Consider the following 1,095,616-nt stretch of genomic DNA (forward strand, 5'->3'; position numbering starts at 1 on the left):
CTTCAGAGTCTTTTATCAAAGTCCAACCAAAAATATGAAACAAACAAACCTTCAGTCCAGCCTGGCTCAGGGGGCTGACTGCCTCACAGTTGCACCGCACATGATAAGGTCTTTCCCCACACCTCCTCCCAGGCTCCTGTGCCTCCACAGTCCAGGGTGAGAACATTCCTCCCCTTACTCAGGGATGCAGGCAGGCTGAAGCTCATCAGTGTTCCTGCCTCCAGCTCATCCTGGAAGAAAACTCTCTCACGGTCTCAGCATGATTTGGAAATCTCAGATGAGTCAACAGCTCTCTTCATATTGTATGAGTTCTAGATTGCACCTTGCATTAAGAAAACAATTAATTTGAAGGCCTTGTGATCTAGGGAAGGACAAGAACTTGCACTATTTTTAAATAGTCAGGTAAAGCCCTGTAGAGAAAGTGAGAAACCTGCTGAGATATCTCTAAGTCCCAGATGCAACAGGATACCTGTCAAAGACATGGTTGGGAGCCAGGGGGTTGTTTTGCAATCAGACAGAGCAGGGGAACCAGAAGTCCTGTTGGTTGATAAGTAAATGAAGCTGGAGATTAAGGAGCCTGTGGTGGGCAAGATGCAGGAATATGGAACAAGGGGTGAACTTCAGAGAAAACAAGGGTAGGCTAAAGGAAAGGGCAGGAGGACAGGGTCTGATTGTAGAGTCATAGAGTTTAAGGCCAGAAGGGATGACTAGATTATCTAGTGTGACCTTCTATAGATCATAGGCCAGCACCACCCCAAGCATCTGCCCATTAAACCCAACAACGGAAATGGGACCTACAGGAGACTAGACTACTATGTGCCACAGGCCAAGGTACTTCAGTGCCCAAGTTCCCTGGCCCTGCAGAGAAATGATTAAATGAGATATACCCAGATAATCCTGGCAAGTGACCTACACCTATATGCTGCAGAGGACCCCCAAGGTCACTGCCAGTTGGAACTAGGAAAAAATTCCTTCCCTACCCCACATATGGCAATCAGATAGATGCTGAGCATCTACTACTCAGCCATTGGGAGCTTGGGCGTATGGAACAGAAAACAAAGGGTATGTCTTCACTGGCAGAGTTACATCACTGCTCAGATAGCACTGGAGGGAAACCGCTGTTGTATGTTCACACTGTCAGGTGTGTGCAATAGCGTGTTCACACTTGTGGCACTTGCATCGATATTCAGAGCGGTGCACTCTGGGCAGCTATCCCACATAGCATAGTGGTGCACTCTTCTGCTGCTAAGAGTTGTGGGAAGGTGGAGGGGCTCGCAAGGCATCCTGGGACCTGTCCCAATGCCCTGTAATGCATTGCTTCACATCCCAGCGATCCCTGTGCTTCCATCCACATTTGGCGCCATCTTTCCATGGTTTGTGTACTGCGCGCTCTGCCTCTTCGGTCTGCATGGAATGGAATGGATCCCACACTGTTGACCAATATGCTGCTCGCTCTCACTAACGTGTCATGAGCAGCAGTGGAGTTATTCCTTAAACTACAAAGGCAAGAGGAGTGCGACATTGATCTTGCCACATGTAGTAGCTATGACACAAGATTGCTTCTGGCATTCATGGAGATGCTGACCACAGTGGAATGCCGCTTTTGGGCTCGGGAAACAAGCACTTTGTGGTGGGATCATATCGTGATGCATGTCTGGGAGGATGAGCAGTGGCTGCAGAACTTTTGGATAAGGAAAGCCACATTCATGGGACTGTGTGATGAGCTTGCCTCTGCCCTGCAGCGCAAGGACACGAGAATGAGAGCTATCCTGCTGTTGGAGAAGTGCATGGTGATTGCACTGTGGAAGCTGGATACTCCAGACAGCTACCGAACGGTCACTAACCAGTTCGGAGTGGGAAAGTCGACCGTTTGACTAATGTTAACGGAAGTCTGCAGGGCCATTAATTGCATCCTGGTCCGAAAGACCATGACTCTGGGTAACGTGTATGACATTATGGATGGCTTTGCACAAATGGGCTTCCCTAACAGCGGAGGGGTGATAGATGGTACACATATTCCAATTCTGGCACAAGATCACCTAGCCACCGAGTACATTAATCAAAAGGGGTATTTCTCTATGGTTCTCCGGGCGCTTGTGGATCACCGTGAGCGTTTCACGGACATTTCAAGCTGGTCCTGAAAGGTGCATGACACACACATCTTTCGGAACACTGGCCTGTTCAGGAAGCTGCAAGCAGGGATTTTCTTCCCGGACAGAAGATCACCATTGGGGAAGTCAAAATGCCTATTGTGATCCTGAGAGACCCTGCCTACCCCTTAATGCTGTGGCTTATGAAGTCATACATGGGGAACCTTGACAGCAGCAAGGAGCATTTCAACAATAGGCTGAGCAAGTGCAGAATGACTGCTGAGTGTGCTTTTGGCCGTTTAAAGGTGCACTGGTGCTGCCTGTATGTGAGGCTTGACCTGGCCCATGACAACGGCTTATAGCCATGTGCTGTATGCTCCATAACATTTGTGAAGGGAAGGGTGAAAGCTTCACTCAGGGCTGGACCGCTGAGGCTCAGCACCTGGAGGCTTAATTTGAACAGCCAGAGACCAGGGCTATTAGAGGGGCGCAGTGCGGGGCCATAAGGATCAGGGATGCCTTGAGACATTAATCTGAAGCTGAAAGCCACTAATATTTGTTGCTATGCTTGGGAGTGCAGTGCTTGTAATGCTAGGAGCTGATTGTGATTGATGCAGACAATCCACTATGAAAGTTTAAGAAAACTGCCTGTTGCTTTGCAGGGCTCTGTTTGCTTTCAATTAATAGAATAAAGATTGCTTTCAAACCAAACAATTCTTTTATTAAAAAACAACCGGAGAAGAGAGAGAAACCAAAAAACGCATCAGCACTGTGGGTGGAATGGGGAAAGGGAAGGTCCCAGGACGAGGTGGGGTCCCATGATGGTTAAAGATTTGTGTATGTCCAGGTATCATATGCAAACTTCTCCTTTCATAAAATCATAGAATATCAGGGTTGGAAGGGACCTCAGGAGGTCATCTAGTCCAACCCCCTGCTCAAAGCAGGATCAATCCCCAATTAAATCATCCCAGCCAGGGCTTTGTCAAGCCTGACCTTAAAAACTTCTAAGGAAGGAGATTCTACCACCTCCCTAGGTAACGCATTCCAGTGTTTCACCACCCTCCTAGTGAAAAAGTTTTTCCTAATAACCAACCTAAACCTCCCTCACTGCAACTTGAGACCATTACTCCTTGTCCTGTCCTCTTCTACCACTGAGAATAGTCTAGAACCATCCTCTCTGGAACCACCTCTCAGGTAGTTGAAAGCAGCTATCAAATCCCCCCTCATTCTTCTCTTCTGCAGACTAAACAATCCCAGTTCCCTCAGCCTCTCCTCATAAGTCATGTGTTCCAGACCCCTAATCATTTTTGTTGCCCTTCGCTGGACTCTCTCCAATTTATCCACATCCTTCTTGTAGTGTGGGGCCCAAAACTGGACACAGTACTCCAGATGAGGCCTCACCAATGTCGAATAGAGTGGGACGATCACGTACCTCGATCTGCTCGCTATACCCCTACTTATACATCCCAAAATGCCATTGGCCTTCTTGGCAACAAGGGCACACTGCTGACGCATATCCAGCTTCTCATCCACTGTCACCCCAGGTCCTTTTCCGCAGAACTGCTGCCTAGCCATTTGGTCCCTACTCTGTAGCTGTGCATTGGGTTCTTCCGTCCTGAGTGCAGGACCCTGCACTTATCCTTATTGAACCTCATCAGATTTCTTTTGGCCCAATCCTCCAATTTGTCTAGGTCCCTCTGTATCCTATCCCTGCCCTCCAGCGTATCTACCACTCCTCCCAGTTTAGTATCATCCGCAAATTTGCTGAGAGTGCAATCCACACCATCCTCCAGATCATTTATGAAGATATTGAACAAAACCGGCCCCAGGACCGACCCCTGGGGCACTCCACTTGACACCGACTGCCAACTAGACATGGAGCCATTGATCACTACCCGTTGAGCCCGACAATCTAGCCAACTTTCTACCCACCTTATAGTGCATTCATCCAGCCCATACTTCTTTAACTTGCTGACAAGAATACTGTGGGAGACCGTGTCAAAAGCTTTGCTTAAGTCAAGAAACAATACATCCACTGCTTTCCCTTCATCCACAGAACCAGTAATCTCATCATAGAAGGCGATTAGATTAGTCAGGCATGACCTTCCTTTGGCATAGAGTGCAGTGGGCACTGTACTTCAGCAGGGCTAAACTCCAGAGGGACGGGTGTTGAGTGCAGTGGGTACTGGGAGTCTGCAGGGCTGGACTGTGATGGGGCAGGAGTGGAATGCAGCGGGTACAGATTGGAGCCAGGAGGTTGATAAGAGTGTGTTGGCGGTGTCCAGGGGGTGCATGGGAAAAAGTTTTGCAACAGTGGCTGCAGGGGAGGGCGGGTGCAGAGCTGCTCGATTTGCATGTCCGCTTGGCGCTCCATAATGTTTAAGAGCCGCTCCATGGCTTCGGTCTGGTGCACTATGTTCTCCTTTTGGTCTCTCTTCTCACTGTCCCGCCATGCCTCCAATTCTTGTTTTTCGGCCACAGAGTGCATCATGACATCACGCAGAAAGTCCTCTTGGCCGCTTTCTAATTCTGTGCAGCCATTCAGCTGGCAATAACAAAGAGGGAGGCTGGGTTCCCAAGGTCATATCCATGAAGCCAAAATGCAACATTTTACAGAAGCAGTATTGTTTGCAACACACAGACCACTGATTCAATAATTTAAAACACAGCTACTATTCACATACCTGTCGCTAACTGGCTGACCCCAGGCAAGTACAAATGAGCCATAAGACCCCCAAAATGGAGAGTAAGCACAGGGGCAGGGGTAATCGGTGTTCCAGGACAGTATGGTGAACTGGGCACGTGGCTCTTGGGGAGGGCCACGTAGGCAGGGCACTGGGGGGGGGGGCTCTTGGGGAGGACATTGTAGGGTCAGCCTTATAATCATGACTATTCTCGCATTTTCCACAGGCTGTGTTCATTATGGAAGATATCTCGTTGCTGAGGGTGAGCAGGAAATCAAGGGAGGATCTTCTCCAAGACTGCAGCTTCCGGCCTGGCCCTTATGCAGCTCGCCTGTGTGCATCAATGGTCCTGTCCCCGCCCTCCCAGAAATGGCAGAATGGCATGGGAAAGTTACCCTTAATGGGGCAAGAAACAAAGCAGCTCTGCCAAAGGACCTGCAGTAGTGGATTGCTCAGTATCTCCAAGAGAGTTTTGTGGAGATCTCGGAGGCAGATTCCTGTGAAGTGAGGGAGTCAATCAACACCCTGTTCTGCCACTCAGACTAGGCATGTGGTGGTACACACATCATACAGACACAAGCCTGCTTTCTGCAACCCTCCTGCCCCCAACAACTCGCTTCAGCGATTCTAAAATCAAAACCACTTACCAGGGGCCTCCTCTCCTGTTTGCGCTTCGCCAAGCTCTGACAGCTGTGACTGGCTAGCCTCCCCCAGGGTAGCGAAGATGTCCTGGCTACATGCAACTCTGACCCCCAAGTCATCCTCTGCCTCTGGGTCCCCCTCCCCATCCTCGTCCAAAATTTCCTTCTCCTGGCTCAGTCCACTCTCGTCTGGCACGGGAACCACCGAAGTATCCACAGTGGCCTTCACAGTGGAGGTGGGGTCTCCACCAAGTATCCTGTCCAGCTCTTTGTAGAACCGGCAGCTCATGGACACAGCACCGGTTTGCCTCCCGTGCTTTGTGGTAGGTGTTCCACAGCTCCTTCACTTTCACCGTGCACTGCAATGTGTTCCGGTCATGGCCCCTTTCTGTCATGCATCATGAAATCTGTCTGTAGGTATCATAATTCCTATGGCTGGAGTGCAGCTGGGACTGGAAAACCTCCTCTCCCCACATGCTGATGAGGTCCAGCAGCTCAGCATTGCTCCAAGTGCAGGGATCACCTGGTGCATGGAGTAGACATGGTCACCTGTAAAGATGCGCTGAGACCACTACACACATCACTGAGGAAACAGGAAGGGGACTTTCAAAATTCCCAAGGAATTTAAGGGTGGGGCTCACGGTTGTTCACCTGAGGGCAGGGCAGTAGAGTTCAAACCAATGACCAGAGAGGCAAGAACAGGCATTGAGGAAGGCCAGAGGCCAATCGCAGCGCTGTAATCGACCAGGAGGCCAATCGCGGTGCTATAATCAACCAGGGTGTCTACACTAGCACTGTAGCCCCAGTGCAGAAAGTTCTATGCCTCTCGTCGGGGTGGTTTTTTTTTACAGCACTGCAACTGTGCAGTTTTTGTGCACTAAGTAGCTTGGCAGTGTGTACATCTCGGGAGTTACACCACAGAAAACTGCTTTCCTGCGCAGAAACTTGCCAGTGTAAACAAAAGACAAAGAAATTGAGAGGAAAAGAAGGTAAGAGAAAGAGAGCAAGTAAAATTTTCTGAAGTGGCTTTTGAAATTGGGACTTAGGAACCTGAGTCATTGAGGGTATGTCTCCACTGCAGTTGGAAGCATGCCTCCCAGCCTGGATAGAGAGACACGAGCCAGCTCCACTCAAGCTAGCACACTAAAAATATCAGTAGGGTCACTGCAGCACTAGCAGAAACTTGGGCTAGACACCTGTCATAAAAATAGAGGGAAGGGTAACCACCTTTCTGTATACAGTACTATAAAATCCCTCCTGGCCAGAGGCAAAACCCTTTCACCTGAAAAGGGTTAAGAAGCTAAGATAACCTCACTGGCACCTGACCAAAATGACCAATGAGGAGACAAGATACTTTCAAATTGGGAGGGGGGGAAACAAAGGGTCTGTCTGTCTGTCTGTGTGATGCTTTTGCCGGGAACAGATCAGGAATGCAGCCTTACAACTGTTAGTAAGTAATCTAGCTAGAAATGCATTAGATTTCCTTTTGTTTAATGGCTGGTAAAATAAGATGTGCTGAATGGAATGGATATTCCTGTTTTTGTGTCTTTTTGTAACTTAAGGTTTTCCCTAGAGGGATTCTCTATGTTTTGAATCTGATTACCCTATAAGGTATTTACCATCCTGATTTTACAGAGGTGATTCTTTTACCTTTTCTTTAATTAAAATTCTTCTTTTAAGAACCTGATTGATTTTTCATAGTTCTTAAGATCCAAGGGTTTGGGTCTGTGTTCACCTGTACCAATTGGTGAGGATTTTTATCAAGCCTTCCCCAGGAAAGGGGGTGTAGGTCTTGGGGAGATACTTTGGGGGAAGACGTCTCCAAATGGTCTCTTTCCCTGTTCTTTGTTTAACAGGCTTGGTGGTGGCAGCATACGGTTCAAGGACAAGGCAAAGTTTGTACCTTGGGGAAGTTTTTAACCTAAGCTGGTAAGAATAAGCTTAAGGGGTCTTTCATGCAGGTCCCCACATCTGTACCCTAGAGTTCAGAGTGGGGAAGGAACCTTGACAACACCCAAGCTCAGAGCCAGGAGTTAGGTGAGCTTGAGAGCCCAAGGTGGCCCGCAACATCCATACTCTGATTTTCCATACTGAGCCGCAACATCCATACTCCTATTTTCAGCACAACTAGCTTGAGCTGAGCTGAGCTAACACAAGTCTGTCTACCTGGACTGGGAGGCATGCTTCCACAGACATTTTTGACTTTAAGATGCTTACGTGAGCCAAACCTCCAAAGATTTTAAGTTTGCTCATCATTATTAGGGTCATTTGGAGTTAATCCTTTGAAAACTAAGTGCATGCCACTTGACAACTGTAACATCCAGAGTTAAGAGGTCACCACTGGAAAGGGCTGTGCAAGTGAGGAGAGAGGATTTTTGTCCAAAAACCCAACTTGCCTTCACCTGTCAGGAAGTCTAGACCTTTGCATCTGCTTTGATTCATTTCCTGCCTCTGAAATGTGCAGACTTTTATTCAGATCCTCTGGGCCTGATCCTGAAGGCTGCTGAGAAACCACAACTCCCATTGAAGATAAATATCTGATTGGTCTCTGCTTACTTGTGGATTTGAAATTAATGTCAGACTGGAGACTTGTTTCCATTACATGCTTATTATTCCAAGTAGATATGACATATCGGATATGTATCAAAGTGGTTGGACATGATCTAATTAAAATCTATCACCTGAGAGAGGAGATGGGACTTGCACCAAACTGTAGTTGTCAGACTGACTCTTGTAGTACAATGAGGAAAATAAATACCATGGTCAAGGACTGTCTACTGAGAACACCCTGCCACCAACCCTCAGAATCTTAAACCTAGAGCAGAGATGGGCAAACTATGGCCCATGGGCCACATCCAGCCCGTGGGACCATCCTACCCAGCCCCTGAGCTCCCAGCCGGGGAGGCTAGCCCCGGCCCTCCCCCGCGTCCCCCGTCCCCCGCAGTGACGCCGCTGCACGGGTAGCACAGCTTGCGCCCGCCCACCTCCCAGGCTTTCCAATAAGCCTGTCCTGCCGCTCTGAGCAGCATAGTAAGGGGGCGGGGGGAGAGGGGATTGGATAAGGGGCAGGTGGTCAGATGGGGGACAGTCAGGGGACAGGGGGCAGTTGGATGGGGTGGAGATTCGGGGGGGGCAGGTCAGGAGACAGGGAGCAGGGGGGTTGGATGGGGGGTGAAGTCCTGGGGGGGGGGGACACTTAGGGACAGGGGTCCCGGGAGGGGTGGTCAGGGGACAAGGAGTGGGGGTCCTGGGGGCCTGTCAGGGGACGGGGGTGTGGATAGGGGTCGGGACAGTCAGGGGACAGGGAGCGGGGGGGGAGGGTGAATAGAGGGTAGGATTCCGGGGGGGTGGTGATTAGGGGCAGGGGGTCCCGGGAAGGGGCAGTCGATTAGGGGCAGGGGGTCCTGGGAGGGGGCGGTCAGGGGACAATGAGCGGGGACGTTGGATGAGTCGGGAGTTCTAAGGGGGGGCACTCAGGGGACAGGAAGTGGGAGGGGGTGGATAGGGGGCAGGGGCCAGGCTGTTTGCAGAGGCACAGCCTTCCCTACCTGGCCCTCCATACTCTTGGGCCAAAAAGTTGCCCACTCCTGACCTAGAAGCTATTAGTTTTACTGCCCCAGCACATACAGCATTAGTAAAAGTAGCCCATTCCACAGCCAAGAAGAATTACCTTCATCTTTAGCATGAGATAAAGTCAATTTTTAAATAAAAATACGTCTAAGCTTTATAACTAAAAAAAAATATACAAAGGACTGGATCTGGATAGCTTTATTCTGAATTATGGAAAGTTACAATGAAAACAGCCATGGGAAGAAAGACTAAATATATGAAAGCAAATCTCACACAACTGTGATAGGAACATGGCCAAATATGGGTCTCTCTTCAATCAGCTCTTTTAATTTCATTTTAAACAAGCCAAGTCCTAACTGAGCATAAGCCTCTACAAAGTTTTTGTATATATTTCATCTTCACTACTGCCCTGAAAGCCAGCTAGTAAAACAAGAGAAACTACTATCAGGAAAACGATAAGAATCTAGATGCTTTTAGCTACTTAAGGCTACCACACAGGATCCGTTTCCTTGCAAGGACATTTCATTTTATTCACACTCTTTCCATCTCAATTGGTCAGCAGTAAAACACAAATGATGCTACTGCTAGCCCTCTTGTGTCAAAATGCCCCTTAAGTGAAGCCTATAGGTATTTCTTTCTGACACACCCACACAAACCCTATTCAATCTGTTCTTCCCACATAAAAATATGTGGGTGGCAATCATGTCTTGTCTCCTATGGGAGAGTATTATATATTATTAACTGCCTTTCCATTAGAGTAAGGCCTGTCAGAGATGAGCATCTTCTCCTCTGTATGAATAGTATGTGTATGCAGTACACAATTTCTTATACTGTCCATTAGCTAACTGAGAGTTGCATTTACCGTTATGGTAGTCTTTCTATTTTTTTTTTTTCCTTCTTCCATGGGTAATGGTGCGTGGAATGAATGTCTGAATCTTGAAATAGCATCTTAGACTAGTAATCTTTAAAAAAGTTTCCAGCATCAGAAAACAAAACAAAACAAGAGAGCAACTCTTTGCTCTGTTTCCTTTGTCAGAGAGAAGCCTTTGGTTTGATACCACTGAAAGGCAGAAAACACAAGTACAACTGTAATAATTAGAGTGCAAAGCACCCTCATCAGAGAAAGTCAGCTAGGCACATTCGGTTTTGTTTGCTCTACTGTATTCACGGCTTATCATTGGACTCGACTCTTTCCCAGCCCTTCAGTTTTGTTGATACTGTTGTCATACAGGTTGCAAAGTTCTCTGGTGATGGCCGGATGCTGCCCTTCAGTTCCATGATACTGTGTTATAAAAAGAAGGAAGTACTGGGCTGTGAATTAGCCACAATTGCATGCATGATAAGCTTACAACATCCCGCTGTTCACCATGTCAACATTCCAGGCATACTAGATGTGAATTATTTCTTAGATTCCATTTTCCTCCTTGATGGAACTTTAAAGCCTTTCTTATAGACAAAATTATATGCCTCATAGCTAAATGAGAAATATGAACAAATAGAGAACGATTTACTAATTAATTTACTAATTAGTCACCAGCATGAAGGTGAGAAATACAACATGTGGCCACTCCCTTGCCTGGTGTCATGTTCTTACTCCTGGGCTATATCTATGCTCCCAACCAGTGGTGTGATTCCCCTGATGGTGTACATATACTCACGTTAGCTCTCATCAAGCTAGCGTGAGTGTAAAGAGCAGTATAGCCATGGTAGCAGAGGCACAGCTGAACCGCGCCAAGTACAAAATGGCCTCAAACTGGTGGGTAGGTATTCAGCACAGCTCAGCCATGCCTCCAATGCCACTATAGCGACACCACTTTTATACTTGATACTTTTATACTTATCCTAGCACAAGAATATGTACACGAGCAGGGGAGTCACAGCCCTAGCTCACAGCGTAGACGTAGCCAAGTGATAAGAATGTGACCTCAGACACAGAAGTAACCCCATGTATTTTTCTGAAGCTATCACAGGGGGTTTCTTCTCTGATTTTGTTAGTGGATTGTGTGTTCATGAAAGGTGCTGGAACAGCAGCCCTGGAGATTAAAGCTCTCAGTCTATGGAACGGAATGATAGAGCACAGAAAGCAGCAGTACTTCTCCATGCTGTGCTTCCAACGTGCTTTCGCTCCAAATGTGTGTGGACCATATCTAGAGATGAAGGGATCCTGCCCTCGACGTGCCCAGTCAGCCCTTGGCCTCTCTGGAAAGACCAACAGAAAATGTGCCAATAATCACAAATAGTAGTGGTGGTTTTCTGTGACGTGGACACGTGGACACATGGTTGCTGGAACTGAACTTGGGGCTTGTGTACACAGTCAGTTGGTGCGCAGCAAGCCAGGGTAGGGATGTTCAGCACTCTAGCCTGCCATGCACTAACTGGTTGTGTGGACACCGCTTCTGCGCCCTGCAAGTTATACAGTGCACTTTGACATACTGTTGTAACTTGTAGTGCGCAGCGGCATGGTCCACACAGCCAGTTAGTGCGTGATAAGCTAGCGAGCTGTACATTCACACCCTTGCTTGCTGCACACTAAGTGTCTGTGTGGACAAGCCCTAAGACAAAACTCCTATTACAAGAACATTCAAAAAAAAAAACCCTATCAGATAGTAATAACACCTCTCAGATGTGTCATGAGAATAAAAATATTACAGTCAAATTTTTCAAACGTAGATGCCTAGAATTGGGAGATGAAAGCAACATTTCACAGGTGCTAGCACCTATCATGCCTTGAGGGATTTGTGAGTGAAAGTGGAGGCATCGTAGGTTACAAAAGACAATAAATTGGAACATTTAAAAATGGGTCCACTCCCACACACTTTTGCAGATCTTATATACATAAAAAAATTCAGATAGATACAAACCCGTGATCAAATAACCCCCCGAGGAAATGGACTTGTGCCCCAGATCCCTAACACACAAGCTAGCTCAGAGTTCTGACCACACCCTTCACTGCTCTGACCAAATAAGCACACACGCACACTTGATTAAACTGTTTCTTACAAGTAATTGGTGGATTGTAACAGGTGTAACAGAAGATGAAGAGCAGGACCTTTAGGGTGACCAGATAGCAAGTGTGAAAAATCAGGAAAGGAGGTAGCAGGCAATAGTTGCCTATATAAGACAAAGCCCTGAATATTGGGACTGTTCCTATAAAATCAGGACATCTGTTCACCCTAAGTACATTCTAAAAATGCACTTGATGGATGTATTGAGTACTTCCATATGCAAAGCAGGAGACTTAACTTATCTCCCATTCCTCTGGCTAGAGGCAGCGCACTGACGTTATTAATCAAATGAAACACGCGAAGATATGTAACTGCTGCAACTATCCAGCATACGTGGTTATGAAATTGTTTCTATAGCAGAATGATTGTAGGGAAAGAAGTGGAAAACGGAAACCACTAAATTCAAGTTCAGGTAGCTAGGCTGATATTGGGCAAAAAATTTCAGTCAATAGTAAATTCACCAAAAAAATGCAGTTTCAGGCTGACAAACTCTGCAAATTTGGGTCGAATTTGGTGAATGCTTTCAGCTGAATAAAAACTCAAAAAAATTGCAGCTGTTCATTTCGAAATATCATTTTTGAAGTGACCCATCTCATTTTGAACATGTTTTTGAAATGACATTTGCAATACTTCATTTGACCCAAAACACAAAATTTTTCAGTTTTTCTTGTTGGCAAGAAATTGTTTGTTTGTTTGGCAACTGAACCAAAAAAATAAGTCAGTTATTAGCTGAGCTCTACTTTACAGTATAGAATGGGGTAAGGACATTAAATGATACATTGCCAGGCCCAAAATGAGAAAGGTGATGGCACCCTTCACAAACTGACTGCATCTGCACATGCAATTACTGTTATGATGATACAGAATGAAAGACAATTAATTCAGCCCATGCACTTGTTCAATGTACTATATGAAATATCATTCTTTTTGAGATGAGGAATAGATAACAGTTCCCCCAACCACCTTGGCTGGGGTTCGTACACTGAGGCAATTCATTGAACACAGAAACCAGGGCCCATGACTGCACCCCTTGTAAATAAGACTTTATGTCCATATTAACTTACTTGTTTGTGTGTCTGTGATAGAGCAAATTGGATGTTCAGTTTGCTAAATAGATGGTGATAATTATCTTAAAATTCCCCAGGACTGTTCCCTGCCAAGCTTTCCCTAAATACTCCTAACTATCACGCTGAAAAAAATAAAAACCAAATGGTCATCCAGTCAGAGAGCAAACATACCTGTATGTGACTTAGGTGATCCACACAGCTCAAAGAGTAAATTCCAAGTATCAAATTCACTATCAGTGTTCATTTGAGGGTAATAATCCACCAGCTAAAGATGGTCAAGCAGAAGATTTGAATAATTACAAAGAGAGTGATCAAATCTGTAAAAATCATTATCTGTTTTTGGATAATTCAAGAACAGGAAAATGGACTGAATCTAAAGAATACATTTTTTCAGGATGAAATGTTTCACCAAGCCTATGTATAAATATTTTCCCCCCATGATAGTTCATGTCCAGACAAAGCATGTTACAAATAAAGAAAGTATAAAAATACAGGAAGGAAGGGAGGGGAAACACAACTTTGTTGTGTTATACTTGGGAAATAATTTGAGTTTATCCTGATTTTAAAGGTGTCTTCTGCAGAAAGCAACAAAGGTCCCTTTTTCTGTGGGAACTGCCCTTTTAGGGAAGGTGTGGCAAAGCCATCTGCTGCTTTATTGTAACTATTCTCAGGCTCATTTTGTGGTAAAGCAATTAAACCATACTAATCACAGAAACAGACTGTTCAGCCAGCAAACAGAGGATGCCAGATTCCACAGAATCCTAACCCGCATGTATTGAAATTACAGGCTTAGCTTGCAATTTTATGGGCGAGTGTTTTTGTGTTTATTGATCTGGACCAAGTTCAGGTCCTATAGGAGGAATATGACAGATTTCATCTGTTTGACAGCCAAATCTAATTGTATTTTCAGTATGAAATGACCAAAGACAAAAGTGCACATGTCTAGGTACTTCGCTGGAGTGCCATATGGAGGTTTAGATAATGGCTGTGTTGATTGTTAGAGCTCCCTATAATAACTGGACATGGCCTGCATCCTGAACAACTAAAGCAAGGAAGTACACATCTGAGCTTCCTTTTAAAGGGAGGATTAAAAGTGATCTGATTTTAATGCAAGATGTGGGTGTATGCGTGCTCGACTTTTCAAGAGAATTAGTACTCAAATACTTATATATATCCCATTTATTGCTAGATAACATCACATAACCCTATATGGCACATAGCAATCCCATCTGTACAATGTTTCATACTAAAAGCGAAAAATGTGAAAGCAAAATAGCTTCCCCCACATTTGATCTATTTCTTCATAAAGATATTAAAACAAAAAGGGATATTCCCCAAAAAAGACATCACTCGAACTAATTTATAAACAGTGGATCGACTTCATGCTTTTTGTAGTTACATTCATTTTGGTGATTTTTCCTTTTTTTTTTGTTCCAAATGTTTTCTATGTTGTTTTATGATTCTTGTGGTGACACTTTATCTCCCATTTTCTTCTCCTCTCCCAAATCCTAAACCCCCCTACACACACTCATTTTTCAGTCAGTAGAACCTAATTTACTTGAAAAACAAAAACCAATTTAAATCTTTTTTCTCAGATACTTGTCCTCCCCTCCAAAAAAAACCCCTAACCAATTAACATATAGAAATATTTATATTATATATTGATTATCACAAGGAAATGAAACATCAGTAAGTTATTTCAAGACCTGTACCAACTACCCCCTTCATGGCCATCAAATGTAAAGTCTCCAGAACTCCAGCTGAACATTGATTTAAGTTGTTCTTCCCATATTTTTAATTAGTACATTAAACTGGAAGTTAAACATAATCTTTGTGTCACAGTTGCCTGCTACTGGTATAATAGATATTAAAAGAGGTTAAAAACTTTTAATATTGGCATTGTTTGAAAACCTTAGCTGGTTCTTCTATATATCACGTTCATTGTTAAAAGAAAGGACTAATTTTGTGTAATAACTATATTATTAGTACAATCTTTGCAATGAAAACAAGTATCAGGACTTTTTTGCCTAATATATTTTGTGAACAGTAATGTATTCTAATACAATGACCTTTTTGATATTCTCCATTCTGATTGGCTGGCCTTTCACCCCTTTCCTTTGGGGTGGTGAGAGTGTAAACTGGTGTGAGGGGAGGATATAATGGAAGAATATTGAAGTGGTCAGGTTCTAAACAACACACATATATAACTCAAAGAATAAGTGAGGGATTAAAATATAGTTACCGTTTTAGTAGGAATGGCAACATAACATGGCATAACTGTAATCCACTGACATAATACTGTACCAAGTAGCCTCCAAGTCAGGTGGTGGATTCAAGTCCCATTGCATGACTTAGTGCTGACTCTAGACAGGCCACTAATATTAAAGGTACCATCCTTCAAGAAAGACACAGAACTAAGTTCCATTCAGCCAGTCTCTGGTGGCCTGTCCAGGTGAAAATTAAAGATACCATTGCAGTTTTCAAAAAGAATAGCAGATAACCCAGTGTTTGTGTCCAAAGTTATATGAGCTACTGCTCAGTACACAGTGATTGCTCTATTTGCCTACACAATCAGTGCACTACTAGTATCCAAGTCATTATCCTAATGTGCTTTTTGGATAGTTTGATTACAAAAGGCATTACCTAGATTTAAAAGCCACGTAATAGTAGTGTATTATAATTCTAGCCCATTATAATTATAGGCTTTGGAGTGTAAATTTGGAGTTTTCATTAGTTGCTGTTTAACTGAGGGCAGAATTTGGTCCACTGTACAGCATTCATACACGCACACATCCATATGCGAGCGCACTGCATTGCCGAATACAGGGGGCTGCCATGTGAGCACCAAAATCATTTTGCTTTGTTGTTCCTTATAAATTATGGAATATAGCAAGTTACTCTTTTCTCAGACACTCAACAAATAGCGAGGCTGGTGATTGTTCTTTAGGGGGCCACCCAAAGAACCAAACACCTCAGCACACCAATTGGAGATTACTGGAGGTGGGGAAGAGAACAAGGAAAGAGAGGGGCAAAGAACAGACAGAACAGTCAGGTGTTAAGAGAGATGGGGTATCTTTGAGCGAAGGAAGCAAGAAATGTGGGGAATTGAAGAGAGAATTTCAAGAGGAGGAAAAGGGAAGTGAGGGTGACAGAATATCAGAGCAGGTGAGTGAGTGGCAAGATGCCACTCACATATGCCAGGGAAGGCCTGCCCGATATCCACTCCCTTAAAGATGTCAGAGGGGAGGTGAAAACTTCTACTCTTGCTTCCAAAAATGCCAGACATAGAAAAACATGTCAAGATTTCTCCAAACATGACAGTAAGGGGAGCCAGGGACTGTTAGGCATTAACAACATAGGTATGTGCTGCTACGTTGGGCAGGCAAAAGGAAGTCAACAGCAGTCTGAAAAAAGATTCTCCATTTCAACCATATTCCAAAATTCTGCAGATACAGTGTACAGATGGCCCTCACGTACCCTTCCTGGGGCCTAGTGGCCAACAACCCTCCTTCACACTCCAGCTTTCTTGCCTCTTGTTAAATGTTGGTAACTCTGGGGAAGGTTTACTTCCTTGGGCTCAAATGGAAGCTACACACACCACTTGCCATTTGTCTGCAAATCACAGGGGCACACTGCAGTCCATGTCCATGTATTTGCAGAGAGGACATTTTAGTGTCACTGTCAGGTCTTGTTTACGTTGGGAATTTGCACCAATTTTAGCCATTGTAGCTGCACTGGTGCAAACCCCTTGCATAGACAAGGCAAAGATGCAAGGGGTACGCTTCACAGGTGCAAATACCTTTGTTTTGTTTGTAGTAGGGGTTTGCACCAGTGCAGTAACATTGGTGGCTGAAATCAGGGCAAATCCCCAATGAAGACAAATGGCCCACGTGCTCATAGCCCTTTGAACTCCCCTACAATCGCTTTAGCTAAAGATCCAAAGGCGGCCCAAGTTGAAATCTTCAAGAACTTCAAATTGGGTCACCCAGAACAGAGAGAGAAAAGGAATGCCTCCATCAGTCCGTATCCATTTGCTGTCTGTTGTCCTATAATTAGATTGTAAGTTTCTTGGGATAGGAACCATTGTTTGTTCTGTGCTTGTACAGCGCCTAGCATGACTAGGGTTCCCAGGCACAACAACAACATAAATAAAGAGAGTATTTTTTATTTTTGAAACGTATTTTTAGCTTTTAAGTGAGAAAAGTTTTATTTTAAAGAAGAGGAAAACAAGATTTAACAAACTTTAAAAAAAAATTAGTGTGTTCCAAATATCTTCTTGGTAAAAATTGTCTTGTTTGGTTAAATGCACCATGGTTTCTCCTTCAGCATTCACATTTGATGTTTAAATAATACAAACATTAATAAATAATAATAGTTTTGCAAATCACATGCAGACAACCCAAATCCTTCCCTACCTTGCGGGGGGTGGGTGGGGTGGGAATCTTGGTTCTACTAATTCTCAGCTAACACAGGGTCTGAATCTGCTCTTACGTGTATAGTATAAGTCACAAGCATCTCCCCTGAGGAAAGTGGGAGGAGATTTTGGTCTGATAGTCACAAAGAAATCTACCTATCACATTTCACCATGAGCATCTAGTGAATGACTCAGTATAATTGAAGTCTGACCCTTGGGAAACACTGCCAGTAACTGGTTTATTTCTTATCTTTGCTTCTCAGCAGAGGACCAAGTTCTTCTGTTTTTTTACAAATAGCCATAAATTTTTCAATCAGTGAACAGACACACTCATTCCATTTGGTTTCTATTCCTTTTTGTTTGGTATTTGGACGGAAAGGCAGGGGGATGTATCTCTATCAACACTATACACTGTGTTTCTCACAAACGGTGTTGAAGCCCTATGGGATGGCACTAAAAAGAAGTTCATGCTGTAAATAACTTGGATGAGTTTTCAAATTAAGTGCAGCATTTTAGCCACATGGTTCCCATCTACATTAACTGCTTCGCTGCTGCCTCAAACATGTACACCACATGTGCTTTCAGTTCTACCCTACATAACCACCATATGCTCACATGCCAGCATATTTAAAAAGCTGAAGCTGCAATCAAGGCACTCCTGTATTCTGCCACAGCACAGCAGCTAGTGTGGAAGACCAGCAAACACATTGGTATAAGGCATGGCTAGGATAATAACTCACAACCTTATTCTGTTACCCTTCCTCATACTGTGTGGTACTTCAGTGGAGCTGAACACCAACACCAAGATCAGGTCCAAAATCTTTACTATAAACATTATCAAACTTGTAACAGCTGGACTTCTTTTCACAAAGGGAGGGTTAATGGGAAGAATGCAACATTTCTGCACATTATTTCTGAAATGCTCTGTTAAATTACAACTGAATAGGAATTTTTTTAAAATCTATTTACCTACAGAATGGTGAACCACCATCTATACCATTCCACAAAATAGGCCAAATCTCACATTTATAAAATACCGTAATGGAGGGGGTGGAGGTGAAAGTACACGTGTACAGACAGCACAGCTGGTAACTGGATAGAATCAAAACTTTTCAAGCATTTGTCATAGGACCTACACTGCTTGCAGCTAACACAAGATATGTCTACACTTTGACCTGGAGATATAAATTCCAGTTTATAGAGACATATCTGCACTAGCTCTAATCTATCTAGCTCACTAAAAATAGAGCATAGCCATGGGGGCGCAAGGGGATAGCTTCCCCAAGTACAGACCTTTGAACGGGTACGTACTTGGGGTGGCCTACCACTTGCGCTGCCAGGGGTACACTATTTTTAATGCACTAGTTTGATCAGACCTAGCGCAGGCATGTCTCCTCAAGCTGGAATTTACACGTCCAGCTCAAAGTGCAGACATACCCACAGAATCTTCTTTTGATCAGGTGGCAGGGGCCTGCTGTTTAGGAGCATGATAATCCAAGCTCTATCACACTGTGCTGCATAGCTAAAGCCCATTACTCCTAGGTGGCCAAGGATTGGTTGCAGCAACTGTAACACTAATGAAAAAGGAGCATGCTAGGAAACAGTAATGTGCTTGTAAGCCAGTCGGGCAAACTTTTGGCCCGAGGGCCACATCAGGGTTGTGAAATGGTATGGAGGGCTGGGTAGGGAAGGCTGTGCCTCCGCAAACAGCCTGGCCCCTGCCCCCATCCGCCCCCTCCCACTTCCTACCCCCTGACTGCCCCTCTCAGAACCCCCAACTCATCCAACCCGCCTGCTCCTTGTCCCCTGACTGACCCCCCAGGACCCAACCCCCATCCAACCCCTCCCTGCTCCCTGTCCTCTGACCGCTATCTACAATCCCACCCCCTGGAACTCCCAACTCACCCAACCCCCCACACACACTCCTTGTCCCCTGATTGCCCCCTCCCGGGATTCCCATCCCTAACTGCCCCAGGACCCCACCCCCCTATGCAACCCTCCCTGCTCCCTGTCTTCTGACCTCCCCCCCCCCCCGAACCTCCACCTGTACCCCGACTGACCCAGGGGGCCTCTTGTCCCTTATCCAACCCTCCCTCCCCTCGCCCCCTTATGCCGCTCAGAGCGGCAGGACAGGCTTATTGGAAAGCCTGGAAGGTGAACAGGCACAAACTGTGCTACCCACACAGCGGCATCACTGCAGGGGAGAGGGGACAGCGGGGGAGGGTCTGGGGGCTAACCTCCCCAGCCAGGAGCTCAGGGGCTGGGCAGGACGGTCCCGCGGGCTGTAGTTTGCACCCCTCTGTTGTAAGTCCTATGTAACAAAGCCTTAGAAAGGAGGGAGCTCAATACTGCCTGCTATTGGTGAAATCGGAGAAGAGCAGCCCACAGCTTCTTAAGAACTGCAGTTGGCAAGAATTGCATTGGAGAGAGCTCTCTGCTGGCATCTGTTGGAGAACTGACTAATAGGGCAGGCCTCTCTTGCATTGCTACGTGACAGTCTGGGACATTTTCATTAACATATAATTATATTTGACATTTGGGGACAATAAAATATAATGGACCTTTTTGGGAGATACCAGGACAGGACATCAACATTGAATGTGCCTGACCTAGACTGCTGTCAGGAACAGTTGGGACCAGCTATTTTAGACTTGATTCTAACCACCAAGCAGAAATTGGTTGCAAATCTGAAGGTGGAAGGCAATTTGGGAGAAAGTGATCATGAAATACATTTTGTGATTCTAAGGAAAGAAAAGAGTGAGAGCAGCAAAATAAGGACAAAGACTTCAAAAAAGCAAATTCAGAGAACTGATAGGTAAGGTCCCAAGGAAAGAAAATCTAAGGGGAAAAGTAGTTCAGGAGAACAGGCAATTTCTCAGCACAACAGCAAACTATCCCAGTGCAAAGGAAAGACGGGAAGAATAGTAAGAAGCCAATATGGCTCCATCGGGAGCTATTTAATGACTTGGCAATCAAAAAAGAATCCTATAAGAAGTGGAAACATGGATAAATTGCTAAGGAGAGATAACAAAAGAATAGCACATGCACATAGAAACAAAATCAGAAAGGCTAAGGCACACAGTGAGTCACACCTAGCAAGGAACATAAAAGGCAATAAGAGGAGGTTTTTTAAAGACCATAGTGGCCAGAACCTTCAGCCACTCATAACAGCCAAAGAAGGACTGAGGTTGGGACTACAGTTAAGACAGCTGGGGGGGGAGTCTTAGGTCATAGAATGGAATTTCTGGGTTTCCTAGATTCGTTCTCTTCCTTTTAACTCCTCCCCAATACAATTTTCTTTGTTCTAACCCCTGCTCATAGTGCTTATGAGCGGGGAAGAATTGCCCACCAGGGTCATCCAGGATGGTGTATATAGTTTCCCAGTTTTCGTACGGGGGCTTAAGTCAGTGTTAGTTATGTCTTTAAGGACACCCCTAGAAAACTGAGCCTGGCCCCTTTTTGCTACTGGCAGGAGAGTACTGTAGGACACAGACCTTAAATGGGCTAATTTTAGTTCACGAATCTTAGGAGTAAGTGTAAAAGGGGTTCAAACCAAATCCATGAAGGGGACTTTCTAGCCACTATATTTAAACAAAGTTTGAAGTTGCCACATGTACAGGAGGATGTTATGCAGTACAACACTTCCTGTTGACTCTTCCCTATCTCTCTCACACACACACACACACAGATACATACATGAACAAGTAACAGAGACCAAGCCTGGCAGTAGTAGATTGGCATAGTCATACTCAAGCCTGTACTCTACTGAGTTTACTTTATTTCAAGCCAAAAACTCACCCTTGAAATAGTACTCCCATTCTTTCTCCACATTAGTCTTCCCTTGAGGATCCACATCAAAGCCACATCTTTTGGGCAAAAAAATGATATGATTCTACTCAGAGTCCCTTCACAGTGTTCTTTGATCAGCCAGAAGAGTCACTGATGAACAATACCAGGCTCTCCCCTCTCTCGGTCCTGTATACACCAAGTTGTAAGGAATTGTATGGTAAAGTTGCTTTTAATGCCGACCCTGACTTTTATATGCAGAAAAACATTTATTGTGACCCAGGTAGGCCATGCAACTTTTATAGCATGTTGTGGGGGGGCATCAGAAAGAAAAAGGTTGAGAACGCCTGTCCTACAGGACAGTTGTCCACATCAGTTGAAACCACCATCACAACTGGCATTCCCAGTGGCAGTCTCAGCAAGTGCCAAGGATTCAGTGGGCACAGAGACTGGTTTCTCACCCAGATCTGATGTCGGCCCAGGTCAGATTTAAGGCACACGGACATGTTAACATGGGGATGATTGCAGTAGTGCTGACTATGTAACATGTGCCCCCAAAAAACTTCAATCTCCAGTGTTGTCAGTCTTGCAGCTTTCACAAGCCTTAAATTCACTGACATGAAAAAAAATAACCCAAGCAACATTTTCAAGCAATAAACAGATCATTTCTCTGAAAGGAAATGTAATTTCCTGGTAACTGTTGGAAATATTTAAAAAACCCATACATCTTTACAGCCAACTAGCTCATTTGAATATGGAAATTTCTCATCTTTTGTTTACAAAAGTTTCCAATTCACTTCTTGAAGCAGCTTTACCTCTCATCTTAAAAATCAATATCCCCAGTCAGTAAAACTGAATGTGGACCAATTTTCTGGTCCTGTTCTATCCTGCTTTCCTAATCACTGATTTGATATGTACAGGAAATTCATCTGCACTAGAATGTACAGACTTCTTCCCTCCAGAGGTCAGAGTGCTATGGGAACAACCCACAGAACTACATCCATTGCCTGGAGGCAGAGTTTTATTTCTGTCTAATTTAAAATAAATCAGCAGCTATTCTTTCCATTCAGTCCAGCATGGATAATTCCCTGAGGCAAAGGAAAATTGCCTTCATCATTGCATTGCCTGGTCCTGCTACAAGAATGCAATATTTTAAAGGCCTTGTTCTCATGAGAAAAATGCCATGAGCTATATTTATTTCTAGCTAATCCATTTCTATCTCTGCTCTAAGATTAAAGAATTAGGGACTGCTACAGATGCTGCCCTTATCATATTAATTACTGTAAATTGGCAGTAGTCTCAAAAAAAAAAAAAAAAAAAACCACTTCCAGAGCATGGGAGTGCCAGGTTCTATGCTTCAGGCATCAGAAAGAACATATTGAATGGATCTGTGTTATGCAATGCTAAACAAATGAAGTATGCGTTACATAGGAATGATTGGCATGATCCATCAGTCCTTACTGTGTCAAAATTCCCATTGACTAAAGACTGTAGGACCTAACCTTGTGTGTGCTAAAGTTTCTTTGTAGTCAAATGATTTCCAGTTCTGCTTTTTCCTTTTTCAAAGGAACACTTTGGGCTACACGTTTAAAAAGTGGTACATACTAGGGGCCTAATCCAAAATCCAAAGACTCTCTTTGACTTCAATAGACATTGGATTATGTCGTAGGTGATATTAGCCTTTTGCTTTCACTTCACTCTATGTAGGCCTGGTTGATTTTCATACGGTTCAGAGAGGTAAGAGATCAATTGATACCATTCTGTATTGTTAGATAATGCATGTAGGACTAGGCAAAGTTTTTTCAGTGAATAATAAATTTGCCCAAAAATGCATTTTTGGAGTACCCAAAGTGTTTGTAAACTAGAATCAAATTCAGTGAATAATTTCAGCCAAAAAATGGATTTATTTCCAAAAAAGTCAAAACAGTTCATTTCAGCCATTTCTAAACAAAATATTTTAACTTGGTTAAAACACTTTGGGCAACTTCCTGAAATGTTTTTGGGAGCTCTTACTGCACGAAGTTTATGTATCATTGTGGGCCAGAGACTGTCTGTAATTCCATGGGAGAGGGTGACCCCCGCTTGTCCAGGAACTAAGAAGAGCAAGGAATGATCAGGAAAATTCATTCAGGTTTTAATACCTCTAGAGCAACGGTTCACAGCCCAATTAGCATACAGCTGGGGCCCAGCTCAGTTGGGTGCTAAAGGGCAGCTTGTGGTCCAGGGTTCCGCCCAGTTCCCAGCTGCCTGGCATGGAGGGGTCTGGGCTGCCATGCTGCCCAGCACACTGGAGGCAGGGTGCCACACAGTGGGGGTCCAGGGCAGGCAGCCGGATGGCCCCACATAGTGGGGGTCCAGGGTCGGCTTCCAGGCTGTCGCTGTCCTGCCACCTGGACCCTGCAGCTAGGGTTGCCAACTTTCTACTCGCACAAAACCAAATACCCTTGCCCCACCCCTTGCCTTGCCCCCTTTCCACCCCTTCTCTTAGGCCCAATCCCCATTCACTCCATCCCCCCTCCCCCCAGTCTCTTGCTCTCCCCACCCTCACTCACTCGCTCATTTTCACTGGGCTGTCTCAGGGGTTTGGGATTGAGGGCTCCTGCTGGGGGTGCGGGCTCTGCGGTAGGACCAGAAAGAAGAGTTCAGGGTGTGGGAGGAGGCTCCGGGCTCAGGCAGTGGGTTGGGATGCGGGAGTGGGTGAGGGCTTTGGCTGGGGGTGAGGGCTTTGGGGTAGGGCCAGGGCTGAGAGGTTTGGGGTGCGGAAGGGGGCTCCCAGCTGGAGAGTGGAGCCGAGGGGTTTGGAGTGTGGGAGCAGGCTCCGGGCTGAGGCAGCGTGTTGGGGTGTGGGAGGGGGTACAGGCTCTGGTCAGGGGTGCGGTAGAGGGCTCCGGGCTGAGGGATTTGGAGTGCAGGAGTGTGCTCCAGGCTGCGGAGTTCAGAGAGTGGGAGGGAGATCAGGGCTGGGGCAGGGGGTTGGGGCATGGGAGGCAGTCAGGAGTGCAGGCTCTGAGCCGTGCTTACCTCAGGCAGCTCCCAGAAGCAGCAGCATGTTCCTTCTCCAGCTCCTATGCAGTGGCGCGGCCAGGCAGCTCTGTGCGCTGCCCCGTTTGCAGGTGCCGCCCCAACAGCTCCCATTGGCCGTGGTTCCTGGCCAATGGGAGCTGAGGAGCTGGCCCTTGAGGCGGGAGCAGTGCATGGAGCCCCTTGGCTGCCCCTACGTGTAGGAGACAGAGGGGCGACATGCCGCTGTTTCCAGGAGCTGTGCGGCAGGGAGCCTGCCTTAGCCCCGCTGCACCTCTGATCATACTTTTAATGGCCTAGTCAGCAGTGCTGACCAGAGCCACGAGGGTCCCTTTTTGACTGGGTATTCCAGTTGGCAACTGGACACCTGGCAACCACTGTTCTAGAGAGTTTCTGGGGAGAAGTTCTCATATACTAGTTCAGACTGAATTCTCTAGGGACCAACCACCAAAGACAGGACTTTTAAATAAATAGCCTGAATTTAAGCTGACTCAGGCTCTTCTTTCTGATCCATCAAATGGATAGGACCTGGAAAGGGTTGGAACTACTTCAGTCTACTGGGGCCTCATAAGACTGTTGAGTGACCTCCAGTAAGCTCTTAACATAAATAATAAAAGTTCCTATGTGTGTCTTCTCAGTACTGCTTTCACCTTGTCATCGGGTCCACTCACCCCACTTGTCATGGGGTGCCTCCTACTGGCCATCCTTGGGATTAGCTCTGCCAGGTGCTGTGCCCCCTTACAGCAGTGTCTTTCCCTTTCTTCTCTTGTCCTGTGGACCCCTCTCACTCCAGGAACTGCAGCCGGCTCTTCGTGACTCATCCCTCCGAACAGGTCACTATGTATTTCCCTTCCATGACTCTCAGGCAGTCTACTATCTTCTGCCTAGCCTGTGCCACATCCCCAGTGGCTGGTAGGGAAGCCTGGGCCCACCGTCTACTCCAGGTTCTGGTAGGGAAGCCTGGGCCCACCGTCTACTCCAGGTTCTAGCTCAGGGGCCTTCTGGTCAGCAGCCAAGGCCTGCACTGTCCTACCTGCTGCTTTTCCCAGAGACTTTTCCTACCTTCCTGGCTTTGTCAGCCTCCCTGCTCTCAGAGAGTGACTGCAGCCTGTCTTTCTGCAGTGCCAGACACCCCTCGCTTCACCCAGGAGTGACTGAAGGCTCCTTCCCTCCAGTCCCTTCTGTTGCCAACTTCTTGACTTATATGGGCCCTGCCTCTTCCGGCTCAGCTGAACCTCTTCTAATTAAATCCCTGCTCCCTGTCTCCTTGTCCAGATGCAGCCTGGGAAGTTAATTGGCCATTCTAACCCTTCCAGGCCTTCTGTAGGGTTGACACCGCATCACAAACCTCAAGAATAAATGTGCTTGCTTAGAAAGGGCCATGTGATAATTTACAACAGCTGGCAATTACACTGTTCACAGCCTTTGAAGAAAAATTCAAGAGCAGACACTGACCTGTTCAGGCAGTCTGGCTTGCTGGGGATATCACAGTGTAGGCAGGGAACTGGGCAGCTTGGAAAAAAACTCGGTCAGGAGGGAGAGAGACATGGGTCTCTGCCCAAGAGAGGTGACAGCTAGGGAGCCAGAGGACTAAGAGTGGTTGATCATTGGACATCTTAGAACATCATCTGGACTCAGGTCAGAACTATGAAGTAGAAGACTACATCAGAAGCAATAATCTGTACCTCAATGTCATGGTGAAGCACCAAGTGATTCTCTTGGATTCCAATATCATTTTTCGGATTTTGTCCCCAAACCGAGAAAGAATGCACCGTCCTCATATAGCCTACTTGCCTACCCACTGTCCACCTAGAGGCTTGTTTAGAATACAGTAAACTCAACTGGCATTTCATATGCAAAGATCTAAATCTACCCAGAATTTCTCAAGAAAATATTAGCTCTTGCTGCTAGAAAAGAATATTGTCCATCCAGTGACCTTTTGCCTTCCCATGCCTACAAAATGAAAAGAAAAAGAAAAAAAAAATCACAGAAGCAATGTACTCAGTCTGAACTAGCTCAGATGCTTTTGACACTCCAAAAATTGTCAGCTTTCATTTCTGAATCTGAAAATCAAGAAATATTACTTCTTTTTTTTATGAGAGATGTCATTCTATTAAACTTGCATTTATTTTTTGAGATGTCATAAACTGACTGAGAGAAATGTTAACTACATTAAGTTTTTAATATTCTTTCAAATCCACTGTATTTCATAAAACAGCTACAAAACCCAGACCTAGTGTTCATATATCAACTCTTAAAAAATAAATCCACTCTGACATGTTTTATTGAATATCACCAAGTAATAAATCTAGACTCTCTCAAGCCCATATTCTTGTATCAGATGCATGGCATGCATCACTGTACAGCTCAAAATATTTCCTGTTCCACTGCCAATCAGATTAGAATCTGGCACAACAGATTCAACTGCCTTAGTTAAGTGAAAGGTGCTCATTGAGATTATAGAACTTTTAGTTTCACTTTTGCAAAACTATTAAATACGTAGAATCATAGAAATGTAGGGGGAGAAGTTTAGCTCCCTGTGCTGTGGCAGGACCAAGGAAACCTAGACCATCCCTGTTTCAGAGAAGGAAAGACTGAGGAAAATAAGGGGAAATTAAAAATAGAGGGGAAAAAAAACTAACTTCTTACTAGCCAAGGCAATATTACAGGAACATCCCACTTGGAAGAGTGATTGAGCAAAGAACATGTTCTGAAAAGTACTATTTATACTAAAAAGCTAACCAGTTAAAACAGTGAAATAAAGTATTTTATTATTTATGATAACATCTGTGAATTCCAAAATTCTTCTATATGATTCATCATTTAAATGCAATTTGAAAATAAGTTTGTCAATATAAAAATATGCCCCTAATTAAAAGTATGACACTAACAATTAAGCTAGAAAAATCACTGAAGGGACTAATAGATGTGAATAAATATTCCAGTATTTTAAGAACTTTTCTTAATTAGAATTTATTGCAAAGTGAATGGATGAATGAAAGTTATACAGTGAGTCATTCAATGTATGTGCACTCCTTAACTGATCTTATTTTAAATTTTGTTCAGTTTCCTTTCTGTCCACTTGTGCAAAAGTAAAGGCTCATTCTGCTCCTTTGAAGACTATGGTAACTGTCAGGAACAGGCCTTTAAACAATAGAGGGGGAGAGATTGAAAATCAATATTATATTTCTGTATTTTATTATCACAAAATCTTATTGTAATAATTTTTAAAGCATTTCATGGGAAAATAAGTCAATTAGCAGGAGAGAAAATACTTTGCACTCCATGAAATGGATATAATTATACCCATTTACAGCTAGGGAAACATAAGCACAGAGATGTCAAGTGACTTAAGCATGGACAGTCACATAGTGAATCAATGGCAGATTTGGTTAAGAGAATCCAGTTCTCTTGATTTTCTGACCCCTGCTCTAGCTACAAAACCATACTATTACTATTATAATATGCATCTCCATAGTATCTTAGCACTCATTACATAGATTCAAATGGGCACCAGTGAGCCTTCAGGAGGAGTCAGATTTCCTCATCAAGCCACTTGTATTTAAGGATCAGAGTCCAGATGAATGCTGGGCTGCTTCATAACTTGGCTGTTAAGGAAATCCTGTCAGAACAGAAGGGTCTGTATTACAGTCTAAAGGTTCTAAGAGACTTGATCCCACAACAACAGCTTCCACCAGCAATGCCTTGTCACTGGCTCACAGCCTTCACTTTGCATCTGAGGTCTATTAACCATACTATTTCTTTGGAATGCTGCTGTATGGAGAAGGGCAGAGACAAGCCATCTTTCATATATTTGCACTTGGCCCATTCAGGACTTTCAAAGAAAGGTCAGGGAGAGATCCTTAGCTAGTGTAAACCAATATTGCTTCATTGAAATCAGAGTAGCATTGATTTATACCAGCTGAGGATCTGTCCACAAGATTGTAAACTTTATCCTGGCAGCCAACCAATGTAAGACACAGAACAATAGCTACGTGCTATTGTCACTTTGTTCCACTTAGCAGACAGGCAGGAGGCTGACCCCATCCGTCCGTAAGAGGAAGATAACCCTGCCTCAGAGTGGGCTGTGGGTTGAAATAGTTGATTCACTAGCGCAAACAGGGCAAAACTATTTTCAACATCTTGTCTACACAGAGAGTATTCACACCACGTGGAATACACACTATTTGTTTTTAATTCAGTGGCTTCTGCATATTTTCTTCATGTTTTCCTTTTTCTAAATTAACATGTGAATAGGCCACTTAAGGTTTGCTGCAGACAGAGTGTTCTACTATTCCACTCTCAAAGCCCATTGACATTGCAATAAATGTGGTTAAACACAAATTGTAAAACATTTTGCTCTGATATAATTGTTTTCCCCTGGCTTGTGTGGACATTCCCACACTGCCACATCTGCAATCAGCATAGGTGCTTGAGCTGGATCCCTCTCAATTTGAGAGAGAGGAGTTTGGGGATATAATGTATTCTGTAAAAGACCTTCAGCTCCAGAACAAGATCCTCCCCCTGACTGAAACAGCCTGGGCCTGTGGGCCTTTAGAGCATGCTGCAAAGTATATCTATTTTCATGGACTGCGGTAGGGAGCGAGGTTTGATAGGAGTAAGATCTACATGGAGGAGGAGAGTTTCATCTTAGTGTTTTGTCAGAGGTTCAGCTCTGCGGGAGAAGGATAAGCCAATGTTTAATTGTATTTGTTTCTGTAACACTTAGCGCTCTGGATAGGCATCACTTTATAATTGTAGAAATCCAAATAAATAAAAATTAAATGTTGCAAATGTGGTAGAGAACAGTGTTTAAACCCTGTCGATATCCTGGTCAAAATATTGGGTAGGATCTCAACCCCCTTGAAATCAATGGCAAAACTCCCATTAACTTCAGCTGGGCCAGGATTTCAACCTTGCTCCTTAACATTGCACTCTCTCCCAACCTGGGCAAGGAGAAATCATGTTATAACACAGCTGGGCTGCTGCTGTAGATAGTGACTAAATAGGACATTACTGATTCCATCATTCATTTGGTAGTAAGGCTACAGTTAATTTTGCAGGACAGTTTCAAATGTAATCCATATTTTTATTTGCTCAGAACTTTAAAAAAAAATTCTCTTTTGGGTGCTAAAGTTTTCCATGGTTGGCTTCAGCTGTAAGATAAACTTTTCTGGAATATTCCTGACACCCAGATATCAGCGATGTGAACAACAGAAATAGACAAAGAGTCTCTTTAACGACACAGATGCAAGTGTATAAAGATGTTTTGTGAATGAGATGAATCTTTGATGATTTAACTGGGAATTGGTCCTGCTTCGAGCAGGGGGTTGGACTAGATGACCTTCTGGGGTCCCTTCCAACCCTGATATTCTAGGATTCTATGAATCTACTTATACAGTATAGTGCAACTGAAGGATAGCCTTTATTTTCCAGTCCTCATACAAGTAAGCCATCATATCTCATCGTAAGTCTAACCTCTAGCAAATAAATGCACCTTCTCTAAATACATATGTTGCTCTACGTTATCTGTAAAGTGACCATTTTAACTATAATATATGAGGTTGGATGCCCTGGTGCATAAACTACAGGGCATAAACTTCATGCTCTTGCTGAAGTCAATGGAAATTTTACCATTGGCTTCAATGGGAAAGAGGCCCAGTCCCTGAATTCCTTATATTTGCCACCAAGGCCCATTATAAACTACACGCAAGATTTTTCAGAACTGCTCATCTCCCATTTAGGCACCTAAATCTGGCTCTACAGCTTCAGTAGCATAAAGGGACCTGATTTCAGTTAGTTCCATTCTGTACTGCAAACAGGCCCAAATGATGTTTTGACCATGCCCATAAACCACACAAAAGCCGCTGGTCACATCCAAGGCTTTAGCGCAGTTAGGGGACACAATTACTATCCCAGGCATGCTACAAAATGAAATTACATTATGATGGTTAAAGTTATTGTGTAGCTGGAACCTAAAAGTTTTAACTGCTTCTACGCAAGCACAGCATGCTTTATAAATTAAAAGAGTTAACCACTGATATGTGTGTTATTTTCTGCCCCTTAAAGTAGAACAGGAAGCTACCTGTTCACATCAGTATGCTTATCTGACACCCAGTCCATTAAGAGTTTTGCAGCACCACACACCATCTGGTGTTCAGGCACAAGGGAAGTGACAATTCAATAGAGGCACAGCACACATGCTTCTTTGTCAAGGCTACAGGATGCACCGTAATCTCCTGCGTCTCCTTTTGTATCTCTGCTTCATCTCTGGAGATGTGCAAGAAGGAACGGAAGCCAAAAAACAAAATAACTTTAGAACTCTCAATTTTAAGCTCTTTAACCAGCATTGAAGCTTCCCCATCTAATCAAGACAAATATTTCATACACTAAATAAACTACAGCTCATCTTCAAGGGGAGAAAAAACATTGAGACAATTAGCTGATTAAGCCAAACAGCAGATTTCTACCTCCCCACCCCGCACCAAAAAAAGCAAACTTCCAAGTACTCCTGCAAGAGAGAACACTTCATCAAAGCTATAAGATAGAAAACAGAGTAGACTCTTAAAATTAGAAATTATTTAAATTGAATTTTATATGAAAAATGCTCAGGAGTTGGCCTGCTTAAGACAAACTTCAGGTTCTCTGCATGGCTGGAATCACATTAGCAGAGAAAAGATAGCCTCATGTATTCACTAATCTATTACAGTCAGGTTAGAAATAGACTATTGCATTAGCATGCAAAAGGACGCAAGCCAGTACAACAGGGGAAAGTAGCATTTCTGGAGTAAGCACTGCAGAATGGCCATGTAGATTTCTATAAGTAATGAGTCCTAAGGAAAAAAGTGAACTTGCACAGTTGTAATGCTTATGCGCCTTGATTATAGTATTAATATTGCATTCATTTTCATGTGTTAACTGTTTGGAATAGCCTACAGAAGGCTGGTGTTTTACTTTGCACCACTGGGCCCCTCCTTTCCTTCTCTTTCATTTGCCTAAAAATATAAAAAGAATTAAAGCTCAGATGTCCTGGAATCTTTCAGCCACTGATGACTGCCAACATTCAAATTAAATTCAAAGCATTTACTACAACCCTCAGTTTTAGCTGTATAAATTTACGAAGCCTACCCAGAGCAGTTGCAATCTAATTTGCAGTTCAGCCGTGAATACCATTTACTAACTGAGCCTACCTGAAGTTTTTCTTTTGAAGATCAGAAAAAAAAATTAAACTTTTGACACTGGTGTCTTTCCTCTGGGTAATGCTTGAAGGGACATTGCCAAGAGGTAGCCTGGCACAAAGTTTCATACTAAGCTAGAGATGAAGGAAAGCATTTTGGAAACTGATGCTTGGTCATCCACATTTGGAGAGGAGTCAGAGAGGACCCCAAGATTTCACACTAATTTGAAGAATAGTAACTGCATGCCTTCGATGGAAGTTGGAGACATCTTGACCAGTTCTTCTAAGTATTTTCCCCTTTCCAACTAGCATCACTTTGGTCTTGCCTGGGTTCAGCCTGAGCCAGCTGCTCTTCATCAAAGAGCTGATTTTTTGTAGGCATTCTGACATTTTAGTAGCAGTGGTAGCTGCATTAGTTGAGAATGAGATATGTAGCTGAATGTCATTGGCATGCAGTGGGCGGTTAAACCCATGGCATCTCATGTAGATATTGAAGAGAAGCAGGAATAGTATGGATCTTTGTGTGATGCCACAGGTGAGGACCTACAGAGAGGAGAAGCTGTTACCCATCACCACTCTGAGTTCTGCTGGTGAGGGATGATTGGAACCACTGTGGTGGCTGGATGATCTACTCCTGCTGGGTCATGTAACAGTTAGTAATACCTTGTGGTCCACTGGGTCAAAGGCTGTAGAGAAGTCCAGTAGTACAAGCATGCAGCTCTTTCCTCTGTGAATGGCCATGAGGAGATGCTAATCTTTGAGTGTCGCTAGAGCTGTCTGTGTTGTGTCCTGGTCTGAAGCCTGATTGTGAGGCATCCAGGATGTTGGCAGATATCACATGTTGTTGCATGCAGACCTGAAGATGAGCTCTGTGTAGCTTGAAAACTTCTCTCTCTCACCAACAGAAGTTTGTCCAAGAAAAAGGTTTTACCTCTCCACCTTGTCTATCACATGTTGTTGTAGTTTGGTGGTTACTACTTTTCTCAAGTATTTTGCGCGGAAACAGGAGATCGGAGATGTGACAGTAGCTGGAAAGATCTTCAGGGTAGAGGGTTGGCTTTTTGACATTAAGTGAGCTATTGCACATTTCAAGAAGTTTGATAAGTGTGCTTCTCTGAAGAAAGCATTGACTATTTCCATTAATAGTGGGCACAGTTGTTCTTCGCTAAATCTGTTTCACAGGGAATGGCTGTATCATTTTCCAGGGTTTTTTGAGCTTCAACAGGTGTGAAAAGGCCAAACTCAGTCAGGGGTAATGGAGCAGATAATACAGTCTGGCTATGGTGGAATTTTCTTTCCCTGTTAGTTCCATACGTATTTGGTTGGTCTTACCAGAGAAGTATGCTGAATGCTCTTCCCAAAGGTCAATATTGGGTCGGGTGGCTTACTTAATTAGCCAATGTGAAATATGGGAAATAGTTCTGCTGGCTGCGATTCTGCCACATTGGTTGAGGAATAAGAGGTGGCTCGTTCTGCCTCCTTAACTGCAGTGGCATAGTGTCAGAAGTGTTGTTTGTGCAGGTGGTGGAGGGATTCATGATGTTTGTTGCACCACTGGCATTCTAACTTTCTGTCTGTGAACTTTATCTGCTGTAGTTCATCTGTGAAATCCACACCTTATGTCAACAGAGCTGCACCCATTTATCACCAGGGCTGAATTTAGCCTTGTCAAGGTTCCTTCCCCACTCTGAACTCTAGGGTACAGATGTGGGGACCTGCATGAAAACCTCCTAAGCTTACTTTTACCAGCTTAGGATAAAACTTCCCCATGGTTCAAAGTATTTTCCTTTTTCCCTTGGACTTTATTGCTACCACCACCAAGCGTCTAACAGATATATAACTGGGAAAGAGCCCGCTTGGAAACGTCTTTTCCCCCGAAAATCCTCCCCAAACCCTACACCCCCTTTTCTGGGGAAGGCTTGATAAAAATCCTCACCAATTGGTACAGGTGAACACAGACCCAAACCCTTGGATCTTAAGAACAATGAAAAAGCAATCAGGTTCTTAAAAGAAGAATTTTAATAGAAGAAAAGGTAAAAGAATCACCTCTGTAAAATCAGGATGGTAAATACCTTACAGGGTAATTAGATTCAAAACATAGAGAATCCCTCTATGCAAAACCGTAAGTTACAAAAAAAAAAAAGACACAAAAACAGAAATATCCATTCCATTCAGCACAGCTTATTTTCTCAGCCATTTAAACAAACAGAATCTAAAGTATATCTAGCTAGATTACTTACTAAGTTCTAAGACTCCATTCCTTTCTGTTCCCGGAAAAAGCATAACACAGACAGAGAGAGCCTTTGTTTTCTCCCCCCCTCCAACTTTTGAAAGTATCTTGTCTCCTCATTGGTCATTTTGGTCAGGTGCCAGCGAGGTCATCCTAGCTTCTTAACCCTTTACAGGTGAAAGGGTTTTTCCTCTGGCCAGGAGGGATTTTAAAGGTGTTTACCCTTCCCTTTATATTTATGACAAGCCTTATCCTATTGGAACATGTGAACATGTTACAGGGTGGCTGGCCCTTTAAGGGGACTTGGGCTTAGACCCACTTGTGACCAGTCAGCTCCCTCACAGATGATGGTGTACGGCCAAGGACCAGGTGATAGCTTGAAGATCACCTGGTCTACCTAAAAACAGCAAGTAGCTCTGCTGGGTTGGAGAATTCTGCAAGGAATAGGTAGGCTCCTGTAGGAGTCCCTGGATGAAAGAGGCCTGTTTATATGTGAGTTTTCAGGCAGATGGTCTGTAGAGTGTAACTGTGCAAGCAGGAGGCTGTGAAGGAGAAGGGAGCAAAGAGGCTCACCTTGACTACCAAGCAAATGGCCTCTAAATATAATCCTATAGGCCTATAGGCAGAAGACCCCAGCCCAGGGGAAGGGACAAGACTGACATATTGAGCGTATGTTATTTTGAAGAAATTAAACTGAAGCCCTGAAGAAAGGGGGACTGGAATCCTGTGGCTGAAGACTGTTATTTGTAAGCCAGCAGGCTAACTCACTGGCCCATGCACCAGAACGTCATCCATTTGACTTCACTCTAAGGTAGATCACTCATCTTCCAGTTTCTAGGGCTGAGAAGATAACACTGGGCTAGACTGTAATACCCTTACTCACGAAAAATAGCAACTTATTCTACAGGTAAAACACTGTCAGCACTGAAGATCAACATCATCATCATCATCATCATCACTTCTCCCATAACTGCATTGGTCATTGGGGCACCATCGCTGATGAGCGATCAACCAATTGTCTCCACCCCAGATGATTGGGTCAGTGCTTGAGTCTCCGCGAAGTCCATTCCTGTCCACTCTTATGTTGTCAATCCATTTCTTCTTCTGTCTACCTCTTCTTCTTTTCCCCTGTACTGTTTCTTGGATGATGATCTTGGATAGGCCAGACGATCTTGTTACATGGCTGTACCACTCCAGCTTGCGCTTCTTCACGGTCATCAAGAGCTCTTCATATGACCCAGCGCATCGGGTGATGTTGCTGCAGACCTCTTTATTAGTGATGTGGTAGAAGTAGGAGATACTTCCATAAAACTCTGGGCATCTCATCTCTACTACCTGTATTCTCCATTCAAGTTCTGCCAAACAGAAAAATGGAGATGGCCAATGTATGCAGCAGTTTCAGTTTGGATTCCAGGGAGATGTTCTTATTCCTCCAAATTGGCTTTAGATTTGCCACGGCTGCTGTTTGCGCAGTTCTTGCCAGAATTTCTGCCTTTGATCCTTCATCAGTGATGATTATCCCCAAATACTTGAACTGTTTCACTGTCTCCTGCTCTTGTTCACTGACAGTGATATGTGAGCTGATCCCGTCACGTTTGTCTGTCATCAGCTTGGTTTTCTCTGCACTGATTTCCATGCTGCATTTTGCAGAGGTTTCATCCAATCATTTCACAAGGTTGGCAAGTTCATCTTCGCTGCCTGCCAGGCCATCAATGTCATCAGCGAACCGAAGATTTGAAATTGTTTGCCCCCCAATGCTGACTGTGCATATGTGATCTTCTAGGGCATCAATTATGCACTCCAAGTAGATGTTAAACAGTGTGGGTGAAAGAAGGCAGCCTTGCTGGACTCCAGTAGTGGGGCGAAACCATTCTCCTATTGTGCCACTGACGAGAACTGCACTGCTGCGCTTTTGGCATACAGTTGTTCAATGGTAAGAATAAGCTTATGACCAACGTTGTACTTCTTCATGGTTGTTCAGAGAGCTTCATGCCATACTCTGTCAAACGTCTTCTTGAAGTCAACTAAGACCTGGTAGATGTCCTGCTGGTGTTGTAAATACTTCTCACATAGAACACAAAGGTTGAAAATCTGTTCTGTGGTCCTTCTTCCAGCGTGAAAGCCAGCCTGTTCTTCAGCAATGATATTCTCTGCTCGTGGCTTCAGTCTGTTCTATATGACCTTCAACATCACTTTGTGGGATGGCTAATTAAGCTTATGGTTCAGTAAGTTTGATACAGTTGTGAGGGCCACTCACCAGTCTGCCAGATCTTGTTGCAGATCTTGGGGAGTATATCTATTACTATTTCTCCTCTGTATTTCATCAGTTCGGCTGGGATGTTGCCAATACTTGTAGCCTTTCCGTTCTTGAATGATTTCACAGCTGTCTCCACTTCTTCACGCAGTATTGGAAAGTCATCCTCCTCTGTTGAATCTGGGCTGTCTAGGACACTAGGATCCACATTTGTCTGGTGGTTGTATAGATCAGAGCAGTAGTTTGTCCACCTTTTTGATGAGGACCCTTTCTTCGGTAAAACTGTTCCCTTCTTTGTCTTGAATTGCATTAGCTTTGGTCCATCTTTCCTTCATCAGATCTTTTACAACCTGGAAGGCTCATTTGCTATTTTTATTATTGATACACTCTTCAATTTTAGAGCATTGTTTTTCAATTCATATCTCCTTGGCCACCTTCATTCCTTTCTTGATCTCTCTGCCAATCGCTCTGTATTTATCAGCTCCCTCGGTGCTGTACTTTTCTCTCCTGAGTTCTCTTTTAATGTCACATTTGTGTAGTATTTCATAATGAAGTTCCAAAAAAAAGAGAGGGAAATTCCACTCAGCTGAGTTTTGAAAGTATAAAATTACATTCATTAGTAGTAGTAGTGGTGACATTAGTGCTTATAACATTTGCCTACAAGGATTAAGGCCTGCTCTATACTACATGGTTAGGTCAGTGTAAGCTGCCTGCATCGACCTAGCCATGGAAGTGTCTTCACTCAAATTTGGCTCCCACCAACTTAACTGCCCCATCTATGCCAATTTAGTAACACCAATTCCCTGAGCAGCAAAGAATTTCGGTCAATGTAATCAAGTCAACACAATATCAGTGTCGACACTGCATTGCTTATGTAGACGGTTACTGGATTTCAGGAGCTGTCCCACAATGCCCTACACTGACAATACAATTGATACAAGAGCTCCTGGTGAGTACATGCACCACCGACACAAGGAGCCAAGTGTATGCATACACAAGTGATTTAATAACTGCAGTGGCCAGACACCGACGTAAGTTAGGTCGACATAGTTTGGTGGTGTAGACATGGCCTAAGATTAGGTAGAATCAAATTCTATAGCCACAAGATACTTATTGCCATCCAAATTATTCAAAGTGTGTTGGACAGGATTAAAAATGTCAGGAGACAGTGTGGTTATCCTTGGCTGGGAAGCTGACTAGGAGTGAAAAGACCTGGGTTCTATTCCTTGCTCTGCCACTGACTCCCTTGGTGACCTTGGGCAAGTCATGTCTCCTCTCTGTGCCTCAGTTTCCTCATCTGCAAAATGGAGATGATTATTATACTTACCATAGATCCATAAAACTAATATCTATGGATGAAAAGTGCTACATTAAGTATTACATTACTATTATATGGATACTGAGGATCCCAAGTCACTTCCAGTCTAAAAATATATAAGATTTCTTGGACAGAGAATATAAGCAGCCAACATCTGCTAGTGTTCTGTTGCTTAGGGTGCCCTGATTATTCACCATCTCAAAAAAATCCATGGTCTCTCGCATGACCTATACCTACTTGACCATCAAGCCTATGCTTGTTAAACAAGGGAAATAGTCACACTGTTCTCTGTGCTGTATGCAGAAAGTACTTTGCTTTTTGGTTTATGCCCATTACAAGTTTCTATTTATACTTCAATAGAACAGTAGCACATTCAAAGACAATGCTCCACATGCACTTAATTAGCATGTTGCACATTGCTTGATTAAACACAATTAGACAAAATTAAGCTTCAGAAAGGTAACTGAAACTTGCATTGCTCTTGAAATATTACACAGAACTACCCATCTTCACACTGAGAACGGCAGTGAAAACAGTATTCTTAATGGCTTTCTGCAACTATCGGAGCCCTCTCCAAAGTGCATGGAAGTCAGTTGAAGATTCCCATTGATGTCAATGGCCTTTGAATCAGGCCCTTCTGCCCCAGTCCTCCATTTGATCCAAATGGACAGATTTCTGCACCCTCTAAGTATTCCAGTGAAACCAATGGGCTCCACCCATGCAATCATTAGCAGTAAATAGGCAAATAAAAGGCAAACTTCTGCCTTTCCAGTAAAGAACAAGAGATGGGGTCTTAAAAAAAGAAGAGTCTGTGACTTATATCCTTTAACGGGACAGTTTTTCCTTTATGTAACAGTAGCTGTAATCACAGAGAACTCTCGCTACAGAGGCCCTAATCATCATTTTGCTGATTTCCATGCAGATTATGCAATCTTCATTGTAACCACTTTCCACTAAATATTCAAAAATATTTTCCCCATTCTGGGAACGGGCCAACCAGAGGATTAGGATTTAAAATAAAAAACAGGCATAGCTCAAGTACACAGTCATTAATTTCAACTTTAACATAAGAAATCCATTTGTAGCTGTGGGGCCAGCATAGCCGTTAGGTCCCAGTTCTCAAACACAAGTGGTTTCTGCCTGGATTGATTATTAAAGGGTTACTCAGTATCTTTAAAAGACAGATCTTCTATTAGGGTTAGGAGGGTAGAAAGAGACTGGCTACACCACGTATGTCCTCCTTTTTGGAATCAACATAATCTATACAGAAATACAGTATCCAAATAGGGTATTATACCAGCATATAGACCATTACAGTTGTGTAGAAGATTCAGGCATTAGCTGGAGGCCCCATCATGGCAGCCTTTCTCTGCCTCTGTTACCCCCCTACTGGCAGTAGTCTGTTCCTTCTTGTGACTCAGCCCTCCAGCTAGGCCACTTAGGGTATGTCTACACTGCAATTAAAAATCCATGGCTGGTTTGCACCAGCTGACTCACGGTAAGGGGATATTTAATTGCAGCATAGACATTGGAGGCTTGAGCCTGCGTGCTAGGACCCTGTGAGGTGGGAGGGTCTCAGTGCTCAGGCTGCAGCCTGAGCCCAGACATCTACCCTGCAATTAAACAGCCTCTTAGCCCGAGTCAGCTGGAATGGGCCAGCCACAGGGTTTTAATTGCAGTGTTGACATACCCTTAGAACCTCACTCCTTCTGGAGTAACAAAAAAGTCCAATCTACAAACCTAAAGTTAATGAGCTTGTCTACAGAACAAGTTACTGGGCAGCAAGACAGAGTGTGACTCTATAGCGCACCAACTTGCCATGCAGCAATTCCCCATGTGAACACAGCTACAGCACACCTGAAAGTTTAGTAAACCAAGCTACACTCCTAGACTGTCACTAGACTGCAGCAGTTCCTACACAGGACATTTCTGTGCGACAAGCTGGTGCAATGTAGATTCACATCCAGGATTGCCAAGCAATAACATACCATGTATGCAACCCCTTACTGTCCACCTACCTGATCTGGGCTAAGTAGTCCTTGCTCTTTTTTTCCAGACGCTTACAGTGCCCCTCCTTTAGGGGGGAAGGTAGGGAATCCAGACCAGCCTTCTCCTCTGTGTTCCAGCCCAGGGTTAGAGTAATAAGCATCTAGGTCTGTTTATGTTCCCTTGTTAGCTCCTTGGGCTGCTTTGTATCTTTACCTGCTTGCGGGCCCTTGTCTTGGAGCTGCATTCTCCAAGCCTCTCTCCCTGGAGCTTCCTCTTTCCATATGGCTTTTCCCAGTTTTTTGCTGAGAAGCTTTCCTTGGGGTGGCTCCTAGCCTCTCTGGCAGCCACCTAGAACCCCTTCCTCCTGCTGCCCTCCCCCTTTCAGGGTCAGTCCCAAAGTATAAGCTCCCCACTGCACCTCTCCTCTCTTAGTCCTCCCCTCTAGGCCCTGCATCCTTTCCCTTCTAGGAACCACAGAGTCTAGTTCTCTCCAGCTGGGTCTAATCCTTAATTACCTGTCTTCTCCCCAGATGCCAGAGCATGGGCTAATTGGACTGTCCAGTGCCCCTTAACCCTGTCACTGCCAGAGAGTGTGAGTTTATACATATACACATGCCCCACATTTTACCAGTTAGTTTCCCCATGTAGAAAAATACACAGGCTCTCTCTGGTAAAAATTGTACCACTTCCAATGCCACCAGCAAGGAGGGATCAACTAATATTTCAAAAAGGTCTTAGGGCAGAAGAACAGAAGTGAAAATCATGTGCAGGGATAAGCACTGATGGAGTTACCTTTTTCCAGTTTATTTCTTCACTTAGGGCCAATTTTTCAAAAGTTGGATGGAAATCAAAACCCATCCCTGAAAAGAAAAGCCAGGAAAAAGCCAGCACCAATTCTGAAGGCAGCCCTGCTCCCTCTCCTCAGCCCCTTCATCATATATTGCTTGGGTCCAAAAGAAAACAACACCTACAATGAAAAACTCTGCTGAATGAGGCAAGAACAGGGACTAGAACTTGGCTCTTCCAAATTTCATAACAGAACCCTAATGACTAGGCTATAAAGTGCTTGTGAAAACACGCACACATGTATATTTTGTGAAAATGCTCAAAAGGTTTTGTTCTGTTTTTTTCAAATGAGGAATGAAACCAAGTTTCAAAATCTCAAAAATTGCCACCAAATGGAACGGTTTTTCCTCCAGTCAGCTTTAGTTTTAAAACATTAATTCATTTCCACCTTTCTTCAAGGAGTACAGATTTCGGTATGTAATGTCTGATCAGTGCTTACTAGATACCACAGTGATAGGTGCATTGAAGTTTTCCCACTAAATTTAGCTCAACAGCAAAACTTTCAACCAAAATTTCCTTAACTTCTTTTACCCACTGAAACCAAGCTACAGTCATGCAGGTCACTATCTTGGTGTGGTAAAGACCTAATTGGTGGCAAAGACCTTTCGACGAAGAGGTTTTCTTTTTCTTTTTATTATTTATACTGCAGTAGCAGCTAGGAGCCCTAGTCATAGACTGGTTCCACTCTGTGCTAGGCTAAGTACAGAACAAAAAGATGGCTCCTGTCCCAAAAAGCTTACAATCCAAGTCAATATAATTCTAATGAAGTGTGCTAGAGTGAAAGCCATAGTCCTCCATACAGGGAACAGATCCAGGAGTAACAACAGTCAAACTCACCCTGCCATTCAGCCCTAGGACTCCCCACTAAGACTGCTAACAGCCAAAATGGCAATTAGCAGCAGCTGACTTGGTTTTGTAATATGAACAACTGCATTAACCCTTGACCACAAGCTCAAGGCATATTTCTTTTCATATACCAATTTTATAGTAGTGTAACTCAATGGACTTTAATGGAGTCACTGTTGATTTACATGGGTGTGAGGGGAGACTCAGTTCTAAAACCACTTCGCAGGTGTCTGATGGTAACAGATTTCACTATCTCAGTGAGATTCATACCACTGATCTAGTGGTAAAAATCTAGAGACACAATTTGAGCAATTAACTTACTAGAGTTTTTGGAGAAGTTTTGTTACTTGAAAATTTCAAACAACCCCACTCTGAGGCTTGGGAGCATGACTACATTTAAAAAATATATATAGCTTTTCATATGCTGGCTGGTTTCCCATATTCATAGTGCCACTCCTTGTTCACAAAATAGCAGCCTACAGTGAATATTAGCTAGATTAAAAACAATGAAATCGGAAGTTTGTGACCACCACAAACCCAGCATGCCACTCTCCTTACATCCTCATTTGTGAATTGAAAATGTAATCATCTACCTTCAGCCTTGTCTACTCAAGAAAGTTTTTTCAGTATAACCTAAGCCATGAATTTACACCAGAATAAGGGTATGTCTTCACTGGCAAGTTTTTGCGTCAAAAGTTATACCACTTTCATTAAAGCACATTAATTAAAAGCACAGTTGTGTGTCTACACTGTCTTCCATGGTGCCATAGAGGGTCTACACTTGCAGTGCTTGCATCATCAATGAGAGCAGTGCACTGTGGGTAGCTATCCCACATTGCAGCTTTCCCCCTTCTACCACTAGGTCTTGTGGGAAGGTGGAGGGGATCGTGGCGCATCATGGGTCACGGGCACTGCAGCATGTCCTGGTCATATCCCTTTTCCTGTAAGTTGTGTGCTATCTGGCCATAGGCATCAAAATTCCTACAGCTTGTGCACAGCTGGGACTGGACAGCCACCTCTCCCAAGTACTTATCAGATCAAGTAGCTCTGCAGTGGACCAAGCAGGAGATCGTTCACTGTGTGGAGTCGCCATGGTCAGCTGGGAAGATGCAATGTGAGCTCTGCACACCGAGGAAAAAGGAAGGGGACTTTCAAAATTCCTGGGGCTTTAAAGGGAGAGGATGGTTGTTTACCTGGCGTCAGGGCAACAGAGTTGAAAGTGCTGACCAGAGTGGCCAGGATGAGCATTGTGGGACAGCTTCCGGAGACCAATAACAGCGCAAAATTCAAGGATGGCGTCCACACTACCACTGTGGTGCTAAACCCTCAGCACAAAAACCTTTATGACTCTCATCAGAGTTGTTTTATTGTAGTGCTAAAACTCAGGAGTTTTGGCACAAAAAGTTACTGGTCAGTGTAGACACCATTGTTGTTTCAGCAAAAAAAGCTGACTTTTAAGACAAAAACTTGCAAGTGTAGACCAGGCCTAAGAGTGTCCACACAGGGGTATACCGGTATAACTATACCTTTATAACTGTTAAAACTTTCCCATGTAGACAAGCCCTTAAGAATCTGTTCACTAGAGAGATAATTGTTACACTGCATATCAAATTGAATTGGGCAGGGAGGAAAGGAAATAGAATAAGGCACTTTAGACATTAATTGTCTGATCTACTCCCATATTCCCCCCTTATGACTCTTCAAGAAGTACAGCAACGGGGTTATATATCTGTTCATTATTCAGCTTTGCAAATTACCATCTCCATGTGGACGTTGCTGGTTACTAAGAACTGTGTACCCTACAGAGGTGTAATTAAGGAGGCACTAAAATGTTTTCACCAGAAAGACAGTTCATTCATTGCAGCTGCTTTCTTTTTCTACAGGTTAACTACTTGGCAGTCCTTGCATGTCCTGGAGTCAATCTGTAACTAAAGAATGAAGGAGAGCAGGCAGTTCATCTTCTGTGTTCTCATTTATTACCACATTGCTCAGTAGCATAGCTGACCCTCATCGCATCAGAACCAGGGATCACACACCAGTGGGGCTGGCGGAATGAGAGGAAAACAAATTGTTTCCAAAAATCTACCTAATAAGTAATAGTAATAATGAAACAAAAATATCGGATTGTTTGAACGCCTTAATAGCATCAGGCACTGGGTTTATTTATTCCCTTTATTAGATCACCAGTGTGGATAAAACTATCTTTATTACATAAATACTGGTAATTATGCAATCCGCCCTATACTCACACACAGTACATTTTTTATATTCTGCCTACAGCTGAGGTATCGGAATCCAGTTTTGTTTTTTAAATAGGAAATGCCTGCTTATCAGCAATAGATGTCAGGCTCTGTCCCAGTCCTGACATAAGGTCTATCACACTTCGAAACCTTTCTGCATGATGATATATGACTAGAATGGCAAAGTCATCATGGACTGCACATGCTGTGTCACATGATTTATATCGCTACTATGTTCCCATCAAAAGCAGAGAGAGGTTGTGAGGAAGAAGGGATACTGGAGGATATTTTCAGTGTGTTTAAATAGAACAGCTGTCAAGAAGTTGAAATTGAAATTAAATTGAAATAACCTATTTATAATATAGTAATTTTTTCTGCTTAAGTGTGCACATAAGAAACGCAAGAACCATCCCCCGATCCTGATCAAATCACTCTCTTCTCCAAATAGAAATAAAAATGCTCCCTATTACAAGAAGCCATCACCATATTCCTCTACCCCCACCCAAAAACTCATGGACCCTGCAAAATTCCAAAACCTACTTATGGAATAGTCTACCCAGCCAAGGAGTAGTAAAATTAGTGAAGTACTGCAACTACTCTCTGACCACTACTATAGACAGTATAACACTGAACTAACCTTTCCCACCCCACCGCCCATATAGATCACCAAGGTATTCAGACAACCTGTAACAGAAAAGCAGAAGGGAAGAAAACTATCCTCACTGGCAGAGGAAACAGTTTAATACAGACAGACTCAGACACAGAGTCCTACAAACCTATGCCACTGCTGTGAAGGAGGCAGAGACAACCAATGTCTCCTCCACCATAAAGGCATCTAAGGCACATCCTTCAGAGCTTTTCTACACCATAAAGGGTTGTGTAAAACCAGACTGCCTTCATTCAACCCCTGAACACAGAAACTTCTGCTGCAAGGAACTATCTTATTTTACAGAGATCATCCAAATCTGGGATGACCTCAGACATCACTAAGAGCAAGCTGAGAGCAAGACGAGAAGCACATCATCCTCCTTCCAAGTTATTCAGTCCATTCACCAGTGTAATGGTAATGGAATCACTGACAGCAATTAATCCCAGCATCTCTGACAGGACTCTTGCCCTGGGTGGCAAGAAAGGAAAGAATACCTGGGTTCTCTTCTGATAATTGGGCCAACAAGTGTATTCTGGTTGTGAGTTTAACTGTAAGAAGTATAATGAAATTTGTAAAATGTCACAATAACCGATAACAACAAATGCTGATGGGAAAAGGTACAAAAGGAAGACAGACCGAATTAGTCCGAACACAAAGGCCTATTGATACAACTCAGGGATTGTATTAAGATCATGTCAGGTAAATGAGAGAAGTGTGGGATGAAAAATCAGTGAACCAAAATTGGTGTGTTAGAAATTAGGCCTAATTGGTCTCAAAATAATGAGGGGAGGGACTATTCCAACTATCACTCCCTTTTGGGGTCCTTAAAGAAAGAAACTTTGAGGAGAAAAATTAGCTACTAGAGCAAGCATCACAGCTGCCAACCCTACCATCTAGTGGGTCCTCAGGCCTTAGTCATCCTGATCCTGAGAGATATACTGACCAGACTCACCCAGAAAGAAGGACCCAGATGACTTTGCCACCTCTACCAGCTCCAGCTGAATCCCAAATGCCATCTGGGATAAGAGACTTTGCCAAACCACCTCCCACTTGTATGTTCTTTTCCTTCCCCACTTTTTTCTTCCCTCTCCTTTTTCCTTCTGTCTAATAAGAGTATGGCTTAGCTGGCCAAGACTGCATATTTTGCAACACAGCTATAAGCCTGTGAACAGAAAGAGCCAGCTAAAAACAATGCCCTAAATAGCCTGATGTTGGTACAAGCTTGCCAGGTCTCCGAGTGGCTGAACGTGCTGTGCTTGTGTTTCTCCAGCAGGGAGGTTGCATGTGAGAGTCAACGTTAGAGACAGAAGTTGCATTGCCTATCTTTGCTGTTCTTTTCCCTCCCCTTTTGGATGTGTGTGTGTCTTGTTTTGTCTTCTAGGAAACAGGACTGGACTTTAACAGCAGCAGCAGCTCCAGCTGATCTCAGCTAACTTCTTCTCTTTGCCTCAAAAGGACAGTTATTACCATCTTCGATATCATCTAAATATTGTCAAATAAGGAGGTTTTTCTTTCTAAAAAACTCTCTCCAGTTAAAGGGAAAGAGAATAAAGGATGTTGTTAAAATTAAAGCCTTACTTAGCACATTTCAAATCCTTTTACTGTTTTTCCTTCTTTTCTGTATCTTTAATAAAAAAAAGTGAAGACTTTTAATTGGTGCATTTGTCAGGGTACTAAGCAGGCTGAGGTCTTTGTATATCAAACCCTGAACCTTGTTTAAAATTGTTTAATGTTGGACAATGACTGGATTATGTTAACACCTTTGACTCTTTGGGTCTATTTATTCCATCTAAATTAATACAACAGTTCCCTACGAAAGAAGGTATTGACAATCTCTGTTAAGGCGAGTCTACCACTCACTCTAAAACTATGCAATAATCTATTCAGTACTAAAGAAATGATCACTCAGTGCTTGAGAACTCAGAAACGTGGTAAAGTCTAGCCTCCTTTTTCTAAGCCAGCTCCTCAAGCAAGGAACAGTCTCCACTGCCAGCGGTCAGTTTCCAATGTTCTTTGATCACTCTCACTCAGGTGTCAGGCCATGGTACAAACACAGCACTTGTTCCTCTGGTGGAGGAGCTCCTCTTTTTCACAGCCAACAGAAGTACACCCATACTCATCCTATTAGACCTCTCCATGACATTGATACCAGTTTGAGCAAATATTCCGGTCCCACCTCCAAACAAGCGCAGGAGTGAATGTAAACAATCGGCTTGGGGCCTTCCTCACAGACTGAGCCCCTCCATAGTGCGTCCTCTTCTGAGATTGCCACAACACCACTATAGGAGTGTGAAAAGATTAATCAGATGCAGGCTGTGAATCTATATACCATTTGAGATTTAAAGTGCCTCTGTATTAAGAATCAGATAAATCTTGAGCAGGGGAATGAACTTGTCCCTTCTTGAGCAAGTTTAAACATGCTTAGATCTGTGATTGATAGATGTGAGTGACAGCTGCATACTCCAGGGTGACCCTGTTCATGCTGTCTCCTATGACAATGATTTCAGAATAAATTGCCCTGACTGACAAAGAAGAATAAAAATAAATGATTCTGAAAATCCGCTCACTTAACTTGTACCAACATGATTTTGCTCCAGTTAAATTTACCAGAATGCAGCCAAATTAATCTAGCAGGGCTGAATTTTGGTGACTTAATCAATTTCACTTTAATGAGGCAGCAGTTGTGATAGATGGGGGTAAAGTCAGAAAGGACCATGTTGATTTTGAAGTGCGGTTATAATCTGAAAAATGACATGAAAATGGGGTCCTAGATTTATTGTCTCTGACTCCTGATCAAATATGCTTAGAAAGATTTTTTTCCTGAGGGGAGGGGGCTATGGAGACAGAGTTTTAGTTTGGATTTTTTGGGAATACTGGTGGTTTGTTTTGACTATGTGATAATGCCTAGAGGTCAGCCAGATCTGGTCCTGTTGCATTAGGCATGGTATTAACACATAGTAAATGACAATCCCTGCCCCCAGACAGCTTACAGTCTAAAAGACAAGACACAATTGGTGGATGAGACAAGCAAGCGGGCCAGTGTGAGGGAGACAGGTGACAAAAAACAAGAGGATGTGTGCTATTCTTAGCAATCAAGAGCAGTAATCATGAGTCGAAACAGAGGCGGGGGTTGGTTCTGACTTCAACAAGAATAAAGATTCTGTAAATGGAACTTAGACCTAGATCATCAGAGGTACTTAGACACCTAACTCCCATTGAAATCAAATTAGGTGCCTAGCTCCCATTGATTTCCTTGGGAGTTAGGTGCCTAAATACCTCTGAGGATCTGGGCCTTAGTTAACAATTCTGTTAATGATCTGTGAACCAGAACACAGTCCAGTACTCACTTAACTGTGCTGTTTCTTCTGGACTAATGTCTTACTTTTTGTCCCTAAAGTAAACAGATATGAGTCAGAATCCAACCAGTGAGCAGATCTATTGAGGAAGAAGGTGCCATATTTACATAGTCACTTTTATTACCCTAACAGCATTTTCAAGGAAATGGGCAATCCAAATTTAATATGTAGTGGGGAGTGCTGTTAAAACAGTTAACAGAGATGGTGATTACTCTTTGCTACTGTTAGAAAGCCAAGAGAGAAGAAAGAAACTAAGGGAAAATGCAATACTCATAAAGCAGCCAAACAGGGAATGCAGAATTAAGATTCTCTTTCCTACCCGGTAATTTTGATTATTTCCATTAAATTATCTAGAACTGAAATGTCATGACCATTGCGCAAATTAGAACAGTGAGGTGTGATTCAGTATACTTTGGAAAATATTTAGTATCAAGGTAAATTACTCAGATAAGTATCAGAGGGGTAGCCGTGTTAGTCTGGATCTGTAAAAGCGGCAAAGAGTCCTGTGGCACCTTATAGACAATTTGTTCAGAAAGGAACTAAATGTGGGAAAAGTACATAACACTTATAATTGGTTGTTGACAAAGAAAAGTTTGTTGGATAGACTAAATAATAAAGGGAAAGAAATCTTAGTATTTTAATTAAAATTAAGGCAAATAGGTTCAGGGATGAGATCTGACCTATAAGGTGTTGCATGAAAAAAGGCACAAAGAGCCAGATCCTCAGCTGGTAACAACTGGCATAGCCATTGACTTCACCAGAGCTGCAATGACTTACTCCTGCTGAGGATCCTGCCTATAGTCTCAAGTGGGAGAAGACAAACAGTATGTTTACACTTTATACTGGCACAGCTATATTGGGGGTTTTACACTAGGGGTTAGCTATGTCAGTCAGGGTGTAGGTTTTTCAGACCTCTGAATTGCATAGCTACTTTGACCTAACTTTTATGTGTAGACCAAGCACATAAAAGGTGGGCAGAGTTAGGTGAGTGGGCAGAGTTAGGGTTAGCAGGAGAACTGCAATGTAAACAGTGGCAGAGTTGGTTAGACCTTTGAAAGTGATGATCAGGACTTTGAATTAGGCTTGTTCTACACTTGACATTAGGTTGACATACCTACATTCAGCTACCATCATTCTGGGAAGCGTGTTCCTACACAGATGGAAAAATCTCTTCCATCAGTGTAGGTTGCAGCTACACTACATGGTTATGTCAGCATAGCTACGGCAATATAGATGGAGTGGTATAGTCCCCATAGTGTAGACATACCCTTTAGTTACAGAAAGAAGGGCCAGTGAAGGGACTTGTGGAGAGGGAAGGGGAGATGCGATCAGAGTGTCATCTCATGCCGTAGCTCTATAAAAAAAATTTCTGATAATTTCTTCTACCCACTTAGCAATTTACAAAGGTACATAGTAAACATACTACACTATCTGTTCACAGTATGCCTGTCTCTGTCTATTCCTCTCACTCCCTGCCTTTTATCAGTACAAAAATCAATTGTAAATAATAACTGATTTCACTATTTATAGATATATTCAGAAATTTAAACTATTAAAAGCTGACACTAGCAGTAATATGCCAGTTCTACTCACTCTTTAAGCAAGCTGGTATCCCTGGTTCAAATTATGCCTGGATTTATTCTCTGTGCTCCCGTAATACGGTTGAACAGGAAGGGAATTCAAGAAAGATTTTAGTCTCTTATATTCCAATATACCCAAATTACAGCACTAATAGATGGTACAATTTGAAAAATCTGTGGAAAAATTCTCCTGTTGGTGAACTCAGTTTACTTCAATTATCAGGCACACATTCTAAATAAATATTTATAAAGTTCTCATACTTTATTTGACTGCCAGACTAGCCTGCAATGATACAGCCATCAATAGATACAGAAAGCACATAATCACCAGGTTGTTGCATGTTTTCTTCACTTCAAAAGCCTGTCTTCTGGCCAAGAATTTCTGTAGCACATTCCAACTGTATTTGTCTGCCTTACAATTAAGGTGCGTAAAATTAGTTAAATTACCCTTCACTCTAGAATAGACCCAGACAGGAACCTAGTTTTATGACCCTGTCTACGAACAAACCAAATTAAGTTAAACTGATGTTAGTCACTCCTAAATCATTTTAAGAGTGTCCACACAAGAGGGTTGTATCACTAACTAAATCAATTTAGAAACCAATGTATTATTATTTATATTATTGTAGTGCCTGAGACTAGTTTGATTGGTGCCTTTTCTGTGAGAAAACAAGCTCTATGAGTTATCACCATTTACTATTTATACTCCTATTGAGTTCTTCACCCAGTGTCCCCTTTCCTCCCCGACAAAAATAATAAATGAATTGCTAAAGAGTAAATGCAAATAATGCTTGGACGGCACTTAGGGGAATCGTCCTGAGCCTCTTCTAATCCCAAAGTCAGTGGGAGCTGAGGGGACTCAGAACCAGTCTCTATATTTGTACATATTTGAGGTGCTGAATGCTGGACAAGTCAAGATTCTGATCTCACTTCTTTTGCTCTAATAGCAGATTTTGGTCAGGTTTCCTGTTCAACAATAAAGACTGAGACACTTCAGGGACATAGCAGATGTAATGAAAAATAAGCAGTCTCTATAATTGTCCTTTAGATATTCAGAAAGGACCAGTGTAATAAGTAAACACTATGTGCGTTTAATTCAGGGGTGCTGTAGATATGTTCAAAGCAAAATGGCCCTATTGCATATACCAAAGTTAATAAAGTTCAAAACATTGTATCTTATGGACTGACTATATTAGAGATCAAGGAAGGAAAGAATTGTGTAGAGAGTCATAAATAATAAGTGCACCACACTGAATACTGTAATCTCACTTAAACTATTTGTTTTCCATATCACCAATGGAAATACCTGAAACAAAACTGTAGGATTTAATAAGCGCATATTTTGTTTCACATGGAGGAATCCAAGGCCAAAGGTACAGTTAAAATGTTAACCAAGCTTGTACCTTGTGGATGCTGTAACTACAGGTATAAAAGGTTAGGAATTATTGCCCCCGGGGGGGTGGGAGGGGCACAGTTTCGGGACCTCTGGCTTAGAATGTCTTCACCAGAAGCACTACAGCAGCACAGCTGCATCAGAGCAGCTTGGCCAATGCAAGTTTGTAATGTAGACCTGCCCTTAGTTTTACCAGGAGGAAAATTACGTGAAGTCAGCCTTATAGTCCACCTATTTGACCTCTCAGTAAAACTAAAGTGCCTTGTCTTCATTGTGTTTTTACCTCAGGATAGCTGAAACATATTGTTTACCCCCAAGGTTAAAAAAAAACAAAAACAATTTTTTTTTATAAGCAATGAAGACAAACCCTACCATGACAGCACTTTATGGGAGTTAAATTGGACAGCACAAGTGAAGAAAATTAAAGGGTTGAGGAAAACTTGCTGACTGCATATTGATCAAACTAATATTTTGAGTCCCTAATTTTGAGAGGACCCTGTGTATGTGCGCCCCTTCTGCTGTGTTGTTTAAACTCTCAGAAAACATGGAAATCAAAGTTCAGAAAACATACTTAATCAAATGTTGAACTTCAGGCTGCACAAGATTAAGAAGTGGGATTTTGGTATAAATCCTTCTTATGTTCAAGATCACTAATGACAGCAGAGGGTTTGCTCTTAGAATTAACAAAGGCAGAATTACTACACAAATACGGTACAGTGAAATTATTTTTAATTATTAGTTAAGAAGAACAGCCTTCTGAAGAGCAAAATTCTTTATTTCCTGCCAGTCCAATGCAGCAGGAAAAACCAGGTGACATTTTTTTATTCATAGGGCCTTGTCTGTGCCAGAAAATTTTGCACCTATTTTCCAGCAGCAGGGCGAGTGCACCAGTGCTAGGGCTGAAGGGAAACAAAGAAAGAGCAAAGTCTTCATGAGAGAAAGAGAGAGAACAGAGAGACTCCCTTTTGAACATTCTGTATCTGAACAGAAACATACACCTTCTTGGACCAGTGGGCACTGTCTGGGTTTTCTGCTCAGTGGCCCCTCCTGGTTCCATTTTACCATCCCTTTAACCCTGCTTCCATCCTACACTCTCTCATTTGCCTGTGCATTTAGTAGACTTCTATGTTTTCGTGGACCCTCTGCATTGTTAGCATTTGTGTGGAACGGGGGCCTCACCTCCCTCCCAGAGGTCAAATAGACTGCACTGAAACACACATTGGCAGCTGCTCCTGCATCAGGCAGGGAGACTCCTGTCCATTTAAAGGTACCATATGCAGAAAAAACAAAACCAACCTTTCCTTCTATACACAGTGATACCACTGTAATAAATTAACATTTTCAAGGTAGGTTACTGCCATCCTTGGCAGTGCCCCTTTAAAAGGGGAGTAATAAACTAGGTCAGACATTATAACACTGTACAAAGCCAGAAACTAATTCAAATGGAAAGATGTGACATACCCAGGAAAGGGCCTAATCCAAAGACCACTGAAGTTAATAGAAGGACTCCCATTAACATCAGTGAGCTTTGGATCAGGCTCTGAATCATCATGCGGAAAAATGAACATTAATGTCACTAATAATTATTTGAAAGTTACGTTACAATCAGATGTAGCTTCACAGAGCAACCCCCCCCCAAGACAGGCAGTTTATTACCACACTGAAATGCTTGTTTTGGGGATCACTGGAGAGGCAATCACAGGATGGAAAGCCTTAAGCATTTCATAACCACAAAACTCAATTACAATTGAGGAATAATGTTAAACAAATGCTATTCTGGAGCCTATTCCCCTCCTGGCTCTTGCAAGTTAAACAGCCATGTACAGTTTCAAGTTACACTGCTCAGATTATATGATGAGGAGCTGCAAGCGTGACCTTGAGAGAGCAATAATTCTTCCACACACTGCTGGTTGCATCAAATCAACCAACATTCCTCTTTCCCCCTACCCTTGCCAGAGTACTCAGATTCATTAAAGATATTAATATAAAGTTCAGTGCAAAGGAAGGCAAGTCAAATTAGGGTATGTGGCAGGAAATGGAGTAATTATTAAATGTTAGCATTAAACTCAAAATGGAATTGCCAAGAAATAAAAAGAATCAATCAAAAAAGCATCTTCTTGCCAAATATAAAAGACTCGTTCAGCTGATTATAATCTGTGGATTGCAAGGGCCATAAATACTTCCCAGGGTTCTGGAAGTATCATAATAAACCACAAGAGCAAAAATTCATGTGGTTTATGATGTCATCATTACCATGAGATGTATTGATAGCCCTGCTCACTCTGTTCCCATCTATTACCTTAATACAGGGATCCAACTACAAATTGTAATAGGAAAACGGTTTTATTTAGCAGAGAAATATAACCTGGAATTTGAGGGCTCTTTCCCAACACCACTTACCTCAACTTTTACATTACTCAAAAAAGGGCTGACTGTAAGACAATACATTTAGGACAAGGTCTGGTTGCGGGTATATAAAGCCCTTAATAATTTAGCCCTGGGGTAGCTGAGTTACGTTCTCTTGTCCTGTGTCAACATAACTGAGATTGGCTGAGTTGTCCTTGTTCTCTTTCCCAATGTTCCATCTGAATCTGTCTGGGTCCAGGACCCCCTTACTCCCCTCCTGTCTCTCTATAGCTGTCTCCATGATTTGATGTAGGGCCTTTCTATTCACAGCAGCATATCTAGAGCCCATTTGTGCTCTTCCACCAGAGAGTTATTTTTTGGCCAATTTTCCTTCTTTTTTGTCAGAGGTTGATTTTCTGGGCCATAAGGTCCAGTTTTATATTAATTATTCCTTCACGTGTTTACAATATCCCAGATCCTTAACAATGGGCACTGCTAGAAAACAAATACCATGAAATAAGAGAGCTGCACTAACTTTATTTAGGTGATAACTCAAGGGGAGTCCCTGTTTATGATGTACTAAGAACATTCTTGGCTGAATAAACTCTGAGGCCAAGATGTTAGTAGTCAAGGATACAGTTATCAGCTCGCAAATAGGGGGTACCCTCAAGTTGTTATCCCAAAACATGCTCTCTCCTTAGGCAGACCTACACTACAAATTTACATCAGCACAGCTGCATCAATGCAGCTGCACCACTGTAGCGCTTCTGGGAAAGATGCTCTAAGCCACTAGGAGAGAGCTCTCCCGTCAGCTTAATAACTCCATCTCTGGGAGAGGCAATAGCTATGTCAGTGGGAGAAGTTCTCCTGCCGACCTAGCGCTGTCTACATGGGGGGTTAAGGTCAGTATAACTATGTTGCTCAAGTCGCTCAGGGGTATGGATTTTTTTCAGGGGTATGGATTTTTCACAGCCCTGAGCGACGTAGTTAGACCGAAGTAAGTATGTAGTGTAGACCCAGCCTCTTTTGTCTCACCCTTTCCCTCTCAACTTCCCTGCTACTTAGGAAGCCCTCCCCTCTAACCAATGACTGTTATTCTTAAAACTAACTGATATTTATTGTTAAAGCTCTCTCCTCCCCACTACCCTGCACCTCTTTCCCACCCCTCCTCACCATCTCTGCAAGAAGTCTTTTTGTTTTTTCTTCATTCAGCTCCATTCCAAAGCTGACCCATGGGGAGCACAAGACACTGCATGAGCTCTGTTGGTCAGAAGCGGATGAAGGCGATGTCCAGGCCACGTCTGTACCACTGCTCCAAGGTAGAGTAGGGAGACAACACAAAAGCCTTGATTGGAGGTGATGGAAGCTTTGCCTTAGCAGTGGCTATGATCAATGGCTTCACACACAAGCGACCATGTTTCATTATTCAGTAATAGCTCTGATATTTGGGAGTTCATGTCTCCCTTTGCACCCTCACCAAGTCTCTCTTTTAAACTCTGATTAAGCGGTTCACTTTTTGTGGACAGGGGGAGAAGAAAAGGGAGATGGGAGTCCATGAGAGGGTGGGAAAGGGGGTAAGCTGTTCCCAGGAACTGGAAAGGGAAATTACTGAGAGGATCAGATTGGATGAGGTGATGAAAAAGGGAGGTTGTGAGAAGTTGGAGGGACTACATTTGCTGTGGGCATACAGATGGGGGCTTCTATGGACAATAGCAATTAATCCCAACACCGCCACTTCTAGAGGATATATACGTATCATTTATCCACCGGTATTACAAATGAATAAACAGACATAAACAGAGGTGAGGTGACCTGACCAGATCGGGGCAAATCTGGAAACAGAACTCAAAAAGTCCTGACTCACAGTTACTTGCATGCCCCACTTTTAGTAGAAGAAGTGCAATCAGAGGAAGTTCAATATACTGCCTAACTCTCCCACTGGTGCAACTCTCTTGGGAATGGTAATAGCAGGTGCACTCAGACCATCTGCTGGTGTTTTTACCACTATGTTGTCTAACTCATTTCTGAGCATCTCTAGAAACCACAGTAGCTAAAACGTGTCTAGATACCCTGGCTACATTACTGCCCCCACTGTTGCTACCATTGGTAGAGTCGCACAGGTAGTAGATTTCACACATAGGCTAGTATAGACAACACCAAATACCCACCGTCACTGCTCCTCAACCTTCTGATCTTCAGAATCTCTCAGTCACGTAAGTTTTGTAGTGCAAGACAACTTCCAAACAATAGGGCAGATATAGCAACATACCCAGCAAAATGAATTACAGAAATATAGAAATGTAATATTTACAGCTATTGTTCATGTTCTTCAGGAGTTGGTTTAGTTTCAACAAATAGAGTTTAACAGATCTACTTTTCATTGGTATATGTGTATACAGTAATTTTAAAAAAGTAAAATCTAATGTAGAAAGACTTTGTGCTTGCTCAGTTATCACCCACTCTAAAAGACAGGCTATAATGTTTCCTGACCTTCAGCACCACGAGCTCTACTTTCAGTAAGAAAGAAAAGGGTCTGCCTACATTTCCCCTTCCTCTGCATCCGAAACGGCAAAGATTGACCTAGCTCAGCAGCAGATTATAGGGAAACAGCAACATACCTGTTAGCACCTTTCTGTGTCTGCCTAAGTGCAGCTCTAGACTCACTAGACATGGGGACCAGATTAAATACAGCAAAGGTTTTGTTTCTTTTCCTTTTTCTCTCCTCTTTACTTTGTATTATGAGAATGGGTTCATCCTCTCTCAACATTTGCTATCTCCATTCTTCCATTGCTTGTTCTTTCTTCCCGTGTTCCCTTTCTCTTAGTTTAAACCTCACCTACTTCTGACTAATCTTTGCACTTCAGAATATGTTTGCTTGATCAATCCAAAATGAAGGTCTGGTTCCTTACAGGAACAGCCGCTCCCACAAATGGGATTATGACAATTAAAGGAACAGAGATAGTGCCTAAGCACATTAATACACACACATGAATTGTTGCATAGCAGCTACAGTTACTACAAAAGCACACTTGATTCAAATCCACAAAAATAAGGAAAGGAAAAGTCACCTACCACTATTTGCCCTGCACTTCTCCACCCACAAACACATATCTTGCCACGACTACATACTACAACCACACAACACAATCCATAACTCTGGCTCACCTTTCAAAGGACTCAAGCTTTCCCCCCTTAACTACCCTTCACCAGATTATTTTCTCCAACACTAATAACACCTAGCACTTTTCATCAGGAGATCTCAACATGCATTACACAAGAGGTATCATTAGCAGTTGTGGATTTTTGGTGTAGTTGTTAATTACGTTTGTAGAGATAGATTGGTAAAGGTTTATGTGCAGAAGGGCAGTTAAAGGGGGTGATGGAAGGTTAGGGACTTGTCCAGCACATTATTACAAATAGAGGCCCTATGCGGATTTGAACTCAGGCCATCTGGATATAAAAGCATTGTTAACCTTCAGGAGCAGAGAACACCTGTAGTGTTGAAGCCTAAAATAGGCACAAAGTTCTCTAAACTATAATGAACTCTTTCATTGCCTTTCATCTTAACACCAGCATTCCAAAGACTTCACATGCTTCTGACTTGCTTCCTGGTGCAATTTACAGCAATAATCAGTTTATGAAATCCTACATTTTGTGGGTACCATGTACCTGAGAAATTGGCTCCCCTGTATATCATTGCAGCAGATAACATCAGCTGATACGCTCTTGCTTACGTTTTCTATATGGATTTGAATAATCAAGGCAGATTTTCTGTGGAGATCTCTTAACTCTAAAGTTTTCTTTTCAGTTGTAGTGGCAGAGGAAGAGTCTGGTTGACCTTCAGCTCACGGGGCAAAGCTCATATGTTCACCCAGGATTTTGTCTGAGGGGATGATAACTTGGTTTGTTTACAGGCATACTCTGATATTTGGTTCTATCATAGGTAGTTTGCCTTTGGTCGACTAGTTTTGTATTGTTTGAGAAATTCTGTGTATATGCCCCAAGGCCAACCATATTTGGAGAAATTTTTGTATTTTTTTTTAAATACTGTATAATTGAATGACTATAATCCAAAGAGTTTTGAACATGGCCAATGAAACAGATAATACGCACTGTAATTGGATGTCACACCCCTGAATTAAAAAGATTTTTTATAACATCATAATCACAAATTATTATTTTTTCCCCGGGTGCCAATCAGTTTATTGAATGGGAGAGCTATATATTATAGCAATATATCATGACTATGTCATTTGTCTTGATTACTTCAGTGTCCTTGTTTAAAGCTCCATCACTGTAGCAGCTGGTAGAAATAGAACTATTCATTTAACAGAGTGATTGCAGGAGCCCCAAAGTAGGAATCTGTGTCCTTCGCCATCATACCCAATATTGTTTTTCAATGTTCTTTGTGGCTCTACCCATCACTTTTTCCTCTCAGATCCTCATTTGTCTCCAGCTTTCTCTGATCCTCATTTTTCTCCCTTTAACTCATGACCTTTCACAATGACTCTCATTGACACACTTTCATTGTGCCACATAAAACTCCTGACGTAATTTTTAATGCTATTTAGCACTAGTTGCATACCTATAAACAAGGGCTGGTCCTAAACCAAAACACGGGATTGGCACACTCCCAAACTTTGGCATTGTTCAAAATCTGGATCCGCATCTGAATTTGACACCTTTTTTTCTTTCTTTATAATGGGTCAAAACTCCAATTGCACCCCCTCCCCAAATGGAATGTTCTATTCCTCTGAATTGTGATACTTAAATCCATCTATGCTATCAATCAGTACGAGTTTTGACTGTGAAAACCTTTACCTCCCCGGAAAACCCAAATACTATTGGAAGTGTATGGTTAGCGGCATTCTTACCTCTGCATCAGCATTGAACCAATTAACCCAGCGTGATAGTGGGAGACACTGAGCTGTTGGAAGTGCCACCTTTCAGAAAGAATATAAAAAGAGAGGTTCTGACCAATTGTAATGAAAAAAACCACATGGTGCTTTTCTCATGAATAAAGGTCTTACCCATCATGTGCTGACAAAATTCCAGTTTGGGTAATTGCAATCTGCCTCCTAAAAGTTTCCCTGTATTTTTACTTAAATAAATTATTCTTGCTCCCTTTGTCCCAGAGTGATTACCCAATATTCAGGGCTTTGCCAGGTTGTTCCAATTTTAGGAGGAGAAATTGATTATGAGAGTTATGCATATCTTTGGTAAATCCTGTTTACTTACAAAGAATGATCAAAAACTCCTTCTTTCTCTGAACATAGTAGAAGAAACAACTGGAGCAGTTTCCTTGTTCACAATTACCAAGTCTGCCCAGGAGCTCCATCTTTGCTCTCTCTCAGGGTCGCTCTCTTCATTCTTCTCTTGCTGTCTGCTAGTTTTCTATTCCTCAGACGTACAGAGCTGCAACCAAGCAATTCCCTTGCCCTGCATTTGCAACTACAGGGAAACTCTTTAACCCACATATCTTAGTCTGGTCTACACTTGAAAATTAGGTCAACATAGCTATGGTGCTGAGGGGTGTGAAAAATTCACACCCCTGCGAACCATAGTTAAGATGACCTAACCCCCAGTATAGACGCAGCTAGGTTGATGGAGAATTCATCTGTTGGCCTAGCTACTACCACTTAGAGAGGTGAATTACCTACATCAAATGGAAAAACCCCTGCCCTTGCTATAGGAAGCATCTATACCAAGGCACTACGGCAGCATAGCTGCAGCACTGTAGCTGTGCCTCTATAGCACCCATAGTGTACACATGCCCTTAGCATCTGATCAGCCTTGACATGAGGCCCATTGCCTTGGGTGGTGACTTCTTATTGTTTCCAGTTGTCACTGCATAAAGGGATATTTAATTGCTCCTTCCATCTAGCCTGAAAGAAAAGGTATTTAGCATACCCATCATCTTTAACAAGATCTTTGATTGTCTATAGATCAAAGACTCACACAGGGCCGCCATTAATACCTTCCAGCATAACACTATGAATTAGTTCTTATACTAGTGATTAGTGATACTGGGTGCTATTAGTAGTTGCTGTTTCACCCTTGAGGGGGCTGTTTTTCAGTGGTGATTTGGCTGATTCCTGCATAGAGCTTGTAAAAATCACTTTATAAACGCACTTGGGATTCTCCTAAATGAAAGGTGCTATACTAATGTAAGGTTTCAGAGTAGCAGCCGTGTTAGTCTGTATCCGCAAAAAGAACAGGAGTACTTGTGGCACCTTAGAGACTAACAAATTTATTAGAGCATAAGCTTTTGTGGGCTACAGCTCACTTCATTGGCTCTAATAAATTTGTTAGTCTCTAAGGTGCCACAAGTACTCCTGTTCTTTTTGCGGATACAGACTAACACGGCTGCTACTCTGAAACCTCTTGAATACTCCTGTTCTTTATACTAATGTAAGATCATTATCTTGTTCATTTCTTTTCAATCTTTAGCAAACACTTTGCCATGGGATTTCCTTTGCATACTGTTAGGGGAGGAAACATTTGATTGTAGTCTGGGCAAACACAATTTTTTATTGCCAAGCACAGTCAGTCTGTTTTATTCAGTCACCTCTGGCTGCACTAAGGTGGTGCTACTTCCAGGATTTACAAAGATTTTGCTACTTCAAGAGAGTTTGGGACTGGAAAGCTTCAAAGCAGCAAGCTGAAAGAAAAACTCCATGTATTGTATAATGCTATTCTTAACCCATACTTCTAACCATAAGAAGTGTATATTACTACTTATATTAAATACTTTTAAATATTTGAAGAAGAAACTGATAGGAAGTTGCTGACCTGACAGTCTGATGCAGTGCTGGATTGAGTTTATGCTAAAATTATGCTCTTCTGCACTGGGAACCTGTCCTTATCTGCTGATGTCTTCAGGGGATGGAAAATATGTCTACACGGCCAATGAAAGAGTGATTGCAGCACGGCAGGAATACATACCCACACTAGCTTTAATCTAGCTAGCACAGGTAACAACAGGAGTGAAGACATGGCCACGTAGACTTCAGCATACATTAGCCACCCAAGTACAAGCCCGGTGGGGACCTTGGGGACCTCAGATTGCTAGCCCATACTGAGATCATTACCACCACATCTACACTGCTATTGTTACCCATGCTAGGTAGTCTTAAACTAACATGGATATGGCTAGCCAGGCTACAATCACACTTTATTTTGAAAAAATAACTAGCCTATCGCACAGCCCTCTTGCTCAGCTCCTGGAGCCAGGTGGCCCCATATACAGTCCATCAGGTCTTCAGAGAGCACTGGATTAAAGCCATCCTCAGCACAGTTTTCTGCAACAGTCCAGTTGCAGGGCTTCTGCCTTCCCAGTTGATAAGGGATCACTAGGGCATTATTCCAACCCATGATATGGCAGCAGAAATACATATGTAGTGGATGGCTCTATATTGAATCAGTTGTAGAGCTGCCTTGTAAATGGTAAATAGGGCACACCCTACTGTACGGTAGTAAGGAGTATTGTCCAGATCAGGAGAAAGCCAGCTGGCCCTGGGAGCAGGAGTAAAAACTGCTGAAGAGACATGTATTCTTCAACATCTACAGAGGAAGCTGTGACTTGGATAAGTCAAGCCCATCTGCATATAACAGTCAATTGGCAATTAGAGGAGAGTCAAACTTGGTCAGTACATTTTGACCCTAATAAAACCAGTAGCCCTGGTGGAGTCCTGTTTTCTGACTTATAAAGCAGTGCTCTCTGACATCAATCTGTCTCACCTCAGGTTGAAAAGACTCCTTACGTATTCCTACTCTAAAAGTTAATGCTATTGACTTCTGTGTTCACATCTGAGGGTTATCAACATCAGCCTGGCTCTTGTGGCCAGACAAAATTCATTCTCCCATGGCACTTTGATTCCATATAAGCAGGATGTCTTTATCTCACAGGCAGACTCATCTACTGTGATGCAGCTCACAGAGCCAGTGGCAAATTGATCCCATGTGTACAGACTGCAAAAGGCTAGGCATCATACTTACTGGCACAACTGCACAAAGAGGAAAGGAGTTCAAATGCATGGAGCAGAACTGAAGAGAAAACAAGAGGCTACTTGTCAAATGAAGGGTCAAGAATGAACCATTTTTTAAAGTGTATGTTTTTTGTAATGTCTGCTTATAATTGCAATATTTATTGGGAGACTGGAAAGAAAAGGTTCATAGCCAAAGCTGCCACGGTGGTAGTATATTAGAGGGAGTATACCTAGGATGACAGTTATAAACACACTGTCTCCAGAAAAACACTTCATTTACAAAATAGATTTGACAGCGCAGGTTTGTTTGCAATGCAGAGCAGCCCTCCTCAACCCCCACATGGCCCTGTGAGCTTCGATTACCTCTTTGACGCTGGCTCTTCCGCAGAGACCCCTAGAAGGGAAGTGATGAATGAGGTCCTGTCAGGCTCCATTCCCTAGGTGGCCTTGAATCTATCCTGTTATCTCTTACACTGCCAGGGCTGACAGTGATGAACACAAGCCAGGCAGTTAGTGACACCCCTATTCATTACCCAAAAAAGAGAGAAAAGGCAAGAGGTATGTCTGCCACCCTTCAAAGCTTCACTCACCTCTGTCCAGGCTCCCTCTAGAGGACCTGCCTGGGCAGGAGATGAGGTGGTCTGTTTATACAATTGTACAGAACAAGAAATCCAACATCCCTTAGACCTGCTAAAACTGGGAGGGAAATGGCCCAGATGCAGCACTTTTTTTAAATTAAGTTGCTAATAAATATGTAATACAGATTTACAATAGATGGACATGCTGATGAATCTGTCATATACTGTATGTATATTGTATACTATAGAACACATTACTACATCTATATTTTACAAACTTAGGTTTTTAATTAATCAGTGAAGTGATTCAATAAGGGATTAAAGCTGGGAAGGATATTATTCTTGCAGCAAAGATCTTTTTAACAGTCAAATGACTAACTATACTTGCTGTAATTATGACACTTCGATGTAGAAGTTTTGATTTCTGGAAAGCCCTGTAATTTGTGAGCAAAGATTCTTGCAGCTGACTTGTTCCTCTTGCTTTCTTTTGGTGCTTTAGCATGTTTAGTGTTCAGTCACTCATCTGTACCAGTTGGTACACCAGTGTTGGCTGGAATTCTTGTGACCTCCAGATTGACCCATATGAGCTCAAGCATAAGCTCTTTTACAGCTGAGGCTGTATGGAGTATCTTGGCTTGTATAACCCTTGCCCTCTTCTGAAGCTACAGACCCACAAAAGGATTAACAAGCATCAAATAAAAACATAATATTCAGAACCTGAGAAAGACAGAGAACTCACAAAGCTCGCCGCCCTTGTCTAGCTGCTGCCCATTGCCTTCCCTCTGTGGCTGTCTCTTTTCTTCTGATCTTTCAGTTAAACCGAGTTGGATGCTTAAGTATCTCTGCAGTTTACCAGTTAAAACAAAATGCATACATTCCTAAGCAGAGCTCCTTGGGCTTCATATTGTAGGGACACAAACTTGTTATCACTAGGGCTGGTTGACAATTTTGTCGAGACTGTCTTTCAACAGAAAATTAAGTTTTTAAACTTGATCATTTTTCTCAAAAGTGTCTGTTTAATGCAGAATTTATATATATATTTCATCAAAAAACAAATGGCCAAAACCAAAACATTTTATTTTGACATGCTGCCACAGTGCCTCACAGGAATTGTAGCTTAGTTGTCTAATGTCCCCATTTTCCTGTATGGGCCACAATTCCCAACCAGGTTTCAGAGTAGCAGCCATGTTAGTCTGTATCCACAAAAAGAATAGGAGTACTTGTGGCACTGTAGAGACTAACAAATTTATCTGAGCATAAGCTTTTGTGGGCTACAGCCCACTTCATCAATGCATAGAATGGAACATATAGGAAGAAAATATACACACACACACACACACACACACAGAGAGAGAGAGAGAGAGAGAGAGAGAGAGAGAGAGAGAGAGAGAGAACATGAAAAGGTGGAGTAAGGGGCTAATTAATTAAGATGAGCTATTATCAGCAGGAGAAAAAAACTTTTGTAGTGATAATCAAGATGGCCCATTTAGACAGTTGACAAAAGGGTGTGAGGATACTTAACATGGGGAAATAGATTCAATATGTGTAATGACCCAGCCACTCCCAGTCTCTATTCAAACCCAAGTTAATGGTATCTAGTTTGCATATTAATTCAAGCTCAGCAGTTTCTCGTTGGAGACTGGTTTTGAAGCTTTTCTGTTGCAAAATTGCCACCTTTAAATCTGTTACTGAGTGGCCAGAGAGGTTGAAGTGTTCTCCTACCGGTTTTTGAATGTTATGATTCCTGATGTCAGATTTGTGTCCATTTATTCTTTTGCACAGAGACTGTCCGGTTTGGCCAATGTACATGGCAGAGGGGCATTGCTGGCGCATTATGGCATATATCACATTGGTAGATGTGCAGGTGAATGAGCCCCTGATGGAGTGGCTAATGTGATTAGGTCCTATGATGGTGTCACTTGAATAAATATGTGGACAGAGTTGGCATCACGCTTTGTTGCAAAGATAGGTTCCTGGGTTAGGGTTTTTGTTGTGTGGTTGCTGGAGAGTATTTGCTTCAGGTTGGGGGGCTGTCTCTAAGCGAGGACTGGTCTGTCTCCCAAGATCTGTAAGAGTGAGGGATCATTTTTCAGGATAGGTTGTAGATCTTTGATGATGCCCTGGAGAGGTTTTAGTTGAGGGCTGAAGGTGACAGCATCCAGACTACATCTCTCATGATTCACCAAGAGAGTCCATGGATGTGGTGTATCACCTTCCCTGTCCAAGAGGGGCTATTGTGCTGCATTATTTGAGACTTAGTCTGACAAAGGAGCCTGGCCTATAGAAAAGAGACTAGAACATATCCAGCAGCAACATTTCTGAAATGAAATCACTTGGATTTTAGCCAAAATATTTCAATTTTTGAATTTTTACTGAGAAATCAAAAATTTCCTGTGGAAAGTTTACATGAAAAATATTGTTTGTTTTCATCAGCATTTTCTGAGTGGGAAAAAAACTATTTTCTGACCAGCTCAAGTTATCACAATCTCCAGTGCCTTCTTTACATTAAGTGTTCAGCCTTAGCTAAGATATAAAAGTAAATCAGTAATATATTCAAAACTACTCCTTATTCCCCCACACAGGCACACACACACAAAAAAAGATCTAGAGCTGATTGAAAAAATAACACCTTTTTGTGAAAGTTCTCATGAAAAATTTGCCCCCTAATTATTTTTAAAAATGAAAAATTTTGACAAGCCCTATTAAAAAAATAAATAAAAGCAAGCCCTGAAGAACAGTCCTTACTTGGAAAACAACCTCTCTTCCACTCATCTTATTGTTCAAGAATAAGTCCCTAGACAAGCAGCTGAAAAAAGCAAAAATAAGGTATCATAAAAGGGACTAAATGCAAAAAGTATAATTTACAGTGGGACTTATGAACACAACAAAAGAGCATAGGTGTTGGAACTATGGGTGCTGGGGTGCTGCTGCACCCCCTGGCTTGAAGTGGTTTCCATTATATCCAGGGTTTACCATTTGGTTCAATGGCTGTCAGCACCCCCACTATACAAAATTGTTCCAGCATCCCTGCATAAGAGCATAACTTTTAATTCTAGCTCTATGCGTTCCAATTTAAATCTATTTATTTGTTTTTATTTCTCTTTAACACATAAAATGACACACCATGGCTCTGGTCACCCTGACAAGTAACTGGAGAAACAACCCACCCAAAGCAGCATTCACAAACTAGTGGCCACTGCTGTACAAAACATTCATCCTGATCTCTCCCCCTCCCACTACTTCCCCAAAGCACTAAATCCCATCAAATAACCCAAGTTCTGAATATATCAGTCCTTCCCAATCTCCTGTTCAAATCAATGGATTTCAAGACACATCCTATAAGACAAAGTTGAAGACCCTTCATGGAGATCTGCCTCCCAGCAGCCCCCTCTTCCATAAACAAAGGAGGCTTCAACTCAAGCACGTCTGCTTATCACAACTTCAGCAGTATTATATAGAAAGATACCTAGGCCTTCAGGTAGACAGGTCCCAAGCTATTTAGGACTTTCACAGCCTGATTAGATTCTGCAATGCTGGTGTCGTGCCCACAACTACATGCCCTATTTAATATGTATCTACATTTTGCACCAGCTTCAGTTTTCACATGGATTAAAGGTGAAGCCCTATGTAGAGCCCCCTGTATCAGTTTAAAATGGGAATGACAAAGCCTTGAATACAGGGGTGAAGTCCACATGATTTGTATCAGGTCTATGCTACAGACTGAATTCACCCTGGGGTTAAACAGATGCTGCTCCACTGAAGACTGGAATGTATTTGCTTGTGCCAGTAGTGATTTTGTCCCTTAGACTAGAAGCGTAAGAAGTATGAAAGGAAGGAAAGTCTGACTTTTATGTTGAGCCAGAATCTAAGAAAGATGTCCTAATCTGCTGTGAGATATTTTACCAGGCTTTGGCAGGATTAGCAGAACCAATCCAATCCAAAGTCATTCTGTTTTCTCATTTTAAAGATACAAATGGTTAATAAATATTTATGTCTGAGTTTCCTGGAGATATTATTAAAGAAGAGAAAGTGTATTAACTGAATTACAACAACAGCTCTTCATCTACTGAAGCAAGCATGCTACAGACTATCAGTAGTCTGGCCAGAAAAAGGCAGCAAATGAACAAAAGCACAAGGGACAGTGAAGGGTGGGTGGGGAAATGGACTATAAACATCAGAATCACAAAAATATTTTAAGGTGCAAAATTAATTATCTTAAAAAACAAATCCAGTTTGGCCATAGGTCTTCCTGAAAATTTCTAATGGCTCTTTTCAGAGGAATTGGCCTCATGCAGACCCATCAAGCCACTTGGATTCCCCATGGAGTAGCACGGCTAAATGTACATCTTTCTCACAATCTCTGCAACCAACTTTCCACCAAAAAGTATTTGCTTTGTTGATTTTGGCACAGGCATAGACAGTGTTAGAATTGGACTCGGACTGGAAAGTTGGTAGCAGAGATTGTGAGATTTTGGCACAGGCACAGATGGTGTTAGAACTGGACTTGGGCTGAGCCCCAGAACCTCCACGGTGGTTGATTAGAATGAACACTAAACTTCCCTTGTTATGGCATCTGAAATCCAAACCATGGGCATGGGAGAGGCAGATAAGAACTAGAATAGCAGCACAGCAGCAGCTTGAAGTGGTTACCAAAGTCAAATCATCTTCCTTCCTAATAGCCCCGTTTTTTATACTCGATGGAATTCATTCTCAGCCTACAGGACAGCTTGTGGGGTTGTTGTGGAACTGTATCTCCCCAAAAGGAGCTGTGGGTATGACTGACTCAGAGCATAGCCACTTCAACAAATCACCAATGCCTTTGAGGAGTGGGCATGCTGCATCGGCTCCAAAGAAGCCAGCTCCCACCAGTCTCTTCTACCCCAACCTCCTTTGAAGAATTTTTGTGCCCTGAGAATAGTAGAAGGAAGCTATTCCTGTGCTCTTCTAAATACAGGGACTACATTTGTGCCTGTCTGGGGAGCTCCATATGAGACACATATGAGGCGGCTCCTTTCACCCTCCTTCCCCTTCCTGCACCACCATGTTCCTGAGCAGGGTCAGTGCACAATCTAGTCCTCTTTGTCCAACCATACTGGTAAGCCCCATTCTTCTCTTGGCCAATTTCTATTTTGGATGTGACCAAATTGTTAGGAAGAACATCAAAATCTTGATAGTCTAACCTATTTTATGGGCTAAGATCAAGATCATTTCTTCACAAGAGCAAAGGGCAACCAAGGTGTTATTTTAGGGATGATGGACCCAAAACTGTATTAACATTATTTAAAAAAAAATAAATCACATAAAACATTGTCTGTACAATGAAATGCCCCATCACCTCTGATAAAACCTCGGGTATTCCTACATTTAAAAAGTTCCATCTTGACAGCACCTGAGACTGGAGTCCTTGTTTAGACACAGAAGAGGCAGCACCTTCTGGAATATGTCTGGAATATTGCAGAGCAGTATGAACATGGATATGTGGTATACGGGATGCAATATGAGAAGAATACCAGCTTACCGCAACCAATGCTGGCAAGAAAAACATGCCTCTGAACAGTTTAGAGAAAAACTCTTTACCCAAACACATAAGACAGCCAACAAGTTCTCATCATACCAACCTGGACCAAGGCCTACATCCATCCCCTCTAGTCCATATGTAAGCCATTCTGGGGGCTTAACAAAAAAGAAAGAAAAAATACACAAACACAGTTTGTCCCTTCACTTTCCCTTACTTCAGCTATAATTGAGGCACTAGGCAAGAGAGAGAGAGAGACGGCACTCACTTTACACACCCCTTCTTGTCCAGCTCAAAAGAACCTACACTGCAGATTCCCAACCAAAAGAAGAATATGGTACAGTTCTAACCAAAGAAGTCACTGAGTTCTGGGCTCCCTATCTCAGCCACCTACATGGACCAAACAGTTGGATTTAATATACGGTACATTCAGCATTATAATTTAATATTTCTCAAGATCCTCCTAAAAAAGCAGTGGATCAAAAATGCATACATTTTCAGTTATTTGCATAAATTCAGGCACAAAAATTAGAAGTATGTGACTTCTTATTTAAAAATGAGAAAATGGGAGAGATTATTACATGCAGTTATGCAGAACCTAGAGTGATCGCATCATATACTGTACATAAATAAATGAATGCATTTCCATAACATATTTCCAATGTTGTTCTTTTTAATGATTTAGAGTATTTAGTATCTAAGTATTTAGAAAGTGGGAAATGGATGCCTGTGAAAACTATTCTATTGTAAATTATCGATAATTAACCCCCAAAATGTCAGAAGGAAATGCAAAAGTGTCAAACAATTTTTCGAGAACTCTGCCACAATGCTTAGGAAAACTGGCAACATCATCATCTTTTATTTGTATACTGAAAAGTCATGGCTACAAACTCTTCATTCGCATTTTTTTCCCCACAAGGGTGTTAGTTCTTAGATCCCAGGGAACAACCTGAACAATTCCAAAGTAGCAGCAAGAAGTTTTCATAACAAATTTCAAACTTGATTGGGATGAAATGGGAATTCTAAGTAAAGTGAATATTAAAATAAAAAAGAACACAAAGAATAGTTATTTAGTTTTCTCTCTTGTGAAAGAGCACTGGGGATCTGGATTTGGATAATCTAAGATCTAGGATCTGTATGATACCAGTGAGCATTTTAGCATCAGGACTATTTAACACAGTATCTGATTTTATATTTGTAATCACCCCTGCACTGAACCCATATATTAACACCAGGAAAAGCAGTAGACTGCAATATCTGCCAATATTCCGCTTACTTCATAAACGGGCTTCCATCTGGGAAGTGATGCAGAGACAGCCATTATGCCCCTCATGCGAATATATAGAGGTTTAATGGGGTATACAAACCCAATACTGAGCCTGGAAATAAAGATGTTAGATGGTGACTTAAATCAGTCCTTCCTCCAAACTCAGCAATTGCAGTAAGGTGCCACAAGTACTCCTTTTCTTTTTGCGAATACAGACTAACACGGCTGTTACTCTGAAACAAGGGTTCATGAGAATCAGTCCAGTTTGCGTTCTGATGAGTTCGCAAACCCGTTTTGAATTTCAAGTTTGAACAAATCCAGAATCTCAATAAAAAGTACTGTTTTACCTAGTTTGATTGCAAAATCATAATTCGTGCTTAAAACTGGGCTGGCTTAGCCTGAAATATTTGTGGACCTTCGCCTGACCTATTTTAGTATTTTCTCCAGCTGCCCTTCACCATGGTATCTGTATCCTCTCAGATACCATGGTGATGGGTGCAGTTTAAGCAGCTAAATAAATATGGCTATTTTGAATTTGTAAAGAAATAAACCTGGCAAGTTCTGCATTTATAGCTACTTTGGGTATCGTATAAAAGTTTTGCACAGCTTTAGTGCTGATACATCAAGAGCCAGGTGTCTTATATTATAGGCTAAATTAATCCCTGATGTAACTCCACAATGGAGTTACACCAGAGATTAATTTAACCCTATGAGTTAACTGTGGATGATTGGATTCTCCACCATCTGAAAATCAAATTCCTTACTCTCAATTTCTAAGAGTCAACTGTTGCACCTCCTGCTTTTTCCTACCTACTACTACTCAAGTCTAACTAATCTGGGCCCATTTCCATTCCCTTTCTATCCACTAGTGACAAATACACTTTTTTATTTGCAACTTATCTATAGAGCTTAGGATTGACGGACAAGACTGAACTGTCAGTGCTACTATTGGAGCAAGAGAACCCATCAATCCTGTTAACACTCTCTTATTCAAGAGAATCAAAAGAGCAGTAACATATTAAATTCCAAGAGACTAACTCAGAAGTTTCCAGAGCTTCTCAAGAAATGATTCTGATCAATGGACCAGACTAATCAAAAAAAGGGGAAAGTTTCACAGCCTGCAGCTCAATTACAAGGGTGAGTCACTCCTGAGGGTAAGAGGCCTTGAAATGGAAATAATCCAAGCAAAGGAAAGAAGGAGCAAATCAAAGCTTTTGGGGGAAGAATTTTATTAGTGCAGCAGCGAGAAGAGAGTTATTTTCACTTGCTCTTATCTCCCACCCTCTAAAAATTAAACTCTAATGGATACATTAATAAATAGGGGGGCAAAGTGTTTAACAAATGCCATATTGTATTACCTGCTAATAGAAGTGTTAAGCAGCTCAATTAAATAGCTGCATTGCACTGAGAAAAATGCCCTGCCCAACTATAATGATATATAACAGCGAGGAGACCCAGGGCACTCGCACTCTGCACACAGTAAAGCTATGCTCCTAGAAAATGTACTGATTGAAGCTCCTGAACCTTTTTTGCCTCTTAAAGGCTCTGGGCCTGTTTCATCAGCAAGGCAATGAACTGCCTTTGTTACTGGACTCACTGGGGGCTTTCAACGTTGAAATGTGTTTGGTTTTTTTTAAAATTTCAGTAAAGTAAGTTTTGGAGACTAATCGGAAATGCTAAACTAGCATCCTGCTTTGCTCCCCTCCAATTTCCTGGAGTTCTTCTGTATGAGAGTGTGTTCATATCCACTCGTCTTCAAACCTCGCTCTCTTCTGGTTCTGACTGCCACTTTGCTTGAGAGCAATCTCTCTTGTGTGCTTAACTCGTGGGGCCCTGCTGAGGAAGTTCTCCCATACCCAAATAAAAAGGAAAGCTAGAGCCAGAGCAAAGCATTTGTTCAACTTGAAGCCAAAAGTACCTTTTTTTTCCTCATATACTGTGCTATTGTTACCTTTTATCAGAGGAACAAATATTCCAGGAATGACTTGAAAGTTACCAACGTGATGATTGATGGCCAGTCAAAAGAAACATCCAGAAAGCAATAAGCTGTAAAAAGGGGAATGTGCTGAGCCTGGTTCAAGATTGCCTAGCTGTGCCTTTCAAATTTCTTTCATCACATCTGTGACTGTAAGCACTATAGGGTGAGAACAAGCCAGGACTTTGTGGAGTATTTGGAGCTGCTGATATGTAAGCCGTATTGCCACTGGTAGCAACCTGAGGATAAAAGATTTAAAGAAATGAAAACAAAGAACTGGTTTTGTGAAAGAGAGAGAACAGTGAGATTTATGGAAACCCATTGGGAGTGCACTGGTAATCTCTTTGATGAAAGATTGAGATTGCTTTGAAATAGACTTTACTGAAGCAAAAAGTAAGTGTTGTGCACAGGGACTGAGGTTGGCTAGGTCACTTATCAGTCTTGCCCGACTTTCCCTTTCCTTTTTTCTTCTACATTTTTCACATGCTAAGTGAGTCCCTGGCACCTCAAATATTTCTCTGAGTTAAAACATCACATGGAAGACGGAAGTTTTTGGAAAGTTAATGATTTGTGCTGCAGTTAGTGTTAAAACCCACAGTGGCACTTGTGAGCTGGGGGGGGCAGGGAGAGAATAATATAACAAATCTGAATGAACCTATCTGGGGAATACACTCACAAACATCACTTACAACAAAGATCTTCTGCTGAGGATGATTCCACTGATCTGGTTAGGTGACTGGGATGTTAGACGTGATCAAATTCCACTTGGATAACGTTTGGACTATAAAGTGCCCACTCCCCCGTCCATTTCGATTAAATACAGTATTCTTCATTTTCTATTCCGAACTCTTGTGCGATATTGCAGGGCTCTATTATACAGTGGTCTTATTCCGCCCAACAGGTGGCTGCATTTCAGTGGAAGTAATTTCTGATTTAATAGGGCTCTGCAGCTCAGACACACTAGGAGGAAATCTACCTCCCCCGTTGCTTTCCCGCACACCGTGACCCATTGGCAGCAATAATCCAACCCCAAGGACAGCATGATTGGAAACAAGAAGGCTAAGTCAATATAAGCCATTAGTATTATTTCTTTGTGAGCTATTCCACATAATACATTTGGTCTCATGGGAAGAGACAGAAAATGTTCTCTACCACAGGTAATAGTGATTTTAAAATATGGTGCATAGGCCAAATTTTTTTAAAACAGCCTCTAATTTTGTGCACGGCATTTTTCAGTCTCAATCCATTAGGAGTGCAATCCTGCAGATTAAGTCAATCATAGATGCAAATTACAGGATTTAAATATCTAACTCTTGGATTTCTGACTACAAAGATTATTTGTGCCTGAAAACAAGACAGCGAGACAGCTATATTCTGTCACTTGTGCCTGCATTGATTACATTTGTGATCGATTGTGGAGCAGAATTACAGGTAAAAAATTTGGATGTCAGTTAAAGCCCCTTTTAAAATTTGGATACGAATACGAAGAAAGGATTTTGAACTACATTCCACCCTCAGTTACCCCTGAGTTACCCTCAGTAATCCCACTTATTAACAGAGGGAAAAATCTGATCCAATATCTGAATGTGTGAGGAATATTGCATTATATGTCATTTGTTTAGTTTAAATTGAGAATTAAGAAGCAGCATTTAATATACATAGTTGAAGGGAGTATACAAAGTACAATTTTATATTGACTACACCTAATACTGTTTGCCCTCTAGTAACTGATCATTTTATTTGTATTCTGCAACAACCTTCATCAGGAGCAACAGTGACAGTTATCATGCTAATACAATTAGTATTGTGTATTTAATGCCGATTATATGCATGGTGCTTTATAAATTATAAACACAGCCTAAGACAGTGTCTATTCCAAAGACCTTACAATCTAGATTATTTGCTTTGAGTTAGAAAGAGATGAGCCGGGACTTCCCCCAGATACCAATCAGGTAGGGAATAAGAAACTGATTTTTGTGAGTTTTTGTCTGTCCTCTTTTGGATGGGATGCCAGTCCCTTCTGAAGAGTGTGTCATGTATCCTTCGAATGGCAGCAGCCAACAGAATATATAAACTCCAATATCACTACCCCAGGCCAGCATGAATGTTTCACAGGTTACTACAAGTAACTCATAATAGGCTACTAGAAGTAATGGCTAGTTCTGGTACACGCTAACTTTTTGGTTTGCTAATCAAGGTTCTTGCTATAAGGAAGTAAAAGTGTTTTGAGTTTGCTTGCTTTTTTCAAGCACCAAGAATAAAGTTTTGATGCTGACAGCCTGGCATTTCTGAATCTGAACGTTGGAAGTACGCCTCCTGGAGACAATTACTCTTGACATTTTTGGTTTATTGTGGAAACAGGAGGAGAGTGAATTTTTGTTCCATTAGATTTCTTGTAATTGTGGGTCATTGGACCATGTAGGAGACCTGGATCCATTTCTCTGTGCTGGTCTTTTACTTCTTGGTCGAGCAAATACTGGGGGCACTGTGTGATGCAGTAATATTTTGATATCAAATCTTTGCCTTTTGCTGTCAGCAGTTTGGGGAATCTCTCTCTCTCAGTGCTACAGACCATGAGGCATCCCTACCCACACAGTAGGTGATCTAGAAAAAAAAGTTACACCAATGTCAAAATTATGATCACAAAATTGTGATCAAAGTTACCTGGCACTCAGAGGAAAGGTGATCCCATAGTTGTACTGATATTTACTGCAATGGATTTTTTACCTTCAGTCCTTTTGGCAGGATGTCCAACTGTTTGCATTTGGAAAAGAAGAAGATGTCTGTCTGTATCTGTACGAGTTTTTTCATGAAGTTGATAGATTTCCACTCCACACGGCTAAATGTAGTGCCTTGCATAATGACAGGTTTCAGAGTAGCAGCCGTGTTAGTCTGTATTCGCAAAAAGAAAAGGAGGACTTGTGGCACCTTAGAGACTAACCAATTTATTTGTCTTCGTGAGCTACAGCTCACTTCATCGGATGCTGTAGCTCACAAAAGCTTATGCTCAAATAAATTGGTTAGTCTCTAAGGTGCCACAAGTACTCCTTTTTGTGAATAGAGACTAAAACGGCTGCAACTCTGAAACCTGATATTTACTGATAAGCCTAGGGAAGGAGAAGCTGCCCAGTGTCCTTCTTGCCTGCTACGGTGAAACTTGCATTAGGTTTGTGTGGGTGAATTTCATGCTGAGCACATCTTAGAATATAGTACAGGTTGAAGGCAGTTCTTTCCATGGTGAGCACCAGAACCTGGTGCTTCAGGTACATTATGCCCAGAGGGGTGCATAGACCTGTAAGTCACACTGAGAAGTGGGTAATCTTTCAGCAAAACTTGATCACGATAATGACGAATGTGCAGTTTCAGTTACTGATCATTATGACACTGAACAGGAGGGGGTGGCTTGCATTAAGGGTGGCTGTAGCCATATCAAATAGCAAAGACTGAATCCAGCTGAAGTTTAAGCATCATATTTGTTAGAATGTGTCAATGGAAAGTAGAAGCCCACTTGTGTAAGACACAGCATATGATCATAATTTTTTCCTACACCGCTGAAAGAAGCTTGTCTGCACATCAGTAAGCCTGTATGTATGAGGGTATGTTTAAAAAAAGAATTATAACTTCCTTAAATAGAATTTGAGCGGCAGACAAGTGTTGCAAGCACTGAAGTTTGTTTCGCTGCTGTTTATGTAGAGTTATCTATCTTGTGATGAAACTGGACATATTTTCCTGCTGTTTACCTTCAGTCCCCACATCAGCCTCAGCCTGTTATAGGTCTAAGTCATCCACTGACTGTGCAATGCAGGAGGAAATCTTGGAAAGTTCTTGCTCACTGCCACATATCTCATTAAATATAATAAATGTAAAATATTCTAATAACTTACTGCAAAAGAAAATAAAAATATAAATAAAAAATAAAAAGGCCTCTTCTCATTGCATGGTCCCTTTAAATGTGTTAACTTCTTATGCTAAACAATCTGTTCCACCTTGAATTTGGCTGTGACATTCTGAGTAAGTTCCCAGACCTGAAGAAGAGCTCTGTGTAAGCTCAAAAGCTTGTCTCTCTCACCAATACAAGTTGGTGCAATAAAAGATATTACCTAACCCACCTTTGTCTCTGCAAAATAAAAAACGGATACAAGAAACCTCCTGCTCTTAGCAGTTAGTCTGATACGCCTATAAAAATGTCAAACAAGTTGTGACACTGCTTTTTAAGAAGTGCTGATCACAACTGGAATCCTGGTCTCACTGAAGTCAGTAGCAAGACTTAGTAGAAAGGTAAAAGATATTGGTATTAGTAATAACATTCATAATGGGAAATATATGTGATATGGGTGAAATTTCTCATTTGCACCCTTGTGGCCCCACTGCAATCTAGTCAAGTCCCATTGAATAGATTTCAGTGGAGTTGCCCTTGTGCAACTGAAAGAAGAAGAATTTGCTGTATGACCTGAAAGAAGTGCTGTCACAGGAATCACACACACTAAGATCCTCATAAGAAAAAGTATTGTCCAAATGGTAACCTAAGGAGACAAATTAACTGAGCAGAAAATTCTCACACTGCTGTGAATTTCTTCACTTCAGTTCTGATGGGGGTTCCCCCCACCCCCCGGCCCTCTACCTGATGCAGGCAAAAAAGTTAGAGATGTGCCCACTGCTAGGCCCAGATCACATGCTTTCTGACCGATCCCCCTTCCTGCATGCAGAAGCAGGAAACCCCCTGACAATTTAAAATGGACATCACAATTTAACACAGTTTTCAGACACATCACAGTAGGCTGTTTGTCCCCTCCTTCCCTGCAGTAGGGAGTGAACAACCTGCTCTGCCTGTCCAAATGGAAGAAGAAGATTGCTTGCCAGCTGTGCACAAGGAGCAGCCCTGGCAAACAGTGCTTCTCCAAGAAACTATCGCTTTGGTGTGCCTCCTGGACAGCACTCTGCAGCCTCCTTTATGCAGCAGTGGCTGAAAAGCAACAATCCAGCCCTTAGCGTATTATGCGAAGTGGCATCAAAAGATGATTTGATCACAGACACTTATATGCAAAATTCAAACACTGGCTTAGAGAGTCTTATTTGTTTGTCTGAGCTTATGTATGTTGTCTGATAAATAAGAAGATCTGCCTGTGACTTATTCATCATGAGGAGGTGAGACTGATTAGCATCAGGATGAAACAAGTTGGATCAAATTCTAACCACTGAAGTCTTTGCACTTGGAACTTGAAAGGAGAACAGAGAGAAGGAGAGAGAATATCTTAAAGGGACAGTCTGAAGATTGACAGGCGCATATTTGAATATGCTCAAAAAACAAACTTTTTTAAAATCCCTCCTGATCCTGAAGTATCTCTCAGCCATTCAAAACAAGGGCTTTCTGTGCAAAAAAGCTAGGTGATAGGTTCCCACCACTTCCTGGGTTTGTTTGAAGTCACAAGCACATAAAAGCTCTTAATGTAGCAACTGGCATTCACATCACACCATACCTTTCTGCTTGGTTGGTTTGAATGGAATGTTATATTGAAAAATATATTAGCTGGCTCTCTGAGGGTGAATTTCTGGAACTGCACATAAAAAGAGAGTAATTGTTCTTTGAGGTGTCCTCTACAGGCCACTGAGGAGGAAAATCCACCTCTCTGACCCCGAGTGAGGCCATGGTAGTTGTTACTCATATCTATTGGCTGTTGTAGTGACCACTACACCCTATACGCTTTCTACAAGTGTGCCCAGCTCTCTGTGAGCCTAGATATAGAGCACATTCTCCAGCTCACTCTCAGTTCTCCTCTTCTTGCCTATTCAGAACTGGCACGGGCCTCTACATCCCCTGTTCACTGAAGAAGGTGGACTCCTTCTGCCCAGTTGTTCACTCCCCTCTCCCGCCTCACAAAGGTACTACATGCCATTGGCTACCCATAGGGCCTTATACAGGTCAGGTCATCCAAAAAAAAAAGGGATGAATTCTACCCTGGCAGGCAGTTCTAAAGCCAAACAGCCTGGAGAGTACTCCTAGATGAGGTCCAAAGTTTGAAGGTAGCCTGAACATTACTAACTTTCAAGGCTTGCACAATAAAAATGTAAAAGTTTCTCTCCTGATTTTCAGAGGTGCTGAGCACCTGTAACTGCCATTGGCTTCATCTGGAATTGTGGGGGCTTAGTACTACTGAGAAATCAGGCCTATGTGTAAACTGTTGCTTTAATGTTAGTGATGTCTGTCTATGAAAACAGCAGAAGAGCTATGGTATGTGAGTGAAGTGACACAATAAATGCAATGCAAGAGCAACATATTTGCCTTTGCTATGTCATGGTTCCTGATATTTCCAACATGCAGTACATCTTTTTCTTCATTCACACAGCCCTTTCCCAGACAGATACCACTAACTTTTCAAGGGATTCACAATAAAAGGGCAAGCCTCTGAACTTGGATCAGTTCAGAGGTCTGGGCAACGTCACAGTGGGAATACTCAGACTAGCATGCACTGAGGCAGAGCCTCAGCTGGTTTAAATTGTCCTACCTCCACTGAAGTCAAGTCATTGAAGTCAACAGGTTTATGACAATATAGACCAACTGATTATTTGCACCTATGTCCTCGAGTGTTTTAACATCTGATCCCAATCCTGAAAACACTTATGCATATGCTGAACTTTATACATGAGACATCTAAGTGCTTGCAGAATTGGGTCTGTGATAAATGAAAAATTTCTCAGAAATCAGAAAAAAAAACAAAAAAAAAACCTTACTATCACTTTTTTAAACCTTCCCCCTCTTCGACTGGTTTTTATTCTGGGTTTGGTTTGGTTTGGGTTTTTGCATGAAAATGTCAGCACTTCCTCCTGAAAATGACAATGTTTTATATTGCTAAAAAGTAGAAATTGTCAGCATTTTTTGAATTTTCAAAATTCTGATAACATTTTTTGCAGTTTTCAAACCAGCTTACAGAGAAGTTAGAATTGTCCAAAAGTTTGAAGTTGTGATAAAAAAATTTCCAAAATAATTCACAAAAGATTCTGCATTTTTTTCAACCAGCTCTGTTGAAAATACGAGTTTCACAATTTGCCAGGGTAGCATAATAAAGGGAGGGTGACAAATCAAATTGCTGCTAAAGATGGCAAAAGTCAATACTGGCATGTAACAATTCAGTATCTACTGATTACAATGGTTAATGGCTCAGTTTAATCCACCTGTGACAATCTATAAATTCTTAGATAGTTTTAATTTAAAGATGAATTGCTATGCTAAAATAAAATAAGAATTAAGCTCAGAAGTTCCTGCCAGATATCTTGACAAACCAGGTTATGAGGCAATTCAGCATAGAAACAGTTTAAGCTCATTTTTTCCCCTCCTTTGCCATTTGATAAAATTCTCACCCTTCCAACTTCCCTAAAAACATCTCAAAATGTGTCATGCACAGACTCCATTTATCAATCCTGTTCACCCCATTCCCTCAGAACCATGCCTGAGCACTATTTTCAAGCCCAGCTGTAACAAATATAGTTTGGGCACTGGTGTGCAAAGGGCTTTGTAAACCCTCGAAAGAGTCTGAATCTATTTCTCAGGGAGAGCACTGTTCAGCAGTGCCCTTTTCCCCAGCAGTAATAATAACCCTTCATAGCTTTTCAACTTGTCATCTATGCAACTGTTTGCAAAATGTTAAGACTAATGATATAACAGACTCTGATAATTACATTGCAGATGCAGAAGTACATCCCGGCATGAATAAAATATAGGTCTCCAAGTAAGCTGAAACTGAAGGGGTAGCAATCTCATGTAAGCATAGATCTTCTTGGACATGAGTAAATGTGCATATAGCTTGATTTGAGTGCAAGGTCAAACTGTAAACGAGTGTGGACAGGCTGTGTGCTGGAGATGTTGTTACCAGACTAGTTGAGGTAAGTGACAACACCTTCAAATGTACATAAGGTGAGGATATAAGTGATTGGTCCTTATACAATCTGCAAAGCAACTGGTCCTTGCATGATCTGTACAATGTCCAGACCAATTTGGATTCAAGAAGTATAAATGTTAGTAGCTAGGAAAAATGTATCTAACCTGTGTAGTGATGACATGATTTGGAATTGTGGTATCACCCTGTACCTAAAACTGGCCAACGTGGGCAAAGAGCTGTTAAATGCCTAATAAATTAAGCTGAGTGACCAACTGGAAGCAAACTGAGTTTCTGGAGCCCAGAGAACTCAATGAAGTGTTCTCTCAGAACTGAACACGGTGTTTGGATAAGCCTAGTGGAAAAGATCTTGGAGGGAATCTCGACACCTCAGACTTGAAAACGAAATATTGTTCCCAGTCTGAATAGCCCTGATCTGGTCTAATTTTTAAAAATAAGGAGGTCTGAACTTAGTTAGTACATAGATGAGTAACCCGCACTGACAGTGTTCTAGGCATACAGCTTCCCAATGATTTTATATTTTATAAGATTCTATCTTGAAAAAGATTGTACATTTGATGCCCTGCCTCATGACCCCATGGTGATGCTCTGAAGTGCTATGAAGGAGACTTGGTTTTGAGTCCTACTGCTCAACTTATTCCCCCAGCTTCCAAGTATAAATCAAAGGAAAAATCACTATACTGAAAAGGTGTGTGATCTTGTCAGCTAATCAAGGTTGGGACTGACCAGTACTTAGATGGGAGATTTCTGAAAAGAACTCTGTAGAATATGTATCATTCAGAATGCTCTGCAGATCTGTGTTCTCTTACAGAAACTCCTTTCATTTGTTGTTTCATTTTCTTCCTCTCCTTTTCACCCTTTTTTGGGGGGAGGGAGGGGAGAAGAGTAAACTATATGCCTAACATTATGTAAGTGCAAAGCAAAAGGTCACGATTTGCAGTCTTTACTAACCAAAATTCCCAGTAAAGATTGCAGGATTGAAAAACACACCTTAGGTGTAAAAGGAGAGGAAAAGTATACAATAAAAATTATTATTATGGGATATTATGTAGAAGAAAGAGTTGCACACAGGTGGAACGGGCTTCCAGTCAAGGTGATGGAGCCAAGTAGAATTAATATCTTAGGGGTTTATACCGACCTCACTATAGTATCTGAGTGTTTATTTTTTAATTTATGTAAGCAAAAGAAAGTAAAGACAATTGAATACATTAAAGTGGTTTTTAGTCAGTTTCCTGTTTTCTAGTAGCTAGCTGTTCTTTGCAGCATTAGGAGGGCATTTACATTCTTGGGAGGATATTTTACATTGATCCTGTGGGGTGGGTTTTGTTTGGTTGGTTTTTTACACTAGATTGGCTGAGTGTTTTTGCCTTCCTCTGGCACGTAGTTTAACCATATATAACATAGAGATGGTAGAGCTGTCAAACATTATAGACTCAAAGGGCCAGATTCTCAGCTGATCTCCAAAGAAGCTATATCAGTTACATCACCTGAGGATCAGGCCCCAAATGCCTGATTTTTGGACTGCATGTCTATACAACTATATAAGGTCTCTGGTTCTGCAGAAAAAGTAGGGTTTTCCCTGTACTGAAAAGAAAAACAAAAAAAGTTCATTTTTTTTCCAAATTAATTCAAGGGACTCTGAGCATTACTGAAGATTGTGCCGTTCTCTGTGGTAGGATGAGTGACACATGATGACTCTACACATTGTGTTTGGAGGACAGGGTCACTTGCATGATTTACAGTGTCTCTAGTTTACATTTTTCAATTAAGAGATAATCAGTGTGCCATTATAAGTTAAAATTGTTGGACTGACCTTTTGACTGTACTTTTTTATCTGGAGAATCCTCAGGGATGGCTTGATTGAAAGCATGACAGCAGAATGAGCCAAGCTAGACTGATGATAAATAAGAACAATTATCACACTTATTATCTGATAAATAATTTATTAAGATTTGTCATTAATCCATCACAAAATGCATTCTTCAAAAAAGAGCCTGAAGCCTGGCTTCCTTTTGTGTCCCCACTTTGTTTCAGATACTGGTGTTAAAGGGACATAAAAGGAGTGTTTATTCAGTAACAGTAAGCTGCCTCTGCATACCTGATCATTTCAAATCAGTAAGGATAAATTACAGCCTTCGTACAACAAATTGGCTCTTCTGGTTTATTTTTGCATAAAAAGGAAACAGAGTCCGTTGCATGTTTAAATATCTCAAGGCCCATCACAGAAATAGGTACTAACACACTTTGGGTACCTCTACACTGCAGTACAAGACCTGTGACGCAGCGCAGCTGGCCTGAGTCAGCTGAATCAGGCTCTTTGAGCTCCAGCTGCGGGGCTATAAAATTGCTGTATTATACATTAAGGCTCAAGCTGGAGCCTGGGCTCTAAGAGAGGGCAGGGTCTCAAAGCCCAGGCTCTAGCCCAAGCATCCACATGGCAATTTTATAGCCCGAGACCCATGAGCCCAAGTCAGCTGACCTGGGCTCTGAGACTCAGTGCCACACATTTATTGCAGTGCAGACATACCTTTTGACTTCTAGAGCACCAAAAATCTCAAAGCACTTTACCAATTGTAATTAGTATTAGTACATGGTATTATCCCCATTTCAACAGATAAGCATGCTGAGGCACAAAGAAGGTCAGGCCAACATTTTCTAACTAGGGTGCCCTAAACTTATGTCTCTAGAGCCCTATTTAAGCACTTAAATAGATAATCTAATTTCCAGAGGTAATGAGAAGCTATAGTTCTCATTAGCTTTAGGTACCCACTTTTAAAAATGATGATGTAAGAGGCTTGACCAAGGTCACAGAGGAAATCAATGGCAGAGCCAGGCACAGAAACCAGAAGTCCTGACTTTCTGCCTCTTGCTCATTAGATTACAAGCACTCTTCATGTGGAATTCCCTTTGATTGGGTTCAGTCAGTACCTGAAGAATAGAAAGCTTATGCTCAAATAAATTTGTTAGTCTCTAAGGTGCCACAAGTACTCCTTTTCTTTTTTCTAAAATAAATCAGCACTCTCTGCCTCAATAATAATGCACTATATGTGGAATAATATTGGCTGAACATTTGTATGCTATTCAGTACTCAGTAAATTCAATTACTGGAGACATGTAGAATACACAAAAATTATTCTAAATACTGGAAGCAAAGGAAAAAAACATTGTTTCCCCTACTGTGCTTTACTTGATGATAGTAATTTCAATAGGCAGGAATGTATTTTAGCCGCTAGTAATTGATACGTAATTTGGACCTTTTGGAAATGCAGTACCTATTTCCCAGCAAATTTCATTTATTGATCCATTGTTGCTTTTAATTTTTTCCTTTGGTCTTGCTTTTTATTTTATTTCCTTTTATCTGGTCCTCTTGGCAATTCTTGCTTAAAAGGTTTAAGTTTAAGAAATTACACATTTGTTTGGGCTTTTTCCAAAAATATTGCGTCCTGCAAGTGACTGCACTTAATTCAAAGACCCTTTTCATACATTTCAGCCACTCATTTCCACTGTGTATGCATTAGCTTGGATGTTCACATTCCTTATGTAACCCCATCTGATAACACACTATCCAAACAAGAGTGTTTCTATCCATAAGCCCCTAACTATTAGGGCTGTGCAAAATAATTCTCACCATAACATAAATGGCTAAAACACAAATCACTGTTGCACAATTTTGCCCTACATTTTCTGATGTGATGAAAAAGGCATACTTGTATAGTACCCAGAGGCACCAGCTCTGGCCCTACTGGAAACTTCTATAAGGTCTGGGTCTTATAGGCCTCCAAGGCCAAGCATAAAGATAATGCTAATAAAAGAAAGAAAAACCCTTTTCTTTAAGCCCTACGCTGCCTCTTTAGGTCCCATGTTGCTCTTTAGCAGACCCCAACAATCTTGTAGACTAGCTTGGTGATAAATGGCATCTTTTTGGCCAATGGTCTGCTTGAGGTTCAAGTTTACTTTAATGAATTATATCAGCCAGCACCAGGGTCCTCTGCAGCCTCAGTCATTTCTTTAAAACAAGTATTATTTAATACAGCACCATGAAATGTACATAACCAATTGTACAAGTCAAAGAAAGACCCTGACCCAAACAGCTGTCCATTGAACATTAAGGGCCCTAACTTGCACCTCCCCAAAAGTACTAAGGGCCCTCAACTCTTAGAGGGTAGAAGATTTCTAAGCAGCAGAGAACCAAACTAATCAATGTCACAAAGAGCTACTGTGAAGCTTAGGTGATTAGTGGGAGCTTAGGGTGCTCAGCACTTTGCCCAGCAGCAATCAGTACAATGTCAATCACTAGAGCAAACTTCCATCCGAGGAAGATGACTGTCCAGACTAAAGATACACAGCACTATCCCACTAGAGAACTGAGCCTCAGTAACACATAATAACAGTCAGCAGTGACACTTGAAGCTCCCACCACCCTGAACGGACAATGCATTTGGAGGGGAATATTTTTTCTGGGCTCAGGTTTATTACCCATTAGGCTTGGGCTTCATTTTTCCACAAGGTCGGTGATGTCAGGAGCAAATCATTTCACTCTTAGCTAAATTCACTAAAATGTTTTCATTCTGGTAAATTCCTAAGGCACAAATGGAGATCTTTGCCAAGTCTTACTGAAAGTATGAGGTCTTCCAATACATAGCCCTATAGAACGTCCTAGCCTAGCCAATGCAGAAATACTGTTCGTGAGATAAGTCAAATAATTATACCAGGAGGGGCAGTGACTGCTACAGTTAAGGTTAAACAATGATTTCTATTCTAACCCCTTGCTTTCAGTTGCTCCTAAAATTCCAAAAACTTTCAGCTTTGACGCTGCAGTTTTCTAAGCAAGATTTTTTTTAATAAATCTGAGCAAAATTAATTAAGTAATATGGGAGTAAAAAAAAGTGGGAGAAATATTTAAAAGCATTTGTTGTTTTGACCAGCTGTTAGCACCAAACCACTTGGAGGTAAAAAGTAGCAATTTGGCAGGGAAATGGCCCTCTATGAGAATTGTCTTTGAGGGCCAAATTCTCCAGTCTAACAAGTGCATGAAAGTGAACTTTAAAGTGGCTGGAGATTTGTGCTAGAGAAGTCTCTCTGTGTAGGGGAAACGTCCAGCAGTATAAAGCTGCCAGAGGCAGCTCTGTCTCTCCCTGTGCCAGAACGTTCCTGCTCCTGGTGTAAGGGGAGGGAATGAGTGGGTCAGTGGTTTGGAGGTGGCGTGACAGGAGGCCACTGCTATGTCTGATTCTCCATAGGTGCAAGTTCCTGAGGGACCTTTCATGAGTAGCATAAGTTAAAGCTTTCCCTACAACTTTAATTTGACAGGAGCTGGGGAGCTGAGAATTGAGGAGCTGTGGGCGGCTCCCAAGCAGAGCACAGGCACAGCCGAGAATTGAGCCCTGAGCATTCTAGTGAAAAATGGTTTTGACTTGACTGATTTGTGAACCTTTGGAAATTGCACTCCAAGCCTGCCTGGTAAATTTTGACCAGTGCTAGAGCTGAGCTCCAAGTGCACAGCTAAGGAAGGCATAGTATATGTTTCCTGACTAACTTAGCTGTGCATTTTACAATGTATTGCATTGCGTGATGAAAGGGCTTCACAGCTGAAAAAATGAAACATTAAGAGTTAAAAAGCTCATCTATGCCACATTTCTGCCCACCTTCTATAGAGTAATATGCAAAGAGCTGCCATGCAGCAGAATTTAGTGTATTACAAGGAGCACACGCACCCTGTTACAAGGGTGCTCTACATAGGTATACACGTAAATTGTAAGGTTTCAGAGTAGCAGCCGTGTTAGTCTGTATTCACAAAAAGAAAAGGAGTACTAGTGGCACCGTAGAGACTAACCAATTTATTTGAGCATAAACTTTCGTGAGCTACAGCTCACTTCATCAGATGCTGTAGCTCACGAAAGCTTATGCTCAAATAAATTGGTTAGTCTCTAAGGTGCCACTAGTACTCCTTTTCTTTTTGTAAATTGTAAGTTAATAGATAAATTGTCTGTAGACGGTGCTCAGGAATATATAGCATAGTCCAATGGTTTTCTCTGTGGAGTTGTTAGCACAGTGTCGGTAGGAAAAACAGATTTTAGCAACTTTAATTGTTTATTCTGAGTGAGCAGGGGCACTTCAGCACTCTTCCCTACATTGTCCAGCTGAACCATCCCACTCTCAAAGGCCCTCTGTGGAGGCAAGAGGCAAGGGTGAGGTTTTGCCCCTATGTGTGAGACCAGGTTTGCCCATTACAATGGTTACTTATGTGTTTTGTGCTGCTCACTTACCACATAGGCCTTTAAATAGTTGATGTAAGGCATCTGAATGATTAAGTGATCCAAACACACTGACAAATTACTATAGAGGCAAATATAAAAGATGTCAAAGATGACAAGATCACAAGACTTAGTACTCAAGGGAGAGTTAAATTACCCACACACTTCCTGGAAGAAACTTGATGTTCTCTGTTTCCCTGTATACAAGTTCCTGGACTGGATTGATATTAACCTCTTGTCCCTTTGTAGAAAAAGCAGCTGGAGGTATGGCAGTGTAGGCCTGGTACTGACCAATAGGGAAGAAATAATCAGCAATTTGAAGGTGAAAGGTACCGTTGAAGTCAATGACCATGACATGAACTCATTATGCTGAGAAAGGCTGTTGCTTATTTATACTAGTGTTACTATAAAATACCTATAAAGTCATGTAAGAAAAAGTCATGAGGCAGAACGGAAGAGACTTGCTAAAGGGCATAAAGCAAATGAAAAGTTTTACAAAGAAAACGTGGATAAGGGGATCACTCAGGAATGGGTAGCTCTCATTTACGGTTCAAACCTGCAGAGCCTCTGGAGATATGCTTAGCATCCTTAAAGATCATTGTCATGAGCAGTTGATGACATCAGTGGGATTTGAGGGTGCTCTGCACTTCTCAGGAAGCACTCAGCACCAAGTCCTAAATGAGCTGGGAACAATATAACAGAGGACTTAAAATAGCTGACCCTTTCAGTCTCAGTCAGCAACAGAAAAATGAAGAGCAGAAGAGCATTAAGAGTTGAAGGCTAAAGAAAGATAGTGGAAGGACTGATAAAGAGGCTGGTGAAAGAAAAAAAAAACTTAGATAAACTAAATGCAGAAATCAGAGAGACTGGGTGACATGCATGTGAGGTTTTAAAAAACTAGCAGGAGAAACTGCCTCAAGCAGTGACTTCTTAAAACTCTTTGAGAAAAGCAAAGTCCCAGAAGGTTGGAGAAGAGCAAATATACTACCCATCTTTAAGAAGGGAAAGAAAACCCTAAGCAGTATAAAAGGCTATCAGCTAGTAGCAACATTCTGGTAGCTGACAGAAGTGGGACAGCACAAGTTTGAAGAGTGCAAGGCGAAAAAGAAAAAAAAACACGCCTATCATCTCGATGTATGTCTACACTGCAATTAAAAACCCATGGCTGGCCCACACCAGCTGACTCAGGCTCATAGGGGTCAGGCTAAGGGACTGTTTAATGGGGGTGTATATGTTTGGACTCAGAGCCCATTCTTTGGGACCCTCCCGGACTCCAGTACAAGCCCGAATGTCTACACCTAGCCACAGGTGTCCAATTGCAGTGTAGACATAACCCTTGGAAAACAAAAATGTGGGCCACTCTAGTTTTTGAAGAGAACCACCTACTAGAAGGAATGCACAAAACAGAAAACATTTAGCAGTGAGGGAGACCATTCTGGAACATGATGAAAAAAGACTTCCCATCTATGAAGAGCTGAAAAAGTGGAAACTTTTTTCTTTACAGAAGACCAAGGTCCTGATTCCACTAATAATAATCCTCATTGTTCAAGTCAATGGAATTACACAGTGTGAGTGAGACTGGGGTCAGACCTATTCTCTTTGTTTTCATTTCCCCTACTTATAACATTTAAGATTAGCTCACACCAAAACCTGAGATCTGAACACTCCCAATTGTATGAATGTTCAAAATCCAGATGCAAAGATCTCCTCTCCCACTGCTCCCATGTGAGCTTCCCTTAACCACATGCCCCTGTGCAGCAGAACTACCCTGCTTGTGGCTCGTGCTCCCTATAGTGGAGGAGAAGGGCGCCCCTTTGAACATTAGTTCTCCCACTTGCTGTCACTAAAACACTGACCATCTGCAGAATGTCCAGTTCTATCAAAGAGCCCCATAGTCAGCATCTTGGGAACAGCTTAATGCACCTTATTGATTCGAACATGTGCATTTTGTTTATTTGAAATAAGACTCAAGGATTGAGAGCACACTTAGGGCAGGCAGGAGCCAAGACTTTTCCCACAGCCAGCAGAGCCCAAACACTTCCCCCATCTGGACACAAAAGGTAACCAGTGAAGCGTGGTATTTAATGCATTTGCAGTCCCCTAAGATTAGTTCCTGTTTTGACATAAAGAATATCCAGACACTAAAGAATTCAGAGTGTACCATAGTACAGTTAATCGGGCTCTTAGACATGCAGTCTGTGCTGCTGCAGCCTCTACTTTGCAAAATGAAAGACTCTTTAAGGAAAGGCATTAGAGCAGGTTCTCGTCATGTGACGCCCTGAGTAAATGAATGGTGTGGATTTAAATCCTGTGGTTAACAAGCAGCAGACTCTTGTCCCTGTGCACTCATTTTCCATTCTTTGTCTACAAGAGATACATTTCAGGCCTATTTGGTCCTCTACCAAAAGCAATGTTACATTGGGTCTAATTGCTATTTTCCATAGTTAAGCTTTTTTCTGTAACACCTGCACTATTAACAGTATGTATCCTCATTATAACCAAACACTCATTCAAGTCAATAGTCTGTTCAGGTTCTTATAACACCCTCATCACTGCAGTGTCTGCTGCCTTCTTGTTGCAGCACAAGGTGCTTCTGGAATTTGTCACGTGTGATTCTATCTCCCTACAACTCTCCAAGTGGAAAATTATATAATTTCTTTTTAAATTGATTTTTTAATGTCTGCTGCAGCACGTGCATTTGTTACAGAAGGCAAGGACTGTGCATGTGAAGCAGCTGCAGAATCAAACCCTCCCTGGGAAAGCTCCAGTGTGCTATTTGATGTAATATCCAACATTCCAAACCTCTTGCTTCTGATTTAACAGCCTTTCCAGGATTTGTGTAGAATTCCTTCCAGAAATTAATAATAAAATGTTAAGAATGATTGATAAACTTTAGAACAGAGGATTTACATAATGTTAAAAAAAAATCAAATAAGTCACGGGCATTTTTATTAAAAGGAATAACAGTGACCCAAGAGACTGGTTTTACAAAACCGGCAATCAGCAAAGAAGTTAAGGATCAGTTGTTTCAAAGGGATTTCAATCCAAACACTAAAATTTCACGCACAAATCTGCATGTTAAAGATTTCATACCCAAAATGTGCAAAAAATTTTGGCTGAGATTCTCAGCTCTTATAAATTGCTATCGCTCCACTGACTTCAATAATATAGATTTAGATTTGTGTGTGTGCGTGCACACAGGCAAACTCCGTTTGTGTGCACAAAGAAGTTGGCTACACACCTGTCAACTGAACTTGCATACACAAATGCAGTTTGCATGCACAGATTCAAATTTCTTGTGCATGACAAAATGCATGGGCAAAAATCTGACAATGCCAAATTGTTCCCGTGGTTTTAGAGGTGTCTTTTGAAAACTTGGTTTTTAACCATCTCCAAGTAATGCAGGGGGGTGACAGTTTTAAGAAAACTGGAGAAAGCTGTTTTCTATCTATCTGGGAAAGAAAGACTGAATAGAAGTAGTCACAATTCTTAAAAACATACAGTGGGAACAGATGCTGTTCCCATCCTGCTCCAATACAGTCAGAGCACACAGTGTTGGTTGAAAACTCACCCCTCACTAAGGTTCAGCTTTATTACGGTAATAACAAACTTCAGCCTTCTCCCAGGCTTGGCTGTTCCAATCTTATGACCCACGAGCCACTCCCATCTTCCTTATATCCAGGGTATATTAGCAATTGCCCCTGCCAGTAAATCAACAGGATACCAAAACCTGCTGACATGGTGGATCAACAGAAGTACCCAGCTATCTTCTTATATGTGATCAAACCTCAATTATAAAAATGACTATAATGATGCAGGATCCTACGTGCCTTATCCAGGAAAAACTGCTACTCTGCTTTGGCTGGTAAGATAATGGGAGTTTTGCCAGGGTAGGAGTGCAGGATTGGGCCCATAATTTATATGGGGCGATTTTGATTTTAGATGCATCTCTGAGCAAGAACTGGTACATTAAATGTACCAACTCAGGAACAGCCCCAGGAGGCAATGTCATAGAGCTGCTCTGTCTGCCAATGGAACTTTTCTTTTTAAATCAGAATTTGCTGATTCATTAAAATCAAACAGTTTTGCAAGAATGGTTCTGTTTGGATGACCACTGACACAGCTGCCCTGCCTGCAAGGCAGATTTCCATTGCTTCATTTCCTGTCAACACACTTGCCTGGCTCCTCTGAAGCTTGCTGAGCCAGCAACCACAACTTCCAGCTCCCCTTCAGCCCACCAGGCAGGCTACTGAGGACCAAAGGCTTCCGAGGCTTCCAAGCTCCCTGCGTCTCCAGCAGCCCGACAGGCTGGCTTGCCAGGGAGCTGGGAACCGTGACAATCTTGGCAGCTGCAGGTTGGCATTAACATAATTCTTATCAGATTCCATTTTTGAGTTTTAAGCTTTTCGCCACAATTTAGGATAAGAAGCTCTTTTTTGAAATCTTGAAAGCTTTCCTGGAGCTAGAACACTGTTTCCCTCCCAGCTCCAGAAATGTGACTCAGACACCCTGCTCAGTCAAAATTTCTCCCGTTCTTCCTGCCTTGCTCCGAAAGATAGTCATTTATTGCTGGCCTATACCAGCAGTAGACTATAACCCCCTCCCCCACTGGCTGGTGAATAGGGAGTGTGGAGCCATGGGTCCTTCCCCACCCAGACGCTCAGGAGAGCAAGTGAGCGCAAGAGTAGCCCTGCTGACTACTGCTTATCCGTAGCCAATGGGTATGGGTAACCCACGTAGGAGTGTAAGGAGAGGTCCCTGCTCCCTTACACAGGCATCAAGCCTTTAAAGATTATATCCATCCCATTCACTTGGCTTTCTAATGGGGAAAATATATTTTTCCTAAAGGGTAAAATATGATGTCTCACAGCAGGGAAACATACTGACTGCACCATCAACACCAAAGAGTCGGCTGCTTTGACCGAAGAGCAGTTAATAACCATCCTCCTGCCACTGTTGTGCAACTGGATTGCTGCCCTTCATGCAGATGGGATTAGTTTATGTCAATTTCACTACGCGTGAACTCTACATATATTAGACAATTTTCTCTTTTTATTTCAGAAAATAATCCTTTATCCTAAAATTGTTACATTTAATACTTCAGACCAAGCAATGCCAACCATGGTTTGCTCTCACAAGTTTATATTACATATGTTCCCTATATCTCTAGTTCAAAGATGTACAGTATTATTATAATACATCACAGATGTTTCCTGAAGAACGCCAATAACCATATCATTTCGTCAGAACTTAAGATTCTGGTGTCACCTCTGTTGTCCCACATCTCTCTCCAAAGCAAAAACAAGATGTATAGTGACCAATATCATACACAGTAGTGCAGGAGGTACTAAAATATCAGTATCTTATACAGTAACCCCTAAATTTTTCAGGAGTTTGGAAGTCCTTTTCAAATTTGGAAACCAAATCCTTCTGAGGAAAATAGAAAGGAGCATAAACTCTGGGAAGTCAAGTGTAAAAATATAATTAGGAAGGGCGCAACTAGCAAGAGAAAAAACAGCAAACTTTTTTTTTTTTTTTTTTGGTACATCAGAAGCAGGGAGCCTGCCAAAGCATGGCCATTTTGGAGAAGCTAAATGAATTTGTTGCATCTGTCTGTGGAGGACATACAGGAGAGTCCCCACATTCATTCTTCTCAAGAGAGAAATCTGAGGCATCAGTAGAGAAGGTTTTGGAACAAATTCATAAAACAACCATAATAAGTTACCAGGACCAGATGGTATTCACCCAAGAATTCTGAAGGAACTCAAATATGAAATTGCAGAACTACTAACTGTGAATACAGACTAACACAGCTGCTACTCTGATAACTGTGGTATGTAACCTATTGCTTAAATCAGCCACTGTACCAGATGACTGGCAGATAGCTAATATAACACCAATTTTTTGTAATTGCCAGAGGCAATTCTGGCAATTACAGGCCGGTAAGCCTAGTTCAGTACCAAGCAAATTGGCAGAAACCATAGTAAAGAACAGAATTATCGGGCACATAAATGAATACCATATGTTGGAGAAGAGTCAACAAGGCTTTTGTAAAGAGAAACTATGCCTCATCAATTTATGAGAATTCTCTGAGGAAGTCAACAAACATGTGGACATGGGTAATCTAATGGATATAGTGTATTTGGACTTTCAGAATGCTTTTGACTAGATCCCTCACCAAAGGTTCTTAAGCAAAGTGAGCAGTCATGGGATAAGAGGGAAGATGCTCTCATAGATCAGTCACTGGTTGAAAGAAAGAATAGGAATAAATGATCAATTTTCACAGTGGAAACACACTCAAATTATTTGGAAAAAGGGGTAAACAATGAGATGCCAAAGGTTTCAGATGATACAAAATTACCCAGGGTAAGTCCAAAGCTGACTCCAAAGCGGCATAAAGGGTTCTTACTAAATGGGGTGACTGGGCAGCAAAATGGCAGATGAAATTCAAAGATGATAAATGCAAAGTAATGCACATTGGAAAACATAATCCCAACTATACATACAAATGATGGAGTCTAAATTAGCTGTTACCACTCAAGAAAGATCTTAGAGTCATTGTGGATAGTTCTCTGAAAACATCCCACTCAATGTGCAGAGGCAGTCAATCATTGGGAAAGGGAGAAGTAAGTAAATATCATAAAGCCACTGTATAAATCATTGGTATGCCCACACCTCGAATATTGTGTGCAGTTCTGGTCATCCCATCTCAAAAAGATATTAGCAATGGAAAAAGTACAAAGAAGGGTATGAACATCTTCCATATGAGGAGAGATTAAGAAGACTGGGACTGTTCATCTTAGAAAAGAAATGACTAAGAGGGGATATGACAGGAGGTCAATTAAATCACAAATGGCTTGGAGAAGGTTAATAAGGAAGTGTTATTTACCCCTTTACATAACACAAGAACTAGGAGTCACCCAATGAAATTAATAGGCAGCAGGGTTTTAAAACAAACATAAGGAAGTACTTCTTTAAACAACATACAGTCAACCTGTCAAACTTATTGTCATGGGATGTTATGAAGGCCTAGAGTATAACTGGGCTCAAAAAAGAATTAAATGAGATCATGGAGGATAGGTCCATCAATGGCTATTTGCCAAGATGGTCAGGGATGCAGCCCCATGCTCTGGGTGCCTCTAAAGCCTACTACTAGAAGCTGGGGTTGGATAAGAGGGGATGAATCACTCAAATTACTCTGTTGTGTTCATTCCCTCTGAACCAGCCACTGTTCGAAGACAAGATACTGGACTAGATGGACCATGAACCTAGTATGGCCGTTCTTATGTTCTTAGTACAAAAATCAGGAACTGATGCCAAACTGTAGCCACATTTTAAACTGCACTGTGTTGGACTTCAATCTTCAAGACATAATAAAATATGTTTAACAAAAGCCAAAACTGCAAGCCAGAACAGGCAATAAAAGATTAAGGCCAAATTCTAACAATATGTTTTGGGGGTACATGGAGTAGGGAATGTAAGGCCCACATTATTTTTAAAAATTCCAGTTATCGATCCTGCTACTCCTCTTTTTTCCCCTTCTTTTCACATGCTGTCTGATGTGCCCTGACACGTAAGCTGATGATGTGTAGTTAAATTGGACAATTACTGAGTGAAAAGTGCATAATTAATGAACAGTCACCGTATATGTTTGGAAAGCTGTGACCCAAACACTGAATAGATGGCTAAACCACTAAAATAAATGACTTGTTCAGCTCATTACCTGATCAGCATTTGTTTAGAGGTTCCTTGGTGCCCTATCAAAATTCTAATCAGTTCCATTTAAATTGCATTTTTTGCACTGCATTGTTACAAATGCTAATTTATGCCTAGAAAGGAATAACTTTACTTCTTACCTTGTGAAGAAACAGATGAATGAAAGCATACTTCTACAGGGCATAAAAGATTATCAGTGGTTCAATGACTATTGGATTTTGCATTTGCCAAGAGATCCTAAGAGTCTTTTCTAAAGCTTTATGAGACAACAAGGACATTCAAACCCTAATGCAGCAAAGTGGAAGGTTTCAGAGTAACAGCCGTGTTAGTCTGTATTCGCAAAAAGAAAAGGAGTACTTGTGGCAAAGACCGTTGTACTAAGTGCAGCATCTGCATATCAGCCAAAATGTTCTCTCTCTCTACCCCGAGGCAAGCAGAAAGGGGGAATGCTGTTCCTCCTACAGTCAATTCATCTCAAGGAAAGGGGATTTCATAGCCAGGAAATAAAAAGCAAAATGAATTAACAGAATCTATGCCCTGTTTCCCCTCACCAAGAGCCAGAGCTCAAAGCCTGCTGCCTTGCCTATAACATTTATCCTGTATCCCGTCTGTGGGGAGAAGACAGGAAAAGCAGCTGGACTCAGGGAGCGCAAAAGTGATTCAAACCAGCACTCAGTTGCTTAATGTTGGTTCTAGTCTAAATAGGACCAGATTATTTGTTAGCTGCCAGCAAAACTACAATATGGGCCAAATCCTGCTCTGATTTGTATCCCACACAGAAGCTGGCAAAGGGACTTTTTAAAATGAGCTCGGCGTGGGCTACCTTTAATCCTGCCTACGCTTGCTGAAAATGGCTATGTAAGACAGAGTTACCTTGTGATGGTTGAATGTTTTTTAGTGACTAGTCCGCAGCTACCAGGGAGTGCATGTATATTACGGTCTGTCTTTGGCAGTGTCATTTTTGCTGAGAAGGGCACTGACAGGCTGATGATTATTCAAACTAAACATTACTTTTATGAAATTCTTAAGCTAACAGAAGGGATCCTGTTGGAAATAGAAAATGCAGCTTTTGCACTCCAGGTATTTATTTATTATAGTAGAATGCAAGTCTCTTGTGACTGCACTGCTGATGCCTTGAAGGGAACAGGAACAAGAACTGAAATATTTTTAATATGAAAGTTATTCACTGCACTTTTAAAGCAATATTTATGTTAGGCCCAATCCTGAACTCCTCACAGATTCAAAATGCCTGTTGACATTGAGTGGGAATGTTGCCTGAGCAGAAAGTGCAGGAGCAGGTTCACTGAATGATGAAAGGCCAAACGGTGCTCTACATTATTTTCAGGGGTGGCACATGAGACACACTCCCTCATGTGGTGGAGAGCTCAAGACAACATTGGGTCCCCCAGGCTTATGACACAGTGGTGTGGAACTGTGCCCCAGTGGTTCACGCCCACCCTTCTTAAAACAAATATTTGTGGAAGCAGGAGAAATGAGAGAGCAGGGGCTGGTTGTGGTGGGGATTCCCTGGCACACCCAAGCATGAAACAAACAAACATGAAAACCGGGAGAAAGGACCTCCCATGCTCTGACCAAGATAGCAGAGGGCAGCAAAAGCAGGTTGGAGGACTGTCCCCTCAGTAGCTACCAAAGGCAGCTTTCAGAGTAGGGACCAGGACACTGATGCTGACACCTAGTATTCCTGGTCCCTGCCATAACAGATCTCCAGAAAATTTAAGTCCAGGCTATAGAAGTTTCATTTGCCACTTTTAAAAATATTTTTTATACCCTGTGCCAGTGTTTTTGCTCCCCCTTGTCATGTACAACTGCAGCACCCATGGCAAGAGCCCTGGCAGTAAGAGCAACCTCCATCTTAGATTAATGTAAGTGACATTTTTCCTCCATTTTATATAGCTGGTGTCAGTCACATCAACTTTATTACTTCATTTATTCAGGACATCCTTGGAAACGCCACCTGATGTCCCTGAAAGTATTTGCAAGAGTTTTTATTTACTGTTATTTTCATGTCAATTTCATTTTCTTTTTTCTATGATTTCTCTTTCCTGCAGTTTGTCTGACAAGCCTATAAAAGCAACAGGCTAGCAAAGAAATGGGCCTAAATACTTCAAGGTTTAAATATCTCATTTAAAAAGGTCTTTTCCCCTAAATGTCCTTCAGCTTCTGATTTACCTTCTACAGAGCTTGCTTTATGTTTAGTTTACAGGGTCATGAGATCTTATCTCAGCCAACCACTACCTGGTCAATAGTTCAAAAAACTATTGACCATCTAGAAGGGTAGTAGTACAGAATTATTTTAGGTCTCGTGACCCTCTCTGAGCCAAATGGATTGTGTTTGAGAACCCATGGGTGTAATATATTATACAGCCAAATATACACACACATTAGAATATTTTGGTGGTGTAGAAGACTACAAAGTACTGTGGTGAGGAAAGGCCATATTTTAACTATATATGGAGTATGGGTCATACAGCTGCTTTTAAATTTACTCTGAATACAGCTTGTTCAGGTGTTAGAACCTCTGTTCTTTTGCTAGGCAAAGAGATTGAAAACACAAATCTGAAATCCTTTCACAGTTTGTCCTCCTTCAACCCGTATACCGTACTTACAATTACCTTGGTGACAAAAATCAGACAGATAAAAATAAAAACAAAGCAGGAGCCACTTGTTCAGCTTTTTGACAGTGCAAAATCCATCACCTAGAAAGGTGACCAATGGGGAAGGCTATCCATGAAGAAGACAGAAAAGGAGAAACTGGTGCACAATGCAGAGCTGGTTTCATGATTTAGTGTGCTCTCATAGTGAGGTCAAAGCAGAGACAGGGTCCTCATAACTCAGGAGAACGTTTTGGGATGTACTAGCTTTTTAAGACTGACAAAAGAATCCTTCTGGGCCAGCACTGTCCCATTCCAGGTTTTCATTCAGGAAACACCCCTGGAACATAAGCAAGGCAGCAGCTGAGCTTGAGGAAATGGTCTCCTGGTAGCAGTTTGTGGTTTGGGAGACAGCCCAAACTCTGCTGATTCTGTTTAGGTCCTGGATTGGCGCTCCAGCATGGAGAGTGGATTGCAGCTCCCTGAAAACTGAAGTAGTTGTTTCCCAGGACTGATACAACATAGTGTAAGTTTCCAGCAAAGTATGTTGCGAGAAAGGAGATTTATGTCCTCCTTTTTCTCCAATAAGAGGAAATGAGGAAGGGAGACAAAAGGGCTGAGAAGCTCATGAGGCAGGAAGTAACCTTTGTCAGTGTTGGTTTAGCTTTTCAGTTAGGGCTCCAGTTTGTGCATGGGGATAAACGGAAAGATTTGGTTTGAGTATTGGTGTAAGCCTGAGTAGGGTTTGTTTTTTGGATTTTTGAGACAGGCCGAGAGAGAGAGATACCAGGAGAAGGACTAAAACCTTAATGTAAGTGGGGAAATAGTCCCGCTATTGTGGGAAACTTTCCTGGCTTCTGCACTACCCCGGTGAAGTGGGCTAGCAAAAGGATCTGAGTCCTCGCTCCCACTTCCTTTACCCAGTGGCCTCCCTGCCCTTGAGGACTCCCTTTCCACTCTCCTGTCTGGCAGAGTCCTCGTAACCCCAGCAAGGCTGGGCCCAGGATTCCTGGGGGGCTCGACCCCCAACCCTGCTGTGGTCACCTAGGACAGGGGCTAGGGTGTCCCCACTCCGGGGTACTCTCTCTGCACTGGGCACTTCTCTGATCCACAGACCATTACATACAATTTAAAGCAAATGCACGTAATTTAATCAACAATTAATTTTAAAAAGAATAAGGAAAAATGGGAAAGGTTAAAGGAAACATCAACCCGCTCTGTGGCAGGGAACATCACAAACTGTGTCTCTGGAACGTCAGGGCAGTTCACAGTCTGTTCCTTGTAAGTCCCAGGCCTCCTGCTCAGGCCCTGGCTGTGCCGCAGGGATGCTGTGGGTTGGATACTTGCTCTGGTGGGGGCCTCACGCTCTCAGGCTCTAAGTGGTAGGACCCTTCTTCCCAGTGTCGCCCCCGCCCTGTCGGGGTTACGATCCAAGCCTGGCCTGCAGAGCCTCTTGGCGCAGGCGTCTCCCTGTGCTGGGCCCGCTGCCCGGGGTCCCCCTCGGTCTCCTCAGCTGCTCACCGCATCCAGCTCCGGACTGCTCCAGCCCCAGCTGCACCACTCTGTCCCAGCATGGCTGCTGCTGCTGCTGCTCTGCCTCCAGCTCCCTGGGCTGCTTCTTTGGCCCCTCTGCCTCTGGTTGCTGCAGCTCTGCTCCCAGGACAGGTCTGCTCTGCAGGCTGCTTCTGTGACTCTGCTCCCAGCACTGACCTGCTTCGTGGGCTGCTTTTCTGGCCCCTCTGGCTCTGGGTGCTGCAGCTCTGCTCCCAGGGCAAGTCTGCTCTCTCTGGGCTGTGTCTCTGGCTTTGGGGCTGCAGCTCTGCTCCCAGGACAAGATCTGCTCTCTCTGGGTTGCTTTTCTGGTCCCTCTGGATCTGGCACAGCTCAGGCCCCTGCTTTCTCCTTAGCTCAGCCCCACTCTGTCTGACCCAGGCAAATCCAGCTCATACGGAGCACGGGACCTCCCTGGCCTCCTGACTCTCTGATTAACCTGCCTGCCCTGTCATTCAGGCTGACCTAGAGCATTGGCCTCTCCCGATTGTTCCTGGGGGACTATCAGTCTCGGGGTCCTGATTTCCCATAGACCCTTTCCCTTTTAGTACTGGGAGCTAGCCAACCAAAACACCCCCACTGAATGTTAGTAAGGGGGCAACAGTCCCCTTACATTAAGGGAACTCCAAAGCCACCGCCCTTTTGATTCCTTTGGCCTGACACAGGGAGTTTTACTATTCTAGGCTCTCTCCTCTCATTAAGCTAAGTGGGACTAGAACCCACACTGGAGCTGTAGTGGGACATGCTATCTCTAACTGCCACACCAGATTCTTCTTCCTGACCCTGCTCCTCTCCTGGACTAGAAGCAGCTCCCATAGAAGTTGACATGCTAGCAGAGTCCTGCTAAATCTTTGAGTTTACTGACATCAATGCCAGGCACTTGTAAACGAAGTAGATTTTAGGATCATTTACAAGAAGTCTGGGGCTATCTTAAATATAGCTAATAATTTATACTGATAAAGACACCAAGCTAGGGAGTTTCATATCCATCGCTACAGAATTTTATTCTCTGGGGCTGGCTATGGGAGTTCTGCAGCCTTGGGATCAGGTCAGCTCTGCCATACAGGTAAATATCAGAGGCAATAAAATATGGATGACTAGAGGCTGATGATATTTTGCAAAGTCAGCTGTCTATTTGGCCTCTATGACAGAGCCGATATTGGTGTAAACCCAGTGATGTACTATTTTACCTACTTTGGTGAATTTGTCCCAACACATGTAAAAGTGGTTTGTTTACCAAATAAGAAAAAAGGTTTAAAAAAAAAAAAAAGACCACAGCAATGACAGTGCTGGACAGCAGGGACAACAAAGGATGTTCCACAGAATGTGGGCTTCAGAAAGCAACTAGTATATGTCACTGGGTTTCAGTACAATGAGATGTTAACCAGAAGCCATCATGGTCAAACAGAGACATACTTGCAGCTAAATTTTAACACATGGACTATGTAAGATCAGTGAAACTAGTGTGTCAACAGAAACTGCTTTCCCCCACACTTTTAGTTGCTCAATATATGTTTTCATGCATCTGACTTGTCTCCTTTCATCACCACAAAGATATAAGTGCTGATCCACTACTGCATTACTCCAGTTACACAGCCGTATAACTTCACTGATTTCAATGGAGTTATACTAGTAAAATACTTGATGAATTGGGTCCAAAGTTGCAGGTCACTGTTATCATCCCACACAAGATGCCATGTCTTGTTCCTACAGACATAGGAAGTAACGGACATTTAGACTAGCATGTGAAGGATCAATATAACCTATAGCTAGAGCTGGGCGAAAGGTTTTGTGCCAATACTTTTTTCCACCAAAAGACGCAGATTTGGGTTGACCAAAACAATTTGCAAATTTGGGTCAAACTCAGGTAACTTTAGTGAAAAAACATTTGGCAATATGAAGGTGTTTCATTTCAGTACTTCTGAAACAAAACGTTTTGACTGTTTGCTTCTGAAAGATGTTTTATTTTGGAATAAAATTTTTTAAACATTTTAAAAAGATTTAAAGTCATTTTAAAAACCTCAAAATCCAAATGAAATATTTTGTTTGGGGTCAAATGAAACATTTTGACCAACCCAAAATAATTTATTTTTTAATTGTTTTGTTTACCTAAAAAAATTGAAAATGTTTTATTTTTTAAAAAGTCTTTTGATTCAGTAGCTGATATGAAAAATTGGTTATTTGCACCACTCTGGTTTTAGCACTGTGTGATTGGACATAACTTGGTTCTTCATCTTATGCTTATTCTTGTGTGTTTTAGTCCATTTTGAATACCAGGAGCCTCATTTGCTATTACCTCCCACCTTAGTGTAATCATTTGCATTGGGCAAAGTGGGTGTAAACCAGTGGTTCTCAAACTTTTGAATTGGTGACCCCTTTCACACAACAAGCCTTTGAGTGTGACTTCTTCCTTATAAATTAAAACCATTTTTTTAAATTTAACACTATTATAAATGCTGGAGGTGAAGCAGGGTTTGAGGGTAGAGGCAGACAGTTTGCAATTCCCACAAAATAAGCTCACGATGCCCTGAAGGGTCACAACCCCCTGGTTTGAGACCCCTGGTGTAAAGAGTCCTAAATCAGAATGGTAGCATTTTATACCCACTCTGCCCAGGCATAACTGACTAGGCAAGGTCCAAGACAGGGGAGAATCAGGCCCTGTATCTATTTTCAGCACGGATTCACTGCAACCATTATTGTAATTAATTGTTGATTCCCAACAACGTGCTTGGTGCAGTACAAACAAAAGGAGTGATCACTGAAAGGAAGCAAACTTCACACTCTGGATTGATATGGTTTTCCCCTTATACCATATATCTCTCCTACCTTTAGTCAATCAGAATACTTTAAAATCCCAAATGAAAAGTAAACACACAGCCCAGGCTTCTTTCATCTCCTAACGTGTCATAAATAACATATTCCCAGCTTTAATCAGTCATTCATTTTCTGTGACTTGAACCTTACACAGAAGAGGATGATGTATGTTCGCAATGGGAAAGTATCTAATGCAGGCTGTGCTTAATAGGAATGCACTGCATACCTGCACTGAGGAATCATTATGCCCCCTGTGAGCACTTCAGTATTTATATATAATGATCTCATTACCAGGCTGCTATTCCAATTTTATCCCGACTTTGATATTTCTTGAAGTAAAAGCATTCAAAGGGGTTTTGTAATGACAACTCAATCAGACGTTGTACTGGTGGACAATTACTCAACTGCCAGTCAGTACAAGTAGAAGAAAAAAAATAAAAAAAATTATCCTCAAACTAGGCTGAATTTTCAGACTTCACTACATTAGTTCATAACCTGGTATGGAAATGAGATACTTCAGGAATATTGTTCTATGTTGTACAGTGAAGTTTTAATGAAAGCTGTACAAAATCCAGCAGTTTTGCATCACACAGCATTGTACAAACATTTGATTCCATCTCCGTCTATGTCACTCACATCTCCCACCCCTTCTATCTCCAAAGTTTCATTTTCAACTCTTGGTCTGCATTATAGATTCATAGATACTAAGGTCAGAAGGGACCATTATGATCTAGTCTGACCTCCTGCACAGCGCAGGCCACAGAATTTCACCCACCCACTCCTGCGAAAAACCTCTCACCTATGTCTGAGCTATTGAAGTCCTCAAATCGTGGTTTAAAGACTTCAGGGAGCAGAGAATCCTCCAGCAAGTGACCCATGCCCCATGCTACAGAGGAAGGCAAAAAACCTCCAGGGCCTCTTCCAATCTGCCCTGGAGGAAAATTCCTTCCCGACCCCAAATATGGTGATCAGCTAAACCCTGAGCACATGGGCAAGATTCACCTGCCAGATACTACAGAAAATTCTTTCCTGGGTAACTCAGATCCCACCCCATCTAACATCCCATCACAGGCCATTAGGCCTATTTACCATGAATATTTAATTACCAAAATCATGTTATCCCATCATACCATCTCCTCCATAAACTTATCGAGTTTAATCTTAAATATTCATGGTAAATAGGCCTAATGGCCTGTGATGGGATGTTAGATGGGGTGGGATCTGAGTTACCCAGGAAAGAATTTTCTGTAGTATCTGGCAGGTGAATCTTGCCCATGTGCTCAGGGTTTAGCTGATCACCATATTTGGGGTCGGGAAGGAATTTTCCTCCAGGGCAGATTGGAAGAGGCCCTGGAGGTTTTTTGCCTTCCTCTGTAGCATGGGGCATGGGTCACTTGCTGGAGGATTCTCTGCTCCCTGAAGTCTTTAAACCACGATTTGAGGACTTCAATAGCTCAGACATAGGTGAGAGGTTTTTCGCAGGAGTGGGTGGGTGAAATTCTGTGGCCTGCGCTGTGCAGGAGGTCAGACTAGATGATCATAATGGTCCCTTCTGACCTTAGTATCTATGAATCTAAAGCCAGATAGGTCTTTTGCCTCCACTGCTTCCCTTGGAAGGCTATTCCAAAACTTCACTCCTCTAATGGTTAGAAACCTTCGTCTAATTTCAAGTCTAAACTTCCCAATGACCAGTTTATATCCATTTGTTCTTGTGTCCACATTGGTACTGAGCTTAAATAATTCCTCTCCCTCTCCGGTATTTATCCCTCTGATATATTTATAGAGAGCAATCGTATCTCCCCTCAACCTTCTTTTAGTTAGGCTAAATAAGCCAAGCTCCTTGAGCCTCCTTTCATAAGACAAGTTTTCCATTCCTCGGATCATCCTAGTAGCCCTTCTCTGTACCTGTTCCAGTTTGAATTCATCCTTCTTCAACATGGGAGACCAGAACTGCACACAGTATTCCAGGTGAGGTCTCACCAGCGCCTTGTATAACGGTACTAAAACCTCCTTATCCCTACTGGAAATACCTCGCCTGATGCATCCCAAGACCGCATTACCTTTTTTCACGGCCATATCACTTTGGCGGCACATAGTCATCCTATGATCAACCAATACTCCAAGGTCTTTCTCCATTACTTCTAATTGATGCGTCCCCAGTTTCTAACTAAAATTCTTGTTATTAATCCCTAAATGCATAACCTTACACTTCTCACTATTAAATTTCATCCTATTACTATTACTCCAGTTTACAAGGTCATCCAGATCCTCCTGTATGATATCCTGGTCCTTCTCTAAATTGGCAATACCTCCCAGCTTTGTATCATCCACAAACTTTATTAGCACACTCCCACTTTTTGTGCCAAGATCAGTAATAAAAAGATTAAATAAGATTGGTCCCAAAACTGATCCTTGAGGAACTCCACTGGTAACCTCCCTCCAGCCTGACAGTTCACCTTTCAGTAGGACCCGCTGTAGTCTCCCTGTTAACCAATTCCTTATCCACCTTTCAATTTTCATATTGATCCCCATCTTTTCCAATTTAACTAATGATCCCCCATGTAGCATGGTATCAAACGCCTTACTGAAATCTAGGTAAATTAGATCCACTGCGTTTCCTTTGTCTAAAAAATCTGTTACTTTATCAAAGAAGGAGATTAGGTTGGTTTGGCATGATCTACCTTTTGTAAAACCATGTTGTATTTTGTCCCATTTACCATCGACTTCAATGTCCTTAACTACTTTCTCCTTCAAAATTTTTTCCAAGACCTTGCACACTACAGATGTCAAACTAACATGCCTATAGTTACCCGGATCACGTTTTTTTCCCTTTCTTAAAAATAGGAACTATGTTAGCAATTGTCCAATCATACGGTACAACCCCTGAGTTTACAGATTCATTAAAAATTCTTGCTAATGGGCTTGCAATTTCATGTGACAATTCCTTTAATATTCTTGGGTGAAGATTATCTGGGCCCCCCGATTTAGTACCATTAAGCTGTTCGAGTTTCGCTTCTACCTCAGATATGGTAATATCTACCTCCATATCCCCATTCCCATTTGTCATGCTACCATTATCCCTAAGATCCTCTTTAGCCTTATTAAAGACTGAGGCAAAGTATTTGTTTAGATATTGGGCCATGCCTAGATTATCCTTGACCTCCTCTCCATCCTCAGTGTTTAGCGGTCCCACTTCTTCTTTCTTTGTTTTCTTCTTATTTATATGACTATAGAACCTTTTACTATTGGTTTTAATTCCCTTTGCAAGGTCCAACTCTACTTGACTTTTAGCCTGTCTCACTTTATCCCTATATGTTCTGACCTCAATAAGGTAGCTTTCCTTGCTGATCCCTCCCATCTTCCACTCCCTGTATGCTTTCTGCTTTTTCTTAATCACCTCTCCGAGACGCTTGCTCATCCAGCTTGGTCTACAACTCCTGCCTATGAATTTTTTCCCCTTTCTTGGGATGCAAGCTTCTGATAGCTTCTGCAGCTTTGATTTAAAGTAATCCCAGGCCTCCTCTACCTTTAGATCTATAAATTCTTCAGTCCAATCCACTTCCCTAACTAATTTCCTTAATTTTTGAAAGTCAGCCCTTTTGAAATCAAAAACCCTAGTTGCAGATTTATTTTTGTTAATCCTTCCGTTCAGTTTGAACTGAATTAGCTCATGATCACTTGAACCAAGATTATCCCCTACAACCATTTCTTCTATGAGGGCCTCACTACTCACCAAAACCAAATCTAAAATGGCATCCCCTCTAGTTGGTTCAGCAACTACTTGATGAAGGAATCCATCAGCTATCGCATCTAGGAAAATCTGACCCCTATTATTATTACTAGCACTCGTCCTCCAGTCTATATCTGGGAAGTTAAAGTCTCCCATGATCACACAGTTTCCATTAGTATTTACTTTATTAAAAACATTAAAAAGGGCTCTATCCATACCCAAATTAGATCCCGGCGGTCTATAGCACACCCCAAGCACTATCCCAGGGGAGGCTCTAATAGTTTTCTTCCCCAACGCAATTTTTGCCCAGACGGACTCTGTCTTATCCATTTCATTGCTTCTTATTTCTTTACATTCTACCTCATTATCGATGTACAATGCTACTCCACCACCTGTGCCTTTATTTCTGTCTTTCCTAAACAGCACATACCCTTCAATACCTGTAGTCCAGTCATGTCTACTATTCCACCGTGTTTCTGTTATCCCTATAGCATCTGGTTTCACTTCCTGCACCAGTAGCTCTAGTTCCTCCCTTTTGTTACCACGGCTCCTCGCATGGGTGTACAAACATCCTAATTTTCGCTGTTTGGCCTCACTCACATTCTGTACCCGATTAGGCACGGTCATTCTACAGCCAGTACGGCCTATTAGACTGGAATCCACACTGCCCTTCCACCTTATATACATTCTCCTACCCACGGCTGTATCCTTTCTTACTTCGTTTTCTTCCCTCTCAATGCTAAAATCTGGCGTGCAGATTACCTGGACATCTCCCAACCATCTCCCCCAAATTCCTAGTTTAAAGCTCTCTTAATCAGTTGTGCCAGCCTCCATCCTAGAAGTCAATTTCCTTCCCTACTCAGATGAAGTCCATCCCGAGAGAACTGTCCTCTGTCCATGAATGCCTCCCAGTGGCCATACATCCTAAAGCCCTCCTTATAGCACCACTGCCAAAGCCATTTGTTGATAGTCATAATCTTGTCACACCTTTGTTGCCCTTCTCTTGGAACAGGCAGAATCCCACTAAAGATCACCTAAGCCTCGATTTCCTTAAGCGTCTTCCCCAGCCTAGCATAGTCTCCCTTAATACTTTCCAGCGAGAATCTAGCCCTATCATTTCTTCCCACATGAAGGATAATTAGGATTTACATTTAGGATCCTTTTCAACCTCAGGTCAACATCCTGTATCTTAGCACCTGGAAGACAGCATACCCTTCTATTCTGTGGATGAGCTCTGGTTACAGGCCTGTCTATTCTTCTCAGTAAAGAGTCCCCGATCACATAGACCTGCCTTTTCCTGGTGACGGTGCTATTCTCCAGTCTATCCCCTGTTCCCTCTGGAGGCAAATTCTTTCCATTCCTATTCTCCCTTGTAATCCTCTTCAACCCATCCTGTATCCTCCTGGGGTTCAGATTTGGTGTAGTCTCCATTGACTCTTCCCCTTTTCCTATAGGGCTAGCCGCTCTTCTCTTCTTCCTTGCCCTTCCGCTTTCAGTGACTACCTGCTGAGCCCCTTCATTTTCCAACTCTGCAAACCTGTTCTTGTGCTCTGTTTCTCCTTCACTAGCCCATCTTTTCCTCTGCCTGGTGCTTTTAGTTACATGCTTCTACTGACCACTTTCCTCACCCAGTCACCCCTCAGAATTCCCCAGTCCTGCTTCCATCTGCAAGTCTGAGCTTTTCCCTTCAGATACCTCATGTCTTTGCTCCATAATCTGCTCAAACCCCTTCCTAAACTCAACCAGACTTTCCACGTGCATCTCCAAACCTCAGATCTTTTCCTCCGTCAGCTCTATCAGACGGCATTTCATGCAGACAAAACTCTTACCAGGTACCCCCTCCAGGATCATGTACATACCGCAGCTTCCACATCCAGTCATCTTCATTGTGTCTTCCACTACTTGGGTCACTCCCACTGCTGCCTCTGTATCTGTCATCACCTTCTCACCTAAATCCTGTTAATGTGGGAAACACAAACCACACCAAAGCTCCACCACCCACAGCAAAAACAAACCCCAAACAAGCACCACAAGACAAACTCCCCTGTTTACAGCTCTGTTTGCTAGCTCCTGTGCCACTACAGCTGTCTGTGCCACTGCCTGACTGGCTGGCTGCCTTTATAGGACCACTAGTCCGAGAAGCCCCGCCCCCTAATCAGGGCTCAGCTTCTCTCCCAGCACAAAGCCCCTCCAAGCCTCTACACATACAAATACTACAAATACAAAACCAAATACAAATACCTTCTTAACATCTCAGTGCAAAAACACTTTTAAATCACTCAGTTTGAACTAGATTCTCATCCAAATCATGTGAAACTGAATTTTGCATGATTTCTTTAAGTTTTCATTACAATTTAAAATGGGGGACATCCCATAATAAACAACAAATGCAGACACTTTTAATTTCATAGAATCATAGAATATCAGGGTTAGAAGGGACCTCAGGAGGTCATCTAGTCCAACCCCCTGCTCAAAGTAGGGCCAATCCCCAATTAAATCATCCCAGCCAGGGCTTTGTCAAGCCTGACCTTAAAAACTTCTAAGGAAGGAGATTCTACCACCTCCCTAGGTAACGCATTCCAGTGTTTCACCACCCTCCTAGTGAAAAAGTTTTTCCTAATATCCAACCTAAACCTCCCTCACTGCAACGTGAGACCATTACTCCTTGTCCTGTCCTCTTCTACCACTGAGAATAGTCTAGAACCATCCTCTCTGGAACCACCTCTCAGGTAGTTGAAAGCAGCTGTCAAATCCCCCCTCATTCTTCTCTTCTGCAGACTAAACAATCCCAGTTCCCTCAGCCTCTCCTCATAAGTCATGTGTTCCAGACCCCTAATCATTTTTGTTGCCCTTCGCTGGACTCTCTCCAATTTATCCACATCCTTCTTGTAGTGTGGGCCCCAAAACTGGACACAGTACTCCAGATGAGGCCTCACCAATGTCGAATAGAGTGGGACGATCACGTACCTCGATCTGCTCGCTATGCCCCTACTTATACATCCCAAAATGCCATTGGCCTTCTTGGCAACAAGGGCACACTGCTGACGCATATCCAGCTTCTCATCCACTGTCACCCCTAGGTCCTTTTCCGCAGAATTGCTGCCTAGCCATTCGGTCCCTAGTCTGTAGCTGTGCATTGGGTTCTTCCGTCCTGAGTGCAGGACCCTGCACTTATCCTTATTGAACCTCATCAGATTTCTTTTGGCCCAATCCTCCAATTTGTCTAGGTCCCTCTGTATCCTATCCCTGCCCTCCAGCGTATCTACCACTCCTCCCAGTTTAGTATCATCCGCAAATTTGCTGAGAGTGCAATCCACACCATCCTCCAGATCATTTATGAAGATATTGAACAAAACCGGCCCCAGGACCGACCCCTGGGGCACTCCACTTGACACCGGCTGCCAACTAGACATGGAGCCATTGATCACTACCCGTTGAGCCCAACAATCTAGCCAACTTTCTACCCACCTTATAGTGCATTCATCCAGCCCATACTTCTTTAACTTGCTGACAAGAATACTGTGGGAGACAGTGTCAAAAGCTTTGCTAAAGTCAAGAAACAATACATCCACTGCTTTCCCTTCATCCACAGAACCAGTAATCTCATCATAGAAGGCGATTAGATTAGTCAGGCATGACCTTCCCTTGGTGAATCCATGCTGACTGTTCCTGATCACTTTCCTCTCATGTAAGTGCTTCAGGATTGATTCTTTGAGGACCTGCTCCATGATTTTTCCGGGGACTGAGGTGAGGCTGACTGGCCTGTAGTTCCCAGGATCCTCCTTCTTCCCTTTTTTAAAGATTGGCACTACATTAGCCTTTTTCCAGTCATCTGGGACTTCCCCCGTTCGCCACGAGCTTTCAAAGACAATGGCCAATGGCTCTGCAATCACAGCCGCCAATTCCTTTAGCACTCTCGGATGCAACTCGTCCGGCCCCATGGATTTAGAAAAGCACGTCCAGCTTTTCTAAATAGTCCCTAACCACCTCTTTCTCCACAGAGGGCTGGCCATCTACTCCCCATGCTGTGATGCCCAGCGCAGCAGTCTGGGAGCTGTCCTTGTTAGTGAAGACAGAGGCAAAAAAAGCATTGAGTACATTAGCTTTTTCCACATCCTCTGTCACTAGGTTGCCTCCCTCATTCAGTAAGGGGCCCACACTTTCCTTGGCTTTCTTCTTGTTGCCAACATACCTGAAGAAACCCTTCTTGTTACTCTTGACATCTCTTGCTAGCTGCAGCTCCAGGTGCGATTTGGCCCTCCTGATTTTGTTCCTACATGCCCGAGCAATATTTTTATATTCTTCCCTGGTCATATGTCCAAACTTCCACTTCTTGTAAGCTTCTTTTTTATGTTTAAGATCCGCTAGGATTTCACCGTTAAGCCAAGCTGGTCGCCTGCCATATTTACTATTCTTTCGACTCATCGGGATGGTTTGTCCCTGTAACCTCAACAGGGATTCCTTGATGCCTTTGCCCAATACTTGTTGATTAGATAAATATATTGATCTCCTCTAATTCACACTTTTTACTGATAAAAATTTTGCATGATTCAGATGTAAAATGAAAAGCTGGCCCGTGTTTCTGAACCTTAACCCTTGGTCTAAATTTTGAGATAATAAAATTTCAAACAAAGCAGCTTTCACATCGTTTGGGTTTCACTGAAAACCTTTTGACCTACTGCAATTACGTGAAATATTATACAGAGCCTCTTCCACCACCATACCAGTATTTGTACTCTGGGGACAAGAGGACTGTGCAAGTCAGCCCCCCCCACCCAGTGGTGGGAACAACCCTTCTGACAAAGAGCAGGCTGTGATAGCCCCACCACTTTCCACATCAGAAGGTGGAGCTGGGCCAGCATAGAAAGCAGGTTACAAATTTGCAGAGAGGCAGGAGCAGTCATGCTCCACTTCCACTCCAAGAAGCACTGTGCCTGCTGTACGCACAATGAGCCAGATTCTGCTCTCCAGGTGTAGACAAGCATAACTGCATTAAGTAAATGGAGTTACTTTTGATTTACACAGGGGCAACTGAGAACAGCATTTGGCCCAATATTTCCAGGAGTTCCCACTGTAGCCAACCCAGCAAGTGGCTTTCCCTTCACAATCTGGATCTACACTCTTTACTTAGTATGGCAAAATATGTCTACCGGGTACCATTCTTCCCCCCTCTACAGAATCTTCAACATGGAAAAGGACCTTTCCTCCCTGTTTTTGACATTTTCTGCTCGCATTAATATTTTGACCACAAGGACTAATTAACTTATTGCAACATTTGTCAGTGCTTTGTTGGAGGAGAGAAGGGGGTTGGTTTGGTTATTTTTTTGCTCTCATCATGTGTTCCTATGACAAAGATTGCAAGAAGAGCGCCACATGGTATGAAACAGATGCATTCTGGTGCTGCAAACTGTAATGAGAAGAGGGAAGAGAATTAAGCCTGTCTCATCATGACAATCTTGAGATTGGTATCTTATGGTCTTTCTCAAATGCAGAAACTGCAGCATCCATCATTCTTATCCCAACATGACCTGTCAGGCTAGAGGTAGAAGATACATCTACTGTGCACTATACTAGGAATAAAATGCAACTGCCTGCTGATCAGTAATCCCCAAAATATTACTTTCTCCCTGAACATAGTAAACAAAACCCAGATTAATCTGAAGAACTATGTTAGTGAGAAAGAACCCCTCAGGTTAACAGCAACCAAGATTTATCATCTGATCCTATTCCCCGACCTGTCTCTCAGTCACGGCCTCCCATACAGCCATGCTAGCTTATTGCCACAAAGAGGATCAGTGGATTTTCTTTCAGAGGGTTTAATCAGAGCTAGAACAATTGCCCAATTAACCCTTATTTTTCTTATCTTGGGGCTTCTTGTCTTCCTTCTATAGAAAGCTGGTTTAGGTTAAATTAGGTGACCATGTTAGATTGAGATTTCCTCATGCACACCTTCCCATATTATGTGTTCAAGCCTCTAATGTGACCTTAACCACCACCCATCACCATCCCAGTAGGAGCACTCGGGAAGGGACTGGGGATCTGGCACAGAAGGTCATCATGGCCCATCTTCTCCCAGCCCCTCTTTGGGGTAACTAGTGTCCACAGGGGAACTAGGAGAGAGCAGTCCCTGTGCTGAAAAGTGTGCAGGCACTGTGATTGTGATCGGCACTGCATGAGGGGCAAAAGCTCTTCATGCCCTTTCCCCCTCGTGCACTTGTGCCAGGCCCTGGCCTCAATCTGGGATGGAGATTAACAAAGCGACCCCCAGGGAAAGGCTAAAAACAGGTCAGATATTATTTACAAGATAGGCTGAATAAGAATGAGTCATAATAAGAATGAAGCAGGCTTTCTAAAGGGGTTAACAAAACAAAGAAATGACACTTAACTAAAAGCAAGGAAAGTAAAACAGCCTTTTTAGCAGAAAGCAAACCATTATTTCTGTAACTTAAATTGTAGCTAACAGATATTCTCACCACAGCTTTTCTCTTTAGGAACCTGTATTCAACTAACCATGTGATCTTCCGAAGCAAAAAACACTCACACTTTCCCCAGTCTCTCTCTCCAGGTTAGGACAGCTGGATGTTTTAACCAGAGCTGAAAGGCCTACAACATGAGTTGGGGGAATCTCAGGAAACTTAATTATAAAGCTTCCCTTCCTGTGCAAACATTTGAAGACTTATGAGGACTTACTGCTGGAATCCAAGAGGTCATCATCAGAACCAACAGGAGTAACAATGCTGTTATGCTGGCCCTGCATATGGGCAGGGGGAAATACAAAGGGGTTGGGTTTTTTGTTTTTTTGTTGGTTTGTGGGGTTTTTTTGGTATCCAGAAGGCAGTAGCACTTTTTCCAATTTACATAGATAACTGTGCACCAAGTGACATGCCAGCCCTAAGTTTATTAGTGATGAGAAAGGAAGAAATTAATGAAGAATTTGTGCACCAGTACTGAGTAATAGTTTTTCATAAAGGCTTGCATTTTAGGCTGCATTGAATATGAATTAATTGTTGTAATATTTTGACCTCTTGTGTTGCATTTTTTGCTCTGGTGTTAGATTAGTTCTGTCACTGGGAAAAACATTTCTTATTCTGTAACTCATCATGGCTAGATTTCAGTTGCTTTTTTCTACCAATTCGTATGACATGGTTCTGCAGCATACTTATGTGATGATCATCTCCTCATGGCAGTAGAGTTCAATCTACATATTAACCAGAAGAGATGTGGCAGACCTCCTACTATTTAAGTGCAAATTTAGTTTACATTTAAACTAGAGGAAGTTTGCTCACTATAGCAAGCAGCCCTAAAAACTAACTTTGGAGTATTTGTTCCAGCTACAAAAATCTCTTCCAAGAATTGATTGTAGCAGAGCTAATTATGTATTCCCTATGTTATCCAGTAACAATGGTCTTGTGTTGGATGAGGACAAGGAGATCATAGCACACTAGGCAATCCATCATGCAAAGCAACAAATTGTGGCACCCTTTGTGGCAGCTTCAGTAACATGAAAGAGGTCTGTTGTCCTATATTAAATCAGCCCATCCTGTCCACCATAACCTTGAGTTCGCTCTTCTTTTGGATCTAGATTTGCTCCAAACCCACAGCCTATTCAAGGGCTGAACTTTAAAAAGAGGGAAATAACTTTACCTTTCATTAAAGATACAGAGCTTGCTTCCCCCTACTTTCTTGGCCCTTGTGTAGTTCTCTACACCTGTAGAAAGTGGGTGGGTATAAAATGCTACCATTCTGATTCAGCCACATTTTACATCCACTTTGCATAGGCCCACAGTGAGAATTCAATATAATTTTGCATTTTCTTAAACTTGGTTTTGTTTCCTCCATTCTGATTATTCATTCCACCAGTTAGACACATATGGAGAGAGAGGAGTGTGACATGTTCATACTGAAAATATAAAAAAGTGCCTGTAATGGAGTAACTCAAGAGCATGGAGCACAAGGAGCTTGGTTTGTCAAAAGGTCAAACAGTAATATGTGTTATCTGGGGTGAAGTTCTTTACAGAGTCCCAGCAAGAGACTGAAAGTAAGAACCCAGCTGTGAGGCATGCACTGCAGGGTTGATGTCTCTATTCCTTTAGTTGCTTTTATCCTGAACTAGAGTTGTAGGTATTTTTACATTGGGGTGATGTGTTGGTTGGATCTGGGAGAGGCTGCAGTGTTTGCTTCTAGCTGTGAGACTCAGATGAGTCAGGTGGAGGTCGCTGATTGGCCAGCACCTATTAGGGTTTGGGGCTAAGGACTTTAAAGCCTACCCCAGCCCTAAGAATCTTGCTTCAGTTTAGGAACTTCAGTTTAGGAACTGTTCCAGCTCTAAAGGACTCACTCATTTGGTGACTCACTCAGGAGTGATGCAGTTTACACAGCATCCTTTGTTCAGGGCCGTGCTTAAAGACATAATCTAGCCCTCTGGGAAGGGGAGGGGTGTGGGGTTTGGTTTCTTTTAAGACAACATTTATAATGCAGACAACTTCTTTTTGCTATGTACAAATGTATTGGCTTTACAGTGTGTTTGTTTATCTGTATCTTGTTTCCTAATCCTATTATCTATATCTGTTCCATCTATTTAACTCCATTAAACCATCCAACAGTATATCTTTAGCTGTCAAAAGCTCACTTCCTAGTGCTACTTGCTCGATAGCACAGTCCAAACTGCTCTTTAGATACACTCAAGTAGTTTATCCTATGTACCATACAGGACCTTTTGTAATGTAACCCTTCTGCCAGGTGGAGCTGGCAGCAACCAGTGCCAAGTTCAATATCTAGGGGTTCCTTTTCAACAATACAACACAGAACCGGCTCAAGCCCCTACCCAGTAACCTGGGGAAATTACACACCACCCCTAGGCACCTCTGAGAGGCAATACTTCCCCTCTTGCAAGCACAAAGTCTGAGTGTAGAAAAGAAACTTTTAATGAAAGGAGGGAAGTCACCTGACATTAATTAGGGAAAATGCCACAAGGCGGAGTCATAATCATAAAACTGTGAGCAGGACGCCCACCCCAAAGTGCGTGGGGCAGGGCCTTCTGCCTCATGTTCTTGAGTTCTACAACCAAAAGTTCCTTTACTGTGCCCCTCTCTGCTCCCTCATCCCACCCCACTCACAGTGGTTGTCCTTGGTCAGTGAGGACCCAGGGCTCAGAGGTACATGTATGTGAGTTCACCTCCCACCCAGGGAAGAAAGCACCTTGCTTGCTCTGCCATCTGAACACTTGCTCTGTCTGGCCACTCCTCCAGCCACTCCTTCCGCTCCGCTGGCCGCCTTCTGCCACCTGCCTCTCTGCTGTGACCTCTGCAGGTTAGTCTCTTGAGGTTCCACCCAGCTTTTAGTGATTTTCAGCTCTGAGGCTGGACCGAGATGCTGTCCCACCACAAATGATTGGCAGCTCTTTTAAGCACTTAAAATAACAAAAGGCTCCTAATGGACCCTATATAGCTCTATCTTTGAGCAGTGGGGAGGAACAGGTTAATCAAGACCAGGGACCCTTAGGGAGAGTCCATACCTCCTCGCTGGCACACCTATTCCCACCTCTCTCTGCTTTCACAGGGGGTCTGACATTCAATCCCCTGGTTTAATGAGGTCCTTTCAACTGAGGGAGATCCCCTCATTTGGGACAAATTAAGCACAGTTCTGCTCTGCTTTTCTCAGATAATAAAGACAACAACACTGATAACAATATTTCACTACCCCTACATTCAGTACTAAGGTGATTTGTAATCCAACACCAGTCAAAGTTGATCACTTGAAGCTCCTGTCTGCTAGATACCTATGCAAAGTATGTATTCATGTAAATACAGTTTGCTCTTGAAGTCTCCCCAACTAGCTGTCAGGGGAGAGTTCATTCAGACCCTGCTTATAATAATATACAGTTGTTTCAAAACTGCCATCAGAAAGCACTTCCTGCATTCATTAACTCAGATAAATGAATTGCCCTTGCAACAGTGAAGCCTTCTTAAGTGAAGCCCTATTTGTTAAAAGCTTAAGATCTGGTGCAACAAATTTATCCATTCCTTGCTACCTATTTATTTAACCCGTGAGAGACAGTATTTAACCTAGGTGAGATAGTAATCCAGTGCTTTGAATGCCACTGAGATCCATGCATCCAGCTTCAGTGTTATACTGTTGCGCTCAGAATAATTCATGTAGAATAGCACCCGTATTAAGGTTGTTATATGATTTTCATCTATGTGGCAAATATCTGTTAGCTCAAAGCATACTAACTATGGAAGATACGGCTATATGAAGCAATATTAAGAACATATATGCATAGCTGATTGCTAAAGGATAGTTTTTGCCATCCATATTCATGAGGAGAATTACCCTACTTTGACTATTACACCATGTTAGCTATTTAGGCATCCTCAGCATACGTGTAACAAACACAACAAGAATACTCCAAGCATTCCACTTGCCTGCCTTTCCTTGCTTATGCTCTACTTCATCTGCACCTGTATAGAGAGGGTATTATCCTGCAGTTCTATCATTTATGCGGTTAGTTACAGCACAAAAGTTCAGGACAATTTTTTTCCCCATGAAATATGTGTTCAAGACATGGGCAGCTCAAAGCTTGAAAACCACCAAGTCAGCAGAAAAGTTATGACAATTTTGACTTGACAATTCACCCAGTACAACATCAATGTATTACTTTATGGAGTACACAAGACAGTCTGATAAGTGCAGATGCCGTATCCTTAAGTGAGCACAGTCTCCTCATTATGTTTCAATAGCCCAAAGGTATAAGAAATAGAGAGAAGGCTGGGTATTCTGTGCTTTGTTAAAGTGAAGGGACAATCAACATCGGGAACATTAGTGATGGCAGAACACAGGATTGCTCAACAGTGTATGAAAAGAAAACTAGTCATCTGAATTGAATTTTCATCTGGGGCCTGAGAGGCCAAATTTAATCATCCACCTGAAATGATCACACAAGTCAATATTCCCTCCCTTTCCTTTGCAAAAAAAAAAAAGGAACTGATTCTCTCTTATTCAGTCAAGCAGGTGGTCTTGAGGCAGCTAACCAGCTGGCTGAAATCTAAATACCTTTGCCAAGACAAAAGCTAGTAACATGATTGATTATCTTCCTCTTGTACTAGAAGTGGACCTTCCTGGCCAATCAGAATGGAAAGCTACTATCCACTTATCACACAGTGAAGCTATTCTTGGGAGCTGATAAGTAATTGTTGCCAAATCCCAGGCTCCAATTGGCTGCCACTTCAAATACCAACTCAGTTCAGTTTACTGAATTTACCAGGATAAAAAAAAAAAAGTGTTTGTTTCTAAATCTCATTTTTAGAGACTCTAGGTTAAAAATAGCAGTGATCACAGCCAGAGAGACATCCTGTTTCACCATTTAAAACACTAAGAACTACTGCACTTCATTCCCTATAATACCAGCCATAGCCAGCTCTAGGTTTTATGGACCCTATGTGAAGAAACATACATAGGGCCCCACCTGTCCTTTCCCTCACCCCATGACCAGATCCTAATCTCCATGTACACACAAAATCCCCCTGTCTACCTCCGTCCTATTTTGCAACCCCTCCCAGTCTGTGGTGAATCTACACACACCCCTGTCTGTGACGTTTTGCTGTCTGGTGATCCCTCACATCTGTGTTCACGTGCTCGAGCACAGGGAGGTGGAACCAAAGCACAATTTAAGGCATTTAGAGAATTCAATTTCTGTCAGTCTTTTACTACCAGACAGACAGGAACACAGACTGGGAACCGCAGGGGGTAGTCTGGCCCTAGGCTAGGAGTGAGTAGTGTGGGCACCCTGAAAAAACAGGATTCCATGTGACTAGACAGGTCACCAAAACCTTACACCCTAATGAATTTCTGAAGCTGAAATTCGCACCCCTGACACTGTGTACCCCTTCCCCTCAAGAAACCTGGGAAACAAAGCTCAAACTAAAGACCCAATCTTAGTTCTTTGACTTTCTATTTACTGCCTTTCACCTACCACAACCGCATTCCATCTGGTCTCTTCTAATCATCCTGCTGACTGACTTACATTCGTGATCTGCCTTTCCAAAAACTGAACCTAGCATAATTAATCTCCAATTCTCCCACTCAGATGATCCAACTTGAACTCATGGCTGATGTACCTTGGAATCAATCTAAAGTACATCCCTCTTCCTGCTCAGCTACCCTTTCTTTCCTACATGCATGGTCAAGTAAGCAGAGCAGGGGGAGTGTGTCAGGTCTTATAGAGGTAGAACTGGGTAGAGAAGCTGAGACCTTAAGCAAGGTACTTTTAATCTGTGCCCATGTATCAAATGTGTAATATTAATATCTATCCCAGAGGGGTGTGGTGAAAGTTAGAGATTTGGGGGATTAAGCACTATTCAAGTGCAAAATATTTTTAAAAAATAATTACCTGAGTCAATTGTTGTCACATGTCACTGATCTCATCCCATCCAATCCAATTTTTAATCCCACTCTCTGTAGGGCCCTGCCACTGGTACTGTCCACCATAGCCTTTATTCTCTGCTCAGGGATCCTGTTGCTTCCTAGATATGAGCACACTGTAAAGTATTAATGAACAAGTTTTTTGAGGTGTGGAAGCATTGCAGAATGTCTGACCAGGCAAAGGGCAATCAAATTATAGGTGCAGTGTCTGGGCCTGAGGGAACATGGATGAAAGGTAGAATGTACAGAACTGATAGAAGTAACTAGAAGCAAGAAAGGAAAATAAATTATCCTGGGGCAGGTATATTTGATAAAGATTTCCTTGAGATGCATAGACACAGCTGGGTACATGGAGGGAAACAAGTCAAGGGCGGTTGTTTTTTCGTCCTTTATCTCATCCAAAACAAACCTTTAAAAACCCCACAGGTTTTGTTTGACATCTGTGATGTCCAATGACTAAGTCAGTTGAGATGTTTGTAGCTGCTACAGCATGGAGATTTATTTGTGTGTGTGTACACACATAACAAAAGATTCCATTTCACCCCATAGTGGGCCTAATCCTGCAAACAATGATACACAGAAGCGACACTGCTTAAGTGAGCAGTTCTACTGAGTTCCCTCAGTGCAGCTACTCATGAACAAAGTTATTCCCTGCATAAGTGTTTGCAGGATTGGGTCCTCTAAGGGCACAAAGAGTAGTGAGAGGTATTGCAAAAACTGCTGCCACAGTGCGTAAAATGCCTCTGGCTGATGCCTGAGAATGCATCAAGGTCTCCGGAGGCATTTTCTCATACCAGCTCTCTTACTGTGTCACAAAAACATTGTTTACTTCATTTTATTTTTCAGATCAAAGGAAGAAACATTTCAGACATTATTTTCAGTAAGACCATCTGCAATTCAGGGAAAGAGTTTGCTGTACCTTCCATGTTATTTTTTCATTTCACAGGGAACAACAGCAGGATGCTGGGAATCGTGGAAACACAATGGAACCCAGGCAAGTCGAATCTGAAGACCTGGTTCTCTCTCTTTTGCATACTCTGCAGCACAGGCCTGTTATCTAGCTTTGTCTAAAAATAAGACTACAAACAGAGCTCCCAGGGTCAATCCTGCAAGGTGCTGAGCGCTGAAGTTATTGGGATTACTCGTGTGTTAAGCAACGACTTAAGTGCTTTGCTGGATCAAGTCAGGGATGCTCAGCACCTTGCAAGACTGAGCTTCTAGTGAGCAGGGGGGTAGACTGTTGGGCTTGTATCTGACTATAAAGTTGAAGTACACAATATACTATAAGAGATAAGCTTGAGTAGACAGAGAATCCAAAAGGAACCTACTTGGTAAATTTCTGGATTTGCTTTCCCTTTCTGTGTACATGTGTGATTGAAAGGTTAAGCAACTGACCATGGTGAAAGCTGAAGTACTTTGTTTATACACAGAACTGGTACAGTTCATGCACTGTGTAAGAGCCTCCATTTTATGCCCAGTCACTAACTTCCTTCAGTCACATTCCAAAAGAGCAATATCCCCTAATAGTGTTAAGTGAACTGAGCTCCATGCTTCAGCTGTGTGCAGAAGAGTATGTGAGCAGAGTGAAATAAGTCCCTATTGAAAAGTAGCTTTTTGATAGGTTACAACTGAATGACAAATGAATTTCACTAAGGACTAGTTTTCAAGGAGAGAGCATAAGTGTTTATGTATAGTAGGGTGAAGGAATTTGCTTATATTCTATGAAGGCCTGTAAAAAATATTCATAATGAAATTGAAAAATGTTGACATTTGAAGATTTGCATTTCATAGAAGTGACTGAAGTGGGCCTCCAGAATTTTTTTCCCCCTCCCTCCAAAATTAACTCATCAGGATCCCATTTCTGAGCACAAACCTCAATTTTTTGGCAGTGTTGAGTTTCAGAATTTATTTCAAACAAGATGCTTTCACATTATCAAAAGTTAGAATGTGTGTTGTGAAACCCACCCACCTCACAAACATTTAATTGAAAGTACATTTTCTACGTTCCGAACTGGCCCTGGGCACAAATATAAAAACACTGAAATATCCCAGAAGTTAAAATTCATTATTCTGCACACTAATAAATCCATGTTTATAGGAATCATGAGGACTCGGTATCCATAGTCACAGAACCTTTCCTGTCAAATGCTTTGTGTTTTTCTCTAGGTATAGTATCTGTAACAGCATGTACCTCAATACAAAAATTAGTCTAATAAAATCAAAACTATAAAACCAAAATGTGAGGATAATGCAACCCTTGCAAAATCTGGTAATACTTTACAATATGTAACCTAGGGAGCACTAGCCATTCACAGCAAGCTTGTGACACACACACACACACACACATGAAAAACACCCTAACAAATTACACAATAAATTTTTTATTAGTGATCCATTATCAACCACCTTCTGCTACAAGGTCAAAGACCAAACCATACAACTCCAGAGGAGAAACATTCTTGCAATCCTCTGTTCCATTTCAGCTCCATCACATGGAAACGTTTTCAGAGTCTAAAGAGAAGAAAAGAATGAAATTGTTTATCAGAATAGCACAAATGGTTTGGGGACAAAGTGTGTGTCAGATGCCAAAAGGTGCTAACGCATCTGTCAATCATAAATTCAGATAGCAGAAAAGTAATGTTATACAGTACCAGTTGGCCTGCAGGCAGTGAGGGTAGGTGTTATCCAGAGAGTGCAGTATGCGCAATTACAGAAAATGATAAAGTATGTACTAAAAATATAGAAAAAGAAGGAATCTTTACATCTGGAACATCTGATTTTTTCAGGACGTGGCAAACACTGAGCCCATTTTGGGGATAAAAGAAATTAGGGGCCAGTATTATACTAAGAAAGATAAAAGGGTTGGGTGATTGGAGGTAAGGAGGAGACAAAAAAAAAAGAGTGGGAAAGTATTACGTTTGATTTTATCCAGAGAAGGAAAAGGAGATCAGATAATCAAAGTCAATATTAGAGCAAAGGTCTGAAAGGGCAAATTCAGTTATCTCCACGTATTGATGTTAATGGGAATGTACAGAAGTAGCTGGGGTTAGAATTTGGCCCTTTGCTTATATCATTCACTCTGGAGGTGATGGAATACCAGAGAAACAACAAACCTGATTCCAAAAGCTGATAATTCATGAACCTCTCTGGCAAACAAGACAACTTCTGGCCCACTAGCTAGCCAGAGTCAGCTTTTTTTCCTGATCCTGAAGAGATATTAGGGAACGGCAAATCAAAACGGACACCACACTCCTTCTTTTCATCCTTCACCTCACACTCACTCCCAAAATGTTTGTATTTTGAAGAACCTTTTTACTCATAAGATTTCATTTTTATTTATTAGGATTTATACAAATGCTACATGGAAACAGGGCTATCCAGGGCTGTAAACACTGTCACATATGGGAAATACACATACCAATGCAAATAAATCCCCTACATTCAAGAAAGAAAAAGAAAGCCCGTCAACTTCCAGTATGTATGTCCTAGTCATGAGCGTGTGCGCGCACACACACGCACAGAGAGAGAGAGAGAGAGAGCTTTACAGCCATGCCTGAAAGTCAACAGATTTGGGCTAATTCAGACCAGCTAAGGAGAGACTTCCCAAGGTCTTCATAGACAATCCTGACAGCAGTTGAGTCAATACCACCTCATAATCAACCATATCAACAGCAGCTAATAATTCCACCAAAGTCAAAGATAAAAACTTCCATTGACTTCAGTGCGGCCAGGATTCTAACCCTGATCTTCATTCCCTGTCAAGACACCCTCTAGTAAAGTCACCAGTACAGTCTTTGAGCCATACACAAGCCTGCACCCAGATCGATAAATGTTAGAAGTATCTGAAGCATGTAAATACTCCGTAAAGCTTCATACCATTTGGGTGGAGTTCTGGGAGAGGGTGTTTAAGTAACTGGGGTAGCCTTGCCGGGGAGGGGTTAGCATTGGTCCTGGGGGCCAAGGAGCTCCATTTCTGAGAAGGGGTGGCCGGCCCAGATAATGTGCCAGGGGCCAATGAAGGAACCAGTGCTGCAGCCTGCTGAGGCTCCAGAAGTTTGGAATACCCAGGAATCCAGAGCAGCAGAGGCTTGGATTTCCCTCAGAGCAGTCCTAGTGGGTGACCAGGAGGAGACACTCGCTAGGTTCTGTGACAGTCCATAGCAAATACTGAGCTGCCGCAGAAGAATCATCATCAGTGTAAACGCTGAAGTCACCAAGCACTGTCAGCCTTGAGTAGACTGTGCTAACAACTGATTTTTCAGATCACGGGCTGATCAAAAAAAATTTTTTTAATCATTTAGTGTTAACCCAACTGAATTTTTTGGAAAACCCAAAAAAGAAAGAAAAATTGGGGTGGTGTCAAATGAAGTCTTTTGTTTCATTTTCTAGTTTGCTTTAAACAAAGGGGATAATAAAATTGAGGCAAATTTCAAAATGAAGTCATTTGGAATCGTAAAAATCTAGTGTGTTTTTTTTATTTGAGGGGAGGTTGAAATTTTTTGTTAGTTTTCCACAAAAACAATGTGGCAAATTCAACACCAGATTCACAGAGTATTTCAGTCAACCCAAATCTGCCTTTTGTTCACAAAATATTTTATATACTTTTTTTGTTGGAAACATTTCACCCAGCTCTAGTCTTGGGTCACCCCAACACCAAAACACCAACCATTCAGGCAGTAACTTCACAGTGCAGAGGGACATCTATATATTTCTGCTCTCTGGAGTTCTGGCCAGGACTGGAAAAATAAGTGCCAAAATGCTACCAGGAAGGCTCATCTCAATATTTCCACCCTAACCAAAAATACAAGGTATCAGGAAGCTTTTAAAACAGCCTGTTTTGATGAGATTTCTAGACTGGCTTTAGATCTAAGAAGTTTGGACAAAAATCAGAACTTCTGGGTGGCTGTCCAAACCTTTTAGATTTTTCTCATCAGATTTGTTCGTTAATATTCATTCAGACAGTGACTTCACTGCTTCACCAATTTTATCAGCACTGAATCAAGGAATCACCTTAAGAATCAGAAATCACCTAATGAACTTTAGCTCAGAAGAACCCCAGATTATAAAAAAACAATTTTTAGCAGGTCTGTTTCCAGCAAATTGTGTGTAACATTCGGTGTTTAACACCACTCACCAGGAATACTGCAGGAGGATATATCAGCAATGGCTTTCAACTGTTACTATTATTACTACTGCTGCTAAGAGCAATATGCTCAGAGCAATATTAATGCCAAGAGAAAACTGAAATGTGATTGGTATAGGCCTTACTTTTATCTCCATTATCAACATTACTAATTTTTTTATATCACATTACTACTACCATGGGAGCACATAATGTGAAAGAGTGGCAAAAAAGCAAGAATCTGTTTCTGTCCTTCACTGGTTTTTATATCTAAACTCCCATCTAATAACGACAATGACAAAACAAGACAAAAAAAATTGAGTTTTTGTTGCGGTTCAGTGATGAGACAGAACACAGCTTTATGCAAGCAAGCAGGCTGGTCAGCGGAGATGGGCTGTTCTGCCCCCCCTGCCTTCCACCTTCTCCTTTTATTATATTTCTCCCCCTAAGCATTACACACTGCTACACAAAGGAATGTATGACGTTGATTCATATGCTTAGTTACCATCCTCTATCTACTACAATCCTGGTTCTCAGGCCTTGAGCCCAGGCTAAAGAAACCTCCCACAGTAGCTGTCCAAACAATCAAGTTCTCAGGGTTCATATCTAGCCCTTGTCCTTGGATAGAGCAATGTGTGCATTGCTCCTAGGAAACAGTCAGGGTGTGTCCCGCCTGCTTCCAGGTGGAATAGCTAGACATTAACCCTTCATCTCCCCTTTTTTGTTTATTGAAGTTGGCCATCTCATGGTAGCCGCCAATTTGTTTTATCATGCTATTTAACTCCCAGACAGACAAGGACATAACCTGGGGAGCTTTCCAGGGCAAAAATTTTACAAAGTCTTAACAAGGAAGGAATACATTGTACACAGCAGCAACAAAAAATAAGCCCAATGATTACAAACACAAAATAACCAAAAGCTTAACATTTGCAATATAATCATCTAAAAGAGGTACACTTTTTTTACTACAATTGTGACCAGCAAAAGGCAATATAAGTATCATTTTACTAAGACAGCAAAGGGTGCCATCACTTAAATTTGCAGGAATATAATTAAAGGTGCATGAACCACAAGTAAAAACCCATCCTGATGGTAGGATGATATGGCCATAATTATATAAAACATTAACAGCATGGGAACAATTTAAAAGGGATTGAGAAATTTTTTGACAGCCCAAGGGCACCTTTGTACTAGTGCAGTTAACTACACGTGCACAGGTGACATTGTGAGCCCCGGCCGGGTGCGGTGTGTGAAGGGATATAGCCGTGCGAGGCAGAATATAGTTGGCCGGGCCCCAATTAGCCATGCTAGAGTACTGGGAGAAAAGATTAGCATAAGCAAAGAGCAGTATCTTATTCTCCTTCGGACTTGTAATGGGGGAGGCGCTTCCGAGCCAACCCCTACAGGAAATAGCAGGCACAAAAGGCACACAATCATCACAGAATTAGCAGTGATTTGGGCGAGAATCGCCACAAACAAAGTCTTAGGAGTTTCTGGCTGCTGATCTGCTGCCAGTTTTCGTTGAGCCGTGCGACCAATGCTTTTACTGCTCCCCATGTCACGGGCTGGCTTGGGACGTTACGCCTCCTCCGTTTCCGTCCCGCCGTTGTCGACTCGGGGGGCAACGCGGTCTCCTCCAAGGTCAGCTGAAACTCTGGTATGGGATTCGACAGCCCCTGGTGCCATGCCATGTTGTTTAAGTGCTGGTCGCACGCACCGGGCTGGAACCCACAACGGTCCTGCAGGGAGAGACACAGCAGCATATCCCCGACCCCAAGTAATTAGAGGTGCTGGGCCCAGCCACTGTGGATCGGGCAGCTGACGGTAAAAGACACGCGGTCTTTCCAGTACCTCAGATTTGTGAAAATGCCGATCCGCAGGGGTCTGCTGATCTGCATTCAGTGTTAAATTATGTAAAGTAAACAAGAGGATATACATCTGTTGTTGAATGTCTCCTAAGGTTCAGAGACGCAGCTCCCCTTGTTTTAATTGTTTATCTAGCAAGGTTTTGAGGGGCGGACTGACATTGTCAGAGCAACAAGTGGAGAAGACGCGCTGTGAGACAGCGAGTGAGACAACGTCGATCCAAAGCCTCCTCCACCCCGAGTTCGATCCTCGGCAGCTGGCACCTGATAGGGGACTAAAATCAATTGTGCAATTGACCGTCCACGTGGGAGCGACTGTGGAAGATGAGTCCACACCTGAACCTTAATAATGCCAGTGTAATCAGCATCAATGACCCCTGGAATGACAAAAAAGCCCTGTTTCCCAGCATGTGAGCGAGGGAGAACAAGACCCACAAAGCTGGCAGGGAGAGGTCCCGTCACCTGTGTAGGTATGGCACAGACCTCCCCTGGCAGCCGAAAGTCAGTGTCCTCCTGCATGATCAAATCAAGCCCTGCACTTCCAGCAGTCGCTGCCCTCATAGAGTCTACGGATTCCAAGGCAGAGGAGCGATTGCCTGAGTAGGAAACACCCCCGTTTGGCCCTGGGTTCGGGGGGGACCCGTCGCGCGGTTTCCCGACCCGCTACGACACTGATTAGCCCAGTGATAACCTTTCCCACACTTGGGGCACTTCTTTGAGGGTCGGGCTGGTGCCTTAGATGAGCGGCACTCCCGCTGAAAATGACCCTCCTTTCCACAGCGGTAACAGCGCTTCCCCTCCTTCCCAGTTTTTCTGAGGGCGGCAGCCAGAACTCCAGCCTTGTGGGCTTGTGTGCCAATGTTCTGGCACGCCCGCAGCATGTCTGAGAGCTCTAAAATACCAGAGACTTGTGCTGCCTGGAGAGCACGGCGGCAATCCTCATTTGCATTTTCAACTGCCAATTTTAACAGGAGCTCGTGAGCTGCCTCAGTGTTATCCACCTGTCGGAGGATAGCCTCCTGCAATCTGTTGGTAAAATCCAAAAAGGACTCTAAGGCACCCTGACGGATACTGACAAAGCTTTTGGTAGGCTTGCCTGAATCCGGGACCTTCTTGAAGGCATGCTGGGCACAGGTGGAGATAATGGGGAAGACGGCCTGAGGGAGTTGAGACTGCATCCCAATAGTAGCAAACTGGCCCTCCCCTGCCAAATGCTCATAAATGATACCTTACTCTCTATATACCTGGGCTTGGCGTTCTGCCATCTGCCGATACTCACTAAGCCAAATAACATACTGACTGGGTGACAACATCATGCGCAGCAGCGTTTTCCAATCCTCAGGGATTAGGGAGTACCCAGCACCCATCCCTTCAATGAGACCACGCACAAAGGTGCTAGTCAGGCCAAATTCACGAATTGCTTTCTTTACCTCTCTAACCACCGAGTATGGCAGAGTGGTCCAGGTGCCCACGGGGTTGCCCTGGTCATCATTCTGCCAGGTCACCGGGCAAACGGAGACCAGATCAGCCAGCTCCTCTGCTGTAAGATCTGATCGAGCTTTCGCTGCGTGAACCATTTGTTGCACCAGCGAAAGCTTCTGAGCAGATGCAGATGACTCTCCAGGGGGCCCCATGGGGGGAGGGTGATCACACACCGGCTCCGGTGGGGAAGGCCAGGGAGGCGGTGGTAATAGAGGCACTGGGGGCGAAGCAGGGGGAGGGATGGCTGCAGGAGCGGACGGGGGTGGCAGGATCGGCAGCTCCTCTGTTGGTGCTGAAGAGGGCCTTTCCGAGGCGACACGCTGTGTCGCATCGCCAGGAGGGGGGATGACTGCAGGGGCGGACGGGGGCGGCGAGAGCACCAGCCTCGCGAGGGAGGGTCTGTCTGAGGCGACACGCTGTACCACGTCGCGGCAGAGGTGCCAGGCATGTAAAGCCTGCACGGGTGCCCGAGGCTCTTTGTGCAATGTCTGGCCCAATCGCTCCCAGTCCGCTAGCTTAAGGCTTCCAGCTTCAGGATACCACGGGCACTTGGCACGCACCTCCTGTAGCAGGAGAGTGAGTTCTCGAGCCGGGCAGTCATGCTGAGCCTTACGCAGCAAATACTGCAGCTCATTGCAGTGTTGCACTTGCAAAGCAGAGAGGGAGCTTCCCATACTTACCACAATGAAAAATACTCACCGGGATCCACGAAGTGGATGAGTGACGCGTCTGAAACCCTTGCCGGGCGAGGTGAGTGCTGAGGGCCCCACGTTTGGGCGCCAGTTGTTGCGGTTCAGTGATGAGACAGAACACAGCTTTATGCAAGCAAGCAGGCTGGTCAGCGGAGATGGGCTGTTCTGCCCCCCCTGCCTTCCACCTTCTCCTTTTATTATATTTCTCCCCCTAAGCATTACACACTGCTACACAAAGGAATGTATGACGTTGATTCATATGCTTAGTTACCATCCTCTATCTACTACAATCCTGGTTCTCAGGCCTTGAGCCCAGGCTAAAGAAACCTCCCACAGTAGCTGTCCAAACAATCAAGTTCTCAGGGTTCATATCTAGCCCTTGTCCTTGGATAGAGCAATGTGTGCATTGCTCCTAGGAAACAGTCAGGGTGTGCCCCGCCTGCTTCCAGGTGGAATAGCTAGACATTAACCCTTCAAGTTTTAGTTTTCTCCTTAGCTATACTCCCATAATGAGGCAGGTTCTCTGCAAACCTTTCCCTCTTACCTGGATGTTCTGTCATAATGGATCAGCATGACAACATTTGTGACACGCCTATATGTTCATTTTTTAAGACAAAGAATAACTCTCTATATCCAGCCTGCCAAGACTGTGGCTTATGCGTTTTCATTCCCTCATGCTATCAGTCCTGCATTTTACTGCAAACATCACACAGATGTCTTGGTCAATGCACATTAAAGGCTTAGCTTGTCCACTTCTTGGAAAGGAAACCTAACGTTGGGAACATGCTAGATGTTAAAAAAAAATAATAAAAAAAATAAACAAATAAATAAAACCACCACACAGCTTCCTCTATTGAAAATGAAACTTTATATCTTAGGGAAAAATACAACATATAGTCTGTAGGGTGCATTATGAACCTGTTATTGCATATGGGATTTATGATCAAGATCTCTCTTCCACAAGGATCCCTATATGACAAACAATCTGCTTTGCAAAAGCCTTTTGTGCCATCTAGTGGCACTTCTTTATAAAATCCACAAAGTCTTTTCCGCACAGGCTGTTTGGAAAAGATGAGCCAGGTTGGCAGGAAGAACAGCCCCTTAAGGCAGTCTCAGTAATGGATATTGAGCATCTTTTTACCATACCAAACCAGCAAAAGCTTATTTGTAAATCACAAAACTGTGCTGCATTTACAACAGATTGCCAATATGTTCATGAGATTCTGAAAGGAGAAGTCTGAAGTGTACTGTGTGTTTTTTCCCCAGTCACTGTCTCAACAGTATCATCTTGAAGCATACAGATAATGGCCAAATTCTGTTCTCAATTACAGTTGCATTGATTGGGAGTCGCACAGGTGTGTGGGAAGGACTTAGCCCAGAACAGCGCAGTGTATTGCAGAACAAAACAGATAAGAAGAGGTCTGGTGAGTTGAAAAGGTTTGATTTATCTTTGAGGTGAACAAATTACTAACTGAAGGAAGATACTCACAATCAGCTCTTAGAAATATGTTCTACAAGCAAGTAATTGCTATCTGCTAACTCTTAATTGCGGAAATGAATGCTAAATTTGTGACTAACAATAATTTGTTTTTGTGGTATCTCCCCTCTGAGGATCTCAGTGTGCTTGAAAGACATCAGTAACTTCACAATCATGACACCCTTGTGACATAGGCAAGTATCATTATCCACACTTTACAGGGAGGGAAACAAGGCAAAGTGAGGTGAAGAGATTTGTCTAAGGGCATTTGGGAAGTGACATAGTAGGGAGTGGAACCCAAATATCCTGTCTCTTATCCCCAGATGATGCCCAAAAAGCAAGTTATTGATAGCAACATGCTTTACATTGCCTGAGAGGGGTAACAAATGAAAACCATTTTAAGTCCAATATTTATATAGTAACCAATTGGCTATGGGAAGAAACTTTATCAAATACACTTCTTAATATTGTATCACCTTATCAAATACACTTCTTAATATTGTATCACCTAGGAGCCCAAGTCAAGGACCAGACCCCACTTTTCATTGGCAATGTAGAAACACAACGACACTCCTGACTACAAAGAACTTACAATCCAAGTAATACCATGGAAATAGACACAAGACAAATGAGAAAAAATCAGAAGGGGGTAAGATTAGGTAAACTACAAGGCTATAATTCTCTAGCCCTTTTCTGACCTTTTTCTTCCCCTCCCAGCCCAGTGATCCATGTCATCTTGCATAAAGAATAGTTTAATTCTCTGAAGATATCTAGAAAGGAGTGATTTAAATGATTAAAGAAACCCATTTCCTTAAAACAGGAATTCGCTAAGAATGAATCCAGGAGCCTTGGAAACATTTGTTTCTTGAACAGCCTAAGCCCTTGAATCTTCTCCAAAAAGGTGGAATTTAGGGGTGGCAAAACCCTTTGCCAAACATCCCACCCCACCCCAAATTTGGGGTCCTAGAAACACAAAGAGGCATCTCTGCTTTCATTTTTAAAAAATTTAAAGTTTCTTGAATTGAGGCCTATACAGCTTCCTGTTCCTGTGTTTTGGCCTTGTCAGTATATTATTTTTAACTGCTTGCAGACACATTTGCTGGCTAAATGTGGCTGGGGAAGGGGAGTCATCATGTGTTCAGTAGAATCTTCTGAAGACAGCAGCTATAGTTTTACTCTAAGTGTATGTGGTGGATAGAAAGATACGAGCTTTCCTGAGAATTTTAGAGCACATTCATTTACATTACTAATCAAGGTTAATGATCAAGAAATCACAGTCTGACTCGTAAAACTTTGCTATTGGAATAATTTTCCCTTTCCAGCTATTCTTTTTTAAACCTGTGGCTTGTCTTTTCCTGGTATTCCTACATGGTCTTATTTTTAAGTGCATACTTAAAGCATACATAAGCTTTTGACCCATGAAACACTGAACCCTAAGTGTTTTCTAACATAGGAATGCAGATGCTCTAACTAAGGTTTATAATCTTCCCCTCCCAGAGCAAACTAAATTATATATAAAAAAAAAAAAAAGATGGTCACAAGGCAGATCTCACACCTCCGTCAGCTTGTACCTGCATGTGCCTAGGTCAAATCATAATGATCTATTGTATAGATGATTAAGTGTAACTCCCAGAACGGAGAGGAATTGTATGGGATGGTCCAAGGTGGTTGGAGTGACAAAATGGATGCAATGAGGAGAAAAAGAAAAAAGGAAATTTAAATTGACTATCGAGAAACATTTCCTAACAATTAGACTGTAGAACAGCCTCTCTGGGGAAGTGATGAAAGCATCATTGCCTGTGTCATTTGCCTCAAAAATGGAAAAGCACTGGAGATTTGGCAAAGGTGAACTATAAAACTCAGGGGTAGACTGTCAGTTTATAACCTGCCTTGAGTACTGGGCAGCTGATAGTTGCACTACCCCAGAAGCAGACTAGGGAGAGAATTGTGACCTGACCTCCCTCTTACTTCAGGGAGAAGGAATCTGCTACCGATATATACCAGTAGCAGATTATGTCTCTGTCATTACTGGCTCAGCTATGCTGATTAGCACATAATAGGGAAGGAGAGTCAGGACTCTGCGCATACAGTACACTTGCTTGCCTACTCCATACCACCTGTGCGTGAATGGAGTAGCAGCCACTTGGGTTGGCCCATTGCTTAATAGTGAGGAAAACAGTATAAGATCCTATGTAGAACAGAACAGAACCCTGGAGTATGTTCTAGAGTGAGCTGCTATGCAGGCAGCCCACACACAGAAGTAAAGGGGCACCTTACTGTCCCTTACTCCTGGCTGAAGGTCCATAGGGTGAGCCATGGTCTTGCCCAGGTGACTGAATAGTTCCAGCTAGTAGACTCATTTCTCATCTCTATAATAATGTTACAACTGTAGCATCACAAACAGCAACTAACTAAATATTTGTCATCACCCAGACAGTTGGATGAAGAGTGTGAAAAATTATGAGTGAATATTTGGGTAAGCTAAAGAGAAAGTCTGTTCAGTGTATTTGCACCACTTTGTATACTCACTTCTAACAGATATCTGTTAATCAAAGTTGTGTTTTACTTTCTTTTTCTTTTTTTATTAATAATTAGGCCCATCGCCAAAATGTTGTTTTGTCTCCAATAGAATGACTTTCAGGTGAAAGTATTAGTACTCAGTAAGTGGATGAAATTCTGTTGCTATGTCTACACACTTCACGCTGTGTGTGTGATCCCCAGTTAGAGGAGACCTGTTCCCATTAGCTCTCATTGATTTTGCATGCTAAAAATAGAGTGTCATCACTGCAGCATGAGAAGCAAGACAAGCTAGCGTCTCCAAGTGCATACCTAGGGTCTCAGACACGTGTATACTCACAGCAGCTAGTCCAGTGGCTCTCAGACTTTTTTACTGGTGACCCCTTTCACATAGCAACCCTCTGAGTGTGACCCCCTTTATAAATTAAAAACACTTTTTATATATTTAACACCATTATAAATGCTGGAGGCAAAGCAGGGTTTGGGGTGGAGGTTGACAGCTCATGACCCCCCATGTAATAACCTCGCGAACCCCTTAGGGGTCCCAACCCCCAGTGTGAAAATCCCTGAGTTAGTCCCTCCGGCTACGCTCTATTTTTAGCATGCTAGCTCAATGAGAGCTAGCACAAGTATGTCTTCTCAAGCTAGGAAGCACACCCCTGCTCCAAGGGTAGACACACCTTGAGCTATGCAGGAGGTGAGACTAGATGATCTAATGGCTCCTTCTAGCCCCTTTTTTTATTATTATTTAAAAAAAAAAAAAACCACATACCACACACACACAGAAATTTTCCCGACCAAGATAAAGCAGCAATAACAGGGTATCTTGCAATGTCATGCAAATTACCACCAGTAGGCCAAGGGGCCAAGATATCTATGGGTTTTAGGGCTCATTGGTTACAAAGACAACCCAATGTTAGCATATAACTCCTTGGCAATATTTATACATTTAACTACCACAATTGGTTATATTTGTGTATGTAAATAGTCATTTAGCTGACCCAATGACAATTTGCATATTCCTCTTGCTATGGGAGCGCAATCATGATTCTTATGCTCACAAATTTAAGCTCAAACTTATGTATGCATTTTGCCCACAGACCTATAGCCTTCTGTAAAAATATGGCCCTTAAATTCCAGGAGTTTTACATTACTCCTGGCCACATGCAGCTATGAGTAATTATATCATTTTTTTCCTAAAAAGAGAGACATTTTAATTATGACAAAAACTGAAATTGGAAGACATAGGAGTAGGGAAATGGGACATTTTATGGAATATCCCAAAATATTAAACTAGAATTACACTATCGCATACTTTGTTGCTGATGTGACACTGTTATAGTCTTCAGGAGACCATTGCTCTAGTCTTTTCAGAAGATCAGGCCTACCATGGGAACACTTATAACCATTTGGTAATTGTAGAGATAAAGACATGCAAAAGTACATACGCAATACTAGAGGTGAGAGGTTTATAAATAAGGCTAAATTTTTGTCAGATATTTTTAGTAAAAGTAATGGACAGATCACAGGCAATAAACAAAAGTTCACAGAAGCCAGTGACCTGTCCCTGACTTGCACTAAAAATATCCTTGACAAAAAGGATAAGCGAGTTCAGCACCCACCCAGCTGGGCAGCTGCAGGGAGTCCCCCTACCCCCAGGAGAGGGGCTGAGAACTGCAGCCCCAGAGCAGAAAATGTCACAGAGGTCAATGGAAGTCACAGATTCCATAACCTTCATGACACAATCATAGCCCCTTAACTATAAATGAATAAGATTATAAACATTGGTTTGAACTAGATATGAATGTGTGTCATAGGAATCACTACTGGGGCACCTCCTTGTGGCTGAATCTGGGGAATAACTCCACCCAGTCTGACACCCCTTTCTGTCTCTTGCTTGTGCAGTCACCTCCTCTCACACTCCAGAGGTTGCAGTGTTTCTTGTTTGTGACTCAGGATGCTCCTTCTTTATGATTTGGCCCTCCAGCCAAGTCACTATAGTTTTCCCCTTCTGGGGTATCAAAGTCTCCCTGGATTGGCTGGCTAGGAATCATTCCAGGCAACCCTACACTTCGAGGCTATGCCACTTCCCCAGTGGCTTGTAGAGTAACTCAAGCCTCCCACTCCTCCGAATTCCAGCTCAGGGACCATTCAAATCAGTAGTCAAGATCTACACCATCCCATACCTTGCTGCTGTTTCTCTGAGCCTTTTGCTACTCCACCTCTATCAGGCTTCTACTCCACTATGCTTCTGAGTAAACTTTTCCTTCAGAACCTTATGCCTTCTATTCTCTCCCAGAATTTTCTCTTTTCCATCTCGAAGCCCAGAGACTAACTACAAGCTTCCCCACTACAACCTCCTTCTGCCCTCATTTTCTGGCCATATGCCAGTTTCCCCCCTCCACCTCCTTCCTGTCCAGCTGGTCTCCATCCTCACTTAGTGCTTGCTCATCAAGCCTACCACTACCTCAGGTGTGGCCTATCAGATTGTTTAACCCTTTCCAGGCTAACAGAGTGAACATCACAACATGGGTGTGAAATCTAATGCCTTGAGTTGTCACACTGATGAATGTACTGGATAGACTAAAGTCTCTTTCAAGAACAACCTGCTGTATGATCAACTGGCTGGATTTTCTTGAAATCGTTAATGTACTATACAGATAATAAAATGTGTCTAAATTTTCCATTTATAGTAAGAATCTGTGCTATATGAAGATGCATCCTGAGTGATCCAAGACAAATGCATTAAAATGACAGAAGCATTACTGAGCCACTCTGTTCCAAACCTCCATGAAAAAAACATTTACAGTCTGAAAAAATCAAGAGGGAAAGAAAAAGACTTCAGATTCCTAGTCCTGCAAAGACTGATCCTCAGCTCCAGCCTGTACTCTATTCCTTTCAAAGATCACAGGATATTTTCTCAGTTGCATGTTTTCCTTATATTGTCACACCAGGGCACGGGTGAAAGTAAAATTGAAAACTTATCGGTACGGGGCTGGCTCCCCCAGAGGGGGCGGAGCCTTAGGTGGAAGGGATGGGGGTCAGCATCCCCCAGCCAGCCCTTCCAGGCTGCCTGGCCTGGGGCTCCAGTGGCTATTTAAAGGGCCCAGGGCTCCAGCCACTACTGCCAGCAGCCGGAGCCCCAGGCCCTTTTAAATCGCCGGCCCCAGGGCAGCTGCTCCTTTTGCCCCCACCCCCATTGGCAGCCTGGGGGGGCAAAAGGGGCAGTGACAATAAAGCTCTGCTCCTTTTGCACTCCCCTTCATCGGCTCTTCTGGGTCGTCGCTGCCCCTTTTGCGCCCCCCTCCCATCGGTGGCCCTGCTGCTAGGGACCTGGTAGAGCCGCCAACTGGGGGTGCAAAAGCAGCAGCGATGTTAAAGCGCTGCCACAGCAGGGTACTTAAAGTGCTGCCACGGCAGCGCTTTAAAGTAAGGCGTGAGGGGCCGGTACCGGCAGCCACTTTTTACCGGTACGCCGTACCGGCCCGTACCGCCTTACCTTCACCCATGCTCCAGGGAAATCTGTCCATTCAGTCTTCAGTGTCAATTGGTTATTCAGTCCTTGGAATATTTCAAGATCTCCCCCACATACACTCTTTTAGAATACCAAACGTGAGGACTAATAGTTGTTTACATCCATTTAAACATTTCTAATGACTCCACAGAGACAGATTTCTATAACCTGGCCCTCAGGTACCTGAGGAACAGTCTTGCCCCTAAGTTCCTCCATGGAGAGCAGCTGGCTCATCTTTACTCCATGTCCCCACATTCCAGTTGGACTGAGCTGGAAATGGAGCCTTTTCAGTTCACAGAACACCCTGCCTAAGTAGTTGCACCCAAATCCCTTCTTAGCTGCATTCAAGGCTCAGCAAAAGGCCTTAAGGTCAGTTAACTGTTCACTTTAGACTCCCTTTTTCACTAGAAGCAGAATCTTAGTACTGTGTCTGAATTCATTATAAGTGGACTTCTTTGTATTTACCTATATTATTTTAAGAAGGGTTAGGAAAAGCTCCTACAAAGATAAGGGTAGAATAATTTCTGGATTTTGTAATTATCATCCCTTATTGCCACGTTCTCAGCTTTTTTCTTGCAGTTAAAACCTCAGCTTCTCACAACCTTCAGACATACCGCAGAATCCTAATCTTTTGTGCCTGTTCCTCTGGTGCTTCAAAAGACTCACTGAGGGATTACATAAACAGTGGTTTATGTGGGGCTTCTGCCATCTAAGGAGATCAGTCATAAATGGCTCAGAAAGCAACAGGGAATGGAAACCACATTTCCCTCTCCTTCTTCCACCCCTATACTAGCAGCTGATGATGACCTCCTTTGGGGCTGCATAACCCAGAGGTTAAAAAAATTGCTTTCTCACTATTCTGTTGCTATTTTCTTCTTCCATTTTAGATGGCATCTTTCAGATAATTTGGTCTAAACAGTATCTCCTCACCTGAGATGCCTACACACAAAATGATCCCTACAGAGAAATACTATGCTTTTTCACCGTGCCCTCTGCAGTCAGCATTATACTTTGCATGTAATTATTTTGTGTGTATACCAGCCATTAAGAGTTTATTACCCTTTAAGAACCACACTCCCATGGGACCAAATGGTGAACCTCTCTTGCTCACCAATAGGAGTTTCACAGTCTAGCCCGTTACTGTTACTTTGAAATAACACACTGGAGGCACAGCCTTTCCTCTTCCTCCCAGCAGACATTATCCATTTTACCAAGTACCAAGACGTGGCCTGGTTCCAAACTTGAAATTCAAACTCAGCACCGGCTTTAGACAGCCTTTGCACATATTGGCAATGCTTCCTGTGTACGACAATGCACGACAAAGCCTGTATTCTCAAATTTCATTGTCTTAGGGTATGTCTGCACTGTAGTCAGATATGTGATTGTAGCACATGTAGACATATTAGAGCCAGTTTTGATCTAGATAACTTGGATACCAACAGCAGAGAAGTGAGTCTTAGGTAAGCTTCATCACAAGACAGCTGCCCAGATACATACCCATGTTCCCAGGCAGGATTGTACAGCCTGTACCAAAGTTTGTACTACCGTGGCTTCACTGTTAGTGGCATCCAAGTCTATGCATGTTGCCATCACACACCCTAACCCCAGTGTATACATATCTGTCACAGGGCAGCTGGTCTCTGTAGAATGACTGAGCCTAGCACCTCTGGACTGGAGCAGGTGAGCCTAATCCAGCTAATTAAAGAGGACTGGGCTACACTTGGGCCTATAAAGGGCTGCTAGTAGGCAGCTGGAGGGAAGAAGGAGTGAGACAGGCTGAGATCTAGGGTGCAAAGTTATGCTGGAGTGGAGTTAGTGCTTGGCGTGAGGCCCAAGGGTTCAAGAAAGCAGCCCCACAGATATAGCTCCAAGGGGGGAGCAGAGCTGGTGGAGGTGAGGAAGCTGCCAGGAGCTGGAGTGCTAGAGACCTCTGGGATGGGTGGCCCTGAAGCCTGGTGGCCAGGCATTGAGTTAAGACTGTCTGCTCTTTGTTATAAAAAATAAACCTCTTTGACTGAAATGGGGCATGGCAGCACATGGTTGGAGCTGGGAAGTGGTAATCACCTCTGGTGGCACCATCCTAAATTAGAGAGACAAGGTGTGTGAGGTAATCTCTTTTATTGGACCAACTTCTTTTTGGTGAGAGAGACAAGCTGTCATGCTTGAGGACCTGAAGAAGAGCTCTGTGTAAGCTTGAAAGCTTGTCTCTCTCTCACCAGCAGAAGTTGGTCCAATAAAAGATTACCTCCCCACCTTTTCTTTCTAATGTCCTGGGACTGACACGGCTACACCACCAACACTGCATATCCTAATCAGGGGTTCCCAAGCTTGGTTTGTGGCTTGTTCAGGGTAAGCCCCTGGTGGGCTACGAGATGCTTTGTTTACCTGAGCATCCTCAGGCATGGCCGCTTGCAGCTCCCAGTGGCCGCAGTTCACCATTCCTCGCCAACGGAAGCTGCAGGAAGTGGCGAACTGCAGCCACTGGGAGCTGCGAGCCACCGTACCTGCGGACACTCAGGTAAACAAAGTGTCTCGTGGCCTGCCTGGTTTACCTGAACAAGCCATGAACCAAGTTTGGGAACCCCTGTCCTAAATTAGACATTAAAAGATAAACAAGAAAGATTTTTAGTATTCTAGAAAGAGATGCTGTGAATCTTAAGACCACAGAAAGAAAGCTAAAAGGAGTTCTTTCAGAAGTTAAAATGTATGAGTATTTCGTTTTGGTAGAGGGAGAGAAGCAAGGAAAGGAGATGCAGAGATACGTTCTAGTTCTCCCTAGACTATGAAGTAGAATGCATGCTTCACTAACTAGTCACATGGCACTTTTCACCTTTCTAAGCAAGGATGCTTTTAAAGCTTCCATATCTGTCACTCACTGCTAATTCATGCACCCAAATGTGACACTGAATCTAGTGTCTTCTCCCCAGCTGCCATATGGTACCAGTGATAACTATCACCCACCCATCCCCCAGCATCCCTAACCATCATCTTTCCCTTATGAAATGATTATGTTTTTACTGTGCAGTGTAAACAAGTAACCGAGAAAAGGCATAGTGAAGAATTTCCTCCATTCTGATGTCCTTGACTGAAAGTTGAGATTCAATTGCTTTTCTTTCAAAGCATTCTGTATTTGATAAAGAACATCAGTGGCTGCAAATCCTCTCATCAAAGAGGCATTGACTTTTTAATTTTATAAATGTGGCTCTTTTCCATGAGGAATACAGAGAATTCATTAATAATCACACAGTGGAGAGTTCTTCCACCTACATATTCTTTTCCTCTGGCTATTGTATAATTACACAATCATGTCTTATCACAGAAACTTTTCTCTTTAACTTCTGTGTAATGTTTGACTGTGGCTTTTTCCTGTACGTCTCATGAAGAGAAAGAAACCCTGAAACATACATGTCCAGGGTATAGGTTTCAATTTTGTGTGGTTTTTCTTAAAATAAAACAAAGAGGACGCAGAGCGAGAGAAATAATATTCAGCAAAACATTCCAATCAGCTAGTGACAAATACACAGCTACTGGTGTAAGAAGTAACAGAGCCCTCAGGAAGCTGCAATCCTTTCTCTATTGGTTTCTCTTTTTTTTCTTAATTCCTTGTTGGTATTTTGTTATTAGTCCCCACACAGTAAACAATGGGTTGCAAATTCTGACAAAATAAACTGCTGAAATGATTATTCATTCCTTCATGAGATTACTCTGTGAGCCAAGGACTACATGTTCTGCATTCTGTGACTAAGATACAGTCCCATGTGTTTTCCCAGTTCAATCAAGTGTGCTAAGAACTGTCACAATAGTCCTTGATGCCAAGAAAATAAAATTTAGGGTAGAATTGTAAACCTGAGTTGCATTTTAATGGATTTTCATTTGCACCTGTTTTCTCCACTCTTTATTTTACACTTTTTAAATTTTTATTGACTATCCATTACATTCTTAGCATCCCTTTCAACAGCAAAAGAAAAGGAAGTTGTTATTTTACCTATCTGGATAATTGTTACTGAAATGTTGTCAAATTCTTAGAAGTGGCTATATTTCTTTCATGTCAAACTACTGGGACTGAAATAAAAATCCATTTGCAGGTTTGTTTGCATCTTTTGTTCCTTCTAGAAGAAGATGTTAAAAGAACAAATAAGTCAAAGTGATAAATTATGACAGAAAAAAACCCAACATTTGAATTGCATGATAATAGCAAGAGCATAGGGGTCTGAGGGAGGATTCTATCAGCATCAGAAAAGAACAGTACTGGAAGTTATTTAAAATTGATAGAAACCCTCTAGGATCCACAATCCCAGAGTTGTTTCCCTTTGGAAAAGCAGTTTTCAGAAGCTTCAATTAACCTTAATTGAATTCTGCCTTAGTAGTATCTGGAATTTTAATTGACTGGGAAGGTGATCATAAATCTCTGTTCAAAATACAGCTTGGCCATTAGCAAATCCCCTGATGACAAAGCAAAGTGTCATAGAGAAGGACTTAGCTATTCTGCAGGTAAGGCCAGCTTTTAGATCATAAAACAAACATTCAGAAGGAAAAATCCCCAGTAGTAAGAGCCAGTCCTATGAGTAGTCATTGTTCTCAGTGCTAATTAGCTATTAATAAGAACTAGTGACTTATTCCTGTGCACAGCATTCTTAAAGGACTTACTTAAAAGAGTGCTTATCACACATTTTGCTTTTCCACGTACCTCTTCCTGCCAATATTCAATTATTCATCTAGGCCAGAGGTGGGCAAACTATGACCTGCGGGCCACATCCAGCCCGCGGGACCGTCCTGCCCAGCCCCTGAGCTCCTGGCTGGGGAGGCTGGTCCCCGGCCCCTTCCCCCCGACTCTCCTCCCCCACAGCTACGCTGCCGCGTGGGCAGCACAACTTTGCACCCACCCACCTCCCAGGCTTTCCAATAAGCCTCTCCTGCTGCTCTGAGCGGCATGATAAGGGGGCGGGAGGAGGTGGAGATTGGATAAGGGGCAGGAGTCAGGGGACAGGGGGCGGTTGGATGGGGTGGAGGTTCGGGGAAGGGGGGCGGTCAGGAGACAGGGAGGGGGGGTGGATAGGAGGTGGGGTCCTGGGAGGGCAGTTAGAAATGGGGGTCCCAGGAGGGGGCGGTTGGGGGACAAGGAGTAGAGGGAGGTGGATGGGTCAGGCATCCGGGGGGGCCTGTCAGGGGGTGTGGATGGGGTCAAGGCAATCAGGGGACAGGGAGCAGGGGGAGGTTGGATAGCGGGTGAGGTCCCGGGGGGGGGGCAGTCAGGGGCAGGGGGTCCTGGGAGGGGGCGGTCAGGAGACAAGGAGCAGGGGGTGTTGAATGGATCAGGGATTCTGAGGGGGGCAGTCAGGGGGCGGGAAGGGGGAGGGAGTGGATAGAGGATGGGGGCCAGGCTGTTTGCAGAGGCACAGCCTTCCCTACCTGGCCCTCCATACCATTTCACAACCCCAATGTGGCCCTTGGGCCAAAAAGTTTACCCACCCCGATCTAGGCTGTGGTTTTCAAATGAGTCCAAGGGAGTTAGGTGCCCAAATGTGATTGGGGTTCACGGGGATTTCAATGTCTAATTTCCTTGGACTGTATTGAAAATCCCCATCTCTATTATTTTTCCTTAGCATGAGCTTTAGCCTTGGAGACATCTCACAAATTTTGTGATCTCTGAATTGCCATAGGTCTTCTAACAGTATTGCACACTTATCACATACTACATTTCAGGCAGGAAATAAATATTTTTTCATGGTTAATTATGCACTAGTTAACCCTAAGATGAGTGTTCAGAGTGTGGTCGAAACTTATGATATGTCTATACTGTAGTTTTAGCCCATTCTCTTACACAGTGTTTTCTTCAACTACCCCTACCAGCTAAGCACAAAACCCTCAAGCAAATGTTTATTTGTGCATTATTTGATCAGTCATTAGGCATTTCCTATATAACATAATTTGGTGGTCTTGGTAAGCCAAGGATTTAGTGAAACTCCAGTGTTGGGTATGACAGACTGGAAGACATTTGGGGGGAGTAGCTAAAGCACACAGAGTGATTTCTCTGAAAGTCCATGTAGACCCCTAGACTTAAATGAAAACTTGTTACTAGAAGCAAAATTTAAACAAGGATATGTTCAACAATTAAGTTTAATTATCCATATTTAAATATTTAACTAAAATACCACAGTTTTGGTTTTCCATTTCAGAGAGTAGGAAAGAAGGTTCAAGATGGTCACCAAATTTTAACCAATTTTAGCCCCCTTTCTTCAAAAGATTGATTTTGAGAAACAAGAATTTTGTATGTAATAGCAAGGTCTTTAGGTCAAGGGTGTAGGCAATGTGGCATAATATACTCTAGTTAGAAGTGAGGATTTAATAGCCTATATCAGAGGTGGCTACATAAAACAGGGCAGCAGAGTGAAAATGTGATGTGTTTTGGAAAATGATCAAATGAATTACATTCCATACCTACAGCATATTCCAAACTTGATTGTAATGGTGTAAGTAGAAATGGAGAATGACGTTCTTGATGGGCAGGTTGATGCTGAGTTGAGCATCTGTCCCCAGAGCACCTGCAATTTTACTACAGATTGATTTTATTGTTTTTTCCCCCTGTTTAAAGCCTAAGTGTCTTGCAGAGAACTCTGCCTTCTCTACAAGACTCATCAATAAGAAAGAGAAATGTGTCCTTGTCAAGGCTGCAGGACAGGTGTCTATACAATGGAGCCATCAGCAAGACTTCTCTGGCTTTTCAAACAGGTTTAGCAGTATTAATCCCTATTCCACCTCAGCAATGGAAAAAGCAGTTAGATGAGTCCATTAATAGCAAGGAAGACAGGCTGAGAAGCTGTTTTTCATCTCTGCATGAGAATAGGGATCAGGCCAGGAATCATCTGACTGGGTATGAAAGTTAGTTCTAGAACTGGACGTAGATAGATGATTTACAACTTAGTGATTATGACAAACTTAAGTTATTTTTTCCTAATTAAACATTTCTTGACTTAAGCATCATCATCTAATAGGTAACAAAGGATAGAATTACTGTGATTGCCTGATTGCCATTTGCAGTTTACAGGGTTATACAATATGACTGTGTGGTTTCTATAAGAGCAGCATTTTATGATGTTGAATTACACATGCAGATGACCAAAATAAGGAGGTATAGTGAATCTATAGAAGCATTAAACATAGACTCCAAATACCAACAAAATTTAGGGGGTGTTTGAAATCTGGATCAGAATGTTATGGATTTGGTCCATCTGCCATATCAATTTTAATTTATACAAACATATAGAGTACACATACTTTTTAAAGACACCATAATAGAGGTTCAACTTAAATATATACCCCAAATTAAAAAACATAGTAAGAGAACCAAAAAAGTGCCACCGTGGCTAAACAACAAAATAAAAGAAGCAGTGAGAGGCAAAAAGGCATCCATTAAAAGTGGAAGCTAAATCCTAGTGAGGAAAATAGAAAGGAGCATAAACTCTGGCAAGTGAAGTGTGAAAATATAATTAGGAAAGCCAAAAAAGAATTTGAAGAACAGCTAGCCAAAGACTCAAAAAGTAATAGCAACATCAATTTTAAGTACGGTATATCAGAAGCAGGAAGCCTGCTAAACAACCAGTGGGCCATTGGATGATCAAGATGCTGAAGAAGCACTCAAGGACAATAAGGCCATTGCAGGGAAACTAAATGAACTCTTTGCATCGGTCTTCACAGCTGAGGATGTGAGGGAGATTCCCAAACCTGAGCCATTCTTTTCAGGTGACAAATCTGAGGAACTATCCCAGATTGAGGTGTCATTAGAGGAGGTTTTGGGACAAATTGATAAGCTAAACAGTAATAAGTCACCAGAACCAGATGGTATTCACCCAAGAGTTCTGAAGGAACTCAAATGTGAAATTGCAAAACTAATAACTGTAGTCTGTAACCTATCATTTAAATCAGCTTCTGTACCAAAGGACTGGAGGATAGCTAATGTGATGCCTATTTTTAAAAGGGCTCCAGAGCTGATCCCGGCAATTATAGGCCAGTAAGCCCGACTTCCGTAAAGAACAAAATTGTCAGCTACACAGATGAACATAATTTGTTGGGGAAGAGTCAACATGGTTTTTGTAAAGGGAAATCATGCCTCACCAATCTGCTATAATTCTTGAGTGGGAGGTCAACAAGCATGTGGACAAGAGGGAACCAGTGGATATAGTGTACTTAGATTTTCAGTAAACCTTTGACAAGGTCCCTCACCAAAGGCTCTTAAGCAAAGTAACCTAGCTGTCATGGGATAAGACGGAAGGACCTCTCAAGGATTGGTAACTGGTTAAAATACAGGAAACAAAGGGTAGGAATAAATTATCAGTTTTCAGAATGGAGAGGTGTCATAACCATACAGCTAAGGGTAGCCTAGAATTCCTGCTTACCTGTAAGGGGTTAAGAAGCTCAAATAACCTGGTTAGCACCTGACCAAAAGGACCAATGGGGAAAGAAGATACTTTCAAAGTTTTAACCTAAGCTGGTAGAAGTAAGCTTAGGGGGTCTTTCATGCGGGTCCCCACATCTGTACCCTAGAGTTCAGAGTGGGGAGGGAACCCGGACAAGAGGTAAATAGTGGTGTCCCACCAGGGTCTGTACTGGGACCAGTCCTATTCAACATATTCATAAGAGATCTGGAAAAAAGGGTAAGCAGTGAGGTGGCAAAATTTTCAGATGATACAAAACTACTCAAGATCGTTAAGTCCCAGGCAGACTGCGAAGAGCTACAAAAGGATCTCTCAAAACTGGGTGACTGGGTAACAAAATGGCAGGTGAAATTCAATGTTGATAAATGCAAAGTAGTGCACATTGGAAAACATAATACCAACTATGCATATAAAATGATGGGGTCTAAGTTAGCTGTTACAACTCAAGAAAGAGATCTTGGAGTCATTGTAGATAGTTCTCTGAATACATCCACTCAATGTGAAGCAGCAGTCAAAAAAGTGAACAGAATGTTGGGAATCATTAAGAAAGGGATAGATAATAAAACAGAAAATATCAAATCCATGGTATTCCCACATCTTGAATACTGCATGCAGATGTGGTCGCCCCATCTCAAACAAGATATATTGGTATTGGAAAAGGTTTAGCAAAGGGCAACAAAAATGATAAGGGGTACAGAACAGCTTCCATATAAGGAAAGATTGATAAAACTGGAACTTTTCAGATTGGAAAAGAGATAACTAAGCGGAGATATGAGAGAGGTCTATAAAATCATGACTGGTGTGGAGAAAGTAAAAAAGGAAGTGTTATTTACTCCTTCTTATGACACAAGAACTAGAGATCACCAGATTAAATTAATAGGCAGTAGGTTTAAAACAACAAAAGGGAGTATTTCTTGACACAACGCACCATCAACCTGTGGAACTCTTTGCTAGAGAATGTTATGAAGGCCAAGACAATTACTTATTAATGGGGTTCAAAAAGAACTAGATAAATTCATGGAGGATAGGTCCATCAATGGCTACTAGCCAGGATGGGCAGGGATGGTGTCCCTAACCTCTGTTTGCCAGAAGCTGGGAATGGGAGACAGGGAATGGATGTCTTGAATGCAGGGAATGGTCCTGTTCTGTTCTTTCCCTCTGGGGTACCTGGCATTGGCCACTCTCAGAAGACAGGATACTGGGCTAGAGGGACCTTTGGTCTGAACCAATATGGCTGTTCTTATATAGAATATATATGTATTATTGACTATATATATCATATACTTTTCTGTGTAGGCTATAGACAGAAAGATACAAAATAACATGTAGGCTTGATCCAAAGCTCATTGGAGTAAATGGAAGGATACCCACTGATTTCAGTGGGCTTAGGGTTGGTTCCTAAGGTTACCCAGTTAAGCACACAAAAGTTAGGATACCCAAAAATCTATGTTAAGTGTGCAACCTTAAATCTATCCCTTTGTGCCTACACATTTCAAATAAGTCTTTAATTACACAATCATATACTGCTATATCATACAATTATCCTACAACCTTAGATACACACAAAGCATCTCATAATATAGTTTCATTCTTTGTAAATTTAAACAAATTTCCTTCCCATAATGACTAACTACATCTCTTTCAGCTTACAAATTTTACATAAATTTTCTTCCTTAAGGTATGGATTTGAATAATTATATTAGCACTGATGCATTATACATTCAACGGGATATTTTTGTTTTCCCTTGGCAACAGATAAATCTCTGAAGAGTAAACTATTATTGTATTATCTCACAAGCAGTTTCCCTTGGAAATACATGATACATATTATTGTATTAACAGTGTATGTGTTCTTATTTGATTAGATTTAATATAGAAGTGAAATAATTTGTATTTTCATGTTGCCTGTCTTCAGAGTTGGTCAGGAATTTTCTGTCAAATGCTTTTTTCATAGAAAAATGCAGTTTCTACAGAATAGAAAATTTCCACTGGACATTCTGTTCAGGTGGGGAGGGTAGATTTTCCATCAGAAAATCAAAATTAAATCTCTCATTTCAGATCATGTCAACCAAAATCTAAACATTTTGGTTTGTTGAACCAAATCAAAACATTTCTGGTCAAAGTAATGCAATTCATCATGGGAGTTCCGGGACCACAGTGCATCATAGGAGATGGAGTCTAGCCGGGAAGCATGGTGTAAAAAAAGGCAAGCTGGCATGAAGTACTTGAACCAAAGCTTCTATAAGTTCCCACAGCAGTTTAATATTGAATGAAGGTGAAACTAAAAAAAAAAAAAAAATTTGGGAATGTCAAAACATTTCAATTTCACATTTCAAAACCAAATTTTTTGGAACTTGCCTTTCCATGAAAAAACTTTAAGGTTTTGACTTTTTGTCCCAACTCAGGATGAAAACAAAATTTTGAAATATCAGAATTTCTCATGGGATGGAAATTCTAATTTTCAACCAGCTCTATTATTTTCAAGCATTGGGAGTGGGGGTGAGAGTACATTAAATATGGCTTGATACATGCAAAGAATTAAGATTAGTCAAGGTATGATGTAGAAATAAAAACTCAAGACCACTTGCCTCCCAGCTTTGTGCATTAACAATGCAGAGATCACTGTGGCTAGATCCTCAGCAGAGAGGAAGGGATGCAGTTTTGTAGAAAGGGAAAAGTAGAAGAAGGAATTTCTCACCACTTTTGCTGTCTGAGTATCCAGGACTAGTGATGAGTCCTGTAAGAGCTCGAGCCTTTGTACTACTTTGATGTAGAGAGCATAAGTGTTTAATGGAGGTTGAGATGCAATGTCTTGGCTAGCTGCTCGGTTTGCTCCTCTATTTCCAACCATTGTCACTTCAGTCTGGTCAGGATTTACTAAATTACAGCCCGATCATGCAAGGTGTTGCATGCCTTCTGCCTTAGGGCTGAATCTATGGCCACGAACGCAGTCAGAACGTGGCAAGTTGCGCTGAGCACACTGCAGGATCAAGGCCTTAACATGACAATATAATTTAAGTGAACAAAGAAAAATTAGTGTGCCTGATCCTGCTTTCTGGTTTGCACCATTGTAACTCCACTGACTGTGGTGGGATTAGCCCTGGTTACACTGTTGTCAATGCAAGAAGGATCTTGAGGTTGCTTTAAAAATAAAGGGTGGTGGGGAGGAAAGGTGATTTTGAAAAATTGGTAACAAAATAATATACAAACTTCAAATCCACCTAAATTTGTAATCCAAAACAGCGCAAAGCTGCAATTGAATCTGAGGTCTGTAAAAGTAGTTGAAAGTCCTACATATGTTGTTAGACCACTAATCCACTGTACCTGAAGACTAACTCCCAGTTCCAGGGGAAACTTCAACATCAGAGGAACAAGTGATTTTATGGACCTTTATCATGCTGGCTTATTGACTGATCTCAGCAGCAAAGGCAGGTCACTACCCTGAGATGGAAGAGAAAAAAAATACACTGTTCCTTGGATCACTTAGTGTCTGTACCAAGAATATGAGATTTGCCAGGACTAGCTGCTTCTAATAAGTATCACCAAAAAGTAGTGGTGTAAAGAAGTTTCAGTATAAATATCGAGTGAAAATGGAGAATAATGGTGTCAGACATGTTGATTGGAAATTGGATGTAGCAGTAAAATCTACGTATAAATCAACCTGTGAGAACAAAGCAACGCTTCACATTTTTAATTCATTGCAAAAGCGGCCTGCAAAGGAAAAAAACAGGGCTGTCTTTTTTGTTCCTTTCTCGTGAATAACAGAATACCTGAAAGGCATTTACAAAACTAGGGATATTTTTCCGCTTCTTTTTTATGCAGATCTTGTTTACCCTGTTTTTCTTGAAAGACTTTATGGCCAACTGAAGAACTAGTGGGATGAGGACATCAGAGATCCCCTGCAAATGAAAGCTGGTTAACTGACTGGGAAAGTGATTTTTATTCAGAATGTTTAACACAATTTGGGTATTTTGTTTGTTTTTGTTAAATAGATATTAACTCAAAAACCTGAGAAATATTATTTATTATTTGTATTACCATAGCACCTGGGGACTCTAATCATAGATCAGGACCCCACTGTGCCAAGCACTGTACAAACACAGAACCAAAAGATGGTCCCTACCCCTTAAGAGAAGAGATGTCTTTATTAAAGCTTCAACATCCCTGTGACCCTTAAGGGCTGAGAAAGTCCATGCTGCACATTGCTGATACAATCATAGAATCATAGAATATCAGGGTTGGAAGGGACCACAGGAGGTCATCTAGTCCAACCCCCTGCTCAAAGCAGGACCAATCCCCAACTAAATCATGCCAGCCAGAGCTTTGTCAAGGCTGACCATAAAAACCTCAAACCTCAAAGGAAGGAGATTCCACCACCTCCCTAGGTAACGCATTCCAGTGTTTCACCACCCTCCTAGTGAAAAAGTTTTTCCTAATATCCAACCTAAACCTCCCCCACTGCAACTTGAGACCATTACTCCTTGTTCTGTCATCTGCTACCACTGAGAACAGTCTAGGTCCATCCTCTTTGGAACCCCCTTTCAGGTAGTTGAAAGCAGCTATCAAATCCCACCCAAGAAAATCAGTGGAGACTAGATTGTATATCCCTGTAATTTATAAAAATAAAAAATACCAGGAAAGCGGGAGGAAGGGAGGGGACATTTCCAGGGCTTCTTTACACATCATAAGGAAGCAAAAAGAGGGATACACACAGTATTGTTTCCTTTGCTGGTCACCTTTAAGTGAATCTAGTGTTAGTGAAAAGTTCCAGATCGTCAGTCTATTTATCCAAAGAACAGACCCAGAAAAGACAGTGACAGCACAACCCTTCCCACACTCAGGGACAGATTTAAGATAAAGGCCCAGCAGATAAATGAACAGGAGGGGGAGGGCAGGTAGGCAACAATAACATTGAGCCTGGGGTTTGGAGAAGAGAAAGGGATAAGACTTGGAGATTAGGTTTTGGGGGTGGAGACCACCCTTCTTATTCCCCCATCCCATTTTGTGTCTCAGAGCCCTATTCCTTCCCTCAATCCCCAATCTCCCTCTCTCGATCTCTCCTTCCTTGTGTACACTCTCACGGGCAGCCGCACTCTCACCTCATCCCTTTCCCATGTATACATCATTCTATCTCATCTGCACCACATGCACCCAGTCTGCCACTCAGAGAGAGATGGCACCATCACCTCTGCTGCTTGGATAGCAGGGTGCCACAAACAAGATCATCACATCCCTCCAGCAGTGCTCAAATTACAGAGGAGGAAGAGGAGGCCAGGCCCCCTTGCTACTTTTAGGGCAGAGATGGGCAAACTACGGCCCAGGGGCCACATCTGATTCTCCAATGTTTTAATCCGGCTCTCGAGCTCCCGCCAGGAAGCGGGGTCCAGGGCTTGCCCCGGTCTAATCCTCCAGCCGGGGAGCGAGGTCGGGGTCTTACCCCAATCTGCACGACTCCCGGAAGCAGTGGCACATCCCACTCCAGCTCCTACATGTAAGGGCAGCTGGGGGTTCCATACGCTGCCCCCACTCCAAGCACTGCTCCCACAGCTCCCATTGGCCAGGAACTGCAGCCAATGGGAGCTGCAGGGGCGGCACCTGCGCACAGGGTAGCGCGCAGACCCGCCTGGCTGAGCCTCCACATAGGAGCCGGAGTGGGGACATACCGCTGTTTCTGGGAGCTCCTTGAGGTAAGTGCTGCCTGGAGCTTTCCCACCTGACCTTCTTCCGTGCCCCAACTCCCAACCCCAGCCCTGATCCCCCTCCCACCCTCTGAACCTCTCAGTCCCAGCCTGGAGCACCCTCCTACACCCCCAACTCCTCATCCCCAGCCCCACCCCAGAACCTGCACCCCCAGCCGGAGCCCTCGCGCACTCCTGCACCCCAACCCCCAATTTTGTGAGCATTCATGGCTGGTCATACAATTTCCATACGCAGATGTGGCTCTCGGGCAAAAAAGCTTACCCACCCCTGTTTTAGGGGCTACCTCATTTCTGTCTTATTCAAAGGCGCTGCAGGGGAGGCATCTTTTGGCCCACTGACTTCTTACCAGTGGTGTAGTGCTGCTCAGCTGTGTGGGTGGCATGGTTGTGGCTGTGGCATGGATGGCAGCTTGGGCTAGCTGCCCAAAAGCCAGCCCGCCTTCCTGTGTCTGAGCTCAGGAAGCTAGCAGCAATGCCCATTTGTGCTCAGGAGACTACTATTGCCCTTGGGCTGCTGCTGCAGCCTTGCTCTTCATGGAGCTGTAGGGCATGGTGCCATCTCCCCCCTGCTCCTGCTGCTGATTGCCTCTGTGCTAAGGTAAGGGACAGAAGGGTTGGATGCCCACTACCCGCTCCCATGCGCCAGAGCAGTGCAGGGGGAGAAACAGAGGGCTGTTTCAGGATCCATCGAAGGCCATTTACACTCTGCTGCTACTGGGCTGCTCTGTTAACTCAGACCTGGAACCATAAGCCCTTGTAGAGTGATGGATCCAAAGCCTAGAGGCAAATATATCCTGCCACTGTTAGTCTCTCTCCACTGTTTGTACCAAAGGCTCTGATAACAGGCACATTCCCTGCCTGGCTGCATATTCCTTGCCTTAGTGCCCCTTATACTTTCCCCAGGATTAATCCACCCACCCTTATAAGACTCAAACTTTTCATGTCTTGTCTCTTTCTAACAATCCCTCCTGCACCGTCTTAAAGTTTCACCATCAAAAGCTGCCCTGGAGGAGGGGAGAGGATAAAGCCCTGGAGACAGATGTCCAGCAGCCCCAGTGAAATCAGGAGGGGCAAGTTGGTTTTAAGCCTTTTAAATGCTCAGAAAATGCCCTTTGCTTGAAAAAGGAGCAGCCCATTTTCCCCTCCCCAAGTTTAAGTCAGTGTGTCTAAGTCAGTTCTGATCCAGAGGGAGACTCAGGGGTGGTGTTTGCTGGGAATCTTTTATTGTGCTATGTGAAACAGTATCAAGACTAGTGCTAAACTCCTAGAAATGTGCTCTTCTTTGGTAAATTGATGAGGGGCTTGACCCAGGAGCCCTCAATCCAGCGAACAGTCCCAACACTTGCTCATGTTCTAAAAATAACGTTTTATTTTTTCATTAAAGACCCCCCCTATCTTTTTCCACCATCATTAGAGCATGGCTCTCCAGGTCTGGAAAGGGGTACAGCCCTCTGAGGAACTTGCTCCCTCCACACGCCAGGTCTAGCGTGGGGCCCAGGGGTGGAAACTACATTGCAAGAGCCTCAATTCCTTCCCCCCGCCCCACAATGGACAAGGAGCATTACTGTAGGAGGAGCTTCAACTCCCTCAAAGCCTGGGAGTCAGGACAGCTTTGGAGGGATCACCCAGAGGAGGAGGTTCCCAAACTGTTTACAATGTTTCCAAACTGCCTCTCAGATAAAAGGGCTGGAGTGTTTCAGGGATCCAGCTGACAAATGCCAATTATGCCACCTTTACAGCCACCCCTGCTTTCACTGTCCCAGCAATGGGCCACAACAATGGGACCTCTAGGGGTGATGGCATAGCTCAGACTCAGTGTCCATTCAGCCATGCCTTCCTTTTGATTTTGGGAGGAATCCTCCAGGAACCTCTAACTTCCCCACAAAAGCTCCCCCAGTACAGCTGAGGAGAACTGGATGTGGTCCCCTTTATAGTGAATGAACCTCACTCAGAGTAGCAGCCAGATTTAAGTCAGCTGAAGTCAATGAAAGATGCTGCCTCCCCATTTTAGGGGCTGAACACATTTCATCTTCATGCTCCTGTACCTTGTTGACACAAAGCTTGGACGCCCCCTTCAGGACAGTCACTGGACATCCCTAAATCTGCCTTTAAATACAACATGCAGCTGCATTTTGTATAGGCAGCCTTAAGAAAGATGCTATATTTTTCACTAGCAGTTCACTCATGAGCTACTGAGAAATGAGCAAGTTTGCCTTCTTGAAGGTAACAACCTAACATTTATGACACAGGAAATATTGATTGCATCTCTATAGCGCCCAAATTCAGCTCCTTTAATAGAGGTTTTCTTGTTGTTTTACCAGCATATCAAGTGAGAATGTCTCTTTTAAAATATATCTAGCTTGTTTGGTCGCAGGGATGGTCTGTTTCTTTGGCAGTAAAATATCCACACTGTCATCAAGTTCCTAGCTGAAATCAATCCAGAAATACAATGGTTGTTCAATAATGACCCACTTCAGCCAAATAAATCAATGCTTACCTCACCGCAAGCATAGCTCATGCTGCAACCAGTCAATTATTTTGAATGTGTTATTTCCCATACAAGGCTGCGTACCTATTTTCAGGTTTGGCTGTTTTTATTAGGGGATTTTTTGTTGTTTTTGTTTTGGAGGGTGGGGTGTTAGAAGGGTACACACTGGATCTCCCCCTCTTTCTTTTAATTGTGTGTGACTATTTGATGCTCAGCTATAAGGGCCTTGTAATAGAAGCAATGCATCTTCAGAGAAGGAAAATGACAATCAGAATAAGACGACTAACCCAATTCATCACTTAATGCAAAGTGTGATTGTGTTGCAACTAAAGCATCACACTGGGACCGATTACAAATGAGATGACACCTCCCACAGGGACTACCTGCAATATTATTATAAATAAAGACCCATTCATTTTGGAGTCTTTATTATTGCAGAGGATAAATTGTACGTACCTCAGAGCCTTAAGTACATCGCAAATATCCCACTGAGTACAATGTTCCTTATCTGCCAGCAAATGAGTTTTGTCTCACATAATACAGTTTCATAAACAAGATAAGGCTCTAGACAAGCACCAGGAGATCTAGAGAGAGCTTGATTGATATTAAGGAACTATTTCCATGAAGGACATGCTAAAAATTCAGTCAGCCTTTATTACAGGAAGCATGAGGAGTGCAGCAGCTGGAGAGGACTTTTGCTTGCTGACTGAAGGGGAGAAGGCCCTAGAGGCCTGTATTAATCCTTAAGGGTCATGTTTCCAAGACAGACTCAGTCCTTTTAATTTTCAAACATCTAAACATCCCTTGCTAAGTCTGCCCTGAATCTGTCATTCTGCAGCATTAAAATAAATAAATAATTTCCTAGGCAAGGAAAATAAAAGAGCTATTGAAAAACTGTAGGGTTACATTTGAACTGCCTGTAATAACTCAGATTTTATTTTAACCAACCCACCCCCTGACTTTCTCCTGACAGAACAGCTTTCACCTCTGCTGGGTGTAACACAAGCGCCCTCTGCTGAGCAAACACCAGAGTACCTTTGGACTCTGTTGGCACAGCCTGGACAATAGTACATATGGAGCTAGAGACAGATAAATAGTCTTCTGTCTCCTGGCAAACATGAGAAGCACTGTTAAAATGAATAATTTATTGACCCACAATTGTTTATCAACCACCATCCTGTTATTTTCTCTTTGGTTTTTAAACACTTCACTATGTGGATAGTTGGCAGCTTTTAGCAACAGCAAAAATCCCCAACATGTACCACCAGCACCATTCTCCATCACCCTCTTTCTCAGCTGCTTTTGTTGGCTGAGGGTCAAGTTAAGCAGGGTGTGATAACCTTATCAATTCTTTGATTATATCCTGTCACTGAAAAAAAATGCCGTCTGCTTTCCTATTGCCACTTAAGCTGTTTCGAATGATCTGCCAGGATTGAGGGTTATTTGTATAATGTTCTGTCAGTCTAGCACAGCTCGTGACAGCCACTTGAAGTCAAATGAAGAGAAAAAAAGTTAATGGCTTTTATTAGTCTCCATTCCATACATCAGAAAACAGAAGACACCCATGCGAGGCTTCCCTTATATACAGAAATAGGCTAGGAAAAAATGTCACCTCCTCTATTCACAAAGCAATGAGCAAGATTAGAAGAACTGTTTTATGTAAGTATGGTAATTACACCTTTTCACTTTCCATGAGTGGCAATGTCAAGAAGTTTGGGGGTGGGGGTGACTTCTCTTTGATATCACAGGCATTTCTTCTCATTTAAAGGGACTGCAAAGTTCAGTATTTCTCCTCCTTTATTAGTTGCCAAGGTCCAGCTGATTCTACAGATGAGCTTTAAAAAACATGCATAGAGATGAAGGGCTATCGTAATGCCAGCAGAGTCTCTGACTCTACGCTAACAGAAAAGAGCACAGCATTTATCAGGATGTGAACATGATATGAGTATACACATGCACTGACTGACTTCCGTTTACCTCTGCTGTGCCTCTCTGCTCTTTTCTAGTTCATAGACAGAAAAGCAAAACATTTACTAGATTTCCTCTTCATAAAAGAGTCCTCAGCAGGATTCCCTCCTTCAAAGGAACTCAAGATGTCAGTATATGGAGCCAGAAGGCACTGCAAAAAACACCCTATCCCACCAATGGTAAACTCATCAAAAAGGACAAAAGAAACAAAAAACTCCTCTATTTCTCCTGTTTTTATCTCAATTTCTTTTCATTGATGGGATTACAAAAGGAAGCAATAGCTATAAAGGCAGCTGATGTTCCCAAGTGAAATATTCTCACTTTCTCATTCAAAACCAGATAGTCTCACGCACCTCTAGCCGCTCCTGTTTTTCAGCTCACCTTTCCTCTACCCCAAATTGAACAGTTCAAATGGAGAGAAATTCTAAATGCTATTTTGGTTTTAACTTTAAAAAAATAAAAACAAAAAAAATCTCAAACTTTCCAAATCCCCTAGGAAGTAAGAAAGAATTATTGTCCCCATTTCTCAGATGAGGAAATTGGAGAACAGAGCAAATAGAAGCCTGATCCTGGTCCAATTGAAGAAGTAAATGGGCATGGGATCATCTGGCCCAAGTGTTTTCAAAGTCGTACAGCAAGTCTATGGCAGAGCCAAGAATAGCACCCAGACTTCCCAGACCCCAGTTCTGTGCCTTAACCATTAGACCATCTTTCCCCTCTTTGGTGGTCCTACTGCAGCACCACCAAGTCCCTGTGATACTGAAGAAAACACTAAAAAGAAATGGCTTGTCTCTGTACTGGAGCTGGTCGACATTTTTTATTTAAAAGTTTTTTCAATGAACATTGACTTTTTGGAACAATACGAAAGATTTTAAATGTTTCTTCAGAGTGATTTTTTTAAGTTCTTTTGTCCTCCCCCCTCCATTTTCCCTATTCCTCCCTCTTCGCTAGTGTAGGAACAAACCCCCAGAAAGAAAACCAAGCAAGGTTTTATTTTAAAGCAGGCGGAAATTTTTCCTTTTGATGAAAAATTCCAAACAAAATTAATATTGTACAGTATTACTTTGTTACACACCATTTATATGCAAGCCCTTTCTGGATGTTTCATGAAAATATTAGCGGATGTTCATCCCACATGGAGCTGCTCTTTCCAATTTTTTCAGTTTAATAGACCAAAGGAAAGTGGCAAGAAGATCTTAGGCTGCTGTGTTTCACATGTTCCCCAATTTTTCTTTCTACTGTACATGAGAAAATACTGTTAGTGAAAATATTGCATAAACACAGAGTAGATGCTTGTCAGGTTTACTTCTAGCCAGTTTCCATGCAGCTTCCCCTTCACATAAAGCACATCATTCTAGTGCACAGCCAGTGTTCAAGGATCATATTAAAAGTAAACAGAAAAGAAGATAGGAGTTCAGAGGTGTTATGGCTCAATGATTCTGGGAGCGGGAAAGGGAATGTATCACTTTCACGCTTACTATTCACTATGCTTTGATTAACTGTACTCTTGGCCAACTCAGATAAGGAAATTTTGGCCTGACCTTGTAAACAGGAGTTTCTGCATAGGGGGAGCACCATCTAGAACTGGCCTATTCCTCTTCATTGCTGTTTCCAGACTGGTAGCTCACCACTCAGAAATGAGCGTTGTTGCTATCCAGGGATTACGCTGGGATGAAGAGGGGGAAATGGTGGTACTCTATTCAAGCTCCATCAACAACCCAGGAGGATGTTTCTGCTAAAATGATCTTCAGCAAAATTCTTAATAATGATTTGCCATACTGCCAAACTCCTGTGTGATTTGGGACTTGGCTACACTGGAAAGTTCTGTTGCCTTATCAACTATACCAGTATACATATGCAGTGTGGATGCAGTTATAGTGGTATAACAGTACTTCCAGAAAAAACTATACCCGTGTTTTAGGAATGCTAGGTCTACACTAGGAGCTCAGTGCTAGAATAGACTATACCATATACTATACCAGCAAAACATTCCTAGTGTAGAGGCAGCTATATTGGCAAAGCTCTATTTTGTACAGATCTAGTAAAACTACCCTCCATGAGCAAAACAAGCTATGCCAGCAAAACTTAGTTTTTAGCCAGATAACTGTACCTCCCCTAGGGCTTCAGCCAGCACAGCTATGTCAGTCAGGGATCACACCTCTTTACACTACTGACCAACGTAGCTAAATTGGCAGATGTCTGTAGCATCAACCCACTGAAGCCAAATAAGCTAGACAGGTATAAGGTATCTTTATACCAGTAGAACTGCAACCCCACTAGGGCTTATACCAGGATAGCTCTACTGGTAAAAAATTACACCCCTAAACAACAAAAGTTATGCCAATACAATTTTTCGAGTGCAAACCAGGCCTTGGTGTTTTACTTAGAGCTCCAGCTCATGGAGACAAGTTATTACGTGGCATGATTGAACTGAAAACATCAAAGGGAACTAGATCATCTGGCCCCAATGACTTCAACTGATTACAGCTTTCATTTAAAATAAAACAAAAATAAATGTAAGTGTCTAGTGCTCGTGGTTGCAAGGAAAAGCTTGACACATGACCTGAGCACACCCTGAAGGCTCAAAAATCAGAAACCAGATAAAAAGAGCCCTTATTTATTTAAACTTTTGATTTTTTGAGCCCTGACTCTTGCTTTCTGAAAGTTTGGGGTTGGCAACACTGCAATGTCGACTTTCAATACTTATTATTGTTCAGAATTAATACCCCATGGAGAAGAAATCAGTGGATTTATATCAGGGAGGAGTTTGGCCCATAATATTTTTTTTAAAGACTAAACATTAATTGCTAATGTCACCACATTGTCACTTTTCTCCTATTGGATGTCTACCAATAGTTTCAGGTCTCTGTTTATCATGGCCATTAATATAACACAGAAGATGGCTGCCAGACAGACACTATTCACGTATCTGTTTATTTACCACATCTCTCCTACTCTGATTATAACCCTGAACTCCACTACTCTTATCTACACTAAAAAAGTGCAAAATTGCTTATTTGGTAAAGTGTCATTACAAATTTATTTGTTGAGAAGTAGTAATTACAATGAAATATTCAGGAAACAGTAGTGCATGCATAGGGCCTAGTGTTAATCAGAACTCTCCACGTTCATTCTGTAGGGTCTTATACTGATGAGAATCTGTTTACCAGTTTTGCCTTATCACTAGTAATTAAGTCTTGGTATTAAAATATATTTCTTGCTAAATTGCTAATATGAGAGTAGATATGGACTCTAGCACTTAAACTCAGATCCAGATGTCATACACCTCAAGTGTCAGGCGTGTTTGGGTTAGGATGACCAGATAGCAAGTGTGAAAAATCGGGACAGGCGGTGGGGAGGTAATAGGTACCTATATAAGAAAAAGCCCCAAAATTCCGGACTGTCCCTATAAAATTGGGACATCTGGTCACCCTAGTTTGGGTTGAGTCTGGGGTTTTCTTTCAGTCCATTATAATAAATAATAATAATACCTAGCTCTTAAATAGTGCTTTTCATCAGGAGATCTTAAAACACTACGAATGTAGTCAATATCACTATCTCTATTTTATAGAAGAGGAAACTTAGGATCTCAGAAGCGAAGGGACATGCCCAAGGTCAGTGGCACACCAGTAGCAGAGCTGGGAATCTAACAGGTCTCTTGAAACCCAGTCCAGTGTGTTATAAAGATAAGGACCTTTTGCAAAATTTGGATCCAGATTCCAATTTCAAACAAATCCCCAAAATTGGGGGTGGGGTTGATTTGGTTTCAGCAGTGTGTAATAGTAACTTGCAAAACTGCTAGAAAATAGTGGGCCAAACAAAATAGGTATTTTACTATCTGACCTGAACTCAGCAAAATAGACAACATAGACCAGGGATGTCAGTATACAGGCTGTGGGACAAATGAGTGTAAAGGGTTCTACAATGCATGTGCACAGTTATCTTCAGTAAAGAAGTGCAGCCAACAGCAAGTACAGGCAATGCTTCACCATGCAACATCCCATCATGATCTGAGTAGCCATGATGAAGATGCAAGCAGCTGCAGTCTGTTTTCTGTCATACCAGTTTGGTTCAGCCTTCAGCTTCCTGGCAAGTTTCAATGTATCACTTCACTTTTTGGGCAAGATCTGCCTTTTTAGCACATTCTTACATTGTTATACCAATAAATTAAAAACCAGCAGGATCTTATTAAAGGGAAAAAGGCAAAATACCACATTTATTGTGAATACAGAAAGAATCATAGTAAGCAGTTAGTTATAGCTATAACATTCCATTCAATCTCATATTTATTCACACATTCATTCATACACACACACACACACACAGGTTCTGCAAGATTGTTATCATAGTTACCAGCCTTAGAGTTGCTCATGCCAAGCCACTGGCCAGGTGGCCTGGACATGAGGAGGGAGCAGGGCCTTGTCAGATGCTCATCTGATGCTCCTGGAAGTTGGTTTGCAGAATCAGACCCCAAAGTTCTCACTTTCTAGAGTCTATTTTTATAGGAATTTCTTCCTATGTCAGTCTATGGGAATTGCTTCATCATGCTGTTGCTGAATCAATCAGCAGATGGCACATTCCTGACGGCTCCGTGCTGCTAGATGTTATCTTGTTCTTTGGTTCTCCCATTCTTGAGGCTATTGGGTGGATTCCAGTCTGCCCTCCGGGGGTCCTCTGGTTATTTCCACTTGATGCCTTCTTCAGCTGATGGACACTGGATTCTTAGGCTGGCACCTCCCTGATCATTCAGTTATTATCCACACCAAGCATCCATCCACATACATCCTCTATCTCTGTTTTAATCACAATTGTTAATACAACAAAAGGGCGGGGAGTCTCTGAGTGCTGTTTCTGTTGTTACAGAGTATTGCTTTGAGTCCCTCTCTGTGTGAATTGCTTTGAGAATAGACTCTGTCTTAGGATGTACTAACACAATTAGCAGCTTGCAAGTTTCACACATAGAGGGAGAGAAACAGTACCAAAAACCAAGAGACCTCTTAATTAGTAATACCCTGGAATTTAAACTCTGGGGAATCAAACTCATTTGTGATTTTAATACAGAACTTCTTTAATATGATCCAACAACATGAGACATCACTGTAATGCACATAAGTGTTTTCATTTTTTCTTTTTAAATTTGAAAAACACAAGCTAAAATAAAAACACAGATAATAGGTTTACATGCCTCAGGCCTCACCAAACTGAAATGAAGCAATATTCTCAGCAGAGCTCTCCACTGTTCTCTACTCCCTCTTAGAAATTTGAACTTGTAAGGATATAAATTCTGTAATTTTTAGGGGCCATCTTCGGTGCTAAATCCCACATGAGAAGGTAAACAGTAACAAAAGACAGACTTACCTTGTAATCAATTCTGTCTAAAGTGCTATTTATTTATGTCACAACTAACCGTTTGGTGCTTCTTTAAGACTGATTTAAAAAAAAAAGTTACAGGAAGCCATAAAATAAAAGGTTGTTTATTCTTTTCCTTTAGACAACATAAAATCAAAAGCTAGTACAGCCTTTCAGAACTGTCTGTCCTCTGTGGTAATATTTTGTATTTCACTCACACTGTCATCTTAATTAAATGGTTTATAACATTTTGCTTATAATGGGGGAGATGAGGAAACATTAAAAATCAAGAAAATAGAGGAAAATTATGTCAGTATTCTTTCATTGCAGTCAGAGGGAGCTTTTATTATTTATTTATTGCTCCGTGCCTCAAGAGAAATACAATTAAAATATAATCAAGCCCACCACCTGTACTCTGCAGAAAGGAGAAGAAGATAACCAGGAAAATATGTTTTGCAATCCAGCTGCACACCTGTCTAACTCCCCACTGCCAAAGGGGATGGACAAAGGAAAGATTGCCATGGTCTTTACTCTTCTTTCTTTTAATGGGTTTTGAAGGGTTTCATTTTACCGAAGCACTAATGAATGTCTCTCTTGCAAACTGTAGAGGGGGGGAAAGGTTCTTATTTGGAAGTAATTGAAAATGTGTTTTTGCAGCCATTTATGCACTCTCCAAATAGCCTTCCTTTTTAATTAAATTACCCGATCCACTGGCTTCTGAAATTCTTTTGTATGTAGAGTGACATCTAGTGAATGAAAACTGAATTCCTTGCAGAGAAGTAAAATGAATTGCACATGCAAAAGACAAAGATGGAGGTTTGGAAATAGAAGAATTTAGATTATAATATACTAGCAAAATAATAGGATTAATAACATCATGCTAACAGTACAGCAGACCTCACTTATTCCCACTAATTATGAGGAGCCTGATTGCAAGTTACTGAATTTTATTAACCTGTAAATAACTTTAAAAGCAAGGATAAGTATACAAAATGGACTTGTTCTTTAAGCCCTGATCCTGCAGTAAGCCCCATTGAACTCAATAATGGTGTGTCTGAGTGCCAGGCTTTCCCTGAACAGCTCTCCCTGCAAAACCAGGACCTTATTTGTCTGTTGTTTACATTACAGAGGTTGCAGCCGCTATAGTTAAAGTTGCAAAATGTTTCCATTTTGACCCTGTTTTTTCCAAATGCTCATAACACTGTGAAGCTTTGACCTTTGGGGCAGAAGTGTTTTGTGCTTTGTCTGTCCAAAGGCGTGTGTGCGTGTTTGTTTTTGTAAGTTTGACCAAAAAGTCATATAGGCTATTCTGGAGTTATGAGTATGGAATATTGTTATCATAAAAATAGTAACAGTAACTTCCTTTTCTACTCTTCAATACCCTGAGGTATACAGTATCCCTAAAGACAGCTGCTTTAAACCCAATACAGAGGCTTTCAAATGTTCGGGGGGAGCGAGCAGAGATGCCAGATGGCTCATGCCAGGCCCACATAGCAGGGCCTAGGCCAGCCACCACCAGGGGCAGGAAGGGAGCGCCACCTCCACCCCCTGACTCACCTCAGCAGGCCACCCAGGTTGTGGGTCAGTGTCAACATCTGTCGTGGCTGTGCTGATTTCTGCTCCCAACACCCTTTGTTCCCAACACTGGCTCTGCCCCTGGAGACCGCCACCCGTGCCTCCCCCAACCCTGAAAACCTGATGGGGGAGGAGGGGCAGGTATTTGGCCCTTTTAGCAGTGCAGGTAGAAGCAGCCTGCTGCTGAGGAAGGCTTGGCTGTACCCTTGTAAGTATCTATGTATTTGAAACTTCCAGGTGTACATAATTTACTTAGCTGTGTTAGGGTCTCTGTTAGGTTGATGAGAAGGCTATCAAGCATACTTTTGTGTGTGTCTATTTTTGTCTGGGTTGAGGAGGTGCAACCAAAAATTGTAAGTCAAAGGGGGGGAGGGGCTCAGCTCAAAAAGTTTGCAAACCACTGCCCTAACATATATAACCATTCTTAATGAGCAGCTGCAGCTTTGGCAAGTTCAAAAAAATCTCTGAAGTAATCAAGTTATAAATATTTGAAAGTGTGGGACTGAACAGAACAGTTAAATCATTGGCTGTTCACATTGGGCCAGATTCTTCAAAAGAGCTTAGAGCCAGATTTTTAAGAGCTCAACACCCATAACTGAGGGCAGATTTTCAAAAAGGCTCAGCACCCCACATGCTGAGCTCTCGTGAAAATCTGGCAGCTTACTCTGGTGCTTAAGTAGGACCTGAATTCTTATGCAAATTTGGTCTGTAGGGCTCAGGTCTGCTCCTCCTGACATCAATAGTAAAGCTCCAATGGGAGCAGGATTCAGCCCTAATGGTGGATGCAGCGCTCATGCATGAAGTGTTTGTTGAGTGTGCTGCTATACCCGCATTAGCTGAAAAGCAAAGGCAAATTGATTAACTCAAATATCTTAAGAGCAGCCCAGAAGGATCACTGTGACCATATAGTCTGACCTCCTACATAACACAAGCAATAGCAGTGAGGGAGAGCAGTTCCATAGACTTCAGAATTGTGAACACTTGGGGACACTTCTCATACTCAGACAGATCGCTGGGCAAGGTCCATGATTTTCTTCTTTGCTTGGCAGGGTTGTGTGGGTGGAGGCAAGAGAGGTGTTCTGCTTCAAAGATTTTGAGTGCTAGAGAAATCACACAGTCCTAGATCCCTCCCTTATGCAGAAAAACCCACAATTGAGCCCAGACAGTTCCTAATCCATCGTTCCCAGCAGATGGCTCAATGAGGAGAGAGAGAGACTCAATTCCCTCCCATGGAATGAGCAGGGGGGTTCAGTAGATTTCCAGAAATCAGCATGGATCCAGGAGTGTTGCTGATGGCCACAGCCATGTGCATAGAGGCCTCCTTCTCCTCTCTTCTTCCCAGCTGGGCTGACAGGGATTCTCCTACCAGCAACTGCCCTTTAGACCCTTTCCTAAAGGTGATGGGGGCTAAGCATTGAGGAAAGAGATCCTGTCAACCTGAGGTTTCAATAGTTCAGCTTTCTAATAGAGTGCCCCTATAAATGACATGTGCAGAAAAAAGAAATTTTTAAAAATCTCTTAAGAAATGTTATAAGGCTCTTTGCATGGCTCCTTCTAATAAGCAGGGCTTCATACATTCTGCAGCTATGGAATTTACCATGGCATGCACCTGTTATTGCAGAACTATTTTCTGGATTCTCAGCTTTCATTTAAAATGAAACAAAAAAGACCCACAAACAAATGTTTCTAGCCTTCATGGTTGAGAGGGTAACTTTGAAAATGCAAACCAGGGCAATGCCATCTTCCTGACTCTTCACCCCTCTGGGAGCTATTGTTTCAAGTTGTCTGAACTGCCCTATTCATCTCAGTGGGTTCTGAAAGCTAAAAATATCATTAACTCTTTCACTGCTGATTATTTTAGAAGTAATATCCAGCTCACGGGCCTTGTTCTCATGTCTGTGATGGCTCCTATGCATCTCTCTGCTGGTGCAAAGTGGATGAACCCAAGAGGACAGAGAGTAGAGTATCTCTGCTATCCATCCTTTACAAATCTTAGCTCCCCTGTAGGAGGTGGAGCCAGGGAAAAGGGGGGTAGAGGCTTAATTGTCTTTGTTTCCCAGATATTCCTGAATGGTGATATTGACCCAAAGGCCATAAGAAGACAGGCATAAGTTAAAACAGCCCTAAGACTGCTCTAACTTATGCTGTGGGGCTGAACTGATACTTAGGCAATCCCAAAATTAGGACTAAGATGATATAAAGTCATCTTTTCCCCCTTTTGGATCCTGTACTGAATACAGTTTGGCCATGCCCAAGAATCAGAATCAACATTTTTATCTCAACCTTGAACTCTCCCATGGGCCAAAAGCCCCAGCTGTCCCTCCCCAGCTGCCAAAAACTCCAATTCCACCCTCCAGCCTCCTCTTCAATGCAGTTCTGCATTGTCAGCACAAATATCTGCAGCACACTGAAGAATGAAATTGTGGGGACAGCATAAATGTAATATACAAATAAACAGGCACTACTGTAATCAGAATATTCATAATTAATTTGATTAAAAACCCAAATTTTTAAAATGTAAATGAAGCTGCTGCAGAATGTACCATCTGCCTCAACAGAGTGCTATAGAATTAGGTCCAGCTTGCTGTGCAGTACACAGGAGAAAATGGTGGGCCCAAGAGTAAAACCAAACCTGCTCAGGCCCAATCCTTTCCCCCCTTTCTCTCTCTATTTTCCTGCCTGCTATCTATTCAGTTTCATTGCTGTGTTTATAGGGGAAGAGTGTCCCTTTAATATCGCCTCAGGCTGTGGTCACTTCTCACTCAGTTGCCACTGGTTTCTGAGCGAAAGGGAACTCTGCACAACCTGCTGCTTCTTCCTGCAGGTCTCATTGCATGGTCAGGGCAAGAGAGTAGGGTGCTAAAGAGGCACCTGACCCCTTTCTGTACCACCTGTTGTGATAATTGGGCCTACAGATTTACTTTAGTTGTGAGCACAACTGTACAAAGTATGTGAAAGTTCATGTCACAATAACCTAATGGGAAAAGGTATGAAAGAGACAGAAAAAATAAAGGAGTCTAAACAAAAAGGCCTGGGATGGGGTGCTTGCCCCCTACTGGCAGAGACAGATTTAATAGAGCGTTAAGGAGACAGCATGAAAAGCAGCCAGTCAGAGGGGCTGTGAGGAGCAGCCAATCAGGGCCCAGCAGGCCCATATAAAAAGAGCCTCAGGGGGCGATCAGGGTCAGTAGCTGCCTAGAGCTTGAGGAAGGAGAACTGTCTGGAGTAGGCTACAACCCTGTAGTATCATGGACAGCTTAGTGCGGGCAGGAACCAAGGGAAAAGAGAAGGAGCTGTTGAAACTGAGGAGGGTGTTGTGGCTGCAGGAAAGTGGCCCAGGGAAATGCAGCGATAGTAGAGGCAAAGGAGTGCAGCAAGTGACACTAGTTTTGAGGGTCCCTGGGCTGGGACTTGAATTAGTAAGTGGGTCTGGTTCCTCCATCCCACACCCCCACCCACTTTTGCCACTGGGGAAGTGGCTGGACTAGGAGCTATGCTCCCCTGGAAAGGGGGGACATAGATAGTGAAACGGCCGGAGGGCCACACCACAAAGAGGATCTGCAGTTCCTGACATTGCAAGAGGGGTTGCAGGCGGACTGAGGAGACAGAGTGAGGGGATGAAGACTGTGGACAGGGGTGTTGGCCTTGAGCTAATCCCTAGAACAACCAGAGGACCTGTCGGAACAGCAGTGAATGAGAGGCCCAAATAATACAACTCAAAGACTGTGTTAAGATCATACTTGATCAACAAGAAAAGTGAGATGCTGGAAATTAATGAACCAAAATTGGTGATATTAGGTCTAACCGGTAGACAAAATAATGAGAGGATGAACCATGTCATCCACTTTTCTCCTTTTTGGAGTTCTTAAAAAGAGACTTGAGGGAGGGAAAAAATCTCATCTTCCCTGACCACAAGACAGAGGGAACAGACCAGACTGAAGGATTTTATTCCTGAATGGAAAGGCCATCAGGCCTTGCTCTTATTTAAGGAACTTTGTTTTTCACCCATGAATCTTGAAAATCATCATGATATCCCATCAGCAGGGATAGCTAATTGCCAGCACTGGGGAGGCATGCAAAATCCTGTTCTAGTCTCCTTTCCCTGGTTCTGTTACTTTCTGCACCCTAGCTATCATCTCTTACTCTCTTAGCTTTTCATCGAATCCTGAAATCGACCTCACTGCATTGGCACAGCAAGATGAGATGGCCACAATCCTGCCTTGTCTAAGGAGGAACGACCCAACCAGATGATGGAATGTGAACCAGGGTCCAAGCAACAGATGTTGTGGTTGACCTACAAGCCCAAAGCATCCATTCGTGACTGACTAGCCAACCAGTGTTCCAAAGACATCAACAAAAGCCGTATTTCCCCTGCACACACACTTTTCTATCCTCTCTCCTCCTTGTTCTTGTGTCTGTTGGTTAGAAACAGAAGTGAATACCCTTCACGAAGCACAGCTGAAAGTAAAATTAATCCTTTTCATCAAAGAAAGGGTGTTAATGAAAATAAGACTAACATTTTGCCTCCAAAAGGAAATACACTTTAAAGGTTTTGAGTGTTTGTTTTGCATAATCACTCAATGTCCATTTCAATATAAGTGCTTGTTTTAATTTCCTGAGTTTGATCAAGAGACCCAACAATTACCCCAGATCAACCAGTACTCCAGATCTTACACCAAAGACAACAACATTGGCAGCCAATTTTATAGTAAACTATCTATAGGTTTATTAACTAAGAAAAGGAAATGAGAGTTATTGAGCAGTTAAAGCAGGTAATATACAACAGGTGAATCACAGTTTGTAATTCCCAATGATGGCAGTGATATAATAAACTGCCAGGCTCCCAAAAATCTTTTCAGGGTACCCAGATTGTCTCTGGGGATCTCTTGTATCTGGTACACTTCCCTGTAAGAGTTCAAACAGTCAAAGATAAAGTATCTTTCTTTGAATCTATATTTAGTGTCTTCAGACAAAAAGCAAGCTAACAGTGTCTCTACCCATACAGGCTTTTCCTTTGATGACCATGAGTGAGGAATGCACTTAGTCTTTTAACCTCTGACCATCATACATAATGGCCACTTGCTTTGAAATTAGCCTTTTCTGTTTAAGGTCTTCATTTGCATTTCAGAAGATTTCTTTGACTTATTTAGTTACAGGAGTATACATAATGTAAATGTTTGCTGTTACATTATAACAGGAACAGATAAGTTAAAACACTACAAATAACATCCCATTAGTTTTCATGAAGTTTAAACACCCAATACATTCGTACATCTAACCACTATTTTGATCTATAGTGATACACAAATAAATTGGCCTGTGGCCCTGATCTGCCAGCGTCACATCTCTGTTTTAAAGTTGGACAGCAAAAAAGTTTCTAAAACACATTTAACTCTTTTGGCCCTTGAGATCAGTACAACAACATCTGGATATCCTATGGGCCTTCAGCCCCTCTAGCCACAGAGAAAGAGGGGTGATTTGTCTCATCGAAATTAAAGATGGACAAGAACTATTGGGTCTTCTAGTCCATCTTCCTGCCATTTAAATATCCCATCTGATGGGGCTTCATTTCCCCCTGGAGAAAGCCAGCCACTGCAATCCACAATGTAAAAATGCCATTTATTAATATCAAATACTAGCTTTCCAAAGTTTACCAGAAGAGTCAATTTTGTATTTTTAGAGGATTCCTGCCACGCACCGTTACCGTTTTTCAGTCTGGGAAGATTAGCCTCTTGGTAAGTTAACAGTACCTCATATTTATCTTTGTGTTTGTCCTTGTAAGTATGTTTATTCACTCCAGGAGGCTTTTTCTGAATACAAGGTGAACAGTGGACCTAACCTCAAACTGTCTAGAATGTATGTCCTCAGATGATCAAAGATAGCATAATAAGTAACTTATACAGCCTGAGTCAGGGTATTCTAAAACTGCTGATTTGGATTAGAATCAGATGCTTATTTTGCTAGACTTTGGACCATTGAATCGAAATGCTGACTGGTTCAGGAATTAATGATGAGACATGGACTTTGCCCTCCAGGTCACTTGTTCAAATCCAGCACAAGGCAGTAACAATTCAGAGTCATTACCACCTTCTTCTCCAAGTGGAAGGTGCAGTCCTTTGACCTTGCCTTCTCCAACATAAATACATAGCAACATGAAAGAAAAGAGACACTCCACTGCCCGTATACCTCCCACTGCAGAGAAGATGAGAGAACATATAACACATGACAGATGACAGGTTTCAGAGTAACAGCCGTGTTAGTCTGTATTCGCAAAAAGAAAAGGAGTACTTGTGGCACCTTAGAGACTAACCAATTTATTAGAGCATAAGCTTTCGTGAGCTACAGCTCACTTCATCAGATGCATATCGTGGAAACTGCAGCAGACTTTATATATACACAGAGAATATGAAACAATACCTCCTCCCACCCCACTGTCCTGCTGGTAATAGCTTATCTAAAGTGATCATCAGGTGGGCCATTTCCAGCACAAATCCAGGTTTTCTCACCCTCCACCCCCCCACACAAATTCACTCTCCTGCTGGTGATAGCCCATCCAAAGTGACAACTCTTTACACAATGTGCATGACAATCAAGTTGGGCTATTTCCTGCACAAATCCAGGTTTTCTCACATCCCCCCCACCCCCATACACACACAAACTCACTCTCCTGCTGGTAATAGCTCATCCAAACTGACCACTCTTCAAGTTTAAATCCAAGTTAAACCAGAACATCTGGGGGGGGGGGGGTAGGAAAAAACAAGAGGAAACAGGCTACCTTGCATAATGACTTAGCCACTCCCAGTCTCTATTTAAGCCTAAATTAATAGTATCCAATTTGCAAATGAATTCCAATTCAGCAGTTTCTCGCTGGAGTCTGGATTTGAAGTTTTTTTGTTTTAAGATAGCGATCTTCATGTCTGTGATTGCGTGACCAGAGAGATTGAAGTGTTCTCCGACTGGTTTATGAATGTTATAATTCTTGACATCTGATTTGTGTCCATTTATTCTTTTACGTAGAAACTGTCCAGTTTGACCAATGTACATGGCAGAGGGGCATTGCTGGCACATGATGGCATATATCACATTGGTGGATGTGCAGGTGAACGAGCCTCTGATAGTGTGGCTGATGTTATTAGGCCCTGTGATGGTGTCCCCTGAATAGATATGTGGGCACAATTGGCAACGGGCTTTGTTGCAAGGATAAGTTCCTGGGTTAGTGGTTCTGTTGTGTGGTATGTGGTTGTTGGTGAGTATTTGCTTCAGGTTGCGGGGCTGTCTGTAGGCAAGGACTGGCCTGTCTCCCAAGATTTGTGAGAGTGTTGGGTCATCCTTTAGGATAGGTTGTAGATCCTTAATAATGCGTTGGAGGGGTTTTAGTTAGGGGCTGAAGGTGACGGCTAGTGGCGTTCTGTTATTTTCTTTGTTAGGCCTGTCCTGTAGTAGGTAACTTCTGGGAACTCTTCTGGCTCTATCAATCTGTTTCTTTACTTCTGCAGGTGGGTATTGTAGTTGTAAGAAAGCTTGACAGAGATCTTGTAGGTGTTTGTCTCTGTCTGAGGGGTTGGAGCAAATGCGGTTGTATCGCAGAGCTTGGCTGTAGACGATGGATCGTGTGGTGTGGTCAGGGTGAAAGCTGGAGGCATGCAGGTAGGAATAGCGATCAGTAGGTTTCCGGTATAGGGTGGTGTTTATGTGACCATTGTTTATTAGCACTGTAGTGTCCAGGAAGTGGATCTCTTGTGTGGACTGGACCAGGCTGAGGTTGGTGGTAGGATGGAAATTGTTGAAATCATGGTGGAATTCCTCAAGGGCTTCTTTTCCATGGGTCCAGATGATGAAGATGTCATCAATATAGCACAAGTAGAGTAGGGGCTTTAGGGGACGAGAGCTGAGGAAGCGTTGTTCTAAATCAGCCATAAAAATGTTGGCATACTGTGGGGCCATGCGGGTACCCATAGCAGTGCCACTGATCTGAAGGTATACATTGTCCCCAAATGTGAAGTAGTTATGGGTAAGGACAAAGTCACAAAGTTCAGCCACCAGGTTAGCCGTGACATTATCGGGGATAGTGTTCCTGACGGCTTGTAGTCCATCTTTGTGTGGAATGTTGGTGTAGAGGGCTTCTACATCCATAGTGGCCAGGATGGTGTTATCAGGAAGATCATCGATGGATTGAAGTTTCCTCAGGAAGTCAGTGGTGTCTCGAAGGTAGCTGGGAGTGCTGGTAGCGTAGGGCCTGAGGAGGGAGTCTACATAGCCAGACAATCCTGCTGTCAGGGTGCCAATGCCTGAGATGATGGGGCGCCCAGGATTTCCAGGTTTATGGATCTTGGGTAGTAGATAGAATATCCCAGGTCGGGGTTCCAGGGGTGTGTCTGTGCGGATTTGATCTTGTGCTTTTTCAGGAAGTTTCTTGAGCAAATGATGTAGTTGCTTTTGGTAACTCTCAGTGGGATCAGAGGGTAATGGCTTGTAGAAACTCGTGTTGGAGAGCTGCCGAGCAGCCTCTTGTTCATATTCCGACCTATTCATGATGACAACAGCACCACCAACATGACAGATGTTACACTCTGGACAGATGTGCCTCCTAGTGGCTGAGTGTGGCCCTTGTCCTTCTCCCCTCTCCCCCGCTGACAGCCACCTCTGGCCTCCAGTGGTCTGTTGCTTCTTGTGACCTAGCTGGAGTGCTGAGTCACATATAGTCCCACCCTTTCCAGGGTAAACAATAGTCCCACAAATCTCACAATGAGCCTTTGGCCCAACTCCAGACTCACTAGTCTTTACCCCTCGTATTAGGGGGCTTCAAAAGTCAGCACTCTTTGTGTCCAGAGGTTTCTGCCCCATCTTCCTCAGTGCACCAGTGAGGGAACCCAGGCCCTCCCTTTCCTCTGGGATCCAGTTTACAGAACTTTTAATATGCAGTCAAGACCTGACTCTACTGACCACTTGTTGCCCTCCCTGGACCACTTCCTACTGCAACCTGTCTTAGGCCAGTAGCCTCATCCTGGGATCACTGTTACTGGCATCTCTCAGCTCAGTGGCGAGTTTTGACTGTCCAGCTCAGTAGCCCAACTCAGCCCCGTGGCTCCAGCCAGGCGTCTCTCAGTAAGTGAGCCAGCATTCTGTAATCCTTTCTGGTCAGCTCCCACCTGAGTCATGGTCAGCCCCCCAGTGTAGTATCAGTCATGTTGCTCAAGAAGAGCTTATAGAGAAGACATGACACTCAGTCCAGTTCCAGACAAGGACACACATCACAGAAGCAGCTAATAAGTGATGATTCTGAAGGCTATCAGCAGAGAAAGATTAAGTGGGAATAGAGACTTGATCTTGAGAGGTTATTTATTCCTCAACATCAAGATTGAGGCACATTAGTGGGGCAGTCTGGAGAAGGTTTCTTTGCTGCTACCTACCACACTACCAATTAGGTGGTTAGGGAATTTCACTCTTTAGGCCTACTACATTATTTTGCTTCGAACATATGGACCAGAGTGCTTCCATTCATATATATTTCTCTGAAAATATCAGTGGCCTACTGCATTCTACAAGACAGAAGCCAAATATCCAAAGCCAGTACCACAGTGACTCTGACCCAAGTCGTTGCTTTAAACCTAAACTAGCTGGCATGGCTGGAGACCAAGACAAAAGGCTGGTAACTCATCCACTTTGCAGTGTGGACACAGGCTACCTCAGGTGCTGACAGTCCTCCAGTACCTTACCACAGTTCCCTCAGGGCCTTATTTTCTTGCCCTCTACCTACTCCCTTCTTTAGCATCAGAAGAATTTAGAAACATCAGGTTGGCATTTAATGTATTTAGAAACATCAGGTTGGCATTTAATATCCACATCCTCCCAGTGTTCTGCCAGCTGGCCAGATGTTGACACCAACTTTCTGGTGGATCTTTAGTGTGAAAACAGTAAGGCCCACAATTTGGAGGGAGATGTACCCAAAATCTGCAGTTCTGCAAGGCCATCTCCAAGAAGCTAGAAGAAGAGAGGATTCAGTGAGTGGGACCTCACTTCTGGAGCACAGTCTTGAGGGATCTGATTTTCTCCCTGAAGACCAAAGATCACAATGCCCTGTCCAGCAATTCACTGAGAATGTGCCATGGATAGTATCATGATTTATAATCCAAGTTGTTGTGAAGTGTGTTTATGTGGCTTGCCAATATTTTTACCAAGAAGCCAAAAGATTTAAAAACCACATAGATTTTCTTACAACTTTTCATCACCCTGGAGCACCCATCATCATGATTTCATACCATGCACTTTTAATATTATTGTGGCTGAGTAATATCAGGGCAAGATGTTTTCAAACTTCTATAGCTCAAGACAAAACTCTTGGCCAACATCCATTGTGTCACTATTCATTGAGAGTGTATGCACTAGTGAATTAGTCTGATCTAAAAATATACCTTAGAAGCTGCTTTGCATATTATGAGTGTTATTTATTCAGACAAGAACTATTTAGGACTCTGATTTATAACAGTTGTAAATAGGTGAAAGTAAGTATTGTGCCCTAGCATTGGAAAATTGCTTTTTCTAGTTAATTGGAATTTATAGTGACAAAAGACTGGATGACTCCAGGAATTGTTAATAGGGTTGTGAGCCAAACAGCTCCTAACTACTATATATTTATCATACCTTTCAGCCTTCAAGCCTGCTGATGTGTGATCCAAACAAACCAAAACGTGGAAAGATGTGCAACATCTGGGTTTTGGGGCACAGGACACCAGAATTGCCTTTTGTTATAATGTTTAATTTTACATTAAAAAAAAAAAAAAAAAAAGGTAGGGATTCTCCCTTCTGCAATGCAGCCTCTATATGCCATTTGTGCTATCTGTCCTTCAAAGGCTCGTGGCAGGGGTAAGGGTGAGAGGGAAGTCCTTGTAACATACACCACTATGCGAATGCTGGCCCTAAAGGTGCTGCCATGAAGTAGAGCAGCCCAGATTCAAATGGATCCAAAGAAGGGTTAAAACTACCTTTGCCCTCGCTCCACCATGGTGCCATTCTGGCAGCAAAGAATCTCAGCCCATTTTTAGGATGTTTTCTCATTGTGATAAGAGCACAGCTGCTCAGGGCCTGCTCTGTTCCCTCTCTCCTCTCCTACCCAAAAGCTATCTGGTCAACTGGGCTCCTTCAATCAGAGGCCTCTCTCTTTACCTTGGAGGGGAGAGAAAGAAAAGTATGAGGGGTCACAATAGCAGGAGAGGATCTCCTCCTCCCTGCATACCAGGCTGAAGCAGCCCTGAGTGAATGGAACAGCCCCTGTAGTGGGACAGGGAGGATGACTGCTGCTGTTTAGAACATTCTGTGAAATATGGTACATTTAAGAGTTCTGACACTCACTATAAGGTGTGCAAAGTCAACACATCTTAGGATTTGTTTTAACAAAAAAACATTATTATATAAAATTCAGGCCAGGCACTTCCTTTCCCATGAAGCCTAACTTCCTCTTCCCAAAGGGCTCCACCCATCCTAAAGTCACTTTTGAAATAGGACTTAGATGCTTTTGAAATTTGTACTCATCATGATCTATAGTCAGCCTATTACTATCTATACTTTAGATGTTAGACAACTATCCTCTGCTCCACTCTCTGCCATCAGGCGAGCCAACTAAGAACATAAGAACAGCCATATTGGGTCAGATCAGCGGTCCATCTAGCCCAGTATCCTGTCTTCCAACAGTGGCCAATGCCAGATGCTTCAGAGGGTGTCACAGGGCAAGCATGCCCCGTCCCCTCATGGGGCAGGGTGAGGGTTATTTCCCCACAGCTGAGTCTGTACAATCACCCCTTGTCTTGGGATAGCATGGCCTAGGGGCAAAGGTCAATATGACTGCCCTTTCTTAGGGCTCTGTGGCTAAATAGCCAGCATCAAATATGGCTGCCCTCTCCCTCAGGGCTCAATGGCCAGAGTGAATACAACTTCCCTCTTCCTCAGGGCCCTGGAACCAGTCAAGGGGGTGGGCCACCACCTATGTGTGAATGGCAGCCAGGTAGTGGGACCCGGGTCCTCCCAGCTCCACTGGATCCCAGCTCAGAGCCCCAGCACTGGCAAGTGTGTTCACGATTGGGTCAGCTAGGCATCAGTCTGAAACACACTGACACCACCCAGCATATTGACTAATTCCCCCTTAGCTACTTCCTACCCTGTCCCTGGTGCAGTAGTCCTGGAGTCTCCAAGGTCTTTGGGCGTCTCCAAGGTCTTTGGGTTCCTCGGCCTCTGCGGCTCTCAGCAGCTCCATCGCTCCTTGGGCATATGCAGAAGCTCGGGCATTTTCCTGGGTCTCGGCGTCTTCAGCTTCCGCCACCAGGAGCCTCAGTAGTTCCCGGGCTGGAGCCTACAGAATGCATCCTACTTCCTCAGCAGTCAGTCCCAAATGGGGCGAGATGCTCCTTTTTATGCCTGGTCTCCAGCTGGAGCATGCCCAGCAGGGCCGAGGGGGCGTGGCCTCTTCAGCCCAAAGGGTGGAGTTAATCCTTACAGTACCAGTGCAGGGCAAGCATGTCCTGTCACAGAGGGAATGAACAGAACAGGGCAATTACTGAGTGATCCATTCCCTGTTGTCCAGTCTCAGTTTCTGGCAGTTAGAGGTTCAGGGACATCCTGAGCATAAGGTTTCATCCCAAAGGGGCAGCTACCTACAAACCTGCTCTAGTCAGTGCATACATCTGGCAACCTCCAGGAGTCACAGCTGGAATTACTTACAGAGCTGCTAAGAATTCTGGTCACCAGGGGTCAGGAAAAGCACAGTTCTCTCTGCAGAATGGAGACAAAGGGCAGCAATCTTTTTCTTTTAATCCACAATTTACATTATTTCAGTGATTACTGCCTCCCATGTAAGGGTCATAGAACCAACATAAATAGTTTATTAAAAAAAAAAGTCATGTTCTCCCACAACTGGCACACAAGTGGTGACAGACTTGCTACCATAGCAATAATTAATGAGATTCAAGGTAATGACTGGCTAGGAGGAACTAATTGATCAAGGAGCAGTAAGGATCATTAACCCCAGCCAGTATTTAGTCCCAAGGATACACAGTGTGGGGAGATAATTAATTCTGTTGTATACTGAGGGGAAAGGGGTATAGAGATTTTTTGTAAGTGGGTAGCACAGTTTCACAGATGTGGTATTTACATGGCATTGCAAGAGAGGTAGGACCCCTGTTATGTTAGCCACACTGATCGAATCATCTCCCAACGTTCTGTTCATCTTAGAATGGCTGTTTAAATGCAAGTTACCCAAGAAAGACATTTCACATAGTTTATCCATTTAACCAGCCTGAAAACCAGCCTTACTCAGGGCAAATATTCATTGTTCCAGGCTAGTCTGAATATTGTTCAGTTGTACCTCTGCTGGCCAGGTGTAAGGAGAAGAAAGAGTTTTTTTGGGCAAGCTAGGTCAAATATTTCCATAGTTAAAGGGGTCTTTTATACTGGCATGTAGGAATCCATTTTTGCTAAACAATATTATTGCTTTAAAAGCATCCCTCTGTGTGTCAACCAAATGCGGACTCATCTTTTGGAACTAAATCATAGTTCCTCCTGTCTTTATCAGAGGAAGTGGTAGGTGTGGAAGATAATTTGGTACATGCCAAAAAGCTTTTGTTTCTTTGAATAACGATAGATGCTGTCCTACTGATTTGTTCACGTACAGCTTAACAACCCTAACTGCATAGAATAACACATTTAATACAAAGAAAGTAGTAGGAAGCTCAGAAGACTCATATTGAGATAGTTTGGCCCATTTCCAACTGCCACCCTGTAGTGAATAAATTGCATAGTAATCAAATGTTTAACATTTAATCATTAATTATTTGATGAAAAATTAAATCTCATATGAGACACTAGACTGGGTTGGAGTGGTAGATAGGAGGTAGAGCAGGAGGGTTAGATGGAGTGGCAGCTGTGGGGGCTCAGTAAAAGCTAGGCGGATGCAGGGGCAACAGATTGGAAGCAATGGGATGAAGGATCAGATGCAGGCAGCCTAGAGGCTGGAAAATTCTGAGTTCTAAGGCTCAGAATTCTGAGTTCTAAGGCTGGCTCTGGTACTGATGACTTGCTGTGTGACCTTAGACAAATCATTTTATAGATATAGAAACTGAAGAGAGGTTAATGAGGATAATAATTATTTACTTCAAAGGAATTACAAAGGATTAATGTTTGTGAATTATTATTTTAAATAAAAGGTTGGAGTATGCAACCCATTGATTAGAAAGGCCACTTCTACTCCCAAATAGGCACAGGATTGTTTTTTAAAGGAATGATGCAATTTCAATGGTTATATAGTCAGGCCTTGATTTACACGGTACTGTATACAGACTTTACATTTATATAGCAGTGTCTTTTGCCTGAGGCTCCCAAAACACCTTACAAACATTCATTGTCACAGCATTCCAGTGAGACATCTGAAAATCAAAGCACTTATATTTACAAGCACTGAGCACCCATAAATCCAGGTACACAGCATCTTTGATATATCAGGCCACTTATAATTAGGCTCCTAAATCTATAGTTAGGTGCCTAACTTTCAGCAGCCTGGTTTATAATTTGGCTGTTGAATATAAATTCAAACTTACATGCTTTTTTTAAAATGAAAAGCCAGTGTCGAGAGCAGAGCACTAGGATGATGTGTTCACAGCAATCTGTGTTGCTTAGTACATCAGCTGCTGTGTTTTGTACCAGCTGGACCTTTTTGAGGGTATGTGGTTTCATTCCTAGATGAGTTGTAGTATAGACCTCCAGGCTCCAAATGTATGTATAACTGTGGCCATGTTCACAGCCATTGGGATGGAGAAATCTTCTAGCAGACACAAATGGAAATGGGCAATTTTCACATCCCCGGTTCTTGAGACATTCAAAAGCACTGAGGGTGCCAAGAGGACCTCAAGGTTACAAAACTAAGAATGGCCAGGGGCCCTCAGCAGAGGAGCATATCATGGAAGAGGTGAGCTCTTTGAAGCACTTACTTTCCTCTTCTTACCAGTATCAGCTCAGCCTTGTGGAGGTTCAGCTTCAGCCAGCTACTCTCCCTTCAGGTGCTGAGCTCTGCTAGTCACTGGGCGATCTGAGAGATGGTACTATTTACATCTGTTGTAAAAACATTAAAGAGGTGTCTACATATTGCTGGCATTTCAGCATACATTGTCTAACTAGCTCTCCATGGCTTCATGTACATTTTCAGCAATATGAAGGGAAAGGGCTGAATCTTGTGGGCCACTAAAGGGGAGGGCTTTGGAGACAGTCATGAGCAACTCTTCCTCAACCAGCTGGTTCTGTTTGGAGAAAGAGCCTGAATTATTTATGGGGATTTCCATTCATACATGCAGCTGCTTGGAGGCAGGCCATGAGTATTTGGTGATCATTCCTGTTTTATGCCAGGCACGAGTCCAGCAAAATGAGTAAGGATGTAACTTCCCTGCCTATGAATAAGAGAAGGTCATCCGCTAGACCAACAAGAGCTGTATAAGTACCATGCACTGATCTGAACTCAGAGAAAAATCCAGGATACTGACAACTGACAGTGGGGTTGAAAGCTATTTTTGCTAACTTCTCAATTAACTTGCTTAGGAAAGGAAGTTTTGGTGTTGTGTGGTAATTGTCAAGATTACCAACAGCAAATGATGGCTTTCTTAGTACTAGTTGAGCTCTTGCATGCTTTGGAATGGAAGGTAGACTCCTGTCTTCAAAGGAAGTGCTGACAGTCTCTTTTAGTAGGGATCTTAAATATACTCTACTCTCTTTTTCCAGCCTGAAAGAACGGCTGTCAGAATCACACATGGTGGTCTTAACTGAGGTCAATGCTTCCATGACTATTTCTTGTGTCACTCATTGGGCTGAATTTTTGAAAGGAAGGCATTGTAGGTTGGATCTTGCAAGGCCATTCTGTACACGGATGATCTCCTTGCAGTGAGTGATGGGAGAAATGATAATTCCTTGTAATGAGAGATGGTAGGTTTCAGGGGTGCTGGAACAATTTTTATTGTGGGGGTGCTGAGAGCCATTGAACTGGACTGTAAAGCTTGTATATAATGGAAACCACTTCAATCCAGGGCATGCTGCAGCACCCCCAGCACTCCTACTTCCAGCACCTATGATAGGTTTTGAGGTTGAGTGGAGTCATTCCAGATTTACAAAATTATATAAAGTCAAGTGAAAAATGTTACAGAACAGTTCTGAGGGGCATGACTTTTTTGCCTCCATGGTAAAGGAGAAACAAGCTTTTTTCCCCTTCTTCATAGTTGCAGCACAGGTTTGTAAAAATGTCTTGTGGCAAATGCTGTCTGGAATGAACTGTGGTGTCCTCCAGCAAAGCTGAAGTCTTCTTCCTTCCCTTTTTGCCTGTCATAGATCATCTGCAGACCATGGGGAGATAGAAGGAGGCACTCTGACACCAGCAGTAGGCAGACAGTGGTGGTTGTGCTTTATTCACTTTTCTATTTCTAGACTTCCTTGTTGGGTGAAGTTTCCAGAAAGTAATGTGGAGTCTGAATTTTCCAGGGTGAATTTTGGTTGTAGCTTCTTCCTAATGAAGGCAGGGAGGCTTCTTATTGTATCCTGCTTGGAGCTAGCATGATCATCTGCCTGGATGAGTTATTAGTAAATATTTTACACTGCATCTTTGGGCTCAGCTCTCGCACTAGAGCCAGTTGAAAATGTTCCTTCTAAACTGTTTTTCAGTAGAAAATTGTGTTTTCAACTAAACAAAAGTTTTCACAGAAAGTGTCTGCTTTCTGTAGGAACCTTCAAATTTTTATCAAGAATCTGAAACTTTCAGATTTTCAACAAAAAGTCAAAATTTTCTGTGGAAATTTTTTTTAAATGAGCTTTATCTTGCACTTATTTTTAGGATGCTACCGGGTTATCATGCATACATAAGGATTTAGACCCAGATCCTGCAATGAGCTCCACAGAGGCAAATGTCTGTGCCCACATGGAGTCCCCACTGACTTCAATGGGGTTCCACCCATGCTGAGCTCATTGTGGGACTGGGATTGTAGATGCTTAATTTTAGGCATCCAAATGCGTAAATTTAGCCTGTGACTCACCCAAAGTGACCCCGTGAATGAGTGGAAGATCTAAGAATAGAGACCATGATCTCTAATTTCCATTTCCCTGTTCTAGACAACATTTTGTACATTAGCCTATCAGATAGCTTGACTCACTGTCAACTTCTTGTTTTCCGTTCAGCTTTTAGTAACAGTTACACGCCTGATTAGATCAGGTGCAACGAGGTTTTAGAAAAGAGATTTACATTTTTTTAAATTCTTGTAAATTTTTACTGGGGTGTAAGCATTATTAGATGTGGGAAGGGGAGATAAGGATTTGCTATCAGTTATATTTTCTTTAACTAAAAAGGCAAAAAATAAAATGTTGATGAGATTTGTTTTATCTTTCCAATCTGATCATTATGTAAAGTTACATTTTCATTTTATTACTTTATATGGGCAACACTAGACTTGGCAGAAAATACACTCCTGTCCATATGAAGAAAGAAAATGCCAATTATTAAAATCTCTGGAAGTACTTCAGCCTTTGGAGTGCTTCCTGCAGGGCCGGATCCAGGCACCAACTTTCCAAGCAGGTGCTTGGGGCGGCATTGAGAATGGGGTGACAGACGCAGCTCTTCCCGCCGCCGCAGCCTTTGGGCGGCAGCTCTGCAGCTCTTCCCACCGCCGTGGCCTTTGGGCAGCAGCTCTGCAGCTCTTCCCGCCGCTGCTATTGCGGCGGCGGCAATTCGGTGGCGACTGCTCAGTGTGGCAATATTGGTAGAGCCGCCCCTGGCTTCCTGACTGCAATGTACCAAGATTAAAAAACAAAACGAAAACAAAAAACACCTCATGCAGTTTTACACTGAATACCACTGCATCTGCAAACAAAAATCAAATCCTATAAATGTGAGGACCCCACCACCACCAGTGCTGACTTCTGACCCCAGGGTGAATTCTGTCAGAAGCACAGGGGTAGTTTGACTTCTATATTTGGAGAGGCAGCTCCAGTCAGGCCAACGGGGCTGCATACATTGGGGGAGTGAGGGGGACACAAATTCTGTGTTTGCCCATAGGGGCACCATTTCAGATGGGGGCAGGGGGCACGCAATTTTAAAGTGATTCCAGGAGGTACTTAGACAAATGAAAACTCTAGTGTTTTTGCAGATAATAACTTCAAAATATCTGACTGGAGCATTGTATCTAATTCCTATATCAAGAAAGAAAATTAAATAACTATTAGACCCACTCAGCTCTAATGCTAACATGTTCTGACATCTTGTGGCAAGTCACTTATGGAACACTGTTTAGGTTTAAAATTGTAATATATATTCTTACTCAAATATGCTTATTAGAGTCAGAAGGGACCATCGTGATCATCTAGTCTGATCTCCTGCACGTTGCAGGCCACAGAACCTTACCCACCCACTCCTGTAATAGACCCCTAACCTCTCGCTAAGTTACTGAAGACCCCAAATCATGGTTTAGAGACTTCAAGTTACAGAGAATTCACCATTTACACTAGTTTAAACCTGCAAGTGACCCCATGCCCCATGCTGCAGAAGGTGAAAACCCCCAGGGTCTCTGCCAATCTGACCCAGGGGAAAATTCCTTCCTGACCTCAAGTATGATGATCATGTGGGCCTAAGCATGTGAGCTAGACCCACCAGGCAGACACTTGGGAAAGAATTCTCTGTAGTAATTCAGAGCCCTCCCCATCTAGTGTCCCATCTCCAGCCGATGGACCACACACCATTGTAGGCAGTCTTGTCTTACTACCCCTCCGTAAACTTATCAAGTCTGGAAGTCAGTTATGTTTTTTGCCCCCTCAGGAAGCTGCTTCAGAACTTCACTCTTCTGATGGTTAGAAATCTTTCACCTAATTTCAAGCCTAAACTTGTTGATGATCAATTTATATGTATTTGTTCTGTGGTCCACATTGATGCTTAACTTAAATAACTATTTTCCTTCCCTGGTATTTATCCCTCTGATGTATTTATTCAGAGTAATCATATCTCCCCTCACCCTTCTATTGCTTAGATTAAACAAGTAAAGCTCTTTGAGTCTCTTCTCATAAGGTAGGTTTTCCATTCCTCAGATCATCCTAGTAGCTCTTCTCTGCAACTATTCCTGTTTGAATTCATCTTTCTTAAACATGGGAGACCAGAATTGCAAACAATACTTCAGATGAGATCTCACCAGTGCCTTGTATAATGGTACCAACACTTCCCTGTCTCTACTGGAAATATTTTGCCTGATACATCCTAGGACTGCATTAGCCTTTTTCATGGCCGCTCTGCATCACATCGATGGCTCATAGTCATTCTGTGATCAACCAGTACAACCAGCTCTTTCTCCTCCACTGGTCACTTCCAATCGATAAATCCCTAGTTTATAGCAAAAATTCTTGTTAGTCCCTAAATGCATGACCTGGCACTTTACACTATTAAATATCATCCCATTTCTATTACTCCAGTTTACAAGATCATCCAGATCTTCTTGTATGATATTCTGGTACTCCTTGGTATTGGCAATACTTCCCAACTTTGTGTCATCTGCAAGTGTTATTAGCATCCCCATTTTTTGTGCCACGGTCAGTAATAAAAATGTTAAATAAAGTTGGTCCCAAGACGGATCCCTGAGGAACTCCACGAGTAACCTCCCTCTAGCCTGAGGGTTCACCTTTCAGGATGACCCACTGCAATTTTCCCTTTAACCAGTTCCTATTCCACTTTTTAAATTCTCATATTAATCCTCATTTTCTCCAAATTAACTAATAATTTCTCGTATGGAAATGTATCAAGTCCTTACTGACGTCCAGGTAGATTAGACCTACTGCATTTCCTTTGTCTAAAAAATCAGTTATCCTCTCAAAGAAAGATATTAACAACTTTGTTAACACCTCTTGAATACAACACTTGAAAAAATTTGTAGAAAAATCTACAATTACTCTCTACCATTTAGGCTACTTACTGTTTACAATTCACCAAGCTTGGAACTGATCATTTAACTTCAGGAATCGACCTATTAAGATAAGCCCTTTCTTATCTTAATCATTTGTTAATCACTCTGTTTATAAACAAAATTCTGACTTTCTGCCTCAGGGTGCCATCTGGGAGCAGAAAATCTCCTGTCTTCTCTGCAGAACTCCTTACATTGCAGGCTCAGGCTGCCTGCCTGAGGCTTGGGGGAAAACGCCCTCCCATGCCCCCCCCCAACTCTGCCCATGGAAGCACTTATTATTACTATGGATGGACACACACAGTACCATAAAGTGTGCATGTCACTTCACTGAAAAACTTCAAAGGACTATTTTATGTTACTTTTTACAAAGGAGGGAAATCATCCAAATGTGAATTACCAAAATCCTTAAAAAAATGTATTAAAGCTAATGTTAAAAAAAGTATGTAATACATAGGGCGAGGAAAGAGAGTCTGTACATCTGGGTATAGTGCTTAGATTATCCACAAGGTAGTACTACTGAAAAGGGATCTGGCAAACTTAGATGCCAGCACTATAGAAGGATACTGATCAATATGGGAAGGGATCCAAGTCAGGGCATACACAGGAGAGAGGGCTTTGTTGTAACAGAACATTTGGAAGAGTTTACTTTTCAAAGTCAGCGAATTTCCAGGGTGAGACACCATTTCTCTTCCTTTCCATCTAGTCTGCTGTAGCGCCCCCGCCGCAGGCTATTTATGCTCCCACCTTTACCCTACATCCCTCCCAGCCAGTCATTCCCCGCCGGGCCATCAGCTTCCTCTTTCTGTGTGGTTTTCTGTGTGATGTCAACTGCAGAGCATGGTTTCGGAAACCCTTTGCGAGCAAGCCCACGTCATCAAACGGCAGAGGGGGTGGACTGGAAATTGCCCAGCTCCAGGCAGGCTCACCAGCCCCCCTCCTCTCCAGCCAAAGGCCGCCTGAAGCCCGGTAACACCGGGCCACACGAGAGGAGGCCCAGCCCGTCGAGTCCAGGCTCGTTGCAGGGGAGCGGAGTCTGCGTGGAGCGTTCCCCGCCCCTGGGCTGAGCGCTGGCAGCTGCCGGATGTGTCGGAGGCGCTGGGAGCCGAGCTGGTTCCTTGGAGTCCCCGCCGCGTTGGGTGGGAGCTGGAGGCGCGGGTGATAACGGGAACTAGCTACTGCGTGGCTGGGGGCGGCCTTTGTTCCTGCCGTTTCTGCGCAGCGCCGCGCCGGCTCCTTCTCCCCCATGTGTACGTATGTGGCTTCCCAGTAACATCTGACCGGCAGCTAACGCTAGAGGAGGAGCTCGCGGCAGCCGCAGGTGAGCTAACCCCGCACGCCGCGCCGGCAAGCCTTCCACCCTCACCAGCTTTTTGGTGCCCTCGTCTAGCTTTTCTGGGGGACAGCGGGATTATGTATCAGAGCCCTGCTAGGTCCCTGTGTTCGGCCCTGTCCACTCTCTGCTGTGCCCCTTGCACCACCACCTCCTCCTCCTCCTCGTCGTCCCTGCTGCTGCTCCGATCTCCTGTTCCGGTGAAGAGAGCGCTTTCCCCGCCTGCCCTCCTGGGCTCTTCCTCCTCTGCCGCGCCTCGCTGTGGTTGCTGTCACCAAGGGGCCTCGGCCGGCCAGTGCTCTGCAGCGGTAGGTCCCGGTGTTGCGAGTTCCCGAGCAGGTGAGTGTTCGGAATGTTCGGGGTCTGAAGCTTCCGTGGATGGAATGTTTCAGAGTAACAGCCGTGTTAGTCTGTATTCGCAAAAAGAAAAGGAGGACTTGTGGCACCTTAGAGACTAACCAATTTATTTGAGCATGAGCTTTCGTGAGCTACAGCTCACTTCATCGTATGCATACTGTGGAATTAGAACGTTCTAATCCTGGCCAACGTAGGCTGGTTTTAAAGGAATACGGAGTGGATTTAAACAAAAACCTAATCTTTCTCTGAAAGATTTAAAAAAAAAAGTGTGTTTTTTAAATCAAAAAGAAAAGGAATATTTGTGGCACCTTAGAGACTAACCAATTTATGTGAGCATAAGCTTTCCTGAGCTCCAGCTCACTTCATCGTATGCATACTGTGGAAAATACAGAAGATGTTTATATACATACAAACCATAAAAAAATGGGTGTTTACCACTACAAAAGGTTTTCTCTCCCCCTACCCCACTCTCTTGCTGGTAATAGCTTATCTAAAGCAATCGCTCTCCTTACAAAGTGTATGATAATCAAGGTGGGCCATTTCCAGCACAAATCCAGGGTTTAACAAGAATGTCTGAGGTTCGCTTCAGGTTGGGGGGCTGTCGACTGTCCGCTATTCCTGCCTACATGCCTCCAGCTTTCACCCTGACCACACCACACGATCCATTGTCTACAGCCAAGCTCTGCGATACACCCGCATTTACTCCAACCCCTCAGACAGAGACAAACACCTACAAGATCTCTATCAAGCATTCTTACAACTACAGTACGCACCTGTGGAAGTGAAGAAACAGATTGATAGAGCCAGAAGAGTTCCCAGAAGTCACCTACTACAGGACAGGCCTAACAAAGAAAATAACAGAACGCCACTAGCCGTCACCTTCAGCCCCCAACTAAAACCCCTCCAACGCATTATCAAGGATCTACAACCTATCCTGAAGGATGACCCAACACTCTCACAAATCTTGGGAGACAGGCCAGTCCTTGCCTACAGACAGCCCCCCAACCTGAAGCAAATACTCACCAGCAACCACATACCACACAGCAGAACCACTAACCCAGGAACCTATCCTTGCAACAAAGCCCGTTGCCAACTGTGTCCACATACCTATTCAGGGGACACCATCATAGGGCCTAATCACATCAGCCACACTATGTTCACCTGCACATCCACCAATGTGATATGTGCCAGCAATGCCTCTCTGCCATGTACATTGGTCAAACGGGACAGTCTCTACGTAAAAGAATAAATGGACACAAATCAGACGTCAAGAATTATAACATTCATAAACCAGTCGGAGAACACTTCAATCTCTCTCGTCACGCGATTACAGACATGAAAGTTGCGATATTACAACAGAAAAACTTCAAAACCAGACTCCAGCGAGACTGTAGAATTGGAACTCATTTGCAAATTGGATACAATTAACTGGCATAATGACTTAGCCACTCCCAGTCTCTAATTGTATCCAATTTGCAAATGAGTTCCAATTCTACAGTCTCTCGCTGGAGTCTGGTTTTGTACTGGAAATGGCGCACCTTGATTATACACATTGTAAGGAGAGTGATCACTTTAGATAAGCTATTACCAGCAGGAGAGTGGGGTAGGGGGAGAGAAAACCTTTTGTAGTGGTAAACACCCATTTTTTCATGGCTTGTATGTATATAAACATCTTCTGTATTTTCCACAGTATGCATACGATGAAGTGAGCTGTAGCTCACGAAAGCTTATGCTCAAATAAATTGGTTCGTCTCTAAAGTGCCACAAGTACTCCTTTTCTTTTTGAGAATGCAGACTAACACGGCTGTTACTCTGAAACCTTTTAAATCAAATTTACTTTTCATACTGATAGTTGATTTTTTTATTTTCCACAATTTTGCCCGGTTGATTAAAATAATTTTTTCTTAGTTTTTTAGCTAATTTCCCTTTATGGCTGTCCATGTTCGAGCCAGGTGCTAATATGATTTTTAGTTGAAAACACTGTAGCAGAATTTATAAATCTTCCAAACTGCTATGTTTAAAAAAGGAATTTTTAAAAGATCCACAGAGACTTATGTTTCTTGGTCTCGCTAGAATCATACTTCTTGCAACTTTAAATTTCCGGCCAGTGCTGCTCTTTAACATCTGAGTCACACTTATAAAACTCAAGATATTTAGAGTTAAAAACTTCTTGGTACATCCTCACCCACTTCATGCCTGGGTATTGTGTCACAATATGGTTAAAAACATAAATGATCTGTTCTCAAACTTGATAATTCTTGTACACAAGCGGTGAAAGAGAAGATCAGACTGAATGCCCTACGTCTGAATTTGCTCACTTGAATGAATATACATATAAGACTTTGATCTAGCTTTTTTGCAGTTAGCATCCTGTAAAAAGCAAAAACAAAACATGTTTCTACATGCAATATTAGGCTTTGTTTAGACTAATAACTGTGCTGGTGTAATTAAAGTTACTCCAGTGGAAACTCCTAGTATAGTTGTGCTGCAGAGGTATAAAGTTTAATCAGGAAACAAATTATAGGAATGATATTCGGACTGTAAATCAGAGGTTCTCAACCTGTTTACCACTGTGGGCCGCATCCATACTATATATGCACACACATACACAACCTCTACAAAAAACATACAAGGTTTAGTATTTATTATATGACAACAATACAACTCAAATCAATATAGTACCTTTCATTTAAACACTGGCAAATGTCTACAAAGAGCATTTTAAACTAGCAAAATAAGTCAAAACATTCACTATTCAAATTAATTTACTGTGAGGGTGGCATGGTATGGCATGATGTATTGTCACCCTCACTTCTATGCGGATAGCATGGCTGGGCTAAGCGCCCGGAGAGCGTGGCTGCGTAGCCTTCCTGCAAAGATGGGGAGCACTGCCCCCCATGCCCATGACAGTCCCCAGACTCCCCCCATCCCCAGCTAAGGAATACCCCCTATCACCCAACCCTCCTGGGACTGTCCCCCCAGCATCCAGCCCCCCAACACTGGGCTGGCACACATGCCTGCCCTGCAAAGACACAGTGCCCTGTCCAGGGCAGAACGGTTCCACCAGGAACTGCCACCTCCAGCATCCAGGCCCCCAACACAGCAACTATCCCCATGCCCCCAAAGATTTGCCCCCCAGCACTCAACCCTCCCCCCCCATCCATGGACTGCCCCCAGCCACTAGTCCCCAACTAGAGTCTGTCGCACATGCACCGGTTGCACCCTCTTCCCATGCCTCTGTGCCCCCATCCCCATGCTCATTGGTCGTCTATCTTGGCTGCATATAGCTCAGCCATGTAGCTCACTCTGCCCACCTGCTGCTGAGGTCCTAGTGCTGGGGAGTCTACTCCAGCTGGGGTCACTGAACCTACAATTCTGTGGGATTAAGGGGTGCTGAGCCCCCCAGCCTCCAGCCGATGCTTCTGGGCCCAATCCTGCCAGGGGCTGATGCTGCGCCACCCCATTTTGGCGCCCACGGCAGGTGTCCCTCCCCTAGTTCCAGCCCTCAGGAGGTCATATGGGCTGCAGTTGTGTGCTGCTTGGGCTGCGGGTTGAGAATCATTGCTGTCAATACTTAAATTCATCAGTTTTTATAGTATGCTTGTTAGGGGGCTTATTCCTTCACCCACTTACTTCCCTGGTCCTTCTCGCATGAACAGTGAGCAACAATACCCGAAGTCCAAAGGTGCAAACAATTCGATGTTTATTGGGGTGAACTTCCAGCAAGCATGATTCCAGTTTCCTTCCTTAGTGTCCCCCTTCCCAGCTCTGACACCACAGAGCCTTACACCCGTATCCCTGTTCCCATTCCTGCCCTTAGCCAAACATGATTCCAATTTCCTTACTCCCATTCTCTGTTCCCATTTCCCCCTTTAGCAAAACATGATTCCAATTTCCCCACCCCCATTCCCTGTTCCCATTTTCCCCACACACACCCATCCCCTCCCACCCATGCCTCCTCACTTCCTCATTGACTGCAGACTATATAGTAAAACCTGAGTTCTGCTTAGCTATACCTTAACCAATCATTTTCCTGAAATTTAACTAACCAATCCTAACATATTGTAACGTGATTATGTAACCAATTATATCCCACCACCTTGATTAGTTTACACCCAGCAAAATTAATTATACAGCAGACAGAAACAATCACAGAACCAGACAGAGATTATACAGACAAACAATAGCAAAGTGGGAACTATAATGACAAAACAATACAGAAGTGAGGATTTCACATCCCAGCTGTTGATAAGTGAGTTCTTGCCAGACAGGATGCTATCAAACTAAGTTTCCTTTTACATTTTCTAGGCACTTCCCTTTCTTTGGAGGTGATAGGCACTATCAGGACAGGATTGTATTCCTAACAGCCAAATAGTCACATTGAAATAAGGTGCTAGTTTGGCATGTGAGGATGTGACCGTTTACTTCCCAGTTTATGGCTGCCTCTGTTGCTTAGCCAAAGGCCTTAGCCTAAGAACAGGGCCTCAGACTGTCACAGTAAGAGAAGGACCTTACACTGGCAGACAGTGATTTTGATTCTTTCTTTTATACCTCTAACTAGCCAAGTGATAAGAATACACCTAAATTCTTCTAGTACAGGCCTTTACCGACAAGCCTGAATATCTGTATCCTAACAATGCTGACTATTTCGCTTTGGAGACTGATCCAACTCCTGATTAAGTCTGTGTCTTTCCACTGACTTCACTGGCAGTTGTATCAGTCTCACTTGTGCCCCAGTCATACAACCGGTTCTACCCAAGTGGACCAGTGCACCTGAATGGAACCCCATTAGTGGAGTAAACTGAAGGATTGAGTCTTAATCTTTGCTAATGGTGGCCCTTGGCATATATTACTACTTTTGCTGAGCCCTGAAGATGTTCTATAAATCTATGGACAATAACACATTAAAAACCTAAATATCCTGATTTTTTCCCCCCTGTTAAATTAATAATATTTTGAATTATCTTGGATTGGGGGCACAGGGTTGAGTTCTGCCAAAATAGACACGTCAAGTCTTGATCCTCACTAGGATATGGCCATTCAAGAGGGTCAGCACTAGAAGCTGATAGGTTGGATAAAAATCAATGTGTTTTTTTAATGAAAAAAATATATTTTTATTTTAAATTAAATACAAGCTTATTTTTAAAAAATAAACCTATTTAAAATTAAATTTGAAATTGACAGATTATGCTAAGGCCTCAACTACTTATAATCTATTAATAATTTAAATACAAAAAATATTAAGCAGTATATATTTGAGAGTATATAAGAGAGCTTTAAACTAGGAATTTGGGGGAGATGTCCAGGTAATCTCCGCGCCAGATTTTAGCATTGAGAGGAAAGAAAACGAAGTAAGAAAGGATACAGCCATGGGTAGGAGGAAGGGCAGTGTGGATTCCAGTCTAATAGGTTATACTGGCTGTAGAATGACCGTGCCTAATAGGGTACAGAATGTGAGTGAGGCCAAACAGCGAAAATTAAGATGTTTGTACACCAAGGCGAGGAGCCGTGGTAACAAAATGGAGGAACTAGAGCTACTGGTGCAGGAAGTGAAACCAGATGCTATAGGGATAACAGAAACATGGTGAAATAGTAGACGTGACTGGACTACAGATATCGAAGGGTATGTGCTGTTTAGGAAAGACAGAAATAAAGGCAAAGGTGGTGGAGTAACATTGTATATCAATGATGAGGTAGAATGTAAAGAAATAAGCAGCGATGGAATGGATAAGACTGAGTCCGTCTGGGTAAAAATTACATTGGGGAAGAAAACTATTAGAGCCTCCCCTAGGATAGTGCTTGGGGTGTGCTATAGACCGCCGGGATCTAATCTGGATATGGATAGAGCCCTTTTTAATGTTTTTAATAAAGTAAATACTAATGGAAACTGTGTGATCATGGGAGACTTTAACTTCCCAGATATAGACTGGAGGACAAGTGCTAGTAATAATAATAGGGGTCAGATTTTCCTAGATGCGATAGCTGATGGATTCCTTCATCAAGTAGTTGCTGAACTGACTAGAGGGGATGCCATTTTAGATTTGGTTTTGGTGAGTAGTGAGGACCTCATAGAAGAAATGGTTGTAGGGGATAGTCTTGGCTCAAGTGATCATGAGCTAATTCAGTTCAAACTGAACGGAAGGATTAACAAAAATAAATCTGCAACTAGGGTTTTTGATTTCAAAAGGGCTAACTTTCAAAAATTAAGGAAATTAGTTAGGGAAGTGGATTGGACTGAAGAATTTATAGATCTAAAGGTAGAGGAGGCCTGGGATTATTTTAAATCAAAGCTGCAGAAGCTATCAGAAGCTTGCATCCCAAGAAAGGGGAAAAAATTCATAGGCAGGAGTTGTAGACCAAGCTGGATGAGCAAGCATCTCGGAGAGGTGATTAAGAAAAAGCAGAAAGCATACAGGTAGTGAAAGAAGGGAGGGATCAGCAAGGAAAGCTACCTTATTGAGGTCAGAACATATAGGGATAAAGTGAGACAGGCTAAAAGTCAAGTAGAGTTGGACCTTGCAAAGGGAATTAAAACCAATAGTAAAAGGTTCTATAGCCATATAAATAAGAAGAAAACAAAGAAAGAAGAAGTGGGACCGCTAAACACTGAGGATGGAGTGGAGGTCAAGGATAATCTAGGCATGGCCCAATATCTAAACAAATACTTTGCCTCAGTCTTTAATAAGACTAAAGAGGATCTTAGGGATAATGGTAGCATGACAAATGGGAAGGAGGATATGGAGGTAGACATGACCATATTTGAGGTAGAAGCGAAACTCAAACAGTTTAATGGGACTAAATGGGGGGCGGGGGCCCAGATAATCTTCATCCAAGAATATTAAAGGAATTGGCACATGAAATTGCAAGCCCATTAGCAAGAATTTTTAATGAATCTGTGAACTCAGGGGTTGTACTGTATGATTGGAGAATTGCTAACATAATTCCTATTTTTAAGAAAGGGAAAAAAAGTGATCCGGGTAATTATAGGTCTGTTAGTTTGACATCTGTAGTATGCAAGGTCGAGGAAAAAATTTTGAAGAAGAAAGTAGTTAAGGACATTGAAGTCGATGGTAAATGGGACAAAATTCAACATGGTTTTACAGAAGGTAGATCATGCCAAACGAACCTGATCTCCTTCTTTGAGAAAGTAACAGATTTTTTAGACAAAGGAAACGCAGTGGATCTAGATTTTAGTAAGGCATTTGATACCGTGCCACATGGGGAATTATTAGTTAAATTGGATAAGATGGGGATCAATAGGAAAATTGAAAGGTGGATAAGGAACTGGTTAAAGAGGAGACTACAACGGGTCGTACTGAAAGGTGAACTGTCAGGCTGGCGGGAGGTTACCAGTGGAGTTCCTCAAGGATTGGTTTTGGGACCAATGATGGTGATAGATATGTAAAATTATGGCTCTGGCTCTCAAATTTGAGACCAAGGATTATTTACCATTTTTTTCCAAAATTCACAGGACAGTCCCATTAAATGCTTTAACAATTAATCAGAATGTCTCTTTTTCTTTTCGGCTCTGCTGTATTATCTCTGTCTGGGCTTCCCCCAAGGAACTCTTCAAACTATCAGGTTTCAGAGTAACAGCCGTGTTAGTCTGTCTTCGCAAAAAGAAAAGGAGTACTTGTGGCACCTTAGAGACTAACCAATTTATTTGAGCATAAGCTTTTGTGAGCTACATGCATCCGATGAAGTGAGCTGTAGCTCACGCTCAAATAAATCGGTCAGTCTCTAAGGTGCCACAAGTACTCCTTTTCTTTTTTCAAACTATCAGGCAGTTCAAAGGCAAAAACATTACATTGCAATTTAAAAGACTTTCTTGAAAGACATGATCAAAGTACAGCAAGAACTATGTTGAGACCTAAAATGCTGAATAAACATCAAGCAAAATATTTTGATATTGCCTCTAGAAAAAATGACTTGGAACTTAAAGATGTTGCGGTATCATTCTGCATACAATGTGTTTGTGGGGTTAGATTTGTTCACTGGTAAGATTTTAATTTATTATCCTAGACAAAATCTGTATACATTCTAGATCTCTTACTAGACACATGAACAGTATCTAATCTCAGCTACTTTTTAGGTTTGAACACAAAAATAATCTCTTTTGCCCTCTTAAATCTATTCACCTCTTTTGAATAAGTTTTCTCAAACTCTCCAAAAAATACTCACTTTGGGTCAAGACAAAACCTGAAAAACTTTCAGCCTAAGGTGACTTCTAAAAAGGTATGAATATATGTTCTGAGGTTATAATGAAAGTTCATTCACTGTAATCTCTATTGAAGTCATTTTTATGCCACTTTTTTCAGAGTAGCAGCCATGTTAGTCTGTATCTGCAAAAAGAAAAGGAGGACTTGTGGCACCTTAGAGACTCACAAATGTATTTGAGCATAAACTTTCGTGAGCTACAGCTCCCTTCATCAGATGCAACTCACGAAAGCTTATCCTCAAATAAATTTGTTAGTCTCTGAGGTGCCACAAGTACTCCTTTTTTTTTTATGCCACTGTTATAATAAAGAATACTTTCTAACATGATGAATGTTCAAGTTGCTCATCTTTTGGTACTAAAGCTGTCCACAAAGCCCGTATATTGACTAACAAGCATAAGAAGAAATTTCATTCAAGAATCTTTTTCTTGACTCAGTGTATTGGTCACTGTAATAGCTTATTTAGCTTAGCTCTTTACTATAAAAGTTCACTGTAACCACTTAACCAAAAATATTTTCCACACTAGTCTTGATTGTTTGAAGCAATTCTGCCAGTGACCACTAGATGTCCCTACTTGACTAGTTTGTTCAATAAAGAATGGTCATGTGATGTTAGAGCTTATATTTATGTACCTTTCACTATTTAACTTTGTTTCCTGTATTGGCACTGGTGATTCCTAGCGGCTTAGCAGGTGCGTACGTAAGATAACTATTCTCTTTGTTTACTGTTTTGGAATTCTGTTGGAGTATTGCAAAACCTGTGCTCAACTTAAATGCTGAGCTCTTGGCAGTGCTTAATTTGTAATGAAAGAGGGGCCGGGACTCAAGCAATTTTCTTACTTTCATAACTGACACGCGAAGCCCATCGGGTCGGGGCTACAAACTGCCAGCCTAGAGGTGCTGGGTCTGAGTCCTAGCAAGCCCCATCACCAATTAAGCACTGTTCTTGGGTAATACTGGAAGTATTTAGAACCTTCCACATATGTACAAACTAGGAAATGTTTTATATAGTTAATCAGGTATCTGACAGCTGTAAGACAGCATCTCCATGTATTTCTGTGAGAAAGGACAGCATGTATAGATAACCAGTTATTTTTGAATATATTTAAACTTGATGTTAATTTTAACAGCTGTATGGGGCTTTAAGTCCTACCAGAAGCTTTAAGTACCCAACCTGCTATATTCCTTCTAAACTACTACTAAATATCAGAATTTAAAAAATATGTTGTGTAATCTTATTTATCTCAATGCTAAACAAAAAATGAGAGAGCCAGTTCTGCAAAGAATCTGTTGGGGGAGAGGCATCCGCTTCCTCCAGTGTAGAAGGTCAGACCACTTTCTTTTTTTATAATTAAAGTATAGATCTGCTGCTTGATCAGGAGAAGCAATGGCTGAAATCCTTTATAGAAAAGTATTTCACTATCCAGATAATAATACTATAAGTAGAGGAAAGGCACAGTTGGGAAAGAATAGATTTAAAAAACAACAACAACAAAAACCCAAACACCTAGACAACAGGAATGTATTTAAATAGGCAAGACATGATTTAAAATTTACACTGGAATGCTAAAGCAGAAAGTTATTGAAATAGTCAGCTTTTTGGATCATGGACTGTATTGTACTATATTTGTACAGTGCTTAGTACAGTGGGACCTACTGTAGTAGAGAATAATAGTAGCACCAGAATCATTGGTGGTCATTCTAGAGAAAGTACAGAGGAAAGGTACGGTAAAAAAAAAGTGGAAAATGGTAAACATCATATCTACTCTTAGAGAACAAAAAGGGGAAGTTGTATTGAGGAATGATCCAGGCAGTGGTGCAAGTAGGACAGTATGGTACAGTATGCCGTACCATTAAGATATTTATTGCCGGTACGCCGGAAAGACACAGGAGCAGAACATGGGGCCTCCGGGCAGCCCCACACCAGCAGCTCCTTTGGCACGGCTGTACTGCCCCAGCCCCCAACCCTGTCTTCTGTGGGGCTGTACAGACCTCAGACAGGAGACGCAGCTGTATGGAAGGACTGGGGGTGGTACAGCCGCACCAGAGGAGCTGCTAGTGTGCGGCCACCCGGTGGCCCCACATTCTGCTCCTTTCGCTGCTGCGGTTCTGGAGAGCGCTGCAGTTCCGAAGTCTGTATCCGGCACAGTGGGAGGACAGAGATTCCCCCCAGCCCAGGTAACGTGGGATGGGGAGAACACAGGGGCCCTAGGCAGGGGGCAGGGAGGAGTCACGTGGGGGAGTTATGAGCCCCCCCTTTAGCTGGTGCCCCCCATTTATGTCCCTCCCATGCGTTGCCTATGCACCACTGGATCCAGGAAACTGCAGACCAGTAAGCTTAATACAGTTTCTGCTCTGCAAAGGTACTGGGTGGGAGGGGATGGAAGGGGTAGGAGATTGTACCATGTTTCTCTCTGTTTCCATATCAAATACGATCAGTTTATAAGCTAAAAGGTGGGGAAGTGGGAGTTTTTAGTTGTCAGCCCTGCAGACTAATCTTGGGCTTTCAGAACCAAGATGATTTCTTTCCTTCTTGCACATCATCGAGGAGTAAAAGGCTCTGCAGATACAATTATGCTGTTAGTGACCTCTTGCAATTCCATAGCAAGCCCATTAAAGCCATGGGTATAACTATCTGAAATGACCAAAACCATTCTGTTGGTGTGAAAGAGAACAGAACCTTCTTAGCTGTTTTGACTCTGCAAGGCTAATATGAGTAGAAAGTTAACACTTTTTTGTCATGAAAGACAGCAGGTGTGATTATACAAGAAGCAGATCTCATGGGTAAGAAGGTGCACTTTTATGTACTCTTGAGAGTAGAAGCACAATTTTAGTACTTTTTCTAGCAAGTAATGAAGCGGTCCCTTTGTAAGATCTGACATGAAAAAGGGTAGTCAGAGAGGTGAATGGCAACTAGGGCTCTAGTCAAGCAAGTCATCATGACACTCTGGTTTTATAACAAGCTGAACAGAAAGTGGGTGAACATCTCTAGCCATTTTGTTTGGTTCCACATGGCCCTGGGAGTCAACCTAAAGATATTGGATTAGATTAAACTAAAATATTCATTAGGATTTAAAGGAACATGGTCATCTTGGGAAATTAGTCTTTTTTAAAAAAGTAACATTTAAGATTACCGTAGACCTTAGTTCCTCTTGTGCCGCTGTCACATTGGGGAGTCCAGCTCCTCCGTTGATTATGGTCACTCGCTACTAGCGGTACTTCTTCCTAGGTGATGCCAGCACGTTCAGTATCCTCTGTGACGGTCTTCTGCCCATTCTTCCTGGGCCTTCCTCGCTTTCTTTCCTCCCTGGGTAAGTTCAGATGGGGGATAATATGTGACTTTTCCCCGCAAGTTGATCAGTTTGCCTAGACACCAGATGCTGTCAGATGTCCAGTGTAATTGTTCCCTCGTTGTGTTCCTGGGCACTCTTTTAAACATACTTATTGTGGTTTTACAATGGCAGTGGGACTCCGGCATGCGGGTGGGTTCTGACACGACTTCACACACCTTTGTTTGGGTCCTGTCACTACGGGGAGGTGCTGGGAGTACTGCCTCCCCAGTCAGAGCACCTGGCATGCTGTTCAGAATGCCTGCTATCCTGACCTCTTGGCAGCAGGCTCCAGTCTCTGCTTTCTGTCCCTGCACTGGGCAGAGCTGGGCCCAGAAAGCTACCTCCAAAGGAGCACCAAAGATGGGGAGGGTCTTCCATGGGCCATGTGGAAGAAGAATGGGTGGAGGGAGTGCTGTGGCTAGCCATGGGACATGTGGGCAGAAGAGGACTGCAGGGCAAAAGGGGGGCACAGATTTTGCAGGGTACAGGTGAAAAGGCTGCCTGCAGGGATCGCGTTACTAGGGATTGTGGAGTACGGTAGGGTGGGAATCATTGGCACTAGACGGCTGTTGGGGGCCTATGGTGGGGTAGTGAGAAGTGCTATGGGAGCAGAAGTAAAATGATCGCAATCAGAAGCGGTGTGGGGGTAACTGGGCAGACAGACTTTGAGGGGAAAAGAACCAAAGGTGGGGAGGGGTGGGAGAGGGAGAGAGAGTCAATGAGAGCACCTAGCTGCCCAGCATTTCAGAGCAAGTTAGGGTCTAACCTCCTACTCTGATCGCTGAAGGCTTTAGCCTGGGTAAATAAGTAACCCTACTCCTCATTCTCGAGGCAGGAAGCCCACGGATTGAGTGGATCCATAACAGGCATAGGGCAGAGTGCATAATAAGCACCCTCTTGGTCAAAGGTACAGTGCTATGTATGAAATAAGCTCTGACTGAAATTTATCTGCTGGGCTTATTCCCTAGAACTCAGTTAATGGATTTCCGCCATGACCTCAGACTGTAATGGGGGAAAAATTCTAACTCTACACCCCTGAATAACACTCTTCCCTTTTCTCCCTCAGCCAAAATGAACAATGTAGCTGTCTAACCTGCAACTATCCCTCTGTTAATAAGCAAAACAGGGGGCCATCATCTGACAGGATTCCCACCTCCTGCTGCTTAGGTTCTGTCACTGCAGAGAAGCAGCACTGGCTGGGGAGTCAAGAGATCGGAGTTCTGTTCCTAACTGTGCCACTGACCTGCTGTGCAACCTTGGATGAGTCTCTTCCCCACCAACCGTCGGTCTGTCTTGTTTGTTTAGACAGCAAGCCCTTTAGGTCAGGGATGGGCTGCTTCTACAGTGCCCCGCACAACAGGCCTCAGTCTTGGCTGGGGTCTTCGGGGCTATTGTGATATAAAGTAACCTCGCCTGATAAAGTTCTGAAGCCAGAAATGTAAATTCTGTTGCTGATACGGTGCTTGGAAGGGGCAGGGGAAGATGAACTGTTTAATGAGCAGAAAGTACAGGGCCTATAAAGCAAGGTCCATCTCTCTGATCTATGTCTGAGGCTAGAATGGGTGAATTGGCATTCTTTTGTGTGGTTTTGGAGGAGGGAATATCCATCTGCATATTCACCCTCTTCAAGGTGGGTTTAGCTCTAGTAGGAAATTCTTGAAAATAATTTACAGTACATGACGTGGTAGTATACTAATAGTAGAGTCCTTTTAAAATAACCAATGTAGAGTTGGTTGTAAAAGACTGGAATACAAATTTCTTGTGGCCTCCAAATAGCATCAGTTCTGGTGCTCCAAAAATGAAGTACCTTTCGAACATGCACATTGTGCATGTAAATCCTGAGTACCCACAAGGTTTGGCCCCTGAAACTTTCCTCTTCGTTGCTGTAGAGCAAGATGCTGCTACTGGCTGCATCGTTAAAATAAAAGGACACCATATAAATAGCTAGGTGAAAAGTATTTGACTTATCTGACTTTAAAATCTACTAAGAATTTTTTTTCTCTAATGGAAGATATGTAGGTGGTGAGGGGCTTGTCAGATGCATTCTTAATTCTGGAGAAGCTGAACTTTTCAGAGGTATATCTCAAAAGAATATTTATGAGACAGGAGTCCTAAAACAATAGCTGTCCTGAAGCTGTGCAATTCAGATCTCAGAGTATATGAGGAACTATGAATTTATCTGCTTCTCCAGTGCAGCTTAACTTCCACAGCCATAATTGCAGAGAGAGGTTATGTAACGTATGCTCATGGACTCCCCTCCTCAGAGGGAAGAGCAGAGACTCCTTATTTAGAGGCTTCCACTGGTTTTGTTGTCGAAGTTTCCAGGAAGGGAGCAACAGTTCCTTAAATGGAATAAGTAGGATAGGTGGAAAGCAAAACTCAGTAGCTCTGTACAACGTAGGAGAAACATGATGGAAAATATTTATAAGAATTTTCATAGGGAACCCTGAAACATAGTAGGCTTGGTGGTTCTTTAGCCCATATCTAGGATGAAGGTTGGATATGCAGCTCATACTCAGGCTCTTCAAGCTTCTGAAGTTTTCAGTCCCTTCCCTGCAACCACTTTATTTTTGCTCAAGTTTAAAATGTACCTTCTCCCCTGAGGTTTGTGTTGCAAAGTGAACAATGCTGTCTGTACAGTGCATTGGTGTGGTGACAGGGAGCTGGCTGGAACATTCAGAGTGATGCTCTAAATCTGGTAGAGCAGTGACTTGAGTCTGGGGTTCCCACGTACCAGGCCAATACCCCAGCCACCAGGCTATAGAGTGGGAGAGAGTGTCATCAGAAGTGACTGGTACCCCCAAAACATCTACCTAAAACAAAGGCGCTGGTTTCGCTCCAAAACCAACCATTTTGGCACAATTCAGTTTTTGCAAAACAGTTCAAAAGGCTTTGGGTTTTTTTCTATCGCGGAATGAAAATACACTTCTAAACCTCAAGTTGCAGTGTCTTCTTCCAGCCAGCTCTAATGATGACACAAGTTAGTTGGGAAATTTATGAATGTCTTCCACCTCCCGAGGGAATCCCAGAATTTAAATAACTTCTGATGTAGCAGTTGCCATGTTAGCATAACTTTTCTCCTGAACATTACTAGGGCAAATGTTACATTTTTTCACACCCTGGGCAATCCCACTGATGTATGAGGTACAAGACAAGGCAGAACTTTGCTTTCACAAAGTTAGCAGCACCTTTCATAGCTACTGGTCCTTGCTGCATCTTCTGACGAAAGCATTTCACTTCTAAGAAATTTCCTATACTTCATTCTATTGCCTCTATTTTCTTGAATTGTCTGAGGTGGAAGGCTACAGTATGGAGAATACTCTTAGCAGTTTGCACAGCTATGATAGAGTTGTGTGTTCACATACCCAGCTTTTCTGTGGCTGGTTTACGATGGAGATCAACACAGTGAGTCAACCCTATTTGTCAGATTTTTACACTGTGCCCACGCAATGTGAATAAAATCCTCTAGACAAAGCTACATAAGGAAATGGATGGAAAAATTGAAGATCATTTAATTTGGTCCTATTTGGTTCAAAAGCTGAAAAGAATTGTCATGACAAAACATTTTTGGAGAATCATGCTAATAGGGGGAGGGAGGATCTTGAAGCCAGTTTCTGCTGGTCTCTTGGTTTCTGTCCAAGAATAAATAGTCCCAGGAACCAGCAGACCTGTTTGTTACATACCTCGCAACCTGGCAAGACCCAGATATGGGCCACTATGTGACAAAGATCTACAATGAGGGACAAAAAATATGATTTATGCAGGAAACTTAAAGTGCTGTGGGATTCCTTGTTTATGAATGCATTTATTTGTAACTTAAATCTAACTATTAGCCGTAGTATTCATTGTGGAGTTTTTAAAAATTATAGTGCCTAGTCAGTTCCCCTTAAGATGCTATGAAGACGTAAAAAAACATAACTTTGAGAGAACCCTAGCTGTCTTTTTTGATTATGTGCTGCAGCCCTTTGAAACATGCCTATACAGTGAGGGGCAAATGTCAGAAGTTTCTGGACTTTTTGCAGTACTACCATCGATTCACTAGCCTACTCTGATTTGGGAGGTGAAAGATCGACCCTGTATTTGAAAATAGGGAGGGGGAGTTAATCATACCTGATGCTGAACTGTCGCTTCCTTCTTTCCAGCGTGTTCCATGGGAAACAGTACGAGCAGGCTATATAGCGCTCTTGCTAAGACGTTGAATAGCAGTGCTGCCTCCCAGCATCGGGAATACTTGGAACAGTCAGACTCTGAGCAGGTGGATCCCATAGATCCTAAAGATCTGCTTCAGGAATGCCAGGCAGTTCTTCAAAAACGCCCTCCCCGACTCCAGAGAGACTTTGTGCACCTGAGGGCAGATTCTACCAGCACCCATCGTCCCATTAGGGTCATGCAGTGGAACATTCTTGCGCAAGGTATGAACCTCATATAAATCTCCAACTTGAGGCAGTCCCCTTGGAGCTAGATGCTGTTAAAAATTAATTGTATATATTTTTTTAATGTAGATATAGTGTGTTTGCACAGAGTACAAATATATGGAATTGGGAGGGTTAGGGTAGGGGCAAGTGTAATTCGGAAGAAATAGCAAAAATAGAAAACTTCTGGGTCTGAATTCATGTGACCTTCCCTGCACAACAGTCACACAAATATTTCCTTTTCTTGTACTTATAAAACTGAAGCTACTTCTCCTGTCTCCCCATCTTTATGTGAATACAAGGCATCTCCTATTACATTGAGACGAACCCCAGTATTGGATCCTTAGTGACCTCCAAAAAGTAGACTTGCCCTCTATAATTCTTCTTCTGAAGTTGACTTAACACATTCAGATCATCCTGTGGCAATGTATTCACAAAAAAAACTAGTTAAACTTGGTTCAGAGTTCCAGGAATTCTTTCATTTATCTTGATTATTGCTACTTGGAAAAGCACATTTGAAGTGGAATAATTGACAGGAATAATTATGTTTATAGTGGTATTTTCCACATTGTGCACTCAGTGCCGAGGGTTAAACTGGGCACATCGGCCTCATCTCCCCTTCTCTCTGCACAGGTTTTTTTTTAAACTTTTGAAAAGACTATATTGAGATTAAGTATATTGTCAAATAGCTCTCCTATCTGGAGTCCTTTCTGCCTTGTAACACCTTCCAGATGATAGAGTAAACGCAATAGCATGGAAGAGACTTAACAAGAAACACTACAAGGTGACGTAGCAGCCACATGTACTAATCTAGTTTAAAGCAACTTGTAATTTTTTGGGGTGCCCTGTGTGACACACTTCTTTACAAGGGCCTCGGTGTGTAGAGGTTGTTTATATTTTTCTTACCAGGCACTTCTGAAAATCACACCCCTTTAAGGCATCTCAGATTGGGCATCCAAAATCAGTAGTCACTCCTGAAAATTGTGGCCACAAGTACTTGTAACTGGGTATTTTGGAGCCGCAGCTCCAATCCAGTCTGGTATCCATGGCCTCAGTGTATGCCACAACTTTTGCACACATGTATCCTACAAAGCAAGGTAATAAATTCTCCTGGCAAAATGAAGACAATAGGTCCTATAAATCACACTTAATTTTAACTTAACCCTTAAATCCATTTGGGTTAGGTCCAGATTTTGAGTAGAAATCTGCATACTACTTACCCGTAGCTGGCAGTATGTTTACAAGGGAGTCCCTTATTTTCACAGGCCCATGCAAGTAAGTTAGGGAGAGGCTGGTTTGCTCTGGCAATTAATAGGTACTGATGGATTTTTCATTCCAGCTCTTGGAGAAGGCAAGGACAACTTCATTCAGTGCCCCATGGAAGCTCTCAAGTGGGAAGAAAGGAAGTGCCTCATTCTGGAGGAAATCCTTGCATACCAACCAGACATTTTGTGCTTGCAAGAAGTGGACCATTATTTTGATACCTTTCAGCCTCTCCTTAGTCGGCTAGGCTACCAGTGTACTTTCTTCCCTAAGCCGTGGTCCCCCTGTTTAGATGTGGAACATAACAATGGACCAGATGGCTGTGCCTTGTTTTTTCTCAAGGACCGCTTTACATTGACCAACAGTGTTAATATCCGTCTGACTGCAATGAAGCTAAAAACCAACCAAGTGGCCATAGCCCAGACGCTGAGATGCAGTGAAACTGGGAAGCTGTTCTGCATTGCAGTCACTCATCTGAAAGCCCGTACCGGTTGGGAGAGATTTCGATCAGCACAAGGCTGCGATCTTCTACAGAACCTAAAAAATATTACCCAAGGAGCAGAGATCCCTCTAATAATTTGTGGAGACTTCAATGCAGAGCCCACCGAAGAAGTTTACAAGGAATTCTCTAATTCCAGTCTCAACCTGAATAGTGCTTACAAGCTGCTGAGTGTAGATGGGCAATCAGAGCCTCCTTACACTACATGGAAGATCCGGCCCTCTGGAGAGTGCAGGCACACACTGGATTATATCTGGTATTCCCAGCATGCCTTAAATGTAAACTCTGCTCTTGGCCTGCTGACTGAAGAACAAATTGGACCCAACAGGCTGCCATCCTTCAATTACCCTTCAGACCACCTGTCTTTGGTGTGTGACTTCAGCTTTAATCAAGACCCTGACAGGCTTTTATAACTTGTTTATACTCCATATGGTATTGCAGTGTCTTAACTTGCCATTTTTAAGGAAACTTTTGATGAGGTTGGATTTACTTAAGGATGGGGGTATATGGATGACTTAATATATTTTCAGGCATGTACTTGGAAGTAACTTTGATATTCAAACCTTATAATTTGAAGCCTCCAAAAGAGGGGAAAGGAGTTGACTGCCAGTTTTTGAGTTGCGATGGTTTTGTTCAATGTGTGCTCTGCCACATCTTACTTTGAAAGTTGGAGGGGAAACTCCGTTCTTTCTCCTTTCATTAACTCCTTTGTCTAAGGACTGGATCAATCCTGAAATGAATGTTCAGGCCTTAAGTTTTCAAGCTAAGAATTCAGTGAATATGTAAACAAACAAAATTAGCATGCTGTCAGGGCAAGTTTTAATGTTTCCCATTGGTGCGCACACAAGGGTAAGAAGCTTGACTATATAAGTGTTTTTATTTATTTTTATATTGATGTGTAAGCAATGCAATTGACCAAGTTGTGTGAAGTCTAAATGTAGGAAACTTAATACATTTCAGACACCACAAGCAGATCTAGGAAGGCCCTAGTAATTCTGAAATGATTTTGAGATAGGAGAATTAATCTGTGTTTAAGAACTGATAGGAGCTTCCATAGAGCATGTAATGTGATGCAAAGCCTACTCCAGTAGAAGTGCCTAAGAGAGGAGACTTGACCAGAGTGGATGATGTAGCAGCCCCTTCAGTTCTGCAGAAAATGTGCCTGCATCAATGCATATATGGCCTATAGAGACACAAAGCTGGAACTACTATCTTCCCTGCACTTCCTTTCAAAGGACACACTTAATCCAGGAATATTTTGCCTGTCAGTTTAGTGCCACACATTGCTGAATGGTTTAAATTTAGAGTCTTATTTAGTCTTGTCATAGTTCTACTAACTGTTTGGATAAAGGTCTGATCTTCATGTTCATGTCATCCCCCTGCCTTTTTTTATGTATGTAGCATTGTATTTTGAAGACTTAACACTGACATTTTTAGAAAATGATAAACTTAATGTACTGAGGGGGACTGATGGCTCTGCCTCTGCCATTATAAAACACAGGACAAAAAGGGTTGGCAGCAGTCCTGAGTTGCTCTTTTCTGTGGGTAACTGGAACTCTAGCAATGCATTTGAACTATGGGAGGGAGAAAAATATTAGTATAAGCAGCTCTTGCCAGCCTTGGGGAGTGCTTTTCTTCACCAAGAAGGCCCTGTAGCTATGGGTTGTGAATACAGCAGAGATGTTTTTTGTTAAAGTAGGGGTGGGAAGGGGGGGAACGGTGGCTAGAGTGGGGAAGCCACGGGGCTGACTTTCGGGGGGATTGGGGGGAAAAGGAACCACACATAGGGCAATTTCAAGCTAAAGCAGTATTTCAGTTCAAGTAACATTACTGGCCCATTATGAATTGTAAGTGTTCCAGATACATTAATAAATGGTCTTTTAAAAATAATTATCAATGCAATGTCTTCTTGCTAAAGTGTCCAAGTATCACAACTTTCTATTAGACATATTTTTCAGAAATTGTCTGTGGTGGTGACATTTCCAGTCCTCATGTTAGTGTTACCACCACCACAAAACTATAGACTTCATTTGGTGAGGCAGGGACAAAAAGGCATCCAGAACCCACAAAGAAAACTCATGAGAAATTGGCATTTGTTTTTGCTGGCGAACTGCCTTCTCTGGTAGTACAGCCAAATGCATCTAAAACTTACAATAGGCTATGGCTGTATCCTTCTTTTAGCGACCCTAATTGACGTACCGAATTCCACATTAGCAAGCCAGTGGAGCTGGAGCAAACTACTGTCTTTTTCCCCCCCTCCCAGATGACAGCAGGTATTTGCATTCTATCAATTTGAAAAAGCAAATGTGGCTACTTGCTCATGAGGTGAGCATTTTCACTTAGCGATGCTAAGTGAAATAGGGGCCCTCTGCTGCAGATATGTGCCCACTGGCTAGCTCCCTCCATTCCAAACAGGAATGGTTGGAGTGGGAGAGTAAACACTCCAATCTGATACTGAGTTGTCCACTGCTTTGTCTTACATTCCTACCCCACTACCTGCTTGCTCTGTGTTACCAGAATCGCAGAAGCTCATTCTGCCCTGCCTTTCTCTGATTCTTCTCTGAAAAGTCTTTAAAGTTCTACTCTTCTGCTAGTGTCTTGAGCCACAATTTTGTGTGTCCTTAATCCCAGTGCAAAACATGCCTGGGTGTCAACAGAATTGTGTAGATCACAGACGTAGTATGACCCTTCACTTTCACTGTGGAGACTTACTCATGAATCACGGGTCGTTTAAACTTGGGCCATCAGCCTCAGCAATTTGAAGTTCCTCAGTGAAAACTCAACCAAATAACCTCAGAGCTGTTTCCTCCTGCCCCTTGCAAGCTGCTGTATGAAACACTTCCATGTTTCCACTCCAAAGTGCTGTTTCAGAAAAAGGTCTCTGTCAATGTGTGACAACACACCGGTCTACGGATAGACTGAAATAGTGATGGGTATTTCTAAAAACAGTATTAAAACTGAGATTATTTATCTAACACTTAAACCTGTAACAAATTGGATCCTTTCAAAATTTCATCTTTCATTTCTTAATATTAAAATAATTTTAAAAAAAAACCACCACCCCAGTCTCATCAGAAGCCAAGCGCCTATTCTTCCCTGCTGGATCTTCCAGCAAATTGCAATTCCAAAAGTAGAAGTTGTTGCAATCAGGTATTGGCCTAACTTTTCAGCTGTGATATTACATAGTCTGGGTGACTTGCTATCATAGCTCCAGTCAAGCACCCACGCTTGGCTACTCACCAGGCTACTTTGAGGGGATCCAGATGCTGATCCCCATGTGTTAAGCGTCTGGAATCTGAATAGAGTCTGAGCATTGTCCCCTGACTTGGGGATCCTAGGCAGGCCCTTAAGGTGCAGTTCCTCTATCTGGCAGCCCCTCCCCCGCAGCTTAAACACAACTTTTCCCAGAATCCCATTGCAGGTATGAGCCTTCTGGTTTACCTCTTCAAGGGGGCATGTATTAAGTGTAACTTTTAAAACACACAGACATTTTGCACAGGCTTCTCAACACCACTGCTCTTGCTTTAACAAATAAAGCACAGCGTGTTCAGATCACATAGAAAACATCCTAAGCGCAATCTCCCTCACCCGAACTCACCCTTTCCTTGAGACATGGGCTGAGTTCAGCTATGCAGGATTTCCCCTGCCTCAGACTCCTGCAACAACTTCTCTCTGCTTGAGCTGGTGAAAATGGGTAAAGACCTCAAATAGATCAGCAGCTCCTGCCCTTTTATAACCTGTCTGTCTGTCAGGTGACTCCTGGATTAGCCTCAAGTGATCAGACCTTTGCCACATGATCCACCGCCCCTGACAAACCAATTCTTTTGTGTGAAATCCAGCCTGTTGTCTCGGATGCTTGTATTTAGCTGGAAAACCTGAGTTAATGTCCTCTATTGTCAGCCCTGTATCACTACCACTTGGAGTTTCAGTCCAACAGGGAGGCAAATAGACACTAGAGATGACAACTAGTCCCAGCATACATAATACAGTTTGCAGTCTGAAAGATGCAAAGATTTCATAATCTCACACAGAACTCAAATTGTGCACAGGTTCCCTATGTTATCACACATGCCACAACTGGAAAACAAATGATAGATCTTCCGTTCTGAGCCAGGTCCCAAAATGCTGCAAACCATCCTTTTTCTCCACCACCACCCCCTGCACTTTTGTTATAAACATTTCCCTTCTTTTGTATGTTCATGCTGCTGGAAAAATTCTCTGGCTTTGCTCACAAATGCCTCCGCTGTGATTCCCAAACTCTGGGGCACTGAGCCACAGCACAGAGGCTGCAATAAGTCTTGTTTACTAACAGGACTTAGGAAGCCAAACTATCATGCGGATAGGCCACAATGGCTTTACTGATTGATGGACTGCCTCTCACCCAGGAGGGGTGGGGGTGTTTCAGAAGATCCAAAGGATACTTTTACCGTTTTGTTTGGAATCTCACCATCAACAGTTTAATTTGTTTTTCAAATAAGAGTTAAAAACCACTGTCATATTTTTAACAACAACAAAAAAGTTATCTCCATTTGTTCTGTGCTTGATGGTCTGATTTCTGTGCAACTGTCATCACTGCCAAATCTTTATATGGTGATCCTTCGGGGATCGTCTGCAACTGTTGCATGTCCTTAGAGACTGATGATGAGAGGGAAGCAAGAGGCGGGGCACCGGATGCCAGAGGGCTGGAAAGCAACTCACTTAATTCTTGATTTAACAGGCCCAGAAAGTTACAGCTCTCTGGTAGACCTGCAAGAGGAGATTACAACTGCTGTAGTTGCAGATGTGTTGCATTCTCCCTCAGCGTACCTATTAAAGCTGGGCAGCAATTGGCAATGAACCACTGCAATCTAGGTCAGCTTCGGCCTCTTAACCCAGCTGCTGCCTTAAAGTTTTGTGGGTACCCGCCCTGAGGAAGACTAAAATGAAACATTGCCCTTGGTCTCTTACTATTCTGCAAAAGAAGAGTTTGCAGTGGTGAAAGTGCTTTTGTTCTTGTATTGATAGTCACTGGTCATTTATCTGAATGAGCAGGAGAGCAACGATCTTTGTTGTTGTTGTTTTGGGGGATGACTCCATACCACAGCGTGACTGATTCTAAAGTACAAATGTCTTCACCATCCAAGTTCTTCTGGGACCGTGCCTGCTCCGTGAACACACACTACTCAATGTCCAATGTCACATTCTCTGTTTTAATCTTAGGTAGAGGCTGTATTAACTTTTATCATCACTGAGCCCTTGTCCCCACCCCAAAGTTATACTGGAGGAAGTAATGATGAAGTTATTTCATTGTCTGAAAGTTTGTTTTTAAAAAACAAAAACCTGCTGCAAGTTCATCTTTCAACACACACAGAGCTTAAACAATTGGATTCAAAGTAATGTCACTTGCCCACACCCCATTCCCCCCCAAAAAAAACCCCTAATACCCACTAATAGGTTTACATGTGGCATAAACTGAATTTAACTTGTTCTGTCTATGATCATCTTTGTTTGAAATGGGCATCTACGTTCAACCAACTTCCAGTGAGTAAGGACTGAGATGTCAGTCCCCACAATACAGTAAATTTACTTTTCCTTAATATTCAAGTTGATATATGACACTGTCTTTTATCCACTAATTATACCGTACCCCTAATCAATCTCTGCTGTTATTCACCAAGCAGAGGAAGTGACAAAGAACATAATTTTTGTTGGGAGGAATTTTTCCTCCAAAGCAGCTTTTCAATATTGTTGAAGTCCTTGGATCAGTCTAGTAACAACTGACTCCTCTCCCTTTAATCAAAGCTAAGTGTAAGATGCTGGCAACTATCTGCTAGAAAAATGCAAACTCTTGTTCTGGACTGTTTCATGCTAAGAAGGTAGACTTCCTCAAACTGAGAAATAGGATAGGTAACATGACAACCGATTGTCTGTTTCACAGTTTGCAGCAGTTGCCATGAGAACAGACAGTTTTGAGCAGATGGCATAGGATTCCGGTTTTGTAATTGATAGACGGAGGCCCCTGCCACAACAGGCATTAATAGTCTGATATTCAGCTCTCTATTCAAGGTCACAGCACAGGAAAGGCAGCCCTTTATTGCCACTCATGTTTGACCTAGGTCTGGTAGTCTGGCTTACACAGAAATAGAATATCTTTGCTATAAAATGCAGGTCTCATTTGAGAAGTGACTTTGAACTAATGTCATTGTGGGATTCCAGGACCATGTCTCAATGGCTTCTGTATCAAATGTGCTCATTTTACAACTAAAGATGTTCTTTTGACCAGCACAGGCACCCCGGGCTCTGAGTCAAGCCTGGATTCTTTCCACCTCGAGCAGCAGCAGGCTCAAGAAGTTCGGCCGACCAAACCAGGACTGCGGTTACACAGGGCCAAAGGTATTTAGAGATGCAGATAAGCACCAGGATCTTCAAAGGGGTCTAGATGCCTAATTGCCATAGCTGCTTTTGAAAATCCCATTAGGCACTTTTACGCATGTTTAGACACCTAAATAACTTTGAAAATCTAACCTAAACCCTCTTGTCTTCAAATCATGTCCTCAACAACCCCTTCCTTGCCTCCAATGACGTTGTACAAGTGTCATTAACTGGAATTTACTAAGTAATATGGTGGAGAGTGGGGAAGGAGAATTGTAGAAGTAGTAAATTTTGAGCTTCAGTTAGGGGTGAGAATTTCTTTCCTTCAAGCATGATCTGTAAAAACCATCATCGAGAGGTTGCTGTTGCTCTAGTCACTCAGGGGTTTAAGTGTTAGTGCTACCCCCCTCTCCAAATTACCACCAGCCTAAGCTGCCAAACTGAGCAGAGTACTGTGTGGGTGCTCTGAGGAGCAACTTTCTTAATTTCAGGGTAGCTTAAGAGAGCTTCCTCCCGTAGCTCTCAGATATACAGTACCTTGATAGTGACCAGAGCCTGCCTACCCTTCTAAGAGACAAGTTTAAAAAGAACTAGACAAAGGGACTGGATGTTTGAAGTGCACAGTAAGCATCCCTTCCATTTCAGCCATAGCATACTCATGGAGGCTTTCAGATTTTAACAGCATTTGCTGTGCTTCTGATGAGTGATCTGCAGCAGCATTCACAAGTGTGCCACACTCACTGCTGGAAAGAGGGGACAGCCAAGATAGTGGCAGCTCAGAACTTAACTTTAGGCTGTTGGGCTCAGAAGTACAACTTACATCTGCTCTCTATCCTTTTATTTTTATGATTGCATGAGGAAGAGGTAGAGGAAGTCCTGACTACAGTCTAGTAAGTGTCATCAAGTCTGGATCCTTACTTGTGTATAGAAACTTCACTCTAACTAGAGTTGTACATTAGGTGGAAGGGAGTTCCTCTGAACTCCACGTATTCAAAGGTTCATAAAGTTTCATGCTGTGGGCCATATCTTAACTGTCTGAGTGACGTCAACTTCTCTCAGGCATGGTCATGCAACATCCCTTTGGTTAGCAATTGCTTATATGGAAGACTTATAAAAGTGTTCTTTAAAAAATATAACATTCTCCATTGCATGTTCTCTGGTTCTCTCACCTCTGCCTCTCAACAGTGGTTCTAGGCAACTCCAACCCTACCGGCTTCAGTTGGCAAGGGCAGCTTTTTGTTTTTGATTCTCTCCTTCATAGTGGCAAGATACACGAGACTAGTAGCAACTGTAGGCTGGGTGCCTTCTTTCCAATCCCTTCCACGCACCTCCAGGTTCTCGAAATAGGAGTCTGTGGAAGAGGCCAAGAGGAGGACACAGTACCACTTGACATGGCAGCTCCTCAGGGACTAGTTGGCGAGCCTATCAACCACCTACCCAATCCCCTTCACACAAATAAGCTGATCAAGGGCATTGTATACAACGTGAGGATGCTGTCATTTAATCCGGCCTCCTCTCTGGTACTGCAGCACTTCACCAGCAGCAGGGTTCAGCTTCTTCATCTTATAGGAACCTCTGATTCTAAGGGTTAACCATTAGGACAAAGGATGCCCGACATCCACACTGAATGCTGCTCCCGCCCTTTCCCTGAGTCAGTTCTCTGCCTCTCAAACCTCTCTTCTACTGTGAGTATATTCAGAGGGTGCTCACCATACAGCAGACTTTATGCTTCCTACCCACTGGCTTACCTGTATGAAGTCAATCTGGGTTCTGTATCATCTCTTCCTGCCTGAAGGGCTTGACTTGGTCCTGGTTCTGGCCTGACAACTCCCATTCTCCTTCACTACTTCCCCCTACAGACATGCAACCCGGATTAGCTGGCCTTTTTAGTTAAGGTGCAGCTTTCCTCTCTTTATATCTCCTTTATTGATCCACAAGCTCTCGAGACTATAAACACAGACTGTGCTTAAGTGAAACTAGAGTCTGTACAGCCCTCTGCTCTCAAACTGTAATAACCATGCAGTATCCCCCTCTAACCACTGTTGTCCGTCTAATTCTCATATGGATACAGAACTCTGCTACGTATTCCTGCCAACACCAAAAGTTTAAAACATCAGCTGAACAAACAAAGTGGACAGTGAGACATGCCAAAACCCAAAGTTAAGCTTAAGCCTCAAATTTTAATAAATGCTTTTTGCTGAACTTCTTCTGCCTGCCCAAACCCCGTCACCAGAAAATACAGTCTCTCCACCCTGCTAAGAGAACAGGTTTTGTAGCTGATCACCACTATCTGACTTCTGTGGGAAAAAGGGAAATGAGCCACTAAGTTATTTCACTGTTTGTGTGTGCACAGTGGTTCCACTGACATTGAGGGGCAAAATTAGGACTCTCTGAACAGTTACTTCCACTAAATCAATGATGCTCATGATCACAGGCTGTTTCTCACACCCTGCAGTGGTTCTTTCTCCGGTTCTGGTCTAAGAGGGCTTTCACTTAAAAAGGTTCATTGGAATTTCATACATCCAGTAGCACACAAAGGAAACAAGTGACAGAAAAAAATTTTAAATAGATTGTTCAGACACAAAAACCTTACCTGAAATCCTCAGACTTGTGCTTGAATCAGATGATTGACAGCCCTGTGTTGGCAAAATCCTCAATTATTCAAAGGGAGTTGAAAAATACCTTTTCCCTTTTGTTATTGACTGACTGCAGCACCAGAATCACCTATAGCATTTAATCAGAATAACCTAAGATCTCTTTTTTGTAAAGCTTCCATGTATTTTATTACATCATTTTGTTTTCCACCCACCTCCTCGGAAATTTGAAACAAATTGTCACCCCAATTTTCTTCTCCCTCATAAACAACTGAAAGAATCGAGTCAATGTGATCCAGTGTATAAGAGACCTGACTGGGAGTCAGAAGACTTAGATTCCATTCAAGTCTCTGCTGTTGTCTTGCATGTGACGTTGGGGCAGGTCACCAAAAAACAAAACCACAAAGTAAGACACTCCACTGCATACAGTTCTCCCCCTGAGGAGAGAATGAGAGAATAAATCGTGACAGTTGTAGTCATATAGCCTAATGAACTACTGGAAGGTGCTCAGATAAGAGTGATGAGCACAATGTAAGAATCTATATACAACAGAATTTAACAACTTAATCTCATAAAAGACAGAAATAGAAGGACAAGGACAAATGATTACAGCAAAGAGCCTAGATGAATAAAAGGGACAAGATAGAGGTATATAATATAAATGGATATAAAAGATAAGGGACCCGGTAGAATTCATGGGCACTGTTAGACATGTATATGGATAATGAACGTCCACAGAACTTTATAAGGAATATAAATCCTCATATTTCAGGGCATATGCCAGCCATTGACTGATGGGGATGAGGAAGGAAATCTCCCCTGGGGTCAGGCTGTTCCATAATCAGCCACTCTGGGATTCTTACACTGTTTTCCTTTGAAGTGTAGAGTACTAGCTACTATCACAGACAGAATACTGCACTGGATGGGCGGGTGGCTTGATTGAGTGTTTTATTCCTTATTACTGTGTTGAATCTGTTTTCTCTCTCTGTAAAATGAGGACAACATTCATCTAGGTTTGGTAAAGCATTTGGAGAGCTAAAGATGAAAGTGGCGTATAAAAGGAAATATTTCCTTATTATTTTTTGTTTCTAATCCAGAGAAAAAAAAGTGCCCAGAGAGGTGGTAGAGGGGACAGTGTGAGTAAGGCGTACTAACTAATCTATACTCTTCACAACCTCCTGCAATGAACCTAAGGGAATTTAACTTTTCCTTCAGCCACTCCTAGTTCTCACATTATGACTAAGCCCCACTTGTCCCTGTGTTATGTCCTTATCATTCACCCTCCTGTTTCCACTCACATCCTAACCCACTCTTTTCCATCTTCCCTTGCCTCATCTACTGCCCCACAGACCAGGTCCTCCAAAACACCTTTGCAATTCATTTATATATAACAGAATCCTGAAAGCATGCACATGACTATCCAAAGTAACCACGCTCTCCTTTTTGTAACCTTTGTTGTCCTCAGTCTCGTCTCAGTTTTATCATTCGTGTCTGATCTTAAGAACTGGAACTGTCTTATCAGTGTGTAAAAGTGCTTAGTAATACTTTGGACACTACATAAATAGTAAATAATAACTGCTGTGTTACCACTTAATGCTGTTACTCAAAAGTGTTCCGTTCAATCGAATCAATGTAATATCAGCTGTACTCTGCCAACAGAGGATTTTACACAGCACATGTCCATCAGCAGTCATTAGGTTAAAAAATAAATTGCCAATTATTCTGACGACCTGCCTCACAACACTATGTGTAAGGGAGCAGAGTTCTTCCATCAAAAGTGTAAGGGAGCTCCAAACTACCTGACTGTGTCACCGCCCTCTTAGCCTGGTGACTGGAGTATATCAAACAAACAGGTAAGTAGTTGGACAGAGGGGAAACAAGTTATCTTCTTGTTTCCTTTTTTAAGAAAAACAAACACACCAAAATCAATTAAATTTCATTTCTATATTTCAGTAAAACCTACTTGAATACACTTTGAAACAAGAGTACAACAAAATAGAATATACTTCAAATGTTGAATATACAAACTATTATAGTTCATTCTGAACACTGGTACTTCCCTCTTAACTTCAACTAAGAAACTGTACAGGTTTAGAACTACCTGACAAAAATTCATGCTGAGCGTGACCTTTCAAGTGACAGAGTGGAGCTGAAACTGAAATGTATGCACAGATGTCAAGGCTAAGTGAGTGACATAGGCATGTTACAGCAAAAGGCCAAAAGCCTGCTGCTATTTTGTCCACAATTAAGAAATTTAGACAGACTTTAACTACCATACAAAATATGTTACATGTAATTCTATAACAATACTGTGCTAGGTACAAGATTTTTAAAAAATTTGTTTTAATAAAAAAGCTTTACACAAACAAGCCATTAGCTTATTTCAAGAAAGATAACTGAAAATCAGTCTAAGGCTTTCATTTTAAATCTGCTAAGCTGTATGATACAAAATCCCTCTAGGTCTCTTTGTCTTCTTTTAGAAGCTCTTAATCCTCTCCTTTAATTCACATTCTAGTATACCTAGTAGCAGAGTTTTTCACATAGCACCAGTTGAGTACTGTGCGCACACAGTAGTAATTGCTGGTATGCATACAAAAATGCATCAGATTTGCCATCTGTAACAATGAGACTCCTCTCCCCCTGAAAATTAAACCAAGACAAGCCTCTCACAGAACTCATTTTAGTGTTCCAGGTCTTAGTGTAACTTGATATCGTAGTGAACTGTTTGGTCCCTTTCAGTCCAGTCCCTATAGTTTTCCTTCTTCATAGGTTCAGTTGTTTCCCAACTGAAAGAGGCAGTTTTCTGTCAGCATATGAATGTGTGGTTCAATTCCCACTGAAACATGGGACAGTTAGTTAATTTCCAGCAAGTCTCTGATATACGCATGTATGTTTACATTTTTAAACTCTCATTTTTGACTTCTTGATCATGTCCATTCCCCCACCCCACCCCAAGTCTGTCAGAATGCTCAATCAATAAAAGTCAGGAAAATCCATGTTGGTAACTGCCTTTTCTTCATTTCTCACATGTTACTATTCCTTCTGTTTTCATTGTTACAGGAAGGGCAATGGCTGAGGGCGTACTAACTACTACAACATGCGTCACAGTCTTGCTTCCATCTGCTGGCTTTTCTTCTTGCACAAGTTGCAGTGTTTTCATTTCACGTTCCTGTTTTAAAGCCACTGTATCTGTTTTCACGTCTGGCCCTTTTATGACTGCACTAATAACTCTGGGAGGAGTCTGGCCAGATGCCTGCTGGGCAGGCATTGATAGTCTCATTACTGGTGTCCCATGAGCTATAGACACAGGGGTAAGTGCTCTCACAGCCAATGGGGTTCCGACTATGTTAATACTTCCTGACCCAGTCAGGCCTGTTTTTGTCTGCAACTGACACTGTGCGAGTTGCGTAGCAGGGATGGTAATGATTTTGGCAGGCTGCATTGTGATTTTATCTCCATTTTCAGCAGATGCTGGCATCACGGTAGGGATTGTCTGGATTACTACCTTTGGGGTTGTTGCCGTTGTTGGACTTGTGCTGGTTATTAATGGTGACCCTGCATTTACTGACTGTACTGCCACAGTTGAAATTTTCTGCCCCAGAGATGTCATTACGACAGGCACTTGCATCGCCACACGAACAGTCCTATTGAAAGATTAATATATATGTATATACATTCATTGTGTTAAAACAGCTGTCAGATCACCACAAAAATTAAAAGGGATAAAAATGCCAGGATTTACAGGGAGTTGTGCCAAAAGAAAACTGTACCATTTTTGATACACCCAGCAATCAGAAAAAGCATTCACATCCTTTTTCTTCAGTTAAATACATCATCAGATTATTTAAAAAATGAGTCTGGTGGCAAGCATTCTGATAGCAGCAGCACAATGAGTGGGCTGCGAATCTGTCACAGAGGTCATGGAATCCGTGACCTCTATAGTGGCTGGTGCTGGCCCAGGGACTGCCCGTGTCGGGCAGTTTGGGTGTGTGGGATGGTGCTCAGGCCTAGGGCTAGGGGCAGGGGTTTGGGGAGGGGGCACTACCTGGGTTTGGAGGCCCCCTCTTCAGTTCCCAGGCGGCAGGGGGGGGGGTCATCTCCGCGCCGCATGCTACCAGCGCCCACAGACACTGTCCCCACAGCTCCTATTGACTGCGGTTCCCAGCCAATGGGAGCTGCGGCAGCCGGCGCTTGTGGCAGGAGCAGCAAGCAGAGGAGCCCCTGCCCTGACCCTACCTCCACTGCCTAGGAGCTGCAGGGGCACAGAGCTGGGTAGGGAGCCCCGCCAACCCTCTTTCTCCCCCAGTACCAACGGGGGACACGTGCTGCAGCCCGCACTGCCCTCCCCCAGCACCAGCGGGGGTCCTGGGCTGCCTGCTGCGGCCTTTCCCCCCAGTACCAGTGGGGGTCCCGGCGTGTGCTGCAGCCTGGCCCCCACCTCCCCCGCACCAGCAGGGGTCCCAGGTCACCCCCCCAGCACCTGCAGCATCCCAGACCGCTCCCCCCCGAGAGCGCCCCTGCCCAAGTTTTAGTCACGGTGGGTATTCTTAGTAAAAGTCATGGACAGGTCACGGGCCCATGGACTTTTGTTTACAGCCCATGACCTGTCCATGACCTTTACTAAAAACACCCATGACTAAAACATAGCTTTAATGATGAGACATTATCATGAGATGCTTGCAATGGGCTCCAGTCCCAGAAGCTAGACTGGTAAATCAGTTTCCATCCGGTAATAATGCTATTTTGATAATCTCAAAAAATTCAAAAATTTTATGTTTAAAAACAAAATCTGTTTAAATCAGTGGTCCCCAAATTGTGGGGAGCGCCCCCCCAAGGCAGCATGGAAGAACATTCGGGGGGGGGGGAACAGCAAGGCCTGTATCAGCCCACATGGGGGGCAGTCAGGGAGTGCCACGCAGCCCTGCTCTGCCCCCAGCTCCTTTCCAGCCCCACCCCCAGTCACAGCTCGGGCCCCAGGAGCAATCTGTTTCTTGGCCACAGCGGTGGCTCTAATCCTGGCCCAGCTCCCAACCACGGCCCCCAGGAGGGGTGCGGACAGGTTCCATTATTGGTAAGGGTGGTGTGATGGAAAAAGTTTGAGGACCACTGGTTTAAATAGTAAGGCCAAAGCTTTCTAAATTAAGGGAGTCTAAAGTTTGACTCCTAAATAAGTGGTCTCATTTTTCACGAGCTGAGTACTTAGCAGGTCAGTCTCACTGACTTGCAGGCTGCTCAGCCCTTTTGAAGAATCGGTCCACTTATTTAGGAGCTTAAATATGGACCTTGGGAGCCACAAAATCCTATTTTTGAAAATCTTGGCCTAAGGGCTTCATGACTGGAGACCAGTTTACAACCACCTATGCTGGGCTCCCATTACCACAAGTATTGTTTTAGCAAGGTGGCTGACACCAGCTTATCTGTAGGCACTATATTACAACAAAACTCAGCTTCCTGACTGAAGGGTTCAGCAGATGACAAACAGTGTGGCACGAACCTGGGAGCTGCTGTTGCTGGAACAGTGGTAGTGGTGGTGGGAGGACGAGATGACGTTTCATGCCCTGGAGAGGCAATATTCACAACTCTGGTGACTGCCTTCTCTGCTCTTGTACAATTTAACAGAGAAGAATTTTTTCCACCACGTGCAGATGCTGCTGCTTTCAAGAGGCTTTCTGCAGACAATGACACTCGTTCCAATGACTTCTCATCTGTAGACATTGATAAATCTTCATTGCAGGATTCACTTTTGTCATCATCTATGACCACTATGTTTTTTGGCATCTCCTTAAACTGATATACCAGCCTTTGCCCCTCAACCTTTGCAAGAATTCCCCTTTGATAGTAATATCTGCAAGGAAAAGTACAATTATGAAGTAAACAACACTGATGGATGTACATAGGGACTCAACATTTCAAACTTGCTTGTTGACATAGATCAAAAACACACTAATTTCTACAATAATAGGAAAAAAAACTATCAAACATACTGGCTAAGCATAACTATTCAACAATCATGGCTTAAAAGTTTGGATTGTGGTTTTTTTTAAATCATGTTTATACAAAATATTTAAAAAATAAAATATATTCACTGGGAATATGAAAAAGCCATGAAAATGGCAGAGATTATGATTTATAGTCTACAGTTGCATTTTAACTCTTGTAAAGAGTTAAAATCTAGTAGCTATAGAGAAATTTAGGTCAGATGTTTATGATCATACTTTTTTGGGTTTTTTTTAAGTCTCCGATTTAAAATGACTAATTATATAATTGCAGATTATTTTGTAATTAAAGGAAAGCCCCAATATTCTTCTCCTTCATTTACCTCAGGGCCCTTCCCATTGTCTCATAGTTCATGTCAGGTTTGTTCTTGTGCTTTCCCCATAGTTTGGAGACCGCTTTGGAGTCCACAAGTTTAAAGATGCCCTTCTCTCGCTGAGTCCACTTAATGTATCGAGGACAAGTATTTTTGTCCTGAAGAAGATCCAGAAGGAACTCCCACAAATACGTTGTATTTCCTACAAAAACAGAAAGCATATGAACGTTAGACAACTTACACTTAAAGATATTAAAATCCTCTCCATATATAGACATACAAAAGTGCACTTAGACAACTATCTGATACAGAAACTCTGAATGACTACATTACATACCATCCTCTGCCTAACCTTCACTTGTAATGTGAATGTATTTGTTCACTCTGATAAATTTAGGAAAGATTTCATAAATATTTACATTCTGAAACTCAAAGGGGCTAGCACTAGAACTGTGCTATGCCGCATGATGTGGGAGACTCGTCAAACCAAAATTAGCTTTCAACTGCTATAAGAAAGGGAGTGATGGAGTCCTACACCACCAACACTTCCTGAACTGCCTAGAGGACATAAACAATGCTCTGAAAGGAGTTCTGTTCAGCTCTTAAGACTGCAGATAGCAGTTCCAGAACATAGACTGTACATTCTCGGATGGAGTCTGGTGATGAGAAGAGAAGGAGAGAGAATAGAGAGATTACTTAAGGAAAGGGAGACTTTTTCTTTGGCAGAGGACGGGGGGAAAAGATATCCCCATACAGAAGCCCCTAGAAACCACCCTCTTTTTGACCTGCCTCCATCCCTCACCTTTATTACTGGGAGTTCAGTGTTCACAAGTGTCTTAGCCTGTTCACTGGACTCCATTGCTGCGCTAAACCTTCCCAACAGTAACATCAGAGTGCCTAAAACACCTCTAAATCTCCAAGCCATTCCCCTACTGTGTAATATTATTTGTACTGCAGTAGCCCACAGCCATCATAGATCAACACCCCATTATGCGATGCAGTATACAAACAGAGAAGAAAAAGACTGTCTCTACCCCAAAAAGCTTACAATCTAAGTAAGTGTATGCTCTCAGGTTTCAGAGCTGTAGCATATGTAATAGAGAAGACCCAGCACTGCACTAAATTTGAACAGAGAACCTGCTTGGATGGTCCAATTAGACCACTTCCATCTGGGAGAAGGGGGCTAGGAACAGAAAAACGCAGGCCACATTCTGTTTATTACAGGTGGAAGGAAGTGATTATGTGAACAAATCATCAAAAAAAGAAAGAAAAGGAGTACCTGCGGCACCTTCGAGACTAACAAATTTATTTGAGCAGAAGCTTTCGTGAGCTACAGCCCACTTCATCCGATGAAGTGAGCTGTAGCTCACGAAAGCTTCTGCTCAAATAAATTTGTTAGTCTCGAAGGTGCCACAAGTACTTCTCGTCTTTTTGCGGATACAGACTAACATGGCTGCTACTCTGAAACCTGTCAAAAAAAGAAAGGAGAACCTGCAGAATCATGCGATGGGAGAGCAGGGGAAGGACTGCTGAATGCTGAAACACAGTTAAAAAGTTTGTCAATTTTGAGATTTACTCACACCTAAAAAAATAAAATAAAAAGAAGCCCTTCAATGAGAGTACAGATTAAAATCTGACCATCCTATTAAAGGGACACTCAGTCAGAGTCCCCAGATTTTGAGACCTGACCAAGTTTTCAATCCTGGAGGAATGCAGGAGCCCAAGTAAATAAACAAAAGCCCATTAAAGAATAAATCTGTTTGTGCAACATGCTGCCATATCAATTAACAAATACTCAAGCATTCGCTCCTGAAACTTGGGGACAGCATCACTGAGGCTAGACTATTACAAAGTCTATGATAAAAGCACTGCAAAGTACATTTACTTCCCTTAGAGGTAGTTTAAAGAGTGCCACAGTCCTCAAAATTCCTTAAAATTTACTAACCCTTATCTGGGGAAGCTATTATAGTTCCACTTTATATTTCCACTTTACAGAGATTAAATGACTTGTCTAAAGCAATATAGGTCCTGATCCAAAGCGCACTAAAATCAATGTGAAACTTCTCACTGATTTCAATGAAATTCATATCATTCCCATAGTGAGTAACAGTCAGGAACACAATCTAGGAATCCAGTTCTCAGTTCTAACCAAGAGACCACACTTCCGAGACACTCCCAGATCTAATCATTTTATTCTGACTTGCCAAATGAAATGGAAACAAAGTTCCAGTACTAAGTGCTGTTTTTTAGATATAATACTTAATAGCTGTTCTATCTGCCATGATAAAAAAAAGCAAAAATGAGTTTTCAATTCAATAAATTGCTCCTACTAGAAAAAATTAAACTGTTAATTTGCCGTAAATTCTTTGGAATTCTTTTAACCATTATTGACTTCTAGTCCACCCAGATAGGATTTCTCCAATGCTCATTACCAACATGCTAAACCCCAGCTATCAATGCTATCTGTCTTTCTGCAATAGCTTCTGCAGTGAGAAAATGAAAACCTCACAGCGTTAAGCGAACAAGAATTTCAACATCTGTTGTTTCCCGTGCAACAACACATTAGATCCACAAAGTGCCAGATCAAAGGAAATGGCCCTCATTTTGCTGCAAGAAGTGGTACTGGTGATTCAGTAGGTGGCACTCTTCCCTCATAGTCTGCATTGAACGAAATATGTATATTTCCATCAGCAGGAGTTTGGGACAGCCATATTAATCACAAAAGAGTGCCAATAAAACTAGATTATACCACTGCATATTCTGTAGCTATTACATATTTTCTAAAATAGTGTTTTTGTTAATATTTAATATAAATTTTAAAACATTTCAATGGGATTTTTTTAATCCCTTCACTTACAAAGCCAGGATCCCTTAGTGAATCCAAGCATACAGACCTCTGAGGAAGAGGAAATAATGCCTGAAAACCTTTTTAAATGATCTAAACTAGGTTTTCTTTGCACAGAAGTGTCACAATGGTAAAGCCCAATAGGGCAAGTCCTTCCAGGGCTAACACACATGCTGTATCTCACTGGAAAGCTATGAACGTGCTCTAATGACTCAGAACCCTATCTGTGATTCAAGAAAGATTTGTCAAAACCGAGTTGTTTTCACACAAACGGTTCAGTTTCAACAAATCAGCATTTTCAAGAAAAACTGTTTCATCAAAAAGAAAAGGAGGACTTGTGGCACCTTAGAGACTAACCAATTTATTAGAGCATAAGCTTTCGTGAGCTACAGCTCACTTCTTCAGATGCGTATCGTGGAAACTGCAGCAGGCTTTATATATACACAGAGAATATGAAACAATACCTATTCCCACCCCACTGTCCTGCTGGTAATAGCTTATCTAAAGTGATTTCCAGTGCTGGTTTCCAGTGCTGGAAATCACTTTAGATAAGCTATTACCAGCAGGACAGTGGGGTGGGAATAGGTATTGTTTCATATTCTCTGTGTATATATAAAGCCTGCTGCAGTTTCCACGATACGCATCTGAAGAAGTGAGCTGTAGCTCACGAAAGCTTATGCTCTAATAAATTGGTTAGTCTCTAAGGTGCCACAAGTCCTCCTTTTCTTTTTGCGAATACAGACTAACACGGCTGTTACTCTGAAACCTGTTTCATCAAAATACTTCCAACGACCTGACCTCTAAGTCATTCTTTACCACCTAGGGATCCCGCCCCCCCCACAATAAGGACTCCTCAGGGGACCAATTAAGCCACGTTTACAGCTACTTTGCACTACCACAGCAGCTCAAAGCACCAGGGATGCACCAGTGAATCAGTCTACATCTTTGTGTGCATATTATATGTATAATATAATCTTTGACAGTTGTAGTCCAATATGAAACTGGTTGCACACCATCTGCTGTCACTCCGCTAGTCCCTGAGAACCTTGCTGTCAGTGCTGAATTGCGTAAGGAGTTCCCCAAAAGATGCCAAATGTAAAAACGAACCATAAACATGCAAGAAACTCTTGAATACACAACAACCCCACAATACATCCCAGACAATAAACAAAATATACATCTAGCCAGGCTCAGGAGGAGAGAGAACTCTCCTCAATAAATCTTGGAAATTGAGAATCCTGTGAGATGACCCCTTCAAATAAGTACAATTACAGGTTAAGTAATTGCTTCTTCTTTAAAAATTCCAGGACTGTCAAATTCTTATTCTTGGAAACTAAATATTTTGAGAGATGTTAAGTTAGCCAATACCCAGCAAGATACATGAATTGTTTTTAATATAAAAGAAGGGGTTAGAGACACAAGCAGAGTCAGTCTCAAAGAAAAGTGTCCTCAGAAAAATAAACTTTCAAAATATTGGTCAACTAAAGAAGAAGAGATCCCAAATGGAGAAAACACTCAAGGAGACAGGAGTTTAGACATTCTTCAGAAACAGGTTCTCTAAAAGGCCTAGAACTAGGTCACTTCCCTAAAGTATTCTTCAAGTAATGGAAAGCCAGCTCGAGTGAAGCCAGTAGAAAGGAACAAAGTACATCAGCTAAATTTTAATGGAAATTAAGAGGGCTAAGAGGATGTTGAAATGCAAAGTGCTAAAACACAACACAAATGTATTCTTTAAGGGCAACCAAAAATCTGTGACAATCAATGGGGTTCACTGGAATACCAACGAGTAAAGGGAGCAATTAAAGAGCATAAGGACACTGCAGAGAAGTTAAATGATTTATTTACAGTGGTTTTCACAACAGACTTACCTTGGTCACACTACTCCTCCCCCATTCTCCCCCAGACACCTGCTCGCAAACACCAGGCCTCTGGAGCTCTACCCTGATAAGGAACCAGGTAAACAGGAGGGGACTCCTGGATTAGAACAGAGCATGTAGAGTTCTCCATTCTCCAAAGGAGGAGATTTTGCACTACCAACTACACTAGAGCTGAAAACCATACATGTCTCATCCTGTATGTTGCTATTAAGTTCACTAAACCTTTGTCTCTCTTGAGTTTGGTTAAGACCTTTGCTACCAATTGTACTAGCGGACAGGTGTACAGGAATTTCTCTCCTTTTCTCTTCTTCAACATAAAGAAACAAAAAGAAAAGGAGTACTTGTGGCACCTTAGAGACTAACAAATTTATTTGAGCATAAGCTTTCGTGAGCTCACTTCGTCGGATGCATTCAATGGAAAATACAGTGGGGAGATTTATATACATAGAGAACATGAAACAATGGGTGTTACCATACACACTGTAACCAGAGTGATCACTTAAGGTGAGCTATTACCAGCAGGAGAGCTGGGGGAGGGGGGACCTTTTGTAGTGATAATCAAGGTGGGCCATTTCCAGCAGTTGACAAGAACGTCTGAGAAAAAATGGGGGGGGGGTGCGGGGGGGAGATAAACATGGGGAAATAGTTTTACTTTGTGTAATGACCCATCCACTCCCAGTCTCTATTCAAGCCTAAAGTTAATTGTATCCAGTTTGCAAATTAATTCCAATTCAGCAGTCTCTCGTTGGAGTCTGTTTTTGAAGTTTTTTTTGCTGAAGTATTGCCACTTTTAGGTCTGTAATTGAGTGACCAGAGAGATTGAAGTGTTTTTTCCGACTGGTTTTTGAATGTTATAATTCTTGACGTCTGATTTGTGTCCATTTATTCTTCTACGTAGAGACTGTCCAGTTTGACCAAAGTACATTGCAGAGGGGCATTGCTGGCACATGATGGCATATATCACACTGGTAGATGTGCAGGTGAACGAGCCTCTGATGGTGTGGCTGATGTGATTAGGCCCTATGATGGTGTCCCCTGAATAGATATGTGGACACAGTTGGCAATGGGCTTTGTTGCAAGGATAGGTTCCTGGGTTAGTGGTTCTGTTGTGTGGTGTGGTTGCTGGTGAGAATTTGCTTCAGAAAACAGTATCCCTTACTTAGGGTGATCTTTTCCTTATGCCACAAGCAGAAGTCCAAACCACTTTTTGTTTAGTAAGCAGCAAAGGCATCCATGTTTTGTGTCTTCCACTGGAGGAAGATCTGATATATCACATACTGATTCTGAGGCAACTTGTGAATGCCTACTACCACCACCTTTCTGCTGACTGGAGGGAAGGGGCAGCAAGGAAGGATACTCTATGCATCAGTGGAACTGATGGTGAAAGCATGGCTCTTCTGACCAATTGGTCAAGAAAGAACAACTGGAAGGCTCTAAGGTAGTGACAGTTGGCAACACAGGGGCACGTATGCATACACACAGATAGGTGATGGTGGTCGTGCACTGACAAGCATTGCCTCGCAGGGCCAAAACACTTCACACTAAAGGCATTCTCTTCCTGCCTCATCTTGTGGACACAAAACCAAGTCTTGTGATGTAAGAAAATATATAATAATTAGTTTTCCACCTAGTTAAGCCAACCACTGAACCTACTGCTAAGGAAGGGTACTTCCTTGTGTATATTTAAGCTACTGCAGAGGCTGAATCCACTACTAATGCAACAAGCTTCTCTGAACATTCAACAGGGAGTCCATAAATGAATTATTATACAGCGTAAGTGCAGACACACTGTCTTGCTTGCTCTGCCCGACCACCGTCTCTCCAGTGGCAGCGTAACAAAGCATGCGTCCAGCAACAAGCCAACAGGGAGCACAACACCCAGCATGAAGTGAAGTCAATATGTGCAAACAGAATTTCAGATGAAAATAATCATAACGGCAGTCGTTATGATTATTAAATATTGATATTACAGTAAAACCTAGAGGCCCCAATTAAGGCTTCAATTTACTAGACCCTTTACAAACACATACTAAAACATTGGGTGGAATTCTGGCTCCGCTGACTTCAGCAAGGTATTTACAAATCTTGGTATTTTACAATATGTATTTAGTACCAGTGCATGAAAGATGTATTGGGATTTTTAGATAAAATGCACTACATTATTCTAAGACTTAATACATGGAAGAAATTACCTTTGCCTTCTCTGGGTTTCTTCTTTATACCTAAATCTGGAGAACCATTGGAAATGGCTGACTGTTGGGTCTTTGGTTTACGGCCAGCTGTATATGATATTTAAAAAGAAAATTGTAAGACATACATATAATAGAAATAATTAACATCTTATGTCTGAGTGGTAATTCATGTTTCTCATGTTATTTCCCTTATTACATTGTATGGACAAATAGGCCTTTATCAAGTAGGCTAATTTAAAATCTTATATTATTATAAGGTAAGATTATTTATTTTGCAAGTCACAACACTAAGTCACAAACTAATACTAAGTTTGATTGTGGATTTTGTAAGTCAACGTAACTCAGTTCCAGATGAGTTAAATATAAGGTATGCACTAAACATAAAAATTAACACACTTACAAGTTTGCATTCCTTTGGTCTGATGTCAGTAATAATTATTGCTATATTAATTTAAATATCTTGTCCATTGTATTTTATGCTTCCTTTCAGAAGAACTAATTTGTTTTATAAAAAGATTAATAAATATAAGGAAAACAATTTTTTAAGAAATCTGACCATTGAAATTGTACTTTTTTTTTTTTTAAAACCTATATGGAAAACAGCTCTTACATTAAAAATCCCTTCATTACTATGCAACTGTGGAGCAGAAATACATTTTACAGTAGAAGAACATTACGACACCACTGAAGCAGAGGTCAAAACATGAAGTACTGCATCCCTTCATTTCTCTTTAACCTTTTGTCCGTTAAAGGGCTAGGAGCGAGAGTCTGTGCTGTACTTCTAAGAGGCGCAGCACCAAACTCACAGCGCACATAGAGGGGGGGCTAAGGTGATTGTAAGCCAATTTTCTACTTTCTTGATGCTGGGCTGTTTTCCTTTGTGACTCTCAGAATTATTTAGACAGCCTTCGGGGCCTAAGTTATAACATCCTCTCTGTGGCTGCCTATGATCCCCCTGCCTGAAATCTCTGCAGTGGTGCATGCTATGGCCATGCCCTGACATGCCTTTCCTGCCCCCAGTTATGCTCTCAACAGGAGGGCTTGCGAAGTGGGGGCCTAGGAAGGCAGCTTTACAGTTGATTTCCTCAGGTTCTTGTGCCAAGGGAATCCTTCCCCAGCCAGATTTGGTGCTTTCAGAGCCACTCTATGACCCTTTAACTCAGCATAAAGGGGCCAGAGCAAGGGGTGAAGATCTCACCTTAGGTCAGCAAGCTGAAGAGAGTCTGTGTTTCTGTTCAAGGCTAAAGAAAACTTCAACCAATACCTCTCATATCTTAGTAACATGAACACAAATTACTCCTGAAGAAAAGTATTGTGCATCAAACATTGAAATTTAACGACATGTATTTTTATGGAGGTGCCAGTTGCAGTTCCATAGTTAAGGCAGAATTGAGTTTTACACTTACAGCAGGGTATCAAACTCTTTGTAATGTACAAAAATAGAGCATATCCCTCCCAAAAATCAAAGAACTTACTCTTTGACTATAACTCTGTCTGGTAGCGACACAATAGTAGGTTAGGGAAAAGTGTTTTTAAAAAAGTCTGTTTACTCTCATCTGGGACCACAAACATTAAAATTACTTAATCATAAAGATCACTTCAGGAAGGAGCTACAGTTGTTTGGATGCCTTAATTCTGCATTTCCATACCATGTTTGCATTTCTGTTAAGTTAGCCATAATGAACTCCTTGGATTTATACCGCTTTATCCCTGTACTGTACTTTATCCTAAACTACTGCTGGGTCCTCCATCTTAATGTACTTTTTGTCTGTAAATCTTTACAAATCTCTGTCATACAGAAACATCTCTATATATGTGAATGATTCTGGTGCCTCAATGAAAACTGCTTATTTTACTAATTGCCACAGGGAAGACTAGCCTGCTGCCGTCCTCTGAAGGCAGTGCCACTTAGCAGATGCATATGAGTTTGGAGAATTTCAGTGTTTTAAGATGATTTACATTTGCTACATACGTTTTTCTATTAAATAAAATATACAAAACTCTTCTTAAAACTGTACAACTCTCCAAATTCATGTATTCCCCTGCTGAGTAGCATTTCCTTCATCAATGGGTGTCAAGCAAACAAGCAAGAAAGTAACTTCTTCCTTTAATAATTTAATTCTTGTATTTATTTTTTAAAATTGGTGATTTATGGATTTTATAATTTGATACAATGGTTAAAAAATTTACAAATTAGAGTCCAGTTAGTCACATAATGGACCTGAAGCTTATAGTGACAATGGAATATTTACAAAAGACATATACTGAGGAGGATTACTGCCCACTGAAGGCAAATTTTTAAAGGAAAATACTTTGCTGAGGCTATGGTTTAGTCATGCCTGCTTCAACCGAGGCAACAGCTAAATTCAGAGGGGAAGCAGGATTTTTTTAAAAAAATAAAACAATAAAAATAAAAAAGTGGAAAGAAGAGACAGAGACATTCTGTGGAAAGAAGAAAGTCCCAAAAGGCGCATACACACAATTGGCTGCACTGCAGTTGTGTAAGGACATGGCTACACTTGTAGATATAGAGCACTTTGAGTTAAACCAGCCTTCGTAGAGCGCAGTAGGGAAAGTGCTGCAATCTGTCCACACTGACAGCTACAAGCGTACTGGCATGGCCATATTAGCAGATCTTGCAACGGGCAGAGAGAGCAGTGCATTGTGGTAGCTATCCCAGCATTCAAGTGGCTGCAACGTGCTTTTCAAATAGGGGTGGGTGGGGTGGAGTGTGACAGGGAGTGGGTTGTGTGTATGTGGGAGGAGAGAGAGTGGGTTGGGGGGGGGGCTGAGAGTATGTCAGCATGCTGCCTTGTAAGTTCAGACAGCAGCAGACACCCCTGTCCCCCGCCTCTCTCTCTCACACACAGCATTCCACACTAATGTCTCCGAGCAGATAAGCATGCCGCCTGTCAGAAACGGAGCTTTCAAAGAGCATATCCGCATTCCTACAGCAAGTTCAAAACAATGACAAGAGTGGCCACTTGACTTAAGGGGATTATGGCTCGTTTCCGGAGGCTGATCAGAGCGCAGTAATGCAACACCTCGTTCACACTGACGCCCGGGCGTTTCAGCCAAGGCGCAAAAAGCGTTAATCTTCTCGCTGAGGTGGAGTACCAGGAGCGCTCTAGCCGTGGAGTCAGAGCACTCTACGTACCTTGCCAGTGTGGACGGGTAGCGAGCTAGGGCGCCCGGGGCTGCTTTAATGAGCTCTACCTAGCAAGTGTAGCCAATTCCTCAGTCTTTCCGACCAACAATTAGACATTCAAGTTACTGGCACCAAAAACTTGGCCTGCTTTAAGGTTAACTGCTAAGACAGCTTTAGTAACATGACCCAACTCTGGTAAATCTGACTGTTTGATAGAGAGAGATTTTGGAGGGTTGTAGATTTTATTTTTCACTGGATATCTGAAGCATCAAAATGGCTGAACAGAGTATTGTTGTAGCTACTGCAGAACTCATTATGGCATTTGGATTTTGACAAAGTTATTTTTCTCCTCATGGTGCTGACAGTAAGAACAATCTTACTACTATATTCAGAAAATAAGCCACAGCTAATGATGGCAAAATGGAGATACTACTGGAAGTTCAACTACAGTGTCTTAGGTGTTGTCTACACTAAAATCTTAAATTGACCTATATTAGGTTGATGTACAGCCACACTACCCTCCTTGGGTCCGTGATGCGTGTCCTCACCGGCAGTGCTTCCACCAACCTCAGAGAGGCAGTGTGAGGAGCTGAAAGTCCAGTCTCTCAGCTCTGCTGGCAGCTCCCCACAGGCTCCTGGCAGGCTGCACCCCACCTCAGCTCCTCATTCCCCACTGGGAGCAGGGGAAGCCGCCCGGGGAGGCTTCTCACCTCCCCATTCCCTGCTAGGAGTGCAGTGGGGGGTTTGGGGGGGGGGAGTGGGGAGGAAGCCGCCCGTGGCTTCTTGCCCCCAGGAGCGGGATCCAGCTGCCTCGGCTTCTCAGCCCCTCGCTTCCCCTACTGGGAGTCGGGCAGCCTTGTCAATTTGACAAGACAGCCAACAGCCAGGAGCAGGCACCCAGCCTCCTGTGCTTCTTGCCCTGGCTCCCAGCTGTGAGCAGGCTCCAGCTACCCAGCTCTCCAGGAAAGTGGGGAACAGTTGTGCTCTAGCTGCCCAGCTTTCTTGTCAATTTCACACTCCCATCCCATTTCTGCTGGAGAAATGAAAGCTCCATGAAAGCCATGACAAGAGAGCTAACAGCCCATGTAAGTAACAGAGTGTCTACACAGACACTGTGTCACCCTAGCTACACCATCATAAGCCCTATGCCTCTCATGGAGGTGGAGTTATTATCTCAGTGTTCTGGGGCACTTACATTGGAAGGACATGGCTGTAGTGTAGACACTGACATGATACAGTTGATGTAAGCTGCCTTACATCCACCTAACTGTGAATTGTACACCAGGCCTTAGCATCTAGTGTGAGCTGTGAACCTCAGCCCTAGGAGGAGGAAAAGGAGCATGTTTCAGCCTATAAAGTCACTGTTCACAAGGACCCACCCACAAACACTTTCAATGAAACACCTGGCGCTAATGTGCATTCTACAGTTCTTAAACCCCCCTCTCCACCCCAGGCAATAATTTATACAGATGTCATTTCCTCTCATGGTGGCCTGAACTTGTTTCTGATGTGGCATTTGGAATGATCTGAAATGGAATTTAAGGCAACCATATATTAAAAACAGTATCTTTAAAAGGGCCCTTAGATAAGCAAGAATGTCTAACACACCAAGATTTTCACAGGTTTCAACTATTAAAATGTTTCAAGAAACTTAGAATTTTATTTATATTTGAGATACTCCTTGTGACTTATGGAAGAAATTATACATATTCCAGAGAATATTTACAGACAAATTCTGTCTTGAATCCTTTAATTTTTTCCAGTGTTGCCTCCTTTTCTTATCCTTATTTTTTCAACCTTTTTTCTTATGATTTAACAAACCATATTCTTTTGCTTATGCTTTCCCCCTTCTTTTATTGCATGCTCACAGCTCAGAGTTCATTTTGTACACATTAGCATATGAGTGGGGATACTGTCAAAACTATCTCCACCTGAACCAGAAACTTTGCATACAATACTTTGGACTAGGGATAAAATATGCTTAAAATCTCTTACTTTAAATAAAAGTCATGTGTACCTTTTTTCTTTTTCATTGGCTCACGGATATCAGGGGATGTTGGAACAGGAGACATATCCATTGGTTCAGACTCCTCGGTTGACACCTCCACTACAGTCTCTGTTATCACATCTGGCCTCATCGCAGCATGGATAAACTCTGGGGTTGACACACAGGGAGGGACAAAGACTTCCACTAAAGAAAAAAAATGCACAAGATAAAGTTTCTACCCAGCTCCTTTATTATGTCGTAAATCAAATTATTTACAGCAAAGAACCTGGAAGGGACCTAAGATTCAGGTACCAAATCATGCAAACTTTACATAATTTGTCACTCAGGAGCTCAATCCAGTCCCCAAAACATGCATATACAAGTCAATGTTATTAGACATATGGCAAGGACAGGTATCTAAAAGTCCAATCTAGGTCTCACTAAAGTCAGTAAGAATGTTGCTATTCACATCAGAGGGAGCAGCAACTTGTCTAAAGGGCAGAAATAAGACTAGAGACTTAAATAAACTGTTTGCTGCAAGGTCAGTAACATTCTTTCTTAACATAGTAAGAAAGCATTCTACAATATTAAAAATAAGTGAAAGATAAATGGCTGCATTTTAAATCAGATACGTTTAAGTACTAGTGAAACTTTCCACGTTCCTCTTTAAAGCCCAAATTTAATTTTTTCAAAAATGGGTAGGAGTTAAGATGCGGCATTTTGATATTTACTGACGTTAATGGCCCACCAGCAGTTCTATCATACTCCTATTTTCATAAGTTTATAACTTATCCATGATTACAAATTCTACCATAGAACTCTACACACCATTAAGTTTAATCAAAATGTTACATATGCATATAGGAGAGTCCCCTTTGTCCCCACTTAAAACTATGAAACTGTTTATTCAGCATATTAAAAAAGAGATTAGTTTACAATTTTAGTTGTATTTTTGCCCATGTATTTCAAAAATCGTTTTTAGGTGAATTTTTGAAGACTGGTCATCTAAAACATACATTCAGGCTTATAAGTATTTTTTGTTATTTATTAGAAGTAGCCAGATTACCTTTTTACAGCTACTGGACATGAACTATTGTCCTCACTTGATTAACTGATTTTCATGTGTAACTTGTATCACCCCCTAGCACAGGTTGTATGCTACATTATATCACCCAACAAACTATATAGTACATAATGGCTCCTTTGGAGACATTATGGTTTACCTGGTTGGAAATCCATTTTTTTTAATAAATACAGATTCAGCCAAGGAGCCATAACTGTTGTAAATAGGACTCTAGTAGAGTTAGGGGGCAACTATACATTTGTTATATATTTACACGATAGGAAAATTTCTCGAGCAAACATTAAAATATAGCAAAACTCATGAGAAACTTATAATCCTTAAATATTATTACAGTACTTGAAAAAGGGATAAACTTAGCTACTAAGAACTATGGCCCCAATCCCACAGAGACTTAAACTCATACACAATTACACATGAGTAGCCCTAATGAAGGGAACAGGGCTAATCACATGCATAAAGTTGAGTACATGCTTATGTTTTTGCAGGATATGTTATTATGGATTGGATTTCAACCACAAAAACAAAATTCAAAGTCAAGTTGCAATTAATGAGTTATACTTTTGATATATACATATTTAAACAAAAAATATCCAAGTTGTATTAAATATTTTTAGTTGATTTTAGAATGGCCTAAATTGAGGGAACAAAAAAAATCATCTCACATCTTTTGAAAGTGGCTTCTTTCCCAAGCATTCAAATGATTTCTACATTCACCAAGTATCCAAACTTTATAATGTGACAGATTCCCATTTGTCTTTATTACAGGTGGGGCTCAGAGCAGTGCCTATTATTAAGGTTGCCCACACTTTCCAACTGTTTTCAGATGCTTATAACTTTGCAAAACTCTTAACAGTTTGGGCTGAAATTTTCATGCCAGGTGTCCAGCTCAGGCTGAATTTTTTGGAATATTTCAGCCACAACAATTCAGTCATTTCCAAAAATAAGGCTATGGGGAAATATGCTGTTTTGCCCATATAAAAAAAAAGGTCTGGCAACTTTTTTGTTTTCGTAGCTCCTGTGCTCATCCACTTTGGAAAAGCGACTTGAAATTTGGCAAGGGGTGGGGGAGGACTTTATGTCAGGGACGTGCCTTTTCTATTCCTGTGAAAATACACCCAAATTTGGCCAAGTTATAAATCTCAAGAATCGTGGTTCACAAAACTCAGTAGAGACTTGCTAGAGCTTCACAGTTAAATTCCCTGAAGATTCCACCTGCACTGAGCATGCTCCAGCCTGGGTTCCGGCAGGACTTTCCCTGCAATTGCAGCTGAGTTGCCACTGGAACAGAGGTCAGAGAATCTGTCTCTCCTGTGCACTCAATGCTCCACCTGCCGGGCCCAAGCAGCATGGAGGAGGAAACTGCCCTATTCTTCTAGTGCAGAGGAGACAAGAGCCAGAACCAGAGGAGGGAGGGGAGTAGACTGAGACCAGGACCCTGGGGGCAGGGAGAGAGCAATCTTAATTAGGCCTCCATGTGCATAGGGATTATGATACAGTCTTTAATTATGACCACATGCTATTTTTTCCACAAGATCCCTGCCTCATTCAGTTCACCAAATGAATGGTGCTCGTTTAATAAGCAGCTATTCAATATTTTGGTTTCAATGTATTGTTTAAACGAGTGATCCCATGCCTTACTTACTATACACTATTCAAACCCAACTCCAAAGACAGAATTATCTTCGTGGGCTTTCCTATGGCACTCATCATTATGCTGAGTGCTTCACAGATATTAAATTATTTTCACAACACGCCATAGACATGAGGAAGTATGGTTATCCACATTTTATAGATGGGGAACTGAGGCACAGCGAGATTAACGTCAAAAGTATCCACTAATTTTGGGTGCCCTAGGTGAGATGCCTAGGACCTGATTTTTCAGAGTGCTTAGCATAATATAGCATTTTATAGATTCAAAGCACAGCTTCTATACATGTGAGTTGCAGCTGTGGGCACTCAATACTTCTGTACATCAGACCAAAGGGTCGCAAGTCAGGCACCCAGAAAATAAGGAACACACAATTAGTGAATACCTGTGAAACGTTTGGTTAAAGTGATTTGCCTAGCATCACAGAGGGAGGGACAGAATCCAATTATCTAGGGCATCATTCAACTGCCTTAACCATGAGATCATACTTTCATCTCCTACAATCCTCTGCCTCACTAGCTACACACCTTCCAACTTCTTCAACTTGAAGCAGGAGTCCTACAGATAACAGACTCCTTCATTATACAACCCTGATTTATCTCCAGAGTAGGTCCATCCTGTGCAAAAGAAAATAGTAATGATATGACCACATAAAGACTGTATCATAACATATACACACAAGGGGTCCAAATTAATATGGCACCAACAACTTACATTCTGGCATTTCCTAACTTTTGAGTGCTTGACTTTGCAGCCTCACAAATGTTCTTTTAATGTAGTTTGTGTGGTTGTGTAATTATACTAAGATACATCGGTAGCTACTTTTCAGAGGTGCTGAGAACCCTCAGTTCCCACTGAGTTCAACAAGAGTCTTAGATATCCAGCACTTCTGAAAATTAGACCCACGCCTTCTGTGTATGATTTAATCTCCTTTGTAATAAAATGGAAAAGTTAGACTGGAATTCTCTTGTAGGAATGTAACTTGGTTCTTTATCAGGCAAATTAGGGGTCAGGCTTAGAACAATTTATGAAACAAACTAGAAACAAAGCTGACTGGTGTAAGTTTCATGTCTGCAATTTTTCACGCCCAAAAAAGTTTTATGTATAAATCTAGCTAAAAATGTCATACTTTAGCCTTTATAAAAGAGAAAAAAATCATCATGTATCTCCATTGTGTGTGACTGAAGGGATAACCTATTTAAAGACTCATGGACACTGAACGGACCATGTCTAACAGAAAGCACTATTTACAATGGTTTTAGAACTACCTCAATGCTTTTGATCCTCAGCTCACTAGGATGAGAAAGTTTCTAGAAGTGAGACAGTCCATCTGAAGGAAGAATTCACTGTCACTTCGTAAAAGTACCACGGTGCCTATTGCTTTGCAAGGAAATAAGCGTTAGGCAAAGACTTTTCAAAGCTATCCTACCATTAAAACTAACTAATGTGCCAAGATCCTGCCTCAGAAGGGTGAAAACTGTTAGGAGTATATCCCTTTCAGGACAGAGACACCAAATAAAACCTCTCACAAACCTGGGGAACTAAAACAAATCAAACAATTGTTTTGAAATGAGAAAACAAATGTATTTAACATCTTACAGTCCTCAATATAAGCAAGCTCCTTGTAAATCTGGTTATTAAATTAGTGAAGGGAGAAAGATCTTATACAATATGCAACTGTGGTTGACATACCAGGACTCCTGGCATCTCTCAAGCAGGTAGGAGACTCCATATGAAGCAAAGCTTCTGCAGCTTCAATTGTTTTATCTGTGCAGTGCACATTGCTGCCATGAACGGATGCTTCCACTGCAAAATAATACAAAACATAATCATAAGAGGGTCACAGATGCTGTAATACAACCTCCTTACATGATTCAACATACATTTGAATTGTGTTGTACAAGGTGAAACCCAAGAGAAATCTGACAGATGTCATTACACCAAGGGCTTCATGCTAATAATAAAATATGTTTTAGATAGATCAAAGGCAACTAGAAACCAATGTCCCCACTTCTTAAACTGGATTTTGGTTAGTCAGTGAGAATACAGTTCCTGGTAGGTAACTAAGGGATTACAAGATAGGCCTTTGAGATTTGACTTCTGCCTTAATTTTAAACCAGACAAAACTGATTTTTAATAAGGATGGTTATAGATAAACCATTGTCTACACAAGGAGTTACTATTTAGATGCATAGCCAAGCACTGTCCCATTAAAGCCCAAGGGTCACCTAGTAATGTTTTCAGTTCATTTGGGCAGAACAGGTAAACAACAAAATATTTAGTTTGCATAACAGATCTATTTGGTTCTATGTTCTATTACCTCACCTTAACTACAACTTCACAGAGATGGGGGTTAGCAGTTTTCTACTATGCAGCTTTACGCTCTTAAGTGAGAGCTGGGAAGAGAGAACGAAGTACTGAATATTTCACTTTCAACTTAAATCTTGCAAACACCAAGTTATTAAACAAAAAGTTTTAAAATTAAATCTAGCTGTAGCATACATTTCAAATTATACCTTGACACAGGACACGTGTGTTAACATGAGCACAGCAATAGCCTTTTTTCTAATAATAAGCAAGCTGAATTTTAAGTTTAAAATATCATTACATTCAAGGCCAATTCTCTACTCCTCTCCCTTGGACAAGGTTTTTAAAACCAGCAACTCCATAAACACCTGTTGCACATCACTGACACTCTCACCAAGGTACCCTGTCCCTCTCCAGTTACTCTTTCCATTTATGGAAATCTGCTCAAAGCTAAATCGTTCCTGCAAGGCAGCCAATGTCTGAGCAAATCTATCTTTAGAGTAAGCAGAGTCACCTATCTCCAGCGTCAATGAACTAAAGAGGATTCAACTAGTAACCCTACTGGAACTTCAAGACACCTATCCAATTACTAAACATTCTGGTGAACAACCTGACATCATTTAACTAAAAAGTAGGGAAAATACCCAAACTATGAACTATTACATCTGGTGCAGGAAAAATAAATTGTTCAGATATATACAAAGTCATGTGATACATGGGGGGAAGAAGGTGTCTTTCTAGCATGGTCTCCAGTTAATGTTACTAAAAGGCAGGGACTGAGAAATATACCGAACACCTACTTGCCAAAGGACTAAACATACTAGTCCAGAAGCACATATGAGAAGGGCATTATCAGCAAGGCCCTGGGACAATGCAGTGCCTTGATGAAAAACCTATCTCCCCAATCAGCTGGCTACTGACATCTCTAAGAAGGAACTGATCCTGGACTCTAGTTATGGGCTTATCTTTTTGCAGTAGTAGGTGCCTGGTAAATTTGATGTTCCATCACTACTCTATAGCAGCCGGAAAGAAAAAAAAGCTCACTCCAGAGCATCCAGATTGCTGTGAGTTGAAATAGTCTCCACTACTTACTCATCCCCCCTCAACCTTAGCCGCTGTAAGAAGAGGAGGAAGGAATTCTCCAATTCCCTCCCCACCTTCCCATGGCTGCTATTTTTGGATCTTCCTGCCTCTGCTGCTGCTCCTGCTAACATTTTCCCAAGCAGCAGCAACTTGAAATTGACATGATTCTGCCAGTTTCACTGGTGCCCAGCATTCTGAAGAGCAGCAATGAAAATTGACCAGTTTTGCACTGTCACTGTCCCCACACACGCAAAACAAACCTCTGTGTAAAAGCTTCCATTATACAGAAGTTGATGGCTCAGCCCCCACACTCAATAGGTAAAACTTTCCTCCAGTCAGTCATAAGTAGAAATAAGAAAAGGAGTACTTGTGGCACCTTAGAGACTAACCAATTTATTTGAGTGTAAGCTTTCGTGAGCTACAGCTCACTTCATCAGATGCATACTGTGGAAAGTACAGAAGACGTTTTTATACACACAAACCATGAAAAAATGGGTGATTATCACTACAAAAGGTTCTCTCTCCCTCCACCCCACTCTCCTGCTGGTAATAGCTTATGTAAAGTGATCACTCTCCTTACAATGTGTATATTGGGGTGGGGATGTTGGGGGGGGGGGGAGAAAACCTGGATTTGTGCTAGAAATGGCCCACCTTGATTATCATACACATTGTAAGGAGACTGATCAATTTACATAAGCTATTACCAGCAGGAGAGCGGGATGGGGGGAGAGAAAACCTTTTGTAGTGATAATCACCCATTTTTTCATGGTTTGTGTGTATAAAAACGTCTTCTGTACTTTCCACAGTATGCATCCGATGAAGTGAGCTGTAGCTCACGAAAGCTTATGCTCAAATAAATTGGTTAGTCTCTAAGGTGCCACAAGTACTCCTTTTCTTTTTGCAAATATAGACTAACATGGCTGTTACTCTGAAACCTGTCATAAGTAGAAATGCTATTCAATCAACTAATTATACAATTTCAATTCCACACCAGTCTGGAAACTAAAAATGCAAAGTTATATTTAATGGCATGTTGCAGCAGTGTTGGTCCCAGGATACTAGTTACATTTTAGATAAAATAGACCCTAAAAAGCTTCCAAACAAGATCTCAAAATTATTCTGATACTTTCCCCTGTGGTCAGCTGTGAAAATTTTCATTTTGTTTTCATTTGCTTTGTCTTAGGAATTATTGTTTGCAGTATTGCTAGTTAGCAGCCTATACCTTTTCAAGATTTATTGTTCTGTACATAAATGCATTATATGAATACAAAACAATTTATGATGGATTTAAGTTCTAAGTAAACTAATTTATACTACTTCTAATTTAATAAAATTGTGTACATCTGTATAAATTTAACATCTGAAGTTGTTAGTCATTTTTTACAGGTGGTACTGGGTTCTGCTCTGCAGCTGAGGAGCACTTGACCTATCACAGGAGCAGAGGCACAAAAAATAGCTTCAAATCACTTTTGCACATCCCCAGTACTGAGGCTGTTTGGGTGCCAGTATAGTCCCAGCTGTATGTAAGAGCAGAGGTTCTCAACCTTTTTCTTTCTGAGTCCCCCGCCCCCCCAAAAAATGCTATAAAAACTCCACAGCCCACCTGTACCAAAACAACTGTTTTTCTGCATATCCAGTAAATTAAAAGCTTTATTAAACGGCTAGTTACACAGTTAAACACACACAAACAATATATTTTAAAAAATGGACAACAGAGGCACAAAAATTAAAAAACTGAATTTTTTTTTAAATTCTGTGAAACTTGTTGAGGGTGCTAATCAACAATTCTGTCAAGACATGGGGGAGTATCTTTGACATGCACATGCACAGGTCATGGTCAATGTTCATCCTGATTTGGTACTTCATTTTCATTGATGTCATGGCTGAAAATCTGGCTTTGCATAAGTAGATGGTATTAAAGGGGATCAAAATTTTCAGCACAGCAGAAGCAGCATTGATGAATACATCAGAACACTCATATCAAAATGTCTCCAGCAGCATGTATTTGAACCTGGTTCTGAGGGAGCTGTCTGACAAAATGTCAGTGAGCTCTTCTAACAGTTCTGATGGCATGGGAATGGAAGTTTATCTTCAATGTTCTCATTGTAGCCCACATGTGTGTAGCCGTTTCTTCTTTTGTGAGTTCGGAAAAATAATCATTAAATTTGTTAAGCAGACTAGACAGAGGCGCTGCTAGCTGAGGTTTAATTACGTCCAAGTCAATGTTTCATTCCTGAATAAAAGAATGTATGAGCTCAAACATATCAGTAGTGCCCTTCCAGACATGAACTTTCTAAAGTTGTAGTTTTCTTTTGAATGCCTTAATTCTTTCACGGTGGGCAATAAAATTAATATTCCCATCTTGCATAGTTTCATTCATCTTATTCATTGAATGTGTCTGTAAGGTAACCCAGTTTTGCCAGACACACGTGATCTCAACAAGTTCAGGATTCTTATCATCTAAGAAAGTACGTAACTCTTCCTTGAGATTAAATATATGGGCAAGCATTCTGCCTCAAGATAGCCATCTCACCTCTGTATGCATGACCAAGGAATGGTGCTCTGTACACACTTCCTCACAAAGTGCAGCAAAACAGCTGGAGTTTGTTGCTCTGGATTTAATAAAATTAATGAGTTACCGCTGCATTCAGAACACTGTGAAGACTTGGTTCAATATCTTTTGCAGCAAGCACCTCTTGGTGTAGAAAGCAGCGTGTCCAAATAGCGCAAGGTACAAAGGCTTTTATTTTTTGCATAACACCAGACTGCTTTCTGGTCACTGCTGTGGCTCCATCAGTGCAGACCTGAATGCAATTAGTTCAACTGATTTTGCTGAAATCATAAAGTCATCTAACAGTCTGAAAATGTCATCTGACTTTGTTGTTGCCTTGAGCTCTTTGCAAAACAAAAAATCTTCATTTCCTTATTCCACACACACCCCAAACACAGGCAAGTAAATGGGACATTTTCTAAATGTCTGTGGATTCATCTAGTTGTATAGCAACATCATTGTCACGCAGCCAATCAATACACTGTGAGACTATGTCTTCTGACATAGAAGTGATCCGTTGTTTGACAGTGTCATTTGACATTGGCATTTTTGTCAGTACCTTGGCCTTCTCCTCTCCAAACACTTCCTTTGTTATTTCAGTAGCACACGACATTAACAAAGTCTCAGCAGTTGTTTGTGATTTTTTTGTTTTAGCAATTTTCTGCGCTACTATGAAGGATAACCTTAAAAGCTTTTCATCCACAGTAGTTATGGATTTCATTACTGCTTTAGTACCAAGCACTTCCTTGGCCTTTCGCTTATCCTTATATAGTTCATGTTTTGTAATTAAATGTTTCTGTAATTTGGAGGGCGTCAAACATTCATTGGACAGTACTTGTGCACAAATTTCACACTGCGGTTGAGGTACATCTCCACTTCAAGAATAAAACCAAAATTCAAATAGATGTCTTTGTATTTCCTAAATTTTGCAAGGCTAATAGCTTTAAGTTTCTTAGTCACATCACCTCCTCTGTGTTCTTCACCCCTTATGGTAGCTGAACATGTTGAAGGAAGTTCAGTATTATCACTCTGTGGGTTTTGTTGTTTTGAAGCTGATGGTCAAATTAAAAATGTATCCATATTTGATATATATTGTTTACATTTACAACAATTTTCCCTGTCCTGTGTAACTTGTCCTGCTCCCACAGAAATAGATCCTTTACACCTGGTAAATGGAGCTATGTAACCTGCAAGGCTGGTGTTAGACTCACTGGGCCCAGAGAAGAAGCAAACTGGAGTGACCCTTGCATGCTCGTCTCTAGAGGAGGAGCAAGTGTTGGGTGAGAAGACACTGAGGCTGACCTACAGGCGGGGTTGCCCCCATCCCAGGGGCTGATGATGATGATTGATCCCCACCTCCCAGGGGCATAGGCTTTGGATTCTGCCCAATGTCAACTGTCATTAAATAATAACTGTCCTCTCCCATTGTCTGATCACCCCCCATAATTTCCCCAAACTGAAAATTGATAAAAATATAAAAATTCTTAAAAATTAACACTGATCAGTTTAAATTATTAATAACAAAAAACCCTGAATTCTGCCAACCCTAAGTACACTATTTTTTAAAACTCCTCTCATCTACCTCTGCATACGTACTATGTGTGTAAAATTCTGTAAAGTACTTAAGTAACCATATAAAAGCATCAGACCAAACATTACAATGTCCTCATCTTGATGGACAAAAAGGGTGTGTTTTTCAATCATGTTAGTTTAATCAAGTTATCTTAAGATGATCTAAAAGCCCTTTTAAACATTCGTTAAGACAGAGGCCATCACCTTTAAAGCCATGTTAGCTAGCCATACTCTTCCCTAGGCTTCAACACAGCCACCTAACACAGCTTCAAAACTGTTAGTCTGCCTAAAGAGCATTAAGAGGGCTTTTCAAACATGCAAAGTTAATATAACTGAACACACACAATTGCAGGGAGAAAAAAAAATCACCCTATATGGTAATTTTCATTTCTTAATGCCAAACATGTACATTTGTGCTTGATCTCTTAAGAGGCACAGTCCAGAACTCACAGCCCAGGCGGAAGAGAGGTGCTTTTTGTCCTCCTCCCAGGCATTTCTGGGGAGTTGGAGAAGCCCTTGTGGTAATTCAGATAGCTCTGACGACCAGTCTCAATTACAGTAATGTGTCTCAATCTCTGCAGCACTCCCATTCCAACCCCTTCTTTGGCACAGGCTTGTGAGAGGTCCCAGGATGGCAGCTTTATGGCTATGTTCCACGGTTCCTGTGCTGGAGGAATCCTTCCCTTCCTGAAACCATTTTAGAGCCCCTTTACATCTCTCCAGTCCCTTTTACACTAGACCAGTTTTGTCAAAGTCTATTCTGGAAAGTCTTTTTAATTCTCAAAATTGTAGTGTGTGTCTGGCAGGAACAGAACCTGGTGAAGCTTTGTAACAGAAAGGGGAACTATAAGAGGTATCCTGGAGATTTAATTGGGGAGAAGACTCCCTTTGCCAGCACTGCCATTGCTGCCAAAACAGCAGATGAGACAAATAAGCCAGTTGGCTGACCTTGAAGACACCAAGAGATCTGGGTGATAAAGCAGAGCAGGTCATTAGACTGCACTCCTCACCACCACCACCACCTTTTTTATCATGTCACCAGGTAAGAGTGGTAAAGAAGGGAGGAAAACAGGTGCCCCAATAAAATCCAAAACCAGTCATAAACAAAACAAACACTCTCACAGGGAAAAATAATTCAGAAGGCGCTACACAGCAAAATGCCTTTCAACAATATTGAATGACTGTCTGGGGTAGCCAACTTTTATTACGTTAGAAACCTCAATTCTCTCTCAACACCTATCATTATAATACATAAGCACTGACACCATAGTAAGACAATCTCCTTTTATTTGATTAGGAAAAAAATACTTCTTTACATTTTTTAACGTACATGCATAGGTACCTATTCAGCGCAAACGGAAATATCTTTATAACTATACTACTCACTTGCACGTCTGAAAAACTCAATGTAATAAATATCAACTGTACTGATTAATCAATTCAATAAAGACCTAGCTCTGACACCTTAAAAAAATCGCCTATGAATGAATTACTACCTGCCCAAAGGAGACTAAATAATTCGCTCATGTGGAGATAAATTTTGTAAAACTGGGTAACAGAATCACAGGAAATGACACTTACCTATTTGGAATAGTTAAAAACTAACATGACGCTCACATTCCATTCTTTACACCAAGTTTTATCTTACTACGTATATGAAACAACTTGATTTTCTGGCACCTTTTAGACAGTTTATAAAATGATGGCATCTACTGAAATGCTTTGTGGAGAAAAAAATTAATTCTTCTTAAAAAAAGAAGTTATGAACAATCCAACATGCCGAGTGGCTCTTTCTAATCCCTCACCACTAGGAGAGTTAACAGAGTAAAGAAATCAGGAGAGTTTTAATTATTAAAAAGTAGTAAGTACGTCAGTGTTTCTGTTCACTATTACCTAAATGTCATCTTATTTCATTTACATCTTTCTAAACAAACATTATGCACAGTAGATTATACAAGGCTCTCAACAGCTGTTACAAAACACCAAACTTGGTAAGTAAGTCTGACAGTGCTGTGCTTCAGCATTACAGAGCAGAATACTGGCAACGTATCCAGTTTTAAAACTAAGAGCAGTTACAAATAATATATAGTAACAAAATGAGCTAAAGCAAATAGAAATAAAGCCTGGATTTTTTTTAAGGCTAGTTTAAAAAAACAACAATTATGCAACAGATCCCTTCCAGTCTTTTATCTTGATAGCTATCATTACATGGTCAACATTTAACTGCTGCAGCTGATTTACAATACCTTATTATTTAATACCATGTCGCAACTAGAGCAATACTTTAGTGAAGAATTCATAATTCCAAGCATTGAAAATGGACAAATACATGAATGGCAAATGTATTCTAAATGATTTCATAAAGTTCTACAGAAGAACATTATTTTATTTCAATATTTCATATAAAAGAGAAAAACTAAATGTTAGTATTTAAATGATAATTTAATTAAATAGCTAAATTGTGTCTAGATGTATTCATTTAATACTCAGGAACTTTCAGAACAGAATATTCCCACTTGCTGACAGCAATTTTAGACTATTCGGTGGTTCTTGATAGAAATTTGTTCAGAAATCTAAAAGGGCAGTTTATTTGTAGAACATTTTGAATTCTAGTAATCTGAATTAACTACTTTAAGATTGTCATCTGAAAAATACTTCAGAGTGATAATGAAATCACTGCAGAAAAACAAAACTGAATAGTAGAAACAAGAATAAATGTTTCCAAACACTAATTTTTGTACAGATATTAGCAAATTATCAGGCCAACGTCGAGAGAAATATTTTGCTCTTATGGCCACAATTTTTTTTTTTTTAAATTTTAAGATCAATTCATACCACCAAAGATCAGGATGAACTTGAGTCTTGCCACTTTTGGGGTACGTCTTTGCCCAGGCCTTCATATAGTAACCATAGACTAGCTAGAAATTTTTGCTCTCAGAAACACGTATTAGAAGACCTCCTGAACAGAAAAGCCAAAGCACTAAAGAGTACAATTTCTTAGGATAAAGGCTTCGTTTTCCTAAATCAATTTGACATCATGTAGATACATTAAAATAAGTAGATAAATATGGTGTCTATATACTATGGTGATGAGCATACTAGAATTGTACAAAGAAAAGAAGTACTTGTGGCACCTTAGAGACTAACCAATTTATTTGAGCATAAGCTTTCGTGAGCTACAGCTCACTTCATCGGATGCATACATAGCTCACGAAAGCTTATGCTCAAATAAATTGGTTAGTCTCTAAGGTGCCACAAGTACTCCTTTTCTTTTTGCGAATATAGACTAACACGGCTGTTACTCTGAAACCTAGAATTGTACAGATACTCATATTGCAGTCATGGAAATGGCTATCAGTTAGTTAAAGGGTAGATAAAGACAGATGTTGTGCCCACCACTTCTGCTAAGTAAGGAAATACCTTGCAAACATCTAGGCCTATTCTACTCTAAAGAAATTAAACCAGTGAAAGGTCCCAGCACATTTGTAGAACACTATGTCCACACACAAAAATACCCCAGACAGTCTACCAAGATCTAATAACTGGTTTAAGACACTTTTTAGCAGGCTTAATAAAGTCAAGTCAAAATCATCTGGCTGCTACTGTGGATGCACATAAACTGAAAGCATTCAGCTAATGCTCCCACTATTGTCCTCGTGGCTTTGTGAAACCTGCCAGAATGCACTACTTCTGAGAGCTCAGCTAGGATGAATACCCAGCAGGAATTGAAAAATAAACTCTTTAGGATAGGGCTTCTGTAAATGTGAGGCAAAATTTATATTCAGGATGGCTAGTGTGAACACACTGTTTATGCTTAAACTGATTCAGTTACAAACAGTTCAATTCTCTAGTGAAGACAAGGTCTTGGGCCACAACCAGCTCACCCTATTCACCTTTCAGAGTAACAGCCGTCCTTTTCTTTTTGCCTATTCACCTTTGTAAATCCCACTGAAGTCATTCGGCCTACTCTACTTGCCTAAGGCAACAACGATTTAATCTTCAAATTGCATCTTTCTAAATGATTTAACACCATTAACAGCTCTAGTATTAAGAACAAAAGATAAAAGAACACTAAATTTAAATACACCACTAGTGTTGATCAGGCAATCCTATCCCTACTGTTCTTTGTATTCTCTTGGCATGCTTAAGATGATTCAGACTTCAGTTGTTCCTAGTTTCATACTCTTTTTTTCCCCACTAGTGAAAACTGTGGTAACCATTCGGATTTAACCAAATTTAGGTAATTTTATGCAGAATATTTTGGTTAGCAAGGGGCAAGTTCTGATGGAGGTGAGCTGCTTTTTTTCCTGCATTTTCTTCTTCTTCTAACTCCTATTGGAGTGTCTATTGCTTTTGATTGACAGTGCTTTTTATTATAAATCCAAACACAAATATTGCTCTTTTAAAAATCTGAATTTTAAGAAATTAAATGAAATAAACAAGCTCATCTTAAATAGTTTGAGGTGTGTGTTGGGCACAGGAGAGACAGGGAGTTCTGTGTACAATAGAAGAGATCTGATTTTACCAAAAACATTTTAATATTCCTTTAGTACACTGATAGACAACAGAGCATTTACATATCAAATGTGTCCATTGTAGTTGTCTCCCAAAGTAAGCAGTAACAATTATTAAATAACATTTAAAAAAAATCAAATTAATATTCAACTTGTCAGAGTCTGATTGAACTACATGGTGGTGTCTAATTCAAACTCAAAATTCCAGAGACTTCTTGACTCCATCCTGCAATCCATCCCGCATCAATTGCCTCCAGTTTTAAATACTAGGCCTCTATGAAACCTTCTATGTGACTACTCATGAGTAAGGACACCAGAATTGTATCCTTAAGTTGTAAAGGAAGGACAATGAAGAGAGAAGCATGCCAAATCAACCCAATTGCCTTCTCTGACAAGGTTAATGGCCTAGTAGTGGGTGGGGGGATGCAGCAGATGTTATGTGTCTTGATTTTAATTAAGCTTTTGACACAGTCCCATATGACATTCTCATAAACAAACTAGGGAAATTACAATTAGGTGGATATACAACTATTAGGTGGATATACAACTTGTTGAAAGACCGCACTCAAAGAGTAGTTATCAATGGTTTGCTGTCAAACTGGGAGGGCACATCTAGTGGGGTCCCACAGGGGTCAGTCCTGGGCCTGGTACTATTCAATATTTTCATTAATGACTTGGATAATGGAGTGGAGAATATGTGTATACAATTTTCAGAGGACACCAAACTTGGAGGGGTTGCAAGCACTTTGGAGGACAGGATTAGAATTCAAAACAACCTGGACAAATTGAAGAATTGATCTGAAAATCAACAAGATGAAATTCAATGAGGAAGGAAAAATCAAATTCACAACTACAAAATGGGGAATAACTGGCCAGGCAGCAGTACAGCTGAAAAAGATCTGGGGTTCATAGTGGATCACAAACTGAGTATGAGTCAGGAATGTGATATGGTTACAAAAAAGGCTAATATTCTGGGCTGTATTAAGAGGACTGCCATATGTAAAACACAGGAGGTAATTTTTCAGCTCTATTCAGCATTGGTGAGGCCTCAGCTGTCCGCCACTCTTGGCAGCATACTTTAGGAAAAATCCATACAAACTGGAAAGTCCAGAGATGAGCAACAAAAATGATAAAAAGTTTAGGGAACCTGACCTATGAGGAAAGATTTAAAAACTGGGCATTTTAGTCAAAAGACTAAGGGGGAACCTGAGAATGCTCTTCAAATACATTAAGTGCTGCTATACAATTGTGATCAACTGTTCACAAGATTCACTGAAGACAGAACATAAAACAATAGGCTTAATCTGCAGCAACGGAGATTGAGGTTAAATATTAGGAAAATCTTTGTAACTGTAAGGGTAGTTAAGCTTTGAAATATGTTTTGAAGGGAGATTGCAAAATCCCCATCAATGGAAGTTTTGAAAAACAGGTTGGACAAACACCTGAGAAGTGGTGGTCTAGATTTACTTGGTCCTGCCACAGTGCAAGGGGCTGGACTTGATGACTTCTCGAAGTTCTATCCAACCCAACACTTCTATGATTCTATACCTGACATCACAGCCCTAATGATGAAGTCAGCAGTAAAATGTTTATACTGTATCCCAGCTTTAGTTCGTTCTTAAAATGCTAATGAACATAGATTAATCTTTGTTTTCAAATATTTCTAAATACATTTCCAGAATGTTTTTGTATGGTATAATTTTGTTGTCATTCATGAAATATGTTCCAAAAGGCATGCAACACCTTAAAAATACTTTAATTTTAAGTCAAAATTTGTACAATTTACATTTTAATCAAAAAAACAGGGCACATTATGTGGATTTATGCCTGACTTTGTATACATTTAACAGCATTCCAGACAGGTGTGAAGTCTCCAGTCTCAATACTCTAACAGTGGATTCTGTCTATACATCATGGTTTTACAGATAAGGAGAAGTTATGGGAATGAAGAAGAAAAGTGTTAATACTGTACATCTACAGACATGCAAATAAACTTTATTTTTATAGACTTATAAATGAAAGAACATTAGCATCCTACTGCTGGTTGTGCAGATAATTTCTTGGGACAGTGGTTCTCAATTTTTTTCCAATTCTAGGACTCTTTCTATACAAGGAAACTGCCTTCCCCTTGCTTCCCAGGTTCTCCAACCCATCTTCCTGGGACCCCGTTCTCATTTAGCAATATTGGAAGGGCAATGTCACAACCCTGTGACACCTGTTTGAGACATACGTATACACAGACAAGTTGAGAACCCATTATTTTGAAAAATTATAACACTGCTATATTTATAATTATTTGCAAACAAAAAGTAATAATTTCATTCAGATCCTCTATCACCCTATGCAGGTCCAACCACTTTTTTCTCTATTCTCCCCACCTCCACACTGAATATACAGAATGGTGGCTTCAGTGTATAAGTGATGACCAAATGGATTTTCCCTGGGATATGTCTAGTTGACTGGAGGCATCATTGTTGAGCTACATAAGATTACCTCTCTCAGTGGTCTGAAGATGCTACTTCATTACATTCCCAGTATCTTTTTTTTTTTTTTTGCTTAGGAGCCACAAGAACCTATGCCTTCTATACAGCTAGGGGTGAATAAAGGTGAGAATACATGGTTCTGGGCCAGGAGAATGCAAGATTTGTATCCAAGGGGGGGACCCACAACCATCCTCCATAAAAAGTGGGAAGCAGGACAGCAGTGGCAGCAAGGCAGTAATGCTTGGAGAATTTTGATTTACTGTAGAAGATCCTTTGGTTGAAATGAATGTGATCCCCTTAATCCATCCCTGCAGGTGGGACGGCAAAACCACTCAAGTGATATTTTAATCACAGGGATGTTAAGGAGACAGCTTTCAGTTGGGCTAGACTACAGAGAGAGACTTAAGTTTGCAGGTTACTCTGTTAATGTAACTGTAGAAGCGTGTTCTGTACGTCTGTGTAGCACACCCTGCCCAACTCTTTCCATTACGTTCAGTCTGCTACAGACCACCGTAGCCCCTGCCGCACATATACCCTGCTGGGGGGCGTGGCGGGAAGGTCGAGTCTTCCTTCCGGGCCGTAGGGGGAGGGTGTTGAGGCAGGCGCCCCACGCGCGCTGGTGGAGAAGCGGAGCTGCCCGCCGCAGAGCCAGTGCCTGAAACATGGGTGCATGGACCCAAACCCGGGCTGGGCCCGCTCACTACAGCTCCAAGCGAGGAGCAGGCAAAAGTCACTCCCACCCCACGAGGAGACTGTCCGCTTCCCTCGCCTCTGGCCGGCTTGACATTGAACTTCTCCCGCGGCCAAGCAGGGAGACGGCCCCGTCCCAACCGCGCTCCCCCCAGCACTCAGCCATCCTCTTACCCCCCCCAACTTCCGTGTTTACAACCCTCTTCCCTCCAATTCCATACGCGCATTGTCAGCGCCACGGGGAGCTGCCACTCACCCTCCTACGCCGCTCGCATTGGTCCGGCCGGGCCGAGCCCCGCCTCCAAAGACCTTAGCGTTCTGATTCCGAACGTCCCCGGTAGTTGATTGGTGAGCGGGGCTCTCACTCCCCCCGAACTCGGGCCCCTGAGGGTGCTCGGCGCTTCCGCTATGGGGTTTTGTGGGGGAGGGGGAGACCGACTTTCCTTTATCACCCCCGTGCACTGCCCCCCCCGGCCGCACACGTGGGCCGGGCAATCTCCCTGCAGCTCCCGAGCCTGCCCCGCCGCAGCAGCACAGATCCCAGCCCCTGCGAGAGGGGAATTTAAAGGGCACAGGAACAACGGGCTCAGGGTACAGCACCGCCGGGCCGCACGAAGCCCGCCAGTCCGAAGAACGGGGCAACTGCCCCCACCCCGCCCAACGCAGGGAGGGGACGAGTGTTTGCGCGGGGAAGCGGCTGCCCACGGCCTCTCTGCTCAGACAGCGTGGCGGCAGCGGCGGGAGGAGGGACGGGAGGGAGGGAGGGAGGAGGTCGGACAAACCCACACACTTCCTGGTTCTCTCCCTAGCAGCACAAACCCCACAAAACTCCGCTACCCGCCCCGCCACAACTTCCCCAAAGGCAGGGGCTCCCCTACGCAGACACAGGTGCCCGCCGGCCTGCTGCCCAGCCCCATGCCAACCAGGTTGCTACCCAAGGTGATCACTTCCTGATTTGTCCTCCATTGCTTCAGCACTGCAGCCACCCCCGGCCCAAGGGGTGCGCAGCTACCCTCGCAGCCCCCGGCGCGCACCCCCGAGGCGGAGAGGAAACTTGTGCGGGGTACCTACCGGCTCGGATGAGCAGGTCGAGCTGGTTCGTGGGCCCCTCATGCAGAGAAGTCGCCATGTTTATGGGGCTGGAGCAGCTTCACATTGACTCGCAGGGAGCGCAGAGCGGGCGGGCTCGGTCACACGCGGCCCCAACGCGGGGCGGGCACACGGCGCGGATCCTTCCGCACACCGAGCGGCCCGCCAGCCAGCCCAGCGCGGGTCACCCCCACAACACAACGCGGCGGCTGGGGAGCGCTTCCTCCAGCACAGCACACGCGATCCTTCCGCCGCCAGCCTCAGACAGGAAGTGGCGGGCTGCCACTCACAGCAGCAACAGAGAGCAAGCGACGGAGCCCGCGGCGCGGGAGGGGGCAAGGGCAGGCCGGGAAACAGACACCTGCGGCTGGGGAGGAGGCAGGGGAGTGGCACCGCTGCTGGCTGCACCGAGTAGCTAATGCCGTGCCCGGTTCCCCTCGACAGGCTCCGGCAGCCCGGGGCAGGTCCCAGCATTCCCTTTACTAACGCTGCAGTCGCAGCGGAGGAGCCCTGCACAGCTCGCCGTTGCCCCTGTGCAGTAGGCAGGACTCCGCACTAACGCGGCGGCCCTGCCTTGGGTGTCTGCGGACTGTGGGTAGCGGAGGCTCGTGCCCATTGCACTGCGGAGCATCCTCTCCGCCCTTCTCAGCTCAATCGGGAGCAGGCAGGTGAGCGACAACTGTCTTCAAACGTCCCCGCTGCCAGCGAGGTGGCACCTGCTCGGCAGGCGAGAGCCAGCCCGGAGGAGGGCCAACGGCGGGTCCCTGTGCGGAGAGAAGCGAGTCCGGGGCCGACAGGAAGGATCGCGCAGAATGGCAGTAGGCTCCTCAGCCGTGCTGTCAGCGAGGCGGCTTTGCTCATGCAACGCACCTTCCTCCGAGGAGTCTAGCCTTTATATGAAAGGGAGGGAGCTTCGTGCCATTAGGTGTCCAGGCTCTGTCTCCCCATTCCTCCTGGAGCACAAGCGCCTCGGGCCCTGAGGAGTTGGAGATCATGAAAGGCTTCCCAAACGTCCGCAGACCAGAATCAGGAAGACCTATGAAAGTCAGCCGCAGGCTAAAATGCATTCTTCCAGCACTGCGTTGTTGCCTGTGTCCACTCCAAAGTAGTTTAACAAAGAAACTTTGCAAGAGATTGGTAAATTAGGTTGAGATTCAGTTCCACAAACAAATTCTGGATGAGCCTTAGCTACTGCCATGGATGTATTAAAAAAAATTAAGCTGTCCCTCAACTCTAGCCTAACTGCTAAACTCTGTTTACCTTCACCTTTAACTCAGCCACAACAGTTGATTATTTCAAGAGAACTGGGATTATATTATAATTCACTGTAGTCTCACACTTCATAAATACAATGAGTTACTCATTCAGATTTGGCAGAAATATTTTTTCTGGACCAGCTAGCTCTGTGAAGTCCATCTCTAAGACTTGTTGATAGAAGATGTGCCAAGGTATAGCATTTCTCCCACTGCATGTAGAATTCCTCCACCTGACAATAATTCAATCACAGCATCTACTTAAGATTCTGATTACTGAGAGAGACCATAGATACAGAGGTTGCTAGCTTCCATTAGTCTTACAACTGGAAGACTCCAACAGCTTTATAACCTTCCCTCTAGGAATTGTGAAAAGTTCCAGGTCTTGTCCTAGGCAAACTCCAGGTCTTCATTTAGACAAATGAAAGGCAGCCACTGTGCATTGAGTTTTCTATGAGAAAGATCATGTGCAAACACGGTTAGGTCTAGCTACTAGTTGTCTACCAAATAATGGCATGACTCTTTCTTAGGAAATTTTAACCCTTCCCACCAAATCAGGTTAAACCTCAGCAAATGAGCTGTACTTATATCAGATTAGCAACTGTAGGCACCTTGATCCTATATCAATAAGCATTTTGACTTTAAGTAGTGTGATTCTACTCTAAAAACTGAATAAGTGTTCTTTAATATCTAGAGAGCAGATTACTTAGTGGCAAAATCCAGCCTTCCACTGCCTGACATGAAAGGAAGTACCTACAGAAGCAATACTGAGAGAATTTCCATCCTTTGTTTACTGATAAGAGTCCACCTATAAACTATACTGTAATCTAGCTGAAACTGAAACAGTGTGTACTGGGAGCAGTTATCAACATCAGCAAAATTATGCTACATATTGAAGTTTTTTCAACAGTGTCTCACTGTGACTTTAAAAAGTACCCAACTGGGTATAAGCACTATATCCAGTGCACTGGGACTTTTCAGAAGGAATCTTTATCTAGACCAAGGGTTCTCAACCTTTTTCTTTCTGAGGCACCCCACAACATGCTATAAGAATTCCAGGCCCTGACCAGGTTGTGGGGAGGGACGACTCAGGCATAGGCATAGTTAGACTTCTATTTTGGGTAGGCAGGGGCCAGCTCTGCACAGGAGCATCTGGGGAGGGAGTGCCACTTCTTCTCCCTGACTCACCTCAGCAGGCTACCTGCCTGTCTGGTGGGGTGGGAGGGGGAGGGCACAACCAAAAATTATAACTCAAAAGGTGGGGGGCTCACCCCAAAAAGTTTGAAAAAAGTTCAAGGAGAGGGATAGCTAGGGGCTGCGTGCAGGCAAGAGGGTAGCTCAGGGTGCAGGAAGAGGGGGATGGCTGGGGCTGTGTGCCAGGAGACAACGGGGGGGAGGGGGCGGGAAAAGTGTGGAGCTGCCCCAGGACTGCCATGCTTTGTGCTGTAGTTTTTTTGGGGGGCGGGGGCAACAGTCCCTGTGCCCCCCAACTCTACACATGGGCTCAGGGCTTCTGCCCCATGGAGGGCACTGTGGCTTGGGGCTCCCGGATTCAGCCCCGCTGGGGATACCTAGGATTGGAGCTTCAGCACCACGGGAAGTGCTAGGGCTCAGGCTCTGGGTTTTGGCTGTGGGGGCCCATGGTCCCCCAGAAAGGGTTCATGGACCCCCTGTTAAGAACCGTTGATCAAGACAGTATGTTTTGCTCAAAGCAGCTTCTTTCATACATCTGCCAGCTACACAGGGCCCCATCATGTGTAGAGTAAATGTCCTCCTATGGCTTCCTTTAACATTTTTAGAAGGGGTCTCTATTCCTTCTATCAAGTTTTTTTTGTTTTTTAAATATAGCAGTCACATCAGCCAGAAAGCTCTAGAAAGTCATAAGACCGGCCCTACTGGGTCAGACCAAAGGTCCATCTAGCCCAGTATCCTGTCTTCCGACAATGCCCAGTGCCAGGTGCTCCAGGGAGAATGAACAGAACAGGTAATCATCAAGTGATACATCCCCTATTACTCATTCTTAGCTTCTGGCAAACAGAGGCTAGGGACACCATTCCTGCCCATCTTGGCAAATAGCCATTGATAGACCTATCCTCCATGAATTTATCTAGTTCTTCTTTGAACCCTGTTATGGTCTTGGCCTTCACAACATCCTCTGACAAGGAGTTCCACAGGTTGACTATGCTTTGTGTAAAAAAATACTTCCTTTTATTTGTTTTAAACCTGCTGCCTATTAATTTCATTTGGTGACCCCTAGTTCTTGTGTTATGAGAAGTAGTAAACAACACTTCCTTATCTACTTTCTCTACACCAGTCATGATTTTATAGACCTCAATCATATCTCCCCTTAGCTGTTTCTTTTCCAAGCTGAAAAGTCCCAGTTTTATTAATCTCACCTCAGCCGGAAGCAATTCCATACCCCTAATAATTTTTGTTGCACTTTTCTGAACCTTTTCAAAGTCCAGTATATCTTTTTTGAGAGGGGGGTGATCACACCTGCATAAGTATTCAAGATGTGGGCGTACCACAGATTTATATAGAGACAACATGATATTTTCTGTCCTTTTACAGAAAGTAAAAAAAAATAAAATAAAATCCAAACGCTAAAGTATTTAGGAGAGTTAGCCCATCAGAGTTTGCATACTGGCAGTGAGGGATCTAGATACTGAAGACCTTTTGTTCATCCATCGGATGACATGAGTCACACAAGGCAAACAGATTCTCTTCTGCACATAGATTATCTATGTATTAGGGGCATTTGAGGTGGACACATCCCCTTAGCAAGCAACCTGCAATACAGCCACATGGTCCTTCATAAAACACTTGTTGAGATGCAGGCCTCAACAGGGGAGGATTATATTGCATACTCTAGTGTCTCACTCACTCCACCAGGAAAGCCTACATGCCTTGTTTTTTCAATTTTCAGATATGTATTAGGGAGGAAAACAATCTAACCTGTTTACATGCTGCTGCTAAACTCAACTCTATGAACCTTTCTGAGCTGAAGAACAGGAAAATGGGCATGCCTACAGAAACTTCCATCTTCAATTAGTGACGTCCACATCTATAACCAACTCTTAAGAAATAATTATTTAGTAGCTAAGTCAATAATAGTTCACATTCCCAATGTGCTATAGGTATATTAATAGATTATTATTAATATTTTACTCTTAAGAACTTCAGAGTAGTAGAAAGCTGGGAAATCATCTCACCAAGATAATCTTTCTTCCAATAAGTAGAGACCTTGTGGTTTTTATATGCCTGTACAATCATCACTTATGCTGGGTCCAGAAACCTGTACAGCCCTCTTGATTAAGGGCCACTTTTATACAAGCAGCCCACCAAACATCAGATGACAGCTCTGAATGCCACCCTGAGCCTCTAGGTATGCTCTAGGAGCTAGCAGCCCAGCCCTGCCTTCTAGTAAAAGAAGTCCCTCTAGCTTTAAGCCTTTTTCTACTGAAGCTGAGCCATCACCTTCTCACCTGTGTGGAAGGAAAAGATCCAGGGCAGATGTGGGAAACAATACTCATGTAAATAGAGCAGTACAGAGCATATAGCAGAAGCAGCCCAATGATACACTTCATGTTTGATACGCTGTCCATACAAGTAAAATTCTAGTTATGCCAAAACTACAAGTTTGAAGAAATGTCTACTTTAAAGCTTGAACCCACAACAGACCGCTCCTGGAAGGTGGATTTACAGCAAGTTACGTGGCAAGTAGTGCTTACACAACGAGAATACAATTATCCTGTGTCTGAATACTGTCATCCATAAACAGGAAAAGTAGCTCTTCAGATAGAAGAGTACTGTGAAGATGCACTGCCTAAATTATAGCCCCATCTATTATCATGCAATGTAGTAAGACTTTGTAGGGGCACAAGCAGGTATGGACTAAAACTTTCACATGATAAAGCCCTGTGATTTCAGCTCAGCCTGGCTGCTTACCAAAACTCTCTCTCCACTACTTGTCCAGTTAGCATTTAGAACACTAATGTATTCATGTAGTTAGATCTAGGGGAAAACAGGGTTCACAGACTGCATTTAAGCACCAGTTCAGCTATCTTACATAAGAATGGCCATACTGGGTCAGACCCAAAGTCCATCTACCCCAGTATCCTGTCTTCCAACCGCAGCCAATGCCAGGTGCTTCAGAGGGAATTAGCAGAACAGATAATCAAGTGATCTATCCCATCGCCTATTCCCAGCTTCTGGCAAACAGAGGCTAGGGACACCATCCCTGCCCATCCTGGCTAATAGCCATTGATGGACCTATCCTCAATTAATTTATCTAGTTCTTTTTTGTACTCTGTTATAGTCTTGACCATTACAACATCTGGCAAAGAGTTCCACAGGTTGACTGTACGTTGTGTGAAGAAATACTTCCTTTTGCTTGTTTTAAACAAGCAGCCTATTAATTTAATTTGATTCTTGCTTTCCAAGAACTAGCTCCTTAAAGGAAATGGATCACTGTCCCTTGTAACTCCATAAAATAAGATTTCCTTGTAATAACTAAAACAAGAATAGGCTGTTATACCCTATCCATTACTGTAATATCTGAATAGGTACTCTGCTTCCTATAGTTATGTAAACCTTTACTGTGATCCTGCAGCTTGCTATTAATCATGGCCTTAAAATGCAACTCAACTCTGAAATATGATTATTTAAAATGTATTTTTATAGATCTACTGACTTTAGTGATTAAAGTAAACTGTTTAACTATTTAAGTCCATTTAGTACTGCAGAGCCCACCAAGCTTTGATAGTGAACTGGATTTTATTCTGACTCATGCATCAATTGTTAAATAAGTTCCAAATAAAGAAAAAACGCTGCTGTGTGTTCACCTATGAAATACTGTGGGACTCAAGGGATAGGATGCAACTTGGACAGACAGTATGAAATTGGATAGGTATAGTAAAAATTTGGCTTGCAGAATTTTATTTTATTTTTTTTTAAATACACACAGGTAGCAGCACTGCCTGAACCAGAAAGAACATAACTTGACTTTTCAGATCCCAAGTGGAGTCTTCAGTATTTAAACAACAAGCTTATGCCCCAAACTTTGACTGCCCCACAATGCTATTTTTGCAGTTCTATGCTGGAGAAAGACTATTTGAACAGGAAGACGCTGCTCAGCAAGAGGAACTATTAACAGAGAGCTCTAAGGCAGACATGTTATGTTCTATTCCAAAAGCTTCCTTAGAGTATCCTTGTAGGCTTTAGATTCCAAAAGTTGACTGTTTAACAATGGTGAAGTACCACAAGGACAACTGTCGGGGCTGCTTCTTCCTGACATAGAAACAAGATCTAAAAGTTACATTCGTTATGTTGCTCCCTTTCACTCCCATTTTAATTTACAACATGATTTGAGTAGTCCTATCACAAACAGACATTTGAATGCAGGAGTTTCAGGCTTTTCCATTTCTTCTATAGCAGTTTGAATTCAATTTGGGAGTTGAGGGGATATCTTCCAAGTTAGAATTATCTGAATTTAAGGTCTAGCATTTCAAAACCTATACAGACCTGGTAGAAAAGACTACAAGAAATCATATTCTCAGCCATAGAATGGCACACAGTTTAATTTTCCATCCCTGAATACTTCTGAAATTAGCTTTTCAAGTCATTGCGGACACATGTTGCCAGGTCAAAAGACAAACCCCGGACCTGTAAAAGGGATAAAAAGAACCCTTACAGGACTGCTCCTATAAGTGCACTTCAAAGAGATGAAAAGGTGCAGATATAACTATGGCACCCAATGTCTTACTAGACTATTGCTTGTTATTTTCTCAAGGAAGGAAACACACCGGAGTTGCATGGCAGAAGATGGCATCAAAGATTTCAGTTTTAAGGGATGCCTGCTGTTTATGAACTGAGAAAAGAGAATTCACCAGTGCATCCATCACTCTTTGGTTAGTATAACTGAAGGTGTAGAATTAACAATTTAATCCCCATTTTCTTATTTGTAGATATAGAGATAGAATTTATGTTCTAAATAACTTGTGTATATACTAGGGTTGTTAAGCAATTAAAAAAATCAATTGCAATTAATCACGCTTTTAAACAATACTTACATATTTTTGGATGTTTTCTATATTTTCAAATATATTGATTTCAGTTACAACAGAATAAAAGTTGTACAGTGCTCACTTTATATTTATTTTTTATTACAAATATTTGCACTGTAAAAAAAACAAAATAGTATTTTTCAATTCACCTAATACAAGGACTGTAGTGCAATCTCTTTATCATGAAAGTTGAACTTACAAATGTAGAAATATGTACCAAAAAATAACTGCATTCAAAAATAAAACAATGTAAAACTTTAGAGCCTACAAGTCCACTCAGTCCTACTTCAGCCAAATCGCTCAGACAAACAAGTTTGCTTACAATTTGCAAGAGATAATGCTGCCTGCTTTTTATTTACGTCACCTGAAAGTGAGAACAGGTGTTCGCATGGCACTGTTGTAGTGGCATTGCAAGATATTTACGTGCCAGATGCGCTAAAGATTCATATGTCACTTCATGCTTCAATCACCATTCCAGAGGACATGCATCCATGCTGATGATGGGTTCTGCTTGATAACGATACAAAGCAGAGCAGACCAAAGCATGTTCATTTTCATCATCTAAGTCAGATGCCACCAATAGAAGGCTGAGTTTCTTTTTTGGTGGTTCATGTTCTGTAGTTTCCGCATCTGAGTATTGCTCTTTTAAGACTTCTGAAAGCATGCTCCACACCTCGTCCCTTTCAGATTTTGGACAGCACTTCAGATTCTGAAACCTTGGGTTGAGTGCTGTAGCTTTCTTTAGAAATCTGATATTGGAACCTTCTTTGTGTTTTGTCAAATCTGCAGTGAAAGTGTTCTTAAAACAAACATGTGTTGGGTCATCATCAGAGACTGCTATAACATGAAATATGTGGCAGAATGTGGGTAAAACAGAGCAGGAGACATACAATTCTCCCCCAATGAGTTCAGTCACAAATTTAATTAATGCATTATTTTTTTAACGAGCATCATCAACATAGAAGCATGTCCTCTGAAATGGTGGCCAAAGCATGAAGGGGCATATGCTAAACATTCGTATCTGGCACTTAAATACCTTGCAATGCTGGCTATAAAAGTGCCATGCAAACACCTGTTCTCACTTTCAGGTGACAGTGTAAATAAGAAGCAGGCAGCAGTATCTCCCGTAAATGTAAACAAACTTGTTTGTCTTAGCAATTGGCTGAACAAGAAGTAGGACTGAGTGGACTTGTAGGCTCTAAAGTTTTACATTTTGTTTTGTTCGAGTGCAAATTATGTAACAACAACAAAAATCTACATTTTTAAGTTGCACTTTCACAATAAAAAGATTGCACTACAGTACTTGTATGAGGTGAATTGAAAAATACTATTTCTCTTGTTTATCATTTTTACAGTGGAAATATTTGTAATAAAAAAATATAAAGTGACTACTGTACATTTTGTATTTGTGTTGTAAAAGAAATCAATAATTGAAAATGTAGAAAAACATCCAAAAATATTTAATAAATTTCAATTGGTATTCTATTGTTTAACAGTGCGATTAGTTACAATTAATTTTTTTGAGTTAATCACGTGAGTTAACTGTGATTAATCGACAGCCCTAGTATATACATATGATGTGCAGTTTGGGAAAATGGGAACTTAGGCCAGTGCTGCTGCAGCATTAAGTGTTCAAAACATATTTTTTTAAATTCAAGTTTCAAAAATTAGTTCTTAATCCCCTTTTACGTTAAAACATAATAAAAGTTTGATTTATTCATTAAAATAGATACACCATCTTTTAGCCAAAGTTTTTAGATAAATAGAAAAAGTTTTGTAAAGTACTACATTTTTGCTCCCTGATGAAAGGGTAGTAACTGATATTAACTTTGCTCGAAAGAGCTGAGTGCTTAAGCAATTTTGTAGAGCTAACAACTGGACAGCCTCATCAGCGCTTAGATCTTCCACAACAAGCAACACTCGGTTTATATTTTTTAAACTATTCTCAGTCAATTCCAGGAAACAGTATTTTCCTACTCTGTCTGAATTCTGTCAATGGGATACATCTCAACCACTAATTCTAAAGGGTTAAGGAAGCAAATGTTTCCTGAAAATGTAGGCCAGATGTCCACATTAGAGTCTTGCTAGTAACACAGCTTAATCAAATGTCTGGACAGAATGGAGGATAATGTACTGTTTTATCTTGTCTCCTCCTCTTCTTCCCCCTCCCCCAAAAAATCAATTCTAATCCAACTACAAGGTTTAAACCTAATTTAATGTTCAGTGCTAAGCATACAATGTATCAAAACTAATGCAGACATATCCAGACCACTGTAATACTGCTTGGAGACTCAGAGTCAGAAAGGTCAAAAGTAGCATTTTTAATTAAAATGGAAAAAGGTCTAGGAACACAAACAGGTAAAAACAATTAAAGACTTGAAGTGGATGTACAGAATTGGTTCCCACAGCAGTAGTAGTGTATGTAGTAATCTGAAATTTCATCTGTGAGAGAGAGAGAGAGAGAGAGAATTTGTTTTAAAATAAACAGTTTAATGTATTATATTGTATAAAGGGATGGGGAGTTCTAAGCTTTACTCCACTGTTTACTATTCCCCCCACACTTTTTAAGGATAACCATGAGCATCTATATGATAACTTTAAATAACTAATCTTCCTATCTAACTTAATTTCTAAATAAATTATAAACAAACATACCAGCATCGTTGTCTTTCTAGCTCAATATTTTTGATCACATGGTAATCTTGAAGCGGCTCCTTTGCAGATCCCAGTTTTTCAGGTAGATCTTCTACTTCCCATGGCAACAATATTTTTAAAATTAAAACATTCACTTTTTGCCACAAGGAGGATTTCTGATGGAATGCCAAAAGCAAAAAGGAGTTGTCATAGTTCACAATGAAGTCAAATGAAATCTCAACTTCTCTTTAAAAAAAAAGTTGGGTTTCCTCTTGATTGTGATCTGATTGTTCTGTAAAATCTCAAACCTGTACTCGCTTATTTTCGCACATTTAAAAACAAGAAACAAAAAACAAAAAAACTGCATGCATACAACTGATTAGTAAATTTTTGTCTTGAATTACCTGAAACACGATACATATTAAGTATCAATATATTCTTAAAAAGAAAAGGAGTACTTGTGGCACCTTAGAGACTAACCAATTTATCTGAGCATAAGTTTTCGTGAGCTACAGCTCACTTCATCTGTAGCTCACGAAAGCTTATGCTCAAATAAATTGGTTAGTCTCTAAGGTGCCACAAGTACGCCTTTTCTTTTTGCGAATACAGACTAACATTGCTGTTACTCTGAAACCTGTCAATATGTTCTTAGTTTACCTAGTCTTTGAAAAGGACTTTGAGAATAAACATTTTCTTTATTCATTAGAGCAATATTTTTCAAAATAGCTTATTTAGTTTACTGCACAGCAAAAGGTATTTTAAACACAACCTGACACGGTTTCTGAAGACTCAACATGCAGTAGCAAACAAATCAGTGCTGACAATATGTTCATGTTAGCATGATCAAACAAGGTTCAACAAAATAATAAAGCAACTTTCCTGAAGTATTCCCAGAGATTTTCTGTTGTTGTATTTTTGAAATAGCATTATTTTAGTGTTTTATCTTTACTTAGGACTGTCATAACAGTGTGGCATTTTACCAAGCATCCAGTATACCAAAAGAAATTTAGTGATGTTACATGAATATAAACCTACTTCAGCAATGCAAGAATGGTAAATTAAGTTTGGGTGTTCTACTGTTATTAAGTCTCAGACTTAGTAATAGCCATATAATTATCAACATTCAAAATATATGTACAATCAGCAAAGAGATTTAGGTAAACTTTATTTCAGAGAGTGTGGCTACATTTTCTTAAATGGAAACACCTTCTGCTCCTACTAAGGGTTAACTGCAAAGGTTTTGCTGAAGGGTATACAGTTTAACAGTAACCACCACTGCATTTTAACAAAACTTTAAGACAGCAATGTCTACACTGCAGCTGGGAGTGTGCCTACCAGCCAAGGGTGGAGAGACACGCTAGATCAGGGGTCGACAACCTGCGGCACGCGAGCCAATTTTTACTGGTACGCTGCTGCCAGCTGTGGTGCCAGCTGCCGGCTCCGCTCAGCCCATTGCTGGCCTGGGTGAACGGAACCCCAGGCCGGCAGCAGACTGAGTAAGGCCAGCGGCCAGGACCCCGGCTGGCAGGAGCCGGTGGACAGAACCCCAGACCATCAGCGGGCTGAGCCACTGCCGCTGGTCTCGGGTTCTGTCTGCCGGCCCTGCTCACCTCGCTGCTGGTCTGGGGTTCCAGCCACCTGGCCCCCTGCCAACCGGGGTCCAGGCCTCCGGCCCTGCTCAGCCCTCCTGCTGGCTTGGGGTACCGGCAGCCAGCCCAGCGCTCTGCAGACCTTATCAAAAATTACACTACAATTAGCTTAAAAACTTGAAAACTTAAAAACTTTGTATATTACAGTAATCGTTAAAAAAATGTATAATGTTAATAAATACATAGATTTGATGACACAAAAGTAGTTGTACTTATGTGCCTGTGCTTAATTTGTGTTTTTGATGATTTACCTTCAAAAAAAAAAAAAAAAAATCTTGCATGTCTCACACCCCCAGAAAGGGCATCTCGCACCACCCACAGGGGGTGCGTGCACCCGAGGTTAAGAACCACTGCACTAAACTGATAAGATCTGCATTTTAATTTAATTTTAAAAGAAGCTTCTTAAACATTTTAAAAACCTTGTTTACTTTACATACAACAATAGTTTAGTTATATAATGTATAGACTTATAGAGAGAGACCTTCTAAAAACGTTAAAATGTAGTACTGGCCCGCGAAACCTTAAATTAGAGTGAATAAATGAAGACTCGGCACACCACTTCTGAAAGGTTGCCAACCCCTGCGCTAGATCTATTTGAACCAGTGTGCTAAAAATAGCATACCTGGGTGGCTAAAGCACGTACTGCAATGTCTACGCTGCTGTTTTTAAGCGCAATAGCTCAAGCAGAGCTAGCTTGTGTCAATCTATCTGAACTGGGAGGCATGCTCTCAGTGGCAGCAAAGCCATACCCTGTGAGTCTAAAGAAATTGGATTGTAGGCTCCCAGGTTCCTCCACTAGAGTGGCATCACATCTATGGTAAATATAAGTTAAGTCAATCTAAGCCCTATGTTCTGGCTTTGGAAGCTTACATAAAGCACCCACTGACTTCAGTGGAAATGCCATGTGTGCATAAAATTTAACCCTCAGCTACTTTCTTATGGTGTTCCTGAGGGCTGAAATTTTTCTACTCTCAGTCAACTGGTGGATATTTCTGGAATGTTCAGAAAAATGTCATTTGAGCTGTTCTTAAATTTTTCAAGAGTATGAAATCCATGTCCCTTTTAAAAAAATGAAGATGCCTTTTTGGTTGTTGTTTTTTTTAATACCCTGATGATTTATGCTGGTCATGGATGGAATCCTCAATAAGAATTAGTATCTGATGTTTAAAGAAACTTGGTATGACCAAAATAAAACAAACAAACAAACCCAACCCGTACTGCTAGCATTAACTGACAGTTAAGTACTACGGATTTCCATTCTTATGCTTTGTTTAGTCGAGTCAGTACTTATTTGAATCACATTCTTCAAATTCATCAAAAGCACAGTCCTTGATGACTTTTTGCTAGAATAAGCCCACACCACAGGCTGTGATAGTACAACTGGCGCTGCACTGACAGACACGAGGGTCCACACAAGCAGATCTGATGCCTGTAGCCTCTGTCTTGTAACCATTCTTCACTACATGGTACACAAGGTATAAACTTCAAATTCTCTCTCAACGTTACAAGTCCATTGTGTAAACCTTACCCTTAACCAACCCATTATATTTGGTAAAAAGGAGATTGTCCCATATCACTGAAAACAAGGAATTTGTGTTTTAATTATATGCTTGTGAATAGATTAGTTTCGAAGTGGTTCAGAGCTTTTAGGATATTCTGTGCTATTTACATCCTGTGTTACCCTACAGAAGTCAATGAATTGCAGTGGGTTGGAATCTAGCCCACTGATTACATTAGGCACTCAGATACCACAGTGAGTACTACAGAAATACTTACAGACAAGCTGTATATAATATTCAGTAGTGCAGTTGTATAATGAAATGTGAACTTAATGCAATGTTTAATTTTAAAGCCTGTATGAATTTTAAATATTGATTTTCTATCCTCTAGTACCAACACCCACAGTTGACTAGTAAGATGACAAAACAAGTTCATTATACAGTGGATTCCAAAGCTGTACAAGTGATTTCTGTTAAACTTTACTCCTACAGCATTATGTTTAATTTTATCCAAAGAACTACTGTATATTTAATGGTCAACATATCACTGAGCAGTCTTCTTTGAGAAGTTTAAATAATTTCCACACATTAGTAAGAAATACATTTGAAACATTAAGTTATTTGAAGTCTGCTCCGGCTAAATTATTCTGTCAATTTATAATACCTGAAGTTTTATGTCTAGTGTGAAAAGTCAAACCACAATATTTGTACTCCTGGTTCAAGTACATCAGCATAACTTAATCACATGATCCTTGGGAAGCCAACATGTACTCTTTCTTCTACTCTTTAAATTAGTATTATAGACTAACTGCTGCTGTCGTCTAACAAGTGCTTTCCTTGTTATTTAATGTATTATGTTTATCATTTAGATGCCTGCTTTATCATTCAGTTTTGTACACAATACCGGTCACCAACTCCTGCAAGCAGCTATTTTCCACTCAAAGCCCCAAATCCTATCCCCTGCACAAAAACATTCCCAAGGTTACAGCTTACTGCATCTCACTAGTTACTCTTACAGGTTACCACCTTTGGTTTACCCTTCTTCCACTGCAGCAAGTTTCCCAGGCCCTGCACACCAGTATTCTGAAAGTAGTACCTACACTTACCTTAACATTGGATGTGTAATATGCCTAACAGAAAAGATTAAATGACAACAATACTTAACAGATTTTCTTTACATAACTTTGTTAAACTTGTATGTCTTGACTTAATTACATGAATTAAATGTTGAGGAAGCTAGTTAGTGTAAATATTAACATCAAGTTACAATCATTGGCCTATATGCATTTTAATGGGCTGATGCGCCCTTTGGAGCAGTTGCCTGAGGGAACTAAGGCCCAGATTCTCAAAAGGTATTTATGTATCTAACGCCTACAGATTTCACTGGAAGTTAGTGAGTAAATATCTTTGCACATCTGGGTATAAGTAACTCTGCTTTTACTGAACTACTTTAACATCAGGGTCCTAAGTTTATTCCCTCTTAAGTTAATGGAAAGACTTCTATTGACTTTAATGGGAACTGCATAGGACCCCAGGTCAGGATCTCTTCTTGTGGGTGAATATAAAGTCACATTCTTCTGGGAGTGCTCGCCCTGAACTCATGGGAGGAGAGGGAGAAGAAAAGTTCATTAAAAACATTTAAAAAAAAAAAAAAGTCTACCTGTTTCCACAGTTTCAGTCTCAATTTCTTGTTCCTCTGCTACATCTTGCATCAGGTAAGTTTCATCATCATAAACCAGGACTTGAGCGGCATAACCCTGCTCTAGTCTCGCACTAGGAACTGGTTCCACAATCACTGCTGGGTATTCAGAGACGGGCTTATTTTCCTATAGGGAGAGAAAAAGTCTTAAATATTGAACCACCAAATCTAAACTAATGCTTTCACCTTCTTTTCTATTGTTTTTTTTTTTATATATTTTGTGGAATACCAATACAAAATATTTGTAAAAAGTTATTTTTTGTGGAAGTTAAGGTAAAACTTTTAAAACAAAATTAAAAATAAAGGACCTATCGTAAAAGAAGAGATACTACCAAATCATAACTTGTTTTATATTTAAAGCCAGACGATAACAGCAGAGTTTTAAAATATTTCTATTGTGACAATAAATTTATTTTCCATGAGAATGTTGGCAGAGTGTGTTACGTTTTCCAGTAAAAAAATTCAGATATGAGAAGTAATTCTCTCTCTCCAATGAAATAATTTACATGAATCAGTTTTAGACACGATATTTCCTTTCTGGTAATGTACTTGTTACACCACAGGGTCTTTGGTCCCTATCTTGCAAACACATATTCGCATGCTTATCTTTATGCATCTGAGTGGTCACAATGAAGTCAACTGAACTACTCAGATGTTTAGAGGTAGGAACATATAGAAGTGTTACATACTTAAATCCTGAACCTGCGAACATACTTAATGAGCCAAATTCTTCTTAGTGGTGGGGCACAGGTATAACTGAGTGGAAAATCTGATTAATTATGAACACTATACACAAAGTTATTGCGAGCCATATGACAGTAACACACCTCATTGCTTAACAATACAAAATATGATGATTTAAAAAGTCTTTGGAGCTAGCTAATTTTAAAAGCTTCTGGTCTTCTCTCTTTATATTATACAAATATCAAATTGGAACCCAAAACCCTGTTTAAACTTTTAAAAATGCATTTTATATACAATTCTGCAGTTTAGCAGACAGTACAACTCTCCATTTCTTCTCTGTGATAAGAGAATATCTAATAAAGGATACTTTTAAAATTGACTAATATCCTGCACTCTTCAGCAACTACTAACCTATTTTACAAAGCAAGTTTACAGTAACCCTTGTTTTTTATATTCAGAGTGATATGAAGTTTGTAGGCAAATAAGTTCTATACAGATTTCTAACCTCCTGATTTTCTACTCCACTGTTGTCAAACTCCAGGCCAGAACCTCCACTGTCAACCACTGCTGATGTCATGGTGCATTCCTTGGAGGAGCTTTGAAAGTTGTTAGTGATCCCAAAGACAGTAATGCTGAAAACTTGAGGTACCAGAGGCTTAAATTCAGTATCCAAGTAGCATGTATCCAGAACACCAGGTTTTTCGTACTGCTAATCAGAGATGCTGAAAAACAAAACGATTTGAGAGAAAGGTATAAAAAAGGAAAATACAAGTTTTGTAAATTCTCAGTTTTGCATTGTTTAAATTTACATTCAGTGCCTTTAAATTGTTACTACTCTCTTCATCAAGAGGGCACCAGCGAGCACTCTACTTCAGACACAATGCACTGATCTTGATAGTTCAACACTCTGAACAAGTAGTCATTTACCATCACACACACAACAGTATTTCCATACCAGCTTTTAATGCTGAGGGAATAAAGTTTAGTTACCTGGAAATTGACAAATAGTTTTACATTTACCTTAACTATATGCCATCATGTGCCAGCAATGCCCCTCTGCCATGTACACTGGCCAAACCGGACAGTCTCTACGCAAAAGAATAAAATGGACACAAATCTGACATCAGGAATCATAACATTCAAAAACCAGTAGGAGAACACATCAACCTCTCTGGCCACTCAGTAAAAGACTTAAGGGTGGCAATTTCGTAACAGAAAAGTTTCAAAAACAGACTCCAACGAGAAACTGCTGAGCTTGAATTAATATGCAAACTAGATACAATTAACTTGGGTTTGAATAGAGACTGGAAGTGGCTGGGTCATTACACATATTGAATCTATTTCCCTATGTTAAGTATCCTCACACCTTCTTGTCAACTGTCTAAATGGGCCATCTTGATCATCACTACAAAAGTTTTTTTTCCTCCTGCTGATAATAGCTCATCTTAATTAGCCTCTAACAGTTTGTATGGCAACTTCCGCCTTCTCCGTATGTATACATATATCTTCTTACTATATGTTCCTTTCTATGCATCCGATGAAGTGGGCTGTAGCCCATGGAAGTTTATGCTCTAATAAATTCGTTAGTCTCTAAGGTGCCACAAGTACTCCTGTTCTTCTTAACTGTTCACTGTCACTGTCCTTAGCACAACGGAAACATTCTCTCCTTGAAAACCAGAGGTTCAATTCTTTTGGGGCTACTTGTATGCATCCAATCAAATATAGTTTTAAAAAGTTAATTTATGGGACAAGTAACTGTCAGAACAAATATTTAATAAGATTTTTCTATATTACTCTTTTTCTTTATTGTTTCCCAATACAATAGGGAAGGAAGGAAAGGAAGACGTAAGGTGAACTGATTTTGTAGAAAATGTTGTGATTTTGTTACATGATTTTGGGAAGGAAGCAAATATATCCTATTGCTCTGGAAAGTTTTAAGAGATGATTTATGACTTCAGTAAATACTGTGGTCCAAATCCTCTGGTTTGGCTAACCTATGCTGATCATAAGTCAAGATGAACAAAGTGGTTTGAAGACATTTTTACAGTCCCTGGATTCTGAGGCTGGTCCACTTCCCAGTGCAAGGTAGAATAGCATTCAGGCTACTTATTTTACCATGTGTCAGCTCCCAATAGCATTTACTAGCAATTCCTCCATGTCAGGGGCTACAAGGAGGAATGACTCTATTCCACCTGGGAATTCTCTTATGCAGCTGGAATCCTTCAGTGGATGGAGCCACTGGATTTAGTGTTGCCTTGTATTATCCAAGTGATACAAAGAAGCCCTATCACTCTACAGAGCTCGGTCTAGTGTGTGTGTTTCCCTTAAATTATTGTGATAATCAAACCCTTACTAAATACATCAATAAAATTCTCTGACATGGGAAGAACACAGACTGCCTGGTTAGGAAAATGGATCTTACCAAGTCACCAAACCATTTAATCTCTCACAGAAGACACATCTGACAGCATTAATATTAAGGAATTACCAACTCCCTCCACTTATTAATATCAGTACAACATTTTTAAAGATTGGTAGTGAGCAATTAAGGGAATTAATGATAGGTAAGGAACATGGTATTCAGGTGCAATTACATCTCAAATGGAGTATGAGAATTTTTTTTAAGTGTCTCTGAAGAAGTGACGAGATTAAAAATAGGATTCAGAGGTCATTTGACATGGATTGCATCAATTTTTGAGTATTTAAGGTTATGTCTACGTGGAGGATTTGCTCACTCTACTGTTGTTGCTCTAGAGCCAATGCATCTGCAGAGATCACTAGCAACAACAGAAGCACTAGTCTCAACTGGTCAGAGTTTTTAGAACTGTGTCACCTAACTAGGCTCAGAAAGGGTCCAGATGATAACAGAAGTAAAGACACCAGTGAGTGGGTCTACATAAGTGGAGCACTGGTTTGCCTCATTAATATTCACCAAGTACTGATACAGGGGAGAGGCAAACATAACACATATTAGAGTCTAGATAGTTATCTGAGATACTCAGCAGGAAGGCAGATATCTCAATTTTTTAAAAAATGTTTCCAATTTTGCAAACTTTATCAGGACAGGTTTTTTGGTTCTGGGCTTTTTTAAAAAAAAATCTCTATATACAATTATGTTCTTGTCACTGATATTTATCAGAGACTAGTCCCTAGCTGTGAAAAAATTAATTTACACAAATGCAGTGCTCAAACAGGTGTATAGTACTTGATCATGTCAACACCTGATAAGGTATGAAAGAAGAAATATACTTACTAACTTCTACTAACAACATTTTTTGGCTTTAATACAGTTAAATACTAAATTACTCCTAAACATAAATTAATGCATTAGCCTTAACATATGTTTCCAGGAATATTGTAGATGGGAAGATGTAAAGACAGAAGGAACCACCAGATCATCTGACCTCCTTTCTGGATTTTTCCCTAAATGGACAGTGAACTTGAAAAAAAAAAAAAAAAACATGCCTCAAATTTTTTTCACCTACTGTAGTAACAATACCTACTATTACTATAATTTTTTAAAACGTTCAATGTTTGATTTGTACATTTGACAGCACACTGCGCATAGTCAGTTTCACTGGTTCCCTGGACAGTCAGCCTTTTCTTTGGTGAAGAAGAAGTGAACCTCCAACACATAAGCAGTATCCACTGGAGCCATGCACATCTCTTCACCACCCAGGTTCTGTGAATATAAAAAGTGCCATGTCCTCACCTGTCTTTCAGCTCCTTCACTATTCAGAAATCCTTAACTGAAAATTTTGAAAAAAAAGTGGCCGAAGTGGATGAAGAGTAGATCCATTAACACGGTCCTCTAGGAGAGCCACATTTACCAGGTAAACAACCATTTTTAGCTTTTCTAGAATTTCCTGTATGGATCCACACTTGGGAGATTAACAAGCAATAGCGACCCTCAAGGAGGGGTCTGAGTTTGAAATTGATTGATCTGGACATCAGATCAAAAGGCCAAATTGAGGAAGTAATGCCATGTAAAGGTATATACAGAGCACCAAGTAGAAACTTTGCATATTTCAAATGACACATGCACCATGAGGACATGCCATAAATCTAGTTATTTATATTAATATAGTGCCTAGAAATCCCAGTCATGGACCAAAACCCCAGTGCTGACGGTACTGTAATCCCCCAAAGGTGGCTGAACAGCTGCCAAGTTCTAGCAATCAGGAATACATAGATAAATTTGGACAACGTACACTGAGATACTGACCCTAGTCTTTTCCTTCTATGGCACAAGTAGTCTGGGGGACTTCTAGATTGGTTTGGTCCTATTTAAATAACTAGGGTCCTTCTTAAAATGCACCTACCCTGGCTGTCAATGAGGTGAAGGAGAAACAGGAAGAAATGGCAATGGCCTGAGTGTGATGGTCTTTGGTTTCCATCTCAATGAGAAATTCAAGGGGAAGACACAGGACCACCTTATTCTTACTGAACACAGTGTACACATCGGGCCCTGGATCTCACTAGCCCTTTGCTGGGTTAATTTATAGGTATGATGAATGCCATCTTCAGAGAAACAGTCGGGAGAATAGTGAACGAACAGGCAGGTTGATAAACAGATCTGACTGTTTTAAATCAAGTAGAAAGACCAAAATTAAGAGAATACAGGACTGTTGCATATCTATCCATTTCTGAGCTGCCCTGGTGAAGATTTTTTCCATTTCATTAAGACAAATTTTCTTGTAGAACACTTCTTGCTTTTCAATAGAATTTTTGGACCTCAACAGAACACTCAGTCTCGTGACCCCACCAGTTCAGAAACTGAACTGTCAGCCTGCGACTATGGCTCCAAGAATAGAATCTCATTCCAACCCTGAGATAAAAGATCCGGTAGACTGGGAAGCAGGACTTAAAGCTCCAATATAAGTTCCACGAAGTTAGAGAACTCAGACTGTCAAGCCCAGGACAGGGATATTAACAACATAAAACTCTGTCCTGTTTGGCTTTCTGAACAATAAGGGTCAGAGGGAATGTGCAGAGCAACTATTGTCCTCCACCTAGGAGAAAGGCACCCATTAGAGATGCTGGATCCTGCCTATCCCTGAAACAAAGATGGGGGCATTTAGGTATTTTCCTAGCTGGTTTACAAATCTAATTGAGGCCCTGCCCCATTTACAGAACATATAACAAACAACTAATTTATGAAAACTCATCCCCTAGATTATAATTTCTGCTCTTGATGGAGAACTATCAAGGTGATTATTATTATTATTATCAGATAGTGATTATTTCCCTCCCAAATCAAAATCACTGGGGACGGCTGCTACTAAAGACCCTAGAGTCACATGTGGGTAAAAGTACTCAAAACTTTCTAAGGAACTTTATATTAACGGTTTGCCTTCTTTGAGACAGGAGGCAATAAAGAGCCCACACATTCCATCTCCTCTATTACTGACCACTCAGTCTGAGACCACAGCTATGGAGATGCCGAACTGGAGCATAAGATTAAAGGCTAGATCATTTTCTTAGAATGATTCTCAATCTTTTCAATCCCAGGACCCTCCTCATCTAGCCATAATTCCACTTCCCACTTAACAATATGGGGAAAGCAAGGTGATTGCAATGCCCTAACACACGGGTCGGCAAACTTTTTGGCCCAAGGGCCACTTCGGGGTTGCAAAACGGTATGGAGGGCCAGGTAGGGAAGGCTGGGCTTTCCCGAACAGCCTGGCCCTTGCCCCCTATGTGGCCCTCCCACTTCCTACCCCCTGGCTGCCCCCCTCAGAACCCCCGACTTATCCAACGCCCCCGCTCCTTGTCCCCTGGGACCCCCCTCCCCTAACTGCCCCCAGACCCCACCCCCACCCAACCTCCCCCCGCTCCTTGTCCCCGACCGACCTGACCCCCACCCCCACCCCATGACAGGCCCCCCAGGACCTCCGTCCCATTTAACCCCCAATCCCCCCCCACTCCTTGTCCCCGACCACCCCCCCCAGGACCCGTTCCTAACTGCCCCCAGGACCCCACCCCCTATCCAACCCCCCCCACTCCCTGTCCCCCGCCTTCTGGGGCCCCCCGACCCCCCCCATCCAACCCCCCCCGCTCCCTGTCCCCCGCCTTCTGGGGCCCCCCGACCCCACCCCCTATCCAACCCCCCCCCGCTCCCTGTCCCCCCCTTCCGGGACCCCCAGACTCCACGGGACCCCCACCCAATCCCCCCGTTCCCTGTCTCCTGACCACCCCCCTCCCCGAACCTCCACCTCATCCAGTTGCCCCCTGACTGCCCCCCGGGACCTCCTTCCCCTTATCCAACCCCCACCCCCTTATCATGCCACTCAAAGCAGCAGAACAGGCTTATTGGAAAGCCTGGGAGGTGCGTGGGCGCAAGCCGTGCTGCTGGTGTGGCTACGAGGGAGGGGGACAGCGAGGGAGGGAAGAATGGTCCCACGGGCCGTAGTCTGCCCACCTCTGCCCTAACACCTGTTCAAAACTCCAAGGCTGAGAACCCCCGCTTTAAAGGGCAGGCTTCTACGTAGAGGAGAACTCAGCCTATTCCTCTCTGGAGATCAGGCCCCTGGCTCTCATTCCCCAAGACTGAGAAGGTCACAAAAGCCAAACAAGGCCAAAGGCTCATGGCTCCATAAGGAAAAGAAGGTGCAGAAGGTTTATAAGACTCCAAAGAACCTCTAGAGATACAGTTCAGACAGGGTAAATGCTGGTCCAGGATAAAAATTGTGTTGAATTCAGACACAGTGCAGCCAGAAAGATAAGGCAAAGCTTAATTACTCCCTAGAGAAGTGTGTGTGCCAAAGCTTAAAGTGGAGTAAAAAGGGGAAAATCCATGCTAGAGTCTATGGGGAGGAAGACGACAAAACCACTGTAACTAGTATTAACAAAGGCACAACCGGCATCATCTCCTCAATCTTCCTGGTTTACAGAGTATCAGCAACACTGAAGCTCCCAGAGCCCTTGGCATCAAGAATACTAACATTGCGGGAGCAACAATGAGGCATCATCCCCTTGGTAACAGAAAGCAGCTCGGAGAGTGACTTGGTACCATGTCTTCTGTGACAGATAAGTAGAAATGGGGAGGGGAGAAACACCTGTTACCAGAGCCGTCCCTGGGGTAGGGCAAATATGGGCAACCACTCCAGGCCCCGTGCTTTGGGGGGCCCCGCAGGCCAGTGCGATTGGCTGGCATGCTCGGTCCCAGAAGAGACGAATCCATCACTTCTGCCCGGGGCCATGCATCCCCATTGGGATGGCCCTGTCTGTCGCACTGTACCTCTTCAGCTTCTCCCTCTTGCCATGAAATACTGAGTCTAGATGCCAAGAAACTGCGTTGGAGTTGCAAGTCCATTTAGCTGGGCTCAGCATCAAGGAGCTTCTGGCACTGACCTTTACACTCCTCATAGACAAAGGCGAGACTAGAAAAGGAGTACTTGTGGCACCTTAGAGACTAACCAATTTATTTGAGCATGAGCTTTCGTGAGCTACAGCTCACTTCATCGGATGCATGCCGATGAAGTGAGCTGTAGCTCACGAAAGCTCATGCTCAAATAAATTGGTTAGTCTCTAAGGTGCCACAAGTACTCCTTTTCTTTTTGCGACTACAGACTAACACGGCTGTTACTCTGAAAGGCGAGACTGTGATCTTTGTTGCTTTTGGTGGTCCAAAAAACCACTTCTGGCAAGGAGATAAGTCTCAAGACTAAAGGCTACTTGTCACAGATGGTGTCAGATGTTAAGTACCAGACTTAGTCAACTAGGCCTATCTAGATATATTTATGGCCCACATCACTATAGTATCCGAGCATCTATCCACAGGAATTTGAGACAGCCCCAATAATATTTTGAATACTGTTGGAGAAGGTAAGAAATTTAGCAAGTCTAAACACTAGTCTTCTCCCAGTCACTGAAGTCAATGAATCATCAGTGACCATCATCACTGGGTCACATGAAGCCCAAGGCTTTCAGTCTATCCTGGTAGCCATGATGCTACTTGGCAACAGACCACTAACAAGGCCGAATTAACCCAACAGAGCAGAAAAAAGAAGAAAAAGGAGCATTAGAGGGATGGACCCTGAATGACACAGGTACTTCAAAACCGAGTTGTTGGGTTTAAAAACAAACACAAACCACACAATCTAGACAAAAGCACTGCTTAGAAAGGCAGAAAAGGAACAGCAGCAGCAACAAATAAATTAAACAAGGGAAGCTTTAAGGATACTGAGCTGTGCTCAGACATCTACTTCTGCAGGAGACAGAAGGAACTTTGGGTAGTTGAAACATTAACATCTTTTATACCCAGAGTGTGGGAGATGGATTTTGATTGGTGCCCACATGGATGAAGTCAGCAGCAATGTAGTATACTACTTTTCAAAACAGCAGCAAAACTTCCACAGATGCAATTCACAGGATGGAGCAGTCAGCCAAGAAACTAAATTAGTTACAAATTCAGGCCCAAATCCTGCACTGGGATCCACTAATCCAGACCCCCTGAAGAGTCTCTTTACCTGTAACAAGATTTCACATCTGCACAGGGGTCCAATTTAACAAATACAGTGGTTTCTGTATCCCAGCAAATTTTCACTATTACTCTCTGCTACACCTGCTATAATTAAAGTACTTATGAGAGATTTTTCCCCAGATGATATTCAAACTCTGGTTTAAAAAAAGAATAAAATTGGCATTTGCAGATGAAAATTTGGATCATTGTCATTTGCTGTGAAACTCAGAGAATCATTACCCAGAAAGAGAAGATGTGTTGTCGCGTCATCAGCGCTGGGAGAGAGCTCTCCCAGCACTGTAAAAAAACCACCCCCACAAGGGGAGTAGCTCCCAGCACTGGTGCACTGTCTACACTGCCACTTTACAGCATTGAAATTTGCATTGCTCAGGGGGGTGTTTTTCACACCCCTAAGCAAGAAAGTCTCAGCACTGTGAAGTGGCAGTGTAGACAAGGCCTTAGATTCAGGCACAGATCTTCCGTTACAGCTGCTGAGCACCCACCACTACTGCTTAAGTTAAGGGATGCAATAGTGGTCTTCGCAGTCCCCAGTCCAAGGCCACCTGTCCTCTGAGTCAGTCCCTCAGTGAATTCAGAACAGCCCAATGAGTTGCCAAATTATACCAGTTGCCAGTTCCAACTTGCTAATACAAGAACTAAGAATCACCAAGACAAAAAATCCTGGCCACATCCCCCACACCAGAAGCTCTACACCACCAATGGATCCCCCTGCATTAGGGTAATCTTTCTGTGGCCAGTTACATAAGAACTGCCATACTGGATCAGACTACCAGTCTGTCTCATCTAGTAACCTGTCACCAACTGCGGCAAGTACTAGCACCTTCAGAGGAAGATGCAGGAAACCCTACAGTGTAGGCAAAGAGTTTCCTCCAAAATCTCAGTACTTAGAGGTCATCTCAAGCTCTGAACCATGAGGGTTTCTATCCCGTCAAACCTTTTTTTTGGTCAGTATTTACTATTATCACTGGATATTTTTGTTATCCATACAAATGACTAATCTCTTTCTTCATCGAATGCATCCGATGAAGTGAGCTGTAGCTCACGAAAGCTTATGCTCAAATAAATTTGTTAGTCTCTAAGGTGCCACAAGTACTCCTTTTCTTTTTGTGAATACAGACTAACACGGCTGCTACTCTGAAACTAATCTCTTTCTGAATCCTGCTAAACTCTTGGCCTCCATTATGTTGTGTGGCAGCAAGTTCCACAAGTTAATTATGTGAAGTTATTTCCTTTTAACTGTTTTGAATTTGCCACTTTTCAATTTCATTGAATGTCCCCTGGTTCTTACTTTCTTAGATAAATCTGAAGCTTTGATTCACCCTACCTTTTCTGTACTATTCATTATTTTGTATGCTTTTATCAAGTCCCTCATATCTCCTCTCTAAGGTAAATAATCCCAATCTTTTCCATTTATTTTCATAAGAGTTTTTCCATGCATCGACTAAACCTTTCTCTGACCCACCCCCCCACTTCAGCAATATCCTTTTATACTGATCTTAAGAGTTGTTTTTGCATCTGCAGTGTGGTACAAAATGGCCACATCATAGCATTTAGGCCTATATCGCTTAGAGCAAAAGAAATACTTGATTATTAGAATGTTGTTTCAAAGCTGTTTTCTTGCATTTCAGATTTCCACATACCAGAATATCACCTAAATTTGTGTCTGAATCCTGATTTCATGCCCTTTGTCTCGACTAATTATGATATCAGCATAGAACTTTGAGACTATGGGTGCATCAAGAAATACCTAATAACCATAGGTCTGATATTATGATCCAAATTTACTGTAGCACTGATAGCGGGAATACTAAATTTAAATTCTGAATAACTCAGCATACATTTAAGAAGTTGACTCTTAGATGGCACGACAAGGACATAATACAGTATATCCTCTGGAAAAAATTATTTCACCAAAATAAGGCTCTTTAGACTACTTTAAAAAGTTGTTGTTGCTGCTGTTCTTTGTAAAAGAGATAAAATAGTTAAATACTGTTTGTGGAGGACATGGTAGTGACTAGTCATAGGTAGGGAACAGGAAAGAAGACATGAGGAATTAAATTATTTTAATGAAAACTTTAAAGGGATAGTAAGTAAAAACAAATACAAAATTGATAGATCTTAATATATTTTACAAAATATTAATATATACAGTTATATATAAGCAAGAGTTCAAAAAGAACATAAATGGACAATCTTAGAAATGAGCCATGATAGTTTAAAAATAACAATATTTAATTACTGTTACAATAAGAGAACACGATTACGAAAGGAAGGGTGGCAGAAAATAAATGTTTTTTAAAAGTAAACTTGGGAAAAGGCTACTAGCTAACCAGCCATCATAGAGCAAGCTAAGGCTGCCATCTTACTTAGCCCATCCTGTGTAAACAGGAGAACGTTTCTATAATATTTTTCTAATACCCTTTCAAGTTACTATGCAAACATGTAGATGTTCATATTTATCAACCTGAAGTTCTGCTTCTGGACTGGCAAGTAACATGAAGAAACATGGAATAGGTATTTTCATGAAAGTAGGAAACTAAACATACAAAGATTCCTGAGGCTATGTTTATACTGACAGCTAAGAGAACTGCCATCATGCCTGGCTGAGAATCTCCCCTCCCCTTCCAGGATATAACCCCTCTGGTGATGACTCCCTAACATTTCTGTGTTTAGTAGGTCATCAACGACAGGACGGGAATCCCCATGAACAGCACCACCATAAAACCAAGCAAGACACATCAAAGAGCTAGAGCAGCATAGGAACTAAATCATAGGGAAAAACACAGACTAGATGGTCTCAGTTACGGCGCTCCTACCCTGGAAAACATTCGTGTGTGGACTGCAGGCTGATTCACGCTGCTGTTCTCAACAGAAGTGAAAAACACTTCCAAGCCACCAACTCCTCGGCCCAGCACGCACGCACACACTCACTGTTTAAAAACTGACTCCCAGAACTAGTATCACACAATCCACAGCTACTCACAGCCACGAAGAAAGGCAAATGCGATTATCAAACCCCCTGCCTGAGTGACGGTTCCCCGAGGAGTTACACGCAACGCCGAGCAGGGAAGGGGGCGAGTAAATACACATGAAACTGAAAGTGCAGGCGGCTGCGGGGGAGGGGATGGTGTTGGTGTAACGCCGACAGCTCATTCGCCAAGGACCGATTCAAACTGCTCCATTTCAGTCCGCTCGGCTGCAAAGCAACACGATGGCCTCAGTCAACCCCAGCACGGAGCGGGCAGGCTGTTGCCTTGCAGATCACTCCGGCTCTCCGGAGACGTCTCCCTCGAGCCTGTTTGTTTGCATAGCACCAAACTGCGCGAGTGAGAGCGGGGCAAGTTCCCCCCGCCAGCGCCTGAGTGCCCTTCCGCGGTGGTAAATACCTACAGCACCTGCCCCCCCCCCCCCCAGTCTCCTATTGCTCCGGCTGAGGGTGGAACCGCGCCGCTGTCCGCGGGGGCGCTGCCCAGGCAAGTCCTTGTTCCTGCCCAGGACACACGTCCGTAGTGGGGGGGGAATTTACCGAAGCCTCCGGATAAACAGCGGCGGGGCTAAGCGCATCCCAGCCTCCCCCCGGGGAGGGCGAGGTAACATCCCAGCCCCGCTGGAGAGGGCCACAGCGAGACCGCGCCGGGAACCGGCTGGGCGCAGGCAGACACCAATCGGCCACCTGAACCGGCCCCTCCATCCCGCCCACCATCAGCCCGCTCCGGCCCGCCACGCAGAGCGGGGGAGAAGGACTCGCCCGCCCGCACCCAGGCCGGACTCACCCCGAGTCGCTGCTGCCAGGGTCGCTGCCGCCAGAGGAGCGGAGCGGAGGTGGCAGGGTCCGGCCCCCTGGCGCACACGGGGAGGCGGCGGCGGCAGCAACACCCCTTCTCGCCTACCTCGTTTGTGTGTCGGGGCAGGCGTCGCGTCACCCTGTCTCCCCTAGGCCGAGAACCCGCAGCCGCCCGGAGACTGAGAGCCGGGGCCTCCCCAGCAGTAGCAGCCGCCCCGGGGGGTGGGAGGGGGCTTGGCCAGTGTAACAGCAGAACCTGCCCTGCCTCAGAACGTGCCCCGTTCCCTTCTGCACATGCTCGCACGCCGGACGGGGCCCCAGTGGGCATGCGCACAGCCTCCGCACATGCCCACTGGCGACGTGAGGCTGCTGCCCTCACCCTTTGCCTCCCTCGGGCTCCTGTCCCTGGCCAAGGTAACGCCCGCAGCGAGCCGGGCAGGAGCGGGCTGCAGCAGCGAGCACCCAGCAGCTCACCAGAGTCCGGCCAGATGGGTGAGTGGCTGGGGAGAGGAACGGATCAGGAGACAAAGGAGGAAATAGGGGCCGGAAGGATGAAGGAAGAGGTCGGGGTAGGTGTTGAGGGAGCAGAAGTGGATCGGAAGGAGAGGAGGAACAGATCGAGTTGGGGGACGGAGGAGGCTGGAGCAGCTTTTGGTGATGGAGCAAAAAGCTGGGGTCTGGGGGAGAGAGAGAGGGAGAAACAGATCGGGGATCCGAGGGGGTGGCAGAGGAGAGAACGGGAGTGGGGGACAGTGAGGCAGATTTTGGAGGATGGGGGTGATGGAGGAGATCGATGGGATGCAGAGATGGGTGAGCAGATGTAGGTTAAGGGAAGGAGGAGCAAAGGAGGGAGAATATAAGAATAATAAAATGATTTTATTGGATTTGGATTGTCATTACTGGAACAGAAGGAATCTAGATTGACGGGAAAAAACTAGAATACAAATATTCAGTGTCCGTTGTATGCTTGAGCGGTTTCCTCATTGCTATGATTAATTGATAGTGCCTGTGTATTTGATGTCCATGATTTCCCCTGAAGATTACCCAGAAGATGCATCTGATGAAGTGAGCTGTAGCTCACGAAAGCTTATGCTCAAATAAATTGGTTAGTCTCTAAGGTGCCACCAGTACTCCTTTTCTTTTTCCAGAATTAGGTATGATTTCTGTTCTGATAATTTTATAATCTACATTAACCAGATGTATCAGTTAAAACATAATAAAGTGTCTCACTTTCAAGTGACTTTCAAATTAGATTTTGCTGTGGATTTTTTTCTTTCTGTATTTCCATAGTTATTCGGTTTTATTTATATTGGGTGATGTTTCTAGTCATATATTTTCTTTTTCAGATTAATAGCCCTCCTTTTTCAGAAGTAAAAAAAAAATGTTTAAATTTCAGTGAGTACCTATCATAAATATAAATTGTCTTGCTGAAGAAGTACTTTGGCTTTTCCTTCCAACTATTTTTGAAAAAAAAATCAGTAAACATGTTTTGTTCTGGTAATGTGTGATATTATAACATGTGTTGTTGTTTCTTCGTTACAGAAGGCATCTATACAAAACAATGTCATATTAATGGAAATGGAGATGTACTGGTAAATTTAATGATATCAGTGTAAAAAGAAAAAAATCTGAAAGACTTGTATGGGGTTTAAAGCTCTGATGTTTGGGTACCTACACATTTATAGAAACTGATTTCTGCTACAATAAAACAATGATTCTTTGTTGCAAGAGCAGCTGTCACTTGCAAAATAGAGGCTGTACATTAACAGTCCACTTACTATTCATGCTTGTGACAATGAAAATCATAAAAAGAACACTTTCAGTGACAGTTTCTGTAAACATTGCTGAATCAAATAGTGACTACTTGCACTAGGCAAGATAAACACCTCCATATGTTTGTAGGATTGACACTTAGGCAGTTTGCAATAAGATGACATAACAATCACGTTTGGTTCTATCAAGTTTGATTAGCATTCAACCTAAAATAATGAGATTTGTTATTTTGTTGGTCAACAGCTTATATTGAAAAATTCCCAACTTTCTCTTCTCTCCCCTCTTCCTCTCAAAGCAAGTTCACAGAACTTGAGTTGGTGGTTAGTTTTCCATTTCTGCTGTGGTGCACATTGATCAGATTTTCCCCTGGATAATTTCCAATGTAATAACCAAGGGAAAAAATGAGATCTTAGTGGAGTAGTATGACATTACAAAATTATTGCATTCAGACCCTTGTGGTGATTCCCTCACAGAGATCTCCCTCGTGTCATCCTGGCAAGGAAATGGGGATTCCCCTCATCCAAAGGAAAGGTTGTCGGACTGTCTCCAAGCCGGAAGGTTCCTCAGGATCCACAGCATGCCTCTGCACCAGCAGCTTGGCACTTCTGAAACCAGGCCACTTTCATTTAAGTACCTAAATATGTATTTAGGTGCTTAACTTTAAGGACCAAAGTTTGAAAAGAAACTTGAAAAGGTCTTAAAGAACGAGTGAAATGACATATGAAAAGAAATTAGCACATAAGGCTATATACTTTCAAAATCTTCTCTGTCAACATTTTTATATTGTCAAAAAACTCTCTGAATCGGCTGAAAAAAATATAAAAAGTTAATAAATATAGAACTAATGTATGCTTATTTCTGAAAATGAAGGGAGACACAATGTAAACACAAACTCATGTAATAAGAGTTCCTTTTGAAAACAGTTATGTTAAAAATGGCTTAACAGATAACATGTAGTGACAGTGTTGAAATGTCCATTCAAGTTTTCTACAAATAAAAAAACCACACGATTGTTAAAATAATCCAAATGTATAATACATTTATCATCCCCTCAGTGATGTGGCATGTCAATTCTTGGCCTGATTTTGCTTTCATACTAGTGTGTATCAGGAGTAACTCCGCTGATGTCAATGAGTTACACTGGTATAAAACAGCTGTGCGCTCCAAATTGAACCCTCTGTTTGCAAATATTAAGCTTTAGCCAGGCTAAAATGCCACGGTGTTGGCTGTGATTTAAGACCTTGAATAGAATAGAAATTTATGTACAGATTACACACAAAAAACTGTGTTAAAAGAACTTTATTAAGATTGCCTGTGCAACCTTAATTCAGCCTCCTGTGTTTGCATTATGATACAGTCTTTAATTACATGATCACATACTATGTTTTCCACTAGTCCCTTCCCCTCCCTGGCTCCTTGTCCTAATCCTATTCTCCCCACCTGGCCAGTCCCAATCTACACTGCTCAGGCTGCTCATCCCAGTCTCAGTCTCCTTGCCCTACAATCCTAGTCTCCCTTTGCAGATTCCTGGTCCTTTTGCCTAGCCATTCGCAGTCCCTTTCACCTTCAGCTCCTTGCCCAGACAGTCCCACTTCTCCTTTTCAGCTCCTCATCTGATCCATCTTTCTCCCCAACCCTGGCATCCAGTCACCCTACCCCAGTAGCTCCCTCTCCCAATCTCCCTCCCCTGGCTCTTTGTCCCAGTCTTGTTGCCTGGTCAGTCCCAGTTTTCTCCCCATACCCTGACTCCTTGTCAGATCTGTCTCTTCCCCATAACTACTTCCTCCACCCCACTGGTTCTCAGTTCCAGTCTCCTTACCCAGCCAGCCAGACTGGCTCCCAGTCCCAGTCTCTACTCCCAGCTCCCAGTCTCTTTACCTAGCCAGTCCCAGTCTCCCCCCACTTCAGCTACCAGTTCCAGTTCCCCTCATTCCTACCAACCTCCAGTCCCAGTTGCTACCACTCACACTCCTTTTCCCTAACTCATATCATCACTAACCTCCCACAGTCCCAGCTCTTGGACTCTCTACATTCCAGTCCAGCAGTTTCCTCCTCCACACTGCTTAAAGTTTGGCAAAGATATAAGCAACAGACAGCACGATCTTACAACTGGCAGTGTGGAACAACTTTAATGTTAGATGGTGATACCAGCCCCATCTGTAATGCAGCCAATTTACATGAAATCGCCACTATTGAGGCATATACTTGGTTAACAGTTGTTCGTAAAATATACACACTGTCTCAGGAAAATTAGGTCTTAGCATCTACAACTAGCCTGCTAGTCCTTCAACTAGGCGTGCACTTCCATATACGTGATCAGGAGACTTACACTGAATATTTTAATGAATAAATTAAGCACAATCAAATGCATATACACAGTTGTGTGTGTGTAACTTTAAAAATCTGACCACATCAGTTTTCAATTTTATGATCAGTCTTAAAGAGAAAGATTATAATAGCAATCAGTAAAGAATTCAGGAAAATAGTTCAGAAATTTTTCGGGACATAGTCAGATTCCAGTTTTCTGTTGGAAATCATAAGAGAGTTTCCAGTGCTTGTATTATTGTGCAATGTATTTGTTTATGATGTTTTAAAAGATAATTGAGATGCTAATTGTGTAGACAAGGATATACAGTTAGAACCCCACTGATGATGCATTGAAGATAATTGCCTTCTACAACTGTAGAATGAAAAGAAACAATATAATTTGCATTTCCTTCAAACTGCAGTTAAGCTTCAAAATCAAGCCAATTTTCTCCAGTAAAAACCATAAATTATTCATTTTTGTCTGCATTGTTCAGCTTCAGGTTTTCTGTGTACTGGAAGGATCCTCTGTGGTACTTTTCAGCAACCTTGATGCCTTTGATTTAGTGCCCTCTTCTGTTTGATAGTGTCACTACACACGAAGCCAATGGTTTGTTGTCTTCATTTAGCCTAAACAGAGATAATGCTACTAAAAACTATAGGGAGTGGAAAGAGGCTGAAATGTTTTAGAAGTTGAAAACTACAAGAGCACTAGACATAGGAAGAAAAGCTCCACTAGAAAATTCTATTGTGGAAAAAGCCATGAAATCATTGCAAGCCTGTATGTCCCTTTCTTTTAATGTAATTACAATTCTTCAGAAAATGCCCTTTTTTGGAGTAATCTTTGCTGGCTATATATTGCATACTTGACAAGTGTTTGGGCTTTCTCCTTTTCCACTTAGTCTCTCCAATTTATTCCTATGTCGTTTCCTTTTGTTTACTCGTTTGCAGAACTGCAGAATTTTTGCTGAGACAAATTACAACTCATACCACCTACTGAGCTGAGCCAATGAAGCAGTGGCAATATACAGTACTTTCCTTGGTGGGACATCTGGGTTCATGTTTATATCATAACCATGAGGTAAGGAGGCCATAGGTATTTGGAGTGGGGAAAGCTAATCACCAGTACACTACCAACCCTTTGAGATATTTAGGAACACTTAATCTGTACATGAAGCTGATACCTTGGGTTTATGTCCAGCAAAATATAATTAGTTGGCCAAGTACAGCAAAGTCCTACATGCAACTTGATGATATTTTTCTGTTTGTCTGTGTGTAACATGGTAACTTTAGAACACTGAATCTGATCAACTACAAAATTTCAGGGAATGTTCTAGGCATTAATGGGCAGAATCCTATTGAATTTGGTAAAAAAACAGATGGGGAAAATGGGACCAGCTCCTTTTGTCGGGTTAGCAGACCAAGCAGTTTCATCGACATCTGTAAGTGTCTGTAGATCAAGGAACTGGTTCATGGGATCCATTAACAGTTTCTGGCATAATAATACTCCAGATCAGCTCTCCTCACCATCCCAATGTTAAAAATGTTGACAGGTAAAAATAAAAGAAATTAGAATGGTGGAGGAGAAGGGGGGGGCATGGTAGGGACCCAGGAATAGGGAGGCACAAGGAATAGATCCACAAAGGTACTTAGACACCTAAGTCCTGTTTTTGGCCCCACTATAATTCACAAAACTCCCTCCTGGCTGCTGCCTATCCCTGTATGTGCCTAAATTCGCTTGATGTCTAAGTTTTTGCCTCTGTGCATGTGCACTTCAGTCTCACTCTAGATGCCCAGATGCCTATCTCCTGCCACACAAACTGGGAAAGATAGGTGTGCAGCTGCCCAAGTCACGTGTGGGTGGGGGGCGCAATCCACTAGGCTTGCTCAAAGGCTGCCTACGGGATTGGGCCTCTCAGGTGAGCTTATACAATAGCAGGTGCAGTGGGGAGGAAGGAACTCCCTTGTAATCCTTAGTGGACAGGGTACTTACCAGGATGTGGGAGACTCCCGGTCCAAGTTCCCCCTCTTCTTGAGGGGGAAGAAGGAATTGGAACAGGGATCATCTACCTCTCAAATGGGTGCCCTAACCACCAAGCTAGATAGTCATTCAAATGCTTTCTTTAGCCCAATTAATGTTTAGATAGTCCGTTGTTTAATTTAAGTGGACCAACTTCAACAGAGATTGAGGGAGCCCCACATCAGAATATCCTATAACCTAGTGATTAGGGCACTCACCAGACTGCAATGAGTGATGTGTTTAAGACATACAAAAATCCAGGCCAGATAAGACCACCAAACTTATTTGGGCTGATGACCTGACTTTAACTTTGAGGAGATGAAAAGCTAATGCATTAACCCACACCAAAATATGCCCCCAGCTATTTTTTAATATTTTTGGCTATTTTAAGGATTAGAACTTGGATGACCTCATTCTAATTGCTGCCCGCAGCCCCTTTTATAGGCACAAAATGGATCAATTCTTGGTGTTCATGTTATATTGATCCTTAAGGAATAATAAAATGATGCTGATATATGCCTGAACATAAAGAGTAGACAGAGTTACAATATAGTATTTGATTCTGTTGGTATTGGAAAAGTAATGGTTAAGAGAAAATAATTTCATACAAATCCCAGTACAAAGTACTAGCTCATTATTGCTTGTAAATCTGCTAATCATGCCATTGTACCCTAGCTGAATGTCTTTTCTATTGATATGCATGAGATCTAAATTTGATTCTCACTTGACCACCAAAGAACTCAGAATAAAGCAAGGAAATGCACTCTGCCCCTTTCAGAGAGCGTTTTAAGTTACTAAACACTAACCCTTCCAGTTAAACAGTAGCATTGATGAGCCGCAAAGACAATCCCATCCATTCTTTCTTAGGGGGAAAGATGCTGGGTGAGATTCAGGGCAGCAGATTCTGTGCTTCCTATTAGCCATGTTGCCACGGTCTAGAAAGCTGCCAGATCTGGCCAGGCTCCTTATTCCAATCTACTCCCTCCTCTAAACTCTTGTCCCATCTCCATGTTTCTCCTCCATGCTGCCTGGGTCATTTCAAACACAGGAGAGACAGGCTCCCTACTCTCAGTTTAGGTGCCTGTGCCAGGATCTGAATCTGGATCCAATCAGCCCCTGGCATCCAGGGCTTTATTGCAGGGAAAGTTCTGCTCAGCCCTATGCTGGAGCATGCCCAGAGCAGATGGAATCTCCAGAGAATTTAGTTGCTAAAATCTAAGGTCTGGATCCATAAAGGGACAGAGGCGTTGCAATGCTCAGTGTCACAATGCTTAATTGTTAGACACCTAGAAAATCACAGGAACAACACTGTGATCCACAAAACCTGAATTAGGCACCTTGACTCCCTATACAATGCATGGGGAGAGATAGGCACCTTAGAATGTGATCAACAAAAGCCAGCAAGTCATTAAATTAGTCAATGGGAGATGCCAATGACAGGGGGAATGCTGTTCCATTGTCTCTAAATACTTAAATAGTAATGGGCCGAGAGAGAGGCACCTAGGAGGTGGGAGACCAAGGTCCAGTGCCCCCTACTCCAATCACTCTTTCATTATTTATCCACAGTGGAGCAGCTTACACAGGAGAGATTGAGAGAGACCCATATCAGAAGAGCCTATAGCACCATAGTTAGAGCACTGCTGAGTGGTGGGAAACTCCTGTTCAAATGCTTTCTCCCCCATCAGCCAGAGAGGGCAATTGAACCTTGGTCTCCCACATCCAAGGTGAGTGCTCTAACTACTGAGCTAAAAGTTATAAGAAGACACCACTGCCGAGCACATGTACCTGATCAGCTGCTGCCTGGAGATGGATGAGTGAGTGAACACCTATTTCCCCCCAGTTTGTGGATCACTTTGGGGCTTAGGCAGGAAATAAGCATCCAGATGCCTAGGGTGAGGCAGCAGCGCATGCTCCCAGTGGCAGAAACACAGATGCCTAGAGAACATTTACCCTGAAAACTTAGGCACCTGGAGCACCCGGATCACAGTGGAGCCTAAGATTGGGACCAAGATTTAGCTGCCTAAGTAACTTTGTGGATTGGTGCCTGAGTCTCTACGGAGCATATGCAAACTATGATTTTTTAAAGGCTTAGAACTTGGCCAAATTTGGGTGGGTTTTGACAGGGGCTGCCAAAGGCACGTCTGTCACACAAAAGCCACCCCCTGCCAAATTTCAGATCTTTGCTCCAAGCAATGGAGGTGCTAGAGATTTTCAAATAAAAGTTTACCAGAGTTTATTTAGATGGACAAAACAGCATGTTTTCCCCTGACCTCGCTCTCAGAAACAGTTGAACTGTTTTGGCTGAAATTTTCCAAAAATAAATAAAAATAATCAGCCGGAGGCAGACAACTGGAACAGAAAGTTTCAACCCAAATGGTTACAGTTTGGCAAAGATATAAAGCCACTGAAAACAGGGCCTCAGAGTATTACATAGAAAGACTGTAAGCTTTCTGCGGCAGTGTCTGTCTTTTTGTTTGCTGTTTGTACAGCGCCTACCACAATGAGGTCCTGGTCTATGACTGAGGCTTGTAGATTCTATGGCAGTACAAACCCAGAGTTAACTCAGGTCTGGGCAGTCAGGGAACCTGGCTTAGCAAAGCCTGGGTCTGAGTGTCCACACTGCTAAGCCACCTGTCCTGCCTGCATAGTCACATCCCCACTGGCACTGCCCTAACCCAGGTTAGGACTTCTGGGGCCATATCCCATGGTTCTTAGCTCTGCACTAAGCTGCACCACTCTATGAATTGTTTCACAGTGTGTTGTGGGAGAACTTGTCTGTGCTTGCCTTCCCCCTGTGTAGAAGGACTCTTAGCCTGTTTACTCAGTAAACTGAAGTACTTCTAGAAACTTGGAACGTGGGTTTAAATACTAAACTGGTGTACATAAACTGATAGGTGACTTCCAGTGCAGAAGAAGGGAGTAGGTAGAAGGGCAGGAAAATATGGCCCAAGAGAATTGTGGGAAGGCATTGGAAGACTGTCAGTACCCATGTTAAATAACTGGTTTACAGCCTGCATCCATACTGCAAAATACATGGGTTACAGCCCAAGTTCAAGCAGAACCCAGGCTCTAGTCTATACCCTCAGCTGGGTAAGTTAGCTCGCATTCAAAGCACCTCCAAACCCAAGTAAAAAGTTTTCATATGTGAATAGTCAGGGACTCAGGGCTAAAGCCCAGGCAGGAGTCCAGGTTAACCCTACAGTGAAGGCACACCCAACACTTCCAATGAGAAAGATAACCTTAATACTACCAGCTCCACCTATAAGTGTTTTTAAAAATAGGTGGGGGAAACCTTGATGCATTACCGTGGTATTAATAATAGTGCACTGTTTTGATAGAGAGGTCAAAGACAACCATTAAATGATTCTGACATTAACTTTCACTTTAGTTGAGGTTTCTCCAAAATCTCATTGTTAATTATGTTTGTGGGGTTTTGGTAACTGATGTATCAAGACATATCAATGGAAGTCATCTCTTACGCAGCAGCTCAGCCAGTATAGACACCAGATATTAATGATTCAACCAACAGCACATCACCATGGTAATCTGCACATGTATAAGTAAGGAAATTTTATAGACACTCCAAATTCTCACATTCCATCATTTTTCAAGGCCTAGTTCATCCTTTCTTGACACAGCCAAATGCACAGATGTATGCAGAATATCTCATGTATTTGTTAGAATTGTGGAAATGCCTGGTTATGGAGACTCCATAGTTAGGGTAATGTTCAAAAATAGGGCATAAATTCCTGTTTTTTCTCCAAAAGTGTATCGCCAGTTAATGTGAAATTTAAGATTGGGTTAATGTTTTTTCTCTTTGAATTTTCTATGTAGTTTTTGTTTTGTTTCTTGTATTTTTAATGGTAAGGGTTTGAAACTTGGGCTCTGGTTCAACATCTCCTTGGCAGTTCTACTTACAGTTTATCCACACAAAAACTTGGTAGAGGTGGATCCTGCAGAGAACCGGGGCAACAGAGAAAATGTTTTAACCGAATGTGGGATTTAGGGTCATTTTTAGCTGCTACTAACATTGTAACTGAAAGTTCATATGTACTGTGCACGCAAGCATGATCGATGGAGTGCAAGTACACGATAACACAATTGATTGTGGCAGTGAGGGGAGGATGTGCACAATATTGATTGATTGATGGTGGGGCATGGAAGCCTGATTATTCTGAGGAGGGGAGGGCAGAAAGGGGCATTCACACAACCCTGCTTGGTTAATGGGGTAAGGCAGGAACACAGAAGGCTGATTGGTTATTTGGGAAGGAGTGAACGCAGACAAAACATGATTGATTGATTGGTGTGGGGGCATACAAAAGTCTGATTAATTAGAGGAGAGTTTAGGGGTGGGCACATGCTATCCTGACTGATGGTGGGGCAGCAGTGGGGGCAAGCACAACCAAACCTTATTGATTGATGTTAGGGGAGACATAGAAACCTGCTTGAGTGAGGGGGAACAGGCCTATGCAACCCTGACCAATGGGGTCAAGAGTCCAGACACACTTAAAACTATCTCCGGGAGGAGCTGACTTTTCTGTCAGATTTTTGTCCTACAGCAGAAAAGGGTTTGTGTGCACAACTGCTGGTATGGGAGGGTTCAGGCAGAGCTAATGCCAGATAAAATATTTTCCTACTTCATTTGTAGCCCCGCAGGCCCACTCCTCTCTGCTCATCCACTGCCCACCCCATTAAGCACAGAAAAAACCTTGGAAATTAATACACAGCATACTGAGCATCAAGTATCTGGTGTGTTGTTCTTATTAAGACATAAAGAGCTTAATAGTTAAGTTAGTTTTATTTAAATGTTCCCTAACAGCCATCTGAGCCAACTATAGGCATCAGACTGCCAGGCTGTCTGCCCTCTGCCTTCCAGATGTCCGTGTTCTAAAACCTTAGGGTTCCGGACTCACTCCCACATCCTTACATAACCGTGGCAGCTACTCCATACACAGCACAACTGATTCAAACCCACAAAATCGAGGTCATGAAAAGTTAAGCCACTTGACAGCAACCATTATTCTGCCCCCTAGAGTTGCCAGCCTTCAATTACCCCCTTCAGCTGCCCGTCTGTATGCAATCCTTCATCAAACTATCTTCTCTTAATGTAATCACCTACTACATCAAACATCCACAACTACTTGTGTTGTGGGAAAATAAGCTGGTAGGGATGTGTGCAGAAATGTGAAAATGGAGCAGTGTTACGGCTGCTGTGCATGGTTTGTGGTGTATGACAGTTGTAATGATACTTAAAGTGAGTGCTTGTGGGTGGAGGAGTAGAGGGTATGTACTGTTAAGTAGCTTATCTTTTAATTTCCTGCCTTTTGTGTGTACAGCAACCCTGCTTCCCAATGAAGTTTTGTGTATTAATATATTAATAATGCTAGCCACTTTAGATTCTATAAACAGGTAGAAGATTGGAGAGCGGGGGATACAGGCATAAATCCACCAGAATACTCACAGTTCTCTGCTTAGTGAGGGTCTAGTAGCCATCAGCCTTGTCTTATTTGGAGATTTGTCCCTTGATAAAAATATTAGATGCTGACAGCTAGCCAAGGCCCCCAGTACAAGCGTATGGGCCCCACTTCTCTGACAGTAGACGAAGCATTTTCTTTAAAATGGCTCAGTTATGTGTATTAGGGGGGCCCAGACAGGTCATCCTAAACTCTCAAAGTCAGCTGTGGGAGCATCATGGGATTTTGTGAACTGTTCTGTTTACAGACATAATAGAACTTTTTTGCACCTTTCAGATTTGTTCAGTCTCAGGTATTACCATTTTCATGAAAGCACTGCCTTCTGTTGGAGGGGGGAAAGCCCTTCCTTCTTCTCTAAATGTATTCTGTAATACTTACGACCAAAACTAATTTCATGCAACCAGAACTACCTATATGCTAAGAGAAGCCCTTAACTGGCTTCGCTTGATGCCTAAATACTACACTAATGAGCACCCTCCACTTACTCAGAATAGGTATGGATCTTATCTGGAGGCAACATGATCCAAAACCAACGAGGACCTGGACAGGAATTGGTAAACCTGTGTTCTACTCCCTGCTCTACCATTAAGCTGTTGTGTGACTTTGACCACCTGAGTTACTTCAGCCACCTCAGTCTCTGTTTTCCTAATCTACAAAACAGGGATAATTATATTTACCATCCTTTGTAAAGCACTTTGCCACCTTCAGATTATAAGCACTAATTATTATTCTTGCTGTTGTAGAGAGTGGTGTGATCATATACAAGGATACATTTTATCTTTACATTCTAAAACTTCTTTTAAGTGCTTTACATGTTGTAGTTTGCTATTCTATATAGAGCACCACTCTACATACTATGAAATACCATCACACGTCAAATCCATAGCTATCCAGGTGTTTTGGTAGGCAGTACTGTATGTTGTGCTAACATGTAGTCACAGCAAGACTTTACAGTACAACCCTGGATTTCTTGTCACATAGGTTGCAGAAGCACTGTGGACATATTTTCAAAAAAAGAGCTATGACAAGAAGCAGCTGTACAATTTGCACTGGAGTCATTAGATTCTTTAGTTTGGTTAAAAAGCCTCTGGAAACCCTAAACAAGTCCTGGATTGAGGCCTGCTTCTAAGGACCTTTCTTCTTGAAGGCTGACAAACTTCTCACTCTTGTGAAAGAGCAGCTTCAGAAAGCAACTGAGCATTCTCCAACACCGACTTTTTGAGAAGTACAGTCAGCACTTCCTGAAAAATAAGTCTTTTTTTTTAATTTTTAATGTTTAAAAATAGGTACAGCATGTTTAACATTTGAAGTAAGTTAGGGTACAGATCACAGCCAGAGAAATATCAGATTAAGACTTTTATTCAAAACACGTCTTCCCACAATAGTATTTGTTTCTAATCAGAATAGCACTGTTTTAAAGTGAAAGTTTGGGGTATAGATTATTGAAGTTCAGAAGCCCCATTCTGCCTCTGCATTATACAGGGTGCAGAGACTGAGGCCATATATTCATCTTGACATCATTATATGGGTGGTGGGGGGGAGCGATAACTCAGTGGTTTGAGCATTGGCCTGCTAAACCCAGCATTGTGAGTTCAATCCTTGAGGGGGCCATTTAGGGATGTGGGGCAAAAATTGGGGATTGGTCCTGCTTTGAACAGGGGGTTGGACTAAGTGACCTCCTGAGGTCCCTTCCAACCCTGATATTCTATGATAACTTACTGCAGGATGTCAGGGAGGGAGCATACATTCGTATGTAATCAGAAGGAAGAATTCCACATGTAGACTACACTACATTGATTTTTGATTATTACTACAAAAGGCTTCCCCCCCCTCCCCCGCTTTCCTGCTGGTAACTCCTCACCTTACCTGATCACTCTCCTTACAGTGTGTATGGTAACACCCATTGTTTCATGTTCTCTGTGTATATAAATCTCCCCACTGTATTTTCCACTGAATGCATCCGATGAAGTGAGCTGTAGCTCACGAAAGCTTATGCTCAAATAAATTTGTTTGTCTCTAAGGTGCCACAAGTCCTCCTTTTCTTTGGCTGCTACTCGGAAACCTGTCATTAAATCTACTGTTTTTCTTGGTAAATAGATTTAGTGTGTACTATGTGGTACCTTGACCTATATTACTGTATGCTGTGTCTCTGATTCAGAAAGAAGCATATCCACTGCAAAAGCCTATTGCTCTCGGACAAACTATACCATGTTAGGTTATCTGTTGTAAGGAATGAATACTGATCAAAATATCAAATGCTAGCCCTAACAAGCAGTTTTAGGTGCAACAACCTGCAAGATTTGTTTTACATCTCCAAAGAATAACATTAGGTTTCAGAACATCAGCTGGTTGATTGTCATACATATTTCTGTGAAACTCTTCAAAGGCGTCACTGTTGCTCACTGGGAAAAGAGAAAAAAAATACACTGATGTTTTAGAGAGAGAAGAGTAACTTATGTTTAATGGTAATAAACCTGATGCACCATCACTTCCTGTGCAGCTATTAGAAGTACCACTGTATGTTTAATTAAACTGGCTTAAGAACATAAGAACAGCCATAGTGGGTCAGACCAGTAGTCCATCTGGCCCAGTATCCTGTCTTCTGACAGTGGCCTGTGCCAGGTGCTTCAGAGGGAACAAACAGAATAGGGCAATTATTGAGTGATCCATACCCTGTCATCCACTCTCAGCTTCTGGCAGTCAAAGGCTAGGGACACCCAGAGCATGGAGTTGCATCCTGACCATCTTGGCTAATAACCATTGATGGACCTTTCCACCATGAACTCGTCTAATTCTTTTTTGAACTCAGTTATAGTTTTGGCCTTCACAACATCCCCTGGCTATGAGTTCCATAGGTTGACTGTGCATTGTGTGAAGAAATACTTCCTTATGTTTGTTTTAAAACCTGCTGCCTATTAATTCATCAGATGACCCCTTGTTCTTGTGTTATGTGAAGTAGTAAATAACACTTCCTTATTCACTTTCTCCACACCAGTCATGACTTTATATACCTCTATCATATGCCCCCTTAGTCATCTTATTTTCAAACTGAAAAGTCCTAGTCTTTTTAATCTCTCCTCATATGCAAGTTGTTCCATACCCCTAATATTTTTGTTGCCCTTTTCTGTACTTTTCCCAATTCTAATATATATTTTTGCAGATGGGGCAACCAGAACTGCATGCAGAATTCAAGCGTGGGCATACCATGGATTTATATAGTGGCATTATGATATTTGCTGTCTTATTATCTCTCTCCTAATGGTTCCTAACCTTGTTAGCTTCTTTGACTGCTGCCGCACATTGAGTGGATGTGTTTAGAGAACTATCCACAATGACTCTAAGATCTCTTTCTTGAGTGGTAGCATCTAATTTAGATCCCATAATTTTGTATGTAGAGTTGGGATTATATTTTTCAGTGTACATTACTTTGCATTTATCAACATGAGTTAGCTTGTGCAAGCTAACTGACTAAGCAATAACTAAAGAAATCTTGGGACCTCATGTCTCAATCAGGAGCTAGCTACACTAAAGATTTGCAGAGAATAGGTGTACAGTTTGGTGTATGGATGGGCTCCACCTAAACCAAAATGGAACCAGATTGATGGTACTTAACATTAAAAAGGTCATAGAACAGTTTTTAAACTAAAGGCTGGGGGAAAGTCGACAGGTGTGGAGGAGCACATGGTTCAGACATCCCTTAGGGGAGGATCTATTAAGAGAGAATCTCTATGTCCTAGTGAGGACGAAAGGATGGAAAATGATAAAATACAGGCAGGGTCTGATCAGAAATAGACAAATAAAAAAAAAGAGTCCCATTCAATTACATCATGTAATGGCAGACAGTCTAAAGGAGACAAGTTTTTATAGTGCTTATATACCAATACTAGAAGTCTAAATAATAAAATGGGTGAACTAGAGTGCCCCATATTAAATGAGGATATTAATATAATAGATATCACAGAAACTTGGTGGAATGAGGATAATCAATGGGATACAGTAATACCAGGGTACCAAATATAACGGAAGGACAGAACAGGTCGTGCTGGTGGGGGAGTGGTATTATATGTGAAAGAAAGCGTAGAATCAAATTAAGTAAAAATTTTAAATGAATCAAATTGTACCATAGAATCTCTACGGATAGAAATTCCATACTCTAATAAGAATATAGCAGTAGGCATAAATTACCGACCACCTGACCAGGATGGTGAGAGTGACTGTGAAATGCTCGGGGAGATTAGAGAGGCTATTAAAATAGAAAACTCAATAATAATAATAGTAATTAATAATGGGAGATTTCAATTATCCCCATATTGACTGGGTACATGTCACCTCAGGACAGAATGCAGAGATAAAGTTTCTTGACACCTTAAATGACTGCTTCTTGGAGCAGCTGGTCCTGGAACCCCACAGAGGAGAGACAATTCTTGATTTAGCCCTAAGTGGATCAAGGGTCAGGATCTGGTCCAAGAGGTGAATATAGCTGGACCTCTTGGTAATAGTGACTATAATATTCTTAAATTTAATATCACTGTGGCAGGAAAAACACCACAGCAGCCCAACATTGTAGCATTGAATTTCAGAATGGAGAACTACACAAAAATGAGAAGGTTAGTTAAACAGAAATTAAAGAGTATAGTGCCGAAAGTGAAATTTCTGCAAGCTGTGTGGAAAGTTTTTAAAGACACCATAATAGAAGCTCAACTTAAAATGTGTACCCCAAATTAAAAAACATAGTAAGAGAACCAAAAAGGAGCCACCATGGCTAAACAACAAAGTAAAAGAAGCAGTGAGAGGCAAAAAGGCACCCTTTATAAACTGGAAGTTAAATCCTAGTGAGGAAAATAGGAAGGAGCATAAACACTGGCAAATGAAGTGTAAAAATACAATTAGGAAGGCCAAAAAAGAATCTGAGGAACAGTTAGCTAAAGACTCAAAAAGTAATAGCAAATTTTTTTTAAATACATCAGAAGCAGGAAGCTTGCTAAACAACCAGTGGGGCGACTGGACGATCGAGGTGCTAAAGCAGCGGTCCCCACAGTGGGGTGCGCAAGACTATCCATTGGGGGGCACGGCAGGAGGAGCGCCACCGGAGAAAAAGGTGCGGCAGGAGGGGCACCACTGGAGAAAAGGGGGGGGGCGGCCGGAGGAGCGCCACCCTAAGATTGGCTGGAATGCCGCCCCTTACAGTGTGCCACCCCCCAGGCACATGCATCCTACGCTGGTGCCTGGAGACAGCCCTGTGAGGTATCCTGAGGGAAGAGTGGGAGTTCCACAACCAGAGGGGTTGACAGTGGCGCCCTCACTCGTTCATTGGCTTTCAGCGTATTGCGACGTATTGCAGTTTACATGTGCCCGGTTAAGTGGATTTACGGATTATATTATTTAGTTTTAACTAAAACTAACCCTCACAAAATGGACAAGTGGCTTAAAAAGATTCCTGCAAAGAAACCGCGGATTGAAGAGAATACTAATAATGCGAGCACAAGCAAACAAGAAGAAAATGGCAGAGCTGACAGTTCTCCTACTCCTAGTACGAGCTCTTCATCAGCCACATTATGAGGTGAAAACAACGACGATCTAATCAGATCTGACAAGAAGTCAGCCAAAAAAATTTGAAATTATCAAGAAGACTATTTGAAATATGGATTTACATCCACTATATTAACTATGAACCTCGCCCTAAGTGTGTATTGTGCCTTAAGATATTAACTAATGATAGGATGAAGCCCTCACGATTAGCAAGACATTTAAAAACTAAGCCTCCAGAACATGAAGACAAACCTCTACCATTTTTTCAGCGATGTTTAAAGTCATGCGATACTCAATCCAGTACTTTACAAAATTTCACTAAACTTAACGATAAATGTTTAGAAGCCTCTTTTGAGGTTTCTTACTGAATAGCAAAAGACAAAAAGCCACAAACCATTGGGGAAACACTTGTTCTTCCTGCCGCGGTAAAAATGGATGAAATAATACAAGAAAACAATATGGCGACAAACTAAAATGCATTCCTTTGTCAGCAAATACTGTTGGAAGACGCATAGAAAACATTGCTGAAGATTTGAAGAAACAAGTATTAGAACAAATTACGCAGTGTGGGAGGTTTGCTATACAGTTGGATGAAAGTACAGATGTTTCTAACATGTCTCAGCTTATGGTATTTGCTCGATTCTGTTTCAATAATGAAACACATGAAGAACTACTTTTTTGTGAGCCATTAAAGGAAAAATGTACCAGAGAAGATATATTCTCAACAGTAAAAGACTTCTTTAATAAAAAACAATGTTTTATGAAAAAATTGTAAGTGCAACCACTGATGGAGCGGCTGCTTTGACTGGAATAAAGAAAGGATTCCGGGGTAAGGTTACAGAGATAGCACCACACGTGAAATTCATTCACTGCATCGTTCATAGGCAAGCTATTGCAGGAAAGAAGTTGGAGCCAGAAGTGCACAAAGTGCTATAGGATGTCATCCATGTGGTTAATTTTATAAAAACAAGACCTTTAAATAGTAGAATCTTTACAATACTTTGTAATGAGATGGGGAGTGATCTTGAAAACATTTGTACCACACACAGACATTTGCTGGTTAACTCGTGGCAAAGTGCTTAAAAGAGTTGTCAAACTTAAAGATGAGTTACGCATTTTTCTTTTAGAAAAAGACAAGGGTTCCAAATTTGCTGACCTTTTCTGTGATGACAAGTGGCTGTCAGTAGTGTGCTATCTAGCAGATATTATCGAAAAAATAAACACACTTAATCTGTCCCTTCAAGGTAAAGGGGACGTTTTAACAATGAGTGAGAAAGTAACTGCTTTTCGAAATAAACTCGTGCTATGGAGAAAATTTTGAAAACAGATGTTTGGAAATGTTTCCATCGTTATGTGATTTTGTTGCCGAAAACAATGTAAGTGTGTCACCTATAAAAACCTCTCATATCTGCACACTTAAAAAACTTGGAAACAGAATTTTCTAACCTGTTTAAAAATCTTCCAAATGAAGAGGTTCAGTGGGTTTTGAACCCATTTGTTAAAAATATAAAAATGTAACATTATTATTATCTGTTCTGTTCATTCCCTCTGGGGCACTTGGCACTGGCCACTGTCGGAAGACAGGATACTGGGCTAGATGGACCTTAAGAATGGCCCTACTGGGTCAGACTATGTTCTTATGTTTGAAAAGCAAACAGTTAGTTTTAGCAATAGTACTGGATTCTGAAAGGATGGATAAATCTAGCAAAGTTATTTCAGACTTATATGAAAGCACATATTAAAAATTCCTGTCAAAAATGAACTCCATGCATTAATAACTGAGCTTTCCTTTTATAACAATATCTTATGAATTAGTTAAAAACACATAAATATTATATAATAGTCATTAAGTTGTAAACAACGCCTAGAGTCAGGTATTCAGTATGCATTGTGTTAAATCAAATCATCATATATGTTTTCGGAATTTACAAGCCACCGCTTCCTGTCAACCCCGTTTTAGATCATCTGATAGGGAGGATTTTATGCAGCAGTAGTTTTTGTATACTATAGATCTCTTACATGCTGGTTTACAAATACTTTGACCGTTAGCACAATTAAAACTGCCAGACCTTCAAGGAATGTTTAAGGTGATAAGACATTCATGTATTTTGATACACGCTATGGGCATGCCACTTAAGCCCAGATCCTGCAATACACACAACATTAAGCATTTAAGTAGTCCTATTGTCTTCAATGGGACTATTGATGGGGTAAAATTACATATATGTAAGTGTTTGCTGAATGGGGGCCTTATGCAGTAGCCCAGTGCAGCGATGCCAGTCAGTGACCAGTGTAACTACCCCCAACACCACTCCCCCCAGATTTTTATTTTAAAAAAATAACTTTGTGGATTCTAACACCTAAACTCAGTTGTGAAGCTACTGTTCTGCTGTGTCTCTATAATGTGCTTCTGCAAAGCTAGATAAAGCAGATATTATGACACCCTTTTTGTTGGACCATCAACTAACTTAAGAGAGACACTTGGTGAAGGCCAAAAGAGAGAGGTGCACCATTTCCCTTGTCAAAGCTAAGGTAATTGGGACTTTGTGCCAGGACCTATACAGGGTTAGGGAGACTGATTCAGTCTCAGACCCCAGATAGGCTGTGGTGCTGCAACACCACCCCCTCACTGTGCTTGCCCTTCTTCCCCACCTCTCAAGGCACAGTTTTGGGCCACTGGAACCACTGAGTGTGGAGCCACAGGCTCTTCTCCATTACACCCTCTTTGGTATCATCCTATTGGAAGACAATACAGATTTCCCTCTGCAGTGTGAGGGGTTGTGGATGCATGCCTTGCCCCAGAGCCTCTCCACCAATGGTGTCCTGCATGGATCTATCCAACCCACAAGGCTTAAGCAGAGTGAAGGGCCTGTTGTGATAATTGGGCCTACAAATTAACCCTGATTGTGAGTTCAATTGCAAAAAGTGAAAGTTCATAAACTGTCACAACAACTTATAATAATAAATGCTGATGGGAAAAGGTGTAGAAAAGAGACAAAGGCTGAATTAGTCCAAACAAAAAGGCCTACTGATAAAACTCAAGCACTGTGTTAAAATCATACCCCATAACAAAAACCAGAACAGTGTGATACTGGAAATCAATGACCCAAAACTGATAAGTCAGACATTAGGCCTAACTGGTTAACAAAATAATGAGGGAGATGAGCTATTCCACACATCACTCCCTTTTAGGGTCCTCAGAAACTTTGCAGGGAAAACTGACTCCTGCAAAACTGGCTGACAAAGAGGAGAAAGGATGAAGCAAACTCCACCATGATGGCTGCCATCCCCACTGCATCCTGGACCCTTGACCTTCTTCATCCTAATCCTGAACAATGTCCTGACCAGACCATGGAGAGGGAACCAGATGACATTGCCACCTTCACTGGCTCTGACTAAGTCCTGAATACCACTTGGAATGTGAGACTTTGTCTCATGCACACACACACCTCCCGCATGTGTTCTTTTCCTTCCCTACCATATTTCTTCTCTTTCCTATCCCTCTCCTTTTTCCTTCTGTCTAATACGAGTTTGGCTTAGTCAGTCAAGCCTGTATATTGTGCAACACTGTTGAAACCCTGTGACCAGAAAGAGGCTGCTACATGCAATGCCCTAAACAGCCCAAAGCTGGTACAAATTTGCCAGGTCTCTGAGTGGCTGATAAGACGCCTGTGCTGTGCCTGTGTTTTTCCAGCAGTCAGATTGCAAGTGAGAGTCAACATCAGAGACAGAAGTCACATCGGCTATCTTTGCAGTTCTTTGCCCTCCTCCTTTTAAGTGTGTTTGTCTTGTTTTGTCTTCTAGGAAACAGGTTCGGACTTTAACAACAACAGCAACTCCAGCCCATCTCAATGGCTTCTTCTCGTTTCCCCAAAAAGATAGTTATTACCATTTAAGATGGTCAAACACAGGGGATTTTTCCTTCTAAAGACTGTCTCCAGCTAAGTGGAAAAGGAACAGGGGATGTTCTTAAAATTAAAGCCTTACTTAATACTTTACATTTCGAAGGCTTGAAGTGTTTTTCTTTCCCCCTCTCCAAACCTCCCCAGAATCTTTAATAAAGGTTTAAAAGGTTTGTAATAATGTGTTTGCCAAGACAACATGCAGGATGAGGTCTCTGTATTCCAAACCCCAAACTTTGTTTAAAAAACAGGCCTCATATAAGCCTCTTCCACACCTGAATGATTTTACTTTGGGGCCAAACTCTCACCCAACAGGCATATATTGAAGCATGGCTCTACTTTGAAAAGTAACTATAAAAGTTACATCTTTCAGTGTCTATTCAGAGCCATAGCTAATGACTTCATCAATTAAAATAAAAAGCTTACCATCTTGTTAACTATGTCCCGAGTGGAGAATCTTTATTACTAGTGATGTGTGGGGCAGAAAAACCCAGCTTGCCTTTCAGATTTCATGCTGTGTTTGCAGCACTGGCAGTTAGAAAAATACATCCTTTTATTTGTAAACTAAACAGGATTATATATGGAGTCATTTGGATCCCCATGATGCTATTTTGTAAAAGTTGCTTTTTGGAGTAGAAGCACATTTTAACGAGTAATATTTGCAGCCATATTCTAGTTGGTAACAACCACATGCACAGACTCTCCCTTACTGCTCAGAATAATTTTTCCTTTAAATTTGGAGTTAGTTCAAAAACGGATCATTTACAGTTGTGTGTGTTTATTATTCCTTAACAAATGAAATAATACTGTTACTACCTCTACATTCATTAAGGTGACTATGTTTTCAAAATCAAAACCTGGGACACCTTTATGGGAACAAGTAGTTAGGATTGCAAAATCTTCATGTAAAAACCAAAAATACATTTCCTTTTTTAATCTATACTAGTGTTGTTGCTGTCGCCTTATGATTCAACAATATGTTCACATTTCTCGGCTTGCAGGATAAATTCCAGTAGGTTCGTATTCTCAATGAATTTGTCATGACACACTGTGTCCACTTTGAACAAAAGAACGGCTTTGCCTGTGTCAACACTCATTCAGATTTTTTCTGCACTCCCAACATGTGCATCAAACAGAATACCTGTTCCACTGCACCATTTTATTCCTGGTAAGTACAGAGCAATTTCTATTTGGAACAGCAATATGTCCTGAACAAACATTGTGTAGTTATTAAAAAATGTTTGGATCAATGAAAGGAAAAATACAGGACATTTCAGATGATCCAGAAATGGTTTTCGGGACATATCAGATGAAAAACCAGAACATATGGCCTCTCTATTAGTACAATACAAAACAATATTTGCCCTTTTAATCACAAGATGGTGACAGGTATTGAGTGATATTACATAGTGCCATGTAATGGACTGAGCAAATTAGCAAACGGATAGAGAGTGACAGTTCCCTGGTAAACAGTCAATTCATTTCTATTCAACTTCACCCTCTTCTTTCACAGGTCCACTAGGGAAGTGCTAGAAGAAGGTTGCTTGAGAAACTAGTAGGGAGACAGAAAATGACTTTGGGAAGGGTTGAATCCTAAGCTGAGAGTTTTTCTGTTTATGATCATTTACATTTTTCTTATAAACCCTTATGGAAAAGATCTTGCAATGGACAGTTTTTTCTGCAGATTCATTTCACTATCTTACACGCTCCTTTAGGTCTATATAAAATCACATGGCATGGTAACACTTTCTTCTGGAAAGCCAATTCAGCAAGGTACGTAAGCACACACCTAAGTTTAAACCACATGTTGTATGCCGTGAAGAAGAGCTCCGTGTGGCACAAAAGCTTGTCCCTCTCACCAACAGCAGTTGATCCCATTAAAGATATTCCCTCACCCACCTTGTCTCTTCAAACTACATGAGTAGTTCCATTGTCTCCAATAGAACTACTCACATTATTAAAGTTAGGTATGTGCTTCAGTAACCTTGCTGAACTGGGTCTGAGAAAGATATCAGACAAACTCAGGAGTTGTATTAAAGGCAAGTTGAAGAGTCCTAAAAATTGAAAAGCTGATCCTGGTCAATGACTGTACTTAAAAGGAACATATTGGGCCTGATTGTGTTTATAACAAGAGAGGAGCTCAGTTTGATAAGGTAATAATCCAGGGGTTCAATATCTGTTCCCATTTAAATCAACATCTAAAGAACTCATTATCTTGAACAAAATTAGGATTCCACCAGCTCCTACGAGCTTGATCGAACTCCCATGAAAGTCAGTGGGAGCTGAATCGGATAAATGTGTAATCAGAAATTTCACTCATTTTAATAAAAATCACTAGAAGCAATATCTCCTGGGGAGTGTAATGATGCATATTCGGTAACAGGATAGCACCATGTTAAATGGAGATTTGATGGATTAAATTACTGCATAGTATTTCTCTAAACAAAAACTCACTGTTGTAATGAATATAATTTTGTCACTGACATATACATAGCAATGATTTATAAACCTGTTAAAACTTGCTAAATAAATAGATGAAAAAATTATGAGACCATTGATAGTGTAATAAAGCTATGCTTCCTCTGGCTCCAATCAGATGTCAATAGAACCACTGTGATTCTTGAGCTATTCAAGACACTTCAACGAAGTTATTTTTTACCATTTTCTTTTATGGGGGATGGAATGTGAATTCACAATCAATATCTATGTGCAAAGTTTCAACATAGCCTGATTGCAAATAGCTGAGAAAGCTTGGAAGTTGGAGGTTAAAATGAAAATGGCGTGCTTGAATATTCAATATACCTTTAAGAATCCTTAAGAATTTCTTGAGATCCCGTTGTTGCCGAAGAAGCTGGAAGACAAAATACAAACAGTTGGAAATATTTCTGTTCAGTGGTTTAACAGTGTAGCTACAGAATAAAGCAAACCCTGTTTTAGAAATAAGAGAGGTACTTTGGATTCATGGATTAAAATTTTCAAAGACATCTAGGGGATTTGGACACATACTGGTCATTAACTTTATTTTGTTTCTAGTTTTAATGGAAGATGTATTTACCCCTCTAGACTGCTCAACCATGACCCATTCCTTCTAGTTTAGTTATATCATATTACTGTTTAAGATAAATGAGAAATTAAAGGTACCATGACTGTATTAAACATTACATTGCTTATAAACAATAATAAAATACCCCTTTAGCATATTGGTCTTTTCATCAGCTTCATGTCAGAAGATTTCTCCTTTCAAATTCAGTTAGGTTAAAAATTCTTTATCACAGCATGTGACAAAAGTCGAAGTTTTCTTTAGGCAGTAACTTTTCCATCAAATAATTTTGCTACCTGTCATGAGGAAATTGCAGTATGCTACCCCCAAAAAGCTCTGGGGGTTTAACTTATTAGCCAGAGCTTAATAAAAGCTATTTTCAATATGTGGTGATGATTTAAAAATTAAATTGACTTACAAAAGACATTTTAAAATGTATGGTATATTCGTTAGCATATATATGGCTCCACTTAATTTTTCTAGACAACAGTGCAGCTAACCCAAAGCAAACAGCCATGACTTTATTTTTAAAATAAACCATTTTAGATTAGACAATACTCTGTACCTTCTGAATCCTGCCCAGACTCACCCTCAACAGCCTCTTGGTTCCTTGAGGATGCGTCAGGCATCTCTTGAGCTGCTGAGGCTGTTCCTTCTTGAATACCGTCTACATTGTCCTCATGAGCAGAAGGTGCTGCAACATCCAAGCCTTCACCCACAACTTCTGTGAATTAGAGAGATCATTGTCTTTTCTTTTTTCTCCTTTTGCCAGTACAAATGAAGCCCCATTTGAGCCCCAATTCAGTAAGCATGGTTCTAATTTTAAGCATAAGCTGTTGAAGTAGATAAGACTATTCAAGTGCTTAAAGTTTAAGCATGTTCATAAGTGTTTGCAGGACTGGAATTTAAGATACCATCCACTGTTTTTCGTTGAATCCGCCTACCCTTAGGGCAGAGAAATATAAACATTGATTAACTATTTTGCTAATAATTTATAATATTTTTCTAGTACTTTTGAGAAAGTGTCTCCTGGTGGGTCATTTTTATATTTTAATTTTCAATTTTTTCTAACCCACATTGCACAATGCTGATACTTAATTTGGGTGAAGAAGCTTCAGTGCAAACTGGGTGGGATTGGATAATCTACTGTTTGGGGATTATATACGATGTATTTCCACTTTCCCATATTTTATGGAAAATGAAGATACTGTTGAGCAGTTCTTTATGTAAACTAGCCCTTTTAAACAGCATGCTTGGGTGATTGGTTTGAGATCTGCCATAGCATGAATGCTATTTAACCTTGATGGGCTGTATTCCTTTGCCTCTTTCGGGCTTGTCCACAGGGAGACTTACTTCAAGGCTAGCCAGGGTGTAAATGTACAGCACACCAGCCTGTCAAGCACTAAATTGCCATGTGGACCCTGCTGCCATGCACTGAAAGTTCTGTCACGTGCTTTGACCTACTGTCTGAAACAGCAGTACATCAGTGCGTACTACAAAACTTAAACACCAAGACCAAGATGTTTAACAAAATAAGCTCTAAAGGCAAAAGACCCACCATTAAACTCAGCAGTATAAGCTAACTTGAAACACCTTAATTCACTGTATTGACACCTTAAATGAAAAGGTTCCTTATGGAAAATGGGGATGCCAGATTGCTGAAAGGTAAAGTATGTTTAAAGCTCAAGAGCCTTGTGTCTTTTCCCCTCCGTCTCCATCCCCTTCCCTATGGGCTCATCCCCAGAATGACAAAATACATGTAACCATTCCAGGTTTCCATGACTTACCTCCCTAGTCTCTTACTAAGACTTTTTTCTCCCACATGAAACTGCAGTTGGGTGTGACTATTTGAGGCTATTTGATCACATTTGTTTCTTAAGAACATCACCTTGTAGATAAGACTTTAACACGTTCAAGCAAGATCATAATTTATGTCCCATAAACATCACTGGCATCGGCTTTGTAATTGCAAGTACTGCATTCCTACAGGCCACTAGAAAATTCACAGTCTCGTGTTGTAAGGTACTTTTATCCGAGCTATAGCACAGTTAAGTTGCTTGAGTATGTCTGGATAACTTTTCCAGTAATCCATTTGTGGTAAGATGGCAAGGAACTGATGTAAGACATTTGATACCATTTCTTTTGACAAACAATTGAAACTCTTCAGATGTGAATTGCATTCCATTGTCACAGTCTGTTCAGGAACTCCCACACATGAAAACAATAGTCTTAATACTTATACCATCTATGTTGATCTAGTTGAATTCAGACAGAATACTTAGACTCATAGAAGCATAGGACCGGAAGGGACCTCGAGAGGTCATCTAGTCCAGTCCCCTGCACTCATGGCAGGACTAAGTATTATCTAGACCCTCCCTGACAGGCGTTTGTCTAACCTGCTCTTAAAAATCTCCAATGATGGAGATTCCACAACCTCCCTTGGCAACGTATTCCAGTGCTTAACCACCCTGACAGGAAGTTTTTCCTAACGTCCAACCTAAACCTTCCTTGCTGCAATTTAAGCCCATTGCTTCTTGTCCTATCCTCAGAGGTTAAGAACAAAAATTCTTCTCCCCTCCCCCTTGTAACAACTTTTTATGTACATAAACTGTTATGTCCCCTCTCAGTCTTCTCTTTTCCAGACTAAACAAACCCAGTTTTTTCAATCTTCCCTCATAGGTCATGTTTTCTAGACCTTCAATCATTTTTGTCTCTCTTCTCTGGACTCTCCAGTTGGTCCACATCCTTCCTGAAATGGAAAAAATACTCCAGTTGAGGTCTAATCAGTGCAGACTAGAGCAGAAGAATTACTTCTTGCGTCTTGCTTACAACACTCCTGCTAATACATCACAGAATGATGTTTGCTTTTTTTGCAACAGTGTTACACTGTTGACTCATATTTAGCTTATGGTCCACTATGATCCCCCAGATCCCTTTCTGCAGTACTCCTTCCTAGGCAATCATTTGCCATTTTGTATGTGTGCAACTGATTGTTCCTTCCTAAGTGGAGTACTTTGCATTTGTCCTTATTGAATTTCATCCTACTTACTTCAGACCATTTCTCCAGTTTGTCCAGATCATTTTGAATGACTTCCGGCCATTTAGAATGGGCACCTATTGCAATCATAGATGTCCCAAAAACTGTCCAGCCTTGGCTATGTGGATTCATTGCCACTGCATAGAGTGCTATCAAGGCTGATTCCCAACTCTGGCAGTTGGAGTGCAGAAGGTGAGGGCCCGCAATGATTCTAAAAATTAATACTGGCCACTCCAGGCTTCTATTAAACTCCCAAGGTTACAGCTTCTCTCTGACCTTGGATGGGTAGATGCTGCCACCACCCAAATGCAAAACCCCTGAGGACCCAGGAAGGTGTACTTGGGAATTCCTTCCTGTGGGGTACCCTCAAGCCCTTTCACCCACCGTCTGGGGAACAGCTGAGAAAGAAGACAGAGGAAATTAGCCATTGCCCCCAGCTAATTAAACAACATATGCACAAACCTCTTAGGACACCAAAAATCCAATCCTGTTCTTTAAAAAGGTAAATTTTATTAAAAACAAAAAGAAAGAAAATACATCTGAAACTTAGGCTTTGCTAGATTAAAAAAAACACATTTACAAAATTATCAAGAATAACCTTCTTGAGGTCCAGCTTAAAGGTTACAAGCAAAACAAAAGCATTTGGGGTTAGCACAGTGGAGTTCACAAGCCAATAAGAAATAAACAGAAAAACTTAAGTGCATCTTTCTAGACATTTTCTGATTTATGAATAGGTTTTAGGTATGATTTGATGATTTCCATACCTGACAAAAAGCTTTTTACAGCATAGTCCCAACCCTGTCTGTGCTCTGTCCCCTCTGGAGAGCGACAGCAGAACAGACAAAGGGAAGTTTTTTCCCCAATTTTAAAAAGTTCTAGCCCTCCCATTGGTTCTTTTGGTCAGGTGCCCACTCCTTTCCTTTTACCTGTGGGCTTTTTAACAGGTAAAGCAAGTAGAGAACAGCTACTAAGAGGGATTTTATACTAACTGGCTCACTGGGTGTCCATAAAAGGGAGCTCCCCCCCCCTCGCCCCCCCACTTCATTTATCACAGGTGCAAAGGAGCATGTTTAGGCATGGATTGACAATCTCATCTGTGTTTTCACCATTTCCTCTATTTGTGTATCAGTCCCTGGCCACCACACAAAACTCCTGCCCAGGACTTTCATTTTGACAATTCCCAAATGGCTTTCATGTAACTCTTGGAATACCTATGACTTGAGATTCATAGAAGTAATCATGCTGGTGCCACAACTTAGGGAACCATGATGTACACTTTACTATTCTTTTTAAGAAAATAAAGCTGGAAGAGTTGTTTGTAGGCATATGTCCATTCATTCATTGTAATGTCATATACTTCAGCTAGCAGTGGATCATTTTTTGTTTTGTGTTGCACCATGGCCTTTGTCACTGCCAAGGGTTCAGTTTGTACCACAGAAGTCATATCTACTGTCTCTGGTTCCACTTCAGTATCCTTATCTGCTATTGCCAATGGTAGCTGTGACAAGCAATCTGCACTGGTTCTTTGAACTCAGTATTGTAACAATGAATGCCCAAGGTATCACCTAGCTCTGTAACTGTGCTGCAGCCATTGCCGGTACTCCTTTCTTTGGGTTAAAATTTTAAAGCAGCAGTTATGCTCTGTCTGCACTCAGAGTAAAATTTTTCCCATACAGATATTGGTGAAGTTTTTTAACTCCCCAGACAAAACTCAAAGCTTCTCTGTCAAGTTCAGTATAGTTACATTTGACAGAGGTTAGAGATAATAGGCCTTTCTGGTCAACCTTCCGTCATATGAAACTATTGCATTTATTCCATGTTGGGAAATGTAACAAGCTAACGTTTTATGCAAAGATGCACTGTGGTACGTAAAACCCTTTCAGATGCTAAAAGCTTATTGGCTTCATCCAGAGCTTTGGTTTGGCGTAGACCAACGCCATTTCTGTCCATTGTGTAACAGTTCATTCAGAGAATGTAACACTGTTATAATGGTAGGCAAGAGCCTATAGTAATAGGTAATCATTCACAGGAAGGAACATAATCATGACATGTTTTGTAGTTGTAGTGCCCGGAGGAGTGCCTTTGGCTTTATCTTGCGATTCATGCAAACCATCTCTGTCAATGGTACAGCCACAATATGTAACAATCTTTGAAAAATTCACATTTTCCCTTATTTGCTTTAAGGCCACACTCAGCCTTCCAAGTGGAGATTCTCAAGGTGTTCATCATTAGCTTCTGTGAGCAATATATCATCCAAGTTAACATGAAGTGCCAGGAATCCCCTGTAATACCTGGTCCCTGGGTCACTGCCAAATAGTTGGTTTGGAAGCAAGCCACACACTAGCCTGTTATATTGAAATAAGCCCTTGTGTGTGTTAATCACAAGGTTGTACTTACCACTGTGTTCAATCTCCATTTGTAGATAGAGTTGGGCTAGGTTGATCTTGGAGAAATGCTTTCCACCAGCTAATGAGGCAAATATATCTTCTATTTGCGATAAAGGATGTTGATCCTCATGCAACACTGGGTTAGTGGTAACCTTGAAATCAGTACTGGTAGGGACAGCCACATTCTTTTTCATTACTGGTACTACAGTGATGTTCTAGTCTCTCCTTGGAAATAGTTCCAGAGTCCTATAAATGCTGATGCTCCACCTCTACTTTTGGCTATATTGCAAAAAGTACTGGACAAGCTTGGTGAGATTTAGGAATTGCTCCTTCTTCAAGCAGAAATTTTTGCTTTCATATGTTTTAAGGTTCTGATACCACACTGAAAGACATCAGCTGCCTTGTCCAAAAGTTCATCTAATTTTTCTTTTGTGCTGAAGTTTATAAAATTAGATTTGGTTTTGTTAAGCCGGCAGACAATTCAGGTGTTTCTAGACCAGCTGAATCTCTTTCAGCCCTTCACTTCACAACATAAAGGTTTAGCACATCTTTAATATAAAAAGTGATACTTTTACTGTAATAACACCCAGGGAAGAAAGGATTTCCCCTGTATATGTTTTAGTAGCAGTGAGATTTTCTGCAATTTTACCTCTCAGTAGCCTGTGATAATCCTACAGGAACAGCAGACCCCGTGTTAAGGTTTAAAATGGAGCTTATTCATTCCACTTGTAATGAAATCCAAATGACACTTCATTTGTCTTAACAATTGTAGTGACACTGTAACATTCTCTGTGGATTCTATATCAGTGGTTCTCTAACTTTTGTACTGGTGAACACTTTCACACAGCAAGCCTCTGAGTGCGACCCCCCCCCTTATAAATTAAATACACTTTTTTATATACTTAACACCATTATAAATGCTGGCGGCAAAGCGGGGTTTGCGGAGGAGGCTGACAGCTCGTGACCCCTCATGTAATAACCTTGTGACCCCCTGAGAGGTCCCTACCCCCAGGTTGAGAACCCCAGCTCGAGAACCCCAGCTCTATATTGTCATCTGCCAGCTGATGACTTTGAAATACTCTGATATTGCTCTTGTGGGGAGGTGATTATGCTTTTCCCAAAACCTGCACATTTTCTGCATGCATCCTAATTTCTTCCAGTTTCTACAGATTGTGCCCTTAAACTAACAATCATTTTCATTTTGAGACTGTTTCCCACAGTGAAAGCCCACAGTCTTTGAGCATTTTCTGTTGTGCTTTCTGTGTGACCCTCAGTTTATTTGTTGCACATATAACATGATGCTGTTACAGCTCCATGGCATCTTTGATAGCTGTCTTCAGCAATTTTTGTATGTTTTAGAGTCAAATTAGCCTTGGTCAACTGGTGTTTTGGGATTTCTTCATGTTGAACATCACATACTAACAGCTACCTTAATTCATTATTTACAGTCTTTCCAAACTGACAGTGCTTTTTTAGTTTCCTTAATCCAGCCCCAGATTCAGAAATTGTTTCATTTTCTTCTTGAATCAGTTTATAAAAGCAGAAACACTCTGAAATCACTCATGGCTTTGGGGTTCATAGATTCCTAGATATTAAGGTCAGAAGGGACCATTATGATCATCTAGTCCGACCTCCTGCACAACGCAGGCCACAGAATCTGACCCACCCACTCCTGCGAAAAACCTCTCACCTATGTTTGAGCTATTGAAGTCCTCAAATCGTGGTTTAAAGACTTCAAGGAGCAGAGAATCCTCCAGCAAGTGACCCGTGTCCCATGCTACAGAGGAAGGCGAAAATCCTCCAGGGCCTCTTCCAATCTGCCCTGGAGGAAAATTCCTTCCTAACCCCAAATATGGTGATCAGCTAAACCCTGAGCATATGGGCAAGATTCACCAGCCAGATACCCAGAAAAGAATTCTCTGTAGTAACTCAGATCCCACCCCATCTAACATCCCATCACAGGCCATTGGGCCTATTTACCATGAATATTTAAAGATCAATTAATTACCAAAATCATGTTATCCCATCATACCATCTCCTCCATAAACTTATCGAGTTTAATCTTAAAGCCAGATAGGTCTTTTGCCCCCACTGCTTCCCTTGGAAGGCTATTCCAAAACTTCACTCCTCTGACGGTTAGAAACCTTCATCTAATTTCAAGACTAAACTTCCCAATGACCAGTTTATATCCATTTGTTCTTGTGTCCACATTGGTACTGAGCTTAAATAATTCCTCTCCCTCTCCGGTATTTATCCCTCAGATATATTTATAGAGAGCAATCGTATCTCCCCTCAACCTTCTTTTAGTTAGGCTAAACAAGCCAAGCTCCTTGAATCTCCTTTCATAAGGCAGGTTTTCCATTCCTCGGATCATCCTCGTAGCCCTTCTCTGTACCTGTTCCAGTTTGAATTCATCCTTCTTAAACATGGGAGACCAGAACTGCACACAGTATTCCAGGTGAGGGCTCACCAGTGCCTTGTATAATGGTACTAAAACCTCCTTAGCTCTACTGGAAATACCTCACCTGATGCATCCCAAGACTGCATTAGCTTTTTTCACGGCCATATCACATTGGCGGCTCATAGTCATCCTGTGATCAACCAATATTCCAAGGTCCTTCTCCTCCTCCGTTACTTCTAATTGATGCGTCCCCAGCTTATAACTAAAATTCTTGTTATTAATCCCTAAATGCATAACCTCACACCTCTCACGATTAAATTTCATCCTATTACTATTACGCCAGTTTACAAGGTCATCCAAATCTTCCTGTATGATATCCCAGTCTGTCTCTAAATTGGCAATACCTCCCAACTTTGTATCATCCACAAACTTTATTAGCACACTCCCACTTTTTGTGCCGAGGTCAGTAATAAAAAGATTAAATAAGATTGGTCCCAAAACTGATCCCTGAGGAACTCCACTGGTAACCTCCCTCCAGCCTGACAGTTCACCTTTCAGTAGGACCCGCTGTAGTCTCCCTGTTAACCAATTCCTTATCCACCTTTCAATTTTCCTATTGATCCCCATCTTTTCCAATTTAACTAATGATCCCCCATGTGGCACGCTATCAAACGCCTTACTGAAATCTAGGTAAATTAGATCCACTGCGTTTCCTTTGTCTAAAAAATCTGTTACTTTCTCAAAGAAAGAGATTAGGTTGGTTTGGCATGATCTACCTTTTGTAAAACCATGTTGTATTTTGTCCCATTTACCATTGACCTCAATGTCCTTAACTACTTTCTCCTTCAAAATTTTTTCCAAGACCTTGCACACTACAGATGTCAAACTAACAGGCCTATAATTACCCGGATCACTTTTTTTCCCTTTCTTAAAAATAGGAACTATGTTAGCAATTCTCCAATCATACGGTACAACCTCTGAGTTTACAGATTCATTAAAAATTCTTGCTAATGGGCTTGCAATTTCATTTGCCAATTCCTTTAATATTCTTGGATGAAGATTACCTGGGCCCCCCCGATTTAGTCCCATTAAGCTGTTCGAGTTTCGCTTCTACCTCAGATATGGTAATATCTACCTCCATATCCTCATTTGTCATGCTACCATTATCCCTAAGATCCTCTTTAGTCTATTAAAGACTGAGGCAAAGTATTTGTTTAGATATTGGTCCATGCCTAGATTATCCTTGACCTCCACTCCATCCTCAGTGTTTAGCGGTCCCACTTCTTCTTTCTTTGTTTTCTTCTTATTTATATGGCTATAGAACCTTTTACTATTGGTTTTAATTCCCTTTGCAAGGTCCAACTCTACTTGACTTTTAGCCTGTCTCACTTTATCCCTACATGTTCTGACCTCAATAAGGTAGCTTTCCTTGCTGATCCCTCCCATCTTCCACTCCTTGTATGCTTTCTGCTTTTTCTTAAATCACCTCTCTCTCTGAGATGCTTGCTCATCCAGCTTGGTCTACAACTCCTGCCTAGGAATTTTTTCCCCTTTCTTGGGATGCAGGCTTCCGATGGCTTCTGCAGCTTTGATTTAAAGTAATCCCAGGCCTCCTCTGCCTTTAGATCCATAAATTCTTCAGTCCAATCCACTTCCCTAATCCACAATCTCAGCAAATGTTTTGTCCTTGAGCTTAGCAGGACCCGTTAGCTTACACAGCAGATTGTAAAATTTTAGCCCCCCTATTACACTCCATAGAATTGCCACCTGTTTTCCCATCAGGTATTTCATTAGCTATCATAGTGTTCCAGTATAGTTGGGCCAGTCATCCACTGAGTTATCAAAGAAGTCTGTTTCCCTCAAACAGCCAGATATTTCAATTTTTCTCTGAGTGAGCAGTTAACTCACAGTTCCAGCAGCTGCAGTTTCCTTCTCAGTTTCATTACTTATTAGGCCCCTGTAGTCACACTTTGTTTCACTGTATTCCTGGACTAGGGGTCTGTCCTTGTCCCCAATTGACTTGTGTGCTTTAAAGAACAGAAATGTAATCTGAAGGAACCACAGGGCTCAGCGGGGGTCCAAGTATCTGTTTATTAACGACAAACAAGGCCTACCTACTTCTACACACAGCTGCTCAGTCTGGCAGGGTTCCAGGGGCTTTTAAAACACAGAAGATACTGAGGGCCATTAGAGTGCTCAAACTTTTTTAAGGGATATCTACTCTGTTCCTCTCCAGTCTTTCACAATTTAACTAAACGCTTAAACTACGCTAGTTGCTTACATATCACACTGCTGACATCTAATGAAGATATTTTCTATACCACACATTTTTTGTTGTAGTATTGTCCATGCTGACTAATTTCTGTCCTGTTCTTGGTATAAGAGGACAACTATTTTGGGAAGAAATATGTCCTTCCAAGCTAATTTTATAGACCTAGGGTTGCAAACACAAAACGTGACTGAGCAAGTGCCATCAGTGCCCTTGGACTGCTATCAAAGCAGGGGATATCAAACTATTCGTTATAAACACAAAATTCTGTAGGTAGTTATGTGGAGGAGAGGAAATTGCTTATGAGAACAAAAGGAAATGGCAGATTATGACTGAATGCTTAGGAGACGGGAACTGTGATGCTCCCAATAGCTTAGTTCCAATGGAATGAACGTGGTATGAATCTAAAGCCTGCTTCCACCCTGAGAGCTGGGTTTATAAAAATGCCCCTACTTACTCAATTAACGATCTGCTCCCTAGATATATGAAGAATCAAATCTGCTGGATTTAAAGACATTTTTACTCCTAGAATCATTGAGCACCAGCACAGTTAAAACTGTGACAGAACAGGATTCTCTATTCTTATGTAGCACCCAAAGAATTAATTTGTTTCATCAGCCACAATTGCAGTCCTTTTGAAAGTAATGGGACTCAGGCCATGATTGCAACAGAATGGCAGGCAGAGGTGTAACTGAGGGCCTAATCTGACCTGCAGAACCTTTATTATGGGTGATGACACATGAGAGAGAAAGAACCCAAACTAACTTTTAGAGTCAAGGTTGAGTTTTGAGGGCTAGCTGTTTGGAAATAGATTTACTCAATTTATTAGTACAATATGAGATATGGAAATTTTTGTCAGCTTTTATACATACCCACAACATCCTTACAGCCATGTTTTAGGTTACAGACATACTTTAAACTGGCAAAGATTTCTTTCCTGAGCAACCTGTGTCAGTCTTTTAATAACACTTACATAGCATCTTTCCTCTGAGGATCTCAAACTGTTTTACAAACAGCAGTGAATTAAGCCTCACCTTTCTTAAAAGATTAGATACTAGCCCCATTTTACAGATGGGAACTTGAGGCAGAGAGGTGAATTGACTTGCTTAAGGTCACAGAAGAACAGGATTATGAAAAATCTTCTCTCTCAGGAAACAACGCCGTCCGATAGGTTTTTCCCACTTCTCCCTTTATTTTTTTAACTTGTCCCTCTGAAGTAGTTACGTGAATTGTAATATTTATGAAAGTTTTTTGACATTAGAAACGGGCTGGAATTTCTATCCATGAATAAAAACTTTATTCTACAGCGTTAAAAAAAGTGGTGAGGACAGCAAGGGACTTTTGCCTACTGGGAAACAGCGAGTTATAGAATTGTCTATTAAGTAACAGGTGAAGGGGGATGGGTACAGTGAAGGCCATGGCAAGCATATGGAACAAACTCTCAATGGATGTTGTTGGAACTGGGTGGATTTGAGAACGGGTAGGGACTTGGTTTAGTTAATTAATAACTTTCCTGAGTGTTCACATTTAGACAAGCCCTGAGAGACCACAAAGAATAGGAGTGCTCAAGGTCAACTGTGCCGTTTAATGAAGCTTTATCCATTAAGCAGAATAGAACAGAACACTGGTGAGCTCGACAGTTCTGGAAGTGAACTGTTTTCAACAGCTATGTTGTAATTAAAAAAGGATCCAGGATGCCAATTTAAGGCACTGTTTTAAGCCTTGCAGCAACTATTCAACAACACCAGCACCTGTATTTAGGGGAGGCTCTGTACATGTTCAAATACCCCGACTCAAAAAAAAATTCTGATTATGCTCTAAGGAAAACTAAAAAGGCAAATACTTGAAGGTTTCAACTTTCTTCTATAACAACAACATGACCTTAATTTAAAAAGAAATAAAGGTGACACTTTATCCTGTGGAATTAATAATGAATTCCTTTCCTTCTTAGCATTTAAGATGGAAGATGGTGGCAGGGAAGGTTGTGTCACAATTAGTTGCAGCAAAATGATGGAAAATGATGGAAGTAAAAATAGGACTATGGAATTTGGAATTGTCATAGTGTACAAAGTGTTCAGCACTTACCGTTCTGCCGGCTCTGTAGCAGTTCAGCATGTTTATAGCACATGGGGATTGCTTTGGTTGAAATTTAGTAATAGTGTAGGTGCTGAAAGAAGCAAACAAGTTGCTAAAAGTATTGCTTTCTAGGGCCAGATACAAAAGAGCAGTAGGCCTAACTATCTAACTTAACTTGGTTATTGTGTTCTTGTATCTTACTTACGGGAGTGCAAGCTTTTCAATTTGGCCTGTTTTAATGTTTGAGGAATGAATATATTCACAACATGATTATTATGTATTTTCTTCTTCCTCCCACACCCCTTAAAACTTGGGGCTTATTCACACATTTTTCCCCCTCCAGAGAGAAAAGAGGGAAATTTTTTTGCAGATAGGGAGAAGTCACAAACAGCCAGAAGTGGAAGACTGCAAATAATTCAGGAATAGAACTCATACTTCAGTTCGCAAGTTCTTTCTGCTATTAGTTGTAAATTCTTCCTAGGTTTTCTTCCTGCTTAATAGGAAGCAAGGTTTAACTGTTAAACTCAAAGAGTGATGTTAAGCTAGAAATAAACCAGGGGACACAGAGGGGGAAAGGAATCTTTTCAGAAGTAAGAATTTACACTGCTTAGGTATTTAAAGCAATGTTTAAAAAGCAAAGGAAACTCTATGAAAGAGACTGACTACTTCACTCAGAACCACATCTTCCATTTAATCAGTTAACTTTTCAACCAAGAGAAGTCTGCTCTTTCTAATGCAAAATGTCATGTTCAAATAGTTCTGCAAAGAGTCTTTGCAGAACTTATGAAGCTAAAATAATACAAGTTGGCCAGCATAATACAACAGGAATCTGCCTGGAGCTATGCATGTGAACAAGAGCAGGAGTGCAATGCAATGTCTTTCACGATTTAATCTGTCTGCAGTGTATGCAGTGCGTGCTGCACAGAGCAATGCAAAAGAAAAAGATTCTCTCATAACAAACACTTATGAAAACAGAAGATAAAATATTCTGTTAACAATTGTTGAACACTGTAGCTAAAAACCATCACATTCTAGTGCAACATAGAAAACAATCCTTCAGTCTAATCTCATGCCTTAAATACGAGTTTGCTGAACACATTAAAGGGGCAAAGCCTCAGGGTAGTTTCTATTTATGAATGAAAGCTACATATAAATTTATTATAAATAAAATTTACAGCAGAGCTCATAAAAAAGGGAAAGTTTTCCCACCCCATCCCTTCAAACAAAATTAAGAAAACTTTTGTGCACCCTTTGAATTGTAAAGATCTGCAAATTTTATGGTAATCAACTTTCTTGAAATATACTTTTGTTCTTTTTTTAAAGGGTAATGCCATGTCTACACTATGGGTGCTACAGCAAGATAGTCATGCTGCTGTAACCCCATAGCGTAGATGCAGACTCCAGCGACAGAAGGAGTTTTTTTCCATCTCTGTAGGAACTCCACCTCCCTGTGTGATAACTAGGTTGATGAAAGCATTCTTCTGGTGACCTAGCTGCATCTACCCTGGAGTATTTATTTTCAGAGTAAGCTACTTTTCTTGCCAAAAATATGCCAGATGTAGTTTAGGTAGAGGGACCCCCCCACCCCCAAAAAAAACCTCCAAAAAACCCAAACACCTCCCAATTCTGGATACAGTTGAAACTTGGAGTCTCCTCCTTTTGGTACCACACTAATTTCATAACTCATCCTGAGCACAATGCTCAATTTATGTCCAAGGGGTTCTGAGGAAGTGAAACCAGAATGGAGAAGGCTTGGGATTCCTGAACCTTTGTGCCCCTATAACTCAGAATGCCAGCCTTTTCTTTTATAATTCATCCATAAACCCTCAGAACAGAAACTTGAGGAAAGGCTCCATCCAGAGACAACTATCTCTGGATCCTAACTCCAACAGTTTAGAAGTACATTTAAAAACAACAAGCAAGGAGTCTGTATTTCTAAAAGTTTGATTTTCTAAATCCCTGTGTAACAATGAAATTGGTTTTCCAAGCAAACATCCTGCATGTTATTAGTCCCTAAGGTAGGTCATTAGCTCCTACACACATACACAGCCCTTATTAATTCACATGAATGACTAGAAGACCCATGGCAAACTGGTGAATTTTGTGAGTTAGCAAGTGAGCAATTAAAAACCCAAGGATACAGCATTGTAAGATATACTTTATTAATTTGATAAGTGTAGTTTAATGTTATTGGTGAAAATTCATATTATCACAAATTTAGTAAAAGTAGGAAGTATTTTCATTGTTAGGAACTCAGGTTTTTAGGTTTGTTATGTTTTATAGAAATATGAGAGAACTCACATCTTAACTATTCTTGTTTTAATAAAATGTTTTCCATAGTGGTCTATTCTGATCTATTACTGACAACTTAATATCTAAAACTAGTAACTAAAATTCATGTGGCTCTAACAATCAAGTTAATGTTATAGTTTACATCTGAAAGTGGTCAGTAAGAAATAATAGGATTTATGAAATCTTTCAAAAGTTTTTATACCATATTTCCCCTCCCACCAAGATGCATTTATTTACTATAGTACCAGTCAGACTCAAGATATACAAGTGAATCCACTGAATTACACTAATGTGGTGACTGTTTCCAAAGGAGCAACCAATGTGCACTTGTTACAGTAACTCCCATGCAGTTTTGAAAATAACATTTACTGCAAGGAGAAATGTTGGCCTCAAATATTTCCCCCCAATTATTTAGAAGAAATATCATGGGATTTTTTAACTTGCATTTGAACAGCCACTAGAAATGAGCAGAAAAGAATTGGTTTTAACATTGTTCAAAGAGTAGCATCACTAATATTCCCCAAACACTGCAGTGCAGTAGTGTCCCTAGATGTAGCCCATGTACTGTTCAGTGTAAGGTAGACATTAGCAGAGTTTAGGTTCATCCAGGATAAAACTATTTTCTATTCTTTAAAATAGTACAGTTATCCCAGGCTCAGTCTTGGCAGGAGTGTCTATATCTTTTATAGTTTTGTTAGCCTAGATAATGTAACTGCAGATGATCATTTTATCATTAATTATAAGCCATTTGTCTCAGTATGATTCATGGCCATGAGTTTCACATGTTAAATCATTTTGTAAAGCTATTTCATCTGAATTAAATTATCGTCTTTTAATTTCACTGCCTGTCCCCTTGTTCTTTTCTTATAAGAAAAGATAAATAGAAGCACCCAAACAACCATCTCTGTATAAGTCATGATTTTATACCACTATCATTGTAGTACCTATTGGTCTTCTCTTTAAACCAGAAAGCTCTAGCCTTTTTAATATTTCCTCACATATGGTTTTCCCCATTCATCTAATATTTTTATTGCTTCTCTCTGACCCTTCTCACATTTGATTAGATCATCCTTTTCTGAGATCTGTTCAGTTCTGGGCCACCATTCATCCAACTTATAACTTCAGATTCTAACAAGCTCTCTGTTTTAAAAATCCTTCCCTAGAGTCCTCCCCCAAGGATTTGGAACTTTGTTATACTACAATCACTATTACTCAGTGGCTCAACTACAAGGGAAAGAGAGAAAAGAAATAGGTAAGCAGTGGTCAGTGTATTGCAGTAGCACAGATGAAGTACAGAGGTGGTAAGAGAAGAGAGGGGGCACATGAAACAGCTTGAAACTGCCTAGGCAAGACCTTTGGGGGGAGGAAAGAGAGAGGCACAGAGACAGGAAGTGACTTGCCCAAGGTTAGATAGCAGGAATCGACCCTAGGTCTCCTGAGTCCAGTCCAGAGCCCTTTCTGCCCCTCACCATAACATCCAATGTGGAAGAGATCCCAAAGTGCAGGCAACTGGGTTTTCCCTCCAAGTCACACTCACCTGATTAGGAAGACACATCCTCACTCTACTGAGTGGACTGAGGGTTTTTTTTTAAATTGCTATGAAAGACATCAATAGTTTCATCAACTAATATTCTTCAAGCAGTTCTCAAATGCCAGTTTATCCTTCTCCCATTATTAGGGTCGACATTAAAACAAAGGTGGACATGCACACGGGGTTGACATCACACCAGACAAAAGGATAACATTTACTTAGATAGGTTTTTTGGGCCATTGTGTACAGAGATTTTGCTGAACCTTATTACAAAAAGAAGCGACTCTCCAGTCTACTGCAATCTAGCCCCGTTGCTTTGAATGGAATCAGTGCACAAACATTTAACATGGAAAACACTGGCACATTCACACACTAATCCTCTCCAAACCCACTTTACTCACCCTCCCTAAACCTCTTCATGAAGGACAGTACTCAAAACACCAAACTGACAAGAGAGTCTGTACTCAAACATTTGCAAGATTGAAAATTAAATTACTTCCACTGTCTAATTCAGAGGCTCTCAACTTTTCCAGACTATTGTACCCCTTTCAGGAGTCTGATCTGTCTTGCCTAACCCCAAGTTTCACCTCACTTAAAAACTGCTTGCTTACAAAAAGGAAGGAGGACTTGTGGCACCTTAGAGACTAACCAATTTATTTGAGCATAAGCTCAGACAAAGATACAAAAGTGTCACAGCATACTGTTACTCACAGATTGCTTACTTTCTCGTTTTTACCATATATAAAAAAAGTTAATTGGAATATAAATATTGTGCTTACATTTCAGTGTATAGTATATAGAGCAGTATAAACAAGTCATTGTATGAAATTTTAGTTTGTACTGACTTCCCTAGTGCTTTTTATATAGCCTGTTGTAAAACTAGGCAAATATCTAGATGAGTTGATGTATTCCCTGGAAGATCTCTGCATGCCCCATGGGGTACGCATGCCTCTGGTTGAGAACTACTGGTCTAATTTACTGCTTTAGAACTCACAAAATTCTGCAAAATGCCTGTTCCAGGGGAAATGGTTTTGTTGCTGCAGTCATTAGCACAAAGCACATAGAGATCAAGAAAAAAGTGTATAAACAAGATGTGTTGGGCAATATTTTCAGTAAGTTATCATTAAACAGTACTCAGATTGGAAGGAAACATAAGTGTGATGTACCTATTTCATTTGTACTTTCATAAATATTTTGGGTGCTGTACAAATAATTATGATAAGCAATTTTTAGAATTTTTCCTCCTATTTTCAGTCAATGAAAGTAAGAGGAAGTATAGGATAACTACCTACAAGCCTCCCCCAACCCAGTTCAAGCACTTTGAAATACGCCAAAGCCTGCAACCCATAAGATATTTAAGACTGTTAGGGTACTCACCTTTCATGAAGAACATAACACTGCTCAATCTTAACAGGTAGGTTCAGATTAAAACATTTAGCTTTTGTAGTTTACCTTTGCCACTTTTGCCAATTCTTAGACGTATGCTCTCAAGCATTTCCTGCCCCATAGCCCATAGTTAATCTTGTCCTCCCACTTGATCCCAGATTGAGAGCTGTCCTAACAATACTTAGTTACAGATATCACAATCATTTCTATGGTAAGAAACTGAGAAGCCTGAAACACAGGATTACAATTCTGTGCAAGATCAGGAAGTTAGGTTAAGAGATCTTATACGTAGGTCTGCAACAGCAGCCAAGTACAAGAAAAAACACTTTTTATTCATCAACTTTTTGCATTTTTGTTTCACTGTGAAAGTACTCAAGTGTACATTTTTAGTTAGCTATTTTAATAAGTTATCTTAAAGTCCAGCACGCTGTTTACGTGGCTTTCAGTTTATGTTGATTTTCAATCTGTTTAAGAATCAGGTTTTGATTAAAAAAATAAAGCTTAGAGATCCACTGATGAAGAGTGCTAGATAAGAGTAAATATTTTTCTTTATACCATCACAATAAATATATGGAAGCGCTTTGTACTATCTGTCAATAAAAGTGGTGCTAAACGGGTATGCCTACAAGCAGCTGTGCCAACGTTAGTTATCTGACTCTGAATCTACAGATAAATAATGGGAAGGAAGTAGGTATGTCAAAGCCTAAAATACATAGTAACTAATGCCTATTCTGAGTTAGCAAAACATGTTTCTGCTCCTGTGCTATTAATACCAGAGTGGGAGTAAATATTTATTGCATAAAAGCAGTCCAAATGCTCTCATAAATAATGAGACTCTTAGTACAAATGACAGGTTTCAGAGTAGCAGCCGTGTTAGTCTGTATCTGCAAAAAGAAAAGGAGGACTTGTGGCACCTTACAGACTAACAAATTTGAGCATAAGCTTTCGGAAGTGAGCTGTTAGTCTCTAAGGTGCCACAAGTCCTCCTTTTTAAATACAAATGGTGTCCTATCAGTTCGTGCATTGTTTAATATCTATACCGCAAGACTAATGGACCTTATTTAATGGCCTCTGAACATCTAATGCATGATTGTAATATAGACTGATACCAACAAGTTTCACACAACAATATGGCACTTTGATAGCTCAACTTCTATGATCAGCCATTACTATGCAGAAAACTGGAGTTCAGAGTAATTTTCAATCTCAGAAGAGTAACATGGAGGAGCGATCATGGCATCTCTAAAACATTAGGCCCAGACCCCAAAAGATTCCTCTTGACTACGGCGGAACTAAGGCCCGCATCCTGCTCTCATTGATTTAAATCAAACATAATCAGCTCTTCATTGTGGCCAAAATCATTTGCAGGACTGGGCCAGAGAAAGCAAAACTTGCAATGTGAAATTAGAGGCAACGTATTTCATAGTGTTATCTTGTTAAATATACAGACTGACTGTCCAGTCTCCATGTATCACAGGTACCACTCAAGGGTTACGTTGGGGGTGTGGAGAGAATTCTGACTGGTAACTAGCTTTCATTTACTTGGTAAAATTGTAATTATCCTAATCACGTGAATCTAGCCCCTTACATATCCCTTTTTACACCCTAGACTAAAAGATGGATGTTCACAAACTGGATTCTTTATATTTCCAATTATATGGCAGAAGAACTTGATTTATCCCATGGTAAGTAGTGAAAGTTGGTTTGTATTTAACCTCCTAGAAAAAATACTTGCAACACTGTGCAGAGGCATGTCGACCTACCAAACACAAGCTTTGAAAAGGGTACTTCTTACTAATAATTTTTTAATATGCAAGTATTTTAGTAAGTCTGCCTTTTCATTATCAGTAGTAGACACCTAAACATCTGAAAGGAAAATATTGCTATATCTGATTCAGCGAAAGCTTGTCAAAACCTAAGTTGTTTGTTTTTAAATAAAGAGGCTACATTAAAACACTGCAGAGGATGGTGTTACCAGAACTTGCTTGATAAAGCAAAAGAAAAATTAAATTTAAAAAAATGCAAACTGTTTGTTTACTGCAGGTAAGTCCCTTGAGCAATAACATCATTACCCAGTCCTTGATCAGAGATCTGTTTGAAATTGACAGCTATCAACGTGAGTTAGAAAACTTTCTCCTTGTAACATTTCAAATAAGGGATCAGTGTTTTCTGTATCTTCTGCCAGGAAAGAGGGAATTGCAGTTTTTATACAATTTCAAGTTATGTACTCAAAGAAGAAACTAATATTTAACCACTGAATATCCTTGTGATCCAGTGTATAGTTCAGCTATATTGGCCAAGGGTCTACATAGTGACCAGTGGAGTTTGGCATTATCTAACAGTTTGCAGATAAAACTGGTCTCTAGAGATGCATTCAGTGCCAAATTATAGTAAAGGTAAAGATCATAATGTATCAAATTCAAGAGGGGACAGGCAGTTGCTACATTGGACAGGATATACCCTTCTATGAGAGCATGACACTATTCATAGGGACTGTAAGAACATGGTGGTGAGCTAAACTTTCAGCTACCATGTAATATTTTGTGACTAGAGTTTAGCAGAGAGAGGGCTGAAAATTGTGAAAGGCTTTTTTTCCCCCTTGATTGGTTCATGCAGTTTCACATCCCAAATTCTGAAACCCTTGCAAAAACATTACATTTTTTTCCAAAATTAAACAAGATCTCAGTCCCTCTTAATCAAACATTTGGAAGGCTGGGTTTGCATTGGTACCGTTCCGCTTTAGGCCTCTTGAAAAAGATAGGGCTGCAAGTCAAGAATACTATACCTGCCTCTGATCAACTTCCATAATCATTTGCACTTACATAGTACTTAAACATTTAAGTATGTCTCATAACACACCATGAGGAATCCAAAATTACTATGTCCACAATTAGACCATCAAATTCCAGTCTCACGCCCCATTCACTAGAGAATAATGCCTCCCAGATAAGTACCTGGATCTTAGTTTCCACATCTATAATACAGTGGCAATTACATTTACCATAGGTAAGATGCACAGGATTTAAGAGGTCTACAGCTATACATAGGTAGGTAAAACAGGAAAATGTATGAACTGCATCCAGATAAAGGAAACAGCAGAACAGACTTAAGAGAAGTTCTGTAATTTTTCTGCAACAGGACAGGGCATATGCTAAAAGGGGGAAAAAAAGTTATACAACTTCTAAGAAGAGCTATGTAAATATTTTGCTGAACCCTGTGTGTCTTGAGCTCTAATCTGCCTATGTTATTATAGGTTGCACTGTATTTCCCATGGAATTAGAATACCAGTCTGCTAGGATTGTATAGCAATGGAGATTTTGAAAGATTCTCGGCTATTCTTTAATTCTGCTTTATGATTTCCTTAACTTGCTACTTCATATGCAGAATGTAAGAATCATTGCAGACATATTCATCAGATGAGAAAAAAAACTTAAAGACAAGCCACCACATCTCAGTGACACAGGTAATATCTAACAGTACACTATTATTTTGAGAGCTTGACTACCCCACTGAATTGAAGATGAATGAGTAATAGAAAACTGCTTTTTTGTTTTAAACTACATTTATTACTCTATACATATACTTCATAACTGATTGCTTTGCAAACAATTGTCTGTAGACACTCTTCAAACATGAAAGAAAAATCCATACAGATCCAGAGATTTTACAGAAGTCTGCAATTTGAAATCCTGTGCAAAATGTACCTCCCTGCTTTATTTAGTAATAGGCAGTTAACACACACAAACTCAGCATTCTGTTTGTCAGTAAAAAATGCTCTATGAGCCAAAGTGGGTAAGCAGATGCAACTTGCGAGGTCAAATGAAGTTGTGTCTGCTTATAGCAAAGCTGAAAGTAGCCCTAGTCTTATACTAGTCACTTCAGTATTGTGAATGCAAGACTTAGCCGACACACCTAATTTATGGAGGGCTTTTCATAGTCATTACTAAAAGTCCATTTCAAATCACCACAATTGACAACATGGCAGTCATTTAAAAAAACCTCTGAAATCTGCTTTAATGTATTCCATTAGGCTGATGCTAGCTTGTTTGGCTGAAGAGGTACCATGCATACTCACATCGCATCCAATGAAGTGAGCTGTAGCTCACAAAAGCTTATGCTCATATAAATTGGTTAGTCTCTAAGGTGCCACAAGTACTCCTTTTCATTTTGCGAATACAGACTAACACGGCTGCTACTCTGAAAACAGTACAAGATAAGTTCCAGGAATAGTACAAATAATACTCACTTCTCCTATCCACCCAAGATATTCCTAGACTACATTGCAAATTATATTGAAAGCTGTATCGATGTATTTTTCATCCACGTTACATTCACACTAAAGACTAAAAAAAAAATTCTTCCCTTCAAGACAGGAACTGAGACACTGCACAACAGATCAAGTGCATATGTCTGTTTTTTACAAAAGACCTTGGATTTACGTGGATGTTACTTTCCTATCCACCATGAAATCATGATTGCTTTATGTCTCCCTACTGATATTAGCTGTTCCTTTATGGAAGAACAGGACAAATAGATGCTCTATATTTCCAGCCCAATCACAAGATTTATGTTACTAAAATCAATTTAAATTATTTCTGTAGTTTTTAAATAAAGTCTCATTTTAAAATCATTGCATTTCAACAATGTACTTGTTGGTTTGCATTTGTATTGCTTTATGATAAAGAAAATAAAACGTGTTAAGTGAATAACTACTATGTCCCAAACAGGGAAAAGCTTCAGAAGACTTGAAACTTAACGAGATAAATAGCCTCCAACAAACTGTTTTTTGCCATCTGCAGCAAAGTCATTAAATACCTAATTCTGATATTTTTTACTGCACTGTAACATATGATCATCAAACTGACAGTTGTATGTCTTCTTGTGAATGTTTTAAGGTGGTATTTTCTTTAAGTCAATGAGGGAGAAGTTTATTTTTGGATGACAAGCAGTGTAGTAAAAATATAGTTATTTATTTACATAAAAAGAATTAGATGCTTCATGTGCAAGCCTAAATAGTAACCAACGGAGTATTTAAATTCCTTATGAGGGAGCGCTAACACATCTGTATTCCTGTCATGCTATTTGCCAGTGTTACTTTAAAAACATGTGGAAGAGACATGGAATGTAGAAGTAGTAAGGACCAGTCATTCTAATGGTCTTAAGCACCAACTCTGGTGCCCCAGGTGCTATGCTTTTAGAAGAAAAAAAAAAAAGATTACTGCAGTACACTACTTGAGAGTACAATTAACAAAGCTCGTGATTTGTCAAGCAGATGATGGAATTAGTTTTCACTGCAGGTTAATTCCACTAGGAATACTACACTATTCGTTGTGAACAGTACAGAACTCCCTGCAGTAAAATATTTTTTTGTTTTTGTTTTAAAAAAATAATAATGAATTAACCTTGCATTTGGGCAGCCTCCAAGCTAGCAGTGGCTTCCTGCCGTGCTTCTTCCACAGCAGAGGATGCATCTGCAACTGGTGATTCTTTTTGCCCTTCAGCTTCAGTGGATACCATAGATCCTTCATTCTGTTCTGTTGATTCATCAGCAGTTAGTCCTCCAGCTTCTTCTGTAGGTACCTCTGTGGCCTGCTCGCTTGCTTCAGTGACTTCAGCCGTCTCCAGTTCATCACCTTTTAAGGATTTATTTAATACAATAAAGCAAGTGTAAAGTGTATGCATGCAACAGGAAAACAAGTTCACCAATTGCTTTCGCCATCTTATTTAAACTTAAAATGAAAAAATTTTGTTTGTTTTGTGGTTGAAATTTTCCATATAAAAGTCAAGGAACTCAAAGTTATGGTCCCCATATCAGATAATGTTTAAAATATCATTAAGCCATATTCTCAATCATTAGCTTAGCTTTACTACCATGTCACTATAATGAAAAGGAAAATATGGCTTAAAGCAAGTGGTTGACAACAAAGAAAATAATAGAATGAGCGTGCACACACAAACTGAAACCATGCCAGAGGGATGTAAGATTTATGGGTCCAAACTTGTTCTCATTGAAGGACTCAATAGGAAAATGGTTATTGACTTCTTTGGGATTAGGATCAGAGTCCACATTCCAGTTGAACCCAGTGATGAAATTATCTAAACATCGAATACAACACATTAACTTTCGTGCTTAGAAGCTCTTATGCAGTTTAGCACCATTCAGAGTTTCAGTTCAAAAGAAATGGCATTCATAAATAATTAAGGAAAGTAAAGCCCACTCTATGGGACAAACAAAAACAACAAAAAACACTTATTAAAAAACTAGGTGTGTAAAATGGAGAAAAGTTTGTAAACACTAAACCATAGTTGATCATCCAGAGACACTGGAGATGCATGCAGCCACTTACAACTGATCATTTTCTTGTTTGCAAACCTGAGCTCTCTCTGTTTGAGGTTTACCAGCATCTCTGCGTATAAAATTGTTCAGAAGCAGTGAAACCCCATGTTGTCTCATAGAATGAACTAGTTCAGCCTCAAATGGGATTAAAAAAAATAATTCAGATGAATACAGTCCAAGGTAGGAGGGCATGCAAAGGAGAACACACACATGTACATGCACAAAAACCAAACATGCATACACATCACACAAGTTGGCAAAATGAAAAAGTATGCCATGTGTTCGTTGTTAGTTAACCCTCACACCAAATTCATCAGGTGCAGAACAGAACTTGAAAGAGTTGTATAATAGTTACAAGCAGGAAGAGAGAGAAAAAATAAAAAAGCTTAAAGAGACATTGTCTGGCTAAAAAAATAATCCTGTTTTTAAAAATGTTAGTACTTTGGATTAAAAGGGAGGACCATATGCCATTTACTTACTCTTTGCATTTCACTCAGATAGGAGAATGAGAACAGGTGCGGGGGAAGGGGTGAATGAAACTGACCAGTCAGTTTCACTCCCTGGTTCTCATGCACTTGCACAGGGAGGCATTGTTTGGGTTTAAATTCAAACAAATTTTGATTCCATTGGTTAAAAAACAAGACAAAAAAAACCCCTTCACAATAAATAGGATCAAGTTACCTGACTGTGTCCCTTTAAGTGTCCCTCAGTATCTTTCCAACAAACTAAGCTTTATCACACAAAGACCAGAGTAACAGGCAAGCTCAACACTTTATTGGACAGTCAAATAATATACAAGTGCATTCATTCAAAACAGCCAGCTCCTTAACAATCTCAAAGTTGCCTTCTACAGGATATATTCAGTAGCTCAATATGGTTGAGCCTTGCAAATGTAAAGATAGTATTTTTTAAGTCTCACAAGTGTGAAGTTTTACAGTAGAAGGCATAAAGTCATCCCAAGGTAGGCTGCGAGGTATGCAATGGTGAAGGATTATCTCTTTGTTTGTATTTTACATCCTCAGGTTTGGAAAGACAGATTTCCCTTGTATTTTATTCTGGAAAGTGTAAAAGTAGAGTAATGATTAGAAAGGCTGAATCAGCTTTTACAATTAAATGTTAAATTAAGAGAAAATTACCACTAAAAAGCAGATCAGAAACAAGTTTGAAGAGGGGGGCACATTAGAACAAGAAAGGAGGACACATAAGCAAATACATGCACTCAGAGGATAAAAAATGAAGTGTATTCTGTTGCAGCAAACATTCATTTCACAATAAGTTAATTCCCTAAGATTTTCCACCATTGTTTCTATTCATGCTCCTCCCAGAGACTTTAAAACCCACTATTACATTCTGTGTTTGTTAAAGTGTGGTTTATAGACCAATAGGAGTTTAAAAGGTTTGTTATTAGAGCTGGTTGCAATTTCTCAAGTTTTCAAATAACCAAATTAAAAATGAACTTGAAAAAAGCATTTGATATTTTTGACCATTTTGTAGGTTTTTTTGTACAAATTCTTTTTGGGAGGGCTGTGTGCCGTCTGAGAATTGAGTATTTTTGGAAAAAAACATTTAATAGGGAAAATGACATTGGTTACTTTATGGAAAAGAAAAGACAAATGCCTGGGAGAAAGTGAAGGAAATTCTCCCTCTAACCTAACCATCCATTCCCTGGTTGTAAATTCCAGTCCTTCTAGCCACACGGTTGCCCTCTCCATGTTATATTAATAATAGTAAGTAAATATAACTATTATTTGTATCATGCTAAGAGAGTGTACTGGGATGTGTTTACCTCTGTCCACTGTTTTGTACAGTTCCCCAACATCCCAAAAAAAGCAGAAATTTCTCAAATAAGTCACTACCCGTAGCATCACCTAGCTTTAAAGGGTTAGATTTTATGTTCTTCTGAGTGGCAGGTTCACCAGTTCTCTAATTAGTTATTTCCACAACAAGCACTGTGAAAAATAAGTATGACTAACTGCACTCAAAGGAGGTGAGGGTGGCGAAGTTGTGGGCGCTGATTCTGTGGAGGCAGGGAGGGGAAGCCATGTAGCACTGCTCTGTGATGAGACACATGCTAACTACAGGATTAGGACTACACGTAGAAGAAAAAAATAAGAGAGAGCAAAGACATTTGAGAAAATGAAAAATGTTAATCTAGGGGATTCTAAGATAGAAGGGAACAGAAGCCAGTTTAGGGAACATGGGAGAAGAATTTGGGGGGCATGGAGAATGGAAGGGGAGGAACAATTTTAAAAGCTATAGAAAGGGTAGAAATGCGAGAGCTGATTCAACGGTGGATTTGTGTTATAAATTGAAGTTACCGCTATTTGAATGCTGAATTAAAAGTGAAAATCCCAAGGCTGACATTCAGAGTCAGGAGTGTGATTCTGGGAAAGAGATTGGAGAGAGGTTTCAGAATGTAAGTTAATTTATTAATGGGCATGGTCATTAAAGAAGAGGACAGTTGTGAACTGACAAACAATAGAAGAGAAGTATCTGAGCATCCTCCATTGATGGTCACTTTACCGCTTCATCAGATCTTTGTGAAATACATCCAGGAGATGAAAGATATTAGGTATTATATAGTACAGATTTAAAGCTGTGGGAAAGGATCTTGAAGATAGTTACAAAATCAAGGCTTGATCCTATATGGTATAAAGTACTCTGACCCCAATCCAAATACATGCTTAACTTTAAGCATTGAAGTGGGCCCATTCACTTTAGTGGGATCACACTCAAGCTGAAAGTTAAGCACATGCATGCTCTGCTGGATTAGGACCAAAAGCCCCAGCACCTTGTAAAATCAAATCTTCAGAGAAAGAATCCAGTTAACTACCTTATGAAGTTCTACTTGCCACTGCTAGACTGTCTACCCCTCTGTAGAGATATCAGGCTTTTCAGGATAAAATTACTCTAAGACCATCCCAATATTGTCAGGAAAAGGCAACATCTTTTTTGGTCTCATCACAGAAGTATTTTAAATTCTCACACATTTATCAAATAAAGACTTACATTTTGGGAAGAGCCTGCCAATGTTTGTTTGCTTTTTGTATTTAAACTAACAAGTCCTAACACCTAGAGAGGAAATTTAAAAACTTACCATTTCCAGTTGTTTAAGAATAGGAAAGAAATATACATATTTGATCATTTATAAGAGTAGTGTTAAAATCCTTTACTCTTAAACTTTAGAACTAGTGAAGGAAGTAGGATATAACTTTCCCTCGCAAAGTAATAGCAATCCAGTACAATTCAAGAGGGGAATCAACCTTTACAGAAGCAATCAGTTTTAAGAATGCCTCTGTTCTGAAATGGGACTTTCAAGATGGTGCTTTCTTACTCCAGAAATCTGCTCTCTGTATGTATTCAGTTGTATTCAGCAAACTTTAGCCACAAAAATCACATATACCAGCTAAGTGCCATCTCTCTATTTGTGAGCTGAGCCCATTTGGCAATTCAAGCAATATATATATATATATATATATATATATATATATATATATATATATATATATATATGGATCCCTACAATACCATTTTACAGTTATTTTTCATAATGGAACTGCATTTAAAACCTCGGGTCATTTTTAGCCTAATTTCCCTCCCCACCATCTTTTTTTTTTTTAATTTTAGTAGTATTAGGTTGCAATATACATTGTGCGAACCCGGGCATGTACAAATAGGCCAATATCTGAAACAGCACATATAAATATGGGCAAAGTACACACCAGGGGAAAAACATAGTCTAATATAGATGGAAAACTAACTGATTAATGAAAAAAGACTATAAACTTCTGTACAATAATAATGTTAAAGAACAAGAAGAATGATGTCTCTGCTCAAGCTAACAGACCTCTGTAATCCTCTAGTTCACTTAAATTGGCTGTAAATTTAAATTATGTCAGTTAGTTTAATGTTAAGATTAAGCCAATGCTTGGGAGGCGAGAAGGCAGGAGGAAGAAATGGGTTTTATACACAGTATTTTGAAAACTTAAACAAATTTCCCTCCCCCCAGCCTGCTGAGATCGGACTGTACAATTGTGTTCACTAATGTATGGCCTGGAGCCAAACTGTTGACCAGGACAAGGACATAATTTTGCTTCACAAACAAACAAAAGGACAGAACTGGTTTTGACAGCATTATTCATTTAGTCGACTTTAATTAAGCTTTCAGTCATCAAGTTCTATCACCCTGTCTGCTATTACTGGTTCCTCTGTTAACCATTTCCTTTCAAATGGATTTTTTCTAATGGGGTACCTACCAGATTCACTGTCTTCTCATTAAGTTTTTTTTCTCTGCAGTTTAAACAGCAGCAGAATGATTTAAACTGATAAAGTAAGTAAAAAGCTACGGACTGTGGAGGAGACAGAGTATGGTAGAGGTCTGACTGTCTAGTCTAGAAATAAGCTCCATTTCTTGCAGAATTCTTGTGTGCTGAAAGAAACATGGTAAAAACTAAAACAAAACAAAAACACCACAACTTACACTGGGGTGGCCAGGGTTTTGGTTTCCACTCAGCTGTATTACTCTGCTGAATAGCATGGATACGTTCATTGTACCTCTTTTTGTCTGACTTGATTGTTCTGTAGGCCTGAAAATAAAATTACATACCTGCACTTATTTCCACAGCTCTACTACTAAGTTAAAAAAAAATATATCATACTTTAACCAAGTGTTCTTCCCTATATTGAAAGGCCACCTTAGATTATTTTTTTAAAAAAGTAAATCTGCTTTAAATAGTTAATCATACAAATTTTAGTTTTAAATTTTGCATTTCTCTCCCCTTGCAAAGTGGAAACAAACTAGTCAGTCTCACGTTCACACAATACTGCATCGCTTAGGAATTGGAGGTGACTATTTAAAAACAAGGAAATATTTCTGTTAATCTTTATGCTTTATAAAAACGCTAAATGTGGGGGTCAAAATTGACTCAGTCTTCATTTAATAAAAAATACTTGTCAATCAGCAGTAGAAATCATTACAAACCACTTGAAGTAGAAAATTAAGCCTAATGAAAATAATAAAATGAGTATATTTTTGAATACTCATTGAGTGATAGATTCCATTCACCCACCAGAAGCTGTTATATTTGGAGGCAGCAATTAATGGCTGAAGAAACTGAGAAATGAAGGATTTAGCGAGATGAAGTGGAAGAAAAAAAGCGTGAAAGACTGAGGGGGCGGGAGGAAACTGACTTCGCAAAAGGGGGAATAAAAAAAATGCATCACTCCATCATGAAAATACTACACATTCACAGAACTGAAGTATTTAGAAGACTGTTATAGTCTGACATCGGTGCTTCAAAAAAAATGTGTCCTCAGGGAGCAATCTATTCAAAGGAGAATGGGTCTTGAACTGGGCCCAAACATGGTTCGTTCAGACATGCCTGTAATCTTTATACCTGTTTTCTTATTAGCCAAGAACACAGAAAGAGGAAAAAGCTTGCTCTCTCTGTTTCTGTACACCTCTTTTACATTATCTCACTGCCGATGTAGAACAGCATCATTTGGTATGAAATTCCCACTTCAAGAATCTCCAAAAGAGAAATTCAGCTTTACTTTGGGACAAGAGATTTCCCTCCCTTCCCCCCGCCAACTTGAAATTTAATTATCCAGAACCCATCATCTCATTTCCCTGGTATGGAAAGAGAAGAGGTGCTTGATTCACCAAGGAGCTCTGTTTTCATATTTTAAGTCCATGTTTGATTACGTGATCATGCTACATCTCCCCGTCTTTCATATACTCTTAAAACACAAGGCACTTACATAATATCCACCAGCAGTGCACGCCACACCAGCAAACAGATAGTAAATCAGGTTCTCTCCAGAAGAGCCAGGGACGCTGCCAGATGACATCTGGCGAAGAGGTGCTGTATAAAACATTAGATATTTTCTGTTATTTTATTAGCACTTTATTTTAATCTGAGATGCAGAGTGATGAATCTGTAGAAAGTTGAAACAAAGTCAGCTGGCAAAAACAAAGAAAATTAAGCAAGTACTTTAACTAAATGTAGCTTCACACTTGCTAAGAGGAGTATCTCACTATGAGAACATTACATGTGTGGTCCATGATGTGCACTGGCTGTCTATTAATTTAAGCTATGAAGCCCTAAATGGAACACACTTATGTGTGAGAATGACTGTCCCTTTGTGACTCTGCCATAGTTGTAATCAACAGAGGCACTGGGCCCTGTCACTTTAAAGAGGAAGGATTACTGGCTGTGCATTCTCTGGGAGGAGTCCTTGGCTTTAGATTTACATATTCCTGGTCCCGATAGCTCAAACTTGGAGGTCACTCCAAGAGTCCTAGTCTGGGACATCCCGCAAGGCCTTGTCTCTCAGGCATTTGGGAAGGGTTAAGAAAGGGTGGGGTATTACACCATGTTATCAGTAGTGGTTGAAATTTATTTTGTTATAGGGAACAGTAGCGTTGTTAGCTGGGTTTGTTTTTGTCTGTTCTGGTGGTTTGATGCTCACCCAGATGTAGATCCAACAGGCACCGCCAAGGAATTCTATTGCACATCAGTTTAAATGTCAAATAGAGCTTAGAAAAAACCATACATACTACTGTGACCTAATGAAGATTTTAACTGCACTCTGTAACTGCACCCCAAATTAATAATATATATTAAGTGTTATGTTCTTTAAAGATCTTTCAATAAATATAAAGCTGTTCTGTCGTCAGAGTTGTAACTAGGGTATTTAGGGAGGCAAAATGGACTCAAGCCTCAAAATGGACTCAAGCAATATAATCATACATTCACAGGGTCTATTGCAATTCAAAATCTATGTATATTGTCCAGTCATTTCTGCAGCTGTATACACACCAGTGTCTGGAAGAAGAATCAATAGCCTCATTCTGTAATAAACTATTACCATCATGTACCAGATTATGTCTAGCAGCATTTGTCTCATCACATGCTATGCTGACTGTTCTCTTGGTGCAGGAATCTGATGCATAAATATTGATGAAGCTCTGTTGCAAGCGGTTGCTGCAGTGTTCTGTGGGTAGGGATTCTCAGCGTGGCTTGTGTGTTATTTGTATGAAAGTATACAGTTAGGATGAAAATATTCAGTATCGTTGAGAGGCATTGCTACGGGTTATACACCTCCGGAAGTGTCAAAAAGTATCACTGCTATGTACCAGACTGAATTGTATTGTCATATTCAGAGAGAAAAGCTGAAGTTTGGACACTACTCAGAGCCTCTTCTTGACTATTTTCATTCAAATTACAACAAAACAAACAAAAACCATTCTAATCTAAATATATAAATGCATTTTCTTTTGAGTGAAGAGGAGGAATACACATTTGAACCACTGACTCAGAAGATCAAGCAGCGAAGTGCACTATAGGAAAAAAGTCAAGAATAAACTGAGTTTTGTTTTGTTTTTTATGAAGACTTGGTCATCTTCAATAGACCAGTTGTTTTTAAACACAGCAGTTACTCTACACAAAATATTTGTCATTACTAGAGAAGACTAGGGGAATGTATTTTTCAAAGCAAACTTTTGCTATCACCTTTGGCTACTTGAATCTTAAATTTCTATCCTTATCACTTATTCTCCTTCCCTAAGCAAGCACCAAGGTGTCATCACTGAGTTGCTAATCATTACCTTTAAAAAATTAAAACAAGTTTTGTTCTTCCAAGATAACTTTACATGGACTTTAGAGACATATGGGGGAAAGAGAAGGTTATAAGGCCAAAATATAACCTAACATAGCAAGTGCATACACTCAGATAAACACACAGCTTATTGCAATGCATCTAAATTTTCAGGAACAACAAATGAAATGGATCAACGCTGGCTGGAGGCAGCAGGTTTTGATGCTGAACCACATGAAAATTCTGTTCTTGCTCGTTATTCCAACCCAGCCACATTCAGAGTTCCAAATTATTCACAAAATCGTTGGACCTTGTTTGCAATCTCCTGTATTTGTGTCAGCTGGTTACACTGAGGATCCCTGTAGGGCGCAGACTGAGGACGTCTGGCTTCAATTGCACAACACCCTCACAATGCTCAGTTGGCATATTTATAGACTCGTGTCCCCCCTTTTCTTCTTCAGCAAAAAATAGCCCAACCCACCCTACCCTCAGTGTTTAGCACGACATAGAAATTAAAATCAGCGCAGAAGGATCCGGTAGCTCAAGACTGAACGACACCTCTCGGTCAGGCAAATAGCAACGGTACAGGGAGAGGCGGGCGACACCTAGATATGTCAAAGGAGCAGCTTCCAGGCCTGGAGCCGGTTGTTTCGTTCCTACCTCTGCCTGGCATTCCTCCTCTGCAGGACCTGGCAGGAGGATGGCGGGGCTGAGCTGTAACTTACCCCCGGCTGGGCTCCATTCCCCACCTGTGACCTTCACTTCTCCTCTCCCCGGGCATTTCACCAACAGGCACGCGCGGGGCGCCCTTCACCAGCACGATTTCACCTCCTCGCCCAGCCGGGGGCTGCAGATGACCGAACGGAGCCGTGACTATGAATCGCTGTTGTCTGACCGCTACCCCAACCTGCCCCGCAGCTCAGCCCGTCCGCGCCCCGTCCCCATGCGCTCGGCTCCCCGGCGCTCTTACCATGCTTCCTGAGAAGGGTGGCCGTGGAGGACACGCTGGCCAAGCGAGCGGCTAGCGCCTGCCAGGCAGCCCTGCAGACGTACATGGTGGCTGCGCTGCGGCGGCTGCACGGAGCGACTGGGCAGAGCGAAGCTGCGGGATTGAGCCAGGGAAGGAGGCAGCGGTTCCGCATGAGTGGGAGGGAGCAGGTGGGAGGGGAGAGAGCAGACCCGGCCCACTCTCCTCCTCCCGGGGCAGGGCCTCACCTCTCCAACCAGGGCCCAGCATCCCTTCCTTCTGACCGGCACCTCGGCTCCTTTCCTCCTCTCCGCTGTCCGTGAAATGACCCCACGACGGCTGAGTCACGAGCCACGCACGGACCGTGCGGACCTACCAGTCCTTGGGGGATCGGGAGCTCTCCCATTGGGAGTCATTTATATAACTAAAGGGCTAGGGTGATTAGAGGAGAGGTTTTTTAAAAAGTTGTAATCTGAATAATGCGCGCACACACACACAAATCCTCCAGCACACAAGGGATCTCTCATGTCTGTGATGTAGGATTTTGCTAGTCAGGTCTAACCGATTTAAAAGCCAGGAATGCAAGATTCTTGAAGACCATAGGTTTACTTATTGTGAAGAAGGGTTGGGTGGTCTTTCCAGTTTCCTATCTTACTTTATTTTAATCCTCTGCTGCAATTTGTTGCAGTCAGTGCTAGAGAAACAAAATATAGTTTGAAATTTTCCCACCCTATGATTGCTATTTATGCCACAGTAGGTTGAGTAGTACTATGTTCCATCAGCTAAATCAAAGGTAATCTATTTTTTGTCAAGGTCCAGACTCAGAAAAATTAAAAGATTTCATGGTCTATTCAAAAGCATCTGTCCATCCAGATTTGGCCCCCAATCTTCTTCTTAACCACCCTTCAGCTAAATATTGTCACAGCAGAACTTCAAGCTGGGCCCCATACTGCCAATTCTCAACCCTCGTGGTCAAACTTAATTATTGTCACCCTTTGAGAACTCCACACCTTCTGGAGAAGTCAAATATCTGAAAAAAATTCTATAACTTTAGCATAGGGACCAATGCTGCTTCATGAACACTGACCTGTAGTTAAAAGGAATAGAACATGATCTAGATCTATGGCTCCCAAACGCACAGAAGATTAATCTCTATTAGGCCAGGTTTCTGTGAATGCAGAAAGACATGTGATGATCAGTTTTAGGGGTTGATGCAGCAGCCCTTGCGAATGGCCCAAATAGGAAGGTTCCTTGAAGATTTTTCACTGGAGAACCATCTTTCCCCAGTGTCCCTCATTTTGAGTGATAGCACTCATTTTAGTCCCAATTTCCTATATTTCACACAGATTTGGTGTCCTCTTTATTTGTAGAAAATTTACATTAAAATAAAGGTTATTTTAGTAAAGAAAAAAATCCCACAGCATTTTAAATTTCATGCATAAATATTATATTGCAAGTCTTTGTCACATAGTGTCCCAAGTTTGGGTCTTGGGAGGTTCAGAGGTATGTTAGGAACAAGGTAACAACTGCTGATTTCTATACCTGTATCTGATTGAAAGAAACAGGGCACAGAAGAAAGAGATTATCTGGATAATCACAAAGGAGTTGCTGGAATTTTCAGTAGGGTTGAGTAGTCTTCATTTAAGGCAATAGAGCTTGTCACACAAATAAGGTCCTTAACTATGACCTGAAAAGGAAACAAAATAGCTCTGTACCCTTTGTTGCTCTGTGATTAATCAAGCAAACTTAAAGCCCTTTCCATACACCCAAAAAGATTTGTTCCACTTACAGAAATTCAGGTTTTGTCTGACCTTAATTTCATAAAAGGGTTGGTGGCTGACTGCAAAAATAGTAGGTTTATGACAACACAGGTTTAAAGGAAATAAGAACTGGATTAGTTGAAACAGGAAATTATTTTAATTCAGTCTGATTAACTTCTTAATGTTAGCATCTATTTAACTCAAACAGCTAAAATCACAGCTTTCTCTGAGACTTGGCATCCTTGCTCCTTCAAGGGCTTCCACTGCAATTCTTTTAAGACTGGACTAGATTAGACGTATGCACTGGTGTAACCAGATAGATTTAAAATCTATCTAGTTACATTAATTCAAACCCTTAATAATGTTGATGCACTTAACCAGTTTAAATCATGCTTAAAGAGATTCACTGATTTCAAATGGTTACATGCATCTACAGGCAGCATGATCCACTGGATTAGGTGCTGGACTAGGACCCTGGAGCTGGGTTCTATTCCCTACTCTGCCTCTGGCCTACTAGGTGATCCTGGGCAAATTACTTCACCTCTCAGCCCCAGTTTCCCCATCTGAAAAATGCGGATAATGATACTGTGTAAAGCAAAAGGTCTAGGTATTATACTAACCATTTGCACCCCAGTCTAATAGATAAATTAAAAATTGATGTAGTTACCCTACTGTAATTTTTCAAAGAAAGACAATGCCTTAGTCATCAAGGGAGAGAAGACTTAATACAGTAAAGAAAAATCAAGTAGAAACCATAACCCCATTCCTTTTTCTCTTTTAAATGAAAAAACCATTTCACACTTTCTCTACATCAAAATAAGTTTTTTAAAATAAAAAAACCTCACAAACCCATTTTTACCCTCAGCAGCCTTTAAATAGGAGGAAACTATTCTCTTACATAAATAGAGGTCTTGAAATGTTTTATCATTTAATGCAAGAACATGTTAACAATTACAGACCACCAAATATCCGTTTAAGACTTCTGAGTCACCATCCTATCTCAGAGAACATGTGATATCTTTAGGGGTAGACTGGTATGCAGAGGTGAAAGTAAGCCGGTACAGTGTACCGGCAAGAGCCAGTGCGCCATACGGGGGCAGTCCGGCTTCCCCAGGGGGCAATTTAAAGGATCTGGGACTCCACATGCTGCCCCCGCCCCAAACGCCTCCCCTGCAGCTCCCATTGGCTGAGAACTGCAGCCAATGAGAGCGGCAGGGGCGGTGCCTGCGGACAGGGCAGCCTGCAGAACTGCTTGGCCACACCTCTGTGTGGGAGCTGGAGAAGGGACATGCTGCTGCTTCTGGGAGCCGCTTGAGGTAATCACTGTTCAGAGCCTACACCCCTGAGCCACCCCCCCACACCCTAATCCCAGCCCTGATCCCCCTCCCGCCTCCAAACCCCTTGGTCCCAGCCTGGAGCACCCTCCTGCACCCCAAACTCCTCATCTCCAGCCCCACCCCAGAGCCCACACTCCCAACCGGAGCCTGCACCCCTTCCCGCACCCCACTCCTCCGCCCCAGCCTGGAGCTTCCTCCTGCATCCTAAACTCATTTCTGGCCCCACCCCGGAGTCCACACCCACAACCTCCCACACCCCAGCCCCAATTCTGACCCACCTCCCACACCCCAGCCCCAATACTGTAGCATTCATGGCCCGCCATACAATTTCTATTCCCAGATGCAGCCCTCGGGCCAAAACGTTTGCCCACCCCTGTGCTATATACACTCATGAAGGGGAAAAACATGGAAGTATGTTTCTCTTTGCACTATTAAACTTTTAATTTAAGAGCTTGATTTAGTGTGTGTTTCAAATTTTATGATTCAAGATAAATATTATTTATAATCAGTCTCCAAAAAATTAGTGTAAAAAAAATCATCAACTCCCTTTCCTCCCATACAGAATTGTTGAAGGCTAATTCTGCTTTCATGATTCTCAATGGAGCACTTCTAAAACAGGGGATGTAGGGCAGATCAGACTAACTTCAAAGTTAAGACTAACCCTTCATTCCATATTGCATGACCTTCAAAAGAGACACTACATAGCATTTCTGTAATTTACATAGCATTTCTCAAAAAGCCCTAGAAAGCAAAAGCTCCAAACATCCACCACACCAAATCCAAAGGCTGACTATACCTCTGGTTTTTCTCTCCTAGCTGAATGAAGGTCTACATCTTTGCTATGGGACAATGAACCCAGTGTGCATCTTGCAGAGCAGACAAGATTGGAGAAGCACACTAGTACTCTAAGAATGACTTCAAGCTTGTATGCAGATGTGTAAATGTGAGTTGCAGTAGCTCCTGAAGCAACTCTTCCAAGGCCAACTGGAATTTCAAACAAGACTTATAAGAAGAAATTATTTTCAATGTACAATATTCACAAGGTTAAAAACCCTGAAATGCACATTTTAGCATTTATATACAGATTGCAACTTTGTTAGTGCTCTTCTTTCATGAAGCATGATTCACTTTTTCTAAGTGAATCCCCAACACTTATGAAAGTCATATGGTTTATTTTCTGTACTTTTAAAGGTTAGTGACTGAAATGATTTAGTTAATGACTTCAGCAATTTGCTACATATAAAAATTCAGAGAGAGTGCTATTTGAACTCCACCTTTCAGAATAACTGAGGTAATCTCAAAAGCACAATGATTTCTTAAAAATTAAAAATCATTAACTCTGAAACAGTAACACTGATTTTATGCAAAGGTGAAATATCAGTTGAACACACTTTCTGCTAGTCTTCAGAATAAAACACATACAGCAAGAAAAGAGATTCAACCACTTTCTTCCATATTAATTGCTGTTTATTTCACAGTGCTCTGTACAAAACATTCAGAACAGATAAATATCCAGATATATTCTGATACCCTGTTCATCATTTCCTTGTGGATTACAATTATCACTCAATCACTTCTTAGAGCATATTGTCAACCTAGGAAAAAAAACATACTTGTAAGGTTGACATGAAAAATTAAATACGTTCAGTAAGTGTGATGAAATGTTTTCTCTATGTTCATTCCATTTTTAGCTGCATAGTAGAGGCATTTATAGAAAATTGAAAGAGTGACCATCAACTGTGGGGTTTCCCAACAAAAAATGTTCTTTTAAAGCTGCATATTAACTGCTCTGAACCCATAGCTGTCAGTTAATTATGTGTTTTGTAACAGTAAAGTAAATAAATTACATTTAAACACAGATTATGAGTGAAATATTCTGATCAGCATTATGAGGGCTATTACCTTTATATTTAAAAAAAATCAAATGGCCCAATTCATATGCATTGATTTAGAGTTTTGGTATCCTCTATGTACCAAGCTATATAAAATACAAGGCACAGGAAAATTCTCTGATATGTGAAATTAAGAAAATATTGATTTCTATTGTGGGCCTGATCCTACAATAAGCTGAACAGCTCCTTCGGACACCTTATTATCAAAACATATATATTATGGTACTGGCCATAGGGCTCAATAAGGACTGAGGCCCCCTTGTCCTGACCATCATACAAACGCTCAGACACATACATGCACAAAGAGAATTCAGGACTTGGTGGGCTTACAATCTAAAAGCCAAACACAGATGAATTGGCACAGGTATCTTAGTTATTATTTGTGTTGGACTTTTTTTCTTTTTTAAAATTCTTAATGAGGGGTTGAGTTAGGGAATGGGGGATAGTGAGTAACGGGTAGGAAACAAGGAAAGAAGAGGAACAGACAACTCTCATTGTTTAATTGGCAAGACAGGCCAGTAAGCACCTTGCAGGAGGTAGGCTTGTCTAAAAAGAGATATATCAGTCTATGTATTACCAGTCTGTATTTGTATACTTACTATGAACATCCTGTACATGCATCATGTTTCTCTCTCTCTTCTCTTCTCCTTTCATATTCCATTACATCTTCATTATGTTGCTTGAAGAGCTAGAAGGTGACAATATGATTAAAAAAGCCATATGGGGAAGCAGCAAGCTGGAACCAGCATTATTGTAAAAATAAATAAAAGTAAGTTTTGGAAGAGATAAAATCTCCTGATTCAGGATGTAAGTCGGTGTTTGACAATCGAAAGATAGGAGGAGACTCCCTGGGATGAAAGATTATCCCACTACTACCCACAGGGAGGTTTCTTACACCTTCCACAGCATCATCTTGTGCTGATCACTGATAGACAAGACACCGGATACTGGACAAATTGGGAACAGTGAAACATTTCTCTGACTGCTGCTTATTCTGCACAACATGTTCATTTTACCGTTACTACATTCTCCCTCCACCTACTATGTCTTGCCACTATCCTGGACTATGATGCCTCTCAGGAAAGAAATTTTATTTAAGAATTTGCGCAGTGCCTTGCACAATGCTGCCCTGATAGTAGACAGGACAAAGCTTTAAAGTAGCAAAAATAGGAGTGTCTGATCCAGTCATAAAATTATGATTTTCCTAATATATTTAAAAGAAAAATAAGGTTTTATTACAGCCCCTCCCTAAAGCATGTCTAGTTTCTCTTGGAGCAGAAAAGAAAATGCTGTTAAACACATCTACACAAATATATACATGCCCACCCGTTGTCTGGGAGAGAAGTTGGTAGATCTGTAGAAAATCAAATCTTCAGTGTATGGTTGTTTGGAAAGTTGTAGCAAAGAGGAATAGCTTCATGAATTTCTAGTTTATAAAGGAATATTACAAACTACCTGGGGCTTCAGAGAGACATATCTGATCTACGTGTATTTCTTAAACCTTGACGTTTCCTTTGGTTATCTTATCCATTACAGCAAATGAATCGGTATTCATATACAACCTTCTCTTAACAAAAAGAAAAGGAGTACTTGTGGCACCCTAGAGACTACAAGTACTCCTTTTCTGTTTGCGAATACAGACTAACACAGCTGCTACTCTGAAACCTTCTCTTAACAGTAGCCCCTGTCTTAAGATTTCTCTAGTGACTAGTTAAGTATAGTGTAACAATGTGAGAATACTTACTAGGACCCACAGAGCTGCAGCAGTGCCAAAAGTCAGTCCAACCTTTCCCCAGTTTGGTTTAGTATGGTCAGGATTTCTTGCAATGAATGCAGAACGAGTCAATGCTAAAATACAGGAATTTCATACACACACGTTAGTTTCTGTCAAGTCTATTAGATTATCAAACCAATTCATGACAGTCTTGTCTGATCTGTATTATAAAAGATTCTCTGAAAAACTATATTACCAGTGTAAATGGTTTTCCAGCCCTCTCATTTCACCCATTTCTGCAAAGATCATTCATTGAGCACAGGGATTCATCAAGGGAAGGATGAGCAGCAACAACGATAACACAATTCCAACTAAATTACCTATTTCCATCCCTCTGGGAATATAGGATTGTACCTGACTATATTTTACTCAATCAGTTGTCTCACTTTAGAAGTCCTAAGCAACGGGTCTTCCACCACTTCCCTACATATATCATCACACTGTGTATTAGATCTAATCATCACAAGGAGGAGAAAGGGAAAAAGTCTTTATTATGGTGAAGATTATTTAATCAGGACTTCAAGAGTCAAAAAGTAAAAATGCAACCAAGAGTGAGAAGATGTGCATTTTCAGGGGGAAGGAATTTAAGATACTCAGGGAGAGGTTAACCAATTATTTTTGATGATAAAAGTAATAAAACCTGGCTAAGCTAAAGGGTGATAACAAAGAAAACCTTCCTAGAAACAAATGTGTGTGTGAAATAAAAACAGCTCCATGTAATACAGGCAATAATATTGTGCATTTCTATATAAGTGCCTTGTTGCTATTAGGGTGACCAGATAGCAAGTGTGAAAAATTGGGACAGGCGTGGGGAGTAATAGGCACCCATATAAGACAAAGCGTCAAATATTGGGACTGTCCCTATAAAATCAGGACATCTGGTCACCCTAGTTGCTCTGGTGATTGGTGCTCAAAGTAATAAAGACAATAAATAAGTTATAACTTCTTTCATCCAGTTTTCTCAAAGCACCTTAAGTGTTTCAATATAAAGGGGGATTAGGATAGGGATTTCACTATTATAAATGTTATATGCAAAAATTAAAAATATTTTTAAAACTTAATCCTAATATTATGAGATAGGCCGTATTGTTAACCTGAGCCAGCTCACAGATGGCAGTAAGAGGTTGAGGGCAAAAGCAGGTTAAGATTTGCCTCTGTCTGTTCTAAGGTATGTGTGAGAATATAGAGGAAGGACAGTCTGGCAGGGAGTTGGTACAGAACTTCTCTGGGATTTACAGGCACCAGAGGAGAGGGGTCAGGAAAGGTCGTTTGTTTGTGTGTGTCCGCAGCTGGCCCCAGCCAGCCCCATTTAACAGATGGGCTCATGGGCATTGAAACGACACACACAGAATAAATATAACGGGCAAATCCCGTCAATGCGCACCCTCTCCAAACCTCTTCCAAAGAGGGGACCCCCAGTCTGATCACCTACCTTCGGAGGCAAGAAAGGGCTAAATCCAAGATAAACCCTATGTCGCGGGCAGGCACCTACCGTGCAAACCCCCTCCATCGCGGCCGCCCTCCGCTGAGCCGACACAGGACACAAGGCACCAAATGGGGGGACTCTCCCCACACCGATCCTGCCAGCCGCATCCCGCCTCCGCCAGGGACAGGGGCGCGCGTTGGCCCAGCGAGAGGCTGAAGGTCACTCCCAGCCCCAAGCCGGGGGGCCGCCAGCCCTCCCCGCGGAGACAGCGGCCGGGCAGGGGCCCGCCGCTCCTCTCCCCTCCCCTCCCCGCGGCTGCGGTCCGGTCTCCCCAGCCGCCATACCCGCCAGGGCGGGGCCCGCGCGCACTCACTGTGGCTCAGGCTCCCGGATCTCAGCAACAGCCGCTTCACCAGCCCCAGCGGCGGCGCCATCTTCCCGGCCCAGCTTCGCCCGCGCCGCCGCAGCCCGGCCTGAGCCGCCCAGAGGCGGGGCTGGGGCGCTTAGGGCTCCCCCTGCTGCGGAGAGGCCCTAGCACAGCGCCCGGAAACGGGAGAGCTGTGGCGGCCCGCCCAGGCCGTCTCCTCTCGCAGGGACCCTCACTCCTCTCCTTGCCGGGCTGCTGAGGCAACAGCCTGGCACTCTCACTGCGGGGCTCATGGGCTGCCTGGCGGCCCCGCCTCACTCGGTGGATGGGTGCAGTGTTTAATTTGTGCCAGGGCTCGGTAGTTCATAGCCCCGCCACCTCTGGGCTTGCTGCATCATATTTGAATGTAAAAGCAATTGCTTGAGCCCTGGCACCTGTTTCATTACAAATGAAGCACTTGGCAGGTGCCCAGCAACTGGCCCCCAGGAATGTCCCTCACCGGCTGCACACTATATAAAGCAGCATTGATTTCCATGCCCCCCTATTGTTTACCCTTTCATTTACCATTCAAAGCAGAGGGACAAATCAATGTTCACTGCACCCTTCCTACTTTTGAGTATCTCTTCTCTAACTCATCACCTACTTGGTGTTAAAGTAAATCATCCTCATTTTTTGGCCTCCTTTTGTAACCTACAAGTCTCATCCTCTAAGCACCATCTCTGCACCTTTTCATTTTCTTCTGTATTTTTCCACTTGAAACCTTCAATTAGAGAGTAGCAAATTGACAGAATTAACCATCCAATGAGAAATAATTTCCCAGAATAAAGTGGGAGGCATAGCAGTGCCAAACCCAAGCATTCACAAATCATGTCAGGCCCCCCAAAATCTACTACTGACTTAAAAATCATTACATTTACAAATCTCACATAATCGCATGGCTCTAGTAGCTGGGGCCTTACGGAAAACACCAAATATCATGATACTCATCATAAAATCACAACAGTCTGGGTGGTGGAAAAAAGGTATTTGAGGGACAAAAGTCAAACAGATGGAGTATAGATGGGGTGTTGAATGACTTTGTTTGGTGGAATATGCCATCTAGCAACTGTAACTTACAGTGGGCTAAGTATTTTGTGTGGAGATTTCCCAGGTTTTTAAAGAATTGTGCATCAATATATAAAAATGAGTCACATGGGTCCCAACCCTGCAAACACTTATACATGTGCTTAACTTTATTACCAGGAGTAGTCCTATCAAAATCAGTGGGACTATGCATTGTAACTGTGATGCTGGCAGACCAGATGTCAGCTTGTGCCAAGTCCCAGGGCCTCACTGAATACAGACCTAAGCATAGTTGGAAACTTACCTGTGGGTTAGTATAGTAAAAATAGATATTAGTTATAAGGAAGTGTTTATACTTTATGGAATGTTTGTAGGATGCTACATGTGTTAATCCTACTCATAATATCTGTATCCCACTTATAAAGTGCTCACCAAACAGGAAAAGAAGCATTAATGAAGGTAAAGTGTTCATTCTGTACACAAGATGGCCCATTGAAAGCAAATGAGGCATCGTGTAGTACCGAAGGGTAGAGAGACCTTGTTGATTGTTTTCCCAATCCCCTCCAAGAACGGGAGGCTTGCACATGAACTCATCCCATCAGCTTGGATTCTAGGTTCAGGGGCAATACAAATCCCTAATAAGGAGAAACTGGGACTCTTTATGCCTGTCCTGAGCCCCCTGCCCCTGCCCCTGACCCTGCACCCTGACCCCCTGCTGCACTCCGAACGCCTCCTGAACCCCCTGGGGTGCAGGGAGGGGGCGGAGTGGGGGTGGGGACTTCGGGGAAGGGGTTGGAATGGGGGCAGGGAAGGGGTGGGAAGAGGCAGGGTGGGGGCAAGGCCTCATGGAAGGGGTGGAGTGGGGGCGGGGCCGGGGCAGCGAGTGGGGGGGTGTCAGTGATGTAGCTCTCAGGCCAATGCACCAGTCCTCATGTGGCCCTTGTGGTCATTTGAATGTGAGGCCCCTGCTTTATGCTGTCTGGACTCTGAGGTTACATCTACACTGCAATTAAAAACCTGTGGCTGGCCCAGGCCAGCTGACTTGGGCTCGCAGACCATGGGCCAAGGGGCTGTTTAACTGTGGGGTAGATGTCTGAGCTCAGGTTGCAGCTCAGGCTCTAGGCCCTTGCAAGGTGGGAGGTCCCAGAGTTCAGGCTGCAGCCCGAGCCCAAACATCTACACTGCAATTAAACAGACCCTTAGCCCAAGCCCCGTGCGCCTGAGTCGGATGGTATGTGCCATCTGATTGCAGAATAGACATACCCTAACCAGCCATGTAGCCAGGTGGAGGGAACAGGGGGAGTGATCCCAAAAAAAGGTGCTTTTACTCACCTGACAGCACTCCGGCTGCTGGCCAGGGTTCGGCAGCAGGCTGAGTGGGGCCGGTGGCTGGGACCCAGCAGGCAGCAGCGTGCCATTAAAAATTGGCTTGCGTGCCGACTTCGGCATGCATGCCATAGGTTGCCGACCCCTGATCTATCACATAGTCTATCTTGCCTGGATGGCAAGATAAATTGGAATGCCCAAGGGGACTATCTACGACTCTGTGGTAAGACTATTATAGTGCTTCAGGAGTTCACACTTGTTTTTAGGCTGGTGAAATCTAATTATAGAACATACAACCAGTTTGGGATTTTTGCCCTGTTTTTTGACAGTCTGCCCTGAGGATGGCATTCATGGTCGTGAGCTACTCCAGTCAGCATGACAACAGTAAAGTTAAGCATGTGCAGTGTGCACAAATCTTTACAGGACTGGGATCTTAATCTTTAGTTCCTTCTGAAAGCTTCTCAGAGCACTCTTTAGTCTCTTCATATGCAAATTTTGTGTCCCGGTGTCCATTCCTTTTTCCAGATAATTAATACATATATTAAACACCTCATACAGCCTTATCCAAAACCCACTGAAGTAAAAGGAAAGAATCCCATTGATTTCAGTGGGCCATAGATCAGACCCCTAGTACAGAAGCAAGGCACCCCATTGTTAACTTTTGCTATGTTGAAACTAGACTGTTTCTTCCTATTGTTTGTTTTCTGTTTCTTAGCAAGTTTCTAATCCATAAAAGTACTTTAACTCTCATCCCATTACTAATTTGGATGTTAAAAGCAGTTCAGGACTTTTCATTATTTAGGGTACAAAACCGTTTCACAGTATCATTGGCTGAAGGCTTGTGGCACAATAGGTTGAATGTAAACTTTTCATTAGACAATTGGGTTCAAATCCTGCTGAAGTTATCAACAAAAACTGAGGATCTCATCCTAATTTGCATTTAAATACCATACAAAATTCTAACACTGCACATAAGAATTGCTTTACAGACTTCCAAAAGTGCAACAGTTGTGTTTTCTGTGGTTCCACGGCCCAAGAGGGAAGCAGAGGAGAGCAAACAGTGGCCTGAACCACTGTCTTGGGGCAAGAGTTGACTAGCTTCTGAGTTGTTTTGCTGGCACAGCACTGTGAAGGCGGGTCCCAAAAAATAGCAGTCATTTGCCTTTTTTGTAACTGGTTCTGCAAGGTTGGAAGATAACAGGGTGATGCTGCAGGTGGAGGTGGGGTGTCAGAGCCGTGTAAGGGGAGCTGGCACTGCACCAAATGCCCACATATGGTAGCGACTCATCACTTTTGGTAAAAAGCCAGAGAGGGAGGTACGGTATGTTCCTGAAAACGGCATCCACCCAGGCCTGATCTACAGTAGGATTTAAAGGCACAATGTTAGCACGAGCTAACAATCTAATAATTCTAATGCAGCCAACGCGCAGCCCCCCGACTTTAGCCCCACCAGGCTGACACCTTACAGGGAGCGGGCCTTGTTTACATTAGGCTTCTACAAAGTGCTGGCTAACTCAGGCGATCAGCACAATTAAACCCTAGTCCAGCCGGGCCGGAGCTGTCCAGCCTCTGGTGGGAGAGACGCGCCTGCAGCCAGCTCGCGGGACCCGTAAAACCTGCCAGCAGAGGCGGCCCCGGAGCCGCTGCGGGGCGAGGGAGGGCTGGTGCCGGTTGCTGGGCGGGGTGCATAATGGGGCGTGCAAAGCCCCCGAACGGCCTCATTCCACCCTCGGCTTTTGCGGCTGCGGGGGCTGGAGGCGAGTCACGACAACGCCGCCCGCTCCGCGGGGGAAGCCTGGGACGGGCTCTGAGTCACCAGGGCGGACCGCGGGAGCGGCCTCACTTCCCAGCATGCCCCGCACCGACTCCCGAGCCGTGCTCGAGCCGTGCTGGGCCACGGGGTCGCGGCGCATGCGCGTTGAGCAGCGTGACCCGGCTGGGGAAGCCGTAAGGGGCGGCGGCCATTTTGACGGTGCCTCTCTCCGGCCTGTTCAGTTACCACGTGAACTGTCGCCTGGGACTCGGTGCGGGGCAAGGGGGAACCCAGCGCGGATACGGCGGCCTGGAGGAGCCGGGCCTGGGACGGAAACGAGGAGGGGGCGGCCCGGCAGGGAGTCCCGGGAGGCGGCGGTGACCGAGCAGTGGCAGGATACACCCCGCCCCCCGGAGCCTCCAAGCGGAGCCGGAGCCGGCCGCGGCAGCAGCAGGAGCGATGCCGTCCGTGAGCCTCCCGCCCAAGGAGAACGCGCTCTTCAAGCGTATCCTGGTGAGTGAGCCGGGCGGGGTGCCCTCGGGGGCGCCTGGCCAGGCCCCTGCCCCTGGTGAAGCGCAGGGAGCTGCAGCCCTCGCTGCTTCGGTGGGACGGGACCTAGGGAGCCCCCACACCTCTGCCTGGGCCCTGGCGCCGGCTCTCGTCACCCCCTGCTCCGCTGGTTGCTACATCCTCCCCGCTTCGGGCTCTGTCTTTCCCCCGCTGCCCCTGAAGAGGATTGGGAGGACGGTCGAAAGCCCCCCTGCTCCCCCGGTGCTTGGGAACGAAGGACTTCTTAAAGCATCCCGAATTCACTAATTCTGTTCCTACAATAGTTGGGGGCCTTGGGATTCCTCTGGGTTTTTTACAAAGTCAGATTTGGAGAGATTAGTTCTTGCTATTCAGTGGGGAATGTGTCTTCGGCAGGAGGAAATGTAAAATGGTGAAGGTTTTAGAGTGACTTTTCCTAGACTAACTGAGCAATTAAGCCTTGTCTACATAAAACATTTTGACAGTTAACTTTCCCTGGATTCTAATTCCGGCATGTGTCAATGAAACAAACTCTGCTCCAGAAAATAATTACTGAGAGTACAAACTAAGACATTGTACTCTCCTTTTAAAGTATGCATAAAAGGAATACATAATTTACTGTACAAAGCAATATAATAGGTGCACATCAGCTTTGATTCAGTGCAGTATGAAATTTGATTATAAGGCACTTGATGTGCATGGAGTATTGTAAGGAGATGGATCAATTAATGAATGATTGTCAAGAGTTTCATGATTAGAGGATTCCCTCTTATCTACTTAATCTTGAAATATCATATAGTTCTCTCCTACAAAATTTTTTGCAAACTATTGCACGTTAGTTTAGATTCTAAAATGTTTGTCTGTTTTTAAAGACTCTTAAACTATTATGTGCTCCCAGAGATCAGGAATGTTAAGCCAGATGCTGTAATCTATATGAAATGTCTCAGATTGCAGAAATAGTAATCTGTACCACAGATGAATACAATTGGGTTATGCAGAGAAACTCATTAGAAGGCTGCATCTTATTCATGTTAGTTTAATCTTGTCAATTCTACTGAAATAATGAGAAATATCCCTTTTAATATACGCATCTTAAGGTTTTTTGTGCAAAACATTCTTACAATCTTCTATAAACCTTTGCTTTTAATGTATCATATATGTATTCTATTACTGAGAGTTTAGTTGAAAAACACTACATTGGAAATAAATGTACAGAAGTGTAGATAACTGCACAATAGTTAATAGTGCAAAGGTATGTATTATCATCATGAAACACATAACTTCAGTTAGTACTCAAGAACAGAAGTCACCACCCAAATGTGGACACAAGTACATTCTAAATCCTTGCTATGTAGTCTCTTCAAACTTCCTTCGAAAAGTTCCTCAAATGTCAAAGTTGTCTTGGCATTCCACTTTGAAAGGTGTGGCTTGGAGTGTTCTGTCATAGCTGGAATTTAAAGAAGATGGCATTAAGGAGCGAAAAAGTCAGCCTAACCCAGCTTTGAAAAAGTCAGCCTAATTTGATCTAGCTCAGAAAACTTGGTTTTAGGCTGAGGTCTGTTCCAGACTAAGCAGATTTTGTTTAGCCTGTTGTTTTTGTTCTGTTTGTTTGTTTGTTTGTTTTAACTGGAAATTCTGTTGTCATCAAGTTGTGGGGGAATGTTTGTAACCTAAATAACTTCAGTTCCTGTGTGATATACAATTTTACATTTACACCTCTACACTGATATAACGCGATCCTCGGGAGCCAAAAAATCTTACTGCGTTATAGGTGAAACCATGTTATATCGAACTTGCTTTGGCCTTGAGCATTTCCGTTATTAATAGTCACTTCCCACCCCCTGACTGACCTCTCAGAGCCCCCAACCCATCCAAACCCCGCCCCCGCTCCATGTCCCCTGACTGCCCCGACCCCTATCCCCACCCCCTGACAGGCCCCCAGGACTCCCACGCCCTATCCCTGTCCCCGTCCCCTGACCACCCCACCCCCAGAACCTCCGAGTCATCCAACCCCCCCTGAACACCCCGCCCCATGACATTCTGCCCCAATCCAACCCTCCAGCCTGGCACCCTTAACATGCCGCTCAGAGCAGCGTGTCGGAGCCATACACACTGATCCGCTGGAGTGCGGAACCCCGTCCCCCAGAGCACTGCTTTACTGCATTATATCCAAATTCATGTTATATCGGGTTGCGTTATATCGGGGTAGAGGTGTATTTTGTAATGCTCCTCACTCTTTCTGCACCTTTCCGATTCATGGTATTTGAGCCCACGACCACGGTTCACGTGTGTAGACCGCTCTGTGGTTTTCTACTTTGTTGCAAAATAAAATAGGTAGGTTGAAAAATAAGTTTTTCAGTATTCCTATTGAAAGCTTGACCAGTGAACATGTGGAACATGCCACCTTGTTTCAGGTATGTCATTTTTTCGTATATATCAAGAGGTGACTTATAGCTTCAAGGCTTTTTCAGCAGACACTGATGTGATCTAGCCTACAGGGTACCCAGAAGAGGCATATTGCCCTTCAATAGATAATATTGTTACACAAAACTTTTATCAGAATACAGAACCATCTAAACTGCAGTTCTCTCGGCTGTTGTAAACTCAGTAGTTCAAGCAGGTAAACTGCCATTTTATTTTTGTAAGCAAAGGTTAAAACAGACAGACATTTTGGAGACTAAACCAATTCTGTATACTTTGGAGAGGGGTCTCATTTATTCATAGTGTTAAGAAAATTTACTCTTAATTCAAAACTTGAATGTTATGCTTTACAGAAACAGAACAAAAAGAAAAGGAGTACTTGTGGCACCTTAGAGACTAACCAATTTATTTGAGCATAAGCTTTCGTGAGCTACAGCTCACTTCATCGGATGCATGAAACAGGACAGGATCTCATCAGTCTGTTGGGAATATAATTTACCTTTTAATCTTTGGAGGTTTGGAGCAGTTGTCAGTTTTTTAAAGCTGTCAAGATCAAAAATCTGTTACAGAAATCTTTATGTAGAAATCTGCTTGCAAACCAGTTCTTCCACTTATCTGTGTCTGTCCTATCACTGTTTGCTAAAAGAACTGAATAGAGTAAGATTTTCCTAATTTGCTCATAGATGTATGGCAGTTTTACTGGGAATGTGCTCTGTAGCTCATTTAACATTTTGGCACTACTGTAATACAAACAATCAAGGCTTGAAAAATCCACTCACCCTACTCAGTATGAGTAAGAGAGACTCTCCCAGGAAGTTACCACTTTCTGCTGAGCTTAAGTTCATTTTTGAATATGTTTCTCTAGCCCTTAGAGATATGAAGGTATACAAGTGCAAACCAAGGTTAAACTAATTCACTGTTGTCTTAAATCTGCAGACAGAGCGCTCCAGTACCTCTGCTGTTGCTCAGGGCTTCCACAGGGTGCAGAAGAGGGAAAGTGGATTTCCTAAGTTGTCACTTTTCACTGTTTCTTTTTGATCCTTGTGGGCATCAGTGAAACTGACATGAATTGGATATATTTCATTCAACTGTACTTGGACAAGCTATGAGCAAGGGCAGAGGCTAACACTGGAGCTGTTTACTGAAAGGAGGACTCAAATTGGGGTTGAGAAGAGGGAAGAGTAATAAACACCCCTTTCACCAGCCAGAAAATTGCGGGAGGGATAAAAAACCATACACCCCCTTTGCGGTTGCTGGTGAGTTGTAATGTAATGGAGAAATGCACTTTCCTTGGAAGGAAAGGAGAAAGTGGAGTGAAGAAAAAGACAAAAAAAGTGAAACAAAATCAAGGCATGTAGGAGGAAGGACTGGTTGAGTTGTAGTTTACAAATGACTGGTGAATTTTACACGTTTTTGGCAAATATTCAGTTAATACTTATGCTATTTAACCAGCTTTCGTGGTATGACTAGCTGGTCAAATACAACTCAGCAAAGGTATTTAGATTAGTACTAATTTGATATGTCAAATATTAAATGAATGCTTTTGTTTGACCAGACCTTGTATGCATTTAGTGGGGGAGGGAAATAAACAGAGAGCTGATTTGCAATGATAGTTAAATATGGTACATGATATTACAAAACTTTTTTATTCTTTCAAATTGCAGAGGAAATAACTTTGGGGAACAATATCCTTTTGGGAAAGCATGGTGTCACATGTACTTTTCACCCTGGCTAGTATCATAGGCTTACTAGGTGTAAGGTAACTTTTTTGAGCCTCAAATATAACAATATTTAATTTCAATTTTGTAAAGAAAACATTTTCAAATGAGGAAATTACACCTAGGCCATGTCTACTATAGGGATTATGTTTTTCCAGTGCTTCAAAGCTTTGTACTAGATGTGCTAAAGTAAGTATCATATTAAAAATATTCCAAGTATGTGTTTTAGATCTAGTATTAAGTACATACTGTGTGTTGTTCAAGATATATTCTTTTATGCCATGCAGCAGCAACCTGGTCCAAGATTAAAGATTGTGATAATTCCAACTTCTAGTGATAACCCACTGAGTTAATATGCTATACACCAACGATGATAATTGCTACACCATAATGTTACTGGTTACTTGAGTATGCTGAACTCTGTAGTTTAACTCTGTGGATCACCATGCTTCAAATGGGTAGGGATAACAAGATATTACTGTATTGGTTTCTGGTTTTCCCTGCTAGGAAGGGTATTTTACTAATATATCTTTCCAGTAATTAGGTGGAAGTATGGTCTTGTGGTTGAGGCAGTGGGCAGGAACTCAGACCTAGGTTCAGTTCCTGTCTCTTACACAGCCACGTTTGTGACCTGACTGCTTCTGTGAAAATGGGAATATTATTTCCCTACCTCATAGGAATGTTGAGGATCAGTTTATTGGTGTTTTGAAGGTCTTGGGGACTACAGGTCATGTAAGTACTTAGGTAATTTAATAAGCTTGTTTACCAACTGAAATCGCTGTCTAGCATCAACTGTATCATGGATTTTATGCACAAAATTCCCTGCTCAAAAGTTCATAGTATTTATCATCATTTGATTCTCTGTTTTCTTAAGTGTGAAGGAAAAGACCGTTGCTTGTGATCGAAGAAGCTTCTACCTAAGGCCCTTACCTGAAAGAAATAGAAAAAATCTCCTAGTCAGCCATAGCTGTAAATACAGGAATCTAGGAGCAGATATGAACTTAGCAGAACTCAGAGACTGGGCATTGCATTACAGTCTGAAGTGGGGAATAGTCTCAGTGAAGGAGAGAGATCCAAACTCAACCAGTTTTGTACAGTGTCTTCTGTCAACAAATACTACCTTCTCTCTTGCTCCAATTGAATCTAACCTAGCAATTTTTGTTCCAGTACTTTGGTGTCAGAAGGGTCTGCTGGTTTTGCTTCTGGACATAGTTTAGATAACCACATTGATTTATTGTGTGTTATCACTTTTAAATGTGTCACAGACATTGAATAAGAGCAGTAACAAGACTGAACTTTTCTGGACTTGGCAGATTCAGGTTCTTGGAGAAGGTGACCAATTGTGCATTGCTACTCTTATGGTGATTCTGTTCTCAGACCTAACATGTTTCCATCTACTTCTGTGAGAGTCTGCATTTGAGCTAGCAGAACCTTGTAATCCATGATGTTGAAGAATGCCAACAGATCTAGTAGTATGGATCTTCATCCTCCATTCTGAGAGAGATCATCCATCAGTGCTACCAGTGTGATCTTTGTGCCATATTCAGTCATGAAGCCTGATTGAAAAAGATCTAGAGTATTGGATGGAAGTCAGCTGTTGTTGTTTGGCCCGCTGCCACTTTTTGAATAACTTTTCCAAGAAGGGGACACTAAAAATAAGGCAATAGTTGCTAAGGTAGTTGATGCTGAAAGATTGCTTTTTGAGCAAGAGTCACACTTCCATGATTAAGGATTATGAGGAGTTTGTCTTTTGTCAGCATCTGTTCCTCACTAGATTTCACCAACAATGAATGGAGGAACAGTTCAGATGTTTGTACAGATTCTTTCTACACCACCACAAAAGAAACATCCACTTCATTTCTTAGACTCGCCTGAAGTTAGTTGGTGGGGAGGGGAGGGAGATTTTTTTCCCCCAAGTGATTCCGGTGGACCTGTGATACTTTGTCAGTCTCTTCTAAGGAGTAAGACACAAGGTTCTTTGCAGCTGGAGGATTCTTTAGGCTCTGGGACTAGTGTAGACTGTTGGGACTGTTTGCGATCCAGAACAATTTGGTCTGCCAGGATTTTTCCATCAGTGGCAGAAGACTATTTCTAGTGTTTTATCTCTGTAGCATAGGATTAATCAGGTAGTTTGCACAGCTGGTTCAGATTAAACACATCTTTCTGCTGAGGTGCTCTAATCTCCAATCCTCCATTTTATATATGTCATTTATCATTGAACCAGGATCCCCTGTTAGGATGGTGTGGGGGTATCAGATGCCATGGGGCCACTGTGTTATTTGGTAGAGTCAGGGCTCAAAAAATCCACTTGCTCATGTGTAGTGGTTTTCATATCAATGTCACCAACTTTTTCAGAATCTTGGGCTTGTCTTCACTGCCCCAGGGAGCTTGAGTTAGTACACTGGAGTTACTCCATTTGAGCAGTTAGAGCAGTGGTTCTCAACTTATTGACCATTGTGGGCTGCATATGTGGTCCACAATGTGTAATGTGGGCTGCATCCAATACTACTTGTATGGCCCTGAGGATGTCACGTGGGCCGCAGCTGTATGCTGTTTCCGCCGCAAGCAGGACGTGTGGCGCAAGTTGAGAACCACTGAGCTAGAGTGAGTGACCACATTGCAAAACACTCAAGATACACTGTGATATTAAGAGTGACTGGATTAGCAGCAGATGATTTGTTGTAACTTGAGCTACAGCGTCTCCACTGCATTACTAACTAGAGATTCTTGTATGTGGATGGAAGTCGGGCTGGGGCAAAACTCAAGTTATAGCTTGAGTTAATGATGCAGGGAAGACAAGTCTGACACTTTCATTTAAAGAAAACCTTGTCTTTATAGTTGCAAATAGATTGTTCCCAACATGACCCAAATGTAAACTGTTTAATTATCATTTTCCTATGATATGTCATCACTGCAAAAAAGTGTGTTCTTAACTCTCGTTAGCTAACACATATCAACTAACTCAGGTTAAAATAGAGGTTAAGGGCTTGGCTACACTTACATTTTATAGCGCTCTAACTTGCTGGCTCAGGGGTGTGAAAAATCACCCCCAGGAATGCAGCAAGTCAGAGCGCTTTAAAGCGCTAGTGTAAACAGGCTCCGAGCACTGGGAGCCGTGCTCAGAGCTAATCCCCTCATGGAGATGGATTACCAGGAGTGCTGGGAGACGTCTCTCCCAGTGTTCGCGTGGGACCACACTTACACTTCAAAGCGCTGCTGCAGGAGCTCTCCCGCGACAGTGCTTTGACGTTTCCAGTGTAGCCATGCCCTTAGACAGGGCAGCGCTGCTTTTAACATGGATTGGCAGCGCTGCTTTTAACATGGATTAGCAGCTCAAATTCAGCCTAAGGCTGCTGTTTAGGCTTCAGCTCGAGTTGCTAACCAGAGTTTAAAAATGTGACCATGTCTTCACTGCTGTTGTAACCCAAGTTAAGACCGCACTTTTCTTTTGCAGAGAAGATAGACCTTAAGGCTCCAGTGTCATTGCTGCTCACAGCTTTTCAAGTGGCAGTAGAATGAAGACAGACCATTGTCCTGTCAGTTTTTACTACTCCTCTTAGTACCATTATGGGCAGTAGTGGAAACTGACAAGAATCAGTGGCTCTTTGAGAAGGCAATGAACATCAATGGAGGCAGGCACTTGAGCCATTTGGGGAGGAAAACCCAAGAACAGAAGTTTGGGAAGAGGTAGATTAGCGGAGACCCTCCCACTACCATCATCATAGTAGCCAACAAACCACAAGTTTGAGGGGTATAAATGGTGCGAGTATTGAAACTGTTACTGCTTGCTTCAAGCAGCCAGAGAGAGTCAGGTTATGTCAGGTTAACACTGCAGTTAAATACCTGGGGCTGGCCCATGTTATCTGACTCTGGTTTGGTCTATGTGGCTGTTTAATTGTGTAGATACTCGGGCTTTGGGACCCTGCAATGGGGGCATAGAGTTACAGCTACTGGTAGTGTGATCATTAGTGAACATGGAAGAACTTGTTCACTGACTGAAATTTCTAGGCAATAAACTGAGTTCTTAAGTGGGGACAGCTATTGAGTGTCCTGTCCAAGGGATTGAATGCATGCACAATAGGAAGATTGCTGGTACTTTGTGGCAGAAAATGACCTACAGCTGTATCTTTCTTTGAAGCAAAGATATATGAAATGCATCATTGTCTTAGCAGCTCATGCCATGTCTTCGACACTATGATTCACACTCAGATATTAGTCCTTTGCTTGATTTGTATCTTTATGCTTTAGTAGAGAACATACATACATGGCCATTTAAATTAAAACTCAATTTTGAGAGAAAATAAACATATGTTGGATGGGTAAGTTAGGGCCAGAAAAGTCCATTTGCCTACTTTCCTCTGGTGAGAGGGAAGAGGGAGAATTAGTGAAAGTAGCTTTTGCAGATTATTTAAAAAAAAAAAAAAGTTTATAGGCTTTACAGGTGTGAAGATAAACTTTCCATATTAATACCAAGTGTAAAGCAGTACATTGTTGTCTTATATCTGTAGACACGTGACTTTAGTGCTATTGCTGCTGCTCAGAGCTTTCCGAAGTTGTATCAGAGTGATCGCTGACAAGACCTGTCAGTTTTCATTGTGGTTGTTTATAACCTTGTGGGTACATAGTGAAACTGATGAGAACAAGTCAAGTTTTATTCTGTAGCAGTTTCTTTGGGAAGCTCTGAGCAGCAGGTGAAGGCACTAGAGATATTACATAGAGAGGAGGAACTTAAATTGGCAGCTCCGAGAAGGATAGAGTAATAGAAATGACCCCGTTGCATCAGCCAGAGTAGGGTTGGGCATTTGAGCAGTCAAAAATAATTGGTCAATTGCAAACATTGGTTAAATGTGAAAAATGGTCAAATATTTTAAAGCACTAATTTGTTAGACAATAACAACTATAACGAAAGGAGTAAGACTTTATGGTCTCCAGTAGGCTTAGCCTTAGATTCTTATGCCTAATTACAAAAAAACAAGTTTTGTAACTGTATTATTTTAACTCAGAAAAATGCAAAACATAATTAAATGAAGTTCTAAAAAATGAAACTGTTCAGTCTTGAATAATTGTCACATTCTTTCATTATTGCTATGTTTGCTTTTCTTTTGTAACAGAAATAAAACAAACGTAGCAACTATAAAGGAAGTCATTTTTAAATGTTGTTCTGTGCAGGCAGTAGTAGTATACAGAAGTATTAAAAGAATTTCTGCTGTTGCAGCTAGACTGCAAGTTGGGCATGACCCTTTCCACCATGATCGAGAAAGTTGTTTTCATTCAACTGCTGGGATTGCACTCTGGTTGTTTTACAACTGAATGGGATGCTTCTTGCTTTATAATTTGCTACTTCCATCAGACATGTTGGTTTGTGTGCATGTCCTTTAACACTTGCAACAGCCACTATGAGGTCACCAGATGAATCAAATTAATCATCAGAAAGGTCTTGGCCCTAGTAGTGTGGATCAAGAAGATAGGCAGCATTATGGGCAGGACTGATCGCCTGATTTTTTTTCTGTGATATTTTGTTTGTCTTTTTCCCATCAGCTTTTGTATGTGTACTGTGTTCAGTATTCTCACAAATGTTTTTCATGTTCAAGAATCATCCTTGGCATCAGACAATATAGAACTATAATTTTCTGTATTCTGAATGGACTGAGCTCCGAGTCCAAATAGTGAAATGAATTTTGGATATGCATCCAAAAGACTGCATCATCAAGAACATGAGTGACGATTACTTGAGGGTAGCACCCAGCCACCCCTTTGTGAAGAGTCTGCTTGCGTATTGGAAGATCTTTGAGGCATTTAATAGAAGGAGCCCCATTGAGTATGCAAGACTTACTCAGTGTGGATGAAATTGAGTGCTTTACTAAATGATGCAGAGAATGGCTGCTGGTACTTTATTTTTGAAAAACTTGACAGTGCTTTTTCACTTTTCTCATATGTGATGAGAAAGTTGTCAAATCTTGAACATCACCAATGAAATGCTGTCTCCTCAGAGCAGCGTGCTCATAACACAGAAGATGTGGATACTCATTTATCAGCAAAGACTAAGCTGCTTTCACATTAGTCATGTTCTCAGTCACAACTGAAATACCCTTCTGTGTGGACCCAATTCATTTATTGTATTGTCAGCAATATTGGGCTGCGTGATTATGCTCAATTGTGCATTGGAATGAGTAAAACACTGGTTGTGGAGTTGTTACCATGAAGTTGATGATGTTCTCACTGTGAATATTGCTTCATCTATCAGATACTAGAGACACATAAGGAGCTTGAGGAATAGGAACACCAATTCTTTTTCACATCCACTTTTGGCATTCAGAAGACTTTCCTGAAAGCTGTTTCCTACTTCGTAAATTGGACACAACTTATGAAAAAAATCTAATATATAAGGATTTTTTTCTATATGAAATGGTTTATTGCTGGCATTAATACCTCTAGCGAGCATACGGTCAGGTTTGTTTTTCTGGTCCGAGGACACTATCAAAAAACCTTTTAATGCCAATTTGATGAACATATGAAGACTTTCCAGGAGTAAGGAATTTTTGATACTAAAAAAGATGGAGTAGCAAAATTCTTAATATGAAAAAATGGAATTCGCTTCACTTTCATTGTTATTTGTATCACTATCTTCATCAAAAGATGCCATGCTCTGTGATGCAGCTGCTGAGGACAAAGTAGAAGAAGAATGCACAGAAGAGAAATGTTGATGTAGACCAGTTTTATGTTTCTTGCTGTTTAACTGCAATAATTCTTCTTTGACAGTAGCTTTACATATATCACAAGAATTTAACAAGCACTTCTCCTTTCTATCTACATGTATCACATAATCAGAAGCACAGTAGTTGTGTTTAGCTTTAATTTTTTTCAAAGTTTGTGGAGTAAAAAATTTCCATACAAATAATTTTTGGCTTCCACTGACTCTGTGTATATTATGATGTCACTGTTAGCATTCCAGAAGTAGTGAGACATTAATATCTACATTTATGAAGTATCTTGTGGATTTCAGTCAACCGGTAACCGTGCAGTTCTATTTCTAATGGCTGCTATATCAGAAGATTCTAGGCACTCAATGTTTTTGGGCATGCTGCCCTCTCCCTCCCTCCCAGGAGCCTTACAGATTAGATGGAGGGGAAAGGTGGCAGGCAGTCCATCTTCTTGCAGCAAATGCAATGGACTAATAAGCAGCTGCAGGAAGAGAGGGTCTTTACAGAGATGTAATGTTACACCTCCTTCATTAGCCTAGAACTTTGCATATTATCAGCAAAGTATTGCTGGGGATACACGTGCGGTATGAAGGGGATTCTTGTTGAGGGGGAGGAGTGAGGGTTTTCTTACATGGGCATTTAATGTAGGTTATTGGGGGAGGGGAGTATTAGGGGGGTTTAATAGCTGTGTTACGTTTGTTTAAGGGAGAAGCTTAATCGCTGCATATCTTTGCGTAGAGGAAGGAGGTTTAGTGACTGAACGCCCCACTCCCTTTTCAGTTAATTTCTGTATGTTTGCCTAGTCACTTTAGATTGTAAACTCTTCAGGGCAGGGGCCATGTCTTACCTTGTTTAATGTGCTTTTTGTAAACTGCTGTGTGTGTTGATGGCATGGTATTCAAATAAATCTACACATACGTACAATGTTTGTTCTAGTATATTGCAGCCAATCAAGATGCTCAACTTTCAATTAGTTCACCTTTTTCCCAACAGGTGGCATTAGTATGTAGTATAGTAAGTGATCCAAACATTTAAGTAGGGCTTCTTAACAGATGGCACCATGATTCAGTCAAAAATGTAGGTCACTACCTACATGAGGGTATTCTTGCTGGAATACTTAACTATTTGACCATGCTCAAATAATAGTCAATTGACCAGTTTGCCAAGCCTAATCCAGAAAGTTGAAGGAAGGGCACATCTTCCTTCAGTCCCCTGTTGCAGCAACCAGGAGTCTGAGTGAGGTGTAAAGAAGCGGAGTCCCTCCATCTTATCCTGCTGGCAGCCAGGAGGCTCTGAATGGGAAGAGGTTGGGGAGAAACAGAGAGAAAGCTTCTTTAACCTTTTAACATCTGGAGGGTTGATTGTGGGTGGTGGTAGTCAGGATGTATTTATTGTCCATTTGTTAGATGAAAGGTGGTTCAAAAGGGGTGTCCCTAAATCCTGCTTGAGAGTCTCTACCCATACAGGGATGTGAGTCCTTGCCCGTTCTCAACATGGGGGTGGAGGATTGGACTTCTTCCTAGGATATTATAGGTTATAGATCTCACTCAGTCTGTTTTATATGGCTCAGTCTATCTAGTACACTTCATACTTCCAAAGCCCTGGAATAAATGTTTCATGAAAAAATAAATCAATAAAAATCAGGCTGAATAATTTAGTGTTTAGAGCAGGGAACAGTAGGCACTGTGAGTTTTGTTCCCATTTTTGCCACTGACTCAATGTGTGACTTTGGACAAGTCTGCCTCATCTTATATATAGTGGTGTCCCTTACAGTCTCATGAGCAGATACCTCAGTTATTTTCATGTATCAGATATCACCATATAATGGTAGGTAACTTAAAAAGTTAAATTTTATGTCCATAGCACTCATAGAAAGGGATATCTACTCATGGCTGTAAAACCCTTGGTGATTTATTGTTTGAAAAGCCCTGTATAAGTGCAAATAATTTAACGGATACCTGGGGAAGTTTCAACATTTCTGTGCCAGTTGATAGTTTATTTATTTTGTATAAGTTGCCTGCAAACTATGGGTTGGAGTCTGCGAACTAGAGTGCCCAGAACAGTGGGTTGGGGCCTGTTGGCAAACTTCAATGAAAGGACATTTTCCCATTTATTTAAATGGGGGGAAATACATCTCCCTTAATTCCTCCCCTACCCCCTTCCCCCATTCCAAATGGAGTGTGTACAGACAGACACAGGGATTGAGGAAGCTCTTCATAAAGACATGTTTTTAGGGTGGATGATACTTGTTTGTCTCTAAAATTCCTGAACACCATCTGCCTTTGAAATAAACAATTTTAAATAAAATCATTTCAGCGTGCATTTAAAAATATGCAGATAAACTTATTTATAAATATTTTTCCTATTCAAGGGTACTTTGCTATTTTTATTTAACTGGTTCACAGGGAAGATGGCAGTCTCCATGAAGTCAATGTATCTTTCCATTTTTATTAAAAACAGATTTAAAAAAAATGATTTTACACATGCTAGTCAAGTTTCAGAATTACACAATCACTGAAGTTTTCCTTTTACAAAATGAAATAGATTGGAGAATGTGAACCAGGAAGTTCGGAGATATTTCATGTAGGAAATCCGTGTCAGACCAATTATCTTCCTTTGGCCTACCAACATCGGAGAAAACAGAAACAGCAGCCTAGAATTCTTAACTACCCTATCTATAATCAGTTTGTTCATTTCCCAAGAAAGCAAGCAACTACACCGGACCGTCGCTAGAACACGGGATTTGGGATCCATGCGCAGTACCACTTTAATGCAGGGACAGCGTTATAGCGGGGACCGCGTTAAAATTAATTGCAATTAAAGTATTTAAATTTGGGATCTATGACCGCGAGCGCGTTATATGCGAATTCACGTTATGTAGATGTACGTTCTAGCAAGGATCCGGTGTATTACTGCTGGGTCCTCAGTTTCAGCACCTCAGGTGTCAGTGTTTGAGTTAATTTGTAACAAGCTCTTAGGGTCTTACCAAAGCTCATTGAAGTCAGTGGGTGTCTTTCCTTTGACTTCAGTGGTCATAGGATCAGGTCCTTAGTTGTCTAAAAGAGAAAATTTGCTGTCATTCTTAACTTGTGTTATGCTGGCCATCATAATAATTTTAGAAGATGCTGAAAAAGTTTTATCTGGACATCTAAAACTTGTGTAGACATTTTCCTACTTCTCATGAGTATAATATGCATCTTTGTTGACTTGCCTTAAATGTCAAGATAAGACTTCTGTCAAAGCACATACAACTAAACTGCCAAGAGGTAAGATCCAGTGTTTCTAGCAGGCAAAGTAGTGTAACAGTTGTACTTAAAGCTGAACTGCAAAGCCAAAAATTTGTCCCCTTCTCTTTATGGTGTTATCTGTGTTACTATTGCAAGCTGCACTTTTAGGCGCCCCCGCGCGCCCGCCCACCCCCCCTTTAGTCCCTTTGATGACGGAATTAGAATGGTCAGTTTATTTGCTTTGTGTCATACATAAGCAAACTATTAGGTTTGGATTTTACAAAACTGCAGAGGAATGTTTAAATATTTCAAAATAAAAATCTGTTAATGCATTTAAAATTCGTATCATATTCTTTGTTCTAAACAAATCCTAAATTTCAAATCTAAACTAAATAACAAAACCCTTCAAACTTTTAGGTACGAAAGGGGAACATATATTAATCCTGACTTTTTTTTTTAAAGTGCTACTGAAAGCTATGTTCTCATCAAGATGACCACTTCAAAGAAAAAAAGGGAGAAACTGGAGAACATCTGCAGCTTTAGTAGATTTCAGTAGCATTTTCATCATGGTACTGTTAAAGGAAAACTCCAATGTAATAAGAGCAATTGCATCATGTAATTACAAAGAAGAAATCAAGTGTCTTGTATATAATAAAATAAAACACACACACAAAAATAACATCCTCTGTGTAGTGATCAGCTTTTGCTGTTAAAGTATTCTCTTATTTAATTAACTGCTGTCCAACATATTACCAATCATTGGTCTTTTCCTTCACACTTTCTTATTTCACAGTGCATCTTAAACAATGATCTCTTACGATCTATTTAAATAGCAGATTCGGGAAATCCAATTTGTTATCCTAGTTAGACATTTAGGTCATGTCTGTAGATACAGCGTTGCAGCAGCGCATATGGTGAAGATGCTCTATGCCGATGGGAGAGAGCTCTCCCATCGGCATAAAAAACCCACCTCCACAACATAGCACCGTGCACATGGATGCTTATGTCAGTGTAGCTTATGTCAATCAGGCAGTGGAATGTTCATACCCCTGAGTGACATAAGTTCTGCCGACATAGGCTATAGTGTAGACAAAGCCTTAAAAATATCTTGGATCCTCTCCTGCTGAATATGGCATTCTGAAACATATCTGGAAAGGTCACAGGTTCCATATCTGTGGGAGGCTATTATACTAAGCAGGAAAATTACCTTGCTCAGTTCTTTTTAAAAAAAAGAACAGTTCCACAGCTCAAAGCGGAGTAGTTTCACTTGGAGAGCTTATTTAAATAATTTTTATTTTGGAGAGTTTCCTGCTCCTGTTACAGAACCTCAAGGATTGCATTCAGGTAATTGTTTTTGTTGGAGTCATGAGGAAATATAGTATAAGCCCCAAAGGTGTGAAGACTTAAGCATATGTGTAACTTTGCACATGAGTATTCCCATGGGCTCTCTGCCCCAAACTACTCCACAACTTGAATCAGTGGGGCTATTCTCACTGTTTATATTGGTGAAACTATACCCAAGTGTTTCAGGTTGCTCGTGTACATGTGCCTAAGTCTTTGTGGATTCATTGCTACTGTGATGAAAGTATTAAAAGAAGCAAAATGGATCTGGTGTTATCCCAGTATTCCAGAAAGGAGAAAACAATGTGTACAATTTAGTATTTGAGTCTTGCTAGTGTTTTCCCATTTGCTGAGAAAAAATCTGTTTCAAATATGTAGTTGACTGTAAACATCTTAGTAACAGTTTTAGAAAATTACATACCATACAAATAACATTTATTAGCTACATTCAAGTGAACCTAATTGGCAAGAACAAGATAATAGAAGGGAGAATCGGAAAGGAGGTGGAGAGAACAGGAAAGGATACCATATGCAATCCTCATGATACAGACTAACACCTTATTGCTGTAGAGTGTCTTTACTATATACTTCCAGGAATGAAGACCATATTTCTTCAAAGGAAGCCAAGCTCTGACTTACCAAGAGGAAAACTCTCAAGACTTACTAGGTCATTGAACTTGTACCAGACGCTAATAGGAAACTTCAGTTTTTCTGCTTTCCATTTCTTTGCAGTATGATTTTTTTGTGATTTGTGTGGGTTTGAGAAGTAGATAAGTCCCTCAGTTCTCTGTTATATCCAGGAATAAATAACAAAGGATCACATGATAAACTGAAGATCAAATTCAAATTAAACTAGATAAATATTGCCGGAAACCTTTATCTAATAACCACATAGCATATATCTGTGGCCTGGTCTACAACTACAAAGTTAAGTCAACATAAGTTGCTTTGCGTCAACCCTATTTGTGTATGTGTCTACGGACTACATTCAAATTTGTCTCCGGCCGACATAAGTGCCCCGTTACAGCAACACAGTAAAACCACCTCCCCCTACGGCATTGAGTCCCGGTCGACCTACTGAGTTTGATGTAGTGCGAGTGTAGACAGTGTGTGACCTGTGTTGATCCTAACAGTCTTCCAACAGCTGTCCCACAATGCCCTGTTCCCTGCTGCAGTAGCCACTTCAGTCACAATTCTGAACTCGACTGCCAGGGTCACAGACTGGAAGCCACCCCCACACCCTATTTAAAAACACCCTTTGAAGTGTCTTTTCCTGATTGCCCAGCATGATGAGCACACCTAATAACTCTCCTTTGAGTGTGCAACTGCCCAACCGACAGGGCCAGGAATCCCAGCAGGAAAAGGAGAGGGAAATGCACTAAGACATAATGGGGTTTCTGAGGCAGCAAACATAAATGCCACAGAGCCGATGCTGGTTGACATACAGGTCCAGCAATCCTGGACTCCCCACCCTTTGCAGTTGTTTGAGAATTGCCTGGTACCGGCTCCCTGCCTTCCCCAACATTCCATCTGGTCTCATGGGCCACCTATTTACCCCTACTATTCCACGCCAAGGGACAGCAAGGAAAACCACAGCTTCGCATATGCTGACCTATGAGAGCCATGGTTGGTGTATGTGTAGCCACAATTTTAATTACATTGCTATTTTTTTGCACATTATTTTTTCTGAACTGTTTTTACTACTCCAATACATTTCAATTTTTTTTCCAAATAAAATGTTCTTTATTAGTTCACAATACATAGTGCAGAATACATAGTGGTTCTCTAAGCACCCAGTACTTGAGCTCTTCTAATGGCCCACTTGTCTGCCTGTCCAAACTTGTCTGCCTGTCCAGACAGTCTCTCCACTTCTGCCCTCCACTCTGAGTGTAGATTTTCCCCTTTACCTCACAGTTACTATGCAAGACACAACAGGCAGTTCTAACCATTGGGATATTTTTCTCACTGAGATCCAATTTAGTGAGTGAACACCACTCGTGTACCTTTAATCTATCAAAAGCACATCAAACTGTCATTCTGCACCTGCTGAGTTGGTAGTTGAATCTTTCCTTGATGCTCTTCAAGGTGGCCTATGTATGACTACATGTGGGTACTTCTGGAGGGTAGGCACAATGGTTGAATTTAGTAGTAAAAGCTTTAATCTCTGTCCTGTAAGATCAGAGAGGGTGAACATGTGGCTTACCCAGAGGCTCATCCCTTATGTCATTGGACATCTGCAGTGGCATTTGGCAATCTAATTTAGAAACTCTTTACTTTCAGATTATAGAGATCTGAACCTTGCTGCTTTTCCCAATCTTTTCTGCCTACATGGCCAATAAAGATTACATTTCACATTATTAACTTCTGTGACAGAGGCTCATTGGTGACAACTGGCAGAAGGGTTCAGTTTTTTCCACAGGCTACTCCTCTCTCAGACCTGATAAACTCACTGGACCTAATACATCACTTTTATGGTATTTCTCAATGAAGGGTGAGGTCTGTACTGCACGTTTGTAACTTACCAGTACTCATAATCATTATGAGAAGTGTGTATGGATAATATTTAAGGATTAATATAACTATATTGAAAAATATTCCGTTATGGTCTTGGAGTAAAAGTTAGTCCCCAGGTAACCATTGTCTTGATGATGACCCATTCATGTGGGAGGGAGTTGTCACCACACCCTGGGTAGCCAATTATGTGACATGTTCGATTGCCCACCCTTACCCCATCCAAGAATAGTCACTGGAAAACTACCAAAGACAACTGCAAACAATCAAAACCACTTGAAGGTAAGGAGCATTGTAACAGACAAGTGCTCGCCCTGCCTGTGAATAAAGACAAAAAAACTTGATTCAGTATATGTGGGGGTGGAGAAAGACCCTCTGCATCCATTCACTGAGGAGAAAACTTGTTGAAAGGGGGTGTATTTCATGAAAGATTAGATCTGCAAGAGAATGAACTTTGGGATGGGGGGAGAAAACTACTTTATTTGATAGGAAAGTAACTTAATTGTAGGCCCTAGTTTGTATTGTATGAATTTATTTTATATTGTAACCCTCTGTTTTCATCACACTTTCTTGTTTTTAGTGGAACCTCTATTCTTTTTCACTTAAATCTTTTTTATTATGAGTGCTCACAAGAGCTGTGTGTTACAGAGGAGTGGTGATTTAAGGTAAAACTGGTAAACTGGGCTACATTATTCCTGTGGGAGCAGAAGACCTGTCATTTCTATGAGCTGCCAGTGTCAGGGGCTGGTTATCACACGGGAATGCTTCAAGGGGGCTCAGGAACTGGGGTGCACCACTTGTTAACCTGCAAGGTGAAGTGAGGGCTGGCATAGCCTGGAGGAGGTAAGGAGCTAACCCGGAGCTGCCACAGGCAGGACTCACTCCTGCTGTAACAAGGTGACTCTCAGCTCTGGGTACCCCAAGAACCATCACAACCACCCTTCTCCCCATTTGTCCATCTAGAATATTTGTGTTATGCTATATCCCCTTGTGAAGAGGCATTATGCCAAAGTTGATTGAACACTTGTAAGGCATGTTTTTTTTATAAAAAAGGTAATCTGTTTTAAAGGAGTTGAATAGGTCTGATATGGCTTCCATAATGTAGAGTCTGAACGAATATCAGTTGTTATACAGGAACATTATCTTCAAATATGAATCACTTACATTGTGATAAGTATTTAGATAAACTACTTAGCCTGAGTATGGGTACAGTATGAAGATGTTTTTTAATTTTGATGAAGTGCCACTGATTCCTATTGTAAGGTTAATAAAATTGCCAAGGACATGAAATATTAGCTTTTACTGCTAGAAAAACTATATTGCTTAATGATAGGTAACAGAGTAGCAGCCGTGTTAGTCTGTATTCGCAAAAAGAAAAGGAGTACTTGTGGCACCTTAGAGACTAACGAATTTATTTGAGCATAAGCTTTCGTGAGCTACAGCTCACTTCATCTCTAAGGTGCCACAAGTACTCCTTTTCTATATTGCTTAAAGCAATAATATCCAATATGTTGGTACAAATGACTGATATTCTTAACATTACAATGGTATGTTAATGGACATAGCCCATTTTTTTTGAAGCCCAAAACTGTCCACACAGACATTTCAATATCTGAAATTATAGTGCTTTAGCTTTTTGTTTTAACATTGCATAACATTTGTGAATTAAATTACTGACTTTGTTGTTCTTCTACAGAGGTGTTATGAACATAAACAGTACAGAAATGGGCTGAAGTTTTGTAAACAGATCCTTTCTAACCCAAAGTTTGCAGAACATGGAGGTGAGGCTTCAGATGGCATATTTTAAAACTACCATAGCCTGCTTATCATATGCTTTAAGACAAGTAATACATATTTTAAGAGATTTTCCATAAAACTTCATAAGTCTTTCAGCATCTTTTTGTTCATCCTTTTGGATAAGTAATTTTAAGGGGAAACCGATGAAGTACAAAGTGTAACTTTTGGAAACCCTGCATCATAATGTGATACTTTATTGCTGATGTAACATTTTTAAAATCTGTCCTTAATCTTTTTATTTTTTCTCTGTCTCATATCTGAACAAGCAGTACAGTATTTGGGGAAGGGGTTGGGTCGAACAACACACACAAATTGCGGTTAGAATTATCTTCATCTTCCAGTGAGAGGGACACAGTTTGGAAGAGAAAAAAGGGTTTTTTGCCACCCAACTTTTTTTTTTCTTCTTCACTCTTTCGGTTGAACCTCTTTCAAGTACTCAAAGGAATTGCCTTTTTACCTGTTAAACTGGCATGACTGTCCTTTTCTGGAATCCACTTTAAATGACTCCCTTTTCTGTTAAAGAATGGACTATTTAAACAGACATGGCACTCCTTTCCAATAGAGAGAGACTATGTCTGCCTACCAGTGTATACAGGGAAAACCAATGTGCTCTAAAGTAGAATACTGGTTCCTTTTTTTAACTGATTGTTTGAGCCTCATCTGCTAACTGAATAAGCTATAATGTAATCTTTTGGACCTGAAAATAGAATAATTGGAATCTTTGTGCTACTAACTTTCCTGAGTCTAAAGTCTTATGTATGAATATTTATATGCATTAAGTTATTAGTTTATATCAGGGGTGGGGAACCTACGGGCCAGATTTGGGTCTCTGCTTCATTTCATCCAGCCCGTGGCAAGTCACTGCACTGTGGGCTGGAAGCCTCCTCTCCCCCCCGTACGTTAAAAGTCCGGTCGGCTCCCAGAAGCAACCGACATGTCCCTGTAGCCCCTAGAAGCAGAGGAGATAACGGAAGCTCTGCGCGCTTCCCCCAGTACTGGCTCCGCAGCTCTCTTTGGTCGGGAACCGTGGCCAATGGAGCTGTGGGGGTGGCGCCTGCAGACGCGGGCAGCATACACCATATATATACGCCAAGGGGACGGATATAGCAGCCCCTTTGGGGAGCAGCGCGGAGCCAGGGTAGGCAGAGAGCATTTACTAGATAAACCCCCAGCCCTGAGCCCGTCTCACACCCAAACTCCATTCCAAAGCCCACACCCCGAACCTCCTCCCAGCCCTGAGCCCCCTCCTGCACCCCAGAGCCCACCCCCATCCCAGAGCCCACTCGCTCAGCTGGAGCCCTCCCTCCCTCCCACATCCCAGCCCAGAGCCCCTTCCCACTCCCTGAACCCCCTTTTCTGGTCCCACCTGGGAGCCTAGAGGAAGCCCCAAGTCTCCGCACCACCCCGTGGGGCTGTGTGGCCTGCAACTGATTTTTTTCTGTGGGTCAGTGTCCCCGATAGAAAAAAGGTTCCCCACCCCTGATTTATATAATGTCTCTTGTGTTTAATAAAATAATAGATTGGTGTCAATTGAATCCTAATGTTTTTTAGAAACTCTGGCAATGAAAGGACTAACGCTGAACTGTCTAGGGAAGAAAGAGGAAGCATATGAACTAGTGCGTAGAGGTTTACGGAATGATTTAAAGAGTCATGTCTGTATCCTTTTTGAATATACCTTCCATTTGTGAATGCAGAGAAGGCTGTTGTTAGAGTAACTGATTATTTTATAGAATGTGAACAAGAGCTAACATCTATCACTGTTCCAAAACTGAAAGTGTACAACTGGTACTTTTAATATGCATATACATATACAAGTACATTTTGTTTAAACTTTTCTTGAACAATTTCATACCTAAATTTTGTGTCAAAGCTATCCTTCAAAGCACAAGCAATTAAATACCCATTCTTGCTTTTGTGGGAAGAATTATAGTTGTTGAATCAAAATCATGCTGTTCTTTTCCATTGTATTTGCAAGTGTAAACTTTTTCCTTCAGAATTGCTTGCTATGGCCCTGATTTAAGCATGTACTTGAGCATGTGCCTAACTTTAAGCACACGATTATCCTATTGATGTCAGTGGGACTAATGACATACTTGAAGCTTAAATACATACTTAAGTGTGTCCCTGAGTTGGGGCCTGTATTAGGCAAGTTAAAAAATGCAGGTAATACAAGTTGATAGTCCTGTCAAACAGTAGGAAAATGAATTGCGATAATGTCCGTCCATCTCTCTCCTTTCCACCCCACACCGTGTTCCTGTAATATCAATTGGTGAAAAGCTTTATATCATCAGTTTGAATGTTCTGGTGGTGTTACTGTCTGTTACAAAGCTGGATTGATTATTTATTAATTATTATTTTATTTTATTTTACCTAGTAGGCACGCTCTTTGTGCCTTTCTGGATTGATTTTCTTCACCCTCAAATGCAGTAGTACCCTTAACAAAGTTTTCCAGGCTGGCATGTCTATGGTCTTCTCCAGAGGTCAGACAAGAAGTATGATGAAGCTATCAAATGTTACAGAAATGCACTGAAATGGGATAAAGACAATCTTCAAATCTTGAGAGATCTCTCTCTGCTACAGATTCAAATGAGGGATCTTGAGGGTTACAGGGTAAGTAGAGTATTTATGTTGTTGGTTTCCAGGGACACAGAGCAAAGGGTTAGTGCAATAATTAGTAACTTGCATACGGTTTCCTCGGGTTAAAGACCATAGGAATCAAAACATTAAACCCTTATATGCTTAACACTTAGACATTCATACTCAGATATGCAGAAGACTACTTTTTAATAACTTTCATATAAAGAAAATAATTTGCTAGGTTATCTTTCTATTAAAGTAGAATTGTTCACTGGTGGACACTTTGAGTGTTGTCTAGTCTATAAGTGTCCCAGGTGTTGATAGGGCTTTTACCACTTTCTTTTGAAGACTGTTCTGCTGCCTAACAAAGTTTACTATCAGGAAAACTGTCCTGATATTCAACCAAAGTGTTTTCCTTTCATAACTTTCTCCCATATACTCATATAAGCCTCTATCTATTCCTCTCATTCCTTGGTTTTAGATTTTCAGTTGTTCATAGACTGTTACCCTGTTTCTCCTGTTGATTATCCTGTAGCCAAACTGAACATATTTTAGTTTTCAACCTTCTGTTTTCCTTTTAAGCCAGTTTCTTCAGCCCCTGACTAAATGTGTTGCTGTTCTCTGAATTCATGTCAGTTTGTCAATAGTTTTCTGGTAAAATGTTGCTTAGAACTGAACATGCTATTCTAGGTACAGTCGCACTATGGTGTTTTGTTTCTGTGGACAAGGACTACAAGCACTGCTCTCACATCTCTGCAAATGCATCCCCAAATTGAATTGCCCTTTTTTGCTGTCCTGTTGCATTGTAAACTCATGTCTGATTTGCTGTAATTAAGAATTACTAGTTTTTTTATCTCCCCATGTGTGTTGAAGGTGGAATATTTTCCAGCAAACATATGTGCTCATATGTTTCAAGTTGAATCTCATATGCTGTTCATGTTTCTAATTTCTCCAAGTCCCTTTGTATTTAATCTGTCTTGACTGAAGCTCAAAACTCATCACAATTTTGAATCTGTGAATGTCATCATGCAGTTTTCTACTGCTAGGTCATTTAATATAAAGGTTAATTAAGAGTGGACATAATGCAGCTCCTCCCAATTTTATGCATTACTGTTTATTATTACTCTTAGCTGTTCTTCATGATCCCTTTCTGTTTATTGCTCATGCTTGTTACCCTCTATGTGTATAGTGACTTTTTAAAAATATTTTTAAATTACTTGCTGTTCCGGAAATCTGAGTCAAAAAAATTCATGACTCCCTGAAGAGTCATACAGCTAGGTTCAGAAACTAATTAAAGGCCATTTGTAGATGCAACTGTAATCACCATAAAGATGGATGCCATTTACACGCAAACACTTTTATGTTGAGTTGGGTAGAATCTCTGATTGAATACATACAGGCTCCTTGATAAATCTGAAGTGTCATTACAACAAGAACTTTTCCCTAGGTCCCAAACTGAAACATCCTGAATGATGCTTTTTATTTAGTAGTTTTAGGATAGAGAAGAACATGCCTTGATACCTACATTAATGTTAGCCTGGCTCATGAGGACCACTTAGTTGGAAATAGGACCTCTTTAGTACTGTTTTAGTTAAATGTTATCTTTTTTCACTTTATCAAAGTTCAAGCTTTTTAATTTGGCACAATTGCTATTTTTTCCTTTGTACTGTGTCAAGTAGTCTTACTAAAATATATTGAAATGTTAAAGCTACAGTATTTTATGGAGAACTTTAGCGTCCATGAGAACAGGAAAATTAGTAGTTATAACTGTGTTACAGGAAACCAGGTACCAGTTACTTCAGCTCCGACCTGCACAGCGAGCCTCGTGGATTGGTTATGCTATTGCTTATCATCTGCTGGAAGATTATGAAATGGCAGCAAAGATTTTAGAGGAATTTAGGAAGACTCAACAGGTATAAAAAAAGAAAACATGGAATTCTTCGTTTTGATTAGTTGTGAGCCAAAAAAAGTAATTGTCTTTCAAACACATAAACAATTTAATAACATTTAGATTTTTAAAACCAAATGAATTCAGTTTATCTTAAGTTTAAGTTTATGCTACAAGGGTGAACACTCATCTGCCTTGTTTACATTCAGACGTCTCCTGATAAAGTGGACTATGAGTACAGTGAGCTGCTGTTGTATCAGAATCAAGTCCTCCGAGAAGCAGGACTCTACAAAGAAGCCTTGGAACACCTTGGTACCTATGAAAAGCAGATCTGTGATAAACTGGCTGTTGAAGAAACTAAAGGTATTTTGCCTCTTCAGGATGCTGTCACTCTTTGTGCTTATACATATCTGCATTATGGAATCTTGTGTGTGGTTCCTGTATATGCTGTTTGAGAAACGAGCTATTTTTATATGACTGAATTATGAAGCATACCAGACAGGCCCGTTTAGGTCTACAAGAGTTAGCATTGGGTCTACTGTTTTCACTGGACTTTCTAATGTTCTTGGCAGAATTTAGCTCTCTTCTGGTGAGATACTACTTCCTGGTCCTGTCATGTTGGTGGGTGGGCCAGAGGTGTCTCTCCATGGCTTAAGATTATCTAAGGTGGCTGCTATGTGAAGACCCATAGCCCAAGTTAACATTTCTGTAGTAAGCACTAGCTTGTGCTGTGAAAGTTGCTGGAAGAGAGGAGAGGGGTAAGACTTTGCTCTTTTCTTCCTTTCTGTAGAGCAAAATTTCACTAAGTTATTGAGACTTTCCTCTAAACATGATTCCTTCTTAATTACCAGATCACCTCTGATGAATTCAGTCAAGTGTGCTTACTTGAATGGGTGTGTGAGGGGGAGGTGTCATCAGTTACGTGATGTCTAGTTACTTTTAAGTGTGTGTGTGTGTAAAATTACTTTTACTGTTTTTTAGCACTGCTAAGTCAATGCAGCTCTGAAATAGGTGGATTGTGTTCTGGCTGTAGCATCAACAGAAATGCTGGTTACACCTGCTGGTCCAAATTCTATCTTTGTTATCACTATGCCATCCCATTGCCAGCTGTCAGTGAGGGAAGAACTTGCCTGCAGAATCTCTCAGTACAACTCACAAGTTAGACAAATAGCTGATGTACAAATCTGAAAAGATGGTTTTTCACACTCAGACTTTGTAAACTTTTCCTTTTACTTGCAAACTGAGCATATTTGATTTTGATGTCAAGAAACTATAAACATGGAATACCACGTACCATTTTTAATTACTTTCCATAGTAGAACTGTACTTAGTTCTTCAAAAATTTTAATCAAGATACATCTAATTTTTGTTCCTCGCTCTTAATGAAGTAACTCCTTCTACCTATATAAGTCTTCAACTAAAAAGCTTAATGAGTTGTTGGCTGTGAACATGAAAAATTGTTAAACCTCAAAATTGAAGTTCTTGTCAGTCATACCATTGATATTCATGTCTAGGAAACGTAGATTAACAAAGAATTGAGGAATGTCTAACAGTCAAATTAGCACTACAGATGTTTAGCTGTTGCATTCTTCCTCACACTCAGTGTATAACTTTATGAATTTTAAACAGGAGAACTTCTGTTACAACTCTGCAGGCTGGAAGAAGCAGCTGAGGTGTATAGAGGATTGCAAGAAAGGAATCCTGAAAACTGGGCTTACTACAAAGGCTTAGAAAAGGCACTTAAACCAGGTAATGATTTTACAGCTTGTAATAATAGAGTATCAAGAATCTGTTTTTGCTCAGTTGTCATTTACTTATGCATTGAAAACATGCATTAAGTACGTTCTTAAAGGGACACATATATTTGACAACTTCTAGTCTAGTTTTTGATATGTAGTAGGGATTTTTTATGTTTTTGTTACTAACATTATCTTGAAAAACTTGCATGACTTTTTGTCCTGATGTCCTGTTTGTCTTCATTGGGTAAAAGATAGATAAATAAAAAATGGCAGATTGTAAGAGCTGTAGTCCTTCTGTTTGTATGAATGGTAGAAATAGAAGACAAAGTCCTTTTTTTAGAAGGGACACTATCAATTAAATTTTTTTCTCTGATCTCATTTATGGTAATCTTGTGTTTACAGTCAATATAATTTTCAGGCAGAAGTATGATTTCTTTGTTTATTTACTTTGTGCCTTTGACAGCACTTCAAATACAGTCAGTTTAATTGCTCCATCTGTATAGTTGGTTTTCCTCTGTGTGGGTCATTCACCCAGCAATGGAGGATAGAAACCTTTTTTTAAAAGGGGAAAATGCAATCAACAAACTTGCAGGGGGACTCATAACCGTTGTACCTGAAACTACTTTTTAATGACCTTTCAAAATGGACTACATTGCAAATTAACTATGTTACTTAAAGTATACAGCTACTACTTGCTATGCATTCTGGGGAGGGTGTAATTTAATTACCAGAAAAGATTCTTTTTAGTAGTTCCAAATTTTGTTTTGTTGTAGCCAATATGCTTGAGAGGCTGAAAATCTATGAAGAGGCCTGGACTAAGTACCCAAGGGGACTAGTTCCAAGAAGACTGCCACTAAACTTTTTATCTGGTATGTGCATTTTTGGCAAGCAAATAAAAATAATTTCACTTTTTTATTTCTTTTGCTAAAACTTCCTATTTAACAATATAAAAAGTTAAAATCGCAAAGTAATATTCGGTAAAAACAAAATCAACAGATCTTTTTCCCCCAAAGGTGAAAAGTTTAAGGAATGTTTGGACAAGTTTCTAAGGATGAATTTCAGCAAAGGCTGTCCACCTGTTTTTAATACTTTGAGATCATTGTACAAAGATAAAGAAAAGGTAAATGAATCTTTCCAACAATTTGGGTTTATTTTTATACACTAAAGGAATAAAAGCAACTTTATATTAAGTTGGAGCCTACTTTGGCCTGGAATTTCAGTGCTTAGACTGGGATCTCCCAGCTGACACTACTCTATTACTGTCACTGACTTGATTTTTCTCATTATTCTAGGTCACAACAGCAAAAATCCAGTTCTACATTTCCTATTGTGCAAATTTACATAGCTCTTTTCCAAGTCAGTTGTACCAAACCATGAACTACTTAACAGAAATCAATTAAGTGTATGTGTACACAAAATTGTCAGGATTTCTCTCTATATGCCAACAGGAGAGATGGGAATTGAGCACATTCCCCTCTGTACTAGGACTTAGTATATTGCAATAGTAGATCTCTTATCGTCCGTGTGGATAACACCAAGGACGTTCATGTTAAAGTGAAATAACACCTGGATCACTAATATTTCTTGTTTTGTCTTTGCATGTGGAGGTGGTAATTATAGAAGAGTTGGTGGTAGGTTATGAAACTTCTCTAAAAAGCTGCAGGTTATTTAATCCCAATGGTGAGTAACAATGATTTAATACTTTATGAAAACACTGTGCCAATCATATGTTATATGTAACAATTCAGGCAGGGGTGAAGGAATAGGAAAAAAAAACCCTACAAACTTTTGAAAGTGGAGAAGTGAGCTGTAGCCCTCCTTACAATTTGAGTACCATAGTATGTTCTCAATCTGTACTCAGAATGTATGCTGTTTTAGCCTAGGCAGCTGTCCGCACTCACTTCAAGATATCATACGATGGGACACCCTTAAATGTGATGAGGAAAGAATTATAATTATGGCAGCCATGTGAAATAAAAATGGATTATGTTGTAACTGTATTGATAGTATTTAGTATATACATTGTTCATGTTACAATAAAACTTTCTATTTACAGAGAAGAACTTGAGATGTAAAATTCCCATATTTAGATATCTTGGCCAGTCTGTCTTTTTCCAAGAAATGATGACTGTTTCACAATCTTGTAAAGACCTTCTTTGGGCAGTTAATTAAAAATTCATCCTTCCTTGAATGTGAAAACATTGTCTACATGTAAACTTGCAGCAGTTAACAAAAGATTTGTTTTTCAAACCAGTGCAAGTAGTGTGGAGATGCTCTTTAGCTAAGAGAATGGCTTACTTTATTTTGGCTTGGTTTTTTTACAATATTAAGCTAAACTGAAATAAGCCAATCTTTCAAACTGAATTCAAAATTTAAACATAAACTTGTATTGGCTTTTTTAAAAAAACTTTAAATTAGGGCACATTTGTGTGGACATGGCTGAACAAAACTCAATCTGTTTAATTTTCATTGGAGAGAAAGTATTAAAAGTAAAAATATGACTGTGGGGTAAATCATGTCATATGTAAGGCTGTTTTAGTCATGGGTATTTTTAGTAAAAGTCATGGACAGGTCATAGGCAGTAAACAAAAATTCACAGCCTGTGACCTGTCCATGACTTGTACGATATACCCCAAACTAAAACTTGGGCCCGGGGGCCTGCGGGTGCTCGATAGGGGAGCGGTCAGCGGCGCATGGGCCGGGACCCCCACAGGTGCTGGGGGGAGCAGGTGACAGTGCACAGCCAGGACCCGTACTGGTGGGGGTGGGCAGGTGGTGGCACACAGCCTGGGACCCCCCGCTGGGGTGGGGATGGGTGGCCTGGGACCCCTGTTGTTGCTGGGGGAGGGTGCGGTGGGCGAGACGGGGTTGGAGGGGCTGGCAGGCTCCCTACCTGGCTCCGCACAATTCCCCGGAAGCAGATGGCATGTTCCTGCAGCTCCTCAGGGGAGGGAAGGCCTGGGGGATGCCGCACACTGCCCCTGCCACAAACTCTGGCTCTGTAGCTCCCCTTGGCCAGGAACCGCAGTCAGTGGGAGCTGCAGGAGCGGTGCCTGCAAGCAGGGGCAGCACGCAGAGCCCCCTCACCCTCTGCCTAGCAGCTGCAGGGACATGCCAGCCGCTTCCGGGGAGTACCATCCCAAGGTAAGCACCGCCCTCCACCCCAGCCCCCTGAGCCAGCTGCAACGGCCGCCGCAAAAGTCACAGCAAGTCATGAAATCCGTGACCCTGACAGACATGCAGCCTTAGTTATAGGTACAGTAACTCGTCACTTAACGTTGTCCAGGTTAACATTGTTTCCTTGTTATGTTGCTGAACGATTAGAGAACATGCTTGTTTAAAGTTGTGCAGTGCTCCCTTATAACATCATTTGGCAGCCGCCTGCTTTGTCCACTGCTTGCAGAAAGAGCAACCCGCTGGAGCGAGCTGGTGAGGGCTTGGAACCAGGGTGTACCGGCAGCCCTCCGATCAGCTCCCTGTTCCCCTAAGGTCCCTGTGCGACAGCTGCCCAGCAGGCTATCAATTGCCAGCAGTTCAGCTGTCCCTCCCCGCACTGCCATGTGCTGCTCCTGCCTTCTGCCTTGGAGCTGCTCCTGGGAGCCTTCTGCTTGCTATGCAGAGGGTGCGGGGGGGAAGAAGGGTGCTAAAGTCAGGGTGTCCCCCTCCTGCTCCCCACTCCTGCCCTCCATCTCTACAGAGCAGGGGGGACACAACAGGGCTCAGGACTAAGGGAGCTTGCTGGCAGCAGCTGCTGTCTCAACTTTCTGATCTACTTAAAGGCAGGTTTCAGAGTAGCAGTAGTGTTCGTCTGTAGTCGCAAAAAGAAAAGGAGGACTTGTGGCACCTTAGAGACTAACAAATTTATTTGAGCATAAGCTTTCGTGAGCTACAGCTCACTTCATCGGATGCATTCAGTGGAAAATACAGTGGGGAGATTTATATACGCAGAGAACATGAAACAATGGGTGTTACCGTACGCACTGTAACTAGAGTGATCACTTAAGGTGAGCTATTACCAGCAGGAGAGCGGGTGGGGGGGGAAACCTTTTGTAGTGGTAATCAAGGTGGGCCATTTCCGGCAGTTGACAAGAACGTCTGAGGAACAGTGGGGGGTGGAGGTGATAAATATGGGAAAATAGTTTTACTTTGTGTAATGACCCATCCACTCCCAGTCTCTATTCAAGCCTAAGTTAATTGTATCTAGTTTGCAAATTAATTCCAATTCAGACTCGTTGGAGTCTGTTTTTGAAGTTTTTTTGCTGAAGTATTGCCACTTTTAGGTCAGAAACTGAGTGACCAGAGAGACTGAAGTGATCTCCGACTGGTTTTTGAATGTTATAATTCTTGACGTCTGATTTGTGTCCATTTATTCTTTTACGTAGAGACTGTCCAGTTTGACCAATGTACATGGCAGAGAGGCATTGCTGCACATGATGGCATATATCACATTGGTAGATGTGCAGGTGAACGAGCCTCTGATAGTGTGGCTGGTGTGATTAGGTCCTATGATGGTGTCCCCTGAATAGATATGTGGGCACAGTTGGCAACAAACTTTGTTGCAAGGACAGGTTCCTGGGTTAGTGGTTCCGTTGTGTGGTGTGCGCTTGCTGGTCAGTATTTGCTTCAGGTTGAGGGGCTGGCTATAACCAAGGACTGGCCTGTCTCCCAAGATCTGTGAGAGTGATGGGTCGTCCTTCAGGATAGGTTGTAGATCCTTGATGATGCGTTGGAGAGGTTTTAGTTGGGGGCTGAAGGTGATGGCCACTAGCCATCACCTTCAGCCCCCAACTAAAACCTCTCCAATGCATCATCAGGGATCTACAACCTATCCTGGAGGACGGACACACACACACACACACCCCGTTTCCTCAGACATTCTTGTCAACTGCTGGAAATGGCCCACCTTGATTATCGCTACAAAAGGTTCCCCCCGCCTCCCCTCCGCTCTCCTGCTGGTAATAGCTCACCTTAAGTGATCACTCTGGTTACAGTGTGTATGGAAACACCCTTTGTTTCATGTTCTCTATGTATATAAATCTCCCCACTGTATTTTCCACGGAATGCATCCGATGAAGTGAGCTGTAGCTCACGAAAGCTTATGCTCAAATAAATTTGTTGGTCTCTAAGGTGCCACAAGTACTCCTTTTTTTTTTTTTTTTATTTTAAAGGCAGTGTACTTAGAGTGGGGTCAGCATACTTAAAGGGGCAATGCTTGTCTCTCTCACACAGGGTGTGTGTGTCTGTTTGTGTCTCTCTCTTTCTCTGCCATGCTGTGTCTCCTCCCTCCATTACTGCTACCTTGTAGAGTGTGAGGCTACATTAACAACAGTGTGTTAACCATTGAGGGCTCAGCCAAGTGCTAGTTCATCATTTAGCATTAAGGCATTCCGTGGGAAATATCCCACCCACTGACTCCACCACCTGAACCAAGCTTCACAATCATCATTGCTGTGTACAGTATTAAATTGTTTGTTTAAAACTTATCGTGTGTGTGTGTGTATTTTTATATATATGTATACACAAAGTATTATGTCTGGCAAAAAAAAATTCCATGGAATCTAACTCTACCTCCCCCCCTCTCACCCCTGCGATGTACATTAATTCTTATGGGGAAATTGGATTCGCTTAACATTGTTTTGCTTAAAGTTGCATTTTTCAGGAACATAACTACAATGTTAAGTGAGGCGTTACTATACTGAAGAATTAAAGCCTTTGGACTTGTTCTGGTACTGGGCACTCCATTCCCAATTCAGAGTGAACTTAACTTTAGGCCTTGAGTAGTCTCTACTGACTGGTGCTTAAGTGCTTTACTGGATCAGGGGCTCAGCGTGTTGCAGGATCAAGTCCTTTCAGAGTCATGGTTTGTGTTGCACACAAAGGAGATATCTTATGATTTAGGGTTACTTTGGAAAAAATTGGAATACATTTATCTATTCAAGGTGGGTTTAATCCAACGCCAGCTATGTCCAAAGCTTTTTAAAGATATTTATAATGAGACCAGAATAGATTGGTGCCACTTAATCTGAGCTAGTTAAATATTTAAAGTGCTTTAAATTGGTGTATTGAAAATATACTGATGTAAATGCCGAACACAATGATATATTTCAGTTGCTAACATTTGCAATTGGCATACTATGTCTTTGACCTAAATCAGTAATTTACTGTAAAGTGCTAAGATTACTCTCCAGATAAAGTAGACATGTTTCCTACTTTTGATTTATCAGTGGGTTGAGAGGTAGATATAGAGATAAACAATGAATTCTGTACACTACATCAATAGGATATTCCTTGTGCTATATGCTGGTTAAATGGAATATATGACATCTTTTCCCCCCATAGATGACGGTAAAGAAGAACCTCCAACCACTTTACTGTGGGTCCAGTACTACTTAGCACAACATTATGACAAAATTGGGCAGCCATCCATGGCTCTGGAATACATAAATGCTGCTATAGAAAGTACTCCCACCTTGATAGAACTCTTCCTTGTGAAGGCTAAAATCTATAAGGTAATCTTGATTGATTTGTTCTTAATTATCAGATATGACTTTTCTCTTTTATTTTGCAGTGAAACCTTTAATCATGACTGTACTTCCCTGTAGTGGTTCAGCACTAATATTGGTTGAGGAGTTGGGTTTTGTATGAGCAGACTTTTACAAAACCTAAGACCCATAGAAATGTTTCCATGAGTTCTTAAAATTCCATATAGTAGAACCTCCCTAAATTTACATCAATTAGTTTATTGCAAATTAGTAATCATTACTAATTATTAGTAAAAAACAATTAGAAAGGAAAAGTGTTATCACAAAATGTACTTTGTTGATTGACGGTTATTGTAATTTTAGTTTACTTTGCTAAATCATAATAAATTAGTAAACTTATTAATTATTTTTTAAATAATCATGTCCTAAAAACACCCTAATCTGACCCCAATTCTCTGTAACAACTCAAAGTGCTGTAGTGAGGCCTAGTTTTATTAAGAGGTCTTAGGCTTGTGAATTAGCAAAATATGGATTAACAAGGTCTGTTTGGAGACAGTAGTGTCAAAGGAGGGAAACTATAATATTGAGATGCAGTTGTATCGCCGCTTTTTTGTTGTGAGGTATGGTTTTGTTTGTTGTAAGAAGACTGTTTCATAAAGTTTTTGGTACCTTGTTTAAATTAACCCTATTTTATAATATTTAATTTGTTAATGAAGAGTGGGTGGATAAGGCTAAACTGTATGCATTTTATAATTTCCTTGCTTACTTGATTTGAATTTTTCTTTTTAAGCATGCTGGAAACATTAAAGAAGCTGCGAGGTGGATGGATGAAGCCCAGGCTTTGGACACAGCAGACAGATTTATCAACTCCAAATGTGCAAAATATATGTTGAAAGCCAACTTGATTAAAGAGGCAGAAGAAATGTGTTCTAAGTTTACAAGGGTTTGTTCCTGTTACTATAGTTTTTGATGAATAAAATGTAGACATCATCAAGTGTAAAGTACGTTGCATATTTTAGCTGTCCTTCTGAGCCTCTAAATTGGTCAGTAATTTCTTTCCCTGTTCTGGCTGAGTTATGAAGGTTGCTCACTTCACTTGTAGCAGTTTGTAGCTAAATTTCATTTACATGGTGATAATGGCTCCATAGTTAAGGTTAAGCTGAGTTTTGCACTTACAAGGATTCAACTTCTTTGTTACATATGAAAAATGCAGTACATCCTCCCCAAAAGTACAGCACTCTGAGTACAGAAGTTTCTGCAGACTTGCAGATAAATCAATTTAGATTTTAAATTAATTCTTAAAATTCCCTTACAAAATTTAGAATCCTTTGTCAAATCCTTTTTTGTTCCAAATGATCTCAACAACAGAGACTATTTAAACTTTCCTCATAGAAGTTCCATATAGTTGGTAATAGTATTCTTTGAGGTCCCTTATCTCTGGAACAGGCTATCCCCATCCCATATGTCTGAAATATCCTGAGTATAACGATTTCCAAGGCATACTCCAAGGTGCATCTTATTTGTTGGGCTGCTGGGGAGGTGGACTTTTGAGAGTAATCGGAGTTGTGGGGAGGACAGTTTTGTGTTCTGCAGGTTGTTTAATTTTATTTCTTCTTGTTTATGGCAGAGACATCTTTAGCCTTGGATAGGCGCTCTGTTTTTGTTTTATAAATTAGAGGCTAAAATGCACTGAAATCTTGATCATGGGCTACATGTGAAGAATTTTTGAGAATTGACTGTCACTTTTCGCCAGTGTTCTTCATAACTGAAAGTTTATTTTTCAGCAGAGGCTGGCATAGTCTTTCATCAGCTTGCTCCCTTTCAAAATGGTTGCTCTCTTATTGTTTACAGAGGCACTGAGGCCACAAGCTGCCGTTAGTTATTGCCTCCATTGCTCTGTTCCTCTCTTCCTTCAGGGAAGGCAGGAGGGAGGAGAAAACTGAGGTGTGCCTGAGCAGAGAAATGTTTTTGGATTATTTCTAATATTTCTGTTTTGCTTTTAGGAAGGAACCTCAGCAGTAGAGAACTTGAATGAAATGCAGTGCATGTGGTTCCAGACAGAATGTGCCCAAGCTTACAAGGCAATGAATAAATTTGGAGAAGCACTTAAGAAATGCCATGAAATCGAGAGAGTATGTGTCTAAGTAATTTAATCTGTTAAAATTTCCAGTTTTGCTTTACTGTCATTGCATGTTTTCATCTAAACATTAACATCTCTAGCCTGGCCCTTAGAAACCTTGTAATTTCCTGTGGCATGCTATGGCCTTCCAAGTGTGAAAGAGCAGCCTATACCCATGTCTAATTGTAACTGTATTAAATAAAGCTCTAATCCTGCAAACACACGTGTTTAATCTTACTCATATGAGTAGTCCCATTGTGTTCAATGAAAGTACTCGTATGAGTAAAGTTAAACATGTGCCTAAATGCTTGCAGGATTGGAACTTAATCTGCATGGGTTTTGACAAACAAGGCCATTGTAATGACTTTTTTAGTCCTAAAATGCCAGAAAGCAGCCAGAAGCTCAGAATGATTTTTCTCTGGTTTAATTGCTGAAGGAGAAAAATTGTGCCACAAGTCAAAACTTTGTTTGGTACTCTGAAACTACTCAACTTGTGTGCTTAAGGCTCGACCACTCCACAAAGTCTTCCATGGCTTTTTTCTTCAAAATTTATAGTTCATGTTAAATTCTTTCTCACAAAATAAATATTCTTTTACAAGTTTGTTTGTTTTCCAGCACTCTCCTCTCCTCTCTATTCGCTGTAGTAGTGTCTGAAAGAATTAAACTTGTGCTTTTTGGTCCTGACTTGTTATACTCTACATTGGTCCTGGAGTAGTTCCTTTTTTGACATTGGGTATTAGGCAGTTCGTGGAATTATTTTTGTCAGCTTTTAGGAGAAAAACTTCATTTTGTAACTTCACCCATAACTTCATACATTTTTCTTAAGTCCAAGTACCAAAACTTGAATGACACTCACTAGTTGAGTATGTAAGGCACTGATCCATTATCAGTTGGCCGGTTTTTCTTCAGTTGCAATTTTTTTTCATAGCTGCGTCTAAGAAAATATGTATTTGAATTTCAGGTTTGTTTGGTTCTCTAACACTTGCTAAAACTTGCTGTTTTCTGTTAGCATTTTGTAGAAATTACAGATGACCAGTTTGACTTCCACACTTACTGTATGAGAAAGATTACACTTAGGTCTTATGTGGACTTGTTAAAACTAGAAGACGTACTTCGGCAACATCCATTTTACTTCAAGGCTGCACGAATTGCCATAGAGATATATTTGAAGCTTCATGATAATCCTCTAACAGATGAGAATAAAGAACACGAGGCTGATACAGGTATAAGAAATTTCCTGGATTTATTTTGTGTGCAGTTTATGTATTTGGGGTATATTCTGTAGATATAGATATTTGTATGTTTGACATTGATAGTTAGACTGGAGCTCCTAATTCAGTGGTAAAAGTTGCAAGCCAGAAATTGACTTGTAACAAGTGAATGCTAACTTTCTATTAAAAATAGAGGCAGTGTATCCCAGTGGGTAGAGAGCTGGACTGAGACTCAGGAGATCTGGTTTCTATTCTGTCACTAGCCTGCTTGGTGACATTGGACAAGTCACTTTAACTCTCTGTGCCAGTTTCCCCATCTGTAAAAATGGGATAATGATACTAACCTCCTCTGTTCAAGTGCTTTCAGATCTACAGATGAAAAATGGTGTTATTACTTCTACGCATTCTGTTTATACAATGCAGATTTATAGTTAAAATCCAAGTAGGATTTTGATGGGATAATTCTAAAACACTTTTCCAAACCCTTTTATAATTTCCAAAGAAAACCATTCAAATTTCATTTGAGACTGATCAAGAAAATGCTGCATATTCATGGTCTCTTGTCTCGATGAAGCAGATCTCAGGGGTTGCATTTGAAGCAGCTGTTCTTCCAACAAGTTTCAGCACAATTCGAAGGTGACCTGCAAAAGGTAGAAAAATTGAGTTGTGCTGTTGTGACATTCCCCAAGGTACAATCTAGACTGATGGACAGCTGTGACCCCACAATTCTCCGGTGCCTTTTACACGGTGTAGCTGTGACAGCATCCACTCGTGGTCAGCTCACACACTGCTTCCAGCATGTAAATCGCTTCTAGCTATACTGTATGAGTGCTACAGCCACGCATTAATTACACTGCAGGGCAACACCAGCAAACTCCCGGTCCCAGACTTTCACCCCAACTGTGCGTCCTGTACTGCCCAGCACCTTCCTGGACAATACAAGTTTGGTGTAAAGTCCATCGTTTCATTAATAGAAATTTATATGCACAAATCTTGTTATCTCAAATGAAGTTTCTGAAATACTTCAGTCCAAACACACACTGGTTTAGATAAAACAATAAAACAAGTTTAGTAATTACAGAAAGATAGATTTTAAGTGATTACAAGTAATGAGGCATAAAAGTCAGAATTGGTTACAAAGAAATACAAAATAAAATGTAACTGACACCTACCTTAACAAGCTAAGTGATTTCAAAGCAAAAGTCTCTCACTACATGTTTTAGCAGTCTTACGGACTGAAATTCTTTCAGCCATGATCCCTCCCCAGTCCATTGATGCTTCCTTTGTCCTTCAAGTGTTGATGATGCCGTCAGTAGAGATGAAGGGAGAGATATTTTGAGGACAGGAACCTCTAGCTGTTTCTTTGCCAAAGCGTAAATTTCTCACTCACCCTTTTTCCTGCTGAACAATGGTCGTGTAACCAGGTGATAGTTCATTTGATTTTGTTTACACCTGGCTGAGGCATCAGTTTGCCTTTTGTCTTTGAGGAACTGGTTTAGGCCTGCTTTTCTAAACTTGGAATGTGTCTCAGTAATGTTAAATCTTATAACTTTATATATAGTGTTGCCACGCACAATTTACCAGGACAATAATGATCAGGAAATTGAGTTTTCAAATAATACCTCACAAGGCATACTTTGTACAAAATCCATTATAGTTTTGTAAAAGGGGCAAACATGAGGGTACAGACTGTCACAGATGTCTTCTGCTTTTTGATCTATAAAGTCCTCAGTGTTAAGTATTTGGTGGGGGGCGGATGGGTGTTTTTATTATTAAAATGTCAGTCTGGCCTTCTTAACTGAAGGACAACTTGGATGACTTGTGGACTGGGGACTTAATAGAGGAGTTGAAAGGAAGGGTACTGAATCTTTGTTAAAGAAATAGGAATGAACAAAACTAGACAGTTTAAAAAGTTTAGTGAAAATTGCTTCTCATCTCAGTTTCACTTGCATAGCTTCAGGTCTAAAGAAGCTAGAAAGGGCACAAATGCAATATGTTTTTACAGATTAATTTTTGGATTTTGTTTCAAACTTTCACAATGCCTTGGTTGTTATGGAAATCCCAAATGTGAATCAAATGTAAACTGATGCAGTGTTACCTCTCAATTCTGCCTATGCATCTGTGTAGGCAGTGAAAAGTTAAACCTAATCACACCATATATTTAAAAATTTAATTGTTTACCTCAAATATTTTTGCTAAATGTTTACGTAATTTGTTAAGCAGGTGCTTTCTTTAGTTGTTAGAACTCAAGGATCTGTTCTCTGCTCTGAGTTCTACTCCCAGCTCTGCCACTGACTTGTTAAGTCAAAACTTTTTACAAATGTAATGGCAGCATTACTTAATAGGAAAAATATGGGTTAGAAAATAGACGTGGAAACTGGCAGTCGTTTGAAGTAGAGTAAATTCAAATGTAGTTTTAAAAAAATCAAATCTGTGTCATCACCCATTTATTGAAACATTGTGTGCAGCAAATATGTCTGACAAGGAGCTAAAGAAGCTTCGCAATAAGCAGAGAAGAGCACAGAAAAAAGCACAACTAGAGGAAGAGAAGAAGAATGCAGAAAAAGAGAAGCAGCAGAGAAATCAGAAGAAGAAAAAGGATGATGATGATGAGGAAATTGGTGGTCCAAAAGAAGAACTTATCCCTGAGAAACTAGCAAAGGTACTTGCCTGACTGTGTTCAGTAACTGGCTATGAGATTAAAATCATCTTTGCAGCATATTATCTTGAACTCCAGAGAGCCATTAAATTTTATTCTTGCATAACTTCTATTCAGAAGTGTCACCATTTCAAAACAAAGGTTTCTGGAACAATTTCTTATCTGGTTTGTAATCTACAAGTTTTATGGAGGAACTGAGTTTGTCTCTAATCCTTCAAAGACCACATGCATTGCAGCAAGAACTGTTGTTCAGTCATTCACAATAAGTAGAAATATCTTCATAAATGTGTTGTACTAGGTCACTAATTAGATTTATCATCAAGTTTAGCAGGTTAAAAATCTTCATATTCTGAAGGTGAGATTGATACATTCATTTTTACATTCTTCACATCACATAGTAATTTGTATTTGCAGTTTGTCAGGCATTGTGGAATTTGTAGGAATCAGGAGGTAACTGAAAAAGTTTCAGTAAAATGATTGAGAAAATTGGGTGAAACATTTGTTTGGAATTACCTGGAGGATGAGTTTGAGGTTGGATTACAAGTTATGGAATAATTTACACTCAAAGAAACTGCAGTAGGTAGAGGGAGAACAGCGTATGAGAAGAATGTTCTATGCTTCTGTTCTTGTGAAACATAGGCTTTGAGTAGGAGGAATAGAAAAACATTTGAAGTGTAGGGAACAGCACGGAAGAGTTTAGGTTGGACAGATAGGGAGAGCAGACTAATTCCATGAGGATCTTGAATACTGTTGTAAAAAGAAAAGGAGTACTTGTGGCACCTTAGAGACTAACCAATTTATTTGAGCATAAGCTTTCGTGAGCTACAGCTCACTTCATCGGATGCATTCAGTGGAAAATACAGTGAGGAGATTTATATAAACACAGAACATGAAAAAATGGGTGTTTATCATGCACACTGTAAGGAGAGTGATCACTTAAGATGAGCTATTACCAGCAGGAGAGTGGGGGGGAGAAAACCCTTTGTAGTGATAATCAAGGTGGGCCATTTCCAGCAGTTAACAAGAATGTCTGAGGAACTGTGGGGGGGAGGGGGAATAAACAAGGGAAACAGTTTTACTTTGTGTAATGACTCAACCACTCCCAGTCTCTATTCAAGCCTAAGTTAATTGTATCCAGTTTGCAAATTAATTCCAATTCAGCAGTCTCTTGTTGGAGTCTGTTTCTGAAGTCTTTTTGTTGAAGAATTGCCACTTTTAGGTCAGAAACCGAGTGACTAGAGACACTGAAGTGTTCTCCAACTGGTTTATGAACGTTACAATTCTTGACATCTGATTTGTGTCCATTTATTCTTTTACGTAGAGACTGTCTGGTTTGGCCAGTGTAGATGGCAGAGGGGCATTGCTGCACATGATGGCATATATCACATTGGTAGATGTGCAGGTGAACGAGCCTCTGACAGCGTGGCTGATGTGATTAGGCCCTATGATGGTGTCCCCGAATAGATATGCGGACACAGTTGGCAACAGGCTTTGTTGCAAGGATAGGTTCCTGGGTTAGTGGTTCTGTTGTGTGGTGTGTGGTTGCTGGTGAGTATTTGCTTCACGTTGGGGGGCTGTCTGTAGGCAAGGACTGGCCTGTCTCCCAAGATCTGTGAGGGTGATGGGTCGTTCTTCAGGATAGGTTGTAGATCCTTGATGATGCATTGGAGAGGTTTTAGTTGGGAGCTGAAGGTGATGGCTAGTGGCGTTCTGTTATTTTCTTTGTTGGGCCTGTCCTGTAGTAGGTGACTTCTGGGTACTCTTCTGGCTCTGTCAATCTGTTTCTTCACTTCAGCAGGTGGGTATTGTAGTTGTAAGAATGCTTGATAGAGATCTTGTAGGCGTTTGTCTGAGGGGTTGGAGCAAATGCGGTTCTATCGTAGAGCTTGGCTGTAGACAGTGGATCGTGTGATGTGGTCTGGGTGAAAGCAGGAGGCATGTAGGTAAGCATAGCGGTCAGTAGGTTTCCGGTATAGGGTGGTGTTTATGTGACCATCGCTTATTAGCACTGTAGTGTCCAGGAAGTGGATCTCTTGTGTGGACTGGTCCAGGGTGAGGTTGATGGTGGGATGGAAATTGTTGAAATCATGGTGGAATTCCTCAAGGGCTTCTTTTCCATGGGTCCACATGATGAAGATGTCATCAATATAGCGCAAGTAGAGTAGGGGCATTAGGGGACGAGAGCTGAGGGAGAGCTGTCACCTACTACAGGACAGCTCAACAAAGAAAATAACAGAAAGCCATTAGTCGTTACCTTCAGCCCCCAACTAAAACCTCTCCAACGTATCATCAAGGATCTATAACCTATCCTGAAGGATGACCCACCGCTCTCACAAATCTTGGGAGACAGGCCAGTCCTTGCCTACAGACAGCCCCCCAACCTGAAGCAAATACTCACCAGCAACCATACAACACAACCACTAACCCAAGAACCTATCCTTGCAACAAAGCCCGTTGCCAACTGTGTCCACATATCTATTCAGGGGACACCATCATAGGGCCTAATCACATCAGCCACGCTGTCAGAGGCTCGTTCACCTGCACATCTACCAATATGATATATGTCATCATGTGCAGCAATGCCTCTCTGCTATCTACATTGGCCAAACCGGACAGTCTCTACGTAGAAGAATAAATGGACACAAATCAGACGTCAAGAATTATAACATTCAAAAACCAGTCGGAGAATACCTCAGTCTCTCTGGTCACTCGGTTTCTGACCTAAAAGTGGCAATTCTTCAACAAAAAGACTTCAGAAACAGACTCCGAGAGACTGCTGAATTGGAATTAATTTGCAAACTGGATACAATTAACTTAGGCTTGAATAGAGACTGGGAGTGGTTGAGTCATTACACAAAGTAAAACTGTTTCCCTTGTTTATTCCCCCTCCCCCCCCACTGTTCCTCAGACGTTCTTGTTAACTGCTGGAAATGGCCCACCTTGATTATCACTACAAAGGGTTTTCTCCCCCCCGACTCTCCTGCTGGTAATAGCTCATCTTAAGTGATCACTCTCCTTACAGTGTGCATGATAAACACCCATTTTTTCATGTTCTGTGTTTATATAAATCTCCTCACTGTATTTTCCACTGAATGCATCCGATGAAGTGAGCTGTAGCTCACGAAAGCTTATGCTCAAATAAATTGGTTAGTCTCTAAGGTGCCACAAGTACTCCTTTTCCTTTTGCGAATACAGACTAACATGGCTGCTACTCTGAAACCTGAATACTATTGGGGGATTTTTAACTGAAAGCTGATATGGTGACAGGAAGCCAGTGATTTGAAAAGATTGATTTGGTTTTTGGTATGGAAATTAAATAAATACAGATTGAGCAAGTTGAATTTTAGAGACAAGGCTGAGCAAAACCACAGAGAAAGGAATTACACTAATGCATATTAGTTCTGATGAAGACCATGGATAAGAGCTGTGGCAGAGGAATAGTTGAGTGACCAGTTCTGATTTTGTATGAAGCTTATCTGCGAGGAGTGAAGCAAAGAAAGCTTTGTGTGGCAAGTGAAATGCCAGCATTGAATGCAACAAAACGTTGTCTAACTTTAAAATTCTCAGTAGGGTAATCTCTGTTGACAGACCTTAATTAAAACTTAATATTTGGCTTTTGGCAGAAAATGACTTGGATTCTCCTGTTTTTGAAAGAGTGTATTACCAGTGATAAAGGCAACAGCTGGCTCTTGTTTAAATTGCTTCAGTCTCTAAACATTAGACATCTGAGGCTACCATGAGGGTTCAGTAAGTGTTTTAGCACCAGGGCCTCTAACTAATCCCTAAACTAACCTGCAGTAAGGCAGACTTTCTGTTTTATTAACCATCAGAGAGGGATCTCTGGTAGAACAAATCCTTCAAAATGGTGGATACTGCAGATGCCTTGTCAGAAGAATGCTGACTGCACTAGTCATGTTAGCTGAGCTAACGGCAGCTGCTCCCCATGCCTTTTTTGGGCCTCTCTGCTCATAGAAATGTCAGTATCTCCATATGCAGGCAGATACTGTGGGATTAGGAGAGGTGTCTCTTGTCCCTTGGCTAATATGTATCAATATGTTTTATTTCCTGCTCTGAATTTATCTTTTGTTCCTTTTCAATTGGAAAAAACTCTCCTTGGGCTCTGAGAGATTATATTAAGGGTACGCCTCAGAGAAACAGAAGTGTACAACTACCACTCTGTTTCTGCTATGATGAGTAAGAGGAGCAATGGCTGCAGATAGTGATCTCTTTTCCACTGGCACTAGCCGAGTGAGGCAAAGCTCCTCCTTTGGGTGCATTACATACATTTTATGAAGAATCATGGTATCAGGGAAGCAGTGTTTGGGTATGTGATCTGAGCTAAATGTATACACAAGCTATTGTTGCATCAGCAGGATTCCCTTCTACTGAACCACAGGAGGTTTGTCAGGTGGAGTACCATTGTGTTGCTTCTGTATTGTCTTGCAGCCCTGTGTAGTTCCTGAGTGCCCTTCCTATTTGGATCTTTCTGCTCCTGTGACATCCAAGTAAGGTGCTCCTCAGCCAAACTTCAGCTTCTCCCCCGAGACTCCCTTTTCCCACCAGAAATGCGGTGATTTGTGGAAACTGCCAGTAGCAGGAGGAGTGAGGACATTAGAGGTGCTTAGGAGCAGATCAGAGGAATAGCTGGAAGAAGTGGGGAGGAAGCAGGAGCATTTCCTGTCTTTTCCACCTGACAGACTTCCTTTGGTTCATCAGAGACTCCTCTTATAATCCCAAGACAGTTGGAAGACCTCAGGAAGGTTGGAAGACGGGGACGGGAGGTGACTAACTGAGAACATAGGGCTTGGGGCAGTGTGAGAGGAGCTAGTCTTTTGGAATGGACTTCCTAAAAGGCTTCAGGAGAGAGGAGAACCCCCAGTGAATCTTAGGAGACTCAGCAGGAGCTCTCACAAATCTTTTGGAGAGGAAATTGTTTTCTACTGATGAGCCCCCCTGTTGGCTAGTTAAATTTTGAGATCCATCTCTATAAGGGAAAGGGCTAGAGAAGTTTTTAATTTTTTTTTAAGTGAATTAGACAAAAGATTCCTAAATTATGACATCCAGAGTTGTTCAGAAATCCCAAAGTAACATTGTTGCACTTCTTAGAAAATAAACACAAAGCAGGAGAGAAATAAAACTTTGTTTACTGGACTGTTCTAGCTGGGAACTAGTGACCAAGATCAACATTTAGTCACTTAAAGTCTACCTTAAAGCTTATCAGTGTCTTAATTGGGACTGGTGCTATGGGTTGACAGCTCCAGTGACTGTCGAGTGGCATGTCAACTGAGTGCTAGATACCTAAGGATACTTTTTTTTTTTTAAAAAGGCCACCAAAGCAGGCTAATACTTTGACAATCCATGTTCTTATACCAATATATGAATGCAATATCTGACATGCAATATATGAAATAATATACTTTCAGGGCATCCAGTGTACATCACCCTATGAGAGCTGTCCTATTGCTGGTTTGATTTCAAACTAGAAAGTTCATATTTCTATTGGTAAAGAAGAAAATTAATCTAATTCATTTTATTCCCATTTGAATTGCATATTTCTTGCCTTTTTAGGTTGAAGCACCTTTGGAAGAAGCCATTAAATTTTTAACACCGTTGAAGAATTTGGTGAAGAACAAAATAGAGACCCATCTTTTTGCTTTTGAGATTTACTTCAGGAAAGGTAGGTGAGAGAACTAATAGAATAAAGAACTTTGTAGTTATCACACTAGAATAATTTTCATAGATATTACATTAATCATCACTGACCTATACTGCTGTAGTATCACTAGTTGATGCAGATTGCTTTTAATTGGACACATCCCCTCCCCTGATTGTTCTGTGGAATAACAAGGACCACCTTTTTCACAGATCTGGAAGAGCTGGTGTTTATCCAGTTTTTTTGCTGTATTCTTTAAATCCTTACGAACCAGAGATAAATACGCAAACTTTCACATTCCCAGTGTGCTTGCTTGCACCAATAGTCATTCATGCATGCAAGTTAAAGGTATGCAGATTTTTACATTTGGATTTAAGTGTCCTAATCTAATTTCAGGCTCGTGTTCTTATGTAAATATAGGTAATATTCAGGTTTCTTTCACTCTGATGTGTTTTGTAGCAGAAAGATCCTCACTGTATTGAATCAGGACACTCGTAAGTCAAAATGGGATATGCTCTTAACATCTGTCATAAATATAAAGGGAAGGGTAACCATCTTTCTGTATACAGTGCTATAAAATCCCTCCTGGCCAGAGGCAAAACCCTTTCACCTGTAAAGGGTTAAGAAGCTAAGGTAACTTTGCTGGCACCTGACCCAAAATGACCAATGAGGGGACAAGATACTTTCAGATCTGGAGGGGGGGTTTGGTCTGTCTGTGTGATGCTTTTGCTGGGAACAGATCAGGAATGCAGCCTTCCAACTCCTGTTAAGTTAGTAAGTAATCTAGTTAGAAAATGCGTTAGATTTTCTTTTGTTTAATGGCTGGTAAATTACGCTGTGCTGGAGGGAATGTATATTCCGGTTTTTGTGTCTTTTTGTAACTTAAGGTTTTGCCTAGAGGGATTCTCTGTTTTGAATCTGATTACCCTGTAAGGTATTTACCATCCTGATTACAGAGGTGATTCTTTTAACTTTTCTTTAATTACAATTCTTCTTTTAAGAACCTGACTGATTTTTCATTGTTCTTAAGATCCAAGGGTTTGGGTCTGTGTTCACCTGTACCAATTGGTGAGGATTATTATCAAGCTTTCCCCAGGAAAGGGGGTGTATGGCTTGTGGGGGATATTTTGGGGGAAGACGTCTCCAAGTGGTCTCTTTCCCTGTTCTTTGTTTAAAATGCTTGGTGGTGGCAGCATACTGTTGAAGGACAAGGCAAAGTTTGTACCTTCGGGAAGTTTTTAACCTAAACTGGTAAGAATAAGCTTAGGGGGTCTTTCATGCAGGTCCCCACATCTGTACCTTAGAGTTCAGAGTGGGAAGGAACCTTGACAACGTCCATGTGTGATCAGTACAGTTAAGTTGCACTTAGGTCAGGGCTCTTCATTGAGGGGTTGTGGGCAGTGTTCTCTTCCCTCCTATTGGGTCCAGACTGAATAACAGGTATCCTATTGCTGCTTAGGATTCTGTGACACAGACCACGTCAGTGTTATCTACACTTGCCTCTGTGGTGACTTCAGCACTGATACCTCTGATGTTGTTTTTTTTCCTGCCTTTGTTTCAGCTAAGAAAAAAAAATTGTGATTTGAATGCCCTTAGGCATTTCTGCCATGCACCAAAACTGAAATCTGCAGTACCTTTTCACCATAACCTTAATTTGGCCATATTGTACTGTATTGAGATACTGTACTACCTGTACAGTAATATGAAACACTACAAAAAGAACAAGATACTCAATTGATGTCCAAACTAGAAAATTTGATTGCTTAACTTTTGTACATTTAAGTTATCAAATAAAACATTGTTTTAGTTTGAATAGCTTGTATTTTCATTCACTCACTAACTTTAATGAAGTAGGGGTGAATTACTTGCAAAAGAAGCAAAGGTAATACATTCATCTTTGATTTGTTCTGGTTATTGACATTTCAGATATAATTTTCTTTCTCAATCTTAACATCTAAAACTTAATTTGATGGTTTCATTTAAAAGATTTTCAGAGATAGTTCTATAACCACCCACCACCATTATTTCATTTACAGAGAAATTTCTTCTGATGCTGCAGTCTGTGAAGAGAGCATTTGCTATTGACTCCAGTAATCCTTGGCTTCATGAGTGTATGATTCACCTCTTTGGCAGTGGTATGTATCTGTCGTATATATCTCTACGTAAAGTATTCCTAGAGGAATTCTGCACCAAAAAATTAAAAATTCTGTGCCAAAATTTTTTATATTCTTCACACGAGTTGTTAAAATTATGCAAAATTCTGCATATTTTATTTGTCAAAATAACACAATATAATCATGTCAGTTTCAATTATTTTAGTAATTTATTTCAAATTAAGGGATGGTCTAGATAATATTTAGTCCTGCCATGAGTGCAGGGGACTGGACAAGATGACCCCTCGAGGTCCCTTCCAGTCCTATGAATCTATGATATCTGTCAAGAAGTATGTCTATAACAATACAGTCCACAAAGAAGATTCAGGAAATGTTTTTTGACAAATACATTCCTTATTAGGCATATTAAGACACAACTTTGAGTAATAATTCATTTAAAACTGCAATACAGAAACTTATTTCCCCATTCCCCTCAGAAGCAGTGAAAAGGCTTGGGTGGGGAGGCAGAGGTCAGGGTACTGGAGGAGATGAGGGAGAGGGAAGTAATTCCTGGGAAGAAGCTTAGAAGTGAACCTGGAGGGTTGTTGAGTGTGTGTGGGAGAAGTATGGAAGAGTTTGGGGTAGGAAGGTTAGGGGGTGGAATTGCTAAGGAGTTGGGGAACCTCACCCATGCAGACTGTGGCTGACCCCTAACCTCTTTCATTTAGTCAGACACATCTGCCCCTGTCCCCATGTGTCCCTGCACCCCACTCCCATTCATCCCCCACCTGTCTGTCCCACACTAGCCCTTCTGAACCCAGGTCTGACACCCACCCAGAAGTCCCATGTGCCCCATACTGTCCATCCCCTCCATATTCTGTGCCTCCTCACTTGGCCCCACAGGCAGGGTGCTTTGAGGAATGCAGCTTTTTCTCCTACATATCCATAGAGGGCTGCTCCCACCTGGGAGCAGCTGCCCTCTGGTCTGGTTCCACAGCAGCCTCTGGTGGGCAAAAGAATGTATTTTCTGCGGAGAAAACAAATTTTGCCGGGGACATGAATTCTGCACGTGTGCAGTGGTGCAGAATTCCCGCAGGAGTAATATGTATGCTATCTGCAGCTATCTTTTGTGGTAATCTGTTTCCGTTTACAAACTATCAACACAATTAATTCAAAATATTTAATATCAAATGTACATGCATTAGAATGCTCTTTAAATGACTAACTTCATGTTGCTAAATTAACAGTACAGTTTTGGCTACTACAGAGTGACTTAAAGGAGCGCTGTGATATTAACAATCATATTCTGTAAACAAACTTCTTAACCAGTGCTATTAAAAGTAAGGAATTTTAAGTCAAATTTACTTCCTGCTATGTAAGTTCTGTTGCTTTTTTGCATTTCTTGCAGCTATGATAATGAAAATCAGTGAATACAGATTTACCTTTTCGTAAACATTTTACCTTTTCGTAAACATTTTACTTTCATGTTTGTAATGCTGCAGTCTTTGGGTTACAAATGCTCCATGAGAATACTACTTTGTTTTTTCAGAACTTTAATTTTGGCCCAAACTTATGTTGACATTATCCTTTTAACTAATGTGATTTCCTCAGTTTTAGAAAACCCTTTGATAATTTTAGAGGTTTTTTCCCCCCATTCTAAGGCAATGGTACCTAAAGCAATTGGTTTTGCAGTTAAATGGCTATGGGGTTGGAGAGAGGTGTTTTCTTTTTTTAAATGTGGCATAGCCAAAGTACTTGTTTGTGTTTGGTGGTATAAAAGATTTTGTGGGGATCTTGTATGTCCTGCATAACTTGGGAGTGGTTTTGCCAGTTCTTGGCATCAAGTGAAGTCAATTGTGAGTAGTTGACTAAAGTGGCCATCTGAAACTCATATCAGTATAGTTTTATACCACAACATGCCTTCATGAATTTTGTATAAAATGTATACTCAACACCTAAATCTTGCTATTTGTTAAGAAGAAAACATTCTGAGACTTTTTTTTTTAAACTTTTTATTAAGGCAAAGTTGCACTAAAATGTTAACATGCTACATCTTACATTACTGATGACTTGTTCAGGTTAATACTTTTAAACTGTTCAGTAAAATATTTTTAGGAAAGCCTCCTGTGTTCTGTGCACTTATCCATAAAATAAAATATACAAAAGGACTGTCCACTAATACAGTTTTTCAATGGCCCTGATTAACTTCTGCTGACAAACTCTTTAGATGTGATCTGCAAAGCGGGGGAGGAAAAATTGGGATTGTGCACTTCTGCTTCTTTATGTTTTTAGGACACCTAAAGGCTAATTTACATGCTGTTAAGAAGTTTGTTGGAACCCCACCTCTTCTCCAATCCTGCTGGAAGAGTAGAACTGTTATATCATAGGGCAGGCAATTTCTCCAGGTAGGAGATGTGCTTATACAAAATGTTGCTTAGAGTACTATATGCCTGAAGTCTACTTTGGTGAAAGAGTCTAAGTGAATTTAGAAATGGTTGAATGTGTGGGACAAAGAACAGATGGTGGTCCTGTGGCTCTATACTTCCAGCAGGATGTGGGAGAAGAGGACAATGGATCTGTACTTTCAGCAGGATGGAAGAAGATGAGGATGGGTCAACAAAGGCTTTTTATTTCTTTTAATTTTTTTTTTTTTTTTACATCGGGAACACAGGTCTTGTTTTGAGAAGAACTGCTTATTTGCTGTATTTAAAACTTGTTTAAGATTAAATACCTGAGCAAAGAGTTAGAAGAAAAGTTCTTTTTTGTTAAAGGTTCAGCACTCCTGCACTTTTCGTTAAGGGGTCCCAATCTACATCACTGCTTTCTGAAAAAAGACCCATAAGCAGAACAGGGAAGCTGTTTAAGGGATCCCGTTCTCTGTACCCTCCCTGACTGACACACATCACAGATGCTTCAGGGACAGCCAGGAGTGTCCATCTGAGCCACCTGCAGATGCAGGGGACATAGTCTCAGGATAATCTGAAGTTACTGATAGAAGTCCCGGAGATGAGACCCATCAGGCTTCCATGGATAATGTTTCTGCCTGTTCTGCAGGAGTGCACAGTGGTGCAAATCCTGAAAGTGCATCCAAGATGTACTATATAAGCAGAGAGGAGCTTGATCATGCTTTGTCTGCCTGGAAGCCATTAGGCTCTGGAAGTGGAGTCATCAACATAGGATAACCCTGCTGGCTCTGGGCATCCCACTTTCCACTGGCAGACTTGTTAATTAGACATGCAGTGACCAACCATAAGTGGCCAATGAAGAAATTTGTCATAGATCCCATATTTCATTTATGAGGAGCTACCATAGTAGACTTGTTTGCCACAGGGGACAACACCAAATGACAGACTTCTCCAGAGGAGGCATGAGGCAAGGACCATTGCTGGACACCTTTCTTTGGTGGTATCAAGGACTCCCCTTGTCTTCCCACAGATTCCCCTGATCTTCAGAATAGCATCCAAGATCAGGAGAGACCACACTACAAAAATCCTGATAGCTCTTTACTGGCTGAGACAGATTTTTGGTTGTTGGATCTTCTGTAGACATTCACATGACCTCCCGGGCACCTCATGGCCTACTTTGGACATAATATCTTGGAATCACAGTCAGTTCTTCTTTGAGTAGCGTCCCTATGGATGCTCCACTTCAGGTGTGCTTGTGCCTCTTGAGCCTTGATCAGAGATTTTCCATTAGCAGCATCTGTTCAGCCCACATATATGCATGCCACACACCAAGGGTATATAGAGTTGCGCTGGCAAACCGCCCTCAGTTTCTTCACTACCACCTTGGTCTGAGGCAGAGCTCCACCATGCCTTAGTGTGTTCTTCAGTTGTTTTTTTAGTTAATTTAGTGATTCTAGTTAACATTAGTTGTTGCTGTTAGTAGTGAGAGGTTTGGGGTTTTTTTCTCTCCCTTTTCTTGGGAGCTTATATGGCTTGGCTGAGCATGCCTTGCTAGCCAGGTTTCATATGTTGCCTCTGTTGTCAGGAGGCTGTCCCAGTCAGCGAGAGCCACTCTAAGTGTATCCATTGCTTGGAAGAGTCCCATATGTCCTAAGAGTGTAACTTTTGCCTAGCTCCCAAATCTAGAGCACAGAAGAATCAGGAGACCAAACTGAGGCTTCTGATGATGGAGTGCTCCCTTCGACCCACTTCTGAGTCAGGACAGGAGTGCGCACACATGCCATACATCTGTCTCTTGCCAGATCCATTGCCCCTTTGACCTCAACCAGGTCTCTCCTAAGAGGGGCAAGATTTCAGAGAACTCTGGGAAAGCTCCAAAGAGGAGGAGCTTGGTCTCCCACCACAAAAAGCTGGCTCCCAAAAAGCTCCAATCTCACACTGAGTCTATGGTGTTGGAGCCCTCAATGGCTTGGCTAAGTACTCTGGAAATGAAGGACTTTTCTCTGGTACCAGCAGATTTGTGAGATCCCAGAGTGCTTTGGAGAAGCACAGCTCTAGGAGGCCCGCCATTATTGTCTGTGAAGGACAGGGAGGCCTAGGACATACATTCCTCTAGAACGGCACCATCTGCATCAGACTTACTATCAGTGTCTTCTCATTCGGCACCGTCGGTCCCAGGAAAATTGAAGCACCAACAGTTTTGGTCCTGGCTCCAGATCAATGGTATCACCCACCTCAACTGCTGCATCAGTACTGACCCACTCGGTACTGCAGGAATTCTGCTACTCTAGAGACATGCCAGTTTTAGATGATCCAGAGTCCCCACTTCTTAGGGATACTGAATGACTCCCAGTACCGGGGCCCCGGTCTTTGGACTATCCTTCCTTCCTGGTATTTTTCTACTGCCCCCCGCCTTCCCATTGGAGGACGCTGAGGAGGAGGCTGAAGACCTTCAATCAGTCTCCTCATCAGTGCAGGGCTCCCCTCCACATCCATACAGTAACCCATACTTTGACAAGGATCCTCACCCACAACAGGGATGGAGAGATCAGTATTGCGTGCCAGCCCCTCTCCAATATGCCTCCCCGCCCCCCCATGCCATACTGGGATCCTTGGGATCAGCAACAGTTTGCCAGATCTCTAGCTCCATTGCACTGAGAAGCTAGGGCTAAACAGTGTGCTCTATCAAATCCCCAACATGAGATGACCTTTGAACAGCAGGAGACTAGGGTGGATAAGGAGGCCACCCTTTGAACTCTTATTTCATCCTCGACTCTTAGTGAGGCCATCTTGCTTACACCACTATCAATGGCCAATGATTTCTGACAGTTCAAAAACCTTATGAAGAGGGTGGCTGCCAACCTTCTCAAGAGGTATCTGAAGGATAAAGGCCCACAACACAAGCTCCGTCCAGCTCTTTCAGTCACCACCACCCACATGGGTTGTGCTATCTGTTTAGTGAAGTGCTCCTAGATCCAGTAAAGACTGTGTGGCAAACTCATGTCACCATCCCACCAACTTGCAGATGGGCAGATAAGAAATATTATGTCTCTCCCAGGGACTCAGAATTTTTGTTTTCCCACTCACTCACCTAATTCCATGGTAATGGAAGTAAATGAGAGGGGTAAACAGCATCACTCTAGGTCTACCCCTTATGAGAACCAGAAGAGGTTAGACCTTCTTGGCTGAAAGGTTTACTCATCTGCAACCCTCTAGTTTTGGATAGCAAACTATCAGGCAATCATGGCCAAGTATAACTTCACAAATTACATCAAGTTTGCAGCAATTAGTGAACGTTTTCCATAGGAGCATAATAGAGAACACTGCTTATTTTATGCCCTCAAGATTTATTAAGGGTTTAGGGAACCTTTACCCCCCTGGTTAAGGATCCTACTCTTTCTTGGGATCTCAACTTTGTATTTAGCTACCTCATGGGGCTTCTGTGTGAACTTATGGCATCCTGCTCCTTGCTTCACTTAGCTGTGGACAGGCCATATTCATAGATATCACATCAGCCTGCAAGGTTGGGGAGATTGGGGCATTGTTCACAGACCTCCCATTTACGGTATTTTTCAAGGATAAGGTCTTACCTAACGTGCTGTCAGATTTTAATCTTAACCAGGCCATTCATCTATCAGTATTTTTCCCTAGTCCACATAGATCTCAGTATGAGACCTTCTTTCATACTTCGGATATTATACAGGCGTTGGCCTTTTATCTAGATGGGACCAAACAATTTTGGAAATCACCTAGACGGTCTCCATCGCAGAGAGATCCAAGGGGTCCACGATCTCTACACAGAGGCTTTTAGGTGGATCTCTGGATGTATCATCGCAGCTGGTGCTCTGTCTCCCCAAGCGATAATACCACACTCTACCTGGTCACAGTCAACTTCCCCAATTTTATTCAAGAGCATTCCAGTGTCTGAGAGATGCAGAGCTGCTGCATGACCCTCATTGCATACTTTTTCTAAACACTGTTCCGTGGTCCATGCTGTCAGATCTGATGCAGTTCTTTGTATTGCTGTACTGTCTTTAGTCTTGGACTCGATTCCAAAGCTCCCTTCTCCCTGTGGGGATACTGCTTGGGAGTCACCTGTAGTGGAGCACCCATAGAAACCCTACTTGAAGAAGTAGTAGTTACTGACCTTGGGCAGTAACTGTGGTTCTTTGGGATGTGTGTCTCTATGGGTGTTCCACTACTCACCCTCCTTCCCCTCTGCTTCAGATTTCCTTGTTGAACATTCAAATAGAGAAGGAACCAAGGGTGATTTGCACTCACAGCTCTATATACCCTCAGTGCACAGCACAATGTTGTGTAGAGCACACACACGGGCAGAACAGATGCTGCCAACGGAAAATGTCCAATCAAAAGCTCAAGAGGTGCATGCACACCTGAAGTGGAGCACCCAAAAGGACCCACTTCTCAAAGAACCACAGTTACTTCACAAGGTGAGTATCCTCTTCATCTACCATGCAGACCTCCAGTCATTGCACCTGGCAGCTTGGATGTTGGGTGGTTGAGCAGTACTAATAGGTTGCTCCCTTCAAGTTTCATTAATTCTCATACAAAATAGAAGGTCCTCCATCAAGAAGACTTACTCTCAAAGTAGAAAAGATTTTCCATATGGTCAGCCCAAAACAACTTAGACTCAATTGAGGCACCAATACCAAAGATACTAGATTATATGCTGCTCCTGAAGCAAGTGCTTGGTTCTCTCAAGGTTGAGCTAGCAACAGTATCCGCTTGCACATCCGTCCATAGGATCTAGGCGGTGCTAAGACTGCACCCAAGTTCATCCCTAAGGTAGTCTCAGATTTTTACCTAACTTTGCCAGTGTTCTTCCTGAAATCACACACAATAGGAGAGAAGAAACTACACACACTGGACACCCAGAGCATTTACAGTATTACCTTAATAGGACCTGATCCATTTTAGCTGTCTCCCTGCCTCTTTGTGGCCCTTTCTGGTCCATCCAAAGGCCAAGCCATCTCATCACAAAGAATCTCCAAGTGGATTGTGCAGTGCATTTCCATTCTGTATCATGCTCAAAGAAGGAGAGAATGATACTTACCCAACAGTAACTGTGGTTCTTTGATGTTGTAGTCAGTGTAGATCTCATAACCTGCCCTCAATCCCTGCTTTTCGGTGTTAGACACTGGCTTCGAATTGCGAGGGAACTGAGGGAGGGTCATAGCTGCCCCACCCTTTGTCTTTGTATGACATGCGCACCCTTGACAGACACTGCTACTCAAATTTCTAGTCTTGGGTGCATGAGATGCATGCACACCGTACAGTAGGATCCACGCTGCCTACAACATCTCAAAGAACCACAGTTATTGTAGAGTAAATTGCTGTTATTTTTGTTAATTTCTGGGCACCAGCAATTGTTACAGTATTTGGCATCTCTATAACGAGGTAACCTTTACCCTCAATATAATCTGTAAAAGCACAGCTTGCAATGCTTCGTCTGTAAAGGCTTATTAATGATAAAGTATAAAGAGGAAAAAATAGAACTTCTTGGTTATTTACCTTTTTTCATCTTAATGAACTTTCAGTTGATGCTGATTTCTTTCAATTACACTGATATAAAAATGGTGGGTGATATTTTTCAAGTCAGTTATATTTTGCTGTGATTAATGGTAGAAAGTATCTATATTTGTGTTAAAGATTTTTTTTTTCCTTTTTACCCAATAGTATCTGAAAGTAAAGATCTACCTGATACAGTTAGAACAGTGTTAAATCAAGAAATGAATCGGCTTTTTGGGGCAACAAATCCAAAGAACTTCAATGAAGCTTTCCTTAAAAAGAACTATGACTCACTACCACATAGGTTATCAGGTACTTTGTTTTTGTTGTTTCTAAATTATGTTTCCTGTTTTTGTGGATTTATCTCAAGGACCCATCTCTTTTTCTTTCCCACTTCCTATGCTCATGTAACATTGGCCTCTCTCTGTTCCCACGCTGTCAGTGTGATAGGCTGCTCTTTCCATTTGGAATGGCTTTCTTGTATCCATTTAAATTCTCAGTTGAAAACAGCTTTTTCTCTTTGCCTATATATCTTAATAATCTCTCCCTCTATGCCTCAATTCTTGGCTGCACTGTGTAAAAAATCTTTGCATCATCTCTGGCCCATAGACATTTCTAGTGTAAGTGAAGTGTCATGAAAGATCTTTTAACGCTAACTGTTGTTTAACTCTGTAAAATGTTTTGGGATACGGTTTATCAGAATGACACTTGACAAAATAATTGTATTTTACTGATTCATTAATTTTAAAATAGCCTGGTGATGGGAAGTTTCCATAAAATGGAAAAACTTAATATTGTGAAACATTTTTCCAGCAAGCTTTCTTTCTAATTCTAGCAATAATTAATTGATTTTAAAATCAAAGTGATCCTTCAATGCTGGTTTTATGTTTCTGAAATTGTTGGATTAAATTTTGGTGCAAATCCGAGATTATAACTGCAAATGGTATTGGCAACAAGTGGTATTTGATCAAAATAGATAATAAATAGTGGGTCCAGTAGTCTAGATATGCTGCACTTAAACATTCAGGCAACTGCCGTCTCTACTGGCTCAACATAAGTGCTGTTGTGTCATGGAAAAACTTCTGCTTCAGTTTGTACTCAATCATTGTCTGAACTGGTTGGTTCCAATAGGGCAGAAACCTGTAGAATGGTTTGTAGCCACTAGAGAATACTCTCTTCCTTTATCTGGAGTTGCAGCCAGGTGTCCTGAGTCTGTATATTCTTCTGCTGTCAGCAAATAGCTGTGAAACTCACTGGCAAAGTGTCTCATCCTCTTTAGTGGCTGTTTCATGTAGACAATAACAGTCTACTATCCTGCTACCAGTTACACCATTAGCTGAAGAGGTTGATGTCTATGCTGTGTGTCTAAAAGTCTCAGTCTTTCTGATGACCCAAGTTGAGGATCAGTGTGATTCCAAGTGATAGATTTTCTGTCTTTAAGAGGTGTTTTGTTTTTGTTTTTAATTACAACAGTTTTGCCCTTGATCTCTTTGTGTCTCAGTTCCCCAGTTGCATGAATGCCACCTAATCTCACTGGGGTGCTGGAAAGATAAATTAATTGTTCGTAAAGTACTCAGATAGTATGGTGAACTCGGGATCAATGTTCCCTCTAATTTTTGACAGGGTGTTCGCGCAAAAAATTTCTTCTGTGCAAATTGTGCTTCTGTGCAAATTTTTGTGCGCGTGGTGTTTCGCCATGTGTGTGGTGTTTAGGATCTGTGTGTGTGCGCACACACGCACAGCTTAGAGGGAACAGTGCTCAGGATACACACTCACCAGGAAATTAATAATAATTGTTTTTATTCAGTGCAGGATTTAGATGGTTTACAGTCAGTGTGTGACCGATCCCTTGTTTAATGAGGAGGATAAATTAAAATACACTATAACTACTCATTTACTGTATGAAGCCAGGGTCCTGAGGAAAATGTAACATAATCATGATAAAAGGCTATCCTGTATATGCACAAGAGGCCAAACTAAGGTTGCATGGGTAGCGTGGATTCTGTCAGTTTGGAACTTCTGAGTGCTTGACTTCTGAACTGAAACATTCTTTTAATGTAGTTTTTAAATATTATATTAAAGCATTAAAATTAACATTATACATGACGATAGAAATGCTACATATAGACAAGTGGCTGATTTGTAATAGCTGTGGGAAGCCAAATTTGAGTTTCTTCATGTATGTCTGAAATGTCAACTATAGTATTATATTAATGCAGGTTTCCTAAAATGTGTTAAAATGTTCAGTGCTGGTGAAACATCTCCAAGGTGCAGACAGTAATTTGAAGCATACAAACCTCCACTTTTCCTGCAGAGTTGCATAAAGGATTGGCCTTCTCATCAGGGCATTGTTCCCTTGACCTCACAGAACCCAGTGTTGCTGGAACAATTTTTATAGTGGGGGTACTGAAGGCGGAAACCATGTATTTGGGTTGTTATTACTACTTGAAGCCAGATGGTGGGGCAGCACCCTCACCAACCCTAGTTGCAGCACCGATGGTAGAACCTTCCCTCTTAATCTCCCATGTTTACTTCAGCCTAATAGTTTGTCATCCAGTTATTAGGTGTCCTCATTTTTCAAGTCATGGTTTACCATAGCACCCTTTCCCAATGGTGATTACGTATTATAGTGACTACTGCATTACAGCCTGGGCAGTGGTGACGCAAGGTTCCCAACACAGCCCTGACATTGTGCCTCAGCTTTGATCTAGAGGGGCCACCACTAGCATTTAGAGGTTAGTACATTCTCCATGCCTATTCTGTATTTTGAAACCACCACCAAGTGTGCCAATCTTAATTTGTTTTATGTAGACTCTTATGCATTAAAAAGTAGACAGAGAGCACCATCTATTTACTCTAATCTGGAGAACATGGAACATAAGACTCCCAAAGGTAATCCCTTTGGGCCAGTTTTGAATTTTGATCTAGAACTCAGTATCCTATTTTTTTCAGAGCTGTGCAGTCTTTATATTGTGTAATACAGATTCGTTTGACTTGATATTATGCTGGAGAAAATTATTTTTCTCTTGCAGCTGCCAAAATGGTGTACTATTTGGATCCTTCCAGTCAGAAAAGAGCAGTAGAGATGGCAACATCCCTCGATGAATCCCTTACCAACAGGAATCTTCAGGTAAAGAGGGTAGATTTTTTTTTTTATTTTTTTGGACCTTGCGATTTGCCTCTTCTAGATAATTGGAACCAGGAGTGTTGTTCCTATGTTTTGTCTCCCTGCTGTATTAGCCCCCTTCAACTTTTTGGTTCTGTAAGCAATATCATTTTGGTTGTTTGGGAAGTTTTGGATTGTATTAGACAGTTGGTACATCCATAATCTGTACATTTAATGGTATTCTGCAGATGGGCAGAAATCCTAGTTTTAGGATGTTTTTGTCAGTCATAAAAACTGTTAAAATAGCTTTTTTCCCATCTTACCTGCTTTTGCCACAGACTTAGGAATCTTTTTATCCTGCCCTTTCGGGGGGCGTATGGACTTCAAATCTGTGAAATACTCTCTCTCTTTCAGGAAGAAATAATATAGGAAAGAATTAGGACAACGTGTATCTGATGAGTGAAAATCTAGTATTGAGACCTCAAATAAAGGTCATTATAGTTGCAGCTATTTTGAACAAATCAGAGTGGACAGATCAAAACTGTCTGGATTAATGTACAAAACTCCTCTGAATTTCCTCTTTCTCCTCCCTCCTTCAATGCCAATGACACTTACTAGACACTTGACACTTACACATAGGTGTTGGAACTAGAGATGCGGGGGGTGCTGGAGCACCCCCTGGCTTGAAGTGGTTTCCATTATATGCAGGGCTTACAGTTTGGTTCAATGGCTCTGAGCACTCCCACTATAAAAATTTTTCCAGCACCCCGAACTTACTAGAAAATGTGGTTCTTCAAAGGCTGTTCCTTTTCAGTATGCTCCTTGGCTCTTGCTCCTAGTGCTTGACTGGAATGCCCATAGCTCAAAAAGCTGAGCCATTAGGCTCTAGCGTTGTATATAACCCCAACTGCAGAACCCAGGTGTCTCTTGTGCTGCCAGCTGTCCAGTTCCTTTCTTACTACTGAGATCACTGTCCATCAGTTGTTGTAGCAGACCTGTTTCCTCTTCACATTCTTGGAAGAAAAAACTCAGGTTTTCTTCAGCAGAATTCATATACTTACTATATAACTTAGTGCTGTTTCATGTTAAACTAAAAATAAACCATTTATCAGCATCACATGTTACCAGTTTCTTCTTCCCAGTATAGTAGACTAGCTGTGGAGTCGGATTTTTTCAGTATAATAGACCTAAAATAGAAAATGTTTTTCAGTGATACTTTGAGAACACACTTTACAGGGCTGCTAGCTGATGGAGCTGTTGATGCTTTCCAGCATTGTGGTACTATTTTCTTAACCAGTGAAAGGAAGTCTGATTCTGAATTTTAGTGACTTAATGATTGCTTGCATTAAAAACAGACTAGGAAAACATTGAATAGCCACTCGAAGGGTGGGATTAATTATAGCATTCTCATCATCCAAGAACCACTAATTATCAGGCAGTCACACATCTTAAATACCCTTAGCCTGACAGTTCCAACAATTAGCAGTAAATAGAAATTAGATTTTGAGCTACTTTGTGTAATCTTGGACTCACATGAAGATCTTTATTCTTTGCAGTGACTGCAGCCTGCAGAGAATGTGGATCAGTTCAAGAACTGTTGAATTGCTTTGTAGACCACTGAGCTGGAGCCCGGGCTCTGGGACCTTCCCCCCATGTGGGGTCCCAGAGCCCAGGCTCCAGCCCAAGCCCAAAGGTCTCGACCACAGTTAAACAGCTCCATAGCCTAAGTCTCTCAAGCCTGAGTCAGCTGACATGGGCCAGCCGTGGGTGTTTAATGGCAGTGTAGACATACTGTTTGAATCTATCACTATAAAGCAGGTTTTCTAATCCTTTAATCATTGTCGTGAATCCTCTCTGAACCCTCTCTAATGTATCAACATCTTTGAACTGTGGGCACCAGAACTGGACACAGTATTCCAGCTGCAGTCACACCAATATCAAGTACAGAGGTGAAATAACCTCTCTACTCCTACTTAAGAATTCCCTGTTCATGCAAACCAGGATTGCGTGAGCTCTTTTGGCCACAGCATCACAGTGGGAGCTCATGTTCAGCTGATTATCCACCACAACCCCCAAATTTACTTGTCACTGCTTCCCAGGATAGAGTCCCCCATCCTGTATGTATGGCCTACATTCTTTGTTCATAGATGTATACATTTACATTTAGCCATCGTCAAATGCATATTGTTTGTTTGCGTCCAGTATATCAAGAGATCAAGACCACAATGAATCAGTGACCCATCGTTTTAATATTTTATCACTCCCTCAATTTTTGTCATCTGCGAACGTTATCGGTGATTGATATTGATTTTCTTCCGGGTCATTGATAAAAATGTTAAGTAGCATAGGGCTAAGAACCAGTCTCTGTGTGATCCCACTGGAGAAACACCAACTTGATGACGACTCCCCATTTGTAGTTACGTTTCGAAACTTCTCAATGAGCCGGTTTTTAATCCGTTCAATGTGTGTCATGTTCATTTTATATTATTCTAGATTTTTAATCACAATATTGTGTGATACTAAGTCAAATGCCTTACAGAAGTCTGAATATATTGTGTAAACACTATTATCTTTATCAACCAAACTTGTAATCTCATCAATAAAGATACCATATTAGTTTGACAGGATGTATTTTCTGTAAACCCCTGGTGATTGACATTAATTACATTACCCTTTAACTCCTTATTAATTGAGTATCAGCTGCTTAATTATCTTGCCCAGGATCAATGTCAGGCTGACAAGCCTATAATTATCCAAGTCGTCTCATTTACCCTTTTTAATAAATGTAGGGAAACTACATGGAGTTTTCAGATGCTCAAAGTATTATTGCTTGGATTCAGCCGTATAGTAAAAATCTAGATTTTTGCCACCAATGTTGTAAGTCTTTGGGTTATGGATGCTCCACCTGTTATACCTCCCAGATGTTTTATTTATTTAGTAGATGTCTTTATAATTTGTAGATGGTTCTCCACAGTTTTCTCTAAACTATGTCATTCTTCTGGTCGAGTATCTTTTCCCTGTGTGGTTATCAAGGTGCCTTCAAGTATTCTTTCCAAACTCTTCTACTTGCAGGCCCAATTTAATGCAGAGTTCTATACCTTTTTTTAACAAAAGGCACATGATTCTTGTAACTCTTTGAGTCTCCAGGGACTTGGATCTGTTGCAAGGCATCTACATTTGATAAAAAGAAAATATACTTCCCTGTAATTTTTGAATAGTATTTTTCTGCCTGTAACTTGACCTCTTTTTGCCTTAGAGTTGGGGATTCTGTAACAGTTTTTTAAGAATCACACCTTTTACGTAGGAGCTAATACTTGGAAGCACTGTGGCTTATGTAGAGCTCCGCTGCACTGGTTCCTTCTGGAACCCATTGGCTGAGGATTTTGAGCAATGAGGTCCCACTAGTTATGTGTGAGGAGTGTTATTGCAGGAATATGGATCTCTTGCAATGCAAAACACCTATACATGGAAAAATAACGACTGATAAGTATTTTCTCCTTGGTTTTATAAACCCTAGTGAGTCCTAGACACAATCACATAATGGTACGGTCCAAATATTTAGGAAAAAATACTTCCGATTTCATCTAGAATCATTGTGTAGGTAAAGCTAGAAACAAAATTTAAATCAAATGCTTTATCACTGGAATTGCTGACCTCTGGAACTGTGTGGTATTGACCCTTTGATACTCTTCCAGTTTTTTCTCTCAGCAAAGTCAACAAAGTGAAGTGATAATTATTTGTGTTAAAAGACTCTGCAACTACTTGATGCTTTCACTCTAGAGAGTAAATTTAGTATTTTTACAATATGCTATCAGAAGGCTTTTGCAGTAATGCCCTTAAACTAAGCCTATAAATGTTCATACAACTTTCTCAAATATGCATAATGTTCTGTATATGTATTTATTTAGAAAAATACACATTTGAGAGTAGGGCAGAAGCTAGAAAATAACTATATATTCAGAAGTATTAAATCTTTTAATGAAAAAAGAAAAGGAGTTCTTGTGGCACCTTAGAGACTAACCAATTTATTTGAGCGTAAGCTTTCGTGAGCTACAGCTCACTTCATCGGATGCAAGTACTCCTTTTCTTTTTTGCGAATACAGACTAAGACGGCTGCTACTCTGAAACCTATCTTTTAATGAGTGTCACAGATGAATATAAGAAGATTTAACACTTTGTTCTTTTGTTTTAATTAGACTTGTATGGAGGTATTAGAAGCTTTGAGTGATGGTAGCCTGGGAGACTGTAAAGAAGCAGCTGAAACTTACAGAGCGAATTGTCATAAGCTTTTCCCTTATGCTTTGGCTTTCATGCCCCCTGGATATGAAGAGGATATGAAGATCACGGTTAATGGAGATAGTTCTGCAGAAACTGAAGAACTGGCCAATGAAATATGAACAACTTTGTTTAAAAAAAAAAAGAAAGAAAGAAAAGAGAGAGTGGAATAACATTGGTCCATATCTGGTGTATAATATTTTTGTCACGCACCTGCTGAATTGTTCTAACTTACACAGAGAAAGGAAGGAGTAAAAATGTTGCCTTCAAATAGTTTTACTTTTTTTATCCTGCTGACAAAGTATATATATAAAATATCTAACATATTACTGGATATAGGTTGTTCAGTTTCTTAAGAAAAATTAAAAGCTGCTAAAATTGAAGAAAAAAAAACCCTTATCCTTACCTACCTACCCCATGTTTTTAAACTAATTTATATGAAATCTGGAGGCTCATAACCCTCAGAGCAGGTGTGTGGCAGAAATATTACTTTAAATTTGTCTTGTGAGATTACTATTATCTCAGACAGCAAAAACGCTGTTTTAGCACTGGATTCTTTCACTGAGCACAAAGAGTTGTTGGGGCTTTAGCATCTGACTGATTTTGATACGGAGATGATTCTATTCATAGGAAGTATTCATTGTGAATCACTATTTACAGAGAAACCTACAACATACATGTGATGTTGTAGAGGCTGGGACATATAGATACCAGCCAGAATTAAGAAACATAGGGTGTTCAGTAAGCTTGTTGTGTCTCCGAAGTTCACTGTGCATGATTAGTTTGGTGTTCTTGCACCACAGGTTTTAACTGAAGGAAACCAGTTAGAACAATCTCTTCATTTTAATTAAACTTGAAAAGAAAAAACACTGCTGGTTTTTGAGATGAACCTCACAGCATAGTTTGGCCAAACTTGTTAAAACTGTAATGCAAGAACCAAATGAAATCATGCACTGTGATGTGGCACCAACTAATTAGAAAGATAGTGTGCATTTTTCACAGAGAGTGAAAACAAAATGAGAACATACTATGGCTTGAAGTTACAAAGAGCGGAACTCCTGACTACCATTTTATGACTGATCAAGAGACTAATAGTTTAAAACCTCAGCAGGCCTTGTTCACGTTATGCAGAGAATAACAAGTGCTGCAGTTTAGATACCTCTGGAACTTTTCCACAGTGTCACAGGTTTGTAATACTTGAAGCCCTACATTTCTAAGAATATATTTCTTGCTCAGTTGTTTCAGGCAAACACAAGACTTTGTAACTTTTAAGGGGCCCAAGATTTTTTTTTCAAATAACAGACCAGATTCTTATTCCTGCAGTTACAGATGTAATTTCCTTTGTCAAACATAAGGTACCAAATATAATGCAATAAAATGTTTTGAAAAACAGTTGTGTGAATATTTTAACCAGTCTGTGTTGGACTTTGTAAATTACTGGCTGAAGAGAGAGGTGCAGTTCAGAGTTGATTTAATATGCTGTTCAGTTCCACTGTTAATGTGTCACTGCTGATGGGTGGACTTTGATTGTATATTAAGTGCTAATGCATTATATTATTAGTGCTTCATATCAGGGAAATCCAATAATACAAAATGCATTACTACTTGGCTTCAGAATCCCAACAACAAAGATTATGCTGACCGCTATTGTGGACTGCAATTCGTCACTTGCAAAATAAAGTTCAAGCAACCTGCATTAATGGTATAGATGAGAGAAGTGCCCAATGCTTTTATGGACCATAAAGCAATGAAAAAATTGACCACAGGCTAAAAAGTCAGTGCCTTCTTTGCAATATTTCAATTATAGAATATCATAATGAAGTGAAAGTATAAATTGTATCTTTTTTCATATTGTGGAACTTAATGATTGACACTTTTTATAATTGTGGCCTTTAGGGGGGCTACTTGTTTCTCTAACCCTCCTCTTAAAATAGGAAGGGCAATTTTTACTATTGATTTTTTTCCATGTAATGCATTCAGCATCACTTATAAGCATGGTTTTCATGGATACAGACTTATTCTTGTGTATGCAAATGGTCTAGTTCATATTGTAAATGTAGTGAAATGTAAGTTGCATTGCCATATATGTGTTTTAATTTGCCAGGCTTTCAGGAACTCAAATACCTTGGAAACTTTTTAACTGACTCTGCGACTGGTGCTGATGTATAGAGCCTGACCCGTCCTTCAGTCCCAAGACATTTGGACTACACCTCTTCTGCAAATACTGAAGGCAATTCAGCCTTGTCCATAAGGGTCTGAGTTTTGGCCATGCTGCTTCAACCATCATGCCACTTTCTCTGCCTCTGGTACTGTAGGCAGGCAGTTCTGTGCTCCTGCCTTTTTGTAGTTAATTGTGAGTCAGCAGAGAGCAAAATCTTTCCCCCCCTCATTCTCTCCGTTCTGGGGCTCTGCTGTATGAATGGGACCACCCTCTAAACTCATTCTCTGTATTTGTTCTCTCTTCATCATGATGGATCAGGCAAAACAGGGAATGCCAAGAGGCACTCCATCACCTTCACTCTGCCAAGTGACTCAATCAATAAGGCTTGTTTGGGCCTCTGTCTCACCCCCCTCCCGTCCCCCGTCCCCCCCCCCCACAAGCTGTGGTTACTAGAGCCACCGCCACACCATCTCTGTTCAAAGCTTCACCCTGATCAATCCTTCAGGCACAGTGGTTCATGATAAAGAGTTCTTTGATCTGCTCTGGGAGGACTGTGCACTTACAAGGCTAGATAAGCTAAACTAATTTTCCCTATGTGAAGAAGGCTTTTAAGATCCCAGCACTGATCTTTGAAGTATCACATGGAACAAGTGTGTCATCCATCCATCTTTACCTTAGCTTCTGTATGTTCTTGTTTCATGCATAGAGCATACTTCGTGGGTAGGAATGTATTGAGAACTGCTGGGATTCAAGTTTTGGAACCATTTCCAGCAAGAAATGCAGAGGAATGTGAAACTATCATCCAGAATAATTCATTCCTTCAGCTGGTGGCAACAAAGCCCCCACTGATGGTAGGAGCCTGCCTTCCTATTCTGAACCCCAAAATACTCGTCATTGACACCAGTCTTTGAAGGTGAGGAGCACACTAGGGGCATCACAATACACAGAACATGGTCAAGATCAGGAGGACTTCAGAGCCTCAGCTTCCTAGAGATGGTAGCAGTTGAGTTGGCTCTTTGAGATGTCCGATATCACCTGAGGAAGGAGCACTTCCTCGTTCAATCAGACAATATTACAATCACAGCATACATGATATAAGAAGCTGAAGTCTAAATGTCAAAGCCAATCAGGCTCTGGCCCTGACAGAAGATCACCTAGTGTGCCTCAGGGTAATCCACATAAAGAGGAGACTTGCTACAAAAGGTAACAAAGTTGTCAGCAGATAAATAAAGTGGTCCCTGAACCAAGATGGTATTTAGGGAACTAGCCCAAGATGCAAAGGGTGAGACTTTCCATAGGAGATGCAGACCAAATTTCATTGGGAACACAAATGGCAGAATGGGTTCTCTGTGCTTTCCCCTCCTCATTTTGCCTGAAGTTCCAATACCCAAAAAGAAAGCACAAGAGAAGAGCAGGAAAATATCTTAGTAGAACCAATCAATTCAGGAGTCCATCTTTGTTTCTTTGGCCTTAAATGCCTGCCTTTGAAAGCATCAAAGTAATGCATAGGTAGGTGCATCAAGCTCTGCAATATTGAGTTCTATTACACCACTGATAAATCAATTTGAGAGAAAATCAGAGCCCATGCAACACATTCTGTGGTGGCATCCTGAATAAAAATGGTATTTTCCACCACAGAGGAAATACATAAAGTTTCATCTTCCATCAATTCTTGCAGTACTACATTCTTCAGCAGGGAGCTGCTCCAAGCAGTGATCCCAAAATAGACTAATACTACCAATTGTAAGGAAACATAGAACATTTTCCCCTGTTGATCTCTTTCCCTCCCCCCCTTCATTTTTTTTTTTTCTGCTTGCTACATAAATGTATATGACTAGGGCAGATAGAGTGGAAAAACTGTCACTTGATTATCCTTTCTGGAATTTACCCTCTCCTGTCGGTCCTATCCACGTTCTTGAGATATCTGTACCATGCCTTCTTTGCGTCTTGTACATATAATTAACAGCGCTATTTAAAGTTTAATAAGTAAAAGGTTCAAACATAAAGCTAAGACCTTTGATAAGATGTTTTCTTATAAGGCCACTATAACCAGTGCCAACTTCACTGCAAAATTACCATTCCAATAAGGATGGTTCAGCTGGGGTTGCATGCCACCAGCCACACAAATCGAAAACAGTTTGGTACAATATTGTGATCTAAATGTACTGAATTAAAATTAAACACTGAATTGAAACTCGCCCTTGCATGACTGGTTTAAAAATGGCTTCAGTTTGAAGTAGTTTAGAAAGGTCTCTCTTTCTGTTCCGTGGGAGTAGGGAAAAAAAAGACTCATTACTTGTTTTCATAACTAATTTTGAACTGGGATCTAGTCTGCACTGGCAACATTGAGTAACTCTACAATTGACTTGTTGAGTACTCTAGAACAGTCCCAAACTACCTGTTTATAAAGTTTTTGGTGAGGGTGTATTGCTCTAATACAGCTTTAAGAGGAGATGCCAAGGTCATTCTTCCAAGGACATTGATCATCTTGAGTACTGGGCATGAATAAAACCTACTTACTTTAGCAAGCTCAACAAATATGGGGTAAAAGTAACGTACATATACTGCTGCAGGCATTTAAATGTCTGTTCACTTAAACCCTCTGAAAATTAGGTTGATATAAGCATTAGTGAGAAGTAGTTTGACCTGCCTTGCTATAAAGAGATTAGAAGGAACATGGAAATTGCCATAGTAGATCAGACCCAAAGTCCATCTAGTCCACTATCCTGTTTCTGACAATGGCCAGCCCCAGATGCTTCAGAAGAAGGTGCAAGAACCTTGCAGTAGATGGATGTGGGATAATCTGCCCTGTTCCCATACACACACATTATATCTCATTTTAATCTCTAACAAGATTGGCTTAAACCCTGAAATAGAAGGTTTAATATCCCTTCCACAAAACCACACAATTTTTGTGAGAATTAGGATAATTTTGGATATTCTTAAGATTCAAAAAGGGATTTTTATAAGGATCTCAAATTCTTGGCTTCAATGACTAGTAGCTGATTTCCTTTAAATTAAACTTCAGTACTATGAATGAACACCAAACCTGTGTAGGGTGTTGAAATTTAAGGACTAACCTCAGTTCCTTTCTCCAAACACTCAAATCAGTATTACAAGTATAGCCTATACCTGACACTGACAAGGCAGGTCCGTTTTGAAGTGAAATAGTTTAGTTGTACATGATGTTAGTAAACATTTTTTTTCAAGTATCAATGGCCAAGTGCTGTGGGATCCTCTGAGGAGAGGTGCTGTAAATGTAGACAAATGGTAATAGCAATAAGGTGCAATTGTTAGGAGGCTTATTCCTTCACCTACTTACTTCCCTGGTCCTTCTCGCATGAACAGAGCACAACAATACCCAAAGGTGCAAACAATTTGCTGTTTATTGGGGTGAACTTCCAGCAAGCATGATTCCAGTTTCCTTCCTTAGTGTCCCCCTTCCCAGCTCTGACACCACAGAGCCTTACCTGTGTCCCTGTTCCCATTCTTCACCACTTAGCAAAACATGATTCCAATTCCCCTACCCCTGTTCCCGTTCCCCCACTTATTTCCTGATTGACTACAGACTATATAGTAAAACTTGAGTTCTGCTTAGCTATACCTTAACCAATCATTTTACTGAAATTTAACTAACCAATCCTAACATATTGTAGCATGATTAGCTAACCAATTATATCCCCACCACCTTAATTAGTGTACACCCAGCAAAATTATGCATACCCAGTTTCCACGGCATGCATCCAATGAAGTGAGCTGTAGCTCACGAAAGCTTATGCTCAAATAAATTGGTTAGTCTCTAAGGTGCCACAAGTACTCCTTTCTGGAGGTGATAGGCATTATCTAGACAGGATTGTATTCCTAACAGCCCAATAGCACCTTATTTCAGTGTGATTAGTTTGGAATGTGAGGATGTGACCGGTCGCTTCCCAGCTTACGGATGCCTCTGCTGCTTAGCCAAAGGCCTTAGCCTAAGAACAGGGCCCCAGACTGTCACAGTAAGGGAAGGCCCTTACACCAGCAGACAGTGATTTTGTTTCTTTCTTTTATCCTTCTATAACTAGCTAAGTGAGAAGAATACAACTTTACAGCTTTCCACACAAAGATGGACTACAAGCCGTCAGGAACAGTATCCCCGATTAATGTCACGGCAAACCTGGTGGCTGAACTTTGTGACTTTGTCCTCACCCATAACTATTTCACATTTGGGGACAGTGTATAACTTCAAATCAGGAGCACTGCCATGGGTACCCGCATGACCCCACAGTATGCCAACATTTTTATGGCTGACTTAGAACAATGCTTCCTCAGCTCTTGTCCCCTAATGCCCCTACTCTACTTGCGCTACACTGATGACATCTTCATCATCTGGATCCAGGGAAAAGAAGCCTTTGAGGAATTCCACCATGATTTCAACAATTTCCATCCCACCATCAACCTCACCCTGGACCAGTCCACACAAGAGATCCACTTCCTGGACACTACGGTGCTAATAAGCGATGGTCACATAAACACCACTCTATATTGGAAACCTACTGACCGCTATACTTACCTACATGCCTCCAGCTTTCATCCAGACCACATCACGTGATCCATTGTCTACAGCCAAGCTCTACAAAACAACTGCATTTGCTCCAACCCCTCAGACAGAGACTAACACCTACAAGATCTCTATCAAGCATTCTTACAACTACAATACCCACTTGCTGAAGGGAAGAAACAGATTGACATAGCCAGACGAGTACTCAGAAGTTACCTACTACAGGACAGGCGCAACAAAGAAAATAACAGAACGCCAGTAGCTGTCACCTTCAGTCCCCGACTAAAACCTGTCCAACGCATCATCAAGGATCTACCACCTGTCCTGAAGGACGACCCATCACTCTCAGAGATCATGAGAAACAGGCCAGTCCTTGCTTATAGACAGCCCCCAACCTGAAGCAAATACCAGCAACCACACAACAAAAACATTAACCCAGGAACCTATCCTTGCAACAAAGCCCGTTGCCAACTGTGCCCACATATCTATTCAGGGGACACCATCACAGGGCCTAATAACATCAGCCACATGATCAGAGGCTCGTTCACCAGCACATCCACCAATGTGATGTGCCCCTCTGCTATCTACATTGGCCAAACTGGACAGTCTCTACGTCAAAGAATAAATGGACACAAATCAGACGTCAAGAATTATAACATTCAAAAACCAGTCGGAGAACACTTCAATCTCTCCGGTCACTCGATTACAGACCTAAAAGTCGTAATATTACAACAAAAAAACTTCAAAAACAGACTCCAGCGAGAGACTGCTGAATTGGAATTAATGTGCAAACTGGACACCATTAAATTAGGCTTGAATAAAGATGGGGGGTGGATGTGTCATTACACAAAGTAAAACTATTTCCCCATGTTTATTTTTCCCCCCTACTATTCCTCACATGTTCTTGTCAACTGCTGGAAATGGCCCACCTTGATTATCACTACAAAAGTTTTTTTTTCTTTCCTGCTGGTAATAGCTCACCTTACCTGATCACTCTCGTTACACTGTGTATGGTAACACACATTGTTTCATGTTCTCTGCGTATATAAATCTCCCCACTGTATTTTCCACTGAATGCATTCGATGAAGTGAGCTGTAGCTCACGAAAGCTTATGCTCAAATAAATCTGTTAGTCTCTAAGGTGCCACAAGTCCTCCTTTTCTTTTAACTAAAGCTGTGATCAAAATTTGGGTAGGTGGTATTGAACTTGGTGACATTTTTAGAAATGTTTCAATTGCAGAATGTCTATTACTGGATCATTTGAGGGACAAGAGTATACATTGTCTTATCTGAATCTCATCATGATTGTGTTTCTTGGAAAGTAAAGCTACAGTGCATGAGCAAATCTGGTAAATGGTGGAGGGACTATGTGCATAGGCTCTTCCTTTCCAGAACATACAAGCAGCAATGAGAGTGGAAGAGAGAAGTTGGCAGGCAAGGGGAGACTGAAAGCCATGGCATAAAGTAGCACAGTCAAGATCCAGCTTTTAGGCTGATTTGTAAAAAATGCATTCTCAGTGTGTGTGTTGATATGAAAACGTAACTAGATCTGCTGGACCTGTAAACTTAGCCATGTTGCAGTAAGAAAACTGCAGGAGTGTGTACCATTTTTCAGTGGTGTGACAAAACCATTCACACAAATGCCTGCTTTCAATGTTGGTCTTTTGAGATTTGTTTTTAAGGTTAAGAAGGGGGCTTGATCACCTGCAAGTCACATTATGGAGGGGGGCTTACGGAAGATAGAGAGTAAGACAACCAGCTGAATTACAAGGCCATACATCAACAGGTTTGTAAGAAAGCTACACGACCACGATTCAAATGGGTTGCAACATTATAAGACAAATCCAAGATGGTTTAGAATGGCATTCCTAAGCTGCTTATAGTCTAATGCATTAACAGGGCAGTTAAAATTGAAATACAAAAATACACTTTAAAAAACAAATATATACCTTAAAAACAATACACTAACTCCAAATTCAAACCCTGCCCAGCACCAGTCCCATTCTCGCATGGATTTCACAAAATTTTAGTCCTTTATACTTTAATTCACAAAAAAACACAATGTTCATCCGCCCGTCTTGTGACAAGGGTTTATTTGGCTTATTTTCGTTTTTGAAAATTGAATGCAATAAAAATCTCACCTATTATGTCCACTGCAAGCTTCATAGTCTGTCAACTGCAGCAACATCTGCAAGGTGCATGCTAAACTGCAAGTTCTTAAGTTGTAAACTCTGCCAATTTATTCACAATTGTACTGATGGTTTCCTTTTTTGTCAGCAGTGTTGCAACCTGTTTTTTACCCATTCTCCCTTGTGAAGGCAGAGTTTATATTTGACATGAATAATAAAAGCACTGACTGTGAGCTTCATGGGGATTTGAAGTACAGGGGCTAGGTAAGGTACCATTTGTACAGTGCTTTGAATATGTAAACTGCCAAGTCTTCTTGCTCCTTGGTATATCTCATTTCCATCAAGTATGAATGTTTCTCCAACTTGTACATATTTTTCTAAGTTGTTTTGAGGGTTACAGACCCTCTAAAAGATTAATAAATATCTGGTCCCTTTGATGTCTATACAGACCAAAACCTTTTTGTCTATTTCACTGCATCTTTTCATTGTTTTTATGGATATTCTGGAGAACTCTGCAAATATCCAACTACTTCTTCAAGTAGTGTCCCTGTGGGTGCTCCACTGTAGGTGTGCCTGGGTCCCTGCGTTGCTGCTTGGAGAACTTTGCTAGCAGTGTCCATTAGGCCCACGCATGCGCTGTTTCTCCTCGTGCCTGCCACTAGGCTAGCAAGTGCGCCCAGGCTAGTCCCCCTCAGTTCCTTCTCAACCACCCCTGGCTAGAGAGAGAGCCATTAGCAGTCTGTTTGTGATCATTAGCTTCTTTACCATTTCTAGTAGTTGGTTAGCCTACAACTAAGACTAAGGAGACTTTCTTCCTTTTATGTTCTCTAACCCCAGTCAAAACAACTAAACAAAAGTCTTTATTCATTGGGGACCATTTCCTCCAATGGGATATGCCTGGTTCACCAGGCTTCAAGAAGTGCCTGTCATGCAAAGAGGCCATCCCTGTGGCAGATAAGCATTTACACTGCCTCGGGGAAGGCCACATCACACAAAAGTGTGGTCTCTGCCAGCAACTTAAACCCAGGTCTCAAACGGACAGGGAGTTGAGACAGAAGATCATTTTTATGGAAGCCGCCCTCCAAACTTCCCTAGACCCACGCTGAGTGTCATCTGGCAGATGTAAGTCTTCCCCACAGCCCTCAACATCCAAGGATTGTGGGTCAAAGAAATCAATGGTGGACCCCTCTCGTAAGTCATTGCAGAAGAGCATGGTGAGCCTCAAGCTAGCTGCACAAGATCTCTAGTAACATCAATACTATCAGCACCAAGACAATCCCAGGCCAGTACCCATGGCTCACAAAGATCTGGAGCGGCTGGCACCATTGACATGCCTAAGGACCTGCTGGGCACAGGCATTCAGACAACAGTACTGACTGACAAAGACAGGCGTGAATGGCATACCAGTATGAAGACACTGCCGGTATGCAATGTATCGTCAGCACCACCATCAAAGCCTCATTTGGTGCCAGAGTGGTTGGTATGGGCGAGATCCCCAACGCTTTCTGTACTACCAGTGGTACCAAGTCGGTCAGCACCACCGGAATTCCAGCATTCAAGAGACCTGTAGCTATCTGACATACCAGAGTCTCTCCTCGGCACCAGGACCTCAGCACTGAGTCTCCTCCTAATGCGGGAGTCTTCTCCCGTACCTTGCCATGCACCTCCACTTTCAAGTGCAGAGTCAGACAGTGAGCCCGAGGAGACCATTTTCCACTACTCCTCCTATGCTCCCCACTACCAAGAGGGTCCTTGAGTATAACCTCAGACAGCCCTACCACCACCTTGATATGCTCACTCTGTTCCACTGCCCCAGTGGCCACACTGGGATCCCTGGACTGCATATCGCCCCCACGCTTCTCGAGCTTCCAGCCATCGCCTATGAACCCTCAAGATGTGCTCCCTCAGCTACAGCATCTAGAACATGGGAACCTCTAGAGATTGCTGAGGAGCAGGAGGGTGAAATTGAGGAATAGGTGACTCCGAGGACAACATATTCTCCTCCTCCCCAGATGAGGCTCTCATGCCCCGGCACTGTCTTTAGCCAAGGATTTCCAGCTTTTCCAGGTCTTGGCAAAATGGGTTGCAGATACACTGTAGATACCCTTGGAGGAAGTCAATGAATCCCATCACAAACTCCTTGATATATTATTACATGTGTATTTGAAGATTTTTAACTGACTATAGACACTTCTGTAGCACAAAAAAAAGTCTGTGGCCTAAAAATCACTACACTATATATGAGTGGACAACTAATTTCTTATCGGATTTGTAGACACAAGTGGCCAGTTGACACAAAAGACCTGCTTCAGCTGTGACTTGTACAAATATTGCCTTTCTACAAATGATATAAATAGACATGTAGTGTCTTTTCAGAAAAAATTGGGCATATCAAAGGTGGATCTGATAGTTAATTGATTGGTTATCACTTTTGTCTAAAAGCACACCTACAACTAGACCATGATCTCTTCCTACCTTGTACATTTCCACGACCTTTGTGCTATTTGATTCGCTCCTGAGCCTCTCGGAAATGAGAGCGATGCCTTCTCATCTGCACCAGAACACCACTATGGTGGCAGATCTGTGCTTGCTAGTGTAGCAACTTAAAATGGGAAAGCTCTTCCTAAGTAATTGCTTTGATCAAATGCATTGCTTGGAAAAAAGAAAATGTAAAATCAAAATATTCTTAATCTCCAAAACTGTCATTACTCCATTATATTTATTTTTCTTGCAGAATAAATAATTGGGTTTTTTATAAGGTATCTTTTCATTTAATTCAAAGCCTTTTTGTAAAGTTCTAGACTTTTAGCTGTTTGGATGATTGTTTATGTAGAGCTGTACTAAAAAAAATTTTTTTTGCAGGATTCCAATCAGCAACATCCATGAGTTAGCATTTTCACTTAATTTTATTTGCAGTGTAGATAATTTCAATTTTGTAATAAGACACTTATATTTTGACACATTTTAGCTGTGAATGTATCTTTGCTTTACTGCAAAATGGACCTTTTTGGCTTGGAAAAATTCCCGTAGTTTATTTTTCCTTACAAACACTTGTCAGGGATGGTCTAGATAATATTTAGTCGTGCCTCTGTGCAGGGGACTGGACTAGATGATCTACTGAGGTTCCTTCCAGTCCTACATTTTTAGGATTTTTCCATCACGTCACTTGTCTTACACTTTAGTTTGTAAATTCTTCAGGCCAGGGACCATCTGTTATACTTGTTTGTACAGTGCCTGCCACAATAGGGCTTTGGTCTCTAGGTGCTACTGAAATACAAAAAATAACCTCTGATATCAAGTAGATGTACTGGTTGAATTGATATGGATTATTTAACTAAATACTACAAACCCTTGCTCATGTGAGTAGTGCCAGCGATCTCAAGGACTATGTGCATAAGTAAGAGTTTGCAATACCAGGGTATAAGTTTGTACTTTGTGCGGTTCAATGTTTATTTTGTGAATTACTTATGAAACAGCCCTATCCTGTTCTTATTTGTTACCTTTAAATAAGCAGGCTCTGACCCTATCTTTATAATTTTCTCCCCAGATATGCTAACAAAAGAATCAGAATAATCCCCACAGTCCAACTCAGCAGAATGATTTTTCTACTGTTTTTGGATTTCAGCCTATTTTAAAACAAAGCCAAAATGCTCTTTCTACTAATAAGGCAGCTTTAGTGCCAACTGGCAAATTCAGCTACAGTAAAATTAAAATAGTAATAAAACAAGTTTAAAAGACTGCTGAACTGGGGGAAATTTCACCTTGAAGATTAACATATCTGTACATAATCGTACAGCTGGTACATTGTCTATATTGTCAGACTGCAAATAATAAAGTTCTCTCTCTTTTAGGAAAATTGCCTCCTATTCAGTATATCTGGGATTATAAAAAACATATTGTAACAATCAATCAAAGCCATTTTAATCACTCTAGATAAATAGAATGTAAAGGCACACAGAGTTCAGAAGAAAGCTATATCTTTTTTTGGAGCCTGATCTTCAGAGCGCTCGAGCTAGAACAAAATATGATTCTGTATTAACTGTCATCACTCATGCCACTCCATAAAATCCCAATTTAGCGGCATGATAAGACTTTAAATATTCAGATTATCAAAACACCCTATTAACAACTACTCCTCAGTTTTCCCTTGCTAGAGAAGGCATTCTCTATACAGCTAAAACAATGGAGCTTATCGATGGTGCTTACATTTGCTTGTGGCCCATCTGCTTTCTATCGCTATTTAGTTCAACCTGTGTGTATTGGACCAAATTACATTATAATCTTGCTTTAGCCTATCCTCAGTCTGGGCTAGAACAAGTTGTTTTAATACAGTTTTGACATTGTTTAGCCCTGTCCACACGTGTTGGAACTGTATTTTACCACAGTGTATGGGTTTGTTTGAATACCTAAGTGTGGTATACAATTGTGTTTTCAAATGCCTGCGTCAATGATTTGGGTTAGCACAATTCTCAGCAAAAGGCCCTGTTCATGCCTCTCAGAGAACCAAATGGTGAAAAACCTGTGGAAATTGTCAGGGAGGGGCATTCCCAAGGATACAAAAGTGTTCCATACCATGTAGTTGCCTTTTATCTCATTGCAGCGAAGGGAGGCAGAGGTGGGGCAGGGAGTGACTGGTCAGTGGGGCATGTTCTCTTTTTAAGGCTGCAGCATTGCTGATTCATTCTGACAGCTTACAGTTGGTGACAGACTACAAGAAAGTATAGGCAGATGGCTAGCAGAAACTGAGGGGGCCCAGCAATGCCAATGGGGGCAGAGAGAACAACTACGGTGTGAACAGACTGAGGGTCATAGGACATGGTTCTGTTGTTCTCCCAAATCTCAGCTGCTTGTGACAAATGGCAGCCTTGCTTCTTCCAAGTCCATTTTGCTGTTGACCCTGCTTCCTAGAGGGGGCAGTGCGGTTGAATGGCAGCCCAATGAGGAGCATGTAACTGGGGTGGGGGGAGGAGGAGGCCACTTTTATGCCTGAATGGAGCCCTTGGCCTAGTGTTGCAAATCATCATGCAGAAACCTAGCTCGTTGAAGACAAAAACCAGCCCTTCCCTGTCCCCCACTAGCTTCTGAGTTCATGTTATTTAGGGAAGCAAGTCGGAATGCTGCTGCTGCAGGTTTCCTCAAGTGTATCAGATGGCTGTAGCAACCTGCATGGAACTTGGCGGGAGAAGCATGGGTGAAGGAGAGAAGACTGTTGCAGGCTCCAGGGAGTCAGTCTGTGCGCCCAGGCTTAGGAATGCTAAAATACAGCTGGCGCAGCTCCATAAATAGTTGCTTTAACACAGAGAGAGAATTCAGTTTAATCAGAATTGAGTCCTCCCCCATTATGACACTGCATTCAGTACATTACATGTGGTGGCAGTGGTCAGTTTAGCAAGACCCACAGCAAGGAAAGATTACAAGGTAGTATGGAGGCATGCAGGCCACCAGCAAAGCCGGATTCCAGATAAAGCATATGAAACAATGTCTGCAGAAATATATCTAAACCTCTGGCCTGCCTGGGAAAAAGGGGGCCAGGGCAAGTGAGCCTGCTGTCCCTCACCCTTTTGATGAAGTATTGATAGGCACACAAATGTAAACATGAGTGCAAATTACTTATTGTGCTCTGAAAGTACACCTGAGGGAAGAATAAATGGGGATGGAGGAAAAGATCTCTACCGGGATTCCATAACACTGAGTGAACAAAATGGCCAAGCACAGGGTCATATATCTTGTGGTCTCTCAATGCAGGATGTTGCTGTTGACAATCTGTTTAGGGGAATGGTTGGCAGCTGAAAGGCTGACATAGGTTGATGGATGGGATGATGATATGAAGAAAAGGGGAAGCGCTAGATAGAGTCTGATGAATGTAAATCCGTAATGTACTTGAAAGACAGGCAAAGGTGTGGGGAAAATGATACTGTATTGAATATTTTTCCAAATAAACTAATTAAAGCCAAAACTTCTTGCCTCTTCTCCGTTTAGATGCCAGTGTGGAAGGGTATTCCGACTCTGACATCAGCAACAGCCAGAAATACCGTTTCTTAAAAAAATCGTGGCTCTATCCTGCAAAACCTTACTACTTACTGATTGTGATGCTCACTGCCGGGAGTAGTCCCACTGAAGGTTAATCCTGGTAGCAAATGCCAGGAATAGTTTAAAAAAAAAAAGTTTTCATCAGGCCCTATATCTTCATTTTCCCCATCTATGTTTTTAATCTTTACTTATCTTAAGCAATTGTTTCGGTAGGAGATTGTGACCTGAACAGCACAAATCTGCACCAGAATTTGTTTCCAAACCTCCTTTCGCTACATCACTTTCTTGAAACAAATGCAATTGTGTGTGGATGATAGCTGTGAAGACTGCTTTTCTGATCAGACCAGATGCACTTCAAGCCACATCCTGATCTGAAGGGAATGGGCTCTCTAGGTAATAAAGTAGTTCTGTCACCGTAGCCCATGCACTTCCTAATGCCTCTAAGGAGAGTTGCCAACTAGTGCCACTTGTGTTGGGGGTGGGTTTGGGTTTTTCTGAGAACATCATTTTATTAAATTGTTCATATGGGCCTCCATCCTGCTGTCCTTGAGCCAGCAGCAAAACCCCTATTGACTTTGGTGTCCTCAGAATTGGGCCCGAAATGAAATTAAGGAATTCGAAAAAGAAACGAGAAAGTTCAGGTCTCAGTCCTGTTCTCATGGAAATCAGTGAATGTTTTTCCATGACTAACATGGGAACAGGATTGTGCCTTTAAGTAACAAATGGAAGATTGGTCAGGCAGGGAAAAAGTTTGCCAGCCTAAGTAGAGTGATTAAAATATATTCTAATATTCTTGCAATACTTGTATTGGCAGCTGTTGACTAACAGGAAAGGAGATGATAAAACTTCAAACCAAACAAAGTAATGAAAATACATTTCATGGGGATCAATATCCTTAATGAATTGGGAACTTAGAAATTTGGCCTAATTGGTGGCTGAGCACTGTGCTACCAAACATGATTTATTAATGGTTGTAGGACACACAGAGATAATTATAGATAGCTCTTGACATTACTTAAAACTGTCTGCAGTGCTCATGCTGCATACAGAGAGAGCCTTCTGCACACAGTATACAGAATTGCATGTGGTCGAAAGATACTGGGAACATGGGTTTCGATTATAAATGTATTTCCTGGATCAAAACATTCTAAAATAGCTTTAATGGCTCATTGTCAAAATTGTTCAAACCTATTGTCTAGGTGTTTAAAATAAAGTTGTCCCATCTCCCTTGGTTCAACATCACACTAAAACCACAGGAACCACTTTGGGGAGATTATTTATAAATCTAGAGGTTGCATGAGGTATGCATACAATTTTTGTCTATGTTGATGACATATTGGCCTAGCACAACTAACTCCTTTTCCAATGATAATCTGTATACATAGAAGTGATTTGGTTACCACCTATACTATAGAAACTCACTGACTAGCTAATTATTTTAGTCCTCTTCATGACAAGTTTGCCACTACACTGCCTTTAAACAGACTTCTGTAGCACAATATTGTATTTAGGCACTAAGGACCCGATCCTATAACCCTTATTCTTACTAAAAGGAATAGTTCAGTTTGCAACTACTCCAATCAGGATTACTCACATGAGTCTGGATTGCAGGACTGGAACATGAATTCTCTCTCTCAGTCTTTGCTGTGCCTTTACATGGGCAAAATTCCGCTTGAAGCAGGCTTTGTTTGTGTAAGGACTGAGTAATATCTGCAGGATTAAGCCTATTAATACCCATAGCACTTGAGAATATATACAAATATGAAGCCCCTTTGCTTCAACAAATGAGAGTTAAACACCTTGTCACTTATCTAGAGTACTTGTGTTTATAAACATGAATATCTTATCAGATTTTTCTCATGTTCCAGGCAAGGCATTGTCACCAGCTAAACAAAGGTTTTAACTCTGAACTTCTGTGGTACCTTCTAAGGATTTCAATGGGTTTTATAAACATTGCTTAAGTTTCTCAGAATGCCTATGAGCTGGTAATTTCACAGATGAGGAAACTGAGGCACAACGGTTAGACTTGCCCAAGGTCACACAAGATGACTGGCAGAGACTGGAATAGAACCCAGGTTTCCTGACTGCCTATCTCAATCACATAACCATCCTCCCTGCCAAGGAATCATAGATTCATAGACTCATCGCGTTTAAGACCAGAAGGGACCAGTAGATCGCCTAGTAGTCTGACCTCCTGTATGCTGCAGGGCATTAAACGTCACCCAATTACCTCGTATTGGGCCCAACAATTTGTGTTTGGCTCCAGAAAGGCAAACCATGATGAAGAACCCATCACATCCCTTGATAGTTTGTTCCAATGGTTAATCACCCTCGTACTTAAAAACCTGTGCCTCATTTCAATCAGCCAACTAATACATTGATCTATATGGAATAATAAAAACAGAATATTTAGTTCTTAGTTTTTTACCCAGAGCTGGTTTCTCACATTTTGGGTGAGATTTTCAAATGAGATCAACTTTAGCCTATTGAAGCCAAAGGGAATGTGTCACCACTGACTTTGATGGGACCCATTCTAGGCCAAGACGGAGTGTTTTTGATACTTCCATCCTAACATATGATCAGGTACCACTTTTTTAAAAGATTACAGAAATAGATGATCCTAGGAACAAATAGCGATATATGGAACCTCTATAACTGAATTGTTATAAACAATTTAAAAGCTTAGATCAAATTACGTAGGAAAAGAGGGACTGTTTGGTAAGTTGAATTAAAAAAAACAAGAGCTAATCAGTACATTCTCAGTCTGAACCCTCTTGGTAATATTTGTCTGAATTTCCAGTATTTTACCTTTTTTAAAAACTGACCATAAAATTTCTAGGGATTCCTCTTTCCTATCACCATTTTTGAGCATTTAATTTTACTCAAAATAATCTTTGAATAAGAATAAATATTCAGCCCTAAACATGAGGCAGTAATGTTCCAATGATGCAATATGGCTCATCATCATTTCTTCACAGAATCCGCATCTGGGCTCCTTTTTTTTCACTCCCTTGGAGGACCGACAGCAACAGCAGTGGATCTGCCAGCAGGAGTGAAAAGTTAATGCTCTCAGATTTCTGTAAAGGGGGTTTCAAGTGATCTCAGATATTGTACTGTCCCTGTAATATGCAAATCCAAAATAACCTTACTAAATATACTGTACTGCCAGAATTACTTAGCTACTTCCATTTAGATGGCAAATTAATACATTTATTTTTGGCATTCTATTTACAAAAGCTGCATGATTAGAACGGAGATAAGTGAGACTCTCTTCCACATTCCAAGATTGCCAGATGGAAATCAATTATTCAGTGACCATGGAAAATGAGACACGATAGTACATAAGAAAACTGTGTGAAGCAATGTAATCTTTCCATGTGGAATACAAATATTTTAAGGGAGTTGTATTTCTAATCTATAATAGCCTCTCAGGATACACAAATGGCAGACGTAATTTTTGCTCATCTTCTACTGACTATTTCCCTATATTCCATAAGTGTTTGCATGTACCATAGCTAGGGAGTGAAACTATATGCTTCATTGATCCAATCCTTTTTTTAGATCCTCATCTCATCAGTCAAAGGGAGGCCTGAAGGCCTTTGCCATTTAATACAGCATCAAACTTTAGATTGCTGGTATTTAACTTTGTGTGACACCCAGGCTGCTTCATTATTCTGGCCAAAAATAGGCACTACATATTGCCGAAAACCTGTTTGATCAACCAATAATTAAAAGCTGCAAGACAATAATGAGCTTAAAAAGACATATTGGAGGTAAACAAATATTGGAAATGACAGGTTTCAGAGTAGCAGCCGTGTTAGTCTGTATTTGCAAAAAGAAAAGGAGTACTTGTGGCACCTTATTTGTTAGTCTCTAAGATGCCACAAGTACTCCTTTTCTTTTTGCAAATATTGGAAATATAATACAAAAATGTGAATAAATCCATTATGGAATTGAACAAAATTACTAGTAATAAACAACAAATAGAATCATAGAACCATAGAACCATAGAATATCAGGGTTGGAAGGGACCTCAGGAGGCATCTAATCCAACCCCCTGCTCAAAGCAGGACCAATCCCCAACTAAACAGGGAATGAACTATTGAAAAAGGGTGACCTTTCTCTACTAGCTCCAAGGATTTGTTTTTAATCTCTCTACAGAAGATGTTGTTCTCACCAACAGAAATGTCTACATAACAGTAGTTTTGTGTGTCTCGTGCCAAGGGCATTCAGAAAAGGTCTAAGCAGTAAATGAAGAGATTTAAGAAGGTTCACAGTGGGCTGACGATGGATTGATTTATAGACAGAGATAAGTGGGACTGTTCACAGGACCCTCTTCTAGGTACGTTGTTGTATAAAATACAGTGTTATTATACTTCCTAATGTTCCATCAGGCAAACACTTTACTACTGAGCACAGTGGTTACTATCATGAAGTTCAGTGGGACTCTTCATGGTAAAAACGCACTATGCTTGATAGTCAGTTTTTTCTGGATTGTGCCATTAGTTTGTTTAAAAACAAAACAGAAGTTGTAGGAATATAGACACACATTAGATTTGGGTGAACCGTCGTATTAAATTGAATTGGGATATTAGCATTAGCAATAGGCCCCAAGCATGTGAGTCAAAAGCATGAGATCATGAGAAAAAAGAGTTGTTTTAAACTTGTAATGACCTTTGAAATACCACTGTTATCTTATTTAAGGTTTGAGCTGTAGTAATAGAAATAAAAAAGGGTTAAATAGGTACCAAATGCAGTAAATAATTGGCTATATAAGAAATTCCTTCATCTGGCCTTAGCTAATGTCTGATAATTGGCAATGACATCACTTGTTTGTTAAAGGGTATAAAAAAGTAAACTTTTAAAGGCTTCAGGGCTAATACCTGCCTGACCACATTGGAGCCAACCAATATGGGCTCCCTGGTTTTAGCCCATTTGTAAGAATCTTGAGCAAAAACTTATAAATATTTTGTTGCTGTTAGGATGTAGTAAACTGCTTATTATTTAGGCTTTTGAGCATGTTTAGAGCAATTATATAAAACCATTTGGCCTTTAGGTTTAATAAAGGAATTTATGGTTAAAGTGGTGTCATGGTAATACTGTGCACAAAGAATAATTCCACTAGAAAGTACTGCAAGTTGTCACAGGGATCTGGAGGACAAGGCTCTTTAAAATGAGGACTTTTTATGCTAGGGCAGATAATTGTATTTTGTTTGTAAATGTAAATATCATTTACAATGTTGGGAAAATGAGTTTTAAGACTCCATAAGCATGCTGCAAAAACCTATGAGACTTTTCTTTCATTAAGGATTGGGGGGTGCAGGGCGGGGGGGGGCTTTTCCCTAAAGTGTACTTTCAAAGATTGGGCCAGATTAATTTCTGGCATAATGCCATTCAACTAAATGGAGAAAAGATTATTATTATTACTGCACAGTTACAGTGCCAAGCTAGGATACAGTAGATGTCATTTTTTTAAAAGTCAGTGATATCACAGTTATCTCATGTCATAAGTAGAACTACTGCAGTATCTCATCATATACCACTCTGCGTCAGCTGCTGGTTAAGTGTTGACTTTCTCGTGGCAACCGCTGCGATAATTGCTACCTATTGCTTGAGTTTTGGTCTCTGCTATTTTGCAGAGCACTGAGACTTGTCTAAATTAAAATAAATGTACATTAATCTAGTATTGTTTACTGTATCCATATTTTAAAATTGTGCAGCCTTGAAGGAATTGGAGTAATTGGTTGTAGAATAAATCACGCACTGTCTAGAAATCAGTAGGGTCATTGAGCCGTTTTACTCTGGAGATCTGAGTTTCAATATGATTTTGGAGCCATCGTTATGAGCAAAACTCCAACTGATTTCAATGGGAGCAGGTTCAGGCCCTTAATTAGCAGCGCTGTCTAGCTTTCTAGACATTTGCACACCAAATTTGCACACCACCAAAGAATTTGCTAGAATCTCTGATGTAGATAAACCCAGTACTGGAATACTCTGGATTGAGAGCCACACAAGATCTGTGGCATACACAGCACCTGCTTGAATTGAATTTGATTCTAGCCAGAGTTAACAAAGTCACTTTCACAAATTCAAAAGGGTTATCACCTACGGAGAGTTTTCTGATTCCCCCCTCAGACAATGACAGTGGAAGAAAGATACTCCCATATTTAGTTTTTAAGTGTAAATTTGTTCCTTAATTTTCCGCCAAAAAACCCTCTAGACGTTAATTTTCAGATGTAAACACTTTCTTCCATGTTTATATGACTGACAAGTTAAAAAGTGTCTCTGGGAGAATAATTATCTAATCTTGCAATGATGAGCAAATCCAGAACATTTTGTAACTGTAGTTTCAGGAAGCCTCTTCCTTAGAATTCCTCTACCTCTGCCAAAGAAGACTATCAGCAAACTTATGCTCTTGCACATTTGCATACTGAACACATTTGAATGCTATATTCAAAGCATTAGTCTCTGTAAAGAAGAAAAAATGCTTTCTCAAATGATTGAGTAACAAGAAACATTTAAATGTATTCTCTTATTTCTGTGCATTGTTTTCTGTGTACTTGGAGGTTGGTAAATCTTAAGAGGCAATACAAAGTTAAATTTAGTTATGAGTGCTGAAACAAATGTCAGTGATTTAATCTTCATATTTTAAACTTTAAGCTACTACCTATCTGAAATGGAAAATACTGGAAGATTACAACAGAATGGTCAACATGGGGGTGGGGCTGATTCTTGGAGGTTCTGTTGAACTCCCACTAATTTGATTTCTGTGGGAGTTATGGTGCTATCTAGCTGCTAGTATCAGGCCCAAATTTAGAAGAAAACCCAGCAGACAATTCCAATCTTAAGAAGTGATAAGCCCCTCTTGGGAACTGCTGAATGCCCTTATAAACTTTGAGGCCAGAAAGAACCATCATGATCATCAAGTCTGACATGCATATTACAGGCCACAGAACTTCACCCGCTACTCCTGTAATAGGCCCATAACCCCTGGCTGAAATACTGAAGTCCTCAAACCTTGATTGCAAGGGTTCAAGTTATAGAGAATCCACCATTTACTCTAGTTCAAACCAGCAAGTCATCCATGCCACACACTATAGGGGAAGGCAAAAAACAAACCCATGGTCTCTGCCAATCTGACCTGGGTGAAAATTCCTTCCCAACCCCAAATATAGAGATCAGTTACACCCTGAATATGTGGGAAAGATCCACCAGTCAGACTCCTTGGAAAGAATTCTTATAGTAACTCAGAGCTCTCTGGAACTATTGTCCAATCTTTGAAAATATTTGCTAATAGTAGGTCCGGATGTAAGGTGTAAGGCTAAGTTTTAGTCATGGGTATTTTTAGTAAAAGTCATGGACAGGTCACAGGCAGTAAACAAACATTCATGGCCTGTAACCTGTCCATGACTTGTACTATATACCTCTAACTAAAACTTGGGCTGGGGGCTGGGGGTGCTCTGGATGGGGGGCGGTCCAGGGGTGGCCCGGGGCTGTGACTTCCTCTGGTTTGGGGGGGGAGGTGGGTGCCGGGAGTGGCCTGGGACCCCTGCTGATGCTGGGGGAGAGGCAGGCAGTGGCATGCAGTCCGGGACCCCTGCTGGTGCTGGGTGCTGGGGGGAGAGTTGGCAGAGCTGGTAGGCTCCCTACCTGGATCCATGTGTCCCTGCAGCTCTTAGGAGGAGGAAAGGCCAGGGGGCTCCCCGTGCTGCCCCCACCATGAGCTTCGGCTCTGTAGCTCCCATTGGCCAGGAACCACAACCAATGGGACCTGTGGGGCGGCGCCTGCAGGCACGAGCAGCACGTGGAGCCCCCTGGCCCCTCCACCTAGGAACTGCCTGGACATGCCAGCCACTTCTGGGGAGCCCCCTGAGGTAAGTGCCGCCCCACACCCCAACCCCTTTCCCCAGCCCTGAGCCCCCTCTCACACCCAAACTGCCGCAGCAGCAGCCAGTGCTGCTGGCCCAGGGGCTGCCTGATCTGCCCAGAGCCAGCCGCACCGGCTGCTGTAGAAGTCACGGAGATCACGGAAAGTCACAGAATCTGTGATTCCCATGACTTCCATGACAGACACACAGGCTTAGCCATATGCCATTGTAGGCAACCTCATCATATCATCATCTCCATAAAATTATCAAGCTCAGTCTTGAAACAAGTTTGGTTTCTTATCCCCACTACCCCCCACCCCTTGGAAGGCTGATCCAGAACGTCACTCCTCTGGTGCAGGTGCTCCAAAATAAATAATGAAAAAATGTTAAAGCTTAAATTAGAAAGATGCTTCAAAAACCAAATGGTTTATTTCACTTTCTAATGAGTGGTGGTACCTCATGTTTGTCTCCAAAATTAGTTGATCTTAATTTACAGATGAGGTAGATTAGAAATATTTGTTTTTATCTAACAAATAAAACAGGGGAAAGAGCCTCATATTTCACAAGAGTTGTGCAATCCTTGTCATATGAAACTCTAAACAACACAGCTTGGTGCCTGGTTCTGCACCCATTGAAGTCAATGGGAATTCTGCCATTGACTTCAGTGGAAGCAGGCAAAGGACCTTGAAACTTAGGCCAAGCTTGCTGGAAAGTTTGCACACCTGTTGTGGAAATTTCAAGCAAAATTGGGATGATTTATAGCTTTCCCATCAAAATGATATAGTTTAGGGTTTGCATGGTTTTCATGCAAAATCAAGTGAAATGCAGAAGTTTTGACTGAGTTTGGAATTTGGGGATTGATTTGAGGAGGAGGAGCAAAGCGGGAGCGAGGGTGTTGAGGCAGAGGAAGACACCCCGGAATCCTTAGATGCATGCAACCAGAAGCTGTTCTCAAGCCAGGAGGAGGGTAGCCAGTCACGGTGGCCGGTGCTTGGGGAAGGACAAACACCAGAGGAGGTCCCGGTAAGTGGCTTTTATTTTGGGAAGGAAGTTATTCGATGTGGGATCTTGGGGCGAGGAGGGTTAGGGCTGCATGCATGCTGAGATGCGGAATAGGGCATTGATGTGGTCTCTCACATCACGGTAATCGGCCTCAGTGATCTCTTCAAAGGTCTCATCCAGAACTTAGGCATTGCGCTTGCGCAGGTTTCTCGGGAGAGCCACTGTGGTCCTTGTCCCAGTAAGGCTAACTTGTCCACGCCACTGTGCTGTGAGGAGCAGGGGGACCATTGCTGCACACAGGCAACTGCATATGGGCCAGGGCGGAAGCCACATTGCAGTAGAAGACCCTCCCTTGCTTCCCAGGTCACCCTCAGCAGCGAGATCTCTTCCAGGATGAACTCCTGTGGAAAATGTGGGGACAGTGTTCAGTGTAGAGGCCCCCTGCCACTGCTGGCTCTCCTCAAAGCACAGAAACCCAGAGGACAGCACAGCCGTGAAACAATCAGTCACACTTGACCCTGTGCTTACTCACCATTTTGGGGTTCCCGTGGGTTATGTGTGCTCTCTTTGGGATGGGCAAATTATGCTATTGTGTAGACTGTGCTTGCTCTTAAGTATGGGGGAATCATTGCTCTGTCTGGTATGAACAATGCTGCCTCTGTTAAGTGTTGCATTTTGCCTTTACAGATGCAACCTTGAGATCTCAGCTGTCCATGTTATCACCAGCCGAAAGACTCCAAAGAATCAGAAAGAGGCCACGCAGAAGCAAGGAAGACATGTTGCATGAAGTAATGCAGCATTCAAGTAATGAAAATCAAAAAGTGCAGGAGTGGCAGAACAGTGAAAGGAGGATCCGCCAGCAGAATGAGGAGTGCCCCACAAAAGTGTGGTGCTCCGGCAGCAAAGCACAGATCGGCTGATAAGCATAATGGAGCGCCAAGCAGACTCTATCCAGACGCTTGTAGCCATGCAGGCAGAGCACTACCGTGCCCACCCCCCTAACCCCCCCACAGCCCTTGTCCCAAAACTCTTTCCCTTGTGCCCCCATGTCACCTCCAACCCACTTTCCCCAACATCCGGGTTCTTACTGCCACCAGCTGCCCCCAACACCTGTAGCTTCACCACCAAGCCCTGAAAACTACAACCCTTACCCACTGTACTCAACCCCCATCACCATGCAGTATAGCCATCCTGAAGTGCTGCACTCATTGCACAGCACTCCAGACAGGAAGGCTGAGTATAAGAGGACATACGCAAATCTGTGACTGTACTGTTCGCCACCTAACCCCCTTGCCCTTTCTGTTTCCCAAGCAGTTGTATTTCTTTTCAATAAATGAATTTTCTTTTCAATAAATGGATTTTTTGGCTTTGAAAACATTCTTTATTATTGCATAAAGTAAAAGATACCTTAGTCCAGGAAAGAAACAGGCACTGCAAGTCAGCGTAGCAAACACAGATTCCTACTAACATTGGAACCACTGCAGTTCACTCCTATGCAGGGCACCAGACATTACTGGTGACTTTCAGCCTCAAATTGCTCTCTCAAGGCATCCCTAATCCTTGTAGCCGTGTGCTGGGCCCCTCTAATAGCCCTGCTCTCTGGCTGTTCAAATTCAGCCTCCAGGTGTTGAACCTCTGAGTTCCAAGCCTGAGTGAATCATTCACCCATCCCTTCACAAATGTTATGGAGGGTACAGCACGCGGATATAACCGTGGGGATGCTGTCATCAGCCAGGTCCAGCTTCCCATACTGAGAGCGCCAGAGGCCCTTTAAACAGCCAAAAGCACACTCCACAGTCATTCTGCACCAGCTCAGCCTGTTGTTGAACTGCTCCTTGCTGCTGTCAAGGCTCCCTGTGTAGGGTTTCATGAGCCACGGCATTAACGGGTAAGCGGGGTCTCCAAGGACCACAATGGGCATTTTGACTTCCCCTACAGTGATCTTCTGGTCTGGGAAAAAAGTCCCGGCTTGCAGCTTCCTGAACTGGCCAGTGTTCTGAAAGATGCGTGCATCATGCACCTTTCCAGGCCAGCCTGCGTTAATGTCAATGAAACGCCCACAGTGATCCACAAGCGCTTGGAGAACCATAGAGAAATACCCCTTCCGATTAATGTACTTGGAGGCTAGGTGGGCTGGTGCCAGAATTGGAATATGCGTGCCATCCATCACCCGTCTGCAGTTAGGGAAACCCATTTGTGCAAAGCCATCCATAATGTCATGCATGTTACCCAAAGTCATGGTTCTTCTGAGCAGGATGTGATTAATGGCCCTGCAAACTTACATCAACACGAGTCCAATGTTCGACTTTCCCACTCCAAACGGGTTAGCGACTGATCGGTAGCTGTCTGGAGTTGCCAGCTTCCAGACTGCAATAGCCACCCACTTCTCCACCGTCAGGGCAGCTCTCAGACTTGTGTCCTTGCGCAGTAGGGTGGGGGGAGAGCTCCTCACACAGTCCTATGAAAGTGGCTTTTCTCATCTGAAAGTTCTGCAGCCACTTCTCGTCATCCCAGACTTGCATGATGATGTGATCCCACCACTCAGTGCTTGTTTCCCGAGCCCAGAAGCGGCGTTCCACAGTGGTGAGCATGTCCGTGAATGCCACAAGCAAACTCATATGCATTACTCGAGTCAATATCATCGTTGGAGCCTCACTTTCACTTTGGATCATAAGGAATAACTCCACTGACAAATGTGACATGCTGGCGAGACTCGTCAGCATACTCCTTAGCAGTGCAGGCTCCATTCCCGCAGACGGAAAGGGAAGACAGAGTGCCCAGTACAAAAAACCTTGAAAGATGGCACCAAATGTGGACGGAAGCACAGGGATTTCTGGGATGTGAACCGATGCATCACGGGGTGTTGGGACAGGACCCAGAATGCCCCGCACCCTTCCCACAAGCCACAGAGCCAGAATAGGAAGACACGCTCTGTGGGATAGCTGCCCGTAATGCACGACTCCCAATGCTGCTGCAAATGCCGCAAATGTGGCCATGCCAGTGCACTTGCCGCTGTCAGTGTGGACAGACTGCAGCGCTTTCCCTACTGCGCTCTCTGAAGGTGGGTTTAACTCAAAGCGCTCTACATCTGCAAGTGTCGCCATGCCCTGAGTGTAGACAAGCCCATAGGCAGACTGGCTTGCTGGAGATATCAGCAGCAGGCAGGAAACTGTGCAGCCTTAAGCCCGCCTTCCTTCAGAGGGGAGTGGGACAAGGGTCTTTTCCCAGAGACAGGCTATGGCTGCAGTCCTGACTGGAACTCCTGGAGAGGGCCGCACAAGGGGAGAATACTGGAGCAGTTACTCTGCAATGACAACTAGTACATGGATTAAAAGGAATATCAGGCTTTCTTACCACTCCCACTCCCAGTGTCAAGAACATCTAATGTTGATACTTCTGTTGACCTTGTTGTCAATAAAACAAAGGTTTAGATTACTGGCTTCTCCCTCATCTCCAAAGAGCTTGCTGACAAAGCATTTAAGGGCAAAGTGTGGGGAGTCCAACCCAGTTGCTGTAAAATTAAAATTGAGTCAAAAATTCTGTGGCCACTAGATGGCCTACAGATACTGTAATTGAAGGATCTGATAGATGCTGACATTAAAACCATGTTTAGAACTCAGTTTAAGCAACTGAAATCTAATTATAACACAATTTGGCCCTGTTCCCATATACCAAAACAAATAGTGTTAATTGAGGTATGGTCAAATCATGCTGAACAGCTGTTAAACTCTTGTTTTAGCAGGGTAATCAGGGCTCCAGATCAGAGCTTCTCAAACTGATCCATGGAGATTCTTTCAGTGGTCTACAGAGTGATATGGTTGGCTCAGCCCTCATGTGAAAACCCAGCTGCCATGTTTAAAAGCTACAAGCATTACAAGACTGAAAAGTGGCCAGGCTCAGGATCAAGAGGTAGCTGCTACCACAGGTACCCCTTGGGACTCCTCACAATCATGGAGGCAACAGCAGTGAGGTAGCTGAGCATCAGTGCCAGTGGCATAGCAAGGGCGCCCTATATTGCGGCTGCTTCTGTTCAGTGGGGATGCAAAGCAGTAGCATTGCTACAGACTCCTTGGTGCACAGGAAGTCAGCTCCCCCTGACCCCACATGCAGAGCTCTGGATCTCCAAACTTTAGCTCCCTTCCCCTTCATGCATTCCTGATCTCCATCCATCCCCATTCAAGAAAGTGCAACTCTGTGGGCAGGTGTGGGAGGGAGAGAGCAATTTAGCAGGGAAATAGCATGTGGGAATGTGAAGGGAAGTAACATGGAAGAAAAAGTGAGGCTTCAGTCAAAAGCTGGGATAAGCAGAGCAGAGAGGATCCCTGATGAATATCTGGTGGTTTATCTGCAGCTGCTCTGATGAACCATGGGATGAGATTTCACTTCTCCCACCCAGGTTCCCACAGAGCCCAATCCTCCTTTCTCCCCTGTAACACTGCCTCTGTGATCTACATCCCAGATCTCCCTGGTCAGTAATGTACCCTTGACCACATCACTGCTTCCCACCATTCCCCGCTACAGCATTCAGCTTTCTGAAGTTATGTAGCAATGTGGTCGTGGGGACATATAGAGGGGGAAAGGCTGAGTACATGCATGTAGAACATGAGGTAACAGATGGAAGGGTAATGGGGCTCTGGAAGGGACATGCTAGAGGAGCACAGCTATGTGATGGGTTGGTAAAAGAAGTGGGCCTATAACAGAGACTGTGAAACACATGAAAGATAACTTACTCTAATGTTTATAGCTATCCCTATGAACACTGTCAGTGTTGATATACATCCATTGTGCAATTCTCCTCCATTCAAAAACATTAACTTAGAGTTAAGAATGTTCGAGGGCAGATCCCACCATAGCAATCATTAAAAATCAAGACAGTCAACCTTCTTTCACATTCCTTGTTAGCCAAACATCGCAATACCCAAACAAGCTCACAGACTCCTTTCCTCTACATAAGTCCCTTGTGCTTTCAACATATGATCAGCCGTAATGCACATATCATCAAACTTCACTAAATCACATGGAACTGCACAATCTGCACTCTGGCTGCATATTTTTCTGTGTGCACATATGCTCAAATAACACTTTCTCTACTTTACCAGAATACATATATCTGGACAGACTACATCTTAATCTAGCTATGGTAGCAAATAAGATTGTGCATTTGAGTATGATGTAAAGGAATTGTGACACTTACTGGCTTTTAGATCCTTGGATGAAATGTGCTATATTGGTGCAAACTATTATTTTAAAAGGGGTGGGGGAGAGAATGTTCACCAGACTTCCACACAGTCAAAAAAAAGTTCAGATTGCTGGAAAAGATCAATTCTTCAATGTGAGAGAAATGAGACACACAGACAGACCTATTTCAGAGTAGCAGCCGTGTTAGTCTGTATCCGCAAAAAGAAAAGGAGGACTTGTGGCACCTTAGAGACTAACCAATTTATTTGAGCATAAGCTTTTGTGAGCTACAGCTCATTTCAGCGGATGCATTCAGTGGAAAATACAGTGGGGAGATTTATATACATAGAGAACATGAAACAATGGGTGTTACCATACACACTGTAAGGAGAGTGATCAGGTAAGGTGAGTTATTACCAGCAGGAGGGGGGGCAGGGGAGAACCTTTTGTAGTGATAATCAAGGTGGGCCATTTCCAGCAGTTGACAAGAACATCTGAGGAACAGTGTGTGTGTGTGTGGGGGGGTGGAATAAACATGGGGAAATAGTTTTACATTTGTGTAAATGTGTCAGTCATGACACAAAGTAAAACTATTTCCCCATGTTTATTCCCCACCCCCACCCCCTACTGTTCCTCAGATGTTCTTGTCAACTGCTGGAAATGGCCCACCTTGATTATCACTACAAAAGCTTTTTCCCCGCCCCCGCTCTCCTGCTGGTAATAGCTCACCTTACCTGATCACTCTCCTTACAGTGTGTATGGTAACACCCATTGTTTCATGTTCTCTATGTATATAAATCTCCTCACTGTATTTTCCACTGAATGCATCCGATGAAGTAAGCTGTAGCTCACAAAAGCTTATGCTCAAATAAATTTGTTAGTCTCTAAGATGCCACAAGTACTCCTTTTCTTTTTACGGACAGACCTAGGATGTTTTTTATTTGCAGTATCTACACTGTTCCTATTCACCATTAAATAAAGATAAAAATAAAATAAAAACAGCAACAAAACTTATCTACAGAATTTCAGAACTTCAGCTAAACATTTCCTCCTTTGTGTTCCCTAACTCACCTTCTCTTAGTGCTCTTTCTATACTGCTTCTCTCAGTTGTAAGTCTTTGTACCTTATCTCTATCCCAAATGCATTGAGTTTAGTCTGTCACTCGGGGAAGGGAGGCGTCATTTAAAACCACTCCCCCTCAACCAGGTAGCTAACTGTACAGTGAGAGCCAATGTCCAGCCAAACTCTCCTTATCTGAATTCTCCAATCAGATCATGACTGGGGGAGGAGCTGGTTGTTCACCACCACATAAACAATAGCTGATTTTAAAACAATAGATGCCAGTGTGGCAACTAATGTGTAAGCATCTTACCCAAATACCTGTGCAGGATTCTGTGTAGGGTAGGTCAGATATTTTTTAATGGTTTCATTTCTCTACCCTCTTTGCCACAATAATATTTTACTTCTTCATGTGGTAATTTTCTTTGCAGTTTTTACAGATGGAGTTTGTTTGTAGATTATGTCTACATAATACCCCCTCCGAGGCTGGAGGACCTGGGGTGCCTCAAGCATCTGCTAATAGACAATGCCCTGTTTCTCATCTCATTATGAGATATGTCACTCATTTTAGGCCTAAATGTATCTCTGTCACAAATCAACTTGTTATCTCATTTGTTATAGAAGATGACAGGAGAACACTCAAGTGCTACATTGTGAGACTTTAATGTCAAGCTCTACCTTCCCCCTTCTGCCCATACACAAGAATGCAGTGTTGACAAAATGTCAGCAATGCCATGATACCACACTGACTGCCCCAAAGCTAACTCAGGGGTCGGAGAATTTCAGCCTGAGATAGACTTGTTGCCTGCTTGAGAGAGACTTGTTCTGATTACATATGACTTGATAGGCGTGTTGCCTAGTATCAGCAGAAATGCTGAATCATGAAATTATTGGGGAAAATTTTCTTGTTAAAAATAAACCCTAATGATTTCAGGCTTCCTCTTATTGCTGATATCTTCATTGCTCTCAGTCCAAAGGAGAATCTGACTTTTAAAGTTTAAGCTACTTCACTTTACATTTATTTTACTGTTCCCTAAATTTAAAAATTCCTGTTGTAAAAAAATTTCCTGTGACCTAATATACGCAGCTAAAATAATTGAAAGGTAACCAAAAGTAACAATTCAAACTGGCTTGTCAAAAAAAAATTTACACTGATCAAAACAAATGAGCAGAAGCTTGAAGGAAAATGATGTATTATATTTAGTTAGATGTTCAAATAACAGCAGAATGTATCATTACCAGGGAGTGGCACACACACGATAACACTATCAGATGCACCAAAAAATAATCTCTGTGGACTCTCTTCAGCTCTTACTTGTTCCTTACTTAGACTATGCAGGGACACCATTTAGAGAGGACAGGAGGGGGGACCTGCCCCTCCCCCACTTTCGTACCACCAGGGATGGCCTTACGGGTGAATAGGGTGACCAGATGTCCCGATTTTATAGGGACAGTCCCGATTTTGGGGTCTTTTTCTTATATAGGCTCCTATTACCCCCACCTCGTCTGATTTTTCACATTTGCTGTCTCGTCACCCTACGGGTGAATGATGTGGGGAACTGTCCAAGGCAGTGCAGTGTGCAGCACAGAGGTGTGCGCTGCCAGCGGGCAGGGGAGTGCCTGGAGCACTGAGTGACAGTGGGGAGTGCTGCGCTCACTCTGTTCCGCAGAGGCATCAAAAGGGGCACCCATGGGGAGCCAGGAGTGGCCAGAGGGCTGAGGATTGACCATGGACTCCAGCAAGATTCAGCCCCTGTATGACAGCACGGAGCCCGCCTTGAGCCACAGGCCGAACACCAGGCACCACGAGCCACAACAGTAGCAGCAGCAAATGCAGCTGTGGCAGAAGCTGAGGGAGCTGCTAGCGCTTCTGCAGAGCAGCTCACGCTGTGGAGGAACCCGCCACTGGGGGCTGGATGAGTGACCCACCGACCCTGACCTGCCCTTCAGCAGCTGCCCCCTTCCCCAGCCACTGTAACACCTGAGGGAGACTAGTGGCCTCAGTCCCACTCCCTGAGGTAACTGCTTGGGTAGAGGAGTTCTGAATAATTACCCCTTTCCTTCCCCTGTGCAGAAGGAGGTCAGTTTGACTCTGGTGCTTGTGGCCAGGAGGCTGCTGAAGGGGGTGGGCTCTCCCGTGAATCACCAGTGCAGGTGTCCTGTTCCTAGAGACGAGCATTTCTTGGAAGAGGTCTGTGCCTTCTACCGCTCCTGAAATAACCAGCTTTGGAATATTCCCTCCCTGCCTCTGTGATCTACAGGAAAGTGGGGTTTGCTGCATGGTTGAATGGCGGGGGCTGTGTACAAATGCTGGCCAGGTCTGGTTTTCTTGGTGTATTCTACCTGAGTCTAGTGTAAGCCCCACCAACAACCCCACAGTAGGGATGGCTTTTTGGACAGCACATTAGTCAGTGAACCCTCTCTGCTTGAGTAATGCTTCATATATGCACGACAGGAATTATTCTGAAATGTATAAGTACGGCTGGATGGGAAATAGCTTTCCCATCCTGCAAAACTTCAAGATTTCAGAATGTTTTCTGTTGGGACCAAACAAGGCATTTTGAAATCTCTTGCAAAAACCAAGTGGGGTGCAGAGAGAGAGAGACACCAACCCCAAAATAGCTAATAGTCCAGTGGTTAAAGCACTTGTGGGAGACTCAGTTTCACTGTCCTAATTTAGTCTTAATTAATTTGTGAGATAGTGATTTATTGTTAATTCCTATTTTGCCAGTGGAGACATCGAAGTATAGAAAGGCTAAATTATTTTCGCAGGTTCACTCAGCAAGGGTTTCTCAGGTCCAGGATGGAATTTCTGGTCAAGGAGAGAGACCCAACCTACTCATTGCTCTCCTTGCTTATGAAGCTGTCCATTGGCCATCTTGACAGCACTAAGGAACAATTCAACTACCAGCTCAGCAAGTGCAGAATGACAGTTGAATGTGCTTTTCGTCAATTGAAAGGACAGTGGCATTGTTTACTCACAAGATTGAATCTTGGTGAGAAAAATATGCCAATGCTTATAGCTGCCTGCTGTGTTTCGGCATAATATAGGTTAAGCAAAGTGGGAAACCTTTCTGCTGGGGTGCAGGGTGGAGGTGGAGTGGTTGTCTGCTGCGTTTGAATATAGATATAAGGTCTAGTAGAAGATTTCAACTTGGAGCTAGATGTCTCAGGCAGACTTTAAAAGATCATTTTAACAGTGAGCCACAGTAACGCATTTTGTTGTATTGTGTTCTAACTGGCCCTGCTCTTTTGTGGCCTGTTAGGAATTGTATGATGATTATTGAGCAAATAGGAATATAACATTGTCAATACATCTATTAATTTTGTTTGTGGCTTACCCTATGAGTTGTGTCACACTGTCAGTAACAAGTAATTGGTTGTTTTCAGACCTGCTAAGCACACAGTAGCAGATGTTGCAAACTAATAAAGATGAGTTAATATAATAGACAGGTTTTTTGCAACAGAATTCAGTGCAGAAAAAAAGAAACCATGACATTTTAAAACAAATATATTTAAAACTTAATAAATCAAGAGAACAGACTGTATGAAGAGGAAAGAACGTTCACGTCCATTTCAGCTACATCTTCACCGACGATGGCTTTCACAAATCAGTGTATGTGAAGCTGTGATTGTCTTTACTGTCCCACGAAGTGGAGTGGGGGGTAGTGCAGTGGCCCCTGATGCCACTTGGAACATTGGTGGTGGTACAGGGAGGTCCCAAAATTAAGTTTTCAATGGGCTGCAGAGGGAGGCAAGCCCAGTATTGTTGAATTTGCAGTTTCACCAGAATCGGCAGTATCTGTGTTTGCTGCCTGAGAAGCCCCATTATGTCCAGGTGCATCTCCCTCTCCTTTTCCTGCACCTTTCTCCTCTCTACTCTTTCCTTTTCCAGGCTGTCCTCAGTGTTCATCCTCCAGGCGCTGTGCTCACAGTCCAATGCAGCACTGGCTCATAGGATCTCACTGGACATGTCATAGATTCATAGATACTAAGGTCAAAAGGGACCATTATGATCATCTAGTCCTACCTCCTGCACAACGCAGGCCACAGAATCTCACCCACCCACTCCTGCGAAAAACCTCTCACCTATGTCTGAGCTACTGAAGTCCTCAAATCGTGGTTTAAAGACTTCAAAGAGCAGAGAATCCTCCAGCAAGTGACCCGTGCCCCATGCTACAGAGGAAGGCGAAAAACCTCCACGACCTCTTCCAATCTGCCCTGGAGGAAAATTCCTTCCCGACCCCAAATATGGCGATCAGCTAAACCCTGAGCATGTGGGCAAGATTCACCAGCCAGATACCCAGGAAAGAATTTTCTGTAGTAACTCAGATCCCACCTCATCTAACATCCCATCACAGGCCATTGGGCCTATTTACCATGAATATTTAAAGATCAATTAATTACCAAAATCATGTTATCCCATCATACCATCTCCTCCATAAACGTATCAAGTTTAATCTTAAAGCCAGATAGGTCTTTTGCCCCCACTGCTTCCCTTGGAAGGCTATTCCAAAACTTCACTCCTCTGATGGTTAGAAACCTTCATCTTCCTGAGTCCTCTTCTTTCTCCGCCTTATCTGGATTGGGCATTCTGCAGGTGCAGACGGGGAGACCCTCAAGGCCACAATGGCTGCAGCTGCAGATAAAACACAGAGGTACCACTGTCAATATATTCAATATGTAAAGCGAAACTTAGAATGCAGAACTCACTCCTGTTGCTCTCCTAGTGTTTTAAGTACTACGTTCTCCTTGTCAATTCTGCTTGGGAACGCTTGTGCACTGGGCAAGTCATGGTGAGTATGGCGCAGCAGGGGTTAGGCAAATAAGAAGGGAATGGCTGGGTTGAATGAAACTAGTAGCACAGGGCAGTGGCACCGAATATTGGCATCATTATCCACAGAGCATGGTGATTTTAGTTGATATCTCACCCCTGAGGGTAACAAAGGCACAGAGAGCACTGCTGCTGCTGGCATCCTGAAGCTGCACAGGCCCGTATGCTGCTAATCGGCGTACTACAATAGTGCCTGCTGAAATTAACGCTGACTGACGTGGGAAAGTGTCCTAGCATGGAGGAAGAAATAAGGCTGCCATCCCCACACACCTTTCATCGCAATCTCTCAGGAGGATTCAAGGGACATCCCTATATACAAACCCAAACTGCTCTGCATGGCCCCTCTGTCTAATTCTAGAGGGGACTGAAAAGCAGATAGCAACTCTACCTCTCTTGGTTGTACCACTATCTCTTACAGTACAAGTAAATTAATTAAAAGTCAAACCCTGTGTCCTGCTGCTTTGGAAGCGGGGCATTCCTCTAAAGGAAAATTTATGTATACACTTACCGGAGGCTTCTTCCCCTAACCCTGTGCTTGACTGACTGGACTGTGTTGGAGTCAAAAACAGTTCCTGGCTTACTGCGCAGCTGGCTCCCTCGGTCACCTTTCCCTGATCCACCTCCTCCTGCACTCTGTTCATGCCGGGGGCCTGTGATTTGGGCTCCTCAGAGGTATTGCTTGTGGTATGTGGGGTTGTAGTGAGGTCTCCACCAAATATGGCATGCAGCTCATTGTAAAAGCAGCAGCTCTGTGGCTCAGCACCAGATTGATTGTTGGCCTCTTTGGCCTTAGGGTATGCTTACCACAGCTCCTTGGCTTTCACATGGCACTGTTGCAGGTCCCAGTTGTAACTCTTCTCCTGCATCCTCCTTGCAATCTGCTTGTAGTTGTTGACATTTGTACAGTGGGTTCAGAGCTGTGCCTCCACAGCCTCTTCTCCCCACAGACCCAGGGGATCCAATATCTCTTGTCTATTCCAAGCCAGAGTGCATTTGGAGCATGCAGCTGGCATGGTTAGCCAGGCAGTTGCACTAAACAATGGAGAACTGCTATGTGTGGTCACCAAACTGGGAAATCAGGAAAAGGAATTTCAAAAATGTGTAGGGCTTTAAAGGGGAGAGTGACCTTCTGGTCTACATGACCCTGGGACAGTGTGTCGGGATATATAGATATATACATTGTGATTCACATATCCATGCAATATGTTATAGGTCACTGAGGCCTGGTATGAATGAAGCATGCTTGACATGAATACATGCATTGCAAGTTGGCAACCAAAGTAAGAACTTAAGGTCAAGAACTATTAGAACTATCTGTGCAAAAACAATCTTGTTATGTTTCGAGAAAAATACAGAGAATCAGCAGAAAAGGAAACGACACCAGCTGGATTGATATAAAATTGTATAAGAATTGGAAGAAATGGCACGACTTGGATCATGGCAGCCTGCCCAGGATTGTCTCTATGGAATTGTGTGGGTAGAAGGCCTAGTAAACAAAGGCAAAGAACAGATGACGTGATGGAATGGACTATAAAATATTGCCAATGACTTCCGCAAATAAGAGTAGTTTATCCCGTGTGGATATAGATGTGGTTTTTGCCAGCTCCTGGCATTTTATGATCTTATGGATGGAAGGAATCTCAACTGGCCATCGGGACCATTCTGACCTTTGGACTCTGGTATAGTATGTTTGGTGTATGAATGTGGAGTGAATAAGGTTTGTTTTGTAATCAATAAAGAGCATTTAGCGTATTATATACCAACACTCTGTCCGGTATCTGCCTGCTCCCCATCCCATAGGGAGACCTCTATTGCGGGTCTAACAAGTGAAGTTCACAATGGTGACCAGAGTGGTCAGTGTAAGGCATTGTGGGAGAGTTGCTGGAGGACTGCTAGGCTCCATAGGTAACACAGTCTCTACAAGCAAGATGTGTCGACCTCATAAACTTTGGTTCCCCACTGCTTGGAGAGGTGGTGTAGTATGTTGGCGTAACGGGGCACTTACACTGGTGGGAGACAAATTTAAGTGCACAACTAGGTTGACGCAAGGCAGCTTGTGTTGGCCTAACGTTGTAGTGTAGATCAGGCCTTAGAGCAAACTCTTAAAGGCTGGACTAAAAAGGGGCAGAGATTATTTCAAAGTGACTGTGAATATGTATAATTTCTGAGTATGTTATTTTTTACAAAAGCTATCATTTCAGCTATAAAAAAAAAACTGTGGGCAGATTACAGATGAAAAGTAGTCAAAGGCAGGGGGAAATGTTTCAAAGTTACCTTGCCATTATCAGTGACATGTAATATTAAAAAAATACTGTCATTTTTAAGGGGGGAAGGTAACTTTCACAACCTCATGCTCTACCCACCTCCTCGGCCCCGCTTTGCATGGGAGCCCCGATGTGGCACATGGGGGGAGGGGGAGGCTGCGGTTGCCAACTTCGGTTGGCTGTATTCCTGGAGGTTTCAACATATAATTCCTGGAGATGCCAGGGCAATCCTGGGGGGCTGGCAACCCAACGGCCCTGGCGGTTTTCCGTTCGTGATTTAGTAACCGTCAGGATCAGCCGCAGCTGGCGACTCGGGGCATTATTCCAGGGGGCAGAGCGCGCGGCCTGGCTCGCGCTGGCCCGAGGCGACCCAAGCCACGCGACCGCCCAGCAGGCGAGGGCAAGGGGAGGGGCGAGAGGAGGTGCAACCGGGCGACGGGCGGCGCCGGCGGGGGGGACGGGGAGGACGCGGCCTGCGTGGGCCTCGTCTGCCCCGTTACATTCAAGCTCCCAACGCCGCCCTACCCTGCCCACTCTTGAAGAAGGGGCCGGCAGCGCCCCGCTCTTAATCCCACTTCTCGCGATATTTCTAATACAACGGTGCTGCGGCCACCGAGGGAGGTTCTCGCGGGAAGTCTCCTAGTGCCCGCCACTCAGAGGCTTGACCTGCCCTCGGAGGGAGTGGCACAAATTACCGTACGTGGCGGGCGCGGGCGTTGTTACTCCGATCCTTGGCCTGCCGCGGCAGCGAGGTGCGGACGGTTGAGCGGCTGCTGCTGCTGCAATGAGCGCGCGCCAGTGAGGAGCCGCGCGCCAGTGAGGAGCCGCGCTGAGGCTAACGGGTGGGCGCGCGCGCGCCAGCCAGCGAGGTGGCTCCGTCCCCAACCGTTCCGTCCGGGAGGAGGATGGAGGCGGCGGCCGATCTGGAGTCCTCGCTGGAGCTGAGCTACTCCGGCGCGGGCCCTGGGGGGCTGCCCCCTGCGCGCTCCCGCATCTTCAAGATCATTGTGATCGGGGACTCGAACGTGGGCAAAACGTGCCTGACCTACCGCTTCTGCGCGGGCCGCTTCCCGGGGCGCACGGAGGCCACCATCGGCGTGGACTTCCGCGAGCGCGCCGTCACCATCGACGGGGAGCGCATCAAGGTACCGCCGGGCCCCGGCCCTGCGCTCCCGGACGCCGCGGGGGGAGCGGCCCTGCTGTGCTCGGCGCTGCACGAACACCCGGGACCTCCCCGCCCGCTCCCCCTCCGGCCCTGACATCCCGGCGGCAGCGGCTCCCTTCTGGCGTGGGGGCTTCAGGGCCGGCCGGCCCCCCGTGCGGCCCGCGGGGATGTCGGCGCCGGCGGGTGAGAATGCGGCTGCCCTGGGGCTCCTATTGCCGTCGGGCTGATTGCCTGATAGGGTAAATAGGAGCTGCCACCCCTCGGTGCAAAGAGGCAGGCTGAGCAGGTTAGGGAGCCCATCATACGGGGCTGTCGTGCCGCCTAGTTAAAGCTCGACTCTTGCATGCTGGGATCTGTAGTCCCTTCAGGTTACATTTCCATAGCAGGTTTCAGAGTAACAGCCATGTCAGTCTGTATTTGCAAAAAGAAAAGGAGTACTTGATGCATCCGTTGAAGTGAGCTGTAGCTCACGAAAACTTATGCTCAAATAAATTGGTTAGTCTCTAAGATGCCACAAGTACTCCTTTTTTGTTTCCATAGCAAAGCATCAGGGGACCATATTCTAGAAGTCCAACCATTGTGGTATAGCCACACCTGCTTCACAGCTTTGTGCACAATTCCTTGTGAGAAACGTGCATTGGTGTAACTAAACTGATAACCCCTTAGCTTGGCCTCTGACTGGTGTTAAAAAGGACAAGACTAGCCCTTTAAAAAGTGTCTTGATTTCCAAACTCATCTACTGAGAGATGTCAGTGTTTACTGTGACTTTGCTTTAGATGCATATTAACAGTGAAGCCATGTTTCAGTGTAGCACCACCAATCTTCCTTGTAAAGTGCAAACATTCACGCCATATGGGTGCGTGCCACTGTTCTGGAATGTGCATTTGGGCCTTTGGCTGTCAAGTTATTCTGGCAGTGGTCTGAAATGTTTCCCAAATTAAGCTTTTTTTGTAATGCAAACATAAATCCCAAAGGTGATGTGCAGGAGGGAGAGGGAGAAAGCAAGATTCTGTTTACTGGGACACTTTATCTCTAGTGTCAGTTTCAAGATTTATCATTTCTGATACAAACAACTTAACAGAAGTGAGAACTCTACAAATATTCTATATCAAAATAAGAGATGTATCTAATAACAAGACAGTGGAGAGGTGTGAGCTAATGTGGATATTTTACATGTTAGCTCAAGGTGTTCAGTGTCAGTTTTTAACAATCAAAGAATGTAATGTTCTTCAATGACAGATGTACTTCATTCAGATTGTCACACTGCTAGGGGCAGGAAGGAGGGAAATTGAGCTTTGGAATGTGGCAGGTTGGATAGCTAGATCACATCTCTCTCACTTCTGAATCTTAAATTTTGTTTAAAGATTATTCTTACAAACCTAAATTTAGGGTGAAATTTGACTCAAGGGTGAACCTAGGCCCTCAAATTCCTAAAAGCAAAGGAACTGAAATATACTAAATTTATCTAATAGGTAGGCACAATGAGGCACTGAAAGGCGAGAGTTAATTTCAAGCTCTGATGATAAGTTTGTGTTAAAAACAAACAAACAAACATATTGTTGTTTGGATATAGGAGTTGATCTTAATGTTTTGTGGAGGGAAAAAAACCATACCCTTGGGATTGCTCCATTGAATTAAAGGACAGTAAACCCTTTATCCGTTAATATGTAGCTGATGTTTATGCTCTGTACTTACGTGCATTTGTTTACATGGCTTCTGATTTAAAAAAACACCTGGGAAGTCTCCAAGTCTTTCTGTTCTCTCTGGTTGTGTGTGTCTTTTCCCTTCTGAGGATTTTCTCTTCACTTCATGTTCTATTTTTTATTTTCCTACCATTTTCTCTTCTGTAGTAACAGATCCTTCTGTTTACCAACACCAGGGGTCTGCAACCTAAGGCACACGAGCCCCCAGCAAACAGCAGCATGCCATTAAAAATCTGGCTTGGCCCGGTCTTCTCCCCCTTCCCCTGCCTCTTCTCCCAGCTTGCTGGGTTCCTGCCCCTCCTCCTCTCCCTCCCTGCGGCCAATCGGCTGACGGAGGTGGAGAGGGAGGTGCAGCATGCTCTCTGCTCCGGGACCTTCGGCAAGGGAGTGGAATTGGCATATCCCCTCCAGCACCCCCACGACCCCAGCCCACACCTCCAGCCCTCTGCCCTGAACCCTCCTCACAGAGGCCCAGCCCCGTGCCCAACCCTGAACCCCCCACACCTCCCAGCCCTCTGCCCTGACCCCTGCACCCCCCCACAATCCCAGCCCTGACTCCAGCACCCACCACACATACCCAGCCCCCCTGCCCTGACTCCTGCACCCCCACACCCCATGCCTTGACTCTTGCACTCCCCACATCCCCACCCCCAACCTGAGCACCAAACAGGAGCTCCTGCACCCCCACCTGCCACACACACACATTCCCACCTGTACCTCTTCCACCAAATGGGAGCTACCCAGGTAAGCACTCCACACCTAAACCTCCTGCCCCAACCCTGAGCCCCCTCCCTCATTCTAGCTCCTGGCCAGACCCTGCACCCCAACCTCCAGCCTGCTCCTTCATCCTCAGCCCTGTTCTCAGCGCACTCCCACTCTCATCTCAGTGCAGAGAGAGGAAGAGAATGGCTAGAACCAGGGAGAAGGTAGGTACTTACTCTGTGTGGGCAGGTCCGGGACCCCAAGCCAGCAGCCGGGACCCTGGCTGGTGGGAGTCGGCGGACGGAACCCCAGACTGGCAGCGGGCTGAGACGCTCAGCCCACTACCAGTGTAGGGTCTTGGCCGCTGGCCCCACTGAGCCCGCTGCCGGTCTGGGATTCTGGCTGCCGGCCCTTTGCCTGCCAGGGTCCCGGCCGCAGGCCCTGCTCAGCCTGTTGCCAGCCTAGGTGAACAGAACCCCATGCTGGCAGCGGGCTGAGCAGGCCGGCAGCGTAAAATCAGCATTTTAATTTAACTTTAAGCTTCTTAAACATTTTGAAAACCTTGTTTACCTATGACAATAGTTTAGTTATATAATATATAGACTTATAGAGAGAGAGCTTCTAAAAAACGTTAAAATGTATTATTGGCATGCGAAACCTTATTCACTTTAATTTAAATGAAGACTCGGCACACCACTTCTAAAAGGTTGCCGACCCCTGACCTGCACTATTCTGCTTTGGTCCCTTCCTTTTTTATGGGAACTGCTGAATTCTTTCCTTTAGCTCTTCTTTATTCTGAGACTGTACATTTTTCTTCCCTAAGCTGAGAAACTGGATACAGTGTTCTCTGGCCTCTTGATATCCATCTCTTGTCATGAGGTGGCCTCTAAAGGGTTATCTACCTCCCCCCCCCCAGCACCATGTAAGTTGTGGATGTGTTTACTGTTGATAAGGTATTTGTAGGTGCTGAGGAAATGTGGGGGATCCAGCCTGGTCCTCAATTCTGAGATACTTCTAGTAGGTCTTAGGGCCATAATATTATCGTATATATATTTTAGAGGAGGCTACCTACAGGGGACACCAGTTCCTTCAGTCCTCCACCTTCTTCATCAGGAGACTCCTTCCGTTCATTCCATTCCCATAAAGCTATTTGATGATCTGCTCTAATTAAGTCTTTTCCACTTGTCATGAGTCCCAGTGTTCTGGCTGATAAGGGATTGCCACATGCAGGAAGGGTGCCATGTGCAATCATACTGTGCACATCCATAGGACCCCAACTTCTTATATTTCTTTCCTCTTTTTTCTTTCTTTCTTTCTTTTTTTTTTTTAATTACCTAACCTCAACCCGTTTCTCTGTTTTCTGGCTCCTGCCCACTTATTTTCTTGTATATGGTGGTAACACCTCTCAAGCAATGCCTGCTGGAGGATCAGAGAAGGAAACTGGTGAGCCTAATCGCTCTTGGGCCATGTCTACACTACAGATTTAAAGTCATGCCAGCAGGTTGGTCCCTGGTGTGAAAAGGTGAGATCTGACTGACAGTAGCTGTGCTAACAAAAGCATCTAGTGCAGACACAGTTGTACCAGCAAAACTGTGCTTTTACCATTCTAGCTTGTTTCACTGGGGGGAAGTAGGCTATGCTGGTAACAGGACAGCTTTACTGGTATAAGCTGTGTCCGCAGCAGGAGTGCTTTGCAGCGCTCTCCTAGACTAGGCATGGCTGCTGTTCTTGCTGGGCCCTGGAGGAGCTGCTAAGAATAGAATTCTTACCTTGTTACTCTGGAAGGGTTTATTACATATTAGTCTCCCCTTCTTCTCTGCTGCTGTTCTCCGCTCCTCCAGGTAGCTGGATGGTTGGTCTTTTGCTGGCTACTCATGCACAGAGCACTTCCCTTGCAGCTGTGGAAATGCTGTGTCATTGGTAGTAAGTAACACAGGCACAATTCTTTTCTGCAGGGTTTTGTTACCTGGGAATTTAAAAAAAATACAGGGGCAGCCAGTGTTCATGTTACATTTGTATTGTAGACTAATGACTTTTAGATCTTTTTGAAGCAGCAGTGCTTAGATGTGATATACGCACTAAAGCTATCTCAGAAAATGAGGATCTTCTCAATTTTAACTTCTTATCTGTTTGATTTGAGCTCTAGAAACCCATTGTCTTAACTCTTTTTATTTAATTGAGGTAAATAATGACACAAATAAAATAAAAAGGAGGAAATCCCATAAAGCATATCCCATGCCTTAGAGCGCCTCACTGATTTGCAAAGCAAAATGAGGTGCAGAGAAATATATGAATTATCTTAATCAAAAGGCCATTTATATTTTTAAATTGGCGTAAACGGTGCATACAGATTGTTCATGGTGAAGAAGCCTTTTTTAAGAATGCTCATCCCATCTAATTCAACCCCAAGTCTCTTTAGTTTAGCTTGAGGGGAAGGTGTTAAGTCAACATATTGTTTAAATACCTATCCCTCAGCTTCAGTAGTTGAATCATGTTGTTGTTTTTGCCTCAAATCTAATGTCCCAACGGGGTCTTGGCTGCATTATACTTTAAACAAAAATGCAACCCCTTGATGGACGGTTTATTTAAATAATGATTGAATCATAGTCTCAATGTCAGTCTATCAATATGCATTTTTCAAAGTGTGTTTAATCATCTGTGTTGTGTTTGTGAGGAGCCAGGGAGGGGGAAAGTACAAAAAGCACTTTGAGTATAGTCTGCAGAATCTCAGATAAATACTGGGGTGTCCGTAAGAGTTGGCTGGCTAACAGAAGAAATGCATATATAAAAAGTGAAAAACTTTGTGCAGCACTAGAGAGCGACAGAAAGCCACTTATCGGCTTCATGAGCTAACATATCAAGAATATATATTTAAAAATAATGGTAAAATCATAGATTTCAGGTCCACAGTCTGAATAGCTGCAAGTAAACAAACTGTTCTTAAATTGCAGCTTCTCATAAAACTTTTTTTCCCCTCTTCTAATGCATCAGCAAATAGTAGTAATGCTCTGGGTCTCATCTTTGCTGCAAATCTTCACTGTCACTTTATTATCACTTAGTGTAGTTTTTATAATCTCCACTTTTTGGGGCAGAGTTTCTCTAAGTTCTGCAGCTGCCCAAGTAAATAAGTCAATTTTAAAATCTAGTATTCAGATCGTGTATCATAAGGTTGTTCTGTAACTCCTCAGCCGCACACTGTCCCTGCATAGGAGCTACCTATTTTATCTGCCCTTATTCTGAGTTGAAGAAAACCCTCCCTAAATCTCTTGGCTTTTCAGGCTTTCTTTCTAAATCTCTAGAATCAGATCCCAGGAAAGATGAGAAATATCGAGTAAAAATAGCTTCCTTTGAGCCAGCCTCTGGGAAAAATGAAGGGTAAGAGAGAACAGGGTGGGTCCTCAGCTGGTGTGGATTGTCATAACTCCATTTACTTCAGCTGAAAATCCTCCCCCTGGTCTGTTATTTAGTGAACTTTGTGTTAGAGAAAGATGCCAGCCTGAAGTCCTTTAATTGTGGTGAAAAAAAAATTATTTAGGTGCCTCAGTTAGGTATCCAATTTATATTTAGTCACAAAACAGATATAGCTCTGGCAAGAGCAGTGCAGCCTCCTTACCCCTTGATACCAGCTAGAGGAGAATTGACAGCAAGGAGTCTGCTGCTCCTGGTGCCTGCTTACCACAATGGACTCGGAAGTGGGGAGAAGTAGTTGCAGGGGCAGTCCTATTCAGCCCCTGTAGCCCAGGGGAATGTTCTCAGTTGCACTGTGGGCATGGTGCGCAGTCAGTCTGTTCAGCACGTAGAAGCAGGGTGGGGATGGAGCATGCTCAGAGCAGGTAGACTCTTGGAAGAATTGAGCAGCAAAGCTCTTACTAATCTCTGCTGAGCATGTGCTGCTTGGAATTTTTTGGAGGTTTATAACTTGGCCAATTTTGGGTGAATTTCCAGAAATGGCAAAATGCACATCTCTGATGCCAGGGGGAGCCCTTCCCCCACCTTCCTCCAAACTTCAAGTCTCTGTTCCAAAGCATGGAGGTACTAGGGCAGGGGTGGACAAACATTTTGGCCCGAGGGTCACATTGGGGTTCCAAAACTGTATGGAGGGCTGGGTAGGGAAGGCTGTGCCTCCCCAAACAGCCTGGCCCCTGCCCCCTGGCTGCCCCCTCAGAACCCATGACCCATCCAACCCCTCTTTCCCCTCCTCCCCCCCGCTCCTTGTCCCCTGACCGCTCCCTCCCGGGACCCCCTGCCCCCCCCCCCGGGACCCCCTCCCATCCAATGCCCGCTGTCCCCTGATTTCCCCGACCCCTAGCCACACCCCACCCCCAGATAGGCCCCCTGGGACTCCCAAGCCTAGCCAACCGCCCCCTGGGACTCCCTGCCCCTTATCCACCCCACCCCCTTACCATGCCGCTCAGAGCACCAGAACTGGCAGCCGCTTCGGCATGGCTGGAGCCAGCCATGCCAACGCACAGTCTAGATCACCGGGGCAGGCCAGCAGCTCTCACAGCTGCGCTGCCTGGCAGGAGCTTGCAGCCCTGCCACCCAGAGTGCTGACCGCACAGCGAGCTGAGCTGAGGCTGCAGGGTAGAGAGGACAGCAGGGGAGGGGCCAGGGTCAAGCCTCCCTGGCCAAGAGCTCAAGGGCCAGGCCGGATGGTCCCGCGGACCATAGTTTGCCCACCTCTGTACTAGAGCTTCTCAATGGAACAGTTGTAAGATTTTTATTTTGTAACATGGACAAAATATTTTTCAGTAATCTTTCTCAGAAACAGCTTGAACAGTTTAAGTTGAAACTTTTCAAAAAGTTCAGCCTGAGCAACTTGGCATGGAAAATTTCAGCCCTATTAGCTAAAATTTGGCTAAGTTATAAGTAGCTATAAACAGGGTCTCTTAATGGAAAGTGTTGGGCAACCTTATCTGCCTATAATGGTGCTGGTATTTTTTCTTTAGGAAATGGACTTAACATGCCAACTTGTGGCCCTCTGAATAGACCTCCCACACAACTTCTTGGTCACCACTTGGTCACACTGGTTTAGTTTTAAACTAGTATATTAGAGGTGTAAAGCTGATAGCCTAATCTCATGATTCATCCAGTTCCTTTCAGAAGAGGATTCTTGAATCTGCAGGGCCCCATGTTCTTTTCTCTGACTCTTAATTGCAAATCATTATCATAGTTGGAGCGAGAAGGAAAGTGAAATAATTTTAAAAATAGCTTTCTTGCGTTTAATTCAGGTGCTAATTGCAATAATAGGCTCCTTTCCAAGAATACTGTGCATATATCAGGAAAGCAGTTAAGAGAAACACTGAAGTAACATCATAAAATGTGACAGATATCAAGTGATCTCTCATTATGCTCAGTCCAGTCGCCCAAAGCTGTATGTTCCCATAGCTAAAGCAAAGTTTTATTTATAAGTAACATTAAATAGTAAATTTAAACTGGACATCTTTTATTAGCAACAGCATAAGATATTATTATTCCACATAGTGCACCTCATAGCTTTGTAGAGAGTCTGAAAGTCAAGTGCCATTGACCTCTTAAGTGTCCTACTTCCTGCACAACCAAACTCTTGGTTGTAAAAGGCATTTTATAGGTGTTTTTATAAAGAAATGCTGTGTAAACTAAAGACACTTTAAGGGATGCACGTATAAAACCTAGTCAATTTAAAAAAAAAATTAGTTTCCAGTACTACAGCTGCACCTTAATCACCCTGCCAAATCTTAGGGTTTCCGATTACATCTCCCTATTTTGAAATTGTTACTTTCCCTTATTGCTGTGTGAAAAACGTCTGCAAACAAACACAGCTTACAAAAGTATTGTCAAGTGGACAAAGTAAACAAACAAGGTTAAAAATAGAAAATCTGTTTTTCTGCTGGAAGAAGTAGTTTTTCCAGAGGAATTTCTGAGAAGTTAAAGGAAGAAAAAATATTAGTCCAATTTGATCTCCTGATGTTGACCAAAATTTAATTATAGAGCACAGAGGAAGTCCACTTTCAGTGTAGATAGACATGGTGGGAATTTGTTCCAGAGTTCCGTTTCTCTGCTTTCTTTTGTTTATGTACACTACTGACAAATGTATTTTAAAAAAAAAAAGGGGGGGGGAGTGACACATTTACAGTTAACTCGTCAAGCTATACAATTATCTGCCATTGTGAATAACTTGGCCTTGTGTGCCGAACTTTGAAACCCCCAAATCTCCTGAAGTCTATACCTTGAAAATGTTTCCTTATTCAATTACTGAAAAGGCTGTAGGTGTGGAAGCATGTCTGGTGCAGAGCTCTATCCTCTGACCAGCTCAGTACTATCAGTGCTGAAGAAACCCTCTTCAGCAAAATGAGTGTGCTAAGAGATGTCTATTTGTTGCTACTTCAAAAAAAAGTCTTTTATTACTGCAGATTTCAATATCCTTTGGTGTAAGATTTTACAAAATATCAGTGTCCGTAAACTCTTACAGAAATCTGTAGTGGTGATCAAGCAAAACACAACACTAATTTTTTCATATCTTTGATTATGAATAGGTGGCTCTGAAAACAGTATTTATATAATATTTTGGAACCTTCAAAAACTATGGTGAATAGCCATAGAATTTTCTTCAAGAACTAAACTTCCCAATATGACTAATACAGAGATGATCTATGTGGTTTTCATAGTTCAGAATGATTTATGTTGTTGTCTAGCATGAATTGAAATCAGTTCTGCTTTTGTTTTCTCTGTTCCTTTTTGCCCTTTTAGATCCAGCTGTGGGATACAGCAGGACAGGAACGCTTCAGAAAGAGCATGGTGCAGCATTATTATAGGAATGTACACGCTGTTGTGTTTGTGTATGACATGACCAACATTGCCAGTTTTCATAGTCTGCCATCATGGATAGAAGAATGCAAACAGCACTTGCTTGCCGGTGATATACCACGGATTCTTGTTGGAAATAAATGTGACCTAAGAAGTGCTATTCAGGTGCCTACGGACTTGGCCCAGAAGTTTGCCGATACTTACAGTATTCCACTGTTTGAAACCTCTGCTAAAAACCCCAATGACAATGACCATGTGGAAGCCATATTTATGACACTGGCTCATAAGTTGAAGAGCCACAAGCCATTAATGCTTAGTCAACCCCCAGATAACGATAAGATACATTTAAAGCCTGAGCCAAAACCTGCCACGACCTGCTGGTGTTAGATCACAGTATTCATGCAGTTATCACCTCGTCTTGTTTGCAAATACTCTAAAAATATGATCTTGGCAGGTTTTAGTATCAATTATGTATGATCCCTTTGGCACTTTAATGTGTGTTTTTTCTTGTGTAGATGTGCCCCACTCATATCTCTGCACTTTGTGCTATCTCAATTACTGAAGCTTCACTGTACATATACAGAAAAATAGACTTTCTAATGAAGTTTTGATGCAGCAAGTTCACTTAAGTTACTTGCTGCTTGAGAGCATTTCCATCACTGATGGTATGGTTAATAATCCAATTTATTTATTTTTGTTTGTTTTTTTGGTTAGCATTTCGTTGGTCCTCCTGCATTATACCAGAGTTTTGGAGTAGCCAAAGGACTCACATCTTTGGCTAGCAGCGGATGAGTGTTGTGAATTGTTGGTTTTGTGGGTGTCTGGGATAATGACACAGAAGACTTAGACGTTTCCACTGCATCTCAAAGTAGCTATAGCTGTAGATGTGTGCTATGAAAGGAAGGCCATCAATAAAGATCAACCTAGAATGTGAATGTAGGGGAACACCATTGGTCTCAGTAGTTTGTCATTCCACCTCAAATCCTGGCTATTCATACATGGCAAAGGTGGGAGAATCCACAGATTGTCCTTGCCCTCAGATACTTATTTAAACCCTAAAACTTGATAAATTCTTTGTAGTTCACACATTTTTATCCCACAGGCATCCTTCTTATGAAAGATAGTTTGGTTAAAGCACAGGGATGGGATTTGAGGGAGGATCCAAGTTTCTAATCTCGAGTCAGGACTCATATGCTGCAGAACAGGGAGGAGAGCTCAATCAAACTGCTCTCATAGAAAGTGAATTGGGTTTGGAGAATGTTGTTATGCAGTAACATCACATGAGCTCATGTTGCTTCTGTGATTTCAGTGAAAAAGTTCAGCTCCACACAGCACTTGAATAGTTGTAGAGTTAGAGGCATCATTGAAGCATGTTCCCCTCTCAACATAGCATAATGTTATGGTGTATTGTACGTCTGGTGGCAAGCTAATATCAACAGCCATAACTCTCATGACATCTTCCAACCTAATTCAAATTTCTTCACTTGGATCATTTAAGAACAAATGCTGTCTCTGAATTGTGTATCCCAAGGTAAATAAATGTACTCCAGTAGTCTAAAATTTTAGTAAGGTTGAGAGAAACAAATACTGACTTTTTCAGATTATTTTAAAAACAAAACGCAATTTTGAAGAGGAAACTTATTATGCGTTTTAGGGACTAAAGTATTTTGGAAAAAGTGCTAGTTCCGATGCCCAGTTGCCACATTCAGACCTGTGCCTTAGCTTTTGAAAATGTCAAGGTCACTATGTTTTAATGGTAGTAAACTGGTCTCTGCCAGAAAAATGTGAAGGCAGATGTTCTGGATAATTGAACTTCACGATAAACTTCCAAATAGTGTTCAATTCATTCCCACTTGCCCACTATTATAGTAGAATGATATATTCTCTTTAAAGAACAGAGAAACTGGAAATCCTTGAAAACATACTTAAATACTGAATCATGTAAATTAAGTATGGAGAAGACCTACCATGTCATTTTGTTCATCCCCAAACAGATTTTCCTTAATAGATCTTCAGGTTAAATCCTGCTTGGGTAACCCCTTAGAGTTCTTTTGCAGAAGAAAGGTGAACTGGGTTGGATTTTTAGAATCCTCTGCTTCACTTGGTATTGAGAAAGTATTGCAACCATTTCATTTCAGTTGTTTTTTGTATGCTGGTTTGAAGGTCATGTTTCATATTGGAAAGCATTCTGGATTGCACATAACTGTATGGTTACATCAAAAGGGAATGTAAGCCATAGAACTTAATTCAGCATATAACATTCATATGCAGTGATACAACAATAGTATGCTTGATTATTATGTGTTCAAAGAAAAGACTTATAAATGAGGAACTCTGCTTACAATATGTGTATTGTAGGATGCTGACTGGAAACTAAACACAAAGGTCATTTTAGAGCTTTGTCAACTATTATCCTGATGGTCATATTATAGTAACTAAATAACTGAAACAAGGTAATTATATTAACCAAACTATGAAAAGTAATAAAGGATGTAATTATTCTATTACACACAGCATTGGTGAAAGAGAAAATCCACTGGCTTTATTCTAGGTTTAGAAAGATCTATTTGGCCTAATCATATTGGAATTAGGATTTTTAGGATTTTTTTCATTTAGAAACTATTTTTGTAATGCCACAGCTGTGACCATTTTATTTATGCAATACTTGAAAAAGGGAACTCTGTTTTATCTGTTTCAAACCCTAAATAGAATTTGATTTACAGTCCTTCTAGAAATAAGAGCTTTTTAACACTAGGGACCTTAATGATTTTTAAGAAGGGATTGATCTTAAATGTATTTTGTAGTACTACAAATAAATATGGTTTACAGTCCTCCTGAAGGATTTATTTTTTCACTCATGTCCTTAATCCTCTTTCAAAGGACCGATCTGAAGTGTTTGTATAGTATTAAAGTATTTCAACAACCTTTCTAATCTTATTTTTTTATTTTTTAATATTCCAAAGTAAGAGAACTGGAGTAAGGTAGTAAATCATGTAGACACAATATAAATGTTCAACTCTCAGTAATAAGCAGCTGGGAATCTAGCATAAGTTTTATTTAAGCAAATTACTTACAATTTGTAAATAAGGGCCCTGAATCGTAACCACATGAAATAATGTTTAGCTATGTAATCTAGTCTTTTCAGTACCAAACATGTTTTGATTTTCCTGCCCTAGAGACAGTGTGGTCTTTAATTCAGGATCCAGTATGCTTCCTGGAGTAATGTTCTACTCACAGAAAGGATGTCAAAGGTACTGAACATTTTGTGTATGTATTTTCATCCTACCAAAATAAAATCATATTTTGTCTGTTTTTATAAACAAACACTGGCACAATCCCAGCAACCTAATAAACTGGCTTTGTCGTAAATAATGTCCTTGGTCTTCATTTGTGTTATATGGGGGACATGATGAAACTATTTGTTGGTATCAACAATATAACCAGATAAAAAGGAATCCCTAGTCTTCACTGATCTGGACAGCAACCTGGTGAAAGAGACTTTCAGTGCTTGGGCTTCTACTTCCTGCTCCCTTGCAGGGTGACTTTCTCACTACGTGAAATAGACATGTCTGGATTTACCCTAATCTCGGCTAGTGCACTCAGTCTGTTGTTCCCTTAAGTGAATAATATTCTGCTCATTACCTTAAATGGAGTTACCTAGACACTTCAACTTAAACGGGCTGGATCAGATAAAACAAGTTTAACTACAAAGAGAGAGATTTTGAGTACAAGTAATGAGGCATAACAATCAAATGGTTACAAGAAAAAATATAAAATACTTTCTAGTGCCTGCCTTAACAAACAATATTAGATTGAAGCAGTTTCTTACCACATGCTTCTAGCAAATTTACTGACCAAACTCTAGGCCAAACCCCTCCATCGGAGTTAAAAGGCTGTTTCTTTTGTCATCCTTCATGCAGAGAAGGTGATAGGTGGGTAGAGAGGGGAGAAGTCTTGGGGTGTTTACCCCTCCTTTTTATAGTTTCAGTCCTCTTTGAAAAGCATTTCTATCTTGAGAACCAAGAGACAGGGAGTGGATGTGGAAGGATGTTCTCTGCCGCTTCCTCCCTCCCCCCACCTGTTTGAACTTCATTTGTTTTCTTCCTGCTTGATAACTCTGTTTAGTGCTTAAATGCAAATTAAGGCAAGCATGCATTCTTTTGTTGAGGACAGAGCTGTTTGCTGACTTCAACCTGTGGGGTTTGGAACATAGGTTAATAACATCATACAGGGGAATCTAATAACTTCGCAATACAATGTTGCCACACATATTTTTATCAGGACAATACTGACCAGTGCAAGACACACTTTGTACAAAGATTACTCCAGTAGCGTGTAGGGTGTGAATACAGGGGTGTATTCCATCACACTCTCCCCAACCCCTCAAAATACACTGTAGCTACTAGTTTCTCACACACATAGCCCAGAGGGTTGGGGGATGGAACTAGTTGTTATAATGCTGAGAGGTGTGCAACTTCTGGCCTCACTCCTGCTGCAGGAGGAATGGAGCAGGGGACTGCACTTTTGAGTGGAACTAGATTTCTCCAGTCATAGTCTGCGCTGTCTGAAGACTGGCATGGGCAGTTGGGCTGCTGAGATGCTAGTGGAGAGCAAACTCCCTCTCCTGCCTGCTTTGGAGTGCAGCGGGGGCTTGTCCCTAAAGCTGCCTCTGGAGCTAGGGGTGCCAGCTCCATTCCAACAGCTAGAAGCACTGTAGCCAGAGTATACCTCCCTTCACTCCACTACCGCCATCCTCTCCAGCTCCCTCCTAGTGTAGAGCTGGGGGAGGGGAGGAGGGTCTTAGGAAAGTGTGCTCAAGGCTTCCACTGACTCTGTTAGTGGTGCACATATGACTTCATTTTGTCCCCAAGTATGTCCTTAAAGGGCAGTGTGAAAGATATCCTGTCTCTCTCTTGCAAGATGCCACCGCTGGCTCCTTGCTTACCTAAGGGTTTTATAAAAACACTATTTCTGAAAATCCATTAAATAAAGGATCAGTTTCAAAAGCACTAGGGCCACCTTCCTTGCTCTGTAGAGGCATACCTGGGGCCCATGGAATCGTCTCTGTCCCCAGCAACCCTTATGCACCTTTCAGGCTGTCAGAAGCACAGCTGGTAAGCAGAACCTCACTCTTTGAGTGTTTGCAGACATGTATTCTACTTGGGTATGCATGCACCCAGCACACTGAAGCTGGAAAACTTAGTTTAGCAGTACCCGTTGGAATAGGGCCAGTGGTAGCGAAGGAGCTACTCTAGGTGGATTGCTTGGAAGGGTTCTTGGGATCAAACAGGGAGACATCTCAGGTAATCATACCTGATGATCATCTCATCAAGACCTCTTCGAGATCACCTTCATTATTGGGATCGGTACCATTCCTGCAGTAGGGCCAAAAAGCTTCCTGGGCTAGTTCCTACTGGCCACTGATGCCTTACCTCTGCACAATGGCCTCCTTGGAATCCCTGTGAGGTTCCTTGTTCAACAAGGTCACAATCATCTGCTCAGTCCAGAGCTATATCCTCTGTTTCTCTGGTACTCTCTCTACCTGGGCCACATCCATAGATTGAGGAGACTCGTTCTGACTTCTTGCAACCTGAACCCTTGATGCCGTCAGATGTGTTACCATAAGAGATTCCGATGGTTCTGCTTTCCTCTTCCCCAGATGATGCTATGGTTCCCAAGTCTTCATCTCTGATACCAGAGGACTTTATATCTTCTCATGACCACCTGAGATGAATGGCATCATCCTTGGGTATGCAGGCTGAGTTTGTTCAAGAGACCACCCTAAGTTAGTGGATATTCCACAGTCCTAAGCTCCTGGTGGAGGTTCTACAGACCACAGAGAACTTACCATTTGGTGCCATTTTTATAAGAATTCCTAAGTGACTTTTGAGGTTTTTACACCCAGGCCCCAAAGAGGTGTCATTTTATGGGTGAACAACACCACCATCAATCTTGCTGTCAGCAGTACTTCTGTCAGTCATCCTATCCTGCTAGGCAGCTACACTTCCCTAGAAAAGGACATAGCCTCACAGAAGAGAATCACCCCATCCTCCTCCACCGTCAGGCAGGCAGCCTATTTGACTGGCATATCCAGAGCAACATTCCAGTTGTGAATGTCTCATCTCTGTCTCCTCAGTTTCAGGACAGGGTATCTTGTTTCTGCAAGTGCTTGGGAAACAATAACAGTGAACAGATAGGTTCTAATCACTTTGGGATCAGGTTATACTATTCAGGTGCAGATTCTGTGTGGTCTAGGGGCTATAAAGGAGGTTCCTCATCATCATATGGAAAGGTGAGTCTACTCCTGATACTGCCTGATCCCCAAGTCCAAGGGAGGGATGAGACCTAGCCTCCATATTCACGGTCTCAACAAGTATATCAAGTATATGACATTCCATGTGGTTACCCTGACTATGACTATTCCCATATTGAACCACAATGACTGATTTGCTGCGCTTGATCTTCAGAGCACCTATTTCCACATGATCATTTTCCCAGGTCACAGGAAGTTCCTGAGCCTCTTTGTCACTGGTCAAAACTATCAGTACATGGTTTTTCCCTTTTGGTCTATCATCAACCTATATTTCTTTACCATATACATGATGGTGCTAGCAGTCTTTTGCAGAAGGAGGCGATTGGCTATACAATTGGTTAGTGAGACGCAGATCTGAGGAAAAAGTCCTCAGTCATGTCCAGTTTACACTGGACCTCTTGAATCAACTGGCATTGATTTTGAACAAAAAGCTGACATTGAATCCAACTCAAAAAATTCAGTTCATTATGGACCCTACTAGGTGTATGAATTCGAGGGCCTTTCTACTCCATGAACAATTCCAGTCAATTCAGCCCCTTTGTCTGGACCTTCAATGTCATCCTTTGGGCACGGTCCATGTATTCCTGAAGTTAATGAGCCATATGGCTGCATAAATTTACATGGTTCAGCATGCAGAATTGCATATTTGCCATCTTCAGTCATGGTTGGTCTAGCACCAGAGTTGCCAGTCATTGGACATGCTTAGCCAATTGCCTCCAGAGATACTGGACTGTGGGCTCTCTACAGTGGTGGGTAAAACAGAACAATATGTGCCAGGGTATTCCCTTTGCCCATTCTCCACCGACCAAGACTGTGGTCATCAATGCCTCCTCAGTAGATTGGGGAGCACACATAGGGACATTAAAGGTCCAAGGTTTGTGGTCAGAGCAGGAAGCATCTTTTCATAATGGCATATTGTGACTTTGAACCATTTACAATGCATGGGCGATCGGACAGGGAGAGCAGTGGTTCTCATGCTCACTGACATCACCACTGCAATGTATTATGTGAATAAGCAGGGAGGCGCCCACTCCAACCAGCTTTGTCAGGAAACAATGAAGTTTTGGCATTTCTTCAGGAAGGAGGATGACAGTCGCACAACCGCACATTTACTGAGCTCTCAAAACCAAATTGGCCAACCGTCTCAGTAGGACATTCTGCAACAACTGCAAGTGGTCGCTAAATAGCAGTGTGATGAGGTTTCTGTTAGGGAATGGGGCATCCTGTCAGTCACCCTATTTGCAAGGAAAGACATGAAGAAGTGCTGTCAATTTTGTTCCTGATGGGGACTCAGTCCAGGATCTCTAACTGATGCCTTCCATCTGAACCTGATGTATGCCTTTCTCCTAGCCCACTCATCTCTCAGCTTATCCTCAAACTGAAGTTAGACCATGCCATTCTTACACTGGCTTGGCCAAGACAGTGTTGGTTCTCCAACCTTCTCAGTCTGTCTGATCTCTTCCTCGCTTCCCAACCTGATGACTCAGCATCCTGGCCAGGTTGTTTAGCCTTTGCTGAGCAACCTACACTTCACGGTCTGCATGGTAAAAGGCTTGAGGAGGAGGAAGGCCGATGTTTGGCAGCAGTTCAGAGGGTCCTCTTTAACAGTAGAAACCATCTACTAGGTCTACTAAGTGGGGTATGTGTTGAAGCCGAGCAACAGCCAGCCAGCACATCAGGGATAAAAGCGATCCTATGGGCAGAACTTACAAAATTTTGTATCCACATCCGAGCCACAATCCGCAAACATGGTCTGCAGATATCTGCAGCTATCCACAGATTTTCAGGGCTGTACCTGTGGGCTCAGCTAGCCCATCCCTTTATACCTGCAGCCAATGCCAGGCTTGGAGGGAGGGAAAAAAGGAAAGAGCCTAGCTCAGTTTGGGCCTGACCAGTAGAGGGGCAGGAGCTAGCCACCTCGCTAAATGTGGGGAAAGAACACTAACCTGCCCACCAAGGCAGCCACCTGGGAGGAAGCACTGTCTCCCCAGCCAAGGGAGACTCTGGAGCAAACCTAGGATCCTCCACCTCGGAAGTCAGCTGAGTGGGTGAAGCCCGGGGACATTGTGGGACTCAGTCTCTTTGGCGGATTGGGTCACAGAAACCACCTTGGACCTGCCACCTGATGTGCTGGGACTACCTCTTAGCCCATTTTCCCTGGCAGCTTGGGACTTCGGTACCTTGCCTGGTTGTGCCAGACATGCTAGCCTGTACAAATACAAATACAGACCAAGGTCTGAACCACGTCCCCAAAAAGCTGCAGGCTTAACTGAAAACAGCTTAAGAAGTGCTCCTGTCTCCAACACCCAGATACCCAGTTCCCAGTGGGATCCAAACCCCAAATAAATCCATTTTACTCTTTATAAAGCTTATACAGGGTAAACTCATAAATTGTTCGCCCACTACAACACTGATAGCAAGATATGCACAGCTATTTGCTCCCCCAGGAATTAATTGCTTGCTCTGGGTTAATTAATAAGTAAAAAGTGATTTTTATTAAATATAAAAAGTAGGGTTTAAGTGGTTCAAAGTAATAACGGACAGAACCAAGCAAAATAAAATAAAATAAAACACGCAAGTCTAAGCTTAATACAGTAAGAAACTAAATGCCGGTAAATCTCATCTTCAGAGATGTTCCAATAAGCTTCTTTTAGAGCCTATACGCCTTCCTAGTCTGGGTCCAGCAATCACTCATACCCCTGTAGTTACTGTCCTTTGTTCCAGTTTCTTTCAGGCATCCTTTAGGGTGGAGAGGCTATCTCTTGACACAGCTGAAGACAAAATGGAGGGGTTGCCAGGGGCTTATATAGTCTTTTGCTTGTGGGTGGAAACCTCTCTCTTCTCCAGTGTAGAATCACAGCTACAAGATGGAGTTTTGGCGTCACATGTCCATGCATGACCCAGTTCTTTATAGGCCGCTATCATTGTTTACATATTAGTTTGACCGGTCCAAGGAAAGCTCAGATGTGGATTGGCATCTTTCAGTGTCCAATGTTAGTTAAATATGCCCAATTACTTGAATAACCCCTTCACACTTTAGTGACCAAATTTGTCTTATCTGTCTTGTCCTACAGCAAACACTTTAACTACAAGCACAGAGCCAATGCTCATAACTTTGGATATAAAAATGATACATGCATACAAATAGGATGAATCCATTCAGTAGATCATAACCTTTGCAAAGACATGGTTACATGGCATATGTAGCATAAAACTTATGCCAGTTATATCATATTTACATTCATAAGCATAGTTCTATAAAGCATTATGGGGGGCAATGTCACAGCCTCCCCAAACTGTGGCCACCTCCCTGAAGGAGCCTCAGACTATGACAAGGTGCTACTCAAGACCCACAAGAAAGACCCTATGGGAAGCAGGCCCCCCCCAACTAAGTGGACTAGACGGGCCAGGCACCAAAATGAACAAGACTGGTTCAAATTTAGACTCCCTACTAGGAGGGCTGCGCCTGTTCAGGAATGATGAAAACAAGGGACCCATCAGACAGGGAGGGTCTGGATTTCCCTACCTCCCTGCCCTTAAAGACTGATGCCTGACAACCAAGCAGGGGACCGGGAGCCAGGCACTCTAACCACGAGGCCATCTGGCCCTCCATGTTTTCAGTTTGATCATTATCTAAGGGGATATTACACCTCAGCTTGTGTTCAGGCCATTTTGCAGTACCTCTTATATTTGACATCATGTGGGGGGGGGTCATACATGGATCATTGAGCATGGGAAAAATCAATTCTGGGGGTCAGCCAGGATAACATCAAGGCTGGGGTGGGGGTGGGGTTCCCCGCAGGAATCAATTAAGAAAAACTTGGAGGCATTTGGGGTCATGCAAGATCAAGGACGGTCACAATCAACAAGGTGGCGTCACACAGTGTGAATGAGTGGAAGGTGGAGAGGGGTCATACAAAGGTCAATGTGGGAAAATGTGAAGGCAATTTGAGTGAATTAGGGTAAATAGTGGGGTCACGCAGGGTGATAGCAAGTGTAGAAGTGCTGGGGTTTATGCAAGGGTCAATGAGGTATAGTTTGGGGGACAGGTTTCAGAGGACGTCATGGTCAATCAGAGTGAATAGCAAGGTAGAGGGGTTACACAAGGATATGGAGTGCAAGTCTTCAAGTGCTTGGTGGTCATCCAGGGGTCAATGAGGTGTAATCTGGAGGCAGTCAGTGTCAATTAGTCAATCGACTAGGTGTCATGAAGAGCAGGACTTGAAGAGCTGGGGGGGTTGTACAAGGGGATCAATGAGGCATAATTTGGAGAAAGTCTTGGTCAATCAGGGTGAATAGCTAGCCTGTGGGGGTGGGGGGGTGTCACACAAGGTCATTCACAGCAAAGCCCTTGACATGCTGGGCCGGGAGGAGGGAGGGCGTGGTCATACAGGGTTCATGAGGATGAATAACAAGCCTAGTGGGGGGGGGGGTCACATGAGGTCAGGCACAGCAAGGCTCAGAGTGCTGGGGGTAATGCAGGGAGTCAATGACACATAATTTGGAGAGCGACCGTGTCAACAAGCCTGTTGGGGGTCACGTGAGGTCAGGCACAGTGAGGCTTGGTGTGCTGGGGGATCATGCAGGGGTCAAAGAGACATAATTTGGAAGCTGTCACGCTCAATCAGGGTGCATAGGAAGCCTGTGGGGAGAGGGGGGGCCACACGGGCTCATGCAGTGAGGCATAAGTTGGAGGCCCCCCCCACTGCCTTCTTGTTCACCCTGGTTGACTGAAGCAGCCTCCAAATTATTGACCAATTTGATGACCCCCCCCCCTCCCCCCAATATTTATAGTCTCATTCAAGGCAGCAAAAGCAACACCAATTGCATGTCTCCATGTTCTTTGAATAGTGAATATGTCCAGCGCTGCTCTGTTGTCTTCTGTGCAGACTTTCACCAAATATCATTACTGCCAAAGCAGCTCAAGCTGAGTCAAACTTTGGGAAGTGCATTCTGCAGACGCTGTACAAGTGGAGGCTGAGCTCCACCGCCTACTAGAACTGCTTGTGAGTCAGCTGACTGAAATGCACATCTGGAACCAGTCCAAGCAAAGATGTCTCCTTGTCTGTATTGTAACTGTTGTTGTTTGAGTGCACGTGTGTATTCCACATCCGACCCTTTGATTCCAACATTGGGGTGTGAAGAAACTGAGGAAGGGCAAGGTGATGCTGCCCTTATATAGCCCTGAGGACCTGACTGCCACTCCGCTGACTACTGCTAAAGCAGAGCTCTCTGGCTTTGCCGTTTACACATAGCTGCCCTTTGTGTGCACCCCTATCCCAAATAACAGCAGTTACAATGCATGGAAGGAATTGTCCTTTATTATTTGGGTTGCAGGAGTGCCGAGGAGCTCCCATGAGGCCCTAGGTCCCAGGCTCATCTGTGCCCCACAAGTTTGTTATAGTCTTCTCCTGTTATTGACAGCTGCCATGCCTTTATATCCAGGGTCACTCCTCCTTCCTGCTGCTGCTCCCCAAACTTCCTGCCTTTGGTGGCTCAGGCTGATTGTGCTGGTCTCCTCTCCCTGCCCCTGGGATGGGTTGGCATGGGGGAGATATGGGTTTGTCACTGAGGTGAAAGGAAGAGTACAGGGGCAGTTGGGGACAGAGTAGAGCTTAGGAGGAAATTTGTGAGGGCAAGGGCAGCTGAGGTGAAGGTAGAGCAAGGATGCAATCTCTACGCATCGTGAGTGACAGATGGCCAGGTAATCAAGGGCAGGGGTGTAGGGCTGCTGGACTGTGAATCATGGAGTTGCATGGGTTCTGAAGATCCAGCGAACTGTTGGGAAGACTCAGATCTGAAGAGTGAGGCAGCCCCTGCTGCTGACAAAGTTCCCTTCGTTTGCTGAAAAGGAGTTCAACTTCTGGTGAAGCAGGAATTCTGTCAGAGCCGAAGGCTGCCTCACTTCTCGGCTCCGCATCTCCTCAGCTCCACAGAAGTTGATGGCCTCTGCCATGTTCCCCAGACCTTGGAATTCTCACACTGTGCTGCTTCACCTGTCCACAAGGGTCTTCTTCAGCCTGTAAGACAGGTGAGTCAGCCACCACCTTCCTCCTAGCCCAAGAAACCGAGCACGTTCACATGCACACACTTCTTTATGGTGAAGTTAACATGACTGCCCAACAGCGTAGTCTGTTCCCCATACCCTTCTGAAAGGATGGGCTTTCAAAATCAAAACTCAAACATTAAGGGCGGGGAAAGGTAAAACTGAGCTAAGATCTACTGCATATCCCCAGAACTAATGTTAGTGTTAACAAAAACAAAACACACGCACAAACACACCAAATGTCATGAAAACCAGGACATGCAGAGCTGTGGTGGTGCTTAACACAAAAGATAGCCGCCTACCCTTAACTCTACCCCTTTAAGACAGCAATAGGGACTGGAATGCTCAGAATGGACCTGATTTTTAGATATATCAAAGCTCATTTTTGCTGCTCAGTGGGTAAAAAAGGGAATTAGTGTGAGAAGCAAATCTAAAGTCTCACTTCCCCTTCAGAAAAAATGCCATTTTCTCTGTTTGCACTCTAAATCCAAATCAGGACTCCTTGTCAGAGGATAAATAGAATCATCAATGCAGCTTGTGAAGCACCATGAATATGGAGAGTAATTGCTGCTAGTTTCCAGTAATCACATTTGACATCTTTTCCTTGCTTTTCCCAGCTGCACAAATCTCAATTAAACAACATATTGGAGAATTTCCTAAAATCTGGTCCCTGCAGTTTAGGCAAATATTCTCCACATTTAAAAGAATGATGCATAAAGTGCTGGTATAACAGTGATGCAACCCCACTAGGTTCAAACAATATCTGGACTGCTTTTATGCTGCATCTATGTAATCCTCTTGTTAATGAGACTGTTGAACGAAATAACTTCCTTATTACTAATAGGGGGTGTCATAAATATAAAGGGAAGGGTAACCACCTTTCTGTATACAGTGCTATAAAATCCCTCCTGGCCAGAGGCAACATCCTGTTACCTGTAAAGGGTTAAGAAGCTCAGCTAACCTGACTGGCACCTGACCCAAAGGACCAATAAGGGGACAAGATACTTTCAAATCTTGGGGGCGGGGAGGGGGAAGGCTTTTGTTTGTGCTCTTCGTTTACGTGGTTGTTCTCTCTTGGGACTGAGAGAGGCCAGACGAGAAATCCATCTTCCCCAACCCATCCTAATCCAAGTCTCCAATATTGCAACCAGTATAGGTAAGCCAGGCAAGGTGGATTAGTTTATCTTTTGTTTTATGTGAATTTTCCCTGTGTTAACAGGGAGGTTTATTCCTGTTTTCTGTAACTTTAAGGTGTTGCCCAGAGGGGGATCCTCTGTGTTTTGAATCTGAATCTGTAAAGTATTTTCCAGCCTGATTTTACAGAGGTGATTCTTTTACCTTTTCTTTAATTAAAATTCTTCTTTTCAGAAACTGATTGATTTTTCATTGTTCTTAAGATCCAAGGGAAAGGGGGTGTAGGGCTTGGGGGGGATATTTTGGGGAAAGACGTCTCCAAGTGGTCTCTTTCCCTGTTCTTTGTTTAAAACGCTTGGTGGTGGCAGCATACAGTTCAAGGCCAAGGCAAAGTTTGTACCTTGGAGAAGTTTTTAACCTAAGCTGGTAAGAATAAGCTTAGGGGGTCTTTCATGCAGGTCCCCACATCTGTACCCTAGAGTTCAGAGTGGGGAAGGAACCCTAACAGGGTGTAATGTAAAAGGAAAGAAAAACTTTCAATTATTTCAATAATTACTCAATAGAACGTAATCAAAACACTCACTCTCTCTGTTCCCAGTGTCCCCACTGCTCCTCAGTCTTTGGGACTGTTTATAACAAGTGCAGTTTTCAACCCTTCCAAATCCAAGAAGTTTGTAGTTGTCTCAAACAGCATCCTTCACAGACCAGCAAGTAAGGACACTGGTGAGATCCCCTCTCTTAAAGTCAAGGTTAACAGGCATATACACTCAGCTATAGGAGATCTCAGATCTCCAACAGCCTGTTTTTCTCTGCCTCGGTCCACCCAGCATGCTCGGTTCATTGTGAGCTGCCGAAGACAGCTAGGCTCCTTCTGCTATAGCATCCCAGACAAAGCAGGTTACACGAGCACCCCACAGGGACAGAGTTAAAGTTATGCGGTTGCAGTGCAGGTGAAATAGCACCCTAGCTGCTCATTGTATGGTTTCTATAAATTTGTATTTTGTTTCTCTTGTAACTAACATTTTAATCAAGGCATGCAGAATATAGCATATGGAAATTGGGAAGCATCCCTCTAACTAGGTTGTGAGCGCGCTCCAGTGGCCTTCACTGTAATCTGTCTTTTAGCACCCCCCAGAGTCCTCTCATAGCAGCAGTGTATATGCACTGCTAGGAATTGCCAGTTGTATACGTCTTTAGTATACACTGTTATTTAAAGCCCACCAGGCCTCAGTGGTTCCTCTATACTACAGATGTTGTGTAAAGAGCAAGAGACACATTAGCTCAGCCTCTCCTTGTTTTCTATCATTTCAGTTGTGGTCATCTCACCTTCCAGAAGGGGGAATAAAGGCAGCACTGGTGCGAGGTAGCAACCTAAATTCCACCTTCACAACGTTGGCTGTTTTTGGTTTTGGTAAGTGAATTTAAACAGTTCTGTAAGCAAACAGGGAACGCTATCAAACAAAGGCAATTTCTACTCTACACCGTAACCTAGATGCACAAGCAGGAAAAGCAGCATGGCTGCTTTCAAGAGTGTCTGTATAAAGAAACCAAGAACCATCCAGCCATAGCCTGTGATCCTTTTCTGCTGTCTTTCATAGTGCAGCCTCTGTGTTTACTTTGAACGGTCCAGGAAAGGAGAACACAGTATTTTACATACAATAGCTTTTCCTTCTCTCTACTACCACACACTCAGTCAACCCTCTCAGAAATTGGAGACAGCAAAGGTTTCTAGACTGTCATGGCTGAACACTCAGCTGCAAGAAATAGCCCCACAACCGGGCAAATGTTTCCTTGTTTCCCACCTTTAGATTATTCATTCTCACTGTTGCTATGAAGTGTTAGTGTGGGTGTTGCAATAGCACAGTCAGGCTACCTACAGCACTATTTTCAAATCACTATTGCCAAATCCCACCCTTTTATCAGGAGTGTTGCAATTCTTGGTGCTTTTCATAAAGTTCCAGCTCCTGGAGGCAAGGGAGGAGGACAGGACTTTTATTATTATTATTTTTTAATTAAAGTTTCTAGGCAGCACAACTGTGGAGAAAAACTTGTGACTTGCGTTCACAACTTGAAAGGCAAAATTAAAAGAACTCCAGCTGTATTTTTTTAAAATCCTAGGTTTTAAGTAAATCTCATTTTTGAACATTTGAACGCAATCCCGGAATGTACTCTTTGAATAGATATTAGCACTAACGGAGAAACTGATCTATGCAACATCTGTATTTAAAAGTCTCACATGACAAATGGAAGAGAGAGAAAATCATAGAATATCAGGGTTGGAAGGGACCTCAGGAGGTCATCTAGTCCAACCCCCTGCTCAAAGCAGGACCAATCCCCAATTAAATCATCCCAGCCAGGGCTTTGTCAGGCCTGACCTTAAAAACTTCTAAGGAAGGAGATTCTACCACCTCCCTAGGTAACGCATTCCAGTGTTTCACCACCCTCCTAGTGAAAAAGTTTTTCCTAATATCCAACCTAAACTTCCCCCACTGCAACTTGAGACCATTACTCCTTGTCCTCTCCTACCACTGAGAATAGTCTAGAACCATCCTCTCTGGAACCACCTCTCAGGTAGTTGAAAGCAGCTATCAAATCCCCCCTCATTCTTCTCTTCTGCAGACTAAACAATCCCAGTTCCCTCAGCCTCTCCTCATAAGTCATGTGTTCTAGACCCCTAATCATTTTTGTTGCCCTTCGCTGGACTCTCTCCAATTTATCCACATCCTTCTTGTAGTGTGGGGCCCAAAACTGGACACAGTACTCCAGCTGAGGCCTCACTAATGTCGAATAGAGGGGAACGATCATGTCCCTCGATCTGCTGGCTATGCCCCACTTATACATCCCAAAATGCCATTGGCCTTCTTGGCAACAAGGGCACACTGTTGACTCATATCTAGCTTCTCATCCACTGTCACCCCTTGGCCCTTTTCCGCAGAACTGCTGCCTAGCTATTCGGTCCCTAGTCTGTAGCGGTGCATGGGATTCTTCCGTCCTAAGTGCAGGACCCTGCACTTATCCTTGTTGAACCTCATCAGACTTCTTTTGGCCCAATCCTCCAATTTGTCTAGGTCCCTCTGTATCCTATCCCTACCTGCCACTGTATCAACCACTCCTCCTAGTTTAGTATCATCCGCAAATTTGCTGAGAGTGCAATCCACACCATCCTCCAGATCATTTATGAAGATATTGAACAAAATAAGTGACCCTAGACTATTAAAATACTTGAGCAACTACAGATTGGTTAAAGAGCATCATCTCAGATTTGTAAGTGTGAGAAACTTGTAAACACAGACAGTCACAGCAGAGCTGATGGTATGCACAAAGTGCTGGTGAAACCCCCGTTTTGGAAGTCATATTAGATAAATTAGATGATTTGTTCTGTCCAAAATATTTAAGGGGCCTCCTATTGTAGCTGCTGGGGAAGACTAGGAAATAATTTCTATTTATCTGAAAAGGGAAACCAGAATAAGCCCACATGATTTCATTGCATACTTTGCACTAACATAATCTTGATTGTGCAGAGAGCGCATTGTAATAAACGAGATAAGGCCACTTCAGCCCCAACACCGTACATTGTTCTTTGGACAGACTGGCTGGATCCTAAGCCTAGGTCGCTACGTAAATCTACTTACATTTAAGATATCAGCTACCCCTCTAAAGTTCAATGAACAATTAGGAAATACCGCCTGAACAAAATACCTTACTTTACCCAGCCCAGTAGCTGCCTTGACAGTTCAGGCAGCTATCCACCTCCCTTTCTTAGGGCAGACTACCAATCTCACTGGGTTTTAGAGTAACAGCCATGTTAATCTGTATTCGCAAAAAGAAAAGGAGTACTTGTGGCACCTTAGAGACTAACCAATTTATTTGAGCATAAGCTTTCGTGAGCTACAGCTCACTTCATCGGATGCATGAAGTGAGCTGTAGCTCACAAAAGCTTATGCTCAAATAAATTGGTTAATCTCACTGGGGTTACTGCTGTACTTTCCCACCCTCTTTCCGGTAGGGCCAGCTCTCTCTGCTCAGCCTTTGTGGCCCAGCTGACACCACTTTCAGTTCTGCATGTGTTACAGATTATGGGTAGGAAGGAGCAGCCATCATGCTTGTGTGGGGATTGTAGCAACAGAACTACAGGGGCCAAGAGAGACCTTGGTGCTAAATGGCCTTATTTATTACACTCCTGTAAATGTGCCCAACCATGCAAATATAGAGCTTGTTTACCTTTCACTTGCACACTTCTGCACCCCTATATAACAAGCAGCCTATATTTTTTGTCTGGTGAGGCACAAACAACAAAAAAATAAACCCATTGGTCATTTACCACCTGCATCTGATGAAGTGAGCTGTAGCTCACGAAAGCTTATGCTCTAATAAATTGGTTAGTCTCTAAGGTGCCACAAGTACTCCTTTTCTTTTTGCGAATACAGACTAACACGGCTGTTACTCTGAAACTTACCACCTTCAGTATCGGGGTCAGTTTATGCCTGCACAGGAGCCTGACTTTAGAATTACTACACCACACAAGGGCATTTAGTCAGGTCATCCCTCCCTAAGTGTTACATGTTCAAATTTATGAGCATTTAATCACAGTCAGCCACTGGACAAAGTTCCATGCTATCATATCCAACCAACGTACACCCTCCTCCCCCAGCCAACCATGGCAGAAGTCTACCTTACCAAAGGTGGGCAGGGAAAGATTTCTGTACCTTCTGGCTTCGCGTACAACAACCTTGTCTGTCAGCATAGCCAAAGGAGCCAGGGAAGCCAGTTCATGAGGCACAGGAATCCGCTACCTTGGAAGAGCCTAGAGGGAGCAAATGAAGCTAGAGGAAAGGGAGTTTCTAGCAAGGAGTGTATGTGAGGATCCCATCAGAGAAAGCGAGGAAGGAGGAAAAACATGAAATGTCAGAGTTCTGTTGGAAAGGAGGGATAACTAGCATGTAGAATAGGCTACTCAAAATAGGACTGGAAGCTGCAATCGTGAATATATTTTGTGCAGTGCAAGGCAATTGGGGGAGGAGGAGGTGACACTGAATGGGTACTAAACTTACGCAAGATTTCTGCTGCAGCTGTTCTCCTTTGCTTTAGTGGAAAGAGATCACTGTCATGCATCACTAACTGTGGGGTAGTTAAGAGAGATTTCCATAGCAATACCATAATAACCATGTTGAAATTATACCCACCGGCAATGAACAGATGTAGAAAATCAGTTACACCTTTTTATTTATGAAGTAGAGAGGACCTAATTCTCTTTTACACGGACATGCCTTGAAGGGTGTTAGAGAATAATTTACATCCAATTTAAACCCTCTTTACATTACCAGCAGATTGTTAAGGAGCCTTTGTGTAAACCAGAACCAGGCTTAGAGTCCCTGCAAAGCCACCTGCAATGAGAGGGCCAGATCCCAAACTGATGCAAACCAGAGAAGCTCCATTCACTCCAATGGAACTACACTGATTCACAAGAGCTGAGGCACTAGCCCAGTACGTGTCTTTTCTAAGAATCTGCTTCTGATAACATTAATTTGATGAGTAGTTCCCAGTTCCATTTCAATGTGATTATTTCTGATCAAATTATATACAGGTGTTACCTATAGCAAGGTATTGCAATTGCATGTCTGTACCTTTAAGTTTCCCTTTGTTAGTTAATGTTCTACCAAAACAGTATTAATTATAGAAACAAATCAATGTTTAATTGCTTGGAAGACTAATTTTAACATAGTTAGTTGAATTACTCTATAGTCAGAAAGAAAAGGTGTACTTGGGGCACCTTAGAGACTAACAAATTTATTTGAGCATAAGCTTTCGTGAGCTACAGCTCACTTCATCGGATGCATTCAGTGGGAAAAAAAAATTGCACTGAATGCATCCGATGAAGTGAGCTGTAGCTCACGAAAGCTTATGCTCAAATAAATCGGTTAGTCTCTAAGGTGCCACAAGTACTCCTTTTCTTTTTGCGGATACAGACTAACACGACTGCTACTCTGAAATCTATAGTCAGAGATCCCCTTTGACCATTCATTAGGTTAAGCAGCTTCTGGATGGGATTCAAAACTTCCAAACAGAGATGACAGCTGTAGCTAAGCAGTGCTTGTTTGGGGTCCGGACTTTCCAATATGTCTCTTCCCTCTATAGAAAAACATCCCATTTTAGAATAAAGGAGAATCAAGGCTATGCACTTGCTCAGTTTATTAAACACCATTTTTTTCAGGGACTCTTATTCACTTCCCTCAATGGATTTGTGGTAGCAGCTAATACTGACTACAAAACAATAAGTGGAATTTATCACAAACTAGATGAATGGTTTTGAGCTCTTCCATAACCTTTCTAGGACTATAAAAGTAAACGCTTCATGCTTTGTGTCTACTGTTAAAGTTGCTCGTTGCCAATATTTGTACTGAAGAACAAGGCACAACACATCATATTCTGTTCTCTGCTGGTAGCTATTAAGTAATTAAAAAGCCAAGACCCAAATAGTCATTTAAGGGTCAGTCAACTTAAAATCTAGCTAGTTTTTAAAATTTAAAGGAGATTCAGATGTTCAAGTTGCTTCTAAATCAACTTGTTTGTAGCTTTATAACTATATATATTTATTTTAATTAAATGTTTCTTTCCTGTGTTACTGAGGAAAAGATCTACTCAAGCCAGGAGAATGGGGAAACTGTAACTGAAAGCATCAGAAAACATTATTTTTCTTTGATCTATTAGTTATGATAATCTTAGGATTTACTTGTGACAATTACATTGAAGGTCAAATTTGAACATACAAGTATTAAAGTTTGCTGTGCCCATTTGTAAAAATACTTTCATACAATTAAAGCTGCTAGAGTAACAGCTTTGGAGTTTTCAGGTCTTTATTCACAGAACAAATGCAATAGAGACAAGAATGCAAAGCTCCAGTGGTTGAGATAACAATAGATCTTAATCATTATCTTGAGGATCTGCCTTTATGCTCACTCTCTGGACCTATTCATCCCTTTGGCTCTGCTACAACTACTAGCAAGTTTGGCAGTAGTGTTTACTGCATTAGTGATGCAGATACCGCTGCACTTACAACCTAGACTGAAACCATCAAGTCCATTTAACATAAACCAGCAGCTGGATGCAACCTTCAGTCACTGCTTCTCTAGCCTGGATTTGAACCAATATTAAAAAGTTATTATCCAGTCTCCTGAGATATCCCCATTAAACATACACTTCAAACAACGTAAAAAAATAATTATACCACCTTAGGTAGAAATGTGATTTCTGAATAGTCCAGATCCAGTTAGAGTCAATACTCAAATATTTTCACCTGCATTTTAGTTGCTTAAAGCCTGCAAATCATAGAAATGTAGGACTGGAAGAGACCTCAGACAGTCATCTAGTCCAGTCCCCTACACTGAGGCAGGACTATGTATTATCTGACCTGTTCTTAATCTCCAGTCATGGAGATTCCACAACCTCCCTAGGCAATTTATTCCAGTGCTTAACTACCATTACAGTTAGGACGTTTTTCCTAATTTCTAACCTAAACCTCCCTTGCTTCAATTAAAGTCCATTGTTTTTTGTCCATTCTCAGTGAATAAGAACAATTTATTACCCTCCTCTTCATAACAACCTTTTACACACTTGAAGACTTATGTCTTCCCTCAGACTTCTCTTCTCCAGACTAAACAAAACCAATTCTTTTCAATCTTGCCTTGTAGGTCATGGTTTCTAGACCTTTAGTCATTTTTGTTGCTCTCCTCTAGACTCTCTCCAAAATCTGCATTTTCCCAAAGTGTAGTGCCCAGAACTGGACACAATACTCCAGCTGAGCCTTTATCAGTGCTCATTGGAGTGGAAGAATTACTTCTCATGTCTTGCTTACAACACTCCCGCTACTACACCCCAGAACAATGTATGCTTTTTATTTCTGCAAAGTATTACACTGTTGACATTTATTTTGTGATCAACTATAACTCCCAGATCCCTATCCGCCGTACTCCCTCCTAGGCAGTCATTTCCCATTTTATATTTGTGCAATTGATTATTCCTTCCTAAGCGTAATAGTTGCATGTGTTCTTATGGAAATTCATCCTATTTATTTCTGAGCATTTCTCCACTTTGCCAATATCATTTTGAATTTCCAATCGTGTCCTCCAAAGTGCTTGCAACCACTCCCAGCTTGGTATCATCCAAACTTTAAGTGTACTCTTTATACCATTATCCAAATCATTTATGAATTTAAATAGAATTGATGCAGGACATATCCCTACAGGTCCCCACTTGATATGCCTTTCCAACTTGACTGTGAACCATTCATAATGACTCTGAGTACGCTTTTCCAACCATTTGTGCACCCATCTTATAGTAGATTCACCTAGGCTATATTTCTCTAGTTTGTTTAAGAGAATGTCATGAGGGCCAGTACCAAAAACCTTACTAAAGTCAAGATATATCACACCTACTTCTCCCCCCAAAACACAAAGCTTGTCACCCTGTCAAAGGAGGACATTAGGTTGGTGTGATATGATTTGTTCTTGACAAATCCATGTTGGCCATTATTTATCACCTTATTATCTTCTAGGTGCTTATGTATTGTTTGATTTACACTCTTCTTTCTGGGTACCAGTGTTAAAATGACTGTTATATAATCCCTGGGGTGTCCTTATTCCCCTTTTTATAGATAGGTACTATATTTGCCCTCTTCCAATCCTGTGGGATCTCTCCTGTCCGCCACAAAGTTCTCAAAAGTAATTGGTAACAGCTCAAGGACCTGGTTGAAGAGATCTTTAAGTATTAGGATGCATTTCACCAGACCCTGCTGATTTGAAGTCATCTAACCGATGTAATTCTTAATGTGTTTTGTCCTATTTTAGCCTCAAATCCTACTCCATTCACATTGATCACTATTTTAGTCATCCCATCACTACTAACCTTTTTGGTGAAAACAAACAAAAAGCATTTAACACTTCAGCTATTGCTGCATTTTCTGTTGTCGTCTTTCTCTCCTCATTGAATGATGGGCCCACCTTGTCCTTGGTCTTTCTCTTGCTTCTAATGTATTTGTAAAATGTTTTCTTACTACTATTTATGTCCCCTACCTAGTTTAAGCTCATTTCATGCCTTGGCCTCTTCAGTTTTGTCCTTACATTGTTGTGTTTTTGCTACTCATGATGTTCATAATTTAACTTCATTTTCACATTTTGTAGGATTTTTTTTTTTTTTTTTTTGAGTTTCAGATGGTTGATGTTCTCCTGGTTAAGCCAGTGTGATGTCTTACCATACTTCCTGTCTTTCCTACACATTAGGATAGTTTGCTCTTGTGCCCTTAATAACGCCTCTTTAAAAAACTGCCAACTCTCAACCATTGTCCAGCTGAGAAGTATTAAGTGTCCCAACTTCCTGAGCACACTGGAGTTCTGCTGGAGTGATTGCCATTTGAAACAAGTCTTATGTTGAAAGTTCCAACCTTCCACACATTAATATCAACTATCACAATGACGTTCTCCTGAAGTTAATGTAGAAAGTAACCCCTAGAAAAGTCACCATAGAGACCCACAAGGCATCACGCATCTTGGTATTGATGTCCACCCTGCTATTAAACAACAAAGCCCTAAAGCAGTAATGGTATTACCCCACTATACAATACACTCGGTTCCAAAACCTGACTGCCTTCTTAGCCAAAGGGTAAGTAATAAGGTCAATCTTCTCTCTGCTCCAATGATTCAACTTCCATTCTTTATGAAGGAAGTGGGCAGGGATGTCACTAGCTCGTTCATAACTATTATTCCAGGCCTGGGTCAATTGAACCCAGATTGACAGCCACTGCAACCCTTAACATGATTATGACTTAGGTAAGTGATTGATACTAGGATCAGACCTGTCAAATACCAACTAATGACCCAATTTTGCAGTTACAAGGCCAGTGCACTAACCCTATAGCACCACAGAGCAGAGTGATTTTTTCTAGCCAACTCCTTAGCTGTTGCTAGCCTAAGAGGTTTGGGCTAGGGACTAAAGCATTTATCGGAATTTGTGTTCCACCCAAGAGTACTAGCCAATCAGAAATTAGTACACATTGACCGGCACTTTGTATAGACACTGAGTTGTTAGTGATGGTATTGTAAATTACCAGAATTAGGTGCATTTTTGTTTGACAAACTATGAAATACCTCAGGGTGAATGTAGAGGGCAGGAGAGTATGTACCAAACCCCCAAATATATGCGGATTAGATGGTCATGTTGAAAGAGAATGATGTTAACCTAGCAACAGCTAGGCTGGGTTCTCTAAGATAGAATTATTTAGAGCATTAAACCACTTCACCCACTATAACATTAAAATCTTATATGAATTTAACATCCATTTTCTTTAAAAGTAGCACACTGGAATTATAGTCATGCTTTTTGGGCTACAGCTTTAGTTAGTATTTGTTCTTGGTCCTATGTACTTAACAGACATTATATACAAAAAAAGCAGGACTTATAAATGAATATCCCTTTTTCCTCCAACCAAGGAATTAGGACCATAACTCCCCAGTAGAACTGAAGATGCACAGAGATGCTAACAGTTAAACAGGAAGTTGTAGCACTTCACAAATAGGACTGGCTGTTGTGAATAAAACTCCCATCATGTTAAGACACTGATGAGCACAAGCCAGAAATCTAATTAAAATTCTGTTTTATTAGGTGTCCATTGATAAAACATAAATAAGATTTTTTTAAAAAAACACAAAACTGTTTGACAGCGGCATTTCAAGTTTTAATTCCAGACATTTTAGCCTGTTCCCCAAGAAAGATGGAAGAAGATGGTTGAATATCCAGTGCAGTCTACAGAAGTATAAGAAATTATGTCTAACCATAAGTGGCTCCTTCATTCTAGTATAACTTGCTTAAAAGGCAGAAAAAATACAAGTTATATTTGAGAAAAATATAGATGTATTAACAAACATTTTAAAACATTCAATATGATTTAATATTTGAATGCGCAAAGCTAGCACTAATAAATTGAAGCTGCAAGACAATTCCATTGTCTAGATTAAAATATGGATCTCATCTAAATGCTGCAGAAGATTGGTTCATACATCCCAGAAGAGATGAGGTATTTTAACTGTGCAAGATCTAAATCAGCTTAAGAACCTGTAAGATCTTTTCATCCACGAGTGCGTAGACAATTGCACTGCCATCTTTGTTGAACTTTCTGTGCATTCAGTAATTCCGTGTTTAAAGAATCCAAGAAAAAGTGCACAGATTTTGTTTTTAAAAAAGTCTTTAAAAAGGTAGCAAAATATAAGGTAAGGTCTCCAGTGTATTAGCATTAAAATTCTTAGTCATTCTTCAAGCAAGTCTGATATAGGGAGGTGGTTTGGATAGTTCTTCCTCTGCATTTAAGTCTTGATCTGGAAACTGCACTGGGGCATTAAAGATTCTGTTCCCATAACCTATGTGAGGGGGAAAGGAAAAAAGACAATATCTCAACATACTGTGGCTGCTTGGGCCAAATTACTTTGTTTTCAGTCACTATCAGGATTTGGCTTGTAATACATATTCAGTAGATGATACTGTGTGGAATGATCACCTTAAACCCCAATGATCTATCTAGGAGTTGGAAGGGAGGAGAAAGTTACTTACTTTGCATAGTGCAAACCAGTTCCACAGTCTGCTGCGGATCCTCAGCAGGTTGTAACCATTCCTAGAGATGAGATTTATATTTATTTTTTCATTGCTAGTCAAATATGGATGTTCTTAAGCAAGTTTATAATCCAGTTTAGAAATTATCCTTGAAAGTAAACTTTGAATTCGTATGTACAATAGAACCTCAGATTTACGAACACCAGAGTTATGAACTGACCAGTCAACCACGCACCTCATCTGGAATCAAAAGTACAAAATCAGGTGACAGCGGAGACAAAAAATAGCTTACACAGTATACTGCCAGGTTAAACTACTAAAAAAAGGGAAAGCAGCATTTTTCTTCTGCATAGCAAAGTTTCAAAGCTGAATTAAGTCAATGTTCAGCTGTAAACTTTTGAAAGGCCAACCATAATGTTTGTTCAGAGTTCGTAACTCTGAAGTGTTCATAACCTCTGTTCCCAAAGGGTTCATAACTGAGGTTCTACTCTAGTTTATTTGAAACGAGGCTAATTTTAATGTACTAGATTTAAATTTCATTATCACCTTTTCTCCCAAAGGAGGGCATAGTTTAACACGTGGAATTAAATAGTGACATTCACCACTTTTGATTTAAATGTCATTTCTGACATGTATATATGATAGACTGATACTTTATACAAATTCCTTTTCTTGATATGTGATGTAGTCAATTTTTATTTATATTCTGATAAAATAGGAAAAAAATGTGATTTTGTACAAGTTGTTTATTGAATCCACTAGCAGTCCTCCTTCCCAACACTAAATTTAAAAATCAGGAAAGCGAGCTAGAGAACTGGAGTCGCAATATTCAGAGAGATTTTATAATAAACAGCTCAGATCTTAATGAAATCCGCTTGGTCAATTATAGTGCTGGTCGAAGGTTTTCAAAGTGTGCAGTTTTTACGCAAGAGGGACAGTTTTCCTGAAAATTACTCCTTTGTCCCTGACTGGCTCTACTGTAGTACATGCGCACCGACAAATAAGCTTAGCGAGGTATTTAAATTTAAATCTAGTACGTTAAAACACAAGAAGTGTTACTGGTATGTGTTTGGGATGACATTTTACTCATAATTTATGCAGATCATCCCAAACAAGTACTAGTAAAACCCTTATACCTCATGGTGGAGTTTGTATTTGCTATAGTTTACAGGAAGTGCAGAGTTTAAAATTAAGGGGTTATTTTATTCATCGGTTGGTACGTCAATTGCATCTGTAAATCAAGCTGCCCTAATACAGGCCTCAAAAGGAAGAGAGGTGATTGTTAAGACACTTCAGAAACCTCTAAAATTGTTCTAAAATGCCTTTCCATATCTAGCATTACAAGTCTGATGTCTTGTGATCTACTAGGACTAGGAAAAAGGTCTTAGAGCATTAGGACGAGGCATCCCCAGCTCAAAGTCACAAAGGCACATCTTACACTCTGGGGGTTTAAAAGAAGATATCAGAACTTCTGCCTTTCATCGGATCAGGGCTGTCCCACATCTCAAGGCCAAAGTAATTTTAAGGAGCTGGGGGTGGTGGGGGAGGGAAGGAAGCAGGAAGCTTTGACAGCTCCATTTTTGAAGAGGGAAAAAAGGTATGGCACTTTGACAATTTGAATTGTTAGAATTAGCCATAGTGGGGCTAGATGGCATAGAACTCAGATAAACCAGTCAGATAGATGACGAATGCATTTACCCTAATCCACACAGTTTTCCCTATGTACCACATGTGTCATAAATATAAAGGGAAGGGTAAACCCCTTTGAAATCCCTCCTGGCCAGGGGAAAGCTCCTCTCACCTGTAAAGGGTTAAGAAGCTAAAGGTAACCTCGCTGGCACCTGACCAAAATGACCAATGAGGAGACAAGATACTTTCAAAAGCTGGGAGGAGGGAGAGAAACAAAGGGTCTGTGTCTGTCTGTATGCTGGTTTCTGCCAGGGATAGACCAGGAATGGAGCTTAGAACTTTTAGTAAGTAATCTAGCTAGGTATGTGTTAGATTATGATTTCTTTAAATGGCTGAGAAAAGAATTGTGCTGAATAGAATAACTATTTCTGTCTGTGTATCTTTTTTGTAACTTAAGGTTTTGCCTAGAGGGGTTCTCTCTGTTTTTGAATCTAATTACCCTGTAAGATATCTACCATCCTGATTTTACAGGGGGGATTTCTTCATTTCTATTTACTTCTATTTTTATTAAAAGTCTTCTTGTAAGAAACTGAATGCTTTTTCATTGTTCTCAGATCCAAGGGTTTGGGTCTGTGGTCACCTATGCAAATTGGTGAGGCTTTTTATCCAACATTTCCCAGGAAAGGGGGGGTGCCAGTGTTGGGAGGATTGTTCATTGTTCTTAAGATCCAAGGGTCTGGGTCTGTAGTCACCTAGGCAAATTGGTGAGGCTTTTTACCAAACCTTGTCCAGGAAGTGGGGTTCAAGGTTTTGGGAAGTATTTTGGGGGGGGAAGGACGCGTCCAAACAGCTCTTCCCCAGTAACCAGTATTAGTTTGGTGGTGGTAGCGGCCAGTCCAAGGATAACAGGTGGAATATTTTGTACCTTGGGGAAGTTTTGACCTAAGCTGGTAAAGATGAGCTTAGGAGGTTTTTCATGCAGGTCCCCACATCTGTACCCTAGAGTTCAGAGTGGGGGAGGAACCTTGACAACATGTGATGCAATAGAATTAGAAACTATGTTCAAAAAGTCAGCACTTACATACCATTCCAGTTACACCGTCATAACATGAACAACGTGGAAGACTTCGGCAGCCCATGTAAGCAATAATTAGCACAATGAAAGCACTGCAGGTAGATGCAATTAACATTGCTACATTGGCTCCTTTGACAAGTTTATTAAGCACAAACTTCTGAAACAGAAACAAAGGAAATGTCAGATGGATAAACAATGCAGGCTTCAACTTTAACTTAACTTCCAAAACAATGTTTTGACTAGTGACTGAAATTCTTATCTGTAGTGTATTTACTCTTTCCATTGTAAAATCTTTCCTATTCTTTTACATGTCAATGGGGGAATACAATAGTAGTTTTTAGTATTGAGGTACTCCAAGTACTTCTCATTTAAGATTAATTCAGTAACATCACTGATGTCGATGGGAGACATTTCCCTTCTGTATTTGTGTATTTCTTTGTACTACCCTCTGCAGAGGCAACAATAATTTCTTATCCATTTTGTACTATATAGTCAAGTTTGAAATTAATAGGCATTTTGTTTAAAGTTCATTGTATTTAACACCTTGTCCCAACACGAGTGCATACCAACGTTGACTAATGTCAGCTTTGGAAATTGCTGTACCCTTTGCTGCATCAGTAAATACTGAAGGACCATCCTCTTAGATCAGTGGTCTCCAATCTTTTTACACACAGGATCACTCTTTGAATTTAAGTGCAACCCAGGATCTCCCCGTCCCCATCCCCCTCACTCCCATTCGCCCCCCCCCCCGCCGCTCTCCATCACTTGCTCTCTCCCACTTTTGCTCACTTTCACCGGGCTGGGGAAGGGGGTTGGGATTCGGGAGGGGATGCAGGCTCTGGGCTGAGACTGAGGGGTATGGAGTGTGGGAGGGGGCTCCAGGCTGAGCCTGGGGTATGGATGCAGAAGGGGATGAGGATTGCAAGCTCTGGGAGGGAGTTTGGGTGCAGGAGGGGGCTCCAGGCTGGGGCAGAGTGTTGGGGTGCGGAAGGAGGTGTGGGGTCTGGGAAGGAGTTTGGATGCAGGAGGGGGAAGAGTGGGTAGGGGGTACAGGGTGCTGGCTTTGGGAGGGGGGTCAGGGCAGGGGATGCAGCATGTGGGGTGCTGGCTCCGGGTGGGGGCTCAAGTCTGGGCTCCTGCCAGGTGGCACTTACCCAGTGGTTCCCAGCCGGTGGCGCTGTGGGATTGCTGCTAAGGTAGGCTCTCTGTCTGCCCCATGCTGCTCCCAGTAGGGAGTCAATGCGCCCCTGTGGCCCCTTGGGGCGGGGGGTGCACTTGGCTCTGCATGCTGCTCCTGCCTGCAAGCACCACCCCTGCAGCTCCCATTGGCCACAGTTCATCATTCCCAGCCAATGGGAGCTGGGGGGGGGGCGGTGCTTGCAGGCAGAAGCAGCACACAGAGACCTCTGCCCCCGGCCTCACCCCTCCGGGGCTGCGCTCGCCACTTCTGGGAGCTGCATGGGGCCAGGCCAGGCCGGGAGCCTGCCTTAGTGGCAGCCCTGCTGCGCCACTAGAGATCACAGTTGACTAGGAGAGTCTCCAGGATCGACCGGTTGGTGACGAGTCAACTGCCTTACAAATCATCTTGTTCTACAGTGAGACACATCACACCTAAGCAGCATGACATCAGAAAGTTGGCCTGCAGTGCATGGGTCTATTTGCATTTTTTTCATAAATATATTAATCCCAACAAGCTATTATTGGTACCAAAAGGATTTTGTATCAAGAGACCAGATATCAGCAGAAAATTTGCAAAAGCAAGTATCTAAATGTCAGCACCTAAATCTACGTCTAGGTACCTAAGTGGGCTGATAATTCAGAAAACGTTTACACGTTTTACAAATATGCAAACTGAGGTGCAGAGAGGTTAAGTGACTTGCCTAAATCATATTGCAAGCTTTGATGGAGTTGGGACTCAATTCTTTCCTCAAACCCCTAGACTATACTGCAGTTTAGTGAAGTTGCTGAGTTATCTTGTCGTTTGTTTACATTTGAGTCCCCAGTTTGTTTTATAGTAACTCAAGCCAATGGCATCCCTTCCTGTCCCATTCAAAGTTATTCATTGTTTGAAGTTGGGACAGATATTCTAATTTCTCAGTACTTCCTCGCACAATGGGTCTCAGTCTCAGTTCGTGTTCCTATTTGTCTCCATAATCCAATAAAACTGTATGAATAGATTCTGTGGCCAAGAGGCTAACGGTTTCAGATCAAATCAAGTTAGAATGTTGACAGTTTTGATCTTAACTCTTCCTGTTCTAATTCTCCTACACTCAATTTCATATCAAGAACTGTCGGTACAAACTCTCCAGTTATATAGGCTACATGCTATAATAGCCACCAAGTACTCCCATCTCATGGGAAACATCTCCAAAGCATTTATGTTCTACAAGGCAAGAACCCAGATCTTCACCACTGAATGTTCTCTCTGTGGGGAAGACCCCATGTTCCTAACATATTTTGACCACCAGGTTCCTTGCTACTCCAAATTGATGTCTCCTAGGATAGGAGTTCGGTATCTTAAGAATTTCCACATCAGAGGAAACCAGTGGTCCACCTAGTTCTGCATTCTCTCTTGGACGGTAGCAAGTACCAGGAGAAGATTATACCGTGATTCTTCAGAGAATCACAGAGCTTCCTGCATTCAGCAATAATAAACTGATTTTAGAATTGTTGGTGTATGCCTAGTTTGCACATACTGAAAGGAATTGCAAAGCCTGGATTACATTCCTACAAAAGGAAGCACAATTTTGTCACAAAATACTGCCACTTACCGTATGAACAACATGAACTGGCTCATGTGTGAACATCTCATCATCTTCACCATAGCTTAAAGTTAGGGAAGCATAGACAACTACAATGATGATGGCACAACAAGAAAATATAGAAGCTAATATCATTGCATTCACCTGCATAGGAAAAAATTCAAGGAAAATATGGGAGTGGGGACAGGAAGAGTTAGTGCATTGTCTATTTTTCCTTTAAAATTAATAAGCCACTCTGAAATATATTAACAATCAAACTTGAATAATTTCAAATGCTCTGACCACCACCCTTAATGCTGCAGTGATTGTATTCTATTGAGGCTGGTTTGAGAGATAGACTGAAGCCATGTGGAAGCCCAGTGACTTTGCAACAAGATATCAGTGCATCAAGAGCTCCCCACAATACTCATTACTGTGTTTACCAGTTGTTTTTCTACTCCCCTCTTAAGGGATCCACAAGTCAGGAATCCCTTCTCTAATTCACTTCCTTTTACAGAAAAAAAAGTCTACCTTGCCCTCCAGGTCTCTCTTTCCAACTTTGAGTTTTTGATATTAAGAGGGGCAAAAATCAGGATCATAATAGAAAATCATTTGCAGCAGCTCCTAAAGCTTTATAGTGATAGATCGGTAACAAAGGACAGTAGCAGGAAGAATTATTATGAAACCATAGTCAAGTTCAACATGTATCTCCAAGCCACTACCACCTCTATATTATATATGCCCTATAATCTCAAATCTTGACCACAGAGATGTTTGTCTGTTAAAGCAATTAGATTAAGTAAAACCCCAAGGGTCTTTTAGCAGTTCACTCATTTACAAATAAGAACATATCCTTTTGGAGTTTAGCTGGCCAGAAAGTCAAGAAGCAAGCTCTTTACACATTCCATTTTAATTCCTATCGTACTATATAGTTCAGCAAGCAAATTAAATTTGTGGAAATATTTCTCTAGTACATTCAAAAGTAACTGCTAGAAAATACAGAGCTTGAAGGAATCTAAAATCAGTTACAAAAAATCACATGTTCTGGAATAACTGATCAGTAAATGCTGCCAGAATTCTCATTTTTCTACAGAATTTAATACTGCTACATAGAACTCAGAGTGAGGATCTTGCAGCAAGATTTAGCACCAAGTACGATAAAGTGAACCGGGCCACTACCAACTTAATGTTGTTTACAAAAGATGTATCTGGTCACCCCTTCGCCTACCCCTTTAAAAAAAAAATTCTACAAACTTACAAGAACTGGATTTTTTTTCTGGGAAGAAAATAAAGCCAGAATTCCAGGAATACCCATGACCTGCATGTGAAAAATAAACAGATTATTTTGCAACTGGAAAGAAACCATGCTAACCAGTTATGCTACTATATTGGGTATGACAAGTTTCAGAAAATATATTCCATAAGGAGCCATTTTAAATTATAAGCACTTAAAGTTATTTAAGTTCATAGTGACCACACAGAACTTGAACCTTTACACCCCACTTTATAAGAAGAATGAGCCTATGAAGAGAGCAGACATTTTATGCCACAATAACTGACGTGGTTTTAACAGTGAAGATCCTGGAGTTTAAGAAATGGCATTCTGTCACTTCTTTAGAAAATGAAACATTCTGAGAGTGAAAGTTAATATAAAATTAGCAGTTATTCCAGCCTTGCTTTATAATTTTGGAGTCAGATTTCACATTTCAGCAGCGTTACATTTCCGCTAGTGTGAAAAGAGTGAAACTAGCACATAATATTCCAGGGAACTAAGGACATTTGCGTTTGGAAAACAGACAGCTCTCTTCAGTACAGGAAAACTTATCACCACATGTCTAGCAAAATTTATCACATGTGTCGACACATTTATAAATTATATAGTAGTTTAAATTTCATCAACCTTTATAGCATATGCTGAAGGTATTACAGAGAGACTGTAGATAGCTGTCCACTACCACAAGTTTTGATGCTCTCCCTAACTTTGCTAATGCTCAGCTAATCCACCTGAAATATCCCATGTATACTCCTATCTTGAGAATGTGTATAGTGGGCTGGGGGAGAGGCATATGAATTGGGAAGGCATTTATCAAAGTAGTATTTTGCCATTTTAATATTGGTTTGTCATTGACATGTCATCTTAAGCGTCTTGGCCGAGAAACTCCAAGCTTGCTTTCTTTAACTGGACTCAGCGAGGACTGGTTTCTCTGACTATTTTTGGTTAAGCCTGTCAGCTATTTGAGTTATTTAGGCTGATTTTGTAGACCTACAGTCACAGTGTCTGCAACAGACTATTCATAACTTAAAGCTTGCCACTACCTACCTATCCACCTACCATTGGTCTGGAATTTCTGTTTTCTAAAGTTCATTCCATTAGGCAGCCTTATTCGGCTTAATTTCTGGAAATTAGGACATTTTCTGTCATTTATGTAAATATGGTAACATCAGTCAAAAATGCAAATCAGGACATTAAGTTACTTTCTAAAATCTCCAGTTTTCTGAACTTTCAGTCTTTAACAGCAAGCCAGTGCCAGCATTGGAACCCAGATCTTCTGATTTCTGGGTACATTGTTCTTCAGTGTCAATCACTGTGACCCTGAATGGGCAAACAGATGAGGATTGCAAGCACAGACCTGCTGAAGTCACAGATGACAGAGCAAGGCTGTATTCTGGCAATCCCAGTTTGGAGCAGCAGAGACCAAACAGTTCTACTACCCTTCATAGTGTCCCAGAGACCAAGCCCAAAGTGGTGCACTCTGGTAAGAGTGACAAAGATGAGGATGGGGCAGAATATTGGCCAGGTAGGGCTGAGGTAAAGGTGGCAAGCCTCTTGTTTCAGGACTTAAGCTTGTCTAACTAGTAGAGATCAGGATGAGACATAATTTGTTGGGTGATTATCTTACCGCTAAGTTCTTACACCTTCCTCTGAATCGTCTGATGTTGGCCACTGTCAGCGACAGGATTCCAGACTAGATGGGCCACAGTCTGATATGGTATTGCAACTCTTGTATTGACAACCCCAAGAACAGCTTTGAAGCTGCGCAATAGCCAACATGTGCCAAGGCACCAGTGAGCTACTAAAAAGTTGCGTACTCCAACATACATTAGTAGTTCTCTGCTCCTTTTGTGAAAGGAAAGAAGCTATGACTCAGAAGGTAGGTATGAGTCCAGGATGAAAGAGGATGCTTTGGGTCAGCAGCTTCCTGAGTAAATTGGCTGGAGTACATGGACAGTGAGGAGGGGAGATCTGGGGACATGTGAGGAACAGGGAGAAAAACTAATGAGTTTTGTACTTCTAATATTTTGTTTGTATTTTTAGGCACTATGGAACAGAAACATTCCCCTAATAAAACTTTATTAAATGTGAACTGATGATGTCAATGTGTGCCAGTAACTTAACGGATAAAATCTTAACATAAAGGTGCAGTAAAAATAATCTGGTGGAAGTCAAGAAACTCACAAAAAGGAGCAGGGAACTACTAATGTATGTTGGAATAAGGTTATGTTTACCCTCAAACATTGGAAAGCATGGAAATAAAGAGTTTGCATACACCCAATGTACCTTATATGGTGGCTGCACAAGATGGCAGGAACAAAAGAGCAGAGTTAAAGTCGTTTGTGGTACCCTAGTGCAATAGTTTTCAAACTTTTTTTCTCACGACCCAGTTGAAGAAAATTTTTGATGCCCGTGACCCAACGGAGCTGGGGATGAGGGATTTGGGGTGTGGGAGGGGCTCAGGGTTGGGGTGTGGGGGTGAGGACTGCAGGGTGGAGCCAGGAATCAGGGGTTCAGAGTGTGGGAGTGGGGCTCTGGGCTTGGGCTGCGGGGGGTTTAGAGCTGTAGCAGAGGGTTAAGGTGCGTGAGGGGTTCAGGGCTCTGGGTGCAGGAGGGGGCTCAGGGCTGTGGTAGCGGATCAGGGCTCTGGGATGGGAGTGCAGGCTCTGGGCTGGAGCTGGGGGTGAGGGGTTTGGGATGCAGGAGGGGGCTCCAGGTTTGGGGGGGGCACTCAGAGCATGCAGACTCTGGGGTGGGGATGAGGGGGGTTCAGGGCACAGCGCAGTGTTGGAACAGGTAGGGACCAGTTTGCGTTAGCTGGGAAACACCGCCTATGGGACTTTTAATGCCCCGGTCAGCAGTGCTGACCAGAGCTGCTGTGATCTAGTGCATTACATTCCGGGAACCAGTGCTGGGTTGCGACCAACAGTTTGAAAACCACTGCTCTAGTGTACTTTTTGAGGAAACCTTTCTGGCTTCCATTCCCATCCCCCTCTACATCACCTCTCCTGCCCTCCAACCTTAAACCCATATTAAAAGATATGCATCTTTGGGTTATCTACACTTATCTAGAATGAAATCCTGGCCAAACTGCAGTCAATGGGAACTCTGATAATTACTTAAATGGGACCAGGATTTTACCCCCAGGGTACAGTTTATTTAAAGTTTTACACAAGTTGCACTTCAGTAACCTGACAACCTGCTCTGACTAGATAACAGAGAACCTATTCTTCAGAAGCAGTCGACAGACAGACAACCCAAGAAGGCACCACCACCGTGCAGCAATGACTCCTGATCATATTATGCTGTAGCAATGGTATGTTACTTTTGAATCGTAGGAATATTTTCATACGGGAAACCTTATGAATCTGAGCTGCTCAGAACACCTATAAAGCTTTGATGCAATTATTAAGCTTTCATCCCTAACATCAATGAAACAGTGCTGCCCCTAATAATAAAGTTAAAACCAATTAGGGTATTGTTGTACTCTTACTGCAATTCATTTTCAGTGAAAAGTTCAGCTGTGTTATATGGGCACCGAGTCAATCTTATGAAATGAAGGGGTCCTCTGTGTCCCACCAATACATTGAAGCTCAATACAATCATTAGCTTTATACAGTTTTTTTTGGTTACAACTTTTAAAATGGCAACTCTCCACAGCCTCATTTTCTAAATCATCCCATGCCTGATGAAATAAAAGCAGAATTACAGTGTGTCTTGTTATTCTAGTCCTCGCTGAAGGTCTCCGCCCCTCACCTCGCAATATCCCCAAATCTTTTCCCGGTGCCTCTCCACTCTTGTGCTTTCAGAGCAGTGGACAAATACCAGATTCCAAGAGAGGTGCTGGAGAAGAGTCAGCAGAAGTTCTCCCAGAGGGAGCCATAACCATAACCATGAACTATAACCCCCAATAGGATAAGTAAACAGAAAAATAAGATATGCAACTTTACCATTCCAGCCCAGACGGGTGCTCTTGTTTTACTCAGTGCTGTTTGTGTTCTGAAGGTGCCATCCATTAATCCACTGATGACACACACTGTAGCAAAGGCTATCTGCAAGAACCCCAGCACAACCATACTTTTCTGGTTAAAGATGAAATATCTGTAGCGATCCATTATAATGAATCCACACGTGAACTTGTGTGTGTACACACTGTGTGATCTTAGGAAGAAGCACAGGGATCCTTCAGGAAGAGTCAGCCTAACTGTTTTTCCCTAAACAGAAGGAAGAAGGTGCAAGAGGATTAGCACTTCAACAAGCATCATCTGACAAATTGCTGACATACCTTGCCATTAATAGCATGAGGATCTGCTATAATAGCGCAGCGTCAAACATTCAACTTTGCCATGTACATGGAACTTATCTTTTTATGGTTGCCAGAAGATGTGGGGAAAAATACAAGAATGAGAAAAATGGACGTCAAAGTCACTCGCACCACAAAAGCTTTGTTTTTAAATGCACACAGTAAGGTGTTTCTGGATATAGAGAATTACCTAGACAGATAAATCTTTCTTACAACCTCTGCTGCAATTTTTTTCCCCTTTAAAATTATCAGACAACCAGTAGAACATGCAAGATCCAGTTTATTCTTAAGCTTTGTTTAGAAGCCAGGTTTTGTTCCCTTTCAGCAATGACTTGAGTGGTCACTCCTTGGAGCAAGGATCAGGGATTATACTGCTCTAGTGTTTAAAATAAAACTGCTAATAACTTTGCTATAACAAGATTCAGATTGTAGCATGTTTTCAACATTTTAAATGTATTGTCTCCATATTAAAAAAAAACCTAACTGTTGCCCCGGTATTACAAGCCTATCCTACTGTACGATTTAGCAATGCTTAATACATTTAAAAGGACAGGATTCCAGCTAGTTCATGACCTCCAGAAGTCCAGGGTTTAATCTGCTACTGTCCTAACCTCACTACAATTAAATGACATTAAGGAAGCTAAACATTTAAAGAAGTTTAGATGCCTCATATGAATACACACGTTAATGACATTTCAGCCTGGCAGCTTGCTGTAGAATAACATTAGTTGACCTTCCTAGTCGTCCCCACAATACACACACAAATAAAGAACAGGTTCGCAAAAGTTCTCAAATTTTACAGTCCACATTTTGACAAAGTCTCATGAACCTCCTGTTCACAGTTATGCAGAGTACATCCCATTCCTCTGACAACTACAGTAATTACTTATGTGGACATTTAACATTAAGAAAATAAGTGCTAAAGCTATCTCAGTACAATTCTGTAACTGAAAACACAGAGCTGACCCATGTGATCAGCCTCCTCTCTACTTACAACCTGCAAGAACTCCGTGGTCTACAGTTGGGGAACTTCATTTCTGTAAGTCTTTGCTTTAGCTCAGTACTTCCAAACCAGGAAATAAACATGGATATTTGTCTGATCACATTCATATATATTCACCAACTATCATAATGAAACCTACAGTAAGGACCTGCTCCAGCAGCAATTCTTAACAATTCTACAGAGCCTACTTTAAACAAGGTTTCCAGTATAGTTTAGTTTGACCTTCAGAATCCACCACAACTAGACAACTAAATTTGGTCATTCTGGGAGCATCAGGAATACTACTGTGAGAGAAGCTGAAAATGAAACTGGTGCATTGCTTACTTCGTAATTTTCAGCTCAATCAACATTACAAAGTTGCCGTTTTAAAAATCTAAAAGGTGTTAACATAAGTAAGGAATATTTTAAACCTAAGGACTTTCCTTTAAAGGAAAGGCACTATCGAATGATACAAACTATCCTTCTTGTCCCCAACACAGCGAGTTAGGCACATGGCTCAACATTTCCAGTCCCCACTAACCTAGGAATGGAACTGGGGGGAGACAGTGGATTCTCCTACAGTACAAAATATTATTGGGCCTGACTTATTCCCCCTTTAGCGTCAGTTGAGAGTGGTAAGGCATATGATAAGTTAATTTTGAAGAGGATCTTAAAATGGTGGTGCTCATACCAAATTGTTATCAAGAGTATAGTGCAGGTGTTTTGGACATTTATATCATGTTGTTAAAAGATTAGTCAAAATTTAACTTGGAAAATGTATCTTTTTAACAACATACATCTTTAAACAAAACTTTTTAGCCAATCAGTAGTGATGCCGAATTGCTTCACCCTACAGGTTTGATTTTTACCCCCAGTATTTACACATATTAAAGTCAACAACAAAAAAGAAATTCAAAGGCTCACAATCTTTTTAACATATCTTGTTGGCCTAGGTGCTAGGAGTGTCTCCAATAAGTGAGATTTTAAGGCCCTGGTATGCCTAGACAATTGATTAAATCAGCTGTCCACTAGGTTTTCTGGCTCTTGTATAGAAAAGCTTTACTTCCAGAAGAGAGGCCTTCCAGCCTGGAAGAGTGCCACCCACACAAACAAAATGTTCGTCTAGAGTTTAACTCAGAATAAAGCAGCCTATCCAACATATGCTAAACCTTACTATACTGAAAATCTGTTAATCTCACAGAAAAGCTTAAAGCCTGGTCCTAAGGAACAGCTTCAAGGAAAAAGAACCATTACCCAGGAGGACTGGAAAGGTGACCCATGTTCTTCGTACTGTAGCAGAGAGTTTTCTTTTAAAGACACTCTTTCCTTACTTGAGCGTTAAGGAGAAGAGCAGCCCGGGTGAGCATACAGACATGCAGTATCGTTAAGGCCATGCTGGATTTGGGCGGGTGTCTACTTTTTGGACTAGAACTGCGCCAGGAAAGAAAGAGAAAAATGGCACGATTGTTCCTGGAGGGATCTAACAGTCTGCTGGAAAACGGGGCCCCGCGCCCTCGGTGCGGGAATGAATTATTTTGCTCTTTTCTACAAGCAAACCCTGCGCGCGGCTGCCCCCCTCGCCCCCTGCGCGCGTCTTTGCGGGTTAGTCTTAGCGCAAGCCAAGGCCTTCGCGTCCGAAGCACCCACCCACCGTTCACCTGCCCCGGGGAAGCGAAGAGGAGCGTTAGCCTGACAGCCCCAGACAGCAAAAGCCCGTCGGGGCCCAAGTAAGCCGGGGAGGGGAGGGGAGGGGAGAGGCGCGCACACGGAGCCACCCGAGCCCTACGGGGAGCGGCCCCAAAGCCGGCCTTGCAGCTGGCCCGCTGCGCGTCCGGAAGGGCAGGCGGGAGCGAGCCCCGCCCCAGCCCGAGCCCGAGCCAGTCCCTCAGCAGAGCGGGCAGGCGAGGCGAAGGGGGCCGCCGGCCGGGGGAACGAACTCACCTGCGCCCAGCCGCCGCCGCCGCCGCACAGCGGGAAGCCCCGGGTGCACCTGGGCAGGTGAGTCAGCGCGGCTGCTCCCGCTGCGGTGAGAGCCGGGGCCCCGCCCTCGCCGCTGGCTTTAACCCCTGCGGCGCCGCCCCCGGCGGCCACGGGCTGGTGTGCAAAGGCGGCCGCCCGTGCGAACAGCTCCCCGGGCAATGGAGGAGGGCAACAAAAATGATGAGGGATATGGAATTTCTTCTGTACCAGGAGAGGTTAAAAAGACCGGGACTTTCCAGCTTGGAAAATAGACAACTGAGGTCAAATGATAAGAGGTCAATAAACTCATGCAGGATGTGGAGAAAGTGAATAAGGAAGTGTTATTTACTGGTTCAGCTAACACAAGAACTAGGGGTCACCTAAGGAAATTAATAGGCAGCAGGTTGAAAACAAACAGAAGGAAGTACTTTTTCACACAATGCACAGTCGACCTGTGGATGTTGTAAAGGCCAAAACTATAACAGGGTTCAAAAAGAACTAGGTAAGTTCATGGAGGATAGGCCATCAGCAGCTGTTAGCCAAGATGGTCAGGGATGCAAGCCCATGTTCAGTGTCCCTGGCCTCTGCCTGCCAGAAGCTGAGAAAGGACCACAAGGGATAGATCACTGCATGATTGCCTGTTCTGTTCATTTGTTCTGAAGCAGCTGGCATTAGCCAGTGTTGGAAGACAGGAAGGATACTGGGCAACAGGGACCTTTGGGCTGATGCACTATGGCCATTTTTATGACATTCTAATGCCACTGCAATGGGCTCCTCACAAGCAGCCTAGGGAGATTATGGCATGGGGGGGGGGGCTAGTGAATTGTTCGAGGCTGTGCATGTGGAGTGTTCATATGGAGTTGCTTTTGATAGCTTGTCACACACCCCTCACACCTCTCAGCTGAGCCAAGAAGGGCCCAGGCTAGTAAGGGAAGCCTTGAGAAGCTACTTTTGGCAAGAGGCAGGGCGAGTAAAGGGTGGTCTCTGCTTCTCGAGCAGCCTTACAGAAATTTGTGGAGCAGAAGCTAAAAGGCAACCATACCCCACCCCGGCAGACTGCTTCATCTCTTCACTGGCGCACAGCTACTGTCCCAGCAGGCAAACAGCAAATATATTCAGATTGTTTAGCGCTGCCAGGTCTAGTTATTGTACAAGAAAAGCTCTGCCCTGCCTGGAGGAGCACATGGCTGAGAGCTTTCACACAAGCGAGGTGGGAAGGTTAGAGCCTTGCTCTGCACTGCAGTCCTGTCCACAGCAGCCCTAGGCACCTGGTGAGGCAGGAACCATGGCCAGCTGCTCTTCTCTCCACCCTGCTGAACACACACTTCTAGGCATTGTGGCTTGGTAATATGCACACAACCCTCCCCTGTGCATAGGGAGAGATCACCCTTCTTGTACATTTGGGACCCATGTCCACTTTGTGCCCTCAGCACTATTCAGGTATATCTTCCAAGGGGGGCAAATTCCAGTCCTCACGTCTTCCCCTTTCCTCCCACAGGGATTCCAGGTCTCCTACACCCAGCTGGAATCTCCCCCCCCCCAAACCAAATAAGTCAAGTTCTTGGCAGACTCCCCTGCTCTCCACCATATAGGAACAGCCTCCCCCTCTGCCAGAGAGGTGCAGCCAGGCCAAATTTCAGCAGCATTGGTGTTGCAACCTGGTGCACAGAGTCACACTCACTGATGATCTGGCCATGCCTCCATTTGTATGGGAGGGGCAGCCGGGGCAAATTTCAGTAGCACTGTGACCACATCAGACAGCTCTGGCAGCAACCTTCCTGATTCAATATAGGACCACTGCTTGTAAGTGATCAGGCCACGGCCCCCCTCAGCTCTACAGCCTATGGAACTTTGAGCAAGTGCAGGAACTTTGGAGGGGGGTTGCTGCTGTCATCAACCCCTTCCTCCCCAATTTGCACTACTGCTTTCTACCTAGGTTTCCAGATTGAAGAGCTAGGGGGAAATATTACCTTAAAAAGATGTCAGCCTGGGGCTTTCACAATTCCATCCTCTCTTGTTTCTCTTACTTCTCTGATAGTCTCTTCCCATAGGATCTCTTCTCTCCCCTCCTCCCCAGCCTGCAGCTCTCTTATAGAAAACTCCATGTTGGGGTCACTCCTCTCCTCCCTCTACGCCTCCAGGTGACATCATCTGCTCTCACAGCTTCTAGTGCTATTTCTATGCCTGTCTCCCTCCAGTCAACCCAACTTTGCTTGGCCTCTCTAACATCTCCTGGATATCTGTCAACTTAAAATTAATGTACCCAAACTGAATTCCTTGTATTCCCTCCCATACTCTCCCCATGCAATCAATTGGTTACTGTTGACACCCCCCGCCTTCTTTGTCACTCAGCCCCATAACCTTGGTGTCAACACCACCCTCTCTAAACCCACACATCCAGGCCCAGTTCAAATTTTTCCCTGCACAACATCTTCAAAACCTAGACTTTTCCATGACAATAGTTAAAACTCTCATACATCTTTCCAATCTCTCTTGATTAGTGCAACCTATTCCTCCCTGGCTTTCTGTGGCTCCATTCAGAATACTGCAATTAGCCTCTTCCTCCCCCATAATTCTGACCATGTCATCCTTCTAAGTTCCTCTACTGCTCCGTCTTCTCCACTGTAACAAAAACAGGTTTATTTTTAAAGGATTGTAACCATTTAGTGCCTCCCTCCTTTTATCCACTTTTCCAATTTATTACAGAACCCTCCAACTTCCTCCACTTTGTACACAAAGGCAGTCTCCTTGACCTGTTTGTCCACTTTTCCCACAACCTCCTGTTGTGTTTTTCCCCCCCCCATATACCATCTCCCAACTGGACTCTAAAGCCATTATAATCAAGATTTCAGTGCCCTGTACCATAGTAATACAGTAGCAGTTTTAAGCCTCTATAGACCACCACCTAAAACACTAAAATTGTACTGATTAAACTATTGCTTTAGAAAGAGATTTAATTAAATCAGTGCAATTCTCTTGTGTGAGCACTCTTAAAAATCCGTATCAGAATGGGTAATACTGATTTAGCTTAATTCTTAAATGGTATGGGGCTCAGATGCTCATTTAAGTTTTCTAATTTCTTCAGGCTACATCACCACACTAGTTGAGGAGTGTGCCAAATTTTAAAATAGGAATACTGATTTTTTTTTTTTAAAATAAAAGGCAGACCTTTTCCTTACATGCAGGAAGTTTGGGATGAATACCCGTACAAAACTGTAACCAACACATCCTCCCCAGTAATTGTGTTAAGCCAGTCCTTTTCCAAGTTTTGTCACTGACACAGTCTTCCAAGCGGCTTCGTTATCTGGGTATTGGTAGCAGCCCATTTCTTCAGTGTTATGATTATGGAAGTTCAACAGGCAGTGCAGAAGCCACACAGAGCAGAAAAAGGGCAGAGGTACAAGTAGTCTTCCTGTATACGCCTGCACAGTGGACAGCATATCCACAAGAGGACCAGGAAAATTTTTAAAAAGTGGAGATCTCACAAGGCTGAGATGGACAATAGCCTGGCTCCTTTCCACACCAACCAGATTCAAAGATCCCAGCCAGAAGGGACTGTGGTGATCATCTAGTCTAGCTTGTATAACAGGCCATAGAACTTCCACAAAATTCCGGGAGCGTATCTTTTAGAAAAACATCCTATCAGAGAATGAGCATCAGCATGAATGAGTGGGGTGTGCATGGGGGGCAAGGACGGATGAACATTTCAATGGGTATCCCAAGTACTTGTAGCATTCTGGCTACATTAGGCAGGAAGCTTCTGTGGTTCTTCCCCACCTCCCCCATGCACACCACATTGACTGCAGCAGTAAAGAGTTAGAATAGAGTTCCAGCTACAACCAAACACTTCTAAAAACATTTTAAAAGCTGTTTTGGGTAAACAAAAATCTGCTGTGTTCTTCCAATGCACAAGACACACTTCCTGTTACTTTAACATGAAAACCTAATTCCATGGGAAAGTGACTAGTACAAGAAATGTTGTCTTGTTAGTTCACTATTTTGTATTAGTATAACATAGCCCAAAAGACTGCTGAAACTGGGGCAAATTCTACCTATGCGCCACCAATAAATATGGTTGCAGGGATCAGAGCTGCATCAGAGTAATAGAAAGCACATAAAACAGGGCGGAGTGTTGGCAGTCCAAGATTTTATATTAAAAAACACAAGAGAACAGAGATTGTTCTGTTTGAATATTTTAATACCTGCATTGCTTTCATCACGCAATTAAACAGTTTGTAAGATTCATTTATCACAAATGTTTGTCAATATTTTTCCCCAGAAACATCTTTCCTACATCTGGGCACATGCACCCAAACACACTGTATAAAAAACCTCATTCATAACATGAGAGGAAGGGCAGGCATCATTCATGTAAACATCTTTCTTTAGAGTTATCCATTGTTTTAAAAGTCATAAATAAACCTAATGATGTTCAATAAGGCTCACAGTTCTAGTACAAATGTCATAAAACACCTATCAAGTTCTGTATACAAGCTAATTATTGTGGGATTCACTTCTCAAGTCACATGTAAGCTTACCCCCAGACTGGATTCTTTAGCATACCTTAGAATTCAGAGACCGAACAATTGTGGCCTAAAAAGTGTAAAAATAGCAGAAACTGTCAGAGCTGGCAGCTTAGATAAAATGGAATGGTTTCCAGTCTCAGTTTTAGTTAACTAAGTACAGTAGTTATTTTGAAATAAAATTAATTACAGTTGAAAAAAGTTTTATAGGAGAAGACTGAGACTGAAGCTTTCATTATATAATGCATATAACTGAGGGAGAATTGAAAGGTTTGTCTTAAAGATGTGATTGGCCAGGGTATTGAAATGACAGTTATATGCAACACTACATACATATTCTCTCTCAATAGCTTATCTATTAGCTACTGTAAGGATAATATGCTGCATCTCCAAATTTTAAAAGTTTCATGTATTCATTTTCAGTTATACTCAGATCTTATAAAAAGACACCCTTGTAAATCTGATTTCAAATAGAGGGGAACTTTTTTTTTTTAAAATATATTCATTCTACCATGAAAATATTTCATACAAACATCTATTTACATACAAACACGTTAAAACTTGTGAAAAGGGTTTCCCACACCTGTGGTTTTATGGCTTGAATTCATTGCTTTGAATTTATATACCTAGTTCCTTTGAAAAAAGAATGAAGTCTATTTAAAAATCAAATGTATCTGAAATAAAATTAGAGAAGGGCAGCTTCTGCTGAACTGGAGGGAAAAAGACAGACACAAGAAGGATCCACTGGATAGTTAGAAATCAGTGTTCAAAACCTTTGATCTATGACAGGTAAACATACAACCATCAATCGTGCAACAATTTTTTAAAAGTCATTTGGAATACAATTAATAATCACTACTTCCAAAATATAGTTCTAAGGCTGCTAGTTCCATAGAGATATCCCCAGATTCTCCACTGGTTTAAGTAAGTGCAAATACATTGATTCCAGTGGAGTGGTGTATGCTTATATCAGATGGGTGAAGTTGGTCCTCTGTCTCAAGTTGCCCATCCAAATACTCGAACATTAGGTTACTTATGATACTATATACATTGCCCCTGGTTTTTTAAGGACCATGTTTCAGCTAAATGGGAAATAGTGCTTTCCTTTTTTTTATTTTTTTTTTTAAATAAAAAGTTATCTGGTACCATTGGACCAAATTGAGAGGTGGCCTCCAGAGGCATGTATGGGCAGAGAGCTTTAGGATACATCTGTTGTGCAGATGAAATAAAGCCACAAAGAATCTGATCTGGGGAATCCCGTACCTCTGACCACCACCAATGTCCTCTCCAAGGGGATGTCAAGTCAAGTGAAAGTGGTCAAAATCGAAAGCTTTTCAAGGCAGAGATAATGCCTTCCTGTGTTTTAATACAGCCACTAGTGCAATGGGGCTGCAAGCATCTTCGGGTTCTACTGCAATATAAGTGACACCCACAAACTGCAGCTGGGTAAATGGGACCACACAGTATGAATAAGTAGGATCCAAAGCCAATGGAAAAGGGAAGCAGATGGGCTACATCTACCACTACCACAGACATCCAGCAGTAGCTAGAAGCAAACTAGGTGCACAGGCTGTTCTGTGCCTGAAGCACATGGTGGTGGTTGTGAATCCCCCGGTAGTCCTGCTGAGTTCTCTTGCTGCTTTGTTCACACAGGAACATTACTGTGGCTCTGATCCCTTGTTTGGGATTGTATAATGATAGTCTCCCCTTTAATTTTAAGGCCTTTTAAGGCTTAAAAAACTCTATTCACTCCATAAATGTCTAAGTTCTCACACCACAGATCATCATGGAGGTGGAGATCATCATCAAACAAGGTCCCAGATGATCTTTTGACTGTCTGTTTCACCAGTGAGCAGTTAAAAGTAGATGAGAATTTCAGAAAGGCAGAATGAAGTAGAGAATTCATGTAGTCAAATCTTTCTAACCCATTCCACTTTCCACTCAGGTTGACTAATGGTCAGCAAAACCCAACTCCAACATGATTTTGATTTTCCAGAATTATCCCAGCTCAGATTTGTCAGGTTGACTTTTGTGAATTAATTCCTCTTAACTTGAGCAAAGCTCAGCGTGACACCCTCGTCAGATTTGTAGTTAAAATGGCCAAAACCAGAGGGAGGTTCAACAGATACAGGAATGCAAGGTGGCCAAATTATGGCATCAGAATCTCCTGGAAACCCCTCAGAATCCTTAAAAGGCATGTGTTGAGCATGACTAAGAAAACAGCCTAATCCCACTTCCCTGTTCCTGAAGTCCACAAAATACACCTAGCAGCTAACATTACAGTTTAGAGCCCTTCTTCTCATGCTGCTTTGGCTCTTCTACAATTACTAGGTCTTTCAGCAACCTCAGGTTCCTCGATTTCTCTAGTTTCATAAGAGACTTGATGCTAGCTCTCCACAAACTACTGGACTCCTGATTACAATGACAAGCTGCTGTCTTGGCAGTGCTTGGTCCTAGCCAGATTACCTGGCAGAAAGACAAAGGCGATCTAGGGCACAAACCACCATAGTATTTAGGTTGAGGACTGATTTGCAAACTGCTTTATGTGCTGCTCCTTCATAAGGAGGAGCTGGGGCAATCATCTTATTACAGATACTTATTTATGGGAAGATTTTGCAGACCCTGATACAAACAAGGAGGCTGGAATTGGAGTCACACCCAAATCACAATGAGCATCTAGGTGGGGACTACATATTCTGCTGTGCCATCCTCCAGGAATAAAGAATACTATGCCACGTAGTCAAGCAGTGTTCCCTGGACAGCATGTGTCCCTATCTGTAGTTCATCTGCCTTCAATTTCTTGTAATAGGACATGTCTTTGCCAGGCTCTGAGCACAACAGTTTGCTGTCCTCATGTGAATCTAACTCTGTTTAGATTTTGGTTTCATTTCATATTAGCAACACAGTAAATGTATCCATTCTCCTGTGGGCCACTTTACATAAAGACTACTTGCCTAGAACCAGAGAGAAATTTTCTGTATAGGTCTCTTAAGTGCCACTACTCACAACTCATTTCACAAAAATATTTTACCTGAAGGTTCCACAAGTTTATCTGCAAGGTCTAGAATGGATTAACAAATTAAACTGCAGGCTACCCATGTAATTCTGAACAATCAAAGGTTATTGAGCCAACAAGGCCATTGAAACACATGAATATATATCAGACTGCATTTCAAGCCAAAGTCAGTGTCCCTGTAAAAGAAATGGGTATTTACACCAGCAATTTCCAATCCCCGAGAGCCCACAGGAGAAATGAAAAAGAATCAGACCTGACTCAAAACAAAGATGTTGATGTTATAAGATGTGTAATTGGGGAAGAACCAGCAGGAGGATCAACAGATTCTAATGGAGCAGGGAGTAGTATAGTAATGTGAAGAGAGAGACTAAGCTTTTGCTTATCATAATTATGGCACATCCTCAGACTTCAACATCCTTAAATCAGTACTTGATAATCTACTTGCCCAACACCAAAATGAATGGCTTTAGAAAAAAACCAAACAATTAAGACCATTATTTTGGCAACCTGCGGGCTTAATTCTCTATTTTTGCATTACAACAATCAAGTCTGTAAGCAGCAGAAAGCATTTGTCTAATGTTTGCCTTAAAAAACAAAACAGATCACCTCCATGAACAAAGTTCATGGGAGACAGCAGAGGCAGGAATCAAAGTGAAGCAAGAGGACTGTAGCAGACAGAACACCTTATACAAGATTTTCCAAGTGACATGGAAATGTAAGCAACCTCCCTATGGACAATTACCTAGAGTAAGTCAAATCAGTTCGCTATTCATTCATAGCAGAGTTCAGCCAGACCATTTGTGTTTCCCATTGAAACACAACCCTAATTTTCAAGATCCTTTCAACAGTTTAAAGGAAGACATGCCTCTAATAAAGAAGCAGTTACGCCTCAACATTGTGATGCTCTTAAAATGTTGATCTGTGAGGAGGCAGGAATAGTTCTAACATTCATATTTCCTTTTGAGAATCATCTGCTGAAGTGGTATTGTCAATCAGCCTTTGACAACTCTCCACTACGTGTGAGGATCAGTTTGGTCTTAGCATACCCAAGCTGAGTCACCAAAATATCATCTGTGTAGGCTACCTGCCATATATGAAGAAACACCAATGTGCCTACAGTCTCCAGAGTGAAGGAGTGGGTGTTGAAAAAACCTGCATTCTGATCTTTGCTGGGAGTGCGCCATGGAACCCAGGGCATAGACCCACCAACTGAAGATTAGCTTCTGTGCAAGCCTAAACGTCAAAGTCCTCAAAAGGCTTTGTGATCAACAATTGTATGAGCTAAATAAATAGAGCCCCAAATTAAAGAGGGCCTTACTTAAATTCCCTAACTTTGTATGTACACCACATTGAGGATCTTCACAGCATAAAATAGCAACATCATTCTTCTGTGTCTTTGGTCCATCCAATGCATTCTCTAAAAACATTAGTTCCTATACCGTCAGATGCTTTTCTCTATTTGAATTGGAAACCTGTATTCATACTAGTTTTCAGATCCAAGAAAACTGGATGGGTAGCTCTCAACTCTTAAAGCAACAGATCAAAGATGCTACTGCTCTTGTAGAAATTTAGGTCTAATTTTCCCTAAAATCTTTGTATGTCACACACACACGCAATTCTATACTCATTTAAAAGTAAGCATATTGAAAATGCATTTTAACTGTTCCTGAACTACTTAAAACCCCCAAACACAAAGGTCAGCACGATTGTAGATGCCCAAGAAGGCCCGGATTATCTAAACTGAAATGGTGGCTTTATTAATCTCTTCTACAACATTAGGCGAGATTTGTTCATTTCCAGATGAATGTTCAGGAGCCCGTTATCTGCTGAAGTAGATCTATAAACAAGAGAAGCTGACATTTTCTAAATGTCTCTTAACAATAGCGACTGATGTTTTTACATTAATTGTTTCAGTCTTTCCGTAAAACCCCTTTTGCAGTTGCTATTTGAATCTTAGTATGTCATCTATCATTAAACTCATTTACTATGCCTCAAAATGAACAAGACCAGTATGGACCATATTCTCTGCAGATGTTATACCAGTAGAGACGCTGACCCTCTATACTAACCCAGGACTACCTTCTGCCTGCAGATGCATATACTTCTACTGACTTCAAAGGCAGAATTCAGCCTTAAGAATTAGTAGCTCTGATAAGTGAGACATAGAAAGAAGAAGTCCCCCAGACACCATCCAATGCTTCCCCCCTCCCCGAACATAGGTGCTGGAAGTAAGGGTGCTGGCTTAAAGTGTTTTCCTTCATATAGATGGTTTACAGTTTGGTACGATGGCTCTCCGCACCCCCACAAAATAGTTCCAGCACCCTTGCTCCTGAATGTCAATCTTAAAAATAATAAAAAATCAAACCCCACTTTCTCATCTTTAAACATCTTCATGCAAATACATGTTAATTCATGTGCGATAATCATAATTAAACAGTGTATCCCAGCCCCAAAGGCCAAACACGTGTTTGTTTTGGACATGAACATCACTAAAACTATTTATATAAAACGCCACAAAGATCTATACACAGCACTCTCTCTCTCTCTCAAGTACACAAACCTTTTTCACTGGTCAGAAAGGTTTTCTCCTGCAAGAGAGGATTTGTAAAAAGAACAACGCTCAGATAAGAGGACCAGGGAATTAAAAACCCAGCCTCCCATACACCAATAAATAAACTGCTCTATTGCAAGATTAAGATCAAAGGTTTAAAAAGGCAAATTACACTATTAGAGAATATCAAAATATTATCATCACAAATGGCATGTATGTAAAATGCAGTCACACAGTAATGCCTAGGCCGTAGAAATAGTAACACTGAAGTCTGCTGACTAGAAGTGAATGATCTTTTCATTTTCGGTCTAATCTTTTGGCATCTTTGCATATGGTGCAGAATTAGATAAAAGCTACTAAAAATATCACGCTGCCTTGTATAGATATTTAATAATTCTTTCAGATAAGACTGGTGCAACACTAGCTAATTTAAAATCTGCTATGAATAACGCAGTCAAACCTAGTTAGTACGCAAGAAACTGGTTTCTAACACTGAATGAGAGGTTATGATGCAACAGCATGAACAAATCCCTGGTTGTCCAGTTTTCAGTATAAAGGTAGTGCATAGATCAAATTTTCTATTTCAGTTTGCTGAACTGAGAATTTTCCTGCATTTCACTTCTGCTGGGCAGCCTCGAAGGCTTTCAGTTCCACCTGGTACCATTCTGGTGCTTCTGGCCCATTCTGCCCGATGGGATTGTGATCATATCCATAAGCCACTGTTAGTTCTTCATCCTTCTCCACAGCCCTGATGGTGCGTATACACTTGACTGGGCCAAAACGAGGATGAACAAACCTAAACAATGAGGAGTATACACTGTAAATTTTAGCCCTTTAGTAAACTTTTTTTTAAAAAACACTAAACCTTCAAATGTAAATTCACGATCCCCTGCCACACAGACCCCTTTAATTAATAAATTTAATTTAATTTAATTTAACCCCTCTAATTAATATTTAAGCCATCAAATCAGTCTTGTGCCTCAAACAGTTGTTTGGCACTTAGCAATATTTATGAAACCTTGATTTACATGAATTTTAAGAAATTGTTTAAGGAGTTACTGCCTTGAACTTCAAGACTTACTCTGGTGTAAGATTTAAAAAAGGCTTCAAATACTGTGTCATGTTACATCAAAAAAAACCAACTCTGAAACTGTGACTTGGGTATTCTCAATATTCCTGTAAGATATTGATGGTCTCAAAAAAGTAGTGTCTGATTTGTGCAGGACTTACAACTACCTTCATAATAGGCCAACAATGAATATTATTTGCAACAGGGGAAGTCAATCATCCATGTTTATCTACTACAGGTTATTTACTAAGCCCTGGTCTACACTAGGACTTTAGGTCGAATTTAGCAACGTTAAATCGATTTAAACCTGCACCCGTCCACACAGTGAAGCCCTTTATTTCGACTTAAAGGGCTCTTAAAATCGATTTCCTTACTCCACCCCTGACAAGTGGATTAGCGCTTAAATCGACGTTCCCAGCTTGAATTTGGGGTACTGTGGACACAATTCGATGGTATTGGCCTCCGGGAGCTATCCCAGAGTGCTCCATTCTGACCGCTCTGGACAGCACTCTCAACTCAGATGCACTGGCCAGGTAGACAGGAAAAGAACCGCGAACTTTTGAATCTCATTTCCTGTTTGGCCAGCGTGGCAAGCTGCAGGTGACCATGCAGAGCTCATCAGCACAGGTGACCATGATGGAGTCCCAGAATCGCAAAAGAGCTCCAGCATGGACCGAACGGGAGGTACGGGATCTGATCGCTGTTTGGGGAGAGGAATCCGTGCTATCAGAACTCCGTTCCAGTTTTCGAAATGCCAAAACCTTTGTCAAAATCTCCCAGGGCATGAAGGACAGAGGCCATAACAGGGACCCGAAGCAGTGCCGCGTGAAACTGAAGGAGCTGAGGCAAGCCTACCAGAAAACCAGAGAGGCGAACAGCCGCTCTGGGTCAGAGCCCCAAACATGCCGCTTCTATGATGAGCTGCATGCCATTTTAGGGGGTTCAGCCACCACTACCCCAGCCGTGTTGTTTGACTCCTTCAATGGAGATGGAGGCAATACGGAAGCAGGTTTTGGGGACGAAGAAGATGATGATGAGGAGAAGGTTGTAGATAGCTCACAGCAAGCAAGCGGAGAAACCGGTTTTCCCGACAGCCAGGAACTGTTTCTCACCCTAGACCTGGAGCCAGTACCCCCCGAACCCACCCAAGGCTGCCTCCTGGACCCAGCAGGCGGAGAAGGGACCTCTGGTGAGTGTACCTTTTAAAATGCTATACATGGTTTAAAAGCAAGCATGTGAAAGGATTACTTTGCCCTGGCATTTGCGGTTCTCCTAGATGTAGTCCTAAAGCCTTTGCAAAAGGTTTCTGGGGAGGGCAGCCTTATTTCGTCCTTCATGGTAGGACACTTTATCACTCCAGGCCAGTAACACATACTCGGGAATCACTGTAGAACAAAGCATTGCAGTGTATGTTTGCTGGCATTCAACCAAAATCCGTTCTTTATCTCTCTGTGTTATCCTCAGGAGAGTGAGATATAATTCATGGTCACCTGGTTGAAATAGGGTGCTTTTCTTCAGGGGACACTCAGTATAGCCCATTCCTGCTGGGCTGTTTGCCTGTGGCTGAACAGAAATGTTCCCCGCTGTTAGCCACAGGGAGGGGGGAAGGTTGAGGGGGTAGTCACGCGGTGGGAGGAGGCAAAATGCGACCTTGTAACGAAAGCACATGTGCTATGTATGTAATGTTAACAGCAAGGTTTACCCTGAAAGAGTGTAGCGACTGTTTTATAAAATGTGTCTTTTTAAATACCGCTGTCCCTTTTTTTTTTCTCCACCAGCTGCATGTGTTTCAATGATCACAGGATCTTCTCCTTCCCAGAGGCTAGTGAAGCTTAGAAAGAAAAAAAAACGCACTCGCGATGAAATGTTCTCCGAGCTCATGCTGTCCTCCCACACTGACAGCATAGACGAATGCGTGGAGGCAAATAATGTCAGAGTGCAGGAAAGCACAAAATGACCGGGAGGAGAGGTGGAGGGCTGAAGAGAGTAAGTGGCGGGCTGAAGAGAGGGCTGAAGCTCAAATGTGGCGGCAGCGTGATGAGAGGAGGCAGGATTCAATGCTGAGGCTGCTGCAGGACCAAACCAGAATACTCCAGTGTATGGTTGAGCTGCAGCAAAGGCAGCTGGAGCACAGACTGCCACTGCTGCCCCTCTGTAACCAACCGCCCTCCTCCCCAAGTTCCATAGCCTCCACACCCAGACGCCCAAGAACGCGGTGGGGGGGCCTCCGGCCAACCAGCCACTCCACAACAGAGGATTGCCCAAAAAAAAGAAGGCTGTCATTCAATAAATTTTAAAGTTGTAAACTTTTAAAGTGCTGTGCTTAAAGTGCTGTGTGGCATTTTCCTTCCCTCCTCCACCACCCCTCCTGGGATACCTTGGTAGTCATCTCCCTATTTGTGTGATGAATGAATAACGAATGCATGACTGTGAAGCAGCAATGACTTTATTGCCTCTGCAAGCGGTGATTAAAGGGAGGAGGGGAGGGTGGTTAGCTTACAGGGAAGTAGAGTGAACCAAGGGGCGGGGGGTTTCATCAAGGAGAAACAAACAGAACTTTCACACTGTAGCCTGGCCAGTCATGAAACTGGTTTTCAAAGCTTCTCTGATGCGTACCGCGCCCTCCTGAGCTCTTCTAACCGCCCTGGTGTCTGGCTGCGCGTAACCAGCAGCCAGGCGATTTGCCTCAGCCTCCCACCCCGCCATAAACGTCTCCCCCTTACTCTCACAGATATTGTGGAGCACACAGCAAGCAGTAATAACAGTGGGAATATTGGTTTCGCTGAGGTCTAAGCGAGTCAGTAAACTGCGCCAGCGCGCCTTTAAACGTCCAAATGCACATTCTACCACCATTCTGCACTTGCTCAGCCTGTAGTTGAACAGCTCCTGACCACTGTCCAGGCTGCCTGTGTACGGCTTCATGAGCCATGGCATTAAGGGGTAGGCTGGGTCCCCAAGGATACATATAGGCATTTCAACATCCCCAACAGTTATTTTCTGGTCTGGGAAGAAAGTCCCTTCCTGCAGCTTTTGAAACAGACCAGAGTTCCTGAAGATGCGAGCGTCATGCACCTTTCCCGGCCATCCCACGTTGATGTTGGTGAAACGTCCCTTGTGATCCACCAGAGCTTGCAGCACTATCGAAAAGTACCCCTTGCGGTTTATGTACTCGCCGGCTTGGTGCTCTGGTGCCAAGATAGGGATATGGGTTCCGTCTATAGCCCCACCACAGTTAGGGAATCCCATTGCAGCAAAGCCATCCACTATGACCTGCACATTTCCCAGGGTCACTACCCTTGATATCAGCAGATCTTTGATTGCGTGAGCTACTTGCATCACAGCAGTCCCCACAGTAGATTTGCCCACTCCAAATTGATTCCTAACTGACCGGTAGCTGTCTGGCGTTGCAAGCTTCCACAGGGCTATCGCCACTCGCTTCTCAACTGTGAGGGCTGCTCTCATCCTGGTATTCATGCGCTTCAGGGCAGGGGAAAGCAAGTCACAAAGTTCCATGAAAGTGCCCTTACGCATGCGAAAGTTTTGCAGCCACTGGGAATCGTCCCAGACCTGCAACACTATGCGGTCCCACCAGTCTGTGCTTGTTTCCCGAGCCCAGAATCGGCGTTCCACAGCATGAACCTGCCCCATTAGCACCATGATGCATGCATTGGCAGGGCCCATGCTTTCAGAGAAATCTGTGTCCATGTCCTGATCACTCACGGGACCGCGCTGACGTCGCCTCCTCGCCCGGTATCGCGTTGCCATGTTCTGGTGCTGCATATACTGCTGGATAATGCGTGTGATGGTTGATGTGCTCCTAATTGCCAAAATGAGCTCAGCGGCCTCCATGCTTGCCTTGGTATGGCGTCCGCACAGAAAAAAGGCGCGGAACGATTGTCTGCCGTTGCTCTGACGGAGGGAGGGGCGACTGACGACACGGCTTACAGGGTTGGCTTCAGGGAGCTAAAATCAACAAAGGGTGTGCCTGTACATCAAGGAGTATTTCAGGCAGGACTGCACGGAGGGTTCCAATAAGAAATGGTGCACCAAAGTTATCGTTGTTATTGGAACAAGGAGGTTAGCCTGGCCTCTGATTGATACATGGCTAGATTAACCTCGCTGCGCCTTCTCTGTGACTGACTGCAGTGTGATCTAGACAGGGGAGGAGGAAAATGAGTACAAAACAAATCTGGTCTATTTCTTGTTCTGACCCACTCCATCTATCCTTTACATCTTTGGCTGGCAGCAGACAAAAAAGGCGCGAAATGATTGTCTGCCTTTGCTTTCACGGGGGGAGGGAGAGTGGGAACGGGGTCCTGACGATATGTACCCAGAACCACCCGCGACAATGTTTTAGCCCCATCAGGCATTGGGATCTCAACCCAGAATTCCAATGGGCAGCGGAGACTGCGGGAACTGTGGGATAGCTACCCACAGTGCAACGCTCCGGAAGTCGACGCTTGCCTCGGTACTGTGGAAGCGCTCCGCCGAGTTAATGCACTTAGAGCATTTTCTGTGGGGACACACACACTCGAATATATAAAACCGATTTCAAAAAAACCGACTTCTATAAATTCGACCTAATTTCGTAGTGTAGACATACCCTAAATGTTTTACAAGAGCACACTTCTGCTCATCTTCCCCAGGGACTCGCTGTAAGCAAGGCAGTTTTTTAATCTGTAAGTGTCCAACCCATTATAGTTGTAGGTAACAAAAGAGTACTAGAACTTCGAGGGGGGGAGGCAGAAACACCCCAAAACTAGTTTTTTCATTTTTTGTGGATTTTTCTTTTTTAAACTTTGACAGCACTTTGTATAAAAAAGATTTCACTGTTTCCCAGGAACAGTCGGCATTATCCAAAACTATTTTTAACTGTCAATTTTTTTTTTTAAAGTGCCCCCCCCCCCCCCCCGGAACATAATGCAGAAGTTTGAGAAGAACCAAAGGTCTTGGGGTCAAAATCAGGCCAAAGAGAGCCAAGAAAGCAGCACTATTGTTTTCACATGAACAATGAATAAGCAAATATTGACTTGATGTGTAGAATTCACTCAAGAGATGTGAAAGAGTACAGTCATGAGTTTTTTAATTTGCCCTTCCTGTATACTGTTTTGTGTCTAGGTAGGTTGATTCAATAAGTTCAAAATATTATCACTAAATTAACAGATTCTAAGAGTGATCATCTAGTCCAGGGGTTCTCAATGAATTTTTTTGTGGCTTCAGAGTGCAGCCATCAACTCTTGCCGGTGGCCGCTGTTCTAATTTTAACTAAAATTCCTAATTAAGTTTAAGACAGACAAATAAATATGCACATATACATGTCCAAATCATTACAATTTATTTTTTGGGGATTTTTTGCAGACAAAAATATAACATACACTTGTCTCTATTCTTTATTCGATCTAAAGAGAACAGAAACACAAATAAGGTGCTTTGCACGTTCTTGTCTTTTTGGTTGTTTATTTTGCTTTTTTGGTTGCTTTTTTAAAGACTTGCTAGCTAGTAAGTCTGCTGCTGTGAAAAGTGATATTAACAAACATCACTTTTCACAGCAGCAGATTCACTCAGCCCTGGCATGCCCAGGAACAAATCAAGCCCTGGATGGGGAGGTGGGTAGGCAGGCAGTGGGGGCCAGAGGTGATGGGGATAAAGGACGGGGGGCTGAGGGAGAGCCCAGAGCTGGAGCCTCCTGCCCACCCCAGGGAAGGTGAGGAATCCTACTCGTCCAGCATTTGTCTCTCTAGATGGGGGGCAGGACCCAACCCCGGCTGGCAGCCTTGATGGAGGTGTCACTGCTTTGCCTCCATCACTGCCCAGGAGGTTGTGGCCACAAGAAAAGCTCCTGGTGGCCACATTTGAGAAACGCTGATTTAGTCTGACTTCCTGTCTAACAGAGGCCATAGAATCTCCCCAAAATAATTCCTATTTGAGCTAGAATGTATCTTATAGAAAAAAAATAAAAAAATCCATTAAAAATTGCCAGTGATGGGGAAACTCCCCACTTAAGTTGTTCTAGTGGTTAATTACCCTCATTCTTAACAGTTTGTGACTTATTTCCAGTCTGAATTTGCCTAGCTTCAACTTTCAGCCTTTGGATCTTTTATACCTTTGTCTCTTAGGCTAATGAGCCCTTTTATCAAATTTCTGTTCCCCATGTAGGTACTTACAGCCTGTGATCAAGTTACCTCTTAACCTTCTCTTTGTTAAGCTAAAATCAACTGAACTCCTTGAGTCTAATCACTATATGGCATGTTTTCCAATCCTTTGATCATTCTCAGTGAGGGTTGCGTTTGGGGGTGCGGGCTCTGGGGTGGGGCCAGGGATGAGGAGTTTAGGGTGTGCGAGGGGGCTCCGGGCTAGGTGGGGGAGTGGAGGGAGGGGTGCAGGCTCTGGAGTGGAGCTGGGGATGAGGAGTTTGGGGTGAAGGAGGGTGGTCCAGGCTGGGATCGAGAGATTCGGAGGGCAGGAGAGGGATCATGGCTGGGGCTGGGGCGAGGCTCAGAGGTCCAGGCTCCAGGCGGCGCTTACCTCAAGTGGCTCCCGGAAGCAGTGGCATGTTCCCCATCCGGCTCCTACGCGGAGGTGTGGTCAGGCAGCTCTGCACACTGCCCTGTCCACAGGCACCGCCTCTGCAGCTCCCATTGACACACTGGAGGGAGCCACTGGAGCATGTAGGAGCCAGAGGAGGGCCATGTGCCGCTTCTGGGAGCCGTGTGGAGCGGCCCCCAACCCTGCACCCTGGCTGGAATGGGGAAGGCCCCAGGCCCTGCTCCCCAGCGGGAGCTCGAGGGCTGGCTTAAAATGGCTTGCCCACCCCTGTGTAGCCAGTGTTAATGGGTGCCATAAAAATATTTTTATTTATTTATTTATTTGCTCTATAGACCATTGCAGAGGCACTTGAGGCTGTGGCTGTGCTGAGGAGCTGGCAGGGGCTTCATGTATCTCCCATTTTCTCCCCCCCACCGCCCCCAACATCAATAGGGTTCTGACCATTTATTTCCTATAAGATTCCCTGACATTTGGAACATAATATCATATGCAGTGATCAGAAGTGGTGTGCAAAAATCATTGAAGACAAATAGAGAAACGTTGAGTGCAAGACCTTTGCAAGTTTGGCTGAAAATATATGTAATTATGTTGTTAAATTGGCAAGGATTCAGAGAAGAGCACCCCCTCCCGCAACCTAACCCCAATTTTGTGAACATTCATGGCCCGCCATATAATTTCTATTCCCAGATGTGGCTCTCAGGCCAAAAAGTTTGCCCACCCCTGTGCTAGCATAACAATACTCCTATTTTATCTCTGCCCATTCTCCCAATGGGATTTAAAATGTTGGAACCCTGAATAACTTCTCTCAGATAGAAAGGTGGGGTGGGGGGAGTGAAGGAATGTGGGGGTGCACATAGCTGTTGGCATGGGGGACCCTGTTGTGGGTGGAGGGGAGAGTATGGGCCACCCAGAACCCCTGCCATGTAGGAGGACCCTGGAATGAGTGGCACAAAACCTCTGGTGAGGGAGCTTGGAGACCCTGACATGGGAGAAAAAGGGAATAGGGGCCATAGAGAGAGTTGCTGGTGTTTGGAGGAGGAAGTTGCGAGGAGTCCCTGGAAACAGAGCGGGAAAAGGGAGGGATACAAGGAGCCCCTGGTATGTGAAATAAGTTTGGTCTCTACAAGCTACAAAGCATACCCCCCCACCCCTTACTATATTGTTTTAAAATATGTACATCCTTACACATTTGTATATGTCAACAGTTTTTCAGCTACTGAAGAGTACTAGAAAAAATTCTTATTTTTGAGGCTTCATGTTCCTAAATGATGCACTGTAAAACATTCTCTGTCAAATGCTAGGAGTGAGGCAGCCATGGCCCTATCCTTGGACAGCTAAGATTTATGTTTCAGCCAAGGATGCTGTATTTTGTGTATTTGAGAATCAATGGTCAGACACAAACGCATAATAAACATGCAATATAATTCTAAACCTGAACCTGCCCTCAATGTTTAGAGATGCTGAGCACCTGCAATGCCCACTTGATGCAAGTCTCCGGTCCAGTACACAGAGACTGCAGTGAACCTGAAGAAAGACTCTTGGATCCAGAGAGTACATCCAGCCATCTCAAAACATTGTACAAGCACAGTGCACTATAGTGCAGCAATCTCACCTCTGCAGCGTTTGGTCTGAAAAACAGGCTAATACTTACGGGTCATAGGTGCAATTAGGAGTGAAGGAGTGGTTGGCCTTATGCCCCAGCGAGGCACAATACTTGGTGGCATGGTTGTAAGGCTCTGGCACATCTATGACTGTTTCATCATCCAGGGCTATTGTGTTTCCATTGAGGGCCCAGTCTCTGCTGTCCACCTGATTTGCAAGTTAAAAACCCAGCATGTCTGGTCACCTTTTATTTGTTTTCAAAAGTTCCAGTAAGCACACACACAAAAATCTTACATGAAAACAGTTTTAAAAAAAGCAATGAAAATTCAGGCTGGTTATATTCCGCCTGCCGCCTTACCTCCTGGTGTGTAATTCGCACTCCATTGTAAAAGGACATAACCGTGCGCGAACCTGCTGCTATTTTAGAAAATAATCCTTCGCCAGCACTGGAAATGAGAGATGCATCAACATACACCCTAGAAAATAAAAAGAAAGGGTAGAAATTGGATATTTTCTTGTGGTCACATTTCAATCCTCTACACAGTATTATTACTACAGCTACTAGTGCAGAGGTTAGTAGTTCATGCCCTTTAGAAAATGCAAAAGCAAGAAGAACCCAAAACCTAACAACATTTTATTATTAGAGAAACAGGAGGACTTTTCTTGGGACATAGTTCTTAGGAAAAAGAAGTTACTTATAATTTCATTTTATTGTTCAGATGACCACCATTTTCCAGTCTCCCCCTAATGATGGTTAAACATGCAGGGACCTCCAATCCTCACTCCATGACTAGTCCAATTGAAATTCAATGGGACTACTCATGTGTGCAAGGACTACTCACTTGAGAAAGCACTGTCAGGATCAGGCCCTAGAACGCCACGTTTCTAAACAGTCACTAAGAACCTTTTGCTACATCGCACATTTAGATGTTTGTAATACCAGAAGAGGAAGATTACCATCAGGTATACAGCAAAACCTTGTAAAATGAATGGAATTAAGGCAGCGAAGACAAGCAATTCTACATGCTGTACACTGAGAAACATAGAAAGGTCATGTTAGTGACTGACTGGAATCCAGCATTCTGTAGAGAAACATGGCATGTCAACAGTCTCCCCTTTCCCCAGGGCTTTGTACTTTATTACATAATAAACCCAATCCTGCTCACTTTATTCTGGTCAACTAGACTACTCAGATGAGCAGACTTTGACCTAACCTGAATCACTATGCTTGGCATACGCATCAATTTGAGACTGATTCTGTGTTCTGAAAAAGGGAACAGTGTATTTGTGCCAGATCCTTTAAGATGCTGAGCACCCTCAACTCCCCTTGACCTTTACCTCGTAGGTAGGGCCCTTAATGAAGGGTTCTGGACTTCACTGAACAGGACTTTGCAACTACATTTTTTTAAAGTCACTTTCAAGACGTTACCCAGAAGTATATTATGTCCATGTTCGGTCTACTAGATTGCCAGTTTTTCCATGTAAATCCAAAAGAAACTTCAGTTCAGTTAAGTCTGTGCTCCACATCAGTCAAGTTCAAGGTCCAACCTGGCAAACCCTTAGACACCTGACTAGTCCTGCAATTGTTCGTATAAGTGAGGGTTTGCAGGATCGGGTCCCTAAATGCACAGCAGACCAAGAAGTTTACTGAAAGATTTTTAAATGGGAAAAAGAAAAATTCTACCTCTCTGACTCGTAAGGATCAGGAAGAAGTGCATTTGTAGAAATGCAAGATGAAGTAGATTTATCAAAACTGTATACTGGGCCTAAAAATAAATCAATACAGGAATTAAATTAATGGACAATATTAAAAGCATTTCTCTCTTTTGTTAAAGGGACACGCATTCAAGACATTCAAAAGCAAATTAAGTCTGAAAGATGAGATGAACAAAAGAAGAAACATACTTAAAAAGGATATTCCATAGAGCTGCCCGGAAACAAAATACCTGAATCCTCAGCCAGTTTTACTCCTTCTAGATTTTTCTCCTCCCAGGCAACTGAAAATAGCATATTTTATATACAAGAGCTTTAAAAAAAAACCATTAAAACAAACACAAAGAGGATCTCTATTATTAAAATTAGGGCCCATTTTAAAAAAAAAAAAAAAAAAAAAAAGGACTAATGGTTTGTGCGCCCAACTTGGACACCTTACATGGGCCAGACTTTGAGGAAGTGCTGAGCATCCACCTTCTGACAATTAAGCCCTTTCTAAAGTCTAAATTCTTGCACACTTGTATAATCAACTGTCTGATGTAATTTTGCCCCAAAATAAGCAATGCAGGTGGAAAAGGCAGGGAAAAAGCTGAGTACTTGGAAGTTTGATAAAAAGCTGTTGTCCATGGTAACCAAGTTCTAAAAATGGAGCTCTTCTTTCAGCTTTGCACACAGAGTGTAGTTGTATCCTATTTACAAAGCACAAACTGTACCCTCTCAGCTGGATTTTCTTCTTTTTAATTGTGCTATGCAAAGGTTTTTCTACCATGTTTAAAAACAAAAGGTCACTGCTGTCCTCTGGCCTGTTTTCCCCCCTTTTTCCTAATCTTTAAGTTATTTCCAGGCAGTTTAAGTACATAGATCTTTGGGGCACAAAAGTAACAGTGCTAGGATAGATCATATTTCTACTAATGATCCTTTCTTGTCCACAACTGTAAAAATATCTACAACAATTAATGAAACACCCCAAAACACTAATTGGTCAATTCACCATAGCCCTACACCTTTTGTAATCATTTACCGCAGCACTGAATTGGTGTAAGATACTATCATTCTTACATTTAGCATTTTATGCCCACACACTGGTGTAAACGACGACACAAGTTGCAGGGAAATGGTGAATCAGATTCTTTCTTATCGAAAGAAACTCATTAATCCTGATGTCTATGTCCCATGCTCTCTATTTAATGCAGTATCTAAGGGCACCCAACAGTGTTTGTACAAATCAGTACTAACAAACAAACCCAACAGATAGCAATACAGTTAGGACTGAATCATGACCCTTCCTTGCTTGTTTGTTCGCTCATTTTAACAATATGTCTGTCAACACGAAGAGTCATTATAAGCTAATTTTCCAGCTGGCATGGGGAAAAAAGTGAATTTAAGGAGTGAACTGGATGGGGCAAATTTCCCAGACTTTTCCTCGACCTTCCCCTCCCACTGTAACCTCCCACAGGATGTCTGCATTTTTCAGAGCAGTGGACAACACTGGAAATACACACCCACCCAACCTAACTTACAAAAGTCCTCATTAATGTTCTGTAATAGAAAAAAAATCTGGTGTTCTCCCTAATTGATTCCTCCTTACCAGTCAGACCTTACAAACCCTCAAGGGGAATATTCAGAGTATGGGGACTGAGGTGAAGAAAGAATGAGACACATAGACCAAAGAAGATATTTTTTTGTCAGTGTACAAGCTGCACATCAACTGAACTTACTGCCTGGTATCAGTTCAAAGTGTGGCTTTCCTTCCTCTACAGATGTAAGAGTTGCCAGTTTTGCTTCTATCATTTCTCCATCTATGAACCTTCCATAATATGCAGTCTTCTCATCAGGGTACACATAGGCTATTTTTTCCCCCGTCATCTCCCCTTCTTCATTCACTTCTCCTACAAGGCTGCCTCCATCCTGAAAGAGTGTCCAAAAGAAAAAAGTTTTTAATTATAATATATAATAAAAGAGCTGGCTATAAAAATAAAGTATCGGAGAAGGTCCTTGACGTAGTTTACTGATAGGGTTAAAACTAGTTAGTAAGGAATCTATATAGCCTTGATTAAAATAAGACACTTTTATTCCAAACTAAACTGTCCACACACAGATGCACACTGAAAGAACGAAAGGTGTAAATTAAAACTCATTTCATTATTTCAGTGCCAGGAGTAATTCCAATCAATGGAATTACACCAGAAGAAAAAAAACTGGTGTAAAATCTGAATTAGGCCTTCTGTCCTGTAGGTAAGTAGAAACCACAAGGACTTCCCTTCCACTTGAAACAAACATTGAGATTTCAAACAAGTAGGGGTAACAGAGCTAGGCAGTGGCCCAGGGCACTAAAAACCTAATGCATCCTGCCTTGTCACATTTTGCAAAAATGGTTCAGTGCTGGGGGGGTGGGGAGAAGAGAGAGAGGAGGAGGAAGAATAAGAAGTGCTGCTTTGTATATTGTTATATGATGGTACATCAGAGGACTGAAGCCTATAAAGCATTATGGATATATATTGGAGGTCTGGGAAGTAATTAGGAGTGGCACTGGAAGGAATGAACAGAATAAGAACTACAATGGAGACGGTGAGAGAAGAAACTAGAGGAAAGGCAATGAATTTGGGGAGAGAGAAAAGGGGACAATGGAAGGAAAAAACCATCCAGAAAACTGGAGAGAGTGGAATACCAAAACCCCAGAAAGAGAGTGCCTTGTCAGTTGCAGACTTTGAATCACCACTTCCAGCATTCAGATGGAAAGAAGTGGCAGGAGCAATAAATAAGATCAACTCACCTGAACAAAAGGAAAGAAAAAATGAAAAACAAGAGACTAAAAAGAGAGTTACAAGTAATTATTTCTTTTACTACCAATGCTTCCAAGCAGCATTTATTTTTCAAAGTTTTCCATGGAAAAGACCCCTAGCCACTCCATCTCCTCCATCTCCTGTTGACAGCTCCCAGCAATGTGAGCCCCTTTCCTTTTCAACTCTTCTTTCTTCCACCCCAACCATGTCATTTCAGCACGAGAGACTGTTGCTGTGCCAGTCCAGAGCTACCTACTGGAGCTTACCTACTGAATATCAGGGAGCTTAAATGGGTTATAACTCCCAACTGTTGGGTATATTTTGCTTCTTCCATCCCCAAAATTACATCTCACCAATTTTGGGGGAAGACTTCTTCCTGGCTGCAGGAATGCCACACAGAGAGAGACACTGGATTATGTACCATACTGCCCAAGTACAATGGTTGTAGAGTTTCTAAGGCCTAGTCTTCAAGACAAAACTATCTTTAAACATGGGTATGGCTTAATGATGTTACAGGTTTTCTGTCCATAGAGGTACAAATGAAACATGTTACAGCATATTTTGACAACAGCTATGTTTAAACAGTTATTTTTGGAGCAAAAATGGCATCTTAGAGATCACTTCTCATCCTAAATTCCATCCTGACAATTAATGCTAGCCAGACTGTTAGGAATGAACTTTCCAGGACTTGCAGCAGAGTTCTATCATTAGGAACTTGAAGGAAAAGTATGTGACCTTCACGGGCAGGTGTATTTAATTTTTTGCTTTCACTTGCACTCTGTTCTTGATCACAGATAATTGCTATTGGTATTTCCCTGGCAGCCTCAATTGTAGTTTTAGTTACCTAATTCACAGACTGGACAGCAGTAAGTTAGGTTTTTAATTCCTTTAAGAAATACCCAATGGTCACAGCATTTGAGAGGCACTAAATATGCATAAAGATGTAACACAGAAGGAGCTGCCTCTTGCCTCGAGAGAATTCAATCTACTGGGTAGATAATTGTGTACAGAAGTCTTCCACTCCAACACTGCCTTTCGTTTTCCACACCCGAAGTTCTTCAGGCCTTTGGTGGCATGCTACAGACAAATGTGCTGTACATGGTCACTTCAGGCCCTACTCAGCACTTACTCAGACAAAATTTCTATGGACTTGAGTGGCCTGAGCAGGGAGTGCTGAATAGGGCTATTCATAAGTTAAAAAAAAAATAGGAAGGAACACTACTGTACAGTCTATAATTTAGCACATTTTAAAATATTCCCTAGAAGACAAAGATTCACAAAGAAAAGTCCCACCATTTACTTAGAGACAGGAACAGGAAACCCTTGCTATTTTCTGGAACTAGGACTTTTTACCCCTAAAGGAGCGGTCATAGGGAACAAACCTTATTCCCCCCTAAGCCAAGTTCATGGAGCCAGGTCTAGCAAAATGTCTTGAACAGCTAGAAAGAAGCTTCCTCCCTAGGCCACATAGCAGTAACATATTTCAGCCTATACGGCTTCTGCGCCCTTCTTTTATTCTCCAACAAAGAAAACAGGAAATCAGGCTTACCGGGTAATATATCCAACACACGCCATGTCGATTATCATCTTTGTACTGCCCTTTGAATATCAGTCGTCCATCAATGTCATATTCCTGAGCAGGTCCATTAAGTTCTCCATCCACATGCGTTCCATGAAGAACCCCTCCATCCTCATAAGTATAGAGTCCCTGGCCTTGGAGAGCATCATCGACATAATACCCTTCCAGTGTGCTGGTAACAAAGGAAAAGACAGATGGTGCAGTTGTTCCCCTCTTTTAAACAGAGCTCTTGAGAACTGAACAATATACTCAGTACAACCCTCACCCTCTGTTTAAAATCTGGGCATACTGCATATCATTTTAAAACCCCAAATCAAAAAAACAAACAAAAACAGCTAGTCTCCACTGAATTCTCTAGTTAAATAGCACTTGTATTGTGCTTTCATTGTCCAAGCACTTTACAGATGTTAATCATTCCATTGTACTGATTCAGCATTCTTGATCCACACTGCTACATTTTATAGATGGGGACACTGAGGAATAGAGGTGAAGTGATTTATCCAAGGCCAAAGAGGGAATTCTTTTCAAAGCAGATTGCTTTTGGATTAGGATTCTCTCTCTCCTAACCCTATGCTCAGACCTTCAGATCCCATCTCTTCAAAGTCAATGTCTATACTACGCCCCTGATCAACGCTCCGGGGATTGATGCACCAGGGTTGATTTAGAGGGTCTAGTGAAGACCCGCTAAATTGACCACAGATTACTCTCCAGTTGAGCCCAGTACTCTACCCTGAATGAGAAGAGTAAGGTAAGTTGACGGGAGAGTGTCTCCCGTTGACCCAGCGTAGCGTGGACCCCGAGGTAAGCTGACCCAGGGCTGGCTCTACTCAGCATTTACCAAAAAATCTGCCACCCCAAGCTGCGAGAGCGCAACTGCAAGAACTGCAAGCAAGAAGAAGAAGAAGAAGAAAAAAGGATGGATGGATGGCCGGAATGCCGCCCCTGGAATTGTGCTACCCCAAGCACATGCTTGCTTTGCTGGTGCCTAGAGCCAGACCTGAGCAACATCGACTCCAGCTACATTATTCATGGAGCGTGTAGCTTAGGTCGACTTACCACAGTAGTGTAGACATAGCTTAAGTCTTGGGCTACACTACCAACTGACGTCAGTAAAATTATGGTGCTCAGGGTGTGGATATTCCACACCCCTGAGCAATGTAGTTATATCGACCTAACCCCTAGCGTAGCCAGCACTTCTCCCATCAACATAGCCACTGCCTCTTGGGGAGGTGGAGTACCTACGCTGATGGGAGAAGCTCTCCTGTCAGCATAGGCTAGCAGCTGCACTGCTGTAAGTGTAGACAAGCCCTAACATACTACCAGCCTGGTGTTAGTTCTTGTCAACAACGTATTTAACAGCTGCCTGCACCAAATTTTCCAGAATCACTGTCATTTTGTTCTTTATTAGGACTGTCAAGTGATTAAAAAAAATTAATCTCGATTACTCACGCTGTTAAACAATAATAGAATACCGTTTATTAAAATATGTTTGGATGTCTTCTACATTTCAAATATAATTGATTTCAATTATAACAGAATACAAAGTGTACAGTGCTCACTTTATATTTTTTATTACAAATATTTGAACTGTAAAAAACAAAAGAAATACTATTGTTCAATTTACTTAATACAAGTACTATAGTGTAATCTATCGTGAAAGTTGAACTTACAAATGTAGAATTATGTACAAAAAATAACTGCATTCAAAGACAAAACAATATAAAACTTTATAGCCTAGAAGTCCCTTCAGTCCTATTTCTTGTTCAGCAAATTGCTCAAACAAGTTTGTTTACATTTGCAGGAGCTAATGCTGCCCACTTCTTGTTTACGTCACCTGAAAAGCGAGAACAGGGGTTCACATGGCACTGTTGTAGCCGGCATTGCAAGACAGTTTTCACGTCAGATGCGCTAAAGATTCATATGTTCGTTCATACTTCAGCCACCATTCCAGATGACATGCGTCCATGCTGATGATGGGTTCTGCTAGATAATAATCCAAAGCAGTGCAGACCAAAGCATAACATCTGACTCAGATGATGAAAATGAACATCATCAGAAGGCTGATTTTCTTTTTTGGTTCTTCGGGTTCTGTAGTTTCTGCATCAGATCGTTGCTTTTTTAAGACTTCTGAAAGCATGCTACACACATCATCCCTCTCAGATTTTGGAAGGCACTTCTGATTCTTAAATCTTGGGTCGAGTGCTGTAGCTATCTTTAGAAATATCACATTGGTATTTTCTTTGCAATTTGTCAAATCTGCAGCAAAAGTATTCTTAAAATGAACAATATGTGCTGGGTCATCATCCGAGACTGCTATAAAATATATGGTAGAATGCAGGTAAAACAGAGCAGGAGACATACAAGCTTCCAGCAGGGGGTTGGACTAGATGACCTCCTGAGGTCCCTTCCAACCCTGATATTCTATGATTCATATTCTATGATTCAATTCTCCCCCTAGGAGTTCAGTCACAAGTTTAATTAACGCATTTTTATTTTAAACAAACATCAGCATGGAAGCATATCCTCTGGAATGGTGGCTGAAGCATGAAGGGGCATGCGAATGTTTAGCATATCTGGCACATAAATACCTTGCAATGCCCGCAACAAAAGTCCCATGTGAATGCCTGTTCTCACTTTCTGGTGACATTGTAAATAAGAAGTGGGCAGCATCATCTCTTTAAATGTAAACAAGCTTGTTTGTCTTAACGATTGGTTGAACGAGAAGTAGGACTGAGTGGATTCTTAGGCTCTAAAATTTTGCATTGTTTTGTTTTTGAGTGCAGTTATGTAACAAAAAAAAGTCAACATTTGTAAGTTTCACTTTCAGGATAAAGAGATTGCATTGGAGGTGAATTAAAAATATTGTTTCTTTTGTTTATCATTTTTACAGTACAAATATTTGTAATAAATAATAAAAAGTGAGCAGTGTACACTTTCTCTTATGTATTGTAATTGAAATCAATATATTTGAAAATGTAGAAAACATCCAAAATACTTAATAAATTTCAATTGGTATTCTATTGTTTAACAGTGCAATTGAAACCACAATTAATCGCAATTAATTCTTTTAATCATGATTTTTTTTTTTAGTTAATCGCATGAGTTAACTGAGATTAAAAAAATAGGGCTGTCAATTTAAATATACACATACACACCCACCCCCTATTAAAAAGGAATGTACGTTGTCAAGCAAAACTCATACAGCATTTTGCTAGCGAGTCACTGATTTCACACAACTTTTCTCTTACAATACCTTTAAAAGAGTAGCAATGATACTCGGAGCTAGAATATGTTGTCATTTGTTTTCTTTTTTAGAAAACAATGCTGAGAGAAACTAACAATTAGGGATTAAAAAAATTCCTTATTATAATGTCTCTTTCCTTGCAAGCTAAAACTTTTTTTTTTTTAAAACAGTGTCTACTTTGCCTCAATATATGTAATTAACATATTAGCTGTTTTCTACTTAATGTCTAATAATATTGTCTACATAATTTATGTTAAAATGCAATGACATCTACGGTAAAAGCATAACTGTCTATCTGGGAATATAAGACTCCATGTGTTTCAGAAGACTTCAAATATTTGCTTTATTGTTGTTGGATATGGGTATCAAAGTGACTCTTGAGTTTCTAAAGTTTCCCTTCTTTACTTTTACAGTGTTTTGTCCCACTGCAAGAAAGATGCTTTTGCGTTGTATCAACAAAAGTAAGATGCCCATAACTCAGTATTTCAGATCGCACTAGGACTTCAGGTTTATCTGCAAAAGGAAATGAACCTGTTCATTCCAAATGTCAGTTGAGGGAAGGCTAAGGAAAAGCGGTTGTGGACAACCATGCTTTGGCTACTAAAATGGACAGAGTTAAACTTTTTTTCCAGCAAGGACAGGACATTCAATACAAGCACAAGGGATCAGTTGTTGTCAACCACGGGCCATTTTCCTAGCGTATAAGGTGTTAGTTTTCCCTGCTTGTTTCTAGCTCCAGTAAAAATCAGCTTCAGAAATCTTCCTATGAAGTGAGCTGTAGCTCACGAAAGCTTATGCTCAAATAAATTTGTTAGTCTCTAAGGTGCCACAAGTACTCCTTTTCTTTTTGCGGATACAGACTAACACGGCTGCTACTCTGAAAAGAAATCTTCCTGGTAAATGAACATGCAAAGAATGCCTGCATGTTAAGACTGTAAGCTCCTCAGGGGAGGAGTCACCTTCACATTGTGTCAAGCACATTTTCAGCAGTTATTATTATAATAAATTAAAATGTTAAAGCCCCAGGTCACTGACATTACAACTGCCCTGTAAATTTTCAAACAATTTTTGGGAGGTTGTTTGTCTCCCCCCACCTCTCATTTTCTCCAACTCAAGTCTCTGGGATTTCTCTTAAAAATACAAGTTAAAAATGTCAACCTCCCACCTTTCCTCTCTATGCTCAGGGATGCCTCAATCTTTCCCACTTCTAGTAATTCCCATACAAATAGGCTTCAAACTTTCCCTTTTGTAACACTGTTCTCAGCACTTGCTAGAGAAGTGCCAGTTTAGAAAATGCATCTGAAGAAGTGGGTTTTTTACGCACGAAAGCTTATGCCCAAATAAATCTGTTAACCATCGGACTTCCTGTTTTAGTTTAGAAAAAGTTTCTAGTTCTCCATAGAGAATAGCAGTTGTTCGATGATATCCAACGCTTTTCTGCTCACAGGGATTAATTCTCAAAATGCTCTCAGACAAATATTAGTGTGAAAGTAAAAGTACCCAATACAAAATGTGGAGCATGCTGGAGTTGAAATTTCATTCTTTGCAAAACATGCGTTTTCTACAAAATGAAAATTTGATCCAATCTCTCTCACTTTTTTAAATAATCAACAGACAGGACAGCAATGCTGACAATATTTAGCAGAAGTAAACCTTTCTGCTTACCCAAGTGCTGGTTTGGACCATTTTATTCCCCTATCCAAAAAAAATTTTAAAAAATGAGAACATTTATAATGTTGCATATGGTCCCTATTCAGGGTTTGGTAGGAACAACCTACTCCTGAACAGGAGAGCTACAGTGCAGTTGTCAGCCTTCACTGGCAGGACTGCAATGGAAACTGGCCATGGAGGAAACGTGTCTGGACTAAGCCAAAAACAATTAACTTGTGCTAAAGCACACAAGAGTATAAGGGGTTGGGTGTTTTGGGATCCATGGCAGAAAGAGTTGAGCTCTGATGAATACAGGGAGCAGGGAAATGACAGTTTTGATGAAGCCAGGGGAGCAGAAAATCTGGTGTAATTCCTTGTTTAAGAAAAAAAATCCTTAAAGAAACAAAAATCAACTTTCCCGTCCCTTCCACACCCCCTCCGCCCCCTGTATTTAAACCATGAACTTTTGGGTGCAGCATCCTTTTTCAATAGCTGTCCCCAAAGCTGTGCAAACTGCATCATCATCAGTTAGGCTGTCCAAAAGTAACTAGCAGCATTTGAGTCAACTCTACTTAAGTTAAGCTCAAACCTGTATGGGCCCTATCCACATTACAGAAAACAGTTTTAAAATATATATGTATATATACACGCACACACATATATATATATACACACACACACACACACACCAGATACTCAGACTATTGTGTTTAATTTTGGTCTGGTAGTTACCAAAAATGTACAATAGGTAACTGTTTTGTTTTTCAAAGAATCTGATGTTCATGAAAGGTGCTGTGTTGACAGCTCTGAAGAATTACAGAAGAGACACGGCATAAATACAGGGAAGCTCAGGCTGCCAATGCAACCCTGCCTGCACCCTGCCATTTGGAGGGACCACTTCTCAGAGTAAAAAACAGTAGCTCAGTTTCCATATCGAGACAATCTTTGGCCTCTCTGCGGAGACTTCCAACAAGTATGTTTACACTGAAGCCTCCTCTGAGAAATCAAACCTCATTTTACATATGCCAGCTGTTAGTAATATTTTTCAGTCACTCCCAGCAGGCCTTGAAATGGCCAATTGCTACTGACAAATAAGGTTTCCCTAGTGAGCATGCAGGCCCATGAAATTCAATTCTGCAGAACTTATTCTTTAGAAAAATCATTTAGAAAAATAAGGTTACAAGCCCTTATGGCTGGGAAAATAACCTTGCCAGTCTGAACTACGTGTAAAACAATGCCATGCTACACCCCTGAGTTAGCGGATAGGCAGCTCCAGTACCTCTGGCTGCTGCTCAGAACTTTGCCAAGCATAAGCAGAACGGAATTGACAAGACTTTGGGGGTCAGTTTCACCACCACTATTCGTAGCACTACACAGCTGGGAAAAATCAAGAATGAGGTCATTTTGTAGATCAGCTGCTCCTTCTGAGGAAATTGCTGAGCAACAGCAAAGAGAGGTACTAGACTGATTTGTGAGGAAAGGGGTGGGGTGGGGTGGAGTGGGGGCGGGGAGAGAGAAATACGGCTAGGAACAGTGAAGTAATTGAGACCTTCCACTTTTTACAGATGAGGAAACTAGCCTGATTGTCAGAGCATAACTCCCACTGAAGACCATGGCAATTGTAGATGCATTTCTGAAAAAGAGTCAGGTCATAAATGATTTTTACAAGATCAAAGAGCTGGGAATAGCCATATTTAATTCAGTCAGTATTTTAACCACCAGACCGCACAGTGTCCACTAAACAAGTTTCAGCACTAATTAGATTGTAAGCTCTTTTGTGCAGAGACCATTTCTTTCTATATCTTTGTAGTGGCCCCATATTGCTGGGCCCAAATCCCAAATGGAGCCTCTGGGCATTACCATAATACAAAAAGCCCACTGAACCAGCCTGGAAAATAGCGGTCAGCAGGTTTTTAAACCACCATGTATGGAGTTAAAATCATAAGACTTCCTTGAAATCTTGAATTAACTTTAATATTAAAGAGGACTACAGTGACTTGACTCTCATATTAAGGAGCAGTCCCTGGGGTCACTCCATTATTTTCAGAGTTCACAAACAGATGGAGACACTGTGTTACTCTAGCCAGCACACAATGAAGAAACTATCCAACTAAAGCTCTCATGGGAAAGCAGCTGCTGGAACTAGGAACACATATATCCTCTCCCGCCAAAAATAGTTAGTTACATACTGGTGTAAACAGGAGAAAAAAAAAAAAAGGAAGACGAGAAAAGAGCCAATGTTTACCTTCCATCAAAAAAGAAGAACTTGCCACGGCCGTTCTTTTCTCCATGCACAAAGTTTCCCTCAAATCTGTCTGTGGACGAATAGGTGACTGTACAGAACCCATGTGGCAACCCATCATCATCCAGAAGCCCTTAAGCAAAAACAAAAACAAATAAAAAAATAGCAAAGATATCAGAACAGGTGTGCAATCACATATAGTAATCAACATATATCTCCCTTCCATACGTTGTTGCTCCCCAAAATATTTATTTTAACAGACCTACTACTCAAAATATTTTATTTAAAACAAAAAATGGACCAGAGCTCTTCAGGACTATTTGCAGCCAGTTATTTTTGGAACAACCTGTTCCAAAAATCTTTGGGGAGAGAAAAAAAAAAAGAGCCAAGATAGAGTAGTTGATGGAATAAGACAAACACACTTCTCAACTAAGTACTGCCCATACTGTATTGTGTTCAAGTACCTTTACAAAAAAAAAAAAAAAGAGCTACTTCCTAGAAGTATTTCTCCCACATGACACTGGAATGTATTCAAGGCTTTCCAATTCATACAATTATAAATTTAAAAAAAACAAAAGAAAACTTGTACATCTTGAAAAACATGCTCAACACCTACTAGCCCAAAGACAAATCCTACTAGCCAGGGTGAAAAAAATCCCTTTGTGTCCAAACCACATCCCCTGAAATTTAAACAGGCTTTGTAATGTTTATTATTTACTCTAGTTGTAACAAATCAGACCACTTTCTATTTAACACACTTTAAGTATAGTTTACTATGTCTTGCTTGCTAAGGTTATACCTCCTTTCCCTTCCAAGCTTCATGTCCCTTTTTCCTTTATTGCAAGAGATCACAGCTCATCTTTTTCTATTGTTTTCAATATCTGTTTTTTCTCTCTTCCTTCACCCTTTGTAAGCTTCTCTTCCTACACTGTGTGCTTTTCCTCCTCTCCTGTATTTTCTCTCTCTCATTTCTCCTCAAAGGCTCTCCGCTATCCCTTCCTCTATTTCTTCCACCTCCCTCCTTAAGCAGACAAAAACCAAACATCTAAAAAGCCAAAAGATGATCACAGATGGCCCTGCTGTCTAGAGGCAATATCCAGGTGACAAACCCAAGTTCTCTCCACAGCTGCTGGGAAGTGGGAGAGTGCTTGGGAAGTTCACTGCTTTGTAGACTCCAGCTGGGAAACGTCTGATTTGAACACCTCCCAGCCTGATCTGACCATTCCATTACACCTCTTGCTATTCCACAGCTTCCGGTTGCTCACGGAGCAGGGAGCATGGCAAATCTCTGCTAATCTATACCTCCTCTGCTTCTGATTCTGGGGTTCCTCTCTAGCAAACAGCTTCCACATCTGCTTCCACTGTTGCTCTGAACTTTCTCAAGCAGCAACATGAATCAGACCTGATTCCTCCCACTTTCACTACTGCCCACAGGATTCAGAAGAGCAGCTGTGTAAACTGATGAAGGTCTGTCAGTTTTCACTCTTCTGTAGTTTTGGAAAACCAGGAGCAGCAGCAGCAAAGAAACCAAAGTCACTTGATTAAGAAAGATGATACTTCACTGGTTACCACTTGGATTCACATTCTGGAAGGTGATCTTCCCAACTCCACTGTTTTTCCCTGCCCTGCCAACCTTACAGTCTAGGTTAGAGAGGAAAGATGACACAGAAAGAGACACTGTAAGGGAAGGAAGGAGGACAAATGAAGCTTCTATCAGCTCAGGGAAAGCATGTTGCATAAGCATCAATCCCCCTTCTCTTGAGTCAGGACTTTCTGTGCCCTTATTTCCCCTTCTTTACTATTCCCTAGAGCTGAAAGCCCCATGTTATTGTTTATCTATAACTCTTCTACAAAGTACACCATGCAGTTCAGAAAAAATGTAACTATCTTTTTCCAGGTAACACACACATATACACTCCTACATCAGAGCTGGAAACAATGTGGTCTAAGGAATCTCCTCTCAGTGTTAATAAGTTACATGCACAGACCAAGGGGGATGAACCAAGCAGCCACATCCATCATTTTAAAGCAAGCTGGTTTTCAACATGTCTCCTTAAAAGGATGCTGCCAGCTAACAGATCACACTGTCAACATACACATTTCTTCACCTTTGTTACCAACATCACCTTGAATTATTAAAGGCCTTAAAATCCATTTTACTGTCACTGCTGTTTACTGCTTGCATTTCTCTCACCTTGGATAATTAAAGTGCACAGAATCAGCGTTAGCTTGTGAGCACTGCAGCAGTGACTGTCTTTTTGTTGTGTGTTTGTACAGTACCTAGCACAACGGGGTCCTAGTCTGAGTAGGCTCCTAGGCACGATGATAATATAAATAATAATAATATTTTCAGGATGTTAGTGCTTCAATATTTGGGTTTCAAAAATTGCAGAGGAATGTTTATTTAAAAACTCAAATGTTTCCACTAGCATTTAAAAACACAAGATCAGATTCATCGCTGCAGGTGCCATGGAGAGGCAGTTTTCACCTCCCCTACTCAGGGGCTGCAGGGACCGATGTAGGCTATTATTCACTTTTGTGCTGCCCTAAGTCATGCCCCTGTTGCAATGGCCCCTATGGGGTTTTGCAGGGACAGAGAGTATCCAGGCTCCAGTTTTTTGGGCTATACCACACTCCCTTGTGACTGCTTACACCCCATTTTCACACCATCCTCAGCATGCCCTGGAACCCCACAAGCCAGGATCTGCTGTGGAAGTGGTGCAGATGTGGCTCTCTGCCTGGCATAGGAGCCTTCTTCAACAGGAATACTCACAAGTGGTGCGTATGCAGTGTTCCCACCTCTCATGGTTTTGTCATGAGTCTCATGATAATTATTGTTTTCTTAAAGCACCAGCTCCTGGAGTCAAGGGGATATGTGATTATTTCAGCCTTCATTCTTAAAGAAAAAGTAAGTTGCCAGCCCCCATGGCTCTGGAGAAAGTTTCAAAATGTGACCCGAGTGCACCCTAAAAGATCAAAAAGCAGAAGGCAAATAAAAAGACCACATCTATTATTTTTACATAATCATGATTTTAAAGCAAATCTCATGATTTTTGCTGAGCATGACTCATGATTTTTGAACACTTGGGGATGGCAATACTGCCTATACTGGTCCTACGGACCTTTCTCCCCAGACTAGCTCACACAAAGGGACCATGAGGTAACAGATAATCCTGCCCATTGGGGAAAACACATCCATTGGTCTCAGGATTTAGGAAAGAATTTAAAAAAATATTTATTTAAACAAAAAAAGTTACCTTTTAAGCCAAACCCAAATGGATAGTGTCCCTTGGTACTCTAACATTGGTTATTTCATTATTTAAACTCCACAATTGCTACAGGGAGAGTGACACAGAGGACTGTCTGTGCCAACTGACAAAGGGCTCACTGTTCTTTACAAGCAACTCCTGCCTCAGACCTAACAAACTCACTACACCTAATTCACCCTTCGATTGCATTTATCCATAAAAGGTAGCATGTGATATCTGTACTGAAAGCTTGTAACTTACCAATATTCAATCATTGCAAGATGCAGGTACAAGTAACATTTAAGAACTAATGTAGCTACATTGAAAATTATGCCCTTATGGAGTGAAGTGAGTCACTAGGGAATCATATGGTTAGGTACTGGCCCATTCAAGTGGGAGAGTGTTGTGAGACCTCCCTGTCCAGCCAGTTATGTAACGTATTGTTCAACTGTCCACCTCTGCACTAAGCCAGGACAGTCCATGGAAAACCAAAGTTAAAAGAAATGATAGGACAGTGAGGGGATTGCTTTGTCTGTGAATAAAGCCATGAGTGATTCAGTATATCACAGGGTGGAGAAAGTCACTCCATCTCCATTGACTGAGGAGGCACCTTGATGAAAGACTGGGTCCTAGCTCCTTGGGGCTAGCAATGCTTCAAAAGACTGACTTGAGGGGTAAGAATCTATTTTACTAGACAGGATAGGTAATATTCATAAATTTAGGCCCTAGTTCAGATTTTATTGTTTCCACCACTCACACTTATTTCTACATAAATCTCTATTCATTCTTAAATAAGTTTCCTTTTTGTTTTACTATAATTGAATTCAAGTGTTGTGTGATATACAGCAGTGGGCTAAGGTCAGACTGGTAAACTGGGGTACACTGCTCCTTTGGGAATGGAAGATCAGGGATTTCTATAAGTATCCAGTGATCAGGGGCTGGATACCACAGGAGGACACTCTGAAGGGACTCAGGGTCTGGGGCGTAAATATTGTCAAGCTGCAGGGCAAAGGCAGGGCTGGCATAGGCCAGAGGAGAGTTCTTGAGTTGCTGACAGGATAGCTGTGTTAGCTCTAACACCCAGCTGGCACAGGCAAAGAAAACTATCATGCTGGAGGCAGGTGGCAACAAGCTGACTCACAGATCTGGGTTCTCCAGAGAGAGTCAGAGAGAGTATGGAGTCTTAAGTTGGAAAGGAGATGTCCAGGAGAGGATTGCTGTGGGTAGAAGTTCAATTAAGTATGAGCAAGTTTGAAAAAAGCTGAAGTTGACTAAACAGAGCAGGTTATGTCAACTTCAAGCTGAGAGTAGTGAGAAAAGGTAGTGAGAGTGTAGGAACGATGAAAAATAAGTTACATTGTAAAAATATTTTGGTTTTAATAATCTAAGGTATTACTAGTAAGTAGGAGAGAATGTTTTTAAAACAGGCAAGCATGCTGTTCTCCAAACCAGTAGAAGAAAGGCAAGCTCCTGGCCCATTGTGTGTGGGGGGAGTATATGTGTGTGTGTGAGAGAGAAAATAAGGGTTTGTCTACATGGGAAATTGTTTACTAGTTACACCAGTATAGTTAAAGTGCTATAGTTACACCAGTATAACAGTGTGGACACTCTGATTCCGGAATAAGAGTGGCTTTTTCCTGTTTACAAACTAAACCAGAAAAAAAGCAAAAAAAAAAAAAAAAAAAAACCACCCTCTTATACCAGAGTAAAAGTGCTCACGAGTTATACTAGTGTAACTATATGGGTTTAAATTCACAACTTAGTTTACGTTGATTTAACTTTCCCATATAAACAAACTGTAAGAAAGTACAACTAATTCCTGACAGAAGGGCAAGATTGTTATAAAATACCAAGGAGAAAATATTTTCAGGTTAAGTCAAACTGTGCACACTGTACTGCAACAAAATATGTGTTCAGTTTGGTGAGGATGCTACTGGAGTGCAAAAACAAATAAAACTGTCATTAATGTACGTTTATACAGCTTATACATGCCAGAATTTTTGTGCAGTAGGAGGCATATTCTCCCAATGATTTTAACAGAGACCTGCAGTCTAGTGGCCTCTGTACAAAGCGAGAGCCATGAACTTGAGTTCTAACTTCAGACATGACAGAGAATAGTGGCTCTCAAATTTTTGTACTGGTGACCCCTTTCACATCGCAAGCCTCTGAGTACAACTCTCCCTTGTAAATTAAAAACACTTTTTAATATATTGACCACCATTATAAATGCTGGAGTCAAAGCAGGGGGTGTGGTGGAGGCTGACAGCTCATGACCCCCATATAATAACCTCACAACCCCATCAGGGGTCTCCAACCCCCAGTTTGAGAACCTCTGACATAGAGGGTCCAATTCTTCTCACATTACTTTTACATCAGAAGAAGTGAAAGGGGAAAAAAGTTAAATCCAGCCTGCCTTAACCTAAGGCAAATCAATTTTAAGCTTAGTTACACTGGTGCAACTTTTCTAATATACACCAGGCCTTACGATTCAGTCCAATTCCTACTGAAGTCAACTGCAAAAGTCTCACTGATTACAGTGGAACCAAAATGGAATACTTGATTTCGCCTCCTCAATTGCCCCTACCCATTTGTAAAAGAGAGAGTTTTTGCTTCATTCTCTTATTTGGACATTATCAAGATTCTTGTATCTTCTCTAGATAGTAAACTCTTCAGAGCAGTGACCTGTCTTTCTGTGGGTTTGTAAAGCATGTAGCACACTAGACCCCCAGCCTTAATTGAGGCCTTTATACCTACAATACAAATAATAATAATAATAGGGTTAATAAGAGACAAACACATGAAGGCCAGCCTGGTGGTCTAGTAGTAGTGGTCTGTATCGTAAGGCAACAGACCTGGGTACGAGCTCATTCCTAGTTCTAGCCCTGGGGTAAGGGCAAAAAGGAAGTCCCTAATGTCACACAAAAGCAATCCCTCTGCCAACCAATAGTTACCTTCAAAACTCACCCGAAAACACAGAGAAATAAGCCATTATATGAAACCATAACGTGCTGCAAAGGAACTAGCTATGATATCAGGAACCATATCATCATGCCTAGCACAACTAAAAATAGCCCCCTTACAAGTATTTTTTGGCACGGATATAATACCAAGTTCCTAGACAGGTACACATATAGGCAGAGGCGGTCTACACATCACATCCACAGTATCCCACACTTTCAGAAACCCCTCTATTCCCCCTTGCAATTTAAAGTTCCTGTATAATCTATGAGTTTTGCATAGCCCCGTTGCTAAAATATCCAATCACTTATTATATCTAGGTCATAAGACCAGATTCTAGTAGTAGCTGCACAGCACACACTTTCACACATCTACTGCCATGCTGCCAAGCTAAGCTCAGTAACCTCTTCAATAAGTGATAATGCACACTGGGTCCTGTTTACCTGCCACAAGGTACAAGTAACCTGCCAATGACTGATGGGAGTTAGTTGTATCCTGCCACACAAATTCCAACATTGTGCTCTTAACCATGATATCAGAGTATCTAGGACTCCTCTTGGTAGTAGGAGCTGTGACCAGGAGTTGTCAACTGGCAAATTTTACTTAAGAGCTTCATAAGGCAAATCCTGACTATATTCCTAAATGCCTAAAAGGGGAATGTATGTTGCTGACAGGGATGCCATTTGTGCTACTATAGGAAATTTTGGAATAGCTTTGACATCACAAACTTCTCCTTTTTAAGGTCTGTATCTCAGTCCCAAAACTCTTCTCTGGTCTTAAAAATGTGCCAACCAGGTGGTTCGCTTTGGGGAGGCACTAGGGCCCAAGGATAGAGCACTGGACCGGGAGTCAGGAGACCTGGATTCTATTCCAGCTGTGCTACTGATCTGCTGTGTGACCCTGAGCTTTTCACTGCCTGCCCCAGTTCCACCTTCCACTCTGTCTCCCTTGTCTCTTTACACAGTAAGCTCTTCAGGGTAGGGACCATCTCTCACTATGTGTAGGTATTTAGAGACTAGCGCACTGTCATCTGGGCCTGTGGATGCTCCTGTAATACAAAGAGTATCTCCGTGTGTGTGTGTGCGCGCGAGCACACATATATACACACACACACGTTAGTTAATAGTTTTGTCCTGCATCTTCAAGACAAAATGTCAATTTTTATATTGCAGAGAGCGTGTGTGTGGTGGGGAGGAGGAAGACAGTAATATTTTATATTTACATAGTGCCTTTCATGCTGAAGGACCTCAAATAACTTAGAGTCACTAGAAATATGGCACACTACTGCTAAAATGCAGTCACCTCAGAAGCAGGCAACTAACTGGTGCACACCATACGACACAAAAATGGGAAATATGAGAGTGGAAATGTTGGCTGTGGTGGTCTTTAAGTTGCACACTGAGCCATTGTTTTATACACTATCCTCCAAAAAATGTGGACGTGATTCTCTGTTGTCTTGCACTTAGTCTCGTCATTTACACCAATGCAAAGTGTGTGGAAATCAGGATAAGACACTACCAAATCAGAATGCAAGTGACCACACTAGGTGCAAGGCTACAGAGAATCAGATCCAATTACTTTAAATTAGACACAAAGTAGATGCCACATACACTTATTTCTTGTTTCAGGTCAAGTGTGTCAAAACAGAGTAACTCCACTGAAGTCAATTCAGATTGACTGGATGTAAACTGTTGTAATACAGTACCAAACAGAATCTGGTCCTTAATTTGCCATGTAAACTAGGTCCTTTCTGGAAAGTCTCCAAGATCTTAACATTAGACAATTAGATTTAAAATGAAATGCGTGTATTACCACTGTGATAGTGCCTACATAGAACACCAAGTACTCGGGGCCCAGACCCTGAAACACTTAAAACACGGAAGTAACTGTACTCACTTAGCCCTGTCCCACTGAGTAGTTACTCGGGTCCTTAAGTATTGGAAGGATCAGACCCTAAAGATTTACACAGCACCACGTACTTATGAACAGCAACGATCTATTTAGCTGAAAAACGAGTGGCTACTCTCTCAAAAAAAAAAAAGAAAAAAAAAGTATAAATGGGCCTGCAACAAACCAGGCACGAACCGTTCTTCTCCATGGCACTGCTAAGTTTTCCCAGGCATCAGATACCATCTGAAACCTTCTGCCCCACCAGAGATCTTGCCTCGCTATAAAAAGCTGCTTCAAGCACTTTTTTTTTTTAAATGTCGTGAAAACAAAAAGCGGCTCCTTACAAAAGGAACCACCGCCCCGCTGCTCTTTACGCGTGGTGGGGGGGGGGGGGGGGGGTCGGCTGCGGCTCGGCGGGCCGAAGCCGGTAGCGAGAGGCGGAGCGCCCCAGCCTGGAGGACGCGGCAGCGGGGCCCGGGCTGGGAGGTTGCTGGGGGGCGGCGCGCGGCCCAGGCCGTGCCACGTGCTGGCCCCTGCACGCCAAGGCTGGGCTGCGGGAAGGGGGGGGGCGCTCGCACTGCGCAGGCCGGCTCTGCCCGCCCCCAAACTTGCCCCCACCCCCGCGGGAGCTGTAAGGCCCAGGGGGCTGCAGCAGGTTCCGGGCCCCGGCGGCTGCAGGCTGGGGCGGGCAGAGCCGTGCCTGGGGGGCAGAGGGCGGCCGCTCGGCAGCGCGGGGCTGGCGGCGAGCCGCGGTGACCCGGGCTACCCCCGCCGGACGGGGCTCGGTTACCTTCCACGGTCTCCTCCAGCGTGTCCTCATCGCTGTCCATGGCCGGGGCCGCTGGGCGCCCGTCCGCGCTCTCCCGCCCTGTCTCCCCCTAGAGCCCGCGGAGCGAGCGGCTCCGCGCACCCCGACCGCGGCGTCTGTGCGGGCGCCGGCCTCGCTGCGCTTTGTTATAGAGCAGCTGATCCGCTGACATCACCCAGGCAGGGCCGGGGCCGCCGCCTGACTGACAGCTCCCTGCAGCGCCCGGCCCGCCAGGCAGGCCCACCCCCGCCGCGCACACAGCCAGGCCCACCCGCGACCCGCCCCGCCGGGAGGTGGGCGCCGAGACAGGGCGAAACCCACCCGCCTAATGCACGGAAACCGGCACCCAGGCAGGCCCCCACACCCAGCCCGCGGGCAGCCAGCAGAATCAGCAACCCCCCATGTTCCACAATGGTGAGTCAAGGCACCCAACATCAGGAGATTGATTAAAAATCATGAGATTTAAAAAACAAAATCAATTTTAGATTATTCTTGTCTTCCAACAGTTGAAGCTTTAGGAGACATGCGGCTCACAGTTGTGAGTTTCATCAGCAGAAAAAATGAAAGCCGAGATTCTCATGAGACAACATGATTCCTGTAGCCAGGGGCTTAAGAAAAACACCAAATATCACAAATCGTGAGAGCTGGCAAGATACTGAGTCAGCACAAACTCTGAGAAAATGGCAGACACACAGTGGTGGCCTGGCATGTAGACATCGGCAGGCTCCCCAAAAGAATCCTGCACACACAGGGCAGGACTGAGAAGGTGTGAATCTGCACTGGATTCTTTTTGAGGGATGTCCCCAACTTACTATGAATCCTACATGACTGCAAAGGAATAAAGCAGAACCTTTCTTGCTTTGTAGTCTTTGACCTGCTAGAAGACCTTAATCTGGTAATGCTAAAGAAGAGTTTTCTAGCTCAGGGCTTCTCCAAATTTTTCATTCAATAGACCGCTTTGTAAAGAGATCCTCTTGGATGCATCTCCCTACCCAGCACCTATCCCCCACTCCTTGGTACTTAGAATCTTGTGTAGTCCATCAGGAAGACCTCTGGTGGCCCACAGACCAGTTTGGTGTGGTCTTTTTCACTGGTTCTCTGTTAGGGGAACGGACAAAACAGCTGTGGATGATATTCTGGACAGAACTGTAACTACTACAATATTTGAATACTATTTCTCTTACGTTTACTTAGTCTAATAATTGTTAGAGATGTTAAATTTAACTGCATGGCAATATAGAGAACGCTGTGTTTAAGGGTCAATGTATTGTTTTAGCAGGGGATGTGGAGGCTTCTTGCAGAAAGTCTGTATTGCCTATAGAACAGCTCCTCTTCCACAGCAAGAAAAAAAACAACAACCTTCAAAGCACGGAACGATGCCTGTCTTATTTGTAAATTCTTGTCATCAGTATCTAGGAGTTGCTTTCTTCTGGACACAGAGTACAAGCTCTTTCGTAGACTTTCAACCATTTAGTAAATAATACAAACTTCAAAACACCACAATGAGGTAGTTATTATTACAATTTTATAGATGGCAACACTGAAGCAAACAGTTAAGATCAACATTTATTTAAAAACTTGGGTGCCTAAAGTTAGGCACTTATATCCAAATATGGTAATTACATAAAGGAGGCCTAATTTTCAGGGTACCCTGAGTTCCTACTCACTGACTTCAATGTGTGTTCAGCACCACAGAAATTCAGGGCACTTTTAATTAGATATCTAACTTTAGTCAACTAATTTTGAAAACTTGGCCTATATCTCCTGACACCCAGCCTTGTGTTTTGTCCAGCCTTTACCTAGTCTGTGTTATATCAGCTTATGCTGCAGGTCACTTTTTGAATATGTACTCATAGTTTGGCCTACTTTTATCAAGATTAGGAGCCCCCCCAAAAAAGGTGGGATAGGGTTTCCTTCAAATCATTCAATTGGAGTGGTGGAGTATGCCTCCTCTCCAGGTCCTCAGTATCTCCAGGGATTCCCTGCACAGAGGCCCTATGCCTCCACCCCCACTCTGGAACCACAGATTTCCCTGATTCCATGTTACCAGAGGTCCAAGACTTTTTTAATAGGGGCTTTCCCAACACAGAGGGAACATTAGGTTTAGCCTGTATTAACTCCTGAGCGAACATCCTATGGTTCTGGGCATTAACTATGCACATCTTTCCTCCCTGGCCCCTCCCCACACAAAAATCCCTGAACCCACTGAGTGCCCAAATCCACTTGAGCTGTTTAATGGTGGAACCAGAAACGGAACTCAGCAATTCCTACCTCGCAGAGCTCAATCCTCTTGTTTGCTTTGAGGCAGTGAAAGAGGAGAGCAGATAGGACATTGTGTCACAAATACTGTGGTGATTGATGCTATAGAAAAACCTGAATGCCTTAGAGAGTCTCCCTGCCAAGACCTTGAATTCATCTCTAGTAAAAGATATTCTTTCCTATGGTCTCATGTCATGTATTATTTTATTTGCCTGGCTGTAGCAAAGCTTTTGATCTCAGGGTTCAAAACAGAGAAACACTGCAAATTATTTTATGGAATAAAGTGCAAGGAATGTGTACCTCTAGAGAGGTTGTATTTGATCTGTTAGCCTATCATCTTTCAAGACTTATAAAAAAGATAACACATTAGAGTTATAAATGTATTGAGAGATTACACCACCAAAAAATATTATCTGGTATTTTAAAAACAAATTTACCCCTCCAGCTGCTTAAGTTACAAGCTTTATGGAAGTCATGCTTTTGACACATGGTTTATGGAAAACTGCTACTTTGCCAGTTAGCGCTATTACTTCATTTCCTGGCTGGAGGTATGTTCCTATTATGACAAGTTTTCATCAAAAATAAACTGAATAATAGGGAAACAAGGAAACATTTGAACTTTTTTTTCAGCTCTTTAAATGTAGTGCAGCACTTCCATTATAATTAGTATGTGATTCTCTCTCTGTAGAGAGAGAATATATAGTGATGTGGTATAAAGGTTTTATTGACTTGATTTTAGGATGGCTAAACTGCCAACTTGCTCCTGTGTATGAGATGACCTCTTAGGATTGGTCCACCAAGACACTAATCGCTCTTCACTCAAATCCCTCTTTCCAGAAAAAAAAAAAAAAATTAGGCATCTCCTTACATCATAAAGGAAGCAAGAAAGGGCACAAATCCATTTTTCTCCTTTGCAGGTCACCTTTAAGGTGTTGCCTCTCTCTGCAAAATTCCCATTCCCTCCTAACCTGTGACAGAACTGTCAAGCTTGGATCACTGAGTGATAGTACTACAGGTAGAGTATCAGTCCAGTCCGGTGTACAATTTGTTAGAGAGGCATCCCAGCTAAAAACCCTCTTTCAGACTCCATCTGGGACTTTAGAAACCTCTGTGGTCAGGCCTGTGCACTAGGATGTGGAGGGATAGGGATGTGCTGTAAGCTTTGGCCAGTGTCAGAGCCAGCAAAGGAAGAAAGCCAAGGTTCAAAAGTGGTCTTTTTAAAAAAGTCCTTGCTGCTCTTTGCACGGCTGAGAGTGAGGATTAATTTCAGTCACCCAGTGAAAGGGAATCGTCGCCCATTGCCACCAGCTTACAGGAAGATTTTCCAAGAGGTACGTCTATGGATTTGTCATTTCTCTATTGGAAGGTGTTTGTGCTCAATGGAATGCTTTGCTTTCAAAAGCCTTAGTTATATTATTTGTTGTGTTATTCTGCATCACATTGCAAAGTCTGACATTTTATGTTACTATGAGGCTTTGATTTCAGTTACATAACCTGTGTCAGTTTGAAATGAGTCCAAGCTGTTATAGAGTTTGTCTCTCCTTTTTTCTGAAACATTTTGAAAAAAATTGTTTATAAAAAATAATAAGGTCCTGGCAATTGAGTTTCAGATTTCTATTTTCCCACCTGTGTGTGTAGAGGGTCACGTGGTAACACCCAAATTGAAGCTTAATTTACTTATTTGGTGCCAAGCAACATCATATCTGGGATCTTACACTATTTTAAATAATAAATACATCTACACTGTTTGCAAGAGGCAGCAGGAATCAGGGCCTATTCCTTATCTGTAATTATGCTTCTTTGAAGGTATCGTCCTATCAGATTCCCACGGCTGAGTCTCCAGTTGCTAGTACAGAGAAACTGTCCTAGCTCTGAGTTTTGAGGCAGCTGTTGTTGAGCACATCTCTGCTTCATCATACATACTGATCATCCGTCAATAGCTTACCTGTCTAGAACCTTCCCAATTATTTCCTCCACATGAGCCAGCTGGGAAACAAAGCAGGAAATGCACATACTTTCCAAATAAAAAAATAACAGCTCCTCCTTGAGGCTGTACAGAAACATATCCATAAAGGTGCCTCAAAAACCAGAACGACCAAATAGTGCAGGGACACGGCTGGGTAAACAGTACTCCTGTGACATCCTATCACTTTAAAAATCAATCTTTCATACAGCTTTAACGCTCTTGGGCCCCACTCTTGCACTGTGGGGGTCCACATAGATGGACAGCAGCATACACACAGAGCCCCCCCACTGAAGCCACTGTACAGCTGTCCTCAAGGGTGGATCACAATACACGATCAGGGTCTTAAAGACTGCAGTTTGAAGAGTATCTCAGAGTAGAAATGGATACCCAATACTGTCACAGACAACACAATGGCAACTCATTAGAAAGCAGTAATGAATAACATGAAAAGTTTAATATCTATATCAGTATCTTTACATGCTCACCTCCTTCATCTCCCTCCTCAAAACCCACCTCTGGCACAAGGAGTTAAAGAAATCAGGCTAATGATAGCTCAATTGAGGAACAGATGGAGGTAGTTGGCACTTGCTTTATTGATAGTAATAAAATATCAAGTGTTTTATACACACACAGTCTATATTTGATTGTATCTCCCTAACCCCACCCTTCACACATCACTTAATTTAAGTTCTTTGGGGGAAGAGATTGTGTAATTCTACATGTCTGTAGCACAATGAGACACTGATCCTGACTGGAGCCTCGGGCGGGGGACTACCATAATTAATATTGAACAATAATAATAATTTCTCCAAATAGAGAAGAAGTATGTGTGGTGCATAGTGGAGAAGATGTTGAATGGCTACTGCACAATGAGCTGAGGAAGCATGGCCTACAGCACCAATAGGCTTTGAAAGATCATGCTACTCTAGGGCCACTTTCCCTAGAGTGCTGAAATGGACCCAGGCAGACTAAGAAAGAAACAGAAGTGTACTGGGCCTAGCTCTGGATAGAGCCAATACAGCATTCCTGGTGTTGCTATGAAATGCAGCAAGTTGTTGGCAGAGCTGGAATGGCAGCCGCTAAAGTTTGGTGTCCAGCCCCATGAAGCAGCCCCTTCACTGATTGCATTCCAAAAGGAACTGACTGAGAGGATCCTAGAGAGCTCAAGTACTGGAAGTTGTCAGCACCCAACCTTGAAAATGTTGGCCACAGCATCCACAGGTTGATATGATCTTCTGTCCCTGTTCTAAAGTAGACTGACTTCCAAAGTGTGGTGTCTTCACACTGGCACCGATCTACTTTCAGTACATGTCTCCAAAGAAGACTGACTCCTACAGCATGGGTTTGCATGGCTGACACCAGCCACCATTTCCTGCTCATGCTAGGGGTTGGCTGACTCCAAGAACAGATTGTGGTATTCACTAATCACTCTGAGCTACACAGTCTGACACAGGTCTTCTTCATTCAGTGTCTGGCTTCTAACTGATCAGCATTACATGCCAGGCAAGCTGGCTCCCTGGCATTTTCTCTCTCCTTCAATGCACATAAATTCTCTTTTGCTGCCTGGGTCATGCCCTTTCTGCAAATCCCTGGGCTGCTTTGATATTGCATTAGCTCAAACGAGGACCAGCTCTAGGCACCAGCAAAGCAAGCAAGTGCCTGGGGCGGCACAATTCCAGGGGCGGCGTTCCGGCCATCTTTTTTTTTTTTTTTTTTTGCTTGCTTGGGCAGTTGCGCTCTTGGAGTGGTGGCAAAGTTTTTGCTTGGGGCCCTGGCTCAAAGCTAACATTAATGCAGGCCTGGAATTTGCAGAAAACTAAAGCTATTATTGTGGTATAACAGCACTTGCTACCTTGTTTCAAGCATGGTGGAAGGAACTTGCTTCATTTTGTTAATTATACTTACATTTTCAGAAGGACATTGCCAATTTAGTGTATGGATTTTGCATTTATATGTCTGCTGTAGGGGGTGTGTTCTCATCTTGGTGGTCAGAGATTTACACATATAATTCCTATTTGTGTTAATGAGTTAATCCTTTTGGCAACACACACTGCTAAACTAAGCCCTCCATTCAGGGTGCCTATGTCATGTCAGTGACAAGGAACAGATGTTTACAGACATACTCCTGAACCAATACAGGGTATGCCTTAAATATTCAAAAGGTTGGGACAGATCTTGATAAAAATATGTAGTTGTTTAACCTCTTTTGCATTGAACTAGACTGGAAGTGTTATGATAGAGAGCAGGAAGGATGCGCTCATAATTAAGGTATAGAATTACTTGTCAGACGACCTGGGTTTTATTCCTTGCTGTGTGACAGATGTCCTTTGGAGTCTTGTGCAGGTCACTTTAAAAGAGCTCAGCATTGGCCTAACTCTCTTCCTATTACCACTGATTTCAGTTTGAGCAGAAGTAGCCAGTGCCGACCACTTTTGAAAATCCCACACCTGCAGTTTCCACTGAAATCTGTGCACCCAAACTCGTGAGTGCTCAGCACCTCTGAAAATCAATGTATGATTGCTCCATGCCTCAGTTTTTCACAGTCTACTGTGAAACTAAATTAATGTTTGTAAAGCACTTTGAGATCCTTGAATCCATAAATCTTAAGTGTTACTAGTGGTTTGGGACTTCCTATTTATGTCTGGGAACAAAGCAGAAGTACGGAGATACACAATTATTTTAAGATTGATTAGGTTTTGTCTGTATCAAAGATTCATTTCAGTGTTTATTCTAGAGTAGTTAGCCCATTCCAATACTCCCCTCTCTGTCATTGGCCAAAGCAAAACCCTCGTCCATGCACTCCCAAACTCTGGGGAAGTGTAGAGCCAGATCAAAACTTTGGAACTAAGCTTGACTACACTTCAGGGAAAACTGACAGTATGAGTGTTGCTCAGAGGGAACCAAGTCATTCTTCACAATATTCCTGGAAAGACTGTGATCAACTGTAATTGCTTATTATGCAGAGAGAGAGAGAGAGTCAATCACCCATCATTTCCAAAAGATTACCTTTCATTGCAGTCTGGTGAGATAATCCTCACCTCTTATAACCAGCTCAGTCTTAAGGCGGATTTCCTCTTGTCCCAAAGAGACTAAAAGAAGCATGGAGGTTGAGAAGTGTATATTTCTAAAGTCTAAAATAATTTTGCAAACTTGGTAACTGGCTACAGAAAAGATGCATAAGGTATACAACACAAACATAATAGACTTGAATGCCCTACACCCCAGTTCAGGGAGCATTATATGCACTCGCTGTGGGGGAAGCTGTACTTCATGGCAGATTCAACACCTTGTCCTGTCAAGGGAAGGCTCTTAGACAGTCGGCATTTGGATACCGTGGTGATGGGTAAGAACCTAGATAAATAAGAACCCTAACTAGAGGTGGCTTGAGAAACACTGAATCAGTTCATCTCCTTAGTGTTCTGTCCCATAGGCGACGACTTCTTCTGGCGCTGGTGGCTGCTTGACCCCCCTCTGCCTCTGGCCCCGCCCTGACTCCACTCCTGCCCCGCCCCCATTCCAGCCCCTCCCCCAAAGTCCCCACCCCAACTCCACCCCCTCCTTGCCCCTATTCCAACTCCTTCCCCAAATCTCCATCCCGGCCCCACCTCTTCCCTGCCTCCTCCCCTGAGCGTGCCACATTCCCTCTCTTCCCCCCCTCCCCAGAGCTTGTTACTCTGTCAAACAGCAGTTTGGCAGTGGGAAGCGCTGGGAGGTAGGCGGAGGAGCGGGGACTCGGCACGCTCAGGGGGGGAGGTGGAGCGGAGGGGAGGGGAGGGGAGCTTGGCTGCTGGCGGGTGCAGAGCACCAACTAATTTTTCCCCATGGGTGCTCCAGCCTCGCTGCACCCACGGAGTCAGTGCCTATGTTCCGTCCACACTCTCTCCCAGCCAGGGCTACCCTGTGAATACACAGGGACAACTTGCTCTTCACAGCACCTATCATGAGTAGCTGGCAGGCACCTTGGGCATGTTTGCTGAGGTAAAGGAGGAGGATGCCTTTCCACAGGCAATCCAAACAACTATTCCAGCTAGGGTGACCAGATGTCCCAATTTTATAGGGACAGTCACAATATTCAGGGCTTTGTCTTACATAGGTGCTTATTACCCCCCGCCTCTAGTCCTGATTTTTCACACTTGCTATCTGGTCACCCTAATTCCAACCCTTGGGATGGAGTAGCTTCTGCAGCCCTTGACCTCCCTATGTGGATGTCAAAAGTTGGTAGATCCACATAGGCACACATGCTCCCCTCAGCCCCATCTGAGCAACACAGAACTGAGGGTGGTGCAAAACATTTGTGTGTGCTTCTGAAATTCTACATCCTTTGCACAACTATCACACTGCAGGGGAAGAGGTGGGAGATGTTGCAGCCTGCACACGCAATTCAACTGTTTAGCTGCAGTGCGTAATTGTGCTTTACAGTAGCAAGCAGAGTTACTAATTACAGCAGGTCTCCATGCACATGCAGCTTATATAATCATCATACTAGTGCCACAAGCCCCTCCGTAATCAAGGCCCTGCCACAATTTTCATTACATTTCATTTCTCATAGGTTAAACACATTCTTCCCATACTGAAACGTGGCAGAGAAAAATCTCAATAGGAGTGAATTGTGAAGTTTTTCCTTCAAAATTATTAATACTAATTTTCTGTAGGGAGTTAAAAAAAACAAAGCACAGGCTCACTGGGCTTGTATAACTACAAACTGACATTCAGTAAAAGAAATTTCAGACAGTTGCCTATACCGTTCTGGCAATTCAATTTAAAAAAACCCCAACTATATCATTCACAAACGCGTCACTCAGCATGTTGTCATCAGCCCTATCCATAACATTATGATGGTCCCATAGCATATTTTAACATAAGATAGTTGGGAATGGATAAGCTATAACATTTTGCAATCTGTACTGAGTATGCAGTTTTGAAAATTAGGTAAATAAGCATTTCCTAGGGAGACCGTTTCCTTTCCAAATACCAACCAAGCAAACTTATCACTGTCACCTTTGGATTTACTCTCTTTCCCCCTTTTTGTCTATTTAGTACCCTCATTTGTGAGACATCTCAATATAGGCACCAGTCCTGCATTTGGATCTCTGAAGGTGAACCCGTACACTCAGATGTAGTCCTCATTGGTTCAGCAACATCCGGCTGCCCTAATGGTCCCTTGGGGCCAGCCATTGTACTGCTGAGCCAGGACTGGAGGAGTCGAGAGAGAGGGCTTAAAGCCACCTTTTGTGCACAAGGACACGCTCTCTTCCCCCAAAGTTGCTCTGTGTGCTCCTCGTCTGCATCCTCATCAAGGATCAGAACTAAAGTGTTTAAAGTATCAGGCTAAGAAGCATTGGAGATTCCCAAGTTGTGCTGTCTCCAGGGGATGCATATTTTGCACTACTAGAGAAATAATGTAGTCACCATGGAGAGACAACAGAAATGATCATGTGTATTAAATCTTAATGCAGTAGAACCTCAGAGTTATGAACTGACCGGTCAGCCACACACCTCATTAAGAACCAGAAATATGCAATCAGGCATCAGCAGAGACCCAAACCTCCCCCGCCCCCAAACCAAATACAGTAAACTACTGTGTTAAATGTAAACTACTAAAAAATAAAGGAAAGTTTAAAAAAAGATTTGACAAGATAAGGAAAACTGTTTCTGTGCTTGTTTCATTTAAATTAAGATGGTTAAAAGCAGCATTTTTCTTCTGCATGGTAAAGTTTCAAAGCTGTATTAAGTCAATGTTCAGTTGTAAACTTTTGAAAAAAACAACGATACATTTTGTTCAGAGTTACAAACAACCTCCATTCCCGAGGTGTTCGTAACGCTGAGGTTCTACTGTAAGTGAATTTAATTTGCCCAAAATATCAGTATTTGCCTGAAACTGTTAAATGTGTGTTATGTCCCTGGTGTTACACCACTGTATACAATAATAGCACTAGGCCTGACCTGCAATGGCAGCTAATTAGTTCCTGTCACCAGAGGGCATCAGAGGACAAGCTGATTTTTAGATAGCACAAGCCATATCTTCCTTTTAGGTTTCAGAGTAACAGCCGTGTTAGTCTGTATTCGCAAAAAGAAAAGGAGGACTTGTGGCACCTTAGAGACTAACCAATTTATCTGAGCATGAGCTTTTGTGAGCTACAGCTACTCCTTTTCATCTTCCTTTTAGTTACACCAGCACAACTTCAGTAAGGTCAGTGGACCGGTGTCTCCTCTCCCATTGTTTTGACACTGGTGTAATGTCATCCACTTCACCTACCCAGAGTGAGAGGGGAATAAGGCCAAGTGCTCAAGGATGCTCCTTAAGGGAGTTGGTCATTTGGAGCCTTCCATTAGGATGGAGCTGGTTGCTCCCTGCACTGTGCCAGCCCTGCTCTATGGGCTGAAGCCATTACCGCACCTCCTACCTGCTCCTCCCTACCTTCTTTTTCTGCACCCTGCTTCCTAAAAGCACATAGACCACAGGGACTGTCTGCTATTGTGTGCCACTCATGTGCAGTTGTGCAAGGGAGAGGGAATCTCCTTGCTTGCTCCTCTACATGGACTACACACAACCGGGCACAAAGGCTTCAGCATAGTTCAGGAACATAATTAAACTGTGCTTCAGTCATGCCTACATTGCAAGCCAAAGCCTTGCTGGAACAGTGTTAGGAATTATTTTTGTGGTAGGCAGGCTCACCAACACCATACTAATAATATTTAGCACTTCTTGCCACATATTCTGAAAGTGCAATACAAAATGCTTAAGTCTTATCACACGACAGGGAAACTGAGACCCAGGGAGTTTTACTTACCCTGGCCACGTAGCGAGCAGGTAGCCGAGCTGGGAAGATACATTCCCATATGACTTCCCCTCTGTTTGCTTTTGTAGTGTGGGTGAGACCGTAATGTACAGTGAGATTAGATGGCTCTTAAAGTTTCATATGGATTCTCACTACCACTTGGGAGTGATTCGTGGGATTTGTTTTTACATTAAATGCAGGTTCAGTTGCTCAGTGTGAGAGGATTTTTTTTTTTTTAGTCTTGACTGAGGTGTACATTTTAAAGTTAGTTTTATTTCCCACATTAATTATGAGAATAGATATAGCGTAAGAAATCTGCAGTTTGTCTGGTGGTGTAATAACAAAAGCAGACATATGTCAGTTAAGCAGAGAAAGATACTGTCCATGAAAATAAAACCACTAATCTTTTTTATGCATTCTGAACACATTACATTTAAATGGAATGGGGCAGGCCAAGTGACTTAATTTTTACCACTTTTGCTTCTTCTTAAAAATAAACTTTCATTTAACCTTCAAAATTATGACCAATAACAGAAACTACAAACCTCAAATAATAAAACAATGATAATAATAGTAATAGTCAAAAATAAAGCATTTGTTAAAAGATTTTAAAACAATTTAAGACAATTAGCCATCTTTTTTTAAATAAAAAAAATTAACAATTTGCTTTGCATGCTTATCTCAGAACAAGATCACCACATATGAGAATTTTGAAAACAATATTTTGTTTTAAAGTAACTTTGAAAACAATTGTTGTTTGCCAAGGTGTTTGTGAGTATGTATTAACCCTTTAGGCCCCAACATGGGACACCAAAAATGTTGTAATCATCTAGATGGAATAAGAAGTCGGTAAAGTATAGGTAGAATTGAGAGAGAAACAATGAAACATAAGAGTCCCATTTAAATATAACACGTGAAGGTGAGCAACTGAATATTGACAGAATGATACAAGTGCTTATATACAAATGCTAGAAGTATAAATACTAAGATGGTAAACTATAATGCCTGGCATTAAGTGAGGATATTGATAGAGTAGGCTTTGAGGAAACTTAGTGGAATGATGAAGATCAGTGGGACATAGTAATACTAGAGTACAAAATATATAGGAATGACAGAGTAGGTCATGCTGATGGGGGAGTGGTGCTATATGTGAAAAAGCAGTGTCAAATAAAGTAAAAATCAAATTGTACCATAAAGTCTTTATGGATAGAAATTCCATGCTTGAACAATAAGAGGATAGCAGTAGGAATATTCTACTGACCACATGACCAGGATAGGAACAGTGATTGTGACATGCTCAGGGAGGTTAGAGAGGCTAAAAAAGCAGAACACACAATAATAACGGGGGATTTCAATTATCCTCATATTGACAGGGTATGTGTCACCTCAGGATGGGATGCACAGATGACATTTCTAGACACCATTAATGACTGACCGTTTCTTGTAGCAGCTAGTCCTGGAACCCACAAGGGGAGAGGCAATTCTTGATTTAGTCCTAAATGGCACAGAAGATCTAGTCCAAGGAGGTGAATATAGCTGAACTGATCAGTAATAGTGACCATAAATTAAATTTAACATCTTTCTAGGGTGGAAAATGCCAAAGAAACTTACCACAATAGCAGTTAATTTCAAAAAGGGGAACTACACAAAAATGAGGAAGCTAGTTAAAAATTAAAAGGAACAGTCACAAGGGTGAAATGCCTGCAAACTGCATGGAGACTATTTTAAAACACCATCAAGGCTTAAACTAAATGTATACCCCAAATTAAAAAAAACACAACAGTAAGAGGACCAAGAAAATGCCACCATGGCTTACCAGCAGAGTAAACAAGGTGGTTAGAGGCAAAAAGGCATCCTTTAAAAATTGGATATCAGATTTTAATGAGGAAAATAAAAAAAGGAGCATAAACTGTGGCAAGTCACCTATAAAAGCACAACAACAAGACTTGTGAATAGTGGGGAAGTGGTAGACGTGGTATATTTTGACTTTAGTAAAGCTTTTGATACTGTCTTACATGACTTTCTCATAAACAAACTGGGGACATGCAACCTTGATGGAGCTACTATAAGGTGGGTGCATAACTGGTTGGAAAACAGTTCTCATAGAGAAGTTATCAGTGGTTCACAGTCATGCTGGAAGGGCATAATGAGTAGGGTCCCACAGTGTTCAGTTCTGTGTCCAGTTCTGTTCAATATCTTCATCAATGATTTAGATAATGGCATAGAGAGTACACCTATAAAGTTTGCGGACGATACCACGCTGGGAGGGGTTGCAAGTGCTTTGGAGGATAGGATTAAAATTCAAAATGATCTGGACAAACTGGAGAAATGGTCTTAAGTAAAATAGGATGAAATTCAATGAGGACAAATGCGAAGTGCTCCACTTAGGAAGGAACAATCAGTTGCACACATACAAAATGGAAAATAACTGTCTAGGAAGGAGTCTGCAGAAAGGGATGTGGGGGTCATTTTGGACCACAAGCTAAACGTGAGTCAACAGTGTAACACTGTTGCAAAAAAGCGAACATCATTCTGGGATGTATTAGCAGGAGTGGTGTAAGAAAGACAGGAGAAGTAATTCTTCCACTCTACTCTGCGCTGATTAGGCCTCAACTGGAGTATCATGTCTAGTTCTGGGTGCCACATTTCAGGAAAGATGTGGACAAATTGGAGAGAGTCCAGAGAAGAGGGACAAAAATTATTAACGGTCCAGAAAACATGACCTATGAGGGAAGACTGAAAAAATTGGGTTTGTTTAGTCTGGAAAAGAGAAGACTGAGAGGGGACATGATAACAGTTTTCAAGTACATAAAAGGTTGTTACAAGGACAAGGGAGAAGAATTGTTCTTAACTTCTGATGATAGGACAAGAAGCAATGGGCTTAAATTGCAGCAAGGGAGGTTTAGGTTGGACATTAGGAAAAACTTCCTAACTGTCAGAATGGTTAGACACTGGAATAAAATTGCCTAGGGAGGTGGTGGAATCTCCATCATTGGAGATTTTTAAGAGCAGGTTAGACAAACTCCTGTCAGGGATGGTCTAGAGAATACTTAGTCCTGCCATGAGTGCAGGGGACTGGAGTAGATGACCTCTCAAGGTCCCTTCCAGTCCTATGATTCAATAAGGCAGGCCAAGAAAGAATTAAGAGCAACTAAAGACATTAAAAAAATGTTGTTGTTAGTTGTTAAGTACACCAGAAGCAGGAAGTCTGCCAAACAGTCAGTGGGGCCACTGGACAACTGAGGTGCTAAAGGAGCACTCAGGCAAGACAAGGCTATCGCAGAGAAGCAAAATGAATTCTTTGCATCAGTTTTCACTGTAGAGGATGTGGAGGACATCCCCCCACCCGAGCCATTCTTGTTAGGTGACTACTCTGAGGAACTGTTCCAAATTCAGGTGTCAGTAGAGAAGGTTTGGGAACAAACTGATACATTAAACCGTAATAAGGTCACCAGGACCAGATGGCATTCATCCAAGAGTTCCAAAGGGACTCAAATATAAAATTGCAGAGCTACTAACTGTGGTATGTAACCTATCACTTAAAATCAGCCTCGGTAGCAGATGACTGGCAGATAGCTAATGTAACACTGATATTTTTAAAAAAAAGCTTCCCAGGATCACCTCTAGTGCCTAACTTCAGTACCAGGCAAATTGGTTAAAACTATAGTAAAGTATGGTAAAGAACATAATTATCAGACACATAGATGAACACTATGTGTTAAGGAAGAGACAATGCAGCTTTTGTAAAGGGAAATCATGCCTCACTAATGTACTAGAATTTTTTGAGGGTACCAGACAGCAAGCATATGTACGAGAGTGTTCCACTCAATATAGTGTACTTGGACTGTCAGAAAGCCTTTGACAAGGTCCCTCAAAAGTTCTTAAGCAAAGTAAGCAGTCATGGGATAAGAGGAAAAGGTCCCCTCATGGATCAGTAACTGGTTAAAAGATAGGAAACAAAGGGTAGGTATAAATAGTCAGTTTTCACAATGGAGAGAGGTAAATAGTGGTGTCCCCCAACATTCATAATGATCTGGAAAAAAGGGTGAAACAGTAAGGTGGCTAAATTTGCAGATGACACAAAATTACTCAAGTTTGTTAAGTCCAAAGCTGACTGGGAAGAGTTACAAAGGGATCTCACTAAACTGAGTGTCTAGGCAACAAAATGGCCAATGAAATTCAATGTTGAGAAGTGCAAAGTAATGTACATTGGAAAAAAAATCCCAATTGATGGGTCTACATTAGCTATTATCACTCAAGAGAGAGATCTTGGAGTCATCGTGTATAGTTCTCTGAAAACATCCCCTCAATATGCAGCGGTAGTCAAAAACCTAATAGAATGTTAGGAACCATTAGGAAAGAGATAAATAATAAAACAGAAAATATCATAATGCCACTATATAAAGGCATGGTATACCCACATCTTAAATAGTGGTGCAGTTCTGGTCACCCCATCTCAAAAAAGATATATTGGAGAAGGTACAGAGAATGGCAACAAGAATGATTGGGGTAATGGAATAATACAACAAGAGGTTAAAAAGACTGGGACTGTTCAACTTAGAAAAGACAACTAAAAGGGGATATGATAGAGGTCTATAAAATCGTGAATAGTGAATAAGGAAGTGTTATTTACTCCTTCACATAACACAAGAACTAGAGGTCACTTATTGAAATTAACAGGCAGTAGGTTTAAAACAAACAAAACACACAAATACACAGTCAACCTGTGGAACTTGTTGCCACAGGATGTTTTGAAGGCTAAAACTATAACTGGGTTCAAAAAAGAATTAGCTAAGATCATGGAGGATAGGTTCAGCAATGGTCAGGCACTCAACCCCATGCTCCAGATGTCTCTAAACCTCTGACTGCCAGAAACTGGGACTGGACGACCAGGGATGGATCACTCAAAATGGCCCTGTTCTGTTAATTCCTTCTGAAGCAACTAGCACTTGCCACTCTCAGAAGACAAGATACTGGGTTAGATGGACCACTGTTCTGACACAGTAAGGCTAGTCTTATGTTATATACGAATTGAACCAAAGGCTCCTGATGCTTACGCCTATGCTCTATCCTAGTGCACACTGCCTCCCATGCATTGAACAGAGATATTTTAATGAGATAGGCTGTTAACAATCTCTCCCACATCCATTATCAAGTGCATAATTCCTGCCATCAGGAAACCTAAGCACAAGTTGAAAGCTAAAGCTACTTGAAAGTTGAAGTGCCACTTTCTTCAGTCATGCAATTCCAGGACCTCGATGGGTATAATCTAAGCTGCAGTTTGCTTAATATTTATTTATTGTTATCTTTCCTCCAGTCATTTTTCTCCTAGCTGAATGGGGAAAATATTTTTAAAGTGGCATTGCCCTTTAAAATCATAGGCCAAATTTAGCTCTAGAGGTATTCTACCAATGTCAATGCAGCATACCTTCCCAAACTCCCCAGTGTGTAGGGAGAGCTCATCCTCTGACACTAAGCATCCATTCTTCTCCATGTGCTGGGGAGGGGAACTCCAGAGTCAGGGAGGGCCATAGCCCCACCTCCTTCCTCACTCCCTTTGTGGCCCTGGGTGCTCTCAGAGACACAGGAAGGGTACAGCCCATGATACAGAAGCTGCAATGGCACCTACACAAGCCACACAAGTCTCCTTGTGCCCTTTCCACCTTCCTGGCCACCTGCATAAGAGCCAGGCATACACTAGCCCTTAATGAGTAATTTTTAAAAGCAGCAAACACAGATTTAAGCATGTGTGCCTGTGATGGGGCAGGCTGCTTCTTAAGGTCAGTATTCCAACTGGTCAGTCCACCTTGCCACCTGGCATGGCTCTTTAAGCATTGAAAGGTCGGATTATAGATGTAAGGATCTGGGAGATATTGGGAAAGAGGAAGTGGTCCCAGGAGTAAGTAGGGGTTGGGACAAAACCCTGGTACTGTTTCTTTAAGGGCAAGGAGCATTGCAGAGAGGGGATGAGCTGGGAGAAAGGGAACAGCATAATGCTGCCTCCCTCATAGCAGGGCAGACCCAGGATCTCAGAGCATGGAGGGGTTGTGGGCAATGAGCTGGCAGAAAAAGTGGCAAAAAAAAATGTTTAAAATGAGCAAATTAATTTAGAGCTCCCTTCAAGGAAACTGGAGTTTAAAAATCTAATTAAAATTTAGTTGAGAGCGGAATGGCAGGATCTATACCCAAAAGAAAGGAAGGGAAAAATATTCCATGAAATATGCTCAAGAGTAAAAAAATGCTGATATACGCCAAGGCCCTGAGAGACAGAGTGAAGTAGCTCTGTTTAGAATTTTAACTGGCCATTGCGGCTTAAATAGTAATTTGTTTTTAATAAATAAACAAAGATAGATTAAGTGGGACGTGCAAGGTCCAGGAAACCGTTGATCATCTCCTTGGGGAGTGCAAAGAGTGTACCATCAAAAGGAGTTATTTTTATGGAAAAAAAACGTAGAGGCCTTAAAGTAGTCCCATTAAAATATTAGGTTTGCCCAATTAAAATTTAGTTGGTTAGAAATAATGTCCAAGAAACTAAGCATTTGTGTACAGCTCCCACTAGCATTCATGGGAGTTACTGCTCATACAAAGGGCAGAATAATTTTTCTGTATCAGAAGAATGCCAGCTTACAAAATTTGTATGCAAGACCTTGGTCACCGAGGGTTAAACAAACACAGTAGCACACCAGTTTCAGGATACATTTGCACTGGGAACAAAGAGATGATGAAGAACCTGATGCTTCCTTGCGTCTTGTGTAGTCATTTACACCAGTGCAAAGTGGGTGTGCAATGTTATCCTTCTGATATGGTAGTAGTTTGCATTCACTCTGCACTAAACGAGATGTAACGCAATGGAGAATTAGGCCCTTGAAATCCAAGGAAATGAAGTGTATAATATAATCTAGGAATAGGCAATAATAGGACATTTCTACTTGATATCACTGCAACAGTTAACATGCAGATTCTCTCGAGTATTCCCCCAGTCATCAGGTAAAGAACTAATGGACTTTGAGCTAATAGGACTTTTTGTCAGTGGGGTGAGAGAGCACCGTGGAATGGGAGGAAATTATTTCTTCAGCCCATTGTTGTCATGCACAGCAAGGAGATTTGCTTAAACACGTCAGAGGCCCAGTATCTCAATGGAACATATTTATAGCACTGTTTTTGGAGATGAAAATAGTTCTGCCACTGAGAGAGGGAACAAAAAGTGTTACCTAAAAATAAATATCCCAAGTTGATGTTACCGGTTTCATTTCCTTTTTTAGAGCTGGATAAATGAAATACATGAAGAAACATTTGGATTGTGCAGGCAGAACTAAGGCCCTTTTGGAGCCGGGATGGTTTTCACTTTCACACTCTACTAATTTATCAGCAGTTATCCATTTTCTCCAGAACAATCTCTCTGTTACTAAGAAAAAAGGCACTTAAATATGCACTGGGAAATTAGCCAGTCTAGGCAAAACACAGGTTGGGAGTCATCGGGATAGATGCACATTTTCCTTCACATGCACTGTGCTCTCACGAACTGGCATGACTCTCAGTGGCTTCAGTATGTTTCACCTGTTTATGCCGGGGCTGAGTGTGGTCAGTGTTAGTAACTTCTCTCTTTTTACCCAATCAGAGGTTAAAATAAAAGAGTGCCAGGTCCTCAGTCGGTGAATATTCGTGTTGTTTCATTGACCTAAATGGAGGGGATTTATACTAGCTGAGGGTCTGGACCATCAATTCTGCCCTGAGTTATACAGCTGTAGTTTCCATTGACTTCAAGAGGAATAGCATTCCTGTAGTTGAGGGCAGAACTGAGCACAAGTAGTTATATTATTATTAGCTTACAACAATATAACTTCTATAACGCTAATTCCATCTAAGAATTTCAAGCCACTGGCAGATCTTACACTTCCATGGTAAGACCATTTGTCTCTCTAAAGGGCCTGAAGTTAAAATATTTCTAAGCAGACCACAGTTCATTTAAAAAGGAGAGTGCCCAGGAGAGGAGTCCTTCTTATCACAGCTCATTAGCATGCTTTGGATTTCTATATGGATAAGCTAAACTAAAACCCCAGATCTGAACCCCAAAGCCTGATCCAGGTTTAAATCTGAGTTCATGTCTCAGACCCTTTTTCAATAATGGGCTGAATTCACAAACCTATTCTGAATACCCCAAAGTTTGGGGAAAATTAGATTCATATCTGTTTTGGATCACTAGTTTGAGACTATTCAGATCTGTTGCACTCCATATGTTTTATGGAAATATGCTTATGAGTGTGAATATGATGTAACTGGAATATGCTTTATGCAAAAGGTCTCTTGTAAGGTATCATTACAAAGTTTAGAATCTACGGAGTGTGTTCATCCTATTTGTATGCATGTATCTTTCTTGTATCTGAAGTTAGAAATATGAAGTATAACTCTGAGGTCCTATTGTAATTATGCAAAGTGTGGGCCATTAATGGTGGTTTAGAATCTTGATGGCTCCCATTGACTAGGACAATTGGTTGTAAATGGTTTATTTACCTGCAAACCTTCCTGTGTTCATGTGAGCCAGCCCAGGAAAAATGGAGGCTGGGGTCTCACAGGACATGTGAACATGTCACCTGATACTGGAATCCATTTTAAACCTGGTGCTTTTCCATTTAGAAGGAGGGGTAGGGACCCAGAGAGAAAAGATTTCCGCTTTGTGCCAAAGCTATAAAAGGGAGTAGAACAGAACAAAGGGGCTGCAGTCATGAGAAAGCCCCTGTTTTCCACCTAAGATGTCTGTTGGAATTAACAAGGACTGTACCAGGGAAAGGATTGGACCCAGACTAGGAAGGAGTGTAGTCTGTGAAAGAAGCTTATTGGAACATTTCTGAGGGTGAGATTTTACCTGTAATCAGTTTCTTCATGTATTTGGCTTAGACTTGCATGTTTTTGCTTGGTGACTTACTTTGTTCTGTCTACTACATGAAACGACGTACATCCTACTTTTTATACTTAATAAAATCACTTGTTTATTAATTAACCCAGAGTAAATGATTAATACCTGGGGGAGCAAACAGCTGTACATCTCTTTATTAGTGTTATAGAGGGCGGACAATTTACGAGTTTATCCTGTATAAGCTTTATCCAGAGTAAAACGGGATTTATTTGGGATTTGGATCCCATTGGGAACTGAGTGCCTGGGTGCTGGAGATACGTGACCTGCTGAGCAGTTTTTGGTTAAAGTCTACAGCTTTGGGGACGTGGACCAGATCAGGGTCTGTGTTGTAGCAGGCTAGCGTGTCTGGCTCAACAAGGCATTGTTCTGGAGTCCCAAACTGGCAGGGAAAACAGGCTCAGAGGTAAATCTCAGCACGTCAGGTGACAGTCCCAAGAGGGTCTCTGTGACCGAACCTATCACACTGAGATTCTGGTTCTCTCCTAAAGAAGAAATTAAGGGCAGGAGATCTGAAGATTAGGTCAAGGGCTTGGTTTGAGCCTCTCTACATTTAACTGCATAGAGATATATGAACTATATCCAGATACACCATCCGAAAGGTTGGTTTAGTAAAGAAGAGAAGCAATGAGTAGCCCCACATGTACTCCCCACATTGGTGGTGGCACAGTTGGTTAGAACCAAAGCTCAATGGAAAAATATATACCAAGAGAAATATGCCTTCCTTCTGTGCTCCAGTGCTGGGGCACTCACCTCCTATGGGCGCTTCCTGTGAAGTGTGTGTGCCCCTGTACTTACACACACACACACTCTCTCTCCCTCTCTTTGCGGTGACTCCTGCTGGCAGTTAACATCTCAGGCAGGTTTTCAATGACTGAGCCCTCCAGCCGAGTCACACACAGGCTTTAGGTGTACAACAAAACAACCCCCTTTCAGAGTACACAGTCCAACACGGCCTATCCCAATAGCCTCAGTATCTTTAGCCCTCTCTCCAGGCTTAGTGCTCAGCCGCCATCTGAGCCAGGTTTCAAATGGTGCTTCTCCAATGGTCCCTGCTCTGGGATGGAGCAGCGCTTGTCCCCTCCCCCCGAACTCCCTGCTTGGAGACTCTTCGCCTCCTGGCAACTGACCCTAGCTGAGTAGCTCTCTCAGTTCAGTCCCCTTTGGAATATCAAAGTCCACAATGCTGACCCTCTTCAGGGTCTTCAGCCCACTCCCTGGGCCTGTGCGAACTCCCTTTCCTCAGGGCTTTGGCTACTCTGCCAGTGGGGAGGGAGGAGGCATGGTACCCGGCCCACACACTACTTTGGGTCCCGACCCAGGGATCCTATAAGTGGCAGCTGCCTGCTGCTTCCCTTTAACTACCTGCTGCTTCTGTTTCCTGGGCCACTTTCCTGCATCCCCTTCAGCTTTACCTTCACCCTTAAGTTTTGGCTGAAGATTCCCCTTGCACCCCCACGGCTGGCCAGGAACACCTTCCAACGTGCAGAAAGAATAGCAAATATGGCAGGCAACCAGATTGGCCTAACAGAGAAATCTTTGGTGAGCTTAAATACAAAAAGGAAGTTTACAAGAAGTGGAAACTTGGACAGATGACTAGGGAGGAGTATAAAAATATTGCTTGAGTATGCAGGGTGTAATCAGGAAGGCCAAAGCACAATTGGAGTTGCAGCTATCAAGGGATGTGAAGGGTAACAAGAAGGGTTTCTCCAGGTATGATAGCAACAAGAAGGTGGTCAGGAAAAGTGTGGGACTCTTACTGAATGGGAGAGGCAACGTAGTGACAGAGGATGTGGAAAAAGCTGAAGTACTCAATGCTTTTTTTGCCTTGGTCTTCACAGACAAGGTCAGCTTCCAGACTGCTGCATTGGGCAGCACAGTATGGGGAGGAGCTGAGCAGCCCTCAGTGGTGAAAGAACAGGTTAAGGACTATTTAGAAAAGCTGAACATGCACAAGTCCATGGGGCCATTATCTTCGAAAAGTCATGGCAACTGAGGGAGGTCCCGGACAATTGGAAAAAGGCAAATATAGTGCCCATCTTTTAAAAAGGGAAAGAGAATCCGGGGAACTACAGACTGGTCAGCCTCACCTCAGTCCCTGGAAAAATCATGGAGCAGGTCCTCAAGGAATCCATTTTGAAGCACTTGGAGGAGAGGAAGGTGATCACAAACAGTCAACATGGATTCACCAAGGGCAAGTCATACCTGACCAACCTGGTTGCCTGCTATGAGGACATAACTGGCTCTGTAGGTATGGGGAAAGACGTGGATGTGGTATACCTTGACTTCAGCAAAGCTTTTGATACGGTCTCCCCAGGACTGTCCTTACCCATACACAAAGTACGCAGCTGTGTAGGGCATGAGGAAATCTGGGGCACCACATTTCCTGGTGTCCTGCGCAGCTGCGTACTGCTCCAGCCCCTACTCCGCCTCTTCCCCATGGCCTTTGCCCCTGCTCTGCCCCACCCTGCCTCTTCCCTGCCCCGTCTCTTCCCACCCCTGCTGTGCCTCAGCCTCACTCCCACTCCCCTGAAGACTGCAGTCAGGCCCAACACTGCACTCACTGCATGGTAAATGGAGCGACCCAGCCCCAGCCTGCTTTGCTCCTCTGGCTCCCCGCTGCGCCGCTGGTGAGTGCTGGGGGGCGGTTCACCACAGCCCTCCAAGGCTGGGAGCCAGCGGAGCAGAGTGGGCTGGGGGGGGGCAGTTTCCCCCCTACCACCCAGCCCCCACCCCCGCGGAGGCCTGGGGCCCCACACAGCCCCCCCGGGTTGGGGGGAAGACTGTGTAGGGCACCACAATGGCTAGGGACGGCCCTGGGTCTCCCACAGTATTCTTGCCAGCAAGTTAAAGAAGTTTGGGCTGGATGAATGGACTATAAGGTGGATAGAAAGCTGGCTAGATCGTCGGGCTCAACGGTAGTGATCAACAGCTTGATATCTAGTTGGCACCCAGTCTCAAGCGCAGTGCCCCAGGGATTGGTTCTAGGGCTTGTTTTGTTCAACATCTTCATTAATGATCTGGATGATGGGATGGATTGCACCCTCAGCAAGTTTGCAGCTGACACTAAGCTGGGGGGAGACGTAGATACACTGGGGGGTAGGGATAAGGTCCAGAGAGACCTAGACAAATGGGAGGATTGGGCCAAAAGAAATCTGATGAGGTTCAGCTAGGACAAGTGCAGAGTCCTGCACTTAGGACGGAAGAATCCCATGCACTGCTACAGGCTGTGGACCAACTGGCTAAGTGGCAGTTCTGCGGAAAAGGACCTGGGGCTAACAATGGACGAAAAGCTGGTTATGAGTCAGCAGTGTGCCCTTGTTGCCAAGAAGGCTAACAGCATATTGGGCTGCATCAGTAGGAGCATTCCCAGAAGATTGAAGGAAGTGATTATTCCCCTCTGTTCGGCACTGGTGAGGCACATCTAGAGTATTGCGTCCAGTTTTGGGCCCCCCACTCCAGAAAGGATGTGGACAAATTGGAGAGAGTCCAGTGGAGGGCAATGAAAATAATTAGGGCGCTGGGGACATGACTTATGAGGAGAGGCTGAGGGAAATGGGGTTATTTAGTCTGCAGAAGAGAAGAGTGGGGGTGGGGGGCAGAATTTGATAGCAGCCTTCAACTACCTGAAGGGGCATTCCAAAGAGGATGGAGCTCAGCTGTTCTCAGTGGTGGCAGATGACAGAACAAGGAGCAATGGTCTCAAGTTTCAGTGGGGGAGGTCTAGATTGGATATTAGGAAAAACTATTTCACTAGGAGGGTGGTGAAGCACTGAAATGGGTTACCTAGGGAGGTGGTGGAATCTCCATCCATAGAGGTTTTTAAGGCCTGGCTGGGATGATTTAGTTGGGGTTGATCCTACTTTGAGCAGGGGGTTGGACTAGATGACCTCCTAAGATCTCTTCCAACTCTAATCTTCTGGGATTCTATGATTTCCGCTCCTCTAGCTTTAGCCTGGTCTGTCCAGGTACTGGAACTGCTGCAACCAGTCAGGAGCATCGTCCTTGCTCTGCTGGCTCCAGCCTGCAACTGATCTGCTCTGTCCAGCAGCTCCTTTTAGTATGAGCCTGCTGGGCTCTGCTTGGGTCTCTAGGCAGGCTGGAGGAACCACCTCTACTGCTCCCTTTTTGGGGCAGGCTGTGGTAGGACTGAAAGGCCTCCAGCAGGGGCCTCAAAGGGCCTGATACATCCTGTCATACCGTATAAAAATCAAGTAATTTATAAATGAAATTATGTCCTTAGCCTCCTGCTCAGTTTGAGCCTTGGGAAGAACATAGTTCCTCTTGTTTATTAGTTCTTTTCATCACTTATTCCACTGATTTGTGAACCTGTATCTGCTACAGAAATAACATGATGATCAATGGCAAAATAGATGCAGATATGATGGTTGTCAGTTAGCTACATGCAAGTGACTTTGGGATTAAAATGGAGGTTTTGGTCCATTAGACAAAGGGCATACTCCTATTCAGGAAGCTAAAACAGTTCCAGTAACTGTAGAGGTGTAGCCAGACAGCCAGCTCCCCCCCCCCCCCCCAGACCAGCATTGCTGGAAGCACAGGAGGAAGCCGGAACAGGACACTTAACATATATTCCAGCACAGCCTTTGAAGCTGTGAAAGCACAGGTGTGCTGCTACAATGTGCCTCTGGGAACAGATACAACGATTAAGCTCACAGCACCATGATTTTTGAGTGCTTTTCACTATCTATCTGCTGGTCAGATAAGTGACAGCCTCCCAAGGCTTCTGCAGCTAAGAGGGTCCCTACGCCTTGTCCCTTATTCGTCTTTCCGCGGAATTGAGTGACTGATCCTGGCTTGGCACCGCTGGAATCGAGAGATGCAAGGAGGGTAAGAAGCACCCACACCTGATCTCCTATCTTTAGTGTACACATATTTTGAAATAGAGCTCTATACTTTGTTTTCTTTCTTTGGGATTGTGGCTTCAGTTTTGTAACTTGTTTGTGTGTGTAACATCTCTACATTTAAATAAGTAGGCACTAGCAATTTTGTAACCACATGATTAGAATCTAGCTTAATAAATTTTGGTAACCATTTGTGCATAAGCCTGACTTGTTTTCTCTGGTTTACTGTAAAGCAGCCAACACAATTAAAGAACCTCAGCCGTTTTGGCTCTAAAGCCTGGCCATTAGGTGAGAGTACTAAGAGCCTAGCGTTGAGTTGTGCCGCCTCCACGGGGCAAACTCTTGGGGCACCTGTCAGTCAATCCTGGCTGCCCGCTGCGAAGGAGCTCTGAGCTATAGCAGTTAAAGTCACGGGTGTGGAGAGGCTCTTAGTGCTGCCATGGGGGCACCTGTCAGTCAGTATTGACTGCCCGCTGTGAAGGAGCTCTGAGCTCTAGCAGTTAAAGTCACAGGTGGTTAGGACTTTGGGGCATCCGTCAGCCTAGCCCAGGCTGCCCACCGCGAAGGGACAGTGCGTCCTAGCGGTTAAAGTCACGGATGGTATAAACGGGCATAGCTGGCACCTCACCAAACATCCTTGGCCGTCGGCTAACAAGAGGGCACACACCAGCAGTTCTGATTTATTCCAGCAGAGGGCAATAGTGTGGATATATATATATACACACACACTATGACACATCACAATTACAATATTAAAAAAAAGCTCTCTAACCTGTCAATTTCTTATTTCTCAAATAGCATGTCCATCACATCTAACCAGGAGAATAAATCTTCTCTTTGTGACATCTGGAGGCAACATTTACCATTCTGTGTCAAACAGTTTGTCCACCAGTCCAAACCAGAGGGATGCAGATAGAAGTGGGGGGTAGAAGAAGGAAGAGAGAGAACAGATGTATTGAGGGACAGGGTGTAACAGCATAGCACCCATCACTCACAAGATCCCCCTTCTAGTCAGGTGAGCGTGCAGTCTTTAAACCCATCCCAGCCCTGGTATAAGGCCGTATCCCCAAGGCTTCCCACCTGTAGGCAATGGTTTCGCCCTCTTAGTCTGTTCTGGCCCCAGCTCTCCAGCTGGGCCTACTGACTGTTTGGCCCCTTTCTAGGAGTTTACTGCTGTCCAGTTGTAGGCCCTTCCCCAGTGGTCTATGGAGGGAACCCGGGCCCACCCACTGCTCCAGGTCTCAACACAGGGACCCTAGGAATAGCAGCCATGCACCACTGTGTCCCTTTAGCAAAATTGTCTTCCGTTCCCTGGGCCTCTTTCCCAGGACCTTAGCCTTCACCAATGCCTTACCCTTAGCTCAGGGCTCTTCTAAACTCAGGCTCAGCAGCCAGGCAGGAGCTCTTCCTCACTCCCTGGGTTCCTACTAGCACCGAGCTGTCTATTTGTGCTGTAGTTTCCTTTAGCCAGCCAGAAGCACCAGCAGAACTCCTCTAGCTGCAACAAGGAACTGACTGTCTCTGACTCTGTAGCTCCTTTTTATAGGGCCATCCTGGGCCCTGATTGGCTACTTCCCCTGCAGCCACACTAGCCCACTTGGAGGACCTCTCCACTGCTCCTTTCCTGAAATGAGCGTGGCAGGACCCTGAGGCCTCCAACAGGGAGTCTCTGGGCCTAATCCACCCTGTCACAGGGGGATACAAGCATCAAGGAGTTAATAGAATCATTTGGGTTCACTCTGAAATCTTAATGTTAGCACTGATGTACTTTTTCAGTAGACAGAAAGAGTTACAGAGCCAAATTATTGAAAGTATCCACTAATTTGGGGTGCCTCAATTTGTAAGTGCCAAATTTGAGGCACCTAGGGCCAGATTTTTCAAAGGTGGAACTCCATAGTTCCAAGTCAGTAGGAGCTTCTGGTGCTCAGCACCTATGAAAATGAAGCTATGAGTGTCTCAGTTTGGGGACTGAACCACAGAGGCACTCAAAATTAGTGGCCACTTTTGAAAGTTTTTTGAAAATGTTGGCCAAATGCGGTAAATGCACATTAATTATGAAAACATACTACAAAGATCAGCTCTGTATTAAACAAGGCAGGGCATGAAGAAATCCGTATAAACCCCTTCATAGCAATAATAATAAGTAAATACTGACAAGACCAATTGCTGCTGTAATATTACTTTCATTTGTTGTGCTTACATCAGCAGGCAGCGGAGTAAGGAAATGACTGATCAGAGAAGACAGAAATATGTTGCTAAGCAACACAACACTGGATGGGAGACCTGCTCCCATGTTATGAAATTGACATGCTGGATGGGTTGCTGGATTTTAAAGTACAATAATTCTGAAAGATAGAAGAGGTTGGAAGAGTTAGCATCTGTCAGAGCAGAGGAAAATGACAGTGAACAAGAGGGGTCAGTGACTGGGAGAGTGGGGTTGAATAAAAGAGCTATTGACTGAGGAGGGGAGTGCGTGGAAATGGAGAAAAGAAATAATAAATATGAAAAGAGAGAAAGGCAGAAGGGAGAGGAGAAGAAAAAGACAGAAATGAAAAAAGAACTATGGAGACAATTACAGGCTATTAGAGATGGCACAGAGCCAGAATGATTTAGATCCAAACTTCCCCAAAATATGAAAGGGTTTGAATCTGGTGGTGTGATTCAGGCCCATCTTGGCTGATTAGAAGAGGAAAAGAATATAAGAGCAAGGTGATATTTTAAAAAAAGTGGGGGCGAGGGGGAGGGAAACAAAAATTAGTAGCAAATGTTCAGTGTGGGAAGTCTGGCTTGAAAGCACGTCAGCATCTGAAAAAGTGATTTCTATAAGGAATCCTGTCACTACTGGTGGTACAGCCATTGTACAGTCACGTGATCTGAGGTCCTAGCAATAGTAGCAATTGAAAGGAGGAAGGATGGACTTGCAGTTAAAGCATTGGACTAGAAGTCAGGATACCTGGCTCTGTCTCAGACTTTCTGTGGGTCCTTGGGCGAGTCACAAGCTGGGATTTTCAAATTAGACAGAGGCTATGTCTACACTACTGCAGTAAATTGACCTAAGTTTCACTACTCCAGCTACGTAAATAACGTAGCTGGAGTCGACGTAGCTGAGGTTGACTGACTGCGATGTCTACACCACGCTGGGTCGATGGGAGGCACTCGCCCATTGACTTACCTTACTTTTCTTGTTTAGGGTGGCGTACCAGGGTCGACCGGAGAGCAATCTGCGGTCGATTTGGCGGGTCTTCACTAGACCTGCTAAATCAACCCCCAGTGCATCAATCCCTGAAGCGCTGATCCAGCAGTAGTGTAGACATAGCCTAAGGGAATTAGATACCCAATTATCATTGAAATTTAATGGAATTTGGGTAGACTCCATTAAGTTTCTTCAAAAACTTTCAGTTTTTCAGATACTCCAATCATTGTTGGAGCCTTTAAGTATCCAGATAAATACCATGGTGGTCAGACTCACGCATGTATAGGACAGGTAGTATGCCACTCAAGCATCATGATACCAGCACTTAACATTAATGTCATGTATAGGCACAACATAAAGGTTGCAGACTCAGACCATAAGTAATGTCACATTTGTAATGTCACAGTTTTGAAAAGCTGACCACATGTAAGGGCCTGGTCCAACCCCAATGCTAAGACTCCCACTGACTTCAGTGGGCAGTGGATTAGGGTCTACATGTGCGCAACTGCCTTCCATCTCCCACCCCCCTTAGCACACCTGATTGACTGGATAAAAAAAAATACATCCACATGAGTAACAAACTGCTGGAAAGATCCCTTTGATTGGAACTGGTTCACTAATTAATTCAGCCCTCTCCATAAGGTTAGAAGTTAAAAAAAGTGAATCCTGTAATGCCACGAGTCTATCGTGTGTCTGTGAAAAGAGATGAGAGGTTTACAAACAGTGCAGTTCTTCAGATCTCACGCCGAATCTTCTTTAATCCACAGGATTAAAGAGCAAGCAGGATGGGTTCAGGATCTGTCTGCAATTGGTCAATAGTAACAGGAAAATCTTTAAATCTTCTTTTGATCCAAAAGGTAAATCATAAAGGATCTGGATCTCAAACAACAGTCATGAGGGCTCTAAAGATTATTCACTGTAAACTAGAGATGCTGTATAGAGAGAGAAGGAAATATTAGTAACTCTTGGAAACACTAATAACTCTCAGCTCCCATAATTTATTAATGGATTACAGTATTATAAATTATTATTCACCTATGAAACACCGACTTGTTATAAAGGAAGTCAGATTAGATGATCATAATAGTCCCTTCTGTACTTAATCTATGAATGAATCATTGACTATACCAGCTAAAAAATGACCAAGTCAGTTTTATTTTTAACAAGACATAATCATAACTGATTATAAAACAGTTTATTTTTCTCTCTCTCTAATCACCGTGTAGTGCCCCCTGAATAAGTGGCCCACATTGCCCATCCTCACTGTGCCAGCTTTCAGATCAGTCATTAAACTTCTCACAATTAAGCCAAAGGAAAGATGGGCTATAGCTTTGTATTTTGCATTAACTCTTTTCCCTCTGAAGAGCAGAGGGAACTCTGCAGACTCCACATTCCCACCATGAGTTAGCAATAACTTTGCAGAGAACAGCCAGACTCTTCAAGGAGAAGCCTTCAGATTAGTAGTAGCTCTTGGGACACAAGAAGTGAGAGATCATTGGCTTCTAGCAAATGACATGCTGCAGCAGGTAGACTCTGAACACACTGCATCCTCAGCTTTTACATGGCTGAACAGATGTGCTTGTGCACCTTTCTGCTAGAAGGATTTGATAATCTCTCCAAAGCCTCCCCAGTTGTGGACACTCTCAGAGCAGAAATCAGACCTAACACTAAACAAAATGGGACATCTGGCAGCTTTCTGGCTTTTTTATACATGATTTAGACCTCTCTCTGAACTGGTACAAGGAAAGCTTTGTAATGATTACTCTGAGATGAAACATAGGGTTGGGATAAGGCTTCAGAGATGCACATGGTCTTTCAATTTCCAAAATGAAAAAGCATAATGATGTCCAAAAAGCCACAGAGAAACTGAATGGACCTCTGGGTGTGTAGGCGTGGGAGGGGAGAATTTATGTACAAACAGTAACTCATAGGTGCCTAATTCCATCTATGTTATAAATCTTTTATATACGCAGGTGGCCATATTATGAGCCAAATTCTTTCCCAACTTACATCCATGCAACCTAATAAAGTCAATATGTGGTTGCATTGGGTGTAAATGAGGGAAGAATCTCACCCCATAGTTTATCTAATGCCCTTTACAATTATATGTTTATATTCATACATACCTCTCAGTGACAGAGTATCTCATTCCACCAATGTCCAGTGGTTAGGATGTGTGAATAATAGAAGATAGTATTTCTTCTGTATTTGGTGAGAATTGAGGGGGCACTGAACAACTAGAGCTTGAAATGGATCAGGTGCCCAACATCTATTTTTCTCCCTGAGGTCCCGTGTAAGTTCTCTATATATAGTACCATGACAATCTACAGCGCATCCCTGCAGTATTGCCATCCCCAAATATTGAAAAGTCCTGGATTAGCCCCCCCAAAATTATGAACTTCATGATTTTTAAGACGTTATGCATATAGTTGCCTGATAGGTTTTGTCCCTTTAGGGTGCACTTGGATCACATATTCCAAGCTTTTCTTCCTGCAACCATGAGGACTAGAAACTCTCTCTTAAATGAAAGCTGCTATTCACTTATAATCACTTGTGTCCAGCAGCAGGGGCTTTATGCAAAATCTCAAATATCAAAAGAATCTCAATAATAATTGGCACCGTTGTTTCTATCAGTTATATCAGCACAATCAGAAACTGAGTTTGTTCAGCTTGCTCCCTCTGCTGTCTATTTCTGTAGCACAGATATATCAAAGTGGAAATATTATTGTAAGTGACAGAGTGGAGTGTTTTTGGTACTTAGAATCTGGAATATATGTAATTTTCTCCCTGATTTGAGTAATTTCAGAAAAATTAGTGGGCCAATTTCTGATGTCAGTCACACTGGTATAAATTCAGAACAATCCCAGTTTTTCGTAAATGTTTATTACACGAGGGGCCTAATTCTCCACTCTCTTCTGTGGCCAGTAGTGTTTTACACTCACTTTGCCTGGGTGTAAATGCCTACACTAGAGCACAAGGTTGTGGAGAATCACACCTCAGGTGTAATTTTGCTCTGATTTATAACCTGTTCTACCCCAAAAATTACTTCAGGGCAGTGGTGCTTATACCTCTGGGGGTACGCAGAGATCTTCCAAAGGGTACATCAACTCATCTAGATATTCACCTAGTTTTACAAAAGGCTACATTAAAAGCATTAGCAAAGTCAGTGCAAACTAAAATTTCATACCAACAATGACTTGTTTATACTGCTCTATATACACTATACACTGAAATGCAAGTACAATATTTATATTCCAATTGATTTATTTTATAATTATATGGTAAAAATGAGAAAGTAAACAATTTTTCAGCAACAGTGTGCTGTGACACTTGTGTCTTTTTATGTCTGATTTTGGAAGCAAGTAGCTTTTAAGGTAGGTGAAACTTGGGGGTATGCAAGGCAAATCAGACTCCTGAAAGAGGTATAGTAGTCTGGAAAGGTTGAGAGCCACTGCCTCGGGCTTGTAGGTTGTGTCAGTCTCAGATCTGAATCTTAGCCCTGGTCTACACTAGGACTTTAGGTCGAATTTAGCAACGTTAAATCGATTTAAACCTGCACCCGTCCACACAGTGAAGCCCTTTATTTCGACTTAAAGGGCTCTTAAAATCGATTTCCTTACTCCACCCCTGACAAGTGGATTAGCGCTTAAATCGACGTTCCCAGCTCGAATTTGGGGTACTGTGGACACAATTCGATGGTATTGGACTCCGGGAGCTATCCCAGAGTGCTCCATTCTGACCGCTCTGGACAGCACTCTCAACTCAGATGCACTGGCCAGGTAGACAGGAAAAGAACCGCAAACTTATGAATCTCATTTCCTGTTTGGCCAGCGTGGCAAGCTGCAGGTGACCATGCAGAGCTCATCAGCACAGGTGACCATGATGGAGTCCCAGAATCGCAAAAGAGCTCCAGCATGGACCGAACGGGAGGTAAGGGATCTGATCGCTGTTTGGGGAGAGGAATCCGTGCTATCAGAACTCCGTTCCAGTTTTCGAAATGCCAAAACCTTTGTCAAAATCTCCCAGGGCATGAAGGACAGAGGCCATAACAGGGACCCGAAGCAGTGCCGCGTGAAACTGAAGGAGCTGAGGCAAGCCTACCAGAAAACCAGAAGGCGAACAGCCGCTCTGGGTCAGAGCCCCAAACATGCCGCTTCTATGATGAGCTGCATGCCATTTTAGGGGGTTCAGCCACCACTACCCCAGCCGTGTTGTTTGACTCCTTCAATGCAGATGGAGGCAATACGGAAGCAGGTTTTGGGGACGAAGAAGATGAGGAGGAGGAGGAGGTTGTAGATAGCTCACAGCAAGCAAGCGGAGAAACCGGTTTTCCCGACAGCCAGGAACTGTTTCTTACCCTAGACCTGGAGCCAGTACCCCCCGAACCCACCCAAGGCTGCCTCCTGGACCCAGCAGGCGGAGAAGGGACCTCTGGTGAGTGTACCTTTTAAAATGCTATACATGGTTTAAAAGCAAGCATGTGAAAGGATTACTTTGCCCTGGCATTTGCGGTTCTCCTAGATGTAGTCCTAAAGCCTTTGCAAAAGGTTTCTGGGGAGGGCAGCCTTATTTCGTCCTTCATGGTAGGACACTTTATCACTCCAGGCCAGTAACACATACTCGGGAATCACTGTAGAACAAAGCATTGCAGTGTATGTTTGCTGGCATTCAACCAAAATCCGTTCTTTATCTCTCTGTGTTATCCTCAGGAGAGTGAGATATAATTCATGGTCACCTGGTTGAAATAGGGTGCTTTTCTTCAGGGACACTCAGTATAGCCCATTCCTGCTGGGCTGTTTGCCTGTGGCTGAACAGAAATGTTCGCCGCTGTTAGCCACAGGGAGGGGGGAAGGTTGAGGGGGTAGTCACGCGGTGGGAGGAGGCAAAATGCGACCTTGTAACGAAAGCACATGTGCTATGTATGTAATGTTAACAGCAAGGTTTACCCTGAAAGAGTGTAGCGACTGTTTTATAAAATGTGTCTTTTTAAATACCGCTGTCCCTTTTTTTTTCTCCACCAGCTGCATGTGTTTCAATGATCACAGGATCTTCTCCTTCCCAGAGGCTAGTGAAGCTTAGAAAGAAAAAAAAACGCACTCACGATGAAATGTTCTCCGAGCTCATGCTGTCCTCCCACACTGACAGAGCACAGACGAATGCGTGGAGGCAAATAATGTCAGAGTGCAGGAAAGCACAAAATGACTGGGAGGAGAGGTGGAGGGCTGAAGAGAGTAAGTGGCGGGCTGAAGAGAGTAAGTGGCGGGCTGAAGACAGGGCTGAAGCTCAAATGTGGCGGCAGCGTGATGAGAGGAGGCAGGATTCAATGCTGAGGCTGCTGCAGGACCAAACCAGAATGCTCCAGTGTATGGTTGAGCTGCAGCAAAGGCAGCTGGAGCACAGACTGCCACTGCTGCCCCTCTGTAACCAACCGCCCTCCTCCCCAAGTTCCATAGCCTCCACACCCAGACGCCCAAGAACGCGGTGGGGGGGCCTCCGGCCAACCAGCCACTCCACCACAGAGGATTGCCCAAAAAAAAGAAGGCTGTCATTCAATAAATTTTAAAGTTGTAAACTTTTAAAGTGCTGTGCTTAAAGTGCTGTGTGGCATTTTCCTTCCCTCCTCCACCACCCCTCCTGGGATACCTTGGTAGTCATCTCCCTATTTGTGTGATGAATGAATAACGAATGCATGACTGTGAAGCAGCAATGACTTTATTGCCTCTGCAAGCGGTGATTAAAGGGAGGAGGGGAGGGTGGTTAGCTTACAGGGAAGTAGAGTGAACCAAGGGGCGGGGGGTTTCATCAAGGAGAAACAAACAGAACTTTCACAGCGTAGCCTGGCCAGTCATGAAACTGGTTTTCAAAGCTTCTCTGATGCGTACCGCGCCCTCCTGTGCTCTTCTAACCGCCCTGGTGTCTGGCTGCGCGTAACCAGCAGCTAGGCGATTTGCCTCAGCCTCCCACCCCGCCATAAACGTCTCCCCCTTACTCTCACAGATATTGTGGAGCACACAGCAAGCAGTAATAACAGTGGGAATATTGGTTTCGCTGAGGTCTAAGCGAGTCAGTAAACTGCGCCAGCGCGCCTTTAAACGTCCAAATGCACATTCTACCACCATTCTGCACTTGCTCAGCCTGTAGTTGAACAGCTCCTGACTACTGTCCAGGCTGCCTGTGTACGGCTTCATGAGCCATGGCATTAAGGGGTAGGCTGGGTCCCCAAGGATACATATAGGCATTTCAACATCCCCAACAGTTATTTTCTGGTCTGGGAAGAAAGTCCCTTCCTGCAGCTTTTGAAACAGACCAGAGTTCCTGAAGATGCGAGCGTCATGCACCTTTCCCGGCCATCCCACGTTGATGTTGGTGAAACATCCCTTGTGATCCACCAGAGCTTGCAGCACTATCGAAAAGTACCCCTTGCGGTTTATGTACTCGGCGGCTTGGTGCTCCGGTGCCAAGATAGGGATATGGGTTCCGTCTATAGCCCCACCACAGTTAGGGAATCCCATTGTAGCAAAGCCATCCACTATGACCTGCACATTTCCCAGGGTCACTACCCTTGATATCAGCAGATCTTTGATTGCGTGAGCTACTTGCATAACAGCAGCCCCCACAGTAGATTTGCCCACTCCAAATTGATTCCCAACTGACCGGTAGCTGTCTGGCGTTGCAAGCTTCCACAGGGCTATCGCCACTCGCTTCTCAACTGTGAGGGCTGCTCTCATCCTGGTATTCATGCGCTTCAGGGCAGGGGAAAGCAAGTCACAAAGTTCCATGAAAGTGCCCTTACGCATGCGAAAGTTTCGCAGCCACTGGGAATCGTCCCAGACCTGCAACACTATGCGGTCCCACCAGTCTGTGCTTGTTTTCTGAGCCCAGAATCGGCGTTCCACAGCATGAACCTGCCCCATTAGCACCATGATGCATGCATTGGCAGGGCCCATGCTTTCAGAGAAATCTGTGTCCATGTCCTGATCACTCACGGGACCGCGCTGACGTCGCCTCCTCGCCCGGTATCGCGTTGCCATGTTCTGGTGCTGCATATACTGCTGGATAATGCGTGTGGTGGTTGATGTGCTCCTAATTGCCAAAATGAGCTCAGCGGCCTCCATGCTTGCCTTGGTATGGCGTCCGCACAGAAAAAAGGCGCGGAACGATTGTCTGCCGTTGCTCTGACGGAGGGAGGGGCGACTGACGACACGGCTTACAGGGTTGGCTTCAGGGAGCTAAAATCAACAAAGGGTGTGCCTGTACATCAAGGAGTATTTCAGGCAGGACTGCACGGAGGGTTCCAATAAGAAATGGTGCACCAAAGTTATCGTTGTTATTGGAACAAGGAGGTTAGCCTGGCCTCTGATTGATACATGGCTAGATTAACCTCGCTGCGCCTTCTCTGTGACTGACTGCAGTGTGATCTAGACAGGGGAGGAGGAAAATGAGTACAAAACAAATCTGGTCTATTTCTTGTTCTGACCCACTCCATCTATCCTTTACATCTTTGGCTGGCAGCAGACGGTGCAGAAGGACTGCATGCCATCCACATCTCATGGCTGCTTGGCAGAAGATGGTACAGTACGACTGCTAGCCATCTTCATCTCTTGCCTGCCTGGCATAAGATGGTACAATACGACTGCTAGCAATCCTCATCTCTTGCCTGCCTGGCAGAAGATGGTACAGTACGACTGCTAGCAGTCCGTATCGCCTGCCCGCTCACCATAAGACGGTTCAATAGGACTGCAGGACTAAAGAGAATGACCTGGTCAAGTCACTCCAAATTTAGTCCCTGCGCCCATGTCTGCCCAGGCGCTCCCAGCCAACGTGGCCAGGAGCACCTCGGACACGACGAGGACGACTACCAATTGTATTGCACCGTCTGCTGCCACAAGGCAAGGGGTTGCTGCTACTGTGTAGCAATGCCGTACCACGTCTGCCAGCATCCAGGAGACATAGGGTGACGGTTACCTGAGCGGGCTCCATGCTTGCCGTGGTATGGCGTCTGCACAGGTAACTCAGGAAAAAAGGCGCGAAATGATTGTCTGCCCTTGCTTTCACGGGGGGAGGGAGGGTGGGAACGGGGTCCTGACGATATGTACCCAGAACCACCCGCGACAATGTTTTAGCCCCATCAGGCATTGGGATATCAACCCAGAATTCCAATGGGCAGCGGAGACTGCGGGAACTGTGGGATAGCTACCCACAGTGCAACGCTCCGGAAGTCGACGCTTGCCTCGGTACTGTGGAAGCGCTCCGCCGAGTTAATGCACTTAATGCACTTAGAGCATTTTCTGTGGGGGGACACACACTCGAATATATAAAACTGATTTCAAAAAAACCGACTTCTATAAATTCGACCTAATTTCGTAGTGTAGACATACCCTTAGGCTCTAAGGAATGTCAAGCAGGGCAAAAATTGTCCTTTGTTTTTAAAATGGTCATATTGTTGCACTGACAACTATGTTAACAGAAACATTATCAAAACCATGTTTAAACACAGGAACACATTTTTATCTCCTGTATAAATTAGAACTAAATTTAATCAGGCTTCTAATTGTTAAATTCAACAGACTAGAGGGATCTTGGGCCAGCAATAAGTGAGGGCATTCACAGTCAAACCAGTTCCTTAATGCTCAGTTATTAAATAAAAAATTATTACTAATATTAATATTTACTTTGCTCAAGTGCAGAGTAAGAAGTAGCCATACAAACAAAATCGGTATTCCAGCCTTAAGGAACAAAACATAAAGAACTCCATGGAAAAAAACCAAAACAAATCTGATTGTCTAATATATATATCACTATAAGAATAAGATAATCCATTGTCTCCAGAACTTATTAGTGTACAGTCCAAAACACTGGACTACAAGAAGAGATTTTCTTTAATAGCAGCTGCACTGTTTCAGCTATTATTGGGCTTTTAGGACATTTATACCCTCCCAGTACATTTTAGAAATGGCCTTATCCAAAGCTCAACTCTTTTCTGCTTTTCTAGAGGCAAAACCTAACAGCTTTGACAGTATAACACCACTAAAACAGATTACTTGATCCTACATGGGTTATACTTAAAATGCTTTTGGCTTCATTACACCAACCATCTGCTCTCTTATGGCAGGAGTTCAGTACCCTGCTGGGATTTGCCTTCTCAGTGGGGTCAGCAGGGAATTTCTATATAGATGAAACCGACAGAATCTCTTCAGTAAGAATCACGTAGGGAGATGCAGGGGATGGAGTGAGAAGGGAAAAAGCATAAAAGAATAATTAGTTTGTGATAAATCACTGCTCCAATGCACAGTGGACTGAACTGGGCATCATGAACTGTGGATTCCATTCCTCATTCTGATACTGACCTGCTGGCTGAGCTTGTCAAGTCACTTGACTGATCCGTGCCTCAGTTTCCCCATCTGTAAATTGGGGATAGTAATACCTGCCTTCCCTTGTAAAGTGCTTTGCAATCTCTAGATGAAAATTGCTGTATAAGAGCTATGTATTATTTCCATAGAATATCTAAAACTGCTAAGCTAGTGTAAAATGCATGTTTCTCAGCGTAGTGCATTTCCAATGCCTTTAAAAAAAAAGCTTCCTCAGTTATTGTTTGAACACTGCTGCAAATGTCTGGAAGAGAAGACAAATTGATATGCTTCTTTATGGCCTTTGATACATCAGCTACTCCTGAGAAAATTCTGCACCACTGTGCATATGCAGAATTCATGTCCCACTGCAGGTTTGTTTTTTTTTCTCCACCGAATAGAGATTCTGCTGGCAAGGTGCTGCAGTTACACCTTTCACCCACAAGGGGTTGCTGTGGCACCAGAAGAGAGGACAGCCAGCAGACAGAGGGAAGGGGAAGAGGCTGCATTCTTCACAGCAGGGCCAGGTGAGCAGGCACACGACAGACAGAGCGGGGCACAGGGGGCTGCTGTGGGAGGGGGTCAGAGACTGGGATTCCAAAGGGCTAATGGGGTGACAGCATTGGGCCAGGGCCTGAATGGGAGGGGGGCTGCAGGGCCACATGGGGAGGGGACAAGGCAGTGCAGGGATAGACATGGATGGGGTAGGAGGGTGCAGGGACAGGCAGGGACAGGGGGTGTGCAGATGTGCCTGACGGAGGCTGGGGTCAGCCCCCGCAACTCCTTAACAACCCCCCCCAAAAAAAACCCCAAAACCCCCAACACTGTTCCATACTTCTCCTACCCACACCCAACAACTTACCCAGTACTGTCGCAGGCTCCTTCTGTCAGCTCCTGCATTACCCCTGATTCCCACCAAAAAACAAAATATATATTTCCTGATTATTTTTTTAAATATGTATTGTTACAGACATACTTGCTGATTAAATTATGTTGGTAATTTATTTCAAAATACCTATTTAAACTGGCATGTTATATTGTGCTATTTTGAAAAAAAAATATGCAGAATTTTAAAATATTGCACACAGAACTTTTAATTTTTTGGCACAGAATTCCCCCAGCAGTAATCAGCTACAATAGACCAAAAACATCACAGCACATTTCACTGTACAAGATTTCTATTCTTGCTTTTTGACTCTGGAACTAACTGGATCGTGTATTTAATGTGGCGGAGAGAAACCAATGTCAGATCCACAGGATCTGTGCCATGCCCAGCCTTTAAGCAGTCCCTTGGGAGAATCCCCTCAGTGTGCTAGACTCCCTCAGGGTCACTGCTACAAGGGTAGCCTCCAACACCTCCTAGACTGAGCCTTGGGCTCCTGCACTCATTTTTCATTGTGCACTTTGCCCAGTGAGTCCTACTGAGATAGATTCCTGTTCAGAAACTTATCAATGCACTCCCACAGGTATATGCAGCAATTCCATGCCACCTTTTCCAAAAAGAGTAGGGTTTATTAGACACACAAGGTGTGTGAGGTAAGATCTTTTATTGGACCTACTTCTACTGTTGAGAGAGAGAAGCTTCTGAGCCACACAGAACTCTTCTTCAGATAACTGGAATATTGGATCGGGAAGTCCTTAGATGAGAGAAGCAAAGGTTAAGACGTAGTCCATGTTGGCTAAAATGAGAGCTCCCATGAGCCATGTGGCTGGACGAACCATCTTGGTTTCCTTTCTCTGTCTCACTTTGTTCTTTTTGTCTTAGCTTCAGGTAAGAGACCTGTGCCACACTGTGTGTGTGTGTGTGTGTGTGTACGTACACACTGTAAAAGAACAGCTGTGGCTGGCCCAGGTCAGCTGACTTGGCTTCCCAGCCTGAGCCCAAACGTCTACACGGCAATTTTACAACCCTGAAGCCTGACCCCTGCTCATGAATCAGCTGACTAGGCCTACCACTGGTGTTCTGTTTCAGTGTAGACATACTTTGACACAATTCCTAATCACCACCTCCTCCATCCATTGTTCTCTGGCTGTAAAACCATGTTAAGTTCACACGTCTTGCTTGCTGGAAGCCTGCCATGGATGTATTAATTGTTCAGTCCTTGATGTTTCCATTCCATTCCATTCCAGTATGCAGGGTCTTCCATTGCTATGGGTTGGTTCCAGCCAATCTTTAAACAAACCATTCATATCACCCCAGACAGCTATGTGACAAGACACCTGCTTTGCCCCAGGAGCAGGATTTTAAACCCTTCTTCACTCACTGGTTAGCAATACCAGAGTGAAAGGTACAGTCATACAGATAGAAGTGGGAATTGTCTAATATTTTTATGAACTGTTGCAACATACACAAGAATATGTGCAAGTAGCAAAAACAAATTCCACACCATGCACACTAAGGGGAAAACAGACACAGAAGCTTTGACATTTAGTAAATGTATAGCCAAGAATAGACCCAGCCTAAGAGCTTGGCTTTGCATACGATTCAGCTTCCCATTCCCAGTTCAGGTGGTAGTAAGAGTAAATCCAGTTCAAACACGTAATTATGAGTTATGGGAAAGGAAAATAGAAATCTATGGGCATGGTTCAAAGTCCAATGAAGTCAAGAGAAGGACAGCCACTGACTTAAATGGGCTGTGGATCAGGCTCAGTGTGGGGAATTTACACAGTCCATGGATTTCAGATCCCCCATACATTTTATCCTTGCCTTTTTACCCCATAATTGTTTTAATTTTTAAAGTCAAATGGAATTACTGTACACTGAACTTACATCAGCTGAAGTTTCTAGCCCTTCTGGTTATAAAGAAAACCTTCCAGATAAGGCCCAATACATCAGTACTTAACAGTAGCCAGACAACCTCAAACAGCAGCTCTAACAGATGAGTGAATTCCCCCATCTTAATAGGATGTTAACTCTGAACCCTACTGAACAAGCCTCTGGGAACACAATGGAGCTGTGCTGCCATGAAGCAAGTCCAACAGTAATAACTATAATTAATAATGCCAATTTAACATTGTTGGAAGTTTATTGACATCATTGGTTATGCAAGCTATTATCATGGCCCAAATTCAATCAAATTCCTTTATTAAATCTAAAGGCCAAATGGTATTTGTACATTGCACTAAACATGTCTAAAAGCCTAAATAATAAGCAATTACATCCACATAGTAACACACATTCATAAGCATTCTCATGAAAGTGTTATACCAATAAAATAAAAACCAGCAGGATCTTATTAAAGGGGAAAAGGCAAAATACCACATTTATTGTGAATATAGAAAGAATCATAGTAAGCAGTTAGTTATAGTTATAACATTCCATTCAATCTCATATTTATTCACACATTCATTCATACACACACACACACACACAGGTTCTGCAAGGTTGTTATCATAGTTACCAGCCTTAGAGTTGCTCATGCCAAGCCACTGGCCAGGTGGCCTGGACATGAGGAGGGAGCAGGGCCTTGTCAGATGCTCATCTGATGCTCCTGGAAGTTGGTTTGCAGAATCAGACCCCAAAGTTCTCACTTTCTAGAGTCCATTTTTATAGGAATTTCTTCCTATGCCAGTCTATGGGAATTGCTTCATCATGCTGTTGCTGAATCAATCAGCAGATAGCACATTCCTGACGGCTCCGTGCTGCTAGATGTTATCTTGTTCTTTGGTTCTCCCATTCTTGAGGCTGTTGGGTGGATTCCAGTCTGCCCTCCGGGGGTCCTCTGGTTATTTCCACTTGACGCCTTCTTCAGCCGATGGACACTGGATTCTTAGGCTGGCACCTCCCAGATCATTCAGTTATTATCCACACCAAGCATCCATCCACATACATCCTCTATCTCTATTTTAATCACAATTGTTAATACAACAAAAGGGCGGGGAGTCTCTGGGTGCTGTTTCTGTTGTTACAGAGTATTGCTTTGAGTCTCTCTCTGTGTGAATTGCTTTGAGAACAGACTCTGTCTTAGAATGTACTAACACAATTAGCAGCTTGCAAGTTTCACACATAGAGGGACAGAAACAGTACCAAAAACCAAAGAGACCTCTTAATTAGTAATACCCTGGAATTTAAAACTATGGGGAATCAAAGTCATTTGTGATTTTAATACAGAACTTCTTTAATATGATTCAACAAAAGGATCAGTTCCAGGGATAACCCTCTCCTCCTGGCTTGCGCCAGTATGACCAGATAAGTTCTGATAATACCCCTCACAAGCCGTATACACTAACAAATAAGTGATGTCATAATGAGTTACAATCTTAGCTAAACCCAGGTTTTGGCCAGGTTAGGGTTGATCCCTTTCCTGGTCTTGGCTAAAACAAAATATGGCAATTTGATCTTTCTCCAAGATAATGTTGGTATGTTGGGGCATCACAATCCTCCTTTCTTGTTCAAGCTAGGTAGAACCAGTCGTAAGAAAAGGGTCCTAATTATTATCAACCACATTTTGAGCTCAAAGAAAAGGAGTACTTGTGGCATTTTTACAATTTATCTTGCCAATTGCATGGTTACCTATATTTTCAAAGCCTTTCCCATGGCTGCTAAAACACCTTTATTTCCCTTAAATAACAAAACATTTTCCTTTAAGAAGCTATGCTAATTTAACCCTTTATGTACCCATCTAATCCTACAAATGTAAACATTAGTAACTATTTCATTGCGGATTTGCTTAACAGAACCATCCAGCTCATGTGCTTAGTGCTTATCCACTGAGCCATTCTTCTGAAAGAACATCCCCCTGAAATAAAGTTGCAGGATTTCAAAATGTAACCACTTTAAAATCAAATATTTGATTTAACATTAACATTATTTTATTTTTGTCCTCAGCTAGAACCTCCTCCCTTTAAAGGAGGAATCTTGGTTTACCGGAGGAAAAAATACATTGAGGAGGGGAGGGAAACCCCAGTGCCCAGGCAAATATTGAAACGATTTGCCCTAGTTGTTTTAGGGAGCTTAATCCCCATTAAGGCTAAAAGAAATTAGTGAGAAGGAGCTATTATTTCATCTAGTCCATTCCTTGCCAACTGAAGACTGCTCTCTGATGTACGTTTCCCAGTTTTGTCTAGTCTTAAGCAACGGGACAGCCACAATTTAGTGGACTTACCTCAGATCATATCATTAGAAATTTCCCCCTGATATTCTGCCTCAAAATTCCCTTTAATAGAATTCCATTATTGTTATTTTTACTCCTAAACAATTCCTCTCCCTTAGTGTTTACTCCTACAGACAACCAGAGGCAGTTATCATGTCATCCCTTAGACCATGCCTACACTGTTGTGGCTAGAACAACACAGCTACAGCTGTGCCGTTGTAGTGTAGATGCTTCCTACATCCCCAGAAAGGGTTTTTCCTTCAATATAGTTAATCCCCACTCCACGAATTCGTCCTTCAACCTAGCTGCTCCAACAGCGAGGAAGAGGTCAACCTAAGTACCTGAGCCTCACACAGGGCACTACATTTTTCACACCCCTAAGCCACAAGCCAGGTCAATCTAATTTTTAGGTGGAGACCAGCCTGCCCAATTAGTCTGCATTTAGCTGCGTTGCTCAGCAAGAGCCAGAAAAGAATCCTACGGCTGTTACAATGCCCTCCCTCCCCACAAGTCCCCCACTTCCTAGAGAGGTTGTTTTTGCTCTGGGTACTTCACAGATTTCTAGGAGAAGCCGGTGGACAATTTTCAAGGATTCAGCATTTTTCACGCAGCTCCACTTCTTGGTTACTTGATGTAAATAAGCTCACTCCTAAATGCAGCTCTTGTTAGTAGAGCACCACCTGACTATTCAAGTATGAAAACAATTTTCAGGTCAAGGAAACAAGAACTGGCTAAGCAGCCACTGCTCATTTAAAAAGGGAAAAATAAAAGTTGCCTTGTTTTCTTCCTAAGGCGTGTCTTTGAAAAGCATTTTCACTCCCTGCCCCCAACCTGCTTCTTTATCTGTAGCTCTCACACACACACTCTGACACAGTGCCCTGGCTGCACAGAGAGACGGAAGCTGCTGGAAACATGGCTGGTGATTTAATTTTGCTTGCTGCAGTATCCCTTCTTTCAGCCTGCCAGCAAAGTAAGGCCTGTGGGGTTTTCTGGCTGGGGCTGAGGGATAGTTTCCATGGATCCTAGAACACTGGAGATATTTTATACTAAGCTAGTTTTCTTGTCACTTGAGTGTCTGAGAATTCATAAAAAAAGTTGTCACCAACTGGAGCATTAGGTACCCCTTCTCTGTCCTCTGAAGAGGATGTGGTACAGGGAGACAGATTACCTTGCTAGGGAGTGGGGGGGGGGTTTACAATTTTTCCCTTTTATGTTTTGTTTGTAGATTTTTGGGATTGTTAAACTGTTGCTAGAGAGTTTGTAAGCTGATGCAGACTCATCCTTCTGCCATGTTCTGCGCTGGCTTCGGGTTTTTTAGACACTTACACAGCTTGAATCCTCAAACTACCAACTCCTAAAATCACATTCTTGAAGCCTTGAGCCAAAAGCTCTTTTAAAAACTGTCCCCTCAAGCAGATGGCAAAGTATCTAATATCAGAAAGGAAAAAGGACAAAACCTATTAAGTTACAAAGAAGGCACTTGCAGCATGTGGATGTTTCATAATATCCTCTCATCAGGGGTTCCTAAATATATAGATTTATTTTATCCACTGTGGAAATACTTCTTAGATTCACATACAGTATGTGGCTTTCCCACCACTTTGCAAACTACAGCTATAGTAGATAAATGGAACGGGAGAAAGAAGAACGACAATAGTGTGATTAGATATGGTACAGTGACAGCATTTTCAACACTAGCAATTGTTTTCCTTCAGATAATATGGTTGTGTCTACAGCAAGCCATAGGATATATATGCTGTATGGGTTGAAGGAGGACTAAGCCTGAGATAAGGAGCAGAGGTTCAAGTTTACGGCTTTGTCAGTACTTGTAAGCTGACTGCTTTGTCTGCAGCAATGCCAACTCTTTATATTTGGTGTTTTCTTAAAGCCCCAGTTCCTGGGTCATGTCATTCATTACAAAAAAAGTTTCTAATTTGGGGAGAAAAGCTTAAAAATGTGAACCCTCAAGATTAAATAACCAGAAGCCAAATAAAAAGAACCCAACAATTATTATTTTTAAAAATCTCATGACTTGAGGGGGGCCTGGCTCATGATTTTTGAATGTTTGAAGTTGGCAACACTGCTTTCATTCTTGAGTTGCGTGTGCCAGATGGGGCTCTCCCGAACAACCTATGTGGCTCTTAGCACAGCGTTTATCTCCTGCGACAGTATTTACCATGAGCTTCCATGAAAGTTCATCCTGCTGCAAGGGCTGCTGTGCTTTACACTGTTTAAAGTGAAAACAGGAAGAAATGTGACAAGGAAGGGCAAAGAGCCGCTGCCGAAAAAGTGAATACATTCTGAAAACTCTAAAACACAGGGGCTACATCGACACTAGAAATGCCACAGTGACACAGTTGCAGCACTGCAGGTGAGCTGCTATAACACTGTCTTGGAGCCGCGACAGTAACAGAAGGGAGTAAATCCCTCCCTTCAACAAGCGATAATTAGGTTGGCAGAAGAATCATGTTGACCTAGTGGTGTCTATACAGGGGTACTTAGATCAGTTTAACTGTATCATCTGATCAATCAGGGTGATTTGTCACAGCACCGAGGGTGTGGTTAGGTCAACTGAACTTTATAATAAAGACCCACCCAGAGTCGGTGAGGTTAATCAGAAAATCCAGCCCTGCCCAAGCCTCTGCTCTTCCGTGTATTCTGTTAAAGTGGCAGTGTAAGAACCTGTTACAACCAGTTCTGGTAGTGGGAGCAGCCCTTTGTCCAAATGTTTGACAGCTGTCAGCACAAGACACCTAGCTATTAAACATCTAGTGGCTTGTCTGCACTCCCATTTATTCCATTACATGTACAGTTCTGTGCTGGGAGTGAACAACTAGGCAATAAGACCCCTCTGCAGCAGCGCTGGAAGCTATGCTTCACCTTACAACGGCTAGAGGCGTGGTAGGACAAACTTTCAGCCTCCCAGAATCACATGGGTATTCAAGGAACCAGGCTGGGCCACGGATTAAGCCAAGCAAGAAGTGGTCTGTGATGGAATGAGCAAGCAGAAACATTGCACCAAGTGGGTTTCCAGCAATGTCTTAGTTTTTAAGAAGAAAAGTAGTACTTGTGGCACCTTAGAGACTAACCAATTTATTTGAGCATGAGCTTTCGTGAGCTACAGCTCACTTCATCAGATGCATGCCGTGGAAACTCTAGCAGACTTCATATATACACAGAGAATATGAAAAAATACCTCCTCCCACCCCACTGTCCAGCTGGTAATAGCTTATCTAAAGTGATCACCAGGTGGGCCATTTCCAGCACAAATCCAGGTTTTCTCACCTTCCACCCCCCCACACACAGATTCACTCTCCTGCTGGTGATAGCCCATCCAAAGTGACAACTCTTTACACAATGTGCATGATAATAAAGTTGGGCCATTTCCTGCACAAATCCAGGTTCTCTCACCCCCTCACCCCCCTCCCAAAAACCAGACACACAAACTCACTATCCTGCTGGTAATAGCTCATCCAAAGTGACCATTCTCCCTATAATGTGCATAATTAAGGTGGGCCATTTCCAGCACAAATCCAGGTTTTCTCACATCCCCCCCACCCCCATACACACACAAACTCACTCTCCTGCTGGTAAAACCCCTTCAAAACTGACCACTCTCCAAGTTTAAATCCAAGTTAAACCAGAACATCTGGGGGGGGGGGTAGGAAAGGAAAAAACAAGAGGAAATAGGCTACCTTGCATAATGACTTAGCCACTCCCAGTCTCTATTTAAGCCTAAATTAATAGTATCCAATTTGCAAATGAATTCCAATTCAGCAGTTTCTCGCTGGAGTCTGGATTTGAAGTTTTTTTGTTTTAAGATAGCGACCTTCATGTCTGTGATTGCGTGACCAGAGAGATTGAAGTGTTCTCCGACTGGTTTATGAATGTTATAATTCTTGACATCTGATTTGTGTCCATTTATTCTTTTACGTAGAGACTGTCCAGTTTGACCAATGTACATGGCAGAGGGGCATTGCTGGCACATGATGGCATATATCACATTGGTGGATGTGCAGGTATACGAGCCTCTGATAGTGTGGCTGATGTTATTAGGCCCTGTGATGGTGTCCCCTGAATAGGTATGTGGGCACAATTGGCAACGGGCTTTGTTGCAAGGATAAGTTCCTGGGTTAGTGGTTCTGTTGTGTGGTATGTGGTTGTTGGTGAGTATTTGCTTCAGGTTGCGGGGCTGTCTGTAGGCAAGGACTGGCCTGTCTCCCAAGATTTGTGAGAGTGTTGGGTCATCCTTTAGGATAGGTTGTAGATCCTTAATAATGCATTGGAGGGGTTTTAGTTGGGGGCTGAAGGTGACGGCTAGTGGCGTTCTGTTATTTTCTTTGTTAGGCCTGTCCTGTAGTAGGTAACTTCTGGAAACTCTTCTGGCTCTATTAATCTGTTTCTTTACTTCTGCAGGTGGGTATTGTAGTTGTAAGAAAGCTTGACAGAGATCTTGTAGGTGTTTGTCTCTGTCTGAGGGGTTGGAGCAAATGCGGTTGTATCGCAGAGCTTGGCTGTAGACGATGGATCGTGTGGTGTGGTCAGGGTGAAAGCTGGAGGCATGCAGGTAGGAATAGCGGTCAGTAGGTTTCCGGTATAGGGTGGTGTTTATGTGACCATTGTTTATTAGCACTGTAGTGTCCAGGAAGTGGATCTCTTGTGTGGACTGGACCAGGCTGAGGTTGGTGGTGGGATGGAAATTGTTGAAATCATGGTGGAATTCCTCAAGGTCTTCTTTTCCATGGGTCCAGATGATGAAGATGTCATCAATATAGCGCAAGTAGAGTAGGGGCTTTAGGGGACGAGAGCTGAGGAAGCGTTGTTCTAAATCAGCCATAAAAATGTTGGCATACTGTGGGGCCATGCGGGTACCCATAGCAGTGCCGCTGATCTGAAGGTATACATTGTCCCCAAATGTGAAATAGTCACATAGACAAAGTCACAAAGTCACAAAGTTCAGCCACCAGGTTAGCCGTGACATTATCGGGGATAGTGTTCCTGACGGCTTGTAGTCCATCTTTGTGTGGAATGTTGGTGTAGAGGGCTTCTACATCCATAGTGGCCAGGATGGTGTAATCAGGAAGATCACCGATGGATTGAAGTTTCCTTAGGAAGTCAGTGATGTCTCGAAGGTAGCTGGGAGTGCTGGTAGCGTAGGGCCTGAGGAGGGAGTCTACATAGCCAGACAATCCTGCTGTCAGGGTGCCAATGCCTGAGATGATGGGGCGCCCAGGATTTCCAGGTTTATGGATCTTGGGTAGTAGATAGAATATCCCAGGTCGGGGTTCCAGGGGTGTGTCTGTGCGGATTTGATCTTGTGCTTTTTCAGGAAGTTTCTAGAGCAAATGCTGTAGTTGCTTTTGGTAACTCTCAGTGGGATCATAGGGTAATGGCTTGTAGAAACTCGTGTTGGAGAGCTGCCGAGCAGCCTCTTGTTCATATTCCGACCTATTCATGATGACAACAGCACCTCCTTTGTCAGCCTTTTTGATTATGATGTCAGAGTTGTTTCTGAGGCTGTGGATGGCATTGTGTTCTGCACGGCTGAGGTTATGGGGCAAGTGATGCTGCTTTTCCACAATTTCAGCCCGTGCACGTCGGCGGAAGCACTCTATGTAGAAGTCCAGTCTGCTGTTTCGACCTTCAGGAGGAGTCCACCTAGAATCCCTCTTTCTGTAGTGTTGGTAGGGAGGTCTCTGTGGATTAGTATGTTGTTCAGAGGTATTTTGGAAATATTCCTTGAGTCGGAGACGTCGAAAATAGGATTCTAGGTCACCACAGAACTGTATCATGTTCGTGGGGGTGGAGGGGCAGAAGGAAAGGCCCCGAGATAGAACAGCTGCTTCTGCTGGGCTGAGAGTATAGTTGGATAGGTTAACAATATTGCTAGGTGGGTTGAGGGAACCATTGCTGTGGCCCCTTGTAGCATGTAGTAGTTTAGAAAGTTTAGTGTCCTTTTTCTTTTGTAGAGAAGCAAAGTGTGCGTTGTAAATGGCTTGTCTAGTTTTAGTAAAATCCAGCCACGAGGAAGTGGAAGTGGAAGTGTGTGAGGGGGTGGAGGGTGAGAAAACCTGGATTTGTGCTGGAAATGGCCCACCTGGTGATCACTTTAGATAAGCTATTACCAGCTGGACAGTGGGGTGGGAGGAGGTATTTTTTCATATTCTTTGTGTATATATAAAGTCTGCTACAGTTTCCACGGGCATGCATCCGATGAAGTGAGCTGTAGCTCACGAAAGCTCATGCTCAAATAAATTGGTTAGTCTCTAAGGTGCCACAAGTACTCCTTTTCTTTTTGCGAATACAGACTAACACGGCTGTTACTCTGAAACCTGTCATTAGTTTTTAAGACTTGCTGCAGGAGAGAGAAGGGGAGGTTTTACAGACCCATTAGAAAAACTAGTGGGGCTCCAGACTGAAGTAGAATGAATTTGAGTCATGGCTGCTTGGAGATGATTCTGTAGAGAGAATAGATACAGTGTCCCCTTTCCTGTGTTTTATTTGGTGCCTAATATCCTTTTATCTGCATCCAGTCAGGTGCTACTATGAGGCATCTGATTTGTTTTCAAATCAAGAATAGTTTAACACACCATTGACTGTGATACAAATGACTGATTTTACACTGTGCATGATTTTTGCACCAGGAATAAGACATCTGAGGTGCTGTCCCTTGTACATAAGCTTTGTGCTATATTTTCATAGCAAGGAGACAGTCTTGCTAAATGTGACTGCCAGCTGAAATCAGAAAAAGACCAACTCAAGCATACTTCTCAGCTAATAGATGTGACTGGAGTCCAGTGGTTGAAGTCGATTGGATTTGTGCTGGATTGTAATCCAAGGGGTTAAACTAGGGTATATAAAACTGCTTTCATTTCTATTTGCTTTCAAAGAGTTAAGATGCAAATTCTAACTGGTGAAAAAAGTATATGTGGTAACTTGTTCCACCGCAGCTAAGGCCTCATGTCACCTACTGTATAATTCAAAGCATCTAGATGCATCTTCTCTTTTAAGAAAGAAGCGATGTAAATTCTCCAGTAAAAAAAAAATGGTTACAACTGGTTTTCAAAGGGAAAAGCAACTTCCTGTCTGTCTGCAAAAGATAGCAAGTTATGAAAATTGTAGTTGGGTAGGTATAAAGTTACTCGCTTCTTTCAGGGGGCATATAAACCCCAATCTCACCGTCCTGAGTTAGGCAAAGATCCCACTGAGTTTGGTGGAAGCTTTTCCCGATTAAGGAATGGGCCATTGTCAGTGCAGTACGATCACAAGAGTCTGGATTTTTGCCCATGGTGAGCCAAATTCACCCCGTAAGATTTCATTAAGCCTCTTAAACCCAACTATAACTAGAGGCTTGTTAAACCACCAGTGGCAAGTGTACACTTTATTACAGCTAAGGCCTTGTCTGTACTAGAGCACATTTCAGCTGGCTGTACTGCACCAGCTGAGGCACAAAATTCCATGCTAGCCGCCCTAAATAGGCTGAGATTTTTCCCTGAGTCCATACCAAGGTTGTTCTAAACCAGTTTGGGTATGATGGGCTGCTCAGCTGGCCAACTTCCTTTATTTCATCAGCTGAGAATCCTGTCCCAGCCTGATAATGCCCCCCGGCTCAAAGTACAGCCTGGGGACCAACCAGCTATGGTTTGCTAGCTGCAGATGGTGGTCCAATGAAACATGTGGTCTGTCAAATTGGCCCTTGCAGCTCATGAACCAAGTAGGGTTTGGTGGCTCTAAGTAGCAGCAGGAGGAAGAGAGCATTTTGAGTGGGTGGTAAGGGAAGGGCCAGAGGGAGACCTTTTGAAAATTCCCTTCCCCACCCCCCCGAAATATTTCAAAAAGTGGCCATCTTGTCCCCCTGAGCACAATTACCCTGAAATATGCTCCTCTGCCTCCTCTAATGCCACCCTCCCCCTCTAAAAGAATTCTGTGGTAGTGAATCACAGCTTGGTCATCAGCTACAATGTAAATGAAGGCGCATTAATGGAGGCAGAGAGGCCTTTCTAGAGGGGAATCCTGTACAAGGTCTGGCAAACCTGCCTTACAGTGAGACTCAAGAAGCTCAGTCTAGTTAGTTTATCCAGAAGAAGGTTATGGGGTGATTTGATCATGGTTTATAATTAAGGTTACGATTTGGTCCCAGATTCTGTGACTTTAACAGATGTGCATGGACTTCTTTGGCTTCAGCTTCAGCCCCGGGGCTCTGGCTTCCGTGATTTATCATCCATTGCCTGTGCCTTTTACTAAAAATACCCGTGACAAAATCTTAACTTTATCTAGAATTACCTACACGGAGAGGAGATTTCAAATTGTAGAGGGCTGTGGACTAGTGGACAAATAACAAAATCCAATGGCTGGAAGTTGAAGCTAGACAAATTCAGTCTGGAAATAAGGTGCTCATTTTTTAACAATGAGGATAGTTAACCATCAGAATAATTTACCAAGGTCTGTGGTGGATTTTTCCAATCACTTGAAATCACCTTGAAGATTATCAGACTGAGAGTATCAGGTCATTCCTGAACCAGAGCCTCCTACAGAACACCACGTTGTCCTGTCCTGTGGCCACTATTAAATAAATCAGATTTGCTTTTCTGCATGTTTAATTTTGTATCAAGTATGACCTGGCCATCTCCATCAAAATCTGATAAACTTTTTAAATAAGATTCACGTTTCTGAGCTGAAGGTGGCAATGAAAATAGATTTTAGGTACACACAGAGGAATGGAGATTATAGAAATACTGGTCACAGCTCCTTAGTTAAGACTTTTGCATTTACAGCAGATATTTAGTCTATTTGTAGTAATAATTGATAATAATAATTAATAATAAATAATAATAATAATAATAATACCTCTTATGTAATACTGCCTAGCTCATGTATAGCACTTCCGCAATAGATCTCAAAGTGTTTTACAAAAGAGGTGAGTAGAACTCATTTTATAGCTGAGGCCACTGCGGCACAGAGAGTTGAAGTGGCTTGCCCAAGATCACCCTCTAGCAAAGCCAGGCATAGAACCCAGGTCTGAGTCTTAGCTCAATGTGCTATCCCCAGGGCCACATAAAGGGTAGGTCTGAATGACACCTGGGAGCATGCTTCCTGATATGGGTAGATAGACACATGCAACCTCTGCTTGAGCTAGTGTGATAAAAACAACAGTCAGGCAGTGGCCTGCCTGAGCTCAGCCCATGTTACTCCTGGCTTGGCTATGCTGCTATTTTTAGCATGCTAGTTGGAGCAGAGCTAGCCCACATCTGTAGCCCTGCACTGGGAAGTACACTCCCAACTGCAGTGCAGGCATACCCAAAATTACAGCACTTACTCGGAGTACAAAATGAATTGCTATGGATGGATGTGTAATACATGTGTGTACACACTCAAAATACTAACCATTGCCAGATGTATCAAAACACATTTGGTACCCAGCTGTTGTTTCCAAAATATGTAACGTTTTCTCTCTCAAAGGTTATACAGCGGAGTCGCATCTTACACGGGGGTTAGGTTCTAAAGTCAGCGCGTAAGGTAAAAATCGCATATAGTCAAAATTACCCTTGAAAAATCCCTTAAATCGCCCATAAAGTACAGTATACTGTACAGGGTTGTGTACACAACCCTGTACAGTAATATGTATAAACATATAAAGTATACAGTAATGTACAGTATATAATAAAGAATACATATGCAAAATATAATTTTACAATACTGTATTTTTAATTACAGGAGGTAATTACAGGGGAGTTGTCAGGGCTTGATGTCGATCCAGGAGATGGAGGCGACGGAGAGCTTGGGTGATAAGAGCGAGTAGTAGACGAAGTGGTTGGCTCTGGTTCAGCTCAAGAAGTTGATTGCATAGGCTCATCTGCTGCTGGTTGTTTTTCCCTTGAAAAACATGGTGATCAGCAACTGTAGCTGTTGTCTCTTGAGCTTCTCAAACATTTTTTGATACGGTCTCAAATAATCTGTAATACGACATGTGATTTTGAGGCTTTGTTCCAGAGGGATCGTATTCAGAAGTTAAATCATTCAAGTGTTTCGCTGCTTGGAACACTTCAGCAAATTTATGAAGATTCCAACCTGCTGGCTCTTCCTGTTCATCGTCATCATCTTAGCCTTCTGTAGACTATTTTATTAGTTCCTCTAACTCTTCGTTAATCAATGTTTCTCTATGGCTCTCAATTCTTCAATTTCTTCCTCAAGAACATTGACGAAGCCATCACCACCCACTTGCGTGGCCACTTGAACAATGAGTTTCACTTCATCAGTGGTTGGGAAACCCTTAAAATCATTCACACGTTCTTTCCATAGGTTTCGCCAACATGCTTTGACTGTTTCAGGCTTGACTGCATCCATTGCCTGTTTAATATAAGTGATGCAGTCGGCAATGTTGAAGGACTTCCAACACTCCATCACATTAAGATTGGGATCAGCATCCATAGCGCTACGCATCCGTGAGAACGTAAGCCTCGTGTACGTGAAACGGTGAATCACGCCTTGGTTGAGAGGTTGGAGGTGGTACTGGGGGGGGAGAAAGATGACTTCAACATCGTTATGCACAAACTGGAGTGCCGCAGGGTGGCCAGGAGCATTGTCTACAATCAGCAACAGTTTAAAGTCAAGTCCTTTCTCTTCGAGGTACCGCTTGACCTCTGGAATGAAACACTTGTGGAACCAATCCAGTAATAATGCTGCCGTCACCCAAGCCTTTTTACTTGATTGTCAGAACACAGGCAGGAGATTTTTGTTCTTGCCTTTTAGGGCATGGGGATTTGCAGCCCTGTAGAGGAAGCCCGGCTTTATTAAATGCCCAGCCACATTGCCACAAAACACAGTCACACAGTCTTTAGCTGCTTTGAAGCCAGGGGATTGTCTTTCTGATTTCCAAGTGTAAGTGCAGTTGGGCATTTTATTTTTCAAGAAGAGCCCAGTCTTGTCAGCATTAAAAACTTGTTCCGGAAGATAGCCCTTTTCTTCTATGATTTTCTTTAATTGTTTGGGGTAGGCTTTTGCTGCCTCTTCATTGGCAGATGAGCTTCACCAGTAGTCTGCACATTTTTGAGGTTGAAGCAGTTCCTAAAACTGTTAAGCCAACCTTGTCTGGCTTTGAATTCCTTCTCATCAGAAGGCTGTCCCTCTTCGGCGGGAGGTTTGAACAGCGCATAGCGGCTAAGAGCCTTTTCTCGCAACGTGTTGCCATTGATAGGCACACGTTTACAGTTCATGTCTTCCAGCCATAAGTTTAATGCCTTTTCAGTCTTCACTAAAGTCGTATCACGCACCTGGCTCATCAACTTAGCAGTTATTGGAGAACTTGATGCCATGGCTTGATGAATTCCTCTCTCGAATCTTGATGGCACGGATGCTAGATTCGTTGTGGCCATATTTACGCGCCACATTGGAGACCGACATACCATCTCTCAAAAAGTCCAACACAGCCAGTTTTTCCTCCAGCATTGGAACAGATCTGTTTCTTCGGTTGAGCACCAGATGAAGTAGTTGGCTTGCGTTTAGGGGACCATGTTGTACAAAAAAATATGTACAGTATCTTTAAACACTAGAATCACACTCAGCACGGCGAAATGCTCAGACTATGAGAGGCATGCGGGAATCGAGACCGACTGAGGGAACAGCAGATTCATGTTTCCCATCTCATGCTCACTCTGGGGCATTGCTCATTAAGTGGAATGGTTGGCAGAATCGCCCGCGCTATTTACAGGTATCTTGTTATTTTTCTTTTTTTTTGCCGAGTGCATATAGTTGAATTTGCGTAAGTTAAATGCGCATATGATGCGACTCACCTGTATATTATTACAAAATTTAATACTACTACAGCACAAAAATGCAGGACCTTAGGGCTGGCTCCACATGGGTTAGGGTGGTGGGTGTGAAGTCACTAGCATAGTGCTTATGTAACCTTTGGGTGGGCTACAGTTGGCTTCATTGCCCTTCTCTAGTGTCTAAAAAACACAAGTCCCACAGAAAAGCACCTAGAGACCCAGAATTCAGTCACTGAGGTTTTTCACCAAGGATCATACAGGGTCAAACTCCTCACAGTCAAGTCCAAAAGAACAAAAGAAGTGAACTTAAGAATTAAGTACCAACTTTATAAAATCTTATGATAGAGGAAAAAAAATAACTTAATTTTTACAACATACCATGGCTACTCCATAAACCATATATATTATCTTCACAGTTCAACATTGTCAAGGTTCCTTCCCCACTCTGAACTCTAGGGTACAGACGTGGGGACCTGCATGAAAACCTCCTAAGCTTACTTTCACCAGCTTAGGTTAAAACTTCCCCAAGGTATAAATTAATTTTATCCTTTGACCCTGGATCTCCACTGCCACCACCAAACTTTAACTGGGTTTACTGGGAAACGTAGTTTGGACATGTCTTTCCCCCGCAAAATCCTCCCAACCCTTGCACCCTACTTCCTGGGGGAGGTTTGGTAAAAATCCTCACCAATTTGCATAGGTGACCACAGACCCAAACCCTTGGATCTGAGAACAATGAAAAAGCATTCAGTTTTCTTACAAGAAGACTTTTAATAGAAGTAAAGGAATCACCTCTGTAAAATCAGGATGGTAGATACCTTACAGGGTAATTAGATTCAAAACATAGAGAATCCCTCTAAGCAAAATCTTAAGTTACAAAAAAGACACACAGACAGGAATAGTCATTCTATTTAGCACAGTTCCTTTCTCAGCCATTTAAAGAAATCATAATCTAACACATACCTAGCTAGATTACTTACTAAAAGTTCTAAGACTCCATTCCTGTTCTATCCCTGGCAAAAGCAGCATACAGACAGACACAGACCCTTTGTTTCTCTCCCTCCTCCCAGCTTTTGAAAGTATCTTGTCTCCTCATTGGTCATTTTGGTCAGGTGCCAGCGAGGTTACCTTTAGCTTCTTAACCCTTTACAGGTGAGAGGATTTTTCCTGTGGCCAGGACGGATTTTAAAGGGGTTTACCCTTCCCTTTATATTTATGACAAATATAAAGAAAAATTAAACAGTCAGTGCCCACAGAAACAATGAGAAGAACTCAACAGTTCCCAAAAGCTTAGATTGAGTTCACCTGAGTCTCAGTTAGAGTCTGCCAAGTCAAAAGCAACATCTTCCCTCCACCTGCACGTAGAAATCTTCAGTTGAAATCCATGCAACTAGGGTGACCAGATGTCCAATTGTATAGGGAGAGTACCGATATTTGGGGCTCTTTCTTATATAGGCACCTCTTTCTTATATAGGCACCTTTTACCCGCCACCCCCATCCCGATTTTTCATACTTGCTATCTCAGACTCTCTCTCCTCCTCTTGCTTTCTCGGACTCTTTCTCCTCCTCTGCTGAAAGCAGCTAGTCAGCTAACTAATTAACCAACCACTCAGTTAAGTACATATCCCAACCCTCTGCCCCAGACCAGTGCCCCTTCCTGCACTCTGAACCCCTCATTTCTGGCTCAGCCCAGAGCCTGCACCCACAGCCTGAGCCCTCATCCCCACACATACCCCAATCTGCTGCCCCAGCCCAGAGGCCCCTCCTGCACCCTGAACCCCTTTCTGGTCTCACCCCAGCTGGAGCTTGCTTCCCCTCCCATTCCCCAACCCCCTGCCCCAGCCTGGGGTCCCCTGCTCCACCCCAAACCCCTCATCCCCAGAGCCCGCACCCCCAGCCGGAGCCCTCACTCCTCCCACACCCCAACCCCATGCCCCAGAGCAGTGAAAATGAGCAAATGAGTGAGGCTGTGGGAGAGCGTGCAGTGGAGGGAGTGGGGAGGGATGGAGGGAGGGAAGAAGCGGGGCAAAGGTGTTTGGTTTTCTGCAATTAGGAAGTTGGCAACCCTAGGCACATGGTCTTTTGTAAAGCAGCTTCCCTGACTACTTGCCCTCATGGAGTCTGAGTCCAGCAGCAGGGAACCTATTGAGCATTCCCAAAACTACCACACCCAATTCCAGAAACTTCTGGATGTCTAGTGCCAATTGTGCATCTGCCTAGCAACAATGAACCAGACTCAACTCATTCCTACCCCTGCTTCCCTAGATCTCATATTGGGTTCTGGGAAGTGGGCGGGCCCCCTAGATCTGTTAAAGAGATCTCTCACTATTAGGTAGGTGGGCTACACATGCTGGGGTGTCATATGGAGCAGGAGCCAGCCATCCTCAACATCATGCTTTGCCAGAGGAGGAACAGAATATTAAGTGTGTAGACAGTTTTACAAAAAGAAAAGGAGTACTTGTGGCACCTTAGAGACGAACTGGTTAGTCTCTAAGGTGCCACAAGTACTCCTTTTCTTTTTGCGAATACAGACTAACACGGCTGTTACTCTGAAACTAGACCGTTTTAGTGACTGAATTCTCTTGCTTTGGGGGGCATTCAGCACGTAACTGTAAAGTTACTGAAGTTGGATTTTGTAATAAGGTTCAGGTCACATTTGAAGTTAGCGTGTGAATTTTTATAGGGGAAGGTAGGGGAGCTGCAAGAGGTGTTGGTCCTTTTCATTCAAATTTAAAAGCAAAACCTGAGGAATGATTATTTCCATTTGAAAAATTGAGATTTGTAGAGGATTGACAGGGCCTGCTGCTTTTCTGAAAAAATAAAGACTCTTTAATCCTTGATCCATTACTTTTACTTGCAGGTCATTTTGCCTGGCTTGTAGGAAAATCAAGAAAGCAGCACAAGATCATGCCCCCAGAAGTCACCGGAACCCCAGAATTTGACAGAATATTCCGTGCACAGTAAGTTCTAGTGTCATTAAAACAGTGGCAATGAGAAACTTCTCATTCATTTAATTAATTGGACACTACAGAGGTCTAATTTAGCCATTCAAGCGTGAAGCAATTTTTTTTCCAGGGTATTTATGATCTTCTGCTGTATGCTATGAGCATAGATCTTAACTCTCAGTGACCTTTCTCTCTTACAAGATATGGGTGGAACAATTGTGGGCATCTCCACAGAACAGCATTTACTAAGACTTTGCACTAACCTGAGGCCTTGCATGACCAAGGTCTTCTGTCCACCACTTGTGAGTGTTTGGTCTCCTCGTAAGAGTAATTGCATTGCATATTCATTCCATGTTCATTGGGCCTGATTCTCCCAGGTACACTGGTCTTCAACTCCTGGTTTACACTGAAAGGAGATTCAGTCATTGTGTTTCTCTACAAACTATATGGAGAGGTTCCATGTACTTTTTCTTTCTAGTTCAAGATACCTAAAATCACAAACTCAATATTTATTAGACTTAGAAATCTTTGTGCTCAAATATTCAAAGAAATTTTTAATTTTCCACAAATACAAAAGCAATTTCAGTCCAGAAGAAAAGGGAAATCACAGAAAGCTCAGACAGACAATACACTATGGCTACTCAACATCTCTAGAGAAATTGAACAACAGATCAGAGCTATTTAATGTGAATATGCTGGTCAAAACTTCACACTTAAGGCTGCTTTGAGTTTATTTTAAGCAGGGTTTTAGCCTTTTTGTTTTTATGAAGATTACAATGTATATTCCCCAAATTTATAGGGCATCTGTGATGAAAGACTGAAATTTCTGAGAATATACAGGTAAATTGGCTAATTAGTTTGAGTTAAAAAATTAATGAGCATTTAAGAAACTTGTCCTGGTGAGTCACCTATTTTTGTATCCTTTTACCTAAAAAAAACAAAAAAAACCAATAGTTGTCACAAGTACCAAACTAGTAACTACACACCTATACCCACAAAAGTGTCTCAGACATAGGACAAACCATTCAGCAATTACTTTTTGAATAGAGTACACTAGATGAACAATGCAACCCACTTACTTCACTCCCTGTGAAGTTTAATTAAAGCTTCAACTGTCACATCATTTAGCTTCCAGCTTTTTATTTAGGTTTGGTTGGTTTAACATAGAAACTGTCATACTGGATCTATCTAGTGGTTCATCGAGTCAAGGAACTTTGCTCAGAGTGGCAAATACCAGATACATCACCATCCCTTGATGCAAGAAAAGCCAAAGTGGATCAGTGGACAACTGTGGAATAACCTGCCCATGGAGGAATGTTTTCCTAGAGCAGTGATTCTCAAACTTTTTTTTTTCCCGCTGCAGACCACTTGAAAATTGCTGAGATCACTTAATGATCTTTCCAAATCTTGTTTGTACCATTAGCTAACTATTGTAAAAAGAAAAGGAGTACTTGTGGCACCTTAGAGACTAACCAATTTATTTGTAGCTCACGAAAGCTCATGCTCAAATAAATTGGTTAGTCTCTAAGGTGCCACAAGTCCTCCTTTTCTTTTTGCGAATACAGACTAACACGGCTGTTACTCTGAAACCTAACTGTTGTAAAGCACTTTGGATAAAAGCACTATATTAAAACAAAAACTTAATAAACTTTTTGTTCTACAAATAAAAGCACACAACTCATATTTTAATATCAGTAGTCTTACCTTTCTAATGTGATGGATGTGCCCTGTCTCCCCTGCTGCGGCAGCCCCCGAGCTGGGGCTGGGAAGGAGCGGAGGGTCTCTCCACAGTTTGAGAACCTCTGTCTTAGATCATTTCATTTAGTGATTGGCTTATGCCCTGAAGCATGAGATTTTAATGTGCAATGTAAGGGTTATTTTAAAACAATCCTATCTAATGTAACTAACATTACTGGATAATAAAAATATCCAGTTATAGAAAGTTGCCTTAAGTAAAAAAGAAATACTAAAATTTTGAATATGAGCAAAGGAAAAGAAAAAAACAATGTGATATCAGGTACAACTGAAAGTTGTGTTTTCAAGCCATTACTGTTGTTGTAATCATTTAGAAGTTCTACCATGTGCTTGTCATGCTTGATACTATAGTCATAGGAATAGTCAGACCAAGGCCTAGTATTTCAGTCACAATGATAGGAACAGAACTGTACATATTTGAAAAGACACAGAAGAGTGAGATTTTTCAAAAGTGCTCATTGTTGGCCTCTCTCTGCTCCCATCCAAGCCAATGGCATGAATTTCACTGGGAACAGCATTTGGCCAAAGCGGAGAGCTTCTGAAAATCCCACCCATAGTTTCTTTCTTGCTCAGGTAACTTTTTTATTAATTTATTCCATAGACAAAACTGTGTGGAGTTTTATTCAATCTTTCTGGTTGCTCTTTGGATTGCAGGCTGGTTTTTCAAACAAGGTAAACACAATTGTTGTTTTATTTTGGCCTAAACAATGTTTTATCAGCTATAATAGTTTCAGTTGTACCCTGAGGTTAATTTAGATGTCCTTTTATTGGCTTTAAATGTTACCTCTTTACGCCCCTTGTTCTTGAGTTATGAGGAAGAGTAAACAGGCTCCAGAATGATCTTGGTATTTTACATGTTTCTGTTCTACCAACTTTTACTCATTGCAGACTAAGGATGCAAACCTTGATGTTCTTACCACTGACTTCTTTAGGCCAGACCAATATGTGAGGACTTCCCATTAGGAACCCAAAATATGCATCCAAGGGCAGAATTTAGCATAAATAGTCTTTCCTCTTTTTCACATACGGAATCCCCTCCTAACACCTAATGCCACTAGTAAGTAAAGAATTATTATTAATATTTCAGAGGAGTGTTCGGAAGGTAAATTTATTAATCTGTATAAAAACCTGTGTTGTACATTGTTATCATTAACAACAGTTTTCATTATGTTTCTCCAGAGAGAAAATAAGCCTCCACATATTCAAATGCACCCCCCCTCCCAAAAAAAGATAAAACGCTTTCTCCTTTTTTTCAGTATTTAAGCTCATTTTCTCCATTCATTTCAGAAAGTAAAATTCTCATTTGCCCCTCTAGCTGAGAACCTGATTCTGAGGGTGCTCAACTCACCACTGGGATGGCGCCTCCTCCTGATCGTTCTGGGGAATAGCTTGCGAGGTTGACACCCCTTCCCACATTTGCATGCAGTCCTCTGCCTCTCTCTGGGTCTGCATCCATTTCACTCCACGAGCTGCTGCTGTCTCAGCCCTACGGCCAGTCATTCCATGTGTTTCCCCGTTCTGGGATACCAAAATCTTCCTTCAGCAGTCCTAGGTAGTCTACTCATTCACTGCCTTGTAGTGTCACTCCCTCAGCATCTGGCAGGGGAACATGGGCCTGCCCTCTACTCTGTGTTCCTGGCTTCCTCCTTTTTCCAGCTTTGCCAGCCCAAAGTCACCTCTCTTCTCCCAGGAAGTGACTGCAGACTTTCCCAGCAGCCCCTTTCTGCTGCCAATTTCCTGCCTTTAGTCTCAGCCCAGCGCATTCCTCCTCAGCTGGGTTTCTTCATTCAGTCAGAGGATTGCTTAGCCACCTCATTCCTCTCTACTGAGGCCTGTTTCGTTAATTAGTATGCATTAATGCTTTCAGGAAAAGTGTGGGATGAACATCCCGTCACACTGATACATGGAATGAGTCTTGCAATAGGAAATGCAGTGTGATTCTGACTCATCCCCCAATTGTTCTCCCACAAATACAAGATGATCAGGGAGTAAAAACTGCAGCAAGGGGGAATATTCTAGAAATAAATATAAAGGAAATGCCATTGGTGTGAATAAAAACTAGATGTGCCTGGTTCTTACCCTCTGATGTCTGCTGGACAAAGGCAGGCCACAATTTTTTTATTGTATATATATAAAATGCATAGGCAAAAGGGGTTGCACAGGCAACGTTAACTTTGGCATTTCTTAACTTTTGAGTACTTGACTTAAAATAACATTATCATGGTAGCAAAGTCAAGTACTCAAAAAAGTTAAGAAATGCCAGAATTAAGGTTGCCTGTGCAACCCCTTTTGCCTATGCATTATGATGCAGTCTTTCATTACATCATCACACACTCACTTTTCCACATGCCTCATTCAGCACATGGACTGGATGGTGCTCACTTAGTGATCAGTTATCCAATATTTTGTTTTCTCCTCACTGTTAAATTTGTGCCTCCAGTCTGGAGCATGCCTAGTGCAGACAGCATCTTCAGTGAATTTCGCTGCAAAAATCTAAGGAATCTCTGCAGAGTATATATGAATTGCAGTTTTTCAAAGGCTTATTATGTGGCCAGATACAGGCAGATTTTTACAAGTATGGCAAAAGGCACATCCCTGGTACAAAAGCCACCCCCGCAATGCCAAATTTTAAGTCATTGCTTGAAAGCCTGGCAGGTGCTAGAGCTTATGAAAGAAAAAGTTGCCAACTTTTTTTTTTTAGCATTGGCAAAACAACATATCATTCTTGGAAACCACCACCATTTTGGCTGAAATTTTCCCCCAAAAGTTCTGTCCGAGACAAACACCTGACGGAGAAAATTTTAGCCAAAATGTTTAAGTTTGTCATAGTTGTAAGCAACCGAAAATAGAGACATAATAGGGAGTGACAGGCAACCTTAATAATAGGAGGTGCCATCATAATCTTGCCTGTAACAGATCCAGTTTTAAAAAACAGATTGAAAAACTCTGGACTAGAAGGGCCTCCCAGAATTTAGGGTTAAAGTCCATTTTGACAGCCTAAGTGAAATGGGATTATTAATGCCCACTTCATCTCCGGGGAGACAGAGCTAGTAACTTTTCCTCAAAAGAGATCCAAAACTGAGTGCATTAAGGCAGCCAAGCTTGTCAGAACACAGACGTGAATATGATAATAGCTACAATCATATGGTGCCTTGCATCGAAAGGTCTCAAAGCACTGTACAAACAGGATGCCCTGCACCTCCCCTGTGAGGCAGAAAAGTATTATTAGCCCTGTTTCACAGCCTGGGAAACGGGCACAAACTGCTCAGGGTTTGACCTTGACTTCAGTGGGATTGTGCATGTTTGCCACTTTTCAGCAGCAGGCCCTAAGGCCATGTCTACACTGGAACAGTTGTGCAACATGATGAGCACTATTGTAGATGTGGCCTACACGGGCTCAGGCATTTTCAGCACCGTGTCACAAAAAATCTATTTGGGTTTTGAAGATCTTCAGATTGAGTCTGTGGTTAAAGTAGATTAAAACAACAGCAGGAACTCTGCCTGTACTAGCTGAGGAGGAGAAGGGGAGAGCAAGCCAGGGAGAGAATGGGAGCCCCCTTTTTCTTTTAGCAGAGGAGAGAGAGCTGTGCCCCTTCTTACTTTAACCCCTGTATTTAATACAGCTGAGAACAGGGAATTGAAGAAACCCTGTCTATACTAGCACTTACAACAGCATTGTCAGCACAGGTGAAATTGCACCAGTGCTGGAAAGAGGGATTCAGAATTGGAACTGAGCAAATAATTGATTTTTCAGTTTGGTGATCAAATCAGAAACTCGGGGTGGGGTGGGGGAATGATTTGGGTCAAAACATTTTCTTCCAACCTGAAATGAAATTTTCCCCTCCATTTTAAAAACTGTTTCATATTCAGGTTTCTTTCACTCTGCCCACCCCCGCTTTTAAAAAAAATACATCCAGCTAACTTTCAACACCATCTTTTGAAACAAAAAATATTAAACATTTAAACAAAGTGACTTTTTCAGGAGGGTTTTGCGGGGAAGGGGAACTATTCTTCAGAGTCGACCCAAATTTACATAGCTTTGGTTGACCCAAAGCCACATTTTTGGGGGGCAATCTGAAAATATTCGCCCACCTCTATTCAGAATGCGTTCACATGGGCAAGGCTTATGTGGCTTTCCCAGTCACCCAGGAAGTCCTGTGACACTGTCCAGGGATCTCCTAGTGATGATGACATTGGCTCAATTTGGAGCTGGATCTCTTGTGACTGCTCCTGGTAAAACAATAACCCTTGTTCTCATCTCTGTTTTCTTATTAACTCTTTCTCTGGCTGGTGTTCTGGCCTAGCAGAGTCAATGTGGCTGGAGAGAAGATGCATAAGTACAAGTGCCATTTAGTTTCCTCCCCTTTTTGGCTTCTCTTGTCCCGGCTACTAATTTTCCCTCCATTTATACAGTCATTAAAGGCGCTAATTTCTCTTTGTTTTACAGGTGATATGTGATTTCCTACAAAAAGGCACCTTCTGGAGGCTAACTTCTTCCCCACCCAGATCCTAATCTCATTTTTGCCAATATAAATCCAGAGTAATGCCATTTAAATCAATGGAGATACTGGTGCCACACAATTGTATAAGTGAAATCAGAGCCAGGCCCTTGGAAAAGACAGAAGTGTTTGCTAGCCAACGCTATTACCAGCAGGACAGTGGGGTGGGAGGAGGTATTTTTTCATATTCTCTGTGTATAAATAAAGTCTGCTGCAGTTTCCACGGCATGCATCCGATGAAGTGAGCTGTAGCTCACGAAAGCTCATGCTCAAATAAATTGGTTAGTCTCTAAGGTGCCACAAGTACTCCTTTTCTTTTAGCCACCTACTGTAGTATCTCCCTTTTGAGAGGAAAGGAGAGGCGAAAGGGACCAGGGTAACTTCCCATTTTAATTATTTTTCCCAGTCAGCATGCCCAGTAAGAGTCTCTTCTTCACTGACATCAGTGTGGAATATAGTAAAAATTATTTTTTCCAAGTATTTTGTTAGACTAAAAGAATAGGGGACTCTACCTGTTGCCCAGACAAGCCCAGGACAATGTGGCTGATTTTAGGAGGGCTGGCTAGGGTTAAATCAGAAAAATGCAGAAAGATACTGCAGGTATTTAATTTCCTCTATTTAGTTCCCTGTGCTTTTGCTGGGCTCGCCCAGGATGGTGTAAAGGCATCCCAGAGCAACAGGGATATTACTTTTGGGACTGCTGTGTGATTTTACTGATTTCATTACATAAGCTGATTCAGGTCTACCATGCTGATAAAAGACTCCATAAAGGGGAGGAGTGGGGCCACACAGTTTCCTCTTCTCCAAAGCATCAGGGTCTGGGCTCACAAGGATCTGATTCCAGTCTTTCTCGACACCAGGGTGTGACGTTGCACTCCATATGATTTTATGAAAATATGCTAATGAGTGTGAGTATAATGTAACTGGAATATGCTTCAAGCAAAAGGTCTTTTGTATCATTACAAATTTTATAATCTACTGAGTGCGGTTATCTTATTTGTATAAATGTATCATTCTTGTATCTTATATTTCATATTTCTAGTTTCACTCTGAGGTCCTATTGTGATTATTCAAAGTGTGGGCCATTTATGGTGGTTTGGAATCTTGATGGCTACCACTGACTAGGACAACTGGTTGTAAATGGCTCTGTTTACTTGCAAGCCTTCCTGTGAGTTAGGCCAGGAGGAATGAAGGCTTGGGGTCTCACAGGACATGTGACCATGTCACCTGATAATGGAATCCATCTTAAACCTGGTGCTTTTCCATTTAGAAGGAGGGGTGGGGACCCAGAGAGACAAAAGATTCCTGCCTTGTGCCAAAGCTATATAAGGGGGTGGGTTCCAGTAATGAGAAATCCCCTAATTACCACCTGAGCTGGAGCTAACAAGAACTGTACCAGGGGAAAGGATTTGGCCCAGACTAGGAAGGCCTCTAGCCTGTGAAAAGCTTATTGGAACATCTCTGAGGGTGAGATTTGCCTGTATTCAGTTTCCTACTGTATTAGGCTTAGACTTGCATGTTTTGTTTTATTTTGCTTGGAAACTTATTTTATTCTGTCTGTTATTACTTAGAACCACTTAAATCCTACGTTTTATACTTAAGAAAAATTACTTTCTTATTATTGAACCCAGAGTAAGCAATTAATACCTGGGGGGGGGAGGGGGGAACATCTGTGCATGTCTCTTTCTCAGTGTTATAGAGGGCAGACAATTTATGAGTTTACCCTTGTGGCAAATTGCCGGCACTACTATGATGGGCCTCGCGCTTTCTCTTCTTGGGTGGGGGTTCAGGGCACCGTTTCTTGCCCCTGAACTGGAGTATTAACTGCCCCACTAGTGTCCTAGAGGAGGGAAGTGGAGAGGGAGGGACCCAGGCCCACCCTCTACTCCAGGTCCCAGCCCAGGGGCCCTAGGGGTATGTCTGCACTACGGAATTAGGTCGAATTTATAGAAGTCGGTTTTTTAGAAGTCGGTTTTATATATTCGAGTGTGTGTGTCCCCACAGAAAATGCTCTAAGTGCATTAACTTGGCGGAGTGCTTCCACAGTACCGAGGCAAGTGTCGACTTCCGGAGTGTTGCACTGTGGGTAGCTATCCCACAGTTCCCACAGTCTCCGCTGCCCATTGGAATTCTGGGTTGAGATCCCAATGCCTGATGGGGCTAAAACATTGTCGCGGGTGGTTCTGGGTACATATCGTCAAGCCCCCATTCCCTCCCTCCCCCCGTGAAAGCAAGGGCAGACAATCGTTTCGCGCCTTTTTTCCTGAGTTACCTATGCAGACGCCATACCACGGCAAGCATGGAGCCCGCTCAGGTAACCGTCACCGTATGTCTCCTGGGTGCTGGCAGTACGGTACGGCATTGCTACACAGTAGCAGCAACCCATTGCCTTCAGGCAGCAGACGGTGCAATACGACTGGTAGCCGTCATCGTCGTGTCTGAGGTGCTCCTGACCACGTCGGCTGGGAGCGCCTGGGCAGACATGGGCGCAGGGACTAAATTTGGAGTGACTTGACCAGGTCATTCTCTTTAGTCCTGCAGTCAGTCCTATTGAACCGTCTTATGATGAGCGGGCAGGCGATACGGACTGCTAGCAGTCGTACTGTACCATCTTCTGCCAGGCAGGCAAGAGATGAGGATTGCTAGTAGTCGTATTGTACCATCTTCTGCCAGGTAGGCAAGAGATGAGGATGGCTAGCAGTCGTACTGCACCATCTTCTGCTGAGCAGCCATGAGATGTGGATGGCATGCAGTCCTTCTGCACCGTCTGCTGCCAGCCAAAGATGTAAAAGATAGATGGAGTGGATCAAAACAAGAAATAGACCAGATTTGTTTTGTACTCATTTGCTTCCCCCCCGTCTAGGGGACTCATTCCTCTAGGTCACACTGCAGTCACTCACAGAGAAGGTGCAGCAAGGTAAATCTAGCCATGTATCAATCAGAGGCCAGACTAACCTCCTTGTTCCAATAAGAACAATAACTTAGGTGCACCATTTCTTATTGGAACCCTCCGTGAAGTCCTGCCTGAAATACTCCTTGATGTAAAGCCACCCCCTTTGTTGATTTTAGCTCCCTGAAGCCAACCCTGTAAGCCATGTCGTCAGTCGCCCCTCCCTCCGTCAGAGCAATGGCAGACAATCGTTCCGCGCCTTTTTTCTGTGCAGACGCCATACCAAGGCAAGCATGGAGGCCACTCAGCTCACTTTGGCAATTAGGAGCACATTAAACACCACACGCATTATCCAGCAGTATATGCAGCACCAGAACCTGGCAAAGCGATACTGGGCGAGGAGGCGACGTCAGCGCGGTCACGTGAGTGATCAGGACATGGACACAGATTTCTCTGAAAGCATGGGCCCTGCCAATGCATGCATCATGGTGCGAATGGGGCAGGTTCATGCTGTGGAACGCCAATTCTGGGCTTGGGAAACAAGCACAGACTGGTGGGACCGCATAGTGTTGCGGGACTGGGACGATTCCCAGTGGCTGCGAAACTTTCGCATGCGTACGGGCACTTTCATGGAACTTTGTGACTTGCTTTCCCCTGCCCTGAGGCGCATGAATACCAGGATGAGAGCAGCCCTCACAGTTGAGAAGTGAGTGGCGATAGCCCTGTGGAAGCTTGCAACGCCAGACAGCTACCGGTCAGTTGGGAATCAATTTGGAGTGGGCAAATCTACTGTGGGGGCTGCTGTGATGCAAGTAGCCCATGCAATCAAAGATCTGCTGATATCAAAGGTAGTGACCCTGGGAAATGTGCAGGTCATAGTGGATGGCTTTGCTGCAATGGAATTCCCTAACTGTGGTGGGGCCATAGACGGAACCCACATCCCTATCTTGGCACCGGAGCACCAAGCCGCCGAGTACATAAACTGCAAGGGGTACTTTTCAATAGTTCTGCAAGCTCTGGTGGATCACAAGGGACGTTTCACCAACATCAACGTGGGATGGCCGGGAAAGGTACATGACGCGCGCATCTTCAGGAACTCTGGTCTGTTTCAAAAGCTGCAGGAAGGGACTTTATTCCCAGACCAGAAAATAACTGTTGGGGATGTTGAAATGCCTATATGTATCCTTGGGGACCCAGCCTACCCCTTCATGCCATGGCTCATGAAGCCGTACACAGGCAGCCTGGACAGTAGTCAGGAGCTGTTCAACTACAGGCTGAGCAAGTGCAGAATGGTGGTAGAATGTGCATTTGGACGTTTAAAGGCGTGTTGGCGCAGTTTACTGACTCGCTTAGACCTCAGCGAAAGCAATATTCCCACTGTTATTATTGCTTGTTGTGTGCTCCACAATATCTGTGAGAGTAAGGGGGAGACGTTTATGGCGGGGTGGGAGGTTGAGGCAAATCGCCTGGCTGCTGGTTACACACAGCCAGACACCAGGGCGGTTAGAAGAGCACAGGAGGGCGCGGTACGCATCAGAGAAGCTTTGAAAACCATTTTCATGACTGGCCAGGCTATGGTGTGAAAGTTCTCTTTGTTTCTCCTTGATGAAACCCCCCGCCCCTTGGTTCACTCTACCTCCCTGCAAGCTAACCACACCCCCCTCCTCCCTTTGATCATTGCTTGCAGAGGCAATAAAGTCATTGTTGCTTCACATTCATTCATTCATCACACAAATAGGGGGACGACTACCAAGGTAGCCCAGGAGGGGTGGTGGAGGAGGGAAGGAAAATGCCACACAGCACTTTAAAAGTTTACAACTTTAAAATTTATTGAATGCCAGCCTTCTTTTTTTGGGGCAATCCTCTGTGGTGGAGTGGCTGGTTGGCCGGTGGCCCCCCCCACCGCGTTCTTGGGCGTCTGGGTGTGGAGGCTATGGAACTTGGGGAGGAGGGCGGTTGGTTACACAGGGGCTGTAGTGGCAGTCTGTGCTCCAGCTGCCTTTGCTGCAGCTCAACCATACACTGGAGCATTCTGGTTTGGTCCTGCAGCAGCCTCAGCATTGAATCCTGCCTCCTCTCATCACACTGCCGCCACATTTGAGCTTCAGCCCTGTCTTCAGCCCGCCACTTACTCTCTTCAGCCCGCCACTTACTCTCTTCAGCCCGCCAGCTCTCCTCCCGGTCATTTTGTGCTTTCCTGCACTCTGACATTATTTGCCTCCACGCATTCGTCTGTGCTCTGTCAGTGTGGGAGGCCAGCATGAGCTCAGAGAACATTTCATCACGAGTGCGGTTTTTTTTTCTTTCTAATCTTCACTAGCCTCTGGGAAGGAGAAGATCCTGTGATCATTGAAACACATGCAGCTGGTGGAGAAAAAAAAGGGACAGCGGTAGTTAAAAAGATACATTTTATAAAACAGTGGCTACACTCTTTCATGGTAAACCTTGCTGTTAATATTACATACACAGCACATGTGCTTTCGTTACAAGGTCGCATTTTGCCTCCCCCCACCGCGTGGCTACCCCCTCAACCCTCCCCCCTCCCCGTGGCTAACAGCGGGGAACATTTCTGTTCAGCCGCAGGCAAACAGCTCAGCAGGAACGGGCTCCTCTGAATATCCCCTGAAGAAAAGCACTCTATTTCAACCAGGAGACCATGAATGGTATCTCACTCTCCTGAGAATAACACAGAGAGATAAAGAACGGATGTTGTTTGAACGCCAGCAAACATACACTGCAATGCTTTGTTGTACAATGATTCCCGAGTACGTGTTACTGGCCTGGAGTGGTAAAGTGTCCTACCATGAAGGACGCAATAAGGCTGCCCTCCCCAGAAACCTTTTGCAAAGGCTTTGGGAGTACATCCAGGAGAGCCGCGAATGCCAGGGCAAATTAATCCTTTCACATGCTTGCTTTTAAACCATGTACAGTATTTTAAAAGGTACACTCACCGGAGGACCCTTTTCCACCTGCTGGGTCCAGGAGGCAGCCTTGGGTGGGTTCGGGGGGTACTGGCTCCAGGTCCAGGGTGAGAAACAGTTCCTGGTTGTCGGGAAAACCAGTTTCTCTGTTTGCTTGCTGTGAGCTATCTACAACCTCATCATCATCTTCTTCGTCCCCAAAACCTGCTTCCGTGTTGCCTCCATCTCCACTGAAGGAGTCAAACAACACGGCTGGGGTAGTGGTGGCTGAACCCCCTAAAATGGCATGCAGCTCATCCTAGAAGCGGCATGTTTGGGGCTCTGACCCGGAGCGGCCGTTTGCCCCTCTGGTTTTCTGGTAGGCTTGCCTCAGCTCCTTAAGTTTCACGCGGCACTGCTTCGGGTCCCTGTTATGGCCTCTGTCCTTCATGCCCTGGGAGATTTTGACAAAGGTTTTGGCATTTCGAAAACTGGAACGGAGTTCTGATAGCACGGATTCCTCTCCCCATACAGCAATCAGATCCCGTACCTCCCATTCAGTCAATGCTGGAGCTCTTTTGCGATTCTGGGACTCCATCATGGTCACCTGTGCTGATGAGCTCTGCATGGTCACCTGCAGCTTGCCACGCTGGCCAAACAGGAAATGAGATTCAAAAGTTCGCAGTTCTTTTCCTGTCTACCTGGCCAGTGCATCTGAGTTGAGAATGCTGCCCAGAGCGGTCACAATGGAGCACTCTGGGATAGCTCCCGGAGGCCAATACAGTCGAATTGTGTCCACAGTACCCCAAATTCGACCCGGCAAGGCCGATTTAAGCGCTAATCCACTTGTTGGGGTGGAGTACGGAAATCGATTTTAAGAGCCCTTTAAGTCGAAATAAAGGGCTTCATCGTGTGGACGGGTGCAGGTTTACATCGATTTAACGCCGCTAAATTCGACCTAAAGTCCTAGTGTAGACCAGGGCTAGGATAGCAGTAAACCATTAGAACTAGCAATTCCTTCCCCTGGGCTACTTCCCTCTCCTGCCCTTCAGCTTGTGGGGCTTCCTGCCCTCCCTCTGCACAAACCAGGTGTCCCTTTACATAGGGTCTTGGTCTTCTTAGCCCACCACAGCACTTCTCCAAACTCTCCTCTGCTTCTCTCCAAACTGCTCTTTGCTCTAACTCCAATCCACTCTGTTTCAACCCCTCCAAACTGCTCTTCGCTCCAATGCAATCCACTCTGCTTCAACTCCTCCTTTTGTCTGATTGAAGCAGGGATTTTTTATCATGTGACTGGCTTCAGGTGCTTTAATTAATTTATAGCAAACTTTCTTCCCTCTACAGGGAATAAGGCTCCCTTCTAACACTCTTCTGCTGCCCTCTGGCCATGCTGTATCACACCCTGTATAAAGCTTTATACAGAGTAAAAAGGATTTATTTCGAGTTTGGATCCCACTGGGAGCTGGGTGTCTGGGTGCTAGAGACAGGAGCACTTGCTAAGTCTTTTCCAGTTAAGTCTGCGGCTTTGGGGGGTGGGTCAGATCCTGGGTCTGTGCTGGAGCAGACTGGCGTATCTGGCTCAACAAGGCAGGATTCTGAAGGCCCAAACTGGCAGAGAAAACTGGCTCAGAGGTAGTCGTAGCACATCAGGTGACAGTCCCAAGGGGGTCTCTGTGACCGAACCCATCACAGCAGGGTAAATCGGGAATAATTCTGCTTCAGTCCTTGAAGTTGCACCAACGGAAGTGAGATCAGGCCCTGAACAGCTCAGAGTGAATCGAAGAGCTGTGAAACCAGTTGGTGGCACAGTCCCATAGGTGGGGGACAGGGAGACTTTCTATCAGACTTTTGCCTCATTTTGCCTCTTTGAAATATAGTTCTATTGCTGTTCAGCAGTTGTTGAACCCGTTTCTTTATCTCTTATGGACAGTGCATCATATTTAGACTCCTCACCATTGTTTTCTGGCTAGTTGCTACTGGAATTGATTCACCCCTTTCTCGGTTTACTCCACAAATGTTGGACACTTATGTTGAATTGTGATCTCTCTAACTAAACGGGTCCCATGGTGGGGGACTGATCTACCTCTTATCTTTACAGAAGAGTGGTTCTTCTAGGTCATGGCTGAGGCCGTTGGTAAGGCAGTGAAGTGAAACACCCCAAGGAGAGTATGCTTATGAATTGCAGAAGAAAAAGATTTCACTGCTTCCAGTCCATTAACTCTCCTGTACGCTAATAATCAGCTAGTTAAAGGCAGGACTGGGGAGGCTTGTGGGTACAAGCCTAGAACTGGAGTAGAACAAGAGATGGATTCTGGGACTAGCTCGGATATTGACTTCCTTGTGACCATTGACAAGTTATGTCCCTTCGGGTCTTCAATTCTTTCCCACTGTAAAATGGGGATAATATTTTTTCTACCTCAGAGGGATATCACATGAGCATAATTCCTTACAGTGTGTACCATACTCCCATCTTTCACCTAAAGATACTATATAAATGCAAATTATTAATGGCAACAAATAAAATAAGTAGATAAAAAGTCTTCTGTTTCAGAAACAAAATGTGACTGTTTACAGCAAGGGATTGAGATGTCTGTGAAATGCCATGAAAACCCCTGGAACCACAAAAATAAAATAATCACAATGAAACTGACTAGTTCCTTCAAACCCTAATTTTTAAATTCCCCACTAACTTTCTCCCATTAATCTCTTTTTTTCCTTCAGAATTGGCTGCCCTTCTGGGTCTGGTGTACATGTACACCCATCACAAATACTTCCATGGATATGCAGAGTCTGCAAAAGGAAGGTAAGAAGGACCCACCATCTGTGCTTAAGTTGAATGCTCCAGTTTGTGGCCTGAAGCTGGGCTTACCACCAACGACTGGTAGTGAAAAGTGACTATAATTGAATGCAACATGTGTAACGTGTCAGCAAGAGGTCTGAAATGAAAACCCGCAGGGAAGGTAGCTGGCTGCTGCAGCTGAAGCCTAAGGTTAAAGCGTGAATGTGCTACTGGTCGCAAGAGACAGGAGGTTTGATGGTCTCAGTGCAATGCCTTGTGGGTGCCTACTTTGCACCCTACAGTCTAACAGGGTTGGCATATGTGCAGTGAAGAGGCCCAGAAATAGAAAGCCTAGAGATTTGCAGGTCAGGATTGCACTACATTGGAGACTGTTGAGACAAAGCTTGCACACAACCTGTCTGGCTTGTACTACTGCCAGCATTTCCTCAGTTCATTAATAGTAAAATCATTGTATTCACGTATTTATTATGCAGACCACACAAAGTACACAATGGGAACGAGCAAGAAAATTTGACCTTGTAGCTAGAGGAACTTTCACCAAACAGATGAGGAGGCTTTGGATAAGCACAAACTTACAGTGTTTAAACTGATCCTCCAAAGGCTTGAGATTGCAGAAATGTGCAATAGCTTTGGAATCCATGCAAGATCTCTCTACCTGCCACTCTCCATTTCAAAATCTGATGCTGCCACTGATGGGACGCATGCGCACTCTCACAAATTGTTTCCTCTTTCATCTCAGTACTGTATTAACCCAGATAGGCTAAAGAAACAGCCTCATCTGTGATGCCAACGTTCTTCTAAACCTCAATACAGTGTGTAAGACAAGGAAAAGACAAACCCCCCATCCCTGGAGGGGTTTACAGTTAGACTGAGGGGCTGGGGGTGAGCACTTTAACACACCTTTATAGGGAACAATCCTCTAGTCCATTCCTCCGCTCCTAGAGGAATAACAAAATGTTTTCCAGCTCTACTTTCCTGAGTCAATGCACCAACGCTAACCTCCTGCCTCTTCCCTGCTCCTCAAAATACCCAGTGCCAGTTAGTAGTCCGATTTTGCAAGGCTTCCTTCCTTTCTGCCCCTAAGGAATGAGAAAGAGAGAGACTCCCAGATAAAATTATACCCTAAAATTTGCCCTTTGTTAGGGATGCAATTGTCAGGATAACCCTCTGAAAAACCAGAAAGGACCATAGCTATAAAGGAATATCTAGGAGGGAATGCACATTTTGAAATTAAATATCCTTTTTGTATCAACTAAATAAAAAAAGCTTCTTTGCTAAGAAACCTTTCCCCCTCTGCAACTCTATGATTTTAAAATTATACCATCAGCTCCTGAAATTGCACTCAAGGAAACAAAGGTATTGCCTGGGTCTGTTGTTGTACTGGGGTTTGCTCTTTGTTACTTGGTGGAACTCTTTTTCACTTATTTAAGCTGAGTTCAGTGCTGCTGTCAGGGGCCAGACTGGTGCCCTGGAAAACTGAGTTATTCACAAAGGCCCACATCTTCAAGGCACCTAATGGCCATTGAGATGCAAAAGGGCCTGTTTCTGCAACCCTTGCCCATGCTGATCAGCCCCTTACATTTGGTGGGGCTGTTCATGGAAGTACTGCTCAGTACAAGTAAGGGTTGGAGAATTGGGCCCAAAACATGTACTGGCCAGGCAGAGGCAGTGCCAGTTTGCCCACTCTGCCCTGTCAATAGATCTCAACCTGGAGAGGACAGCCCTATCCGTGTGAAGGTAATTCCATCTTCAGTGCGGGCTGACAAAGGTGCCGGCTGTAATGAGGATACCTGTCCACTAGAAATTGTACAGAGACCACCCATACATTTCACATAGACCACTGAGTGGTCCTCAGCTGGTGATGAATTTTGGTCATTCCCAGTCTGACCTGCATTTGAAGCAGTAACCTGTTATAATAAACTGTGAGACTATGTATCCAATTAGCAACCCCAGAGCAATCCAGTTGTAGGACACTCTGTACTGTTCCAGTTCAGACTGCCAGCATCCAAGTTCCTTTTTCCATCTTGCTCCTTATTGCTAGAATCCTTCTCCATTGACCACTGCTATTTGGATCCCAAAACACTGCACAACAACGTTCTTGGAAAAATGTTTGGGGGCCTCCTACTGCATCTAGCCAACGCTTGATTTTTCCAACATTTCTCAGCCTGCTGGGGATATTTCACTCTTTCTGAGGAGTGGAAAACTGGTTTTTAAAAGAGCCAACAAAAACTTTGGCTTAACATTTCCTTCCCATTTGCATTTTCTGCCTTTGGTGGAAACCCGAAGTACCAAAGGGCCATGCGAGAATGTTTTCTTGGTATTTTCAACAAAAGCCACCTTCAGTAAGTATTGATGATCTATCTCAGCCAATACTGATCTTACACAGGGCCCAGGGCTTGGGAGAGAGCTGTGGTCAGGGGACCTGTGCACAGGGCTGTGAACCAAGAAGTTGAGAGTTTTAATTTCAGCTGTGACTCTGACTCCCTCTGTGAGTTTGAGCATGTCACACAATCTACCTTTGCCTCAGTCTGCCTCTCTGTAGGTAAATGGAAATAATTATTTCCCTACTTGCCTACTGCACAGGACGCTTTAAGCCTCCCACATGTTCCCATTGCAGCTGCAAAACCCCACAATTGTGTGCACAAATTAGGTGACACCACATTAAGTCATAGAGCTCATAGCATGTGTAGTTATCGGACTTGAACATACCAACCCCAGTTTGCATGTGATAAGGCTGCAATCTGTAAACATAAGAGGTGCCTGGGCAGTTCACCTTTTTCCCAGGCCTTGACAAGTGTGCAAACCGCCCCCCCCCAAACACACACACACCCCCCTGCAGCAGAGCAGTGCCAACCTCCCAGCTTTGTTTGCATGAAAGATTTTTCACATTTTCCTGAGAATTAATAAATTAGGTAACTGGTGACTGTCAGAGTCCACTCACCACAAGCAGTGCCTCCTGCTGGCTGTCCTGGGATTAGCTCTTCCAGTTTGCACACTCCTTCCAGTATTGTCTTCTCCAATCTTGTCTCACTCTGCTGGCTTGCTCACTCCCAGGTCTGCAGCTTCCTCTTTGTGGCTTGGCCCTCCTGCCAGGTCACTAAAGTTCTCCCATTCTGGGGAATCCACAGTCTTTCCAGACCTGCTGTACTTGCTATTCCCCAGTGGCTGGTAGGGGAGCCCAGGCATGCCCCCAACACTGGATTCCAGGCCAGGAACCCTATAACAAGCAGCCACAGTCCCTGTACAGTCCTACCTCTTGCTGCTGTTTCCCTGGGCTGCTTCCTATCTTGCTTCCCACCTCTTTGGGTTTGCCAGCCTCCAACTTCCTCCACTCCTGGAATGACTGCAACCTACCTCCCTACATCCTTTCCCAGCAGCCCCCCTACAGCCAACTAGCCAAATACATGCCCTGCCTGTTCCTGTACAGGTGAGTCTGTCCTTAATTAGCTGCCTCCAGCCTAAGTCTCCTCTACAGTCTAATTAGCTGATTGGGCCTACCTGGCCTAATCCAGCTCTTGCAGGGCTAGTGTGAGGAGTCCACCCCGTCACAATGACATTTTTCCATTTCCACATCAGTGACTAATTCTTCATGCTGTGATCAATCCCACTCTGGAACAAACTGCAAATTGTCAAACACAACTACCTCGGGGGAACATCACCATTTTCACAGAGGAAAATTTACTAATTTTTCCTGCAAAAATCACTTTCTGGTGAAAAGGTCATTTATTTTTCAAATCAGTTTCATCAGTGGCTGATTTTTCTCTGGCACAGCTCTGATCAGCTGGTGTAGACTGAAAAGTTTCACAACAAACACAGCGTGTACATCTTGTCATTGTGTTTCTTTCCGTTTTTGTCCTCTAGGATAACATGTTTTTACTGGAGTGTGGTGGTTCTGCTCTCACTGATGGCCCTGGCTGCAGCTGGGATTACTAATAGCTTTCTGGAAGAATACTTGGACATCAGCATAGGAAAGAAATTACATAAATTGCTCTGACGATTATTTATGTATAAATAAATAAAGCAGATGCTTTCCCTGGACATTAAAAGGCAGATGAGCTGCATCATGTGGAATGAAAGCATCCAGATTTCTTTATTAATTGTCCATTGCAATGTAAAGTGCATGTCTTTCCTGACCATTTGTTTACACTGTTTCTTTCCTATACCACAGAAAAGCAGGCACAAAGAATATAGCAAATGTGGCTTCACTTTTTGAGTTACGTGTTCAATGAACTGGTCTTGTGTACAATATCGTATGACAGCAAAAATTACATTGAATTCAGACAATGTTAATCTAGGGAGTGGCTTATTTGAAACAGTTGCACGTGACAGCTATTTTACCCAATGTCCTTCGGCTCTGCTGTGGCTGTTGGATTCTTCCTCTCTGCATCGTGTTTGGGGCTGAACATAGAGAAACACATGACCCGTGCACAGAGGCATTTAGAAATCTGTGGCCCCAGTCCAGCAAGCGACTCCAGCCCTGATTCAGGAGAACATTTAAGCATGTGTTTACAGTGCTTTCCTGAATACAGACAGACTTCATTGACTTCAAACACATGATTAAGTCTTTGAAGTTAAGCACATGCTTAAAATCAGTATGTGTTTAAGTCCCACAAAGCGCCTTTCCTGAACAGGGACACTTTCCTGATTTGCGGCCTCTCTGTGGGCAGACCCCTGTTTTCGCAGAGAACCCCACTGAAATCAATGGGTCTTCATGAGGGACCAGAGGTCTACCAATCTGAAGTTAGTGGCAGGATCAGGACCGAAACTAGACACAGCTAGGCACAGATGCTAGTCAAGCAACTGAATCTATTTCAGTGTTTCTCCATAAAGCACAGATGGCTGATGTATAGGAGAGACGAGACAAACGCTCCAGCACAGCCAAAGCTCACAGAGAGTCATAAAATAATAACGAAAGCAAACTGACTGTGAAAACAGTTTTCATTAAAAGGGGGTGGGGCAGAGAGAAAAATCACTGCCTGGTGGGCTTTCCGGGCATGGTGCTGAGGTTGAATTGAAACATCACTGTAGAAAGAAAAAAGGCAAAGCTGTTAAATGTCTTTAAATAGGTCTAAATAAAGTTACAGCAGATTCCTGATTACTCAAACTATTTGGGTGACACCAAATCTGTTCAGATAAATGGGAGCTCATAGGCAGAGATTCCTTCTGGCACACATCTGCAGCTGGGGTTTGGCCACAAATATTGTATGCACTTGGTTCTGGTCATTCTGGGCACTATGTGGCATTTAGGAATCCAAAGACCATTGACTTAAACAGATGTTGAGTCAGACCACTGATCATCTTCCACATGATGATCGACGATAAAGTTGAGGCTGAGGCAGTTCATAGCCACTGTAACTAGATCACTTGCCATATTCTAGCATCTGTGGTGCCTGAATAGCGATGAGATTGCTAACTACGCATGTCCAAAGAATTAAAATTCAACATGGGTGGGGCAGTTATGGTTGCAGAGGGAACGATGATGATGAATAGTCTGGCTTTTGCGCTTTTAAAGGAGACTTGCCTTGAAGCCACTGTGGCCAGAGAGATTCCCAAACACCATGGCTCCAGGGGGAAAAACAGGAGATACAGGGCCTGATCCCACACCCACTGAAGTTAATGAGAGTCTTTCCATTGACTTCAATGGGCTTGGATTTGGTCCACTAAGAGGTAAGAAAAGAGACAGAAAAATCTATTCTAGCAGAAATGATGCCTCTTGACAGTCACAATCAGAGGTGCTGCCTCCAGGAGAGGGGATGGTAATAGGGAACCAAATTAAATCATAGTAATGAAGCACTTTCAGAGGATCCACAAAGGCCATCTTTAAGCAGTGTTCAGGCATGCTAAACCTTAGCCTTGCATTGGTACGTTTATAGCGAATCTGCCATCCCAAGGCCCCTAACGACTTTACAAAAAGAGCAAAGTGATAAACCAACTCTATGTACCACACGCCAATGAAATGCTGCCACTTCTGGGATGAAACACAGCAGCTGTTTAACAGCACAGAGCAGCAGTGCTAAAGGAGAAATATGGGACCAAAATTATGGGAGTTACACCTGCTCACTACAGAGCTGAGGTGGGCTACTTAAAATTAGAGAGGCTACCACATTGCCTTTTACGCAATTTACCACGCACTGGACAAATACTAACATCCCTCTGAGGTAAGTACGTAATAGCATCTTCATTTTACATATGGGGAAACATAGTAGGTTTATATCAGTGTAATTCCATTGACTTTAATGGAGTGACTGACAGGCCTGGAGACTTTCTCAAAGCCACATAACTTGGCGGCAGTGCCAAGACCAGAATTCAGCAGGGTTCTGAGTCTAGCAGTAGCACATGTTCCTTTCATATTATTTCTTCTCCCTTTTACAGGGTAATAATCAGATTCTCGACTGGATAAACTCCAGTACAAATCCAAAGGCTGACCACTCACTCACAAGGAAGGAACTGAATTATTGCCGAGGGCAAATTAAATTGCTACCATCATAATACCAGCTTAAATACACTTAATATAAAATGACGGCCTGATCCCAGGAGATACCGAGCACCCTCAACGACAATGAATCTGATTTTTTTTTTTTTCAATTTTTTTCCCCACTCAAAGAAGGCAAAAGCACTATACCTCATTGCGTGCTAAGTACGTGCCAAATATCACGTTTCAAACCTCAGCTGATTTCACTGTCATCCTTTTCGAAGAGTGATTTCAAAAAAAAATGTGTTTGTTTACAGTGGGAACACTGTGTCTTTTTTACTCTCCCATACCTCAAATAGGACTGAAGCAATTTTGCTCAAACTTTTAATTCAAATAAAATTAAAAGAAAACCCTCAGCACAGCCCAAACCTGGAAAAAAATTAAGACTTAAAAATGATTTCTCCGGAAAGTGTGAAAATGACTTATAATGAAAACATTTTTGCAATGTTAATTATAGCTGTTGTTACTGGTGATCATGACAGCATACCACAAAGTGAATGGTTCACTCTTGTAATCAATAAACCCCAACAGACTTTGCCCCTTTCTTCTCACTGACTGTTACTTTATAGCTAGCCGACTGAAGAAAATAACCTTCACGCCCATTTTAAACTCGATCCCTCTTCTTCCTTTGAAGCCCCAAAGATAATAATGATAATATCTGGATATCATGGTTGGATGAATGTGAGGTGCCATGAGTGAGAGTCCTCTAAATCAGTCTTTTCTTTGATTCAGATAACAATCTTTTATTTGTTTTTTTGTTTTTTCTTTAAAAGTGGTATGTTAACATCAGGTCATTTCTACATTTTCAGAGCTCTGTACAGGTCTCAAAAGGAAATAAGCAATGCTTAATGTACAAAGTAAAAACAGAACACTAGAAAAATCTGAATAAAACGGAGCAAGTTGCTGTCAGGGATACAGTACAAATTAGTAATTAGATGTCATCTGAAGTGCAATACCACTGCAGTGAGGATGAGTTAAGGAATGAAATAAAAATACTCTATTTTAAACAAACAGTATATATATATTTATATGTATATATTTTACAGATAGTAGACCCAGTGATATCTGCAGAATTGTAAAAACCTATTTACAAATAACCTTTTTTTTTTTTTTTAAACATTACATATACATCAGCACCATAGTAAGAAAAAAACCAAACCTATTAAAATCTACCTCTCTATTACTTGGTCCCAGTACGGAGTATTTGGAGGAAGCTTTACAAAGACAACAGCGACTCAGCCCTCATCAGCAAACTTCTTGTCACCATATATGAGCTAATTCCTGTACCCTTCCAATAAAAATGAATTTCCATTACGTCACTTTTCTCTGTGTGTGTGTGTTTCTAAATCTAATTTCCCAGTTTGCCTCTCCTAGGATACATCTACAAAGCAAAATCAGACTTGTGGCAGAGAGTCTCAGAGCCTGGGTCAACTGACTCAGGCTCACAGGGCTCATGCTGCGGGGCAAAACAAAGCAGTGTAGATGTTCCGGCTCGGGTTGCAGCCTGGACTCTGAAACCTGGCGAGGGAGAGCGTCCTGGAGCCTGGGCTCCAGCCCGAGCCCAAACACGTACAAGACTATTTTCAGCCTCGCAGCTCGAGTCCAGCGAGCTCAAGTCAGTTGACCTGTGCGCTGGGACTCAGCACCGTAAGGTTTTGGGGTTTTTTTGCTGTGTAGATGTATCCATCGTTGACAGGGAACCCTTTGTTACCAAGGCCAGGAAATAGTGACGCTGCCTGGGAGATGAAGACCAGCCACTCCATCCCCACCATGCTTGACGTCCTCACTGCTGTATGTGACCCTTGGTTAGCATGGTGCAACTGTTTGACACAGTGAAGGACAAGCATGTGCCCCACCCAGTCCCATAACATTTACACATACCCACACCATTTTCCCTTGCGGGTGCCAGTTCTACCCCTTCATCTATCCCCCTTTTATGCTAGTATGACTAAGCTCCTACTAGCTATAAAATGCTTGTGGTTGAAATCTTCAGTTGGTGCTCACTTTTACAGGATTAGGGCCCACCCTGACGTCCACTGAAGTCAGTGGAAAGACCAAATCCCATGGACTTCAACGGATACTGATCAGCCCCTTCAGGTATATTATTAAAATGTGTTGGGTAAAACATTTTTACTAATGCATTTTAAAACTCTGGTGTAGACAGGACACGCTGCATTTTAACACAGATTGTTTGGGAGTTACCTTAACCAGCTAACCCATGTTAAAATACAGCTTGCCCTGTCTACACCCTTTGTCCTAGTCTAGCCAAGTCCAGCAAAGGGTTACCACACAAGAGTGAACAAGCAGCAGGGCACTGAGTTCCCTGATGCTGTGTCTATACTGCAGCTGGAGGTGCGATTCCCAGCACAAGGTCACAGACTTGCATTAGTTCAGCTCAAGCTAGCACATTAAAATAGCAGTGTGGCTGTTGTGATGGCTCAGGCTACCAACCCAAGCTCAGACCCAGGGAGCGGGGTGATGGCTAGCTGGAGCGGTTGCCAGTGCCACAATATCCATGCTGCTAATTGTTAGGACAGTAGCTCCAGTCTGTCTACCCAGCTGGGACTCACACCACCTGGCTGCAGTGTAGACACACCCTCAGGAGATAAAGGGACCATTTTACTCCCATTTCTTGCTCCTGCTCAGACCTGTGCTCCATGCAGAAACAAAGGGCTTGAACCTGTGAGGTACTGAGTGCCCATCCTCAGTTCCCACAGATTTCAGTGGGTCAGCACTTCACACCATGGAGCCTAAACCAAGCCACTGAAGACAACTCAATTGGTAGGTTTGGATCATTTAAACAATTTTCACTTCAGCAAATGTTTTGGCTCATAGAGATTGGTTTCAGACATTCTGAAGGGCTGGGTTTTATTATTTTAAAAGCACCATTTTGAAAGATATATCACAGTTTTGTTACCAGTTCAGCACAGATCTGCTTTTAACTTGTCAAGAGATATGTCACTGCTACTGCCTAGCGAGCTTGTCTGGGTAGACCCTGTATTTGTGATAACCAATATACAGTCATTTGCCCCTCCGTGGATGATCATTACAACCAGTCCTTTCTTGATTCCTGCTGTTTGGATACCCCCGCGAATTTATCCCAGCACTAGGAAGTTTACACTGAACATCTGTTTAGGACAGAAAAACAGGCTGCATGTAGTATTAAATCAACTGCATGGGCATCCCAGCCCCAAATAACACCTCTAATCTTGTGCATTCAGGAGAAGAAGGGAAACTCATTCAGAGTTCCACACTCTAGTGGGGCATTTTAATGTTCTCAGACCTGCTTCCTTTCTTCTTTGTCCCTGTTTGTGGGGGCTCCTGCTCAGATGAAGAAAAGTGAAGTGCAATGGCCTTGTGTTACAGTGCATATTTCTCCCCATGGTCAAGGGAAAATCATGAAACTCATGAACATATTGGGGGAGGAGGAAGAGAAGGGGACTTGAATTCGGTCTGCACAGAACTCTACTGTAATCTGTTCACTCTGCGTAGTCCTTTTACACTTTGTTTAGCTGCTAGCCAACAGCACACTGCTAGGCAGCACAGGTGTGCCGAAGCGCCCAGATACAGAAGCACAGACATGAGCCTAAAAGAGCATTAATAGCTCATTAAGTTAACCCGCGCACCTAAGCAGTGGGTGTGCCCACTCACACCCACAGACTGTCCTGCACTCAGACTGTCCTGCTCTTTGTATTGCCAGGTTTATGTTCCGCTAATCTTTTATTTTAAATTTTTTATCATGCTACAGTGAAAATGGTAACCCCTCTATGATTGTTTAGGCTAATCACATGTGCTGGACATTCTTGCACAATAGCCTAGAGTAGGCTCCATAGGCCTTGTTCTGTATCAAATCAAAGAGAGCGGTACACTTTGAAATCTGGGATCTGCTGACACCCAGAGTTCAGAACATTGCTGACCTGTGCACATGGGCTGCGCAATCACCTGGCAACCCCCTTAGGTTTTGTTCCCGGCCTGAGGGATCTAGCTTTTCACACGCCCTGAAAGCTGCAGTGGTTACACTAAAATAGAGTGGGAGAGACTGGGAACACCACATCGCTGTGCAACAGTGCCTCACCGCACAGAGCGTGCCAGCTCTTCCCAGGGACAGAGAGCAGGTGATTTCCCAGCCCTTCCCTCTCTCTCACAGATGGACAGAGCAGGTACTGCTGTGCAGTGGAGTTTGCTATGTGGAAGTTTTGTGAAATCGACACGTCGATGTTTTAACCACCACCTGACTCTTCCACCGTTGGCTGCAGTTCAGCTCGGTTTGCACAGATTAAAAAGCAAAAAACAAGGATGGGGGGACATCCTGTTTTCTTTTTTTAACGTAACTATCAGAGTTTAAAACTATACAAGCCCACTCACTATGGGTTTCCAAACAACTCGTCAAGTTCTTGCATCCACTCATCACCTGGTCCACCTTTAATGATGGAGTCCACAAGGTCTGCACCCTCTGCTATACTTGAAAAGGAACCTCCAGCTCCTTCATTACTGTAATTGTAAGATATGTCCTGAGTGGGATTCCTCTCATAGGCCTGACCTTGGTTGCTCTGAGCAAAATTCCCACCTGGCATTTGTTGTGCAGGGGGCTGATTGAAACCAGGCATAGTGGGAACCCCCTGACTTATGGCAGGCATAACCATTGTCCTTGCTTGGCTGGTTCCTTGCTGTGCAGGGAGCTGTTGCAGCATTTGTCTTCCCACTGCTGGATTTAGGGCTCTGACTGTTCCACTTGTGTCCACGACTGACTGGTTAATTCCCTGTGGGAAATGTTGCTTGGGCAGCCTTGGTTGCCCAGACTGCACTGGGTACACTGTGCCGTTGCTGAATGACCCCATTTCACTGCTAGTCCTTCCAGGGATACCTTGTATGCCTCGCTGCTGCCAGCTTTGTGCTCCTTGAGGGACAGTTGCCATCATGTTTTGAAGTCTAGGGGCTTGTGGCCTGGGCAGGACCTGGCCCACAGGTCCTTTCATCTGCTGATGTTGCTGGGGAATAGAGTTCACCAGAATACTTTGACCAAAACTACTGACAATTCCAACCCCTTGTCCAGACGCGGGCTGTCGTGGTCCCTGGCCTGCACTATGTGCCAGGGTCATGCCACTTTGGTTTGGGTGCTGCAACATTTGGCTCATTCCTGTGCTCATATTGTACATTCCTGGTTGGCTGGTAGATGTGTTGCTGTAAGGAGTCATTCCCATCTCGGACTGACCAGCTGCTGTCGACATTGTGCCAGGGTTCGGGGAGGGCCCCATTGCCATCATGCTCGCATTCTGGGCCATCATTCGAGAGGTCCTCATACTCTGAAGCGCTGCTTGGTTTCTCACTGCTGCTATATCCTGGGGAGAACCTACAGCAAGGAGGGGGGAAACTGTAAGTGTTAAATCATACATCTTTGCATACCAAAAAATTTGTAGGAGTCTTTCAGATTGTAGGAGCCTTTCAGATTGCTTTGCTTTTTGGGTGAATAAATTATTCTTTCATGCGAGAGTTAAAGGAGAGAGGAGAAGGTTACCCATCCCGGGAAGGAAAACTCTAGTCCTCCTGGTATTCACATGTCAGACAGGACATGCTTCCCCACAACATTCTAGCTGTGACCTGAACGCCGACCTGCAAAGTCTCCTTTCCTTGAAGGTGAGAGGTGGTACATCTCCAGTGCTACCCTAAACAGGAACTGCTGATCATATTAGGTATTCAATCTGTGAAGTGGAAGACTGTTAGCAGAGAATACTATCAATACAGGCCATTAGACTAATTTCCCTGAAGACCTAAAATAGGGCTGGAGAGGTTAAAAGCCAATGATTTACCCGCTAAGCAATTCTCATTTATGACAATTTTTGGAGATGTCCCCCCAGAGATCCAGGGGCTTTTGGTTCTCCGTTCATCTTTAAAATATCAAGGCAAACTGATTCTGTGCATGACCCAGCCTAAACCATCAGAGCCTTCTTGATAATGTACTATACAAGCTCCTCTAGTAAAACTGTGAGGCTTCAAAGCAGCAGGTACACTGCAGAGCCATGGGAGCAGCAGTGCTGAGGCAGAGTTGCCCTTCTATTAGGCAGTGACTGACGACAAAATGTTCAGAAGGCTCCTATGTCACTTAGGCGCTAAGTCCCATTTTAAAAATAATGTAGGGTGCTTTTGAAATTTTTACCCTAAGTCTAGAAAAATTGTAAATTACATACCAATATATAACACTAAATCATCTCCTCACTGGGAAAAACGGGACCCAGGGACATTTTTAAAAATTACACAGACAAAGGTCTTCATTTTTCTAGCACTGTATGCAGCTGCGCATACGCTATTCTTTTCAGACATGGGGCCCAATGCTGCTTCTATCAAAGTAAAAGACAAAACTCCTATTGGACTTCAATGGAAGCAGGATCAGGCCCATCATAGTGCATGTGATGGTTAGAAATCTACTTTGTTGGACTGAATTTCAATGTAAATAACTGAACTTCAGCCAACCAGTTAAGACTCTCTTCTAGATATCTCCATTGTCTTTCAAAACTGAGCCATGAAAATGGAAATGTCAGACTCAGAAGGCCAATCAATTTTTTAATAGCTCAGGAGGCATAAATGAATGGATTTTCTATGTCATTGTTACTGATTAAGTCTACGGAAAGAAGAAAAATTGTTTTTTCTGGACATGTAGAGCAGAGAGAGTGTATTAGTGAATCAATATTATAAACACATTTTACTCCACCTTGGACCAATGATGGGAAGCCAGAAAATCCTAACCTTGTTAAATTCCACACCATGGCAAATAACCGCACCATGCTTGTGTCTTTCTGATGTGGGATTATCGATTTCTGGGAAGCCAATATGCCTCTGTATTTACTATCTTTATTTAAAAACAATTACAGGAATTCTGATTACGCCACAGGTTCATTATGGTTTTGGGTCAATACCATACCGAACTAAAACAATCAAATACTCTGCAGATGAAGCTCGAACAGGATCACAGAATGAGGCAGACAGTTATTCCCAGATCAAACATTATTAAATTTAAATTAAAAAAATCTGTAGTAAGAGACAAACTAAACAACAAAAGCAAGACATGATGTCCTAACTCAGTCCTCGTCACCATGGCATACAGCACAGATGAGTGTCAGTCTGAAGGACACAGAACACTGTCCTGTTACGTAAGATGGATGGTTCTTCTTTGTGAGTATATAGAAAACGTGTGCTAGAGAAAGCACGTCACATATTATTGCACACATGGCTCAATGGGATGGCCCCATCTCCTTTGCCTGGTGCCTGGGATTGGGTGTGGAGTGACGTGCAAAATACAGGTAAGCGAAGTGTTTTGGAGAGTGAACAAAAAACCTATAAAAACCAGATAATCCAACAGCTTTTACTTAGCCTATGTTACTGACACAAAACAATTTTCTCAATGTTATACATTAGCGAGTCTCAGTTGTTTATGGTGCTCCCCCATTTATGACTGGGCAACCATCTCCCCACCCATTGGCAAGCCCATAACATTTTTATTGTGATATCTGCAAGTGCTTAAGGAGAAAAATAGTATTAGGAAAGTATACAATGCATTCTTAGCTGTCTTTTAACTCATGTTAGCAACTGGAAACAATCAGAAGAGTCAGCACCAGCCAGTCCCAGTCTGAGCAAGACTACAATCTGAGAACCACAGTTTTACCTGCATAAGATACAGGAGCTCAGATAATGTGGTAGTTTAGAGAGATAGGAATTTTAATATACTGGTGAAGTTCTGCTGTCAGCTACATCCATGCAACACCCATAAAGTCCTTTGGATTGTGTGTATATAACCAGAGGGCAGAATTTGGCTAAATATTTCTATTTAAATTAGTTTATTCATGAAAACTAATCCCTTCATTGGTCAAGTTAGACTAATTCTTCTCTCTATTTTCTTCTAAACAATGGAGCTGGTGCAATATTTCAGAAGATTAATAAAGAAACATTTTGGGCAGGATTCTCAGCTGGTGGATACTGGTGAGCTCTGCTCAGGTCAATGGAGCTGTGCCAGTTTACAGCTGGAGAGGATGTGGTTCTTTGTTCACATGGCTATATGCTGGTATCAATGTACATAAGAACACAAGAACAGCCATACTGGGTCAGACCAATGGTCCATCTAGCCCGGTATCCTGTCTTCCAAGAGTGGCCGATGCCAGGTGCTTCAAAGGAAATGAACAGAACAGGGCAATCATCAAGTGACCCATCCCCTGTTGTCCAGTCCCAGCATCTGGCAGTCAGAGGCTTAGGGACGCCCAGAGCTTGAGGTTGCATCCCTGACCATCTTGGCTAATAGCCACTGACGGACCTATCCTCCATGAACTTATCTAATTCTTTTTTGAATCCAGTTATCTTTCTGGCCTTCACAACATCCCCTGACAATGAGAGCCACAGGTTGACTATGCGTTGTGTGAAGAAGTACTTTCTTTTGTTTGTTTTAAACCTGCCACTTATTCATCTCATTGCGTGACCCCTGGTTCTTGTGTTATGTGAAGGGGTAAATATCATGTCCTTATTCACTGTCTCTGCACTGTTCATGATTTTATAGATCTCTGTTGTATTCCCCCCCCCACCCTCCAGTCATCTCTTTTCCAAGCTGAACAGTCCCACTCTTTTTAATCTCTCCTCACATGGAAGCTGTTCCAAACCCCTCATCATTTTTGTTGCCCTTCTCTGTAACTTCTCCTATCTTTTTTGAGCTGGGTTAACCAGAGCTGCATGCAGTATTCAAGGTGTGGGTTTACCATGGACTTATATAGTGGCATTATATTTACTGCCTTATCCTTTTCCTAATGGGTTCCTAACATTCTGTTCGCTTTTTTGACTGTCGCTGCACATTGAGTGGATGTTTTCATAGTACTATCCACAATAATTCCAAGATCTCTTTCTTGAGTGGTAACAGTTAATTTAGACCCCAACATTTTGTATGTATAATTGGGATTATGTTTTCCAATATGCATTACTTTGCATTTATCAACAATGTAGTATGCATTCCTCCTTTACACATAGTCTGTGTATGCGTTCCTCACTTACAAATAGTCTTTTACTATTACTCCACGCTATCACAAACAGATACTACAATGATCGTGCTTTAGTCCTTTATATATTTACACTGCATCATTAAGGGAGCCATTAAACTGGATCTTCATATTTTAAAAGCTCAAAATTAGTTGTACCTAAAACAGGATATTTTCCCTAGGTTTTTCGACAACATACGAATGTCCTGAAAAAGTCCTTGAAGCTTCAGACTTGTAAGCTATCTCTCCTAGTATCTAAGATACTTAACTTTTTTCTATAGCTGCCATTTCTGGCATGACTAAATCCATTCCTTGTCTGAATTAAGATGACCTCTTCTGAAGGATAATCATTGAAAATCCCTTTCCAAAAAGGGAAGGAGATGGACTGAAACAAAGGTGGGGAGGAAGAAGAGAAGAACCAAGAGGGAGGGAGAGTCACTGGTTGAAATAATTTATAATGGGGAGTGGGGAGAAAAGATAAACTCTCAAAATCAAAGAGCCAAAGAGGCAGAACAGAGGTGAAAGAAAAAAGTGACTGGGAGAATTTTTAAGGGGCAGATTTTATTGGAGAAAGCTAAAAGCCACTCAGAAATACAACTCTCCATGTAAAATTGTACAACACCCTTCTGTGAAAGTGTGTTATATAAGTGTACATGTGAGCGTGCAGGAGGCAGAGAGAGAGAGAGAGGGATCTTTTCCCTCGATACCCCCCAGCCTCCCACCTACACAAAAGAAATGAGCGCCCAGATGCCTGCTACAAAGGACAGCACCGATTTGCAGGGTGTGAAAAGCATTTATAACTTTTACCTGGGAACTGACCGGCTTGTTGCACTGGATACGAGCTCCGCTGCTGCTGGAGATGGTGCCGAGGCAAATGGGGCTGCTGCTGCTGCTGCAAGTGCTGGAAGCGAACGAGAGAAGGAAAGACGGCAGGGGAGAAAAAGACGATTAGCGAAAGAATGACTGAACGTGACCGTTCTGAGACCGGCCGAAACGACACACAGCAGCTCAACTGCAGCACTTCCGCTAGCAGGCCGTTCTGGGTGTCAGCAGACAGGAGAAGTGTGCCGCAGCCTCACGTGAAGAGTCCTACTGAGAGGACCTAGAGCACTCAGCACATGGGCTTCTTTTTGGTTCAAAAAGGAACCAGCACTTTGACTCCCATGACCTGTCCCTACTCATCAGCACTTCCTAAGTAGCAGTAGGATTGTCTCCAACCTAGAGGGAGGGGAAGCGAAGAGGGGATGGGAGGGAATATTTTTAGAAATGTCTTTGTCCATCAACATGAGAGGTGGGTTCGAAATGAAACTCTGGATCCCAAATCCCTTGAGCTCTGGCAATGTTCCCTTCCGGATCCAGACTTAGTGGCTGGCCTTGCTCTTTAGAATGAGAACACACACTCCGGATTCATAACAGCCCCAACTATGAGGATTGTTGGTTCCAGACCTGAACTTTGTGGCTCAGGCCCATCTCTATCCAAACAAAATGAGCTGCTGGGGCCCAATTCCCCTACTGTTTCCCCCCCACATCCGCCCCATTTTTTGGCTTTGTTTTGTTGTTTCCATTCGCTTGTTTAATTTACCACGTACAGTAGCACCACAAATGTGCTGATAACTCTTTCAGGACAAGTGAATCCGTCTGAGATAGAGAGTGATTGTGCAATGCCTGTGTGTCCCGATTTGTTGCACAGCTGTGTTGAGCAGTCTCTCATATCTGCAGTATATGAATATTCTTCATTTATTTAAAGCACACTCAAATGCTGATTGTGAATATAAGTGGAAGCCAATGATGTCTGGGTTTATATGTGCCTTCAAAAGACTAGTGGGTGCTCTGCAAAGCAGCTCTCATAAGACCCTGAGGTTATCTGGTTGCTTCATCAATGTACTGTAAACAGACAGTGGCAAGAGAGGGAATGAAAACTGACCTCTTGTACCTTGATTCCTAGTCCCACAAATGTTCATTATAAACTTCCTGGTCACAATATATAGATTCCCCCAGCTCACAAAAAGAGCCTTAAGAAGAGCCCGCTGCTGAATACAAAATGTGTAGGAATCACAGCACAACTTTGAAAAATGTATTAGCAAAACACAAAGGAAAAATTGCTTGATACGATTTCCAGTGCACCAGAAAAAGCCAGGAATCTAAGCGGACCATTGGCCCAAGAGGCTTTTAGTCATGTGTGATGCAGCTGATCGTATAGTTGCTGTTTCCCAGTACTTTTAGGGTCTGGTTCTCCACTGGCTTCCCCTTGGGTTGCGATGACCACCTGCGAAAGCGGGTGTAAAACACCACCATTCTCAGTGGGCAGCTTAACATGCATTTTGCACAGGCACTAGTGATGACACAAAGGGCAAGGCAAGTGAGAATCAGGCCCTAACACTGAATTCAATTTCAGCCTCTATTACCGGAATACAGAGGCACCATTTGCCATTCTACTACAGAAAAGATGGAGTCAGGTGGTGTCTCCCTTACAAACTGAGGTCCTGATTCTGATCTCCTCCACAGCAGTGTAAATGGGGAGCAGCTCCAGGAATCAGTGGGAGTATAGAGATGTGAAACTGGCTTGAGTTCAGAAGCAGCGTTTGTGCTTTTCAAATTTACTTTTCAGTTCACTCCAGGCTGACAATTCAGTGTACACTAATTCTGTTCATACCAGTTTTACACCCGCATACCTCCAATGACTTCAGAAGTGTAGCTCCAGATTTACCCTGGTATGAAATCAAAGTCAAGGGCAAAGTATAAGCCAGGGGACATGAAATTAGTTTGACCATGTGTTTACTACATCAATCACAGTTTGCGCATATGAGCATAGATGAGGAAAGGCTGTGCTGTGATGCTTCCATTGCCCCTGCTCTCATGTGTGTGGGTATTGTACTGTCTGAAATACAGAAGAAGAGCTACAGTACCTGCTCTGCCAGGATCTGCTGCTGCTGCCGTTGCTCCCTTAGAAACTGTTGCTTCTGTTGCTCCATCACATGGAGCTGAGCCCTTTGCTCTATCAGCATCTGCTTCATGATGGCTGCTTGTGGCTGATTTCCCAGGAAACTGGGACCTCCTGGGTTTGCACCTGTGACCACGTTGCTGGAGCCTGGTGGGACAGAAGGCTGCATAGGGCCTGTGGCCCGAGAAAGTCCCACCGAATGTTGTTCCTGTACAAAGAAAGAGATACAGCTTTACTACTCCATGTACTTCACATACAAGGGGAAAGTGTGAACCAGGAACAGTAAGTGGTGGACTCGCTTGTGAACCTAACACACCTCAGAAAAGGCAAGAGATCCCTGAAAACCCCCCACACCCAACCAACCAATTTCATATAGTACATTCCAAATGGAACAGGTATTAGACTGAATTATACTCAGCACCCACATAAACTTATGTTGAAAGCACTGCACAGAAATTAATTATCAAGATCCTTACAGCTGCCTTGCTACAGAGGGGAGAATTTACTATTTCCATTTTACAGATGGGGAAAGTGAGGCAGAGAAGTGATTTGCCTATCACATGGTGAATCAACAGCAGTGCTGGGTTTAATAGGACTTCCAAAACTCCAGCTCTGAGCTCATCAGTATTGCCAACTGCAAGCATTCAAAATACATGAATTGGGACCCGAAAAATAACGAGATTTTCTTTAAAATCATGAGAACAATAACAGTTTGGTTCTTTTTATTTTCCTTAAGGTTGCTGGGCCTTTAGGAGTCATATTTTCAAACTTTTTCTCTGCAATCATGAGGATAAGAAACTGTTTTTAAAAAACAAACAAACAAACAACAACAAAAAGGAAACTGAGATCCTCACATCATTAAGAAAATCACTAACTACTGTGAGATGCATTAAATCTTGAGAATTGACAACACTGATTCCTGTAGACCACAGCATGGTTCAGGATTTAGCCACAAAATAGAATCATTTAAGGTTCATACCTCAATCACATTGTGAGAGCTTGGGGCTGAGGAGGAGAGGAAGCAGGAAACCATTGTGACAGGGGTACTTCTGCCTAAAATGACCCCATAGCTCCCCTCTGTCTCCAATCCAATGTGTCCTACAGTTGTGTTGGGGTAGGTACTAAAACGGGAGAGGCAGGCTGGATTTCAAGGTCATTCTGGCACCTATTCACTCTTAACCCATCATCCTGTCCCCTGCCCTCATTTCCCATGGAACTGCACACAGTGTTCGCCAGAGCTGTGGCGGGGACTGGTAGGATCTTCCTTATCAGCTCTGTGAGCAGCATCTACCCAGTTTTCCCAGGACGATCTTTTTGACTAGAAGATTTTGTTAGAGTGCCTTCCAGGAGGTCAGTGCCTAAGGGCTTGTCTACACTTACAGTGCTGCAGCAGCACAGCTGCATCGGTGGAGCTGCGTCGTTGTAGCCCTTAGTGGAGATGCTACCTACACTGACTGGAGAGCTTCTCCCATTGGGGTAGGTACTCCTCCTCCCTGAGAGGCAGTAGCTATGTCGATGGGAGAAGCCCTCCCGTCAACATAGCTCTGACTACACCAGGAGTTTGGTCAGTAGAACTATGTTGCTCAGCGACGCAATTATACTGACACAAGTTGGCAATGTAGACCATAGCTATTGCCAAGAACCACACAAAGGGAGAGAGGCGTGTTTCACAAACACTGCGTCCCTCAAAACTCACATCTGTTTTATGAAATCTTTAGAGGCTGTACACGCCTCTAACACTGCCCAAACCCCCACTGAAACCATGAGTCAGGGGCTTAAGTGCCCCACAGGACCCTCTCCAGGGGGGTATAATGCCCAATTTATTAATCTGTATGTGTCCTGTTACTACAGGCTAGGGTGACCAGATGTCCCAATTTTATAGGGACAGTCCCGATATTTGGGGCTTTTTCTTATATAGGCTCCTATTACCCCCCACCCCCGTCCCGATTTTTCACACTTGCTATTTGGTCAGCCTACTACAGGCGGACCCCCTGGGATGGGAACGCCTGTTTCTGAAAATGGCCAGTGCTGCTGTTCTGTCTCTACACCAGCAGATGGTGATATCCGCCTGATCCTCCACTATTCGGCCCAGCTTGGTGATTGCTGCCCTGTCTCTCTCCCCCACACCCCCCCCCCGCACTTGCAGATGGCTTAATCATGACTACTGTTCCTCCTCCTCCCCCCCGCACACCCCCTCAGTACGTCTGGGATAATGCTGCTAACGTAGATCTAGGCAGTCAAGTGTTACAGCGTAGGGCAGGTAGCCTGGCAACTGAGAGTATAATACTGAACAGATGGTGTTCGTACAGCATGATGGACATCACACACGACAGCCTGAGACAATCCAGGAATTCCCTGGTGATTTGAGGCCCTCTTTACACAAAATGAGCTCGCATCACCGTTGCCATGTATCTGTTGGGTTCCTCCCACCTCTCCCATTGACATCTAACCAGCAAACTGGCTCCCTATTATTCACTTTACCTACAGCCCAAAGGGCATGTTATTTGGTGATGGTGGAGGCAACATGCTGAGGTTTCAAATCAGGGTGCCCTGAACTAGACACTGAGGCGTAGCTATTCGGAACAAGGAGGAGGAGGAGGGAGCTTTCCAAATCTTTGTTTCAAATCAGGGCCCTGGCTTTCCCCAATGAAAATAATTTGAGGTGGGGGGGAGGAGAAGGGTGCATGACAGAGAGAGAGAGAGAGAGATACAGTCTTATGGCACACCAGGGTGTATACCTCTTAATGTAAAGACTTTAAAATACAATGGGTCATTTATGGGACATTGTGATTCATGCCTGAATTATCTGTCCCAATACCCCTGGGTGTTATTTAGCCCTCTCGACAGCATGGATGTTTAAAGGAGCCCTTAAAGAAGACAGTAATAGATGGGAAACCTTACACCCCAAATCCCTCGCCCCACCCTGCTTTCCCAAACAAAGAAACAAACAACTCTTCCCCCTGGTGAGAGCTGCAGGCAGAACTGCAGTGCACCGGCTCAGACTCCAAATTCAGTGCGATACTGAGGGGACTCCTGACACTTCTTTTACAGAGCATGCTGCTATTTACTAATGAGCTCAGGAAGTGGAGACATACCCAGGCTGTCAAATTTTCAAACACCAAACAACACATAATGTATGTCTGTGGCTGTGGTTGGGAAGGAAGCAGGGGAAGAAGGAGCAAAACTCTAGAAGAATTTTCAGAGGGAGAAGAGAAAAACAAAAGACAATAGTCTTTCTGCTACAAAATGTACCGAGACATAACAATAGGTATATAAGAAAATCAAACAGTGCTCTCTCTCCCACCCCACATCCACTCCAAGTGAGGGTGCTGCTGAGTTTTATTCAATGACTAATGGGTTTATTCCATCTTTTCATATCTGACAATTTCCTCTGACACTCCCTCACTACCAGTGTCCCCTGCTAGCAGTGATTTATAGGTGAGGAAATAGGATTTCTAGGGCTGAGGTCAGAAGGACATCTGGCCTACAGGCAATGCCAGCTTGCACTCACTGAGGGCTTGTCTACACTTACAGCTGCAGTGGCCCAGCTGTGCTGCTGTAGAACTTAGTAACAACACTATCTATTCCGACTGGAGAGCTTCTCCCATGGGTGGAGCTACTCTCCCTCCCCGAGAACTATGTCTACGGGAGAAAAGCTCTGGTTGACAGAGGACTGTCTACACCAGGAGTTCAGTCGGGTACAACAGCATCGCTGAGTAGTTCGTAATTTGGACTAGGGCTGAGAAAGATCTGGGACAAGCATTCAAGACTCTTCTAGGGCTGGCCTGTGGCTCCCTGCACAATATGCATGCACCCTCCATCATGAAAACTACACCTACTTTAAGCCCTGCTTCAAGGGAGGGTATTGTCTACACGTGCCTAGAGCCAGCCCAGGCTCTCCAAATGGTGCCTGAATCCACACTGTCATGGGGATTTTTGTGCCTGTGAAAGCAGTGCCTAGAAGAAGCATGACACAGTAGTATTGCACAGCATCCCTGCTGGCTGTTATTATGTGCTGAATACTGCCAGGATAGCCTGAGCTGTGCAGAGCATAAAAGAAGCCTAGCTCCTGCCCTAAGGAGTTTAAAACCTAAAAGCCAGGCAAAAGAGTCCCACTGGAAACGCCACACCAGCTCCCAAATCCTGTGGTGGTGGACATTAGGAGCAGGAGTGAGAGAATCCACTTTGAAGGCTGTAGTTTGGGAATGATTAGCGATAGCAGCAGACCCAGGCCAAGGAATGACCACCTGGGAAAAGACCAAACAAGAAGCAGTTTGAAATAAATGGAATGGGTATATGCTACGTATCAAGAACAGCACTGAGATAATAAGGCAACAAGCACATTATAAACAGGGAGATGCGGAAATAGAACCACATGATGGATATTATACTATGGATGTGATAATATTTTGAAAGCAGTCAGACATAGGTGCTGGAACTAGAGGTGGGGGGGGGGTGCAGCACCCCCTGTGCTGAAGTGGTTTCCATTATATATATGAGTTACAGTTTGGTTCAATGGCTTTCAGCACCCCCACTATACAAATTGTTCCAGCACCCCTGCAGTCAAATACAATTGTCAGGAGCAGACTATAAATACCTAGGCAGATACAGCAGATATAGATGATAGATAGACAGATTAGAAAGAGAGTCTGAGTCGGTGAGGAATATTAAAGTAGAAAATACACCAAGGATCATGGTAAGTTCTGAAAAAAACACAAACCTTTCTTATAAGCCATTTGCCACCCTGAACAGGGAAGATCCCCATTATCAACTTTGGCATTTTTACAAAGGTCACAAAATGAGACCATATAACCATTAGAGAAAAAAATCCAATATCTCCCTTTGAAACCTGCTCAGCTATTAGGAACCGAGCTTCATCTCAGAAAAGACAGGTTTTTAAAAAAAATTAATTTCTGCTTTTGGTTATAAAAGCTTCAGGATTCTCCCTTCTTCTCCTATGATCAAAAGAGATGGAGGATTTGCTGCTCACTTCCATATATCTATTTATATGGCTCTCATCGTGTCAGTGTCTGAGCATCGCACAATCACTCAGACATTTTATCCTGGGAGGTAGGAGAAGTATCGTTCTCATTTTCAGATGGGAAACTGAGACACATAGTAGCTGAAGTGATTTGACCAAGGTCATATAGCAAGTCTGTGACTGAGCTAGGAATTGAACTCAGGTCTCCCAAGTCCCAGTACCCTAGCCTGTAGTCTATACCATCCTTCCTACCTTTTCGCTAGATTCTAACTCTATGGGCCTTGCTGTAGTATCCAAGTCCTTTTCAACTCCACTAATGATCATTCTGCCATTTACTTCCCCATTCCTCAACACTTAATCTGTGACCAAGAAGGGATGTGTGTGTGTGTGTGTATAAATGTACAAAGGAATGAATTCAGAGGTGGAGGAGGGATGACCACAGTTGGGCTTGACTTGGCCTGGCTTCCCTTAAGATAAAAACTCTGCAATACGAGTCCTTGGCTTGTCTTTCTTCAGTGTTGGAAAGTGCCTGGAACATAATGGGAACGATTATAATTAAATAAGTAAAAACAAAACACTCTCAATCTTTACTGGGGCCTAAGCTTTAGACCTAATCCTTCAACCATGTGCGTAACAGGAATGGGCCCAATGTTCCCTCACTAGAGCCTCTTTAATTGTTCCACACAGCAGCTAGGTCACCTGGTTACTCATTGCCCTACACAATTTTTGGCTCCTCTGTGAAATACCTGAAGATAACCTTTAGATTCACTTGCAAGATAAACACTTTGAGTTACGTCAGGGTCTGTGTGACTGGAAAAAGAGAGTAAAATGAGAATATGACCCCATCAGCTCCTCCCCCACAAAAGCCCAGTCTCTGACAGGGTTAAAATCAATGCTGGAGCGTAACATGGGAAAGTAGGATCAGCCCTTCTGCACGAAGGTCAGGTTTGCAAGGGCTTTTTTGAGAAAACAACAAGAAAATACAATTTGTCCACATCTCTACTTTGCACAGATATTCCCTGAAGGGCTCTCTGCTGAAAGGTAGCTCTTAGATTTTTAGGTTGGGCTTTTTTTTTTCCTTTTTAATTGTATGTCCTGGTTTAAAAGTTTCCTCCACCTGCACTTTCCCCCCATCTCTTTCTCACGCTGTGTTTTGGAACTGGTTGAACACATTCGAAGAGCAGTGTAACTGTCTGAGTTGTGTCACCTGCACAGTGGAGCAGAGCAGCTGCTACAGCTTCTGAGCAGCCTGTGTCACTAAAATACAGCACACTAATGATCTTTCAGTTGCTCTGTGAATTGAGCCCATTACCCACCCTATCTGCATGCTACCTCTTTCTTTCTTTGCTTGGGAAAAAAAATGTCAGCTGTCTCTAGCAAAGCTGATTGCAAAGGCTTTTTCGTACCCTCCTCCCCAACTCTCCCCCGCCCCCGCCCTCAGTTCTGATGAAGTCATCAAGCTAAAGATTTCATAACTGATGCACAGGACGATCTTGTGTTATACTGGGAGATGGGCCAAGTGCTTCCATTTATAGACAAAAGCACCGCCATGCTGCCAAATGGAGCCCTTTGCTGCAGACATTACAAGGAAAAAGAAAGGGGGGGAAATCAGGAGCCAGAGGGCATGCTGTGAAGTGACATCACTAGGAGCTTCCTCTAACAATCCCCAGTGCACAGCTGCCTGCTGCAGCAGCAGCCTGAGACCAAACTAAACCTACTTCAAAAAGACAGTTATATAACTACTGTCCTAGCTCCCTTAAACACACACCACACATACTCCAGTAGGCCAAAATTAACTCTGGTGTACCTGCATGGACGTCACCCAATTCTGTAGCACAGAATCAAGTCGATTCCAGAATATTGTTCAAAAAGGCAGAAAGGTTTAAAATAAATCATGCCAATGGACATGTGTGACCGGGGTCCTAGTGGGGGCCAACTATGGTCACCCAATTAGGGTGAACTGCAAAGAATAGGGCAGACAATCCCCATCAAGCTGGTGGATATTTCCAATACTTAGCTTTACTAAGCCATCATAAAACAGCTTCTTTACTACCTTACTGGTTACTCAGAAGTCCAAACAACACAATTCCCTTAAAGTGATCCATCCAGTATGTAAGTCAAATATGATGATTTCTGAAAATCTTATTTCATCATATAAAAGAAAAAGTTCTACCAATCCCAAAGGATCGGACACATTACCTCCCAGGTTATCGAATATTCCAGATTTTACTCAAATACACGCTACAGCCAATTCTTATTAACTAAACTAAAATTTATTAAAAAACAAAAGAGAGAGAGTACGGTTAAAAGATCAATATACATTCAGAGTAGCAGCCGTGTTAGTCTGTAGCCGCAAAAAGAAAAGGAGTACTTGTGGCACCTTAGCGACTAACCAATTTATTTGAGCATAAGCTTTCGTGAGCTACAGCGCGGATGCATCCGATGAAGTGAGCTGTAGCTCACGAAAGCTTATGCTCAGATAAATTGGTTAGTCGCTAAGGTGCCACAAGTACTCCTTTTCTTTTTGCGAATATACAGTCAGACATGAGTTCAATTCATTACATGCACACCAGCTTTGTTTTAAGCACAAATCTGAAAAACTTCTAGTATAGTTTGTTTAATTATTTATAGGTTCAAGAATTTAGATTTCAACGGAAGCTTCCTGTTGTATTGATATTTATTTACCAAGCAAAACCCAAATTAAGGCCAAACACCCCAATACACCCCAAAGCTTCACTCCTGGAATATTTCATACGGCTTTCTCTCTCTTACAGCCAAAGGCCAAATTTTGTTCCCAAGATAATTACAAAGCACCCAGTGACTTCAGCAGGTACAGGATAGGGCTCCAGATCCGGAAAAAGGCAGCACAGGCCAGGTCAAAAGGCTTTGCACACAGGAAAATGGACTCCAGTGTCTGAGACGGGGATCCAAAACCTCAGCTACAACATTTTATTACCTGCCAGCCAGGTTGTCCACACCTCTACTGTTAGGTTCAGAGCATAAGCAACAAGCCAGCTGCATGGTTCTTATAGCAACGTTGGGCTGTACAGACTTGTGCTGTGCACTCATCTCCCGGCTCAGCCCCAACACATGCACTTTCCTTCCTCCACAGTAAACTACCTAATCTGGATAGGAACACAGAGCCCCCATCCCCATTGCTGCTAGGAGCTGGAGATGAGCTAGGGTATGTCTGCCCTGCAGCTGGAGCCAGGAAGACAGACTTGCATTAACTTAACATGCTAGTCCCAGACCCTGAACCTGTTCCTGCCCCTCCAGGGCACGCTGCTCAGGGCAGGTGGAGGGTCCGGGGCTCCCCATAGCAGCATGAGCTCCCTGGTCAGCTCTTACTACTGCCTGGCTTTAGCTTCTGGCCTGGCCCACCACCACCACCTGGAAGAGGTTCAGTGCCACAGGGAATCCAGGATAAATGCTGTCCTGGAGTCATTCAGCCTGGAATTGGGACTTGAACTCTCCATTTTGAGACTGTCTCAACCGTTTGTATGGGTGGTCACCCTAGTCGGGGCAGTACCCAAAGCATCAGTGTTCCTTTTGGTTCCCAAGGGACAGGTATTTTTTTAGAAAAGCACAGAGACAGATTTTCAAGGCTCAGCACCCACAAGTGGAGCCAGATTCTCAAAAGAGCTCAGTTCCCATTGAGGTACCTAAATTAGGGACAGATTTTCAAAAGTGATCTGTAACTTGCAGCTTCCACATGCTACATATAGCCACATTTTTACAAGAGCACAGCAGCCAATATGCAGAGCTCTGGTGAAAATCTAGTCACCTATTTTGGTGCCTAAGTGGGAGCTGAGCTCTACTGAAAATCTGGGCCTTAGCTAAGTCCGTAATAGGAGTTTACACTTGTTAAAAGTTAAGAACATTAAACATGGATGGCCTTACGAATAGGTTAAAGTAGAATGGAAAGATGCCTGTGTTTGTCTTAAGCTAGATCTCAAATCCTTTTTCTTTTCACTGTGTGATTTACATTATTCCTCCTACTGCATCATCAGTTTCTTCTGATCGGAACTAAAAGCAAGCCCAGGAAGAAAAGAACAAACACCTAATAACCCCACTGGGGCCTGGACTGAGGGTATCGATCAGAAGGTGTACAATGGGGATGACAACAGGTGCAACAAACCCTGCCCTGTGGATTCCTGTGCATGGACTAGATATTGAATATCCTGATTCTACCTCACTGAAGTTAATGGAAGCAGCATTGGCCTCCATGAGCAAAAGGACTGTTCAAAACAACCACCCCTAATGAGGACCGTTATGCCCCTCTTGGTCCACTCCAACTACTGGAGGTGGCAGGAACAGAGTATCTTGTACTGTTTCAAAAGATTAAAAAAAAAAGTGTTTTAATACAGCCACATGTAAAATTATCCATCTAGGCACAAGGTACCCAGGCCATATCTACAGAATTGGGGACTGCATCCTGGAAAGCAGGGACCCTGAAACGGATGTAGGGGTTATAGTGGACAAGAAACCGAACATGAGCTCCCATTGCGATGCTGTGGCAATAAAGGACTAATGCAATCCTTGGATGTATAAACAGGAGAGTAATGAGTAAAAATAAGGATGTGATTTTACCTCTGTATACAGTATTGGTGAGACCAATACTGGAATACTGTGTACAGTTCTGGTGTCAACATTTAAAAAGAATGTTGAAAACTTGGAGACGTTGCAGAAAAGTGGCCTTATAGTGTGAGACTTAGAGAGCTCAATCTGTTTAGTTTATCAAAAAGAAAAGTGAGAGGTGACTTGATTACAGTGTATAAGTACCTTCACAGGGGAAATATATTGAGTACTAAAGAGCTCTTTAATCCAGCAGAGAAAGGCATAACAAGAACCAATGTCTGGAAGCTAAAGCCAGAAAAATCTACTCTGAAATAAGACACTTTAAAAAAAAAACAGTGAGGGTGATTAATCATTGGAACAAACTACCAAGGGAAGTGGTCGGTTCTCCATCTCCTGAGGTCTTCAAATTAAAACTGGCCCCTTCTGGCCCTAAACTCTATGAATCTATGGCCTGTCCTTCCCCAGCAGGCAATGGGCCTGCATCAGACATAATGCATCCTGGGACTCCCATTGGAGTAGTGAACTTCTGCAGCCCATGTACCATGGGCCTGTGACTTTATAGCCACTATCTCGTCCCTCATGAGTATAGAGTGACTGTTCATCTCTCATGATGCACTTAAGTGATACACTGAAGCTGTACCTATTTAGGGGAGAAAATCTCTATTTATTTTAAAGCAAAATATTAACATTTATACATTCTATCCCACTAAAAAGTCTATCCACTCCAATGTATTTCAATGCAGGCTAAAAGAATGTCCCTCTTTTCCCCTGAAAATAGCCCTATTAATTGTTTTGTAATGCTGGTGTCTATCATAGTGCAAGGACCTTAACCTACACCCCTTCTATAAATGGGGCAGCCCTAATAGGCAGGCCACTGTTAGTGGAGTGGTACTGTGTGAACAACTGGGGGAACTACAAATGCATTCATTTAAGACATTTTGTCTTTAATAAACCAACATACGGCATGAACGGATATGCTGCTTTACAACACTGAAATCACCAACAGGCTCTGCAAAGTGGATTGCTTCACCTATTTGTTCTGTCATCTAATCTAAGGGAGGAGCTACAAATCTCTCCTCGTCTGTCTCTCTCTCTCTGGGCCCCTGGTTGCCATGGTCTTTCTTATAGTATCTGAGGGAACAAGATCCCTCTGACGTTTGACACTGGACCTCTGCATGCAGCCAATTTGTTTTCCTTTCACCTCCCTTCCCCTGCATCTCTCCCCTCCACGTCTTTAATACAGTTTATTCTTTCTGTAGAACAAATAGCATTTGTCAGACTATTATTTCTGTGTATTTATTTATTTATTGAAGAGACTAATTTCTTCATTTTCTTTGACAAAGTATGCAACAAAGGGTTCTAAACGAGCGAGTATTTTCCTATCATCTAAGAGCTAAAGAGTGTCAGAAGTTCATCACAAGGAATGCAAGGCCAAATTGGTTCCTAATTTTACCCTGTGGCCTGAAGAGTCAGAAGCACTCTCTTTGAATGCTATTCTTGTATGTTAGTGTTATAGCACTGACTTCTGCATCAAGGCAGCCTTTGAAATCTACAGATCCTAAGCAGTTTGGAAATGCAATATTTTAAAGGAGCAGTACCCGGTTAAAAATCACATATTAAAATAGTTTCCTTGCCTATATTACTAGTATTATTTTTGATGATTAAAAGTAACAAAACAGTACCTTCATTAATTAAATTAGTCACTTTCACTTTTTTTGTTTCTGTCTCTAGTCAGTTTCACATTCTAGTTTTCAGGCACAAACAAAATGCTACCATGACTGGGTTGCATACACTGTAAAGGGGGTAGTTTAAAATTGCTGATTTGCATGGAATTAAAAAACTCTATTGGTCTTTTTTTTTTTAAATGAGCCAAATGTAATCTGTCTCTACAAATATGCCTTTTAAAAGTATGGAGAGGATTCCGAAAAGAAATGAGCAGTGAAACATTAAAATACACATTGATAATTTTTTGAGAGATGTGACTACTGGTTTGAGTATAACCCAGGTCAGTACTGACCTAAAGTGGTTACTACCTGGTATCTGTTCTGTTGTCTTGGTGAACTAAGCATGATGGTGTCAGTTGAGAGGCAGTGAACCGGTCCACACCATTAAAAACACCTGTTTGGCAACCTTGCTGGCATTCACAGAGAAAGTCCAAGGACTGAATAGGCATGGACACTGAGCTACCCTCTCATCCATAGATGTAGTCCTTCCCTACCAGTACTGAAGAACGATTGTAGGTCATAAGGGGGAGCTTGTAATGCTTCTATCTGTGTGTCAGCTATTCTGTGAATCAGCCAAGTTCTTCTGTCTCCAGTGCTTTCAATCCCACAACTTGCACCAGCATTAGATTCATATAAACCATTGATTTTAAGCAAAAACAACGAGGAGTCCTTGTGGCACCTTAGAGACTAACAAATTTATTTGGGCATAAGCTTTCGTGGGCTAAAACCCACTTCATCAGATTATTTTAAAGGAATAAATTCAGTGGGGTTACACCAGAGTTTATCTGCTCCTCCCACATCTCCTGTCCTTGACCAGCACTTATTATCTATTATGGGAAGTGACTTTTAACCCTAACCTGTGATACATAGGGGTTAAAGGAGTGAAACTATTCTTGAGAAACCAATTCCAATTGCACAGCTTTTACACTTAGAACATACCGTGAATGCTATAATTATTGCAACATGCAGCAATTATTGTAGGAAATGCCATCATGGTGTCACACATTATGTCTTACCATCCAACAAAAGAAAGTAACGATCTTCAAGGAGGAAAAAAAAAGAGAAGTTGCAGTTCAAAACTGGCAAAGCTCAAGACTTTCTCCAAACACAGCACCTCTGTTGGGACACTGTCTTTCAACGGTAGGTATGGACTAGGTCTTCAGATGGTGTAAGTCCGCGTAACTCCATTGGCTTCAGTGGAACTACGCTTATTTACACCAGCTGAAGATTTGGCCGACCACTTCACATGTCCAAGATGTTAATAAGTAGGTCAGCACTCTGGAAGCAAGCTACAGAGCAACTCAAACCCCCAGAGGAGTGTGGGGTACTAAGACGGGTGCCAGGCTGAGTTTCTCGTGTTGGAGTTTTAATGCCTGTCAATGTCACTTTCCAGGCTCAGGTGCAACTGGCCCATCCTCAAACTAGAAAGAGGGAGGATTGCGAAGAGCAGGGATCACCAGATCAGAGAGCTGAGAGCAAGAAGCAGGAAAGGCGAAAATGGAAAATGAAAGCAGGTGGACGGTTTAGACAGACACACAGGGCCAGTGAAAAGTGGGATGGACAGAGAATGACACAGCAAAAGGAAGTTCTATAAAGAAAAGAAAAGCTTACAGAGTATACAAGAAACAGTGCACCGCCTAGAAGATGCACAGTGCAAGGAAGGCTTATAAAGCCCTACTGGAGCTTTGCAGCAGCAATGCTATAGCTATGACAGACAAGGTCCAGCCCTACAAAGAACATATCACCTTCCACTTCCACTGCGTTCCCTGAGTGTTGAGTGCACGAGGCACTTTATGGCATCAGGCTCTAGAGTTAGGCTGAAATCTCTCATGGATGGTTGTGGCCCTTTTCTGTATTGTGATAAGTGAAAACTTGGCACTTACGCTAATGCTCAGTAAGGAGTGTGTGGTTTGCCAGGTCTGAAAGAATACTGGCTGAGAAATAAAAACATTGGCCCACAGGCTCCCTGTCCCGTGTGTGGAAGGCAGTTACCTCAAATGTTTGCTAGAGGCTGCAGTTGCAACACATTGTCCCTGTAGATGCAGAAGATCCATAGGAAATTTCCCAGGGCTAAGACTATGGATCTTCGGATAATCATAAGTAGTGGCTGCCTCATGCCTCCAAAGGCCCCTCTGGCACCTTTGTTGTGTTGCCATTGGCCCACCTTGACTGCTGCCTGATGTGAACCCAGTAATGGGATCAGAGTGCAGATGCCAAGTTACTAATGCTCAGAGCAGAGATACATTGCCTTTGTCAGTACTTACGCAACTTTGTCAAAGGAACATGCCACATAGCACACTTGTTCCTTTGACTCCTCTCCCTCTCCCCACTTGCCATCGGACCATGCTCCTATGTGACACAGAGCACACACAAGCAACTGGTGGGAGTCACCCCCATCTCTCAGGATTTCTGTCTTTCTGTTCCACGATACGTTGCATAACAGAAAGAAGCACAACAGCCACTAAAAACAAATGAATATAGCGTCCCACATACTTGCAATACTTCACTTTCTTTACAGACATAAGCATATGCTAAGTGTGGCTGTCCGGTTAACATGCACTGAAATAAACACTTGTATTTACTACAAATGGTTACCCTTTCAAATTAAAACACAGATTTCCCCCACATGCTCCTTCCTCACCTGATACCCTCATACAAAATCAGAATAATTGGTCTTCATGTGAGGAACGCCACTAGATGCCTCCTGCCAACCCATGGCCAAGTACTCTTACGCAGAGACTTTGGGCCACTGGACCCAGACAAGTGTGGATCTAGTAGCCCATCTCCTGGGCCATCCCCAAGGTCCCTTCCCAATGGTTTATTTGGGGCTGATGCACAGCACGCTTCTGTGGCGCACAGTAGGTGCTGAGGCCCTACTGGAGACACAATGGCTACTCTGTGTATGCCTCCCTTCTCCACAAACTGAGGAGTTCACACGTTCAGGGTTTAAGCACTTGGAAGAATACCAGGCTGACTTCCTTCACTACAAATGCATTCACTCCTCCTCGGGTTCTACCATCTTTCTAGCTAAACAACTCTATTTCTCCAACTTAATTGAATCCTATGTTCTCAATCCGAGGTGCCTTTTTCCCACCTTTGACTCACTCCTCAAAACCTCCCCTCCTCCCGTCTCCCACTTATCTCTTTGCACAAGAGCCTGCCAATTATTGCAACTTTTCTCTGGCTTTGACAAATGCAACCTTGCCCTGCTCTTGTCCATTCAGAATGCTGCTGCAAAGATCATTTTTCTAGCCAGTCACTTTGGCCACATCATCCCTCTCTTTGCATCCCTGTGTAACCCACACACCTCCTGGGTGTGGTGCTGTGTCCCACCTCGTGGCACCAAGACCACATAGAGAGAGATTAATGAGGTTGCTCTACAGCCTTAGCTAAGGGCCATATGGCTTTTAGCTTATGCAGTAGAGGTTCATGTATTTAGCTCCGGAGGTCCCAGGGTCGATCCTGCCTGCCGACGACCGGGGTCTGTTGGTGTTACGCCTGCACTGGCTCCTATCTCATTAAACATGAACTACTTGTCTTAACTTTCAAGGCTCTACACAGCTAATCCCTACCCTACCTATCGCCTCTCATTCACTTTGGAGATGTCGATTCCTACCTCCAGTTGGCCCATGATGCCAGCCTCCATTTCCCACTTGCTAAATTTTCGAACATACACCTTTGTGCTTTCTCCCAGGCTGCCGCTCATGCTTGGGAGGAGCTCTCCATAAACATCCACAAAACTACCACGTTATCCTCCTTAAAATTCTCCTTTCCCATGATATCTACAAAAAACTTGACAGTGGCCATTGTTATGCTGAGAAGACTACCTATCACGATGACCAGTATTGTCTCAATGTTTGCTTGTACTCCCCTGTCTGTTTCCTTCTGTTGTCTCTTGTCTCATGCATAGACTGTAAGCCTTTTGGGCATGGATTCTTCTTTTTGTTCTGTGTTTGTACAGCATGTAGCGTAATGGGATCCTTGTCCACGACTGAGGTTCCAATGTACTATGATAAATAAATAAATAAATAAATGATGATGCATTTATATGTCAGACATCTGGGACCACTGAAATTTTAACGTGCAATGGCTTTTTAATTAAAGAATGTAATATTAGTAGTGGGACTTTACATATATAAAAACCAGGACATTCAAAGTTATGGTTCCCAATTGTAACAGACTCAAGTCTTAAGGCAGAAAGGTTATTACCATATAGAATAATTAAGGATGCTGAACTCATCCAAAGGGACCGTGTAGCCATCATCGCAGGAACCATAACCGTGAACTTCCTGACTTTTGTGCAGATAAAATCTCAACCATTCACAGAGCTTTCTGCATTTAATTTTCAATATCAAAGTCAAATACCCTCCAAACAGAAATCGAAATTATGTTGTATAGCTAGTAACCAATCCTAGCAGTAACTCACAGCCCTCATCACAGAAACTGCTAATGGCAACAAGAAATATTTCCGTTCATTTATGTGCTCTGGTAGCTGTCAAGTGAGGGGGGAATCTGCCGATCACAGAAATCTGGGAAGACATCAGTATGTCAGAACAAGTAAAAAGACTTGACATAGAGGGCACATTTTTGTTGAGCAATTTGCATTAGCACTTCTGGACAAATTCTACATTTCACATGCAATTCACAAACCAACAGCAGCAGTGCTAATTGGTGCGGTTGCCACTCAAATGTGGCACCTTCTTTGAGCTATCACCAACGTGACTGAAGAATACTGAGTTTTGGAAAATGCAGTAATTATTTTACAGGGTTTGGGTTGTATTTTTTCCTCCCACCCATACCATTTCATTAACTCCAAACCTCAAATACAATCTTCTGTAGAAAAAACGCACACCTTAGCAACTGCTGTTATGAAGAGAATAAATGATTGCAAAGAATGACAACCCTTTCGTTAATATGAAGCAACTGCTGGTGCCACAATGACACTGAATTTGATTGTGCCCTAAAGTGTCAATAGGGTGCCAAATGGTACTCTGAAAAAAACAACAACAAATGGCAGAATGTTGGGTGATTCCTAACAATCCCAATCACCAATGTGATGTTGTTCTTTGCACATATCTAAAACATTGACAGAACTGACAGACACTCTCTGCCTCCTCTTATGTGGCATTAGAAGCCCTTTAACTTAACACAGGAAATATTTCTCATCCATCATTCTTAATCCTTTATAAAAATCAAGTCCCCAGAGAAAACGAGAGATCTTCCATATTACTGCTTTCTATTACCACTACTTAAAATGCTCAGGCAGCGGCCGCTACTGCTCCACTGGAGGCAAATTTGGCTGATCTGTAGGAAATGGCTATTATGTTCCCTTTGTATAGAAGTTGCATGGCTATTTTTAGGCCAACTTTCCTTTAGGCCTCTAAAGTATGGAATCCGGTTGAATATATTTGATAGGCAATTGTGTACATTATCTGTGACCTATGCAATCCCAGAATTCACCTTTCCCCGCCTATTGATTTAATGTGTATATTTCATAACTACAAAAAGAATGAGAACAACATACAATTAAATATCCCCGTCTTAGCTAGCTCCTATATGCATTATAATTAAATGCCAGAAAAAGAGATTCAAAATGCAATAGTTAGAAATGGGACTAAACCAAAACCCCAGATCTGAATACCTGTGAACTGGGGAAAAGTTCAAACCCAGTTCTGAACTTATCATCTTGGGTGCATCTAAATAGATAAACATTGTATGTTCAAAATATGCACCTGTAATTTAGTCTGACTCTGGCCTTGATCTCTCCCCCAGCTTTGAGCGCCTATCAGTGACCTAATTTCAGAGTAACAGCCGTGTTAGTCTGTATTCGCAAAAAGAAAAGGAGTACTTGTGGCACCTTAGAGACTAACCAATTTATTTGAGCATGAGCTTTCGTGAGCTACAGCTCACTTCATCAGATGCATACCGTGGAAACTACAGAAGACATTATATACACACAGAGACTATGAAACAATACCTCCTCCTGCCCCACTGTCCTGCTGGTAATAGCTTATCTAAAGTGATCATCAAGTTGGGCCATTTCCAGCACAAATCCAGGTTTTCTCACCCTCCGCCCCCCCCACCCCCAAACTCACTCTCATGCTGGTAATAGCCCATCCAAAGTGACCACTCTCTTCACAATGTGTATGATAATCAAGGTGGGCCATTTCCTGCACAAATCCAGGTTCTCTCACTCCCTCATCCCCCTCCAAAAACCACACACACAAACTCACTCTCCTGCTGGTAATAGCTTATCCAAAGTGACCACTCTCTCTACAATGTGCATGATAATCAAGGTGGGCCACTTCCAGCACAAATCCAGGTTTTCTCACCCCCCACCCCCATACATACACAAACTCACTCTCCTGCTGATAATAGCTCATCCAAAGTGACCACTCTCCCTAAAACGTGCATGGTAATCAAGGTGGGCCATTTCCAGCACAAATCCAGGTTTTCTCACCCCCCACCCCCATACATACACAAACTCACTCTCCTGCTGATAATAGCTCATCCAAAGTGACCACTCTCCCTACAACGTGCATGGTAATCAAGGTGGGCCATTTCCAGCACAAATCCAGGCTTTCTCACCCCCACCCCGCCCCCCCGGGACACACACACACACAAACTCACTCTCCTGCTGGCAATAGCTCATCCAAACTGACCACTCTCCAAGTTTAAATCCAAGTTTAACCAGAACGTCTGGGGGGGGGGGGGTAGGAAAAGACAAGGGGAAATAGGCTACCTTGCATAATGACTTAGCCACTCCCAGTCTCTATTTAAGCCTAAATTAATAGTATCCAATTTGCAAATGAATTCCAATTCAGCAGTTTCTCGCTGGAGTCTGGATTTGAAGTTTTTTTGTTGTAAGATAGAGACCTTCATGTCTGTAATTGCATGACCAGAGAGATTGAAGTGTTCTCCGACTGGTTTATGAATGTTATAATTCTTGACATCTGATTTGTGTCCATTTATTCTTTTACGTAGAGACTGTCCAGTTTGACCAATGTACATGGCAGAGGGTCATTGCTGGCACACGATGGCATAAATCACATTGGTAGATGTGCAGGTGAATGAGCCTCTGATATTGTGGCTGATGTTATTAGGCCCTGTGATGGTGTCTCCTGAATAGATATGTGGGCACAGTTGGCAACGGGCTTTGTTGCAAGGATAGGTTCCTGTGTTAGTGGTTCTGTTGTGTGGTATGTGGTTGTTGGTGAGTATTTGCTTCAGGTTGGGGGGCTGTCTGTAGGCAAGGACTGGCCTGTCTCCCAAGATTTGTGAGAGTGTTGGGTCATCCTTCAGGATAGGTTGTAGATCCTTAATAATGCGTTGGAGGGGTTTTAGTCGGGGACTGAAGGTGACGGCTAGTGGCATTCTGTTATTTTCTTTGTTAGGCCTGTCATATATACCATCATGTGCCAGCAATGCCCCTCTGCCATGTACATTGGTCAAACTGGATAGTCTTTGTGCTGGAAATGGCCCACCTTGATTATCATACACATTGTGAAGAGAGTGGTCACTTTGGATGGGCTATTACCAGCAGAAGAGTGAGTTTGTGTGGGGGGGGCGGAAGGTGAGAAAACCTGGATTTGTGCTGGAAATGGCCCAACTTGATGATCACTTTAGATAAGCTATTACCAGCAGGACAGTGGGGCGGGAGGAGGTATTGTTTCATGGTCCCTGTGTGTATATAATGTCTTCTGCAGTTTCCACGGTATGCATCCGATGAAGTGAGCTGTAGCTCACGAAAGCTCATGCGCAAATAAATTGGTTAGTCTCTAAGGTGCCACAAGTACTCCTTTTCTTTTTATCAGTGACCTAAGGATCCCACACTCTGTCACTCCTTTCTCCCAACCTTCAAGGACTTTGCTTTAAGGACTCAATCTTGCTCCCATTGAAGTCAATGATAAAACCCCCATTTACTTCAATGTTACAGGATCCCTGCTCCGTTCTTTTGGATGAGGTGGGCTGGATCTAAGGAATTCACAACTATCTTGTTCCTGAATTAACCAGGGGGTTGCTGACAGACTGAGTACAGTGACTCCCAGTGCTCCCAGACTGGTACGAAATGGCTGAGTTTGAGTCTCAGACATGGACTGCACATAACTGTGCATTGTGCTATCACCAGACTGCTGGGCAAGCTCGTAATATATAGTTCTGAGGCAATTAATACATCTTGGATTTCCTTCCTCCATAACCCAGCCTCAATGACTAAGACCAGATTTAGAGCCAATTATTTTGAGTGCCACTGTACAGTCTTCTTGAGGTGCTATTTGCATCCTTACTCCTCATGCTCCTGCAGTGATAGCTGATGAAGCAAGAATTAACTGGATGTTAACTCTTTGTTCAGTGCCATATGTGCCCTGCCTGGCAAGAGTATTTTTGCTCATTTTTTCACACATTCCCAATTGTTTTCTTCATTAATCAGTCTAAAAAATTCCTTAAAGCCCATAAGATTTTCTCTTTCAAACTATATTCCACCTGTTTCGCAGCTTGTAAACTGAAGTTGTGGAAAACTGCAAGAGGCATCCAAAGATGGAAAATGAGTTTAGTATCACCATTATCTACACCTACTGATTTGCAGGAACAGAGATGTGTGGCTAGTGAACTCCTCTGGGGTATCAACTCCCTCTTTCCTCTCCATAGATACCTAAATAGTATTGGTTAGCTTGTCCAAACCTAAGTACATTCTCTCTCTCTCTCTCTCTCTCTCACACACACACACACACACACACACACACACACACACACACACACACACACACACACACACACACACAGAGGGAGGAAGGCACATTTGTGTGTGAGCAACACACCATGCTTCCTCCTCATTTTAAATCAGGGTACCAATCTATACAGCATGTAGGATGGTCATCACTTTTATTTCTCCTAAGTCTTCCCAGCAGATGTCATTGGGCTACCTCATACTGCCTTTTTATTAACATATTGAGTTTTGTTTTTTTAGGTGCAGCTTCTCACCTGCTTAAATATCATTCATTACAAAATATCTAGCTAATAAGTATGGCTCTTTGTAATCATCTTGTTATTACCTGCAGTGCTCATGTGATGCACACCTGTGGCATGTTGGCAATACACCTAGTTGAAGAGTGGGAGACTCCTAGGTTCAAAGCCGCCCTTGTATCTTTGCTTTCTATTGAATGGTTCTTTTGTTTAGTTTTTTTCTTCTTTATGTTGCTGCTGTAATTCTATCATTAACATCTTTAAAACCTTTTTCACACAAGTTACCCTTAGAACGAAGAAAGGTTGTGAGCATACCCGGAGGTATATAAATGGATAATGACCCTTACTTAAGACAAGTTTAACAGGTCCTGAACTCTGTTTCAGCAGCATTGTTGGTTACATAGCAGGGCAGGTAATCAAACAGTCAGTCACCTGAGAATCAACTAGGTTAGTCCTTCTGTACAATATTCCAGCTGGCAATATATGTTCGCAATATTTCCAGTAAAGAACATATTAATTCTTAGTGAGATAATGATAAAGTGTTCAGTGATCCTCCATAAAATACTTCTGCACAGTAGGTGGGTACTACTGTTTGCATGCAGAGAGACACATTTGTGCATTCAAATCGCCATTTATTACACAGTTACTTGCTTGCATACACAAATGCAGCTTTTTGTGTGAGCTGGATGTTCCTGCAACTTTTTCAGGTACATTTGTGGAAGCCCACTGAAAATGCAACTCTGTATCTTTTAAGAAGTAACATTATATGATCCTTTACTAAGTATTTCTTTCACATCTCTCCCAACCACCTCCATATTATACATGTTTCACACCACCAATGGGCATCAAACTGCCTAGGGGTCCTGGAAAACTGGAGAGAGACACCAAGATCAAGAGTTAAAAAGCATCACAAGTAGCCTCAGTTGATTGACAGCTGTTCACCTTTAGCCATTCATTTATTTTTAAATGAAATTCAGTGGCTTTTTATCCTCAAGAAAAACAACACTTAAAAGTAATGAGTGATGGTAAATTCAGTGGGCTGACTTGGCAAGTGCTCCTGTTCTTTGATTTCCAAAGTTATCAAACCTCTTCCTCAACATAGTTTAACAACTGTATAGGACAACAAACAAATAATAAGGGTTTCAGAGTAGCAGCCGTGTTAGTCTGTATTCGCAAAAAGAACAGGAGTACTTGTGGCACCTTAGAGACTAACAAATTTATTTGAGCATAAGCTTTCTAAGGTGCCACAAGCACTCCTTTTCTTTTTGCAAATAATAAAGGTGTAAGCCAAAGAGTTTTCTTAGTGAGGAGAATAGAGCCAAGGAAAAGAGAGGAATGTGGTGTAATTGTTATGTGTGTCAGTACTCCTGGGTTCAAGCCTTCTCTTTGTCCGGGACCCCTTAGGCAGCTTAACTTCTGGGGCAATGCTTCCCCATTTTGATATCTGCATAACACCAGGCTGTAGTGAGCCACAATTAATACCTGTAAAGAGCTTTGAGACCCTCAGATGACAGGTGCTATGTGGGCCCAGTTCTGTGAGGTGCTAAGCAACCTCAAATCCCACTGAAGTCACTGGTGCTCAGCATCTTACAGGAGGTGCTCAGCACCTGAGAGGATCAGGTCCCAAAAGCACCATATTATTAGCTAGTCCTCTTCAACCCATTATGATATTATTTTGATGTAATTGTGGCATGTTTTGAGCGCTAGTGACCAGCTCCTATCCAAAAGAGCCGGTTGCTCTGAACTGAGGTAAAATCTTTGCTCACCACTTCTGAGAAGACATTTGTAATTTTTAAAAAATCAACATGCCACTATTTAAAGAGTGATGTAACGACAATACACAAGAAAAAAACTGAACCATAAAGCAAACACTCGCCCCTCCCCAATGATTTTACAGTATGTAATTATACAGAAAATGAAGCCCCAAGATGAGCAAAACTACATCACTTCAAGTAGGATGGCAAGCTATGGGACACAGCCAAAAAATAAGGCAAGTCAGAGTCTCTGCTCTTCACACAGGTTCAGACATACTGGGTTCTAGAAGGCTTCACAGAATGCTTCTTTGACTGGCCCTGCTCTCCTCCTATTGCTGTTGTTCTTTCCCATAACAGAGCTGGAACTCTGATAGCTATCAACATGGCTTGTAAGAACACAGTATGTTTACAGCTCACCTGACAGCAACCTCTCTTGTCCTGAAACCTAGCCACCACTAAGGAAACTCCATATGAATCAACCACAAAATGCAGCTGCAGAAGAGGAAGGCTCGCTGCATCTTCAGCAGACGCTATACACGCACACGTTGGCTTTCAAGAGGAAATGACTAAAGATTAAGATTTACAAAAGGAAGAGTGCTAAATATAGATAAAATACACAATTTAACTTTTTCCTTCCCCCAAAACTTTGTCGTCTTGTAACTACAAATACTACTTATGGAACAAGAAGATGAACCCAGAAACAGCTAATGGTGTAACCAAAAGAATTAGAACAATGTTCAAAATCATATCCGAAAATGCAGAAAGCAAGGACATTAAAAATTGCAGGGAAAGAATTTATGAAACTCCTTATACTTGTACTGATTAGGAATATGAGATAGGAAGTGGAGTAATCCAATTATTTACACTATTCGTACTACATTTGTACTTCTTAACTGCTATTTCCCCGAGCTGATCTTTGCTTTCTCCAAAATGAAATTGCTTAAAAAATAAAAACAAAAAAATTTAAAAAGTCCTTCCATTTGCCATCCAAAAGGCTGTGGCTAGATTGACTGGCAACAGTGAAAAGCTGCTGCACTATTATGAAACGATGGAAGTGGTTTCAGTACAGTGTGAAGGCTGGACCCACAATGGGATTCAATTGTTTTGGTAGCTGATGTGAAGTGAATAAAACTATTAATGAACCCCAAAGTTGGGGTGTTCTGGTCTTTACTCAGAGAATACAATTAATATTAGGTGTAAAAGCTGAGAGGCAACCAGAGATTACTTTAGTTGCAAAATAAATTAAATTGCTTAATTAATCTAACTAACCTCCCCCCAAAACTGTTCAACACTGGAAAAAACACATGTCGATGCTGCCCTTGTTTATTTGGCTGTGTGCTGGACTGAGGGTATATTTAGCTTCAGTGTGCTTTCAGGATTGCATCTTGAAGCTCAACAGGAAATCTCTGGAGTCAAAGCTAAAGATATCACTGCATGCTCGGAAATTTACGACCAGCTGTAAAAGTGGAGCTGTGGTGGTCAGAGTGCTGGAACAGTCTGCTTTTTAAATGAGAGAGAAGGCTGAATTAAACACTTCAAAGTACTGAGTTCATGGCAGGCAGGATGCACCCAACAAGCTAAAAATAGCAATAGTGGAGGCTCTTCTACTTCTAAAGTAATATTGAATTGATATATATACACACACACACACACACACACACACACACCCCAGCACCAGACACGAACTCACATAGAGTGGGCGGATGGGGTAAGAATTCCAGGGATGGGGGAGGTGGAGAAGGTATGTGTGTGAAATGTTGCTGAAAGAGGACAGAGATCTCCTCCTCTTCCTCGGAAGCTTTAAGAAACCTAATAATCCTCAAAACCATTTCAACTGAGAGAAAATTAATCAATATTAATCTTTTAAATAATAAAATTATACACAAATTGCAGCACCAAAATCTGCGGCAAACTTCAATCCATGATCAGTCTTACAAATTTCTTTTTGTTCAGCCTTGCTCTGCCCTCTTCATTTTTGCCTGACACTTTTAAGGCTACTCGGTGTTTGTTGCCAATACAACTCGTGCTGGGAAAGGCTATGTTGGAATGGCTGCAGGTTAACTTTGTGAGTAGCCCTCAGAGACAAAGGTTGTTATGGGGGGTGGGGAGGAATTAAATTAGCAGGATTTTTGTGCTAAATGTTTTTTAAACCATTACAAACTAATATAACTATGCAAACTTAAAAATGTAAACAGCAATGGCTGGATTCTGCTCTCAGATGAAGTCAATGGAGTTTTTTGGGAGGAGAGAAATGGGTGGTTTGCCTGGACTAGGGAAGTTTGCACCACATTGATCCAGTTACACTAGTGCAAACCCTTAACCTAGACACCCTGCACTAGTGCAAAATGGGGCTTGTACCAGTGTGGTGTACAGTGGTAACGTAAAAGGATAAATTGTACTGGTGCAAGCCTACACTGGGGGTTTGCTGTGGCTCAGCTACACTAGAGAAACCCCCTCTCCTTCAAAACAAACAGACAAAAACAGAACAGATAGGGCCTAAAAGCATATGCTGGCCCTGAGTCTTTCATGGCTTAATCCTGCAAGGTCCTAAATGCTACTGAAGCCAATGGAGTTGAGGGTATTCAGTACATTACAGGATCAGGCCTTTATTTCTTAAGTGGAGTGAGATACAAACATTACCCAAGACTGTTTTCCATTGGGATCATAGGAAAATAGTACGAACAGAACAGCTTGTTTTCTGTTAGTAGGTTCCAACCACTATCATCGTTTTCTATGTGTAAAGCCCATCTGATTGAGTTTGCACCCCATCTTTGCTTTGTGCATCTTTCAGGGGCCCTGAGGGACACAGAATGCCCCTCTTTTTAGTTAGTTATATGACAGGACTTGTGTTTGGGGAGGTTAGTAACAAGACAAATATTAAATCTGCCCTCTTTAAAGAGCTTTTCAGGGTGTTTGGTCAATAGCTGTTTAAATTGCCTGAGAGTCCTCCTACCTTTAAGCCTTCCACGTCAATGATAACAAAGCAGCAACTTTGTTAACACAAATAAGACGATCTGAAAATGCCTGGTGCCATCCTGCCTTGAAGAACCAGCTGAGTAGTCTCACAAATACAAACTAATTTCCTTGCCTGGAAACAGTTCATTAATTCAAGAAGAGGGAGTGAACGGATGATCCAAGCCTTGTAGTGTGTGCAGGTTTTTATTAACCCTACATGGGAGGCAGTTTTTTTAAACGATTAATGCTGGAGATGGCAGTCAGGAGCCACGCTCCATTCCTCAGTGCTACAGAGTCACTGTCTGACCTTGGACAAATCACTTCACTGCTTTGTGCTTCAGTTTCCCCTTCTGTATAGTGAGGATAATGATACCTCCCTACTTCACCGAACTGTCATGAGGCTTAGTTAGTTATTAGTTGTAAAGTGTTTTGAGATCCTGACAGGTGTAACAGGAGTGCAAAGTATTATTGCATGGTTAAAGAGAATGTCCTTTTGAAAAGAATCTGACTTTTACTTTGCTCTTTTGCATGTAGCCATCCTCAAATGAGCAGGGAGAAGTTTTACTCATAATGGATCATGTAATAAAGTATACTTATTGGGGCTGCCCAGTACATCGAATTTCTAGGCCGCCAGTAGCATGCTAAGTGTACCGCAACTTGGTCGGTGCTTCAGCAGTTAGGCCTCATAGGCGTTAGTCCTTGTGGGTCCCAGCAACCACTCAGACACATGGCTAAAGGAAAGCATATTTTATTAGGGCTGGCAGGAGGTACAGAAGATTGAACCGTCGGCTCAAGAGTCCAAAGTGAGCAACGGCGGCTCTTGTTTTTGGACTGGGCGCAGTCCAATTGAGAGTAAGGGCTCATCAGGCCTACTGTGTGAGGTACTCTCTCCAGTCCAGTCTCTACTCAAGCAAACCCACGGCAGGCTCAGTTAGTGTTTCTCATTCTCTGCATGGGCTCTCTGCTGCTCCTCCATAAATTCCACACAGATCTGAGCCCAGCTGTAATGTCCAGCAGTCACAGCCTGTTCCACACACTCCTCTGCATATGGTTCCTGGGGATTCCACTCTGCATTCAGCTTCTCTCTAGCTTCCTGCTTGCTATGAGGCCAAAAATGGCCTGGTGACACTGCCGGGTTCAGGACCGTTCCCTTATCTGGCCTGGAGGAAGGGGATGTGCAGTGGGGAGGGGGCAGAGGGGAGCTGTAGTCCCCTGCTTAGCCGATCCATTGCTAAAGAAATGAGTCCCCCTCTTCCCTTGTTGTAATATTACTAGAAAATGCCTTCAAAAATGGCTAGGCAGAAGAGAACAGGGCTGTTTGGCTAGTGAGCAGGGACTGTCTCTGGTCGAGACAGCAACTAGTTTAGCTGAATTCTGACACAGCATTTGCTTACCTCTGGAGCTCAGTCAAAGAAAGTAAGCAGCAGAGGCTGGAGAATCTGTCACGGCTGTCGGGAGCTGACAGCTGTACATTCACTCTTCAACAATCTGTTTCCCCTTTGACAGGTGTAATTTGAGTGCTACACACCAACAGGCACATTCAGCCCCTTCATTACAGATGGCTTTGCAATGCCAGAGTGAGGTTCAGTCACCACCACAAGATTTAAGAAACTATCTCAAGAATGGGGCTGAGGACTCACAGAGATATTACAGTCCCCGAGCCAGCAGAGCAATGCTTCTGCAACAGGGGCAGTGTTTCACATGCAGCGCTGGCTTGTTACGCTATCAACATTAGTTTATTGCTGAACTCACTAAACAAATCAAAGTTTAGCAGTAACCAGAAGACTCCCTGCCAGTCATGGACTGCAAAGGCCCTGGAGATTTCCCTGGAGTGGGAGAACGGGAAGAGTGGGGAGTCCTTCTGCATCAGGCAGTGTTCCAGAAGCATGACCTAGTATTAGGGTACAAGGCTGTTCAGGAACCCTCCCTCCTCAAGCACCTCTTCTGAGTGGTGACGGACCCCTTACAATAGTGCGTTACAATCCCCAATGCTCAGAGTGTCAAGTCATGACCCGACAGGCAGATGATGGGACTCAAACCATGCTCTCCCGAGTACATCAGATGCTTACAATGCAAAACAGCTGCTTTGGTTAAGTTTTTATGTTTTCTATTATGTGAGGTGCTCTAAGCTAAAAAGGCTCTCCTTGGATAATCCCAGCATTTTACGGTTTTACCACCTGGAGTGCTTTCTAAGGGCAGTTTAGAGAGGTATAATGTACAGTAGAGAGTAAGAAGACAGAATCACAGAAGTTACATATGGAGAAGATCAGCCAGTCCACCTCCCAGCCAACATCGGATTCTTCCCCATAGGACATTCTGTCCAATATACAAGAACTGCTGTAACAGAAAAACTCACAGCCCCACCACCACTCTTTAACAAACAAATGAAAAGCCAGGAAAGGGCTGATCAAGAACTTTACATCAAATGCCCATTAGAAGACAGAGCCTTCTCAGCACAAACTGGAGTGTTCTTGTTAAAATCCCACTGGGCACATGCCTTTTTTTTTTTTTTTTTAAAGAGATGCATGTTGCTTTTTACCAGCTTTGCCTGGCCCAGTTCAGACAATTATAGATTAACTTCTGGGAGTAATTTATTTACACTGTGTGTTAGAAAATGAGACATAAAGGGTCATTCTAAACTATTTTAGGCCTTGAACTATCATGTGTTTAAAGGAAGGGAAAGCATTCTCTAAAGAGGCCCTTTTTGTCATTTGAAAAATCCCTCTAGTGTTTTTATTATTTTTTGAAAGAAAAAAAAAAGAGTGTCTGTGAGCCCAATGGCCTTCAGCAACACATGATGCTGTGGGCGTTGGTTTGCATGGAAGCCTTATGGGGTTCTCACCTTTAAGGTCTACACGGAGGGGGGGTGCAGAGGGGGCGGGGGGGAGAGAAGTGTGGTCTTAGTTTGGAACCTGGGTTAAAATAGCCACAAAGACACAGCAACTCAGCTTTTAACAGCTTGAGTTCAACCCCAGGCTTCCCTAACCCTCTTGGTGCTAACCAAGGTTACAGCTGCTAGACTGGGAGTAGATGTGTCATTACACAAAGTAAAACTATTTCCCCTTATTTCCCCTCCTACTGTTCTTGTAAAGTGCTGGAATTGACCCACCTTGATTATCACTACAAAAGGTCATCCCCCCTCCCCGCCCCCGATCTCCTGCTGGTAATAGCTCACCTTAAGTGATCACTCTGGTTACAGTGTGTATGGTAACACCCATTGTTTCATGGTCTCTGTGTATATAAAATCTCCCCACTGTATTTTCCACTGTATGCATCTGATGAAGTGAGCTGTAGCTCACGAAAGCTTATGCTCAAATAAATTGGTTAGTCTCTAAGATGCCACAAGCACTCCTTTTCTTTTTACGGATAACAGACTAACACGGCTGCTACTCTGAAACCTATTTTAACCCAAGTTATCTAGCGTGGGTGAGCTAACGTGAGTTAAAAACACACTTCCCTGCACCCCCCAGTGTCGACATACCCTATGACTTGCAGGGATAAAATGGCTTTGCCCCTTATGAAGAGGAGTCCTACCAGTAGCTTCCCTCTAGAATGCCTGCTGATGCCTGGGGAGCTCTGTCAGAAGATTGACAAGGTGCAAGGCAGTTTCTCCTGGCAGCTAATGTGACCCCCGCAAAGATTCCTGCTGGCGTGAAGAAGACTCCGCCAGTCTCACACCCAAACCCAAAGACTCCCTTGATTGCAGAAAGTGAGACCTCCATAAAAATGACAGTGTGTGCAGTGGCACTGTTTTCCCAGCTTCCCCGTGAGAGTCCCACTGGTGCATGGACAGCTCCACTGGTAACTCTATGCTTTGAAGATATGCAGTAGTGTGGCAGGAGCTCTCCTCCTCTAAGGATATATCTGCACTTGGAGCTGGGGGTGATTCCCAACTTAAGGAGACATACTCCTTCTATCTCTAGTTTTAATCACGCTAGTTCAATCAGAGTGTAACCACTGCAGTGCAAGTGGCAGGAGACCCTACCAGCCCCGAGTACATGCCTGGCTCTCAGATGGGTATGCACTCAGGGTAGCTAACTTGTCCCACCACCTGTGCTGCCAAGGCTATGCTCTATTTCTAGCGTGCTAGCTTGAGTCTCCTCAAGCTGGGAACCACACCACGAGCTCCAACTGTAGACATACCCTAACAAAAGGTTCCTGCTGGTGCTATGGGCATGGGGTGACTCTGTGCTCCTTTCAACTAGGAAATCCTGGATAAGTTTGGGAAATGTGCTATCAGTGAAGATGGAAGGTTGGTAATGGTCGGGTTGCAGAAATTTGCAGGATCTGGCAGGGAGGCATCATTCTCAGACATTTGCAGGGGTTGGAGAAATATTTAGATTTGTAATATCCTTACTTTTGTAACCGAAATAACATTAAATAATAATAATGACACACAATGCACCACCAAAGACATAACCTCCACTAATGCTACTCCTCCAAGAACTTGCATGAAAGGGCTTCCGGAGTTCTGCAAAAACTTGATGCTGAACAATTGCCAACCCCAAACATTCCAAAACTTATGAATCAGGCCCTACAAAATCATGAGACAGGTTTAAAAAGCAGGAGACTTTAAATACTGTAATAAATTTAGGGTTCTTTTTATTTACCTTTTGCTCTGAGTCTTTGGGGTTCACCTTTTAAGCTCTTCTTTGCGAACACAAGGGCTAGAAACTTACTTTTTTAAAAACCTGAAAGCTGAGACGAATCGTGTAATCAGTTGACTCCAGGAGTTGGAGCTTGAAGAAAAAACACCAAAGATCACAAGACCCATGATAAAATCATGCGAGTCAGCAACACTATCACACCACTTGTGTGCAAAACTCTGCTCTTGGATGCCCATATAGGTCATGCCAACAACAGGAGACGTGGATGTGTGTTCTTTCCAAGGAGTTATTAAGCGCCTCTCTATGAAACAACAAATAACGAACGTTACCTCAGCCACATACACGCACACTGTGAAAATTCAGAGGATTCATTTTGGAGAAAAAGGAGGAATTGCATGATGTGCAGCAAAGAAGGATTTTGTTTGTTTGTCTGTTTCTAAACATTAAGTAATCGGCTTCTTCTCTGGCCTACTTCTTTAGCTTTCAATTAATTGCTTTTCAGACGAATCTCTGCTTGTGAGGTTCATTTGGCCATTTTAGTTTAATAAGCAGGTCGAAAAGGTTTCAGGCACATGTAGGCAATTATGGAATGCAGCACTAAGTAGTAAACATCCAATAAGAGCAGTGTTTGTATGGAATTTTACTGCTGTGTACACTTCTGATACCAAGAAGGGGAAGGGGCGGCAGAGGAGAACCAAGTCATGTGTTCTGGGGAAGGAAGCCACAGTAACCTTTCTGTTCAGATCCTCCACAAGGTGTCTCTTTATGCTGAGTATACCCATGCTCATTCAACAGTTCCCTTTTTCAACATATGCCCTATATTTGCTCTCTCCTCCTTCTTGATATAAGGCTACAGTAATGGGGTAGGTATTGTAGGAGTGCTATTTACCCTGCTGTTTCCTTTTCCTTGTAAACTCTTGTTTGCAGGGGCTTACAGTATGGCCACGTTGATTCTCTTCTCTTTAACAATGGTTTTATATTAGCGTATCTCCATGTTGCTCCTGATTTACACTGCTATAAGTAAGAGAAGAATTAGACCCACTGATTTTAGGCCCCCAAGAGACCTCAGGCAGAGTGAGATCTGATTATATATGAAAAAACACTCTAACATTTGTCATGAAATATATGAAAAAAGACTCTTACTTTTATCATTTTAAAGGCACACCGTAAAAAAAGCCAAGTAGGTTAACAGTATTTTTAAATCGCCCATACCAGTGATTTGCAAAAGGTTTGCTTTATAAAATGGAAGTTTGCTAGCAGGGGCCATTGCAGTAGCTAGGACATTTGGAGTGTCTGGAGAGAAGAGCTAATTTAAAATTATGTTTACAGAACTGGGAACATCTTTGACCTGCATGTTCTGAAATAAAAGTCCCACTCATTATTCGTGTTTGTGTACATTCTTAATAATCGGTTTAGAGTTAAGGTCTTTAAATAAGTACACATGTCAGAAGGCAGACCTGTGTGGCAGCATGGTCAGACCAAGGTTCCTAAAGAGTTCAGCAGCTAAAATGACTATGAAAAATAAGTGTCAGCATTTCTTTACAGACGCACATACACCCTGCTTTAATTTCATTTTTGTCTGCAGTGCAACCTTCCACCTATGTTTTATGAAATGGGGGACGTATTTATTTTGGGGAACATACTCCAAAACTATTTGTTGGGGAAGGTTATATTCCTGAGTTTCTTTCAACTACTGATCCACTTAAATGTGCTTAAGTAATAAATAGTAACAGAAATAAATAAAATAAATAAATAAGTGCATGAACAACACTTAAATATAATCCATAGTGCAAAATTAAGCAACTCACTTCTATTTTTCTTTTCTCTTTCCATCTCTGTTTCTACCCTGGGTTTTTTTTTGGGTCTTCCTCCACTTTGGTCTGTTCTTGTTGCTCCTTCTGCTTCCTTCTATCAGGGGCATGATCGGAAGCTGGTGTACAGAGCATCATGGAGCCACTCCACTTAGGATGGACACCAGTTGTCAGTAGGGTATATTTACATACTCTGCTGCCTACAGCTGGCTAAGTTGAAGGCGACTCTACCCACTCTGCTCTCACTCTCATGAAGTTCGTGCCTTTCAGATCCATAACACAGATGGAGGAATATGTAGAAATTCGGAAAGGAACATCCTCTGACTTCTATAGAGCTTACAACTATACTCCCCATCTGCCCTTACAGCAATTGGACTGAAAAGCAAATGTTACATGACATTATGTGATAGCTCCTCCTTTGAGCATTGGGTCTGTGCTCCAAAATATACAGCCTGCTGAGAAGTTACTTTTCCTTAGCTAGTCATATTGTAAACTGGAAAGTTTGCATTGGGATGTATTCTAGCCGACTCATCCCTTACAACATGATAAATAGAACATAATAGCTCCTGCCACGCCAATAAAAAGGCCCTAAGTTTGTGCATACATGTTATAGCTCCAGAGGAGAATTATAGCCTGCAGAGAAAAGATGACACATCTCACAAGTCTAAAAAAGGAGGTGAGGTTTGCAAGAGTAAAGCACAAGGAGGATGCATCTGTGTGTGATCAGAAGTGGATCTGTTCATTGAAAAATCACCATCTGTCTATTCACCACCCCACTCCAATTTTGACTTAAAAAGTGAATGTAAAGCGGATGGTTCAGCAGGGGAGTTTTAGAGACTGAAATAGTGAATTTAGTGTCCATACACAAGATGCAGGAACAGGTCCTGTGTGCTGTAGAGATAATTGGGTTTGATTTCTGGTTCTTTTCCCGCTGAAGCAGTCACAACGGGGAGCAATGCAAAGGTCACGTGCTCAGCCTTTAAAGGAAAAAAGGGTGCCTCACTCAGAGACCTCTTTGGTCAATAAAAGAACAGCACTGACATGTTCTACACCCAGTCCGCCACAGCTGGAAGAATGGTGACCATGACACCATGCCTTGGTCAGGAAGCAGTTCCTCAGGGCAGTTTCACAGCTATGGAGGACCTAAGCAGAGAAAAAAATGTGTGCTTAAAAATTGGGGCTGATCAAAAACTTTCCTTTGAAACTTTTTCAATGGAAAATTGGGATTTCAACTAAGTGAAAATTTTTCAGGAGTAGTTTCTGCCATCTGTGGAAAGTTTCAAATTATAGTAAAAAAACTGAAAAAAATGGAAAATTTTCAGATCAAGGAAAAGTCAAAATTTTCCACAGAATAGATACCCATTCTCTGACCAGCTCTACTAAACATAAAACCGATGTCAATTTTTCTACAGTCGCGTTACTCTAAATAGTCTTCTTTACTGAGCTCTGTAGAAACGGATGGACTTTGTTGACTGCTGAGTTTCAGGCTGTAACTTGTTGAATCATCATATGCAAAAACTAGCAGAGTCCAAATTCAAACTGCTGATTGCTTTAGAGGATACAATTCAAAGCTTGTCTGTAAAAGTTAATGTGGTCTGTGACAGAAGTGCAGCTGGGCTGTAATAATTTATGAAAAGGGTATAATGATGCGGTTATTGGGATATTTACTGTAGGAATATATTGATTTAGTTTAATAGGAGGCTGTAAGGAAAAGCAAGCAGTAAGGAAACAAGGTCTCAAGATAAGCCACCCCTCAGTAAACCCTTTAATTTATTAAGAAACAATGCCCAAACTATTAGCTCCTGAAGATTCTACCTCTCAGCTCCAGCCAATTAAGAGAACTGATTTTGACAAGCAGGGCCCAATGGCGGATTAGCAAATGGGCCGATAAGGCCCATGTCCAGAGGCCTTGGCCAACTGGGGGGCCCCAGAAAAATGTGCACCACTGCGCCCGACCCTGGTTCCTGGCAGAAGCACTGGGCAGTGGGGGAAGCCCCAGTGCCCAGACCTGGCTGTGACCTTGGGAGTTGGGGAGTTCTACCTCCCTGTTGTGGCCTCAGGGCTAGGGGAACTCTCACTCCCTGCTTTGGCCCCAGGGATGTGGCGGGAGACAGAGCTTCTCTAGTCTTGGGGCCACAGTGGGGGTGGAAGCAGAAAGGAGCAAACAGGTTGCAGGGCCGTGGTGGGGAGGGGCACAGAATGGGTCAGACCATGGGTGGAATGAGGCGGTGGGGGAAGGGGCAGAATGGGGTGGGGCCATGGGTGGGGCCACAGGTGGATGGGGTGGGGATGGGCCCCGCACTTGCTCTGGCCCAGGGCTCCACAAAACCTTAATCTGCCTCTGGAAGGGCCAACACCCAGGAAAGAACATGAACAAAGGACTATAGCAGTTTAAAAAGGGACTTCCTCTCAAGCGGTGGGTAATGTTTCAGGAGTTGTTTAGGGAAAACAGGGATGATGGTAAGCCTATAAGTAAGATAGACTGTTTAAAACCTTTTTCTCCAAATGCTTTTTCCTTACTGTTAAAGTAAAAAACCTACAGTTTAAGTGAAGGCGGCTGCCTGGTCACTATATTAACCACTGGCCACAGACTCCCAAAGGGAAGAACTGTAGCTGTCCGAATCCAGTAAGAACTGCTGGGTAATTGTGAAACTCCACTCCAGGAGAGGTAAAGGCAGAAGGCCTGCCATGTGAGGGGCTGCACTGAAAGATACCAGGAAGGGGACAGAGGTGCGGCTAGCCTTGTAACTATGACATGGTCGTCTCAGGTACAGAGGTCTGGATCTCCTCAATGTCAAAATGCAGTCTCACCTCAATCTTTCCTTTGGTTTGAGGGCAGAATTTTAGCAAAGGACTCATGGGAAGGGAGACCCCAAAAGCCCCCCTCCAACACATCACTCTATCCCAGCCTGGTCTAACTGCTGTACCTGTACTTTCTGTGCACGTATGGAGGAAAGCAGCATTTTTCCCTTTGCTGGATATAGAAAGTATTTATTTTCAGTCTGTTTTATACAATAACAGCACTTCTGAAACTTTAATGTATAGGTCAAGATATTTTCATGTGCCCTCGTCTGTCCTGACTTGCACAATTCAATAAAAACAGTTACAAAAATGTCCGTAATAACAGTTTTCATAATTTGCATTTTTAGAAGTCAGCTCATACACACGAGGAAACAGTCTGTCAATCCATGTATTTCCACTAGAAAATTAATACAATGTTCCCAAACCTATGTTTTGTAAACAGCAGGCTAGGAACTTGTCCAAGGACATCCCGAATTTCAAATGTGGATGTCTGACAAGAAAATATGGTTGGTACAATTTTTTGAGCCTGTAAAGTCCCCTGTAGTACTGAGGATGGTAGGTGACAGACCCTGCAGTTTTCACTGGCTGTCTAGTTCCCAGAATGACTAAAATAACTTGTGTTTCCAACAAAGGACCTCTTTACAGTCTTGGCCAGGACCAACCTAGCAGAAACCATTCTGCTTCAGCCTGGGTGTCATGTCCCACGTGACTGGAAGTTCCTTAAGTCAAAGTACTGTACAGAGACCTGATACTTTATTCTAAACATCATGGAGCATGACTGCAGTAATGGGCTTCGTGAGGACCCACACTGCACTGATGTAAACTGTCAAAGTCCTATTCCCTTGCAGCAAAGCACTGTATTTTTGGGTTTATAGACCAGAAAAGTTCTGCATGATGTGAGTCTATGTGTGGGCTCTCTTTGCCTTCTTCATGACAGTAGCATAGGCTTATAGAAAGACTTTGGACCTAGTCTGTATCAGATTGAGTTTTCTGCCATCAAACACATACGTATTCCTCCTTCCTATCTTTCCATCACAGGCCATCCAAAAACCACAGCGATCCGGTGTGAGTGCTGTGGTAGGAGAGGGCTATCTGATGCTACAATGCCTACAGTAGTAGTCAGGGAGCGTTTGTAGGGATGATGATTTGCTGGTTCCAAATATGAATATCTTAAGGAGAACGTGGTTTCTTTGGGCCTTTGTCATTGTGTAGAGCTAAAGTGCAAGACAATGGAACTGGAAACAGCCTGCCTCTTGACATGTAAATATTTCCTTGAGGATACAGGCTCCATCAGGCAAACAGCTAATTTCTTTACTCCAACTTCATTCTCCAGTACTCCAGTGTTAGTATGATGTCCTGTCCCTGAAGTCAAACCTTAATTACTGTCAAATGTTCAGAAGCGAAAGTGATGTCTACATATCATTCGTTCAAGTGTTGTTACTGGACTGTGAATTAAGCAGCGGCAGCAGCAACAGAAACCTCTTGTCAATTTACTCCCATGCAAGCTGTTTTGCTCAAACAGGGGCTTACATTTTAAAAGCATCAAGGTTCAGTTTCAGTAAAGGTAGGACCACCAATAAAGGGAGGAATTCAGATATGTTTCACTGAAGTACCCTTAGCTGGTCCAGCTGAACCAGGCTTGCAAGGGTACAGGGATTTCTCTTTCCCCAGTCATTCACAAATCTTCCCATTGAAGAAAAATGTGCATTTTCCTTTGTCCTTATCCAAGAGGCCATTCAGTATGAAATTGGCACTGAGCACAAAGCCAAGACACAGAGTTCCTCATCTGTCTTATTCACGGGTAAAACAGACTTTGGAGCTGGCTAACTTTTTGCCTCCTGGAAACCGTACTGCCACTGAACAGACAGGTAATACTATTGGTCATCTGATTGGATGCACATTCATCTTCAAATTATGTTATGTGACAGCACAGGCTGCTGAACACCATTTTAACATGCAGGATGACTCCTCAGGAGGCTCTTCATTATGCATTCAGCAGGCTATTTTCAGACTCAACAGCACATCAGGAAGCCCACTGGCTGCGTTTATCCCTTTCCACCTGGGCAGAGGAAACAGTGCCGTGTCCCTCAAGGGAATAGATATATTTCAAAACCCACACGTCAACTCTCCTAACCAGACAGAAATGGCCAGACACATTATGTGTTTCCATCAGAAATTAAATCCCTAAATTCGGTATCGCTAAGGAAAAAAAGTGTTCAAACAATGACCCTTTGACAAGCAGAGAGAAAATTTGATCCACCTACATGAAGCCTTTGCTCCTGCTGCCCCCACCCCCAGCCTGTTACATGTCCAATATCCTGCTTCTAAAACTGCCTCATAAAATATTTCACTTGTGTCTCCAGTAGAATTCCAAGCAGTCCTGGAGAGTCACAAGATGAACGGATTCAGAACGAGCATTGTGGCGCTTCAGACCTCTCTTACACTGTCCACAGCACAGCACAGTCGGCATTTGCAATGAGGCTCAGGGGAGCCTTCTCCCTCTCTCTCTCTGTCTCCTCTCCAGCGTGATTTACTTCCACTTGCTAAGAATACTTCATCTCCTGCCCTTTAATAAATTCCACCAGTGAGCCGTGCTGGTGACTTCCTGCAAATGGATTCATGCAAAGCAGTGACTGAATAGTGTAAACCTCCCCCTGATATTATTCCTTCTCTTGTTCTCTGCTTTACCTATTCACCATTGATGGGGAAAAAAACCCTGCCAGGAAGCTACTCTTACCAAGACTCAGATAATGCCTCTGAGTTTTACTGGAGCTAACAGGACCTCCAAATAACAATTAACAAGTTATGGATATGCTTATACTTTGATGAGTACTACAGAGGGGCCTGAACTGGAGCACTGGATCCCAAGCATTGCCCGAACCCAGAATTTCGATAAATGTGAGATCCCCAGCAGGGATCTGAATCCAAATCCAGACCCAGTTTCAGATCCAAACTTCATGACTTATTCCTGTCTTTATAATGGACTGAAACAGAATGCTGAAACTCAAAACCCTCAAACTTCGATGCGGTTTGGATCCAGAGCTGAATCTGAACGCTGTGCAGTACGCCCACCTCGCAGTAGCATGTCTTCAAATTTCTAGCAGTGCACAGCAGAGATATTTGGAAAGAAGGTTACACTTGTTTAGTGCTAAGCAGTGCCATGACAGGTCACGAGATCAGAAGGACAAGATCAGAAGTTCCTATGTACAAATGTAAATTAAATTTGAAACAAAAGTTTGGGGGGGGGTAGGGTTGTATTAAAGCTGAGATTTCTAGGGTGACTGCCCAACTAATTAGAAGTAACAGCTGTGAAGCCAGCAATGGGAGTCCCAATATAAGATGCTGCAGTCTCCATCCTGCATCACTACCAATTTAATAGTCACAGGAGGACATTTAAGGCCAGATTCTTTGGTCTGCTAAGGTCACTTTATACTGTGTAACCATTTGTAGTGCCAACCACCCTACCCAACACTGATGACAGGGAAAAAGGGGGCGTGTCAGAAGTGTTCCGGGGTAGGGCCAGGTGTGGTGGAGCAGACCCTCCACTCATACAAGATCTGATATGGACCTTATGATAATGGCAGAAGTTAGAGTAGGCCCCCTTGCTCCTCTAACCTTCTCCAGGGCTTCGCAGTTGAGGATTAGGGAACTGCAACTGGCTCCCATTGGCCTTCATTCTCTCATTTCTCCCAAGTCAGAGCCACTCTCTCTAACTAATAAACAGGAAAGTTCATTCCAATGTGGTTTTATATAGTAAATTAATATTGCATTACACTACAGAGGAAAAACTGAGAAGTTAAAAATCAAATGGTGGCAGGTGCATTTCATGTGATTACAGAATAAGCCTGGGAGCTGCATGGACAGCAGTTTCATTATGTATTTTAACTATGCAAAGTATGAAATCCTTTGAAATCAAGAGGACTTTAGTTGCAACTATCGACTTAAATGTTATTGAGGGATACTCCAGAACACTATCAGGAAGAATGATGTGCGTGGTATAAGCCAGGAAGAATAATATGGCTGCCGTACTATCTTACAAGAACTGAGCAGGGATCCATCTACAGACATATCCCATATAGATTATTCTGTACTATTATTAAAAAAAATACCAAAGAAAATTAAAAGCAATATACTATATTCAAAATGCCATTGCAAGTCTGAACTTTCTGTTTTAATACCTCTAAAGGCCTCAGAAGAGGGAACAGTAGTGCCAGTATACCATCATGAACTAACCCAGTTGTGCTCAAAACTGTAGGTTTAAACCACCATCCATTAGAGGTGACTCTATACAGTGTATCACATGAACTACAATAACAGTATTGAACCTTAGATTTATTTTAATGTTTTTTTTAAAACAGACTATATACTGTAATTTTACCTTGTTTCATCAGTACAGTGCCTGCAAAAGTACATCCACTTTTCAGTCACTGCTCATAATCCAGAATTGACAGCTTGAACCAAGGAGATGCTGTGAAGAACCCATATGACCCTTCAAATAAATCTTTGGATTCTTGTTGGAGCCAATCAATTCTGCTTTCCAAGTGTCAGCTGGTAACAGACATATCTGTCAATACCACAAGTGTTGCAGTCACCAGGCAGGTTGTATTCACAGTTGGAAACCTAGCTCAGCAATTGCTTACATTTAAGTAAAGGATAACCCTGGATTATGCATTTCACACACTTGAGGTTAAAACAGGGTTGGGGTTTGGGTTAATACCAATGCAATGTTTCCATCTGACATTGAGAGCACATCATGTTGCATTTAGTGATGTCTCTTCTCAGCGCCATTTCTAAACATGCCTCTCCCAAATGGCCATGAAAAATAAGGGATGCCCCATGGATTAGACTTCAATTTACCTCCATTCCATATTGATCTGATATTAGCTCACTTTTATTATTGCAAATTATTCACACCAGAAATGCTAAATTGTGACAAAAATAGTTTAGAGAAATACATTTTGTTAATAAATAGGTACAGAGGCTTTATTTTGCTGGATGAGACCATAGGTCCATTTAGTTTGATATCCTGCCTCAGACAGCGGGCAGTACCTAATACGTCAGAGGAAAGTGCACGCAAGTCATAGTACAATTAGCTAATTGTACAATGGGGGGAAGCGTGGGGTGGAATCCATTTCTATGCCCTATAGGAAACCAGTTTGCAGTCGCAAACATTAGGCTTGCTCACCTTCATATCATTACCTTAACTTGCATATGTACAAATGTTATTAATGCTCATAAAGTCCTTATTAAATTAATTTACAAATGGACCATTAGTCTGACCCCCGTATGGCTATTCTTATGTTCCATGTGAACCCCATCATAAACACACATATAGAGGGACTTGCAATAGCTGGTAATAAGATATGAGAAGCAGAGAACCCAGCTTGATTTTTAGATCCCAGGTACAGTAAGAAGGGCTGGAAGTTGAAAAAAAATTTTTTAATTGCACTGAGTCTGTCTGATATGCAGGTCAAAGAAACCTCATAAAGTCTTTTTTACAGACCTACTTTTCAGAGAAGAGTCGTATTTCAAAACATTATAAAGAAGGGCATTTCTATTATATACGCTTCCTGGAAGTTATTATTCCATGCTTCCAACTCCCAAATGAAACAAAAACAGAACAGAAATTATTTCTGGAACTTCAAATATGTTACTATCCATGCAAAACCATCCATTATAACTGGTGTGCACAGTATTACACTAACTCCTTCACTGCTGGTCCTCCACCACAACTCCCATGCTGCAGTCATCCATTGACATTCTGCAGAAATCTATCTACACGTTTCTTACTCAACCCCTCACTGCAGAGTTTAAGAACTGAACAATACAAATGCAATGGCGTGTTAAATATATTCAGCAACACAGCGGGTACATTCTTTGTGAAGTTATCTAGAACATTCGACAAAAATCAAGCAACTAATGGACCTCAATAGTGCTTCCCTGTGAGTCAGAAATACATCCATAAGGTACAATTGAAAAATTATGGAGAAACCTCTACACACAATGGTAATCTGATACACAGTCCAGCTGAGGGTTAGCAACAATGTAAATCTTACATATGTTAGGTGATGTGCTAGAATTGCCTGGAAGGCACCAGATTTTTTCATTTCCCCCTCCTCTTCTCCCTGATCAGGAGGATTTCCCGGCTCTCTCACCCTGTCAGTCTTCTTCCTATTTGAAACAGAACAATTTTATTGCTGTCACTCCCAGCCTGCGAAGCATAGCCACTGCGGGATGCCAAGGACAAAAGCATGCAGTGACTCCCATGTCTGACCTTCCCTGGGTTGACTCTGGTGCATACAGGTGAACATAGGGCATGCAACAGCAGACAGCCTTGATTCAGTGACTGTGAACAAGAACTGAGACAGCTCAACTTTCCATTTCTGCAGAACAGCTGCTTTCACCCGCTAAGTCCTCACGCTCAATAAGCCATTTGGCTGTAGAACAGCCGGGATTGCAGAGCTCAAGCCGATGATTCTGTCTGCAAAAGACAAGGGGCCTCACCACCTCTCCAGGCAAGCACTTTAGTGCAGGAAATGGCTCTTCCCCCACCTCCCCTCATTCCACAAGGGAACTGCAAACTTCTCCACCAAGTCAATTGCTTCCATGTAACTGGGGCTCTCCATGAAGTAAGTGAGCAAGAAACAGATATTTTAATTCCATTTTATGATTTTTAACAACTTTGTCTCAAAAGCAAAGCTCCCTTCAGTTCTCTGGTTCATATTTAAAACAGTAGGAAATGCAGTTTAATATGTTTTTCACAAGTGGTAAAAACAGAAGGGAGAAAATAAAGGGAATAGGAGATAAATGAAACAGGAAACTGAATGTTATATTGCCAAAAAATATATTCAATTTTTAATACAAAACACAGTAATGTGAACCACAGGCAGAGAGCAAACTATAGTTCACAGTGGGGAAGGCTGATTTTGGGGCTAAAAGGAAAGGTTTGAGACACCAGATCTCTGTTACATTCTCAGTTCTTCCCCTCACTTTGTGTGTAACCTCTGGCCAATCTCTTAATCCTGCTGTGCCTCAGTTTTCTCACTTGTAAAAAAGGGGATAGAAATCTTTATTTCCTTCACAGGGATGGATAATTAATTACTGGGCCAACTCCAGACACACTGGCACAGCTACCACTGACTTCAAGGAGAGTTTTGCGGCAGTAAGATCTCTAGGATTTGGTCCTACTCTTGAAGTATGTCTTCACTACCCGCCGGGCGATCGATTGGCCGGCGGCGATCGATCCAGCGGGGATCGATTTATCACGTCTAGACGCCATAAATCGACCCCCGAGCGCTTTCCCGTCGACTCCTGTACTCCACCGCTGCGAGAGGCGCAAGCGGAGTTGACGGGGGAGCGGCAGCAGTTGACTCACCGCGGTGAAGACACCACGGTAAGTTGATCTAAATACATTGACTTCAGCTACGTTATTCACATAGCTGAAGTTGCGTAACTTAGATCGATCCCCCCCTCCAGTGTAGACCAGGGCCAGGGCTGGCTCTAGGCACCAACAAAACAAGCAGGTGCTTGGGGCGGCACATTTCTAGGGGCAGCATTCCGGTGCCAGCCATGCTGCCCCTAGAAATGTGCCCCGCTGCCCCAGCTCCACCTTTGCCTGCTTCCCTGAGCATGCTGCTGCCGCTCTGCTTCTCCCCCCGCCCTCCCAAGCTTGCCATGCGCAAAACAGGAGGGAGGGAGGGAGGAGAAGCCGAGTGGCATGGTAGAGAGGAGGTGAGCTGGGGTGGGGGGTGGTTCCTCTACCTCCCCATTACTTCCTGCGCTCCCCCCCACCCTCACTCACCTCCGCTCCGCCTGCTCCCCTGAATGCACTGCCTCTTCCTCGCCTGAGAGGGAGGGGAGAGAAGCGGAACAGCGGTGTGTTCAGGGGAGCAGGCAGAGCGCAGGTGAACTAGGGTGGAGGGTTGCGGGGGGGGGCGGGGAGCTGCAGGAAGCAATGCGGGGGGGGGGGAACGGACAGAATGCAGCACGCCCCGGGGGAGGAGGTGGGGACAGGGTTTTGGGGAAGGGGTTGGGCCGGGGAGGAGGACGGGGATTTGGGGAAGGGGTTGGGACGGGGAGGAGTTGGGGCGGAGCCGGGAGGCACGAAAAAAAAACAGGGGTGGCCAAAAATTTTTTTGCTTGGGGCGGCAAAAATCTTAGAGCCGGCCCTGACCAAGGCTTGGAAAAGCATGCTGAAACCCTTGGATAGCAGTGCAAGGCATTATCATCCAGTATTCTGCAAATTTGTCTTTTCTAGAGAGAAAAAAAAGAAGGAAGCTAGTACTGCTAATCTGATACTGTATGATGGACTATATTACTCATGATCTGTGCTAATCTGGAAGCAATTTCCAAGTACAATTAAACCTATGGAGTATTACCAACTTTATGTTTTTGCATTTTGTTTAGATACATATTTTGGGATTTCAGGATGGAAGAAAGCCAAGATGTGTATCTGCTCCTATCCTCCAGTCTTGTGTTCACACCCTGTGATAAATGTTTCTCTCTCTCTCTCTCATCCAAGTGCTTGTTTGATTATCCTTTTAAAATGGAGAGACAGATGCAGAGCCTATATGAAGTTCAACATCCATGTTACGGTAATATTAGGGATCCATGACAAATTGGAAGAATTAAACTCCCTGTGCCCAATCATCCTTTTTGGCACCAAAAAGCAAGCAGGAGAAAATTGCCATGCAAGTGCATGATTCGTCTCCTCTGCTCTGCCCAGAGGCTACAAACAATTCCCACTGAAGTCAGGGAGAGTTACTTGTCTCCTGTGGGGGAGAATCCAGCCCCAGGAAAGTGTCACTAGCTGCACACTGTTGTTTCTCTGAATCATTGTCTTCAGGACATGTGTGGAGGCTGTCGTGAGTATGGTTAGTAGCAGGACTCCATGACCAGAAAGGAGTGAGGGAGGTGCCTGAAGTGCGTGCCATAAAGTCAGCTTTGCAGCAACTCCCTCGGCAAAGAAGGAAAGAGGTGATGTCAACTTTGACGCTGCACGGAAGACGGAGATCCCCCAATGGAGGCCAGTAAGCTAACTGGTTGCCAGAGGAACAATCAGTTCAAGATATATTTTAAAAATTGGAATAAATACTAAATAACCTTATCACGGATCCATGTCAGAGATGGAGGGTTCAGGACTATAAAGAAGTACAGCGAGTATGCAATAGGTGCAAAACGTAAGCCGAGGGCTAGCACTACCACAGAACGCGGCACTACCACAGAACGCGGCACAACCAAATATGCTGCTGAGGCTCAGGGCATAGCACCGACACTGCCATACTGCTCCTCTGCAAAGCTGATGGGCTTTATACTCCTGCGGGTGCCAGTTTGGTGAAACTGGCACCCTTTATCGTTAGTATGCTGCACAGCCAAGAGAAGGGACCAACAGCCACATCCTGTTCTACTTGAGCATTGGTGCATCTACTTAGGTACATTGTCCACTGCTGGCGACGACTCAGAGAGAATCATTTTAGGTGCAATGTGCAGGCACAACAGAACCAAACTATAAAATATCCTGGGTTTTGTGGATTTGAAATACAGATTAAAATATTATTTTACTATTGTCAGGGTCCCTTTTAAATATATCTTTAGGCCTTTAAAACTGTGCAATGCCTAGAGATCTAAGACAGAGCTCAGACAGATTGTGTGCGTTTGTACGAGAGAGAGGAGTGGGGGACTTAGGGAGCTGGGGTTTGGAACGGGATTAGTAGATGAGTGGAGATGAGATGGTTAAAGGTACAAATAAATGTAGTTTATCACATTGTTCCTGGGTTGATCGCAGGGTCTCCCTACCATAAGATATCAAAGTGGTAAGCATGGAATAAATTCCTAGATAGACAGACATACAGTACAAATAAATATATACCAGACTAACAAGCAATGCACAACCAAGTATGCTCTTATACCGGATACAAGAGGTACAAGAGTGAATACACAGTGGCCAAGTTTTGAATCATGAGAAATATATCCTTACAGTATTGGACTCTACTGCTTTTATCACTTTTTAAAGGGTTACAGTACTTTATTAAATGACATGCCCTGTACCTGTAACCACTGGCTGATCCCATATGTCTGTTAAGTGAGAATCTTTTTTAGCCATTCTGACTCCTCTTTTTATGACATCCGTCTTCATAACAATTATAAGAATAATCAACTAGTCAGGTGCAAAGTAGAGTCCACCATCTCCAGCTAGAAGTCAATGGAAGGAAGAGGCTATAGAACATCTTTCAGACTTGGGGTGATGAAGGTCAAACACCTGCATCTAAATTTAGGCACCTAAATAAAAGTAGCAAGATATAGATATCACCTTTCATCCCCAAAAGATCCCACAGAGACACTGAACACTCACAGCTCCTATTGACTTCAGCCCTTTTATGTAGGTATTCAACTTCGAACATCCAAGTTTGTAAAATCTGCCTAAGGGATTAAATACACTCATTTTACTTGGTCTTGTTAAACACAGCTTGGGTCACAAATGATGAGTCTTGTAGGCACAGTTTAGCATGATTGACAAGCTATGACTGGGAGGATGGTGCTATGGGCTAGGACTGAGACAGGTGTGGGGAAACTTGACCCATGTGTATCTGCAACAGAACAGACCATAATCAGATCTCATTATAATCCGCACCAGAACATCACCAAAATTAAGGAAAAAACTGACTGATCAGAACCCTCATTGGTGCTAATCTGAGTTGGAGGGAGCAGGGGATCTCATGGGAAGAACTAAGGTCCTTGCATAATCAGGGCTCTTTCTGTATGTTTAATGAAAGCGGGTGTGTGAGATGTTATTGTTATTATTTGACAGTAGCACCTATTATCCATTATTTTTATTACAGTAGTGCTGAGAAGTCACAGTCAAGATTTAGGCCCCATTGTGTCAGGCACTGTACAAACGCACACATGACAATCCCTGCCCCAAAGAGCTACATTTGAATGGCAGAGATGGGAAACAGAGGCTCAAAGGCAGCGAAGTGACTTGCCGGCAGTCACACAGCAGGTGTGGCCAAGCTAGGAACAGAATACAGGTCTGCTGTCCAGGGCCCTACTCACTACGCCATGCTGTCTTCCTGCTATTCTGTGCCCCTTGTTGCTAATATTCCTATCCTTGTTTGTGTATATGGGTTTTCTTTAGTATTTAATTTACATATTTGTATGGGGTACTGGCTAATACCCCAAAACACTAGTGTATCATAAACGTTCAACACAGGTTCAGAAAGGGCCACTGCGATACCAGCAATTATAAATACATTTAAAATCCCTCTGCTGCCACTATGAAAAGAAAGGAGCAAATTAAGAACTGCCTTCTCACTAGTTTGTGGCTGGTGGCTGCTACTACAATGCTTCTTTGGAACCCAGTTATTTTATTATCACCATCTTTACGACTACCCAGGGAAAGAGCTATCTCAGCTTTGCGGCTTTCACAAGCAGCTGTCCTACTGCTCCACCGAAGCCAACAAGCTGACACCAGACCACAGCACTATCCTTTTTACGGCAATTCCACTTCTAACCTGAGAGATGAGGAGCATGCAGAGTCATGCAATGACCTAAGGAGATATTAGCTCATTGAAACCATATCACCAGGGCACTAAATGCTAGTCACTCAAATCGTCTCTCTTCGTTCCCCTGCCTTGTGTGCCTCTCGTCTCTGTATTACCCTCTCCCTTGCCCCCACTCCCCAAGACCCTGGCTACATTCTCATCCCTCCAGGGCGATTGAAGCAGAATCAACAACAAAGGGAAGGTTACATGGAAACCTGTTATTTATACTCGGTGCTATGCTCTTTCGTTCAGTTCACAGAGCCCACCCCCGTGCAGGTATCCTGGTCCTCCCAGGAGCAGGGGGCTAATGACCTCCACCAGCTGGGCTACCTGAGGTGGTGCGCAGTCAGAAAGGTTTTTTTCCTGTGCCGAAGAGGCACTCTTCTTTCTCAGAGCAATTACTACGAATGATTTATGTGGCCAGTCAAGAGGGCCCTGCCAGGGTTCTTATTTCATCTATGAAAAAAGGAACTCTGCTGGAATTTTATCAGGGAGCTTGGATTAAATTGACAGCTGCCTTTTGTTTTGTTTCTAAAGACCTTCCCTTCGGAGCATTGCATTCTGTTTCGAAATGGGGAAAAAAACCAAGAAAAAAAAGCCAGAACAGAAAAATCCATTTTCTTCCTTTCTCTCCGTATACATTTTAAATGGGGCCGTTTTTAAGAAGCTGACATTTGAGAATGATCCTGGCTCACAGTGACTCGAAACAGCATTTCATTTTACTCCCCCGAAGCCACCAAGGCAATAGCTTTTACTCCCTGGTACAAGTGTCTGTTAGGCTGATGGAGAAAAATGACGGCATCTCCATCTCAACAAGAGAACAACCCACGAATTCTGTTTAAAATGCTACCCTCCCCTACTGCACACAAAGACATACAGGTAGATAGACACACAGACATGCAGAGACAGACAAAGGCAGGAACACGCACAGTCACACGGAGACACAGAAAGACAGACAGATAGATACACACAGAGAGGCACCCAAATGTACTGACAGATTGCACACACAAACACGTCAACAGAGTTACAAACACACACACAAAGAGACAGACACACAGTGAAACAAAAGCTCTTCCAGACATGCACAGATGGACAGAGACACATGCAACACACGCACCAAGGGACATGCAGTTATAGACAAAAAACACAGGCACACAAGCACATTGACAAAGCCAAATGCAAACACCAGAAGACAGAGATGGACACACAGACAGGTGCATTAAAACCTCAGACTCACAGCAAGAAGTACAAAGAAGCATTTAACTGCCACCTAGCCCCTTATTTCTGTCAGTTTCTCACTGGGTGCTGCAACCTCCAAATATATGTGACAATCTTTTGTTTTTTATTAAATTATTTGGTTTTTATTTAGGAATCAGAGCCTAACACACATACATAAAATCATCAAAAACACAATTAGCTAAAGCATCAGTTCTAATGTGTTTAGAACTAGATTTATTACCATCAGAAACAATTCTAGTTTTGATACACAGAACCATTCTTCCTTGGTGCCCTCATTTTTGGAAAGAAGGGTATTATAACTTTTGATTAAAACAGTTAAAGAGAGAGAGATGAACAGCCCAATAACTAGTGGTGTAGAAGGTATTTCACACAAGGGATGGGTGTGCGTCATTTTTAAATCTTAAAGCTAGTCAATTTCAGAACACGAGTTAAAAACAGTTTCACTGAATACACCTGCCATATACCTCCACTAACTTTTGTTATTTTATGATCAGATCCTCATATCCTAAAGATTATTCTCTCTCCACTGTTGCTGTATGACAGACTGAAACAAGCAACTGCGGAAACTAACTGTCATAAATATAAAGGGAAGGGTAACCACCTTTCTGTATACAGTGCTATAAATTCCCTCCTGGCCAGAGGCAACATCCTGTTACCTGTAAAGGGTTAAGAAGCTCAGCTAACCTGACCGGCACCTGACCTGAAGGACCAATAGGGGGACAAGATACTTTCAAATCTTGTGGGGGGCTTTTGTTTGTGCTCTTTGTTTACGTGGTTGTTCTCTCTTGGGACTGAGAGAGGCCAGACAGAAATGCATCTTCTCCAACCCATCCTAATCCAAGTCTCCAATATTGCAACCAGTATAGGTAAGCCAGTCAAGGCGGATTAGTTTATCTTTTGTTTTATGTGAATGTTCCCTGTGTTAAGAGGGAGGTTTATTCCTGTTTTCTGTAACTTTAAGGTTTTGCCCAAAGGGGGATCCTCTGTGTTTTGAATCTGAATACCCTGTACAGTATTTTCCATCCTGATTTTACAGAGATGATTTTTACTTTTTTTTTTTTTTTTAAATATAAAAATCCTTCTTTTAAGAACGTGACTGATTTTTCCATTGTTCCAAGATGCAGGGGTTTGGATCTTTGATGATTTTGTAACAAATTGGTTAGGATATTATTCTCAAGCCTCCCCAGGAAAGAGGATGTGTAGGACTTGGGGGGATATTTTGGGGGAAGACGTCTCCAAGTGGTCTCTTTCCCTGCTCTTTGTTTAAAATGCTTGGTGGTGGCAGTATATGGTTCAAGGACTAGGCAAAGTTTGTACCTTGGGGAAGTTTTAACCTTACGCTGGTAAGAATAAGCTTAGGGGGTCTTTCATGCGGGTCCCCACATCTGTACCCTAGAGTTCAGAGTGGGGAAGGAACTCTGACACTAACTATACAGGAGAAACACTGAACTGATTATATACAATATGCTGTCAAATGTTGAACTGGAGAAACAGAAATAAATGTCATCTTTAATCTCTTTCACCTCTAGTCTCGTTAGATATTGCTATTAACAAAAGTCATTAAAATACAATTTTAGACAAATATTTTTAAGTTGATGGTCTCCCTTTAAGGTGCCAAAATCTTTTAAGATCCAGCTGCTTCTTACTATTCTGACCATTCCCACTGCTGTATGCCCTCCAGACCCAGGTGTTAGAAGCACTGTGCAGCTGACGGAGTCACATCAAGCACGCTGCTAATTCAAGTGCGCTGCTCTTCCAGGAGCATTTCAAGAGTGTTGCTCTTCTGGTTCCCCCACATACCTTTACTAGTGGCTTCAGTGGCATAAAATGTGCCACAGAACAACCCCCACAACTGCCCCCAAAACAAAACCAACAAAACTAAAACACCTACCAAAACAAGCCACTCCTGGACACATACTTCTCCTGGGGAGAGGATGAGAGAACAAACAATACATGGCTGACATTAGTCTTGTTGCTTAATGAACTAGTAGTGGAAGGAGTTCAGATACTTCAGTGATGAACATGGTATAATAGACTAGAAAGGAAAACGTTTTTAAGAGGTGCTACAACCATACACTTTACAGCAACCCTGTTGCCATTCTGTATCAATTTTACCTACTTTGGAGAGGCAATGTTGATGAGGGGAGGAAAGGAGTTGAAAAAAACCCCAACATGGCCTCTTTGTAAGGAATAAAGTACCAATATGCCAATGCTTTCCTGGATTCAGCATTATGAAACCCATGACTCATCCAGGATGGCTTTTAAGGCTACCTGATGGTGTGGTCAGCTAGTGGTGAAGTCCCCGTTACCTAACATTTTGGGTGGCTTCTTGGACCATAGAACTGGAAGCCAAAGAATGTCCCAATCAGCACAATTCTTTGAATTTGGGCAGAGAAGAAGATGACAGGATCAACTTTGGAGCCCAGGGGAAGATGACTGCTTTGGATCACCCAGGCACACTGCCAGTGAGACTGTTTGCTTTAAGTTCTTTTATTGGCTGTTCAGGGCACCCAGTTAATGCCCTCTGTTTAGTTGAAAGTAGCACATTTGGCAACCTAACAAATTCCAAAGCTACTTTTCAGATTTTGGTGTCTAAAATTCAGCATCTAAATAAAAATTACCTGCTTTTTCAAGGTGGTGACCATCTGCAGCTCCCACTGATGCCTATGGCTGCTGTGGGCACTCAGTGTCTTTGAAAACCAAATCACTTAGGCACTCAAGTTTGAAAATGTGAACATAGGCCTTGTACTGTATAAGAGAGAGAAGATGGGTAAGAGAATACCTTTTATTGGACCAATTTCTGTTGGGGAGAGAGACAAGCTTTTGAGCTACACAGAGCTCTTCTTTGGGTAGCTCGAAAGCTTGTCTCTTTCACCAACAGAAGTTGGTTCAACAAAAGATATTATCTCACCCACATGGTCTCTCTAATATTCTGGGATTGACATGGCTACACCAACACTGCGTTACATTGTATAATTAATTTGGCACATACACATATAAATAAAAGGTGCTTTGTGTTTTTTTTCTTGGAGTTAATGGTTAAAAATTATTACTTTTAAAAGCTGATCTAGTATTTTCATCACTCTAGTTTCTAAAAGATTTTGTCAAGATCAATCATTCCTTTTTGGGTATGGTTAGGCTGCTTGGATCAAGATGGAGAACAGAATAAAGAGTGTGGCTGCAATCTGCTCCATTTTATCCAAATTAAGTGTGTCTTTGGAACTACTGGTAAACTGCCATTTTGGTCCTCATTTGGGTAAAGTTTGGCTACCCCACTCTAATGCACAAGAAGCTCAATAACCAACCCAGGGCTTTCTTATTCCTCTAGCACTCAACTCAGACCTTGGGGGCAAACTAACAACAACAACAACAAATAAAAAATTAGGAATCCAGCCTCACTAAAAGAAAAAATATAATGCTGGAATCTTCATTGTTTTGTTCCATTTGTGGTTCTTTTTTCCACAGTCACAAGACTGCCAAGCTCTCAGACCCAAAAATAGTGAGTCAAGCAGTAGAAAAATCAGAGGGGAGGGGGAGTCTCAGATAAAAATAGAGAGAAATCTTGATTGCATTGTTACTGCTTCAATTAAGCTCAGATGCACCATCCTGATGAGTCAACAGCAATGACAAGAGGGCACTGAAAACGAGAGACTGCAATGCATAACCAGTTACCAGCACCATTAAGTGGAGGGACCACTGAACTCCCAAGCCAATGACTTTTACAATCAAAGGAGAAACAGTCGTGTGACAGTCGTGATATCCCTTTGGTGTGAGAGTTTGAAAACAACAACAAAGGCAAAGTTAATAAGCAGTGACAGCTAATGCTCTGTTAAAGAGCTGCCCTAAGTGTGCAGTGACAGGGCTGTAAAAATTAAAACCTCTCCAACGCATCATCAAGGATCTACAACCTATCCTGAAGGACGACCCATCACTCTCACAGATCTTGGGAGGCAGGCCAGTCCTTGCTTACAGACAGCCCCCCAACCTGAAGCAAATACTCACCAGCAACCACACACCACACAACAAAAAGACGAACCCAGGAACCTATCCTTGCAACAAAGCCCTTGCCAACTGTGTCCACATATCTATTCAGGGGACACCATCACAGGGCCTAATCACATCAGCCACACTATCAGAGGCTCGTTCACCTGCGTATCTACCAATCTGATATATGCCATCATGCGCCAGCAATGCCCCTCTGCCATGTACATTGGCCAAACTGGACAGTCTCTAAATCAAAGAATAAATGGACACAAATCAGACGTCAAGAATTATAACATTCAAAAACCAGTCAGAGAACACTTCAATCTCTTTGGTCACTCGATTACAGACCTAAAAGTGGCAATTCTTCAACAAAAAAACTTCAAAAACAGACTCCAACGAGAAACTGCTGAATTGGAATTAATTTGCAAACTAGATACAATTAATTTAGGCTTGAATAGAGACTGGGAGTGGATGTGTCATTACACATTACACAAAGTAAAACTATTTCCCCTTGTTTATTCCACCCCACTACTGTTCTTATTAAGTGCTGGAAATGGCCCACCTTGATTATCACTACAAAAGGTCCTCCAGGGGTGGTCTTCCAGGGGTGGCAGTTTTCTTCAACTTCATACAGTCTACACTTCTGCGCACACCATACCACGCCCTATAAAGTGCTCTCCTCCTGTCATGTTTTATGACGAAGAAGGAGAAGGAGAAAAAGAAGATCTCTGTGTAGCTTGAAAACTTCTCTCTCTCACCGACAGAAGTTGATCCAATAAAAGGTATTACCTCACCCACCTTGTCTCTCTAAGATACAGTATCAGCATTTATTGCACTGTCTATTAGTGCTCTCCCTTGTACAGTGAAAACCAAGACAATCACTATCAAAAGGATGCTGAGGAAGTGGTGGATGTGACTTACAATCAGTGGCAGTTCCACAGAGCTGTATTCCATAACCGGTGCAGGCTCAGTTATCTCACCCAACAGGTGCTTACCCCACCCTTGCCCTATCCCTCCATTGAGTGGAGCTCAGGAGGAACCGAATATTTGGCCCTCTGTTGTTCAGAGGAAATGTACAGTTAATCTAATTAATCAACTGTGGTAACTGCTGCCTACTGAAAGTACTTGTTCCAGTGGTCCTGGGGCCAGTTTTGTTCAACATAGATTCATAGATTCATAGATATTTAGGTCAGAAGGGACCATTATGATCATCTAGTCTGACCTCCTGCACAATGCAGGCCACAGAATTTCACCCACCACTCCTAAAAAAGACCTCACACCTATATCTGTGCTATTGAAGTCCTCAAATTGTAGTTTGAAGACCTCAAGGAGCAGAGAATCCTCCAGCAAGTGACCCGTGCCCCATGCTACAGAGGAAGGCGAAAAACCTCCAGGGCCTTCCAATCTGCCCTGGAGGAAAATTCCTTCCCGACCCCAAATATGGCGATCAGCTAAACCCTGAGCATATGGGCAAGATTCATCAGCCAGATACTACAGAAAATTCTTTCCCGGGTAACTTGGATCTTACCCCATCTAAAAACCCATCACAGGCCATTGGGCCTATTTACCATGAATATTTAATTACCAAAACCATGTTATCCCATCATACCATCTCCTCCATAAACTTATCGAGTTTAATCTTAAAGCAAGATAGATCTTTTGCCCCCACTACTTCCCTCGGAAGGCTATTCCAAAACTTCACTCCTCTGATGGTTAGAAACCTTCGTCTAATTTCTAATCTAAATTTCCTAGTGGCCAGTTTATATCCATTTGTTCTTGTGTCCACATTGGTATTGAGTTTAAATAATTCCTCTCCCTCTCTGGTATTTATCCCTCTGATATATTTATAGAGAGCAATCATATCTCCCCTCAACCTTCTTTTAGTTAGGCTAAACAAGCCAAGCTCCCTGAGTCTCCTTTCATAAGACAAGTTTTCCATTCCTCGGATCATCCTAGTAGCCCTTCTCTGTACCTGTTCCAGTTTGAATTCATCCTTCTTAAACATGGGAGACCAGAACTGCACACAGTATTCCAGGTGAGGTCTCACCAGTGCCTTATATAACGGTACTAAAACCTCCTTATCCCTACTGGAAATACCTCTCCTGATGCATCCCAAGACGACATTAGCTTTTTTCACAGCCATATCACATTGGCAGCTCATAGTCAACCTATGATCAACCAATACTCCAAGGTCCTTTTCCTCCTCCGTTACTTCTAGTTGATGCGTCCCTAGCTTATAACTAAAATTCTTGTTATTAATCCCTAAATGCATGACCTTACACTTCTCACTATTAAATTTCATCCTATTCCTATTACTCCAGTTTACAAGGTCATCCAGATCCTCCTGTAGGGTATCCCTGTCCTTCTCTAAATTAGCAATACCTCCCAGCTTTGTATCATCTGCAAACTTTATTAGCACACTCCCACTTTTTGTGCCCAGGTCAGTAATAAAAAGATTAAATAAGATTGGTCCCATCTTTATCAATGATCTGGAGTGATGGGATGGATTGCACCCTCAGCAAGTTCGCAGGTGACACTAAGCTGTGGGGAGAGGTAGATAAGCTGGAGGGTAGGGACATGATCCAGAGTGACCTAGACAAATTGGAGGATTGGGCCAAAAGAAATCTAATAAGGTTCAACAAGGACAAGTGCAGAGTCCTGCATTCAGGAAAGAAGAATCCCATGCACCGCTACGGGCTGGGGACCAACTGGCTAAGCAGCAGTTCTGCAGAAAAGGACCTGGGGATTACAGTGGACAAGAAGCTGGATGAGAGTCAGCAGTGTGCCCGCATTGCCAAGAAGGCCAATGGCATATTGGGCTGTATTCGTAGGAGCACTGCCAGCAGATCGAGGGAAGTGATTATGCCCCTCTATTCGGCACTGGTGAGGTCACACCTGGATTACTGCATCCAGTTTTGGTCCCCCCACTACAGAAGGGATGTGGACAAAGGAGAGAGTCCAGCAGAGGGCAACAAAAATTATTAGGGGGCTGGGGCATATGACTTATGAGGAGAGCCTGAGGGAACTGGAGTTATTTAGTCTGCAGAAGAGAAGGGGGGGGGGGGGGGGGGGGAGTTCCAAAAAGGATGGAGCTAGGCTGTTGTCAGTGGTGGCCGATGACAGAACAAGAATCAACGGTCTCAAGTTGCAGTGGAGGAGGTCTAGTTTGGGTATTAGGAAACACTTTCACTAGGAGGGTGGTGAAGCACTGGAATGAGTTACCTAGGGAGGTGGTGGAATCTCTATCCTTAGAGGTTTTTAAGGCCGGGGTTGACAAAGCCCTGGCTGGGATGATTTAGTTGGTGTTGGTCCTGCTTTGAGCAGGGGATTGGACTAGATGACCTTCTGAGGTCCCTTCCAACCCTGATATTCTATGATTCTACGATACTTTTGCTGTTTCTACTGCATATTCTTTCCTGTATATTAAACGTTGCCGCACTTCAACCTTACAGGTGAAGTGATCTCTGTCTGTTTGTAAAGTGACTTGAGTTTCTTGGGATGAAAGGAGATACCTAATTTTAAGACAGCTTATGTTTACAATACTAAATTTTATTATCCTAAGTATGAATATTTTATTATCCAAATGAAGGCTACAGCAAGGCTTATCTAAATTTCAGTGCAGGATGAAGGACATGCCAACAAATAACTTCCCTGGGCACTCCAAGAGCGTAACTGGGAATCACATATTACCTTTTTAATTGTGACACAGCCTGGGTTAAAAAGAAATACACGAGGGACACAGCCATTATAGCCTTGGGTGAAAACCTGCAAATCCTACTGAACCCTGGGGACAAAAGCAATTGGCTTCTAAGACATGAAACTGCTCAGAAAGGAAAAGAGTTGGCAAGGGATTAGAGTAAGTGAAGTTTGAAAGTCCTTAGATCTAGTGTTTGCACATGCATGGGTCTGTATCCAAGGTTCACAGTCTTTCTGGTAGCTATTCATCAAAACATTTGCATTGCCAATTTGGACTACTCTCATTAAATTTATGTTTCGTTTGTAAGTATCAGGCCAGACTGTTCAAATAAATGACCTAGCAAATTAATCTCCTTTCCTAATGGTATCTCCTGATATTTAGGATGACTTAATGCCAGATATTCTGCTAAAGAAAAAGAGTGATGTTTTGGTGGGGGGATGTGTTGAGGAGAGGAAACTTACTAACATTCATTCCATTTCTCTCCCCTGTGAGCCCCTTTTCATGATACCACCAAGCATAACACAGTTCGTGAAAAGGACCCACGTTTCCTCCAGGAACCAGGGTCCCAAAAAGGTACATCTTCAACATCATTAGCAGTTCATCTTCTTAAACCTCCAGGCAGCCCCTAGGCAGATTCCCTCATGCAAAACCCCTCACCCTCCTCTTTTTAGTGTCTGCTTATCAAACTAATGAAGCACATCTAGACTGAAAGGTCTTGGGTGGAATACAGCAGCTTAACAGTGATTCAATACATGCCCCTTTCCCTCTTCCTCTTTATCATATAAAGCAAGCAGAATTTCCTACACTTAAATGGGAAGGGGGAGGGAAATGGGAGGGAGTCGTTTGTCTAGTAATTCCCTGCAGAAGGAGATGTCTGTTTACTTTCTTTGACTGAGCATTTGCATATTAAAAAGGCTCAGCTCCTTTGCGGATGGGATTTATCAGTGCCACATTTTCTTCTTGATAGGCCAGTGCACACAATATCTGTTCCAGGTAGAAGGAGGATAAAGCAACTTCCTATGACCTTCCTCCTGCCCTTTTATAATTCCTTCCCGTCCAGTGGAATGTGCTTGCCATTAAGAGCAGGCAGAGATTTTAGTGGTTTGTGTGAATGCAGTGATGTGTGCTGAAAGGAGTGAGTAGGGAGTAATGCCTCTTGCATTGTAGACCTAAAACAACACCACCACTACAAAAGCAATGAAAGCACAACAAGGCTCCATTAGGGTTTTTCCATTCAAAGATATTCAGAGAGGCAATTTCCAGCTTTAAGTTAAAAACACATAAACATCTTATCACGTCAGTGACCTAAATATAGACGATTACTTCAAGGCGGCGAGTGGGTGGGAAGGTAGGGGGTGGAATCATATTCTTATACCTTCAAATGCTGTGAAGGCCTTCAAGCAGACTGTGGTAAAGAGGAGCAATAGATAATCAGTCAGTTGTGAAGAGAGAGAGAGAGAGAAAGAGAGAGAGAAATGCATGTTCTAGAATGATTGCCTGATAGATGATTACATTTCTGAGCAGAGCACGCATCTTGTAATATGGGTCTCCCCAGTGAGGGGTTTGGAACCTTCCACTGCACAAAGCCGATTCTTGTAATGGGCCCAGAAGGCTTTAGTACAGGGCATCCTTATCCCCCATCAGCACTCATGCAGGACTTCAGTTTTACCAAAGAGCCTCCCCATTTCAAATTTACATTGACTACAGGCCCTATTATATCTGATTTGTAACTCTACCCTAAAGATTATGGGTAAATTTTTCAAAAGGACCTAAGTGACTCAGGAGCCTATGTTCCATATCCAAAAGTGCCTAAGTCACTTAGGAGCACAAGTCCCATTGAAAGTCTGTATGATTTAGGTTCCTAAGTGACTTGGACACTTTTAAAATCTTACCCCCTCAGTCACTGTCACACTATAACAAGATCACTTTCTCCAACCTAGGAAAAAGATAAAATGGATTTTGCTTGCAATACTTGGGCTGATACGCAGCAGTCTTCACTGACAGGGTAACAACCTAACAACCATAGGAATCACCAGTCAGAGCACTGCATATGGTAACTGGTAACCAGCAGCATGTGGGATTGTGACTCAAAATTGGGTCACCAGAATGTGTCAAAGAGTCTCAAGGCTGGCTGGGCTTGGCTCCTTGCTCCGGGCATTGCAACTTCGTGCACAGGGTCACAGCGCTGCTCGGGTTTGGCCCAGCCATCCCTCTCTCATGATGGCAGGAGGCTAGCCAGGACCAATTTGAGTAAGAACACTGTGACCCCACGTGCTAGGTCACAACGCCATTCACAAAAATTTGGCCCTGGCCAAACCTGAGTGGTGCTGCAACTCCAGAGTAGGGAGCTGAGCCATGCCAGCCCTGTTGGACCACAGCCAAGAGGGAAACTTTGGTGTCAAGTTGTCTTGTAAGTTCCAGACCCCCAATGTAGTCCCACCCTACAGCTGGACAACACCTCATCTGCAATACCTCCTGTCCTGCCCCTGGGCCTGGGAAGGGAACTATACCCCCCTCTCCCATAGCTGGGCAACTCCCACTCTATCATACCATCCCATGCTGGCCCCCAGATATTCCCCCATTGCACTCCAAGTCCTTTCAGCCCCTATAGGCTTCCCCCAGCCCCCAGCACCCCCACCACTCTGTCCCCAATTCCTTCCCCAGCAGCCCCCAACTTCTTCCTAACTACACCCCAGGGTCCTCAATCTTCCCACTTCACCAAAAGGCAGGGGTGCTGGAACAATTTGTATAATTGGGGTGCTGAGAGCCATTGAACCACACTGTAAACCCTGTATATGATGGAAACTAACACCTATGCCAAAAGGCCCCAAAATCCCACATCCTTACCCTCTGCCTCCCATGAGCCATGTGGAGGGGTTGTGTGTATTTTTGGGGTGTCTTGGCTCACCACCTCTCCCCACAATTGCCAGTGGGGGGGATTCCATGTCTGGAATCTTAGTTCTGAGCTCCACCCCCAAAGGACTCCCATGGGGGGAAAGGAGGCTTGGATTGAGGGGCATCTCCAGTGGGTCTGTGGTTTGCAACAGGCCATCAAGGTTTACAAATAGGTCCTGAGCCCAAAAAGGATGAGACCCACAGATGTAGAATGTTCCCATATGCACACTTTTATTGTGAACTACACATTATGTGGTAAACCGGTAGTAGATGATAATGCAGGGGAGAAGCGTTATGTCTGCTCTTCAGGGAAGTGAATGTCATATCAGACCTTAGCTGCCATGCATTTTCTCTGTACACGTGAATGTATATGGAGGCTGGTGTCTGACCTAAATGCTACACAAATCTGGTTGGTTTGACCAAACTTTGAGGCCAAGTGTACACTACAAACTTACATTGGTATAACTACGTCACTCAGGGGCATAAAAAATCCACACCCCTGAGCGACGCAGTTACTGACCTAACCCTGAGTATAGACAGCTCTGTCAATGGGAGAGCTTCTCCCGTGAACATAGCTACTGCCTCTCACTGAGGTGGATTAACTATGCTGATGGGAAAAGCTCTCCCATTGGTCTAGTAGCATCTTCACTAAAGCGCTATGGGGTGTAGCTGCACTGTAGACCCACGTGCCCTCTTAACTCGGCTCAGGATTATGTCTTTAATTGCTCTGTGGCCCAGTTTACCTAGATGTGAAAGTGTATATTCTAATATATACAAACTGCTATATATAAAATGTATCTTACAGAGATGTTGTGAAGCTTAATTAATAATTGTTTGTAAAGAACTCCCAGATTCTTTGCTATAAAGTGCTATTCATTTTCATTGCAAAGCATTAGCAGTTCTCACTTTGTTTCTGCTCAATTCTGATTCCACTGAGTCAGTGGTAGTTTTCCCTGTGTGAAGACTAAGTAAAAACTGAGTGAGGACTGCAGGATTAGGACCACTATAATTATTATTGTTAGAGAGTTGAAACCTTGTCACAAACTGAATATATTCTGAAAAGTTTACTGAATACTCTTTTGTCATAAGTGCTGTCTGCTATATAGTCTCCCTGAGTGTCACATAATTACCTGCTGTTAAGGGACAGACAAGCCACTTTTAGTTTAAGATGCCTTTCTTTAGAATGAAATAGAAATTCCCTCATGCTCCCTAACACGAGCAATGATCTTGCATTTGCTGTATTACTTTGTGTCTTCTGAGAAAAAGTAAAGGCAAAGCTCAGTTGATCTGCTTAGCTAGCACTTGTTTGGAAGCTCTAATTGTATTTCCTGGAATTAAGCAACTCCTGCCTCTTGAAGGGCAGGAACTAAACAATAAAACAGGACATATGGTAATAGACACTGAATTTATGGGTTACAACACTGAACAGAAAACAAGAAAGAAGGGGTGCATTTCTTAAAAAGTGTCAACAGATGGTTGCTAAGAACTAACAAACTCTGATATCAAACAGATGTAAAGTCACTCCACAGAAGTTGGCACCGGTGCTAAATGTAGTCCAAAGCTCTCAAAGGAAAAAAAGTTCTGGATAAACAGAATCTGGAAGATAAGAACCCCAACTAAGTCCTCACTGATTGAAACGAGGCTTGTGGTGAACCAACCCAGACACCAGCCGATGGAACTCTGCCCAGATGTCAATGCATCCACAGCTACAGTGACCCTCCCATACTAAATCCTGTTTCCAGACTGACTGGACAGCAAGAATGCAGAATTGGGCTCTGGTGTTATATCACAAGGTTTTGCTTTCTATTTCTACACAGAAATAAGCAGTAACAAAAAATAACAACCAACCTGCCCCCCCCGCCCTCCCCCCCCCCAAAAAAGTGGTGTAAGACAACAAGGTTCTGTACCACTTTGGGAGAAATGCACAAGCCTTTCACTTCCAGAGACCAAAGTTCGAATCCTGTTAATTCCACAACTGAAAATGAACCTGATGCTTTATTCTAGTTTCCCTTGGCCCCCATCACAAAAACCATTATGGACCTTGTCACAGCAATGATTGGCATTCTTTCTGAGAAATTTAGGCCTAGAACAGACAGAGGGTATGATGTTGCATATATATGCTTTATGAAAAATATGCTTGAAATGTAACTGGAATATGCTTTGTGCAAAAGGTCTCTTGTAAGGTATCATTACAAAGCTTCAGAGTAACAGCCGTGTTAGTCTGTATTTGCAAAAAGAAAAGGAGTACTTGTGGCACCTTAGAGACTAACCAATTTATTTAGTCTCTAAGGTGCCACAAGTACTCCTTTTCTTATTACAAAGCTTATAATCTACGGAGCGTATTCATCCTATTTGTATGTACGTATCATTCTTGTATCTAAAATTAGAAAGATGAAGTTAACTCTGAGGTCCTATTGTAATTATGCAAAGTGTGGGCCATTAATGGTGGTTTAGAATCTTGATGGCCGCCATAGACTAGGACAATTGGCTATAAATGGCTCTGTTTACTAGTAAGCCTTCCAGTGTTCCTGTAAGTGAGGCTGGAAAGAATGAAGGCTTGGGGTCTCACAGGACATGTGACCATGTCACCTGGTAGTGGAATCCATCTTAAACCTGGTGCTTTTCCATTTAGAAGGAGGGGTGGGGACCCAGAGAGACAAAATATTCCAGGCTTATTCCAAGCTATAAAAGGGGGTGGAACAGAACAAAGGGGGCTGCCAGTCATGAGAAATCCCTTAGGTACCACCTGAGCTGAAACTAACAAGAACTGTACCAGGGGAAAGGATTGGGCCCAGACTAGGAAGGAGTCTAGTCTGTGAAAGAAGTTTATTGGAACATCTCTGAGGGTGAGATTTACCTGTATTCAGTTTCCTACTGTATTAGGCTTAGACTTGCATGTTTTGTTTTATTTTGCTTGGTATTTTACTTTGGTCTGTCTGTTATTTCTTGAAACCACTTAAATCCTACTTTTTATACTTAATAAAATCACTTTTGTTTATTAATTAACCAAGAGTAAGTGATTAATACCTGGGGGAGCAAACAGCTGTGCATATCTCTCAATCAGTATTATAGAGGGAGGACAATTTATGAGTTTATCCTTTATAAGCTTTATACAGAGTAAAACAGATTTATTTGGGGTTTGGATCCCATTGGGAGCTGGGTGTCTGGGTGCTGGAGATTGGTGACTTGCTGAGCAATTTTTGGTTAAAGTCTGCAGCTTTGGGGGCATGGCTCAGACTTGGGTCTGTGTTGCAGCAGACAAGCGTGTCTGGCTCAACAAGGCAAAGTTCTGGAGTCCCAAGCTGGAAGTGGAAAACGGGCTCAGAGCACATCTTCAGCACAATGGGTGACAGTCCGAAGGGGGTCTCTGTGACCAAACTCATCACAGAGGGTATCCTAAGTCAGGGACACAAGTCCATTGGGAAACCGGCATGGGAGAAGCTAGTGCAGCATGCCTGTGTTATGCCTGGCTTGAACCAGTACTATTAGGGGTAGATGACAACCTTTATGTGGTCTCCCCTGTTACGTGCAAAAGCACAATGAATGTCATCAAATTGGTGATCAAATGTCCTTAAAGGACCCCCTGATCAGAAAAATAATGGCAATAAGGGCCTATGTCAGGGCCAAACCTTCCTTCAAATAGGCCCATCACTGCAAATTATGCAGCTCAACATCGAGGGCCTATCCAAAGCAAACTGTGATTATATTGCAACGATCCTATGGACTGAAAACTCTGATTCCTGGAGTTACAAGAAACACACATAGAACAAAGGCCACCGATCAAAGATAAATGGATCCTCATATCTGCAAGCCTCCACTCTAAATATGGACTTGTGATATACATAAAACATGACCTTAAGGATTCTACCCAGGTCATGTCTATCACAAACCCCTACTCAATTGCCATCAAGATCAACGATCTGACATAAATATGTACAAACCACCATCAATTAAACAGCCACACGCCAATGTTACCAACATTAAGCCATCCCACCATCGAAGTCAGCAATTTCAATAGCCACCATAGCTTATGGGGCTATAACAAGAAAGACTGTGCTGGAGAATAGCTGATATCCTTGGCTTTCAAGAAGACCGGCACCTCCTCTACAATGCCAAAGACCGTGGTATGTTCAAGTCAGCCCAGTGGAGAAAGTGCTACACTTCTGACCTTGTTCTGTGTTGTGTAACATCAGCAGCCAGTCAATACCTTCTGAAGACTCAGTTCTCAATAAGAAAAGGAGTACTTGTGGCACCTTAGAGACTAACAAATTTATTTGAGCATAAGCTTTCATGAGTTACAGCTCACTTTATCGGATGCATTCAGTGGAAATTCAGTGATTTTTCCATTGAATGCATCCGATGAAGTGAGCTGTAGCTCACGAAAGCTTATGCTCAAATAAACTGGTTAGTCTCTAAGGTGCCACAAGTACTCCTTTTCTTTTTGAAAATACAGACTAACACGGCTGCTACTCTGAAACCTGTCAGTTCTCAATGTCTTTCCCAACAGCCAACACCACCCAGTCGTGATTTGCACAGGCCTACAAGTTCCACTCATTCAATCCCTCCTGAAACTATGCTGGAATCTACAGTCTGCTGACTCACCTTGCTATGTGGTGATCATAGAGGGTTCAATAAAGTGGATCATACCATATCTGGCTCTTTACCACTGCTTTGTAGGCTCACTCATATTGGCCACCAAATTGAGCATACCTAGGGGTTTCAGAAAAGCATTTACTTTGTGCTGGAAAAAAGAGAGAGAGAGGCACTCTTCTGACAATTTCAAGCTGAAAAACTGCAAATGGTACTGCTTCCGTCTTTGAACTCAGCAAGAAAAAAAGGTGGTGTGAAAGTGTGTGTGGTGTGATGGCACTTGACTTCACAATGGCAAGCCAGAAAGTCCGGAAGCTCCTTCGTTATTTAGGCAGTGTGGCTCCAGCAGCCTACAAGCCATCTCAAGTAAGTGTAGATGCCATCTCCACAGTCTTAACTGCCAACTCCCATGTATCAATGGATAAATACACGAGACGGCAAGTCCACAAAGAACTTTACCACACACTAAACCAGCGCCAGTTGTCTTCACCACTTTCTGTCCCCTACACAGTAGATGAAATGGACAAGAGTCTCTTCAACACTAAGTCTGGGAAATTGGCAGGAATGGACAAAATGTATTCAGAATTCTTGAAGAACCTTGTCTGAAGGCAAGAAAGGGGCTGGCAGACTTCTTCAGCAACATCTACTCTTCTGGCATAATACCAAAAGAGTGGAAGGTAGTCAAGATCATAGCCATTTTGAATCCCGGAAAAGAGACCACTGACCCAAAAAGTTACTGGTCCACACCCTTCCTTAGCAGATGCTATAAACTGTGGGAGCGGCTCCTAATTCAAAGGTTACAGATGATGCTAGAGAACTGATCCCCAAAGAGCAGACCAGAATTAGAATCAGTCGCAAGTGCTGTGACCAGGTGCTGGACTTAACCAGCTACACAGAATCTGGCTACCAGCAAAAATTAAAAACAGCGGCTGCATTCATTGACCTTTCTTCTGCATCATTAGCTTTCCCATGCCAATCAATCATCAGACTCACCACGTGATGCTGAGTAACAGAAGAGTCACCATACACCTTGGTGAGTCTGCCAGCAAATTACGGAGCTTGAACAATGGCCTCCCACAGCAATCTATTTAGCACCTGCACTCTTCAATCTCTATACTAGCAACATTCTGGTCATATCATCCCAGAAATTCATATATGCGGATGACGCGACACTAACAATACAAGCATCCTGTCTGAAGGCCATAGAAAAGGTCATGACCAATGACCTCTGGACACCTGAGATGTATTTCAAAGCTTGGACACTGAAACCCAATACTTTGAAAATGCTCATCTCTGCCTTCCACTTGAATAATCACAAGGCTAAAGTGCCACTGAAAGTGGACTTTTGTGGTCTGCCTTTATTGCATGACTACAATCCATGATACCTTGGAGTTACCCTCAATCAGACACTGAGCTATCACCAACACCTTGATAACACCAAAAAGAACATAAGACAAAGGTTGACATCACCCAGAAACTCGCTAGCACATCCTAAGGGTGCGATGCATGCACACTTTAAACATCAGCACAAGTCCTGGTCTTGCCAATAGTGGAGTGTTGTGTGCCAGTCTGGGACACCACTCTTGTTGACAGTGAAATCAATGTCATGCTTAGGATTGTTAACGGCTCTTGCAAATCAACTCCAATACCATGGGTCCCAGTTTTGATGGGCATTGTGCTAACCTTGCAAACATGAGGCAAGATGTTGCTGTGGTCCGGGAGTACAACAAGATCCTGGCTGTTCCAGATCTGCCAATACACAAAGACAGCAATTCACTGCCATTTTCCCGACTCAAATCCAGGAAGCTTTTCTAGATCCATGTGTCAACTATACAGGCCAACAGAAAGGACACCAGCACTTGCTGGATGAAATCCTGGGCCACTTATAATGACCCAAAGAAAGATCTGATTGCAATTACAATAAAAGAAGTCCTGGGATTCTGCCTTCCTGGTAGGCAGTGGACTGTACTTAACTGCATTTGGACAATGTGTGGAAGGTGGGGATATCTCCTGCACAAATGGAAAATCAAAGTGTCACCAAATTGCGACTATGGTGCGGTACAAACCATGTGACATATCAGAGACTATGCCCTATTCACGCTTGTAGTGGCACAAGGGGGATTCACCTAGCTATCTCAGAGACACTGGAACAGCTTTTGAATCTCAAAATTCAATTATAATCCCAGCCTGTTGCTTTTCAAATGCCCTACAAAAGAAGTAATCTCTCACTTTCCTGAGCACTACATGCAAAGATGGAAAGATTTAAACAATTGTGACTACATGTAACTCTAAAATACATAGCAGTCTAAATGCCTGGAGATCACAACAAAGATAGTGGCAATAATGTGGAAGAATTGTTCCTTGCAGAGCATTCCTGTTTGTTATGCCATTTTCAATCCAGAACTGTAATTAATAGATTGCCAATGAGTGCTATAAACAGTGCCAGAGCCCAGTATTTCCTTCCTCACAAAATACCTCCACCAACCTAATTCCAGAGAGAACCCCGCCCTTCCATGACCAAAATTGTAGTAGTTTTTACAGAGACCCATGGATATTCTTGCACTTTACGTTTCTTGCACTTTACGTTCCTTTCAATTTTCGATAACGACATAGTCTTTGGTACACAAGTCTGTTCAGTATCCGGTTTGTAAGGGCATGTCTACACTTGCCATTTAAAGTGGAAAAAGTCCCCTTTTTGCACAAAAAACATGGGAGTGTCTACACTTGCCAATGACTTTAAGAAAACCACCTCCACGAGAGGCGTACAGGTCTTACCGGTGATGCTTTTGCAGTGATGTGCAAGTGAAGACACATACTTCCTGTTTACAGAGCTTTTAGCCTCCACAGGATATCACACAGTGCCTAGGTGACGACTCTGGCCAGCAACTCTGCTGCTCTGATGCCAGGTAAACAGAGGTCCACCTCTCCCCCTCTAAAGCCCCAGGAACTTTGAAAGTCCCCCTCCTGTTTTCTTGGCAAGTGGCCACCTATCTTCTGGCCAGGTGACAATGCCTGCTCCAAGGAGCAAACAATCCCCTGCTTGGAGCAGTGCTGAGGCCTTGGCTACACTTGCGAGTTACAGCGCAATAAAGCCGCCCAGAGCGCTGTACCTCACTCCCCGTCCACATTGGCAAGGCACGTACAGCGCTGTGTCTCCGCGGCGACCGTGCTGCTGGTACTCCACCTCCCCCAGAGGAATAAACTTTGTGCGCTGCCGCTGGTGCGCTGCGGCACCAGTGTAACTGCCCGATGTGCTCCGATTGGCCTCCAGAAGAATTCAGAAGTATCCCACAATGCCTGTTCTAGCCACTCTGGTCATCAGTTCGAACTCTACTGCCCTGGCCTCCGGTGACCAACCATCAGACCCGCCCTTTAAATTCTCTGGGAATTTTGAAAATCACCTTCCTGTTTGCTCAGCCAGGCGCCGAGTGCTCTCAGCGAATCTTTCCAGGTGACCATGCCTCCACGCGCCAGGCGAGCCCCAGGATGGAGCAATGGAGAATTGTTGGACCTCATCAGTGTTTGGGGGAGGAAGCTGTCCAGTCCCAGCTGTGCTCCAGCCATAGGAATTACGATACCTTCGGGCAGATATCAAGGGGCATGAGGGAAAGGGGCCATGACCGGGACGCACGGCAGTGCAGAATTAAAGTGAAGGAGCTGCGGAATGCCTACCGCAAAGCCCGCGAGGCAGACAGCCGTTCAGGTGCTCCCCCCGCGACCTGCTGATTCTACAAAGAGCTGGACGCGATACTTGGGGACGACCCCACCTCCACTCCAAGCACCACCATGGACACTTCAGAGCGGTAGGAGGAGGAGGAGTAAAGTGGGAGTGAGGGTGCTGGGGCGGGCGGAGACACCCCGGAATCCCTGGAGGCATGCAGCCAGGAGCTTTTTTCGAGCCAGGAGGAAGGTAGCCAGTCGCAGTAGCCGGTACTTGGTGGAGGACAAACAGAAGAGCAGGTTCCTGGTAAGTGGCTTTTTTTTTGGGAAGGAATTTTTTCGGTGGGGGCTCTTTGGTCAAGGAGGGTTAGGGCTGCATGCATGCCTAGATGGGGAATAGTGCATTGATGTGGTCTATCACATCACGGTAATCAGCCTCGGTAATCTGTCTGAAAGTCTTATCCAGAACATGGGCAATGCACTTGTGCAGGTTTATTGGGAGAGCCACCGTGGTCCTTGTCCCAGTTAGGCTAACCTGTCCACGCCACTGTCCCGTGAAGGGCAGGGGGACCATTCCTGCACACAGGCCAGGGCGGAAGCTGCATTGCAGTAGAAGACCCTCCCTTGCTTCGCAGGTCACCCTCAGCCACGAGATATCTTCCAGGACGGACTCCTGTGGAAAATGTTGGGACAGTATTCAGTGTAGGTGCCCCCTGCAGCTGTTGGCTCTCCCCAAGGCACAGAAAGCCAGAGGACAGCACAGCCGTGAAACAATCAGTCTCCCTTGACCCTGTGCTTACTCACCATTTTGGGGCTCCCATGGGTTATGTGCTCTCTCTTTGGGATGGGAAAATTATGCTATTGTGTAGACTATGTGTGCCCTCCTTAAGTTCAGGGGAATCATTGCTCTGTCTGGTATAAACAATGCTGCCTCTGTTAAGTGTTGCATTTTGCCTTTACAGATGCAACCTTGAGATCTCAGCTGTCCGTGTTATCACTGGCTGAGAGACTTCAGGAAGAGGCTACGAAAAAGCAAAGAAGACATGCTGCAAGAAGTGATGCAGCAATCTCTTAATGAGAATCAAAAAGCACCGGAGTGGAGGGAGAGCGAAGGCAGGATCCGCCAGGAAAACGCAGTGCACTGGCAGCAAAGCATGGCACTCCGGCAGCAAAGCACAGATCGGCTGATAAACATCATGGAGCGCCAAGCAGACTCTATCCAGGCGCTTGTAACCATGCAGGTGGAGCACCACCATGCCCGACCCCCCATCCCCCGCAGCCATTGTCCCAAAACTCTTTCCCTTGTGCCCCCATGTCACCTCCAACCCACTTTTCCCAACATCCGGGTTCTTATCGCCAGCAGCTGCCTCCAGCACCTGTAGCTTCACCACCGAGCCCTGAAAACTATGACCCTTACCCACTGCACTCAACTCCCATCCTGAATTATAGCCATCCTGAAGTGCAACACACATTGCACAGCACTCCAGACAGGAAGGCTGAGTATGAGAACAGGACATATGCAAATCTATGATTGAACCTTTCCCCACCCCACCCCCTTGCCTTTTCCGTTTCCCAAGCAGTTGTGTTTCTTTTCAATAAATGAATTTTCTTTTCAATAAATGGAGTTTTTGGCTTTGAAAATATTCTTTATTATTGCATAAAGTAAAAGATACCTTAGTCCAGGAAAGAAACAGGCACTGCAAGTCAGCGTAGCAAACACAGATTCCTACTAACATTGGAACCACTGCACTTCACTCCCGTGCAGGGCACCAGAGGTTACTAGTGGTTTTCAGCCTCAAATTGCTCCCTCAAGGCATCCCTAATCCTTGCAGCCCCGTGCTGGGCCCTCTAATAGCCCTGCTCTCTGGCTGTTCAAATTCAGCCTCCAGGTGTTGAACCTCAGAGGTCCATGCCTGAGTGAAGATTTCACCATTCCCTTCACAAATATTATGGAGGGTACAGCACGCGGATATAACCGCAGGGATGCTGTGTTCGGCCAAGTCCAGCTTCCCATACAGAGATCGCCAGCGGCCCTTTGAATGGCCAAAAGCACACTCCACAGTCATTCGGCACCGGCTCAGCCTGTAGTTGAACCATTCCTTGCTGCTGTCAAGGCTCCCTGTGTAGGGTTTCATGAGCCACGGCATTAACAGGTAAGCGAGGTCTCCAAGGATCACAATGGGCATTTCAGCTTCCCCTACTGTGATCTTTCACTCTGGGAAAAAAGTCCCGGCCTGCAGCTTCCTGAACAGGGCAGTGTTGCGAAAGATGCGTGTGTCATGCACCTTTCCGGGCCAGCCTGCGTTGATGTCAATGAAACACCCACAGTGATCCACAAGCGCCTAGAGAACCATAGAGAAATACCCCTTCCGATTAATGTACTCAGAGGCTAGGTGGGCTGGTGCCAGAATAGGAATATGCGTCCCATTTATCACCCCTCCACAGTTAGGGAAACCCCTTTGTGCAAAGCCATCCACAATGTCTTGCACTTTTCCAGAGTCACGGTTCTTCTGAGCAGGATGCGATTAATGGCCCTGCAAACTTGCATCAACACGAGTCCATCAGTCGACTTTCCCACTCCAAACTGGTTCGCGACCGATCGGTAGCTGTCTGGAGTTGCCAGCTTCCAGATTGCAATAGCCACCCGCTTCTCCATCGTCAGGGCAACTCTCAATCTCATGTCCTTGCGCTGCAGGGTGTGGGCGAGCTCCTCACACAGTCCCATGAAAGCGACTTCTCTCGTCTGAAAGTTCTGCAGCCACTACTCGTCATCCCAGACTTGCATGATGATGTGATCCCACCACTCAGTGCTTGTTTCCCGAGCCCAAAAGTGGCGTTCCACGGTGCTGAGCATGTCCGTGAATGCCACAAACAATCTCGTGTTGTACGCATTACTCAACTCAATATCATCGTTGGACTCCTCACTGTCATTTTGGATCATAAGGAATAACTCGACTGCCAAACGTGACGTGCTGGCAAAACTTGTCAGCATACTCCTTAGCAGTTCGGGCTCCATTTCCCGCAGACAGAAACGGAACACAGATCACGCTGCACAGAAACCGTTGAAAGATGGTGCCAAATGTGGAGAGAAACACAGGGATTGCTGGGATGCGAAGCGATGCATCACAGGGCGTTGGGATGGGACCCGAAATGCTCCGCACCCGACGCCTCCTTTCCACAACCCACGATGCCAGAATGGGAAGAGGGATACCTGTGGGATACCTGCCCATAATGCATCACTCCCATTGCCACTGCAAGTGCCGCAAATGTGGCCACAACAGTGCGCTGGCAGCTGTCAGTGTGGACAGACTGCAGCGCTTTCTCTACTCAGCTGTACGAAGGCGGGTTTAACTCACAGTGCTGTACATCTGCAAGTGTAGCCAAGGCCTGAGCTACTGGAGCTGATCAGTGTTTGGGGAGAGGAGGCTGTGCAGGGACCCAGGATGCCCTGCAATCACACCCCTCCCTTCCCAAAAGACCTATTGTCAAAGTGAAGAGAGCTGCACTGTGGGATAGCTTCCCTCAGTGCGCTGCTCTCATCAGTGATGGAAGTCCTGCAAATGTAAACACTCATTGATGCTTGTGGAAGTAAGTGAGTACACAAACCAGTGCTTTTCTTTCACCAGTTCACTATCACCGTTGAAACTGACAGTGCAAAACTCTGCAAGTATAGACATAGGCCAAAACTTGCTGCCACCTTGAAACTCTTCACTGCTGTCAGAAACTCCCTGAATTGTCTGAGTATTGAGAATGTATGCTTCTGTCCTAAATGCAAAGGCTGTTGAAGAGGTGAAATGCATTCTGGGGATGGAAGCATGTGGAAGCATGGGGTATCCATGCATGCCACCTGTCACGCCGTCTGGAGTGGTTCATGATTGTGAGCGCCAACCTCAGAGCAGACTGTCAAGCAGGGCAGAAATCCCACACTGGTTGTATGTTCTATAATTAGATTTTACCAGTAACAAATGTGGACTCCTGAAGCACTAGAACTGTCTCACCATCAAGTCACAGACAGTCTCCTGGGACATTCCAGTCTCTCTTGCCACCCAGGCAAGCTGGACTTAGGGATAGTTGATTGCTATACACCAAAGATCACAAAAGGTTTAGGTTGCTTCCAGTTCCAAGGCACCAGCACTGAACCAGGTCAATTTCTATCTCTGATCTCACACCACAGACAACACTTGTAGCCAATCCTACAGTAAACTAACTAAGGATTTGTTAACTCGGAAAAAGAAATGAGAGAGTTATTTACAGGTTAAAGCAGGCAAACATATACACAAATGAGCTACAGTCTATGCTTCCAAAAGGTAACAGGTTTTAGAAATCTATTGGCACTGAATATCTTTTAGGGCTAACCCAAGATCCTGGGGATCCCTGCTTCTGTTTTGTAGCCTTGTGAGAGGCCAAACAGCAAAACAGATGAAAAATTTTCTTGTTCACTATCTTTATTGCCTTCTTCCAGAATTCAAATTGATGGGACGAGCCCTTTTGCATGTACCCTGGGCAGGGGCAATTAGCAAGTCTTTGTATCATGATGTCCAACAATGACCCATTTAGTTCTGACAGTCCTTCCTGAGGAACTAGAGAGGATCCCATCTGATGGGATGGCTGTTTTAGGGCAAACATTTTTTAACAATTATAAAACAAAAACTTAAATATTACCTTATAATGTGTGATAAAGAAATTATAAGTGAGATTAACGCATGCAGCAATTTACAAGCATTTTATGAAGTCTAAACACTAAACACATTGCTATAAGCTCAATATCCATCTTAAACATGCTAACACAGAGATGAAATAGACTGGTTTCCAGCAACTAATTTGTCAGTGCTTGGCTGAGGCCTAAAGCCTTGGCAAGAGCTGGCACCTGGTTTGCAAGCATCACACCAACATCCATGCAAGCATGGGGACTGCATGCAGCCCAGTACAGGGAATGTACATGTGAGCACACCTTTGTGTATATGTGGTAGGGAAGAGAAATTGATTGTACGAGAGAGAGAGTCTCCCAAGGAGGACTACCATCTCTGGATTACCTGCTTTCGCTCATCTTTAATTATAGCCGCTGTATTCATGTAGTATATACGAAGTGCTAGAAAGGACACAAATATTTACACAGTCTAAAATATCGTATTAGTCACAGTGACTGGAAGAGAGAAGAAGGTAAGAGGCCGATGGCCTCTGCAGACAGCTGGGCCCTAGTCTGGGTGTTCAGTGCTAGAGAGAATTTTCCCACAACACAATAAAATGTGATATTTTCTCCCACTCTATCTAGTTTAATCTCATCAGTGTATTAATACTGCTCTCCCCACCATGATATGTAACCCAACCTTGTAATTCCTGAAGCTCTCTTACCTGCCGTTAGTCCCAGTATAGTTTCAGCTCTTGAAATAGTGACATGTACCCCCCTTTATAGGAACTCTGCTACTTAGTGTTATAATTGTATGAAGGCCGTTGCTTCTAATTCTCAACAAGCCACGCACTATGGAGATAATCACTTTGGCCAAACTCTGGTCCCAGTCAGACCAATAGGAATTTTGCCATTGACTGCACTTGAGCCAAGATTTAGCCCTTTATAAAGCAAGTGTATGAAAAAGCTTAAATATGCACACACACTCACAGACAGCCTATACAAATAATTTGGCTCTGTGTGCCTTTGACACACAAAAATATCTGTAGAGTGAAAATAACGCTTAGGCTGTGTCTGCAACAAATATTTTTTCTTAATATTTTCCACCATTACTACCTTGGCTGCCAGTCTACCAGTGGTAGCAATGGTAGAAGATCTAATGTATACGAGAAACCAACAACTAGCATTAGAATTACTGTCTGCAGTTTCCACGGCATGCATCCGATGAAGTGAGCTGTAGCTCACGAAAGCTCATGCTCAAATAAATTGGTTAGTCTCTAAGGTGCCACAAGTACTCCTTTTCTTTTTGCGAATACAGACTAACACGGCTGTTACTCTGAAACCTGTTTCATCTAGATCTGCTCTGATCAGCTCTCGATGGTAGGGTAGTTAAAATGCCAGCAGCCAGTCTAGCCCTCTCACAGTTGCTACTACTAGTGATGCTGCACTGGTGCTGGCCCCAGCCACGGGAAACTTGAAGACGTAACTACAGCGTAATTAGCGTGACACAGTCAATACATCTTAAGAGCCACCAAGGAAGAAGCTGTACAGAGCCTGGGAGCTGCAGAGACACAGAGTCACTGGAGAAGAAAATACGTGCAAATAACAGGGACTAAAAACGTGGCTCAATTTTTAAAAAAGTGAGAAAATGAACAAAGTCTATGTCACGTAACAGAGATGGGCCTGTGCAACACAATGAGGATTGGGGGCTCACGTCTGGATTTCAAGTGCTCCCCGAAGTTCGAGGGTGTTTGGATTTGGGCTTCTGGTGAAGCCAGGCACATATCTATCTGACACAGCCTGTTTTGTTGATCGCTTTTGTGTGTAATCACATTGTCATCAGTCCAGTGCCCCATCTCCTATTTAAATGTAAATACTAACTGGAGGGTTAAGGCAGAATATAGCTATTTTATTTTCAGTTAAAAAAAAAGTCCAGGCATCATAACAGCAATTTATGATTTTACTGGTGTATTATCATTGGGTAATAAGTGCAACCCGAAACTGCCAATTATCTTATAAGAGGGGGTATCACCTTTTCTGTTTTGAATGACTATCAATAAACGCAGGTTCAGCTTGCTCTAATGTTGTGTCACGCAATCAGTGGCCTTACAGCAGGAGACAAGTGAGAGAAAGAGAGGAAAAACAAAATAGCAAATACAAACACTTCATGTTAGCTAAGCCCTTGGCTCAGAAACCGGGGGTTGGGGAGGAATAGCCTGCAGCAGTCAGCAGGTCACACACACAGAGTGTGCAACAGCAAACTCAGTTTACAAAGAGACATCTGTTCCATTACTTCGATGCATTGTGGCTAATTACATCCTGGCCCGTCTGTGAAATGACAGCCACTTATTCTCCAGTGAACCATAAAATCTGTACATGTTCGATTTGGGGAGTGGGGAGTACAAGGAGTGCAGAAAAGGAGTGGGGTAGGGGTGGGAAAGGGAGAATGGGAAGGAAAGGGAGAAGAGAAGCACCAAGAAAATGTGTGATGCTTCTCCTACCAATTCAGCACCAGAAAGTCAGTAACCGGCAAGAGAGAGAGAGCCACTGGCAGAAAGGCCCTAACAAAGCACTGCCATTCTGAAATAGGGCTCAGGTGCCCGTTCTAACTCGAGAGTCTTCTTTCCCTTTCATTGCTTTCTGATTAGGCAATGAAGTGTTGCCAGCAGAAACTACACCAAACATGCATCAATATACTTTACTTTCAGATTCCCTCAGGGTTCCTGTTGATACTGATGTTTAAACATTTCTTTTCTGCTCCTTACTGCTCTTATCCTCTATCCCATTTGCATTTTAAACTTAGCTAAATGAAAAACCAGGCCCTTCCCCTCCCCACATTTTTGGGAGTCTGAAGAAGGGAGTGGCAAGAAAATCAAACTTGTCTGAATGACTGTGTCTCTGAGCAACTGAGTGAGATGACACAATGTGTCTTAGTGATCCGTGTAGACCAGCCAGTGTAGACAAATGGCGTTTAACCACAATTAAATCCCGATCTTGGTAGGTTTGCCAAAAGAACACCAAATCTTTCAGCAAACCTGGGATGAAAATCAAGGAAGTCTGGGGCTGTAATGACTGGAAAGCGATTATAATCATGGGAATTAAATGCTAGCAGCTTTGACTTCTGCCTGCACAGAACTGTCATGACAGCAGCAATGCAGCTGTTCGCAGAGCACTTCTGTCCCCACAGCCCACCACTTATCCTGCTATAAGAGCTTACTGGCCAAGGAGGCTTGCCAACAGACCACTGGAGCTGCTTAGATTGTGGGGTCAAATCCTAAAGTTGGCAATTTTTTTTTTTTTAAAAAAAGGTAACATTGGAGGTGGGCTAGTTCTCAGGAGGCAAAGGAATGGGGGGAGTCAGTGCTAGATGAGAGAAGACCAGCTCTGCTAGAAAGATGCAGCACTGCTGTCACATTTGTTCCATGCTAAACGCACCAAGAAATGCTAGCAGAAGTCTCCCATTATTACAGTCACAGCTTGTGGTTTTGGGTGGAAACTAAGTGGAACTTCGTAGTTGTGACTGAGCTTTGCTGACCCAAACCACATTCAGTGGAGGAAAAAGATTTTTGTTAATCTTTACAGGTCAAAGCTGCTGAAATCTGGTGCAGTCTAACAGCAATAGCTATTCTCTAAAAATTTGTCACAACGCTGAAATGCTTGGGGAAGGGGGGGGAGAATTTTTCTTTTGTTTGGCTGCAGGTGTGGGGAATAAGAAGTGCATATTAATCCAGCTGAATCTCTGGCCACACCATAGCCTGCGGTGTTATGGTTATTCAAAATAGCCATGTATGGGGGAAGGAAAATACAATTAATCTATGTTCACTTATGGGATGCTGAGACAGCTGTAGAAAAGGGAAGTGCTGTAGGCAGCTGGTTATGTTTACTGCCTTAAAACAAAACCACCTAGGGCTGAAGCATCAGGAAGCTGGTATGTGCAGCCATGCTTTTGTTTCAGCATTCAAACTGCCTTCTGTAGACATCTTCCCAACAGCATGCTTATTCGGGGGATGGGACGGCTGAGAGGATTGGGATCTAGTGCCCGCTACAAATTGGCAGCCAGGCCAGGTTGGCAGTAGAGTTGGTCTGGAGTTTTCTTGCAAATATTCATCATTTCTCCCCCATTTTTAATAAACATTTTGTGATTTTTTTAATTCCTCATTTTTGACAGAATTTTCATTAGGGCTGTTGATTAATCACAGTTAACTCACGTGATTAACTCAACAAACTTAATTGCAATTAAAAAACTTAATTGCGATTAATCGCAGTTTTAATTGCACTGTTAAACAATAGAATACCAATTAAAATTCATTAAATATTTTGGATTTTTTCTATGTTTTCATATATATTGTATTCTATGTTATAACTGAAATCAAAGTGTATATTATTGTTTATTACATATATTTGTACTGTAAAAGTGATAAACAAAAGAAATACTATTTTTCAATTCACCTCATACAAGTACTGCAGTGCAATCTCTTTGTTGTGAAAGTGCAACTTACAAATGTAGATTTTTTTGTTACATAACCGCACTCAAATGCAGAATAATGTAAAACTTCAGAGCCTGCAAGTCCACTCAGTCCTACTTCTTGTTCAGCCAATCGCTAAGAGAAACAAGTTTGTTTACATTTACACAAGATAATGCTGGCCTCTTCTTATTTACAATGTCACCAGAAAGTGAGAACTGGCATTTGTATAGCACTTTTGTAGCCAGCATTGCAAGGTATTTACGTGCCAGACATGCTAAGCATTCATATGCCCCTTCATGCTTTGGCCACCATTCCGGAGAACATGCTTCCATGCTGATGACACTCATTAAAAAAATAATGCATTAATTAAATTTGTGACTGAACTCCTTGGGAGGAGAATTGTATGTCCCCTGCTCTGTTTGACCCGCATTCTGCCATATATTTCATGGTATAGCAGTCTTGGATGATGACCCAGCACATGTTCATTTTAAGAACACTTTCACTGCAGATTTCACAAAACTCAGAAAAGATACCAATGTGAGATTTCTCAAGATAGATACAGCACTCGACCCAAGGTTTAAGAATCTGAAGTGTCTTCCAAAATCTGAGAGGGATGAGGTGTGGAGCATGCTTTCAAAAGTCTTAAAAGAGCAACACTCTGATGTGGAAAATACAGAACTGAACCACCAAAAAAGAAAATCAGCCTTCTACTGGTGGTATCTGACTCAGATAATGAAAATGAACATGAGTTGGTCCACACTGCTTTGGATTGTTATTGAGCAGAAGCCATCATCAGCATGGACTCATGTCCCCTGGAATGGTGGTCGAAGCATAAAGGGACATGTGACTCTTTAGCGTATCTGGCATGTAAATATCTTCCGATGCCGGCTACAAAAGTGCCATGAACATGCCTGTTCTCACTTTCAGGTGACACTGTAAACAAGAAGTGGGCAGCATTATTTCCTGCAAATGTAAACAAACTATTTTTTCTGAGTGATTGGCTGACCAAGAAGTAGGACTGAGTGGACTTGCAGACTCTAAAATTTTACATTATTTTATTTTTGAATGCAGGTGTTTTGTACATAATTCTACATTTGTAAATTCAACTTTCATGATAAAGAGATTGCACTACAGTACTTGTATTAGGTGAATTGAAAAATACTATTTCTTTTGGTTTTTTTACAGTGCTAATACTTATAATAAAGTATATATAAATAAAATATATAAGTGAGCACTTTATATTCTGTGTTGTAATTGAAATCAATATACTTTAAAATGTAGAAAACATCCAAAATATTTAAATAAATGGTATTCTATTATTGTTTAACAGTGCAATTAATTGCGTGATGAATCGCGATTAATTTTCTTTTATCGCTTGACAGCCCGACTTTTCATAGATTTTAAGGTCAAAATGAACCATTATAATTATCTAGTCTGACCTCCTACACAACACAGGCCAAAAAATCAGGCCCAAAACTTCTTGATGAGCTTGAGTATATCATTTAGAAAGACATCAGGAGTCTTGATCTAGAGAGTTTGAGTGATGAAGACTCCACCATTTTCTACCAGCTCTCGCTGGTGGTAACAATGTTATTACCCTCTGATGGCTATTGAAAGGCCTCTGGGAAATTAAATGGTCTCACACTAACTCACATTGGATGTATCTATATCACAAATCCCACTGCATTGACAGACAGTCCTGCTGGCAGTCCCAGCAAGAGAGGTTTTCTGTCTGGGCAGAAAGGAGGGGGGTCTCTGCAGGTCAGGGTTGGAATGCCCTTGTGGGGAAGCTGCTTAGGGCAGTTTGGAGGAAGTTTGCACTACTTCTGTCTATGCTGGCACCTAGTCTGTGGATAAACAGAGTACTTCATTTTCCAGGGGATCAGGACTCTTTTCACCAGCACTAGATTCACATGCACAGAAGAACAGATTAACAGAAAAAGGAGTTCAGACTATGTAATTCTCCAAAGATCTTATTGGAAGGATTTGTAACAAATTAATACTCAACAGCAGCCATACAACTGTTTCTAACCTTTCTGAGTAACTGTGATTTACTTGAGTAATACTTAGGTGTAACACCCAGCAATCTCAATTACCCCTTCCCCTTCTCCTTCTCCTGTGAACTTCCTCCTCCCTGCACCTTAATGGTGAACTCAGCCTGAGCCTAGTCTCTCACATAGGCATTGGGTCCATCCCTTTTCATCTCATAACATACCATATCTTGGCCTACTCTCCTCTGGTGCACAGTTTCAGGGTGGGTTACAGCATATACCACGGGTAGGTAATAGGTGGACCACAGGCTAAATCCAGACTGCCAGATGCTTTTGAACAGACCACAAAATATTTTTATTATTTTTTTTTTTATTATTTTCTCTGGAGTCTGGACCTTGACTATACTTTGACCAAAAAATTTGGACCTCGACAAAAATAATTTACTACCCCTGGCATACACAATATAATGGAAACTAGAAACAGCACATCAGACCCCAGCAAAGAGGCTAGATCCTGAGTTCATCCTGATCTCAAAAGGTTAAAAATAAATTGTGCCCCTCCTCACCCCCTTTTTTTCTTCCTCACCTTGTATATTGAAGGCCTCAATGGATTTTTCCTGTCTAGCCTAGAATTCTATGATGACTGGGGAAGTAGAAAAACGGTGATATCAAAAGACCCGAGAGTGAAAGTTGCAGAAATGAGAGGGGAAGGGATTTTTAGTCAGCCTGTTTAAAATGCCTGTTTTTTTCTTTTAATTTAAATTTCTTTTGTTAACACCTATTAAAATTCATTGATGCATGAGAATTTTGGAGAAAGGACATCTTAGTCACAGATGCAACACTCCCAACCCTTTAATTAAGGTGCAAGCACTCTCTGCACACACCACGAGACCCCCAGGAGCCACTCAGCCAAAGGCTTGGAGGACCAGATTTGACATTCCTGATATTTATAAGGTAAAAAACCCAAACAACCGCCTTTCCTCTTGTCAGTGTCTGCCCCCTCCCCTCACCGCCCCTTTGTGAAGGGAAAGGGGTACTTCTAAAGCTATCTTTCCAAATCATAAAGATGTAAAACAACCTGCAGAGGATTTTTTAAATTTGGGTCTGTGCCGTTTTTTTAGTAGTAGAAGGGAGCACCAGCTAAATGAAGGACGAACATGTAAGCACCAGCAGCAAAAACTGTAAGGACTAGTATTAATAAAAGAATCAGAATACAGATCAGCAGCTGGGAAGTGGGAACCACTGACATACAGGTTGAGAATGGTCTCTTATGTGCAAGACAGATGCCCATAATCGCTAAGCTTCACATTTCTCTCTCCCATATTGCTCCTAAAATAACACTCATCCCCCATGTAACCCAGACTACATGTGTTAATTTACATCACAGTGGGAGGAGAGCAGAACAATTGTTGCTTGTTCATCCCTTATTACTTGGTAAACAAAAGGCCAGGTTAACCAGAGCAGCTTGAATGAAGGAGGGGAGTAATCATTTTACTTTTAAATAAAGAAGGATTTTTTTGTTTCTTTGTTTTTGGGCATCTGAAGGTACAAACAAACATTCAGGGCTGGTCAACACCTCAATTATGGATTTACTGATTTCTTACCCAATATAGCTAAATCAGTACAAAACCCAGGTGTGGACCAGGGCTCAGACAGATGGTGGGGAGGGGGGAAGGTTCAAAAGAATCCATTTTAAAACCACATGAGGAATATGGAACATTCTTAGAAAAGGAGATATTTGCCCAATCTATTGTGTTAGAATTCTTTGAAATAGACAAATTAAGTGTGTGTGTGTCCAACTGTGTGCACTGGTGCAAATTAGGTAGTTAGATGGCTACCCAATCTCTACTAGGGGCAACTAGTGCTTGCAAAACCTGATTTGCATCTGCAACCATGTGGTAAGAAGAGATGCATATACTTACATTTATGCCCACAACTGGGTCATCTCTACAGCTGGATTGCTTTGCTGCTGTAGCTGTATTAGTATAGTACACTGGCAATGTGTTCCTAGCGTGGACACAGTTTTGCTGGCATAACCGCATTTACACTAGGGGATTTTGCCAGCATAGCTAAGTTAGTCAGGGATCACATCTCTTCACACCCCTCACCGACCTAACTATGTTGGCAGAAATCTTTAGTGTTCACCTGCCCTGGCCTTGAATTGGGAGCACCAAATGCACCCACCACCATCATTACCCTTTTGGAAATATGGACAAGGTGTAAACCTTTCATTTGAGGCTCTCAAAGTGTTTAATGTTATTTAATGAAACCTCACATCCTTGGGGAGCTAGGAGTTAAGAATTATGATAATTTCTCTTTTACAGATGGGCAAGCAGAGGCACAGAGCAGTCCCACAGTAAGTCTGTAGCAGTGATTGGAACAGAATTCAGGAGCCCGAACTCCCCCAACCACCTTGGCAATAGTGATCACTCAACTTGGTGTTTCAGGTATCCAAACCATGAGACCAGATCACTAAAGTGTTCCCTGGCAGTACAAAAATTTAAGCCCCTGGGTGAGGCTGACATACAATAGTTTAAACTGCCACTTCCTGGAGGCGAAGTGAATATGCAGCTGGACTTTTAGTCTGCTGGCTCTGAGTCATTCAGCAAGTACCTTGGTCCCAATACACCAGCCCTTAGGACTGGTCACAATTAGCAATGCTTGCTTGGGAGAGACCCAACTCATTAGCTAGCATAGAAAGTTAATCACCTGTCCACCCTTACAAAAGTGACAGTCCCTTCAGGAGCCAGGGTCGGTATCTGAGATCACTCAAGGGACAATGTCTGTTCTCTAAATGGTGCCCTATGAATAAATCAATCTCCAAATCCCCCGGCTTCTAAACCTTTATCATTATAAACACTCAGAGAGGATATACATTTAAAGAACCCTTCTTCCACTGAACCCCATGTTTCAAATGGGTTGTTCTCTCCCATCATTGCTGTTAACCCCTCCGCACTCAGGTAATCTTGTTCAGCTGCACAGAGTGCATTTTGTTGTTCCCACAGTAGGTTTGTTGAAATAAATATGGAAATAAGGCTGAGCAAGCCAGCCAAGCCAGCCAGACTGAAATAAATTCATCACTCACGGGCTCTCAAGGGAAGAAAACTGTGCATTTTTTCTAAATGATTATTTCTGAAGCACTGAAGGAATGGCTATATCACTAATGAGGCCAGTGCTCCATGACTGCTGATTATAAATGACCTAAAAAGAGACAAGGGGATGGCGCATGTGTGTATAGGGGGAGGGAGAAAGAGATGAATTGTTCTTTAGGATCTAGAATCATCTCCCTTGGCTCCTCAAAAGTACGAGAGCATTTGTAGTTCACCACAAACACAGAACATGGCATATTTACAGAGCCACATGATGAAGTCTGAGCCAGGGGGCTGCACTATTCTAAATGTGTAAAAGCATCACCACCACATGCCCCCTCCTCTCCAGATCAGTCACTACGTACAAGCTGCAACAAATATTAAAAAGAAAAAATCACTATGTTTGCCTGTGGTAGGTCTGAATTACAGCACTGAAGGTTGCACGTGATGCAGCTGGATTCCAGGATGAGGGTGGAGGCAACAGCCATGAATAAGACTCACTTGTGTCTTCCTTCACTCACTAATTCCCATGGAAACAGAAACTCACTGCAAATGACTAAAATCCACTTGCAAAGCCTTACTCACATGTTTTGCTCACTCCAGGTTGAGGCTGTGCTGATTACAGATCCATTATGCATGCAGCTCTCCTGCACACAGCCAAGTTTTGAACAGAATGACCACGTGGAGAGGATTTGGGAACGGAAGCAAAAAGCGGCAACAAAAGGCAGCTTGAAGTTAAAAAGTAATAAAGTGACTCCAATCAAAAAGCTGCAGCTTTCAGATTCTTACTGAACCAGATTATTTAGATCACATGATATGTACACGTAACAGTGACAGGAAGAAAAGGCTTGGCAAAGGAGATACCTCTCAACACACAAAATGACCTGTTACCCAAATGTGAGGTCACCAAGAAGAGGGTTTTTTGTTTTTTTTAAATGGGTTTATTATTTTATACCCCTGAATTACCCAGCATAGTCTTAAAGAACGGAGAGATCTGAAGGTGAGCTCCGGCAGAAGCTCAGACAAAGGAGCCTTGACAGATACGAGATGGATTATAGTGATGAACCAGTGCCAGAGGTTCCCTAACACATACTGAAGACCATCCCCTATCTCTGCCCTTTTGCAGTTAGCAATGTCCTCTCAAAACAACCTGATGGGGCTTGGGAGTTGCAGCTTCTGTCCTGTCAAAACAGTTCCACTTGCAAACTGATTTATTGTACAAAATAATACGTACTAATAGCCAAGGCTCATGCTAGGGCTCCTAATGCAACTTACACTCTCTGGTTCAGCTTATCAGATCAGCTGCTCGCATAAAGGTTATTATAATCTCAATGGTGGGTTCTGGAAGATTTTTATCCCCTTGATAGAGAGACCATTGCTTGGGAGCCTAGCACTCATATCATTATTCCCCTTAACACAAAAGAAGGTTTAAGGCACAGTAGCATCAAAGGTTACACTTGAGATGGCTTATGGTAAGTGATGACCACAAAAGAAAAAAATAAAAAGAAAGTTTAGCTAGGTTTTTTTCCCTTTTCCAGTTCATGTCATAATCCCTTACAGAAAATTTGTATAGTTCAACAGAGAACAACAATATTTTTATGAAATTTATAAGCCATATGACAGAATTCTATAGCAAGGAAATAATTCTGTTAGTCTCTGTAGAGTGATTCAGAAATCCTACAGAAATGTATAGTTGTCTATTAAATTCCACAGGTTTCAAATGTATTGGTTTAACTCTTGTTAAATTCTCTAGGACTAGATAATTGCAAGACATTAACCTATTCACTGCTGTCAGGTGCCTTGAGAGCTGTTTTCTCAGGACTATTCATAGCAGATAATGTCAGTCAGCTACATTCAACCAACACCATGGGCAAGAATGGAAACTGTTTGGCCCCAAAAGGGTTAAGGTTCACTCACCTCCCATTACTCCCCCCCATTTCGGCTTACAGCAAAATATGTGCACAAATGAAGCATCTCACTTGCTCACCCAAATGCCTTGATTCATCTCAAACAAAAATAAAACCTGGGGAGACACTGAAAATTGTGCCTTGAGCTATGTTAATTCCCTCCCCCTTCCTTAGAGCGAGGAGCAAAAGAAACCAGACCAGATGCTGTATCAGTATCGTCTCTGAAGTACTCTAATGAATCTGACCCCAGGCTGCTTCTTTAACAGAGTGTAGTGGTGTGTCAATGTAAACAGCTAAAACTAGTGTCATGTCAAGTGGTAACAAGGCCACTGCCGTTTTTACAAGCGCTGTGCACTTAGCAGATAAAAATGAGCACCCTATCGCTGCTCTCCACAAGTCGCAGTTATCAACAGCGGGAAGAAACAATGCCCCATATGATCGGTGTTACTTGGTGCCAGTGATAGGAAGTCAAATTTCTTACAAGCTGTCCATTACTATGATGAAGAGACGAATAACCACCACATATGGTTTTTTATCTTTTGTTGTTACTGTTGTTCTTGGTCCACTGGCAACTGCTAATAGCTTTCCAGTATTCCTTTAAATAAAAGAACTAATTACTCTGCACAATACCACCCAGGCTAACACACAACTAATTATGTTGGGGAGGGGTTTCAACAAACATACTTATTTGCAGAACGCCAAGTCCAGCACCAGACAAATCTATTTATGCTTTATATCAGCCTGGTATCAAAATACACACTGATCCAGATCACAAAACTTTAGTAGGCAGCACCACTGGCTAGGTTACCCAAGGCACCCAAACAGGGACACAACATGGAAGATGCATATTGTAGATAATGCATAGCAGTGTCATTGTTAGCCTCACACACATACAGTGCAATGCCATGATATAGTGCTGAAATACTTGTGTAAATAATGTTCCCAGTTCCCTGCTCCAATAACCCCTTTTAGCAGACAGGCGCAACAAACTGGGAAAAAATACGTTAGTACATTTTTGAGGGCAGAAATTCAGTTTGCCCGTTTTTAACAGACAAAAATCACAAAAAACAAATCACAAATTAGAAGTCAGGGTGATGAAATGCCTCTGAGCTGCTGCAAATCAAAAATGACTTTGTTCTTTAAAGGGAAATGTTGGATTAATATCCCTTGAGTACAATCAGCTCTTCCCTAACTAAAAAGCAAAACAAAAAACTACCAAAAGGAGGCTGCCAGACAACGCTCCAATACCAAATGCTACAGGCCACTTTCCTCAGATCCCACTGAGGAATACACTAAGAAACTGCACCATCTACTCAGGACACTCCCTACACTAACACAGGAACAAATCAACATACCCTTAGAGCCCCGACAGGGGCTATTCTATCTAGTACCCAAGATCCACAAACCCGGAAATCCTGGACACCCCATCATCTCGGGCATTGGCACTCTTACTGAAGGACTGTCCAGATATGTGGACTCTCTACTCAGACCCTACGCCACCAGCACTCCTAGCTATCTCCGTGACACCACTGATTTCCTGAGAAAACTACAATGCATTGGTGATCTTCCAGAAAACACCATCCTAGCCACCATGGATATAGAGGCTCTCTACACAAACATCTCACACACAGATGGAATACAAGCTGTCAGGAACAGTATCCCTGATGATGCCACAGCACAACTGGTTGTTGAGCTCTGTGACTTTCTCCTCACGCACAATTATTTAAAATTTGGTGACAATATATACACCTCCAGACCAGTGGCACCGCTATGGGCACCCGCATGGCCCCACAATATGCCAACATTTTTATGGTTGACCTGGAACAACGCTTCCTCAGCTCTCGTCCACTCACGCCCTTTCTCTACCTATGCTACACTGATGACATCTTTATCATCTGGACCCATGGAAGGAAACCCTGGAAGAATTCCACCATGATTTCAACAGCTTCCACTCCACCATCAACCTCAGCCTGGACCAATCTACACGGGAGGTCCACTTCCTAGAGACCACAGTGCAAATAACGGTGACGGTCACATTAACACCACCCTATACCGAAAACCCACCGATAGCTGTGCCTACCTTCATGCCTCCAGCTTCCATCCTGGACACACCACACGATCCATTGTCTACAGCCAAGCGCTGAAGTACAACCGCATTTGCTCCAGCTCCTCAGACAGAGACCAACACCTATAAGATCTTCACCAAGCATTCTCAAAACTACGATACCCGCATGAGGAAATAAGGAAACAGATCAACAGAGCCAGATGTGTACCCAGAAGCCTCCTGCTACGAGACAAACCCAAGAAAGAAACCAACAGAACTCCACTGGCCATCACATACAGTCCTCAGCTAAAACCTCTCCAACGCATCATCAGTGATCTACAACCCATCCTGGACAAGAATCCCTCACTTTCACAGGCCTTGGGAGGCAGGCCAGTCCTCGCCCACAGACAACCTGCCAACCTGAAGCATATTCTCACCAGCAACGACACAACGCACCATAGTAACTCTAACTCAGGAACAATCCATGCAACAAACCTCAATGCCAGCTCTGCCTACGTAGCTACATCAGTGACACCATCACAGGACCTAACCAGATCAGCCACAGCATCACCGGTTCATTCACCTGCACGTCCACCAATGTAATACCCGCCATCATGTGCCAGCAATGCCCCTCTGCTATGTACATCGGCCAAACTGGACAGTCCCTATGTAAAAGGATAAATGGACACAAATCAGATATTAGGAACGGCAATATACAAAAACCTGTAGGAGAACACTTCAACCTCCCTAAACACACGATAGCAGATTTAAGGGTAGCCATCCTGCAGCAAAAAAACTTCAGGACCAGACTTCAAAGAGAAACTGCTGAGCTTCAGTTCATTTGCAAATTTGGCACCATCAGCTCAGGATTAAACAAAGACTGTGAATGGCTAGCCAACCACAAAAGCAGTTTCTCCTCCCTTGTTGTTCACACCTCAACTGCTAGAAGAGGGCCTCATCCTCCCTGATTGAACTAACCTCGTTATCCCTAGCTATCCTCGTTATCCCTGATTCTTGCTTACATATTCATACCTGTCTCTGGAAATTTCCACTACATGCATCTGACGAAGTGGGTATTTACCCACAAAAGCTTATGCTCCAATATATCTGTTAGTCTGTAAGGTGCCACAGGATTCTTTGCCTCTAAAACAAAAAATGTAACTTTCAAAAGTTTTAGAACTGGCACTCTGCATGAACAGTAACCTTCCAGCTCCTGGAAGGATGTATAGCATAGACACTCAGGGGGAGTTCACCTCTCCATATGCACACACAACTCCCATTAGCATTAATAAGTTACATGTATGCATAAAGAGCAGCATGTACCCCTTTAAGCATGTATGAGTGGCAGTTGCAATGATACAAGAGAACAGAATAGCTTCTCTGGAGCCATTAGTGGTCTGTCTGGAAAAAAAAAAATCTGTATACAAAGGTGTGCCCAATTAGATACACAGTAGACCTCTAATCTCAAACCATAAGAGACACCAAGCACAGCTACACACAATAGACAAAGGAACTGCAGCGTCAATAGATTGCCTTTAAAGAAATCCCTAAGTCAATCATTCTCAGATTTTTGTATTGGTGACCCCTTTCACACAGCAAGTGTCTGAGTGAGTCCCCCCTTATAAATTAAAAGAAACCGTTATTTAACACTATTATAAATGCTGGACGCAAAGTGGGGTTTGCAGGTGGAGGCTGACAGCTCATGACCCCCCACATAACAACCCTGCGACCCCCTGAGGGGTCACAAACCCCAGTTTGAGAACCCCTGCCCTAAGTATGATTTTCTATATACAGACTGCATTTGAAAAAAGTTTCTAAAGCCCTTTTATAAAGGCAAAAGCATATAAAATGGTAGTCTGCATCTTAAACCTAAGGTTGTCTTCACTGCAAAAGCAGTGTGTTTTGACACCAGGATAGCTAACTGGAGAGAGCTATCTTGCTGAAAAATCCTAGGGGAGACAAGGCACTGTCATTTTTACCTCAATGGTGGCTAGTCAAGATCTGACCCATTGAGGTACAAACTATCTATGCCCTGTCTCCATTACGATTGCCATGTAAAAACACGCCTTTTTGCAATGAAGACAAAAGCTAAGAGTTTTTTCTTTTATAAAATGTGCCATTAAAAGAAGACAAGATGTGCACACAAAACTAAGCAATAGTGAAGTTGCAAAAGAAACCAACAACTGGCATGAAATCAAAAGAAACCGCTGACACGCCTTATCTCCCTTCCCTTGGCCTGCCCCGTATAAATAGTACCGCACAATACTATACCGGAATGGGACAGAACACAACAGCTCAAACAAGTGATGCTGCAGCATTTAGAAGTATTACAGAGGAATATTGTAGGGTTTTGTATTTTTTAATAAGGGTGAGTGTGGCAAAACAAACCAGTTGAGAATCCTGTAATACCAGCCAGAAATGGGGTAAAGTAGGGACAGAATTAATAACCTTGACTTTGAACTTCCTGATTTTGGTTAGTGCCATGTGACAATGGTAAAGAATCACAGAGTTGCTTTCTTCTAACTCTGAATAAAGAACTTTTTCCCCTTATTCTAATACAACCCTCTAAAGCTGCTCTCTCTTTCATTACTGTAGAACTTCTGCCTAGAACTTTCCCTAGCCCCTTCCTGATATAGATTTAAAGAAATATTATATATATCTTCACAGTCAGCCTAATATAGAATCTGATCACTCATTCCCATAGGAAAAGCAATTGGTAGGAAGGATTTCTCCCTAAGGTCTCTGCAGTGTTTTCTCTTGACTTGTCCCCAAAATCATGAGATTTTTTGTTTTGTGCTTTATTTATGATACAATTCAGGGACTCTGTCTATATACAGCCTACGACTTCTGCTGTTTATGAAATTGCTCTACCATGGAATGCCTCAATGTGTAGTGAGTCAACTATCAATTGACAGGGCTGTGTCATGTATCTGCCAGACAAGGGACAATGGTAGGTTGCTAAACCTTAATGGAAAAAGAAAAGGAGTACTTGTGGCACCTTAGAAACTAACACATTTATTTGAGCATAAGCTTTCGTGAGCTACAGCTCACTTCATCTGATGCATTCAGTGATGAAGTGAGCTGTAGCTCACAAAAGCTTATGCTCAAATAAATTTGTTAGTCTCTCAGGTGCCATAAGTACTCCTTTTCTTTTTGCAAATACAGAATAACATGGCTGCTACTCCTAAACCTTAATGGTCACCTATTCTCGTGGAAATCTCTTGGGACAATGGGTTGGCCGAAGGTAAGAGAACGAGTTCCTCCAACTTCTCTACAGGGAGTGGGGAAGTGGAGAAAGGAGAATTCCCAAACAGGACAAATGGATAGATGTGACAAAGCAGGGGCTTTAAAAAGTCTCATGGAGGGGAACAAAAGCTCAGGCTGTTGGAGGGAGGAGCAGGAGAGAGGGGGCAGCTTTCATAACAGAGGAGACCTTGTTTAACAGTGGCACCAGCTCAGGTCAAAAGAAGCTGACGTGGAGCTTAAAGAGAGAGAGAGAGAGAGTGTGTGTGTGTCCATGATAGGGAGGAGAAGCCATGAGCTTCAGGAGAAGGATCCTGGATACCCAGAGGACTCTGTCCTAAGCCCAGAGAATACTCCAGAGTGGTGAGGAAACTGAGGTGGGGAATTGTGTACAGGTAATTTTGTCTAAATCTGCATATCTTCTGTGCTAAATAAAGAATAATTTTGTTCAGAAACCCTTAAAAAGTCTGTGTCTGTTTACTTTACCTACCACATACCCAGGAAGAGATTAACATACATTTAGAGTTCCCACAAGACTGGAGCTCTGGGATGGGGTGTACTTAGCTTACTAAGGAGCTTGTCTAGTCAGCACTGGTCCTAGGGGCAGCTGGGCTGTGTTGCCTCATTTCAGCGAAGGGGTAACAGACAGAGTGCCTGTGTCTAGGAAATGTGCCAGTCAGGCTCAGGAAAGAAACAGTACTGGAGCCTAGAGAAACCCACGGAAACTTAAGAACACATGGTCCTAGTATGGTGTGACACAGACAGCACCCAAGTGAATGCTGAGCAGAAAAAGCTCTACCAGGACTGGGTGTGACAATTTGCCTTCTTGTTTTGAACCTTTCAGTTTTGGGTTTTCAAGCTCTCCTCCACTACCATCAGGGCTAGAGACTTTTTTCAAATGAAAACTGAGATTCTCATATGACCACATGACTCCAGGAGCTAGGGCTTTACACAAGACCCCAACATCATGACATTCAGGATAAAATTGTGAGAGCTTATAACACTGGTTGTCTGCTGCGGCATAGACTGTGGGGCCCACCCTGTGCCCCTGCAGATCCTGAGATGCCCATTGATGTAGGGATATCAGCAGGAGGCCAGGGCTAAGGCCCCTTGCCTCCACGGTTTGGCGCTGTTTCCTTGGCAACACCTTCCCGTACAATGAAGTCATGCTGCCAGGGCTCCTGCAGCCAATGGCTCCTCCTGGAAAAAAGGAAGTAAATAGAGGGTAATATAGGCTGTATTACACCTCTGTCCTTAGCTGTGGTGGGCTGGTGGCAAGATGATGCACATCCCTTCCAGCCCTTCTCCTGGTCTATCCCACAGCCCATTCACTCCATGCTCTCTTCCTCCTTTGCAGAACCTGGCAGGCTCACGGGGATGATACCACACATAGGTGACTAAGCACTCCTTCCAAGCAGGAAAGAGGAGGTTGTGTGTGGAGGTGCCTCTCTGTGTGTATGGATCTAGGAACCATGCCAGGGCCCACCACTTTTTTTTAAGTGGCCTGTGAAACATCTTTCTGCACTGATATATGCTGAATGTTCCCATTAATTAGGTTAGGAGCGCATTCAGTGGGCACAGACAGATGGCTCTGAAATCACACCAATGCAGTGATTATTTACATAGTGATAGCACACACAGCATGGTAGGTGCTTGGCCCCAGAATTCAGCATTGTGGGATGGCAAAGCTACCCAGGAAGACCCTGTAGTCTAGCATGGTGTTCTCCCATACATAGCACTTGAGAAGTGGTGGAGCGGGCTTCACTCAGGGGCCAAGAGGCCTAGTGGCCAGGTTGTGACCAAACTGTCTGTCTGAGTCTTGGGATGGCTCTTCCAGGCAACCCAGGGGGCCCAGCAGCCAAATCACAGTTTGTGTCCCACCTCCCCCTCCCACTGGAGCCCTCTGGGGTCTCTCTGGTGGCTGGGAAAGGAGGAAAGAAGAGAGGAACCAGGACCCTCCCTCTCCACCAAGTCCTGGTCCAGGGCCTAAGGGCAGAGAGCAAGGGGTAGCTCAGTTCCTTCTGGCTGCTACTCCAGACCAGCCTCCACTGAGCTGCTTCCTACCTTCCCTGTTTTCCCTTTGGCTTGGGGCATGGACCCAGCCTTCTGCTTGCAGTCTCAGCCATTCAAAGTATCAGCTGGTGGGGAGGAGAGTCTTCCCAGCTCATTTTCAGAGTCCTGTTGCTCCCATGCTCAGGGAGAAGGAAGGAACAGGAGAGGGGTCAGGCTCCCAGCCGAGCCTTACTGTCAGTCCCAGTCCTTCCCCTGTAGATCAGTGGTTCTCAAAGCCGGTCCGCCGCTTGTTCAGGCAAAGCCCCTGGCGGGCCGAACCAGTTTGTTTACCTGCCGCGTCCGCCAGTTCGGCCGATCGCAGCCCCCACTGGCTGCGGTTTGCCGCTCCAGGCCAATGGGGGCTGCGGGAAGGGCAGCCAGCACTTCCCTTGGCCCATGCCGCTTCCCACAGCCCCCATTGGCCTGGAGCGGCGAACCGCAGCCAGTGGGAGCCACGATCGGCGGAACCTGCAGACGCGGCAGGTAAACAAACCGGTCTGGCCTGCCAGGGGCTTTCCCTGAACAAGCGGTGGACCGGCTTTGAGAACCATTGCTGTAGATCACTCTGTCTCAGTGGCTACAGCCTATCTGCCTTCTTGGAGCCTCCTTCATTCTCCCCTGGGCTGGGCTGGGACACCCTTTTAAGCAAGGGGAGGTGCCTTCTTGGCCCAACACTGATCCACCACTCCTAAGTGTGGAAGTTTACACTCCATCAGACATAGTTTAACTCTACATAGTGGAATATTAAAGGATTTTAATTTAACCATAATTTTATATCCCAAATGGGTCCTGAAATGGGTAATACATTATCATATCAGCTAATTAAGAAATCAGTTGTCCTTCATGACTGCCTGCATTTATCTGAACCACAAGTGATATCCTGCATGAGGCTAGAGTAGACAATCAGTATATGCCATACCACATACTGCAACATGGGTAACTGATATAAAATGAGATTAGTGATGGCCTGAGACACAACAATTTAGAACAGATTCCAGATTTTGAATACTGCAAAATTCAGGAGTATTTGGATCCAGGGCTATGATTCTGTGCAATGTGGGCTAGCAGACAGCTGTGGAATTTGGAAGGGGATTCTGAAACGCCCCTTAGCTCCAGTACAAAGCTTCCGGGTGTTCAGATCAGGATTTTGGCAGTGTCCTATTTTTAATTCATGCAGAGGAAGACAGAGGTCAGAGGAAGAGTAAAGACACATAATCTAATTTTCATTTCATCCATTAACCATGCATGATTCCAAATAGCCATTTAAGAAGGTGGTATTCTAAAGAGATCTCTGCACAGACAGGGAAAAATTCTGTGTTGTTCTTTTGGTTTGAGTGCGTCTCCTAGTAGCCCCCTCCTCACATACACCACCTGCATACATGTGCCCTGGGAATAACTACATTCCATTGCTGCTTTCCCAAATCCTTTTGTTAAATCTGCAATGGTTGGGTGCACATCTAGTATCATCCCTCACAATTCAAGCAGAAAAGAGCAGCTCTGCAATTTTAATCCCACCTGATCATGAAGTTCTGAGTAAGGGCACAATTGCCAATATTACAGCTTCACAAATAGGGACACAGACCTTGGGCGAGAGAAATTCACTGTGTCTGGAGGAATACAAATTAAAGACACCCTTCTCCACACTTCCGCTGCAACCTGTCAGTCTCCCAGTGCCCTCCTCGGAAACCCCTCTCTTCGTCCTTAATGTGAACAGACTTAAAATGAAAAATAGGAGCATCTGTCCCAGGGGAGCTGGGTCAAGAAGGCTTTTGACATCTGTGGGTATGGGAAGGAAGGGTGCCCACTCACTCACTCCCTCCTCCCTGGCCAGCGTTAACTAACACACTAGTAGCCACTGAAGCCTTGTCTACACTATGGCTCCTACTGGTGCTACTACCAGTGCAGCTGATCTGGTTGTAACACCCATGGGAATTCTTTGCTAAAATGCCCTAGTGTAATCTCAGCCAAAAAGTCTCTCTGTAAGGGTTAAGAATGGTCTAAATGAGGTGGACTGAGGACCAGGGCAATGAGCAGCGCAAAAAAACTGGTCAGGGGCAATGAGTAGTGTGGAGTAAATATGTTGCCTCTTCATGTCTCACAGCTATTTAATGGGAGTAGATGTCACTTCCACTCCTACCAAGGACTGGTAAGTGATAAGTAAGGGCTTAAAGGAGCATCCTGAGGGGTGTAGGAGGAAATGCTCTGCAAATTTTTTTTCACCCTCTTTCATTCCTCCCCCAGGAATATCATCACAGACACTAAAGGCCACATTTTCAAAAGAGCTTTCTGATTTGGGTGCATCAATTTTTGGTGCCACTTAAAGATACCCAAAACAAAAGTAACAACCACTTTTCATAATTCTGGCTTAATTTCAGTCCGAAGAGAAAAGGTTAGGAGTTTCTGCACTGTCAGTGGTGCTCTGTCTATTGTTTAAAAGAGGCAGCAGCTGAGAAAGAAGATGAAACTCACCCTTCCCCCCCGCACCCCCAGAGCTAAGCAAAATGTCTCTACAACATGTTAAGCGCCTGGAAGCCATACTGGTTCAAACTGGCTGCTGGGAGGCATGAAGGGAATCACCTTGTGCTGGAGTTGGACCAGGAGATGAATATATAGCAAAGTATTTACTGAGAATTGATTGCAGCTGTGCAGTAAAGGAGCAACCCCATCAATTTGTTCCCATAAGGCTGCTGGTAGTCACAGGACTGAGTTGTCACAGCCACAGATTGTGAAACCTTCTGCTAGTTATATCTGAGTAGATTTATTCAATTTAGTCACTGAATATAACATATTCCCAAAGGGTTTAGAATCTGGATAAAGTTGTTCCTACTTTAGATACTGAAATCTTAGTGTAGAACCTTTTCATATTAGTTAAATCTTGTTCATCTGTTTAGGACACTACAGAAGGCTGTATGATAGTTTTGCTGCTTCAGTCCAACATTCTGAGAGAAAGAGAAATTTTTAATTTCTAATTTTATAAGTGACCTAATTGAACACTGTGACTATGTGAGGTTTCATCTGTGCATATTACCATTCCACACCACTGCAGATCAAATGCTGTTGTAAAAACTGTGTCACTGGGAACATGGGCTGAATTTGGTATATTGTCTCTCAGGATCAACCCCCCAAGATATTAAGAGAGACTAAAGCATAAGCGCAGTTCTCAGATACCTCCCCCTGCCCCGACTGAAAATGTTAAAATATTTGGTTGGTATAATAGGAAAATTATCACAGGGGAATATACTAGAGTAAATAATACAATATAACGTACAATGGTCGCAGGCAAGTTATAGTATAGTATAGCTGACAATATTAGATTCTTCTAACATGGTTTATTCTGCTGCTTTTCCTGTCCATTTGAAGAACCTGGATACAGTTTTCAGCCTTATTTGCTCATTGCTGATTCAGTATTATTTAACTGTGCCCCTTTGTTTTCTGTATAACCAATTGGATTAACGGTCTCCTGGCAAATGTCATTGTCTCTTATGAGTACCTATGGATGAGTGCATCTAGGATCATAGTAGTTAGACAGGGCTCAAAAAATCCACTTACCCCGGGCGAGTAGAAATCTTTTCTGGATCACTACCATCAACTTCTGCAGAATCTAAACTTCCTTTAAAATAAAAATAATAATGGGCCAGATTCAGTGGTGTAACACGCATTTACAACAGCTGAGAATCTGGTCCTAAGTCTCTAAAGGTATGTCTACACTGCAATAAAACCCCTGCGGCTGGCTTGGGTCAGCAGACTTGGGCTCATGGTCTTGCACTCTAGGGCTATAAAACTGCAGTACAGATGTTCGGGCTCGGGTGTCAGCTAACACGGGCCAGCCGTGGGTGTTTTATTGCAATGTACACATGCCCAAACGCTCATGGCTGTGAAGAAAGCCTTCCAAAAATGAACCAAGTGTAAATTGATTATGTGATGTCATCCAAAGTCTTCACTGGAACTGCTTCAGCGTGCTGACTTTGTGGAGGGCCCAGTTACCACCAGTGTTAGGTCTCCGGGGAGGAGGGGCTCCAGCTGCTGCTGTTAGGAGTAGGTTGCCCTGGGGGTGGCCATGTTGGATAAGGGGCTGCTCTGGAGTAAGGGCCATTAGGGGAAGTACCACCACACGGGGCCCAACTACTCCAGCAAAGCGCTCTCCCTGTGCGTATAGGGCCCTGGGCAACATGATACTGCTGCTCCACTAGAAAGCTCTGTGTCCACCACAGAGTTCAGCCAGTGGTTTTCAGGACCAAGAGGTGGGAATACCTGACCAGTGGGAGACTAGGTAGGAGGCAGTATGACTCAAGGCACTGGCATATTTCGGTCCGGTAAGTAGGGATAGTCCTTGCACTAGTAGGTGTTGGGCATATTTTTCAAGCTGTGATGGCTACTAATGGAAATGACATTACATTTTTGAATTCACACTCTGGTAATCATGCCTATGTTCTCCTATAGATTAGATATTAAAGTGAAACCAAAGACCTAGAAGATCAATATAATGGTACAGAAAACATTTGAAGCCACAAATGAAATCTCTACTATACCTATGAGATAGCCCTGTGCATCTCTAGCAACATTTCCTATAACTCAAAGTCCCTGGAATACACCAACACCTTGCAACATGTGACACTGGTCAGTTTTAATCCCCTGATCCTGCAACAATTTATGCACACGCTTAACTCTGAGTAGTCCCATTAACTTCACAGGGACTCCTGGTGTGTAAAGTGAAGCACACGTGTAAGCCTTTGCAAGACTTAGTCCCTGGACAGCAGAACTGAAGTTGTGTTTTTGCTCCATTGGCTCCTGCATATAGATTTTCTGTAGAAACAAAGTTCTATAAATGTGCACAAACTTTTGGTGGATTGGATACTATTATGACTAATGCGTGCACACAGCAGGGCAATGATGAGTACCCCGAAAGGCCAAATAATAAAGATGTAAGGGGAAATTTTCAAAGGCACAAATGGGAATTGGAGGCCCAAATCCCATTGATGTTCAGTGGGAGTGGGATGCCTCACTGCCCTTTCCACCTTTTAGAAATCTCCTCAAAAGCCATGAGAAGAAGACTGTGTGTTCTGACAGACTGTACCTGCAGTCAGGAGGACAGAGGAAGAGTAGAGCCACTTGGTCAATTTTAGCCTCTTTATTAAATACCTTAACTGCATCTTGAGCCAAAATACATACAGGGAAACCCTCTGATGCAAACCCTGATAAACTAATATACCTAAAAAAGAATGACCTTCCAATCTTACTGAAAGACAAGCAGCTTTTGATAAATGGTGTTTTAAATTAATACAATTGTATGCCAAACCAAGATATAGTTCATAAAGAGTTGTTATGAGAGTCCAGTGGAAAGAATAGCATTCTGTTGTTGTTTTTGTTCACTTGCTTGATCTACAGGAAGCAGCAGACAGCTGAACTCTCAGCGGTTTGATCGGTTTTTCTTCTAAGTAAGAGTGCTTAGCAAACTACACATTGTAAGCAATGCCAGGGTGAACAATCCAAGCTCTGTTAATACACTTTTGGATTTTGACAGGGACCTCAACAACATGGAATAATCCTCCTCAATTGACTGAAGAAGTCCCCAATTTCGAAGTTTTTAAACTATTAGTGGCTGATCACTTGCAACAAATATGCTGCTGCTCCTCTGCTAATGATTGCATTTTTAAACATTCATGATAAATAGGGCCCTACCAAATTCATGGCCAAGAAAAACACGTCACAAACTGTGAAATCTGGTCTCGCTCTGTGAAATCTGATCTTTTGTGTGCTTTTACCCTGTACTATACAGATTTCACAAGGCTAGACCAGCGTTTCTGAAATTGGGGGTCCTTACCAAAAAGGGAGCCGCAGAGAAGTCACAAGGTTATCTTAGGGGGGGTTGCGGTATTGCCACCCGTACTTCTGCGCTGAATTCAGAGCTGGGTGACCAGAGAGCAGTGGCTGTTGGCCATACCATGCCACCCTTACTTCTGCACTGCTGATTTCAGAGCTGGGTGGCTGGAGAGTGGCGGCTGCTGACTGAGGGCCCAGGTCTGCAGGCAGCAGCACTGAAGTAAGGGTGACGATACCATACCGTTGCACTCCTTACTTCTGCGCAGCGGCTAGTAGTGGTTCTGCCTTCAGAGCTGGGATCCTGGCCAGCAGCAGCTGCTGCTCTCCAACTGCCCAGCTCTGAAGGCAGCACCGTCAGCAGCAGCACAGAAGTAAAGGTAGCAGTACCGCAACCTCCCCTACAATAACCTTGTGACCCTCCATCCCCCCTCAACTCCTTTTTGGGTCAGGACCACTACAATTACAACACCATGAAATTTCAGATTTAAATAGCTGAAATCATGACATTTATGATTTTTAAAATCCTATGACTGAAATTGACCAAAATGGACCGTGAATTTGGTAGGCCCTAATGATAGAGGCCATTCTGTGTGTGTAAAGAAGATGTCTACTGCTGCTTTTCTCAGGGACACCTTTGAAAATGAGTGGGGTAGTTCCTGCTTAAGTATTTCAATCCAATTTTAATATTTCCCCCACACTGTATGAATCTAGAATAATAATACAGTCCTATTCGCAAAAAAGAAGCAAGTGATGGGCGGGAAAAGCGTACTGAACTTGTGCAGAAGGCAATGTTTTTAAAATGAACATAACCGTTATTTTAATTTAAAAATACAAAAAGAAAACCAACAAAAACAGTAAAAAAAAGACCAGCTCAGAAGAAGCCTCAACCTCTCTTCCGAACAACTTACAAGCCTCAGTTTCTCACAAACCCTTCTATTAAACAAAGGCTCATACAGTGTTGTAGCTAGATCAGTCCCAGGATAAAAGATACTACCTCACTCACCTTGTCTCTCTAAAGGCTGATAAATACATTTTAATATAAATAAAACTAAAGCAGCTAAACCTAACGATTGCAAAGGTCCTTGAATCTCTCACAAGTCTTAATTTTGTATTTGACACCTAGATACTATGGTGATGAGCTCAACAGAAATATATAAAATAAGAAAGAAGAAATGACAGACTGAGCTTCACAGCTGACCAATGACCATCCAATTCTAAAATTCATAATCCTATTTTTTTACGGATGAAAAAAAAAAAAAGGAAACAAAATGTTGTTGGTGTTGGTCATCTGTAATGCCCAGAGGGGCCAAATGGATCTGACAAAGAATTTCAAAAGTTTATTCTGCTCCCAGGCTGAGACTTTGTGCTTAGCTCCTGTCACCCAAATCCAAGTGGTTTTATGCACACACTCAAAATATCTTGGTCCTGATTCTCCACTGCATTACATCAGTTTTACAGCAATGATACCATTAAGAATCAGGCACTGCTTAAGAAACAATCCAGCCTCTAGCCTTGTTTTCCCCCCTTGAATAAAGCTGTTCTTCTTGGTTTTGGCTTGGTTATTTTCTATTGTCACAATTAAAACCTATTCAATGTTAAGTGTTTTATTTATTTTAGTTGATTTAGTAATGGCAGGGAGAGATGTAGGCGTGTACACTGTTTGTCCAACTTTTTCATCCCTCAGACTAGTTTATAAGTGAAAAGCCCTGTCTCACAGATGCTGTTTGGGATCCCTCCAATGCCCCATTGCTAAGGTCACAAAATATTTCATTCTACACACCACCAGAAAGGGCTTGGTGGATCACTGCTGATCCCTGGCTCAGACCAGCAGACTGTAGTCTGGAGGTCGGAGCAGAGAACTGGGAATCTGGAATTCTTGAGTACCAACTCTGACACTGACTCTTTCTTTGGCTTTAGGCAAGTCACTAATGCCCATATTTTCAAATGTGTCCAATGATTTTCATTGTTTGAATTTTTTGGTGCCCAGTTTGAGCAACTGAAGGCCAGATTTTGCTGACAGCAGTTAAAGTTGTGGGTGCTCAGCACTTCTGAAAATCAGGCTCAAGCTGGTATCCAAACACTAACAGACCTGAAATCATTTTGGAAAATGGTAGCCTGAAACGAATTACCTCAAAAAGAAAAGGAGTACTTGTGGCACCTTAGAGACTAACCAATTTATTTGAGCATAAGCTTTCGTGAGCTACAGCTCACTTCATCGGATGCATACTGTGGAAAGTGTAGAAGATCTTTTTATATACACACAAAGCATGAAAAAATACCTCCTCCCACCCCACTCTCCTGCTGGTAATAGCTTATCTAAAGTGATCACTCTCCTTACAATGTGTATGATAATCAAGGTGAGCCATTTCCAGCACAAATCCAGGGTTTAACAAGAAAGTCTGGGGGGGAGGGGTAGGAAAAAACAAGGGGAAATAGGTTACCTTGCATAATGACTTAGCCACTCCCAGTCTCTATTCAAGCCTAAGTTAATTGTATCCAATTTGCAAATGAATTCCAATTCAACAGTCTCTCGCTGGAGTCTGGATTTGAAGTTTTTTTGTTGTAATGTCGCAACTTTCATGTCTGTAATCGCGTGACCAGAGAGATTGAAGTGTTCTCCGACTGGTTTATGAATGTTATAATTCTTGACATCTGATTTGTGTCCATTTATTCTTTTACGTAGAGACTGTCCAGTTTGACCAATGTACATGGCAGAGGGGCATTGCTGGCATATGATGTCATATATCACATTGGTGGATGTGCAGGTGAACGAGCCTCTGATAGTGTAGCTGATGTTATTAGGCCCTGTGATAGTGTCCCCTGAATAGATATGTGGGCACAGTTGGCAACGGACTTTGTTGCAAGGATAGGTTCCTGGGTTAGTGGTTCTGTTGTGTGGTATGTGGTTGCTGGTGAGTATTGCTCTACGATACAACCGCATTTGCTCCAACCCCTGAGACAGAGACAAACACCTACAAGATCTCTATCAAGCATTCTTACAACTACAACATCCACCTGCGGAAGTGAAGAAACAGATTGATAGAGCCAGAAGAGTTCCCAGAAGTCACCTACTACAGGACAGGCCTAACAAAGAAAATAACAGAACACCACTAGCTGTCACCTTCAGCCCCCAACTAAAACCCCTCCAACGCATTATTAAGGATCTACAATCTATCCTGAAGGATGACCCAACACTCTCACAAATCTTGGGAGACAGGCCTGTCCTTACCTACAGACAGCCCCCCAACCTGAAGCAAATACTCACCAACAACCACATACCACACAACAGGTATTTTTTCATGCTTTGTGTGTATATAAAAAGATCTTCTACACTTTCCACAGTATGCATCCGATGAAGTGAGCTGTAGCTCATGAAAGCTTATGCTCAAATAAATTGGTTAGTCTCTAAGGTGCCACAAGTACTCCTTTTCTTTTTGCGAATACAGACTAACACAGCTGTTACTCTGAAACCTAATTACCTCAGTTTCCGAAGTGCATAATGGCAATAGCACATATGGGGTTTTGGGAGGCTTAACCTTTCTCCCTTCAAGGTATATGTGCAAGCTGGAAAGATCAAATAGTCAAATGTCTTATAAAATCACAAAGAAAAAAGAAAAAGAAAATCTCAAGGTTTTGTTGCATGTGCTGGTGTAGACAAGCCTGAATGATTCCTTCGGTTCTACTGAGCTGTTTTCTTTAATGATCAGCACATACAATATGCTATCTACATAACACTTCTGCAACAACAACCTCCAATGGTTTACCGTTCCTGTTCTAGGCCACCCTCATGCCTTGACATCTTCACTCAGTTACACACAGCACTGTTTGGCAGCAGATGACCAAGAATTCACTGCTATAATAGGGATTCAGCCCCTATAATCTACACTTACTAGCAGCATGCACTTACTCTGTGCTTCATTAGGACACTGGGAACTTACTGGAATTATTCTGTCCCAGAGTTAAACTATATGCAGTCTTATTTTCTTGCCTGGGATATCTTAAAGGCTAGGACTTTGCTGCTACCATGATGGTAATTACCCAATTCACTAGGACTAAGAACTGAACCACTCAGTTAAAGCAAGTTCCACAAACAAATTCTTTGCTATGCCAAGGCACAGGCTCTGATTTCCTAACCTCAGAATGTTATCTGGCTACAGTATAGGATTACCATTAGCTCCATACGTCTGTCCTTACAGCAAGGTCACTCTCATGCCATATGGTACCTGAATAACCTTCCTCCTTTCAACATTTTTTTTTAAACTCACACTGTTCATTTGGAGAAGCTTGGATTCCCTTGGCTTTCAAAATCTGCCGACAGCCTTGTGTATTAGCAATGCAAAGCAAAGAGGTATTGTTTGCTGAAAACCAGTTGAGATATAGAATGTCTTCAGGGTACTCGGCTCTTAAATACTAACAAACATCATGGAGAGTTTATTTAATTTCTCTTTTCCAAACAGAGGCCCTGATTCTCCTCTTACACTGGTTTTACATCTGCGTAACTATTAACTTCAGTAGTTACTCCTGAGTTGGACCAGAAGGAAGGCTAGAATCAGACCCAGAAAGTGCAGATTAGGCTCTGCAGGGGCAGGGGACTAGTGTAAAGAGTAATATTATTACTACACAGAAGGAGTCTGTACAGTTTGTTACAGCAGGGAGGGTCTTTTGTTAAACTTGCTTTCACAGAATTTCCTCCAGTGTGGGCCAGTGAAGACAGAAAATGTGGCTGTTGTCTCTAGCATTGTGTTAGGAAAAAGGGGTCGTCAATCGTGGAAGTGACTGTTACTCCCTGAGTGGAACAACACACAAAACAGCAGAACAGCTAGAGGAGGAGTTTAAATGACTGGGCTGCTCTTAGAATGGTGGTTGGTCTTATAGTGTATTAGAAGTATTTTCCTCCCGAAGGCGCTCCAAGCACCTTACAAATTGAAATATAAACCATGCACAAAGATCACTTCATCCATCGTAAGGCAGTCTCTTCTGGTGAGAAATATACCAGCTGTTTAACAGCGCACAGCAACACCAGCCAGTGCCATCAGTGTGTAGAACTGTACAATACACAGAAGAGGATTTAGTTTCTGCCCTAGGGTTTTATAATCTGAGGGCCAGACTGTGTGAATTACAGAGTTGCACTGTCCCAGGAGGAGCTCAAGGAGAAATTATTCCTCAGGAGAACAGGCAGGGCATCTCTCAATCAGGGTGGCATGGAGAGAGCTGTGTGCTTCCAGAGGGGCTGATATTGTTCTGGCCCTTAATTAGACACGCAAAACAGTATAAACAAACACTAGATGATTAGATGCAGTTCGGCTCATGATGAGCACAGCATCAGAACCTACGGGCTTGTACACATTACCACTTACGTTGGTATAACTTATGTCGCTCAGGAGCGTGAATAAGCCACCTCCCTGAGTGATATAAGTTACACCGACCTATGAGCCAGTGTGGGCAGCGCTTCTCCCACCAACACAGCTACTGCCTCTCACGGAGGTGGTTTTATTATGCCAATGGAGAGCTCTCTCCTGTTGGCATGGAGCGTCTTCACCAGGTGCGCTACAGCAGCACAGCTGTAGGCTTCTAGTGTAAACTAACCCTAAGTAGAACAGAACAGAATCCAAAATGTTCTTTAAATGTCATTTCCACCTCTTCCTTTGGGGAGTTAATGCTGAAAGGTATAGTTTGCTTTAAGGAAGGGTCTGAATTAAGTCAAGGTGGTTGTTAGGCACACAAGAGGGAGTCTGTTTCAAGCACAAGGGGCTATAGGAAAGACAGTATGAAGGCAAGAGTGAGAAGAGGATACAAATAGGTGTTGGGGGGAGCCTTGTGTAGCAGGGAAGGACCAAGAAGAAATGACAACAGAAATGCAGATAAGACAAGAGTGAGGCCCAAATTTGCTGGTGAGGATTCACACTTGAACTAAATGCAGGACGCGAATGGAAACACTACACAGCCACCCAGGGGAATAAGTGAAGAAGACAGTAGCAAATTGAAACTATAATTTAGTGACTGTTCCCTTTAGTGACTGTTCCCTTTCCAGCTGAAGATAATGAGAGATTTTCCATCAGGTTCAAAGGGAGTAGGATTGGCAGGCTTTTGGGTAAGAATATCTGACTTGGACTGAGGCCAGGACTGGAGGGCAAACATCAGTCCTTTATAAAAAGTACTGTGGGCTCTATGATTCACTTTTAGATTTAATCCCCCCAAAATGACCATTCGAGCAGTACAATGCCCGCTAATGCCACGAGAGGTGGCGCTCTGGTTCAGTATAGACTCGGAGGAAAGGGGGACACCAGCTGAATCATCAACATGGCTTCCTGCAGCACATAGGTCTTCCTTAAGGCAAGTCCTACCACAGTGCCAGATGCTACTAGTCTTCCATAGCTTGTGCAACCTGAAAAGACTAGCACCAAGTGGTAAGGCTGCAGTAGAGATCTGCCACTCCACAAACCTGACAAACTCCAAAACAGCTTTGGAGAGCTCACATCCCTACAAATGTTTAATTGGTCACACAACTCCACTGAAGTCAAGGGAGATATGATAGTGAATACCTGTCCCCTGATGCAAACATACACAGCTTGACTTCCTGACTCTCCCATTTTTGATGCACAGTATTAAGCCTCCATCACCTCCATGATTTGCAGGCATATCAGTGGGATTGCCCACGATGAGGTGGTGGGGTAAGTGGTAAGTCAGGAAGAGGCTGGTCCCACTACAAGATACCATGCATTCTGCATGATTAAAAGTTAACAAAATGCAATCACATTAAAAATGATCATGAAGTGCACCATGATTTACTGACCAAATAAATGAGAAATTTATCTGAATAAAATAGTCCTAGACTTACTGCAGTGGCAATACATGATGAATTCCTGATTCTGAGAGGACCATCTCTTGCTATTGGATGACATATATACATTGATTTTTATAACAACATCAATTAGCATAATGGTATCTCCACATATATTACATAAGGTTTTCCCTTTGGAAGAGAAAATTATTGCAAGCCTGCAGGTCCAAAGTTGCAAAGAGCAAGGAAGGAAAAAAAGGATTGCAAACAGAATCTTTGTCTTTGATTATGTATATCAAAAGTCCCACCCCCTGGATTTTATGTAATTTTGAAGGCACAGGAGCAAAGTTCAAGGAAGTGCAGGCATCGTGCAGTTAAGTGGCACTCATAGAGGTTTGGTTCTTACGTGGCTGCTGAGCTAATTTTGTGAGGAAGGAAAAAAATTACAAAGAGGACTCTAAGAACTCGAGAAAAATGTTTCTCCAGTTTCATTCACACACACACAGGGAGCTAGACTGTGCAATCCTTAGTTGCACAAGTAGTCCCACTGATTTCACTGGGATTACTTCTGTGCATAAGTGCTTGCCAACATGAAAAAGGAATGCACAATCCAGCACAGGGACAGTAAAAGTTGTGGGGTAAATTGGGAAAATGAACAATTTAGGGGAAGAGAGAGGGAGATTTTCCAGTTACCTGGGAATCAATCAACTAAAATTATCTTTACTTAAATAAATCCCTGATAGGCGATAAAAACCACACAGAAAAGAAAACAGTACATCACTGTTTAGTACTCATGGAAGTGTTGGGAATTCAAGCCAATTACCTAATGACTTTCCAAATCTTCATATCCTTCCAGAGAAAGAAACTGCTATGAAAACCTGAGGATTTGCATGATAATTGTTGGTTTCAGAGTAACAGCCGTGTTAGTCTGTATTTGCAAAAAGAAAAGGAGTACTTGTGGTGCCTTAGAGACTAACCAATTTATTTGAGCATGAGCTTTCGTGAGCTACAGCTCACTTCATCGGATGCATACCGTGGAAACATCCGATGAAGTGAGCTGTAGCTCACGAAAGCTCATGCTCAAATAAATTGGTTAGTCTCTAAGGTGCCACAAGTACTCCTTTTCTTTATGATAATTGTTGTTCATGGCCGAAGGCTTGTCTCCATTAAGGCTTTTTATAATGCAAACACCATGCTCCAGTCACCCTCCACACAGTGCCAATGTTCTCACCAGGATACACCACGGCTTGCACCAGTGCAGCTTACAGTGTTCAGAGAAACCCGTAATGTAGAGGAGCTCTAAATCTACACTAGCCGGCTTCATAGCCGTAATTCACTACTGGAGCCAATCCACGAATAATAGCAATAGTGGATGCTAGAGTGTAGACAGGGCACAGGTACTTCTGCCATGGTGTCATCTAAACTGCAGAGTGGTAAAAACACACAAGCCCTGTTTACACTAGAGCTTCCAGCAGTGCTGACGCTAGTTGGAGATGCACAAGTAGTGAATTATAGCTAAGAAATTTGCTAGGGTAGATAAGGACTATTTGGCTATATAAACCCAGACATAGGCTATTTATAGCCAAATAGTCCTTATCTACCCTAGCAAATTTCTTAGCTATAGTTCACTAATTGTGCATCTCCAACTAGCGTCAGCAGTGCTGGAAGCTCTAGTGTAGACACGGCTTGTGTGTTTTGTATATATATGAATGTGTATGTGCATTCGTACTGAAATGGACAGGATACAAATTATAATAAAAATAATTAAAAGTAATGTTTGTTGGCACAAAATCATGGATTCACTCACTAGACAGAACTCTTCTCTATAAGAAACGAAGCAATCAGTGGGTTTTCCACGAGGGCAGTGGTGCAAGGAAATCAAGGATAAGGCAGAGTGGGTGGGGGAGGAACAGCCAGGATTAGTATTTCAAATAAGAAAAAATTACAAAAAAGAATCGGGTCTGAGACATGACAAATGATGTCAGAATTACTATCAAAACAAAGTGAAAGGGAATTAAAAAATACGCTCAGTTGTGAGACTATTAAACTACAGTCAGAGAAAAATGATAGATGTGAAAAGGCACAGAGAGAGAGAGAGAGAGAGAGAGCGCGAGCAGGTGAAAGAGCCTCTTCACAAGAACACAAATAGTGGTGCATAAATCTTCTAATGTAAGACAACAAAAGAAGCCAAATCAAACAAGTAACACAAATCCCAGTGACAAAAAACACGGCGAGGGAAGGGGAAGGTGGAGTAAAGATCTGCTCACAAATCTGTTCTAGTAGTGGCTGGTGTGGGTAGAGGTTTGAACAACACTCGAGTGAAAGGTTTATGAATAATAAGAGGTCTGTGTTCAACTGGTCTTTATGTGACTGCACACACCCAGTGGGAAGTATTCTGGTTGAGTGACTATGCGTGTCTGTGCATGCACGCGCACACACACAAAAAAGAAAGCGAGTGAGTGAGGAGTGGAACTTTTCTCTCCCAGGGAGTAGAGCTGTAAGGGCCTCTCCATTTTTCATGGGTCCCTTTCTCCTAGCGGCTGTGCTTTCTCCCTCCCCCCCCCACCCCCATCATTGCCATGGCTGCATTGTGACTGACCTTGAGCCTTTTCTGCTGCTTCATTAGCATCAAAATCGTATGCTCACAATGCATCTGCCACGTCTACCATTCGTAGCCAAAACAACTTCACTCAAGCTGTGACTGGGTCTGCAGGTGACACCTGTGCCCGTTTCAAGGGTGCCCTTGGAAAACATCCTACCCTTTATGTAATCAGAGTCAATGATTTTTTTAGAGTAATAGAGTTAGTGCTTCTCTAAGCACTGGGCAGAACTGGAGATGTAATCCCATTGTTATCTGCAAAGCAGGTGCAGTAACTGAGCAAGGGAAATAGAAACTTTTGAATCACCACTGTCAATGTATCATGAATTTGGTCATAGAAAAGACTGCTCTGTGCCCAGACGATGGGAATAGCTTGTCTGTCTGCCTAGCGCTGGATCGACCGTTCTGGTGACTGAAATTTTCTGTTTATCCTTAAAACAGGTACAACATGTTCATATGACATGCAAGCCTTCTAAGACCACCCTCTGAGTGTGCCACGCCATACCATCCTGTATTTCCCGCAGCTCCCCTTGGCCGGGAATGGTGAACTCCGGTCACTTGGAGCTGCAGGCGGGCGTGCCTGGGGACGGTCAATGTAAACAAACTGTCTCACGGCCTGCCAGCGGATTACCCTGATGGGCTGTGTACAGCCATAGGTTGCCCACCACTGCTCTAAACAGCCTTTCTTTGGGCCCTTAGCCCTTGTGGGGTTAATTTATGCAAAAACCTTCCCATGCCCATAACAAGTCCTAAAACCACAGTGCAGACAATACACCAGAATCTGCTCAGGTGCCCCTCATCCCCCACTATGCCCCAGCTCTCCAGCCTCAGCCTTCTCTGGCCCTCAGGCTTTGGCTCTCTGGCTCTGACAGCCAGCAGGCATCTCCCTCTACTGCCCTCAGCCCCCTCCAGCCTTCTCCGGCCATAGCTCTCTGGCTCAGAACAGTCAGCAGGCTAACCCTTCCACTGACTTCCTTGCCTTCAGCCATGTTCAGCCTCTTAGCACTAGTTTTGGCTCAGGAAGGTCAGCAGGCTAACCCATGCATTTGCTTCCTGCTAATTCCTTCCTCTGTTTTCACAGGGAGGGGCCTGTAGAGAGCTTTCTGCTCTCAACATCTTTCCCTGAAGAACTTCTCCAGGCTCCTGACAGCACCAACTCACCAGGCTGGCTTGTCAGCCTGCAACGGGCAGCATGCTCACTTCCTCATTACATCTCTCTCCTTCTTAAACTGTCCCTGGACTCTTTTATTATCTCCCAGGTGCTGCCCCACCCTCTTAATTGATCAAACTGGGAACACCTAATCTGGCACAGGGGAGCTGGACCTGCTCCATTTCTAGGGACCAGCCACCTTGTGACAAGTCTTTAAGGGACTTGTGATTGTTAAAGGTTTCAAGGTTTCAGAGTAGCAGCCGTGTTAGTCTGTATCCGCAAAAAGAAAAGGAGTACTTGTGGCACCTTAGAGACTAACCAATTTATTTGAGCATAAGCTTTCGTGAGCTACAGATGCAGCCGATGAAGTGAGCTGTAGCTCACGAAAGCTTATGCTCAAATAAATTTGTTAGTCTCTAAGGTGCCACAAGGACTCCTTTTCTTTTTTAAAGGTTTTAAGGTATCTTACTGCCTTCTAGGGCTAGAAACAAAGCCCTATACTATGGCAAATGGGAGATTCCATACTATCTAATGTATAAAGCTCTTATTTCTAGCCTTGAGGGATCAGGATTCACTGGACCAAGAATGTTGGCAGTGTAGTTTTTAGTGAGAAAGAAACATTTCTCTCACAGTTTTTCCTCTGTCTCATGACTGGTCAAAGACAATGATGTGACAACAAATATTTAATTCTATTTCCACTGAGCATCACAGTGTCTTGCACCAACTCCTGCAAACTGTGACCAGCTTTATCAGCTACCACGAAAACTACAGTGCTAAGGAACAGATCCCCACCAATAAACAAATAAGGCCACAAAGAGAAGGAGCTGGGGAGGGGAAAGTAGGATGAGGGGCTAGAGAGGTTAGAAGTGGGGGGATCAGAGGGAGAAAGAAAAATGGCAGAAGAATCAAGGAAAGACAGAAAAGGGATTACAGAAGCAGAGAAACAACAAGGAATACAATAAAACAGATCTTGACTGACTGCAGACTGACTGGACTCTAAGAACTGCACCTTAGAAAAATATTTCCCTTGACTGTGCATGTTGCACTAATGGTTCAGGAACTATCTTGGGAACTATTTCTTTCCTCCAGGCAATATTGAATATAAATATTAATTTAGAATGTAGATTCCTTCAAGGATGTTCTGCCTCATGCCTGTAAGCAGTAGAATGTCACAGAAAAAGGATACATTTCTCCAGGGCAGACATAACCTGCTTTTCAGGCTGACCTTTCTAAAATCTTTTGGTTTCTTTTTCTTAAATAAATTATGTTCTCTTCACTCTCTCCAAAGGGGATAAAGAAAAAAAAATTAGAAATACTTTTATTGCTTAAAGTAGAAGTAGAGCATTTACCTGTAGTGAGAAACTGGGATAACACCTAACAAAACAGTATTTTAACAGCAGTGTATTTGCTTGAGCAGACTCAAAGATGAGACTGAGATCCTGTAATGAGCACTGAATGCATCTGATGAAGTGAGCTGTAGCTCACAAAAGCTTATGCTCAAATAAATTTAGTTTAGTCTCTAAGGTGCCACAAGTCCTCCTTTTCTTTTTGTAATGAGGAACAAATTCCTGTCCTGGGTGAGTGTGAAATGTCACTGAGGAACAAAGGCAAAACCTTAAAACAAATGTTTGGTGTAGTAGGCCAAGCAAAAATGAAGTTACTTCCCCCTCTGTAACTTGAGGTTCTTTGAGATGTGTGGTCTCTATCTGTATTCCACTGTGAGTATGCATGTGCTCAATGCACCCAGAGCTGGAGAATTTTGAAAGCAGTGTGTGTTGGTATGTGCATGTACCCTTGCTCTCTTCGTACCTCCAACCAAGGAGATAAAGAGCGGGGTGGACCAACCATCTCTCCAGTTCCTTCCCTACCATGAATCAAAGATGATCTGAAGCAAAGTGGAAGGAAGCCGGGTAGTGGAATACAGATAGGGACTACATATCTCAAAGAACCTCCAGTTACTAAAGTAAATAATTTCCTCTTCTTTGAGTGCTGGTCCTTATGTGTATTACACTCTGGGTGACTTAAAAATAGTTCTCAAGTAGGAGGAAAGTGCAAGGATGGAGATTGCAGAGCTGAACCAAGGACTGCCATGTCATTCGAAAGGAAGCATTAGCTGAGGAGTCCTGCACCAAAGGAAAATGCCTTGCAAGTATGTGACTGGAACTCCACAGAGCTGCTTTGCAAATGTACATCTTGAAGCAATGTCATAGACTGCTTGTGCTCTCATGGAATGAGCCATCACCTGATGAGTGTGATAGAGATTAGACAGCTGACAGCTGAGCAAAATACAGCCCCAGATCCATTTAGAGGTTCTTTGCAAGTTCATAAATTCAGACTCATTCATAGACTTTAAGGCCAGAAGGGACCATCATCATCTAGTCTGATCTCCTGCACATTACAGGCCACAGAACCTCACCCACCCCCTCCTGTAATGGACCCCGAACTCTTTCTGCTATGGCAATAAACAGTCTAGCAGATTTTCTGATTATTTTTGTTCTTTGTGGGTAAAAGGCTAACACCCATCATATATTGAGGGAATGGAGCCTCCTTTCTTCTGAGGATGTGTGTGGTTTTGGAAAGAACACAAGTAAGTGAATTGAGTGCTTCAGGTGAAACAAACTACTTTGGGGGTGAATTTAGGGTGCAGACACAATGAAACCTTGTCTCTCTGGAATATGGTATAAAGATGATTTGCCTCCAGTGCTCCAAGCTCACCCACTCTCCTGGCCGAGCTGATGGCCACCAGGAATGCAACCTTCATGGATTTGAGAGATGCCTATGTGCTGGGGTGCAGTTCAGACCAGTGAGAGGTTGTGTCATGACTTTGTACGATAACCCTGAGTGCCCCAAAATGTTTCTGCTACTTGTGGCTCCTCACCTGGGACATACACACAGCCAGCAGCCAGTATGCACTTTGGGTTCTATATACTATACGGCTCTTATTCGAGCACTTTGAATCCAACAGCCTCCTAGCAGTTATCACAGATGCAGTCTTATCTTTATCACACTCGGTTAATGTTAGCAGGTGACCCCAGCACATCTCCAGTCATAAACTTCCCCAGACCTGTGTGTTCTGTTAAGTCTAGTCCTCTCCTGCAACATTCAGAGGAATAAGAAGATCCATTTGCTCCTTTAAGGAGACAAAACCCACCAGTTTCTCACTCACAAGTCTTCCAGCAAAATGGTAGCTGACCTCCCTTCTCAGTCGGAATCTCTTCCAATGGCCCACAGATGCTAGTTCCTTTATCTTCTTGGGTGCAAGAGATAACTTGGGGGTTTCTCCCCTTTCTTTTCTAGTTCAGTGAACCTTAGAAATGGATTCTTCTGAAGCTTATCCCTCAAAGTAAAGTTTATTCAAGCTGTGAAGAAGGCGACATGAGTCTGATGGTAAAAGAAAGCTCCATGCTTTTTTTTCCCTCCCACTCATGTTTGCTAAAATGCGAATTGTTTCGTTTCCTGCAATCCCCTCCCAATGCTGTCTTGATGGGTCTGTTTATTAGTTATATGTAAACTGAGGTAAAACCACATTTCTTTATTTAGGATAGGTCTGTTTAACAACTTTTGCCGAGGCAGGGCTATGTGGTTTTGAACAAGTAACATCATTCGGGGGGAATTCATAACTTTACATATAATGTTGCTACATACATTTCACTATGACATTATTGATCAGTGAGTTATTAGTTTTCAAGTTTTCTGCTATCAAGTTTTCACCTCACAAAGTTTATTTTGTACAAAAAATATTACAATAACGTATAGGGTGTGAATACCAGGTGCTTTGACTAACAAGAAACATAGAATATCTAGCTAATGGTTCGAAGTGGGGATTACTGAGCACAGAAAGAATAAGATTCAAGTCCCATTGAGGAGTGATCTTTTTTACTGGAGGAAAGGTTTTGATTAGGCCTTTCCAGAATCTGTTAGTCACTGGGTTAGCAAAGATCAAATAACCCTGTGAAGATGGATGGAACACACAGATTGCTGCCAAGTGGACCCATACATAAGTGATGGACAAACATGTTGTTTTTAGGGGGAAAATATAGTCCAAAATAAAAGGAATATCCCCAGAAGCTGTGGAGATAAGTCTTTGTCACGCCCAGACAGAGAAACACCTCTGCTTAGTTAACTAACATCTTCTAGTGGAACCCTTTCTACTGTTGGTAAGGATGCTTTGAACAGCTTCAGAACATGATCATTCTAAGGCCAACATCCATCCAAAAACTACACTCAGAGATGGAGTGGTTGGGATGTTTGATTTTGACTTTCCCCTGAGTCAGGAGATTGGAAAAGGGCTCAGTGGTGAGTGGTGGTGAAGATGACGTCCATAGAAGGCTTGGGAACAAAAACTGTCTGGGCCAGTTGGGAGTGATGAGGATGACCCCACTCTGTCCAGACGAATCTGCCATAAGACCGGAGAAAGGATTGGTAATGGAAGGAAGGCATAGTTCAGATGATCTGATTGTGAAAGAAATAATAGAGCAGGAGTGGGCAAACTTTTTGACCGGAGGGCCACATCTGGGTGGAGAAATTGCATGCAGGGTGGGACTGGGGGTTGGGGTGTGGGAGGGAACGCGATGTGCAGGAAGGGGCTCAGGGCAAGGGGCTGGGGCAGAAGAGGGGTGCGGAGTGTATGAGGGGGCTCAGGGAAGGGGGTTGGGGTGCAGGAGGAGTGTGGAGTGCAGGAGTGGGCTCAGGGCAGGGGTGCAGGGAGGGGTGTAGAGGGCAGGGGGTTGGGGTGCAGGAGGAGTGCTAGGTGCAGCAGGTGGCTCAGAGCAGGGGGTTAGGGTGCAGGCAGGGTGTGGCAGGGGGCTCAGGGCAGGGGGTTGGGGTGCAGGAGGGGTGCGGCAGGGGGCTCAGGACAGGGAAATGGGGTGCAGGGTGGGTTCAGGCTCCGGCCCGGTGCCGCTTACCTGGAGTGGCTCCAGGATGGCAGCGGCATGCACCTGGGCCAGGGCAGGCTCCCCCTGCCCTGGCCCCGTGACGCTCCCGGAAGCGGCCGGCACCACGTCCCTGTGGCCCCTGGGAGGGGGTGAGGATGGTCAGAGGGCTCTGTGTGCTGCCCTTGCTTATGGGTACCTCCCCCGAAGCTCCCATTGGCTGCGATTCCCTGTTCCCGGCCAATAGGAATTGCGGGGGGCAGTGCCTGGAGGCGGGGACAGTGCACAGAGTTCTCTGCCCCTCTCTCCCAGGGGCCGCAGGGACGTGGTGCCGGCCGCTTCCAAGAGTGGCGTGGGGCCTGCAGCACCACGGGGGTGGCAATCCCACGGGCCGGATCCAAAGTCCTGAGAGGCCGGATCCGGCTCACGGGTCGTAGTTTGCCCACCCCTGTAACAGAGCGTCACCCTGAGAATGGCATCCTAGGACTCCTCTGGAGCAATATATGCTGCATTTTCTGTTTGTCTGCAAGGTGAACAGATCCCTGTAGGGGGTCTCCCATAGAGCAAAAATATTGTTCACTACGAAGTCATATAACTCCCACTTGTCGTCAATAGCAAAACGTCTGCTAAGGGAATCCGCTAGCATGTCCTGGTTCCCTGAAAGATAGACTAGCGACAGGGTGATCTGATTGCTGATGCACCAATTCCATAGACTGACTACTTTTGCACACAGGGGGATGGGTCTTGCTCCTCTTTGTTTGTTGAGATAAAAGACAATCATGATATTGTCTGATGTTATGAAGTGTGGTGACCTTGAATGAATGGGAGAAAAGCTTTGCAAGCCTTTTGGACTTCCCGCAATTCCAAAATACTGATGTGCATCATGGACTCTTGAGATATCCAAGTGCCCTGCACTGTGAAGTTGCCTATATGAGCTCCCCAATCTAACAGGGAGGCCTCTGTAATGATCGTCCTGCCCAGGGAGGAGGAAAGGAAGGGAACACCCACGGGTACCTGGTGGGGATCCTTCCACCATAGCAGAGATGATGTTACTTTGGTGGGAACAGTTACTATGACATTCATGGACTGCTGATTTGGTGAGTACAGTTTCAAGACAGACTTGCAGGCAATGAAGATGGAGTCTGGCAAATGGTGTGCATGAAGCCATATGACCCAGTAGAGAAACACAGATTCTGCTGTGCCTGAGGTTGCTTATGACTTCGTCCATGAGGAGGACATTCATCTCCTGGAACCTGTTCATCAGCAAATAAGCTCTTGACATGATTGAGTTTAGGGATGCTCTAATTAAGTCTAAAGTCTGCTTTGGGGTTTACGCTGACCCCAAGGAAGACAGGAGTTGAAGCATTACCAAAGTCAACCTGTAGGCTTCTTGATGCATCTTGGCAACAAGAAGCCAGTCGTCAAGACAGGGGAAGATGGTGAAGTCATGATGCTTGATATGATTTGCTATTACAGAGAATACCTTAGTAAAGACCCTGGGTGTGGTAGTAAGGCCGAACGGGAGCACTCTGTATTGAAAGTGGTGGGAGCCCATCATGATTCTGAGAAAACATCTCTGAGTGGGGTGAATATTTATGTGCAAGTATGTGTCCATGTCGAGATCTGCAAACCACATGTCTTTTTCTAGGGATGTGATTATACATGCAGGTGATACCAAGCAAAACTTGAGTTTGCAAATAAAACAGCTGAGATGGCAGAGATCGAGACTGGGTCTCCAGCTGGCCTTCTTCTTGGGTACTAGGAACTACATTGAGTAAAAACCCTTCCCTTGGTACTGAAGAGATACCTGCTTTACTGCACCTTGCTGTGAGAAGAATTCTACTTCTTGTTTGAGACTCTCCTTATGAGAATGGCCATTAAAAAGGGGTGGGATAAGGAGTTGTGGAGGGTACAGGGAAGTAAACTCAATTGCATAGCCAGAATGGATGATGTTAGCACTCACTTGTCTGTTACTGCATTCCAGATGTGGAAAAAAAGAGTGCTAGATGACCCTCAAAGCATATATAGGAATCAGCAGGTGGTGGTATTATTGGTTTACAGTTCTCATGCTCCCATCAAAAATTATGCTTAGTATAGGTCTGGGGCTAGGATGCTGCTGCTGCCACAGAAGATGCAGGGTAATGGGACTTTTTAATCCTTTGCACTACCATAAAGTGGTAGAATTGTTGAGCCATCAGCCCAGGCTTGTATGATTGCCTATGGAATTTCCTCTTCGGGGCAGGTATATATATTCCCAGGGAATGGAGGGTGGTCCTGGAGTCCTTCAGGCTGTATAAAGACTCATCTGGCTTTTGGTTAAACAGATGAGTTTCATCAAAGGGCAGTCCTCCACAGTGTTTTGGACCTCCCTGGGAAACCTCAAAGTGTGAAGCCATGGTTCTGGATGCATTATATTGGAAGTAACCATTGCCTTCAAAGATGTGTCTACTGCTGACTGAAAAGCAGTCTTGGCAACCATCTTGTCCTCTTCTATGAGAGCCTGAAATTGAGTTCTATCCTGATGTGGAAGATTGTCAGTAAAGTCTGAAAATTTTGAATAGTTCAGGAAATCATATTTAGCAATCAGTGCGTGGTAGTTGGCTATCCTGAATGGAAGAGAAGAGAAGAGAAGAGAAGAGAAGAGAAGAGAAGACCCTTCCTTCCCAACAAGTCGAGATGTCTGCCTTCTTTGTTAGCTGGAGAAGTTCAAGGATGTTGCTGTCTAGAGCGCTGTGGCAACCTGATGGAATAGTTAGAGCAGAATGGGAAAAAAGAAATTCCACCCCTTTGGCTGGAACAAAATACTGTAATATTTTTCTGCCCTCTTATAGGTAGGGGCACAAGTAACTAGCATATGCCAGACTGTTCTAGCTGGCTCCAGGATGGCTTTGTTAATAGGAAACACTATTCAGCTGGAACCGAAGACTGAAGATGCCTGGGACCTTATATTGAGGATCCTGAACTTCCTCAAGAGAAATCTGTAACTCCCCTGCAATTCTGTGCAACAGTTCCTAAAACTGCATACGGTCATCGTGTCACTAAATCACAGCCTGGTACCAATGGAACCCTAGATTTTTGGGCTTTCTTGTCATGCCCCTGAGACCTAGGACATTCTAAATTCTCTTGGGTGGAGCTAGAAGACACGCTCAATTTAGGCAGGGCTGTATCTGACTTCTAAGTGGATTTGGAGGAGGATTTACTTTCATGTTTATGAGAATGCTCCCTGGTCTCCCAACAAGGGATCTGTGGGGGTAGACTCCCTCACTCCTGAGTTGGACCTCATGGCAAGTGGCAGGAGATGCCCTCTTTGCTGAGTCAGGCTGATGTACAAGGGGAGAGAGGGAGATCCCCTGACCTGTGTCCACCTGAGGTCTCAATGCCTTTTCCACTAGGTGCTTCTTAAGGCAAAGTTCCCACCCTTCCTGGGTACGACTGGGGAACAAGTGGCAGATAGTGCACTTTGCTGTGATGTGGGCTTCCCTGAGGCAGTATAGAATATAGAATTGATGGTTGTCGCTGACCAAGAAGGAGCATGGATTTTGAAGCCCTGAGTCCTAGGCATTGTCCAGTACTCGTAATGAGGCTAGCGGGTGGGGGAAGGGGGAAGAAGCTCCCCAGGATAGGGAAGCTATCTAACTATAACCCAGTAAAACTATCATAGAATTCAAACCCAAAAAATTCTAAAAACTATTTACAAATACGTATGTTTTACACATAAATGGGTAAAGACGTCAAAGCTCTGGCCACTGGAGGTTGAAAGCCTGGGCATGTGGTGCTAAAAAGGAACTGGAGAGTTGGTCGTTCTGCCCTGAACTTTATCTCAATTGGAGGCAGGAGGAAAGCGAAGACACATGCATGGACCAATGGACACTGATTTCAAAATTCTTTGGTTTCAGGGCCTGGAGTGCATTGTTCCCACAGATGAATACACATAGGGACCAGAACTTGAAGAACCACCACAGGTCTTGGGCTTTCAGACATATGGTGTACTTGATCTGCTCAAGAAGGCATACATCATAGTCAGAATAATACTGCAACTCTGCTAACAAACTTCCACCACGTTGCCTAGTCTTATATATGATTGGTGACAGGACAATGCAAAGAATGTTATTCATGTCACCCAAAATGTCCCACAAATGTTGAAAAACAGACTAGATGAAGAGGTGCAGTATATGATAGCAGAATTCACAGAACTGAATAGCCAACGGACTGGGTACACTCCTCAGTAATTGTGAAGAAAAGAGGTTGCTGACTCAGATGCTGCATTGATTCTACGGAGTTGAACACGAACATAAAAAGGCAACTTTTCCACTTGCCCATAAGAAATGAAATGTTTGCTGAGAGCGAAGAAGCCAAATTCTTCAGCAAATCAGATGCATCATCCAGATTTTGGCAGAATCTCCTGAACGTGGAAAGCGCCAAGATTTGCACTTTCAGTACAGTATTTGGCAGATACTGCTTTTTATGTTCAGCACCGCAAGTATTTCACTGCACTGCCTCCCATACGCTAGAAGATCTTACAGGAATGAACATGCACATTCAGTGACATAACAGACTGGGGCAGCACTGCTACTGAACGTCAGGAAGGATTGCAGACTGTACTTAAATAACCTTAAAATGAATAAAGGCAAATGCCACTTTAAAACAACTGGAATCAGCTACTTAGGGAAACTGACCACAAAAAATATAATGCCTGCTGATTCCAAGATTCAAGTGCATCTGGCACAGAGATAGAAAAGAAATTCAGAAACTGCAAGACATGTTGCATTATTATGTCAGTATATTCATACCTAACTATTCAGCCTGGACAACTCACCCAAGAAAACTCCTTCACAAAGATACAGAATAGGCATGGATATCAGAGTGTGAAAGAGAGTTCAAGGATTTGAACATGTAGTAATATCAGCACCAGTGCAGCAATTCTTTGACCGCAGAGAGAGATCAAGTTCTTCATAGATGCTTCAAAAGAAGGGCAGTGAGCTGTACTGCTACAAAGCCATGGGATTGAATGATTGTTTGTGAATTATGCCACAAGAGTTATGATAGCACCAAAGAGAACGTATACATACGTTGAAAAAAAGCTACTAGGACTTGCACATGGATATACAAAATTTAATGATTTTCTCTGGCCACAGTTTCAAAGCTGATGCAGACCATAACTCACCAATTGCTGTACGCGCACAAAGACTGGAGAAGCACCATCAAGGATACAGCAATTGCTTCTGAAAGTATAAAAACATGACCCCATATTTCTAGCCAGGACATCACCTTGTAATTGCACATACACTAGTAAGAGAAAGATCTAAGTTATTTCATGCTCTTAGTTAAGTAAATTATTTAAAGCCTGTTTCAGTCAGCACTGAAATACTACAATGGAGAGAATGTGGCAAAGTTTGTGAAGCAAAACCTCAGAAGGAGGCAACAGTGGATACCAAGAAGCAAGAGAATTGTCAGACAACTCCACCAAAGCAGATTATGACGTCAATGGTAATGGGGAGCTGGACTCAGCAGCTTCATAGAGATGGATAATAAGGGGCAAGTGTGATGCAGCATTTAAGATATCTGGGGCCACAGGAGTATGCTCAAAGTGATCAATGCTACTGCCATATCATACATCCATATACACTCTGCCATATACAGGTAACCAGAAGCCAATGGTAATAGGATCCTGTTTGGTGGATACTGGCTGTGGCCCTATAGATCTTGGGCTTGTTGTGTCCACTGGTGTGATTTCTCCCCTCTGAAGTATAACTGTGCCTCTGGGCAGTTTTACTTTATGCTCATGCGGTGCCTTTTCAGGATGCTCAGTAGAGAGGGGAGCATAATATGGTGCTTTTCCTTCTGGGCATGCATTCATTTCCTTCGGCCACACCCACTTCCATCATGTTGAATAAGAACTGAGCGCTGCTTGCATGTCATGCTACCCTCTCCTCACTGTGCGTGAGAGCAGCATAACTACTATCAGTCTCTCTTTTTCATCACCTTCTTCATTCACTTGTGCAGCATGCAACAGAGGGGGAACCATTAAGCACCCAGTTTTAAACCATTTTTGTCTTATAGCTTCTTCCAGCCCTGACTGAAACAGTTACCTATTTTCAGAAGGAGACCATCCCACCCAGCCCTTCCTACTCACCCATGTGGGTTCAGGGAGAGGCCATTTAAAATGTCTAGGAAAAATCCTCTAGGAAGGAAAGGCTCAGCAGCAATGTCTGCCAGCAGCATCACTGGGCACGGGGTAGCCATTACCCCTCGCATCCTCATCATGAGAGGACTGAGGGCACATGGCCCCAGGGAAACTTCCCCTCCCCTGCAGCAACATCAGAGCAGGGCTCCTGCACAGCCATTCCGTCAGCAGCTTCAGACCCTATGAGCTGTGTGAGGTGGTTCGGTGGTGGGAGAGTTGGGGGAAACAAAGGTAAACAAGGACAGAGTTAGGAAATGGGCAGGCCCAATGGCAACTTCACAGCCCTGAACCAGTGGTGCTGGAACAATTTTTATATTGGGGTGCTGAAGGTGGAAACCATGTATTTGGGTTGTTATTACCACTTCAAGCCAAGGGGTGCAGAAACACCCCCAGTTCCAGCACCTACGCCCTGAACCTCAGCACATACCCTCCATAACTGATCAATAGACTTTCTTTCCTCTTGTACTCACCCCTGCCTCACTCAGAGTGGGTAGAAAGAAGCCTCAGAGTTCCACATGGGCAATCTGAGGCAAGAGGATTACAGAGGGTGACCACTGGGAGTTGTGGGAATACTTTATATTTAAATGGAGAGTTTCACTTCTCCAAGCAGTGGGAGTAGAGAGGGGGCAAATGCCAACAGAACACAGGGGTGCACAGTATGATAAAGGATTTTAAAGGATTTTTTTTAAAATGTTTAACTTGCATGGAACCATCAAACTGTGCACATTGTTAGCCTCTGTAACTGCATAATCCCCTCAGCTGGCATTTCCTAACTTCTGAGTGCTTGACTTTGCAACCTCAATGTTCTTTTAATGTAGTTTTTTATATGCAATCTTTAATTAGCTTGCAAGCTCTTTCAGGCTGGTATTACATCTCCCTAGGTGTTTCTTCAGCTGAACAGCATAATGGGGCCTGATCCTGTCTTGGACCTTTGGGCGCTGCCGTATAGAAAGAAAGAAGAATGATTTCCTTTCCTGGCAGCTGCTTTTTCATCAGCTTGACCAGGCTTTACAAGAAACTCTAGTGACTGCTTTCACAAGCAGCTAGAAAGGATCTCAGTCCCAACCCCTGCCTTCCTTCCCACTCACCAAAAAAGGAATTTCCTCATTACTTTAATATTCTACTGGTTTCCTCTTCTGCTGTCCCCCTCAGGTTATCCCTGCTCTTTTCTTCCTGTGCTTCCTCTACATTCCAACACTGCCTATCAATGTTTACCAAAGTCCAGGCACTGAAATGTAGTAGCAGCCCTTCTATGGTCTTCCACAGCCAGAGCCTTCACCAATTAACATGTAAACAGGAAAGAGGAGCTCCTTGTGCGAGACAACAAAGAGGGATTCATAGAGAGCACTGGGTGCTGCAAACATTCCACCCACAGGAAAGCAGCAGGCAGGGAGGAATACAGGCCCATGGTGACATTCTATAATTTACCCCCATTTTGGAGTCCCTTTCTTCCTCAGTTTATCTGACAGTGTGCTTTGGGTAGGGGTTAGACGACCACCTACATTTCACAGAAATAAAGAACAACTGTGAAAAATATAGGTCAAAGCTTGTTTTTAAGGGACCCACAATGTTTAATCCATAGTACAAAGCCTGGCATTTTAATGAGGGGGTATGATCTTTTTAATGATTATTGCTTGAAAATAGTGCTTTTATTTCATCAACTGCTTGTCACTAGCTCCTGACTGCATATGGATCATAGAATGTCTGAGCACCAAAGAAAGGATGTTCCTTAACATATAGGGTAATCAACCATCTAGAGTGGGCTTGAGAGAAGAAGAGGTTGAGTGACGAGTCTGCCAGACAAGAGAGTAAAACAGCAGCTGTCCCAATGTGAGGCTGGCTGATACTAGTGGTCTGAGCACAATTTTTTTTTTTTAACATGTAAAATTAACTTTTTCATCAGCTACTAATGAAAGAAACGATACAATGAGTTGGGATGATAGCCCAGCTTGTATGGCCATCATTACATGGGGCAGCTTTCTGAGTCCAATTTTTGTCTTTCTTTAGAAAACATGTGGAGAGATACAGAAAACAAATGCTAACTGAACAGTAAACTCTCTGCATGTTTGGAAAAGGGATTTCTGACAAAAGAATTTATTGCTGTTTAGTTCCAAGCCAGGTGATATTGTCAAAGGAGCCCACATAAAACAAGAACGATTTATTTAACATTATCAACACAGACATATGAACTGACAGGTACAGTCCAGGACTGAAACAGTGACTGAAAGGCAGTCCAAGTATAATTATCTATGTTCAGCCTAACAAGCATTGAGGCTCCAGTTCTCCCAGAAATCTAAAGCCCCTTACTAATATCTAAAGTAGGATTAAAGCCTTATTTATTATTTTACAAATACATTAAAAAGCTGGGGGGAAACCCAGTATAAGTGGGTCTTCCATCTCAAAACAGGAATTACTATTTCATTGTTAAAGAGCACAAACATAAAAAGTGTAGAAACCCTTCAAAGTAAATCACTGCCCCTCCATATAATATAGACATTCTTCCATGTTTGCTACTCCTTATTGGTTTATTTGAAGGTGATAACCTGGTGGGATCCACACATACCAGATATGGGTAGACAATTATAGAATGTTCCCTGCTCTTTCCATTGTAGTCCTTCACATACCAAAGTTGCTTTAATCATATGGGGCTCAATCCAACTTTTATTTGCTGCAGTGGGAAGCCCCCCTTTAGAATTGAATGTGCAGGAGTTGGAGATGGTGATGAAAGGAAGAAGAGAATTCTGCAAAGGGGCGAGCTTCTTTAGATCTGCAACTTCATTCTTATATCCAATCAGAAAGTGGTGACCATTTTATTATTATTGCTAGCAGAAGTGTCTAGTTAATGCATAAAATGCTTTTCTCTTGTTGGCCAGATGAAACAAATCAGATCCACCCTCTATCTGTCCATTTGCTGAGCAATTTCTTCATCCCTGTCCCTACTGAAGTCAGCAACTTGGAAACAATACAATTTATTTTTATATAGTATCCTTCATAAGTAGTAACACAAAACAGTTGAGAAAGAGATGGAGAAACACTTTCCAGAGACAGGATCAGACATGCGGACAGGAAAAAAGGGAAGAAAAGATATATGAAGACAGAATAGATTAGTCAAAATAAAAGAAAGAGAGAAAACTACAGATGACCTTACGGACTAGTGAAGTGAGAATGGAAGACACAGCAATTTGTGGAGTGAAAGGTTAGTATCAGTGCTGCCATCTCTTGAAGTTTTATCATAAGTCTTGCAATATTTGGACAAGAAAGAAAGAAAATGTTTCTGTCCCACGTATTTGTGGAGAAAAGCTTGGAAACTTTAACCCTAAAGGCAGAGGCAAATAAAAAAAAAACGCCATAGTTATTATTTTAAAAAATTCTCATGATTTGAAGACAATCTCATGATTGCTGAACACTTAGGGTTAGCAATACAGTGTAGCACAGGTGAGCTAAATTTTAGATACCTTCAGATTTGGATTTTTGATTCAGATAAGGCATTTGTGAATCTGAAAAAAATGGTAATCTAGTTTTGTGACTTGAATTAGTGTGTCCAATAATGATAAGCAGTATGGATAAATTCAAAACATGGAAATGCCCTGAAACTGGGCTAGGAAATTAGAATAAGGAAAACAAAAACAAAAAAACAGGCAAAATGAAAAATTGTAAATGTTGTGAACTTTTTCTCCCAAACAAAATGCTAGTTAAAAAGGACTCTGACTCAAGCTGTACATTCAGCTGAGTATGGAAGTCATGTTTAAAGAGAAAACAGAGTCAGGAGTCTGGAGAGTCAGGAAAAGAGGGGAGGGCCAAGAATGGGAATGAAGAGTGAATTGGTAAGAGGGGGAAGCAGCAGGTGAGCTGCATTCTCACCTTGACACTAATGATCTGAACATAATTCTGATCACAGGAATGTATTTTATTAAGTTATATTAGCTTTTCCACAGACTTCCTGCATGGCTTTGGGCAGGTCATTTAACATCTCTTTGCCTTATTCCCTCCCTCTGTAAAACAAAGATATTAATACTTTCCTACCAGACAGGGGTGCTTCTACGGTTTAATTAATCAATATTTGTAATGCAAATAAAGATCCTGACATGAAAGCTGCCACTGAAGTGCAAAATATTATATGCTGTTTTCCTATGCTCCCCAATCCTTGAATACACAGTCAGAGAGGCAGAATGGAGCAAAGCCATGGAGAGTGTTAAAAAAACAGGAAGGCAGTTTTGAATTAGAAACCATGATGGCCACTTGGAGGGGTAATATGGTCAGGCTTCCTAAAACACAAGTGAAGAGTGGTTACCACTTTTTGGATCCTCTGAAGTTTTCAGAGGAATTTGGAAGATGTTGTCTCTTTTGCTCTTTACACAACAGCAGCAATATGAAGAAACCGTGGGAACACGTCCATCCCCAAAACAGTGTTTATGAAATATAAACAAGCATGCTATGTCCAGATACGTACATACTACTGATTTGAGGCAGCTTCTACAACAGAGAACACAGCGAGCATGACTTGAGGACTCAGAAACTATTTTAAGGGATACTACCCTATCCCTATGCTCTTCCGTAGTAAATAAAAGAGGGAATTGCAACAATGGAGATGGAAAACAATTGGAGAAAGAATACAGATTTCAGTAACATTAGGGTTAAGGATGATTTCCAGCAATGTTCTGGAGATACTGATAAGCCAATTTATAGACAAGGGAGATTTCGAAGGAAAATCCAAGTCTAGGATCAAGAACTCCTCCTAAAATGTCTAGCCTGGAGTAAAAGTTAAGAATAGTGATAGAGTTCATGGCTTGAGACAAAGAGTATAAAATCTTTTTTTACCGAGAACAACTTCAGATTTTGAAACACTGTCTAAAGTTGTGATTTAACTGGGAGCTGAGTCAGGCAGGATGACAGACAGCAGACACAGGGATCAGGTTAAGTCAAGAGAGATACACAGGCAAGAGTTATGTAAAATCTTGAAGTCACCAATGAGACTTCTCAGAAGTACATACAGTAACCCTTCACTTAATGTTGTAGTTATGTTCCTGAAAAATGCAACTTTAAGTGAAACAATGTTAAACGAATCCCATTTTCCCGTAAGATTTAATGTAAATGCGGGGGGTTAGGTTCCAAGGAAAGTTGGCGGGGCAGAAAAAGGCATAATATACTGTACAGTACTGTGGTGGGGAGGTGCCCCTGGCTTATCCCACACAGGCACAGCCTGCTGCAGGCTAGGAAGCACCTTGCAAGCAGAGGCAGCTTCCGTCCAGAACAGGCGCAGACTTTGCCAGGGGATGCTCCAGGCTCGCCTCTTCCCGTCCCCGCTCCACTCTAGGCCCACCTCTTCCCACCCCCACTCCATCTCCTCTCTGGAGCACGCCGCGTCCCCGCTCCTCCTCCTCCTTCCCAGAAAGTCCTAAGCGTTGCCAAACAGCTTTGGCGGTGGGGGAAGCGCTGAGAGGGAGGGGGAGGAGGCGGAGAAGAGGAACTTGTGCAATGCTCCCTTATAAAGTCGTTGCTCTTCCAGAGACTCCTACAAGCAGTGGACAGAGCAGGCAGCCAAACGACGTTATAGGGGAGCACTGCACAACTTTAAATGAGCATGTTCCCTAATGGAGCAGTGACGTAACTTCGAAACAACGTTAAGCAGGAGGACGTTAAGTGAGGAGTTACTGTATGTGGAGATGGTGGTTCATGTTGGATAAGAGGAGGAGAAACTGTGAAGCCTTAACTACAAATAAAATGGGAACATGTAGAATTCAAACCAGGAATTTAACCAGTCCATTCTTGAATATGAAGGTTCTCAAATGCTCCTTGCCTGCTCACTAAACACATGTAGATAGGTGATTTTATGTTTCCCATATAGCTCTGCATCAATGAATTGTTTCCTCCCTGTCTGTGATTTCTGAAGAGTGAATTTTAGTTGAATTTTGGTGTTTGTAAAAGCGAGGCCCAATGAAGATAACAGGAGACTTTCTTGAAAGCTGTGGCTGGAGCCAAACATGAAGTCTCTACATTTCCTCAGGTTGTTTGGCAAGTGCTCCTCAAAATTCCAAACTGCCAAATTTTTGCTATTCCAATCCTATGCCTCCTTGGAGCAGAGTCTGCCTGTTGTCTATGCTATCCCTGGAAGCACCAAGAGCAAGTGTGGGGACCTTCTTCTATAATTTCAGATTTCATAGAAATTTGAATGACTGTTTTGGTCTAGGTATAAAAGGCATTGTATTCAAAACCAAGACAATCTTAAAAGAAAGCAAAGATCTCTTTCACAGTTCTATGGGGTTTTTTCAGTAAAATAGTAGAGCTAGTTACATTTTAGAAATGATCTATGGATACAAAGGCCGTTTTCTCACTCACACACAAAAAGACTGATTGAATCAACTATACCTCTTCAAAGTTAAAACAAAAAGATAAAAAAGCAAATCTCAAGGGATTCTTTCTATGCGGTGTTATTTCTTCCCTCCTTCCCCATATACTTCTAATTTAAAACAAGGTATCTGATAGAATAGCCACAGCATCCTCACAACCTCATCAGGGTGAAGAATCAGAAGTTTATAAATTTTTTGTACATCCACAGAGAATTCTCTTTTGCTTTGGCCTCCTTCCACCTTCTCATACTAACTTCTGACAGCTCTCTCAGTTCCAAATGTTTGATTTTGTACTAGTCACACAAGATCTATTCTGTTATGCTTATTTCCCCTATACAATTTACATTTATACTGAAGAGTTCAAAGTTTTTTTTTTTAAAAAAAATTTCCAAAGAAAAGGGAAATTTAATGATTCTGAAATACAGGCGTGATTGACAATCTTCCCAATACACAGGGTAAAATGGCTCAGAGTACACACTGGTTTTGTTAAATCCCGATTTCAGGGTAATCTGGATTGTACGCCCAATCAAGATCATCACTGAAGTTACTTGACTAAAGCTACAATTCTCCAAACATGCACAGGTTTAACTGTGTTACCCTGAAATCAATGGGTCAGCTCTGCAAACCCGGATTACCCAGATATGTAAACATCCTACTAAAGTGAATATGGTTTCCCCCATCTTTTCATGTTCTCTGTATATATATATCTTCTGACTGTATTTTCCACTCCATGCATCTGATGAAGTGGGTTTTAGCCCACGAAAGCTTATGCCCAAAGAAATTTGTTAGTCTCTAAGGTACCACAAGTACTCCTCATTCTTTTTACTGTTACCATATTTCTCCTCTTTAGTCATCGCTACCCTGCACTTTGGCCCCAACTCAACAAGATAATTAAGCACATGCCTAAGCTGAAGCATGTGAGTTGTCCCACTGAAATCAGTGGAACTGCACATGTTCTTAAAATTAGCCATGTGCTTAAGCAGCCACCTGAATTAGGGCCTAAGAAATTACTTTATCCTGAGAACCAGTGCAACTGCAGAGTTCGCATTTTCCTTCTACTAACATCTCCTTATATTAAAAGCAGGCCAGGGAGGTCAACTTTTTTTTGGAGGAGGAGGGGTATAAAATGGAAATAGGACTGCAGATAATCTTGAGGCTGTCAGGTGAAGAAAGTCTGACTTTATTAATTTGCAAAGTCTCATTGAACTCTACATGTTATAAAGGACTGAAGAGAAAGTTCAGTATTTCATTTCGTTCTTAATTTACACCAATTCCTGCATAACAAGAGCATATCTCCACTGTCCTGGCTCAAAGTAAAAAGAAAATATATAGAATGAGCAAAGGGGTGGAGAGCTTTTGATCTCTACGTCCCTAGTTCATAATCCAGCCCAGGCTGGTACTGAGTCAAAAGTATTACCATTAAAGGGTTTCTGGTGGTTTACATGTAACAGGTGAGCAATCTCAATCTAATTCCCAGTAAACAAGCCTCCCCATAAACCATTATCATAACTGGCACTGATTGTCAATCTTGTTAGCAGTCACAGCAGAACCCAAGGAATTAAGTGGCATACAGACTGAACTAACCTCTCACCCCTAAAGTAGGGCTTCACTGCAGAGTTTGCTCAGGTGATCGGCACCCAACTTAGCCGAGCCTGGGTGTCAGCAGTCACAATGAGTTACTCCTCAACAGAACTGAACTCCCTTGTGTATGTTGCTCTGATTTCTGAGGCCATACCCCATGGTTCTTTCTGCTGCAGTAAACTGAGGCACTCTGTGAACCTTTCCCAACAAACTGTGGGAGAACTTGTCAGCCCTTCAGGGTACTGCAGGGGAATTGTGGGAAGGGACTATCAGCATGAGAGTGGTTTAGCCTCTGTCCTCACTACAAAGTGGGTGGGTTACCAGCCTAAATGAAAGTGGTACCTGGGATTTAGCCTACAGCCCCAAGTGAGCCAGCTAGCCCCAGCTAAAAGCACTAAACTCAGGTGAGAGGATTTTGTGTATAGATGGGAGTGGAGTTAGGAGTAACACCCAGTAAGAGCCTCAGTAACTGTAGTGAAAATGTATCCTTAACAGGTGGTCCCTCTGGGTGAGGCAGTTTGGGGGGAAGGTAGCACTCTTGCTACCCAATACTAGTTAGCTTTAAGAAAAATACAAAGTGCCCATTATAACAGAACTAGGACTAGTATAAAACATAGGACTTGAAGTGCCAGAGTGTGTATGTTCCAAGGATTATGACTTTTTCAGCTTTGGTGGCAGTTTGTTCTAAACACTACTACTGCCTGCTTCAGGCTTTTAACTGCACAGTGAATCATTACTAGTACACTTACCAGGAACAATATCCAATGGTGTTGTCACATACACAGCCCTGATAGAGCTCCCACTCTGGCAGGACACTCCCTAGGCTGTTGTGTTTGGAGCCCATCTCAGTAGCCTTATGTGCTCTTTAAGCCCCCTGAGTCTGAAGAGAGATCAGGCGCTGCTCCTGGCTGGGGTCTCTAGGCACATGCTTAGGGTGAAGAGCCTCTGTCTAGCACCACCTCCTCCTCACAGCTGAGACCCCATGCTCCAAATGCCCATCTCCTGGGACCACTGATAACCTCTCAGATTTCCCCCTACCTTAAACACACCCTCTCCCATAATACCAGACTTGTGGGCACTCTGGGTTCACAGTTTTACTCTTCAGGGGCACATGAGAATGAAACCAAATAGACAGACTTTGCACAAGATTCTAAAACACCTTTACTCTGTACTTGGTAGCCCAAGAAATAAACAGATCTAGACAGAATAATAAACACACATATGCATTTTCCGTGCCCCATGTTCCTCATCACTCTGGAACATTCTCTAGGATTGGGCAGAGTCTTCTGGAGTATCCAGGATCCTTCCCCTGCAGCTCGTTGCTTTTCTTCAGGATCACTGAACCTCTCTAGGTCAGCTAGCTTTCTCTGACTTTGGCTTCCCCCTTTCTTAAACATTGCTACAAAAGCATGCCCCACTCTCTCCTGCCCAAAGCTTCCTGTGTGGCTTTGTGAGATTCCCTTGAGTTAAATGTCCCCCTACCAACACCTGGGGTTTGTTGTTGTTCCACTGGTGATTTTCCACTGTCCATTTCATCAGCCCCCAGCAGAGAAACTTGGTCAAACTCTCTGTATTTGCTACAGCCCCCGTCAGCAAAGGTTGGATTCTACAACCACCTAGAGGCATTCTGTAGTACAATTTCATAACAAAAACAGAATTCTTAAGTTATACAGAGACAGATTCCCCAAATCATCACAGGTGGTAAATGCAGAAATGGAGGAGCTCATTAAGAGAAGTTCTACTACCTTTGTGCATGCAAGAATGTTTGTTATACGTAAGTTTCTCTCACTACCACCAATTTAACACTCTGCCAGTTGTCCAATTACTCACGTTCATGTTGAGCTAAATGGATTCCTCTCTAGCTGCACACCTTTTCTTCTAAACATAATTAATAAGGTTCATCAAAGCCTAGAAAACAGGGCCAGAGCACCAGCCAGACTGATGTGTTAATAGAAAGGTCAAATATGCTTGTGACCTCTCCACAGAATGCTTATATAGCCCCAACTTTGCTGATAAAATGGTGTACATGTTATGAACAGTGAATGATGCAAGTGGTAAATATGTGTAGATGTTCTATTTATTATAAACAGAATTACATAGATGCAGATGTGTATGGATTTAAGCCTATCTATATACTCTAATTTTATGCCAATATAGAAATAATACTCAAGATTTTTGTATGTACATAATCTGTTGAATAAACTTCTGTACCAGCCGTGCTTAATTTATAATGAAAGAGACGCTAGGGTTCCAGTAATTTTTTTTACTTTCATAACTGACATGCCAAGACCAGAGGTGCCAGGGCTATGAACTGCCTAGCCCAGAGGTGCGGGGGCTCAGCCCTGGCAAACATTGTACCAGCCATGCAATATGAATATAAGCTCAGTGCCAACCATGTGACCCAACTAGTATAGCAGTATCTCTTGTCCTTTGTTTTTAAATAATCCTGATACACACACTACAAAATATAGATCTATAAAACATATGAATACATGCCAGAGGTAAAAAAATTACAGTCAGAGAGTACCAATTATAAACTCACAGAAAGATATAGGCACACATTTATTTACATTTTGAAATTTGTTTCAAACAGCAACATAAGAGTTTTTCATTATGTTTACCTATAATCTGGGTCTGATCTAAGATTCTAGCACCTTTGTCTCTCTCTGTATCCTGGAGTCTGTAGCAGTAGCTCAACATCTGGATTTGGCTCAATATTATCAACAGATCTTTTCCCATCATTGTGTGAAACAATCCACTCCTGAATGAGCAGACCTCAGAATAACAACAGCTTTCCAGTTTTCCATAGAAAAGTTATCTTCAGGGAAGCAGTAAGGAAAGGAGTAGGGAAATACCTTTCAGCTGAAAATCTATTATTTTACCTTCCCCACCTCTTTGAACCTTTTCTATACATGCACCTTAACTGGCCCATGGGACTGGAGGGATCTTTCAATATGGAAGCAATAGGTCTCTATTTCTGGTCAGGTCATTTAAAGGTGAAACGCAAATGTTTTTTTAAAACATTTTTGGTACCCCCCCAATGTTGCCTTCTTCTAAACTACAAAGATGCCTTCAGTGCTTTGTTTGTTAAAGAGGGGTTTTCTGAATTTTTTAAACCATAACAACAACAGGAATATGAAAACTTGACTTCCCTGCTCTTGCTGGAGAACTGTAATGAGAGAGTGATATATTTGTAAAGGTAAAATCTGCACTACAGATTTCTCAGCCTTCAAGTGAAGGGATGTTAAATCTTTCACAGTGGCAGCTTTTCTCCTAACTGTTTGATAGGTGTTTAATTCAAACAGGTTTGAAAACAAACCAACAAAGAAAAGAAACCACAAAGTATTAGACAGTCTGGCTAAACATCCCTTTCCCTCTCAGTGAAAGGCTGGAAAAGCTGTAGCTCAGATTTCAGTCTGTTTTGATGTCATTATCCCACTATTTCTTTAGACAGGCCTTCACCAAAAACAGAGAAGTTGGACCTGTAATTTCTAATGCAAAAGACAAGCAGAAGAACAAACCTTTTAACTATCGTCATGAATCATGAACAACATGAAAGGCACCAGCACATTTCTTTTAGCTTTGCAGTTCACTTTAAACAACATGTGAAGGGCTCTATGGTGGAAAAGATATGCTCCCCCTGTTGGTAGATTCCAGAACTCATCGGGTTAAGGAAATGTAAAACCCCGCTATATTCACATGTGCATTAGCAATGTGAGTCACAATTAATTATCTCAAACTATGCTGAAAAGGAAGCACTTATTGTAGGTGGTTGTGGAAACAGCTAATTTAGTAAAAGCTGTTTGGACTAAAACTAACAATAGACAATTCTATTAGCATATCATTACATCACAATTCCTGACACTCTTTGGTGGCATACCTTCCATGAAATGTATCACATTAACTGTAGGCCTGGACTGGTTATAAAACAGTTGATTATTTTCTGTAGTTCTTTTTAAAATTAACAAAACAACACTCAAACATGAACAACATTCAAATAGTCACTCTGGTGAACACTTATGCACAGCAGTAGTTTTACTGAAGGTTTTTAGTGTGAATGAAGGGCTCTCAATCTGGCTGACCCATAATGTTACTTGGTCTTTCTATTGTTGGTATTTAACTCAATTATTTTAGATCCATCTGCTTGTGTATCCCCTAAACCTCAGAACACCAGCCCCACAGGGGTTTAAAGTGAGAAGGTAATGGAAACTCAGTCAAGCCAAGTAGGTAAAGCTTATCCCTAAGAGCTAAATCACTGGGCAAGCCACTGGAGAGGACTTTATGCATCTGGAAAACGAAAATACATTAAAAAGGGGCAATTGAGGATCACTTCGAAGTCACGCCATAAATAACCTCAGTTTGGGCATGATCCCATGAGGTGCTAAATACCTTCAACTGCTATTTACTCCCTCAAATAGGAGTTGAGGGCATTCAGCATCTTGAAGGCTCTTCCATTGCCAATTCATGCCACTTGGCCACATCCTTTCTAAATACTCTGCTTCAAGACGGCTTGAGCCTCCCTTTACTTGCCCACCATTGAGGGGAAAGTGACACTGCTAAACCTCCTCTTAAGATGTTAACATTCTAAAAATTAAACAATACAAGGGTACCGGATGCAAAGGTACAAAGTGTCCCATTACACAGAGGGTGTGACAAGCTCTCAGAGGAGATGAGACTTTAAAACTAATCTTCTCCATACCCTCCCTGCCAAGCCCTCATCAGCGGATACACAGACAGAGTATGTCTGCTCACAATAAAAGCATTAATTTGATGTCACACTGAAAACAAGAAGCTGCTGCAAAGAAACCCCTCCATTTAAAGAAAGAGAACATAGACATATGAGGAGCTGTGAACGCTGAAGCTTTGTGCTACTCTCTCCTTGCTTGTCTACAAAATGCTACACGTGCATTATTCAAAGTGTGTCCTGTATTCGTGCTTACCTGGCCAAGGGAAGGAAGTGTTGCATATGCAATTGGTTGATTCATCATTCCTTTCTGCTTCATAATAAGCATTCGTTTCTGTTCCTCACTCAGGTGTGTCATTTGAGCTTGCATCTGTGGCTGCTGGGACTGTTGCTGCTGTATGTATGGCATCATGGGGTTCTTGCTGGGATTGGCCACTGGTGGGGTCATTCTCTGACTCAATTCAGCATTAAAATGAGTCAGAGGTTTAGTGTTGCCATAAGTAAGCATATTGGGCTGCTTGCTTAAAGAGTTTGTACCCAAATTATTTGTCTGTTGATTGATCATATTCATGTGATTTTGAGGGAGGTAGTTATTCATTGTGGTCTTCTGTGGATTATTTGCCATAGGAGGCACTATAGGATTTTGGTTGTTAAAGGCTTGGGGATACATCATTGGACTATTTGGTTTGTCTGCACTGAAGGGTCCTCCATACGGACTAGATGGAGGTCCCACAGGTGACCAGCTTGATGCTTGATTTGGATGCTGCTGCTTCTGCTGCATGAGTTTAGCTCTTTGTTGCTGCTGTGCTGCCATTTGTTTGAGCTGTTCGGCTGGAGACAAGTCAGCACTGGGTATAGCCACAGGACCAGGCCCTGAACCCGCGACAGTCACTGCTGCTGGATTAATAAGATAACCATTTCCAGGTCGTGACTGAGTTTGACCTGGAGTATGGGCTTGGTTGGGAGTTTGGGGTGACTGAACAACACAGTTTGCTGGTGAGCTGGCAGGGATAGGAGCTGGTGGAGCACTGGATACAGAAGTTATACTAGAAGCTGTGGAGACATTTGAAAATGGAGGGCCTGACGAAGAAGGCCTCACCTGAGGAGACCCCATTGGTACGTGAGCAAATGGAGAATGAGATGGATCACTCTTAACGCTTGCACTTTCTTGAGTATCAGCGGTAGGCCTTGGAAATTCTGGTTCCTTCTTCTCTTCAAAGTCTTCATTGAACAAATCTTGTATGTCATCTTCTGGTACAGTGTTGGCCAGCTCATCTATTAACTCCTGCCACTCTTGATCATTCAGATTAATGTCTGAGAAAAGCTTGTTTTGATTCGAAAGGGATGTTTCAGAAGTGTCTATGCAGGTGGGGTCATCCAAAGGTTCTTGTTTTAGTTCCTTGTTTTGCAGGATGTTAAAACTGTCCTCAAGCTCACTGCAACCATTAACTGGGAGCTTTATCTCTGGAAGTCCACCATTTTTACCCAAGTCTTCCAGACCACTAGCATGAGTTCCACTCTTCTGCAGGGGTAAGGAAGGCTTCATGTCAAGCTGGTGAAGAGGAGAAACAGAAGGCAAAGGCAAGTTATTGGGCAAGCTATTGATTGTATCGATTCCTGGTACATCCTTCCGTATCCGCTTGCTGGTTGGAGAGAAACTACCATCACAGACACCATTCTGCTGCTCTCCATTGAGGGGTGAACGCGCTCCTTCCAGTTTCCTCTTTACTGTCTCTTGTAGCTTGAAGGAAGAAAAGAAAGAAAAAAATAAAAACCAAATAAGCCACTTACACAAATTTATCTTTCATACAACCATGTTATGAACTTTGCAACAGTAGCTTTCCCCCTTGCATCCTACAGATTTTAGAAATTCTGAATTGGAAAAGTCCTTGGTTTTCGCCTTATGCCTCAGAGGTCAGACAAATTGGAAAAGAGGGTTTGAAACAAACAAAGAAACCTGATCCTGAATATGAGGTGCAGAATCCCACCTATTGGTGCACTGCTGTTTAGTTTGCCGTTTGAGGGGTTTTACTATAAAGGTTAGGCTGCTATGTTAATCACTAAAAATAAAGAGACTGGCCAACATTTTCAAATGTGACTAGGGATTTTGGGTGCTTCCATTTTTGGGTGCCCAAAGTAGCGAGACACCTTAAAGTAGCTTCATTTTCAAAAAGTGCTAAGCATTTGCCCCCTGAAAATCAGACTCCTGTAAGCTAGCCTCAAGTTGGGCATCCAAAAACTGAGTCAAAAAAAAAATCACTAATCATTTCTGAAAATCTTTGTTTCTAGAAAATTATTTACAGTATAAATACTGCCATTCCAAACACACAAACTGTTTTCTTTGATGTTTTTAGACAAAACTTTTTAAACGAATCATTTGTCTAATCAGCACTTTGCTCTATTGTACTAGACAGAGATATATTGGAAGTTGGTCTTAAATATAGTAAAAAATATATGAACTTTAAAAAAAGAAAGATCGTTAGCACTTTATATGACATTGAACTGATTCAGATACTCAGAGATAAAAAAAATTATATAAAAAAAAGTTTGTACAGCACCGCTAGGTACTACCATAATATAAGTAATAAAGAACAAATAAAACCAATAAAATAGCAATATTCGCTTAACAAAATAAGTCCACAAAAGCAGCCAAATTAGCCTTGTACATAAAAAACTAACTCGTTAACAAGTATTTTAACTCAGATTGATATATTTATATTCCATCAATGCAACTAGCTACAATTCTACCCCATGCTACACCAAATGCTAAGTCTGTTGTTTAAGTGCCAGGCTAAAAAAGCAGCCCTCTTTGGCTTAAGCAAAAAGAACAGGGAGTGGACGAAGTGAAGAGGTCACAATTCCAGAGAACTTGTTCAGGACACATTTGCATCCTTGATAGTAAAACAATGGAAAACAAAATACTGAAGATTTTATCAATTTTTAACTATTTTACTTTTACTAAGATCATGGACATTCATCTCCCAGCCCTTCCCCACACTAGAGGTTCTCAACTTTTTTCTTCCCACAATTCCAAATTCAGACAATTTTTTTCTCCAGTGACTTCCCATCCCAGAGTCCTCTGTTGGTGGTGCTTGAAGGAAAGTTTGGTCACCTCAGCATATCAAAGAATTCCAGGGGTGGGGAGGGGGGGCTCGCCACACTCCCTCTTCCCTTGTCCTTCCTGCTGCTCAGAGGAGAAGTACTGCATTCATTTCTTCTCATATCCCTCTGGTTATCTGGAATGGGAAAGTGTGAGTTCCAATCTCCTTCCCTCCCCAAAAGTTCATCCTGGCTGTGGAAAAGTAAGTAACGTGCCACTGTCTCTTCTCCCTTTATAGAAAGATCCTGCTGACTCACTCTCCCTCTCCAGTCTGTGTACACTCTTCAGAACCATTTATTTACTGGGAGTAAAATTCTCAAGACAAGGCCTATGCATCACACAGTTCCAGTTAAGAGCTCCACATAGTGTGTTAATGGGACTTTAGCAGTGCCCAGACCTTGTGCTGGTCCTCTACACAGGAATAATGTCACCTTTATAATATGGAAAGGAAAGTCTATGAGTCCCCAAGCAAAACATCAGCTTCTTCTCCCCAGTCCCAGCTCCTGACTCCACTGAAATGTATTAGAGATTTTTAAAGGGACAGAGTGGGAAAGTGATTAATATGTTGCTAATTAACATAGAGGCTCTCTCTCCTAAGTAAGGGTCTGTTGACATATAGACATGGGAGTTTGTTGCCTGTTACCCAAGAAGAAAGAACAGTGTATAAATACCACAGTCCATGTCCTATGCCTTTTTACAACACATTTTACCAGAAAGCATGGGTGACATAATAAGGGAACGTATAATGCAACAGGCAGATTACACAATCATCCACTGTAATCTGTCAGCAGTACTAACATTTCCAACTGGCTAACCAGACAAACCTCTTTATAAATAAACAAGATAAAACATCAGCCAAAAGCCAACTCTAAGCTCATCGGGGTGAGTTCCACAGGATGGACTAGATTAGGGTCAATCACTCTGGTATTTTTCTTTTTGCACACGTCTGGGTTACTTTTGGTGCAGCTACCCCCAGCAGGAAGAATGGTCTGGAGTGTGTTCTGAGGTTCCCTAACTCCTTAATTCTGGGGTCACCATTCCTATAGTTTGACTCCTCCCCAACAGTCTCACTGCAGCTCTCTGTGAGCAAGCACCCTCCTCCAAAACTAGTGCCAACAGAAAATCAGGTCCCATAAGGAGGCTTTATAACAGAATAACCTCTAAAGTTTAAAGCTAGATGATCACCACCATGTGACATCAGAGCTCCAGGCAAAGAGTGAGTCCCCAGGCTGTTCTTGAACTGATGTCACTAGCGTGTGGCAGTGTGTTACTGCCATTGAGCTTGTTTGACTGATCTTTATATATCCTTAGTTCAGACCGCACAAACCAACAAAGGATAATATGGATGTGGTAATACTACCTCTTCTCAAGTACAAAAACAGTCATTTCCAAGTTTACCTCCTTCAGAACTTGAAAAGAAAGGTCATAATCTCTTTTGGCTCCAAGAGTTGGTCTTCAATAAAACAGCTGATAGAGTAACTTAAAATAAATACTAGAAGCTGCAAGAGTATCTGATATTATCAGGCCATTCACACATCACGCTCTGTACTCAGTTTCTACACATCTTCATTTCAGCTATTAAACATTCAGTTAACAAGTACCTCTCTGTCTCCCCTTTACCAGCCTCCCTCCCCTGCCAAAATCCCAACAAACAAGTGACCCTAACTTGCTGTGCCGATAAAAGAGCAATAGAGGACACTGGAGTAGTAAGCATTTCAAAGAGCTGGAAGTTGCTGTGCTCAAAGACCCACAAGAAAATTCTCCATGGGCCTTAGCACTGAGTGACTGCATGCTTAGTACTTGGGTCCATCTACAGTGTACGAACAACCTTGCTGGCAGACCTGCTCACTGTACTAATGGTCCTTGGAGAGAGTTTACTATATGGTTTGGTCCGGTAGAGTAGGCAGAACCCAGCTGTGTTTCAGCCATGTCCCTGCAGTATGCAACACCCTTAGGCAATGTGATTCAGGGGCAGGATTACAACACAGTTGGGTCTGATGTACATTTGCGAGATTGAAGTATGTTTTTAACAATGCAAAGGGACAACCCTGTTCTCACCAGGTTCCCCATCATACTTATTTCTGTTGTAGAGCTGGGCCCTTTGTTCCCCGAGAATAATCTTATAACAAACACCTGCATTAAGAATAGGGCTATTATACTTAGGGTTTGGGTTCCAACCCCGCCCCCGGAGATTAACTTGTCAAGTAGTCACTCAAGGTACCAAAAATATGTGGCTTAATAGAGGTGGACATGTGGTGCTGAACTGTACTCAGTCCTTTTAGAAAGACTGAAAGTGGTCACTTAAAACATGAGTTTGCTAATAAGGAGATCTATTTGCAGGTTTCACTATATCATTAAATGATTTATACTGAACCCATCATGTATTATATGGACATGTTTATGAAAACTAACACAAATTAGTGCTAAACGACCAGCAACAAATCGAACCCATTCCTGCCAATACCAACTCTTAAAAGATTTCCTAATGTTCCTAAACTTGGCTGTCTGACTATACACAAACACTTACTGACTTCAGCGGGAGTAAGAGCACGACCAGTATATGAATATTAATGACTACATTTATTTTTTATTGCAACAAAGAGCCACAAGGAAACCATTTTCCCCCACATGTCTAATGTGCAGAAAGCATGTACTGTTGCACATGAAAACAAGTGGACACTATTCTAAGTTTGCATCTAAAATTGTTTGATTTTTCCTAATGCAATTTCAGGATTTTGGGATATACACAAATTGCACAATCAAAAGACAAAAAAATAAAGACTTGAGTGGTTTCCTTTGTTTGCACTTTGAAATAGGGTGACCAAGATGTCCCATTTTATAGGGACAGTCCCGATTTTTGGGTCTTTTTCTTATATAGGCTCTTATTACCCCCCACCTCCTATCCCGATTTTGCTGTCTGGTCAACCTACTTTGAAATCACCTTAACAACAGTTACATTAGACAGAAACACCATATGAATGATGCACTCAAAGTGAATGTGCTGGTCATAAACTTTGAAGAGGGTAAAAGAGAAACCTGAGACTGCCTCAGCTGGGCTGGAGAGGAAATCTCTCTTCTCTTCTGGTATAAAACCAAAATATTCTCACAAGACCATTTTAGTGCAAAGGTTCATTTTCATGTCCTGACTGCGGAATGGTGAATGGCTGAGAAGTCTTGCATTGGCCATAGACTGGCAAAAACACCCTGCTTTTGTATAAAATTGCAGTATGTCCCCTTTCCCCTCTGAAAACAAAGCCTGAATAAGATATTCTATTATAAAACGCCTTCCATCTTCCTCAAAGAAACAATATGTTGCGTGGACATGCAATCTGCAGTTTGCATAAAGCGGTTATTTGCAGGAGCTTGGAGGTTTCTCTCTGAGAGCAAAAAATTCTTGATGCATAAAATAAAATAAAAACCTCTTCGTGCTGGTAGGACATTATTCTTATTAACAATACCTCACTGATGGGATTCCATTTCACAGCAGGTTTCTACCACAAAGCAGAAAAGCAGAAGGCTTGGTGATGCAGGACTCAGAATTATTTATATGTCATTAGAGGAACTTTGTGGAACAGGAAAAGGTCAAACTTAGTGGGCTGGTTTCTAGAGTGCGACTCTAAAGGGTGTGAGTGTGTGCTCACAAACACGCACAAATGCATGCACACGCTCTAACGGCCTAATCTAACCAGTCTTGAAATTTTCAACAGGGCTGCAGCAGGCACAGCACAACGTATCCAAAACACAAACAACAGGCCACTTGAGGCTGTCGGCAGAGCTTTCATCTGCTGGGAGAAGCTGCTCTGCTTCATCCCACCAGCAGCAATTCATTTTTCAAAAGAAATTAGACCAAGGTGCTGTTGTTATAGCAACAGTCAGAGCCACTTATACCGCCCCATCCCCCCAATCTCACTCTGACTTCAGTGGGCAGCTATTTCAATTATGTATGGGGAGTGACCAGGACGGCTGCTGTTTAGTCCTTTTATTGCTCTTCCAAAAAAAGCTCAGAGACTAAATTCTCTTTCTGTTTCCTATCTGGCTGTAAAAGTCAAACACACTTCAGAGTGTTTAACACAGTTCCCCTTATGCTTGATGGTCAGATGATCAGTGAGGCCATAGACAAGACGGCTCCAGTTGCTATTACAGATGTTTTCATCTACCAGCTACATAATGGTCATGTTGCCACTGACTTTTTCTGTTGTTAACCCAGCTCTGACCATTTCAATCCCTATGTTACAAGGCATGAATGACAACTATGGCAACTACTGTGTGCATATCCAGAAGTTCTGCTGGATGCAGTAGGATGAGGCTCTGTTCTGTAGCTGTCCTTTGTTCTCAGAGGAAAAATAAACAAACACTCAAACCCCAAAGTAAAGCTTGCAGGTGGAAGAGGTGCATCTAAACAGAACACAGCTTAATATTCCCTTTAGAGCACTCTCATGACTCAAGCTTTTACAAATATATATATATATATATATATATATATAAATTGATCTTTTCCATCCCCCCTTCCCATCTCAGATGAGCTGAACTGTGTCCATCTGCCCTCAAGTCTGAAGCAATGACTAAATTCTGACCTTCCCTGCAAAGGGAGTCCTACTTCCCCTCTCATCTGTTTGGCTGTCCCACCATCTCTCTTTCCATGTTTTTCTGCGCTTGCCCCACCTTTCCTCTCTCACCATCTCTGCAGTTGCAGCATGCTGCCTCCCTAGCTGGGGCGAGGTGAACATGACTTTCCCGTGAGATCGCCGGTAGCTACGCCCAAGCATGAGCCTGATTCAGTCACCTCCACTCTGTATCTCTGTCTCAAGAGTGAGAGTCCTGAGTCTATAACCTCCATTGCTGCACCCAGATGCTATGGATAGCTCATTAAAACATCACAGCTGGTAAAGGTCCCTTGCCCTGGAGTGACATTGAGTAATTTTATTTGATATGACTGACTCCCAGGCAAAGGTGTAATAGTCCTCGTTGTGTCCTTTGATGATCAAGATGGCATAAGCATTCTTCTCTTTTGTTTTATTTGACCATTTGTGTGTTATGAGTTCAGCTTTAGCTTGTGAATGGACTTCTCATTCCTTCCACATTCCCTCTACTACACATGCAGTGATGGCTATTAAAGAAAGTCAACAGTTACAACATGCTGGTGTTTGAGAAAGAGCAGTATTGCTCTGTGTGGAATACAGAATATGAAATAAACTGCTGTATCTCAGATTCGGGGTGTGTGTGTGTGTGTGTTCGCTTTTGACTAGCAATGGCTGCAGGTGCAATGGGGGCGGGGGGGAAAATGTGGAAGGAATGAGATAGCCTTCCACAGATTAAGGCTAAACTCTTTACAGAAAAATGGTTTAGCAAAGCAGAAGTGCATTACATAAGGCCACTTCTAACTAATTAAGATATTTATCACCTCCAACCCCTCCCCAAACTATTTATATTTTTCTTTCTCCAGCCTTTTGAAGGCGATGCTCCCAAGGCTGAGAGATCATCACTTGAATCCTGCTGTAGCCAAATGATTTTGGATTGCAATTGCACATAGAAAGCACGTCATGCTCTTCCATCTTGGGCCTTGTGAAAAGAAGAGAGATTTAAAAATCCACTTTGTGAAACCTGTTTTAAGTCAGTATCTCCAATGGTCCACAGAGACACTACCCCATTGAGCTTTGCGGGTTCTTACAGAAACTTTGCTTCCAGTGACTAGACGTCACACCTGTGTGTTTGATCAATCCTGCTGAGTTGTGCAGCAGTGCAGGGCAGTAAAGACTCCAGCAGAAGTAAACCAGGCAAATAATGTGACTATCAGAGGACTCGGATGATAGCAAGGATTCTAGTCCGAGGTAAGGTGGCAAGGGCAAGGTGTAAGGTGTCTTATTAGGAAGAAGGAAGAGCAGGAGAGAGGATAGAGACACGGTTTCTGTGGGTGTGGAAGAAGAAAAGGACAGAATACTGTAGATAAGTCTACTCATCCCTAGCCCCTGGCTCCACCAGTTCAGAGTTAAGATACATTGGAAGGGCAGCGTAGAGAAGTTTGTTCTAGCACAGCCCATGCTGTGGATAATAAATAAAGGTCTTCAGCATCCAGGGCTTGCACTCCAACAACTTTTATGTAAATATTAATTTTATTACAATAAATGGACAAACATTCATTTTAAACAATATTCTTCATATTCTTTTTAACCACAGAATGTACCTGTCTTTTACATATCAATACAGTAAAGAGTGCACAGTTAGTGAGCTAGACAGACAGATAGGCAGGAGTAAGTGCATTAAAAATACACCAAATATGATGCTCAAATTGTTTGTGTATATAACATGCACACAAATTTCATGGCCAACGCTGAATTACAGGTGCATACATCTTACCTAACAACCTTGATTTTTCCTGCAAACATTTTCATTACATGCTTCTATTTATCTCCCTCTTTATTTAACATGCAGATACAAAGCAAATGTGAATATAAATACACTAAAGGATACGTTTCTGAGGAGACTCAGAATGCAGTGTCCCTTGGGCATATGTTGAGCAAAAATGGGCAACAGAAGTGCAATCAATTTTCTTAGTCCTAAATTAGCCGCATGTCAAATTGGTCCTCATCATTTCATGGATGAAATTTTTTTTATAATTCTCACATAGCCTTCACCACTTTCTGACTGAGTCTACAGTGCTTCCTTTCTCTTTAGGTCCATTCAGTTTTATCCTTAGCCCAAATAGCTAAATACTAGTAAAGCGGCAACCTAGCTACTGCTGCTGCGACTGTACATTTCAGATTGTGCAGAAGTCTTAATCAAGGTGCTGAGTGCATGAGGGTTAAACCATTTAGACAGCAGTGGCTATTCTTTTCACACAGAAAACAGCTGAGTTACACTCTTCCTACAACTGTCCTTAGAGACAGCAGGAGTTACACTGTCAAAGCATGGAATGAGGATTTAGCCATGAAACCTCTATTGACTTGTATGGGAGCTGTGCAGCTAAACCTTTAGCCTTTGAAAAGGTACCCTAGTCTGTTTTGTATTTGAACAGCAAATAAACTAGAGATAAAAAAGAAGTCATACAGGATTACTAAAGTTTATCTCCTGAAGAACCTCCTGTTAGCTGGAGCACAAATTCAACAAAGAGGTTCCCATTTACCTAAATGATTATTTCACCAATAAGAAAAGAGCTAAGTAAAACAGTACTAGATATACTCAGAGGTTATGATTTCTTTCCCATATTAGATTTACACTAGGGAATTTCATGGTCTTCAGTAGAGTTACTCCTTCTGTGTATGAGAGATGAGAAACAGCCCAGTTGGTGTGACTTTGTCCCAACTTATTAGAGGATAAGCAAAAATCTAATAACCTAGTGAAGGGAGCGGGAGCCATCCTGATACTGTGGTGCAGGATGGCTCAGAGGGTGCTGGAAGGAAGGACCAGCATGTTCTCCCCACAGCAACTGCTTCCCAAGGCAGAATTTGCAGAAGGGGCGAGAGAGCTAACACTGCCCACGCCTTCTCAAACTGGCAACAGAACATGCTCCCTACCTACTGCTGTAGAGAGCAACAGGCTACAATCCTGCCTTACTGCTGCTGCATCAGTGTGTTGGGTGTGAGAAGAGGCTCCTTGTGCATCTGCATAAAACAAGGCAGGATTTCGGATTGTAGCTCCTCGGGGCAGACAATTTATCTTCTTATGTGTATGCTAATTCCAATGCACATCTATGGTGCAATCTAAATGAATAATACAATCATTAATAACATACTCTGTTAAAATTCACTGATGAGAGAGAGAAGAGTGCAGCCAAAGCTGGATTGGCACAAGAGGCACCCCATGCCAGCACTTCTCTGGTCACTCCATCAGTTCTTGCAAACTATACAGTTTCATTTAAAAATATTAAGTTTCCAGGCCATATGGTTTTGAAAAAAACCTTTCAAATGTGAACCAATTCAGCACTGTATGACAATCTTCAGACAACCGGAAAAAAATAGTTCTAAGAATGGTGTCAACTGCTCCCATTCAACAAGTGGGAGTGCTAACTCTGAAACCTAATGATGATCACTTAAATGGTTACTTATTTTTGTGGCTGCTAGTTTTAGTAGAACCAGCCAGCTACTCTGGAATTCTATAGAGTGAGGCACAACCATTCACCCTGCCGCCCCCCCCAACCCTACCCCACTCTGTAACAATTCAGCCCCTGGGATAAGTGCAAGATCATGCTTTTAAGAATCTGTTCAGCAAAATCAAAGAAAGGAGAAGTTGAAAAAAAAAAGAAGTGTCAGACAATCAAAATCAAACACTAATGTAGGTTCAAGCCAGTATTTCATTGGTGGTATACAGTATGACATCAGTGAGAAACCATCACTGGAGTGCAGAATAAGAAAGAAAAAAAATGTTTTCCTGATCTCTAATGGAGTACCAGCAGTTTTCAAAGCCCTGATTTTTATTATGGCACAAAGCAGTGTGTTTTAGGGGAACAAAAGAAAGAACAAAGATCTGAACGGTCCATGCCACTGAATGCAGCTTAAACTACACGACAACTTGCATTTTAAAAAACCCCTCCTCTTGGTCACTACTTTTAACAACAAAAATAATTATTAAAAAAATCAAACGTGAAATTCTAAAAAATGAAAAAAGGCACTTGGAAATGTTCAGAATGCATCTAGATCTCTTTTTTCTTTCCTCCACACTCGTTCCTGGTCACGGCAGTCAGCCCAAAGGAGATTGACTGAATGGCTAGCAGGCTGGTGGTGTTAGAGAGCTGACCCCCAGTTAAGCATATACAAGCCTCCCTCTTGCTGCAAGTGCGGGAGGGAGGGTAACAAGTTGGCTCACAGTTCTGGGCACCCCAAGAACCCACACACCTTGGAAACAAAACACTCTCAAATAGAATAATTCAATCTAAAATGTCTCCTGTCCTTTGCCCTGTAAATGCACGACATGCTCAGACTAGTTTTTTAACATTTACCTGTTAGTGATGGAGAAACTCCTATGTATTTTTCACACATGCAAGCATGCATAGCTGCTGCCTGTTACAGTCACATAGGCTTTCATCTCAGAGATCCATGTGTACTAAGCATATGTTACTGGCTAATAGAAATTAAATTTAGCTTTCAAGTCCCATGCACCACTGAGAGCTTGTTGCCTTTTAACAATGTTGAATAAACACATGAAGAACAAAAGAGCGTTTTCTATTGTTAGATGCTCTCGGTAAACAAGATCTAAGGCTGAGTCACTGAGAGCTCCACAGTTCTTTATTAAACCCCTTAAAGGCATGAAGCACAAGATACCAGTTTGCTTAAGACTCTGGAACTACACAACAAACCAGCTGTGCATTCACAGAATGTCTTCCAATGATCTCATTTTCTTCCTTAAAACACAGTCATTCCCACCTTTTCCTCTTGCAGCAATACCAATGATCCAGCTAGCACTGACCTGCTTTTAATTTGTTAATCTGTAAACAAAATGCTCCAGGGCTAGAACCAAAATTATTGGGACTTGATCTTGGGGGAAAACAGGGTGTATGTGTGAGAGCAGGAGAACTGAAGTGCAGAGGGGTTAAGTACCTTGCCCAAGGGCACATATCAAATAAATGGCAGAGCCAAGAATAAAACCCTAGGCTCCCACTCCTGTCCCCAATCCATAGGAGCACAGTACCATATTTCTCTGCCCTCTCTGCTCCTATTAGGAAGAGAGAAATAATTTGTAAAAAAGACAAAGATCCCAGGAGCTCTTGAATGTGCCATGAGCCACCTAGTGGAGACAGAGAAAGATGGAGAAGAATGTAGAAGGGCGGAGCCTTTCATATCAGTCTTCCAGGGATTGACAACTCTAGCTGCCTTCCTTCATTGCTTTAGGGGCCAATTCATATGTTCAAGCAGAGGACATTTGAATTTAATAAGGGTTTCCTTCTTCACAGCATTGAAGTCGGTCAATCATGTGGGGGCCAAACTCTGTTGAGGATCTTCCCTACACTGCTTTTTCACTGACTTCATCATTCAGAGTTTTGCCTCAATTATAACAACACACGCAGTTAGTTATTCTTATTTTCCTGCAGGGCCAAACAACGGAAGACAGATTATGAGGTACCAAATCCTTGTTTAATTACCTAGATTGTAAATTCCTGTTGGATTATTTAGATGAGAAACACTTTGGGGCGGGGACTGCATGTCCTTTTTGTCTATAAAGTGCTTTGCATTCACTGGATGCTAGATAAATAATAATCAGCTTTGCTAATTAGCAAACATGGTTAGGTAAATGAGGGAAAATCATATGAAAAGCATCTGGTATTATGTATAAATCTGCTATGTGAAAAAGTTTCCTGCTATATGAAAGTTCCTCTTAAAAAGAAATTATATGGATGACATCAGGTTGGGATTTTTCCTCATGCTGTTTAGCAGATGTATTTTTCCTTCCTTTTTCTGGACCTTCTCAAACTGTCACATGAAAAAAATGCTGATTATCAGGATACTTCAAAATAAAGTGAAAGGGCTGACATAGCAGTCCCAAAAATCCAAGAGTTGCATTTTGCAATGCAAGGTGGCAGATGCAGATTTGATTCACAGTCCTGCAGTTTCTTGGTCTCCAGACTAGCAGGGATTAGGGATGCTGGGGAAGCCAGGTACTCAGCCGAGGGTGGGGAGGGGAGGAGTTCCTTGCTCTGCTGAGCAACAAGTCCTTCCTGGATGATTAACCTGACAAATTTAGTCGGGGATTGGTCCTACTTTGAGCAGGGGATTGGACTAGATGACCTCCTGAGGTCCCTTCCAACCCTGATATTCTATGAAATTCTAAATCCAGTCGCCTTCAGCCAAAAAGTCCATGGCCACAACATGGGGCCTTAAGGAAAGGGGTGCAAAGCAGAGGAAAAACAGAGGACTCCTTTGGGTGCCATTAATAAAGTCAGTCTTATTCGCCTCACCCTAATGAGAAGAACCCAGGACATTTTGAGTTAGAGCAGAAATTCTTTCCTTGAAGTGCTCCTTATGTGTCTGTATATTACAGTACCCATTGTTCTGAGATTTCCCCTGTAATACAGGGTTTGGAAATTTTACCAGACACCTACATACCAGAGGCCTAGGACGACTCGCAAGAGGCTGGGAAGATAGCTGGGAGGGGACCTCACCAGGGAAGCTGAGGGGCAATGCCCTGGTGAAGCGTCCAGCAGAACACCAACCTGTTGGAATTCTACCTATCACGGGCGCTGACTGGAGCACTCACGGGGAAAAAATGGTGGGTGCGCAGCCTCCCATCAGCTGCCCCCATCCCCTCCCGCCCACCAGCGGGCCCTACCGAGCAGCGCTTCCCCCTCCCTCCCAGTGCCTCTTGCTTGACGTAATCAGCTGTTTTACCATATGCAGGAGACTCGGGGGGGGGGGGGGGAGCAGGAGGGACGGTGCGTGCTCAGGGGGGTAGAGTAGGGTGGGAAGGAGGGGCCTTGGGGGAAGGGCTGGAGTGTGGGTGGGGCCTGGGGCAGAGCCGGGGGTCGAGCACCCCCCAGCACATTGGAAAATCGGCATCTGTGCCACCTATTTTTGCATTTTCCAGCGAAAGCCAATGGCAGTTGATGCCTACCTTTTTTAGATGCTTTTGAAAACCCCACCATTAATTCTGCAGGAAATTGTGTCCTAGGTGCTCCCAAAGTTCCAAGTCGCCACTAGTGAGAGGATTTTGCATGATTTTCCCTTATGCCTGGTACAAGCTAAGGACAGAATTTCCTGTAGAAACTTAACATTTCCTGACTTTACTTATTTTCATCCTCTCCCTCAACATTCTAATTTAAAAAAAAATTCTTACCAAAAATAATGAGCGAAAATGAAAAACTCCTCTCTAGATGCATAATGGCTGGACATATACATATTGTCTTTCTGGAGCTTCTGTTGGCTGCTGTACACAGGGTCAGATTAATTAAAGAACCAACTGGTTTATGACCAGGAGCCCTAGAGCTGTAGGCCCTGGCCTTTCAGAACACCTTTATAAAAGTACTCTAGTATTCTACAGGAAAGGTCCCAAGCATGCTGTGTCATGACTGGAAGATGCAGTGTTTGGGACCATTCCTGCAGGATTCTGCATAGCATGGGCTAAAATTATAAAATGGAAAAAAATACTGAAAAATGTCCCTTTTTGAAAACCACTTTTGCCAAAAATAATTTCAAAATTTTTTGTATTGTTCTGGTTTTTTTTATTTAAAAATACCCCCCAATTAAAAGTGTTCTAGCTTTGATGATTTTAGTGTTTGGTTTTCCCCTTTCCTCCACCTTTCGCCCTATTTTTCAGTCAAAGGGGGGAAAAAGGAAAAAATGCGAGAAAGAAACCAAAAAAACTGAAAAGATGAAAATTTCCCAAACCAAAATTTTTTAAGAATAATTATCTCAAATGCATGAAAAACCATTTTTCGCTGGGTTTTTGTGTGTGTGGAAATTGTTAAACCATTTTTGATGTGATCTAATTCTGAAGTTTTTTTAAGCCAGGGTATAATTTAATGGAGTAGTAGTTTACTGGACACCAAATGCTTATTTTACATGTTGGACGTTGTGAATACAAGACATCCTTTCTTTTTCTAGAGCAAAAGTTAAGAAAAGAATGGTAAAAATGAATCTTATTAATGAGGGGAAATGAACAGAATGTTAATAAAAATACTACCTCAGCGGAATTTGAACTCCATCCCTTGGAAAGATTAGTTTGGCCACTGGAGGGCTCCATTATTGTTCCATGAAAGTAACAGACAGATACTGGGAAGATTGAAAACATTAAAAACTGGAATGTCTGACCTATAAAGTTCAAACATAATGTTCAGTCTGAACGAAGATCTATGGGCACACAAATATCTAACCCAAATATTTAATGAAAATCAGAACTAATTTACCTGTTTGGTTCATATGGCACAAAAGAAGTTAAAGGAGAATACTTTTCTTATAGTTTGGCTATCAATGAAGCGTAACTATTAAAATGATGCTTGTATGTGGTATTAGAGTGATTAGGTCTGTGCAAAAAAAAATAAAATTTCATCATTGTAATTTCAGGGAAACAGGACCAGTAGGGTATATAGAATGTAGCACTTTTTCTAGCATTATTGTGGCTAAGTCTTCTCAATAAAAGTTGGCACGTGCAAAAAACAAAAACTGTAATAACAGTGAGCACAGGGAGGAGACCTTGTTCTAGAAGTGCCCCAACATTTTTGTTAAACAGTCATTGTGAGCCATAGCTGTTTTCTAAAGGGTGTAACTTGGGCACGTATAGTCACTTAAAGGGTAAAATCCTGGCCCCACCTGAGTTTTGTTATTGACCTAATTCGAGCCAGGATTTCACCCAAAGAATTAATACAATCGTCAGTATAGGCCCTAATGTGTTACCAGTTAATGGACTACAAAAATTCCAGTTTAAAATTAAATGAAAGCATTTTCAAGTTACAAGAAAATTTAAGTCAAACCTCACTCACATCTATGGCTTCTTGTGTGCTCATGTAAGTTCAGAATTTCTCAGTCTATTTTTTCCCCGTCAGGTTTTGTCGGGGGGGAGGGGGAGGGGGGGGGAAATTAAACCTGAGATCCTGAATGCTAAATTTCACAGAGCCAGATTTTTGCAGCTGAGTTAAGCACTCCTGAAAATAAAGAAAAGGAGTACTTGTGGCACCTTAGAGACAAACAAATTTATTTGAGCCTAAGCTTCCGTGAGCTACAGCTCACTTCATTGGATCCATCATGAGCTGTAGCTCACGAAAGCTTACGCTCAAATAAATTTGTTAGTGTCTAGGGTGCCACAAGTACTCCTTTTCTTTTTGCGGATACAGACTAACACGGCTGCTACTCTGAAACCTGAAAATAAAGGAGGTTTATCAGAAATAGTGAAAGATGCTAGTGGGTATTGCTATGATAAACCCAATAGGGCACTGTTCTTGTTTGATGAAGTGTACTGTACTGTATTAGGCTGATATACCAAACATCATAGGTTTTTTTGGCTTCTTGCCTGCACAAATGATTTCTTTTGGTGCTTAAAACACCGCCCTGGTCCTTTCAATGCAAAGGGAGAAAGAAAAAAAGAGCTTGTGTTGCTTAAAACATGCCTGCTGCGTTTCTGTAGCCCTTCCTCTGGCACAGCACATGTTAATGCTGATCTGCTGGGAGATTGCAATTCTAACATAATGAGATATTAATGAGCTTTGCACATGTCCCTAGCCGCAACAGTTCCCCCCTCCACCTTCCACAAACCTAAGGAGAATCTCTGCTTGTTTTCCTGACGCTGCAATTGTGCCTCTCCCTCCCCACAGCAAGCACTACTGCACCATTCACCTTAAGCTGCCAGCACTAAAGAGCACCAAATGGGCTGGCACAGTCTTGTTTCCTGGCCTAATGGATGCTTGTTTAAACACTGGAGCTGTTTGCATTGCTGTGGCTCACTGCATGTTAAACACAGTCCTCTGAAACCCTACGCGAATCCAATAAAGGTATCAGCAGTTCAGCGTGGGGAGGCAATTACTATAAGGTCCCAAGTGTGCCTTCTAAGCTCTAGGAAGGAAAATTTGATCGAACAACTAAAAGGAAAATCTGATTCGGCTCAGTATCACGTGGAGGACACAAGGCTTAACTAGAGCCTGGCCTATGGAGGGCAGGAGGAAATCAATGGACGAGCTAGCAAGAGCAACTGCACATTGTTAAGAGGGCTTTAAGCTGGCCTGTTAACAATGCTGGCTGCTGCATTTACCAAGCGTTATTTTAAGAGGTGCCTTTAAAAAAAAAATTATATACTGCCAATTTTTTTTCTTCATCAGTCCTTGAAACAATCCTCTTCTGGGAAGGGTCCCTTCCCTGTGCAGAATCATTGTCATATCAAAGGGGAAGAGAGAAACACAGAAGGGACAGAAATGACAGAGGGCTTGCAGAAACCAAAAAAGGCCTGCCCTTCAGAGAGCATGAAAAGCTAAATCTCAGACTAATGATAGTCAATATTTCAGTGGATCAGCTCTCTATCTGGGCGAGGGCAGGAAATCAAGAGATGCAGAAACTGCATTTCAATTCATTTTATACACTGAAACAAAGGTTTTCTAAAATGTCCCACTTCCTCTGCTTTAAAGTGAGGGACAAAGGGGTGGTGGTGGTGATGGTGGGGTCTCCTTCATTATCTAACAGCTTTAAACTGGGCTTCACTCACAGGGCAGCATTGCAACTTATGTGGAAAGTTTTCTAAGCACTTGCTGTGGCCACATTCGCTAACAAGAATCTAGGACTATAGGATTTGCCACACCAGATCAGACCAATGATCCATCAAGTCTGGCATCCTGCCTACAGCAGAGGCCCACACCTGCCACTGTAGAGGAAGCTGATACTCCCCTCCAGCCCCCATATTGCAACTGACTGATCATACAGAGCTGCAAATTAGGGGAAATATCCCCTCTGGAAGCTGCAATGATCGGCTTATGCCTTGAACTTGCTGAACCCAGTTCATTTTAATGACTGACATGGCAGACAGGGCAAGAGAAAGAAACTGTCTGCATATGATGCTATCTGCCATCAACAGTGGCCAGTGGCAGTAGTTGGCTAATGGGCTTAAGGATCAAGCTGTCCCTTAAAAGCATCTTTGGCAGCGTTCTCCTGGGTCAGAAATCCAATGTGATTCTAAGAATTGCTGGCTGAAAGGTAGAGGATTCTGCCAGTTAACTGGAGGATAAATTACTGGAGGATAAATGTCTTGTTGAACTGCAGTCAGCCCCATCTAAAGACACTGCTGTCCTCAAAACAGAAGGGGGAAATGAGCATTTTGTTGTTTAAAAACATGGGGTTTGTTTATTTGTTTTCAATGGGCTTGCGGGAGACTGGGAGGAAAAGACTGTTGGGAAATCCCAAAACTTCACCTTGGGGACCTGGAATTACCCTGTGACTCCATTTTCTCCTGGGATTCAGAATTCAGAGTAGGCGGGGGTCTGTGTGTGCGCAGTGGGGGCGGTCTCAGTACACTGAGTTGAAAATTTTGTCAATAGATTTTTTTTTCCAAACAAACATTTCCCCCCCCGCCAAAAATTTTTTTTGACAGGAAAACATCAATTTCTTGTTTCCAATTGAAAAAACGACAATGCAAAAGCCTCTCCTGTTTGATTTTTTGATAATCACTGAACACCAATTTTAAACAAGCCAACATTTTGATGAACAAGAAACTATTTTTGTTTTTGTTGAAATTTGCTGAAGGGGGGAGGGAATTCCTTTCTTGATCACCTGTAGATATGAAGCTGTGATCTTGTAACTTCCAGTAGACTGAATTTCCCATTTAAAGCACCTCTCAACAGGGATTGTTACTGATAGGTCAGAGCAAGCCCCTATAAAAGAGCAGTGTCCTCCTCAGTCCTTCGGTTAGACCCATGCAACAACCAGATGAGAGAAACAGACTGCATTCACAGGACTGGAACCCACTCACTTCAATGAGGCTGTTGTGATATCAAGCACTCTCTGCCTCTTGGAGCTAAGGATATCACTTCTATTAAGGCTTGAAAAACCCATTCATTTACCCAGCAATGACACGTGGGGTGATTTCCTGGTAAGGCTGGGGAAAGAGGTGGCTGCTGAAATCATCGGCTTCTGCAGAATCTAACCTTAAAAAAAAGTTTCTAGCCCTGAGGATCGCATAGATAATCTTCCAAAGGTTACTCATGCCAGTACTGTCTCTCTGAGTCTGCAGACATGTGTCGCTCCTGTGGGCCCCAAGCAGCAACACAGTGAAATCAACCAGATTCATTAATGATCATTGGATCCCTGTGGGCAGCAGCAAAACTGACAAGAACCATGCCAATTTTACATTTCTGCTGTTACTTGGGGAAGCGCCAACCAGCAGCAGAGGCAGATTTCCTACTTGCTCTCTTTCAGCAACAATAGGAAGTCAAAAGCTGATACAAAGGATGGAGCCCCTAAGAAGGGTCCAGACACAACATTCCTGTAAAAATCCATGCATTCATTCCCATCAATGTATTGGTCCATCTATGCAACCAATTAGGATTAGAACCTCTTTTTTTTTTTTAATTAAAAATTGGATATTACAGAAATTGATGATTTAGCTGTCCTCCTTCAAGCACTCCAAAGTAAATGTTCCCATTTTCTGTTCCACTGGCAGGCAGGCAAGCAAGCCAATGTTTTCAAGCCCAAATGGAAGTGATGTCCTCAATTCAGATAAGGAAGAGGAGCTATATGATGGTGGGGAACTAGATTTCTCACCAGTGCAGTGCCTTTGGACATCACTAGTGCACCTCTCCGTTTCCATATTCCCTCACCCCAACTAATAGATATACTTGTATGATTAATATACATCTAGAAAATTTTCAAGCTCTCACTTCCCCACCAGTTGATTATCTACTAAATAAAGCCTCCTTCTTCATGAGAAAATCCATGTTAATTGGCACAGTCCTAGTATCACAATACCTTATTTTACACAGTGCCATTAAAGCTGCAGGATCCTAAAGCCCCTCTACAAGCCATATATATCAAAATCACTTCATCTGCCACTAGAATGCAATCACTTCTGGTGGGGAACACTGCAGTTATTTAACAGCAATATCACATGACAGTTTAGGACAGGAAGTGAAGAATATCATATCCTATTGAAATCCGAGGAGAATTTAGGAAGTAGGGTATAATAATTCACTAAGTCTCAAAAACAGACATTTGAGAAAAAACTGCAAATTATTAAAAAAAAAAACCGAAGTATTTCACTGTTTGATTTACAAATGCCATTTCTACCTCAGAGGAGCCTGGTGTTTCCCATCCTTGAGATCTGGCTGAAGGAGATAGGCAAAAAACACATTAAGATTTAAAGCAGCAAGGCATATAGTTCCTCTTTCTTGTCGTCTCTGAGGCCTGGTCTACACCAGGAGTTGAGGTTGAATTTAGCACCATTAAATCGATTTAACCCTGCACCAGTCCACACGACAAAGCCCTTTTTTTCGACTTAAAGGACTCTTAAAATCGATATCCTTACTCCATCCCCGACAAGGGGATTAGCGCTGAAATCAGCCTTACTGGGTCAAATTTGGGGTAGTGTGGACACAATTCGGTGGTATTGGCCTCTGGGAGCTATCCCAGAGTACTCCATTGTGACCGTTCTGGACAGCACTCTCAACTCAGATGCACTGGCCAGGTACACAGGAAAAGGCCCGAGAACTTTTGAATTTCATTTCCTGTTTGGCCAGCGTGGCAAGCTGCAGGTGAGTGCTCATCAGCAGAGGTGACCATGATGGAGTCCCAGAATCGCAAAAGAGCTCCAGCATGGACCGAACGGGAGGTACGGGATCTGATCGCTGTATGGGGAGAGGAATCCGTGCTATCAAAACTCCATTCCAGTTTTCGAAATGCAAAAACACTTGTAAAAATCTCCAAGGGCATGAAGGACAGAGGCAAAAACAGGGACCTGAAGCAGTGCCGCGTGAAATTTAAGGAGCTGAGACAAGCCTACCAGAAAACCAGAGAGGCAAACGGACTCTCCGGGTCAGAGCCCCAAACATGCAGCTTCTATGATGAGCTGCATGCCATTTTAGGGGGTTCACCCACCACTACCCCAACCCTGTGCTTTGACTCCGTCAATGGAGTGGGACGCAACATGGAAGCAGGTTTTGGGGACGAGGAACATGATGAGGAGGAGGTTGAAGATAGCTCACAGCAAGCAAGCAGAGGAACCGGTTTTCCCGACAGCCAGGAACTGTTTCTCACCCTGGACCTGGAGCCAGTACCCCCCAACCCACCCAAGGCTGCCTCCCGGACCCACCAGGTGGAGAAGGGACCTCTGGCGAGTGTACCTTTTTAAATAGTATACATGGTTTAAAAGCAAGCATGTTTAATGATTAATTTGCCCTGGCATTCGCAGCCAGTACAGCTACTGGAAAAGTCTGTTAATGTGTCTGGGGATGGAGTGGAAATCCTCCAGGGACAGCTCCATAAAGCTCTCCTGGATGTACTCTCAAAGCCTTTGTAAAAGGTTTCTGGGGAGGGCAGCCTTATTCCGTCCACCATGGTAGGACACTTTACCACGCCAGGCCAGTAGCACGTAGTCAGGAGTCATTGCAGAACAAAGCATTGCAGTGTATGTTTGCTGGCATTCAAACAATATCCGTTCTTTATCTCTCTGTGTTATCCTCAGGAGAGTGATATCATTCATGGTCACCAGGTTGAAATAGGGTGATTTTCTTAAGGGGACATTCAGAGGTGCCCGTTCCTGCTGGGCTGTTTGCCTGTGGCTGAACAGAAATGTTCCCTGCTGTTAGCCATGCGGTGGTGGGAGGGGTTAGCCACGCGGCGGGGGGAGACAAAATGTGACCTTGGAACGAAAGCACATGTGCTATGTATGTAATGTTAACAGCAAGGTTTACCATGAAAGAGTGCACCCACTGTTCTATAAAATGTGTCTTTTTAAATACCACTGTCCCTTTTTTTCCCTCCACCAGCTGCATGTGTTTCCAGGATCACAATATCTTCTCCTTCCCAGAGGCTAGCGAAGATTAGAAGGCGAAAAACATGCAGTTGCGATGAAATGTTTTCTGACCTCATGCTGTCCTCCCACACTGACAGAGCACAGACGAATGTGTGGAGGCAGACAATGTCAGAGTGCAGGAAAGCACAACATGAACGCGAGGAGAGGTGGCGGGCTGAAGAGAGTAAGTGGCAGGCTGAAGAGAGGGCTGAAGATGATAGGTGGTGGCAGCATGATGACAGGAGGTAGGATTCAATGCTGAGGCTGCTGGAGGATCAAACTAATATGCTCCAGTGTATGGTTGAGCTGCCAAAAGGCAGCTGGAGCACAGACCGCCGCTACAGCCCCTGTGTAACCAACCACCCTCCTCCCCAAGTTCCATAGCCTCCTCACCCAGATGCCAAAAACGTGGTTGGGGGGCCTCCGGCCACCCAGCCACTCCACCCCAGAGGATTGCCCAAGCAACAGAAGGCTGGCATTCAATAAGTTTTAAAGTTATAAAGTGCAGTGTGGCCTTGTCCTTCCCTCCTCCCCCACCCCTCCCGGGCTACCTTGGCAGTTATCCCCCTATTTGTGTGATGAATTAATAAAGAATGCGACTTTATTGCCTCTGCAGGCAGTGATTGAAGGGGGAAGGGGAGGGTGGTTAGCTTCCAGGGAAGAAGAGTGAACTGGGGTGGGGTGGGGTGGTTTCATCAAGGAGAAACAAACAGAACTGTCACACCATAGTCTGGCCAGTCATGAAACTGGTTTTCAAAGCTTCTCTGATACGCAGTGCGCCCTCTTGTGCTCTTCTAACCGCCCTGATGTCTGGCTGCACGTAACCAGAGGCCAGACGATTTGCCTCAATTCTCACCCCGCCACAAAAGTCCCCCCTTACTCTCATAGATATTGTGGGGTGCAAAGCAAGCAGTAATAACAATGGGAATATTGGTTTCACTGATGTCTAAGTGAGACAGTAAACTGCGCCAGCGTGCTTTTAAACGCCTAAATGCACATTCTACCAGCATTCTGCACTTGCTCAGCCTGTAGTTGAACAGCTCCTGACTACTGTCCAGGCTGCCTGTGTATGGCTTCATGAGCCATGGCATTAAGGGATAGGAGGGGTCCCCAAGGATAACTATAGGCATTTCAACATCCCCAATGGTTATTTTCTGGTCTGGGAAGAAAGTCCCTTCCTGCAGCTTTTGAAACAGACCAGAGTTCCTGAAGATGCAAGCGTCATGTACCTTTCCCGGCCATCCCACGTTGATGTTGGTGAAACATCCCTTGTGATTGAAAAGTACCCCTTGTGATTTATGGACTCGCTGGCTTGGTGCTCCGGTGCCAAGATAGGGATATGGGTTCCGTCTATGGCCCCACCACAGTTAGGGAATCCCATTGCAGCAAAGCCATCCACTATGACTTGCACATTTCCCAGGGTCACTCCCCTTGATATCAGCAGATCTTTGATTGCGTTGGCTACTTGCATCACAGCAGCCCACACAGTAGATTTGCCCACTCCAAATTGATTCCTGACTGACCGGTAGCTGTCTGGCGTTGCGAGCTCCACAGGGCTATAGCCACTCGCTTCTCAACTGTGAGGGCTGCTCTTGGTATTCTGGAGCTTCAGGGCAGGGGAAAGCAAGTCACAAACTTCCATGAAAGTGCCCTCACGCATGTGAAAGTTTCGCAGCCACTGGGAATTGTCCCAGACCCGCAACACTATGCAGTCCCACCAGTCTGTGCTTGTTTCCTGGACCCAGAATTGGCGTTCCACCTCATGAACCTGCCCCACTAGCACCATGATGCCCACATTGCCAGGGCCTGTGCTTTGAGAGAAGTCTGTGTCCATGTCCTCATCACTCTCGTCACCGTGCTGACGTCGCCTACTTGCCCAGTTTTGCTTTGGAAGGTTCTGGTGCTGCATATACTGCTGGATAATGTGCGTGGTGTTTAATATGCTTAAAATTGCCAAAGTGATCTGAGCGGGCTCCATGCTTGCCATGGTATGGCTTCTGCACAGGTAACCCTGGAAAAAAGGCATGAAACGATCGTCTGCCGTTGCTTTCACGGAGGAAGGGAGGGAGGGAGGGCCTGATGACATGTACCCAGAATCACCCATGACAATGTTTTTGCCCCTTTAGGCATTGGGATCTCAACCCAGAATTCCAATGGGCAGTGGAGACTGTGGGAACTGTGGGATAGCTAGCCACAGTGCAACACTCGGGAAGTCGACACTAGCCTCGGTACTGTGGAAGCACTCCACCGAGTTAATGCACTTAATGCACTTAGAGCATTTTGTGTGGGGACATACACAACTGACTATATAAAAACGATTTCTAAAAAAAGACTTCTATAAATTCGACCTAATTTCGTAACGTAGACATACCCTGAGTAACATTTGCCATGTCATGGTTATGTTGCTGGAGTTTGGGTGATTCACTCCTGAGAATAAAGTGGCCTTTTCCAGCACCCAGGATGACACAACGGGGAACATTTTGCACATTAATCAATTTAGTTTGAGGGTAAAGAATTAAATTTATGTCTGTACAATCTGCTTAGATTTAAAATCCTGAACGTTCTTATGATTCACACTGTCAAGAGAGACAGAAGGATTGATAGACCCTACATTTGCTACGAGAAAAAGGAAGAAAAAAATCCCCCCAAGTGTTTCTCACAGCATAATGTCATCTCATCAAATGATGCACAGGGGTGATGCTGAGGTAAAGGAAATGCAGAAAATGCAATTTCCTGCATCATTTCCTCAAGAGAAAATTCAGAGAGAGATTTCATCAGATTAGATATCCAAACAACTATATGCAGATTAAATGTATGTTCTGCAGCTCCATGGCCCAAAGGGAAGTACCCTGGAGACAAGCAGGCAACAAGACAGCTCTGCCTCAGCTGAAGCAGTAGCAGGAGGAGAAGAAGCAGGGAAGAGGACAAAGAGTTGGGGGGAGAGAATAAAGTGGTGTCCATCACCCTCTTCCTTGGTTTCAAGCCCTCAGCCCCCACAGCTCAAGCAGATGCTTCTAGTTCCATTACAAAAGACTAACGTGTTTGAGCTGTTTGTGTTTGGTGGCTATCTGAAAACATGCCCACTCCAATGATAGCTGTCGAAACAGGATGCTAAAGATATAACCTTATATTTCTAAGTGAGTAATGATTTTGGGTACTCAACGTGCAGCATTTTAAAGGGACCTGATTTTCAGAAAGTGCTGAGTGCCGACCATCTGAAATCAGGCCCTTTAAAGATATCTCAGCTTGGGCACTCAAAATCACTAATCACTTTTGAATTTCTCCTCCCTCTCACTCCAGTGTAAATCAGGAGTGATTCCACTGACGTCAATGACATTACACTGGTACAAAAAAAAAAAAGTGAATGAGAGGAGAATCAGTCCCATATATGTTGTATAAAAATTGCATCATTATTATCAGCTGTATTTTATTTCAGTGAAACATTATCATATATACATACACTGACAAACTCCTGGCAGAAGCTGCTAACTACACCCATTTTCTGTTGGGTGCTTTAGAAAGCTTACAGAATAAAAATAAGGTTGATGCCATTCATGCTTAAGATAGTTAAGCAAAGCACCCTGGATTCTGGTGGTGAGGGGTAGAATTTTCAAAAGGGTTTAAGAGAATTAAGAGCCTGCATCCCATTTCCAAGAGAAACTTCGGGCAAGTCTACACTACAAAATTAAGCTGACCTAAGTTACGTCGACATACAGCCACTGCAATAATTGAATTACTTTTACATGTCCACATTATGCTATTTGTGTTGGCATCCTCACCAGGAGTGCTTGCACTCATTTAATTGCCAGTGTGGGGCACTGTGGGACAGTTTCTGAAAGGAAGCAACAGTCGATGTAAGCAACACAGTGTGTACACTGACACAATGTCGACCTAACTATATTGACTTAAGCACTATGCCTCTGGCAGAAGTGGAGTTAAGTCAGTGTAATGGGTGAGTTACATCAGTAGGAGCTATATTTTAGTGTGACCAGGGGTTTTCAAACTGGGGGTTGTGACCCCCTCAGGGGATCACAAGGTTATTACATGGGGGTCATGAGCTGTCAGCCTCCACTGCAAACATTGGTTCACCTCCAGCATTTATAATAGTGTTAAATATATTAAAAAAAGTGTTTTTAATTTATAATGGGGGGGTCACACTCAGAGGCTTACTGTGTGAAAGGGGTCATCAGTACAAAAGTTTGAGAACCACTGTTGTAGACGCTTACAGAATTAGATTGACGGAAGCTGCCTTATGTCGACCTAACTCAATAGTGTAGACCAGGCCTTGGACACTTTACATACTTTTGAAAGGGAGGCTCTGAAGTCACTAACATGCTTTTACTTACACTGAATGTACAGAGAACCATCATGTGATCAGCAAGAATTCACATAGTCTTGGACATTAGAACTTGGTTTTACTGAAAGAGTTAATGCTGACCACCACTCAGCCTCACTTCAGGAAAAGGAAACTATCCTTCCACCGCCTCACCAACCACCTCACCATGTTTTGTTAAAGACCTATCAATCTTAATTTATACAACTACTGCATCCCAACAGTAGATTTCCATAGTATGTGTTTCGTTTCCTTTCCTTTCTTACATGGTTAGACAGCAATAGTGACCAATACTGACATTAAAGTATCATAACTGACATGTGAGTTACCAGCCATTGAGGCAGTTCATACCTATTGTTTCAGGCTCTATGTGAGCTCAGGCAGACATTTCTGCATGTGTTACACTCGCTTCAGTCTTGAAGGTTTTTGTTAGCAATTGTAGCAACCAGATACTAATTTTTTTTTTAAATGAAAGCTGAGATTTTGATGAACAATTGTGACAGGTCTATTTTTCCTAGATAGCATTTCAGCCCTCCACCATGGTCACAGCCCAGCCTTTGGGAAACATTGCCTCAATCTCTCTTAAAAGTATTGGGAGATCTTTCATTTCAAGAAGCACAAACAATCTGAAATTAATTTTGATGGGATTATTACATCACACCAGAAAGGCAGGGGAAGAAGGATGACATAAAAAAGGCACTTCCTTCCTGTGGAGTAGGATGACTGCTAAATGCCCCAGGTCTGTCAGATAAGAATCAGCTCGCTGGACTTTATCAGAGTGACACTTTTGCTTTGTCTTGTGGGATGCTTTGGAGTACAGAATTTCAAAATTCAACCACAATATCTTTGTGAGCTACACTCAAACTCCAACCTAGAACACAGACTTCAGATTCTAAGTGCCTAGTAACTCACAGACAACTCATAATGCTGTTTGGAAGGGGCCATATTCTAGCTTTGGATACTGGCACACAACTACTATTGAAGTTAACAGAAACCTGTACATTTATCGTAAACCAGACTATAGTCCAAAGTGTTCTACTTTATGTTTTCTTTAACCAGGAAGTCAGGACACTGTTTCCATAGACGAAATATAGTAAATTACCCTGTTGCCCTTGAGATGCTACCCTCTCTCTCTCTCTCTCTCTCTCTCAATCCGTCTCAGCGCATGGGAAAGGTCATGGATAGGTAAGAAAGTTCATTATATATTTCAGATCTTTGTTAGCTTTCCAAATTGCATTTGTTCAGTTGCAGGGTATTTTTGTCTCTAGTCTGCTCTCTGGTGCAAGAAGAGACAGTGTAGAAAACTTCAGGCAAAAGACAGGTGGATATGTTTCCCCTCTCTTGGCCCTTTCAAATTACCATGGTGGTTTATAGTTTGATTTATGCATGTCTGCTACTTGATAAGTTTCGCTTTGTTGTTAAGTTTTGTATATTTTGCTGTTCTCCTTAGAAAACATGCACACTGATTCCAGCAGCAGCAGCAGGTGGGATGTACAGATTATAAAGAAGGAGAAGAAGAGGAGGAATATAAACACAGTCAAGGACATTCACTGAAATTAGCTTTAAAATGGAACTTGAGAACATTTTTATTAATGATGAGCCCAAACTGAACACCGGATCCAAACATATCCAGACTTGGAGAAATTTGGAATATGAACCTGAACTTCATAGCAATGTCCCATTTTTGTAATAGCTCCAAACAAAATCAGAGCCAGCCTTAGGGGGTAGGTTCCATAGGTAGCCACCCAGGGCCGGCTCTAGGGTTTTTTGACACCCCAAGCAAAAAATTTGCTGCTCCAAGCTCCAAGAGCGCAACTGCCCAAGGGTGGCCGGAAGAACGCCGCCCCTGGGATTGTGCCGCCCCAAGCACGTGCTTGCTTTGCTGGTGCCTAAAGCCAGTCCTGTACCCACCTAATTTCTGTGGCAACTCCTGCCTATGCATCTGCCACTGATTAAGATGACCTCAGGAAGTCTGCTCCCTTGAGTGCAGACCCTGCATTGCTAGGAACAGCAGCAGTGGCCAGGGCCAGGAGCCACCAGAGATCTGTAGTCCAGAGCACCAAAGTGCCTTGTGCTAAGCCCTGACATGAGATCATCATGAAAACAGAAAGCACAAATCTGGATCCGCACTTTGTGGATAGGCCTCTCTCATTTAGATCATAAAGTCTTCAGGACAGGGACCTTGTCTTCAGACCTGCTTTTAAAGCGCCTACAGTAGCACCCTGTTGGTACTAGATAAATATTTACTAATCATCTTTTGTTTTTACTCAGGAAAAGCTTCTCAGGAGAATAACTGACATGAAGGCAAAAAGGCCCAATGGCACAAAAACATACAAAAGCTGGTGACTAGTTCTGCTGTTGTCTCTCTCACTAATTGTTCTTTCTGAAATGGCCTAAAGTTAATGGAAATGTGATCGGACCTTAATGGTAAAATGAGAAAGAAGGGAGCCCCCAAAAATCTAGATTTTAAAACCAGTCTTCCCCCACTCTCTTCTGTAACTGGGACTCTGCCGAAGAGGCACTGGCCCTAGCTCACGTAGTGAATGGCCTGTACTGTTGCTTGCATTTTCTGGGCCTTTTGTCAACTATTAGTGGTTGAGCCTGTCATATACTCTTTGATGTGCAGAGTCAGGACAGCCCATGCCTGCTAAATATTTACCTAATCCAATTTGGCCAACCAAACTTCAGGTCTGATAAATGTATTATAATAATAGACTGCTCTTGACCTTTGCGCCCTTTTGCTTCCTAAGGTCAGCTTTGGGTTTTGTTTGAAAACAAGAACCTAGCAATCATTGTGTTGGGGCCGAGGTTGCGGGGGGGGGGGGCAGCTGCGGGAGAGAAAGACACAGAGACTCTCATCAGAGTGCTTTACAATTCACACCCCTGCTGGAAATACATTTACAAGGGAAAAAATTGCAAGAGGTTTCCAGCACTCCCTTTCATGATAGATAGAGGATCATTCCCTAGTGCTTTTCTCCCTTTACTGTCCACACATCCGTGCTTCCCTAGAAAAGAGAGGACAGCACTTTCTGAGGGCTTGTCTACACTGGCAAGTTTTTGTGCAGTAAAGCAGCTTTATGCGCTCAAACTGCAGACGGGAACACACTGCCAAGCCACTTTGTGCGCAGAAATGCCTAAGTTGCAGTGCTGCAAAAAACCCAGGTCAATGAGAGTCGTAAGGCTACTCGCACAGAGGCTCCAGCGCTCTATTGCCAGTGTAGACACTTGATTGCCTTCTGTGCTGTAATTGGCCTCCGGAGCTGTCCCATAATGCCTCAAGTGACTCAGCTGCCCTGGAGACATGCGCCCCTCCCTTTAAAAGCACCATTTCTGACAGCCGCTGCGTGCTGTGCTGAGCTGCTCCGTTGCTTCCTGACACTGTCTGAACATACAAGACAGCATGCTGACACACTCTCTGTCCCCCAAAACACACAGTCTCTCTCCCCACCTCCACACACACACACACACACTCCCTGTCACACACTCTCCCCCCACTTCGGATGAAAAGCAGCTGGCAATGTAGTAGGATGCCCATGGACAATGGGATTGGGAAACCTGCATCATGTGACACTGTGCCTGCCCCATGAGACATTGCAAACCCTTCCCAAAGCACCCTGCGGCCAGTTGCACAGTGGGATAGCTACCAGAATGCACTGCCGTCTTTGCTGTTGCAAGAACGGCTAATGTGGATGCGTCCAGCATCACAAGGAGCATAGCTTGGACACGCAACAGCGGTTTAATTCCAGCGTTTTAATAAAAATGGTACAACTGGTGGTGCAGAAACTTGCCACTGTAGACATATCCTGAGATGTCCTATTCCCCATGCCCCACCACAATTCCTGTCAGGCAATGCTCTGATTAGCTTTGCAATGGAATAGGGATATATTGAAGAGACACTGAATAAAATTAAAATGCCCCTCCCTGAAATGGCAGATCGTTGTGGAACTTGAAAATAAGATATAAATTGCCTTCAAGGGAAAGGAATACAGATATCGGGTCTAATAACAGTTTTTTTTACAAAAATATGCTGCAGAATTCTTTAGGCAGCAGAGAGGGGAACCAATGGTATGTAACAATTTTCTGCCTATCAGTTCTTGTGCCCAGTTTGTCTCAATAAGCAAAACATTTTGCAGCATCAACCAGCCCAATTTATAGTGCAGGGACCTTCATGAAAGTGGAACAACGTTTAGCAACAGATTTCTCTGCTTAATGTCCTGGGCAAGGTATTAGTGCCAACATCTGTTTTATTAGGCTGTTTTATACCATCCATGTCACTGAAGTGCCCTCTCTTTAGCAAGCAATAGCCCTCCTTGGCCATAAGAATTTCTGAAGAGCTGCTGTCATATGACCCACACAGACGAGATTCTTTTTTTGATCAAATATTAAAACCCTTACAAAATCATTAGTTCTGACTCTCAGTAATCCATCACCCATAATTCCAATAAGCAATGGATGCCTACAGGTTAATGCTTAAATCTCAGTGGTGGAATTTATTTATTTTTACAAATTAAATTATATTTTAAGAAATAGATAAATAACAGATAAAAGCTGATTTATGCAAAACGTTCATTATATTTTCCCAGATGATGCTCTTTTTATTGCCATGCCTCCCCTTTGAAAAACAAACACAAAATTATAAAGACCCGAATCCTGAGGTCTTGACTCTGTTTTTACTAAGGCTATGTCTACACTTGCAGAGTTTTTGCGCTGTCAGTTTCAACGGTGATAGTGAACCAGTGAAAGAAAAGCACTGGTTTGTGTACTCACTTACTTCCACAGGCGTCGGAGAGCGTTTACATTTGCAGCACTCCCCTCAGTGAAGCTCTCTCCATTTTGACGATGGGTCTTGTGGGGTGATCAGGGGGCATCCTGGGTCCCTGCACAGCATCCTCTCCCCAAACACGGATCAGCTCCAGTAGCTCAGCATTGCTCCAAGCAGGGGATAGTTTGGCATTGTCACCTGACCAGATGATAAGTGACCACTTGCCAAGAAAACAGGAAGGGGAGTTTCTAAGTTCCCGGGGCTTTACAGGGGGAGGGGGTGGATGTCTGATGACCATGGTTTGCAGCTAGAACCTTATTCTGCAGGGACTTTGCAAATGCCACTTAGTGGCTCCTCTACCCATAAGGTGAGCTGCCTCAATAGTATCCCTGCACCATGCCAATTGGAGCAATTTTTCTACCCCATGGGATCAGTATAAATGGTTTACCTTCAGACATGTGAATATATGTTGTTGTATTATAAAAGCTTTGCAGGGGGGGAATTTCCACTGGGTGTCACACTGCTGTACTGCATAATCTATCACTAAATCAGAAAACATCTGGCTCTGAAAAAAAAAACGGTTGGGGGGATAAAAATTTATAATCCACACTGCTATTTGAAAATAAAAATGATGTTCCCTCTTGCTAGGTACATTGTATCTATTTTTAATGTATCATATTGAAAAATTAAATCCTGGGGAGAATTTTTTTTGCCCCCATCACTGAGCTGATGTGTCTATAAAAAATGGAGCACCAGAGGTATTGGTTACTTGAGCTAGATTGTTTCTTTAAGGCAGAGCCCATTTAAGGCAGAGCCCATTGCCTCAGAGGGCGCATCGGGAGGCAATCTGCCAGAGAGAGGCACAATGTTTCCTGGAACTCCCTGGCTTTGCTAGTACTGTGTGAGATCCATTTGAATGGCAAAGCACACCTGAGCCTAGGGAGCATGAGGGCAGACACAGAGAGAGTGATTTGCTCCCAGGCAAGGCAGCAGCTCAACAGTAGCTTCCATGCTCACACTGGGCCTAGTGGATAAAGCCTTGGACTAGATGTCAGGAGACTGGGGCTCTTTTCTCAGCTCGGCCATGGATCTGCTGCGTGACCTTGGTCAAGTCACTTCACCTCTCTGTTTCCCATCCCCTCCTTTGTTTAATTAGATGGCCAGTTCCTCAGGGCCAGAGCCATAGTCTTTTACTATGTGTTTGTACCATGTCTAGCACAATGGGGCCACGATCTTGGCTGGGGCCCTGAGGCACAGCTGTAATACAAGTAATCATCATAAACAGGGCGGCTGTTATGCCAGTTACACTGGTTTTGGAGGACTTCTTAATCCCACCTTCCCAGCTGTATCTGGCTGTAAAAGGGCCAAATAAAATCTCATCAAAAATATTAATTAGCTGCAATTTTAAATTAATTTTTCTTTAAACCATTGTGACTATGCTAAAATAAATAAATAAATAACATCCTTGTGACTACTTGTGGACACTCCTGCTCAGAGTGATCTCAGGATTACTTCTGAACATGTCATCCTATCATATCAGCATGGGAAAATAATGCTATTTCATTCTTTAGCTTAAAGACAGGAAAAAAGGCTTCTCTGAAGTCCAAATCACCACTCAGATCCAGTGTCACTTCCTCATTATCTCCTGATTTTCTTCTGCTTTGTTCTATCGTGATTTGCTCATGTGAGCAAGCCCTGAATTTGCGTGAAATGCTTTTAGTAATTACAACTCCCTTTTCTGCAGTTCGGAGGACTTAGCAGCAAACTAACTACATAGATGTTCCAAGGGTTTAGGTGTTCAAAAGCCAGCTAGCTATGGAAGTCAAATGTGCCTGACTGATATGAGAGACATAGTTTCTCTCTGCAGTGGAACCTGTTTACTATAGAGGAGTCATTTTTTCAGAGAACAACTTTACCATGAGCTCAGCCCTGCATTGCATTTTAGCACTTTCTGCAGGATGCTGAGTGCCCTTAACTCCTACTGACTGGACTCCAATGGGAACTGAAGATGGTTACCTACAGGGAACACTCAGAATCTATAGGAATGGGTCACCTAAGTAGAGAGGCTCACTATAAATGGAAATGCCTCTTCCACACAGTGAGATACAGAGTCAATTCAGGACATTCAGGTTACTCAAAAATAAATGGAACTTTTGACTATATCTGAGTTCATGCTGTGTGGGTTCCCGCGCATGTGTATCAAGTATAAGGAGACAGACAATCGCTGCACCGAATGAGGTGAGGGTCTTGAGGAAAACAACATTATGTGATTAGTGTAATTGATTCCCAGGAGGGGAAAGATTAAGGAGCCACACAAAGACTACATTTGTCAGTGCCTAACTTCTCAGTGTTTTACTCTGGAACCTTAACATTCCTTGTTGTTTAAAGTGCAGCACTGTACAGATTCCAAGCGTTCTGCCACTGTCCTTCAGCCCTACCCTGCAACAGTTTAGCTATTATCTGGAGCACAGTGTGCCAGTCTCTTCAAACCACAGAGTGGTTACATCTTGTATTGAGTATTGTAAAGAGCTAGTAGTTATCTCTTTAAGGGAAAGAGTCTGATCTGCATGTATTTTTTATTGTTCACTAATGCAAACTTCCCAATTTACCAGACTTATTTTGCTACCATAATCCTCTAGCAGTTGAACAACCACCAACACAGCCGTGAAGGAGTCTTCCTATTAAAGGCTTAACAGCTAATTCTGGTACAATGCAAAGGTGAACAGTAAGTTACCAATAAATTAAATAAATAAATAAATCGCACACAGCTATAGTAAGCAACATTCCCCCCAAAAGTACTTTCATTTCACTTAGCAGAAAAGCTGAAAGTAGGGTCTATTGTAAACAGCATAGCTGCTATCTTTGGTTCTTGAAGGAATTCCTCTCAAGTTGCATTAAATTTACTTCAACTCCTGCTGCGGTTACAAAAGCAAAACAAAAATAGCAGCAAAACTCCTTTACCCGAAGTAAGCAAAGTTTGCAGCATGCTATAATTAAGCTCACATCCTGACAGTGGAAGCATGAAGTTTTATTCTAAATATAGCAGAAGTCTCCTCATTGTACAAAACTCAACTTTTTTTTTTTCAGTGAAATTTATAAATAATTATGTCATCAGTGTCCTCCTTACAATGAACAACTGCTTCTTTTAAAAAAATACAGGGTACTTCACAGCAGGGTTTTAATGTAAGCATTAATGTCACGAAATTAAGAATTTTTTGGTTTACTTATTATCTACATACCACTTACAGTGTGGATGGGGCATTATACAGACAACCAGGAAGATGTAGTCTCTAACTTAACCAGGAAGATGTAGTCTCTGCCTTGAGCAGATAGCCTATACAGCAGACAAAGGGTAGACAAATCCCTGAATTTTCCCCTAATATCAATCTCTTTCCCCAGCTACTAGCTGCTATTTCACATGGCACTTTACCTTTAGCTGGCAAGGCATTAAAGATTCCATCTGCATGGGGTTGGGAGCCATTTTTACTGAATAAATTAAAAGTACAGTTTTAAATCCATTCAGACTAACTCATTTTAAATGCAGTTTGGCTGGCTAATGTGAAAGAGAGTAGACCATGTTTACAAAGAGTTTGGAAATCATGTTTTCGTACAGATCCCTAAGTTATCCCAGGCTCAGATTCTGATCTCAGGTGTACCACTGTAAAACTGGGGTAACTTCACTTCAACAGAGTAACACTGGTGTAAAACCAGAGTAACAAGAAAAGGAGTACTTGTGGCACCTTAGAGACTAACCAATTTATTTGAGCATAAAGCTTTCGTGAGCTACAGCTCACTTCATCAGATGCATACTGTGGAAACTGCAGAAGACATTATATACACAGAGACCATGAAACAATACCTCCTCCCACCCCACTCTCCTGCTGGTAATAGCTTATCTAAAGTGATCACTCTCCTTACAATGTGTATGATAATCAAGTTGGGCCATTTCCAGCACAAATCCAGGTTTTCTCACCCTCCGCCCCCCCACACGGCTAACCTGGTGGCTGAACTTTGTGACTTTGTCCTTACCCATAACTATTTTACATTTGGGGACAAGGTATACCTTCAGATCAGCGGCACTGCTACGGGTACCCGCATGGCCCCACAGTATGCCAACATTTTTATGGCTGATTCAGAACGTTTCCTCAGCTCTCGTCCCCTAACGCCCCTACTGTACTTGCGCTATATTGATGACATCTTCATCATCTGGACCCATAGAAAAGAAGCCCTTGAGGAATTCCACCATGATTTCAACAATTTCCATCCCACCATCAACCTCAGCCTGGTCCAGTCCACACAAGAGATCCACTTCCTGGCCACTACAGTGCTAATAAACAATGGTCACATAAACACCACCCTATACCGGAAACCTACTGACCGCTATTCCTACCCACATGCCTCCAGCTTTCACCCTGACCACACCACACGATCCATCGTCTAGAGCCAAGCTCTGCGATACAACCGCATTTGCTCCAACCCCTCAGACAGAGACAAACACCTACAAGAGCTCTATCAAGCATTCTTACAACTACAATACCCACCTGCGGAAGTGAAGAAACAGATTGATAGAGCCAGAAGAGTTCCCAGAAGTCACCTACTACAGGACAGGTCTAACAAAGAAAATAACAGAACGCCACTAGCCGTCACCTTCAGCCCCCAACTAAAACCCCTCCAACGCATTATTAAGGATCTACAACCTATCCTGAAGGATGACCCAACACTCTCACAAATCTTGGGAGACAGGCCAGTCCTTGCCTACAGACAGCCCGCCAACCTGAAGCAAATACTCACCAACAACCACATACCACACAACAGAACCACTAACCCAGGAACCTATCCTTGCAACAAAGCCCGTTGACAACTGTGCCCACATATCTATTCAGGGGACACCATCACAGGGCCTAATAACATTAGCCACACTATCAGAGGCTCATTCACCTGCACATCCACCAATGTGATATATGGGGTGGGAGGAGGTATTGTTTCATGGTCTCTGTGTGTATATAATGTCTTCTGCAGTTTCCACAGTATGCATCCGATGAAGTGAGCTGTAGCTCACGAAAGCTTATGCTCAAATAAATTAGTTAGTCTCTAAGGTGCCACAAGTACTCCTTTTCTTTTTGCGAATACAGACTAACACGGCTGTTACTCTGAAACCAGTAACAAGATATAATCTGCTCTGTGTTCCAATTTGGGGGTTTTGGCTCAGATTCTGGGCCTCAATCCAGACTTTATGCCACTCCTGGAGTGGGAAATTCCTATGGCTCTACACCACCTAGTTCTGAAGCCCCTGTTATAAGGCTGTGCCCCCGGGATGAGGTGACATGTAGTGGCAGAATGGGTGTGGCTGGAGCAGTCTGTGCTTCAATTATTTTGGTCCACAGGCAGCTAGGGGAAATTGATATAAAAGGTAAAGCAGGACCCCAGACAAATCCAGAATTCATGGCATAAAGCCACTTTTGCCCCATCCTGCAACCCTTCCGGGCTATGCCTCCTGTGAAGGGCAACAGAGACTTGGGGCCTTTGGGCCTAATTCTGATTTCATTTACCCTGATATTAATCATCAGTGACATTGGAGTTACTGCAGTGCAAGATAAGTATCAGGTTTTTAGGCTGGAAATGGTTTCCAAAGTCAACTTACACACAGCTTGGCCCTGTGCACACTGACTAACCAGACTGTGTTGAAACTCAGTTAGCCTGAGGCAGTTCAATGGTGTTTTAAAGCAAACACATTTCCTGGCTCAGTGTAGGCAGAGGCCCTGTGGCACCCTGCTAGATAGATCTACATTGCAATACAAAGCCCAGACAACAATAAGCAATAAAGGCAATAGAGCTGTCTCTCATCCCTTCCCCATCTCGGTCCAGAGGCTGAACTCATCCATGGTACAAGCGCTCTGCCATCTAGTCAATTTACAAAAAAAACCAGTGTGAGGTCATCTCAATATGTATTTTTGCCCTACCTCAGGGCACTCAAAATTTGCCAAACTAAAAGCCCACAGTGACAAATTGCCAGGAGCTTGAAGACAGCCCCTAATTACCATAAAATGGAGTAAACAACAGACAGGCCCCAGCATGCAATTCTCCATATTGATTGGAGCACTCTGTAGTGTCTGCAGGATTCATCTCCATATTAAAGATGAAGGCAGAAATGGACCATGACGACAACATTTTGTGAGCTCTATTTTTGTCTTGGGGCCACTCTATGGCCTACCAGGGACAACCAAATACTATCACCTGAATAAAAGGAACTGGTACACACTGCTGCTTTAACAATCCGTGTCAGCGGCTCAAATGGGATTTTTAATGCCTCTCCTATTTTGTACAACATCATACACAGTGCTCTGCTCTCTCCTACTGCACATATCATACCCACAAAGAAAAGCTATGTAGGTTGTGGGTCACATCCATTCCCATAAAAAACTACCCCAAGCCCTACATTTTGCAAGAGTCTCCCTATTTTGCCTGGGAGCCATGAACATGTCACAATGAGCAAATCCGCCATTTACTCTAAGCTGTTTTCCTTGTGGTTTCTTCAGTAGCATGCATGCATGCCTTCAATGTTTACTGTCAGCAATTTTCAACATGCTGACATGGCTAAAAGTGACCACAAAGCCAATGCAAGCAGGCAAGAAGGAGAGACAGAAGTGGAAATGCCAGAACTTTGTACTTCTGCAGCTACAACTAACCTGGTTCCCTGATTATCACGGAGAAAAGATTTGATTAGTGCAGCTTGGAACAGCATCACCTTTCTCCTCCTTTTTTATTAGCCAACAGAGCATTGTTCCTGATGTTGCTATTTTTGTGGCTGACGCATGGAAAGTGGAGGAGGAGGGAGCCATTCCCTCTACAAACGTTACATTTCTCTCCCTGCTGTTGGCTCAAACAGGGCTGTGCTGCTTTTCCAGCAGCTTTGTGAACTTCTCCTCCCAAGTTTTGCTCCAGAAGGGGATATTTTTCTCAATTTTTTAAAAACAGAAACTGAAAGCTACGTAAACAAAAACAGTGCCTGAACATAGTTAGGGACTAATTAGTGGGGACATGTACAAACAGAGTTGAAAGGACAATCATCAAAAAGTTTAGGTCCCGAATTTGACCCACTTTCAAGTCATTGTAATCTGTTGAGAACTGACATCCAGATTCTAAATAGCTATTGTTGATTTTTTTTAAAGTAAAATATCTATAATAAAATATTATTAATGTAAGGACTTGTAATGTTTTGTGCATAGCTGGCCGAGGAAGCAAAAATTAACAGGTCCTCCTTCCTTAATTTTGCTGGAATAGATGAAGCAAGCAAATGGAACTAAACCCTCTGGGCTGCTGTTTCCTACAAATCCCAGGAATAGAGAGAGTCAGTTTTACAAAACAGAAAAGGTCAAAACCAAAAGAGGATGTTCTCACCATTCCACTGGAAATGGCCCATTTGTATGACAAGGCTTCACTACAAGTAACCTATAACAGGACATCCAGAAAGCTGTCTGTATACAGGAGTTTCTGCTTCTCCATGAGTTTTGTTATTTCTCCATGTTCCATTTCTGTTATGATGGATGTTAAATGCCACCTGTAGGTGAGCCTCCAAAAAACAGGCTCTATGGTATTAATGTTCACAGCCCATGGAATTTCTTGAAAGCCGAATGTATGGACTCCTTGGTTTTCCTATGCTTGTAATTTTTTCAGGGCCTGTGGGCATGGATATATGAAGAACAAAGTAGCCAAAAATGGTCAGCACTTATGGCATTCAAATAAGTGACAAGCAGCAGAAAAGCCTTGGCACCTGAATACACACTCACGGGGTTTCAGCCAATTATAGATTCAACCCATAAAGAAAGACAACAAATACTTAAGTATCAGCATTTAAAAAAATTAGATCCAGCATTCCACAGAGAAAAAGAGAAGAATGCAGAATGAGAGTGAAATTCATTCTTTATGAGTATGGCTGTATAGAGAATGCTTGATCCTTTCAGTGTTTACAGACTGGATTCTGCTCTTACAAAATTCCCCCATTATGTCTGTCTCTCTTTGTAGAGAACTGAATAGTACATCCCATGATGATGAAGCATTTGAGGTCATGGGGCTATTAGGCTCCTAGGTTGTAATGGTCATAATTTGTATTAGCAAAGAAATAGCAAAGCAGTACAGATTAGACCAGTGGTGGGCAACCTGTGGGTCACATGCAGCCCACCACGGTAATCTGGTTGCGGGCTGTAAACTCCTCACAAATCCCTGTCTGAGCTTTGGTTTGGTGTTTTACACATTGCCGGTGTTGCCTGTGTACTGCCATGTGAAAGACTTGAGGCCAACCACGACTGGGTAAACCAGGGTGGCAAGAGACCACCCTGGCTCGTCCAGGAGATCTTCAACAGTCCTACAAGAAGTGGAAACTAGGTCAAATTACAAAGGATGAATACAAACAAATAACACAAGTATGTAGGGACAAAATTAGGCCAAGGAACAAAATGAGATTAAACTAGCTAGAGACATACAGAGTAATAAGAAAACATTCTAAAAATACATTAGAAGCAAGAGGAAGACCAAGGACAAGGTAGGCCTGTTACTCAATGGGGATACAAAAACAATAACAGAAAATGTGGAAGTGGCAGAAGTGCTAAATGTTTTTTGTTTTAGTTTTCACCAAAAGGTTTAGTAGCGATTGCATGTCTAACACAGTGAATGCCACTCAAAACGAGGTAAGATCAGAAGCTAAAATAGGGAAAGAACAAATTAAAAATTACTAGGTAGATGTCTTCAAGTTACCAGATCCTAGAATACTCAAAAAGCTGATTGAGGAGATATCTGACCCATTAGTGATTATCTTCGAAAAGTTTCAGAGTAACAGCCGTGTTAGTCTGTATTCGCAAAAAGAAAAGGAGTACTTGTGGCACCTTAGAGACTAACCAATTTATTTGAGCATGAGCTTTCGTGAGCTACAGCTCACTTAGAAGACAGGAGAGATTCTAGAGGACTGGAAAGGGGCAAATATAGTGCCTATCTATAAAAAGGGAAATAAGGACAACCTGGGGAATTACAGACCAGTCTGCTTAACTTCAGTATCCAGAAAGATAATGAAACAAATAATTCAGCAATCAATTTGCAAACAGCTAGAAGATAATAGGGTAATAAGTAACAATCAGCATGGATTTGTCAAGAACAAATCGTTCAAACCAACCTGATAGCTTTCTTTGACAGGGTAACAAGCCTGGTGGACAGGGGGAAGCAGTAGATGGGGTATATTTTGACTTTAGTAAGGCTTTTGATATTGTCTTGCATGACCTTCTCATAAACAAATGAGGGAAATACAGCCTAGATGGAGCTACTATAAGGTGGGTGCATAACTGGTTGGAAAACTGTTCTCAGAGAAAAGAAAAGGAGTACCTGTGGCACCTTAGAGAGTAACAAATTTATTTGAGCATATGCTTTCGTGAGCTACAGCTCAAATAAATTTGTTAGTCTCTAAGGTGCAACAAGTACTCCTTTTCTTTCTGAGGATACAGACTATCATGGCTGCTACTCTGAAACCGTTCTCAGAGAGTAGTTATCAGTGGTTTGTAGTCAAGCTGGAAGGACATATTGAATGGGATCCAGCAGGGATCAGTTCTGTGTCCGGTTCTGTTCAATATCTTCATCAATGATTTAGATAACAGCATACAGAATACACTTATAAAGGTTGCGGACGATACCAAACTGGGAGGGGATGCAAGTGCTTTGGAGGACAGGATAATAACTCAAAATGATCTGGACAAACTGGAGAAGTGGTCTGAAGTAAACAGGATGAAATTCAATATGGACAAATGCAAAGTACTCCATTTCAGAAAGAACAATCAGTTGCACACATACAAAATGTGAAATGACTACCTACGAAGGAGTACTGTAGAAAGGGATCTGGGGATCATAGTGGATCACAAACTAAATATGAATGAACAGCATAACACTGTTGCAAAAAAAGCAAACATCATTCTGGGATTTATTAGCAGGAGTGTTGTAAGCAAGACACAAGAAGTAATTCTTCCGCTCTGCTCCACACTGATTAGGCCTCAACTGGCGTATCATGTCCAGTTCTGGGCACCACGTTTCAGGAAAGATGTGGACAGACTGGAAAAAGTCCAGAGAAGAGCAACAAAATGATTAAAGGTCTAGAAAACATGACCTATGATGGAAGATTGAAAAAAACGGGTTTCTTTAATCTGGAGAAGAGAAGACTGTGAGGGGACACGATAACAGTTTTCAAGTACATAAAAGGATAGGACAAGAAGCAATGGTCTTAAATTGCAGCAAAGGTGGCTTAGGCTGAACATTAGGAAAAACTTCCTGTCAGGGTGGTTAAGCACTGAAATAAATTGCCTGGGGAGATTGTGGAATCTCCATGATGGGAGATTTTTAAGAGCAGGTTGGACAAACACCTGTCAGGGATGGACTAGATAATACTTAGTCCTGCGACGAGTGCAGGGGACTGGACTAGCTGACCTCTCGAGGTCCCTTCCAGTCCTATGATTCAGGAGCCTGGAATCCTGCCTCCAGCTAGTAGAGCTTATAACTCTGCTCCTAGCACAGCTCTTAGTTCCTTGGAATAAAAAAAGGAGGAAAATCCTTGTCCAGAATGACAGGCGGTGAAAGAGTCCTTTATGCTCACCTAGAACCTGGAAAAAATGGCCGGAAAGGAAAGAATCCCACATTGTGTTCTAATATTTTCCTTCTGTCGAATGTATCTAAGCCACACTATCTCCATAGTATGACTGTCCTATTTCTTAGGACCTTCACACACCCAAAGGAAAAAATAGACAGGAAGAGTCTTTTATGGGAGGACAATGAATAATAACATCAATATAGTTTTTGATAAGTCAGAAGTAGACCTGAATTAGATAAATTCAGGAATTATTTTACTTGTGGCAGGTAATCACATAGAATGAGGAGGTTACTTACCCGTAACTGGAGGTTCTTTGAGACATGTGGTCCCTATTTGTATTCCAAACATGGGTGCACATTCATGCAATGCGCTGGAAGATTTCTGTTCCAGTGTCCATTGACCCACATGTGTGCCGTATGTAGCCTCATGTTGCAGATGAGGTTATATGAGGTGTGCGGGACAGCACCCCCCAGTCTCCCTCGTACCGCTGAGCAGCGCGGACTGCATCAGAGGGGATGGAGAGCAGGTACTGGAATACAACCAGGGACCACACATCTCGAACAACCTCCAGTTACAGGTAAGTAACCAGCTCTTGTTCTGAGAGTCATAGTCCCTATATGTATTCCAAACAAGAGTGAGTAGCAAGGAACGATCAGTGCAGAAGGGGGTGCGAGGATGCAACAGGTATTTTGGTATTGCGAATAGCAGAGAGGGAAGGTAGGGCAGGTCTAGGTGCACCACTGGAATGAGAGGTTCAACGTGTCCAGGAGTCTGCAGGGACATCTCTAGGACCGCATCCGTGGTGTGGAGTGCAGAAACACTGGCGGTACTGGTGGCGAGATCCCCAAAGAGCAATCCCGTCAGGCACCCAATGCATCCACCCTCGGAACGGGGAAGCTTAGGTTGTGGTGTGGTAAGGTCCATAAGGTCCCTGGCTTGGGGAGGGAATGCTGCGCTTGGCGTCAGTTCGCAACGAGGACTTCTTGCAGTGCCCAGAGAGTGTTTGTGACTCTCATGCTTGGGCTTGTCCTGCACCAGCCCTTGATCTGCAATGCGGGATGGGATAGGCTAAGCGAGGCACTCACCTCTAAGGGTAGTACATTGCTGAGTCCGATGGTCCCGGGTTGAACTGAGCGTGAAGCTGGAGAGCCTCCTCTAGGAGGAACTTATGGAGGTAGAGCAGACGAGCCTCGTGGGTCTGTGGTAGGAAGGATGTACGTATCTCACAGTGAGTGGCAAGATGTACTGAGGCAGTAAAGACAACGTTGGTGCTCATCGCTCACTGAGAACGAGTGAGGGTACAAAGCACAGTTCTTGAACTCCGGAATGTGGGGCATAGTCCCCCAGGGAAGTTGGGGGCGAGATGGGCCCCAAACAGGGTAATGGGAAACTAAGTACACTAACTAACTAACTAAATAAGAAAACAAGAACAATGATTATATACAACAGACTAGAATGCTCTCGCAGGTAAGCTATGAGCATGGAGGAACAAGGGTTCCAACTCCAACCATGCAGCCGTAAGAAGGAACTGAGGATGCATCATCCCGCACAGCATCATATAACCACTCCTGCCACATAAGACTACATATAGCGCACGTGCGGGTAAATAGACACGGATAGAGAAATCTTCTGTCTCCAGCATGTGGTGCATGTGTGCACCTGTGTTTGAAAATCATATAGGGAACCATCACTAAAAGAAGAACTGCTGTTTTTACAGTGACTTTAGACGACCCACACCGCCATTTTCATTCCAAGACACTAGTAGCACAGCACTTGATCTCCTTCGATTTACTGTGCCCAACTCCCATTTAAAGAGTTGAAAATCTGACTCAATTTCAATTTAATGCTCCCAGCAATCCAAAATCAACATTTACAAATAACTGATCTCTATAGCTTTGGCTCCATAAATATTCACATAGAGATACTTACAAACTAAACGCAATGAAAAGTAGTGGGAGTATTTCAATCCACTGCAGGATGAGTTGGGGGGAATGATAGCTCAGTGGTTTGAGCATTGGTCTGCTAAACCCAGGGTTGTGAGTTCAGTCCTTGAGGGGGCCCTTTAGGGATCTGGGGCAAAAATTGGGGATTGGTCCTGCTTTGAGTAGCGGGTTGGACTAGATGACCTCCTGAGGTCCCTTTCAACCCTGAGATTCTATGAGTACATTTTTGTAGCAATGAAAGAGGAACAAGGAATTATGGCTTTTTATGTGCTCTGGGCCAAATGGACTTATGTCTAGATGGACAGCACTAGGGAATTAAAGCAGTGGAAAAGACCTGTGCTGGGCTGCTGCACGGGGATGATTTTCACCCCCCATGAGGATGATGAGCTACTAACGCTTTGGCAAGTCAGACAAGCTACCATTCAGCCACGAGAGCTCCCTGGTGCTGTCAATCCAGGCCCACTGGACACATGTGAACATGCCAGACAACCTGGAACATGTGGTCACTTTAGTCTAGTCCATGGAAGTTGCCCCTGATTGAAGACTTGAAGACTTTTCACCACTTCCACCGAAGCTTTAGTGGAAGGAGGATATTTTGCTTTGTAATGTATCTTGTCTTTGTCAATGACATGCATATAAACAAACAGAACATACCAGACATATGATAGATTGATATTGCTAGAAAACATTAAGCTCTTTTTCTGCTGCCTCTCCAGTTTTGATTTAACAACTACCATTATAATCACAACTCCACACATTTTAAAGGTATGAATAATTAAATAATTGTTGGTTGTTTTGCTGTTTGTTTTCTTTTACATCCTTTTCTAAGCCACAGTTAAAATGTTCCCCCAAATTTAAGCCAGAGAGGGGAATACAATTACGATAGAGCTGCAAAATATAATCATTTGCATATCCGTGACTGACACAGAAGATCATTAATTAGGCATTCTGAGTATAAGTATATATGTATAAATTAGCATCTATTCATCATTTAAACTGTAATAGATTTTTCATATCTGAATATTAACTATGTAGGAAAATTACTAAGTTTTCTAGGTAAGGGCATCAAACAAGAACTGTAGCAGCAAAAGTAAAATGCAAATTAAAAAAATCGAAATGTGAGAATAGATACCGAAAAATTTGACATCAATAGCTGCCAACACACCCCAGTTTAAAATTACTTGTTGCAGGCTTTTTGGTAAAGATCTTTTCCTATCTCCTTCTACAGTACCTCTCAAAACACACACACACACACACACACAGAAATTTATTTAAAGCAAAAGTATTTCAGGATTACTATTTTACTTGTGTAAAAAAGGAATATTAAGAAATTCAGACTTCCACATAGTTAATTCATGGAATTTATGAAGCTACAAAATAAGGTAGCCCTAGAAAATATTTGCAGATACACCTCTGCTTACATGAGTTCCTGATGACACACTTCTCTGTCCCAGGAATACATTTACTGACAGTCCTAAAATCCAAACCACACCAGGCTTCTAAAAGATAGAACTGGCTATTGGATTTAAATATTGAAGATGATTTGTACCTAAAACAAGCTAAGAATAAATAGCTTACCCTGATTCACTCTGATACACAATGATTCTTGGTGCAGAAAAATAATTTTAAGCAAGTGAGAGATTTAAAATGAAGATAAACACAACTTACCCTCCTTCACAGATATTTTAAAGATTGCACCTTGAGGGATTAAGGGAATCCTGTGATTGCTGGAGGTGCACAAGAAAAATCAGGAAACTACCACAGTTCATGTGTTTGGACATAAAGAACCATGAATTTTTGGAAGAAAGTGTTAGACACGATAGGGTCAGTACTGAAGATGGAAATATTAATGATCGTATCAGCATCTTTGTTTGCAGATACAACAGGTTTAAAGGGAATACACATGTTCCTCCTACTCAGATAAAAATGTAGGGCCTGATCTTTAGCTGATGTTTGCTGCAGCTTCACTGACGTCAGTGGACCTCTGCTGCTTTACATCATTTGAGCATCTAGCCCATAATTCTCAGAAATGGGAAGAATGCAGCAATGAGGTGCAACAACAGAAAGAGCATCCTCCAAAGTCTGATATTCAGGGTATATCTATGTTACAACCTACAAGTGCTACAGCAGCATAGCACTGTGGCATAGATACTTGCTACAGCAACAGAAGGGGTTCTTCCCTCCCTGTAGTAAATTCCCCTCCTCAAGAAGTGGCAGCTAGGTGACCTACTGGTGTCTGCACTGGGGCTTAAGTTGGCTTAACTAGGTCTCTCAGGGGTCTGAATTTTTCACACACCTGAGCAACATAGGGCAACCAAACAGGCCTTAGTGTGCAGGATAATATTTGATAGATTTCATACATATGAAAACCATTATAAGACCACAAAAATCTAACAGAATTAGTAGATAAGACATAGAAAATGTAAAGCACACTAGTAAAATAACTTTGTACAAAAACTCTCCAACTTTCCCCTTTCTGCTTTTCTCTGCCTTTCCTACCCACCTTTATTTTCCCTTTAGTTTTCTGTCAGGAAAACAGATCATGTTGGCTGTTTGTTACTATCAGAATGATGGCCTTCAAATGCAATGACTTGGCAGCTGCTATTCCAGCATCTTCTGAATTGGTTGAGATGGAAAAACCTGTAACCCCTGCATGTAATATAGCCTTGTGTGATATAACTTTGAGTAATGCAACTGTGTAACTGATGTATCAGTCACTTCAATTGTACAATAAAATAATGTAGACGTAACGAAAAAAAAAGATGAACATATTTTCCCTAATTTGAAAAAAACAGGCCCTTGAGATTAAAGTTTCCTGAATTCAGTACATTCAGATTCAGAGGTACAGAACATAAACTACACTTTGACAAAACCAACTACAACCACTCCACATCCCACAGAACACCAACTCTGGGAGACATCATGGCACTAGTACCCACCACATGGACATTACATGACACCAGAACAACATCAATTGATCAAGATACCCCTAACTGGAGCTGAATTATCTGTAGCCTGTAAGGGATTCTGCCTTACCACAGAATCTGATACCATACAAACATGTGGCGAACTAGAAGAATTCTTCCACTGACAACTCCTCAAAAATTCTCTCACAACGACGACATCACCTACAATTACCACATCCCAACCAACAATAAGAAATGAGAATCATCTGACTGAACATCACAGAGTGGACGAAACCACACTCTTGATCATTATATTTATTGCTTCAGGAAAAAATTGACTGTGAAACTCTTTACAAACATCACATCCAGCACAATCTCTCCACCACTGAGAGGACAGCACTCTTACTGAAGGAATATTGGTAATCATAGAAATCATCCTCAAACCACTCACCACACAAAGGCCCAGCTTCCCCCATGACACAACTGACTTCCTCCACAGACTCCGCAACACTAACAACCTTCTACAGAACACCATCCTTACCGCTATGAATGTCACTTCCCTATACATCAACATCTCTCACCGTGACAGTATACCTTTTTGCCTCAAATATTTAAAGACCATGGACAACTCTCAGCTATCCACCCAAAACACATCGCTGAACTCATCCATTTCATCCTCACCCAAAACAATTTTACGTTCAACAACAAACACTTTGTCCAAACAATGGTAACAACACTGGCTACTAAGATGGCTCCCTAATATGCCAACCTCTTCATGGGCTATCTTGAACATAAGAACAGCCAATGGTCAACAGCCAATTGGGTCAGACCAATAGTTCATCCAGCCCAGTATCCTTTCTTCCAACAGAGAAAGAATAATAATTTGTGGACAAATGCACCACAAAACCAATGATATACCTGAGATACATCAATGATATTTTCATCCTCTGGACAGACAACTTAAACTCCCTCAGATTTCCACCACAACTGCAATAACCACCACCCATCCATTAAAACTCTCTCTGGACACTCTCACATTAGCATCAACTTCCTGGACACCACGATCAGCTTCAACAATGGAACTCTACAGACAACTATATACAAGAAACCCACGTTTCACCACACCTACCTTCACAGATTGATGCAGCTGCACCGCTGCAGAGTGTCTGGTGAAGATGCTCTATGCCAATGGGAGAGCACTCCCTTGTCGGCATAATAAAACCACCTCCATGAGCAGCAAAAGCTCTGCTGGCAGGAGAGGCTCTCCTGCCGACATAGTGCTGTCCACACTGACGCTTATGTTGATGCAACGTATGTCACTCAGGGGAGTGGTTTATTTACCCTCCTGAGCGACATAAGTTCTGCAACATAAGATGTAGCGTAGACACAGCTCTACGCTACAGGTACTCAGATATCAAAGAATATGTTCTGAGGAGAAAGTCCGGGACATACATCTTAACACACTCAAACCTCCATTCACCAAACAAGAGCACTCCACCAGAGAAGTAGATCGCATCATGGATTGGGCCACCCAAGTACCCCGTCAATATAGAAATAAAACGCCCTCTAACTGCACACTCCTGGTTGTCACCTACCATCCCACACCGAAACCCATACAGGGTATCATCAAACAACTATAACCCATACTCGATGAGGACCCCATACTGAAAGAAGTCTTTCCTGAACCTCCTCTTCTGGCCTTTAAACAACCCCCAATCTCTCCAAGCTCATCACCAGAAGCAAGCTGTCCACAGACCAGGATGCACCAACTCAAAGCAGCACCCTGCCAGAACAACAGATACAAAACCTGCAGACATATCTCCGCTGCTACAATGATCAACATCCCCCACAACATACCTTTCAAGATCCATGGGTCCTATACATGCTTATCACAACATGTGATGGACCTTATCCAATGCACTAAATGCCTCCATAACAATTATACAGGTGAAACCAGACAATCACTACTCTCTCGAATGAGCTCACACAGGAAAATGAAAAAGACAAAAACACCATATCACCTGTGGGTTAACACCTTTCACAAAGTGATCACTCTATAGCTGACATATCAGTCCTTACCCCCCAAGAAAACCTGCACAACACTTTTGAAAGATGAGTCTGGGAGCTTAAATTCATAACATTTCTAGACCCTAAAAATCATGGTCTTAAAGACACTGGATTTAGGGCTTATTAAAACAATCTGTAACCCACTAACTCCCCTTTTTATCCTATGACTACAGGAGCTTTAACAGGCCACTTCACCTTGAATGGTCCCTTAGAGTATGTGCTAACTACTTATGCTAAACCATCTGTTCAATCTTGTATTTAGCTGGGACACTCTGAGTACCTTTCCCAGACCCAAAGAAGATCTCTATGTAAGCTCAAAAGCTTGTCTCTTTCATCAACAGAAATTGGTCCAATGAAAGATATAACCTCACCCCCCTGGGACCAAAACAGCTACGACAACACTGCATAAAACTCTGTCTTTCTTCCCAATCCTTCCCCACCCTCCAAGCCCCCCAATGTATCCATGCACACTGATCGTGTTTGGCCTCTGCTTTAAATTATATTACAAGGTTAGTTTACCCATTTCTTTAGATTGTTAAAGTAGAGAAAGTAACAGATCGAGTTTACTTTTAAATAAAAGTTGGATGGAGACTGTGCTTCTCCTCTTTGGACAAAAGACATTGGCATGAGACAGGCCAGTCCTCGCTTTCAGACAGCCCCTCACCTGAAGCAAATACTCACCAGCAACCACACACCACACAACAAAAACACTAACCCAGGAACCTATCCTTGCAACAAAGCCCGTTGCCAACTGCGTCCACATATCTATTCAGGGGACACCATCATAGGGCCTAATCACATCAGCCACACCACCAGAGGACACAAATCAGACATCAAGAGTTATAACATTCAAAAACCAGTTGGAGAACACTTCAATCTCTCTGGTCACTCGATTACAGACCTAAAAGTGGCAATACTTCAACAAAAACTTCAAAAACAGACTCCAATGAGAGACTGCTGAATTGGAATTGATTTGCAACTGGACACCATCAAATTAGGCTTGAATAAAGACTGCGAGTGGATATGCCATTGCACAAAGTAAAACTATTTCCCCATGTTTATTTTTTCCCCCTACTATTCCTTACTCATTCTTGTCAACTGCTGGAAATGGCCCACCTTGATGATCACTACAAAAGGTTTTTTTTCTCTCCTGCTGGTAATAGCTCACCTTAACTGATCACTCTCGTTATAGTGTGTATGGTAACACCCATTGTTTCATGTTCTCTGTGTATATAGAATCTTCCTACTGTATTTTGCACTGCCTGCATCCGATGAAGTGGGCTTTGGCCCACAAAAGCTTATGCTTGAATAAATTTGTTAGTCTCTAAGGTGCCACAAGTACTCCTGTTCTTTTTGCGGGTACAGACTAACACGGCTGCTACTCTGAAACCTATCTTAACTACTGTACGTGCATTTCTGTAGATCCAAATCTAACTATCATCTACCGTCTCTGCATTCTGGGGTTGTTTTAGCTTGAGGCTTTAACTGACTCTTAGGGCACATCTTCACTAGCAACTAGTGGCTTGTGTAGTCATGGCATAGCGCTGGGAGAGAGCTCTCCCAGTGCTATAAAAAAAACCCACCTCCATGAGGGGAATAGCTCCCAGCGCTGGTGCACTGTCTACACTGGCACTTTACAGTGTTGAAACTTGCAGCACTCAGGGGTGTGTTTTTTCACACCCCTGGGCGAGAAAGTTGCAGCGCTGTAAATTGCCAGTGTAGACAAGCCCTTACTCTGATCTTGAGAGCTGCTGAACACAGACAGCTCTCACTGAATTAAATGTAAGAGTATGGTGACCATATTTTCCCAAAGGGACAATGGGTCACCCCATGGGCTGACCCGAGGCCCCCTCACCGCCCTTCCACATGCGGGGGACTGGCCTGACCCACTCTCCTGAGCCCTCCCTCCCGCATGGAGCTGACGTTGCTGCCTGCCCCATCCAGAAGTTCCTCCGTGCCCTGCTAGGGGTTGCACTCCACTTTTTTGGCAAAACTGTGCCTTTGTCCAGTTTGCTCTTGCCCAGTTTTGCCAAAAAAGTCAGGACGGCTGGGACAGGGCTTAAAAAAGGGATTGTCCCGGCAAAAATGGGACATATGGTCACCTTGCATAAGAGTGAATTTGACTTTGCCAAAACTAAGCAGGATACTCATAGACCCTTCTGAAGCAATTCAGAATGAACACAGGGGATTTGGATTTTCTGTATTCCAGTTTTCTATATAAGCAGAATTTTCTCTCTCATAGCACACAGAATATGTTCCAAAAGGGTATTTTTTCTTTTTGGGTTCAGAGCAAAGCTGTGTAAAACAGTATCCTGATGATGATAAAAGGGGATCACACTTTTGGAAGCAAAATAGGGCACAGGTACTGAACAACTTTGTTTATCCATGTATGTTTATCCATCAAGCCAAAGGTCACAATGGCCAATTCTCCCACCTTGAAGACAGCAATTATAGCCATTAATACTGGCCCTACACTAGCCTTTCCCCCCTGTTTCCTGTAATTGCTACCTCTGTTGCAGTTGCACTCATGATAGCAAAGCTGCTGCTGCTTACATAAAAGCATGCACTTACTCATACCACAGAAGTTTGGGAACTCCATCGGAACCAGTGACAGAGCCACCAGCCACCCCCATTGGGGGAAGAAGGTATCCACAAAGGAATGGAATATCCTCATTAAATATGTAGGGCAGGACTTTGAAACTTGTTCCTTTGACTGAGAGAGAAAGAAAGAAAAAATATTCTGGTATCTTCATCAATGTAGGCCAGAGGACGACAGTGGAAAGTGAGGAAGAAAAGGGCACAAACATCAGAGTTTTCCCACTGGTTGCATCAGGGAGGAACTTCCCTGTGGATTGTACTAGTGGCAATCCAGGGCTCAGAGACATACTAAGACAATTCTGTGCTACCTGTAACCACTGAACTGTCTTGCCATTTTGAGCTCTGCGGGGGGGACAGGTGCATTTTTTCCTTTTTAGCCTAAATCTTTGAGGGATCACTTCATGCCCACAGCTGAAGCAGGAATTTGTAAAAATGGAAACAAGGACCCAAAATATGAGAGAAACAAAGAAAAAGATGGGATTTTCCATAGTGTGACATGTTTGATGAGTTCAATTTAAAGGTAAGGTTATTGCCAGAAGTATCCATCCACCAATCTGGATTTACTATTGGGATGTAACAAGCAGTAGAGATGACAGGGGATAGAAGAAGGAATAACAGAGAAAGGCTTATCGGTTTCCATTTAACCTTTGTGACATGGTCTGGCCAGATGGTTACAGGAGATTGATAGAAGGCAGATCTATTAGCCCCAGGTTAAGTAGGTCCCTTTTCCCTGGGTAAGGTAACAGGGAAGGTTCCAGAACAATCAGGAACTTTCTGGAAACAATTAAGGCAGACAGGCTGATTAGAACATCTGCAGCCAATCAAGAAGCTGTTAGAATCAATTAAGGCAGGCTAATTAAGGCACCTGGGTTTAAAAAGGAGCTCACTTCAGTTTGTGGTGCATGTGCAGGGAGCTGGGAGCAAGAGGCACAAGAAGCTGAGAGTGAGAAGGTGTACGACTGGAAGACTGAGAAGTACAAGCATTATCAGACATCAGGAGGAAGGTCCTGTGGTGAGAATAAAGAAGGTGTTGGGAAGGTGATGGGAAGGAATAAAGAAGGTGTTGGCAAGTAGCCCAGGGAGTTGTAGCTGTCACGCAGCTGTTACAGGAACCACTGTAGACAGCTGCAATCCACAAGGCCCTTGGCTGGAACCCGGAGTAGAGGGCGGGCCTGGGTTTCCCCCATCCCTCAAACTCCCTACTTGATACCGGAGGAGTTGAACTGGACTGTGGGTTCCACCTGAAGGGAAGGTCTCTGGCCTGTTCCCCAATCCACTAGGTGGATCAGCAGAGACTGCGGGGATTGTTCTTCTTCCTTTCCCCATGCTGGCCAGTGATGAGGCTAACTGAGTGAACGGCAGATTTGAGCCACGAAAGTGACCAAACTGAGGGTTGGCGTGAACCTCTGAAGTGAGAAAATCCGCCAATAAGCGCAGGACCCACCAAGATTTAGGAGGAACTTTGTCACACCTTCTACAACATTTAGCCTCCTACATTGTGTATTAACCCTAATTCTTAATAATCTGTCCCAACTTGTATTTAGTTCAGACACTGATTTCATTCCCCAGACCTGAATAAGAACTCCATGTAGCTTAAAAGCTTGTGCTTTCCATGCACAGGAAGTTGGTCCAATAAAAGATATTACCTCACCTACCTAATCTTTCCATTTAACCTAACAGGTAAAGCTTTGTACCAAGTTCAGAAAGGGTGGATTTTTTAGTATGATTAAATAAGTATTGATAGGAAGGACAGTCTGCAGGATCCAGCAACCAAAAGAAGCACCAGAGGAACTACATACCTGGTTAGTGAAAGAGTGGAGGGACGTACAGGTCATGGCCTTGCAGATTTCTTCATGAGCACCTGTTCTTCTGTGCCTATGAAGCTGCTAATAAGCTGGTTGAATGGGCGTGAATCCTTCAAGGAAATGTGTTCAAAGATAGGATAAGATTGTTTGATTGAAACTTTGATCTTGATAAAGTGGGCTTTAGACACGTTAGAACAAATTCTGCTCTCTGAGCTGCTGTGCAGAGCATAATTTGGTGCATCTCACCCCAAGTCCTTTTTTTGTAATATTGTATGTATTGGCTTCGGAGACAGCAGCTGATTTCTTTGAAAGAGTGGTCTTGGTGGGATGGTGCAGGTCAGAAAAAAGGAAGGGATATCTCTTCATTGACATGGAAGGGGGAAGACCACCTTTAGTGTGAAATCCAGAGATGTTCTGAGCATGACTTTGTCCAGGATGAATTGCAGAAAGCGTTCCTTGCAGTAAAAAGGCCAGAGCACATGGATTCTGCTGGTGGTGGTGATCCTGATGAAGAAACCAACTTAATTGAAGAAAGGAAAAAAAAGAAAAAGAAAGCTTCCCACAGGGTTTAATGGGGGGAAGGGGAAGAGTGTTATTTAAAGCTTGAGGGTCCAGGTTACAGTTCCATTACTGTCAGTCTACAATGCCCTTTCCTGAGTTTCAAAATGGACTTTGTCAGAACTGTTACAGCTCCAGCTAGAGCAAAACTACTTACACAACTTGATCTTAATTGAAATATTTGGTGCCTGCTGATATGTTCAAACAAATTCACCAGATCTTGATTATGCGCTGGTAATTAAAGCCATTAAGTCAGTAGACAGACAGCAGGTTATTTCACTGCTATTTGACAAAGCCAGTCTCTTTCTTTCCCTCTTCTATGTGACAGCACTGTAATTAGCAGTAATCAGATACTATTTGTGCTAGGTGCTGGGAGTTTGCTTCCTTCGCCAGGAAGGTATCTCTGCCAGCCAACTGCAGAATGTGGAAATGTATCTCTGGTCAGAAGATACACAAGATACCAAAGGGTGAGGAAAACAGTGCAGTATTAGGAAGGACTTCTTGCTTACTCTAGCTTCTGCAGCTTGTGTTTGAGAGCCAGGTTCAAAATTGAGAACAGGCTTAATTTCTGCAAGTTAGATTTAAAAAATAATAATGAAGTTAAATTACAGAAGGCTGATCAAGTAATATTGTGCAATATAATGTATAATTATAATTATACTTAGCATTTATATATTCTCTGCTTGAGAAATGCTTGTAACCACCATTAGCATTAATGGGAGTTCTGCTCATGCATCAAGCAGAGACTAAAGCCTAATAGTGCATTACATCTTCAAAGTGCTGTACAAACATTAACTAATTAATCTTCATAACCACCCTGTGTGGTAGGTGAGTAAATGGCATATGAAATATATATCTGAGCTAGCCCAACAGCAAGACAGCACCACGCTGTGCCCTTCGATGGAGACCAGATATTCATCATGTTTATACTCATACCAGCTGTACATTATAGACCTGAGAGGGGTGAACATGGTGAGCCAAGTTCACTAAAGCTGGCATAGGAAGGAACAAATCACATCTTTTTCTGCCAGGCTGACCCCTTGTGTTCCAGGGGGTGGTTCACACACAAGGAGGGTAGGTGGTATAGCTGCCACCTGCCCCACCTGGGTGGGGGGAAATGATCCTTTGGACCCTTGCCAGTGGAGGCTGCTGAAGGGATGCACTGATTTACAGCACCCTTTGGCCTCCCTTTCCACACTTCTTCTCAGTTGATGCCATCCATTATTTGGCCCCTACCCCCACTTTTTGCTGCTGCACAGCTGGGTCCATGTTCCTTCTGGCTGACTTTCGACCTCAGAGACCCTCTGACAGCTTGGTTAGCATTCCAAACTAGTGGACCAGGAATTTAATAATAAAGACACTGCAACTCTGATAGTGTAACTTTATTAACATGAAACTGTTTTCATACGAGACGATAAGGTCCAAGGAAGTATTAGCCTGTCATATTGGTTCAATAAGTAAACTATTCTGTTTTTAAAAGAAGTCAACTACAAAACATAGAAATTCAGCAGCCTTGGAAAAAGAGGTTGAAATACTAAATGAGAAGGGCAAAACCAGAATTGCAGACCAGGTTCTTGATTAAAATATTACAGTATAGCACTTTTCATCTTCATTACGCTTTACAATCTTTAACAAGACATTACTCATTATGCAACAACACTGTGAGGTAGGTAGATGCTGTGGGAAACTAGGCATTATGTAGCTTTCCCAAGGCCTCAGAGAGAATCAGTGTCAGAGCCAAGACTGAATTGAGATTCGTGGTTCTTTGACCCGTTCTCAGACCACACCAATCCCTTACAGACTTAATAATTAAAGGGGCCTCAACCCAGCCTCCATTTGTGACTGCACAACTTTGCTCTCTCCAAAACCCACCTGCATTTTTTAAGTACTTTGCCCAGCATCTATTGGTGACTGTAAGAGAATTCACAAGCGAAAAACTACACCTGTGTACACAGGTATTTGGAAAGTGTGAGCATAGGAGTTTGCACAAGCAAAACTGTGCTCACATAAGTGGACGCTGCTTTATAAAAATTAGTTTAATTATTTTCTGTTACATCAAACACCAGAATACCCCGACAAAAATCAGAGGAACTTCTTTTGAATAACATATACAGCTTTCCTTTAAAAGTGGTCTACAACATGTGAATGCAATTCATATTCCCATACTTCTGTACATACGCTATTCAGAAGATTTTATTCTGACTACTTATCAAAGCAGAGGTCAGCTAGAATGTCAGCAGTAACTAACTGTATGTAGCAAAAAGAAAAGGAGGGCTTGTGGCACCTTAGAGACTAACAAATTTATTTGAGCCTAAGCTTTCGTGAGCTACAGCTCACTCCATCAGATGCATCCGATGAAGTGAGCTGTAGCTCACGAAAGCTTACGCTCAAATAAATTTGTTAGTCTCTAAGGTGCCACAAGCCCTCCTTTTCTTTTTGAGGATACAGACTAACATGGCTGCTACTCTGATAACTGTATGTAGGTTACCCAGCTGATAGGTTTGGTCTTCAGTGAAGGGGATTTATATGAAATATCATGGCTTTATTTTGCCATACTCTGCCCAGAATGTATAAAAAATTATCCTAAACAAGTAGGTATTATTCTAAGCAATATTAATGAAATTTCAACCAAGCTAGGACTAATCTTCCTAGAAAATGAACTGTCTTATGCCTTGAATTTTCCTTCTTAATGTCTTAACAACATTTACTCTGGTAACAGTCAAGCAACATCATGGCAATAGCAAGGCTTCTGATAGTTTAGAATGCAAACAAAGATTTCTGAATTCAGGTCAGTAAATAAGAACATAAGAATGGCCATACTGGGTCAGACCAATCAGACATCTAGCCCAGTAACTTGCGACAGTGGCCAATGCCAGGTGCTTCAGAGGGAATGAACAGAACAGGCAATCATCAACTGATCCATCCCCCGTAGTCGACTCCCACCTTCTGGCAATTAGAGGCTAGGGACACAGAGCATGGGTTTGCATCCCTGACCATATGGCTAATATGTCCATTAATGGACACATCCTCCATTAACTTATTTAAGTCTTTTTTAAACCCCATTATAGCTTTGGGCTTCATAACATCCCCTGGCAATGAGTTCCACAGGTTGCCTTTGAGTTGTGTGAGAAGTACTTCTTTATGTTTTAAGCCTGCTGCCAATTTCATTGGGTGACCCCTGATTCTTGTGTTACATGAAGGAGTAAACAACACTTCCTTATTCAATTTCTCCACTTCATTCATGATTTTATAGACATCTATCATATTATAGTTAATATAATTAAGTGAGTATGCCAGAGATCTGCGTTTGTGTTTTGGGGGAAAGGGGAAGGGTAGAAGTTCTAAATGGGTAAGGCTGAACCTATGTAATCTAATGAGACAATATGTAGGAATGTGATCTTTTATTTCACAGGACAAGTTACAGTATAGAAACCCATACAACAGAGTACTTGAATCTAGACTGATGTATATTGGGTGGAGACCTGAATTTGGTCCAGATTTTCAAACATGAGTAGTGCTTTTGGGTGCCCAATTGGAGATATCTCTTTAAAGAGTTCTAATTTTCAGAGGGCACGTACTCTGAGCCTTCTGAAAATCAACCCCCTTTAAAGTGTCTCAAGTTGAGCATCCAAAAGCGGAGGCACCCAAAATCACTAGTCACTTTTGAAAATTTGGGCTCTTTAAACTTTTTCATTGTGTTTCTTTATAACTGGAGTTCTTCACAACATGGAAAGACCTCAGCTCATAGGGCCAAACTTGCTCTTGGTCACACTGAGATAAACACGGAGTAACTTGACTAATTTCAATGGAGTTACTTCAGATTTATACTAATATACCTGAGAGTTTAATATTGACTCACATTTTCTCCCCTCTTTATTCTTATTTAATATTTACATGATAGTAGCACTCTAAGCCTCTGATCAGGATCAGTGCCCATTGTACTAGGCACTTTATAGTCAGAGGCAGAAATGGTCTCTGACACAAAATAATGCTTGTGTACCTTTCTCAGAAAGGTAACCATGTGTCTTTCTAGATTTAAGTTTAGGGGATATGTTACTTTTATCTGTTTTTCCTCCAAAAAAGATACGGTTTCCCCAAAAACCTTACAATGGCTATTCCTTTTAGCTGACAAAAGAAAGAAATCAATTCACGAAGAGCCTCAGAAACACCAGCAAATATTTTAATTCTGTATTTTAGGATGTCCGCAGAATTTCCTGCACGTTGAAAAGGATGCTAATGAACTGATCACATAAGGGCCAAGCAACAATTAGCACAAACATGTTCAGCTGATTTCACTCCATCAGTGTTTCTAAATCCACCCCAGACCAGACACATTGTAACACAAGGTTGCTCTTACTTTGCCTGAACAAATGAAAGTTCTGAGACAGGCAAGGTTTAGGATTCCTCCCAGCCCTCCACCTGCCGTTCTGAACGGTCTTTCCAAAATAAAAGAAACCAAAGGAAATCTCTTTCATTCTTTCCCTAATCCTACTGCTTTACCTGAAGAAAAACACAAAACAAAACAGAATGGAGAAGTGGGACCTGGAATATGGAGGCTCATTTCAAACACAGCCTGCATAACACTCCCTGTGTTTTAGTAAAGGTTCAACCAATGGTGTAACCACTTGATATCCATCTTCTCTCTCTCCCTCAGCCAATGAATATCATTTCCAAGTATGCTGAGGAGATATTCCCTGGTCAGATGATATTTAGTGTAGACAAGTGCAAGGTAATGCACATAGAAAAGGAATAATTTACTCATACACATTGATAGATTCTAAATTAACTGTAGCCACTCAGAAAAATACCAAGGCATCAATGTAGACAGCTCAATGAAAACATCTGCTCAACAGGGAGTGGCAGCCAAAAATGCAAACAAGATGTTAGACTTTATTAAGAAAGGGAAAGAGAGCAAGAATTAAACTATTATAATGCTTTAAATAAATCTAGGGTATACCCTCAACCTTGGATAATCACTATCTCAACTCAAAAAAACATACAGCAAAACAAAAATTATTATAGCTATGGAAGAATTTTCATATGAGGAGAGATTTAAAAGATTATAGCTATTTGGTTTCGAGAGGAGTGAAACAAGAGGTGACAAGATACAGGCATATAAAATAATACATAGTTTAGAAGAGCTCCATCAAGTGCTCCTACTTACCTTATTTTTAACCGCATGAAATGGGGAGAGCCAGTTAATTAAAAGGCAACACATTTCAAACTAATTCATAATTAACCTGTGAATTTCACTGCCACAACATATTATTGAGGCAGTGTTCCTAGAAAGATTATTTAAAAAAAAGACTGACATCTACGTTACAAATATCCAGTTTCACTACTTGTGTTATCCATTTACATGGGATCCCAACCCTCATGCTTCAGAACATATAAGACATCCACTAACCGCCTGGGTAGGAAAAATCTTCCTCCACAGGCATCTCCTTGCATAATTTTTCATTATGTTTCATTAAACATTTTCCAAAGCATCTAGGGTCAGAATTTTAAAGATATTTAGAAGCCTACAATTAGAGGTAAGTGTGTAATGGGATTTCCAAAAGCATCTAAAAAAGTCAGCCATCTCACTTTCATTAAAATCAATGGGAATTAGGCACCTAACATGTTCAGGAGCTCTTGAAAATCCCAGTGGGCACCCATCTACAATTACAGACATACAGCAAAGCACCATAAAGTCACATCACAATGAACAGTAAACACAACACATGAGAGTCATTGGCCAGCAATCCTCCCCCACAGTCTTCACACAGCCTTGAGAAGTGCACCATACTGCATCTCATCCAGTCAGCCACATTGTCGAACCACATTCACCATGGGCTCTCCTTGCCCCTGGTACCTGTCCCTGCAATCTTCTCGCTCATCCGAGTCACATGTCCCACAAACTCAAGTTATCTTTGATCATCCTGATGATGTCAGGTGTCACTCCAGTTATACAGTAAATCTGGCTGATTTCCTCCTTGCTAACATGCAGCCATCACCTGTAGCATTTTAATTCAAAGGCCGAAAGACTCAACGTCCTGTTTCGTTAGTGTCCATGTCTCGCATGCATATAGCAAAATGCTGAAGACAAGAGACTGCAGCAATTTCATTTTACACTTCATGGTAATACCTTCGCTTCCCCAAATGTTGCTATGTGTTGCTAGAGCAGCAGTCCTGAGTACAATTCTAAGTCCAGATATCTAAGTGATGTTTAGTGTCCCTTGAAGTCACACTACCCAGGTATGTGAGGTACTCAATGTACTTCAATGCCGCTACAGATTTGGATAGGGATATCTTTGCCTTTTCAACAGACTTAGATATCCCCATTGTCTTTTTGTATGCTGCAATGATAAGCTTCTAAATGCCTTTGTAAATCTGGCTCCTTGTTCTGGCCACCACCGAGGCAGAAGGACATGGACTTAGATGGGGCACTGGTCTGGTCCAGCTAAGACAATTTCTGTGTTTATATCACACTGCTGATAAGCAAAGTGAAGAAACAGAGACGTCAAAGTTTTGAAACTCAAACTACCTCACAGGTAAGAGGTATCCACTTCAAAGCCAAAAATTAGTTTTATCAAGGTTGGTTTTCATTTGATTTCCCAGACACTGGGCCAGATGCTCCTCTCACTTAGATCACTCCACTAAGATCAATGGATCAACTCCAGATACCCACTAATGTAACTAAGACTATTGCCCAGAAATTGTACTAGACCTTGTCTGCGTTCTTTCTTTCATTCCATTAATGCCAGTCAGTTTCCTTAATTTTTGCAAGGAGGCCAAGGCAAACAAATGTTACTGATACAAATTATATTACAGAGGACACCATAATAAAGAGCAAAACAAGTAGCAGAATTTTAATATTGCAGTTTCAAGTTGTCTTGATTTTAAAGATCCTTCATATTGTTTGTTATAGAGGGGAAAAAATCAGAAAACTGAAAAGAAACCCCTGCTAGGGTTTGTTTTTTTGTTTTTGTTTTTTTGACAACCCCATAGTCTATATAATTACAAGACCATATAAACTAAGCAATTTGGCCTAACAGGTTGAAAGGTCAGAATTTATTTCACATAATTCAGAGCACTTCAAAACATTGCTGTGCTTTCTTTTTACAGTACTGTTCACTTCCTATCCCAATCTATTTATTTCCTGTTGCTAATTTCTCCTTACCCAACCCTCCCCTACCCTGACTGCACTACAGAGACACTCGAATTTTTACCAGGTCTATAGCTTCCCAAGCTTATTATCATTACAATACTGCCTTAGGGCCTGATCCTGTAATGAGTTCTCCAGGGACGGACCTTTGTACCCACAAAGAGTTCCCCTGGAGTCAATGGGGCTCCCCCCATGGACAGCTCATAGCAGGGTCAGGCCCTAGTCCCTGAGCTTGTATTTTAAGGTAAACAAAAAAACCCACCTGCTTAAAAAATAAAAATAACGAGCCTTACCTTCCCCCCCACCCAAACCCCACAAAGGGGGAAAACTATTGAATATCTTAGTGCACAGAAGCCAACTCATCCTCCCTGCAGGGGAGAGGGACTAGCAGCTTCAGAGAAGGGATAAAGGACTCAGGCTCTCAACTATTCACAGCAAGAGTATTAATGAGGCATCCTGGCCCCAAACCTGTGGCTCTCAAGTCACCAGCACATCAACTAATTCCTTTGTATGACATCAGCCACCCTTTCCTCAGGCAGCATGACTGGCCCTGCAAGCATGTACCCATTGGACTCCAGTCCATAATCACAGACCACTTCTGGAGTTACAGAAGCACAGATCAGAAATTAATGTTGCAAGGAATCGCATTACATTACGAGGGGAAACCCACAGGAAACTGAGCAGGTTTCCAAGGGGAGGGCTGCTTACAGCAGCTGTCCTACTGAATTCCCTTTGAAACCCAAGAGCATCAGCATAGAGGGCTTCTGTCAACCCAGGAGCAGGGGGAGGCATGCAGTAGGGTCTGCTCCCCTTATCCTGCAATATTCTGACCTATTTGACTGCAGTTACCACACTTTTCTACCCTCTGTGCCTTGTGGAGGGGACCATAATACCCACTGTTCTGGAGCAAAGGGATTTAAGACTGAAAACATTCCACAAAGTCGTGCTCTCACACACAGTGTTCTCTTTTTTCCTCTTTAAATTATGCAGGATAGTTCTATTAAGATTTATTAGCAGATCTTTATGAACAAGCACACCTTCTTACACACAAAAAGAAAAGGAGTACTTGTGGCACCTTACAGACTAACCAATTTATTTAAGCATAAGCTTTCGTGAGCTACAGCTCACTTCATCGGATGCATACTGTGGAAAGTACAGAAGATCTTTTTATACACACAAAGCATGAAAAAATGGGTGTTTACCACTACAAAAGGTTTTCTCTCCCCCCACCCCACTCTCCTGCTGGTAATAGCTTATCTAAAGTGATCACTCTCCTTACAATGTGTATGATAATCAAGTTGGGCCATTTCCAGCACAAATCCAGGTTCACCACCACCACACATACAAACCCACTCTCCTGTTGGTAAAAACCTGGATTTGTGCTGGAAATGGCCCGACTTGATTATCATACACATTGTAAGGAGAGTGATCACTTTAGATAAACTATTACCAGCAGGAGAGTGGGGTGGGGGGAGAGAAAACCTTTTGTAGTGGTAAACACCCATTTTTTCATGCTTTGTGTGTATAAAAAGATCTTCTATACTTTCCACAGTATGCATCCGATGAAGTGAGCTGTAGCTCACGAAAGCTTATGCTCAAATAAATTGGTTAGTCTCTAAGGTGCCATAAGTACTCCTTTTCTTTTTGCGAACACAGACTAACACGGCTGCTATTCTGAAACCTGCTTACACAGAGCATACTACAGTATGACTCATAGTGAAAGAAAGTTACAGTTCAAAGGGTGGGAAGTGAAGACACGTGTGAAAAATGTCTGGCAAAGTAATGCGATTAATGTGAGCGATAATGTTTAAAACATGATATTGCTGGTGTCTTTTTGCCACTACACAAGCTAAAAGCAATAAATCAAAAGCAAAAACAAGGCATCTCCCCCAGTATAAATAACATTAAAACAGTAACTGACTAAGTCAGGCTGGGGGTTGAGTGGGGAATTAAATTAAGGTTAATACAGACTTGCAAAATTTTACTCACCCACTCAAAGTAAGTAATGTTTTTGATGGACAAGTAAACTATCATATATTTTTTCATATCATATTTTTTCATATGAGGGCAACTGAGTTGTTTTGTTACTGGGCTAGTATATTTTTGTGCCTGGGCTGGTATAGTTTTGCTGCTTTAAAGGGAAGGTGTCACTAATATTCAGGTGTTGGGTTTTTTATGCATTCATATTAATTTTTGTATTGTGACGTAACTCCAACTTGTGCTCTCATCTACACAGGTATAGGTCTAGAGTAACAGGTTTATCTGAGACTTTTACACTTAGGACATATGCTGCTTTAACACAGCAGAATTTGGCCCAGTAACATTCCATAGAGCACCCTCTATTCTTCGGAGAATTGTATGTGTTATAAAAAGGGGGAATCTGTGTTATTGAAGGTAAACAGAGGGAACACATTCCTGCCTCTGCCTTTTGTGGGATGCATTTAACTTCACTGGCATCGTCTCTTGTTCACAGGAATGTTAACAAGTGGAGCTCACTATTTAGATGACTGAATTTGTCAGCTCCAGTACAGACTATCCTAATGATGGAATTTCTTCACCGGTCATGTGTAGAATAAAACTATTTCTGAAAGGTTCCTGAACTCTGTGTGTTTTCTCACTTCTACACAGTTAAAGTTCTTCCAGAACTGGATCATGGTACAGTAACTCCTCACTTAACATCATCCCGGTTAACGTTGTTACGCTGCTGATCAATTAGGGAACATGCTCATTTAAAGTTGTGCAGTGCTCCCTTATAAGGCCGTTTGGCAGCAGCCCGCTTTGTTCCCTGCTTGCAGGAAGAGCAGCCCATTGGAACTAGCTGGTGGGGGCTTGGGACCAGGGTAGAGCGGCAGCCTCCCCATCAGCTCCCCTAAGTTTCCTGTGCGGCAGCTGCCCAGCAGGCTATCAGTTGCCAGCAGTTCAACTGTCCCTCCCCACTGCCATGTGCTGCTCCTGCCCTCTGCCTTGGAGCTGCTCCCAGAAGCCTCCTGCTTGCTGTGCAGGGGAGGGGGGAAGAAGGGTGCTACTGTTAGAGTCCCCCTCCTCCCCTTCCCCCTCTCCACTCCTTTACCCCATCTCCACGGGTGGCGGGGGGGGGAAGGGGACAAGACAGGGGACAGGGCTCAGGGCAGAGGGAGCTTGTTGGCAGCAGCTGCTGTCTCAACTTGCTGATCTACTTAAAAAGGCAGTGTACTTAGAGTGGGGTCAGAGTACTTAAAGGGGTAATGTGTGTGTGCATCTCTCTCTCTCTCTCACCCAGTGTTCGTAGTAGCGAGGTAGCAAAGTTTGCAGATGATACTAAACTGCTCAAGATAGTTAAGACCAAAGCAGACTGTGAAGAACTTCAAAAAGGTCTCACAAAACTAAGTGATTGGGCAACAAAATGGCAAATGAAATTTAATGTGGATAAATGTAAAGTAATACACACTGGAAAAAATAACCGCAACTATACATACAATATGATGGGGGCTAATTTAGCTACAACTAATCAGGAGAAAGATCTTGGAGTCATCATGGATAGTTCTCTGAAGACGTCACGCAGTGTGCAGCGGCAGTCAAAAAAAGCAAATGGGATGTCAGGATTCATTAAAAAAGGGATAGAGAATAAGATGGAGAATATCTTATTGCCCCTATATAAATCCATGATATGCCCACATCTTGAATACTGCGTACAGATGTGGTCCCCTCATCTCAGAAAAGATATACTGGCATTAGAAAAGGTTCAGAAAAGGGCAACTAAAATGATTAGGGATTTGGAATGGGTTCCATATGAGGAGAGATTAAAGAGGCTAGGACTTTTCATCTTGGAAAAGAGGAAACTAAGGGGGGATATGATAGAGGTATATAAAATCTTGAGTGGTGTGGAGAAAGTGAATAAGGAAAAGTTATTTACTTGTTCCCATAATATAAGAACTAGGGGCCACCAAATGAAATTAATGGGTAGCAGGTTTAAAACAAATAAAAGGAAGTTCTTCACTCAGCACACAGTCAACCTGTGGAACTCCTTGCCTGAGGAGGTTGTGAAGGCTAGGACTATAACAGGATTTAAAAGAGAACTGGATACATTAATGGAGGCTAAGTCCATTAATGGCTATTAGCCAGGATGGGTAAGGAATGGTGTCCCTAGCCTCTGTTTGTCAGAGGGTGGAGATGGATGGGTGGAGAGAGATCACTTGATCATTACCTCTTAGGTTCACTCCCTCTGGGACACCTGACATTGGCCACTGTCGGTAGACAGGATACTGGGCTGGATGGACCTTTGGTCTGACCCAGTATGGCCATTCTTATGTTCTCCCTCTCCCTTCTCCGCCCCCTCCCCCCCAACACACAAGAGTGTGTCTCTGTCCCTCTCTGCCATGCTGTCTCCCCTCCCTCCATTCCTGCGGCCTTGTAGAGTGTGAGGCTACATTAACAACATGTTAACCCTTGAGGGCTCAGCGGAGTGCTAGTTCATCATTTAGCAGTAAGTAATTTCCCTGGGAAATATCCCACCCACTTCCACCCTCTGACTCCACCACCGCAACCAAGCTTCACAATCATTGCTGTGTACAGTATTAAACTGTTTGTTTAAAATGTATAGCGTATGTGTACATTATATTATATACAGTCTTTTCCCTAGAACCTAACCCCCCTCCCCCATTTACATTAATTCTTATGGGGAAATTGGATTAGCTTAACATCGTTTCACTTAAAGTAGCATTTTTCAGGAACATAAATACAAAGTTAAGCGAGGAGTTACTGTAAATGACTGCATCAGAGACCCCCTGAATTCCCCCATTCATGCACAGTAATATCAACCAGAAGCCAGGTGTCACTGAATTCCAAAGGACTAAATGCATTTAGAATTTAAAATGCAATTTTTCATTAAAAAAAATCCATCTATCCATTTTAGGTAATTCCAAGGCACCCATCTCCTTGGCAACTATCCTGATACTTAAATGAAATTACATACAAAATAAAAATCTGCTTCTGTGGTTAATGGATGATCAAAATATCATTTCATCCAGCCACTTTAAAGAAGAATATCATGTGGATGTAAACACAAAACAAGCTTAGTCTTTCAGTCCCTACTGGAAAGGAAAAAAAGCACAAGCAAAGAGTAAGAAAAGAGTCTAGCTATCACCTGAGTTTGCAAACTCTCTGTAGCCAGGTCTACCCGAGAAAGGGTTTCCTGGTATAGCTACCAAGAGATGCAGCTTATACCAACAAAAGAGTTCTTAAGCTATACTGGCAAAAGGACTTTTTGCTGGTATAAAAAAGTGTTGTAAATAGTCACACCCCAACTGATATTATTAGAGAAGCAAAATTTTTACTGTAGACCTGGCCTTGTGTTTGTCTGGATTTCCACCTTTATGTAGATGCCAATGTCCATTGGGGGCAGCCCTTACTTACCTCCTACCCCACTCTGAATTCTACACCAGCCTTGCAAAACTATCACAAACATGTACGAGCTTGGAGGGGTGAGGGGTGTAAACAGTGTGTGGTACTTGTATTGGCAAATGCCATGTTGGCAATGCTGCTTTAAATCACTCTTATTTCCAATCAGTGAGAACATAAGAACAGCCATGCCGGGTCAGACCAAGGGTCTATCTAGCCTAGTAGCCTGTCTTCCGACAGTGGCCAATGTCAGGTGCCCCAGAGAGAATCAACAGAACAGATAATTATCAAGTGATCCATCCCCTGTCGCCCATTCCCAGCTTCTGGCAAACAGAGACTAGGGACACCATCCCTATCCATCCTGGCTAATAGCCGCTGATGGACCTATCCTCCATGAACTTACCTAGTTCTTTTTCGAACCCTGTTACAGTCTTGGCCTTCACAACATCCTCTTGCAAGGAGTTCTACAGGTTGACTATGCGTTGTGTGAAAAAATACTTCCTTTTGTTTGTTTTAAATCTGCTACCTATTAATTTCATTTGGTGACCCCTAGTTCTTGTGTTTTGAGAAGGAGTAAATAACACTTCCTTATTTACTTTCTCCACACCAGTCATGATTTTATAGACCTCTATCATACCCTCCCCTTAGTCTTCTCTTTTCCAAGTTGAAAAGTCCCAGTCTTATTAATTAAATTAAATTAATGAGGGGGCAGAAACAACAGGGCATGGTGCTACCTCAATGGGGAGGCCTCAAGTATAGATGTAGGGCTTCAGGGGGCTGCCTCACATCTTGTCTAGATTAAGGGAAAAGGTGTTCTTTTCCATAGAGCTAGCTTAACTCGATGGAAAACCCTGCTTAGCACCAGTGTAGACACAGTTTAATCCCTTCAAGCGGGTCAAGTTAGCTAGATGGATTTAATAAAAACACCTTTTTCCTTGTCTAGACAAAGCCTCAAAGAGCAGGCAACTCCATTTTGTTATAAGCCCTGTGGCATGGAGGATGGTTTGCTGGAGGACAGAGTGGCTTTAATAGGAGCTGATGCTCAAGCACCTGTGAAAATCAGGTCACTTATTCAGGTGCCTAAATATGAGTTTAGGTGCCTAATTTCAGATATATAAGTTAGAAAATTTTCACCATAACTCTCTGCCCCCATTTCCATTGCTTTAAAATGGAGACAATATTTACCTTACCTCAAAGGTGATGTAAGTAGGAGAATAGCTACAAAGCATCTCTAAGACAAACAGCACTAAAATTCAGGCCTTTTAGCAAAGCACATGCAGCAAGCTGTAAAGTGGTAGTTTTCAACATTCTTTCATTTGCGGACCCCTAAAAAAATTTCCAGTGGAGGTGCGGACCCTTCTGGAAATCTTAGACATAATCTGCAGACCCCCAGGGGTCCGGAGACCACAGGTTGAAAACCACTGTTGTAAAGAAACAACGTTGACAGTGTATAGTCATTTATCAGCTATTTGCTAGAGCCCTTTACTTTTAAAAATCATCTGCACAAAACCTTGCCTTACTTTTATTTCCTATGGTTTACCTCAAAATGCTTTCAATACCCCCCATTTATATCTTCTCTGCTGCTTTGTCAGTAACTTCTTGGACAGACACCAAGTTTACATGGTGGAATCAGACCACTGGAGATAAACTACTAGTTACAAGTCTAAACCAAACGGACATTACATGTGGCAAGTAAAAAATAAACTTTCAAATTTCAGAAGGCTCCGTGACAGTATTTAAAAGGCTGCAGCATACACGCTGCCAAAAAGCCTATTTGGTGCAGCTAACACAATGAATCCACAAACTGCACCGCACAATAGACAACACCGAAGAGGAGGCACAGGGGGAGGGGGCAAGGAAAACCCAGAGAACTGCTGGAGAGGGCTGCAGACACAGGAGCTGAGTCAGCCACAGACAGCAGCTCTGAGCTCTTTAGCTGAGTAAATGAGAGGCTGCGGGAGAGTTCTCTGTGGGCCCTGCAGTGATTGATTCCACTAATGACAGGGCTTTGTGACTTTTCACTAGTCAGTAATAGCTGCCTGAATGGGCAGAGGAAGAAGCTTGCTGTGCGAATAAATGACTAATGATCTGCTAACCCACCTCCCCTCCCCGTTTCCCTGATCCAGGACAATGCTGGCTCCGGTCTCCCTCTTTTCAGCCTGTTTTACACATCCATGCCATCATGAGGAGTGAAAATGCTGCGTGTTTAAAGGCATTCTTCTCCCACCACCCAAACAAACCTGCTCCCTCTGATCTCTGTTCTCATGCAGAGCACAACTGAAAAATAAATTACACGATTTGTTTCACTGGCCCTTTCTGTGATCATCAATACACAGAATATCTGTCAGGAGAGGCAACAAATAAATTAAGGAAGCTGTTTAAAAAAGAAAAGAAAAATGCCTTCTGTTCTTGACAGTGCTGCAGGCGCGGTGAAGGAAGATCTGTTTAAGGCTCCCTTTGTCCTCTGCTCTCCCCATTTCTGTTTCTTTCTCTAAATGTCACAACATTTGATGCCTTCATCTGAAAACGAAGACAGGTATATTTCCTTATAACACAGCGCTGTGTGAAGAATTCATAGGTTAACGACATTTCCCCAATATTGTTCCATAAGCAGGGATCCGAGTCTCACTAAAGACTTAGGCCCGGTCTACCGGAAGGAAATTTGCACCAGTGTAATTGTTGATGTAGCTAAACCATTGCAATCCCCTAAAGGAGATGGGGTGTGTCACCACAAACAAGGGGTTACCCGGGGTACCTTAATCCAGTCACATGGTGAAGTAAACTATATTGGCATAAATTCCACTTTGCACCAGTTAAGCATATCTACATTAGGGGTTTGCATTGATGCAACTACATGAATATAATTACACAATCTTAATACAGGTTGGCTGGGCCTTCCTACTAAGGCCTGGTATACACTTAAAACTGACATCGGCATAGCTGTGTTGGTCAGGGGTCAGAAAAAAGTCCACACCTTTGATTGACATAGCTATGATGACAAAGCCCCAAGTGTAGACGCAGTTTTGTCAACAGAAGAATGCGTCTGCCAGTACAGTTAACATTGTTTGGGGAGGTGGTGTCCCTACATTGGCAGGAAAACTCCTTCTATTGGCATACACTGAATCTACACTAGGGGGCTATGCTGGAATAGCTATGTTGGTATAGACTCTGTAGTATAGACATGGTATACTCTTAACATTTAGGTTGACACAGATACGCGCCCAGGGTGTGAAAAATCCACCTCCCTGACTGATGTAGTTATGCTGCCCTAAACCTAATGCAGAAGCAGCTATATCGACAAAAGGTTGCATCTATACTACACGGTTATGCCACCATAACTACGGCAATATAGCTATGCCAGTACAGTCCCCATAAAGTGGACCTACCCTTCGTGTAGTGCTTGCTACCAAGAATATTTCCACTTACTTTAATATCCGCAAGAACAGACTCAAATTTCTGATTTGGATTGTAAAATGTTAAAATGTAAACATATTAAAAGTTCTTTGACAACACAGCACTCAATAGTTGTGATGTAAATTTTAAAAATATACATTTCATATTGCATTATCTTTTAATCTTTATTCCCACTTCTAACTAGGCCTGACCAGCAGCTCTCAAAGCATGTGTGACTTGAACAGCAGTCAAGGGGAATTTTGTGAGCATAAGTACAGCAGTATTAGCTTTGAAATTCTTCATCAGAATATTAAAATGTTTATCCTTAAATCAGTGCACACACTAAAATCCCATTAATGTTAAAAAGAGTTACAGAAAAAAACTTTATACATTAGTGGGAATACAGAACCCTTGACAGATAAATTAAGCTCTCCAATTCCTTTGGGATACTGTAGGGGCAATTCTGATCTGTTATACTTGTATAAATCCAGGGCAATTTCACTGAAGCCAATGAAGAAACTCTGAATTTATACGAATGTTATTCAGAGCAGAATCTGGTCCAGGGGTTACAACTAACAAAGTGGCACTTACAAGACCCTAGAGATATATGCCATACTCCCTCATATTGCACAGAATTTAATGACCACTCATTACAATAACCTGACTTATACCTCTCACAAATAGACAATGGACAGATCAGAATAGATTTTTTTTGGTCTCGGTTATAAGAAAATAGTAATAGATTTACTGTTAATATTTACAAGGATATGTGGAACAGTGCTGACACTGGTTAAAGCAAGGGACTTCACAGTGAAGGGACTTCAAATCTTTTTCTTGTTCTTCTACTAAGTCAGTGTATGAACTTAGGTATGTCACTTCACCTCTCTGTGTTTGTCTACCCATCTCTAAAATGGGGTTAGTCATATATATGTGTCAAAGGTCTGTAGTAAGATTTAGCTAAATTTATGTTTGTACAACTACTTTGAAATCCTCAAACAGCCCTTATGGAAAATATACAGAATTTAATAAATATGAACATAATAATGCTTTAGAGAAATTACTCTTAAGTGCTATTAAGTTCATAGAATAATATTCTTTCTATAGGCTTTGTGAACCATCCTACAAAATTCTATAGCAGAGATATTCATTGATACTTGGGAGGCACTCTCCTACTATGCTGATGGGGGTCAGTTAGGAACTTAGCAATAATTCTCTATTAAATTCTGTAGGATGATTAAAAACAATAGAAAACATCTTTCCATCAAGGAAAAGCAAAATTGTTTCCCCCCGCCTCAGAATATTGTATATTTGGGTGGGTGGGAGATCTGCAAGGTGGAGCTGCTGAACATTTAGACTCTGTCAAAAACAAGAGTTTTCAAGGTTCTGGGTTTGTAGGTAAAAGGTCAACATTTTCAATGGACAGCAGACACTTTTCATGAAAAATTTTGTTTAGTTGAAAACCAAATTTTGACAGAAAACTTTCGATCAGCCCTTCATATATATATATATTATATATATATATATATATATATAAATATATAAATATAAATAAATTGACCTACCTCTTGGCGTTCTCTGTGTCCCTGCACTTGAGGCATTAAATACAATAAACTTCCCTCCGGAACTTTATTTAGAAACCACGCTGCTCACCGCTGAAAGAGGAACCTTATCATCATGCCCACATAGACCTATGTTCCATGCTATTATTTAAAAGACAAACTTTACAACAGTTCTATGTCAAATGATAAAAATGGATTCCTGAAATCTTTCTGATAGGCTGCAAACTTCTGTGGAGCTTCCAAAACTGGGTTTATATAACACGGAAGAGACATGCAGATGAACTCCACCATAAAGGGCCTATTTCTGTTTGCATCACTCCAATGAGTAGTCTGAACGGTTTCAATGGAACTAATTGTGCAAGTATGAAGAGCCCTGCACAGACACAAAATTTGTATCCGCATCCAGTCCGTGACCCACAAACATGGTCTGTGGATATAAAGCGGATATCCACAGATTTGCAGGGCCCTACAAGCATGGAGAGCATGATTGGACACAAACATAAACCTATAAGAAACGTAAAAACAACATGCAGTCTGAGGACTTGTCAGGAAAGTGCCACTTTCTTGAAAGAGGTTTGGGCATATAGGAGAAAGACAAACAGTGAAAGAGAAAAAAAGCTTGATTCTGATCTCACAAGAATTCTGTGATAGGTCACTATATTGGTTTCAGTGGGGTCACCATCTAATTTAGGTTCTGATTCATGAAACCATTTAAGCACATACTTAAAGTCTACCTTTGTTCAAGACAGCACTTTAGCACATGGTTAGCCTGTAGTCCCAGCGAAGAAGCAAAGGACTGAATAGACCCAGAAGGAGCACCACTGTACCTGTCACTTTTAGAAAAGGCCCTACTCAGGTCAAGATTGGAAAACACTGGAGACACACTGTAGGGAAACGTGCACAGCTGCTGCCTCTGTTGTACAAGTTCTGTGGATAAAGGACATTAAGTCTTCACTGCCGTCAGGGTGGTACCTTTCATAAATGTAAAATTCAGTTAAAAAAACTAAATAAAACCTGTGACGGGGTGTACCAGCCCTGCACTGGGCCGCCAGAGGTGGACCAATCATTGTGGGCCCAGGAGGCCACACCTCCTCTTCCCTGCTGCAAATGCTCCAAGTGGAGAACTCAGATAAAAGGAGGCAGTCCAGGCCGGGGGGAGGGGGGGGGGGAAAGAAGGAGGAAGGAAGCACACTGCTAGCTCCTGAAGCAGTAGCGTCCCTGATGGTAAAGCCTGCTTGCTGCTTCCCCCTGACCAGGGGGCTCATCCCACAGACTCTTTGATTGTTAGCTGCCCCAGCCAGGAGGCTACCGGGCTATAGACACTACTCGCTTACTTTGTCCCACCCGGGGCTGCAGCCTGCTTGCTGCTTCCCCCTGACCAGGGAGCTAATCCCACAGACTCTTTGATTGTTTTGCAGCTCAGAATCCATGGACCACCTGTTTAAGTGACCCCGTCCAGGGGCCGGGCCACACTTGGCACAGATCACTCCGCTTAACGGGGAAGCCCACGACTGAGCGGCGTAGCGGGCCAACCCCATGCTGGACTGACAGGGGTACCCCAGCTCAACCAGCAAGGACCTGCCCATCACAAAACCCATAATAAAAAGTCACAAGATTCCATGATGACTTGTGTGTCTCCAAACAATTCCAGCAATGAAAGACTGCCCTAGATGTAAAGGTCACCACTGGCAGCTGGTCACTTGTAATCAACCTTTAAGCACTGGTCCAGTAATATCTCTTTTCTGCGAAAATAAAGAGCCCCTTGTCAGTCAAATACTTGTTTTATTTGAGAGGCGGCATTGCTACAGTCCACTGAGATGCTGGATTAGCAGAGCCACAGGTTATTTTTTTTCCTTTCTGTTCATTACTATCAGTTTTTGAAACCTGATTAGCTGTGGTTGTTATTCATTAGTCACATCTCAAATATCTGAATTAGAAACACCTTTATGAAGTCTTATTCTAATCAACGTATCTCAAGTCTTGCAGTTAATACTAATACCACCAGAATATTAGAGCATCGTGTTATGTTTTAAAAAACCCAGCTAAATCCATTTGAAAAAGAAGAGGAAAACGGAACCACAAATGGCCTAATGGAACACAAGGTTCTGTTTTCCCCCCATGCACACAGCAGAGAGTTCATCTGTTTAAACACAGGAAATACAGTGGGTACACTGTAACTGCACACATGAAGCAGCCATTAATGATATGCCTGGTGTGGCCAGATATTATGTGGCTGATAGATCTAAGGAGAACAAGAACACGCAGGCATGATGAATTAAGAGATTGCCATTGGCTATGTGCTTGCCCTGAAAACTTTGCTATGGACAATAATCAATTACTGGGGACTGGTAATGATGCCGATCAAAAGCACTTAGAACTTCTGCACTATCAACCTGGGGGCTGCAATCCTGTCAGTTTTAAAACACATGAGCACATATTCAAGATGAAATGTGATGTCTTCAAAAACTTCAAAACCTGAAAGGAACACTGGTTTTTCTTCCTCTTATTAATATAGGTTTGTTTAAAATTAAGCAAACTTTTTCCCATAGGATGACACAGTTTACATATGTTCTAGCATAAAGTGAAATGTCTGTGTCAGCGGTTTCACATGAGCAGATATTCACTGCTGGAGCAAGTAGTTAGGAAGCAAAAAGCCCATTCCCGCCCTACATGTCTGCTTCCAGCAGTTCGTGTATTATACAGTCCAGTTCCTGCCTAGTCTGATGTCACTTCCCAAGCTTTTGATCTCTGACCAGTAACATTTTGCTTCATCATCATGATCATTATTATAGAATGTTGATTTTTTTCCTTCCAGTTTTTATGACGGAAGGAAATAAAATTTTGACACTGGCTTCAGTGAGAGCAGAATCAGGCCAAAAGTTTCTGATTCTGTTCTAGGCATCCTGAGCTGCAAATTAACTCAGTTTCCCGTCACTGTAAGCTCCCTTTTTCCTAGGTACCTTTTCCCAATTAACTGCTTATCTATCAACACACAAAAGTTGTACCACTTTAAATATACCAAAATAGCTATTCCCATATAGGAAGCAGAATAAGCTATAGAAGAATAAGCTGGCACAAGACAATTTCATACCAGTATAACTGTGTCCATATTGGGGGTTCATAGAATCATAGAATATCAGGGTTGGAAGGGACCTCAGGAGGTCATCTAGTCCAACCCCCTGCTCAAAGCAGGACCAATCCCCAATTAAATCATCCCAGCCAGGGCTTTGTCAAGCCTGACCTTAAAAACTTCAAAGGAAGGAGATTCCACCACCTCCCTAGGTAACGCATTCCAGTGCTTCATCACCCTCCTAGTGAAAAAGTTTTTCCTAATGTCCAACATAAACCTCTCCCACTGCAACTTGAGACCATTACTCCTTTTCTGTCATCTGCTACCACTGAGAACAGTCTAGCTCCATCCTCATTGGAACCCTCTTTCAGGTAACTGAAAGCAGCTATCAAACCCCCACTCATTCTTGTCTTCTGCAGACTAAACAATCCCAGTTCCCTCAGCCTCTCCTCATAAGTCATGTGTTCCAGTCCCCTAATCATTTTTGTTGCCCTCCGCTGGACGCTTTCCAAATTTTCCACATCCTTCTTGTAGTGTGGGGCCCAAAACTGGACACAGTACTCCAGATGAGGCCTCACCAATGTCGAGTAGAGATCACGTCCCTCAATCTGCTGGCCATACCCCTACTTATTCAGCCCAAAATTCTGTTAGCCTTCTTGGCAACAAGGGCACACTGCTGACTCACATCCAGCTTCTCGTCCACTGTAACCCCTAGAACTGCAGAACTGCTGCCTAGCCATTCGGTCCCTAGTCTGTAGCGGTGCATGGGATTCTTCCGTCCTAAGTGCAGGACTCAGCACTTGTCCTTGTTGAACCTCATCAGATTTCTTTTGGCCCAATCCTCCAATTTGTCTAGGTCCCACTGTATCCTATCCCTACCCTCCAGCGTATCTACCACTCCTCCCAGTTTAGTGTCATCTGCAAACTTGCTGAGGGTGCAATCCACGACATCCTCCAGATCATTAATGAAGATATTGAACAAAACCGGCCCCAGAACCGACCCTTGGAGCACTCCACTTGACACCAGGTGCCAACTAGACATGGAGCCATTGATCACTACCCATTGAGCCCGATGATCTAGCCAGCTTTCTATCCACCTTATAGTCCATTCATCCAGCCCATACTTCTTTAACTTGCTGGCAAGAATACTGTGGGAGACCGTATCAAAAGGAATAACACGTCCACTGCTTTTCCCTCATCCACAGAGCCAGTTATCTCATCATAATGGGTTGTACTGGTATACCTATTTTGGCAGTAAAATAAAATATCATACCCATAACAGACAGTGTTATGCCAGTACAATAACTGTGTACACCAGCCCTAATTTCCTGATCGGTTGCTTTCTATCAATCAGCTGGGCTCCTGACTTCATATGATCTTATCCTCTCTTCATCCCCTTTGCATCTCTACCTTCTGCCATATGGCAGACTGTCCCATAATAACACTCTGAGTGACCCCACAGGTTTGCCAACCACAGGGACCAGTCAGCAATCTGGAGCACAACTCAGAACCATTCTTACAATCATGTTGCATTTAGTCAACTTGACAAAAATAAACTTTCAAATTATTACAAACTGTAACTGTCCAGGAGGGAATCTGTAGCAATTATTTCTGCAGAAAAGCATATGTTCTATAGCAGTGCTTCCTTTGAACACAAGGTGTATGCTAAAAAACACATCTTATTTTTTTATAATAAAAAAAAGAAGAAATAAGAAATTACATTTCTATAGCAGCAAAAAGTGTTTTTACAAACTATATCCAGGGATCACCTCGTCCACTGCTAGTTTACACAGAATAACTCCTTACCAGCTTATAGTGATTCAGGACAGGAAGTAAAGAAACCTTTTTTCAATGGAAACTGCAGAGGAATTTTAAATAGAATGCAATTACTCAATTTGCATTTTAGCCAAGATTTACCCATCTGTAAAATGAAGATAATGATGCTTCCCCAACTGCCTCACAGGTGAGGGAGGATTCATTAATTAGTTAAAAAGGAAACTTGGGTTGTTAACAATTCGGCTCTGTTACTAACTGTTTATTAAGCAGTAAGTGCTAAGTATGATGATAATGATACCAGGTTAATTCCCATTCTTGAAAAATTGCCACAGTACCTTTCACAACAACAAGATTTTATAGCTTCAGTTTCATATCTCACCTCCTCCCACCATGCTGGGTCACTACTTCATACAGATTCCAAAAGAAGAGTGCCACCTACTGAACTGCCACCAAACATCATAATCAGCAGAGGTTTGGTGATCCTTGGAAGTCTCCTATGCAAGTGCTGACCCAGCCTGGCCATGGATAGATAATTAGAAGAACTGGCAAAATCGCTGCACAAAGCAGTATGGCTTCAGGCAAATTAAATTTGGCCTTCGTGAAATGAACTGGTGTAGTGTCAGGTAGTTCCTAAGGTACAGGTGTACACTACACAGAAACTGCTACCCACAACTGATGTAAGTCTCGGCAGAGAGGCCCAAGTTTAAACAGCCATGGAGTCTGAATTACACTCTCACCTCTAGAGCTGGTCTCCAGCAGAGTTGAGGCACATTGGTGAGGCAGTATGGGGAAATTTGCACTACTATTGCCAATGTTCAGATGGTACACTCTTTGGAGCCGGGACTATCTTTTTGTTCTGTGTTTGCACAGTGCCTAGCACAATGGGGTCCTGGTTCATGACTGGGGTTTCTAGGACAAACATATACAGAGAATTTCAGTCTCCAGGACTGTTAGACTGACACCTTTCATCAGTACTGAATTAACTTCAAAATATAACTTAAATAAACCAGACAAACCCAAACAATAAATGCATTTAAAATGCATTAATAGACAGAATATGGAGCACAGAAGGCTTCCTTTCTTGGAAAGAAATATCAAACAAATGAGACGGTTTGCACAATACAAGATGCAATGACTTCTCAGCTAGTTCTTTAGCCAAGCACTTCTGAGAACAGGCTCTGGAGACTGCTGTTTTACTGTAATTCGCCAATGCTGTGTATAAAACTGTTCTGTTCCTGCTCCATCTATGGGCTGTTCTGAGGCAACTACTGGCAACTTGAAAAGGAGGACTTGTGGCACCTTAGAGACTAACCAATTTATTAGAGCATAAGCTTTCGTGAGCTACAGCTCACTTCCTCAGATGCATATCGTGGAAACTGCAGCAGGCTTTATATATACACAGAGTATATATATATTGTATACATATATACAACTTGTTATTCTACAGTATTCTATTTTATCATTTGGGTCTCAATAAAAAACCAAAACAAACTGATTTCTTCCTCCAACCCTCACAATCCACCCCTTGTCCCATTCACTCCACATGCCCAATCCAAAGATGCAAAGAGAGAACCATCACCACTTGAGGAAATTAATTAACCATCACCACCAATTAAGGAAACAGAAACCTTAACTGTGGAGGCAACTGCTTTGGTGGCCTTGGACAATTAATATTTTGAGTAAATTAAGCAATTATCAGGAATAAAAAATAAAAACTTCTCTCCCTCTACAATCCTTTCTAATCTTTCATTCACCATGGTGTGCATATTATTCCCCAACTGACTAGTTTAAGAATCCAACACAGCTTTCAGCAACCTACCTACTGTGGCCATACACCTCTTCCTGGTACTAGAATATATTACTAGTTTGCATATTGAATAGTTATTTATTTACATGTTTGCTTCTGGATTCCTTTGAAAGCTCTCTCTCACTGATTAGGATAAATGTTCTTTCTAGAGGTGTTGCCAAGCTGCCCTGATTCTCAGACGTCAAAGGATGTAGTCTGCAGAATCTATCAGATGTAACTCATGGTCTAAGGGCTTTGAAAATTACAATTGATACAGTTACCGTACAGTGGCTTCAGTTAGGTATCACTCCCACCCAGCATCACCTAATCCCTTCTCGTCTTCTGAGATCTCCTGATAACCATGGGGAATTATCTATCTGAGAAGCAAATTAAGAGAGAGCATTGATGCATCCTTTTCTTTTTGGAGGTCAGCGATCAAGGTCTTGTCTGTTTTACCGGGGAACCTCACAAGAATGTTTTTCACTTACAGATTCTGCAGAGACCAATGTGAGGATCTCTAGAATTTGTGTACACTAAGGCTAAAAGCAAACAAATAATAATAATAATAAAAAGCAGGTTTATTTTAGATTTAAAACAAAACCAAAAACTTAGTTTTCCCTGTTGCAGTAGTTCTGGACTTTAGCAGTGATTACTTTAGCTGGAGCCTCGCTCTGAATCTCAAAGTGGATATTCTTTTTTAAAAAGATAAAAATAGTACTTAGATGTTGAATGAGGTTACCACATCAGGCCTGATTCACCCTGCAAGTGCAACAAGGTGCAATTGGCATCCCCTTGTGGCTGTGGGGGCAGCTGCACCATCGGGTAAATTCACTCCCTTATAGAGGGTAGCTCTCTTGAGGATGCACTAAATCAGAGCACCTCCGGTCTCACCTACCTGAGGGCTGAGCCAGCCAACACAAGAATCTTCCACTACAGAGCAGGAATTGTAGGAAGCTTTCACTGCAGTAGCTCTGCTTCAGGCAGATTCGTCATCTTTGGGGATGCCAACGAAACACATGAGGTTCTACTGAGTGAATTTCTTTCAGACAAAAAACTCATGACATCATGCTTTAACTGCAAAGCGTCTGTTAATGAGAAGGAATGTAGGGCAGTGTTTTTCATCATGTGCCACCATGCCGGCTGAGAGCAGTAGGGATAACGGTCCTTAGATAAACATCTAGGGGCTGGCAGCAGGGTACTTTCAGTATGATTCTGAAAATCATTTTCTCCACTGATCCACCAGAGCTGTGTCCTGTCAGCCTCCATGGCCCAGCATCAGACTTTCATCTGTGAAGGGCAGCAAAAAGTTCAATGGTGGATGAGAGTCTACCCGTACTGATAATATTTGGTTAATTGTCCAGAGAACTAGACGGGCATTTTTATAAATAATAATAATATAAGCAAATGATCAGCCCTATTTAAATATTTTGGACCCATAAAAAGGAAGTTGATGCTTTAGTCAGGGCAGGTCTATACTTAAAACTGGTGCCGCTGTAGCACTTCAATGAAGATGCTATTACGCTTCTCCGGTCGGTGAAGTTAATCCACCTCTGCGAGAGGCAGTAGCTATGGCGACAGGAGAAACCCTCCCATTGACATTACCATGGTCTATACTGGGGGTTAGGTTTGTGTAACTGCATTGCTCAGGGGTGTGGATTTTTCACACCCCTGAGCGAGGTAGTTGTACCCATGTAAGTTCATAGTGTAGACCTAGCCTCAGAATTTTTTTAAACCAGCAAAGATTTGTGTAGTGTTTAGGTCAGAAACCAGACTCCATATACATTCACACATATAGAGAAAATGCATGGCAGCTAAGAGTTGATATGACATTTTATCTTCACAAGTGAGAAGATCAAGTGGCAGTGGTACTTCAGAATTATCCAGTGTCTCCTTACAAGTGGCGATAAATATCGTGCTTATATCAAATCGGAGCCATTTGTGCATTGCGTATTTTACAGTGACACATTTGGTCTGCACATTTTTCCAGGATGCCCTCTCACCTATTTCCCGCCTCTCGCCCCCCCCAGTAATTAAACAAAATGGCTCAATAGGGTCTTTAGACATTTTTATTTTTTCAGTTTTCCCCCTTTAAGCAGCTACAGCAGGATCCTGTCACAGCAGGATCAACATTTCATCTTCTTGTTGTTGTTGCTTATCAGTGAGACTGAGTAAATGGACACTTGCAAGCTACTTGCTGCGATGTTTCTATGATAGGTATTAATGCCCTTGAATGGATGGATTTCAGAAGTGAATGTGGACACCTTTACCCACTTTAAATGAATGGCCACCACTGGCTGGAGCAACTAACTTTACCAGATGGAAGTCTTTTGATGAGGATGTGCCCACAAATTAAATAAAACAATATAAACGAGAAATAAAGTCTGGTAGATGGTCCAGATGCAGAGGCTGAACTATCTTCTCTTTCCTAAAGGTTTTCATACCAGGTCATGACCAGGGAATTGTTAGTTTGCACCACTGCTCCCCACTCTGTTTCGTACAGAGCCAAATACTGGAAGAACAAGATAGCCGACGTGCACTAGAATCACCCTGCCTGCCTGCAAAGGGACCGCAGCCGCAGCAGCAGGCAGGCAGGGTGATTCTAGTGCACGTCGGCTATCTTGTTCTTCCAGTATTTGGCTCTGTACGAAACAGAGTGGGGAGCAGTGGTGCAAACTAACAGTTCCTTGGTCATGACCTGGTATGAAAACCTTTAGGAAAGAAGAAAAGGAGGACTTGTGGCACCTTAGAGACTAACCAATTTATTTGAGCATAAGCTTTCGTGAGCTACAGCTCACTTCATCGGATGAAGCTTATGCTCAAATAAATTGGTTAGTCTCTAAGGTGCCACAAGTACTCCTTTTTGCAAATACAGACTAACACGGCTGTTACTCTGAAACCTGTCTTTAGAAAAGAGAAGATAGTTCAGCTTCTGCCTCTGTAACTTTCACTCCATGCATCTGAAGAAGTGAGGTTTTTACCCACGAAAGCTTATGCTCAAATAAATCTGTTAGTCTTCAAGGTGCCACTGGACTCCTTGTTGTTTTTGTGGATACAGACTAACATGGCTACCCCCTGATACTTGACACTAGTTACTAGTTACCCATGGCAGCTGGGGCACAAATTTGGGCAGCCCTCAGTGCTACCCTAATTTGCGCTGGTTTAAATGGTGTCAAAAGTCCCAACAAAAGGAGTTCTATACTCCACCCAGAGCTCTGTACAGACAGCAATGAATTGGGGCCATATCCATTTTAATGACAGATTATTGAAATATATCCTAGACAGTCCAATGTTACAGAGAGTGAACCAAACTGCAGCCTCTCTCATCAGTGCAATCCTTCTGAGGCCAATGGAGTGGGTCTAACGAAAGGCAAAATTGGCCCTATAGATATTTAACAAATACCAGGCCAAACTGAGCCCAACTTATTTGGGGTTGCAATGGTATAAATGAGATCATGAGAGCAAAGTCTGACTCCATGCTAGCCGTTATTAGATATTGCTTTACAAGCAGGACCCTTCTGTGAAGTGATCCCACATAGCACTGTGAAAAGATCACTTACTCAAATGGTGCATAAATACATTGTCCTCACAGCTATAAAACCCCACATGATTTGTTATCACTGCTAAGAATAGGATCAACCTGTGTCGTACCTGCAGTAGATTACCCTAATTTTCTCCACCAAAATATTCCCATAGCACAGCAGCCATCAATTCCTAACTGGTGAAAGTGCAAGTTTACAATGCTACTGTTCACATAACCTATATGCTCTCAGCCATATGCCTTAGTTATAATTTTAACTGGCTATGTCATCTGCTGCACTGTAGTATGTCTGTAACAGTTTCTAAACAGGTGTTCCAAGGGTATCAATAATGTTCCTTAATATGTGGTATGGAAGGCTGGTGGGTACTACATGTTAATTTTCTCATATTCCTTCCATTGAGTCAGACCATCTGAATATCCCATAGAGTTCTAGAGTACATGCTCAAAAGATGATGGGACACCTAGATATTACTGCAGTCCTTTGTTGTCAGCAGCAAACTGGAAAAAGAGGGTACATTATAGTGTCCTGCTGTGTCTTTATTTACTTGGAAATCTGTTAAATATTATGCAAGACACGGTGCTTGTAAATTAACTACTATTTATTTCCAACAATGTCTTGAGGAAAAGGCCTTTGGCTGCAGCAGGTTAGAAGACATGCTAGCAACTCAGCAGATATTTCTCAAGAGGCCATTTTGGGATTTCACCCTGGTCTTTCTGGGTATGTCTACACTGCAATTAAAAACCTGCAGCTGGCCCATGTTAGTTGACTCAGCCTAAGGGGCTATTCTTAATTGTGGGGTAGATGTTCAGACTCCGGCTGGAGCCTGGGTGCTCGGACCCTGTGAGGTGGGAGGGTCCAAGAGCTCAGGCTGCAGCCCAAGCCCCAATATCTATGCTGCATTTAAACATCCTCTTAGCCGGAGCCCCTTGAACCAGCACATGCCAGTCGCAGGTGTCCTACTGCAGTGTAGACATACCCTGTGAGGTCCTGAAATTTCAGTTATGAAATTAAAGACAGAATTTAGCACTTCTGGGACTGAATAAAACTAGGCACATGGCTCAGTAGTGCCAACTAATATTTTTTCTTTTTAGCCTTTCTCAAACTGCAAAATAAACATCACAATTCCTCATGATCATGAATGCAAATAAGAAGGTAAACTTCTCTATCATATAGCAAGCGCAAATGCTAGGAGAATTAAAGGGACAAGGGCTAAAAAGGAAATGTTAGCTTTCTAAAAAAAAAAGCACTCAGAGAGCCACATTCATCTCTTGTGTCATGCCACTGACGTCATTGATTAATCTGGGCTGCTGTATTTAAAGCAAGAGAAAAGGAGAATGGATGTCTGTTAAAAACAAGCAGAAGGAGGAAGTCATTTAAATCAGAGACAGAAAGAACATTTTGGTCTCAGATGGGGATGGACTCATTTCTAGAGGGTTTGGATACTGCCTACTGGAGAGGGAGATCTTCGAGGCACAAACTGCAGTTAGGTACCTAAATCCCATTAAAAATCGAAGCAAGTTAGGCTTTAGAAAATCTCCCCTGCAGCCATGTATTGATACAGAGACACACTTGACTTGTATTATGTGCAGAGACTGCATGTGCTCAAGTCAGGTATGAACACAACTGCACCTTTGAAAATATAGCTGTGGAAAACTAGTACCACAGCAACCATATTAGTGGGTCAAAGGCAAAGTGTCTCGCCCTGTCTCAGATCCGCCACTAATACTAGTCTAAACACCAACAGACTTTACAGTTGGGCACAATTGCTGTTTAATCACAAATTACTAAGTAATATGAATTAAAACTTTCAATTTATAATCCCCTCTACCCCCCCAAATTAGGATCTACATCAAACCTGCAAAGACCCTTAGCCTTAGCGGCAATGGCAACTGCTGCCGTAAAACCACAAATTATGTTACTAATGTGATCCGGCACTTTTACTTGTGTCCCACAGCTGCAGCTTAATCGTATTTTTGACACAACTAAATTGTCAGTCAACATTGGGATCTGTATCTAATAATGTTGCTGTAAAAATAAACCAACTCCTGTTTTCTAAAGAGATTATGAAAGAGACAGATTTATATTAAAGGGATGACATCATCTTAACCATCCTTCTCTCTGAAAGTTCATCTTCTATTGTCACAAATAACTGATTTGTTTATATTATTAAAACTGAAATGGGTTAGACAAACTTTGTGTATAGTCAGCTTCACTGTTGCCCTGGTGCAGTCAGTTATATGTTACTCTTTCTGTTTTGTTTAATGCAGCAACAGGAGAGAAGAAAAACACTTAAAAAACAGGAAAATGTGATTGTACAATCACAATTGGCAGTGGGGACTCAGGGCAGCTGTATTGAAACTGCTTTTAACTACTTTCCTAGATTTCAAGTTGACAGTGTCCCTGGAACTCTGCTCCAAAACGCTCCACCTCCAAATCTTAAAGTTATTGCATGTGTTCCATGCTAATCAAAGCATGGCCAGATTTAGACCGGTATAAGTACGTGGCAGTTACACTGAATTCAGTAATACCAAACCTGCTTACACTGGGTCTAAATATGGTCCAATATTGTGAATGTATTTGTAAAATCTGGAGAGGTAATTCTGCCATTGTGTGGATATGTATGTTTTGGAAGATAATATATTGGATAATTATGAGACAAGTCAAAATCTTTTATCTGACCTGCTTCCTCTATCTCTTATCAATCTGCCAAACTTTTGCAATTCAGATCCAAAGAAACTCAGATCTGAACTGAAAATATTGTGCAACAAAAAGTCAGCCTCTTCAGTCTATTTCACTAAAAAAATCTAAAAGAAACAAACAAAAAAAGGCACACATCTAAGGGGAAAGACAAAGAGTGTTTTGTTTGATTGGTTTGGGGGAGGAGGGATTGTCTGTTTCAGTTTCGGATATTCACTAACATTTTTTTCTCTTTGAAAATTTTTACTATACCATCAGTGACAGAAAAAATTTTAAAAAGAAAAATGTTAGTGAATATCTGGAACAGACAATCCCTAATCTTTAAAGTGATACATATGCATTAATAAAACCATGTCTGAGCTAAGCAAGCATTAATATACCCATTTTACAGGTGGGTATACTAAGATCTCCATACTGCTAAATCAATTTCTTCAGTTTAAAAACAACAAGATTTTTTTCCAGCTACCAGCCACGAGGGTGAAATCCAGGCCCCATTAAAATCATTAGAAAAACTCCCATTGATTTCAATGGGGCAAGGATTTCACCCTGAATCAAACCAGGTTCTTTCCTCTTCATATCATCATCTAAAAATTTTGCAGGTCAAATTATGGCTTCAGTTACATTTGTTGTAAGGCCAATCCTCATTGTCTTCAAATGATACTTGCATTTGCAGCTGTGCAATAAAAATACCATTTTATTATTAAAAAGAGCACATCTGATCCAAGGGGGCATAATAAACATAATAATAAATAAATAATTATTAAATAATAATTATAATAATAATAAATCAAGGGGGCATAATAAATATAGAACCCCCACAGTGCCATTTTTACAGTCACCGTTCAGAGTGGAATCACACTTCAAAGTGCACCAAAGAATTTATTTCAATAGATTGTAAAATACCAAGGTATTTCACAATGGATTTATCATCATATTTCTTCCTTTATTAACCATGGCACGTAAACCAAGAGCACAAAGGCAGCTCTCAGAGATAGATATCCCAGAATCCTTTGGGGGAAAAATCTAAACAGAACTATTCTGCTGTTCTCTGATATGTTACCAAGGCGCCCCCCTCATCCCTCACCCCCAGAAGTGTTCTTAATTAAATAAGAATCTATTAAAGAATACAGTGCCCCTCTGTGTAAACTCCCACCCCCATCCTTGTCTCTCAGTTCTAAAAGCCTGCTACCTTGCCTTCTAACTTCCTAGGAGCTCATTAGAAACAGCCCCTTCTGCACGTATACATCACCATAACACTCACAAATTCTGAGAGAGAGACAGAAATAAGAAGCTGAGTGAGAATACTGGGCCTGTGACACAAGCAAATGCAGACAAAGAACACCCTGATATTCACAAGGAACAATGAAGGCTCAGAGAAGTACACTGGGAACATGGGATTAAAATACAGGCTACTGCTCAGTTCTGCACCAGAATTACATTGGTCCTCTAACTAAGTTCAATTATCAACAATAACCATAGCAGACCAGACAGATAAATCACACCAATTTCTGTGGGTGGTAAAATGTTTCAATTAAATGATCCTTACACTTCACATGGCAGTTTTAAACATGGGCACAGTTCCAGTCACTCCAACTTGTTACATCTCCCTTCAGATATTAATTTTCCTCTTGTGGCTTTTGGCTGTTCATTATGTAACACTTATCAAAGCACCATTTTGTTTTCTGACACTTGCTTCAAAAACTAGCCCTTTCTTGTCTGAAACATATGAACTGTTCAAATCAAGAAAAGGAAAGAAAATAATGAAAAATGTGCATATGACGTCCCTCCCTGTCAGCCACATGGGTGATGAACACAGTAACACAAATGCTACTGACTCTTCCATCCCTTCTCAACAAGGGGCAAATTATTCTAGGAAGTAACCCCGTCATCTCATATTAAAATAATTTTGGGCCATTTTGGCTTTCTCACATGCAGGCCATGTTCAGCCAGATGCCTTTGGAGCAGGGTGACATGTCAGGTGCTGGCAAGCCATCCCAAACTGGAAACACCGTAACAATCAATAATCTTAAGGCATGAGACAGCTTGATGACAGAACACATAGCATTTCCACAACCTCCTTGACACAGACAGGAACAACACGGGGGAGGGAGGATCACAAAGAGAGTCATGGGACAAATCCAAAATGCAGTAGATGAACAATCTGCCTGCCTTAAAGTTCAAAAGAAATTAAAGGTAATCCTTGTAAACGGCTCCTATTTAAAATACATACAATAGTAAAACAGACACTCACTCTGGGCGCAGTTTGGAACAGGGCCTTCCACTCAGTCCGCCTTGAAGCACCTTCATAAAAGGTAGTTTAACCTCTAAATGATACCAGTTTCTCTTGCATAGGATTGTGCAATGATATGTGTCCAGAGAACTGCAAGTGCAAAACAGGAAGTTCTACACATCTAGAATAGTACAACCAGTACATCTAACATTACAAACACTTCACCTACAGAGCACGGAGTTTAATACGAAGTATTTCAGCAAAGATTGCAAATGAAAATTGCAAGTCACCTTGTAATTTTCCTGGATGCACTACAAATGCTCCTCTAATTGACCCTCAGGAGTTTTTCTGAGGGCAGATCTATAGGCTGCTCAACCTGTACTCTCACAAGTCTGTGACTTCTGTAAGATGCTTCAAATGAACTAGATTAGGGGTTCCTACACACAATTCATTGAATCCTGTAGCCATCTAATCTTTAATAAGAAAGTCCATTGGGACCATGAGGATCCATGGGATTGTATACTCCCACCTGTGATCCTACACCTTAACAGGCAACATTGCCTATTGGGACTTTTTAGTTTACCTGAGTCATACTTTGGTAACAAACACGAGAATGGTTTCAATCTGCTCCACTCTATGAGAATTATGGGGGCTTTTGGGCTCCCAGAATGTTGCACATTTGGCCTAAATGGGAAACATTTGGAGACTATTAAAACAGAAAATCAGAAAAGAGATAACTGCAGAGAGAATACAGGATGTCTAATCTACTCCAGGGCTTCCAATGTCTTCCAGTGAATGAAGAGGAGCAATGCCCCCAAAGAGTGAATTAAGTCCAATCTATTTACTGCATTCATGCAAAAAGAAGATTTTTGACTGGATTTTTGGTAACCTTATACATTTTTTGTAACTCTCTTCAGGAATGTTGTGGTAGGACTGGACAGACCATTCCTCTTCCCACCCCCGAAAAACTGTGCCAAAAGAGTGGAGAGCGGGGAGGAGATACACAACAGGGACCATAATTGTAAGACAGATTACAGGGTTGTTTTATCTGGAATGTCACTGCAATGTTTTTCTCTTTCATATATTGTGGGCCTGCACTCTATTGAGGGCCTTGTATTCTTCTGACGAAATTATATCAAAATTCTAGAACATATTCTGGTAAAATTTGCAGCAGTTAGCCCCAGCTTCAAGACAGTGCTTTCAGAGAAAAGATTGCAGGGCTTTTCCAGGAACATTACTGGGAGATTCATTGTATCTGCAAGGAGAAACAAAACAATGCCACCATTAAAGCGTCCCACTGATCAGAAGAGAGGAAAGATTCAGTTAATCTTCTTCAAACACAAAGACTAAATGTTCACACTGATCCTTGTTTCTAAAATTGCGTGATCATCCACTCATCTTAATCTCAAAATCTGCTTGGTGCCACCTGTACGGGAGGGGTCTTCTAGAGTAGAATTTCCCCTAAGATTTTTACAGTCAGCTGCTGAAGCACATGTACATGTAAGAGGGAGAGAGCGCGCACAATCCATACATCACAATGCAGTACTAACATTCAAATAGTAAGAAACTGAATAGCAAACTTGACTGGACCTTCACCATATTGTCAGTAGTAAGGCCTGTAAATTGAGGAGGAGAGTGATGGTAAGAGAAATCTTTAAGAAGTCAAGCAATTAGACATAAGGTGGCTATTTACCTTTTTAATAAATCCTTTCCCAGTCTGGGAGAAGGAGGGGAAACCCCTCCATGAGAAACACACTTTACAGATTGAAAAACATGGTACTACATACTCTATACAATTCATGCCAGTCCTGAGAAAAGAATAATAATAATAATTTTAAAAAGAGGTGGGACAGGGGGGAGTGCTAGGGAGCGGTATGAAAAAGGTCTGGTGACTGCATCATGTTTGAGTACCTCCTACTGATCAGTTGACAGCAGAGTTAGTACAGTTTTGGTAGACACCCTCCAAGGCAGGGGTGGCCAAACTGTGGCTCACAAGCCACATGAGGCTCTTTTACATTTAAAAGTGTGGCTTGCAACGCTGCCCCCACCATTCTTCACTTGCAAGACTTGGGGTGGGAGGAGTTTGGGACCTCTGCCTTGCAGCAGGGTGGTAGGGTAGGGGCTTCCGCCCAGTGGGAAAGGAGGGTCATGCCTGCCAGGGCTTGGACCTTCAGCAGCAGAAGGGCTGAAGCCCCAAGCCCCAGTAGGTGCCTCCTGCCAGCTGAAGCTCGGAGCTCCGGCTGGTGTACCCTGGCTCTCAAACTTCTAAAGATGGTCATATGTGGCTCAGAAGGCCAGTAAGTTTGGCCACCCCTGCTCCAGGGTGTTAGTACACAATGAAAGAGCCATGAGGCTTCAGAAAACTAGCGTCTTTGGAGGAAGGGTGAAAAGTGATAGTTAAAATTCACACCACACTTATATTTCTTGAATTAATGCCTAGGTGCAGGTGGAGTCCTTTCAGCATATTGTGGGCCAATTTTTGAAAGGCACCTCAACTCAGCCTCCATTTTCGCTGAGTCCATCAGTTTGTTAGATGTCTTGATGCTAGCTACAGCTGATAACACCCACAAAAATTGAGGCAGTTGTTTAAAAAATTAAAACAACTGTCCTGTGTGTTCTTAGTCCGGTGGTCCAACAGGCAACCAGATGAAAGGAAATCAACCCAGCCATTCAGAGATTCTAAACTTCAAATAAGTTAGTTTTAGATTTCCATTGCTTTCCTTTTGTACACAGAAACACACTATCATAATGATCCTAAACCCTGCACCTTACAAGGCTTTCAGTGCAGTATTTAGATTGAACCTTTGTTGTAGAATACCGTGGGGAGTTTTTTCTTTGTATTTTTTTAAATAAGGAACTTCAGCCTTCTCCCTCATTTAACCCCAATTCAGCAAAGTACTTAAGCACATGTTTACCTTGAAGTCAATGGGACTTAAGCATGTGCTTAAGTGCTTTGATGAACTGGGGCCTTAATAGGGAAGTACCAAAGACATTTACTATGACATCTAACCCATAGGCCCAGGTCACATTGTGAACAGGGCTGCCAAATGCCAACAGGGAGCAAAACTTCAGAGACTGAGCTTATCTAAAGGGGATCTACGTTCACCCTCCTCTGGATAGTTGTGCAATGATCTACCTCCCCAAAAAGAAATGAGGTTTCAGGGTGAGAAGTAGGGTCACTGACGTCATATATGTTTTCTCCTTTAACGGTGGTGAGGCTGAGAGAAAGGATACCATCTTTAGAGTCAGAACATGTGCTGCTTTCACTAATTTTCAACTGTTTTTAACATATATCATCAGCTGAATGCCAAGTCACAAGGTAAAATACAGTCACATTTTTTATTAAAATATATGCCTAAGACACACTGGGCCTTGATTCTGTTTCCATTGATGCCAATGGAGCAGAATCAGGCCTGCAATGGCAAATTTTGTCCTCTGATATATTATCAGCTCTTACTAAAATTAATAGGAGTTTAACAACCTCTAAACTCCAGGTTTCTCCCGAGCTGCCCTGCTGGACCTCAGTTATGCCATCCCCTGGGAACTGGGATGTGCCTGGTTGTAAATGCACCTCACCTTCCTGGTGCTACGGCTCACCACACACTCTTAAACAGAGACATGAGCAAGGATTAAGTAAAACAAAATCTATAATAAACAGAAGAAAGAGGGAGTTGATAGTAATGAATATAAACTGAAGTTACAAATGTAGAAAATCGATAAGGGAAGCAGAGGGACATAAGGCAAAATCTATGGCCAGCAGAAGGAGTTTTTTAAATATATCAGGAACAAAAAGTTTCCTGACAATGGTACTAGTCAACTACTAGATGGTAAATGGCAGAATCATCAACAATAATTCAGAAAAGGTAGAAGTGTTCAATAAATATTTCTGTTCTGTATTTTGGGGGAAAAAACAGGTAATATAGTCTCATCATATTGTGATGATAATACTAACATCCTCCAGAGATAGTAGTGGAATGGAAACATGGAAGCTACTAAAGTCAGACATTTCTATATCAGCTGATCTAGATAACTGGCATCCAAGAGTTTCAAAAGATCAGGCTTGCTGGAGCATTAATGTTGATTTTCAATAAGACTTGGACCACTGGGGAAGTTCCAGAAGACTGGATGAAAACTAGTGTACCAATTTTTAAAATGGGTAAACAGTATGACCCGGGGTAATTATAAGCCTGTCAGCCTGGTATAGATCCTGGACAAGACAGTGGAGTGGCTGATATGGGACTTGATTAATAAAGAATTAAAGGAGGGTAATTTAATTCATGCAGATCAACATGGGTTTATGAAAAATAGATCCTGTCAAAATAACTAACTAGATATTTTTGATGCGATTACAAGTTTGGTTGATAAAGGTAATAGTGTTGACTGCTTTAAGGAGTTGACTTGGTATCACACACCATTTTGATTAAAAAACAAAATGATATAAGATTAACATGACACAAATTACATGGATTAAAATCTGGCTAATTGATAGGTCTCAAAATGTAATTGTAAACAGAGAATCATCATTGAGTGTGTGTAGTTCCAGTGGGATCCAACAGGGATCAGTTCCTGGTCCTATGCTATTTAACATTTTTATCAGTGACCCGGAAGAAGACATAAAATCATCACTGATAAAGTTTGCAGATAACACACAAATTGGGAGAGTAGTAAACAATGAAGAGGACAGGCCACTGACTCAGAGGGATCTTAATGGCTTGGTAAACTGAGCATAACCAAACAATATAGGTTTTAATACCACTAAATGTAAAGTATACCTCTAGGAACAAAGAATGTAGGCCATACTTACAGAATGAGGGACTTTATTCAGGGAAGCAGTGATTCTGAAAAAGGTTTGGGGGTTATGATGGATCATCAGCTGAACATGAGCTCCCATTGTGATGCTGTGGCCAAAAGAGCTAATGTGATCCTGGGATGCATAAAGAGGGGAATCTCAAATAGGAGTAGAGGTTATTTTACCTCTCTATTTGCAAAATCTATGAAAAAACAGAGTCATGACTTCAAGTCACATGAGTGTGTCTGTGTGCAGGATTTGGCCCATTCTGTATCTCATGCTGAAGTACAAAACCTTACATTTTGTTTTGAGAAATTCAACAGCTTTTCAGCCATCTACCACATAATTATTATCCCAGGAAGTCTGCTTCTCTCCAGAAAACAAATCTCTGATATTTATGTGTACCCAGAAAGAAGGGCATAGAGTATTGTATTCCCAGTTATATGACTATCCTGAATACTGCTTTTATCTCCTCTTCAGTTCAGTTTGTTAATGAATATAGGCAGTGAAGTTCTCTCTAGCTGTCTAACAGGTTCTCTTGGTACATTCCCTGCTACAGTAATGAAAGGGAGATATCAGCACAGCAGCGGCTACATTTGCCTAACCTAGCAGGCAAAGCAAGGAAAGAGATCCTAGATACAGTTTGTTTGTATGCCTGCATATACAAGCACAAATAAGGTATTAATATGTATTGTAGCTATTGAGACTTGTGCTATTTAAAACGACTTGTTTCTATCTTATGGTGAAGGCCAATTGATATAAACATATTACTAATCCTGGTACTCTTTATTTAGGTTGCATCAATAAATATGTATTAAGAAGCAGTACGGAGCACAGGTTCATCCTGCCAGATTGTATGCCATGTTAGCTTATCTGCTTCTTCATTATGAGTTGCCATTTCCCTCTATTATATTCTTCTTAGTCTTCCCAGTGAATGTTACCCTACACATCGTTTCCTTCCCTCCGTCTGAATTCTCGATGCTTATTTTAAAGAGGAAAAGTGTGAAAGGTACTTGCAGCCAGTGATAATATATCAGGTAAAATTTTCAAAAGCACTTAAGGAACTTAAGTGTCACTGAAAATCAAAAGATACTTAGGAACCTAAGTCCCAAAGTTGCTTTTGAAAATGGGATTTAGGCTCCTATGTCACATAAGCACTTTGAAAATTTTACTCAGCATGGATAAGGGAAGTTCTGATACAGCTCCTTCCCTTTTTGACAATTTATTTTATTCAGATCCCTCAAGTGATTTAATTCCAAACAACGAAGTCTTGAAGCATGGTCATATTTCAAAGCAGGTTAAAATAAATGTGGAACTATCTCTGTACTGGGCTAGATATTCCCAGAGTTCACCTTAATAACATTTCCCGTCAGTTCTTGTAGCTTCACCTTTATGAGGGGGTCTCCTCTTTTCCTCTCTGCTGAAAGGGAACTAACAAGTCACACTTGCTCTGGCTGCCTAGAGGAGTCAGCACAGTAGTTCTGCATTTCCCATGTAGCATTGATGTTTCTTCTCTTTACAGAAAAAGGCCCAGGATGTTCTTCAGAAGATCTTGTCATACTTGTATAAGGGGTTAAATACACAAACCATAAAATGCTTTAAGAAAGGTCCTTATAATGGCCGTTTATTTCAATACATGATGATGTGGTGTCATCATATTATGCCTCTCTTGTCATCACACAATAACCAAGTGACACAACATAGCATAACATCATGTCTTTTTAATGTGTCACAGCAATTTAACAATATCTAAAGCTTGGTTTTCACATATATTTACAGCCACACAAAAAGAAGATGGCCTACCTTTTAGATGGTCTCTGTCTTTTCCAAATAAACAAATACAATTGATGGGAGCTGTATGAGAGATACAGATCTTTAACTTCAAGCAAAATGAAAAATGCAAGTCAAGCTCGTGCACAACCAAGTCTGTCCCAGAAGGAAAGTGGAACTGCTGATAAATTGCACTTTTCCTGATGCACTGTTTAAGCCTCTAGATCCATGATTACTCAAGAGATCTTTTCTTTCAAAACCCTTCAGGGTATGTCTACATTGCAGCTGCGAGTGTGCCTCCCAACCCACACAGACAAACTCACGCTACCTCCGCCCTAGCTACTGTACTAGAAAAAGTAGTGTGGACCTTACAGCATGAGCAGTGACATGGGCTGGCCACCTGAGCTTGGACCCAGGCGGTAGGACAGGCTTGGATTCAGGAGGCTTGCCCAAACCTGTGCCACCATGTGGTTCAGAGGGTATTCTGTAGCTGCTTGTGTTCTCTCCCTCTTGCACACAGACACACACAAAAAATAGATTGTCCAACTAAATGCTAAACCTCAACATTCTGCACCGCATCTTCAAAATTTATCCAACAATTAAAACTTTCTAGAAGAAAACCTGCCATTTATTTAAATGTTTATAATCATTTCAACTATTTATAAAACTATTTATATGCCAGTATCTTATCCCAATATAGAGAATGTTAACTAAAAACTAGATATCTTCCATATGTCTTACTTGTCTAGTTTGTGATAAAGAAATGTTATTCAAACATCTGAATATGAGACACTTAAGATCGCTGTTTTAGGGTAGGTTTTTATTTTTGAGTTGATTTTTTGTTAATTTAACTTCAGTGTGAACATTACTGATACAGCTTACACAGATCTTCTCCTACAGAATCAGAGAATGGACTTTCAAACACTGAAAATCTCCACCTTTTCTCATGTATCTGAATGCTGATTAGAATTTCTTTTAGCACAAACTACAAGCCAGGGGTACTGAACAGCAGCAGAGCTGATTTTGGTTGTTTAGGATGATGTTGGAGATATGTGGGATGTGGAAAGGAGGCAGCTGAGGGTGAGAACGAGAACCGATGAGTGGAGCAGGGATGGGCTACTGAATGATTTATCTGAGAGATTAATTGCTTTTTATAGTTTTCATTAGTGGAATATGCAGTCGAATTCAAATTAACCTAGGTTTTTGTGCAGGAATATATAAACATATAAACACAAACAAAGACATGCACACAGAGTTGTTTCTAAAGAGAATGGTTTCTGAAGTTGCCCATGAGACATGCCTGATCATGACATAAATGTACAGAATTGTACATGCGCTACTCTGGCACTGCATCTTAGGAAAAGCTAGAAACCTCAGCCTCCTGTATCCCTGCTTCAACATAACATGACAGTGTAAATGCAACTCTTACCACTTCCAGACATAGCACCTCAATCTTTCCCTCCCAAATTCTTTCTATGTCTTTAGACCATTTTAAGATGCTTACCTACTTCTCCCACACCCAAGACCTCGCCTTCAGCAAAGTAATATGTGCATTAGCTTAGCAACCTGACATAAATATCCAACCAACCAGCAAATAAACACCGGCTCACTCCTAGTTACCATGTCCCCATGCATAGCCTTATTACAAACAAAACATGAAATACAGGATAAATTCATTATTTAATTCAATTCAAGTTATCATTTAAGGTTTGGGAAGGGGTAGGAGGGCATCTGCTTCCTTTTTGTTTTGCCAGAAGTATACTCTTTAAGTCTCATACTATTCACTGATTCACTATTGTAAGAAAATACCAGGTACCATGTCTTTCTCTGCTGATTTGTAATTGACTAGCCAGATATCTTAGCCAGCATAAGAGGGGCAGGATGCTGTGTTTCAATGGTAAGCAAAAGGTAATATATTAGACAAATGTAGTTCACTCAGAGCCAGATCCTGCGGGTGCTCAGCAGCACCTCTCTGCTCCCAATGAAGTCCCAGGGCACTCAGCTACCCTACTACAATGGACACAACATAAGGAACTAGATAGAGCTCTTGTTTGTAATTTCAGTAATAACAGATCACAAATGTTGCGGGAGCGAGGGGAAGAGAGAAGAAAAGCCACACATAAAATCATATGAGATTTTCTTTTAAAAGTTCCAGCTAATCTTGGTCTTGGTGGAAACCACAGTGCCTTCTCACATTGTGACAAGACTATCTGTTCTGAGCAGTTCCTGATGTCTGAAATAATGACTAATGGCCTTCTTCCAGCTCGCTTTCAGCAGATAAAAGGAAGCATGCCCAGTACAGAGATCATGGCTGCACACAAGAAGAATCAGGTTTGCCCATCAGTCCTCTCTGAATGTCTAGTATGTGATGAGTATTCAGAGGGCAATGTGCTCTCCAAACTCCACAGAGGCAGAACTCTAATGCTGAATGTTCAACAAGAACTGCTCTTCCCATCTGCCCTCAGCTTATACTAACACTAACTATTTTATAAAACACAAGGCAATTTTATGTTTCCATCTATCATCCCTACATGAAAGGGGTGTGAACCAATTTCAGAGGGGATAAAAGTGGGCAATGTGTATATCCTGAATGCAATTAAATTATTAGCAGCCAAAAAAAGATTGCTTATGGTAGAATTACAATTTACAAAATTCAAGGAAAAAAAGAGGACAGTTTCCCACTCCAACCTTAACTATAGCCATTGTGACTGCATCAGCTAATGCAGAATCTGAGATCTATTGGTCAATAGACCAGAGTCCAAACAGGTGATTCTGGCCTTTAAATGTGTGACAAGGCCAAAGTGAGAGACTCCCCTGCAATAAAAAAAAAAAAAAGTGATATTTTGACATGTAATAAAAGTCGTCTTCACCCTCACTTTAAGGTAAAGCATTGTTAATGTCAATAATTTCCAGTAACAAACAAGGAGATAATACCCATACCAGGTTTGTGTGGGATGAAGGTAAATTTAAATGACATGCCTTGTAAAGAGGAACAAATTGTGATTAGTACCCAACAGAATGTTCCACACGTACTGTACTGCAATAGCTAAGTACAATGGCAAGAGTTAAGGATGCAGTGGAAATCTTAACCCTTAAATTGCTGTAGTTTTCCAGCCACCAAGTGAATGCTTAAAAAAGTATATATAGACAGAGAGAGAGAGAGCGCGTGAGCAACTTTAATATAGAGTTAAGATTGAGACCATCATAACACCTTCATATGATGTCCTTTAAAATAACACTAATAGTCAGGTCTTAAAAAAAAATCCCTAGACGCTACAAACTTGGGAAATTCACAGTTAAAGTTTGAGATCATAACCTTAACTCTCCTTTGGATCTCCAGTCAGCTTCTGCCTACAGGATGGAGACTGTCCCCTCCCTCCATTACCTACAATCCCACCCTTAAAACTGTCCTAAGTATATGAATTTCATCAGCATATGCTTTAGCCATGTCATGGTTTAGCACACACAAATCTTTCCAGCCCACAGATCTTTGCTACTTATTGGGATCATACTGAAGCAGATATTTGTATACTTAGGATTTACGTATGGAGTTGAAAAGGACCCCTCGAGACTGTAAGCTCATGTTACATGTAGGATTGTTGATGTCTGTTTACCTGGTGCATATGCAATGTGCTGGACCCAGAGTAAGTGGTCAGAGGAACAAGTGATTCAATGGGTTTTCCTTGAACCCATCAAGTTGCTTCATGTGACTTGCTGATTAAGTTGAGGGATGGCAGAGTAAAATTGGCCTGAGGTGTAAGAAGACCACCAAGCAGAACCTGCAAAGTTGGCTCATCTCCCATCTCCTCAGCGAGAGGGGCAGAAGTAACGTGAATGGCATCTCATCTTGGCATCCTAAGTGGGCAGACCGGGGTTTGTAAGTAGAGCTTAGCAGAGAATTACATTTTTCCCTCAGTTCAACTTCCAAAGCCTGGATACCTGGGTTCTCCTTGCTGTTTCTCTCTCTAACTTGCTGTAGGACGGTGAATAAATCATTTAACTTCTCTGAGCCTCAGCTATCCCCACCCCAAAAATTAGGGTAATCTAGTTTTCCTACCTCAGATATCTGGCTCCCACTGATATTATTAGGAGGTTTTCCATTGGTGTGAGTGAGAGCAGAGACAGGCCCTAGAAAACACGGTGAGGCCTAAACAAACAAAGTTAGTAAAATAAGGGTAGCTTTTATATGTATAATTTCTATAGCTTTATGAGTGTAAACAGTGCATTATCAATAGAGTAAGTCCTGGTCTATACTACAACCTTATGTTGGATAACGAAGTCACTCAGGGGTGTGGGAAATCCACACCTCTGAGCTACCAGTTATACTGACCGAATCCATATAGACAACGCTATGTCTACAGGAGGGCTTCTCCCAGCAACAGAGCTACGGCCTCTCGGGGAGGTGGAGTACTTGCGTCGATGGGAGGAGTTCTCCCGTCAGTGTAGGTAGCTTCTTCACTAAACTCTATGCAGCTGCGCCGCTGCAGCACTGTAAGTGTAGGCCCGCCCTAAGATAACTTGCCTTGTCCTGAAGAGCCTCATTTTACACCCTACTGTATTTTATAAACCGTTATCTCTACAACTTGTGCAATAATATGCAACAATATTCAGCAAAACTAATTGGTGCAACAATCTACAACTGGCTTTTTAACCTCAGAACCAGAAAGACTACAAACATTTTTTTTTTTAAACAAAAGCTGAGATTCTGTGGGAGATCTCAAGACCCTCAGGAAATAAGTCTGCTGCTCTCGCTTGGGTGAATGTTGAGGGATTTCTTTATTATTTTTTAAAAAAATAATGAAAAGAAAAATATAGAAATGTCACATGTCAAACACCCAAATTACACAGCATCTTCTGAAATCTGACACACAAATTAGTTCATCTGAACATACTCATGTTACAGTTTCGTTGGATGCCCTATGGAAATCAATAAAATGAGGGCTGCAAGCACTTACTCCATACTCTTAATTACCAAGACCTTCATAACTAAAACCATTCTGTGAAATCCGATAAAACAAAGACCCCATGTAAATGTTGAAGTCAGATGCATGTTTGCAGTTATATGGAGCAGTCACTCATTGTTCCCAAGCCTGGGGTTTTGGTTTATCATCTGGCACTCCTCTCAACTGAGCAGAATTTTTATTGTCCTGGGACTAGTCTCATAATAATGTAGGTGGCCTTCAGTTTGGAACTCATTACTTACTCCTCCTATTGGTCCATCCAAACTGGGCTAAATGTATTGACAGGTACTCTGCAAAACCTCTCTTTGTGGGGTGAGTTGACTGGTCAGATATTGGGGAGGGAGTGGCTCCTGTTTAGTTTTGATTTTGAATGGATTTTATTGAATAAGATTGGAATTCTAATTGAAGGCAAGGACACCTAGCACTAACGACAAATATTTTTTTTAATGTGCTGAATTGAAATAAGTTAATAAAATTCATGATACAAGGTGCTTCACTTCTGATGCTTTAAGTTCCCATGGATGCTATAACTTGTTCTACCGTGTTCTCCTCCTAACACCAGTCACAAACTGCTTGTGTCTGACAACAAAGACCTCACAAAAACGTACGTGAGTGGGTATCAAAGTGCAGCAGCTTATCAAAGAAGTAACAAAACAACAAAAACATTTAAAGGAGGAGATTTATTGTGTTCCAGGAAAATAAAACCCAAAGAATCAATTCCATTAAAAAAAACCCAACAACAAAACTCTGGGTCAATTTGTATTTGTACATGGATAAAAAAAATATTTAAAAAAATATAGAAGTAGTTGCCAAGTTAATTTAGTAGATGAAAGCCTCAAAATAAAGCTCCCCATTATAAGATTACTTCATTGCAAGGTTCCTGCTGCTGCATCTTCGTTCCCAATTTATTTGCAAATCATTCATTACACAAAACTTTTCAGTTGGACAATACTTTATTTGGACAATGCCAATCTTCAAGGGTGCAGGGCCCTAGTATTTCCATGTCTTTTGTTTCAGGAGATTTCCACTTTGCAGACAGCAGAACTGTTTTTCCCCTGACTTTTGTCAGCTAACATCACTGCACTGCACTTGGAGGTAAGTAATAACAATGGATATGACCTGCCTTATTTATTCAGTGTTAAGTATTAACAAGGCCTGCGCTATCTCATCCACTGCCATATTTCACTAGGCTAGAACTGCGTACATAAGTGGCCTTATACAAACAGTGGCCCAGCCTTCGGGAAGGATAAAGCATCCCTCAAATTGAAAAAGAACCTTTCCAACTTTTTGAAAAAACTCAACTGTAAAATAAAACTGTGCGCGTGTGTGTGAGAGAAACTTTGCTGTTCTGCAGTTAAATGATCCTTATTTCTACCTTTGAGAAATCAGAGGTGAAATCGACTATAAGATGGCTTCTGGGTTTCTCTCACAAATACCTCTCAGTATGCAAAGAAACAGTGGTCCTCAGGATCTGTTCTGCAGGGATTCATCTTTTCAGTTTCTTCTGTACAGTGGAAATGTTGTGGAGAGGGAAAAGCCAATGAACGTTTATTAAAGCACATTCCCAGGATTTTAAACTTACTGGATCACATACACACTGTAATGACTTTTGTTTTAACTGCTTTTGGAGATTGCTTTAGTGCACACTGAAAGTGAATTGCCAGCTATACCCGTAGAATAAGAACGTTTAACATGATACATAAAAAGATCTATGTCATTATGTTGTACAGAGGTTTATACGCATTTGACCAGAGGTAGGAACAGATAAATATTTTTGTTCTCAAGTTGTTGTTTTTAAATCATACTATAGTCATTTCGGTGTATCTATCTGCCCATGCACAGACAAATGTACCATAGCTACAGATGCACTGCATACCCCCACCCCCCATCAACCTAAAACTGAGGGGAGCTGCTCATGGACAAATCTGTATAAAATATAGTTGTTATGGAGAGGTAGCAGCCTGCTCTCTCCATATTTAAGTTTGCAATGAGTTTCCATTTGAAAGCCCTGTTTTACCCCTATTTTGCCTTAAAAAACTAGTCATGAAAACTCACAGATTTACTCCGCAGGCAAAGGAGAAAATTCTCTACAGAGTTTGAAGAAAACTGGCCACACTGTTTTTGAGTTACAGGACATAATTACTTCAACTGAAATTTTGATGGTCAAACGTTTATTTTTCTCACTCTAGTTCAAAAATGGCTTATTACTACTCCTTTAAATTTTTGAAACAATTAAATCTCCTTGCAAATGCATGAGGTAGTTACATGTGAAGAAAATCAGCAATGACTTTTGTTACTTTGAACCCTATTTCCATAGGAATTATGGGCCCAATCCAACTTTCACAGATGCCAATGGGAGGTTTCTTTGCCAATGACTTCAGCGGGAGCAGTATCAGCCCACCATAGCTCCATTACAGGCTACACATGGAGTTATTCAGGAATGGCTATTCCCGAATGACTGTCTGTGTGGACACTCTTATTGTGGAGGTGGTTTTTTCCTGTTTCTTAGTAAAGCTATGGTGGCCTGATACAGCTCCTTTTGAAGTTACTCGCAATTAAATCTACCACTGACTATTAATAACCAAGCACACTATTCCAGAATAAGAGTATCCAAACATGGAGTTATTCAGGAATAACTGTTACTGAATAAATCCATGTGTGGACAAGCCCTAACTTCAGTGGAGGTATGCTGATTTACACCAGCCAAGGATCTGATCCTAGGGACATTTGAGCATGCTGCACTCTGCTGACCGTTAGAAAGAACACAAGGGCCTCCTACCAAGAGGTAACAGAGATCTTCCTGTAGTCAAAGTAGTGGAGGCCTATGTTTTTGGAGTTATAGGACTAGGGTTCTGGCCCTGGCTCTGCAAGTATCTGTGGTTTATTTAGGACAGATCTTGATCCCTCTTGTAGAACCAAAAAATTAAAAATTCAGTAAACAAAAAATACTTTTGATTTCAAAATTTCCTTGACAACTAGAATGTGTCCTGAACATCCAAATATATGAAGTAAATTTTCCAATGAAAAGATTTAAAAGTTTAAAACTTTTTACATTTTTGTGACTTTTCCTTTAGCCTTCTGGAAATCCAAGGACATTCCATTACATCCAACAAGTCAGTTTGAAGACTGCCCCCAGACTGCCTCACAGTTGATGTCAATCCATATGCAGTACTCATGTACGGTATCACAATGATAAACATTTTATAAATGCATATATGCCAATAAATAGATAAGACAGACTTTGACACTGGCTTGTGCAATAGGTTGTTTTCAATGGCAAGAACACTAAAATGTCTAAAGCGTTGCCAATATTTGAAAACTAGTCATGATTCTCCATCAGTGAAGCTGACAGAGAAAAGTAAGAGCCACGATAGCTGTTGTCTTTAATAAATTATTTCAACAATAAAACCAAAAATGTATGGGTGTGGTGATGCTAGTCCATAGTCATTGCTCTTCAACAAGTGCTTTCCATAACCCTTACAGATGTATTGGGGGTGCTGTATTGCGACAGACAGTGCATTTTCCCCACACGGATTCTTTCAACAACTATTTCAAAGCTAATAGAGGAATAAGTCTGTTGGTTTCCAGCCATCAATAGCTTGGACAGCTCCATTTGCTCTTTTAGCTTAATAATATTTTGACTCTGCCTTCTCATTCATTTAATTTTTTTTTAAACCATACCTTTATTTACCTATACAAAAAAAAATTAGTTGTAAGGAAAAAAACACTCTAGGAAATTCCAGAAACAAAAACTTTGTTTACAAACAAATGAAGGCTACTAAATGACAACAACATACTCACCTATCACATTTACAAAACCCACATACTTAAAAGCAAGGAAATGAACAGTAAGGCTAGATGAGAAGTCTGTTGAAATTCTTCAAGCATATTTATAAAATGCCAAGATTACTACCTGGCAGACATTACCAGTAACCAAGGGGTTAAAAACCAGGAACTTCCCTAGTCTGCTCTTAAGGCAAATTAAAGGGGCAGCAGCTGCTTTCCTAAACCTGCAACAAAATCTGTAACAAAATATTCAAACACTGTTGGCCCAAATGGGGCTTGAGGCAAAACTGATAATAGGTTCAAGTGTAGCCTACAAGGAACTCTTTCCAACAGCTGTAGTGAATATATACCACCCATGTCACTCTTTCTTCCTTCAGCCTGCCTCAATCGCTTCCATGCATGCACACACAAAATTAACACTCACATACACCCACACACTTTGTAAGTGCAAACACTTAACCACACACTAAAAATATTCTAACAGCTGGGGATACATAAGTGGTAGAATTTGCACCTGGAAATTCATTTAGGATGAGTGGGTTTTGTTGGTGCAAGTTCTAACAACTGAATAATATTCCTCACACCTGCCCATGCAAAAGAGTGAACAACGTTTGCACTTGCATGTGACACTTCTCATGCACAAGTGCAGGGGTGAAAATAAGGCTCTTCAAATCTGTAGTAAACTACAATTTCAAGTTCCCCCAACAGCTGGTTCTGCATTTTTTCATTCTCACTCTCCTTCTGTCCATCTAAATACAAAAGATGACACACTCCATGTTCTCATTTATTTTATCCTTCCACCATCCCTCTGAATTATCAAATTTCATCTTGCTAATTTTGTAAATACATTTGACTTTCTGTGACACCCCACCCTAAGTCTTTCTTTTCTGTCTCCCCTCTATAGCTTGCACCCATCCATGTTGATATGTCAGTGGTGAGAATTCTCTCACCATGTTGCACTTACACCCACAAAAATTAAACTCTCCAACATTTAGTATCACTCATATATTTCCCATACTGCTTACAACCTGGTCTCTAATGCTCCTTTCTTACTGTTTTTGTTCATCTGCACTTATAGTACCTATATGGCCTATGACAGCCACCAGTTACAGCAGCAAGGAATAGTGGTCCTGGGCACATATAGTAGCACGATAACGCGTGCCATGTTAACGCATGCAGTTGGCAACAGGTTCTTACAAATCAGATATCTTAGAAACTAAAGTATTAGGAAATCGAACAACTAAAAACTGAAGAAAGAGTGAGAGAACTGCTCACTATTACATTATTAACCCTAATACAATTTATAAACACTATATCTAGCACTTCAATTGTACATTTCTAAACAAGACAAACAAGATACCCATAATTATACTGAAATGCAATTTTTCCATTAGCCCAACAATTGTATGCGTTTTTCCTCACAAAATGCAATAAGCAAACCACCAATTTATTATTTTCTGTAAATTACAGACAGATGAATCAATCTAAATACTTCTTTTGTCACAGATTTGATTTTTAACCCAGAATTCTGTTTTCTTCAGATAAAACAAAATGCAGCAGGTGTTCAGACTCATTTCTGCCTCCTCTATCATGCATCTCCCCCATACACCAAGTCTTTCAGGCTGGCAGGCTTAAACTAGTAGCTAAAAAGTAAAATTTAACCCATCTCATAACAGTGAGCAATTCATGTCTCTCTCCTCTTTTCTTCCATCTTCCCAGTTCTCTCTTCCCCTCTTGGAATCTGTGAAGCATTTCCCCAACCCTTTATTCCTACCAGTCCCCCCCTTTTCTTCCACATTTCTCTTCTCCCCCAACTCGCTTTGTTTTGTCTTCTCCCTTCTCCCCGTTTATGGGAGAGTGTTCTGACTTAGATACTCTCTCCTCCTTTTACCCTCCCGCATCCTCAAAAGTGACCTGTAACAGTGACGTTCCCATTCACTGTCACTGAGGAGCAATGGACGTAGAGCCCATTGATGCTGCTCCTTTAGTTGGCCAGAAGTGATGGTGAGAGAGCAGTATGAAGCACCAAGACCGAGTTCCCAACATCTGCTGCACAGGATCATCCTCAGAGCTGATCTTGGATGTGATGCCATGAGACGACATTCAGTTCATGTGGTGCTCTGTGCTCTACATCCTCTGCTTGTTTCTTCCTCACTTGCTCCATTCCACCCCACCTCTCTTCCTCCAACCGTTTCCCTTCAAAGCAGCGTTTCTCTCTCTTCCTTTCTCTCCCCTGCTGTTGATCTCCACTCTCTCCCCTAGCCTCTTCCTTCACTGGGGGACTGTGCTGCTGCTAGCCATGTTGTGTGCTACTGTATTCCCACCACCACGAGGTGGTCAAAGTGCATTACAAACAGTAAATATAGCCCCCACAAATTACAGATGGGGAAACTGAGGAACAGAGAAGGGAAGTGACTTGCCCAAGGAAATATTTAACAGATGCGGGAAGAGAACCCCAGACTGTCCGACTCCCAAGACTGTTTTAGTTAGGAAAAGGAGAGTTTTGAGGAGGGATTTGAAGGAAGACAATGAGTTTTGTGGATGTGTATGGGAAGCTCCACCCAACCATGAGGAGCAGCATCAGGAGAAAGCACAAAGGTGCTTGTTAGAAAATTTAACTAGTGGGTGATGGAGGCTGGCACAATCGGAGGTGGGAGTTGACCTCTTGATACTGAATGAGAGATGATAGGTAGGGTGGGGGGTAGACTGTCAAGGGCCTCGGTTATGAAGACAAGTAGCTTGTTTGATGGGATACAGAAGGCTGGGCCAGTGGAGAGATGCAAAGAGAGAGGGGACATGGTCAAAGTGATGGGCTAGGAAAATGCTCTTTTTAATATCATTCATTAGATTTCATCGACCTTTCCATTTTAACAGCCTTTGACCTTAAAATAATGATTTTAACATAAACAAAGGGGCAAATTAGTGTTGCGATTAAGATTACTGTGCATTTGACATGTATTTTTAAAAGTATGGGAGGAAATGATTTGATGGAGGGGAACATCTATATCACTTCTGCATAGAGCATTTCCCTAGCTACATTGGGATTAGGGGAGAAAGCATATTTGCTGTGACGCCTACAAAAAACTTGACAATAGTTAGGCTGCTGCTGTGCTGCACCACTGCCAACCACGTTGAGCAGTACTGTCTCAGTCCCGCATCGGTCTGTCTGTATACAGCTCTTATCTCTTGTCTTATACTTAGATTATAAGGTCTTTGGGGTAGGGACTGTCTTTTTGTTCTGTTTGTACAGCGCCTAGCACTGTGGGGTCCTCATCTATGATTGGGGTTCCTAGCTATTATGGTAATATAAATAAGTAATAACCACCAATATACTGGAGACATAAACCAAACTGATCTTTCCTGTTACTCTTTACACAGCTATCATGTACCTTTATATTTGACAGTGATTTCTTACTGAAAATATGGATTAATAATTTATTATAAATGTTGCCAAACAGAATATAATCAATCATAATAAAGACTGAAATCTGTACTTGAAATGAACAGCAGCAGCCAGGGATGACTCTTGGCATTTTGCTCGCCAGGACGGAAAACGTTTTTAATCAGTGGAGTAAAAAACAACTCAGGGCCAAACAGTACAGTGGATGGCCCTTGTATTTGGCACCCTGGGCAACCACCCTGCTCACCTGCCCCTAGAGCCAGCCCTGATATTTAGCATGGTAATTTATCTGTCAACATATTTTAATGGATGCAACTGGCTTAAGTTACATTGGAGCTATTTAGCAATCCAGGAGGTAATTAACATGTTTGAGATTTGACAATACCACTGTAAGCCAGTATGCAGGTACACCAACCAGAGAAGATAAAATAAAGCTCCAAACTGCAGTTCAGTCCAAGTCCCCTTCCTCAGGGCTGACTTTAATAACACTAAAAGCGTCAAAAAAAGAAAAAAGAAAAAAACTAAAAAGGAAGGAACTCAGCCTACTTGTAAGGGGACATGCCCTCTACCTTAGGTAGCCTCTCCTTGCAGCTGCTAAACCTGTGCTCCTCTAGCCCCATCCCAGATCACTCACCTGATAGGCAGGGAACCTGGGTTCTCCTTGTAATCACTTTTATGCTGAGATTCAAGGAGCACCTTCAGGCCTTGTCTCAATTATCAGTTGACATTTTTATTTTGGATTTAGTAGAGTGAGCTAACAAATAGATAAGATATGTAGGGTCTTGCCCTATCAAGCCCTTTGCTTCCTTTATCCACTAACATCTCCACACAATTTTTCTTGGTGTCCATTGTGCCCAGAAAAGCCTCTGTGATCCAGTGTGCCTAACGACCTTGCTTGACTGAAATCCCTCTGTTCTACTGATTAGTCTTCCACTGCTAACCACCCTCTCTTTCTCTTGCCTACAATAATATAGATACCAGTATTTTATATTATTTAACATACAAATTAAAAAGAAACATCATGGAATTACTAAAAAAGAAACATCGTGGAATTACTACAAGCCAAGTGTTGTCCACGTATTTACATGACCTTTTATTACATCCAATCGCTCACACTTTTTGACCAATTACATAATTTAAACTGTAAGCTTTGCGGTCAGGGATCTTGTCTTCTTTTATTTGTTTTTAAAATACCATGCCACTGTAAGGCAGGTACTGTAACTAATGAATATATTTTAAACTAGCGATCAAGGCCAGACTGATCTCAGTTTTAGCAGTATAAATCTGGATTTACTCCTACCGCAGTCACTAGAGTTATTCCTAATCTGGACAGGTGTATGTGAGGGCAAACTTTGACAGCACCTTTGTGTATTGGGTTAATCCAAGGTTCTCAAACTTCATTTCACCGCGACCCCCTTCCGAGAATAAAAATTACTACATGACCCCAGGAGGGGGACCAAAGCCTGACCCCAACCGAGCCCCGCCGCCCTGGGTGGATTAGGCCAAAGCCCCACCACCCTGGGACAGGGAGCCAAAGCCCAAGGGCATCAGCCCCAGGAAGGGGGCCTGTAACCTGAGCCCTGCCACCCAGAGCTGAACCCCTCTGCCCCAGATAGTGGGGCTCGGGCTTCGGCCCCGGACCCCAACAAGTTTAACACCAGCCCTGGCAATCCCATTAAAACGGGGTCGCGACCCACTTGGGGGTCCTGACCCCAGTTTAGGAACCGCTGGGTTAATCTAATTCTTATAAAGACAGTTATTAAAATAGAGATCATTACTTTTAAATAACTTTTCGAGACAATATACTTTTTCTCTGTGCATGCCAACCTCTTTATTGTCCCTTTTGTTTTGATTTGAATAAATAATGGAGGACAATTAATATTTTTCACTCTTTTCTCAGGCTATGAAAGATGTAGGCTGTGGGTTGGAGGTGATGATACTCAAGGACAGGCCTTCTGTGTTATTTTGAGCCGTTATTTTGAACTTTCAGAACTCATGTTACATCTGTATTGAGAAACCATCACAATTCTCTTAAAAAGAAAATTCCCGTCAATGGACTGATAAATATGCTAGAATTATGCTACTAGCAAAAGTGTCCTTGAAAAAGGTTTTGGGCAAAGCTGGTGCTAGCAGAGTTATAACTATAGTGAAGATAAATTTAGAGAGACAAATTGACTTAGAGAATTATAATGAAAACAACTAGATTCAAATTAAAGATCTTTTTTATCTGTAATAATTAGAAGCTATGTTCACACTACATAAAATACCACTTTATATGTACATGGCTCACATGTAATCTTGTTCTATTATTAATAGGTGAATGACACAACAAACAGACCTTTGTTGGCTGAAATTTTAGTCTTGGACCAAAACTCCCCCTTCTCTTCAGTCAAAACCATAACTACAGTATCCTGGGTAGCATCTTTTAATAAAATATAGCTTTTAAGAGCCAGACCATGTCTTTCCTGCAGGGAGTGCCTGGAAAGTCTTTTAATTAAAATGCTAGTAGAACAATAAAGCTTAACACCAACTTTCACCATTGCAGGTTGAGAGCGAAAGCTTTGGTAGAATTCCTTTCCGAACAATGTCTACTTTTTTGTTCAAGTTTTATTCTTATCTATTATTGATGAGCCAATGAGGAGTATCATTACATTCAAGAATGAACTCAGATGAACTCAAACAAGAAACAAAGCCTGTCTATACAAGGGAATGAACAGCATAAGAAATTAAGGGAGGAGGCTTATTGCGTTTCTAAATGGTTTGTCACTATAATACAACAGTATTTTGTTGTTCTTGGTGATACTAATTGCATTCACCCCTCTGATCTGCTTTTATTTAGTGTAGTCATTAGTGTACTCATTTAGTGTACTCATTAAATAATAAAGCATCAATGCTTAGAATATGCATTCATGATGTTTCTTAGATCATATGAAACAAATGGTTATATGTCCTAATGTGAAAGGACACGTTTTGCAATATGAAAAAAACCAATCTCGTGTTGTGTTACATTTTCTTTGGTTCTCAGAATGTGGGGCGTGAGGAGTAGAGACCTTGATGTCCAAAAAAGAGGGACAAGAACATTTAAAGCATCGAGTGTCCTTGTCAGTCAGTGACATATGACAAGCATGAAAGAAACACAGTTTCAAACTTTTCCTTCTTAAAGTAACTGCAAAGCTGCAGTGCACAGTGCCCCTTTTACTTTACTACCAAGATGGGCCCAAACCTACGTCTTGTGGGACAGACACATAGGAGCACAGGAGACGGATGAGACTTAAAGAAGAATTATCTGCTCTACACTCTTCCCCCCTCCCTCCAGTCAAGCACCTTTAGTGCTCCCATTAAAAAATAAAAAGATTAAAAAGCAACCTGTTACAAGTTCTTAATAAAACTTAACAATGAGAACAAAACATTCCCTGGAGACGTATGTACAGTCACCTAAATAGTCATGTGATCTTCTCTTTGCAAAACTTGTGGCACCTTAGAGACTAACCAATTTATTTGAGCATAAGCTCAAGAGAAGAATGAGGGGGGATTTGATAGCTGCTTTCAACTACCTGAGAGGTGGTTCCAGAGAGGATGGTTCTAGACTATTCTCAGTGGTAGAAGAGGACAGGACAAGGAGTAATGGTCTCAAGTTGCAGTGGGGGAGGTTTAGGTTGGATATAAGGAAAAACTTTTTCACTAGGAGGGTGGTGAAACACTGGAATGCGTTGCCTAGGGAGGTGGTGGAATCTCCTTCCTTAGAAGTTTTTAAGGTCAGGCTTGACAAAGCCCTGGTTGGGATGATTTAATTGGGGATTGGTCCTGCTTTTGAGCAGGGGGTTGGACTAGATGACCTCCTGAGGTCCCTTCCAACCCTGATATTCTATGATTCTATGATTAACTACGCCTTTTCTTTTTGCGAATACAGACTAACATGGCTGTTACTCTGAAACCTGTCTTTGCAAAACTGTCCTTTCTTCCCTCCCATCCCCCCTTTTGTCTTTTTCTGTATTCACTTATTACATCTCTCTTCAGACTGTCAACTTTTTACAGCACAGCCCATGTCCTTTCTAACTTCTGGAAGAACCTAACACACTTTGGGCTGTCCATTAAAAAAAATAAAAATAAAAACTAGGACTAAGAATGCATCAAGAAGCTACAGAAGAAGGAATAAAGCATGTGCACTCTTTCCTTTGTTAGCCAAAAAGAAACCTACATTCTCCAGTGTCACCTGCCTTTATCTGAGAAATTTATTTTCTGCTGATTCTCATTATATTTTTAATGATTCAAGAAGAGCTTATTTAAAGTCATTCCATTACAGATGAGATGCTTCCTTCCTTCCTTCTTTCTTACTTTTTAAAGTACTGCAGTACTGGAGGTGATCTTTATTGTCAGATGCATATTTTACAGAATACCACAGAGACTGCAACTCATCATTTTGATCTAATAACTAATACCAAATCTCTGGCCCCAGCCACTCCACAAGCATGGAAGAACCAGAATGAAGTGGACATGTTTTGTTTCTGTTTCACATGGCGGATAGACCAGAGAGTCAATGAAGGAGGATTCTGCAATGCCCTGCACATCATAATGCAGAATTCCACAGCTGCTATGTTGGACCAAGAATGGGCTTGGCTCGTGGAGATAGTATAAAACATGGAGCCTGCACTGAGGGCCTTGGCCACTCTTTCTGCCAATAGACTGCAGTAGCAGCCATGGCCAAGTTGCACTGGTATTCTCTGCACCCTTCCTGCCAGTGAGGAGTGCGGATTCTGTCCCACGCCCCAGTGAAGTCCTTTATTCAGGCTTTACATCGATGACCAGAGTTGAATATACAGCATTTACTCTTCTTTCTACATCCAGCATGCAGGACTGACTAAAACTTTTGCAATGAACTGATTTGTAACACACTGAGGCTGTGACAAGCACAAGATTCCTGGACAAGGATTTACATACTCTGGCCTTGCCTGGGAACACCTAGAGCGGGATAGGCAAACTTTTTGGCCTGAGGGCCACATCGGGGAATGGAAATTGTGTGGCGAGCCATGAATGCTCACAAAATTGGGGTTGAGGTGCAGAAGTGGGTGGGCTCTGGTTGGGGGTGTGGGCTCTGGTGTGGGGCTGGGGATGAGGAGTTTGGGGTATAGGAGGATGCTGTGGGCTGGGACCAAGGGGTTTGGAGGGCAGGAGGGGATCAGGGCTGGGGCAGGGGTGCGGGAAGGAGTGACGCTTCCAGCTGGGGGTGCAGGCTCTGGGGTAGGATTGGGGATGAGAGGTTTGGGGTGCAGGAGAGTGCTCTGTGCTGTGATCGAGGGGTTTGGAGGGCAGGAGGGGGATCAGGGCTGGGGAAGGGGTGCGGGAAGGAGTGAAGGTTCCAGCTGGGGGTGCAGGCTCTGGGGTAGGATTGGGGATGAGAGGTTTGGGGTGCAGGAGAGTGCTCTGTGCTGAGATCGAGGGGTTTGGAGAGCAGGAGAGGGATCACGGCTGGGGTAGAGGGTTGGGGCTTAGGGAGAGGCTCAGTAGGCTAAGCGGCTTCCGGAAGCAGTGGCATGTCCCTTCTCCAGCTCCTAGGTGTGGAGTGGCCCCCGATCCTTGGAGGGGGGCCATGCAGCTGCTTCCGGGAGCCACGTGGTGTGGCCCCCGACCTGGCACCCCAGCTGAAGCCCTGGAGTGGGGCCGAGACGCATGGTGCGGCCCCTGTCCCAGCGCCCTGGCTGGAGCCCTGGAGCAGGGCCAACCCACGTGGTGTGGCCCCTGACCCGCACCTTGGCTGGAGTGCTGGAGCTGGACAAGCCTCAGACCCTGCTCCCCAGCAGAAGCTTGCAGGCCGGCTTAAAACAGCCATAGTTTGCCCACCCCAACCTAGAGTGAGCACTAGTGCTAAGCTAGTTTGTACCACACATACTGTACTGCTGGTTCAGGGACTAAAAACAAGAGATTACTGAGGGGGAGTCACCAAGCAGGACTGGTTTCAGAAAAGGAGACTTTGGAGCCATGAAAATGTATTCCAACACAAATAGAAACCACTTCAACTCTTGGCCCTGGCTTTGGGAAAATAATTAATGTTCCCAAAGTTTTTTGAAATGAGGTTTTTAAGAGAATTGTAAACATGTTCTTTCCCCCTCAAAAATTGGCCTTTACATTTCAGACAAATACTTCTAAAAACTAATGCATTAACTACAAAGGAATAACTCTTCATTTAAATTACTGCACAAGCAGATGGCTCCTTAAAATGGCTAGAGCAACATGAAAGGAAAATAAGCAGAAAAAGAATTTGAATAATGCCCTATGTCCAAGACAATGGTTCCCAAACTTGTTCCACCGCTTGTGCAGGGAAAGCCCCTGGTGGGCCAGGCTGGTTTGTTTACCTGCCGCGTCTGTAGGTTCAGCCAACTGCGGCTCCCAGTGGCTGCGGTTCGCTGCTCCAGGCCAATGGGAGCTGCGGAAAGCGGCGCAGGGACTGGCTGCCACTGCCAGCAGCTTCCATTGGCCTGGAGCAGCGAACTGGGAGCCGCGATCGGCTGAACCTGTGGACGCGGCAGGTAAACAAACTGGCCCGGCCCACCAGGGGCTTTCCCTGCACAAGCAGCGGAACAAGTTTGGGAACCACTGGTCTAAGGGTTACTGTCTAAATAGTTCATGTCTCAACCGTGTTATGATCATTCAGGTTTAAACTTCCCCAAAATTATGACTATTTTTACAGAGGCCTCATCTACACCTACATCTTAGATCAAGGTGTGAAAAATTCATACCCTCAAGAGACATAGTTAAGCCAACCTAAATGCCTGTATAAACACTGCAAGGTTGATAGAAGAATTCTTCCACCAACCTGAGGGGATGGATTTACGACAATGACAGAAGCCCCCGCCCCTGTACACTACAATGCTACAGTGGAGTAGCCGTGCCTCTGTGGTGCCTGGTAGTGTAGACATAGCCAGAGCGTTAGCTCCCCATCTGGCGGTGTCTCCATTTGTTTTTTCATAATCCATCATTAATGGTATAATACAATACTAGCAACTTTAGGAGTTCCACAATGTAGAAAAACAGCAAGACAATCCAAACTGCGCTTTTAAAAGAAATCATTTAGTCGTTTCACAAAATCTCAGCTGGCACTGTGACTAGACATAATCTTATAACGGTCTTTTGTCTCTGCCTGCAATCTTCTGGTATATAGCACTCTTTGCTGTTATAATTGGTTTGGCTGTCCATTCCACCCATCAGGTGATAGAAAACTATCAATCAGGCTAAATGCAATGTGAGAGAAGTCTCTTTAGCCAATTAGTTGGTAATGAGAACATTAGCCACAGTATCTTCTGCAGAGGGCACCTTAGCAATTCTAGTGGAGCCCACGAAGATGACAGTTCTATCTATGTGATTAATAGAGATCATATGATACTACAGGAATTCTACACAGTTGTATAAAATCTGGGAGGAATTATCCACTTCACTTTGTTAAATATTTGAAAAGCCACAGATGATCTTATACTTCAGAAATAGTCTTATTTTTGTCTTGAAATTAACTCTCTTTGTACCAAACATAGATTTGAACACTTTTTGAAATCCTCTGCATGAGCAGAGCTGTATAAATTCAAGTCATTATTACTACTATTCACAGAATTATTTCATTGCCCTGAGACAATGCTGGTTGGAACTCTAGGAGAGTGCAACTAAGTAATCTGGATTCTTTACTAACTTGCACCTTGAGCAGTCATTTATACCTATACAAAATGGATGTAAAATGCTACATTCCTGATCTGGTAGCTTTTTACATTCTCTTTTCACCTACATAAATAAGTATGCAAGGTGTGAGGAAAATCAGGCCAATGAATACACATACGCTTTTTGTTACATGTCTCCTTAGAATGTAAAATTTTTGGGACAGAGACCATATCTAGTGAGTGTCTGTAAAGTGCCTGGCAACTGAGTCCTGTGAGTGCTACTGTAACGTAAATCAGAGGAATAAGATGCTAAAATGGCCTGGCAATGAGTATGGTATTAAAGTATAGATAGATTAGATTACCACAGCAGGAGTGGGAAATACCACTATAGTTAGGCAAAGTGAAGAAAACGTAGAGTGCGTGTACAATCTAAACAGCAATTAAATTCCATTTTCATAAAAATCAAAAGCAAAAAAAATAATTAATTAACCCTCACAACACACCTCCTCAGCAGGCAAGTATTCTGCCAACTTTAAGGCGAACAGAGATTAAGGCAAAATTGTTTGAACGCTGGTATCTAAAGCTTAAAAAATATAGCCTAAATGACTTGATCACAATCACCAAGTGAGACAGTTGGGAATAGTAACCAGAGAACTCCAGTGCCCTACTCTAGATTACAGTGCCTCCCACATGTACAAAACTATAAAGGGAATGCTGTACTTTCTCATAGCATGTGGAATTAACTGCCACAGGATGTCACAGATTTAAGGATAGATCCGTTTAACATAGATATGCTATGAGATAGTTTTAGAAGGTGGGATTTTCAAAAGAACTTGACTTCCAATGAAAGTTAGGTGAATAACTCCCTTAGGTGCTACTGAAAAGACCATCCATAACTAATAATGTGTCATACTATAAACTAAAATAGAGGGACTCTGATACTATGCCTCAGGACAATACTGATCACTGCAGGAGTTAAGAATTCCTTGACTACCACCATGTACATGCTACCCAGAAGACCAGGTGCACTGCAGTAAGGATGTAAATATCGCTTAAAAAGTAACAGTTTAAATGATTAAAAATATTTCATTTAAATGGTTAACCAATTAAAGGACTGGCCGGCGCAACTGGGTTTGATCTGGCTGGCTGGCGCGGCCGGGGCTGCTCTGGCTGGGGCCAGGACTAGTGGGGCTGCTCTGGCCAGGGCCGGTGTGGCTGGGATTGCTCCAGCCGGTGCAGGTGGGGCCGCTGGGGTCGGTGGGCCAGCTTGCGTGGGGCTGCTGGGCCAGCCAGCCCCGGGGTTAACAGTTAAGGCAAGTTAACATTTTACATCCCTACACTGCAGTACTTTTAGGTATCCTCTAAAACATGAGACGTGGGTCACTGCCAGAAGTATGCTACCTAAATTGATTGACCAATGGTCTGATGCAGTATATTGCACTCTGTGCCTATACTGTTGAACTGCATGAAACCTTGCCTACATTAAGAAAATTTACACTAATATATATAAATTGATTTGGTTACACTGGTGCAAACCTCTAGTATAGACACATTGCAACAACATAGTCCAGTTTAGTTTAATTTGAATTACCAAATTAAGATAGAACCAGTTTAACCACTCTGCACCAGCATAGTGTCTATATTGGGGTTTGCAACAGCGTAGATACATTAATTTTGTTACAGCGGAGCAAATTTTCTTAATATAGACAAGGCCTGAGTAATCTGTGTTGGAGACTGGAGTGAGGTAGAAGAGATTAGTGAACAGTATGATGATGGGAAGTGACAGGGCAATCAATAGGTCTAGGTTCAGAGGGTAAATTGAACTGACAAAAGTCATCCTTAATTTGCATATCAAAATTTCATTTGTATAAATTCTTCTTGGAAATCAGAGAATAGGAGAATGTAACATAACTGTTGGGATGATTTAAACCTATTTTTCTTCTCTAACTACCCTTTTACAATGTTATTTCTTCCTCGGCCCTTCCTCTCATTCAGGTCCTGTTAAATTTGAAACACATGGTGAATTTCAGATGGAATGTATTAAAAAGTGCTTAGATACCATAGTGATAGTCACATTAGAAATACCGCAGAACAGAGGAGATGAGACAGACAGACAGATTTAAACACACAGTGAATTTCATATGAGAGGCATTAAAATAAATCTAATTTTTTTTTAAAAAAAATCAAGTCTACTGGGGGATTTTGCTTGCACGTAAAATAGTAAAATTTCAGGGCTGGATCCTGCAGGCACAACTTCCAATGACTTCTGTAGGAGTGAAGCAAGCACAAGTATCACAGGTCCAGGCCCTTGATGCGTAAAACAGTTTTCTGAGGGGAAAACCCCATTCTATGTTACATGGAGACTTTAATGAGCAGAACTCAAAATCCAAGGGAAATATTCTCCATTCACATCTGCATGGATCTCTCCCCCTTGCCCCCATCGATGTCAATGGGAGAGCAAGGCATACATGGCAAAATTAACCTATTCACAAGGGTCAGTGGAGACCCCCAAGCAGAAGTGGATTAAGGTTTCCTGGGGCCCTGGGCCAGAGCAAGTGGGGGACCCCCCTCCCCACCCCTTCCACCTGCAGTCCTGCCTCTGTTCCACTCTTGGTCCACCCCATTCTGACCCCACACTGTGACCCCTCAACCTGTTTGCTACTTTCTGCCCCCTTCCTCTGTGGCCCCAAGACTGGAGAAGCTCTGTCCCGCCACCATGGCCCCGGAGCTGCAACAGGGAGTGAGAGCTCCTCCAGTCCCAGGGCCGCAGCAGGGATCCGGGTGCTGGTGCTTCCCCTGCTGCCCTGTGCTTCTGCAGGGGACCAGGGTCAGGGTGCTGGGGCTTCTCCTGCCCTATCCACCCAGCACTTCTGCTGGTAACCGGGATCAGGGCATCGGTGCTTGCCCCACCCCACACTTCTGTCAGGGACCGGGGTTGGGATGTGGGGGCTTTCCCTGCCTTACCCGCCTGGCGCTTCTGCCAGGGCTCTGGGCTTCCGCTACCGTGTGGTGAATTTCTGCTGGGGCAGGGTGCGAATTTTTCCGGGGCCCCCCAATTGGCCAGGGCCCCTGGGAATGGGCCCCGTCTGCCCACTGGATAATCCGCCACTGTCCCCTATGCAGTAGAACAAAGAGTTTCTGTGAGAAGGGGGCTGGGTGGCTGGAGTATGCCAAGAACCAGTGCCACAGAGCCCAACAGTGAAGAGGAGTTTGGGGACAGGAGAGAAGAGCATTGGGATGGGATATGACTCCATTAGCCACAGTCCCAGAAAAGGACTGCTCAGTGGTCATACCCCAGTGTTAGTCCAGGTGCTGGAGGAACAACCACACAAGCGCAGCAGAACTGCTCCATGCACTAGCTGCAGGTTGGAGTGGATTCCCTCCTCGTCCACCTCCTGTACAATTTACTTGGGCTTTATGCAGGGGCCTTATGGATAACAGAATATCTGAGCAGAGATTTGCTATGTAGATCTGAGAGGAGAATTTTGCCCACACAGTTTTATTGAAGAGTTAGGGCTGAAATTATCAAAATGCACTTTTCTTTAGTTAATAAATAGATGGGTGTGTGTGCATGCGCGAAGGATTTTCTATCTAAGGAGAGTTACTCTGAAAAGAATATTACCATGGAAGTTGTTCGAGCACTGGGAATTAAAACTGCTCTGTACTATTGTGGATTGACAATGTGTCATTTGTTAATTAAAGTAATTGACGGCTGTAGCATTAGATTCCATTGCACAGAGCAAGATTACTGAGTGTGGTAAGGTTTCCCTAATTTGTATCTACTTTACAACAGTCTGTGGAGTTAAAGAAGTAAACAGAATGCTAATTTTGCAGTGCATTAAACAAATTTGCCATCTATTTACTAACAGACGGTTTCTGTTGGCTTAAAAGGGCCAGTGTCATGTCCCTGCTTAGTGGCACAGCAGCAGCTGTGAAATGTCAAGGCAAAATGACATGAAGGATCCACATGGTGCCTGAACTGTCGACAGAATAAGCTTAGGTTTAAAGAAACATTTACTGTAGCCATACTGACCCTACATAAAATCATTGCATCATGCTGACCCGCTATCCAAATTTCAATCTTTCGTACTAAAGTCCAGCTCTCTTTTTATTTTATTTTTTGCACTAAGAAATCAGAACTGTTTGAATCTCTTACAGTCATGAAATACACAGCTGTGGCAAGGTAAAGCTAGAGAGGAAACAACAGTTACTGTGCAGTACTGCTCCTCCTGACTGACTGTTCCCTGTTCTTTGCATTCCTAGCTCCCATTAAAATTTCAGGCACAGGGAGCAGAAGAGGAAGCCCCTTTGGTGGGCTTTAAGGGAAAGTAAAACAAAATTAACTACTTCTCTTATGCTGTGGTTGTGCAGAAGCCGCAAAGTTTCCATTGGCAGAACTATTCCAAATGGTTAATAACATTGATTAATCCAGGTGATCTGCATCTGGTGACAGGGTGGAGTATTTTTCTGTTTGAGGAGATTTCAAATTATTTTGCAGATAAGATCACTCAGAGCAAGAACTCAGCTTCTTTGGTAGCAAAATCAGTTTTTGGAGGTACAAACACAGCCTCTTCTCTGTTCTGAGTTGTACTCTTCGATGCTTTGGAGGTCCTCCTAGTTGATGAAAGTCAGCAAGGTGGTATGGGGGCTATTGTTAGTGCTGACAGTCAGTGCCTCCCTGTGGTCTCTTAGAGAGACCAGTGTAAGACCCTTGCTCAAGAAATCATATCTTGCACAGCAAGTCTCTCCACCTATTGCCCCATATCCCATTTCTGGGGTAGACTATCAAGCAAAGCACCTCCAACAGGACCTGTACCCCTCAGGTGTCTGTGATCCCAGTCAACTTGGTTTTAAACCCTAGCATATATTAAGAGTTTACTGATGTTACTTCTGGTGACGGATGAAAAAGAGGTGTCTGTGAAGATTCTTTTAGATTTATTAGCTCCTTCCGACACCGGACCAAAAGGTATTATGAAACTGTCTCTGGACCATGATCAGAGGATCCTGTGGTGGCTCAAGTGACTCTGTTACCAAGAGTTCCTAGAGGTGGTATAGAGCAATGGGTTCTCTGTCCAGTGTGCTCTTATGCTGGGCTCCACGGTGTTCTTAACAGCTCTCCTTCCTTTCAATATGTACATGAGGCAGTTTGAGGGGTTCATTGTGCTCATGACATCCAGCTTTATGTTCCTAGTTCTTTGGACTCTAGTGATGCAGTGACTTATCCATTGTCTAACAGAGACAGGTGTAGATGAGTGCTCGCTGTCTGAGGCAACTCACACAACACTGAGGTAGCACTCAAAGGATGGGAGAAACAAACAGCAGAATCGATACTAGTTTCTTTCAAGGCTTGCAGCTAGCGGATCTTGTTGGCTTCGGGATATCCACACAATAGTAGTGGCTGAATGTGTCGTCTATCATTTGCACTCAACAAGAAGGTTATGCCCTTTTCTTCCAGATCCAGACCTCACTGCAGTTATCCGTGTCTCTATCGTTTCATGGCTAGATCAGTTCAATGCACTCCACATGGAGCTATGCTTTAAAACCATTCAGAAAGTGCAGAGCGCAGAGGCCCACTTATTAAGCAATGTTTCACAGAGAAAATGCATTACACCTGTGCTCTGTCATCTGCACTGTTGATTTTGAGGTGAAGGGTGAAGTGTTGCTTCTGTCCAAATAAGCCCTAAATGATTAGAGTCCTGTGTGATACCACAGCAGAAGCAACCCTCTGGCTGAACTAACCACCCCAAGGTTTAAACAGGAGAAGGCTGAAGGAAGGGCATTCTTGGAATCAATACGTACCCCCTTGATCTGTCAAAGTCTGGATTCAGTTACCGTTATGACATACTGTACGAATGACCTAACAGGCTTTTTATCAGGGAGGAGAAGATTGATTGGGAAATGGGGTATGAGGGACGATGTATGTTGCAGGATTGGGAAAGATTTTTTTCTTCAAAAACCTTTTTTTTTTTTTTAAATTTCAAATGACTTTTTGTCTGGTGTATGCTTAAAGCGTGTCCTTGTTAATCTCTATACTCTGCCTAGAGAACTGTGATGGGGCAAGTGGAAACGAACAGTTAAAATAGTGAGATATTCAAGACAGAATCTAACTTACCCCCAGACTTAACAGTATGTTGAAGTCAGACATTAAGCCATCAGCAAATAAAAAATTTTATTTAAACATTTTATTCAGGAAGATCCGAAGATCCTAAGCTCTGTTTGTGGCTACGTCAGCCATAACCTATCTCACTCTATGGAATGTTACTATAAAATGCCTAATTCTTACACACACAATAACCAACAGCTTATGTGGTTGTTTTGAATTGACTCATTCCTCCACCCCCAAAAGCTAGATTTCAGCAAATACTGTATGTCTCACAAGTGTTTCATGTCTGTGCAGCACTGAGCCCCCCATTTGGCACACAATAAACAAGTAACTGAAAACAATAATTATGAGTTGATTTAAAATACGTCGTTGCTAGTTGGGGGGTGGGGAGGGTTCACGGATTCCACTACATGTCTTATGCTGGGTTCAGTCTCAAGACCTGTTTCATAACAGTAAAAATTGATAGCTACACAGTCCACAGCAAAGCAGCCACACAGTCTGAACACAATTCTTAATCACAGCTTGGAGTTTACAGCACAAGGGAAAACAATGCACTTCCTTGTTGCTTGTAAATACACGGGAGCAGCATGTTTTTTCTCCTTCACAAGGAAAAATGGCATTTATCTCCAGCACATCAGTGGCTATTAGGAGTTATCTCCCCCATTTTCTCTCTTTTCTCTCTCTCCCACCTCACCAGCCCCCTTCAGAAAAAAAAAAATGAAGAAACTACAGCACATTAGAGTCTCTTTCTTCAGCTTTTACCAGCCTTTGGAGGTCAGGATACTATTGGCTCAGCTGTGTGTGATATGGAGCTGCTCACTTAGCAACAGCAAGCAGAAGAGCCAGACAGCAACACTAGCTGGCTCAGCAAGTGTGAATGGTTTAAAAGCTCTGCTCTTGTATTGCACACAGAAGGTCTAATCTTTAGAAGTGCTCTAAGCCTTGGACATCAGTGGGAGTTGTGAGTGCTCCACACATTTATAGGGTCCCATCCAGTGAAAGCAGCCTCAGGGACTTACTCAGAGTGTACCAAGAACAACAAAAACAGGAAGTCTTGGTAGAGCGTATATTTAATGTGAGTTGTAAAGTGTGTGTTCTCTGTGTCTGAAATAAAAAGGGATATAAACTGTGATGCAGTAGAGGCAAAAGACAAGTGAGAGAAACCAGAGCTCAGATTTATACGAAACACTACAAATGACTTATTTACTTTCATCTGCCTTTTTACCTACTATTTCTCAAGGCAAGAAAATGTAAAACTGAACAGACTTGAGTGAGCAACTGGCTATGATAATATTCAGCATACAAAAGGATTATCAATTACTGCAGCTACTTCGAAAGCAATCAGTTCCTTACATGATAAAGAAGAGAAAGAAAAGAGAAAGGCAATGGAGAGGGGGAACTTGTACTGAAGAGTTTTTGTTTTCTTTATGAAAGAGAGGAGAATGTAGGGAGATTATCTAGTGAAGAGGTTAACTGTCATGTTGCCACTCAGGCTGATATAGGGACATAGGAACTGCCATGCAGATCACACCCGTGTCTGGTGGCTTCTAGTCCAGTATCCTGTCTCCAATAGTGGTCAATACCAAATGCCTCTGAGGAACAAGCAACAAAACCCTCTTTACTTCATGCCAGAGCCAATGGCATGAAATAAAGCCTCTAGAACATCTCTGGGGGGAAATCATCAGCTTTTACATAAAGTGCCACCCAAGAAGTTAATTCTGAAAGTTAAAATAGAAACTTTAACCTAATCCTTCACCCAAATTGCTGATGCATTTTTAACCTGAATTCTAAAACTAAACTAAATTTGTCCCTGCCTGTAGTCTACCACTTTTAGACTATCCAAATTTGATCAGGGTCTAAAGTCTTAAATTGTCTTTAGTTACTGCCATTCACGAGAGCAAATTGTAATGAGAAGGGCAGAGCTGAACAGTTTTTACTTTCCACGGTTCCCCTCAGTTAAGTTAAACAAAAAAATACTCCAGCCATTTAGAGCTTGGGGTTTAAATTCAACCAAGTATGTTGTTTTATCCCTTTCACCCCTCTGTGTGACTAATCTATGGGATTTTCCCTATATTCAAAAATACAACAGACACATAATGAAGGAGAAGAAATATGACTTTCTCAGATCTAAATTATTTTGGATAAAATGTGTGATTATTAAAGGAAAGTCTATTCTTTCCTAGAAACAGAACTACAGTGCTGGTTTCAGGCCTGATGTAATAGGAATTGACTTTCCCAACAACTCCCCTGACTTCTGGCCGTAAGGTTTGAATGCTAAGGCAGTTACCAAGAGTTGCAAGTTGGTACTAAGAGAAATTATCTGGGGTGGGGATAAGACAGTTTCATATATTTCAGGGTTTGTTATATGTTGACGGTTCATGAATGAATGAGAGTGGAATACAGCAACATAAGGAACACAAACAGCAAAAGGTGTTGGAATCTATTACTTAGGAGCTACCTTTACCCAAAAGCATAGCTTCTCTCTCTCTTCAGCATTCAGTACAAAATAAATTAAATGAAGCATGTAAAGTAGCCTATTTTCAGGATCCTCCCTTGTAATCATCACAGCTAACGAACAGGAATAGGAATCCACAAGGTAGAGCCCCGTTAGGAAGGCCAGCAAGTCTACTTTATATACAGTGTGGGAATCTTCCAGTCACTTTTTGTTCTGTTACAGACTAAGTTAAGAAACAAAACTGTGTGGAGGAAGCTGCCTACCTCACTGTACAACTTCTTTCCTGTACAGTATCAGCCTCTGCAACCACAATGCACAGCTTCGCTTCCGAATGAGAGTTTTACAAAAATGTAAAATTAAATTCCTGATGGACAGAAAATAGAACTCTCCCAATTGTGGAAGGAGGTCCTTGGACATGCTCTCAAAAGGGTCACATTTACCTTCTTCTGCTCAGGGGATACATAAGAGCAGAGGTAAAATGGACCTGTTGGCTCGTTTAATCTTTCACAAATGTCTATTTCGCATTTAACTATTTGTTTTTTTAATTTGATCTTTTAATCTCTCTCTACCTATTTTTTTCTAAATTTGCACTTATTATAATTTGCTTTTTCACTTCGTATTTGAGTTAGATGGGGTTTTATTTCTGTTTCACTCACTTGCTTTTTTCATTGAGTTTGGGGTTTCTCCTGATTAAGGCAAAATTCAGGACCTGAGCTAGTTTTTGTACCAATACCAATTTACTGTTCTGGATTACCATAGGTACAGTTCTGTATTTGTAATATATTCCTGAATATGTACATGTCAAAGGTCCTCCTGTTTTTCTTTTAATTTACTTATTCTTCCTAAAATTTTACATATTTTTTTACCTTTGACTATTTAATGTACAGTTCTTCAGTACAGAATGTATCCTAATAAAATTAAGCTACTGGCATCATTACCTGTTTTAAGGCTCAGTCCAACTCTCATTGAAGTCAGCAGGAATTTGGATTATGTCTTTATAGCAAAGTGGTTATTTATGTAGATTCTGTAATTAAAACACACATACACACACAATAGAACCTCAGAGTTATGAGCATCTTGGAGGCTGTTCATAACTTTGAAATGTTTGTAAGTCTGAACAAACATTATGGTGGTTCTTTCAAAAGTTTACAATTGAACATTGACTTAATACAATTTTGAAACTTTACTATGCAGAAGAAAAATGTTGCTTTTCCTTTTTCTTAGTACTTTACGTTTAACACAGTTCTGTATTTGTTTGGGTTTTTTTATTTGTTTTTTTTTTTTTTTTGTCTCTGCTGCTGCCTGATTGCACACTTCTGATTCCAAATGAGGTGCGCAGTTGACTAGTCAGTTCGCATCTCTGGTGCTCGTAATGCTGAGGTTCTACTGTACTGGTTTTGTTGGTTACTTACGTGAGATGAATAATGCAGAAGTAAATAGTAACCATGTTAATCCAATGGACAAAAAATACATCTATAACAAAAGGCATCACATAATTGTCGCGATAGCTTTATGTTAGACTAAAACCCTTCCATCTCTTTGGAAATCACATCTCCTTGGCCTGCCACAGCCTGAATTTAATGACTTCAGAGAACACTGCAAGACGTTCTCATTCTCTCTCTGAAAGGCCTATTCTTTCTTACTTACTTGTAGGTAGTATCTTACTCCCCCCGCAGTCTCACTGACCTCAATAGGAGATGGACTGAGCCCTAATAGTGGTGATTGTGCCAGCAGTTCATTTGTATGGTCCTCATTGGGACTATGCCTGGAGCACTTACCACTAACGGTGGCAGAATTAGGCTGCAGAGGCAGGAAGTATGGATCAGGGGCATGGGAATGGGGTGGTCTCTCTTTTGGAGTTAGGTGGGTTGTTTAGAAGACTTGTCTTTCTGACTTTTTTTTATCATTGTGAGTGTTTTAATTCACACTTTTCTATTTGTGCCTAGAGAACTGATAGGCACAACTGGAAAAACTGAAATAAATTAAAAGATGAAAATGTGAGCTTTGGGGACTAGGCGAAGATCTACAATCCCACTCCTCCATATCTAGTCAATGTTGTCATCATCTGAGGGGTGTGAACTTAGCTGGTGGTATCAATCCAATTCATAGTGAAGTGTCCACATCACAATTATTGTTGTTATTATTTAAAATTGCATAGCATTTTACATAGAGAAAAAACAGCATGGGCAATCAAAACAGAGAAGTTAATGAGTCTAATCTACTATCTTACCACTAGAGTTGATCCTTCCAGGACAGAGCCTCATCTACACTGGCAGGACAACGTGGAAGGGAAGGTTGGATGGCCACAACTCATGCTGTGAATAGAGGATTTTGACTTCTAAGGTACTTTATAGGAGCACTAAGACCCTCATTCTGCATGGCCAGACAAGTCACTGGGGCTCCATGTGGATGCAAAGGTTGCACGTGTGCTACATTTTGTTTTTTTCCTAAATTTTTTTTTAAGTAAGCTTTTAAGTGCCAAACTCGGTATTCCCATGATCTGATGACGAGACTATTACTGCTCTAAGCTCACCTTTTAATTTTTATTTACTGTTACTCTAATAAATGGGGGTCCCTTGCCATTTAGTGATTTTTTTTCTAACAAAATGACATCAAATATCCTGTACACTTCAACTATGAGAGTCTAGTCCATGCCCTTCTGTTTTGAGCTAAGGACTCTTGTTCTGTAAGGGAAAATGAACGTTGTGATTCAGCTAAAACAAATACATATTTTTTAGAAAGAAAAAAATAATTAATTCCCTCCAGCATCCATTCTGCTGATATAAACAAAACTTACCAAAGAAAAGGTTTTTGCTTATAAACAAGACTAGATGCTTGCAGCTTCCAACTCAAACGAAGAAAAGCAGAAAGGTATCCTAAGAACTCAAGAGACAACCTAAGGGACAACAAATACATCCTGGAAACTGCCTCTATTTCTCTCCCATACTCCAACTATGTATCTTTATTTCTCCCGCACAGCAACTGAGAAACACTTCCAGCAACAGAATGCTACATTAAACCACCAACAAAAGCATGCTTCCTTTCTCCCTTTTTGGGTGATTCTTTTGAAAAGACAGCCCAGTATGTGCCCATATAACGCTGATAACATGAGACTTCCATACATATTCTGAACAAGCTACCCTTTCCCTGGTCTCCAGCTTTTTGATGCCACCTAATTTCAACACAACTGTTTAGATACTCCTCTAAAGATTTTCAGTGTAAGTAATCTCGGAGTTCCAGGCAGTCAAAGGAATTTTCACAGCTTCTAAGACTGGGGGTTATTTTTATTTTAAATGGAAATTTTAGCAACAGAGTCTGCCTGCCTTTAAAACGTCCAGGCTGTTTCTGCTCTCAGAAATGTAATGTGACCATGGAGCAATCAAGTTCTGTTATTAGACACAGACAGGAAAGCAAAGCACTACAATATGACTTTATTAAGCTAACACATATTGTAAACAGTATCTCTGAGAGCTTCTTAAAATGAATACTACTACTTAGCACTTATACAATGCATTATGAGCCTAGTTCTCCACCCTGCTACTTCTCTTTTACATCAGGATATCTCCATTTACTTCAGTGAAGTCACACCAATTTAAAACCCACACAAAGGAGTGGAGAATCAGGCTTATATGACCAAAGCACTTTACAGGCATTGACTAACTTTCACAACACACCCTTGTGCAGGAAATGCAAGTGGGTACTCTTTAATTTACAGATGGAGAAACTGAGGCAGAAAGCTTAAATAACTTGGCCAAGATCATGCAGCACATCAACAGCAGAACTAGGATTAGAACCCAGGCATGTTTGACTGACAGCCCTGCACTCATTCCTCTAATTGCTTCAAAAGAGCACCACCCAACCCGCCCCCCCCCCCCCCCCAAATTACAATGTAATTACAAACAATTCTGAATCCTTTGGTAACACAGCTACTTCATGTGACATCAGTGGTAACAGAATACAAGCTGAGAAAGCCAAGCTGCTAATGTCAAGTGGTTAAACAAAAAAACAAACAAACAAACCAAAAAGAAACTTCAGTTTCCTTTTTTAAAAAGCCTCAATAGAATAAAGGCTCTTATCTCCCTAGAAAGAGAATTTTCCAAGGCAGAAGAATAATGGTAACATGTACTATGACTGGCAGAGTGAAATCTAGCCCTATAGTAAAGCAGCATCAGTAGGTGGTTATCAAATCAGATTCACCAGACAGTCCAAGGCCATGCAAAGCTTTATAAATCAGTACAAGGAGTTTACAACTGATACGCTATTGAATAAAGAACACTAAAGAGCCTTCACCAGTTCTGTAAGGCAGATTTTTGGCAACAGTCTAGCTGGATCTTTTTTAAATTGCTTCCAAGTATCCAAGAGCTGAAGCAGAGAAAATGAAGTAATCCTGTCTAGTAGTCAAAATAGCATGAATAAAAATCTGTGTCCATTGCTCAGAGAAATTGTCTAACACTGATAATACTCTTTAGATAAAGGGCTGTCTGAGAAAGAGTCCAAGTATTGCATGAGAACAACAAATAATCAAGATCCTAAAATTTTGTGACATTCTTTACTATCTGGAAGTTGGTGTGGGCACCCCCATCAAGTCATATGTTATCACTATAAAGACACTACGTGACAGTGACTACATTCAGTAATACGTAACTTTTCTTTTAGTTTCAAACTGAGCCAGCTATTTGGCCACCTAAGCCTGGATCTCAACCAGACATTGCCATCAATGAGAAATTGGATTGAGATCTGGTAATAGATATGTAGATCTGTGTATCACCTACACAGCAATGGAATCCATTATTTTTAAACCCAATATAAACTTCCTTCAGTGGCAGCATAAAGCCATAGAGAATGTAAGTCACTGAAAAGAATGGAGACTGAAATGAATTTCGGATGGAGCACAGCAAAAACTGTCAATGGCGATTTATTGGCAAGACAAGTGAAATCTTATAAACAGACAAGTATGATCTATCCCTGCAAGCTCCAAATTCAATTCTAGGGACTCCAAAAAAGATTCAACAGTCCAATGTGTCCACAGCTGCAAGATCAAAAAAGGCAAGAATTGACAAGGAACCTTAAGCCATGTTAGCAACTAGATATATTACCCAGCCCATATCTGAGTTCTACTTTCATTGAAATTCAGACTGGAATTTCTGAAGTAAATTGTAGTGAGGTTTGCAAGCAGCAACCATCTTGTTTGACACTGCCCTAAAAAATTGAATAGAACAGCTTCAGTTTAAAAACAATTTTTACCTAGAGGGAGAGATTATTTAATTCAAGTAACCCAATGAACGTGGCTGTTTGATGCAGGACATATGTACTTTGTTATTCCATCATTTACAACTGAAGTGTGATAATACAGAGGCACACACAAAATGCTACATTGGCCAGGGTTGCAGGAGGAAAGGCAGGACTTCTTAGACTCTCATCATTAGGAGATTAAACTGAGCAGGATGCACATCACAGAAGACAAATGTGGTTAATCAAATTGAGTTATTCAGGTGAGAACAGCCATTAAACAGTCCCAAAGAGAACTTCATAGAACATGCTTTGTTTCTAGGATTCAAAATATTTTCCTCAGCCTTGAACAGTGCACCAGTCTATTTACGCCCTGTGCAATTTGCCTAGAAAAATACAGAAATGCATTTTTCATATTAATAACCTGACTCTTGGAAAAATGGACCCTCCAAACAAGACACTGAGCACCCAGACCAGACATTCTCCAAGGCCACACAAGTCTATGCCTAGTTCTTAATACTTCATTGAAAGCTGGGATAAAGCACCAAGTCTTGGCAAGGCATAGAGGGAATAAGATTGTAATGTGGTTGCTGTGTGTGACAGCTCAACAGCCTTGTATTGATCAAACCTGATTAGTTAGGAGAACCTAGTTAAATCAAGCAGTTGATGTGTTATAAAAGACAGTTTCGGAAGTAATCTGTGCGCAAACAAGTCTAAAAGAAGAAAAGAATGCAGTAATCAAGAAAAAAAACACAAAACAGTGAAGTAAGAAGCACAGAGCTTGTAAATCACCTTTATAAAAAGTATGAAATTCCCCCTCTGTAACAAATGCCTGGGACAGTGTGTAAGTGAATTATTAGTAATGGCCATCTCAATGTGCTAATCACTTAAGGCCAAGAAACAAAGACAGCCCAATACCAAATCTTTCGATAAAAACGTGAGAAACCTGAAAGAAAATTTGAACCAGGACCAGGAGGGCAACAAATGACCAAAATTAAAAGAGGATTTATGATGTCACAAGAAACCGTAATGTGTTCAAGAGAAATTATTGTGAACTGAATGCCAAATGGATCCATTTAAGGAACAGAGAAGCAAAACTGAAGTGCTACCATTGCACCAGAAAGTAAAGATTTATGAGCAGCCTAGACATTAGGGAGAGCATGCTTTGGCTATTATAAATCACTCTTTCTTCTCCAGCAAAACAGTGTTCTGGATTTCACAGTGATCTGACGCACGTAGGGCCAAATGGAGCTACACCAATTTATACCAGCTGAGGATCTGGCTCAAGAAGTTAGATGGAGCTATGCTGATTTACATCCAGCCCTGACTGTGTTTGCAGTTTTGTTTCACTTCCCACAGAATGTCGGGGAGGCTCAGAGCCTGACTAGCTGGGGAGAACATCAACTGTTCACAGCCTGGAGCAACAGGAGCGTCCTCTTTCACGCTAATACCAGTCCCCACCCCCACCCATCCCTAGGGGCCAAGTTCTGTCCACTGAAGGAAATGGGAGCATGAGCTTCCATGGGGTGAATCTGTTCCTACAATGTTAACACAAATGAATTTACTTAGAATATATGATAACACATTAATAAATTAAGCAGTAACCCAAATGAAATGTGATCTTGCTAAGTGTCTAACCATCAGAACAGCCTAGAGACAATCCTGCACCCTTAAAGCAGTTCACCTTAATACATAATCTCCTCCAGACCTAACCAGTTCTCATTTATACAGACTTTAGTAACACATTGTTCCATGAACAATCCCATCAGATAAGTTTTTACCAGAAACTGATCCTATTTTTACTAATACAGCTTTTGCTTTACAAAGCATCTCTCATTAAGTACTCAGATGAGGCTGATGGAGGGGTCATTTTTTAGAGGGGATTCCTCTAGCCATTAGAATTCTTTCACAGGTTCTCTAGTTTTTCACTAGAAGCTGGACTTTTAAGGCAAAGTTCCTGATCCTCCCAAAGAGTTGAGGGAACAATATTTTCCAGCTAAGGGACTGATTCAAAGCCCAGTGAAGTCAACAGAAGTCTATTGATTTCAATGGGCTTTAGGTTGGGCCTTCACTAATGTAGAGGGTAGGACCCGGTTAAAATTTCAGTGACACAATCAAAATTTGTTCTATATAAAGAGCTTTGTTTCATAAACAAACTTTTTTATGTGGCCCCTTTCAGGAGCTGAAAGTCCTCTCTGGTGCTGGTTCGCTAAAAAAAGCACCACCTGTAGGTTGCTGGTTCAAATCCAGATCAAGTCAATAGTAACTGACAGCAACGGGTCAGCATCCTCTATGGAAAGTGGCATAAGTCCAGTTTTTACTGAACAGTTTGCCCACATAATAAAAGCCATCACAGTTGTCACTTATTTCTAGTCTGTTTACAGACTCAGCATAGAGTCTCAGCATCGAATGGTCCATGAACTAGGAGTCTCTCAGCCCTCAGGCTGCGGCAGTAGGAGAGGCTTAGTCTGTTGCAGCCTACACTGGACCTGTTCTGTGGTGAGTATCCTTCACGGCTGTCAATCCGGTTCCTCCAGAAACCTGGTTTTTTGTTTTTTTTTTCCTATTTAAAGAAAAAGCATCCTGGGAAATACACCACTGCCCCAATGCCTAGGGACCTAGAATTCTCTTCTCTGCTTCCCACGCCCCAAAAAGAAGAATCATTGTTACAAAATGCGGCTCAGGCACCTTCTTCCTGGGAGAAGTTGTTAATGTAACGGACTCTTCTGGAGAGGGGTGCCGCACCTGGTGTTAAGAGGCACTCACTATATACAATTTCAGAGAAAATAAGAAGAAGAAAAAAAAACTTCCCTGGGTTTAATGTGAGTTTGTGAGAAAAGAGCTGTGTTCCTTGCAAATGGCTTAAGCACCTGTAAAATGCTTTTTCACTCACCCAAAGAATTACAGGTTTGATTAGCACAAGGACACCAACATACAGGCCAGATGCCAATGAAGTTACAAAATCAGTTATAACAGGAAGATACATCTGTTACAAAAGGCTGTAGCTCTCAGTGTCTGTAATTCACATGCTGTAAATTGGCCCTATGTTCATAGGTAAGTGCATTCTCCATGTGAAAACTCCACATCAACAAACTAGAGAGTATTCAATGCACCCACAAGCAGCCATAGTAAGGGGAAATGCGACTAACAGCGTGACCTTCACTCCAACCAATGAAACTGTTCAAAATGGTTGACAGCTTAGTGAATCTAGTCTGCCTCCAAATGGAACTGGAGTTGGAATTCTTTTGCTGAGAGGAATTTTCCCAACTACTTTGCAAAGAGTGACTGGATTCTAACATCCGCAGTTGCAGATACATGTCTGAAGGGGCCAACAGAAACCTGTTCTGTGGAGTTTCAGTCTCTCTCACTCACCAAGTTTCTAGAAGCACTAAGGAAATTACAGATGGGCAACCTGCATGCTGGTCCCTAGCTCTTTAGGATTAGTAAAATGAAGCAGAGATGGACTGGGTCTTCTGTGCATTTAAATTGTTAACCCTGCTCCATAATTAGCAAATTAGGTACTGCTCCTGGCAAGTTGCCAAGAAACCCTCAGATGAACAAAGGTGGGGCATCCTTGCTCTGATTTTTTTTTGGCACCCAACATACAGTACATAAGCATTACCCAGTGAAATGAAACTACACCAATACTCTCACCCTCCTTCCATTTTGACTGTGGCAAAGACTAGTCACTTTTCCTGCTCTACATAAGCTTGATCAATCATCACATTACCAAAAATAGCATAACAGTTGTATACTATAATTAAAGTGGGGTTTTTAATTAATAAAAAAAGCACAGCTGTTTGTTACTACTGGAACAAAGTCAGTCATTTGAAGGACTGTAGTTTATTACTCACTGTAGTGGAAGTAAATGCTTGACAACACATCATATGTTACTCTGCTCTACCAAAAGGTTACAAACTTCCTTCCCCTGATACAGAGAGATCCCATTGTACAGTCGATATCAAGAGGATACTTCTTTTTGGAACATTCTGAGAGATCTAAAGTTTCTGCACCTTCAGCTGACTCAAGACTGACCCAACCTTAAAAATAAAAGGGTGTGTGTGTGTGTGTCATGCACAGGTGTTATAAATACTGGCCCAGTATTTACATTTGAATGTACACACCCACACATTCATAGAGAGACTTATTTGTTTCAAGCCACAGCACCAAGGATGCAATCAGAGAAAAGTGGAGAGACTTTGGGAAAACAGAAAGTTAACAGAACAAAAAGAAACTACTGTCTGAAACTCCACTAGCAACCACTGACTATGAAATCTGTGAATCTGAGCCCCACTCCCTGGCTGGTGGTTTCTTTTAACTGTCCAGCACAATCCTATCGCAGGGATCTCTCATCTACCCATCCTTGGCCTCAGTCACACTTCAAGAATTTAGCTGCATTCAGGCCCATAGAAACTGGGAATGGAAAATCCAGGACTCCTTTGCCTTTGTTATGTGAAAAGAAGTGTTAAAATATAAAACACAAAATTGGGACAATGCGCAGAGTACAGGGCTTGAATACAAGTGCGCTCCAAAGTGACTCACTCAGAGAAAATGTTCCTATTCTGTACTATTGTCACACTGAGAGCTTGTCTCCAGAATTAAGAATGCTTCGCAAAATACAACCCTGGCTCTTTAATACAACATACAATATCCTGGCCTCCATTGCTGTTTAATACCTCTCAGTGGCAGAACTTTACTCTCATTGCATAGTTCAGACAAGGGAAAGAATTTATTACTGGAAAAGTCAGTCACTTGAAGGATTGGTGACTCAAAGTTTATTAATTTCCTCTAGCTGGTGGTCAATTGTAGGTTGTGGTATAACCTGTAAATCATGTGTCTGTTGTGATTATTTTGTATATCAAGTCATATTTCTCCAATGAATTGTCCAAACTGTTGCAGGGTGCCAGTGCTGAGGAGATTCAAGAAAAAACACACTGAGTTATTCTCAGCTCATAATAACTGCAAGAAAGTAAAGTTGCATCTGTTTCCTCAAAAACAAGGAAATGGGACACGGGAAACAATGAAAGATCTGGACCTGACTCTCAATTTGCTATATACATCATGGGTGAAATCATTATCCATGGTTGTCAAAAGGAGCTTGGCCATCAACTTCAACAGAGCCAGAATTTCACTCTCCCATGCATGCACTGATGGCTGTAGTCTTATCCAGGGAATTAAACCATGTTAGGTTAGTGGAACTAGTTTTAAAGTAGCTTTAAAACAGTTCTGGCTAAGACTGTGTTTAAAACTATGTTAACAAGCAAGTCCATGGTGCATTTCAGTCCCCAGCATATGCAAGGCCTTTGCTAACCCAACTTGTGCTCAGGTGAATTGTGAAAACAAAACAAACTACCTTCCTGCTAAGAAATTTTCCTGACCTCCTCGTTATGCTAACTGGTCAGCAAGTGACTGATTCGTAAAATCACAGCTGCTTTTGACACCTTCAGAGCATAATCAAATTATTAGGACATGGCTCATCCAAATCAGCTAGGAATGAAAGATGTTTTTCAATGGCCAGAAAGATAGATAAAAATTTTCTTATAGAGATTCTGCCACCCACTCTCTTCCCAGGTTAGGTAAGAGTATGTTTTGTGTGTTTGTGCAGGTATGTGTAGAGTTGGGCAGAGGCTGTGTTGGGAGAATGTGGTTAAATGTGTTTCACCCTTTCCATTCTCTCTCGTGACCTCCTTATCAACTTTTGCTCACTGGATTAGGTGACTGATTGGGTCTTACTGCCACCATTGCTAACTCAACATGGAATCAAACCCAAGCATAAGACTGTGATCTTGCAGGTCCTCCCATGTCCATAGGAAATGCAAAAAAACAAAAACAAAAACAAAAATTAACTCCTTTCTTACACAAAGCACACAACCCCTTTCTTAGCTGACTGAGAAATGTGCACTGCATTATCAGAGGAATGCTACTAGATAAGAAGAAGCAGATAATTAACCAATTTGTGTTCCCACTTACATCTTTGCCAGCCCCACTGAATTGAGCTAAGGGAAGAATGTGGCTTCATGGTGTATGCACTCGATAATCTGTAACACTCATGTCAGATTTTTTATTATATCTGAGGGGCCCAAGAGGGAAAAATATTGGGCCAAATTCTGGGCACCATTAAACCCAGTCAGCCCCAGTGAAGTCAACGGAGTTGCAAGGTGGTAATTGAGATCAGAATTTTGCCCAGTATGTTTGAATTGGTTTTAAGCTTAGTTCCTGGTTCACTGTAGATCCCTGCAAAGGGGAGACATAAAAATAATGTTGGGCCTTAATATTCTAAAAATACTATATTAAAAATGTGGGTTTTTTCCATCATAGTGTGGTTGCAATCAAAAGAGTGACTACATAGCACCCTCTTCTTCAACATATCTTCTCCCTGGGCATCTGACAAATCAAATCTAATCATTTTCATGACAAAAATCAAGATTTTACTCCTGCTAGCACTGCCGAGCAACAGAGCAGCAAGCTGGATTTTCTTCTGCTTGATGCATTATCAACAAAATTGTTGATTAAATTCTGTTATTGCTAAGCATTTATTAGCAGGTGAGAGGTAAAAGACAGTGAGAAGTCAGCCTTGTGTAATTCCTGCTCTGCTACTCACTTGCTGGGTGATCTGGGACAAATCACTTCAGTATCTTTGCTTTTTGCTTCTTCTCTCTCTCCTATTCCATTGCTTCCGTTAATTCATGCCTTCCTGTCTTCTTCTTCATCCTGACCTCATAACACATTTCAATAAAAATAATCAAAGCAAAATGGAAATAAGACATTTGCCAATCAACACGGAGCACTTTGCTTATATGTTTCTTTCGCTTTGTCTGTCTTGTCTACTTAGGCCCCAGTTGAACAAAGCATCCCTATTCAGGTTAGCACTTAAGCACATACTTAAAATTAAGCATGTGCTAAAATGCTGTCCTAAATAGAGAAGGCCTTAAGTACTTTACTGCATCCGGGTCTTTGATTATAAGCTCTACAAGGTAGAGACCATATTCCCATTTATGTTTATGCAGAGTTTAGCAAAATGGTCCCCGATTCTGACTTAAGGAGATTCTGAACGTCAAATTAGGCCTCTAGCAGCACCTGTGTGTCTGATTAAAACTTAGTAAACAATTCTGTAGATGACACACATCTGAAGAAGTGAGCTGTAGCTCACGAAAGCTTATGCTCTAATAAATTGGTTAGTCTCTAAGGTGCCACAAGTCCTCCTTTTCTTTTTGCGAATACAGACTAACACGGCTGTTACTCTGAAACCTGACAAAAAGAAGAGAAAGCAGCTGCCTCCCTCAGAGTTGGGTAACCTCTACCAGGCTAATATGGGTACTAAACAGTATAACCTTTGTTTGGTAACTAATCTCAGCAGACAGAACTCGGCGCACACCCAGGGCGCAGACCTGTTGAGTATGAAGGTGCCATTTGTACAATCACTTTTTAGAGTAGAACTACACTTTAGTCTCTCTGTGTCAGAGTTTCCATCTATAAAATGGGGATAATATAACTTGCCTGACTCAGCTATTGTGAGGATTAATTGCTTGTAAAGTGCTTTAAGACAGGAAGCTCTCTATCTGCTAAGCATTTCAATTATCAGGTGTTATAGTAATACACATAATAAATAATACATAGACTCCTCCCAGACACACTGCAACTGTTTTGATGAAGAAGGCTCAATGCAGTTCCCACTGATGCCTATCAATGCCACTTCCGCATTAGCTAGAGGAGTCTCTGCAAAGCAACCAAGATAATCTCTTCCCCTCACAGGGCTATTCAGACTGTGGCCTCTGCAGCTCTCCTAGGCCTTGTTGGCCTAAACAAGAATGTGCTTGAGTCTGAATTTAATATATTTGAATTAGAAATTGCATTTTCACCCCCTTTCCTTTCAATCTTTTAATTAAATCTTTGGTAAAACAAAAAGTGTTTTTACAGAGAGTCTCAGTTTTCAAGGCAGAGAGTGCAGCACATTCTGATCAGCTCTCCTCCCTCATAACTGGAGTGAGTTTAAATTCATGAATGTTGCAAGGACACAAACAGTGTGTACATATTGTACAGTCCTAAGCACCTGAGGACTCTGATCACGGCTGCATATTGTGTCATTTTAATGATGCACAACTGTGGTAGCTTTTTTCAAAGCTTTATGTAGGAGGCATAATTATGTAATAAAATTCCTGTTTCTGCAGCATTCTCCCTACACCAAACAAGAAATGTGGGCTTTATTATGCTTCCTAGCTAGTAGGCACTGAATTACCAGCATATTAACCCACTTTGCACTAAACCCGCAGTTTGATTTCTGACTCCAGCAGCAGGAGAAACAAACACTGATCATTTCTGTTCTTTTACTTGTGAGTTGATTCCTGGCCTTTGAGATCATCTTTATCAGCTCATAAACCACCTGCTTGTTAAGGATCTGATCTGCTTCCTGGGGAAACTCTTAGTCATCATGGTTGACTTGTTTCCAGGACTGGTATGCTACAGCCTCAGGACAGAACTGCTTGACCCTATTTCACTTCTTGATTGCACTGAGAAGGATGGCACACATCCTGTGAAAGGGCATAGGTACAGAGAGTACCACATTATGCTGCTCAATTATGCGTCCACCTTGGAGGCAAAGCTTTAGGTGTCATTGATAGTAAAGGGGTAACTTCCGCTGACATTTCATTTTCATTCTTTGAAAGGCAAGGATCAGAGGCTCACATCAAGCATCTCTTCTTGTTTTGATGGCCCTGATTGCTACGTGTTCTTTGTTTCTAATACCCAGTCATTTTTTCCCCTCTTAAAGACCCAAATCCAGCTCCCATTATTCACATGAGTCATTTATGTGACAAGTTTTACCACAGCCATTAGAGGAGCAGAATTTGACCTAAAAATCTCACTTAGAGAAATGTAGGCAGGCCAGTGACACAAAGCACCATATGGTTCTTTTTAATTACAAGGGACCAACACCTGGAATCAACACATGTAATGAGCACTGGACACAGACACATAGCCAGAATATCAAATGCTTCCCTCATGGCTGGCTCCAGCAACATACAACCTGGTACCTTCACAGAGTTAGGAAAGCGTTCCTTTAACTCAAGTGTTAACAGCCTGAGTTTTTTGCTGAAGGTCTCAAGTTCAGTTACCGCTGACTTGGCGTCTTTATGTACAAGCAGCCATAGTTCATTACAAAACAGTAGCTCATTTGGGACCTGAACTCCTGTGGCTCTCAGATGCTCTGGAACGGGGTTATGGAACAGGGGGAGTATATCTACTACATCAAATGGCCTAGTGCATGTGATCATGTCTCCCTCTAGTGGCTGGCCCCTGTGACAAATTGTTACTATCTGATAAAGTTCTCCATGTAGCTCCACTGGTAGGACTCTTCATAGGGAGTGTGGGGGTGGGGTGAGTCCTCTCCCTCAGACCACGAAGTGTCTGAACCAGTGAAGCAACACCACAGCTCTCTCAGGGTTGTATTAACCTCCTGCAGCCTGTTCTTCTCCCATCTATGAAGATAAATGTCCAGTTGTAATCCACATAATCTCACGTCCACTGCCCCCAACATTCTCTGCATACTGAGGCACAGAGAAGACACCAGTGTCCCCAAATCCTAACCCCCTCCCTTCTTTACCATGCCGATTCTCGTGGGTCAAAGCTTTCTGTGGTTGTGAGAAGGGGGAAGGATTTAGTTTAAAAAAATCTGTAAACTAGGGTAATTCTTACAAATAAAGAGGATCGGAGTATTTATTTTAAAATAATTAAAAAGGGGCATGTTGGTATGGAAATATATATTTATATTCATCTTCCTAGGTTATGGCCACAACCCTACTTTGCGAGCCATATTAAAGTAACGTCATTTCATCTTTTTCATCTTCATATTAATGCCAAAACAAAAAACAATGAGGAGCTTGGGTTAGAAAAAAAGCCACTAATTTCGTCAGCCTTTTTGTCTTCACCAGCCCTCTGCCATGGGGCTGATGAGGAAGAAGGTCCTGTGGGCTAGTGGTGTTCCATGCCAGCTATCCAGCTTAGCTCGTGGACTAGTCACCTGTCTACACTGTAAATACACAACAGCTCCCATCAGCAACTTCCTTGAGGTTCAGTGAACAAACTTCCACAAAGCATGAAGACTCAACAAAGTTCTGTTTATTTTGTTTTGCTGAATAATCTGGTCCATTTTAGTGTTAGAATTGTAGCACTCTTGAACCAAGTGATACAATCTACCTCCTTCTCTGTGCCCCCACTAGGGTGATCAGACAGCAAGTGTGAAAAATCGGGATGGGGGTTTGGGGTAATAGGAGCCTATATAAGAAAAAGACCCAAAAATCGGGACTGTCCCTATAAAATTCGGACATCTGGTCACCTTAGCCCCCCCTGCCATTTGCTTTGCTCATCTAAAAGCTTTTAATTTGGAGGGAGGGTTGGGGTGAGGAGGAGGTAGAGTGTTGAAGTAAAAATCAGAGACACTAGTTCTGCTCTCTCCCATTTTTGGTTCCCCCCTGAAAATAAACTCAAGGTTCACACATTTAATAGAAGAGATTCCTTTTTCGAGAGGTGAGAGTGTAAAGGGAAATAGTGTGTGGGGAGGGACATACAGAATTAAGAAAAAAGAAAAGGAGGACTTGTGGCACCTTAGAGACTAACAAATTTATCTGAGCATAAGCTTTCATGAGCTACAGCTCACTTCATCGGATGCATTCAGAATTAAGAAAGATGATCTGACCTTTGTTCACTGATGGATGTAAAATTAAAAAGCTCAAGAAGGTTTTTCTCCTGTAAAGTTTCAGGCAGTCACAGGAATGTATCTCTAGGAAAAAGCTGGCTGAGTAAACTGGATAGAACAAGTTCAGGGCAGTGTTGCAGCGTGCTCTGACGCCATTCATGGAGGGGGAGAGGGAGGGAGAACATTTAAATAGCAGCTGCGGGGCCACTTGCTTCTACACTGAACAGCAGCAAGGCACAGTGTGAATTTTAGAGGAGTGGATGGGAGAAGAAAGGGGGACGGACGGACAGGGACTAAGGATAGAAGAATTACAAACAAATGTTTTCTTTCCTCAGCAGATGTGTCTAGAGGTGTTGCATTCCTGATCCCAGGGAACAGTGTTTGTTGCTAAAAGTTTGGCAGTGGCCATAAAGAAGCTAGGGTAGTGCTGGGATCACACTAAAATACAAAGCTGTGCCTGTCACAATAAATGGGACTGGTGACGGGACAGCCATATTTCCACTTTCTAATGATGGTTTCATGAATTTAGTGTAACCAGAAGATCAGAGTGTGGGTGTGTTCATTAACCTTTTGTTGGAATTAAGTCAGTTTAATTATTTAAAGCAAATAGTTGCTTTTTTGTATGCTGCACTGTAAGGTAGCAGAAACCGCAGTTAGGCTCAGTTATTGAAGAAGGGGTGCTTTTCATCTTTTCAGTAGTAGAGAAAAAAGTGATTTTCTTTATTCAAATTCTCTCAGAGAAAAGATTTCAGAGTCCACTGACTCAAACAGAAGCGACACCTATTTAAACAAGGGCACAATTTGGCCCAGTCACTGCAAATCCACACACACAAAGAGGACTTACTGTGTATACTGTCCTTGGTTGTGCAATACTGTGCAACCTGCCTACGCTGACTTTTTATAGAGTGAAACTTTTTGTAAAGAAGTAGGATTAAAGTCCTGGATTGTTCGGGACAACTCCAGAGTACCAACTGCAATTCCAAGGATAGTGAGCCTCCTACTTATACTCACAATCCTGAAATGCTAATGCTAGCAAAAACCTAGGGCCTAATTCCCCATTGCCCTCCACATTCTGGTTTGATAGCATTTTAACCTCACTTTCTCTGGTGTAAGGGAGCAGGGCAACAACTCACCAGGCCCCTACTGAGTACAGTAGGAAGTTTTCCTACTTGCAGACTCCAACAATGGGCCCACATCTAGTTGTACTGTGGATATAATTTTCACTTTCAGAGGGTTCTGCTATATATCTTTCCTAGCTAATTTTGTAATTATTATGGTGAAAAACTTCTCTGTTGATTTAAATACACTAAAGATTTCTGCAGGGGAGTTGCTACGTACATACAACTTATTTAACTAGGTAATAATATTGCCCCATCACTGTGGTAGCTGAGCACCTCACGAACACTAATAAATAGAAGAGTCAGAAAAAATGACTGGGTTTTGCTTTTCTGACTCAGAGAAAAAGTCTCCGCAAGAAAAGTTGGCCTTAGAAGTTATTAACTAAATGGAGCAAGTTTCCGAAAGACAAAGGGTTACATTCTGTAGATAGAAAAGGAGTACTTGTGGCACTTTAGAGACTAACCAATTTATTTGAGCATAAGCTTTTGTGAGCTACAGCTCACTTCATCGGATGCAACGAAAGCTTATGCTCAAATAAATTAGTTAGTCTCTAAGTACTCCTAAGTGCCACAAGTACTCCTTTTCTTTTTGCGAATACAGACTAACACGGCTGCTACTCTGAAACCTGTCATTCTGTAGATATTTATTATAGTATCAATTCTCAGCATTTCCATTAAATGAGAACATAATCCAAGTTTTTATTTTACAAATACATTTGTGTGCAAATACATTTCTCTAGCAATGGTTAATACACAGGGAAGAATAAGCGAGCCCGTGTAATTAGCACAAATGTAATCAGCATAAAGGATGGGAAAGGAAGACCATGAGAGTGCATCGGAAAGGCTGTTAGCAAGGGTAAAGATTCCACCTTGCTTCCCTCCCTTCTTTTACTACTACACCTCTCTTTATGACACGAGTTTAGAAACCCTGGGCCAAATTAATCCATGATGTAATTCCACTGGGGCCAAAAAGATTACACCTCCTACCAGGCAAATTCATTCTTCATTTACTTCATTGGTAAATCTGACTACGAGTGAAGAAACTGGAGAATAAGATATAGAATAGCTAAAGAGTTCTGAAAACAATGGGACAAATCCTTCAGTTCTTAATTAGGAAAATGGGAGATGTGCCTAATTAAAGAGGCACAGTTAAAAAAATAATCACATTTCTGCCTATGAGTTTTTGTTTTGTGATTTTTTAAAAACTTTCAATTCTTACAATTAAAACCTAAGATCAGTATAATGGAAAGAGATTAGAGATAAAAATATTTCTCTTTAGTTTTTCAGTTTGCCCACTTGACAGCAATGTGTATATAGTCAGTTTCACTGTTGCACTATAGTCAATTTCCTCTGTTGTTACTGAAGGTCTTTCACAAAGCAACAGACAGAGAAAACATTTTTAGACATAGGAAAATGTGGTTGCAAAGCCACAAATTGGCTGGGGCGCTTGGGCAGGTGCAGGATCTGAAACTACTTCTAACTTTCTTTTTAGTTACAAGATTTCAAGTTGTCAGTGTCCCTTTAAGGACTGCAGTTTTCAGCTGATTACTTGGTTGTTTGTCTCCCCCCCTCCCCTTTTGTTTACCTATTCCAGATGCTCCTGCCTGCATGCTCTCTATAAAGGCCACTTACCTAGCAGTAGCTAGGGGATTCTTTATTGTAAGAACCACACAGAAGACAGACAGCATTAAAATTGTAAGAGTTTTTTCTCCACCTGTATGAACAGGTCCTACATAACCTGTGCTTTTAAAAAGTGTTCTTCTGAAGTTTTTAAAAAAGCAAGTATTAAACCTCCAGGATACCAAAATATCAATTGACAATTGAAAGTTCCCAGTGTTTAATTCTGGCTGATCTTTGACAGGCCTGATAGTTGTGAATTGTTAAAACACTTTAAAAAAATCTATTTCTTTGCTTAAAGTAGGTATACTAAAATCAAAGCATTTATTGGCTTTTCTAGAATATTTAAGTACCATTCAGCATACCTTTTCCTTCCACTAAGCATACATATGCCCCCCGCTTTTGAAAAGAATGAGTTTAGTTATAACCAAGGTGAAGACTCAGAAATTACAGCGGCGAAAACAGTAACACATCATATAACAAAATAAAGAAACACATACGGCTAGATATTGCCCTCTGATGTAATTCAGACAGGCAGCTCTCATTCAGAGGTCAGCATTTGGTCCTGAGGATTTAAGTAGATAGATCTACAATGTAAGTAAGCTTTCGTGCTACTTCTCTACAGGCAGACACAATGGTAAGGAACCAGCTATATTTAAATGCACATTCTGAAGGATCAGAAAGCAGTGGGAGGAGAGAGAGCAAGAGGACGGGGACTAAGTCAATAATTATTCTGTTTGAGAAACTGTAGAAGTAAACACCAAACTCTAGCTGATCTGATTTCATCATGGTTTCAGTAAACAACAAAAACATGTTCTGTTTCATCTCGTCAGAAGACTAAGGAACCAACCTTACCCATTCCAGGGTACCAGAGACATGAGTAATATGTGCCCTTCCGCACCTCAATAAACAGGGCATATCTTCCTCAAAGGCTTTTCTGGAATGGGGTTGAAGTTGTTTAAACTATTACTCCTTCTATCAGATTTACATTTCCCACACTAAACCCAGCCACCTTTATTGCCAACAGGGCTTCAACAAAATGAGACCTTCGGCTTTGAAGACCCACTTTAAGAAATCTAGAGGGGCAGTAAAGTTAAAGCAGAATCCATGGCAACAAAATGGGTTAAACTAAAGCTCTTGATCAGCTCCCATTAAAAAAAAAAGGGCTCAAAGTAGCTGTCCAATAAGGTTTGCTAAATGAATGTAAGGAACAAACTGGGAAGTTGCAGAATATAAAGAATTCCTGCTGTGCTTTCCCAATGCGTCTCCTTTATGTTCAAGAGTGTTCAGTAGAACAGGTTTTTAATACACTAGCTTTTCACATCTTGAGACATGGGTTCAAACTTGTGTTAGGTCGTAAGTCTCCATTTCTTCCCCACTGGACAAAGCACACACATATGGATAAGTTGGTACCCAGGAGAATACCATTACAAAGGCCATGGAAAACACATTCAACACAGATGGCATGGATATGGGCTAGACCTATAGATTTCTGTCATTTTCCTATGTTTTCTGAAGAAAATCTCTCTCCTAGTTTTCAAGATAATCCTCTAAATTTGACATAATGTGGTGCTGTCTGAGTGGTACAGAGAGACAGTCCTGTCCTACACAACAGCTAAGAAAAGTATGGAGATGCCTGCCAATCATCCCAGCTGAGCATTACCTCTGAAAGCTAACAGCAGCAATCAAATGTCTTGTCGAAAATGACACTTAGAAAATGACACTTTTTCTGCCAATATCTTCAATACAGCCAATCTTCATTTTTTTCCCAGATAACCCATATCAGAGAGCAAGAACAGTTTTCAAACATTGCTTTTAGAAACTTATGCTCCATCCAAAAAGGCCAGTAAAACTGGGTTAGCCAAAACGGTATTCAAAACATAAAAACAGTTTCAGAACTTGCTATTTTTTCAAGTGTGGACAGGGCTTAAATGTCCAGACTGTTAATTATTTTGCTTCTGAGCAAAGAATATGCTTTTGTCCCAGTGCAGTTGAATTTTCATGGACCAGAATTCCACACGGATGTGGCAACAAGTTTTTAAGAGGCAAATAAGTGAATACCTATCAAATATATTGTGACATTACACTTCATATTCTTTATGGAAATATGCTTATGATATAGATATGACCTAACTAAGATATGTTTTATGCAAGATGGGTCATGTGAGATATCACTGAAAAGGTTATGATTTACTGAATGTGATTATCCAATCTGTATGCATGTATCATTTCTGTATCTAAAGTTAGGAATATGGACTATATAACAATTACAACTGGATGTTTATTTAGAAGACACCGACCAGACAACAGGCCATCAGATTTGATGGGCCATTAGGAAGAAACAACAAGACTGTGATGATACTAATACAAATCTCCTTCCTGAGAGGGAACAGTGACTGCTACTAGGTCAGGTGGTCTTGTCACCTGATACTAAGCATTATCTCGGACTTCTTGTAACTTTCCACTAAAAGGATAGGGGGGTCAAGTTTGGAAAACAAAAGATTCCTGCTCTATGTAAATCTTATTTAATGGTGGGGAGGAAGGCAAACGGGACTCTCCTCCATTGCCTACCCAAGGAGGACTGCTGAAAGAATCTGAAGGGACAAAGGAAATAACCTGAAGGGAAAGGCAAGGCAGAGTCCAGACTAGGACAGGGGTCCAGTGTGTAAGAAGAAATAACTGGAACTCTGAACTACAGCAACTCTGCATCCTGCCTATTTCAACATTTAGGGTGAGAAATTACATTTTGTAGCCTGTTTCTTTAGTGAAACTTAATTAGTTTAGTTTGAGTGTTTTGCTTTATTCGCTTAGTAATCTGCTTTGTTCTGTTTCTCTCTTATATTCACTTAAAATCTACTCTTTCCAGTTAATAAACTTATTTTTTGTTTATTCTGAAACCCAGTTTGTGCAATTCATAATTGGAAGGGGGGGTGGAGGGAAGGGGCTGTGCATACCTTCCTACACGTTGAGGGAGGGGGCGGATTTCACGATATACCTTTGGGTCTGCACTCCAAGGGAGGTGGGCACCTGACTGCTGGGGCAAGTCCCCTAAGCTGAGTCTTCCCAGAGCCGAGCTCAGTGTCTGTGTCTTTCTGCAGCGGGGTGTAGCCCTGCCTGTGTGTCTGCTAGAGGAGGCTTAAAAGCCTGCCTCAGCAAGACAGGGTAAAGGGGGCCCATGCTGGCAGAACAGGCGGGCTCAGTGGTATCTCAGCACATCAGGTGGCACCATAAAGGGAGCAACCTGTCACATATATATTATACACACATCTCATGTGTGTTTTGGGGTATTAGCTAGACTCCACTGAACACACTTTCATGCTTAACCTTAGTTAGTTTTTTGCTTGCGTATAAATAAGGTGCGGAAGGCTTCAACGTACGAGTCAGGAGGAGAAGGGAAACAAGAACATCTCAATGGGAAGAGAGGTTCTGAGAGGATTGGGAGATCTTCTTCCCCTGGAATTTTCATGCAGAAAGATCCCAGAGAGGCCTCAGTAGCTTTAATTTTTTTAATCAAGAGTGGGCAAAATAAAAAAGAAAATTTTGTTTTAAAGTACTCAAAAACTCAGTGGTCAACAAGAAACTCTACATTTGCCACATGCCTGTTATCAGACTCACCACGGTTATTTCCTCTTCTAAATATGGAAGGACTGCGGCATCTCAGATACCAATGCATACTAACGAACATCAGATGGTTACTTTTTAATGGTAACCACTATACTGGTGTTTTCATGTGTGTCTTGGAGTGTTTTTACTTCAGGCAGTAGCACAAATTTTCCTGGAGTTTCAAAATATGTCTGCAGAGTCTGGGGAAAATTATAAAGAATTTGCAAGATTTCCTACAGATTTCTTGTGGCCTTGACCCAAAAATGGAATAGCAGAAGTGAAATAAAGAAATTGTCAGAATGGAACAAAACAATAAATCATGTTGTCTCATGACCAACAGGGCAGAGGAGTGAGTCTTCCACCCCCACCTCCATAGTGGATCTAATTGTGACCCCCTAGGTGGCAATTAAACTTATGCCCTGAAACACACACAGCCCGCATAACATCTTACCCTTATTCACATCAGGTGAGAGTCATTCCCTTACAAAGGACCAGCACAAAGAATATGCACAACTTAAGTCATCAAAAGAAGGGCTAAGGAGGTAAATGGTGTGTAGACGTTATGGACAGTTTTCACTGGGTCTAGCCCCTTATTATTAAATCTTACTAAGACATTTGCTTCAAAATATCCTGCAGCTGAGAGTTCCATGAGTTAATCATGCATGCAAACTAATAGATCTTTTTGTTTGTTTACATCTTTGGCCTTTTAAATCTGAATGCCTTCTTGCTCTTGCATTAAGGGAAAGAGTTAATAAGGTGCACTCAACTGGCCCTCACCATGGTAGTCATTTTTACTGACTCCACTCACATACTTAACTCTTCTTTCCAGAAGTATTGCATTTTTTCATCTCTCTTGTTACGGAAGTTCTCTATCTTCTCACCCGCCACTTTGTTGCCTCCAATTATTTTTGTTTCTCTGATTGAAACTTTTATTTCATTTTATTTTTTTTATTTCCAGTATGTCTTTTGCAAGACAAAGTGAACAAAATTCAATACAACATGGAAAGCAAACTGTGTAAAAGTAATTTACATTGCTCCCTCCAATGTACATTACACTTTGCACTCCTGTATGGCAAACTTTGTTTGCCATTGTGTTGCCTTTAGGTTTTATCATGCAAGTCCTCGAAGTTTAATCAGAATTTCTCACAAAGGGTTTGCAGGATCTGGCCCTTACTTAGCGCCTTCTGGAAGTGTCTCATCTTTATTTTTTATGGTCCTAACCAGCTAAAAAATGACATCACATTCCCAGCAAATGTTGGGATTTACTTACTTTACTTACTACTCTGCCCTTCGTCTAGGTCATTAATACAGTGAATGATAACAGACCTAGTACAACCTATAGGGTGCTCTTCTTTTAACCTTTTCCTCTGATGAAAACTTTCCCTGATGAGAATTTGCACTCTTTGCTTTCTATCCCTTAAACAGTTTTTAATTCATAGTAGAACTTTGCATCTCACCTACTCCTGGGGGAATTCTGTGCCAAAAAATAAAATACTGTACACAATATTTTAAAATTCTACAAAAATCTGAAAATTTTATTTGTCAAAATAGCAGTACATAATCACACCAGTTTCAATTATTTTTGGTAATTTATTTTAAAATACCTTTCAGCAAGTATGTCTGTAACAATACAGACACACACAAAAACTCTCCCAGGAGTAGAGAGTTAAAGAAACCCCTATGACAACCTAGTTCCTGTTTCTCTGCCCCCTGTCACCCAAAGATCAGCTGTTGCCTCCCCCGCAGCCAATACACCCAAACTCCCCAACCCCCTCCAGAGCCCAGGTGTAGGGCTTCCCCTTGCCCAGATACCCAACCCCTCCCTCCGAGAGCCCAGCTGCAGGGCCCCCACCGCTGAGACACCCACCCCCACTCTCCCCGCAGAACCCAGGGCTCCAGAAGGAGAAACAGCCTGCTGCTCGGTCCCAGGCTTGTGTGGAGTTTCCTGCGCACTGCCATCTCCTTCCCTCAGGGGGTGCAGGGAAGCGCAGGCACTGGGAACTCTCTACTCTGTCCTCCCCATCCCCTGCAGTGTCTTCTATGTGCAAGCTGGGCTCTGCCAGGTCCAGTGGCCCCTAGTGGAGGCCAGCAGCACTGCAGCCCATTTTTGTGGGGGAAAGGAAATTCAGTGCAAAAACATTAATTTCTGCAAAATTCTGCATTTTGCAGTGGCGCAGAATTCCGCCAGGAATAGTCTCACCCCATGATTACCAGGTTTTCTTAATAGCTTCTTGTGAGGGACTTTAATAAAAGCCCTTTAAGAATCTAAATAAATTATAGTATCTCCACCAATTCTCCATTTTCTGCTATTTTAACTTTTCGAAGAATTCTAATATATTAGAGAGAGAGAATTTCAACTTACAGAAGCTATGTGGTTGTGTCTATCATATAATACTCAGGTGCTTTATAATGACATCTTTAATGATTTTCTGAACCATTTTTCTCGTTACTTAAATAAGGGTCATCTGTCTATAATTCCTAGGATCATCCTTAGCACTTTTTTAAAAGTAAGAACACTGGCTACTCTCCAGTATTCCGATATAGTTGCTGTAATGATAAATCATTCCTTTTTTTGTTCATAGCTCAGTCTTTAGTTTATTCCAAACTCAAGGATGAATACCATACAGTCTAAATGGCATCTTACCACTTAGGTTGATTTGTTCCATCCTTATTAACTCTTTTTGATGCCTCTACCCTGACAATACCTCACCTTTACTGGAATTAATATTAAACTCAGGAGGCAGGCACCCACTATAGGAGAGACCAATGCAAAGAAATTATTTAGTGTCTCTGCAATTTTCTCATGTTCTTTGATTGCCTCCTGAGTATCTTTGTGGTCTAGTAGGCTTATTAGATCTTCAATATATTTCCTACTTCTCACATACTTCTGTAGAAGAAATCACTGTGTTTTTGTCTGTTTGTCCTTTTCATTTCCTCCCATCCCTCTAGGACTCCATCTTTCCTACCAAAGTTTATGTTCCATTCTACTAGCACTACTTGGGCTGAATTTTCTTTTATAAAGGCTACTTCTTTGGCTGGAATAATCATTTGCACCTTTTCATTTTACCATAGCGTTTCATTTTTCTCTACTTTTTCTTCCTTTTCCCCTCTTGGGTATACAGACAAGCCTTTATAATTTTGTGTAAGATGTTATCTTTATTCATAAAAATGTTTAATCCTTATTCAATTTTACTAAGCTGTTTGGTTGAATAATATTGTGCAGCTCTGAGTTCCACTGATTATTTTTTAACTTTCTAGGCCAGATCCTCACACAGTGTAAAAACAGTGTTGCTCCATCAGAGCCAATGGAGCAATGCCACTTTCCCCCCCGCTGAGGAGTAGTTCTTTCTATGCAGAGTCTATAGATTATATTATTTCCTAACTTTTTGTTTCAGGCTCTTTCCAATTAGTTTCCTCGCTGCTCTATTCCAGTATGTTCTTTCATTCCTGTTCCCTAAAATCCCCCTTCTTGATTGTAGGCATCAAAGTAACATTAATAGCTTACATGTACATAGAATCTTTAATCTAGAAGCATCCCAAAGAGCTTTCTTTGATGTGAATCATCCATGAGGAGGAGCTACAGTAGCTGTTTACCAGCAAACAAAAATGCTACACAATAGTTTATGAGAGGAAGTGAAAAAGAATACCTTCTCCAGCTGAAACTGAAGGGAGACTTTAGGCAGGCAAAATATAATTATCCTCTCTGGAACTGGGACAGACATCACATGGTAAATGGCTGTTCTCATGAAAATAGTGACACAGGATAGTTACCGTAACATTGGTCAAAATCTTGAGTATACGTCTCACTCAGAATGCCACCGGTGAAATCCTCACCCCGTCCCAACCCCTTTACACAAGGTAAAAGGGTTGGATTGGCATAAAGGGGCTCTAAGATCCATGGCTGAGGTTGGGTGAGGATGTCCCCTGTGCAGGAGACAGTTGTATGGCTGACCTCTGAGAACCCCCTGGCAGAGGCACAGTACAGAATCTCACCCAGCATCTTTACTAGCACAATTTGCACCCCTATGCTTAGGTATTGGCTCAGTATCAATTTATCTTAGGCACCTGCACAGCACACTACAGCCTAGTATCTAAGTGCAATACTTATCAAGAGGGTACAGTGTCACCAACTCAACCACCACCAATACTTGCTGCAGCAACCTGTAGTCTTGGAAATCTCCCGCTCAAATACTGACCTGCCTCACCCTTAATTTCAAAATCTTGTGTTTTACTCAGGACCAAATCAAAAGTAGACTCTTCTCATGAATGCTCCAAGAATAAACTGTTCCAAGAAGTAATTATTTATGGTATTGACATTTTTTCCTGCAAACTATGTCCCAATATAATTTTCTATCTATTTATATTTGAATAGCTTATTATTATAGTTCTCGCAGATTCTGATCACTCCCTAAGCTCTGCATTTGCTATCACTGCTCTGATCTAAAGACTGACAGCATCTCTCTTACTGCTGTAGCTTTATTCCTATGGCATAGGCTTTTAAATCCAGCCAGATTCGACTTTATGGTCAGGGCCCTACCAGATTCTACTTTATGGTCCTTCACACGGAGATACTCTTTCAAGAGGGTCTATGGAATCCCTTAAGCACAGCATTACTTCTCTACTTCTACAAACCAACCAGTGTTTCCTATAAAGTTTATTATATCCAGAAATTACAATATTGATCACTCTCATCCCCCTATGTTTCAGAAAGGCCAATTCAGTCTACACTGGCTACAATGCTAGGTAGAGTGACCAGGTAGTATGTGCGAAAAATAGGGACGGGGTGGGGGAGAATAGGAGCCTATAAAAGAGAAAGCCCCCAATATCAGTTTCCACGGTATGCATCCGATGAAGTGAACAGTAGTTCACGAAAGCTCATGCTCAAATAAATTGGTTAGTCTCTAAGGTGCCACAAGTACTCCTTTTCTTTTTGCGAATACAGACTAACACAGCTGTTACTCTGAAAAATATCAGGACTGTCTCTATAAAATCGGGACATCTGGTCACCCTAACGACGGGTATTCCAGTTCATCTACTCTTCTGTGTCCAAGCTTTTCAATTTATGAAACTGGGATATTTCATTGTCCATCTAAACATGGTAGACCATTTTTATTTGTTAAAACTAAAAGTTAAGATGGTGCTTTGGCAAAGCCATTAGGGAAACTAATCCAGTGCCTTTAGCACTATAACTAGTGCTATCTCCAATTCCCAAATTAAAAGATACATTATATATATTGCCAAAAAAAAAAGCCTTATTTGGTAAAGTATACCTTTACATCTTCCACTCTTTTAATCTGCTGCTGCCAGAGTTTCTCTTCAGATGAGACAGAAATCTGGGATCCCAAAACTGACTAGTCTGACATGTTCATTTGTTATCTTTGAGAGAATTAAGCCCTACTGTTTAAGAGACCTGCTGAAACCTACTCAGCAACTTGCAGCTAACACAATATCCACACACTGAGAATTATTTTTAAACAGCTTTTAAGTTAAACAAAATGTCAGTCCTTGGGAAGGATGTGGTGAACAACAAACATTTCAATAAGATTTAACAATAAAAAACTGAACAAAGAAAGGCCCTCGCCCTCCCCCACTCCCCCTACGCCAAAGCAGAATCAGACAAGAAACTAAGTGAGACATGTTAACAGAGAAGCACTCCAATTAATGTGTTACAGCTCCTTTAAAACAGAGAACAAACGGCACGGCTGCTCATGATACTGGAGGATGCAGAGCAATAATTGTCACTTAGCCACTTAACTCCCTGCTGCATGGCTCACTCACTCATTGTGGTTTATCTCTCAGCCAATTACTACTGTCATTTGCATTTCAATGTGTGCCATCAGGAACCAGTGCAGAGTCAACAGCGGAACAGGAAATAGAAGCAGAGTAACTTGAGGTTGTCTTAGACAACATTTTATAATTTGGGGGCAGGACTATTCTCTGTATGTGGCCTCATGATGTTGGGCATATATTTTTCCTTAAGGCAAGTTCAGAAACCTGGCAAAAAGTCAGCTTTTGCCAGATGGGGTAAGGCTGATGAAGATTCAGAAACAGGAAATAAAACCAATGGAAAGTAAGTTTAGACTGACAGCTGACAAGACACAGCAGAGGAATTTTTTAGGATGATTTTACAGCTAAGGAAAAACATATTATGTAAATGCAGGAGTCCCACTTACGATGCAGCCACTATGATGTTCTGGAATTTTTTACTCAAAGTTCACTTTTCTCAGTCACTTTAACTCTACAACACATGTAGAAAATGTGTACAGCTTGCAACTCTGTTTTCACAGTGCATGTGTCCCTTCTCTGTTGTCTTCGCTCTAGAACAGGGGGAGGCAAACTTTTTGGCCCAGGGGCCACATCTGGGTATGGAAATTGTATGGCGGGCTATGAATGCTCACAAAATTGGGGGTTGGGGTGCAGATGGGGGTGAGGGCTCCGGTTGGGGGTGTGGGCTCTGGGGTGGGGCTGGGGATGAGGGGTTGCAGGTGCAGGAGGGTGCTCCAGGCTGCGACCAAAGAATTCGGAGGGCGGGAGGGGGATCAGGGCTGGGGCAGGGGGTTGGGGCGTAGAAGGGGGGCAAGGGTGCAGGCTCCGGGTGGCGCTTACCTCAAGCAGCTTTGGGAAGCAGCAGCATGTCCCCACTCCGGCTCCTATGCAGAGGTACAGCCAGGCAGCTTTGTGCCCTGCCCTGTCTGCAGGCACTGCCCCTGCAGCTCCCATTGGCTGGGAACAGTGCTTGGGGCAGGGGGCAGCGTGCAAAGCCCCTTGGCTGCCCCTACGCGAGGGGGAACATGCCACTGCTTCTGGGAGCCACGTGGAGCGGGACAAGCCCCGGACCCCATTCCCCAGTGAGAGCTTGAGGGCCGGATGAATACATCTGAAGGGCCGTAGTTTGCCCACCCCTACTCTAGAAGCACAGTGCAATCACTTGATTTTATATGTTAATATTCAGACATTTTTGCTGAAATTAATACTTGCTAATTGCAGAAATCATAGGCGCCGACACTGTGGGTACTCTGGGGCTGGAGCACCCATGGGGAAAAATTAGCAGGTGCTCCGCACCCACAGGTAGCCAAGCTCCCCGCTCCTCACCTCCTTCTCCCTTCCCGCCCCGAGTGTACCGCGTCCCCGCTCCTCCCCCTCCCTCCCAGAGCTTCCACCCCTCCCCCCCGGCCTAACAGCTGTTCGGCAGCGCTTAGGACTTTCTGGGAGGGAGCGGGAGGAGAGGGAACTGTACACTCAGGGGAGGAGGCAGAGAAGAGGCAGGGCAGGGGAGGGGACTTGGGGGAAGGGGCGGGGCTGGGATGGGATGGGAAAAGGCAGGGTGCGGCAGGGACTTTGGGGAAGGAGCGGAATAGGGTTGGGGCGAGTGCAGTGCAAGAGGCGGGTCAAGCACCCACCGGGCAGAGGGGAAGTTGGCGCCTATGGTAGAAATGATTAGTGGTTTGTATTGCAGTAGGTTTAAGTCTATGTATTCACAAGGTATCACTGCTGGTGTTTACTACCAAGGTTCAGCCACATTTTAAACAGCTTAGGTTTGTCACAATATTTGGTGTTCAGGGATCAGATTCTTAGTCCTAGCTGACAAGTAATGCTCAGCTTATCAGCATACTCCCTATAACATTCCATCACCACATGTTGTATAGCAGCCACCCAAGGGGATAGGGAAACCTGCTGTAGCTGGATCTAATTCAATGTGGTCTCTGAAACTGAAATAAGATTTCTGACTTCTTCAGCCAACAAGAACCAGATGATGTACAGAACAATCAATTTTATTTGCTGACAAGATACATTTCCATGGGTTTTTCCATGAGTGAGAGAAAAACATTTAGTGGGCAATTCAGACTATCCACCCACTATGCACACAGAGCGGGATACAAATAGCTGGCGAAGTGCAAAACAAATTTTACCCTCCTACTTGGGAGTATGTTAAGGAAAGCTGGTTTGTCATTGGCTAACTGCAATCTTCAGGCTATAAACTCCCCACATAATATTTGAAAAGGATTCTGTTCAATGTTTACCTACAAAACTCAGATACAAAACAAATTCATTGAGTCTTCTTTTTAACTAGTAGTCAGAAAAATGATAGGTGACTTAAATTCACCACAGCACCTAGCCAGTTGCTCCTAATTAAGAAAACCTTATACTTATTTATATATATATATATATATATATACACACACACACACACACACACAATCAATTTCAAAAAGCCTTCATAATCTGCCTCTCACAAAGACAGTACTTAAATAAATGATCCAATGCAGCTCTTAAAAAGCAAGTAGCCAGAGTGCGAACCTTGGTTAATTAAAGGCCAACACAAAAGTAACTTACCCTTCCTTTTGTCTCTTTTTAAGTGTTTTTAAATGCTTTTTTTGGCTGACCAAATTACTTGAAAATCTCTATATTAATAAGCTGATCAGTTACTGGCTCCCTGTCTGCTAAACTGAGCCAGCAAACTGCTCTTTTTCTTTTGTCTCCAAGCCAAAGGAAACTTTATGCAGAATGAAATCTCTCCCTCCCCCTACAGTGAATCACAACACAATGGTGATTTGGAATCCTGCCATGTATCACTAGGAACAAAAAAATGCTAAGCCAAACAACAAGTCATGATTTGAAGCAAGGACTCTGAAACAAGAAACTGCCTTCACCACAGTCTATAGAGCTACCGACTAGGGCCTTTACCCTAAACACCACCACTGTGCAAGGTACTGCTACCCTTCTGTATACCAGCTAAAGTTGCGCTTCGCTGGGTTCATGTGCTTTCACAATTCTATATTACAGTTCACTATGCTACAAAATGGAACAAAATCTTTTGTTCTTTGATTTACCAATCCACATCTGCCAAACTTATATACAGTACTCTTGGGGAAATTCTGTGCCACTGCACATGCGCAGAATTCATGTCCCTCACAGAGGTCTTTGCTTCCCTGCAGAAAAATTACTTTCTGACAGCAAAGCAAAGGGAAGCTGCAAGAGTGGCCACGCACCCCTCTCTAGCAGGGCAAGTACAACGTTTTGGGCACCCGGAGGAGAGGTAAATCACCACGGGGCTGGTGGCTCCTACCCTGTGCTGGGATCAGCTGCTAATCCTGGCTGGGCTGGAGGCGGGGGAGGATGGGACTTCCTCTTCCCCTGCAAGGAGTAGATGGGGCTGGGTCAGACCCACCCCAGAAACTTCCCCCATCTGCAGGAAGCTCAGCATCCTCCCCAGCTTCTGTCCCCATTGCTCCTCTGCCAAAGGGGGAGGGGTCACTGTACAGAAAGATGCTCCTCCATCTGCCCAACCCACATGCATTTGGACCCCCCGATACCCAGACCCCCACACCATGCCTCACCCTGTACACCCAGAACTCCTCCCAGCCCTCCATATCCAAACCTCACCCTGCTGAACCTCAACCCCTGCCTCTGGACCCCTACTCCTGCACCCAGACCACTCCCCACTGAGCCCCCTGCACTCAATCCTCCATCCCAATAAGCCCCACCCCCCTGCACCTGGACCACCCCAACAAGCCCCCCCCACCCAGACCTCCACCCCACTGAACCCCAACTAGCTGCAACCAAACCCCCACCCCACCATGCTCCACTCCCCCAGCACCCAGACCCCCTCGCTGAGCCCCAACCTCCTTCACCAGGAACCCCCTGCACAGTCCCATTGCCTCTGTACCAGGAACTCCCCCCAATGAGCCCCTGTGCATCCAGATCCCCCCACACCTGGATCCCCCCACACTGAGCCCCTCCAAACTTGGATCCTGCCTGGTTGAGCCAGTCTGCCCCACACCTGGCACACCGGGGTGGAGGGGCAGGACCCAGGGTGTTTCTGGGGCAGGCCCAGCCCTTACGCTGTGTCAGGGCTGGGTGCAGCCTCACTGCCGAGTCCATGTCCCAGAGGGGGCAGGGCTGCAATGTGATCTTCCACCTCTATGTAGCCAGTGGCCTGTGCGCCCCACTGTCATCCTGAAGCCTCCACATTTATTTATTGAAAAATAAAACTTGCAGATTTTTAAAATGTCGTGTGCAGAATTTTTAGTTTTTTGGCGCAGAATTCCCTCAGGAGTAATATAGACAGAAATCAAGTCAACTGTGTGAGTGGAAGTTCTGCAAAAGGAAAGGCAGGTTGAATGATGGCCTGTACAAAAAAGTCCATAGGAATCATCTGGGGTGAATTTGCTGACATTCAGTGCTTATGAAAGTGACAAAGTGATATAACGTGGACTGTAGCCAAGAACTATGCTAGTAGGCTTAAGAATGCTCTGCACACACAGCTCTGCCAATCCAGACCAGTAATACCCTGTCATTCTTATCCAGAGCAGAGAGCAAGTAGCTTTGTGGTTTTGGGAAGTGCACAACATGATCAGTTGAAACCACATGCATTTCACTTGCAATAATCAAAATTTGAAATCAGTTCACCAGAAATGAAAGTTTAATGCATTAATCCACTACACTCTGCTTCCCAACCCTCTAGATTTTGGAATGTTTCCTACCCCCAGGGGAAGGGGGTAGTGTGACAGTTCAGAGCACCTGGACTCTGTTTGCCAGGCACTTGCAGCCAGCCTGTGCAACCTGGTCCTAAAAGGGGGAGCAGGCCTGGAGGTGGATGGGACATGACCAGGGTAGCTAAAGCAGTGCACACCTGAGGCAGTCTATGCCAGATCTGTGGAAACCCAATCACAACTTAAAACTGCCCTTCCCTTGATGAAAGAAAAGGAGTACTTGTGGCACCTTAAGGACTAACAAATTTATTTGAGCATAAGCTTTCGTGAGCTACAGCTCACTTCATCGGATGCATTCAGTGGAAAATACAGTGGGGACATTTATATACATAGAGAACATGAAACAATGGGTGTTATACACACTGTAAGGAGAGTGATCACTTAAGGTAAGCTATTACCAGCAGGAGAGCAGGGGGGTGGGGGGGGACGACACGGAGGGGGGGGAGGGACCTTTTGTAGTGATAATCAAGGTGGGCCATTTCCAGCAGTTGACAAGAACATGTGAGGAACGGTGGGGGTGGGGAGGAATAAACATGGGGAAATAGTTTTACTTTGTGTAATGACCCATCCACTCCCAGTCTCTATTCAAGCCTAAGTTAATTGTATCCAGTTTGCAAATTAATTCCAATTCAGCAGTCTCTCGTTGGAGTCTGTTTTTGAAGTTTTTTTGTTGAAGTATTGCCACTTTTAGGTCTGTAATCGAGTGACCAGAGAGATTGAAGTGTTCTCTGACTGGTTTATGAATGTTATAATCTTGACGTCTGATTTTTGTGCATTTATTCTTTTACGTAGAGACTGTCCAGTTTGAGCAATGTACATGGCAGAGGGGCATTGCTGGCACATGATGGCATATATCACATTGGTAGATGCGCAGGTGAATGAGCCTCTGATATTGTGGCTGATGTGATTAGGCCCTGTGATGGAATCCCCAAAGCAAAACACCATCTACCCTCCGCAGTACATGACCTTTCTACCAGGGCACAATACCTACCTTCGTCCACCAGCATAGGTGAATCACACCTTATATGTAGCTTCCAGTAGGATTTCTCATTAAGTCAGTCTAATTTACTGCCTAGGGTAGCTCACTAACCTTCACCACCATCTTCACACACTCCACTACACAATCCACCTTTTATGCAAAGTCTCATAGACTCAGACTATCAGGACACCATGTAGCAGGTGCTACATCTAAACATTGGCTAATCTTGTGGGGGCTAACAGAGACAAAACATTTGCTGATTAGCACTGATTACTTGCAGCTGAAAGGTGAAATAAAAGCTAGACCTAAACGACGTTGAAACACTGGGCCACTTTGAAGGAGGATACTTGGTACAACTAGTTTCTTTTCTGCCTCCCAAAAGAAGAAAGACAAAGTGCCAAATAGCGCACAGCTCCCAATTTTCAGATGTATTTATTACATGTAGAATTCCTCTTAGATCTTATGTCCAGCATTAGAATAAGACTGGCAGAATTACAACAAAACACTGTATTCGGGACCAAATACTGTTCTTATAGGGCTTTGATTTCATTTTTGCTTATGAGGGAGCTCTCTCACACACACAAATGGTGGAGATTGCAAACATTTCAGGTTGGAGGTTGTATTTCTGCATTTCTTTGGTTACCAATCTAATTAACTCTGACCACTAATTGGATAAACAGCCAAGAGAAACTTGAATATAATTCCCATCCTAAAATTAAGCAATCAGCCAGATTTCTAGAGGTAGCAAGCACTCACAGATCCCATTTACAGTAGACCCTCAGAGTTACGAACTGATCAATAAGCCACACACCTCATTTGGAACCAGAAGTACGCAATCAGGCAGCAGCAGAGACAAAAAAAAGGGGGGGGGGCAAATAGTACAGTACTGTGATAAACGAACTACTAAAAAAAAGGGAAAGCAGCATTTTTCTTCTGCATGGTAAAGTTTCAAAGCTGTATTAAATCACTGTTCAGTTGTAAACTTTTGAAAGAACAACCATATGTTTTGTTCAGTTACTAACAACCTCCATTCCCGAGGTGTTCAAAACTCTGAGGTTCTACTGTACCTAAATGGCAGTTTTGGGTGCTCAGGCCCCCTTAAAAATCAGGCCCTTTGCTTCTGTTTTTATTTCTCTCCTGGTGTCTCTCCTCTATCTGGGGAATTATTCTGGTCTCCTCCCACATCCTAGAATATTATTATTGGTTTCCTCCCATTTCATGGTTCACCTACTTCCTCTTCTGCCTGAGGTTCCCACTTTATTTATGTCTTCTGTTCCCTGCTCTGAGTGCCTACTACTGCTCCTTCTCTCCCTCCCTTATTGTTCCCCTTCTTCCTGCTACCCTCTCTCTATTTACAGTGGAAATGTAACTGCAGCTTTGCAGCTAAACTGGGTCCAGATGGAGGATCTCACAAGGCACCATGACCATACACAACCATCTTCTGGCTATGTGGAGCAGAGCAAAAGGCTGGACTCCTCCATCTATCTGGCAGGAGAAGCAGTTACTGAAACTATTACCCCAGTCCTAGACCCGTAAGGTATGTCTACTCTGAAGTTAAACACCCACGGCTGGCCCATGTCAGCTGACTTGGCCTCATGGGACTCAGGCTAAGGGGCTGTTTAATTGCACTGTAGATGTTCAGGCTGGACCCCCTTGTGAATCCCAGAGCCCAGATTCCAGCCCAAGCATCTACACCAGTGGAGGGCAACCTGTGGTCCATGGGCCACATGCGGTTCATCAGGGTAATCGGATTGCAGGTCGCAAGACATTTTGCTGACGTTGACTGTCTGCAGGCACGGCCCCCCACAGCTCCCAGTGGCCGTGGTTTGCCCGTCCCGGCCACTGGGAACTGCGGGGGGGCCGTACCTGCAGACGGTCAACATCAGCAAAATGTCTCGCGGCCTGCAATCTGATTACCCCGTGGGCCACAGGTTGCCCATCAATGGTCTACACCATCATTAAACAGCCCCTGAGCCCAAGCTCTGAAAGACCAAATCAGCTGACACGGGCCAGCTGTGCGTGCTTAATTGCAATGTACACAAACCAATAGAGAGTAAGATGATTGCGGTGGAGCGGAGGTCCCTGGTCAGCAGTGCAATTCCTCCCTTTATAGAGCAGTTCAGATCCTCATCTGCCCAGTTGATTATCCAAAGCACTGAGTGAGGCACTGATTCTGGTTGAAGGGTAGGATTCTCCCTTGTTAGGAGAAGTAGAATTGTGAAGCATACTTTGAAGCTACCTGTGTAACTTTATGACCAAGTTTATAGAAAATTAATGTTCAGAGTCAAACTCACAAGAGTTAAGAAATGCAAAGAAAAGATTTCCTCATTTTCATTTCTGCTTGTTCTTTCTCCTCTTCCCCTTTCAGTGTGCATGTACCTCCTTCCTCCTCCATTTCCACAACATCCATATCTCTGACCCCTTTGCATTTATAGGCATTATGATAAGCATTAGGTGAACCTGAGAAAGTTCAGCTAACCTAATCTGGACATTTCAATCTGCAAAACTTGAATTAAAATCTCAGGAGAACAGCCTCTCTTACAGATATCAGTGATCTATCACAAAAGGAGTTCAGCTGAACAACAGAGATAGTTTCAGGTCACTTTTTATTTTATCAGGATTAGCTCAGCCATTCCCAATGATCATAGGGCAATTTAACAAATAACTTTACTATAACTAGTATATTAAATACATCTGTAACTTCAACCCAGCTACCCCATTCTTCTTTTCCCCCTCTCCAGATAATTGCCTTTTTTAACTCTCTTTTTTTACAGAGAGAAGAATGATGAGGGCTTAAACCAAGAAGAAAAACAAGCCTGGATGTCTCTATATTTCCACACACACTCCCCAAGTTTTTGGTGTTCAGCCACTGGCCACACTTTTCTTCCTCCTGTTTGTGCTTTGTGGGTGGACCTGTAGAACACAGACCAGCTGCTTCATGGCAATGCACTGACATTATCAAGGCTCAACATATTTCTTGGCCCATTTGTGGAGTACATTGGCACCTGCTTCAATGAAATAGCAATTGCTATGAGTACACATTGAAAAAGTTTCTTATTTTTTATTGTTCCAAAATGCCTAATTAAGCAGAGATAATGCTCCTGTGTTTCCTCAGCTTCTCCCCCACGGGCACTAAGGAAATGAGCTTTTTCCAGCAAATAGAACTTTTTTAGCTTTTAAAAAGCAGCCATATATAGTGGACTCACTTGCAGCTGTCATTTGAAATGTAACATATGAGTATCTTTCATGACAATCTGACCCTTCCATTAAATACTATATATATGTATGCTGAAATGCATTTCAAAATAATTGCAGCTTTACGATTCTATTTTGAAATACTTTGGACAAAATATTCAAATATGGGTACCTAAAGGTAGGCCTCTAATCCATATTAGGCACCTAAATGAAAGTCTTTGTTGAGAGAAACACTGAGCTACATGTTGAGTGAGGGGAGAAACAATGGACTGAAAAAGGGTAGCTTGAGGCGCCACAAAATTAACCGTAATCACTACAGCTCAGGCCTTTTCTTCCCTTCTGCTATTGCAGCCACAGGAGGTGAATACTCTCTGCTACCAGACTCCCTCCTCATCCACAGCTCCGAGAGCAGAATGATTAATTATCACGATTATTTATTCATTATTCTCAGTACCACGTGTAAAGAGTCAGGGCAATTCCAAATAGAAAGGAACAAACCGTTCTCTGCCCCAAACAGCGCACAGTCTGAAGACAGAAAGAGGGGAAGGGGAACAACATAAAATTAGAGAGATGCAAAAGGCAATTGGCCCTGTCTTGGTCATACAATATGTTAACACAATGTAGCAGAATATACACTTTACACTTGCTATTATCTTTCAGTTAGTTTGCCACAAGCATCACAGCAGGGGATGCAAAACGAGACAAAGACTGCTAAGTTAGGAGGGGAAGAGTTTTACTAGACTTTGGAGGGAGTGGCAAAGGTAAAACTTGATGTAGGGGGTGGGACCTTAAGTTGAATTGGAGGGGGATTCCACGGTAGTTGCTGCCTTTCTGGAGCCAGGAAATTCAGGGCCCCACATTCAAAAGCCCAGCCTGCTTTATCATTCTGTATATAACACCACAGACTTGGTCAATGAAGACTGATCCAGCAACACATTTGCTATGTCAGTACAACCTTATAAGTGTATGTACTGGCTTATCTCTTTGTAAGCAAACTAAACTATACTGGGCTAAGTGTGCAGGAAAGTACACTAATCATGAGTGGATGTAAGTTTTTTGGCACTAGAAGCAGCCACTTGGTTTAAGTGGCACATGTCTTAGTATTAAGACTCATACTGAACAGTTCAAAATGTGACAGGCGAATGACACACACAACTGTCTATATTCACCAGTTTGTACATTGTGATGCAATGTACACAGCTGATTCCAATGTACACAGCTGATTCCAGAGAGTGAAGGAGATGTATTCAGGAGGGAGATCTCAATTTTTTCCCCCTAAAATTCCCCAAAATTGTCTCTGTATACACCCATTTCCAAATGTGTGCTGACCTGCTCTTATGAATGCATAGTCTCTGTAACAGCTAAACCAAAACCTATTCTATCCACCAAATCAATTAGTCGAATATTGCATTTTAGTGCAGCAAGAGCCAGCCTCAGCTGTATGGAAATTGTGTACGTAAGTACAGTGACTTAGGCAAATATGTCATTGCTCTTAGACATAAGATTTCATTACATAAAGCCAGCCCACTGAAAGTAAATGTTAGAGAGGAGAGGGGAAGGGAGACTTTCAGTAGAGAAAAAAGCCTGTGAGATCCACAATAATTGATTCTTGATTCACAGTGAGCCAGGAAATACAGCTCACACCCAAACACAGACACTCCTTCATGGCAGACAAGCATCCTGATGGTTGCTGGCTTTGTTGTAACAACAGGAAACCTCCCCCTCCCCACTAGGCACTACTGGATTGTCTGAGGCAGTCACTAACTTGAGGCTTTTGCTCTCCTGTCCGAGCCCCTGACTACCAGTTACAGGACTAAGAAACAACTCAGAAATGCATCATCTATCAACCACAACACAAATATCTTTTTGATTCAGAAGGACTGAAAGGGATCAAGACATTTTTTAAAAAGCGTGTTTTTAACCTAACACATAGTATAATGCAAAAGCAGTTAACATGGCTTTCTTCTTTACAGTAATACACATTCATGTACAGTATTAGCAATTGCAATAACCATGTCACTGTTGTAGCCTGTTTGTACAAGGATTAATGTTAAACTGGATGCTCATTAATTATTAAGGTCCAGTAACAAGTATTATATTTGAAAACCTGAGAGTAGAGTAAGTGCAGCTTTATTTTTTTATTTTTGTTCTGTTCATGACTAAACAGCTTTTGAGAATCAGGGGACCTTACATTTTCCAGGCAACTTAAGATGTGGAAAAACATTGCTAATCTTTAAAAGCAATTTAAAGCAATACATGAGCAAGCTAATAAAAGACTACAGCACAAAATTTGAGAGGGACATTTTTATACAGAGCATTAGCACGGGTCAGTATTGTGAGCAGACCCTTTTTCACAAGAATATACAAAACCAGGGAGGTCTGTGATTCTGCAGTGAACTGCTAACTCAGTCAGGATACATATCGCTTTGAAAGATGTAATCTGTATTGTCCATTTCCCTCCTCCTCCTCTCTGCATGAGTACAGATGTTCAAATCTTACAGCTAACCCTCAGCAATGGATAATGAGGTAATAACTCTGCTCAGACTAAAGCCTCTGTGCTTACCTTCACATTAACTTCCAAACTACATTATCAGATTCACCATACCAGAAACAAAATTTGAGTTCACCAGCCAGACCATCCTGTTGGTCAGGAAATGGTCCTAACAGCTACATTTCTGCATAGTTTTTTACCCTTCAAAGTTGTGTACAGTTACTGTAAACTTATGCATCAAACCACCTCCACACTCTAGCTTTGAATAAAAAACACACACACCATAGACTATTCCTGAATACTAATGACGAAACTACTACAAATGCTAATTTGGCACCAACAGCCTATGATTAAAAAAACAATAAAGGACCTTAAGTACAAGAATTAAGGCATCATTGTAAAACACCCTCTCTTTTTCTTACCCAAAAGGACACTTACATTTATTTTTTGCTTTTGAAGATTTTAGAGTTGCAGTCCCTTGCATGAGATGTTAATCCAACACCCTTTTTGTTTTTTCCTGGTCTCTCTCTGAAGGGACATTAAGGATCCCTAGCACTCTGGAAAAGAGCAGGGGGTCAGCCTGGTGTCTCAGTTAAAACTCCCCATTACAATAAACGGATTTTAATGTCCTAGGGCAGTAACTGAGACCTAATAGTTTCTTGGTGTCCCTGTTCAGTTACTGAATTATTGAAACTTAAAATTCAGCATTCTGTAAAGAACTTTAGGATACTTTGAATGCCTATGATAATTCAATAAATAATACATGTGCCCTTTTATAACACTGCCCAGTCAAGGTTTTGAGATCGCAAAACGTTTTATAAACATCAATGAATTAATCTTCACAGTGCTTGTTTTAATCACAATTTCACAGACTGGGAAACTCAGGCACAGCGTGGTTAAGTAACTTCCTGAAGGTCAGACACCAACTCAGTGACAAAGCTGGAAATAGAATCCTTACTGCTCAATTCCCTTCCATGTGCTCTCAAAACCAGACAATATTCCCTCACAATACTATATAAAACCACATTCTATTCTAATCTCCCATTTCTGCGCAATGTCTAGCCCACACAATATATTTCATCAAAAGAGTGAAAAGGCAGATAAAAAATAACCTTGGAGAACATACTAGCCAAGATTAAAAGAAAGAAAAGATAAAATAGGTATCTCCCATGTAGGGTCTGGAGGAGTTTTGCACATCAACCAGCCATATGCTAAACTAACTTAATAAAGGACCCACCTCTCCCTCCTCCACCCCCCCACCCCAACATTTGCTCCTCCAAAACACTAGGAACTTTAGGATAAGGACTAAAATAAATATGCTTGTTCAAGGAATTTCCCTGCAACCCAACAGTGGTTTCTGTGGGTAACAATCAGACACCAGAAATACTAAGGATCTAGTAGGTCATAGTGTCCATTCTTCTACCAGTGCAGGGTTGTTCCTGCTAGATCTTTTTATTTTTCTGCTTGCAAAGTCAAGTATTTATGATGTACCGTAAATATCTGCCTGCATTAATAGTTTAATGGACAGATTTATATGTGAACACCTGGCTAGTGGGAAGATGCTTATGAGGAACAGAGTGAAAAACAAAAGTTCTTCCTGTTGTCAGTCAAAAGAGTTGTAAGAGATGTGCAATGTAAAATCCCAATGATGCATTAATAGAGGCATCTAAAACTGGGTTTGGGAGTCTTGAGAAACAGAACTCTAGATTAGAAAGCACCTAGCCATGCAATTCAGAATCAGTTTCTATCATTTGACAATTATTCACCCATCAGATTAGTCATAGTTTTCAAATGATAAAAATGGATACTTAATTGCTTGGCTGGGTGTTTTGTAATCCACAGTTCAATGCCTCAAGACTCCTGAAACCCAGTTTTAGATCCTTGATTGATGTACCATTGGGTTTATATTGGGATGTTGCAAAAGAAGATATAATTAGCTGATAACACAAATGTGACCCTTATTCAAGTACAAACTGAAGACCACTCTTTAAAAAGCTGCCTTTAGTCAAGCCTATATTTTCTAGCAGTTTTAGCATCTAATACTTGCTGAGGAAGAGAGTTCTGATTGCTTTCTTTTCATTAATATTTTCCATGCTTTCCTATACTGTATATGGTGAGACTTGCCCTGTTTCCACGCAGGAAGGACTGGATGACAGTTAGTCCTGCTATGAGTCGTTATGTTTCTTGTGCTACTACCTCTGAGGCCTGGTCTACACTACGAGTTTATGTCGGATTTAGCAGCGTTAAATCGAATTAACCCTGCAACCGTCCACACAAAGAAGCCATTTTTTCCGACATAAAGGGCTCTTAAAACCGATTTCTGTACTCCTCCCCAATGAGGGGATTAGCGCTGAAATCGACATCATCGTTTTGAATTAGGGTTACTGTGGATGCAATTCGAAGGTATTGGCCTCCAGAAGCTATCCCACAGTGCACCATTGTGACTGCTCTGGACAGCACTCTGAACTCGGATGCACTGGCCAGGTGTACAGGAAAAGCCCTGGGAACTTTTGAATTTCATTTCCTGTTTGGCCAGGCGAGCTCATCAGCACAGGTGACCATGCAGTTCCAGAATCGAAAAAGAGCTCCAGCATGGACCAAACGGGAGGTACTGGATCTGACCGCTGTATGGGGAGAGGAATCCGTGCTATCAGAACTACGTTCCAAAAGACGAAATGCCAAAACATTTCAAAAATCTCTGAGGCCATGAGGGACAGAGGCTACAGCAGGAACACAGCACAGTGCCGCGTGAAACTTAAGGAGCTCAGACAAGTGTACCAGAAAACCAAAGAATCAGACATACCGCTTCTACACTGAGCTGCATGCAATTCTAGGGCGGGCCGCCACCACTACCCCACTCCTGTCCGTGCACTCCGATGATGGGGTACTCCCCACCATGCCTGAGGATTTTGCGGACGGGCAAGAGGAGGAGGAGGACGAGCTTGAGGAGAGCACACAGCACACCATTCTCCCCCACAGCCAGGATCTTTTTATCACCCTCACTGAAATACCCTCCCAACCCAACGAATCCGGAGAAGGGACCTCTGGTGAGTGTATCTTTTAAAATATAATACATGTTATAAAAGCAAGCGTTTTTTAATGATTAAGTAGTCCTAAGGACTTGGGATGCATTCGTGGCCAGTACAGCTACTGGAAAAGTCTGTTAACATGTCTGGGAATGGAGCGGAAATCCTCCAGGGACATCTCCATGAAGCTCTCCTGGAGGTACTCTAAAAGCTTTTGTAGAAGGTTTCTGAGGAGAGCAGCCTTATTCCGTCCTCCATGGTAGGACACTTTACCACACCATGCTAGTAGCAAGTAATCTGGTATCATTGCATAACAAAGCCTGACAGAGTATGGTTTCGGTGTTTGCTGGCATTCAAGCAACATCCGTTCTTTATCTCTCTGTGTTATCCTCAGGAGAGTGATATTGTTCATGGTAACCTGGTTGAAATAGGGGAATTTAATTAAAGGGGACATTCAGAGGTGGCTGTTCCTACTGAGCTGTTTGCCTGTGGCTGAAAAGAAATGCTCCCTGCAGTTAGCCTTGCAGTGGGGGTGGGGGGGCCATTGGTGCTGAGTTGTTCGCGTTTGGCTAGCAGGGATCTTCCCTGATACCAGCCAGGCGGTGGGGTGAGGGGTAAAGCAATCATCCCAGACAATTGGAGGGGAGGGGGGTTAGTTTGGTTTCTGCTGCTGCATGTTAACAGGAAAACCGCAGCACTAAATGGCCAACTCAACGTGCTTTGCTTGGTATGGGAGTGGAGGGTGCTGCTGTTATGAAGGTTGCAGAAGCCAAAAGACTATGGCTTACCAGGCCGCCTGCAGGCCGAATTCTGTTGCCCAGCACCGTGTGTGTGATCTCTAACACCAAAGCCGCAGGCACTCAATATAAGACGTAAAATGCGACCTTGTACCAAAATCACATGTGCTATGTAATGTGAATAGTGTTGTTCACCATGAAAGAGTATAGCCATGTTCTGTAAAATGTATCTTTTTAAATACTTCACTCCCTTTATTTCCTCCAGCAGCTGCAAATGTTTCAAGCCTCCCTCCTCCATCCCAAAAGCTATCTCAGATAAGGCAGCGAAAAAAACGCACGCGCAATGAAATGTTCTGAGCTCATACAGTTGTCCGGCACTGACAGAGCTCAGCGGAATGTGTGGAGGGACACAATAGCAGAGTACAGGACGGTGGCTGATGAAAGTGAGGAGAGGTGGCAGCAGGAAGATCAGAGGAGGCAGGATGCAACGCTGGAGCTACTGCAGGATCAAACGGACATGTTCCGGTGTCTGGTGGAGGTTCATGAACGGCAGCTGGATCACAGACTGCTGCTGCAGCTCCTGTTTAACTGCCCTCCCTCCTCCCCAAGTTCCATAGCCTCCTCACCCAGACGCCCAAGAATGCGGGGTGAGGAGAGGCTCCAGGCACCCAACCACTATCCCCCAGTGGAGAGCCCAAGCAACAGAAGGCTGCCACTCAAGAAGTTTTAAAGTGGCCTTTTCCTTCGCTCCTACCCTCCTCCCAGACCCCACCTGGGCTACCTTGTGAGTGATCTCCCTATTTTTATAATCAATTAATAAAGAATACATGTTTTTTAAACGACAGTGACTTTATTTCCTTTGCAAGCAAGCTGTGATCGAAGAGGGGAGGGCGGGTGGCATACAGGGAATTTAGAGGCAACCAAGGGGGCGTGTTTTCATCAAGGACAAACAAACAGAAGTGTCACACAGTACCATGGCCAGTCATGAAACTGGTTTTCAAAGCTTCTCTGATGCGCAGCGCTTCCTGCTGTGCTCTTCTAACCGCCCTGGTGTCTGGCTGCATGTATTCAGAGGCCAGACGATTTGCCTTAACTTCCCACCCCACCATAAACATCTCCCCCTTACTCTCACAGAGATTGTGGAGCACACAACAAGCAGCAAAAATATGGGAATATTGGTTTCACTGAGGTCTGAGCAAGTCAGTAAACTGCGCCAGCGACCCTTTAAACGTCCAAATGCACACTCTACCACCATTCTGCACTTGCTCAGCCTATAGTTGAACAGATCCTGACTACTGTCCAGGGTGCCTGTGTACGGCTTCACGAGCCAGGACATTAAGGGGTAGACTGGGTCTCCAAGGATAACTATAGGCATTTCAACATCCCCAACAGTTATTTTCTGGTCTGGGAAGTAAATCCCTTCCTGCAGCAGTTTAAACAGACCAGAGTTCCTGAAGATGCGAGCGTCATGAACCTTTCCCGGCCATCCCACGTTGATGTTGGTGAAACGTCCCTTGTGATCCACCAGTGCTTGCAGCACCATTGAAAAGTACCCCTTGCGGTTTATGTACTGGTTGCCCTGGTGGTCCAGTCCCAAGATAGGGATATGCGTTTGTCTATTGCCCCTCCACAGTTAGGGAATCCCACTGCAGCAAAGCCATCCACTATGACCTGAACATTTCCCAGAGTCACTGATGATTGCGTTGGCTACTTGCATCACAGCAACCCCCACAGTAGATTTGCCCACTCCAAATTGATTTCCGACTGACCAGTAGCTGTCTGGTGTTGCAAGCTTCCACAGGGCTATCGCCACTCGCCTCTCAGCTGTGAAGGCTGCTCTCATCTTGGTATTCTTGCACTTCAGGGCAGGGGAAAGCAAGTCACAATGAAAGTGCCCTTACGCATGCGAAAGTTTCGCAGCTACTGGGAATCATCCCAGACCTGCAACATTATGTGGTCCCATCAGTCTGTGCTTCTTTCTCGGGCCCAGAATTGGCATTCCACGGCATGAGCTTGCTCCAGTAACAACATAATCTCCAAATTGCTGGGGACCGCGGTTTTAGAGAAATCTGTGTTCATGTTCTCATCACCGCGCTGCAGTCGCCTCCTCCCCTGGCTTTTCAGGTGCTGTTTCTGCATAAACTGCACAATAATGCGCGAGGTGTTTACAATGGTCGTAACTGCTGTGGTGAGCTGAACAGGCTCCATGCTTCCCATGCTATGGTGTCTGCTCGGGCAATCCAGAGAAAAGGGCGTGGAATGATTGTCTGTTGTTGGTTTCATGGAGGGAGGGAGGGTTGACTGACAACATTTACCCATAACCACCTGCAACAAATTTTTGGCCCCATCAGGCATGGGCGCTCAGCCCAGAATTCCAGTGGGCAGCGGGGACTGCGGGAACTGTGGGATAGCTACCCTCAGTGCACCGCTCAGAATGTTGACGCTTGCCACGGTACTGTGGATGCACACCACCAAATTAAAGTGCTTAGTGTGGACGCATGCACTCTACTTTATACAATCTGTTCCCAAAAATCGACTTCTGTAAAATCGGAGTACTTTCGTAGTGTAGACATGGCCTTAGAGACTAAACCACTTTCCCCCTCATCTTGTTTCTAGCAGTCAATTTCACCATCTGCTGTCTAGTAGAGCAGCTGAAATGTATGATATATCTCTGGAGAGTAAGTCACTCTGTACACTCTTTAAAGCAGTGTTGATTTTTCTACCTACGTATTTGCATAAAGATATATTCTTAGTGGATCACAACATCAAAGTTGTGGACACGGTCCCAAAAGCATACTCCGAGGTAATATATACCATATTACTTCAAAATATGAGAAAGAACCCATGTATGCATCTCAGAACATGAAAAACTACTGAGACCAAAACCGTCAGATTAATTTAATGGAACCTACAACAAAATTCTTGCAAAGACTAATGTATTGTGCCAGGAAATGACATCAAACCTGAATACAGTAAAGTTTAACTTTTCTACCATCATTATTATTCTCGTTATTATTATAACCACTTGTGAAGAGTGTGTCTCTCATCAGAGCACAAAGGCAGGTCACTACCTAGTGTAAGGAAGCAGTACTTAGCAAAATTACAGAGATTTAGCTCTGACATTAAATTAGTTCATCTAAATTCCAGAAGCTGGAAAGGTATGGAGGGGGTGATGAAAAATAATTTATTTTTGATCATCATGCAAGAGACTAGAAAACCTATTAAATATGCAATTTCTCCGAATAAGAGACAAAGTTATAGCAGTTCTGACAGGCATTTGCTTTAAGACATCGTGACTTTAAAAACAGGCTGCTTTTCAACATAAGTTTTGGTCTCCTCTGTACTCCTTCAACATTTCCACATTAGGTCAACTTTCTCTGGGTGATTATAGTACTGTACATCAGTACTATGTAAAGGTAAGAGACCCATCTTTTCTCACAGCAGCAGTGTGTTCTGATGTTGTATGGTCTGATCCAGCTGTCAGCTCGAAGGTATTTTGTCCTTCTTTACATTTCAGCATGATACTATTATGTTCTCTCAGGCATTTTCCCAAAGTTGAAATAATTATAAAAACAGACAATGAATTTATTTGGCAGTTTCTTTCTTTAAAAATATATTTTTCCCTTACAAAAAAGGAAAAATTCTAACTAACAATTTCTAAGCTACCAAATGCTTCTACAAAAAACTGGCTAGCTCTCCTCCACCTGATCCTATAAACACTGCTGGCATTTTTTTCCTCCCAGTGCCTCTAACATATTTTCACTTAGCACCAGTTTGATGTATAAGATCTGACAGCTAGGCAGTTATAGGCCACCTGCATCACTGTCGCCATGACAACAATGAAAGACAATCCATGATCCCATGCCCTGGTCACACGTTTCAATACAGCTTATCTGTCCAAAGCCACAGAGTCTAATGGAAGAGAGTAATTACAATCTTCCATTCATTATCAAAATTCTCACCATATAATGCTCTTCAAAATTATTTTATTCCTCTCACATGGCTGCTTTGCAAAAAAAAAAAAAAAGAAGAAGAAAAGAAACCTTAAGTGAGTGTGGGGAGGGGGGAAGAGGAGAGAAAAGGGAGACTGTGACTGGTATAAAAATGTAGCAGAATGTGAGCGAACTGTCCCCTTGCAGTGTTAAAGGACTAATCAGAAGCAGAGGAATGTACCAACCACTAAGAGGGATAAATTAAATTCTCTCTCTTATTCATAGATCATCACTAATGATTCTTTTGGCTTTGGCTGCCAGGGAGAAGAGAGAATATCAGCTGCCTCTTCTTTCTCCTCCCCTTCCTGGGTAACGCCTCCCTATGAAAACTGAACAATCACAGTACTGTACAGTGTAGCAGCAGCCCTCCACTGAGCAGCCTGGCTGTTCAAACAAACTATATTGTCACGATGAACAGAATCCTGAAAATCTGTACCAAGAGATGGCTAGGTGGCAAAATCCCCAAAAGGCCCTGGCTATCCTCTCATTCTTAATACCTTGGCCTTTTAAATGAGGATACATGCTCCTATGTGTATCCTTCCTGACCACCCTTGGGACATCATGCCCCACAGACTTCAGAGCATGCATGTGCCACAGGGAAACATTACAAGACACTACTCCTTTGTCCATAGATCCACACGCAGTTCTGGGAGGTCCAGAAAGAAAGCTCTGCCCCAGTGAAGGCTTTAACGGAATATTGGTCTCAGTTCCTCATCTGGAAAAGGGGAGATAATAATGCTTCTCTACCTCACAGGTGTGAGAGGGTAAATACATTGAAGATGTATATTCTTATATTTAGAGGAGGCTGATAAATAATAAATGTATATTCTTATATTTAGAGGAGGCTGATAAATAATAAAATTAAGAACTGAAAACTGAATGAATAAAAGCAAAATTAAGCTGATAAAGTTGCTCTTTAGAATCAAAATAACTGAAAAGAAGTATATTGTGTGAATAAAACCCTGATCCTGCAGCAAGCTCCACGTGGGTGCAAGCACTCTCTTGCATGGACCACACTGCAACATAAGGGGCATAAGCAGAAGGGAAGAATGAATTTCCCTGTTGCTGTTACTATCCATTACCCACTCCTCCTACAGAAAGCAGCACATTACCATCTACCAGTCAAAATTCCAAAGCCCTCTATTCCACAGTCAGACATATCACTTTGATCAGTGAAACGTCTCCTTTCCAATAATGAGCTAATGGATAAACAAGAACACTTTATTAGCCTCTTTCATCCAAGGGTACCAAAGCACTTTGCACTCATTAGTTAATTAAAAGTTGAGACACCCCAATGCGGTCAGTGTCATTAATATTACAACTGTGCCCATTTTACAGATAGCTGTTAGCCACCAGTTTAGGATCACATTGTCAGCTAGTGACAGAGCTGGGAACAGAGTCCAGGAGTCCTAACACCCAGCTCCAGAGCAGCAAGTTAAAACATAAAATTCAAGGAATTACAATACCTGCATATCTTATATAAAACCACAACATTTATTGGACTCTGAAGCAGTTTAACAGGATCTTTCACCTGAAGGGGGGAGATTTTCCCCACCATTCATGACAGGATTACCTCAAACATAAGTGAAGTTATATCTGTGCTTTAGCAGGTCTCGTCTCACGTGAACTAAATAAAACATAACAACAATAATAATAACAACTTAAATAGCATCTTTATATTTATAAAGTGTCTTTTATCCCAAAGCCCTTTACAAACTTTACATGTGTACCCACCGTGGAAGTACAGCGACCTCAAGAGTTGTTCTACACCATAAGACTACACAGCAGTTCAGGGCCAACAGGGAAGAACACCCTATCCAACTGAAAATGTAGGGGGACTTTTAGGTAAACAAAATATAGTGACAAAAATTGGATTTGAGCCAAGACATCAGGACTCTCGAGAAACATGTCATGGGATCTTTGATCTTTAATGACAAGTGGTCAAAAACTTGGTTTCATGTCTCATTCAAAAGACCGGACCAGACTGTCAACTGGTATAAATCAGCATTGCTCCGCTGACTTCAAAAGATCTAGGCTGATTTACACCAGCTGAGAATCTGGCCTGTAACCGCACAGTGCCCCCTACCATTCAACTCTGGCATTGGTTCAGTATGATCTCAAAGGGAAGAGTGCCACCTACAGCACTGCCAACAACACTTCCTGTAGCACCCTGGGTTTCCCCTGGTGGTCTCCCACTGAAGAACTAACCAGATCCAGCTACTTAAAATGAGAGGCTGTCAATTCTTACAAGTGAAGGTGGTATGATCCCAGACTGTGCCCTTCATCCATTTGTCACTTTAAATATGCAGGAGTACAGTCTCTCAGAAAGAACAGATTTTGTGCTATTAATTCCTATAAACTTTCCAGCCTGTGTCATTCTTCCCTAGCAATGAACTTGAATATTAGAGTACAATTGAGACGAAGAAAATTCCATTTGTTAAGAGAACAAAATACCTGTTATCTTTCTATTCTGTTCAGGAAAACAGTGTCAAACCTGTCAAAATTTTTGCACTAGAGACAGTCCCTACTCCAAAAATTTCTCCACCACCTGCCCTAATTTTTGCCCCTTGTGTACATCCAAAATATCTATTCACTAGTTATGCAAAGACAGTTATTTTCACTGTCGTGAAATTGCGGCTTGTACTTGTTTTGGAGTTCCTGTACATTTAATAGTCTGACCTCCAAAAATGTATTAGAAGTGGAGTACAACTTCCTGTTTTTAATCCTTTTAAACCACTAATAATTCATACACTAGACACATAACCAGTATCTCTCACTCTCTCAAAGTATTCTAACTGGATCAGTCTATGATAATCTAAGGAATTCAAGGCAAAAGCCTCTTGTGGAATGCAAAGAATAGACACAGAAAAATCCAAAAGGAAGAAAAGGAAGCTGGGCTGAATCTGACAGGACATCCACCATTCTTCATGCTAGGACATATAAATGAAAAGCTAATTTACAACCATACATACTGCAGAAATTAAAAGTAGATTTCAGAACAGCACACATGTTTCTTTAAAGTAAGAAGTAAGTTTCTTCAAAGTAAGGCTAAATTCTTCTCTCCAACCCACACTGCAAATGAATTCTCCATAGAATTTTGCCCCCATTTTCCCAGGTATTTTTTAAAAATTATTATTAAAAAGACAAAAACATATGATTGCAAATTGTGCTCCATGTTGATGACAACAAAGAAGTAAAGATTAGAGCTAGGTTTTATCAAAAATTCTCTAACACAAATTTCACAAGATATACACTGGCTATATCCCCAGCACCTACAATCAGAAAAGAGTGAAATCAGAATTAATTTCTCATAGCTTTAAAAGGAAGAATCTCTCATTCATATTAAGTCACAGTATTCCTTGCAATGGGGTCACTTTTGCCTGGTGTGGACCCCTATGGCCCTGATCCAGCAGAGCTTTTAAGCAATCTCACTTAAGTCTCATATGTAAGCAGAGAACGGGTATACAGGGAACCACAAAGCCACGCCTATTAAGGGGCTGTACTTGGAAGCCTGCTGGGGGAGTACCTATGCAGGAATATCTGCACCGCCCAATTTTGCATCACAGACAGGATCTGTGCATGAGTCCTGCATAGTCAAGAATGAAAGGTCACACTGAAAGCAGGCCAAGGAATGGTCACAGATCCATCTTTACAGAAATCCAGCCATCCCAGTACACCGTACATCTAGAATAGTGGCCACAGGGGGCTCTGCACCCACCATGAATCTTGAACCTAAGTCAGAAGAGAGGATTTCACCTCCTCAGTGTCTCCACATTCCATGTGCATAAAATCCAAATATTCAGCTTTGTGTACATGAAGCTGATTTCACTCTAAATCCTTTACTTAGCCACTACAACTACATCTTAAATTGTTAGCTAGCATTTAGCTCTTTACCCAACTGTTATAGCAGAGGGAAAAAAAATGGACAGCAACTAGGATGTTTTTGTTTGGGTCTGTTGCATGGCCAGGATTGCTCAAGATTTTACACTACAGCTCAGTGGCAAGGAGCCAACTGGAAAGGAGCCGATGGAGAAGGAAGTCTGGTGGCCTGACAGCAGAAACACAACACAGAAAGATGTTAAAGCATAAAAACTAACTTCTAACATCAGAACTTGGGCCTGGGTCTACACTTAAAAGTTAGGTCGACACAGTTACAGCGCTCAGCTTTACACAAACCTCACCACTGTAGCTATGCCAACCTAACCCTTGGTGAAGGTACAGCTAGGTCAAGGGAAGAATCCTTTCATCGACCTAGCTATCACTACTGGAGAAAGTGGAGTTCCTACGGTGATGGGGAAAAAAAATTCTGTTGCAGTAGGAAGCATTTACAGCACAGTGCTACAGGCTACAGTGACACAGCTATGATGCTGTAGCCCCGCTCATGTGGGGCACTGGACTAGATGACCTCTCAAGGTCCCTTCCAGTCCTGATTCTATGCAGACATGACCTTAGTTATGCCACATATCCTGCACTCAATATGTTTGCATGTCTACCTCAGGAGCTAGGATGTCATCAAGGATATTAAGCATAAGTGGAAGCCACTCCAATCCAATGAACCTTTAAGCCCTGTTCGCACTCTCAGAGCCAACATTTGCCATCAGAAAAACCACGCAGAGCAGAAAGTGTAGTGAGGAAGGTTGAAAAGGGCTGAAACTCCCCTGTGTGCAGTGACGTTAACTTCACAAGATAATCCAGTGAAGCCAGAAGTGATTTGTTTGTGCTGAGCAACAGTTAGGTGATTTTCAGCTAGGCAAAGGAAAAATCAAAAACAAAAAAACAGGCCATGGCCTGGGGCAGAGTTCAGGAGTAAGGAGAGACTGTTGGAGAAACACTGAAAGCAGTAAGAAAAGCATCCAAAAAGGCATTCAAAACCCCTGAAACTAAGGGCATGTCTCCACTACAAACTTTTCTTCTCCCTCCTCCCTGTAACAACCTTTTATGTACTTGAAAACTGTTATGTCCCCTCTCTGTCTTCTCTTTTCCAGACTAAACAAACCCAATATTTTCAATCTTGCCTCATAGGTCATGTTTTCTGGACCTTTCATCATTTTTGTTCCTCTTCTCTGGACTTTCTCCAATTTGTCCACATCTTTCCTGAAATGTGGTGCCCAGAACTGGACACAATACTCCAGTTGAGGCCTAATTAGCATGGAGTAGCGCGGAAGAATTACTTCTCGTGTCTTGCTTACAACACTCCTGCTAATACATCCCAGAATGACGTTCACTTTTTTTTTGCAACAATGTTACGCTGTTGACTCATATTTAGCTTGTGATCCACTATGACCCCCAGATCCCTTTCCGCAGTACTCCTTCCTAAGCAGTCATTTCCAGGAGTGGCAGGTTTGTATAATTTTTGGTGGTGTCCAGAACAGGTCCAAGTCCCACTCCCTCACACCTGCCTTATGAACTCATATATATATATATATATATTTAAAAATAATATAAAAATGTGAGGGCTCTGGGGTAGGGCTGGTGATGACGGGTTTGGGGTGTGGGAGGGGCTCAGGCAGAGTGTTGGGGTGCAGGGGAGAGGGCTGTGGGATGGGGCCCAGGGATGAGAGGTTCACAATGCAGGAGAGGGCTCAGGGCTGCGACAGAGGGTTAGGGTGCAGGGAGATAAGGGCTCTGGCTAGGGATGAGGGGTTTGGGGTGTGGGAGGGGGCTCAGGGCTAGGGCAGAGGGTTGGGGTGCAGGGGTGAGGGCTGCGGGGTGGGGATAAGGGGTTCATGGTGCAAGAGGGGATTAAGGGCTAGGGCAGAAGGTTGTGGTGCAGGGGGGTGCGGGCTCTGGGTGGGCCGGGGCCGGGGATGAGGAGCTTGGGGTGCAGACAGGCTGCCCCGGAGCTGGGACCAGAGAGGAGAACTCCCCCCAGCCCTCTCTCCGCTGGCAACAGTGAGCTCCAAGGAAGGGACCCCCTTTTTCCTCCCCGGCAGCACACTCACCTCACACCATTGTCCCCGCACGTACTCCTAGGGCCCCTCTCAGGTCCAGGGGTCCTAGGGCCCCTCTCAGGTCCTTCGCTTCCCCTGTGGTGGGTGCCAGGGGGGCCTGCGGCTGCCATCACATGTGCGCCTCCCTCCCCAGCTGCTGCCCCTCACTGTAGCCTCACTAGGGGTGGGGCTGCCCCTTCCCCAGCATGGGGCATGAGCGGTGACTGCGGGCAGGGGGGTCCCTGTGCTGGTGAAGGATCTGAGGCAGAAGGGCAGGGGCAGGGGCAGGGTCAGCCTGCCCTGGCACTAGTGGATGTGGGGCGCTAGGACCCTGCAGCGGCAGTTGATGCCAGGAGCCAGCAGAGCGGAGCGCAGTCTGGAGCTGCAGGAGGCAGCTGCCGGCTTGAGGCAGGGACACTCCGGGGCCCAGGGGAGGTGCGTCGGGACAGCAAGTGGGGGCCAGGGGACACTCAGGGAGGCAGCAGGTGGGGCCAGGGGAGAGACCCGGCCCCAAACATTGGTGGACCCGGGCCCTGAATATTGCTGGAGCCCAGGCATATAACTCGCCGCCCCTGGTCATTTCCCATTTTGTATGTGTGCAACTAATTGTTCCTTCCAGTTTGTCCAGATCATTTTGAATTTTAATCCTATCCTCCAAAGCACTTGCAACCTCTCCCAACTTGGTATCATCCGCAAAATTTATAAGTGTAATCTGTATGCCATTATCTAAATTATTGATGAAGATATTAAATAAAACTGGACCCAGAACTGATCCCTGTGGGACCCCACTTGTTATGCCCTTCCAGGATGACAGTGAACCAGTGATAACTACTCTCTGAGAAAAACAACGAGGAGTCTTTGTGGCACCTTCGAGACTAACAAATGTATTTGGGCATAAGCTTTCGTGGGCTAAAACCCACTTCATCAGATGCATGGAGTGGAAAATACAGTAGGTAGGTATAAATACACAGCACATGAAAAGATGGGAGTTGCCTAACCAAGTGGGGGGTCAGTGCTAACAAGACAATTGAATTAAGGTGGAAGTGGGCTATTCTCAACAGTTGACAAGAAAGGGTGAATACCAAAGGAGGAAAAATCACGTTTGTAGTGCTAATGAGGTCATTTTAAACAGTTGACAAGAAGGTGTGAGTATCAGCAGGGGGAAATTAGTTTTTGTAGCAACCCATGCACTCCCAGTCTTTATTCAGGCCTAATTTGTTAGTCTCTAAGGTGTCACAAGGACTCCTCATTGTTTTTGCTGATACAGACTAACATGACTATCACTCTGAAACCTACTCTCTGGGAGCGGTTTTCCAACCAGTTTTGCATCTACCTTATAGTAATTTCATCTAGGTTGCATTTCCCTAGTTTGTTTATGAGAAGGTCATGTGAGATCGTATCAAAAGCTTTACTAAAGTCATATATACCATGTCTACCACTTCCTCAATATCACAAAGCTTGTTATCCTGTCAAAGAAAGCTATCAGGTTGGTTTGACACAATTTGTTCTTGACGAAAAGTTAAGGTGACTGGTCTGTCATTTCCTGGGTTGTCCTTATTTCCCTTTTTAAAGATTGGCACTAAATTTGCCCTTTTCCAGGCTTCTGGAATCTCTCTCGTCTTCCATGACTTTTCTAAGATAATCGCTAATGGCTCAGATATCTCCTCAGATAGCTCCTTGAGTATTCTAGGATGCATTTCATCAGGCCCTGGTGATTTGAAGATATCTGATTTGTCTAAGTAATTTTTAACTCGTTCCATATCTATTTTAGCCTCTGATCCTACCTCATTTTCACTGGCATTCACTACCAACCTTCTTGGTGAAAACAGAAACATAGTGGATGGATTTTTAGCACTGGGGTTCCTGAATTGCAGTGAAGTGACAGACTGCACATATATCCCTATTTTGGCACCAGACCACCTTGCAACAGTGTACATCAATAAAAAGGGCTGTTTTTCTATGGTTATGCAAGTGCTGGTGGATCACCGGGGATACTTCAGCGACATCAATGGGGCTGGTCAAGGAAGGTGCATGATGCTCACATCTTTAAGAACACAGGACTGTTCTTTCCTGACCAGCAGATTACCATTGGTGATGCTGAAATGCCAATAGCGATCCTAGGGCCCCGCCTACCACTTCCTCATGAAGGTGTACACCCAGGGGTGAAAGTAACTTAAAGGACTTACCGGTACACCAGAGTCCTGAGTGGGGGCGTGGCCTCAACCGGAAGAGGCGATTTAAAGGCCCCGGGGCTCTGGCTGGGAGCCCTGGGGCCTTTAAATCACCCCGCTGCTGAGGCGGCTGGGAGCCCCGGGGTTCAGGGGTGAATTAAAAGGCCCGGGGCTCCAGCCGCAGAGCTCCGGGCATTTTAAATCCCTGCTGGAGCCTAGCTACCAGAGCACTGGGGCTCCGGCAGCCGGGCTCAGGTGGGGATTTAAAGGGCCCAGTGCTCCGGCCCCGGCAGGGAGCCTCCGCCCGAGCCCTGCTGCCAGAGCTCTGGTGGTGCTTTAAAGGGTCTGGGGCTCCCTGCAGTGGCAGGAGCACTGGGCCCTTTAAATCCCTGCCTGAGCCCGGACCGGACCGGCTTACTTTCACCTCTGCGTACACCAGTCACCTCGACTTCACCAAGGAAAATTCAGGTACCAAATGACAGTTGAATGTGCTTTTGGTAGAATGAAAAGAGCTGGTGGTGTTTATCCACAAGATTGGATCTCAGCAAGAAAAATATCCCAACGGTTACAGCTGCCTGCTGTGTCCTGTGTAATATTTGTGAAGCAAAGGGGGGAAAGTTGGCACCAGGGCAGAGGTGGAGCAGTTATCTGCTGAGTTTGGACAGCCAGATACAAGGGCTACAAGAAAAGCTCAGTGCGGAACTATACGGCACAGGGAGGCTTTGAAAGAGCACTTTAACAGTGAGCCACAGAAATGCATTGTGGGCTACTGTGCTCTACCTGGCCCTGCAGTTTGGGGTCCTGTTAAAAAATTATGTCATGTGATGAAACCTCCAGGAATACGCCCAACCAAAATTGGTGACCCTACTCCACAGCAGTGTGCAGGGTGGTGAGGGGATCTATGGCAGGCAGCTCTTTGCAAAAGTGGCAGGTCTATGGCTCTGTGCCAGATAGACTGTTGGCCCCTCTGGCCTTCTGGTATGCCTGCCACAGTCCCTATGCTTTCACACGGCACTGCTACTGGTCCCTGTTGTACCCCTTGTCCTGCATCCCCATCAATCTGTTCATAAACGTCCATGTGTCTGTGGCTGATCTGTACCTGTGCCAGCACTTGCCTCTTCTTCCCACGGGGGCCGGGAAACACCCAATATCTCCTGTCTAATTTGAGCGGGCGAGAGCAGCCTGCATGGGCAGCTGGGCATCTTCACACAATAGCGCAGAGCTGGTAGGTGTGCTTGCCAAGAGGGACGATCAGGAAAAGGCACTTCAAAAACATATGGGATTTTAAAGAGGAGGGCGGGACTCCAATTTCCCTGACCCTTGGACAGTGAAGTTCACAACTGTGACCAGAGCGGTCACTGTCAGGCATTGTGGGATAGCTGCTAGAGGGTTGTTAGGGTTGACATACGTAACACAGTGTCTACATCTGTGCTGCACTGACCTCAGTACATTGACCGTGACTTACCACCACTTGGTGAGGTGGCATTACTTTGTTGGCATTATGGAGAGTCCACATTAGTGCGGGACAAATTTAAGTGTAGACACATGCACAACTAGTTTGGATGCAAGGCGGCTTACATCAACCTAACTTCATCGAGTAGACCAGGATGTTTTACCATTAACATAGGCCAAAATATTCTCACACTCGTAGATCTGGTAAAGAGTGCAGCATTGCGGTGTATGGATGCATACATACATATACTACAGAAAACATGAAAAGATATTTTTCAACATGTGCACAAGGGTATGGTCAATCTCATAAAACCATCACCCTTCAAAGTAGGATGAAAATGAGAGGTACACTGAATATAAAAATACGTAATTAATATATTTATGAAATTGGTAAAATGTTATTGTGAACCCAATATAATTAACCTCAGATGTATAGATTTTCCATTACTTGATTTGGTGAAATAGCTAACACATAAGTCATAGGCTCCACAGGGTTTACATATTTACCATGTGTATTCAGGCACATCTTGCACCCCCTCTTCCACAAGTGTAAGGATCCCCGTGAAGAGTTCCACTGCACCTGGGGCTGAAGGACAATGGAGAAGGGGGTCTGAAGGTATGCAGAGATTCTGGCTGTGCCCTGAAAGGGAGACTCTGAGACTTGAAGCCTGCAATTAAGTTGTCAGAGTGTGTATGTATTTGCACACTTAATGGGACCATACCTGCACAAACTAGCCAGTAACTGGGCTCACAAAGAGCTAGTTACACATTCAGCTGGATATTTGTCCATAAAAATATCCAGTTTTGCAGTTCTGGCATGCATTAACTAAGCATGCAATTGCAAGTGCATTTTTCTTCATGTAATTATTTATTCACTATTACCTGCACATGCCTAATGTAGAAAATAAGACTCATAAGAACTATTTCATAGTATATGTACATTGCCAGACCCTGTATTGATACTGGCACTGTCTGCTGGGCTCTTCTGCAGATTCCATTCCGCCTTCCCCCGCCACTCTGTTTCTCTACAGTTAGCCACTTTTATTGGCAAGTCCCCTTGTGACTCAGGCATGTTTGATTGTGCCCTGAAGTTGCTCCTATCCATTTTTAGTGCACTAGAAGGATTGGGCCCTCAAAATATTCATATAAATGGAAGATTTTTTTAAAAAAGGCTTTATTTAACACAAGTTAAACATACTTTGCCTGCTGGCCAACGTGGAGCAGGTAAAAATGTATTAAAATTATTTAAGAAAACAAATTCTGGAAAAAGAAAAGGAGTGCTTGTGGCACCTTAGAGACTAACAAATTTATTTGAGCATAAGCTTTCGTGAGCTACAGCTCACTTCATCGGATGCAGGCAGCAGAAAATACAGTGGGGAGATTTTATATACACAGAGAACATGAAACAATGGGTGTTACCATACACACTGTAACAATCACTTAAGGTGAACTATTACTAGCGGGGGGGGGGGGGCACCTTTGGTAGTGATAATCAAGGTGGGCCATTTCCAGCAGTTGACAAGAACATGAGAGGAACAGTAAGGGGGGAAAATAAACATGGGGAAATAGTTTTACTTTGTATAATGACATCCACTCCCAGTCTTTATTCAAGCCTAAGTTAATTGTATCCAGTTTGCAAACTAATTCCAATTCAGCAGTCTCTCGTTGGAGCCTGTGTTTGAAGTTTTTTTGTTGAAGAATTGCCACTTTTAGGTCTGTAATCGAGTGACCAGAGAGACTGAAGTGTTCTCTGACTGGTTTTTGAATGTTATAATTCTTGACGTCTGATTTGTGTCCATTTATTCTTTGCCGTAGAGACTGTCCAGTTTGGCCAATGTACATGGCAGAGGGTCATTGCTGGCAGATGATGGCTATATCATATTGGTAGATGTGCAGGTGAACGAGCCTCTGATAGTGTGGCTGATGTGATTAGGCCCTATGATGGTGTCCCCTGAATAGGTATGTAGACACAGCTGGCAACGGGCTTTGTTGCAAGGATAGGTTCCTGGGTTAGTGGTTCTGTTGTGTGGTTGCTGGTGAGTATTTGCTTCAGGTTGGGGGGCTGTCTGTAAGCAAGGACTGGCCTGTCTCCCAAGATCTGTGAGAGCGATGGGTCATCCTTCAGGATAGGTTGTAGATCCTTGATGATGCGCTGGAGAGGTTTTAGTTGGGGGCTGAAGGTGACGGCTAGTGGCGTTCTGTTATTTTCTTTGTTGGGCCTGTCCTGTAGTAGGTGACTTCTGGCTCTGTCAATCTGTTTCTTCCCTTCAGCAGGTGGGTATTATAGTTGTAAGAACACTTGATAGAGATCTTGTAGGTGTTTTTCTCTGTCTGAGGGGTTGGAGCAAATGCGGTTGTATCGTAGAGCTTGGCTGTAGACAATGGATTGTGTCGTGTGGTCTGGATGAAACCTGGAGGCATGTAGGTAAGTATAGCGGTCAGTAGGTTTCCGGTACAGGTAGTGTTTATGTGACCATTGCTTATTAGCACTGTAGTGTCCAGGAAGTGGATTTCTTGTGTGGACTGGTCCAAGCTGAGGTTGATGGTGGGATGGAAATTGTTGAAATCATGGTGGAATTCCTCAAGGGCTTCTTTTCCATGCATCCAGATGATGAAGATGTCATCAATGTAGCGCAAGTAGAGTAGGGGCATTAGGGGACGAGAGCTGAGGAAGCTCTCATAAAAATGTTGGCATACTGTGGGACCAAGCAGGTACCTATAGCAGTGCCGCTGATTTGAAGGTATACATTGTCCCCAGATGTGACGTAGTTATGGGTGAGGACAAAGTCACAAAGTTCAGCTACCAGGTTTGCTGTAACATTATCGGGGATACTGTTCCTGACGGCTTGTAGTCCATCTTTGTGTGGAATGTTGGTGTAGAGGGCTTCTACACACATAGTGGCTAGGATGGTGATTTCAGGAAGATCACCAGGGGATTATAGTTTCCTCAGGAAGTCAGTGGTGTCTCGAAGACAGCTGGGAGTGCTGGTAGCGTAGGGCCTGAGGAGGGAGTCTACTTAGCCAGACAATCCTGCTGTCAGGGTGCCAATGCCTGAGATGGTGGGGTGTCCAGGATTCCCAGGTTTACGGACCTTGGGTAGCAGATAGAATACCCCTGCTCGGAGTTCTAGGCGTGTGTCTGTGTGGATTTGTTCTTGTGCTTTTTCAGGGAGTTTCTTGAGCAGATGGTGTAGTTTCTTTTGGTAACCCTCAGTGGGATCAGAGGGTAATGGCGTGTAGAATGTGGTGCTGGAGAGCTGCCTAGCAGCCTCTTGTTAAATGAAAGCCTCTGAAACCTGACATTCTGGAAAGGATCCCAAAATACTGAACCTAGCTAAGTTAGAAGACATAGGCTTGGCATGCTTTGCCTAGTCCACACTGAACTTGGAGACATGTATAACTTCGGCTATCTGTCACTGTTTGGGGGGGTTTTGTTTTTTAAGTTCTCATTCAACACAGGTAATTTCTTAGGTCCCTAACCTGTGGATGTCTGTGTCTACACAAAGGCCGACTTGAAGTCAGTTGGGCTGCTCACATGGTTCAGCTTGCAGAACTGGGGCCTTGGTGTGGGTGGGGACATATTCATTATAATTTTCTCCCCATTTGTTTCACCCATGATGGGCACAGTATCCCTGGCTACGCTGATCTTCTTGTGTAGCTGAGAAATGCGATTGTTTTAAGGTTTTACAGGAAGCCTTTTGTCCGAGATGCCCTTATGGTAGCATTTTAGCAGTTCTTGTTTCTTCCTTCTCACATGTATAAGGAACAGCTCTTGCTAATAGCAATGACCATTTCTTTACCATCAACTAAAACTATCATTAGCTGATTTAGCGAAGCAAATTAATAATTATTACTTGGAAAAAAGAGCCACAAATCATAATCAAATATGTCTCCTGAAGTTAAAAGCTAACTAAAGTGAAATGCCTACAATGTGGAGCTGGGTGTCTTTGCCAATGGGTAATGAACAATATTAAATTACAGGTTGCCACAGATACCTCATATGAAAAAAGACCCACTTCCAAGCAAGGTGAAGTCTTGTACAAGGAAATATTACTACCAACAACACCTTTTCTATTAACTGATATTACTCCACCCCACCCCACCCCACGATCTACTATGTATCTGTTTCTGTCAGTTATTGCAAACTATGGGCCAGATTCTGTAAAACCATAACCCTAAATTTCTATAAATAAGTCTCTTTTTTGCCCCTCCCTCCCCGTTTCATGGAAGTCATATGCTACTAACAGACTCCCTCTCGTTTAATAACAGTGTTATACTGTCATTCTAATGCATTCTCACATTTCCTGTTAGTGCTACTGTATTAGAACCCAATCCTGCAAATATTTAAGTATGCAAATAACTTTGCATACGTGAGAAGACCCACAGAATCTCAGGTACATTTGGAATGCACAGAGTTGGGCTCCTATAACCTACATCAGGCTGCTCCTGAACCAATGGGATTTACTCACAATACACAAAATTACATAAATCTGTGCAAGAGAAGGGCCTTAAATCAGATTACCTGGGAGTTAATGTGCATATCAGAATCAAGGGATGGTTTTCTTTTTAACTAAAGTCTCAAAATTTTAGAAAAAGTCTTTCCAACAAATTCTGCAATAGTTTCTGACAACTAACTTATCACTGCAATTTTTTTGTAGGAGAGGAAGGGCAATTTTTTTCTTAGTTACACCACAGTTAATCTAGAATTACTCCACTAAAGTTAATGGAGTTACTCTGGTTGGATTTATAACAGTGAAACTCTCAGCAGAATTTGCCCAAAGGTTCTGGATAGGTGCATAGACTTTCAGTGACTCATGAATGGAAGTCTGATTTGGGTCTTATGCCGCCTGCATTCCAGATGCAGCTAAATACATCCTGCAGATGTTTCTTACAAGCCATGATGCACTGCTGTTTATTCCCACTGTATGCTCCTCCATTAGATATTTTATTTCATTTCCTATTAAAGAACTAATAAGGGCTAATTTTTTTAGGCTTCAACTCATATACAAGACTTGTGCCAAGTCAGGCTATTGTAACGAAACAGTCTAGATGCATCTATCTGTGTTCTGATATGAAATTATGAGAAAAGGAGACCTAGTCACATAAATGCTGCTACACTAATCTGTTGCATTTCATCACTTTCCCATCTTTTTCCCACAGTCCAATTTTAGAAGAAGTATTTTTAGTCCACTCGTATTTGATCTTTTTCCATGTTCAGAAACGAAAGGTTGGTCACAGCCCAGATTTGCTAATTTATTCCCAATTTTGATGTGCAAAGAGAAAAGTAAACGTAGGGTGTTTTTTTTTAATTGTTCGACACCAAATTTCTATCTTTATATATGAAAGTCTGAGAGAAATTCTCTCTTATCTATGTCTGATAATCAACGGTCATCGTGTTCTAATTAACAGCTTCCAGCCAAGCACTCTCCAGTATGGTCAGAATATTCTTTTTCTTAAAAAAGGTATTACCGTCTATAACCTGTCCTAAAATTATTCCTGGAACGCACTTAAATGGGAAAAGTCTGCTCCTGATTCAATGTAAACCTTTTTTCTACAAAAAGAAATAGGTGTTGACTATATTTGCTAGTAGATCTCTGTGGACTATTGAGCTGTCAGTACCACAGACTTTATTTTCATACGTGTAATGTAGACTTACCTAGTACTTTTGCTAATAATGCTATCTGGTGCTTTACATTGCACAACCTCAGAACACAGCATTATTTTCAGTCAGTCATCTGGACCCTGATGAACACAACTTCAATTTCTTGGTTTCTTGCCTTTGTTTCTGTGGGCTCTACATCAGTGAAAGAGTGTTGCTGTTATTATTCATTCAGATCAAGATAGCACCCACAATGTGCCAGTCACTTTCCAAACATAGCAAAAGACACACACCCCGCACCAAAAATAGTCAGAAAAGGTTTAAAACCTGAACAATACTTTCCTTTGCTTTCCAGTTGAGCAGAAATTGGATAGTCACAGAAGTAAAACAAAATAATCTGCCAAGCACCCTCTCTCTCATCTTTCAAATCCTTTCACAAATCCACTTCCTCATGCAGTCCTTCTGACATTTTTATCATCAACAATTCTCACACCTCCCCTATTCCTGCTAAATCCAGTGGAGAGCAGCTTGAGACCCCTGAGCTATAGCACAAAGCTTTGCCTTTATCACGTTTTAAAGAGTGTAAACTTGTTGTTGCTGGACACCAGTTTTGATCTATACTTGTAAATTTACTAGGCTGACTGACATACTACTAAAATAGTAATAATCTTACATTACAGGGACGCTAAAGGACCTATCCCAATAAAGTATGCTAACAAAAACCGGAAAGCAGATATAATTTTGGGGTTTGAATTCATCTTTCTGGGGGTCTTTTGATATCTTCCAATTAAATTTAGCAATCTTGTAGCGTAGACACCAAAATTAAGATTCTGGAGAGATCACTGTCATCATAAGGTTCTTAAATCCATAGTCCCATTGCCTTTAAATTACATGATGTGGAAAGAAATTTGGGACATTACTCCTGTACAAAAACACAAACTATTCTTTCACTTACAATGCCTGCAGCTTTGCTACTCAACTGAAAAAGCGAGAGCTTTTCTGAGACTCTTCTATGGAATCATCTTTGTGTTCGTAACATCAGAATGAAATAATGGACCAATGGTTCACAATGGATGTTAAAAGTCCCATCAGCGGAGCTGCCTGGCTAAGATAGGCTAGTCCCTACCTGTTCTGACACTGCACTGCGCCCCGGAAATGGCCGCAGCAGGCCTGGCTCCTAGGTAGGGGGCCATGGGGCTCTGCACACTGCCCCCACCCCAAGCACTGGCTCTGCATGCCCATTGGCTGGTTCCCAGCCAATGGGAGCTGGGGGGGTTGTGCCTGCGGGCAAGAGCCGCGCGGAGCTGCTTGTGCGCCTCTGCCTAGGAGCCGGACCTGGGGCTAGCCGCTTCCAGGGAGCAGCGTGCTCCGTGGTGCCAGGACAGGCAGGAAGCCTGCCTTAGCACCCCTGCTGCACCGCTGACCGAGAGCCGCCCAAGGTAAGCCTGTGCCCCAATCCTCTGCCCCAGCCCTGAGCCCCCCCAACCTGAAGCCCCTTCCTGCCCTTAAACTCCTCACCCTGGCCCCACCCCTGAGCCTGCACCCCCAGCCCAGAGCTCTGACCCCCTCCCACACCCAACCCCCTGCCCCAGCCCTGAGCCCCTCCCACACCCCAAACCCCTCATCCCCAGCTCCATTGGGTCCCAGGCATCAACACTGAATCACAAGGACATGCTAGGCAGAGCATTAGGCAGCACAGGAGGCACACGCGTGTTATACATTTTCTTACTGTTTGCTCAGCAGGAGCAAAGCAGCTCAATGAACAGCTGGACTTCAGCCCAAGGAAAAAAATGCAGGTATCTGGGCCACATTTTTATTCTGCAAGTTACATTTTAATTGTTTGAAAAATAAAACAGACAACAGTTTCCCTGGTTATTTCCAAATCATTTAAAACGTATGCCTCAAAAACTATCTGAAAATAATATTTAGAGATGTTGTACAACACCCCAAAGCAAAGTAACCCAGTAAATTAGTAAATTCCTAATATAAAGATAAACAGGGTGCCATCTTCGGCCTCAATCCTGCATGTCAATGAATAGCCTTTGTAGCTGCCGGCTTGCACTCTACTGCCAGTGGACAAGGAGGTCGTGTGATATGGAAATGGCTACTACACATGCTGCACTGTGTGGCATAGGGGCTGCTTATCCCCAGTGCCAGCTATTGCACAAGCAACAGTGAACTAGGCATAAAGGAGGAGAGTCCACAGCAAAGAGGAACTGATCTGCATGTCGGATTTCAAAATTGGCTGTTACATAACTTCACATTTTGCCAATAGCTTCACTGGGGTTCTACAGGTTGGCAGGACAGCAGAATGTACTGCCTTCAGTAATTGATGGTGTACTTTTTAGAGGGATTTGTACTTGTTCTCTTTACATTTGTCAGACTGTACTTCTAGCACCGGCTAAAGATTAACTAAATGTAAAAGCCAAAAACAACAAACACAACCTAGCAAAAAGTCCTCTGCATAAACTCAGCCCCAGTTCATGAGCTGGCTATTGGCATGACAAGCAATGCACGTTAGGAGAGTGTCCATCACCTCCTGCTTACTGGGCCTTCTCACAGCCCCGACATCTGACTATTTTTATGTCCAGGATGGTGTGTGAGCTCAGAGCTTATTACCAGGTTTTCTCTGCACACAGTAGTAATCCCACAGATTTTCTCAAGTGCAGGAATAGGACCCAACAATGCTATCCACGTCATACCTAGGAACTGAGGTTTAATTCCAGATTGAAATATTTTGATTTTTCTCTGGGTTTATATCACACCCATAATATTCTCAGAATACACTTTAATAAATCATTTTGAATTGCTTGGGGGTAATTTCTGAAAGCTCTTATGTTGCTCTACTTGTCTATGTGACTTCACCTGAACTCTCTGTGCCTTGGTAAAAACTGGAGAAGCTGCTGCATTACGGCTCACGCCTTTGAGTGATTTAATACTCTTATCTGTCCTTTGAAAGAAAAAAAAACCTTGAAATTATACAACTGAACAGTACCTGACCACTTCACCCCAGGACACAGTAAAGCTGATTGTCTGGTTTCCTTGTTACTGACTGGGGTCTGACTCCATGTGCCAGCTTTCTTTAAAGTTAATTTTAGTGCTCATCAGAGGTGCTGGTTTGACAGTCCTGGCGAATGAGTATCACCTTTAGCCACGAATGGTACAAAACAGCAAGCAATGACAGTGCAAGCTGCTCCAGATCATTCCAAGTCTAGAGTGAGAGGGCAATTCAGTCTCTATTCTCCGTCAGCATTTGGCCTCTCTGATCAGACTGTCACACGGGGCTGCTGCTGCTGTTTAACTACTGTGATGCTGGGATCTTTTTATAATATAGAAACAGGGCCGGTGCAACCACTAGGTGAACTAGGCGGTCGCCTAGGGTGCCAAGTGGTTGGGGGCGGTGGTGGAGCGGAGGTGAGCTGGAGCAGGGGGGGCATGGGGAGGGCGGCCTTCAGCAAGTAACGGGGGGGGTGGGGGGTGAAGGTTGGCACACAGGGGAACCGCTCCCCGCCCCAGCTCACCTCTGCTCCGCCTCCTCCCCTGAGCACCGCCCTGCTCTGCTTCTCTCCCTCCCAGGCTTGTGTGCCAAACAGCTGATTGGTGCCGCAAGTCTGGGAGGTGGGAGAAGCGGCGGCGTGCTCGGGGAGGAGGCGGAGCAGAGGTGAGCTGGGGTGGGGAGCTGCTGCACGCGGCTCCCCGGGCCGAGGGCGGCGCAAGGTGGAAGTTTCGCCTAGGGCATGAAACCTCCTTGCACCGGCCCTGTATAGAAACCTATCTACTAGGAACTGGACTGAGACTACTGAATCATTAACATGCAATAAAAACAACGAGGAGTCCTCGTGGCACCTTAGAGACTAAAGGCTACTATACACAATCATTACATGTGTCAGATTTGACCCAGAGGTGGAAGGCTCCTATTCCATTACCAATCACCTGCCCTTTCAGCCCCAACTACAGAAAGGCTTTCTCAGGGTCTTATGTAAGTAATGTATACAGACACACAGAATGGTAGTAACTTCATTCTCCTATTTTGCTCTGGCTCCTAAACTGATATGCAAGAGTTTACTGCTTTAGTTCTAAATTAACTTAAACCAAATTGTAAGTTCAGAAACATATATAGTGATCAACACACATCCTCCCTAGAGGTAAAGGGTAATTTCTTAAGTGATAATTTGGTTTCTCAGAGTCCTCCTATATTAGCCAAGCGGGTGGGCCTACCTATCTCCTTTTACCAGCAGGTAGAGATTGGACCAAAAAATACAAATAAAAATAAAAAAAAAGGTTTGATAATATCAATCCATTACACAGGGGCTTGTTGACTACATCAGTTCAGTTGAACACTTCCTATCAAGTGTTCCATCCAGACTTGTTGCTTCATATCCAAGAAGTGCTGGACTGTGTGCTGATGGAAACCCTCTGGAAATCATACTAAAGTTAGCCAGGAGAGGATCCCCTTCTGTGTTCTGGCTCAGGTTTCTCATCTTTTAACTAAAGGTTAAAACCACCTTTTAGAAGAGAGTCTTATGTCTTCTGTTAATTAGTCAGGCTTTAGTTCCTCTTCAGACAGGATCTCTCTTCCTTGGGGATAGGGGGGAAAAGACCCACTTCCATGGGGAAAAGGGCTTGGGCAGAAGAAGCCTGCTAGAGTGAGGGCTTGTCCATACTGGCACATTAAAGCACTGCCGAACGTGGCTGTGTAGTCATGGCAGAGCGCTGAGAGAGCTGTCCCAGCACTCTAAAAAACCCATCTCCACGAGGGGCGCAGCTCCCAGCAATGGCGCACTGTCTACACTGGCGCTTTACAGCGCTGAAACTTGCTGCGCTCAGAGGGGTGTTTTTTCACACCCCTGAGTGATACAGTTGCAGCACAATAAAGTGCCAGTGTAGACAAGCCCTCAGTGTCTTCATACGATGGGCTGCACTCCAGTCAGACTTCCACAGTCCTGGGCTTTTCTGACATTTCAAGGGCTGTGCAGCATAACAACAAAATAAAATGGCTGCCACAGAAAAAGCTTAGGGCTATCACTACTTGGTGGGTCCAAATATTTTTCCCCCCTACCATGGAACCAATTTCTTTAGACTACCACTAGGATCCCCAGAGATGCAGGAGCACCTTCTAATAGGGTTGCCAATTTTGGTTGGATATATTCCTGGAGGTTTCATCACATGACAATCTTTAATTAAAGATTATTTTTTAATTTCTGGAGACTCCAAGGCAATCCTGGAGGGCTGGCAACCCTACCTTCTAATCTCTGTTGTGTGGAACTGGTACTCAACACTGCACCTACCTTCAGAAAAACAGCTTCATCTTACAGTTTACTATCATGGGAAAGAGATCAAACTCCCCCTTCCCCAGCACACCCATAGCACTGTTTCTGCTCAAGAAAGAAGGATAAACTGCAATACAGGATTCACAGGAAGGTCACTATATCTCCAACCACAGCAGAATCAGGAAGGAGAAACCACTAAAGCCAAAATGAACACAATACAAAGATAAACTTAAATTAATTTTAAAATGTAGCCTAATTCTCTGAGTCTTAACCTGTAACAGCTGCTCACAGCAGCAGCCAGCAGAGAGGTCTATCCATAGCATCAGAGCAGGGAACAGTTAGTTGAGCAGAAGGAGCCAGTAAGACCCTGTTCTAGGGGGAAGAGAGCTTTCCCCACTCCCACTCCCCCCCACACACACACCTTTTTTTTGTTGTTGCCGCTATTTCCACCTGGAGGAATTCTTGTGCCATCATGACAGGCCTTTGGAGAAAAATGATTTTGGAGGAAATAAAGACTATTTTTCCAAGCATATAATTTTTTTGAAGCGTCAAACCTCCACTTCCTCAAATTTCCATTTTACAAATGGAAATTAAAACATGGCCCCAGTTGTCAAAACCTGCATTTACCGTAAAAAGACCGGTTAGTAGCTGCAAGGTTCTCTCTATATGAATTATATTGCCTTATGAGCAATTTGGATATCAGGCTAAAGAACTGTAAAGTGTAGCTGAATATCTCCTGACATATGAAATCTGAATAAAGTAAAAAGAAAAGGAGTACTTGTGGCACCTTAGAGACTAACCAATTTATTTGAGCATGAGCTTTCGTGAGCTCTCATGCTCAAATAAATTGGTTAGTCTCTAAGGTGCCACAAGTACTCCTTTTCTTTTTGCGAATACAGACTAACATGGCTATTACTCTGAAACCTGAATGAAGTAAGTACCTTCTAATTCAATGAATGACAACCTTGGAGCAAAGTGATACGCTTATTATAACGCACCTATGATGCTATCTTTCTCTTAATAAAAATAAACCACCACAAGCTAATTTCTACCCTGAATGAAATCTTAGGTCTATTGGTAGCACATGAATTCACTGACAATTCTGAAAGTATGGACAACTGGACTTTGAAGAGTTAGAGATAATGAATCTATGTGCTGCCTAGGTCGGACATAATGTCTGGAGCAATGGTTCACAAACTTGTTCTGTCGCTTGTGCAGGGAAAGCCCCTGGCGGGCCGGGCCGGTTTGTTTACCTGCCGTGTCCGCAGGTTCGGCCGATCGCGGCTCCCAGTGGCCACGGTTCGCTGCTCCAGGCCAATGGGAGCTGCGGGAAGCAGCGCGGGGACTGGCTGCCACTTCCAACAGCTCCCATTGGCCTGGAGCAGCGAACCGCGGCCACTGGGAGCCGCGATCGGCCGAACCTGCGGACGTGGCAAGTAAACAAACAGGCCCGGCCCGCCAGGCACTGTCCCTGCACAAGTGGCGGAACAAGTTTGGGAACCACTGGTCTAGATAAATCTCACACACACATGCAGAGAAGAGATACAACGTTCTTCCTTCAGCTCCAGAAACACAGGCCTCTGCCACCTGAGCTAGAGATCTCCCTCTAGCTAGCAATAGTAAATGCTTTATCCTCTTCCATTGGGCCAAGCACTAGATGGTGACACGATCTCAAACACACATAACAAAGCAGTACATTGCAATAGTCACTCAAAAATCTAATTTTCCCTAGATTTGCCATAATGTCTTGGATTGGACCTATGGCTTTTAGACTGAAAGCTCTATAGCACATGGACGGTGTCTCCCCTACATTCTGTACAGACCCAGACACAGAGTTTACACTCGACAATAAATAAGTAGGCATGGGTTAATAATAATCTCCATAGAATATATCTCAAATCTAAGCAATGAACCCACATTTTTGTAGACTTGCTATGAGGATTCTCACCAGTTGTTTCTACAAGTGCGGGATTCTGCCCAGAACGAGTGGCTTTCAGAGAATTTCCTTATTAATTTGTTTTAAATGCTGCCACAAACACTCACTTTTGTTGTCTCCTTAAGGCAGAATTTGACTCCCTGATTCCCTCTAGTTCTTTTTTTCTTTCAAGTAACATTTCCCAAAGATGAACCAGATTAGGCTAAATGACCTCTTTTTTATAAAAACAATATATTCATCGGGTAACAAAAATACGTGATTGATTTATGTTGGTATTTACAAAGCAACAACAAACAGAACAAAAATAATACACGTAACAAACAGCAATCAACAGCAAAGAAACAAAATAAACAAACTGCACCTTAACAGCATCACAACACACATGGTCCTCAATTATCCACCATTTACAAAAAGGAAAAGGTGTCTTTTGTGACACAGACTATCCAAGCAGTCCTCAGACCTTAAACTTTCCTGTAAGGTGCTTTTGAAACACTGGAGATTACAGGAATTACGGGAAACAAAAACGTTTCATTCTCCTTTAGAGATCACGCCATGAGTTGAAGGCCAAACCCAAACTTCTCTGACTGAAGTCAACCGTCAACTGAAGTCTGTCCCAGTCATCACCATCCCCATTCTAGAACTCTCCTAACTCAAGAGGATAGGGCTTGGGACGAGAGTGGTAATGTATATGATTTAAATTCACTCAAACTGAATACAACTATTCCTTGGACAGGTAGCTCAACATACTTAAAATAAGTACATAACCATTTCTTTCCTCCTGCCACCACGTCCATTAAGACTAAATAGTACTGACCATTGTTATATGTCACGTTACCCAAGGAATCCTTTATTGGAATTACAGTAATAGGCATGTTCAGCTAATCAAGTATTACTAGCCCAGTATCCCTTAGTGTATAGTATATCATTACATGATCCCCAGAAAATACTTATAACTGAAATACAGAACATACTGTGAATGGCCAGGAAAGTAGAGGGGAACAGTTTCTTTGCAGTTGTTAATAGGACACCCTTTAAATCGGTTCTGAGTACTCCCTGGAAATCATACAATTGTATTGGAAAACAAGTTTGAGAAATGCATATGTAAAGCTAGGGTTTTTCCAAGAAGATTAAAAACATACAGTTTAAACATCATACAATTGTTTAACTTCGTTGTCTGAAATACAGTAACTTACGTATAAAAAGTCCAACAAGCTTCAATAAAGCACTCTTGCAAAAATTTTCAAGCTTGGGTGCATAACAGTACGCAATCTAAACCCAGGGCCTGATTTTCTGAAGTGCTGAGCACCCACAACATCCATTAAAGTATAAAGCTTATTCTGCTGATGGCAAGGTATGATTGTTGCTATCACTTATTGCCTTATGAAGTCTGTAACAAACCTCTTGGACATCTTGGCTTTTGAGCAGTTTACAGCAACAGCAAAGATAAAACTCAGCTCCTCATCCCCTAAAAATAAGAGATATTACTGCCTGAGTTAAAAGGAACAATCTCTTTTAGCTTTTTAAGCAGTATAGCGCTGAAGGTGCACAGGTGGGCCGTTCTCAATCAATCCATTAAGAGAGCAATGATACACACAGGCAGTAGACAGTACAATTACAAGCTACTTCAAACATGGTTCACCTGCTGAATATCATTAATGGGTTTGGCAAAAACAGAATACCCAGCATCAATTTCTCTCTTCCACCTCCAGTTGGAAATCCAAACCTTGTGTAGATTGTATGTATCAGTTCTGGTTGTACAGACAAAGAGAAGAAAGTAGTGGAATGTTTGTTCTAATAATGATAATGGGTAACGCATCAAAGGTGAGGGAACCCCATAATTTAAGAAATTTTAGAAATGTATAAGTGGGTTTTGGCATAAAGCACTTGAAAAATACATACATGTATTTGTTATAATATATCAGAGGTGATGTAAAGATTTAATCTACTGCTATCAAACTGATAAGTGCATAAAAGCAGCACTTGCAACATACAGTAAATCACACACTGTAAATCCAGTGGTGGATTTAGAGTTAGTGGGGCCCCGTGCACAGCTTTATGTTTGGGGGCCCTCCCTGGGGACCCAACCAAGAAAAAGAACATTCTCTCTTATCTCCCCCCACCCCTCTGTTTTTCACTTTTTTCTTCATCCGCCTCCTATATTATAAGTAATAGGAAGCAAACGAAAATAAAGTGAGGTACCTTGATTCAGACAGGGCTTTGGGTGCAGTCTCTGGGGTGGAGCAGGGGGTTGAGGTGTGGGAGAGGTGTGGGCTCTGGGTTGGGGTGTGGAAAGGGGTGAGGGCTCTGGGAGGAAGTTTGGGTGCAGGGTGTGGGCTCTAGGCTCGGGCAGGGGGTTGGTGTGCGGGAGGAGTCAGGGGGTGGCACTTACCATGGGCAGCGCGGCTCCCAAAGAGACCAGCATACCCCTCTGGCAGCGGCTCTGGGTGGGGGGCAGGGTGTGTCTCTGCACCGCTGCCCACAGGTGTCGCCCCCACAGCTCCCATTGGCCACATGCCTGGCCAATGGGAGCTGCGGAGTTGGCACTCAGGACAGCGGCACCGCGCAGAGACACAAGACACCCTCCCCCCTCTGGGGCCACAGGGACATGCTGGCCGCTTCCGGGAGTGGCACGGTATGGAGGGAGAGAGGGAGGGAGGCAGCGCAGGCAGAGAGCCGCCTTAGCCCTACTACTGGCACATCTCTGTGTGCCCCTTAGGGGGAGGGAGGCAGCGGGTCTCCGTGCACTGCCTGGAGTGGGGGCAGCGCATGGAGCCGCCTCCCCCCCAACCAGGGGCACGCAGAGATGTGCCAGTAGCCAGCCACTTCCGGGAGCAGTGTGGAGCCACCGGCCACAAAATGCAGGCAGCCTGCCTGCCTGAGCCTTGCTGTGCCACCGGCCAGGACTCGGGGGCAGGCTGTCACAGGATATTTGTCCTGCATTTTGGGAGCTCCCTGTGACTGGGGGTCCCAGGCCACCGCACTGTTTGTTTCATGATAAATCCACCTTTGCTGAAATCTACATCATGCAAACTCATGCTCTTAACTGTTACCATAAATATGTGAACATATACTATATACAGACATGGCAAAGTTTTTTCTACATGGGGGAAAATACAAAGTTGTAGTGCAGTGTGGGGGAGTGTGGTGTGTATTGTTCACGTTTGTATGCTGAAAATCCAAGGGAGTTTGTTGCAGAGGTAAGGCACCTGTGAGTGAATTTGGTAGTGTAACATTTCTGTGCTAAGGCATGAAAATTAAGTTTGCCTTAAATGGTGATTTCCTTAATTTTTAGTGATTATGTTAGTGAACCTTGCACTCAAGCTACCTTGATTCTGAAGTTTTCTTTGGTGGTGGAGAAGGATATATGTGTATGTGTAAAATTACATTCATAAAACAATCTTAGAAGGATGTTGAGGTTGCGAAGTCAAGCAATCAAAAGTTAGGAAAAACCAGCATTAAGGTTACCCATGCAACCTTAATTCATCCCCCCTGTGTATATGCACCATTATATAGTCTTTCATTACTTCATCACATACAATTCCAGGCTCTGCAGGGGAGTGCATTCTAGTAGTTATGGACTGTTCTACCTCTGTGCCCCCTACCTGTCTCTATCCCCCTCTGCTCCTAACTCCCAGACTCAGTCCTGTTCCCCTCTGCTCCTAGTATTCACCCCAAACCTGGCTCCTGTCCACCCTCACTCTGCTCCTATCCATCACCTCCAATCCAACTCCTGTCACCCCTCCCCCACCTTCCATCTCCCTCTGCTTCCTGCCAGCTCCTGTCCCACCTTTTCTCTCTGCTCCTATCCACTCTCCAGCTCCTGCCCCACCTTTTCTCTCTGCTCCTATCCACTCTCCAGCTCCTGCTACTCATCTCCTCATCCACCAATTCCTCACCTGTCTGCAAGCCAGCATGGCTGCTTCCTCAGTCTCCTTCACACTGCCTGGCACCAGCAGGGAGACAAATGAGAGTACAGGCGAGACATTCCCCCACTCTTAGTTCTGGTGCTCAGAGCTACTGCAGCCTCTGGGAGCTGTGAGAAGCAACTGCAGGGAAAGTCCTGCTCAGGCTCTGCACCCCAGGCCTGAAGCAAGCTCATTCACTCTGTAGGAATAGTGCACGTGCAGTTCAATCAGCACTTAGCAGCTGAGAGGGGATGGAGCATGCTCAGTGCAGAGAGACTCCTTAGAGTAGCTGCCAAACTCTAACAAGTCACTACTGAGCATGTGCAAACTGAAATTTTTCAAAAGCTCATAACGTGGCCAAATTTTGGTGAATGTTCAGAGGGATGACAAAAGGAATACCCCACCCCACATGCCACCTTTCAAGCCCTTGCTCCTAAGTATGGTTATGCCAGAGCTTCTCATTGACATGGCTGTAAGAATTTTTTTACCATGGGCAAAAACATATATTTTCTCCTGATTTCATTCTCAGAAAACAGCTGAATCATGTTATTTGAAAGTTTCCCAAAAGATTCAGCCTGAGGCAGCCAGCAGGCATGGAAAAACTCAGCCCAAACCATTAAAATTTGGTAAAGTGATAAGCAACTGAAAACAGGATCTTCAAAAGCATTAAGCAACCTCAACTACAAGCAGTGCTACCAGCTCCATCTATAACAGGGGTAGCCAACCTGTGGCTCCGGAGCCACATGCAGCTCTTCAGAAGTTAAAATGTGGCTCCTTGTATAGGAACCGACTCCAGGGCTGGAGCTACAGATGCCAACTTTCCAGTGTGCTGGGGGGTGCTCACTGCTCAACCCCTGGCTCTGCCCCTACTCGACCCCCTCCTGCCCTTGCTCCTGAGCCTGCTATGCCCTCACTTCTCCCCCTCCGAGCCTCCTGCACGCCATGAAACAGCTGATCAGGAGGTGCTGGGAGGGATGGGGAGGTGCTGATCGGCGGGGCTGCCGGTGGGCGGGAGGCACTGGGAGCGGGGTGGGGGGAAGCTAATGGGGGGCTGCTGACATATTACTGTGGCTCTTTGGCAATGTACACGGTAAATTCTGTCTCCTTCTCAGGCTCAGGTTTGCCACCCCTGATCTATAATTACACACATACATACATACATATATATATATACACACACACACACTACTTATAGTGATGGTATTCAGATGATAAATTACAGAATCTTGTGATAAACGACACTGACCGTCTCACCTCACTTGGCCCACTAATCCATTTCCACTGGGACTACAATTCACTCTATACCTTTAAGCACCTTCTTGCAGTCCCTCCTTTTAAAAAATAAATCAATAAAACACCAGCAATAAAAGTGTTTTCTGCTTTCCCACCAAATGTGGAATTTCTCCAAAAACTCTCTACTGGTCTGAGGTGTAAGATGAATAATATTCAGACCTTGTCCAGCAACAGATTTAAGATCTGAGATCTTGCTATCCATCACTATGAGAAATGGGAGTTTTGTACAACTAGACTAGTGAGAATATGCAACATGATTGTGTATAGAAAAGATGTTTTAGATAACTAGTACACTTTAGAAACCTCTAAAATTATCATTTTTCTCCCTCAGAGCCCTGTACAGTTCAACTCATAACTAAGATAGCCTGACTTTACAGTTAGAGGTCATATGAAAAACAGTCCCAATTTAAAAAAATATATTAAAAACACCCTTAAAAGATTTAATATAAAAAACAATGTGGAATATACATAAGGCATTATGATGGGCTATGGTACATATGTTTTACTGGCACTTATACGACATGGTTGGCATAACTCATTCATGGTAATGTGGCCAGCCCAAATTCATAATGATAAAACCTATATGCCACACTATCCCACCATATGTCCCTCGTTCATATCAGATATTTCATGGATTTTAATAGTAGATAAATCTGACACTAAAACAATGCCCTTTCAAGTAAACTAGGGTGATTTGATGTGTCAGAAACAATGGTATTGCTAATAGTAGAGTTTCTTTGCTGAGCTTGTAAGTGATTCTAAAAATCAGACAGTGTAACATAATCCTCCGACCCTGACAAACACTAACTTGTTTGGTTTAACTAATGCCAAATATTATTATTGATCATCATTCAAATGACCATTTTGCATGAAATCCATTGAGGGAATCATAATTTACTTCTTCAGTATCAGCTGTCCCATGAGGAAACAAAGTTAACACAAGATGCCCTCTAAGAATACTTTTAAATAATTCTTATGCTGGCTGTCCAGAACACATCTCACACATAAAACTGGACTGGGCTGTCCTTCAACAGTATTCAAATTACACCAGAGACAGGGAGCTATTGAAGGAGCAGCTCCAGCAGTTTAACTGATGGGAGATAAGGCAAAATGAAAAGGCCCAAACCCAACTCTAGAAGCTGAATTCAACACTGTCCTCTGGTCTATTCAACAACTGCAAGGCACTGCATCCAAGGGATGGTGACAGAAAGCCTTTTCTTAATTATTGTAGCTGTTTTGAATTCCATGTAAAATAATGCATCAGTATGACTGCATTTGGGTAGCTGAGAGAATACTTTTGAACCCATTTAGTGACAAAAAGCTGTCATTTTTCTTTTCTCTCTCTCTCTTTTTTAAACATCACAGAGTACTGCATACTAAGTTTATCAGATTCACAGAAAGACAGACAGAGAACAGAAAAATATGAATGCAACTCATTTTTTCACAGGAGGAGCAGGGTTGGCCAACATAACAATGATCTACACTCTGACCAATGTGTTGTTCTCCCCAGCCATCCTCATATCTCAGATCATTATTCGGGTCCCTCCTCCCTCTCACAGATACCTACATCAGTACCCCCAAGTAATGAGTCCGACTGCTGAGACTGACAGTGACAAAATCTACCTCACTCTGCCCAGCTGTCTATATAAAACTGTCTAAATATTTAACTGCAAAGTTAAATTCCCCCAGATAGGTCCATCTTACCTAACCACCAAAGGAGGTCCCCAAAGACTTATCTTTATTTCCAGGTTTTTGCTAGGGTTGGTAATAGGGCGGCTGAAAAGCAGGGTGACAGAGATGCTCAGATGGAGAGCATGTTAGGGCGTTGGAAAGAAGTTGTCTTATTGAGCTATTCCAATGGAGTATTGTTTTGGTACCTATATGTTAGATTTCAGAGTAGCAGCCATGTTAGTCTGTATTCGCAAAAAGAAAAGGAGTACTTGTGGCACCTTAGAGACTAACAAATTTTGAAGTTGATAGATTTCCACTCCATTTGTTAGTCTCTAAGGTGCCAGAAGTACTCCTGTTCTTTATATGTTAGAATACTGTTGTTATCTATTCTGTAATGTGTCTAAATGCACAGATATTACAACCAAATAAGATTGGTAAGCAAATATGCTTACATCAATAAATTGAAATGACATGAACTTTATGGTAAAAAGGAGGGAAAAACAAGCTAAGCACAACTGGGGGAATAGTTCATTCCCAGTTCAAACTGTGTAGTATTTTGACTAACAACAGGACAGAATATTCCTCATACTCAAAGGCCCAAGGCAACTTAAAAAGCAGCATACACTCCACATTCCACCTTTGGCTGTAGCTAGAGAATCACATGGATTTTTAACACAATAATGGCTGAGGCTGGGGAAACCTTTTAACGCCGCTAGTCAAATCTATTTTGTTTTTGCTGCTCTGCTTTCACAAGCACTCCCATTATCCATTATCACTCCCCACTGCAGGCATTTCCCACAACAGAAATATTATTAAGGGGGGAAAAAAGAACACCAAAGATCAGATAATGAAGAAAACATTCATTCTAACATTTCATTTGTTTGAAAACATTCATTCAAACAAACATTCACTCAGGGACAGCAGGACACAGATCCTCTTGTACCTATGGCCTGCTACACACAATGAATTCGTGCATCCTAGCATTTGTTAAGAATTCGTCAGATTATGATTTGCTCAGTATTTGTGCCGTAATCCTTTCCACAGACAATGCACTTACCCTCTTGCCCCTGGTACTTCTTGTTCCCCCTTTTCTCACACCACTTTTCTTTCCTGAAACAGCCCCAAACATGATCACTTCTCCCTCCCAATTCACCGCACAGATATACTGGAAAAAGTTGGGAACAAATCAAATGGGAGAGAGAAGCATAATAACTATTTCAAAGAATCCCCCTCACCACTTCTCTTTTCAAAACGGTGTGAAAACTGCATAAGGAAAAAGTGAGCATTACACCAAAGTCAATACCTTTATTCCTCAAATACAGCAGTCTAGTTAAGCAAACTTGAACTTTTAGTAAGAGGTACCAACTAACTCCCCCAAGGTGATGACTGGTGAAAGACTGTAAATTGAATCCTCTCAAATGGGTTTGTGAATCTGCGACAATCTGAATGATAAATTAATATTCAGCCTACCAAACCGGTAACACAATGATTCCTGCCATCAAAGAAGGAATGAACGTCACATACTAACAGCAGCATGCCTATCCACACACCTGGTGGAACCAAATCAAACATATTTCCCAATGCACAGACTCCAAGCTGAGCCAACCAATTTACCTTAATAGAAGGAGCTAGGGATTATTTTGAACCATTACTTCAAATCCAATCATGGATTACACGCCAGAAATGTTTCAGCCAATTTTGAGCTCAAACTATGTGGCTGTCACTCAGTTACAGAAGTCTGCACTTCAAAGTTACCATTACGTGAGTCAATGCAAATTAAAAATATATGTTATGGCTACAGATGCAAATTGCCAAAACAAACTTTTCAAATGGAATTATTTAAATTTGTGACAGTTTCCCCAACAACCTCAATCATTATTTGGATCGGAACACAGTGAAATCAGAACCCAGAATCACAGCCACCCACTTCACTGATAAATATAAACTACTTTGGAAATTCACTGTTAAAATTTAAATTTTGTTTTCTGCTGTTCAGCCACAATTATTCCTAGCTAAATTACTTTTTAAAAGGTCATTGTCTTAAACAAACACTAGAGAATAGTGAGGACAACACTGCATGAAAAGAAATAGTATAGAAATGAGTTAGGTGCTGATTTGCACACAAAGATGTAAGGAAATATGTTAAGTGATTAAAGAAACACACGCGTAAAGCTTTTTCTAGCCAGTCATCTGCCATAAGCACCTCCCTTTTTCCTGTAGATTACACATTGGAAGAAAGAGCTAAAATACCACAATGGATTAGAAATGTGAACCAAAGGAAAAGAGAAAAGAAGTTAGGGGAGCACAAAATGGACCTATATATGTTAGCTCTTTGATGTTAAATGATAAATCCCACGATTCATATAATGTAAGGGCCCAATCTAGTAGTTCTTACTCAAAGAAAATTCTGAAATCAGTTGCTTAATGGATGTATGATCAGGCACTAAATATTCCCAAGCTACAAAAAAAAAAAGGAACAAAAAGATGACAAGCTACAGAATCTTAATTGTACGGTTTAAGGGACTGATTTGTTTGTTTGTTTTAATGTAAAGCCTGGAGGAAAATGAAGCTATGATCATTTTATAAACCCTGAAATATTCCAGCCTGGCAGCTGCTTGGAGCACCAGAAGAGGAGCCTGAAGTCTGGAAGTAGGAGGAGTGAGTCTCCCGTACTCCAACAGCAACTCCTTCAGCCAATTTTAGAGCAACACTGACAGACTCTGACAGTAATTTAGTTCAGTCCTCCACTGCCAAAAAGATGGAGGCTGTGATACAGGGCAATTAAAGTAGATGGGGTGTGATCCACAAAGATATGCAGGTTTAGGCCTAAGTCCTGTTTTTAGGCACCGCTGTGATCCACAGAACGGCTGGCCAGCTGCCACCTAAATTCACTCAGCACCTAAGTTTTTGTCTCTGGGCATATGCCTCAGCAGCCTCATGCTATGCATCTGGGCGCCTATCTCCCGTCTAAGCATGTGCACTGCTACCTCACAATAGGCATCCGGAGGCCTATTTCTCACCTAAACCCCAAACTGGGGAAGACAGACATTCAGCCACCTACGCTGCTAGTCGCATGAGGGAGCCTGATCCAGTAAGCGTGCTCAGAGGCGATCTACTAGATGGGACCCCTCAGACAAGTTCAGGGGACAAGGACGTGCTCCTTTATAACCTTTAGCCTCGTGGACAGGGTACTTACCCAGGATGTGGGAGATTTAGGCTATTCTGACTGAAGCTATTCCGGGAGATTTCCCCCCCCCCCCAACATGATATTTCTTAAAATATCCTACAAAATCTCCCAGAGTGCTTTCAATTGTCACCAGAAGATCAGTGCCAATTCTGGGAGACTCCAAGCCAATCCTAGGCAACCCTAGGGAGATTCCCAGTTCAAGCCCCCTTTTTCCTGAGGGGGTAAAGGGATTTGAACAGGCATCAGCCACCTCCCAGATGAATGCCCTAACTACTAAAATATGGAATATGCTGATGTGAATCTCCCTCAATCTCTATTAGTTGTTTCACTTTAATTGAATAATGAAATATTAATTGGGACAATGAACAAGTTAGAATGACTCTCTAGCCTAGTGGTTCGGGCACTCGCCTCAGAGGGGGAAAATCCTTTCTCTCCCTCTGGATCGGGGGGCTTGAACCAGGGGGTCTCCCACATCCTGAGTGAGTACCCTATCCACTAGGCTACAGGTTATAAGGGAGGTCCCCTGGCCACCCCCCATTTCGTTTCAGACTATATACGCAACTTAGGCAGCTGAGAGCCGATCTTCCCCCAGTTCATGGATCACTAGCACAGATAGGCACCTCCCTGCAGCCCAAACTTAGGTGCCTATCTCCATGAAAGGGCAAGGCTTAGCATCTCCCATTGGCTAGTTTAGGCAGCTTCCCGCCTGCTTTGCTGGGTTTGTGGATCCCGTTCCTAGGCACCTATCCTCTCCATTGGTTGTATAGAAGTCTAGGCACCTAACTCAGTCTCTGTGGACTACAGAGTTGTTCCTGTGATAAGTCAGGTACCGCAATGCTGAGCATTGCAACATAGGGATGGGGAATACCCTCCTACCCTTGAGGAAAGCAGTCTTGAAAAATTACCTTTTACAGGAAAAGTAGGACATATTCTACACATTCCATATGTTACAAAAAACCAAGTTCCGTTATTTTTAAAGTCATATGCTAAAACTTCCCTTTTACTCTGTGTGTTCTGGGGTTGTATGGAAAATACTAAAGGCAGACAGCAAAGGCCAGGTCTGCTATCACCAGTTTAGCAGCATCAGTGTAAATGCTCAGGGGAACCAAATTGTAGACAGAAGGTTCTCATAGTTGGACCGATTTTTATCACCATTTATCACCAGGTCAATTAAACCTGCTGAGACACTCCTATACCCATGTCAATCTACATTTTATGTGATGCAGTGAAGTTAATATAAAAGGGGGCAATCTTAAAGGGAAACTATATCTTGTTTGTTCAGCCCAAGAGTTTAAAACTTCAGAAGGTAAAAAATGTATGATTTTTTTTAAGCTTTCAATTACATTTGGCACTTCTGAGGCTATTGATGTTGGTGGCTGATGTGATGTCATCTCTGACATGAGCAGCGTAAGGACCCTGAGGGAGCGATCATAAACCACTTCCTAAAATAGTTTAACATTAGCAAAATAGAATGAAAAACTGGTATACCTAATATTAAAATATTAAACATTTTGTGTTATTTGTTCTTTGATTGTTAAGCAGTTATTAAAACAGGTGGGACTCTACAGTCTCTTGCTAGTCCAACAAATAGCATCCAGCAATAAGTATGCAACCAACACCAAGTTTAGAAATACATGTATTCATGGTGAAAAATAATTAGTATCCTACAGACTTTTATGTCACCTTCAAAAGAAAATGAGAGCTACAGTAAGTGTTCAGTGATACTTTTTTAGTTATTTAGATGCTCATACCTGAAAGTCTCTGAGTGCTTTAACTAAAAAGAATATTCAAATGGAAACATACCCCAAGGCTGAAACAACACAAGTGCCTTCATCAACATATTTAAAGGACTGTACATACACAGACACAACCAAACAGAAAAGGAAATGAAAATAATCATGAATCCTTAACCAAAATAATGGCACAGGGAGCCTCACTATTCACCAGAGTGTATGTGACTGGCCCAATGTCACACAGAGAGTTTAGTGCCAGAGCCACAAGGATCCATTTTTCCTTTCAGGACCTATGTTCAGAGAAGTGTACTGGCCCTGACAGTATTTGTGGTGGTTCATCAAAAATGGGCCTAGATCATAAAATATCAGACACCAAGATAATTTGATACAGTATCATCTTGTGTGTCTCCCACCATGTCAGTTAGGACAAGATTTCAGCAGCTGATATCTTATGAACTGTCAAAGAATTAAACACAGATGATTTCGCTTAGCCCATTTAAAAACTGGGTTTCAACCTTGCAGAAGGCAAACAACTACAGCACTGGTTTCTAGCTCTAGTGATCTTTGGGATATAGAAGCAACTGCTAAAATAATTTTGGAACTGAAGTGAGTGGTACGGAAGCAAGAGAGTAATCACAATGATATGATGTTATGATTAACTATCTAAACAAACAAGGGCTAGAAACAAATACCCGTATAGCACTGAAGAGCTGAAATTCTCAAATTCCCATTGAGTATATGGCATGCTTCTCATCTTGATGGTTTGCTAAATCTTAGACTTGAAATCTGTTACTGGTCAGTCAGTGCTTTTTGGCTGTGGCCCAGGACTGGGCATATCAAGTCTCACACCTCAAAGCAGCAGAATTTATTAATCCTGCTCTGTAGGGAATGAAAGTCAGGAGTTCCTGGCTCTCGGACCTGTGCTTGAACCACTAGACCAAAGCATCTCTCTCATATAAATCACACCTACTAAAGCATAGATAACAAAATGTTATACAACATATGCTCAAATCTTAGGGTGTTGGCTACACTGCAAAAGAAAGGTGTGACTGTAGGATGGATAGGCATACCCATGCTAGCTTTGATCTAGTTTTGATTTAGCTAACACAGGTAACAATAGCAGCATAGATGTCTACACTACACACGTGTAAAGTACGTGTACCTACATGCCACAGTGCAAAGCAGGTGTGTTTCCTCACTGAGCTGTGTAGCTGTACGTGTCAGTGAAAGGTTCTAGCAGAGGGGAGGCAGCAGGGAAAGGCTTCAGCAGCTCCCAGAGCCTTTTCCCATTGCCATCTCCCCATTGCCAAAGTCTTTCCCCTCTGAGGGAGTCTTTTCTGGAGAAAGATTCCAGCAGTAGGATGCTATAAAGAAGAGCCATGTAAGATGGAAGGCACGGCTTAGGGAAGTAGAGAGCTGTATACAGTATGAACTCGGGTACATACACACCACCCTTCAGGCATGTCTTTTCTCACCTAAGCCATGCCTCACGGTCTATGTTGCTATCTATACCTGGGCTGGGGGGCTATGCATGTATGTACCCTGCACACCGCCAAAAGAAGTGTTCAGCTTAGATGTACCCTTAGTGTCTTGTTTTGTTTAAGTGAAATTTAACTCTGACATCTTCAATGACTTTTAAAGACCCTCCGAAAATCCCAGTGTGTATGTGAAAGAATGGAAAGGCATGTGCACACTCTGAAAACTGAAACATAGTAAAATGTAGGGTTTTACTTGACTAGGACAAAAGGTATGTTGTCAGCTAGCACATTGTAACTAATGTGTTCTGGGGTCTTGTCTGTACTAAGGTAAAGGTTAAATTTAGATCAGGCTTAGCATAACACAAGGTAGCTAAGTGAAACCTAAATTTGACCAATTTTCCAATCACATATAAACGGTAAGACCTTTAGCTCAATTTTAGTATGTTTAATTGTGGCCTCAGCACGAGCTCAGTCACTCTTTTTAGTCTAGACAAAGCCTAAAACTCTCTTGCATACAATACTTTTAACATGCGCTATCTGATCAAGTTGAAGCCTAGGGTTCACCATGACCAGCTAACACAGGGGTGGCCAATCTGTGCCTGCAAAGGAGCCAGAATTTGCCAATGTACATTGCCAAAGAGCCACAGTATTATGTCAGAAGCCCCCCTCAGCTCCCCCGCCCCGCCTGTCAGCCGCCCCACCAATCAGCGCCTCCCCTTCCTCCCTGTGCCTCACACAGGATACAGGAGGTTCTGGGGGCCGAGAAGAGCGAGGGCACGGCAGGCTCGGGGAATGGGGTGAAGTGGGGGCAGGGCCTGTGGCAGAGGCAGGGGTTGAACAGTGAGCAGTGGGAAGTTGGCACCTGTAGCTCCAGCCCCGGAGTCGGTGCCTGTGCAAGGAGCTGCACATTAACTTCTGAAGAGCCGCATGCAGCTCCGGCGCCACAGGTTGGCCACCCCTGAGCTAACACATTAAAATACAGCTTGCCTTGTCTACACTAGGATTTATAAACATGTGAGTTAAAACATGTTAGCTAATATATTTTAAAAATACCTTTTCTATCATAGTGTGGACAAGGCCACAAGTGGCTAGAAGACTTGAGGCACTGCCCAGCATCAGTCTAAACAGCCATCCTGTCCAGCTGTTACGCGAAAGCCTGTTGTGCCAACTAGCTTCAACAGGAGATCCTGTCCACTCCTCCTGCCCCAACAGGTGATGATCACACAGGGGCATCAAGTGTAAGGGGGTACGAGATGGAGAAGAAAAACTGGGAGAGGGTGGGATAACTCTGGGTCCGACACAGGAGCCGCTAGAGAAAGAAATTAAAATCCACCCTTTGAGAAACATCAAAATGAGTTCTACTTCAATAGTACGATCACTCTTTCCCTGCTGCAAATTAAATGAAGGAGCACTGCTGACTGTGAGCCTGATTCTGGTCTTACACCAGTTTTACCAGTGTAATTTCACTGACTTCAGTAGAGTTAAGGCTTGTATACACTTGAAACACTACAGTGGCACAGCTGCAGCTGCACCACTATAGTGCTTCAGTGTAGACACTACTATGCCAATGGGAGGGGTTCTCCTATTACTGTAGTTAATCCATCTCCCCAAGAGGCAGTGGCTAGGTTGATGGAAGAATTCTACCATTGACCGAGCACTTGTCTGCACTGGAAGTTAGGTTGGCTTAACTATGTCGCTGTAAGGTGTGGATTTTGCACTACCCTGATTGACATATCTGGGCTGACCTGACTTTTTAGTGTAGACCAGACCTTACTTCTGAATTACCCCAGCAAAAGTGAAAGCGAATATGGCTCATTATGTCTAGCATTGACTTAATCTTGAAGTTCCTACTTAGTCATCACTGAGTAAAGACTGAGAAAAGACTGCAGCATTTGATTTTCTGTGGAAAATGTCTGCTCTTCATTTTCATCTGTGTGAGGTTGAGAAATGTACAATTCCTGTAGTGTAAATTGCATATAGCTAGTACCCTGAAGCAAGTTTAATAAATTATATTACAACATGAGGGGAAAAAAAAATCAAGATTCAAAGAGGAGGTGTGTGTGTACATGCCCACACACAAATGTTTAATGTAACAGATATATGTTTAAAAAACAAACTTGCCTACAAGTATTGAAAGCAATCGTTTGCAGTGTTTAACAGTTATCCGCTCTACTAACACTGATATCTACAGAAAGATCACAAAGATAAACAAGGAAGTCCTAATTTTCAAATTCCAATTCAACAAGAGGAAAAGTCCTCTTGGAAAAATTCTCCTCTTTAGTGATGGCATACTTCCAAAATAGGCAGAGAGCCCCTTCAACAACTAACCTGATCTTTATATTTTTGTGCCTACCATTTTGCTCCTATGCTATGTCAGCTGAAACAGTGAGCCTGCTCATCTCCTGTACCCCAGGTGGAAGAGTGACAAGATTTTTAACTTCTGTTAGCAATGCACTGTCCGAGGGAGTGTGAAAAAACAGTATTGGAAAATGTTGTATTTATAAGTCATGTTTACACTAGCTCTAAACTAACCCTGAACTGGCATAGTCTGTCTTGGCAGGGAAATAAAAAAGATGATCTAAAGGGTCATTTGACTTCTGTCACGAATTTCTATGATCTGAATAACATTTTGTGTTATGATGTTTAATTCTAGTGCCGCGTCCTCTTTGATTCTTAGATGTCAGTCTTTGGAATAGGAACTTGTCAATATGATAATAATGAATCAATAATGTTAGATATATACAGCTTATTTTAATAAAAAAGGTCTTCAAGGACTTTAAAACTAGGACAAAGTAAACCTCAACACACTTAAGCCCCAGTGTAAAGTTAAGATTCTAATAAATGAGTATAAGAAAGTCAACGTGATAGTTATGGGAGTGGCATTTCAATGGACAACAAATTATAAACCCATCCTCCAAGAACAGCAATACAATGGGATCAGATACAGAGGTGGTTTAACTTGGTAGAGATTTCAAGACGGTATGTAACACTGAACAAAGGTCACTAAATAACAATGAAGAGCCAGAAGAATCTTGCAGCTAATGCAGTGGGAAATGGGCAGGCAGATTAGCTCACAAAGAACTGGAATAATGTGTTGATGTTTCCTGGAACCAGTCTGAAGATGAGCAGCAGAGTTTTGGATGGGTTGCAATTTTCCCCAGTACGTTCTTTGAAAAGCTAACTAGTACGGCATTCAAATAATCCAGCTCAGAGGCACAGAAAACAACTTTGGCCTTAAGCCAGGTTGAACTGGGAAAAAGAAAAAGTACTTTCATCCATTTACAAATAATTTAACATTTTGTGGGAGTCCAGATTTTTCATTATCTATTTAATGCCTACATATGGTGTCTGAATTTCACATCTATATACTGTTCTACCCAAATTAAGTACATTTAAAAAACAAAGTTGTCAATAAGACTTAAGAGACTTCGTAGCCCAAATTCATCCAGTGAAAACTGTACCTCTGCTCCCTCCCAGTTACCATAACTATTTTCTACTTCTCATGTTCCAGGGCATAAGATAACTTCTAGCTACAGTATTTGGGGTTAAGAGATTTGCCCTGGCACAAGTTTATTCCAGACCCCTTTTGTACACCTCCTCAGAAGCATCAAGGACTGGCCCCTATTGCTGACAGGATACTAATCTAGATAGACCACTGATCTAATCCAGTATGGTCACTTCTATACTCCTCTGTTCCTTGTTACTATTTTAAAATAGCCATTCAGTCATAGCTGCTCTTCAGTGGACACAAAATCTCTGAACATTGGAAATGGCATAATTCCTCCCTTGAGTTTAGGAATAGGGTGTTTTGGTGTAAATTGTGGGGGTGGGGATGAGAAACATCTTAAATGTTCAATAATTCTTATTCCCCTCAAAAGAATAAAATCAGGATGCATGTCTTTAAATGGCAACACTCCTTTTAAAACCTTGACATTTGCTGCCCAGCTTGCTGAAGGGCAGATCGGTGTATGTGTCAGCACCACCTAGTGGGAGGGCTTGATGGGGCCCAGGCTACCTCCTAACAGCCTTAAACCAACACAATCTCTCTTTCTCCCTTCCCCCAATGTCTGTGAACTTGCAAAGAAAGAAGGGGAGAGAAACACACTGAAAATTACTAGTTCTCCTTGGACTGTCTCCCTCACTTGATAAGAGAGAGAGATTTTTTTAAGTGATCAGAAGAACAAAAAAACAATAATAGCAACAAGACAGAAATACTGTTCCCTCTTGCATTTGTTTATTACTTGATCCTAGTTGTTCATTTCTCTAATGACTGCATCATGTTCAAAATCTGCAGCCTAATCTAAGGGCTGAACTGAATAATGGCTCTGTGTAAAGATAGTGCTACACTGTAAAATATTAGGTGAGACGCGAGATTATGTCAGTGTTTTTGCTGTAAACTCCTATTTTTAAAAAGATTTAAAACTTAAATTCCAAATGAGAGTAAGGGAGAAACACATTTAAAGAAAAAAAATCAGTTTACCTATTTTCACATGCCAACAACAAAAATCAAACCCTAAACAACTTTGTGTAGTTTTTGTAACTAAAAATATGACACACATATGAAACATGAACTTGGCAAGTGATTATTTGAGAGTATTAACTATTTTCTGCACAACTGAAACACGCACACACATCTCTAAACAAAGATTTTAAAGTTTGAAAAGTAGCTTTGAAAGGATCAATTTATCAGATAGAAAATCTAACTCTTTAATGTGCATATTACACATACTACAGACCACAGTGTATTTTCAGTCTTTGGGCAAAACTCACCAGCAATAATATTCTGTCAGTGAAACAAAGCAGAATTTGTCCCTACTCTTTGCCATAACAATTCTCTACAAATGTTTAACTTGATAAGAACATTTTAGCAAATATGTTCAAATTTATCTTTTTAAAATATTGCACATAAAACATTTAAATTATATGATTTAACAGAAAAACACATCTTTATCTTAACAATGGATTTAATAGCTAACTCCATCACTACATTAAGCCACTATTTCTTTTTAAGTTTTCCATCATGAAACAAGTTGTTATGAGTGTGGGCTGCAACGGAGTTTCTTAGCTTTTTGCTGTGTGTCACGACTTTTTACAATTATCAAAACACCCTTTTTTATTTCTGTCCTATATATTTCATGCAAAACCAAATAAGCATAAATGAAAACCCAAAGGTTTGGTGCTTTCGTGTACTTTTGGGAAGGGAGTTGCTACAACCTAGGTGCCTAAGAACCCAGTCAAGAGAGGTCAGACACTAATTTTGATCACGTTTGCACAACCAACCTCCTACATCATAGTTTTCTGGTGTCAGGAACCCCCAGAAAAGACTCCTACCCTCTGAGGTTAAAACCCCTTCCACAGCCTCTGGACCTGCAAAATGGAGAGTGTGTTTTGCGAAAGACAAACCAAACCCTAGGCTCTAGGGAGACTCTTTTACAGGAAACAACATAAACTCCACAGCTGAGCAGAGGGGGAATCGAATTGACCGAGTATTGAAGAGCCCGAAGCCTGTGGCAAGGAGGAGACCCGGAGGAAGGGGGGGAGGGTTTACAGAGACATGGTTGTGTATTTCTGGTGGTATCAGGAAAGCTACACTGGGTCCGTGAGGCTTTTCAGCTTCCTGTTTGCAAAGCAAGAGCCTCTCCCTGTGTGTCTCTCTGGATCTTCCCGGCTGTCCCCTGTACGTGCTCCCCCAGGTGGGGGGGGGACAGGGGACTGACTGACGCTGTCCTGGGACGCTCTGGGCCGTGGGGAGACAGCGGGTGCGTGTCTGTCTCCCAGGCGCACCCCCGCCCCCGAGCCGGGCCCGCCGGGCTGCCTGGGGAGCGCTTCCCTGGGACACACGGCGGCGGGGGCGGCCGCTGTTGGGTCATGCCGGGCGGGGGGAGGGTTAATTCCTCCACCTCCTCGTTTTCCGGCTGCTTATCCAGCGGGCCGTGGGGCGGACAAAGCGTCTCGGCCGCTGGGAGGGAGGCGGCCGGCGGGCTGGGCAGCGGGGGCGGGAAGGGGCTGCCCGCGGGCTGGCACGGGCTCGGGGACCGGGGGGAGGCGGGGAGGGCTTGGTACAGCCCAAGATAAACAAATGGTCCCTCCTCACGTGTGGGGCGCCGGGGAGCGCGGCGGCCCCGCCCTGCCCCCGCTTTGTCACTGCCACCGCCGGAGCCTCCCAGGGCAGGGGCGGGACGTGAGCGGCTTGTAAACCGCACGGCGTGATCGCGGCTCCCTCCGCCGCTCTCCCGAGAGCCGGCCAGCGCCATGCGAGGAGCAGCCGCCCGCTGCCGAATGGCTAACGCGGGCGCGTCTCCCCGCGCGGCTGCGCCCGGCAGCGCAGATTCACGCTCAGGCGCTCATTAAAAGTGCGGACTGTCACCGGGCACACGCGGGGGGTGGGGGGGGCTCGCAGCAAACCCCTGCTCTCACTCAGCCCGAGACCAGGTCCCGGGCTCCCCAGCACCCCTGTTATTACTCCTCACCCGGGCAGGCTGGGAGTGGGAAACTCCACTTCCTGCTTGTAGTTACACTCCTGGCAGCTCAGCGCCCGCCCCCTTCGCTGTGCGCTAAGCCTCTTAAACACAAGGAAACTTTAGCACGATATTCAGCTGAGTGGCGGCTGCTGCTGAAGGGACTTGGGCTCCTGCACCCTGTCTGGCAGCGGAGGCGAGAAACCTGCCAACTTTTCTGCCTGTTGTCTCCAGCCTGGGAAAGCCATCTCTTACCTTCCCCTTCTGCTGGGTTTAAACAAGCAGCCAGCATCTACGCACGCACACACACACTTACTTTTTCGCTCCCATTTCAAAGCTGATTCACAAAACTCTTAAGACTTTGTAAAACCCCAGGGGCTGGTCCATTACATGCTCCATACTCTTCCCCTTCTCTTCTTCTGGACTAATTCTTCCTGCAGGGAAGAGCTATGTCAATTTCCCCTTCCCGTAGTGGATCTAATAACCTGGGTGGGTTTTGGAGGGTGGAGCAGTGTTATTTTAGAAATATTTTTCATCTGAAAGCGAATCATGGTCTCAGCTATCATGGCAAAGTTTCCCCTCCCCACTTATTTTTACAGTCTTAAGAGTCTCAGCCAGCTCTTACCAGCCCCTACATTTCTCCGACGTGCACTGTGCGAAGAACGCTTGGGTCCTGTGCCCCACTGCATAAGAGTAAAGTTTACTCTCCTCTCTTTGCTTTAGCCAAGCCCCTCTCCATCCCCCCCACCCCCCACCCCAGTCATAGCTCCTGTTCAACCCAGTCAGTAACTCCGAGCGGACAGCGACAGCCCCATCCCCGTCCCTTACCATGATCAGAGTGTGGTTCCTCTGCTCGGCCGTGGCAGACTCAGCATCTTGCTGCTGTTTGCTCTGATGCTGCTGTTTGCTACTCCCGCCGCCGCCGCCGCCGCCGCCGCCGGTGCCCGATTTCTTGGCCCTTTGCTCCAGGGTCCTCTGGTAGAGGCTCACCGTGTCTCTGCGTTCCAGCTCCAGCTGCTCCGCCTGGGCTTGCTGGTACCTGCTCTCGCAGTTGATATGGTGCCTCCTGCAGCCCTCGATGCGCTGCCTTAGCCTCTCCACCACGGTGCTGTGCTTGGGAATGCCGCCGCCGCCGCTATTAGTATTGTTACTGGGAGCAGCAGCAGGAGGACCGTGGGGAGTGTTATTAACCCCGATACCGGCACCACCAGCCCCGCTGAGGCCGCTGTTCAGGTTATTGTTGATGCAAATACTGCTGCCATTCGCGGCGGCAGCGGGGGCTGCAAAATCCCCCATCCTCTTCCCCGGGCACACTATTTTGGAAGAACTTTTTATCCTCCCTTTCACACACACACACGCACGCACGCAGCCTCCTCTGGGGTCCTGAGGTGATACTTTTTAGTGAACCATGGGGGGAAACACCAACAAGTAGAAGGGAAAGAGCGATCCCAGGTGAATGTTTTTCTCTTCCCCCAGCCGATCCTCTACGAAAATCTCCAGTATTTATATAAAAGAGCAAAAGAAAAAAGTGCTAAAAGGTTATCATCACCACATACACAACCGTAAAAAGAATCACAACAAAGTGAGCAGCAGCAATTCGGGTTGCAAACTCCAAGAGAGCTCAGATCAGTTCCTGCCCTCCCTTTTCTTTCTTATAATCCATTATTTCAAAATAAATTCCAGGAGTTTTCCGGAGATTTTGCCAAAGACTTCTCTCCCCATGTATAAATATAGAGAGAAACACACGCACCCTTCCACATGCATGCACACACAAACACATACACACATCCAGCAAAGGCATACGCTGGTCACACACAACACACGCACTCACACTCCACAGCATCAAAAGACAGGCAAAGCTGCTTTCTTATTGTATTTTCCTTCCAGAAAAAAGTTTTGGTGTTTATGCCGCACCGTGTTCTCAGAGTACTTTGGCTGCTCAGTTGCATTTCAACAGGAACCTAAATAGCAAATCCTCAGGATGGGGGAAGTAAACACATGAACAATCCGGGCGATCTGAAAAAGTGGATCGCAAAAGTCTTTGCAAATCGCCGAGCTGATACAGCCTAATGCTTTGCTTTGCTTTGCTTGCTGCTGCTCCTGCTGCCACCATCACAATGATCAAGTGCTCTCCTCCTCCACCTCCTCCTCCTCCATGCCAGCGGAGTGATATCAGGACAAGAGCTCTCAGTAAACACAGCAGCAGCTCCTCCAGGCCGTGAGGCAGACCCGGGGACAAGGTGCAAAACCCGGTGCGGACTCCAACCCAGCAGGAGCGGACATGGCAATCCCCCATCTAATTCCCCCCACATTTAGTACTTATTACCTTGCACTAGACGAGAAACCAGGGCTGCCAGAAACAAGAAAGATATGGGAGGGGAGGGGGATTGTACGGCCCTCAATCAACTTCTGACCTCTGTGTGAGAATGTGCCTTTGTGCTTGATTCCCTTATTCAGTGCGACCTACTGTCTCAAGCAAGCCCAAGTTGTTATACATTTATGCATTATATTGCAGAACTTGTGCATGACCACGCAGAAACACTGGAGTTTCGCAGCCGTTGTCTATCGTCCCCATCCATGTGGAAAGGAAAAGGTAAATAAGCGAATGTTTTTTAAAACGATCCAAGCAACAAAGTCGTCTCTCCACACACCCCCCCCCATCCACTTCCCCTCCTTTAAAAAAATAGTCAGGGGGAATAGACACTTAATGAAACTCTGTCCCCTCCTAAGAAGATATAGGAGATAACCTGCACTGAGCTAATGGGGGATACAAATGAGGGCAACTATAAGAAAATTATTTATTCTTAAAGCCCAGGTATATTTGCCCCAGAAATATTCAAGATTAAATACACAGGCTATTAGGTTAGAATGATAACAGATGTTAATAAAATGTTGTGGACCTTAAAGGCAATTGACAGCAGAAGTAATTAACAGCAAATAACGCAAGCAGAAAGATTGCAGATTTCATGGACTAGAACTGGAGGAAATACACAACTCTGCACAATCTGTAGTGGACAAACACAATACAAAACAAGTAGTAAACAATTCAAAAATTGTTTGTGATTTATGTCCCTCTTATGTTCAAATTGCTGAACAATGAATGCAATTAAAACAAGGAATGCTGACCCTCCAATAAAGACATCTGAACTTTCTATTTTAAAACAAGGAAAGAAACATGACACCTTGAGCAGAAACATTTTTCCAACCGAACAGTGGATGCCTCCATATTCAGCACTGATGATTAACGGATCAAAAATAACATCCCAGGAACCTGGTTTTAAACCATTTCACAGACACAATAGTATTCAATGAAATATTTTAGCTAAATATCCTATTTTATTATTAGCTAGCAGCATAAGCCATGCTTTAATTGGAACCAGAACACTAATGTCCTTCTGATTCCATATTTTTCAAAAACAATACAGAATAATTTATTTAAGGTAAAAAAAAACAACTCAAGTTCTAAAATGTAGCTGGAATTAAAGAAAATTTGGATTTCATGTATTAGTCATGAGATCTGATTTAAACCATCTTCATTTCTGGCCTTTCTGCAGATTAGCATAGGATACTATTTCTAAACCAGTATCAGAAGGAGTTTTCTTTCTTTCTTCATTAAGCACTTCTGCAATATGAAATTTGCCTTTTGAATACTTACTGTTCTCTGTAATTGCAACATATTATTAAGATGGTATAAGAATATTTCATGATGGACAAATAAAATACAAAATTACTGCAGTAATTATTCCCTTCTTGCAGAATATATAGGGCCATGGGGTAAATGAGCGTAGTTTTTTCTCCATATTAAAACTTCAGCTCCAGAAATAACTTGAGAATCAGCCTGAAACTATTTACTACTCTCCATGATCAGTAGTTACATGCTCTAGAGCATGTAATCAGTTGTATCTCTTTGCTCTGAAGAGACCAAGGAGTCAGGTGAGAAGTTGAATTCCCTTGCCATTTACAAATAGCACTTCCTCTATCCATTTGGAAACACTGTATAACAGTAGACAGGAAACTCTGTTATGGAGGTCTTTATTAGTATTTCTCTGCCATTAGCCTCACAGGAACACAATATACTTGCAAGCATATGCCATAGGTGTGGATTGTGTCTTACAACAATATGAAAAGATAGAAAAGAACCAAAGAAAAGTGTCTGAAAAATCCATTTGTGAAAAAGTTAAGAAGTTTTGTAGTAAAATGGCAGCCTAGCAGGCCAAAGACCAGGAAGGGAGAGGGCCCTGCTCAGCTTCTGAACAGTGCTTCAGGCACTTCTCTGCAGCATCCCCTACAGCTCACAGACCTGCTTATTGAAAGATCTACTGAAAAGGGGCCTGATCCAATGGCCATTGAAGTCAATTAAAAGACTACCCCCATTGACTTCAGTGGACTTTAGATCAGGCCAAGAAGAATGCTGGTAGCACACTGACTACCACAAAGCTACACTGTTTGCTGGTCTAAATTGCTTCTGTTTACTTCCAAAGGGTAAATAGCTCATTCAAAAAAATAGAGTGAGAGAGAGAGAGATGAATGGAAACTGGGAGGGAGGGTGGGGAATTATCAATGTTATACACATTTAAAATAATAAAAAACAGAAAAGAAAAATGTATATATTGCTTTGCCTTTGATGAAGCAGGCCAAATTCAGAACTATTCTAAGCAACTGCAACTTCAGTGACTTGAATGGGTCCAGACTGGATGTGGCCCATTATGTACAATGTGTAACACACCTTTTTAATAATACAGTAGTTCTCCATCTTTAAGTAATTTAAAGATTGAGAGATTTTATTTAGACTTGGTGAATTATTGTTTTATTTAATTTCAGTGCTTATGTACCATGGTACTAGGTGCTATACAAAACCTGAGACAGATACATTAATGAAAAAAGAAAAACAATGTGCTTGTTTTTTATTTAGTAATTTAGATCCTGATCCTATAATAAGCTCCACAAAGTCAGATCCCTGCACCTAGGCAGAGCTCCAAATTAAGTCACTGAGGACCCACGTAGCCAGCACTCATTGCTGGAGTGGGGCCTAAGGTGAGAGTTTCTTACAGATCACCTTTTTTTGGTGTACTTTATACATGATTTCTTCTCTCTTTTTTAAATAGCCACTTTAAAACTATGCAGAACATTAATATATTTCATCTTTTAATATACATCTTTTGGTAGTGAACACATTCTTTTTAAAGTCTGTGTTGAACTGTTGTAGAATTAGACTAGCATATTTGCTGTTAGGAAGTTTTTGAATTTTTCAGCTATTATATCTTGGTCCTGATAGGCTGTATAGCCTGAAGGCTGATAAGTTGAGTAGCATCATTTGGGATCTAGTTTATGCTAACTAGCTTTCAGTGTTAAAAGTTTTGCAAGTATATCCATCATGAGTATAGTGCAAAACATCTGAATAGAATCAAAATAGTGGATGCTGCTCTTAAGAGATTTTTTTGATTTGGGAGAGGTTTAACTGGAGCTGAGTAAATGTATATCACTATATTTCCTCACTCATTTCAGCACCAACAGTTGATGTGTTTATATTTTTCTGCATTATACCTATAAGAAAATACAGCATTATCTTCATATTTTAATATGGTCAGTTGAATCTAAGTTCCATCAGAAAATAATTGAAAACTGCTACCTAAATACTGTCCTATTTTATACTTGTGATAATTCAGTGACCAGATTTCAAAAACAAACTATGGTGTTTTTGTTAGGGATGTTTTTCAGCTGGTGTTTTTGTTAGGGATTAGATTTCTGTATTTATTTTTTTGTGTAATTTTTAATCAAAGGATATTTATAAAGAGGAGTACTAACTTCTATAAACACTCAGGGCAAAGTCCTGAAGTTTTTAAACTTAATTTTTACTCAAGGCAAAACTGCTGGTAAGCTAATGCCTATGAGTGAATAAAAACTGAAAAAGAACTTTAGGATTTGGCCCTGATAGCACAAAACCTGAGAGGTCTCAGAGTGCTGCTCTAGTACTAACTGCTGTCATTAAAACAGATGTTCTCCATAACCTTGACCAAACAACTCCATTCTCTAATCAGAAAGGAGCACAGACTTGTTTATGGATTTATGATAGATGTGTGTGCCAGAACTAAGTCTATGACTGTGGACTTACTTTGTATGTAGTAATTTAGCTCGTGTGATTTTAAAATCTGCTTTATACACTTTCATGCAAATGTTATCATCTTTAGAAAGCCTTCTTAATAACTGGATAGTTCAAAGAAATATATATCACAATTATAAGTGATATGATGAATTTGCTGATGTCAGCAGTTGAACACTAATGCCTACTGATAGCAACTGACAGGACACTAATTACTAGTTATAGGAGACAATTGCCAGTTAAAGGAGCTATTCAGTGAGTTACAATTTTGAAAAATTATAAAGTACACGCCTGATTTGCAAAAAGATATATGATATGAAAATACCACGCAAGTTCTCAAGATGATTATCATGACAGAGATTTGTCTAATTAGGAAGAATCTATTTTAATGCTGAAATATGAAAGAACCCAGCTGGGAGAGGAATTTAGGGGAAGACACAAAAACAACACTGCTGTCAACACTGACAGCAAGTACAGCCTAAGCTTGTTCCAGTGGCAGTTTCTGAAAAAAATAACTCATCTCAGCATTTAATCAATAATGGCTTTAGAACAATTACATCCTTACAGATAATCTATCTAGTCATATTAGTAGGAGGAGCTTCATAAATAACATGAAAAATGTGTTGTGTAAACACTCTTTTGCCTGCTGAGCTGTCTGCCCAGTAGTTGGACAGCATTAAACATACGATAATGCAGTGAACACATGCATCACCCCGTACTCAAGAGACCACAGTTTAGTGCCCAGTGCTCCCAATCGGGTTGGGACCTGCAATTGTTATGGCTGCAAGTTTCAACCCAGAGCAGGCTGCCGATTAACCTTGAGTATGGTTGCTTGGATAGAAACCTTTCTGAAGGATTCTGCAGTAATTAAATGGCTTATGTCTAAATCGGTGGATGACATAGTAAGGGCTCCTCTGCTGGAAGACTAAAGTGGTATCAACAACTCAGTGCAATCACTGAATATAACTCCAAAAACCTGTTAACAGAGACATTTGGGAAATGTGAAAAAAAACTTTACTACACACAGAGAAATGTTCTGTAAAGATTCCTCCAGAAACATCATTTGGCTTCTGCTCTGTTTAACTGAACAGATCAGAGTTATCTCAGTTATTGCTGAAAACTATTTTACTGTGTGTTCCTTAAATACAGCTCTAGCGAAAAGGAACAATAATATCCACTGGAGAGCAGGGGAAATGCCACCATAAAGCTGGGGATGGATAAAAAAAATACTTCAGAAAAGTATTTGTGAAACACAACTACAGTTTAGCAACATGGCTGAGACTCACAAGACAGCTGGGCTAGAAATGAGTTCTGGCTTCCAGAACATCAAAAGCTGTAGGAGTTCTGGAAGTGATGAACTAAGTATGGTGCAAAAGAAATTAAAGTGTTTAGGGGAAAAGGCTGAAGTAGCTGAAAAGGAGAACAAGAAAGTGAAAAAACAGGCAACAGAGAAACCAGAGGTAGTTAGATTAACCATCATAAAAATAAAACCTTTAGCATGATAATCTAGAATCTAGCAATTCTTATAATTTGATGTAAATAGTAGTGCTTTTAGGCAATTATTGGCATGTCTGTCTACCCATTAAGACATCATACTAGAGCAGTCAAAGCAATGCCAGGTCTTGAAGACCCATATTGTCCCTACTCTACAAAACTGAGACCTTGATCTGGTTTATCCCTGCACCTTCAGAGAACCCGAGAACCCCACTGATTGACGTCTGTAGGGCTTGGTATAGGCACATGGTCTGCCTGCATGCATCTCTTTGCAGAATTGGCACCTAAGAGTTTTCTGAGTTTTTCCATTTGTTTAGCTCAACATTACTACCTAAGGTCCCAATTCAAAAAAGGTTCTGCAATGGGACAACTCACATGCTTCAAGTTAGGCATGTACTTAAGTACTTCGCTGAATTGAGGCCTAGAGGAATAAGGGGAAGGAATACAAAATAGAATAGAGCTAGTGGCTCTATTCTGACCAGAGAGAGGCCACAACTGGAACTTCAAATCCAATCTCTAAATATTTTTTTGTGGGGGTCTCAGATTTAAATCCTCAGATTTAAATCCATCCCTATGTTGTTTGCTTCAAGGAAAGACCCAAAACGAAAGGGAGTCTATTATCTAGATTTTGTTCCTATATGGTCCAAGGCAGAAGTCTCATAAGAACAACAGATCTCATGAGATATTCAACTCAAGAAAGGAGACATTCAGCAAGATCAGCTGCTCTTACAAGGTTTCCAGCACCTGGTTCTCCATGTCGTCAGATGTGTTTGTACAGTGCCTAGCACCTCAGGACCCTAATCTTGGGTGGGACCTCTGAAAACTAATATAAATATTACATAGTCATAAATGAGTAGGTGAAATCTGGCAAGACTATTTGTGTTGTGGCTCCTTACATTTGGTCAACAAAATTAAAAGATTGTTCAGATTTATTACTGTACTCAAGGCAAAAATCCACGAGAATAACTCAGACTGGTTAGAAAAAGCCAAAATAACACAGATATTTTAAAGGGCGAGTTTTTATTTGCAATACTAAGAGACCTGATAGTATAGGGAAAAACAGCTATTTAAACACTGCTGATGTGAAGATTTAGAGAAGACTATTTTTCATTTTCTTCTTTTTTGGGGGATTGGAGCTAGATCTGAAAATCCCAACTATTTATTTCTTTATCACTTACTTATTTCATGTAGCAATCAAAGTGAAAACTATCTAAAGCCAGCAGTGAGGAGAGCAATGAGCAAAAAGGATTTAAAAACAAAACTAAAAAAATGACTGCTTTTATTCTTTACTGCATGAGACACTGTTTCAGGCAGATTGGATAGATTTAAAAAAATATTATTTATTTATACAGAAAGTTTAATAGGTTTACAAATCCTTGCCAGCTTAATATCAGAAACAAAAACCAACAATTATTACAACTATGAGCTTTTGTTTAAAGAGACATTATGCAGAAATAGAGATATCATTACAACACCCATGACATGTCATTTTTAGCGATTTTATTAAACTGAGTGAAATCTCTGATTACGCATATTTAATAGATGAGGCATGTCTATCAGATGTTAATATTCAAAAAATTGGACACATGCTGGAGGTTTTGTGTTTCTTTTTTTACAGGTGAATGTACTTTGTCCGAGTACTGACTAAACTGTAACCACATATCTAAGTATCCATTTGTCCTCTGTCTATTTTGCTGGGTATGTAATTGGTGCATTAATTTTTCCACAACAACCTCCCATATTATTTGAGCCGTTCCTCTACAGTTGGGACTATTTTTCTTTTTCCAACAAGAGGCTAGCAGTAGCCTACCACATATGTGCAGATGAGAGATTAATTCTTAATTTCCTTTTGTGTGGCTATTTTTAAACCTACATTTTACTGAACCAAGAGTAGCAGCCACAAGACATCACATGACATTTCAGATAGTACTACATCACACATGATAGTTCTTCTAACCAGAACAAACAAACAAATAATTAGAGCTATTATAGCAAGACTTTTCATGTGCTGTTGGAGTGGGAATTTCTGAATGAGCTTCAGAAAACAGTTGAGGTTGTCAGGTGACCATTAATAGTAACCACCAGTTCTGAAAAGGTATAGCAAGTGACCAACTTCTCCTCACCTACAAAGCATCACTAGTGCAGCACCAGAGGCCCAGGCCCAAACCCTTATGGGAAAATGTATCAAGTTGCAATTTTGCTTTCTATCACAATAGCCCAAATTCAAAAGCTACCTCTAACTCTAGACCTAGCATAATATTAACACAAGGTCCCATAAATTATATAAACAGTAGGACTGCACAGGACATGGAGACAGAGGACAAAAATACAGTGGATTCCTGCTGGGGCCCAGGAAAGTGAACAGTACCATTCTGTGGTGCTCTGACCCCTTTACCCAAGCTGCACGGAAGCCCCTAGACAGTATCTCTACAGGGATGTGGAGCAGTGAGATAAGGTGGAAGTGGACCCAGACTGGGCATTTTCATCCCATTATCCCATCAAAGTTAAACAGTGTTAATGCAGTGCTTCCCTACAACTCTGTTCTGAACCCCATCCTTCTGGTGAGATTCTGGCTCTGAGGCCACCAGCTGGGGCAGATGTCCCTGGAAAGGGCTAACAGAAAGCCAGGAGAGAAGAAGAAACAGTCACAGGCATCCATGTGGCCCAACCCCTGTCAAGATGCACTCTGAGCTCAGGGGATCCTCTGGTTTTGGGGGGGCTCAACATTATGCTTGGAAAGAACAATGCTAGGGACACCCTACAAGGGACACTTCATAAGGTTTCCAGTATCTTACAGTAGATATTCCCACACAAGAGCAGATCTGGCCTTCAGTTTGGAGGCCCTAGTTGTCCTCAATACATCCTCCCTATATTTTAGCCCATTGCTCCTCAGGTCTCCTGGATAAAACCTTCTGCCCATTTCAGTTTAGTTAGACTCTTGTTTAAACAACAACAGACTTTAAACAATTCCAGCCTGTCTAGTGAATAAAAAAGCCAGGAGGGAAGATTAACTTCATTTCCCTTTATGGCAATTGATGCTAAAGGTCAGCCATTTACAATAGTTTTAGAGTGAGAATGTGACCATTTTGAAATTTCCAAGCCAGAATATTGACAACCTATTCAAAGCTACTTTCCATCCTTCATATAAAGGACTGGTAATTGTGCTGTGACTCTTGGCATAGGCAATCAAATTTAATTTGACTTTTTTTTATTTTTAAATTATATGGAACTGGAAGTAAAGACCATTTCTTTGGAAGATATATATGCTCATTCTTATGGAAAGGTAAGTGGTATATTTCCCTTATCCAGCCAATGTGCTGACTGAGAATATCACTGTTTTGTTGAAACTGTTATAGATAAAAATCAATCAATAGAGATATATATTACATACAAAAAAGCTACATTAAAATAACTTTGTGAAGGTTGCAAAATCAGGTACTCAAGAGTTAAGAAATGCCAGAATTAAGTTTGTCTGCACAACCTTAATTTGGCCTCCTTGTGCATATGCATTATAATTATAGCTGATTTTTCAAGTTGCTGGCAGTTCTGAAATATCAGAAAAAAAATCTGTTTGTGTCAAACTAAATCAGAAAATTCAGAAAGATTTCAGCAAATCAGAAATGTCTGTTTCCGGTCAAACAAAATGTTTCATTCAACCTGAAGCATTTTGTTTCTGAGGATTTTTAAAGGGCTAAATTCAGAGGAGAAAGAGGTTGTGCCCCTCCTTATAACTTTTAACCCTCCGGTTAGGGCACTCAGTCAAGATGTGAGAGACCCAGGTTCAATTCCCCTCTGTAACTGACGTAGATGAGGATTTCAATTTGGGCTCCCCCCAGCTCAGCGGCCAAACCACCAGGCTATTGGCTATTCTTTGGGAGTGGAGGCGGTTCTCTCAATCTCTCCTGTTGAAGCTGTTCAACTCTATATAAACAATTAAATATTCACTGGAGCAGAGACTTGCACATGGGTCTCTCCCCTCCAAGGTGATTGCCCTAGCCACTGGGTTATGGAGTCAGTCTCTCTCTTGCTCTGGCCCAATGACTGTTCCATTTTGTATAAAATACTTGATTATTTTAAGAAGAGAGACAGAGAGAGAGCCTAGAATAATCCATAGCTCAGTGGCTAGGGCACTCACCTGGGGAGGAGGGAGACCCGAGTTCAAAATCATTCTCCACATCACATAGCAGGGGGAACAACTTGGGTCTCCCACATCCACTGGCCTAAAATTTATAGGAAGGGCAACCACCACCACCTTTACCTCTCTTGCTAATCGAGCCTGATTTTGTTATTGTTGTCTGTAACTATTCAGCAAATTTGTGTCACATTTGCTAACAGTTTCAGGTCAACTGAAATGGCATTTTTTTTAGAGAATAAACTATTTGTCTGAAAAATTTTGCCCAGGTCTAATTATGATACATTTTCTAATTACATCATAACATACTGGTTTTTCCACAGGACCCCTATCTTGTTTAGTTCACAGAATGGACAGTGCTCACTTAATGAGCAGCTATTTGATATTTTGTTTTCTCCTTGTCTTTCAATGTGTGGTCTCATGCTGCGCACTATTTAAACCCTGCTCTGAGTGCCAAATTTTTTTTTTCATGGGCTTTTCTGTGGCAGCCATCACTACTGTATCCGAGCACTTCTCAAACATTAATTACTTTATTTTCACAGCATCACTGTGAGGTGAGGAATATTATTAACCCCATTTATCAGATGGGGGAATTGAAGCAGAGAGAGAATAAGGTAAAAAGTTTCCACTATGAGACATCTAGGACCTGATTTTTTGAGAATACTTAGCATTATATAGCACTTTTGTGAAATGGACAGTTTCAAATTATGTTCAAATAACAGCTTCCACTGACTTCAGCTGCAGTTGTGAATGGTCAGCACTTTTGCAAATCAGACCCCAGGGTCTCTAGTCAGGAACCCAGAAAATAAAGGAATACATAATAAGTGACCACCCATGAAAAGTTTTGTTTAAATGACTTGACTAGATAGGTACTCCGTGGCAGAGGTAGGGATAGAATCCAATTCTCCAAGGCAGCATTCAACTACCTAAACCATGAGACTATCCTTTCTCTTCCTGCAGTCCCCTGCCCCAGTCACTACACACCTTCCAACTTCTGCAACATATAAAGCAGGGATTCTACAGACAACAGCCTCCTTCATGACACAGCCTTGATTCATCCCCAGAGCAGGGCCATTTTGTGCAGTGAATGAAGCAGGGGTCCTGTGGAGAAAATAGCATTTACTTGTTGCCAAGAAGGCCAATGGCATTTTGGGATGTATAAGTAGGGGCATAGCGAGCAGATCGAGGGACGTGATCGTTTCCCTCTATTCGACATTGGTGAGGCCTCATCTGGAGTACTGTGTCCAGTTTTGGGCCCCACACTATAAGAAGGATGTGGACAAATTGGAGAGAGTCCATCGAAGGGCAACAAAAATGATTAGGGGTCTGCAACACATGAGTTATGAGGAGAGGCTGAGGGAGCTGGGATTGTTTAGCCTGCAGAAGAGAAGAATGAGGGGGGATTTGATAGCTGCTTTCAACTACCTGAAAGGGGGTTCCAAAGAGGATGGCTCTAGACTGTTCTCAATGGTAGCAGATGACAGAACGAGGAGTAATGGTTTCAAGTTGCAGTGGGGGAGGTTTAGATTGGATATTAGGAAAAACTTTTTCACTAAGAGGGTGGTGAAACACTGGAATGCGCTACCTAGGGAGGTGGTAGAATCTCCTTCCTTAGAGGTTTTTAAGGTCAGGCTTGACAAAGCCCTGGCTGGGATGATTTAACTGGGAATTGGTCCTGCTTTGAGCAGGGGGTTGGACTAGATGACCTTCTGGGGTCCCTTCCAACCCTGATATTCTATGATTCTATGATTCTACTTTTAATCAAATAAATATTGATGAGTGAAGTAAATAGATCATTATTTTCCACCTGCCTCTTTCATATATGTATAATTAATATTTATGTTGTGCTGGGGGAGGGTTCTTATGGGTCGTAACAGTGTAACATAGCATGTTTTTATGGGACTAGATATTTTCGGCTAATTTGTTTAGTTTCTACAGCTTGGTTTTGTATTTCATAGCTCAGTAGGGCACCCTAATTTAATAATGCAATACAAACATGAGGCCATATGTTCCCATGGTTTGCATGGCACATATCCTGGAGAAATGTAGCAGTATAGACTGAAAAATACCAGCAGCACCATCATTGCTTAAACATGTGACCTATCAATAGTAACAATAATTCTCCATAACATGGAAAACAAGATAGCTAAATATCTGCAACTTTTCTGTAGTATCTTTACATGGGTGTGTGTTTAGTTTTTTCAAAAGCAGGTATCTTATTTCAGCTTTTTCATTGTATTTGATGCACAGTCATTCCTCTCTCATTTTCTCTATGCGTTCTGTCTCCTCTTTTCCACCTCTGCATTATGCCATTTGTTCTGTATTTAGTGGCACTCTGCCTTACTTTTGCACATTTCATTTTGGTGAATCGCTCTGTTAGTATGATACGTCTGCATGTAGAGATACAGAAATCTAATTATTTGTCTTTTTTTCCCTACAGCGGCTTGCATATGCATATTTGCATTTTAGAAACTAGCTTGTTTCTCAAGCATGGTTTGGTTTGGGGTGGGGTTATCCGCATCACTAGTCAAATTAATGCTGTTGTGATCTATGAGCGATGTGGAGTGCACTGTGTTTTCATTTGGGTTTGGTATTTTATCCTCGAGCACTTTGTTCTTTTGGTTGAAATGGCACCAAAAGTTGGATGTTCTTGTCTTTAAATTGGCTGAGCGGGTGGCATTATCATAGTTCTGCTCTGTAGCCATTCATGCTGAACCCAGATTTTGTTTGCAAGTCTGTAGTTATAGAGTTTCCTTTAACTAGGTTCATGTCCCAATTGACATAATTATCTGTTAAACTTGGGTTCCAAACTTCACTCTCATAGAGAGGAATGCATTGAAATTTTTCTGCTGAATCGTTTAAGCTGTGGTGTTAGCAGTGAGTTGCACTTATTCATGCTTTCAGTATTATGGTATGGTAGACAGACATAACTTTTTCTAGTAATGCTTTTGTACTTAGTCTGAAACTCCCTGATGCATTTCTTAGGGAGCCTGGATATCTATAAATTAGTGTGTGTTCACTGTGTGTTCATCTTGACTGTTTTGATCCAAGTTATGTTGCTCCTTTAGCCATACCACTGCCAGATGCAACCAAAATTTCCCTCTGTATACGAAGGCATGCGAGGCCTTAACTCCTGCACTAAGTGTTTGTCACAACTTTCAGCTGACACTTGGGCTTAAGTACCTTTTAGCGTAGAAGGGCATCATGTGATCCATGAAAAGGTGTTAGTCTATCACTAGTTAGCACAGGTATATAAAGGCATCTAATGCTGTGCATGTATGGGAAAGACAAGGTGAGACCTCAGAAGGACAGAGAGTATTATTCCCAAATGAAAAACATTTAACTGTCAGTTATTTCTCTGGAATCTATACACAGTTCTGCTACTAAATGAACAGACCATTAGAATGTGTATTAGTTGTAGAGATTTGTTTACACATCCCTTTTGGTTATCACTTTGTAGCAGTAGCACTGAGAAGCCAAAATCTGGGTGCACAGACTCCCCATTTCTGGTTTTATGAGCCAGAAAGAAAACTGCCATCTGTACTGAACCACCTGGTTGAGTAACATAATGGAATTTCATCTCCATGTATTTAGTAACAACACAAGTTTGGTACTGTACCAATAGTTAAAATTCTCTTACAGTCATTGCTAATTTACTGATTCTTAGTGCTGCTGAATCAGCATAACTGAAAGCAATGTCTCCTCTTAATCAGTGACAGAAAGCACTGCCTCTGCAAGGCAAATTCAACAAAGAACAGGATGAGGATAGTCTGAGAGCAACTGTGTCCCCCCTTGTATTGGGGGGAGAGATAGCTCAGTGGTTTGAGCATTTGCCTGCTAAACCCCAGGGTTGTGAGTTCAATCCTTGAGGGGGCCATTTAGGGATCTGGGGCAAAAATTGGGGATTGGCCCTGCTTTAAGTAGGGGGTTGGACTAGAGGACCTCCTGAGGTCCCTTCCAACCCTGATATTCTATGTAATCATTTTTAAATGATCTAAAAATCATGTACATTGCCATGTACATTGGTCAAACTGGACAGTCTCTACGTAAAAGAATAAATGGACACAAATCAGATGTCAAGAATTATAACATTCATAAACCAGTCGGAGAACACTTCAATCTCTCTGGTCACGCAATCACAGACATGAAGGTCGCTATCTTAAAACAAAAAAACTTCAAATCCAGACTCCAGCGAGAAACTGCTGAATTGGAATTCATTTGCAAATTGGATACTATTAATTTAGGCTTAAATAGAGACTGGGAGTGGCTAAGTCATTATGCAAGGTAGCCTGTTTCCTCTTGTTTTTTCCTACCCCCCCCCCCAGATGTTCTGGTTTAACTTGGATTTAAACCTGGAGAATGGTCAGTTTAGATGAGCTATTACCAGCAGGAGAGTGAGTTTGTGTGTGTATGGGGGTGGGGGGGATGTGAGAAAACCTTGATCTATGCAGGAAATAGCCCGACTTGATTATGTAAAGAGTTGTCACTTTGGATGGGCTAGCACCAGCAGGAGAGTGAATTTGTGTGGGGGGGTGGAGGGTGAGAAAACCTGGATTTGTGCTGGAAATGGCCCACCTGTTGATCACTTTAGATAAGCTATTACCAGCAGGACAGTGGGGTGGGAGGAGGTATTGTTTCATGATTTCTGTGTGTATATAAAGTCTGCTGCAGTTTCCACGGTAAACATCTGATGAAGTGAGCTGTAGCTCACGAAAGCTCATGCTCAAATAAATTGGTTAGTCTCTAAGGTGCCACAAGTACTCCTTTTCTTTTTTCTAAAAATCACTAACCTTTAAGAACTTCTGGAGCACTGGGTTCAAATCCTGTGTCAGGCCATGAGTGAAAATGTATTCAATGGTCTTATTTTGGTCTCCACAAAACCATCTCATAATTTGTCATGACTGGCAAATTCTGCTAAGAAGAAGGGAAGAATATGAATTAGGAAATAAAGTAGAGTTTTAGTCAGGTAGAAAAATGATCATCAATAAACCTGAATGTCAGGATCACAAATACAAATTCAGACTTGAATGTCAGAACCTTTGCACATCCCTAATATAACGAGAGCCAAATCTTAGAATACATGGGAGGATCCACCTTAGACTGAGGGTTTGTCTTCACTACCATGCAACATAATGTAGTGCATCAGGTGAAGACACACTATGTCAACAGGAGAACACCTCAATGAGAGGCAGAAGCTATGTTGGCAGGAAAGCATCTAGCACAGTGTAAACACTGCTTTAAGTTGCTGTAACTTACATTGCTCAGGGGTCTGGCTTTTTCACACCCCCGAGCGACATAAGTTACATCGACTTAAGCAGTAGTGTAGACAAGCCCCCAGTAAGTGGGCATCATACCAAAGGAACCTCATTGAAACAGCAATGAAACTACCAGGATCCGTTCTGAACCCTCCTCCTACATCTGTAGAGCGTATGCCATTCCCACAAGATGTGTCCCTATTACTGCTCAATCAGGTGTAGCAGGCAGCTTTGAGTCTCAAACATGCCCTAGAACTTTCTTATGCCAGCAGCATTTTTTAAAAGCACTGCTTCAACTGGTGCAATGAATTTGGAGGTGCAGCTGAGATCCAAGGGTTGTCTGTCCTTTACTGAGCAGTAACGGGGGCTCCCTTTTGTATTGGGAAGCCACACAGCAGTTCCTGCCAACAGAATACCTGGTTCATGTCGGCTACCAGTCCCCCTCCTTCACGAACATGAAATTCACAGTAAAAAGCATAATTTTAAAAATACTATACAATAGAAGATTGGGGACAGATGGGAAAACTAAAAGTCAGAAGAAAGGGATAAGAAATGAGAGTGAGACAGAAAGTGAAGAAAGGCATCCCCGTTTGTCATTTATCTCTTCTCACTTGCTTTTGGTGACCACCTTTAGGTCCTGACCCTGCAACCTTTATGTGAATAGTCTCACTGAAGTCCACTAGGCTACTTTTGTCAGGGTTGCAGGATCAGTCTCTTAGCTCTTACTGTACACTTATCTGCTGTGTGGATACATTATATCATCTCTTGCATCATTTCCATTGCTATTTTCTTTTTGTCTAATTCCAAACTTGGTGACAGTTTAGGAATTCTTTAAGCCACTTCTTACATAAGAGTACCTGCACAACAATGCACTGTCATTTCAAAATGAGGAGAAGAGAACTGAAAGAAGATGTACCCTTTTAACATCCTGGGGTCCAAATGAAGACTCTACTTGTATTGTACACAGTTTAAAGCACGAACCATGTTTTTGTGTATGTTTGTACAGCACCTAGCACAAACAGGTCTCAATCCTGACTGGAGCCTCTGGACATTATTGTGTTATATGAATATTAAAAAGCTTAATTATAGCTGTCAGTGCCAGTTTGGCCTACAATAACAACAACGACCCAAAAAAGAGGAAGATTTCAAGGAGGTGGGATTAAGCGTTTTAACATAAATAGTAAATGCAGCATCAGCTGTAGGATACAGATTTTTCAGATGTAAATAGTTTACTGTAAGAAAAGTGAGAAAAGCAAGTTTGTGAACGACAGGATTGTACTGAGCACTCCCCAGCCATCTGGGAACATGGGGGCCTAAACAAATAAAACTGTTGTAAAGTCACACAGGTGGGTGAGGTAATACCTTTTATTGGACCAATTTCTGGTGAAAGAGACAAGCTTTCGAGCTACCCAGAACTCTTCTTCATAACTACACACAGAGCTGGCTCCTGCTCCCACGGAAGTCAATGACAAAGCATATTAAATTCAGTCAGCCCCATAGCACAGATCAAATACACACAGTAAGCTTTGTGTACAACAGCTTTATAACCTAAATAAGTGTATTTTGTGTTTAAATCTGTAATAACAACATTCTGAACCTATGTATGTGTTAAATTGTGTAACTGTTTTAATTACACTTCTCCGTTTTTGTCTTTGTAAAAGTTTGCCTTGTTTTGTGTCTAGTGATATGTATTCAGGCCAGGCGGTTTAACCCATAGGATGGATAGGTAGCTATTGTACATAAGATGCTACATGTCAAGGGGGAACCATGTCTCTAGGAGAAATATCGCTGCCCGAAGAAGCTGTTCAGTTGAAAAGCATTGCAGTCAAAAACCCATCCCCAGAGTGGGAGCTGCGGAAAAAGATCATTTACTCAGAAGATTCTGTACCCCCGGATCATATTCCCCAGATTTGGGGTTGAGGAAGGAAACTGATCTGTCAGAAGATGAGTTCCCCACCTTCGCAAGGGGAAAGAGAAGAGAAGCAGAGAAGTTGGGGAGAAGAAGAGTGATAAGCGATGAGAGCTTAGCTCTAGGAACAGAATAAAAAGAGATGAAGGACTTGCTGTTTTGAAAGTTAGGGCACCATAAAAACTCTGCCTAGAGCACCAGTACAGCTAGGGTCAGATAGTATAGAGCTGGCCTTGGCTGTATTAATCATTGTAACATTTCTAGAAGGGGCTGTCATTCAAAATGCTTCCCTTATCAACTGGAACACACACTTCCACACCCTTAGCCCCCGATCCCCATTTTTCCAGGGGTTCCAGTCCCTGGCTCCTCAGTTAATGCATTTTGCTTTTGGGGAAAGATTGGAAATGCCTCTACTGTTTGCTGTAAATTCCCTAGTGACAGCCCTGCTTAGTTTAGAAAAGAGGCACCTTTTGGCATACATTTCAAATTTTTCCAGTTCTACTTCTGGAACTCAACTCTCATGGTCAACAAAGCAAAGGGTTGATAGAGAAGTCTAATTTTACTGTCCATTTGCTAATCTAAAGACATATTAGAAATTAATTCACTGTAGTCTATATGAAAGCATTGCTTTAAAAATGGATACTTGAAAGATGCTCTATGATTTGTAAAAATAAAGAGCAGATTCTCTCAGAAATGAATGCCAAATAATTCATTACCTGAGTTATCACTTTTCAGTCAAAAAGTATATGAAGAAACTATATAACTCATTTAGACAGCAATCACCATGGAGTTATGCTGGCCTTTCATGCAGGTGATGAAACAGCCACATTCCCTGACAGTGGTGAGTTATTCCTTTTATCACTGGCAGTGCTGCCAAAAAAATCATCAAGGCCACAGGCATGGAAAACATGAGGCCTCTTCAAATTCAAGTGATAAAAAGACATGTTTTATGTTTGTTTTAATCTCTATCATTTAAGTTTTAAAATTAAATTACAGTGATGTTAAACATAGCCAGGGACCAACATGATTAATTTAAATTCAGTATTTAATTTCTATAAGTACGCTTTCTTTCAGGACAGGGCCTTTGGACTTCTGTCTCCAACTCCCTCTGCCCTAGTCCCTCTTGTAACTAAAACATGTGTCTTTCAAACCTGACAACGTATGTATAAAATATTGGGTGTTTTATTACAATTTATAATTCAATCATTTTGGAGGTGGATTTTCTCTGTCTCTCTCCATAGTTACAGTAATGATCTGGTATAGTAAATCAATGATTTTTTTGTTGCAGCTTTATATTGCTAGAGAGGTCATATATTACAAGTCAGAATATAGGTGATTAGAAATTTCTCTGCACAGCCTGGTGAATTTTGAAAATCCTAATGAATGTAAAATTATACTTAATTCTTTTGTCCAGTTAAAAGTTTTTATTGTAAAAACCTAACATACTGAGGATCAGTCAAGGCAGTAGGCCTGATTTCAATTTGAACAGAATTCCAGTTAATAATGTCGTACACATAAACCCTCTCTTAACAGTTCATAATGTTAAACTGAAGACAGGATTGCTAAAGAACTGTTATTTTTTCTCCCTATTAAATCAGCATTACAGACTTTCAACAGATGTCTTTAATAGACATTGTTATTAAAAAGAATATTACATAAAATAGATTTAGACCATTTCTCCACCATTATCACTCCTACCACCAAAAGGAAAGTTTTTCTTGTATCTTCAAATTATTAAATTTATGTCTAATGAGAAAAAATAACTCTGGATATTATCAACCTATAGCAACATCCATACCATTGCTACAGTTAAGGCTTTGTCAGTGCTTCCATTATACTGTAAACCCTGTACTTTGAGGACTTTAGAGGTTGGCTGTAAAAACATGCTCTAGTTAAAAGGTTTCAGCCTAGGAGCAAATTCTTTGTAAAATTGTGGGGGGGCGGGGGCGGGGAATCCAGCTGCTTAAGTTCTAAGCTTGCCAACAAATAAATTGTCTGGTTTCAGGTTCTTTTCTGAACTCTCATAACTCAAAAATGTTATGTTTTAAGGCAAGGTTTTACAGGCTATTAGTCAATAACATGGATTTGTGCCTCTTGGATTCTTTGGAAAAATGCTAATAAAAACAACAATTATGTGGTTGGAAAACTGCCAAATTTGTCAATATTGCTCAGGTACCCACAGTTCTATTGACTTCAGTGGGATATCATAGAACCATTGAATATCAGGGTTGGAAGGGACCTCAGGAGATCATCTAGTCCAACCCCCTGCTCAAAGCAGGACCAATCCCCAACTAAATCATCCCAGCCAGGACTTTGTCAAGCCTGACCTTAAAAACTTCAAAGGAAGGAGATTCCACCTCCTCCCTAGGTAATGCATTCCAGTGCTTCACCACCCTCCTAGTGAAAAAGTTTTTCCTAATATCCAACTTAAACCTCCCCGAATGCAACTTGAGACCAAAACTCCTCGTTCTGTAATCTGCTACCACTGAGAACAGTCTAGATCCATCCTCTTTGGAACCCCCTTTCAGGTAGTTGAAAGCAGCTATCAAATCCCCCCTCATTCTTCTCTTCTGCAGACTAAACAATCCCAGTTCCCTCAGCCTCTCCTCATAAGTCATGTGTTCCAGTCCCCTAATCATTTTTGTTGCCCTCCGCTGGACGTTTTCCAATTTTTTCACATCCTTCTTGTAGTGTGGGGCCCAAAACTGGACACAGTACTCCAGATGAGGCCTCACCAATGTCAAATAGAGGGGAATGACCATGTCCCTCGATCTGCTGGCAGTGCCCTTACTTATACAGCCCAAAATTCCGTTAGCCTTCTTGGCAACCAGGACACACTGTTGACTTATATCCAGCTTCTCGTCCACTGTAACCTCTAGGTCCTTTTCTGCAGAACTGCTGCCTAACTATTCGATCCTAGTCTGTAGCGGTGCATGGGATTCTTCCGTCCTAAGTGCAGGACTCTGCACTTGTCCTTGTTGAACCTCATCAGATTTCTTTTGGCCCAATCCTCCAATTTGTCTAGGTCCCTCTGTATCCTATCCCTATCCTCCAGCATATCTACCTCTCCTCCCAGTTTAGTGTCATCTGCAAAGTTGCTGAGGGTGCAATCCACGCCATCCTCCAGATCATTAATGAAGATATTGAACAAAACCGGCCCCAGAACCGACCCTTGGGGCACTCCATTTGATACTGGGTGCCAACTAGATATGGAGCCATTGATCACTACCCGTTGAGCCCGACGATCTAGCCAGCTTTCTATCCACCTTGTAATCCATTCATCCAGCCCATACTTCTTTAACTTGCTGGCAAGAATACTGTGGGAGACCATGTCAAAAGCTTTGCTGAAGTCAAGGAATAACATGTCTACTCCTTTCCCCTCATCCGCAGAGCCAGTTATCTCATCATAGAAGGCAATTAGATTAGTCAGGCATAACTTGCCCGCGGTGAATCCATGCTGATTGTTCCTGATCACTTTCCTCTCCTCTAAGTGCTTCGGAATTGATTCCTTGAGGACCTGCTCCATGATTTTTCCAGGGACTGGGGTGAGGCTGACTGGCCTGTAGTTCCCCGGATCCTCCTTCTTCCCTTTTTTTAAAGATGGGCACTACATTAGCCTTTTTCCAGTCATCCGGGACCTCCCCCAATCACCATGAGTTTTCAAAGATAATGGCCAATGGCTCTGCAATCACGTCCGCCAACTTCTTTAGCACGCTCGGATGCAGCGCATCCGGCCCCATGGACTTGTGCTCGTCCAGCTTTTCTAAATAGTCCCGAACCACTTCTTTCTCCACAGAGGGCTGGTCACCTCCTCCGCATGCTGTGCTGCCCAGTGCAGTAGTCTGGGAGCTGACCTTGTTCATGAAGACAGAGGCAAAGAGAGCACTGAGTACATTAGCTTTTTCCACATCCTCTGTCACTAAGTTGCCTCCCTCATTCATTAAGGGGCTCACACTTTTCTTGACTTTCTTCTTGTTGCTAACATACCTAGGGGGGGAGGGATAGCTCAGTGGTTTGACTATTGGCCTGCTAAACCCAGGGTTGTGAGTTCAATCCTTGAGGGGGCCATTTAGGGATCTGGGGCAAAAATTGGGGATTGGTCCTGCTTTGAGCCAGGGGGTTGAACTAGATGACCTCCTGAGGTCCCTTCCAATGCTGATATTCTATGATATGCAGTTGTTCACCATGTCTCCAAACAGGGCCTTTAATTAGGCAAATTTAGGTGCCATGGGTCTCTACCAAGTTCTCTGTACCTCACTTCCCCAACTGTATAATGGGAACAATAGCACTTCTCTACCTCACAGAGGTTTTGTGAGGATAAAGTACATTAAAGATCATAGTGCTCTCACATACGGTAGTGATGGGGGCCATAAGTAACACAGAGAGATGTATTTGTTTGAATTTTTTTACTCCCTGGCAGCACTATAAGAAAAGCCCTGAACAGTTGCTTATAGCTTGGTAGCTGTTTTAATCTTTGCCTTGAAGATTTGAAGATGTTCCAAGCTGCTCCAAAGTGCATCATGGCTCCAAGTACCTCAACCCAACTTCAAAGCACCACTACATAAATTGTTGGTGCACTATATGAGCTATAAAAGGCCTGTTGCTATCTGTGCATTGTGAAAATCTTTACGGAGATGCTCACAGTACCTTTATTGACACAAATATGTATTCCAGCTGTAGGCCCTTAAGAGGCACTGAAAAGAACTGCCTTCAAAGGGCACTGCTAAGGGTGGTAGGACAAAATTTAGACTTGCTGGTCTTGTTTTGTTTTGTGGACACACGTACTTGCAATCAAACAGCACCTGAGGCTTGTGGTTGGTGGGTCACCCGGCTGAGATTGTAGCTATGCTATAGTCCTTGTTTTTAGATAAGATAATGGAACTTCAGACTGAGGATGACTTTTTTTAAAGTAATTGTTATTAAGGTTACATTTTTGAGTTGCTGACAGTGTCTCTTTAAAAACTGGCAAACTATCGTTAAGTACTCACCAGCTACTTTCCTTTATAACTGGATTTAAAAAAAACCTGACTGCATGGGCATGCTCTGATTATTACTCTCATTAACTACTATGCTATTTATCAATGAAGATAGACTTCTAGATGGAAGAAGATACATCTTTGAAAAGGAGCAGGAAATAAAGGAAAGGATGGAGCTTGCCCAAAAGACCTCATGTGAAGAGACAACAAGCTGAAGTAGGGACAAAAGAGGCAATTACATTAAAGCTATTCCTCAGCAACTATAAATTCCACACAGACACTGGGGCCCATTCAGACATCCCCATTGTATGTCTCAACTGTGAGACTATGGATAGGCACAGTGAGGTGATCTTGGCAATCATAAATATAAGGACATCATTTATTTTCATAAATCATTAAGATACATTATCCATATGCTAATATTACACAGTATGTGTTTTATGTTTCAGCATTTATGTTAAACATAGTCAATCACTAAAAGTTATGTTACCCTATACAAAGCAACGAAAAGAAAGAATGAAATTGCCTCCCTATCTAGTCTCAAGCCAGTTACGTGTCTGTGACCAACCGTGTCCAGCTGCCTAACACTGTACCTGCCTTAGAAACAGCCATGATTCTGATCATTTGTGTTCTACATGTAAGCCTCAAACTATTTCTCTCTACAGAGCTACGCTGTATGAAAGTGCCTCTCTCAGTTTGCATGGAAATAATAAAGTACCACTAAAGACAGTGCTTAGAGCGGGGTGTGCAAACTAAGGCCCGCAGGCCAGATCCGGCCCACAGGATTGCCACCCCCATGGTGCCAAGGGCCCCGCGCTGTTCCCAGAAGTGTTCGGCACCATGTCCCTGCGGCCCCTGGGGGGACAGATGGCTCCGCACACTGCCCTCACCTGCAGGCACCGCCCCCTGCAGCTCCCATTGGCCAGGAATGGGGAACCACAGCCAATGGGAGCTTCGGGGGAAGTACCTGCAGGCGAGGGCAGCACACAGAGCCGCCAGCCCCCCTCCAGGGGCCACAGGGACATGGTGCTGGCTGCTTCCCAATGCAGCACGGTGCGGGGCCAGAGCAGGCAGGGAGCCTGCCTTAGCCCTGCTGCGTGCTGCTGCCACCCTGGAGCCACTCAAGGTAAGCAGGGCTGGGCTGGAACCCGCATCCTGAACCCCTCCTGCACCCCACACCCCAACCCCCTGCCCTGTTCCTCCAATGCACCCCTCCTGCACCCCAACCCCCTGTCCTGAGCCCCCGCCACATCCCACACCCCAACATCCTGCCCTGAGCCCCATCCCGCACCCCTCCCTGCACACCTGCCCTGAGCCCTCTCATACACCCTGCACCCCTCCTGTGCCCCTCCTGTGCCCTGAGCCCCTTCCTGCAGACCGCACCCCCTCCCACATCCTGCACTCCCTCCTGCAACCCAACCCCCTGCCCCAGCCCTACACTCATGGCCCTGCATGCAATTTCCCCACCCCGATGTGGCCCTTGGGCCAGAAAGTTTACCCACCCCTGGCTTAGAGTCATTGGGGCAAGTTCTTTGCTGTGTACAGATTTTGCTGAGAGCAAAAGTATGGGGGAGTTGGTTAAGGCTCCAGATTATCTATCTCAGGCAGTCATTGCAATGCATAAGCTAAGACATCATGAAGGCTGCTTCAATTAGCACCAGCTGGGTATGGTCCCCTAGGAACAGCTGGGGATTACTGTAGTACACTGCATGCTGACCACTCACCCATCTTTCTTCCATTATGCTCCCTGCTTTGAGTGTTACTGGGAGGAAGGTGTGTGAGCTGCCTCTCTGGGCTTATGGCTGGTGAGGACTCCTCTGTGTCAGGGTTATCTTCCACAGAGATTTAGCAGAGGTTTCTGCTCTCTTTGCACCATGTGAGTAGCAAAAAGGGAGCAAACTGGGGACTCTGTCCCATTAGCTCTCCAAAAAAATAGCTAATGGGGATCCATGCAAGACTTGGGTAAATTAGTATTTCCAGTTATCATCTGCTCAGATGGTCATACATATGGACACAGTCCTGCCTTGTGATGTGACCCACAAACTGAACCACCTACTTGACACCTTGTCCTCAACCCCAGGAAAGTAATTTTGACATGTCCAGCTGACAATATAATTCAGCCACTCCATCAGGACACAGATGAAATCTGTGAGGTTCACAGGGAAAGTCCATCTAAACTATCCATACAGAACAGCACAAACTCACAACAGCTAAAATAGCTACTGATATAGTGAAGCAGTCTGGATTAATCAGACTGGTTACAACCCAAGAGAGTTCAGTTGGATAATTCTTTGAAGTGCTGTCGCTGAGAAGTAACATTTATTGACTTTAGTCAGAGCTCTGAGGTACATTTACCTCAGAAGATAACCAGGCTTCTCTTGTCCACACAGATATCTTGATTCCAACATGAACCCCAGCTGCTTCAAGTGTTCAAGATCACTGTTGGCTCATGGTTGCCTCTGGAGGCCAAAATCTGCAAGGTTGCAGCCAGAGGCCAGGGAGTTGATGATTGCCTCTAACAATGGAGAATAGCCATGGATAAGATGTTTCTTCTCTATCAAGAGCAAGTTGGTGGCTCTCACCCTTTCCAGACTACTGTACCCCTTTCAGGAATCTGATTTGTCTTGCATACCACCCCCAAGCTTCACTTCACTTAGAAACTACTTGCTTACAAAATCAGACATAAAAATACAAAAATGTCACAGCATGCTATTACTGAAAAATTCCTTACTTTCTCATTTTTACTGTATAATTATAAAATTAATGGGGTGTATGGGGGACTAGGGGAGGGGTAGTACCTCTATTGGAGGAACATGTCGTGCTCCTTTGGGAGTAGTTCATCCGCTTTGGTCCACATCTACACCCAGCTCTCACCTGTGGCTCCAAGTAGCTGCTTGCATGCAACAGCGGCCACACCCCAGGAAACCGCTTTGCCGAGTGGGCCAAACCAGGTGAGGGTAGCCAATGGGACTTTTGCCCTTGGTGAGATAGGGAAACTGCCTCTCTCTAGTATGCAAAGACTGTTTCTGTGGACTGAGCGGAGAAAATCAATTTGTGATTCAGCGGCCATGAAAGTGGTTCAGCAACGTGCTGTGGGGAACAGGGAGCATGACAAGGCTCTGAAGCTGTCCTGGTCACCCAGTGCAGCTAAGGAAGTCCCCAGCCATAACGATTTTTTGTGCCGCTGGAATCTGGCTTCCACAGCTGACAGAGTGGGACTGCCCCTGTGCAACAGCTTTCTCACTTAAAAATTTCCCACGTAGGTTTTATTATTTATTATTATTTTTGTCATAATCATCAGCGATGGACTACCAATAATAATATAATCTAAAATTAATCAACTGGAATATAAATATTGTACTTACATTTCAGTGTACAGTATATAAAGCAGTATAAACAAGTCATTGTCTGTATGAAATTTTAGTTTGTACTGAATTTGCTAGTGCTTATGGGCCCTGTTGTAAAACTAGGCAAATACCTAGATGAGTTGAACACCCACCCTGAAAGACCTCTGTGTACCCCCAGGGGCACATGTACTCCTGGTTGAGAACCACTGATCTAGATCAGTTGCTCCAGATGTACAGATTTGATAGCAACACTTTGTTGCTGCTATGCTCTCTACTTAAGATGTATTGGTCACTTTAATTTTAAATGCTGTTTTCCTGAGGTTTATAACCAGAGCTTTTGTTACAAAGTCCACAGCCAGACAAAACTTGCCTTATTTTTGTTTTCATTACAAAACCAAGACTTTGTCCAGATTCACCAAAGGGACTGTATATTACAGGTGAATCTAGGCCAATTCTAGATGATCCTAGAGCAGTGGCTCTCAACCTTTCCAGACTACTGTGCTCCTGTTAGGAGTCTGATTTGTCTTGCATATCCCCAAGTTTTACCTCACTTAAAAACTACTTGCTTGCAAACTCAGACATAAAGATACAAAAGTGTCACAGCACACTATTACTGAAAAATTGCTTACTTTCTTCTTTTTACCATATAATTATAAAATAAATCAATTGGAATATAATACTATACTTACATTTCAGTGTATAGTATATAGAGCAGTATAAACAAGTCATTGTGGGTATGAAATTTTAGTTTGTACTGACTTTGCTAATGCTTTTTACGTGTCCAGTTGTAAAACTAGACAAATATATAGATGAGTTGATGTACCCCTGGTAGTTCTCTGTGTACCCCCAGGGGTACATTGAGAACCACTGTCCTATAACAATAAATGGGTCGGAATCTTGCAAAACTCTGATTCTGGCTGAATTATTCTTTCAGTTTTTGGGTTCTTTTGCATTCAAAGCAAAATCTGGGATGAGGTAGGGGGGTGATGAGAACCCAGGTGGACTGAAACAAACAAACAAACAAACAAAACCCTTGTTTGCATGAACCCATGTGAAAAATCAAAATAGCTGCATTTTGCACAGCTCTATTTATAACTCTGCAATTTTTAATGGTAAGGCCAAAAATAGTCATTACAATATGTCAGCCTGATGCAGTTTTTTCTTTCCAAAAGGCTTAACATCAGTATAAACTTTTTTTGATGCAGGGTAGTAGGAAAAAACAAAAAAGAATAGTTTTTTGGGTGGATTCAGATGCTTGTTTTTTAGTTTTAGTCCTTAGTGGCAGGAGTTCTTGGCATTTGAATGTGACTTTGCCTCATCTGACTTCATTTGGGGGATACATATGTTGTGTCAAGGGACTTTCACAAACATGTAATGACTCAACAAGGGAGCCAGTTCAAGTGGGGGATAATTAGGTTTCCACCCTCCCCTTCATTCTGTGCCACTGTTTTTACTCTGTACATCTCCATTGTACCCTTAAGAACAGCAGATCTGCAGCCAAGCACTGCACACTCCCCACAGCCAGCAACTTCCTCTGAAGCTGCAATACATAATTACAACCAGCTGCTAAGTGTTGCTTGAGAGCAGTACAAACAGCATCCTCATACCCAGAGATTGAGAGTCAACTCCCAGGCTTTGCTGCAGTGGATAAGCCGAAGGAAGCTCCCGCACCCTTGCAGTAAAAGAGAGCAACAATTCCTTTTATTTCCTGTACCAACAGAGGTGTTAAGAGGACAGGGCATTTCTGACCCCTCTCTCTTCCCTGCCTTCCCCTTTGCCCATTTGTTTAAATGAAAGAAAGCCTCCTTCCATGGCCTCTGCTGCTCATCTGGCTGACCCACTACTGTGTTGCTCTGAGTCTGCTCTAACACACACAGCGCTCCTTCTTAATGACTGACAGGAGGCACTGCCTATGCTGGAGTTGACTCGGTCATGCAGCTGGATAAGTGATAGTGACAGCAGTAGGAGATTACCTCTTTTTAAATCATGTTCATTGGCTCCTGTGAGTCTTATCTTCAGTGTAGGATTTTAACTTTTAAAGTTCAGGGCCCTTGTTGCCAGTCTTGAAAGTTCCCTCCAAAGCCAAGTCCTCTGAGCCCCTTGAGCTCTAACACAAACACACACAGTTTTCAACTATTTAATTTTTTGCAATACTGGACTCTTATTTTTTTGCACTATTTGAAACAAAAAGGTTGTATAGCTGTGAGAAACCGTACAAATAATTAAATGTGATTTACCCATGGATACTGAGTTATCGGACTCTCCCCAAGCAAGCGAGAGAAGACCACAGCTTTAGAGTGGGAATAGTTCAGGGTGAGATTTTCAAAGGCACCTAATGGAGCTGAGAGGCCAACTCCCTGTGACACAGGCAGCACCGGTGGCCGACCTTAATAACATTTTGCACTTACAGAGGACCAAAATCTCACAGCACTTCACAAACATTAATGAATTCAGTCTACTAAGCATGAGGCAAGGATCCCACTTTAAAAGTTGGGGAAAGAGAGGCACGGAGACAAACTGATTTTCCCAAAATCACAGCAGAAATTGGTGACAGAGCTGGGAAAAGAACCCAAATCTTGTACCTTCACTGTGAGACCATCCTTCCTCCTGTACAGCCACTTTTTTTTTCCTCTTTACCTCTACCTACTGACCTTACAGTTAATCTAGCAGGGGGGAAGCAGCAGGAGAGTAAGCTAGACTGTTTAACAGTGTGGCTGGTTTTTTCCAGGTAGTCTCTATTTATTAAAACTGTACTTAATATGGAATTGTAGGGCATATCTGGATATGGCTTGTTTAAGAACCAGAATACAAAAATGAAGTCATATTGCACTGCTATTTCACAGATCAACTCCCTGGTGGCTTCAGCATAGCAACGATGGGGAGGTATCAGCAGTGTCATGCCTCCTTAATTAACCTTTGGCTAATGCTCCAGAACCAGCAAAACCAGGAGTACAAAGGGTCATATTCACACTTGGCTGATATAATAAAACCACAAATGTTGTTGTAAGTGTCTATTGCATTTGTGTCAAATTGTTAAAAATATTGTGTAAAAGTCTCCAAAAATGCCTAAGGGTTTGGCTACATTGCAATAAAAAACCTGCAGCACCGAGTCTCAGAGCCTTGGTCAATTGACTAGGGCTCATGGACTGTGGGGCTAAAAATTGCAGTGTAGTACTCGGGCTCTGAGGCCCTCCCACTTGTGGTCTCAGAGCCCAGGTTACAGTGAAGCCCAAACATCTACACTGAAATTTTTAGCCCTGCAGCTCAATCCCTACAAACCCAAGTCAGCGGACACAGGCCAGCTGCAACAGTGCCCCATGTCTTTCACTGCAGTGTAGATGTACCTTAAATGACTTAGAAGCCTATGCACAGTTTTGCGAAGCCACTTGGGGATTTAGAGAAGAGACTTGACTTAGATATATTTTAAAAAATATGAAAAATCACCACCACGAAGTTGTGTTGGTTACCTGTGACATTGTGGGAAAGTTCCTTGCTTAACTCTATGGGCCTGATTTCCCATTGGGCTGCACTTTGTGTTGTCACTCACAGCAGACCGAAGTGGGTATAAAATGCTACCATTTTGATCTGGGAGCATTTTAAGCTCACTTCGGACTGGTATAAATAACAGAGGAGAGGGTGAATTGGACCGTATACATGTAAATGACAGTGAGCTACAGTGTGTCCATTTCCTTCCCCTGCTTTTTTTGTTCAGATATTTATTTCCTTAACAGTGTTCTTTTGGTGATCAATTCACATTTCCATTTCTTTGACCATCAAGGTTGGATTCATGCACCCTAATAAACAAATCAAACATTTGTAACAGGATCCCAGTGCAGTATTTTCAGTTGGAATGTTACTTGTTGGTTTTAGCAGCTCACCCGACTCTCTAATTTAGAGCAGTTTGCATTTCCCAGTGACGTTAGTTATATAATTTTCAGCTGACTTTTTGTAGAGTTCTAATAATGAACAAGCTTACCATGCAACATAAAAGTACTTTAGGGTCTCCATACTGTCACATATCTAACTTCGTAAAATATCGAGTGTGCGAGCTTGAAGGATCTCATCACCTATAGTCTATAGGTAACAGATTACTACTGATCTATCTTATCTTTTCTGAATTTTATATATATGAGGGGGGGGAAATCATAATATAGGAAAATATAAAGGAATACAAGAATCTGCAAAACAGTTCTACATCAGCCTTAGAAGATGGCAGGTTAATATTTTTCTGTTCATGTTCATTTTAGTCAAGGTACTGTTTATCTGTTTTTCTGTGACACAGTATACGTTTCTCTACCTGAGTAGTAACCTTGCGGGGTTACTCATTACCCCCGCAAGGTTATAACCCCCGCAAGGTTATAGATTCTCATTGTCTATAGGCAGCAGATTACTACTGATCTATCTTATCTTTTCTGAATTTTATATATATGGGGGGGGGAATCATAATATAGGAAAATATAAAGGAATACAAGAATCTGCAAAACAGTTCTGTATCAGCCTTAGAAGATGGCAGGTTAATATTTTTCTGTTCATGTTCATTTTAGTCAAGGTACTGTTCATCTGTTTTTCTGTGACACAGTATATGTTTCTCTACCTGAGTAGTAACCTTGCAAGGGTTCTTATGGTAATCTAACAGACGTTAACTATTTTCCAGCTACATGTATGCAGGCTGAGTTCCATTTAATCCTTTCTTCTGACACTTCTTCACCCATATCATTTCAATGTGGAACAAAGTGACCAATCATGTTACCAATTAAATCATCAGCAATACACCCAGGACTGGACCTCCAACCAGCAAATATCTTCCTTTTGGACTCCTGGTATATAAAAACAAATTCCCTTAACCTTACCTTCTAAAGAAAGCATGATGTAGGCTTCAGGGCTTCAGATTTTAAGAATAAGATAGTAAGTTCTGTCAAGATTTGCATATGTAGCAGCAAGTCTCTCCAGAGAGTCTGAAGTAAAAATTGATGGAAAAGTTTTAAGAGGCACCTAGAAAAAGGTATCTTATTTCAACATACATTGTTTAATCACAAAATCCAATCTTCATACATTTTGTATCACTATCCAAGGGAAAGAAAAATACAATCATGATTTTTTGGAGGCCCAGCAGTTAAGAACTTTTTTAAGCTGATGGAGTTTTAAAAAGCCAGAAATCTTCCAAAACCTTTGGAATACTTTTTTCATCACCATAGTGTTCACTGGAGAAAGTGTCCACAAGGTGAACATTAAAAAGGACTTCCATTTGGAAACATGGCCATGTAAGTAAGATAGGTTAGCTACCCACACAAAACTGCTCTCATCCCCACATGCACTCATTGTCATTTTTGCTTTACTTCACTGAGCAAAATAAGCTTTTACTACTTTTTAGTAGAATAGCCAACACAACTATGGTATGAGAGAGTGAGCTGGATTCTTTTACTGCTTTTGCATGATGAACAGAACATGATTCTAAGTTCTGATTCCAGAATTATTATTAGTGTAATATATGAGCCAGAAAGAACTCAAGTTGACTGTCTGATTCCAGACTGAGTTTGCAGGGCTGTCAATTAGAGAAAACAATCTTTCACTTGTAAACTGACCAGATTTGACTTAGAGCAGGGGTGGGCAAACTTTTTGTCCTGAGGGCCATGAATGGGTATGGAAATTGTATGGTGGGCCATGAATGCTCATGAAATTGGGGTTGGGGTGCGGGAGGTGGTGAGGGCTCCGGCTGGGGGGTGCAGGCTCTGGGGTGGGGCTGGAGATGAGAGGTTTGGGGTGCAGGAGGGTGCTCTGGGCTGGGAATAAGGAATTGGGGCATGGGAGGAGGTCAGGGGTGCAGGCTCCGGGCGGCGCTTACCTCAAGCAGCTCCCGGAAGCAGCAGCATATCCCCCCTCCGGCTCCTACGCAGAGGTGCAGACAGGCACTGCCCCTCCAGCTCCCATTGGCTGCAGTTCCTGGCCAATGGGAGCTGTGAGGGCGGCACTTGCAGTGGGAGCAGCATGCGGAGCCCCCTGGCTGCCGCTATGAGTAAGAGCCGGAGGAGAGACATGCAGCTGCTTCCGGGAGCTGTGCGGAGCCACGGCACATGCGGAGCGGGGCAAGCCCCCGGACCCCGCTCCCCCGCTGGAGGAGGGCAAGCCCCAGACCCCGCTCCCCCGCTGGAGCTCGAGAGCTGGATTAAAATGTCCGACGGGCCAAATGTGGCCCGCGGGCCATAGTTTGCCCACCCCTGACTTAAAGAGACAAGGTGGGTGAGGTGTAATATCTTTTATTGGACCAACTTCTTTTGGTGAGAAACATAAGCTTTCGTGCTTACAGAGAGCTCTTCTTCTCTGTGTAAGCTCAAAAGCTTATGTCTCTCACCAACAGAAGTTGGTCCCATAAAAGATATTACACCTCACCCACCTTGTCTCTCTAATATCCTGGGACCAACATGGCTACAACACCACTTCACGAAGATTTGACTTGTAAGTCATGAGAAACAATAAACATGGAGCCCTATGATGTCGCTCTCCTTTTTCAGGGCAGAACTGCAGTTTAATGGGGACAAACTTTACAAAAATCACTTCCAACATGGAAGTTCAAAGAAGAATGGGAAAAATGGTTAGAGGCCTGGAGGGACAGAATAGCGAGGAAAGAATAGAAGACTTAAACATCTATAGCTGTACTGACAAAGGAATAAGGTGTGGAGAAAAGAACACAGCCTGTTTGAGGGGGTCAATATCAAGAAATGACCAGAATTATTTAGAATGGTACGAGGTGATAAATCTAGGGGAAACTGAATGTATTTAAGAAAAGAGAAATTTAGGTTAAACATCAGGAAGAGAGTTCTAATAGTACGATGTGTAGGCTGTGGAATATTTGCCTATGGGATGAGACGGAAGCCCCATCCCCGGAGACATTTAAAACTGCACTGGACAAAAGCACTACAATATCTGGTAAGGAATAGTCCTATACTAGCAGGGAGATGAACTAGATGATCTAATTGAGCTTTTCCAGTTCTATTTTACATGATTCAATTATAATTCTACAGTACTAAACAATTCTGATTTCAAATACAGAAGTCCAGCATCAACGGAAACATGCTCAACCCAGTTCAGAAATAAAAGTTTCCCTATTTTGAATGGAAATTCTGCAGATACTAAATGAGGATAACAATACTACATAGCATGATCAGCTGTCAAGAGGTAAGCTAATAAAATCTTCACTTCAACCTTCCCCCCTGCCCCCCCAAAGATACCAGATGAAAGAACATACAAAACAATTAACATTTTGAAGATGTTTTACATGGAGCCCCTAGAAAATGCTGCCATTTCCACCTGAGATAGACTGTGCCTGGATTTGATCCCCGGATTTGATAGAAAGTAGCAACTAACTAGCTCTATGAGAATTCACAAGAGGGGCCGATCTCCTTTTAAGGTCCCTATTCTTCAACTCTTGGTAATACTGAGTAGCACTTGTGCCAATAATTCCTCTAACTACATGGGAATGAGGACTTGTCTACGCACTATTCAGAGTGAGTGAGGCTTGAAGGATCAGGCTGGAGAAGTGCTGCACTAGAAAAACAGTAGTTGTCTTATAAATAGAAGACTCCCATGAAATACTGATAGGTTAGCTAGTATGTTTGTTAGCCTGGGAGTTCATGTAGTGGCCTATGTCTAGACCAGAGATTCAGTAGAGTTTAGCTCTTCTCCACCTTCTGCTCTATTTGGAGCGCACCTGCTAGCTGTATAAAGTGAGCAAGTGTTACTTCAGAGAATTCCAATTTGTAAATGCTTTATTTCTTAAAGAATGGATCAGCATTTCAATTAACCCAGGTCATGATCCTGTTGGATGGATTTCCATCTAGCATATCACTGCTGAATCTGGGGTGATAAACTTGGCTACAGAAAAAGGGATACAGAGACTTTTCCCCCGCACCCTCCCCAGTCACCAGCAGACAAGAACTGGGCAAATACTGCAAAAAAGTCCTCATAAACGCTAACTCAATACAACTACAAATTAATTTCAATGGTATTTGCCCCACTTTTAGGTCAGTGAACTCTGTACTATTCAGTGAATGTTCCAAACATGTGTGTGAACTTGTATTTGCATGAGTATTTACACTTGAAGTGTTTGCCTGGCCATCTTGAAAGCTCTTTGTGGTTTGGGAAGCATCTAATCGGGAACAGAAACAATACCCCATGTGACTTAAATTACCAGTTATACAGCATAAGTAGTAAATAAACAAATAATTTACAAACAGCAAACATTTGAATAAATTGTTCACTGTGAATAGCTCACCGGGTTCTAATGGAGGGAGAGGAGAAACTTTATTAACTTGGAGTTAAGGTGGAAGACTCTCTTTGTTACTTAAGCTGAAATCTTAAATAAATTATTGGAATTTTCTTAAAAGATTCAGACATTACAAAGCTTATAAATTTTAAGTATTCAAAACTAATGTAAAGTGGAACTAACTTCACTCTGCTCCCTTTGCAGTGAATGCAATGCCACAACTTTTAGAAAAATTTGCACAACACTGTTCCCCACAATACAAGTGTAATTCAAGTATATAAAATGTAATTTTATATCGATATAATTCACTAAATACTTTTAAATCTAAAAATAAAAGCAGAAATAAAACTTTTTAAAAAAACAAATGCTAAGAATCATATCTAAACTGAGAACTGGATCTCAAAGGATCTGGATTCTTTTCATGTAGTAGTGTTTTCTGCTTTCAGCAGAACTGGGAACTCTGTCTAGATTAATTCGTTTTCCATAGGCACGGAGATAAAGCTGTTTTATTGTTAAATCTACCAATCAAATGCTACCAATTTACAGCTGTAGTGAATCCTAAAAAGGTTGTGCCTTTACAGATGTGCACATTTCATACTGGTTTTGAAAACTTATGAGAAATTTATGTGTAAGAAATGAGCTATACTGAATCCACAAAAGATGGTTCCCTGCTTCTGCAACCAGTGGGCTAGGGCTGTCAGCTACCCACTACTCAAGTCAGGGTGGGATCTTTGTGGCACAAGCAGCGTCTCCTGTTCAAGGCTCGCTCCTCAAACCAAACTCTCAGGAGCAGTAACCCCCCAAAAGGATCGTATCACTTCAACATTTGTTGGAACACAGATCATTTGTCAAGATCAGCACCCAGATATGGGGGCCCAATAGCACCCAAGCAGCAGAAAAACTTTTCCCTTCCCACCAATGGCAAGAATTCTGTTCCCACTTGCAGCAACCGGAGGTCAGCCCAGTAGTTAAAGGTCTGCCCCCACCAGCCTCCTTTCAGCAACTGCTCTTCCCCTGCCAGCCACAACAGCTCTGCCACTCCAGAACTTCAGCAAGAGCTCAGTCCCCACCCCTCAGCACCAGGGGCCTTGTGCCGCAGCACTGCTGCTCTACAGGCTCTTGTCACCCCCCTCCCCGCCCCGTCTTCCCCAAGGGTTCCCCTCCTAACACCAACAACACACATGCACCAAACCTGTTTCTAACAAGACCGCTGTAGCCTTGCAGCTTGGGAACTAAAGCAAAGTCTGGGTGTGGGCATGCAGAAGCCAGCCTGTGTGTGGCAACAGCAACAGCGTGAGGCCTGTCTGCTCCTGCTTTATTTGTTGATTGTCCCCAGTTGTCTGTGAGGCAGGAGGCAGCCATTCTGAGATTTCCACCTCTCCTTGGGTCCTACATCCATTTACACAGGGAATAAACAAAACACCAGCAAACAGCTAAAGCCCCTCTGGCTGCAGTAGGCTTTGGGATGAGGTAGCTATACTCTGCAAGGGGGATAGGACCTCCCTTGACTACTTCCTTCTCCTCAATGGCTCCCTCTCTCCGACTGGAGCGGTCACCAGCAGGACATACACTCTGTACTGGGAAAAGCCTGAGCCTGCCGCTGGGGCCTTTGTGTTGAAGGCTGGCTCAGTGCCATTCCTCCTCCTCTTTCCCATGTTGCTCTTTTCCCCCTGTCCCTGTCAGGCGCCCAGCTGCTGACAAGCAAGGGGGGAGTCACGGCTGCGAGGTGTCTCTGCGGTCTTCATCCCTTGCCTGGCCCGCATAGACTTACTGCTGCCTGCTGCAGGTACGCCATCTACTGGCCAGTCACTATTACTGCATGGCTACAAGAACTACTCAGCCAGGTGTAAATGTCAATTTTAAGTGGATCGTGATCTCCAGTGGACAGTAGAGTTTTCCTAAGTGATTCTTAGGGGGTGGCAGCATGTGTGTCATCAGTGTGAAATCTATTTTAACATCTTTTCATATTCATTATATAAAGAACAAGAGAATCAGATTCTGAGACTACCAAAGAAATATTTTCAATGTCCATTAATGACTAACATTTAAGTGTTGGAAGAGCAGGCACATTGTAATAATAAGAGACTGAAGTGGCGGAGGTGTACAATCTATATCTGCACATCAGAGGAAGCATAAGATAGTGGTTAAAGCACACAATTAGGAGTCAGGAGAGGTGGATACTATTCCTGGGTCTGCTACTGACTTGCTGCGTGACCACGCCGAGCCCACAAATATCTCTGTCTCATTTCCCTATTGATAAAATGCAAGTTGGGATACCTACCTTACAAGGATATTGTAAGGACTCATTTGTTAATGTAACCTTATAGATCTTCAGGTAGAATGTACTATAGAAGTGCAAAATATCTCCCAATCCTCCCAGTTTAATTTTCAGATTTGTGCTGCTCTAAATATTTTCCTTCCTTCCTTCCTTCCTGAAGTGCTTTACAGACTAAATACATTAGAATCTTTCACTGATAGCTGAAATGCAGATTTTCATGCAGTGTATGTAACAGCAGTTTAACAGCACAACTCTGCACCAAATTGTGAGTTTCTTACCCATAAAAATCCAACCACCTCCATTCATTCCATTGGACATTTTATTACGTTAAGATGGTTGTGTTTTGTGTTTTGTTTTTAAACAAGAACAGAGTTGTACCTCAGGAATACTGGTCCTTCCTCCTGGTGCACGCATATCCTATGGTCTGCCTGGAAAAACTTAACCAATATGCTACAAAACAGTCAACGTGTAGTAAATATTAATGGGAACTACACCAATAAGACAGTGCTGATGCCCCTTATCCTCACTCCACTTCCAAAATGGCACTGTGTATCCCATTCTCTAGGACTTAAAAATATTCCTTGAAGTTATGAAGTATGTTACTACCATAGAACGCACCCTTGCGAGTCTTTTTGCAGACCTCAAAGAAAGTCTGGTCTTCCAGGTTAATATTTAAAAAGTAAAGGTAAACACAGCAAAATCACAAAACCGGAGGCAGACTAAAGCCCAGATCCACCAAAATGTTGGCTCCATTAACAAACTTACAAGGATCCATTCAAACACTTCCTGCCATCTCATGACAGGAACAAATTATCCCTTCTTTCTTCCATCCCAGCCCAGAAAGAGTCCTTGCTTTTCCTCCCATCAAGGCTACCAAGTCATGCTATGACACATGGCAGTCCATCACTGCATTTAGCATGCTGAGTGTGTGAGAGAAAGACTCTCATACCGCACGCACGCACACACACAGAGTCCAGATTTCACAGTCTGTCCTCTTCCTTCCCCTCTCTCACTCAGGTCACTCATAAGTCAAAACAAGACAATGTGCTATAGCCACTTTTCCTTTGCCCAAGCTCCTCCTCCTAACTTTTCTACCATTGTAGGCAGCTGGCTGGAAACAGGCAACTGATGTACTTTGACTCCTCCTTCCTCTTGTCCATCTTTCCCTTGGCGCATAATATAACTTGAAATGAGGAGTCAAGATTGCAAGATAGAAATGCATTTCCTCTTCTCTTCTGCTGGAACTTATCCTGATAGAACCATCCTACATCACTTAATGGGAATGAAATCAATAGGGTTCTACAGAAATGTAAAAGGCTTCTGTACAAATGACTCTAAAAACGTATAACATTTGACAGAGAATGATATACCTTCTATATTATATCTAAACCATCCTATAGAACTCTATATCAGGAACATGATTTTCTGTCTAATTCTGGCCTTCTACAAAATGGGATACTGAACCAAGACTGTGCTGGGTGCGTTGGTCCTCCTCAGAATGGTTGAGATTAGATCTTCATGGTGATATTATCAAACCTATCAGCTTCCTTCAAGTTGATTGAGTGTGTATGTCTAGTCCCCCTATTATTAAGATTACCTGACAATTTCCATTATAAAACACTGTATCCAATTGCTTACAACTTTGCCAAACTTTAACAATTTGAGCTGAAGTTTTCCATACCAGGTGTCTACTTCAGGATGAATATTTTTGGGGAAATTTAATTCATAATGGTTAAATTATTTCACAGAATGATACTATGGAAAAATGTTGTTTTGACCATGTTAAAAAAATCAGGTGACCCTTATTTTTGTATGCTCTAGCACCCTGATGCTTTGAAACAGTGACTTGAAATTTGGCAGCGGGGACTTTGTGTCAAGGATGTGCTTTTTGCCACCCCCATGAAAATATGGACAAATTTGGCCAAGTTATAGGCCTTTGAAAAAAAAAAATCAGTTTGCACGTGCTCAGTAGAGACTTGCTAGAGCTGTGCAGCTCAACTCCCAGAAGAATCCATCCACACCAGGCATTCCCCCGCCAAGGGCTGAGCAGCACTATCCTAGCAACTGCAGCTCTGGGCTGCTGCAGCATGAGCCAGGGCCAGACTCTGGAAATGACAGCAGGGAACCTCTTTCTTCTGTGCTCTCAATTACATGCCTCCTGCTAGGCTAGAGCAAAGAGTAGGAGAAAGTTGCCTGATTCGAATGATGGAGGGGACAAGAACTGGACCTGATTCGAATGACGGAGGGAACAAGAACAAGTCTCGATGGAAGGAGCCTGGGCCTGAAAGCTGGCATGAGAGAGAAGAGGAAAACTGGAAGATGGAGAGGAGACTGGGACTGGCTAAACAAGGAGAAAGGGATCAGGAGCTGGGGACAAGGGGAAGAATGGAAGTGGCTGCCAAGGAGACTAGGACTGGGAGACAAGGAGGGAAAGTGGAGGTAAGGGAGAGACTGGGAGCCAGTGGGTTGTGGAAGACTGAGGTTGGATGAGGAGCTGGGGGAGAGACTGGGACTTGGACTAGGAACCAATGGGCAGAGGGAAGGAAATGAAGGGTGAAGAAAGGCAGCTCTGATGAGAAGTCAGAGAGCAAGTGGAGAACTGGAACTGGCTCGTGAAAAAGGCCGGAACAAGGCGTTTGGGGGTGGGAGGCACTGAGATTTGAAAAAAAGATCCCAGGGTGGAAAGAGACTGGGAGCCAGTGGGGACAGGAAACATAGGCAAGAGAGTGCAACTGGATGCCAGTGACGAGGTGAGAGAGAGAGATTGAATGAGGAGCCAGAAGGATGGGACCTGGGATTGGCTGGGCAAGGAGCCTGAAATTAGCATGAGAAGCTTGAGGGGAGGCGTGTGGGATTGGCTACGTGAAGAGAACAGGACTGGGACAAGCAGCTGGGTGGGAAAGAGACAGGAGTGGAATATGGGCATGCTTCAGGGGCTGGGAGAAAAGGAGTCAAACTTTGGGGAAGGGTGGGAGAGCAGAAGAGTTGATGCTTGCTAAAGCACACTTTCCTCCAGGGCCTGGAATAGAACCCAAGATTCTTGAGTCTGAGCTTTCCTCTGGTGTCAGCAAACATCCTGTGAAAGCCACTGACCAAGTGTCCCATCCCCCTGTAGTGCTGATCCATATAGGGGATGACAACCTATTAGTTACATCAATAGCTCAAGTGATATAGATCTGTGTAGTGGATATGAAGGTTCTAGTCGTGCTGATGACCCATGTGGGCGTCAGTGATAACTCATGATGAAATCTGTAGGTTTTTTAGGTTTTTTTTTTTTAAACCTAGAAAATTATACACAAAAAACAACATTAAAAGAACATTAATAATGTTGCAAAGTCAAGCACTCAACAGCTAGGAAATGCCAACATTAAAGGTGCCTATGTGCTCCTCATTTTTTTGGGTGCCCAACTCAAGACCCTGACCTTCATAAGTGCTAGCACTCACAGCTGCAACTGAATGTGGGGTGTTCTTTGAACATATAAAGTGCTATATATAATGCTAAGTATTCTGAAAATTCGTGTCCTAGATATCTCAAATTGGGCACCCAAAATTAGAGGATACTTTTTACTTTCATCTCTCCACCTCAGTTCTCCATCTATAAAAGGAATATTTCATCTCACAGGGGTTTTGTGAAAATAAAATGTGTTAACATTTGTGAAATGGTCAGATACCATAGTGATGAGTGCCACAGAGAAGCTCACAAGGAAATTAATAATTCTGTCTTCAGAGCAGGGTTTGAATAATGTGCAGTAAATAAGGCATAGGTACACACATTGAACAAGGAGAAAACAAAATATTGAATAGCTTAGCTGCTACGTGAGCACCATCCACTGTATGCACAGAATGAGGCACATGGAAAAAATAATATGTGATGATGTGATTAAAAATGGCATCATAATGCATACACACAAGGGGCCAAATGAAGGTTGCACAGACAACCTTAATTCTGGCATTTCCTAATGTTTGAGTGCTTGACAGTGCAACCTTAATAATATTCTTCTGACAAAGTTTTTTGTGTATAACATACACACGAGTTTTTCTTATACCCAGGTAGTGTCAACTATTCCCATAATGTGTTCAACCTAGCTATCATTAGCATTGTCTTGAAATAATGCAAAAAAATTGTGAAGCAAATAATTATTAATTAATTTCTTGCATTACACCCTCACATGGCGTTATGCTCATTTCTGCCCCAATTTTCATTAACTGGTATTTGCAATTTCAACATTTACTGAGTATTCATCATTCTGTTAGCTGAAAATGGGTTCATAGATAACACTGAATGTCTTCTTTGTCAGATACATAATTTATGGCAAGAATCTCCTTCAAACGGATTCTTAATTCTTAGTTAATAACCTGCTGAAGAACAGTCAGTAAGCACCATTCAGGAGACTGGGAAATGCCTTTAGGGAAGGGTTAAGATTAGGCTACTGGTAATAGGATATTACCAGTATGGGCTCAAAATCAGCTTGCTCAGATTTGGTCACTGGTTAAAAACTTCTGTCCAACCAGTCAAAGATGATGACTTCTGGAAGCACTGCAATGTGATGGTGCAGGTACACTTAAAATGAACACACACTGAAGAAGAAAGTAGATGGTGGGATGTAAACTTCCAAGATGCATGTGTACTGATGTCGACTTGCCTTCTGAATTCCTGTTTATGGGCACTATGTTTGAATCTGCAAGGTCCTGTGAATATTCTTATAAGGTAATGAGCACCCTCAACTAAAATCAAAGTGAATTTAGGGCACTCAGCACCTCTTGAGGTCTTTGCAAGATTGTGTCTTTTGTTTCAGTAGTTCAAGGCAACATCCTTTGGGGTGGAATTGAGATTAGACTATTAATTACTTGTTATAATTTACATAGCACTAGCAATGTACCATTGTACTATTTATATAAAACTATGAATAGTTTGGTCTCAAACTTGGAGTACAGTTACCTGGGAGTTATATGAAACAACAACCTTGCTTTCACAAGTTCTGAAGTATATGGTGGAATAATTCACAATAAATTAGACACAAACCCATGTCAATTTTAAGGATTAGCTATTCTGTAGAGTTGGTGGGCTTTCAGAGAGGCACCAACTAAGCAGCTTAATTAAGTGAACTGAGATTTCTTAATAAAAAGCTGCTAGGATTGTTTAGAAATGAGTGGAGAATGTCTTAGTAGAAAAGGTAGATGATACTAGAATCAGAAGCAGGATATTAGCATGTATCTGTGAACAAACTGTTAAATATGGCACTTTAAAATAAGTAAAGATGAAGAAAGGATTCCAGAGCCTCATGACAACGGAGAAATCTGTGTGAAAGTAGAAAGTTATGACTCGTTTTCTAGTTCAGTTATAGCATCACAGGCATGGATGAAAAGGTCAGCAACCTAGGATAAAGAGTAGGAGTAAGACAGGCTGAAGAGGCAAAAAGATCATAGCCTCAGGCTTGGTCTACGTCTAAAATTTATGTTGATTCAGGGGCATGCACGGTGGGGGAATGGGGGCGCCAAGCAGGGGCACCCCCTCCTCCGCCCCCAATAATTGTCAGGGACACAGAACTCCTCCAGCCCCGGGCCATGGTGGCAGGGAGAGTGAGCTCCTCCTGGCTCCCAGGCTGTGGGAAGGAGAGCAAGCTCTGGCCAGAGTAGGGAGGAGAAGGGAGGGAAGAGCGAGCTCCTGCCCAAGATATATCACTGAAGACTGTGAAAATTTTCATGTGCTGTGCGATACAGTTAGTTGCATCCAACCCTCACTGTAGGTGCCCCTAACTTCTGGCTCTTGAGGGGGTGGATTTACTACAGTGACAGAAAAAACACTTCTGTCATTGTAGTAAATGTCTGCGCAACTGCGACATAGCTGCAGCACTGCATCTGTGCTGCTTTAGCACTCGTAGTGTAGATATACCCTTTGATGAAGCAAAAAAGTCCAACCGAAATACTACTACTAAAATTTTGTCCATATAAGGAGAGAAAGTTAACCAGGTCTAGAAAAATGTAGAGGCCATTGGCATTCTTGGGAGTTTCAGAGTAGCAGCCGTGTTAGTCTGTATTCACAAAAAGAAAAGGAGTACTTGTGGCACCTTAGAGACTAACCAATTTATTTGAGCATAAGCTTTCGTGAGCTACAGCTCACTTCATCGGATGCATTCAGTGGAAAATCTCCTCACTGTATTTTCCACTGAATGCATCCGATGAAGTGAGCTGTAGCTCACGAAAGCTCATGCTCAAATAAATTGGTTAGTCTCTAAGGTGCCACAAGTACTCCTTTTCTTTTTAAGAATTCCAGAGTAACTTTAGCAGAGAATGAGGAGTAATAAAGCCAGGAAGCAATACCAAGGAAAAGCACACACCAGGAAAGAAGAGAAGCCAAGGATGCTAGTAGAGGTTGTCATAGATCCTAGTAAGCACCCCCTCTTGGCCACCCACTAGGACTGCCGTGAAGGGAATCCAAGCCTGTGCTCTAGATTCCCAGTTGTTTCAAGCTTCTCTGGGTCTTAGCAGGCTGCAGCACTGGTTTCTCCTTTGGCCCTTCTGGCACACCTTCTGGACACTGACTCTCAGTCTGCCATCCATTCTTGGAAACAGAGCTCCTTGGCCCACCTGCTCTAGGCCCCCAGGACCAATGCCGACCACCCCACGGTACCCCAGTTACTTAAACACACCATCTCCCAGAATTCCACCCAAACAGTGTGAAGCTTCTGGTTACAGTTTAACTCTTGTCAGTTTTGAAGAAGTTACACACACACACACACACACACTTTGCACAGCGTCTAACTCCTTTATGCTCTTCTACTTAATCATACAAAGCATAGGAGAGTCCAGATCATCCAAAATAATATACACCTGACATCACAATGTCCCTCTCACTAACTTACCCGTCCCTTGTGAGTCCTTGGGGACCGTCTGGGTCCAGTAAGGCTGGCAGGGTGACCCCTCCTCATGCAGGCTACTGCACACTGGCAGGTCTTTCTCCTTCACAGAACACCTTCCCAGCTTCTCTTACCTTCTCCTTTCCTGCCCCACATTTCCTCCTCTTTTCTTACTACCCCATTGCTGTGTGGCTCGCTATTTTAAACCCACATTGACTTTCTTTGTTCCGTTTTTTGGGTAGCTTTCCGATGCTTCTCCTTCCTTATCCCCTCCCTGTAGAGGAGTCAGCTAAATGTTTTTTTAAGAATGCAGCTCACCCATTGTCCCAAGTGTTTGAACCTGAATAGGGTCATTGAGGTCTAACCACTCCCATGGTAACTGTCTGGTTTGTTCCTGCTACAGTCCCTGTCAGCAATAGTGGATCCACAAAGTAAAACTATTTCCCCATGTTTATTTCCCCCCACCCAACTGCTGGAAATGGCCCACCTTGATTATCACTACAAAAGGTCCCCCCTCCCCGCTCTCCTGCTGGTAATAGCTCACCTTACCTGATCACTCTTGTTACAGTGTGTATGGTAACACACATTGTTTCATGTTCTCTGCATATATAAATCTCCCCACTGTATTTTCCACTGCGTGTATCCGATGAAGTGAGCTGTAGCTCAAGGAAGCTTATGCTCAAATAAATTTGTTAGTCTCTAAGGTGCCACAAGTACTCCTTTTCTTTTTGCGGATACAGACTAACATGGTTGCTACTCTGAAACCACATACATATAGGCACTCATGATATAGTGGTCACTCGATTACAGACCTAAAAGTTGCAATACTACAACAAAAAACTTCAGAAACAGACTCCAGTGAGAAACTGCTGAATTGGAATTAATTTGCAAACTGGACACTATTAAATTAGGCTTGAATAAAGGCTGGGAGTGGATGGGTCATTACACAAAGTAAACCTATTTCACCATGCTTATTTTTTCCCCCAACTCCTACTCACACCTTCTTGTCAACTGTTGGAAACAGGCCATCCTGATTATCACTACAAAAGTTTTTTTTTTCTCCTGCTGATAATAGCTCACCTTAACTGATTACTCTCGTTATAGAGGGTATGGCAACACCCATTTTTTCATGTTCTCTGTGTGTGTATATATATATATATATATATATATATCTTCCTACTGTATTTTCCACTGCATGCATCTGATGAAGTGGGTTTTACCCCACGAAAGCTTATGCTCAAATACATTTGTTAGTCTCAAAGGTGCCACAAGTACACCTCGTTCTTTTTGATGATATAGCAGTTTTTCATACTAAAACTTCATATATCAGAATTGATAATTTGGAGAATGGACAATGTAGAGAGGTTTAAAACCTGCCTGCAGCATAATACATTCAGAACAGGAATCACTTTTAATTATAATGCTGACTCTTGGTAGATTATCTACATTTACTTTCTTTACAAGGCCAGAAAGACTTCCTGTCCAAAGAAGAAAATGTGTGACCATGAGGTAAATTTTGAGTAAAAAGGCACAATGAAGTGGATAGAGGTAGTGGAACCTTTTGTAAGAGGTAGAACTATTGTTTGTGAGGGAATCTTCAGTAAACAGCTATAAACCATCACTCAAGATAATGAAATCAAAGGAAAGGAAGGTGGCAATGCCTTCTAAAAGATGAAGCTCTGCTCAGAAGAATGAATTTATGGGTACACAATGGTGCACCACAATGACAGAAGACACAAGCTGAAGTCAGTTATCAAGCTGAGTCCTTGGGAAGGATTTTTGTGATATAATTAAGATGACCTAAGAGAGAAAACAATTACATATGGAGTAGATTTAGAGCACCTAAAAGCTACCTAGGAGCAGGTAATATAATTGAGTTGCCTAGAAAGGAAGAGGCTTTAGAATGAAAGTTAAGAAATGACAAGAAAACAAATACATTTCAGTCAATCACAACCCAACTTTTTTTCTTATTTTGAATGTACAAAGTCTTGCAAGGAATGTGGAAAGGCTTTGAACAAGACAAAAGTGAAATTAAATATTAATTATTAGAAATTTGTCTTGATATATAAAGCCAACAATGGTTGTTGGTGCTGCTTTAATAGCTGATGGTTAATCATACTATAAAATAGAATTTATTAGGCCAACAAACTTTGAGATGCTGTGAGGGAAAGGATTTATGGATATGCCTTTGAAAGGTAGTTCTATCTGGTTTTGACCTACCATCTTGAGAAAAGAGTTGTTGTGGTTAGCTGATGGGTACTGGTCAGAAAACTCTTCACTATATACTAAATTGTTAATGGTAGGTATTAGTTGACAAGGGTGAAGAGATTAGGGAGCCATCACTTTTATCCAGAGCCTTACAGGTGGTTCCCTTAAGTGAACTGACATATGGGTGAACATCTTTGCAATCTACAGCACTTTTCATATGAGGCTCTCAAAGCACTTTGCAAATATTAAACAATGGGAACTTGCAGCTCCCATTGAATACAATTGGAGTTATGAAAAGTTTCTAAGTGTATAGAGGTAGGCATCCAAAATTAGTGTACATTTTTGAATACTTTGGCTTAAGTGACTTGCCCAAGATCACAAAGTGAATCATTTGCAGAGTAGATAATAAAACCACCTCATGCTGTATGTGGAGAAAAATTAAAGCAATTAAACAAACCCCAAGGATGAAACTGCAGAAAATCTGGAACTCATCACATAAAGGGTAAGGAAAACTTTGAATGTCTAAGAATTTAAGTGATCATATTATATACACATTCAATTCATGCTGAGAAATAGGTGCGTAATATGGGGGTAGGAGCAGCAATAGCAAAATGGAGATACATCCAGGGCTCAGAATGAGATACCCAGAAAGGCAGTTCCCATTTAAAAAAAAAAAAAAAAAAGAATAGTAAGAATGAATAATCCTAGAGAGAGACAGAAAATGAAAGATTAGGCATCCTACTTGTTAAACTTATTACTGCAGCCCAGGGTATATAAAGAAAATAGGTCTTAATGGACCAAAGAGCCACAAAGCAGCACGTATGGAAATGAGTGGGCCCTGGGAAGATGTAGTTCTTTCTCAGGAATACTGCAGATGGAAATATAGGGGGGATATATATTAGAAGCTAAAAACACATACCACCTAGAAGCAGGGGAGATGCAAAAAGATCACCTTAGGAGTACAGATGCTTGCCTCTCCTAAATTAAGGGACCAACTATCTTAAAAGCTTGCTGAAAGATCCACCTGTAAGAAGGTGATCCCACTGTAAAACTCTATTAAATCAGAACAGTAGCAGTTTACACCCACTTAGCATAGCTGTAAATAATCATACATGGTGCAAGGCAGTGGAGAATCAGGTCCTATCCTCGTTAAATCCCGGCCCTCTATGCTGAAACTGCCAGCAAGCATGTTAATGAGTTCCAGTTGTGATAGTGGTCCTTCTGTTGCAGACATCCATCTTCTAGAGACTGGACTGAGATCACCATCTCAAAATCAAGCACTATGACCCCATTCTACCTTTGGTGACTGTGTGTAATTCCCAATGATACCAGCGAAAGGCAGGGCTGGCCTTACCATGAGGCGAACTGAGGCAGCCGCCTCAAGTGCCAGACTAGGGGAGGGGGGGCGCCACTAGGACTCAGAGTTTCAAAGTTTTGGCCCAAGCGAGGGGGCATCATTTGAGCTCCCTGCCTCAGGTGCCAAAATATTGTGGGCCGGCCCTGCTGGAAGGGAGAGTTCCATGAAGGGACTGAAAGAGGTATATGGTTCTAGAACCTGATCCTGTGATGTGTGGAGCAGAACCTCTCTCTGGATGCTAAGAGCCCTCTTATAGGAGATTCTCAGTGTTTTGCTGAATTAATCCCTAAGGCAGTAAAACATCTCTACATTTATTTTCACATGAATGTACGTGCACTTCCTCTTGCTCTTGGAAGCCTCATTTTTGAGATTTCTCTGATTTAGATTCTTAGCTCTAATTTTCTTAAATACCCATTTCCTCTAATTTCACTGTCAAGATTTTAAGAAGCCTTCTTATGGTTTTAAAGAGACTATTACATAATCTGTTCATGTTTAAAGAAAGAATTACATTGTTAAATAAATTTGGCTCTCCATATTCCAAAATAAAAAAAACAACAAGTGAAGTTACATCATTTGAATTATGAAGTGATAATGTCTTCAGTTCTGCCCCAATCAGAAGTGTAACAGTTTAAGGCTTATAATAATCATGTTCAAACATATTCAGATTATAATTACTTTTCTTCTGATAATGATAGCCCGTCTGATTGGATGATTACCTATTTGACTTTGATAAGTCTCAGAGGTCAAAGAAGAGATAATTACAGACATCTGTTTTCTATGAAAATAAAATCTTGGAAAATAGTATTTAAAGTGACATCTGCAAATATGTGTTTTACAAAGATGCATGTTGCACATGTGAAAATCAAGGCAAAGAAAAAAGCAGCAGCAATTTTTAGGACTGCTGAGTTATTACATCTTCTTTGTAAATAGTGCACAAGTTTAACTTACTGTTATTCATGTATGATAATTAATCTAAACCAGACAGGAATATATTCTGAGTAGGTGTCATTAGGAATCAAAATAAATTATCCCCTCAAAAATGAAAATAATCTGTGTTCTAGAAATCTTTACACCACACATACAGGTAGGTCTGTTTATTATAGTACAAATTCTAGTAAGCATAATTTGTTAGAAAGAGAGAACTTTTTTTTTCTTTTTTAATGAGGCAGGGCAAGCAGACCATGCATTCTGCCATGCTTTTTCTTCCAACAAAGGAAGCAAGCTAAGGCATTTTCAATTCCCTAAACCATAGACCAATCAGAATAGATGCCCCTACTTTGATTCATACTGTCACTATGCCCTCCGTTGGCCATAGGTTCATTGCCCAATAAATTACCACCTAGGGGACAATCTACTCCCAGACTGTCACAGAGTTATTAACCACTAAGGGGTGTTCTAATATCACCCTCTTTGGCTGAATATGTGCTCGCTCTCTCTCTCTCTCCTATCTTCTTCCAGAGACTGAGCCCAAACCCCTGATCTGAGCCTTCCAGCCCCTAATAGCTCCTAAGTCACTAATAGGCTAAGGTTCTACAGTCAGATAGTCATAGTCTGATAGAGGATAGTCTGATTTACAGCGTTATGGGGTGGTTCTGGGAGTTATACAGTGGTTCCCAATCAGCCCAGAGAGGTGGCCCATGTGACATCCTCAGGGCCATATAGTATTGTATACGGCCCACATAACACATTGTGGGCCACATATGTGGCCCACAGTGGTAAATAGGTTGAGAACCATAGGCACCAACTCCGTGGGTGCTCCGGGGCTGGAGCACCCATGGGGAAAAATTAGTGGGTGCTCTGCACCCACCGGAAGTCAAGCTCCCTGCCCTGCCCCACCTCACCGCCTCCTCCTCCCCTGAGCATGCCATGTCCCCATTCCTCTGCCTATCTCCCAGTGCTTGCTGCTGCCAAACAACAGCAGCAAGCTCCAGGAGGGAGGGGGCAGAAGCAGGAACGTGGCACGCTCAGGGGTGGAGATGCGGAAGAGGCCGGGGCTGGGGCGGGGATTTGGAGGAGGAGTAGGAATAGGGGCGGGGGGGAGTTGGGGCAGGGACTTTGGGGAAGGGGCGTATGTTGGGAACCACTGTACTAGACACTAGACACTTACTTGTTTAGAAACAAGACATATTTCCACTGGCAAGGAAATGAGAACTTTCATTCCAAGAAATGCTGAGGAAAATACACTAAAGAGTTTTATGGGAACACCCGATGTTCATACCTACACAATGAAATTTAGAAGAACAGTAACAAATGCCAGTTAGTATTCTTATTGATATTGGAATAGGAAAAGTAACCAAAATTAAACCTAAAACAATCCATGACAAATGGTTGTGTTACAGGAATAGTTATTACTATTTGTATTACAATGTTGGATCATATTAAAGAAGTTCTGTATTAAAATCACAAATGAGTTTGATTCCCCAGAGTTTAAATTCCAGGGTATTACTAATTAAGAGGTCTCTTGGTTTTTGGTACTGTTTCTCTCCCTCTATGTGTGAAACTTGCAAGCTGCTAATTGTGTTAGTACATTCTAAGACAGAGTCTGTTCTCAAAGCAATTCACAAGAGAGAGAGACTCAAAGCAATACTCTGTAACAACAGAAACAGCACCCAGAGACTCCCCGCCCTTTTGTTGTATTAACAATTGTGATTAAAATAGAGATAGAGGATGTATGTGGATGGATGCTTGGTGTGGATAATAACTGAATGATCAGGGAGGTGCCAGCCTAAGAATCCAGTGTCCATCGGCTGAAGAAGGCGTCAAGTGGAAATAACCAGAGGACCCTTGGAGGGCAGACTGGAATCCACCCAACAGCCTCAAGAATGGGAGAACCAAAGAACAAGATAACATCTTGGAGCCGTCAGGAATGTGCTATCTGCTGATTGATTCAGCAACAGCATGATGAAGCAATTCCCATAGACTGGCATAGGAAGAAATTCCTATAAAAATAGACTCTAAAAAGTGAGAACTTTGGGGTCTGATTCTGCAAACCAACTTCCAGGAGCATCAGATGAGCATCTGACAAGGCCCTGCTCCCTCCTCATGTCCAGGCCACCTGGCCAGTGGCTTGGCATGAGCAACTCTAAGGCTGGTAACTATGATAACAACCTTGCAGAACCTGTGTGTGTGTGTGTGTTTGTATGAATGAATGTGTGAATAAATATGAGACTGAATGGAATGTTATAGCTATAACTAACTGCTTACTATGATTCTTTCTGTATTCACAATAAATGTGGTATTTTGCCTTTTTCCCTTTAATAAGATCCTGCTGGTTTTTATTTTATTGGTATAACAACAATAGCACCTAATAGCTCTAACTGAGATTGTGAGTCCCTGTCCAAGAGAGCTTACAATCGAAATCAGTGATGCTCAGACCTCAGTGGTTCAGGAGCCAAATTAGCAATCAACATTACCCAAAAGAGCCACAGTAGTGTGAATTCATTGTTTCATTTACTCTATGTATATATATATGTGTAATCCTTCTGCCCATCAGAGTTGGCAGCAACAAGGGCCGGGTTCAGTATCTAGGGGTTCCGTTCCAATAACAAAATGCAAAACTGGCTTGAGGCCCCACTCAGTGACCTGGGACAAATATATACCCCACCCCGGTCGCCTCTAAGAGGCAATGCTTCCCCCCTCGCAAGCACAGAGTCTGAGTGTAGCAAAAGCCTTTTAATAACAGAGAGAAACAATGTGGCATTATGTTGGAGAAACAACACCAACAGGATTCATAACACAAATCATGAGCAAAAACCCACCCCAAGCAAATTGGGCCATGTCCTTTCCCTTAGGTTCTTGAGTCCAGCAAACCCAAAAGTCACCCAAAGTCCTAAAAGTCCAACAACCCCGAAGTCCAGCAACCCAAAAGTCTCTGTCCCTGGTCAGTGCAGCCCCAGAGTTCAAAAGTTTACCTGCAGAGTCTTACCTACCAGCCTCGGTGAAAATGGGGGTGTTAAGGGGCCCCTTACATGGTCCGAGGCCGACTACCCCACCTCTCCGTGGAATTCTGCTGTAGTCTTCACCACGAGCCGCTCTGCTCCAGCCGCCCGCAAACTGCTCCGCTCCGCCAGCCGCTCTGCTTTGCCAACCATCCCGTGAGCCGCTCCAGCCATCCCGCAAATTGCTCTGCTCTGCCAGCCATCCTGTGAGCTGCTCCAGCTGTCCTGCAAACTGCTCCGCTAATGACTCAGCCATATATCTTCAGGCCCCCCACTACTTAACACAGCACTCAGTGATTTCAGCTCTTAGTAACTTTAGCTCTTTAGGGATTTCACCTTTTAGTAGGGGAGCCTCAGCGCTGGTACACCATTGGCCCAAAGTAAATTCAGCTCAGCAGTCAGGAAAGGCCCATCCACTTTCAAAAAGTGGGAGGGCCATGGACCCCACATTCCAGCACCACTGATTTAGGGATAGACAATACAAGAACTTGGGAGAAAGGGGACCTGAAACAACCTGCCCACGCCGCAAAAGGAAAAACTAGCACATTAGAGCTATTACCACTGTCTCTTCAAATGCAGGATCAAGTCCTCTGTTTCTTAAGTACTTACGCTCACTTTTCCTCCCCCTGCTCTCAGTGGCCTGGTTTGCAGGCTCCTTGCTTCTGGAGGAACTAAACTATGGAGAGCAGAGAGTAGAGGAACAAGTCCAGGAGAACTTAGAAGAAAAAGGGACCTGCACCCCCTAAGTAAAACAGAACTATATTTAACAATACTGTACTGCTTTCTCTGGGAGAAGAGAAAGGGCCCCTTCGAGCCTAAGTGTGTCTGGATTTTTCCCTTCTGTGTCAGTAGAAACAGGAAGGCTCTGCCTAGCTAGCCCCCTTTGATCTTAATGGAATTAGTAAAACGCTGAAAGATTACCTTGGGGTATGCTGAAAATGAACAGACATTGAGACAAAGTTAAGATTCCACCCCCTATCAAAGTGGCAGACCCATAATGCAAATCACAATTTATAATTCCATTAACCTTATTACCATTATGCCAAACAATGTTGTTTAAAACAAAAATAAAATTAATTACTTCTGAGTGACCCAAAGTACACACATTCATAGAATGAGATTCAATGTGGCAACTTTCCCTAGCCGACAAGATGCATTTAAAAGACTTAAAAAGAAACAAACAAGGCATATCAATTTTGTCTTAATATTGTGATAGACCCAGGCCAGTTGGGTACAGCAGAGGAGCCTTATTGGGATCCAGGAAGTGGGCGGGCTGCTAAAGGATCCCCCCCCAGCCCAAGCGGGGGGTTCACAGGACCTGGAAAACCAAGTAATTACGGGGGACAACTAATGAACAACAGGGACAGGAGTGCGGTCAAAGGGTCAAATGAATGGAATCGGACGGGGACACCGAGCAGAGGACCCCGGACAGCGCCCACTGCTCCTCAAAGGCGTCAAGGGAGTCAGTGGATGCTGCCCAGAGGCATGAACGGACAGAGGATCGGAAATAGGCCCCACAGTCGCAGGAGACTCCATCAGCCACCCTCCTCACCCTGGTTTTATAGATGGCCACTTAAGCCAGGGCCAGGAGGAGGTTGACCAGGAGGTCCTGCGACTTAGCAGGGCCACGGACAGGGAGTGCATAGATAAGGAGGTGAGGGGAAAAGTGCAACCAAAATCATAACAAAATATTCATGAGGAGCCAGAATAGGGGCTGCAGCCTGGCGCACTCCAGGTAGACATGCGTCAGGGTTTCCCTCACGCCACAAAAGGGGGGTAGGTGTCCGGGATTGGGGTGAACCGCGCCAAGTACACGCCCATGCTCACGGCCCCATGAAGGAGCCGCCAACTGATATCCCCGGCGGGCCTCGGGACTAAGGTGGAACATAGGCTGGCCCACCAGGGCTCCTCACCCTCTAGAGGTGGCAGGAGGTCCCACCACTTTGTGTCAGGGCGGGACGCGAGGGTGAGGACGTGAAGGGTGTGGAGCACAAGTGTGTACAGATGTTTCCTTGGCACGGTCTGGAACTGGACCGGCTGCAGCTCGCATAGCCGGCTCAAGGTGAAGGGGCGGAGGGGTTGGTCGGATCCATGGGGCAGGGGCCCGATGGAAAGGTCTGGAGGGCCTGGGGTGGAGGATGGGCGCGGCGCGCCCTCTCGTAGGACCTGGTCGAGGTAAACCCGAGCAGCAGGCGGCAAAGCGGCCCTCACCTCCTGAAGTACGCACAGGGGAGTACGAGGTCTGGAGAGCCTCATGCGCTGAGCGAGCGTCAGGGGATCCAGCCAGTCTCCCCGGTCGTAGTCCAGGAGGTCTCCGACTCTGGTAACTTCTGCCAGGACCAACCTCTGGTGCACCGAGGGGGACTCCACCACCTGCACACAGAGCTGGGGGTTGTGTAGCAGGGGCTCTGCGAGGAGGTCTTCCCCCACGGACCTGGTCGCTGTGAACAGTTTCCAGGTCCGGAGGAGGTCCTGGTAAAAGACCGGCAGCCCAGAGAGGTCTCGCGGAAGACCCCTCGGATGGAGATAAAGGAGCTGCCGGTCATATTGGAGCCCTCGGAAGCGGCGCAGGAAGGTGTGTGCCAGTACGCTCCACGCTGGACTACCTGCACCATAAAGGAGCCTCTGCAGGGCCTGGAGGCAGAAGACATTGACCTGAGTGCGGAGACACTTCAGGCCCTGCCCTCCCTCCTCCACGGGTAGATGGAGAACCCCTGCAGAGACCCAGTGCAGTCCTGACCAGAAGAACTCCAGAATCAACGTCTGGAGGTTGGCCAGGAAATCCGGGGCCGGGACCAGGGTGTTGAGCCGGCATCAGAGCATGGACAGGACTAGTTGATTGAGCACCAGTGCCCACCCTCAAAAGGACAGACACCGGAGTAGTCCTGTCCATCTCCGGATCCGCTCTACCACCCTGCCCTCTAAACCCTGCCAGTTCTCCGGTGGAGACGGATACGTGGCAGAAAGGTAAACGCCGAGATAGAGCAGCAGACCCGTGCTCCACCGGATGGCCTGAAGCACGGGTGGGAGGGAGCTCACCTGCTGCCAGTCCCCTACCACCAAGCCAGAGCTCTTGACCTAGTTGACCCAGGCGGAGGAGGCAAGCCTCCACCCACGCCAAGTCGCCCGGGTCCTGGACCACGAGGAGCACATCGTCGGCGTATGCCGACAGGACCAGACGCAGCTCAGGCTCCCGTAGCACCAACCCCGTCAACCTCCTGCGGAGGAGATAGAGGAAGGGCTCGATCGCCAGAGCATACAGCTGGCCTGAGAGGGGGCACCCCTGCCATACTCCTCGCCTGAAGCTGACTGGTTCGGTCAGGGTCCAGTTGAGCCTGACCAGACACTCTGCGGAGGCGTACAGCACCTGGAGAAAACCCACAAACTGGGGTCCGAAGCCAAATACTCGCAGAGTGCTCAGGAGATACCCATGATCCACTCTGTCGAAAGCCTTCTCCTGATCCAGGGACAGGAGGGCAAACAACAGACCGTCCCTACACTCGAGTTCCAAGAGGTCCCGGACAAGATACAGGTTGTCGAAGATGGTGCGGCCCGGGACGGTGTAGGTCTGTCTGGGTGGATCACGTCCACCAGCACGGACCCTAGCCGCAGCAAGATGGCTTTCGCTACGACCTTGTAGTCCGTGCTGAGGAGCGAGACGGGACGCCAATTTCGTAAATCGCAGAGGTCCCCCTTCTTTGGCAATAAGGCGAGCACGGCTCGCCTGCACGAAAGAGGGAGGACCCCGCTGTGCAAAGACTTGGCCCAGACGGTTACTAGGTCTGGGCCGAGGACGTCCCAGAACACGCAGTAGAACTCTACGGTCAGCCCGTCCATGCCCGGAGATTTATTAGTGGGCATGCGGCGGAGGGCTTCCAAGAACTTGGCCAGAGTGAGAGGCAGCTCTAGCCAGTCTCGGTTGCCCGCGCTGACCATTGGGAATTCGTCCCAGAGCACTCTGCAAGCGTTAGGATCGGTCGGATCCGGTGAGGAAAGGCCTGCGTAGAAGGCCCTGGCCCTCCCGCACATCTCCGTCGGATCCGTGAGGGGGGTGCCATCCTCTGTGAGGAGGCAGGTGACATGCTTCTTGGCCCCCCTCTTTTTCTCCAGGGCGTAGAAAAAGCGGGAGCCGCGATCCATCTCCCGAAGGAGGCGGATGCAGGATCTAACAAAAGCACCCCAGGTCTGATGGTCCTCGAGGGCCCGGAGCTCCTCCTGCTTCTCCCGGCATGCCCTCAGAGGGATGGATTCTCGGGGCTGGCGGCCAGAGGCCTCTCCAGCTCTAAGACCTCCCATTCCAACTGCCCTATCGCCGCATCCCTCCGTCGGCTGGCGCCCCGGGTGTAGTCACGGCAGAAGAGCAGGGCGCACACCTTCCCTAGGTCCCACCACTGCCGCGCTGAGGGAAAGGCACGCCGCTGCCTTCACCAGGCCAGCCAGAACTCCTGGAAGGACGCCACGAAGCCCACATCCTCCAACAAGCTGTTATTAAAATGCCAATAGGCCGGCCCCGGCCTCTCTGCGCAGAGAGAGACCGTCAGGGTGGCCAAGTGATGATCGGAGAATGGGGCCGGCTGGATGCTGGAGGAGTGGGCCTGTGAAAGGTGGAAACGTGATAAATAGATGCGGTCCAACCGGGAGTGGCGCGACCGATGGGCCTCCACCCGGACAAAAGTGAACGTCGAGACGTCGTCCGGGTGGTGATCGCGCCAGATGTCCACCAGGGAGTGATGGTCAACTATCTCCCGGAGGACGTCCGTGGTGGCCGGGCACTGCTCGGTCCCTGAGCGGTCCCGCTCCTCGAGGGTCATATTAAAGTCCCCGCCCAGGACCAGGCATTCGTGAGGATCCGAAGTGCCGAGGAAGGCAGACGCCTGCTGAAAGAAATGCAGCCACTCTGGGCCCGATGTCGGGGCACAGACGTTGACAAGATTGACCACGAGCCCCTTCAAATGGACCCGGAGGTGCAGCAGGCGGCCCGGCACAGCCTCGGCGACCCCCAGCACCTCGGGCCGTAGGTCGGGGGAGAACAGGGTCGCCACTCCAGCTGTACGAACTGTGAGATGGCTAAAGTAGACCCTGTCCCCCCATTCCAGCCGCCAGCTAGCTTAGGCGGCCGGATCCTTATGGGTCTCCTGCAGGAAAATCACAGATTACCCCCCCTCCCGAAGGAAGGAGAGCACCTGGCACCTGTGGAGACCCATCCTACAGCCCCGGGTGTTTAACGTGGTGATGGTGAGAGGTGCCATGAGGAGGGCTGGGGGGGATCCTCGCTGGCAGTGACGCTCGCGGTTCCCAACGGGCCATGCAACAATCCGTGACCTACCCCGTAGGTAAGTAGGGAGTCACGGAAGAGACGGACCCACTGGTAGGCCGCGGCGGCCTGCTTCCCGGTCCTTTTACCCTCCCCCATGAGGGCCCTCACGGCCCGGAGAATTAGATGGAAATCCCCCCCATTGCTGCAAGGCGAGCTGCACCTTATTACGGGAGCCCCGGATGTACTCAGGGAACTCCTGCAGCTCCTCTCGCAGCGTATGGGGGGCTGGGGTCACTAGCCCCCGGCTGTGTTCCAGAGGGACCACTGACACAGCCCCGTGGCCCACCGAAACAGGCAGGCAAGGCACAGATCTCCGACGTGGCGCCTGATGGGCTGGCGCCATGCAGCCCCCCTCAAACCCTGGCTCGATTGGGGGCGGCGGAGGGAAGGTAGCAGCCCCTAGTGAGTCGGGACTGGGAAATACAGAAGCCGCTCCCTGGGGGCTATCCTCTAGGAACGAGGAAAGAGGGAGAGGGGCAAAGGCAGGATCCTGGGCCTCAGGAGCCAGGCTGTTGAGAAATGGCCCCTCTCAATCCGGCTCAGGGAGCTGGGGGCAGGGCAGGGGGCCCTCTGTGACGCTGGGCCCCAGCACCACGGCCAGCGTAGGAGCCACAGCATCTTCAGTGGGGTCCCCGCCCAGGAAAGAGGTCGATCGCCCCACGCCCACGAGGGACAGCCCCTGGGGCTCGGGTCCCAGCCGCTCGGCACCAGCTGTCGCCTCGGTGGGCTTGGCGGCCAACGGCAGGGTGCCACCTGTGGCCGGGCAGATGGAGGAGCCCAGGGAACCCTCGGAGGCGGGAGCAGAGGCAGTGGTTAGGGGAAAGGAGCATGGGGAAGGCGGGGCCGGGGTGAGGTCACTCAAATCGAGGCCCGCTAGCGGAGGGTCATCCTCCTCCTAGGTGACTGGGGTGAGATCCAGGGCCTCGATCTCCTTATAAATGGAGGGGAGCTCTCCTTCCACCACCCTGGAGGTCTCCCCGCCCGTGCCCGAAGCGACGCTCGCCCTGGAGCTCACGGGGGTTCCGGATGGTAACGGGACAGGTGGGGCTCCATTGGGGTCCTTGGAGGGAAGGGACTCCAAGGGAGGGAAGGTACTGCCCTCCCGTGCTGCCACGTTTTCCTGAGCCGGCACCAGGGGATGGTACACATCCGCGGGCAAGGCAGAGGGCTTGGCATCGGCACCCCCCCTTCTGGTCTTCCAGGGGGCTTCCGCATCGGTGGAAAGGAGCAGAGCTCGAGCCTTCCCCTTGCCCCGCTTCCCCTGAACTAGGGCCCAGCCCTCCATGGCATCATCAGGGGGCTGGCTAACGGGGTCAGGTTGGGGGGCAAGGACTGTGGAAGGCAGCGGTGGGGCGGAATAAGGGAGGGAAGATTCCCCTTGGGGCGGGCCTTCTCCCATGCTCGGCGGTATCCCTGCCGCACCCTCCTCTAGGAGCCCTGCCGAATTGTAGGCAGCAGAGGCGGGGCTCTCCTGCTCGTCTGGGCGTGTTGGGGGAGCGCCCCTTGGGCCCAAGCGGGAGCAGTGATGGACTGAGTAGGAGGAGGGGCGGCTTCGGGTGCCAGGCAGCCAGGGGCGCCGGTGATGACAGGGCCAGCGCCCTGCTGGGGCTCGGGGGTCCCGGATGCCTCTCCGTGCCGGGCCAAGGGACAGTCCCTCTGGACGTGCCCCATCGCCCGGCAGAGGTAGCACCGGGCCTCCCCCATGGAATAATGCACCCGGTAATGGGCCCCCTGGTAGGGGATCAAAAAGGATCCCTCAAGCGCCTCTCCATCATGTGCCGCTGGCGGCAGTTACAGCTGCACTTGCTGGCGGAACGAGAGGACGTGACGGAGGGCGGGGTCCTTGCAGCCCAGTGAGAGAGGGCTCAAAACAGAGATGGGCTTCCCCAGAGTGGAGAGGGCAGGTAACAGGGCGGCATTGGGAAGGAAGGGAGGCACGGAAGTCAGGACCAGGCGGACACCCAGATCATCCAGCGGCTCCAGGGGGACGAACACCCCCCCCACCGCCAGGCCCTTCTCCACCGCCTCCTGGGCGGCGGCCTCTGATGCCAGGAAAAAGACCACTTTCCCGTACATTTTGGAGGCCGCCACAATGGCTGTGGGCCCCACCACTCTCACCAACGCCCGCACGTACGTCTCCACGTGGGGCGAGGCGGGCACGAGGAGGCAACGGACGCCGTGCTTCCTGGTCATGGTGGGGAAGGAGCCCCGGCCGCTGTAGCTGGTAATGGAGGCGGTGGGTGGGAGAGATGACATAGCGGCAGGCGGGGGGGGGGGCTGCCACCACCTGGGCATACGCTCTGGGGGCTGGGGGAGGGACACACGCAGAGCTGGTGGAGGGAGGAGCGGGGTGGGACACCGCGGCCGATGGCGGGGCCGTGGCAGTGAGGGCAGTCCTTGCCATGGAGGTCCTGGTCTTTTTAGCAGGGCCCTTCCCCTTCTTCCTATCCTGGCTCTTCCCGCTAGCTGGGGGGGCTCCCCCAGAATCTAAGGGGGGGAGGGACGTGGCAGCAACGGAGGTCATCCCGGTGCCTGCAGCTGCCAGCGCCCCAGCGGGGGCGGTGGCAGGTGGTTTGGCAGCGGCGGCTGAGGTAGAGGCTTGTGGGGGAGACGGAGGGACAGGCGGGGGAGGGGTATCTAGGGCTGCTGGAGGGGCCCCACCCGTCGTGTCCCCCACCATAATGAGCAGGGAGGGAGGGAAAAACACCAGAGAGAGGAGGGGAAAGGGGAGGCAGTTTCAACCACTCCTCCCCGCTAGGCTGCAGGCAGGGGAGGAGGGCACCAAAAGGGGTGGGTTGGACAGGGGGGCTATCAAGGGCTTGTGGGGGACAGTCACCGACTCAGGATAGGAATCCAGCTCCTCTAGCTGCACTAGGGGAGGGGGCTCATAACGTTTGGGGAGTGCAGTAAGATCGGGGCAAACTCAAACAGGGGAAGGACACAAGCGCATGGGAGAGGGCATGGGCGCACTGAGTAAGGGGCCAATCAGGGCAGGGGTACCACTTGGGGAGTGGGGAAAACCAGGCTGGAGGCAGGACAGGGAACCAAGGGGTCAGCTTCAGAGGCAGGGGCGGGACAAACAAGCACAGGCTACAGAGGGAAAAGGGCGGGGCAGACAAACTGAAGCCTGCGAGGTGCTGGGGTAAAGGGGAAGGCAAAAAGGCTGCAAGGGGCAAAATGGGGCAGGGAGCCAGGGACAAAGCTGGGGGCTTGCTGAAGGGGGTCAGTCCAGGATGGGGCGGGGGGGGGGACGTGCACCCACGTGCGCTTGCAAAGAGTCAGTGCGGGCTGGCTGCTGCTTCAGGCCCAAAAGGTGGTGAAAGGGGGCAGCAGGCCAAGCAAGCAGCGGAGTCCCAGAAGCAGGAGCAGTTTTCTGTTCCCTGACTGACCAGGGCAGGGGCTGCTCCAGGCTAATGAGAACACTTGACTCCGATTAACCTGCAAAGAGTCAGGTGAGGCCATTAAGCTAATGTGACTACCTGACTCTAATTAAGGCCCCTCTGATAATATAAAAGGGCCAGAGGAGAGGAAATGTGGATGAAGGGCTGGTTAATGAAGACATTCTCAAGACTTTGGTAAGGGAGCCCTAAGATAAGGGTGAAGAAGGGAGAAGCAGGAGAGCTGTGGGGAAGTGGCCCAGGGAAATGTAGCAACTCTAGCAGTAAAAGCTTGGCTGCCAACAGCTGCTACCATTACGGTCCCTGGGCCGGAACCTGGAATAGAGGGCGGGCCTGGGTTCCCCCCAACCCACCACTACAGAAACACCTCCTGGGAGGGGAAAACAGGCCCCTGTCAGGACAGGAGGCTAAACTGTTTTGGTATGTGGCCATAGGAGCAACAGAGACTGTGGGAATTCTCTCACCAACCTCCATTGCTGGCTTATGATGAAAAGGGCTCAGTAGACTGTATCCCTGGCCCTAGAGAGAGAAGGGCTATGTGGAGGGTTGCAGTGAGCCTCTGAAGCTAGCATAAACCGTCTGGAAGCATGGGGACCTCATCCCAGCCAGTCAGAAACCAACTTATCTTAATGAACACATGAAAAATACACTTTCATTACTGAAGAACTGCATTTGCAAATGGCATTAGCTGCTGGCCTGATTACTGCTGAAAGAGGAGGAGAGTGAGGGTTGATCACCTTTCATAATTTGTTTAAAAAATAATAATAATTTTAACATCACATGTGTGTTTCTGCGACAAGAAGACATTTCAGGATGGGTTTGGTCTTGTTAAAATTCATTCAATGGGGGATGGCCATGTACCTGTGAAAGCAGAATTTGACCCAGTTTTTCATCTACTAGGAAAGCAGAGGATTGCTTTGCAGTAAAACTGTCATCAAAGACTTCAGGAGCAGACAACGTGTGATGCCAATTAATATCCAGCATAATGAACCCTTTGCAGTTGGTCCACTATTTTGGAGCTAGGACCACATCTACTCATTGGTGAAAGGGTTATGGGGGCCTGGGAGCAGTGACTTCAGACCATCTGAAGGAGGATGGAAACCTTTTTTATTTGTTGTGAGATTCCCCTGTAGAAGCGCCCTTTCTCTCCTAAAGATTTCTGATTCCCCCCCCCCCACTCCCTCTGCAACAGCACGCAGCAGAAACATGGAGGCTCCGCCAACCCTGGCTGGCTAACTACCTCTGCTATTAATGGTGTGCCAGCCCAACTGGAAAAATGTTTCAACTGCTATAGATAAGAGAGAGGGGATTGCTTTGTGCTCCGTGAGGCATGTGTTTAATGCGGCAAGTCCACTGTCCTTCAGGTATGGCCGGCAGTACGTACAGTCTTATCAAAACATGTGACCCAAGTGGAAAACGTCCATAAGCTAACTGAAGGGTTTGAATGCTTGTGAAATTTCCCAAACTGTAGTGGAGCTACAGATGAAGAAGAAGAAGAAAACTATTAGAGCCTCCCCTGGGATAGTGCTTGGGGTGTGCTATAGACCACCAGGATCTAATTTGGATATGGATAGAGCCCTTTTTAATGTTTTTAATAAAGTAAATACTAATGGAAACTGCGTGATCATGAGAGACTTTAACCTCCCAGATATAGACTGGAGGACGAGTGCTAGTAATAGGGCTCAGATTTTCCAAGATGTATAGCTGATGGATTCCTTCATCAAGTAGTTGCTGAACCAACTAGAGGGGATGCCATTTTAGATTTGGTTTTGGTGAGTAGTGAGGACCTCATAGAAGAAATGGTTGTAGGGGATAATCTTGGCTCAAGTGATCATGAGCTAATTCAGTTCAAACTGAATGGAAGGATTAACAAAAATAAACCTGCAACTAGGGTTTTTGATTTCAAAAGGGCTGACTTTCAAAAATTAAGGAAATTAGTTAGGGAAGTGGATTGGACTGAAGAACTTATGGATCTAAAGGTAGAGGAGGCCTGGGATTACTTTAAATCAAAGCTGCAGAAGCTATTGGAAGCCTGCATCCCAAGAAAGGGGGAACAATTCATAGGCAGGAGTTGTAGACCAAGCTGGATGAGCAAGCATCTGAGAGGTGATTAAGAAAAAGTGGAAAGCATACAGGGAGTGGAAGATGGGAGGGATCACCAAGGAAAGCTACCTTATTGAGAAAAGGAGGACTTGTGGCACCTTAGAGACTAACCAATTTATTTGAGCATGAGCTTTCGTGAGCTACAGCTCACTTCATCAGATGATGAAGTGAGCTGTAGCTCACGAAAGCTCATGCTCAAATAAATTGGTTAGTCTCTAAGGTGCCACAAGTCCTCCTTTTCTTTTTGCGAATACAGACTAACACGGCTGTTCCTCTGAAACCTACCTTATTGAGGTCAGAACATGTAGGGATAAAGTGAGACAGGCTAAAAGTCAAGTAGAGTTGGACCTTGCATAGGGAATTAAAACCAATAGTAAAAGGTTCTATAGCCATATAAATAAGAAGAAAACAAAGAAAGAAGAAGTGGGACCGCTAAACACTGAGGATGGAGTGGAGGTTAAGGATAATCTAGGCATGGCCCAATATCTAAACAAATACATTGCCTCAGCCTTTAATAAGGCTAAAGAGGATCTTAGGGATAATGGTAGCATGACAAATGGGAATGAGGATATGGAGGTAGATATTACCATATCTGAGGTAGAAGCGAAACTCAAACAGCTTAATGGGACTAAATCGGGGGGCCCAGATAATCTTCATCCAAGAATATTAAAGGAATTGGCACCTGAAATTGCAAGCCCATTAGCAAGAATTTTTAATGAATCTGTAAACTCAGGGGTTGTACCGTATGATTGGAGAATTGCAAACATAGTTCCTATTTTTAAGAAAGGGAAAAAACGTGATCCGGGTAACTACAGGCCTGTTAGTTTGACATCTGTAGTATGCAAGGTCTTGGAAAAAATTTTGAAGGAGAAAGTAGTTAAGGACATTGAAGTCAATGGTAAATGGGACAAAATGCAACATGGTTTTACAAAAGGTAGATCATGCCAAACCAACCTGATCTCCTTCTTTGAGAAAGTAACAGATTTTTTTAGACCAAGGAAATGCAGTGGATCTAATTTACCTAAATTTCAGCAAGGCGTTTGATACTGTGCTACATGAGGAATTATTAGTTAAATTGGAAAAGATGGGGATCTATATGAACATTGAAAGGTGGATAAGGAATTGGTTAACAGGGAGACTACATCGGGTCCTAGTGAAAGATGAACTGTCAGGCTGGAGGGAGGTTACCAGTGGAGTTCCTCAAGGATCGGTTTTGGGACCAATCTTATTTAATCTTTTTATTACTGACCTCGGCACAAAAAGTGGGAGTGTGCTAATAAAGTTTGCAGATGATACAAAGCTGGGAGGTATTGCCAATTTAGAGAAGGACCGGGATATCATACAGGAGGATCTGGATGACCTTGTAAACTGGAGTAACAGTAATATGATGAAACTTAATAGTGAGAAGTGTAAGGTTATGCATTTAGGGATTAATAAGAAGAATTTTAGTTAGACGCTGGGGATGCATCAATTAGAAGTAATGGAGGAGGAGAAGGACCTTGGAATATTAGTTGATCATAGGATGACTATGAGACGCCAATGTGATATGGCTGTGAAAAAAGCAAATGCGGTCTTGGGATGCATCGGGAGAAGTATTTCCAGTAGGGATAAGGAGGTTTTAGTACCGTTATACAAGGCACGGGTGAGACCTCACCTGGAATACCATGTGCAGTTCTGGTCTCCCAGGTTTAAGAAGGATGAATTCAAACTGGAACAGGTACAGAGAAGGGCTACTAGGATGATCCGAAAAATGGAAAACTTGTCTTATGAAAGGAGACTCAAGGAGCTTGGCTTGTTTAGCCTAACTAAAAGAAGGTTGAGGGGAGATATGATTGCTCTCTATAAATATATCAGAGGGATAAATACCGGAGAGGGAGAGGAATTATTTAAGCTCAGTACCAATGTGGACACAAGAACAAATGGCTATAAACTGGCCACGAGGAAGTTTAGACTTGAAATTAGATGAAGGTTTCTAACCATCGGAGGAGTGAAGTTTTGGAATAGGGAAGGGAAGCAGTGAGGGTAAAAGATCTATCTGGCTTTAAGATTAAACTCGATAAGTTTATGGAGGAGATGGTATTATGGGATAACATGATTTTGGTAACTGATCTTTAAATATTCATGGTAAATAGGTCTAATGGCCTGTGATGGGATGTTAGATGGGGTGGGATCTGAGTTACCCAGGAAAGAATTTTCTGTAGTATCTGGCTGGTGAACCTTGCCCATATGCTCAGGGTTTAGGTGATTGCCATATTTGGGGTCAGAAAGGAGTTTTCCTCCAGGGCAGATTGGAAGAGGCCCTGGAGGTTTTTCGCCTTCCTCTGTAGCATGGGGCACAGGTCACTTGTTGGAGGATTCTCTGCTCCTTGAAGTCTTTAAACCACGATTTGAGGACTTCAATAGCTCAGACATAGGTGAGAGGTTTTTCGCAGGAGTGGGTGGGTGGAATTCTGTGGCCTGCCTTGTGCAGGAGGTCAGACTAGATGATCATAATGGTCCCTTCTGACCTTAGTATCTATGAATCTATAAAGGCACCATTCTGTGCCCACTCTAGGAAACAATGGACTATATTAAGTGAAAACTACTCCATTGTGATACAAGTTGCAGTGGATGCTTAAATAGGCTGGCCAGGAAACATGTAAGATACATATATTTTTTCAAGAATTTGGAGCTCTTGGAGGGAGCACACAATGATGCAGTCACCTCATTCCATATCACAAACATAACCCTACAATGATCCTTGGAGACCCTGCTTACCTGCCACTCCTCTGGCTTCTGAAATCTTTTTCAGATTACACCGACAAGGAGAGGTGTCACATCAACTTCTGCCTCAGTAGGAGTAGGGTAGTGGCTGGATGTGTCTTTGACAGTCTCAAAGCAAAATAGGAATACCCCTCGAAGCAGAATGACCCTTTCTGTTGTTCTAGCATGCTAGATTTTTGAAAGTCAAGGAGAAGTGTTACACAGGCAGTGGGCTGAGCAGGCACTACAAGGCACAGGATTTCACAAGCCAAAACTGTGTGGGATCTGGGAGTCCATCATTGCTACCAATAGTAGGAGAATTAATATGGTTTGGGATGCCCTCTTTCAGTACTTTGCCACTGCTGCTGTTGAGAATGACACTGAGAACTGATTCCATTATTTGACTTTGCCTGAATGGTGACAAGGCCTGTAATGACAAAGGTGCTCCCGTCTATCTTTCATGTATAATAATCAATCTACATTTGAGGAGAGGGAACTTCCTTGTTAAGTTCTTCACTAGTACAGCAATAAAGAAATGTCTTTTCTCTAGAAATTTTAAGATTTCAGGGACACTCAATAAAAAGGCTTTCAAGGAAATCTGTGTTCCATGGTCACTCAAGCCAAATAGCACTATATCATTTATAGCATCCATTCCATAAAGAATAATAAACAAAACATACCTGGATTGGGTGGGGGAAAATAACCCAGAAAAGTATGGGATGTGGAACTGATGGCTGTGCTGGAAGTCCAAACTGTCTGACCGTCCTGGTGGAAAGACGGTGTTGATGTCTGATGTGATGGGACAGGCTGGTGGGAATATCACAAGAGTGAATATTTTTCAAGTGTGGCTGGTGGGATGTGAAGCAAAGATGCAGTGGCTGACTATGCCCTTGGAAGGCAAAAGACAGGGCAGCCCATAAGTCTCATATTATCTATTATTTTGTATTACTACAGCGCTTAGAAGACCCAGTAATGGACCAAGACCCCTCTGTAGTAGGCACTGTACAAACACAGAACAAAAAGGCAGTCCCTACTCTAGAGTACTTATGATCATCCAGTAGACAATGTCCTATTTTCTGTCTCTGACCTCCTCAGTCTCTCTGATGTTATATGGACTCCATCATTCTCCATTCCTCTCTCTCTCATTCCATAGTCTAGTGCTCTCTAATCATAGGACTGGAAGGGATCTCGAGCGGTCCTCTGCACTCATGGAAGCACTAAGTATTATCTAAGTGCTAAGTATTATCTGACAGATGTTTTATCTAAGTATTTTATCTAAGTATTATCTGACAGATGTTTGTCTAACCTGCTCTTAAAAATCTCCAATTATGGAGATTCCACAACCTCTGTAGGCAATTTATTCCAGTGCTTATCCACCCTGACAGTTAGGAAGTTTTTCCTAATGTCCAACCTAAACCTCCCTTGCTGCACTTTTTGCCCATTGCTTTTTATCCTATCCTCAGAGGTTAAGAAAAACATTTTTTCTCCCTCTTCCTTGTAACAACCTTTTACATCCTTGAAAACTGTTATCATGTCCCCTCCCAGTCTTCTCTTTTCCAGACTAAACAAACCCATTTTTTCAACCGTCCCTCATAGGTCATGTTTTCTAGATCTTTAATAGTTTTTGTTGCTCTTCTCTGGACTCTCTCCAATTTGTCCACATCCTTCCTGAAATGTGGCACCCAGAACTGGACACAATACTCCAGTTGAGGCCTAATCAGCGTGGAGTAGAGAGGAAGAATTACTTCTCGTGTCTTGCTTACAACATTTCTGCTAATACATCCCAGAATGACGTTTGCTTTTTTTTGCAACAGCGTTATACTGTTGACTCATATTTAGCTTGTGGGCCACTATGACCCCCAGATCCCTTCCCAGAGTACTCCTTCTTAGGCAGCCATTTCCAGTTTTGCATGTGTGCAACTGACACTTCCTAAATGGAGTACTTTGCATTTGTCCTTATTGTATTTCATTCTATTTACTTCAGACCATTTTTCCAGTTTGTCCAGATCATATTGAATTTTAATCCTATACTCCAAAGCACTTGCAACCCCTCCCAGCTTGGTACTGTCCACAAACTTTATAAGTGTACTCTCTATGTCATTATCTAAATCATTGATGAAGATATTGAACAGAACTGGACCCAGAACTGATCCCTGCGGGACCCCACTTGTTATGCCCTTCCAGCATGACTGAACCACTGATAACTACTCTCTGGAAACGGTTTTCCAACCAGTTTTGCACCGACCTTATAGTAGCTCCATCTAGGTTGCATTTCCCTAGTTTGTTTATGAGGTCATTCAAAACAGTATCAAAAGCTTTATTAAAGTCAAGATATAACACATCTACCACCTGCTCCCTATCCACAAGGCTTGTTACCCTGTCAATGAAAGCTATCAGATTGGTTTGACATGATTTGTTCTTGACAAATCCATGTTGACTGTTACTTATCACCTTATTATCTTCTACACGTTTGCAAATTGATTGCTTAATTATTTGCTCCATTATCTTTCCGGGTACAGAAGTTAAGCTGACTGGTCTGTAATTCCCTAAGTTGTCCTTATTTCCCTTTTTATAGATTGGCACTTTTCCAGTCTTCTGGAATCTCTCCCATCTTCCATGACTTTTCAAAGATAATCACTAATGGCTCAGATATCTCCTCAGTCAGCTCCTTGAGTATTCTAGGATGCATTTCATCAGGTCCTTGTGACTTGAAGACATCTAATTTGTCTAAGTAATTTTTAACTTGTTCTTTCCCTATTTTAGCCTCTTCTGATCCTACCTCATTTTCACTGGCATTCACTATGTTAGACGTCCAATCACCACTAGCCTTCTTGGTGAAAACGGAAACAAAGAAGTCATTAAGCACCTCTGACATTTCCACATTTTCTGTTACTATTTCCTCCCCCCCCCCATTGAGTAACGGGCCTACCCTGTCCTTGGTCTTCCTCTTGCTTCTAATGTATTTGTAGAATCTTTTCTTGTTACCCTTTATGTCTCTAGCTAGTTTGATCTCATTTTGTGCCTTGGACTTTTTAATTTTGTCCCTACATACTTGTGGTGTTTGTTTGTTTTCATCCTTTGTAATTTGACCTACTTGCCACTTTTTGTAGGACTCTTTTTTTTATTTTTAGATCACTGATGATCTCCTGGTTAAGCCAGGGTGGTCTCTTGCCATACTTCTTATCTTTCCTGCGCAGTGGGATAGTTTGCTCTTGTGCCCTTAATAATAGCTCTTCGAAAAAATGGCTCTTTGTCAACTGTCTTCAATTGTTTTTCCCCTTCGACTTGTTTCCCATGGGATCTTACCTACCAACTACTTGAGTTTCCTAAATTCTGCCTTCTTGAAATCCATTGTCTTTATTTTGCTGTTCTCACTCCTACCATTCCTTAGAATCATGAACTCATCATTTCATGATTGCTTTGACCCAAGCTGCCTTCCACTTCCGATTTCTCAGCCAGTTCCTCCCTATTTGTCAAAATCAAATCTAGAACAGCCTCTCCCCTAGTAACTTTCTCCATCTTCTGAAATAAATTCTCCAATACATTCCAATAACTTATTGGATAATCTGTGCTTTGGTGTGGTGTGTTTTCCCAACAGATGTCTGAGTAGTTGAAGTCCCCCATCATCACCAAGTCCTGTGTTTTGGATGATTTTGTTAGTTTTTTAAAAAAAGCCTTATCCACCTTTTCTTCCTGGTTAGGTGGTCTGTAGTAGACTGTACCATGACATCACCCTTGTTTTTTACCACTTTTATCCTTACCCAGAGACTTTCAACAAGTCTGTCTCCTATTTCCATCTCAACTTCAGTCCAAGTGTATACATTTTTAATATATAAGGCAACACATCCTCCCTTTTTTCCCTGCCTGTCCTTCCTGAGCAAACTGTACCCTTCTATACCAATCTTCCAGTCATGCGTATTATCCCACCAGGTCTCTGTGATGCCAACTATGTCATAGTTGTGTTTATTTACTTGCATTTCGAGTTCTTCCTGCTTATTCCCCATACTTCTCGCATTAGCATACAGACATCTAAGATACTGATTTGATTTCTTCCCCCAGTTCTGTCTTATCTCTCCTTAATCCCTGCTAAAATGGTCCATGCTCCCCCAAATTCCAAACCTTCTCCCAGGTCTCCATGTTCTTGACTCACCTGCAGTTTTTGGTCACCTGCCCCCTTCAAACCTAGTTTAAAGCCCTCCTCACTACATAAGCCAGTCTGTATCCAAATATACCCTTCCCCTTCCTTGATAGGTGGATCCCATCTATGCTTAGCAGTCCTTCTTCCTAGAACAGCAGCCTGCGGTCAAGGAAGCTGAAGCCCTTCTGGCAACACCATCTTCACATCCAGGAGGCTTCTGTCTCTGGCTGGGCCCCTACCCTTGACCAGAAGGATTGAAGAGACCACTACCTGTGTTCCCAACTCCTTCACCCTTACTCCCAGAGCCCTGTAGTCACTTCTAATTGGCTAAGGGTCATACCTTGCAGTATCATTAGTGCCCACATGGATGAGTAGCATGCGGTAGTTGTTAGACAGCCAGATGACCCTCGACAATCCCTCTGTAACATCTCAGATACAGGCCCCTGGCAGGCAGCATACCCCCTGGAATGCCACATCAGGGTGACAGATGGGTGCCTCTATCCCCCTCAGAAGAGTCACCAACCACCACTACCCTATATTTCCTCCTGAGAGTGGTGACTGTTATCCTCCCAGCCTTGGGGGTACATGGCTTCTCCTCCACCACCTTTTGGGGGTGATTCCTCATCACTTGTTGCTAGGGCAGCATATTGGTTTTCCATCACCATGGTGGGTGGGTGGGGAGTAGAGGTGGAGCACTGCCTGCTGCCAGAAGTAACCAGCTGCCAGTGTCCTTCCTGTGACAGAGCCATATCCTCCCCCCCGCCCAGTGGTGTGACAGCAATTCTCTGTAGCTGGATAGCCTCCTCAGCCTTGGATGTCTCCATATGAATACTCTCAAGGAATTCCTCATGGACATGGATGCTCCTCAACCTAGCCACCTCCTCCTGTTCTCTCCCATCTGCTTCCTGAGAGATTCCACCAGCAGGCATCTTTCACACTGGATGGTCCCCCCAGCCTGGCTTTCTGAGAGTGGGAAATGCAGTCGAGAGTCTCTGAAAGTCCACACCGGGTTCTGGGTAGAGGCCACAGCATGAACCTCACAGACCTCATCCAGCAGCATCACTTTCACCTCCATGTGCTCCAACGCCGTCATCACCACTCTGCAACTTGAGGATGCTGTCTCAATACATTTTTTTTTCAGGTTGTTGAGTTGCTCTGGATGCCACCTCTTTCAACACAGCTGAGAAGTTCACAGGTCTCTCAGTATTGTCCCCTCGTGGTTCCAGAGGCTCTATCTGTGTGACTTCAGATCTTGCAGGCAAACAACTGGTAGTCAGCACCAAATACAGAAGTGTGCTGGCCAGTTGTTGAAAATAGCTTGGCCCTGCCAGTACTCATGTGTGAAACAGTTTCATTTCTTTTTTGGGTTCATAACTAGAGTTGATCATGGTTAATTTCTCTGAGTCTTGTGTGTGTTTGGGGAGGCATTCTGAACAGAACTTACTATAAGCTGTCCTTGACATGGGCAATAACTGACTGAGACATATTTTTTCTGGGAACACATGGGAAAGAGATTCCATGGTGTTAAAGCATGGTAATACCTATATAAAACCACAGAATCTTGGTTTTAACTCCAAGTACGATATAAGACTCATAACTGTATCTTAAATTAGTTTTCATAGCCAAAGTAACAGCCTATTTCCAAGGACTGTATAAGCATAAACAAAAGCAAAGTAGGACTGACTATTAATCCTGGAACTGCTGTCCAGGCATTCTCTCCCCTAAAGGAACTAAAAAAATTCTGTGGCCACTTACATACGGAATATGCAGCTCCCTATTCATAGCCCTAAATCTACAGAATGACACAAACTTGTTTTATTTATACTGCAGTGACTGAAAATAGTATTACTGTTACTGCAATCTACAGTAACTCTTAGTGGTAAGTAATTAAAGCCACTCATAACTTCTTAACAAGCAAATATACAGTATCAAGTCTGACCCTAATGGTAGCTAAATGGTTAGTCCATTGCCATCAGTGCCACTGGGGGTTGGTGAAAATGTGTAACTAGTCAACTGGCTTTGCTTAATAATTTAAGTCCCGTGAGCTGCTATTTGACACAGTGATTGATTCATGGAGGCCTGCAGCCTTCAGTGTATCTTATATTTTGGTTTAGAATTTAGATTATCATGAGAATCCTCTCCTGTAGTGCTGAACACAGAGCACTGATGCAAGACTGCAGTCTCAAGACTGGAGAATGGGTCTTGTGATGGGGTATGCCAACATCACACTGAGCCAGCAAGGATTAACAGGTGGGCTCACTCAGCCCTGCCATTATACCTGCACTCACTGTCAGATAATGAAGGGGCAGTTAAAAAGGGAAGAAGACACCACAGTAGTGGGGGAGCTGATCTATGAATCTTTGCTCCCTGAGGAAAGGCTCAGCCCAGCACTTCTGCAGAGACTGTTGAATACTAGAACCTTTGGGAAAGAGGCAGACGTGACAAAGTCAAAAAACCAAACTCAGTTGTTGTATTTCTTTGCTTTATTAAAAAAAACACACACACTACTGGGCTGTCTTTGCTGCCTGGGACAGGACTGTGGGGCTTAATGAGACTGTTGCAAGGAACCCCTGCCCAGGGGTATGTGTGGGGAACTGCCTCAAACGGCGTGAACTTTTGCATCCTACTTGAGTCTACCCTGTAGTTTGTCTTGGACCCTGGAGAACGTAATCATTGGTATATATTGAAAAGCTGAAAATTTGGAGTGGAGAAAGTGAAGGAAAAGACTTTGGTTCTGATGCTACAATCAGATTTATGCAGGCAGATCCTGACAGCTGCATGGTGCCTTCTTGAAGTCTACCTGCACAGATTTAATTGAAGAATAATGTCCTGATTATACTACTGATGTTTGTTAAAATTTACTGCTTCTCAGTCTACCTTTCATCTCTTTTTTCCATTTCAAACTGAAGATCAGTCCAGAAACAGATGGTACAGGCCCAGTCCAACTCTGGACTGGGCCCTTTATGAGGCAGATGAACAACAAACATATGGGAATTATAGATCCTAGCATCTAGGCTGTGTCTAAATCTTGCCAATTCCTTCTGCACAACATCTCTAATATATAGCCTCTCCTATCCATCCACACTACTAAAGCTCTCATCATCTTGTGTCTCAATTACTGCAACATCCTTTTCTTTAGCCTTGACAAATGTAATCTTGCCCTGCTCACATCCATTCAGAATGTTTCTGCAAAGATCATTTTAGTTAACTAGCCTGTCCCTTTGACCATGTCAACCATCTCTTTGCTTCCCTCCACTAGCTTCTTCTTTTCTATCACATCTTCACTTTCAAGGTTTTTCATGACCTATCCCTTCCTTACCAATCATCTCCCATTTGCTATCAAGATGTCAACTCCATCCAATAGGTCAATGACATTAGCCTTCATCCCCCACTAGTTACATTTTCAAGCAAGCACCCTCATGCCTGGGAAAAGCTCTCCATATACATTCACAAAACTAACATCTTTCCTTCAAATTCCCCCTCAGAACTAGCTGCTGGTGTGCTGAGACCACTGCTGATCACATTGACCAATACTGTCTCACTGTTTCCTTGTACTCCCCTGTTTGTCTGTGTATCCATCTGTTGTCTGTCTTACACTTAGAGCTTGTCTGCATATCGAGTTAGTGTGTGTCAAACCAGGGTGTGACACTTCAGCACAGCAATGGCTTTGTGGTCGCTTCTACAACACAGTGAAAGACCTGGAGTGTGGCTTAGATTACTACTGATGTGCAGTATGCTAAATCGCACTCCAGGACTTTCATTGAGCTGTAGCAGTGACCATATGCAATGTTACAGCGTAGAAAGCTAATATACTGTAGAATCACAGCTTGGCTTGCTTCACATTAACTCACTTGTAGACAAGCCCTTAGATTGTAAAATCTTTGGGGTAGGGAGTATCTTTTCATTCTGTGTTTTGTACAGCATCTAATACAAGGGGTCCTGGTCCATGACTAGAGCTCCTATCTGCTACAGTAACATAAATAATTACAAATAAAGGTATACAGAATCACAATTTCTTTGAAAAAATACTGCAGAACGAGAGCCATAATTCTTGCCAAAAACTTTAAGTTACACTAATAAGAAAGGGAAGGACATACTTAAGTATCTTTCCCTGGATTGAAGATATGCTGTTTTTAAAGGACATAATTAAATCTTCAGGTGGTTTTTCTAGCAAATAAATATTATTTTTGACAAAATTTAATTTTAAATTATGCAGCATTTTCAGAGCTATGGGATTAGGAAAAAGCATCCCAGAACAGATATGCTTGGGTTAGTTTGTTTTTCATTTTTGAAAACTTGCAAAGAAAAACCACTCCCTAGCTCAGATCTTATAAAGGAAAATTTCACTGCAGAAATAATTATAATAGGTGGAAACCCAAGAAAATAATGTTTTTAACGGAATTGCTCTCAGACCCTCAAGTGTTGCAGTTAATGGCCTCTCCTTCCTGGCCACAGGACTTTTCATTAAACTTTGTGCCACATGAACAAATTTAATAGAATCACAAAAGTTAGAGATGGAAAAGACCAATTGATTCAGCTAGTCCATCTCCTCCCAAATAAAATATCCTTCTATACAGAGCATTTCCTAGCATTTTGCTTAGCCTGGTTTTCAAAGTCCCAAATTATGGGGTTTTCACTACATTCCTTTGGATACTTTTCCACAGTCTAATACATACCATATCTGGAAGTTTTGCCTTTCTAAATTTCATCCCATTATTGCTAGTATACCATTCTGAATAATTCCTCTGCATCCTTGCTATTTATACTCTCCAAATATTTGGAGTCATATCCCTTTCTAGTCGTTGCTTAGTCAAACTCTACATATTCAGTTCTTCTAATCATCCCTCATAAATCATTCCCTTTGGTCTACAAGAACTTTTGTAGCTAGCCTTTTAGCTCTCTTGTCTGTCAATTTTTTTTTTTTGTTGGTAATGTGACCAAAAATAAAAGCCCTATTCCAGGAGACGTTGACTAGAAAGGGTCTATTATCCCCCTGTACATACGCAGTGCCAAATTATTTTAGTCTTTTCCAAAAAATTTCTAATTTGCTGTCCATTATTATTTAAATTATGCTGGTATTCAAAAATCCTGTGCTAGGCACTGTACAAACACAGAGTTAAAGTGGGCTCTGCATAAAACATAATTAATTTGGCTTTCTCCCTCCCAGCATATGTTAATTTTCATTTTTCTAAACTGAATCTGATTTTATTATCTTCTCCTGAGTCCCTTGTAGCATTTCTCAAATGTGACTGTTATTTGCAATTCTTCCCAATGTAGTATCACCTGTGAATTTCATTAAAATTCTGTTTACTTTCTCCTCTAGATCATTAAATAAGATTTTAAGGACAATGTGATTTAACTCAGATACACTGCAGCACTCTACTTTATACCTTCACTTCTTCAGCTAGTTTTCAATTTAGAATCATAGAATACCAGCTGATTTGAATTACTTTTATGCATAAAATTTCAAGAGGTACTGAGACAGATTTGCTGAGCAGAGATATAGAGTGAAAAAGGCCACACACTCCCAACAGGCTATTCCCCTGCCTTAGGGGAGCCCCAAAAGGCATAGAGCTGGTGTAGCTGTCTCCTATGCCCCTTTCCCCTGTATTCCCAGCATAGGGATGGGTAGGCTGATGTCGGATGGATAGTTGTATGCTCTAATTGCGGCCTTTCTCTGTTCTCAATCTACTCCATTAGTTTCTCCTTCATTTTTCTTTTTATTGTAACCCCCACCCCACAAAACCCATCACCACTATACTCTTTATTGCAGCATCAGATGTACTTCTGGCATACACCATTACCTCTTTGTATTTCTCATATACAAATTGTACCAATCCACATTGCAGTTATGATAACCCTCATATCAGGTTACATTTATGCCCATCAGAAAATAATCACTATCACTTAATGGCTTCTAGTTCTTCTTGCTTGTTTCCTATGCTCCTTGAATTTGTATACAGATGTCTCAGTACTTCAACACTCTCCTTGTTCATTTTTTTGTTTAGGAACAGCTCGATCTTCTGCTATACTCTGCTGGAAATCCCTACGAGATTTTGAGTTAAGAAAATCTTCCCCTGTCTTGCTTAGTTTAAATCATGCCTAGTAAGCCCTCTTATTTCATGGTTTGACCTAATGTCAACTGAAGTCAATGGGATCATTTCTATTCACTTCAATGGGTTTTTGGATCCCATTCTGACACTCCAAAACCTATATATCTAAATCACTGGTTTGACTTCTGAGTCCATCTTGTTCTTTCTTTTCCGATACTAAATAATGAGAGGATCACCTCTATCACTCCCTTACCCCTCAGTTGTCTTTCTAGGCTCCTTCCCTGCTGGTGTTTGTTCTCAGGTGAAGTTCAGTTACTGGGAATATCCAGCATTACTGAGAATATCCTTCTCGGATACTGGGCTAAATCGGAAAGTATAGCTATGTATTAACTAGAGAGCATGGTCAACCATGACAAGATTAGAATAAGTTTACTTCTTTACGCCATCCCACTAAATCTATATACATGAGATCTGCAGAGATATGAGAGGAGAAGCCTTGTGGGCTACATAAAAACAGTGTAAAAACAATGGTGCCCAGGAATCTTGTACATTATTTATTCCTGCATTTAATGAATGGCCATGTGCCTGAGCTCCTAGAAAATAACTGTGGGGATTGCTGTAAGCCTGCATTGCACTCAAAAAGACCTGTACTCAATGTACTGATACCACTGATCAAGTGACCTATTTCTACATCTTATATAATTATGATGAATTTGGATACATGGATGATGAGTTGCTGAAAGTGACTGTTTTGTCTCAGTGCCTATGGAATCTCTGAGGCCATCACATTACCTCTATTGAATAATCCATGTTGCAGATGTTAAAGCTAGCATACCATTTGCAGATTTCAAGGAAGGCTACTCAATTGCATGGGTGCACAACAGAACACAATACTTAATTATTTTTCTACACAAGGCCTCAGCCCTCTTCTTCTGTCTACTTCATAGTATTTTACACTGACACTGACTATTCTACGGTCATCATACTTGTTGCTTAGCTTTTTGAAGATCTTAACTCCTGTTATTTATCCATTACTCCTAAGGCATAACTTTTCAAATTGATGTGTACAGCTGACACCTGTGCTTCATACTAAGTTGAGCCACATCACACAAAGGACTAATTTAAGTTAGGGATATGAGCATGTTTTAGAACCCACTCAAATAGTGGGCTCTAACTTTACAATAGAAGAGTGCTTCAATGAAACAAAGGTAAGCATCACAGAAATAAAACAGAACTAGAAATTTTGATGTCTGACTTCTTTGGCTCTGGCTAAGTGTGAATTCACTGCTGCACTTTCTTACCTTGGCAATGCTAGAAACAAGGCAAAAATTATTTTCAAAACCAGAGTATTTATTGGTGTTCACAGCAATATGAAATAGAATTTTTTTTTGGAAATTTAAATTTTCTTTGAGTAAAATGGGTTTTAAATGAGGAATTTTTAAAATGATATTCAAAATTCTGCAAAACCTTAACTTAAAATAAATGAAATTTTCCTAAACATCGTCTCATCCCTAATTTAAATCAATGCCATTATGTCAGAATGATTATTTTGTTAAATATTTTTCTAACACATTCATCTAGCACCTTTCATACCAGAAGACCTTGCAAACTATGGGACAAATTTTGCTCTAAAATATCAGGACAATCCCACTGAAGTTCACTGGAATACAACCAAAGGTGATTTTTTTTCTCCAAGGGACTGCGGGTGAGAAAAGGAATATTGAATTAAAATTTCTCACATACACACACACACACACCACTCCTCGTACATCCACACAGCTGCAGCCACTTCTCGAGTGAAATATTACAATTTTTTTAACACCATATGCCTAATTCTCTACAAAGTACAAGTTTTACATCCACTCTACCAGGTGTAAATCACTACCCAACATGCAAGGCAGTGGAGAATTAGGTCCACTTGAAATTTCAGAGAGAAGTTACAGAGGCAAATTAATCAAACTGGAATTTGTCCAAAACAGAATTGATCTAAACTTTGGTTTTAAGTCTCAACAAAAATATAGCATCAGCACAACATCCCATAGGCTACAGCCTTGGTTCAGCACTGACTTAGAAATGGGGGACATTCATTATCATGAATCACCTCCACCTCTTTATGCAGCAGTGTCTAGGACCAGACCTGGTTAGTTTATAAGGTATGACAAGGTTACAGCTCTTAGCTGTATGACTATGGAAAATTATTAAAGATATATTTAAAAATCTCTTGGATCTGCCTTCACTTTTTTGGGTGGAGAAGAGCACTGTAATTTGTGTGCAAAAAAGAATGGAATAAAAATGTGTAGGTTGTGGTTTTTGCAAGTTTAACAAAATAGCTGTAGAGATCTAGGTTCCCTATGCATGCAAAGCATACAGTACACAGAGCATGAATAATTAGCATTAATGAATTTGAAGCTCATCAGTGAACACTGATTGTTGATTTAGAACACTGCTGGCGTGTGAGAGTACTGCTCTACTGGGAGCTAATACAAGGAAAGGACTAAAGTCTATTGGAAAAGTCAATAAAGACTAAGCCCTAGTCTACAAAAGGAGTTGAGGTCGAATTTAGCAGCATTAAATCGATTTAACCCTGCACCCGTCCACACGACGAAGCCCTTTTTTTCGACTTAAAGGGCTCTTAAAATCTATTTCCTTACTCCACCCCCGACAAAGGGACTAATGCTGAAATCAGCCTTGCCGGGTCGAATTTGAGGTACTGTGGATGCAATTAGACGGTATGGACCTTCAGGAGCTATCCCAGAGTGCTCCATTGTGACCGCTCTGGGCAGCACTCTCAACTCAGATGCACAGGCCAAGTAGACAGGAAAAGACCCGCGAACTTTTGAATTTCATTTCCTGTTTGGCCAGCGTGGCAAGCTGCAGGTGAGTGCAGATCTCATCAGCAGAGGTGACCATGGTGGAGTCCCAGAATCGTAAAAGAGCTCCAGCATGGACCGAACGGGAGGTACGTGATCTAATCACTTTATGGGGAGAGGAATCCGTGCTATCAGAACTCCGTTCAGGTTTTCAAAATGCCAAAACCTTTGTCAAAATCTCCCAGGGCATGAAGGACAGAGGCCATAACAGGGATCCAAAGCAGTGCTGTGTGAAACTTAAGGAGCTGAAGCAAGCCTACCAGAAAACCAGAGAGGCAAATGGCCGCTCCAGGTCAGAGCCCAAAACATGCCGCTTCTATAATGAGCTGCATGCCAGTTTAGGGGGTTCACCCACCACTACCCCAACTGTGTTGTTTGACTCCTTCAATGGAGTGGGAGGCAACACGGAAGCAGGTTTTGGGGACGAAGAACATGATGATGATGAGGTTGTAGATAGCTCACAGCAAGCAGAGAAACCGGTTTTCCCGACAGCCAGGAACTGTTTCTCACCCTGGAACTGGAGCCAGTACCCCCCGAACCCACCAGGCAGAGAAGGGATCTCTGGTGAGTGTACCTTTTTAAATAGTATACACGGTTTAAAAGCAAGCGTGTTTAATGATTAATTTGCCCTGGCATTCGCGGCCAGTACAGCTACTGGAAAAGTCCGTTAACGTGTCTGGAGATGGAGCGGAAATCCTCCAGGGAACATCTCCATAAAGCTCTCCTGGATGTACTCCCAAAGCCTTTGCAAAAGGTTTCTGGGGAGGGCAGCCTTATTCCGTCCACCATGGTAGGACACTTTACCACACCAGGGCAGTAGCTTGTAGTCGGGAATCATTGCAGAACAAAGCATTGTAGTGTATGTTTGCTGGCATTCAAACAACATCCGTTCTTTATCTCTCTGTGTTATCCTCAGGAGAGTGATATCATTCATGGTCACCTGGTTGAAAGAGGTGCTTTTCTTAAGGGGACATTCAGAGGTGCCCGTTCCTGCTGGGCTGTTTGCCAGTGGATGAACAGAAATGTTCCCTGCTGTTAGCCATGGGGAGGGGGGAGGCAAAATGCAACCTTGGAACGAAAGCACATGTGCTATGTATGTAATGTTAACAGCAAGGTTTACCGTGAAAGAGTGTACCCATTGTTCTATAAAATGTGTCTTTTTAAATACCACTGTCCCTTTTTTTTTCTTCACCAGCTGCATGTGTTTCAAGGATCACAGGATCTTCTCCTTCCCAGAGGCTAGTGAAGTTTAGAAGGTGAAAAAAATGCACTCGCGATGAAATGTTCTCTGAGCTCATGCTGTCCTCCCACACTGACAGAGCACAGACGAATGCATGGAGGCAGACAATGTCAGAGTGCAGGAAAGCACAACATGAATGTGAGGAGAGGTGGCGGGCTGAAGAGAGTAAGTGGTGGGGCTGAAGAGAGGGCTGAAGCTGAAAGGTGGCGGCAGCATTATGAGAGGAGGTAGGATTCAATGCTGAGGCTGCTGGAGGATCAAACTAATATGCTCCAGCGTTTGGCTGAGCTGCAGGAAAGGCAGCAGGAGCACAGACCGCCGCTTCAGCCCCTGTGTAACCAACCGCCCTCCTCCCCAAATTCCATAGCCTCCTCACCCAGACACCCAAGAACGTGGTGGGGGGGCCTCCGGCCACTCCACCCCAGAGGATTGCCCAAGCAACAGAAGGCTGGCAGTCAATAAGTTTTAAACTTTTAAAGTGCTGTGTGGCCTTGTCCTTCCCTCCTCCACCACCCCTCCCGGTGCTTCCCTCCTCCACTACCCCTCCCGGGCTACCTTGGCAGTTATCCCCCTATTTGTGTGATGAATTAATAAAGAATGCATGAATGTGAAGCAAGAATGACTTTATGGCCTCTACAAGCAGTGATCGAAGGGAGAAGGGTGGTTAGCTTACAGGGAAGCAGAGTGAACCAAGGGGGGCATTTCATCAAGGAGAAATAAACAGAACTTTCACACCGTAGCCTGGCCAGTCATGAAACTGGTTTTCAAAGCTTCTCTGATGCGCACCGCGCCCCCCATGCTCTTCTAACTGCCCTGGTGTCTGGCTGCGCGTAACCAGCAGCCAGGCGATTTGCCTTAACCTCCCACCCCACCATAAACATCTCCCCCTTATTCTCACAGATATTGTGGAGTGCACAGCAAGCAGTAATAACAGTGGGAATACTGGTTTCACTGAGGTCTAACAGAGTCAGTAAACTGCACCAGCGCGCTTTTAAACGTCCAAATGCACATTCTACCAACATTCTGCACTTGCTCAGCCAGTACTTGAACAGCTCCTGACTACTGTCCAGGCTGCCTGTGTATGGCTTCATGAGCCATGGCATTAAGGGGGTAGGCTGGGTCCCCAAGGATAACTATAGGCATTTCAACACCCCCAACGGTTATTTGCTGGTCTGGGAAGAAAGTCCCTTCCTGCAGCTTTTGAAACAGACCAGAGTTCCTGAAGATGAAAGCATCATGTACCTTTCCCGGCCATCCCACGTTGATGTTGGTGAAACGTCCCTTGAGATCCACCAGTGCTCGCAGCAATATTGAAAAGTACCCCTTGTGGTTTATGTACTCGCCGGCTTGGTGCTCCAGTGCCAAGATAGGGATATGGGTTCCATCTATCACCCGACCACAGTTAGGGAATCCCATTGCAGCAAAGCCATCCACTATGACCTGCACATTTCCCAGGGTCACTAACCTTGGTATCAGCAAATCTTTGACTGCATGGGCTACTTGCATTACAGCAGCCCCCACAGTAGATTCGCCCACTCCAAATTGATTCCTGACTGACCGGTAGCTGTCTGGCATTGCAAGCTCCACAGAGCTATTGCCACTCACTTCTCAACTGTGAGGGCTGCTCTCATCTTGGTATTCTTGCACCTCAGGGCAGGGGAAAGCAGGTCACAAAATTCCATGAAAGTTCCCTTATGTATGTGAAAGTTTCGCAACCACTGGGAATCGTCCCAGACCTGCAACACTATGCGGTCCCACCAGTCTGTGCTTGTTTCCCAGGCCCAGAATCAGTGTTCCACTGCATGAACCTGCCCCATTAGCACCATGATGCCCGCACTGCCAGGGCCTATGCTTTGAGAGAAGTCTATGTCCATGTCCTCATCACTGGGCACCCAGATAATCTTCATCCAAGAATATTAAAGGAATTGGCACCTGAAATTGCAAGCCCATTAGCAAGAATTTTTAATGAATCTGTAAACTCAGGGGCTGTACCGTATGATTGGAGAATTGTTAACATAGTTCCTATTTTTAAGAAAGGGGAAAAAAGTGATCCAGGTAAGTATAAGCCTGTTAGTTTGACATCTGTAGTATGCAAGGTCTTGGAAAAAAATTTTAAGGAGAAAGTAGTTAAGGACATTGAGGTCAATGGTAAAAGGGACAAAATACAACATGGTTGTACAAAAGGTAGATCGTGCCAAACCAACCTGATCTCCTTCTTTGAGAAAGTAACAGATTTTTTAGACAAAGGAAACGCAGTGGATCTAATTTACCTAGATTTCAGTAGGGCGTTTGATAGCGTGCCACATGGGGAATTATTAATTAAAGTGGAAAAGATGGGGATCAATAGGAAAAGTGAAAGGTGGATAAGGAATTGGTTAAAGGGGAGACTACAACGGGTCCTACTGAAAGGTGAACTGTCAGGCTGGAGGGAGGTTACCAGTGGAGTTCCTCAAGGATTGGTTTTGGGACCAATCTTATTTAATCTTTTTATTACTGACCTGGGCACAAAAAGTGGGAGTGTGCTAATAAAGTTTGCAGATGATACAAAGCTGGGAGGCATTGCCAATTTAGAGAAGGACCGGGATATCATACAGGAGGATCTGGATGACCTTGTAAACTGGAGTAATAGTAATAGGATGAAATTTAATAGTGAGAAGTGTAAGGTCATGCATTTAAGGATTAATAACAAGAATTTTGGTTAGAAACTGGGGATGCATCAATTAGAAGTAATGGAGAAGGAGAAGAACCTTGGAGTATTGGATGATGATAGGATGACTATGAGATGCCAATGTGATATGGCTGTGAAAAAAGCTAATGCGATCTTGGGATGCATCAGGAGAAGTATTTCCAGTAGGGATAAGGAGGTTTTAGTACTGTTATAGAAGGCACTGGTGAGACCTCACCTAGAATTCTGTGTGCAGTTCTGGTCTCCCAGGTTTAAGAAGGATGAATTCAAACTGGAACAGGTACAGAGAAGGGCTACTAGGATGATCCGAAGAATGGAACTTTTCTTATGAAAGGAGACTCAAGGAACTTGGCTTGTTTAGCCTAACTAAAAGAAGGTTGAGGGGAGATATGATTGCTCTCTATAAATATATCAGGGGATAAATACTGAAGAGGGAGAGGAATTATTTAAGCTCAGTATCATGTGGACACAAGAACAAATGGCTATAAATTGGCCACCAGGAAGTTTAGACTTGAAATTAGACGAAGGTTTCTTACCATCAGAGGAGTGAAGTTTTGGAATAGTCTTCCAAGGGAAGCAGTGGGGGCAAAAGATCTATCTGGCTTTAAGATTAAACTCAATAAGTTTATGGAGGAGATGGTATGATGGGATAATATGGTTCTGGTAATTAAATATTCATGGTAAATAGACCCAATGGCCTGTGATGGGATATTAGATGGGGTGGGATCTGAGTTACCCAGGAAAGAATTTTCTGTAGTATCTGGCTGGTGAATCTTGCCCATATGCTCAGGGTTTAGCTGATCGCCATATTTGGGGTCGGGAAGGAATTTTCCTCCAGGGCAGATTGGAAGAGGCCCTGGAGGTTTTTTGCCTTCCTCTGTAGCATGGGGCACGGGTCACTTGCTGGAGGATTCTCTGCTCCTTGAAGTCTTTAAACCACGATTTGAGGACTTCAATAGCTCAGACATAGGTGAGAGGTCTTTCGCAGGAGTGTTGGGTGAAATTCTGTGGCCTGCGTTGTGCAGGAGGTCAGACTAGATGATCATAACGGTCCCTTCTGACCTAAATATCTATGAATCTATGAATCACTCTCGTCACCATGCTGACATCGCCTACTTGCCCGGTTTTGCTTTGGCAGGTTCTGGTGCTGCATATACTGCTGGATAATGCACTTAGTGTTTAATATGCTCCTAATTGCCAAAGTGATCTGAGCAGGCTCCATGCTTGCCATGGTATGGCGTCTGCACAGAAAAAAGGCGCGGAATGATTGTCTGCCATTGCTCTGACGGAGGGAGGGGCGACTGATGACATGGCTTACAGGGAATTAAAATCAACAAAGGAGGTGGCTTTACATCAAGCAGAAACAAAAACAACTGTCACACAGAATGGCCCCCTCAAGGGCTGAACTCAAAACCCTTGGGTTAGCAGGCCAATGCTCAACCCGATGCTCAACCCACTGAGCTATCCCTCCCCCCGGTATTTCAGGCGGCACTGAATCTCCATTAAACTTTTCAAGGTGCCCCTGACAGACCTCACCGAAACAATTGTTGGCCGTTGATTTCACGGAGGGAGGGAGGGGGGAGCAAATGAATACAAAACAAATCTGGTGTATTGCTTGTTTTGATCCACTCCATCTATCTTTTACATCTTTTGCTGGCAGCAGACGGTGCAATAGGACTGCTAGCCATCCTCATCTCCTGCCTGCTCAGCAGAAGATGGTACAATAGGACCACTAGCCATCCTCATCTCCTAACTGCTCGCCATAAGACGGTACAATTAGGACTGCTGGCAGGACTAAAGAGAATGACCTGGTTGAGTCACTCCTATTTTAGTCCCTGCGCCCACGTCTGTCCAGGCGCTCCTGACCGATCTTACCGAGGCGGCCAGGAGCACCTCGGACATGACGACGATGGTTATCAGGCCTATTGCACCATCTGCTGCCACAAGGCAATGGGTTGCTGCTGTGTAGCAATGCAGTACCGTGTCTGCCAGCACCCAGCAGATGTACGGTGACAGTGAGCTGAGCGGACTCCATGCTTGCCGTGGTATGGCATCTGCACAGGTAACTCAGGAAAAAAGGCACAAAACGATTGTCTGCCATTGCTTTCACGGAGGGAGGGAGGGAAGGAACTGGGGCCTGACGATATGTACCCAGAACCACCTGCGACAATGTTTTTGCCCCATTAGGCATTGGGATCTCAACCCAGAATTCCAATGGGCAGCTGAGACTGCGGGAACTGTGGGATAGCTACCCACAGTGCAATGCTCCGGAAGTCGACGCTAGCCTCGGTACTGTGGAAGTACTCTGCTGAGTTACTGCAGTTAATGCACTTAGAGCATGTTTTTCTCCCTTTTAAAATCCAATTTACTCTTTAATTGTGTACTCGGATCTGGTGAATTCTCGTGGATTGAGAGGGAACTGCTCTTTGGGCAAATTCTGACACGCTTTACTCAGTTTTAACTCAGGCAAAGAGTTTGCCAGCGTAAGAACTGAGTAAGCATCACAGGATCTGGCTCTTAGTACACAGGATGCAAAGAACTCTAAGAATAGTACTTCTGTTGCATAAAGTTCTGAGCATTTAAGAAAGCGATTTGTTCATTAATTTGTGTATACATAGTCTCAGCTGGATACAGTATTCTTCACTTCCTTTCCTAGAATGTTGAACAGAGTTTTTCTGAAGCTGCTACCTGCCACTTCTAAAGTTACTGTATTTCTGCTCCAGGAGCTGAGGCTTTAAGAAAACACCAAATATTGTGAGACTCTTGATAAAATTCTGTGAGTTGGCAACACTGTTTAGGGTAAATGGGCACAATTCGTTGGAGTTGTTCCCACTTACACTGGGACTGAATGAGAACAAAGATTTTCCCCTGCTACCAAAAACAATCAAACAAAAACAGTTACCTACCATTCTATAACTTGTGTTCTTTGAGCTGTGTTGCACATATCCATTCCACTGTAGGTGTGGGCGCACCTCATGCACAATTGTCGGAGAACTTTACTCTACTAGGCTTCGGCACTGCTGCCCCGAGCAAGGTACGGAACCTCAGGAGGATCTAAGTCTTTTCTTTGATACTGGCAAATGGGACCGAGGAGCTGCAGACATCTCTGGTGTTGTTCTGTACTGATGTTAATGTACTACTTCGGGGACAAGTAAGAAAAGTCCGGGGGGGGGGAAGAGGGGGCAAATTGTTGCCTTCATGAGTAGACATTTGAGCTTCACCGCTTTCTTTGAGCTGGGCTTAAATAAATGTGACATTTATTACTTATGTGGTATTCTCCCAAACATTTCAAACATGCCAAATGTGGGTCACTGACCAAGATAGGTTTAGGGCAAGTGTGACATGACTTAAACCCTGGTGAGCACGGCATCGTTCCAGTACTGATCCCAGCAACAGAAGAGGAAAACTAGTCCAGAAAGTCCCAAGACTAAAATCTATCACTAAAACTAACATAAATTTAGTTACATAACTACCTCCTAACAATAACAGGGTATATATATATATATATATACAAAGGAGTGAGAAAAGCTTATGACAACAAGTCTGAGATCGCTCCGACAACTGTCACTGGCGGTAAGAAAGAACTGAGAGGGAACCGCGGGGTGGCTCTGCCCTCTTATACCAGCATGCAGTGGCGTGTGGCAACAGAGGGTGCTCAAGCCATCCCAACAGGTAACGCTGAGGGAAAAAATTCTCCAGCAACTGTGCACAAGGTGCACACACACCTGTGTTTTCATTTAGATGGTATCATCTTTTCTAAATAATGCCCATATTCTATCCCATCTGTGATTTGTCCACTATAGTATTATTATTAGCATTACTGATCAGTCTATTAAAAGCATTAGTCATCTTATCAAATTCTTCTCTCCAGGAATGAGCTAGCCTCAGTCACAGACGCCATCAGCAAAAATCTTTCAGGAGGCTTGAACAGTAGAATCTCAGAGTTATGAACATCAGAGTTAAGAACTGACCAGTCAACCACACACCTCATTTGGAACTGGAAGTACACAATCAGGCAGCAGCAGCAGTGGGGAAAAAACCCCAGTACAGTACTGTGTTAAACATAAACTACTAAAAAAAATAAAGGGAAAGCAGCATTTTTCTTCTGCACAGTAAAGTTTCAAAGCTGTATTAAGTCAATGTTCAGTTGTAAACTACTGAAAAAACATAATGTTTTGTTCAAAGCTACGAACACTTCAGCATTACAAACAACCTCCATTCCCGAAGTGTTCGTAACTCTGAGATTCTACTGTACTGGGAAAAACTGCTGAAGCTTACATACACAGGGCCCAAGAATAAGACAAAAATGGCTGAGCAAACACCATGTCACATGGCTGCAATCCACCAGGGATTTCTGTGAAGAGAGAATAATAAACTTGGCATTTAAAGCAGGCAACACAGCAGAAGGAAACAGGAAATGATGTACAGAGCTATAAAGGAGCCACAACAGTCTGTGAGAAAATTCCCCCAGAGCAGAAACTGCACAGGGCTAGCATACACAGTCTTATACCACCCTTCCTCACAGCCCCTAGCGTAGCAAGCATGCTGGAATCAAGGTGGCTATCATAAATTAGAACAACCCCAGGGCAGACAGAATCCAGGTACACTTATTGACAAATTAAAATACTCATATTTATTCAGCCAGCTATAACTTTAAAAACTTTAAACTGTTTTAAAATCTGCATTTACATATTTTTCTCTATAAATGCTAAAATTCAGACTTGCAAATTTTTATAATTCCTGTGCAGAGTAAAAACTATAAGAATTTTGGTTTTGAAACAATCTATCAAAATCATTCATACTGGACTAGATCTCTACCAGCCATTTAATGGTTAAAGTTTTAATTACTAAGCAATTAGCAGTCGGAGCCTGAAGTGCTAAGCATTTAACTATATTCTGGAACTGCCCAGAGTGCGGTAGACAAAGCTTTGTTGGTAATAGGGAATCCTGTGGGACCTTGGATGCGGCCGGGAAAATGGGGAGACTTTCTGATGTATTAATTCAACGAGACTTTATTGTCATGACAAGCTAAACAAGTGTTCCCAAAAAATATAAGAAAAAGACAGACCTATCCAGGATAGGGTTACACACACTGTTTGATCCTCTGTACTCATTTCTCATATTCTGTCCAATCCACCTTCACTTATATTCTATATATGAGGGAGGAAAAACCAAATAAACACCTAGGTAATATGGCTATGTACACTCATCAAAAAAGGACGCATGCATTGTCAGTATATAAGTTTCAGAGTAGCAACCGTGTTAGTCTGTATTTGCAAAAAGAAAAGGAGTACTTGTGGCACCTTAGAGACTAACAAATTTATTTGAGCATAAAAGCTTTCGTGAGCTACAGCTCACTTCATCGGATGCATTCAGTGGAAAATACAGTGGGGAGATTTATATACATAGAGAACATGAAACAATGGGTGTTACCATACACACTGTAACCAGAGTGATCACTTAAGGTGAGCTATTACCAGCAGGAGAGCGGGGGGTAGGGGGGGGGACCTTTTGTAGTGATAATCAAGGTGGGCCATTTCCAGCAGTTGACAAGAACGTCTGAGGAACAGTGGGGGACGAGGGGGGTATACACGTGGGGAAATAGTTTTACTTTGTGTAATGACCCATCCACTCCCAGTCTTTATTCAAGCCTAAGTTAATTGTATCCAGTCTGCAAATTAATTCCAATTCAGCAGTCTCTCATTGGAGTCTGTTTTTGAAGTTTTTTTGTTGAAGTATTGCCACTTTTAGGTCTGTAATCAAGTGACCAGAGAGACTGAAGTGTTCTCCAACTGGTTTTTGAATGTTATAATTCTTGACATCTGATTTGTGTCCATTTATTCTTTTAAGTAGAGACTATCAATGAGACTAAGAGACTAAGTTTGACCAATGTACATGGCAGAGGGGCATTGCTGGCACATGATGGCATATATCACACTGGTAGATGTGCAAGTGAATGAGCCTCTGATGGTGTGGCTGATGTGATTAGGCCTTATGATGGTGTCCCCTGAATAGATATGTGGACACAGTTGGCAACGGGCTTTGTTGCAAGGATAAGTTCCTGGGTTAGTGGTTCCGTTGTGTGGTGTGTGGTTGCTGGTAAGTATTTGCTTCAGATTGGGGGGCTGTCTGTAAGCAAGGACTGGCCTGTCTCCCAAGATCTGTGAGAGTGATGGGTCGTCCTTCAGGATAGGTTGTAGATCCTTGATGATGCGTTGGAGAGGTTTTAGTTGGGGGCTGAAGGTGATGGCTAGTGGCTTTCTGTTATTTTCTTTGTTGGGCCTGTCCTGTAGTAGGTGACTTCGGGGTACTCTTCTGGCTCTGTCAATTTGTTTCTTCACTTCAGCAGGTGGGTATTGTAGTTGTAAGAATGCTTGATAGAGATCTTGTAGGTGTTTGTCTCTGTCTGAGGGGTTGGAGCAAATGTGACCATCGCTAAACACCACCCTATACCGGAAACCTACTGAGCGCTATTCCTACCTACATGCCTCCAGCTTTCATCCAGACCACACCACACGATCCATTGTCTACAGCCAAGCTCTACGATACAACCCCTTTTTCTCCTTTAATAAACATCCATTTGCTCCACCCCTTTGTCACATAATTTCATAAAAAGCTGGGGGGGATTCAACGAGAAAGAGTAGGCTAACAGGATTATTATTTATTGTAGCACAGTAGCACCTAGAAGCCCTAATTAAGGATGAGGAACCTAACGTGCTCACAGTTTAGAATTATGAGAGGATTCAGTAAGCAAAAGAAACAAAGCAATGGGATTGGGAAGTAGGAGAATCAAGTAACAGTAAAATGAACATGCAGGTCAAGCATTAGTCTCATCTCACCACAACCCCCATCATAGTCAGATTGCAATATCTTGTAAGCCGCCCAGCAGAGGTGACTTTTAAGGGGGATTTGAAGGTGATATGGGGGTGAGGTTTTGGATTTTGGGGTAGGAGGCAGGATGAGAGACACTCAAAGGTGTCTGAGGGAAGAATGGACAAGCAGGAGGTAAAGGCCGGCATCAATGGACTGGAGCTAAAGCAGGGGTGAAAGTTGGGGCTGGGACTGTCTTTTTGTTCTGTATTTGTACTTAGCAGAACGGGGTCCAGAACCATGACTAGGGATCCTAGGTACTACAATAATACAAATAAAAATAATAATCATTTTAAGCAACGTTGCAATACTAGATCTGATTGGTAGGGCAGAGTTAAATAGTGAAGAGACCTAAAGGTAGAAATGAGAAACTTGTGTTGACAAAAGGATGTCCACAAAGAGATGTCAGAAAGATGGGTTGAGATGCTAGATTAGATAGAGGGAGACAGCTCATTAGCTAGAGAAGCTGATTTGTGAATCATTGGCATTAATAGGTAATCAAAACCAAGCAGATAACAGCACCCAGAAATATGGCATAGTGGGAGAAGGGGAATAGGCCAAGGATAGAGTCTTGGGGGGAAGCCCATTAAAAAGGGGAGAGGGGATAAAAGAGGAGAACCTTAATTTATGGTGAAAAAAGGCTACATGGTTTCAGGCCTCCTACCAGAGACACTCAGCTGCATGCGGGCAGTATGGGAAATAGAAGTTGAAGGTAAACCAGGATAGGAGTTGACTGGGCAGGAGTTCTTTTGGAAGGGGGTAAAAGAGTTGAGGGTGGAGGACAGAATGGAATTTTCCTTTGCTGTATGGAATGTTGTAGCCATGTCAGTCCCAGAATATTAAAGAGACAAGGCGGGTAAGGTAATATCTTTTAATGGACCAACTTCTGTTGGTGAGAGAGACAAGCTTTTGAGCCAAACAGACTATAAGAAGAGTTGTGTGTGGCTCAAAAGCTTGTCTCTCTCACCAACAGAAGTTGGTCCAATAAAAGATATAACTTCATCTACCTTGTCTCTCTAGCATGGAGTTTGTTATTATTTAACATTTATATTGTTGCAGCGCTTAAAGGCCACAAGTAGGGTATGGCCTCATTGAGCTAGGTGCTCTAAAAACGTGTAACAAAAGGGAGTACCTGCCCCAAATAGCTTGTAATGGAGAAAAGAAACAACTGAAGAGAAAGTAGAGAAAAGAGGACTGAGAGCTGAAAAGAAGTAATTGTTGATGGTCGGACGGCTCAGGTAAGGAGGCAGTTGTTGTTAGGCAAAGATAAAAGAAAGACAATATCTGGTGACGACCAGATCAAGTATGCAGCTCTTTTGAGTGGGAAAGCTGATTCGGATCAAATGAGATCAGAGCAAGGGAGTGAGTGACTGGAGAAATCAGACAGCATGATGAAATGGAACCTGAATTTGCTAAGGATGAGGATAGAGGGTTGCTATATGAAGAGAAAAATAGGGTTCAAAGGAGGGAAGGGACTGGCAACAGCAGGAGAAGGAGAGAAATATGCAGAAGAACCATGCAGAAAGCTGCACATCAAAAGTTCTGGTATAACACTAACATTTTTTTAAAAAATTGGCCCTATTTTAAGAAGAGGCAAATATCCATCTGGACTTTAAGAGCCAAATGTTCAGAAGGCACATGTCCAGATGTGCATAAAAATAATCTGATCATGCAAAAAGTGTGCATGCATTTACCAAAATAACATGTCCAAATGGGATTACTGTGAATTCAGATAGCTAGTTAGCTGCCCAATCAATCATTTGGGCATGCAGTTGTGGTAACAGCATGTACACATTTTTAGATACTTTTGCACACATCCTTCAGTTTTAAAAAATCTGTCCCTGAATGCACATAGGAACCATCTGAACCGCAGCACAGTGTGCAAGTGTCTCAAATCGGTAAGCAGCGAGGAGGGGGAAAGTATGCCTAGCAGAGTGACTGACAAGCATTAATATACTTCAGTTCAGTGGTTAAGACTATGAATGACACTTCTAATGCAGTTCTGTCACCACCTTAGTAAGCTGTTGTTCTGCAAGTAGGTTATTGTCAGACAGACTAGCTTTGAACATGCCATGAATTTACTAGCAATATCACTACTTTATTAGCATGCACTGAACACATGAGCCACAGCTTATTTCCATCAGAGTTCATTATAACAGAAATGCGCTGGCAGCTGTCATTTTCTAACAAGACACATGATTTAAAAATACAGTATTTTACATACTATGTATGACTGATAAATTGGAGAAGTCTTACCAAACATTGTAAAAAAAATAAAAATTAAAAATATTCTCATTTTGAACTGGAGAAAAGCTGACAAACTCAAATAAGCAAACGTAATTCTACAATCATGTTTGGGGCCTAATTCTGCAATCCTTTACCTACAGAAGTACCCCACTGCCTTTGCTGAAAACAAAGTTAAAACAAAATGATGATCTTTTAAAATTTACTTATCCACTGTGAACATGTAGCCACAAATAGGAAAATTTCCTTAATATATACCCCAAGTTAATGCCCACCATACAGAAAAATCAAACTACAATTAAATGTCCCAGTTGCACTTCTTTTAATTTTTAATACTAAAAATATAAAAATTGCAATTCATCACTTTATAATTAAATGGATTTTCCAATAATTACATAGTAAAGGTAGCATAATGCATTTACAATGTAATTGGAAGAAACAAGTCATGAGTCAAACATTCTTCTATATACAAACCACGTCTTTCTCCCACTTCAAAATCTTTAAATGGTATACTTAATACTATGGTGCTTAGATTACATACCTCTATATTTGTAATAAATGCTTCAAAGTTAGAGAGTCATTGCTAATTCACAATTTAACAATAGAAAACTCAATAAAAACATCAGCCAGATTTGAAGCAATGTAACCCAATAGGAATATTCAAATGTTACTTCCTGATAGTTACAATGACCTAATACAATGTGTATCACATGCATCTGGAGCCTGAACCAGCATCCATTTAAGTCAATGGGAATCTTTTCACTTACTTTAGTGGCTTTGGATCAGGCTCTTTTCTTTTTTTAAAGGTGTTTGTGCTGCTTTAATGGCTTAGTGTCCTAATCTACAAACAGGAACATAAACATTAATCACATGAGTAGACCCCATGAGTTTTGTGACATTACCTGTGAAAGTAAAGTTATATGTGTGTGTTTCAGAGTAACAGCCGTGTTAGTCTGTATTCGCAAAAAGAAAAGGAGTACTTGTGGCACCTTAGAGGCTAACCAATTTATTTGAGCATGAGCTTTCGTGAGCTACAGCTCACTTCATCGGATGCATACCGTGGAAACTGCAGCAGATATTATATACACACAGAGATCATGAAACAATACCTCCTCCCACCCCACTGTCCTGTTGGTAATAGCTTATCTAAAGTGATCATCAAGTTGGGCCATTTCCAGCACAAATCCAGGTTTTCTCACCCTCCACCCCCCTACACACAAACTCACTCTCCTGCTGGTAATAGCCCATCCAAAGTGACAACTCTCTTCACAATGTGCATGATAATCAAGGTGGGCCATTTCCTGCACAAATCCAGGTTCTCTCACCCCCTCACCCACCTCCAAAAACCACACACACAAACTCACTCTCCTGCTGGTAAAAGCTCATCCAAAGTGACCACTCTCCCTACAATGTGCATGATAATCAAGGTGGGCCATTTCCAGCACAAATCCAGGTTTTCTCACCGTGTCCCCGGGGGAAGAGGGGGGTGAGAGAGCCTGGATTTGTGCTGGACATGGCCCACCTTGATTACCATGCACATTGTAGGGAGAGTGGTCACTTTGGATGAGCTATTACCAGCAGGAGAGTGAGTTTGTGTGTAGGGGGGTGGAGGGTGAGAAAACCTGGATTTGTGCTGGAAATGGCCCAACTTGATGATCACTTTAGATAAGCTATTACCAGCAGGATAGTGGGGTGGGAGGAGGTATTGTTTCATGATCTCTGTGTGTATATAATATCTGCTGCAGTTTCCACGGTATGCATCCGATGAAGTGAGCTGTAGCTCACGAAAGCTCATGCTCAAATAAATTGGTTAGTCTCTAAGGTGCCACAAGTACTCCTTTTCTTTATATGTGTGTGTATGTTTGTAGGGTCAGACCCAAAACGTTTACTAAAGTATTATTATTTATATTACTGTAGTGTGTAGGAGCCTCGGTTATGGACCATGACCCCATTAAGCTAAACATTGTACAAACACAGAACAAAGACTACTAGCCTCATTGCCTTCAACAATAATGAATACGATACCTAGTAGTAAGTGTTTGGAGGAACAGGTCCTAAGCCCATACTGTGCCTTTGTAAAATGATTTTGGGATGACTAAGAAAATATTATAATTATCTGAAATTTTAGTGGAAATATCTCAAGGCAAAATAAAAATATCCCTTCCTAACCTAAAATATTTGAAATTAAGGCAGAGTAAAAATTTCTAAAGCAGTGGTTTCCAAACTTTTTGTATTGGTGACCACTTTCACACAGCAAGCCTCTGAGTGTGACCCCCTCCTTATAAATTAAAAATGGGAGGGGGGACTTAAAGGGGTGTGGGGCTCTTGGCCCCACACAACCCCTGTGTAACCACCTTGTTGACCCCCAGTTTGAGAACCCCTGTTCCAAAGCACCTAAGGCAGGGGTGGGCAAACTTTTTGTCTTGAGGGCCACATCCAGGTATGCAAATTGTATGGCGGGCCATGAATACTTATGAAATTGGGGCTGGGGTGCGAGAGGGGGTGAGGCTCCGGCTGGGGGTGCGGGCTCGGGGTGGGGCTGGGGGTTTGGGGTGCAGGAGTGTGCTCCAGGCTGGGACCAAGGGGTTTGGAGGGTGGAAGGGGGATCAGGGCTGGGGCAGGGGATTAGGGCACAGGAGAAGGTCAGGGGTGCAGGCTCCGGGCGGCGCTTACCTCAAGCAGCTCCCAGAAGCAGCGGCATGTCCCCCCTCCGGCTCCTATGCAGAGACGCAGCCAGGCAGCTCTGTGCACTGCCCCATCTACAGGCACCGCTCCCACAGCTCCCATTGGCTGCAGTTCTTGGCCAATGGAAGCTTGGGGTGGGGGCAGCATGCGGAGCCCCCTGGCTGCCCTTACATATAAGAGCCAGAGGGGGATCATGCCGCTGCTTCCCCGGAGCCACGCAGAGCCATGGCATGTGTGGAGCGGAGCAAGACCCCGACCCTGCTCCCCCACTGGAGTGCCGGAGCGGGGCAAGCCCCAGATCCTGCTCCCCAGGGGGAGCTTGAGGGCTGGATTAAAACATCTGATGGGCCGGATGTGGCCCATGGGCCGTCATTTGCCCATCCCTGACCTAAGGGCTAGCTTTTTAAAAGTATTTAGTCATCTGAGATAGCTTTACAAATCTAGTCCTAAATGTCGTAGGAACCTAAGTCCTATTTTCAAAAGTTGCTTAGGCACTTAAGTCTTCTGAAAGTCAATTTGATTTCTTAATGTTTTGTTGTTGCTTTAATTAAAAAAAAAAAGAGAGAAAAAATAAAGAAAAAATACCCAGAGCTATTTGGCTTATGAAGTATATAGATTCCTTGAACCAACCAGCTGAATGTAAAATCCTTAAACCAACCACCAGGCACTTACACAGATCTATAAGCATGAGCAGTATATATATTTTTGATGTATATCTGGAAATCTTTCTACCAATTTTTATTATTTTTATAAAGTTGATTAGTCAAAGAAAAATTGGTTAAGTTTGGGCCTGTAGATCTATTTCTTTATGGTGTATGAAGAAACCCTGAGAATTTTTAAAAAATTAAGCAGGAGTTCTGATTGTCCTTTTACATCAGAAATTCAAGTGTCATCTATCCCAGATTTCTGTGAAGACCGTATGGATGTCTGGTTATTTGTTTTTAAACATCTATTTAACTCAAATTCCAAACTGTTGGAAAAAACATTTTTTTTTAAAAAAGATATGACACCTCACCCCTATAGTTAGTTGAGAGAGTTCCCAATCCACATTTGTATCTTCCATGGGAAACCTCCAGCAAAACAAGGAAAATGAGACCTGATGTATTTAATATTTCTAAGGTGAAAACAAGCAGAATTGTGTGTGTATAGATATAGAAACCTTCCAAGTCTTTATTATACATCATAAAAAAGGCACAACCCCATATGTGACAGATATAGCAATTTCCTGCAATATCTTTGGGAGATCTTACTGTATTAAGTTTATGTACCATTGTGGGCCAGATACTGTATGTAACTCCCTGGGGGAGGGTGACCACAGGTCCTCCAGGAACTAAGAAGAGTGGAGGGTGATCAGGCAAATTCACTCCTGTTGTAACATCTCTAGAGAGGTACCACCACCTGGGGAGAGGCTCACATGTATTGATTCAACTGGGATTCTCCAGGGACCAATACACAAATACAGGACTCTTGGATAAGCCTGAGTTTAAACTGACTCAGGCCCTTCTTTCTGATCCAGGAAAAGGACAGAACCTTCTATCCAAGACGGCCCCCGTCCTGTTGGGAGGATTTTGAAGGACCTTGGCCTTTTGAGGCCCCATAAGACAATAAGTTACCACTGTTGTTGTTTTTAATACGACTTCTCTGTAATGCTTTCACTTTAAGAATAAATGGGCTTGCTTAGAAAGAGCTGTGTGGCAAGTCACAACTGGTGGCAATTACGTTGTTCATAGATTTTGAAGAGTAACCAAATGCAGACACTCGCCTAGCTAGGAAGTCTAGCTTGCTAAGGATATCACAGTGTAGGCAAGGAACTGTGCAACCTGGAAAAACTCCAGTCCAGAGAAAATGAGAAGCAGGTCTCTACCCTGGAGAGGTGATAGCTGGGAGCCGGAAGCATAAAAGTGGGTGCCCTTTGCTGGACCACAGAGAGGAATACAGGTGCAGTTGCCCTGAATTGTGACACCACATATCTCCCCTTCTTATAGTTATGTTCCAGGCACTGAAATGAGTGTCCAGGGAAGGGGAAAAAGAGACCGCAACCACCAAAAAATGGAAGATGGAAGGAGGGAGCAAAGCCTTTGGGGTATGAGTAGAGGTTCCTTTCTCCACTAGAGGATTTTTCCCCCCATTCCAGTACTGAAGGTTACATCATTTACCAAAACCTGTTTCTCTAACTTACACTTAAGGCTACATATTTGGCACAAAAATCATGATGTTCAGGGTAATAGTGAATTTGAATAAAGTTTGTGACCGCCACAACAGTTCCTTTCCCCTCCAGGTGTTGCAACCTGACCCATGTGGTCACTCAGGTTTGAAACATCCAAACTTTGCGACCCTGTGTGCTAAGTTGCAACACCAATGACATTTGGCCCTCTACCTCTCTGTCTCCATCTACAGAGGGACAGATGGCATTGTGACCATGTGGGCCAGGCTGCAACACTCAGAGCAGGTAGCCAGGCCCAGCACCCCAGGACAGGAGCTGCCACTGCAAGGTGAGCTCATTGTCCAACTTACACCCCCACTCCCTTTACATGACACATCCTTGCTTTCCCTACCTCTATTTGGAATTATTAATAAAATTTGAAATTATTAACATGGGAAACCAGACACTAATTCAACCATAAATTCCTTTATTAAGTCCAAGGCCAAATGGTATTTTATACAAATTACTTTATATATGCCCAACAGCCTAAAAATAAGCAATCACTTCACCCAATACAGTAATAAAGTATTTGTAAGCATGTGATCAGTATACTTACATATAGGCCAGACCTAGGGAAAACTATATCATCCTGGCAAGCTCCAGCATGAGCAGGTAGGGTCTGACAAAGAACCTTCAAATTCATGGCTCTCTCTATATACTTCAGCTAACTGGCTAGGTTTAGCAAAAACCCAGTTTGAAGCAGTTTAGCCTTGCTACTTTCCTTCCTCCAAGGCCTTCCTTCTTATCTTCTCCCACCTCCTTGCTTGCCAGCAGAACAGTGAGAAGGGTTGTGCTTGTTTCTTTTAAGACAGCTTTCCTTTGTCTTGTTACTGCAGCTTTTCACTTTATCGGTTACTCTTTAAACTATACATCTTTCCTACACTACAAGTAATATTACTTATTATTCTCATGGCCTTCTTTTACTTGCTGATTGGGACTTCTTCCTTTCTAGCCATAAACTGCAAAGATATTATTTTCTTAACCAAACTTAAGCTAATTTTAATTATTTTAATTTCATAAATATCTCTGCACCTCTGCTGTGAAATTTATTAACATTTTCCATGAAACTCTCACAGCCTTACACATACTTCATCCCTGTCCTCAACTAGTACCATAAGTTATTCACCATCACTTGAAGGGCTGGTCTACTTCGGGAATTTATATCAGCATAGCCACATCTCTGAGGGGTATGAAAAACTGATACCCCTCAAACTCACATTACAAGCTTGATACAGGAATTACTGAATGGAGGCTCATTGGCCCATGTTACGCAGGAGGCCAGAAGCCAGTGGGAATTTTTTGACCGAACATTTTTCCATTAGAAAATGCCAATTTGTCAAAAGAGAAATGTTCAGTGGAAACATATAATTGTCAATAAAATTTTATTTTGGGGGAAAATGAAGTGTTTCAATGCAGTACAAATAATCCATTCTGACATATTTGGAACAGAATTTTTGATTTTTTGTTTGAAAGTGACTTTTCAATTTGAAATTTATTTTCTTTTATATTATACAAAATAATTGAAAAAATTTTAAAAAGTTAAAATCAATATGAAATGTTTTGACACACACTTTTTTATTTAATTCATGAGAAATTTCATTTTTTGTTTTTGTTTCTGTTTCATTTCAGAAAAGAAAAATACATTTTAAATCACAGAATTTCCCATGAAATGGAAAATCCAGTTCCCACTCAGTCATAAGAATAATGGTCCCTTCTGCCCTTAACAGCTATGAATCCTATTTTAGTACTTAGTTCCAACGTTGCATTCAATGTCATCACAGTCTTCTGATCAAATTAATGACTTGCAATCCAATTCACTAGTGATAAGTCTGGACACATTACCAGGCAAATCTTGGTAGCTGACAGACAAGATGATCAGGATTATTTATTAATATAGGGCCATATCCTGGCCTTACATTTCATGATAGTATGGAACTCCACAGCACAATTTAGTAACTTGCTCAGTCCCATTTATACAGGTAATGCTGAGCCCTGCTTAAAACTATATCAGAGCACTGCTGTACTGTAACTGGGTCCAGAAGCACTGTAGTTTTGTTAGTACAAATGGCACGTCGAACACACACCCTGGTTAGCTAGGACATTCCACACTTATCTGTATTTAACTCAATTCTGACTTTCTTTGCAAATCACTATTTTTTTTTAAATAATTTTATTTAGGAAAAGGTTACATATTACTTGCAGTAGTAAAAACACGAACAAAATACTACCAAGAGGGTACATTAGATTTTAATTTAACAAAGCAGATTTAAACTACAGTAGCTAAAGCTAGCACCCCCAGCTTTCCTCTCATAGTGCAGCGTACAATGTAAACACACTCCCTACTGGCAACGACACCTTAGTCCTGGAATGTCCTGTTTCTGCAAGGACACTCTGTCTGATAACATTCACAGGCTTTTAGCTGTTCCTTTTTACGATTGTTATATCCAGCCATGGCTGTACTAATGTGCTAGTTACAGGCACTTCTCACAAGGGACCCAGCACTTGGTGGTAACACCACCTCCTACCATTGTTCCAATATAGACACAAAAGGCTTTAGACGAAAATGGACCTCCTTGCTGACCTGCTGAGACAGCCTCTTTGGGGTGCAGCCACTCCTCTCCCACTTCCTCAGAAAGCTTATGCCGTGGGATGTAAGATTGTCCAACTAGCTGCCCTACACTCCACTACTTCTGATCAATAAAATAATAAAAATCTCAACAAGATGAACAAACACTTTATAACCAAGTTAAGTTTTACTTTACATTAATGGCTATTACCCAAGTGAAAATAATGCACATGTTGAAACTACAACATTAATTTGCTCAGGTACAAATTGATTGTGCAGGTATTTCCTTTCAGCCTAACTGTTCTGTTTAGCATTCCTCTTCCAACTATAGCTGCTCCTTTCAGCTCTTCTTTAGAAAACAAAAATAAATAATTCACAATAAGAAAATAATAATACTTCTAATTTGCATTTACATAGCACCTCCTATTCAAAGTTCTCAAAGCACTTCTAAAACATTGGGCATTAACTGAAAGTCTGCTACTTTCACAGAGTTCATGAGACAAGCAAGCTATAGATCCAGTTCTCTGGTGCCTTTAATGATACAAAACACATGTCCAGGTTTCAGATCTAACTCTCTAGTACTCCCAGAGGGAAGACAACAAGTAGTTTCATATAATTAAAAACTACACATAGACCCTGAACCTCTGGAATGACCCTTAACTGCACCCTGGCAATCTATTCATCCCCCTCCTCCTTTTAATGAAAGCATTAGAGGTCTAGGGCCTTTCGCCAGTCCCTAGCACCATAAATTGTGTGCACCTTGTTAACACCATATTACCTCCATGAAGCTTTGCGGTTCTAGGGGGTCTCTCTATACTTTCTATAGGCTTATAGCATAACCATCAAGTGACATTTTCAGGCTGAGGCTCCTGCTTCTCACAGAGAATCTCTGGTCTGGCCACTGACATAACACATTTTCATTAGGGATCCCAGTGTAAGCAGCCATTCTAAAGGTGCTTTTTCAAGTTTGTGATGACCTTACTACAATTCCTTCAACGGATACAATCCTATAAAGTACCAGTACTTTCTGTTATTCACTCTTCCCTACAAGAAAAAGCATTTTGGAGCACAGAGGCAGGTATTTAATATGTGAGGCAGAGTGAACCCTGTGACATTACACCCCATATTTTTCATAGAAATACTGTTATGATACGAATAAGGCACAACTAAGATATGTTTTATGCAAGATGGGTCAGGTGAGGGATCATTGAAAAGGTGCTTATCCAATTTGTATGCATGTATCATTTCTGTATCTGAAGTTAGGAATATTGACAATTACAATTACAAACCAATTACAGCTATGTGTGTACTTGGGGGAACACCCACCAGACAGTAGAAATCAGCCTGAATGAGTCATTTAAGAAGGACAATAGATCTTTGAAGATACTAATCTCCCACCTTCCTGAGGAGCTTCCTGGGATGTTGCTTTGACACTGCAGGGTCATCTGATTATGTCACCTGATATGGAGTACCACCTTGGACACTACTGGTATTTTTCCACTGGAAACAAAGGATTCCCACCTTATGTAAATTCTACTTAAGGCTGGGAAGTAAGTCAATCAGGGCTCTTTTACATTGCCTCCCTGCCCAAGAAGAAAGACTGCTGAAAGCACCTGAAGAGACAAAGGAACTAAGCTGGGGAAAGGCCAGGGCTTAGTCCAGGCTGAGACAGGGGTCTAGTATGTAAAGAAAAGTAACTGGAACTCTAAGCTGCAGAAACTCTGCAACCTGCCGAACACAATATGCTCAAATAAATTTGTTAGTCTCTAAGGTATCACAAGTACTCCTTTTCTTTTTACAATATTTAGGGTGAGAAATTACATTTTGTAACCTGTTTCTTTAGTGAATTAGGATAGGTTGCGTGTTTTATTTGCTCAATAATCTGCTTTGTTCTGTTTGTTATTCCTTATAATCACTTAAAATTTACTTTTTGTAGTTAATAAACTTATTTCTTGTTTATTCCAAAACCCAGTTTGTACAATTAATATTGGGGGTGGGGGGAGCTGTACATATCTCCCTACATCTTGAGGGAGAGGGAGATTTTTATAAGCTTGCATTGTACCGGTCTCTCTATACAGCGCAAGACAATATTATTCTGGGATTTACACTCCAGATAGTGTGTGCACCAGAGTGCTGGCCATTCCCCTAGCTGAATCCTCCTACACAGAGCTGACTTCAGTCTCTGTCTGCAGCTAGGTGTGGCCTAGCCTGGGTGTGTGCTGGAGAGGGGCTTGAGTGCCTGGCACACCAACCCAGTGCAAGGGAAACGCAGGCTGGTAGAGCTGGCGGGCTCAGTGGGACCCCAGCACAACTGGTGGCACCCCGATAAGGGGGGTCCAACCCATCACAAACCCACCTGAGCATTATAATCTCACCTGTTTTACTGGGCTCAGCTCCACTGCTTCATTAACAATGACTCTCAAAACCACAAAAGCACCCTTCTATAGTTTCCAAACAAGGGCCAGTTTATCCACTGCATCTGAAGCAGTTGGCCCTGGCCAGTGTCACAAACAGGATGCTGGTCTCATCCAGCATAACAATTCCCATGTCCTATGTCCCCTTTCACAGTTAAACCCACTGGAGGGAAGAAGTGAAGGGAGATAATCTTCATGAGGTTCATTTTGTTAAATTCCTTCCACATTATTCTGCTGGGGAGCAAAGAACCCAGCTCCTATAGAGCAGGTTGTCAGGGTCCCCACAAACAAAACAGATCTCAGATGCCTGTGAAAGACAAAGGCATGCCCCCCACATATATACTGTCATAAATATAAAGGGAAGGGTAAACACCTTTAAAATCCCTCCTGGCCAGAGGAATCCCTCCCACCATGGAGGGATTACTACCTTTTCCAAATAATCTCTCCAGGGCCAGTGGGGGAACAATAGCCTCAACCATGCATTGAACTGGGGAGTGGGGAGCACAAATTAGTCCAAGGCATGTTAAGTAGGTCTTTAGTCAGTTTTAAAAATGCACAGCTCACAGAACAGTTCTTTTCCTCAGCCTCACTCATAAACCTATAATGGCTTCTGTAAACCAACAAGAGTCATTCCCTCAAAGCCCCCCTCCGCCTCCTCAGTCCCATTTTGTTGTGCCTGTAAAATACAGAGTCCAAGTGGCATGGAAACAGGGACCTGATCCTCCAAGGTGCTGAGACTCACTGGACCAAATTCTCTTTCACAGGAAAGAAGTCTCTCTTAGAGTCTAATAAAATATCTCTCTCCTAGTGTTCCAGTGGTAGCAGTGAAAGAAGACATCACACAGCAACCGTATTCAGTAAACTACAGTGAGTCTTTGTTTAATATCAGCCCATAATTTTCATGTAAATTATCTACCAGAGAGAGACCATAGGGCCAATATAATAGAAACATATTGACATTGGCAGGAAATGCTAATTAAAGATTTTAGATAAGGGCTACAGAGTTCAAACAACGCACATCCCTTAGTTACACAGACATATGATTTCACAAAAATTAGATGTAACGTTCCTTACTACTTCTACATATTTGGACTTGTGACACAGAGGCCCAGTGGTGGTTCACTACTCTGTGTCAGTAACTCTTGTCAGTGATACATACATGTGGTGCTTTAAAAAGGCAAGTTTCACAAAGCTGAAAAGAAATATGAACCAAACCAGCTGGGAATAAGAATATAACCAGAAAAATGAGAGTTATAATTGGGAATTGTTTTAGAACATTTCATTAAATGCCCAAAAGCCAGAATCCCACAGTTGAGGAAAAAGGCTATATCTGTTTAAAAATGGCCTGGTTTATCAGGAAGATAAAAGTAGTTATAAAAAATAATAAAAGTATATATAACGAATGGAGGAAATGAATAGGAATTAATATAAATCAGAAGCTAGGAAATGTAGAAAATTGATAAGGGAAGCAAAGGGACACAAGGAAAAAAATCTATGGTCAGTAGAGTTAAAGACAATAAGAAGGAGTTTTTAAAGTATCTTAGGAATACAAAAAATCCTAACAATGGTATTGGTTCATTACTAGATGAAAATGATACAATTATCAATAATAGTGCAGAAAAAACAGAAGCATTCAACAAATATTTCTAGTCTATATTTGGAGAAAAACAGTTGATGTAATTATCTCATATGATAACACTCTTTCCATTCCACTAGTATCTCAGGAGGATGTTAAACAGCAGCTACTACAGTTAGACGTTTTTTAAATCAGCAGGTCAAGATAACTTGCATCCAGGAGGAGCTTGCTAACGAGCTCCCTAGACTCTAAATGATTTTAGGGCTGTTGATTAATTGCAATTAACTCACGTGATTAACTAAAAAAAATGAATCATGATTAAAAAAATTAATTGTGATTAATTGCAGGTTTAATCACACTGTTTCTAACAATAGAACAATTCTAAACAATAGAATGCCAATTAAAATTTTAAAATATTTTTCTACATTTCCAAGTATGTTGATTTCAATTACAACACAGAATACAAAGTGTACAGTGCTCACTATATATTATTATTTTGTATTACAAATATTTGCACTGTAAAAATGAAGAAACAGTATTTTTCAATTCACCTCATACAAGTACTGTAGTGCAATCTCTTCATCATGAAAGTGCAACTTATAAATGTAGAGTGTTTTTTTGATTACATAAGTGCACTCAAAACCAAAACAATGTTAAACTTTAGAGCCTACAAGTCCACTCAGTCCTACTTCTTGTTCAGCCAATCGTTAAGACGAAAAAGTTTGTTTAGATTTATGGAGATAATGCTGCCCGCTTCTTATTTAAAACGTCAGCTTAAAGCGAGAACAGACATTCACACAACACTTTTGTAGTCGGCATTGCAAGGTATTTACATGCCAGATACGCTAAACATTAGTATGCCCCTTTATGCTTCGGCCACCATTCCAGACAACATACTGCCATGCTGATAATGCTCGTTAAAAAAATAACGTGTTAACCAAATTTGTGACTCAACTCCTTGGGGGCGAATTGTATGTCTTCTGCTGTTTTACCCGCATTCTGCCATATATTTCATGTTATAGCAGTCTCGGACGATGACCCAGCATATGTTGTTCGTTTTAAGAACACTTTCACTGCAGATTTGACAAAACGCAAAGGAGGTACCAATGTGAGATTTCTAAAGATAGCTATAGCACTCGACCTAAGATTTAAGAATCTGAAGTGCCTTCCAGAATCTGAGAGACGAGGTGTGGAGCATGCTTTCAGAAGTCTTAAAAGAGCAACACTCTGATGCAGAAACTACAGAACCCAAACCACCAAAAAAGAAAATTAACCTTCTGCTGATGGCATCTGACTCAGATGATGAAAATGAACACATTGCTTTGAATTATTATCGAGCAGAACCCATAATCAGCATGGTTGCACGTCCTCTGGAACGGCGGTCGAAGCATAAAGGAACATATGAATCTTTAGCACATCTAACATGTAAATATCTTGCAACGCTGGCTACAACAGTGCCATGTGAATGAACGTCTGTTCTTACTTTCAGGTGACATTGTAAAAAAGAAGCAGACAGCATTATCTCCTGAAAATGTAAATAAACTTGTTTGTCTGAGTGACTGACTGAACAAGAAGTATGACTGAGTGGACAAGTAGGCTCTAAAGTTTAATACTGTTCTGGTTTTGAGTGCAATTATTTTTTGTACATAATTCTACATCTGTAAGTTCAACTTTCATAATAAAGAGATTGCACTACAGTACTTGTATTAGATTAATTGAAAAATTCTATTTCTTTTGTTTCTTTTTTACAGTGCAAATATTTATAATCAAAATAAATATAAAGTGAGCACTGTACACTTGGTATTCTGTGTTGTAATTGAAATCAATATATTTGAAAATGTAGAAAACATCCAAAAATATTCAAATAAATGGCATTCTATTATTACCAGCACTATTAATGGCAATTAATTTTTTTAATCGCTTGACAGTCCTAATGATTTTCAATAAGTTTTGGAACACCAGGGAAGTTCTGGAAGAAAGCTGATGTGACAATATTTAAAAAGGGTAAATAGGATGACCTGGGTAATTGTAGTCTGATAGATCCTGGGCAAGATAAAGGAATGGGTAATACAGGACTTGATTAATAAAGAATTAAAGGAGGGTAATATAATTAATATCAATCAACGTGGGTTTATGGAAAACAAATCCTGTCACATTAACTAGATTTTTTTAATGAGATTACAAGTTTGGTTGATACAGTTGTTGATTTAATATACTAAGACTTCTGTAAGGCATTTCACTTGATACCACATGACATTTTGATTAAAAAAACAGAATTATATTCAATTAACATGGCACACATTAAATGGATTAAAAATTGGCTAACTGATAGGTCTCAAAATATAACTATAAATGGGGAATTTTCATCAAGTGGATGTTTTTCCAGTGTGGTTCACAGGGATTGGTTCTTGGCCTGACACTATTTACCATTTTTATCAATGACCTGGAAGAAAACATAAAATCATAACCGATAAAAGTTTGCAGATGATGTAAGAATTGGGAAAGAGGTAAACGATGAAGAGGACAGGTCACTGATTCAGAGTGATCTGGTAAACTGGGTGCAAGCAAACAATGTGTGTTTTAACACAGCTAAATGTAAATGTATACATCTAGGAACAAAGAACATATGCCATACTTACAGAATGGGGGACTCTACCCTGGGAAGCAGTGATTCTGAAAAACATTTGGAGTTGTGCTGGATAATCAGGTGAACATGAGCTCCCAGTATGATGTTATGGCCAAAAGAGCTAATGGGATCCTGGGATGAATAAAGAGGGGTATCTTGAATAGGAGTAGAGAGGTTATTTTACCTCTCCCTTTGGTACTGGTGTGATCACTGCTGCAATACAGTATCCAGTTCCAGCATCCACAATGCAAGAAGGATATTGATAAACCGGAGAGGGTTCAGAGAAGAGCCATGAGAATGATTAAAGGATTGGAAAACATGCCTTACAGTGATAGATTCAAAGAGCTCAATCTATTTAGCTTAACAAAGAGAAGGTTAAGGGGTGACTCAATTACATTCTGTAAGTGTCTATATGGGAAGCAAATATTTAAAAATGGGCTCTTCAATCTATCAGAGAAAGGTCTAACATGATCCAATGGCTGGAAGTTGAAGCAAGCCATCTTCAGACTGGAAATAAGGCGTAAATTTTTGACAGTGACATTTTAGCCAGTGGAACAATTTACCAGTGGTCACGGTGGATTCTCCATCACTCGTAATTTTTAAATCAAGGGCCACATCAGGGTTGCAAAACTGTATGGAGGGCCGGGTAGGGAAGGCTGTCCCTCCCCAAACAGCCTGGCCCCTGCCCCCTATCTGACCCATCCACCCCCTCTGCTCCCTGTCCCCTGACCACCCCCTCCCAGGACCCCGCATCCCTAACCGCCCCCCCAGGACATCACCCCCTATCCAACCCCCCCTGCTCCTTGTCCCCTGACCACTCCCTCCCAGGACTTCCCGCCCCTAATGCCCCCCGGGGATCCTACCTCCTATCCAACCACCCCTTCTCCCTGACCACCCCATTCCCCGAACCTCTGCCCCATCCAACTGCCCCCTGCTCCCTGTCCCCTGACTGCCCCCCCCAGGATCCCCTGCCCCTTATCCACCCCCCCCCCCACTCCACACCCCCTACCATGCCACTCAAAGCAGCAGGACTGTAAGCCCCGCTGCCCGGCCAGAGCCAGCCACATTGCCCACGCAGCGTCATAACTACAGGAGAGGGGGGACAGCAGGGTAGGGTCCGGGGGCTAGCCTCCCCGGCTGGGAGCTCAAGGGCCAGGTAGGACGGTCCTGCGGGCCGGATGTGGCCCACAGGGCATAGTTTGCACACCTCTGTTCTAAAAGATACGCTCTAAGAATAATTTTGGGGAAGTTCTGTGGCCTGTGTTATACAGGAGGTCAGACTACATGATCACTATGATCCCTTCTGGCCTTGGAATTTACCAACTACTATACGCAGAGCACTGAAAAGCAATCAGATAATCATTTTTAGTCATTATTGATTTGAACCAAATTCAAATGAATGACTTATTCCCCAATCCTGAGAACTATGTGCTTAACTTAAACGAACTGCTCCATTCACATCAGTGGTACCATGCATGTAAGTAAAATTAAGCACATGCATAAGTATTTGCAGATAAAGTTGAAAATCTCCATATTAACTGGCATGTTTGCCATCTATCACTCTGTAAATTGCATCCTTCCCCACCCTTTGTGTCTCGTCTCTTTAAGCCCTGCTCCTGAAAACACTTACGTACATGCTCAATTTTATGAATAAGAACAGTCCCAGGTATGTAAATCTAAATACTGGCGTAAAACCACTCACAAAAGTGAACTCACAACACGCTAAACATGAAGTAGACACAATCCAGTATACTATCTTTGACCAGAGCTATGGACTTAATAAAAACCTTTCAAGGACTTGTCTAGATGGCATGGAAATGTGTGCTTCAGAGGTGTGATTTCTAAAGCACACTAATATATTTGCATTCATTGGTTCACGTAGATCCTGCTGGTCTTTTAGGAACCTTTACGGTACACCAGCCGGGTCATCAGAGACCAACTGATGCACAACATGTTATTGTGCTTTAGAAATCATACCACTATAGTATCCATTACCCCACTATGTAGGCAAGCCCTAAAACAGATGCTAGAAAGCAGCCACTTAGTTCCATGAATGCAACAAAAGTATGTTTCTGAGGGGTACACAGTTCAAGGTGCATTTCCTAGTTTGTCATATCAAATTTGACACATATACAGAATTTCATAAAAAACAGACAATTTAAAAATGCAACCTAAAAGAATAAAGAAGGATTTGTCTATATTGTGACAACTTCTCCATTTTCCTCCTATCTACAGCACAGAACATAAGGTCCTATCCTTAGACTTGCAAGTAACTTTGCTCATGCAACTAGTCTTATTAGCTTTGATGGGACTGCTCATGTAAGTAAAATCACTCCTGTGTCTAAATATTTGAAGGACTAGGCTTTTAATCTGCAGCTCCCAAACCTGATCATTGCATTTACTTGAGCTACAGGTAAAATTATCTGTTTGAGCTCTTAAAGTTGGGTTTTCTCCCCTACCTCTTCCTGTCTTGAAAAGAAAAGATAAAAGAAAAGAGACCTCATTATGCAGAAAGTACAGTACTTGTCACACAGCCAGTCTGAAACAATAGTGTTTGCTCTGCATGTATCTGATCAAGCTGTTATAACTCTTTAACTTTGTAGTTTAACAATTTCCGGGAAGGAGCTCAGGGTTCAGTCAAGAGATCACACTGAAAGAAAGACGTGTATAGTTACTGGAAGGATCAGGTAGCACCAATTTGGTGGATGGAATCATTAAAGATTTAACAAGAGATGTCATATGCAAGCTGAAATATGGGTGACAAATGCCACTGATGCATTTGTGAAACAAATTTGTTTGAAAAGCTGAAACAAAATGGAGGAGCCTCTAGAAGAGGAAGACAGCACTTTCACCAACATTTCCTTGGCAGATGATTCAGGTAAGAAGCCAGTCATTTTATTATAGTACACAACAAATTTTAAGGCTAAACAATAATATTAGGTAATACAAGTAGTCTGTGTGTGCGCATGCAGATCTCTCATTATTCATTATCTGCTAGAATGTTATTTTTAGAAAATGCCCTTGAGTAAACTTTTCTAGTTGTTTAGTTGAATAAGCCTTGTGATTTTAATAAAAATTGAGATTTTTCTGGGGAGTTGTGGAAGAAGTCTAAATAGTGTACGGTGACACATATTTCCAGCTGGAAATTGTGTAGCCTTCCACTATCTTAGTAGGAAAAAACAGTATGTTTGTTAGCTCAGTAGCTGTTACTGTTAAAAAAAAAAAAAAGAAATACCCATTGAATACAGATTAGCACCATAATCAATATACAGCAGATAAAGGTCACAAGAAGTGTCACAAATTAATTAGTGACTGGAATGACATAATCTATTCAAATCCCAACGGTTATGCATTTAATTGTTTTTAAAGAAACTGTAAGGGCACCTGCTTGTGGACCAAAAAATTATTTGGAAGGAGGAATAGGATATTTCTATTTATGGGAAAAATTGAATGTGTTATACCATGCATATGTAATAAAATTATTAAAGAGGACAAGCCAGATTCTCAGATGGCATAAATCAGCATGACCTCAGTGGAACAATGCTGATTTACATAGGCCAGAAATGTGGCTCATTGATTACTATGTAGCATGGCCCATTTCTCCCCATTCTATCATATGACTCTTTACTATAACATTTTATTTTGTGTAGTGTCTTTTGTTCATACTGTCTCCCATAATTCAGACTTTTAAAATCTGATTCTCTACCAGCATCATATAAGTGTGATGGAGCAGAGAATCAGACCCTTAAGTATCATTTTATTGCTTTAGAAAGCATGTATCACTATATAGCTAGGAGTTTATATACAAAATTAAAACTATAATTTACATAAACTCATGGGTGGCGTGTATCAGAGGCTTGGGGAGGCTAAGTCTCCCCAAAATAAAACAGGCTGGCCTTGTAGGGGACAAATGCCGTACACGACACAGATCACCTCCCTTTAGAAGCGTGCCAGTCTGCTGCCTTTGTGCCCTGTGCAGTAGCACCAGAACCTCCCTAGAAGTGTGGGGGGGGGGGCACTGGTGCCCAGGCTGTGGCCCCACACGTACTCCGCCCTGTCCTGCCTTTTCCTCCCAAGGCCCACGCTTACTCTGCTTCTTCCCACCCCTGCTCCACTTCTTCCCAAGGTCCGTGTTTGGGTGGGTTACACAGAACGGAGGGGTTGGGGTGTGTGTTTGGGATTCATTGGCCACGATCCCCATGCAGTGCAAGCCCAACAAGCCAGTGGATTGTTTCCCCTGCCACAGCACTCGGGGGTGCTGGTGGGGGGAGGCAGGTTGCCCAGGAAAGGGGCAGGAAGAATGGCAGCCTTTGTTCTGTGCCCCAGGGCAGCACCCATTCAGCCCAGCACAGCTCTTAGATGGCTGGGATGGAGAGGCTGAATTCCTGGTCAGCCGGGGACCAGGTTGCTCTTCCCCAGGCCAGACTCTGCAGGGAAGTAAAGAGGGGTGGGCAGAAGGGGGATTCACAGAGTATCGGTTAAGTGGTTGTCTAGCACTCCCCAACTGCCCTACCCTTCCCCCCACACTATACCCTCTGCACAACCCACCTACACAATACCTGCCTACACAACCCACCTACATACACTATACCCTCCCACCTTTTTCCTGCCTTAAGGACAAACGACTGTGGGGGGAAGGAGCAGGCAGAGAGGAGTGAGCTGTGAGCTACAACTGCACACTAAGCCCTAATTTGTGGGACCCAGGCTTTGGATTCAGTGTATCCAAGCCCATGCTTGAGCATCCACACTGCACTATAAATCCAGGTTTACAACTGCTGGACCCAGGTCTCATCGCTGTGCTAATGTGTCCATACTGCACTACATAGACCTTTTGACTCGGCTCTGTGGCTTGAGCTGTATCCATACTGCAAAATGACAGGGCTTAGACTTGAGTTATAGTGGGACTTGGGCTCTGACTCACCCCCCTAACAGGGGTCTGGGACCCAGGTCCTGACTGCCTGCTGACCCTAGTCAGACTGATTTGTGTGGGGGGCAGAAGAGGGGCTCTGACTCAGAGCCCCGGCTTAGTGTGCAGTGCAGGCATACCCACAGTGGGTCCATGATTTAGGGTAATCTGCATCTGCCCAACACCCACCTTCTCAGACTGGACTAGCATGTGGATTCTGACCTTCCAAAGGAGGATCTCAAAATGCTTTAGAAATATTAATGAATTAAGCCTCACAACACATTTGTCAGCAAGGGAAATATTATCCCCACTTTACAGATGAGGAAAGGGAGTTCAGGCCTACTTTTTTTAAAGTGTCCACTGACATTGGGTGTCTGTGTCATTTTTCAGGTGCCCAACTTAAGACCCTCTTGGCCTCATTTTCAGAGAGGCAAAGCACATACATTTAGTTGAAGTCCATTGGTGCTACAGCACCCGGGATCTGATTTTCAGAGGTGCTGAGCTCTGACAGCTCATTAATTTGAACTAGATGTAGTTGCTCAGTACCTCTTCAAATCACATCCTAAGCATCTCAAAAGTTATGCACTAGATACTTGACCTATGTGACTTGTCCAAAATCACACAGGAAGTCTGTGGTCACATCAAGAACAGAGGCCAGTCCTGTTCTTCAATACCAAGACCACCAAGTCCCCTGAGTGGGTAACACAAACAAAGCTGCTGCCACCATCTATAATATTGATAACTAACATGTCATTTGTCAGTAATTAAAAAACCGTCAAATATAAACACCCAAACCTGGAATTAAACATGCTAAACTAAATAAATATGCTTTGCCTTGAAAGCTGAAGTGCGCTACATTGGGGCTCTGGTGGCCCATGGAGAGGTGTGAATTCCAGAGTTGGGGTCCCTTAATGTGATAGGTCTGCCACTGATCCCAGAAATTTTTGTTCCAGCAGGAGTCAACAGCAAGAGCAATAATTAATAATATCACAGGAGAGAGAAATTAAGAGGTACTGAATAGGCAAGACAGAAAAGTGATGTTTTCAGATAAGATTTGAAATCACAGGGAAACAGGGACACAGGCATGCTGTTCTAGGAACAGTCATATGATTCAGACCAGTGATCCATCTAGTCCAGTGTTCTGTCTCCGCCAGTGGCCAGAACCAAATGCTTCAGAACAAGATGCAAGACACCACCTAACCCCTAGTAGTTAGATACTGGTTTAAACCCTGAAGCATAAAGTTTAATATCACTTCCAAAATGTATGTTAGCATTAACTATTATAACTCTGGATGGCAGGAACTGAGGAAGAGAAGGCTTTTGTGGCTATAGTGGTAAGACTGGTGAGAAACAGAGATGAGGCCAATTACAGATGAATGGGGAAAGAAGGAAGGGAATAAGAGTCAGACAGGAAAAGTTCCAAGAAATGAATTACAGCCAGTGCAAGGAGGGAGCAAAACCAAAGTGCAATTTGAAACCGGACCCTGAAATGAATGATAAGCAAGTGGACATTGCTTTCAGAATGAGCTGATGTGATTGCAGAAGTAAACGCTCCAGTTATTAAGTTTAAAGTCTGATCACTCATCTTAATGAACTGTAGCAAATATTTTTGCACCAATCCTATCAGAAATAGACAAAAATAAAGAACTTTAATACTGAAGAAGACAAATATAGCCTACAAGAAAAATATTGTGCTAAATGTGCGTGCTACCTCATAACATATCAGACCAATAAACATATAAACTGCAAAAACGAGCAGTCCGTGGGTTTTTTACCCACGAAAGCTTATGACCAAATAAATCCATTAGTCTTTAAGGTGCCACCGGACTCCTTGTTGTTTTTGTGGATGCAGACTAACACGGCTACAAAAACTGCAAGTTTACATGTCAAAGTTTCTTTAGTATAAACATAGCAAAAAGTCAGGGAAAATTGTGGCTAAGCAACAGGGTTACTGATTCTGATTGACTGAAAGCCATGAATATTTAATATCTATTGCTATTTCATAACAGCAGCATTTCTCCATTTTGGTGTTAAAACCCAGATTTTTTTAATCTCATTTTTAATTTGAATCAGACAACCAATACAAAATGGTAGCAAAAAGATAAGCTTCAGGGGCAGTACAGTAGCAGCACAGACATCTAGGTGTGTCCAGAAACAATAATTAATATTTGTGAAGCAGTAAAAGTACTTCCACCTTTGGGTAAAGAAGTAAAGGTATACCTTTTCTTTTACATACTAACAACACTTTACAAATTTCTCAAAGATGTTTACAGACCCAACTGATTGTATAAAGTAAATAAAGACAAAATTTCAACTAAATGGTGAGACCAGCACTTATTGTTAATTGTAGAAGCTAGCATACTGCCATTCTGTACACTGTGTTAAAGGCAACATAAGCTGGAACAAACATTGGATTTGTGCTTGTTTACTTCTTTACAATGTATAAAGAAGGCCCGAAGTTTTTTCTGCTTTGTGGGTTGGTGTTTTATATATACATGTACATACAAGAAAAACAGGGTAAACAAGAGCTGAATTTCTAATGGAAAGAGAATTGGACATGAAAAGCAAAACTCTTCTCCATAGACCTTTCAGGCCTTCGTTATGCTGTACTTCACAAAGAAGCAAAAAGCATAAACCTACTTCCCCCTTACTGTAAGGTCACCATTAAAGCTTTGGTGAGCTATGACTCATTGAAAGGTGTTCTCACAAAACATAGCAGCACAAGGGCTACATTAGCAAAATGCCAAGACCATGCCATGTACTTTATGTTTGTCATCCATAGCCTGAAGCTTGGGGGAGAATCAGTAAGACAAAATTTTTAAAAACTGGATGTCAATTTGTGCATTGGGAAAAATGCACATGCAACTCTTCTGGATGAACAAAATGGATTATTCTGTATACAAATAGGTTCTTGGCAAACAGTTTGAACATGCAATTGCCATATCGGTGTGTACAAATGAGGGTGCATGCATGCACACATTTTCTCACATGCAGGTGGAACTCCCATTTTTTGAAAAAAATCTTATTTAAATGGTTTCTTCATCATCGTCATCATGTTCCTATTACACCTCCGGCGCTTAGTGACAAAGCTCCTCTACTCCTGTCTGTTTCTGGCAAGTCTTCCAATGGTTCCGCAGCTGTGCCCCAGGTTTTTCAGCTCGGCTTCCACAGCTCTTCGCTCTTTTAGTTGGCCTCATTTTCGCTTGCCTTCAGGTGTCCATCTTATTGCTACTCTGGTGATGGAATCAGTTTCCATCCAAAGCACATGACTGATCCATCTCTAACACCTCCTAGATTGCAATGATGGTGCTCAGATCCTCTTGGCTGCACTGTGCCAATAGATCTTGGTTTGAGATTGTTCTGGGCCAAAAGATACGGAGGATTTTTCTGAGGCCGGTTGTATGGAATGAAGACAGTTTGGACATGTCATACTTTCTCATTCCCCAGCATTCTGCACTATAAAGTAGTGTTGAAAGTACGCAGCTCTGCTGAATCTTGAGTTTGGTTTTGGTGTTGTATTTTGTGGATTTCCAGACTGTATTTAGGCTGCTGAAGGTGTTCCTGGCTTTACTGATTTTGTTCTGGCTGCCCTGGCTTGTTCCTCCATCCTGGCTGATGGTGCTGCCCAAGTATGTGAAGGTTTCTACATTGGTGAGAACATAATTCTCTATCCGTACTGGCGATGGTGAGGCAATATTAAAGGTCATGATATCTGTCTTATTGCGGTTGATTTTCAGTCCAATTTGCTGGCTAAATACGTTGAGTCGAGTAGTTTTTTCTTGTATATGGTGTTGGGTATGTGATAGAAGAGCAACATCATCTGTGAAGTCCAGGTCTTCAGGGGATGAGAAGAATGTCCATTTAATGCTTAAATTAAATGGTTTACTTAGTGTTAAAGAGAGGAAACATAAGCAGACTATAAGCTCATTGGGTCAGGAACTATTTCCTATTCTGTGTTTCTACCATGCCGCCCACAATGGGGCCCTGATTTCAATTTGGGCCTATAGGTGCTACTGGCATACAAAGAATATACAATAATATGAGACAGTTCATTACAATAACCTGAGACACAGAACTCATTCATTCAAACAATAGCTTGATTTTGTTTGGCAAATAAAACTGCCATTATGAAACTATTATGGATAATATTAATCAACACTCTTTCTGTTTTTGGTATAGGTCTATTTTCTTTAGCTGAGACTGTCAAGTTGTATGAAGGTGCCATGTGTTACTTACAGCATTCCTTACAGCTAGTGGCAAAATGAAATAATAATTGTATCGCATTCTGGCAAAAGCAGCATTACTTGAAAATCTTCTCAAAGGCCATCTGTCATCTCTGCAGATAAAGAAAAGACTTGACATTATAGACCTGTAGTACTTAGCACTGCTAGTAAAAAGTATCAAGCAGTTTGTATTCCTTTTCATTTCCCCACCCGTAACAATATTGGTTAAACAAGGAAAAACTGAAGTCTAAAAAGTGATGTGCCATACTCATTTTAGAAAATGTACAACAGATCCTATTGTTGATGAAAAGGGAGCATACATTCCTGTTCTAATGGGGAACAGTGAAGCCTCTGTTGTCAGTCAGTGGAAGCAGATTCCTCCTGTACCTGTAACATTGTCAAGAGAAGTGAATGGTTTATTGGTGTATCCTATGCATCACAGAAAAAACCATGATGCAGACACAAGTTTTAGAAATAAAACACCCGAAAGTGTTCACCACCAGTAGGAAGTGACAAGCTATATTACTGTTTGTCTGTTGTGTCAGGAGTCAAAACATGCTGAGATTCTGTCTCTCTTTCTAGTCATAATGTAATTGTACATATTTATGCACTCAAATAATCTTGACTATTAATGATACCTTATATGCTGAAAGATCATTGCTATTATATGGAAAATACTCTTTTCAGTGAAGCTGAATAAATTAATTCCTTTTGCAAGCAATGTCAGCTAGTTTTAGGAAATCTTAATTGGAACTTGGGATACATGTAAGTATAGATAATTACTTTTGTACAGTGAAACTTGCTGTTCCTGTAGTTGAAGATAATATGGGCTACAGTACCATGAATACCTCTCCTGGCCTGGCAAAATGCCTTAGATAATATTATAAAGAAAATTAATAAGAAATGGATTAGTGCTGGTTCTTAGTTACATGTAAATCAGTTGTGACTTCAGGGTCACTGATGTCTTGCTAAAAATTATACGGTCTCTCTCTCACTCTCTGTGTAAATCTTCAGTCAGAAAATACAGTTAGCTGAAGTAAATGATCTAGTGTGCAATGTAAAAACAGCTTTAATAAACAAAGACGCTGAATAGTGGAACATTACTTAGGGCAGTGTTTAAGTATTTCCAGTAATAAAAAGAATCCTCTTATTTCTTCTTTAAACAGCGCTGAATAGATATTAATATCTTGGTGTGCTGCTTTACAAGACAGAACAATCAATTTTTAGCATATGTGATTAGTAATAAAATATTTTCTTCAAGATAAAGGGCACTGAATTTCAGAAACAAAAATAAACTAGCAAAATTCTATGAACATAGTTTATGCCTAATCTCTCAACCTTCTAGTGAATGTTTCAGACAGCCTCTACTACTCAAAAACAAATAACCAAAATCAAGGATGACTAATTTGCACTTACTCATATGCAAATAAATATCTGCCCTTTTGATTTTGTTCTTCTCAGTGAGAGAGGAGCCAGGTGGCAGCTAGGGTGACCAGATGTCCCTATTTTATAGGGAAAATCCCGATATTTGGGGCTTTGTCTTATATAGGTGCTTATTACCCCACACCCCCGTCCCAATTTTTCACCCTTGCTATCTGGTCACCCTAGTGGCAGCAGATCTGCTTCTAGGTTCTCACCAAAGTGTAGTTAATCTTCAGAAAGGCAAATCTGATTGGATGTAGAGATGGGTATTTGACATCATACATGTTACTCCTGGGGGAATTCTGCACCACTACATACAGGCAAAATTCATGTCCCTCACAGAATATTTTTTTCTCCGCAGAAAATACATTCTGCTGGAGAGGCACTGCAGTTACACCTTTTATCCACGAGGGGCTGCAGTGGTGCCAGAACAGAAGCAGCTGCTTCCGCTCAGGAGCAGCCAGCCGCAGAGAGGGGAGGAGGAGGAGAAGAAGCTGTGTTACTCACAGTGCCCTGCCTGTGGGGCCAGGTGAGGAGGCATGGGATATAGGGGGATGGACAGCATGGGACACATGGGGCTTCTGAGGGTGTGTGTCACAGACTGGGGTTCAGAAAGGCTAGCAGGGAACAGACTGGGATGGGGGCTGAATGAAAGTGGGGGTGCAGGGACACATGGGAACAGGGGGTGGATGAGTGAGGGTGCAAGGACACATGGGGATGGAGGACTGGGTCGGTGAGTGGGGGTGAAGGGACACATGCGGATTGGAGGGGTGCAGGGACATATGGGGACAGGCGCAGATGTTCCTGATGGAATGAGAGAGGCTAGGGGTCAGCCAGAGTCTGCATGGGGGAGGCTCACCAACTCCCTAACAATCCCCCACCCCCCCAAAAAAACTGTTCCATACTTCTCTCACCCACACCCGACAACCCTCCAGGTTCACTCCCAGGCTTCTTCCAGCAATCACTTCCCTCTCCCTCAGCTCATCTGCTACCCCTAACTCCCCCAAGCCTTTGCACTGTGTCTGAGGGGTGTGGGAAATAAGTTTCTGTGTTGTAGTTTAAATGAATTATTACTCAAAGTTCTGTATGAATATGCCTCGTAAGGAATCTATTTGTCAAAAAACATTTCTTGAATCTTTTTTGTTGTCTGTATTGTTACAGACATACTTGCTGACAGGTATTTTAAAATAAATTACCTAAATAATTGAAACTGGCATGATTATATTGTGTTATTTTGACAATTAAAATATGCAGAATGCAGAATTTTGGAGAATGTTAAAATATTGTGCATAGAATTTTTAATTTTTGGCACAGAATTCCCGCAGGAGTAACATGCATGTGATATCAGACTCCCTTTACCCATCAGAATCAGTGCAACTAATCATGAGAAAAAATAACAACCAGACTATTTTGTCTGATATCCTCCAAAGGGAACACTTATGTACTGATTATGACAGTATTTCTTTTATAAAGGGATCAGCACTGTTGCTTTTTCTGGCAAATTTATCAATGTAGGTGATCACTATCACCTTCAGTGTACTCCTAGAAAGTATCCAGACAAGATCTTTGTGCTAACACTTTTGAAAAGTAAGAAGTGACAAATTTTATGTAAAGAGGTCAGCAAAACACTGTGAAGTCAGGAGAGTTACACAACGGATATATTTGGTCTACTTCACTCAAAAGGGACACGGTCAGTTAAGATTCCAAAATGTACCTTCCCTAAAAAGGAGGGTAAGTTCCATGTAGTGTCTAATGCCAAGGATCTCTGTATGCAGGGCATTACTTGGAATTTATTTTGCATTAAGCAAGGTAAATGATTGTTATTTAGTAAAATATAGCACCATATGCATGCTAGGTACTCTACAGACAAAGTCCCTGCCCCAGAGAGCTTCCAACCCAAGGAGCCCCACTGACTTCACTTTGATTCTGCCTGCACAGTTCGCAGTGCATTACTGGGGTCTAAGTGGACACAACCTATAAATGAGATCTGGGGGAAGGATGTAAAGAAAAAAAAAAAAAAACAAGTGACAGAGCAGCTGTGCCTAGCAGATATGTTGGTTTCACTTTTTAAAAAAATGTACTTTTTCAATTTATCATCTATTTATGTAACACTTTGCTGAGGAGTAGGATTTGCAGGCACCAAACAAACTGTATCCCTTTAAAATCCTCAAGATTTTTTTTTATTCTGAACTTGTCATAGACTATGAAAATTTAAAAAGCAAACAAACTTACCTCAGTCTTTGTTCTGCTGAAAGTGTTGAAAACATAGTCCATCTTCCAGTTCAGCTTCCTCCAACATAGCTAGCTCACTGCCATTTCACTTTCTTGAAAATATCTTTCACAGTGTTGCTACAGCTGTCTTGGTCCCAGGATACGAGAGACACAATTTGGGTGGGGTAATATCTTTTACTTGACCAAATACTGTTGGTGGAAAGGACAAGCTTGCATGCGGTACAGAGCTCTTCCTCAAGTCATTCCCTTGTCAGCCTTTGGGGGACCATCAGTATTCAGGATGGCAGGCAGACACAGATGATCCCCCAAGGTCTCAGAAGGCAAGGACTGTGCCACTTACACGCTTGTCCTTTCCACCAATAGCAGTTAGTGCAATAAAATATTACCTCACCCCCCTGGTCTCTCTAATACCTTTTACCCTTCACTTTCCAGATCTTCACTCTGATGCATACAGTTGGTATTTGTTTAACAGCTTGCCCCTTATTGGTTACATAGTTACACATGTTCTTGGTTCAGGTCCCAAGCTCCTCCACTCTACCCTGCTGTCTTAAAACAAAAAAACTTCAAATCCAGACTCCAGCGAGAAACTGCTGAATTGGAATTCATTTGCAAATTGGATACTATTAATTTAGGTTTAAATAGAGACTGGGAGTGGCTAAGTCATTATGCAAGGTAGCCTGTTTCCTCTTGTTTTTTCCTACCCCCCCCCCCCAGATGTTCTGGTTTAACTTGGATTTAAACTTGAAGAGTGGTCAGTTTGGATGAGCTATTACCAGCAGGAGAGGGAGTTTGTGTGTGTATGGGGGTGGGGGGGATGTGAGAAAACCTGGATTTGTGCAGGAAATAGCCCAACTTGATTGTCATGCACATTGTGTAAAGAGTTGTCACTTTGGATGGGCTATCACCAGCAGGAGAGTGAATTTGTGTGGGGGGGTGGAGGGTGAGAAAACCTGGATTTGTGCTGGAAATGGCCCACCTGATGATCACTTTAGATAAGCTATTACCAGCAGGACAGTGGGGTGGGAGGAGGTATTGTTTCATATTCTCTGTGTATATATAAAGTCTGCTGCAGTTTCCACGATATGCATCTGATGAAGTGAGCTGTAGCTCACGAAAGCTTATGCTCTAATAAATTGGTTAGTCTCTAAGGTGCCACAAGTACTCCTTTTCTTTTATCATCATAACTATTCTCTCTATGTATTCACCAAGGAAATATTTCTCTCCTCCATCCCACACAGATTACTTAAGTACAGAAGAGTCAACCGTCCACTCTCTACTCTCTTGTCCTGCTAACTTTGAAAACATTGAACAGAAGCAGGAGGCTTTTGATGGGAAAAGTTGCCGAGTACTTAAGGGACTAGTCTAGGACTTCCCTGCTCTATTACAAACTTTCTATGTGATCCTGGGCAAGTCACTTAGTTTCTCTGTGCCTCAGTCCCCCATCTGTAAAAATGGGATTGTAGAGGTGTTGTGAAGACAAATACACTAAAGATAGTGATGCACTCAGATACTATAGTCATAGGGACCATATAAGTACCTACAAAACAAATGTGGCAGTATATGATTCAGACTACCAAGAGCTAATCTAGCTAATAGTGCTACAGTAACACATGCAAGGAAACATTTGCCCAGTTCCCTGTGCATCTTTAAATAACTTAATAACCTAATACTGAATTCTCCATCATCTCATTTTCTGCATCAGTTGAGACCTAAAACTATACGATTTTATAAACAGAGAAACGTAAACCTCAGATAAGATAAAACAACACAAAGCACATTTGCTCTCCCAAATGATCAGAGTTATGTATCAAAAACAGACATTATGATAGGATCCTACCCCAAACTGAGCAAAGTAAAACAACCCCTGACAGCACCCCATACGACAAAATGGAAAATAAACGCAAGGCAGAATTTCCAATGTTTTATCCAACATGATTTTATAATTCAGACAACTGGCTGGTCCACAAAAGAACAAGCTAGAATAATGGTCTGAGGACATCTCTTATTACAAGCAGTTACACTCAGTCATAGAAAGAGTCATAAACTAAGCAAGGACTCCATTGCAAGCCCACTCCATCTTAAAAAAACAAAAAAACAAACAAAAATCTCTAGGATTAATTTATGAACATTTTTACAAAATAATAACAGCATCTACATAGGCATTTTGGAGTCTTCCCCATTGTTCTCCTTGCATTTTTATAAACGTTATTAATGCTTATTAAACCACTAATTTACTTGGAATTTACTTGAGACTAGTTTGGAAACCTAGCAATTATACCACACCAGTGAACACTGTAATTTGTGCAAGAACCAGGTCTTTTGCACTTTAGAGGCCTGTGAAGTGCTGAATACCTTACCTTATACCTTCAGCTCCCATTCATTTAAGTAGGAACTGAGGGTGTTCAGCATGTTGCCCTGCTGAAATAGCATAGTCAGGCCAAGGAGCAGAAGGGGGCAGTGTTTTAGTTAAATGAAACCCCATGACTGATAAAAGGAGTGGCACTGCTAGGATCCAAAGCTCCCTGTCTTAAAACAGGGAATAATGGAAGGGAGAAACTACTACAGATTTGAAGAGAAGTCTCCTCAGGTAAAAAACACCTGTAACAATTTTTTTGTTTGTGGACAAAAGGGAGTGGTTTTTGCCTGGCAAACAAACTCCACATATGCACACATACATATGCAAAAGCCATCCATGCTCTTGAGTTTAGAAGGAATTTAATTAAAAACAGGATAAATGGATTGTGCTGGTAGTTTTGTTGTAGCAGTACTACACTCGGTCTATGCCAGAGATCTAAGATGACTCTTGGTTGCCAGGCTGGCAGCATAACAAGGGCAGCATGCAAGATCATAGGAAGAGAGCTAGCTTCTGTCATTCTACTAGTAGCACTCGCTGGCCAATCAAGGGGTGCCACTGACAAGCTCCGAAGTCATAGCTACAGTACTGGGGGCTTGTTTGCAGGGATTAGAGAGGATTAGAGAGGTTTAAAAAAACCGAAAACCTTTTCTAAAAGCAAACAGCTTGCAGCAGCTCTAATTACAAAGGCATGACAGAGAGGGTGAGGATCAGCCATAAATCCTTTCATATCCTGAGAAACGTGTTCATTTTTATATAAACTGTTGCTTGATAGGTAAAAAGAAGAGTGGTTTTTGTTTGTTTTTAAAATTAGCACAGCATTTAGGAGGCATCCATCAACATGGTACAGTACCATGGAATACTTTCCAAGGTGTAAATACAGCAGAAAACACACTTCCCCTGAAAGGGAGTGTATAGTCCAAGACACTCACCTACATACCCATGTGGCACAAGTTATCTATCTATAACCAGGTACTTATGTGCTGTCCCATCCCCCTTGAAAAAAACATTCTGGTATATGAGATGGCTAAACTTGAGGTGTCAACAGATTATAAAACAGGAGAGTTCACTTAGTTGTATCCGACATCTGATTTTCTACATTGCATTTTCAGGATGAGACTTGAAAGTAGAAGCAAAATCAAACCAAACCAAAAACCTTACAAAACACGCCAGTGGCTTCTTTAGGTCCAAAATGATCTTAGTGGGAGCCGTGTATGTGCATTCAAGGACAGATTTTGGCTGAAACACACTAAAAGCTATCAAAAGATTTCCAATCTAAAAATTCTAAATTGCTCAGGCACTTATACAGAATATCTTGCAGACCATACCACTGACATTAATGTCCACTCTTTGTGGCAGGGGCCATCTTTTTGTTCTGTGTTAGTACAGTGCTAGCAAAACACGGTCCTGGCCCATGATTAGGGCTCCTAGCTACGACAGTACTAAATGTAACAATAATAATATTGGAAAAGTGTTTTTACATGGAAATCTGTAAGAAGTCTAGATGACAAAAGACATAATCACAAATTTGCGCCTCTGCAACATGTAGTATTTGTATTTTCCCTATTATATGGTTATGATACATTCTAGCAATATTTTATGGTCTCAGAATACTACACTATCAGGTTGTATTAATTTGAAATTATTAATAGATAGAATATTGATAATTAATGGTTACATGCATTCAGCTACACTCTATTAACCTAACTTTAATAAAATGGCATTTCGGTACCGTTAACACAACAAGTGATTGTGCAATCTACAGTCTAATCAGAAAAAAAATCTAAATGCAAATAAGAACTTTCCTGAATCTATTTAAAAGAAAAGAGATTTGTGCCTAGCCTAACTAGACACTAGAGGTCTCTCTTACGCCATCATTGGTTCTCATTTCATTGGTAGAACTGAGAGGTAAACCTGATTTTGGGTGAAGGCTCAGACTGAAACATCACAATGCAGCATCACCATGTCACCATATACAATAATTACATAGGCTTTATAGAGCACTGTATAGAGCATTGAAGCATTGTACAAACATTAACAAAAATAGTAATATCATTTGAGCTTCATAGCAATCTCCCAATCAGTGCACTCTAACAAAATGCCCTCATCTCTTACACTGTACTATAGGATCTGAGAAGGTGCACTCACCCAATTTTGGGTTGAAAGAAAAGGAGTACTTCTGGCACCTTAGAGACTAACCAATTTATTTGAGCATGAGCTTTCGTGAGCTACAGCTCACTTCATCGGATGCATACTGTGGAAACTGCAGAAGACATTATACACACAGAGACCATGAAACAATACCTCCTCCCACCCCACTCTCCTGCTGGTAATAGCTTATCTAAGGTATAAGGTAATAGCTTATCTATTACCAGCAGAAGAGTGGGGTGGGAGGAGGTATTGTTTCATGGTCTCTGTGTATATAATGTCTTCTGCAGTTTCCACAGTATGCATCCGATGAAGTGAGCTGCAGCTCACGAAAGCTCATGCTCAAATAAATTGGTTAGTCTCTAAGGTGCCACAAGTACTCCTTTTCTTTTTGCGAATACAGACTAACACGGCTGTTACTCTGAAACCTGGAATTTTGGGTTGGTCCACTAACTGAACCAGTTCCCAACATAAATTAAAGAAGCCTGATGGTTGATCTAATTTATGCTGACTACAGTTTTGAATGACTATTCTGGCAACTGGGTCATAAGAGATCCCTAACCATGCCCCCTTGCCAATCCCTGTGTGGGAAGCTGGGAGAGTTAGAATCATAGAATATCAGGGTTGGAAGGGACCCCAGAAGGTCATCTAGTCCAATCCCCTGCTCAAAGCAGGACCAATTCCCAGTTAAATCATCCCAGCCAGGGCTTTGTCAAGCCTGACCTTAAAAACCTCTAAGGAAGGAGATTCTACCACCTCCCTAGGTAACGCATTCCAGTGTTTCACCACCCTCTTAGTGAAAAAGTTTTTCCTAATATCCAATCTAAACCTCCCCCACTGCAACTTGAGACCATTACTCCTCGTTCTGTCACCTGCTACCATTGAGAACAGTCTAGAGCCATCCTCTTTGGAACCCCCTTTCAGGTAGTTGAAAGCAGCTATCAAATCCCCCCTCATTCTTCTCTTCTGCAGGCTAAACAATCCCAGCTCCCTCAGCCTCGCCTCATAACTCATGTGTTCCAGTCCCCTAATCATTTTTGTTGCCCTTCGCTGGACTCTCTCCAATTTATCCACATCCTTCTTGAAGTGTGGGGCCCAAAACTGGACACAGTACTCCAGATGAGGCCTCACCAATGTCGAATAGAGGGGAACGATCACGTCCCTTGATCTGCTCGCTATGCCCCTACTTATACATCCCAAAATGCCATTGGCCTTTTTGGCAACAAGGGCACACTGCTGACTCATATCCAGCTTCTCGTCCACTGTCACCCCTAGGTCCTTTTCTGCAGAACTGCTGCCTAGCCATTCGGTCCCTAGTCTGTAGCTGTGCATTGGGTTCTTCCGTCCTAAGTGCAGGACCCTGCACTTATCCTTATTGAACCTCATCAGATTCCTTTTGGCCCAATCTTCCAATTGGTCTAGGTCCTTCTGTATCCTATCCCTCCCCTCCAGCGTATCTGCCACTCCTCCCAGTTTAGTATCATCCGCAAATTTGCTGAGAGTGCAATCCACACCATCCTCCAGATCATTTATGAAGATATTGAATAAAACCGGCCCCAGGACCGACCCTTGGGGCACTCCACTTGATACCGGCTGCCAACTAGACATGGAGCCATTGATCACTACCCGTTGAGCCCGACAATTTAGCCAGCTTTCTACCCACCTTATAGTGCATTCATCCAGCCCATACTTCCTTAACTTGCTGACAAGAATACTATGGGAGACCGTGTCAAAAGCTTTGCTAAAGTCAAGAAACAATACATCCACTGCTTTCCCTTCATCCACAGAACCAGTAATCTCATCATAAAAGGCGATTAGATTAGTCAGGCATGACCTTCCCTTGGTGAATCCATGCTGGCTGTTCCTGATCACTTTCCTCTCATGTAAGTGCTTCAGGATTGATTCTTTGAGGACCTGCTCCATGATTTTTCCAGGGACTGAGGTGAGGCTGACTGGCCTGTAGTTCCCAGGATCTTCCTTCTTCCCTTTTTTAAAGATTGGCACTACATTAGCCTTTTTCCAGTCATCCGGGACTTCCCCGGTTCGCCACGAGTTTTCAAAGATAATGGCCAGTGGCTCTGCAATCACAGCCGCCAATTCCTTCAGCACTCTCGGGTGCAACTCGTCCGGCCCCATGGACTTGTGCACGTCCAGCTTTTCTAAATAGTCCCTAACCGCCTCTATCTCCACAGAGGGCTGGCCATCTCTTCCGCATTTTGTGATGCCCAGCGCAGCAGTCTGGGAGCTGACCTTGTTAGTGAAAACAGAGGCAAAAAAAGCATTGAGTACATTAGCTTTTTCCACATCCTCTGTCACTAGGTTGCCTCCCTCATTCAGTAAGGGGCCCACACATTCCTTGGCTTTCTTCTTGCAAGGTGATACAGTCTCTAGGTCACAGCAGTTCTCAACCAGGGGGCTGGAAATAGGATTCAGGAGGGCTGTCAAGCAGGACCAGCCTTGGACTTCCTGGGGCCCAAGGCTAAAGCTCTGGAGCCCCATGGGGGCTGACGCCCCAGAGCCCCACTGCCTGGGCTGAAGCTGAAGCTTGAGCAACTGAGCTTTGCAGGGCCCTGGACATTTGCCCTGCTTGCTACCCCATAACATTGGCCCTAGCTATTATAGGCATAAGAACAGCTGTTGTGACACAGATGGGCCATGGAGTTTTTATAGCATGTTGCGCGGGGGTGGAGGGGGCTTGGAAAGAAAAAGGTTGAGAACCCCTGTGTTCTAGGTCACCTGAGGATTCCTATCTACCTGGAGGAATCCTTCAGTATTGTCTAAGCCAGCCTTAGGACAATTTTCAGTCCAAAGGTGCCCTATCCAGATCAGAATCTGGAGCCTTGATTGGAACTCTCAGAGTAGCTGGCTTCTCATTTGCCTGATAAACACAGGTTATGAGTCTCATCTTGTAAACATTTACTCCTGGGTAGAGGACCCACTACGATGAATAGTCCCATTAAAGTAAATGAGACTACTCACAATATTAATACTATACTACTTCTGTACTTACAGAAACATAAAGATGTTAATAAAATCCAACAGATGTGCATAAAAAGCAATAGGAGAAGTTCAAATGGTTTGGGAATTAGTGACTGAGTCGAATAAGTATCCATATTTAGCCAGAGATGAAATCCCATAGATGCTGCACAAGTGTCCCTCAGTACCTGATGCAAAGGACTGTTGTACCTTGGAGATACACCTTGTGATTACTGGCACATATCAGGTTTCAGAGTAACAGCCGTGTTAGTCTGTATTCGCAAAAAGAAAAGGAGTACTTGTGGCACCTTAGAGACTAACCCATTTATTTGAGCATGAGCTTTCGCGATGAAGTGAGCTGTAGCTCACGAAAGCTCATGCTCAAATAAATGGGTTAGTCTCTAAGGTGCCACAAGTACTCCTTTTCTTTTGGCACATATCAGAAACACTTCTAGAGGGTGGAGTGTTACTTAGCCTTTATCCCCATTCAGAGCTAATTTGCATGTGCCTTTTACCAAGGCAGCCAGGGGAACATTTTGCATATGTAGTATTGCCAACCTCAAGAGATCAAAAATAATGGGTTGACCCCCACCCCAAATAATGAAATTGGCCCATAAAATCATGATTTTTAAAAAAAATTCCAAGTAATATTTTTAGCATTTTGACTTTGTAACCTCTCTATTCCTCCACCAATAAGTGTGTGTGATAATTTCAGACTGAAAAGTCAATCGTTAATGAACTAAAAAAACCACACACCTGTCCCTGCCTGCTCAGACGAAGACTCTAGTACTTACCCTCTCCTTGCCCCTAAGATAGGGGAACTACTATCCATTTCTTATTGGTCTTGACCCAGCAGCAACATTCTGGTCACAACCAATTTCCAAGAGTTGGCACCACCACCTTCCCCCTGATGCTCAGAGGGAACTCCCCTTCCCCACGCCCAGGCTGAGGGAAGCTGCCATCTGATCCCCTCCATGTCCTACCCCACTCACTATCCTCTGCACCTCCTCAGCTCCCTACTGCATCCCCCCTCAAACCACTAAATCTGCCTTCTGCTCCCCCTCCTTTCAAACTGTCCCTGCTGCTCCGCACGGTCCCTGTGTCTGTGCAGCCCCGGAATTACACTGGCAGCCGTTTTGCCTGTGGGCTGGGTTCAGCCCCTTGACACCCGTGGGCGATGATAATGACTTTAGCAAGGGCCGCTGGCTGCCCCACGCGGATGGGCCACCAGGACAGGGCAGCCCCCGTGCTGGTTCCACCCCCGGGGACAGTCACAGGAGACAAGGGGAAAATTCATGAGTTGGCGCCTTTCCGCCTATTTTCAGGAGACAGGTTAAAAAACACCCCAAGCGGGCAGCGTTGGGACACGGCTCAGGCCTGCTGTGCGGCTGCCAGGGCAACGCCACCCCCCGCGAGCACAACTGCTGCAGGAACAGGCCCACCGAAGGCCGCAGCGAGTCTCTGAGCCAGGGCCCGCCTAGACCCCGCCCTCTTTCCCAAGCCTCCTTTTGGTCTCGCAGGCTCCTCCCCCGATGGGACAGCTTATCCAATCAAGCAAAGCGCCAGAGTGACGTTAGGACAGATGTTAGCTCCCTTTGCTTATTTGCTGTCCCTGTGGAACGCTCCGCCCTCCGGAGCGGTCTGATCCCTCCCGCCCCGCCTCCTCGAGGGTCTCTGTTCCGTTTGTCGGGTGAGCGAGGCGCGGTGCGTGCGTGCGCGCGCACCGGCCCTGGGCAGGACGGCTGCGCAGGCGCGCTGGGGAGAGGAGGCGGAGCGGCAGTGAGTTGGTTCTGGGCGCCGGGGACCGCAGCCTGTCGAGCAGCGGCGCGACTCCGGGGTGAGTGGGGCGGGGTCGCCCCGCTTCGGGGCTCCTAGCTGAGCGCACTGGGCCAGCGCCGCGTAAGCGAGATTCGGCTGGGCTGAGCCCGGCCGGCGGCGTTGGTCGCTGCGGCGGGGCGGGGCCGAGGCTACGGTAGGCGGCAGGCCGGGCCGGCGGAGCTGTTCCGCTTGGTGCCCGGCCGCTGCTCCGCCCGTCCCGCCGGCTGCGCTGGGGGAGGGAGCCGTTCCCGGCGCTCCGCCCTGTGCAGCGCGGGCTGTCCGCATAGCGAACCCGTCTGGAAGGGCCCGTGCCCCGGCTGAAGGCAGGACACAGCAGCCCCCAGGACAGCGTTGAGCCGGTCTGTACAGGGGAGAGGCGCCCAGTGCTTGTCCTGTGAACTGACCCAGGCCTGACTGACTGCAGCTGTAGTGCTAGTCACTTACTCCCTGTGTGCCCTGACAGACCAATTACCTGGAGTGCAGATTGGGGCAGGGCTACGCTTGCAGATGTAGAGCACTTTGAGTTAAACCCGCCTTGGTAGAGCGCAGTAGGGAAAGCGCTGCAGTCTGTCCACACTGACAGATACAAGCACATTGGTGTGACCACCTCAGCAGCTCTTGCAACGGCCCCAGAGAGCAGTGTGTTGGGGTAGCTATCCCAGCATTCAAGTGGCTGCAGTGTGCTTTTCAAATGGGGGAAGTGGAGTGTGACAGGGAGTGTGTTGTGCGTATGTGGGGGGAGAGAGCATGTCAGCATGCTGTCTTGTAAGTTCAGACAGCAGCAGACCCTCTTCCCCCCCACCTCTCTCTTTCACACACATTCCACACTAATGGTTGCTTTGTCTCCGAGCAGATAAGCATGCCGCCTGTCAGAAATGGAGCTTTCAAAGGGCATATCCACATTCCTACAGTGAGTTCAAAACAATGACAAGAGTGGCCACTTGACTTAAGGGGATTATGGGATGTTTCCAGAGCTTGATCAGAATGCAGTAATGCAACACCTTCTTCACACTGATGCCCAGGCATTTCAGCCAAGGTGCAACAAGTGTTAATCTTCTTGCCGAGGTGGAGTACCAGGAGCGCTCTAACCATGGAGTCAGAGCACACTATGTGCCTTCCAGTGTGGACGGGTAGTGAGCTAGGGCGTCCAGGGCTGCTTTAATGTGCTCTAACTCGCAAGTGTAGCCAAGCCCTAGGACTGGGACTAGGAATCGGTTTGAAAGCCTCTCGCTGTTCTGTTTGGTCTGTGTGTGAATAGGGGCTAGGCAATACTTGACTCACCACCATAGCCCCTGTAAAATTCACCTCTAAAGATTATTACTTCTACGTTATAGCAGCGGCTGGTTCTTCTTTTGACGTTATTTTTTTTCTCTTTAAGCAGAACTCCTTCCAGAAGACCTGAATCCAGGAGTGGAAAGTTCCCCTTCCACAATGATGAATGCTGACATGGATGGTAGAAGGCCTTTATTCTTAACTAATATTCTTTAGTGTAATAGCAAATTCTGCCACAAAGACTGCACTAAAGTTTATGTGGTTTATTGCAGCTGTTGAGGCTGAAAATCAGGTGGAACTGGAAGAAAAAACACGGCTTATTAATCAAGTTTTGGAACTGCAGCACACACTCGAAGGTTAGCAGTTTTCCATCCTAGAATGTTGCAAATGTTAAGCAGCATGCACGTATTTGTAGGGAGACTGCCGGTATTCTATGTTAACGCTTAATCTACTGATCAAAAGGGCAATCTAAAGTACTGCTATCCATGGCCTTTATCCAAGGGAACGTTTACCACAAAAGGCAGAGTAAGATACATAAATGTGATGGATAGCTACTTCATTGGCACCAAACAACATATTTTTCTATGATTTAGCGTCCAGGCCCTTTGATATGCTCCCAAATCACTCAAAAGTCAAAATGGACCTGCTTCAGTAACTTTTCTTTTCGTCATAGAGTAAATATGGTTGTGGATGAGCTTATTAATGCTTGAAGTTCTGCAAATTTCTATGGCTGCTTAGTCAACAGTAGATAAGCATGTTAGCACCTGAAAAATTAGGTGAATCACACAAAATAAATCTACAATTGAAATCTTAAACAGTCCAGAAACAGAAAAGTGAAGGGTAATTAACAGAATGAGATGGTTGGGTAACAAGTTTGCCATATGATAAGACTTTTTTCTAAATGAAGCTATTTGCAACATGACAAAGAAAAGGTGTACTTGTGGCACTTTAGAGACTAACCAATTTATTTGAGCATAAGCTTTCGTGAGCTACAGCTCATTTCATTGGATGAAGTGAGCTGTAGCTCATGAAAGCTTATGCTCAAATAAATTGGTTAGTCTCTAAGGTGCCCCAAGTACTCCTTTTCTTTTTGCGAATACAGACTAACACGGCTGTTACCCTGAAACCGTTCATTTAGAAAAAGACTGTTGGATGACTCTTATGCTACTGTGGTGTTTCATACTGCATTGTCTTGCAGTTTTACCTTATGTAAAAACTTGATTTGGGTGTATCACATGGCTTAAGTGTGTTGTGTTAAAGACAATTTTTTTTTTTTAAATAGATCTGTCAGCACGAGTAGATGCTGTTAAGGAAGAAAACCTGAAACTCAAATCAGAGAATCAAGTTCTTGGACAATATATAGAAAATCTCATGTCTGCATCTAGTGTTTTTCAGACAACTGACACAAAAAGCAAACGAAAGTAAGGGGTTGATTTCCAGATTACATCATTGTATTGCTGCTGCTTTTTCTGTTTTCATTGGCATAGGCTACATGAGTTAAAATACCATAGTTTTTGGCTTCTCTGGCTATTTGAAGATTAATAAAAATTATAGATAGTTAAAAACATTATCATAAACAACTGGAGCCATGAGTTTGTGTATTGTTAGCCTTTGAGCAATGTGCAAATGTAAAGTAGAGACTTTATAACTAGACTTGCATATTTGTTTCAAAAATCAACAATGGCATGTCTTGTCAAAACTGGATTCAGTTTGTCAGGTTAAGCAAACATCGGACTGTCAACTATTTAAGATTTTAGGATAGTGTCTTGTAGCAGAATACTACGATGATGTGTAAAATGGTGTTAATCTTATTTTAAATGAACACTTAAACTTACTTTGCACCACCTTTTCTTCAGCTCAAAAAATAATTTTCGGTATCTGTCTAGAACACAGTCATTACCCCTTCAGATGAAAACAAACATTTTAAAAAATAAATATTTCAAACAGGTTAAGGATTTTCATGAACTAGCGGAGATGTGACTGTTCTCTGTAGGGTTTGAATGGCTTGCTTGTTCTTGACAAACTGAAGATTAAACCCAGTTTGTAAAAGATTTTATGGGGACTGCTGAATTACAGGGATGTTAAACTATTTACAAGGTGTATGATGTCTTTCACACTTCAAACCAGTTTCTTTTCCCTAATTGCCAGCAGTTTTTCTATTTGCTAATGTCATTCAAGGAGGTGGTGTTATGCCGTCTCAAGAACTACTCATCTTAGCATATCTGCTTCTGTAGTGGGCGCTTTGCCAGCATAGCTATATTGTTTTTTTACACCCCAATGGACATGTCTATATTGACAAATCTTTGTAGTGCAGGTGCCAGAAGCTAGCCTACTGTTTCAAATATTTGGTGCCTGACCAGTCTCCTTGTACTGATTTCTATTGCCATAGGTGGTAACTTTCAGTTCTTGCACTAATATGCTTCTGTGCTATCGGGAAGGAGCAGAAATTGGTAGTGCTGGGATGGGATATTCTGGTGACATGAGTAGTTGAAATGCTGTTTTAGCACAGATTCAAGGGAACTGATTTATGTGACCCTCAGCAACCGTTCAGTTTCCTAGTGTAGATGTGTTAAATGGTCTGCTGTTACTGGGGTTGGGCTGTAGTAAAGGTCAGTAAAGTCTTCACAAATATTTCTAGTGTACTTCAGTATTAATAGTGAAAAAGCAAAAGGTATCAGTATTGAAATTTACACATCTCTCCCAAATGTCTTTATATCAAGCTAGTTGATTGGCTGTGGTTTTATGAATGTTAGTTAAAACATCTTTTCAATAATGGAAATCACTTTTCCCATGCTAAGAGGTGAAGTAAAATGTGTTCTTGTCAAGGCTGCATTTCATCACTACTGTGATGGATTCTGTAAAATAAAAACAAACATGAAAATTATGTTTAGGTGAGTGGATGTAACTGTAAAGAGTTAAACCAATGTCAGACTGAGCTTCCTTGGCAGCTAAAAGAGCTAGAGTTCAGCAACACCAGAGTGGTGACACACAAGACCACATCCATGAAAGATTGAGACTGTTCAGGCAATGGGGCCTTAGTCCCTCCCCCAACTGTTTAAAAAAAAAATTACACTTGCATAGTTTTAGATGGCTGCAGGTGGGATGCCCCAAGTGAAGCTTCTAAGTCTGATATTGAGTCAGGGCCCTGGTTGTAACAAGGTTAAGTTTGTAGAGTGAATGGGACCTAACCTGGCTAGGGCTTTAACCCAACTGCCTGGCCAACATAGTGGCTAAGTCTTAAACCTCTGACAGTAATTTTAAACTCCCTTGGGGTTTATCTGTCCCCTTCATGCTTACTAAACACCCTGTGTGTACTCAAGTACTGGCAGCAAATAGGCAAGTGGTGTTTGGGTATAAAACTGCCCATGACACTTGTCTTTGAAAAATATATACCTTTGCTCCTTTCTCCATAACTGTCCTATGACTTAAGGGATAGCACTACACCCCCTTTACATAATAAGAAAGATCTACCATTGTCACCTGGTGCACTAGTTAGAGTTGAGCCACTTTCCTAAAATCAAGGAGTAATCTTAATCATGTTTTGTATTAATGTAAGATTGGATAGTGGTATTTTAGCCATATGTACATAGAGTAGTCATTTCAACTGTAAACATTTTGCTTCCCCCTGTTGTGGCCTTTTAACTTATGAACATTTTAAAATTGTGTTGTATTTCTGATTTTACATTTAATAAAAGCTTTTGACTTGTCTCAGTTGGTTTGTCTTAGAATGGACAGTATATAGGGTTGGAATGTTTTACAGATGTAAATGTGGGAGTTAAGGCTGTTTTTCACATTAGTTTAAAAGTTCTACATAGAAATATTACTTAAACAGTAGGCATTATTAGCATTTGCTAACCACACTGAGTATATAGTATTTTCCAGTAAGTTATCACTGTATAGGGCCCTGACACTGGTTGTCTCTGGGTACTAAAATTAAATTTATGGATAGCTATCCAGTGAAACTAGTCAGAAATAGAAAATTCATATTCACTACTTTCCCTCAACTTTGTTTCTCAAAGTAATTAACCTGAATAAGCTGCAAGTGCACCAAAAGAAATCTCTCTCCTGTAAATACTTTACATTGCTGTATGATTATGTACACAAATTATTTTGTATTCTAAACACGACATAGTGGGTACAAAAAAGGCCCAATCTATTCCATTAACTGCAGTGGGATCAGACCCAAAACATGTCAGATTGGTGTTTAACCGTAAGTTATCATGGCCCCAATGATTTGGGCATCTAAAAACCACACTAATAGAGAACCTAGTCAAAACTGAAGAGTGGAAACCAAGAAAGCCCTTAAAAAATCCCTTTTTAATAATTCAGAAACATTACACTTTTAAATAAAGTATATTTTTGGAGGTTTGTGCACCCTGTCTAGGTTCTTAAGCTACAGACTTGAACACTACGTAAGTCAACTCAGGGCTAGTGTACACTAGAAGCGCTACAGTGAGGCAGCTGTGCCACTGTAGTGCGTCTGGTGAAGACACTCTGTGCCAACAGGAGAGCACTTTCCCGTCCAAGCAGTAGCTATGCTGGTGGGAGAAGCTCTCCCACTGACATAGCACTATCCACACCAGTGTTTAGGTTCCTGTAACTTATGTTGCTCAGGGGAGCGGCTTTTCCAGAGAAGCCTAACCCTGCTTTTACAACTTTGAAACAGCTACATCTCTCTCTTCCACATGGTTAATCTCTAGATCGGGCCTTGGAACACTGGTTACCTCAAAAGGAATAAAAATTGAGGAAAGGGGGTGTGAAGTCTCTGCACGGGAGGGGAAACCTTTTCCCTCCTCCTCTCTGTAGCCTCCCTGTTGCCGTGGAAAACCTGGCTTTCCCCAGTGATTCTGTCCTTGAACAGATATGGAAGCTGTGGGAATGGGGATCCCATGCTCAGGAAGAGGCTATTAAGACTTATCACCTCTTTTCTGGCTCCCAGTCTTAGTGAGGTAGGCTTACTTTCTCTCTGCTCAACCAGCTCAGCATGGATGAGACTTTCCCCTGCTGAGCCAGTTCAATATGGATCTTGGCTGCACACAAGCTAGAAACTTCACCTTTACCCCAGACAAATGCCTCATGGACAAGACGGTCAAGCAATGGGGATAGTTACTGTCCTCTTACTTCCCCTTGCTGTTTTCCATTTCTGTGGGTGGGGGATAATGGGAGAAAGAAGGTCAGGGAAGGAAGAGAAAAAGATGCTGCTCCATAAAACCTCCTCAGAAATCCACAATAATGTTTTGAAGGAAGTAGTGTTTTAGAGGATGTGGTGGGGCGGTCAACCTGCCATGCCTTGAAGGGCTTAAAACAGTTTAAGAGAGGGCTGTAGCCAGAGGAAAGCTAGGCTGATTAGGGGGAAGTAGCCATAGGTGGGGCCCTATAAGAGGGCTGTTAGCCAGGACAGTGGCTGACAGACAGACTCTCTCTAGCTACATAGAGAGGAGGACCTGGTTGCCTGGGAAGCTGAGGAGGGTACCTAGAGCAGAGCAGTGCTAGGGAAGGGCAGAGGGAGCTGGGAAGCTCCAGCCCAGCAGAGCCCCAGACTGCAGGCTAAGGTAAAGGCCCATGAAAGGGTACTAAGGCTGCAGAGAAGCAGCCCAGACCTAGACAGAGGCAGCTGGTCTGACCGCCATTGCCGATGATGAGTGGTACAGACTGCAGTCTGCCCCAGGGAGCGGGGCCTAGATGATGACTGACAGTAGCAGCCATTGAGGCAAGGGAGGGATGGGGGGTTGTGGGCTCCCCTGAGAAAGGAGACCCAGACTGAAGGGGTAATGCCTCAGGGCAGAACCCTAATCTAGAAGGGCACCCAGGGTCCGGGAGGAGCACAGAGCCAGCGGCAGGCAAGACTCCGACCGGCAGAGGGCGCTCCTGGCTGAAAAGAGCCAATTCCCTGAACAACCTGCAGGACATGCCACAGCGGCGAGTCGTCGCCCCATTACAGAGGAATAAACAACACCACAAAGAAAATGAGAAACTTAGTTTAAAATCTTAAATCCTGTGAAAGGCTTTGCTATAAAAAAAGAGCTAGAATCTGACATCCATTCAGGTTTGGAAGCAAAGTGAGTAGATTTTTTTTTTTAAACAGCAAAGATGAACTGCTGGAATAGTGAAGGGGGTGGTAGTGTAAGACAGAGTGCCTGACTCATTGCTTTATGGTCAAAAATTCTAGAAGGAATTCTGCCAAACTCAGTCTAGAAAGCCAAGATCCCACAACTGAGAATTCTGGCATAAATTCTCTTTGGCAAAAGACAAAATTCAATAAATTAAATAATTTCAGAAAACCCTGCTTTTAAAGACCTTTGTGGTATCTCCAGTGATTACAACTACATTTTGATTGATTTTTTTAAGTATAAGATAGAAGCAAACAAGTTTCTCTTGCAGTATGCTGTTTATTTAGATCCTAGTGTAATTAAAAGTGTCCAGCTACTTACGACTATAATAAAAACTCAACCCTTAAATTCTTATCTGTAAGACTAGTAAATTTCATGTTAAACATAAGAGATTATATTAAATATTTTATTTTCAAGGGGCAATGTACACTTAGCAAATATTTTGTCAACCAGCATTAGGCCATTGTGGCTTGAAACATGAGAACTATAAAAGTTTGAAAAAGTCACCTGTACACAATTTTACTTCAAGTAGAGGTGAAGTCTCTGCATTCAAATG

The 1,095,616-nt window shown here is 42.6% G+C and overlaps 12 protein-coding genes and 6 long non-coding RNA genes across 56 annotated transcripts; 8 read left to right on the forward strand and 10 right to left on the reverse strand.

The window, feature by feature from the left end:
- Positions 1 to 9,196: 9,196 nt before the first annotated feature.
- On the reverse strand, positions 9,197 to 170,363 carry LOC140910391 (uncharacterized). 5 transcript variants are annotated; one of them, XR_012158563.1, is made up of 3 exons: positions 114,366 to 114,401; positions 79,531 to 79,611; positions 9,197 to 10,267 (listed from the first exon to the last, which is right to left on the reverse strand). XR_012158563.1 is itself a non-coding variant. In XM_073341155.1 (3 exons), the coding sequence occupies exons 1-3, from the start codon at positions 169,239 to 169,241 to the stop codon at positions 10,160 to 10,162; spliced, it is 285 nt and encodes a 94-aa protein (XP_073197256.1). In that variant the 5' UTR covers positions 169,242 to 170,363; the 3' UTR covers positions 9,197 to 10,159. The 5 variants fall into 5 exon arrangements, 2 of the variants coding, with proteins under 2 accessions (XP_073197256.1, XP_073197255.1); XR_012158564.1 differs by lacking the exon at positions 114,366 to 114,401 and adding an exon at positions 80,488 to 80,568; XM_073341155.1 differs by lacking the exon at positions 114,366 to 114,401 and adding an exon at positions 169,146 to 170,363.
- Positions 120,295 to 124,725, reverse strand: LOC140910395 (uncharacterized). Its single transcript, XR_012158566.1, has 2 exons — positions 123,983 to 124,725; positions 120,295 to 122,178 (listed from the first exon to the last, which is right to left on the reverse strand). It is a non-coding gene; the product is annotated as an uncharacterized lncRNA (long non-coding RNA).
- Positions 123,830 to 198,059, forward strand: NOCT (nocturnin). 7 transcript variants are annotated; one of them, XM_073341148.1, is made up of 4 exons: positions 123,830 to 124,033; positions 125,307 to 125,399; positions 194,327 to 194,596; positions 195,936 to 198,059. In XM_073341148.1, the coding sequence occupies exons 1-4, from the start codon at positions 123,883 to 123,885 to the stop codon at positions 196,769 to 196,771; spliced, it is 1,350 nt and encodes a 449-aa protein (XP_073197249.1). In that variant the 5' UTR covers positions 123,830 to 123,882; the 3' UTR covers positions 196,772 to 198,059. The 7 variants fall into 7 exon arrangements, with proteins under 7 accessions (XP_073197249.1, XP_073197248.1, XP_073197253.1 ...); XM_073341147.1 differs by lacking the exons at positions 123,830 to 124,033; positions 125,307 to 125,399 and adding an exon at positions 177,750 to 178,618; XM_073341152.1 differs by lacking the exons at positions 123,830 to 124,033; positions 125,307 to 125,399 and adding an exon at positions 177,756 to 178,267.
- Positions 198,060 to 207,232: 9,173 nt separating this feature from the next.
- Positions 207,233 to 270,737, reverse strand: ELF2 (E74 like ETS transcription factor 2). 11 transcript variants are annotated; one of them, XM_073341137.1, is made up of 10 exons: positions 270,542 to 270,737; positions 259,187 to 259,254; positions 258,672 to 258,888; positions 257,444 to 257,609; positions 228,087 to 228,200; positions 223,693 to 223,866; positions 218,528 to 218,614; positions 211,623 to 211,815; positions 210,798 to 211,148; positions 207,233 to 208,947 (listed from the first exon to the last, which is right to left on the reverse strand). In XM_073341137.1, the coding sequence occupies exons 3-10, from the start codon at positions 258,741 to 258,743 to the stop codon at positions 208,320 to 208,322; spliced, it is 1,785 nt and encodes a 594-aa protein (XP_073197238.1). In that variant the 5' UTR covers positions 258,744 to 258,888; positions 259,187 to 259,254; positions 270,542 to 270,737; the 3' UTR covers positions 207,233 to 208,319. The 11 variants fall into 11 exon arrangements, with proteins under 11 accessions (XP_073197238.1, XP_073197240.1, XP_073197236.1 ...); XM_073341139.1 differs by lacking the exon at positions 270,542 to 270,737 and adding an exon at positions 270,425 to 270,534; XM_073341135.1 differs by lacking the exon at positions 270,542 to 270,737 and adding an exon at positions 269,635 to 269,769.
- LOC140910396 (uncharacterized) lies at positions 251,685 to 253,110 on the reverse strand. Its single transcript, XR_012158567.1, has 2 exons — positions 252,657 to 253,110; positions 251,685 to 252,443 (listed from the first exon to the last, which is right to left on the reverse strand). It is a non-coding gene; the product is annotated as an uncharacterized lncRNA (long non-coding RNA).
- A 1,221-nt stretch (positions 270,738 to 271,958) lies between the features above and the next one.
- On the forward strand, positions 271,959 to 331,744 carry LOC140910397 (uncharacterized). Its single transcript, XR_012158568.1, has 4 exons — positions 271,959 to 272,027; positions 275,464 to 275,593; positions 313,466 to 313,541; positions 330,673 to 331,744. It is a non-coding gene; the product is annotated as an uncharacterized lncRNA (long non-coding RNA).
- MGARP (mitochondria localized glutamic acid rich protein) lies at positions 283,350 to 327,075 on the reverse strand. 3 transcript variants are annotated; one of them, XM_073341157.1, is made up of 7 exons: positions 326,763 to 327,075; positions 323,954 to 324,057; positions 322,674 to 322,779; positions 317,259 to 317,489; positions 295,043 to 295,198; positions 294,240 to 294,288; positions 283,350 to 284,408 (listed from the first exon to the last, which is right to left on the reverse strand). In XM_073341157.1, the coding sequence occupies exons 1-6, from the start codon at positions 326,932 to 326,934 to the stop codon at positions 294,242 to 294,244; spliced, it is 816 nt and encodes a 271-aa protein (XP_073197258.1). In that variant the 5' UTR covers positions 326,935 to 327,075; the 3' UTR covers positions 283,350 to 284,408; positions 294,240 to 294,241. The 3 variants fall into 3 exon arrangements, with proteins under 3 accessions (XP_073197258.1, XP_073197257.1, XP_073197259.1); XM_073341156.1 differs by having other exon boundaries at positions 295,043 to 295,201; positions 326,763 to 327,071; XM_073341158.1 differs by having other exon boundaries at positions 295,067 to 295,201; positions 326,763 to 327,069.
- Positions 290,738 to 291,533, forward strand: LOC140910398 (uncharacterized). The gene is made up of 2 exons (XR_012158569.1): positions 290,738 to 290,955; positions 291,340 to 291,533. It is a non-coding gene; the product is annotated as an uncharacterized lncRNA (long non-coding RNA).
- NDUFC1 (NADH:ubiquinone oxidoreductase subunit C1) lies at positions 331,302 to 335,590 on the reverse strand. 2 transcript variants are annotated; one of them, XM_073341159.1, is made up of 4 exons: positions 335,322 to 335,584; positions 333,493 to 333,596; positions 332,348 to 332,436; positions 331,302 to 331,451 (listed from the first exon to the last, which is right to left on the reverse strand). In XM_073341159.1, coding segments are annotated over exons 1-4 (255 nt in total). In that variant the 5' UTR covers positions 335,383 to 335,584; the 3' UTR covers positions 331,302 to 331,450. The 2 variants fall into 2 exon arrangements, with proteins under 2 accessions (XP_073197260.1, XP_073197261.1); XM_073341160.1 differs by lacking the exon at positions 331,302 to 331,451 and having other exon boundaries at positions 332,347 to 332,436; positions 335,322 to 335,590.
- A 4,041-nt stretch (positions 335,591 to 339,631) lies between these two features.
- NAA15 (N-alpha-acetyltransferase 15, NatA auxiliary subunit) lies at positions 339,632 to 402,828 on the forward strand. Of its 2 annotated transcripts, XM_073341162.1 has the most exons (20): positions 339,632 to 339,969; positions 359,600 to 359,684; positions 361,252 to 361,356; positions 362,153 to 362,310; positions 364,056 to 364,190; positions 364,375 to 364,528; positions 365,795 to 365,914; positions 366,678 to 366,773; positions 366,918 to 367,024; positions 367,512 to 367,584; positions 372,244 to 372,413; positions 373,177 to 373,329; positions 374,390 to 374,518; positions 375,515 to 375,728; positions 378,185 to 378,378; positions 383,944 to 384,052; positions 386,065 to 386,163; positions 394,224 to 394,367; positions 397,088 to 397,185; positions 401,358 to 402,828. In XM_073341162.1, the coding sequence occupies exons 1-20, from the start codon at positions 339,916 to 339,918 to the stop codon at positions 401,556 to 401,558; spliced, it is 2,598 nt and encodes an 865-aa protein (XP_073197263.1). In that variant the 5' UTR covers positions 339,632 to 339,915; the 3' UTR covers positions 401,559 to 402,828. The 2 variants fall into 2 exon arrangements, with proteins under 2 accessions (XP_073197263.1, XP_073197264.1); XM_073341163.1 differs by lacking the exon at positions 397,088 to 397,185 and having other exon boundaries at positions 401,358 to 401,489.
- Positions 402,829 to 434,899: 32,071 nt separating this feature from the next.
- Positions 434,900 to 439,977, reverse strand: LOC140910401 (uncharacterized). 2 transcript variants are annotated; one of them, XR_012158571.1, is made up of 3 exons: positions 439,197 to 439,977; positions 437,042 to 437,305; positions 434,900 to 436,042 (listed from the first exon to the last, which is right to left on the reverse strand). It is a non-coding gene; the product is annotated as an uncharacterized lncRNA (long non-coding RNA). The 2 variants fall into 2 exon arrangements; XR_012158570.1 differs by lacking the exon at positions 439,197 to 439,977 and having other exon boundaries at positions 437,042 to 437,411.
- On the forward strand, positions 439,147 to 452,229 carry RAB33B (RAB33B, member RAS oncogene family). Its single transcript, XM_073341164.1, has 2 exons — positions 439,147 to 439,646; positions 448,801 to 452,229. Exons 1-2 carry the CDS (start codon positions 439,407 to 439,409, stop codon positions 449,242 to 449,244), a joined length of 684 nt encoding a protein of 227 aa, XP_073197265.1. The 5' UTR covers positions 439,147 to 439,406; the 3' UTR covers positions 449,245 to 452,229.
- Positions 452,230 to 473,054: 20,825 nt separating this feature from the next.
- Positions 473,055 to 529,697, reverse strand: SETD7 (SET domain containing 7, histone lysine methyltransferase). Of its 7 annotated transcripts, XM_073341168.1 has the most exons (12): positions 529,312 to 529,684; positions 520,429 to 520,558; positions 513,260 to 513,461; positions 510,646 to 510,835; positions 508,899 to 508,980; positions 507,573 to 507,690; positions 484,614 to 484,877; positions 480,649 to 480,708; positions 479,421 to 479,555; positions 476,660 to 476,806; positions 473,946 to 474,006; positions 473,055 to 473,755 (listed from the first exon to the last, which is right to left on the reverse strand). In XM_073341168.1, exons 1-12 carry the CDS (start codon positions 529,349 to 529,351, stop codon positions 473,652 to 473,654), a joined length of 1,533 nt encoding a protein of 510 aa, XP_073197269.1. In that variant the 5' UTR covers positions 529,352 to 529,684; the 3' UTR covers positions 473,055 to 473,651. The 7 variants fall into 7 exon arrangements, 6 of the variants coding, with proteins under 6 accessions (XP_073197269.1, XP_073197272.1, XP_073197270.1 ...); XM_073341171.1 differs by lacking the exons at positions 473,055 to 473,755; positions 473,946 to 474,006; positions 476,660 to 476,806; positions 479,421 to 479,555; positions 480,649 to 480,708 and adding an exon at positions 507,264 to 507,421 and having other exon boundaries at positions 484,756 to 484,877; positions 529,312 to 529,694; XM_073341169.1 differs by lacking the exons at positions 473,055 to 473,755; positions 473,946 to 474,006; positions 476,660 to 476,806; ... (1 more) ...; positions 480,649 to 480,708; positions 484,614 to 484,877 and adding exons at positions 492,067 to 498,793; positions 507,264 to 507,421 and having other exon boundaries at positions 529,312 to 529,696.
- LOC140910404 (myb/SANT-like DNA-binding domain-containing protein 2) lies at positions 499,335 to 501,484 on the forward strand. The gene is made up of 2 exons (XM_073341174.1): positions 499,335 to 500,255; positions 500,845 to 501,484. Exons 1-2 carry the CDS (start codon positions 499,673 to 499,675, stop codon positions 501,021 to 501,023), a joined length of 762 nt encoding a protein of 253 aa, XP_073197275.1. The 5' UTR covers positions 499,335 to 499,672; the 3' UTR covers positions 501,024 to 501,484.
- MGST2 (microsomal glutathione S-transferase 2) lies at positions 529,166 to 609,295 on the forward strand. 3 transcript variants are annotated; one of them, XM_073341175.1, is made up of 6 exons: positions 529,166 to 529,743; positions 567,048 to 567,173; positions 586,368 to 586,467; positions 588,809 to 588,879; positions 601,218 to 601,299; positions 608,903 to 609,295. In XM_073341175.1, exons 1-6 carry the CDS (start codon positions 529,731 to 529,733, stop codon positions 609,039 to 609,041), a joined length of 531 nt encoding a protein of 176 aa, XP_073197276.1. In that variant the 5' UTR covers positions 529,166 to 529,730; the 3' UTR covers positions 609,042 to 609,295. The 3 variants fall into 3 exon arrangements, with proteins under 3 accessions (XP_073197276.1, XP_073197277.1, XP_073197278.1); XM_073341176.1 differs by lacking the exon at positions 608,903 to 609,295 and adding an exon at positions 605,158 to 605,586 and having other exon boundaries at positions 529,206 to 529,743; XM_073341177.1 differs by lacking the exons at positions 529,166 to 529,743; positions 567,048 to 567,173 and adding an exon at positions 572,602 to 572,709.
- A 1,555-nt stretch (positions 609,296 to 610,850) lies between these two features.
- MAML3 (mastermind like transcriptional coactivator 3) lies at positions 610,851 to 961,934 on the reverse strand. Of its 2 annotated transcripts, none has more exons than XM_073341166.1 (5): positions 960,587 to 961,934; positions 749,191 to 750,675; positions 619,683 to 619,925; positions 617,584 to 617,677; positions 610,851 to 613,118 (listed from the first exon to the last, which is right to left on the reverse strand). In XM_073341166.1, exons 1-5 carry the CDS (start codon positions 961,052 to 961,054, stop codon positions 612,133 to 612,135), a joined length of 3,276 nt encoding a protein of 1,091 aa, XP_073197267.1. In that variant the 5' UTR covers positions 961,055 to 961,934; the 3' UTR covers positions 610,851 to 612,132. The 2 variants fall into 2 exon arrangements, with proteins under 2 accessions (XP_073197267.1, XP_073197268.1); XM_073341167.1 differs by lacking the exon at positions 960,587 to 961,934 and adding an exon at positions 879,589 to 879,759.
- LOC140910407 (uncharacterized) lies at positions 841,612 to 846,494 on the reverse strand. Its single transcript, XR_012158573.1, has 2 exons — positions 845,775 to 846,494; positions 841,612 to 842,244 (listed from the first exon to the last, which is right to left on the reverse strand). It is a non-coding gene; the product is annotated as an uncharacterized lncRNA (long non-coding RNA).
- A 106,271-nt stretch (positions 961,935 to 1,068,205) lies between the features above and the next one.
- Positions 1,068,206 to 1,092,657, forward strand: SCOC (short coiled-coil protein). Of its 5 annotated transcripts, none has more exons than XM_073341184.1 (5): positions 1,068,206 to 1,068,478; positions 1,076,513 to 1,076,680; positions 1,089,060 to 1,089,131; positions 1,089,223 to 1,089,306; positions 1,090,233 to 1,092,657. In XM_073341184.1, the coding sequence occupies exons 1-5, from the start codon at positions 1,068,415 to 1,068,417 to the stop codon at positions 1,090,373 to 1,090,375; spliced, it is 531 nt and encodes a 176-aa protein (XP_073197285.1). In that variant the 5' UTR covers positions 1,068,206 to 1,068,414; the 3' UTR covers positions 1,090,376 to 1,092,657. The 5 variants fall into 5 exon arrangements, with proteins under 5 accessions (XP_073197285.1, XP_073197286.1, XP_073197289.1 ...); XM_073341188.1 differs by lacking the exons at positions 1,068,206 to 1,068,478; positions 1,076,513 to 1,076,680 and adding exons at positions 1,087,547 to 1,087,697; positions 1,088,532 to 1,088,588; XM_073341185.1 differs by lacking the exon at positions 1,076,513 to 1,076,680 and having other exon boundaries at positions 1,068,216 to 1,068,478.
- Positions 1,092,658 to 1,095,616: the final 2,959 nt, after the last annotated feature.

The sequence above is a fragment of the Lepidochelys kempii genome, chromosome 4, assembly GCF_965140265.1.
Source record: "Lepidochelys kempii isolate rLepKem1 chromosome 4, rLepKem1.hap2, whole genome shotgun sequence".
NCBI classification, from domain to species: Eukaryota; Metazoa; Chordata; order Testudines; family Cheloniidae; genus Lepidochelys; species Lepidochelys kempii.

What these genes read in the sequence shown, in the direction of transcription:
- LOC140910391 (XM_073341154.1), bottom strand. Translation starts at nt 165,526, where the DNA reads ATGAATAGGTCGGAATATGAACAAGAGGCTGCTCGGCAGCTCTCCAAC.
- NOCT (XM_073341147.1), top strand. Translation starts at nt 178,360, where the DNA reads ATGTATCAGAGCCCTGCTAGGTCCCTGTGTTCGGCCCTGTCCACTCTC. An exon ending in TGTTGCGAGTTCCCGAGCAG is followed by an intron (nt 178,619 to 194,326) that starts GTGAGTGTTCGG and finishes CCTTCTTTCCAG; the next exon opens with CGTGTTCCATGGGAAACAGT. An exon ending in GTGGAACATTCTTGCGCAAG is followed by an intron (nt 194,597 to 195,935) that starts GTATGAACCTCA and finishes TTTTCATTCCAG; the next exon opens with CTCTTGGAGAAGGCAAGGAC.
- ELF2 (XM_073341142.1), bottom strand. Translation starts at nt 258,743, where the DNA reads ATGACATCAGCAGTGGTTGACAGTGGAGGTTCTGGCCTGGAGTTTGAC. An exon ending in ACAATGGGAAGGGCCCTGAG is followed by an intron (nt 211,149 to 211,622) that starts GTAAATGAAGGA and finishes TTTTCCTTGCAG; the next exon opens with ATATTACTATCAAAGGGGAA. An exon ending in CCAGCAACAGCAGCTCCCAG is followed by an intron (nt 208,948 to 210,797) that starts GTTCGTGCCACA and finishes ATCTTTCAATAG; the next exon opens with GACTGTTCGTGTGGCGATGC.
- MGARP (XM_073341156.1), bottom strand. Translation starts at nt 326,934, where the DNA reads ATGCGGAACCGCTGCCTCCTTCCCTGGCTCAATCCCGCAGCTTCGCTC. An exon ending in CACCCTTCTCAGGAAGCATG is followed by an intron (nt 324,058 to 326,762) that starts GTAAGAGCGCCG and finishes TGTTTTATACAG; the next exon opens with CACCTCTTCGCCAGATGTCA. An exon ending in GCACTGCTGGTGGATATTAT is followed by an intron (nt 322,780 to 323,953) that starts GTAAGTGCCTTG and finishes TTTTATTTTCAG; the next exon opens with GCCTACAGAACAATCAAGTC.
- NDUFC1 (XM_073341159.1), bottom strand. Translation starts at nt 335,382, where the DNA reads ATGGCGCCGCCGCTGGGGCTGGTGAAGCGGCTGTTGCTGAGATCCGGG. An exon ending in ATCCGGGAGCCTGAGCCACA is followed by an intron (nt 333,597 to 335,321) that starts GTGAGTGCGCGC and finishes CCTGTATTTTAG; the next exon opens with CATTGACTCGTTCTGCATTC. An exon ending in CTGCAGCTCTGTGGGTCCTA is followed by an intron (nt 332,437 to 333,492) that starts GTAAGTATTCTC and finishes GTCACCTTCTAG; the next exon opens with CTCTTCAAGCAACATAATGA.
- NAA15 (XM_073341162.1), top strand. Translation starts at nt 339,916, where the DNA reads ATGCCGTCCGTGAGCCTCCCGCCCAAGGAGAACGCGCTCTTCAAGCGT. An exon ending in GGCTGTTGAAGAAACTAAAG is followed by an intron (nt 364,529 to 365,794) that starts GTATTTTGCCTC and finishes AATTTTAAACAG; the next exon opens with GAGAACTTCTGTTACAACTC. An exon ending in TGAAGGCTAAAATCTATAAG is followed by an intron (nt 372,414 to 373,176) that starts GTAATCTTGATT and finishes TTTCTTTTTAAG; the next exon opens with CATGCTGGAAACATTAAAGA.
- RAB33B (XM_073341164.1), top strand. Translation starts at nt 439,407, where the DNA reads ATGGAGGCGGCGGCCGATCTGGAGTCCTCGCTGGAGCTGAGCTACTCC. An exon ending in TCGACGGGGAGCGCATCAAG is followed by an intron (nt 439,647 to 448,800) that starts GTACCGCCGGGC and finishes TTGCCCTTTTAG; the next exon opens with ATCCAGCTGTGGGATACAGC.
- LOC140910404 (XM_073341174.1), top strand. Translation starts at nt 499,673, where the DNA reads ATGCAGAGCTCATCAGCACAGGTGACCATGATGGAGTCCCAGAATCGC. An exon ending in AGGCGGAGAAGGGACCTCTG is followed by an intron (nt 500,256 to 500,844) that starts GTGAGTGTACCT and finishes TTTCTCCACCAG; the next exon opens with CTGCATGTGTTTCAATGATC.
- SETD7 (XM_073341168.1), bottom strand. Translation starts at nt 529,351, where the DNA reads ATGGACAGCGATGAGGACACGCTGGAGGAGACCGTGGAAG. An exon ending in AGAAAAAAAATCCAGTTCTT is followed by an intron (nt 479,556 to 480,648) that starts GTAAGTTTGTAG and finishes TTTCCTATGCAG; the next exon opens with GTGAATGCAATGATATTAGC. An exon ending in ACTGGTTTGCACTATGCAAA is followed by an intron (nt 473,756 to 473,945) that starts GTAAGTAACTTT and finishes CCCCTCACATAG; the next exon opens with GTTATGGGAACAGAATCTTT.
- MGST2 (XM_073341175.1), top strand. An exon ending in GACAGAATATTCCGTGCACA is followed by an intron (nt 586,468 to 588,808) that starts GTAAGTTCTAGT and finishes TTTATTCCATAG; the next exon opens with ACAAAACTGTGTGGAGTTTT. An exon ending in AGGCTGGTTTTTCAAACAAG is followed by an intron (nt 588,880 to 601,217) that starts GTAAACACAATT and finishes TTTTTCCTTCAG; the next exon opens with AATTGGCTGCCCTTCTGGGT.
- MAML3 (XM_073341166.1), bottom strand. Translation starts at nt 961,054, where the DNA reads ATGGGGGATTTTGCAGCCCCCGCTGCCGCCGCGAATGGCAGCAGTATT. An exon ending in CACTTCCTTCCCTTGGCCAG is followed by an intron (nt 619,926 to 749,190) that starts GTAAGCACGAAT and finishes TTCTTTGTACAG; the next exon opens with GAACAACATTCGGTGGGACT. An exon ending in AGCAGATCCTGGCAGAGCAG is followed by an intron (nt 617,678 to 619,682) that starts GTACTGTAGCTC and finishes GTTCGCTTCCAG; the next exon opens with CACTTGCAGCAGCAGCAGCA.
- SCOC (XM_073341184.1), top strand. Translation starts at nt 1,068,415, where the DNA reads ATGGAGGAGCCTCTAGAAGAGGAAGACAGCACTTTCACCAACATTTCC. An exon ending in TTCCTTGGCAGATGATTCAG is followed by an intron (nt 1,068,479 to 1,076,512) that starts GTAAGAAGCCAG and finishes TTTTCTCCGCAG; the next exon opens with AAAATACATTCTGCTGGAGA. An exon ending in GATGAATGCTGACATGGATG is followed by an intron (nt 1,089,132 to 1,089,222) that starts GTAGAAGGCCTT and finishes GGTTTATTGCAG; the next exon opens with CTGTTGAGGCTGAAAATCAG.